General features: G+C 51.0%; 20 protein-coding genes and 1 long non-coding RNA gene across 41 annotated transcripts; 12 read left to right on the top strand and 9 right to left on the bottom strand.

Annotated features, from left to right (window-relative positions):
- The first annotated feature begins 91,065 nt into the window (after nucleotides 1-91,065).
- DNAJC11 (DnaJ heat shock protein family (Hsp40) member C11) lies at nucleotides 91,066-153,498 on the top strand. Its single transcript, XM_055419463.2, has 16 exons — nucleotides 91,066-91,193; nucleotides 115,126-115,255; nucleotides 118,080-118,153; nucleotides 125,417-125,518; nucleotides 137,765-137,893; nucleotides 138,816-138,938; nucleotides 139,819-139,892; nucleotides 142,792-142,981; nucleotides 143,441-143,526; nucleotides 143,859-143,975; nucleotides 148,912-149,067; nucleotides 150,146-150,215; nucleotides 150,708-150,765; nucleotides 150,895-151,037; nucleotides 151,701-151,830; nucleotides 152,231-153,498. The coding sequence occupies exons 1-16, from the start codon at nucleotides 91,122-91,124 to the stop codon at nucleotides 152,254-152,256; spliced, it is 1,680 nt and encodes a 559-aa protein (XP_055275438.1). The 5' UTR covers nucleotides 91,066-91,121; the 3' UTR covers nucleotides 152,257-153,498.
- A 331-nt stretch (nucleotides 153,499-153,829) lies between these two features.
- Nucleotides 153,830-160,100, bottom strand: THAP3 (THAP domain containing 3). Its single transcript, XM_055419464.2, has 5 exons — nucleotides 159,958-160,100; nucleotides 157,308-157,500; nucleotides 155,259-155,321; nucleotides 154,800-154,904; nucleotides 153,830-154,568 (listed from the first exon to the last, which is right to left on the bottom strand). The coding sequence occupies exons 1-5, from the start codon at nucleotides 160,029-160,031 to the stop codon at nucleotides 154,284-154,286; spliced, it is 720 nt and encodes a 239-aa protein (XP_055275439.1). The 5' UTR covers nucleotides 160,032-160,100; the 3' UTR covers nucleotides 153,830-154,283.
- Nucleotides 160,101-163,083: 2,983 nt separating this feature from the next.
- Nucleotides 163,084-169,508, bottom strand: PHF13 (PHD finger protein 13). The gene is made up of 4 exons (XM_055419462.2): nucleotides 169,134-169,508; nucleotides 166,378-166,479; nucleotides 164,101-164,635; nucleotides 163,084-163,573 (listed from the first exon to the last, which is right to left on the bottom strand). The coding sequence occupies exons 1-4, from the start codon at nucleotides 169,170-169,172 to the stop codon at nucleotides 163,347-163,349; spliced, it is 903 nt and encodes a 300-aa protein (XP_055275437.1). The 5' UTR covers nucleotides 169,173-169,508; the 3' UTR covers nucleotides 163,084-163,346.
- Nucleotides 169,509-176,554: 7,046 nt separating this feature from the next.
- On the top strand, nucleotides 176,555-190,061 carry KLHL21 (kelch like family member 21). Its single transcript, XM_055419461.2, has 4 exons — nucleotides 176,555-177,743; nucleotides 180,173-180,578; nucleotides 185,147-185,219; nucleotides 186,717-190,061. Exons 1-4 carry the CDS (start codon nucleotides 176,723-176,725, stop codon nucleotides 187,008-187,010), a joined length of 1,794 nt encoding a protein of 597 aa, XP_055275436.1. The 5' UTR covers nucleotides 176,555-176,722; the 3' UTR covers nucleotides 187,011-190,061.
- A 1,929-nt stretch (nucleotides 190,062-191,990) lies between these two features.
- ZBTB48 (zinc finger and BTB domain containing 48) lies at nucleotides 191,991-200,166 on the bottom strand. 2 transcript variants are annotated; one of them, XM_055419459.2, is made up of 11 exons: nucleotides 200,088-200,166; nucleotides 198,797-199,493; nucleotides 197,866-198,107; nucleotides 194,987-195,101; nucleotides 194,309-194,401; nucleotides 193,910-193,996; nucleotides 193,585-193,739; nucleotides 193,021-193,157; nucleotides 192,783-192,947; nucleotides 192,443-192,531; nucleotides 191,991-192,351 (listed from the first exon to the last, which is right to left on the bottom strand). In XM_055419459.2, exons 2-11 carry the CDS (start codon nucleotides 199,484-199,486, stop codon nucleotides 192,055-192,057), a joined length of 2,070 nt encoding a protein of 689 aa, XP_055275434.1. In that variant the 5' UTR covers nucleotides 199,487-199,493; nucleotides 200,088-200,166; the 3' UTR covers nucleotides 191,991-192,054. The 2 variants fall into 2 exon arrangements, with proteins under 2 accessions (XP_055275434.1, XP_055275435.1); XM_055419460.2 differs by having other exon boundaries at nucleotides 194,987-195,098.
- A 311-nt stretch (nucleotides 200,167-200,477) lies between these two features.
- Nucleotides 200,478-209,652, bottom strand: TAS1R1 (taste 1 receptor member 1). 2 transcript variants are annotated; one of them, XM_055418823.2, is made up of 7 exons: nucleotides 209,470-209,652; nucleotides 208,651-209,129; nucleotides 206,448-206,754; nucleotides 203,955-204,716; nucleotides 203,318-203,530; nucleotides 202,883-203,003; nucleotides 200,478-201,572 (listed from the first exon to the last, which is right to left on the bottom strand). In XM_055418823.2, exons 2-7 carry the CDS (start codon nucleotides 208,866-208,868, stop codon nucleotides 200,641-200,643), a joined length of 2,553 nt encoding a protein of 850 aa, XP_055274798.1. In that variant the 5' UTR covers nucleotides 208,869-209,129; nucleotides 209,470-209,652; the 3' UTR covers nucleotides 200,478-200,640. The 2 variants fall into 2 exon arrangements, with proteins under 2 accessions (XP_055274798.1, XP_055274799.1); XM_055418824.2 differs by lacking the exon at nucleotides 208,651-209,129.
- A 101-nt stretch (nucleotides 209,653-209,753) lies between these two features.
- On the top strand, nucleotides 209,754-228,644 carry NOL9 (nucleolar protein 9). The gene is made up of 12 exons (XM_055419451.2): nucleotides 209,754-210,144; nucleotides 211,080-211,299; nucleotides 211,803-211,930; nucleotides 214,936-215,071; nucleotides 215,195-215,279; nucleotides 215,822-215,919; nucleotides 220,696-220,857; nucleotides 221,035-221,332; nucleotides 221,690-221,801; nucleotides 223,383-223,560; nucleotides 224,417-224,550; nucleotides 225,118-228,644. Exons 1-12 carry the CDS (start codon nucleotides 209,773-209,775, stop codon nucleotides 225,265-225,267), a joined length of 2,073 nt encoding a protein of 690 aa, XP_055275426.1. The 5' UTR covers nucleotides 209,754-209,772; the 3' UTR covers nucleotides 225,268-228,644.
- Nucleotides 228,645-252,310: 23,666 nt separating this feature from the next.
- Nucleotides 252,311-283,874, top strand: PLEKHG5 (pleckstrin homology and RhoGEF domain containing G5). Of its 5 annotated transcripts, XM_055419444.2 has the most exons (22): nucleotides 252,311-252,411; nucleotides 253,338-253,414; nucleotides 272,507-272,636; nucleotides 274,074-274,176; nucleotides 274,547-274,607; nucleotides 274,952-275,043; nucleotides 275,465-275,601; nucleotides 275,856-276,001; nucleotides 276,552-276,761; nucleotides 276,834-277,022; nucleotides 277,338-277,433; nucleotides 278,140-278,190; nucleotides 278,576-278,725; nucleotides 279,060-279,170; nucleotides 279,328-279,477; nucleotides 279,566-279,703; nucleotides 279,869-279,988; nucleotides 280,966-281,098; nucleotides 281,230-281,345; nucleotides 281,437-281,618; nucleotides 282,053-282,823; nucleotides 283,060-283,874. In XM_055419444.2, exons 1-22 carry the CDS (start codon nucleotides 252,408-252,410, stop codon nucleotides 283,067-283,069), a joined length of 3,177 nt encoding a protein of 1,058 aa, XP_055275419.2. In that variant the 5' UTR covers nucleotides 252,311-252,407; the 3' UTR covers nucleotides 283,070-283,874. The 5 variants fall into 5 exon arrangements, with proteins under 5 accessions (XP_055275419.2, XP_055275422.2, XP_055275421.2 ...); XM_055419447.2 differs by lacking the exons at nucleotides 252,311-252,411; nucleotides 253,338-253,414 and adding an exon at nucleotides 259,346-259,655; XM_055419441.2 differs by lacking the exons at nucleotides 252,311-252,411; nucleotides 253,338-253,414 and adding an exon at nucleotides 264,023-264,182 and having other exon boundaries at nucleotides 283,060-283,197.
- Nucleotides 278,638-284,687, bottom strand: LOC148775144 (uncharacterized). The gene is made up of 5 exons (XR_016039617.1): nucleotides 284,594-284,687; nucleotides 280,996-281,132; nucleotides 279,402-279,738; nucleotides 278,887-279,091; nucleotides 278,638-278,715 (listed from the first exon to the last, which is right to left on the bottom strand). It is a non-coding gene; the product is annotated as an uncharacterized LOC148775144 (long non-coding RNA).
- Nucleotides 284,196-288,566, top strand: TNFRSF25 (TNF receptor superfamily member 25). 5 transcript variants are annotated; one of them, XM_055419456.2, is made up of 10 exons: nucleotides 284,196-284,311; nucleotides 284,868-284,985; nucleotides 285,174-285,308; nucleotides 285,722-285,889; nucleotides 285,979-286,057; nucleotides 286,656-286,711; nucleotides 286,798-286,917; nucleotides 287,117-287,154; nucleotides 287,607-287,787; nucleotides 287,971-288,566. In XM_055419456.2, the coding sequence occupies exons 1-10, from the start codon at nucleotides 284,270-284,272 to the stop codon at nucleotides 288,291-288,293; spliced, it is 1,260 nt and encodes a 419-aa protein (XP_055275431.1). In that variant the 5' UTR covers nucleotides 284,196-284,269; the 3' UTR covers nucleotides 288,294-288,566. The 5 variants fall into 5 exon arrangements, with proteins under 5 accessions (XP_055275431.1, XP_055275428.1, XP_055275427.1 ...); XM_055419453.2 differs by lacking the exon at nucleotides 284,196-284,311 and having other exon boundaries at nucleotides 284,434-284,985; nucleotides 287,120-287,154; XM_055419452.2 differs by lacking the exon at nucleotides 284,196-284,311 and having other exon boundaries at nucleotides 284,434-284,985.
- A 621-nt stretch (nucleotides 288,567-289,187) lies between these two features.
- Nucleotides 289,188-323,097, bottom strand: ESPN (espin). 3 transcript variants are annotated; one of them, XM_055419450.1, is made up of 14 exons: nucleotides 322,632-323,097; nucleotides 318,995-319,188; nucleotides 306,966-307,152; nucleotides 306,643-306,825; nucleotides 306,342-306,473; nucleotides 303,162-303,363; nucleotides 301,984-302,255; nucleotides 299,177-299,338; nucleotides 298,894-299,086; nucleotides 296,314-296,459; nucleotides 295,966-296,229; nucleotides 290,854-290,933; nucleotides 290,750-290,761; nucleotides 289,188-289,619 (listed from the first exon to the last, which is right to left on the bottom strand). In XM_055419450.1, the coding sequence occupies exons 1-14, from the start codon at nucleotides 322,923-322,925 to the stop codon at nucleotides 289,472-289,474; spliced, it is 2,469 nt and encodes an 822-aa protein (XP_055275425.1). In that variant the 5' UTR covers nucleotides 322,926-323,097; the 3' UTR covers nucleotides 289,188-289,471. The 3 variants fall into 3 exon arrangements, with proteins under 3 accessions (XP_055275425.1, XP_055275423.1, XP_088701549.1); XM_055419448.1 differs by having other exon boundaries at nucleotides 298,894-299,338; XM_088845423.1 differs by lacking the exon at nucleotides 289,188-289,619 and having other exon boundaries at nucleotides 290,746-290,761; nucleotides 290,854-293,592.
- Nucleotides 323,098-329,087: 5,990 nt separating this feature from the next.
- Nucleotides 329,088-330,288, top strand: HES2 (hes family bHLH transcription factor 2). 2 transcript variants are annotated; one of them, XM_088845422.1, is made up of 4 exons: nucleotides 329,088-329,265; nucleotides 329,351-329,446; nucleotides 329,772-329,808; nucleotides 329,888-330,288. In XM_088845422.1, exons 1-4 carry the CDS (start codon nucleotides 329,221-329,223, stop codon nucleotides 330,142-330,144), a joined length of 435 nt encoding a protein of 144 aa, XP_088701548.1. In that variant the 5' UTR covers nucleotides 329,088-329,220; the 3' UTR covers nucleotides 330,145-330,288. The 2 variants fall into 2 exon arrangements, with proteins under 2 accessions (XP_088701548.1, XP_055275415.1); XM_055419440.2 differs by having other exon boundaries at nucleotides 329,709-329,808.
- A 29,220-nt stretch (nucleotides 330,289-359,508) lies between these two features.
- ACOT7 (acyl-CoA thioesterase 7) lies at nucleotides 359,509-468,556 on the top strand. 4 transcript variants are annotated; one of them, XM_088845421.1, is made up of 10 exons: nucleotides 359,509-359,756; nucleotides 370,180-370,368; nucleotides 411,573-411,690; nucleotides 419,124-419,280; nucleotides 423,525-423,616; nucleotides 428,418-428,532; nucleotides 434,662-434,748; nucleotides 446,381-446,497; nucleotides 456,072-456,256; nucleotides 468,171-468,556. In XM_088845421.1, the coding sequence occupies exons 1-10, from the start codon at nucleotides 359,530-359,532 to the stop codon at nucleotides 468,267-468,269; spliced, it is 1,386 nt and encodes a 461-aa protein (XP_088701547.1). In that variant the 5' UTR covers nucleotides 359,509-359,529; the 3' UTR covers nucleotides 468,270-468,556. The 4 variants fall into 4 exon arrangements, with proteins under 4 accessions (XP_088701547.1, XP_055275411.2, XP_088701546.1 ...); XM_055419436.2 differs by lacking the exon at nucleotides 370,180-370,368; XM_088845420.1 differs by lacking the exons at nucleotides 359,509-359,756; nucleotides 370,180-370,368 and adding an exon at nucleotides 360,073-360,192.
- Nucleotides 468,557-475,904: 7,348 nt separating this feature from the next.
- On the top strand, nucleotides 475,905-482,967 carry GPR153 (G protein-coupled receptor 153). The gene is made up of 5 exons (XM_088845419.1): nucleotides 475,905-476,294; nucleotides 476,606-477,035; nucleotides 478,945-479,137; nucleotides 479,708-479,895; nucleotides 480,344-482,967. The coding sequence occupies exons 1-5, from the start codon at nucleotides 475,939-475,941 to the stop codon at nucleotides 481,007-481,009; spliced, it is 1,833 nt and encodes a 610-aa protein (XP_088701545.1). The 5' UTR covers nucleotides 475,905-475,938; the 3' UTR covers nucleotides 481,010-482,967.
- A 1,906-nt stretch (nucleotides 482,968-484,873) lies between these two features.
- On the bottom strand, nucleotides 484,874-488,763 carry HES3 (hes family bHLH transcription factor 3). Of its 2 annotated transcripts, none has more exons than XM_088845052.1 (4): nucleotides 488,755-488,763; nucleotides 485,857-485,952; nucleotides 485,674-485,755; nucleotides 484,874-485,247 (listed from the first exon to the last, which is right to left on the bottom strand). In XM_088845052.1, exons 2-4 carry the CDS (start codon nucleotides 485,935-485,937, stop codon nucleotides 484,874-484,876), a joined length of 537 nt encoding a protein of 178 aa, XP_088701178.1. In that variant the 5' UTR covers nucleotides 485,938-485,952; nucleotides 488,755-488,763. The 2 variants fall into 2 exon arrangements, with proteins under 2 accessions (XP_088701178.1, XP_055274719.2); XM_055418744.2 differs by lacking the exon at nucleotides 488,755-488,763 and adding an exon at nucleotides 486,049-486,117.
- Nucleotides 488,764-493,593: 4,830 nt separating this feature from the next.
- ICMT (isoprenylcysteine carboxyl methyltransferase) lies at nucleotides 493,594-503,148 on the top strand. Its single transcript, XM_088845418.1, has 5 exons — nucleotides 493,594-493,862; nucleotides 494,694-494,782; nucleotides 495,641-495,810; nucleotides 496,572-496,789; nucleotides 499,821-503,148. Exons 1-5 carry the CDS (start codon nucleotides 493,668-493,670, stop codon nucleotides 500,001-500,003), a joined length of 855 nt encoding a protein of 284 aa, XP_088701544.1. The 5' UTR covers nucleotides 493,594-493,667; the 3' UTR covers nucleotides 500,004-503,148.
- A 15-nt stretch (nucleotides 503,149-503,163) lies between these two features.
- Nucleotides 503,164-520,634, bottom strand: RNF207 (ring finger protein 207). Its single transcript, XM_088845417.1, has 17 exons — nucleotides 519,737-520,634; nucleotides 518,743-518,875; nucleotides 517,517-517,661; nucleotides 517,347-517,428; nucleotides 517,198-517,273; nucleotides 516,992-517,117; nucleotides 516,541-516,587; nucleotides 516,208-516,280; nucleotides 516,073-516,141; nucleotides 515,468-515,536; nucleotides 515,226-515,323; nucleotides 514,272-514,458; nucleotides 513,914-514,099; nucleotides 513,570-513,621; nucleotides 513,026-513,143; nucleotides 505,413-505,493; nucleotides 503,164-504,564 (listed from the first exon to the last, which is right to left on the bottom strand). The coding sequence occupies exons 1-17, from the start codon at nucleotides 519,925-519,927 to the stop codon at nucleotides 504,396-504,398; spliced, it is 1,902 nt and encodes a 633-aa protein (XP_088701543.1). The 5' UTR covers nucleotides 519,928-520,634; the 3' UTR covers nucleotides 503,164-504,395.
- A 6,544-nt stretch (nucleotides 520,635-527,178) lies between these two features.
- On the top strand, nucleotides 527,179-534,335 carry RPL22 (ribosomal protein L22). The gene is made up of 4 exons (XM_055419434.2): nucleotides 527,179-527,304; nucleotides 529,122-529,226; nucleotides 531,372-531,496; nucleotides 534,138-534,335. The coding sequence occupies exons 1-4, from the start codon at nucleotides 527,293-527,295 to the stop codon at nucleotides 534,280-534,282; spliced, it is 387 nt and encodes a 128-aa protein (XP_055275409.1). The 5' UTR covers nucleotides 527,179-527,292; the 3' UTR covers nucleotides 534,283-534,335.
- A 5,030-nt stretch (nucleotides 534,336-539,365) lies between these two features.
- Nucleotides 539,366-607,213, top strand: CHD5 (chromodomain helicase DNA binding protein 5). Its single transcript, XM_055419428.2, has 42 exons — nucleotides 539,366-539,444; nucleotides 549,597-549,724; nucleotides 557,476-557,655; nucleotides 560,376-560,494; nucleotides 561,060-561,298; nucleotides 562,822-562,946; nucleotides 564,126-564,249; nucleotides 565,319-565,485; nucleotides 565,659-565,880; nucleotides 566,863-567,069; nucleotides 567,295-567,506; nucleotides 570,282-570,413; nucleotides 570,499-570,607; nucleotides 571,866-572,057; nucleotides 572,145-572,345; nucleotides 575,724-575,861; nucleotides 575,950-576,071; nucleotides 576,867-577,040; nucleotides 577,419-577,560; nucleotides 578,827-578,958; nucleotides 581,772-581,889; nucleotides 583,215-583,339; nucleotides 584,394-584,625; nucleotides 584,808-584,918; nucleotides 585,206-585,378; nucleotides 585,926-586,100; nucleotides 586,523-586,615; nucleotides 586,823-586,911; nucleotides 587,228-587,361; nucleotides 587,778-587,922; nucleotides 588,282-588,441; nucleotides 590,625-590,704; nucleotides 590,953-591,085; nucleotides 596,690-596,779; nucleotides 597,390-597,527; nucleotides 597,766-597,874; nucleotides 599,647-599,779; nucleotides 600,210-600,405; nucleotides 602,007-602,170; nucleotides 602,290-602,404; nucleotides 602,505-602,558; nucleotides 603,344-607,213. Exons 1-41 carry the CDS (start codon nucleotides 539,366-539,368, stop codon nucleotides 602,510-602,512), a joined length of 5,865 nt encoding a protein of 1,954 aa, XP_055275403.1. The 3' UTR covers nucleotides 602,513-602,558; nucleotides 603,344-607,213.
- Nucleotides 607,214-607,355: 142 nt separating this feature from the next.
- On the bottom strand, nucleotides 607,356-703,078 carry KCNAB2 (potassium voltage-gated channel subfamily A regulatory beta subunit 2). 4 transcript variants are annotated; one of them, XM_055419430.2, is made up of 16 exons: nucleotides 702,936-703,078; nucleotides 665,495-665,623; nucleotides 664,184-664,225; nucleotides 636,584-636,627; nucleotides 635,722-635,759; nucleotides 626,381-626,460; nucleotides 623,753-623,797; nucleotides 621,606-621,650; nucleotides 620,787-620,830; nucleotides 619,737-619,823; nucleotides 615,803-615,888; nucleotides 613,958-614,078; nucleotides 613,584-613,678; nucleotides 612,582-612,702; nucleotides 612,151-612,239; nucleotides 607,356-610,136 (listed from the first exon to the last, which is right to left on the bottom strand). In XM_055419430.2, the coding sequence occupies exons 2-16, from the start codon at nucleotides 665,569-665,571 to the stop codon at nucleotides 610,047-610,049; spliced, it is 1,104 nt and encodes a 367-aa protein (XP_055275405.1). In that variant the 5' UTR covers nucleotides 665,572-665,623; nucleotides 702,936-703,078; the 3' UTR covers nucleotides 607,356-610,046. The 4 variants fall into 4 exon arrangements, with proteins under 4 accessions (XP_055275405.1, XP_055275406.1, XP_088701541.1 ...); XM_055419431.2 differs by lacking the exon at nucleotides 702,936-703,078 and adding an exon at nucleotides 676,032-676,186; XM_088845415.1 differs by lacking the exons at nucleotides 664,184-664,225; nucleotides 702,936-703,078 and adding an exon at nucleotides 676,032-676,186.
- Nucleotides 703,079-703,233: 155 nt separating this feature from the next.
- On the top strand, nucleotides 703,234-842,789 carry NPHP4 (nephrocystin 4). The gene is made up of 31 exons (XM_055419433.2): nucleotides 703,234-703,468; nucleotides 704,436-704,496; nucleotides 709,521-709,689; nucleotides 717,926-718,078; nucleotides 728,218-728,390; nucleotides 729,463-729,527; nucleotides 735,067-735,222; nucleotides 745,804-745,940; nucleotides 748,907-749,088; nucleotides 749,771-749,897; nucleotides 761,308-761,490; nucleotides 771,061-771,199; nucleotides 785,033-785,094; nucleotides 786,958-787,068; nucleotides 788,330-788,478; nucleotides 788,621-788,812; nucleotides 789,262-789,449; nucleotides 813,404-813,564; nucleotides 815,863-816,043; nucleotides 821,787-821,912; nucleotides 826,411-826,622; nucleotides 830,142-830,368; nucleotides 830,564-830,750; nucleotides 831,582-831,665; nucleotides 837,881-838,037; nucleotides 838,539-838,624; nucleotides 839,161-839,246; nucleotides 840,254-840,425; nucleotides 841,015-841,194; nucleotides 841,453-841,596; nucleotides 842,214-842,789. The coding sequence occupies exons 3-31, from the start codon at nucleotides 709,555-709,557 to the stop codon at nucleotides 842,352-842,354; spliced, it is 4,296 nt and encodes a 1,431-aa protein (XP_055275408.2). The 5' UTR covers nucleotides 703,234-703,468; nucleotides 704,436-704,496; nucleotides 709,521-709,554; the 3' UTR covers nucleotides 842,355-842,789.
- The last annotated feature ends 211,780 nt before the right edge of the window (nucleotides 842,790-1,054,569 follow it).

Below are 1,054,569 nucleotides of genomic sequence, written 5' to 3'. Positions count from 1 at the left end.
CCTCCCCCGCCGACGCCCCGCCCCCTCGGCCCGCGCTGCCGCGGCCCCTCGCGCGGGTGCCCGGCCAGCCTGTGCCCGCCGTCGCCCGCCCCGGTATGCTCCGTTGTCCCTTTTTCTAGCGGCTTAAAATACTGAAACTTTATTTTGGTCACGTTGGCCATGTGACCCGCAGAGCCGATGACTCATAGATGCCTGTCCCAGGATGAGGCCGCCGAGCAAAATCTTAGAGAAACATTGAGCCTCGGCGAGCCTGCTCGGAGGGCGAGGCGAGCCAAGTTTGCGTCCATCCTGGGCTCACATTCGTGGCCTTCCCGAGCGAATATTCCAGCGTCCACCGCACTCACGCCCCGTGCAAGACGAGGAGACCAGCGAGGTTTCAGTCGCGGAGAGAGAACCCAGAAGCGGGTTAGGGGCCATCCTAGGGGGGAAAGGGGAGGGACTGACACACCGCTGCAGCTTCTCTGCAAATCCGTCCACACCTAGGAAACCAACGCACACTGCACAGAGAAGCCTAAAGCCAGAGGAAATGGCAAAGATGAAAATGCCCCGAAGAAGAAAAATTCAGGAATTGTGCACGTGGGCAGGTGGTACCGGAAACAAAGGAGAGGGCTGAGAGCTCCAAGTTAGGAATAAAAGTTGAATGAAAAGCAGAGCTCCAACCCCTCTGTGTGGATCTTGTACGGTTTGCAGTGAGAACCTTTCAATCTTCTACATTTTATTTTGTCCTTTTCTACCCGTGGGTGACAACTAGCAAGAGCAGCGCAAGGTCGTCGTTTGAGTATTTTGGCACCAAGTTGACTGTCAGAGTGAATTTTGCTCCAGTTGTAACAACACGTGTTTTTTTTCTTGTCTTCTCAAGTGAAAATTTCTTGTTTCCCATACATAAAAATGTTCCCCCCAGAAAAGTTTTGCTTTAGAGACTAATTCTTCAACAAACTTTCATTTTATGAGGGTCAAAAAATGCAAAATTTTAACAACGAGGGCACAATATTTTATCGATTAGCATTCTTAATAGCACCTGTGTTGACGATTTGTGTAGTGAAGCATATTCTTAAAAGTGCCGGTGGCGCTGAAAATTAATGTAACCCTTTTGAAAAGCAATTTTACAGTATGTATTAAAAGCCATAAAAAACGCCTACATCTTTTGACCCAGTAATCTTACTTCTGGGAATCTATTCTAAGGAAATAACACTAAATGCCAAAAAAACTATATGTGTGAAGGTATTCTTCACAGGATCACCATATTTATTACAACAAGAAAAATGTGCTAATGTTGAATGTTTAATAAGTAAATCATGTTGTATCTATACAAGAGAATATCATGGTAGTCACAGACATTGGAAACTGAAAAATTTACTCATTGCTAGTTGCGGGAGGTGGGGGTTGGCGGGGTGGGATAGTTTTCCGAAAAATGGCATTCTGTTTCATGTGATGTGATTCTGGGTAGAAAAAACTGCATTTTGAAAAACAACTTGATAAACACCCAAAAAATGACATTTGAGAGATTGTGAGTGGTTTTTCTTATTGTCTCTATTTTCTGTAATATAGCTACAGTGTTTTATAATTAAGATATATATTTAAATCTAGACTTCCTTGGCAGTCCAGTGGTTAAGACTCCGTGCTTTCAATGCAGGGGGTGCCAGTTCCATCCCTGGTCTGGGAACTAGATCCCACTTGCTTCATGGTGTGGCCTAAAAAAATTTTTTTTATTTAAAAACTATAAATATATATTTAAATTAAAAATAATCCTTTCACATGTTTACTGGAAACTAGACACTGTTAGATGCTGAGGATGTGAAGTTGAATAAGGTAGTCTCCCTCCAAGGGGTGCAAAGCCTAGTGGGGTTAACATATGTGAAAAATAGCAGGTCAAGTGCAATGGGGAAACAGGAGAAGATACTATAACCTGGGCCTCAAGTACATCCTGTAAAACTATAAAACAATACTGCTCTGATCGCTAATTTTTTGTTTAGGAAAATGTAGTTATAAAAAATATGATGGATGTTTACGTGTAATGGTGACTGCAGTCATGAACTTCAAAGACGCTCTTTGGAAGAAAAGCTATGACCAACCTAGACAGCATATTAAAAAGCACAGACATTACTTTGCTGACAAAGGTCTGTCTAGTCAAAACTATCGTTTTTCCAGTAGTCACGTGTGGATGTAAGAGCTGGACCATAAAGAAAGCTGAGCACCGAAGAATTGATGCTTTTGAACTGTAGTGTTGGAGAAGACTCTTGAGAATCCCTTGAATAGCAAGGAGATCAAACCAGTCAATCCTAAAAGAAATCAGTCCTGAATATTCATTGGAAGGACTGATGTTGAAGCTGAAGCTCCAATACTTTGGCCACCTGATAGGAAGAACTGACTCATTTGAAAAGACCCTAATGTTGGGTAAGACTGAAGGCAGGAGAAGAGGACGACAGAGGATGTGATAGTTGGATGGCATCACCAACTCGATGGAAATGAGTTTGAGCAAGCTCCTGGAGTTGGTGATGGACAGTGAATCCTGGCGTGCTACAGTCCAAGGGGTCGAAAAGAGTTGCATACAACTGAGCGACTGAACTGAACTGAGTGTGTAATGAGTTTCTATTTTTAATGAACTAATAAAATATTTTGTATATCTATACAGCACATACACTACAGGTAAATCACAAAACAAGCTCAGGGCTTCCCTGGTAGTCTGGTGGTTAGGAATACACTTTGCAATGCACAGGATGTAGGTTCAATCCCTGGTCAGGGCAACTAGGATCCCACATACCACGGGATAACTAAGTCAGAGAGCCACAACTATGGACCCTGCATGCCACAACAAAAGATCCCGAATGACCCAAAGAAGATCTCATGTGCTGAAACTAAGATCTGATGCAACCAAGTAAATGAATATTTACAAAAAACAAAAAAAAGCTCTTCAGAATCCTCAATTATTTTTTAAGAGTGGAAAGGTATCCTGAGATCCACGAGTTTGAAAGTCTCTGGACTAAAGAATGAGATGTTTTGTGGGGGGACTGGTTGGCTGGGGTCCTAGACCATTCCAACTGCTATAACAAAGCTTCAAAGACTGGGTGGCTTATAGCAACAGAAATTTACTTCCCGCGGTTCGGTTCGGAAGGCTGGAAGTTGGAAGTCAGGGAGCTCCTCACATGGCAGAAAGAGGAAGTGAACTCTCTCATGACTTAAAAGGGCACTAACCCCATCATGGCACCCCCCGCATCATGGTTTCATCTAATCCTAATCACCCTCCAAAGGCCCCATTTCTTAATACCATCACGTGGAAGGTAGAATTTCAGCAAATGGATTGGGCGGGGGCGGGGGAGGTGGGGGGACACAAGCATTCAGTCCATAACAGCTGGTATTTGTCTTTGCCTGGGAGGGTAACCAAGAGATGGGTATTTCCAGTAGGAAAAGTGGCCTGTGTTGCTAAAAAAAAAAAAAAAACACCTCAGTTAGAAGGGCTTCCCTGTTGATCCAATGGTTAAGACTCCACATGCCAATGTGGGAGACATGGGTTCAATCCCCGGTCCAGGAAGATCCCACCTGCCTAGAGGCAACGAAGCCGATGTGCCACAACTACTGAGCCTGTGCTCTCAAGCCCGAGAGCTGAAACAGCTGAGCCCACCCAACCCAACTTCTGAGCCCGCATGCCTAGAGCCCAGGCTCCACAAGAGAAACCATGACAATGAGAAACCTGTGCGCCAGCAACTAGAGAGTAACCCCAACTGCCCCAACTAGAGAGAGCCCACGAGCAGCAGAGAAGACCCAGTGCAACAAAAAATTTTTAACAATAATTTTAAAAAATTCTTTTAAAGAACCCAGTTAGAAAGGAGTCAGAAGACACGCTGGACAGCCCACCATCTGAATCCTTGCCCATTTTGGCCTTAATGTTCTTCCCAGAAAGGATGTTACTGTCCAGGACCAGATGGACATACATGAATAATAGGAATATTAAGAAGTTACTTTTCTACCTCAAAAATACTTGTAAAAGAGTGTCCTTTTGTGGTCAGCATTGTGAAGCACTTAAAAGTGACTGTTTATTATTACTGCTGATGATAATAATAAAAGTGCTTGGAGGAATTCCACTCAATGTTATGTGGCAGCCTGTATGGGAGGGGAGTTTAAGGGAGAATGGATATAGTATATGCATGGCTGAGTCCCTTTGCTGCGCACCTGAAACTATCACAACATTGTTAATCAGCTACACTGCAATCATTGCGGACAGTGACTGCAGCCATGAAACTGGAAGACACTTGCTCCTTGGAAGAAAAGCTGTGACAAACCTAGATAGTGTATCGAAAGGCAGAGACATCACTTCACTGACAAAGGACCATATAGTCAAAGCCTATGGTTTTTCCCGTGGTCATGTATGGATGTGAGAGTTGGACTGTGAAGAAAGCTGATCGCTGAAGAATTGATGCTTTTGAACTGTGGTGCTGGAGAAGACTCTTGAGAGTCCCTTGGACTGCGAGGAGATCCAACCAATCCATTCTAAAGGAGATCAATCCTGGGTGTTCATTAGAAGGACTTATGCTAAAGCTGAAACTCCAGTACTTTGGCCACCTCATGCGATGAGTTGACTCACTGGAAAAGAGTCTGATGCTGGGAGGGATTGGGGGTAGGAGGAGACGGGGCCGACAGAGAATGAGATGGCTGGATGGCATCACCGACTCGATGGACATGAGTTTGAGTGAACTCCGGGAGTTGGTGATGGACAGGGAGGCCTGGCGTGCTGTGGTTCATGGGGTCGCGGAGAGTCGGACACGACTAAGCTGAACTGAACTGAACTCTTTTTTCCGTAATCTTATATGGATGTGAGACTTGGACCATAACGATGGCTGAATGCCAGAGAATTGATTCTTTTGAACTGTCGTGCTGGAGAAGAGTCTTGAGAGTCCCTTGGACAGCACAGAGGTCAATCCTAAAGGAAGTTATTCCTGAATATTCACCGGAAGGACGGATGCTGAAGCTGAAGCTCCAATACTTTGGCCACCTGATGGCAAGAACTGACTCATTGGAAAAGACTCTGATGCTAGGAAAGATTGAAGGCAGGAGAAGGGGGCGGCAGAGGATGAGATAGTTGGATGACATCACCAACTCAATGGACATGAGTTTGAGCAAACTCAGGGAAATAGTAAAGGACAGGGAAGCCTGGTGTGCTGCAGTCCATGGGGTCTCAAAGAGTCGGACACAATGGAGTGACTGAACAACAACTATACTTCAACACAAAATAAAAAGTTAAAAAATTAAAATAGTAGAAGTGCTTGGACTTGCTTCCTTCAACTCCAGTTACTGAAGCTCCATGTTGCTGGGTTGGAAGAAGAAAGCTAGGGCTGAACTGAACCCATCTGAGAGGTTAATGACTTCTACAAGGGCAACTCACCAACACAGGATGAAGAAGAAATAATTATTCTGTCTATGCCTTCCTTAGATTTGAAGGGGCTGCATTGTGAAAACCAATGACATTTTAAAGTCCCGATTTCAAAAACTTTCTCCCCTTGCCTTTCCTTTAATTAATTCTTTTAATTTGGAGGTAATTGTAGATTTGCATGCAATTTTAGGAAATACTACAGAGATATCCCTTGTCCCACTGCCTTTTCAAGATAAAACATAATAAAAACTTGTGGGCTTTATTTTTTTTTTTCTACCACACTGAACAGCACATAGGATTCCCCAACAAGGGATCAAAATAACACTCCCTACAGTAGAAGGGCAGACTCTTAACCACTGGATCGCCAGGGAAATCCCCTTGTGAGCTTCTTAAAAAAGTAACCTTTCACTGATATTCCTTGTTTTCTCTATCCTGCAAACCCTCATCTTGCCTCCCCACATCTGTTCAGGAAATCTGTCAGCTATTGCTATCCCAGAATATCTACCATTAGCATACAAGAGTAAAGGCTTGTCAGATACCTGCAATATAAGGAGCTATCTGGGCCTAGTAGGCCTGAATTTCAGGTCAATTGAAATGTGATTTGAACATAAAAGTTCTGATTTGTGGACCAGGAATCTGCTGAAATTTTGAAATGAATATGTGGTTTCCCTTGTTCAATATTACCTAAGTGTAGTAAGAATGGACAGTAGATCTAAGGACCTACCACGCCACTCCTGTTGGTTTTGTTTTCCTTTTAGTTTCAAAACCAAGAACCTTATCCATCACAATAGGGGTTTTAAGAGATGTTGTTTAATCGAATACTACTCAGTCACATAAAAGAATGAAGTAATGCCATTTGCAGCAACAAGGATGGACCTGGAGATGATCATACTAAATGAAATAAGTCAGAAAGAGAAAGACAAATGTCATATGATATTATTTATATGTTGAGTCTAAAATGTGACACAAATGGACTTATCTGCAAAACAGAAACAGACTCACAGACCTGGAGAATAGACTTGTTGCCAAGTAGTTGCCAAGGGGGACAGACAGTTGGGTGGGGAGAGATGGAGTGGAAGTTTGCAATTAGCAGATGCAAAATATAATATACAGGATGGATAGACGGCAAGGTCCGATGGTATAGCACAGGGTACTATATTCAACATCCTATGATAAACCACAATGGACAGGGAAGCCTGGCATGCTACAGTAAATGGGGTCGCAAAGAATCGGACACGACTGAACGACTGAACAACAAACCACAATGGAAAATAATATTTTAAAAAATAATGTCTATATATGTATTGAATATAACTGAATCACTTTCCTGTGCATCAGAAATTGACCCAACATTGTAAATCAACTATCCTTCAATTTAAAAAGAGATGTTGTTTAGACAATAGCTATAATCATAAAATCTCTCCCTATAGCCCAGCTATTGCACAAAACATAACTGAGTGCACCTGCTCTCTAGAGACCCTCCTTGGAGTTACAGCTCAATGCCTTTGACTGAATGTATCTCACCTCCATACCCTACTTAAAGAGTCAACCCAGCTTTTTCTAGACTTTCCCTTTTAAACTAGAGCCTTTCCTCTCCCTCTTGAGCCTTCTGGTATGACAACCAGATAGTTTCTTTTATTCAATCCAAACCCAGGACCAAAGAAATGCCCTTTTTTTTTTTCTAAAGATAAAAAAGATTAAAGAGATGGGGCTTGGCTGGCTCAGATGGGCGCGTCATGACTTCCAAAGTCAATAGATTTACGAGACCAGGATGCCACCTCTGCTTCCTGGAACCCAGAGACATCTGTGGAAGCCCCCAAAATCCCTATCGAACAAGGACTTGGGGTAACAGTGTGACTGGAGAGAGGGGACTTTAGTGTCTGTACAGCAAGGCCCGGTTTTCACATGCCTTGTCTTGTTTATTCGGGGTGCTTCCAGGAGGGCGATGGGGATGGTAAGGTTTCTCAAATCCCCCCCAGTCACCACTGAAGCCTGATGAGACCATGTGGAGGGCTCTGTTTTGTCTGTTTTCTCACTTATTTACCTCAACACTTTCCAACGTCATTTATGTTGACTCTCCATCTCCCAGGGAAACTTTGTTTAGTTGTCGAAAGCAAAATGACCTGTCAAAACACCTGAAGGAAAAAGTTGCTGTTCCATCAGCACTATTGTCTTTGATGGTCGCTAAGAAGCCAGGGCTGGAGAAGAATCACACCAATGCTATCTACCAAAGAAAAATTGAAGAAAAAAAGTGTAGACTCAGAGGCATTTCGTTGTCATTATCTTGTACATTTTTCAAATGAAGTAAGTAATGTAACATGTTATAGAAAAACTTGAATGAATTTTTTGGCCAACCCAGTAATTTTCTTTGTGTATTAAACTGTGGCATATTACACAGCCATTTTAAGTGAAAGTGAAAGTCAGTCATATCCAACTCTTTGTGACCCCATGGAATGTAGTCCATAGAAATCTCCAGGCCATAATATTGGAGTGGACTAGCCATTCCCTTCTCCACAGAATCTTCCCAATGCAGGGATCAGTCTCAGGTCTCCCACTCTGCAGATGGATTCTTTACCAGCTGAGCCACCAGGGAAGTCCAAATGTCAGGGTAAATCAATATGTCCTGCTATTGAAGGTTCTTTAGCTTAAATGTGTCACTGATAGGAAGGAAGGCACAGAGCATAATACATAGGATTCTTATGTGTGTATAGACACAATGTTCATTGTCTATATAGATATTCTTGTCTATACAGAAAAAAAGTTTCTGGAAGAATAGCAAGAAGTGTATTGCCTGTAGTTAACTTTCAGGATGAGACAGAAAAAAAATAGAAAGCTCACTCTTCATTTTATATTGTTTAAATTGTTTGCCAGGTACATTCAGCCAACCAGTATTTATTGGGTGCCTCTGATGTGCCAGACCCTGGTTCAAGGTGCTGGGGATACAACAGTGAACAAAACAGACAAAAATCCCGGCCTCATGGAGCTGATGTGGAAGTGGGAGAGACACAATAAACAAGCATATGTCTCATCACAGGTTAGAGAAGAAAAATGCTAGAAGAAAAATAAAGTAGGGTGAAAGGGAGGAAGAAGGAGGGTGCTGCCTTAGGTAAGCAAGGTCTCAGACCTGAAGAAAGCCGGAGGGAGCCAGGCAGTTAGGAACATTCTGGACAGAGAAAACAGCAAGTGCAAAAGCCCTGGGGCAGAGGCACACTTGGTGTGCAGTAGGAACTGTGATATACCATTCACAAAGAGCCCTGGGACAGGAATCCAAAGAGGAAGCTAAAGCTTTATCACACAGGACTGTGAGTTCCATGGTGAAATCTCTGGGTTTTATACTGGAGGTTCTAGAAAGGTGGTGGAGGACACTGAACTGGGAGTGTAATCTCAGTGGTGTCATAAAAGGATCCGTCTGCCATGATGTGGAGAACAGGCTGCAAGGGAGCAAGTGAGGTAGCAGAGAGACTGGCTGGGAGACTCTTGCAATCACCAAGACTTGACAGTGGTTTAAGGCACTTTCCTTTTCCTGTGGCTGCTGTAACTAATTACCTTAGCGGCTTAAAACAAGCTACGCTTACTCTCTTACTGTTCTGGAGGCCGGAAGTCCGAAATCAGTTTCATTGAGCCCAAATCAAGGTGCCGGCAGGGCTCTCCTCTCTCCGGAGGCTCCAGGGAACATCTGTTCCAGGCCTCTTCCAGCTTCCAGTGGCTGTCGGCATCTTTGGCTTGTGGTCACCATGCCTCTCTGAAGCCAGACCTTCAGATCTCTCTCTCTGTCCTATCTTCACATTGCCCTTCCCTGTGTATGTGTTTCAAATATCCCTCTGCGTCTCTCTTATAAGGACACTTGTGACAGCATTTAGAGGCCACCCAGACAATCCTGGATAACCTCCCTCATCTCAAGGTCCTTAACTTGGTCACATCTACAAAGATCCTTTTACCAAATGAAGTGACAGTGACAAGTTCCAAGGATTATGGCCTCATATCTTTGGGGCCATTAATCAGTCCAGCATACCAAGGGGTGGCAAATTGTTTTAACAAAGGACCAGATAGTAAATATTTAAGCTTTGCATACCTTGTGGTCTCTGTCACAGCTATCATAGAACGGGCAAAAGTAACAATGGACAGGGCTTCCCTGGTGGCTCAGTGGATAGACTCGAGACACAGGTTCAATCCCTGGTCTGGGAAGATCCCACATGCCTAAGAGCAACGAAACTGGTCTGCCACAATTATTGAGCCTGTGCTCAAGAGCCCAGGAGCTGAAACTAATGAGCCCACATGCCGTAATTACTGAAGCCCAAGCACTCTAAAGCCCATGCTCTGCAATAAGAGAAGCCAATAAGAAGCTGCAACTAGAGAGTAGTCCCTGCTCCCTCAACTAGGTAATAGCCCCTGATCCCTCAACTAGAGAAAAGTCTGCTCAACAGCAAAGACCCAGCACAGCCAAAAATAAATAAATGAATAATTTAAAAAAAAAAAGCAACCATAGACAATATGGAAACCAGTGGGCATGCCTATGTTCCAAAAAGAACTACAAAAACCAGCCTCAGGTCTTAGTTCAAAGTGGAAGTCTTGGACATACATGGAGTTGGAATATGTATTGAAGGTAGAAATATTGCCCAAGTTTTGCTGATGAATTTGATGTGAAGTATGTAAGAAAGAAATGATCTGGGCCAAGATTTGACTCTAAAGAATTTAAGCAACTGAGTAAATGGTGCTGTCATTTAAAGTCAGGGGCAGAGCAAGTTAAGGATAAGACTTCCATTTAGGACTTGTTCATTCTGAAATGTCTATCAGATAGTCAAGTGGAGATAGCAAGAAGGCAAGTAGGTATATCCATATGAGGCACAGAGAGAGGTGTGACTACAGATAGAAATTGGGGAGTAACCAGCATTCAATGGTTTCTACAACTATGGGACCTGATAAGGCTTCCTGAGGGAGAGGAGAGTGTAATTCACTCTTTACTCAATCATAAGTTTCAAAAACTCTTTATAATCATGAGTCTCATAAAAATATAATGCATGTGTATTGAAAAATTTCTTTAATTAGTGAGGGAACAAGTAAGGTGTTGAAACCAGTCCAAAAGAGAATCTGAAGAACAGAGATATAAGTATAGACAAGGAAGAATGCTTACTGAAAGATGCAAAATTCATTCATATCCTATAGGGCAATAGTGTCATGTGGGACTTCCTTGGGGGCCCAGTGGATAAGAATATGCCTGCCAATGCAGGGGACATGGGTTTGATCCCCTGGTCCGGGAAGATCACACGTGCTGAGGAGCAAGTAAGCCTATGTGCCACAGCTACTGAGTCCACACTCTATAGAGCCTGCAGGCAGCAACTATTGATCTGTGTGCCACAACTACTGAAGCCCAAGCACCTCGAGCCTGTGTTCTGCAACGAGAAACCACTGCAATGAGAGCACTGCAACTAGAGAGTAGTCTCTACTCGCCACCACTAGAGAAAGCCTGGGCAAAGCAACGAACACCTAGTGCAACCAGAAAGAAAAAGTGTCATATTTGGGGTTATCTTTTCTACAGAACAAGAATCACTGACATGCGCGGGCAAGAATCATTTGCAATACTCCCAGTTTTCTACTTGTGCTGAGTCCATAGAAAGGCAGGAGAAAGATGCTCACTCCTGAAGAATCGACTCTTCCCCAGAGGGTCCACTGGGCAATGCCCAACCCTTGGCTGAAAGAATACTCCTGCTCATTTCCAAATCACAGGCCAATTTTTCCTGACATTGTCATTCGGCATTTTTTAAATTTATTTTATTGAAGTGTAGTTGATTTACGATGTTGTGTTAATTTCTGCTGTACAGCAAAGTGATTCACTTATACATATATATATTCTTTTTCATATTCTTTCCCATTATGGTTTATCACTGAATGTTGAATACAGTAGGACCTTCCTGTTCATCTATTCTATATATAATTGTTTGCATCTGCTGATCCCAAACTCTCATCCCATTCCTCCCTCACCACACATGCCCCTTGGCAACACAAGTCTATTCTCTATGTCAGTAGGTATGTTTCTGTTTTGTAGATAAGTTCATTTGTGTCATATTTTAGATTCTACACAAAAATAACATAATATGATGTTGATCTTTCTCTTTCTGACTTATTTCACTTAGCGTGATCATCTTTAAGTCCGTCCATGTTGCTGCAAATGACATTATTTCATTCTTCTTTATGAATGGGTTAGTATTCTGTTGTACATATACACCACATCTTCTTTATCCATTCACCTATCAATAGACATTTAGGCGGTTTCCATGTCTTGGTGATTGTAAATAGCACTGCTCTAAACATACAGGTGCATGTATCTCTTTGACTTATAATTTTGTCCAGATATATGCCTGGGAGTGGGGTTGCTGGATCATGTAGCAACTCTGTTTTTAGTTTCTGAGGAACCTCCATACTGTTCTCCTTAGTGGCTGCATCATTTGGCATTTATTGAACATCTACTAAAGGACACAACATTCTGCAAAATTAGAGTACATCACTGAACAAAACTCAGATTCCTGGTCTCTTGGTACTTTTCTTCTAGCAGGGGACAATAAACAGAATAAAGAAATTCTATAATATGGGAGAAGGTTGTCAATGAGATGTAAAAAATAGAAAGTGGAGCAGTTTGAAGAGGATCAAGAGTACCCATGTTGGGAAATAGTTTTTTAGATCAGTGTAGATCATTAAGAAATTGATATTTGAGGACTTCCCTGGTGGTCCAGTGGTTAAGACTTTGCCTTTCAGCGCAAGGGAGTTTGATCCCTGGGTGGGGAGCTAAGATCCCACATGCCAGGTGACCAAAAAAAAACAAAACATAAACAGAAGCAATATTGTAACAAATTCAGTAAAGACTTTAACAATGACCAGCATTGAAAAAAAAAAAACCTTTAAAGCACAAAGAAATTGACATTTGGACCAAGACTCAAAAAAGGTAAGGGAGTTAGCCTTGTGAATATCGCAGAGAAAAATGCTGAAAATATAAAAAGAGTTCAGAATTTTTTAAAAGAAGGTTCGTTTTATTTTTAATTAATGAAGGGAAAAAAGCAGCAAAATTGAAATCCTAGATTGAGTCAAAACAATTTGTTTTCCTGTCTACGACTCATTCTTTCAAATTCTTAGCAGACAGATGCTGTGAGTACGAGATAAATGTGAAATCAGAAGAATAATTTTAACAGTCCTGATCTTTTCCCCTTTCAGAAGGAAAATTGGCTCTTCATTTTCATTGGAGGAGAGATCCAAGTGCCTCACAGTCCCGCCCACGAAGAATCAGACTGTGTGTGTGACAATACTTAAGGGAAAATGAAAATCTTAGTAGTAAACAGCAACTCAAAAATAGATCTCTTGAAAGAGAATATTTGCTAGTTAATGAAAGTGCTGCTCCGGAGTAGATCTGGAACTCCTGATCTGATTTCCAAAGCTCTGCTGTAGTCAATGTGGGGAAATTCAGTTTTGTTTCCCTGCTCTTTATTTGGAGGGGGAGGGGGTCAGGATTATTTCCATTTTAATTCAAACTGGGTAAAACAGAACCCTGGGCTTCCCAGATGGCACTAGTGGTGAAGAACCAGCTTGCCAAGTTGGGATATAAGAGATATTGTTTCAATCCCTGGGTCTGGAAGATCCCCTGGAGGAGGGCATGGCAACCCTCTCCAGTATTCTTGCCTAGAGAATCCCATGGACAGAGGAGCTTTGCAGGCTACAGTCCATGGAGTCACAAAAAATTGGCCACTTCAAGTGAGTCAGCACGCACGCAAAGCAGAACCTTAAGACTTATGCAAAAATTTCTTAAAGCACAATTTTCTTCAGTGACAAAAAATGTCTTTCTTTTTCACCTTGTCAAACATAATCACTCCCAGATAAAGTCAATTTGCTCCTTTTTGCCTTCCTGTTAGGTTATTTCCTTTTGCTAGCTGACTAACGTTTTTCTAGGGCAGGTTGGAATTAATCATTTTGCATCCTGAGGTTGTTCAGGCCAGCCAGGGCTAGAGATTAGAAACAATAAAACCAGGGTTTGCCTTCTAAAGGAAGACCTCACGCTTGTCCAGGTGTTGACATGAAACCACCTAAGAAAGGACAGTCTGGGACATTTTAACCAAATAGCCTGATCTTGATTCTCCAGATCTGGGAAAATGTGTTCATTTGTCACCCTAACTAGAAGTCATTTGTGCTAATTATTCCAGAACTAGTGGCCGTTTTCTGCTTTCCCAAGAGGCTGCACCATCTTAGGAACGCAGGCACACTTCATTGTTTTTATCTCTGAATCCCCTTGGGCCTTCTAGGGAGTTCACTGAAAAATCCCAAACCCTCCTTGTATTTTCACCCCTGTGGCTAGAAGCCCTGAGTGTTGATTTTCCACTGGGCATCTTCAAGTGACCTGAAACACCATGTTCTTTCCACTAGGGTGGTGTCTTAATTGGCCCCTTCTGCAGAGCCAGCCTCCCGTCTGCCTGCACTCAAAAAAAAAGTGCCCACTTGTCCTTCTTACGTATGGTGCCTTGAGACCCAAAAGCAGAATGTGGTCCCCAGCACACAGGAGCAGTAGGCTGGGACCAGCCGGTGCTTTTAGGCCGGCTGGCCAGGGTGCTGAAACAAATGTCAAGGGATATTTGCTGCAAAGAGGCTCCAGAAATAATGTAAAATTGTTCTGTCCTTTTAAAAATGGAAAATGCCTTGGCAGGGTGATATATTATTTGCCTGGCTGCGTTTTCTCTCTGTCTCCGTCAAGGCTTGAAAACTACTGGCACTCCTGCCTTTTCAAGCGAAGCTCAGTGTAACTGGACCACATCTAATGCCTGTACGATGCAAATGAAGATTGAAACTGTTGTTTCCTTTGATGTGTGTGACTAAATGCTCAAAGGGGATATTTTCTTTTCGATTCTCCAGTGGATAGAGCCTCTTTAAAAATACCTGTTGGGTCCCTCTTCCCACTGGCAATGGGAGTGATTCCTGCATTGGAGGCTGGGGACCATCATGATAGTTGCCTTGCTCTGGGAAGAATACCCTGCCCACGTCTGTGATGATCGTGAAAGTTCTGGAGGGAATTAAGAAGTGTGAAAGGCACATTAATGCCAGGTACCTGCCATGAGTCACTCAGGCTCACCTGAAAAAGTCCAGAGAGCACATTTTGAGGGCAAAGTTTGGGAGGCAGATGAACCATAGCCAGATTCTCTAGCTCTTTCTGGCACCCAGCAGCACAAAGCAGAGGGGAAGCAGGCAGGGCTGCTGATGGAGAGAGAAGCCGACCCACATGCTGGTCATTCCATCTCACCCCTCATCTTTCCTGCTAAGAGGAGGAACCGAACCTCAACAGCGCCTGTAGCATCCAGACTCTTCGCTGAGCTTGGGTGGTCGCTGGAAACACACAAACACAGACAAAGAAATCAATAGCTCTGAGCGCTGTCAGATCCGCTGGGCTCCAAATTGGCTGTGCTGGGCACTTTGAACCACTTCCATAATGAGGAGAAGCGTAATTATAATCCACCTCCATTACTTTTTCTTGCATGTCCATGTCAGCAAGGCAACCCATAAGCAAAGCTTACATTTAAAAGCAAAAACACACAAACAAACATTTGGAACTGCTGATTTGGATCATTTAATTTACTTTCTATCCCTTTTTTTCCTGGTAATGTTTGCAGTGTCTCACTCAGGGAGGACAGTGAAGAGCGGGTCACTTTGGATGTGGGGTATCAGATGGTAGGTTCAGGATAACAGGGGGGCTTCCCTGGTGGCTCAGCTGGTAAAGAACACGCCTGCAATGCAGGAGACCTAGATTTGATTCCTAGGTCGGGAAAAGCCCCTGGAAGAGGAAATGGCAACCCACTCCAGTATTCTTGCCTGGGAAATCCCATGCACAGAGGAGCCTGGTGGGCTACCATCCGTGGGGTCACAAAGTGCTGGACAGGACTGAGCGACTAACACTTTCACTTTCCCCCTTTTTCCCTGGTGAGTGTTTGCAGTGTTTCTCTCAAGGAGGACAGAGGAGAACAGATCATTTTGGACGTGGGGTATCAGATGATGGGTTCAGGATAACAAGGATTTCGCCACAGTTACTGCTACGTGCCTGGCACCTAGATGGGACCAGACACAGGACGCTGTGCATGACTGAGTGAATGAGTAAACATTCAGCCCAGCCCTATCCGAAGGAACCAACTGTAGGGCAGGAAATTCACAGAGAGGAGAATTAAAGATAGCCCTTGAATGGATGTTGTATTCATCACCTTGAGCCACCAGAACAAAGTACCATGGCTAGGTCGGCATGAACAACGGGAATGTATTTTCTCACAGTTTTGGAGGCAAGATACCCATGATCAAATCAAGGTCTTTCAGCAGGTTCAGTTTCTCGGAAGACCTTTCTTCTGGGTTTGTAGCTGGCCATCTTCTCTCTGTGTCTTTGGAGGGTCTTTTCTCTGCACCCAAGCATTCATGGTGTCTCTCTGCATGTCCAGATTTCCTCTCTTTATGAGGACACCAGTTATACTGGATCAGGGCGCACCCTAATAACCACACTTTAATATCATCACCTACTTTCAGGGCCCCATCTCCAAATTTATAGAGTCACATTCTGAAGTACCTGAGGTTAGGGTTTCAAAAAACAAACTTGGGGGGAACACAGTTCAACCCGTAACTTACAGGGACTGTGGTCACACTAACATTCAAACTTTGGTGCTTCTTAAAAGAGCACTAGTGAGGTGCTCTGTGACAACCTCCCAGTGGTGGGATGGGGTGGGGAGTGGCGGGAGGTTCAAGATGTAGCGGACATATGTATACTGAAGATCCCCTGGAAAAAGAAATGGCTCCCCACTCCAGTATTCTTGCCTGGAGAATCCTATGGACAGAGAAGTCTGGCAGGCTACAGTCCATAGCGTCACAAAGAGTCAGACACAACTGAGCCACTAACACACAACACAATGGTTGGTTCATGTTGTCATATGGCAGAAGCCAGCACAATATTGTAAAGCAATTACCCTCCAATTAAAAAAAAAAGAGCACTGGTGAGATTTCCATGGTAGTTCCGTGGTTAAGACTCTGAGCTTCCAGTGGAGAGGGTGCAGGTTCGATCCCCACTCCAGGAACTCAGTTCAGTTCAGTCATTCAATCATGTCCAACTCTTTGTGACCCCATGGACCACAGCACGCCAGGCTTCCCTGTCCTTCACCATCTTCCGGATCTTGCTTAAACTCATGTCCATTGAGTCGGTGATGACATCCAACCATCACATCCTCTGTCGTCCCCTTCAGTCTTACCCAGCATCAGGGCCTTTTCAAATGCATCAGCTCTTCGCATCATGTGACCAAATTATTGGAGCTTCAGCTTCAACATCAGTCCTTCCAATGAATATTCAGGACTGATTTCCTTTAGGATTGACTGGTTTGATCTCCTTGCTATCCAAGGGACTCTCAAGAATCTTCAACACCGCAGTTCAAAAGCATCAATTCTTCGGTGCTCAGCTTTCTTTATGGTCCAGCTCTTACATCCATACATGATTACTGGAAAAATCATAGTTTTGACTAGACAGACCTTTGTCAGCAAAGTAATGTCTGTGCTTTTTAATATGCTATCTAGGTTGGTCATAGCTTTTCTTCCAAGGAGCAAGCTTCTTTGAATTTCACGGCAGCAGTCACCATCTGCAGTGATTTTGGAGCCCGAGAAAATAAAGTCTGTCACTGTTTCTGTTGTTTCCCCATCTATTTGGCATGAAGTGATGGGACCAGATGCCATGATCTTTGTTTTCTGAATGTTGAGTTTTAAGCCAGCTTTTTCACTCTCCTCTTTCACTTTCATCAAGAGGCTCTTTAGTTCCTCTTTGCTTTCTACCATAAGGGTGGTGTCATCTGCATTTCTGAGGTTATTGATATTTCTCACTGCAACCTTGATTCCAGCCTGTGCTTCATCCAGCCCAGCATTTCACATGATGTACTCTGCATATAAGTTAAATAAGCAAAGTGACAATATACAGCCTTGATGTACTCCTTTCCCAATTTAGAACCAGTCTGTTGTTCCAAGTCCGGTTCTAAGTGTTGCTTCTTGACCTACATACAGATTTCTCAGGAGGCAGGTAAGGTGGTCTGGTATTTCCATCTCTTGAAGAATTTTCCAGTTTGTTGTGATCCACACAGTCAAAGGTTTTGGTGTAGTCAATGAAGCAGAAGTAGATGTTTTTCTGGAATTCTCTTACTTTTTCTAAGATCCAAGGGAAGTTGGTGATTTGAGCTTGGGGAACGAAGATTCTCTCTACCACACACACAGCCAAAATGTAAAAACAAAAAGAGCACTGGTCCCATTTCCTGCCATATTAACCACGGATGCATTTCCCGAGTCTTTCATCACTCACTCAGCAAGCCATATTATATAAATATCCCTTCAATGTAAACGCGACTGCACTTTGTCTTTCAAGATCCTGGTTTTCCATTTCTTTCATCTGTTTTGGGAGGTGGTAGGCCATATTCTCAGCTGCTGGTGTCCTCCAGCCTGTGCTCTCAGAGACTAGATGACCTGGGACAGGTCACCTGCCATCGCTGGGCCCCCAGTCACCTCATCCTCAGAAAAGGCTTAATAATTTCTGCCCTGCCTGCCGCATAGCCTCACTGTAATGGTCCAGTGAAGTCGTGTTTCCATGTTAAACTGGGTGCACGTGCCTCCAGACGCCTATCCATATCCTGACACACAAACCCATCTTTCTAGAGCACCTGTTTTAAAATATGATCCTTATGTTAAAATAAGCACAGATGCACTAGAAAGCAGAATGGCAAATTGGCGTGAAAAGCAAATAAAACTGAAGATTTCAAATAACTCATGTCTTGCCACCACCTAGGTATTTCTGCCACCCTAGGTACTTGGGTAAGAAAAGTTTAAGCGATGCTGGTTTAACTGGTAAAGATGTATGAGGGTGTTCTCCATGCATGGATATGGAACAATTGTCAAGATGTATTAAAGAGTAAAACAATCCAGGTGCAGAACAAGGTGATTCCATTTGTTTAAAAAAGAAAGATATGTGGTTGGGGGAGGAGGTTGACATTTATAAATGTTTGTGAATGCCAAGCATGGGCTTCCATGGTGGCTCAGTGGTAAAGAATCCACCTGTCAATGCAGGAGATGCAGAAGAGAGACGATTCAATTCCTGGGTCAAGAAAATCTTCTGGAGGAGTAAATGGCAACTCAGTGATACCCAGGAAACTACTGACAGGGGCTTACCTCTGAGATAAAGGCCTGGGATCCAGAGACACGAATGAGGAGGAGACACCTCACCGTAAACCCTTCCACACTATCTGTTCTTTTTCCCAACATATACACACTACCTATATTTTTAAAACACATTGTTTTTCTTTTTTTTGAAAATAAATTATTTTATGATTCTAAGGGCTGACTCATTGGAAAAGGCCCTGATGCTGGGAAAGATTGAAGGCAAAAGGAGAAGAGGGCGGCAGAAGATGAGATGGTTAGATAGCATCACTGACTCGATGGACATGAATTTGAGCAAACTCCAGGAGGTAGTGAAGGACAGGGGGGCCTTGTGTGTTGCAGTCCATGGGGTTGCAAAGAATCAGACACGACCTAGCAACGGAACAACAGCAACAATTAAGCAAAACTCAGGAAGACAGTGGAAGTACATTTCCAGTAAAGCTACAAATAAAAACACATTGTTTTTTAAACAGCGATTCTTTTTTTTTTAAATAAATTCACTATCATCATTCAAAGGATAGTTATCTTCTGAAGAAAAACCAATTACTGGACAATAATGATTGGAAATGATTAAATAATTCTTACTATTAATCCATATAAGTAGATAATTGTTAAATATCATTGAGTGATTTAATAGTGAACTTAAACATTTACGCTCCCTCTCTCTTTAGCATCTGTGAATTATTTCTCTACTGTTTCTTTCCTTATCCAGGAAAAAAAATGCATCCGATTTCACATCCTGTGAGATTCTATCTACAAGTAACATTTAATTATGAAAGTTTAGCTCTAATACAACAAAAATTGAGTCCTATTAATTTCTTTAGTACAAGCACATGTGACATGTATACATAACAAGGACATCGGCGTCCGGCCATCATAAATAATGATGGGATGAGATGCAAGTCATCCACTCATTCATCCATATACCAAGGAAGCACTAGCTGGGCACATGCTCTGACACCAAGCACTGTGAACCTGGGAATCCAGAAGAAATTGTTTTTTTAATAATTTTATTTTTTTATGGCTGTGATGGGTTTTCATTGCTGTGTGGGCTTTTCTCTGGTTGTGGCGAGCTACAACGAGAGGGGTTACTTTCTAGTGGCAGGTTACAGGCTTCTCGCTGTGGTGGCTTCTATGGTTATGGAGCATGGGCTCTAGGGTGCCAGGACTTCAGCAGTTGTGACACATGGACTCAGTAGTTGCGGCTCCTGAGCTCTAGAGCACAGGCTCAATTAGTTGTGGCGTGTGGGCTTAGTTGCTTCAACACGTGCAATCTTCCCGGACCAGGGATCGAACTCATGTCTCCTACACTGGCAGGCAGATTCTTTACCATTGAGCCACAGGGAAGCCCCAGAAGTAAACAAAAAGTTTAAATAAGAAGTTTTGTCCCTGTCCTCACATATTCTAGTCCAGTGATAGAGACAGAAGAAAATACATGATTGCATCTCAGGATGAGAAATATTTCCTCTAAGTTGTATGGAATAGCCAGGAATGGTCACCTGGAGACCAGGATGAAAAACACGTGCCTCTCTAAGCCTCCATTTCCCAAGGAGCAATACAGAGTTAATAACAGGTTGGTGAGAATGTCAAAGGATTAAAGACAAATTTTAAAGGACAAAGTGCTTATAAACCACAGACTCCTGTGCCTGCCACAAATATCAGCTTTTTCAAATGCTTTTCAACTCTTGTTTTTAGTAGGTGGTTGGACAGACAAGTCCAGAGCTCTGGAAAATCTGGATTAGAGATACGGATTCAACAGTCCACACCATTCAAGCAGGAGGTGAAGTCAGGATGTCAAAGAAGTTACAGTGAATATACAATGAGTATATAGAGGTTACGAGTATATGCAGGTTATGAATTATTGGGAATATACGAGTATATAGGATGAGAGACCTTGAATGTAGCCCTGGACAAAGTTAGCATTAATGAGGTGATTGGAAACTGGAGGGGGAAAGCAACCAGAAAATTAGAAAACACAGAAAATGTGGCAGAAAAGAGGGAAGATGGTTTTGAGAAGGAAGTCTCCTCAGAGAAAAATGCCACAGAAAAGTCAAGTTAAAACCGCTTCACATCCAATATATTGCCTATTATCAAATGACAGAGAAAAGGAAAACTGAACAACAAGCATTGGCAAGAATGTGGAGGAACTGGAACACTTGTACCTTGCTGGTGGGAATACAAAACGGCGCAGCTGCTCTGGAAAATAGTATGGAGGTTCCTCGAAAAATCAAACATCAAACCCTATATGATCACATGATTCAGCAATTCCACTCCTGGGCATGTACCCCAGAGACTTGAAAGCAAGGATGTACAGGGTTTACAGGGATGAAGGCGGATGTATAAATAGATATGTTTCAGTTCAGTTCAATCGCTCAGTCATGTCCGACTCTGCACAACCCCATGAATCACAGCACGCCAGGCCTCCCTGTCCATCACCAACTCCCGGAGTACACTCAAACTCATGTCCACAGAGTCGGTGATGCCATCCAGCCATCTCATTCTCTGTCGTCCCCTTCTCCTCCCGCCCCCAATCTTTCCCAGCATCAGACTCTTTTCCAGTGAGTCAACTCGTCGCATGAAGTGGCCAAAGTATTGCAGTTTCAGCTTTAGCATCAGTCCTTCCAATGAACACCCAGGATTGATCTCCTTTAGACTGGTTGGATCTCCTTGCAGTCCAAGGGACTCTCAAGAGTCTTCTCCAACACCACAGTTCAAAAGCATCAATTCTTCGTCAATCAGCTTTCTTCACAGTCCAACTCTCACATCCATATGTTTACATCCCTGTTTATAGTGTACATGTAAGATTGAAGGCGGGAGGAGACGGGGACAACAGAGGAGGAGATGGTTGGATGGCATCACTGACTCGATGGACGTGAGTTTAAGCAAGCTCCAGAAGCTGGGGATGGCAGGGAAGCCTGGCGTGCTGCAGTCCATGGGGTCGCAAAGGGTTGGACACGACTGAGCTACTGAACTAATTCGCAAGAGACAGAAAGTAAAAGCAACCTAAGTGTCCATAAGTGGATGAATGGATAAACAAAATGTGGTATTCATACAGTTGAATACTATCCAGCTGTAAAAAGGAATGACATTCTGACAACGCTTAATGGATGAATCTTGAGGACATTATAGTAAGTCACAAACAAGACAGACACAAAAGGACAAATATTCTAGACTTCTACTTATATGAGGTCCCTAGGGTAGTCAAATGCATAGACATAGAATAGAACAGTGTTTGCTGGGGTCGGGGGGAGGGGAAAATGGGGACTGAGTGTCTGATGGGTGCAGAGTTTTCATTGGGGAAAACAAGAGTTTCTGTGGATGGATGGTGGGAATAATTGCACAGCAATCGTACTTAATATCACTGAGCTATACACCTAAAACGGTGAACTATAAACAGTACTGCCATGAACACGAGTGCGTGTGTTTATGAATTAGAGTCTTCTCTGGAAAAATGCCCAGGAGTGAGATTGCTAGATCATACAGTAACACTATTTTTAGTTTTTTAAGGAACCTCCATACATTCCGCTTTCCATAGTGGAATATTACATATTCCCATATATGGAATACTGCTCAACCATAAAAAGAATGAAATAATGCCATTTGCTGCAACATACATGGACCTAGAGGTTATCATACTAAGTGAAGTAAGTCAGAAAGAGAAAGACAAATACCACGTGATGCCACTTATATGAGGAATCTAAAATACAGTACAGGACTTCCCTGGTGGTATAGTGCACAAGACTCTTCCCGCCATTGCAGGGGACGGGTTCAATCCCTGCTCCAGGAAGATTCCACATGCCATAGAGCAGCTAAGCCCATGCAGCACAACTACTGAAGCCTACACACTCTAGGGCCCGGGAGCCACAACTACTGAGCTAGTGTGCTGCAACTCCTGAGATCCTCGAGCCTCAAGCCTGTGCCCCCCAACAGCAGAAGCCACCAAAATGAGAAGCCCGCACACTGCAACAAGGAGTAGCCCCCGCTCTCTGAAACTAGAGAAAGACTGCACACAGCAAGGAAGACCGAGCTCAACCAAAAATTTTAAAAGTAATTAAATTAATTAATTTTTTTAAAAAGTAAGTGGAATAAAGTTTAAAAGATAAAAATAAAGTAGATAAAAATGAACCTATTTACAAAACAGACTCACAGACATAGAAAACAAACTTATGGCTACCAAAGGGGAAAGTTAGGGGAAGGGAGAAGGGATAGATTAGGAGTTTGGGACTGGTAGACGCAAACTACTATATATAAAATAGATAAACAACAAGGTCCTACAGTATAGCACAGGAAACTATAGTCAATATCCTGTAATAAACCATAAGGGAAAAGAATCTGAAAAAGAATATATATATATTTATATATATATATGACTGAATCACTTTGTTGTACACCAAAAACTAATACAGCATTGTAAATAAACTATACACTTCAATAAAAATTTTAATGACACATTTTATGTTATGTATGAATATGTTTTACCACGATAAAAGAAACATTAAGTTAGAGGATGGGTGTAAATCGAGCTCAAAATTTACTGGAGGTTTTGATGAGCATGATTTCTGTGGAGGCAGAAGGGCAGAAGTCAAACTACAGTGAGTTAAACAGATGAGCTGAAAGAAGTGGCATGAAGGAAGGAAGTGAAGACCGACCCAGGTGGCCCAGAAGGCAAGGGAAAGGCAGGTGGCAGCTAAAGGGTGGGGATGCAATCTCCGTCACCCCTGGCCCCTCCCACTCCCCTAGTCATGCCTGGGTCCCAGCTCCTGCCAAAGCATGCAGGAAGCGCCTCAGGCCCCCCCACCAGAGGACCCTCTTTTCTCTTCCAAGCCACTTTGGGCCACCCTTTCATCTCTCTTGTAAACATTCTTCTGTTTTCTCATGGGTTTAGACTTTCAGGGTCAAAGCAGAGTCTTGCAGCTCCCCCTGGAATCTGCCGGCCCCAAAGCTTGTTGGAGGCAATGGTAGGCAGAGCCAGCTACCCACCAGGAGGAGGGGAAGGGAAAAGAGAAATGGCATGCACAGGCGCTCTCAGAGGAGAGTAACTTCAGCATGTGCTTCTTGGATTCTGTGCAGCTTCTTGCTGTTTGGGTCCAACAAGTTGAATACGTTTCGATTGCTCAGCATGCACCGCCCCAGTTCCTGCCTCTGTAGACCTTCCCTTCCCTCCTCCTCTCATTCTTTAGCCCACCTGCTCTTACACTTGACATCAGAGTTCATTCAGCAAATATTCCCTAGTTCCGACTCCAGGGCAGCACCTATAGCAAAACCACCCTTGTGGATTTCAACGTTCTTATAATGGGAACTAGACGGTACAGTTCAAAAGTTAAGTACACATATCAGATAGTGACAAGTGCTATGGGGGAAGAATTAGGCTGGAAAGGGAGATGAGGGGAACAAAAATGAAGGATGGAATTGCAGTTTCCAAAAGATCTGTCAGGAAGGGCAGCCCTCAGATGATATTTGGCCAAAGATGGAAGCAGGTAAGAAAGATCCTCGTGGGTCTCCGGAAGGGAAAAGCAAACCCAGCAGGGGAGGGGGCCACTGCAAAGGCCTTGAGGCCAGTGTTTCCCTTGAGGATTGGAGGAGGAGCAGGGAAGCTAAACCACCCTAACAGAGTGAGCACAGGGCTCAGTGAGAGATGTACTCAGAGCTCAAAGGAGCCAGTGGGCAGATCTGACGGGCTGCAGCTCTGCTAGCTGGGGGAGGACTGCGGCTCTCGTTCTGCTGAGGGAAGCCATCAGAGGGGATGGGAGCACCTGCATCTGACCCAGGATCCGTCAATCTGGACACGGTGTGGAGAACAGACACTTGGGGGCCAGGAGGAGGGGCAGCGGGAAAAGCAGGGAGACCAGTTACGAAGTAGCTGCCCATCTGGTAGGAGGCAAAGGTTGGGGACTCTGGCATCAGAGCAGTGGGGCTGGCAAGAGGGAGTCAGGTTCTGGATCGATGTTGAAGGCAGAGCTGTCAGGATCTATTGGCAGACCGCACGTGGAGCGCGAAAGAAAGGTAAGAGTCAAGCAAGAGGAGACCTAAAAAAGTGATATGAATGAACTTATTTACAAACCAGAAACAGACTCACGCAGTCTTACAACAGTTCCCAAAGGAGAAACAGGGGAGGGATAAATTAAGAGTTTGGGATTAAGAGATACACACTATTATACATAAAAATACCAAATAGATAAACAAGGTCCTACTGTAGAGCACTGGGAACTAAATTCAATAACTTGTAATAACTTATAATAGGAGAGAATCTAAAAATGTATTATTCACTTTGCTATACACCTGAAACTAATGCAGTATTGTAAATCAACTATACTTCTATTGTCAAAAAAATTTTTGAAAAAAGGATGATTCCGAGAAGGGGATGTATGTTTGTGGAGAGGACTAAGCTCATCACCAAATGGCTGCACTGTTCTCTGGACCAGTTATTGCCCGTGGCAAGCTCACTACTTCCTAGCATCCTTCCTCCAGTTTCATTCAGGAGATGAGAACTTTAAGTCACAAAGTTCATAATCAAGAGTTTACTTTCCACTTATTCTGCCATTGGTAAATCAAAAATAAACGAACCTCTTGGACTTCCCTGGTGGTCCAGAGGTTAAGAACCCACCTGCCAATGCAGGAAACATGGGTTCCATCCGTGGTTCAGGAAGCTGCAGGGCAACTAAAGCCCACGTACCACAGCTACTGAAGCCAGCAGACCCTAGAGCCAGTGCTCCACAACAAAAGAAGCCACTGCAATGAGAGGCCCATGCACTGCAACTAGAGAGTAGACCCTGCTTGCCACAACCAGAAGAAAGCCCACCCACAGCGATGAAGCCCCAGCGCAGCCAAAGAAAACAGTAAATTTAAATATATAATCAAACTAAATCTTATAAAAAGAATAAACCTCTTGTCAATGTTAATCATTTAAGAATAAAATGTTAATCATCAACAATAGTTAGGAATAAAAAGTGAATACTTTTATAGCCAGTGCCTTTTCTTAGTGAAATGGAACCCAGCCAGAACACAGCCCCATCGTTCCTTGATTAGTCAATGTCAGTGTGGCTTAGGTGCCAGGAGAGAATGAAAGGTGGATTTCAGGTTTTCTTTGTCAAATACGGACAGTTCTGTAAATACCCATCCACCCTCAGAGGAGTCGGATGTGTCAGAAATAGGGGTGTCCACACCCTTTTCTTGTGAGATGTGGCTCTGGATTGGTGGTTCTCAAAGTGGGGTCCCTGGATTACCTGCATCATCATTTTCCAGAAACCTATGAGAAAGGCAGATACCAGGGACCCAGTCCACCTACTGGATCAGAGCCTCCTGGAGGACAGAGCCCGGAGCTCTGTGTCTTAACAAATCATCTAAGTGATTCTGGACACCTGGACCAAAGCTGAAATTTGAGAAGCACTGCCTTGGATGATCAGCTGCCACGCCCTTTAGTCCTTACCTCTGGGAGGAAGAAATACTAGGAAGTTGGAAGGTGGAGGGGAAGCAACTTTTCTTTATGCCTTTACTGTCTAAGTGCCCTATCTGGAGCTTTATTTATTTAAAAAGCACACATACTGTGCAGTAAGTCCCCTGCATGTGAGTGAGTTCCATTCCGAGAGCACGTGCATAAATCCAATTTGTTCGTAAGTCCAACAAAGTTAGCTTCAGTCCCCAACTAGCAAAATCAGCTATATGGTACTGTACTGTAATTTTGTTGTTGTTCAATCGCTAAGTCATGTCTGATCTTTGCGACCCCATGGAATGCAGCACTCCAGGCCCCTCTGTCCTTCACTGTCTCCCAGAGTTTGCTCAAACTCGTGTTCATTGAGTTGGTGATGCTATTTGTACTATAATAGGTTTCTAATACTTTTCACACAAATAACACATATAAAAAACAAATACAAAAAGTAAACATTTTTAATCTAACAGTACAGTACTTGAAAAGTACAGTAGTATAGTACAAAAGCTGGCATAGAGGGGCTGGCAAACATGTTCGCATCTTTGAAAGTTCACAACTTGAAGGTTCATACACGGGGACTTACTATACAGCACAGAGAACTATATCCAATATCCTATGATAAACATAATGGAAAAGAGTATTTTTTAAAAAAGAATGTATAGGGACTTCCCTGGAGGTCCGGGAAGCTGGAAGGTGGAGGGGGAAGTGACTTTTCCTTAAGACTTCACCTCACAATGCAGGGAGTGCAAGTTTAATCTCTGGTTGGGGAGCTAGGATCCCACATCCCTCATTGCCAAAATAACAAAACATCAAACAGAACCAATATTGTGCTTGTGCTCAGCTGATCAATTGTGCCCAACTCTTTGCCATCTCATGGACCCTTGCCCACCAAGCTCCTCTGTCCATAGAATTTTCCAGGCAAGAATACTGAAGTGGGTTGCCATATCCTACTCCAGGGGCTCAAGACTGAAACCTCATCTCTTGTGTCTCCTGCATTGGCAGGCAGATTCTTTACCACTGTGCCACCCGGGAAGCCCCAAAGCAATGTTGTAACAAATTCAATAAAGACTATTAAAATGGTCCACATTGAAAAAAAACTTAAATAGAAAAAGAATGTATCTATTATACATTCAGATAACAGAATGTTATCTGTAAAGCAGAAATTAATACAACACTGCAAATCAACTATGTTTCAAAAAATAAAAACCATCCAAAAAAGATGCACCCATGTAAGCCCCAGGCACCATATCCAAGCCTTTTGTCGTGGGCACCCAACCAACAACACTCACACGTGTCCAGTTGCTTGGCGAAGCATAACACAACCAGATGATTTCCACAATTTCTAATGGTAAGAATGGCAATGTGGAAAGCTTTTTCATCTTGTTCCAGTTACAAAGTTTCTCTACAGAGGAAAACAGTGGTAAAAAATGCCAAGTGTTGTTGTTTTTTTAAACACTAGTCAAACATGAGGCTCCCTTTTTCAATGTTTGTGCGATTGAGATAAAACCAACTGTTCTTTTGGCGTGGCGTCTTTTTCGTGTATCACTCTTTCTAAATAGGGTATAGGGGAAACCCTTCTAAGCTAGCCTGCCTTACAGTTTGAAATGCATGAAAACTCAGTCCTTTTTCTCTTCTGTTCTATTTTGAGTCTTTACAGTAGTACAGTACAGTCTAGAGGTAGGCTTAATGAGACATGGCCAAGTTTCCCAAATACGAGTTCAGAACCACTTGGAGTTATCTATCCCTTCTTACAGCCCCACAGTCTGGGGCCATCCATCTAATCTGACTGTCTCTCATTCATTGATACATTCTTGGGATTTGCAGGAAAACAGCTCTGCCCTGAATTTCATATGAGCAGTAGGTGCTGAGTCAGCATTAATTTGTCGTATCAGATTTTCTCATGGGTCCGATGAGACAGGTCACCAGACTGTTAGCTACCATCCAGAACTGCAAATGCTGCATCAGGAAGAGAAGCTGCCTGCCCCCGTGCATACACGGGAAGTCCCAGATAGCACTAGTAGTAAAGAACCCGCCTTTCAATGAAAGAGATGCAAGAGACACAGGTTCAGTCCCTGGCTGGGGAAGATCCCCTGGAAAAGGAAATGGCAACCAACTCCAGTATTCTTGCCTGGAGAATCCCATGGACAGAGGAGACTGGCGGGCTACAGTCCATGGGGTCACAGAGTCAGGCACGGCTGAAGCAACTTAGCACCCAGCATGCATGCACACAGGGTCTCTGTGTCGAGGACTCTGAGAAAATTCCCTCATTTTCCATGCCATTCCTCAAGACCACTTTCTCTGGATGTAAATAGTCCCAAGTTAGAATGATGGGCTCAGGACTTCCCTGGTGGTCCAGTGGCTAAGATTCCACGCTCCCAATTCAGGGGGCCCAGGTTCGATCCCTGGTCAGGTAACTAGATCCCACATGCCACAACTAAGAGTTCACATGCTGGAACTAAAGATCCCGCCACCACTACGACCCGGCACAGCCAAATAAGTAAATAAAAATAAATATTTCAAAACAATAGCAAAGAACGAGAAGCTCTGGGAGTGGGAAGGGAATGCCTGGCAGAGCTGTCCTTCATCAGGGAATGAACCAAGTCTGTTCCTGGACGTAGGGTCGGGGAAGAACATAAATAGAAAAGAAGTTTTGTCTACACTGCAGGGCAATGTCCATGAGCCAGCCAGATCCTAACAGGACAATGCTTAACTGATGCAACTCTCTCCCCAACCCCAGCATCCCCCTCAACAGCAGACTTTGTGGGCACTCCATGCCAGAGCCAGGATGGGGGATAGGCAAGACAGGGTCCTGGGGTGCAGCATTTCCCAAGGAACTGCCCCACGTGTGCACCACCCCTAGTACCTCCTTACGGGTCACGCTCCAGCCTCCCCAGAGACACAACAAAATGCTGCAGAGGATTATTTTTCTAAATATTTGTTTATTTTTGGCCTGCCCTAGGTCTTCGTTGCTATGTGTGGGCTTTCTCTAGTTGCAGCGAGCGTGGGCTACTCTTCATTGCAGTGGGCAGGCCTCTCACTGTGGTGGCTTCTCTTGTAGCGGAGCGTGGGCTCTAGGGTTCAGGGGCGCAATGGCACATGGGCTTAGTTGCCCTGAAGCATGTGGGATCTTCCCAGATCAGGGATCGTACCCGCGTCCCCTGCATTGGCAGGCAGATTGTTAACCACTGGGCCACCAGGGAAGTCCAGCAGAGGATTAGTTAACAAGACCAGGGCATCCACGTGCCATGAAGATGATGGGCAGGCTGAAGTTGCTCTCAAGCCTAATTCTCCAAACTATCACAAAAGATGGCAAAGGAAATGGAGAGGAAATGAATCTGAGGGCGTCTGCATCCCAACACTTATCGATCTGGCCACTGGTCTCATGGTATCAGCAGAAACTCCTCTGCTTCCTTCACTGTGGCTCCCACTGTTACTTTGCAATTTGGGAGCATCGGAGCTGGACCGATGGGCAGGCATGCATTCTACCACCTTCCCCTGCCGAGTCACCGGCCCGCCAGCATGGGGCAAGTCATGTGCCTTCTGTGAGCTCTGACCAACTCATCTGAAAATGTGCATAATCCTAAAGGGACATAGCACGAGTTATTATGAATGTCAGAACACCTGTTAAAAGTATTCTCTTGACAATGCAAAATACACTAAAATAGAAGCGATAACAATTGCTATTTGCTGTTAATCACTTACAGTTCGGCAGCAGTCCTCTGTTTATCTACCTAGTCATTTCCATAGTTTTTTCCCATTATTTTTTAAAAAATATTTACTTATTTGGCTACATCAGGTCTTCACTGTGGCACACGGGCTCTAGAGTGGGAAGACTTCCAAAGCACAAGGGATCTCAGTTCCCCAACCACTGTATCCCCTGCATTGCAAGACAGATTCTCTCTTCATGTAAAATCTTTATTTATGACTGTGCTGGGTCTCTGTCGCTGTACAGGCTTTCCTCTAGCTGCCGTGCGCAGGCTTCTCGTTGCAGTGTCTTCTCTTGTTATGGAGTACAGGCTCTAAGGCATGTGGACTCAGTAGTTGTGGCTCCAAGGCTCTAGGGCACAGGCTCAATAGTTGTGGTGTGTGGGCTTAGTTGCTGCAAGGCATGTGGGATCTGCCCAGATCAGAGATGGAACCCATGTCCGCTACATTGATAGACGAATTCTTTTCCACTGAGCTACCAGGGAAGCCCACAAGGCAGATTCTTAACCACTGGACCACCAGGGAAGTCCTTTTGTTCCCACTTTAAATTGCAGTACCCTTGTTTGAGGTTGTAGGAATTAAGAAAGCAAGCCCTGGGGACTTCGATGGAGACTTTCAACCCACACTGTGTTTGTTTTTTCCATGTTATTTCCTGTTTGTATTTACCAAGCTTATTAAATCCATTGTGTTGAAGTAATAGAACTTGACCGCCTTCATCATGAGACCAGAAAACAAGGAGGAAACGCAGGCTTCATCCATATTAACTTTGGGGTAAAGGGGGGCTCAAACTGGAGCAAATGATATGCTCAAGATTTATGCGAAGTGCCTTGTACAAAGTCCCAATACTCAATTCCATTCATTCAACTGCCTTTTCTCATTCACTAACCTTCCAGAAGCTCTAAGGATTTTGCTGGGCATTATTAGACTTAAAGAAGGAACTCCAAGTTGCCCTCCAAGGAAGACCTAAGGGTACCAGTGTTGGTGAGTGTTCTCCAGAGAAACAGAACTGTTAGGAGAGATGTAGATATTGATATAGGCTTCCAAGGTGGTGCTAGTGATAGAGAATCTGCCTGCTAATGCAAGAGATATGGGTTTGATCCCTGGGTCAGGAAGATCCCCTGGAGTAGGAGATGGCTACCCACTCCAATATTCTTGCCTGGAAAATTCTATGGCAAGCTACGTACAGTCCATGGGGCCTCAAAGAGTCAGACGTGACTGAGTAAATGAGCTCACACATATAGATACACAGCAAGTCCCCCACATATGAACCTTCAAGCTGTGAACTTTCAAAGATGAGAAGGTTTGTTCGCAAGTCTGATCACATCAGTTAGTTCATATGTCTGGCATGCATCATCACGTGCATGCATCCTCCACAACTGGCTGTACTTTTGTGTACTTTACTGTATAGTACTGTATAGAGTACAGCAGTTCAGTTCAGTCACTCAGTCGTGTCCGACTCTCTGCGACCCCATGAATCACAGCACGCCAGGCCTCCCTGTCCATCACCAACTCCCGGAGTTCACTCAAACTCATGTCCACAGAGTCGGTGATGCCATCCAGCCATCTCATTCTCTGTCGTCCCCTTCTCCTCCCGCCCCCAATCTTTCCTAGCATCAGAGTCTTTTCCAGTGAGTCAACTCGTCGCATGAGGTGGCCAAAGTATTGGAATTTCAGCTTTAGCATCAGTCCTTCCAATGAACACCCAGGATCGATCTCCCTTAGAATGAACTGGTTGGATCTCCTTGCAGTACAAGGGACTCTCAAAAGTCTTCTCCAACAACACAGTTCAAAAGCATCAATTCTTCGGCGATCAGCTTTCTTCACAGTCCAACTCTCACATCCATACATGACCACGGGAAAAACCATAGCCTTGACTAGACGGACCTTGGTTGGCAAAGTAATGTCTCTGCTTTTTAATATACTATCTAGGTTGGTAGGGGATCTTTATTTCAAGCCCAGGAAGTCAAGAAGCAAGCATAAAAGTAGCCAGTTGTGTTAGTTAGGTACCTAGGTTAACTCTGATGGGCTTATGAACAAATTGGACTTCTGAATGTGCTCTCGTAATGGAACTTGTTTGAATGTATGGGGCTTACTGCAGATATAGATTTAGATTTAGATAGGGAGATAGGGTGGAGAAGGCAATGGCAACCCACTCCAGTACTCCTGCCTGGAAAATCCCATGGAAGGAGGAGCCTGGTGGGCTGCAGTCCATGGGGTCGCGAAGAGTTGGACATGACTGAGCAACTTCACTTTCACTTTTCACTTTCCTGCATTGGAGAAGGAAATGGCAACCCATTCCAGTGTCCTTGCATGGAGAATCCCAGGGACGGGGGAGCCTGGTGGGCTGCCGTCTATGGGGTCGCATGGAGTTGGACACGACTGAAGTGACTTAGCAGCAGCAGCAGCAGCAGGGAGAATGACAGAGTGATTATTGGCTCACATGGTTATGGAGACTGAGAAGTCCCACCATCCACCAGCTGCCAGGTGGAGACCCAAGAAAACTGGTTTGTGATATAATTCAAACGGAGACTTAAGGCTGAGAACCAAGGATCCAATGGTTTAACTTCCAATCTGAGGGCTGGAAAAGATGAGATAAGAAATCCCAGATGAAGCAGGCAGGCAGAGAGCAAATTGGGGTGAATCCTCCTCCCTCTCCTTTTTGTTCTATTCAGGCCTCCTTGGATGAGGTGATACCCACCTGCATAGGAGAGGGCCGTCTCCTTTGCTGAGTCCACAGATTGAATTGCCAATCTCACTCAGAAACACACTCACAGGCACACCCAGAAATAATGTTTCATCCGGACATACCATGGTTCTGAAGTCAATGAAGCAGAGAAAGAAGATAAGGATTTCCTTGCGGGGTGCTTGGGATGCTGTTTTAGCTGGAACTATGGGAATATCTGGCTTCTCTGGTGGTTCGGACTGTAAAGAATCCACCTGCAACACAGGAGACTCAAGTTCGAGCTCTGGGTTGGGAAAATCCCCTGGAAAAAGGTATTCTCACCTGGAGAATCCCTTGGACAGAGAAGACTGGTGGGCTACAGTCCATGGGGTCACAAAGAGTCAGACATGACTGAGTGACTAACACTTCACTTTCATGGGAATATCTGAAGAAATGCATGTTAGGGACAGAAAATGGCCTGTACAATGACCCTAGGAATTGAATCAGCTCAGCCTAAGGAGCAAATATGACCACCAAACCAGGAAAAAAGGAGCCAGAACTCAAGGGGACTTGTTGGCCCAGATGAGAAGTTTGGATTTTATTGCAAATATAGTAGAAGTCTATTTGTAGGGTTTTCAGCAGGGGGAAATCACATGATTTAAACTTTGGGGAGAGGCAAGACTCTGTTTCTCAGTGGTTTCCCCAAGACTATTTCTTAGTGGTTTCCAACCATATTTTTTTAATTAATTAATTAATTTTTCAGAGTGCTGAATCTTTGTCACTGCATGCAGGCCTTCTCTAGTTGTGATAAGCCACAGCTACTCTCTAGTTGTGGTGTGGGAGCTTCTCATTGCTGTGGTTTCTCTTGTTGCGGAGCACAGGCTCTAGAGCACACCAGCTCAGCAGTTGTGGCACATGGGTTTAATTGCTTCGCAGCATGTGGAATCTTTCCAGACCAGGGATTGAACCCATGTGCCCTGCATTAGCAGGTGGATTCTTAACCACTAGACCACCAAGGAAGTCCTCCAAACAGTTACTGAACAGACTGTCCATTCTGCCAACACCAGCCATATGACCTTAGCCAAACCTCTCCACCAACAAGTCTCCTGCATCTTTACTCTTAGTAGGCATGAGTCCCATATTTGCTGGATGAAGATTTGGGGTCAGCTCATGGTAACAGGAAGTCAGTGGATAATGACTAAGGTGCTTCTCAGCTCCAGCGCATGCATGAGTCTGTGACCTCAAACTGCTGAAATGGCCTGGAGTTATCCAAGCTTCTCCTAATGCTTGGTTCCAATTGGGTTATTACAGCCCATTTCTCTCTGGAACAACCCACACCCCTCCCTCCAGTCTTAGCCACAAAGGGAAAATCAACAGTAACATAAAAAGTTAAGAAGGTGAGAGAACATTATCACTCTTGTCAACAATAAAATCTGCTGCTGATCTTCAGTTGTGAAGACAGGCACATCTTTTATTTATAGAATACAGATGGTTAAATATTAAACACTGGAGCCCAGGACAGTGTAAGGGTAAAACCAAGAGTGTGAACTTGTCAGAATCGTAAAAATGGTAACTCTTTGTAAGGGTGGAGTGTACCTACATTTATGACCGCTTTCATTGCACTATAAATTAAGGAAGGGAAACCTATGATGTGTCAATTTCAAGTTCTAAGTGATATGCATTATCTTTGGGATGGTATTCGTTTGGCTCTGCTTCACAAATAGCTACTAAGCCCACTTGCTTCAACTATTAATTATTTTGGCCAGGAAGGAAGTCAAAGATAAGGTTTTCTTCCTTATTTACCACACAAGGGAATAACAGACAAGTAAAACATTTTATGAGCTGGCAATTTTTTCTTGCAATTACTTGCACATCTGATCTAATATTTGCCCAAAGGTTTGTGTTAATAAAGGCAAAGATACTTCTTAAAAATCTTAAAAATTACATGTGAAGCCAAACATCTTAATTTTTATATGATTTTGACATCTTTCAATTTACCCTAATGTATTTCTGGCCTGAATTTTTCATGCAAATTAAAAAATTTGAATCACTGCCATTCGTTCCATAATACAAAGTAGAATACCATGAGATCGGTCAAGATCTGAGCAACCCACTCAGCCTGCCCCTAGAGCTCATAGGTGTTAAAAACTTGATTCCTTAATTTACTGCTCATAATAAAATTATTTTTTCCTTCTTCTTACAAAGAAGAGTTGCACATCCAGTTTTTTCCCTTTGAAAAAAATGTGTTGAATTTAGCCATAGAATTTCCAATGAAGCACCTAATTCTGTCCATTAAAATAGACTGTCTTATGTTTACTAAGTGCTCAGCAGGGATTATGCGATAAATTATCTTCCTCAAAAACTTGCTGATAGACATCAATATTTGGATTGATTTTAATGTTAAAGAAGTAAATCCTTAACAGTTCCATTTTAGGAGGAAAGGAAACCTATGACTTAACTGTATAACAATTTAACCTTGATTATCCCTTTTTCTAATTGAACGCTGTACAATGATATTAAATTCAAAAATTAATCTAGCCTGCAGGATGGATAATTAGTCAAAACCAGGGAAAAGTCACAAGAAATTAACAATGAAATCAATTCCTTGATTGTGTGTCACATCTCTTTCTCCTGGGTGTTTTCAGGCAGATTTCCAACGTGAGCTCATTGCCTTCTTCTAATTCTGCTGAAGCTATATTACAGAAAGATCTAGACTTTTCCTTTTCCGAGATGGGAAAACTGAGGTAAGGCAAAGTTCTAGGATGACAGAAAGGAAAGAGAGAAGAAATGATTCAGAAAGGCACTGGGGAGTAGGAAAGAGCCAGTGTTCAGAGTGGCTGAGGTGACCCAAACAAGAAGAGAGTGAATGACAAGAGGATAGCAACAGAGGGGAGAAATGACCTGGTCATGTACTCACAGGAATCTAAAGCAGGGACTGATTAAAAAAAAAAAAAACAGAGTAGATGTATGTACAACTGAATCACTTTGCTGTATACCTGAAACTAACACTTTGTAAGTCAATTATACTTCAATTTAAAAAAAAAAATCAGGGACTGAAACAAATCCTTGCATGCTAATGTTCTTTGCAACCCCAAAGTGAAAACAAAAGATTTTTTAAAATGTGGTGTATACATACAATGGAGTGTGTTACTCACTCAGTCGTGTCCGACCCTTATTTGACCTCATAGACTGTAGCCCACCAGGCTCCTCCGTCCTTGGAATTCTCCAGGCAAGAATAGACTAGAGTGGGTAGTCATTCCCTTCTCCAGGGGATCTTCCCCACACAGGGAACGAACCCAAGTCTCCTCCATTGCAGGTTGATTCTTTACCATCTGAGCCACCAGGTAAGCTCCAAAAATACAATGGAATTCAGCATAAATGGGAGGAAACTCTGACATATGGTACAATATGGATGAACCTTGAAGACTTCTTGCCAAGTAAAATAAGTCAGTCACAAACAGACAAACTCTGTGTGACTCCATCTACACGAGGTACATGGAGTTATCAAATTCATAGAAAGCAGACTGGTGAGTTCCAAGGGTTGGGGAAATGGGGAGTTATCACTTAATCATTACAGATTTTCTTTTCTATTATATGTATACAAAGTTGGGTATATTATATATATGCAATTTTGTCAAATCAGTATTTTGTACACCTTCAATTCAGTTCAGTCGCTCAGTCATGTCCAACTCTTTGAGACCCCATAGACCGCAGCATGCCAGGCTTCCCTGTCCTTCGCCATCTTCCAGAGCTTGCTTAAACTTTGTCCATTGATACCATCCAACCATCTCATCCTCTGTCGTCCCCTTCTCCTCCTGCCTTCAATCTTTCCCAGCATCAGGGTCTTTTCCAATGAGTCAGTTCTTCACATCAGGTGGCCAAAGTATTGGAGCTTCGGCTTTAGCCTCAGTCCTTCCAATGAATATTCAGGGCTGATTTCCTGATTAGGATTGTACACCTAAATACTTTGTATACCATAACACTTTACATACAATATTATATATTAATTATATCTCAATAAAAAATGAAGCAGGGGATTTAAAAAAAGCAGCTGGGAATCAAGCAAGCAACTGTCCAGTTTGGAGCAGGAAAGCTGAGAGCTCCAGGAAGATGGCCTCTGGTGAGAATAGATGGTGTAATAGAGCTTGAAAAAGAATTGAGAATAGGATGAAGATAAGCCATGCCAAAAAAAAGGGGTGGGGGGTAGTAATGGTGATCAGGCCTTCCAGAAAATTCAATAAAAAGTACATAAGAAATTAAGGTTGAAAAATGAAGCAAATAAAATGTGTCATCATTTTAAGAACCCATGGAATATGATAATAATAATATTTTTATATTTGGAAAAATGGCACAGAGTTCACTCTTAGGACATGCATCGACACTCCTAAATACATTATTGGAATGTAAAGGCATTCGCTGGTTTTTTTGTTTTGTTTTGTTGGTCTTTGTTGCTGTGCTCAGGCTTTTCTCTAGTTGCCCCAAGTGGGGCTACTCTCTACTCGTGCTGCATAGGCTTCTCATTGCAATAACTTCGCTCGTTGTGAAGGGTGGGCTCTAGGATGTGCAGGCTTTAGCAGTTGCGGTGCACCGGCTGAGTTGCCCCAAGGTATGTGGAATCTTCCTGGACAAGGGATTGAACCCGTGTTCCCTGCTTTGGCAGGCAGATTCCTAACCACTGACCCACTAGGGAAGTCTCCATTCATTGGTTTTTGACTTTTCATTCAAACTGCAGACAGCACACAAAAGTTTGTTGTGTCCTTAGGACAGAATACAAACATTACCAACTTTGATGTTCTGAAAGCGTAGCTAAAACATATTAACAAGGAAAGGGGGAGGAAAGGCAGGAAGCAAAAATCCTTATCTGACAAAATAGATGTTGAAATGAAATTGTGGGGAGCTGATGCACAGAGAAACAAGAGATAAACCCATTATTTAAAATTAGAAAAAGTGGACTTCCCTGGTGGATAAGAATCTGGCTGTCAATGCAAGAGACACAGGTTTGATCCCTGGTCCAGGAAGATCCCTCATGCCATGGAGCAACTAAGCCCATGTGCCACAACTTCTAAGTCTGCACTCTAGAGCTGCCACTCCTGAGTCCACATGCCCTAGAGGCTCCAAAGAGAAGCCACCACAGGGAACTAGATCCCACATGACACAACTCAGACCCACCACAGCCAAATTAATACTAATAAAAAAACTTAAGAGTGTTTTTAAAACAAGGATTATATGACCAAGCGGGATTTATTCTAGGAATACAATGTTGGTTTCACATATAAAATAAATCAGTGTAATACACTATATTAATAGAATAAAGGACCAAAAGTACACAATCATCTCACAGACACACACAAAAAAACATTTAACAAAATCCAACAACTTTCCAGTATTCTGGTGTGGAGAATTCCATGGACTATATAGTCCATGGGGTGGCAAAGAGTCAGACACAACTGAGAGACTTTCACACACACACACACACAACACTCTTTCACATTAAAAGCACTTAACTAACTAGGCATAGAAGGAAACTTCCTCAACTTGATAAAGGACACCTATGGAGAGTTCACAGTTAACATCATACTTAATGGTGAAAGATGAAATATTTTCCCCCTACAACTGAGACAACAATAGCCACTCTAAACACTTCTATTCAACATTGTACTGAAAGTTCTACCCAGGGCAATTCAGTTAAAAAAAAAATCTATATTGGAAGAGAAGAAGTAAAACTATCTAATCACAGATGATATAAAGGAAATCCTAAGAAATACACACACACACACAACTATTAGAACTAATAAACAAGTTCAGAAAGGCTGCAAGATACAAAATCAATATACAAAAATCAATTGTATTTCTACATGCTAGCTATGAACAATCTGAAAATGAAATTAAGCAAACAATTCTATTTACAACAACATCAAAGACTGAAAACGGAAAAAAATCACTGAAAATAAAATTAAAGAAGACAAATAAATGAAATCCATGTTCATGGACTGGAAGACTTAATATTGTTAAAATGGCAACTCCCCAAACTGATCCACAGCAACATAGTCCCTATCAGAGACCTAAATGTAAGAGTCAGCACTATACAAGGCTTAGAAAAAACCTTCATAGCCTTGGATTAGGCAATGGTTTCTTAGATATAATACCAAAATACCAAAGAAAAAATAGATTAATTAGATTTTGTCAAAATTTAAAATTTTTGTAATTCAAAGGACACCATCAAGAAAGGGCAAGCCAGAGAAAGGGAGAAAATATTTGTGAATCATATATCCAATGAGGATCTAGTAACCCGAATATATAAAGAATTCTTACACATCAACAATAAACAAGAAATCCAATTTAAAAAGACAAAGGATGTGAATAGACATTGCTGCAAAGAAAATCTATAAATGACCATTCAGTTCTTGAAAAGTTCCTCAAACTCATTAGTAGTTCAGTTCAGTTCAGTTCAGTTCAGTCGCTCAGTCGTGTCCGACTCTCTGCGACCCCATGAATCACAACACGCCAGGCCTCCCTGTCCATCACCAACTCTCAGAGATCACTCAAACTCATGCCCACAGAGTCGGTGATACCATCCAGCCATGTCATTCTCTGTTGTCCCCTTCTCCTCCCACCCCCAACCTTTCCTAGCATTAGTAGTTAGGGACACCCAAATCAAAACTACAATCAGAAACTACTTCACATCCACTAGAATGACTGTGAGAAAGAAAGACAGGTAAGAAGTACTGGTGGGCAATGATAAAAGAACAGACTTTGCATGATTTCAATACCTTTAGATTATGAAATTTTTGCACCTTGCTTTACATCCCTGTATATGTTGCAGTGTCTCCTAATTTATAGTCTATGGGAACTCGAATACAATTTGCATCCTACTGTTGTGTGAAAATTGTATAAATCTTAATTATGTTGAATTGGTTCATAGTGCTTTTCAGATCTACTATATTCTTCTATATCTCTGTATATTCATTGTACTAATTTTTGAGAGTTTGATATTGAAACTCCAACTAAAAATCTTATCTACTTTAAAAAATGTAATATATAGTGGAAGTATATTCAACCTTGTTCTGTACTTTCCAAGTCTCCTGTAAATGTGTTATCATATTTTCATAATTAAAAAAATTTTTTTAACTTCAAAAGAACACATAAAAAAAAAAGAAGTCCTGGTGGGATGTGGAGAAATTAATAGTTGCTAAAAGTTGGGAGGAGGGTAGATAAGTACCAACTGCTAGTGGGTGCGGAGAAGGCAATGGCAAGCCACTCCAGTACTCTTGCCTAGAAAATCCCATGGATGGAGGAGCCTGGTAGGCTACAGTCCATGGGGTCGCTAAGGGTCGGACACGACTGAGCGACTTCACTTTCACTTTTCACTTTCACACATTGGAGAAGGAAATGGCAACCCACTCCAGTGTTCTTGCCTGGAGAATCCCAGGGACGGGGACCCTGGTGGGCTTCTGTCTATGGGGTCACACAGAGTCGGACACGACTGAAGTGACGCAGCAGCAGCAGCAGCTAGTGGGTGGGGGGCTTCCCTGTAGAAGACAAAATGTCCTGGGTGCACCCCGAGTTTAGAAACGGTTGCACAACTTTGTGAACATACAAAACCCTGCTGAATGATACACTTTAGTAGAGAGAGTTTTATGTATGTGAATTCCAGCTCGATAAAGCAGTTATCAAAATAAAAGAGAGCGAAATACAAGGCGGAAAGGGTGGGGTAGGTGAACTAAATCCTTATCTTTCTAGAGAGTCAAAAGATAGTGCCCAAAATTTGAAAAAAAAATCAAACAATAGAGGTATAATCATAAAACAGCAGAGAAAGCTCCAGAAGAATTAAAGGAAGGAACAAAGTCACTTTGGAGAGAGGGCTGAATAAGAATGAAGCTTTACAACAGTTATCTCTTCTCTACTTTTTAATTTGTTACTCTGTGTGTGTGTGTACCTGCAGGTGAGTGTGTGTGTGTGTATGTGTGTGTTACATTGACACAAAGTTTCTTAAAATTCTTGAAAATGCAAGCATTTTTTTTTTATGCTCCTGGAGCTTGAGGCCAGGGAAAGGGAAGTTTTAAAAGGTACTCATGGGACAGCGAGATGGAGCTTCTGGACCAAAGCTTCTTCCAGGAAACCGTCCTCTCACTGAAATCTTGTCTCAGCTCCACGCCTGCTGCTCCTCCTTACAGCCTCCTGCTGCGGCCAGATGACCCTCTCTAGGCTCCAGCAAGAGTAATGACTGATACAGATTTTTCCTAACCAGCTGAGAGATCTTCATGTGATGCTGTCAAAAAAGGAACGCTGGAAAGAATTAACTGTAAAATTAATTAAATGTCATGCACTCAAAATCGCAGCAAGCTTGGAAGAAGAATGGGGGCTGTGGTTTAAACAGTCAGCACCTAACTTTCAAATACGTCTCTAATGTTCCCCCCTCCATGAGAAATGTGCTGAGAAATCGGGGGTTCACTTGTCCTCAGTGGTCTTTATGTCTTTAATTTCTAATCACTCTTCTTCTGGGTTGAATCTGTTTTTTAGCTAACATACAGCTCAGAAAGCTCTACGTTTGATCCAATATTCGGAAATTTTAAAAATAAATAAATAAAACACAGTATGTAAGGCAATTTTGTCCCAGATCTTTCCCTCCAAGTCATGAACATAATAGATTTGACTTTTTACATCGTGTGCCCCCCTAAGAAGCATAAAGGAAAGGTTACACTGGCAGGCAGCTAGAAAAGAGTTTAATTAATCCCAGAGTGTGCACTTCATTTGGAAAGAACATCACAAAAGAACCCTGTGTTTACTGAACTAGATCCTTAGGGCCATTATCCTTCCACCAATGGTGAGGTTTTTCGGAGGGAGCCTCATCCCTTGTGGTCTGGAAGGTACTGCCATTAAATGTAAGATCCACACAGGGAACCAGAACTGAAGATGCTGACGAAGCAGGCACTTTCCCCTTGGCAGAGGTAATTGGCATCCTGGCATTTGTGGGAGGATGTGCAAGCCCTAATCTTGCAGACTTCACTTTCCTGGGCTGACAGTGCCAAGCCAGCTTTCCCCAGACCGTTCCTACAAGGCAGATGAAGGGTGGTCTGCATTTGGCAAGCTCCTAGTTTGCCATTGCTTTTTTGAAAACACATGCTGCCCTTAGCAGATATGGGCTAGGGCTAATCAGAAACTGCTTGCCTAAAACAAGCAAACAAAAATGTAGTTGTGCTTCAATTTAGCACTATTTTTATCAATTAAGTGAATGATTCTTTTTTCTATTATTTGGACAAGCCACATGGCATGTTGGATTGTAGTTCCCCAAAGAGGGATCAAACTCACACCCCTGCAGCAGAAACCCAGAGACTTAACCACTAGACCACCAGGAAAGTCCCTTCTTTACTTTTTTAATTTTCTTTTTCCATGAGTGATTTTTTTTTAGCTTAGGATGTTACAACACGGATAAACCTCAAAAACCTTATTCCCAGTGAAATATGCCAGTCACAAAGGGATAAATATTGCAGGATTCCATTCATATGAAGTCCCTGTTGTTGTTATTGTTCAATCACTAATCTTATCCAACTCATCTGCAACCCCATGGACTGCAGCACACCAAAATTCCCTGTCCTTCACCGTCTCCCGGAGTTTGCTCAAACTCACGTCCGTTGAGTCGGTGATACCATCCAACCATCTCATCTGCTGTCTCCCCTTCTCCTCCTGCCCTCAATCTTTCCCAGCATCAGGATCTTTCCAATGAGACAGCTCTACACATCAAGTGGCCAAAGTATTGGAGCTTCAGCATCACTCCTTCCAATGAATATCAAAGGTTGATTTTCTTTAGGATTGACTGGCTCAATCTCCTTGCTTTAAATGTAAACTCCAAGGGATTCTCAAGAGTCTTTTCCAGCACCACAGTTGGAAAGCATCAATTCTTTGGTGCTCAGCTTTTTTCATGGTCCAACTCTCACATTCATACATGACTACTAGAAAAACCATAGCTTTGGCTATAAGGACCTTTGTCTGCAAAGTGATGTCTCTGCTTTTTAATACACTGTCTAAACTTGTCATGGCAACCCACTCCAGTATTCTTGCCTAGAGAATTCCATGGACAGAGAAGCATGGAGAGCTCCAGTCCATAGGGTCACAAAGAGTCAGACAAACTGAGTGAGACTAACACTTTCACACAGTTTGTCATAGCTTTTCTTCCAAAGAGCAAGCTTCTTTGAATTTCATGACTGCAGTCCTCATCTGCAGTGACTCTGGAGCCCAAGAAAATTAAATCTGACACTTTTTCCCCATCTATTTGCCATGAAGTGAAGGGACAGATGCCATGATCTTAGTTTTTTAAATGTTGAGTTTCAAACCAGCTTTTTCACTCTCTTCTTTCACCCTTATCAAGAGGCTCTTTAGCTCCTCTTCATTTTCTGCCATGTGTGTGGTATCATCTTCATATCTGAGGTTGTTGATTTTTCTCCCGGCAATCTTGATTCCAGCTTGTGCTTCATCCAGCCCAGCATTTTGCATGATATACTCTGCATATAAGTTAAATAAGCAGCATGACAACATACTCCTTTCCCAATTTGGAACCAGTCCATTGTTCCATGTTCAGTTCTAACTGTTGCTTCTTGACCTACATACAGTTTTCTCAGGAGACTGGTAAGGTGATCTAGTAGAAGAATTTTCTTGAAGAATTTTTGAAGAATTCTCCATCTCTTAAAGAATTTTCCACAGTTTGTTGTGAGCCACACAGTCAAAGGTTTTAGTGTAGTCAATGAAGCAGAAGTAGATATTTTTCTGGAACTCTCTTGCTTTGTCTATGATCCAACAGATGTTGGCAATTTGATCTCTGGTTCCTCTGCCTTTTCTAAATCCAGCTTGTACATCTGGAATTTCTCAGTTCACATACTGTTGAATCCTAACTTGAAGGATTTTGAGCATTACCTTGATAGCATGTGAAAAGAGCATAATTGTGTGGTAGTTTGAACATTCTTTGGCATTGTCTTTCTTTGGCGCTGGAATGAAAACTGATCTTTTCCAGTCCTGTGGCCATTGCTAAGTTTTCCAAATTTGCTGACATAGTGAGTGCACCAATTTAACAGCATCATTAGAATTTTAAGTAGCTCAGCTGGAATTCCATCACCTCCACTAGCTTGGTTTATAGTAATGTTTCTTAAGGCCCACTTGACTTCACACTCCAAGATGTCTGGCTCTCGGTGAGTGACCACACCATTGTAGTTAACCAGGTCATTAAGACTTTTTTTGTATAGTTCTGTGTATTCTTGCCACCTCTTCCTAATCTCTTCTGCTTTTGTTAGGTCCATACCATTTCTGTCCTTTATCGTGCTCATTGTTCATGAATGCTCCCTTGGCATCTCCAGTTCTCGAAGAGCTCTCTAGTCTTTCCCACGCTATAGTTGCCTCTACTCCTTTACATTGTCCACTTAAGAAAGCTTTCTTTTCTCTCCTTGCTAATCTCTGGAACTCTGCATTCAGATGGAAATATCTTTCCCTTTCTCCTTTGCCTTTTGCTTCTCTTCTTTTCTCAGCTATTTGTAAGGCCTCCTCATACAATCACTTTGCCTTCTTGCATTTGTTTTTCTTTGGAGTGGTTTTGGTCACCACTTCCTATACAATGTTACAAATCTCCGTTCATAGTTCTTCAGGCACTCTGTCCACCAGATCTAATTCCTTGAATCTAGTCATCACCTCCATCGTATAAGGGATTTGATTTAGGTCTTCCCTACTTTCTTCAATTTAAGCCTGAATTTTGTAATAAGGAGCTGATAATCTGAGCCACAGTCAGCTCCCAGTCTTGTTTTTACTAACTGTATAGAGCTTCTCTCTCTTTGGCTGCAAAGAATATAATCAATCTTCTTTCTGTATTGACCAACTAGGGATGTCCATGTGTAGAGTTGTCTCTTGTGTTGTTGGAAAAGAGTGTTTGCTATGACCAGTGTGTTCTCTTGGCAAAACTCTGTTAGCCTTTGCCCTGCTGGCCTCTAGAGGAGTCAAATTCATAGAGACAGTAAAAGGACGGTGTTTACCAAAGATGGGTGCGGGTAGGGATGGGGAGTTAGTGTTTAAGGGAACAGAGTTGAGTTTGGGAAGATGGTAAAGTTCTGGAGAAGGACAGTGGGGATGGCTGCACAACAATGTGAACCATCCTCATAAAACTGTTAAGATGGCCAATTTTACCTTTTATATGAAGTGTGTGTGCTTGTGTCTGACTCTTCACAACCTCATGTACTGTAACCCACCAGACTCCTCTGTCCATGGAATTCTCCAGGCAAGAATACTGGAGTGGGTAGCCTTTGCCTTCTCCAGGAGATCTTCCCAACCCAGGGATCAAACTTGTGTCTCTTACACCTCCTGCACTGGCAGGCAAGTTCTTTATCACTGCACCACCCGGAAAGCAAGGGGGTGGAGGGAAGTGGCCAGATGGACTTTCTCAGCAGTCACTCGCCACCAAAGACCAACTTCTCCAAACCCCAGGGGCCCAGGTAGGCGAACACAAGATGCCTCCTGCATTGTCCCTCCTGGGCCTGTCCCTTCCACCTTTGGGATCTGTGTCCCCACTGTCATACCAGGGTCGGGGGGAAACCCAATGACATACAAGGATCCTGCAGCTCTCAAGTATACAGTCACATCCACAATTCAAAAAATAAGTTGATTTTTGAAAGCTTTAGGACTTATGATGTTTAAAAATCCCACATTGTGCTTTGTTGTAGGTGTAAGTGTTACACTGTTTCCAGAGACAAGGCAGGGGCCCTAAGTGGGCATCTGAGGGCAAATCCAACTCTCCTAGAGACCGGGAGGGAGGAAGCTTGCCCTGCTTGTGAGTAATGACTGTGGTTTTCTGGCAAACATTAAGAAGGAAGGAACTAAAAATACTTATCGGCCACTCTGCCAAAACTCCACAGCACTCAGAACGTACCAGGCCAACACACTGAAGCACTATCAGAGCAAGCAGAACCGGACCAAACACCAAGGTCAAAGCCATTTCACAGCCCTTGCCTCTCCCCAGGCTGGTGCACAGAGGAGGGACCAGGTGCCCAGCACTGCGCTGGCCAGCTGGCCAGCCGCTGCCCAGGAGAGAGGCGGGAGCAGGAGGAACTGGCGGGGCCCCTGGCCACGCCAGCCACAGACTCACTGCCCCCACCAGCTGCAGGGCTCACCGAGTCCTGCCAGACAATGACTCTTCTTATGCCAACTCACAGAAGCCAAGACAGAAAGAGCAACATAGACATTTCCCCAATGCTTTCTCCCAAACTGCTGGAGCCAGAGCCCCAGACACCTGCAGAGGGGGCGGGAGAGAAGGCGAACAGCCCAGATGGAGCTCAGTCCTCCAGACCCTGCTTCTCACACTTTAAGGTGCAAATGCATCACCTGGCATCTGGTTCAAGTGACGCTGTAGTTTCAGCAGGTCTGGGTAGGGCCAGAGGTTCTGCATCTCTAACAAGTGCCCTGGTAGGCAGATGCTGCTGGTCCATGGACCAGGAGTGAGGCAAAAACCTATCAGACACACAGAGCAAATAAGGATGGGGATGTGGGTGAGGCTAAAGGCAGCTCAGATGTGGAAAGCTCTTGGTTTGGAGGACGGAGAACATTTTATTTTTTAACTCCTTATTTTGTATTGGGATATAGATGATTAACAACGTTGTGTTCATTTCAGGTGGACCGCAAAGGGGCTCAGCCATACATGTACATGTATCCATTCTCCCTCATTCTTTCTCGCGTTATTTCTCCACCCTTCTCCAGTAGCAATATTGGGCACCTACTGACCTGGGGAGTTCATCTTTCAGTGTCATATCTTTTTGCTTCTTCAGACTGTTCATGGAGTTCTCAAAGAAAGAAAACTGAAGTGTTTTGCCATCCCCTTCAGGGGACCATGTTTTGTCAGCACTCTCCACCATGACCTGTCCGTCTTGGGTGGCCCTACAGAGCATGGCTCATAGTTTCACTGAGTTAGACAAGACTGTGATCCATGTGATCAGTTTGGTTAGTTTTCTGTGATTCTGATTTTCATTCTGCCTCCCCTCTGATGGATGAGGATAAGAGGCTTGTGGAAGCTTCCTGATGGGATAGCCTGATAGGGGAAATCTGGGTGTTGTTCTTATGGGCGGGGCCATGCTCAGTACATTTTTAACCCAATTTTCTGTTGATGGGCAGGGCTGTGTTCCCTCTCCATTGTTTAGCCTGAGGCCAAGCTATGGTAGGGGTAATGGCGGTAATGGCAACCTCCTTCAAAAGGACTTGTGCATGCACTGTTGTATTCAGTGCCCCTGACCCCACAGCCGGCCACTGTCGACCCATGCCTCTACCAGAGACTCCTGGAAACTCACAGGCAAGTCTGGCTCAGTCTCTTGTGGGGACACTGTTCCTTTCTCCTGGCTCCTGGTGCACACAAAGTTTTGTTTGTGCCCTCCAAGAGTCTGTTTCCCCAGACCTGTGTAAGTTCTGTAATCAAATCCCATCGGCCTCCAAAGTCAGACACCCTGGGGGTTCTCAGTCCCTTTGCCAGATCCCCAGGTTGGGAAATCTGTTGTGGGTCCTAGAACTTTGTTATCAGTAGAAGAATTTCTTTTGTATCATTATTCTGCAGTTTGTGGGTCCTCTGTTCAGTGGCTCTATGGTGGCACTAATGGCAGCCTCCTCCAGGAGGGTTTATGCCACATGCTGCATGTCCCGGGTCTGCTGCAGCCAGAGCCCCTGGCCCCGCAGCAGGCCACTGCTGACCTGTGCCTCCACAGGAGACACTCAAACACTCAAAGGCAGGTCTGGCTCAGTCACTGTGGGGTCTCTGGGTCCTGCTGGGCACAAGGTTTTGCTTGAGCCCTTTGAAACCATACTTCACTCAGTATGACAATCTCTCGGCTTGGCTTTGCCATGCAGCTCAGCATGGAAGCCAGTAGCCCATGATTTTGAATCCACCATGTGGGGGAATTTGACTCAGCATAGGCACTTCCCAGGACCCCTTGTGAGTTTGGGGGCTACAGGCACCCACTCACCACTAGGGGACTGTGAGTCATTGCAGAAAGGGTAACACGTTGACCCAAACATGTAAGCCAGGGAGTCAGACACACCAAACATTCACAGATGGGGTCCAAGTCCCAAATGTTCCACACCAGCTGTGTGACCTTGGGTAAGTCATTCTGATCCTCAATTTCCTTATTTGTAAAGTGGGACGAAAAATGGTACTTTCCATGGTAGACAGAATAATGACCCCCAAAGAAGTATATATCATTATCCCCAGAACCTGAGACTGTGTGTCTTTATGTAACAAAAGGGTCTTTGCAGGTGTGATTGAATTAAACATCCTGGGTTAGAGATTCTCCTGGATTACAGGCATAGAGTAGGCCCAATTAATCACAAGAGTGTTTATAAGAGTGAGATAGGGGGACTTTCATGGTGGTCCAGTGGTTGAGATCCCATGCTTTTACTGCAGGGAGCACAGGTTCGATTCTTCTTCAGGTAACTAAGACCCCCACATGTCACACAGTGTGGCCAGAAGAATTAATTTTTTAAAAAAGGGGAGATAAGAAGATCAGAACAAGGCAAGAAGATGTGGGGATGAAGCAAAGGTTAGACAGAGAGATTTGAAGGTGCTCTGGGAGGAAGGGACTACAGAGCAAGGACTATGGGCATCTCTAGAAGCCGGAAAAGGTGAGGAACCGGATTCTCCCTAGAGCCTTGGAAGGAACAGAAGGAAACAAATCTTCCCACACCTTGGTTTTAACTCCAGATGACCCATTTCCTCCAGAATTGTAAGATAAATAAATTTGTGTTGTTTGCATGCTAAGTTGCTTCAGTTCAGTTCAGTTCAGTCGCTCAGTCGTGTCCGACTCTCTGCGACCCCATGAATCACAGCACGCCAGGCCTCCCTGTCCATCACCAACTCCCGGAGTTCACCCAAACTCATGTCCATAGAGTCGGTGATGCCATCCAGCCATCTCATTCTCTGTCGTCCCCTTCTCCTCCCACCCCCAACCTTTCCCAGAATCAGAGTCTTTTCCAGTGAGTCAACTCGTCGCATGAGGTGGCCAAAGTATTGCAGTTTCAGCTTTAGCATCAGTCCCTCCAATGAACACCCAGGATTGATCTCCTCTAGAATGGACTGGTTGGATCTCCTTGCAGTCCAAGGGACTCTCAAGAGTCTTCTCCAGCACCACAGTTCAAAAGCATCAATTCTTCGGTGATCAGCTTTCTTCACAGTCCAACGCTCACATCCATACATGACCATGGGAAAAACCATAGCCTTGACTAGACGGACCTTGGTTGGCAAAGTAATGTCTCTGCTTTTTAATATACTATCTAGGTTGGTCATAACTTTCCTTCCAAGGAGTAAGCGTCTTTTAATTTCATGGCTGCAATCAGCATCTGCAGTGATTTTGGAGCCCAAAAAAATAAAGTCTGACATTGTTTCCACTGTTTTTCCATCTATTTCCCATGAAGTGATGGGACCAGATGCCATATCTTTGTTTTCTGAATGTTGAGCTTCAAGCCAACCTTTTCACTCTCCTCTTTCACTTTTATCAAGAGGCTTTAGAGTTCCTCTTCACTTTCTGCCGTAAGGGTGGTGTCATCTGCATATCTGAGGTTATTGATATTTCTCCCAGAAATCTTGATTCCAGCTTGTGCTTCAGTCATGTCCAAATCTTTGAGACCCTACGGACCATGGCCCTTCAGGTTCCTCTGTCCATTGGATTCTCCAGGCAAGAATATTGGAGTGGGTTGCCGTGTCCTCCTCCAGGGGATCTCCCTGACCCAGGGATTGAATCTGCCTCTCCTGCATTGGCAAGCAGGATCTTTACCAGTAGTGCCACCTTTGTGTTGCTTGGGGAGGCAGGTCACTAAATTTGTGGTAACCAGTTACAGAAGTTACAGGAAACAAATACACTTTCCCACAGGACGGTTGTAAAGATTCATGAACAACATACAGTGCCTGGCACCAGGTGAGCTGCACCTGTTAGCAGGTACACAGCAGGGACCCCCAGGCTTTCCTGTGGTCATTAGCAGGAATGCAGCCTTGTCAGGTGGTGACTGCCACCCTCACCCTGTGCTGGGAACACTGAAGGTTTCTAGGATCCATGTTCATCACTAAATGATGACCAAGACTTCCACTCCCAGGCACTCCAGATGACTCTGAGGCCAGACAATCCTGGGGGATGAGGGCCCCAAAGCAAAGATTTGGAATCACTGGTGAAGCACAAAGGGGATGCTAGACAGAGGATTCCAGCCACATCAGGCATTTCCTTTAGCTAAGAAATAAACCCACTTTTTAAGACCCTCTATAGCTCCACAGTAACATCACAAAGATACTCTGTTTTAGGAGCAAGGAGGCAAGAATATAAAATGGACATTGTGCAGCTGGAGTTTCAGGTTGATGCAAACTGGAACGGACTTGCTAACAGAGACGATGGCTTCTGGGCTGCAGAGTTCTTGCTCTAACAGCGATCTTGCGAGGCTCCAGGATTCCCAGACCTGGCCCCAGGCCAGGGCATAATGTATTATAACTATAGAGTAAGTTATTCAAATTATGATCATTTCAGGAACCATTTTTATGAGAAAATAAATTTTAAATAATAGCATTTTAAACTTTTTATGGTTACATTTGTCATGTGACCCAGGACAAGGTATATTTTTGCACCAAAATGGGACACATTAATTATCTCCAAAGTAACACTCACTCAGTAACAACATTAGCAAGATGAAAGGACAGGTTGAACCTGAACCAGACAGTCCTTCTTTCCACCTGAGACACACACACACACACACACACACACACGTGCAGGATAAAGGTAGGACAATTTGGCCCACGGGTTGAAGACAGGTCCCCGAAGAGCAAAGGAAGACTGCAAACAGGGTTCAGTTCAGTTCAGTTCAGTCGCTCAGTCGTGTCCGACTCTTTGCGACCCCATGAATCACAGCACAGTGGATTTAATTCAGGCAAATGAAGTAATCCATGTGAAGAGGGATAAATTAGGAGTTTGATGATGAACAAACACACAGGACTGATAATCAACAAGGACCTACTGGGACTTCCCTAGCGGTCCAGTGGTTAAGAATCCAGCTGCCAATGCAGGGGACACCAATTCCATCCCTGGTCCCACATGACATGGGACAACTCGGCCAGGGCAATGCAACTACTGAGCCCAAGCTCCAGAGTCTGTATTTTGCAACAAGAAAAGCCACCACAATGAGAAGCCCCTGGGCATGGCAATTAGAGAGGATCCCCCACTCTCTGCAACTTGAGAAAGCCCACAAGCAGCAATAAAGACCCAGTGCAGCCAAAAATAAATAAAACTTTTAAAAAAGCAAGGACATACTGTATGGCATGGGCTTCCCTAGTGGCTCAATGGTAAAGAAATAGCCTGTCAATGCGGGAGATGCAAATTTGATCCCTGGATCGGGAAGATACCCCAGAAAAGGAAATGACAATCCACTCTTGGACAGAAGAGCCTGGAGGGCTACAGTCCATGGGGTCTGCAAAAAGAGTTGGACACGACTTAGCAACTAAACAACAACTGTATAGCACAGGGAACTCTACCCTGTAATAATTCTGTAATAATATACACGGGCAAAGTATCTGAAAAAGAAAAATATAGATATATGCATAACTGAATCACTTTGCTGTACACCTAAAATTAACACAGTAGTCCAATATAAAATAAAAATTAAATAAAAAACAAGGTAATCTGTATGTGTGTACGTGCACATGTGTTTGCTTTGCTTGCTTATTCAACAATTAAACAAACAGTTCAACTTTGGCCACATACTTCCCTAAACTTCTGGAGACAGATAATATACTTCTATGATCAGTGGATTCTCCACCTGTCTCTCAGAAGGTCTGAACTCACCTGCAGGTTCCCATCTGTGCAGGTTCCCTGGGTCAGGTCAGATGGTCGGACTGTGGGAATGGGCGATTTCCCTGCAGGAAGACCCTAGTCAGGGGAGGTCCACACAGTCTCTTTTATCCCTGAGGAGATGAGAGGCTTTAAAATAATAATTAATGCTTTGTATAGTGCTTTACAGTTTAATTTTTTTCAAAATTATATCATTTTGTCCACCACGTGGCATGTGGGATCTTAGTTCCCTGACCAGGGGTTGAATCCGTGCCTTCAGAAGCAGAAACACAGAGTCTTAACCACACTGGACCACCAGGGAAGTCCCATGTATAGTGGTTTATGATTTAGAAGTCCTTTACCATACATCATATCACCTGCCTGGGGCAAGCTGTAAAATCTGTGCAAGATGAAAAAGCAAACCCTTGTTTAAAAATTTTTAGGAATCTCAGGATGGCAACATGGAGCATCAAGCCAAGCTCAGAGCACTGTGTGATGACCTAGGTGGCTGCCTGTAAAACCAGCCTTCCTCCTACTGACAAGCAGAATTGACCGTTTGAAACATCAGCAACCCACTGCCTTCCATGCCCAAAGACTCTCCCCTCTTACCCCTCCATCTCTGTAAAGCAGCCGCAAATTACAAACACACAGCCCAAACTGGCTTACACAATAGGGAAATGTATTGGATCTCATGACTGGCAGTCAAGAGAGAGGGTGGGCTTCAGGACCTACATGGGCCACGGTCTCTGGATGTTTCCCTGGCCTGCCCTGGGTTCTGTCCACTTGGGCAGTGATGTCATCCTCCAGCCAGAAGCAAGGATGGCTGCATAAGCTCTGGACCTCCCCACTGTGCAACATGATGTCCCAAAGAAGAGAAAGCTCCTTCCTCTATGGCTCTCCCCTGAGAACAAGGATCTTTCCAGCCCAGCAGTGTTCTGCTTATCTCCCCTGTGAAATATCAATCTGCCTGATAAACCCATCCCTGGACCAATCCCTGCATAGAGGAATGTTGTGTGCTGGCCCAACCTGGGGTCCTTTGAGAAAGACCTGGCAAGGGTCAGAGAAGTGAAATTACCTCAGTTGACTTCAGCACCCCTCCCCTGGTCCAGCTGAAGTCCAGCCCCTGAACACATGGCTACTCCACAGCACAGGGTGTTACAGAGACCGCGCCCACACCCCATGGTGACAGCTGCCATGGGCAGCCATGTTTTCTAGCACATTGCATTGACCTCCAGCTACATCTGATTGGACCATGGGTATTCTGATCTGGGGACCTCCAATCCATTGGCCGTACAATGCAGAGAAAGATGAATTAGGCCAGACTGTTGCTCTGAGCATTTGAAGAAGAAATTATAAGACTGGTCCACCAACAGATGAATCGATAAAGATGGTGTGGTACATACAGACGATGGACTACTACTCAGTAATAAAACGGGACAAAATAATACCATTTGCAGCGACATGGATGGAACTAGAGATCATCGTACCAAGTGAAGTAAGCCAGAAAGAGAAAGACACATGCTATATGATATGATTTACATGTGGAATCTAAAATATGACACTAATGAACTTATCTGCAAAACAGAAACAAATTCGCAGACATAGAGAACCGACTTGTGGTTGCCAAGGAGGAGGCAGGTGGGGGAAAGATGGATTGGGAGTTTGGGATTAGCAGATGCAGACTAGTATATATAGAATGAATAAACAACAAGGTCCTACTGCATAGCACAGGGAACGATGTTCAATACGCTGTGATAAACCATAATGGAAGAGAATATGGAAAAGAATATATGTATATATAAGTGAATCACTTTCCTTTACAGCAGAAATTAACACAGCATTGTGAATCAACTACATTTTAATATTAAAAAAAGAAAGAAACTACAGGGCTGAGAGAAGGCAGTCAGGATGCAAAGTTGAAGTTTAAACATAGCAATGTAGAAAGAAGTCAGCGAGGCCACAGGGGGTCTTGTGCACCTGAAGTCATGAGGAAGAAGAAAGCGTGGACAAGCTTAAGCTCTAGAGGACAGAAAACATGTTGAGTAAAGAGTGAGAAGCAGGTGAGGGGAGCAGAGAGACTTTGAGAAGCTGACTCGTGTCAATGGCAGTAGCCAGAGTAAAACGTACAAACTGCTCCTGTGATCACCAGGGCAGCCCTGGATCAGAACAGCCCTCTAGCTGCTGGAATTTCTGAGTATGCATACCCAGCATTTCCTGGACTTCTTGCCTGCGCCTAGCCCTCTCCTTCCTCTCCCACCACTGTTCTTTGAGTGTTTCTGTGTTTTTTTACAACCAGAGGAGCCCTGTCTCAAGCAAGGGATCTTAGATTTTTAACTGCACTTGTCAGCTGAGTGAGAGATGAGAAATACAAGAAAACAGCCATTGATCCATTCATTCATTCACACTAAGAACCTTGTACCCCATACTCCTTTGGGAATAGTAGCAATGGGCTTCCTTGGTGGCTCAAACAGTAAAGACTCTGCCTGCAATGCAGGAGACCCGGGTTCGATCCCTGAGTTGGAAAGATTCCCTAGAGAAGGAAATGGCTACCCATTCCACTATTCTTGCCCAGAGAATTCCAAAGACAGAGTAACCTGGAGGGCTACAGTCCACAGGGTCACAAAGAGTCGTACATGACTGAGTGACTAACACATACACACACTCAGGAACATCACAGCCAGGTTGGGGGAAGGGAGAAGACAGACAGGTAAACAAGTAATTAGGCTGTGCTGTGATGAGCATGATCAAGAGAGGAAGGCAGTGATGGAAATGGTCCCCCAAACTCAGCCACCTCAGAGGGAAGTGCCTCCGAAGCTTAAACCGCATTCGAAATGTTTGCTCTGAGGGAAGACAAGAGGCAAATGTTTGATAATAAACAAGCATATGGCGGATTTGTTTCACTCCTCCTCCCCACTGTTTCCCCTGTATCTGTAATTTTTCCACTCTCATGAAAAAGAATTAAACAAACAAGGTTGATCCTGAGAGCTTTGCGCAGGTTGGTTCTTACAATGGTCTGAAGTCCACAAAAGTGCAGCTCCTGGTTACTAAGAACTGTGATAACCAAAGCATATCCATGGTAACTGATCAGAAACATAGGAAATCTATGGCCTAGGAATCGCTGATGAAACAGAGAAATCGGAGTAGATGATACTGACTAATGAAACCAGTTATGAAATTTTATGAGAAAAGGAATTATACTTTCGGAGAGAAGAAGGGGTTCACATATCAACAAAACATCCATCTGCGTCAGAATAAATAACCTCACCTTGATTCCAAGGGAATTGTCCATTTCTCTGAAGAAGTCCAGGGATTTGAGACTCAAAAACTGTGTGTTTATTGGTGGGGTGGGGTTTCAGGGGAGCAGAGAATGAGGGAAAACTTATATATTTCTCTGGGGAGTATCTAACCACTCTTTCGTAACTCATCTCATGGGCATTCAGTAAATCCACTGCAAATTCACAGCTTGACGCTTCATACTGAAAGGCTACTTTAAGAAAGCACTAAGTCCTACAGGTGGGAAATCTGGCCAGGTCTCTGGAGCAAAAAGGTCCAAGGACCCTGTTGTTTAACCATCATATATATACTAGTTTGCATCTGCTTATCCCAAGCTCCCGACAAGGTCCTACTATAAGTGGTGATAATTCAGTCGCTAAGTCGTATCTGACTCTTACGACCCCATGGACAGTAGCCTGCCAAGCTCCTCTGTCCATAGGATTTCCCATGCAAGAGTACTGGAGTGAGTGAGTTGCCGTTTCCTTCTCCAGAGAATCTTCTTGACCCAGGGATTGAACCCTCAGACCTGAGTCTTCAGGATTGCAGGTGGATTCTTTACTACTGAGCCACCAGGGAAGCCCATCCTACTGTATAGCACAGGGAATTATATTCAATATCCTGTGATAAACCTGAATGGAAAAGAATATGAAAAAGAATGCAAGTATATATATATATATATGTGTGTAATCACTTTTCTATACAGTAGAAATTAACACATTATAAATCAACTATACTTCAATAAAAAAAATTTTAAGAAAGCAAAAAAAAAAAAACACCCCCAAGGAAATTTGGTCTAAACTTTGGAGAAGGACCTTAGCTTAATGCTCAGAGAGAAATAATTACAACCCACTCCCTCCCTGCCTCATTGGGACCTCACTAACATACAAGATGTGCCATTAAACTTCTGAAAGAAATAGCACTGCATAAATCATAAAGACTGAAATTTAATTTTTATAATACAACAGAGACAAGCAAGCCTGAGAAGAAGGCCCTAATGTCAGCCGAGGGGAACAGAAATTGATTTCTTCACGAAGTCATTGTGCTGCAAACCCCTGGCCAGAGGTGACCTGGCCAGTGTCCACATCTGTCTCAGAGAATCCAAATTGCCCTCCTCTCATACTTAGAAAACAGATTAATAACACGGCAAGCGATGATTGCATTAACGGTGTCACAGCTGCCTGTCTGATGAATTGCAACGGGCAGAAGTGTATATGGAAGCTACATTTTCAGAGTCAATGAGTTTTGATAATTGAGTTTATCTCGCACAATGAGTACAGTTCTAGGAAATCTAGATAAAAAGCGTTAAGGGCTTTGTTTGCTTAAGTGTTTCCTGAGCAGGATCATTAGCTTCCTATGACTTTTTTGGACATTTTGTTGTCATTCCATCCTGGGTAGGGTTTTCAGTGGAGATCTCAGGCATCATTTTCACCCCCACAGAACAGTTTTTGAATAATGTATGGAAGGACAAGCGAATCACACAGGACAAAGTCCGAAGCTCTGGTCAGTGGATGCCAAGGGGAGCCTGACATCTATGGCTTTGTTGTCAACCCGCCACCCCCCCACCGTTACACACTGAAGCCCCCGAGAGAGGGTCCTGGGGGCACAGTTTGAAAACCACTGCACGATCCACAGTAAACCTCCACACCTCTTTCCTAGTTAATAGAATGTCACTGAAGCTTCGGGGAAGGGCTGGACTTGGCTTGGCCCTGGTGTGGGTCTGTACAACCAGAGAGGGAGGTGAGCACTGCCTGGGAAGACAATGTGCTAAGGCGAAGGGGGAGGGGGAACAGGAGGACTGGAAAGTGGGGTGGGACAAGGACACAGCGGGTCTCGAACATCAAGTTAAGAAATTTGACCTTTGTCTTGTGACTAATTGATTGCATCACTTTGCCAGGGCTGCCATGACAGAGTCACAGACTGGGGAGCCTGTAACACAGAAATATTTTTTTAAGATTTTCTTTTTCTGTGGACTGTGGTTATTTTATCTTTGGTGATACTGGGTCTTCGTTGCTGCACATGGACTTTCCCTGGTTGCGGCAAGCTGGGGCTACTCTTCGTTGCAGTGCAGGGGCTTCTCATTGCAGTGCCTTCTCTTACTGTGGAGCACAGGCTCTAGGCACGTGGGCTTCAGTAGTTGTCAAGCAGGGGCTTAGTTGCTCCGAGGCTTGAAGGATCTTTCCTGACCAGGGATCAAACCCATTTCCCCTATATTGGCAGATGGATTCTTATCCACTGTACCACCAGGGAAGTCCTATGTGGACCATTTTTAAAGACATCATTGTGTTACAATATTGCTTCTGTTTTATGGTTTGGGGTTTTTGGCCATGAGGCATGTAGGGTCTTAGCTTTCTGACCAGGGATCGAACCTGCACCCCCTGCATTGGATCAGATCAGTCGCTCAGTCGTGTCCAACTCTCCGCGACCCCATGAATCACAGCACGCCAGGCCTCCCTGTCCATCACCAACTCCCGGAGCTCACTCAAACTCATGTCCACAGAGTCAGTGATGCCATCCAGCCATCTCATTCTCTGTCGTCCCCTTCTCCTCCCGCCCCCAACCTTTCCCAGCATCAGAAGGTGGTCTTAATTAACCACTGGACCACCAAGAAAATCTCTAAATCACGTTTCTAGAAGCTAGAACTTCAAGATCAGGATGTAGGTAGGTTGCTTTCTTCTGAAGCCTCTCTCCCTGACTAATAGACAGCCATCTTCTCTCTGGGTCCTCACATAGTCTTCCCTCTGTGTGTGTGTCCTAATCTCCTCGTTTTAGGGATACAAATTATATCGGATTAGGGCCCACCCCAGTGACCTCTTTTTAGATTGATTACTTCTTCGAAGACCCAATTTAAATGCAGTCATGTTCTTAGGTACCAGGAGTTAAGACTTCACCAAACAAATTTAGAAAGGACACCTTTCAGCCCATAACAATGAGATTTGTATTTATATCATACATAGATAAATACATATTTTTAAGCTTAAAAAAATTCATCTGGCAATAGGGCAAAATAAACTGGTTGGCTCCAGGCATAGTGCAAAAGTGGAGAGAGTGAGAAAAGAGAAAAGCCTGAAGACATGGCCTGCTGCAGAGCTGTGAAATAGTGCACATGCAATAAGCAAGGACTAAAAAGCAGTTGTAATTACCCTCTGGCTGGGAAGGTCCAGTCCAGTCCAGGCACACCATGGGAGTTCCGTGTGTGGCCAGGGGCTTGTGGAGAGCTCACATCTCAAGGGGTGGATTTCAGACAGGAGAGCTGAGGGAGTGAAAAAGTGAAAGTGAAAATGTTAGTAGTGCAATCATGTCCGACTCTTTGCAACCCTGTGGACTGTAGCCCACTAGGCTGCTCTGTCCATGGGATTCTCCAGGCAAGAACACTGGAGTGCGTTGCCATTCCCTTCGCCAGGAATCTTCCCAACCCAGGGGTCGAACCCGGGTCTCCTAAAATGCAGGCAGATTCTTTACAATCTGAGTTGAGGGAGGATCTGAATTTAAAAAGAGGTGAAGAAAAAACCCAAGTACAGGCTTTGCAGCCGGAACCAGCGTCTGCAGACTTCCATCTGTAAAGTCTGGACAAGACTGCCTTACTGGGGGCTTCTGGGCCAAATTCACTAGGTTAGGATGTGCTGCTCAGAGAATGATATTTAAATATGAAGGGCTGGGGACTTCCCTGGTGGTCCAATGGCTAAGACTCTCATTCAAAATGTAGGGGGCCCAGGGTTGATCCCTGCTCAGGAAACTAGATCCCACATGCTGCAATTAAAAGATCCTGCATGCTGCAACTAAGACCCAGGGCAGTCAAGAAAGTAAAAAATAATAATAATAAATTAAATATGAAGGACTTTGCCCTCACATCTTAACTGATCCTAAAGAGATGCCCAGATTTGATGCTGAAAGAGCACTTGCTTCCTTCGATGATTTGGGGTTTTGCATTTTTATACTGTTGGAATACACTAGACAACCTATCAGGGTCCCTAAATCCCAACTGGGCAAACAGCAGCCCCCAGTGGAGGATGGGGGAGGGGCACCTCCCATCTGAGCAAGTCACACAGTTGCTAGCATCCCCACCCTGCGTGTGTTTCAATGGGACTGATTTTTCAGAAAGAATTTTTAGACAAGCTCAAATAACAATCTCAAAAAGCCAGACTCCAGAGAACAATGAGAAAATGTAGAAAAGCCAAATATAAAAATACCGACACATGCAGAAGAAAAGAAAAGAAAAATCAATTCACTTCCACAGATTACAACTGGTAATTCCCAGAGGGACGGGTAGATTTTGAAAGAGAAAAAGAGATTATATTTTATGGGAAGAGATACAATAACCATTCTCTTCCCATAAAGCAACTGATGGAAGATTGTCTCTGCTCCATAGCTACACTGCACATTTTCAGGATAATACTAACAGGAAATCAATAGGATGTTTTCTATGTGAAAAGACATTATCTCTCTGGAATCCCAACATGGCTAATCGGGCTACAGAAGATCTTCATGAAAACTTGCCACTCACCATTCATCTTGGTCCTGGGACAGTAAGCAGCCCTTAAGTCCAGACCTTTGCTTATTTAAAAATTATTCCAATTTTTTTAAAAGAAATAATCATATAGAAAGCTTCATCCTTCATTAGCACCAACAAGCCTTCAGAAAACGCCCCATGACAAGTGTCTCCACAGTGGGCCAGTGCCCTTCAGAAAGTCCCTCCTGCCCATGGGTAAAGAGCTGTAACTTTAGCCACCAGAAGTTTCATCAGGGCATAATGTGGGAGCTGGGCTTCTCTGGTGGCTCAATGGTAAAGAATCTGCCTCCAGTGCAGAAGAAGTGGATTTGATCCCTGGGTCCAGAAGATCTCCTGGAAAAGGAAATAACAACCCACTCCAGTATCCTTAGTGCTTCCCTCATAGCTCAGCTGGTAAAGAATCCACCTGCAATGCAGGAGACCCAATTTAAGGTCTGGGTCAGGAAGATCCGCTGGAGAAGGGACAGGCTACCCACTCCAGAATTCTTGGGCTTCCCTAGTAGCTCAGCTGGTAAAGAATCTGACACCTGGGTTCGATCCCTGGGTTGGGAAGATCCCCTGGAGAAGGGAAAGGCTACCCACTCCAGTTTTCTGGCCTGGAGAATTCTGTGAACTGTATAGTCTATGGGGTCGCAAAGAGTCGGACACGATCGAGCTACTTTCACTTTCACTTTCTTTCCTTGCCTGGAGAATCCCATGGACAGAGAGCCTGTCAGGCTACAGTCCATGGGGTTACAAAGAGTCAGACAGGACTTAGCAACGGAACAACAATGTGGCAGCTACGACAAGCTCAGTGGGATTTATGGGATCTCCTTGTTTTTACATCCATGGGTCTGACAGAGAACCAGTTAATATTAACCAAAAAAAAACCGTTTTGTGCTGGGGTAATTTTCCCGAGAAAGACTTTGGTGGTTGGTGGATTTGAACACGTATTATACATGTGCCCTTGGTCAGGTGACCCATAAGTACTCAAGAGACTGGACATCTTGTCTCTCCTTCCTCAGTAGGATGTCACCTCCATCCTGGCAGTCTCTCATTTTTCCAAGAAACTAATTTGATTGTCCCACTCATATCAGGTTTGGGTTTAGCACTGCGTCTGCCCTTGTAGTAGTTTCCTAGGGCTGCCCTAACACAATACCAAAAACTGGATGTCTTAAAACAACAAGGGACTTCCCCAGTGGCCCAGTGGTTAAGAATCTGCCTTCCAATGCAAGGGACTCAAGTTTGATCCCTGGTCGGGGAACTAAGATCCCACATGCCCAGAGCATCTAAGCTTGCATGCCACAGCTACAGAAGCCTATGCCACAAGAAAGAGTCAGTACAGTAAAAAAAAAAAAAAAAAAAGTAATAATAATAGAACAACAGAAATTCGGGTGGAGGCTAGAACTCCGAAATCAAGGTATTGGCAGGGCCGTGCCCTCCCTAAGGGCTCCCAAGGAGAATCCTTCCTGGCTTCATCCAGCTTTGGAGGCTTCCAGCAATCACTGGCGTTCCACATTTCCGGAGAAGGGCATATTGTGAGATACTAGGTTTTAGGACTTTAACATGTCTTTTTTTTAAAGGACACGATTTAAGCTGTAGCAGCCCTCAAGGAACTGACCTCTTACTAAGTACAGACTAGATAACTCCTAACATGGTTAGGTTACATCAGGGTTTCTCAACCTTGGCATATATGACATTTTTCCGGACAATTCTTCACTGAGGGAAGCCGTCCTGGGCACTGGAGGAGGTTTAGCAAGATCTCTTGCTCCTGCCAATTAGAGATGCCAGAACACTCCTCCACCCTTGTGACAGGCTGTCTCTACATATTGCCAAAAAGACCCCTGACTGGGCACAATTACCCCTGGTTGAGAATCACTGGCTTAAATGAAATGAAAGCCAAGCTTATAAAGATGCCATGGGTTGGATCCCTGGGTCAGGAAGATTCCCCTGGAGGAGGAAATCACAACTCGCTACAGTATTCTTGCCTGGAAAATCCCCACAGACAGAGGAGCCTGGTGAGCGATAGTCCATGGGGTTGCAAAGAGTTGAACATGTCTAAGCAACAGAGCACACACAGTAGATTGAATGCATATAAACAGGTTAGGTTAGATTTGCATCAATTAAAGGTTTCCTAAAAGATATGAATCCTAAACAGCTCCCTAAACATCTGGATTGTCTTTCATTTATTCAATGATTATTTATTGAGTGCCAACTATATATCAGGTACTGGACTGATCTGAGCACTGGGAGAAAAATAGACAATCACATTGATTTGAAACCTCTGCCTTAAACATCATGTGTTTCAGGGGATTCCCTGGCAGTCCAGTGGTTAGGACTCCATGCTTCTATTGCAGGGTGCACGGGTTTGATCCCTGGTCAGGAAACTAAGTTTCCACAAGCCACGTAGCTTGACCAAAAACAAGCAAGCAAGCAAACAAAACACATCATCTATTTCAGCAAGGAAGACCAAAAATATGAGGTAAATAAATATATACAGTTGGCCCTCCAGCAACACAGTTTCAAACTGCATGGGTCCCCTTACATGCAGATTTGTTTAATAGTACAGTCCCATAGGAGTCTTAGTAGGCTAAATCTGCAGATTCCCAAGTGAGGATACAGATAAACTGTGTATATTAGAGGGCCAACCATAAGTCACATGTGGATTTTGACTGTGAGGAGGATTGGCACCTCCAACCCCCACGTTCTTCAAGGGTCAAGCATAGTATGGTAAATAATGCTACATGTGAATGCAAAAAAAAAACTAAAGCTGGCAAGGAAGGTAGGAAGTGTTGGGAGGATGCTGAAATTTTTCCAGAGTGGCCTAGGAAGAGCTCACTGAAATGTGGATGCAAGTCTTAGAAATGGGGGCAAGCCAGGGAAATTTGGGCAGAGGTCATGTAGGCAGAGGAGAGGGCAGGGGCCAAGGCCCTGAGGCAGAGATATTCCCGAGGTGTCTGGATATCAGGAGGCCTGTGGAACAGAGAGAGCAGTAGGAGGGGAAGTCAGAGAGGTAACCTCAGGGTACAGACGATACAGGTTTGTGGTCCGAGTAAAGGCATGCCGTCATTCCAAATGATGCAAAAAGCCAGTGGAGATAAGTGTGGAGGGATGAACGTGGACCAGTGTGTTGGGCGGCGTGAGACGTGGTGAGATTCTAAATGCACATATTTGAAGGTACCGCCAAGAAGACTTACCGATGTGCTGAACAGAGAATCAGTCTTTGGCTTTAGATTCGGACACGACTGAGTGACTGAACTGAACTGAACTGAATGGAAAAACAGTCAGTATTAATTGAGATGGGGGGGCTTCCCTGGTGGCTCAGTAGTAAAGAATTTGCCAGCCAGTGCAGGAGACATGGGTTCCATCCCTGATCTAGGAAGATTCCGTGTGCCTCAGAGCAACTAAGCACATGTGCCACAACTACTGTGGAGAAGGCAATGGCACCCCACAACAGTACTCTTGCCTGGAAAATCCCATGGACGGAGGAGCCTGGTAGCCTGCAGTCCATGGGGTCGCGAAGAGTCGGACACAACTGAGCACCTTCACTTTCACTTTTCACTTAGATGCATTGGAGAAGGAAATGGCAACCCACTCCAGTGTTCTTGCCTGGAGAATCCCAGGGACGGGGGAGCCTGGTGGGCTTCTGTCTATGGGGTCGCACAGAGTCGGACACGACTGAAGCGACTTAGCAGCAGCAGCAGCAGCCACAACTACTGAGCCTGCACTCTGGAGCCCATGTGTTCTGCAACAAGAGAAGCCACCACAGTGAGAAGCCCCTGCACCTCAACTGAGAGTAGGCCCTGCCTGCCACATCTAGAGAAAGGCCTGTCTAGCAACAAAGACCCAGCACAGCCAAAAATAATAAATTTTTAAAAAAATATTTTTATAATGTGCTAATCTGCAGGTTCTTTATTTTTAAAAAAATTTAGATGGGCAGTCTGAAGAGTGTGTTTGGAGGGATTATCAGAGGATTAAGGATTTTTAATGTAGTTAATATAAATAACAAAACTTACCACTTTAACTATTTTAAAGTATATAGTTCTGTGTCATTTAATTCATTCATTGTTGTACAACCATCGCCACCATCCATCTCTGGGACTTTTATAGCTTCTCCAGCTGATACTCTATACCTATTACTCCACCCACTTCTCCCCAGCTCCTAGCAATCACCATTCTATTAATACTTTGTCTCTATGAATTGGACTAGTCTAGAATCTCATGTAAGAGGAATCATACAGTATTTGTCCTTTTGTGACTGGCTTATTTCACCTAGCATAATGTCATCAAGCCTCAGTCACATTGAGGCATGTCAACATTCCCTTCCTTTTTAAAGCTGAATAATATTCCAGTGTGAGTAGGTATCACATTTTAATTCTCCATTCATCCATTGACGGACACTTGGGTTGCCTCCACTCATTGGTTACTGCAAGTAATACTGCTATGAACTTGGGCGGACAAGTATCTGCTTGAGTTCCTGTTGTCAGTTCTGGATATATATTTAGGAGTAGAGTTACTGAATCATACGGTAATTCTGCTTAAGTTTTCAAAGAACTGTCCTGCCATTTCCCACTGCAGCTGCACCATTTTACATCCCTATATGCAATGCACAAGGGTTCCAATTTCTCCACATCTTCAGTTTGGATTTTAGCAGAAAGGTTGGACCAGCTACACCAATTTGGGAATCAGAGCTCACCAATGGAGTTTATTTACTTGTTAATATTTATTCATTTATTTGGCTATGCCAGGTCTTAGTTGTGACATATGGGATCTAACTCCCTGTCAAGAGATCGAACCCACACCCCCTGCATTGGGAGTTCAGTCTTAGCCACTGGATCACCAGGGAAGTCCCCTACAGATGATATTTAAAGTCATGACACTAGCTGAAATCATCTAGGTCTGTGTCATTCAACAGAGTAGCCTCAAGCCACATATGGTCATTTACCTTTATATTAATTAAAATTAAATAAAACTTTAATTCCTTAGCCACATTTCAGGTACTATCTAAACACATATGACTAGTGGCTATTGTATTGGAAAGCACAGATCCTGAACATCCCCATCATCACATAAAACTCCACTGGACAGCACTGGTTAGGAATACGGAAGACATTAAAAAGAAGATTCGACTTCCCTGGTGGTCCAGTGGCTAAGACTCTGTGTTCCCAATGCAGGGGGCCAGGATTCAAGCCCTGGTTGGGGAGCTAGATCCCACATGCCGCAACTAAGAGTTCAAATGCCACAACTAAAGATCCTGCATGCCAGGACTAAGGCCCAGCACAAACATATAAATTAAAAAAAGAAAAAAGAAGAAGCAGAGGTCCACGCCCAGAGTCAGAGGGCACTTTAACACTGAGATCTACGGTACAGCTGAGTACAGTCCACCTGGAGCTGTTACCCTCTTTGCCAGGGACAGTTCCAACTGTGCTTATGGTCCTAGGATAATTAATAGTGGCTCCTTCCACTCTGAAAAGTGCTCCAGTGTGGGTGATAATATGGTCACTCCACCTACACCCCACCTACACCCCATCTACCCTGAAGTAAGAGTTACCAGGTGGCATCTCCCGTGAAGGAAATATGCAGAGCTGCAGTGACTCAGAATCCTCACCCGGGCTGCCCCACCAGACACTCGGCTCATTACTGGGAGCCATTTAGAGGATTGGTTACGGTCTGCTTCTCCCTATGACTAAACCATCCTGGAGAAATCTGTTCATGTCCAAGGCTATGCCTTTGGGACCAGCTGGAAGCAGGTGTGAACTCCAGGCCCCCGTGCTAAGGGTCACAAGGACAAGCACATAGCCTTGCATCCTCTTGCTTCTTTCACTCACTGGTTCTGCTGCCCTGACAAAGGATCAGTTTAGACTCGTAAAGGCTCTGCCTCTGACATCTCCTGCTAGAACGCTCCTCTCCTCTCTCCCACAGCCTACCCTGGGGCCACCATCTGCTTATTTACAGCAAATCTCATTTCACCTGTTGACATTTACATGCACATGCCAAAACTAAAAGAAAGCCATAAGAATGAGGGATGAGAAGATCTGGGGTGTTCCCAGGCCACTCCATGCTTCCTTCTCTAGGTGGGCTGGAATACGGTAGACAAGCAGGAAGTTAAGGGCATGCATTCTAAAATGCCCTCTGACACCTTCACAATGAGTGAAACCCCATGGCAGGCAAAAACAATAGCCCTTGTTTAGTTCTGAAGTTTACATGCATGTTGGCATGGTTCTAGCTCAACCTCTCATTTCCATGGAAACCATGTATGAGGCTACAAAAGAGGATTCTGACCAGAGTGAGAAAGGAGTAGTAGTGATGAAACTTGCTTTCAGATAAGCTTCTGGTAAAGAGAAAGACAGGAGAAAACCAAGAGGAGCTGTAGGTACCTAAAGCTATTGTTAGGGAGAGTGATGGTCTCAAGATACCCAGAATGAGAACTCGCAGCCCAAGCAGAGCCTGCTGACCCCTGAGCTGATTCTGATCATCTAGGTGACCGGGTGGCTCATCCAAAACTGCTTTTAATTTTTAAAATTTATTTATTTGCTTTTGGCTGCACTGGGTCTTTGCGGCCATGAACAGGCTTTCTCTAGCTGCTAAGCGCGGGCTTCTCATTGCCGTGGCTTCTCTTGTTGCAGAGCACATGCTCCAGGGCTTGAGAGCTCAGGAGTTATGGTCCATGGGCTTAGGTTGCTCCTCCGCATGTGGAATCATCCTGGACCAGGGATCAAACCCCTGGCCCCTGCAGTGGCAGGTGGACTCCCATCCCCTGTACCACTGGGGAAGTCCAAAACTGCTTTTTGTTTTCTTAAGAAAAACAACATGTTCTTCAATCAATGGCTCTCCGTTATAAGGAGAGGCATGGGATGAGAGAGTAGAAGTGACACGTGGTGTCAGTTTCCTGTGACTAGCATAAAAGTGCCACAAACTGGAGGACTTAGAAAGCAGACATGTGGGGCTACCCTGGTGGCCCAGTGGTAAAGAACCTACCTGGCAATGCAGGAGACACTAGTTCGATTGCTGATCTGGGAAGATACCACATGACACAGAGCAACTAAGGCCATGTGCCACAACTACCAAGCCTATGGCACCAGCGTCCAGAAGCCACAACTGCGGAAGTCCACATACTCTAGAGCCGGTGCTCCATGACAAGAGAAGCCTCCGCAATGAGAAGCCCGCGCACCGCATTTAGAGAGTAGCCCCCAGATGCCTCAACTAGAGAAAAGCCCACGCAGCAATGAAGACCCAGCACAGCCAAAAATAAACAAATTAAAAAAAAAAAGCAGACATGCATTCTTTCACAGTTCTGAAAGCCAGAAGCCTGAAATCGGAGTGTCAGCAGAACCACACTTCCTCTGAAGGCCCAGGGCAGGATCCTTCCTGGTCTCCGCTGACTTCTGGTGTCTTCTGACACCCTCTGGCTTCTGGCAGCATCACTCCAATCCCTTGCCCCTGTGTTGACGTGAATGCCCTCCCTGTGACTGTGTCTCAAATATCCTCTGCCTTCTTCTTATAAGGATGCCTGTCTTTGGATTTAGGGCCCAATCAAAATCCAGGAGAATATCAACTTGAGATTCTTAAATATGCAAAGACCCTTTCCCTAAATGAGCTTGCATTCACAGATTGCAAAGATTACGACCTGAACGTATATCTGGAGGGACCTCTATCCCCACATCACAGGAGACTCTGCCCTGGGAGCTGCAAAAATTCACTCCGTGCACCAACAGGGTGATGCCGTGAGTCCTGAGGCTTTGGCCAATTTCAGAGGCATGGCAAGACCAGTTCCTATCACACGGAGACCTGCCATCACAGGGAATCTGAGGTGTTGCCATGGCGATTCCAAACCTTGAAACTTTTGTCCTTTTGTATTGTTTGCAAGGAAGTAATTGCTCTAACATCACATGAAACTCATGAATCAAATAGGTGGGCTGTTTCTGAAGGAAAACCGTTGCTCAGAGTGGGAACTTCCCTCTCATCAAACAAACAGACTCTGTGACATCCTTTGGATTTCCCCGAATGACCATTGTCCTAGCCTTAGCAGTAACCTTAAACTCAAAATCAGACACATTTGGTAAGAGGGGAGAGAAGTACCTCCAATACTTAGTGCCCTCCACCACTCCAGTTCAGAAGAGATTTTGAAAATGCTGGTCTTTGGACTTCCCTGGTTGTCCAGTGATTAAGACTCCATGCTTCCAATGCAGGGGTTGCAGGTTCAATCCCTGGTCGGGGAACTAAAACCCCACATGATGTGGGGCATAGCCAAAAAAAAAGAAAAGAGAGAGAGAGAGAGAGAAGACCAGGGGTAACATGGACAGAAGAGGAAAAGCTTCAGTATCAATAGTTTATCATGATGGATACGCTCTGCCAGGCACAGAACATGTTACAAGGAGCTGGCAGAAGGGCCAGGCAGCAGGTGAAAGCCTATTTCTTGGAGACACCCTGGCTTTTGTTCACCCTTCCTGGGATTTTCATGCAGGTAGGCCTGTAAGAGGGATGATTTTAGTAAATGCATCAGAGTTTCATCCTGGACAGAATTTTGGCTGAAGGTTCTGTGGGTGATTCTCTGCTCTGTGAATAAAGACAGCTGTGACTACCCTCTTCACTCTATCCATCACCAAGGCAAGGATTCAGCACCTTGCCTTGGTAGCATACAGGGATGTGAGCACATGGCCCAACGCAGCAGTCATGGCATGGAGCTCTAGAGAAAGGAAAATGCAGAGGAAACCCTCTCCTTTTCAAGAGTAGTTCACAATAGAAACAGTTTTTGCTCCTATCACAGTTATGGACTGAGATCAGCTTAAAAATGAAACATCGGGACTTGCCTGGTGATCCATTGATTATGCCTGCCAGTGCAGGAGACATGGGTTTGATCCTGTTCTGGGAAGATCCCACATGCCATGCAGCAACTGAACCCTTGTGTTACATCCACTGAGCCCACATGCCCTAAAGCCCACGCTCCACAACAAGAAAGCCACTACAATGAGAAGCCCATGCATCTCAATGAGAGAGTAGCTGCCACTCTTCGAAACTAGAGAAAACCTGCACACAGCAACGAAGACCCAGCACAGCCAAAGATAAATAACTTTGCTTTTAAAAATGAAATGTCAGAAATAGGACAACAAAGCTAAGATGGTCTTCAAACTTCAGGTTCTTCAGAAAAAAATTTTTCAAGTTCTCTTTATGGAAGGAGGTTGTGCATTTTTTTAAAGAATAGGATAATTAAACATATTGTCCACAAAATTATTTAAAAGACTCCACCTCTGGACAAAGAAGTGATGACAGTACCATTTTCCTGAACTCTTTTCCCTCTCTGTTTGTTCTAAACCTTCAAGAACAGTTTGCTTTGCCCACTTCTGTCAATTGGGACCACAGGTCTGCCCTCTGCTGGTGAAGGGACAGTCTAGCATCATTACAACTGCAAAGGGGATGGCTGTTGGGCCAGTTTTCCAGCTGCCTTGCCAGAGATGCAGAAATGTGCTGAATCTCCTAATTCATAGAGACTTTTTAGAAATAATTATCATGTGTCCGATTCTTCGTGATCCCATGGACTGAAGCCCCTCAGGCTCCTCTGTCCTCCGTAATCTCCCGGAGTTTGTTCAAATTCATGTCCACTGAGTCAGTGATGCCATCCAACCATCTCATCTTCTGCCGTCCCCTTTTTCTTTTGCTTCAGTCTTTCCCAGCATCAGTTATTCATCGACCTATATCCATTCTTCTTTTTTCCTAACTTTGGTTTGTTTTTTGTTTTTAAAGTTTATTGATTTGTGTATTTGCTTTTGGGTACACTGGGTCTTTGTTGCTGTGCAGGGGCTTTCTCTGGCTGCAGCAAGTGGGGGCTACTCTCTAGTTGACATGCACAGGCTTCTCACTGTGGTGGCTTCTCTTGTTATGGAGCACGGGCTCAGGTGAGCAGGGGTCAGTGGTTGTGGCACACAGGCTTAGTTGCCCTGTAGCGCCCTGTGACATGTGGAGTCTTCCTGGACCTGGGATCAAACCAGCTCCCTCTGCACTGCAAGAAAATTCCTAACCGCTGGACCATCACGGGAAGTCCTCTTTTTTTAAAATATTTATGTATTAGATATCGAGGGATCTTCGTTGCGGTCCACAGGATTTTTTGTGGCAGCGTGTGGAATCTCTAGCTGTGGCCCATGGGCTCCAGAGTGTGTGGGCTCAGGAGTTGCAGGACGGAGGCTTAGTTGCTCCAAGGCATGCGCGATCTTAGCTTCCCCAACCAGGGGTGGAACCTGAGTCCCCTGCATTGCAAGGTAGATTCTTAACAACGTGGCCACAGGGAAGTTTTGGTCCACTCTTCTTTAGATTTTTCCCCATATAGGCCCTTACAGAATACTGAGTAGTCTTCCGTGTGCTATACCATAGGTCCTTGTTGTTTGTCTATTTTATATATAGCAGTGTGTATGTGTCAATCCCAACTTCCTAATTTACCCCTCCCCTCTATTTATTGAGACTTTATCTCAGAGTCAGAGCTCTTGAGTGGGCAATAGAACATTACCCGCCTTTGCAGGTGGCTGTTAACAACTTCCCACACCACATATCTGAAACATCATTATATAAATTAAACTGAAAAACAAAAAGTAAAGGCTGTCATAAAAGGAGACAGACCTTCAGTGGAACCCTGGTTTCACAATGTACTAGTTCCACAAGCTGGAACAAGCAGATCTCAACCTAGTTTCCTCATCTGTAAAATGAGGCTGCTAATACTTACTGAAAGCATTAGTCACTTGTGTCCGACTCTTGGCGACCCCATGGACTGTAGCCCACCAAGTTCCTCTGTCCATGGAATTCTACAGACAAGAATACTGGAGTGGGTTGCCATTCTCTTCTCTAGGAGATCTTCCTGACCCAGTGATCGAACCTGCGTCTCCTGCATTGCAGGCAAATTCTTTACCGTCTGAGCCACCAATACTGACTCAATGGACACAAATTTGAGCAAACTCCTGGAGACAGTGAAGGACAGGGAAGCCTGGCATGCTGCAGTTCATAGGGTAGCAAAGAGTCAGACACGACTTAGCAACTGAACCACAACAGCAACAATACTTACGAAGTTGGCAAAAAGGTCATTCGGATTTTTCTGTAACATTTTGTGGAAAAGCCCAAGTGAACTTTTCAGCCAACCCAATACATCAGCAAGTTTTCCAAAAGACTCAATGCGATAGTGAATTCGTTGCCACAATGTCTGTACACAGACATTGTACAGTCTGTATTCCGTACAGACACACAGTCAGTATTCCATGCATGACATAATAGAGTATTTTTCTTTGCTTCCAGTGTTCTTGCCTGGAGAATCCCAGGGACGGGGGAGCCTGGTGGGCTGCCTTCTATGGGGTCCCACAGAATCGGACACGACTGAAGTGACTTAGCAGCAGCAGCAGCAGTAGGAGAAGCCAATGTCAGCAATGAAAAATGGGCACTGAGATTCTTATAGTTTGTGAATAACATCGTCACTTCTGGCCAAACAGTTCTCAACCTGGCGTTTGTGTCCCCCGGGGGATTTTGGCAACGTCTGGAGATATTTTGGGTTGTCCCAGCTGTGAAACAGTACCACTGACATCTAGCAGGTGAAGGCTGGAATGCTCCTTAGCATGCCATGGTGCACTGGATAGACCCACAGCACTAAATGTTCTTAGCACTGAAGTGGAAAACTGCTCCAGCCTTTCTAGAAGCGTCTTCAGCTTTAACACCAAGGAACTAAGGCCTCAGCCACCCACTATCTACAGATGAAGCTGTGCTTCCCTCAACTTGAAAACCCATTCAGAGATGCAGGCTACAAGCCCTCACCATGTGTCAGGTGTGACTTTAAGCAGTGGGGACTCTCTGATGGGTTCCAGAACTTTCAGTACCTGACAGATGGGTAGTATTTTTGCCTTTCTGCTCAGCTTTCTATGTGACAGGGAGATTAGAAGTAAGGCCTCAGGGAAGTAAGGCTTCCCTGGTAGTTCGGTGGTAAAGAATCCATCTGCCAATGCAGGAGACACAGGTTTGATCCCTGGTCCAGGAAGATCTCACATACCACGGGGCAACTAAACATGTAGGCCACAACTACCAAGCCTGTGCCCTAGAGCCTGTGCTCTGCAACAAGGGAAGCCACCGCAATAAGAAGCCCATGCACCGCAACTAGACAGTAGCCCCTGCCCCAATGCAACTAAAGAAAAGCTTGTGCAGCAACAAAGACTCAGCACAGCCAAATGAAGAAATAAATAAAGCTATTAAAAAAATAAAGAAGTAAGGCATCTGGATTCAAAAGCCACCCAAAGTTAAGAAGTCAAGATTGCATAAAGATTTTTAAATTGTGGTAATATATACATGACATACAATTTACCACCGTAACCAGGTATAAAGTGGGTTCTTTTGTAGTGAGAAGTACATTCACATTGTTATGCAGCCCATCTCCAGAGCACTTTCCATCTATCCACACTGAACTTCTGTACCCAAAAAACAACAACTCCCCAGTCCCCTCCCTTCAAGAACTTCTGGTAATTTTGTAAGAGAAGATACTCCAATACTTTGGCCACCTGATGTGAAGAGCCATTGGAAAAGACTCTGATGCTGGGAAAGATTGAAGGCAGGAGGAGAAGGGGACGACAGAGGACGAGATGGCTGGATGGCATCACCGACTCAATGGACATGAGTTTGAGCAAGCTTCAGGAGATGGTGAAGGACGGAAGCCTGGTATGCTGCAGTTTGTGGGATCGCAAAGAGTCAAACACGACTGAGTGTCTGAATAACCATAACAATACTAATTTTTCTAAACTGACCTTCAGCAGCCATCTAGGTACCATAAAAGCATCCAGTCTAAGCAGTCACAACCCCCAAGAACAGAAGGAGGCAACAAGGAAAGAGCTTCCCTCCTTGCTGATGGAGTGGAGCGGTGGACCATCCACTTTCATTACTGCTTGACTCTGGGCTGCTGCTATTGTTGGATAATAAACTTCTTACCACTTGGAAGGGAATGTAAAAACAAATTAAAACAAAAGAAACCAAAAAACAAGCAAAAAAAAAAAAAAACCCAGAGGTTTTTATTTGAAACTGACATTTCACTTAATAGGAGCCCTTTCTCCAAGCCTAGCCTGACTCTGTTGTCAAGGCTGGTGCCCACTCAACTCTGCCACCCTCAGTGACAAATACTCCCTGGCCTGTCTCTTCTTGGGATTCCCACTGGATGGAAAGGGAGATGGAGAGCAACCAAATTGCAGAGTCATGAACTTCCTGAGATCAGGGATGCTGGGGAGAGGGCTGATCTGCCCCAATTCAGAGGGACTAAAGGCTTTCCTTAGCATTGTTCTGCTCCTGGGGGTCCTTGGCACCCCCATCTGAACTCTGTCACTCAGTGGGTGAAAACATGTCTCTGCTTCTCCATCTCCATCATCTTTTGTTTCCAGCTCCTCCTCTCCTCCTAGTTTTAGCACAAGTTAAATACATGCTTGTGTCTTAAGCACTTCTTATATGCCAAGCACACAATGCTGTTGGAAATATAGACACAAAATACACTTGCTTCAAGGAAATTACAGAGACTTCCCTAATGGCCCAGTAGCTAAAAAAAAATCCACCTTACAATTCAGGGGACACAGGTTCAATCCCACATGACCTAGGGCAACTAAGCTGATACACCGCAACTACTGAGCCCACACTCCAGAGCTCGTGTACCACAACTAGAGAACCTGGCACTGCAAGTACTGAGCCTTCCTGCTCTAGAGCCTGCAGTAACCAGAGAAAAGCCTGAGAGCCGCAATGAAGAGCCTGAAAGTGAAAGTGAAAGTCGCTCAGTGTGTCCGACTCTTTGCTACCCCATAGACTATACACTCCATGGAATTCCCCAGGTCAGAATACTGGAGTGGGTAGCCTTTCCCTTCTCCAGGGGATCTTCCAAACCCAAGGATCAAACCCAGGTCTCCCGCATTACAGGTGGATTCTTTACCACTTGAGCCACAAGGGAAGCCCAAGAATACTGGAGTGGGTAGCCTATCCCTTCTCCAGTAGATCTTCCCAACCCAGGAATCAACCTGGGGTCTCCTGCATTGCAGGCAGATTCTTTACCAACTGAGCTATCAGGGAAGCCCTTCCCCAAATGGGGAAGTACAAAGGGACTTAGATTGAAAACTGACAGAACATAAAGTGTGTCTTTGCTCCCTTCAGAAATCCCAATAAAATGATGATAAAGGAATTAAACAGGTACAAATGTATATGGACAAAATGAATGGGAGAAGAGATGACATCAGACAAAAGATGTCAACAAAATCTTGGAAAATGGAACCTGGAGGGGCCGTTGGAAATGACTTAGGCTACAGCTTCCTCTGCTCTGCTAGATGCCCACAGGGTGTGGGTAGACTACTGGAAAGTGTGCCGGTTTGTGCTGCAGGATCCAGAAGTGGTTCAGGAACTGGAGGCTGGGCAGGGGGTGGTGATAGTTTACATAAAGAATAGTTAAATACCCTAGATTTCTTCACCAGTCTATTCAGCCAGGCAATGATTCCATCTCCACCCTTATTGGAGATTTATTATCTGGTAAGAAAAGGCTCTGAAATCTAGACACCAGAGCACAGCTAGATACCAGATGTTGTACTAAAAAAAATGGGAATTTTATAAATGACTGGGTACTAAAATGCTATTCCTAAAAAAAATAAATAAATAAAATAAAATGCTATTCCTGGCCCCATCCTCTGTAGGGCTTTTACCCACCCCCAGGCAGAAGAAAGGAAGACTCCTCTCTGGGAAAACCAATCTACCTAAGAGAAAAGAACTACAGAATCGACATCTGGGGGACCTTATCTGACACTCTTCAACAGGCCCACCAGAAGGTAAGCCTTAAACATGTATGTGGAGCTCTCATCAATGGACAGTCAAGGATCATCAGAGTTGTAATGAAAGCACTCTCCCCTCCACCTTCCAAAAAAAAAAAAATACAGGAAAGAAATAACCAGGAGGAATAGAAACAGTAAATGAGTGGAATAAAACTAGGTATATCCTGAGACAAAAGAGGAGAGAACTAACTTCATCCACAAAGTTATTGTAAAGGAAAAAATCAGAGAACAAGAAAGAAATGTGGAAAAATTAAAAAAACACTGTTGCGTTCAGTTCAGTCCCTCAGCTGTGTCCTACTGTTTGTGACACCATGGACTGCAGCATGCCAGGTTTCCCTGTCCATCACCATCTCCTGGAGCTTGCTCAAACTCATGTCCATCGAGTCAGGGATGCCATCCAACCATCTCATCCTCTGTCATCCCCTTCTCCTCCTGCCTTCAATCTTTCCCAGCATCAGGGTCTTTTCAGATGAGTCAGTTCTTCATATCAGGCAGCCAAAGTATTGGAATTTCAGCTTCAGCGTCAGTCCTTCCAATGAATACTCAGGACTGATTTCCTTTAAGAATGACTGGTTGGATCTCCTTGCAGTCCAAAGGACTCTCAAAAGTCTTCTCCAACACCACAGTTTAAAAGCATCAATTCTTTGGTGCTCAGCTTCCTTTATAGTCCAACTCTCACATTCATACATGACTACTGGAAAAACCACAGCTTTGACTAGATGGACCTTTGTCAGTAAAGTAATGTCTCTGCTTTTTAATAAGCTATCTAGGTTGGTCATAACTTTTCTTCCAAAGAGTGGACTTCTTTGAATTTCATGGCTGCAGTTACCATCTGCAGTGATTTTGGAGCCCAAGAAAATTAAAGTCTCTCACTGTTTCCATTGCTTCCCCATCTATTTACCATGAAGTGATGGGACCAGATGTCATGATCTGAGTTTTTTGAATGTTGAGTTTTAGGCCAGGTTTCTCACTCCCCTCTTTCATTTTCATCAAGAGGCTCTTCAGTTCCTCTTCGCTTTCTGCCATAAGGGTGGTGTCATCTGCATATTCAAGGTTATTGATATTTCTCCCTGAAAACTTTATTCCAGCTTGTGCTTCATCCAGTCCAGCATTTCACATGATATACTCTGCATATAAGTTAAATAAGCAGAGTGACAATAAACAGCCTTGACATACTCCTTTCCCAATTTGGAACCAGTCTGTTGTTCCATGTCTGGTTCTAACTGTTGTTCTTTACCTGCATACATATTTCTCAGGAGGCAAGTCAGGTGGTCTGGTAATCCCATCTCTTTAAGAATTTCCACAGTTTGTTGTGATCCACACCGTCAAAGGCTTTAGCGTAGTCAATGAAGCAGAAGTAGATGTTTTTCTGGAATTCTCTTGCTTTTTCTATGATCCAACAGATGTTGGCAATTTGATCTCTGCTTCCTCTGCCTTTTCTAAATCCAGCTTGTACATCTGGAAGTTCACGGTTCACATACTGTTGAAGCCTCACTTGGAGAATTTTGAGCATTGCTTTGCGAGCATGTGAGATGAGTGCAATTGTGCGGTAGTTTAAGCATTCTTTAGTATTGCCTTTCTTTGGGATTGGAGTGAAAACTGACCTTTTCCAGTCCTGTGGCCACTGCTGAGTTTTCCAGATTTGCTGGCATAATGAGTGCAGCTCTTTAACAGCAGCATCTCTTAAGATTTAAAATAGCTCAGCTGGAATTCCATCACTCCACTAGCTTTGTTTGTAGTGATGCTTCCTAAGGCCCACTTGACTTTGCACATGTCTGGCTCTAGGTGAGTGATCACACCTAGATCATGATTATCTGGGTTGTGAAGATCTTTTCTGTATAGTTCTTCTGTATATTCTTGCTTCTTAATATCTTCTGCTTTTGTTAGGTCCATACTGTTTCTGTCCTTCATTGAGCCCATCTTTGCATGAAATGTTCCCTTGGAATCTTTAATTTTCTTGAAGAGATCTCTAGTCTTTCCCATTTTATTGTTTTCCTCTATTTCTTTGCATCGATCACTGAAGACTTTTCTTCTCTCTCCTTGCTATTCTTTGGAACTCTGCGTGAATATATCTTTTCTTTTCTCCTTTGCCTTTCACTTCTCTTCTTTTCATAGCTATTTGTAAGGCCTCCTCAGACAACCATTTTACCTTTTTTGCATTTCTTCTTCTTGGGGATGGTTTTGATCACCACTTCCTGTACAATGTTTCGAATCTCCATCCATAGTTCTTTAGGCATTCCATCTATCAGATCTAATCCCTTAAATCTATTTGCCACTTCTACTGTATGTATAATCATTAGGGATTTGATTTAGGTCATACCTGAATGGTCTAGTGGTTTTCCCTACTTTCTTCAGTTTAAGTCTGAACTTTGCAATAAGGAGTTCATGATCTGAGCCACAGTCAGCTCCTGATCTTGTTTTTGCTGAGTATATGGAACTCCATCTTCAGCTGCAAAGAATATAATCAATTTGATTTTGGTATTGACTATCTGGTGATGTCCATGTCTAGCATTGTCTCTTGTGTTATTGGAAGTGGGTATTTACTATTACCAGTGCATTCTCTTGGCGAAAGTCTGTTAGCCTTTGCCTTGCTTCAAGGCCAAACTTGCCTGTTACTCCAGGTATCTCCAGACTTCCTACTTTTGTATTCCAGTCCCCTATGATGACAAGGACTTTTTGTTGATGTTAGTTCTAGAAGGTCTTGTAGATCTTCACAGAACCGTTCAACTTCAGCTTCTTTGGCATTAGTGGTTGGGGCATAGACTTGGATTACTGTCATGTTGAATGGTTTGCTTTGGAAATAAACAGAGATCATTCTATCATTTTTGAGACTGCACCCAAGTACTGCATTTCAGACTCTTTTGTTGACCATGACGGCTGCTCCACTTCTTCTAAAGGATTCTTGCCCACAGTAATATATATAATTGTCATCTGAAAATACTGTTACAACATTTTAAAAAATCAACAAAAAGGATGGTAGATATTGTTGATACCTCCAATAAAGACTTAAAAGGAAAATGAAGATTAAAAAACGGGAAAAAAAAATTAGGGAATCAGTCCAAGAGGTCCAACCTCACAAAACACTAAGTTTCAGTAAGAATAAACCAAGAAAATCAATGGAATTAAGTTATCAAATAATCAAATAAAAATTTCCAGAAATGATGGACAGATGTTACCTGGTTAGGGACTTCACTTGTGGTCCAATAGTTTAGACTCCATGTTTCTACTGAAGGGGGTATGGGTTTGATCCCTGGTCAGGGAACTAAGAATCTGCATGACACAACATGCGGTTGAAAAAAAAGTTTCCTAGTTAAAAGAGCCCACTGAGTGCATAGCATAATAATTTTTTAAAGTCCCAGATAAGGCGCATCATCATGGAATTTCAGAACACCAGAAATAACAAGTGTTTCCAAATGGGAAAAAAGAGATTTACAAAGTCTCGGGAATTAGAATAGAATCAGTCTTATAGTCAGCAATACTGGGAACGAAAGATGATAAAACAATGCTTTCAAAATTCTGAGGAAAAAAATTTTACAACCAGACTTTTATCCCCCACTGAACTATCCACTATCAAACTGCCATCAAATATAAAGGTAAGATAAGAGCATCCAAGTTCTCAAAAAAATAAAAAACTGGGAGGAATATTTTTCCATGAAAAGAATAGAATAAAACAAGTAGAAGAATAGAATAAAACAAGTAGGAAACGGGATTCAAGAAACAAGAGTGTCAGCAGTGAAGAGAAGAAAAGGGTCTTCTTGCAGTGATAATATAGGGAAGATATAGGATGATAACTTTGGAGCAAACTATATGATTTCATATACAAAATTTGAGAAAACACAAACTAATCTGTATTGACAGATAGTGGGTTTGTGGTTGCCTGGGGATAGGAGCAAAGACAGAGGTAGCTTATAAAAAGGCATGAGGAAACTTTGGGAGGTGATGAAAATGTTCATTGCTTTAATTATAGTCATGGATTCATGGGTGTTTACATGGGTCAAAACTCATAAAATTGTTCACTTTAAATGTACACATTAGCTTCGCAGGAACACAGCTAGACCTCAAGAATACCTAAGTGAAATAAGCCAGACAAAGAAAGACAAATATCACACAACATCACTGATATGTAGAATCTTAAAAAAGTGATACGTATGAACTTATATATAAACAAAAATAGACCACAAACACAGAAAACAAGCTTATGGTTACTAAAGAAGGAAAGAGGGGGAGGGGTAAATTATGAGTCTGGGACTAACTTATAAACACTGCTATAAATAAAACAGAGAGCCAGCAAGGATCTCCTGTACAGCGCAGGGAACATAAGGGAAAAGAATCTGAAAATATAACTGAATCACTTTGGTGTACACCTGACACTAACACATTATAAATCAACTACAATTTTTAAAAAATGCATGCATTACAGTGGACACAAACTATATTCAAGAAAGTTTTTTAGGGAAAGGAGAGAATTAGTGAAGTGGAAGATTGGCCAGAGGGTCCACAAAGAAGTCATAGAGATAAAAAAGAAATGACAGGACTTTCCTGGTGGTCCAGTGGCTACGACTCCATGCTTCCAGTGCAGGGTGCTGAGGTTCGATCCCTGGTCAGGGAACTAAGATCCCACATGCCACAACTAAAAGTTCGCATGCCACGATAAAGATCCTGAACACAGCAATGAGATCAAAGATCTTGCACACCGCAACCAAGACCCAAATAAATAAATAAATTTTTTAACTTAAAAAAATATGCAGAAAAGAGAGACTACATTGAGAAGGTCTAATTGAAGTCCCCCAAAGAGAAAAAATTAACACTTCACAACAGCATTAGCAGAAACCTAAAAGTGAATTGATATTGTCAAAGTGCTGGTGATGGACAGGGAAGCCTGGTGTGCTACAGTCCATGGGGTCACAAAGAGTTGGACATGACTGAGCAGCTGAATTGAACTGAAAGTGTTGGAAAACAAAATAAATGTCTAACTACATTTCTCTACCCTGAGAAAACATGGTTTAATATTAATGACGCAGATAGAGACAAATGCTGAGGGAGTTCTCAACAGCAGACCCACATTCAAAGCAATTTCATGGAGCATTTTTTAGACTGAGGGTCATTGACTCCCCCGTGGAAGCTCAGAGATGAAGCAAAAGACAAAAAGCAAAGAAGTTCAATATTTTTTGAACTTGAATAATATTTGTTTTCTGGCTAGAACCAAAGATCCATGACGGAAGATTAGGAGGTATAAGGCTGAAAGATCTGTGAATCCAGAACACACAGATCTTGAATTCCAGGTGGGGGCAAAAGCAAAGGGAGATCAAGACAGAGAAATATGGAAGCTAAGGGAGAGGAAAAATCAAACATTCAAGGACAGAAACGTTGCAATAAAGAAGGTGAACAACACTGAAATACTGGCTAGAGTCCAAAGAGTAGGCAATTCAACACAGTCCATTTGGATTTGGGTTCAAGAAGCCACAGGAATCTCTGAGACAAGAATCTTAAGGAAATGATGGGGATGAAAGCCTGATGAAAGAGTGAGCAGAAAAGGAAGGAGAAGGTGCCCTCTCCACAGGAAGACCTAACAAAGACCTCCATCCCCAAAATAGAACTTGGTTACTCCCCTCCCAAGCCTGCCTCTTCCCTAATCTTCCTCAGCTGCATACATAGCTTTACTACCCAGTAGCTCAAGCCAAAATGTAGGCATAACAGGAAGCTCGGCTGGGAACTTTGTGATGACCTAGAGGGGTTGAATGGGAGTGGGTGGGAGGGAGGCTTAAGGAGGGAAGGGATCCGTGTATACATACAGCTGATTCACTTTGTTGCACAGCAGAAACTAACACATCATAAAACAATTATACTCTAAATTTTAAAAATGCAGGCATAACACCTATTCCTCTCTTTCCCCTTCATACCCCAGGCCCAACCTATCAGCAGTTCCTGCTGAAAGCAGCCCAAGGTGCATTCTGTGCTTGGCCATCCCATTACTTAGTCCAAGTCCAAGGCCACCATCCTTTCTTCCCAGGAACACTGCAAGAAATTTTAACAGGGTAGGGGTGAGGGGATGTTCCATTCCAGGAACCTCTAACCTAGTCTAACTCTCCTGATCTTTAGTGGGGGGAAAACCAGACCATGTTTATTCTGGGCTTCCCAGGTAGCACAAGTGGTAAAGAATCTGCCTGCCAATGCATGGCATGCAAGACTTACAGGTTCAATCCTGGGTTTGGGAAGATCCCCTGGAGAAGGAAATGGCAAAGCACTCCAGTATTCTTGCCTGGAGAATCCCCTGGAAAGAGGAGGCTGGCGGGCTATAGTCCATGGGGTCGCAAAGAGCTGGACACGACTGAAGCAATTGAGCACACACACAATACACACATTCCTTCCTGCTTAAAATGTTTCAATGCTGGCCATTGTGGTCAGAATACAAATTAATTTCTTGACCACCATCCTCCCCTCCATGAGCCCCTCCTCCACTAACAACCTCTCCATCTCTTCCAACTGCCCTCCGCTACCTGCACCAGCTTCATGCTTGCTGGCTCTCTCTCTGTCCCTGGGGCACACCAGACTTGTTCTTATCTCCAAGACTTTGCACTAGAAGGTTCTTCCTTTAGGCTTTGCAAAGCCGGATCTTCCCTGTCATTCAGTGCAAGTTTACATTCCCAGACAGATCTTCCATAACCAACCCAGCTCACATGACCAGCATGTTAGATATTACATTATCACATCAGTGTTTTATATTACTCATACTACTTAGCATCTGAAGTTATCTTGTTTATTGTCACCTTCCCTCCCCCACTCATTGGAGTGTTAATTCCACTAGAACAGAAATCATTTCCCTCTTGCAAATTGCTGAAAGATCAATGTCCGTTTCTGGATATTGTCTCAAATTTAAAGATAAGTTGAAAAGAACTGTGGGGTAATGTGTAGGGTGTTATAAGAGGTGAGTATAATAAGACAGATTTTATTTTCTTGGGCTCCAAAATCACTGTGGATGGTGACTGCAGCCATGAAATTAAAAGACAGTTGCTCCTTGGAAAGAAACCTATGACAATCATTGTTGTTGTTATTCAGTCACTCAGTCATGTCCAGCACTGCAGCACTCCAGGCTTCCCTGTCCTTCACTATCCCTGGAATTTGCTCAGACTCATGTCCATTGAGTCAATGATGCCATTCAACTGTCTCATCCTCTGTTGCCCCCTTCTCCTCTTGCTCTCAATCTTTCCCAACATCAGTGTTTTTTCCAATGAGTCAGCTCTTCACATCAGATGGCCAAAGTATTGAAGTTTCAACTTCAGCATCAATCCTTCCAATGAATATTCAGGGTTGATTTCTTTTAGGATTTTCTTGCTGTCCCTCGCTGTCCAAGGGACTCTCAAACATAGACAAACATAGACAGCATATTCAAAAGCAAAGATGTCACTTTGCCGACAAAAGTCCATATAGTCAAAGCTATGCTTTTTCCAGTAGTCATGTATGGATGTGAGAGTTGGACCATAAAGAAGGCTGAAGAATTGATGCCTTTGAATTGTGGTGCTGGAGAAGACTCTTGAGAGTCCTTCGGACAGCAAGGAGATCAAATCAGCCAATCCTGAAGAGAACCAACCCTTTATTTTTTTTGGAAGGACTGATGCTGAAGCTGAAGCTCCAATACTTTGGCCACCTGATGCAGATGACTGACTCACTGAAAAAGACCTTGATGCTGGGAAAGATTGAAGGCAGGAGGGGAAAAGAGTAGCCGAAGATGAGATTGTTGGACAGCACCACAGACTCAATGGACATGAATCTGAGCAAACTCCAGGAGACAGTGAAGGACAGGGAAATCTGGCATGGTGCAGTCCATAGGGTCACAAAGAGTCAGACATGACTTAGCAACTGAACAACCTCAACAATAGGACTGCCAAGTAACACTGGTGGCCAGTTAAAGTCAAATAATGACACCAAACAGGACCCTGTGGGGCTCGTAGACATGGAGAGCCTTTCTGTTCATCCTCCAGGACTTGCCCTGAGTTCCAAAGGGCTGATTCCAAAAGTTGCTAATCAGAGAAGAGAAGGGATGCACAGTCAAGGGAGGAACAGCCAAGAAATGGTAGTCTATCCAGCCTGGGGGTGGGGTCCTGGTTCTACCTCAAGGAATACAGGTAACAATATCTTTAAGCTCTTTACAGAACTAAAACTCGTCATTTCAGAGAACATCAGATTAACAGAACCAGAGAAACTCATCAAGAGACCACCTCTAACCAAATTAAAGAACTGCAGGCTCTGCACACACCCTAATCTTATCAGCAAACTTACCCTTGAATCATTGCTATAAAACTCACCAACACCCCCTGGGTCAGGACACGAGCCTGCTTTGCCTGACAAAGCAATAAAGCTACTATTTCCTTCTTGTTGTTCAGTCGCTAAGGCATGTCTGACTCTTTGTGACCCCATGGACTGCAGCATGCCAAGCTTTCTTGTCTTTCACCATCTTCCAGAGTTTGCTCAAACTTATGTCCATTGAATCGGTGATACCATCCAACCATCTCGCCCTCTGTCGGCCCCTTCTCTTGCCTTCAATCTTTCCCAGAATCAGGGTCTTTTCCAGTGAGTCAATTCTTCCCATCAGGTAGCCAAAGTACTGGAGCTTCAGCTTTAGCATCAGTCCTTTCAATGAATGTACAGAATTTATTTCCTTTAGGACTGACTGGTTTGATCTCCTTGCAGTCTAAGGGACTCTCAAGAGTCTTCTCCAGTACCCCAGGTCGAAAACACCAATTCTTTTGTGCTCAGCCTTCTTTATGGTCCAGGTTTCACATTGGTATATGATTATTAGAAAAATCACAGCTTTAACTACACAGACCTTTGTTGGCTTTCCTTCTTTTTTTTTTCTACTTTTCTACTTCACCCAAAACTGTCTCTGAGATTTGATTTGACACCACGGCACAGAGGCCAAAATTTTAGCATCAGTAAGCACCAACTTTGTATCTTCCAGGACCTTCCTGGACCACTCTCAATAGCCTGGGAGGTGGCTGGAAAGGCAGATAAGAGAGACAAACTGAACTGGGAATGGATGTGGTGGACAGGGTCAAAGGCCAAAGGATTATTATATCACTAAGTGAAAATTAGAGATTCCAAGGGAACATTTCATGCAAAGATGGGCGCGATAAAGGACAGAAATGGTATAGACCTAACAGAAGCGGAAGATATTAAGAAGAGGTGACAGGAATACACAGAAGAACTGTACAAAAAAGATCTTCACGACCAAGATAGTCACGATAATGTGATCACCGACCTAGAGCCAGACATCTTGGAATGTGAAGTCAAGTGGGCCTTAGAAAACATCACTACGAACAAAGCTAGTGGAGGTGATGGAATTCCAGTCGAGCTATTTCAAGTCTTGAAAGATGATGCTGTGAAAGTGCTGCGCTCAATATGCCAGCAGATTTGGAAAACTCAGCAGTGGCCACAGGACTGGAAGAGGTCAGTCTTCATTCCAATCCCAAAGAAAGGCAATGCCAAAGAATGCTCAAACTACCGCACAATTGCACTCATCTCACACGCTAGTAAATTCATGCTCAAAATTCTCCAAGCCAGGCTTCAGCAGTATGTAAACCGTGAACTCCCAGATGTTCAAGCAGGTTTTAGAAAAGGCAGAGGCACCAGAGATCAAATTGCCAACATCCGCTGGATCATGGAGAAAGCAAGAGAGTTTCAGAAAAACATCTATTTCTGCTTCATTGACTATGCCAAAGCCTTTGACTGTGTGGATCACAATAAACTGTGGAACATTCTGAAAGAGATGGGAATCCCAGACCACCTGACCTGCCTCTTGAGAAACCTGTATGCAGGTCAGGAAGCAACAGTCAGAACTGGACATGGAACAACAGACTGGTTCCAAATAGGAAAAGGTGTACGTCAAGGTTGTATATTGTCACCTTGCTTATTTAACTTATATGCAGAGTACATCATGAGGAACGCTGGGCTGGAAGAAGCACAAGCTGGAATCAAGATTGCCGGGAGAAATATCAATAACCTCAGATATGCAGATGATACCACCCTTATGGCAGAAAGTGAAGAGGAACTCAAAGGCCTCTTGATGAAAGTGAAAGAGGAGAGTGAAAAGGTTGGCTTGAAGCTCAACATTCAGAAAACAAAGATCATGGCATCTGGTCCCATCACTTCATGGGAAATAGATGGAAAAACAGTGGAAACAGTGTCAGACTTTGTTTTTTTGGGCTCCAAAATCACTGCAGATGCTGATTGCAGCCATGAAATTAAAAGACGCTTGCTCCTTGGAAGGAAAGTTATGACCAACCTTGATAGTATATTAAAAAGCAGAGACATTACTTTGCCAACCAAGGTCCGTCTAGTCAAGGCAATGGTTTTTCCCCGTGGTCATGTATGGATGTGAGAGTTGGACTGTGAAGAAAGCTGATCGCCGAAGAATCGATGCTTTTGAACTGTTGTGTTGGAGAAGACTCTTGAGAGTCCCTTATACTGCAAGGAGATCCAACCAGTCCATTCTAAAGGAGATCAATCCTGGATGTTCATTGGAGGGACTGATGCTAAAGCTGAAACTCCAATACTTTGGCCACCTCATGCGACGAGTTGACTCACTGGAAAAGACTCTGATGCTGGGAAAGGTTGGGGGCGGGAGGAGAAGGGGACGACGGAGAATGAGATGGCTGGATGGCATCACTGACTCTGTGGACATGAGTTTGAGTGTACTCCGGGAGTTGGTGATGGACAGGGAGGCCTGGCGTGCTGTAATTCATGGGGTCGCGGAGAGTCGGACACGACTGAGCGACTGAACTGAACTGAACTGAACTGAACTGAAGTGAAAGTGAAAGTTGCTCAGTCGTGTCCGACTCTTTGCGACCCCGTGGACTGTACAGTCCATGGAATTCTCCAGGCCAGAATACTGGAGTGGGTAGCCTTTCCCTTCTCCAGGGGATCTTCCCAACCCAAGGATCGAACTCAGGTCTCCTGCATTGCAGGTGGATTCTTTACCAGCTGAGCCACAAGGGAAGCCCAAGAATATTGGAGTGGGTAGCCTATCCCTTCTCCAGGAGATCTTCCCTACCCAGGAGTTGAATTGGGGTCTCCCACATTGCAGGTGGATTCTTTACCAACTGAGCTCTCAGGGAAGCCATGACATCATTAAGCAGCCGAGAAAGCAGATTGGAATGGAACCCTAGCTGGGAACGGATGGATTAGGACAGATGAACACATAGGCACCAAGGACCTGAAGATGCAAACAGCAGGGAAAACCAGTACGTTTCCCCAGGCACAACAAATGGATAACACTGTAAACAGAACACCAAGTTCCCAAGACAGAAGCTCTGAACCGGAGACTCTGAAGATGCCTGTGCGTGCATGTTAAGTTGCTTTAGTCGTGCCCAACTCTTTGAAACCGTATAGACTGTAGCCTGCTAGGCCTCTCTGTCCATAGGAATCTCTGGGCAAGAATACTGGAGTGTGCTGCCATGCCCTCCTCCAGGGGATCTTCCCAGCCCAGGGACTGAACCTTCATCTCTTATGTCTACCTGCATTGGCAGGTGGGTTCTTTACCACTAAGGCCATCTGGGAAGCCCTGAAGATGCATACTTTTAAAATATATATATATATATATATATATTTTATTACTTATTTGGCTGCACCGGGTCTTAGAGGCAGCAAGCAGCATATTTAGTTGCAGCGTGCAAACATTTTGTTTGTGGCATGTGGATTCTAGTTCCCTGACCAGGGATCGAACCCCCGATCCCTGAAGTGGAAGGGTGGAGTCTTAGTCCCTTGACCACCAGTGAAATCCCTGGAGATGCATGCTGAGATGGAATGGTGAGGTCTAAAACTGGAGTCCCAAGGCCTCCCATCTATCTGCACCCCCTGCCACCCCCACCAAGGCTGCCTCTGGGGTCAGGCTCTGCAGCCACTCAGCCACTATCTCATTCAAGCAGGTACGGCTCTTCCTCTGCCTGATTCAACCCTCCTACAATTATCATCTTGGCTAAAGAGGAAAATGACAAGTCACTTAAATGCTAAGGGAAAAGATAACATCAAGAAAATTTAATTCTTGAGTGCCCACAGATTCTCCCTTCTTTTCCCCAGCTAAGGATTTTTTTTCCTCCTTAACTCCTCTTAATGGGGTTATCAGAGCTCACGAGGGGAAACGGAAAGCTGACTAGAATGGCTGGCAAGCAAGCAACGACATCCCCATCCAGGGTCAGTGACAAGAGAATAACCGAGAAAAGTAAAGGTGACTTTTCTTTCTGAATTATAGAGATGGGGGTGTGGATTCAGGCTATTCACCTCATCTCTCCAGAGCATCTCTCAGGAAAAGGGTGAAACCAAGTGGGGCCCTGTGGGGACCCTGGGCTCAGAGGTCTTTTAGGTCCCCTGTTTCTTGTAGGCAAGATTCCAGCTTCCATAACCTTCCTTGAATCCCAAAGGGGATATTCAAACAGCTATTAATCAAGAGAGGTGTACATGCTAAGTCATACAGTAATGTCTGACTCTTTGCCACCCCATGGACTGTAGCCTGCCAGGCTCCTCTGCCCATGGGATTCTCTGGGCAAGAATACTGGAGTCGGTTATCATTTCATTTCCATCTCCAGGGGATCTTCCTGACCCAGGGATTGAACCCGTGTCTCTTGTGCCTCCTCTTGGCCACCTGATGTGAAGAGCCAACTCACTGGAAAAGACCCTGATGCTGGGAAAGATTGAGGGCAGGAAGAGAAGGCAGTGACAGAGGATGAAATGGCTGGATGGCATTATCAACCCAATGGACATAAATCTGAGCAAACTCTGAGAGATGGTGAAGGACAGAGAAGCCTGGCATGCTTCAGTCCATGGGGTCTCAAAGAGTCACAACTTAGCGACAGAACAACAACATTGGCACTCGGGTTATTTACCACTAGTGCCACCTAGGAAGCCCAATAGGGAGAGGAGCAGCCAAGAAATCACTGGAGGCAAGATTAAAGGGACCAGAGAAGCTCATCAAGATTAGAAGACCCACCACCTGAGACCCTGCACACACCCTGATCTTGTCAGCAACCTCCCCCTAAACTCCTCACCAAACTCTCCTGGGTTGGGATACATCATTTTCCAGAGCAAGAACCTTCTGTGTCTCTCTTTGCCTGGCAAAGTGATAAAGCTATTCTTTTCCACTTCATCCAAAATTCTGAGATTTGATTTGGCCCCAGTGTACAGGGAGGCTGAGCTTCTAACATCAAGGGGTAGGATTGTAGTGTTTCTAGTTGAGGTTGCAGAATAAGTTAAATTTGAATTTCAAATAAACAATAAATTGTGTTTAGTATATAGGCTTTCCTGGTGACTCAACAGTAAAACTCTGCCTGCACTGCAGGAATCTTAGGAGTCATGGATTCAATCCCTGGGTCGGAAAGATCCCCTGGAGGAGGGTACGGCAACCCACTTCAGTATTCTTGCCATGAAAATCCCATGGACAGCGGAACCTGGAGGGCTACAGTCCTCAGGGTCACAATTTGTTTAGTATATGTGTATGCCCAGTGCAATACTACTGAAAAGTATTCATTGTTTACCTGAAATTCAGATTTAATGAGCATCCTATATTTAACCTCACAATCCTAATCCTACATGCTAGATGCAAGGCCTGGGGTTGAGTCTTTAAACCTCCTGGATGGCTCAGAGAAGCCAGATGATCTGGGGTCACTCTGAACATGATGATGGTAGAGGTAAGCATCCTTATGTTTACAGTTAAGATGACAGAATAACATAACAGTTATGAAAGCTTACAACTCAGGTTGGGACTTGAATCCAGTCAAAACTCAGATTTGGCACTTGAATCCACTGTCTTTTTATTAAAATCACACACCTGGTGTAAGGTCTTAATGAAGCTCACGCTCTTTATGTCTCCACGCAGAAGGAATTCAACAAGAGGCAAAGTGATAGGTAAGAAGTGGATTTATCTAGAGAGAGACATGTTCCAGAGACAGAATGCAGTCTGTCTCAAAAGGCAAGAGTGACCCTGGGAGAAATATACTCCCCAGACATGACGACCCCTGGGAGTGACCGCAAAGTCGCTCTCTCTAGCCAAGGCACAGGCCCAGGGTGCCCCAGCTCGGCTTTAGGTCCCCGGGCAACACGTGGACGAACTGGGCCCGCCCTCGACCGTGCGGGGGGCCACTCTCAGAAGGTGGGAGACCCCGAAATATGCAGTAGGTAGTTTTTAATGGGCTGGCTTCCAAGGTGGCTCAGTGGTAAAGAATCCGCCTGCCAATGCAGGTTGATGTGGTTTTGATTTCTGGGTGAGGAAGATCCCCGGAGTAGGGCACGGCAACCCATTCCAATATTCTTGCCTGGAGAATCCCATGGACAGAGGAGCCTGGTGGGCTACAGTCCACGAGGTCGCACAGAGTCGGACACAACTTAGTCACTGAGCATGGCTTCCCTCATAGCTCAGTTGGTAAAGAATCTGCCTGAAATTCAGGAGACCCGGGTTTGATTCCTGGCTCGGGAAGATCCGCTGGAGAAGGAAACGGCAACCCACTCCAGTATTTTTGCCTGGAAAATCCCATGGACAGAGAAACCTGGTGGGTTACAGTCCATGGGGTCGCAAGAGTCGGACATGACTTAACAACTAAACCACCACTCATAGGCTTATGAGTGAGAGGATTATTCCAACTATTTGGGGGAAGGGGCGGGGATTTCCAGGAATTGAGTCACTACCTGGGTCAGGAAGATCCTCTGCAGAAGGGAATGGCTACCCACTCCAATATTCTCGACTGGAAAAGTCCATGGACAAAGGAGCCTGGCGGGCTACAGTGCATAGGGTCGCAAAAAGTCTGACACAACTGAGCAACCAACACTGTTTGATCTGTCATGGGACCTGTGGGTGTGTCACTTAGCTAATGAATTACAATGAGCATATAATGAGGTTCAAGTTCCACTGGAAGTTGAATCTTCCACCATCTTTGATATAATCAGTTCTGACCAAATCTTGGTATATCACCAACAGCAATCATTCTTTTAAAGGTTGTGTGACCTTCTCTGGTGGTTTAGTGGTTAAGACTTCAACTTCCAATTCAGGGGTTGAGGGTTCAATCTCTGATGGGGGCACTAAGATCCCACATGCCTTGGGGCCAGGAAACCAAACATAAAACAAACAGAAGCAATATTCTAACAAATTCAAGAAAGACTCCTACAAAATTAAAAAATAAAGGTTATGCCCTCTCCCCTTCCTCCTTTTTGATTTTATATACATATATAATAATACACACACATAGTCATATAGTTATAGGAATATATTACGTAAGTATTGATATATTAGGCTTTGAAACTAAGTGACAAATTGCTTTGTGACTTTACCCAATCAAAGGAAAACTAAAGTGCAAGGCAGTGAGTTAATGTGACTGAGTTTTGTCACTTGCTCTGGCATGAGTAGTTTGTTGGATGTGTGTGTTAACTTTTAAATTTGTACATCTTTCGGTTTTCATTATTTTGCCCATCAGAGATCATGGTTTTCGGAGGAGAGAAACAAGAAAGCCAATCTCTGAAGTCAATATATTCTTGAGCCTGTGGTGTATCTAAGTTTATTTCTTATTTGTCACAATCACTTTCCGAGTAACCAAGTAACACAAAATACCGTGGGCCCAAGAGAGGACAAAAGCACCGAGCATCCCTGAGTCACTATTTATTTTGTTTGAGTGGTGATAAAAACCAGGTCATTCTCAATCATAGCAACACCGACCTGGGTGTTCTGAGACATATGCTGTGTTCCGTTTGTGTAATTCCTAGAGGCAATGTTTTCCCAAGCAGAGGAAAGATGGCAAAAATCTCCTCTACCCAACTGAGCATTATAGCCCAATTAATGTCTACAAACGGGAGGAAAAAAAAGAATATCACAACATTCTAGTTTTCCCCCTAGCCTCTCAGTAAGACATTCTTAAAAACCAGCAAATGTCAGCGTGCAGTTTAGCCCTAATCACTGTTCTGCAATGGGGAAAAAAGGAAAGACCATAAAAAAAAATTTCTGGACTAGCTGATGGAATATGAGTGTGTGTGAAAGAAAGCTATTGGGAGGAAACCTCACACAGATAAAGAAATAGGTCTTAATTTACAACACGGGCTGACAGTTTGTTCCAGACTGACTCAATACTCCAGAATAACCGGTCTCAGCACACCTAAGTGACTCATGCCAAGAGAGCCTTAAGAGGGCTGGGCAACTTTCAAGGGACCATACACAAGCCTAGATGATTCACATCTGGTCAAAAATTAGGAAGAGAAAGAAATCAACTTCTCAAATCCACAGACAGGTGTTTGGGACTTCCCAGGAGACCAGCTTAGGAAGGGCAGCAAGGAGGATTCTAAATCAATGATTAGTTAGGAACATACATTACTGAGAATTAGGGAAGAATTGGTACAAGTCGGCATGAACCAAACAGGTGACAAGACCATGGGCACTCCCTTGTCCACTTTCTCTTGACAACTGGATCATTTAAAAGATATTTAAATTATTTAGATGACTGCAGAGGCATCTTTAACAACGCACCAAGCCAAAAGCGCAAGGTTGAAATCAATTCGACTCCAATGCTAAATCATAAGGTAGAAATTTACAAGAGTACAGCTCCAGGGTGGGGTCGGTAGATATATACGCCTGCCAGAAACAATTATAGTGGGAACCCAATGGCTATGCGGGGGACCGGGGTTCGATCCCTGGGTTGGGAAGATCCCCTGGAGAAGGGAAAGGTTACCCACTCCAGTATTCTGGCCTGGAGAATTCCATGGACTATATAGTCCCTGGGGTGGCAAAGAGTCGGACACGACTGAGCGACTTTCACATTTAAGCAGCAGAAAAATTGCCCGATCCCCCAAATATACGACAATAATAAATGAAAATGAGGGGGCCTGTCCCCTGGGCAGGGTTGTCAAAAGAAAAGTGAAAGACCACTGGAGGAACACATGCCATTCTGGAAGCTTCCTGAGCAAAGACAAATCAGTATGTGGGGCCTCCAGTAGCCTCCCGTCGGAGGGGTGTGGGGGTGAGGGTGGAGGTGGGGAGCTGGCCACGTAGCCCAGGTGCAGCTATATTTGGGATTCGGATGTGCCCCGCACTGGACGCCGGCGGGGGAGACAGAGGGTGTCGCAAAGGTCTGTCTCCCCGGCGTCCAGACGTGACGACCCCCGGGAGTGACCGCAAAGTCGCTCTCTCTAACCAAGGCACAGGCCCAGGGTGCCCGGGCTCGGGTTTAGGTCCCCGGGCAACACATGTACGGACTGGGCCTGCCATCGACCGCGCGGGGGCGCAGGGCGCAGGCGCGCTCCACCGGGCTGTGCGGTGGCGGCGCGACTCCAGGCCGCCAGGGGCCGCTGTGGAGCAGCCGCGCCTGCCCGCGCTATCTGGGCCGCGGACCGTCGGTCCCTCTTGAGCACGGCCTTGCCGGTTTGGCGGGGTGAAAGGTTGCGAAGATGGCGACGGCCTTGAGCGAGGAGGAGCTGGACAATGAAGACTATTACTCGTTGCTGAACGTGCGCAGGGAGGTGAGGCCTGCGGCGGGCCGCCGTCCGGACCGAGGCCGGGCCGGGTCGTTCAGGTGGGGCGGGCTGGCAGCTACCGCCCTGTCCCTCCTCGGGCGGCTGGACCCTGGCGGGGAGGCCGCGTGACCCCGGCTGACGTGCGCGATCGCTGGCCGGCCAGACTGTCCCCACCGCCCTGACCCTTGCGCCGGGAGTATCCTAGCTGGCCTCTCCCCCAGCTCTCCGCGGCCGGTGCGCCGCGTGCACTGTATCCCGGCAAAGCCAGAGGACCCCGCGCCCCCCGGGGGGAACAGGGTCCCGAGGTGAAGGTGGAGTGGGGAATCCAAGTCCTCCAGGACCAGTTGCCACGCTCGGCTCACACACCCGCCTAGGCCGAGGGGCTGTGTCATCGTCCCGCAGCCGGCAGGATGGGAAACGGAGTCCCAGGCGCCAAGGTCAAAGCCACCAGGGAACCTCCCCAGGGGTCTGTCCGGTCCCCAAGTCTTCCACGGGGACATCCCGCCTCTGAAGTGAGTCCAGGCTCAGAGGCACGTGTCTTGTGTCTTCCTTCTTCCTGAGCGGCTTCCAGAAGTTGAAGGAAGAGTCTCCTGGACAAATAGCCTCCATTCAGAGACCCAGGTTAGGAATAAACTCAGGAATAAGCGAGGAAGAATTGACGCCACCACTTGCATCCGCGTTTGCAGACGCCAAGTGCTTCTACCTCGTTTCCTCACCTATTGAAAGATAACACTAGAAAGCCTCCAATGGTGTCTTGGACACAGTGGGGGCCCAATTAAATTTCCTTTTTTGTTGACAAGTACATTTGAGTCAGCGTGAAGGGCAGAGAGGCTTCCAAGGTCAGGTCATGTTCGTGAAGTGAACTCTTTCGCTCTCAACTGCTAGGTAGGGTCTTCCCAGCCCTGCCAGAGGATCTCTGATTCTGGCTCAGATTTTCCAGTGATCAGAACTAGCCTTATTTGGCTGTCCTTGGCAAAACTGATCAGACTGTTATGTCAGTGATCTCAGGTCTGCCTGATGTTAATAATAGCTAATGTTCTGTGAGTGCTCACTTTGTGCAGGGCCACAGTGCTGAATGGACACTTTGTTTTATGTTACTGCACTTAATTACCTTATTAGCCTTTAAGGTAGCTATTCAGAGAGTTCTTGATTGATATCTGAGGAAACTGAAGCATAGAGAGATTAGGTAACTTGCCCAAAGCCACACCACTAGAAATTGCAAGAGCCTAGATTCAGCCCTGGGCAGTCTGACTCTGAAGCCCCAGTTCTTGACCTCTGTGCTGTACTGCCTAGCTTACCAGTCCTCAGACTCCAGAGCTGCTGGACTCTTTGGGCACTCCACATAGGAATTCCTTAAATGTGTTAGCCACTATTTACTGTGGAAACATCCAGTGAAATATTTTGGTGAATTTCAGATATTGTTAAGCTGCAGTAGGGCCACCTAGAGATTCTTATAACGAGTCATTGGTGAGGCTTCTTTGGCCTCTATTTCTTTCCCTTTGAATGGAGCTGTCAGGCTAGTTATTCTTTTTCTTCAGTTCTTACAAGTAAAGTAAATGAAAGCAGCTTTTCTGAAATCAGCCTTTTTTACCACTCATTTATAGTTCGCCTGGGGAAAGATATTAATATCTGTTCACTGAATCTTGCGTGCCAAGTCACTTCAGTCGTGTCCGACTCTTTTGCAACCCTATGGACCTTAGCCCGCCAGGCTCCTCTATCCATGGGATTCTCCAGGCAAGAATACTGGAGCAGGTTGCCATACCCTCCTCCAGGGGATCTTGCCCACCCAGAGATCAAACCCACCTCTCCTACATCTGCATTGGCAAGTGGGTTCTTTACCACTAGCGCCACCTGGAAAGCCCCTGAATCTTCAGTTCAGTTCAGTCGCTCAGTCTTGTCCGACTCTTTGCGATCCCATGAATCACAGCACGCCAGGCCTCCCTGGCCATCACCAACTCCCAGAGTTCACTCAAACCATGTCCATCAAGTCGGTGATGCCATCCAGCCATCTCATTCTCTGTCGTCCCCTTCTCCTCCTGCCCCCAATCCCTCCCAGCATCAGTCTTTTCCAGTGAGTCAGCTCGTCACATGAGGTGGCCAAAGTATTGGAGTTTCAGCTTTAGCATCAGTCCTTCCAGTGAACACCCAGGATTGATCTCCTTTAGAATGGACTGGTTGGATCTCCTTGCAGTCCAAGGGATTCTCAAGAGTCTTCTCCAGGACCACAGTTCAAAAGCACCAATTCTTTGGTGCTCAGCTTTCTTCACAGTCCAACTCTTACATCCATACATGACCATGGGAAAAACCGTAGCCTTGACTAGATGGACCTTGGTTGGCTAAATAATGTCTCTGCTTTTTAATATACTATCTAGATTGGTCATAACTTTCCTTCCAAGGAGTAAGCATCTTTTAATTTCATGGCTGCAATCAGCATCTGCAGTGATTTTGGAGCCCAAAAAAATAAAGTCTGACACTGTTTCCACTGTTTCCCCATCTATTTCCCATGAAGTGATGGGACCAGATGCCATGATCTTTGTTTTCTGAATGTGGCTACAAATGATCAAAAAGGTCTAGAGTAGGAAGCTTGGCTGGAGTCCTAGGTAAACATTTGTCAGAGGTATACCTTGAAACTGCCAGAATGTTGGGGCTTGTCATTGTTATTAGACTGATGGGTAAAAGTCAAGGAAATATTTCTTTAAAAATTTCATGTCTCTGGAACAGTGAAGGCAGCTCCCACATTTATGGCTATAGGTGAAAGTCCTGTGAAACAAGTCCTCTGGCTTAAGTCATTTTGTGTTGCTGCTGTCAACAAACTCAGTATAGAACACCATTGTCTGTGGTGTGATTTTCCAGGGTTTCATTAGAGAAGAAGCTTGGAAAGTGATCTCTGGATTTGATTTTAACTAAGATTTTTTTGTGAAATTAGAAATCAACCTGAAGTTGAAAGACCATGATTTAGCTGAAGAATTAGAGAAGAAAATAGAAGTAATCTTTATTTTACATATGTGGTCAAAAGAAGGTAATAACCCCATTGATGTTTCAGGTCTACAGCTTGATGGCATTGAACTGTAACTGGGAGGCAAGGTCCTCTTCCCACCAGCACCCCAGAGCACTTTCAGAAGTCTCACGTTCAGGAGGTTCATGACTTTCTGCCAAGAATCTCCAGTGGAAGCAAGCTGAACCCAAACCAGGGAACTCTAATAAAGTTTTAAATTTATAAGCATGATATATGATGATAACAAATGGAGTAATACAGAAATGTCAGAAATCTGCTTAAGAATCTCCCTTGCCATGTTTTAAACTTTAAAATGTCCCCTCTTTAAATTGTATCCCAGAGAGTGAAGCAGGAAGCTAGATAAAGCTTTGATGATATTTAATAATTCTCTTTCTCTAGTGTTCTGCATTGTCTGTTTGCAGAGTGGAGCAATTATCTGCCTGCCACACATTGAGGGGAGGGAATAATTTATCATTAACTGGACACATTGAAACTGGATTGGCATCTCTGGTTTTCATAGCCAGATGCACCATCAGGGGCCTCAACTCTAACTGATCTGAGGTTTCTGAGATGATTCTCCAAAATTTATTAGCAGAAAGGAATCCTGAAGAATTAGTGAAATTTTCTTGATGTACATGCTTTTTATCAACATTATAATTGACACATTTTAAACCTAAGTTATTCCTAAATAATTGAGTTTAACTCCTATTTTTACCAGTGTTGTAGTTTGAAAGAATTTTATTTTTATGCATGTCAGTCAGCAATGTTTATAACCTGTTGTAAGATCTCTGGTCCCAATCAATTTTAGTCTTAAAGGAGCCAGTCTCCTTTTCAAGTTGTAGATACTTTTGTAAAAAAAAAAAAAAAAAAAGTCATTAAATAAAAAATAAACTTAAGTAGAAATGTCTTTTCTTGTAGCCCACATATGGAGGTCAGTGTTCTGGGATCTTCATCCTTCCAAAATAGCCATGAAACTAGAAGTGCAAAATCATCACCTAAATAGAAAGTTTTCCCAAAGTCCCTGTATTTTTATTCCTTCCCTGGTATAGGGTATCTCATCCTCCCAACAGTTTTTGGTTGTCTGTGTTACTCTGGCTGCAGTTTACAGTCACAGAGTTGGGGCTGAAAAATCTGAGTTTGGACTGCAGACAAAAAGGCTGGAGCAAAAGAGGAAGGTCTGCCCGTCACAGCCAAGATTGACTTTGGGGGACAGTCACCCAACCCCCAACCATTGTGGCAGGGCCATCCGTGAAGACTGAATGTGAAAGGGTGGCAATCCAGGGCGCACATAGGCACCTAAGGCCCCGAGGCACTCACCTAACCTGATGGGCAGGTGATCAGTCTTAAGGAGGGATGCGAAGGTTTCCTTCAATGAGTTTTCCGTTTGCTGCCTTAGGTTCAAAGTCTGATAGTCACAACAGTGAGCCGCTTGTGCTGAGCAAGTAGTGTGAGCCTTGGTTGTCCAGAGACCTAACTTAGCCCAGTGGTTACATTCCTAAGGCTGCCTGTCAGTGAAGAGGAGGATGGTCCTTAACAGCAGGGTTTCCAGGCCACTCAGGCCCCCAAGGGTGACCTTGAACACGTCATTCAACCTCAGAGTCTCCTTTACTGCTATGCAGTCAGACCATCCTGTGTTTAGATCCCAGTTTTACCCCCGGGAGGTGTGTGCCTCTAGGCAGCTAGTAGTTGAACCTTTTTGCTCTCTTTTTTTGGGGAGCTTTTCTTGAAATGTAGGTAACAGGTAAAAATGTATTAATATGAAGTACTCACTCTGAGCCAGGATGTTGTATATTGGAGCATGAGGCTATGTATAAAGTACCTGACACATAAGTAGGTATTTGATTAATAATGTTTATTGTTGCTACTTCTTGGATTTTGATAGACATGAGGTTTTGCTTGTTTTAAAAAGACATACATGTACAGAGAAGACTTTGGTCTGTCTCATCCAGGCTCAATTTACTGTTGTAGTAATAAAAAAAAACATGGTGCTAAGCATAATTTTAAGATTTTATGCTGAGCATTAGGTTCTAAATTCCCAAAGCTTTCTTCTTTCTGTTCAAATTACTAAGTTTATTCTTTTCAGAAGACAGTTATCTGTGAACTCTTCCCGCAAGGTCATGCCTTTGACTTAGGTGGCAGGAGGAGCGGTTCCCAGCAGCTGGGCTAAGCTTGAGAGTGGGGTGCAGAGCCATGGGGTGATCTAAAGCAACAGCGTCTGGGTTAGAAGCAGAGTGGGACCCACAGATCAAGTTGTTGTGAGCGATCATCTTTGAAGGGACCAGGCAGAGAGGGCAGGGCCTGGCAGAGGTAGAGGTTCTGCTCCAGCAACAGTCTGACAGCACTGGCGGTCAGGAAGGTGACCAGTGGAGCTTTTAGGGGTCTTCCTGAGGGTGAGGAGGGGGCCATTACGGTACCCCTCAAGTTCCAGTGTCACCTCATACTGTGATTAGCAAACACCACGAGGCTGAATTTTGAAATTGTTTTCTTTAATGAACCTTAAGCTAGTTACTACCTTTCTGCTTTGGGCATTTCAAACAATTGGGTTTTGAAATTTTAATGCTCTAGTTCTACATTATTGACCAAACTACCTCTTTTTTTTCTTTCATTTTTTTCTTAAAGGGAATTCAGTTGAAAGCTTTTCTATTTGCTGTGAGTTCAGTAAAACAATGGAGAAGAAACTATGGGACACACAAGCCACATGTTTACTTAGCTACGGAATTTTAGTGTTTACTTTTATTAAACTTTCATTTTAATTTCACTCCTGTATTTTATTTACACCCTACCATGTTCAAAGAGAGGATTTAAGACAACTAACAGAGATGAGAAGACAAAATAGCAGAAATGTTTAAAAGGGAGCACCCTCCAAAAAAAAAAAAAGAAAGACCACTGGGAATGTTACTGCTTTAGTGGCCCCTGCGTTGTATGGATCACGCTCCTTAGCAGAAGCTCTTGTGGTCTGATGGCTGCGGCCTGCTTGGCTCTTGGGCTTTTGGAACCACTTCTGCCTGCATTGAGTGCACAGTGTTCCCACCCGGGTTTGCTGCAGCCAGAACATTCCTCAGTAGTAAAATGCCAACAGACATCAAACCACAAGAATCATGTGGGCATCGAGTGGGCAGGATGTAGCAGATGGGCACGGACCACAGAAAGTATAAGGTCAGGCGTGTAGGGGAAGAGAAGCCGAACCCTTGATGCAAGAGAGGATCTGAACTGTGAGTCTTGACCCAGGAAGGAACTTGAGCTCATTGCCCTCAGATGCTGGCCTTTTTATTTCCTCTTATGTCTCAAAGGCTCCAAATAAACATACAGACATAACCAGGAAGAGAAATGAAGACAGAGTTGTCCAGTGGTAGCAAAGTCTGTCCTGAGCCCTTGGAATGACCTTTAATCAAGAATCAGAATTTCTGCTCCTTTGGCCCGGTTCTCACGTGCCATTGTCAGGAAGGGATTTGTCCTGGAGGATGGGACCCCCCTCAGCCCCACAAACCTTAAAGGTGAAAGAAGGCCCTGCCTTCCCCCCGACCTCCACCCCCCAGTATTTAGAGTTCCTGTTCTTACCAATTCCCTAGTCCTGTTTTTGAAGTTACAATGCCATCTTGGGGGTCAATTTAAGTTTTTTTCCTTCTGTGTTAAGGAGAACCTATGTAAGTTTTCTAAGGTTATTCCTAATTGTAGAAACTTGGAATTGTTTGTTCAACCTCCTGTTTAGCCTTTCTGACGCATTCATGATTTGATTTTTTCTCTCTAAAGCCCACCTTCTCAAAATGAAAGGTTCTAAATAAAGTGGTAGAAAGGTGACTTCCCAAATCATGAGATATAGAATGTGTGCGTCTGACCTCCATACTCAGCAAAGGGGGGCTTTAGGGAGGGACAGCTAGGATCACTCACCTTGTACCTGGCATGTGAGGCACCTGTGAGTGTGTTGATGATTATTTGAAAAGGCCAAAGGTGAAGATGGAGTTTCGGAAGAGGTCAGTGGCTTAAAGAGCAAAGCCTTTGAAGTCTAGTCCAAGTTTGACTTTCTAGCCACCTGGACTAAGTTCCTTAACCTCTCTGAACCTGTTTCTTCATCCATAAAATCCAGAGGATAATTTTACTGTCCTAGTGCTGTTGGGAGAATTAATCAAGAATGCATGTAAGTGCTTAGCATAGTAATGGGCACATTATTATGTAAAGTAAATGCCAGTATATTTTTATTAGTATCATGAGCATAAAAGTTAATCAGGAGTGCTCTCACTGATTTGTAGGAGTTCTTCACAGAATTCGGATGAGTCCTTTGACAGGTTAGTATAAATGTCCCCTCTCTGTAGTTTGCCTCTCCTTCTTGTAAATGTCAACCAAAGTTTGGTTTGAGCCAGGCTACACACGAGTTCTGATTTCTAGCCAGCTTTTGGGTCAGGGATACATAATCAGATAAATTTCTCCATCTCAGACAAATCACTTAGTTAACCTTTTAGATATTCACTGTTTTTATCTGAAATATGGGGAAAGGTTGGGGGCGGGAGGAGAAGGGGACGACAGAGAATGAGATGGCTGGATGGCATCACTGACTCTGTGGACATGAGTTTGAGTGTACTCCGGGAGTTGGTGATGGACAGGGAGGCCTGGCGTGCTGTGATTCATGGGGTCGCGGAGAGTCGGACACGACTGAGTGACTGAACTGACTGACTGAATGCCAGACTCCAGGCATATTATGAGTATTCAAATGTTAAAGGAGGAAATACTGGTGATAGCACTTTGTTAGCTTTGCTCTGACTCTGCATCTCTGCCTTCTGGCCATTACAATTACATGTTTGGATCACCTGCCTCCTGTGCCTGGCTGCCTCCCAATTTCATGCTCACCTGTGCATCCCAGGGAAAAGCCCCGGATGCTCTTTGATTTTTCTTCTCCGAGTAGTATCGAGTCCCTTCTCAGGTGCCCCACAGATACTCAGTCCATGAATCCTCTCCACTCCAGCTGACTTTGACCCCCTCATTTCTATTTTTTTCAGGTCTCTCTGTTTTCACCTTTTGTCAGTTTCAGTCAAGCTGTACCAGTTAATATTAACACACGGTACTGATCACGTTTCTCTAGCCAGAAATCTTTTGTTACATCCTATTTTTTATTGGATAGACTTCAAATTCTTGGCTCTGTTTTTAAAGCCCCTTACAAATTAGATGTTTTCTATATTTTCTGCCCACTTTGTGCTGATGTTCTGTTTTCTTCCACTGCAAAGCAGGCTCCATGTGGGGTCAGGCATCATGGTTGCCTGGTTCACCATTGGGTTCCTAGCACCATGTGGGCGCATGACACATACCTGTCAGATGTTTGCCAAGTCAATGAGCAGGTGGGTGGATGTCCGCGTTAATTTCTTGCCTACTTCCTGCCTTCTTTGCCTTTAATATGGCCAGTTTGCCAGTGTTCTGTCTCACCTGTTTCCTCGGAGCACTCTTTTCCTCTGAAATGCCCCATCCTGTTGTTGATACTGAAACAAATTCAGTCTACCTTTTGCATTATCATTTCAACCCTACTGGCTCCATGAAGTTTTCTTTCCATTCTGACAGCCCTGAACTTAGGTCTTTTTTTTTTCTTTTAATGTGGACCATTTTTAAAGTCTTTATTGAATTTGTTACGATATCATTTCTGTTTTAATGTGTTTTTGGGTGAAGCATGTGGGATCTTAGCTCCCTGATGGGAGGTCAGACCTGCACCCCCTGTGTTGGAAAGTGAAGTCTTAACCACTGGACAATCAGGGAAGTCCCATGTCTTCATTACTGTTTAGTTAAGTCCATGTGTGGGGAGTTTTAGGGAATATACACACACTTAGTTTATAATCTCTTTGAGGGCAGGGATGATGTACTTCTTCTGTATCTCTTGTGGTACTTAGAGCAGAGTTGACATTCAGATAACGTGGTGGTTTGAAATGACAAAATATTTGCTAATGCCATACTCACCTTGTCCAGGTGCATTTTACTTTGTGGGATACCTCTATTGAGGAACATGTTGCAGTTTTGATGACAGGTTATCGTAGAGGAATGTATTGGAAGCAGTTTGACAATTTTCAGTTTGGTAAATCTAAACTTTCCCTTAGGAAAATTGCTTAAAGTCAGGGAGCAGAGGATGAGAGCAAATTCATAGCTGGGGCCCCGGTTTAAGCCAAGACCTGTGGAGACTCAGTTCAAGACTGGATGCCGTGTGAGAAGAGGAAGGAACGCCTTTCCCCGCAGGGCTTGTCCTTTTTCATCCAGCAGATATTGATCATCTTTCTCTTATGTTTCTTTATTGTGATGAGAAAAGGTTATGTATTTATCATCTTTTGTACTAGCACCAATAATGGTATTTGTAGAAAGCTTCAGATGGATTAGATTTATTTCTGAACAGTTCTTTTTCCTTTTGTCAGTTAAATAGAGCTGAATTTTTACGATAGGCATTGGTTAGTTTCTCTTGAAATCCTGTTCTATTTGAAATGCTACTACAGTCTATACCACACTTGAGGGTGAGTCCACCTACTTAGTAATGTTCCGTCACTCAGTTGTGTTCGACTTTACCCTCAAAGCTCCTCTGTCCATAGGGTTTTTCCAGGCAAGAATACTGGAGTGGGCTGCCATGCTGTCCTCCAGGGGATCTTCCCGACCCAGTGATCAAACCCATGTCTCCTCTGTCTCCTGCATTGGCAGGTGGATTCTTTACCACTGAGCCACCTGGGAAGCCCCACATACATTGTCGGGGTCTATTATTGTTTGTGGATGAACCCCCATGTGCAGGAACTTATTTCCAGAGCCTCCAAAGATGTCCCCATAAGTAAATGAAAAGAGTGGAAGACTGTGCTGAGCAGGGAAAGTGGCCTCAGAAGAGGGTGGGGCCGTGTGGAGAGCAGTTCTCTGGTCTTCTGCAGCTTCAGCCTGTGCGGGAACCGTCACGCAAGCTAGTCTCTAAATGTAATCAGTATCTGCTCAGCGACACCAGGTACACTCTAGCGCCCTTTCTCTTGGTGAAGCGGCTCTCGCTCAGCACAAAGTACCCGTGCTGTCTTGCTGTTAATTAGCTCTGAAATCTGCCTTTTCCTTTAAATTCTGTGAGCACCAAGTATCATAAAAAAATACAGCCTTTTATTAGCTGATGCAGTTTATTTCGATCAGATTGTCGTGGAGCATATGGGCAGTCATGAATCTCCAATTGCGGTAATTAGGCAGACTTCCCACAATCCAAAAGAACATAGTTTGTGGAGGTTTTGTTGCTGAGATACAGTAATATAGATATAGCCTGGAAGTTTGAGCTTGAAATTTATAGGCTTCAGCAATAAAGAGCCTGGTAGCTTTACTTTTTTAAATTTGTACTTATTTATTTATGGATCTTCGTTGCTGTGCAGGCTTTCTCTAGTTGTTACAAGCAGGGGGTTACTCTAGTTGTGGCATACAGGCTTCTTATTGCAGTGGTTTCTCTTGTTGAGCATGGGCTCTCGAGTGCACAGGCTCAGTAGTTGTGGCTCACGGGCTTAGTCACTCCGAGGCATGTGGAACCTTCCTGGACCGGGGATTGAACCTGTGTCCCCTGCATTGGCAGGCATATTCTTAACCACTGGACCACCAGGGAAGTCCAGCTTTACTTTTTCTTTTTCTTTTTTTTTTAAAGTAATTAATTTATTTTTTATTGGAGGCAAATTATTTTACAATATTATATTGGTTGGTTTTGCCATACATTGACATGAATTCGCCCCGGGTTTACATAAGTTCCCCCTCCTGAACCCCCCTCCCACCTCCCTCCTCCCCAGCTTTACTTTTTCTTAAAGTGAAGGTATGATGTATCACTAAGTTGTTGCTTGTATACTCTATCCGGTCTTCAAAGTATTGAATGGAATATCATTGTACTAGTTAGATGTGCTGTACACCAAACATTATTGGCTCTTAATTAGGGAGGGGCTGCACTTCCTAGTCACCTGGTGCTTGAATGCGGTCACATGACCAGCTCTAGCCAATGGCGTGAGTGGAAGTGATGTGTGTACCGCTCAGGGTGGGGCACTTAAAGGGCTGGTGAGCCGGAGTCTCATGCTCTGCCTCCATGATCGGCAGTGGTTCCAAAGGGTCTGTTTTGTCCACCTGGGACCTGAGGACGTTGCCAAGCAGAGAACTAGCTCGCCCAAGATGGACATGTGGTGTGAGGGAGAAATAAACTTTTGGAATCTGGGGATTGTTTGTCACCGCAGTATCACCAACCCAGCAGTTCTCAAACATTTTAATGTCGAGGCCTGTTTACATTCTTAAATTATTGAGGGCCCCAAAGAGCTTTTGTTTATGTGGGTTATAGCTATCAATATTTAACAATAAGACACAAAATGTACTTCTTATATTTCAGTATAAGCATGAGAAAAACTTACAGATTTCAAAATAACTATGTATTGGACAATAATGAGTTTGCAGGCAGAACGAAAGCTAGTACACTGAGAATCAATTGAGGCAATCTCTGAAAGCTCTTGTGTTTATCGTGTAAAGCTACCACCTTACAAGCTTCTAGAAAACAAGGAAGTATAGAAGTACACATTTCACTAACCATCAGAACAGTGGTATCATCACACATCATGTTACCTCAGGAAAATCCCACTGTGTGCTTACTGAAAGAGAAGAAGGGGGCAGCAGGATGAGACAGCCGGATGGCATCACTGATTCAATGGACACGAGCTTGAGCAAACTCCGGGAGATGGTGAGGGACAGTGGGGCCTGGTGCGCTGCAGTCCACGGGGTCACAAAGTCAGATACGACTTGGTGACTGAATAACTGCTTATGAGAGGATGAGGAAAAGGCAGGTAACACCTGAGTATTATTATGAAAACAGTTTTGACCTGTGGGCCCCCTGAAAGGGTCTCAGGAACTCCCAGGGGCCCCACACCACACTTAAGAACCATTGACGTAGCCTGTCCGACACATAGCCGTACTGATGTCCCCACATGCTGTAGCTGGCTTTGCTAATTGAAGACAGGAAATAAAAGCAGAGTGACCGTATTCTCTGACTGTGTGCTGTCACTGTAAATGCAGAGATGGTCTCCGTCACTAGAAATTAAGTCAAGTGAAAATGGAGCAGTGTCTTCCATGCCTTAATTATCTAAGGGAAGGAAATACAATGAAATTATTATCAGGAGACTTTTCTAAGCATGATACCACAGCAGAAATCAGAAAAGAGAACATGGATAGGTTTGATTTTGCAAAAATGAGAAACATCTCTAAAACCTTTTAAAAATTATAAGCACATTTAAAGGAGTTTATATTTGATACAAATTCACATTTCCAACATGTGTAAGGAACTCTTGGCTTCAAAAGAAAAAAAAAAAAATGAATACCCCAATAGGGAAACAATACAAAGGAAACAAGTAGAAGAAATATGAAATGCAAATAAATGATTGGAAAAATTTTCACCCTCGCTTGTAAATTAACAAATGCAGGTGAAAACAAGGCTGTTTTTTGTTTGTTTGTTGTTTTGCTTTTTCTCTGCCAGATTGACAAAGTGTTTTTTTTTCCCTTTTTAATGATAGTATTCAGCTCTGACAGATGAAAATCTGTTAGCCCACACGGCCAGGAGACAGTAGGATTATTCCCTGGAGAAATTGAGCCAGAAAGACTCTGGAGCTTAGACATAGACAGTAGAGGTTGAGAGTGGCTCCCTAACAAAAGCAGGGAGACATAAGTGTTTGCACCCTGCATGGTGAGGCTTCTAGCTTTTTTCCGCTTATTCCTGGGCTCTTCCCTGAAGGAAAGTGAAGTTTCTCAATCATGTCTGACTCTTTGCGACCCCATGGACTGTAGCCTACCAGGCTCCTCTGTCCTTGGGATTTTCCAGGCAAGGGTACTGGAGTGGGTTGCCATTTCCTTCTCCAAGGGATCTTCCCAACCAAGGGATTGAACCCGGGTCTCCCACATTGCAGGCTTTACCATCTGAGCCACCAGATCAAGAGAAAAGACTGCCAAATGAAACTTCTAGGTTCCCTCCCAGCCATTTCAGAAAGAAGCTCATCAGATGACAAGACCTGTTCGCACATACAGAGCTTCCAAATAGCCTATTAGTGTCTTACTATGAAGTGTAAATCAACTGTCAGAGAACATCAGATGTTTGAGGGAAGCCTCCAGAGGAATTCTGAGAGATCATGCTGACAGCACGGAGAAACTAGAAAGAAGCAGACAATGCAAGGAGTTTGGGAACTAGATTGCCTTCAAATAGATAAGCTACTACATGTAAGAAATAACAGCAAGGTGGTTCATTGAAAAGAAATACTACATAAAAAAAGAAGGAGTTCTTGGAACTTAAAAAGAAGATAACGGAAATAAAAAACTAGAAGTTAAAGATGAGGAAATATCCACAAAAGTAAATTTTAAATATTAGAAGATCAAATTTTTTAGGCATTAAATAAGGTAAAATGAAGGGGAAGGCATTATTAATATGAGAAAATTTTCTCAAAAGATGTGAGAATACTGGTAAAAAGGGCCAATCAGATAACTAGCATAGTGGATTTGGGAGTAAAAGACCCCCATACTAAAGGAAATCATAGGTTAAAGAGGGTCCTAAAAGTTTCCAAACCAGGTTGCAAAGGAATGGATTGTTTCCAACTTTTTAGCTTGTAAGATACACATAAAATTTTGTGTAAATTTTTTAAGTATACAATTCTGCAATGTTAAATGCTTACATATTGTTGTGCACCTGCCACCATTTACATCTCATACACTCTTCATTTTGCAGAACTCAAACTCTATCCCTATTAAACAGTAACTCCTTACCTCCCTTTCCACCAGCCTCTGGCTGCCACCATTCTACTTTATGTCTATGATTTTGACTACTTCTAGGTACCTTACATAAGTAAACATGTACAGTATTTCTCTTTCTGGGACTCGTGTATTTCACTTAGCATAATGTTCTCAAAGTTCATCCTTTTTGCAGCACGTGTCAGGATTTCCTGCCTTTTTAAGACTGAATAGTAGTCCATTGTCTATATGCCACATTTTGCTTATCGATTTATCTGTTAATGGGCACTTGGGCTGTTTTAACTGTTGTGAATAATGCTGCTCTGAATATAAGTGTACAAATATCTGCCTTCAGTTCTTTTGGGTATTTACCCAGAAGTGGAGTTTCTGGATTATATGGTAAATCTGTTTTTAATTTTTTTGAGGAACTGCCATGCTATTTCCCATAAAAGCTCTCCCATTTTACATTCCCCCTAGCAGTGCACATGGGTTCCAGTTTCTCTGCATCTTTGCCAACACTTTTTTTTTTCTGTTTTTGTTTTGTTTTGAATAGTAGCCAGCCTAATGGGTATGGAGTGATGTCTCATTGTGGCTTTGACTTGTTTTTCCCTAGTGGTTAATGATATTGAGCATCTTTTCGTATGCTTTTAGCCATTAATATATCTTCTTTGATGTGTTAAGTCCTTTGTCATATTTGAATCAGATTGTTTTTGTTGAGTTTTAGGAATTCTTTATATATGCTCGTTATTAATCTCTCATCATCTATAATATCTGCAACTATTTTCTCCCATTCTTCAGATTGTTTTTCTACTTTCTTGATCATATTCTTTGAGTCACGAAAGTTCTTAATTTTGATGAAGTCCAGTTTATCTCTCTTTCCTTTCTTTTGTTGCCTGTCTCTTTGATGTTACATCTGAGAAATTGTTACCAAATCTAATGTCTTGAAGCTTTTGGTCTGTTTTCTTGTAAAAGTTTTAAAGTTTCAACTCTTACGTTTAAATCTTTAATCAAGTTTGGATGGATTAGCCGAAATTGTAGGATCCAAAGTCAACATACAAAAATCAGTTGCATTAATTTTTGTATATGGTGTTAGGTAATGGTCTTCACTCTTTTCATGTGGATATGCTGTTATCCTGGTGCCATGTGTTGACAAGCCTACCCCTTCCCTGTTGAGTAGTCTTGACACACTTGTCGAAAATAATTGGATCGTTTGTTTGAGGGTTTACTTCTGGGCTGTCTGTTCTATTCTGTTGGTCTGTATGTCTGTCTTTATGCCAGTATCGACCTGTTTTGGTAACTGTAGCTTTGTTGTAAATTTTGAAATAGGGAAGTATGAGTCCTCCATTTTGTCCTTTTTCAAGATTGCTTTGGCTTTTGGGATCCCTTGAGAGTCATGTGAATTTTAGAGTGGACTTTTCTATTTCTGTAAAAATTGTCATTGGGATTTTAATAGGGATTACATTGATTTTGTAAGTTGCTTTGCATATTATTGACATTTTAGTATTATTGTTTTCCAGTCCAAAGTTTTCCAAAGACACTTGACATTAAGTATCTTTTTCATTTATTTATGTCATCTTAATTTCTTCTAAGCCTTTTTTACCTCCATGGTTAATTCTTAAGTTCTTTTTTGTTTGTTTGTTTTTGATGCTATTGTAAATGGACCTGTTTTCTTCATTTCCTTTTCAGATGGTTTATTGTTCATGTTTAGAAACAGGCAGCTTATTTTTGTGTGTTGGCTTTGTAGCTTGCAATTTTGCTGAACTCATTTGTTCTTACAAGGTTTTTGTGTATGTGGAATTTTTATAGTTTTCTATATATAATTGTGTCATCTGTAAACAGATAATTTTACTTCTTCCTCTCCAGTTTGGATATTTTTTATTTCTTTTTCTTACCTAATTGCTCTGGCTAGGACCTGCAGTAGAATAGAAGTAGTAAGAACAGATAATTTTCCCTTGTTCCTGATCTCAGTGGAAAAACTTTCAGTCTTTCACCGTTGAATATGATGTTAGCTTTGAGTTTGTCTTCCTCGGTTTGTAAAAGCCTCTTTATGGCTTTTTGTTTCTTTTAGTTTCCTTCTGTTGCTAGTTTGCTTGAGTGTTTTTATCAGAAGAGGGTATTGAGTTTTGTCAGTGCTTTTTCTGCATCTATTGAGATGATCACATGGGGTTTCTTTGAATATGGCGTATTGTATTGATCAGTTTTCGTACATGAAACTGTCGTTTCATTCTAAGAATTAATCCTGCTTGGTTGTAATGTTTATCCTTTTAATATGCTGCTGAACTCTCCTGGTATACTGTTGAGGATTTTTACATTACTGTTCATAAAGAATTCTGGTCTGTAGGTTTTTTTCTTTTTTGTGGGGTCTTTGTTTGGCTTTGGCATCAGGGTAATAGTGGCCTCATAGGATGAGTTTGGAAGTGTCCCCTCCTCTTCAGTATTTTGGAATAGTTTGAAGATTGCTATTAGTTCTTTAAATGTCTGGAAGAATTCTCCAGTGAATCCATCAGGTCCAGGGCGTTTCTTTGTCAAGAGGTTTTGATTACTAATTCAAACTCCTTGGCTTCCCTTGTGGCTCATCTGGTAAAGAATCTGCCTGCAATGCGGGGGATCTGGGTTCGATCCCTTTGTTGGGAAGATCCCCTGGAGAAGGGAAAGGCTACCCACTGCAGTATTCTGGCCTGCAGAATTCCATGAACATGACTGAGCGACTTTCACTTTCAATGTCTTTATTAGTTATGGGTCTGTGCAGATTTTCTGCTTCATCCTGATTTGATCTTGATAGGTTTTGTATTTCTAGTAGTTTGTCCATTTCATGTTTTCTTTTTTTTTTTGGTCTACAGTTATTCATAGTGCTCTCTTATGAACTATTTTCTATTTCTATAGAATGAATAGTAATAGCTACACTTTCATTTCATAGTCATTGGAGTCTTCTCTCTTTTTTGCCTTAGTCAGTCTAGCCAAAGGTTTGTTGATCTTCGTAATCTTTCTGAAGAACTAACTTTCATTTTATTTCTATTGCATATCCATTCTTTATTTCATTTATCCCTGCTCTAATCTTTATGATTTCCTTCTGCTGTTTTTGATTTTAGCTTTTCTTTTTCTCTCATTTTTTTCCTTTTATTTTTTTAATCTATTTTTATTAGAGTATGGTTGATTTTGTTGTTTGTTGTTGAGTTGTGTCTGACTCCTTTGCAACCCCAAGGACCGTAGCCTGCCAGGCTCCTCTGTCAGTGGATTTTCCAGGCAAGAATATTGGAGTGGGTTAACATTTCCTTCTCCAGGGGATCCTCTTTACCCAGGGATAGAACCCACATCTCCTGCAAGTCTCCTGCATTGCAGGCAGATTCTTTACCGCTAAGCCACCAGGGAAGCCCATAGTTGATCTACAGTGCTGTATTCGTTTCTGCTGTACAGCCAAGTGGGTCAGTCACACATGTGCACAGAGTCACCCTTTTTTTAGATTCTATTCCCATATAGGTCATTATAGAGTATTAAATAGAGTTCCCTGTGCTATACAATAAGTTCTTTTTACCTATCTATTTTACATATAGAAGTGTGTATATTAATGGTAGAAAGTGAAGAGGAACTAAAGAGCCTCTTGATGAGGGTGAAAGAGGAGAGTAAAAAAGCTGACTTGAAATTCCACATTCAAAAAACAAAGATCATGGTGTCTGATTCCCATCATTTCATGGCAAATAGAAGGGGGAAAAGTGGAAACAGTGACAAATTTTATTTTCTCGGGCTCCAAAATCACTGTGAATGCCAACTGCAGTCATGAAATTAAACGAAACTTGTTCCTTGGAAGGAAAACTATGACAAACCTAGACGGCGTATTAAAAAGCAGAACATCACTTTGGCTGACGAAGGTCCATATAGTCAAAGCTGTGGTTTTTCCAGTAGTCATGTGTGGATGTGAAAGTTGGATCATAAAGAAGGCTGAGTGCTAAAAAATTGATGCCTTCAAACTGTGGTGCTGGAGAAGACTCTTGAGAGTCCCTTGGACAGCAGGGAGATCAAACCTTCAATCCTAAAGAAAACCAACTCTGAATATTCACTGGAAGGACTGATGCTGAAACTGAAGTTTATTGTTATTCTGTCTTCTTGCTGCATTGAGCCTTTTATTATTATTGGATGTCTTTCTTTGTGTCTTATAACCTTTTCTGATTTCATGTCTGTATCGTCTGATATTAATAGCCTTGCTCTCTTTTGGTTACTACAGTGGTTGCAAGGAATGTCCATTTCCATTCTTTCACTCTGCCTGTTTGTTTTGGATCTCAGTTGAGTCTCTTGTTGGTAGAATACAGGTGGTCACGTGTTTTTATCCATTCTGCCAGTCTTTGTCTTTGATTAGAGAATTTAATCTGTTGACATTTAAAGTAATTACTCATAAGAAGAAATATTTCTGTCACTTTGCTATTTGTTTTCTGTGCAGTGTTTTGTTGTTTTGTTTTGTCTCTTGTCCCAAATTACTATCTTTTGTGTTAAGCTGATTTTTTGTAGTGAAATGTTTTAACTCACCTCTCATTTCCTTTCGTGTATATGCTATAACTGTTTCCTTTGTGGTCACATTTAGCTCCTTAGATTACATTTAACATCCTAAAGTTGTAATACTCTAATTTGAACTTATTCCAGTTTAACTTGAATAATGTACCAAAACTTTTATTTTGCAACTCTGTCCTACCTCTTTCAGTTATTGATGTCATAAAATTACATTTTTACATATTATGTGTCTAAAAAATAAACTAATGATTATTTTTTAGAATGCATTAGTCTCTTAAATTGTGTAGAAACAAAACATGAAGTTATAAGCTGGAGTTACAATAAGACTACCTTTTAGAATAATCTTTTTTTTTTTTTAATTGTGCTAGTATCTAAAATCATTGAGAAAACAAGATGTGGAATTACAAATCATTTTTATAATCATCCTAGCTTTTATAATTGCCCGTGTATTTCCTTTTCTGAGATTTTAATTTCTTCATGTGGCTTTGAGTTACTGTCTGGTGTCCTTTCATTTCACCAGGCAGGTCCAGTATTTCTCACAGTAAAGGTCAAGGTTCATTTTTCCACATGTGACTATTCCTTTCTTTTATCATCATTTATTGAAAAGCTCTCTTTTCTGCATTGCATTACCTTATATTGCACACCTGACCACATATATGGGGGTCTATTTGTGGACTCACTTCTGGCCCACTGATTTGTGTATATCTGTTCTTTTACTGGTACCACGCTGTCTTGATTACCAGAGCAGTATTAAAGTCCAGTATTATGAGTCCTCCAGTTCTTCCTCAAAGTTATTTTGGTTAGTAAAATAACTGGAAAGTAAAATTTCTTCCTGCTCCATATTGTTTTTCCATATAAATTTTATAATTGTCTTGTCAGTTTCTACCCAAAAAAAAGCCTACTGGAATTCTGATTGGATTGCATTGAATCTGTAGGCTGCTTTGGGGAAATTTGACATCTGAATGATACTGAATCTTCTGATACATGAAGGTAGCTTATCATGCCATTGTTTTTGGTCTTCTTTCATTTCTGTCAGCAGTGCATTGTCGCTTTCAGCGTATGGGTCTTGTAGTTGTTCACGTTATCCCTAAGTAGTTCATGTTTGTCAGTGATACCAAGTTTCAGTTTTTAATATATAGAAATAAATTGATGTTTATTGATCCTGTATCCCATGATCTTGCTAAAATCACTTAGTAGGTTTTCTGATAGACTTTTTATGATTTTCTACATAGACGACATCTGCGTAAATAGAGACATTTTAACTTTTTAATATGTTTGTCTTGAATTTCTTTTTTTGTGCTTTATTGCATTTTTGTATTGTACAGCATCTAATCCAACAGTTTTAACAGACCACTAAACTCTACAGGTCTCTAGGGATCTTTTCACTATGAATTTTATGATGTATAAAGATTGAATTTATATTAGATTTACTTTCCATTAAAATTATAACTAGATGATTGAGATGATGAAACTTTTCAGACTTACAGCATGATACAACACTTAATTTTATATACAATTTTAGGAATAACTACATAATTCGAGATATCATTTTTAATGTTATTACATATTTTGAAATGATATCAGCATTTTTATTTTATTCATTTTTTTGGTCATGCTAAGTGGCATGTGTGATCTTAGTTCTCCAATTAGAGGTTGAACCCATGGCCCCTGCATTGGAAGCACAGAGTCTTAACCACTGGACTGCCAGCGAAGTCCTGATATCAGTATTTTTATGATAGTGAAAGAGTTTATCATTTATGAAATATCGAACCAGTGACCTTAGCTATTCAGTTATGATAAAAGGCTCAATCTAACCTTTTATTGAATGTGATATTTATTAAAAATGAAACTTCTTGTTTCTATTACTTAATCAATAGCACGTTAAGCCATTTATTAATATGACTAAAGAAGGTATTGCAAACTAGGTACTCTACTCCGTTGTCTTCTAGTTTACTTTTTACAACCAGGAAATAGCAGTCTAACCTAAAGTCAGTCAAATCTGTCTAATCCTGCACTTGTAATTTTTATGAGAGGCTGGAAGGAACAATTAAAATTTGCAGAAAGAGACTAATTCACTGTGGCTCCTCAGGAAGGAACAAGCCTCTTTTACATCATCACATAAGTAAACCTATCTGGAGAAGACATTGAATTTGCCACTGGTTAGCTGTTCTTTATTTGCTTAAAACATTGAAGCTTGGTGCAAGTGGCATCTTGGTAAATGTGGCAAGGAATGTGTTGTATAACTAATTGACATAAGTATAGAAAGAGGCCTACGGTGGGAAAAAGAAAAGGGAACCACAGAGATGGGAGCATTGAGGCCCCTGTCTTCCATGGAGTCTTGTTTTGTTTTGGGCCACAGTGCAGGCAGGGCATGCAGGATCTTAGTTCCTTGACCAGGGATCAAACCCACGCCCCCTGCAGTAGAAGCCCAGAGTCTTATCCACCGGACCACCAGGGAAGTCCCTGGAGTCTTGTGTTCTTATTGAAATAGAACATCATGGGCATGCAGCTCAGTAAGTTTTCACAGACATGGGCCACTTCATGAATGAATGCTCCTGTCATCCTCCCACAAGGGCTGTAATTATCCCAGTTTCCATATTCCCTCTGCCAAAAGGGTATCAAAGCTGAATTGTGGCATTAATGACAGCTCTAGTGATTAAATTTCTCTCACGTGCAAGGCACTGTTAAGAGCTTGTACACATACTATTTACTCCTCAAAATAAGTGTGAGAGAGGTACTGTTGTCTACAGTATGAAGAAAAGGTTTTAGAAGAGCTATAGAAAATAGGTTGTTGCTGTGTACCGTAAGAAGCACTGTGTGGTCACTGTCTCATTTTATTCCCACACCATCCCTGAGCATGGTTGTCATCTGCTCTAGCAAGTGAGAAAGCCAAGGGTCAGAAAGCTCATTTGCCTGAAGCCTCTGTTCTTAAGGGCTTCCCTGGTGGCTCAGTGGTAAAGAATCTACCTGCTAATGTAGGAGATGCAAGTTCAATCTCTGGGTTGGAAAGATCACCTGGAAAAGGGAATGGCTACTCACGCCAGTATTCTTGCCTAGAGAATCCCATGGGCAAAGGAGCCTGGCGAGGTACAGTCCATGGGATTGCAAGAGCTGGACTTGACTTAGCAACTCAACAACAACAACAGAAGTACTCATTACTCCTGGAATTGGAAGATACTGAAAAACAGTGGAAATTACAGAAAAATGCAATTTGACGTCTTCCCTTGTAATCTTGATGCCTTGATTCGTGACACCCCTGTGACTGCTTTCCTGTGTTCTGGGGCCCAGAGCTCCCATCCTTCCTCAGCATCCTCACTGTGGACCTGGTCCCATCCTTCACCTGGACGGCTGGCTTTTCCAGCCCTTCTGTCATGTTGTCAGTGACCCAGAATTTGCTTCTGTTGTCAAAAGGGTGGAGTTGCCTCCCAAAATAAAATGTTCTTTACTTGACAAATCACCTGGACAACCTAGATGCCCATCGACAGATGAATGGATAAATATATACAATGATGTGATAAATATATACAATGGAATATTACTCAGCCATGAAAAGGAACAAAATTAAGTCATTTGTAGAGATGTGGATGAACTTAGAGACTCATACAGAGTGTACTAAGTCAGAAAGAGGAAAAAAAGTCATATATTACTGCATACATGTGGAAGCTAGGAGAAGTGGTACTGATGAACCTATCTGCAGAGCAGGAATAGAGACGCAGACATAGAGAACAGACTTGTGGAAAGGGAGGAGGGGAGGAGAGGATGGTACAAATTGGGAGAGAAGCACTGACGTATATATACATTACCATGTGTAAAATAGATAACTAGCAGGAAGCTGCTGTATGGCACTGGGAGCTTGGCTCGATGATGGCTGAGAAGGGTGGGATGGGGTGTAGGTGGGAGGGAGGCTCAAGAGGGAGGGGACATATGTATATATGTATGGATATCGGAGTTGGACCATAAAGAAGGCTGAGCGATAAAGAATTGATGCTTTCAAACTGTGGTGCTGGAGAAAATTCTGGAGAGTCCCTTGGACTGCAAGGAGATCAGACCAGTCAATCCTAAAGGAAATCAACCCTGAATATTCATTGGAAGGACTGGTGCTGAAGCTCCAATATTTTGGCTGCCTGATATGAAGAGCCATCTCACTGGAAAAGACGCTGATGCTGGGAAAGATTAAGGGCAGGAGGAGAAGCGGGGAGCAGAGGATGAGATGGTTAGATAGCATCACCGACTCAATGGTTGTGAATATGAGCAAACTTCGGGAGATAGAGAAGGATAGGGAAGCCTGGCATGCTGCAGTACATGGGGTCAAAAAGAGTCCAGCAAGACATAGCAACTAAAGAACAACATAGCTGATCCATGTTGCTGTATAGCAGAAACTGACATAACATTCTAATGCAATTATATTCCAGTTAAAAATAAATCATTTGACAAAGCTGCACATTTGGTATCGCCTCTGATAGACTAAAAAGGTCCCTGAGGTTGATATAAAATCAGACATTGTACTTTCCCAGAGCACACTTGAGGGCCCAGCCAGAGAGGTGGCGCAAGAGATGGTGTGGTGTTTGTAGAGCCTCCATTGAAGACTCTTTCTGAGAAGTTCTTGGTGGCTGTGAGTCAGGCAGAGTACAAAGTGGGTTTCTGTCAGCCCTCCTCCTTCCCTCCGTCTGCATTGTTAAAACACACCCAGAGCCCGCTTGTACTCTGTGTCATCTGTGCTCTTCTTTTGGCACATTCTCCCCTCAAATTGATTACTTATAAGATTGGAGAGGGACTTCCCTAGTGGTCCAGTGCCTAAGACTCTGTGCTCCCAGTGCAGGGGAAAGGGAAAGTATTAGTCACTCAGTCATGTCCAGCTCTTTATGATCCCATGGACTGTAGCCTGCCAGGCTTCTCTGTCCATGGAATTCTCCAGGCAAGACTACTGGAGTGGTAGCCATTCCCTTCTTCAGGGGATCTTCCTGACCTAGGAACTGAACCTGGGTCACAGGGCAGGGGGCCCAGGTTCAATTCCTGGTCAGGGAGCTAGATCCCACATGCGACCACAAAGATCAAAGTTCCCAGTGCTACAACTAAGACCTGGGGCAGCCAGTCAATAAATAAAAGGGAGTTGGAGAGTTGTATGTGTTGAGCCTTTGGGTGCTGTGGGTGGGGAGGCTTGTTTTTTTTACTTCAGATAGTGAAGCATTTTCGCCTGCTTTATGTGCCTCCTTTTAGAATTAGTGGTTGAATAGAAATGTGTTGATTTGACAATTTTATGTCTTTGATTTTTTAAGGATGAATATTCACTGATTTTCCTTTGTCTGAAGACCGAGTAAATGCATGGCATTTCTTTCTAATGTTTTGTAGCTCTTTTCCCCTTCTGAACAGTCTCTGTTGAGAGTATCTTGGCACTATCGACTCTGAATGACTTGGGTTAAAGAGCAAGCAGGTCTCTGTGACGATTCTCATTTCCGCTCAGAGCGCAGAGAACCAGGGTGGGGACACATGCTTTCATTCTCTCTGATAGCAACATTTCCCAGCAAAACACAGTTGCTTTCGATGTACATAATTGATCACTTTATTAACTGGAAAAAAGAGGCCTTATTGAAGTAATAAAGCATAACTTCATTATATCCTGCATGTAGACAGCAGACATGTTGGAACGTGGCTGATAGCTTCCCATTTCAAGGCTGATTCTGATCACGATAATATTTAAGTCACATCGATTGTCTTCTAATTGGATTTTTCTTCCTTCAGGCCTCTTGCGAAGAGCTGAAAGCAGCCTACCGGCGACTGTGTATGCTTTACCACCCCGACAAGCACAGAGACCCAGAGCTCAAATCGCAGGCCGAGCGACTGTTTAACCTCGTTCACCAGGCTTATGAAGGTCAGTGTGGGGCTTGGCTCTGTAGAAGCACCAGCATAGAAACAACAGTGTCTTGTAGCAGACACTCGATTTTTAAGAGGCTTGATTTGTAGAGGATAGAAAAATAGAGTCCTTCGAGGTGCATAAAAGAGGCAGTTAGTTTAGTGCTTTTTACTGACAGGGTCCTTTGAAAGAGTAGTATTTTGCTTTGGAAATCAATATGTGTCCAGTAAATAGAAAATGAGACCGCAGGTGAAGTAATAGTCCCGGATCTGAATTGCAGGGGAATACTCCAGTTTTAAATCGTTTACTCGTTTTCTTCTAAAGGGAACTCTTAAAGGTGAAAGGCTGATCGCTACAGACAAGCTTACTTTGTTCTCTCTTTTGAGAAGATACAAAGAACATTTTTTCCATCTGAAAGTGATTTTCTTGGTTCTGTAGCATTCAGTTAAGGAAAGGTTCTAACAAAAGGAAGAAAATGATGTTAAAAAGCATAATAGGAAATAGAATCAAGTAATTCCGATTTTTATACTTACTTCTTATATATTTCAGAAAGAAAATTTTGTAATATATTTGCTTATGAAATAGTAAAATCACTCATAGGTAGTTTCTGTTTGAGAGGATGAGACAGTTCTAGTAGATTGTGGTGATGGTTATACAACATCATGAATATATTTAACACCAGTGAATTGTGCACTTACACATGGTTTAAATGATAAGATTTATATTGTGTATATTATAACCACAATGTTTAAAATTAAAGTTAAAAAATGTGATCTCACTCTTAGGATAAATGCCAAGTAAAGTAAGTAATTCATTCTGGAGCCACTTGGTGATTTGCTCCTTAGTTAAACAGACCAAAAATTAGATTTTCTTTATGAAATAAAGCTTTCTCATTGTGGACATAAAAGCACTTTGCTGTACTTCACTATAGTTTTACCAAAAAGTTAGATTTTAATGACCAGTAAAACGGAGACTGTGGCACACAGGTGTGTATAATCAGCCTGTGTCTTCACCAGATGTAACTGTTCAGACTATTTGTCTGGTCTGACTATAGCTTTTTCCTTCTCTTGTATTTGGTTGTTTGAATTACCCTCATGGCTGGACTGTTGTTTTGGAGATTTGGGGAAGAGTTAGCAGAAAAGCCTGCCAGTGCTTGTGAACATGCTGTAGCAGCAGGCCTCGCCCCAGTATTTGGCCTGAAGGGAGACTGAGGTGGTGAATAAATAATTCCTTCTTAAATCCTAGAGATCAACTCAAGAAGTTTGGCTCCCAGGTTTTATAATGGTCAGCATTTCTTTCTTCCCTGTTAGATTTGAATATGGATAGAGTCATTTACCTGGGTTCCCTCATAGCTCAGTTGGTAAATCATCTGCCTGCAATGCAGGAGACTCGGGTTTGATTGCTGGGTCAGGAAGATCCTCTGAAGAAGGAAAGGGCAACCCACTCCAGTATTCTTGCCTGGAGAATCCCATGGACAGAGGAGCCTAGCACGCTACAGTCCATGGGATCACATGAGTCGGACATGACTTCGCAACTAAACCAACAACTAAACCAACCAAGAGTCATTTACAGGGCTTCCCTGGTAGCTCAGCTGGTAAAGAATCTGCCTGCAATGTAGGAGACCCCAGTTTGATTCCTGGGTTGGGAGGTTCCCCTGGAGAAGGGATAGGCTACCCACTCTAGTATTTTTGGGCTTCCCTGGTGGCTCCAACGGTAAAGAATCCACCTGCAATGCAGGAGACCTGGCTTCAGTCCCTGGGTTGGGAAGATTCCCTACAGGAGGGCATGGCAACTCATTTCAGTATTCTTGCCTGGAGAATCCCGAAGGACAGAGGAGCCTGGCAGACTACAGTCCATAGGATCACAAAGAGTTGGACATGACTGAGTGACTAAACATAGCACAGCACAGTGTCATTTACATCATTTTTTAATTAGGCGCAAAGAGTCAGACATGACTGAGCAACTGAACTGAACTGAAAAATATGTGGGAATTCTCAGGGGCCAGGGTAGGGGAGAGTGGGGAGATTCAAAGGTCTTGAACAGAAGTTGGCCCAGTAGAAATAGCTGTACAAATGTTCAGAGTCAGTTAGCTACCACCCTTTTAATTTTTTTAATGTAATGTTTTAAAATGTTTATTTAATTTTTTCGCCACACCATGCAGCATGCAGGATCTTAGTTCTCCAACCAGGTATCAAACTTGGGCCCCCTGCAGTAGAAGTGTGGCATCCTAACCACTGGACTGCCAGTAAAGTCCCTCTCGTTCTTATTGAACAATCTTTTCTGATGCACTTTAGGTGACATGGCTGACACCATAGTGACAGGTGTTTGTGCCTTTTTAAATGATTATAAATAAAGAAGAGAGGTGCAAAAAAAAAAAAAAAAAGAAACACCTTACATAGTTGACTGTAGGAGTTAGTGAAATTCTATAGGGTAAATAAGAAGACAGATTTTTCCAGTCAGAGCCTGTCCTTAGGTTTACATTAGGCTTTATTAGAAACTGGAATTTGCTGTCTCACGCCAAGGTACTCTATAGACTGTGACAGAAACTTAGGACAGTCTTTTAAAAACAACTGTCCTTTAGTAATACAAAGTCAGCACCTCTCACAAAGAAGAGTAGCTCGGACATGAAAAATCCGATGTTTCCCACCTGGAGCCGCCTTTAAACACATTCTTAGTTGGATCTGGAAGGCATGTAGAAAGAAAGACACATCAGAAATGGCGGAGTCTCTGGGAAGATTGTGATTGGAAGGACAGAAAGAGGTGGGCTTGCCTGCTGCTGGTGTGGGCAGAACTAAGCGGAGGATTCAGTGCTTTGTAAACACATTGGGTTTTTCATTTGCAGTGCTCAGTGACCCCCAGACCAGGGCCATCTATGACATCTATGGCAAGAGAGGACTGGAGATGGAAGGCTGGGAGGTAAGAGAAGCTCTGCACCTGGTATCCCAGGAAGGGACACCTCAACAGCTACAGAATAACACCCCCCAAAACCCTGCAACCTGCTGTGGGGCCTGTGAGAATGTCTGACGATGTCAGAGTCCCCTTCTCACCTTATATTTTGGTTTAAGGGACTGAATTTTACACTTGGCTTTACCACTTTGTAGCTCTGTGAACTTGGGACCGTCAGTCATCGAACTTGTCCTGTGTTTCCTAACCCATCAGGGGAATGAATGGATGAACTAGACCAGTAAGTTTTAACCCCGGGAAGGGAACAGGCTGGTCGGGGTGATGGTCAGAGGGTGTCTGCAAGGGTACAGTTCTGTCTGCATGTACACGTCCTTCCACACACATACACATCCTTCCACCCTCCAGGGTCCTGAGTGCCTCTCTCCAACCGAGGTCATAACTGCATGTAGGAATTGTTTGGTGATATTAAGAGTTGTGCATGTGAACAAAACGGAAGCAGAGAAAAGTTGAGAGCTACTGGATTGCATTCTGTGTAATGATCCTTCCAGCTCTAATGAGGGAGAAGGCAATGGCAAGCCACTCCAGTACTCTTGCCTAGAAAATCCCATGTATGGAGGAGCCCGGTAGGCTGCAGTCCGTGGGGTCGCTAAGGGTCGGACACGACTGAGCGATGTCACTTTCGCTTTTCACTTCCACACATTGGAGAAGGAAATGGCACCCCACTCCAGTGTTCTTGCCTGGAGAATCCCAGGGACAGGGGAGCCTGGTGGGCTTCCATCTATGGGGTCACACAGAGTCGGACACGACTGAAGTGACTTAGCAGCAGCAGCAGCAGCAGCTCTAATGAGCTGTACTGTTAGAATGTTATAGAGAGTAAAACGAAATAGATAGCAGTATCTATGTAGTAGATCACCTGGGCCACCGTGCCTTGTGAGAACAATCACTGAAGTCCAGAAGCTTCTGTGTGGGGCCACGAGTTCAGTCCCTACTCCAGGAAGATCCCACATGCTGCTGGGCAACTAAACCCGTGGGCCACAACTATCAAGCCCGCGTACCTAAAGCCCGTGCTCCAACGAGAAGCCTATGCACTGCAACTGGGAAGTAGCCCCCACTCACCACAACTAGAGAAAGCCCGTGCACTGCAATGAAGACCCAGAGCAGCCAAAAAAAGAAGGTTCCATTTTCTTTCACTCTGCCCCCAAGCAGTCTTAGAACTTGGGCAGGCCATTTTGATTGCTTCACACTTCAAGGTTATTATCTGAAAAATAATGATATGCAGATCAAGTAGAGAAATTAATCTGAAAACTGTAAAACTCTGTATTGGCTATAAGAACACGTAGGTGTTACTACTTAATTTCATTATAAAAACTTGGTTCTGATGCCCAAGAAATTCTGGTAGATGTTAACGTTAACTGTCGTTGAGTTACTTCTTCATTGAGGTGTAAACTCTCCCTTGAAGTTCTTTTGATCTCAAACCTGTATGCCTGTCTCTTCTAATTCTGATATGAAAACCTTCTGAAGACCTTTGTGTACAGACGAGAAGAGAAGCGAAACAGGGTTTCTCCAGGGCTTAACATTGGTAGCCTACAGGCCATTTTCTACACGCAGTTATGTTTTGGTTGTCCACACAATGAATTGCAGTTGCTGACTTTAAAATTTGGGAAGCTTTACATAGAAGTATCTTATCTTCTCTGGAAAAATCAGAAGATCTGACAACACTGTATCTAAATTCCCCTCTGAGGCAACAGTCGATCCAGATATACGGAGTCCCTGCTGTTTGGACTGGACTGTACCATCCAGTTTGCCCCAGTCCCTACCACTCCCTATCATGTCTGGCCTTTGACCCGCCTGCAGCCCCAGTGAGATCCCAGTGAGCATTTGGTTTCTGGCTTTTGGCTCAGTGGAAGTAGCAGTGCATCATGTCACATTAGTTCATGGTAGCAAAGTGTTAGATCTAATAGCTTACAGTTTTTTTCATCAAAAACGGAAAACAGAATCCTGTTGTATTTACTGAGTTTCTCCTCACACTTCATGCCCCAGTTTAACTGTGATGTTAGTGGAAAGACTCGTGGAATCCCAGAAGTCTGGGTTCAGTTAATAGCCTTGTACTAATGTTGGCATCCTGGACTTGACAGGTGTTTGTTCCTGGTTATGTAAGACATTCACATTTGGAGGAGGCTGCGTAGATGAGAACTTTCTGTACCGTCTTCATAGCTTCTCTAAAGTTCTAAATAATTTTCTAAAATTATTCCAGAGTGAAAAGTTGTCTAACCAGAATCATAGAACAGACAGCACCTTGTGTGATTTTAATGCTCGAGGTGGCACTAGTGGTAAAGAACCCACCTGCCAATGCAGGAGATGTAAGAGACCTGGGTTCTATCCCTGGATCAGGAAGATCCCCTGGAGAAGGGAATGGCAACCTATTCCAGTATTCTTGCCAGGAAAGTCCCATGGACAGAGGAGCCTGGTGGACTACAGTCCATGGGGTGGCAAAGAGTCGAACATGACTGAAGTGACCTAACATGCACACACTGTAGTTTAGAAGCATTTATAGGAGGAAGCTGAAGCTTCGTGAAGTGACTCACCGGAGTTCTCCAGGAGGTTCAGGTGGTGTCTGAAAGCCTGGGTCCCCGTCCTCCTGCCACGGCGCCACCTGCTTCTACTGGTGTCTGCATTCCTTCGTCTGCAGGATAAGTCATCCAACTAGCACAGGATAGACCTAGCTGATAGGTGATCAGGGTGGACCATGCAGGTGTACAGATTCATGGGCTGCTTGTGATACACTTCACTGATGAAAAACATTGAAAATATCTTTCCAAATGTACTTTCCAATTTAACGCACTTTCAGATGCTGTGTTCCGGGCGCACGTATCTAAGGGTTTCCCAAGGGAAGAAAAAGTGACTTGCTTAGGCATCTTCCATTAAGATGCTTAGGCATCTTTCCACTCTCCACCGTGATGTTCTCTGTGTAGAGAAGGATGTAAACAGTAAAGGGCGGGGGCCGTCCCTAGTGGCTTAGTGGTAAAGAATTTCCCTGCCAATGCAGAAGACACAGGTTGGACCCCTGGTCCGGGAAGGCCCCACATGCCGTGGAGCCGCTCAGGCTGTGTGCCACAACTGCTGAGACTGTACTGTAGAGCCCATGTGCTCTGCAACAAGAGAAGCCACCGTGGTGAGAAGTAAGAAGCACCCGTGCAGCACAGCTGCAGAGCAACCCCTGCTCTCTGCAACACAAAGGCCCAGCCAGAAATAAAATAAGCAAACAAATGGTTTTTTAAGAAAAATAAATAGTAAAGGGCCCCAGGGGAGTCAGAATGAGATGCCCAGCCAAGGTATTTACAGCTCTAGAGTGGCCGGTCAGCTTGACTCTGCAGTTAGCTCTGATTACGTACCAACTGTTTGCAAAACTTCTGTCAAATAGACTAGAAACAGAGGGACTTAACACCTTTGGAATATTTGCCTCTTCATTCTGTCACACAGTGTGGCAGAGAAAGTCATTTGCAAAAGTCACACAGCTGGAATTGTTGAAAATAAGTCTTGTTCTGCTCTGGGCCCCGTGGAGGGAGCACCCCATCAGTCCAAGATGGGGTGACTCTGGGGAAGTGAAAACACCATAAATAGATGTGCATGGGCACTTCCTGGCAGTCCAGTGGCTAAGACTCCATACTTTACCCGGGGCCCGGGTTCGATCTGTGGTCCAGGAACTAAGATTACATAAACCAAGGGGCTTGGACCAAAAAAAAGAAAAGATGGGCAAGGCTGAGTGTTTTTAAGCACTAGCGTTGTGAGCAGGCCGCATCAGTTCAATATCACCGAGAATGTTTTTGTGAGGTCACAAAGCAATTGTTGCTGTGCCATTTGGACTTTCAGTTCCTTGATTAAGTGTTTTTATTTTAAAACCCCCTTTAAAGGAAACACTTGCCCCTTTTTGGTAATGAACAATTTATGTGGGAGAGAAGAAAATGTTTTGATTATTTTTTCCTGTTTACTTGCTGAAAGCGGTAGTGAACAGATTTCTCAATTTTGTGGGGACAGGCCAACTCCTATATTTATTTTTCTGGATTGCCAAATAATAAAATCAGGTTGCACAAAGCCTATAATACAACCCTGCTAATTTTAATGTATATATTCGTACATATGTGTAGGTTTTTAGGAAGATACATAAAAAATTGTTAGCCTGTGAGGAGAAGTATGGGGAGGGACTGTACCTTTTTACTTCATATTTTTCTGTACCATTTTGATTTTTTGCTATAAGCATGCATTTTTTGAATAATTTTTAAAACTTGTGATTTCCGAGATCGCTTTCTTTCACATCACCTGCCTTTGTAGGTGTTCTCTGAGCAGCCCCTCCAGCCTCCCCTGTGTTTCTCCCACCACCACGGGGTCAGCACTGTTTGACCTTTCCCTCCCATGACCTTAGTGGTGTCTGTCCTGCTCCCACTCTCAGTGTCCCTCATGGACTTGTAGCTTTGGGACACTTGGGAATCACTTGGTACAGGTTCCTCTCTCACAGGTGTGGCACCCAAGACCCATGTGGCCCTTTCTAACCTGTTTGAAATCTCAGAGACTATCTTGCTTTTGGATAAGCTATAAAGTAGGGAGAACCACTAGACCATTTGGGTGTGACCTAAATCAAATCCCTTACAATTACAGAGTGAAATAGATTCAAGGGATTAGATCTGATAGACAGTGCCTGAAGAACTATAGACGGAGGTTGACATTGTACAGGAGGCAGGGATCAAGACCATCCCCATGGAAAAGAAATGCAAAAGGGCAGAATGGCTGTCTGAGGAGACCTCACAAATAGCTGTGAAAGGAAGAGAAGTGAAAAGCAAAAGAGAAAAGGAAAGATACACCCATCTGAATGCAAAGTTCCAAAGAATAACAAGGAGCGATAAGAAAGCCTTCCTCAGTCAGTGCAAAAAATAGAGGAAAACAGTAGAATGGGAAAGACTAGAGATCTCTTTAAGATAATTAGAGATACCAAGGGAACATTTCATGCAAAGATGGACTCGATAAAGGACAGAAATGGTCTGGACCTAACAGCAGCAGAAGATATTAAGAAGAGGTGGCAAGAATACACAGAACTGTACAAAAATGATCTTCCTGACCCAGATAATCATGATGGTGTGATCACTCACCTAGAGCCAGACATCCTGCGAAGTCAAGTGGGCCTTGGTAAGCATTACTACAAACAAAGCTAGTGGAGGTGATGGAATTCCAGTTGAGCTATTTCAAATCCTGAAAGATGATGCTGTGAAAGTGCTGCACTCAATATGCCAGCAAATTTGGAAAACTCAGCAGTGCCCACCAGACTGGAAAAGGTCAGTTTTCATTCCAATCCCAAAGAAAGGCAATGCCAAAGAATGCTCAAACTACTGCACAATTGCACCTATTTCACAGGCTAGCAAAGTAATGCTCAAAATTCTCCAAGCCAGGCTTTAACAGTATGTAAGCCATGTACTTCCAGATGTCAAGCTGGATTTAGAAAAGGCAGAGGAAGCAGAGATCAAATTGCCAAACATTTGTTGGATCATAGAAAAAGCAAGAGAGTTCCAGAAAAACATCTATTTCTGCTTTATTGACTATGCCAAAGCCTTTGACTGTGTGTATCACAAGAAACTGTGGAAAATTCTTAAAGAGATGGGATTACCAGACCACCTGACCTGCCTCCTGAGAAATCTGTTTGGAGGTAAACAACAACATTTAGAACCAGACATGGAACAACAGATTGGTTCCAAATTGGGAAAGGAGTACGTCAAGGCTGTATGTTGTCACCCTGCTTATTTAACTTATATTCAGAGTACATCATGAGAAACGCTGGGCTGGGTGAAGCACAAGCTGGAATCAAGGTTGCAGGGAGAAATATCAATAACCTCGGATATGCAGATGACACCACCCTTATGGCAGAAAGCGAAGAAGAACTAAAAAGCCTCTTGATGAAAGTGAAAGAGGAGAGTGAAAAAGTTGGCTTAAAGCTTAACATTCAGAAAACTAAGATCATGGCATCCGGTCCCATCACTTCATGGTAAATATATGGGGAAGCAATGGAAACAGTGACAGACTTTATTTTGGGGGGCTCCAAAATCACAACAGATGGTGACTACAGCCATAAAATTCAAAGATGCTTGCTCCTTGGAAGAAAAGTTTTCACCAACCTAGACAGCATATTAAAAAGCAGAGACGTTACTTTGCCAACAAAAGCCCATCTCATCAAGGCTATGGTTTTTCCAGTAGTCATGTGTGGATGTGAGAGTTGGACTGTAAAGAAAGCTAAGCACCGAAGAATTGATGCTTTTGAACTGTAGTGTTGGAGAAGACTCTTGAGAGTCCCTTGGACTGCAAGGAGATCCAACCAGTCCATCCTAAAGGAAATCAGTCCTGAATATTCATTGGAAGGACTGATGCTGAAGCTGAAACTCCAATACTTTGGCCACCTAATGTGAAGTACTGACTCATTGGAAAAGACCCTGATGCTGGGCAAGATTGAAGGCAGGAGGAGAGTGGGGTGACAGAGGATGAGATAGTTGGATGGCATCATTGACTCAGTGAACATGAGTTTAAGCAAACTCCGGGAGATGGTGAAGGACAGAGAAACCTGCCATGCTGCAGTCCATGGGGTGGCAAAGAGTCAAACACGACTAACCAGCTGAGCTGAACTGAACTGAACTGAAGAAAGGCTGAGGTGGGATGCCTGGCCTGCTCACAGGCCTCACATCCTTGTGTGTCCTCAAGGGCTGCCGATTGGTACCTGAGTATTGTTTATACTCCGACAATATATAGCCAACATCGTACATCTTGAGGTTCATTTCAGGTTGTAGGAGGAAGAGCCCTACTGCTAAATCACTGAGACCTCATGGCTTAAGATTCTTGGTCTAGGAAGCTCAAAGGGTGCCCCTGGTGGGGGCCCGGTGCACAAGGGAAGTGTGCCAGGGCTGTTGTGGAGGCCTTGCCCCTCTCTGGACGTTTTTTTAGCCTGCATTATGGTGGGGTCAGTGGAAAATTTAAACTGTGACACTTGAGGTGACATTTTCTTAGAAAGATTCCTGCAGCCTTGGAGACAAGTGACCAAAAAAATATCACTTTAGTCTCGAGCACTGAGGGAGAGCACGGACTGGGGACTGAGCAGGTGTGAAGGCGAACCTGGCTTTACTGGGGGCCTCACTGGGGGCTCTCAGGGTCCCGGGGGAGAGGAGCGCTGGGACACAGTTAGCACTCAGGTCTGTTGTGTCTTCCTCACCATCTGGTCCTCAGCTCTCTCACTTCTGCCCGAAGGTTGTGGAAAGGAGGAGAACGCCAGCTGAGATCAGAGAAGAGTTTGAGCGGCTGCAGCGCGAGAGGGAGGAGAGGCGACTGCAGCAACGCACCAACCCCAAGGTCAGTGGCTGGTTCTGGGGGGAGCAGCGGTCTGATGTGGTCAATGCTGCGGGCTCTTACAGTGAGGCTGTGAGAATTGGGAGGAACCAAGTGTCACTTATCAGGTCTCAGAGTGGCGCCTGCCTGGAGGGCCACTAGCAGGCCTGCTGGCGATGCCTGGAGAGAAGGCAGAACAGGAGACATCCCGAGTAGGGGCACGTGCCAGCTGGTGAAGACCCATGCTTATAACCACGCTGCCCAAGCCCTTGACTGTAAGAATCAGCCAGAGGCCCGTGTCAAGAGAGGGCAGCCGCCTGCCCGCATACTGAGGCCCAGGGTTCCTTGCAAACCAGTTAGGATACGGAGGGCCAGAGAGCCCAGACCACGGGGCCCAGGACAGCAGTGCCATGAACACCGGGTAACAGGCTGTTTCTGCAGCCATAGGGTGACCTCTTTTACCCGTCAGTCAGGTGATGGAGGCCGAGTCATATAGCCCTGGGACACACCTGAGTCTGAGAGTTACTTTTCAGTCCAGTTATGGTCTCTCTTTCCTGTGATTGATTAGGGAGGCAGATTGTTCTGCGTGTACACCTCGGTCCCACGACACACAGGATAACTCGATCAGCTCACGGTGCCAGTGGTACTGAATGACTGACTGCACTTGGCTCAGGGTTCCTGCTCCACAGTGTTTAATAATAAGGGAACTCGGCAGGCGGGCTCTGTCATTGTGGCCGGGACAGCCTGGCAGCAGCCTGAAGATCTTCCAAAGGAAAAGAACAAATGCTGGCTTACATGAGGGAAGCTTGATGTTAGGAGTTTCTGATCACATGCTCTGTACAAAATGGACTTTTCTAAGACCCTACATCATTTAAAGACCCACATATTCAGAAAACTCCCATCTCTTCAAATCCTGTTACATTGCAGGGTGTATTTGTAAATGCCAGGGCCTCTCCTTCCCACCCCTTCAGTGAGTGACAGCTTCAGTGGAACAGTTACTTTGGGTCAGCCAAGACAGAGACTTGATACACTGGCTGCACCAAGTCAGGGGCTGTGAGATGTTGAGACAGTTGAAAATCTCCAAGGTGCTCTGAACCATGCTGATGGTTTCCTTCTCGAGGGTCCAGCCAGCGCACCAGAGAGGGTCTGGGTAAATGTCAGCGTTGGCAGGTGGAGGTCAGGGTCGGGGAGTGGGGAGGGATGCCTGGCAGGAGCGGGCCATTCCTGTGGGGTCTTTGCTTTGCTGGCTGAAGTTCTGCTACTTTCAGAGCAGTGAGGGGGAAAGAGTGTCACAGCAGCCCACGCTTCTGTGTCCTGGCTGAGATGGCCCATCTGGGTATGCGCAGTGATCGTTTATTGTGCTTCTATGGAGACGTGTCTCCAGGCCATGTTTGTGTGGAATGAGGAAGCACAGCTGTGACCATTCCACATGGGTATGTGGGATAGTGTACGATTCCCAATACTTCACTACTTCTGTAAAGTGCTGCCGGATAAATAAAGATATTTCCTAACCAGAAGTACTGAGTGATAACCAGATGTTGGCTCTGCAGCATTTTAAAGAGAGGATTCGAGCTGGATCTTTTATTTCATTTCTAAGTGTTTTGCTTTGCAAGATGAACAGTGAGGTTTAGCATGTTCTCATCCTAAGATGAGAGGGGTGATCTCTTTTGAGACAACCCTAGGGAGGAGGACCCTTCTGATGACTGTGGGGCTTGCACTGGTCTGTCACCCGGACCTCACAGGGGACCATGGCTTGTAGGGGAGGGAAGCAGCAGGCTGGATAATGTTCATAGTACTTGCTCTGAAACTGGGGTGGGTGTTTCTGCCATTTTCACAACAAGAGTTCACTGGGGAGGAATTTTCCAGTTGGAGTATGTACCAAGAACAGGCAAAAAGCACAAGTGGGAAAAACCAGTAGTTGGGAAATACCCTCTCTGACACAGTGATGCAGGATGCAGAGCTCACCCTTTGACCTCTGTGCAGGTTTCTTGTTTGTAAAATAAGGATGCTTATCCTAACCAACATGCCAACTTGTTAAATGATTGAAGAAATATGACATAAATGTTAATTTCTTAGAGACAGACAAGGCTGCTTTTTAAGTGCAAAGTGGTATGCATACTGAGGTGAGGTTAAGAACTTGCTTCAGTGTCTCGATCAGCACCGCGTGGAAAGCATTCGCCTCACTCGGGTGGTCCATTGCCCCCAGTAGCTGGGTTTGTTGGGAGGAAATCTGTCCATTGAGTTCTGAAAATGGCCCTCTACAGATATCAACCCCCTGCTCCCTTGGCCGAAGTTCAGTGTCTTCCATGTGGCCAGCCACCTGTGAGTCCTGCCTTTGTGAGGGTGCTGTGGACAGTGCCGCGGGATGGGAAGGAGGGAGAGGGTGCCAGCTCCAGCAGGCGCCTCCTTCCCTCTGGCCCTAGCAGCGGGACCCAAGAGAGCACACGGGATCCACGTATGCCAGGGCAGCCTCACACTTGGCATCGGGGCTCTGGATTCGGACTCCACTCCCAGCTCTGGGCCCTGGACTCAGTCACTTCTCCAGCCTTAGCTTGGTTTCTCCCTGTGTGAAATGAGAGGTTTGCCATGAGGCCCAGAGCATAGGGTCACATCCTCAAACCCTAAAATCCTTAACTTCGTCACCGGTTTTCTTTCAGGCCATGTGCGATTAAATTCCTCTATCTGCATTTCCTGCTGGAAAATGCCAAGCTTAGGTTGTTGGGTCCCAGGGTCTCCAGGGCACTCCACGTTGAGCTGATGTTGGGGAGGGGATTTACAATCAGACAGATGGTGAGGTTCATCTGCATCCTTGAGGGCTGAGTGTGACTGGGGTCTGAGGGTACTACCCTGGCCTTCTCTGCCGTGTTCACATCGTATTGATTATTGTCATCCCTCTCTTTTGCTAATACCCGTAAATCTTCTCTCTGGACAGCAGCCAGTTCTGGGAGTCACACTTTTCACTGCCTTTTTAATGGACTTATCCAAACCCCATAAGAAGCAGGGCATTAAGTTAAAGGTTGTTTAGTGGGCTTCATTGTCTGACTTTGAGAGTATCATCTCCTTTCTTTTGGACCCTGTTATTATGTAAGAGTGTTGTGGAGATTGTTTCTGGGTTCCCTGGACTATTTGTTCTCCTTTCACTGTTACAGAGGTCGACATAAACTCCCTGGTAAGTTTATGTCTTCCTGATTTTAGAAGGGCCATCTTATCGGTGTGGTTTTCTATAATAGCTGAAAATCACAATTCAACTTTATCAGGAAAAAAAATGTAAAATAATGTGTCAAGGAAGACATGTAAGCCCAAAGTAGTTTCATAAAGTTTTTTTTTTTAAAGATTTGTTTTGGTTGCCATGCCTAATGATTATAGCCCTTGGAATGATTATAGCTTCAGTCTGTTCCATGGAAGTGACTCTAATGTAAACCGAATCGACTTGGCTGACAGGATAATCGTGCAGAAGAAAAGCTGTTTGAACCCATATGTTTGTTGTGCTCAGTGGCAGAAAGGGGCAATTTACCGTATGCAGAAATGGGCTGCTGTTGAAAGTGAACAAACCGGGATGGTGTCATCAAGGAGAAGGGACCAGATCAAAAAGTGCTGTGATATTAAGCGGATCTTTGGGGGAGCGGCAAGGTGGCCAACTGGAGGGATGTGTGAAAAAGCTCTTTTACCTGGGTCGTAGCTGCATCTGCATCCTGCCAGCAAGATGGCTGATAAACCAAATGTCAGGATTAAAGGCTACAGGGTTGGGTAGTGGGGCAGCATTGCAGCTGGGACTGATTTCCTTAGAAGCCCTGGTAAGTTGAGTTGAAAACTTAAAAAGCCGGCTTAAAATTCAGCATTCAGAAAACAATGATCACCAAATCCGGTCCCATCACTTCATGGAAAATCAGTCAGTTCAGTTGCTCAGTCGTGTCCAACTCTTTGTGACCCCGTGGACTGCAGCACATCAGGCTTCCCTGTCCATCACCAACTCCTGGAGCTCACTCAAATTCATGTCCGTCGACTCGGTGATGCCATCCAACCATCTCATCCTCTGTTGTCCCCTTCTCCTCCTGCCTTCAATCTTGCCCAGCATCAGGGTCTTTTCCAGTGAGTCAGTTCTTCACATCAGGTGGCCCAAGTATTGGAGTTTCAGCTTCAGCATCAGTCCTTCCAATGAATATTCAGGACTGATTTCCTTTAGGATGGACTGGTTGGATCTCCTTGCAGTCCAAGGGACTCTCAAGAGTCTTCTCCAACACCATAGTTCACAACCATCAATTCTTCGGCGATCAGCTTTCTTTATAGTCCAACTCTCACATCCACACATGACTACTGGAAAAAACATAACTTTGACTAGATGAATCTTTGTCAGCAAAGTAATGTTTTTGCTTTTTGATATGCTATCTAGGATGGTCATAGCTTTTCTTCCAAGGAGCAAGCATCTTTGAATTTTATGGTTGCAGTCACCATCTGCCATGATTTTGGAGCCGGAGGAAATAAAGTCTGTCACTATTTCGGTGGTTTCCCCATCTATTTACCATGAAGTGATGGTACTGAATGCCATGATCTTCGTTTTTTGAATGTTGAGTTTTAAGCCAACTTTTTCACTCTCTTCTTTCACTTTGATTAAGAGGTTCTTTAGTTCTTCACTTTCTGTCACAAGGGTGGTGTCATCTGCATATCTGAGGTTACTGATATTTCTTCTGACAATCTTGATTCCAGCTTGTGCTTCATCCAGCCCAGCATTTTGCATGATGTACTCTGCATATAAATTAAATAAGCAGAATGGCAATATACAGCCTTGACATACTCCTTTCCCAATTTGGAACCAGTCCATTGTTCCATGTCCAGTTCTAACTGTTGCTTCTTGACCTACATACACATTTCTCAGGAGCAGATAAGGTGGCCCGGTCATAGAAAATAGATGGGGAAAAAATGGAAACAGTGGCAGAGTTTATTTTCTTGGACTCCAAAATCACTGTGGACAGGGACTGCAGCCATTAAATTAAAAGATATTTGCTCCTTGGAAGAAAAGCTATGACAAACATAGACAGCATATTGAAAAGCAGAGACATCACTTAGCCGACAAAGGTCCATCTAGTCAAAGCTGTGGTTTTTCCAGTAGTTATGTACGGATGTAAGAGTTGGACCATAAAGAAGGCTGAGCACTGATGCTTTTGAACTGTGGTGCTGGAGAAGACTCTTGAAAGTCCTTTGGACTGCAAGGAGATCAAACCAGTTGGTCCTAAAGCAAATCAACCCTGAATATTCATTGAAAGAACTGATGCTGAAACTCAAATACTTTGGCCACCTGATGGGAAGAGCCAACTCACTGGAAAAGACCCTGATGATGGGAAAAGTTGAGGGCAAGAGGAGAAGGGGATGACAGAGGATGAAATGGTTGGATGGCATCATCAATTCAATTACATTAGTTTTAGCAAACTCTAAGAGATGATGAAGGACAGAGAAGCCTGGCATGCTGCAGTCCATGGGGTTGCCAAGAGAAGGACACAACTGAGAAACTAAACATCAACGAAACTAGTCAGTTAACTGATGTACATCACAATGTGTTTGCCTATTAAAAATTCAGATTATCAGGCTGCTACCTGGGAATCTGTGTTTTTATAAGTCCCTACCCCAGGAATTCAGATGGGTGGCTGAATATGAGAAGAATACAGAAGAATGCAGTAGTCTACAGATGAAAGAATAAAAAGGTATATTTTTTACAGTGTTTCATTAATGGTTAAAGAACAAAGGGCAGGAATTGACTTAAAGATGGATATTTGGTCATTCAGGAGGATGGTGATCCAGTGGGGTTGTAATTTACAGATTGGAATGAGTATTTACAAGTAGCAATTAGCTACTTCCTCTTGTGTTTAGCTCATTAAATCTTTGAATCTTAGCAGTTTGTGATTTTTATTCAGTAGCTCAAAACTTGAGAAACTAAGTAAATCAGATTATTTTGACAACCTGTGTTATACTCTTATGACTGTGACCTGACTGAAAATAATGTGGAACCATGGGGTGTGCTCCCTGTGGAGTCTGTTAGCTCTGGTTGAGGCCGGGGTGGGGGGCACGGTGTGACTGTCCCACGCTCTAGATTGAAACTTTCAGCCTCAGAAAAGTCACAAAGTTCTCAGTTGAACATCTGCAGCTGCTGGGTGTCTCACGGCAGGTTTTCAGTAGTGTTGTCATTGCATCGAAAGGACTGCACAAGACTTGTCACTGTCACTGTCCTTTGATGCTCTGACAGCAGAGTGAGGTGCCCTTGGACAAAGGTCAGCACACAGTGGTGGCCTGCTGCCTCTTTCTGTCCAGCTTAGGAGCTAAGAAGAGTGACTTGCTTCAGTGGTTTTTAGGAAATCAAAAGAATATATACATAAAAATAATAAGAAACTCAAGCTTCAGTGTCCATAAATACAGTTTTATTGTTATATAGCAAAGCTTGTTCATTTACACATTCCCTTTGGCTGTTTTACACAAAAGCATCAGAGCCAAGCATCTGCCCACAAAACCTTAAGCACTGATACCAGGCTGTTTATGAAAAAGTGTGTGACTACCCTGCTGTAGGTAAATAAGGTGAAATGTGCTCATAGTGGAGAAAACAAAATACTTTAAAAGTTTTGTGTTTCATACTTAATAGCAAAGATTGTTTGAAAGTATTTTCCTTTGTAAACTTTTCATTTGATAAAATCTGATTTAGTACCAATTTAGTAATTAAAGGATATAAACTTGCATATATTGAGTTAGTGGTTGGAAGAAGTCTAACCCAAATCTGCCTTTCATTCCTAAGTCATCTCTTCCCACTGTATGATAAGCATATTATGTTGGAAGTGAAAATGAATTTTAAGTTGCAGCCAAACCCTGTTTGACTTGTAGGGAAGTCTAATTCTGGTGCTGTGACCAGTCAATTTTCAGAAGGTCGTTTTCCCAGAAACAGAAGAAGAGCAGAAAGCAAGCATCAGGACCACCCTCTTAAGTGAGGAAGATGTGTCCTTGCAGCCTCACAGTGACCTGATCAGTCCCTGTCTGGGGCGGCTCCTCAGACATGGCTGGCACCTGAGCCTCAGGTTCTCCTCGCTAAAAGGGCGGTCATTTTCCATAAACTTGGATCAACACCAAAGGCTGTCGAATCACAAAAGTGACTGGCTCATTGGAGTTTTTGATTATTTGGGCCTTATTTAAAGAAACAACACAACAGTTGAGAGAAAGTGATGCCTTGAGCACTGTTTTTAAACTTCTAGAGTCTGCTCTACCCTTTGGTGAGTCAGTTGATTGTCAGTATGGAGTTAACACAGATGTTTATCATTTCAGAGGTTTTCTTTGGGAAAAGAAAGAAAACCGTCTGTAATGTTATTCTGGAAGTTTTAGCTAGTACAACTAGACAAATAGTAAAAGAGATATAAATATTGGAAGGGTTTTCAGTATTTGCATATGGTGTGATTGCCTGTCTTTATTTGTTTGGCTGCATCATGTGACATATGGGATCTTAGTTCCCCAAGCAGGATTAAACCCATGCCCCCTGCATTGGGAGTATGGAGTCTTAATCAGTGGACCCCCAGGAAGTCCCTGATTGCCTTTCTTTAAAGAACCAGCTGAGGGACTTCCCTGGTAGTCCAGTGCTTAAGACTCCCGGGTTCCCAGTGCAAGGCGCCCAGGTTTGGTCCCTGGTCAGAGAACTAAGATCCCATGTGCTGGAACTAAGGGTTTGTTTGCCACAACTAAGACCTGGTGCAGCCAAGTAAATAACTATTTTAGAAAGAAAGAGAGGCTTCCCTGGTGGCTCAGATGGTAAAAAAAAAAAAAAAATCTGCCTGCAATGTGGCAGACGCAGGTGCGATCCCTGGGTCAGGAAGATCCCCTGGAGAAGGGAATGTCTACCCACTGCAGTCTTCTTGCCCAGAGAATCCCATGGACAGAGGAACCTGAGAGGCTACAGTCCGTGGGGTCGCGAAGAGTCGGACATGACTGAGTGACTAACCCTTTCCTCTTTCACTTAGAATGAGAGAACAAACTGAAAACTGTCATGAGTTGAATGAGTTGGCCAGTGACGAAACCTACATATGTAAATCAGTGGCTCATGAATCAGTGGTTTATGATCCTGCTTCCCTCCTGGCCCCAGCACAGAGCCAGAGGAGCGGCGGGTGAGGCCAGGTGGCTCTGCTCTGCACTCTGGTGGCTCGCGTCCTTCATGGTCAGCCAGCGTCCTCACAGTGACCTGTAGGCGGGGCAGCAGTGCCATTCATCATCCAAACCAGGACATTTTTGAGAGTGAAAGGGATGTTTACAAGAAAGTAGCAGAAGCAGACTCATTATTCTTGGCACACACTCACATACTTTAGTAATTTCTCTCTCTGGTATCTTGTGTTCTGGTTACGTATTGCTGCATGACAAACAGGTTACGTATTGCTGCATGACAAACCACTCCAGAATTCAGTGGCTTGTGAGAACGATTTGATCTCCTCTCACACACCGGTGGGTTAATGGGACTCAGCCCGATGATACTCACTTGGAGTGTGCTCGTGTGCTCACAGCTGATGGCAGCTGTGTCCTGTTGAAGAAGAGGCACACGGGTGCCCCTCATAACTGCTGCTGGGGTGGCTGAGGGTGGCCTGCCATTTCTCACATACAGCCTCTCCCTGCTCTAGATCAGGCTTCCTCCCCGCCCAGCAGCCCAGCAGTCGCAGGATACTTGGGTTGTTACAGGGTAGCTAACTCCCCCTCAAAAGCACATCCCCAGACAAACCTGCAGGGTCCCTTGTGACCTGGCCTTGGAGTCTGCGCCATCCCGTCCATAGCATCCTCTTGGACGAAGGCAAGTCCTAGGTCCATGCAGGTCAAGGAGGGACTCTGTGAAGCCTGGGGTTCCCGCAACCGTGATTCTCAAGGCCACACTGTGTCACCACTGTTTCTCTGAAGAATGTCTTTTCAGTGTCTTTTTTTTTTTTCCCTTCATAACATTGCCGACGATATTCATACAAGGAGCAAATTTATTTAGTAGATTTTGACATTTTTTGGCATATTTGATTCTTCTCTGTATACTGTAATATTCTCTTTTTCTTTTACTTATTTCACTTATCTTTTTTAAAATTGAGGTATAATCAATTTACAGTATTATTTTAGTTTCAAGTGTACAACATAATGACTCAAGATCTTTATAGATTGTGCTCCATTTATATTCAAGAATGGTATACCCTCTAGGTCCATACATGTTGCCAGTGACAAGCCTTTGTCCTTTTTTACGACTGAGTACTACTCCATTGTATATATGTACCACATCCTCTCTGTTCCTCTGTGAGTGGACACTTTAGGTTGCTTCCTTGTCTTTTGTAAATAATGCTGCTGTGATATAACTTAGGGGTACATACATCTTTTCAAATTAGTGTTTTCATTTTCTTTGGCTCTATACCCGGGAATGGGATTGCTGGATCATATGGTAGCTCTGTTTTACCAATAGTGTGGTAGGGTTCCCTTTTCTCTGCATCCTCACCATAATTTGTTACTGTGGTCTGTAAAGTGTAGTATTCTTAATTGAGAAAATACTCTCAATTTTAAATTTCTTTGTTTCAGAACATGTAAATATTTTTCACAGGTATTGTCTTTTTGCCTCCATTCAGAGTATTTTTTTTCTTTGACAAATTTCTGAAATAAATTATATATGATCTTTTGAATGCTTCAAGTTGAGATGCCATAAAACTGTAGGCAAACCTTGTTAATTTCATCCCATTCCAGGTAAGAATATAAATTTAATTGAAAATGACAGCTCTACCAGACAATTCCTGCCCAAAATTGAGATATTCCAAAATGCCATTATGTAATTTCAAAATGCAGTAAACAGAGCTTTTATTTTATTTGTTTAGTTTTTCCTTCCTCGAGAGATCAGTTTCACAGTATTCTTAGTTACACAGTTTTCAATTATTGCAGTTTCTTAAATATTTAAAAGTTGCATGATTTAAGGGTTTTTAAAAGCAGTTCTACAAAGGTTCACACTTTCCTAATACACAGATTTAACACATGCTGCAGTTCTTATATTCAGAATAGGCTTCACAAGAAATGATCTTGTTACTCTGAATACACAGAAGTGTTTGTGTATTTTGACAGCTTTAACTTTATTTTCCGTAGGCAGAATATCACAGCTCATTTTAACAAAATTATGCATTGTGTACACTATAATTCTATTTCTGCTCCATGGGTTTCTTGATTTAATTAAAACACTTTTACCAGGAGGCTGTACCTTCACCAAAATTGGTATTTGAGTATCACCACAAAAGCACACCATTTTACATTCAGTGTGGAACTTTTTGACTGAATTTACAGTAACATTTACAGTAATGTTAGGTGTTTCACCTTCAGCGAATCAAAGGCATTTTTCATTTGAAGCATCTTGTTGACACTGATGTAAAACTGGTGCATTAGCAGTTGTGAGCTTCTGCTGATACCAACTTACAAACAGCTATTGCTGTATCTTTCATGTGTGCCTTATGAACCTTAGCATGGAAAAAAGAGTGAAATTAACATAGAGGAACTACCTTTTGATCTAAATGAAAAGTCATTTTTCCACAGCTGTATGTAAATACCCCTGCTGCTGGCAGCCTCACTTTTGGCCATACTCTTCAAAGAACAACTCACTATTGAAGATTCTGGTATCTCTAAGGCAGATCTGAAGCTTTTAATTTTCATATGGCTGGTATTAGCACTGTGGATGGTCAGTGTTGAGAAATGGTTTATAGGGACTTCCCTATAAAGGGTGTCACAGTGGGTAAAAATCTGCCAGCCAATGTAGGGGACACAGGTTTGATTCCTGTTGGTGATGAAAATGGGCTTCCCTGGTAGCTCAGCTGGTAAAGAATCCACCTGCAGGGCAAAAGACCTGGGTTCGATCCTTGGGTTGGGAAGATTCCCTGGAGAAGGGAGAGGCTACCCACTCCAGTATTCTGGCCTGGAGAATTCCATGGACTGTATATTAGTGAGAGTGATGAAAATACTGTTGGTGATGATACTGCTTTTTTTTAAAAACATCTGGGGTGATTGCTGAGCCAACCAAAACATCAGGGTTAAACTGTTATCCCAGATAAATCCCACCTGTGACGTTTTCCATGACCGCCCAGGCCCGGCAGCCTCCAGCCCCTCCTCTGCCACCTCCCTCCCACCGCACTCCTCACAGACAGATGGATACTGTCTCCTCCTGCGTTTCCCTCACACATTTTCATTGACAAGTCCCCTTCCCCAGGAGAAAAACACATTCTCCTAAGCTTCTTTTGGGATGATAGAAGTGTTCTGTATAGTGATTTTGGAGGTGGTTTCACAAGTGTACACACCTGTCAAGAACTCATGAAATTGCACACTTCAAACAGGAGCAGCTTATATTATATGTAAATTAAACCTCAATATAAAGTTTTTTTCATGCACTGCAGAGAATTTAATGAAAATGTGTGTGGAGTCATGTCTTTATATGTTGGACTAAGGTAGCTGCCCATTTGAGGGACTTCCCCGGTGGTCCAGTAGTAAAGAATCCACCCTGCAGTGCCGGGGACATGGATTCGAGCTCTGATCAGGGAACTAAGACCCCACATTGCTCTAGGGCAAGTAAGCCCACACACCACAACTAGAGCCTTCATGCTGCAACAAAGATGCTTTGTGCCACAGCTAAGACCTAACAGAGCCAAATAAAGTACATTTTTTTAAAAAAAGTGTCTAATTTGAAAAGTCTTATGACAGTAAAAGAAAATAATAAATATTGATTTCCTAAGTAAAGAGCATTTTTATCAGTCAGCAAAATTTTAGCTTGTTTCCTGAGAGAGTAGGGGGTTCTGTTTCTCATAACTTGAGACAGAATAATTTTTAAATCTCTCATTTGTATATAATTTGGTTTGCACTTCTCTGTCTTTGAAGGTATTTTTTTATGTTTTAAAGAAATTTAAGGTACTTGGTGACATATCAGTGTTTAGAATTGAATATTAAGAGTGTCTCTCCCATGTAGCTAGTTTCTGGTTGTTTTCTGCATTTGTGGGTTAAATCCACAGATAAGCAATAGAGAGCCACAAGCAGGGCAATTTCATTTCCCACCACTTATCCTCGGTAAGGCACTCGCCCACTTCACGCCTGGTTTTCTGACTCTAGAAGGCGTTGGTGCTTGGCCACTGTTTGGTGTGAGCTGTGACATTCATGCTTTGTGGGTGAGTGGAGTCGTGAGTGCCCAGTGAATCCCGCAGCTGCTGGCGTGTGTAGTATTGTCTTTCTTCCCATAAATCGCAGGCCTGATGCTGACGGCTTGTTTTTCTGCCACAGGGGACCATCAGCGTTGGCATCGACGCCACTGACCTTTTTGATCGCTACGAGGAGGAGTATGAGGATGTGTCCGGAAGTGGCTTTCCACAGATTGAAATTAACAAAATGCACATATCACAGTCCATTGAGGTAAAGCACACAGACACGTCCCCCAGTGCAGGGGGGCTTGGGTTAATGAGGTACAGCACAACACACAGCTGGAATGAAAGTCTGCTCAGGATTTTCTCATCTTTATTCATGAAAGGATGCAGTTAGCCACTTGAAAAAAGAATAGCTCCAATCATAACCTTGTTTATCCTGCCTTCCTGACCCACATGTTAGTAGCATGAGTACGGGGCGGGGGTAGGGCGGCACTTAGCTTCAGGGTCTCGGGGCTCCCCAGGAGGTGGTGGAGAGCCACCTCCACGCTCATGGTCTAGGAGAAGTGGGAGTCAAGGTCATGATGATTTTAGGAGCAGAACCAGATCTCTGGGAAATTCCTGGAATGGGTCTTAGTTTGAAGGCACATGCTCCTGTGTGCTGAGCCCTGGGGTCACTGAAGTGTCATCTCTCTGGCCGACGTTGGGACGTGGCAGTGTTGGGCCATCTGCTGACAATTACAGCAGGTCTCTGCCCCTTCAGCTCATCCACTTATGCTCAAGTGCATCAGCCTGGAACGTGAAGTCCCAACTTAGGGAAACTCTCCCCCTCCTGGGGCTTCTAGGCAGTCAGTGTGGCCGTAGGCAGGACTGGGGAGTCCTGGACATCCCCATGGGCGATGTCACCATGGAGCCTAAAGCTGAGGGGATGCTGGAAACCAGCATCTAGCCCTACATTGCTCCTGGTTTTTTGGAATTTTCATGTTCAAGCTTTTGCAAAACCTGACCGTGGTGGCCAGGTGCCATTCAGTGGCACAATGGGAGAGGGGTACAGCAGGCCCACATCCTGCCCACTCGAGCTGCAGACACACCCGTGCTCCTGGACTCACACTCAGGGCACACTGGGCAGACTGCTGTCCTCAGCACTTCCGGTTACTTCGATTACTGTATTACTGGCTGATATCATTTCCTAGGCACCCCTGACAGCTTCAGACACAGCCATCCTCTCTGGAAGCCTCTCAACCCAGAATGGGAATGGAGGGGGTTCCATTAACTTCGCGCTCAGACGAGTCACTTCTGCAAAGGGCTGGGGAGAGGTAAGCACGCCAGCGGGGGGTTGGGTTGTCAGCCACAGAGCCCACCCTCAGAATGACCTCAGTGGTCACATCAGGTGTAACAGGGTGCAGCTGTCAAACTTGTATCAACTGATGGTCCCCACTAGAAAACTGTGTCTCACATCTGAGGGGTGCGCTGAGCCTGCCGGGCAGCTCACAGTCAGGCAGAGCAACAGGATTCACCTGGAGCTTCCAGAAATCTGGAAACTCTGCAGTCCCTTCCCTTCTCCTGCACGATTCAAAAGGCGGGTCACCTCCATCTCAGTGCCCTGGTTCACTGCTCGGCAGTCATTAAACAGCCAGTTCTGCCACGCAAATTGAGCCACATCAAATTAACATTGAGGAGTTGTCTTGAAAGTCACCCAGACTAGTAATGAGGCAGCCAGGATCAGCTGGACTTCACAGCTGTGAGAGCAGAGCCGCTGGTGGGTTTCACGTCAGACCCCTGAGAGCCATCTCCAGTCACCTGTGAGACCTGCAGACGGTGAGGCAGAGCAGATGGACCCGCATGGGAGCCAGCACTGCATGGGCACAGCCGCACCCACCCGCAGAAGGTGGTGTGCAGACAGCCCCAGCTAGGGCGATGGGGACCAGGGGCCCGCAGCGCTGTCTGGGGAGGGGCTCCTTGAGGAGACTCACCTCATTGAAACCTACCTCCCTTGGGTCTGTGCACATAGTCATCTCCCTTTGTCAAAAGTTAGAATGAGATACTAAGAATCTTCCTGCCCCTACTTTTAGAGACCTGGCAAGGGCTGGTGGCTTTGAATTAAATGAAGAAATTAGAACCAAAAGTGCTTACTGAGACGTTGGTTACTTCTGTGAGGTAAAACACCATTAATTCTTTTTCTTTTTTTTTGAACAGTTAGAATTTGGAGCTGGGGATCTGCAGGGGCCTTTATTTGGCCTGAAGCTGTTCCGTAATCTCACACCAAGATGGTAAGTATATCGAGATAAAAGCCCTTTGGTGGTCTTTGTGGATTTAGACCAGAGGTTGTGTATTTTTCTTGTCAGGTCATCTGGAGTTACCTTCTCTGACCTGCACGGTCACTGCGGGCAGACCCTGCCACGCTGGCACGGGGTCCAGGCGGTGTGGTTGGTGCAGAGAGCACTGGATTGGGCAGTGGGGTGGGAGGGGTCTGCCCTTGCCCCTGCGTGGTCACATGGGCTGTGAGGCACTGGAGGGAATGCACGTTCACAGGCAAGTGGGTCCTGGGCTGAGTCTTCATGCACTGGTGGGTCATTTCTTTGTCTCAGAGAACAGTTTCGGGTTTGGAAAGGGGTTTTACCAAGCAGTGAGGCAGTGAGTGAGGCGGCCTGTCAGCCTGTCTCTCTGGTACCAAGCTTTGTGTTAGGCAAGAACATTAAACTGCCCCACCCCAGCTTCATCTTTGCTTTTGCAGTGATGTTGCACCCCTAGGACTGTCCCTTATAGGACACACAGGTGTCCTTAGTCCCCGTTAGGGGTACCTCTGTGAGCTCAAGTAGAAAAACTGGGTGGAGGATAAACAACTCGTTCATCTGGGAACTGAAACACAGCTGAAGGAGTCCTGGAAAGGAGCACATGTCTGAAAAGGAAAGCAGGGCTTCCCTAGTGGCCCAGAGTGTGGGAATCTGACCACCAGTGCAGGGGACGGGTTCAATCCCTGGTCCAGGAAGATCCCACATGCCACGGAGCAACTGAGCTCACAGGCCACAACTACTGAAGGCCATGCTGTAGAGTCTGTGCTCTGTGACACGAGAAGCCACCGCAGTGAGAAGCCCGCATACCACAACTGGAGAAAGCTAAGCCGCTTCAGTCGTGTCCAGCTCTGCGACCCCATGGACTGTAGCCCACCAGGCTCTTCTGTCCATCGGAGTCCCCAGGCAAGAATACTGGAGTGGGTTACCGTGCCCTCCTCCAGGGGATCTTCCCGACCCAGGGATAGTAGCATCTTTTTAAAAAAAGAAAGAATAGTGTTCATCCCCAGTCAGATGCTCATCTACAAACCTGCCCTCAGTTCCTGGTAAAGGCAAGTGTGCAGAGCCACGTGATACACAGAGTGAGTGGTGTCATGAGAGAGGGTGTGGCTTCTTGACAGATGAAGATGGAAGCTGGTGGAGATGAGCAGCGTCCCTTGCAGAGATGAGCGGGACTTCCAGGCAGAGGGCGTGGGGTGAACGGGTGCCCTGGCTCGGAGAACCCCCCATGGTTTCTCTGGCCTCTGCTCTGGAACTCGGACCCACAGGGTCTGGGACGGACCCAGGGATTTAGGCTTTTAACCAGAACTTCCGGTGGGTAGTATGTATCCATATCAGCGTCATCCTAACCTTGTCAGCCTAGGATTGTCACCACCCATGCTGCAGCTTTTGCGGGTCTGGATTTGGATTTCATCATGGTGCCTGGTTTATCAGACTTGGGATCAGGAAGATTTATAGAAAGAATACCAGCTAATTAACACTCTATCTGCTCTTACGGGTGCCCGAGTCCCAGGGTCAGATTATCTCCAAGTCCAGACTGGTGACTGTTGGCGGGTGTGGAATCAGCCCAGAGCCCGGCGGCAGCCTGTGGGATGTTCCCAGTCTCCCCAGGCAGTGTTTGCCTTACTGCTCTCTCCCCGGAGTTTGTCTCTCTCTAGGACACGCTCCTTAAGAACACGAAATCATATTACTTTGATTAAGCAGAGATCTCATTCTTTATGTTTTGATTTTTTTAAATGTTGCTGCGTGACATCTCAGGGTGACTTTTATCTGTCCTCTACCTGCTTGCCGCCCCAACTCCGGAACCCACTGTGGCCAGAGTGGAATAATGGGGCCTCTCTCTGGTGTGGCTGGAGTGTCAGATAAATGAGGGCAGGCTTGGGTTGGGGGCCCTGTGGAGAGCAAGGGGTTGGTTCCTCATTCGTCTGGTCTTGGGAAGAGTTTTGGTGCACAGGAGCAAATGTCATCAGTTACCATTATTATTATTTTAGTGGCAAAAGCGAGACACAGACACCCAGAGGAAAGTGAAAGTCTTGGTCACTCAGTTGTGTCCAACTCTTTGCAACCCCGTAGACTGTAACCTGCCAGGCTCCTCCGTCCATGGGATTCTCCAGGCAAGAATACTGGAGTGGGTTGCCATTTCCTTCTCCAGGGGATCTTTCTGACCCAGGGATCAAACCCAGGTCTCCTGCATTGCAGGCAGACTCGACTTTCTGAGCCAGCGGGGAAGAGCTTAGGAAGGAGAAAAACTAAACAGACATCCATCTAGTGAGGGCTGCTCACTGGAGACCAGGTGTTTGCTCCTCTAGTAAAGTTCTGTGAATCCCTTTGTTACTGAAATGAAATACCCCTATTTAACCAGAAGGTGGGGCTGACTCCCTTGGAAACAGAACTTCACAGGCCTTGCCGAGGGAGTTTCCTAGCTTTTTAAGCAGCTTCAGTCAGTACTGTGTGGCTGTGGGTGCACATCAGCCTCACACGGCAGCTTTGAAAACTACACTGTTGCCTGCCCACCGCCCCCAGAAAAATGACTCCCTTAGTCTGGGGCAGGCTCTGGGTGAGGGGCACTTAGACATGGCCTCATGTTAGCACCACTTGGCCAGCTTTTCCATGGCGAATTTATAAGTCAGCACACCTCGGGTAGGAGCCTGCAGGTGGTTCTGACTTGCAGCAGGATTTGACCTGCTGGTTTAGGAACCCAGACACATGCGTGCCTCTGCGGTTGTGGCTGCAGTTGGAATGGGATGGGGTAGGGATAAGTGGACAGGGAAGCCGTGGGAGTGATGGTGAGCAGGGTAGGGACTGGCGGAGTGGATGCAGCCAAGCCTGGCAGCAAGCCCGGTGTCATCCAGGGCCCTTTCTCTTTGTATCCCCCCAGCTTTGTGACGACACACTGTGCCCTGCAGTTTTCGTCCCGCGGCATCCGGCCGGGCCTCACCACTGTCCTGGCCCGGAACCTGGACAAGAATACGGTGGGCTACCTGCAGTGGCGCTGGGGTGTCCAGTCAGCCATGAATACCAGCATTGTCCGGGACACCAAAACCAGCCACTTCACTGTGGCCCTGCAGGTGAGGACAGCTCAGGGGATCCTCCTCCAGTCCCTTGCCCCCCACCCCCAAGTCCATTATCTGCAGGGCCAAAGGCGGGTTCTATCCATCCACCCTCAGGAGCTGAAACAGGGCTGTGCTCAGGCTCCAGGGGAGCTGTGTTCCACCCGTCATAAAGTGAGAGGTCTTTTCCGCCGAAGGCCACAGGATCGGGATCGGGGTGCCATGGTGGCTGGGTAGGAGCTCGAGGCAGCTGCTGCCCTGTGAGAACGCATGCTCGGGTGCAGGAGTCTTTATTTTTCCTGAGAAGTCAGAAGACTGGGTTTTTAAGTGAAATCTCCCAGTTTGTAAAGATTAGCTCCAGGTGGATTTTTACACATCCTATGGGACAAGCCCCCTGCCCCGGACAGTGCTCGGCCACCGGGCGGGATGACCCCCTCAGCTTGATCTCAGCTGCCTTTTCTCCCTCCACCTTCCCAGCTTGGAATCCCTCACTCCTTCGCACTCATCAGCTATCAGCACAAATTCCAGGATGACGACCAGACCCGAGTGAAGGGATCCCTGAAGTGAGTGCTGGCCGGGCCGACGTGGGAGTCCACCCGGTCTGTGCCGTTGGGCACCTGCTAGGGTTAATCTGTGTCTCCCTTGAGAGGCTGTGGGACTTGCTACCCTGCCATCCCACCCTGAGGGACACGGCGTCTAATGTCGGACTCCTCTCCGGTCATTGACCAGGGGTGTCCATCCTGAACGTCCTCCCCGTGGGTGGTGGGAGGGTGAGGGAGTTGGGGGTGGGAGCCTGGCCTCCGTCCTGGGTGACGGCTGCCAGTGGTGATAGGGTGATAGTAGTGGGGGAGCAGGAGCAGGGGGCCTGGCTGGCTCACTAGTCCGCTCCCTGCAGGGCCGGCTTCTTTGGGACGGTGGTGGAGTACGGAGCAGAGAGGAAGATCTCCAGGCACAGTGTCCTCGGGGCGGCCGTCAGCGTTGGAGTCCCACAGGGCGTTTCCCTCAAGATCAAGTAGGTTGGACTCGGGTCCTTCTGGCCAAGGGTTGTCTCGCACCTGGTAACTCATCTGAGCTTCACCTGCGTTAAGAACGAAAGAGCCTTTGCTTAGAATTCCGTTAGAGATGTGCTCGCTTCTGTCTGGGGTGTGTCAGCAAACGTCGAGTCCAGAAGCCCGACTCTCGGTCAGTAAGGCCAAGTCTCTGCTTCAGAGAACTTCCTGTGTCCTCCTGCCCCTACTTGCCGCCCCTTCCCTGAAAGGCCCTGGGGCGGCCCCGCACATCCGCTCACCCACATGCCGCACAGCTCACAGTGTGGCACATGCCTCGTGGTCCGCAGGGCAGGCAGCGTCAGGCTCTCTGTGCCAGATCCTCCCACCTCGGTGGCCCGGCTGGTTGTCTCTAAACGGAGGCCTCGCTGTCAGACCCTTGGCTGCTGAGACTCACCCTGCAGTGGTCTGCTCCAACCTCCTGGCTTCACCACTGTTGGGCTCCGTGATGCTCACACAGCACTCAGGGTTCCAGCTCCAGCCCGTGCATCCCTCATCCTTCCCCACACCTCTCCTGGGGGACCTCACAGCATCACAAATGTCGCCCTCCACCCCCATGCTCCCCGGCCCTCGGTCATGTGCGCCCTTCACAGCCTGCTGGGCCTGGAGTCTGCCTCCTCTCAGCACCTCAAGCTCCATTTTTCCACCAGTTCTGGCCAGAAACCTGGGAGTGAGTCTCCCAGCTTAGCTTAGTCTCCCAGCGAGTCTCCCAGTCCCTCTTTCCCAGTCTCCCAGCTTAGCATCCTCTCTCCTCAGAAAGCACATCCTCAGTCTGACCGTTTCTCACAATGTCTGCGGCCACCATCTCCAGTCTGAATTACTGCCCGTGTCCTCCTGACCTCTCCTCCCTCAGGACACTGCTCTCCATAGTCTTTTAAAATCTAAGCCAGTGTCTCACAGCCTTCTGCTTAAGGCCCTCAGGGACTCCCTCAATTCGGGGCAAATCGGCCCGCTCAGAGCCCACAGGATCTAGCCCCTCACTCTCCTCTCTGCCCCCTACCCGACCCTATTCACTCCACTCTGGCCTCCAGGCTGCTCCGGGAGCACACCAAGCCCACTCCTGCTTCTAGGCTTGGCTGGCACTTGCTGCTTCCCAGTCCCCAGGGAGCCACATGGCTGATTCCTTCAGTTCCCTCAGGTCTCTGCTGACGTGTCACCTGATTGCCAAAACCATCTCTCATTACCCTATTAAAACTGGTGGCCCTCACCTTGCCCCGAGCCGTCCCCTTCCCCTCTGCCCGTTTCTTATTCTTCGTTGCACCTTCTCCATCTGACAAGCCATCCATCCCTCGCCACCCCTCATTCAGAGCACCATAACTCAGTCCATTTTGTCTATTCTCTGTGCTCCTGCTGCCAAGGACACAGCCTGCAACTGAAGAGGGACTCTGAGCACATGAGCAAGAGGAAGCAGACCACAGCTCAGCCATGGAGCTGAGGTCAAGGCAGGTCCCCGTAGCCACAGCTGGTGTCAGGCACTTCTCTAAGCTGAGACTTGAAGATGCCCGAGCTTTAATAAAGAACACGGAGCAGGCAGATTTCTGCATTCCAGTCCCTCCTCCTCCCCCACCCCCGACATTGGGACCTCCAGTGAGGCACCATTCTCTGTTGTAAATGCTCCTCCCCAGCAGAAGTCACGTTACACAGTCTGAGCAGAATTCCTGTCCCAAGGATGCCAGCCTGCCTCTTTGTCCATAGGCTGCATTGTCCAAGTTATATTGGTAAATAAACCAAAGTTTTCCTGGAAGGCAATTCAGTTCCGCAATAGCAGCTGCTCTTTGCTAACTTATATTCTATTTATTTGACAAATTACACTGATCTTTGAATGTTAAACCAACCTTACATTCCTGAGGCAAATTCCACTGGATCATGACATGTGATACTTTATATATATTGCTTGATTTGCTGGTGTCTTACTAAGAATTTTTGAATCTTTGTTTTTAAGGGATGCCAGTTATAATTGTCTTTTTATTATGTATTTATCAGGTTTTGGACCAAGTTATGCCAGACTGATAAAATGAGTTAGGTATGCCTTCCTCTGTTTTCTGAAAGAATTTGTATAAGAATGGTTCTGGTTGGTTTTTTCCCCTAGTTTTGTAGAGTTTAGCAGTGAAATCAGCCAAGCCTGAGTTTTCATTATAGGAAGGTTTTTGATAGTGAATTCAATTTCTTTCATAAATACAGGGCTTCTCCAGTTTTCTGGTTCATCCCTTTTTTTCCTCCCTTCCAGTTTTCAGTTCAGTTTAGTCGCTCAGTCATGTCCGACTCTGCGATCCCATGAACTGCAACACGCCAGGCCTTCCTATCCATCACCAACTCCCAGAGTCCACCCAAACCCATGTCCATCGAGTCAGTGATGCAATCCAACCATCTCATCCTGTGTCGTCCCCTTCTCTTCCTGCCTTCAATCTTTCCCAACATCAGGGTCTTTTCAAATGAGTCAGCTCTTCGCATCAGGTGGCCAAATTACCGGAGTTTCAGCTTCAACATCAGTCCTTCCATTGAACACCCAGGACTGGTCTCCTTTAGGATGGACTGGTTGGATCTCCTTGCAGTCCAAGGGACTCTCATGAGTCTTCTCCAGCACCACAGTTCAAAAGCATCAATTCTTCGGCGCTCAGCTTTCTTATAGTCCAACTCTCACTTCCAGTTTTATTGAGATATAATTGACCAAACAGTGCTTTATAAGTTTAAGGTGTATGGCATAACGATTTGACTTACATACATCATGAAACGATTATCACAGCACATTTAGTGAATATCCACTATCTCTAGTGTCATCCAAGGTGAAGCCTTTGCTTCTTTCAGGAGCATCATACATTTGAGATAATCCACACTGTTGCGGGCATCAGTAGTGTGGTCCTCCTTGTTGCTGTTGGGTGCTGCGTGGTATAGATGTGCCATGGTGTATCTGTAGTGTAAATACTTCAGTTGTTTCCAACTTCAGGAAGTTACAAATTAAGCCAGTACAGACATTCATATTCAAGTTTTGTGTGAGCACAAGTTCTCATTTCTCATGGGTAAATACCCTGGTGATCTGAGTCGTGTGGGAGGCTGTGTTTAACTTCATAAGAGAGTCCCAAGCCACTTTCCAAAGCAGCGGTCTCGTCTTCCTTTCCCACCAGCAGCTCTGAGAGTTCTAGTTCCACATCCTTCCCAACCCTTGGGAGGGTCTTTCTTTTTTTTTTTTTTTTAATTTCACCTGTTTTAGCAGGTGTTGTAGGTGTGTCCCATTGTGGGCCTCTTGATTCTCATTTACCTCCTGTCTGAGAAGTTGACTGGCTTTTCAAGTGCTGATTTGACATCCTTTTTAATTTTTTAAAGTGAAGTCTCTATCCATATCTTTTGTCTGCTTCATTATTGGGTTGTTGCAGTTCTCACTTTAGTGTTGAGCATTCTTCATCGTTTCTGGAGTTGCTTTCATTGCTGAAGGGTCTTGTCACTGGGTATAGAATTCAGGATTAGTGGAGTTTTCTGCCAGTGCGCTCTCAGGGTTCTGCTCTCTTCTGGCTCCTTTGTTCCTGACAAGTCATTGGTCTTTTGAACCTTTATACTCTGATGTCTCTTTTGTTTATTTTCCCCCTGGTTATTCAACTTTTTTTACTCTTGTTTCTCAGCACTTGAGTGTAGCTACACATGATTTTGTTCTATGTCTGCTGCTTGGAGTTCGCTAAATTTCTTGCTTCTATAAATTTATGTATTTATGTAGAATTATTAAATTTGCAACCTTTAGGCCATTAATTCGTTAGATGTTAAATATTTAATATACTTCTTCCCAGCTGCAATGTTGCCCCAGACTCTGAGCTCTGATTCTTCAGTCCAGTAGGAGTAGTGCATATTTCTTTGCAATTTTAATCATCCTCTCCTCTCTGGGGCCCGAATTAATTCTGTGCTAAACCTCTGGTTTCTGAGGCTCTGCGCATTTGTCTTCAGTCCTTTTTCTCATTGTTCTTCACATTGGATCATTTCTACTAAATTCTTTTACTCTTCTCTCATCTCCAATCTGATGTTAAACCATCAATGAATATGTTATATCTTTGAGCAGAGTTTAAATAGTTGCTTTAAAATCCTTATCTGCTGGCTCCAGCATCTGAGATCGCTCTTTATTATCTTTTGCTCATTCTATCTGGGTATGTAGCATAGTTGGTATTGTATTAAGTGTTAATTTTTGTTTCCTTTTAGAAAGTTTCCTTTTCGAACTTGGGTGAAGTCTGGCTGCAAACTTGGACTTACCCATGTAGCAACAGTCAAAACACAGCACCAGGCATCCACTGGGGGTCTCTGGCACACTGAGAACTTGGGGCTCCCCACCTGTGACTTCCCTCTGGGGACCCCCCTCTTCCCAGATGCAATGGTTGCCCCAGACTCTGAACTCTAATTCTTCAATGGGACTACAGATTTCTTTGCAGTTTTCATCATCCATTGTGGTATAGACTGAGAATTGCCTTCAGGCTAAAGGCTGTTTTTTTAAAAAGTCCAGAAGCTTCCCAATGCCATTTGGTGCTTCTGCCCTTGGTTGTTGTCCAGTCCCTGAGGGTGTGGATCACATTGGTTCAGAGTTCACAGTTGATATCTGTGGGGTAACTGGGCCTGTCGGAACCACTCGGCCATCACTGAGAACTGACAGGACACCTGGAGGAGCGGCCACTCCTGCCGCCTCGGGCCCTGTTTGCTCTGCTTGGGTGAGTCTGCTGCTTGCGGTCAGCAGGTATCGAGACCCTTCTTCTGTCAGACCTAGGGGCCCACTCAGGGGAGTGGACCGTGAAGTGTGCAGACTGGGTTCCGCCTCCCCAGGTCCTGTGTGTCAAGAGGTTCTTCCCTGGGGCTGGGACACCCCCGCCGCCCCCGCCGCCCTTTCCCTGGGAACCTGACTCACGAGGGCACCCGGCTTTGTTCTGTTCTCAGGTTAAATAGGGCCAGTCAGACCTACTTCTTCCCCATTCACCTGACAGACCAGCTGCTGCCCAGTGCCGTGTTCTATGCCACCGTGGGGCCGCTCGTGCTGTACTTCGCCCTGCACCGCCTGGTCATCAAACCCTACCTCAGGGCTCAGAAGGAGAAGTGAGTTCTCAGCACTGGCGGGTACGGGGCCGAACCACCCTGTGCTCAGCTTCCCCATCTATGACGTGAAGAGGGGAGCACCCGCCCCACAGGGCTGTGAGGGAAACCAGCTAAGTTCGCGGGTATAAAGTGCTTGCTGCAGGGTCTGGTCACGTTGAGTCCTCAGGGAGTATTGACTAGTTGTTACCAGTATATTAGTACTACCATTGGCAACACTTGGGTTAACTTCTGTCCCCACATTTCCTACTTCAGAAAGAATTAGAGTTAGTTTATCAAACTGTTGGAACTGCAAGCCATGACCCTAGAAATGAGACATCTTTCTTTTTCTCATTCTAACCATTTCTTTGCCTGGCACTCAAAGAGATCGGGCTCTGAGTTCCTACAAACAAGGCCCATGTTAACTACAGTCTTGGAAATCATCTAGATGTAATTTATTTTGCAGTTTCTTAGAGATGATCCATTAGCACAGCATTAAACCCAAGAGGAGGTTTAACTTCATTACTTTACAATGATCTCATTTAATAGATCACTGAACTTAGAGAGTCGGGGAGAGAGGAGCCCAAAGAAGGCTCTTGGGGCCCCTCCAGCCTCTGATTCATTCAAGTTCAGGGTCCTAATTCCTCAGCAGACTGAAGGCTTGGAGCAGAGGATGTGCTGGGCCAAGGCTGCCAGGACATGTGTGTGCTGCCCAGGTCCCCGTGCTTTGCTGGGAGGGAGATACATGTATTTTATCACATGAAGTATGCCTTGTCCCTGCCAAGGGTGTCCTGTGGTAATGCCTGGTTGGGGGCATCTCCTGAGATTCTCACCCTCTCCCCCTTTCCTGAGATTACTGCTACAAGGAATCCTCCTCCCACTGAGGTCAGGGAGAGCCATCTGGGGACCACAGGACAGCTGTGCAGGCCTGGGAGAAACAGATTTTCTTGAACTTGTCTTGGAAATAGTGTTTAAAGTTCTAGAACTGGGAACACAGTAAGATTTACAGGCTGTTTGCAGGGGGCGGGTCCAGCCTGGGGCACTAGCCTTCTGTGCTGGTAGCCCCATGTTCCTCACACGTGGCTTGTTTTCCTCGCCTCAGGGAACTGGAGAAGCAAAGGGAAAGCACGGCCACCGACATCCTGCAGAAGAAACAAGAGGCAGAAGCTGCGGTGAGTGCCGTCACCGGCTCCCTGCCAGGCCTCTGCCCTGAGGACCTGGGCGGGCGCCTGCCCGGTGTGCGGAGCACAGGCCGCACCCGCGTTCCCATCCTTTCTTGGCCACGTTTCGTAAACCGGGGCTGTGGGGGGCATGCTTCACACCATGCAGAGTGGTCTCAGGGGCCTTGGGTCTTGGGCTTTTCTTCCCCGACAACCTCCCTGGTCATCTCGTCTTTACGTTATTGCCTGTGGGATGCAGCACTGGGCGCATCTGTCTGTGCCCTGAAGAGTCGACCCTGTTACCCTGCAAAGACATAACCAGGTTTTTTAAAAAGTGGTGGGTGTTGTCCTCTTTCTTCCCTGTGAGTGAATTGTTTTTCCAGGACTGCAATAGCAGCAATGTCCGGAGAAATGGACAAGCAGGACCGACAGGCACCAGGCATGTGGCCTTGGCTCCTATGGAGCCTAGGGAGGCCCTGATAGTAGCGTCCTTGTCCTCTGCAGGTTCGGTTGATGCAGGAATCTGTCCGAAGAATCATCGAGGCCGAAGAGTCCAGAATGGGTGAGCAGGCCTGACCTCTCTGAGGACGGGGTGGGTGCTGGGGTCCCGCAGGAGCACATGGCTCCTGCAGCCAGGCTGCACGGGGGTTGCCTGCCAAGGGTGCCCTGCCCTGACCAGGCCTGTCCTCAGGCCTGATCATTGTCAACGCCTGGTACGGGAAATTTGTCAATGACAAGAGCAAGAAGAGCGAGAAGGTGAAGGTGATTGACGTGACCGTGCCCCTGCAGTGTCTGGTGAAGGACTCCAAGCTCATCCTCACTGAGGCCTCCAAGGTGGGTGCTCAGGGTAGATGGGAGGGGCATCTGGGGAAGAGGGACCCTCCAAGGGGCCATGTCACTTCAGCGGAACCCACTGTGCTGCCACGTTCCATGTGCGGGATACGGCCCAGGACCCAGGTTACAGCTACACTGGAGCAGTTGACTTCATCCATCCATCCAGCCACTCATCTGTCCATCCATTCGTTCGTCCATCTGTCCATCCATTCATTGTCAACTGTTTTTTGAGCCCCTACTATATGCCAGTTACAGCATCAAACAAAATATACCTCCTGCTTTTGGGAGCTCACACTCTGTGCCTTGCCTGGTTCCAGAAGGAGGGGTCCGCCTGTAGTACACCAGGGGCTCCGGGGGAGCCAGGGTGTTTGCCAGAGGGGAATTAGAGCACAGAGGAGCTCAGGCAGAGAGCCCTGGTCCCTGAATGGGCTCCTGGTCTCGCGTCCTTGGCACAGCTTCCTTGAAGATGGAGGGTGTTTTAGTGTGGCAGCGGGGCAGGTCTAGGACTAAGTAGGCAACTTGTTAAAATCCTCTTTCCTGTACTCAGGTTCCCAGGTTTGCATCCTTTGTGGGCAGTGTCCATGCTACCCCTCCGGGCAGGTACAGATGGCAGCACCGCTGGGCTTCAAACGCCCATCTCTAGTGAGAATCTGTCTGTTGCAGGCTGGGCTGCCTGGCTTCTATGACCCCTGTGTGGGTGAAGAGAAGAACCTGAAAGTGCTTTACCAGTTCCGCGGGGTCCTACATCAGGTGATGGCGCTCGACAGCGAGGCACTCAGGATACCAAAGCAGTGTGAGTAGCTGCCCCTGGCTGTCACCTATCCTTGCCCAGAGATGGCCCAGGGACCTCAGTGGGGGGGCAACAACCGCCTTCCTTCAATCCTTGGCTGGGGAACCATAGGCTTGGGCATCGTGACCTACACAGACCTGGGAAATGACTCCCTGAGGGAGGGGTCAGCCCTTTCCCAGGTGGAATTAGTGAGCTCTTGGAAACTGCAGTCGAGGTGACTAGGTATGAGGCAGACCCAGCGGCTCCTCTGTGTTCAAGAACACAGTGATTTTTGGCAGCTCATCCTCCGCCTGGCTGCAGGCCAGGCAGCCTCTGGCTGGGCCCTGGTTGATCCCCGCTACTTGGAAAGAGGGTGTGGAAACAGTTGCCTTTAGACGCGCTGATTTTGTCTTTTCTTTTACAGCTCACAGAATTGATACTGATGGATAAACTACTTGAGAACCCAGATTCAAAAGGGGCTGCAAAAGAATTTCCCCAGGAGTCAACAAATTTTGGAAGCAGGAAAAAAAACCCAGAATCAGATGTTTATTTTGTATTTGCATAGAAAGTGGTACCGGCTCAATTATGTGAAGGGACACACAGGTGCCCCAAGGCAACCCCACCAGGACCGGAACCGCAGCTGGGCCCGAGTCTGTTCCCAAGGATCATGTCCCCGCAGGGAAGGCCCGCTGAGCCACCCAGTAGCTCTCTGTCTGCCATGGGGTATTTATGAACACCTCGCCCTCATGCCTGTGACCGTGAGCTACCTTTCCTAAAATCCACACTGAACACAGAAAACAGAAGGAGGGAAGGCGTTCCCAGGAACAGAGTCTCTGGATCAAGTGAGCGCCTGCTGAGTCACCTTCCTGCTGAAATGTGACTGCGTGAATCTGGACAGGATGGTGTGGGTTTATAAATATGCTTTTTACCTGAGAACGAGTGGCTTTGGGAGTTAAGTCTCCTTCGTCTCCTCCCAGAACTTCTCAAGTCATTCCACTGGCACCTGGCTTGGGACAGAGGATGTCACTCCGGTCCCAGGATCTACCTGTGTCCTCATGGGAAACTGCATTGCCTCTGCCCTCCCCCACACAGCTCAGTCCAGGCGGCCCTGGGAGAGGTCAGAGTGGGAGCCAAGAGGCTCAAGGGGTTCCGGCGGGCCCCTCCCTGCTCACTGCCAGCAGGTGGCACCGCTGCTCCTACACCAGGTCAGTCCGTCTCCTCTGGGCCACCCGTACCCATTTGGGTATCTGCTCCCAGGACCCCGTTCCTTCACACACCTCTTTTGCGGATGCAGAGTATTTCAGGACCAGGCCCCTCCTGCCCAGCCTGGCTGGTGAACAGTCACTGGAGGAGCGGACGCCTAGCTGGTGGGGGTTCAGGCAGCCTCCGTGCGGCTCCTGTGCAATCAGGCCTTGCTGCCGACGTCGGTACCAGAGAAGTCACTCACAACCCTCGTCCTCCAGTGTTTAAAGGTAGTTCAGGTCGTCCAATTCTGTAATATTTATCTCCACTTAAAAGTTCCCTGCAGGAGCTGCTGCTCTGAATGTAAATCGTGCAATAAGTGTCGAGTCATTGGAGTCCGACCTTGGCCGCAGCCTGTGCCCCTCCCTGGCAGGCCGTCCCTCCTGTTGTTGAACAGGGACTGAACAGAGGACACACTCTCACCACAATAAACCTTTCCTGAAAGCCGGGGACAGTGTATGCGTCTGTGTGTTCATTTTAGGAGCCAGCAGGCAGAGGGACTTGCCGCCTCCTCACAGGCCTCGTCCCACCCTCTGTTCTCAGAGTTCAAACCGTGAAACCTAACTTGAGGCTGGGGTTATTTTCTCTGCCAGACATTTGCCTGAGAATTTTAAGAGTCCAGAGTTGAAATCACAGGCTAGGTTGTTTTGTTTTCAATTAAAGGCAACTTTTTTGGGTAGTCAAAGATGATCACGCCCTGCTAGCCCTTCAGCAGGAAACAGGAAGTCAGTCTCCTCAGCTGTGACCATGCTCAGAACTCAAACCAGGGCTCACTCACTTTAAATAAAGAAGGCGGCACGCGGGGTAGGAAGACACTTTATTACATTGCTCACTCACACCAGCCACGCAGAGAGGTACTCCTGGGACAGAGCCAGCCGTCCAGATGATGGAGGGGACACCTCGCTGCCTTAGGGTCAGCTAGCGCCCCCACATCCCCCCACCCAAACTGGGGCCCACTGACCCCTCAAAGATATGGTCTGCCACACTGGCCCAGGGTGGTTCCAAGGATGCTCACCCAGCTGTGCTAGAGGGGCAGCTGGGCTGTCACCTTCTGAAGGGAGAGACAAGGTATCCTGCTCAGGGCCCCAGCCTCCTCCCCACCTGGGGCCACCACACTCCACCTGAGGCAGCACTGGCCTGAGGATCAAAGTGGGACCAAAAGGTCCACAGCCTGAGAGTCTGGAGACCACGGCCCCTCCTCTCAGAGGCTCAGACAACAGGGCCCAGCAGGCAGCTCAGCTCTGCTGCCCCAGCCGAGGCCTGGCCTGGAGTCCCCGCCGCCCCGCAAGGTGGGCACGCAGCCGGCTGCACATCCTCCGCATCACCAGCCTCTGGGCCTTCAGGCGCCTGCGGAGCTTTTCGTTCTCCTTCAGAGTCAGGAAGAGTTTTTTTTTAAGGGCGTCTAAGTCCAAAAGGGCATAGCTGTGATCAGACGGCTGTGTGGGGAGGCGCCTCTTCAGCTCTGGGGGGCTAGCTGGCTGACCAGGGACCCCAGAGGCTTCAGGTGTGTGTGGCGGGACCTGAGGACAGAGGTCAGTGAGGGACCAGAGCAGCGGTCAGGGACTTGAGGCCAAGGGGGCTCCCCTGACACCCAGAACTGCCGGGCCGCAGCTGTTGCGGGTAAAGTCTGAGGTCCGGGCTGTAGGTCATGGTGCTCTGGTTCGGGCACCAGTTTTCTCCATTCTGTTTGAAGCAAATCCCCTCAGACTGAGACCAGTCCCGTGCTGCCTTCATGCCCAGCCTGGCCTCACCTGTGCTCCTGGGCCTCCAACCTCGGGGGGCAGCTGCAGCGCTTCAACTGTCATGTCCACCTTCCTCCCCAGGCCACGCTCCCCGGCGCCCGTCTCAGGGAAGACCTGGAAAGACGGCAGAGCCAGCCGCTCATGGGTCCTCCCCAGCTGCTACTTATCCTGCCAGGAGTCCCTTCACACCACCCGGGGGCTGCCAGGGCACCAGCAAGACAGCCAGCCTCCTCCCCGGCCTGGGGCCAAACCCTTAGAAATGAGCAGGAGCCAGACTTGCAACCGGCTGCCACTGCTTGATATTGAACAGGGAGGAAGAGGCATGGACGGCTTCGGCTTCTCCTTCTCTAGGAAAACCGAATCCAAACCCCAACTTGTAAGGAAAGCATGATGAGCTCCAGTGGGCTGGCCTGGCGGGAAGGTGCAGCAGCTCAGTTGGAACACTTGTGACCAGCAGGGCAGACTCACCTTTCTCTCCCCAGAGGTGGCGTCTCCACTCCGGCCGGTAGGGTCCGTGTTCTCCCTCACCAGCTGCAAGAGACGCAAAGCTGCTATGGACAGGCCCCGGCGTGGGCACAGGAGATCTGCACCAGAGGGTCCATCAGGCCTCACCTGTCTCTGTCCCCACGCTCAGCCCAGCCCAGCTCTCCTCTCACCATCCACCAGTACCCTTCCTTCTCCACAGTCCCCAAACCTTGGGTCAGAGACCCACTGAAGCCAGGGACCTGTCTGATTGGTACGTGCTGCCCCAGGGCCTGGCATTCTTCAAGGGAAAACACCCAGCTCAGAGCCTGCAGTCCCCAGGCCTCCAAAGAACTGAGCAGAAGCCATGGGGACCACAATTTCAACTCCCCCCTCACCCCTACTCTGCCCCCAGGCACAAAAAGCACTAGAGGCAGGACCACAAATGTCTCCCTTAGGGTTAACCTATCATCACTGACAATGGAGCAGCTTCCCACAAACGCCATGAGAGTCATCACCCTGACTGAACAGGGCGGGTAGCAGGTTCCTGATCCACGATGGGAGTTTCAGGTCAGCAAACTGTTATTTCCAGAGCCCCACGGTACCACATCCCTGTAGTCCACAATACTGTGCTGTGCGCTTAATGTGTGTTACAACAGTAGATCTCATGGTAAAATAAGTATATATATATATATATATATATATAAAATAAAAGGCCTTCCACGTTTAAAAGAAAACCAACAGCTCCTCTGTTAACCACCTACTTTGTGGCAAGCAATGTTCCTGGACATGGGAATAAAAGCCATGGAGCAAAGCCCAGCCCTCAGGGAGTATCCCATAGATGTTCATGGCTGCCAGAGAGTCTGAGGAGCAGAGGGGGACGTATGGTGGGAGGGACCTGGACTCGGTGAGGCCACGTGTTCAGGCGGACGAGGATTGAGGACAGAGGCCTAATGACCCACAGCTTGGAGCTCACGGTCCCCACTGGCTCCCTTCTCTCCTTCCTGATACCAGTGTGGTTATCTGCAGGTCTTCTATCTGTTCTACCTCCGCTCTGCCTCCCAGGCTCCAGCCGGTGGCCTGCTCCGGCCCTCCCTCTGGGACTCACGGCACAGTAATTATTTGTAAAATTCACTATGACCATCTCAGGACTCCAGCTCCAACTGTCCTGTTGCATCCCCTCCTGGGTCAAACCCATACATCCTGCCCCACCAGACATGTCTGCCTTGGTATCCCATTAGGAAGCCAAACTGCACGTGCACAGGGCCGTCTCCTCAGGGAATCAGGGACCCCCCTAGCCCCCAAACCACCTCCTTCTCAATCCAACAGGTCTCCAAAGTTGGCCTGCTCCATCTTCTCATCATGACACCCACTTCTGGCTCAGGGCACCGTGACCACCCTCACCTGTGATGCCACAGTGGCCTCTGAACCAGCCTCTGAATCAGGTCCAGAGGAACCTTCCAAAGTCACGTCCCTCCCCACCGGCCTCCCCGCCGAAAACCCACCCCTGTCCAGGACTTCCCTGGTGGTCCAGTGGTTAGGGCTCTGCACTTCCACTGCAGGGGGCAAGGGTTCAATCCCTGGTTGGGAAACTAAGATCCCTGTATGTCAAGCCCTTCGCCCCTTTGAAGAAAACCACCGCCCGTCCAAGCCTGTCACCACCTGGCCCTGAGCCCTCCATAGGACCTGAGCTGCTGCTGCTCCTGAGCATGCCCAGATCCTGCCCCCGCCCAGCCTCGCTCCGCTGTCCCTGTCCCCCCTCCAGCACTCCACCACCATCGTTCTCCTGTGCCCTGGACAGGAAAGTTCTCACCTCCCTCGAGCCCAAGTGAGGCCCCACAAAGTGAAGCACACAAAGAAGCAAGCTCTTGGCCCCTCCCCATCAGCTGTTTCTGTAGCACCCATCATGAACTGACTTGTTCTTAAAGCAGCTTTGCAGATTTCCTAAAGCTCAGGGCCAGGTGGGGGCCCTGGGCTTCGGACCTAGGGGCCTGACAGTTTTCAGCTTCTGCTGTCCCCGCAAATGACACCGGTGCCCAGCCCACTGCCATGCACCTCTGGGGGGCCCTGGAAGGCAAACACTGTGGGCACCGCGTTGTGCTTCAGGTTCTTGCGGTTCCCAAAGGCGCTGAAGCACTCAGGCCGGAAGTGCTCGGAGCAGATGACCGTGTGCTGCTTGGGCTCGAAGTCGCCCCGGCCGATGTTCAGCACCCATTCCTTCAGCAGCTCCGGGCGGCTGAACGGGAACCTGGGGGCACAGCAAGGAGGCACGAGGGACTTGCAGGGCTAAACACACACTTTCAGGGTCCCAGGGACCTTCCGCATCCCTGCCTGGCATTTTACTGGACAGCCTGGAAAACTCAGTAGCCTTCTCCTGTTAAACCACATCCTTCCATGTCGGGAAGCTTCCATCGTGGCTGTGGACAGCATCCTTAGTAGGATACCTGAGACCATGAACGTAGCCAGAGCCTCAGTGAGGTGCTCCCAGAGTCACATCTGCCAGGCAGGCCTCCATTCCTGCTCCTGTGTGGGGAAGCAGGGGGGGAAGTGACCCCACCGTCTTCTTGGAACCTACATTCTAGAGCAAGGAGACAGACAGTACACCAGACAGACACGGACCAGGCCAGAATAGGGTAGGAAGTGGTTGGGGAAGGCCACCGAGGAGGTGACACTGGAGCAGGGGCTGCAGAAGGTGGGACACAGACGGCCACACGTGAACAGAAGGAGAGCAAGTGCAAAGGGGCCAGCGGCACAGGTCTGGCGACACAGAGCAAGAAGAGGATGCAGGCCACTGTCGGAAGGGGGTTCCTGGAGGCTCAGGCCAAGGGTGAGGCTGCAGCAGGAGCACAGCTGGTGGTGGGTTCAGGGTGGAGCTGGAGAGGGTGATGAGTGGCAGATCTGGGGCACATCATAAAAGCCAGGCAGAGAAGTTTGCCTGTGGGCTAAGAAGCAGAGGAAGGACTTTCAAGTGCTAAGATTGTGGGGGAGGGGCAGCTTGGGGGGGGTGTCAGCAGTTTGGTTTTATTAATATATGTTAGATGTTAAATTTCAGGTGCTTTTTAGATGTCCACGTGCTGGAGCTGAGTGCCAGGGGGACAAGAGTTGTCTGGAGTTGTCACCATGACTCCATGCGGGTATCTCCATGTAAAAGGTAGCAGAGCCATAAGCCTGGGTGAGATGGCTGCCCTGGGGAGCCAGCGTGGACAGGGATGGAATAGCAGGATGGCCGGCACCCTGAAGTGCTCCAACATCTGTCTGGAGTTGGAAATGAGCAGAATCTACCCAAGAAGACTGAGAAGGGACACTGTGACAAAGGAAGAGATGGAGAGGTGTCCCAGAAGCCAGGTGGTGGATGGCCTCAAGGGGTCAGCAGTTGGTTGTGTCATAGGCCGCAGAGAGGGGCCACTGGGACTTGACCAAGCTAATTTTGGGAGTGGTGGGGTACAGGCACTGAAAGACAAGACCCAGCAAAGATGCCCCGTCTCGTGCCCATGATGGCCAAAAAACAGAGGGGCCCAAATGCCCTTTAACTGTAGAACAAGTTGGTTGGAGTAAATATACTCCTGGATCATACACAACAATGAAGAGGGTGAACTGCTGCGGCTGCTTCGGGCCACATGAAAGACTCACAAGCACAGTGATGAGCGAAGGACAGGAAAAAGGAGCGTGTGGCTCCATTCAGTGAGGCTCCCAACAGGCCAAGGCAGCCCCCTCTGACAGAGGCCTTACCCTTGGGGACTGAGTGAGGGGCTGGAAGGGAGTACGTTTCCGGGTCTCCTGGGGGCTTTGATGTTCTGAACTCTTGGCAGTCACACCGGGTGTTCACTTGGTTAAATTGTGTGCTTGTAAATTGTGCACTTCTCCGTACGCGTATTACATATCAATAGACATACTCACATTAAAAAAGAAAACGCTTAAAGGAGGGGACGAAGTGTAGATGAACAGAGCGCAGCCCTTTGGAGTCACACTCTGAGCAGGATGGCGGAAGGCGCTGTGGCTGGAACCAGCAAGAGAGTGTGCAACACTACCCATCGATGCACAGGCGGCCGTGCACTCGGCCGGGTCCCACACCTGAGGTGCGCGGGGCGCGCAGGGACAGACCAGAAGTCCTACCATCCTCCTGCGGCTCCAGCAAAGGTCGCGCGTCCCGGCCCCGCGCCCCCACCCGCCTGAACGTTCTCACTCCTCCACCACGCCTTTCCTTCCCGACTAGAGACCCGGAGAGGTGAGCAGAGCGCGCAGCGCACCGCACACCTATGGGAGGCTAGCTAGCATCGTTCATCTTGCAGCAAATACTGCACACTTAACTACGTCCCAGGCTGCACAGTCCCTGGGCAGCGGAGGGGACGCATGCCGAATCACCGCAAGGGCGCAGCGCTGAGCTCGCACCAGGCCCGCCACCGCCTCCCCCGACCCAAGAGAGGCTGTGCGCCGGCTAGCAGGTTACTCAGCCTCTCCGACCGTCTCCCTGCGCGCCCAGGCGGCCGAGGTGGTGCCAGGCTTCTTGGACCGGGACCTCGCCGCTCCCCGGGGGGCCGCCGCCCCTCCGCAAAGGGCTCGGCCGCACGTCCTCTGGTCTCCCGGCGGTCGGGCAGCGGCCCGGGTGTCCCCACGCCTGTCGCGCAGGCCTGCGCTTCCGCGGGGGCCGCGGTCGTCGGCCTGAGCGAGGCGGGCTCCCTCGCACCCCGGTGCCCCCGCCCCTCACCGGTGGAAGGTGAGCTGCTTCCTGCGATTGCTGTAGCGGTTGCAGCACTGCCGGGCCGCGCACGACTTCGGCATCTCCAGACACCAGGCCCGGCTGCCCCAAACAAAGATGGCAGCGGCGGGGACTGAGGGGCGCGGCAGCGACTCCGGGAGGGGCGGGGTAATGGGACGGGGCGGGGCTGTCCAGTGGAGGCGGGGCGAGCGATCGGGGCGGGGCCTGCAGGCGACAGGCTCGAGGGAGAGAGGCGGGGCCAGTGGGAGAGGAGGGGCCTCCGGGCGGGGCGGGGCGGGGCTTGCAGGGAGGCTGGTGAGTGAAGGCGGGCCTGGCTATGTTCTTTAGCCAGCATCTCATGCACGCAGTGCCTGCGACCGCGTCAAAGGGTGCTTCAACGCCCGGCTCAGACCCGACATCCCCGATGCAGGTTTTACCTACTTATGCTGAAGCGTCACCCTCACCTCCTTGCTCTGAGCCTCCAAAATTCACACACACCTACCCAGTTTTGGACAACTGGAAACCAAAGGCAGGCTAACCGGCCACCTAGGCCAGTATTTTGGATTCCAGTAGGTGTTGATTCAGATCTCGGCTGCTCCAACGTCACAGAAGTACTAGTTGACCATTAGCTGGTCCCAGATTGGCTCGGCAGACACAGCTGACTGATAGAACAGGCTCAGCCCCTTGGGACCCCCAAGTGGAAGGACAGAATGAGTATGGGGCAGATTCTAATCCCACTTGCATAAGATTAGAGACAGCTGCAGCTTTTACAATGCAGGTGGGATTTAAGCTAATGCACAATGTGAAGAAACTGTGAAAGCTATTCATGTCTCTTCACGCTGTGGTTTGTTTCTGGAGAATTTACTAGAAAAGTGTATTAAGGGCTGTGAGAATGTTTCATCCTGCTACACCAGACTCAGACTCTAACTTCCCAAATCTTCATGTAACCATGGTTTTGGGGGTTGGTGATGAAGGGTCAATCCTTCAGCACAGAACACAAACAACTAAAGCTAGACATGAACCTCAAAGTAGCAATATATTTATTTACAAAATATACAGTTTCACAGAAACAGCTTCGCTTTATACACATAAACTTTATAATTACACAGAACCATGTAAACGATGTTAAGTGTCTGGCCTGGCTAAAGCCGACAGGAGGGACTTGCTTTGGGGATGACAACTTTCCCTCCCTTCTCCATCAGCCACCAACCAGGAACCCGGAGATGGGCCATACTTAATTTGCATAAAGCTGATTGCAGCTGCCCAGCTCAATCTAACAGAAAAACCTTGGTGTCCTGATTTCTTAGACACCACCCACAGGGATAACTCTGTTAAAAGAACAAAAGCAAATGAAGGAAACAGAAATCGAGATGAGTATCAAATGCCTTCCAGAGGCGTCACCAGGAACTGAGTCTTCTAAGAGCAATATGGTAATTGCCAGGACTGGCAGCTCCACCCTAAAATCACACCTATTCTTAAACACATTTGTAAAACTGTGGAGTTTTTTTTTAAGAGAGAAACACTTGGAAACTTTGGCTACTGTCATGGTGAAGACACAGGACAGGCAACGTCATGGTGCAGATCTTTGGCAAATTCCTCTCCAACTTTTCCTGGACTTTTGCCCTAGTCAGAGCCAGACGGTTGTCTGGGGAGAAGGTTGTTTCTAAGTCAGCTCCTTACTATTTTTCTCTACAGTAGAACATCTCCCTTGGGGCTCTTCACAATAAAATGTATTTCAAAAACTATTTCTCTCTATTCTTGTGTTAATAGAAACAACAGAATTAAAAATAAAACAAAAAAGGCAGTTGGCTGGTCAAGCATGAAAGATACTAAGACAAAATATAGGCTCTGATCAACCAATTACAGTTCAACCCCCCTGGTGCTTCAGTGAGAGAGCGTGGACATAAGTCCGCCTGGTGGCCCTATACACAGGGACCATGGAGAGAAGTCCCCCTGTGGGAAGACAGAGGCTCCATCTTGATGTCAATAAATACGCCTGACTTGGGCACCCTTCCCTCTTCATGCTTCGTAAGAAATAACGTTTATGAAGACACACTCATCAATATACAAAAAAAAAACAATTTTGAGAACGAGTATTTAAACTGCTAGAGAGTACTGTCAGTTTCGGAGAACACAGAACTCCTCCCTCTCCCTCAAGCCTGAGACCCATCAGTGTCCCCGCCACGTGACCCGCCAGTGGAGGCCTGCCGGGGCTTCAAACTCCCTAGCCTCTTCAGAGCTGGCCTGCACAGGGGTCTCCTCGGTCCAGGGCCCTCCTCCTTTAGATCTAAGGAACTTTTCAAAGTTCAGTCGTACCTTCCTGGAGGCCAACATTACCATCTCACTCACTCACCAACTCAAAACCAAAAAAATGCTTCCAAAGTCCTAACCTTGCCCCCTGAATCCAGCAGGCCAGCCTGTACAAGGGGCATACTAAGAATACCCAGGGAGGAGGCCTTCCTCCCCATTTTCCCTCCCCCCCGCTACTATGTGGAGAACACCCTCCCCCAGAGACTGCCTAACCTTTAATGTCGCTGCTAGAACAAAGTGAGGGAGGAGAGATAAGGAGAGGATCCAGGCGCCCCCTCATTTGAAAACAGCCTGCTGGGTACCCCCAGGCCCTCCAAAGCCAACTGAAGAGGAAGGGAACCCAGGCAGAAGTCTGCCAACAGTTTTGGCTATTTCGTGCAAAAAGACAGGTTTTTTTACATCGTGCAAAACAGGAAACTGAGTTATGAACACGGGCCACCATGACCCCACCCCCAAACCAACCCCCTTTCCACAGAGAAGCAGCTGCATAGTGTCCCCTTTAAAAAACAGAAGGAAACCTGGGGCCCACTAGCGAGCTCACCACCCCTGGGTGAGGCCAGGGACTCCAGCCCCAGGGGAACAGGCATCCCCTAAGGCAGGGGAGAGGGGGACCACTGAGGGAGGAGCGGCTTTGATGGCTGCTGTACAGACACTTATGGTAAAAGACGGAGTGGAGAAGTTTACACATATGGCGGTTCATAAACAGGCCGGGGAAACATCTCCTCGCGCCAACACAGCGGAAGCAGGAGTAACAGCCAGCACTTGTTCTGATCGGCGGGATTTTTGTCAACAATGAGAGCAAAAATGCACAACGACCACACACTCTCATGTTTGGCTGGACCAAACCCGCTGCGCCTGGGTGTGCAGTCCACCTCCACTGCAGAGACCACGGCTCCAGCAGCAGCTCTGGCCAACGAGGATTTTATTCAGTCACTGGCTATGTACAGTTTATACCTTGGACAGCTGGTCCTTTCGTGTAGGCACCTGAACGGCAGGGGTCTGCCCGCGCTGGAGCTAAGAGTCCTGTGCTCAACTAAGACCAGGGCCAGCAGGCCCACAGTCCCTTCTGACTCCTCGCCCTCCAGCAGTCAGTCCAGAAACAGCTTCCTGGAGCCCATTCGGGACCGGTTGGAACGGCGGATGTCAAACTTGGAGTCCCGGCACTTTTGGCAGACAAACACTTCCGGAACATTGGACTTGCGGATCTTTGCACAGGACAGGTGAATCCAAGTGTGGCACTCGTTGCACTCTATCATGGGGCGGCCAGCAAACGGCTTCATGCAGAAGCACGTGACCAGGTCCCAGGAGTCGTCATCTGAAAGCAGAGAATCACGTAAGAATGGAAAAATCACTCACAACACCCCCAATTAGAACCCCTCTCATCAGGAAAGCCGCTCTCCAAAGGGACAGGGCAGCTGAGCTGCAGGGAAACCAATTTCACGTTTCAGCGTGATCCTTCCTGCTCTGAAAATGCACCCGTGCACAAAAAGCACCGAAATGTGTAGTGCGAGGGATCCCCACAAGGTGGTTACTCCTGAGCCATGTTATTGTCACATTTTGAGGGCTGCTCTGGAATGTTTGCTGTCTTCAGCTGTGATCACCCCTTCCTAAACATCTTGGCATCTGTTTTCTCACACCCTTTCCCCTGAAGGTGAGGTGGTGGGGTATGCTCCCCTGTCCCCCTCCAAGGAAGGAACCACTGCACTGAGACCCCGCACCTCATGGCAGGTGCATGGGATCTCAGCTCCTAGACCAGGGATCGAACCCACAATCCCTGCAGTGGAAGGGGAAGGTTAGGGCCCTGAAACCCTGCTCTTAGCATCCCACCTCTGGGCCACTCACCGGAATCCACCATGATGTCCTCGTCATTGCCTGTGCTATCTTCGTCCCGGAACACCACCTGCTTGCCCTGCCGGACGATAGTCCGTTTGCCTTCAGTTTTTATTTCTTTGACCTGATCCGGTGACACCGTGGTGCAAGATCCACTGGAAGGAGTATCAGAGTCCCAGCCCGAGCAGGGGTCTCCAGTGGCCTGGGGGATATCCTGCAGAGTGGGGCTCGTGGGGGTCTCTGCATATGGGTCGGAGGCTTCCAGCTGCAGCAAGCCCCCCATGTAGCCCTCCTTCCCAGGCATGTCACTGTCCCTTCGCTTCCTCTTCTTCTTCTTCTTCAGCTTGTCGGTCTTCTTTCTGTCTAGCAGGAAGTTACTAGGCTTGGCTCGCTGCAGGAGAGTGGGCTGCAGGTGGCCAAAGCAGCGGTCAGAGACCGGCAAGGGCACGGTGGGTGAGATGTCGGCAAAACTGGCATCCCAACCATCGCTGTCTATGGTACCAGCGGTGCTGTTGGCAGGGCTGGGACTGCTCCTCAGAGGGACTTCCTGAAAGGACAGAGAAAACAGGGCAGCTTCTGATTATTTCAACCCGCCTCCAACACCAAGAGCTGGCCCTGAGCAGAGCTTACCCAGGACCCCGTCCTCCCCACTCCCAACCAGGTCAGGTCTGCAGATGTGGGAAACAAAGAACCCGGAGCTCCTCAGCTCTCACCAGTGCTATTCTTTAGGAACACCGTCACTAGGATTTAGTGGGTCCTTCCAGCTACAACATGAACCCACAAGGGTGACTGCCAGCCCTGGGTGAACCCTCACCAAGAACTTGGTTGATACTCAATCCACTTCTGTGACAGGAGTGCCAAAGACACACCTTCAAGCTCTTATCTTTCCTGATTTTACAATCTCCCCCACAACTGTCCTCCCAAAGGATGTACATTTTAATTATGTGAATGTAAATTAATGGTGAGGACGTTCTGACACTTTTCTTTAAAAACTTAGAGGCATCTCAAAATACTGCAAAATCCAAGTATGTAATTACTGCCCCAAAGCAGTGAGTTCAAATCTCTGGTTCCTTCAGGTCAATCAAGCAAACTGCTACTGTTTGTTTATATGCAAACAGTAGCAGCATTCATGTAGGCATTATCCACCTAGCTGGCAGTGGAAACAATAAGCCAGTGCTGGGACCTGGCCTAAAAATACTGGATTCCTTTCTCTTTAGCCTTAAACAGTATGAACCAGGCCCCTGAAGTTTGAGCACCCTGGCAGTGCTGGTCCACCTGTCCATTTCTCAGCAAGGAAAAAATGCCTTAATTTACATGGGCTTCTGGCCACAAGTCCCTGAAGATTCTGGAATGACACCAACCAGGCCACCCACCAGGTAGGGCAGGGTGGACTGGGCCTGACTATTTGATCTGCTTGAACCCCAGGTTCCACCACCAGTAAGCCTGTACCCAGAGTAAGGAGTTCCCTCTCTGTGCCCTAGTGTCCTCATCTTTAAAATGGAAGAGAAAAAATAAATAAATACAACAGAAACAAATAGGGAATCCCCAGAAGTCCAGCGATTAGAATTCAGCACTTTCTGAATTGGCCCTGGGTTGGATTCCTGGTCATGGAACTAAGATCCTACAAGGTATGCTGCACAGCCAAAATAAATACTAGTGAAAAGGATATAAGTAAAAGCTCCTACTTCATATCATTATAATGGCCAAAAATAGTGCCTAGCCACAGTAAGCTCTTGGGGATTCCCTTGTGGCTCAGTTGGTAAAGAATCTGCCTGCAATGCAGGAGATCCCGGTTTGTTTCCTGGATTGGGAAGATCCACTGGAGAAGGGATAGGCTACCCAATCCAGTATTCCTGGGCTTCCCTTGTGGCTCAGCTGATAAAGAATCCACCTGCAATGTGGGAGACCTGGGTTAGATCTCTGAACTGGGAAGATCCCCTGGAGAAGGGAAAGGCTACCCACTCCAGTATTCTGGCCTGGAGAATTCCATGGCCATAGGGTCTCAAAGAGTCGGACACGACTAAGTGACAGTAACCTTTCAATAAACATTGGACATTAGGAAGATATCAGTTAAGATTATCTGTAAGCAAACTTTGAAAGTTTATTGAACCACAAGTCTAAATTTTCCATCCGTTTTAGGAACCACTTCCCAGGCTGGTCTAAGTATTTAAGAAAGATTTCTGCCTGACTATCATGGCTCAAGTCCCCCCATTCAATCCCTTCCAGACCCACCACCTTGTCAAAAACTCTGGTTTTGCTGCCAGCAAGGTCTCTGAAGTGCTGAATTACCTCCTTTGGATAAGGGATGTAGCCTGCATAGGCCAAGACAAAGGTGCAGAATTTGTTGAAATCCTCCACGGTCCTGCGCCGTTTGTAACTGGGGGAGTACTCCTGTTAACAGCGAGAAAAGGGAGCATGTTTGGAAGTAGACACTTACAGGTGACATCAAATAAACTACTGAACAGGCTGGAGCTTTCATAGTCTGCCACTCAAAAACACACTGCTAGATTTACAAACACTCTAGAAACAAGATAAGGTAAGTCTGGGTCAAGAATTAACAGTTTTCAGAAGAGGAGGTACTTTTGAAAGAGAAGGTATGCAATGTTATGCCAAGAATACTGGGAAACTGGTTAGGAGATAAAAAATTGTACAAAAGTCTATTTATTAGCGCTCACGTGGCATTTTCTGACATTATCTATTAAGTTTCTACAGGCCTATTGAAAGCCCTAATACTTAACTTTTTTTGCCACAAATTTTCCACTTTGAAGATAAACTGCTGCAGCTGAAGTATTTTAAGTGACTTCAGAAGTCAACTACTTTTAAACTTACAGAGCTCAGACCTGGAATCCTGAACCTGAATCTCGCTTGACCCCTCCCCAGGCAGGGCTGCAGGAGGACCCTCTCCTCCTACCCAGCTCTCTCCTCCAGAGAAGACACTTCCTGCTGGTCCCTCCGCTCCTCCAGCTTCTCCAACACCCCGGGGCAAGGCACCCCCCCCCCAGGCACCCTCCCCAACCCTGAGAACAAACCAGAAACAATCCTGGTACTACCATTTAGGAAACCTAACTCTGTATATAATTACAGTCACTAAAAACTGCCTGCAATGCAGGAGATGAAGGTTCAATCCCTGGGTGGGGAAGATGCCCTGGAGGAGGAGAAGGCAACCCATTCTAGTATCCTTGCCTGGAAAATCCCCTGGACAGAGGAGCCTAGAGGGCTACAGTCCTGCAGGCTTAAGGACTTGGACATGACTTAAGGACTGAACAACAAAACCATTTGCATACTGAAGATGAAATACTAGAAATTGTGGCTTCTGTGTCCCATCCCCATTCAATTAAGAATCGCCCTCAACAAGAATTGATTCTCTCCTGAGAAAGAGAAGCTGGGAAGAAAAAGATTATTTGCTACTAAGCAAAACAACTGTGCTTCTTTTCGGTTCATTCCACTAGCGTATTTACTTAGGTTTTCTTTAAGCACTTTATCACCCACCTCAATCCCATCTTTAGGAGTTCAACTAACATTTACAGAAACGAGGGGCCCACTCCCCACTCGCATGAAAGTAGGGGGAGGAGATGATGGGGTTGGCTCCGGCTTCTGCCCCAGTCCAACCACCCCCGCCCCCTCAGTCCAGCGCGCCCAGAAAACAGCGCGGGCGGCCTGCTTTCCGCAGGTCTCCTTCCAAGGGCTCCACTTCTTTTTATTTTCTCAACTCGGTGCTAGCAAACCGCCTCTGCCCTCAGCCCTCGGCCGCCCAGACCCAGAGAGGCGCGCAGGACAGCAGCAAGGCAGAGTCCGCGCGGTACCCAGCGCTTCCAGCGCCGGGGTGACCCTGCCCCCACCCGCAGGGAGAACTGACTGCCCTCCCTCCGGCTGGGTGGGAGGGCTGCGGCCCTCAAACTCGCGGGGAGAACTTTTATTTCGGCGGGGAATGTGCTGAAGTGGGTCAGCAGCCGGGACTCAGAGTGGATGGCGGCGGTGCCCTCGGGCCTGGGGCGGGGGACCCGCGCCGCTCCTACAGCGCCTGCCGCCCCGGCCCCGCCAACGCCGCCGGTAAGAAAAGCAGATGGCGGTGCGGCCCCCTCCCCGCCCTCCCGCGGAAGCCGCTCCTCGCCGACCAGCGGCCCCGGAAGGTGCGGGGCCCATCCCGCGGGGGAGGGGGCGCGAGTAGCCGGGCAGGATTCGGGGTCCGGGACTCGCAGGCCCCGCGAGCCCCCGAGGCGGCAGAGCGGCGGACTAGCCCGCCCGGCGCCGCCTCCCCTCCCCCACCCGCCAGCGGCCGGACCCGCACCCCGGACTCGGAAAGCTTCGGGAAAGGGAGGGGACCGCGGCGGGGGCCCCGGGGGATGGGGGGCGGCCGGGAGAACCGAGGGCCGATCCCCGGAAGGAGGGGGAGCCGAGGCGGGGAGAGCCGAGTTCGGGGGAGGGGGCCCTGAAGGGGGAGGCAAACGCGCTGCGGGTGGGAGCACAGCTCAGGCCCCCGCAGGGGTGGGACCCCGAAGGACGAGCCTCCCCCACCCTAGCCAGAAGGGGCGGGGGCCGAGCGGGAGTCAGGGGGCGGGGCGCGGGCCACCGGGCCCGGGGGGATTAGAGGAGGAGGCGGGGGCGCGCGGAGCGGAGTCCCCGTCCGAGGGGGGCCACGAGCCCCTCTGGGAGGGGGTGGGTGATTCCTCCGGGAAGCGGGAGCGCGGGGCGGAGGCGGCTCGGACCGAGTCCCCGGGGGCGGGGAAGGGGAAACCAGGCCGGCGAGGAGGGGCCGGGGGCGAAGACAGGTCCCCCGGCTACGCGAGGCAGGGGATGGTGGGCGCGGCGACCACGGGGAAGGGGCGCCGGGAGGACGCGGACGCCCGCGGAAGGGACGCCGAGGATACGGCGGGCGGGGAAGACCGGGCGCGGGCCCGAGTGGGGGGCGGGGTTGGGCGCCCGGGGGGCGACGAGAGATAGCTGGGGGAGGGGAGAACGGCGCTCGGCCGGCGGGGGTCCGCCTTCGGGAGCACCGCATCGGCGTGAGGGTGGTCAGGGGCTGTCGGGGCGCAGCTCTCACTCACCTCCGTGTGGAAAGCGGCGGCGCAGGAGTCGGAGTCCATGATCAGGGTGGGGGGCGGCGATAGCGGACTGCAGGGGCCGGGATGCGGACGCCGGGCCACGGGGCCGCTCGGAGCCGGGGGATCTGGCGGCCGCGCAGGGCGAAGGCGGACCCGGGAGGGGTCGCCCTGACTGGAGATGATGGGGGGGGGTCGGTGTGTCGCGTCCTGGACACTATACTCTCGGGCCGGCGGCTCCACAGCCGAGCAGAGTTGTCGATGCAGGTCCTGCGACCAGCGCGACTGGAGAGGCGGGAGAGTCGCTGCGGGGGGCGGCGGCGGCGGCGGCGAGCGGGAACCCGACCGGCTCCCCGACCTGACGCCCAGTTCGGCTCGTGTCTCGGGAGGGAGGGCGGGAGAGCTGCGAGGGCTGCCGGGAAATGTAGTCTGGGAGCGACGGAAAGCCGACGGCGAGGGGGCGGGCGCGAGGCATTGTGGGAGTCATAGTCCTCGGCCCCGCCGCTGCGGCGCACAAAGGACCCCTCGAGGACTCCAACCCCCAGAGAGCTCCGCGGCGGCTGCTCGGTCTATGGAGGCAGTGGCTCGGGGACCTGAGACCGCCGGAGCGGGGGAGGTGCGGGGACTCGCGCCGGCTCGGCAATGGGGGAGGGGCGGCGCAAGCCGGAGCGCCTCGGTCTCCGCGGGGGCGGGGGGGTCAGGGGTCGCCCCCGCGGGTGGGGGGCGGAGCTGACGGCCTTGGTGGTGGTGGGCGGCGGCTGGCGCCTCCTCTTTCGCCTTTGGGACTTGGGGTTTGTGCCCCTTTGTGGGGCTGGGGTCTCCACAGCAGGGCGGGGACGGCGAGCTTTGACGTCGCAGCCGCCCCACGGCTGACTCCCCGCGCCTCGGAGCAGGCGAAGCGAACTTGTTTTCACGGCTGTGCCTTTTTCTGGCCGGTTCCGGGGCTCCGGGACCGCCGACCGAGGCCGAGAGGGGTGGGACCGCCCGAGTCTCCCCCGTACCAAACACTTCGAAGTGTCGGGTTACCAGCGCATTTTTAAAAACTGCACCACTGTTGCCGGTGTTTTAGAAAGTGTTTTAAATACCCTTTTTTTTTCTCCCGTTCGCCTAAACTTGACATCAGTCCTGTTTTTTACTTTACATTGAATTAGTTCCTTAATGTATTCTTCGCAGGATTACAGCAGTGGGTGAGGCGAAAACCCGATAGAGATATTTGGCATTGACATTGACTTTGTTTACTGATATTTAATTGAGTTGGCTGTACTTAAATACTGGACCGCGGAGTATTTTACAATTTTATATGTTGAAGATTGATTGAGTTTGAACACTTAGTTGAAAATTAACTGCTCTGATAAACTTACCATGAGGAGGCCTCAAGTACTTTAATATTTTTAATAACCATTTGAAAGAGAAGAGTCTATATACGAAATGTAAATAATTAAATAACATATTAGGTGGCTTCCAAGACAAACTGTTAAACATGAATGACATAAAATTTTAAATTCAGATCAGAAAACCGACTTATCTACATAATAAATCAGATGATCGGAAGAACCCCTAAAAAATTAGACTATTTCCGTGGTAGTGAATGCTGCATTGCTTGTCTATTGCTGTTTGGATGGTTAAGATAATTCTGATGGAAACACTTAGTGGTTAAGAGACTGATTTATCTTAGAACTACTTCTCTAAGCCTTTGATACCTTAGCTATAAAATGTTTTACTTGCCTCAATAAATAGCAGTTTGCTTTTATCATTGTTGCTACTTTTTAAAATATTTCAGCAAGATCTTCAAAGATTAGTGAGCTCCCCAGAGGTGATAGTAAATTAGGGTGCTTTACAAAGCTAGTAAGATAAAAACAGACATCAGATTTAGCCTGTGAAAACATTAACACCTTCTCACAGAGTCCTCAGGTTTAGGTGATTTAGCCAGATTTGGAATGTTATCTGATCTCTGTTGCCAGAGCAAATGTCCTGAGGTTCACCAGTTTCGCCAAGGTCATATTCACCAGAGCAACTTGTTTTGCCTAAATATGAAAGGACCAAGAAGGACATTATCCTAGTTTAAAGGTGTTAAAGGTGTAAATACCAAGAAAATAATAACTATGAGAGGCAAAGTCCAAATGAATAGAGGAATTAAAAGATTATTCCCTAATAGCATAACTTTTCACATAATAAACATTACCCTCCACAATTAAGAAACTGATATAAAGAACTTACAATAATAATGGACTTGATGACAAAAGAACCTAGAATTCAGGGATCTATATTGGACCCCTCAGTCACACTAAGAAAATCCGAAGCTTAGACTGCGTCATGTGACAGTGATAACTTGCTCAGGGTAGGTATCCAATATTTTGTGACTAAGTTCTTAGTACACAAAGGTAGGCTTTCCCTAGTGGCTCAGCACTAACGAATCCACCTGCCAACTCAGGAGATGTACCCATCCCTGGTACTGGAAGATCCCCTGGAGAGGAAATGGCAATCCACTCCACTATTCTTGCCTGGGAAATCCCATGGACAGAGGTGCCTAGCAGGCTACAGTCCATGAGGTGCAAAAAGAGCTGGACACGATTTAGCAACTAAGCAACAATACCACCATAAAGGTGACCAGTACACCTGGTGTACTCTGCTAGTCTACCCACCTGCCACTCCAGTGAAATAGAAAACTTCATGGAGGAAGACCTTCTTTATCCCTCCTTCCTTTGATTCCTGTTAGAAATTTAGCTTTTTGAAGAAGATTTAGATGTTAATACCTACTATCCCTTGCCTCAAAAAAGGACTATAACACCAATAACTGACCCAAATTCAACAGCATAATATATGTAGCTGTGGGGATAATAAAGGTGGTTTCCTCTGTATGAAGGCTTAGGTTTCTTCAGCATACTCAGTTTATTTCTCAGGTATCCTGTACTATTCTTAGGCTCCAGGGGGCAAATCTAGAATTCCATGATTCATGCAAAAGCATTAGCCACAGTAACCGGATCTTTGTTTTCTCCTAAAAAAAAAAAACAAAAAAAAAAAAACTGCTACTGAATACTAATTCTCAGATGATTATAGTTACTCAGGGAAGAGGAAGAAAAAAGCCAACATTAGCACAGGTTGTGACAAGTTTTAAAATACTAAGAATACCATGGTTTCCCAGTAAGTAACTTGAGAATGTAGTTATTTTAATTGAGTTACCAAATATAGCTTCACCTTCCTAAATCTCACTCTACACTGCATTCACTTGGGGGAAACTCAGGAATGCTTTTCTTTTTCTGTTTTAACTCAGCCTGAATGTGGTTATATACAAAAGATATATTTTTCCAGGAATTATTTTTTGGTGTTTCATCTTTTCACACAGTTTAATAGGATATTCTTATGGGTTCTTAATGGATTTTCCTACCCACAGTTTTCTGCCTTTCTCACTTCCAATTCCAGGAGAGGAAAATAAGTGAAAATTCCTGAAAACTGTATTTTGAACTTCTAGTACCTTGCCTACTGTATGAATGTGTGCAAATATTTTTTTAATACTTATTTTTATTTGGCTTTTGTTGTTGTTCAGTCACTCAGTTGTGTCCCACTCTTTTCGACCCCGTAGACTGCAGCACACCAGGCTTCCCTGTCCTTCACCATCTCCTGGAGCTTGCTCAAACTCATGTCCATTGAGTCAGTGATGCCATCCAACCATCTCATCCTCTGTCGTCCCCTTCTCCTGCTGTCAATCTTTCCCAGCATCAGGGGCTTTTCTAATGAGTTGGTTCTTCCATCAGTTGTCCAAAGTATTGGAGCTCCAGCATCAGTCCTTCTAATGAATATTCAGGATTGATTTCCTTTAGGATTGACTGGTTTGATCTTGCAGTTCAGGGACTCTCAGGAGTCTTCTCCAACACCACAGCTCAAAAGCATCAAGTCTTCGGCATTCGGCCTTCTTTATGATTCAACTCTCACATCCATACATGACTACAGGAAAAACCATAACTTTAACTAGATGGACCTTTGTTGGCAAAGTAATGTCTCTGCTTTTTAATACGCTGTCTAGGTTTGCACTCCATGTCCTAGACATGGAGAAGGAAATGGCAACCCACTCCAGTGTTCTTGCCTGGAGAATCCCAGGGACGGGGGAGCCTGGTGGGCTTCCGTCTATGGGGTCACACAGAGTTGGACACGACTGAAGTGACTTAGCAGCAGCAGCAGGTTTGTCACAGCTTTTCTACCAGGTCTTAGTTGCCGCATGCAGGATCTTCTGTTGCAGCATGTAGGTCCTAGTTTCCCAACCAGGGATGGAACCCAGGCCCCCGGCATTAGGAGTACTGAGGTTCAGCCCCTAACCACCAAGGAAGTCCCGGTGTGAATAATTTTAAATTATTAATAAATAATTTATAAACTGGTCTTGTCAACTTCATATAATGATGAAAATTAGATGTGCATAGACGAATCAAATAGATTTCTCATGTTTTGGTTTATATAGGTAAAATATAAAGATTAATAGGTAACACTATGTCCCAAACAATTTAAATGTTTTTACTTGTAGCATGTCATTTTCATATAATACTACACTTAATAATTAACGGAACACTGTAATATTCCTTAAAGGAAAAAAATTATATGTAATAAGTACATTACAAACCATACCTTAGGCAGCGCAGAGTCAGAAAAAAATCAGAATGTCTAATTGGGAAAAGGTACAATCTCTTTTTTACTTTATAAATGCTACAGTATTTATAAATACTGTTCCTGTCCCCTTCGTGGATCACAGCCTTGTCATGGCAAACAGGCTTGTGTAACTCAATGAGGCTATGAGCCTTCCTGTATGTTCCCAAAGAAAATAAAAAGGGGGTCACAGCCGCATTTAAAATTATCTCAGTTACCTGTTGTCCTGTCTGCCTAAAATCAGAATTCAAATATCAAGTAGTTTTCATTTTTTAAATGAAATTTGTACCATTATTTATTTGTTAAATCACACTGAATTGCATTATCATAAAGACTTAGACCAGTTTCATGATTTTAGAAGAGGTACACTTTTAAAACATTCATGACTGAAGTTTAGTCTTTAAATCTACATTTTCCCACAAACTATTGCTTGTTGGTTACAGTTAACACCTTCCTCACCAGAAAGTGGTGTTTGCACCACACTAGGGTGTTGGATGATATTTGAGAATTTTAAACCCCCATATTAATACAGTTTGCTGACTGTATCCATCACACTATCATACTGCAGTGAATGAATTTTTCACATTCCCATTTTGAACTCATGAAATTAATGAGCAAAAAAAAGGAACCAAGTAGCATGCTTGGGTTAGCAGGTTATTCAAAATTCCAAACACAGCTGATAAGTCTAAATCTGCTCCTTTCTTTTCTAACTACATTCCTTCATTGCCTAGATTTATACACATGGCTTCAAGTGCTCTCCTATTAGGTCTAGGATATTAATAATATACTTTTTTTTTCCTCAAGAACTGAACTTTTTATTTTGAACTTTCAATATTCCTTGAATACCCAGGTTATATATGTTTAATACAGGAAAACAGAAAATGCAGGCAAGCAAAAAACAAAACAAACCTAGCCACCTAGAGAAAAATGTTACCTTCACAGTTTCTTGGTAGGCATATAAACACATATAATAAATGGGGGTCACACAGGGAATCAGATTGTTTGCTTGACATTATAACATGAACATCTTTCCATTTTAATAGATAGCAACATCTCTTCTTCAAAGTAAACCTGAAACAGTTAATCCCTGTTGTTGGGGATACACAAAAGTAGACTCAGTTCTTAACTACAGAAACATTATTGATGTAAAGATTTGATTTATACCAGGTGAATGAGTTTTGACCTAGAGGGACTGTAGTACTTTTCCCTGCAAACATCCCACTTCCTGGCTACTCAGACTTTCTTGTCACAAAGCCTGAGCAAGTAAGCTTATTGGCCCGGCTCCTGGGCCCAGGAATGCTGCCGTTAATAGCTGTGTGAACAGTCCATCTATGGGCAACAGGCAGCCCGCCTGGGTACCTGAATGGTTTCTGACTTAGGGCTGTGCTTCCCATGCTGACATTCAGATCAGATACCTTCTCACGGCAAGATGGTGAGAGATTCAGGAAGAGAAAAGAAGGCCTACAGTTCACTTCGAGATGGAATAAAATCAAGATGTTTTCTCCAAAGGCTTAGTCAAATGAGCTGGAACCAAGAAATGACAGCAGCTCCCGGTGTGGCCCGCCTGCCCCAGGACACACGTGGGCGGAGTGAGGCTTCCATCGGGTGTGTTTGCCAAGTTCACAGGGCAGGGTGGGGGCTACCCAGTAACAGAAACCGAGGTTTCATCTGCAACGCAAGAAGCCCAATGAGGGTCTTTTCTAAAAATGAGCAAATGCGTCCATTGAACTGAAGAAAAAAATAGCTTCCAAGTCAGGGAATTTTTTTTGTCTGGTTTCTTTGAAAGCAAAGTCCTGGTATCTACTGGAACCAAAGTAAGGAAGATTTCTTTCTTCATGGTCACCCCACATGTGATGGTGACATTGAAGAGGCACATCTCTGGTTTTTAAGGCAGTCTCGTCTGATCTTGGGCAGAGAGCCAGGTTCCCTCTGGGTACCTGGTGCCCCTCAAATGGAAGAGGAAAAACTATTTTTCCCAGGAATTATTTTCTGGTGCTTCAGCTTTTTGTTCAGTTTTTCTAACGAATTCTCATGGATCTTTCCTACTTCTGCCTTTCTTATTTCCATTACCAGGAGAGGAGGGGCTAGAAGGCCAGGGTGACAAAACACAGCCAGGGCAGGCCCCTCCCCTTCAGAGGGGAGCTCGGAGCCTGAAAGGGTCTCTATGACTCAGAAACTAAAACTGCGCCTTGTGTGCTGACGAAAGTTACTGACCGAGTTAGTCAAGTTAGAAACTCCTGCATGAACACAGGGGAGCAGATTCCTGGCATCTGGCCCGGTGTCCCTCACGGATGCGCCAAGAAGAAAACGTCAACTGAAGACTTTATACTTGTTCTTGCTTTAGTCCTGAATTGTAAAAACATATTTCGTCGTTAGAAATCTGTTCCGAGATAGGGTTAACAAGCAACCCTTGGAACTAGTGGAATTCAAAAAAAAAAAAAAGCCATTGTACCGAGTCGCCCTGGAGCAGTTTGGGAAGTCTGGCGCGAAAGGGATGGCTTCATTCGCCCCCACCGGGTTTTGTTCGGCAGCCGGGCCGAGTGGGTGATGGGCAGGCTCTGGAAGCCCTGGATTCCAGCGCACGGCAGGGCCGCCCCCTCCGAAAGGACACTTGTCACTCCGTGTCCCAGGCTTCAGCGTCGGCGGGAGACCGCAGGAAGCCCCGGAAGGGCGGAGAGAGGGAGCGGGCGCAGGCGGCGGTGACTCAGCCTGGAGCGCGGGGGCGGGAGCGCGCGAGAGGAGGCGAGTCAGCGCGCTCAGCCTGGCCGCGGCGCCGAACCCAAAAGAGTTAAGTAGGCGGTGTCGGTGACGCCCCGCCCCCGCGTGGCCCGGCCCCCCGGAGGCCGCCGCGCCCGGTCGTATTTATTGCGGCGGCTCCCAGCACAGAGTGTCTCTCCGCTGGCTCCGGCCGCGGCTTTCCCGAGTACCGCGCGCAGCGGCCCCGCGCCCCCAGCCAAGGCGCTATGGAGCGGCCGGCGCCCCTGGCCGTACTGCCCTTCTCGGACCCCGCGCACGCGCTGAGCCTGCTGCGCGGCCTGAGCCAGCTCCGCGCCGAGCGCAAGTTCCTGGACGTGACCCTGGAGGCGGCGGGCGGGCGCGACTTCCCGGCGCACCGCGCCGTGCTGGCGGCCGCCAGCCCCTACTTCCGCGCCATGTTCGCCGGGCAGTTGCGCGAGAGCCGCGCCGAGCGGGTGCGCCTGCACGGCGTGCCGCCCGACATGCTGCAGCTGCTGCTCGACTTCAGCTACACGGGCCGCGTGGCGGTGAGCGGCGACAACGCCGAGCCGCTGCTGCGCGCAGCCGACCTGCTGCAGTTCCCGGCGGTGAAGGAGGCGTGCGGCGCCTTCCTGCAGCAGCAGCTCGACCTGACCAACTGCCTGGACATGCAGGACTTTGCCGAGGCCTTCAGCTGCGCGGGGCTGGCGAGTGCGGCTCAGCGCTTCATCCTGCGCCACGTGGGCGAGCTGGGCCCCGAGCAGCTGGAGCGTCTGCCCCTGGCGCGGCTGCTGCGCTACCTGCGCGACGACGGGCTCTGCGTGCCCAAAGAGGAGGCCGCCTACCAGCTGGCACTGCGCTGGGTGCGCGCCGACCCGCCGCGCCGCGCGGCGCACTGGCCGCAGCTGCTGGAGGCCGTGCGCCTGCCCTTCGTGCGCCGCTTCTACCTGCTGGCGCACGTCGAGGCCGAGCCGCTGGTGGCCCGCTGTCCGCCCTGCCTGCGCCTGCTGCGCGAGGCGCGCGACTTCCAGGCGGCGCGCTACGACCGCCACGACCGCGGGCCCTGCCCTCGGATGCGGCCGCGCCCCTCCACCGGCCTCGCCGAGATCCTCGTGCTTGTGGGCGGATGCGACCAGGACTGCGACGAACTGGTCACCGTCGACTGCTACAACCCGCAGACGGGCCAGTGGCGCTACCTGGCAGAGTTCCCCGACCACCTGGGCGGAGGCTACAGCATCGTGGCGCTGGGGAACGACATCTACGTGACGGGTGAGTGGGCATGAGGGCTGATCAGGAGGACCCTGGGCCCCCCAGACCCCAACGTGGGAGCAGGCACTTTCACCTGCAGGAGAACCCGAAGTGCCTGGAACCGCAGGCAGCACCTGGGTGCAGGTGGACACTCCTCCTCCCCCCGACTTGCAGGCACAGAAGTTTCTAGGGTTGATACTTAAGATCTAGAAGAACCCCTTTGTATTAGTGGGACAAGAATGTCTGTGGCTCTCGAAGGGCCCGTCTGGGCAGCCCCTTCCTTGCCCAGGTGGTATCATGATTTGGTGGCAACACACTGGGGCAGCCTCCCTGCATACTGCTGCTAAGTTTCTTCAGTCAGGTACGACTCTGTGCGACCTCATAGACGGCAGCCCACCAGGCTCCCCCGTCCCTGGGATTCTCCAGACAAAGAACACTGGAGTGGGTTGCCATTTCCTTCTCCAACCCTGCACTATGAGTGCTTCCTTTTTCTCCCTTAGGATCTAGGGACAGGCCAGGGACTGATGCCCTGTGGTACATCCTTTCTACTCCGGTAGGGGGGATTTCTCCCTCCCAGCTGAGCAGCACAGTTCCCTGACTCACTCACTTGGTCACCAGTGACAGCGTTCTCTGGGGCTTGTACCTAGGCCCTGCACTGTGGGTCACGTGGTATTTAGGCTGCTCCCGGCCCAGCGACTGTAAACAGAGTCACATGCTAAGAGGTTTTCTTCCAATTACTTGGCCCAAACCCCAAAACACTGCCGAGTCATGCTGGGCGGGTCCCAGCCTGCCCCAGTCCTGGGCATCTCCCACATTTTTTATTAAAGATGAATCCCATTTCAAACATGAGCCTCCCTCCATGCGTGGAGTGAGGAAGGGCGGTCTGTGCGAGGGCTATATAAGGAAAGAACCCGGCCAAGCATATGCTCAGGGCCTGCAGGGGGCTGGATCGGGCAGGGAGGCCTCAGCTGGGCCGGCGCAGCGCTGTGTCCAGCCTGGCACGTTAGTTCGGTCGGGAGAAAGCCAGCTCTGAGGTACCCACCCCTCCCTCCAGTGTCCTAGGGGCTCTGAGCTGAGAAGTTGGGCTCATCCCAGCCTGAGGACAGGCTCGGCTGAGTGGCTGCCACTCCAGGTCCTGCCTGAGGGTGGCTGCCATTCCAGGTCTGCTTCTGCGGGAATCTGCCAGAATGGGCCAGTTCCCAGTCTGAGGTTGGCCTTGTGTTGTTGGGGAACCAACCCCCTTCAACCCAACCCCACCCCCCACCATTGAAGTCTGGTCAGTGAACTCCCACAACTGGCCAGACTCGCCCCAACTTTGCACACCCTTCCATAAATGTCTCAGCTAATCCTTTGGGTTTAGACAGGTGGCTGGGTCATTCCCTACAGCTGCCTCTAGGGAATCTTACGGGGCGAGGAGGCGGCTTCAGCTGCCTTTGACACAGTTCTCCTTTAGAAGGGAGGCTGGGAGGACTTTACAAGGAGGCTGTCTTCTCCCTCTAAAAGCTCCAGGCTGTGATCTGGATAGAATGTCATGGCAGCTCTGTTCTGCCCTGTGCCCCCAGGCTTGGGACAAGAAGAGGAATACAACCCCCAGGGTTCTTGGGGTCCCTTCACCCTGTGGGAATCCTAAAGTCCTAGGGGAGCCTGGTTTAATTTATGGCAATAGCCAGTACCACTGGGCTTTGTTTGCTTTTTAGCCCTTTTTCTGGACATATAGATGGAAAAGTAGACATTATACTTGCACAGCTTGATGACTTTTTCCAAACAAAACAAGTCAGTAGCTTGCACATAAATCAAAAAATACAACCCCAGAAGTTCACTCATAGCATCACCTTCTGTGTTAGGTTTCTTGCTGGCTAAGCTCTTAGGTTTCCTCTTAACTCATCCTGGCCAGCCTTGGTTAGGGGATGCCTAGAATTTAATGAACAAGTCCCCAGGCACCCCACCCACATTTGCTGTTTTTGTTTTTATCTTTTTTTTGGCCAAGCACAGTATGCAGGATCTTAGTTCCCCAACCAGGGATCGAACCTGTGCCCCCTGCATTGTGAGCTCAGAGTCTTAGCCGCTGGACCACCAGGGAAGTCCTTCCTACCCACATGACTTGTGGCTCCCTGGGAAAATGGACTCCAAGACCTGATGCTCCCACCCAGTTGAGGTGTCTGACTCTGAGTGCAGGGATCCAAACTGAGGTTACTATGTACTCAGAATTGTGGCCTCTGGGCCTCCGGTTGGCCCACAGAGGTGCGGTGGTGTTTTTATGGCGTGAAGCTGGACCATCCTCCTGGGCAATGGTCAGCCTGTACCTGGCTTGAGCCCCTGGCTCAGACCTTGGTAAGAGAGGATGTGTGTTTCATCCTCACTCTCTAGGAAGTTCAGGGAGTCACGGGTGGGTGACTCACCCTGAGTCGGTGTGGGCTAATCATCTATCTGCCCATTGTCCTTCCTGGCAGGTGGATCTGATGGCTCCCGGCTCTACGACTGTGTGTGGAGGTACAACTCAAGCGTGAATGAGTGGACGGAGGTGGCGCCCATGCTGAAGGCCCGGGAGTACCACAGCTCCTCCGTGCTGGACGGGCTGCTGTATGTCGTGGCTGCAGACAGCACGGAGCGCTACGACCATACCACCGACTCCTGGGAGGCCCTGCAGCCCATGACCTACCCCATGGACAACTGTTCCACCACGGCCTGCCGGGGCCGGCTCTATGCCATTGGCTCCCTGGCCGGCAAGGAGACCATGGTCATGCAGTGCTACCACCCAGACACGGACCTGTGGTCTCTGGTGGATTGCGGCCAGCTCCCACCGTGGTCCTTTGCCCCCAAGACAGTGACCCTGAACGGACTCATGTACTTCATCAGGTGAGTCCCCAGGGGCCAAGACCACTGGGTGCTCTTTTTTACTAGCTAAGCACAGCTTCAGTGTTCTTCCATTTCACGGATGAGGAAACTGAGGCCACACTGGGCTCTGAGGCTGGATCTTTCTGACCTGGAGCCGTGGTTCTGCGCCTCATTCCTTAGAGTGGTTTCTGTGGCCTCTTGGGACCCCAGTGTGATGGATGGAGCTAGGTCTTTGCGGAGAACTTTTGTAGATTCAAAGATGTTAAATCAACTGTCTCTTTGGCTAGACTTCGCCTGTGTATGCATGCTAAGTTGCTTCAGTTGTGTCTGACTCTTTGCGACCCTGTAGGCTGTAGCCCACCAGGTTTCTCTGTCTGTGGGATTCTCCAGGCAAAAATACTCGAATAGGTTGCCATTTCATCCTCCAGGGGATCTTCCTGACCCAGGGATCAGACCCTTGTCTCCTGCATTGGCAGGCAGGTTCTTTACCATTAGCGCCACCTGGGAAGCTGGGTCCCTCTAAACACCCAAGTTAGTCTCATATGGCCTTTACTAAAAGGAGCCACCTATCCTACCTTAGAGGGACTTTGAATCTTAATAAGAGGAGCGCTTTCTGGACACTTGAGTCTTTGGGAGGGGGAGCATGACCTTGACAGATGGTTTGCTCATCAGCCGACTGGTGCCAGGTGTGAGGGACCAGGTGGATGGATTGACCTCGCCCTCTCTGCAGAAAGCAGAACTTCTGGGTTCAGTGCGTCTCTGCGGGTTCTGACTCTTCCCTTCCTGCCCAGCCTGGCCCAGGAGCGCTCATGAGTCTTGCTAAAAGAATGCCGTTCTCCCAGGATCCTGCCGCCACCCTGGACCAGGGAGGGGCCTGGTACCAAGCCGACCTGGAGCTGCCTTCAGGAACAATGACCGTAGTTAGCCTGTTGGAATCCCCAGTGGGTTGAGCTCAGGGTTACCTGCTCTATGGACATTTTCAAAGCTAGTGCCCCCTGGCTGTCTAATAAGATGACACCACTGTTGTCCCCCTTTCACAGGTGGCAAACAGGGACAGAGGAGTAAGGGACTCGCTCACAACTGCAGGCTTTATGTGTGTTTATGTGATCGCATCAGGTCTTAGTTACTCAAGATCTTCAGTTGCGGCATGCAGGCATGTGGGATCTAGTTCCCTGACCAGGGACCAAACCTGGGCCCCCTGCTTCAGGATCACAGCATCTTGGCCACTGGAGCACCAGGAAAGGCCCCCTCAGGCTTTTAATGGTGGCACAGCGTTAGAACCAAGAACTTCCAACCCAGGTCCCACATGCTGTCACCACATCCCAGCCTCCAACTGCGGAGCCGTGGAGCTGGGCACCCAATGGGTCAGCATGCATCCGTGGGTCTTGATGATTTGTCACAGCCAAATGCCCCCTCCTGATCGGCCAGTGGGCATCCAAGGAGCTGGGAGCTCCATACCTGCAGCTCACAGCTTCTGCATGTGTGTCACGTATGCACACATGTACGTGCTTGTGTGTGTTAGTTGCTCAGTTGTATCTGACTCTTTGTGACCTTATGGACTATAGCCTGCCAGGCTCCTCTGTTCATGAGATTCTTGAAGCAAGAATACTGGAGTAGGTAGCCATGCCCTCCTCTAGGGGATCTTCCCAACCCAGGGATCGAACCTGGTTCTCCTGAATTGGGAGGCAGGTTCTTTGCCATCTGAGCCATCAGGGAGCCCTACATGCTCGTAGGCTGTGTATCTGCCTCTCCCCTCCCTGGCCTAGAGCCTGCCTGAAGCTTCAGACCCAGAGGGGAGGGGAAGGTGTGAATGACCATCCCTCCCTCCCCATTCCATCTGGGACTTTGAATTGGGATTCTCTGAGGACAGGGACTGTGTGCTTCTTGGGCCACTCCCTTCTCACCAGCCGAGCCTCCCCTCCCCTGCCCCAGACCTGAGGCTCTTTCCCAGGCTTCCTAGGAGAACACAGTTGGAACCCAGTGGTTTTGCTTGTCTCACGGTGGCCAGGCCTCCTGATTCCCAGAAAGGTCAGGTCGGCTCTGAGGAAGCCCCAGAGACCCAGCCGGCTCCCGGCCCTGTTATAAAACATCACTTCATCTGACCCTTCGTCCAGCTCTCCTCCCCGAGTTGTGAAAACCTCTTCAAAGTGGGGGTGGGGATGTCTATAAATACACCTTACAAGGGTGCCAGAACCTTCTTCAGAGTGCCAGGAACTTGGCCTCAGCCCCTCATGGCAGTTACAGGCTGCGTGCTTTTGAGAACACCCTCCTACCCCCACCCCACAGTCCTAGAACAAGATATGCCCAAGGACCAGCGGGTGGGCAGAAGGCCCCAGCACCTTGGTCCTCCTGGTCGGGGTCGCTGGTCAGCTGCTAAACCGCCCCACGTGCGAACCTTAGGATGCCCCCCCAGACCCACTATTAGCCGTCGTACATCACCCAACCCATGGAGGGCCAGGTAGGCGGGCTTGACTCTGCTCATCACACCCACCTCCACCGCCACCAGAGTTCCCACCAAACTTGGCAAGCGTGTGAGCGGTCTAGAAAGGCAGCCTGTTTGTCATGTAAGTGAACAGTGGGGACCTGGCCTCACCTGAGCGTGTGGGCGAGCCCCAGGGCCTGGGTCTCGTGCACTTTAGCGTTCATGCACCCTGGCCACTCTATTGGGCACCTCAGCCACATCACCCCTGCTCACAGGGCCCCCTGAACATGCTGTGTATGTGCGCAGGCCTGGCATCCCTCTTGATTCCTATCTGACCCTATACTACAATACTTGGGTTACAATATATAATACAGTATAGTACAGTACCTGGATACTGTCTTTGACTTCCATTCTTAACTTCAGAAACTTTCCTGCTGTTTATCCTGACACTAGACCCTGTACTGATTCCTATCCTGCCCATCCCCCATCTTCCTTTTTTGTCCTGTATCCTAACCCCTGACCTTAACCGGTATCCCTAACCCTGTTTCCATCCTTCAGTCTGACTCTGGTCTCTCTGAACCTAACCTCCCCCCCCCGCCCCCCGCATCTCAGCTCTGAAAATCTCGGCGAGACCTCGACTTTAACCCTTTATACCTGCTGCTGCTGCTAAGTCACTTCAGTCGTGTCCGACTCTGTGCGACCCCATAGACGGAAGCCCACCAGGCTCCCCCGTCCCTGGGATTCTCCAGGCAAGAACACTGGAGTGGGTTGCCATTTCCTTCTCCAATGTGTGAAAATGAAAAGTGAAAGTGAAGTCGCTCAGTCGTGTCCGACCCTTAGCGACCCCATGGACTGCAGCCTACCAGGCTCCTCCATCTATGGGATTTTCTAGGCAGTAGTGCTGGAGTGGCACCTGATCTCAAATCCATCCCCGGGCCGAGTCTGGAAGAGGCTGTGACAGGGAGGGGTCCCACACTGTCCACCGCAGCTGCCATTGGCTGTGAGCAGCGACCAGCAGCCCCCTCCCCTTAGCTGTGCTCCACTTTGGTCCCAGTTTCACATGGCTCCTGGGCTGGGGTGTCCCAGCCCCACAGAGGCAGGAGGCAAGAGCCTTGTCCAGCCTGGCACCTTCTTACCAGCTTCTGTGTTCCTGCAGCTGGGGAGGGCAGCCCAGCGGGTTCCCATGTCAATTATCCTCTCACAGGCCACAGCCTAAGAATGGTTTTTACATTCTGAAGTGTCTGGAGGAAAAAAAAAAATCAAAGCGAGAGTGATACTTCCTGACGTGTGGAAAGTTATGTGAAATTCAAAGCTGCGTCCATAAATAAGGTTTTATGGGAAGGCAACCAGCCCCTTTGTTTATACATCCGTGGCTGCATTTGTTCTTAGCGGCAGTGCTGGGGACCTGCCGCAGAGGCTGTCTGCTCCACGAGGCCTGAAATGTTTGCTCTCAGGCCCTTCTGCTAACCCCTGACCTGTGACCATCCTTATCAACGCTACTGTTTGGGAGATAGTGTTTTTTGAGGCTATGCCTTTGAACGTTTGAGTGAAATCATCACGAGTGAGTCAAACAGGATTGAAGGAGCCTGCGCCCAAAGTGGGGGGCAGTGCTGGTGTCCTCAGTCCTGTGGTTCTGGTCACCCTGTGGGCACCCAGGACATAGCAGTGAACAGGGTGTGATGGGGGCTGGCAGGGTGGGAGGGCAGTGGCCGAGGAGCAATCCAAGGCACAGGGGTGTGGGCAGTGGGGCGGGAGGCCTGGCCTAGACTGGTCAGCCCTGGAAGGCTATCCTGAAGAGGAGGCAGAAGTCCAAGTCAGAAGAATAAGTGGAGATTGGACGGAAGGGCCATGGTCAGTTTGGGAGCTGAGGCTAGACTGTATGACCATGGTAAGGGGGGCAGGGTCGGCTGCATTGGTGCTGGGCTGCAGGAAGGGGTTTAAGTGTGATTATTGGGTTTGTGGAACAAGGGTGGGTTCCAGCCTCAGAGCTGAGGTGTGGGGACCTGAAGTCCACCCCTCTGAGCCAACGGTGGGGTCCCAGTGGGCAGCCAAACAGCACCACAGAGGTCCCCAAAGGCGGTGGGCCTGAAGAACCCTTTCTCCAGCACTCACACCCAGGGGCTTCCTACTCACTCTGACCTGCTCTTCCTCCTTGCCCCCTCCCCAGGGACGACTCCGCCGAAGTGGACGTGTATAACCCCACCAAGAATGAATGGGATAAGATCCCGTCAATGAATCAGGTGAGTTTGCAGACTCGCCAGCATTGGGAGCTCGGGCTGGTCCTGGTTTCCAACCAGTGTCAGCATAGGTGTTTGGGGGTTCAGTCCTAGCAGGCAGGGGTCTGTACTGGGCACTTCCCCAGTGTTGTCTCACTGCACAGCGGGCTGCTGCTGTCTTCAGCTTGTGTTTGGGGGTCACCGAAACAGAGACCTTAAATAAGATGCCAGAGTCACACAGCTTAGTTCATCCGTTCAGACCAGAGTTCACTGAGTGCCTGCTGTGAGCCAGAGAGCAGGCTTGGAATGAGTGTTCCACAGAGGGACTGCAAGTGCAAAGGGCCTGGGGCAGGCCATGCCTGATATGTTTATGGAAGAAGCCCTAAGCCTGGCATGGCTGGAGCAGAGTGAACAGAGGGGCAACAGAGGGATGAGGTCAGACAAGGAGGTCTCTGGGGATTGACCTTGGGAGTACATTTATTGAGCACCTGCTGTGTACCCACACTTCTGCTGCCTAATGGGATGTGACTTTCTTGGCTTGTTGAGTTTCACAGTAAGATGGAACCAGGAAGGTTTGGTAGCATTTGGCCACATGGGCACTTTCCTTATTCCCAGACACACATCTATACCCACCTCTATCTCTGTTTTCTGTCTTTCTTAATACTTCCCAACCTGGGACTTCCCTGGTGGTCCAGTGGTTAGGACTCTGTGCTTCCACTGCGAGGGGCACGGTTCAATTCCTGATCGGGGAACTAAGATCCCACATGCTGCGTGGCACAACCTCTCCACAGCAAAAAAAGAATTTTCCAAACGTTCTCTCTTGATACCTCTACGTGACCAGTGTCATAATTTACAATTTCAGAGCTTACTTAACATCTTTACTGTTGCCAGATCTAACTTTGGTTGTCCCCATAATGAGCTACCGCACACGCGTGCTCAGTTGTGTCCAACTCTGCAGCCCTGTGGACTGTAAGCCGCCAGGCTTCTTTGTCCATGGGATTCTTCAGGCAAGAATACTGAAGTGGGTTGCCATTTCCTTCTCCAGGGGATCTTCCTGACCCAGGGACTGAACTCATGTCTCTTGTATCTCCTGCACTACCAGGCAGGTTCTTTACCACTGCATCACCTGGGAAGCCCATAATGAGCTACATGTACTCATTATAGCAATTTTGGGAAAGGTGGGATAGTCCAGTCTTGTGGTTCAGAGCCCAGACTTTGGATCAAGTCCCAGCTCTGCCACTGTCAGCCATGTGTGGCTCAGTTTTCCCGTCTGTAAGATGGGGAGAACAATTGTGCCTGTCTTACGGGGGTGATGCTGCTTGGAGGCCCTTGACCACCATTGGGACCAGCCATGGCGTGTGACCCCTGGGCATGGAGCCCCTGTTTCCTAGCTGGGGTATAGGAAGTGCCAAGGCCACCCGTGCCAGGGGCCCCAGGCACCTTCCCCGCGGAGGGGCAGCCGTGGGGGCTCTCCCCTGCCCTGGCTGCCAGCCTCCCCTCACTGCCCACCTTGGCCCACAGGTGCACGTTGGGGGCAGCCTGGCCGTCCTCGGAGGTAAGCTCTACGTCTCTGGGGGCTACGATAACACCTTCGAACTCTCCGACGTGGTGGAGGCCTACGACCCAGAGACTCGGGCGTGGAGCGTGGTGGGCCGGCTCCCAGAGCCCACCTTCTGGCACGGCAGCGTCAGCATCTTCCGCCAGTTCATGCCCCAGACACCCCTGGGCGGGCGCGGCTTTGAGCTAGATGGTGGCAGCAATGACATGGATGTGGGCCAGCCCCGGCCGCCACAGAACCCCTCTGAGCTGCACTAGCCCTGGCCCAGCCCGGGGAGGGCCTCAGTGCATGTAACCTGGCACCTCAAGGGGCATCACCCCTTCCTTGTGCACAGGACAGATGGGGCCCACCGGGCAGAGTGTGGGCTTGGGGGCAGCCGAGCGAGCAAGGCTCAGGATGCGATACCTGGGGAGCTGCTGTATGTTCAGGGCCTCCTGGGGCCAGGCCAGGGTGCACACTTCTGCTCCTTGGTCCAGAAAGAGCTGCCTCCCTGTCAGCAGGCCTGCTGGGACCAAGGCTGATGTGCATGCCCCCTCTCCTTGGTCCAGGAAGAACTGCCTTCCTGTCAGCATGTCTCAGGCGCCAGTGAATCCCCCCCGCCCCAGGCCCCCACCTCACAGATGCAGGCACACCCCTCCTGCAGTCACCACCTGTGCCTACTTGCCCCCCTGCCTGCCCCTGCCCTGGGAGAGCAGAACCCCAGCACTTCTGGGTACAAGCAGAGGGGAGTCTGAGAACAGCCTCTTCGCAGATCCTGCTATCCAGAACATGGAGAATCAGGCCGACGATGGCCCCAGGGAGGTTCTACACTCCATAGTCAGGGCTGGATAGCCGGCAGGCCAGCTCCGCAGTGGAGGGGTCTGCCTGCCCAGCTCCTCAACCCTGCTGGGGCCTCGCACTGAGACATCCGCTATGGGTGGGCCTCCTGGAAGTAAGCTCAGACTTGGTGACAGAGCGAGGCGTGGACAGGAGCATGGCCTTGAAGGGTACCCAGCAGGACCTGCTGGGGGTTGTCTGTCTCCAGTGGACCTGGGCCGGGGCAGGTGCGTGGGTTCCTGTCCAGCCCACCTGCCAATGTGGCCCCACATGACTTGGGGGCCTCCAGGACCTTCGTCCCAGGCTCGTGCAGGAGAGGACTAAAGGCTGCAAGTGCAAGGTCGTAGGTTCTCTCCAGGAGGCCCTGGGACTTTGTCGCTGAAATCCCGCCAGGCAAACAGCTGTGGACGCCCTTGCCCTGGCAGCCTGAGCAGAGGAGCGGGTTGTTTCTCAAGGAACCCGGGGCGGGGCAGACTTGGTGGTTGGTCACAAGGTTTCAAACACAGTTGGCCTTTCCTTAAAGGAAGAGAGGGCAGCTAGAAGCAAGGTCCACGTGGTTTGATCTTTACTCTTCCAGGGCCACTGCTGAAGTTGCAGGGGGTAAGGGGCTGGCATGTGCTTTGAACACTGCAGAAGCCAGGGCTACTCAAGGCGGGTGCCCGGAGGAGCCCGTGGGAACCCCGGAGTCCCTGGTTCTGAGGAGTGTGAGTGTTCCAGTGGATGCTGGTCTTGGCCCCTCCAGGTCCCCAAAGTAGCTTTTGCTTGAATTTGTTCTCCTTCCCTTCCAAAGGGGAGGGTGTTTATTTTCCTCGTTGGGTGGGATATTCATCCGTGTTCTCACCAAGAAAAATGTTTTCTCACCATCACTTCCCAAGTGGCTCTTAACAGTCCTTTTATTGGGCAGAAGCTGTGGGGGGGGGCCCTGCCTTCCCTTGTGAGGAGGTGTGGGGGAGCCATCGCTGTCAGGTTGACCGTCTTGCTCTGGAAACCCCACTGGAGCAGCCACAGCCCAGAGCCGGCCCTTCAGGTCCCCTTGGGCCCTGGCTCAGGGACCACCCCCAGCCCCCACCCCACCTGGTATAGCTGGCACAGTGGGAAGGCGGGGGGTGGGTAGTCAGCGTTTCCTGCCTTGGGCCTTGGCCAGGATAGGGCCTTGCCCTCTGCTCCCTTGGGGACCCCCCCAGGTCACCCCTCCTGGTCTGAGTGCCCTCCCTTGTGAATTGGGGCTGGCCTGCCCCCTCCCCCCAGGGTGGTTGCAGCCCTAGTCGCTCCCCCTCCACTGCCCTCACCTCACTCCCCAGGGGTTATTGTGACCTTTCTTCCAGCCCAGGTGACTGCTTGGTGGGCCAAGCCCACCCAGAGGTGGTCTGGCTCCATGGAGTGGCCAACTTGGGTTCCCAGACAGGCAAGGCTGCCCAATGTGATGGCTCATCTCCTGTGGGTGGCAGGGGGACAGCAAGGCCAGGGTGCTTGGGATCCATGGAGCCTTGATTCTGTCCCAGTCACCAGTGCAGTGCCAGTCTGTGCCCTCCCAGGGGGTGTGACGTCACGCAGAGAGATGTGGTGACACATGACAGGTCATGGGGGTGTAGCAGGGACTCGGTTTCATGGGAAAGACTCCAGGTGCCCTTTCCAGGGCTGTCTCTGTGGAGGGCCTGGGCAGCCCACGAAGGCAGGATGGGGGTGGAAGGTAGCCGTGTGCCATGGTCACTGGAACTCCCCCTACTGCCCCCCAGACAGGCAGGGCTGTTCCTGTGTCAAGGGCAGGACAGGCAGTGGCTTATGGGGAGGCCTTTTGCTGGGGCTGCAGACACTCATGATTTCCTCCTAAAATCAGCATTTGTCACCCTCCACGGCGTTCTGGTCAGCGCTGAGGGCCAGAGCCTGGGCCTTGGTCTGGTCTTCGCTGTTTTTGGTACTTCACTGTGTGACCAGCCATCCCGCTCGCCGGCAGTGACTCAGATGGTGGTTTGGTGGGCGGGGGGGCGGTGATGCTCACTTCCTAGAAACTCCACAGGTCCCCACCCCCCAGACCCCACCTTGGGAAGGGGAGGCACCAGCCTCAGCAACAGCAGGCTCCCACTGGGGGTCCAGGAGCAGGGTCAACCCTTGAGAAGTGTCCCCTCCCTGCCTCCCCTCTGCACTCCGCTGTATCACTGCACAACAGGCGGGGCCAGCCGGGGAGGGACTGTCTCTACATGTTAGATGTACGTGACTGAGTCTGTGAGGCAAGTTAAGTTATGAGAGTTCGGTGACTAGTATTTAATGTTGACCTACTGTTATAAAGTATTCTATATTTATACAACTTCAGAGAATCTTCTGGACTAGCACACCCTCCCTCCAGGGTCCGACATCCAGTGCCAGCCCCCCGAGCGTGGGGCAGGTTTGCGTATTTATTTGTCTGTTCATTAGGCTTTTGTGTCTGGGATCCTGTGTAAGGTTTTAGGATGCCTTCAATACATTAACTTTTTGAAATAAAAACGTTTCCTATATGTTTGGTGTCATCGCCTCCATCCTGCTGCTGCCGGGTCTTGGAGCCTTACGGGCTGAGGCCAGGCACATGGGGCAAGGGAGCAAAGGAGTACTTGAGCACATTTAAGACTCACTAATGCAGCTGCCCCTGTGCCCAGAGGGAAGCAGGTTGAGGTTGAAGTGCCCAGGACTTGTGCTGGTGGTCTGGGGGGACAAAGCCTTTCAGGCCCTTTCTCGTCTCTGTCATTACAAGGCAGGAAATAGTGGAAAGAGGAGGCTGAGCCCTGGAGGTGGGAGGAAGGTGGGTGGTGGATGCCAAGAGCTGTTTCAGCCTCCTGACTCCAGGGCGCTCTGCCCACTGCCTTGTGCCCCCTTCCTGAAAGTGGGGTCCCAAATGGTGGTGAGATCCCCATCTCTGCAGTGGGTAAATCCCGAATCCCCCAGAGGAGACTGAGAAGCTTGGAACATTCCTTATGTCTGCAGAGCCCACTGAACCCAAGGAAGCAGCCAGTGCCCGGCCAGGAAGGGGGAATCTCGAGGCCAGGTCCACCTCAGTCCCCAGGCCATCTGCAGTGGCTCATGACCTGGCTGGCAGTCACTGCACTTGAATATTATCTTTACCTCTTTACCTGGTGTTCAAGGAATAACAGGAAAGATGGCTGGATGGGTTCTGGTTCTAAAACAGAGTTTCCTTTCTCAAATCCGAGGAGGTGTTCAGCACAGGATGGAGTAGGTGCCTTAGGAATCTTCCAGTGAGGAGGTGAGAGGTGGGTCATGACTGTCACTGCTGCTGACTGGGCCCACACCATGCTAAGCAGTGAGCAGAAGGGCACACTCCGGGTGAGGGAGCTGTGAACATATGCAGGTTCCAACACTCCCACTGAGTGGTGGGGTCCACGTTCCCTAGCCTTGAACCTGAGAAATGATGTGTGGTGACTGCCTGGACCAACACAATGTGGCGGGGTGACACTGTGGACTTGCAGGGCTGGGTCACAGACAGGCAGCTTTGGCCTCCTGTTGGGACATGTGCTCTTGGCACTCAGCTACTATGCTCTGGTGGAGCCCAGGCAACCCCTGGAGGGGCACCCGGCCCACGGCCAGGGCCACCTTCTCAGGCACACACAAGTGAGCCATCTTGAAAGCAGACCTGCCCCCCAGCCCATGGGCAATTCTGGGTTGTCTGTTATCCAGTAGTGGGACTGCAACAGCAGACTCCCTCATTTAATCCTTTTCTATGAAGCATGTACTGTCAGTAATTCCATTAAAAATAAGGAAATGAAGTGCTTAGTTACTTGCCCCAGGTCACAGACATCACAAAGGAGCTGGAGAGGAATCGGTGCAGGCAACTGGCCTCCTGAGCCCACGCGCTTCTTCCTACAACTGTGGAACCTGGGTGCTACCCGGGCCTCTGGCCATTCTAGGCCTGGCCTTGCCTGTGCCTCAAAGCCAGCCTCCTGGACAAGCTTCTCCCCAGGGAAAGTTCCTGCCCGTAGTCTACCAGCCAAGATCCAGAGTATGCTTAGCCGCAAGCCTGTCCTCCACCCCGAGATCCGCTCAGCTGCACACTCACTGGGCCCCCGTCTTGGCCAGCCACTATCATCAGGACCCTGGCCACCCTGTTTAGACTCCAGACGCTGAGTGGTGAATTCCGCCCTCACTAGGTGGCATCTCTGAAGCTATGCTGTAAGAACGCTACTGCTCCATCTGGTCCGGTTCTAAAACCCAGACGGTAGAAAAATGAGAGTGCCCCGAGCCAGAGGCGTGGCCCCCAAAGCTACCAACCCACGTTTCACCCGTGGGGTCTCCCAACAACCTGGGGAAGCTGCTGGCCAAGTTCTGGGGTGCACAGATCAGGCAGTGCCCCATTTCGTCTACAGGACACAGCGGGAAAGCAGCTCCTCCCGGAGCCTAGGTTCCCGGGGAACAGACCACTGGATGGGCTGGAATGGTCGAGTCCAAAGCCCTGTGGTTTACTGGGGGCTGGGGTGAAGTGGACCGTGCACGGGTGGGGGGCTACATGTCACAGTCTTCGGGGATGGCGGCCGTGATGATGAGCGAGGGCTCCATGACGCCCGCACCCCTGAAGCTCTCCTCCGCACACAGTCTCTGGCCAGGGAGCTGGGAGGCCAGGCCGCCATGGGCCAGGGACTCCACGATGACCTCGGCTGAGCCCACCTCCAAGTCGGGGGGCGGCTGGAGCGCCACCACCACCATCTTCTCATCCTCGATGACCAAGTTCCGGAGCTTGCGCTGCCTGGGGTTGTAGTTCTCCACCCGGTCATGGATCTCCATGTGCCTCCGCAGGTGGGCCTGGGGGTTAGGGGGACTCAGGCTGGGTGCGGAGGGAGGAGGGTTCAGGGGCCCGAAGGAGTGGGAGGAGGCAAGCCAGCCGCAGGCCTACCTGCCGGGTGAACTTGTAGCCGCATTCGGTGCACTCGAACTTCCTGACCCCCTTGTGTCTCCTCACATGCACGCGCAGCTGCTCCACGGCTGCAGGGGCAAGGGCCAGGGTCGGGGAGGCAGGAAGTGGGCGGCACCCTGAAGTCACCACTGCCTGGGGCCCTCGGGAGCCTCCACCCCCTCCCTGCTGGCAAGAGGGTTCTGCTGCCAAGGAGCGTGTGACAGCCATTGCTGCGCCTGACCTCTCCCGGGGAACCCCTCCATCTCCGACCAGGGGAAAGGGCCTGGCCCTCTCTCTGCCCAGGGTAGGGCCGGGCGATGGCCTTCACAGGCCCAGCTACCTTTGAAGGTCTTCCCACAGATCTGGCAGAAATGGGGCCGGCCCTCCTGGTGGCGGCTGGCCACGTGCCTCAGCAGGGGCCCCTTCTCCGTGAAGCGCTGCTCGCAGAACTCACAGCTGAAGGGCCTCTCGCCGGTGTGGGTGCGGTTGTGCTTGTCCAGGCTGGCTGCGGGGACAAGCAGGGGGGGCTCAGCCGCCGGGCCTCAGCCCCGGACTGGGGAGGGGCCGGCCTGCCTCACCTTGGGTGCGGAAGGTCTTGCCACAGAGGTGGCACTGGAAGGGCTTCTCGCCCGTGTGCGTGCGCAGGTGCATGTTGAGATTGGCCTTCTGGGTGAAGGCGTGGCTGCAGAACTCACAGACGTACGGCCGCTCGTTCCTGTCCAGGCGGGGACACAGGCGTCACCAAAAGAAGCGGTCCCCTTGGTGCCCCTACAACTGGGAACACGCCTGATCCCAGAGCCAAGGAAACAGGCCAGGCTGAGGTCAGCCTGCCTGAGCTGTGAGAACAGATTCGGGCTGCCCAGGGAAAAGAGGGCATGAGCTCCATTCCGGGAGCCACGGGAAACCAGGACTCTGCCCAGAAACCTCATCCTGCCTGAATCCCCACCCACAGCCTCCCTGCCTGGCAAGCTGCCTCAATCCCTCAGGTCCTCCCCTCCAGAAAGGCTGCAGGCTTTGGACACAGTAGGGGCATTCTGGCCCCTGTGAGTGGCAGCAGGGCCAGGTATGGGGAGGACGGTCCAGGGAGGATGATCCCCGGGAGAACGGTCCAGGCAGGATGGCCCCGGAGAAAACAGCACCACCTGTGCTTGGCCTTGATGTGCATCTGCAAGCCATTCCGGCTCGATGCCCGGTGCCCGCATTCCTCGCACACAAACAGCTTCTCCCCACGGTGCTTGAACGCCTCGTGCAGCTGCAGCTCCGTCCGGGACAGGAAGCACTTGGCACAGGTGGGACACTAAGGGACAGAGGGGGCAGGGCCAGAGTGAGGAGCAGGGCGGCCCTGGAGTCCCTGCCCTGGGAAACTGCACAGCCTGCCCACTCTAGACCAGCCACACCGCCTCCCTGGGCTGGTTCCCGGCATCGTGGTGGGCCTGGCCCCCATCCTTGGTGCAGCCTGGCACTTACCGCATGGGGCTTGGGGGCTCCATGCAGCTTGATCATGTGGCTCTGCAGGTCCTTCTTCTGCATGAACTGCTGGGAGCAGGAGGAGCACTGCAAGACAGACACGGTCACCTCTGAAGCCGCCAACACCACTGGAAGCCAGGTCACCCCAGGGCTATTGGGGTGGGAACCCAGGCGGGACCCAGCCTGAGATGCTCAGAGGCTCCTCGACCAGGTGTGAAGGCTACACCCAGGCGGAGGCTGAGGTTGTCCTCCAGTGACGGAATCCTGCCCAAAGACACAGGGCAGGTACGGAGGGGAGACCCCGACACCATCCCACATGAAGGGCTAAGCGAGGCAGGTGGGGTGGAGATCCTGGGGCCGCCCCTCAGCCTCCAGCCTTGGGGACAGGCCGAGCCTGACCTTGTAGGGCATCTCCCCTGTGTGGGACACCATGTGCACCCGCAGCTCCATCCTCCGGCGGAACGTCTCCTGGCACACGGAGCACGTGAAGACCTGGCAGCGTGAGGGGCAAGCGGAGACGGCATCAGCGCAGGGAGGGCCTCTGCCCGGGCTTCCACTCACTGCTGGCAAGAGTCTGCCCAAGGGGGTGGGGACGCTAGGGTGGGAGAGGGCAACACATAACCTGCTTGCCCTGACCATGACCATCACTGAGTGCTGCAAGCCCACCATGCCAGGCTGGGAGTCAGACCAGGGACAAAGGCCGAATGGCCTCACCTGTGACCCCCACCCTGACTGGTGACCAGCCTCTAGGAAGCGGGGTTTAGCCCACCAGGGGGGTGGGGGGAGGTGGCCAGGTGGCCTTTCTCAGCAGTTACCCTCCTTCTCCAAAGCCCAAGAACCCAGGCAGGCAAACCCAAGATACCTCCTGCAGTGTCCCTCCTGGGCTTGTCCCTTCTGCCCTTGGGACCTGTGTCCCCACTATCATACCAGGGAGGGGACCTGATGACATCCAAGGACCCTGCGGCTCTCAAGTCTACAGTCCTGTCAGGCCAGTCCCCTGGGGGCCCCTCCCAGGTGGAAAAGAGACAGAAGCCAACATGCACCTGCCCAGCAGGACCCCGGCTGGCCCTCAGTTACCTGTTCTGAGCGGTTCATGCAGTTCCGGGCTTCATGCTCCAGGAGGTTCTCCTTCCGGAAGTAACACTTCCCACATTTGGGACACTCAAAGGGTTTCTCCCCCGTGTGTTTCCTGCTGGGAGAAGCCACAGGGTGTGGAGGCTAAGTGACTTGCCGCCCTCCCTCACGCAGGGCCCTCTCTGGCACCTCTGCTTACAGTGCTGAGCTGCCCAGGCTGACGCCTGAGGCTCTCCACATGGCTGGTGAAGTTGTGGGGTGCGTCTACAAACCCTCCTCCCTCCCGGAGACTCGGCAAGGGAGGGCACAGCTCCCCACTGTAGGGGACACCCCAGAACCACAGGCCACTGGGAGGCCCAGCTGCAATGTCTCTCCAAAGGCAGAAATAACCTTGGGCCCCTACTCCCTGGAGAAACCTCTCAGCCTGCCTGGGACTTCTGTGAGCTCGGCCTTTGAAACCATGGCCACAATCACACCTCGCCTGGCCTCCAGGTTACCACCCATTGCTGCCGCGCCATCCCCAGGCCAGTGCCTGGGCCTCGTACCTGGTCCTGTGCTCCACAAAGGCCTCCCAACAAGTTTCCACTTTAGGAGTCAGATGGACCCTCGAGGATAACCAGATCTCATCACCTTACTCAATCCTCTAACACTTGGCATCTGGCCCCGAGAAAGGCCTGTTCCTACCCCTTACCTTGCTGCCCCTCTCCCACCCCAGAGCCTCTGCTCCAGCTCCCCTCCAGCCCAGAGCTGCTCCCCAGCCATCCGCAAGCTTCCTCACTTCCTCTGAACCTGCTGGGTAGTCTCCTGTCTTTACAACTGCAACCTGGCCCGACCCTGAACTCCCCAGGTCCCCCTCCCCAGTCCTCCTGTCCTATTCTTTTTTCCCATGGCACTTCTAGCCCTTCAGCACACTGCAGAGTCTCTTATCTGGTCGTTCAGGGTCTCACTGCCCTGCTGGAAGGCAAGTTCCACAAGGCCCCTTTGTTCTGTTCATGAAGGTATCTGAAGTGCCCAGCCACCTGGCAGACAACTCACTGAATGAACTAAGTGAACCCTGACCTCAGAGCCCAGAATGGTGTGGGAAGAGCACTGACAGCCTGCCACAGGCACTCTTCTCTCATCCCCTGCTGATACACTGACTGTCCCCCACCTGCAAGACCTCAGCTGGCACCCCCTCCTAATTCTTAGGTCAGTCCAGTGGCCTGCAGCATAAGATGAGGACAGGGCTGGTACCTGCACCCAAGTTTCACACTAGGGAGTGTGCAGGCAGACACAGGTCACCCCAGGGTGACTGGCCCAAAGGCTCCACTGGCAGCAGCTGCCCCCAGAGCAGGAAGAGAAAGGGGTCTCCATCCTCAGTTCCAACTCCATTCAGTCACCAGGGGCCTCTGAGTGTCGTAGTGAGAAAACGTGTATGGCCCAGCCTGGCTTGGCAAGACATCGCACCAAGTGCTGTCTGGGGCTGAAGAGAGGCAGGAGGGGAAGGCGCGTCACCTAGCTGCCCTCCCTGCAGGCCCTAGGAAGAGCAAGGCCTTCCACAAGTATGCACGGGACAATGGAAATACTCCAATACTCCATGTCCATGCTGTGGCCTTCGTTCAGCAGCTGGGGCTGCAAGTAGCTACTGAGCACTTGAAATGAAGCTAGCATGACTTAGGAACTAAACTTATTTAATTACTTTTAAGTTAAAATAGCTTCCTATGGAATCTAATTACCTTTGAAAAATGGAGTATCTCCTGCCACATCAGTAAACAAGGATGTCACAGGCACCAGTCATTGGAGCCCTCCAAGGAAAGCCAGTGAGCCCTAAGGGAACTCAGGAGAATACCTGCTATCTGCAGCCATCAAAATGCAGCCACTTCCTGAGGTGAGCCCCAAGGACCCTCAAGGTGCAGAAAAATACAAATACTTGTCCCAGACAGTTGAGGTGCATATCCAAGGAGTGAGTTCAGTGAGGCCAGAAGCTTACATCTTCCCATACATAGAAAAGTACAAAATTCCTTAACTTGGGATATCTGGTTTTCTTTTGACGTTCAGACTATATATCCTTGGTTGCAAAAATTTCTATATAACCTTGCTTCCTCAGAGCAGTTCTCTCAGGGTTACTTGAGATGCTGCTGCCTCCTGGGCTGGAAGTCCTAAAAATTCCCACTGAATAAAACATAACTCTCAACTTTTACGTTGTGATTATTTTTTAAGTCAACACCTTACTGGACACAGCAGCTTTAGACAAAGGATCCCCAGTGCTCCGCTGACACCTGAGACTTAACCTGTCTGCAGAAACGCAGGTGGCACCCACCCTGCAGATGGACATCTTGGCCCCAGGCCCACGCTGCCAGGCTTCAGAAACACCTGCGGTCAGGCCTCAGCCACAGCATGGGCCCTCAGGCTGCTCTCACCTCCTTGGGAGAAGCCTGCTGGAGGTCAAGGTCCACAGTGGGTGGAGCCTGATGTTAACAGCTGTTTCAGGCCGCTTCAATCCTGTTAGTCTCTTTGCGACCGCATGGACTGTGGCCAGCCAGGTTCCTCTGTCCATGGGATTCTCCAGGCAATAATACTGAAGTGGGTTGCCATGCCCTTCTCCAGGGGATCTTCCGTCTCTTATGTCTCCTACATTGGCAGGCGGGTTCTTTACCACTAGTGCCACCTGGGTGTCCCCAAACCCACTCCCAGCAGAGAGCTCACAGGAGGGGGAGGAAGGAAGCCATCAAATGTCAGAGTCTCACTCCCCAATGGTCAGAGGATACCAATGCCAGGCACTGTGTGGGTCTGAGGTGGCACCCCAGCCCCCCCTATGTGGGCTGCAAGTGGGGAGCGTGGGCCCCCTCCCCAAACACGGAAACAGCAGATGGGAAAAGAAAATAGAAAAACAGAACGTTTACCTGTTGTGGACTTTTAGGTAATATTTGCTGAGGAACTTTTTATGACATGTGGGGCATTCAACTGGCACCGCTGTACCTTTTCTGTTCTCAGCAGGCTCGGCTGCCAGGGAACCTGCGCTCCGGGCTGGCTCGGCAGCACAGGGCTTTCTGATTACGTTTGCTTTCCTCTTTGTCGGCACAGTCTCCGTTTCAGAAACATAATCACCATCCCCGTCGTCCTCAACTTGAACCACCACCTCCCACTAGAGCAGAAGAGGCAGCAGGAGGGGGCGAGGTCACCAAACTGAATCAGCAGGGGTTCTGGGGATGGGTCTACAGGGTGGCCAGCTCCATCCAGATTCATCCCAAGTCCCAACCCAGGCCTGTCCCCGGCCATGTCAGTTCCTTCATCAGTGCCTGTTCCCTTCAAGGTCCCAGGGCAGCAGCAACATCCCAATCCCAGGTTTGAGGGCAGGAGCTCTGTTTGTGGGTAACTGGAAGTCCGCCTGGATTTCACTTCCCTGGGGAAACACCTAATGCCGCCCACGTCAGCCCCAAGAAGCTGCCAAGCACAGACACAAACTAGCAAGAAGGTCAACCTGAGGCTGTGGGATGGAGCGGGCTTCCTGCATTTGGAGATATCACGTCTGACTCTGCAACCCCATGGACTGTAGCCCGTCAGGCCCCTCCGTTCATGGGATTTCCCAGGCAAGAATACTGGAGTGGGTTGCCACTTCCTTCTCCAGGGAATCTTTCTGATTCAGGTATTGAACCCGCGTCTCCTGCCTTGACAGGCAGATTCTTTACAGCTGCACCACCTGGGAAGCCCTATATTTGGAGAAAGCCTGTTTTAAACCCACAAAACAGACTGTACCTTTGGGTCCAGATTACCCCTGAAAAGTATCAGTCCCTTCTCCCCGTCTCCCCTTCTCCAATACCCTGAGCACAGTACCTCATTAGTCCCGCCCTGCAGCTGGACACCTTCAGCTTCGAAGGGCCTTGGGGGCACTTTGCAATCCTCAGGCTCCTTGTCCCCAGGGGGACAGAGCTTCAGGGCCTGCTTGAGTTTCCCACGGAGAAAGGACGGGCTCTCACTCTGAGCAGGGAGGCTAAGCCGGGGCCTCTGGGGGCTGAGACTACCGCTGAGCTCCGGATCCCTGGGGATTTGACCCAGAGTCCTTGAAACTTCCTCCTTCGCCACACCCGTGGACTCCTTGAGGTGGCTGTTCACATCCCGGGGGGCAGGTTTCCCGAGCCCACTCTGGCCACTTGGTGGCTGTCCCACCGAGGCTTTGGGCTTGAAGCTCTGGCACAACTCCACAGCCTCTGGCACTCGCAACTCCCTGGCTGCCAGGAGCACCTGATCCCGGTTCCCCGAGGTGAGGGCGAGGTGGCCGGTGTAGAAAAAGTCCAGCAGGAGGCCAAAGATCTCGGCAAAGCCCGCAGGGAGGACGACACTGCCCCCTGAGCCATCCCCGTAGAGGCTCTGGAAGAAGTGGCTGCAGCAGGCAAGAACACTCCAGTGTGCCTTGAACACCAGGCCCCCCACATCCAGGGTGGCATCGCAGTACTGGCCCCTCTCCCGCTGCTTGTTGAGTTCCTGCAGAACCCTCACGCTGTGCTGGACGAAGGAGCCGTCCATGGTCCCTCTGAAGGGAAGAAACACGGCAGTGACACTCTGACCAGTCCAACCCAGAGGCAGCAAGAGAAAGCCCCTGGAGCTGAGATCAGGGTAAAGGGAGACAGATTCTATTTATTCACGTTTATTACAACCAGGACTTAGATCAAGGTTAGAAGGTGGAAGCTGACGCAGGAAGGGACTGAGCACCTCCCTAGGGGCGGGGTCCAAGCAAACAGGCCATATCGGGGGTGGGCAGAGAGTGTGGGTGACGGGGGTGCGGGAGGACTAGGTGGGACACAGACGGGAAAGGGTGTTGGTGGGAGGAAATCAAAAGTTTGGGAAAAGAGGCGCTGAATCAGCGCGAACTTATCAGCCTGGCACAGCGAGAGGACCGGAGGCAGGGGAGGACAGCGGCTGCAGACAAGTGAGAGGAACCCACGCCGCGCCCACACGTCTCGAGCAGCCGGGCGGAAGGCGGCAGCGGTCACACTCCATCAGCAGTCACGGCGGCCCACAGCGCCCCCTCCCTCGTCCCTTGCCCCTCGACCTCCTCACCCTGGCCCATGCTCCCTACACCTAACCCTCCAGCCCCGAGCCAGATAGCCCACACAACCCCACTGACCAACTGGCCCGGCCGTACGTGCCCGGCGAAAGTGCAGAGACGCCGCAGTCGCCGCCGCCGGACGTGACGTCAGGGCGCGCCGGCCGGGGCGGGACGCCTCGGGGTCGCAGGCCTTTACCTCCGAATCCTGCCCCTGGAAGCCGTACCACATAGATAGCAGCCAATGGGATGGAAAGAGAGGCGGGACCAATCCGGTTCCCCCCGCCCCCCGGCATTGGGCCCGCCTCCCTGGGTTGCCTAGCAACGCCAAGCGGGACATTCAGTCTCTGCCCCGCTGGGAGTCCCGAGGTTCCGCCTGCGGTTAGCCGGGCCGCACAGAGCCCTGAGGCTTGAAGAGGCAGCGCTCTACCGTCGCCCTAGAGAGGAAGCACAACGAAGACGCAGATTTCACCTTTTTATTGGCAGCAGGCGCAGCCCGGACTGAGCCCTCCCGTGGGCTTACACTTCTCACGCCAAGGCTGGGGAGCCTCCCGGACACCCCAGGTCCTGGACGCCCCCGTTCCACCTTCGCCCGAGTCCGCCCCGCCAGGCTTGACTATGCCCGATCCAATAGTCAGGTGGAACCACAGCGCCTGGTGTATTCCTGGATGGAAGCCTGGAAGTGCTCGGTGCTGTTGAGGTCCGGGCGGCACAGAATCACGTAGCACTTGGGGAGGAAATAACCGCTGAAGCCGCCACTTAAGCTGCTCAGCATGGCCAGCGCGTTGACCGCGGGCAGATACTTGCCCTGATAGACAGTGGCCATGGTGAAGAAGGCGATCCAGGACACGAAGTTGAGGAGCAGGCTGAAGGTGACACATTTGGCCTCATTGTAGTTCTCTGGCAGGTCCTTGCCCAGGTAGCTGCAGGCAAAGGCGCTGACCGAGAGGAGGCCATTGTAGGTAAAAGCCAGCATGAAGCCCAGTGAGTTAGCCTCTCTGCAGCCAAGCACCACCAGTTGAGGGAAGTGCTTGTATTCCCTGGTTGGCAGTGGGGTCCACACTGCAAGCCAAATTAGGCAGATAAGCAGCTGGGTTGTTGAGCTGATCATCACAAACAGGCCAGCACCATGGTTTTGGACCCATGCACGGAAGAAGGTGGGTAACCTGGCAGAAAACTTGAAGATGAAGACAAGTTGGAAGGAGCGGACCGTCAGGCAGGACAGGAAGATGGCAAAACCCAGGGAAAAGAGGCCTTGACGCAGTAAGCACGTGGGCAGTGTGGGCTTCCCAAAGAAGCCATAGAGGCCCCAAGTCCCCCCTGCCAGGGAACCCAGCATGAGGAAGCACAGTCGGCCCCCAGCTGACCTCACCACAGGGGTGTCTAGGTGCCAGGCAAACAGGCCAGCAGTCCCAGCCACCACCAGCAGCAGCAGCGTATTAGCTGCCAGCAGCACCAAAGAGACTGGCTCGTGCCACGTCAAAAACACCACGGTGCGTGGGAAGCAGGTCTGGCTTCTCTCAGGTGCCCACTCTTCTTTCCCACAAGGCCGGCATCTATAGGGGTCTGGAAGAGAAGGTGGAGAGGGTTCCTGAGAGCCCCTTGCATTGGAAAAGCCCCTGATGCTGGGAAGTATTGAGGGCAGGAGGAAAAGGGGGCATCAGAAGGTGAGATGATTGGATGGCATCATCGACTCAATGGACATGGTGGTGGTGGATTAGTTGCTAAGTCGTGTCCAGCTCTTGTGACCCCATGGACTGCAGCCTGCCAGGCTCCTCGAATCCATGAGTTTGACCAACTCCGAAAGACAGAGGAAGGCAAGGACAGGGAAGCTTGGCGTGCTACAGTCCACAGGATCGCGAACAGCCGGACACGACTTAGTGACTGCACAACAACAACACCCTGCAAGGTGCTGGTGGGGCTGTAGTACAGAAGCTGGGCTCTGCCAGGCGCAGCAAGATGAGGGTAGCCCTGAATGAGAGCCCCCAGGCCATGTGTTTCCTTAATATGCCTGTGTTAATTACAGATTATGGAGACACTTGGGTCAGTTCTGTGTGACTCCTGATCCCAGAAGGAGTTGGCAAGCCAAGAGGTCATAGAGAGGGGCTTACCCTGTAGCTCTGCCCACACCGCCCTGAGGCTGTGATCCAGGGCAAGCAGCCAGCCCAAAAGGAAGGGCACTTTCATCTCTCCCAGGGCTCTCTCCCTAGCCAAATCCACCTTCTCGACCTGCCACTCTGTGGTTTCTCTGAGTTGAGTTGATCCCCTCAGTATGGAAGAGATGCATTCCCATGCCCACCAAGATGGTAAAAAGAAGGCATGTGGCCCCTGGAGTCCAACTGTGGGTTAAGCCCCTTAGCTATCTCTGTCTACCCTCTGACCTTGACCTTGCATCGCGGGATGGAAGAACTTTTTGTCCTGCTGCAGACATGCGAGTGTCTGCATTCAAGCCAAGTTGTTCAAGGCACCGGGTGTCACTGGTCAATAGATGGAATTTCATACAGATAAAATGGGAAGAAAAAAGAAAAGAAAAAAAAAGGACAATATGGGAGGGTACAAAGGGAATGAAATTCACATCTGTTTGGATAAAGATGCTGAGTTTAGGATAAAATTGTCTCTGTAGGTGCTGGGTTTGGAGGTCTCTTAAAAAGAACACATCTGGATATGAGGCCTTCAGCTGCTTGCTGCTTGTTTCTTTCTGCTTGATCAGAACTCATGTCTAGTTTGGAGGAAGGTGTCCTCCAAACTGTCCCCAACTGGCAGCAAAGTGACCAGGGCCCTGGTTCTGCACACATGTGGCCCAAGGGAGGTGCTTCCATTTGTTCTACAGACCCTAGGAGAGCTGGTGGTTCACCCACTCATCACTGGTCACTCACCGCTCTTATTGAGGAAGGTCCCAGCCTCACAGGGCACACACTCAAAGCAGCAATGGTGGAAACCTATGATCACTCTCTGGTGGCCTTCAGGACAGTCCCTGGAACACACAGACGTAGGCACCTGCAAGAAGCCATGGTGTTCTGCAGCCACGTGGAGATGCTCATGTCAAGGGACCCTCACACATGGAATGGAAAACAGGGTCTCTGGGCATCTGCCCTCACAGCTCACTCCCAGAGCAGAGGCCTTGGTCATGTGAACCAGCAGCAACTGGGCATCTGTCTTTCAGAGCCCGGGGAGCTTCCCTGGCAGGGCTGGGGAGAGCCATAGCAGCCTGGTACCTGGGATCCAACCTCATATTCTGTGTGAGCTGTGTCAGCACTTCCCCCAGGCTGCCCATCAGGCAGTCACCTAGTGAGTGACCACGTCCCTGTTACCTGGTTGTCGTTTCCATGCCACCGGATTTTGGTCGTATTTATGTCCAGCGACACTGAAAATGGAGAGGAGGAGCCGATGACCCTGAAGGTCCAGCTGGGGCCACTCCAGTCCCAGGCGATTATGTCATAGTTGCTGAGGGTATTGCCATCGTCATTAAATGTCACAGCATTTTTGTGTAAAAGGAACTTCACCTTGCGGATCTGCTCCAGAAGCTGAAACAAACAGGGATAATGGAGCTGGTGCCAATGACACCGGCTGCTCCTCCTGGGTCCTTCCAGACCCAGATGGCCCAGGAAGCAAGTGCATGGGGCCTTGCTGAGCTTCTACCTGGGGCATTTCAGCCTGCCTGGAAGTTCTGGTCCCTTCCTCAGCCCCCCTCCCCTCCTAGGAGGCCCTTTGACCCTCCTAACTAGCCTCCTGAGTGAGAGAAGTCTCTAACAAGGCAGCCCTTTGCAGAGCTTTCAAGCCATGGATCCGAGGCCTGGTGGGTGGGTGGAGCTGCAGCTCAGAGAAGGGATCAGCCTCTAGTGGTCAGCCTTTGCCCCCACCCCCGGCATTTAGGGTGGCCGAAGAGTAACCATACTGCCTGCCTTAGGAAGGCAGACAGTGGGTGCCAGTGGCCGGTAAGTGCCTTACCTGCCAGGGGTAGACCCGGACCCTCGAACAGGCTCCAGAGGCGCAGCCCAGGAGCTGGTGGAGGCCATGGGCCACAGCGTAGACAGCCTGGTATGCATTGTAGGCAGAGCTCATGGAGAACTCCGCTAGTGTGGGCATCGCCTGTGCTGTGAAAGCCCAGCATTCTGTGCACAGCTGGTTGCTGCTGCACCAGGAGCCCTGGGGGCAAAACGTGAGAACTCCTTTGTCTGCCCGGACATAGGCCTCTTCAAACTCCTTCAGGCCAGGGACATGCCTGTGAGGGATGGCCACGCCCAGCACTGTGCCGATGCCCCGGATCCCGGGCACGCTATTGATGTGACTAGAGATGGCCCAGTCTTCTGTGGCGATCCACACCTTGGCAGTCAGTTTGGCCAGCACCACGGACTCAAAGAACACCCTGGCCAGCTGTCTGCCAGAGTAAACCACTACGACGGTGGTCCTGGCTTGGACCAGGCAGCGTATTATGTTCTGCATCCGCTCATCACCCGGTCGGGCGGAGAAAGGCACAATGTCCCTGAAGGCAATACAGATGCCCTGCCGGGTGACCTGGTACTCCAGCTCCTGTATCCCTACCTCCCCGTAGTCACCTTCACCACCCACGATGGAGATCCAGACCCATCCGAACCTCTGCAGCAGCAGCACCAAGATGTCCACCTGGTGCTTATCACTGGAGATGGTGCGCAGAAAAGAGGGGTAGAGCCGCCTTGCGTTGAGCACCATGCTGCTGGCTCCGTAGCTGACCTGTGGAGTTCAGTTCAAGTTCAGTGGCATCAGCCTCGACTGAGGGCCCCCCAGTGCCAGCCCTGTGCTGGGTGCGGGGACGTGGGAGTGGGAAGGGAGGGAGAAGGGGGATGGAGATGAGGTCCTGGCCTGGGGTCTCAAGCAGAGCACTGCTAAGTTACCCATGAATAAGAGGGCAGGTCCCCAGAGAGAATTCTGGGAGAGGAAGGAAACTCTGGCCTGTGGACAAAGTGAATGCAACCTGCAAGCAGGGACTGAAATGGTATATATGTGGGGCCCTCCAGGGACTTCCACTCGGCTGGAAAGCTGGAGGGCAGATCCAGGAAGGAGAGCATGAGCCAGTGTATTCTGTCAGGGCAGGAAGACTTAGCCCCTACCTAGCCCCTACTCAGCCTAACTGAGGTGCTAGGGCTTTACCCCAAGGCAACAGGGAGTCCCTCAGGGTTTAGGCAGAGAAGTGACATCAAACTTGTAGGAGTGTATCTCTGATCAATGAGGAACCTGTTTAAAAAGGCTCAAGGCCAGAGTCAGAACTCCTAGGAGCTGATGGAATCATCTAGATGGGAGAGGACTGCAGTCAGTTAAAGCTGGGGCAGTGGCCACAGGGAAGGGATGGACCTGGCAGTGGTTAGGGGGCCCCATGGAAGAAGCCATGGTGATGGGCTAGACATGGAAGCAGGGAAGGGAATGCAGCGGGCACTGGCTTCCTTGGAGACAGTCACTCTGCCGGACAGGCTGGGGAGGGGATGTAGGAAGACAAGAGACTTTTGTTAAGGGGTAGGTAAGTTCATTTGGACCCTGGTGGCTCCATGAAGTGGAGGCACTGGGTGAGCCTCTGGAGACAAAGCTGGTTCTCAGGAGTGGAGATGGAAGGTGGAAATGGGAATTCAGCCAGGGCCTTTTGCTTGCCTGAGAAGGGGAGGGGTCTGTCCTAGAGAGTCACCTCCTTCTGGGGGCGGGGGATGGGGGGGTGCAGAATTCCCTAAAGGAAACCAAGAAGGAAGTGGCACAAGGGAAAGGGGGGGGGGTCATAAATGCTGGTGGAAGTGTCAAAATGGTCAAATGGGTTGGAGACCTAGTGGTCCTCCACCATTCCTTCTCAGCAAGACCTTGCTGGTTCTGCCTTGGGGTGGTCACTTGACCCATCTCCAACCCCTACCCAACCCGCAATCACCACCTTCAAGCACTGCTCAAAGGACAGAGCCCAAGGCCATGGAGGGAGGAGTAAATGCAAAGAGAGAGAAGCAAGCAGGAATGGAAACTCTGCAGAGAAGTCTCCTTGGAAGGGGGAGTCAGTCAGGCTGAGAGAAGTGCCCGGAGGGTGGAGGGGGACAGGGCAAGTGTGTCAGCAGAGGAGGAGGCCCAGGAGAGGCTGATGAGCAGAGGGGGAGCGACACCACACAGCTGAGCCTGAGCCCAGAGAAACGGACGGGAGGAGGAGGATGGGGTAGATGTGAAGCCTGTGGGGTGATGGAACAGCAGGAGGAGAGAGGCGAGCAGAAGTCTCCAAGGAGAATGAATGGACTTTCCGGTGAGCACAGAGGCAGGGAGATCTCAGAAGCAGCACTTGAAGAAGAAGGAACTCCAGGCAAGCGACTCAAGAACAGTGACTGCCCAGGAGGTCCTAAAGTCCAGACCTACCTTGGGTACAGCAGCTCCTACACACCCACCCCAGCCCACGCTGGACTTGCCAGGAGGGGAGATGAGTGAACTGCTAGGGCCCCAGCTTACCATGGGCACCAGGAAGGGGCTCAGCAGGGCTGCAGTGGTGAGTGCGTGGTTGGTGATGTCAGGCCCGATCACCGCCACCATCGCCGGGGAAAAGTGGGCAGGGTCTCCCTGGATCTCCACATAGTGCCTCCCCAGTGCGCTCAGTATGCTTAGCGTGGCGTACATGTTCGCTGACTCTGAGCACACATCATACAGCTCGTACCCCAGGGTGACATTGGGGAGCAGGGCAGTGGAGTTGTTTATCTCCTCGATGCTGAACCGCATGGCCTGGAAGAGGTGGTAGCCATGGCCGTTGAAGCTGTTGGACCTGTAGGGAAAGCCAGGCTGAGAGCTAAGAACCTCTGGTCTCCTGGAACCCCAGGCTTGGGGGTAGAAAGGAACCTCTGAGGTCATCTGTCCAGCCCCTACAACCATGACCTCAACATGGGCCCTGGACCACACACACAGTTCTGCTGGCAGGCCTTGGGAGAGGCAGGGGACAAATTGGAAAAGTACACATACCATGCCCCGCCTCCATAAGCATATTAGGATCAAAAGGCTCCCAAGTCCTGTAGCAGAGATATCTGCTATATTAGGGTTCTCCAAAGAAACAGAACCAAGATGAGACACATAATATATACATCTAGCTAGCTAGCTAGCTAGCTGTATATACACAGAGAGGGGGAGAGAGCAAACAAAAGAGAGGACTATCTTTTCCCCAGGGATCTCCATCCTTTCTCTTAAGACCTTCAACTGATTAGGTGAGGCCCAATGCACTATCGGAGAAGGCAATGGCAAGTCACTCCAGTACTCTTGCCTGGAAAATCCCATGGATGGAGGAGCCTGGTGGGCTGCAGTCCGTGGGGTCGCTAGGGGTCAGACACGACTGAGCGACTTCACTTTCACTTTTCACTTTCACACATTGGAGAAGGAAATGGCAACCCACTCCAGTGTTCTTGCCTGGAGAATCCCAGGGACGGGGGAGCCTGGTGGGCTTCCGTCTATGGGGTCACACAGAGTCGGACACGACTGAAGTGACTTAGCAGCAGCAGCAGCAGCAGCAACTGCACTATACAGAGCACCTGCTTTATTGATTTAAATGTTAACCACATCACAGCAACATCTAGACTGGTGTTTAATCAAACACCCGGGCCACAGGCCCTAGCCAAGTTAACACGTGAAATTAACCACAGGATGTGCTTATACGTGGTTAACTAGTACCTTTCACTGGGACACTCATGATTGTGGTGGGGGCCTGTGTTCTTCATGGCCTCTCTGGGAAACACAGACATGGGCACACTAGGGCCGTGACTCAGCCCTGCTTGAGGAGTGTGCCAGCCTGCTCCATTTCCCAGCCTCCCTGCCTCTTGGGAGGCTCCCCCATCATTCCTACCACTTCTGTCCTTGAGTCACTGGAAGGAAGCGTAGAACCTCCTGCCTGCGACAGCCCTTCAGTCACCTGAACCTGGTTTTTCATGTATCTCCTCCTCCCTCAAGTTTCCTCTTCCCAGGCTCCCACCTGTAGCTCTTTGGGCCAGTCCTCCCACGCCAGGCTTTCTAGAATCTTCCTCCCAGGCTGGCTGTCAGTTATGCTACATGTTTCAGGCCACTGAGCCATGAGACATCCTTGAGCTGACCAAATCTAATACAATCCCCTTTATAAGAAAAGCAGTTGCTTTTTTTTTTTTTTCCTACCTAGACTGTCCACTTCAGGAAGGCACCAACCTAAGTCATTCAGGCTACTGAAGCATCTTCTGCTATATGTCCCCACTTCCCTCCCCCCTGGAGAACCATACTTGCCATCTGAGAGACTAAGGAGCGAGAACTGGGGAGGAATATGGTAGGGAAGGAGATGGAAGAGGGAAAGGCCGCCCTTGCTGAACCTTTGCCCTCTAGTTACATTACAAAACTAGGAAACAACTGACCTGGAATTATAATACAAAAGACTCTTAACAGCCAGGAGAAAAGAATATGTTAAAAGTGACAGGGAAAGGCTGCTGCTGCTGCTAGGTTGCTTCAGTCGTGTCCGACCCTGTGCGACCCCATAGACCTAGCCAGCGCTTAAAGGTGGTGGCTTGGTTGTAGGTTGGGTAGGGATTGGAGGCAGTCCAAATGGTCACTCCAGAGATAGAACCCACAACGTCTTGCAGAGGCAGGCTGGCAGAGGACCCATAGGCACAGGACCCCCCAGGTGACAGTTCTGCTGACCTCCCCCACCACTCACCTGTCACAGAAGGTCACCGTGGGTCTTCCTCTCGCCTCTAGAGGGGCACTGTGGAGAGGGAACATGCCTGCAAGCAGGTAATCCCCAGGGAGGCTGAAGTCGGGGGAGGACAGGCTGTTCTGGCAGCTGAAAGCCCAACAGCAGGAGAGGGAGAGCAGCAGGCTGACCAGGCGCATCCCCAGAGTGACATGCTGGCCAGACAGCCCTGCGCCTGGCATGGCCACGCCACGCCCTGTAACCCGGTTGGGCCGTTTAAACAGAATGGTCGGCAGTTGCCCAGATGCTTCCCAGTTTCACGCCTATGAAAGGGGGTGGGATTAGAGCCCAGTTGTAGGGCTTTTTGCCTCTGCCTTCCGGGCCTGCAGTCCTCCTCAGGAACTGGGCAGGGTAAAGGCACAGGTGCAAAGCAGGTGGCACCCACTGACCCTTCCTCTGGACGGTTGTGGGTTCTGTCCTTGCTCTGGTGCCTGTGGCATCACCTGGTTAAGAAAGGGATTTGAGGGGGGTCAGCTTCTCTGGGGGCCTTGAGGAACAGTGTGAAAGGTTGCTCTCAGCGAGCTGCAGGTTTTAAAACTGTTTACCTGGGCCTCAGTTTACCGAATGAGACAAGGCTTTGAGTTATACTTGTGACCCACCCCAATCCTCAGTCCCCTGAAATTGAAATTCTGAGTAAATCGTCCCCATTTCGCCTCCTTATACACAGTTGCTCCCTTCAGCTCAAAGACAAATGCATGCAAACGGAGGGTATGCAAATAGACAGGTTTTGTTTAAAATTCAATCCTGGAGCTTTTTCAGTCGCTGAGGGGAAAAAAATCCTACCTGGATTTCCGGAGAGGTGGCCCTGGACTTGGGGTATCTCACTTTCCCTCTCCACGCAGCCGGGGTGAGGCTTTTGCATAATGTAAATGGGGCTCTCGTTGGGACTGCCCGGCCTGGTGTCGCCCAGGCTGTCCCTAGGTCCCACCACCACCAGCGGGCCAGAACCACAGGCGCCTGCGGAGGCGAGGGTGCGCCGCAAGACCGCCGGCAGAGGGCGCCCGCGCCTCCCAGGCCCTTGACGGGCCGCGGGGCGGAGCGTTGGGATCTCGCGATGTTCTCGAGCGCCCGGCCACGGCAGCAAACATGTCGGACTCCTTGCTGCTGCTCAAGAGGGTTTCCTCCCGCCACACGTGGCTGCGGGCCCGCAAGGCCCGGCCCCAGCTCATTCTCAGCCGCCGGCCCCGCCGCCGGCTCCGGAACCTGCGTTGGCGCAGCCGAAGGCGGCTTCGACGACGGCTGCTGCAGGCCCAGGCTGCCGGCGCGGACTGGCTGCAGGGCGGCTGTCTGGTGTCGGGCGCCGCGGCGCTCCAGAGGCTGAAGACCTCGGCCCGCAGGCGGGCCTCCAGTCCCGAGCCGGCCGAAGACCCGGTCCCGAGTGGTCCCGCTATCCTCCCCATCCCGCCGGTGCGGCCGGCTGGCTCGGGTCGCGCTGTTCTGCTGCTGCCGCTGGGACAGGTGAGTCGCGCTTGGGGAGCCGGGTGGGCAGCGCCGGAAGGTGGGGACACAGCCCCGGGAGCTGCAAGCTGGGAGAGGCCCTTTTCCCCCTGCGGGTACTCTGGCGGATCAGGCGCATTCCTCGGGCGGTGGTGCTGGACAGAGAGTAACAAGAATCCTTCTGAGGGAATTCTAGGTCTTTGGGGCTGCTGCTGCTGGTACTGCTGCTAAGTCGCTTCAGTCATATCCGACTCTGTGCGACCATCCATGGACTGCAGCCCACCAGGCTCCTCCGTCCCTGGGATTTTCCAGGCAAGAGTACTGGAGTGGGGTGCCATTTCCTTCTCCGTCTTTGGGGCTGGAGGGACTTTAATAGTAATAATAGGTTGCATTTATCTAGTACTCACAAATGTCAGTCTCTAAGTGTTGTGGGTATCTAAACTCATTTAGTGCTACCAGCTCTATGGAGTCATTACCGCTAGGAATGTTTAAAGAAAGAAACAGAACATAGCTTAGGTAACCTGCCGGAAAGATGCAAGTGGAGGCAGAGCCAGCAGTCAAACCCTTCACCTGGACGTTGGTCTGGGAGGTCCCCCGCAGTAGGAGGGAAGTGAAAAACCGAGGAGAGAGGCTTCCCAGCACTGTAGCTTTGTAAGGACAGGGAGCCGTGAGAACAGAACTGAGTTCAGGGGGCCCCCATGCGTCAGTGTGCATCAGACTCTGTCCCTTTGGCTGCTCCAGGATATGATCTTAGGTTAAAAGTATCTATTGGTTTAAAATACTACATCATTACCTGCAAGGTATTCTGTAACTTAGCAATTCATCTCTGTCTTTTTTTTTTTTCAATTCATCTCCTTTTGATAACCTGAAGAGCCAGTTAAAATCTTAGAAGTTTTCTGTCATTGGTAACAGAATCTGTAACCTTATTTCTTCCTTTCATTTTTTGTTCCCTCTAGGGCTTTACTTTTAGTGGGATCTGTCGTGTGACCTGCCTCTATGGACAGGTGCAGGTGTTTGGTTTTACCATCAGCCAAGGCCAGCCTGCCCAGAATGTCTTCTCTCCCTATACCCACTCTCGCCTGGCCATCAATGCTGTTCATTATTCAGTGCATGAGAAAAGCAAGAAGGAGATGAAGAGAGAAGCCCGTGCTCTGCTCAGACCTTATCTGAACCAAGGTAATGGAGAGAACTGAGTGTCTAACTGAGGATGTATCATAATAAGGCAAAAACTTTTTTTTTTGTCCTCACCCTGCAGCATGTGGGGTCTTAGTTCTCCTGATAGAACCCATGTCCCCTACAGTGGAAGCTTGGAGTCTTAACCACTGGAGCACCAGGGAAGACCCAAGGCGAATAATTTTTAGATGTTTATTATGGCCTCAAACTTGCACTCTTTACTGTATGTATTTAAATCCTCACCAAGGTCTGGAGAGTGAAGCTATTTTTACCATTTCACAAATGAGGAAAGTCACCCAAGGCCACACAGTGTTTAGGTAGCAAACCTGGATTGACTTCTCCATCCAGGTGTCTTTCTGTCATGCAGTATGGCCTCCTGAAAAACGCTGTCATACATAATTCCTAGTCTCAAAAGGTGTGGACTTCAGCAGAGGAGAGGAAAGTCCCACAGGGCATAGTGTTTGATGCAGTGCTGTTTCTAATGTAGCTTTTGTCTCTCTTTACAGATGACAAATATTGTTTGATGAGCAGTTTTTCTCCTCTGTGTTCCATCGTGTTGCTGGAGCGTCTGAAAACCTCCACCGTGAACTTCATGATCAGCCATCCAGGTTTATCTTACATTTTCGTACAAGAGGTAGAACCAGTTTTCATTCAGAGTTTTGCTCATTACTTTCACCAAAACAGTCAGATGACTATGTAGGATGCCCCTAGTCTTATCTGTCTGTCATGTTTGCTATAAGTCATACAGAATGTAACACGTATGTACAGTAAAAAGTCAATAGAAAGATATATTGGAAAAATTGTCTCTTCTACCCCCTTTAGCTTCATTCTCCAGATAAAGTCACCATTTTCTGTTACAGTTGATTAAATGCCTTTTGATATTTTTTAAATGGTTATCTTTATATTTTGATTCATTAACTTGAAACAGTATGAATTTTCTCTAAATTCTGAGTAATTTCAGCACACTTACACTTTCTCCCATCTCTCCCTTTCCTCATTTCCAAATTTTTGCTGCCCTTACTATTAATTTCCTGAAGTCAGATTGGTTCCTAAAATTGTCTCCCATGAGCCAGTAAATTGAGCCGAATCTATAGGAACATCAGACTGGATGTGAGGTGTGAGGAGGAATCAGGGAGCAACAGCAGGTTTTTTGGCCGAGACATGGGGCGGTAGGAAGAAGTGAAGTCGCTCAATCGTGTCCAACTCTTTGCGATCCTGTGGACTGTAGCCCACCAGGCTCCACCGTCCAAGGGATTCTCCAGGCAAGAATACTGGAGTGGGTTGCCATTTCCTTCTCCAGGGGATCTTCCCGACCGAGGGATCGAACCCAGGTCTCCCACATTGCGGGCAGATGCTTTAACCTCTGAGCCAACGGGAAAGCCCATTAATTTCCTGAAGTCAGATTGGTTCCTAAAATTGTCTCCCATGAGCCAGTAAATTGAGCCAAATCTATAGGAACATCAGATTGGATGTGAGGTGTGAGGAGGAATCAGGGAGCAACAGCAGGTTTTTTGGCCGAGACATGGGGCGGTGGGAAGAGACTTAGGTCTGTAGCTGAAAGATGCCTCTTAGACATCCAACTGGAGATGCCTGCTGGGCGGTTGAATGTGTGAGTCAAATTCACAGAGGAGGTTGTATGCATGCATGTGTGTTGAGTCGCTTCAGTTGTGCCTGACTCTTTGTGGCCCTATGGACTGCAGCCAGGCTTCTGTGTTCATGGAATTCTCCAGGCAAGAATAGTGGAGTGGGTTGCCATGCCCTCCTCCAAGGGATCTTCCTGACCCAGGAATCGAACCCATGTCTCTTATGTCTCGTGCATTGGCAGGAGGGTTCTTTACCACTGAACACCCAGGAAGCCCAAATAAGAGGTTTCAAATGTAAATTTGGCTGCTTTCAGTAGAATAGGATTCCGTTGCTTCTTGGCCTTTGGACTAAGATCAAGTATAGTATCTGTTCTTATCAGAAGAGGGTTCCAAAGCCCATGAGATGGGATAATGACACCAAGAAGTTGATGCAGGTAGAAGTGAGAAGTTCAAGGTCTGAGCCTGAGGAGCAACAGAGTGACTGCGGAGTGGTTGTGCTGATGTTAAAGGGGAGCAGGTGAGTGTAATCAGGGAGCCTCTGAAGGAAGTGGGGGCGCCCGACGCTGCTGACGGTGTGATGAAGCCTGAGAAGGGAAATCCGTGCAGGCTCATCTTCTGGACAGGGTGGTTTCATGGCGTTGCTGAGCAGACCAGACTGATAGGAATGGAATCAAGAGCTGGGGAAGGAGGAGCTCAAGGGTTCAGTGGTTAGGGATTTTGCCTTTAGAGAGTTTAGCTATAAAGGGAAGAAAGAGATGAAACAGGTTGGAAGAGTAAGCCTGGTCGAGAGAGTTCTGGGTTTTGTTCAGATGGATGGAAAGAACCGCATGCTTGAACACAGCTTGTAGGAAAAAGCCACAGGAGAGTACACTGATGGTGCCGTGGAGGGAGGGATTCCAGTGTCTGTGTGGTCTGTTGGCCTTGGGAGCAGAGGCGGTTCCTTGAGAGTGGCTGGAGGAAATGCCCAGGACAGGGCTGGAGCAAGCAGAAGTTCTCTTCTGACTGTTTTCTCTTATTCTGTGAAATGGATTGGGGTATCGCTGAGAGGGGGCATAGAGAGTAGGCAGGGGTTGGGGGTTTCACATGGAAGGAGAAGCTAAGAAATACAGGCAGGATGATGCACGGGCTCCGTGGTCACATTAATTTAGTCCAGTTCAGAATCTAGAAGCCTGGGAGGGCCACAGAGGTAGACATGGAGACCCCACCTGACAGTGAGTGTTTCAGGTGCTGTGATCAAACCTGTTCCTTTTTCACTTACTTTCAGATTTTTTTTTTTTTCCCTGCAACTTACTCAAGCACCACTATTTAGATTCCTTATGATCTTTCTTGGATAACCTCCCCCACCCCCCATGCCTATGTGTTAGTACATTCTGGAATTATATTTTCATATAAGGCAGAGAGTAACCTTTAGATTATCTCATTTTATAAGATGTTCTTATTTTGCCCTCAGTGATTGATAGTTGAGAATCAACTGAGAGGTGAGACGAAAGGAGGGATCAGAGTTATCTTTTTTCCCCTTTTTAATATTTATTTATCTAGCCACACCCGGAGAAGGCAATGGCAAGCCACTCCAGTACTATTGCCTAGAAAATCCCATGGATGGAGGAGCCTGGTAGGCTGCAGTCCGTGGGGTCGCTAGGGGTCGGACACGACTGAGCGACTTCACTTTCACACGTTGGAGAAGGAAATGGCAGCCCACTCCGGTATTCTTGCCTGGAGAGTCCCAGGGATGGGGGAGCCTGGTGGGCTTCCGTCTGTGGGGTCACACAGGGTCGGACACGACTGAAGTGACTCAGCAGCAGCAGCAGCAGCCACACCAGGTCTTAGTTGCACCTCTCAGGATGTTTAGTTATGGCATACGAAGTCCCAGTTGCGGCTTGTGGGATCTAGTTCCCTAACCAGGGACTAAGCCCAGGCCCTCTGTGTTAGGGGTGTAGAGTCTTAGCCACTGGACCACCAAGGAAGTCCCCAAAGTTATCTTTTGTAGCTCACAACTATTTGAGGCTTGTTAATTTCGAACCAAAGTAAAAGAAACACATTATGTTATTATTTTCAGGTCCGGACTTTCCAGATTAACTCTGAGTATTTTGCCTTGAGATCTGTGGGTATTAGAAGAGAGAAAAAAAAAACTGGTTTGCGTTTAACAGAGAGCGCCTTTGCAGCCATGGAAGAGTTAGTGAGCATTTCTAGCGGTGAGTGATACAAACTGATGTAGTCTAGCATTCTTCCGCCAGAGCCTCAGAGGATTAATGTTAATGACCAGAGTCCTAAAGACGACGGCTCATGTCAGGGGTCAATGTTTGTTTCTCCTCCAGACTGCCCTGTCATTCTGGTTTGTGGCTGCCAGGACATTGGAAAGTCAACATTTAATAGATACCTCATTAACCAGCTGTTAAATAGGTAAGAGTGTTTTTAATCCTGTTGTGACATATTGCCAGACTTTCAGCAGGAAGTAGGATTTTTGATTTGAGAAGCTAGATGGGAATGCATCTCAGTTCCTCCACAGAGATGACATACAACTCTGTACAAAGCCGCTCAGCCGAGGGAGGCCTCCTGGTTGTACCGTTTTGGGTGCAGCTGTGGTGCTCTCAGGTGTACCCACTTTGCTTGTTGGGGAGCTCACAGGAGCCATCAGTTGATCTCAGAATCTATTTTTGTCCAAACCCAGAGAGTCAGAGCGAGGATAAAATCTGTCGTATTTAAAAAGTAAAGTTTGAGGCAAGGCAGAGTTGAACCCGTACAGTGAATGGACACTAGCCAGGCCCGCGTCCCGTTTCTCTGCCCTGATATTTTCCCTGTGCTGGTGTCATTTATGGAGCATTCTGCCTTCACGGCTGTTGGAGGGTATGCCTGTGTGTCACACGAAATCTTTATGTTCTGATTTACCTTGGACGCGGTAAATAAAAAGAGCTAAGATTTCTTTCTTTCCTTTGAATTTTTAGTATATCCTGCGTTGATTATTTGGAATGTGATCTGGGGCAGACAGAATTTACTCCTCCGGGTTGCATTTCTTTGCTTAATATTACAGAACCAGTTCTAGGTATGTATTCTACATTTCTTAAATGTCTTGGTTTTACACAGTACAAAAGTACTGATGCAAGAAAGTCAAAGAGTACAAAAGTATAAAATATAAAAAAATGAACACATCTCCCCATGAAACTTATGGTCTTCCCATAAGTATTCCTCGGGTCTCAAAAAAACCCCTCAAAACTCAATGATACATTTCTAGGGTTCTATTTTAATAAATGGAACTACAGTTCATTTTATTTTATGTAAATTAGAAACACTTTCCTCTAATACGAGCATCTTACATAACGCTACACAATGATCTCAACCAAGAAATTGACATTGATATAATGCTATTAACTAATCTATAGATTTTTTCAGAATCCATTAGTTACCCTACTAATACCCTTTTTATGTTTCAGAATTCAAATCAGAGTCCCATGCTGCTTTTTTTAATACAAAAATGTACATAACATGTTATTTATCATTTTGACTATTGATATGTGTACAGTACCATGCCATCAAATATATTCGAAGCGCTGTATAGTCACTACCACTGTCTGCCTCCGAAACATTTTCCTTGTCCCGGACTGAAATGCTATATCCATTAAATAACAGTGCATCCCCTTCCAGCCTCTGAGGACCTCTGGTGTGCTGCCTGTCTCTCCCTGTGAATCTGCCTGTTCTGGGCACCTCATCTAAGTGAAATCATGCGGTACTTGTGCTCCTGTGTCAGGCTGTTTTCACTAAGTATAAGGTTTCAAGATCTGTTCATATTGTTGTTTGGTCGCTCAGTCATGTCTGACTCTTTGCAACCCCATAGACTGCAGCACGCCTGGCTTTCCTGTCCCTCACCATCTCCCAGAGCTTGCTCAGACTCATGTCCATTGAGTTGGAGCATATATCAAAATTAACTCTTTCTTGTGGCTGAAAATCATTCCAGTGTGTGTATATCACATTTTGTCCATCTTTTTAACTGTGTTTTTATTTATTTATTTTTGGTGGTGCTGGCTCTTCATTGCTACACTTGGGCTTTCTCGAGTTGCAGCAAGTGGGGGCTGTTCTTTGTTGCGGTGGGCAGGCTCTCATTGTGGTGGCTTCTCCACGGGCTCTAGGGCGCCAGGACTTAGTTGCTCCACAACATGTGGAATCATCATGGATCAAACTCTGTCCCCTGCATTGGCAGGCAGATCCCACCACTGGACTAGCAGGGAAGCCCCTATATTGTTTCTAGTTTTCTGCCTGTTGTGACTCACGCTGCCGTGAATATTGGTTACAACTATCTGTTTAAGCCACCGCTTTCAGTTCCTTTGGATATATATACATACATACATACACACCCATGAGTGGTCATGTTTAACTTTTTGAAAAACTGCCAGACTGTTCTATAGTAGCTGCACTGTTTTACGTTCCCATCAGTAATTCACAACGGTTCTGATTTCTCTACATCTTCAACAATACTTGTTATTTTGATCATGGCCTTTCTTGTGGGTGGAATTAATCTCTTTTTGGTCTTGCTTTGCATTTCCCTAATGACTAATGGTGTTGAGCCTCTTTCCATATGTTTATTGGCCATTTGTACATCTGCTTTGGAGAAATGGCTGTTTTAGTCCTTTGCCTACTGTTGAAGTGGGTTCTTTGTTTTTGTTGAGTTTTAGAAGTTCTGTATATATTCTGGATGTTAATTCTTTACTAGATATACAGTTTGCAGATACTTTGTCATTTTATTTGCTTTTGATAATATCCTTCAATGCACAAAAGTTCTTAATTTTTATGTTTTTGCCGCCTATGCTTTTTGGATCATCCATGAAGTTGTTACTAAATCTAGTCTCATAAAGATTTTCCGTAATGTTTTCTTCTAGGAATTCTGCAAGTTTTACCTCTAGCACTTAGGTCTTTGATCAGTTTTGAGTTACATTTTGTGTTTGACATGAGAAGGGTCTCATCCATGTACACGGATGTCCAGTTTTCATTATCTGTTTGTTCTTTCCACAATGAATGGTCTCGACACCCATGTTGAAAATCATTTGATTACATATCCATACATCCGTGCGTGCTGAGTTGCTTCAGTCATGTCTGACTTTTTGCGACCCCATGGTCTGTAGCCCACCAGGCTTCTCTGTCCGTGGGATTCTCCAGCAAGAATACTGGAGTGGGTTGCCATGCCCTTCTCTAGGGGATCTTCCCAACCCAGGGATGGAACCTGCAGTTCTGTGTCTCCTGCATTGGCAGGTGGGTTCTTCACCACTAGCGCCACCTGGGAAGCGCATGCAAGGATTTTTTGTGTGTGTGCTTTTTAGTCCATTGGTTTACACATAGCCCTTAGGCCAGTACCACACTTTTATTACTGTACCTTTGTAAGAAGTTCAAAATTGGGAAATGTGAATCCTCCAGCTTTATTCTTTTTCAAGATTGGTCATTTTGAGACCCTTTGCAATTCCATATGAATATTAGAATAGGCTTTTTCATTTCTGGGGAAAGGTCTGTTAGAATTTTGATAGGGATTGTATTCCGTCTTGTTTTTCACTTGACTGGGTGGTGAGGCATGCAGGATCTTAGTTCCCCGACCTTGGATTGAACCCACGCCCCTGCAGTGGAAGCAGAGTCTTCATCACTGGGCCACCAGGGAAGTCCCAAGGATTGCATTCAGTCTGTAGATGAGGGAGTATTAACATTTTCCTATCCATGAACAAAGGATGTTCTAATTTTTTATGTTTTCTTTAATTTCTTTAAGCAATATTTTATCTCCTTGGTTAGATTCACTTCTAAGGATTTAATTCTTTAGTTATTGTAAATGCAATTGCTATTCTAATTCCCTTTTCAGGTGGTTAATTGCTGGTATGTAGGAACATAACTGATTTTTGTGGGATTTTGTTGTTTTTGTTTTTTCTTATTTAAAAAGTTTTTTGTGTGTGTATGTGGTGTATTTTTGTGTTTTTTAAAAAATTTGTTGTTGTTGTTTTTGGCCATGCAGTGCAGCTTGTGGGATCTTAGATCCCCAATCAGGGATCAAACCCAGGCTCCCAGCAGTGGAAGCGCAGAGCCCTAACAGTTGGACCGCCAGGGAATTCCTCTCTTTTTTAGCTGGTTTCATTGTTCCTCTTTTTACATTATCTCTGTTGTATTTAATTTCCCCCCCCTTTTACTGTATTTTTAAAAACAAAGACTGATACATCATCATAAATACAACCACCAAAATCAGGATAGTGACATTGCTGTAGTGTAGTTACTTGGTTTTGTCCATTTTGTCTCAGTCATCTGTGTAGGCCCAGTGTGTACTTAAAAATCTTTAGTCTTCTTTAATATGGAGACTGTTATCTGGCTTTTCTAATCTTCTGTGACCTTGACAGTTTGAAGAGTACATTTGTGGGTTTTCCCATATTTAGACTTAGAAGTGACGCTGTGTTCTCTGTGTCGTATCAACACGCTGTCAGTTTGTCCTGTTACCAGAGATGTTAGCTTTGATCAGTTGCTTAAGATAGTGTTTTCTGATCTAACTAGGTGTGGTGTTTTCGTTTTCTTCTGGGTGTCATTGCTTCCAAAGCCCCTTGGTGGACAGTTAGGGAATATACATATACTTAAACCCATACATGTCATGTATGTATATACATAATATGTATGTGTATTTGTGCACCTATATGTAAATACATGTTTTTATGTCTTTGTATAGGTTTCTGTTTATTAAGAATCATGAATTTGCACTGATCATTCTTTTTTTTTTTTTTTGGCCAATCTGCATGGCTTTTGGGATCTTGTTCCCCGAGCAGGGATCCAACCCAGTCCCCTGCAGTAGAGGCACAGAGTCCTAACCACTGGACCAGCAAGGACTTGTGATCATTCAGATTCTAATCTCACACCCAGGTGCATCCTAGTTAACCTTCCCCCTTCTACATTTATCAACCCCTTTTCCAATGGTGAGAACCCTGGCTGCAGTTATTCTCAGTGTATTTACATATTTGTTCATTCCCTTTGTATTTGCTTAGATAGACCATCTGAGTATGCATGACACAGACTAGACCGTGCAGGCCACTCTCAGCTGTGGGCTACCCCAGGTCCCCTGACTCCAAGCTTGAGGGGCGCCTCGCCAGCTCTTCCCTAGGTGGCCTCGCAGCAGCCACACTGACCAAGGCCCTTGTGACTTTGTTGCGACATGGTCCTGGTCACCTGCCTGCCATGTGTGCTGGCCCCGGCCGCAGCCCTGCCCAGAGGGGATGGGAAGCGACTTGGGCTGGACAGACTGCTGTTGTGATGAGGGTGTGTCCTCTCAAGCTGGACTGCTTGAGTTCAGGTCCCACTGATCCCTACTAGCTGTGTGACCGTGGTCAAGGTAATCTCTTTCTCAGCCTCCTCGTCTGTAAAAATCGAGAAAGTAAATGCTACCTGTGTCACGGGGGTTTATGAAAACTAGAGACTGTGTGTAGCGCATGCAGGACATAGTAAGTACTGTAGTCCAGCAAGTGATCACTGTTGTTATTAATTACTGTGTGTAAACCCTGTGGGGGTGTTTTTTCTATTCACAGATGTGTCCTAAGTGTCTAGAACAATGCCCAGCATGCAGTAGACGTCCGGTAGATGTTTGTTGAATGAATGGCCATATTAGGACGTAGTTGGAGTTAACTGTGTATAAATGCAGGAGTGTCTGTGTTTGAAGGTGAAAGCTTAGATTTCCAAAAGTGAGAGCATAGCTATTCCTAGTGGTCAGATGGGCTCAGATTTCCTGAGCAGCTTCGTCAGGGATCATGGCTGGACCACAGCCCTTGCTACCTCTTAGGTTCTCATGGATCAGTGACTCTCACCTTTATCTTCTTAGGACCACCTTTCACCCACCAGAGGACACCCCAGAAAATGGTCTATTATGGGAAAACTTCTTGTAAAAACAACTTTGAAAACTATGTAGAGGTAATAAAGTATGTTTTCAGCTCCTACAAGCGAGAGTCTCCTCTTATCATCAACACCATGGGCTGGGTGGCAGGTGAGTCCATGGAGGTGCATCTGGCAGAAAGGGTTGGGTGATGGGAACGGATGCGTGCATGGCTCTCAGCCGTTAGCGCTGCAGCCTGGTCCTTAGGAGGCTCCTCGTCCCAGCCTCCTGTGGGCACCATCACCGCCCTGGTGCACTGACTGGGCTCTGTCGATTACTTCCTCACAGACCAGGGTCTCCTGCTTCTCATTGACCTGATCCGCCTGCTATCGCCCAGCCACGTCATCCAGTTTAGCTCGGACCGGAGTAAATACATGCCAGACCTCACCCCCGACTTCGTGGATGACATGGACGGCTTGTACACAAGACGCAAGTCCAGAGTCAGAAACAGAGGTTTCCACCTGCCTGAATTCGCCGAGAGTTTGGAGTTTGCTGACGAAGAAAAAGAGAGTCCATTTATGTCTACGGGATACAAGCTAATGTTCGTGAAGTCGGAGTTTGTGACTGGAAAAACGCCCAGGAATAGGTAAGCAGACCATCATGGCTGGAGAATTCCATTTTCTTCAGTCTGACAAGGCCTTCTGTCCTCGATTCCTTCAAAGGGGTCAGTCCCCTAAAATCTTTCAGATCTCTGTCAGAGCTACCTGTTTACAGAGAAGAGTCAGGTCTGTTCTGAATGGTTCCTTTCCCAGTGGAAATGCCCAGAATTGGCCTCCAGGTCTGCTTGCCCCTCTAGGAGCTTTGACCTGAAGGATCTCCAATGGGTTTATGGAGAGGCAATGTCTACAGGTCCCGAGGTTGGGATGTGGGCTCTGTCAGGATAGGTGGGCCCTGTCTCGGAGTGGGAGGTGGGCCTCTCACCTTCTTCTGATTTACTTTTCAGAGAATCACATAACAGAGTCCTTCGTGAGCTGGCAGTGCTGGGTTACCTGAGCCAGTTGCAGCCCCCAGTGCCAAAGCCACTGCGTGCCTTACACGGTCTGACCCCCTATCAGGTAACGTGAGTTCTCGGGGGGATTGTCCAGCTTCCTATGTGCCCGTCTCACCTCTTTATACTCCTTCACTCATGTCATCCTCAGCCCTGAGGTGTTGATGTGGCCACTGTGCCCATTTTACAGTCGGGAGCTGAGGGATCCGGTGGGAGTGGATCCACCTCCAGAGGGGCTGACCCTGGTTTCCATCCTGACCAGGAATGTTCTGCCTAACACCAGAGGTGGCCCTGGGACCACACCCTGAAACCCAGCTCTGCCCTTCTGCCGACTGGCCGTGTGTGACTTGGGCTGTGAGTGGTGGTGATGGGCCTCGCAGAATGCGCGTGTTCCCAGAGAGCACTCATAACGTATTTCAGATATTGTCACAGGTTGATTCTAGCTCTAAAGTATATGCATCTTGGATTCCAACCTCTGAAGGACTGTTTTGGGAAAAAACCACCAGAGTATTAGGGTCCCAGATGATGAAAGAATCAAACAGCAACAGGAATCACTTCTAAGTGCTTGCCCTGTGCTGTGCTGTCCTCAACTCGCCGAGGCCCTGTCATTATCCCCACTTTACAGATGATGGAACTGAGGCCGGGGCGGACTCATCTTGCCCACAGGACATAGGAAAAGTCTGGGCTGGGACTGGCTGGCGCCCAGGTGGCCTGACTCTGGACCAGAGCCCTCACTCCGCTCTCCGCTGTGTGGCCTGCACAGTGCTGAGCACACAGTGGGCCAGGCTCTCTGTTGAGCCTGTGGGGAGGGTGCTGGTACAGACCCCACTTACAGCTAGAAGACTGGGCGCAGGCAGGCAGGAGACGCTGGGCGGAGGTCGCACAGGCAGGCTCCGTGACCAGGGAGTGTATGGGGTGGTGGGCAGCATCATGTTGCCCAAGCCCAGTGGTGAAATTGGCCCCAGGCTTCCAAGCCCTCTCCACTGAAGAACCCAAGGCAGTTGGTTTAGTGGAGTTTTTGGGTGATTTGCTCCAGTTTATACTCATTGGCGATGCTCTGTAACTGGACTTGAAACTTACCTGGCAGTAATGTAAACTACTGTTTGTTACAAATTCACATTTGTTTTTGAAGCCTAAATAAAATGTTTAACAAAATGCTTTTCTATTTTAAAAGTTTATAGTTACCCAGAGAGTTACATGTTAAAGGTAGTCCTTTACTGTGTGCTCCAGGAAGGTGGTCCATTTTTCTTAATTCAGTAATTCCCTCAGGGGGCTTCTCCTCACTCTGTGGATGTTTACTTTCTTCCACCCGGAGACCTGTTGGTGATGAGTTTCAGTCTCCCTCCTACCTTCAGCTCATGCTGATGTCCCCGGATTCGCATCTCATGTGTCTCTTTAGACAGAGTTGCAGGCATTCAATTTAGATTTCTAGCAAGTGTTGTTGGTGTGCAGGAGCTTTGTGTAATTTTCCTAGATTCTCAGTCTAAAGCAGTGAAACACTAAACAATTTCCATTCCGTTTAGATATGTTTTGGTGGGCAGTTTGGCAGATAAAACTTCAGATAGATGACTCGTCAGCTTGTCGAAACTACTAACACAAGTAGTCTTTCGAGTCAGATCACTGGAGGGGGTGCATGTGTGTCCTCCAGGTCCCTTTCAATGCCGTCGCGCTCCGGATCATCCACGCGGACGTGGCCCCCACCCACATCCTGTACGCTGTGAACGCCAGCTGGATCGGGCTCTGCAAGATCCTGGATGACGTCAGGGGATACGCCAGCGGGCCCATCCTGCTTGCCCAGAGTCCCATCTGCGATTGTGTGGGGTTTGGTGAGTCTGAGAGGAAAATCTGAGTATAAACCTACTGAAATTGACCCACCTGAGCAGCTGTAGTTTGGCGGGGCTTGACCTTGTTGCTGTTATTTGCCTGGAGTGGTCAGAGAGCTTGTCTATCCTCTGTGAAGTGGGCCCTGGGGGGTGAGGGGCAGGAAGGGAGCGGTTCTTCTTTGCTTGTCCTCCCAGCTCCTCTAATCACCGGAGTCCTCAAGGCCTGGCCGGACCTACCTCTTATCTGACATGTTTTCTGTGGGTCGTCCCACAGAAAACTGCGGCTCTCGGTTCATCGTAGGCTGACCTCTGTACATGCTCTCCAGCACAACGTCAGAGCTCCAAGCCCATGTTACCAGTCACTTTTCTGCTTAGTTGTCTCTCTGGAATCTAAGACTTCAGTCCAACACTGAGGTCCTGATAGATCCATCAGCTGTTCCCTGACATTCCACCCGCAACTCCTCCTCCTACCCTGCACTGGCCGCGAATGGTCCTTGAAAGATTTACTCTGTATATGGATCAGGCCCCTGGGTCCTGCTTGGCACCCCTTCGTTTCGTTCATCACAGTCTACACACCAGCCTGATGCCTTCTGGTTTCAGAGTGTCAGACTCCTCAACCTCAACTCCTTAACCTCCTCCTCAACCTTCTCACCACGCACAGGGGCTCGGTAGTTGTGGGGCACGGATTTCATTGCTCCATGGCACATGGAATCCTCCTGGACCAGGGATGGAACCCGTGTCCCTGCATTGGCAGGTGGATTCCTCTCCACTGTAGCACCAGGGACGTTAGAAAACTCAGAAGCTGTTCTGCAGTTTTGAGTGGTGGGGAGGATGATCTTGTGTGTTGTGTGTCCTCAAGGGATTTGCAGGGGGATCGACATGGAGAAGAGGCTTTACCACATCCTCACTCCCGTGCCCCCAGAGGAGCTGAGACACGTGAACTGTCTGCTGGTCGGAGCCGTGTCCATCCCACAGTGTGTTCTCAAGAGCCAGGTGTGTGCAGCCCTGGAGCTCGCAGGCCATGTCCATGGCAAAGTGCGGACCTGGAGTTGGGGCGGGAGTCACAGAGCAGGTTCTTGTTTGGGAAGCTTACACTCCTTCGTAGAGATGGACAAGGCCAGATGACATGTCCGCATGGCCTGAAGGTCTGGGGCATGAGTCCCCATCACCTCGGGTAGGAGCCCTGGGTGGACCCATCATCGCAGACATGGGTGTGAGAGAAAAAGGGCAGAGGTGGTGACCCCAAGGTGACCCTTCCTGAAGACAGTCTTCAGAGGCTCCTGTGGGAAGGTCACGGAAGGTCACATGGGCCAAGGGCATCCGTGTGGCCCCAAACCAAACAGCAGGATCTGTAGGCAGCTGGGGAGGCAGCCAGTGTCCTCCTCGTCACCTGCTGGTTCAAGAGAGAGCCCCATCTCTTGCTGTTGGACATTGGGTTGAAGTGTAAGTGGGCCCTTCCACGGAAGAGGAGCTGAGGATGTTAGAAGCGATCTAATACTGTCTTCCATCTTGGCCAGATTCTAAGTGTTCCCACATGTTTTCTCTGTGTTTCCATTTCAGTGTGGGCTTGAAGGGACCATACCTTATGTCACGACAGATTATAATTTTAAGCTTCCTGGAGCATCAGAGAAAATTGGAGCAAGAGAAAGTGGGGTAACGTATAAAGAGAAAGGACATCCCAAACCTAAGTTCCATCGAAAAACATACTGATGTTCTTAATACAGGAAGGACCTTCCTCCCAGAAAACTTGACCATCTCCAGCCTGGCATCAGTGGACGATGGGGTTCTGTGACCATGAACAGAACAGCGTGCTTACGTAGCAAACAGTGCAGTGTTTCCTACGTAGCTCATGGATGCATTTAGAGTACGTATACTCTTTAATCAACGTGACAGAGGTCTTCCCTAGTCTTCTGTTCCGTTTTCTAGAGGAATCAAGAAGCAGGGACGAGTTCATGCAGCACTGAAACAGAACATGGTCGATTCCTCATGAAGTTTCTCAAGGACCTGGTTGCTATTGGATAAAAATAGAGAAACTGGATCACAGAAATGTCTCGAAGGGGAAAGCAGGACATCTGGTGGGATGGAGAGCATAGAAGGGCACAGAGTTGCCCTGTGGTCCTTGCTTGGAGGGTGCTCCCAGCCCTGCTCACTGGATGCCTGTTCCATATACATGGGTTGAGGATTATGCTTATATTTGGTGTTAAATTTATTCAAGGTTTCATAGATAAAAGTTTGCCTCAAGAACCCTTCCTCTTTTAAAAATCTGATGCTGAAAATTTTTACCCTGAAAAAATGCTCTCAAACCCAGGAAACCTGTCCTGGGGCTTCTTTAAAACTCAGTTTGTCCTGATTGACTTCTCATTTGAGATGGCAAACGCACAGTGAGCAGAGCCGGAAACCAGGCTGTTTGGACTGAGGCCCAGCAGAGCAGCTCCTGCTATTGGTTTTGGTGGCTGGACATGAGCTCCATGCCAGTGGTGGCGCTGGATTCCCAGGGGCTTCGGAGGAAATGGTGGGCACCCCCTTCTTCATCTTCTCTCTGGAGTCAGCGTTCTTTAACCTCCAGGGTTGGAAATGGTTTGGTGAGCAGGCCAGCCAGTTCATATCACATCATGTCTGCGTTTAGAAACCCTGAGATGCCTACAGAAGCAGCATTTGGTCCTGGTGCTCTGAATTCTAGCTTCCGAACAGGACACCTCGAAGGACCACTGTTAGGATGAAGGTTTTACGATTTACGTCCATTTAAGGTGTTGGTCATCATTGTCTTCAGTGTTCTGGGGGCCGGTCCCTCATCTCCTAGAGCCTTTGTCACCCTCCAGGATCAGCTTTGATATTTAGAGAACTTTTAAAGTCTAGTTTCTTAGTTACATCTTATTTATATCTAAGTTTAACTTGTACATTCATGTTCTTCTATCTTGGCCTTGCAGCGACTTTTGCAGTCAATCCACTGTCAACTTTTTGCCTCCTTCACAAGTTCCTGTATCTTTACAACGATGCTTAGGTCTTTAGCAGTAAGTCTTGGGAAGAATGAAAGTGGTGATCTGTCATTTGCATTTTCATTAAATCCTGACCCGCCAGTAGCCTGTCTCCTGCTGGCCTTTAAGCCCCCATTGGTAAGGAAAACAGTCCCCATTGGTAAGGAAAACAACGTTGCCACTAGAGGGAGCTGTCAGCCATTGGTCAGGCCATGGTGGGGCTGGAGATGGCGGAGGAGCCTCTGGAGGCCTTTCTCAGCTTCCCTGGTGGCTCAGAGGTTAAAGCGTCTGCCTCCAATGCGGGAGACCTGGGTTCGATCCCTGGGTCGGGAAGATCCCCTGGAGAAGGAAACGGTAACCCACTTCAGTATTCTTGCCTGGAGAATCCCATAGACGGAGAAGCCTGGTAGGCTACAGTCCACGTGGTCGCAAAGAGTCGGACACGACTGAGCGACGGAACGGAGAGATGCTGGAGACAGCCCTGGGGTCATCTCCTGGGTGTGCCAGTCAGACTGGCAATGGTGCACACACCCTGGGTGTTGGCCCATTGGATAATCAGTGTTGATGTTTCAGGCTTCTGTCATTTCCACAGTATGTGTTGCTTCAGGATGGCCAGTGAGGGCTCTGTGTTGGAGATAAGCATGACAAAAACTCCTGGGACCTCCCTGGTGGTCCGTTGGTTAGAATGCTGCGCTTCCATGGCAGGGGGCAAGGGTTCAATCGCTGGTCGAGGAACTAAGATCCCGCATGCCAAGTGGGATGTGAAAAACCAAACAGTCATGTCTGTGTGATTTTCAAAGCAGTACATAACTTATTTTAAGAAAATCAAAGGAATATATGACTTAAAATATGGAAACCCTCAGTCACTGATTTTGTGGTTTGTTAAAATCAGTTCTTCCGACCTGTTTTTAGGACAGGTAACATGAAAAATGGAAAAAAATCCTGCAGTTTTAGGGTTGATTTAATTTTGTGAAGAAAGGTAGTTCTCTTGTTCCCATCTGTCCCCAGGTGGGTCTTGGGGACAGGGACCAGTTTGTCCTTGGAGACCCCAGTGTAGAACTGAAGTTTGAGAAGGGAGAGGAGGAGGTGAGCTGGCCTTGGGATTATGACTTTTGTGAAAACAAACTCTTGAGATTGGCCAACTGGAGCGGATACGGGGGTGGAGAGGACGTGGTGAGGCCCCAGCTGAGCCATAGGGCCCCCCCTTACCGATACCAGGACCCCTGTGATGGGCCTCATCCTCGCGGACACTCAGGTCTCTGCCTGGAAGATGGCGTGAGGACCAAGTGACATGGGATGGTGATTTTTAGATTGTCTGCTCGTTCTTTCCCTTAGATTTGGGTGAAGCCTTGTGGTTGTTACCATAGCAGGCTGTGATGTTGGAGCTCCGAGTCCATGTCCTGACTGTGCCACCAGCTGGCAGTGTAGCTTTGAGGGGTGTTTCACTTGAGCCTGTGACCTTCTTTAAGATGGGTGGGTGGCGCTTCTCTTGAGGTTCCCGCATGAGGAAGGCATGAAACACATCCACAGCAGGCCTAGCAGTAACTCCTGGCCTGTGGCCTGTCTCTGGCTGGGTTGTAAATCCCAGGAGACAGGAGGAAGACTGTGTTCCTCAGAGTCACCCTGGGTCAGAGCAGAAACTCAGTGTTCGCATCTGAAAACATCTTGCCACAGCCCCCAGGCAGTGGCACCGTCCTTCCTGCTATGGGTCCTGCTCAGGCTCCCACCCATCACCTGCCCCTGGGAGTTTTTCATAAGCCCCACTATTGGGTTTAAAATCATGCAGTCAGCTCACCTGTGTAGGAAACGATCCTGAAGCCCCCCACCGTGTTATCACTGTTGACGCCGTGATCCTGTCTCACCCAGTATTTTTCTAAACTGCACATGTGCGTTTGTGTGTTTTACAAACCTGTTTGTCCAATTGTATGTATGGTTTCTATTCAGCTTTTTTCACTTACATGTGAACTTCTGTATCAGTAAATATTTTTGAGAATGTAAATTTGTGTCGTTTTGTTCCATATATAGATAGACCATTTTATTCCAGGAAATGGTTTGAATGCTTAGATGAAATGGCAGAAGCATTGGAAGGGGGTAGTGAAACCGGGTGTCGTGGCAGGGAAGAGGGGAGGCGCCTGCACCTTTTTCCTGTTTCACTATCGAGTGAGGTAAGCTCCAAGGGGAGTTAGCTTCATTTCTCTTTTTGGGCTCCAGGTGTTAGCCACGCAGTCATGACTCTCATTCCTTTCTCCAGGGAATCTTCCCAACCCAGGAACAAAGCCGATCTCCTGCATTGCAGGCAAATTCTTTACCATCTGAACCACCAGGCTCAAGGATGTATGTTACGTCACTCCTGGACTATCTTTGAGACTCTATTAGCAGGAAAAAGAATTTTGTTCCCAGAAGAGTACAAATAGAAAGGAAGCCAGCCAGCAGGCCAGGGGTCTGTGCCTGTAACTGCCTCTTCCTGAGCGAGCGCTTGGCCCCTCTGCCCTCAGCCCCAGGGTGGGGCCTGGCAGAGGCAATGAGACTTGGCTGCCAGGCTGAGCCTGAACAGTGGCTAAGATAAATATGGGGCCCATCTGTGCAGTAGAGGAGCCACGTGATGCAGGGCCTCCAGAAAGGTTTGGCTGGTGAAAGAGTTCCAAGGCTTTGCCAGGAAAAGAAAAGGACAGAGGGTGGGCCGCGGGGTGAGGGAGCAGTCTGAAAGGAGCCACACTTGGAGTTGAGGGGCAGCGGGTCCAATCTGGAGATCCCGGGAGCTGAGTAAGCAGTCTTGGGAATCAGCTAACAGAGTTGAGCTGGGCAGACAATGTGTTGGGTTGGGAAGCCAAGGGTTGCCATGGCAACTGGCCCTGATGCTGCTGTGGCACTCAGCAGACTGTGCCTGGGGTGTTTCTAATGCTTTGGAGCTGGTCTCCGGGCTGTGAATGGCGGCCCGGCAGGGACAAGCCATGAACTTTCAGGTCTTTCTCCCTGCCGAGGAGTCCAGCCGGGAAGGGTCTTCGTGGTGCTGCTTTCCTGGAAAGAAGGGAAGGCCCCCGCTGAGGGAGCCAGCAGTTTGAGAAGTGCGTTCCAGGGAGCACATGGGTACTTGGGGATGGAAAGTCCAAGGGGAGGAAACCGCCAGCAAGAAAACACGGTGCAAACCCCAGCCACCGAGTCCATACGTTAAAACATACAGCGCCCAGGGGGCCTGGGTCGGAGGAGAGGCAGATTGGCAGGGCTGAGAGCTCAGTGGTTTTCTGTGCAGACAACTCATCTGGAGAAATTAAGATCGGGGCTGAGTTTAGGAGAAGCCCTCCAGGGTTGGGACTGCAGCCGGGCAGAGAGGGATGGAGACTGTGGGTCTAGCACGTGGCTCAAGGGCCAGGCAAGGTGCCACCACCCGAGGTCAAACATGAATTCAGTCCTGACAAAACACGGGTCTCCACCGCACAGTTGGCTCAGCCTCCATTCGGGAACTGGTGAGTATACTTTCTTCCTCTGGTTCTGAAAGGAGGGTTGAAGAGGAGCGAGAAAAGGGGACTTGGTGGGTCTTGGAGGGGCTTGGTTACGATCCCTCACTTGCAGAATTCACCTGGGCCATTTGAGAACCTTTCCTGCAGGCTGGGCACACATTCTGTCCTAAGGGGTGATTTGATGAACTGAGAGCCTGGAAGGCAGGGTTGGCCATCAACTCTGACTTAGGTGCAGGGAAAGGAGGCTTTCGGTTTCAGCCCTCTGACCCCTGAAAGAAGAAAGAACAGGTTTCCATATGAAGAGCTGCTCACTGGCAGCTGCTAAGGATGGGGGTTGGGAGGGCCTGCGATGGGGAGGCTCTCCAGCTTCCTCTTCTGGGAGGTAGAAGGTAGGTGAGAAAGCAGCCCCAGACTTTCAAACCTTCAGTTTTGTGCCTTAAGGCTGAGTCCCCACTGGCAGGATGGCTAGGAGTAGGTTCCCATCTTTAGCTTTGTAGGGCCACGACATTCCTCCAAAACCATCAATATTTGTAAGTTCACTTCTGATGCATGCCATGACGCGTTTTGGCAATGGAGGATCAGGAAAGGTGTGTGTGGACTCAAGTAGGCTTCCAGATCCCCACCGTCAGAACCCTGGCCTGGGAAACACCCTGTTCCCGGCCAAAGAGAAAATGGCTTGAAGGTGTGTTAGCTGCTGACCTCTCAGCACTCACAGAAGACACCTCATTCCTACCTTTGTCTGCCCACCACCCCTCCCTCACCCCCTTGGCTGGACCAAGACAGATTTAGGAAGCAGACAGTGAGGCACACAGAACTCTGAGCACCCACTACAGGGCCATCCCCTCCTTGGGAAGGGTCTGCACTGCTGACGTAGCCTTCCTCTGGCTCATACCCTCATGCGAAACTTACCTACCATGCTGGGGTCTCCACTGGGAGTGGCCGGAGAGTCAAATAGACAGGTACCTCTCATGCTAATATACGAGCCTCCAGTGACCCATGTCCAGTTCACTCAAGGTCCATCACGGCTCACTCACTGCAGGGGAGATTGTTTCCAGGCTTGTGTGAGATGTGGGCTACAGCCCCAAATCATGGCTGCCACAGGGACATCAGAGAATGGCCCACCCCTGCTGCTTCAGTTTGTGTCTTTTAAATTAATTAATAACTTTTTTGGCCACACCATGAGGTTTGTGGGATCTTAGTTTCCTGTTCGAACCAGGGGTTGAACCAGATCCTGGACAGTGGAAGCTTGAAGTCATAACCACTGGACCTCCAGGGAAGTCCCTGATTATGTCTTTAAGCCCTTTACTGATTTGTTTTTGATACTGAAGGACAACTGGTGTGAATTCCCTGGCGGTCCAGTGACTAAGATTCTGTACTTTCACTGCTGGGGGTGTGGGTTTGATCCCTGGTTGGGGAAGTAAGATCCTGCAGGCCATGTGGTGTGGCCAAAGAAGGCGGAAAAAAACACAGGACCACTAGTTATGCTTTGGCCATATTTCCAAGTTTTAGAGTTAAACAAGCTTTGGCAGAATATTTACTGAACTCGTATTAATTGTCGGGCATTGTGCCAGGGGCTGGACTGGTGGTGGTGAGCAAGATAAATGCCCATTCTTTTAGAATCCTACCACTGTGTGCCAAGGACAGGAAAACAGGAAATTGAAAAGCAGTTTGATGTGTATTAAACAGAGCGATGCGACTGTGGGGTAATGGGTTCATACATAAGAGAGGTTCCTCTTATAACACCCATCTGGGGGATTTTTTTTTTAAGGAATCACATCACCAAAAGGATACAGTGGTATCAGTTGGGTAAAGACTATGGGTAGAAAGGTTTGATTTTAGGAAGAGAGAAAAGCAGGAGCTAGAAATGGCATTTTGTGCAGCATGATTGGGACACACATTGGAAAGACTGAGAGGTGGGTAGGTTCTTGTGGGTGCTGTGGGAAGGGGGGAGTATAAAGAAATGGTGCTTGATCCAGAGAGAGGATGGTCGAGCATCTTACAGAATTCAGATTTCATCCTTGGGACGATGATGTTTAAGCATTTTTATAATAGGGTGGGTAGCATTTTCTGACTTGCATTTTAGAAAATCCTTTTTGATAGCAGTTTGGAGAGTGGATTTAGAGGAGTATGAGGAGGAGACTGACAAAGAATCAGGAGGCTTCATGGTGGCTTAGAATCTGCCTGCATTGCAGGAAACCCAGGTTCGATCCCTGGGTCGGGAAGATCCCCTGGAGAAGGGAATGGCTACCCACTCCAGTAGTCTTTCCTGGAGAATTCCATGGACAGAGGAGCCTGGCAGGCTATACAGTCCATGAGGTCACGAAGAATTGGACACGACTGAGCAACTAACACTTTTGAAATAATGCAAGTGAAAGGTGGTCATTTAAACCGTTTAAATTAGCATATAAATTTAAAAAGTATATACGTGCACAAATGCATATGCGTATGTATGTGTGTATACTTTGTTCTGTTTGTGTGTGTGTTAGCCTCTCAGTCGTGTCCATCTCTTTGCACCTCCATGGGGTGTAGCCCACCAGGCTCCTCTGTCCATGGACTTCTCCAGGCAAGAATACTGGAGTGGGTTGCCATTCCCTTCTCCAGGGGCTCTTCCTGACCCAGGGATTGAACCCAGCTCTCCTGCATTGCAGGCAGACTCTTTACCATCTGAGCCACCAGATGGTAAAGGGAGTATAACAGGGAAGCCCTGTTCTGCTTATACAAGTAATATATTTTCATTATAAAATTCTCAAACAGTACATAAATAATGTATAGGTTCTGATTTTCTGTTATTTCCAATTGTATTTCAGATTTTTTCTCTGAATATATACACAGCGCACATAGCTAAATATGCACATATATGGTAAAATGTTGACGTGAAATTGAAGAAAATATGCAGTTGCTTTTTCCAATTAATGCTATATTTTGGACATTAAAAACTGCAGTAATATAAGTCTACCTCGTTCTTTTTAATCGCTTCATGATATTTATATGTATTGATATACTTAATTTTTAAACTGACCTTCTATGAGTGGACATTTGGGGTTGTTTCCAGTTTTTCACTCCTGTAAGTGATGATGTAGTGAGCATCCTTATACCTGTGGACTTGTGAAAGAGTATCTATAGAATACGTTTCTGGATGTGGAATTACTGGGTGGATGAGGATTAGCATTTTACATTTTTGAAAAATAATTTCATTTATTGTCTGTGCTGGTCATTTTGCTTTTTAATGGCTAGTTCCAGGTTGTCATCCAGAAAGCCGTTTATCACCCAGGAGCGGAGTATTTCAGTCCTTCATGTGCTTTCTAAGTCTGGTCATCATCTGTCCTGAGCCTATCCCTGACACATAAGTGTGGGTGGCTGGGTGGGTATCCCCTTACACGGTCTCAGGCACTTCTCTTCTTTGTCCACTCCCATTACTGAAATGCTGTGGCTCTTGGCTGAGGGACGAGGACAGCTGCAGGCTCTGACATCATGCCTCTGAAACCTCCACAGGTGGGGGGCATCAAGGGCACTCCATGATCCTCCTGTTGTTTAGCCACTAAGTTGAGTTCGTGAACCTCATGGACTGCAGCACACCAGGCTTCCCTGTCCTTCACTATCTCCCGGAGTTTGTTCAAACTCATATTCATTGAGTCAGTGATGCCATCATGGTCCTTCTAAGGACCCTATTAGTAGTAAGTTTTTAACAGCATAGATTACAGAAGAAACTGACCTGTATTGAATCACAGCTCTCCTGCTTACTAACTGGGTGACTGGAGGCAATTCTTACATTCTGAATTTTAATTTCGTTGTCTTTAAAGTGGAGACAACAGCAGTGTCTATCATCCAGGGTTTTGCAGAGCTCAGGAGGCATGTGAATCTGCCTCTGATAACTACAGTACCTCAAGTTTTTGCAGGTCTGTTTCTGTTGGTTTTCAGACATAGGATCTTAGTTGCTTGTGTGCCTAGTTATCTTTGACTGTGTGTTAGACATTGCATTTTAAAAATTATTTGCAAGAAGAATTTGAGGCCTAGGATGATACAGAATGTTCACATGCTTCTGTCATATGCCTGGAGACATATCGTGCTGGGATGACCTTGACCCAAGCTCAGGTCTGAGGTTCCCTGGACTTTGAGCTTCGCCCCCCGCCGCCCCCACAGCTCCACAAAGCCGTTAGAAGTAAAACTGTCTCCCACCTCTTTCTTCAGAATGCATGAATACCCTGAGTGCAAAACCATCTGTTTACCTCCCTAGATCCTCCTCTTTTGTGTTTTGTGTGGTTTGATGTTTTTAAGACTCAAGAAAATTTTTTCATCCAGCAGTTTTGGTTGTTCCGACTGGGAAGGCTGGTCTTCTTGGATTAATTTACCTAATCCAGCATCGTAGGAAGCAGAGACCCCACTGAAGGATCTGAACGTTCGAAACATTTAGTAGATTGTCTCTTTATACTTGTTGCTTCTGAAACCATGATGCGATATTTATTTTATTTGGGGATCTTGGTTGCGGCATGCAGTATCTTTGTTGCAGCACATGGGATCTTTTTTAAAAAATTTAATTAATTAATTGGGACTTCCCTGGTGGTCCAGTGGCTAAGACTCTATACTCCTAGTACAGGGGATCTGGATTCAATTCCTAGTCAGGGAGTTAGATCCCACATGGCACAACTAAAGACCCCACATGCTGAATCAAAGATTGAAGATCACGTTTGTAACAACTAATGCCTGGCACAGCCAAATAAATAAATCAAAAAAATTTTAATTAATTAATTTAATTCATTTATTTTTGGCAGCAATGGGTCTTGGTTGCTCATGTGGGCTTTCTCTACTTGTGGTGAGCAGGGGTTACTCTACTTGCAGTGTGTGGGCTTCTCATTGAGGTAGCTTCTTTTGTTGTGATTCAGTAGCTGTGGTGGAGAGGTTTAGGTTCTCCAAGGTACGTGAGATCTTAGTTCCCAGACCAGGGATTGAACCCACATCTCCTGCATTGGCAGGTGGATTCTTAACCACTGGACCACCAGGGAAACCCCATGGTGTGCTTTTAAGGCACAAAAAACTGAAGTTTGTTAGACTCATAGTGAAGTAGGGCAGAGGCTTTCTGTGGCCAACTGAGAGCCACACAGGGTCAGGAAGTTCCCTGTGCCCTCCTGGAATCCCTTCATGTTCCTAAGCTCCTGGCATTTCACCCATGATTACCTCGGTGATAATAGCCTCTTAAAATCTCAGTCAGATCATGTTCCTCCTCTACTAACAAACTCTGATGGTCCCCATTTCCCTCAGAATCAAAGGCAAAGTCCTCACAGTCCCCTCTGGGATTTGATGCCCTGTCACCTCTCTGACTTCATCTCCTCCTTTTGCTGACCCTGCTCCAGCCACACGTACCTCCTAGGTGTTCCCTCGCTTTGTTGCCGTTCAGTCGCTCAGTTGTGTCCGAGTCTGTGATCCCATGGACTACAGCACACCAGCCTTCCCTGTCCTTCACTACTGGAGTTTTCTGAAACTCATGTCCATTGAGTCAGTGATGCCATCCAACCACCTCCTCTTCCGTCACCACCTTCTCCTCCTGCCCTCAATCTTTCCCAGCATCAAGGTCTTTTCCAGTGAGTCGGCTCTTGGCATCAGGTGGCCAAAGTATTGGAGGTTCAGCTTCAGCATCAGTCCTTCCAATGAATATACAGGGTTGATTTCCTTTAGGATTGACTGGTTTGACCTCCTTGCTATCCGAGGGACTCAAAGTCTTCTTTAGCACCACAGTTGAAAGCATCAGTTATTCAGCACTCAGCCTTCTCTATAGTCCAATTCTCACATCCATTCACGATTACTGGAAAAACCAAAGCTTTGACTATATGGATCTTTGTTGGCAAAGTGATATCTCTGCTTTTTAATACACTGTGTAGGTTCATCATAGCTTTTCTTCCAAGGAGAAAGTGTCTTTTAATTTCATGGCTGCAGTCACAGTCCACAGTGATTTTGGATCCGCAGAAAATAAAATATGTCTCTGTTTTCACTTTGGGTGACCAACATATCCTGGTTTTAAAACTAGAAGCCCTGAGACCTCACTGCCTGGTGGTCCTGGCTAAGGTTCTGTGCTCCCAATGCAAGCGGCCCAAGTTCCATCCCTGGTCAGAGAACTAGATCCCACATGCTGCAACTAAGACACAGCACAGCCAAATAAATAAATAAAAATTACTAAAAAAGAAAACCCCTGAAAGTCCTGTGTCCTGGGACTCCTCTTAGTCTGGGCAAGGTGAAGTGGATCTTGGTCACCTTAACTTCAGCACATTATATGTCCTTTCCCCAGGGCCTTTGCACTTGCTGTTTTCTCAAATATCTGCACGATTAGCTCCTTCACATCACTCCAGTCTCTGTTCCAACTCACCTTCCTCAGAGAGGAGTATCTACAATAGTGTGCATATGCACTCACACACAGAGATGCATTCGCACACTCATGGTTACTCTCTGTCCATTAGCAGATATTTTTCTTGCGATACAAATGAACGGGACCGAGGCAGTCCCTCTCCAGGCCCTCTCCAGGCCCAATAGGAGGCTCTTGGAGCACCAGCATTCACTGTAAGCCATTACAGCCAGCAGTTGACCTGCCCAGAAACTGTGTCTGTAAGCTGGACCTGCATCCTTGCCTTGTGGGGAGGGAGAGGTCTCTGGCCTCCATGGACCAACAGGGAGACAAAGCCCATCCCAGGCAACCTGGGTCTCTGCAGGGATGTCCAAGGGGATGGCAACAATAGTTTCCAACCATTGGGATCAGCGTTCCAACAATGGGTTAGATATTTTGAAATCCCAGCTGTCCTGGAAGTCTGGCCAGTCTTTTCTGTGGTTGGGAGCCTGGCTCAAATGCCTTTGTTCCTTGGACAGACTTGGCCCTCCAGAGGGCCCAGCCTCTCAGACTGTCTGGCCAGGTTTGAAAGCCTGTAGTGGCCAGCGGCTGGCAGCAAGAGTGGAATGTGGCCACCCTGCCATAGCCACAGACAGCCCTGGGGATACAGGCAGGCCTCTATTTCCTCCTCTCCCCCCGCGCCCGCTCCCAGCTGGGAAAACCCTGGTGACAGGGCCTGGGTCTAGCTGGGGTCTCTACTCCTCCCACGAGGTGGCCAGGTCTGACCTCACGCTGGGTGTTCAGGCCTGTGGGCTGCCCACTGCACAGGGATCCTCCTGGCCACCTTTGCCGGAATAAGTTTTGAGGTATTCGGAAGTTGACCCTGTGAGCAATGGTTGGTTATGAACTCATTCAGTCAATGAGCAATCCCCTGGCACCTGCTCTGTTCCAGGCTGGCCTCAGTCTTGTGTTCAGGGGAGGTGGCTCAGACAGAAAAGAATCTGCCTGCAGTGTAGGAGACCCACGTTCGATCCCTGAGTTGGGAAGATCCCCTGGAGAAGGGAATGGCAATCCACTCCAGTATTCTTGCCTGGAGAAGTCCATGGACAGAGGAGCCTGGTGGGCTACAGCCCATGGGGTCACAAAGAGTCAGATATGACTAGGGAACTAACACACACACACACACACACACACACAGCTGCTTCAAGGGTCTCTCAGTGCAGAAGGATCCAGGCTGCACTTTTCTGTATGGTCACCTGCAGTGGAGGATCAAAGAGTTGCCTGGCTGAGGTTGGGGGATGGCTCCACCAGAGAGAAGTGGGTGAGGACAGGTCCAGGAGGGTGTGAGTGGCCATGCCAGGGAGGGTGACCTTGTCCCACAGATGGTAGGGAATGAATTTTTAATCAAAGCAGGGACATTTTCAGATTTGCTTTATATTCTTGCTGTGATTTTTGGTCATTGTCCACTCACTGTGGAGGGTGTTCTTCTGGACTAAGTCATTTTAATCCCCACAGCTGCCCTGTGAGTACTATCACTGAATAGATGAGGGAACTGAAGCCCAGAGAGGCTAAGTAAGTTGCCTAAGGTCACACAGCCAGCAGGAGCTGTGATCTCAGCCAGGTCCCAGGCTGCATTCTGGAAGCCGACTTGGATAGGCAAGAATGAGACAGGGGGCCCAGACACAGTGATGATGACCTGAGTGGGGGCCAGGGCATTCTAGAGGCAGGGCTGAGAATGGTGTGGGCAGCTGGTCTGTGGCCAACTAGCCTGAGGGTGTGCTTGTCCCCAGGCTGTGGTGGGCAGATGGGTGGATGAGGACAGTCAGGCCAGATGCTGGACAGTGGCTAGACCTCCCACCCCTTCCCTCTGGGGAGTTGCCTGGGTCTGAGGGGCCTGTTGTCTGGCTGTCACCCTCCCACACACACTCAAGAGAGCCCAGGAAGGGACCCATTTTCTTGGAGGGCTGTGATCAGTGGGACTCCAGAGTCCTAAAGCAGGGTGCCTCTGGAGAGGGGACCCTGGAAAGGGCCCCCCGAGCCCCCATGTCTCAGTCCAGGGTGCTGGCAGCGATGGGTGGGGAGGACCGTGAATTGACTGCACCCTGGTAGCACGTGGAGCTTGACTATTCTGGCCCCGAAGGGAGCAGTGGCACAGCGTGGAGGTGGTGCTGAGGAGACTCTGGCAGCAGCCCCCTCCCATTTCCCAGCTGACCCAGGCAGGTCTCTAGGCCCCCTTGAGCCTCCCTTCCCACTCTGGATGATGGGGAGATAGTAACGCAACAACAGCATCGCTAAGCGGCTTAAAGGAGACCCATCTCCAGGGCTCTGGGTCTAGGGCCTGGCGCGCAGAGGGGTTTGGCTGGTGTCAGTATCCCTGTTGTCTGCCCAGCTGCTGGCTGGAGAACAAGAACTGAGCCAGGGTCCCTGACCGAGTGGGAGCCTTTGCTCCTAGGGGTTCGTGTCAGAGTGCCTGGGAGAAAGATGCACAGGCTGCCGCCCGGGGCCACAGGGCCCTCTTCCCTGCCTGGCCCAGGGCTTCCTGCTGACAGGACTCTCCCCCAGCAGTGTTGACCATCCACACACTGAGTGCTGGGACAGCCTGTCTATGGGGTATGCTGCGGGGGAGCTGCCCACGGTGCCCACCCTGGGAATGGAGCGGAAGCCCACCACAGGGTCCTTCCCGCCTCAGTCCTGGGCTCTGCAAACCCCGTCCTGGGAGCCATCATGCCCCGACAGCTCACAAGTCTCTTTCCCAGCCACTGGGGCCCCCAAGAGTTTGAGAAAGGGCTGTGTGGGCCCAGCAGGAGTGGGGGGAGACCCACACTGGGCCAGACTCCTCCTGGTATGGTGTGCGCAGCCCGCTCTGCTGGGGGGTGGGACGCAGTAGTCTTACACTGTGAAGAGGTGTCTGGGGAGACAGCCTGGGGCCGGGCCTGGTGGAGACTGAAGGGCCAGGCTGGCCCTCAGCCAAGTGCCCCAGGGCTCAGCACTTTCCAAACTGAGGGACTCACAGTTGGCTGAGGCTTCAGGCCCAAGTATCAGGCTTCGGATTGGTTTACTGTCTGTCTGTGCCACCCATGCCAACCCCCTACTGTTCGTCCCTCCAGCAGGTGCTTGTCTGCTGCCTGGGGGGATGGTCTCCATGCCACTCCCGGCCCCATAAGGAGCCACACCCAGCCGCTCTGGCCCTGGAGGGTCTTAGCAGGGGCCTCTGGCAGGTGGGAGCAGACCCTTCTCTTCACCTGGAGCTGGAGGTCTGCTGTGTTATGTGGGGGGTGGGGACACACCTCCTCTCAGGCTGGGGAGTTGGGGAGCGGGGGTGCTGGGGGTGGCTAGTGCCAGCCCCGTGCTGTGTTATATAACGGGCCTCTGGCTGGCCGGCCAGACATAATTCCTAACAGGCTCTGCAGTCTGACCTGGGAGCACTTAAGCACAGCCCAGTCCATGAGGCCACTTCTCACGCAAGCCGCACAGCTGGCACTGGGCACCGTCCGGCAGTGTCGGCTCTGTTAGCGGCCAACCCCACCCCACCCCCTCAGCTGCTGCTCCCAGACTGCGCTGGGGGTCCAGACAGGCCTCCCCACACACCGGAAGGTGGAAGAAAGATGCGGTCACTTGCTCCTGGGGGGTTCAGGGGATGGCAGAGGGTCAGGGAGGACCTTTCCTGGTGAGGGGGAGGGGCAGGGCCTCACGGTGGGATGCAGGGACCACCCCCAGGTCTTCATCCCCAGGGGGCGAGCTCTTGTTCTCTGCTTGGCCCCATGTGAGCAGGATCTTTTAGAGACAATAGTGTGTGGGAGTGGCTTCTCGTCTCACTCCTTGAGTCTTCATCAAGTGTCATGCCCAGGGCTTCCCAGCCAGTGAGGCAGAGGCAGGACCCCTGGACCTGTCCACTCCTCAGGGAGTTGCCCTCAGCTATCCTGGTGGGATGGGGTCAACCAGGGCTGAAGAAGGAAGGGCATCTAGAAGACCCAGGGACCCCCTGCTCTGTGAATTCAGGAAGGGAAGGTGGCCCCCAGGACCAAGGTCTCTGTCGACTGTGGCTGGCTGGGAGGTGGCAGGCGTGGGGGCTGACGGCCAGCTCGGGCCACCTGCTCCTCTTCCTCTTTCAGCCCCTTACTCAGCGGGCCTCCCGGGCCCCCTGCTCAGGCCCTCATGTGGCACTTCCGCTCTCAAGGAAACAGCTGCGGTTTGCCAGGGCCTTGACCCCCCTCCACATGTCCAAGGCCATTGCCAGGAACTGGGTGAAGCAGCCTCAGGTTTCCAACTCCCCATCCTCTGCCTGTCACAGCCCTGGTCCCTGGCCGGTGGGAGCTCTTTGCAATAGGGAGATATCTCTGGGGTCTCCCTGCTTGGGACCAAGGCTCCCCACTCCGAGGGGCAAGCCAAGTAGAGAGTATGAGCCATTGGTGTCCTGGGTCCCCCAGGATCACCCTGTCCAGAGGTCATGAGCTTCCAGGAAGAGCTAGGCAGAGAGGAGGACCTAGGACTGTGGGATGGTGAGCTTCCAGCTTGGGGCCATCTTACCTCCCTCTGGGTGCAGGGTGCCCCTTCTATACCCTATGACTGCATCATTGAGGGCCTGGCCTCGCGGTGAGAGCACAGCTCTGCAGTTCATCCCCATTTGTCCCCTGCCAGCTCTGAATGGCCCCTGGCCTCAACCATGACCTCCGACATGGGCTAACAGTACAGGCCTCTTGGGGCTGACATGAGGCTTAAAGGAGATAATGTGTGAACTGTGCTCAGCATGGCATCAGGCTCATGGTGACTCTCATCACTCTGCCCACCTGGGGACAGAGCAGAGTACAAGATAGACATGGGCTTCCCTGGGGGTCTAATGGTGAAGAATCCTCATGCCAATGCAGGAGACACAGGTTCGATCCCTGGTCCAAGCAGATCCCACAATTCATGGAGCAAATAATCCCTTGCATAACAACTATAGAGCCGGTGCTCTGGAGCCTGGGAGCTGCACTAACTGAGCCCACGTGCTGCAACTATGGAATCTCGTGCACCCTACAGCCTGTACTCAGAAACAAGAGAAGCAACCAGTGTGAGAAGCGTTCACACTGCAACTAGAGGGTAGTCCCTGCTCGCCACAGCTACAGAAAAGCCCGAATAGCAACCAAGACCCAACACAGCCAATACACACACATATATATACACATATATACATGTATATACACAGCCAACACACACACATACGTATATAAACAAGCAAAAAAATAATCCACCTTGCAATGCAGTGGACATGGGTTTGATCCCTGGTCCAGGAAGATTCCACATGCTGTGTGCAGGGCAACTAAGCCTATGAACCACAGTTACTGAGCCTCTAGAGCCTGGGAGCCACAACTACCGAAGCCCGTGTGCCCTTAGAGCCTGTGCTCCATAACAAGAGAAGCCACCACAGTGAGAAGCCCAAGTTTCACAACAAGGAATAACCCCCACTTGCCACAACTAGAGAACGAAGCAACGAAGACTCAGCGCAGCCAAAAGAAAGGGAAAAGAAAAAAACAGACAGACATGCACACCGTACGTTTGTAAGCAGGGTTACTAGCTGTCTAGCTTCCTGGTTCCCCCAGACCCAGTAAAAGGCCCGGGTGTGTCCACTTGCCTTTGACACCTGCCTCGTGGTGGTGGGGGGCTGGTGGGCCCCCCTGGGACACTGTGGGGGCCCATTTATCAGCCTGGGTGGGTCTTCCCAGAGCCCCTGGGTGCCTCCTGCTCTCCTCCACAGGGAGGATGGAGGCCAAGCTGGGGATGGGGGCCTCCAGCCTGGACAAGAGAAGTGTGGGCGACGCTCGTGGGAACTGGAGGAGGACATCAGGCAGCAGGACTGTACCAGCCAGGGCAGGGAAGTGGGAAGCAGGAGGCACATTTGAGGGCAGAGAGAACCTACGGGAGGAGGCTGTAGGTGGGAGGGAGTGGGAGGGGCGTAGCCAGGCCTCATCTCTGCAGCCCCGGGGCCTGAGCACCAGTAGCCCACAAGCTGGGCCTCCACAGGTGGGTGCATGTTGTGGGGGGCTCCTTGGGTCCACCCCAAGGCTGAGGATCAGAAGACATCTCCCCCAGCGCCCTGGGTGTGATGTCCTTGGAGCTCACTGTTTTGAGAACAGCCAAGTGTAGTAGCACCTCTGGGCCTAGACGCAGGGGAGTCTGGACTGGGTAACTGCTCAGGGACCACTCTGCATTCTGCAACCCTGGCCTCTGCTGGGTGGGCCCTGAGACCAGCCACAGCTGCCAGGGAAGAATCATCTGACTCCCCCGAGCTCAGTCTGGCACCCCCATGCTGGCCACTTGCCTGTAAACACGAGCCAGGGTGCCCCCCACCTCGTGTGGGCCCAGGCTTCGTGGGAGCCAGTGATTACAGACCAAAGGGCCCGGCTGCATTTGTCTGGCCCTGGCCCTGGGCCTGAGGAGGAGGCGGGTGGGCAGGCAGGCAGGCATATGGTTTGAATTATTTGAGCTGCCTCTTGGCACCTTAACCCTCAGCTGGGGGTATGCAGGCTCCCTGGACGGCTACCCCACACCCTCCCACCAGCCACAGCCCTGGGGTGACCCCCCACCACCCAGAAAGTAGAGCCTTTTGCTGTCAACTCCCCCTGCCTGGACCTTGTGCCTCTCTGTTGCCAGGTATCTGGTTGGGCAGGGGGCAGCCATCTCTGCCCCCACTCAGGCTAGCTCCTTTGGCACCCTGTAAAGTTGGGGAGCCACGGCAGGGTCACACAGAGTGCGCTCAGCAACGTGGCAGAGGCTGGCTGGGAGGCTAGCACGGTGCTCTTTCCCCATCCAGCCTGGATCCCCATGGGGCCACTCCTTTGCTCTCTGACCACCGAGCTTCTCCCCCAGGTGGCTGTCTGGGCCCCCAAGTCGGCTTTTATAAAAATATTTACTTGGCTGCACCAGGTCTTAGTTGCCACCTGTGGGATATAGTTCCCTGACCAGGAATGAACCTGGGCCCCTGCACTGGGAGCAGGGAGTCTTAACCACTGGACCACCAGGGAAGTCGCCCTCGAGTTGACTTTGAAGGGAGATAGTCCTGGGTTCAAATTCAAGTTCTGCGCCTTGTTAGCTGAGTCCCAGTTTCCTCATCTGTGCTCTGCCCCACCCAGCTCCTCCGCCCCAGCCCTTCCATCTACCCTGGTCCCCACCCCTTCCGTCCTGCCTGAACCTCACCCCTTGTGCCCACTGGACAGGGGGCTGTAAAACTCTGTGGTGATGCCGGAAGTCCTTTGCACCCATTCAGCCTGCCCGGGCCCCATGCATGGCGCTGCCGTCCGTGTAGGTGACACAGTCTGAAGAGGCAGGCAGGGGCAGCCCAGGGAGGGAAGGGCCCTTGGTGAGAGCCGGAAGGGCTGATTCTGGGCCTCGGCCTGGCCCACAGCTCATGCCTTCTGACCCTTGAAGGCCTCCCCAAGTCTTTGCTCAGGGAAGCTGGGAAACGCCTTGTGCTTCCTGGGGAGGGGGCCCAGTCAGGCTGCTGAAAACAACTCTGGGCTCATTCCACAGCACCCCATGGGTGCTTCCACTCCTCACTAAGAAATCCTGTGGGGTCCAGCTGGGGCTGGGGGCTGGGGTCAGAGGTCAGGGGTGGGGGGCTGGAATTGCTCCTGGGGCAGCACATTTTTCTCTTCTGAAAACTTATCTTAGCAAAGAGATCACGGAACAATCGGACTCTTTTCCGGGCCTCTGCGGTCCGCAGACGGCCAGCCCATCCCCTTGGTGGGGGCTCCGAGGGGGCCGGGAAGTTGAAATTTGTAAAATGTCTGTAGGAGGGGAAGAAAGGCGCTTTGTGTGGGGCCGGGGCCCTGGCCATTGGTCAGCTCTGAGGCCCCCGGCCACTCCCAGCATGCTCCCCTCCCCGGGGAGGGCCGCACTCTCCCGCCCTGAGGCCAGCCTTAGGGTCTCTGCAGGCCCTCTGCAGTCCCTGCACCCACTGTGTCCAGGCCTTGGGGCCCTGGGGCCCTGGGGTTACCCAGCCTCTGAGGGCACAGGCCTGACAGGGAGGCCTTCCCAGACCTCAGGATGTTTCTCTACTGGAAGAAGCGGGGTGCCTACGACCTGGAGGCCCTGCCTGGGGCCCTGGCCGAGCTGGAGCTGGGGGCTGTGGAGCGCTTTTCCTGGAGCTCCACCCTGGACATCATTGAGGACCTTGGGGGTAGGTACAAACCCACTTTCCCAAGAGGGTGCTCATGAGGCTTGGACACCTGGTCTACCTGGCTGCCTCCCTCTGGCCAGAGCCTATGGCCCACTCACCATATATGTGCTGCTGCCGGTCACTTACTGAGCAACAGTGTGGGGACCAGGGCCCTCCTGAGAGCTGCTGCTGGTGGAGGAGAGGTGCCTGAGCTGGAGGATCCAGAGAGGCTTCAGGGCAGAGAGAGTAGGCCGGGGCAGGCGGTGTGGGCCCCACAGCTAGGCTGGAAGCAGGGCAACTGGGGCTGGGGGCAGCAGTGGCCGGTGCTGAGCTTCAGGCCTGGATTCTGCCTCCACAATCCAGGCCGGGTGGTGGGACGAGTCTTTCTGGAACATTCATATTCAAAACCCGAGGACATGTGCCATTTTTCCTATTTTCCTCACTGCGGGAGAGGAAACAGAAGCACAGAGAGATTAAGCCCCTCAAGAGGCAGCAAGTGGGACCTTCCTGGCAGTCCAGTGGTTAAGACTTCACACTTCCACTGCAGGGGGCATGGGTTCGATCCCTGGTCAGGGAACTAAGACTTCACATGAAAGAAAGATAAAGGCAGCACAGGTGGTGGGGGATGCTGAGCCCAACGGCCTGTTTGGTGCCAAATTGATGGGGATAATGATACCTGTGGCATCGTGGGGTTGCTGAGAGGACTACCTGGGGTGACACATAGAGCCCTTCAAACGCTGCCCACCGCAGAGAAAGGGCATGGTCCTGCCAACTGTTATCATGGCCATTTAATTGCAGCTGGCACAGCGTTCAGCCTCAGGCCGGCACCTCCGATTCTGTCGGGACAATTCAGTGCTCAGGACAAAGGGAGTCCAGGTCTGGCCTGCAGAAGCCAGCAGGACGTGGCGTCTCAGGCCTTGGCCCTTTTCTTTGTTGGCCTCGTCTCAGGCTCCAGGCTCTGCCCCCATCCCCAGGTTGCAGACCCAGAGGAGCGGGAACCTTTCCTAGGAACAACTCCCCAGCCTGGCGTGGTCCTTCCCTGACCCATCCCTGCAGCCAGAAGGCTCAGAATGTGATGGGCGGGCCTGGGATCCACCACAGACGGAGACCATGTAGGGTGCGGGTTCAGCAGGCATGGTGGTGCTGCTCCCAGAGGGGAGACTGGGTACCTGGTGGGCGTAAATGACAGGTGTCCTGTCTGTGAGGAGCCCCTTTCGGCAGCTGTTCTATTGGCCAAAGTGGACAGGGGGATGTGGCTGCTGGGAGGAGCGGGGTGGGCAGAGTGCCCACCTGGGGCCCAGGATCATAGGCACCTGTGCAGGAAGCTGGGAGGGAAGCGAGAGGGGGGGAGAGGCGGGAGAACTGCAGGGGAAGGCTTGGGCCATGTGGGCAGAAAGTTCCCTGTCTCTTCCAGCCCAGCCAGGCACTGTTCTGGAACCAGAGCGTGGGTTGGGGGCAGTGGCACAGGGTGCAGTCTGAGTCCTATCCCCTTGACCTGCTTCAACTGGCAGGTTCCTATCCACAGAGGCAGGGAAGGTGGCCAAGGTCTGGCCAGAGATCACGCAGCCAGTCCCAGACACCAGCTGGGGAGGCCCAGCAGGGGCCAGATCCCCCGCTTCTTATTGGGTCTCTGGATCCAGTTACTGCGGAGTGCCAACCAAGCTTTGCCGCTATTGGGCCCTTACCCCTCCCCAGGGCTCTGGAGCAACTTCTGTGAACCCCCTCCCCTTCCCCCAGCCTCTCCAGCCAGGGCCATCTCCAGGGTCACACGGCTAGCATTTAGATGGGATATGCCCCGTGCCAAGGCTTCCCTTGGTTCCCGGCATCTCCATGCCCCCTCTTTGAGGCACGGACTATTCCTGCAGTCCCCTTTGCTCTGAAAGAGTAGTCAGCGCTCAGCGGCGTGCTGTGTGGCGGTGTCCAGATCCACAATGCCACAACTCCCGTCCTCTGCTTTGGAGCCACAGGACCAGGCCCTGTTCACTGTCACAACCCCCTGCCTTGTGGCCCCAGCACATGGTGGGTGGGTCACAGCCTGTGAGCCGGCCTCACGGGTGAGCTGAGGCAGGCGAGTGGGAGAGCCGGGCACACAGCTGTCTGTGTGGGCTCTGTCCTCTGCAGCCAGCCAGCGCCTGGCCTGGGCCCATCAGGGGTGGGCGGTGGGCCTCAGCTCCGGCTCAGCCCCGCGATGCGGTGGGGGCGGTTGGGGAGCTTATGCACGGAGCATGACTGTCCTGAACTGGAATCTCACACCAGTTTCTGCAGTCCTGCTCCTGTTCCTCCCTCGGCCACTCTCAGTTCCTCCGAGGACCTTGGGGAGGAAGTCTGTGGTGGTGGACAAATGTGCAGGTGCCCACAGCAGCCTCAGCCACAGGAAGTGGCTGGCCAGCCTCAGGCTTGTGTGCAGGAACTGTGTGGACAGTTTCTGTGGCCCCAGAAAGGAATTCTGGTGTGTCCTCCTATGTCTTCTTACTGAGTCCAGGCATGTGGGTGGGCAGGGCAGAGGATGGGGGTCTCTATTTTCAGGAGGTGATACCATTGTTTTTTCTGGGCTATAGTCAGGAACAGCATCAGAGGCCATGGTCCACGTTCCTTCCTCCAGCTGGTCCCCACTTGACTGCCCTACCCCACAATGATATATGGCGCTTTAGGAGAGGGACATTTCTTTCCCAGGCTGCTATGATGCTCTGACCAGTATCTTCGGTTGGGAGAGTCAGGTGGTTCCTGAGATCAGCAGGCATTTGCTCAGGACCCACCCCTCTGGCTCTTGGGCAGCTTTCGGTCAAATCTTGCCCTTCTGCAAGCTGCCCTGATGATGGGCTTCAGTTCTAGCCGAGCCCGCAGCAGCTGCCCAACCAGAGACAGGCTCCCAGGAGGGCTGGGTTTGCGTGGGAAGGGGCATTCAAGGCCACAGCTGCTTCCTGGGAGGGGCAGCCTTTGCCTGGCCAGGCTTGGGATTGGGAGCTGGTGGGTAGGAAAGCTCTGTCTTCTTGAGACAGAAGAGTTCATGGTGTCAGGGGATACTTACAGGTTAGGGGCTCCCCCAAGGAATGACAAGGGTGGTTTCTTGGACACTTGTGTCAGCCCAGTGCCAACTGGGAAATGGAGCACTGATGTGACAATGAGGAGATCAGTTCACACGTGCTAAGCACATATCTGTGCCAGGAACCATGGGGGCACCATAGGGGTTGTGTGGCCTAATAGTTAGGAGTACAAACTTGGAGTCTTATGGTTCTAGGCCCAAGTCCCAGGCTCATCTCTCACAAGCTGCACGACCTTGGGCAAGCTGCCCAACCCTCTGAGCTTCAGTTTCCTCACCTGTAAAATGGGCATGACCATCAAACCTCCCTCTCTCAATTGTTTAGAAAAGTGCTAGCCCCTAAGAACTTTCATTATTTACTTTTTTTTTTTTTTTTGGCCACATGTGCACTTTGTTTCAGTGGCTTCTCTAGTTGCAGAGCACTGGGTCAGTAGTTATGGAGCATGGGCTTAGCTGCCCTGAGGCATGTGAGGTCTTTCTGGACCAGGGATTGAACCTGTTTCCTGAAATGGCAGGCACAGTCTTAACCACTGAACCACCAGGGAAGTTGCTTTCACTTACATATTTTTTAACTAGTCATATTTAAAAAAACAAAACAGGGGCGGTCCAGCGGCTAGGACTCCACGCTTTCACTGCTGAGGGCTGGGGTTCCCACAAGCAGTGCAGCACAGCTAAAAATAAATAAAATAAAACATATAAATAAAAAGGCAAAACAAAAACAAGCAAGTGAAATTAATTCTAATAATACATTTGATTTAACCTAATAAATTCCCAAAACATTACCATTTCAACATATAAGCAGTATAGAAAAATCATCAATGAGATTTTACATTCTTTTTTTTTTGCACTAAGGCTTCAGATGTATTTCACATTCACAGCACATCTGTGTGGACGAGCCCCTTTGCACATGCTTAGTAGCTGCAATGGCCAGTGGCTGATTTTTAGGGTTAGACCATGCTGCAGAGGATTTGACTCTGAAATAAGACCATGTGGGATAAGCACACAGTGCCCTGTGGGTGCCCGGAAGGTTAGAACTATTAATATCGGCAGGTATTTCTGGAGTGGTCCAGTGGGGAAGACAGGTCCAAAGTCAACTCAAAGGCCCATCCCAGGACAATGGGATTGAAGAGGGAGTGATTCATTTGGAATTTGGATGTTCTGAGATCCAGAGGCCTTCCAATGTTCACTATATTCGACTTGGGCCTTCGGGAGTGGGTGGGGTGTCAGTAGATAGCAGACCACGATGAGAAGGATATGGCAGGGGCAGAGGAACAGAACCAGGAAGGGCTGGGCTGGGGTCAGAAGCTCATTTCCGTCCCAGGAACCCCAGTGAGTAACAGAGGGAGGGGGTTGAGGTGAGGCAATAGGGAGTGGTGGGGACTGTGGAAGGTGGAAGGGTGTGTGCCCGTCTCAGGCAGACACGACCGGGGCGCTGGAGCTGTCAGGAATATGGGTCCAGAGCTGCCAGGCTCCTCTGGTTTGTCCATGGAAGCCAGAAATCTGGATTTTTATGTGAAATCTGACTTTTCAAAGTTGGCAACCAAGTCAAATTCTTTTGAAGCACTGTGCTCGGCCAAACAAAACATGTCTGCCGGCCGGCTTCTGCCCAGGCGCCCTGTCGGCCAGTTGTGGTGGAGACCGTGTTGGAGAAGGGAAAACGGCATCGTGTGACTAAGATAGAGGGTGGGGGATGCTGGCGTGTGGGCTGGTCTGCCTGGCGGAGGGGCCCTGACTTTCCCGAGGAGGCTGGGGAGCCACAGAGCCCAAGGAAGCCAGAAGGCAGCTGGGCTGTTTCAGACTGAGAAAGACAGACTCTGGCACCTTGGGGTGGGCGGCAAGTTCTAAGTCCCAGGTCTGCCTGGAGATGGCTAAGGGCCCGCAGCCAGATACCCGCACAGGCTGACTCAAATCAGAGTGGTATTCCCAGGTGGGGACCCTGAGGGGAGCAAGAGCAGGAGGTGGAGGTGGCCCCCGGGAGCTGCCTCATGGTCACAGAGCCACTTTTTCCCTGCCTCTCAGCTCCAGGGCTGTCTCCACTGACTAGCTGCTCCTATGGGTCCCCTTGGTCTTACTCCCCATTGACTCTGGGGCTCTCTGCCCACTGAGACTCTCCATGATCTCAGAGCTCCAGGCCCACTAGCAGTTGCCCGTCTCAATTCAGATTCTCAAGAGAGCAGATTGAATTGAACAGGTTGGACCAGGTGGCTTCTCTGTCCCAGTCAACTATGTCCAGGATATGTGCCACCTGGGACAACATCTCCCCCTTACCGGGCACTCTTTCTACAGGGTTGTAACTGAGGCAACGCGATTGAGGGGGAGCCCATGGCAGTCCTGGAGGTGGGGGACAGCCTGTCCCAGTGCCTGATTCCTCCCCAGTCCCCAGGGGCCCCTATCTGGGCCCTGAGAGCTATCAGGGTCCTCAGCGGTTTTCCTGTGGTTGGAGTTTCTGGGGAGAGAAGCATGCATGGACCCTAGGAGGTTGTAGCTTTAATGTGAAGCGCAGGGAAATTAGATTCCAGGGGGCTGGGACCAAGCAGTTCACGGGGGTGGGGGGGCTGGGGGGTGGGTCTAGAAAGCAGATTGAGAACCTTGAGGGGGCTGAAACCAGATGGGGGGGTTGTAGGCCAGAGAGGTCAGCCAGGTAGAACCCCAGTGTCTGGAAGAACTGAGCTCTAGAACTACAAGCACCACATGGCAGTCGAGACCAATCTGGCCCTGCAGCGCCTGGAGCGGCCATGGTGGGACCCAGAGAGCTGGCAAGGCAGCTCCAGGTCCCTGTGGGGGAGAAAGTAGCCCAGAGCCTGCAGAGTTTAGGGCCAGAATCCAGAAATCTTGGGACAAAGGATGTTAGAACAACCCCAACCCTGAGCTGTGAGAACCCAGGGACTCAGATACACAAGCAGATCTCATCTGGCTGAGTTCCCCAAACTGAGGAGGGTGCATGGGAAACTCCCTCAGAGCTGGCTGAGGTCTCCAGGTCCTTGGAAACCCAGGTGACAAAGGGGATGCTGCTGGGTGGTGGAGAAGGGTCGTGCTTTCCACCCCATCCTCAAGCCAGCTATGTCCTGGCAGGCAGGGCTGAGGCAGGGCCATCAGGGTCCTCCTAGGGCTGTCTCCCACTTCAGCTACCTTTGCCCCCAGGCTAGAGTCAGGACAGGCGTCCTTGGCCCTTCAGACAGCTGAGGAAGCAGAGATTCCGAGAGGGATATCAGAACTGTGTGACTCTATGAACTGAGTGAGGCAGGGCTGGCCTGAGAGTGCTGAGAGTTAGCAGGGTCCCTTCTGAGAACCCCAGGCTTACATTCACCAAGGGCAGACTGGGGGACACTGTGCCGTCGCTTCCCTCTCACCCCGGAAGCTTCAGGACACTGATGGAGCCCCTTGTGCAGCTGTTCTTGCACACAGCCTCCTCCTCTCGACACCCCCCATGCTGCTTTCCAAAGGGGCCCACTGGGCCCCACATGAGCTCCTCGAGGCTTGTCAGGGTCACCAATGAGTCCCCAGGGCCCAGCTCAGGGCTAGACACAAGGTAGGCCCTCCAAGGACTTACTGTGTGTTTGCTGAGTGAATCCAGAGAACCCAGAAGACCTGGGATCCGTCACTGTTCCCTCTGCCAAGAGTCTGCGAGGGAAGGGACTGGGTCCTGGTCACCCGTGAGTCCCCAAGGGCCAATCCATGAAAGGGGGGATAGATGTAGAAAGGCAGGCACCCTACTCCGGTTGGGGAAGGGATCAGGGTAGTCTTTGGGAGAGAGACCCGGGTCCCAGGGGAAACTTCCATACCTGGGGCTCATCTACCCAGGGCCCCCCAGCACCAACCTCCAGGTGCGATGGGGTCTGGGCAGGCTTAGGAGCACGCTGAGTCCCTTGGGAGAGTCTTCACCACCTCCCCAGGGCTCCATTTCTGTCGTTTAAAGTGTTTTGTAACCATTAAGATGCTGTCCAAGTATCTCCTGATGGTATTTACATAAACTACAAGATTAGGCAAAACTGATCAGGCAAAACTAATCAAAAGAGAGTTCAGGACAGCATCTCCTCAGAGGGAAGAAGCTGACAGCCCCCACGAGGGAGACTTCCACATGGGGGCTGGTGATGCTCTACTTCTTAACCTGGGTGCTAGTTATTTTGCACGAATACATTTTTGTGAAAATTTTACTGAGCTGTGTACTCATGAGAGCTGCACTTTTCTATACCTATTTATTTTACACTTTCATAAAGTTTTTAAAATGCTAAACAACACCAAGATCATAGTAATAAAACAACATTAGTCTCCAGGTCCCCTTCACTTATGGAACCCTTACCCCATCCCTGATAGCATCTCTATGAGAAGAGAGGCCTCTGCTGGGGGTGGGTGGCAAAGGAAACCGGGAGCTGTCCTGACCTGCGTGCCTATCTACAAGAAGGCATCATTTCCACTGAGATGGTACCTTTCGGGCGAGGAGAAATAGCAGAGCTGTCTAAAATGCCTTCATTCCCACTTTCCAGGAGATTGAGAAAATGTCTCCCAATCACATCAAAAACAGAGGTGTTTTCTTTTGAGGTGGCTGGGAGGCTGAGCAAGTTGGGGGAGCGGAGGGATGGCGTTTAGTTACATCCACGACTTTTCAGAGAGTGGGGGAGGGTGCGCCGCGTCCTCCCGGCTGATGCCCTGCGCCGCCGGGTGCAGGCTCTGCCCAGCGGGGCGCCTGGCGGAGGGGCGCGGGGGGCGGGGCGCAGAGTCCCGCCCCGAAGGCGGGGCCGCCACTCCGCTCCTCCCACCGCCCACCTGCCCCGCCCCGCCTCTCACCGCCGAGGGTCCCGCAGCCGCAGCGCTCCGGCCTCTCCCCAGGCACCCGGCCGGCGCCCGCCCCCCCACCTCCGTCGCGCTCGCCTCCCGCGCCGACCCGCAGCGCCCCCAGCCCCTCCCGCGTTCCCGGCCGCCCCACGCCTCCTCTATGGGTGAGTGCGGGGCCCCCGGCCCGGGCCGGCCCCGCCATGCAGGCCGGTTGGCCTGGCTGCCTCCGCGCCGCCTCGGGGAGGGGCGTTGGCGAGGGGCATCGAGGGCCGGCCGGGGAGTTGGTGGGGGTAGGGGGGGAATCAAGGGCAGGGCAGGACCGGCTCCTTCCCCTCGGCAGGCGGAGGCTCAGCCCGCCCCCTCCTCTGGGGAAGGCCTGCTCGAGATGGGAGGTAGACGCCGGTCTCAGAATCAGGGCTGTGGGGGTCCAAACTCTGTCCCCATGTCGGGGCGCGCTTCGTCACCCCTTCCCCTGGCCCTGCAAGCTGGCCGGGGCGGGCAGCCTCTTTGCCCCTCTTCCCTGTCCCCTCTGCTGCTGCACCCCAGGAAGAGGGGCAGCTTGGAGGGGGCCAGGTTCTGGGTCAAAGATGGACAGCGGGTGAGGGGACCACTCCAGGTTCTTGCAGGAGAGACCATCCATAGAGGCTGCGATATGGAAGGCAGGAGTAGGAAGGGATCTTGGACCCTTGGAGTCCCCCTTCCCTTCACTGTCTTGCAGGAATCCCTCAGGAAACCTGGGGCCCCAAGGTCACTGATCCACCCCCTCCTTCCCCTTCCCACCCCCTACCAGTGGGACAGAGAGAGGGAGTAGCTCATTTCCAAAGATGTTTTCTCCCCCTGGAATCTGGATAATTTCCCTAGGGAGCTGCAACAAGAAAAGGGCTCTGCGCACAGATTCCCGTGCAGATAAGTTGGCATTTAAAAGAGAAAGGGACACTGCCCTCCTTTGAAGGGTGCATTGAGGAGACTGCCCCACCCCGTCCTCCGGTCGGGAGGCTCCTGGGCCCCGGGGAGCCAGGGTGCCCCTGCCTGGGGCGCACCCTCCCTGGGCCCCGCCCAACTAGTAATCCTCCTCTCCTCTCCTTTGCAGAAGACCGGAGCCTGGAAGAAGAGAAGGGACTGCGTTGTCAGAACCCTGACTGCATGGACAAGGGCCGGGCTGCTAAGGTAGGGAGGCTGGCGGGCTTGGGGGCTGCTGGGGCAGAGGGGGCAGGGTGCTAACCACCCGCTCTATCCAGGCCCAGAAATACATGGGGCCCTGGCAAGGGTGCAGCTGGCCTGGCCACAGTGTGGCCTGAGTTCAGGGGTGGGCAGGGCTGCAGTATGGCTGGTTTAGGAGGCAGAGGGGCTAACCTTGGTTCAGAAAGATCAGAGTTGGGGGGGACTTCTATGAGGGCAGCAAGAGCGGGGGTGCCTCAAAGCCCTTTCTTGCCCTGCGGTCCTTAGAGCCCTGAGGTGACAGGCCCTGCTGCTCAATGTCACTGATGAGGAAGCTGAGAATCAGCAAGCAGGGACACCCCCGACCCTGCAACCAAGGTTCTGTTCCAGTGCCCCTGGGCACTCTTCCTGGGCCACCAGGCCACTCTTCAGGCCTGGACATGGGTCAGGGACACCATGGGACTTTGTGACAGTGATTGCAGGCCTGGGGATGAGGAAGGGAAGAGGGGGCCCACTGGTCCTGGAGTGTCAGGACTTGGGAGCTAGGAGTGGACAGAACAAGAGGGATACAGATAAAAATGATGGGGGGCCTTCTGCCTGGTCTGTGCTGCCCTGTGCCTTATGTGCTGTTTGTGGCAGCTCTGCTGGGAAGGCGTGGGTCATTGCCCTGTTTTCTAGATGAAGATACCAAGGTTCAGAGAGGCCCTGTGACCTGGCCGAGGCCCCACAGCTCAGGAGAGACAGCCAGGGTTGGAACCCAGGTTGGGTCCCTCCCTGCATGCATTTGAGGGACAGTAGTGGTAACTGCCACAACTCACCGTGTCACCCTGAGCCCTGAGGATTCTTTGTCTCCTCCCTCTGGCCTTCTGACAACTGTCCCGTCATTATTCTCATTTACAGTGGAGAGGTAGCAGCTCACCTAAGAACGCATCTCTAGGATGTGGGAGAGCTGAGATTGGAACCCAGAACCCTGACTGTGTGGTGCCAGAGCCCTGTTCCTAGCCACTGTAGCTCAGCTCTGCAGCTGCAGGAGATTAAAGATGCCGCCCCATTATACCCTTCCACCTGGACACAGCCGCTTACATTCTGTACAGGAAGACCATGGCTGGAAGGAATGTGGAGGGCTGTTCTGGGGGTGGGGAGAGGAGGGGAAGGCTTCCAGTTGCCGTGGTCACCGGCAAGGGGGCGGCTGTGATGTCAGATGCAATCTGCTGGCACGGATGGTGCCTGGCATCAGGGCTCTGGTGTTGGCTGGCTGCCTCTCCCCCATATGGGGGCTCCTGGCAACAAATTGGCCCCAGTTACCCTCAGTTACATCCCGCCAGGGGCCTGTGAAGCCTTGGGGCCTCTGCCTGACCCAGAGGGGTGACAAAGGGGGCAGGCCACACTGACGCAACCTCTTCTGTGGACAGCTGCTCCTCAGGCAGGCCCACAGGCTGCCATAGGAAGGGGCAGGGGTGAGGCCTATGAGATGAGAGTTGGTGTCAGAGTGCCTGAGGACCTTCTGCAGCCTCCAGGTCTCAACTCCAGCCCAGCTGTGGGCTGCCTGCAGGTCAGCATCGCTGACGTTGGCATCAGCAGCAGACCGTCACCCAGCCTGCAGGGGGAGAGCCCTAGTTCTATCGCTGGTGGCACCCGCTTTGGGACAGGTGATTCAGACTTGGGCCACAAGGATGCCTGAGCGATCAGAGGCAGAGGGTCTAGTCAGGGAGGACATCTTGGAGGAGGTGACCTCTGATGGGAGTGAAAACGTGGACATGCCTGCATGCTAAGTTGCTTCAGTCGTGTCTGACTCTTTGTGACCCCATGGACTATAGCCCACCAGGCTCCTGGTCCCCAGGCGTCCATGGGGATTCTTCCGGCAGGAATACTGGAGTGGGTTGCCATTTCCTCCCTCAGAGAATCTTCCTGACCCAGGGATCAAAACCCGTGTCTGTTACATCTCCTGCACTGACAGGCGAGTTCTTTATCACTAAGCCTGAAAACGTGGACAGGCAGAGCAAAAGCCAAGGGCAGTCCAGGAAGGGGGAGCTGCCACAGGCAGAAGTGCAGAGGCAGAAAATAAGGGGCAGGAGGCAGGTCTTGCCAAGGGTAGGAGCAGGCTGGAGCAGAAGGTCAGAGGTGAATGAAACCCAGGTTGGTGAGAAAGGAGCAAAGAATATCCTATTGTTGATGATAAATAAGAACCACCAGTGACCAAATATGTTTAAGTGCCAGGCAGGTTGTCAGCCCCTCATGCTTGTTTCACTGAACTTTTGTGAGAACCTTAGAAGAAAAGCGTTATTATCATTCCCATGTGAAACATCAGGAAACTGAGGCTCAGAGAAATGAAAGAACTAGCCCACGTCACACAGCATGACTGGCCAAGCATAGCCTGGAATGAGATGGAGAGCCTCGTTCTTACTGTCCTCCCCAGCCATTCTAGGAACCGCTAGCAGGATGTGACTAGCATTTTGAAGGAGATGACATCATTCATTCATTCACCAAATCAGCCTGAAGCACCTGGCGCGCCAGGCCCTGTTCTAGGCCTGGAGATCTCCGGGGAACAAAGGTCCTGCCCTCCTGGAGCTGACCCCAGGCTCCCAGGGAGGAGGAGAGAAGTGAGGACTTGGGTTTGTCAGACTGGCTCCCCAGGCTGCCCTGGGGATGGGCAGGACCTTTCAACCGGGCTGGACCCTTCTGCTTCCAGGCCCACCCTTGAGGGGTTTTTGTGTGTGTGTGTGTGTGTTTGTTCTTTGGCTGCACTGGGTCTTCATTGCTTTTGTGGGCTTTCTCTAGTTGCAGAGAGCGGAGGGCTACTCTGTTGCGGTGCATGGGCTTCTCATTGCGGTGGCTTCTCTCCTTGCAGAGCATGGGTTCTAGGGCTCACAGACTTCAGCAGTTGTGGCACACCGGCTCAGTAATTATTTGCACAGGCTTAGTTGCTCCTCTGCCTGTGGACTCTTCCCGGAGAAGGGATTGAACTCATGTCCCCTACATTGGCAGGTGGATTCTTAGCCAATACGCCACCAGGAAAGTCCGAGGATTTTTGTTTGTTTGTTTGGTTTGGTTACATCTTTGTTTTTATTTAATTCTGGGTGTGGCATGCAGGATCTTAGTTCCCCAACAAGGGATTGAACTTGTTCACCCTGCATTGGCAGCATGGAGCCTTAACCACTGGACTGCCATGGACATCTCCACCCTTGAGGTTTTATTTGAGCCTCTCCTGGGTGCTGGGGCTTTTGAAATACATCAGCCACCCCACTCCTCCCTCCTGTTCCTGGAGTTCACTCTGGGGGAATGGAAATAACCAGGATGGGCTTCCTGGAGGTGGCTGCTGGTGTCCAGAGAAATGAGGGCTTATTAAGATGGAAGATAGCTGAGTGGGGATGGGGACGGATATTGGGAATGGAAGGAGTGAGCAGAGCTCAGGGGATGGGGAAAGGTAGGCACAGCTGAACAGGGAGCATCCTGAGGTCCAGGTGAGGTGTCTGAACCGCCTGTCTTGGGGACCACAGAGGGAGGTGGTGTCCCTACACTTCCCCAAGGGGAAGATGTAAAGAGTAGGGGACCTTCCTGGTGGTCCAGTGGCTAAGATTCTGCGCTCCCAATGCAGGGATCCCGAGTTCCATCCCGGGTCAGGGAACTAGATCCCACATGCCGCAACTAAGAGTTTGCTTGCCACAGCTAACGATCCCACGTGCTGCAGTAAAGATTGAAGATCCTGTGTGTCGCAACCAAGACCTGTCACAGCCAAATAACTAAATGAATAATATATTTTCAAAAGATGTATGGAGTAACCCACACCTGGGAACTTCAGGGTCACAGCCTACCCCTTTCCAACTGCATGACCCTGGGAAAGTCAGTCTACCTCTGAGCCTCAGTTTCCTCATCTGGAAGCTGAGGCTTCTGGAGTTGTGACAAGAATTAAGAGGGCTCACCTATGGAGTGCTTAGCAGAGAGCGTGGCTTGCTGTGGTGTTCAAGAGGATGCTAGTTGTGATCATGTGTTTATCGTGTGTGCAGGGGGAGAGAAACCCCTAGGCTCCCAGCATGCCCTCCTTTCTCTCCCTGAGATCTGAGACAACCTTCGGTTCCATCCTAGACCTGACCAACCCCACCCAGCCAGATGGATGGTTACTGCACAGCTGTCCTGTCCCCAGGACAGGTGTCCTGTCGGGGACCCAGAGGAAGTGTTTGCTCCCTCCCTCCCAAAGGGCCAGGTGATGACCCGGTGGGTGTCCCTACCCTCCTGGAAGTTAACCACAGGGCAGAGCCCCTAGATCTGGGCATTCTGATGGAAGTCTGTACAGGGCACCTCAGGTCACAAGGGGACAGAGAGAAGGGCTGACATTGGCCTAGGGAACCACATTTGAGGGGATGGAAGACTTGGGGTGTTTGTCCTGGAGATGGGACCCTCAGGGCATCATCCTTAAAGGCATCAGTTCTAGCAGCCACTGTGTTCTCAGCACCTGCTGTGTGCCAGGCCATGATTCAGTGCTTCTCCACGGGGACCTCATCTAGTCCTCACCCCCACCCTGTGCAGCCAGGATACGCCATCTCCATCACAGAGACAGGACACTGAGAAAAAGAGAGGGGAAAATAACTTGCCTGGGTCTGTCTCAACCAGGTCTGTCTGTCCTCAGAGCCTACCATTTCTAATGAACTGTCAGGAGGAAAGGAGCGCAGGGTGAGTTTTTCTGCAGGGTTCCCAAGGACCCTGGCAGGGAGATAGACTTTGGTTCAGTATAGGTAAGAGTCTCCAACAGCTGAAGCCATTCTCTGATACATAGGTAGTGAGCACCCCATTGCTAGAGGCAATTTAAGCAGAGAGTGAAGACTGGATTTGATGACCTCAGACTTCCCTTCCAGCTTAACATTGGGCTGTGAGGTGGCAGGGATGAGTCGCAAGGGGTGGTGTCTATGTCTAGGGGAAGGCTTGTCAGATGAAGACCAGTGGACACAGGGCAGAGGAAGGGGTGGGTCTGAGGTCCTTGTGGAGAAAGAATGGGCAGGATGTGGTGAATAATGGAAGAAGGAGTCACTTATTCTCCTGGGCAGTGCTTTGGTGGTAAGAGGTAAAGGCCACGCACCCTTGAGAATGGCCAGATTCTGGGATCTCTGGAGGTAGCTGGTTCTTAGAGATGCTGGTCAGCTGTAGATCTGGGGCAGTCCAGTGTGTGGCTGGAGAATGGGGCAAGACCAGGGAAGCAGTGCAAGTGGAACTTTGGGGCTTTAGCTAAATAATTTGGAGGGGAGAAGGTGAAGGTCTGGGGTGCCCCAGAGGCCGGGACAGAGGACCCACCACGTGCGACCTGGCTAAGATGAGCTGCCCTGGTGTGGACCAGCCCCAGGGAGGTCAGCGCTGCCAAGGATGGTGACTCCCATTAGGAAGGGGCTCCCATAGTCTGGAGGGGGCCTGATGGAGGTGGTCTAGAATTGGGAAAATGCAAGTAGGTCTGAACCAGGAGGCTGGGAGTGGGGGGTAGCAGCCCCATCATGCCAGACTCCCTAGGGAAGGGGGTAGGTGTGCTTGGGGCGGGGTATCCCCAGACACTAACCCCACCTCAAGTCCAGAACGCTGAGTTATTCTGAACTCAATCTGCTAAGGAACCACCGAAGGGCGGTATGGGCCCCTCTTTCAAGACCTACTAGGCGTGGGCCAGGAAAAAAGAGGGAGGCACGGAGCTAGGCGGGCCGTTTCTCAGGCGCCGTGGAGGGCGCAGTTCAGAATCCAGAGGAAGCCAGCCTGGCTTTGGGCGATTCCCGGGGCGGGCAGGGCCTGCGGGTGCCTCCTTCTGGACCCTAGGGGGGCAGCGTCCTGCCGCTGGCCCTGGCCGGGGGCGGGAGGGCGAGCTTTTTTCTTTAAGCCCAGGTCAAAGATTGCAGGTTTTGAACTTTCTGCAGGTCTGTCCCTTGGGGACAGTGACAACGACTTCCTTACCTCTGTCCGCAGCCCGGACCCTAGGTTACCCCCAAACGCCGGCCGACCCTCCAGCCAGCCCCTGGGCCGCGGGGCGGGGCGCCCGGGGCTTCCCGGGAGCGCAGCCCCTCCCCGGCCCAGCCGGGTGCGCCGATGGTACGTCCCGGCCCGCCCAGGTGGTAGCGCCCGCGCCGGCCTACCGTAATTCCCCTACGACCCGCGCCCCCGCCGGCGCAGAGCGGACCGAGCCCGCCCCGCGGTTCCGGTGGCCCTCGCCCTACAGGCCCCTCGGAGCTTTGGCAGTCTTGACCCGAGCCCTAGCCACTGGGGAGGAGACCCATGTCCCTAGGTGAGTCTCACGGGGAAGTTCAGAGGTGGGGTGGGTCCGGGAGCCAAGACTCCCCCTGAATTAATGGACAGAAGCCCGGGGCGGGGGGAGGGGGATACCGGGGGGAGGGGAGGGCGAGAGTCCCACACTGCCCTGGGCCTGCAGGTGGCCGTCGATGGGCGCCACTGGCTCTGCTTCCACTTACTTGAGGATGGAATGGGCTCCAGCGCCCGCCCACAATGACTGTAGGGTGGGGTCGGCTGGGAGAAATGGCCGTGAGGAGTCTGTAGAGCCCCCGCCCGCGAGAGGTTCCGAAGGGGATTTGGAGGGCTTGGTTAGGTGGTTTCGGCGACCTCGCCGCATCTGGGCGTCCATGACGGTCCGAGCGGAAAGTCCTCTCGATGCCGGCAGGGGGCGCGAGAGTCTGCACCTCGGGCCGCCTGGGTCTGGCCTGGTCCTCCCTAGGGAGAAGGGAAAAGAGCGAGCCAGAGGACCCATGGGTCTTCTGGAGACCCAGAGGCCAGGAGAGACCCTGGGCCGCTCTGATGAAAGACTGAGGAAGTGGAAGCCCAGGGGCCTCGGACCCTACCAATTCCTCTAGTTCCTTCCCCCAGGCTTGGAGGGCTCTGGGAGGATTTGTTTCACTATTCCTCTGCTCCTTTGCCAGAATCCAGACACACATTTGAACCCAGCAGCCATCCCTAGATAGAGAATTCTAGAGAACTGGCCAGTGCCCTCTTTGCACAGTTGGGAAGGACAGGAGGTAGGTAGGTGGGCCCCTGAAGCAGGTGTGCAGCCCAGGCCTGTGCCCTCTCCCCAATTCCCTCCCAAAGGGCCTTTTGTGTGGCTCTGAAATAAGAGGTGCCTGGAGAAGGTGCAGGCTTCTGGGCTGGGGGCAAAGTTCATGGACCACACAGCCTCTCCTTTTCCGCCTAGTACCTACCACCTAGTACCTACCGGTCCCAGCTGGTTGGATCCCTGAGGAGGAAGAGGGCTCACTGGCTTCTGGACTTGGTGGCATGGAGCTGGCCTGCGGAGAGGTTCTGTACACCCCTACCATCTGCCCAGCACAAGGCAGGTCCTTAGAGCAGGCTCTGCCTCCAGGGGGACCCCAGAACCCGAGAACAAGCAATGAGGCCCAGGCCTAGGGGAAGGGAGGAGCCAGATGGGCTGTTTGGAGAGGAAAGCAGCCTGGCAGAGCTGTCTCCTCCCTGGCTAACGTGCCCATGCATGCAGCCTCCACCCCTGGATTTCCGAAGTGCCAGATGGAGCCTCGGGGCTGGGAGCCTCTTAGGGGAGCTTAGCTTGGGTAGGGAGCCCCTGGGCAGGGTTGTCCCCCTGGCCAGAGAGCCCCAACTCCTGGTTCCAGGCCAGTCTCCTGTGGACAGAGCACAGAGCTGGCCCCAGACCTGTGACCTCCCCTCTCCCACTGCAGACCAGGCTGGGGCCCCAACCCATTGTGGGGAAGGGAATGCCCACAGGCCTCTGCTTTTCTGGGGCTGGAGAGGTGGTGCAGGGCGGGAGTGGCAGGGGGCTCCTGCCTTGGAGACTCCATTATTCATCAGCCATGGTATCTGGTTTCTGGGTATCAGTTTCAACAAGCCAGTCCTGACTCATGAGCCTGGAGCTGGGACTGGGCTAGGGAGGGGCTCCCTCCTCAGGGAGTCAGGGGCTGGGACCTTTTGGGCCTGCTCATGGGCTATTTCAGCTCCCTATTTAGCGAGGAGATAGGAACCTCGAAGCCTGCCAAGGCCTCCTCCCTTCCCTGTGCAGGGCTCCTTTCCTCCCCTGCTCCACAGGTTCCTTGACCCTGCACTCTTGGCCCTGGGTTAGCAGGGCCCTGGCCCTCCAAGGAGGAGCCCCAGCCCTGGATGGAGAACCCAAGCAGGAGCATGATTCAGAGTGGCCAGAACCTGGTCACTCCAGTGACCTCTGGTGACCTGTCCTGGCCCAGTCCTGATGGTCTCCACTCGATGCAACGTGGCTACCCCAGACTGGTGGGCTTGGGGAACTGCCCTGTCCCCAAGGGGATGGACCTCAAGTCCCTGCTGCCCAAACCAGCACTTGACTGGTCTTCATGTCACCATGGCTTCTCTGTGCTTGAGGCTCACAGGGAGTGGTCCAGTGGGCATCCGCTGTTAGAAGAAGTTGTTTTACCTTTCCAGACCTCAGTGTCTTTGTCTGTTGAATGGAGATAGTAACGGTATCTTCTCCTTATGGTCTCTGAGAAGAGTGAACAGGATTTGGTGTGGGCCTGGCACTTAGGTGTGCTCAGAGGTTGGCCTGGGGGGGCAGCAGCAGGGGCAGGGGGCTTGGGCAACACCACCAGGCTTTGAGGTAGAAACTGACCTGCCTGGGGCCAACAAGCCAAGGTCATGGATGCTGAAGGGGATGGAGAGAAGCTGTGGACAGGCAATGGAGAAAGCTTTGTTGACCGTTGGCCACAGAAAGGGGCATCCTGGCCAAGACCTTCCTGGCCCCAGTGGCTTTCTCTGGCATGAAGCCCCTCCTTCTGTCTTCGTTCGTCCATTCGTCATCTTAGTCTACACTGAGTACCTGTGGTGGCCAGGACTGTTCTAAGTGCCAAAGATGAAGCAGGGGTCAGACAGCCAAGACTGCTAGCCTCTGGAGAGAATATTCTAGCAGGGAAAAGTGATAATCAAGAAGTGAACAAAGAAAATAATTTCAGGTCATAATATAAATAGATGCTTTGGAAGAAATGATTCAATTTAAGGGGACTGAGAGTTCCGGGGTAAGGGGGTGTCTATTTGGAGAGAAGAGTAACGGCCTCCTTGGAGAGGTAGGATTTAAATTGGGGCCCAGTGCCAGCTGTAAGGAAGATCAAGGGCACATGGTGTTCCAGAACACAGAGGAGCAGGTTCTGAGTTCAGTGAGTTGTAGGGATGAAGGAAGCCAGCATGGCGGCCCACCCTGTGGAACCGGCCAGGGGGGCAAGGTAGGAGCCAGGCCACAATTGAGATTTTATTTTAAGCAAGATGGGAAGTCACAGGAGGGTTTGGTGGGGGGTGAGGGAGTGACATGGTCAGGTTTCAGTTTTAAAAGATTTGCCTTTGGTGTGGAAAGAGGGCCACTCAGGATGTGGGAGAGGACACAGCTGTGGAAACCTCCTGGCCGGGATAGATGGATAAATTGCCGCTCCTCGCAAAACCTGCAGAGATGTCTTCCCTCCACAGAACCAGATTGAGGGGAGCTGTCTAGGGAATGGGGCTGATGACAGCGTGTCCTCCTCCCTCATGAGTACTGAGGATTGCCCCCAGGGAGGCCATTCCAGAACCCCAGAGTCAGAAGCCTGGGTGTCAGTCCTGCCTGTGGACTTCTCCGTCACTTTATCCCCCACTCGATGAGCGATGATAACAGTGCCCGCCTCCACCTCCCGGGAGTGAGTGTGAAAGCGCTTTGACGACCTACAGTGGGGACCCTGGCACCACACCCCATTCCTGGTCTGCGTCTCTCGGGCTCTGATGAGCGCCCTCTGGCGGTAGGGCACCGGAAGCTCCCGCGTGGCCTTGAGCCGGGGAAGGGTGCGGGGCGGTGGGTGCCAGCCTGGAGCAGCAGGGGCTTCGTGGAAAGCTGAGTTGGGCTGCGGGTTTGTCCCGACGCCTCGTCTCACTTTACTCCTGGGCGCACCCCAGAGACCACCCTCTCCGCCCCAGCGCACCTGCCTTCCGCCCGCCGCCTCCACCAGTGGTCACCAGCCCCACTCTGCTCCTCTGCCTGGCCTGGGCAGTGGGAGCGGGGGTCCCCCGGACTCAGGCTCTGAGCCGGGGATCTCTTGGATTGCGGGCCGGCACTAAGATGACGCTCAAGAAGGCCTCTGAGCGCCGGCTCTGTGGCTGGGACTGAGAAGTGGAGTCAGATATCCTCGGGGATGAACGGGGAGCGGGGTCCGAGCACCCCTAGGGAGATGTGATGTGTCCTTGGTCCGGTCCCCCCTCTTCTGCCACCAGCATTAAGGAAGCTCCCTCACGGGAGGGAGAAGTCCTGCGGGCTGAGGCTCTGGGGCGGGGGTCCCCAGGACTGGAGGGAGGGGTAAAGATGCCCTTTGGCCAGGGGGACCTCCTGTGCCCAGTCGTTCGCGTTGGGGGGGGTGGCGGTCACAGCAAATTGAGGGGCCCACGGGGCTGGGCGGGGCCGGCGTTCCGCAGTCAAGGTGAGGGGTATTGTCACCGGCGGGACCCCTGCCCCCGGCATCCAAGGAGGTCCCCGGGGTGGGAGGAGCCCGCTGAGCCTGGGACCTTTGCGTGGGGTGGGGGTGGGGGTCAGGGCGGGGCTGCCGGCGGGAGGCTGTTCCCCGCCCCGCGGGGTCCCCGGCGCGCTCGGCGGGCGGGCGCGGCCGCACAATGGCAGGAAGCGGGGCTCCGCGCTTTGTCCGGCGGGCGGCGCAGACCGCCGCTTCCTCCGGCCGCCATGGGGACGGGACCCGGCGTCTCCGGGCGCCGCGCGGCCTCCAGGCCGAGCCCCGGGCTCCCCTCCCGAGAGTCCGAGCCCGGCTGGGCAGGGGGTCGCGGCCGCAACGGGGAAGGCCAGGTACGGGCGCGGGGGGCCGGGCGGGGAGGCCGGGACGGGTGCTCTGTCGCTCCTCCGTGCTCGTCTCTAAGCCGATCCGGTACTCGGCGGCCCAGCCCCCTGCCCGGCGGGGCGGGGGCGGGGGGCACACCGCGGGGGTGCGGGGGGAGGAGGGGCTGGGAAGCGATGAAGGGCTGGGGGCTTGAGATGTGTCTCCCACCCTGGCACCAAGGGGACCAAGCAGCGGAGGGGACAGCCAGACCCTGGCCTTTTGTGTCTGGGGCTGACTCCGGACACACCTGTGGGTCCCAGGCCCTGCACTGGCCACCCTCCCCTTTCCTTCCTCTGCCCAGGCCCTGCCCACACCCCTCCTACTCCTGCTTCTGAGGCCATCCTGGTGGGACTGGGAAGACTGATTTCTCCACGCCCCATCCCTGGGGGAGTCAGCCTTGATCGTGCTCCCCCAAAGGCCCAGGCCCCTCTATTATTTGTAAAGTTACCGCCCATTCTCTGCCTTTGTACATGCAGTGTGACCTAGCTGTTCCATGGGATCCGCTCTCGCCTCTTTGGCTTGAGTCCTGAGAACTTTAGGCCCCGGACCCTGCTGTCCCTCCCTGGCTGGCAGGGTTGCTGCTGCCCTCAGAGAGTAGTTGGGGGCGGGGCGTGAGGGGTCAGCAAGGAGGTGGGGTCTGAGTAGACCCTGGGTCTGAGAGAAGAGGCTCAAGAGTCTGGCTTTGGGAAGGGGCTACCCTGCTTAAGTTATGGGGAGACCCCCAACCCTGGAGAGAGTTGCAGAGACCCTGGGGTTTGGGAATGGAGGTGTGTGAAGAACAGTGTGGGCTGTGCCCATCTCAGCCTCCCTCCCTGGGGCTTCTCAGAACTTCATCCTCAACCTGCTGAATACTCACCTGCTTCAGATCCTAGCCTGACTCTCACATCATCCTGGTGTCCCTGAGTCTGGGGGCTGCTGGGAGGATGGAAGGACGTCGGCCACCAGCTGGACTCTTGTTATTAAAATTAGCATTAGTATCAGTAGTAATTTCCTCCTCCAGGGGATCCTTCCAACCCAGGAATTGAACTCTTGTCTCCTGCATTGGCAGGTGGGTTCTTTACCACTGTGCCACCTATTGGTTAGTACATTCAGTTAATATTTACTTAGTGGCAAGCTGTATGCTATGCAGTGGTATTATAGGTATTATAAGTAGGAAATGGCAGCTCACTCCAATATTCTTGCCTGCAGAATTCCATGGATGGAGAAGTCTGGTGGGAGCACATGTACTGGTTAGGTTTTAAAACAAGATTGTGGTACAGAACCAAGGACTTGGACTGGAAGAGTCCCAGAGAACCACCCTCCCTAAACCCAGAACACCCACAACCTAGCATGGCTCCTGCCATGTCACCCCCCCACCCACTGTGAGGCCAGGGCCTGGGCAGCTGGTCAGTCCACAGCCCCACTGCCCAATGCCAAGCCTGGCACCAGAAAAATGAAGCTGTCAGGGAAATTGCTAGAGGCCTGGAAGGGGTCAACATGGGGCACCTGTGCCAGACTGACTGCTCAGCTGGACACAGAGGGCGAGAGGGCTGCCGAGCTGGCCGGCTGTGAGCCTCCTGGGGAGAAAGGACAAGTGCTTCCTCGGATTTGTTGTCAGGAAGAGATGCTCACTGCAGGGGTTCCTGTAGCTGCAAAGCCCTCCCTCTGTCAGGAGTGCTCTGGGGAGGTCAAGTGTGTATGTGGATGTGTGCAGAGCCATGGAGGAGAATTGGGGTTTTCACACTTTCTTTAGCAGTAGATCAGAGGGCTTCCCTGGTGACTCAGTTGGTAAAGAATCTGCCTGCAGTGCAGGAGACCCGCGTTGGCTCTCTGGGTCAGGGAGACCCCCTGGAGAAGGAATTGGCAACCTACACCAGTATTCTTGCCTGGGAAATCCCATAGACAGTGGAGCCTGGTGGGCTCCAGTCCTTGGGGTCGCAAAAGAGTCTGACACAACTAGCAACTAAACCACCACCACCAGGTCAAGTGAAGATAGAAACAGCTGTTCTGGTTGAAGGGTGCCCCTCGCCCTGCCTCAGGACCGAAGACCACACTTGAAGACCACTCAGGAAGGGAGTGGCAGTAGGGTGTACCTGGCTGTCAGGTTGCTGTCAGAAACGTGGACCATAATGCCCAGGACCCAGACCCCCTGGAACAAGTGACTTCCTCAGTCTGCCAGCTGTCATTTCTGTGTCCATATTCCTTTTTCTGTCTGATTGAAGAGTGGGAGGAACACAAGAACCAAAGCCACAAGCATCAAACTGTAGTGGATTTCCTCTTGTCTCTGTAGCCCCCCAGGCTGACCCAAGGCCAGCTGGCCCCCGCTCCTCTCTCCCTTCTCCGCTACCCAAGAAATGGTGTGAATGTGGTGAAAATGTGGGATCTGGAGCTCCATACCCTAGGTTCAAGTCCTGACTCCACTAGCTGTGTGACCTTAAACAAGTTGTTTAACCTCTCTGAGCCTCACTTTCCTCTTCTGTAAAATACAGACAATCCTAGCCCCTACCTTCTGGGATGAGGAACCCTCAGTGCAGCCCCGGGCACATGACAATCATGTTATAAATGATCAGACATTTTCAGCTTCCTCTTCTTTCCTGTCTTTGGCCATTTTCTCTGCTGTCTAGGCCATCTTTACCCTGTCTGTCATCTTCAAAATTCCTAATTGGGGGACTTTCCTGGTGGTCCGGTAGCTGAGACCCTGTGCTCCCGGTGCAGGGGGTCCAGGTTCAATTCCTGGTCAGGGAACTAGATCCCACGTGCCACAAACTAAAGAGCTGCGTGCCACAGCTAAAGAGCCTGTGTGCGGCAACCAAGACCCGGCACAGCCAAAGAAATAAACAAATATTAAAGGGAAAATCCCTGGGACTTCCCTGGTGGTTCAGTGGTCAAGAATTCCATCCCAGGGGGCGTGGGTTTGATCCCTGTTCAGGGAGGGAAGATCCTATGTGCTTTGGGCTGAAAAACCAAAACACAGAACAGAAGGAATATTGTAACCAATAAAGACTAAAGAAGGTGCTTGATCAGGCTCCCTCCAGCCCAAATCTCCTGTGGTCCTCTGTCATGTTACTTAATAATCAAATCAGTACTTATTGAACGGCTAGGAGGAGATAGTCAGTGAACCTGAAAGACCGAAACTGCCGTCCTTGCAGAGCTGATCGGGTGTTAGGCTGATAGGCAGCAAAGTGAGACACACAGGCTGCCTGCCAGTGGAAGGTGTTAAGGAGAGAAAGCAGGGGCAGGGAGTGAATGTGGCGGAATGTAACCTTAGAAGGGGAAGATGGTGACTTTTGAGTGAAGGTCTGCAAGAAGGGAGGTGGCTGGTTATTTCAGTGTCTGGAGGAAAGCGTTTCAGGCTGAGGGATTAGCAGATGCCAAGGCTCAGAGGTGGGGCACTTCTGAAGAAGCATGTCTGAGAAGGCAGGAGGAGGGACTTCCCTGGTGGTCCAGTGGCCAAGACTCTGCTCTCCCAGTACAGGGGTCCTGGATTCAATCCCTGGTCAGGGAACTAAGATCCTGCATGCCACAACTAAAGACCCTGAGTGCTACGACTAAAGACCCTGCACAGACAAATAAATATATGCATGCTCAGTGGCTCAGTCATGTCCAACCCTTTCTGGCCCCATGGACTGTAGTCTGCCAGGCTCCCCTGTCCATGGGATTTTCCAGGCAAAAGTACTGGAGTTGGTTTCCACTTCGTGTTCTAGAAGATCATCCCGACCCAGGGATCAAACCTGTGTTTCTCGCGTCTCCTGCATTGGCAGGTGGGTTCTTTACCACTAGCGCCACCTGGGAAGCCCAATAAAAGAGAAGGCGGAGGCCGGTGGGTGGGGGCAGTGTAAGGAGCTAGGAGAACAGGACAGGAGGCCCCCGAGGTCACCTGCCTTGGTGGGAGACGGGAAGCCCTTGCAGGGTTTTGAGGAGGTCCATGTGACTCCTCTTTGAACTGGGTCCACTGCGGCTCCTCATGGAGAACAGACTGGGGTCAAGGATGGGTGTTAGGGTGACCAGCTCTGGGTCACCCCGTCATCCTGCCAAGAGGCTATGGGAGCTAAGCTGGCCTGGAGAGTGTGGTCTGTTTGAAACTATGGATATTAGGGGTGGAGCCTGAAGACATGTTAGACTGCCTGGATGATGAGTAACAGAAGGATCACAGGTGACCCCAAGGTTTTTGGCCTAATATGTTATTTTCCTGGGGTTGCCAAAACAAGTCAGGGTGGCTTTAGAACAACAGAAGTTTATTCTCTGGGTTCTGGGGCCAAAAGTCCCGAAATTAAGATGTGGTCAGATCGTTCTCCCTTGGAAGTTACCAGAGGAGGACTCTCCCTTGCTTCCTCCAGCTTCTGGCACCTCCTGGTGTTCCTCAGTATTCCCTGGCTTGTAGAAGCATGACTCCAGTCGCTGCCTCTGTTGTCACACTATGTGTCCCCTCTCTGTGTCTCTTCTCTTCTTATAAGGATACCAGTCATATGGTTACTCCATACTCTATCCTGTGTGATTACAGACCCCATTGTGACCTCAGCTTAGCTAATGACATCTGTAATGATCCTCTTTCCATCAAGGGCATATTCTGTGGTGCTGGGGGTTAGGACTGAACCTATCTTTTTTAAAAAAAAAAAAAAACAAAAAACTATTTGCTGTGCCACCTGGCTTGTGAGATTCTAGTTCCCCAATCAGGCCTTCCCAGGTAGCTCAGTGGTAAAGAATCTACCTGCCAGTTTAGGAGATACAAGTTCGATTCCTGGGTCTGGAAGATCCCGTGGAGAAGGAATTGGCAACCCACTCCAGTATTCTTGCCTGGAGAATCCCATGGACAGAGGAGCCTGATGGGCTACATACAGTTCATGGGGTCACAAAGAGTTGGACATGACTTAGTAAGTAAACAACAACAAGAGCAGTTCCCCAACCAGGGATTGAATCCAGGCCCATGGCTGTGAAAGCACCAAGTCCTAACCCCTGGACCACCAGGGAATACCCTGAACCTGCCTTTTTGAGGGACATAATTCAACTCATAACATCAGCATAGCCAGAAGGTGTTGCCAGTAATCGAGATGGGTAGAGCCATGTGGAAAATTTCAGGAGCTCATGTGAGGACCTTTTAAGTTTGAGATGCTTGTTGGGGTCCAGGAGGAGGATGGAGAAGGTGTGTCCAGAGTCTTGGGCCTGGACAGATCACCTGGGAGCCCTCCCCAGGACAGTGGGTGTGGGTAAAATGAGGAGGGGTCCACGGATGGGGAGAGAGAAGGAAGCAGGCAAGGGGGCTGAGAGGGGAGGGAATAGGCAAGTCTTGGGTCCTGGGAGCCAAGGAAGAAACGATTTCCAAGAGACCATGTCAAATGCTGGGCCCTGGGAGAACAGGCAAGAGGACTTCGAAGTGTGGATGTCAGCAGAGACCTTAGAAGAGCAAATTGGGGAGGGAGCAGAATTCATGGGAGAGGGTCTGAGAGAAAATGGAAGCATTCGAAAATCTCCGGTTGCAACCAGCATAGTAATAGTTTGATTTAGGCAAAAGCCATCGGTGAGGACCAAAGCCCTGGAGTGTGCAATCACTGGAGAGCAAGCTATCTCAAATTATCACCCCAGGACCACCTACTCGTTGGTGGTTTAGTGGCTAAGTCATGTCCAACTCTTTGCGACCCCATGGACCATAGCCTGCCAGGCTCCCCAGTCCATGGGCTTTTCCAGGCAAGAATACTGGAGTGGTTTGCCATTTCCTTCTCCAGGGGATCTCCCGACCCAGGGATTGAACCTGGGTCACCTGCATTGCAGGCAGATTCTTTACCACTAAGCCACCAGAGAAGCCCTGTATCTACTCATTACAGAGAGAGAACACGCCTTTACAGAATACAGTGAGGGGATGTCCTTGGTAGTCCAGTGGTTAAGAATCCACTTTCCAATACAGGGGACAGGAGTTTGATCCCTGGTCAGGGAACTAAGATCCCACATGTAGCAGGGCAACTAAGCCTGTCAACCGCAACTAAGACCCGGCACAGCCAAATAAGTAAATATTAAAGCAAACAAATAAACAAGATACAGTGAGATCCCCAGATGGTCTGGCACTCGGGCACACTGAGGAAGGCATAATCCACTTTCTGTCGTCCCTGCCCATATGCTCATCTTTAAACTATGCGAGAAGAATCAATGCTTTTGAGCTATGGTGTTGGAGAAGACTTTTGAGAGTCCCTTGGACTGCAAGATCAAACCCGTCAATCCTAAAGGAAATCAATCCTGAATATTCTTTAGAAGGACTGATGCTAAAGCTGAAGCTCCCAATATTTTGGCCACTTGATGCCGAAGAGCTGACTCATTGGAAAAGACCCTGAATCTCAGAAAGATTGAAGGCAGGAAGTGAAGGGGATGACAGAGTATGAGATGGTTGGTTAGCATCACTAACTCAATGGATATGAGTTTGAGCAGGCCCCAGGAGATGGTGAAGGACAGGGAAGCCTGGCGTGCTACAGTCCATGGGGTCACAAAGAGTTGGACACAACTGAGCAACTGAACGACAGCAAACTATGTGAGACTCCCAGACAAACCCAGAAGCAGGGACTTTCTGCAAAACTGCTGGCCTGGCTGCTTCAATGTCCTGAAAGACAGGATGGAAAATGTGGGACATTCATTCATTCTTTTTTTTTATTTTTTAAATATATATATTTTATTTATTTATTTAGCTGTTATTGGTTCTTATTTGCATCCCTCAGGATCTTTGATCTTCATTGAGGCATGCAGGATCTTTAGTTTTGGCATGTGAACTCTTAGTTGTGGCATGTGGTATCTACTTTCTGACCAGGAATCAAACCCAGGCCCCCTGCATTGGGAGCTTGGAGTCTTAGCCACTGAACCACTAGGGAAGTCCCAGGGCATTCATTCTTTTTTTTTTTTTTTAATTTTTTTTCTTTTTTTTAAAATTTTTATAAAAAAAATTTTTTTCATTTTTAGAAAAAAGTAATTAAAAAATAAAAAGAAAATTATTCTTTTTTTTTCTTTTGTTTTTTATTTTATTTTTTTTTAATTTTTATTTTTTTTACAAACCCTTGTGTCGAGGGAGGGCATTCATTCTTAAAGGGATAAACAAACACAGCGAAATGTACATTCATATGAACCTTGATTGGATACCACGTGGGGAAAAAAATCTGTGAAGCACATTATTTAGACACTTGTGGAAACGCCAGGGTAGACTAAAGTTGTACAAAGTATCATTGCTGAGTTTCCCCGAGTGTGACACACATAGAGCTGTGTGGGGTTTTGCACAAGAACATCTGTGCTCCCAGGTGGTGTCGATTTCCTCACCAGGGGAGGGGTGTCATGAGCAGTATGGCAAATGTGAATGACTGGCGGCACTGGAAGGGTGTGTAGATGTCCTTGTACTATTCTTATCACTTTCTGTAGGTTTGAATTATTTTAAAACAAAAAGTTGAGGGAAAATAAAATAAAGGGTAATGGAAGGAGAGAACAGGAACTGGTGGTTATGGATGCCTGGTTTTACAGAGTTTAGTTATAAGTGGAGGGGGAGCTGGAGCTGGAGAATCAGGTTGGTTTGCCCATGGGAACGATCTGGTGAGAGGTGGGTCTCAGTGAGAGGCGGGTCTCGATGGAAAGCTGGTCTGGGATTTGGGCAGGGTGAAGCCTCCACAGCCCAGGATGGGTGGGTGGCTGTGGTGGTTGGGGCTCATGGAGTGCCTTCTGGTGGCTTCTGTTTCCCTGGAAAAGTAGGCAGTGGGTCAGTGGGGAGTGAGTTTGGGATGCTTAGGGGATGGAGGAGATAGGAAGGTCATCCATGGGAGTGGGGATGAGAGCAGACTGGAGCGAATGGGTAAATCTGAGGGCACGTCACTAAGCAATGGCCCATGGGTCCCACATAGGCACCCAGATGCCAGCATCATTCCCTGACTCCTCCATAAGCCCCTCCACACCTTGACTTAGAAATCCAGGGTGGTCAGCTGTTCGGGGGCTGCACAGGTCATAGAATTGAGGGCAGAGGCCCTGGGCATGGAGGACAGGGAGGCATTCTGTTTGAAGACACTGAGTTGGGCAAACTGACAGGCAGCCCCAGCTTCACTTTTTGGGGCCCTTTCTGCCTGTGTTCCGGAAGAGGCCCTGGGAGCACCTGCTTTATGGTTACTTACTCGGCGCTGTTTCTTGTGGGTGGGGCTTTGCTTTCTCTGCATCCCCTAGAATGGACACCTTGTAGGTACTTGGGAAACACATGATGGGTGGAACGTGGATGTTTGGACATGACAAGCAGCCACTGTAGGGCCAGGGGCCCCATGTACCACAGGAGTCTGGGTCCATCCTGCCCCTATCCTTTTCCACACAGGTATGCCACCACGCCGACTGCCAGCAGCTGCACCACCGGGGCCCCCTCAACCTCTGTGAGGCCTGTGACAGCAAGTTCCACAGCGCCATGCATTATGATGGGCACGTCCGCTTCGACCTGCCCCCCCAAGGTGAGCACAGGGAGGAGCCAGTCCCTAGAGCCCTTGCCTGGGGGCACAAGGTCCTGGTAACTGTAGGCCTTGTGACAAGGCCATGAGAAGGACACAAGTCAACTGTGAACAATGAAACCCAAATCCACTGCTGCCCCTTTTGTTCCACAAATGTTTTTTTTTTTTTAACATTTGTACTGAGGTATAGCTGATTAACAGGGATTCCCAGGTGGTGCTAGTGGTAAAGAACTCACCTGCTAATGCAGGAGACAGACACAGGTTCGATTCCTGGGTTGGGAAGATCCCCTGGAGGAGGCCACGGCAACCCACTTCAGTATTCTTGCCTGGAGAATCCCATGGACAGAGGAGCCTGGCGGGCTATAGTCCATGGGGTTGCAAAGAGTCAGACATGACTGAAGCAACTTAATATGCATGCACGCATGCATAGCCAATTAACAATGTTGGGATAGTTTCAGATGAACAGGGAAGGGACTCAGTCATACATATATATGTATCCATTCTCCCCCAAACCTTCCTTGCTTCCAGGCTGCCATATAACACTGAGCAGAGTTCCCTGTGCTATACAATAGGTCCTTGTTGGTATGCATTTTAAATACAGCCGTGTGTACATGTCCATCCCAAACTCCCTAACTATCCCTTCCTGCCATCCTCCCCCCTGCCAGTTTTTTAATAAGAGGAAAAGTTGGGGACTGGCCCTGCTCGAGGGCCAGCCTGTCTCCTCTAGGGGCCAGATCCTTCTCGATGGACCTGCCCCTGCCCCTGCCCAGGCCAGCATGGAGAAATCCCTTCCATCTTCTCCTCCAGGCAGGGGATTTCTGGGCAGATCCTCCAGCCGGGCGGCCAGTGGGCAGAGGCAGTGGGAGGTGGGATGGGCAGGTCAGAAGGAACTTGCCGCAGGAAACAAGAAACCTCTCCTGCTGAACAGGCACCTGGCCCAGTCCCACTGCCCAGCTGACTGTGCTGAGGTGGCTTTGTCTCCTTCCCCAGATGGTCAGAGGGACAAAAGGACTGTTCCCCAGGGCCCCCTGGGACTTTGGGTGTGGTCACAGTGGTGACCTGCAAGAAAGGGGAGGGGGGAGGGAACACCTGCAAGAAAGAGCCATGGACTTTGGTCCGTCCCTGCAACAATCTTAGAGGCAGCGCTTCTTTATGCCCATTTCATAGATGGGTAAACTGAGGTGGATTTGTACTGGGAGCAGGGCATCACCCAGAGTGTCATTCCGGGGCCCTTGTGTCTTTCTGAGTCTGGGGATGGATAAATGATAAGCAGTGACTGACGACTCTTCACAGAACTGAGGGGCCCTGGCTTTTTAGGGAGGTGGGGTCCCAGGGTCTGTAGACGGCTTTGGTTCCTCTGGAGACTGACGTGTTAGAAGACTAAGAAAGGGACTGGGGACAGGGAGGCAGGCAAAGCCCCGCTCCCACTTTACTCCACAGGCTCTGTCCTGGCTCGGAACGTGTCCACCCGGTCATGCCCTCCGCGCACCAGCCCTGCCGTGGACTTGGAGGAGGAGGAGGAGAGCTATATGGATGGCAAGGGGTAGGTGAGGGGTTGATGGGCAAAGCAGACACCTGGGAGCTCCCAAGGCTGGGTGTCAGGTCACAGATCTAGGGACCAGAGACCCCCTCCTAGCCCCTGCTGCTGCCCAGATTCCTGGAGGGTGAGCCTGTAGGACTTCTGGGAGCAGACTCCAGCTGTCTAGGGACCCTGGGTATGACTCCTGGATTGGCCACTAGGGGGTGCAAGCTCCTTGTGCGCCCCTCCCCACCTCCACCCCTGCTTGCCTGAGCCAGCTGGAGTTACCTGGCCACCTACAGTCAGCAGGGGGTGGGTCACCAGCTGGGGCATACCCACCCTGACGAGAGCCCACCCACACCTCCAGCCTCTGCCCTGACTGGCTTCCTTGCAGGGACCGAAAGAGCACAGGCCTGAAACTCTCCAAGAAGAAAGCCAGGAGAAGACATACAGATGTAAGGAGCCCCCAGGCTGGCAGATCAGGCCCCCCCGACCCCAGCCTCTGCCTCTCCTGGGCCCTTTCCATTCCCGAGGCTGGGCCTGTCTGCTCTGAATACCAGGACCAGGGATGGGGTGTGGAGTGAGGTGTGTCTCTCTGTTACCGCCCAGCCCTGCAGCCCGGTTCTGCCCACCTTAGACCAGATGGGGGGTGCTCCAGGAACTCCTGCCTCCAGCAGGAGGGCTGCCGGGGGCCTCCTTGGGATAGAAAAGGACAGGGAGATCCCTGTGCTCACCAGGACCCTGGGGTGGGGAGGGGAGGGCGCGAGGGGTGCAGATGCTGAGATGCATGTCCACTCAGGACCCAAGCAAGGAGTGCTTCACCCTGAAATTTGACCTGAACGTGGACATTGAGACGGAGATTGTACCAGCCATGAAGAAGAAGTCTCTGGGGTAGGTCTCGATGGGGCTGAGGGGAGAAGGGAGCTGGGGGGCAGGTGTGGCCTCAGCAGGTATAACTGTGTGTCTGTATGGTGGCCTGTAAACAAGTGTGTCCTTCCCCATGGGCACCCCACTCATGTGCAGTGAGGGCCTGGCAGCCATGCTTGAATGGACGTGACCCACCCCTGGGGCGTGGACTGGCATGTGACAGGGTCTGCCCTGGTGTGTCAACACGAACGTGTGAGAGCGAGGGTGTGTTGGCTTGTGTATACACGTGTGAACCTCCTATTCGTGTGTGCATGTATGAACCTGGGTGTGATCCCCTGGGGTCTCCCTTTTCCTTTGGGGGGGTGGGGGTTCATGTGATGGCTCTGGGTAGGGTGAGGGGTTCATGTGATGGCCCCCAACACACACACATCCTGTCCTGGGGCAGGGAGGTGCTGCTGCCAGTATTTGAAAGGAAGGGCATTGCACTGGGCAAAGTGGACATCTACCTGGACCAGTCCAACACGCCCCTGTCCCTCACCTTTGAGGCCTACAGGTTTGGGGGACACTACCTGCGGGTCAAAGGTGAGCAGGGGAGCTGGGATGCGACTGGGTCCTCTGGGGAGGGTGTTGTTTCCCAGCTCAGGTTCCCGTTGGCCATGCTCATTACCATACAGGTGTCTCTGCCTGGCGGCAGTGCCGGGTGCGGGCAGGGTGGGGCTTGGGGGGAGGGCAGCCAGGCCTTGGTTTGGATCCTCCCGGGAGAGAGAGGACAGGGGCCTCATCCTCCACTGGCCTGGGTTTTGAGGACCTCTACTTGTCCCCGCATGCCTCCCCAGCCAAGCCAGGGGATGAGGGGAAGGTGGAACAGGGGGTGAAGGACTCCAAGTCCCTGAGTCTGCCGATCCTGCGGCAAGCCGGGGCTGGGCCCCCAGCCCAAGAGCGCGTGGACCCCCAGAGCCGCCGGGAGAGCCTGGATATCCTGGTGAGGAGGGGCTGTGTCAGGGCTTGAGGTGGGGAAGGGCCAGAGGGGAGGTCACCTGGGCCTCTTGCTGCTTCTGCTGGGGGCTTTCCTCCCCCTTCTATGAAATGGGGCTGGCTCGGGGGGGATCTAACCCACTGCAGGGGGATGGGCCTGGGAATTCTGAGTGTTCATGCACAAGGAGTCTGAGCATGTGTGTCCAAGCAGACATTGTGTGGGGAGCGAAGCTGTGTGTCACTGGCTGTGTTCGTGAGCGTTCGTCAGGGATCCACTTGGACGTGGGTTTCTAAGTGCACCCAAGTGTGTGACTCTGTATTCTCCCACGTGCTTTATGCTGCTGGTTGGGGTTGGCGGTGGGGGGAGGCATGGCCCAGGGGCGCCTCTCTGGACCTTCCAGCCCCCAGGGCATGTGTAGGTCTCAGGAGATCACAGGGTGGGGGAATGCAGAGACCCTCCTGCATCCCAGGTGGGTTTGAGGTCCTGGAAATGTGTGATGGGGTGGGGCCATGGGGATCAGAGTGGACCTGCCTCTTGACCATTGCTTCCCGGCCAGGCCCCTGGTCGCCGACGCAAGAACATGTCAGAGTTCCTAGGGGAGGCAGGCATCCCTGGGCAGGAGCCCCCCACACCGTCCAGCTGCTCTCTGCCCAGCAGCAGTGGCAGCAGCAGCAGCAGCAGTGGCAGTGACAGCTGGAAGAACCGGGCGGCTAGTCGCTTCAGTGGCTTCTTCAGCTCAGGCCCCAGCACCAGTGCCTATGGCCGGGTATGTGGGCCCGGGTACCCAGGGGCAGGGCAGCTGGCTGACCCCTGACCCTGACCAGGGGTCTCCTCTCAGGAGATGGACAAGATGGAGCAGCTGGAGGGCAAGCTGCATGCCTACGGCCTCTTCGGGCTGCCCAGGCTGCCCCGAAGGCTGCGCTTTGACCATGACTCCTGGGAGGAAGAAGGTGATGAAGAGGAGGATGAAGACGACGCTGGACTGCAGCTCGAGGACAGCTGGCGGGAGCTCATTGACGGGCACGAGGTGGGTGCCACCCGCCTGCCCACAGCTCCCCCCTCCTCAGGGAAAGGGGGGCAGTATTGCCCCTGCCCCACTCCATGGGGCCCTTCCTAGGGTGGTAGGATGTTCCATGAACAGCCCTGCCAGGCTGCTGTCATCATTAACCAGCTTTGGAGGGACTCAGGCAAGGTGAAAGTGTGGTGTGCCACTTGGCTGGCCCAGAACTTGGGGGGGCCACTGTGTCTCAAATGGGACAAAAGGTTGCGTGCGGGACCACTCCACCTGCTCCCCTGATCTGGCCACCCCGGGGCTCCTGGAGACACCCTGCCCTCCCCACAGAAGCTGACCCGGCGGCAGTGCCACCAGCAGGAGGCAGTCTGGGAGCTCCTGCACACGGAGGCCTCCTACATTAAGAAGCTGCGGGTGATCACCAACGTGAGTGTGGGGCCCAGAGCCACCCCGCCTCCCTGCCCACCCCCACACCCGCCGTGGCCTCCTCTGGGTGTCCCTGAGCAGAGTTTGGACCTTTGCAGAAGGAGCAGGTGCCAAGCAACAAAGGGGGAGGAGAGTGGGGGCAGGCCACACCCCAGCGTGGAGGTGATTCCCTGGGGCCCCAGGGCATTGGGAGGGGGCTTGGGGCAAGTCTGCTGGGTTGAGCTGAGTAACCCAGACCTCATCCTTTCACTCATCCACTCAACGGCTGTTTCTAAACACCTGCTGTATGCCAGGTGTCCAGCAGCGCACACCCTAGATGTGGAGACAGGATGGGTAGGCACGGGGGTGGAGGTGGGGTGTAGGGACTTTGACCTGGGGGAGCATCTGTCCTGGGCTTGTGGGCTCAAGGAAGACACCCTCTGGGCAGAAACCAGAGAGAGCCAGGGCAGAGCTGGAGGAGAGAGTTCCAGGTGTGGCGGCCAGGGCAGTATCCCAGAGCGGCGCTCAAGGTGGGGCCTGGGTAGGGGGACCCCCAGCTGGGCCATGGAACTGGGTCTTTTCTCAAAGGGTGAACCCTCTCTGTCCCAGGCTGCCTCAGGGCCTCCCAGGATGGGGAAGGGGTGAAGGGAGCCTCAGAGGCTGGGTGGGGCATCGGGACAGGGACCCCCCCCCCCCGACTCCAGACGCAGTGCTCCTTGCCCCGCAGCTGTTCCTGTGCTGCCTCCTGAACCTGCAAGAGTCTGGACTGCTGTGTGAGGTGCCGCGCGGGGCTGGGGTGGGGGCTGTCCCAGGAAGTAACGGAGTGGGGAGGGGCTAAAGCCAGGGAGGGGCGGGGCAGGGGCGGGGCCGACTGTGGTGAGGGGCGGGGCTGACTGTGGAGTGGGTGAGGGGCGGGACCTGGCGCCTAATTGTGGACGTGGGATGATGCTGAAGAAAGCTCGGGGCGGGGCTAACGGGTAGAGTGAGAGGCGGGGAAGAGAATGGGCAGGGGCGGGGCCCGGCCCCTAACGGTGGGCATGGGATGGTGCTGAAGAAGGCTGGGGTCGGGGCTGACTGTGAGGGCGGGAGCGGGTTGGGTAGGGGCGGGGTCTGGAAGAGGGGCGGGGCCTAGCGCACCTCCGCCACCAACCCCGCCCCCCCAGGTGGAGGCGGAACGCCTGTTCAGCAACATCCCAGAGATCGCGCGGCTGCATCGCGGGCTGTGGGGCAGCGTGATGGCGCCAGTGCTGGAGAAGGCGCGGCGCACGCGGGCGCTGCTGCAGCCCGGGGATTTCCTCAAAGGCTTTAAGATGGTACGGGTCAGGTCGGACACACGCAGGGACACAGAGGCAGGGCTGGGGCGCCAATCCCGTCTGCCCAACACCCCAGCCTCCCCCCAACCGGTGGCCCGAATGACCCCTGGTGGACAAGAGGCGTAGAATTCAGAGTCGGTCGCCGTGGTGTGACACCTCACCTGACCGTCTGCCCTTGCTACACCTGGCCGAGGTCCATCGCTTTCCCTCGTGTGGAAAACGGGGATAATAAGCTTGCCGCCTGGTGGTCGGGGAGAGGCAGTAAGGGAAGAGCGAGCGCGGGGTCCCTTTGGCGCGCGGTAACCGGTGCTGTGCCTGTTCCGCCCCGCGCCAGTTCGGCTCCCTCTTCAAGCCGTACATCCGATACTGCATGGAGGAAGAGGGCTGCATGGAGTACATGCGCGGCCTGCTGCGCGACAATGACCTCTTCCGAGCTTACATCACGGTGAGGGCGGGTGGGGCTCGGCGGGGGCGGGGGCAGCACCAGGGCACTGCACCTTGGGCTCCCCTGGGCGGCAGGTGCCGGGGGGCCTGGCGGTGGCCGTGGGCTGGGGGCCCGGGGCGGGGCCTGCCCTGAGTCCCGCTCCGTCTACCCGCCTCAGTGGGCCGAGAAGCACCAGCAGTGCCAGCGGCTGAAGCTGAGCGACATGCTGGCCAAGCCCCACCAGCGACTCACCAAGTACCCGCTGCTGCTCAAATCGGTGCTAAGAAAGACTGACGAACCGCGCGTCAAGGAGGCCGTTGTCACCATGGTAACTGGGTCGTGGGCCGGGTCTCTCCCTCTGGCTGGCGGCCCCCTCCTGATCCTGTCCTTGAACTGCCCTGGCCCGCCCGCCCTAGATCGGCTCGGTGGAGCGCTTCATCCACCACGTGAACGCGTGCATGCGGCAGCGCCAGGAGCGGCAGCGGCTGGCAGCCGTGGTGAGTCGCATCGACGCCTACGAGGTGGTGGAGGGCAGCAACGACGAGGTGGACAAGGTGGGTGTCTCCGTCTGTGCGGGGGGTTCTTGGCCCTGCTGGGGGCGGGGAAGGGCAACACTGGCAGATGGGAGCTATACTGGGAATCTCATCTGAGGTCTCCCAGCTGAGATGAGGGGTCAGACCTTGACCTCTCTTGCCCCCGCCCCCAACCCCACCCCCCAGCTCCTGAAGGAATTTCTACATCTGGACCTGACAGCTCCCATCCCTGGCGCCTCCCCTGAGGAGACACGTCAGCTGCTGCTGGAAGGGAGCCTGAGGATGAAGGAGGGGAAGGACAGCAAGGTGACTCCAGGAGCCTCCCCACGCTCAGGGCCGTTGCCTCCCCCTTACCTTGTGGGGTTTGAACCACCCCTTCCTCGGGACCTCCTGGGCCCTAGTCAGTGATAGTTGGCTGCCCCGTCCCTTGGGTGGTAATTCAAGAACTAGTGCCTTTATGTGAGGAATGACTGTTTTTTTTTTTTTTTCTTGTTTTAAAATTGTTTGTAATTGAAGGATAATCACTTTACAATATTGTGTTGAGGGATGACTTTGTGCCTGCAGATTACTTTTTACAAATACAGCAGCCGGACCCCGGCCATCAGGTGCCATTCAACCCACGTGTCAGTGCCACAGTGTGTTCCTGTTGGGAGGGAGGGGCCCATTCTGTGAGCAGGCTAGGAATAGCCTGGAATCTTGCTACTGAGCTATGAATTTGTCAAGCACTGAGTAACCCAGAGTCTGCAAATCATGATTTTTTTTTAAAATTTATATTTGGCTGTGCTGGGTCTGTGTTGCTGCGTGAGAGCTTTCTCTAATTGCAGCGAGCCAGGACTACTCTCTAGTTTTGGTGCACGGGCTTCTCTTTGCGGTGGCTTCTCTTAGTTGCAGAGCACGGGCCCTAGTTGAACAAGCTTAGTTGCTCTGTGGCATGTGGGATCTTCCCCGACCAGGGATTGTACCAGTGTCTTCTGCATTGTGAGATGGAGTCTTAATCAGGGAAGTCCTGCCAATCATGATTTTAAAACCACCTTCCTTTCCCTCTTTAATGTAAACTTTTAACTGGCATAAGTCACAAGTAAGTAGCTGGATGAGAGAAAGTCATCTTGTTCTTCATTTGAATGTTACTGTCAGTTCAGTGGGGGTGGAAGAAGACAGGTACTTGACACCAGTGCTCCAGGGGAGGGTGTTGAAGCAGACAGGCGGAGGGTGCCTGCCTTGGCCCTGACCTCTGGCCTCTCCTGCTCTTCTTGCATTACCCCCCTATCCCCCGCCACCGCCAGATGGACGTGTACTGCTTTCTCTTCACTGACCTGCTCTTGGTGACCAAGGCAGTGAAGAAGGCCGAGAGGACCAAGGTCATCAGGCCACCGCTGCTGGTGGACAAGATCGTGTGCCGGGAGCTTCGGGACCCAGGTGAAGAGGCCGGCTCCCAGCTCCTGGGTGGGACCTACGATGGGGGTGGGGGGGGCGCTGTGATGGGCAGGACCTACAGTGGGCTGGGGTCTTGGTCCCAGCTAGCACTGATGCGAGCCCTTCCTAACCAGGATCCTTCCTCCTCATCCACCTGAACGAGTTCCACAGTGCTGTGGGGGCCTACACGTTCCAGGCCAGTGGCCAGGCTTTGTGCCGTGGCTGGGTGGATGCCATCTACAATGCCCAGGTGAGAGCAGAGTGGTGGGCAGCCTGGCAGAGCAGTCTGGTGGAGGCTGCTGCTCACCGGCTGTGGGGCCCCTCTGCACCCCCATCTCCAGAACCAGCTGCAGCAGCTGCGTGTGCAGGAGCACCCAGGCAACCAGCTGCACCTGCAGAGCCTGGAAGAGGAGGAGGATGAGCAGGAAGAGGAGGAGGAGGAAGGTGGGGAGAGTAGCACTTCAGCTGCCAGCTCCCCTACCATTCTGCGCAAAAGCAGCCACAGCCTTGACTCCCAGCGCTGGTACGTTTGCCCAGGACCGCCCAGCAAGCTGGAGCAGAGCAGGTGCTCTGCCCCAGGACTCCTGACCCCAAGGTGACTGACACTGAGCAGGACCCCTTTCCCTGTGCATGGCTTTATGATATGAACCCAGTGGGCATGGGGAGGGGAGCTCTGCCTCCCACCAGCGGGGATGGCAAATGGATTTCAACTTGACTGCCCTCTCTGATCTACTAGTGGTAGCTGCCCAGAGCTGAGCTGAAGATTCTTAGACTATTCTTATACAGCAGATGCTGTGGTCACGACAGACACCATTCCTGATGCCTGTGTTTCGGGCTCACGTGCTGCCTGCTTGCAGTCTTTGAGCCTCAGACTCAGGAGGGCAGAGGCTCTCAACTTCTATGTCCAGCCGTCTAGGCTTCCTTTAGCTGGGCTGACTCCCCTCTCGGCCCCCACAGCGCCTCGGATGGCTCTACAGAAACCCTGGCCATGGTGGCGGTGGAGCATGGGGAGTTGCTGTCCTCTCCTGAATTCAGGGGCGACCCCTTCAGCTCCCAGTCAGACGAGACCTCTCTCAGCACCACCGCCTCATCTGTCACTCCCACCAGCGAGCTGCTGCCCCTGGGCCCTGTGGATGGCCGCTCCTGCTCCATGGACTCCGCCTACGGCACCCTTTCCCCCACATCCCTACAAGACTTTATGGCCCCAGCCCCCATGGCGGAGTCAGCACCCCGGCCCCCAGAGTTACCACCAGCCCCGTCACCCCTACCCTCGCCCCGCCTCCGCCGCCGCACTCCTGTCCAGCTGCTGCCCTGCCTGCCCCACCTGCTCAAGTCCAAATCTGAGGCTAGCCTCCTCCAGCTGCTGTCAGGGGCCACCACCCGCAGAGCGCCCCCAGCCCCGAGCCGCAGCCTGTCAGAAGTCTGCTTGGCTGCTACCTTCCCTGACACAAGGACTCAGGGCTCCTGTCAGGAAGCTGGGCCCAGCTGGTATTGCCAGGGGGCACTTGGCCCTGGCCCCCGGCTGGCAGAGCTAGAGGGTGGAGCCCACTGCCCAGGTGGGGAGCCTGAAGGGCCCACCAGGAGGAGCAGAGAGCTGTCCTCAGGGGCCTTGACCAGGGTCCAGCCTGAGCCTCCCCCAGGGATCTCAGCCCAGCACAGGAAGCTGACGCTGGCCCAGCTCTACCGAATCAGGACTACCCTGCTGCTTAACTCCACCCTCACTGCCTCGTGAGTGGCCTGGCCTGGGGTGGAGGACAGGTGGCCCAGTGTGCTGGGGGCACTGTCATGGCTGGGAACAGAAGGCACTTGGGCACAGGGATGGGAGAGGGAGCCTGGGATCTGCCCCAGCATCTGGCGAGGATGTGCACGGTGGGCAGCGGTGAAGAAGCCTGAGAGGGTGGCCAGAGTCCCTCCAAATACCGTCAGCCAAGGAAGGACTATCTCTTCCCTCCTGTCCACTGCAGGGAGGTCTGAGCAGAGGGAGGCCCCCAAGGGTGCCACTGACCAAGGGACAGCAGACAGCATGCCTCCAGGGGCGTGCCGGCCCCTCTCCAGCTGCTGCCTTAATGTGCGCACGAGCCGGAGTGCCCAGCCGGACACCGCCACTGCCCCCGGGGGCCCAGTTTGCACTTTGCCAGACCGGATGGAAGTGGAGAAGGGCTCAGCAGAGGCCCAGGCTGCCGGACTCCCTGACAGTCACCACTGTCACTAACCTGCCTGTTTCCCCACCCTCCCACCCCCAGCCTAGGCAGGGTCCTTTGCCCAATGCTCTCTGAATTCAGGACCTCCAGTACTCTGGGCTGGACTCCAGGGCTGGGGTCCCTGGCAGACCTTCCCTCCTCCACCATCTGGCGCCAAATGGGACGACGGTTCCCCTGCCTTTAGCCCCGTCCCGCTCTTCCCAGTCCTTGGGATGGGCTCTGTGTAAAGTTGCATATTTATTGAGCTTTTGATTCTTTTATAAAGACTTGTATATACTTCACTGGAAAGAGTCCTTTGCTTTTGGAATGGTCCCTTGCTGGACTCAGGTACACTCAGTGCTCCCCTGGGCTCCTGTCCCCTCCGTCTGGTGGGCCATCGCTGGGCGAGACTGGGAGCACAAGGGACTTCGTGGGGCAGAAATCGCCTGACCAGTACTCCCAAGGTCAGCCCTGTCCCCTGCCACAGCCATGAAGTCCACCACTAGGGCCCCCCACCAGGTGCCCTCCCCACGTGGGGCCCTGGAGGGCCCTACCCCAAGCCACCCCTCTGAGCTGGCGCCAGGGTGAGCCATGGGCTCAGACTACTGAGAGGGCCCCCTTGGACTGCCTTCCAGGGCAGGGTCATGCCCTGTGTGGGGAGGGTGGGTGTCCCACCTGGGTTCTTCTGGCCCAAGCCCTCATGGCTGAGGGTGCCTCTGTGACCCGGAGAGGAGAGATTGCCTCTCTAGGAAGAGGTAGTTTCTGGGTTGAGCTAGAACCCAGGCGTGGGACCCGGCCCTTACCCACCAGCTGCCTCAGGTGAGCTCAGGTGAGGGCTGGGGGCTCCCTTCCCGGCAGCCCCGCCCTGGCCCCCACCCCCGAGGCGGGCTTTTCAGGCGGGGCGGGCCTGAGGGCGCCGGGCTGGGCCCCACCCTCGGCGGGCGGAGCGGGGGAAGCCCGCTCAGGTCGAGGGCCCAGCGTGGCGCCCAGGGCCATGGAGCCGCGGCCGCGGCCCGGGATCTGTGCGGCGGCGGCGGTAAGTAGGGTCGCAGGGGCATGACCTCGAGCCTTGCCGGGGCCTGGGTCCCTGAGCCGGAAGAAGGGGACGCGGGGGGAGGGGAGCGCGGGGCGGCAGAGGAAGGGGACAGAGAATGGGAGGGTAGGGGAATGCATGTCTTCCCTGGGGACTGGGTCCCTCTTCCCACCGAGTTAGAGGTTCAGCGGGGGCGGGGCCCTTCCGCCCAGAGGAAGCACCATGTCAGGGGCCAGAGGGGTCTGGGGGACCCCGGCAGAGAAAAATCAGGGTCCCCCACCTTACCGCAAGCACGGGTCTGGGTGGGGCTGCCTGGTTCCTGCCCGGTGGAGGGCAACATGCGGGTCTGGCAGGAAACCTGTCATCTGCTCCTCCCAAGCCCCGTCTGTACCCAGGGGAAGGAAGTCAGTCTCACCCCCCCAACCATGGGCACCTCCTCTGCTCAAGAACCTGAGAAATGGGCTGCTCTGAGGGCAAGCGCTGGGGTGGGAAAGACTGGGCAGAGAGAGGCCCCCGCCTGGGAAGCCAGGCTGGGAGCCAGCAGCCCCTATCCCCCCAGACCCTCCTCTTCCTGCTGCTGCTGGGTGCCTGGGCCAGCACCCCCAGCCCCCGGTGTGACTGCCGCCATGGCTTCTCAAAGCGGAGTGGTCTGGGCTGCTGCAAGGGCTGTCCAGCAGGTGAGGGGCTGAAGGGGTGGGAGGGACATGGGAGGAAGTGAGGGCTGACCACAGACAGGTGAGGGTTAGGTGGGGCTGGGGAGTGGAGGTAGGCAGGCTAGGGATGAGGGGAGCCTGAAATGGAGCCAGAGATGGGGGGAGGGGAAGGTGGAAGCCCCCTCTGACTGACCCCACACTGGGTTCCACAGGGCACTACTTGAAGGCCCCCTGCACAAAGCCTTGTGGCACGGCCACCTGCCTCCCCTGTCCGCAGGGCACCTTTCTGGCCCGGGAAAACCACTACGAGACCCGCTGCGCCCGCTGCCAGGCCTGCGATGAGCTGGGTGAGGGGCTGCCTAGTGCTGGGGGTGGGGGGCGCTTGAGGACACGTCTGGCCAGGGTCTTTCTGAAGAAAGCGGCTTGCTCAAGCCCAGCCTTTGGGTAGGAGGCCCCTGTGCCCACCCCATGTCACCGCACTGCACCCCACCCCACCCCATACCGCACGCCACGCCGTGCTGGGGCCTCCACCCTGGTCCTGCCTCAGGATGTCTGCGCCCTCTCTTCCTGGTGACCTTCCTGTCCCTGTGCCCCAGCCTCTGGTCTGTGATGACCCCCACACTTCTCTCACTTTGGGGGCAGCCCTGTCTCTGGTCTCTGCATCTCCACTCTCCAGGGGACCTGTTCCACCTCTCTGTGGGGGTATCTGGCTCTGACAGCCTCTGCTCTCCCTGGTCTCCCCAAACCCCGTTCCCACCAGCCCCTCAGATGGCCCTGAGGAACTGCTCAGCAGTGGCAGACACCCACTGTGGCTGCAGGCCAGGCTGGTTCATGGACTGCATGGTCAGCCAGTGCCGGCATGGTTCCCCCTTTCGCTGCCGCCCATGCACAGACTGCGGGGCCCTGCACCGACACACGCAGACACCTTGTGAGTACCCTCATTCTGGGCTCCCACACCCCACCCCATCCCCGCCTCCTCCTCTCCCACCCTGACCCACACCATCTCTTGGACCATAGGTTCTAGCAGAGACACCCACTGTGGGACCTGCCTGCCTGGCTTCTATGAATATGGCAAGAGCTGCGTGTCCTGTCCCACGTAACTTTCTGGCTGCCCAGGGCTGAGGGAAGGGAGGCTGGGAGCAGAGTGGGGGTCGAGGGGCAGGGAAGAGGGAACTCAGTTCTATGGTAGATGGGCCCCCCTTCAGACAAACTTTGAATGGTAAAGAGAAATCAGAATTCACCTTCCGTCACCTTATCAGCAAGCGGCATGTCTCTACTTTATGTCATACTTTCCTCTAGTAATTCTTGCGGCCCTATGTTAAGGATAGGATGTGTAACTTAGAGAGTCATGTTAATGTAGTTTCAAAACCTGGGCTGAGGCTCAAGATCTCCCCCTGGTTCCTTGAGGCGTCTTGAGCAAGTTACTTCATCTCTTCAACCTGTCTGGAACAACAGGCAAGTCCCAGAGTTGACATTTTAGTGCCCCTCTGTCTAGTCTAGAAGATGCTCAGTAAGCGGTATTTGTTGCTGTTGTATGAACACTGGTGACATTTCAGAAGTACTTTGGGAACATTCTTGGGTAGAGTGAGACTCTCAGGAGGGTAGGGCCTCCAGGGTAGAGAAAATGTTGGGTGGTCCTGAGCAGTCCTTCCTGGTGTGTACCTCACCCTCCCCATTTCCCCCTCCCCTTGCAGGAGCACCCTTGGGAGCTGTCCTGAGCCCTGTGTGGCTGTCTGTGGCTGGAGGCAGAGTATGTGGTGAACTGGAAATGCCAGTGGGAGAGCTGGGATGGGCCACGGGGAGGTCAGGGGATGGCTACCACCCACCACCCACCAGCTGCTCTTTCAGTGTTCTGGGTGCAGATGCTCGTGGCAGGCCTGGTGGTCCCACTCCTGCTTGGTGCCACCCTGACCTACACATACCGCCGCTGCCATCCTTGCAAGGCCATGGATCCCGGTAAGTGCACGTACTAACACACACATTCTGAGAGGCCTGGGGTCAGGATGGGTAGCCCACAGCCCATTGGGCCTGGCTGTGGTGGGTAAACTGGGCAGAGTGATGGGAGTGAGGTACAGAGAAACCCAAGAGGAGCTGGGCTAGCACCCAGGTTCAAGTGCCTTGCCTGATTGCTCATTAGACTCTCTGTGTCTCTCAGCAGATGACACTGGTGTGGAGGTCCTGACCCCCCTACAGGTGAGATTCTCAGTAGCTAGTGTTCTGGGAGGGGCGTCAGAGTCTCCTGGAGCTGAGAGGTTGGGCCTTATTATAACTTGGATCCCAGGCACTGAAGAGACCTAACAAACACATGTGCCAAGTTATCAGTGAATGAGAGCATCTCTGAGTAGCTCTGAGCCTACAGAGTCCAGACAGGTAAACAGGAGTGCTCAGCTCAGTAGGATGAACAGGAGGCCCATGCCAGGGTTGGCGGAATAAGGAGAGGGCAGCAGGGGCAGGGCATTCCAGGCAGAGGACAGGGCTCCTCTCCTGGGTCACAGTGAGAGGGAACAGCTGCTCAGGGAAGGTAGAATGGGAGATGTATCTACTGACTGAGCCAGGGCTGCCCACTCTTGCTCAGAGACCCCGGCACAGCCAGGGGCCATGCTAAGCAAGCAAGGCTGACCCCAGGGGTCTCTCTTGGCTTCCAGACCACCCATCTCTCACCCCCGGCCAGCGACCCCACCCTTCTGGTGCCACCCAGCAGCAGTGAGAAGGTGTGCCCTGTCCAGTTGGTGGGCCACAGCTGGACCGCTGGCTCTCCCCAGACCCAGGAGGCGCCCTGCCCGGAGGCCACATGGTCCTGGGACCAGCTGCCCAGCAGAGCTCCTGGTAAGGGATTTCAGTGGCCCGAGAGCTTGACCCCTTCTCCCGAATCTGAGGTGATAAGCCGTGGTTTCCTGTGGACACTTGCCCACATCCCCTAATAGGCCAGATGGACCTTCCTGCCCTACTTGGCCCCTGTCCCTTGTCCCTGCCAGCACCTTCCATTGGCTTTCTCTGGCCTGCCCACAGGCCCGCCGCCCCCACCCTCGCCAGCGCCCCCTGCAGGCTCGGCGGCCGCCACGCTCCAGCCTGGCCCGCAGCTCTACGACGTGATGGACGCCGTGCCCGCGCGGCGTTGGAAGGAGTTCGTGCGCACGCTCGGGCTGCGCGAGGCGGAGATCGAGGCAGTGGAGGTGGAGGTCGGCCGCTTCCGCGACCAGCAGTACGAGATGCTCAAGCGCTGGCGCCAGCAGCAGCACGCGGGCTTGGGCGCCGTCTACGCTGCCCTGGAGCGCATGGGGCTGGACGGCTGCGCAGAGGACCTGCGGAGCCGCCTACAGCGCGGCCCGTGATGCCGGGGCCCACCCGCCACTTCGGGGCTCTTGGTGGCCCTTGCAGAAGCCCTAAGTACGGTTACTTATGCGTGTAGACATTTAATGTCACTTATTAAGCCCCTGGCACGGCTCTGCGTAGCAGCGCCAGCCAGCCTCACCCTTGAGCGCCCCCAGGGGTCCAGTTAAGGCGAGGCAGCACCAACGAGGATCAGGTGGGCGTCGAGGCTGCTCAGCTGTTTCTCGGCTTGTGTTTGGTTGAAGCCTCGGTATTAAATCTATGAAGAAAAGCTACAGCTTGGTGTTTCCGCGGGGCTGGGGGTGTTAAATGGCCCAGACTTGGTTTCCGAAGGGCCAGAAGTCTTGCCACTCACGGCGAAGGCCAGTGTGACCCTCATCCCAAGCCTGCCCCTCCCTCTCAGCCGTGGCCCAGTTACCCCGAGGAGAGGAAGTCGCGGTGTCGGCGAGTGAGAGTGAGCATGGGCCCCGGGCGGCTGAGAGAGCTTTAATGGGGGTGCGAGATGGCGGGGATCGGGGAGGCAGCAGTTGGGAGACACAGCTTTAGGGTCCCTCGTCCTCCGTTCACTCCACCAGGGCAGTGAAACGGTCCGGGGAGGTGCGGGGCCTGGCTGGGGACGGCGCGCAGACTTGAGGGTGTGGGGCGCCCGGAGCGGCAACTCCGTTCCTACGACGGGCAGTTTGCAGTTTTCATCGTTTCTGGTAAACATGACTGAGAGGAAACCCTCGGCGGGGATGGGAAATGCGGCCGGGGCTGGGCCGGGCGCCGATCTGGGTCAGGGAGGGAGGAAAACCCCTTCCCCGAGCGCGGGGCCTGCCTCCGCCCAGGATGCACCAGCGACGTGGGTTCCGGGGTGCGGGGGAGGGGGCAGCAGCCGGGCGCGCGCCCCGCAGGAAAACAAAGTCATCACCCACGGAGCTCGGGAAGAGCTCTGCACACTTTGACATTCAACGAACATGCAAATATATGTAAGTAGGCATGCAAATAAGCAGCATCTTTTTTGCGTCAATAGCTTGGGCACTTTTTCTGAGCGGCGGCGGTGCCTCGCTCCAGCGTCGCCCGGAACTGGGGATGCGGAGGCGGGGTCGGGGTCAAGGAAGGGTTTCAGCGAGGGAGGGGAGGGCGGCGTGGCTCCGGCCCGGGCGGGTCTGGGGGCACCCCCGAGCTCCTGAGGCTGCGTCTAGTACTTAGCGATGTCCCCCTTCTTCAAAATGATCTGTCGCTGCCAGGGCGCCAGCTTGCTCTCGTCGTAGCCCAGCGTCCGCAGCTTCTCTGACTGCTCTTTCTCCCGCTGCATCTCTTCTTGCTTCTGTCTCTCCTCCTCTTTCCTAGGCATGGGGTGGGGGCAGAACCCCGAGCAAGGGTGAGAGGGTGGGCCAGGCCCCACGCGGGGTCAGCGGTGGCAAGGAGTGGGTTACTAAGGGCAGGGGCACTCGTTTCATGGGCTGTAGGGGCAGAAGGGGATTGGGGACAGTGGTTGGGTTAGGAGGCATGTGGGTGGGATTGCTGGGGACAGAGGGGCTTGACTAGGGGCAGACTGGGGTCACGGAGGAGGGGTGTGGAACACATAGGAGTTGGGTGAGTGAGAGACTGTGGCTGGGTTATTGCTGACCGAGTGTTACTGGAAGCAAGTGCTGAGACACAGTGTGGCAGAGGATGAGGAGGGGGTGGTGTGGGGGAAGGGCATGCAATCATTGGGGCTAGGACCTGAGTTCCTGGGACTGGGGTAGGGCTGCTGGGCAGCAGAAGGACCACATTTTTGGGAGACAGGTGCTGGGTAACTGGGGACAGGTTATTAGAACATGGCTATATCTGCGCTGGTGATGAGGCTAAGCATCATCAGCATTTTTGTTCCCGTTAAGACTAAGCCCGTTGGGCTGTTGAGCATTTGAAATGTTGGGACTGAGATGCACTGTAGGCTCAAAATGTTCATTGCATCTCGCAGACTTAGTTTAAAAAAGATTCTAAGACATCTCAATTTTTATAATTACTATCACTGGGTTACATAAAATATACTATTAAGTTCACTCATATCTTTATTTTTTTCATTGTGGCTGTTAGAAAATTTGTGGCTCAAATGATACCTCTATCAGACAGCACTTGGCTAGATTACTAGGGGTAATCTAAAGAATTGAGGGACATACATTTTGTTAAAAAATTGAGGGACAGATGCTCTAGGTTATTGATACCGAGGCTGGGTTAACTGCAGGGCAGAGAGGCTAGGTTAATGGGAGAGGGCTGGGTAATTGGGGGTACAGGTTATTACAGCATAAGAGCTAGACTTTGGGGGGCAGTGGATAAGTTACTAATGTTTGGTGGCATTATTGGGAGCAAAGATGCTGTGCAAACAGGGCTGAGTGACAAGGGGAAATGCTCACGATGGGCCTAGATGAAGAGGCCAAAGGACTGGGGCTGGGTAGGGGGAAGGGACACAGGTTGGGCCCAGCCCCACACTCACCGCTTCTGCTCCCTGGAAGAAAAAAGAGATAGCACTGGTTGGTGCCACCACCTCAGGGACACAATCAAAACACCTTGCTGAGCCCCGCGTCTTCCCGAGCTCACCTCTCATCTTCTAGCTTCTTCCGCAGGATGTCCCGCCTCCAGGCAGGCATGCTGGCCAGCCAGGCCTCCTCCTGCTCCTCCTGCAACACAGCACAGCATGGGCTGGAAGATGGGGGCCAGCACCCCCACCCAGGGGACCTCTTTGATTCAGGGACAACAGGTTGCAGGAAGAGACCCTTCTGTAGGGAAAATGGATGAAGACTCAGGCCCCTGTGTCCTAGAGGGGGCGCCAGAGAGTCAAGAGCTGAGTGCAGAAGTAGAAGACCAGCAGAGAAGGAGATTCCCCGCAGGGTTGGGTGGAGAGATGGCTCCAGGCCCATGACCCAGAATCTCTGGGCAGACTCATACTTGGGCCCCCATAGTTCCTGCCAGCTCAGAGAGGCTCAGATTGGTCCCTGGTGCCACTGAGAAGGAACTTCTGGCCCATGCCTATCCTATTCTGAAAGGGGGGGAGACACCAGCTCAACAATTGTGCAGCTGCAGTGACACCGTGCGGGTAGGATCCAACACAGGCAGCTTACAGCAAAGAGTTTTATTACTTGCATGTTACAAAGGAGAAAGAGTCTGGACACGTCAAATGAACACTGCACATGTGGCTCCCCTGACCTCAGCCAAAGAGGTTACTCTGAACTCCAGTGAAAAATGAAAGCCACAGGGCCCCAAGGGGGACCCACAGTCCCCACTCACAGGGGCTGCTGTTTCCACCTGGCTCCACACGGAGCCAGGCATTGCTGCAGAGCCAGAGGAGGACACCTGGTTGACCTTGTATTCTGCCCTGCTGATTCCTGCCAACACCCCACAATCGGCCACTAAAGGCTGAGACAGCCTGGTCCTGGACACTCTGGCTTTTCCAAGGCCACTCGTCCTGTCCTGGTTTCTTCCTGCAGCTTCTGACCTCCGGAGGGGATCAGACAGGCATCCAGGCCCAGGTTAAGACACTTGAGGGTAAATTCCGGATCCTCTAGCTCAGATATCAAAGAGCTCTGCCTCCTTCTCCTTCCAGAAGGAGAAGCTCCGGTCGATGTACCGGCAGATGTCCTCATTGCTGAACTCGCCCATCTCAGACACCAGCTCCAGAGGGTCTTCGGAACTAGGAGGGACCAACGTCGGGGGAGGTGCGGGCGGGGGTGAAGACGGGGGCAGCCGCGCAGGGGCCGGCGCCTCGGGCTGTCCCTCTGGCCAGTTTCCTGCCTGAGCTGTACTGGCCTCTTCCATCAGTTCCCTCTCATCCTTATCTGTCCCTTCCTTTTGCTCCTTCTCTGCCTCTTCTCCCCGGGCCGGTTCAGCCTCCGGGCTGTCTTCGAAGAACTGGCGTCTGAGGTCCTCGAAGCCGTCGCTCCAGCTGCGCCGGCCGGCCTCCACCTCCTCGATCACCACGCGGTGGAAGAGACGGATGAGCTCCCACGGGTGGCTGCCCAGCCGGTCGAACATCTCGTAGCACAGCAGGTGGCGGAACTTGCGCTCCTCGCGGCTCAGGCCCATTTCGAGCAACTGGAAGTAGCCGAGCATGAAGAGGTCCAGCGTGAGGCTGTTGTAGCGCCGGGGCGCGCCGCCGTCGAGGGGCGGCAGGAACTGCTCGGGCCAGTACAAGCCGTGCGCCAGGGTCCGGCCGCGGAGCTGGCGCGCCGGCACCTGCCGCAGCAGGCTCCGCCAGTGGCCCAGCAGCTTGCCCACCACCTGCCGCTGCTTCAGCAGGCGCAGCAGCCGCTCGTCCGGGCCATTGCCCGCCGGCGGCTGGGAAGCAGCAGCGGCCTCGGGGCCGGGGTCGGCGCCGGCGCCCACAGCCACCACGCGGGGCAGGAGTCTGCGCAGGCGCACCTGGGCGTGGTGGCCGGGGCCGCGAAAGGTCCACTTGCGCCAGTGCTCCAGGAAGAGGTAGACGATGCGCTCCTTGCGCATGTCAATGTAGTCCTGGACGCCGCGCAGCTCGGTGGAGGACGGCGGCCTGCGCGCCAGCTGCTCGGGCTCTGGCAGCGCCGCCTGGCGGCCCGGCGCCTCGGGCGCATCCAGGACGCTCATGGACTCGCCCGCGGCCGGCAGGCCGTTGGCGGTGGCGGCGACGGCGGTGCTCGGCTCGCTGGGGCTGGCCGCCACGTAGTCCTCCTCGAGGATGGGCTCGCGGTCCGGAGCGCTGGCAGGCAGCGAGAGCTTCCGGCGCGGGCCGTGCTGGGGCTCCGAGCCCTGGGCGCGTCGCTCGTACGTGGCGCGGAGGTGCCGCACGGAGACGCCGCATTCGAGGATCTCGCGCGCCACGGCCTCGCGGCACCAGCTAAGCGAATGCGAGCGGCCCAGGCAGAGCGGGCCCGGCCGCCAGGGGGCGTCAGTCAGCGGCGGCAGCGGCTGGCCCGTGTCCGCACCCAGGAGCTCGGCGGGGTGGGCCGGCCGTCCGCCCAGCGCGGCCAGCAGCGAAGCCATGCTCTTGAGCAGCACGGAGATCTTGCTGCACCAGGCCGGCAGGCTGGCGGCGTGGCCGTGCATGCGGCGCGGGTCGACGGTGAAGCGCGGCGCCGACAGGGCTGCGGAGATGGGCAGCAACTGCTCCAGCTCCAGCTCCAGCTGCTCCAGGCGCGCCTCCAGCTTCTGCGCCTTGTGCAGCACCTGCAGGTTCTCGATTTGCTGCTCGATGCGAAGGATGTCGGCCTCGGTCATGAGTTCCCCGAAGGGCCCGAGGATGGCGTTGTGCTCGCGGGAGTACCTCCAGCCCTCGCGGGGGTAGCAGCACGAGCTGGCGGCCGTCAGCTAAGGCGGGGAAGACAAGAGAGGGGAGGGGGGCGCGTCTCCCTCTGGCCCGGCTCCCGCGACGGTCGCCGGGGGGCGCCATTTGCATGTCCTGGGTGGTGTAATGGCTCCGCGGGGCTGCGTTTGCAGGGACGGGCCGCGCCTGGCCGGCGGGCGATTACGCTGGGAGGAGGCTTCGGCCCAGGCCGCCGCTCCAGGCGCTGGGCAGTATCCGCTTTGGTCGCTGGCAGAGACACAGAGCCGGGCGTTGGGCGCTGTTGTAGAGGCAGGGCCGGCGGATGGGGTCTCCACACCTGGTTTGGTCGCTCATTACACCACCGAAGGAACATGCAAAAGGCGTTGAAGCTGCGACAGACGGCAGTCCTCTCCCTCCCCATCCAAGGTCTGCGATTTGAGGCCAGGTCCCAGCGAGGCCGCTGCTCACTCCAGACAGATGACCCCCCTAATCAAAGTCCCGTGCAGCCAAGCGCTCCCTGTCTATGCCATCGGTTTAACTGCTAAATGAGAGGCTGCTAAAGAGCCTGTGGCTTCCACTCCTATTCCCACCCACTCTGACTCCTGCTGCTGATGCTGCTAAGTCGCTTCAGTCGTGTCCGACTTTGTGCGACCCCATAGATGGCGGCCTACCAGGCTCCTCTGTCCCTGGGATTCTCCAGGCAAGAACACTGGAGTGGGTTGCCATTTCCTTCTCTGACTCTGACTCCTAGAATAGCACAATTGATAGAGCTAGGCTCTTCAGGCACTTTCTTAGAGTCTCATCTGTAACTCATTCTACACTTTTCCAGCGGGGTGGGGGGAGGGGCTGCCATCACCTCACAGGCGTCCCAATCCATCCTGGCCAGTACAGTCCCACTTAGGAACATGTTCCCCACATACAAATATGACGATGCCACAACTTTGAAAGAAGCATCTATACATAAATCTATGTTTTGGCTGGTTTCTAATATTAAGTTTATTTCCCTGAATTCTATATACCTGCTTCCCTTGCCAGAAGGTGAGTGCTTTAAAGGTAGATACTGTGACATGTATATGTGTGCTCCACTATTTGGCTTTCACGTGACACTCAATAGATATTTATTGAATAGAAGTTTAAAAAAATGATGCCACTTGACCTCTCAATCCCACTCCCAGGCTCCCCACTGCTCTAGGAGAAAGTCCATTTTCTTCAGAGCCAGGCCTCGGTGACCTTACCAGGACTGACATCTCCAGCTCCACCCCTTGGAGCCACCACACCCGGGCTGATTTCCAAACCTCCCTTGTCCTTCCTGCTTGCTCTTTGCTCCACTCTTTTCTCTGTCCCCTTCTTCCTAATCTTCCACGTCTACCTTAGATATCACTTTCTCCTGCTGCTGCTGCTAAGTCACTTCAGTCGTGTCCGACTCTGTGTGACCCCATAGATGGAAGCCCACCAGGCTCCCCCATCCCTGGGATTCTCCAGGCAAGAACACTGGAGTGGGTTGCCATTTCCTTCTCCAATGTGTGAAAGTGAAAAGTGAAAGTGAAGTCGCTCAGTCGTGTCCAACCCTTAGCGACTCCACGGACTGCAGCCTACCAGGCTCCTCCATCCAGGGGATTTTCCAGGTAAGAGTACTTTCTCCTGAGCCCACCCCAAACCCAAATATTAATAGGATGGTGGGTCTCAGGCTGCCCCAGTCCTCTGCACTCCCCATCAGAGCACCTCTTCATTTGACCTGTTTTGTCTCCCTGGGGGCATTTATCATGCTACTAAAGTGCTGTGTTTCGTTATTGGTTGACACCTCCCCACACCCCCACTGCCACCTTGAGATCAGGCCCTGACATATTCAGTGAACCCCCAGTGGATACAACAGTGTGCAGTAAACAAGACAGCGCCCAGGGGATGTTTGTTCAGCAGATGAAGGGCAAACTATCCTGCCGGCCAGTGATGGTGACAGATGAGAAGCCTGAGGCTGGATGAGGCAGTTCAGGAAAGCAGCTCAGGGCAGTCTGATTATGACCATAAGCCTCTTGGCTGCTCCTGCCATCCCTAGGATGAGTCAGCCTCACCTGAGAGCTTGTCGAAAGTGAAGAAGCCCAGCCCCACCCAGAGCACCTGAACCACAATAGTCATGTTAACAACATCACAAGCGATTTGCGGGCACTTTAGAGCCTGATAAACATTGCCTTCTCATCAAGGGGCAGGCAGTTGGGAGGTGGTGGGGGTAGTGCTGGCGGTGGAGACTGGGAACAGACCCAGGAGAGGGGTGGGTGGTGGTCCAACCTTGCTTTTTCCCAAAGGTCACGGGAGCCGTCTGAGGCTGAAAGGGCCCGAGCAGGGTGGGGGAAGGTGCGGGGGAGGGCCGACGGGCCCAGGTGCAGACTCCAGGGCGCTCTAGGAAGCCCTTCCCCACCCACCTTCCGCCTCTGCTCCTCCTCCTCCTGCATCTTCAGCTGCAGCTTGCGCACCATCACTTGGCGCTTCCACTCGGGGATGGGCCGACCCTGCTCGTCGTACGTGGGGATGAGCGCCTCCACGTCCAGCTGCACGCCCGGCGCAGGGGTGGCGGGCGGCGCCGGCGCCACGCTTCCATTGAGTAATGGCTGGGACCCCACGGCCGGCGGGGTAGGGCTCCGGGCGCGTGACGGTGCCGGCGATGCCGGCGGCAGCGGCGATTCCGGCTGCGGGGAGAAGAGGCGGGGCTGAGTTCTGGGCAAACCGGGAGCGAGGGGAACCCGGGCGGGGCCGCCTGTCGCGTCTCCTACCTGGGAGGCCGGCTGCCCACTGCCGGAGAACACCGTGGTCAGTCCCTTGCTCTGCGGCGTGGGCTTCAGACTCTTGCCCGCCTTGATCTCAGCCAGCAGCTCCGAATTGTCGCCCGTCGGGGACATCATGTTGAAAGACTTGGTGCCTGCGCGGAGGCAGGAGAGGAGACGCTGACCCGGTGTGGGGCCCGCACCCCCCACCGCCCCCCACCTACCCTCTGCTGCCGCCTCCCCAAGTCAGGGCGGGCCCCGGCCTTCCCTTGGGCTCAGAGCAGCTCTCCAGGTCCTGCCCCTCCACCCTGGCAGCTCTCGGGACTCCAGAGGCCGGTCCTCCTCGGCTGGCAGCCCGTGCGGCCCCACCATCCTCCCGGCCCTACTCACGGGATGTGGGGCCCCCACCTGGAGGCCCCTGGGAGTTCATGATGGCTCCTGGGCTGGCCCTGGCGACTCTAGTGAATGTCTCCGCCCAGCGTACTGACTGCCCAGCTCCAAAACACTACCTGGGGCCAGCCACCTGACCTTTGTCCCGGGTTCCCTGGCGCAGCCCTACCAGGGTGGAGTCTCCCCTCTGACCCTCTCTGCATCAGCAAAGCCCAGTGACCCTTGGACTGAGTCACCTGGGGCTTCCCTGGCTCTAGACACCGGACCCTGGATCCCACAACTTGGCCGGTCCCCTCCCACCCTACTCCCCACACGCCCACAGACAGATACCCGCGCAGACACTCTGGTTGCAAGCCCGGAGCACAGTTATGGCAAAGCACAGCTCACTTCTGGCGGCCCCAGGAGAGCCGAGTCCTAACTAAGGATATGGGGCGGGGGCACTTAGGAAGAAGGGCCAAGCGGATGACATGCAAATGCGTGGCGCGGAGTTTGCATTTTCCAACGAGGCCGGCGGTGGCGACCCGGGTTTGAAGAGGGTTGTCTTTCGAGCCGGAGGAGGGGTCAGGACTCGGTGAGGGGGAGAAAGGGGGGACCAACAGCTTCTAGGTCCCCGGGGCTGGGGATCCCCGAGCAGAGTAGTGGGAAGGGGAAAAAAGACAAAAGTGCCGATGGGCGTCGGCTGCCGGCTGATTTCTTTAGGCTACACCGTCGGCCGGGCACAGAATGCGCACGCGCAAGTGGGAGTAGTGGCGGTCCAGCAGGCGGCGTCCGGCACCCCTCACCTGCCGGCCCTCGTCCTGCCCTTTCCTCGAGCCCTCAGCCCCTCCAGCCTGACTTTTCCTGAGCCTGCCCTGTGCCCCGCCCCCGCGCCTCAGCCAGGAGCCGCGCACGCAGCTACTCACTCTTCCTGTGTCTCAGGACTCTCACTTCTAGGGACGGAGAGGAGAGAAGCGACAGCGAAGTTAGGGGAGGGAGGGGGCTGGGGTGAGGCCAGGACAGCAGGGAGAGCGGGAGGAGGGGAGGGAGGGAGATGCCCAGAGAGGCCGGGGAGAGGAGGAACTTTGCGGTCCATCTGCCCCTGGCTCAGGCTGCACTGGGGCTCCACAAGGGTGGTCTGCTCAGTTCTCAGCTTTGTTGGTGCCCTGAGAACTGGGCTGGGCTGCCATGGGCCCTGGCCCCCCTCGCCAGGGCCTCAATCTTGGCATGGGTTGGGCTAGGGCACCCAGCCCAGGCTCTGCTGCGAAGGGGTGTCTGGAGAAGACCAGAGTCCATTTTTCTTCTGTTCCTAGCTTCAGCCTTGCTCCACACTGAGAAGGGAAGACACTGACCCCAAAGCTGGAGGTGCAACTGATGGTGAACATGCTACCATGGCTCCAGTCTGCAGGGGCTGTGGCTCCATAGGTACCCAAGGAGCCCAGGCTGGCCCTACCTGGAATCCTACTGCAGCCTCTCATGCCCTAGTCAGGGAGATGAAGCTTTGGATGGTGGTTTGAACCATGATCCTGGCGCTGAGTGTCTGGGTGAGGAAGGCATCTCTGCCATCCACTGAGGCTGGAATGGAAGCATCAGCACCCAGATACCACCTCCGGGCCTGCTTGGGGCCCTGACATGCAGGGGGCCCCATATTTCAGAAAAGAAGCCAGGGAATCCTGGTCATTGGTCTAGCTCTTTAAAAAGTATGATGCTCCGGGGTGTTACCAGGAGGGGGAAGGCAGGGTATGATGGACAGCTGGCCTTGTCCCCCATAGCTAGGCCTGGGATTTATAATGGCTAGCTTGGGAGAACAAGAGAAAGTGGCCAGGAGTGGAAGAGACACTCCGGAGAAATATGGGGCAGGAAGAAGTCTGCCCAGCAACCCTGCCTCCTTGAAGTTAATTCTACTTCTCCGAGCTTCCCTCTAGCACCAGTCTGCCACCGGCGCTGGGAGGCCTTCCCTACTGGGCCAGAGGCAGCAGGCAGGACCAAAGGGGGCAGGGGACTTGCCCCAGATCACACAGCACAGTCCTGCTGTAACAAGACCTAAAGCAACTCCGAGCCTTCCCTTAGGGTCAAGTCCTCATTGGGGTAGGGGCTGCAGAAAGATCAAGCAAGTAAAGAGGAAGCGCCAGGACTGTGGCAGCTGGGGGATGGGGTGGTCTCGGTTTCCCTCCCCGTTCAGGGCCAGCGCCGCCCTCCACCCCTCAACCAGCCCCTACTCACTGCCAGTGGAGGAAGAGGAGCGACGCTGCCCGCAGCCGGGGCCCGAGCCCTCGAAGGGCAGAGGAGGAGCAGGCGGCGGCGAGCTCAGGGCCTCGGGCAGGGGCGGCGGCGGGGGCGGCGGGGGCAGCTCCCTGGAGGCCTTGGGGTCTGCGCCACAGCCGTTGTGCACGTGGTTTCCCGGGAGCAGCGCCGCCTGCGGGGGAGCCGAGGGGCCAGAGAATGAGACGCGGGCGGCCCGGCCGGGACCCAGGCGGCCGGCGGGCGCGGGCTGGAGGGCACGCACCTCCTCGCTGTGCGCCATGCCGGGGCGTGCGACCAGCGGCTCCCCGGGGTGGCGGCCCAGCTGGCGGTAGTAGTCCCCCGTGCTGGGCTGCTTGCTGAAGGCGCGGGGCTTGCGGCCGGAGTCTTGCCTCCGCAGCCCGTTGCGGCCGTCGCGGGAGCTGGGCTGCGGGAAAACAGCGGGCGGAGTGAGCCCTGGGCACTCGTCCCTTAGGCCTCCCGGCGCTTCACCTTCCGGGGGCTCACGGTCCCCGACCCTTCTGTTCTCAGAGCGAGGATTGGGGCGAAGGTACCCGGGGCCTCGGTGAAAGGGCAGGCCCGGTTGGCCGGACAGGGAGGGGTTCTGGGCGCCGGCCAAGGGGCGCGGGAGCCCCTACGGAGGCTAGAAGGGGCGGGCCCGGGGGCGGGGTGACCCAGCCCGAACGCTAGGGGGGCCGAAGCAGGGGTAGCTCCCGGCCTCGGCAGCACCAGGGCCTGAGCCGCACAGCAGCCCCCAGACGGTCCCCCGCGTGCTTCTCTTGCGGGGGTCCCACGCCGAGGAAGCCCACTCGAGAGCCCGCGTCCTGCTGCGCTCCTGTTTGTCCAGGGCCCTCGGCGGGCCGGCCCGGGGCCGCGTCTGCTCCTACCTGCGACCGTGCCGGTGGCCCCCCGCTGTGCACCTGGCGGCGGGGGCGGCATAGACCCGACACCTGCGCTACCTGATCCCTCCTCTCAGGTTACAGCCCAGCCCGCCCGCCCGACCGCGCCCTCGAGCGCCGAAGAGCTCTGTCGGCCTGACATCACCCAGAGCCTGCCAATCCCCGGCCGAACCCCCGAAACAGTCGGGAGTGCTACGGGGGAGGGGGGTGGCCAACTGCTGGGTCAAACCTGGCCGCCGCGCCTACCCCGCGGGCCAGATGTGGTCTCGCCCCCGCTGCATCTCTCTCCCTCCGCTCCGCGCTGAGCACCCCAGCCTCCATCCGCCAGAGACAACTCGGACCTCACCGTGGGCACTCCCATGTTTGGCCCCCCGGAGTTCCGGGTCACGCTCCCGCTCTTCCCCTCCCGCATCTGGAAACCATCGCGGTCTGCGTAAGGGACACCGGCACTCGCGCCCGAGACTCGGATTTCAGGGGCGGCAGGGCGGGTTCGGGTGACAGCGCGGGCGGCCCGCCCCGTCGCAGCCGACCCCCACAAAGCCCAGCCCGGTAAGAAAGACAAGAGGCGGAGGGGCCAAAGGCCAAGTCACCTAGCAGGGGCTGTCCTCTGCCCCACCCTCAGTCCGAGCGTCCCCGCGGTGGCCCCGGACCCTCCGAGTCCCACCCGGACGGGCTCACGTTGCAAGGAAACGCGACACCGCAGGATTCGTTTTCTGGGCCGGCCTGCCCCCTAGGCGCCCCCTGGAGCCCCGAGGCGCGGACGCCGCGACCCTGCTCCTGCCCGCGGTCGGGGAAAAAAGCCGCGGCGGGGGGCGCGGAGCACACAAAGAGTCCTTTGTGGAGCGGCCCAGCGCCTGCCTCCGGGCACGCACACACCCGGGAGGGGCACGGGACCGCGCAGTCCTGGTGTTCTGGCTCAGGGGAGCGGAGGGGAGGGAGCTCAGGCCGGGCCACCCGTCCTGCGGCTGGGGGCTGAAAGCAGAGCCCACCAGCTCGGCCAGGAGAGTCCACTGGCCCAAGGCACCCTGCAGGCCTCTCCTGGGCCCCCTCCACCTTCCGGAGATGAAAGGGGAAGCCACTGAGGGCCTGATCTGAGGTGGCAAGAAGGGGGTAGGCGGGTGGCCTTGCAGGGACTGTATCCTTTCCTTCCCCCACCCGGTGGTCGTGTGACCTGGGTCACCTATGGGAATTGGTTACTGAACTTGGCTCTGGAGAGCTTGCCTTGGGCTTGAGAGAGACCTAGAAGGTCAAAGCTCCCAGAGGACCTTAGGGGGGCTCTATTCTTTACCCCAGACTCAGTCACCTGGGGTCTCAGGGGCCCTCCCTTCTCAGACCAGCCTGATTTTCTCCTCTTGGCCAGAACTCCAGGGCTCCCTCTGGACCTCCACGCCGCCCAGGACTCTCAGAGCTGTCCACGCCAGCCCTCTGTACCTTCCCTGCTCCAAAGCCTCGGCCTGGATCCTACAGGCCCTGGATCATGGGTCCCTCACACTCAGAGTGTCCCCCTGAACTCAGCTCCTTCTCACTAGCTTGCTTCTCCCCAGGGAGAGACCCCATCTTAGGACCGGCTTGTCTATTCACCTGGGAGCTAAAGCCCCAAACTGGGGAGCCAGCCTCCTTATTACCCCCTGCCTCCAGCCCCCACTGCTGAGGGTGCTGAGCCCTACTGATGCTCCCTCCTGGTGCTCCCTTCCACCCTCCTCCAACTCTCACCTTCACTACTGCCTGCATCTCCCACCTGGAAGACACTCCCTTGGGAGCCATTCTCCCCCTGTGCCCAGAGCTGGGTACATGTAGGTCTGTGGGGACGCAGTTTACATGTATTCTCTGCCATTTCCATGAGCACCCTGCTCCTCTGGGCAAGATGGGGTGAGGATCTAGCTCCTGAGAGGCATGGCTGTCAGGGTATATGTTCCTTCATGCCTCTCCTCCTCCCCATCTCCCCAAAGGGTGGTAGCTATGTCTCCCTTGTCTCCCTGTCTCCAGCATCCAGCCCTGGGTCACCATGGAACTGAGCAGAAGTTTTGACTCCTGAACAGGCCATTGGACCAGGGACCCTGATCCCTTGCCCTGTACCCACGAGCCAGGCTAGCCGTTGGCCTCCACTGTCCCCCATCAGCCCACTCCCGGATCTGGAGGGAGGCAGGCTGTGTGTGGGGGGGGATTTCACTACCTCCTTCTTGAAGGTCTCCGTCTCCACGTGTCGGAGTTTGTTCTTCATCTGCAGATAGATGTCAGCTGCTTGTAGCCCTTCAAGGGGCTTGGGAGCTGGGAAGCCTGGCGGGGGTGGGGGCAGCTGGGTGCCTGGGGGCGGGGGTGGTGGAGGGAAGCCAGGTGGTGGCGGTGGTGCTTTGGTTTTCTCCACCTTCCCACAGGGCAGGTCCGGCTCTGGGCTCAGCATGTCCATGTAGCTCTGTATGTCTGCTGCTCTTGGACTGGGAACCCCTGAGAGGGAGGGAAAGATGGGTTGGGGAGTTTTCAGAAAGGCTGACCCCCAGCTGGAGACCCCTCTTCTGCCTGGAAATGACCTGCCACTGGGGGAGGCTGGCTCCAGTGGAGCTTGGCATGCATGGCTCCACTGTGGGTCCACCATCACCCTGGCCCTGCCCACCCACAGCTCTGCACTGTGCTCAGGCTGGAGGGGAGCTGGCAGAGGGTCTGGGCTCCAGGATGGGCTTACAGGGAAGAGCCACCGGGAGGGCAGAGGGGTGGCTCCTCAGGGCAGATCTGGCAGGGCAGGTGGCAGGAGTATGGACGGCCACACCCCAGCTTTGCAGGGTGCCCGTCAGCTCTGTAGGCTACCACCTGGTGGCCTGAATCCGGCATCACACCTAAGCTAGGGCGTGGTCAGCATGTGTGGACATACGTGCCTGGCTTCTGCTGAGTGTGCATTCATGTGTGTTCATGAATGTGTGTACATGCTTCTTTGTACTTGTGAATATGTTTGCATTAGACCTGAGGTCTATGAGTGTGTGCAGGTAGTATAAGTGTGTACACATGTCTGTGTATTCATATTTACAGATTGTGTGTACACCTGTATAAGTGTGCACTCGAGTGTGGGTAGGCGTGTATAACATCTGGGGAACTTGTGTGAATGAGGATGAATTCTAAGTGGGGTGCGTGTAGCTTCTGTGGGTGGGAGGGTACCTGTGGATGTACAGGCATGTTTGTGATGGACACACACAAGCATGAGTGTGTGTCACCTGTCCTCACCAGAAGCAGCGTCCCCTCCTGGTGACCTGGGCAGTCTCCAGTGTCAGCCACGGGCACAGTAGGTCCAGGGATGGCCCTGAGGGCCCACTGGGCTGGCTCTCATCTGCTCCCCCTCCCACCTCCTCCAGGCCCACTCACCATGCACAGAGCGCTGGCCCTTGACACTGGAGTGGCCGGAGGAGCAGGAGTCGTAGTTGGAGAGGGTACTGGTAGGCGAGCTGAGGTCAAAGTTCGGCGGCTGGACTGACATGGTGGTATTGGGTGAGGACATGCCTGAGTCAGGCTGCTTGGTCTCCAGGTCAGCAGATGGATCCCGGGACAGCACGCGGTGCTCTACACTCTGAGCGGGAGAGGAGGCCATAAGGGCAATCCTGCCCCAAAGACCAGCACATTCTGGGCCAGGGTCCTGCCGGGTGACCTCGGTCAAGCCACTTGCCTTTCTGGGCTCCCTTCCCCGTCATGAGAAGGTCTCTTCTCAGGTTCTTCCCAGGCTGAGATTCAAACCCAGCTCCCCAAGAGTAGGACCATGGGTTCCTGGAAAACTCCCAGCCCTGGTTGGTCTCAGTTCAGGGGTTGGGGACTGCCAGAAGAGAGGGTGCTGGGCTGGACCCCAAGTGAGGGCACCCATGGCACCAGCCTTCCCCTTTTTCATCAGCGGGCAGAGGGCCCAGGCTCCAGTGCAGCGAGGAGGCATAGGCAGAGTGGGTAAGGACATCTGAGCAGCTGGAGATAGGGGAGGGGTGCACAGCACCCACAACTTGCAGGAAAGACTGATCCCCCAGGATGGGCCAGCAACCCCCATCTCTCCCTGCTGGCCTGGAGCAAACTCCATCACCAACCCAGCCCCAGTCTCCTGATGGAGGCTTTGGGGAAAGGGTGGGGCCTGGGGTGGCCCAGCTGAGCTGGGGGAAGTCAGCCTGAGCTCAGCCATCCCCCACCACTGCCTCTGCCCCTGCCCACGGCCTGACCCTCCCACCTGGGAGCAGGCTAGGGTGGGGGCTCTGCTTACGTTGCCCATGCTGGCCCTGCTGCCGGCAAGACTGCTGCTTGTTCGCTCGCTGCCTCCTGCCCAGGCCTGCTCCTCCCTGCCCTGAGCCCCCTCCCTGCCTGAGAAGTGTCACAGGCCCCCCGGGAATGGTAGGCAGGCCTGGCACCAGGTAACAGCGGCCACGCTCATTGGCCCCGTAATTAGGGGCTCTGCAGGAGTGTTTGCCTTTTCTGGGCCAGTATCCTCCATGGCTTGGATCTGTCACACTGCAGCTGGGCCCGCCTAGTGAGGGGACCAGCGCGTCCCCACCCCACCTGGTTCAGCGGGGCCAGGCCCTGCTGCCTAAGCCATGAGCCATGAGGAACCATAGGAGCTGGGCTGGGGTGGCAGCCTAAAGCTGCCAAGCCTTCCTTAGCTGGCAGCAGTGGGTACCAGGGGTGCCCAGCCCTGACCTGGAGATAGCAGAGGTTAGGGGCAAAGGCTTTGCAGCCTGGGGGGGATGGTTTCAAATTTCATCTCCCCCACTTACTAGCTCCATGCATGACCTTTCTGTCCCTTGTCCTTTCTGTCTGTACCTAAAACTCTTCATCTGTAAGTGGGAATAACAGTACTTCCTGCCTCATTATATTGCAACAAATACTTTAAAAGTTAGTGAAGTGCCAGTGCATGGTAGCCAGTAAATACCATATGTGTCAACTGACAATATTAATACACAGTGCATATTAACTGCAATTACACTGTAAAGCACTAGGCAGGGTACCTACTGCAGTCAGAATTCAGGGAGTGGTTCTTGTTTGCTCATTGCCTGCAGCCAAAGCTTCCATTAGGAGGCACTGTTCCTCCCAACCCCAAACAATTTCAGATGTTTTCAGTGGAAAGGAGGCCACCCCAGTGCAGAAATGCCCTTCACAATGTCCACTTCTGCTTGTATACCCCAGTGACAGGTTTCTCACTACCTGAAGCATCACTAATTTCTCTGGGTGGCCCTTTCTTGGTGTGGGATGAATTCTTCCTCGGTACCAGAGCAGTCTGACCCCTGGGCCTTGCTGTGCTCTGAGGTCCCCAGAACCAGGGTGTCCCCATGTGCTCGAAGGCAGGGTATGCAGTGCTCTGGACAAGAGGCCATAGGCCCTCTCTCCCCTAGCCTCATTTCGCAGCTCCTCTCATGGCCAAGCTGTCCCTTCTGATCTGATGCCTGTGAAACCAGCTCTTTCCTCCCCTTGTGCACCAGATGAGGCAGAGCCCTGGACTGGGAATCACCCACATCTGAGCTCAAGTCCCAGTGGGTTACTTCATGGCTTTGTAACCATAATAAAATAATTTAAAAAGAGTAACACAGCTTTGCAATTATGAAGTAGCCGTGCAGTAAGCAAACATGCAGAGTAGCGGTAAAGAGTAGGATCTCCAGGTTAGGCCACTGGGTCTCCCCAAAACTCAGTGTACCCACCTGTGAAATGGGGACACTAGCACTTCCTACCTCAGAGGATGGTACGTATGTGTGTACACACTCAGTTGTGTCCAACTTTTTGCAACCCCATGGACTGCAAAGAGTCCACTGCAACCTCTGGTGGACTGTAGCCCACCAGGCTCCTCTGTTCATGAGATTTCCCAGGCAAGGATACTGGAGTGGGTGGCCATTTCCTTCTCCAGGTTCGCCACTCAGGGATCCTCCTGCAATTGTCAGGAAGATTCTTTACCTCTGAGCCACCAGGGAAGTCCCTGGGGGGGTGGTGGTGAGAGTTAAATGGATGTATGTGCATGCTACGTCGCTTCAGTCGTGTCTGACTCTTTGCGACCCCATAGACTGTAGTTCCCCAGGCTTCTCTGTCCGTGGGATTCTCCAGGAAAGAATCCTGGAGTGGGTTGCCATGCCCGTCTCCAGGGGATCTTCCTGACCCAGGGATCGAACCCGCGACTCTTACTTCTCCTGCATTGGCAGGCGGGTTCTTTACCACTGGCGCCACCTGGGAAGCCTGAGAGTTGAATGAGCTCATTAATACATGGGGGCAGGTGAACGCACTTTACTGTTCCCACTGTGTGTGTCGTTTATCCGAACCTTGAGTCTCATCAGGATGAGGCTGGTCCTGTTTCCCTCGGTATTTTTGCCTCCATCCCCTCACTCCCTAGTGGTCAGCGGTCCTGGGGTGAGAGGTCATGGGTAGTGGTCTAGGGCACTTATTCCTGTGACCTCGGGCAAGGGGCTTCACTTTCCTGAACCTCAGCTTCTTCCGTGGCATAAGGGGTAACAACACGTACCCCTTAGGGAAGGTGGGGGCAGGGTAGGGGGTGCAATGACATGGCGAGGTGGGGGAGCAGCGCCCTGGGCGTACCAGGTTCTCCACGGTGCGCAGGTAACGGGTGCAGTGACTGTGGCCATTGTAGTCCGCGAGGTCGGCGGCCGTGTACCCGTCGCGGTCGCGGACGTCCAGCTCCGCGCCGTTCACTACCAGGATCTGGCAGCACTGCAGGAGCGCGCAGTGAGGACCCCTGGCCCATAGCCGGGACCTCGGCACGGGGGCAGAGCTGTGCTGCGAGCGTGGCGCCAGCAGAGGGCGCCCGCCCCTCCCACTCTCGCCTGGCCTCCAGGCCACGCCCCGGGCCCGCCCCCGCCCCGCCCCGCCCCGCCCTCACCTCCAGCTCCCCGTTCTCCGCGGCGTCATGCAGCGGGGTCCCGCCCCACAGGTCGGCGGCGATCTCGCCGCCGTGCAACAGGAGCCAGCTGAGCACTTTGGCGTGGCCGCGGCTGGCCGCGAAATGCATGGCCGTGGCGCCGTCCTTGTCCTTCTCCGACAGGCTCACGTTGGTGCAGCTCACCTGGGAGAGAGGGGGCGGGGCAGAGGGGGCGGGGACTGGGCTCCAGCCCCCTCCTATCCCCGCCCCCGTCCCATCCCCGCCCCCGTCCCGTACAGGCCCCGCCTCCCCCGGGCCCCGCACTGACGTGTCCCAGAGCTCACCAGCCACACGATGACCGAGATGTGGCCCATCTGCGCTGCGGCGTGCAGCGGGGTCATGCCATCGTGAGCGCTCAGGTGCGGGTCCGCGTCGCACTCCTGCACCAGGTACTGCGTCACCTCTAGGTGGCCCTCCTGGCACGCCAGGTACAGGGGCGTGGCACCGTTCTTGGTTTGGGCATTCACTCCCCTGCGGAAGACGTAGCACCCACCGTGGGCTCTCAGCGCCCACCCACCTCCAAAGCCTCCTTCGCCCCTTGACCGCTTCCAGGGAGCCCTGGAGGGTAACTGGAGAAGACCTGGTCTCTGGGTCCGGCTGCCCGACTCCCTCTGGACACAGTCCTGTGCCAGCCTTCCTGGGTGGGGGCCCTCTGGCTTGCTCCCCATCTACCCCTCGCAGCCTCCTTTCTGCAGTGCACGTCTAGTGACTGGCTAGTCTCTGCCCTCAGTAAACAACTCACCTTTTTACCAAGGTCTACAAGGACGCTGTGATCTGGCCTCCCCCTACCTTTTCAGCCACATGGATCCACTGTCACTGTGAGTCCCCGCTGTCTGACCTCTGTGTCTTTGATTACGTCCCCCCTCTGACTGGGGATGTTTTCCCATCTCTCTTGAAGACTCAGTACAGGGATTTCCCTGGTGGTCCAGTGACCAGGATCACACGTTCCCAAGGCAGGGGGCCTGGGGTTCCATCCTTGGTCAGGGAACTAGATCCCTTATGCTGCAACTAAGACCTGGTGCAGCCCCAAAAATAAATACATATTTTAAAAAAGACTCAGTACAGACCCCTCCTTCACGAGGCTTGTTCCACTACAAGAACAGGCTTTTCCAGCCTCTGTGCCCTATACTGCCCTGGGTTCACTCCATGGGCCACCTGTCATGCCCAGTGGATCAAAACTTGTTTTGGCCTCTGCCACCCGCAGAAGACTGAACTCCCAGAGGGCAGAGTGGTAATGTCACCAGATAAAACACACAAAATATCTGAACTTCGGATGTGTTTAGTCTCTCAGTCGTGTGCAATGCTTTGTGACGCCATGAACTGTATCCTGCCGGGCTCCTCTGTCCATGGAATTTTCCAGGCCAGAATACTGGAGTGGGTTGCTATTTCCTTCTCCAGGGGATCTTCCTGACCCAGGGATTGAACCTGCGTCTCCTGCAACGGCAGGTGGATTCTTTACCACTGAGCCACCAGAGACAACAAAAAATTTTCTAGTACAAGTATATGCCCAATGGGCATGTGGACATACATATTCTAAACTGTTAATTGTTGTTTATCCAAAATTAAAATTGTCTTGTAGTTGTTGTCAGTCTGGCCACCCTACAGATGAATGCCATCCACTGAGCATGTCCCATGTGCTGTGACACTAGCAGGCAGATTCTCAGTGAACACCCTACCTTAACTCCTACTGTCATTCCCATTTTGCAGAGGGGCAACTGAAGCTCAGGGGCTGTGACTTGCCCAAGGTCACACAGCTGCTAAGTGGTGTTTGAACACACATCTGTCCGTGTGATGGAGGGCCAGGTGCACAGCAAGAACCAAGGGAGTGGAGGAGGGGCCGTTTCCTGTCTTCACTCCCTCAGGCTTCTGGGGGCCTAGCTTGCAGCTGTCACTGCCCCTCATCCCTGCTCCCACCTCCCACAGAAGGGTGTTAACTGGAGAGCCACTCTCAAGAAGTGGAGTGCTGTTGGGGAATAGGGACGCTGGCCTGGCCGCTGGCTGAGCCTCAGTTTTTCTGACTTCACAATGGGTGTGGACACCAGGGTGTAGTTACCAGATATGAGCACCAGGTGGAACCACAATCTAGGCCCAGACCCAGGAGCTCCCAGTGGGTCCAGGATGGAGGCTGGCGGAGAGTAGGAGCTAAGTCCCTCTGGGCTGGATCAGGACTCTGGGCCCCAGGAACTGCCATTTTTCATCAGATATCATACCCTCCCACCCGTATGCCTCCCCCATCTATTTGCTCACGACATCACACACTCCACCCCCACCATCTACACCCTCCCTCCCTCATCCAATTGCCAGCTGTGTGTCCATTAATGAGGGCACCAGGCCACCCAGTCCTCCTCGACCCGGGCCCCCATTCCATCATCCATGCTCTTGTCACCCACCCATGACTTGGCCCCTCCCTCTCACATACCCCTCGGACCCTCAGCTGACTTCCCCCTGTCCCCAAGACCCCATCCCTGTCCACTTTCCTGACCCCTGCCCACTGCCCAGGCTGCCCGCAGCCCCCACCAGGCACCCAGCCCCAGCTTTCTCCATCCTCCTGAGGTGGGAACCTCCTCCTCAGACACAGAACTGCCACTGGCCAGGGCTGACACTCAGCCTGGGACCCTGCCTGGCTGCCCTCCATTACCCAACCCATGTCAAGGAGGAGTGGGGTGATGAGTCGGGTGATGAGTCCCACCCACACGGCGTACCTGGAGAAGGTGCTGGCTCTCGGCCACCAGCCTCCATGCCCTGGTGCCAGCGTCCCCTGCCCCCCACCCTTGCCATTCACATGCTGGTGCTTCAGGAGGAGCCTGTTTAATATTTCATGACTGACACTCCATGGCCTGAATTATTCACCGCGTAACCAAGGCATGAATTGTGGTGCTGGAGAAGACTCTTGAGAGTCCCCTGGACTGCAAGGAGATCAAATCAGTCAATCCTAAAGGAAATCAACCCTGAATATTCATTAGAAGGACTGACACTGAAGCTGAAGCTCCAAACCTTTGGCCACCTGATGTGAAGAGTTGACGCACTAGAAAAGACCCTGATGCTGGGAAAGATTGAAGACGGGAGAAGAAGGGGATGACAGGGGATGAGAAGGTTGGATGGCATCACTGACTCGATGGACATGAGTTTGAGCAAGCTCCGGGAGATGGTGAAGGATAGAGGAGCCTGGTGACCCACGGGGTCACAAAGAGTCAGGAATGACTTAGTAGGGACTGAACAAAAACAACCAAGGCACAGCAAGTGCTGGGGTCCTGGGGACTGGGGACTGGAGGGGCCACTGCCCAGGACCAGCTGGGCTCTCGAGGGAGGCCTGAGACAATGCACACTGCTCAGGGTGCTAGATCTGCCCGGAGCCTTGTCCTCTCAGTCCTTCCTGCTGGGCAGGTAACTCAGGACCCACGGGTGTCCAGCCAGTCTGAGATATCAGAAGGTCTCAGAAGCTGGCACAGAGCAGGACCTGAGCAGGAAGGGGCAGTCCAGCCCATAGCCTCCCACCAGGCCACTGGTTGACACCCCATCTGGAGGCTCTGCTACAAAGTAAATGCTCAATAACCCATTCTAGAGTCACAGCCCCCAGCCTGGGAGACCCCAGAACATGGGGCAGGTTCGCTGATGAGCTGGGGTGGGAAAGGGGGTCCTAGCCTTATTCCCCTCTTCTACATCAGCCTAGAGGCAAGAAGAATGGGCGCCCTCACTCTCACTGAAGAAAACTACAAAAATATGGATGAAAGACTTCCTTGGTGGTCCTGGGGCTGAGACTCTAAGCTCCCAATGCACAGGGCTCAGGTTCGATCCCTGGTCACCCTGGTCAGGGAAATAGAGCCTGCATGCCACCACTAAGACCCACAGCAGCCAAATAAATATATACATAAATACTTTAAAAAATATGGATGAGCACAAGGAATGAGATAATAAGTTCAGATGGAGAGAGAAGTGACAGGGGAGCCTGTTGGGCTTCCGTCTATGGGGTCACACAGAGTCGGACATGACTGAAGTGACTTAGCAGCAGCAGCAGTAGCAGCAGCAGTATATGTATAAATTATTTATAAGGATTAACACATAACAGGGATAGCAAGTACCATCCACTGAACAATTGCTCTGTGCTGAGTGTGGAAGGTAGCACAGTACACGTGTCCCCCATCTAGTCCGCCTAATGCCCTTATAGGGGAAGTGCTAGCATTGCTTCCCTTTTACAGAGGAGACTGAGAGCTAGACTCACTCGAGAGGCAGAGGGGACCGCAGTGTAAGGAGGGCCTGGCCTGTGGGCTGCTTGCAAGCAGTGTCTTGCATCCGGTCTCCGTTCACAAAGCCGTCCATGAAGTAAGGATAATAAGCGACCCTGAGACATTCTTGGAGAGCCCTCAGCAAGGCCTAGCACCTTCCATGTGTTTTAGGATTCCTCATCCCTGTGCCTCTGGTGGGGGGCACTGTGGGCCTGGGGTATCCTGGCTCCACCAAGCATGGGTCAGGCTGGGCAGTATTTTGACTGTGGGGAGTCACTGGAGCATAGGGGTAGGGTCTCGGGGGACCCCACCTGGCTTCAGCCCATCGAGTTCTGGCCATAATGGTGCCATGGATGACCAGTCCAGTCCAAGCCCCTGCCCTTTGCCTTGGCCTCCACCCTGACTTTGCAGTTTTCAGGGCCGGGCATGTTCTTTACCTTCCCGGGCCTCAGTTTCCACACAGGACAAATCAGTATCACAGTTGTGGTCTCTTCATGCCTCTTGTGAGAGACAAAGGGGAAAGCTTTGGAAAATAGCAAGTTTTCTCCCAGGGAGGCAGGTCATGGCTTCCTGGTACCACTGCCCCAGTCTGACCTAGCAACCCCCTTAGGCCCCCCAGGTCTCAACACCATCACTTCCACACTACCAGCCTCATCTGCTGTCCCCTCCCCGCTCCTGAACACCTGCTCCTCTTGGCACCAACAAGCTCAGGCCAGGTCTTCTCAGACTCCTTGGCTGGGTAGGCCCTGGATGGCCACCTGACCTCCAAACGTTGGGATGTCCCAAAACTTCCTTTCTAAACACACTCTGCTCCTGCTGAGGTCATCTATTTCCTGGGGTCAAAGGCCACCTGAACCTAATGCCACTCATCTCTCCAGCTTGGACCTGGAGTACATGCGGCACCCCCCTCAGCCCATTCAACCATCCGGGCATTGAGCAGTTTCTTGAAATTCACATGCTTTTTTTTTTCTTTTTAATTTTAAAAACAATTTTGGCTATTCTCTGGGTATTGTGGGATCTTAGTTCTCTAACCAGGGATCAAACCCACCCCCTTGGCCATGAAAGCACAGAGTCCTAACCAACTGGGAATTCACCCTTTACATGCTTTCACATGAAGCAAATCTCTCCACACTCCCTCACCCCACCCTTTTGGTCACCATTTCAGTAAAGGACACCAGGCCACCCTCCCTTGAGTCCAAACTCTAGGAGTCTTTGGAAACCCTTGACTTCTTTTGTAAGTCTAAGTTTCCTTAGCAACCATCACACAAATCAAGATGTATACTTTTCTTCCTCTTGGGAACAAAGATGATATGGACAGACGGTAACTATTAAGTCATCCTGGATGACACAAAGGAAACATGGAATGCTTGGAAGGGTTTGCTGAAAACCTCCATCCAGGACTGGTGGCAGCTTACTGCAACTGTTGCCACCAGGAACAAGGACCGAGCTGCCCAGGGAGGCAGACCCCAGTCACAGAACAGCTTCTTCAGTGTCCTCCCCACTGGCAATAATTTCTGCCCCCAGGTAAGTCTGGCAGGGGCTGATCTCCACCAGGATTAGATCTGGGTGTGGGGTAAGGTCACTGGAACGGAAAGTCTTAGAGCTTTTGGCGGGTCTTGGAGAAGGAAATGGTAACCCACTCCAGTATTCTTGCCTGGAGAATCCCATAGACGGAGAAGCCTGGTAGGCTACCGTCCACGGGGTCGCAAAGAGTCGGACACGACTGAGTGATTTTACTTACTTAGGTCTCTTATAAGTGCACAACTCTGCACTTATTTGAAATGATCCACAATCAGGACTGGCCTGGGGAAGAAACACAGCCCTGATTTAAGGAAGATTCTAGAACAAACAGCTTTACACCCAACCCATCAGCAAGCCTGGAATAAGCCTTCACCGGTCTGTAATTCTCCCAGCCTTCCAGGCCCTCCTGGCTCACAATGAGGACATGTATGAACCCCCAGGGCCACTGTCCCGGCCAGTTCTACCTGCTATGCTAACAGGGCAGCCCCTCTCCCACTCAGCTCTCACCTCCCCACAAAGGCGTTCCTGGGACTCCCCTGGAAGTCCAGTAGCTAACACTCTGTGCTTTCAATGTAGGGGCCCTGGGTTCGATCCCTGGTCAGGGAACTAGATCCCGCATGCTACAACTGAGTTTGCATGCTGCAACTAAAGATCCTGTGTGTCGTGACTTAAGACCCAGAACAGCCAAATAAATAATTTAAAAAAGAAAGAGAGAGAGAAGCCTTCCTGGACCTTCCTGGACATTTTTAAGAAATCCCTCAACCACTGCCTTCAAACTACCATGGTCCACTTCACAGCACTTGTGACTCTCGAATTGTCTTAGCACTTTTTTCATTCATCCCAGGGACACCCATTAGGAGGCTTCCACAGGCCAGGACGGGGCAAAGAGTGAAGACAGCAGAGCTCTGCCCTCTCAAGCCTGGGTCCACCAGGGCCACCAGGGCACCCAATGCACTGATGCATGAGGAGGAGCATCCCTGTGTGTACACACGCTCTTGGTCTGGCCCCTTCTTTGCCCCTGGGAATGCCCCCAAGTCGGCTCCATTAAGCCATAAGGACTCACTACATCCCCAGCACTAGCAGGGTGGGCACTTAGGCTACATTTGGGTGCTAGCTGTTGAGTGAGTAGACATGGGGGTGAGTGAGATGGGCAGCCGGGCCTGGATGGAATTCAGGAGTTCTGCGATGTCTCCTCGTATGTGGCCTCAGCTGGTCCATTTGCCCATGGGCCCCGGGGAGGCCTGGAGGGAGTTCCCTCTGAGGTCACAGGCAGTGAGCTACAGGCAGGGCTGGACAAGATCCGGTGGATTCCAGACTCCTCCCTCCTTCAGTGAGTATTTATGAAGTGTCAGGCCCTCGGGATGCAGGATGGAGAGGAAGAGATGCTGTCATTACAGGGGGAGGCAGGTGATAAGAGGATGCGCTAAGATGCACAGAGAGTAATGCCAGGTAGTGGGGAGGTGGGGAGAGTGAGGAAGACCAGGAGCGGGGGTGGGGGGGGTGGGGGTGGGGGGGCGTGTGTCTGTGTCCTGGGGCATGTCCGTCTGAGGAAGGCGCAGGGAGCAAAGACTTGCAGAGGGGAGGGAGCAACCCTGGGCTCTCTGGGGAAGAGAGTGAGGCAGTGGGAATGACCCATTGCTATTGTTGTCACTAAGTCATGTCCAACTCTGCGTCCCCACAGACTGTAGTAGCCCACCAGGCTCCTCTGTCCTCCACTATCTCCCGGAGTCTGCTCAAATTCTTGTCCATTGAGCAAAACGTGATCCACTGGAGAAGGAAATGGCAACCCACTTCAGTATTCTTGAAGTGGGTTGATCTGAGCAAAGGTCAGAGGTCAGAGGGCACCGGCCTGTTGCAGGAGCAGTAAGGAAACCCGAGAGACAGAGCAGAGTTGGTGATTAGGGAGCAGCTGGAGGTGAGGTGTGGGGAGTCCAGAGTGAGGAGGGCTTCTGGGCTGCTACAAGGAAGTGGCCTTCCCTATCAGTGATGGAGAAGCCTGTGACCTGACCAGGGATCTGATCTGTGGTCTCAAAGGTGGGCACAGGTAGACAGGAAGAGGGCAGAGAGGCCAACTGGGGCCTGGGTACCATGACAGGCTTGGATCAGGAGTTACCTGTGGGCCATAATTCCATCAGGTCCCTCCTTTCTCAGAGCCTCTCCACCTGGGTCAGTGTCCCCAGTGTGCCAGTATGGGCTCCCCCAGGCTCCGTTGCCCAGGGGATCTCAGCAAATACAAGGGCAGACCAGGGAGTGGTAATTGAGAGTGAACGCACCCTACTGCCTGTGGTAGAAACAGATGCCTGGCAGGGAACAGCAGCCCCAGTCCTAGGCAAAGGCCCCAGGCCTTCTAAGGGGGAGCTGAGCCATAGGTCTGGGGCTCCCTAGTAGGTGAGCAACTGAGGCTTCTTGCTTGAGGCCAGGGCTGCCTGAACGTTTCAGCTGGACAGGGCTCCAGGAGCAGCCAGCTTCCACGAAACTCAGCACTACAGAAGGAAAACAGGCATCCCAGAAAAACATGAAAGGTCCTAAGAGATTAGCGCCTGGGCCAGGAGTGAGAAACTCAAGCTCCGATACTCTGGCCACCTGATGTGAAGAGCGGACTCATTTCCCTGATGCTGGGAAAGATTGAAAGCAAAAGGAGAAGGGGGCGGCAGAGAATGAGATGGTTGGATGGCATCACCAACTCAGTGGATATGAGTTTGAACGAGGAGATAGTGAAGGACAGGGAAGCCTGGCATGCTGCAGTTCATGGGGTTGCAGAGAGTCAGGCGTGACTGAGCAACTGAGCAACAATAGGAGTGGGAGACAGACCCCGAGAGGAGGTGCAGCTTGGACAAGGCCACACAGGGAGCCAGCGGGACCCTGGCCGGTCAGTTAGCCCCTCGGAGACACCATTTCTTTATCTACAGCCCCATGAGGCAAGGGCATTTGTTTGTTTGGTTCACTGATGTGTCCTGGGCACTTGGCCCAGAGCAGATGCTCAATAAATATGAGTTGGATGAGGGGACTTCCTTGGAGGTTCAGTGGCTAGGACTGAACGCAGTCCTAATGCAGGTGGCCCAGGTTCGAGCCCTGGTAGGGGAACTAGATCCCACGTACCACAACTAAGGGTTCATAAGCCACAACTAAAACATTATGTGTACGGCAACCAAAACTCGGTGCAGCCAAACACATACACAAGTAAAAATAAATAAATATTTTTTCAAGGGATACTTAAGGACTTCGGGAAGGTCATGTACACACTGCTATATTTAAAATGGATAACCAGCAAAGACCTATTGTACAGCACATGGAACTCTGCTCCATGTTACGTGCCAGCCTGGATAGGAGCAGTGGGGTTTGGGGGAGAACGGATACCTGTATATATATAGCTGACTCCTTTTGCTGTTCACCTGAAACTACCACAATGTTGTTAATCGGCTGTACCCCAGTACAAAATGTTTTTGGTGTTCAAAAAAATTAAAATTAAATAAAAAAATATAAGCCACTAGTTACACAAGTCTGTCTGTAAAATGAGCCGATTACAGAGCTACTGCCCAGGGTGAGGCTCAGACGGCTGGTTGGTGTCAGACCCCTGCACTCAGCAGGAGGGATCTGGTCAGAAATCTCTGGGCAGACTGGTTTTCCAGCTGGTTTTCCGGCTCTCCATGACTGGTAGACCATGGCAGGGCCCCAGGGGGAAGACAAGGCCTGGAGCTCTGCGCAGGCCCCCCCCCACCAACTCTCCCCTGCTTCAATTCTCAGGCCTAAGCATCCCAGCAGAGCCCAGGGCTCTCTACTGGTTACTCAAGCCCCCGGCGAGCACACAGGTGAGGCACAGTGAACATGAGACAGTTCCTGGGCCCCAAGACGCCGCCACCAGGATGGTCAAGAGCTCTGAGGGCACCTGCTCCTCATCTCCTCCGTGGTCCCCCTCCACCAACACTAGTGCCCTTGGCCAGGAGGGCTGACCCTCCTGACTCCGTCTCCCTCAGACCCAGGGCCTGGGACAGCTCCAGCCCAGTTCCAGCCAGCCCCCATGCCAGCAGCTTAAGGACTGTTTCCCCAGGGGCCTCAGAGGGAAGGTCCCACGGGGCAGCGGCCACTGAGGTCATGGTGGCAATTCCTCTGCCTCTGGGGGGACTTGCCCAGTGGACTGGGGTAGACTGGAGGAGGGGTGGGTGGGTATGGGCCATTCCTGCACTCTCCAGTCCTGCCCAGAGCCCCGAGGTGCAGCCCATCTTTGGCCAGGCCCTCTCCTGAGGCCTTCCAGCCCTCCTGCTCCTCTGCAGCTTGTCAGAGCAGCCATGGCTCATAGCTGCCCACAGCCTCCTGCGCAGGATCAAGTTTCCCACTCAGGAGCAGCTCTTCCTCCCTCACCTGCCGCCAGGGAGAGCTGAGCCCTCGTGAATAATTCACAGCATTTCACAGCAGGCTCATGAGAGCAGAGCCCAGGTGGCCTCCCCCAGAGCCAGGCTCCCTGGGTCCCCTGACTGCACCCTGCAGCCTGGCGCAGCCTGGGCCTCTGCCTCTCCCCAGCCCCCCCACTCCCGCCCTGGGGTCCCCGGCCTTGGGGAGCAGGAGTCTCTACCTCTGAGGTAGGGAGTGGGCACTGGCCCCCAAGTCCTCCAGCCAGCAGGCCCTACCTCAATTCCCAGCCCCCTCCCCCTACCTGAGTCCAGCCTAACAGTCACACAAAAGTACCTCCTTATCAGGCAAGCCACACATCACTGTGGGAACAGAACCCCAGGCCTCTGTCCACTTCCCTGAGATTCATGGGGCACTGGTGGCTCATCGGTCCAGGCCATCTGGCTAGAGAGAGGGTGCCAGGGCCCAATCACAGCCAGCCCCACTGCATGGCCTGGGAGGGCTCAGGGTCCCCCAGGCCCTGAGTCTGCCAGGGTGCCCCCAGCACAGCCTGAGCCTTCCTAAGGCTGCAACCGCAGCCCGTGGAGGCTTGTCTGAGGCCCCAGACTTCTCCATGAGGATGGGCTCAGGGGCCAGACTAGGGCTTCACCCCCATCCCCATCAGCACTTCTGGGGTGGGGGGCCAGAGGCCCTCAGTTCACACCACTGGAGCTAAGTTGGCACTGCCATCTGACTGGCTTCCTGGGGCCCACCATGTGCGATGGGGGAGGCTGGCAGGTGTGAGGGGATGACCACAGCCTGTCTCTCCCTTCTCGGGACCTCTGTGTTGGGTGAGGGGGTGGGGTGAGAACCACCGAGGCAGGGACACACGCAGGTGCAGTGCCCCAGTCCTTACCTGAGAGTCTATCAGGGCGTCTGAGACCAGCACCCGGGGGTGCTGATGGCTGCGGGGTGGGAGCTGACACTTGAGGGTGCCTGGGGCACTCCTCCTTGAAATCCCACTGATTTTGATGTGACCCAGACCCTGGCTTGTCTGGAGGCAGAGGGTTCACTCCAAAGCGGTGCCCAGTGGCTTCTAGTGGGAACGGCTGTGAGACCTTTGCCCCGCAAGGTGCACCTGCTGGTCTCCCATTAACCAAACCGGGGCTCTTGCTTAGCAAGAACAAGCCGGGCCCAGCCATCCTGGGCCCAGCCTGGGGGCTTTCAGCTGCTCCACCTGCACACCAAGTGCTTCTGCCCAACGGGCTGCCCACTGGAGCCACCCTGCCACTTGGCCATGGGGCCAGCCTGGCCTCCTGCCTGCTCCCTGGCGGCCAGTGGCTGGGCAGGCATCCTCAGGGGTGAGGACAGGCCATCCCACCTTGTAGCTCTCAACCTGAGGCTGGGTCCTCTGTCTCCACTTATTTCCCAGGTGTCCCCTTGAACTGACAAAGGTCACCAGTCAGAACTCCCACCTCAGGTCCCAGGGTTACTGGTGTCCACTCCCTCCGGGTCCGGGTGGTATCTTTCCCCAGGACCCCTGTTTCCCTCCAGGTACACCTAAGACCTGGCTCCCTCCTCCCCAGGAACTCCATGACTGCCAGGATCTACACCGAACCCCATTCTTCTGCACCCCCACACCATGGGGTGCACCCAGCCTATAGCTCAGCTGCTTTCTCCGACCAGCTGCTTGCCCAGGGCCCCAGGGGGTTTGGGATCCCCACCCCCCTGATTAGTGGGAATGAGCTGCCGGCCACAGGGTAGGACAAGCTGCTCTGTGACAGACCAGGAGGTAGGGCGAGGGTCTGGGCAAGGGGCCACCTCTCTTCACACTGGATAGCAGTCGTGGCTCCTCCTTCTTGACTAGAGTCTAGGAGTTGCTAGGCGGCATCCCTATGCCCCATTTAGATCAATCTTGCAAATTAACCCAGGCCAGAGCTAGAGGGCCGCCTGCTGTAGGCTGGTAAGGATCCTGGGGAGGGGAAGTGGTCTGTGTGGCCATCTCCAGAGCTGGGGCGGGCTGGGGAGGATCTGCCTGCAGGGCTCAAGTCTTGTGGCTGTGAGCAGCCCACAGGAGGGGAGAATTGTCAGCTTGCAGAGGCACAGTCTCTGGCCAGGCCCCTGGCCATGGGATGGCCCAGAAGCAGTCATTCCCCTGGCATGCTGGAGAGGGAGACAACTTCAGATATTCCCCAGAGCCCTCGCCAGCCCACCCAGAGCCCCCTGGAGAAAAGGGTCCTTACTCAGGGTGGGACCTGACGAGAAGCCTCAGGGAGGGGAAATCTCCTTTGGCGGCGGCATAGTGAACAGGCAGGGCGCCTGTGTCTGTGGCCACGGTGGGGTTCCCACCGCCGTGACGCAGCAGCCAGTTCACCACCTCGGGGTGGCCGAAGCGGGCAGCCAGATGCAGGGCTGTGGCACCAGAATTGTCTCTGTCCTGTGGGAGGAGACTTGTTAGTCCTGAGCCGGTCCTATCTCGCCCAGACCGCTTCCTGCACCCCGCCAGCCTCCAGGACCACTCGGTCCTCCGGCTCCTGACTGGCCCCCCTGAATCTCAGTCCTTAGTGCAGCACCATGCCTTGCATGCTGGGCTGTCAGGACATGGCCCCTGTCATTGTCCCAGCAGGAGCGCCCGTCACCCAGGTGCTCAGGGAATACCCAAAGGAGTCACTGGGTCAGGAAGGGTGGCTATTGGGCCTGCTCTCAGGGTGGGGAGGTATTCCCTGCACCCAACCCGGCCCCCTTCCTCAACCCCCCTCCCCCTCCCCAAATATCCCATAAAAAGAGGCCTCTGGGTTGATGTACCTCCAAAACCCAACCTCAGTACAGAGAGCCGCCCACCCCAGCAGACTCCCTGCTCCCAGTCCCCAGGGAACAGGCTGTTTCCCTGTGGAGGAGGAAGCCTCTGGCGACTGGTGGGCAGGACCCAGGCAGTCGGCCAGTGGTGGTAGGTGTGGGCTAGAAGCAGCCCCAGGGAAGGGCTTGAGCAAGATCCCCTCCCAGGCACTCCAAAGGAGACAGGCCAATGCTTTGGGCCCAGGAGTGCTGCTAGCATCTTCTGTGAACATCCAGGTGTGTGTGTCTGTTGTGGGAGGGGGCATGTGACCTGCAGGCCAAGGCGGGGAGACACTAAGAACCCAGAAGTCTGGACTCAGAGGCTCAGAGTTTGGGAGAGTGGGCACCGGGTCTGGAACAGAACGAGCTCCCAGCACCAAGCACGTGGGATGCTGGAGAGGTAGACAGGGAGCCGCAGGGGCACGGGGAGGGCAGTGGGGCAGTGGTGGAGGCAGGCACCGAGGGAACAGGTGTGGCTGAGGCTGTGGGAACTGGAGGGACCCTGAGCTTAAAGAAGGTGCATCTCAGTCACGGGAGAACCGCTGAGGCTCCTCTAAGTGAAGAAGTGTTGGTTGCTTCAGTCGTGTCCAACTCTTTGCAACTCCATGGACTGCAGCCCGCCAGGCCCCTCTGTTCATGGGATTCTCCAGGCAAGAATACTGGAGTGGGTTGCTAGTCCCTTCTCCAGGGGATCTTCCTGACCCAGGGATCGAACCCAGGTCTCCTGTACTGCAGGCAGAATTTTTTACTCTCTGAGCCATCAGGGAAGCCTCTAAGAAATGCGGGAAGTAAGGGAACAGGGCCCAGGGGCACGGTGGGGAGGTCACAGTCAGACTGTGGGGTGGGGGACAAACAGACTGGCTGATGGGCTAGAATACAGGCAGAGAGAAAGGGGAGGCAGAGAAACAGTCCACAGGAGGCGGAGGATGATGCTGAGAGGCCTCTGTGTGCAGAATGCCCGTGGAGGACCGGAAGACTGGTTTAATCTCTCCTCCTGAGCCCAGCAGCTTCCCTCGTGTGGCTCAAACAGTGCTAAGACTCTGCCTGCAATGCAGGAGACCCGGGTTTGATCCCTGGGCTGGGAAGATCCCCTCAAGAAGGAAATGGCAACCCACTCTAGTATTCTTGCCTGGAGAATCCCATGGACAGAGAAGCCTGGAGGGCTACAGTGCATGCACCCATGGAGTTGCAAAGAGTCGGACACAAATGAATGACTAACACACTTAGTCACACTGAGCCCAGGGGACAAAACTGGCTAGAAGTGACCTGGACAGGCCCACAGTGAAATATGCCCTGCACTCCAGTCCTTGATAAAAACCCTCCTTCCCATTGACCCTGGGGACAGTGGACCTGAGGTTCCAGGGGATCCTGATGGCTCTGGGCCCCTGGGTGGGGGAGGAGAGGGAGGCCCCAGGAAGGAGAGGATCACAAGCCTGTGACCTGTCCTCAAGGTCTCAACAGCTCTAGAGGCTTCAGAAGCCTCACGTGCTGTGGCCTGCACCCTAAAGCTGCTTATCTCCCCAGGCTGAGCAGGGCCCGGGATCGAGGTCATCCTCCCCTACATACACACTTCCGCCCCCAGCACCCAAGCTGACTGGAACTAGAGGGCGGGGGACTTGATAAGCTGGGCACAAGGCCACCTGCTCCTCTACCTCCTCTCCAGTGGCTGGGGAGGCTTCCGGTCAAAGTTGGACACTGGAATCGGGGAGGCATGCCACCTCCCAAATGAGAGGGGAGGCACCACGTGCCAGCAACTCCTGAGAACAGAGCTGGCCCGGAGATAAGGGACCTGGCCATCTCCCAGGAAGGGCGGGATGGGGGGCCTGGCTATTCCTACGGCACCGCCAGTCAGCTCAGAGTCACCCCTGCCTCCTCTACTATACCCAGTTAACACAGTGGTCTCTTGCTAAGCGGAAAATGAGTTCCGTCCCTCCATCCTTGGCTTTCCCCTACAACCATAGGATCCTGCAAATTCTGAACCCAGCCTACGAGCCTACAGGACCTGGCCCTGCTGGTTTCTCCCTGCCTCATCCCACTTCAGACATGCTCACCTCTTTGCTGTCCCCGTCACAGGACAGAATGTGTCCCCCTCAGGGCTTTGTACTTCCTGCTCCTTGTGCTCGGAATTCTCTGGTCATCACCTGGCCACTTCTTCCCCATCAGCCAAAACTTCCTTCAGAGGTCACTCCTCGGAGGGGCCTTCTCTGGCCACCTTGCCCAAGTACTCCCTGATGCTCTCCCCACATAGCCTAGCAGTACCTGGTGGTACCTGGCTTACTCTCTAACCTGTGTGTTTGCTGTTCAGTATCCTGATGGACTGGCAGTCCCAGGGGATCAGGAGCACACCTGGACCCCAGGCCTAGACCCTGCTGGATGCTCTGTTTCTGGCAGGACTGAGCAGGAAAGCTACACACCAGACCTGAGCTGCCTCCTTTTCATCCCGCTCAGGAGAGGCCAGACTGGCTGATACCAGCCTCATGGCCACTGAGTGAGACCAGGTGGGGTCTCAGGGCAGGAAGACTCAGGCTAAGCTGAATAAGCTGGGAAGTGGGAAGGTGCTGACGTCCTGGGATCAGCTCAGATCCTGGGAAGGACCCCATTTACCAACTCCCCCACTCCTTAGGGACACATGCAACTCAGCCTGGGGTGGGCTGCAGGATTTCATGCACCACCCTTCCCAGACCTGATCCTGAAGGATATGGGCTGGCTTCTGACTCCAGGCCCTTTGTTCCCCCCGCCCACTCTCCAGGACTCCCTGGCTCAGTGAGTTCCCCGCACCCTCACCTTAAATGCTATCCCAACTCCATTCTGGTTTCTCATCACTGGGTACTCTTCTAGGCGGTGGCCAGGGCTTGCCAGAGCATCTGCCCGGGTACTCTCAACCCAGGAGCCCACCCTGCCCCAAGTCCTTTGGAGGGAACTCCGAAGCAGGCTTGGCTCCGCGGTGCCCCAAACCATCCACCCTTGAGCCACGAGGGCTCCAGGCCAGAACTCCTTCCTGGGGAGGAAGCCCCCTCGGGGGCCCAGTGAGCGGCGCAAACTCACATGCACTCCGCAGCCTCCCTGCGAGAGCAGCCACTGCAGGCAGGCGAGGTGGCCGGTGGCGGCGGCGTCGTGGGCCGGCGTGGCGCCGTTGCGCGCGCGGGCCGCAGCGGGCAGACCGGCCTCCTCTACCAGGAAGCGCAGACAGTGCAGCTTGCCGGCGCGGGCCGCATGGTGCACCGGCAGCGCGTCCAGCGGGTCGCGCAGCGAGGGCCCCAGCAGGCGGGCGGCGTGCAGGGACCGCAGCACGTCCAGGTCGCCCTGGCGCGCCGCCTGCAGCGCCTGCTCCAGGGCCATGGTGCCGCCTGCGGCGCCGTGACCCGGGCTCAGCGCGTCCCCCGAGGTGCCATACGCTCTTTCTCTGGCACAGGGAGAGCCGGCGGCCGGGCCGTCGGGGCCTGCGGGTCGGGAGGCGGAGCGGCTGCCGGCCGGGCCTCTGTTCCGCGCTGCCTCGCCGGCTCAGCTCGGCCTCCGCCGCGCCCTGGGGTAGGGAGCACCGGAGGCGCGCGGCTTAAGGCTCGGGCCTGCCCCCAACCCCGCCCCCGCCCCGCCCCCGACCCCGCCTCCGCTCCGAGGGCCGGACTGCGGCCACAGGGGCGGTGCGCCCGGAGACTTCTCTCCTAATTTATTATACCTCCGGTCAGAACGGAGACCCCAGAGGGTGATCAGACTGGGTTTGAATTCGAGAGCCGTCCAGAGCGTCCAGACGAACTCATTCATCAATCCCGTGCCAGTTGGAGGCTCTGGGGACACAAGCCAGCAAACAGTGACCGAAATTCGAGAGTGACAAGTGTGATCAGAACAAGAAAACGGGGATCTAGGGAGTGAGTTGTGGAGGCTATGTGGGCAGCCGGGGAAGGGCCATCTGGGGAGGGGCGGTGGGCTGGACTTTATTCGAAGGCGCACAGAGGAAAGCCCCAGGCATGAGAGACTTGGGGAGCAAGGGCCACGCACCAGGAACGAGCCTAACAAGTCCTTAAGGGGTTCTGGGTCTATGCCTTGGAGGGTGGGACGGGTGCTGGGCCCTCAGCCTTTCTGGGTCCCCCCAGACCCCAATAACTGTCCTCAGATTTCAGATTTCCCAAGGAAGGGTGAGAAAGAAGGGGAAAAAGACAGGAAGGCCTGGTGTACTCTGGTTTCCGGTCCTAGAGACCCTGGGCTCAGAGCGTGCCCAGAGCTACCCTCTGGGGTGGGGGAGTCAACTGTGAGCTTGGGGCCCTGAGGCTGCCAAATAAAGAGAGACAGAGAAGCAGGCTGCAAGGGCTGGGGAGGGGGACGGGATGGGCACAGGGGAGGCACTCCAGAGCAATCACCTGGGCAGCAGGCCTACGACCCCTCCGCAAGGGTGCAGGATGGCCCTGGGAGGGCAGTGGGCCAGGAGAGCACACATGTACCAATCTGCCCGCCTGCCTGGCCAGAAGCCCTTCGTGGGAGCTGAAGGGAGGCCCCGCAGGCTGGACAGGAGGAAGAACTACTGGAAGATGGGGCTTCCATCTTCCAACTCAGTCTGCACATCCGGCAACCTTGAAACATCCCATGTTCTTCCTCCCGATGGGAGTGGCCCTTCCTCATCACCTCCCCACTGGAGCCCTGCGAGTGCTCTGCCAGGGGCTGTTTTACCCAATGGCTAGTGGGACGGGTACAGGAGAGTGCTGGAAATGCCTAGAGTGAAGGGGGCTCCAGGAAGAGGTGTGTATATGTGTGTGTTTTAGTCGTTCAGTTGTGTCCAACTCTTTGTGACCCCATGGACTGCACCACGCCAGGTTTCCCTGTCCATCGCCAACTCCCAAAGCTTGCTCAAACTCATGTCCATTGAGTTGATAATGCCATCCAACCATCTCATTCTCTGTCGTCCCTTTTTCCTACTGCCTTCAATCTTTCCCAGCATCAGGGTCTTTTCCAGTGAGTCAGTTCTTCACATCAGGTGGCCAAAGTATTGGAGCTTCAGCTTCAGCATCAGTCCTCCTAATGAATATTCAGGACTGATCTCCTTCAAAATTGACTGGTTGGATCTCCTTGCAGACCCCACTCTGTCCTTGGGGATTCTCCAGGCAAGAATACTGAAGTGGGTTTCCATGCCCTCTTCCGGACTTCTCAAGAGTCTTCTCCAACGCCACAGTTCCAAAGCATCAGCTCTTCAGAGCTCAGTTTTCTTTATGGTCCAACTCTCACATCTGTACATGACTACTGGAAAAACCATAGCCTTGACTAGACAGCCCTTTGTCGACAAAGTAATGTCTGCTTTTTAATAGAACAGTGGGTGTCCAATTACCTGGGGCCACCACTAGGTGGCGGCACATGCAGTGGATTTGAGTGTCATGAGCTTAGTCGCTCAGTCCTGTCCAACTCTGCGATCCCGTGGACAGTAGCCCACCAGGCTCCTCTGTCCGTGGGGATTCTCCAGGCAAAAATACTGAAGTGGGTTTCCATGCCCTCTTCCGGGGTATATTCCCAACCCAGGGATCAAACCCAGGTCTCCTGCATTGCAGGCAGATTCTTTACCATCTGAGCCACATAGTACCCTCCTAAACTGGATCTTCTGGGCCTCAGTGGCCATATGGGTTTCTAGCCACTACCACCACACCAGACCCACCTCAATCCCCCATGGGACCTGTGACTACTGGGGTCTAGAACCCTTACCCAGTGGTTTTCAGACCAGGGGAAGGAGAAGTCTTAGCCTGGCAGCATCAGCGATTCACCTGGCACTTGGTGCCTGCTAGAGCAGCCCTCCTATAGCCTACACAGTGACAAGTGTACCCTGAGTGTCAGGGGTGCTTTGAGGACAAAGAACTAAAGTGGCTTCTCTTTTCTGGGGGTGATACACCACACGGCATGCAGGATCTTCCCCAACCAGGGAACGAACTCATGCCCCCTGTATTGAGAACAGAGTCTTAACCACTATATCACCAGTGAAGCCTGTAAAATAGCTTATCTTGAAGGCCCCTCCCTGTGCTTTCTCCATTAAAAAAAAAAATCCCTGCAATTCTTGTCCTTCCTTCCAAGTGGCCCCCCATCTCATCTATCACATGGTTTTGTCATTCTGGGGATCAGAACACAGTGATGTGCTGCTGTTATGGCACTGGTCAAGGCAGAAGAGCTTTCCCTCCCACTACCCATAAGGACATCTCCGTAGGAGTCAACTGTGAGCATCCATCCTTGCTGACCATCTTCTCAGACTCCTTTCTGAGGATGCCACTCAAAGTCAGGCTGAGATACAGGCCTTCTCTGTCCTTTCTGGGCTGCACTCTGTCCACTGGATCCTCCTAAGCATCTCTAGAGAGCCCATAACCATCAAGAACACATTTTTGGAAGACCTAACACTTACCAGGCATCATGCCAAGCTTTGTCTGCATATTTAATCCCACAGGGATGCTATGAGAGAGGCACAACACTACACCCATTTTACAGCTGATAAAACTGAGGCACATGGAGGTTCTTTTTGCTTGTTGTTTGGGTTTTTAACTTAATTATAATTTTTTAATTTATATTTGGCTGCAGGGGGTCTTTGTTGTGGCACATAGACTTTCTCTAGTTGTGTGCACTGACTTCTCTTGTTGCTTCAGTAGATGTGGCACATGGGCTTACTTGCTCCATGGTATGCAGGATCTTCCTGGACCAGGGATCGAACCCATATCCCCTGCATTGGCAGATGGATTCTTATCCACTGGACCGCCAGGGAAGTCCTGGTTTTGTTTTTTATCTTGCCCGAGGTGACACAGATAGTAAGGGGCAAAGCTCAGAGGCAGACGCTCCTGTGCCCTTCCTTATTCCCTCTGCCCCTGAAGTTCCCTCCACCCAGAGCACCTCCAGTGTCCCCCACCCTCCAGATACCAGTTTAGGGGCTCCCTCCCCCACCTGGAGATCCTTCTGCTGGGATCAGGCATCTGCCCATCCCAGTTACATGGAAAACAGCTGCTCAGACCCCTCTCCCCACTCAAGGGCAGGGACCCAGGTGAAAAGTGTCCCCACTGTACCCTAAGTGGTCTCAGCTTCCTTAAAGCCTGCATCCCCGAATTCTGTCCACTGGCTTGTCTTACTAAGTTCCCTTGCTTATAAATGCCTCCTTCCTCCAGATAAACCAGCAAAACCCCCAGAACTCTTCTGATGAAGGGAACAGCCATGGGGGACTAGAGGAGGGACTTTAAATCTGGGGTAGGGACTTCCCTGGTGGTCCAGTGGTTAAGAATCTTCCTGCCAATGTAGGGGACACAGGTTTGATCCCTAGTCTGGTAAGATCCCACATGTTGCTTAGCAACTAAACCCATGTGCCACAATTACTGAGCCTGTGGTCTACAGCCCAGGAGTTGAAACTGCAGAGCCCATGTGCCACAACTACTGAAGCCCGCAGACTCTAGAGCCTGTGCTCCACTATAAGAGAAGCCACGGTAATGAGAAGCCCATGTACCCCAACCAGAAAGTAGCCTCCACTTGCCACAACCAGAGAAAGCCCACACAGCAATGAAGATCCAGTGCAGTCAAAAACAAACAAACACAATTAAAAAGAAAAGGTTAAAAAAACAAACAAAACAAAATTAGGGTAACTGGAATTTCCTGGCGGTCCAGTGATTAGGGCTCTGTGCTTCCACTTCAGGAAGCATGGATTCGATCCAAGATTGGGGATCTAAGATCCCGCATGCTGCAGGACAAAAATAAATGAACAGTGAAAGTGCAAGTCACTCAGTCGTGGAATTCTCCAGGCCAGAATACTGGAGTGGGTAGCCTTTCCCTTCTCCAAGGGATCTTCTCAACCCAGGAATTGAAACCAGGTCTCCTGCATTGCAGGTGGATTCTTCACCAGCTGAGCCAAAAGGAAGCCCAAATGATAAAATTTGGGGTAACTGAAAAGGGGGTTTTCTCCCCCACCCTTTAGGCTTCAAAATGGTGGTCCACAGACATGGACAGGGCTGTTATAGGAAGAACCTTCCTCCCCAGAAGTCAGGTTCACGGTCTCTCAGCCAGGATGCATATGTTGGTGCGGGGAGGGGGGCTGTTGGTACAAAGAGAATGAGCCAGTGTGTGTGGCCCAGGTGTGGTAAGTGGGGATCAGTGAGGGATCCATGAGGTCCTTTTCTTTGAGCCCCTAAAGAATCATTAATGACCTCGGAGGAGACCTGCTCATAGGAGCTCTGAGCTCAACGACTGGAGGAGACAGTGGCTCAGGCATCCCCATGTCCTACTCAGCTAAATATGCTGATTTATTCCAAAAGCTAGGACAGTCATGGGGTGTAAAGGAGGTGAGAGCCAAACGGCCCTTAGGGTACAACATGTATTCCACGCACGGTAGTCAGTCAGGTCTGGACAGCACGAGCTCCCCCACTCGCCAGGTTGCTCGTCCTTTTCCTGAATGGCGCGTTGCCCTCTCAAGCCCTGCGGGGGGAGCACGCGGCTTGGGGACTTCGGACAAACGTCGAAGGTGGGGCTCGGAGATGGGGGTTTGGGCGGTGGAGGGGATGGGCCCCCTCCAGCACCCAGGACAGCGCCGGTCGGCTCCACCCTGTGGTTCCTCCTCTCGGCCGGGGTCCGTGGGTCCAGCCCGCCCTCCTCCCGTGGGTCGGCCTGGCGGTCCGCCGTGCTGGCCGTTGCGCAGCCAGCCGGTTGAGGGCGGGCAGCCTCGAGCAGATGGGCGGGGGACGCCCAGCCAGTTTGCGGCAGCAACGGCCACGCGGCGCGGAGGCGGGCCCCGGGGCCGCTGGGGCCCGGGCGGGCAGGGAGAGCCGGCGCCCAGGACCGCCCCGCCCCGCCCCGCCTGTCACGTGAGCTCCGACTGTCCCGCGGGTGGGAGCCCGGAGGTGGAGCCAGCGAAATGAAAATGAGCTCTGAGTGCTCCTGGGTTGCCTCGTCTTCTCTGGGCCTCAGTTTCCCTATGCAAAACCGAGAACGAGGGGGTGGGGGCAGGTGGTCCTTAAGTCGGTGAGGGCCGGAGGACTCCTCGGAGCCGCAGGGGGCTTAGTCCTGCCTGGCCAATTTCCAGCCGTTGGAGCCGGAGCAAGTTGAGATCTCTTTCCGGGCCTCGGTCTCCCCTTCCAGCCCCGCAGGCCAACTGGTGGGGCGAGTCCCTCCCCTTAGTAGAAACCTGAGCTGAGTAGTAACTCCCTGACGCCGGGGACTTGGGGTCCCGCCGCCCCTAGGTCCCCTGCCCAGGCCCAAGGCGGGGCTGAGAGGAGCCGCTGATCTCGAACGAGGGAAGGAGGGCGGCGCTGGACAAGGAAGGGCAAGGGCCCGGCCCCAACCTCTTCCCTCCAGCCCACACACACCCCCGCAGGTGCTCTGGGAGGAAGGCGCCCCAGGCCCGCGACCCCGCCGCAGATGGGACGCCAAGGCCTGGAGCGGGATCCCGGGGGCTCCGCCGTCCCCCCTCCCGCCCCCACCCCGCGCAGGAACAAAGGCGGAGGTGGGACCCACAGGCGGCCTGACTCCGCGGGGCGGGGCGGACTGGCCCGCTGCCTGCTTAAAGCCGGGCTGCGGGCGTGGCGCGCGCACCACTGGCTCCCGCTCGACCTCCCTGCGGACCTCGGTCTCCGTTCGGTGCCCGCGCGTTCGCGCGCAGGTCTCCACGGGCCGGCCCCACAGCGGCGCCGCTTTCCCGCCGAGCATGGGGCTGCCTCGGAGGGCAGGGGACCCGGCGGAGATGCGCAAGGTAGGAGCCAGGGGACTGGCGTCTGGGGGCAGAGCGGCGGGGGCGGGGGCCTGGACGTAACCGCGGCCTACACGCCCGCCTGCAGAGCCTGAAGCCGCTGCTGGAAAAGCGGCGCCGCGCACGCATCAACGAGAGCCTGAGCCAGCTCAAGGGGCTCATTCTGCCGCTGCTGGGCAGGGAGGTGAGTGCTGGGGCCTCGGGGCCCCGCCGGGCGCTCTGGGGCTGGGGGTCGGGGTTCCCTGGATTCGGGGCGAGGAGGCCGGGCGGGCGGAGATCCTCTTGCCCCAGGAGCCGATAAGGGGCCAACGCGCGGCGCGCAAGGCTCGGGGAGGCCACGGCGCGCGGAGCACCCAGCTCCTGGGAGCGTGGTGCTCACGGCAGCCTGCGGGAGGTCTGTCTTGTTTGTGCGTTTCTCTGTCCCTTTCCTTCGTGGCCCGGCGCAGAGCTCCCGCTACTCTAAGCTGGAGAAAGCGGACATCCTGGAAATGACCGTGCGCTTCCTGCAGGAGCTGCCTGCGTCCTCCGGCCCGACGGCAGCGCCCAGTGAGTGACCCCACCCCGCCCCCGACCGGCCCCGCGGCCAGGGCTCCAGTCCGCACCTGACGCTGCTCTCCTTCCGCAGCACCCTCCGACAGCTACCGCGAGGGCTACCGAGCCTGCCTGGCGCGCCTGGCTCGCGTGCTACCCACCTGCCGCGTCCTGGAACCTGCCGTGAGCGCTCGCCTGCTGGAACACCTGCGCCGGAGGGCGGCCAGCGCCACCCCCGACAGCGGGCGCTCTGGGGACCCCTGCGGCCAGCCAGCGCCCTCCCCGCCGCCCGCCCCCGCGCCCTCACCACCCGAACCTCCCCGGAACCCGGGTCTTTGGAGGCCCTGGTAGCCCCCAGGGCTGTTCTACGGACCCTGCTGATTGCATGGGACCAGGAGCGCTGGACAGACTCAGGAAGCTCTTGGATGGAGGAGGCTCCCTTACCCACCATGAGGGACCAGCCTGGTACTTACAACCAGGGCAGATCCGGATGTCTGTGATCTGTGCTGGCAGACCGAAGTCCACCCGGACTCAGGAAATAAGGGGAGGGGCCCAGGTTCAGCCCCAGCTTGGGATGTCTGGGCTGGAAAAAGCCTCCTGCCTCAGCAGGTGGAAGGACTTGGGAGCTGGGTCAGTCACAGCTGCCCCCCGAAGCCCACACACCTGCCCCAGTGCTGGCAGCAGCCCAGGGGCTGGGCCAGGAGCTCACCTGAGCCAGGTGCAGCCATCTGCTCTGACTGGTCACTGCTCTCCCAGCCCTGCATGAGTCTGCCTCCTCGCCAACTCATCCTGGGAACCTCTGGGCAGGCGGCAGCAGTGGCCTGAAGGGCTCTGCAGGCGGGGAAGCCTTGACCTCCACTCCTGGCTTCCTGCCTAAAGCTTCCAGTTAATTATAGGGACAGGATGCCGCCAGGGCTGTGTGCTAGAGTGGGGGCTTCCTTAGGTAGGCTTGGGAAGGATTTATTCCCTCAAGCACTAAGTTATCACCTGTGTACCACACACCAAGCCCGGTGGTCTTGGGGTGTGAAGAGGTATACTACAAGAGTGAGGATGCCCTGTGGCCTGGAGGAAGCTTGCTGCCTTGAAGGGCCGGGCCTGGGGCTCAGCACAGAGCCGGTGCTGATGAGGTTAGCCTGGGGCAGCAGAAACACAGAGGATGACAGGGCAGGTTGAGGAACAGGAGTCCACTTTTCTCATTTTGTCTCTTGAACTGCTCTCTGCTACTGTCAGGACAGATAAGTGGAAGCAACTTGTTCTTAAGACTTTTCTTGCTTCCCCATGGAAGCCAGAGAGACTTTAAAGGTCTGGAGCGGAGGGGGTACTGTGGATCCCAGCAGTGGGTGCCAGGTGATCACCTGCTCCCCGCCCCCACTCAGTCATGTTCCCAGCATCTCCTGGGGCTTCACGGAGCATTTATGGGAGATGGAGAGTCCTCCCTCCCCATCCCCAGTCCCCAGTCCAACAAGCCTGTGTGAGGGACTGGGGCACTGGGGGCAAGAAGATAGAGCTGATGGGGGGGGGGTGTCATTAAACTGAGCTATATGCGACCTGACCTAGGCACTGACTCCAGTGGCAGGTTTTGGGGAGGGTGCGGGCATCACTGAAGAAGTCAATGTTAAGACAGGAGGGTGAGCTCCTGGCAAGGTGGGCCATCCTACCACCTGTCTGGGCCAGCTGGCTGGACTGTATGCTCCTGGAGGGCAGGGCAGGGGCCAAGTGTACCTCTTTGTCCCCAGGGAACTTGGCACGTGGTGGGTGCTCAATAAACATCCTGAGCTAATAAACAGGCGATGTGATTTGTCCATGGTCTGTGGAACCCTGACAGCCTGGATTTGGCTCAACTCCCGCCCTCCGGATCCCTAACATCCCTTTAAAAAGCTGCTGCTTGGCACAGGTGATAACTTAGTACCAGAGCCCGTACTCCCCAGGACAAGTGGCGGGGAGGGTGTGAAGCGGGGGGAGGGCAATCCCTGGGAACACAAGCCTGCATGCCTGAGCGCCCAGGAGCAAGTGGAGAGGGGCAGGTAATCCATAAGTCCACGTCCACTTCGTGAGTTCAAGTTTCCTCCTTGAGTCAAGGACTTCCATCACTCAGGCACACCCCAGGCACGCTCCTTGTCCCTTTAAATAAGAACTTTCAATAGGGGTTTAAACTTGGTAAGAACTGACCCACTAGAGGCCACTGCTTTCTTCTGAGCCCATCTGGGTCCCCAACTCTGTGACTCTCGTTGACCTGGCCCCAGTCAAGCCATAAGACAGGCGGTCAGGGGGCGGGTGTGTTTAGGCCAGTGACTCACAGGGTCAGGCATTCTGGGGTTCTGAGGCCAGTCAAACCCTGGCAAGGAGATGAGGCTTGTCCAGGCGGGTGAGGTTCTGCGCCCGAGGCGAGAAGCTGGTTTCCTAGCAGGGACATGCAAGAGCTGCCTAGAAGGTCTCAGCTGGCCCTCCAAGCTGAGCTTGTGAAATAAGGGCACCAACAACCCTCCTCCACAAGGCACCTGCCGACGCCTCCCTCAGGCAACTCCTCAGGTATTCCCAGGGCCCTGTCTCGTGGTCAAAGGTGAGCCCTGGGCAGAGCGGGCTCCTAAGGTGTGGGAGGGAGGTGGCCTCGCTCAGGAGCATTGAATGACCTTTACAAGGCTCACAGGGTGCTCAGCAGACAGCTCTTGCGATGTTCTCTCTGCTGTGGTCCTGTGACTAAGACTAGCTGTGTCTGGTTATCATGCTTGGTTGGAGAAAAGGCTCCCACGTCTCGAAAACCAGTGGGTGAAATGGTCCAATGACCTAATGACGGCGGGAGCACTGAGCTGTCGAGGAGACTCAGGCTGGGGCCAGGTTGCACCAGTTACTTCGGAGAAGGCAGGTGTGGTTTCCATGAGTGAGAAAAAAGAGCAGGTTACCAGGGAGGACTCCTCTAATAAACATTTACAAATTGCTCTGCTCTGCCTGGGAAGCCCAGATTCTGAGGCTGAGTCTTCCATGGGTTTATCTGGAATAGGATCGGAATGAACATAGCCTGTGGGGAATGTCTGGAAAAATCTGTGCCTTTGAAGAGTCCTCCCCAACAGGGCAACCACTCTGGAGACAGGGCAGCACAGAGGGGCTGTTCCCTCCATGTGCAGGCAGCCACCTCATACATCAATAAGCAGTCATATTTACTTTTTTATTTTTAATATTTATTTATTTGGTTGTGCTTGGTCTTGTGGCATTCGGGATCTTTAGTTGTGGCATGGGAGAGAGAGTTCCCTGACCAGGGATCAAACCCGGGACCCCTGCATTGGGAGCAAGGTGTCTTAGCCACTGGACCACCAGGGAAATACTTTTTAAAAACACACCAAGTTGCTATAACTGGCCCAGTGAACTAACTCACCCATTGGTGTTATTTCCCTTGATTTTACTTCTTGTCTGGTCCCCTGCCAGTGTGGCCGTGTCTCTGGGGTGTGTGGGCCTGTGTGTGTGTGTCCCTGAGCAGCCAGGTGGCCACCCTGCAGAGAGCTGCCTGGGCATGCGAGGAAGGGGAGAAGGCAGCCACCTACCGAGGGTTCCCGGTGAGCAACTGGTTTCACTTTGGGTTTTGAGAGGCTCTGGCAAAGCCCCAGGCTCTTAAAGCATCTATAATAAAACTCTGAATGGTTTCAGGACCGTGAGAAAGGCACTAGAGGGCTCACGCTAGATGCACATGTGGTGTCTTGTTACAGAAGGTCCATTAGAGGGCAGTAGGGAGCAAGGGCTGGTGTCTGGTCACAGGACCACGCTTTGTGAGCCCAGGGTACCCTGGTCTGGGGCTAAGGAAGGAGAGTTTCAGCTGATTATGTGCCCAATGCTGGTTCTGTTTGGAAGGCGGGCAGAAGAGCCCTATGTCTTGGTGCTCAGTACATTAAAAATGTCTGGGAAGGGACTTCCCTAATGGTCCAGTGGTTAAAACTCCATGCTCCCAGTGCAGGGGCCTGGGTTCAATCCCTGGTAGGGGAACTAGATCCCACATGACTCAACTAAAACCTGGAGTAGCCCCCCCCGGAAAAAAAAAATCCCCAAACAAAAACCAAACCAAAATCCTCGGGGAGCATAGGACAAAGTGCTTAAAGAACTAAGAACCATTCTGGACTCCAGGAATCAGAGACAAATCCAGGTTTTATGGGGACCACATTTTGAGGCCCTTTGTAAGAAAACATGTAAAGTTATGAGTATAGATTTAGGATGGAAATGAATATTTATTCAGAATGAAAAATCAGTTGCATCAAGCTAGCGCTGCCTGCAGACTCCTGTCCCTTTCTGTTTCTCTTTAAGCAATTTACCAACCTGCTTCCATAGGAATGCTTCTTGGTGACACCCCTCTGCGCCACCACCCCCCCCCGCCCTGATCCTAAAACATTCTGCTACCTGTCCTTGTTTGTGGGCAGACCCAAGCTTAAGCCTCATCAGCCTCATGGTAATTCCATTTCTGCCCAGAATGTATCCTGGGTCTCTTGCAATGACAGTAATAAGATAAATACCTCCTCTTTGCTTCCTCCATTTGTTTTAGGCTATAAATTACAAGGTATAAAGTGGAAGTGTTAGTCACTCAGTAGCATCCAACTGTTTGCAACCCCATGGACTGCCAGGCTCCTCTGTCCATGGAATTCTCCAGGCAAGAATACTGGAGTGGGTAGCCATTCCCTTCTCCAGGGGACCTTCACAACCTAGAGACCGAACCCAGGTTTCCTACATTGCTGGTGGGTTCTTTACAAGGTATAGATTCACACAAACATTTACATCATTCAGGGCAATTCCCCCTCTCCCCGCCACTTGCACCACCTGGGAAGCTTGTGAAATGCAGATTCCTGGGTCCCACCTCCAGGGGTTCTGATTTTCTGCGTTTGAGTCAATAGATTCACACCTTTCACTTGAGACAGGGTTAATTTGACTGAGTGGGAAATCCCTGGTGGTCCAGTGGTTAGAATTCAGCACTTTTAGTGCTGGGGCCTGGGGTTCTATCCCTGGTCAGGGAACTAAAATCATAAACAGTGCAGGAACCACCTAGATATTTATAAGTAAAGTGTACATGCAGAAAAATGGACAAATTATAGTTGCACAACCTGATTCATTACGATAAAATAGATACACTCATGGAAATTGAAAAAGTGAAAGTGTTGGTCACTCAGTCATGTCCTACTCTTTGTGACCCCATGGACTGTAGCCCACCATGCTCCTCTGTCCACGGGATTTCACAGGCAGGAATACTGGAATGGGTAGCCATTCCCTTCTCCAAGGGATCCTACAAACCCAGGAACTGAATCCGGGTCTCATTCTGAGCCACCAGGGAAGCTCATACTCATGGAAACCACTCCCTAGTTCAAGACACACAACATCAACAGCCCTCCAAAAGTCTCCTTCCTGCTTGAGCAAAGAAGCCACACCCTAGTACCGGGGATGCTGGGGGCTGGTCTGGGGGGAATGGGAAGTTAGCATTCAATGGGCACAGAGTTCCCCTTCTGCAATAAGAGTTCTGGAGATGGACAATGGTGATGGTTGCCCAATAGTGTGAATGAACTCAATACTACTGAATTGCACACAGAAAAATGGTTGAGATACTGAATCTTATATGAATTTTACCACCAAGCAATACATTGAAAGATACCATATATAAGATGTCCTCAGTGGTCCAGTGGTTAAGGCTCTGCCTTCCAATGCAGGGGGTGCAAGTTTGATCCCTAGTTGGGGAACATAGGTCCCACATGCTGTGGGGTTTGGCCAAATTTTTTTTTTTTTAAAAGATACCACATTTGGAATTGGGGCAGCTACTCAACTGAGTCCTCCAGGCTCCATCTGGTTTTCACAGTGACCAGTCTGGTCAATTAAATAAAGCTGTGACGTATCCCTTAGGTTTTTAAGTGTGGCAATAATTCTTGCCACTCTGGGAATCTAGGTTGTTTTGATTTACTATCTTGGTTGTGGGCTGTTTGGAAGCTTGCATTTTTTTTTCAAACACTGTGTTAGTAATCCAGTGACAACTTTAGCAACTTATGAATATGTGTACTGTTAATTTGATATATGCTATTAGTAATTATCCATCCATTCCAAAACAAGCATGCTTTAAAAAAAAAAGATACCTAATGATAGACGTATGTGATAGTGCTTTACTTCTAAACAAAGAATGACATAGAAAGGATTAAATTAAGAGAGATCTATTTTCCCACTATGTTTTCATTTATTTTTATCATATGTGTTTTCTCTACCTTTGTTTTCTCTTTGATTCCAGCTAAAAGCATATTCTAAGGGATTTGATTTAGGTCATACCTTAATGGTCTAGTGGTTTTTCCTACTTTCTTCAGTTTAAGCCTGAATTTTGCAATATGGAGGTCATGATCTGAGTCACAGTCAGCTCCTGGTCTTGTTTTTGTTAACTGTATAGACTTTCTCCATCTTCAGCTGCAAATAATATAATCAATCAGATTGTATTGACCATCTGATGTTGTCCATGTGTAGAGTCGTCTCTTGTGTTGCTGGAAGAAGTTGTGTGCTGTGACCAGTGCGTTCTCTTGGTAAAACTGTTAGCCTTTGCCCTGCTTAATTCTGTACTCCAAAACCAAACTTGTCTGTTACTCTAGGTATCTCTTGACTTCCTACTTTTGCATTCCATTCCCCTATGATGAAAAGGACTTCTTTTTTGGGTGTTAGTTCTAGAAGGTCTTGTAGGTCTTCATAGAACCATTCAAATTCAGCTTCTTCAGCATTAGTGATTGGGGCATAGACTTGGATTACTGTGATAGTGAATGTTTTGCCTTGGAAACGAACAGAGATTATTCTATCATTTTTGAGATTGCACCCAAGTACTGCATTTTGGACTCTTTTGTTGATGATGAGGTCTACCTCATTTCTTCTAAGGGATTCTTGCCCATAGTAGTAGATATAATGGTATGGTGATCTGAATTAAATTTACCCATTTCTGTCCATTTTAATTCACTGATTCCTAAAATGTCAATGTTCACTCTTGCCATCTCCTGTTTGACCACTTCCAATTTACCTTCATTCATGGACCTAACATTCTAGGTTCCTGTGCAATATTGCTGTTTACATCATCAGACTTCACTCCCATCACCAGTCACATCTACAACTGGGCATTGTTTTGCTTTGGCTCAGCCTCTTCATTCTTTCTGGAGCTTTTTCTCCACTCTTCAGTAGCATATTGGGCACCAACTGACCTGGGGAGTTCATCTTTCAGTGTCATATCTTTTTGCCTTTTCATACTTTTCATGGGGTTCTCAAGGCAAGGATACTGAAGAGGTTTGCCATTCCCTTCTCCAGTGACCATGCTTTGTCAGAACTCTCCACCATGACCCATCCATCTTGGGTGGCCCTATACGACATGGCTAATAGTTTCATTGAGTTAGGCAAGTCTGTGATCCAAGTGATCAGTCTGGTTAGTTTTCTGTGGTTTCCATTCTGTCTGCCCTCTGATGGATAAGGATAAGGAGCTTATGGAAGCTACCTGATGGGAGAGAATGGCTGTGGGGGATTCTGGGTCTTGCTCTGATTGGGGGTTCATGACATTGTACAGGAGGCAGTGATAAATACCGTCCCCAAGAAGAAGAAATGCAAAAAGGCAAAATGGTTGTCTGAAGAGGCCTTACAAATAGCTGTGAAAAAAAGAAAAGCGAAAAGCAAAGAAGAAAAGGAAAGCTATAAGCATCTGAATGCAGAGTTCCAAAGAATAGCAAGGAGAGATAAGAAAGCCCTCCTCATGATCAATGCAAAGAAATAGAGGAAAACAATAGAATGGGAAAGACTAGAGATCTCTTCAAGAAAATTAGAGATACCAAGGGAACATTTCATGCAAAGATAGGCACAATAAAGGACAGAAATGGTATGGACCTAACAGAAGCAGAAGATATTAAGAAGAGGTGACAAGAATACACAGAAGAACTGTACAAAAAAGATCTTATGACCCAGATAACCACAATGGGGTGATCACTCACTTAGAGCCAGACATCCTGGAGTGCGAAGTCAAGTGGGCCTTAGGAAGCATCACAGGGAACAAAGCTAGTGGAGGTGATGAAATTCTACTTTAGCTATTTCAAAATCTAAAAGATGATGCTGTTAAAGTGCTGCACTCAGTATGCCAACAAATTTGGAAAACTCATCAGTGGCCACAAGACTGGAAAAGGTCAGTTTTTCATTCCAATACCAAAGAAAGGCAAAGCCAAAGAATGTTCAAACTACTCTACAGTTGCACTCATCTCACATGCTAGCAAAGTAATGCTCAAAATTCTCCAAGCCAGGCTTCAACAGTATGTGAACCGAGAACTTCCAGATGTTCGAGTTAGTTTTAGAAAAGGCAGAGGAGCCAGAGATTAAATTGCCAACAGTTGTTGGATCATAGAAAAAGCAAGAAAATTCCAGAAAAACATCTACTTCTGCTTCATTAACTACACTAAAGCCTTTGACTGTGTGGATAACAACAATTTGGAAAATTCTTGAAGAGAGGGGAATACCAGACCACATGACCTGCCTCCTGATAAATCTGTATGCAGATCAAGAAGCAACAGTTAGAACTGGACATGGAACAATGAACATGTTAACAACAATTGGTTGACAACAATTTGGCTCCAAATTGAGAAAGGAGTACGTCAAAACTGTCTATTGTCACCTTGCTTATTTAACTTATATGCAGAGTACATCATGAGAAATGCTGGACTAGATGAAGCACAAGCTGGAATCAAGAAGCTGGGAGAAATATCAATAACCTCAGATATTCAGATGATATCACCCTTATGGCAGAAAGTGAAGAGGAACTAAAGAGCCTCTTGATGAGAGTGAAAAAGCTGGCTTAAAGCTCAACATTCAAAAAATGAAGATCAGGGCATCTGGTTCCATCACTTAATGGCAAACAGATAGGGAAACAATGGAAACAGTGAGAGACTTTATTTTCTTGGGCTCCAAAATCACTGCAGATAGTGACTGCAGCCATGAAATTAAAAGACACTTTCTCCTTGAAAGAAAAGCTGTGACCAACCTAGACAGCATATTAAAATGCAGAGACATTACTTTACCAACAAAGGTCTGTCTAGTCAAAGCTATGGTTTTTCCAGTAGTCATGTACAGATGTGAAAGTTGGACCATAAACAAAGTTGAGCACAGAAGAATTGATGTTTTTGAACTGTGGTGTTGGAGTAGACTCTTGAGTCCCTGGGACTATAAGGAGATCCAACCAGTCAATCCTAAAGGAAATCAGTCCTAAATATTCATTAGGAGGACTGATGCTGAAGCTGAAGCTCCAATACTTTGGCCAACTGATGCAAACTGCCAACTCACTGGAAAAGACCCTGATGCTGGGAAAGATTGAAGGCAGGAGGAGAAGGGGACAACAGAGGATGTGATGGTTGGATGGCATCACTGACTCGATGGACATGAGTTTGAGAAAACTTTAGGAGTTGGTGATGGACAGGAAAGCCTGGCGTGGTGCAGTCCATAGGGTTGCAAAGTGTTGGACATGACTAAGTGACTGAACTGAACTGAAAAGCATATCCTACTGAGGTTTTTTTTTCCTTTTCCACTCAATTCTTTATTTTCCCAACCTTTTTTTAAATTATTATTCGTGGGTTGCCGTTGCTGTGTGGACTTTACCTAATTGCAGCAGGGGCTACTCTTCATTTTGGTTCTTGGCTTCTCACTGCGGTGTTTTCTCTTGTTGCAGAGCTCCAGCTCTAGAGTGTGGGCTCAGTAGTTATGTCGCATAGACTTAGTTGCTCTGCAGCTTGTGGGATATTCCTGGGCCAGAAATCGAACCCTTGTCCCTTGCTTTGGTAGATGGGTTCTTAACCACTGGACCACCACTCAAATCCTCAAGCTTATTAATCTGATTTTTCTATGTCTAATTCAGATATAGAAGGTTGTAGGATCCTATAATATGGATGGAACAATGAGACTAAAACTAACATAGAAGGTTGACCATCCTATATTCTTATAATCACATGGTGAAATACTGTTCCTTATAGGTCAGGTAGTGGTGGCTGTTGTTTTTCAGTTGCTAAGTCATGTCTGACTCTTTGTGACTCCATGGACTGCAGCACACCAGGCTTCTCTGTCCTTCACTATCTCCCAGACTTTGCTCGGGTCCACATCCATTGAGTTGGTGATGGCACCTAACCTAACCATCTCATCCTCTGTCATCCCCTTCTCCTTTTGTCTTCAATCTTTCTCAGTATCAGGGTCTTTTCCAGTGAGTCAGTTTTTCACATCAGGTGGCCAAAGTATTGGAGCTTCAGCTTCAGCATCAGTCCTTCCAGTGAATATTTAGGATTGATTTCCTTTAGGATTGACTGGTTTGAATTCCTTGCAGTCCAAGGAACTCTCAAGAGTCTTCTCCAGCACCACAGTTTGAAAGCATCAATTCTTCAGCGCTCAGCGTAGGTCAGATGCAATTATCTAAACTCCAGGAAATTGCTGACTCAGAGGTTTACACTTGACCTTCCCCACTGTGTAGGATAGGTCTCAGAATTCATGTGGAGGTTGTGCCAGATATCAAGTCTCTATATTCCAGTCCTACTTGGGGACCAAAGAAATGACCACAGTGTCCACACACTCAGTGGATCCATTGTGAGCCATACATGACCAGAAATCCATTTGTTACATGGCCTTCACCATGTCCCCACTCTCAGGGGGACATATGACAACATTTGAGAGCTCCAGGGATCAGTGTAAACTCAGACTCTGTGTCCAGTGGTCCTGGAAATGTTTGCACACTCTCCCCTGGGGTACAGTTATCTAAATAAGTGTCAAACACTCCTATGAGGAACCTGGGGGAATCATTACTCTATACGTAGGCCTGCTTTCAGTCGCAAGATCCTGGAAACCCAGGCTTCCTTTAACCAGTAGGTTCTGGGTTCAAAAATTGTCTCAGGGATAGAAGACCTGCAAGGAATCATTACTTCAAAAACATTTTTTTTACTGAAGTATGGTTGATGTACAATGTTGTGCCAGTTTCTGCTGTACAGCAGAGTGATTCAGTTGCACACACACACACATATATATGTTCTTTTTCATATTCTTTTCCATTATGACTTATTACAGGATATTGAATACAGTTCCTTGTGCTGTGCAGTGGGTCCTAGTTGTCTATCCATTCTCTATATACTAGTCTGCGTCTGCTAATCCCAAATTCCCAATCCATCCCTCTCCCGCCCCCTTCTCCTTGGCAACCCCCAGTCTCTTCTCTATGTCTGTGAGTCTGTTTCTATTTCATAGATAAGCTCTTTTCTGCCATATTTTAATGAAATCATTACTTTTCCCCTTAATATATATTTTATTAAAGTAGAGTTGACTTATAATGTTTTTAGGTGCACAGCAAGGTGATTCAGTTATACATAATCACGTCTATTAGTTTTCAGATTATCTTCCATTATAGGTTATTATAAGATATTGACATTGACTATAGTTCTCTGTGTATATAGTAAACCTTTGTTGTTTGTTGTGTATCTATTTTTTAAAATTAGAAATCTAGCATTCTATTCATACTAAGCCTAAGAAGTAGAATCAAAATGTCAAATTTTTTCCGTTCCATTCCGTTGCTCAGTCGTGTCCGACTCTTTGCGACCCCGTGGACTGTAGCCTACCAGGCTTCTCCGTCCATGGGATTCTCCAGGCAAGAATACTGGAGTGGGTTACCATTTCCTTCTCCAGGGGATCTTCCCGACCCAGGGATCGAACCCGGGTCTTCCGCATTGGAGGCAGACGCTTTAACCTTTTAGTTAGGCAAAAATTTATAAGTTTTAAAAAATATATATATCGTACTATATGCTAGTTGCTCAGTCGTGTCTAACTCTTTGTGACCTCATGGACTGTAGCGTTGGAGCCTACAATCTATGGATTGTATGGAGCTATGAATTGTAGGAGCCTTGCCAGGCTCCTCTGTCCATGGGGATTCTCCAGGCAAGAATACTGGAGTGGATTGCCATTTCCTTCTCCAGGGAATCTTCCCAACCCAGGGATCAAACCCAGGTCTCCCGCATTGCAGGCAGATTCTTTACCATATGAAGAATCACCAGGGAAGTCCATATTATATTATACATACAATGTACGTATACAAAGGCTTTTGGACTATGCTTGATAAAGGCTTGAAAAAGAACATTAAAAAAAAAAGAAGAGACAAAGAAATTGGAAATCATAAATTACAATGAAATGGGAACACTGAATATGAAATAGAAAAAGTGAAACAGACTAGATAAGAATAAAAAATCATCATATAGTCCAGTTGTTTTTTAAGATCGTTGCTCATTAGAAACACATCTGAAGCTTTGAAGAGAAAATCAATACCTGGACATTTGTGTTTTTCAAAGAATTCCAGGATAATTCTGATATGCACCTGGATTTAAAAAAATGGTTATAGAAATCATTGCTTTTCATTGGAGTCATCGCCACTCTTTTGGCATCCTTTGTGGCATCCTTTGATATCCATCCTTTAGCTGATTATTTCCTTTAATTGTGCAGACAGAGAAGTACCCTTGCTGGCTGCCCATCTATTTTGGCCCCCAGGATGCTGGTTCTCTTTACAGTCTCCATAACTCTTTATGGGTCAGGCTGCCACCCTGTCTTGGCCAATCATCGCAATAGTTCTGACCTCTTGGCAGTTAAGCGCTGCCTTTGCTGCTTTGCAATCCTTCATCCCAGATGATAAGGATCCTGGTCCTATAATGGCATCTCAGACTATCAGCCTCCACTCTGCTTCTTAATGATGCTGGTGTACCTTCACCATTTCCTTTTTTTTTTTTTAATATTTACTTATTTACTTGGTTGAGCCAAGTCTTAGTTGTGGCATGAAGCATCTTTAGTTGTGGCATGTGCTGTCTAATTCCCTGACCAGGGATTGAACTCAGGCCCCCTGCATTGGGAGCTCTGAGCCCAGTCACTGGACCACCAGGGAAGTCCCTTCACCATTTCTTTCTTACTGATTTGGTAAATGGTTGATCCTTCAGTTTCTCCCAAGAAACCCACTCATTAGGGTTCTTTCCAGCCTTATACAGCATGTCCAAGCTAGCAAGGCCCCTTCTTTGAGCCTTTCAAGCACAGTTACCTCCCTTAGGCTGGGCCATCCTCTCTTCTTTGCCACGAGGAGCCATTCTAGCAGCATGTTCACACCATCTCAACACCAGGGCGATAAATCCTTATTCTGGGAGGGAGTTCCTAGAGCCATATACTCCCTCTTTAAGCGACTCTCTTTTCTGCTCTCTCATTTCCTTTTGAATCCAGTCCCATTTGTTCTTTCCAGCTCCTTTGGGGTGGGTCCCTGTCCTGTTAACAGGTTCAGTATTCCCCATCTGAGATATGTAAGTGCTTAACTGTAGCTATTGGCCTAGTGTCCAGGAGGGGAGGTGGAAATCCTGAGGGTTCATGTTGTCCTGCAGTGTGAGATCAATTTCACTTTCCATCCAGTTTCTATCTTGCTCAAAATTCTTTACTTCCTGATGTATCACACTGTTTAGGGCATCTCTTTCCACTAATATACTAGATATAGTGGATTGAATTTTGTTGTCGTTCAGTCACTAAGTTGTCTCCAACTCTTTGCGACCCTATAGACAGTAGCAAGCCAAACTTCCCTGTCCTTCACCGTCTCCTGGAGTTTGCTCAAACTCATGTCCACTGAGTTGGTGATGCCATCTAACCATCTCATGCTCTGTTGTTCCCTTCTCTGCCTGCCCTCCATCTTTCCCAGCATCAGGGTCTTTTCCAATGAGCTAGCTCTTCACGACAGGTGGCTAAAGTATTGGAGCTTCAGCTTCAGCATCAGTCCTTCCAATGAATGTTTTGGGTTGATTTTCTGAATATTCATTGGATTGAATAGTATAATAGTGGGTTGAATAGTAGCCCTTCTAAAAATTCACATCTACCTGGAAACTCAGAGTGTGACCTTATTTGGAAATAGGGTTTTTGCTGATGTAATTAAGTGACGATGAGGTCACATTGGATTGTTGTTGTTGTTCAGTTGCTAAGTCACGTCCAACTCTTTGCGACCCCATGGACTGCAGCACACCGGGCCTCCCTATCCCTCACCAACTCCCAGAGTTCACCCAAGTTCATGTCCGTTGAATCAGTTATGCTATCCAACAATCCAATGTGTACCATACTGGATTAGGTGCAGCCTAACTTCAGTGACTGATGTCCTTACAAGAGGAGAGGGACACAGAGAGAAGATGGCCATGTGAAGATGGAGGCAGGGATTGCAGGGATGTGGCTACAAGTCAAGGAACATCTGGGGTCACCAGAAGCTGAAAGAAGCAAGGAAGGATTCCTTCCTAGAGCCTTCAGAGGGCACATCCTTGCTGACAACTTGATTAACGCTTCTGGCCTCAGAATTGTGAGAGAAAATGTTTCTGTTGTTTTAAGCCATCTAGTTTGTGATACTTGTTATGGCAGCCCCAGGAAACAATATATTTGATATGTCTTTCCAGTTGCGTGTGTGTGCTCAGTTGCTCATTCGTACTACTGTTTGTGACTCCGTGGGTGTAGCCCGCCAGGCTCTTCTGTCCACGGAATCCTCCAGGCAAGAATACTGGAGTGGGTTGCCATGCCTTACTCCAGGAGATCTTCCCAATCCAGGGATCAAAGCCAGGTCTCCTGCATTGCAGGCAAATTCTTTACCATCTGAGCCACTAGGGAAGCCTCTAAGAAATACACATTAATATATATATATATTTAATAAGCAACAAGGACCTATTACATAGCATAGAGAACTGTTTTAATATCTTGTAATAACCTTTAATGGAAAATAATCTGAATATGTGTGTGTGTGCTTAGTCACTCATTCATATCTGACTGTAGCCCACCAGGCTCCTCTGTCCATGGGATTTTTCAGGCAAGAATACTGGATTGACTTTGCAACCCAGGGATCGAACCTGCATCTCTTGAGTCTCCTGCATTGGAGGCAGACCCTTTACCTGCTGAACCATCAGGGAAGCCCCATGTGTATGTGTATATGTATATGTGACTGAATCACTTTGCTATACACCTGAAACTAACACAACATTGTTAATCAGCTATACTTCAATAAAATAAAAAATAAATGGGAGACTTATCATATTATAAAGTGATATATTCATACAATGGAATATTAGCCATATATTTAAAAGTACATACAATATGGATTCCACTCGAAAGTCGCTCAGTTGTGTTTGAATCTTTTTGACCCCATGGGCCATACAGTCTATTGAATTCTCCAGGCCAGAATACTGGGGTGGGTAGCCTTTCCCTTCTCCAGCAGATCTTCCTGATCCAGGAATCGAACTGGGGTCTCCTGCATTGCAGGCGGCTCCTTTACCAGATGAGCTACCAGGGAATCGCCAAGGATCTACCAGGGATTCCATTTACACAGAGTTAACAAACAGGTAACACTAGTATATGATGCTGGAGGTCACATGGTGGACCTTTAGTAAGGAGGCAGAGACTAGAAATGTGTGAAGCTGTTCTGGCAATGTTTTGTTTAGTAACTTGGGAGTGTGAAAATTAACAATGGGAAACCTCAAGAAGATGGAGTCAGGAGGTCAGAAGGGGGAGCTCATAGGCAGTACCACTCACCATCAACTGCAGGAAGAACTGCCAATTATGGACCCCAACAGAATTATCAAAAAGAGTCATCAATCACAGACCCCAACAGAAAAAGATGAATATTGCATCTCTGACAAGAAATCAAGTAACTGAGAAACTCTGCCAATGAGACACTCTGAGTTGTCACTTTTCTCCAACATACTTTCACTCAGAACAAACTCTCCCATCTTCCTCCTTTTTCCTCTGTAATGTAATACTCCTCTCCTCTGTTTATTGGTCTTTCGTTATAAAACTATGGCTTTTGTTACAGCTTGCCTGTCCTGAATCGCAAATCTCTGCTATTCCCAAATAGACCCATTTTTGCTGCTAAAAATAACTTTTATTTTTAAGGTCAGCAGGAACCAGTTATATGTGTTTGTCCACTTTATGAAAATTTGTCAAAAGTACACCTAAATATGTGCACATTTATGTATGCAAGTCATACTTTGATAAAAATTTTAAATACTAGACTAGGGAATTCTCTGGTGGTCCAGTGGTCAGGACTCACTCTTTCACTGCTGAGGGACTGGATTCAATCCCAGGCTGGGGAACTAAGATCCCTCCCATAAGGGATAAACCATAAGCCACCACCAAAAACACAAGACTAACACGTGTAGTTTTCTTATGTGTTTTTCTCCAGTTATGTTCAGCTGCAGTGTTGTAGGCACAGAATAGGGGCTAAGTTGGATTTAACCAGGGCTGTGGTTTTATCAAGCGAGAAGTATGAAGAAGCCAGAGAGGGACAAGGGGGCTGAGGGTGGATTCATAGGAAGGCTAGAATGACTGGTGTTGAAACAGGAGCAGGTAAGAAAGTAACCAAAAGTGGGGACTGGCTGTTCACCACTCAAGCACCAATAAAGAGGCCAGATTGGTGGAAAGAAAAGTTTGCTTTATTTTGGATGCTTGTGAACTGTGTGTTGGGGTAGGGTTCTCCAGTCCAAAGGTTGATTCCCCTCCCACTGACAATCAGTGTGTAAGAGTTTTTATAGGCTAGAGGGGGCTACATGCAGAAACAGCACAGTCAGCTCTGATAGTAATTTTTTAAACAGTCATCTTGAAATCCGTCACCAGTGGTCAGTGTCATCTTGATTGTTTCAAGCACAGTTTACCTTCAGTTTCAAATGGGGTCAATTTGTCCCTATTTCTCTGAGACCAATTCTTGGAACTGTGGCAGCTTATGTCATGACAACACTCTGGTCATCATGTAGTTAACGTCTTCCACCTGGCGGGGGTTTCAGTCTCTACAAGACAGCTCACAGGATATGGCTCAGAATATTATCTAGGGCCCTTGAGAAGGAACTAAAGGTCCTTGATTATGTGTAATGACCAAACTATTATTATTTAGTCCTATTGGACTATTTTCCTTTCTTTCCACATTTTTTCACTTCTCTGATTACACTTACCCTTTGGCTAAAGTTTGTCCACAGACAAAAGTCAGACAGAGGACGTGGCGGGGTAGGGGGCAAGGACCATAGGGTCTTACCCCATGTCAAGAAGGGAAGAGAGAAGATGTGGGAGTTGAGGCCAGGGAGGAGGTGGTTGGGCTGGAGGAGTGAAGGTCTGAGGAGCTAAGGATTACTGGAGCTGGGAGTGGAGAGCTTAAGGAAGCTTAGGAAGATGGTGGTGGAGTCAGAGAGAATGACATCTGAGACTGAGATTTCAGAGAAGTTGTCCTTTACCAGTGGGTAAATCTAAGGTCAGGGTGAGATCTTGAGAATGCAGAGCTGAGGCAATGTGGAGGGCAGTCAGGCAGTGGGGGAGGGTTGTCGCCATGGATTAGCAACCACCTGCGCTACATGGGGAGTGGGCTTAGAGAAAGTGATGGCATTCCTGGAGGAATCACAGGCTATGACAGCTTTGTGATCAGAAGACTGAAACAAGGAAAGGTAAGGGAGTGCATATTCTGAAGACATTAAAGTTCAAAGAAAATGGTCTGGAAGCACTGATGAGGAAGGACACGACATTTGAGAAATTCTGAATTAGAAATGTCAAGAATCCTCCTATTCACACAGGGAATACTATATAGCAGCAAACATGGGCAGACTGCTGCTTCGGGAAACACTGATGCTGCAGCCAGTGATTGTCTGCCCAGAGGAGGGGTGCCTATGCCTGGGGAAGAGCAGGAGGAGACTTCCAGAGGGCTGGTGATGCTGTCTGTCTTGATCTGGGGAGTGACTTCCATGAGTGCATGTATTTTATTACAATGAATTTAGCTGTGCAATTAGAATTTATGCATTTGTCTGCTTGTACGTATTGCTTATAAATATCCAGATGGTACTGTGCGGTGTCAGGTACGATGGTAAAAAGCCTGGCACACAGCCAGGTACCTACGAGATGCTCAGTAAGTATTTGCTGGGTGCATGAGAATAACGATAGTTAATTAGTTATAATGTCCACCACTGACTGAGCTCTTCCTGTGGACTAGGTACTTCCCTCAATGATTTATTGCTTTATTTTTAAAATATTTATTTATTTGCTTTTGGCAATGTCACGTCTTAGTTTGTATCACATGAGATCTTCCTTGTGGCACATGTACTTCTCTGTAGCGCAGGGGCCCCTGAGTGCTTGGGCTCACTAGTCGCAGCACGTGGGCTTGGTTGCTCTGCGGCTTGTGGGATCTTATTTCTCCGCCAGGGATGGAACTTGTGTACCCTGAATTGCAAAACGGATCACTACCAGTAGAGAAGTCCAGTAGTAGAGAAGTCCTGCCCCCCTCAATGATTTACATGTAACTCGCTTAATCCTCATGAAAACTCTATTAGGCTATCTGTATCTATAGCCATATCTATTTCATCTGTGTATATACTATTATCCTCATTTTGTGGATGAGGAAACTCAAGCACAGAGTTTCCTGGTCAAGAAACTTGCCCAAGGCCACACAGCAAGGAGAGTCCCTTGGACTGCAAGTAGATGAAACCAGTCAATCCTAAAGGAAATCAACCCTGAATATTCATTGGAAGGATAGATGCTGAAGCTGCAGCTCCAGTACTTAACCTGATGCGAAGAGCCGACTCATTGGAAAAGACCCTGATGCTGGGAAAGATGAAAGGCAAAAGGAGGGGTGGCAGAGGATGAGATGGTTGGTTGGCATCACTGACTCAATGGATAAGAATCTGAAGAAACTCCAGAAGACAGTGGAGGACAAGGGAGCCCGGTGTGCTGCAACCCATGGGGTCACAGAGTCAGATACGACTTAGGACCGAACAGCAACAACAGAGCAAGGAGGGGTCAGGAGGTGAATTCATGCCCTGGGGCCTCAGATCCCTGCATCTTAATCTCTTTACCAAACAAGGCAGCGCCCCATTATCAGTTATGAACCCCCAAGGGCACCCCCTGACATCGGATCCTTCTGTGTTACTGTACTGCTAAGGAAAAGAGCAGCCAAGGTCCCTGAGTGACCTGACACCTTGACGTGGAGCCTCCCCCAGATCAGGCAGCAGCTTGGTTAGAAATCACTTCCCCTGGGGAGCTTGCTGAGAACGGAGTCATTTTAGACACACACTCCCGGTTTCGGCATCTGCCAGGGGGGCTGGCTGACGGGCAGCAGTACCCCTCTTCACAATGCCACATTCACAGGAAACTCAATTTAAGCATCTTTTGAAAATAAGGGGCCCTTTGGCTCTTCAAACAGCAATTGATTTCTTTTTTTTTTTTTGCTGTGTCAGGTCTTTTGGTGCTGCACGCAGGATCTTCACTGAGTCACATGGGATCTTTCCTTGTGGGACACGGACTCTAGTTGCGGCATGTGGGCTCCAGAACAAGTTGGCTTAATTGCTCCACGGCATGTGGGATCTTAGTTCCCAGATCAGAGATTGAACCTGCATCCCGTACTTACCACTGGACCACCCAGGAAGTCTGAATCAGCAATTACTTGATGTATGAAACCAACATTTTTCTTCAGGTCCCTTCAGAAACAAGTAAGGATACCCTAGTTGTTTTTTTTTTTTTTTTTTGCTATCATATGTGTGAGACTAGGAGAGTGACTCTGACTTTGGGTGGCTTTTGTTGTAATCATGGGGTTCCCCATAAAAATTTGAACATGGGAAAGTTTATTCTGATTTTTAGCAAGCACTCTGGCTGTGGGCTGAAGCATGACAATGTAAGGAAGCATGTGGGAACTCACTCAGCCCCCAGGTGCCGCTACAGAGCTCCTAACTCAGAGACCAGGTGCCTGGCTAGCCTGCCAGGCCAAAGGCGTCTGAAGGTCTCTAACCTATTAACATGCAGGCACCAGGGCACGGTTATCATGCTAGATTTAAAGCTTGACCTACTTAAGGTCCAAGAGATGATTTCTAAATGCTTCATTTGGAAAATGAATCTACATCTATCCTAACTCATGGTGTTTTTTTTTATTTACTCATTTTTTTTTTCTCTCTGTGTTTTTCTTTTCCATGTAATGACTTGTCTTCTTGGCTTGACTTCTCAGATTAGGGGTCCTGCTTTCAAATGCTTCCTTTATCAGTTTTGGGATTCACTGGTAGCTCAGCTGGTATAGAATCCACCTGCAATGCAGGAGATCTTGGTTCTATTCCTGGGTAGGGAAGATGCGCTGGAGAGGGGATAGGCTACCCTTTCCAGTATTCTTGGGTTTCCCTGGTGGCTCAGCTGGTAAAGAATCTGCCTGCAATTTGGGAGACCTGGGTTCAATCCCTTGGTTGGGAAGGCTACCCATTCCAGTATTCTGGCCTGGAGAATTTCATGGATTGTGTATAGTCCATGGGGGTCACAGAGTCGGACACGACTGAGTGATTTTCATTTTCTTATTAGTTTTAGGTTTCCTTGGAGGGTTCATTCTGGGGTCAGAGTCCCAGGGCTCCATGCTCGATTTTAAAGGTGTTAGGAATGTGGTGCACATGAGGTCGTAGGGTCTGTTCTGTAGACAGCCTCTGTAGTTCCCTTTGAGAGTCAGTACTCCCTTTGTAAACCAGGGCTGTGGGGGTGTGGGGATAGAGGGGGTTGCACTTCCCTGTTTATATGTTTCCTCCTGGCAACAGGAGGATTGTGTCCACTCACTTCAGTGGACAAGAAGCATAGTCACGAAGCATCCAGCATCTCTTAAGAAACACAAATCTTTTTTTTGACTGTGCCAGGTGGCATGTGGGATATTAACTCCCCGACCAGGAACTGAACCTCAGACCCCCTGCAGTGAATGTGCTGAGTCTTAACCACTGGACTACCAGAGAAGTCCCCAAGAAACCCAAATCTTTAGTAAAACAGCTCAATACTACCAACATTAAAAGAAACAGAAAAAGGACTTCCCCAGTGGTCCAGTGGTTAGGGCTCTGTGCTTCCACGGCAGGGGGCCTGAGTTTGATCCCTGGTCTGGGAACTAATATTCCACAAGATGTGAAGCACAGCCAAATAAATAAATGTAAAAGGAATAGACAAGCTGTGTGAGTGGGGGTGGGGGGCAGGCCCCCCTCTCCCAGCAGCATCCTCTGCCCAGTGCCCAAGAGGACAAGCAGTGCCTGGAGAATCCTGCAATGTCCTTCTCTGGTCTGAAGCCCAGCTTGAGTGAGGGAGACCCCAGTGAGAGGGCTCTATCCCAAGGCCGGGATCTCAATCTATCTGGTCAACCGGTCCCGGGCCCAGGAGTTCAGGGCAGCCTGGTTCCTGGGGTGGTTCACGCCACTTGTGCGCTGCCCCTTCTCTGTGCCAGGTGCTCTTCCAAGTGCTTTTTCGTAAAAAAAGTTAATCAATTAATTTAATTTTTGGTTGCACTGAGTCTTTGTTGCTGTGCTCTGGCCTTGTCTAGCTGTTGCAGTGCTTGGCCTCCTCATGTTGCGGAGCACAGCCTCTAGGTGCATGGGCTTTGGTAGTTGTAGCCCACAGGCTTAGTTGCCCTACAGCATATGGAATCTTTCTGGACCAGGGATTGAACCTGTGTACCCTGCATTGGCAGTTGGATTCTTAACCACTCGACAACCAGGGAAGTCTTTGGTGGATCACCTCCATCTTACTCTCAGCAGATCTTGACTTTGCCCAATCTGTCGAGGCTCCCCACGGGGTGGTCTTAACGTGACATGGGGACACAGGCTGGCTGGAAGTTCCCCTGTGTACTCAGGGGTCCTGCTTCTCCTACATGAAGGAGCAACCAGCAGTGAAACCCAGGGCTTTGAGTGTATGTAATGGGAGTCCTTCCTTGGGGCTGGCCTGCTCACCTGCCTCTGCCTCACCCCTGCCCAGGTCCAGGTTAGGCAGACGCTGCTCATCTACACGCACCTGGGAGCACCTGTCCTGTGTTCATTAGGCCTCTTCTCTTTCTCTGAGCTATAAACCCAAGCCTATACCAGAAAATCACATCTTCAGTTTATCTGTTTTTCTTTTTTGGTCTCAAAGAGTCGGACACGACTGAGTGACTGAACACCCCTCACAATCTTTATCATTTTTTTGGCTGCATTGGGTTTTCATTGCCACGTGAGGGGCTTTCTCTAGTTGTGGTGCTCAGACTTCTCGTTGCAGTGGCTTCCCTAGTTGCTGAGTACCCCCACTAGCGCAAGCAGGCTTCAGTAGTTGTGGCACTCGGGCTTGGTGGCCCCAGGGCATGTGGAATCTTCCTGGACCAGGGTTGGAACCTGTGTCCCCTGCATTGGCAGCAGATTCTTAACCACTGGACCACCAGGGAAGTCCCTGGTCAATTTAAAAAATATGTAGGTTTCTTTGTTGTTATTCAGTTGCTAAGTCATGTCTGACTCTTAGCAACCCCAGGGACTGCAGCATGCCAGGCTTTCCTGACCATCACCAACTCTCAGAGCTTGCTCAAACTCATTTCCATTGAGTTAGTGATGCCATCCAACCATCTCATCCTCTGTCATTCCCTTCTCTGCCTCCCTTTGATCTTTCCTAGCATCAGAGCCTTTTCCAATGAGTCTTTGCTTCATGTGGCCAAAATATTGGAGTTCCAGTTTCAGTATCGGTCCTTCCAATGAATATTCAGGACTTATTTCCAGAATGAGAGGGAAATAAAGTTCATTAGAGTGGGAGATGCTATTAGAACAGTGGGCCGGCTCAAGGGAGAACCAAAGTTGAACAGGGGTCCTTAGTCCACTTTTATACCCAGGGTACAAGGAGTGGTATAGGGGTCTTGTGGGTCATTTGCTGATTGGATGAGACATATATACTGGGTGGGGGAAGAGTAGGGGAAATACCTTCTCCCAAGACAAGGAGCTGACTGTGGCTCAGATCATGAACTCATTATTGCCAAATTCAGACTTAAATTGAAGAAAGTAGGGAAAACCACTAGACCATTCAGGTATGACCTAAATCAAATCCCTTATGATTATACAGTGGAAGTGAGAAATAGATTTAAGGGACTAGATCTGATAGAGTGCCTGATGAACTCTGGACGGAGGTTTGTGACATTGTACAGGAGACAGGGGTCAAGACCATCCCCATGGAAAAGAAATGCAAAAAAGCAAAATGGCTGTCTGAGGAGGCCTTACAAATAGCTGTGAAAAGAAGAGAAGCGAAAAGCAAAGAAGAAAAGGAAAGCTATAAGCATCTGAATGCAGAGTTCCAAAGAATAGCAAGGAGAGACAAGAAAGCCTTCCTCAGTGATCAGTGCAAAGAAATAGAGGAAAACAACAGAATGGGAAAGACTAGAGATCTCTTCAAGAAAATCAGAGATACGAAGGGAACATTTCATGCAAAGATGGTCTTGATAAAGGACAGAAATGGTATGGACCTAACAGAAGCAGAAGATACTAAGAAGAGGTGGCAAGAATACACAGAAGAACCATACAAAAAAGATCTTCACGACCCAGATAATCACGATGGTGTGATCACTCACCTAGAGCCAGACATCCTGGAATGTGAAGTCAAGTGGCCTTAGAAAGTATCACTACGAACAAAGCTAGTGGAGGTGATGGAATTCCAGTTGAGCTATTTCAAATCCTGAAAGATGATGCTGTGAAAGTGCTGCACTCAATATGCCAGCAAATTTGGAAAACTCAGCAGTGGTCACAGGACTGGAAAAGGCCCGTTCTCATTTCATTCCCAAAGAAAGGCAATGCCAAAGAATGCTCAAACTACCGCACAATTGCACTCATCTCACACGCTAGTAAAGTCATGCTCAAAATTCTCCAAGCCAGACTTCAGCAATATGTGAACCTCCAGCCTGATGTTCAAGCAGGTTTTAGAAAAGGCAGAGGCACCAGAGATCAAATTGCCAACATCTGCTGGATCATCGAAAATGCAAGAGAGTTCCAGAAAAACATCTATTTCTGCTTTATTGACTATGGCAAAGCCTTTGACTGTGTGGATCACAATAGACTGTGGAAAATTCTGAAAAAGATGGGAATACCAGACCACCTGATCTGCCTCTTGAGAAACCTGTATGCAGGTCAGGAAGCAACAGTTAGAACTGTACATGGAACAACAGACTGGTTCCAAATAGGAAAAAGAGTACGTCAAGGTTGTATATTGTCACCCTGCTTATTTAACTTATATGCAGAGTACATCGTGAGAAATGCTGGGCTGGAAGAAGCACAAGCTGGAATCAAGATTGCCGGGAGAAATATCAATAACCTCAGATATGCAGATGACACCACCCTTATGGCAGAAAGTGAAGAGGAACTCAAAAGCCTCTTGATGAAAGTCAAAGAGGAGAGTGAAAAAGCTGGCTTAAAGCTCAACATTCAGAAAACAAAGATCATGGCATTTGGTCCCATCATTTCATGGGAAATAGATGGGGAAACAGTGGAAACAGTGTCAGATGTTATTTTTTGGGGCTCCAAAATCGCTGCAGATGGGGACTGCAGCCATGAAATTAAAAGACGCTTATTCCTTGGAAGGAAAGTTATCACCAACTTAGATAGCATATTAAAAAGCAGAGGGATTACTTTAGCAACAAAGGTCCATCTAGTCAAGGCTATGGTTTTTCCAGTGGTCATGTATGGATGTGAGAGTTGGACTGTGAAGAAAGCTGAGTGCTGAATTGATGCTTTTGAACTGTGGTGCTGGAGAAGACTCTTGAGAGTCCCTTGGACTGCAAGGAGATCAAACCAGTCCATCCTAAAGGAGATCAGTCCTGGGTGTTCACTGGAAGGACTGATGCTAAAGCTGAAACTCCAATACTTTGGCCACCTCACGCGACGAGTTGACTCATTGGAAAAGACTCTGATGCTGGGAAGGATTGGGGGCAGGAAAAGAAGGGGACGACAGAGGATGAGATGGCTGGATGGCATCACCGACTTGATGGATATGAGTTTGAGTGAACTCTGGGAGTTGTTAATGGACAGGGAGGCCTGGTGTGCTGCGATTCATGGGGTCGCGAAGAGTCAGACACGACTGAGTGACTGAGCTGAATTGCTGGGGTAGGAGGGGAGATAGATTATACCTTTCCATTAATAGTTGCAACATGGGGGAGGGAAGGACAATAAGGGTCTGGTTTTTCTGTTCCTGCATTCCAACACCCTCCTTGGTTTTATCTGCTCTTTTGTCCTTGGGTCACCACACTAATCAGGGACTGAACCTGGAAACTGCAGTGAAAGCCCAGAATCCTAACCGTTAGTGCCTGTGTGTGCTCAGTTGCGTTTCTCTGTGACCCCATGGACTGTAGCTCACCAGGGTCCAGTGTCCACGGGATTCTCCAGGCCAAGAATACTAGAATGGTTTGCCACGTCCTTCTCCAGGGGATCTTCTCAACTCAGGGATGGAATTCATGTCTCTTCCGTCTCCTGCATTGTAGGTGAATTCTTTACCTAATCACTAGGCCTCTGGGGAATTCTCCCTTATTTTCAACCTAAGTAATTATTTTCAGTTAATTTTCAAAGAGATTATACCAATTTATATTCCACCATTGGTGTTTGTGAATTCTTGTTGCTTCATATTCATTAATCTATAGTGACATGAAAAAATAATAAAAACAGATGAGGCCTCTCTTTAGGACTTACCCCCTTAGTCCTTTTCCTCAAAGTTTACAAGTGTCAAGTTTATGTCTTTCCAAAAATTTTTGAATAAATTTTTACATGACGCTTTTTATTACAATTTGTAGACAATATTTCTGATCCAAAGAAAGTGTGCAAATTAAGTAACTGCTACTGTTAAATATGATGCTCTTAGCAAACCTCTCTTAATTTATTCTTATAATATTTAGTGATTATGTGCTATTCTAGGAGCTTGGAATAGCACCATGAACAAGATAGTAAAAAATTCCTGACCTCATGGCACATTCATTCTAGTTAGGCAAGAAAAACTAAATCAAGGAATAAAATAAATATTAATGGTATTAAGTGCAAAGGAGAAAAATCTGCCAGAAAAGAGGATAGGGAACGTGGAGGGCTTGTAACTTAGATAGGATGGTGGGGAAAGTCCTCGTTTAGAACGTGATATCAAAGACTTGATGTGAGGTGGTGAGCCCATGGGTGCCTGAGGAAAGAGTGGCCCGGGTGTATCTGGGAACTATGGTAGGGGTCAAAAGGCTGGGGATGAGCAAAGGCGAGAACAGGATCAGAGGCCACACATACGGAGGAAGGAATGGGCAGATTCTGGAATCATAGGGAAACATAATCATATTCTAGCCATTTAAAATTTTTAATTAATTTTTGGCTGAGCTGGGTCTTTGTGGTTTTGCACAGGCTTTCTCTAACTGTGGTGAAAAGTGAAAGTGAAGTCGTTCAGTCGTATCCGACTCTTTGAGACTTCATGGACTGTAGCATACCAGACTCCTCTGTTCATGGGATTTTCCAGGCAAGAACACTGGATTGGGTTGCTATTTCATTCTCCAGGAGATTTTCCCAACCCAGGGATTGAACCCAGGTCTCCCCCATTGTAGGCAGATACTTTACCATCTGAGTCACCAGGGAAGTCTGGTGAGGCAGGGGCTACTCTTTGTTGCGGTAGGCTGCCTTCTCACTGTGGTGGCTTCTCTCTTTGCACAGGCTCTAGGGGGCATGGTTTTTCAGTAGTTTCCAGCTGTGGTGAACACCTTAGTTGCTCCGCGGGATGTGGAATCTTCCCGGACCAGGGATGCACAGGCGTCCCCTGCACTGGCAGATGAATTCTTATCCACTGAGCCACCAGGGAAGTCCCAGACTTATTTTGAACATAGAGCTGGCAGGATTCACCCATGGGGTGGATTAAGGGTGTGAGTGGAATTGTTAGCTTGAGCAACTGGAAGGAAGTGTAATTTACCAAGATGGGGAAGACTGCAAGAGGACCAAGTCTGAGGCAGTGGGAGTTGTCTATTATATAACCACAGTGAGGGGTGGCCTTGGCCAGGGACACACGAATCTGGGATTTAGGGGAGTTGTCTAGGCTGGAGACATCTGGTAGGTATTTGTTCAATCGATAGGATTTAAAGCCATAAAACAGGATGAGCCCCCAAGAGTCCAAACATTACTCGGGGGTTCTCCCAAGTCCTGAGAGGAGGGAATGGAGATGGACCAGCCCAGCAAGCTGTACAGAGAGGCCAGAAGAGTAGGAGTACGTGGCAAGGAATAAACATTTCAAGAAGAGAAGGATCATGCTAGCTCCATACTGTTGAGAAGTCAAGTAAAATGACTTCTGACAAAGGATTATTGGATTTAGCAACTTGCAAGGAATTAGTGACCTCGATAAATCGAGCGGAAGAAACAAAAGCTAGAGTGGTGTGGGTTCTAAAGAGAATGGAAGCAGGGGAAGAGGAGAGCGGCTGTGTTTATAAACAGCTCTTTTGAGAAGTTTCACTGAAAGAGAGGGATGGAAATGGCCCCACTAGCTTGAGAAGAAAGTAGAAAAAAAACCCCTAAAATGGGGAGGTAACAGACTCTTCGAGATCAGTGTAAATCTCATGATGTTTTTGCTAAGGGATTGGGTCCCCCACCACTCTCCTTTAAAGCAGAGCAACATCATAAACCACACAAGTGGATCACCTCGGACTATGGTTTTTCTCCCTACAGAATCCAGGACACAATAAGAAGCGGGTTGGCTGTTATCTTCCCTGGCTTCCTCTGGCCTGGGGGGCCCTGTCACACCAAACTGCTGACAGATGCTGTCTTTTTCCAAAGGTGCTGATTTTGCTCCAGGTGTTTTTTTTTTTTTTTTGGCCTCACCCTGGGAGGGACCTGGCTATTTAATCCTGAACCACTCAGCCCAGTCCCCAGTCTAGGAATTTCCTCAGCAGGTGGAAGGAGTCAGGTTTTTTGTGTCCTGGCTTTGTCCCCCAATCAGATTTTCAGCTTTTTGAAGGAAGGAATGTCTCCAAGTCTCACAGTCTTGAGCCCACCTACACATGTAGGGCAGGGCTTCAGGAAATCTTCATTCCTTTGTACTGACTGTCCTGGAATGGCTGTTTAGAGAGCAGGAATGAGCAGGGAAGGTGAGCAGAGAGAGAAAGCAAGCCCGTAACTTCTTCACCTGCTTCCCTGATGAACTCATTTCATCTCCCCACAGCTCTGGAAGGTGACTACTATTTACACCATTTTATAAGAGGAGAGTGAAAAGTTTGTCTTGAAGCTCAACATTCAGAAAACAAAGATCATGGCATCTGGTCCCATCACTTCATGGGAAATAGATGGGGAAACAGTGGAAACAGTGTCAGACTTTAATTTTTTGGGCTCCAAAATCACTGCAGATGCTGACTGCAGCCATGAAATTAAAAGACGCTTACTCCTTGGAAGGAAAGTTATGACCAACCTAGATATATTAAAAAGCACAGACATTACTTTGCCAACCAAGGTCCGTCTAGTCAAGGCTATGGTTTTTCCCGTGGTCATGTATGGATGTGAGAGTTGGACTGTGAAGAAAGCTGATCGCAGAAGAATTGATGCTTTTGAACTGTGGTGCTGGAGAAGACTCTTGAGAGTCCCTTAGACTGCAAGATCAAACCAGCCCATCCTAAAGGAGATCAGTCCTGGGTGTTCACTGGAAGGACTGATGCTAAAGCTGAAACTGCAATACTTTGGCCACCTCATGCGACGAGTTGACTCATCGGAAAAGACCCTGATGCTGGGAAGGATTGGGGGCAGGAGGAGAAGGGGACGACAGAGAATGAGATGGCTGGATGGCATCACTGACCGGATGGACATGAGTTTGAGTGAACTCCGGGAGTTGTTGATGGACAGGGAGGCCTGGCGTGCTGTGATTCATGGGGTCGCAAAGAGTCGGACAGGACTGAGCGACTGAACTGAACTGATAGATAAGGAATCTGCCTTGCCTATGACTGCAGAGCCTGCTAGTGCTCCTGGGTTTCATCACAAGAAATTTATTTCAGGACCCATAGTGGAAGAAGTTAAACAGGCTTGGTGACCCTAGATGCTTCCAGCGATTTAACTAGTACAAATGGGGGAGGAAAAGGAAATGGTAACACACTTCAGTTTTCTTACATGGGAAGTCCCATGGACAGATAAGCCTGATGGGGGTGGGGAGGTGAGAGGGCTACAGTCCATGGGATTGCAGGAGAGTAGGACACGACTTAGCCACTCAACAACCAACAATAGAGGAGCTTGATTTCTGTGGGTTTTGATTTTTAAAAACCTGACTACAGAAGCAATTTGTGTTCCTGGTAAAAAGCTCGGAAAGAGTCAAGTCTCACAAGGAGTAGAAAGCTCTCCAAAATTCCGCAGGCAGAGTGATCACTTCTCCTCTCCTTCTTGTGCGGATTTGGTCGTGAACTGCACTACAGGGCACGCGTTGTGCAACATAACAGACCTTTAGGCCTCCTCTCTGCAGGACACGCATCGCTAACCAAAGGCTCAGCTATCTGGGCAAGTCTTTCAGAAATGACCCAGAGATGGTTTCCAGAGGGCGGTGTGGACGGATCCCAGTTCCCGGCCTCTCCCCAGCAGTTGCGTGTCCCTGCAGCAGAAGCACTCGCTGAGGCCTGATGGTTCCGGGCTCCCGGGTTAGTGCACTCACGTGCCTCCCAGCTCGGCCATGAAGGCTCCTTTACGGTAAACCGCCCCCAATATCCTCTCAGGGCTGATCTGAGAAGGCGCGTGCTGGCCGCGGCCTCCCGCTGGCCTTTCAGCCCACGCGGAAGGCAAGGCCTCCGCGTACGGCCTCGCCGCGCGGTGGGCGCACGCGCGGGGGAAAGCCCCATACGAACACGCTCCGCGCGGGCCGAGGCTCACTCTCGCGGCCACCCAGTCCCGTGTCGGCGCCGCCCAACCGCCGCGGAATCTTCTGGAAGCGGCGCCCAGCCGCCGCCAGAACCGCACGCCGGGGGAGCGGACGCCGGCCCGGTGGGGGGCGAGGGCGAGTATGCGGGGCGGAGCTTCGAGGGAGGCCGCGTTCGATTCGCTTTCGGCGAGCAGGCCCCGCCTCTCTAGCGCCATGGCTCCGCCTCCCCCCTCCCCCTCCATGGCGCCGCCCGGGCTCATTCATTCCGCACCCGGCCTGCCAGACACCTGCGCGCTCTCTCAGCCGCCCGCCGCCGCCACAATGTCGGGCCCCGCCGCCGAGACCCCGTCTGCCATCCAGATCTGCCGGTAAGAGGGGCGCGCGGCGGGAGGGTGGGCGGGCGGCCAGGGGGCCTGCCGGACCCCCACCGGCCCCACGCCCTCCCCTCCCCAGTCCCCGCCTCCGCTGAACCGGTCACCTCCGGACCCCGCCCGCCCGCCGCGGCCGGGATTGCTCCTTAGATGCCACAGGGCCGGCAGCCTCCCCGCGCGCCGCCGCGCCGGCCTCCGGCGCATCTCTTGGTCGGCGCCGCGGTCACGCAGGCCGTTTGCGCGAGGAAGCGGCGCGGCGCCCTTCCCAGGGCGGGGGTCGGAGCGCGGCCCCTCGCGCCCCGCCCAGCTCCGCCCCGCCGGGTGCCTGAGCATGTCGGGGCTTCACCCCAGGTCCCACTGAGACCTCTAATTCGAGGTCGTTATTCCGGCGGTGGTGCAAAGCCATCCGGATCCCCGGACATGTGCGGCGCAGGTAACCCACTCTGCTGGGCGGCGGCCAGAACCCTTTGAGCCCTGGAGTGGGCGCCCGAGTGGGCGAGGGCTGCAGTTACGCAATCCTTTCAGTACCCTGCAAAGGTTTTGGTGTGGGGGAGGCGGCTGTTAACAGGAAGAAGAGGGAAATACCTTTCCCTTCTGACAGCTCAGAGCTAAGAACAGAGGATGGTCCTTTGAGCCCAGAAGCATCTTACAGAATGGGGGTAAAGGGTTCTTGTCAGGGGCCCACCCCAGCCTTCCTCCTCCGGTGCTGGTGGGTAGAGGGCCCGAGGATGCCCGAGACCTCGAGCCGGCTCATTTCCGACCGGAGCAGGGTAACCTCAAGGTTACTTTCCATTCCCTCGGACAGAACGGAAGCGGGTATTGAGCCTGAGCTGAGGAAGGGCGAGGAGTCTGGAAGGCCCTGCAGGGCCTGTGCTTCCTGCACCACTGACAGTGACAGCACTTTCCTGTTTGGGCTTGGCTCCTCAGATTCTGAGGTTGGGCGTCACATTGACCTTGGGTTCAAGCCAAGTTAATTTCCTGAGGATATTGACATCTCCTCGGAAGAGACAAAGGCTAGGCGCGCCGTGATGGATCCGTGGGGTCCCCTGAACCCAGCCCTACTTCTGACTCAGTCGGAGTCCTGTCCCGACCTCAAGGTCAGTTTTGACTTTTTTAGGGAGAGGTAATCTTTGAGGGAGCCTTGTGCCATTGATTTGTTATTGGCTGTGTGACTGTCCTGGCCCCACCTACTCCAGGTTGTTGCTGCTGCTGCTAAGTCGCTTCAGTCGTGTCCGACTCTGTGCAACCCCATAGATGGCAGCCCACCAGGCTCCCCCGTCCCTGGGATTCTCCAGGCAAGAACACTGGAGTGGGTTGCCATTTCCTTCTCCAATGCATGAAAGTGAAAGTGAAGTTGCTCAGTCGTGTCCGACTCTTCGAAACCCCATGGACTGCAGCCTACCAGGCTCCTCCGTCCATGGGATTTTCCAGGCAAGAGTACTGGAGTGGGGAGTGGGGATAATAATCGAAGTAACCGATCCTAAGAGACAGACAGGCCTGGAATCAGGTCCTTGGGGTCAGTCTCTACCTCCTAATGGCCAGGTGACCTTGGAGCTCATCATTTGCAAAGAGTTTGTTCATTATTTGCATCTGGTTTGGTGAACCTGGCATTTCTGGGAGGGTGGATGACAGGGATCCCAGGAGACTCTTAGGGTCATCCAGCCACAGGAGGAGGGAGAGGGTGGAGCTCCTGACAGGTCTCCTGTCTCCAGACCCACCTGTTTTCCACCTGCTCCCTGCAAAAGTAGATACTGATTTCAGTCTACTCATGGAAGGCTGGGCTTTTATTTAATAATACTTCATCAGGATGGTGAATAGCCCATCTACACATAGTACCTTTTTAAAAACCAGCTTCTAATATAGTTAATAAACAGCCTTAGGCACTTACACATGGGCCCACACTTCTTGCTTATAGTGCCTGCTTACCTGGTTGCCTCTCCAGTATTCACAATGGCACATTGTTTTGGATTTGGGACACGGGGTTGGGATCCCTGGCAGCTGTGAGCCTCAGGTGTGAGTCAGAGTGGGACGGGGTTGTGATGAGGTCCCTGGATTTGGGACACGGGGTTGGGATCCCTGGCAGCTGTGAGCCTCAGCTGTGAGTCAGAGTGGGACGGGGTTGTGATGAGGTCCCTGGTCACAAGGGCTTGGCCCACAGAAGCCCCAGGACACTGTAGTGGAGGTAGCAGCAGGGTGGAGCCCTTTAAGGACATCTGAGCAGACACCCCATGTTGAAAGAGGAACCTTCTGGCCTAGAGCAGCCCAGCCATGAATTTAATTAAGTGTCCCTGGTTGCCTCCAAGGAGTGAAATGCCCGGAGAGAGGGCCCCCAGCTTAGGCAGTTCACAATCTAGCAGGGAGAGGATCCCATGACCCCACCATCCCAGACAATTAAGAGTTGTCCCATGCTCTTGGTTCAGAAGAAGGTGTTGAAGGGAGAGGGGCTCTAAAGGCTTGGGAAGGCAGTGCCAGACCTAGCTGTGAATATGGCCTCTGCCTCTTGGAAGCTGCCTAACTTTTTGACCCTCATTTTATCATGTGTGCTTCAGGTGCTAAACAAAGTGTTATCCAGGGCCTTGCAGAATGGTTTCCACCTTGTAAGTAAATGGAAACTCTTTTTGTCTGAGAAGCAGAACCCAGACTCAGGAAGCGGAGGGCCTGGTTGGAATCCCAGTTCTGCCTCTTGCCGGTGTGGGCTTCAGACCTCAGTATTCTTGTCTTGTGCCCGTTGTCCCTGTGAGATATAAAACCTTTGGCACAGTGCTGGGCAGTTGTAAACAAAAGGAGCGTTGTACCTCAGACCCTGAACTTTGGACAACAAGCCACTGCGGTGTGCTGTCTCCTCCTTTTCTCTTTTGGATGCAACCAGGCATCAAACCTGTGCCCCCTGCATTGGAAGCAAGGTATCTTAACAGCTGGACTGCCAGGGAAGTCCCATATACCCTTGTTTTGATCAAGCCCCACAAGAAAGCTCTGCAACAGTATTTAAAGTCTCAGAAGAGCCTTTTTCTTTGGTTTTATTCTTAGTGATGCTAATCCATATTTTGTTAATAAATTGCTTTTTCCCTTGTTTGACCCAGAGTTCTAGAATGTCAGATGGGAATGACCCCTAGAAACTCCCAGCCCAACTCTTGTCATTTTACAGATAGGGGAAAATGAGGCTCTCAGAGATTACAGCCTTGGACCAGGGCGGCCTTGGACCCATACAGCCAAGGGAGTGAAGGCAACTGGTGGGTTGTTCCCTGTCGAGTGTTCCATTGTGTTCTTTTTTTTTTGCCATACCTTATGGCTCGTGGGACTTCCTTGACCAGGAACTGAACCTGCATCCCCTGCAGCAGAAGCACAGTCTTAGCCCCTGGATACGAGGGAAGTCCCCCACTGTCATGGTTTGTCTACTGCTCAAGCTCACATTCACATCTAGTTGTGAGGCTCAGTCGTGGCATCAGCATGGGCCCCTAGTAGGAGCCCCTAGGTGTTGGTTCAAATGAAGTTGAAGATCATATTCCATACCAGGCTGTTAGAGAGTGATGGAGATGCTCTGCATCTGCAGCATGCCGGGCACTAGCCACAAGTGGCCACTGAGTGCCTGAGATGTGGTTGGATATGGAGAAGCTGAATGTTTAATTGCATTCGTTTGTTGCTGTTGTTTGGTGTGTAAGTCATGTCGGACTCTTGCAACTCCATGAACTGTAGCACACCAGGCTTCTCTGTCCATGGGATTTCTCAGGAAAGAATACTGGAGTGGGTTGCCATTTCCTTCTCCAGGAGAATCTTCCCAACCCAAGGATCGAACCCGTGTCTCCTGCACGGGCAGGCAAGTTCTTTACCACTGAGCCACCAGGGAAGCCCCACATTTAAATTTATTTAAGTGTGAACAGGCTGGCTTCCTGTGGCTGGTGGCTACCTTATGGGACAGTGTAGTAAGGAGAGAATTTAAAAACCAGAATTCCTGGTAGGTCTCTGATGGCAAGATTTCCTAAGGGAAGCTTGGGGAAACTTTGTGGGGACTGTAGTTAGCTCTCCAGCAACAGAGCCAATGGAGGGAGACCTTGGCAGACACAGCCTCCCAGGCAGGTAACCTGGAATCCTTTTTTGGAGGTAGATGTGTCAAGTCTACAAGGTTTTCTTTTGCTTGTCCTGCTTTTCCATGTAAATCTGCTCCTAAGTGTCTTGAGTTCAGGGACTGCTTTGTTTTCTCTTGTGCCAGGAATGCCCAGCAAAGCACCTGATGCCAATAAAGATGAATGGAATGGACCTGAATTTTAGTACAATTACACCTCATTTTATTGCGTCTCAACTTACTGAGTTTTGAAGGTTGTTGTTCATTGTTCAGTAGCTAAGTTGTGTCCGACTCTTTGGGACTCCATGGACTGCAGCATGCCAGGCTTCCCTGTCCTTCAGTATCTCCTGGAGTTTGCTCAAATTCATGTCCGTTGAGTCGGTGATGCCATCCAAGCATTTCATCCTCTGTTGCCCCCTTTCCCTCCTGCCTTCAATCTTTCCCAGCATCAGGGTCTTTTCCAATGAGTCAGTTCTTCACATCAGGTGGCCAAAGTATTGGAGCTTCAGCTTCAGCATCAGTCCTTCCAATGAATATTCAGGACTGATTTCCTTTAGGATTGACTGGTCTGATCTCCTTGCAGTCCAAGGGACTCTCAAGTCTTTTCCAACACCACAGTTTGAAAGCATCAATTCTTCTGTGCTAGACCTTCTTTATGGTCCAACTCTCACATCCATACGTGACTATTGGAAAAGCCATATCTTTGACTATACAGACCTTTGTCTGTGAAGTGACTTGTCTGCTTTTTAATACACTGTCTAGGTTTGTCATAGCTTTTCTTCCAAGGAGCAACAGCCTTTTAATTTCATGGCTGCAGTTAACCGTCCACATTGATTTAGGAGCCCAAGAAAAGAAAATTTGTCCCTGTTTCTACTTTTTCACCATCTATTTGCCATGAAGTGATGGGACCAGATACTGTGATCTTTGTTTTTTGAAGGTTGAGTTTTAAGCCAGCTTTTTCACTCTCCTTTTTCACCTTCATCAACAGGCTCTTTAGTTCCTCTGTGCTTTCTGCCATAAGAGTGGTGTCATCTGCATATCTGAGGTTGTTGATATTTCTCCTGGCAATCTTGATTCCAGCTTGTGATTCATCGAGCCTGGCATTTCACATAACGTACTCTGCATATGTTAAATAAGCAGGGTGACAGTATACAACTGGTGGTGGTGTTCAGTTGCCTAATTGTGTCCGACTCTTTGTGACCCCCATGGATTGCAGCATGCCAGGCCTTTCTGTCCCTCACCATCTCCCAGAGTTTGTCCAAGTTCATGTCCATTGCGTTGGTGATAGGTACAACTGGTAGATATGCCAATAAAGATGAATGGATGGACCTGAATTTTAGTACAGGTACACCTCATCTTATTGTGCCTCAATTCCAGTATGAAGGTACTGCATTTTTTGTTGTTGTTGCAAATTGAAGGTTTTGTGGCCACTTTGCATTGTCAGGTGATGGTTAGCAGTTGTTTTTAAAACATTTATTCATTTTTTTTTGCCACGTTAGCATTTTTTAAAAACATTCATTTATTTGGCTGCATTCTGTCTTGGTTGTGGCATGCGGGCTCTTTGTTGCGGCACCTGGGCCTCTCTTGTTTCAGAGCATGGGCTCAGTAGTTGTGGTCCACAGGCCTAGTTACCCCAAGGCATGTGAAATCTTAGTTCCCCAGCCAGAGATCAAACCCATGTCCCCTGCTTGCAAAGCAAATTCGTAACCAGTGGACCACCAGGGAATTCTTGAAGGTTAGCATTTTTTTGTGATAAATTCTTTTTAATTAAAAATTTTTTTAATTTTTAAAATTAAAAAAAATTAACTATACATAGTTACTGTATAATATTATACAAGTTATAGGTATACAATCTAGGTGGGCTTAGCAATAAGGAATCCACTTGCAATATAGGAGCTGCAGGAGACGCAGGTTTGATCCCTGGGTTGGGAAGATCCCCTGGAGTAGGGCATGGCAACCCACTCCAGTATTCTTGCCTGGAGAATCCCAAGGACACAGGAATTTGGGAGGCTACAGTTCATAGTGTCGCAAAGAGTCAGACACGACTGACTTAGCATTCATGCATATACAATATAGATACGCAATTTTTAAAGGTTATACTTCATTTATGCAGTTTAGTCAGTGCTCAGTCGTGTCCAACTCTCTGCGGCTCCATGGACTGTAGCCTGCTGGGCTTCTCTATCCATGGAATTGTCCAGGCAAGAATACTGGAGTGTGTTGCCATGTCTTCCTCCAGGAGATCTTCCTGACCCAGGGATGGACCCTGCATCTCCTGCATTGGCAAGTGGATTCTTTACCACTAACACCAGCTGGGAAATCCATACTCCATTTATAGTTATAAATATTGGCTATATTCCCCATGCCATAGGTATAAAATAAAATTTTTTTAAGTTAAGGTATGTACACTATTTTTTTAGGCATAATCCTATTGCACATTTAATAGTGTAACTTTTGTATGCATTGGAAACCAAAATAGTCCTGTGACTTGCTTTATTGCGATATGCATTTTACTAGAACTGAACTCACAATATTTTCGAAGTAGGCCTATTTGGAATTTTTTCTCTTCGGGGCTTTGTCTTTGGGCTCACAGCAGAGTTAATGAAAACACAGAATCTGAGTTACAAAAACCACACTTGAAGGTAGTGTTCTGGAACATTCCATAAAAAGGATGCTCAGTGCTGGCTTCCTTCCTGTGGAGATGTGGGTGCTGTGGGTAAAGATACAGTCTTTGCAGCCCAGGAAGCCTGTGGTGGGTGAGGCTGTGCTCACCCACCATCCCCACTCTGCCTGTAAGCTGGCCAGGCAGCCTGGCCTCACCCTTGGCTTGGCACCACCACTGACCAACTCCCTGGTTTCATTCAGGCCAGGAGTTGCATTCCCCTGTGGGTGGGCCTTCTCTGGGGAGGGGGTCCCAACCTGGGGTGATGACTGTGTTGTGTACCTCCTGGTCCACTTACTTTAACTCTTAGAGGTATCCTGAGGAGGAGGGTAAACTCTATGGTCATACACTCACAGGCTGCCTACATCTGACCAACAGAGGAAGCTTGTTATAAATCCTGACTTCCTGCATACAAATGATGCTTCAGTAGAAAATCAACAAAATCTGATTTCATAGCATTTATGAGATACTTGGGGGAAACTTGACTAGTCCCTTGATAGTTAAAGATACTAAGGAATTTCTGGGTTTTCCATTGTCCATGCTATGAGGCCTATGGGACCCTAGTTCCCAGACCAGGGATCAAACCCACACTCCCTGCAGTGAAAATACGGAGTCTTAACCCCTGGACCACCAGGGAAGTCCCTGTGAACTTTTTCATAACTACCCAAAGCTGGAAAGAACTCACATCTTCATTGTCTGATAAAGAGATAATGAAAACTACTAGGCAAGAGCAGCAACAATCACTGATACTCACACACACACAAAACTCAAAGATCTACACTGAGTATCTGACTCCATTGATGAGAAATTCTAGAAAAGGCAGAACTGTAGTGATAGAAAGCAGACCTGTGTGCCAGGGGCCAGAGCTGGGGGGAAACCAAGTGCAGAGGGGCAGGAGGGCACTTTGTGCTGTGCTGGAAATGTTCCGTCACAGCTGTGGTCCCTTACACAGGTGTGTGGTGGGAAGGGGGACCCCTTAAGGCTAGGGCCAGAGAAAAAGACTCTTGTCTAACACTGGGAAATGAACTGTCCGAGGAGACACACGGGCTGACACAAAGCAAGAGATATTATTGGGAAGGGGCGCCTGGGCGGAGAGAAGTAGGGTAAGGGAACCCAGGAGGACTGCTCTGCCCGGTGGCTCGCAGTCTTGGGTTTGATGGTGATGGGGTTAGTTTCTGGAGTGTCCCTGGCCAATCAAACCCTCCCGGTGGCACACAGGTTGCTCAGGCAAGACGGATGCCAGAGAGAAAGATTCTGGGAAGTGGTCAGACATGTGGTATCTCCTTTTGACCTTTCCTGAGCTCTTACTGTTGGTGGTGACTTATTAGTTCCATGTTCCTTACGAGGCCCTCCTACTGTAAAATAACTCACACAAATGATATCTAGGGTTGCCTGGCCAGGGTGGGCAGTTTCAGAGTGTGCTTCCCCTAACAGGTGTATACACTATTCAAAAGTGAACTGTACGTTAAAAGTAGGTGATTTTACAGTACACACATTGTACCTCAGTAAAGGTTATTATTATTTTTTAAAAAGCCATAACTACAATGTAATTACCTCACCTTAAGAAAAAAAAAGAAGAATCTCTGGCAGTTCGCTGCTGAGGTTCTGCATGCTGTGAAGTGCAGTCAAAAAGAAAAGGGTTCACAATTGCAGATTTCAAAACATTTTGAACGTAGCTGGGGAAACTTGAGCACTTACTTGATATTTAGTGCTATTGAGGGGATCTTCTTTCTACTTGCTAAATGGGATACTGCCCGATTCACAAGCTGTTGAGTAATGCCAATTAGAAAAAAGTTATATTAATGAATTTATATTATGTTTTAGGTGGGTAATTGTTTTGTGGTTCTGTTTTTATTTTTATTCTTTGGCTGTGCAGCATGGCTTGTGGGATCTTAGTTCCGTGACCAGGGATTAAACCTGGGGCCTTGGCAGTGAAAGTGCCAAGTCCTATCCATTGAACTGCCAAGGAATTCCTGTGGTCCGGTTTTTAAACAGAGTCTTCATCTCTTGGAGGAAATGCTGAGATATTTACGAATGCCAACCTGTGTGCCCTCTGAGATTTCTTTCAGCCTTGTTCAAATCCAAGCATCACACAACAGGCCAGTGAATTAGAGAGATGAGGTGTTGAGGCAAGGAAAATGACTTTATTCTGAAAGACAGCTGACCGAGAAGACGGCAGGCTAGCGCCTCAAAATAACCATCTTCTTGGGGTCTGGATGCCAGGTTCTTTTATACATCAGAGAGAAAGAAACAATGAGGAACTAAAGTCAAAAGGCAGAATAGAGAGGGGGAGGCAGTGAGGAAGTAAAGTGAAAGGGTCTCAGTCTTGCAAAACATCTCCAAGGGAATGGCCAGCCTTAGAAGGGGTGTGTTAATCTCTTCTCTTCACAGCTTGTTATTGTTCAGTCTTTCAGTTGTGGCGACTCTTTGTGACCCCAAGGACTGTAACACGCCAGGCCTCCCTGTCCATCACCAACTCCCAAAGCTTGCTCAAACTCATGTTCATTGAGTTGATGATGCCATCCAACCATCTCATCCTCTGTCGTCCCCTTCTCCTGCCTTCAATCTTTCCCAGCATCAGGATCTTTTATAAAGCATTGGCTCTTCACATCAGGTGGCCAAAGTATTGGAGCTTCAGCTTCAGCATCAGTCCTTCTAGTGAATATTCAGGATTGATTTCCTTTAGGATCGACTGGTTTGGTCTGGGACAAACTATCTCTCCAGGAGCTGAACAAAGGCTCTTTAGTTTACAGTCAAGCAGAGGGGCAGGGTCTTCCAGGCAAAAGCAATGGAAAGCAAGTCAAGGAAACAGTTGCCAATATGGAGTCAAAATAGGCTTCTTCCCTGCATCAGTCACACCTGGAAGCAGGAGGGGAGCCAGAGCCCACCATTTGAAGCTGTTTGCTGGGGACCTTGGAACCTACTGCCTTCTCTCTACTGGGGAAAGCCTCTTAATGTTGTCCACATTAAAGAATAAGAAGGAGGGACTTTCCTGGTGGCCCAGTGGTTAAGAATTCGGCTGCCAAAGCAGGGGACACAGGTTCCATCCCTGGTCCAGGAAGATCCCACATGCCACAGCTAAGACCCGGCACAGCCAAAGAAAAAGAAGTAAAAAGGAGTCACAGCTCCAGACCCATTGCCTCTGTTACTTGGGAGTCCGGGGCGGGGAGCCTGCGTCTTCCGTGGCTCTCCGCTGGAGCCTCACATGGCGACCACGAACTTCTGCCCTGTGGTGGTGGCGTCTTGCTCACCTGAGCTGTTCCTGGGCCCTTGCGCTACTTGGCAGTTGCCCAGCCTTCCTATCCACCTGCCGTGCGGAGGCCCTTCCAGCGGGCGGGGGCAGGGGGCTGTTCCTGCATGCCTTCATGATTGATGGTCCTGGAGACTGAACCTTGGTGGGCGTGGTTTACAGCCCCACCCATTTCCTCCAGTCCCACGCCCCGGCTGTGGTCCTGTGGATACCTTCATCCTTCGTTTGTTCATCAGAGAGCCCGGCTCAGTGACTTCATGCTGGGTCACAGATTCTTTGTATCTTGGGCCCTGCTGCCTGTGAGAGGGGAGGAGGAGCCATCCCGGAGTAGGCCCTCCGGGAGTGCTAAAGTTGCAGCATTCCTGAGTGCTGGGAGGTCCCTTGAAGGCAGAGAGGCGGTGGTTAAACCCGGTTCCGGCTTAGGGTGAACAGCCTGGGCCGCTCTCCGCAGGATGAGGCTGCTCACCCGGGCTCTCTGCCTCTGTGAACTGGGCAGGCAGGCCACCTCCAGGAGGCCAGTCACTGCCCAGGGGTGTCTGGGGCCCAGGAATTCCAAGAGGCCCGGGCAGAGATGCTGGGCTTCCATCAAGGCTGTTGGAACCAGATCTGCTCTGTTGTCTAAATTTGGTGTCATTACAAGGTAGGCTGAGAGGGACACTGTGTGCCCTGACCCATGCTAGGCCTTTGGTGTCCAGCCCAGGCCATGTGACTCAGGATTTCTTGGTAAGGGTTTGGAGTGTGGACGGTGGGTGCTGGGTGTTGTGAACTGCGTGTTTTGTGGGATTGAGCATGCCCCTCTGTGTGTGCATCCTCAGTGGAGACCTGGCATGTTTTTCCTCAGGGACCCCACTCAGCTTTGTTGGAGGAGGTGGGCTTTGAGAGCTTGGGATGAGCATGGAGGTCAGAGCACCCTGAGATCTGACCAGGCTGCTATGCTGGCGGGTCTGCCTGTGCTCAGGCTGCCAAAGGGGCTGCCAAGGGAGCAGGGGGCTGCAGGTGTCTGCTCTCCTCACCCCTACCCTCCCCACATTGAGCTGGGATTTTTTTTTTTTTTTTGATTTGTTGAGGGAGGCAGGGGTAGCTGTCCTCATGTGATTGGCTAATCCTCTGACAATGTAGTGAACTTGGGAGAAACCAGTGGGCGGATTCTGGTCCTTTGTACCAGCTTTCAGTTCAGTTCAGTTCAGTCGCTCAGTCGTGTCCGACTCTCCGCGACCGCATGAATCACAGCACGCCAGGCCTCCCTGTCCATCACCAACTCCCAGAGTTCACTCAAACTCATGTCCACAGAGTCGGTGATGCCATCCAGCCATCTCATTCTCCGTCGTCCCCTTCTCCTCCCGCCCCCAACCTTTCCCAGCATCAGAGTCTTTTCCAGTGAGTCAACTCGTCGCATGAGGTGGCCAAAGTATTGCAGTTTCAGCTTTAGCATCAGTATATTGAGTTGTAATTCGCATCCCATTGATGCATCATCCATTGAAGTATGCAGTTCAGTGGCTTTTTGAACATCCAGAGTTGGGCAGTCATTACCGACACCAATTTAGAACATTTTCGTGACCTCTTTGAGAAAAGCCATTTCTCTGCATTCCCCCAATCTATTTTCCTTCTCTATAGATCTCCTTTTTCTCGACATTTCATGTCACTGGAGCCAAGTGATGTCTTTGTGTCTGGTTTCTTTTACTCAGCACCATGTTTGCAGTGTTCATCCGTGTTGTCACACATGTCAGTGCTTCCTTCATACTGTCACGTGTGTGTATGTTCCTCGGTTCTTTGTCTCGTCACAACAAAAATTTGGAGTGATGGACATTAAAGCCCTGTCAGCGTGTCACAGCTCTCAGGTCTTGGACAGACTGTGTTATAGCTCTTAGACAAATCAGTGTTACTGCTCAGTGTTACAGCTCTATTTATTTAGAAAATAGCAGGAAAATCCATCTTTGAGGCGTGAAGGCACGTTGGTCCAAAGATGCGAAGAGAAGGGTCCATAGATGTGAAGAGAAGAGCGGCCCAGCGCACGGGAGAGAGAGAGAGAGCTAGCTTTGGCTCCTCTTTTTATATGCTTTTTTCTTTTTTCCTCCTGGGCCTGCCCTATGTAGATTGGGCCAGGCAGGAGTGTTGTTTGATTTACCTGAGGTCCTCACTCTGGTCCTCGGACCTTCCTTTGTTCTATTTTCGCGGGCTTTTCCCTTCCTTGTCTTTTGGCCACCACCATTTTGGACTCCTTTTCCCTATTCTACCTATCTAACATTTCCCCCTCAAGAGATGGGAGGCCCAATTCTTTGGGAATAGGGGCGTTGAGGTCTTTCTGGCTACTTCCTGCTGAACTGGGACGGCGAGGGGTATTGGGCCTACCCCTCTTGCTAGTCTCAGGCCTCAGAGTCCTCATAGCGGTGTCCATATAAGGGTGAGTGATATTTTCCATGGTCAGCTGTAGTTTTACGTCTTTGTTGAACTGGCACTGCATGTTGTAGTTTGTTGACCTGGGCAGAGACAAAACAGGTTAGACAATTTATACTGTATGGGACAATCATAAGCAGCATAGTATGGTGTAACAAGGACTAGTAGGGGCATTAGTTAATTTTAAATTCACATTGCCAGAATGGCTCAAGTCTCTCCTTGTTTAGGGATCAGAATATCTATCTCCTGTCTGTTTTGGAGTACAGTCTCTGCCAAGCTGTGTTGGCTCTTTAGCACTATCTAGAGAAATCTTATCCCCAGAAACCAGATTTTGGGGGTGTTCATTAGAATGGCACTCATTTGTAGTCCTGAATAGGTATCTGAGATCTCCGAGGGGCTCACAGGTATATTGAGTGTCCTCTTCTGTTTTCTTCCACGGCTTGACTTGTGAGTAGTGGATCCAGGAGTCATGTCCTGGTACCTTGACTGCTGTGGGGGTAGAAAGTATTACAGGGTAGGGGCCCTTCCATGTGGGCTGGAGTTGAGCCTTTGGGGACCCATTTCTCCAGACTTTAATTAGGACTTGAGTCCCTGGAGCATATAGTGGTGACTCCTTAGAATCTTTTGGGTCATGGTTCATACCCCACAAGTGTATATCCTGTTGGAATTGCTCAATGGTCACAATATAAGACTGGAGGGTCTGAACTTTTGGATCTAGGAAGAGGTCATTGACATAAACAAAAGGTCTTCCATATAGCATCTCATAAGGACTAAGACCAACCTGTTCCTTAGGGACAATTTGGGTGTGGAGGAGAGCTATTGGTAAAGCCTCCTTCCATCCCAGGGAGGTCTCCTGGGTTATCTTTTTTATCGCTGATTTTAAGAATTGGTTGGCTCTTTCTACTTTTCCTGAAGACTGAGGCCTCCAGGCACAATGGAGATAATAAGTAATGCCCAATGCTTTAGAGACTCCTTGGGTGACCTTAGAAGTAAATGATGTCACATCGTCACTTTGTAATGACCTGGGCAGACCAAATCTTGGAATGATTTCATGGAGCAGTTTTTTTACCACCTCCTCAGCCTTCTCAGTCCAGGTGGGAAAGCCTTCAATCCATCTTGTGAATGTATCTATCATGACTAATAGGTATTTATACCCTTGAGAAACTGGCATCTGGGTGAAGTCTACCTGCCAGTCCTCTCCTGGGTAGGCCCCACGTCGTTGGATGGGCTGGGCCAACTGGGGTCTTTGAGCTCCTTGGGGTTGTTTAATTGACAAGTAGAACAAGAGGAGACCACTTGCCTTATAGTTGTTTGGAAGCCTGTTCCTCTGAAGGATCTTTTCTAGTAATCTTTGGAGGGCCTTTTCCCCTAAAGGAGTGGTGGCATGTAAGGAGTTAACCAACTTCCTTCCATTGGAGATTCCCGGGCAGAAAAAGAAGTCCCTCCTTTTGGAACCACCCCATATGATCTTCTTGAAAGCCCTCACTCTTAGCTTTAAGAGTCTCACCTTCAGTATATGAGGGAGTTTTTGGCAAATTAGTCTGTGGAACTAGGGTGGCAACCCCTATTAGGTCATTGTTCTGTAATGCTGCTCTCTTAGCTGCCTGATTCGCTGCTTGGTTCCCTCGTGCCACTTCTGTGCTCCCTTTTGGTGTCCTTTACAGTGGGAGACTGAAACCTCAGTGGGCAGATGGACTGCCTCCAAGAGTCTAAGAATTTGATCACCATATTTGATTGGGGACCCTCAGGTGGTCAAGTGGCCCCTTTCTTTCCAAACAGCCGCATGTGCATGTAGCACCAGAAAGGCATATTTGGAGTCAGTGTAAATGGCTATTCTTTTTCCTTTTCCCATCTCTAAAGCTTGGGTCAGGGCTATGAGCTCAGCTAATTGGGCTGAAGTACCTGGTGGTAGAGGCTTAGCCTCTATGGTCTCAAAATTGGAGACTACTGCATACCCGGCTCTTCTTTTTCCATCCAAGACAAAGCTGCTTCCATCAGTGTACCAGATTTCCTCAGGATTGGTCAGAGGTTCTTCCGACAATCCCTCTTGGGGTTTTGTCCAGTGGTCCAAAGTTTCTAGACAAGAGTGAAAGGGAAGAGAGCCCTCGGGGGTAGGCAGGAGGGTGGCTGGGTTAAGAGCCTCACAAGGGGATATAGTGAGGCCTGGATTTTCCATCACCATTACTTGATATCTGAAGATTCTTTGATCAGACATCCATAAATGGCCTCTCCCATTTAGGAGTTGTTTTACTTGGTGGCTGGTAAAAATAGTTAGTTTGCCTCCAAAGGAGAGTTTTAAAGCATCTTCTATCATGATTGCAAAAGCTGCAAGCTTTCGAAGGCAGGGGGCCAGCCTCGGGCGGTTGGATTGAGCCTCTTGGATAAGTAAGCTACAGGCTGGGGCTCAGATCCCAGCCTTTGAGTTAACACTCCCAAGGCTATTCCCTCTCTTTCATAAAGTTGGAATGCTTTTTCTGGGTCTGGCAACTTCAAGGCAGGTGCCTGAGTTAGGGCCTCTTTTAGTGTAGCCTCTGCCTTCTTTGGAGGAGTTCCCCACATCAGTGGGATTGAATCATCCCGTCCCTTTAAGCTTTCATATAAGGGCTGGGCAGTTAGACCATAGTTGGGTATCCAGATTCTACAATACCAAGTTAGCCCCAGGAAAGCTCGCAATTGTTTTCGAGTTGTGGGGGAGGGCAACTGGAGGATTCCTTGTACCCGATCAGAGGACAGCCTCCTGCTGTGTGTAATCTGAACTCCCAGGTAAGTGACCTCTGTCTCGACCATCTGTGCCTTAGCACGGGAGACTTTATATCCCCTTTCTGCCAAAAAGTTTAGAACCTGAATTGCATGTTGTTGGGTATTTTCCTCATCCGGAGAGCAGATTAGTAGGTCATCTACATATGGTAATATTTTCCCATTAGGTCCCAAGTTCAGATCTAGGAGATCCCAGCTACGGGCCTGTCCAAACAGGTGGGGGCTATCTCTGAACCCCTGCGGTAATACCGTCCAAGTCATCTGTTGGTGTTTTTCTCCTGGGGCCTCCCACTCAAAGGCAAAAAGATATTGGGATTCTTTAGCCAATGGTATGCAAAAAAAATGCATCTTTGAGATCCAAGACTGTAAACCACTTGGCACTGGATGGGATTTCTCCCACGATTACGTAGGGATTAGGTACTGTGGGATGGAGGGGGACTACAGCTTCATTTATGATCCGGAGATCTTGAACCATTTGCCAGGTTCCATCCTTTTTCTTTACTGAGAGGATTGGGGTATTACATGGCGAACTGGTGGGGACCAGTAGCCCACAAGCAAGGAATTTGTTTATTAAAGGCTGTAGTCCCTCCCGAGCCTCTTTTTTGAGGGGATATTGTTTCCAGTTAGGAAACCGAGTGGGATCTCGGAGGATAATGATGACCGGTTCAGCTTGATGGGCTCGTCCAGGAATCCCCTGGTCCCACACCTGGGGGTTAATTTTGTCCTCCCATAGTTTTTGGTCCCTCTCTATTGGAGAAGGTGTAACGGGTGCTTCAGCAGTAACCAGGAGCTGCAGGGCTCTAGGAGCTGAAAAGCTTCCCATCACGAGGGTGGACCCGTTTAGTGAGTATGTCTCTTCCCAATAAGGGAGGATACTCAGGGACCACCAGAAACTGGTGGGAAAATATTTGTCCATCCCAGCAACAAAGAAGTGCTCAGGTGAATCTTTTAGTAGTTTTCCTGTAGCACCCAAAATGGTACAGGTTTGGGAGGAGAAGGCTCCAGAGTAGGAGATCAAGACAGAGTAGGTAGCCCCCGTGTCAACCAAGAAATTCTCTGACCTACCTGCCACATCCAATTGCACCCTTGGCTCCAGCCCCTGATGGTTATCTGTGACAGGTGGGCTGGCTGGAGCGGGCCGCTTCAGTCCTCTTGAACCATCGTGAGTAGGTTTGGCACTTGACCTTGAGGCTCTTGGGTCCTGAGGGCAGAGTGCCGCCCAATGTCCCAGTTGATGGCATTTGTGGCAAGCCGTTTTAGGAGACTTGTCATGGTTTGGACACTCTTTGGCCCAGTGCCCCGCCTGTCTACAGGTTAGGCATTTGTCTCGTGCCTTGTCCTTCAAGGACTCAGGGTTTGCCATAGGGCTTCTCTGGAGGGCGGCCAGCATCTGGGCATGCCTTGTCTCTTTCCTTCTCTCTCTCTCCTGGGCCTTGGCCTCCTTCTCCTGTTCTCTGTTATAAAAGGTATTGGTGGCTGTCTGGATCATCTCATCTAAAGAGGCAGCAGGGTCCTGCTGCAGTAGCTGTTGTAACTTAATTCTGATATCTGATGCACATTGGGACAGGAATTTGTCCTTTAAAATCACCGGTCCCTTGTAAGAGTCTAAGTCCAGATTGGTAAACTTTTGGAGGGCCTCTTTTAGCCTTTACAGAAACGCAGTGGGGTTCTCATTGGGCTCCTGAGTTATTGCTGAGACCGGGGCATAGCTAATTACTTTTTGTTGGGCTGCTTTCACTTATCAAGGATGCATCTCAAGGGCGTCTGCCGGGAAGTGGATTGGTTATTTCCCATCTGAAAGACAGTCGTGACAGGGAGAAAAGAAAAAGAAAAAAAAACTAACAGGCCTCCTTCACTTTCTATGTGTGGACTTCCTTAGGAGTGAGTCTTTCTGAAGCTTAGCCCACCCAGAACTGTCGCAACCTGAGAGCCAGGAGTCCCCGGGTCAGGGTATAGATCCCCAGGTAGGCTGAAGCGTGACAGCCTCCTAGAGATCGAATCCCCAGACAGGTTGAGGCGTGATGGCCTCCCGAGAATTGGGTTCCTGGGCAGGTCGAGGCGTGACGACCTCCTGGGACCCCTGGGACTGACGGATCCCCCAGCAGGTTGAGGCGTGACAACCATTCGAGGACCAGATTCCTATTCAGGTCAAGGCGTGATGACCTCCTGGGACCCCCGGACTGGAGTTTGGGCGTTCCCAAGGTCTCCAGTATGACCAGTACTGGGTAGGGCTAGGGGGTTGGATATTATAGAGCATTTCCCTCCCAAGGCCAGCTATTTTCTGGTTGTGCCTCCAGAAGATTGTAGAGGCAACACTGTGGGCCCAGATGGGGCTGAGTAAAAGAGCATGGAACAGGAGGGAAGGGGGCAGAGCGCAACCTTTGAAAGAACGACATAGCACAAGGGCATAACGTAAACCGATTAAAATCAACTAAGTCCAACATGACAAGTCAAATTCAAGTAAACCTTAATCCCCAATCTATAAGCCAGCAGATACACCCAGAGGTGACACACCCAGCTCTAAGGCACTGTCGAAAGAGGGAGCAGTGGGTGGTTCCCCAATGGCTGGGATGATTCTCCCACTCATTAGCATATGAATTCACCCCGCTCTCAAAACCTAGCCAGGTCGCATTCCTTGGCTTGTATCCTGTACGAGTGCAGCACTTCTCTCTGAATCCTAACTAGCTTACCTTTTACAATCTCTTTGTCTCTCACTGAATTTTTGCAGTGAGACATCAGAGCCTGAGCTTCATTAGGTCCTGAAGCCAGGCATCCTGGGTTTTGGTTGGGCTTAAGTCCTGGGAAAGAAAGCTGAAGGGCAGGAGGAAAAAACAGTGGGAAAAACGCACCAAGGAATCCCCTTCATAGCCGACTGGGAAATTTGCTAAATATCTGACCGGTGCTCACAGTTTTCATTGGTCTGATCCTTGGCACAAAGAGTAAGGACAGACGAACCCCCACCGGCTTGGGTAACAGCTACTGGGGCCCAGCAGATAGTGCCTTTGGGACATACCAAAGAGTAGCCTCTCCAGAGTCCCTCGGTTGCGCCCACTGCCGCCCGCCTGTTCGCGGAGGGTTCGAGGAAACGAGATATTGTAAAGGAATTAAGATTTTGTGAGGCATATGTCCCTCCAGCCATAGGAGCTAGGATCTCCTACCTTAACCGGAGGTCTTCTGGAATCTGAGACTGGGCCACCGTGAACTTTCTGCTGAGTTGTTTTTCGCTTGTCCCGGTTTCCAGCACGATGGGCCTTCCCCTGCACTGGGTTTTTTTCGCGCGCTGCTTCTACCGCGGGAGCTTCGCTGAGCTGGGCTCCTGCTGTGCTTGGCCTCTTCCGAGCAGAGGTTGTTTCAGCCAGGTTAAACCCGAGTCACGGCACCATAGATGTCACGTGTGTGTATGTTCCTTGGTTCTTTGTCTCGTCACAACAAAAATTTGGAGTGACGGACATTAAAGCCCCGTCAGTGTGTCACAGCTCTCGGGTCTTGGACATACCGTGTTATAGACCTTAGACAAATCAGTGTTACAGCTCTATTTATTTAGAAGATAGCAGGAAAATCCATCTTCGAGGCGTGAGGGCACGTCGGTCCAAAGATGCAAAGAGAAGAGCAGCCCAGCGCGCAGGCGCGGGAGAGAGAGAGCGAGCGAGCTAGCTTTGGTTCCTCTTTTTATATGCTTTTTTTTTCCTTCTGGGCCTACCATATGTAAATTGGGCCAGGCAGGAGTGTTGTTTGTTGTGCCCTGAGTCCGGTTTCCTCATACTGGTAGAATAAGACACTCGCAGCAATGCAAAAGCAAGAATGGGGTTTATTTCTAGCTCGAGCTAGGGCTCATGCCTCCTCCAGCGCAGTGGAGTGGGACAAGAGCCCCGAGCCCAGGTCACAGCGGTTTTTATAGTCTCAGGTTACATAAGCACCTATTTCTGTTCAAAAGATCAAGCTGGCAGAAGCTCATTGGCCAGTTCACGCACGCGCGGAAGCTCATTGGCCAGTTTATACGCGCGCGCGCGCGGGGTTTTTCTGGGGGATTTCCCTTTTTACTCTGATTGGCCCGACTTGTGGCGCCGGCGGGACTTTTCTAGGGAGGAGTTTCTTAATTTTGGCGCCGGCGGGATCTTCTTAGGGAGGAGTTTCTGTGGACTTAGCCTCCACCCTCTCTCCAGGAAATCAAAACTTAGGCCTAAGCAAGGTCTCAGGCCTATCCTGGCTACTCAGATGTTAGGGCTCCTAACATGTTCAGTTTACCTGAGGTTCTCACTCCGGTCCTCGGACCTTCCTTTGCTCTATTTTCGCGGGCTTTTCCCTTCCTTGTCTTTTGGCCACCACCATTTTGGACTCCTTTTCCCTATTCTACCTACCTAACAATAGTACTCCACTTATGGATATGTACCACCTTGTTTATCCATTCATCAGCTGATGCATATCAGTGTCTCCGGCTTTTTGGCCTTTATGCATAAATGTTCCTGTGAACACTCCTGCACACGTTTTTGTATGGAATTATGTTTTTATTTCTCTTGGGTGGCATCATAAGAAATGTATATTTAGTTTTTGTTCCTAGGTCTTGGCACAGAGCTCCTAAAACCCTTAACATTCCCTTGGTGGTAGTGAAAGGTTGTTGCTGAACCATGAAAAGACACTGGGATTCTTGGCCTCCGGAGGAAAAGAATTCAATCGGGGGCCAGAGACGAGGCTTGATTGCTCAGAGCTTTTGTGTAATAAGGTTTTATTAAAGTGTAAAGGAGATAGAGAAAGCTTCTGACGTAGGCATCAGAAGCGGGCAGAAAGACTACCCCTGCTAGTGTTAGCGGTGGGGTTATACTCTCCAGTTAGTCATTCCATTCCGTTCAGTCGTCAGTCGTGTCCGACTCTCCGCGACCCCATGAAGCACAGCACGCCAGGCCTCCCTGTCCATCACCAACTCCCGGAGCTCACCCAAACTCATGTCCATCGAGGCGGTGATGCCATCCAGCCATCTCACTCTCTGTCGTCCCCATCTCCTCCCGCCCCCAATCACTCCCAGCATCAGTCTTTTCCAATGAGTCAACTCGTCGCATGAGGTGGCCAAAGTATTGGAGTTTCAGCTTTAGCATCAGTCCTTCCAATGAACACCCAGGACTGATCTCCTTTAGAATGGGCTGGTTGGATTTCCTTGCAATACAAGGGACTCTCAAGAGTCTTCTCCAGCACCACAGTTCAAAAGCATCAATTCTTCCGTGATCAGCTTTCTTCGCAATCCAATGCTCACATCCATACATGACCACGGGAAAAACCATAGCCTTGACTAGACGGACCTTTGTTGCCAAAGTAATGTCTCTGCTTTTTAATATGCTATCTAGGTTGGTTATTACAATGAATCAAAACAATGTCTGGAGGCTATAAAGACCTCAGCAGACCTACTCCCATAATTTACATTTTAAGATAACGGGATTAGCCAGAAGGTTTTTTCCAGAGACTGTCCTCAAGAGATCAGTCCTGGGTGTTCATTGGAAGGACTGATGCTAAAGCTGAAACTCCAATACTTTGGCCACCTCATGCGACGAGTTGACTCACTGGAAAAGATTCTGATGCTGGGAGGGATTGGGGGCTGGAGGATACGGGGACGACAGAGAATGAGATGGCTGGATGGCATCACCGACTCGATGGACATGAGTTTGAGTGAACTCCGGGAGTTGGTGATGGACAGGGAGGCCTGGTGTGCTGTGATTCATGGGGTCTCAAAGGGTCGGACATGACTGAGCAACTGAATGAACTGTCCTCAAGCAGGATACATTATTGTTATATAATCCTAAGGAATGTAGGGTGACAATATACAACTTTGACGTACTCATTTTCCTATTTGGAACCAGTCTGTTGTTCCATGTCCAGTTCTAACTGTTGATTCCTGACCTGCATACAGGTTTCTCAAGAGGCAGGTCAGGTGGTCTGGGATTCCCATCTCTTTCAGAATTTTCCACAGTTTATTGTGATCCACACAGTCAAAGGCTTTGGCATAGTCAATGAAGCAGAAATAGATGTTTTTCTGGAACTCTCTTGCTTTCTCCATGATCCAGCGGATGTTGGCAATTTGATCTCTGGTTCCTCTGCCTTTTCTAAAACCTGCTTGAACATCTAGAAGTTCACGGTTCACGTATTGCTGAAGTTGGCTTGGAGAATTTTGAGCATGACTTTACTAGTGTGTGAGATGAGTACAATTGTGCGGTAGTTTGAGGATTCTTTGGCATTGCCTTTCTTTGGGATTGGAATGAAAATGGGCCTTTTCCAGTCCTGTGGCCACTGCTGAGTTTTCCAAATTTGCTGGCATATTGAGTGCAGCACTTTCACAGCATCATCTTTCAGGATTTGAAATAGATCAACTGGAATTCCATCACCTCCACTAGCTTTGTTCGTAGTGATGCTTTCTAAGGCCACTTGACTTCACATTACAGGATGTCTGGCTCTAGGTAAGTGATCACACCATCGTGATTATCTTGGTCGTGATCTTTTTTGTACAGTTCTTCTGTGTATTCCTGCCACCTCTTCTTAATATCTTCTGCTTCTCTTAGGTCCATACCATTTCTGTCCTTTATCAAGACCATCTTTGCATGAAATGTTCCCTTCGTATCTCTGATTTTCTTGAAGAGATCTCTGGTCTTTCCTATTCTGTTGTTTTCCTCTATTTCTTTGCATTGATCACTGAGGAAGGCTTTCTTGTCTCTCCTTGCTATTCTTTGGAACTCTGCATTCAGATGCTTATAGCTTTCCTTTTCTTCTTTGCTTTTCGCTTCTCTTCTTTTCACAGCTATTTGTAAGGCCTCCTCAGACAGCCATTTTGCTTTTTTGCATTTCTTTTCCATGGGGATGGTCTTGATCCCTGTCTCCTGTACAATGTCACGAACCTCCGTCCAGAGTTCATCAGGCACTCTATCAGATCTAGTCCCTTAAATCTATTTCTCACTTCCACTGTATAATCATAAGGTATTTGATTTAGGTCATATCTGAATGGTCTAGTGTTTTTCCTTACTTTCTTCCATTTAAGTCTGAATTTGGCAATAAGGAGTTCATAATCTGAGCCACAGTCAGCTCCTCGTCTTGTTTTTGCTAACTGTATAGAGCTTCTCCATCTTTGGCTGCAAAGAATATAATCAATCTGATTTTGGTTTGACCATCTGGTGATGTCCATGTGTAGAATCTTCTCTTGTGTTGTTGAAAGAGGGAAAGGAGTACGTCAAGGTTGTATATTGTCACCCTGCTTATTTAACTTATATGCAGAGTACATCATGAGGAACGCTGGGCTGGAAGAAGCACAAGCTGGAATCAAGATTGCCAGGAGAAATATCAACAACCTCAGATATGCAGGTGACACCACCCTTGTGGCAGAAAGTGAAGAGGAACTCAAAAGCCTCTTGATGAAAGTGAAAGAGGAGAGTGAAAAAGTTGGCTTAAAGCTCAACATTCAGAAAACGAAGATCATGGCATCTGGTCCCGTCACTTCATGGGAAATAGATGGATAAACAGTGGAAACTGTGTCAGACTTTATTTTTGGGGCTCCAAAATCACTGCGGATGCTGATTGAAGCCATGAAATTAAAAGATACTTACTCCTTGGAAGGAAAGTTATGACCAACCTAGATGATATATTAAAGAGCAGAGACATTACTTAGCCAACCAAGGTCCATCTAGTCAAGGCTATGGTTTTTCCAGTGGTCGTGTATAGATGTGAGAGTTGGACTGTGAAGAAAGCTGATTGCCGAAGCTTTGATGCTTTTGAACTGTGGTTTTGGAGAAGACTCTTGAGAGTCCCTTGGACTGCAAGGAGATCCAACCAGTCCATCCTAAAGGAGATCAGTCCTGGGTGTCCACTGGAAGGACTGATGGCTAAAGCTGAAACTGCAATACTTTGGCCACCTCATGCGACGAGTTGACTCACTGGAAAAGACTCTGATGCTGGGAGTGATTGGGGGCAGGAGGAGAAGGGGACGACAGAGAATGAGATGGCTGGATGGCATCACCGACCCGATGGACATGAGTTTGAGTGAACTCTGGGAGTTGGTGATGGACAGGGAAGCCTGGCGTGCTGTGATTCATGGGGTCGCAGAGTCGGACACGACTGAGCAACTGAACTGAACTGAAGGAATGTAGAGGGGAAAAAAAGTTTGTCCTTTCTTCCTCCTTGAGAATTCCAGACCCCTCTCTCCTTGAGGACCCCTAGACTTCTTATCAACCTGCCTAGGAAGTAACTCTCTCAGTAGAGTGGATGGGAATGCCTTTTATTCTCCTGGCAAGTTCCTAAAACCCTTGGGAAAATGTTGGAAAACCTTGGATAGAGCATCTTTTGTATGCTAAGGAGATGACTAGTGCTTGGTGGCCCAGAGATAGCAGTTTTAGGAAGGGGCTGGTCTTTGGAATGACTTTGGCAGTATTGGAGCGGTGGGACTTTCAGCCCCATCCAAGACCTGGGGGTTGGAAGAGAGGGCTTTAGGGGTTAAGTTAGAGAGTTCATCAGTTCAGTTCAGTTGTGTAGTCATGTCCGACTCTTTGCAACCCCATGGACTGCAGCATGCCATGCTTCCCTGTTCTTCACCAACTTCCAGAGCTTGCTCAAACTCATGTCCATCGAGTTGGTGATGCCATTTAGCCATCTCATCCTCTGTTGTCCCCTTCTCCTCCTGCCTTCAATCTTTGCCAGCATCAGGGTCTTTTCCAGTGAGTCAGCTCTTCGCATCAGGTGGTCACGTATTGGCCATCAGTCCTTCCAATGCATATTCAGGACTGATTTCCTTTAGGATTGACTTGTTGGATCTCCTTGCAGTCCAAGGGACTCTCAAGAATCTTCTCCAACACCACAGTTCAGAAGCATCAGTTCTTTGGTACTCAGCTTTCTTTATGGTCTAACTCTAACACCCGTACATGACTACTGGAAAAACCATAGCTTTGACTAAATGGACCTTTGTTGGCAAAGTAATGTCTCTGCTTTTAAATATGTTCTCTGTTTGTCATAGCTCTTTTTCCAAGGATCAAGCATCTTTTAAGTTCATAACTGCAGTCGCCATCTGCAGTGATTTTGGAGCTAAAGAAAGTAAAGTCTGTCACTGTTTCCCTTGTTTCCCCATCTATTTGCCATGAAGTGATGGGACTGGATGCCATGATCTTCATTTTTTGAATGTTATTTTAAGCCAACTTTTTACTGTCCTCTCACCTTCATCAAGAGGCTTTTTAATTCGACTTTGCTTCCTGCCATAAGGGTGGTGTCATCTGCATATCTGAGGTTATTGATATTACTTCTGCAGTCTTGATTCCAGCTTATGCTTCCTCCTGCCCAGCATTTTGCATGATGTACTCTATATATAAGTTAAATAAGCAGGGTGACAATACGTACATGGCAGGGGCTGGCTCTTGCTGTTCAGGCCTCCCAAGGGGCAGATCTCCGCTGGGGACCTTCCCAGGGCCAGGCCACACAACCCAGACCCCTTGGTTCCCTGAATCTGACTCTGTGCCCCCTCTTCAGGTTTGTGGCAGGCCAGGGACCAGCTGGCATGACTGGCCATCGAAGCCGTGTTTCTTTTTTTTTTTTTCTAATTATTTATTTATTTGCATTACAATAGTTTAATATGAACAATCAGAACTAATGAACAGTATAACAATATTTTACAACTGAAATAATTAAAATAAACTATAAAATTACTACATAAAACAGGTCTGATCTAGCTTATTTACTTTCTATAATCTCTTCAGTGCTGCAAAACCATTTATTTCTTTTTTTTTTCATGTTTTAATAAACACTTCGTCTTTTTGTATTGCTTTCTTTTTCATCACAATAATAGAAATATAACACCATATATCACTGTAAAACACATTTCCACATAAATGCTGATAAGCACAAAATATTTTTCATCATTTACATTTTAACTGTAATAATATATGGCAGGATTAAAGCTGCATCCATCATGTGTCTAACTAACCTTGCTGTAATGAATTTTTAAATGTAATGGTTTCTGTTGCAAAGTAAAATCGTACATAATGTCTAGTGACACAGTTCGCTGGTGAATGGGTGGTTTTGGAAAATGGAAATGCAACTTCATTTTTAATTAGATTAATAAACTTCACCACCTCCACCTCCACCTCCAGCCAGCTTCCCAACCCTCCCTCCCACCACCATTATTTATTTATTTATTTATTTTAAATGAAGCTTTTAATTAATGTTTGACAGAGCTGATTCAGGTTGAATAGACTAAATTTCTTTAAACAAACTTACTTATACTCCAGAGTCCTTTAAAAACTTAATAGCATTTATACATTGAAGGTATTTGATTTTCTTGTAACTAGAACTTCAAATGCAAAAAGCATTTGAAGCAACAAGCATTTGACCCAACAAGTAAAACTTTCTACAGTTCATAACTTTTATAAATAAAATAAATTAAATGTACAGTGAATAAGTTCTCTGAAATATTTCAATATTTCTGCAGGTTCAGTAACATCATAAAATACATATCAACTAAAATTCACAAATCTAAAAACCTGTTAGGCATTTTTAGGCGTTTTAAGTTGGAAATGAAGACCAATGTTACATCGTAATATGCCAATTACAAATAGTACTTCAAATAGCAAATACTACAGTTTGTCCCAAACTTTAAAAACTATTCATGAACTTAACACTGAACTATTGATGGCTATGAGAATTGTTTCCTAGCCTTTTTGAAAATTTCAACCCATTTACGTTTAAGGTAATTATTGATAAGTATGATCCCATAGCCATTTTCTTTATTGCTTTGGGTTCAAGTTTATACACTCTTTCTTTATTGCTTTGGGTTCAAGTTTAAACACTCTTGTGTTTCCTGTCTATAGAAGATCCTTTAGCATTTTTTGGAGAGCTGGTTTGGTGATGCTGAATTCCCTCAGCTTTTGCTTGTCTGTAAAGCTTTTGATTTCTCCTTCATATTTGAATGAGATCCTTGCTGGGTATAGTAATCTGGGCTGTAGGGTATTTTCTTTCATCACTTTAAGTATGTCTTGCCACTCCCTTCTGGCCTGAAGAGTTTCTGTTGAAAGATCAGCTGTTATCCTTATGGGAATCCCCTTATGTGTTATTTGCTGCTTTTTCCTTGCTGCTTTTAAGATTTGTTCTTTGTGTTTGATCTTTGTTAATTTGATTAATATGTGTCTTGGAGTATTTCGCCTTGGGTTTATCCTGTTGGGGACTCTCTGGGTTTCTTGGACTTGGGTGATTATTTCTTTCCCTATTTTAGGGAAGTTTTCAACTATTATCTCCTCAAGTATTCTCTCATGGTCTTTCTTTTTGTCTTCTTCTTCTGGGACTCCTATGATTCGAATGTTGGAGCGTTTAACATTGTCCCAGAGGGCTCTAATATTGTCCTCATTTCTTTTAATTCGTTTTTCTTTTTTCCTCTGTTTCATTTATTTCTACAATTCTATCTTCTAGTTCGCTAATCCTGTCTTCTGCCTCTGTTATTCTATTGTTTGTTCCCTCCAGAGTGTTTCTGATCTCATCTATTGCATTATTCATTGTATACTGACTCTTTTTTATTTCTTCTAAGTCCTTATTAAATTTTTCTTCCATCTTCTCAATCCTTTTCAAATAACAGATAGGTTATTTATCTGTAACTCCATTTTGCTTTCAAGATTTTGAATCATTTTCACCATCAAAATTTGAAATTCTTTATCAGGTAAATTCCCTATATCTTCTTCTTTTGTTTGTGTTGGTGGGCACTTATCTTGTTCCTTTACTTGCTGGGTATTTCTCTGCCTCTTCATCTTGCTTATATTGCTTTGCTTGGGGTGGCCTTTCCCTCTTCTTGCAGTTTGTGAAGTTCTCTTTATTATGTAGTTTCTTCGCTGTGTGTGGGGTTGGACGGGTGACTTGTCCAGGTTCCCGGGTTAGGGAAGCATGTGTCGGTGTTCTGGTGGGTGGAGCTGGATTTCTTCTCTCTCCTTTAGAAGACAATGGGCTGCTTTTCTGGGAGCCTGATGTCCTCTGCCAGTATTCAGAAGTTGTTTTGTGGCCTTTACTCCACGTTCAAATGTTCTTTTGATTAATTTGTGGGGGAGAAAGTGGTCTCGCCGTCTTATCCCTCCGCCATCTTGTTCCTTCCTCCCCAGAACACTGGATTCTTATATTCCACTTGGTCATGGAGTATCTCTTCCCAGCTGCTCCAGCAAGGTGCAGCCGCTGTACCTTACCTTGGACGAGGGGTATCTCCTCAAGGCTGCCCCTCCTGCTTTGAATGTGGATCAGCTCCTCTCAGACCTCCGGTGCCCAAGCAGCCACCACCTCCTGGACGTGGTACAGCTCCTCTCGGCCACCGCCCTAACCCTGGGCGCGGGGCAGCTCCTCTCAGCCACGATTCTGCACGTGGTCGGTTGCGCCGGAGCCGGGCGTCTCTCGCGTCTGCGCCGCCGGAGCCGGGCATCTCCGAAGCAGTGTTTCAAACATTGAGAGTTGGAAGGTGAAAAGACAACCCTCAGAATGGGAGGAGGATTAATCTCCAAAATATACAAGCAGTTCATACAGCTCAATACCAGAAAAACCAACAGCCCAGTCAAAAATTGGGTAGAAGATCTAAACAAACATTTCTCCAAAGAAGAGATACAAATGGCTAATAAACATATAAAAAGATGCTTAGCATCACTTATTATTAGAGAAATGCAGATCAAAATTACAGTGAGATACCACCTCACACCTGTCACAATGGCTGTCATCAAAAAAATCTACAAACAATAAATGCTGGTGAGGATGTGGAGAAAAGGGAACCCTCTTGCACTGTTGGTGGGAATGTAAATTGATACAGTCACTGTGGAAGACTGTATGGAGAGTGCTTAAAAAACTAGGAATAGAACTACTGTATGACCCAGCAATCTGACTATTGGGTGTAAAGTCTGAGAATACCATAATTGAAAAAGAAACATATACCCCAAAGTTCATTGCAGCACTATTTATAATAGCTGGGACATGGAAGCAACCTGATAAAGAAGCTGTGGTACATATATACAGTGGAATATTACTCAGCCATAAAAAGGAACACATTTAAGTCAATTCTGAGGTGGATGAACCTAGAGCCTTTTATACAGGGTGAAATAAGTCAGAAAGAGAAAAACAAATATCGTGTCTTAACACACATATATGGAACCTAGAAAGATGGTACTGATGAACCTATTTGCAGGGCAGCAGTGGAGATGCAGACATAGAAAACACACTTGTGGACCCATTGTGGGAAGGAGAGGGTGGGATGAATTGAAAGAGTGACACTGAAACATGTACATTACCATATTTAAAATAGCTCGACAGTGGGAGTTTGCTGTGTGATGCAGGGAGTTCAAACCTGGTGTTCTGTGACAACCTGAGAGGGGTACAGTGGGGTCGGAGGTGCAAGGGAGGTTCAAGGGGGAGGGAACATATGTATAACCTATGGCTGAGTCATGTTGATTGGTGGCAGAAACTAACACAATATTGTAAAGCAGTTTTCCTCCAATGAAAAGTATAATAAAAAATAGAAAAAAAGATGGAAAAAACAAAACAAGCAAACCAAAAAAGAAACCTTGAGAGTTGGGAAGCTGTAGGTGATCGAGTGTCAGAGAAGTCGGAAGATGGGAGACAGCTGTCAGACTGGGAGTGGGCCTGTCCAGGAGATCCCCTAAAGATCCCCTAAAGAGAGAACTTCCTTCAGAGACTAACTCCCTCCTCCTGGCTGTGCTGGGAGCATCCCACCAGCTATGGGGTTGCAGCCCTATGCCCTGGAGGCAGCATCCACTTCCTGAGCTGACACTTCGTTCCCATCTGCTCCCTGCGTCCTATGTGCTTAGCTCTCAGCCCCAGCGGACGTAGGAATCACCCTTGGTTTACCGATAGGGAAACTGAGGGCAGGAATGACCTTGAATGAACTTGAGTTTCCCATTCAAGGTCAGCACAATGGGCACCGGATGCCTCATCGCCTGCCTGACCAGGGTAGATGCTGCTAAAGCGTGGAACTGGTTGATGGAGACAGCTCTAACCTGCCAGCTGCCCTGGAAATGGCTGTTGCTTACTTTTGGTTTATGAGTGGGTGGAATTAAAAGGCTTGTTATTGTTCAGTTGCCAAATCATGTCCGGCTCTTTGCAACCCCATGGATTGCAGCACAGCTGGCTGCCCTGTCCATCACCATCTCCTGGAATTTGCCCAGGTTCACGTCCACTGAGTCGGTGATGCCAGCCAACCATCTCATCCTCTGTCGCGCCCCTCTCCTCTGCCTTCAATCTTTCCCAGCATCAGGGTCTTTTCCAATGAGTCAGTTCTTTTCATCAGGTATCCAGAGTATTGGACCTTCAGCTTCAGCATCAGTATATACTCATCAATGAGTATTCAGGACTGATTGCCTTTAGGATTAAAAGGCTCAGGTGTGATTTATCTCCCATACTCAGGATAAGGCCGAGAGCTTCTCTGTACCTCAGATGCCTAGAAAAAAGTGTACTTCCGGTGCCCCAAAGGCCAGGCTGTTGTGCTTGCTGACCAAGTGCTTGTATTACTGCCCTGGGGTCTGGGGAGCCTAAGTTTCCCCCCTATAGAATTTGGTGGGTATCCAAAGGGCTCCTGGTGTGTGTGCCTGTCTGACACCCAGGAATGGGGGCTGGGGAACACCTGAGGGTAGGGATCTGGTCCCCCCACCAGTTCTGGCCTGTCCGGCACATTGGGCCACTGGATAGGGTGGGGGTGGGTAGGTTGAGGGGCGGGTATGGGATGGGGAGATGGGCCATGCCTCTCCACCTATTCAGAGTCCAGGCTTCAGGTTTCAGCCTCTTCTGGAGCCAACTACATATTCCATTACCTTCTGGGGACTTAGTAGGTGGAAACCTTAGCCTTGTAACTGATCAGGACGAGCTGGGGTGGGGAACATCCTCTGTAGTAAACACACTTTTTTTGTTTGTCTTTCTTTGCTATTCTGGTGCTGTGTTCATTCAGGTGTGGCTTTGTGATATTGTGATTTATAATAAGAAATACATATTTGGTCTACGCATCCCTGTTTCTGGAAGAGTCTAAAACCCTTGGCATTTCCTCAGTGATGGGAGTGATAAAGGTGTCTTAATATTGGTAACAAACTCCTTTCAACCACACTGGAGCTTATGTTAATGAGGTGACTTTCAGAAAGTACCTAAGGGTGGAAGCCAGTCATGTGATCATAGGCTTGGAACTTCAGTCCCAGCCCCCTGACCTCCAGGGAGGGGAGAGGGGCTGCTGGGTGAATCGGTGATTGAATCAGTGACCAATGATGGGGTCAATCAGGCTTTTATTGTGAAGTCCCCATAAAAGACCAAAAGGATGGGGTTCAGGGAGCTGGGCTGGAGAACCTGTAGAGATTCAGGTTTGTCCTGAATCTCATCACACCTGGAGAGCAGGTGGATGCTCTGTGCCTCCCACATGCTTCTGCCCTACCTGTCTCTTCATCTGGCTGTTGACTCATATATCCTTTAATGTCCTTTGTAATAAGATGGTGATCTCTTGAGTGAATGGGTCTCCTGAGTTCTGTGAACTTCTGTAGCAAATTCATCAAACCCAAGGAGGAGTTTGCTGGAACTGTCTGTAACTGGTCGGTCAGTAACACAGATGACAGCCTGGACTTGGGATTGGTGTGGGAAGGTGGGGCGTGGGGTCTGATGCTGTCTCCAGGTGGTTGTTTTTCAGTTGCTAAGTTGTGTCCGACTCTTTGCAACCCCATGGACTACAGCACTCCAGGCTTCCCTGTCCTTGACTATCTCCTGGAGCTTGCTCAAACTCATGTCCATTGAGTCAGTGATGCCATCCAACCATCTCATCCTCTGTTGCTCCCTTTTCCTCCTACCCTCAATCTTTCCCAGCATCAGGGTCTTTTCAAATGAGTCAGTTTTTCTCATCTGGTGGCCAGAGTTTTGGAGCTTCAGCTTCATTATCAGTCCTTTCAATGACTATTCAGGATTGATTTCTTTAGGATTGACTGATTTGATCTCCTTGCTGTCCAAGGGACTCTCAAGAGTCTTCTCCAACACCATAGTTCAAAAGCATCAGTTCTTTGGTGCTCAGCTTTCTTTATTGTTCAACTCTCACATCCATACATGACTACTGGAAAAGCCATAACTTTGACTAGACGGACTTTTGTCAGCAAAGTGTTATCTCTGCTTTTTAATATGCTGTGTAGGTTTGTCATAGCTTTTCTTCCAATGACCAAGCGTCTGAATTTCATGGCTGCAGTCCCCATCCACAGTGATTTTGGAGCCCAAGAAAAGAAAATCTGCCACTGTTTCCATTGTATCCTCATCTGTTTGCCATGAGTGATGGGATTGGATGCCATGATCTTCAGTTTTTGAATGTTGAGTTTTAAGTCAGCGTTTTCACTCTCCTCTTTCATCCTCATCAAGAGGCTCCTTAGTTCCTCTTCGTTTTCTGCCATTAGAGTGGTGTCGTCTGCATATCTGAGGTTGTTATTTCTTCCTGCAGTCTTGATTCCAGCTTGTGATTCATCTAGCCTGGCGTTTCACATGTTGTACTCTGCATAGAAGTTAAATAAGCAAGTGACAATATACAGCCTTGATGTACTCCTTTCTCAATTTGGAACCACTCCATTGTTCCATGTCCCATTCCATCTGTTGCTTCTTGACCTACATACTGGTTTCTGACCTGTGTCCAGGCAGAGACTCAGAATCAAGTTGACTTGTAGGACACCCAGCTGGGGTCAGAGAACTGCTTGGTGGTGGGCATAACACCCCCACCCCAACCCTATCCCCATGTCATAATTGGTGACCAGAACTTCAGGCTTGTGTTTGGCACTCAGGCTTTTTTTGCTTTTTTTTTTTTTTGTTTGGCTGGGAAAATAATTTTGTTTGGGGGAGTGGCAGGGGTCCAGCTTCAGAACTCCTGCACTTGCTTCTTGGTGCCTCTGGCCCTGGTGACCTTGAGCATGTGGATGTTGATGGTCCAGCTTAGGAGCCATACTCACCACCATGACATTGTTGCTGCTTGGGCATCACTCTGTGGACACGGACCCCTGAAGCAGGGGGACAGGTGCGCAGATGTTGGAACTCTGACAGCTGAATGGCTTTTGGTGCCCTGTGGCGTCTAAGGAGACTGGATTCTATTTGGCTGTCATTCTGTGCTTCCTATAATGACAGACTGGTCCCATCTTGTCATAACAGCGGGGCTCTTAGCCAGTGAGGAGTTGGTCTAAGTGGCCTGTGTCATCTGAGAAGTAGTAGGAACAGTCTTACCTCTCGACTTGTGGGATCTTAGTTCCCTGACCAAGAATTGAACCTTTGCCCTTGGCAGTGAGAGTGAAAAAGTAAGTGTGTTAGCTAATCAGTTGTGTTCAACTCTTTGTGTTTAGCCCGCCATAGACCGTAGCACTCCAGGCTCCTCTGTCCATGGAATTCTCTAGCAAGAATACTGGAGCGTGTTGCCATTCCCTTCTCCAGGGGATCTTCCTGACCCAGTAGACCCTGGGTCTCCTGCATTGTAGGCAGAATTTTTACAATCTGAGCCACCCGAGTCCTAATTGCTGGACTGCCAGGGAATTCCTAGTGGGAATAGTCTTATCTCAGCCGTAGCAATGATAATTTTGTGGACTTGATTTTGCTTGTAATTGTCCCAGGTACCTACTAAGTTTTTTGTTGTTGTTATTCAGTTGCTCAGTCATAATCGACTCTCTGTGATGCCATGGACTGCAGCACACTAGGCTTCCTTGTCCTTTACCATCTCCCAAGGTTTGCTCATATTCATGTTTGTTGAGTCGATAATGCCATCCAACCATTTCATTCTCTGTCACTCCCTTTTCCTCCTACCTTCAATCTTTCGAAACCTCAGGGTCTTGTCTAATGAGTCAACTCTTTGCATCAGGTGGCCAAAATATTGGAGCTTCAGCTTCAGCATCAGTTCTTCCAATGAATATTCAGGGTTGATTTCCTTTAGGATTGACTGGTTTGATCTTCTTGCTGTGCAAGGGACTCTCAAGAGTGTTCTCCAGCACCACAGTTTGAAAGTATCAGTTCTTTGGTGCTCAGCCTTCTTTTTACTTTTGTTTTTAGATGGTTAATATGGAAGAGGGTGAATTGAATTCCTAGTTTTGTAGGAGGTCTCTCCACTTTTCTACCGTTCTCAGGCCACGTTGTGTCCCCTCAGGGTTTAGTGGGAGTTCCTGCCACTCCGCGTTCTTGCCAGTGTCTGGCATTGTCACATTGGGATCTTGACTGGTAGGGTGAGTGTGAGTGGTAGCTTGTTGTCATTTGAGTTTGCGATTCCTTGGTGACCTGTGACACAGGCATCTTTCTCATGTGCTTATTTGCTATCTGTGTGTCTTCATTTATGAGGCGTCCCTTCAGATCTGCTGCTCATTTTCATGCTGGATTGTTGGTTATTGGATACAAGTCCTTTATCAGACACGTAATTTAGAAATATTTTCTCCCAGTTGGTGGCTCGTCACTGTTCTGCTAATAGTGCCTCTGTTGGTTGTATCCTCTGGCCAGCCCAGGAGCCAGAAGCCAGTGTATCTGGCTTTTCCTAGGTCCCGGAAGTCCTTGTAGGGTGTCACAGCTTCAAGGAACTCTCAGCTCTCCATGGACCCTCCAGGTTACAGGTGAGAAAACAGAGCCCAGAGGGGCAGGGGCTGACTTAGGGGCACGTGGCTGGTGTGGCAGAACCATGGCTGGAACCCTGACTGTGTCTCCTGGGCCAGCTTGCCCTTGGAATTTCCACACTGGCTTTCTGGGGGGGCCATCTGCTGACGTGGTCTGCAGGTGATGTCCAGCAGGATGGGTTGTTAGATGCCCAGGATATTGGGCAGGGCTGGGGTTCTAGAGGCTGAGAGTGTTGCCCTTGTTCTGTCCTCAGCCCCATCATGGTCTACTCCAGCTTCTGCACCCCCCAGACCTCCAGGACAGCGTCTTTGGAGGGCATCCTCCTCTATTCTCAAGGATGTCTGGGAGCCCCTTCCACAGTGAGACTGGGTGTCACCATATGGACCACTGGCCGAATTCTGCTGACTCTGGGGAAGTCCTCAGGGTCTGCCGGGCTGCTCCTGGGGGCTTCACTGTGGATCCCATGGGCTGAGAGGGCTGTGATTGCTGCCTGGTGGTGCCTGGCATGCTGGCCTGGTAGGGCTCTTAGTGAGGCCGAACCTGGAGCTCCAGGGCAGCCTGGCCGCCTCCTTTCTGCTTGTGGTCCTGAAGCTGGTGGCTGAGACACTCTTGGAGATGGACTGAGTGCCAGTAAACTCTCATAGATTCAGCGACTGAGTAGAACTCCCAGGTGTTTGCCACCACCACACGATTCTTCACACAGCAGCTGTCGGGGTGGGTGGGTGGGGTATTTATTTATTTCATTATTGACATATAATTTATGTAACTGTACACATTTAAAGTGAGTGGCTTGATCCATTTGGACATATGTAAACACTTGAAAAATCATCACCGTAATCAAGGTCATGAGCACAGCCATCATTTTAAGAGTTTCTTCTCATCTCCTGATAATCCCACCCTCCTTCCTAGGCAGCCACTGACCCACTGTCCCTGTAGATTAGTTTGCATCTTCTAGAATATTAAAGAGGAAAGTGAAAGAGGAGAGTGAAAAAGCTGGCTTAAAACTCAACATTCAAAAAATGAGGATCATGGCTTCCAGTCCCATTACTTCATGGCAAATAGATGGGGAAACAATGGAAACAGTGACAGACTTCGTTTTTTGGGGCTCCAAAATCACTGCAGATGGTGACTGCAGCCATGAAATTAAGAAACGCTTGCTCCTTGGAAGAAAACGTATGACAAGCCTACACAGCATATTAAAAAGCAGAGACGTTACTTTGCCAACAAAGGTCGGTCTAGTCAAAGCTGTGGTTTTTCCAGTTGTCATGTATGGATGTGAGAGTTGGACCATAAAGAAAGCTGAGCACTGAAGAATTGATGCTTTTGAACTGTGGTGCTAGAGAAGACTTTTGAGAGTTCCCTGGACTGCAAGAAGATCAAACCAGTCCATCTTAAAGGAAATCAGTCCTGAATATTCATTGGAAGCACTGATGCTGAAGCTAAAGCTCCAATACTTTGGCCACCTGATGGGAAGAACTGACTCATTTGAAAAGATGCTGATGCTGGGAAAGATTGAAGGCGGGAGGAGAAGGGGATGACAGGATGCGATGGTGGGATGGCATCACTAACTTGATGGACATGAGTTTGAGCAAGCTCTGGAAGTTGGTGAAGGACAACGAAGCCTGGCGTGCTGCAGTCCATGCGGTCGCAAAGAGTTGGACACGACTGAGCAACTGAACTGAATTGAGAGTGTTGTAGGAGTGGAGCCATGTAGTCAGAGTTTTTTCTGTCCACCCTGTCCTCTTTCGCTTGGTGTGATCATTTTGAGATTCCCCCTCATTGCTGTAAGGACCAGCATTCATTTTTTTATTGCCAAGTAGCATTCCCTTGCACAGGTGGATAGACCTCAGTCTGTCCGTCCGTTCATCTGTGGATGGGCATTTGAGTCATGTCCAGCTGTGGGCTGTTACAGGAAATGCTGCCATGAGCAGTGGTGTGCAGGCCTCTGAGGGGACATACTCAGGGGACAACATTGGATGGGATGGTAGGTGGAGGTTTAACTGTTTAAGAAACTGCCAGACTGTCTCCCCAGGTGGTTGTGCATTTCGTGTTTGCTTCCCGCTCGTTTCCAGCAGCACCTGGGAGTCCTGGTTTCTCCACAGCCTTACCAGCACTTGGTACAGTCGGACTTTTCGGTTTTAGCCATGCTGCGTGTGAGAGGATCTCATGGTGGTGTTAATCTGCAGTTTCCTAACATCGAACAGTGTCGAGCATCATTTCATGTTTGTGTTTGTCACCTGTGTATCTTGTTTAGCCAAGAGTCTGTTCAGGTCTTTTGCCCATTTAAAAAAAATGCAGATTTGGTTTTCTCACCATTAGGAGTTCTTTATGTCCCTAGCGTATATCTCTGCCCCTCCCAGCTTTCTCTGCCCTTGGAGGTGGGCTTCCCTGGGAGGAAAGTGAAAGTGTTAGTCGCTCCGCCGTTTCTGACTCTGTGCGACCCCATGGACTGTAGCCCTCCAGGTTCCTCTGTTCACGGGGTTTTCCAGGTAAGAATACTGGAGTGGGTTACCACTCCCTTCTCCAGGGGATCTTCCCAACCGAGGGATCGAACCCAGGTCTCTCATATTGCAGGCAGAGTCTACCATCTGAGCCACCAGGGAAGCCGTGGGAGGAAACTGGCCTCCAGTTTTAGGAAAAGCCATTCAGCTCTCTGCTCACCAGGGAAGTCCCTGGGCTTTATTTTGAACGTGGACACTCTTTTCTTCTGGTCAGTGCACCCTTTCCTTTGCTAATTAAAGCAGGTGCACAGTGTTCTTCTGTTAGACCACAAACAGGCTATTCTGGTCAAGATGGAATTCAAGGTAACTAATGTATAAGCCAGAATGACTTCCCCAGACCTCAACACGTGAACATTCCTTTTATCAGTGTGTATCAGTACTGCATTCCTTTTTATGGTCAAATAATGGTCCATTGTGTTAACGGACCATATGTTATTTATCCGATGATGGATACCTGGGTTTCCACCTTTTGGCTATTATGATAATGTTGCTATGAACCTTTCCAGACATCTGATTTTGTCACTTAAAATGGTTCTTGGTTAATTTAATAGAAAGGAAATAGCACCTTATGGTTGTTCAGCTTCAAAATTGTCTACTTACATAGCTGAACTGGCATCAGATGGTTCTCCTTGCGGAAAGGTCTGCTCATGGCTGGAGTCCAGTGGCGGTGGAGGCCTGGTCCAGCCTCCCTGACAGGACCGAGCTGCGGGAGGGGTTTTAGACAGTTAATTTTGTGTCATTTCTTACACATTTTCTCCCCTCCCTGAATTCTGTTTTTCTCTAATTAAAAAAAAATCTCAATTCCACTGGGTTTAGCTTGTATCTCTCTCCAGGTTTTAAGTAGTTGAAGGTGCGTTATCGTTTAGCAACTCATTCTCCAAACGTGAACCATGTCTTCCCTGCAACGACGCTTCATTTCAGTCTTAACTTCCGTGGTTTGTCTAAAAGCACTTCTCTAGATAGCTTTGTCTCAGTTGTGGATTTCAGTCCCTTTTCCCCGCCTTGTGGTCCTGTGCTCGGCATCACATACCATGTGAGTCCTCACCATGCCCTTGGTAGATGTATCATTCAGAAAGTTCTTCAGGTACAGGTTGATATCAGGATTCTCTGTTTGCTCCATCGAAGACTGTTGCATCTTTAAGCCAGTCTTGTAATGAACTTAGAACCTGGTGGGGCAAATGGTGCCTGCTTCTCTTGTTGGTGTGGGGTCATAATCATCGAGTTCCCTGCATCACCTGGTTGGTGTATAGGGGAGGTGGGGAGGGCAGTTGTTGACCTTAACAGAGCCCCACAGGGTGCCTCCCCCCACCCCACCTTCCTTCCTGGATCGGTACCCCTGCTGTCTTCTCATTCTGATTGTTGGGGGCCTGCCACCCTTTCTGCCTTCCTTCCAGGTAGAAGCTGGGACTTGAACCAGCTAACTTCCAACATCTCTTTCTACTCCAATTTCTTATGATTTTACAGGATTTTCAAAAGTCAAGGAGGGAGTTCCTTGGCTGCCCAGTGGTTAGGACACAGCACTTTCACTGCCGAGAATCTAGGTTCAATCCCTGGTTGGGGAGCTAAGATTCTGCAAACCTGGTGACACAACCAAAAAACTTAAAAAACAAAAATTTGAACAGAAAAAGGTCAGGGAACCTGCAGTATTTGGAGTGTTTGGATGGGGTTCTGGGCACTACCCCTTGTCTGGGGAGGGGGGTGCCCAGCCCGCCATGTGGAGAGGGAAGCCACGGTTGCTTAGGGAGGCAGCGATGCCCCCATGCGGGACCGGCCGAGTCCAAAGGGCACTGCTCCAGGCCAGGGAGCCCTCTCTAAGCCCCATCTGGTCGTGGCTTCTGGAGGGACTGTGGAGGCTGCGGACGTCATGCTCTTGTTCCGGCGAGCTGTGCCCCTCTCAGCCTTCTGGAGGCTCAATGACCAGGCCCAACTCAGGGAGAACGCCAGGCTGTGAGTTGGGAGCCATGGGGAAACTGTGGGGCAGCCGGGGTGGGGGTGTCTTGGGGACCCTTGCCTGAGCACAAGGGCAGGTGGGACTGGCAGGTCTTGGCATGTGGCTCTGGAGGCCAGGAGTGGAGTGGGCATCTGGGGCCTTGGGGCCTTCTTTCCAACCTGAGGTTGAGAGAGGGACTAGAACAGACCAAGCGTGTGGGGCGCCCAGAACCTCTGAGGTGGTTCGCGTCCTGAGCGTCCTGTGGTCCAGGGAAGGGGAAGCGGGGAGGGCTGGAGGAGGGGGTCCCAGCTGAACCAAGGGGACCAGCGCCCTGGGTGGGTGGGGTGGGGATGATGTCTGTCCACTCTGCGCAGATCCCCTGGGGGTCAGCTCAGTGTCTGACACACATGCCCAGTGTGGGACCCGGCAGTGAGCAGGTTGGCCTGACCCTGCCGGACAGGACCTGTTCCAGGGGCTGCCGGCAAATCAGGGGTGCCGTTGCAGCAGCCAAGCGGCCGGGGGAGGTCTGCCATCCTGGCCAGGACCTGTCAGCCTATGTGGGAGAGGTTTCGTCCCAGACTCAGCCCTGACTCCCCTCCAGGTGGACATTGTGGGTGTGGTGGGAGGGCCCCTGACCTGCCTGCCAGGCTCCAGGCTCCGGGCATCCTGATGGCCCAGCTGAGGGTAGCCTTGCCACTTCCTCCCGGGCTGGGCACTCACCACCCTGTGAAACCAGGGGCTGTGATGCTGGTCAGGCTGGGATGTTGTTAATCAGTCTGGAATGTTCTTTCTTTCTTTTGCATAAAGGTGGGGCCATTAGTGCCTTTAGTGAGAATCCATCCATATATTAGGAAGGCCCCTGGGAAGGAGCCGAGGGCACTTGGCCTCTGACAGGGGGTGTCTGTGGGCCAAAGTGGCAGGCTGCCTTTGCCAAGCCCCATCAGGGCTGTGTCCTGACTTGACCTCTTAACAACAAAGTCTGCACGGACTAGCTGGACAGGTGCCTGGGAGCCGAGCCAGGATGACAGTTTTTAGGAAGGACGCCCCTGAGCTGGTGGGTTCATTTTCATGCCGCCCATCATGGTGCCTGGGTAACTGTGGCTCTGCAGGGATGGTGTTGGGTCTGGGTGACACTCAGGACATGTCCAGCCTCCTCTTTTCTGGCTGCTACCTCGCCTCAACACCAGGGCCTCTCTGCCAGCCAGTCCTCTTCCCCCAGGCCCAGCGGGGGGAGACAGTAGAAACCAGTGCACCTGAGTGGTGGGGAGGAAGGTCTGTATGGTGGGGGCAGGGGGTCAGCCAGGAGAGGGCTGCCTCCCTGCCAGGGTTCAACAGCCCCTACCACTCAGAGTGGGCTTGGGGGACAGGTTTCAGATGCCAGCTCCTCTGCATCTGATGGGACCTCTCCCTCTGTCTCACTTACTCTGGCTTGTGACACCCTCCCCCCTCCACTTCTGTCTGAGTGTCAGGAAGCTCTGGGTCCAGGCCTAAGGCTTGGCCTTTGTCCCCGGCACTGACTGGGGAGGGCATCTGTGCCTTCTAGATCTCAGGGCAACAGCAGCAGGAGGGCTAGAAGATTTCCTTCTCCACTGTTGTTATATACAAGATGAGGTTTCTATGACAACTGGCTTTTGGTAGGCTTATCAGGCAGTGAAGTGGCCCCTTCCTGGTTAGATTGGGCAGCCCAGGAAGCCAGGGTGCTTCCTGCCAGGCCAAGGGATTGGGACCGTCCTTGCAGTGGGAGAGGGCGGGTGAGTCGGCTGCAGCTGCCCCCCTCGCCTCTCTCTGGATCTGGGATGTCCCAGCCCACATGGCTTCCAGCTGAGCAGTTACCAACCACCGGTTGTGGGACCCCCACCATGTGGGGACCCCCTGCGGCAGATGGGGTCAGGTGGTAGGGGGACTCGGCCCTTGTGTGCAACAGACTGGCTGGCTTCATGCAGCCGAGGGCACCCAGGCCTGGCCCAGGTCTTGCTGACCTTGGAGGTTAGGTGGTTAACTGAAGCCGGGACGGGGCCTCTGGCCTCTGGTTATCCACAGGGGCTCCTAGCGGGGTCATCTCATGGGTGCCCGGGGGAGTTGGCAGCGAGGCCTGGCACTCGCCCACCTGGTGCTCACCCACCTGGCTCCAGCACCCAAGTTGGGGGCATTTGCTCCTCTTTGCCTTCTTGCTCACCTGGTGCTTCCTTTTCTCCTGCCAGCAGATTTCTGCGGTTGGGCCAGGTGCTGCCCAGCTTCCTCTCTGCTCAGCCCACGGTGCTCTGGGTTTTTGGGATCAGTGGGGCTGGGTGGGTCACCTGCCCTGGTTCATTCTTGTGTCCTGCCTTGGGGCCTGGGAGGGTCCCAGGGCCTCTTTGGCCACCCAACTCTTTCTCCCCCCTTGCCTCCTCTGGGGTCTTTGGGGGTTGAAGGAGCTTTGCTGGAACCTTCTTAGGCAGCAAATTGGAGAGGACAAGCAGTGTCACACAGCCTTCTGTTGGGCAGAGTCCCCCACACATAGGAAGATGGGGTGTTCATATGTGCCTGACTCTGGCCTTCAGGGCCCCATGGTGGAGGCTGCCGGGTGTGAACCAGCCCATGTGTCCCCAGCCTATGTGGTCCTCCTGGCAGGTGCGTGTCCCCAGATGAGCCTGGAGCACCTTTCTCACCAGCAGTGGCAGCCCCTGCCCTGCAAGTCTCCTCCCTGGCCCACCTTCAGACTCCTGTTCAGATCCTGCTTTGTGGATGCCCCCGCCATGGGCACCTTCTCAATTGCCACCTGCAGCTCCAAGGCAGGGGTGGCCCTTTGTCCAAAAGTCCCTGTCCTGACCCGCCAATGCCTCTCTGGATTGAGCCTCATTCAGAAGGGACAGGTCCGGGGAGCTTCTGGCACAATCCTTGAGGCGTGCTTAGAGCTGGCTGCCCTGTGGGAACGCGCCTGGACCCTGGCAGCAAGCCCAGTGGTTCTGCCTGTGTTTGGGTGCTGGCGGAAACCCCACAGAGGACTTCATGTGTCCTGGAAATTGGCTGAACTTGGCACTGCCACCTTCTCCTTCAGACAGTTCTGCTTTCACCGTTGGGTAAAGGAAACAGCCCCCTTGCCCCGCCTCCCCCAGTTCCCATGGAACTCATGTGGAAGTGTTCAGTTTTAGCACTGACATTTTCCTGTCAGAGTCGGAGATGTTGGCCTCATGCTGGGGGGCTGTGGGCAGGGAGGTCAGGGAGCAGTCATCAGTGGAGCCGCCACCAAGGCTGCTGGGGGGCCTGGCCTGGGCTGGCCGGACTGGGGAGCAGGACCTGAGCTGGCTGCAGGCCGCAGGGGCTCAGCCCAGCCGCTCACTGCTGCCTTCTGGGGGTGGTGCTCAGGCCACCCGGGCAGGGGCCTCAGGCCACATGCTCTCTGGGTTTCTGGCGTCCCTGTAACACATGACCACACCTGGGTGGCTTGAAACACAGAAATGCATATGTTTTCACATCTGGAGGTCGCAAGCCCCATACGGGGGGTTGGCAGGGCCACGCTCCCTCTGAAGGCTCTTGGGGGAGGGCCTTTCTTTCCTTGTCCAGCATCCAGGCTGCAGGCAGTGCCTGTGTGTCGTGTCTTGTCTTGTCAAAGCATCACTCCAGTCTCTGCCTCTGTGTCACGTGGCCTTTTCCCCCGGTGTGTCCAGATTTCCATCTTCTTCTAAGGACACCAGTCATGGGAACACGGCCCTGATAATAATCTCATCTTAACTTGACCACATTTGCAAACACCTTGGTTCCAAATCAGATCATGGTCACAGGTTCTGGGGTCAGGGCTTCAGCTGATCTGAATTGTGTCAGGAGACACAGTTCAACCCTGCCCAGAGGCTCCAGGTGGGGTGGGGCCTGGCCTGGCCTCGGGGGACCCGGAGGAGCAGAGTGACAGGACCTGCCCTCAGGACACACAGAACGTGTGGGGAGCAGGGTGGCTCCTCCGGCCTCCCCATTGTCCCTTGCCTGCAGTCCGTTCCTGGAATGGCCTCTCCCACTCTGTTCCCCTGCCTTTCTCCCGCCCACAGGAACCAGCAGAGATGGTAGCCTTGCTGTGGTGAATTCAGAGATGGCTTTGCTGAGCACCTTTGTTTCAGCTGTGCTTTGAATAAATTTTAAAGACTGAATTTATTAATATTTGACATGGTTGACATGGTTTCGTGGGGCTTGCGGGATCTTTGCTTCCCAACCTAGGATTGAACCTGTGCTCCCTGCATTGGGAGCAGAGTTTTTAACCACTGGACCACCAGGGAAGTCCTTTGACATGGTTTTAAATTCAGAAGGCACAGAGGTGTCACTGTGACCTACCTCCAGTCGCGGTTCCCTTCAGGGGCAGTGGAAGTTCCTGGTTTCCCGGGCCTCCCCATGGTGGGGTGGACTCTACCGGGCCTGCAGGTACGGTCACCCGTCTCCCATCATTCTGAGCCTTTTCTCATCTAACAGGGCTTCTTCTAGACCCTTCCTCCCTCTTGCTCGAGGCTGTGCACTCTGTCTTGTGGGTGTAACTTAATCTAACGAGCCCCTTCAGTTTAGTTCAGTTCAGTTCAGTCGCTCAGTCGTGTCCGACTCTCCGCGACCCCATGAATCACAGCACGCCAGGCCTCCCTGTCCATCACCAACTCCCGGAGTTCACTCAAACTCATGTCCACAAAGTCGGTGATGCCATCCAGCCATCTCACTCTCTGTCATCCCCTTCTCCTCCTGCCCCCAACCTTTCCTAGCATCAGAGTCTTTTCCAGTGAGTCAACTCGTCGCATGAGGTGGCCAAAGTATTGGAGTTTCAGCTTTAGCATCAGTCCTTCCAATGAACACCCAGGATTGATCTCCTTTAGAATGGACTGGTTGGATCTCCTTGCAGTACAAGGGACTCTCAAGAGTCTTCTCCAACACCACAGTTCAAAAGCATCATTTCTTCGGCGATCAGCCTTCTTCACAGTCCAACTCTCACGTCCATACATGACGGGAAAAACCATAGCCTTGACTAGACGGACCTTTGTTGGCAAAGTAATGTCTCTGCTTTTTAATATACTATCAAGGTTGGTCATAACTTTCCTTCCAAGGAGCAAGCGTCTTTTAATTTCATGGCTGCAATCAGCATCTGCAGTGATTTTGGAGCCCCCAAAAATAAAGTCTGACACTGTTTCCACTGTTTTTCCATCTATTTCCCATGAAGTGATGGGACCAGATGCCATGATCTTCATTTTCTGAATGTTGAGCTTCAAGCCAACCTTTTTCACTCTCCTCTTTCACTTTCATCAAGAGGCTTTTTAGTTCCTCTTCACTTTCTGCCATAAGGGTAGTGTCATCTGCATATCTGAGGTTATTGATATTTCTCCCGGCAATCTTGATTCCAGCTTGTGCTTCTTCCAGCCCAGCGTTCCTCATGATGTACTCTGCATATAAGTTAAATCAGCAAGGTGACAATATACAGCCTTGACGTACTCCTTTTCCTATTTGGAACCAGTCTGTTGTTCCATGTACAGTTCTGACTGTTGCTTCCTGACCTGCATACAGGTTTCTCAAGAGGCAGGTCAGGTGGTCTGGGATTCCCATCTCTTTCAGAATTTTCCACAGTTTATTGTGATCCACACAGTCAAAGGCTTTGGCATAGTCAATGAAGCAGAAATAGATGTTTTTCTGGAACTCTCTTGCTTTCTCCATGATTCAGCGGATGTTGGCAATTTGATCTCTGGTTCCTCTGCCTTTTCTAAAACCTGCTTGAACATCTGGGAGTTCACGGTTCACATATTGCTGAAGCCTGGCTTGGAGAATTTTGAGCATGACTTTACTAGCGTGTGAGATGAGTGTAATTGTGCAGTAGTTTGAGCATTCTTTGGCATTGCCTTTCTTTGGGATTGGAGTCCCTTACTGGCGGATTTAGGGCACGGCCAGCTTTTGCACGTAAAACAGCTTTTCAGTGAGTAACCTTAAACACGCTTGGTTTGGTCATGTGTGGAAACATCTGTAGGGTGAATTCCTCTCAGTGGGACATCTGGCTTATAGCAGCCCATGTATCTGGAGTTTGGGTGGATAACGATAATGCCGGGTTGCCCTCCGGAATTTTGTGTCCACTTACGCTCCCCATTCGTCCATGAGTTGCCTTTCTTCACGGGGCAGAGGTGGCATGTTGCTGGGATAGGCTGGTGCAGGTGAGGTGGAGGGAAGGTCCAAGTGGGCCCAGCCAGCAGCACTGGCTTGAGCAGGTACAGCCTAGAGCCCCGAGCGGCAGTGGAAATAGGCGAGTGGAGATAGGCGAGGAAAGTTCCAGATCCCTGAGAGCTTCAGAGGCCTCGCTAGGGAGTTGAATCTTTTTTTTTTTTCTGGTTGCCCCACGTGCCATGCAGGATCTTAGTTCCCTGACCAGGGATTTAACCCATGCCCCCTGCAGTGGAAGTGTGGCGTCTCAACCACTGGAACGCCAGGGAAGACCCGGGAGTTGAATCTTTCTCCCACAGGAGGGGCCCCGGAGGGTCTGACAGGGCCGTGAACTTCTGCTTAAGAAGAGTGACTCTTGGGGCAGCGGGGTGAACAGTTGGCTCGGGCTGGGAGGCAAGATGTAGGCCGAGAAGCCCCTCCATCCGCAGCCCCCCGGGTGACTCCTCACACACCAGCCCTGACTCAGGGTCTCCCAAGGCCACCCTGCCCCCAGGACAAGTCCAAGCTCTGTCCCAGTCCCACGCCCGTGTGACAAGCTCCTGGCTCCATCCTCCAGCTCGCCCTTCACCCCCATTCTCTCCCACCAGGGGTCACTGGCCGGCTTTGGGGGACCACTGTCTGTTTCTATACCTGCCGAGCTCTCCCGTCTCTAGGGTCTTCTTGAGATACTACCTTTCCTTGGAGCGTCCCTCGTGTCCCACCCTCTGTCCCTGGCTCATCTGCTCCCTCTCCAGGACTTGACCCAGGTGTCATTTCCTCTGAAGTTTTCCCGGTGCCCAGGTGGGAGTTGGCTGCACCATCTGAAAGTGACTCTGTGACCCAGGTTTGTGTGGCTTCTTTCCTGTTCCTGTCATTTTTCAGACGTTAGCAGGGAGGAGGCGGTGTTTGCTTTGGTTAGCCGTGGGCCCAGCCCTGGCCAGCTCATCCTGTGGTTTGGGGCAGGAGTGGCTGGAATGGAGGGGGAGGGGTGGTAAGTGACAGAGTGGTGACATTCCAGATGCCACTGCTGGGAGGGCAGGGAGAGAGGAAGATGGTGGAGAGGATCTTGGGGTGCATAGGCCTGGTCACCGGAGGCAGTGTCCCTGCCACTGGCCACCTGAGAGGTCATGGGGGATAGGGTCACAGGAAGGGCTCCCTGGGCCAACTGTCCACTTTTCCCTGGAGCTTCTGGGGTTCAAGGAGTGAGGGAGTTGCGGGTTGGCATGGGCAGAGGGGCAGAGAGAGGTGGGAAAGAGAATGGGGTACACAGAGTCCCCCCAGGATGGGGTCAGGCCCCCTACCTGCTCTGCCCTCCTGAGCTGGCCTGCGTGGAGTCCATTTCAGTCGGGTGCTGCCAGTCAAATTCTAGGAGATTTCACATTAAACTCTGGATTGCCGGCTTCTCTAGAAAACTCAGAGCTTTGGTATCTTCAACTCAAACCCCTGCATGGATGCAGCTGGCCAGCTGTGAGGGCCAGTACCACCCAGTACCGCCCCTTCACCTCCCTGACCAGAGACCAGTGGGCAGTGCCATGTGGCATCATATGTGCTCCACTGGGCTGTCTTTGCTTCTTTTCTAATAGAGAAGAGGAAAGCGAAACACTTTCCATGTCCGTGTCTTTACTAAAAATGGGAAAGCAGGAGCTCCACTGAGGAGCCACACGTTCCCCTGGCTGCCCTGGTTGCTCACACTCCTGCCTGCCTGGAGGTGATACACATTGTGGGAGTTCAGGGGGAAGTGAGTTGAGGAAGACCCTGCCCAGCAGCTCCAGCTCTTTGGAGGAAGGAGGGGACAAAGGGAGGATGGGCAGGTGCAGGATCATAGCCCTGGAGTTGGGGTGGAGGCTGGGATGGAATCACGGTGATGCCCTGGGGGAGGCGTCTGATGTGGGGCCCCAGGGAGGGGCTCCCGGAACTGGGCTCTGGCCTTCCTTGTTTGCAGAGCTGCACAGCAGAGGCAGGATCAGGTTCCTGGGGAAGGTTTGCGTCTGCACTGTGTGGGTGCCAGCTTGCCTGGGGACACAAGGACAGTCCTTGGGCAGGACCTGGGGTGACCAGGACGAGGGGGTGGGGGTTGGCCTGGAGCTCAGTACCCAGGGCGCCTCTGGAGTTAGTGGGATGTTGGTGCTGTGGGGTCCATCCGGACCCCCAGTGTCGCAGGGTGGTTCCAGGCTTTGTGCCGTGTCCTCCTGTCTTAGAGGTGCCTCCTCCCCAGGCCCTCCCAGATGTGAGCACTTCCTCCTTGGCCTTGGGGCCCTCTGTCTGTTCTTCCTGGCCCTGAGCCAGCCCACTGTGGACAGCCCACTTTACAAACAGGCGGAAATAAGTCAGGCTCCCCACATGCAATCTCTGGTGCTCCTGGCTGCGTGGTGTAGACTTGTTTCCGTACTCCCCTGTCTGGATCCCCGCCTGGCCCTTGGGCCTGTGGGTAGAGGTGGACCATCTGGTCTTTACAAAGCTGAAAACAAATGCAAAGGGAAGAATTTGATATGGTCATTTTGTTATTTGAATTGGCTACCTCTTAAACTTAAAAAAAAAAGAGAGCTTAGTAGTATAAGCAGGAATTTTTAAAACTCAAAACATTAAAAATAGTTTTTATAACATTTTTTATTAGAGGTTACTTTTTGAGCAGTTTTTGTTTTTTGCTGGATCCTAGTTCCCCACAGTGGAAGCAGTCCGAACCCCTGGATGCCTGGGAAGTCCTCAGAGCAGCTTTAGTTTCACAGCAAAACGGAGAGGAAAGTGCAGAAGTTCCCACATACCCTCTGCCCCACGTGCATAGCCTCGGCCTTCACCAGTACCCCCCAACAGAGAGGTGCATCTGTCGCAGCCAATGAACCCACAGTGACACCTGAGTGTCACACCACAGTCTGCAGTTTACATTGAGGTTCACTCTAGGAGTTGTACATGCTGTGGACAGATGGGTAGATGTGTCCACCATTCCAGAATCTTACAGAGTATTTTCACTGCCCTAAAAATCCTCTGCTCTGTCTTTTTATCCCACCACCACCCCAACCTCTGGCAAACACTGACCTTGTTGTTGTTGTTGTTTTTTTAGTATTTATTTATTTGCCAGGCCTTAGTTACATGTGGAATCTTTTAGTTGTGGCGTGTGGGTTAGAATTCAGGCCCCTGCATTGGGAACTCAGGAGTCTGAGCCACTGGACCACCAGGGAAATCCCAACACTGACCTTTTTTTAAAAGAAAAATTATTTTTATTTTTGGCTACACTGGGTCTTCAATCCTTTGGAGATCTGTGGCAGGCTTTCTCTAGATGCGGTGCACGGGCTTCTTACTGAGGTGACTTCTCTTGTCATGGAGCACAGGCTGTAGGGCTCTCAGGCTTCAATAGTTGTGGCACAGGGGCTTAGTTGCTCTGATGGCATGTGGAATCTTCCCAGGCCAAGGATCGAACTCACCTCCCCTGCACTGGGGGCTTTCCTGGTAGCTCATTTGGTAAAGAATCCTCCTGCAATGCAGGAGACCCCAGTTTGGTTCCTGGGTCAGGAAGATCCCACGGAAAAGGGAATGGCTACGCACTCCAGTATTCTTGGGCTTCCCCAGTGGCTCAGATGTTAAAGAATCTACCTGCAATGTGGGAGACCTGGGTTCAATCCCTGGGTTGGGAAGATCCCCTGGAGGTGGGCATGGCAACCCACTCCAGTATTCTTGCCTGGAGAATCCTCATGGACAGAGAAGCCTGGTGGGCTACAGCCCATGGGGTCACAGAGTTGGACATGACTGAGTGACTAAGCACACACCCCTGCATTGGCACATGAATTTAACCACTGGACTACCAGGCAAGTCCAAACATTGACTTTTTAAAATTTCTTCATAGTTTTGCCTTTTCTAGTGGTAGCTTATGGTGAATGGTGTCGGATTCGTGATCTCTGAAGGAGAAAATTTCGCTTTGGGACCATACATCTTAACAAGGTTAGCCAGAAGGAATGGGTTCCTGTTAAGAAGAAACAAGTCCTGGAGCAAGATGCATTGTTGTTATATAATCAGTACACAGTTTAAGGAAAAACATACCCTTCACTTCAGTTCAGTCGCTCAGTCGTCTCCGACTGCAGCGGACACGCCAGGCCTCCCTATCCATCACCAGCTCCCAGAGTTTACTCAAACTCATGTCCATTGAGTTAGTGATGCCATCCAACCATCTCATCCTCTGTCGTTCCCTTCTCCTCCCACCTTCAATCTTTCCCAGCATCAGGGTCTTTTCAAATGAGTCAGTTCTTTGCATCAAGTGGCCAAAGTATTGGAACTTCAGCTTCAGCATCCAATGAATATTCAGCATCCAATGAATATTCAGGACTGATTTCCTTTAGGATGGACTGGTTGGATCTCCTTGCAGTCCAAGGGACTCTCAAGAGTCTTCTCCAGCACCACAGTTGAAAATCATCAGTTCTTCGGTGCTCAGCTTTCTTTATAGTCCAACTCTTACATCCATAATGACTACTGGAAAAACCATAGCTTTGACTAGATGGACCTTTGTTGGCAAAGTAATGTCTCTGCTTTTTGATAGGCTGTCTGGGTTTGTCATAACTTTTCTTCCAAGGACCAAGTGTCTTTTAATTTTGCTATCTACAGTGATCTTGGAACCCAAGAAAATAAAGTGTTTTTGTTCCCATTTCCCCCCCATCTATTTGCCATAAAGTGATGGGACTGGATGCCATGATTTTAGTTCTTTGAATGTTGAGTTTTTAGCCAGCTTTTTCACTCTTCTTTCACCTTCATCAAGAGGCTCTTTAATCACCTTCATCAAGAGACACAAACATACCACATCCATTTCATCTGCTTCCTCTATCTATGAGTGGATAGGTAGGTTGTTTCATGTCTTGGCTACTGTAAATAATGCCACAGTGAATGTGGGGGTGAAGATACCTTCTTTAAAATACATTTTTGGTTGCCTTGGGTCCTTTGTTGCAGTGCTCAGGCTTCTTGTTCTGGAACTTGGGCTCTCTAGTTATGGCACATGGGCTTAGTTGCCCTTTGGCATATGGGGTCTAAGTTCCCCGACCAGGGATTGAGCTCAGGTATGCATTGAAAGGCAGATTCTTAACCACTGGACTGCCAGGGAAGACCCATAGATATCTCTTTGAGATAGTAATTTTATTTCCTTCTGATGAGTACCCAGAAGTGGGATTGCTGGTTAATATGGTAGTTGGATTCTGAATTTTTTGAGGCATCTCCATGCTGCTTGCTATAGGGCTTGTACCAATTTACATTCCCATCAGCAGTGCCCAAGGGTTCCCTTTTCTCCACATCCTTGCCAACACATGTTTCTTATCTTTTTGATAACAGTCATTCTGACAGATGTGAGGTGGTATCTGATTATAGTTTTGGTTTGTGTTCCCCTGATGGTTAATGGGACTTCCCAAGTGGTGCTAGTGGTAAAGAACCTGGCTGCGAATGCAGGAGACATGAGAGATCCGTGGGTCGACAAGATCCCCTGAAGAAGTGTATGACAGCCCTCTCCAGTATTCTTGCCTGAAGAATCCCATGGACAGAGGAGCCTAGTGGACTACAGTCCATGGGGTCTCACAGAGTTGGACACAACTGACTGACTTGGCAGCAGATGGTTAATGATGTTGAGTATATTTTCATGGGCCTGTTGGCCATCAGTTTGTCTTGTTTGGGAAAATTTCCATTCCAGTCCTCTGCCCATTTTTTAATTGGAATGTTTCTTTTGCTCTTGAATTTTATGAGTTCTTTGTGTATTTTGGAAATTAATGCTGTATCAGATACATGATTTGCAGATACTTTCTCACATCCCACAGATTGTCTTTTCATTTGGCTGATGACTTCCTTTGCTGTGCAGAAATCTTTTAGTTTGACGTAGTCTCACTTGTGTATTTTTTCCTTCTTTAGCCTTTGTTTTTGATGTCAAGTCTAAAAAATCATCGCTACAGTCTACGTCTTCTCCTAGGAGTTTTCTGGTTTTGAGTCTTATGTTCAAATTTTTAATCTATTTTGAGTTGATTCAAAAATCTTTTAAAATGAGCATTTGAGAAGCCAAATGAGGCTCCTTTCCTGTGCTCTGGGGGTTCCCCTGGCCACTGCCTGGGCGACCATGGCTGCTGCCCTTGAGCCAGTGATGCAGGTGAGAAGTAGGGGTTCTGAATGCCCCCCAGACTGAAGGGGTGACTTGGGGGGTGGGCGATAAATCCAGACAGCCTTCGGTTTCCCCAGAAAATGGCATCGGTGACTATGCTGGAGGCTGCAGCCCTTGAGCCAGTGATGCAGGTGAGAAGTAGGGGTCCTGAATGCCCCCCAGGCTGAAGGGGTGACTTGGGGGGTGGGTGATAAGTCCAGACAGCCTTCGGTTTCCCCAGAAAATGGCATCGGTGACTATGCTGGAGGCTGCAGCCCTCCTGCAGTTTCTGGCTGGCACTTAGAGAAGGAGGAAGCAGTGCTGGCGGGTGTTTATGTCTCTGCGTGCCAGGCTCTTTATCTGTGCCATCTCGCGGTTCAGTCTTTCCCATGGTCAAGTGCAGTGGTGCTGTTGTTCCTCTTTTACGGATGAGAATGTGGAGGTGGCTGGGTTTTGGCAGCTTGCTCAGGTCACCCAGCCAGTAAGACTGGGAGTCGGGAACCATCTCTGAGGCTACCTGACTTAACCTCGAAGTCTGAAAGGAGCCAGACTGGTAAGGCAGTGGAGCTCCATGGCCCAGAGTTGGGGGGTCCAGCCTCTAGGGCAACGCTGGCCAGCAGACTGGAGCAGGGTGGGTGGGCGGGCCCAGGTGATGCCAGGCGCCCGGAAACTGCACACTCCCTCAGTGCCTGGTGCCTGCCTCTGGGCCTGAGACTAGTGGAGACAGGGTTCGTCAGCCATACAGATAGGTGTCTGGGAGAGGGCCAAGCTCCGTGGGGCTGCCCAAGGTAGGAGCACCAGGCTGGCTTTCTGGGACTCTAGGGATTTCATAGGGCTTCCCTGCTGCTGATCTCTGCAAAGGCATGGCTTTTCCTCTTAGGGAAATGGGGTGATTTCAGTCCCTCCTGACCTTGGGGAGTTCCCAGCTCTCAACTCCAGGGAACCCACCCCTCAGGCGCTCTCTTGGAGCCCTGGGGGCAGGCAGCAATCAGGTTTTGTCTTGCTGGTGAAGGTCTGGATGCTGTGATTTGTTTCCAGTTCTCAGAATATCCGTGACCACACGAGGCCAGCTCCTCTGGGACTCCTGACGGAGATGGTGGTCCTGGGAATATGTCCTTTCTCCAAGGGGTCATAGTCTGTGTCTTTGCTCATTCAGCTCTGCAGGTCATTGCGGGTCCTGGGAGCCAGGAGGGGCAGGCACGCTGAGCACCCCACGGCCAGGCTGCCTTGATGTCACGGTCACGGCCTTTGCAGAAGGTCCTTGCCATCCCTTCCTGCCAGGGCAGGGGCCTTCTCCCACTGTCAGGCTGGGTGCCTGGGCCCCAGGGCAGGAAGGTCCCCCTCTGCCCTCCCCGCACTGGTGGAAACACGACCCTGCAGCCCCTTGTCTGGCCGTCAGGTCAGATCAGCACCCCACGGTCACTGTTGTTCATGAGTGACATCCTGCCAGAGGTTCATCCTGCCTCTTCTCCCCCCAGGATCATGCGGCCGGATGATGCCAATGTGGCCGGCAATGTGCACGGAGGGACTGTCCTAAAGATGATCGAGGAAGCAGGAGCCATCATCAGCACCCGGCACTGCAACAGCCAGAACGGGGTAGGTGTCTGGGGACCCTCCGCCAGCCCGGCCAGGTCTCTGGGAAATCCAGGCAGTCCCCTCCAGCCGTGTTGTACTCTGTGGGGTCAGGGCCGGCGTCTGGGTGGAGCCCAGGCCTGGAGCCAGCCCCTCTCTCTTCCCTGGGCCTTGGGGGCTTCCGGAAGCCCTGGCCATGGACCAGGGACCCCTTGGATTGGCATTTGGTTTGGGGCTCATTGAAGGGAGGCTGGGGACACTCAGAAACTAAGCTGAGAGACAGCTTTTCAGCCGTTGCCCTGCGTATGGGGAGAGTTGTGGCTTCCTGAGTCCGAGAGGCCCCAGCCCCTTAGAGCCTGTGTGGGCGGCAGTTAATCCTGGGTGTCACATTGCCTGCACCCTTATCTGTCCCCTGCTCGACCCACCCTGGGTCCACTGGCAAGTCTGGGGGCTCTTCCCTTGGTGGCTCCTGGACTGCAGGGCCCTGCACCAGCTCTTGCCATGGTGCCTGCTCTCCACCCGCTGCCCAGACAGAGGCAGACTTGTAGATTTAGGGCTTCAGGGCAGCTGCTGGGCTTGCAGCCTGTCAGGTCTTGCCCGGCCCCCAGCCCTGTGGGATCCCGACATTCTCTGAAGCCCGCCCTCGGGATCCTGTGGGCCTCGACCAGCCACCTGCCATGTCCCTGTCCTCCGATTCCACATTCGTGTGGATTGTGTGCATGCGTGCATGGGTGTGCACCACTGTAAGGGTGCCTGCGTGCAGAATGAACCACGCTGGGGTAAGTGTGGGGGGTGGACGTGGGCCTGGGGCCTCAGTGTGGGGAGGAGTGGGGTGGGTTGCATAGGACCCTGCTGTGAGGGAGGGGCTCTCCTGCCTGCTGAGAGTTTAGATTGATTCAGCACCCATGAAGTTCTGGGGCTAATCCGTCACATTCAGAGAGCGCCCTCTGGTGGCCGTGAGGAAGACAGGCCTGGGCCTGAAGGTCCAGGGATGAGGTGGGGGCCGAGCCCCTGAGAGAGACTTTGAGGGTCCAAGCCAGGCCTCGCAGGAGAGGCTGGATGTAGAAAAGGAAAAGCCCCAGAACTGGGAGTGAGGGAGTAGGGGCTCAGTTGTGTCTGACTCTTTGCGACCCCATGGACCACACCACGCCAGGCTTCCCTGTCCTTCACCATCTCCTGAAGCTTGCTCAAACTCGTGTCAGTTGAGTTGATAATGCCATCCAACCATTTCATCCTCTGTCGCCCCTTCACCTGCCGTCAGTCTTTTCCAGCATCAGGGTCTTTTCCAATGACTTGGCTCTTCGCATCAAGTGGCCAGAGTATTGGAGCTTCAGCTTCAACATCAGTCCTTCCAGTGAATATTCAGGATTGATTTCCTTTAGAATTGACTGGTTTGATCTCCTTGCTGTCCAAGGGATTCTCAAGAGTCTTCTCCAGAACCACAGTTCAAAAGCATCAGTTCCTCATCGCGCAGCCTTCTTTATGGTCCAACTCTCACATATGACTACTGGAAAAACCATAGCTTTGACTAGATGGACCTTTGTCAGCAAAGTGATGTCTCTGCTTTTTAATCTGCTGTCTAGGTTTGTCGTAGCTTTCCTTCCAAGGAGCAAGGGACTTTTAATTTCATGGCTGCAGTCACTGTCCGCAGTGTTTTTGGAGCCCAAGAAAATAAAGTCTGTCATTATTTCCACTTTTTCCCCATCTGTTTGCCATGAAGTAATGGGGAGTGGGTGCCATGATCTTCATCTTTCGAATGCTGAGTTTTAAGTCAACTTTTTCATTCTTCTTTTTCACCTGATAAGAGGCTCTTTAGATCCTCTGGCTTTCTGTCATTAAGGCGGTGTCATCTGCATATCTGAGGTTATTGATATTTCTCCCGGCAATCTTGATTCCAGCTTGTGCTTCATCCAGTATGGCATTTTGCATGATGTACTCTGCATATAAGTTAAATAAGCAGGGTGACAATATACAGCCTTGATGTTCTCCTTTCCCAATTTGGAACCAGTCCGTTGTTCCATGTCCTGTTCTAACTATTGCTTCTTGACCTGCATAAGGGTTTCTCAGGAGGTGGTCTGGTATTCTCATCTCTAAGAATTTTCCCAAGTTTGTCGTGATCTACAGTCAGAGGCTTTAGCGTAGTCAGTGAAGCAGATGTTTTTCTGGAATTCTCTTGCTTTTTCTGTGATCCAGTGGATGTTGGCAATTTGATCTCTGGTTCCTCTGCCTTTTCTAAATCCAGCTTACACACCTGAAAGTTCTCAGTTCACGTACTGTTGAAGCCTAGCTTGAATGATTTTGAGCATTATCTTGCTAGCTTATAAAATGAATGCAATTGTGTGGTAGTTTGAATATTTTTAGGCATTGTCCTTCTTTGGGATTGGGATGAATATTGACCTTCTCCAGTTCTGTGGCCACTGCTGAGTTTTCCAAATTTGGTGGCATATTGAGTGCAGCACTTTCACACCACCATCTTTTAGGATTTGAAATAGCTCAGCTGGAATTTGATCATCTCCCCTAACTTTGTTTGTAGTAGTGTTTCGTAAGGCCCATTTTGACTTCATACTCCAAGATATCTGGCTGTAGGTGAGTGACCACACCATGATGGTTATCAGGGTCAGTAATAACCTTTTTTGTACTGTTCTTTGTATTCTTGCCACCTTTTCTTAATCTCTTCTGCTTCCGTTAGGTCCTCACTGTTTGTCTTTTATTGTGCCCATCCTTGCATGAAATGTTCCCTTGGTATCTCTAATTTTCTTGAGGAGATCTCTGGTTTTTCCCATTCTATTGTTTTCCTCTCTTTCTTTGCATTGTTCACAAAAGAAGGCTTCTCTTATTTCTCCTTGCTATTCTTTGGAACTCTGCATTCACATGGATATATCTTTCTCTTTTTCATTTGTCTTTTGCTTCTCTTCTTTTCTCAGCTATTTGTAAGGCCTCCTCAGACAACCATTCTGCCTTTTTGCATTTCTTTTTCTTGGGGATGGTTTTGGTCACCACCTCCTGTACAACCTCTTATGAACCTCTGTCCATAGTTCTTCAGGTACTCTATCAAATCTAATCCCTTGAATCTATTTGTCACTTCCACTGTATAATTATAAGGGATTTGATTTAGATCAATCCTGAATGGTCTAGTGGATTTCCCTACTTTCTTCAATTAAGTCGAATTTTGCAATAAGGAGGTCATGATCTGAGCCACAGTCAGCTCCCAGTCTTTTTTTTTTTTGCTGACTTTTTAGAGTGTCTGCATCTTCAGCTGCAGAAAATATAAGCAGTCTGATTTCGGTATTGACCATCTGTTGATGTCCAAGTGTAGAGTCGTCTCTTGTGTTGTTGGAAGAGGGTGTTTGCTCTGAGCAGTGCGTTCTCTTGGCAAAACTCTGTTAGCCTTTGCCTTGCTTCATTTTGTACTCCAGGGCCAAACTTGCCTGTTACTCTGGGTATCTCTTGACTTCCTAATTTTACATTCCAGTCCCCTATAATGAAAAGGACATCTTTTTTTGGTGTTAGTTCTAGAAGATTTTGTAGGTCTTCATAGCAGCCTCTTGCAGGCAGAGCTTGGAGAATTCCAGAAGGGGCCCTGAGGCTGTGCCCTCATTCTTGCCTGCCTCTCTCAGCACTTGCCTTTCCCACTTTGTGCCAGCGAGTGGCGCTGTAGCCCCACAGATGCACTGAGGGCTGGAAGCCCAGCAGTTCCCTCAGGTTGTTTCAGCCTCAGGGGTGATGTAGCTGTTGGCAGGTGAGGGGGTGGGGTGGGGTGAAGGGATAGGCCTCCCTTGAATCAGAGGGTGAGCCCACGCGCTGTGCGTGCCTGCACAGCCCCTGCTGCAGTGCCGCTCTGGGGCCTGACCCCAGGACCTTTAGAGGAACAGATTCCTGCCTGAGGCTCTTCCGGGAAGGGGTGGACGTGGTGTTCCCTGGCATCCCTCCTGAGAGGCTTGTTCTGTGGGCTTGGGTGGGCAGGAAATTGGCCTGTTCGCCAGGTGTCAGATGAGTTCTCACACAGGTGGGAGAGCTGTACTTTGCTGCCGTAGGTGGTGGCAGGTGGCCAGTGGGAAGGGTGCAGACACACCAGGGCTCAAACTAACTATCACCTGCAAGCCTGATGTCTCCAGCCCCCACAGGAGGGTGCAGTGAGGACCAGCTGCCAAAGTGAAGCCTGGAGCTGGCACGGGACCCACAGACCCTCGGCAGCTGCCCACCCAGCCCAGGAGTACCCGTGATGCCCAGTGTTCTCAAAAAGCCAGATGGTTTCGTGATTCTGATAGAAAGTTTAAAAGTGCTGGGTGCTGTGATTGGCAGTGAAGATCAAACATAGGACTATCTTTAGTGTCATTTGGTTAATGTGGATTGAAAAGGAAGCTGATTCCATGATATATGAAGAACTATTACAACTCAACAGCAAAAAATAAACAAGCCATGTAAAAAATGGGCAGAGGAACTGAATAGACATTTTTCCAGTGAAGACGTGCAGATGGCCAGCAGGCGTGTGAAGAGATGCTCACCATCAGTAATCATCAGGGAAATGCAGATCGGAACCATGAGATGTCAGCTCACCTGCCTGAATGGCTGTCATCAAAAAGACAACAGATAGGAAGTCTTGGTGAAGATGTGGAGATAGAGGGATCCTCGCATACTGTTGGTAGGAATGTAAACTGGTGCAGCCCCTGTGGAAAAGAGCATAGAGGTTAAAACTGATGGGCTTCTCAGGTGGTGCTAGTGGTAAAGAACCCCGTCTGCCAATGCAGGAGACATAAGAGATGTGGGTTTGATCCCTGGGTTGGGAAGATCCTCTGGAGAAGGGAATGGCAACTCCAACATCCTTGCCTGGAGAATCCCATGGACAGAGAAGCTTGGTGGGCTACAGTCTATGCGGTCTCAAAGAGTCAGACATGACTGAAGCGACTTAGCACACACACACATATGATCCAGCTATTCCACTTCTGAGTATTTATCCAAAGAAAATGAAAACATTAATTGGAAGTGGTTCTGTACCCCCTTGTTCATGGCAGCATTATTTGCAGCAGCTGAGACCTAAGACAACCTAAGTGTCCACTGGTGGATGAATAGGTAAAGAAATTATGGGGAATTCTTTGGTAGTCCACTGGTTAAGACTCTGCAGTTTTACTGCCGAGGGCCCAGGTTTGATCCGTAGTCGGGCAACTAAGATCCTGCAAGCTGCACAGCGCAACTGGGGGAAAAAAAAAAAAAGAAGTTGTGGTGTATATATATGTGCACTGTGGAGTGTTATACATAAAGAAAGATGGAATCTTGCCATTTGCAGCAACACGGATGGACCATGAGAGTGTCAGCTAAGTGAAATAAGTCAGATGGAGAAAGACAGATAGCTTGTGATTCACCGGAGGTGGGATACAAAAAAGAAAGGAACAAAAAATACGTGAACAAACCAAACACAAGCATGTAGATACAGAGGACAGAGAACTGGTTACTAGAGAGAGGGAGGGGCAAAGCAGGGGGGGCAGGAGCAAGGCGGGTGAAGGGATCACCGCCCAGTGGTGGATGGAAGCTGTACTCTTGGTGGTGAGCTCGCTCCAGGGTGTTTGGAAGTAGAAACAGGACATTGTACACGTGAAACTCGTGCAATGTTATAAATCAGTGTGTGTGTGCACGCTGTCATGTCCGACTCTTCGTGACCCTATGGACTGCAGCCTGTCGGGTGCCTCTGTCCATAGGATTCTCCAGGCAAGAGTGCTGGAGTTGACTGCCACGTCCTCCAGGGGATCTTCCTGACCCAGGGATTGAACCCATGTCTCTTGTGTCTCCTGCACTGGCTGGTGGATTCTTTACCACTTCAATACCTGGGAAGCCCTATAAACCAACGCTACCTCAATAAAAACTGAACCTACAAAAACTTGATTTTCAGGAGTCCTCGGCGTCCAGTGGTTAAAACTCTTGCCAGCACGCTTTCTTTTGTATATACATATATGTGTGTGTATATATATATATTTGACTGCACAAGATCTTAGTTGTGGCACTCAGGATCTTTAGCTGTGGCATATGAACTCTTAGTTGCAACATGTGAAATCTAGTTGCCTGACCAGGGATTAAACTCAGGCCCTCTGTGTTGAGAGCTCGGAGTCTCAGCCACAAGACCACCAGGGAAGTCCTGAGACTCCTTGCTTTCATTGCCAAGGGCCTTGAGGAACTAAGATCCCACAAACTGTACACTGAACTATGAGGCCAAAAAAACAAAAAACACCTCATTTTCAGTGATGGTGTGGAGAGGTACTGGGGCCAGGCAAGCATTCTGCCCTGTTGAGAAGCACTGTGGGAACACTTGGTGAGGTGTTTGTTTGCTTCTGCACAGTAAACCATCCCCAGGACCGAAAATGATTTAAACAAAAGACAGCTCCTCACAGGGTTATTCATAATAAGAAACAATTGAGGTTGACCCAAATCTAACAACAGAAGAATATTCTGTTTGGCCATTAAAAAAATACCCTTGCAGTGGAGTATTGCGAAATGGCAACCGTAGAAAGTATTGAGAAAAGGAAGGAGGAAGTGAGTCCCTCATTTTCATGAAGCGTGAGCTCCCAAGGGTTCCCCTCGTGGCTGGGGACGTAAGCCTTCTTCTTCCTTTTGAGTCATGAAAATGAGTTGTATATTTCAAGGATAAAGAACATTTTCAAAAAAGAGATGTGATTGCTAAGAGCTTGTCATAACATGGGCAGGTTCTTTTTCTTCCCGTTGAGTGAAAAAAGCAGATCATGAAAGTGGATGTTTAGCATATACACAGCTAGGTGAGAGTATATATGACAACTGTAGGTGAGTATAAGTGACAATTATGCATGACTATGAGTGTCAACCGTATGCCTCAAACTGCAAAGCGAGGAGCCAGGCAGACAATTGAACCAGTAAAACCCGTATTCTTGGGACAAAAAACCTGGAAAGAAAGATCCCAAAGTAGAAGGTGTGGTTGTCTTTCTATGGGAGGGGTGAATTTTCCCTGCTCTGTCTACTTTTCTGTGCTTCCCAAGTTTTCCATAATGAGTATGTATGCCTTTTTTCACGTTCTATTATGCGAGTAATATGTATCCTTTGTAGACAAGTCAGGAAAGAGAAGTTGCTTGGAAGCCCACCACCCAGGATCACCTGTATCAACAGCTTTGCCCTGTTGCCCCCGCAGGCAGTGCTTCATCTCCTGGTTTTGCATTTAGGAGTGTGTGCTGACAGTAACTTGCTCTACTTTATTCTTTATTTAGAAAAACTTTTGTTTCTTTGGTCATGCCACACAGCATGGGAAGTCCTAGTTCCCTGACCAGGGGATTGAACCCATGCCCCCTGCAGTGGAAGCGTGGAGTCCTAACCCCTGGACTGCCAGGGAAGTCCCATGACTTGCTTTACTGTAACCATGGGGGAAAAAACCAAAGGTCGTTTTAGGAGACCATGTCCAGGATGGGGCCTTGGGATGACTGACCCGCCTCTGGTCTTTGCAGGAGCGCTGCGTGGCTGCGCTGGCCCGGGTGGAGCGCACGGACTTCCTGTCACCCATGTGCATTGGTGAGGTGGCGCATGTCAGCGCAGAGATCACCTATACCTCCAAGCACTCAGTCGAGGTACAGGTGAATGTGATGTCCGAGAACATCCTCACAGGTAACGTCCGCGTGCAGCAACGGGGACCCTGGGGCAGGCGCAGTGGTCCTGGCTCCTGGCTCATCCTGACACTGTCTGTGATGACCTCCCTGCGTTCCCACCTCCACCTGTGGGCAGCGACATCTGCATCCTCTCTCTGCAGATGGGAAACCGGGGCACTGGCGTAGTTAGGCAACGAGCCCGGTGTGCGGCCCTCCTCCCTCTGCCTTCCTGGGGTAGGGGCTGGCAGCCAGCTGGTCTGGGCAGAGGGGTGGCAGTGGGCTGGGAGGGCATCAGCGACCCTCCAGCCCTGCTAATGTGCCCCCAGTTCCCCCTCCCCCAGCCCCTCACTGCTCCTTGGAGCACGCTGGCTGGGCCCTTGGCTCTGCTCCCCGGTGGCCCCTGCAAGCCAGGCCGTGGGCTGGTGCTCACTGGGTGAACCTTTGACTGGGGTTTGATTTGAATATTCTCTTCCTCAGAGTGGTAACCATGGAAACCCCTTTTCCTCCCCACACTGGGCGCTGCAGGGGAGTGTGGCTCCCATTCAGTAGCTGCTTTTTATAACCGAGATGCTCATGAGGCAGGCAGCCCCCTTGGTGCCCTCACTGCCCCACTCCTCATCCCAGCCCCTGCCTCCCCCCAACCCCGCCCCACCCAGAGGAGAGGCCCTGCCGGCTCTGGAGGAGGGAGCTGCCTGGGTCCTTGCCCCTCCTCCAATACACTGTCCTTAGCCGTGGCTTCCTGCAGAGTGCTGTGCTCAGAGATCTTCATGGGGCTCCAGGCTTCTCCCCTACACAGGCCAGGCGCTCTAGAACATTCCGATGACCGCAGCAGGTCCAGCCACCTCATAGTGAATGGTGCAGCTGAGGCAGAGCCTGGGGCGGGGGAGCGGTCAGCTCGCTTGTGCCCCATGTCCTGGTCTGTGTTCAGGGCAGCTCCAGCATCAAAGAGGCCTTGGATGCTGGCCTCAGGCTGTGGCACAGAAAGGGGTCTTCTGGTCCTGACTTCCCACATGGGCTCACAGCCCACCCGGAGAAGCTTCCTCCCATCCCCCCACCAGCCTCCCCCACGCCCACCCCCACCACAGTGACCCAGTCCTGCTCTCCTGGCCCGAGATGGGAGTGGAGCCTCCCTGCTCAGGACCCAAGGGAGGAAATGGCTGGCTGCACTCTCTGCTTCTCTTGAAATTCACACTTAGTTGATAGTGTTTTCAGCAGTGCTGGTTTTTTCATCGCAATTTTCTGGTGTCTCAAAACAGGATGGGGGCCTGCTTTACAGATTCCCGTCATCCAGGCCCCATCTCTGCACATCAGAGGTTTCGGCCAGGGAGGAAGCCAGTGAACAGAATGGCATCACACTGAGTGGGCACGAGAGGCAGGGGGCAGGGGGCCTCTTGGGCTTTCAGACTGGAGCTCACCTCTGCCATGTGGCAGGGATCTTGAGATCTCAGCTCCTCCCACCAGAGGTGGTTCTCAAGGGGACACACTTGGTTGTCACAATCAGGGTGATGCTGCCGACTGCCTATTGACCAGCCTGGGTGTCTGCAGAGGGAGGCTGAGGAGGGTGGCGCTGGACTGCCGATGTCTGAGGAGAGTGGGCATGTCCCCTGCCCCTGCAGCTTCTGTTGGCTCATGATGGACAGGGACTCAGTCACTGATAAATAAATGAAGGAAGGAGTGGATGAGTCTCTCTTGTGCTGAGAGGAAGCCAGCAGGGAGCGCTGTCTAGAAGGAAGTACTCCCCCCACTGTCTTCTTTCTTTGCGGGACCCTCCCTCTGTGGGCAGGAGTGGGCAGTGCTCACCCAGTGCCCGTGCTAGCCACTCGAAACCCCCTGCTTTGTGGTCAGGATACTCTCCACGTGCGCCCTCCCCCCCACACACAGTGTCCCCAGCTGCCCTGGCCCTGAAGGGTGGGCACACAGAGTCTAAGCTGCCCTGAGGATAGAAGTGGCAGTGAGGAGCACAGCCTCCCGAAACAGCGGGCAGGCTGCGGGCATGTGAAGGGGACAGAGGCCCAGCGGAGGAGGGGCTGGCCAGCGCTGCCCAGCCTTTTGACACGGGGGAGGGCTGAGGCCGAGGGAGATACCCGAGGCCGGATCACGGGGTGGATGTGGACGCTTGGAGCCCTGGGGCTGCGTCTTCTCTCCACAGCTTGGTTGCCTTGCCCACTTTGCCCATGAGCCCCTGCTGCAGGTCCGGGCGCCCTCCTCCTTCCTTGATCTCACATCCAGGTCCCCTCTCTGGGTCTTGGCACCATGTCTGTATCTCTGTCATCCTCTCTCCGTCTTTCCATGTTTGGGTCTGTGTGAATCTCTCTTGTCCTGGAACCCTGTGTCTCAAGGTCTCTGCCTGAGTGTCCACTGGGATGTGACGGCAGGCTGTGTGACTGCCTGGTCCAGAACAGGGCTGCCCAGAGGGGCTTTGAACACGGCTAGGTGGGGAGACCAGGCTGGGCGGACAAACAGGCGACAAGGCTGAGCCAAGAGGCTGCTCACGTGCTGTCTCTGTATTTCACAGCCCCTGGAGACAGGGCCCCCATTCTGTGTGTCCCCCTCACTCAGGGCCGCGCCGCCTTCAAGAGGCAGCCGGGTGAGCACGCGCCCAGGCAGACAACCAGCAAACCTTTGCTCATTCATCTTTGGCAACTGTCAAAATATTAAGCTCACTGGGATGTGATTGCCACAAAGCGTTCCAGAAAATGGCTGGGAGCCTTAGAATTTCAGAATAGATGTTTTCAGTACTGCCATTGTCTTTTGGTAGTTTTATTGAATGATAGAGAAAGCACAGTTCGAAAGCACAGTTGTTTTGCCTCCTTTGTTCCAGGGTGTTCGTTTGGGTTTGGAGGAGGGCCACTCAGCGTTTCCATGGAAACGGGCCATCAGGCCGGCTCTAGCTGAGTCGGACAGGAAATCTTTACTCCCCAGAGCAGGTTGTCAGAATCACTCTCCATCACAGAGCAGTGAAGATATTTTTCCATGTTGTTTGCCTGTGGTCCTGGTGGTGCTGTGGAAACGTCCTGGTGGGCCTTGCCCTCTTTCTTACCAACCCTCTGGGGCTTGGCCTGGACCTTTGGTCTACTTTAAGGGAGGAAATGGAAGTCCCAGGTTTGCCTTCAGAGGGCAGGTCAGAGGAACTGGTTGGAGGCATTTAGGGCCAGGCCCCCAGGCTGGCTACTCTATTTACTCTCTGTCCTGAAGTTCTCCTGTTCTCTGCTACGTGGAATCTTCCACATCAAAGAGGCAACTTTTAACAGGCATCCTCGCAAACATTAATACTTCCCTGAAATTATGGGGTCTGGGAGGTGTCGAGCTGCTGTGTGAGCCTAGGCAAGCCCCTTGACTTCTCTGGGCTTCAGTCTCCTCCTGTACAAGTGAGGGGTGTGGACCCAGGGATCTCTGGGCTCTTGTGACCCGTGATGTTCAGCCTGGACAGGCCTCCTGCCCTGGGAGCCCCACTCTGCCCTGAGGCCAGACTCAGTGCCCAGAGAGGGTTCTGTTTCTTGCCATTCAGCCCAGAGCCGAAGCCAGCAGCCCACAGCACTGTCTCAGCCCCCACTTGGGAGCATCTGGAGTGAGGCTGAGTCCCCCCAGCTGTGCCTGGTGTGGCCTCCCCCCACCGGGAAGGGGGGCCTGGTGGGGGGTGGGCTGTACTCTGGCTGTGCCCCATGGCCCCGCCTCCACGACCCTCAGCCTCACGTCCACGAACTGCCTCCTGCCCACCCAGAGCTCTTCTCAGTGGCCTTTAGGCCAGTGGATGGGTCCCTCAGAGAACGTTCCTGTTCTGTGTGTCGTGATGTCCAGTTCCTCAGCGGGGCCTTCTCCCATGAGATCCGTCAGCCGGGATCTCTCGGTGGAGATGGGGCCCAGCCTGGCTTTGTCCTGCTTTTCCCTGGGAGGAGACCGAGGCCAATCTGCCCGCTCCCCCCACCCCAGCCCTTCCCTCCCTCTCCCTCTGGAGGCTCCTTGGAGGCCTGCCTGGAGTTGGCGCCCTCCAGATGTGGGCCTTCTGAGTTAGAAATTCCTAGAAAGCCGGCGGGCCACCCAGCTTAGACCAGAAGATCTGAAGTCTTCCCAGCAGCCTCAGTGTGGGGCAGCATGCTGGGGCGGGGGCTCCCCAGCTGGGGCCCACGCTTCCCCCAAGTCTGTGCTCACACTTGCACCTCGAGGCTGAAGGAGGCCTGGGGGTGGGGGCCAGAGGTGGCGTTGGCCCTGCCTGCCACCCTGCTGGCTCCCAGGCCATTCCTTACATGTCTTTCTTCTTTGAAGGTACCAAAAAGCTGACCAATAAGGCCACCCTGTGGTACGTGCCCCTGTCGCTGAAGAATGTGGACAAGGTCCTGGAGGTGCCTCCGGTTGTGGTAAGGAGACTCTGCCCACTTTTCCCAGGCAGGGGGTGGGGGGCCAAGTCTTAGGAGAGTGGGAGGCGTAGGGGGAGGGATGTCCCTTCATGCAGAGAAGGCCAGAGTGGCTCGCCTGGGCCCTGCAGATACCAGACCCCCCTTGGAGGGCCCTGGTCAGAGGCAAGATGGGCAACAGGACTGTGCAGGTGGCCAGTCGAGGGGAGACCACAGTCCTAGGGTGGCCAGTCCTGGGGAGACAGGCTGAGACATCTCTGTTTCAGCCCTGCTCTCTCTCCCGCTGTGTCCACTTCCTTCCTTGGTTTCTCTCTTTTGGGTTTTTCTCTGGACAGACACGTCATGAAGAGACTTTGTCATGTTCATGCCCAGGTGCCCCACTGCAGGCAGGCGCGGGGGGCAGGCATTCCGAGGGGGAGATTAGGCTGATAGAGGGGTTTAACTCCTCCCCTCACAGTGCCCCAGCCCTCCTCCTGTGGTTCCCCCTTCCCTGGATGTTCTGAGGACATCTGTGGCCCGCTCTCCCTTGAGCCTGGGTGCTCTGCTCTCACCCCTGCAAGGACGGGCTGTTCTCAGAGAGGCCTGGGACTGGCTTAGCCGTGTCTGCCCCTGCAGGGAGCTTTCTTCTGTGGCCGAGATGTCCAAAGAAGAAACTTCTAAGAAACAGTAAAGTGGGGACCCAGGCAGTTAGGAACTGCATCGCACTCACGGAGGAGCACTCCCTAGTCTGCTCCTCCTTGCCCCCCCACCACAGGCCCTTCCCACTCTCTGTCGTGTCCCCCCACCGCCCATAGGCCTAGGGCAGTGGGGGCTTGCTCCCTGGCACCTTGAGGGGGGATGGCGCTCCCAGCCCATAGCTCATGTCTGACCAACACGCTGCCTACCCAGTCAAGGCCCTGGGGAGTGGGCGGAGGGCCACTCAGCTTCTGGGCTCCAGCTGCCCTTAATGAAACAGCATTCCTGGTGACAGGCGTTCTCTCCGCATGGACTGGGAAGGGTGCTCAGACCTTGGTTTGCATCCGGTTGGTGGTCCTGGGTTTGGTACCGTGAGGGCAGGGTGGTGGTGTCCGCAGCTCCGGGCTGCCTGTCCCTCCACATGTGAGGAGAGGGCAGGTGCTCGGGGCCAGATTCCCACATGTCCCATCTGTTTGAGTTTCCCAGGAGCCCCTGTGACACCGCCTGGGGGCTCGAACCGCAGTTCATTCTCCCAGTTCTGAGGCTGGAAGTGCAGAATCACAGTGCTGGCTGGGCTGCGCTCCTGCCAGAGGCTCTGAGCTGGGGGTGATCCTTCCCGTGTCATCTAGTTCCCTCCAGCCTCTGCCTATGTGGTCACCTGGCTGCCTTTCCGTGTGTGTGTGTGTGTGTGTGTGTGTCTGCCTTTCCGTGTGTGTGTGTGTGTGTGTGTGTGTCTGCCTTCACCTGGCTGCCTTTCCGTGTGTGTGTGTGTGTGTGTGTGTGTGTGTGTGTGTCTGCGTCTGCCTTTCCGTGTGTGTGTGTGTGTGTGTGTCTGCCTTTCCGTGTGTGTGTGTGTGTGTGTGTGTGTCTGCCTTTCCATGTGTGTGTGTGTGTGTGTGTCTGCCTTTCCGTGTGTCTCTGTGTGTGTGTGTGTGTGTGTGTGTGTGTGTGTCTGCCTTTCCATGTGTCTCTGTGTGTGTGTGTGTGTGTGCGTGCGCAGGCACGTGTCTTAACTGATTATTCATGCACAGACTCTAGTTCCCAGAAAGGGCACATGCTAAGTCCCAGGTGGACAGGAATTCTGACAGGCTGCTGTTGAAGCCGGAACACTGGCCTTCAGTCCAGCCCACCTCTCTCTCCCTCCCTGTCTGTACCCCCTAACCCCACCCCCACCCACCACAGTCTTCCTGGAGCTGCTCTCTCTGCTGCTGACCATTTTGTCACTTTCAAGCAGCGCTGACTGAGGGGTTTTAGGACCCACGAAGCAGGTGTGAGTCTGAGGCTCAGTGACTGTCTCTTTAGAAAGTACGAGTGTGCTTATCCTCACTTTCCTCTTTCCCGTTAAGCACTTGATGTTAAATTAGCCACATCTCATGTAAACACTCAAACACCATTATTTAACTTTTAGATTTAATTTTCAGATGCTGCACAGTTTTAGAAGTCTCCAGCAGGCCTTATCTCTGGCTTCAGTAGCCACGTGATACGTCTTCAGGGGTTGCTGCTGAAGGAAGATTCCTGGGCCAGGGACATCAGCTTTTGCTTCCTTCTGGCTCCTGGAGGCCGGGAGAGGGGTGGGCCTGGGTGCTGAGAGCTGGTGGGTTTTTAGCCAGCAGGGGAGGGGCAAGCAGCATCGGGCTCTGCTGGCTTCTGTCCCCCTTCTTACGAGGACAGGGCAGCTGGCTCCTGTCCCCCTCCTTACGGGGACAGGGCAGCTCTGCATGTCAGCCCTCTTGTCCCCCGCTCTCCCTCCCACATCCTGGCGTGGGCCCCCGGTCGCTTTCCCATTCCCTTTGTTTAGCCGGGTTTGATGAGACATAAATATCAACTCTGCCTATGTTGCAGGAGGTGTTGGAAGCGTTCCACTGGGTGCAGAGAGAGCTCCAGATGGGAGAAGCTGTGTGGCTTACAGCTGCAGCCATTGCTAATATTTATTTGCGTTTTCTTCCCCCCCAACACGAGCTAGGCCCACATACAAGCCTTCGCTTGACTCCACATATAGGTCTGCTGTTTTCTGGGGCACAGCCCATCTGAGTCCTGGAAAGCCTGGCTCTGACTCCCAGGGGCACGGCCACTCAGGTGCTGGGAGCTTGACCATCAGGCCTGCTAGGTCTTGCTAGCCTCCTCTGGCTGGCCCCGCGCTGATAGTAGTTATTTACTGAGTACATATGTTTCTCTGCTTCTGTGTGTGTATCTCACATGTCTCACATGTGCAGGTATGATCATACATGCACCCCACATGTACATGTACATAGATGTCTCACAGAGCGTACATGCACCCGTGCACACACACTGCTGTCACACATACATGTGTGTGCGTGGATCGACCACATGAGTGCCTCTTCCTGGGGAAGCCCAGCTGTCCCCTGCGGTGTCACTCAGTGAGGACTTTGTCACTATGCTCCACCTCGTCCCCCAGCAACCAGGGACCTCGGTGACCCTGTGATGAATCAAGAGAGCTCTGGTGGCTTGGGGACAGCTGTAGCCCCTGAGAGGCTGGGGGAGCACTGGAGAGTGGACTCTGGTTTTATTGGTGTGTCATCGTGAGCTTGAGTCAAAAGGCTCACTCAGACTGTTGCCGTGGATGTTTGGGCAGTCTTCTGCTTCGGGTCAGCTGAGTCTGATGAGCCCTTGTGGATGAGTTGGGTGTCAGCCCATCGAGCGCATGCTATCATGTTGTCCCCAGATTTCAAGTCAGCAGGAGGCGTTTGTGAAGAGGCTACGTTTTCTTGGTCCTCGTGGCTGGTGTCAGAGCCGGGGCCCCTGTCAGCCCCCACGTGAGTGCAGAGGTCTCGTGACCCTGCTGGACACGAGGATTTATTAGACTGGGGAGGTTGGCTCTTTTTAAAAAATCTCTTTAGAGGTATTTCTTGAGGACACGTAGGTTGTCCTTCAGCTTTCCTAGAAAGGCGCAGCACAGTCTCTGCTCTTGGAGGCCTCGCTGACATGAGGAATCATCTGTTTGTGGAGGGAGAGGCTCGGGGTTCCTTGGCGCCCTCAGCACCCACCATGCTTTGTTTCTTTTGGACATACCACCCCACTCCCTTCAAAGCCTCCTTCAGAGACGGACTCTCAAGCCCAAGATGATGGTAACGAAGCCATTGAATGTGTTCAGACTTGGTTGGTTTTGCAGCTGAGCCACTTGCAAGAAAAACAAGATATTTAAAACCAGCTTTTGAAAGAAGGTCTGAAATTGCTGGGTCAGAGGGAGCACGCAGGGCCCCGAGTCCAGCTGCTTCTCTGTGGGCTGAGCGGAAGATGCAAGTGGAATGGATGGAAGGGCAGAGGTCAGAGCCCGTCAGGAGAGTGACCAGGCAGGGGTCAGCAGGGAGGCCCTGAGGACCCCAGACCTCCCCGATGGATCCCGGGACAGAGGGTGTTGCCTGCACTGGGACCTAGGGCAGTGGGCACCAGAGGACCCAACATTCTCCATTATGCCACGTTTTATTTTCATGTTTTTATTTAACTTCTTGGATCAGAATACCCATGATCAAAAAAAAAAAAAAAAAGAATACCCATGATCCATCAGGAGAGCTTTGGTGCGTGTTCCTTATACACCATCAGCCTGCTTGAGTGACTGGGAGTCAACGGAGTGAGGCTACCCAGTGTCTGGGGCACACAGGGACCTGCCCTCTCCTTTCCTGGTCTTGGGGGCAGCCTTTCTGAGGCTCCCCAACTCTCTAGTTCTGTGTCTAGGGAGGACTGGGGCAGCTATATATAACATGAAAAGTGGCTGAGATTATCAGTGTGATGTCTTAATTGTGAAAAACTGGGAGCAGACTAAGTGTCCAGATATTATGGATCCATCACATAAATTATGGCAGGATGATACATGACAGGAGGGAAGGCTGTGACTTTTGAGCTTCACGTACAGCACGGCAGAACCTTTTATACACATGGGCTGAAAAGCAGTTCCAGGGAGGACGTCACTCAAACATCTGACCCGGCTCTCTTGCCCAGGGAGGTCTCTGTGATATTTCCCCCTCCTCTGTGTCTTCATTATTTATATCGAGTGTGTATTGTCAGAGAAAGAAGAGATAGTTCCAGTTTCAGGAAGGCGGGGCACACGGGAGGTGACTTGGGGGCCAGGCCTGACCCTCTCCCATTCTCCCACCCCGGCCCCACCCTGCAGTACTCCCGGCAGGAACAGGAGGAAGAGGGCCGCAAGCGCTACGAGGCCCAGAAGCTGGAACGCATGGAGACCAAGTGGCGCAACGGGGACATCGTCCAGCCCGTCCTGAACCCAGGTAAGAGCCGGGCTGCAGTCTGAGGGTCAAGGCGGCAAGGCCTGCTCATGAGCGTTGGCTGGGGCCAGTGTGTCCCCAGGTGCTGTCTTGTGGGGCACCGTCCCTTTGACCCTGCAGCTTGCAAGCCCTGTCCAAGTGGCACAGCTGACCATGGGGCTGGGGGACAAGCCTGAAGGCCTCGGTGTATCTGCTGCCATGGAGCGCTGACCGGGAGGCCCTTTAAGGGGAGGGACCTTGCTGCCTGGGTAGAGGGATGCACACCTGGCCACGAAGAGTTTGTCCCTCTAGTTTACCTGGAGTGCGTTTTTGATGGGATTTCCAGCTCATAAAAAAGACAGAATGGCTGACTTCCTTGATGACCCAGTGAATAGGAATCTGCCTGCCAATGCAGGGGACACAGGTTCCCAAAAGGTAAGGGAGGCTGTCCCCCGAGTCCCTGATGGAACAGATTCAGGGCTCGGCCTTGGGGGTTCAACCTGGTATCTCATGTCACCCTCCTCTGCGCACACCTGACCACATCTTCCTGCGTGGAGTGTGGGCTGTGTGTCCTCTCCTCTCCGTGTTGGCCAGGCTCTCGGGGTGAGTGTCCATGTTCCATGCTGGATCCCAGAGCAGCACGTCACGGGCCCTGCATGTGGGTGGTGTGGCTCCTGATCCGGCCCTTGTCTGCTGTCTGAGGACCAGCCCCGGATCACCCCTTCCTCACTTGATGCTGCTGCTCCATGAGCCCTGGGCTCTGCCCCTTTCCTGCTAATGAGTGCGGTGAGCTCCGGGGCCGGGGCTGGAGAGATTGAGGCTCTCGTGATGACTCCAGTGTGTCCAGGCTCTGGGCATGTGCCACAGGCAGTCAGCGACCTCAGTCCTAGGCTCTGCTTTCAGGAGGGCAGGTGAACAGGCAGGTCAGAAAAGGCACAGAGGGACACGGGGGAGTTGTGATGTCTAAAGAAAGACACAGACTTGGTGTTGGGGGAGTTCCTGGGAGAGAGGCTGGAGCAGGTTGAATGGCAACTCCCTCCCCGCAGGACACAGATCACACCCAGTCCCTGGGCCCTGTGACCGCAACCTGATTCCCGGAGGGGGTCCTCTGCAGATGGAATCAAGTTAAGGATCTTGAGATGCCCCAAATCCAGTGACCAGTGTCCCTGTCAGAGACAGAAGGGGAGCAGCAGTGTCAGCCCGAAAGCAGCAAAGAGAGGGGCTGGAAAGAGGCGCTGGCTGGCCTCTGAGGGCTGAATCCACCCCTCCTGGGGCGATTGCTGGCCAGTGCTGGGACAGAAGCTGGGGCTGAAGGCAGTCTCGGGCTTTGAGGGCCATGGGGTTAATCCTGGCTTACTCCTTTGACTGACTGTCTGGGAAACTAAAATTACTCAGGGTTTTCAAGCAGTTTAAACTCCTTCACTCATGAGATTATTTTCTGTTTGCCCCTCTGATTATAAATCTGATACGTAGTATTTTTTAGGATCTCTTACTCTCCAGTGATATTACTGTAAGATGGCATTCCGAATCTCAAACTTTTGTGATAGATTTTTATAAGCTCTTTAGTTTTGCCTTTTCTGGCCCTAATAAAAATGCATCTTTCTTGGCAATAGGGACTGACTTTTAACCACGTCTTAAAGAAGTCACATATCCATTCTCTGCAGGGTTTTTGAGCACTCCCATGTGCACTCGGCACTGGGGTCTCCTAACACTTGTGCCTCTCCCTGTGGGAGGACCCCTACCCCAGCTTGGGGAGGCAGGCTTGACCCTGGACTTGCCACCCCACCACCCGCAAGTCCCCCTGGATCTGCAGCTCTCCGTTACTTTTGCAATCAGAATCAGATTTCATCTCTGTGGCTGTTGCCTAGCAACCCCTGCAAGGGGCCAAGTTCATCTTTCAGGTGTCTTTTCAGAGAGTCTGGGGTATTTTTAGAAGCCCAGTTTTTCTTGTGTTTCCTCCATCTGACAAGATGAAATACAGTTACCTTGACTCTTCAGTTGATGACCATTAGTTGTCCAGCCTTAACTGTGTAGGGACTGTCTGGTCTTGTGACCCACCGTCCATTCTGGGGGCTCTCGGATTTATGACGGAATTAGCTCTGCCTCTTCCCTGGCCTTTGGGTTTGAAGCAGTGTTCACCTCGAAGTCTGATCCCCGCTGTCCCCAGTGTCCCCGGCTAAGACAGCCGGGGTCTTTTTTTATTTATTTTTTGGTTGTGCTGGGTCTTTGTTGCTGTGCAGGGGCTTTCTCTAGTTGCGGTGAGCGGGGGCTGCTTTTCCTTGCGGTGCTCAGGCTGCTCGCTGCATGGCTTCTCTTGCGGAGCATGGACTCTAGGGTGCCTAGGCTCAGTAGTTGGCACATGCGGTCTCAGTAGTTGTGGCTCTCGAGCTTAGTTGTTCCGTGGCATGTGGAATCTTCCTGGACCAGGGAGTGAACCCATGTCCCCTGCATTGGCAGGCGGATTCTTATCCACTGGACCACCAGGGAAGTTCACCAGCTGGGGTCTTGATGAGTCAGACCATCCCCTCATTCTTGGGCTGGGCCTGGACCCTGCCTCCCTGAGGTCAGCCAGTACCTGACCACCCCTGCTGGCCAGTCCACTTTGAGCCACCCACGAGAGTGCTTGGTGCCTGCCCGCTGGGGGCTGGCCCTGGATGGGAGAGCCTTCTCCCTGGGGTCTGGCCAGGCCTTGTCACCCCAACTCCCAGTCGCACTTGTGCTGGGGAGGAGGAGGGAGCAGAAGGACCCCCTGGGCTTAGACCCCAGCTCTGCTCCGTGGGGACTTAGCCTGTCTGTGCCTCAGGTTCCTGCTATGGGCACGAAGGATGGGGGTCTGTGCTTATCTCTGGCTGCCCGGGGAGCTCACTCAGTTTCTAGACATCATTCTGAAATTGCAGGTTCAAAGATGAGGCACATTAGTCAAGGTCGTGGTAGCTGCTTACACTCTAAAATCCAAGTGCCTAACGTTAGAGGTTTATTCCCTGTAAAGTCCTAATCCGGGGAATCTCCTCCAGGAGGTGGGGACTTTGGCCTCATAGTGCCACCTCTGTGTCAGGTAGCTCCTGGCATCTCGGAAGGGGAAGGAGCAGGGAGGCTGTCTGTCAGGGGCTTGATGGGTGGCCCTGGGTCGGGACACTTCTGCTCACTCTCCTGGGGGGCTGGGAAGTATGGTCCAGCCAAGAAGCAAGCGAGGAGACAGGCCTTCCCAGTTTTCCCTCCTGGTCCCATGTGTACATGCCACCCTCAAGGACAGTGACCACCATCCTGTCCAGCCCCACATCTGTTTGTTAGGGCAGCACTGGTCACAATCACAGATGACCCCTGTATGTCTGTGCCTTGCCCTCGAGCTTTGAAGACCCATCTCACATTTCTCTCTGGTTCCCCTAAGAGACAGGGCGTAAAGAACAGGGGAAGGGCCACTGAGGATGACCAGGGACAGGAGGTGACTGTGGCCCCCCCGGCACAGTACCAGCCTCTGGAGCCCCCCGAACTCCCAGAGTTACAGCTCATGGCCCAGGGATGGAACACTTGAGGGTGTGGGTGCATTTTCTTTCCTGTCAGAAGTTTGGTGTTTTCACTTGTTAAAAGCACATCAACGCAGGTTCCAAGAACACTGAATTAGTAGACACAGCTTAATTGATATTTTAAACATTACTACAGAACACTGGGGGGCATCTCTTTGACTCGGTGGTTATAGTTATTTCAAATGGCTTGTCATTTGAATAAGTAGATAGTTGACATGACAAAGATTTTTGTGTGCTATTTCCATTGTTTGAAATTAAAAAAAAAAATCTTCTGTCATTGTCCACCCGCAGACCTCTTAACTGGTCAGAGCAGTTCCTGGGAGCGGGCCAAATTTGAGGCTTTTCATTTCCATTCATGCTGTAAAATAGCTGCTTTGATGTTTTTTATGAGCAGGACACAAAGCAGAGAAAGCACCACAGGGTACTGCGTGGCTCTCGGAGCCTTTAGTTCTTTGCAGAGAGAGGCCCAAGGGAGGCAGTCCTTGAAGATCGGGGGTGTCGTGGGCTGCTAGTGCTGCCCTGGAATGTTTCTCTGATGGCTGTGGTAGCAGAGGGACTTAGCTGATATCCTCTGTGGCCCTCAGGCTGTGCCCCTCCACCCAGTCACCCCAGGCCACAGTAGGCATGGCCATGGGTGCACCTGACCAGCAGGGGCCATGATCTCCTGAGCAGAAAGAGGGTTTTGGGTGCTCTTCTCCACTTGGAATGAAATTAGGAACTGGGCAGGGCAGCGTTCTGGACGCCTTCTCAGGGACTCCCTTCTCATCCAGTGTAGTGTGTCCAACGATGTTTCCTTGAGACTGTTCTGGATGACCCTGGGCTTGGGAGGCAGATGGGAGAGGAAGCATCTCCTCCTGGGGGTCATCTGCACTGACCACAGTCCCCGGGGACTCTGGGGGCCCTGAATCCCCCTCCCTGAGCCGTGGAGCTGTGCGTGCCGTCTGTTGTCTGGTTTTAGACAGCATCCTTGTGGCCCTGCTCCCGAGGGGTCCACATCCAGGTCGGTGGGCTGGAGGGTAGAGTTCTTAGACCTGGCCTCTCGGTAGAGCATTCTTCACCAGCTCCCGACACTGCGATAGGCTGTGGCTTCAGACACGTCCCAGGTGGAGGGTCCACCCAAGGCTGGTGCCAGGACTTCCCAGGGCAGCTGGCTCCTGCTTCTGCTGATCACACAGGGAGCCCGGAGAGTAGGCATGGGGGAGCAGGCCAGTTGCCAGAACCCCCAGAGACAGAAGCTGACTGCTGATAACAATGAGAGCCCCGCGCCCTCCCCACCTCCCAAGCTGGAGCCCCTTCATGGCCTCCTTAATGACCTCTGCCGCAGCCGAGGGCCCTCCCAGCCAGGATGTCGAGTCCCTCCTGCAGGGCCCTCTTGGAGGAGATGGCACTTCACATACGAGCTCGAAACTTGAGTCTAAATCTCTCTAAGCTGGGAGGCTTGAGAACAAATAGCAAACATCTTGAGTTTGGAAGTTAGTCCTCAAAACTCCGGCTCACAGGAATGCAGATCTTCCTGCTTCAAGACCCCCGCAGACAACCACATGTCCTGGGATCCCACGTGGAGGGGCACCAGGCGGAGTCTCAGAAGCAACTGTCGACTCTGGGTGACCCAACCTGGGTCCTGAACACCGTTACCTCCTGCACAGGCTTTTCTGTCTACGTCCAAACACAGGAAGGACCTTTCTTCACCTGCAGGGTGTCTCAGCCATTCAGGGGCCCAGAAGCCTGGCTTCCTCGGCAGCTCCATCTTGCTGGGACAGGAAGGGGCCACCGTCTCTGAGCACCAGCTGTCCGGGCAGGAAACAGATGGGCATCAGCCATCCTTCCCAGAACGGTCTGGGAAGGCGGAAGCAGTCACGGCAGGGGGTCTGCCCAGAAGCCCCTTTGTTGAATTACTCACACCTGTCAGAAGAGTCAGTGTTTTGAGTGATGGTGTCACTTTCTGGAGATGGGGCTTTATTTCATCTTTTTTTTTTTTTTAAGTGCAGCCTCTTAGAGATTTTCAGCAGCAGCCATGCCACATGGGTGAGGGGTGGTGGCTTGGTGCTCTGGGAAGATGCATGGGGGACGCAGGAGGAAAAGCCAGCACCTCTTCCGGTGCTGCGTCTCTTGGGCCGGGTTGGCACCGAGGGCCAGCTGGAGTCCAGGGTGGGGTCTGGGGTCCCACACTTGCGGTGTCTCTGTCTGGTCTGGAGTCTCTACCTATTGCTGTGTTTAACGAAGTCGCAACTTTCAAGAAGCTGTGTAATAAATTGCTAAAATGTTTACATAATGGGGCATGAAAGTTGGATGGGTAACTGTGTCCTAACAGATGGCCACACCCATCCTGGGGGCTTATAGCCCAGAGGTGGAGGTGGTCAGTGGCTGCCCATGGGGCAGGGCAGGGCCTCACTAGGGACACTGGTGTCCCCAGGAAATGACGTCACGACCCACTATGCAAGTGGCTAATTAATCCTCAAGCCTTCCCCCCATGGACTGGAGTGTTTTGAGACCAGTGTTCCTTAGAGAAACCCCACCCAGGGTGATGGCAATGACCATGTGAACGTCAGGACAGTGTCGCACTGTGGGGCCCTTCAGCTGTAGAAACCAATCAGTCTCGTGACCTAATCTCTCTCCTTTATGATTTCAGAGCCGAACACGGTCAGCTACAGTCAGTCCAGCTTGATCCACCTGGTGGGGCCTTCCGACTGCACCCTGCACGGCTTTGTGCACGGAGGTAAGGACAAGTGACCCTCGTTGTCCCTTCCCACTCACTGGTTCCTCGTTAATCCCCCTAGGAGGCCATGCTGCCACCTGACCCAGTTTAGGCTCTTGTGTTTAATGAAGTATGAATTTCAACTTTTAAGAAGTTGCGTAATAAATTACCGAAATACTGTCAGCGCCTGTTTTTAAAACTGGTAAATGAAAGTCAGATGGGTAACTGTCCTAACGGAGGGTCACACACAACCCCGGGAGCTTACAGCCACAAGATGTCTAATGACTGCCCATGGGTCAGGGCAGGGCCTTTGGGGGAACAGTGAGGTCACCAGGGAGTGACAGTGTGACCCACCAAGAGAGAACGGTTAATTCAGCGTGGTCTTGCCTCTGGTGTTTGCTTGTGTTTCTTCCTTTAATCAGACTCCAATTCAGACAGCACAGGCCTTGGAGCTCCTAGCTTGGGGACCACAGCTGGCGCAAAAGAGGACTTGGCTCCAGCCTCACAGAGGGATGCTTTCTAATTTAACAGTGTGTGATTATTTTCTGTGTGATTTAAGGAAAATATAAATGGTATGTCATAATCCATAGTGTAATGGAGATAATCATCTCAGATGACATTAAAGTAAACTTAAAAAAAAAAAAAGGTCGATGTAAAGAAAAAATATAAGGGGAAAAGTCGGGAAGCATTATGGCAGTTAGCAGAAGTTGTGTGGGTGGTGGGAGTCTGGGCACTACTCCTTTTGGCATACAAGTGATTCCTCATCCCCCAGGTGTGATGGGCACTTGCACATGCTATTCATTTGCACTCTTCATTTCCAATTGCCTTGAATGCCAAGCTTTCCTTTATTCTCCACTGTGAAAACTCCTATTCACCCTTCAAAACCCCATTCAAATAGTGCCACTCCATGCATTACATTGATACTTCTACCAGGGGCTGCCTTTGGAGCAGGGCTGTCTTACTCTTTGTGTAGGCTCTGGGGTTTCACACAGAGTCAGAGAGATGCTTTGCAGAAACTTGTTCTGGAAACAAGAGACACAGGTCAGACTTGGGTTGGAAAGCTTGGGGTGATAGGCCCTAGGCCTGTCAGAATCAGGGAATGGGCCCTGATTTGAGATGTGTTTTTTCAAGTTTGTTTCTTTTTTTTAACTAATCCTCTTTTTGTGTATTTCTTTTTCCAATTTCATGATAATTTTCCTCTTTGAACTAAGCGCTGGCCACAATGCCCTTAGATCTGATGAACTGAGTTCTACCTAAGGGAAGCTGTACTTCACAGCAAAGGGTACGTTCAAGGCCCGTGAATGTTGTGACAGTCAGGGTGTCTTTCTACTTAGAGAGCTGCCGTGGCCTCAGCAGCTTTCTGTTCTTCACTAGCCCCTACGTCCAACAGCCAGGCTTCTGGAATTGCTGAGAACTATCTTTGAGACTCGTGGTGTATAGTGTGCTCAGTCGCTCAGTCATGTCTGACTCTTTTACAGCCCCACGGACTGTAGCCCACCAGGCTTCTCTGTCCGTGGGATTCTCCAGGCAAGAATACTGGAGTGGGTTGCCATTCCCTTCTCCAGGGGATCTTCCCAACCCAAGGATTGAACCCACGTCTTTTTAGTCTTCTGCACTGTAGGCAGATTCTTTACCCCTGAGCCATCAGGGAAGCCTCATAGAGCTCTGTTCTACCTGAAATTTGCGAAACTCTGTGCTAGAATTTTTGCTTATTTCATCCAGATTTTGGAAGTTTACTGAATATGATATTTCTACCATCACTGTCTCCTTGGCAGTAAGTTTATAATCTTCAGTCCAATCTTTCCTCACATGCTTGAGGCATTCATGAAATGCAGGCAGCAAGGGAATTTTTTGAATCTTCTAGAAATATATGACATTTTGTTCTCATTTATGGAGCCTGTGTGGCTGCATTTAAAACAGTCATTTTTTGAAATACATGTTAAGTGTTTACAGTGGCTTTATAATATTTAGTGCCTATTTTAGTAGGGATTTTGTGCTCACGATTTACAAATCATGCCTCATAATTTTACCAAAACTAGTCTTCTCTTCCAATGCCTCGTAACTCACCAGGAGGGAAGGCAAAATAAACATCATGCAGAAAACACTGAGCACAGTGATCTTACTGTATTTTCCTATAGAGAGAATACTATCAATCACCAAGAATGGTGTTTAAGTAATTTGAATGAAAGTCTTTCATAAACTGTACGTAATTCAGTGGATGCCAATCACAGGAGAAAATATTGAAGTGAGATCGATGCTAATTTCACTTTTTTTCGGTAACTCCATGCTGCACATGTGTTTTGAAACTCCTGCCCTGTTTTCTTTGGTTTGCACACACTGGGTAGTCTTCGCTTGAGGACTGACTCCTACTCTGCCACTTAGAAAACACACACAGTACAGACCTGGGCAGCACCTGGCTGGTATGAGATGTAGTGGGGAGGGCTGGAGATCACCGATGGGATACAGGACTCCCATTGGATGGGCTGCAGGGATGGGGCCTCTGATAACCAGTCGAGGGAATAGAAAAGATGTGGGAAGTGAACTGGAGGGTGCGGAGGACACTTATTTGCTGTGAGGGAAAGCGGCCTGAAAGAAGCACCTGCTTCTCTGGGTGCTGACTTTCAGGGCCTCTGTGCAGCAGCGCCAGCCAGGCTTTGGGCTTCTGCCTTCTGAGTCCTCCACTTGGAAGCTCTGGGATCTCGGCCCAGGAAAGGCCGTTCCCCCTCCACCCTCCCCTCCCCCATGGTTGGCTGAAAGGGTGACCCGGCAGCTGTCTGTGGGGTGTTTAGGTTCTTGCAACACTCAAGACCTTTTCATAAACTCACCCAAACCCCCATCCTTGATAAAAACACTCGGAGTAGGAATTGATTTTACTCCCCCAACATGATAAAAGCCTTAATGCGAGATCTTATTTGGAGGGGAGCCCAGAGGATCTTCCCCTGAGGTCAGGAGTCAGGCAGGTTAACATTGTTTTGGAGATTTTAGGCACCACAGTAAAACAGGAAAGAAAGCCAAAGTCACAAGAACTGGCAGAAAAGAAGCAATGCTCTCTGGTTTTGCAGATGGCACAGTAACATACCTGGAGAGCCCAGGAGATTCGGTGATAAAAATAACTCAAATAATTAAAAATTCAGGATGGTAGCAGCATACAAAATTAATAATAATAATAATTATAGAAAAGCTTGCCTGAAATAGAAAAACTGCTTTTCTTTGTTTTGGTTTGTAGATCTGTTTGTTTTCTGCAGCGTGCTTTCTGTCAATGGTTTTTTAACTCCATCATGACACATGACTTTTTCATATCTGATGAAAAGTGGGGGTGGTTTTGTGCCTTTGTCTCGGATTCATCTTCTTAAAGGTCTCGCTCCTTCTTCCATGTTGGTTCCTGAATGTCCTTTGCCGTGATTTCTCTCCTGGGGACTCGCCTTGACTGGCCCTTTGTTGACTGTTTTCCACATGGGTCTCCCAGCCTGAGAGGGGCGTTGCCACCACAACTGGCCTGACATGAAAGGAAGCTGAGACTGCTGGGCTTTTCTAAGACCTGTCTGGCCGTGGGGGCAGATCAGAGAGGGAAGACCCTGGAGGTGGGGGCCCTCAGCCTGGGCCCTGCTGCCCTGCGGCTCTCGGCTCCGTGCGCTCACCCTTGACGTGCCCGTTGTTCTCCTCTCCTGCCTTGAGGTCCAGCCTGGCCTTCCCACCTGGCCCCATTCACCCGCCCGGGCCCACACCCGTGTCTTCCTGGAGCGTCCTGAACCCCTCCTCCGCGGGCGGATGCATCTTTGCCGCTTCAACTGCCATGACCTCGATGCCTCCTCTCTTTTTAATGCAGTTTATATTGGATATAGCCAATTAACAATGCTGTGACAGTTTCAGGTGAACAGCAGAACATCCCAGCCATATACATACCTGTGTCCGTTCTCCCCCAAACCCTCTCTTGTCCTGGCTGGACAGCTCCCCGCTTCCTGCCTCCTGTGCTGACTGTGGTTTTCTCAGGCACTTGCCTCCTGGCACCCCATCTTCCTACCCTGCCTGGCCTCGCTCCCACAGTGCTTTTGGAGAAGGAATTCAGTGAACGTCCTGAGTGAATGGAAGATATCTTTTGGAAACACGGTTTGAGTTGACAGTGCCAGCTGGCTGTGTCCTGAGCGATTAGCAGCTTTTCTCTGTTAGAATCACAGGTGGTAGCTCCAGCAGGTGGCTCCCACATCCTCAGAACTGCTGGGTTGGGCCCACTCAGAGGACAGGCTCTGCCCTGTGCTTCATTGCCCCTTTTGTGGCCGAGCTCCTGCAGGGAACGCACCCCCCCCATCTGCCTGACCCAGCAGGCACTGGTACTCCACGCCTTGGAGCATCTGCCCTCCATCCCTCTGGCCCAGTCCTTCTCTTGTTCTCCCTGGAGCCTCCTGCCAAAGCTGGTGGGCTAGTCTGGCCCTCATGGTTCATCTGGCTTCCCCTGCCCAAGGCCCAGGGTCGCCTTCCCCTGCTTCTTCCGCCACTGCCATGCCTGCAGTCCTTGTGCTGTCCCGCCTTCCTGCCTGTCTTCCTTTCCTGCTGACTTCGGGGACCCAGGCCCTATCCCAGCCTAGGCTGGTGGCTCCAGCTATACAGCCCCCAGCCCACCCCTGATTCCAGCTGCCACTTCAGGCCTGGGATGGTTGGCACGGAGTGTCAGACACGATTCCTGGGTTCCTCCCAGCCTTAGCCCTGTGGTGGCGGCCAGACCGTCCTTCTGGTTGTGAGCCAGGATTCCTATGGCCTCTGTGACTCAGCCTGTCTCAGAAGCTCTGTCTCACCTGTCAGCCAGTCCTCTGGGCTCCAACTTCAAACAGCAGAGTCTGAGTTCTTGCCACTTCCACTGTCACCTCCGGGTCTACATATTCCCTTGGAAATGGCCTCACATCTGGTTCGAGTTCCCTGACCGGTCTACTCAGAGCTGAAGGCAGATTGAGCTGGGCCTGCTTAGGCCCCATTGACAGCTGTCTGGAGGCCTGTCTTTGTCTTCGGGTTTCTGGAATAAGAGAATAGGCCTTTCCTGTCCACCCCTTGTAAGAGCCCATACCGTGACTTGCCTGCTTGCTGAGCTCACTTTCCTGCCATGTGGACCCGCCACGCCAGCCCCAGGGAGGTGGGATGCACAGCAGAGAGGGGCCCAGGTGAAGGAACCCTGGGAGACGAGGCGTGGGGTCTGTGGGGGAGGCTCCTGCATAGACAGCCTCTACTGAGTGTTGCCGGGTGGCTGTGAAAAGGCGTCCTGTGCACCGGGGGAGGACTGGATTTTACTGAAGAGTACAGGACACAGCCCAGATGCTCCTCTCGGTTCCGTGGCCTCGTTTCATCGGAGCTCCTCCCTTGTGGTGGACAGGGCATCAGATCCGTGGCTGGGGAGGAAGCAAGGAGGCGAGAAGGTGTGCTTCCTCCTTTTGAGGAACTTCTGGTCTCCTAGGGTCAAGAGATGAGGGGGTGAAGGGTGCTTTGGGCCCCCGATACTCCATCATGCGGCTGACGATCGCCTTGGCGACAGCCTCCTGCCTTCCGGTTCTCACTTTCTAAGAATCTCTGTTTCTGAAAACACCATCCTTTGCTGCTAAGGCTCCCTGTTCATCAGATGACAGGGTGGGAGCTGGGGTCTAGTCACAACCCTGACGCCCCAGCTGCTGTGAACCAGCTTCTCCTGGGCTGGCCAGGGGGCTCCTGCTTGCTTTTCAGAGGATGCAGCGACGCCCACCCATGACAGCTTTCCTCCTGCCCACACCTTCCTGCAGGCTGCTCCCATGGCTTGGACATGGGATGGCTCCAGTCCCCCCTCTTACCAAAATGCAGAGCATCTAGCTTGAGAAACCTGGTCAGCCGTATGGCCTGAACGTGTCCTTCTCTGCGAATGGACTTTTGGTTTTGGTCGCCTGTTGCCAGCTTTCGCTCTCTCTTTGGCCGTGATCATTGAGGGCACAGCTCTGTCGGTGTCCTTCCCGTTCCACATCAGGAATGGGACTTCTCCACTGTTGGGCCTCATCCTGAGACCACAGCCCAGACACCTGAGAGGAAACTGACATCCGTGGGAATGAGTCTGGGTCTCGTGTGAACTTTGGCAAGGTGGCCACCTCCCTCAGGTAGGGGTCAGCGGGGAGGGGGGCTTGTGTATACCACTGCCCTTGTTCCCTGCTCTCCATGGCATTTGGAACAGGAAATCTGCCTGCCCTGCTTCTCCTGTTGCCTGATTAGAACAGGGAAGGCATTGATTTTCAAGCAGCAGTGAGCACACTTGACTGACCTTCTCCAGCTCCCTCATACAGAATGTGAACAGTGACACCTGGCCTCGTGGTCAGGCAGCCCTTCTCCCTGGCCCCGGGTCTGCAATGGTCGAGGTAAGTGGGCGCCAGATGCCCCCTTTGACGTTTTGTCGTTAGAAACGAGTCCTCTTCACTACACTGTGCATTAACCCTCCAATACAATCTTTATTAGCTTCCTTTGTTAATATTTCTTTGTCCTTGGTGTCAGAGACCTGCGGGTACATTTGAAATTGGGAGTGGGGAGGGTGGGGCAGGGGAGTGTGGGGAGGACTTCCCTGGTTGTCCAGTGGTTAGGACTCTGTGTTTCCACTGTTGGGGGTACCGCATCAATCCCTGGTCAAGGAACTAAGATCCCACAAACGTTGCAGTGTGGCCAAAAAAATAAATTGATTAATTTAAAAAATAAAAATAAAAAATAAACCTGATAGGGAGAAGCCAGACGGTCTCAGGAGGCTGTCGCTCAGCTGGCTCTTAAAATAACTCCCCTTATAATTTCCAAAGGGTGGGCTAGTTAAAATAAGATGAACTTACTACCGTTTTCTTAATATAGGAGGCCGGCACCCACACTCTGTCAGCCAGGATTAAATATAGAAATGGGGGCATTGCAAATCGCTACCCACAGTGCGGGCAGAGGCAGTGCCACCGAGCTGAGAGCCGCTAATGGCTGCTTTGGGTTTGCAGCAGGCGCAACCCAGTCAACCCGGCGGGTCCAGGAAAAGAAAATTAAGCCTCTATTTTTAAGCTAGTCAACGTGTTGTCAATACTTTTTTTAAAAAAGGAAAAGGAAAAAGCAACCTGTAAGCGGTTAAATGTTAGATTCAAAAATATCTCTGGTACTTGATGTTTATCTGTAAGTTAGTGGCCAAGCAGGTCTTATTTTTTTCCCTTCCTGTAATTCCCGAAATGAATGCAGAACTGAAGGCCAGCCGATCCTACAGTTTTGTGGTCATCTTTTAAACGACGCATCTCGGGCAATCAGGACAGCTCACAACAGACTGTAACTTGCCAAGTCCTCCTCCCATCGTCAGCGGCACCTGGGAATCGGTTGGTGAAGTTTTTCAGTAGGAACTTAGAAAGAAGCAGTTTTGGGAAAACGCAGATGCTTGATATTTTTAATTGAAGTATTAAAAAAAGTGGAGGGGAGATGGTGGCTTCCCCTGACAGGACTGCGGTGGGAGGAAGGACAGTTACAAACCAGGCGACTGGGTTTCTGATTAATTAATGTGGCTGTGCTGCATCTTCGGAGAAGGCAATGGCAAGCCACTCCAGTACTATTGCCTAGAAAATCCCATGGATGGAGGAGCCTGGTAGGCTGTAGTCCGTGGGGTTGCTAAGGGTCGGACACGACTGAGCGACTTCACTTTCACTTTTCACTTTCACACATTGGAGAAGGAAATGGCAACCCACTCCAGTGTTCTTGCCTGGAGAATCCCAGGGATGGGGAAGCCTGGTGGGCTTCCGTCTATGGGGTCACACAGAGTCGGACACGACTGAAGTGACTTAGTAGCAGTGCTGCATCTTAGCTGCAGCATGTGGTTCCCTGCCCAGGGATCAAACCCGGGTCCCCTGCCTTGGGAGCTCGGAGTCTTAGCCCCTGGACCACCAGGGAAGTCCCTGTTTTTGTTTTTAAACAAAATTTACTTTTCTCAGTGAACATATTGATTGTAATATATCTTGTCTGCAGTCATCATAGGGGTGTTTTGTGGTGACAGTCCTTCTTTGCAGACATCATAAAGGAGTGAGATTATGTGGGTTTTATCATCTTATTTCTGCAAGGACCGTTTTCTCTTAGCAGGGGGAACAAGAATATCTCAGACCAGACCCACGCAGCGACTGGCCCAGGGCTTACCCAGAAGAGGGGAGACAGCTCGTACTCAGTGTTTATTATTATACAGGCAGACCTTCTTTTACTGAGTTTCACTTGATTGCACTTCGGAGTTTTTTTTTAAACAAATTGAAGGCTTGTAGCAGCTCTGCACGGAGCAAGTCTGTTGGTGCCATTTTTGCAACTGCTCCCTTCATGTCTCTGTGACGCATTTTGGTAATTCTCCCAGTATTTCAGACTTGGTCCTTTTCATGTTTGTAACGGGGATCCATGATCGGTGATCTCTGACATTGCTGTCACAAAGAGATGATGACTCGCTGAAGGACCCGACGGATCTTTTAGCAATAGATTCTTCTCAATTAAGATGTGTACATTGCTTTTTTAGACATATACTATTGTACACTCAATGTTGACTATAGTGCAGTAGAAACATAGCTTTTATATGCACTGGGGAACCAAAAAATTCGTTTGACCCAGCTATTTCTAAATTCCCTTTATTGCAGGGGTCTGGAACTGAGCTCGCAATATCCCCAAAGTACCTGTAATCTCAGTTTTATGAGATCAGTCCCCTTCTCTCTGAGTAGCCCCCAGAGTCCACTTTGCACACAGGACCCCAGAGGGCCCAGTTATGCTTCACACTTCTCCATCGCATTTATAACAACAGATTCGGGGCTGTGGGAGCCATGGGCATAGGTTTCTACTTCCAGCTCTGACCTTGTACTTCCCACGCACACACTGCGGGGGCTGGGAGTCCTGCCTTTGTAAGGCCAAACACCGAGCTCTGCACACATCCAAGTTCTTCCCCAAAAGTTTTTCTGTATCCTGAATGCTAAACTCTACCTGCTGTCACTTCTCGATGACCCCACCGTGGTCCCGGGAGGCAGAGGTAACAGAGGTGGATGGGGATGGTCCAGGTGGGGGCCATGTGGAGCAGACCTCCCATCCCTTGGGGCTGGGGTTCCTCCTCTTCCTGGTCACCAGCTGCCTGTGTATCACTGTCCCAGGACCCAGGATAAACCCCAAATTGGGGCATCATCTGACAACAGACTTGCATGGTGAGGTCATGCTTGCTCCCGATGTGGGCACCAAGAGGCACCAAGGGCTCAGTCCAGGGGTCGGTGCTGTAAATACCATTGTTTCTTGTCAGGGCTGTGGCCAGTCCCAGGTCTCCCAGCTCAGACTTGTGTGCTGGCTGCTGGGGTGTGCACGGGGCTGTCTGTTCAGTTGTGAGACGGTATGCTAGTTTTGAGTGTGGAGTTTATTATCAGACATGCCCCTGAGCAGCTTACCTGGCTTTCTGTGGATGAGATGAGCACACTCTCCCTGGCCTCACCTGGGCTGACTGTGGTTGTTACACAGGTGTGGGCCTGGGGACTCGCTGTCAGAGCTGCCTCCTTGGGTCAATCAGAGTTCCTTTGGTCCTCGATCACCCAGTTGGCAGTCCTTTCTGAGTTCTGCGTGTCAGGTTCAGAATAGGTTAGGACATGGGGATGACAAGCCGTGTCCCCATCCTGTGCCAGCTCCCAGGTCACGTGATGCCATGTTCTGGGCTGGTGGGGGTTCTGGCATCAGGAACTCAGCCAGCTACTCACGTTCCCCCTCTCCCACTGAGCTCGTGTGCCCTGGGCTCGGGGCCCATCCCGGCCACACACACTAGATGCTGTAGTATTTTTAGTAACAGTGAAATCTCTTGTGGAACCTCTATCCACATTTTGGATAAATGGGGCAAAACGCTGGTTGAAGGAGCTGATTGTTACTTGTGCCATATAGCCTGCTCTTAACAGCTTCTGCTTTTCAGGATGAACAAGTAAGGGATTAATTTTAGGTACTCTCTATGTTCTAAGCATTAATTCCAACATAAATTCTTTTTGTCCAACCTCCAAGTCTCCCCTCCCCTGGTGATACCACCAGGTAACCTGGGAACCCTGGGTGCAGGAGCCCCTACCTTGCACACACTAATGTCACCCCCACCTCTCATCATGACCTTGAACTCTCTTTCCCACAGTCTTGTCTTAGTTGCAGGGAAAAGGCATATTGTTGTTGTTCATTCTCTAAGTCGTGTCTGACTCTGTGACCCCATAGACTGCAGCACTTCAGGCTTCCCTGTTCTCCATCTCCTGGAGCTTGCTCAAACTCATGTCCATTGAGTCGGTGATGCCATCCAACCATCTCATTCTCTGTCTCACCCCCTTCTCCTCCTGCCTTCAGTCTTTCCCGGCATCAGGGTCTTTTCCAATAAGTCAGCTCTTCACATCAGGTGGACAAAGTATTGGAGCTTCAGCTTCAGCATCAGCCCTTCCAATGTGTATTCAGGGTTGATCTCCTTTAGGATTGCCTGGTGTGATCTCCCTTGTTTTCTTACATAACAGCTTTATTGAGATGGAATTCATATACCATACAGCTTACCCGTTACAGGTCATTGATTTTTCTGTAGTGTATTCACAGCGTCACACAGCCATCACCACAAACAACTGTAGAACACTTGTATCACCCCAAGGAGAGACCTCCTACCCACATTAGGAGCCAGTCCCCACTTCTCCTGAATTGCCTGTGCCCAGACAACCTTTAGTCTGCTTTCTGTCTCTATGGACTTTCCTATTCTGGATATTTCATATAAATGGAATCCACAGATACATGGTCTTTTGTATTTGACTTCCTTTACTCAGCGTAATGTTAAGTTTCATCCATGTTGTAGCCTGTCGTCAGTACTTTGTTTCTTTTTATCACTAAGTAACATTCCATTGTGGGGCTTCCCACGTGGCACAGTGGTAAAGAATCCGCCTGCCAATGCAGAAGACTTGAGTTCGATCTCTGGTCTGGGAAGATCCACTGGAGAAGGAAATGGCAACCCGCTCCAGCATTCTTGCCTGTGAAATCCCATGGACAGAGGAAGAACCTGTTGTTCATGGTGTCGCGAAAGAGTTGGACCCAACTTAGTAACTAAACAACAACAATATTCCACTGTGCAGATACGCCACGTTTTCTTTGTCCTTTTAGCTGTTGATACACATCTGTGTTTCTCTGCTCTGGTGTATTATGAGCAAGGCCCTCATGAGATATGCATACAGGTTTTTGTGTGAGTGGATGTTTTTCTTTCTGTTGGGTATACACCTAAGAGTGGAATTGCTGGGTCATGTGCCAGCTCTGTGTCCAGCCTTTTGAGAACCTCCCAGCTGTTTCCAAAACGGCTCCGCGATTTCCATCCCCACCAGCCGTGTAGAGGGTCATGATTCTCCAGCTTCCCTCCAGCTCTTGTCATCTGGCTTTCTGATGGCGGCCACCCCAGAGGATGGCGTGACGAAGCTTTCCTGGCAGGATAGGCCACCTGTAGAGATTAGGAGCAGGGTCATCACTTTGTCAGTGGCTAGATCCTCAGCCGAGGTTGTCTTCCAAAGCTCCCAGGAAGCCAGGTTTTCAGCCTGAACCTCAGTCAACTTCAGCCCTAGAGGTGGAAGCAGGGGCATCATTTCCCATGACTTGTTTCCAGGAGGGGCAGTGGGCTCCTTTCCCTCACATCTAACCTGCTGCCTGTGCGCCTCTGCAGGGGTCACCATGAAGCTCATGGACGAGGTGGCTGGGATCGTGGCTGCACGTCACTGCAAGACCAACATAGTCACGGCCTCTGTGGATGCCATTAACTTCCACGACAAGATCCGAAAAGGTAACAGAACCCCGCCAACAGAGAGGGGCCACCTTGGCTACTTGGGTCTGTGTACAGTTTGCTTTTGGTTCACCCTTGCTCCTCTGGGCCCTGGTCTTTGCCCATTTGCCAGAGAAACAGAAGCCAGAGGCCTTTATCCTGCTGTGAGGTTGTTCAGTCTCTAAGTTGTGTCTGACTCTTTATGACCCCATGGTCTACAGCACGCCAGGCTTCCCTGTCCTTCACTGTCTCCTGGAGTTTGCTCAAATTCATGTCCATTGAGTTGGTGATGCTATCTAACCATCTCATTAAGGGGCGTCCTTGGTGGCTCAGACAGTAAAGAATCTGCCTGCAATGCAGGAGATCCCAGTTCGATCCCTGGTTTGGGAAGGTTCCCCTGGAGAAGGTCATGGCAATCCACACCAGTATTCTGGCCTAAAGAACTTCATGGACAGAGGATCCTGGCAGGCTCTAATCCATGGGACTACAGAGTCGAACAAGACTTAGCGACTAACACTTGTCACTCTTTTCTGCTAGAGGGTGGCATAAACTTACCCTCTTGAGGGGCCCGGGACACAGAGCCCTGTGAAGACCCCATGTGCACGGGTGCTGCTGCCGCACAGTGGTGGCGTGTAACCTGTTGGGGGAGGGGAGGTAGATCTCCTGTGTCATCAGCAGTGGCCGGGTCAGAGCAGGAAGCCCCCAGCCCTCAGCCTATCTGCACCACCCAACACAGAACCGGTGGCTTTCCCAGCGGAGATCCAGCCCCAGCCCCACCTGGAATTGGTTCCGTGCTCATCTCAAGACATACAGTGACTGTCCCTTCAGTCCGTTGTGTCTTCTGAGATGAGGCTGTGTGCCCCGGGATAGCAGCCATTCCTTCACTCTGGGGTCAGGGGTCCAGGTGGTGAGAGGGACAGAGAGAAGGCGGGAGTGGCAGAGAGAAGGCGAGGCTGACTCCTCACTCCCAGCATCGGGGAGCAGTGCCAGCGGTCCAGGCCTCTGAGGCCCCTTCCAGCTGGGGTCCAGCCCAGCCACATACGCGCGCCTGCAGACATGTTTGGCAAATAAGTGCTGCCTGCTGGGGACAGAGCAGCCTGAAGCGGAGCTGTAGGCGCCCCCTCTCCTGGCCTGGCCGAGAGCACGTCATCTGACCCACGCTGGACTGGGGTGGGTGCTTTAGGGGAGGGAAGGGGTGGTCTGTGGCTCCCCGCTTTCTGAACCCCTTCCCAACTAGTAGGTGTTTGCCCCAGATGCAGACCACAGTCCTTTTAGAATTTGCCCAAAATGAGTGGGTCTTGTCAGTCTTAGCAGGTCCTCCCAGGGCCTTGGTGCTGTATAAGGGGTGCTGTGGACGTTTGGGAGAGGAAAGATCCTCTCCAGCCATGAGTCCTGGCCCCTCCTTTTCTGGAACTGACTGCTCCCTGGGTAAATCACTGTGATCACAGCGTCCCTGTTAAACGTGATGTCAGAACCCACAGTGGACACCATGCTCGTTCAGTGCATCCCCAGTGCCCTCTGAGAACTGCCAGCTGAGAAGCGAAGCGGTGTTCTCCAGAGGCGGCCAGTTCCTCCAGGTCAACCCATCAGCCAGGTGCTTCACCGCTGATGGGAAGGCCCCAGAGGGTGAAGTCTGCCTTTGTTAGAAACAGGGAGCCCACCCTCCTCACCCTGGCTCTTCACCCTCCATCCCTCTTGTAACCAGGATCACCTTTCAACAGGGAGGTCGGGGGTGTCAAGGAGATGCTCGTTGGGCAAGGAGATGCTCAGTTGGTTCATTTTGAGGAAACACTGTGAACCCTGGCCAGAGGAGAGCACTTTTCCTGGGGATGCATTGAAACCTGGGAGATGTCAGGGCACTGTGGGTGCAGAAAAGACTTTGTTTCTGAAAAGTTAGTCTTATTCCAAAACACAGAGAAAAGGGGAGTTCCCTGGTGGTCCACCAGTTAAGACTGCACTTCCACTGCAGGGGGCACAGGTTCACTCCCTCCTCAGGGAACTGAGATCCCACATTCCTCAGGGCTTGGCCAAAAAAAACCTCAAAACACAGTGAAAGGGATCTTCAGTTTCACAAGCCGTGCTTTTCTGGCGGAACATGGCACTGTGGGTGGAGTGAGAGTGAGGGCTGGGCTGTGGGCTGCCCCCTAAGACGGTGAGCCCTCTGCACCCCACACCCCCACAAACCCCTCGCAGCAGCAGAGCCTTGGCCTTGAGCCTGTGCCGCCCGGGGCCCTGGAGCTGGGTCTCCCGGCCTGGGAAGCCCCAGGGAGCAGAGAGAATGTTTCTTTTTTCTCAGATCACATCTTGTTTTGTGTATAAAGGAATGTGGGCCAAACTGAAGTCACAGTTATGGAGTCTGGCCCGTTTCAGAGCAGTGTCCCCGGGGCCTTTAGACAGTGTCACACCTTATTTGTTGTTTTCCCGAGGAATGTCCCCGTGTGAAGCTGTCAACTTCTTCACCCCCCCACCCCCACTCCCCCGCTGTGGCTCGAGGAGGAGGAGCCTGGCCGGTCACTGCTGATGAGGGCTCAGTTTGCTTCAGATGGTTGTCACATGTCGTGTTCGACACGGAGGAGCAGAGGCCCCGCGGGAACTGCCACTCCCCAGCCCCTCGTCCTCTCTCACTCTGCTCCTTTCTGGGGCTTTGCGGGCGAGGGCGGCCGCGCCCGGATGACCCTGCGGGCTCAGGGTTCCCGGCGCCAGGCATCAGAAGAGTGTCAGACACTTGGTGAAGGGGTGGTGTTGACATTCCCCATGGTTCCGCTTCGATTTTCTGATGCAAATCTGCTGAGATGGCTGTGAGCCCGTGGGGCCCTCGGTTTGTTGACTGTGAGCTGCTGCCGGTCCTTGGTCTCGGCCGAGAGGGCGGGAGCTGATGCCACCGCCGGGGGGGAGAGCTGCATGGCTCTGTCCAGTTCTGCTGGCGGGAATGCAGGGCAGCGAGAGGGCGTGCGAGTGTTCCTGGGTGGCACAGCAGTGACCACAGCCTGGGGGCGCCAGGTGTCAGCAGTGCGTCCCCTCCCCGTTATGGAGGCCAGGTGTGCCTTTGGGGGCTATTATTCTGATGACCATAGGTGGGGTCTTTAACAGAGAGGGTGTGACTTTCTCTGACTGCCCTGTTTGAGCATATTTCATTAGAACAACATCTGGAATGGAGAGGAGGCCAGGCCTTTGGGTTGACCAGCTTCTCAGATCTTGGGCAGGAACTGTTCTGCTCTGTCTCTGTCCAGCCTCCAGGGAGGCTGCTTCCTCAGAGGACAGGCATTGGTGTGCTGTCAGCAAACGCCGGCCCGACTGTGGCCTCAGCGGTCAGTTGGGGGGGGGGTGTCTGTCAGGAAGACATGTGTGCAGCTTTGTGGCATGAAAACATCACCCAGAAGAAGGTCAGAGGACGACTTTGAATTTCAGCCACAACGGGTGTGTACTGAGAGGGGACTCAGTGGCACCCACACTTCTGACACAGTGGGGAGAGTGCTCTCTCATAGGATTGTGGCAGGTTTGCTGTTACCAACCAGATTCCTGGAGCACGCCATCACTGCCGCCTGGACCATGGGTGGCCCACCCCTTATACCCTCATCAACCCCCGCCACCAGCCCACATTCACGGTCTTTAATACCGGTGACCTGTCCTCCTGGTGACCCCACCAGGTTCAGCCCAGCCCCTCCACCGGCAGGCACTGAATATCCTCCAAGGTTTGTCCCCCTTCCCACTGGGGTCAGTGGGTTCAGGGGTCTTAGCGGTCATGCAGAGAGTCAAACTCGAGCCAGGCCGTCAAGATGGAGGAGGAACACTTTGTCCAAGAGTCTAGTGTCACATACCTGAGACCCCTCAGAAAGTGGTGCCAGGGTGAGGTCAGTGCTGGGGGAGGCAGGCCCCAACCACCCGCCTGATAACAGGGCTGCCGGCCTCAGTCGGGGCAAGCTGGTGAAGCCCAAAGACCTGAGCTTCCTTTCACTTGCTCTATTTCTGACTTTCTTTTTTGTTGTTGTTGAGATGCTAAAATGCTGAGAAAAGTAAAAAGGGGAAAATAGTTGCCTTTGCTCTAGTGGCTTTGGAGGCCTTGGGTAGGAAAACCTATAGGTGACCTACACTTCTCTTATGGAGAAGTGATCCCTCCAGACTATCAGGATGGGGAGTGAAGTCTCTAGAAGACACTTGTCGTAAACACACTCTGCCCCAGCTCCTTGGAGCGTAGACGCTGAGCTCTTCTCAAAGTTTGCGATGCTTGGCAGTGTAGCTTTGGGAAGAGCAATGTTTTAGTATTCTGCTTTCTTTTTCAAATCCCTGTCTGAAACCTGCCCTGGAAGAGACACTGTGTGCAGAGGGAGCTGGCGTGGCCTGGGTGGCCACTCAAGGCAGCCCCACCGTGATTTAGAAAAGGATCGGCTGTGACCTACAGCTCGGCTCACTGCAGGCGCCTCTTCTATTTAACTCTGGTGCCCGTTGCTCACTTTCGAGTGCCAGGCGTGGTGCTGAATGCTTTACACAATTACCCCTTACTTGGTGGGGGGTACGATTGTCCTCCCCAGTGAGACAGGAGCCCTGTTTATCCCCAGTTTTCTGATCTGGAAACTGCTGGTCAAGGGATTAAGGAAACTGCCTGTGGCCAAAGGGCGGGTCTGTGCTGGAACCTGGCAGAGACAGTCAGCTCCAAGGTCAGAGCTCTCGAACCCATGCCTGGTGCCCTCCCACCACCCTCTGGGCCTGAACAGCATCCACTGCCAGGGTCCAGGGGCATCAGCCTTGGCAACAACGCTGACCAGGTGCAGCGCCAGCCACCGTAGATGCTCATGCTGGGCTGCCAGAGGAGTGATGATTCCCCCCTTACATGTACGTGAGACTCCAGACTGAAACAGGACTGAGGGTTCTGCAGTCACTGGCCCAAGGAAGACCCAGCTCTGTCTGTGTCCCCTCATAGTCTCGGCCCAGGGACCCCTTTTCCTGCTGAATTTGGACATTTAGAGGCAGACAGTTCAGTCTCTGCTCCCAGCAGCTCTATGATCTGCTTACGTCAGGTTTACCCGCACGAGCCCCCCAGCACCATCTGCACAACGGTCAGTAGCCACACGTGGCCGTGATTCAATGTCAGTAACGGAAGTGTCAGTAATGAAAGGGCTACTCCCTGGTTAACAGGCCCGCAATCCTCCCAGAGGCTGCCGGAGAGAATCTGCTTCCTGCCTTTTCCGGCTTCTAGAGGCGCCTGTACTCGCTGGCTTGTGGCCCGTTGTCCACCCTTACAGCCACAGCCCAGCATCTCCCTGACCCTGCGTCTGTGGTCACAGCTCCCTCGTCCTCTTGGGAGGACCGCTGTGATGACCTAAGGCAGTTTCCTTAATCCCTTGACCAGCAGTTTCCATTCCTGGGTGATGCAGGCTGAGCGCCCACCTCAAGATCTGTAACCTCATCCCACCTGTGAGGTCCCTTTGTGGTAAATTCCAGCTGACACAGAGAGGCCGTTAAGGCTCCAGCCCACTTCTGAGCTCTGCCTTTTTCCACACCCTGGTCTCAACCTGTGAGCCCTGGGGATAGGACACTGGCAGAAACCCCAGGAGAGCAGGGGCTTCTCAACCCTTGTGGGATAGGAAGTGCTCCCCCTCTGTGGCCAGCTTCCCAGCAGGGGGCACGGGCCCCTCTGAGGTTCGGGGATTAGGGATGATGGGTGGAGAGGGTGAGCTTCCTGGCTCATCACAGAGTGTTTGCACTGGTACTAGGGTCCCTGAGAGCACAGCTGAGTCTCCACCTCTCAGACAGGCTCCTATGCCGGGGATGCCCCCGTGGGTCCAGCCTTGAATGGAGTCACTCCTCAACCTCAGATCCAGGACAACTGCCCATGTCCTGGGACCCAGGTGGAAGGGCAGGGGTTCGTCCGTGTCTTCACCGCTGAAGAGCTGGAGCTCCCTGCCTGGTGCACTCACCCGTTTGATTCATTGTGACAGCGTCAGAAGCAGCTTCTTTCCCGATGCAAATGTGCCTGCTGCAGAAAGAGAGGAAGGAAGCGATTTGTTTTAGATGTCACTTCTTATTATTGCCTTGTTGGAAGGACTCTTCTCACGCCCTCAAGACACCACAGGGCGTTCTGCGGGCACTCTCTCCCCTGGGGTTTGAGACACCTCCCCCACCCCGGGGCTGTGAGAGGACACTCAGACCCCCAGACGTGACATTCCTGGGCTTCTGTCCACTCACATACTGTGCAGGAGTGACCGTCCAGAGAGATGGCCGTTTGCAGACGAGGAAATCGAGGCACAACAGGCTCTAGGCTTGCCCCCTGCCCAAGTTCAAACCTAGGGCTGTGGGACCCCCAGCACCCGTGGGCCCCAGGGCTCCTCCCCAGGGCACCGTAACCTGGGGGATTGGCGAGCCCCCCGGGTGGCTCCGGACCTGGAAAGCCTGCCCCTCATGGGGATGGTCTGACTGTGTCAGGGCTAATCTGTCCCTGCTTCTGTGACTCGGAGAACTGGGTGGTCCCTCCTGGCCTCACTTCCTGGGATCCCACCCCATCCATGGTGGCACGTGGTACCCAGTGCCCGCAGGAGATGCTGTTTTTCCCCTTGAGTGTGTTCCACCAGTCTTAAACGTACTGTCGTCCAGGTGGGTTTGGGTATGTGATCTAGTGGGACAGTCCCCAGGCAGTGTCTCAGCCCTTTGGACCACTCTGCCAGGGCCACATGTGTCTCACTGCCCACCATGGGGCACCCTTGAGCACGTGGCAGGTCACACCTGCCTTTGCAGTTTCTGAGACAAAGCGAACAGGAGCCCAGCTGGACTCAGACTGGGATCGGGCCCTACCCAGACAGGTCCCCACTGTCCCAGGCTGAGGTTGAGACTGGCCCAGCACCCCCCCGGAGGTACCGGCCCTGCCCCTGGTCCCAGGGAGGAGGGAGGGAGTGTGGCCTTGCCGGGCTGCTCAGGCAGAGGCGGCCTCCATGGTACCTGAGGTGAAGCATCTACAGGAGGGGCCCCATCTGGTTGGAGTCTGCCATGGCCAGTGTCCGCACAGGGCCACATGTTGGTTCAGGGGTGAGGGGCACCCACTCTCATGGAGCCCCCAGGCTGTGAGGGAGCTGAGCAGACCTGCAGGTGCCTGGAGCTGGAATCTTAGAAGGAGAAGAGCTCTGTTCCAGAAAGAGGCGCTCGTGCAGAGGGTAGATGGGACAGGGCAGCGTGGGGGGTGGTCTATGGAGTGGGCGTGTCTGTTTCCACAAAGCTGGGCCTGTCGCTGGTGACCCCCACCTCTGTGGACTGACCGCTCCATGCTCTCAGGTCCTGGGTGGAGCCAGCGACATGGCAGTGGTTGGTGGGAGCCTTCCTGGCTCCTGGGAGCTGACAAGCCATGGATGTGGCCAGAGCTGCCCTGGGGTGTAACTGACCCCATCCCCAGTGACTGACCTCAGACCTCAGGGTTGTGTGGGGTGTACTTTCCCAGCCAAGGGTCATGGAACGGTGGGCCTTGGCTGCACTGGGGTCTCTTCTTGTCAGTTTCAAATCCAGTCCCTGCCCCTCAATTACCAAGTCTGGCTTCCTGTTTTTAAGCACCTCCATGTGGGGCAGCCAGGGGTGAGTGGAGCCTGGGGCTCGTGAGGTAGGAGTGTTGCCGTCTCCGAGAGGTGAAGGCTGGTGTTGGGGCTGTACTGAAGCTTTCCCGACTTCTAGGAGGCAGTCATTGTGTCTCCTACCGTGAGTGGCTCTCAGGACCGTGTCCCCTCGGGTCTCACGTACATCATCAGCCTGCTTCGTTTTCTGAAGTCAGTTTTGATGAGAAATTTCTTCACATTTCTACGCAAAATGATCAGCCATGTGGCTGATGGGAGGCTTACACAGGAGATAAGGCATGGGTGTGTTTTCATTTGTTCTTTGAATAAATGGTTGTTAAAAGGCCCTGCATTCATTGCCCCTGCATCCCTGCCCCTTGGCCGGGAGCTCTGGTGAGTTTCCTCCTGAGGAAGGGGCTTGACCCTGCTTCTCAGCACGTGGACCTCCAAGCCCTCTGTCTGGTTGTGGGTGAGAGAGTGCTGGCTGGCACTGGGGTAGGCTGATGGGGATGGGTAGGGATGCCGGGAGATCCTCAGGGACCACACCTCCCCTTCCTACTCCCCTAGAGACGGCCCATGGGGGCCACGTGGGGGCTGTTACCAGGGTGGGCCTAGGCACTTTGCACGTTGCTGACTCGTTGGCCTTCCTTTCCCCCAGAAGTGGCCATGTGTGACACGGAGCGCTCCCTGTGAATATGGGGTGAGTGTGGCACAGAGCATCTGTACTTTATAACACAAATAACTGCTCCCACTTCTGATTGCCCACACGCTGACCCCTAACCATCACTCGCTGCCCTGACTTGTCTGTCTTCCTGGTCTCTAAATATGTCTTGTGGGTCTGTCTCTGTGGAGCTGGGACGTTGGGGTTCTCGGGTGTTAGAAGGTAACTACAGCCAGCGCTGGTCTGACCTAGACAGGAATTTCCTTGAGCCTGGCCCAGAAGCAGGCTGGTTGGGGGTGGTGGTCCTGGGCACGTGTCAGAGGAAAACCCTAAGCATCAGCGCTGCCTTGGGGTGCAAAGCACCATCAGCAGTGGTAATGAGTGCACTGCACGCCTGCCACCACCAGACAGGAGCCTCAGCACCTGGCTTATTTCATGCCAGCCCGTTGTTGCTCGAGGGGCAGCTGGAGTCTGTTTATAGGAGAAAAACTGGGCTCCGTGAGATTAAGTCAAAGGAAGGGAAGACCAAAGTCAGAGGTTGCAGGGAGCTGGTGACCGGGAGAGACACTTTAGGGTAGGTGTTCAGGACCCAAGGGTGTGGGGAGTGCAGAGAGGTTGGGTGGGGGCAGGGCTAGAGCAGGGGACCCCCCCGGACAGTATCACAGGAACGTGTGACCATCTGCGATGGAAACTGCTGGAGTTTGGAGGTGGGGGCACACGGGGACTCCGACCACAGAGAGTGCTGCAGGGGTGTCTTTGGAGGGCAGATCCTTGGCTCAGGGGAGAGTGCTGGTCCCATGGGCAAGACCGGCGGGGAGGAGAGCATGACAAGACACTCAGCCCCACCTGGACAGAAGGTAGGAAGGAGACCTGGGCTGAAGTGCAGACGGTGGCTCCAGGGGACTTAGGACTGTGGTCAGCATGAAGGCTTGGCCTGACTATATGTGCAACTGTGCCATCCGGAATGTTAGAGCCAGCCAGGAGGGATTGGGGAGGGTGAAGGAAGGTTCTTCAACGGCCCTTAGAGCAGCCGGGGGGTGGTGGTAGGGCAGCTGTGCATCTCCAGGGGCACAAGTAAGGCCAGAGCATGGTCAGCACAGATTCAGCCTTAACCTGCCGAGCGACCTGAGAGCAGGTGGGGGGCCGGCACTCTTCCCCAGACGCTGCCAACCTGGGGGTAGAGACCCTCGTCTGGGTGGCCGCCGGGATTCATTCAGCTCTGAATATTTCCAGAGTGAAGGAAACCCACTTGCTGACCAGAAAGCGAACACTCAGGGGCTCCCGTGTGCTGTCACTGTGACATCCTACAGTGAGGACTGTGGTCTGTGCTGTCTCACCGGCATCTGCAGCGTCCTCCCTGCCCAGCCTGGTCTGGCTGCCCTGACCCGCTCTCTGTGCTCCACAGGCTGTGTTATCACCATCTCTGGGCGCATGACCTTCACCAGCAATAAGTCCATGGAGATTGAGGTCTTGGTGGATGCCGACCCCGTGGTGAACAACTTTGTGAAGCGCTACCGGGCCGCTAGTGCCTTCTTCACCTTCGTGTCCCTGAGCCCAGAGGGCAAGTCTCTGCCTGTGCCGCAGCTCGTGGTGAGTGACCCCTCTGGCCTGTGTGTCCTTGGGAGTGACTGACCCCCATGCTGGGCCAGCGCGCTGGGCACTCACTGGGCTTCCAGGAGAAACCGAGTCACAAGAGTCTATTCTGGGCCGCTGGGCCCCCCTCCACTCCTGAGGGGCCAGCCACCTTGGCTGAGGTGCAGGTCGCACGTGAGAGCCCATCCCTGGGGGTGCAGGGGAGGGGCTGGGCAGTGTGAGAGGTGGTGCTCCTTACAAGCTCCTTGCTGAGGGAAGAGCGTGCTGCCCTGGGGGTCCTGACGCTGTGTACGATTGCTGGAGTGGGGTGGGGGGAGAGGACCCTCCCAGGGTGAGCTCTCAAGGAGCCCCTGGCCTGAGTCCTGCACGATGGGGCCAAACCAGACCCCGCACCGTGAGGCTGGGCCTCATGGCCTTTTCCAGCCTGGGCGTAGGCGGGCAGCTACCACCACAAGCAGACCCTGGGTCTTCAGTGCAGGCACAGATCCTGGAGGGCCTCAGCCCCCAGCAGGGTTCCCTTGGAACTGTCCTGGGTTCCACAACGCAAGAGGCTGCTGTTGGGGCTGCTGGGGGTGAGGGTCACGAGCATTTTCTTAATTTGGAAAAGAGAAGGTTGGATTCACTGAGCATGTAAGGATTTCCCTCCCTCTTGCCACCCCCCTCAGCGCCCCCCAGCCCCTGTCTCAACTCTTGGCACCCGCAGGCCCCCAGCGCTCAAGGCCACAATTACAGGAGTCTTCTGAGGCTCCCCTTCCCTCACGCCCAGCCCTGCCTGGTCCTGGGTCACCACCCTCCTCCTGTCTGGGATCACTGACAGCACCTCCTCCTGGTCCTTCCCTCCTTTACACACTCACCCACGTATACACCCACACCCACACACACATTGTTCTCCAGCACAGGGGTGATTTGTTCTCAGCTGTGCAGATCTCACCACTTCCCGGCTGAAACTTCAGGATTCTGATGCATTTAGAATAAAACCCATGGTCCTAAGGCTCATGCCTTGAGGGTCCAGGCACCCTGCCCCTGCCACCCACTCCACCCCAGCCTGCTCCTGGAGCCCTGCTGCCCCCACAGAGGTTCTGGGCCACCTGCAGGGGTCAGTCCTCACCCCCAGGGTGAGCCCAGTGTTGCCTCCTTGGAGGAGCCTCACTGACCCCCGTCCAGCATCCCCATCATGGTCTGGCCTTGTCCCCGCCCTGCCCTGCTCCAAAGCACCAGCCCCCCAATTTGGTGATGCTGGTCACTTGCCGATTGTCCCGCCCCCACTTGTCTGAGCCTCACAAAGACTAGAATACGTGTGCTCCCTAGGGGTCACTGGGGCTGCAAGTCTCAGTATTTGGGGGGTGCTCTCTGGAAAGTGCGTGGATCCTGCTGTGTGCTAGGCCTGAAGTGAGAGACAGGCAGTGTGGGTGCTCAGAGGAGCAGGGTGTGTGCTGGGCTGGCGGCTTCCACCTGAGGGCTATGAAGTGGTGCCCGGGGAGTGAGCAGGAACCCCCAGGAAAGCCAGTGGGTAAAGGCCATGTTGGGAGGTCCCAGGAGCTCAAATGCTAGCAACTTGGCACAAACTAGCCATGGGAGAGCCCAGGAGTTAGGGAGCAGAGGCAGCCAGGCTTGGGGGGTGGCGGGGGCGAGCGGTGAGGAAGCCTGGCTGGGAGGCACTCGGTAACTGTGTATTGAATGGATGAGGAAGGAATGAATGACGCGTCCAGATTTCCCTTGAGTCTAATGAGAGCTTTATCATCTCACACATTCCTTAGTGATGCTTATCGGGTAAGTGCCCTGCCTGGAGCTCTGAGTCCTCTGCCTGCTTCTTTCAGCCAAGCTCAGCCCGGCCCTGGGGGCCAGGCTTCCCTGCGCATTACCCTCTTACACTGGTGAGGACCCCCTCAGCTCAGCAAGGCTGAGTCATTTGTAGACGTTCACACAGCTGGCCCGTGGGAGCCTGGGTGTGGAAAAGCCCTCTCTGTTCAGGCTGCTCCCTGGTTGGTCTTGAGTCAGGCCCTGGGTCTGCCACTAGGGGGCCGGGAGCAAGCTGGAATCCCCAGCTGAGGTTGGGCTGGGCTGTGTGGAGCACAGAAGCCTGGACGGGGGTGGGGGTGTGTTAGGGTCTACAGCGCCTGGCACTTTTGTGGAAGCGCCTGGCATTTTTGTGGAAGCGGCTGGCAAGCGACTCCGGCCCCCTGCCAGTCTGAACCTTGCTTCCAGAAGCACCTCCCAGGGCTGCCACCGCCCCCGCCGCGTCTGTGCCCCACTCAGATCCCCACCTCCTGGAGAAGAGCATGTACCAACTGTCACAGTAAACATGGCACTGAAGCTCACTTCCTCATGGGACTGCACGAGGTCCTGCATGCTTCTTCTCTGGCCGAGGATGGCCACCTGGCCTGCATGGGGGGCTGCTTCTTGGTGGCAGCTGAGTCCCCCCTCTCGGAGATGCTAATGTGCCTCCCCCACCCCGTTCCTCCTCTCTGGGGCCTCACAGGCCCACAGGGGAGCCGTCCAACCTCATAAAGGCCCCTGATGTGGCCAGAGGAGCCTTGGCTGCCCACTAGGCCCTCTCCTGTCCCTCCCCGGCCCCCACGGCCCCTCCTGGGGCTCTGGTGAAGCAGGTTGGGGCGTGGGGGAGGCTGCAAAGAGGAGGGCTGGTGAACCTGGCCTCGAAGGATGGGGGCGCCACCGTACTGAAGGAAGGAAGGGGTGGCCAGGGAGGGTGCCGTCCTCAGGTGGGCTCTGGACTGACACCTCCCCTCATACAGCCCTGGCCCTGCTGCCCAGTGACCAGGCCTGTAGGGGGCGGGGGGCAGGGTCCATCAGCCTTGGCCTCTCCCTCCAGGTCCTCAGCCACAGCACCCCCACCTCGCATTGGTCGTGGTGGGTTCCCTGGGAAAGCCTCGCCTTCCCCCCCACCACCGCCCAGCATTCCTGATGGACTTTTCTGAGCCCAAGGACGGGGTGCTCACCTCACCTGCACACCACCCTGATGGCTCAGCGGGATGGCTGCCACCCCGCCTGGCCCCTTGGTTGATGTTCTGTGTCCCCTTGACCTCTGCCCACAGGCCTGACCTCCAGCCTTGACCCTCTCGGCCCTAAGTGCAGGCTCACCCTTGTTCTCTCCAGACCCTTGTCCCGTCTCTGTCCATGTTGCCACAGGGCCCCTTGGGGACACCTGTCAGCCTGGCCGCCCCCAGCATCTCCATCCTATTTACTGAATTCGCACCACAGACAAGCGAGGGCTTGACCTCCGTCCTCCTGCCTCCCTTGCCTTCAGGCTCCAGCAGGGCGGCCCCATCAAGGATGCTCTCCATCTTTAATCTCACTGGTCTCTCCCTGGCTGTGGCGGACTCTGCAGTGTCCAGACAGTCACCCCATGGCCACCTCACCCTGGCTCTGAGAGAGCCCGCATGCACCCTGCCCTCGGTTGGGGTTGGGCCCAGGCCCCAGGCTCCCTTTGTTTCCTCCACGGGGTCTCAGCAGGCATCTCAAACATAACATTCCCAGCCACCTCCCCCCAAAACCCCACTCTTCCTGGTGTGTTCGGCCTGGCTCCTCTCTCCCCGCTCAGCTCCAAGCCGCATACCCGCCCTGTTCCTGCTACCACCTCCCTGTCTGTACTGTGTCCGAGTAAATGTTAGAACAGAATCATGTTCGCTGCCTCTCCCACATCGATGGTTTAGCAGCTCCTTGGTGCCCTGGGTGTGGACGGGTCTGGCCAAGTCAGCTGCCATTGTTCCTCAAATCCCAAACCCAGTCCTGCCTCAGGGCCTTTGCACTGGCTGTTCCTTTGCCAAGACACTTCCCTCTAGTCATCACGATGTCAGCTCCTGCCATGGTTTCCCAGATAATTTCCTCCTTCGATGACCTTCCCTGCCCTCTCTGGATAAAGCCTTATTACTCCTCCCCCATCACCCAGTGACTCCTGTTGCCTGAAAACAACCTGGGGTTGGTGGAAGGGGGAGCTCAAAAGGAGTCAGGAACTGAGAGGGCTGGGGATGGGGCTGGAGGGGCAGCAACCACCTGTGGCCCCCCCAGCTGCTGGAGGGCAGGCCTGGCCTAGGACCTCCCTTCCAGCCCTTTCCTCTGCTGTTGGCTGAATGAGTGGGGCCTGTAGGGCCCCCCAGATGGCCCTGAGACCAAGGATATCTGAGGATATCCACCGTCTTCATTTTGAAAAGGCTTCTTACGTTGTAGATGCAGGTGGACAGGGTGTCCTGGCAAGGTCTGCAGTCCAGCTATTGGTGGTTGTGTGGTGTGCCCACCCAGGGGCTGCTTTAAGCTCAGTTGAAGGCACTACGGTACCCCTTCTGCCCTGCCTGTACCCCAGAACTCAGCCTGCTGGGAAGACCAGCGCCAGCAGCAGTCTGGGAAGAGTGCCTCCCCCGGGGTCCAGTCTCCATGGAGAGCTGCTTGTGGTCATGGAGCTCTTTGTGGAGGAGCTCCTGGCCTTCCGGCGTTGGGCTCATCTCTGTACCTGGGGGGCTGCCTGCGCCCTTTCCAGAAACCCAGGAACCTAGGGTAGGGGTGGGCAGGCGAGAGGAAGTCACCTCCTAGATGAAAGGGATGGGACGGGGACTGAATTCCCAGGTTTTTGGGGCCAGTGCTAGTGATGGCCGCTTCTCGTTGGTCGGCTGCATGTAGACCCAGGCTATCCTTGCTAATTAAAGATGGTCTTTGATTCTTCACTGAGGTGACCTGGGGCCACTGATGTGGATAAAAATAGCCTCTGGTGGGGGAGGGTGGGCAGAGTCCCCAGCCTCCAGCCTGGCCTCTGCGGCGTTCACTGGGGAACCACCAACACCACGTCGTCTGTCTCTGAGCCCATGTGTGGCACGTGGGGGCTCAGCGCTCCCCACCCCCATTGTCAGCACTTCTCCTCCGGTCTATTTTTAGCTCCCGTCCCCAGGGCCTGGCTGACACGGAAGGCAGCGTGGCTGTGGGAGTTTTTCTTGATGAATATTTTATGCTGGGAGGGCCCGCTACACCGCGCCAGCAGATGCCAGCACTTCCAGGCTGATTGTTAAAAGCCAGTGTGGCCTGTGGAGCCAGCCAGCTCCCTCTGAAGGCTTCCCTGCCATGCCCTCTGACCTCGAAGGTCAGGGTGAAGGGCAGAGTTAGAGGGGTGGCTCCCTGGGACCCGCTTCCACACTGGTCCCAGCACCTCCCGGGGTGACTTTTCAACCTGGGAGTGGGAGGACTTTAGCCCCCCCCCAAACCTGAGAACTAGTGGACCCTGTGTTAAAGCGGGGGCAAGGCTGGTTTCTGTTATCTGGTTCAGACGTGGGTGCTGCAGACCCCAAGTTCCCGGGAGACCCACGTTGGGGTAGGTCTCCCCTCTCTGAGGGAGCCACCTGGACCCTGTGCCAGGGCAGTCACATGATGCCAGTTTTGGACACGCACATTCACAACTGCTTCGTGGGTTATTTCGAAAAGGATCATTTGTTTTCCCTGGTGAGCTGAGCAGCATGGCCACGTCACATTGGGGTCACGGAGCAGGGTCTTTTCAAAGCCAGTTTGCTTGCCTCCCAGAAAACCCAAACCTCAGAGCAACCTGCGGTGCGGGGGTTTTGGCCGCTGCTTGTATACCGTCATCTCCCGGTCCACCAGGGACTGCTGACAGGTGGAGGACAGGGCTTGGACCCGGGGGCCTCCGTCGCCAGCACTGAAATGACAAATCGGGATGAAAACAGGAGGCAGGGAGGAAATCGAGGAGGCCACTGGCCTTCCCTCTGTCTTGGAAGGGCTGGCTCATAGCTGGCAGGGCTCCACCAAGAAGCGGTGAAACGTGAGCTCTGCACTTTCTCAGCTGTAGGTGCTTCCTCCTTCCATCATGGCCAAACCTCAGGGCCCCATCCAGGGCCAGTCACCATACAGGTTTCCTGAGGACCGGCTCCCAAGGCCTGGGTGCCCATGAGGCCATTCCCTGTCTCCAGGACGGGGCTGGTGTTGGGGTTTCTCTGGGCCCACAGCAGGAGCTGAGCACTGAGTTCACACAGTGCCGACCCACCTCCTCACTAGGTGTTGGGGTGGGTTATCCGCACCCACCCAGACCACGGTGACAGCGAAGAGATGTGACTTTGACGTAAAGTCGACGTGGAGCAGACCTTGAACCCCTTGGCCAAGGCGGCCCCTTCCTGGGAGCTCAGAGGTACAAGGACGAAAAGACCCTGGAACCCCCCAGGGGTAGGAAGGGTGCAGAAGTGCCTCCCCACTCACTGGTAGGTGCATACAGAATCAGAGAATAGCATGCCAGCCCTGCCCGCAGGAGCGGAGATGCTTCATCAGGGCCGTTGTCCATCCCCAGGTGTACTGGACACCCCACTCGTGCCTCCTGTCAGCAGCAGAGGCCCCTGTCGAACCCCTTGGTGTTCCAAGCCTTCTGGAGCTGCTTGAGGCAGAGGATGCCTGAATATATCCTCTGAGAAGAATCCTCAGTTCTGAATCATCGTTGTTCAGTCGCTCAGTCGTGTCCGACTCTCTGCATGCCAGGCTTCCCTGTCCTTCACCATCTCCCAGAGTTTGCGCAAACTCATGTCCATTGAGTCGGTTCTGATCTTTAACACAGAGTCACGTCGGTTTGGAATTCAGACTTTCTTGCTTTGATCTTCATTGGTTTGCTTGTTCATTCACTCAGCAGATGCTTCCGGGACCCCACTGTGTTCTGGACACCGTGTGGCCTCAGACAGATGGCGGGAAAGATGCTGACACAGGGCGCACGCAGGGCAAAGGCTGGCAGTGAGCGCGCAGCTCCTGGCCTGGGCCCAGCCCATGGGAAGGGCTCCGCAGAAGACAATGAGCAGGGGTCGGCGTGCCAGCACACCCGGCCCAGGGGCCAGCCCTGTGAGCAGGTCCCAAGCCCCCTCTCCTATTGGGGGTAGCACCCTCCTGCCTCCTGCCTGGCAACACCTATGTTCCCTGCCTCTTCTGGCCACCTGTTGACCCTTTTGCAGGTGAACTTCATGGTCTCAAAGAAGGACAGTTGTTTGAGGAGCAGAGCCAGTGCTGTAGGGTGAGGGGAGCCTCCGGTGAGGGCATTTGCGGCTCTCGACGTTGGCTGTGTCGCCGTGTGCTGGGGGCTGTGGTGCTGAGCTCGGTGCAGTAGCTGCGCAGTCCAGCCTGCGGACCGTGGACTGCGGCTTCCTGGTGCCCAGCCCATCCCCGCCCCAGGTCAGGGCCTGTGGGCCCAGCCAGGGGACACAGCCGCCTATGGGCAGCTTGCCAGTGCTCCTGGCCACACCACGCTGAGTGGCCCCAGTCATCAGACGATATCTTAATTGCCTGCGTGATTGTCCCAAGATCCCTCTCCTCCTGTTATGAAGGCCGGAGAGGCTGTGCTGCATGGCTTCCTAATTAAGAAGGTCTGCGTCCCTCAGGCTCACAGGAAGTTATTCTATCATCACTGGAAACCCTCTTCACACCAGACATTCATTAATTACAAAAAGGACAAACTCTTGATTTTACTGAGGGTGGAACTTAGTCACTCACCCTCTCTGCCAAGTTCCAAATGTGTGTTCTTGAAACACAGAAAATGCAAAATGGAAAACATTTGGTTTGCACTGTTAGGCTCTGAAAGCCACAGGCTTCCCCACCAGTGGAAGGGAGCCCGGGAGACAGTGCTGGTGGGAGGAGGGAAAGATGAACATTGGAGGCCCAGAGCCAGCAGGCGGGAGCAAGCGGGGCGCCCCCAGCACAGGGGGCCCAGGCCCCGGGACCCCACCCACACCCCTATGACCTTCCAAAGATCCAGCTGCCTTAAGTTGAGCCCCAGGGCCAACTGCCCTCCTCCCAGGGCATCAGCTATGTGTTGGCAAACAGGAGTACACTTCGTCTCTGAGGCTGTTCATCATGACAGGAGTTCATGAGTGTACTGGCGAGCACGCACGTGCACACACACACAATGTAACTGCTGTGCGTGGAGAGTGGCCTGCACTGGCCCTGCAGGAGACCCTTCACATGTCACCTCCTGGAGACCCCTGGTTTGCAGCTGGCCCTGAGAGCATCCTGGAGGCCGCCTGGCCACATGGCAGGTCCCAGTGACCCCGTGGTCCTTGGCACCCCTCCAAGGAGGGCAAAGGCCCAGGTGCAGATACCAGATCTGGTCAATTCCGGTGTCTACCCAGTGCCGAGAGAAGCATCCAGAGCCTTTGGTGCACACTGTCTCTTCCACCAGGCAGGTAAACAGGGGTCACGCATCCTGAGCTGCCAGTGGGCTCCTTTGCTGTCACCTGTCCTTTTTCAAATACGCAGGAAGCCCTCCCCCCTAGGCTGGGGGACAGGCGGCCTGCAGGGGTCGGTAGCTCCTCCCAACAGCTTTAGGCACTTGAGAGGAAGTATGATTCCCATGGAGGAGCTTTGTCCTTCTCCCTGTCACCTCCAAACCCCCATTAAAAACAGCAACAACCAACAACTTATGTATTTATTTACTTTGCCGGAAGGAGGGAGACGGCTGTTAGGAGGCAGCAGCAGCTGGGCCGTGGGTGAGGCCGCGTGCAGGGAGCCATCTGTCTAATTCTGCCAGCTCCACACCCAGCAGGGAAGTGGTGGCCCTTCTTAGTCACTTGGCTGGGAGAGCTGTTTATCTGAGCTCGCAGCCCTGGGGAGGCTGAGCGTCCAGCAGCCGGCCGGGTAGGACCCTGTCTCCGAGAGCAGAGTTGCTCACCCCTGGACTCTGTTCTGCCCCCACATGCCTCTCCCCAGCCCTGAGGTGTCTTTATAACACCTCCCGGGGCAGGTGGGCAGGAAAGGGCCATCAGCATGCGGGGTGGCAGCACCGAATCCACAGATCCCAGAGCTCCCCACACAGGCTGCCGTCCCCGGAGACGAGGTGAGGAGTGAGCCCTCGCCAGCTCCTTGTTCCCAGGCCAAACAGGGTTTGGCCGCGCTCTGCAGCCGGCCTACTGCCGGCGCATCCATCATCAGGCGGCAGGAGGTCTGTCTGAGGGCAGATCCTGGCTGATGAATTAGCTGCGGAATATTGAACGTCAGGGACTAGCTCAGCACAGCAACTCTGGGGCCTGGTGCCAGGCCCTGGCTCCTGCCCCCTCCCTGTAGGGCGGACACTGGAATTGACAGGTCTGATACCTGCACCTGGGCTTCTGCCCTCCTGGGGTCGTGCACTGAGAAAAACGTCCAGAACCTTCAGTGCACACATCTAGAGACTTCTGGGGGTGGGGTAGTGGCAGTCGTTTGGGGGAACCTGATGGAGGGCTGGGCTTGTCACAGCCGCACATCAGGGCCCCGTGAGCACCCCTCGCCCTTGAGGGTGTGTTGGGACCTGGTGGGAAGGGAAGGCGCAGCGTCCGTCTCCTCTTTGCCTTCTCTGGGAGGCGCTGGTGCCAGGGCTGGAAGGGGAATGTACCCCTGCCCCTGGCCTGTTCCCTCCTGGGTGCAGGCTGTAGAGGCTGGGCCCCTGCAGACTTAGGTGGTCTCCACATTCATTCTGGATGTTCACCAGGGTGATGCTGGAGGGCCGCCGTGTGCCCTGCTGCCCACCAACAGCCCCACCCCTGAGAGCCTGTCAGCACAAGCTGGCCTGGGGGATGGCAGCAGCTCAAACTGTGCCTCTGCCTCCTACAGGCTGTTATTTGGGCAGGTCACTCAGCCTCTGCCCCATGTCCTATAAGGAGGAGGGCGTGATGACCCTGGATGCCTCCTGGGTGGTTACACAGACTCTCACGAGCTGGGGGGGTGCCCGCATGCCTTCCCAGGAACCCTCACTACACCTGGCCCTTGAGACCGTCTTACTCTGCTTCACTTGGTCTTTGGTCCAGGCCACTGTCACTTTCCTAGTGCAGCACCGTCCATGTCTTTCCTGGTGTGTGGTCAGCTTCCTGAGGCAGGGTCCTGTGGAGGGGGCTCGGTGTGCCCGTGGGAGCATGTGCATCCAGGCTGGGTTTAGTTCCGAGAGCATCACCTCTGCCCTGCTGCCTCCCTTGCATGCCCGGATTTGGGTGGTGGCCTGCCACACTGAACCTTCCCTTTGACTTTCTGTAAACTAGGATGATACTCACACCTCTGCGGTGGTTTTGAGATATGATTACGTGCTGTGTGGTCGCCCGTGTGAATGTACAATCCAGTGGGTTTTTATGTATCATGGATGGGAGCCACAGGTCTCAACCATGCCAGGCAAATCCCATACAGAGGTGGGAGAGGAAAAAGTCCCCAGTGTCTTAGCCTGGTGGCCTTGACCTTGCATTCTTGGCCACTTTGGCTGTGCCTGCAATGACGGAGACCTGAGTTTGATCCCTGGGTCAGGAAGATCCTTAGGAGGAGGGCATGGCAACCCACTCCAGTATTCTTGCCTGGAGAATCCCTCGGACAGAGGAGCCTGGCAGGCTACAGTCCATAGAGTCACAGAGTCAGACATGGCTTCCATTTTCATTTAGAAAAGGAATGGACATGGAGAGGGACCAGGGTCCTTCTACCCACAGCACTCCATGAGCCAGCTGCCTTGCATCACCTAACGTGTTAGAAACGGGTCCCAGCCCCCGGACCCACTGCAGACACATAGAATCTGTGTTTACAAGATCCTCAGTGACTTGTACATGAGCATTTGAGAAGCCCCTGATCTTGCACCTTTTACCTGGATATATGTGGGAGCCTTGGGCTGGGCTCAGCAGGATGTGGCCTTGTCTTCATGGGGTGCCTTCAGCAGGGGCTGGAGTACTTGGGGCCCCAAGGATGCCTCGTGCCCCCTCCCCACTTAGAACTTACAGCTAAAATGGAGATAGAACATTCCATTTTCCTGGGCTGTTTTAGGTTAAATTGCATAGCCTTAAGTTTCATTTTTTTAAAAGTCAGCCAGAGATGAAACCAGAGCCAGCCTTCAATAAAGTATCTTGGAAAAGTCAGCATTTTCCACGTGTGCCCGAGAGTCTTCAAATGGGGACTAGAACCACTAAGAAGCACAACCTAGTGCTTCAGATGCCCGGGTGTTCTGTTGGCTCCAAGCCGTGAGGTTCTGATAGTTCACACCTGGTGACATTTAGAGAACCGTCTCTGAGAAGGCTGAAAGGGAGGGAGTGTTGGGTATAACCTGACATTCTGTCCTCTGGCTGATTGTTCTTTCTTTTGTCAATATACCATTTGCCTGTAAAACCCTTGGGCCTAAAAATAGCTGCTGGGGCTTGGTGTCATTGTAGATGAAGGGCACCTGCCCCATTTCTTTGGCTTTCAGACACCCTCAGAGTGTCGCAAGGCAGTGTTGTCCAGAGGAATTAGCAGAGCTCTTTAAGCCTGAATCCCTGACCCCTGGGCAGTGAGAAAGAACTGGGATGGGACAGATGGGGCCTTGGAAGTGACCAGCTGGTGCTGCTGCCGTGATCTCTATTTGGGGCCACAGCACTTAGTGGCTAAGTCAGACCACCCTCAAGAATGAAAAGGAGTCCATACTGGTCAGCAGGCATGAGCCAGGATGGTCCTGGGCAAAACAGGGCCTTTGACCAAGTCTCCGGTCACTTGAGGACCTGGCTTCTTAGTTTGTACAGAGAAGAGGTGAGGTGAACACCAGGTGCCACTTCCTAGGCCTCTGTGCTGGCCAGGGGTGACTGCCCACAAAGCGGTCACTCACTTCTGGTAAAGTGGCCAGTGAATAAAGTGGCCTTCTCAAGGTCACGCAGCCAGCACGGTGTTTGTCCCCTCTTCCCTTTGGGGCAGAGACCAAGAGTAGCTGGCATTCCCTGGGAGTGCAAACACAGGGTCCCCCTTTGGCCCCTCTCCCAAGTTCATTATCAACTGCATTTTCAGTTCATTCTTAAGAAGGCCCTGGGCTCAGCATTCCGCCTGCTGTGGAAAGTAATGTGGGGTCTCCGCCCCACGGGCTTCAGGAAGATGGGGCCTGGCCCGGCTTCTCTGTGCCCTCCAGGGGCGGTGCCCACATTCACTGGTTCTCTAACCTGCCTGCTCCTCTGTGTGTCCACAGCCGGAGACTGAGGACGAGAAGAAGCGCTTTGAAGAAGGCAAAGGGCGGTACCTGCAGATGAAGGCGAAGCGGCAGGGCCAGGCGGAGACTCAGGCCTAGACGCCCCTCCGGCCTGGGACAGACCCCAGCGCCGCATCGTTAGAAGTTACCCCCCGGCCAAAAACCCAGTTCAGTTGACAACTGGGGTTGTGTGAAGTGTTCGTTTTGCAGTGTTAACCTCTCCCGAAAACCTCTACACCAAAGCTTGCTTTATATCACCCCAGTGTAAATGCTACACAGTACTGTCCCAATGCCCACACAGTCCCTGGAAACCCTGGGGTGACCTGGGCACACACTGTACCGTATGTAGAGTTCAGCTTCACTAATAAAGCTACTCTTTGGCTGGACCTTGGTCTGGGTGGTTGTTTGTCTTGGGGGGTTGTGCTCTCCCTGGGTGTGGGATCTGGGGGCCACCCAGGGGCCTAGTGGGCTCCTCTACCTTACTGGGGGCCACCCTCATGCCCCCAACTCCTCTGGGTGCCTGGACCTGCCCTAGCACCCACTTGCATTTGCCTGATTACTTGCTGGTCAGAGAGTTCACCCCTCCCTCCCTTCCCACCCCCAACCCCAGCCCAGAGGCCTTGGTTCCAGGCTCTGAGGCCCCCCATCGATGAGGACTGGGGCACTTGTGAGGACTCAAAGTTTTAGCAGAAAGAGCCAAACTCAGGGACTTCCCTGGTGGTTCAGTGGCTAAGATGTTCCCAAATGCAGAGGACTGGGGTTCAACCCCTGGTCAGGGAACTAGATCTCACATGCCGCAATGAAGTTTGAAGATCCCTCGTGTTGCAACTAAGACCCAGTACAGACAAATAAATATTTTAAAAAAGAAAGAGCCAAACTCAGACCGACCACAGCTCTCCTGCCCTGGGTCCAGCCTCCTCACCAGAGGCAGCTCGGACACCTCAGAGCAAGAGGCAGGGGTTCTACCGGAAGGGGCCTCCTCAGCTAGTGCCAGGGCCCCTGTGCCTGAGGAGGAACCCCCAGCCACCCAGGCAAGTGGGGTTATTGGGAAGGCTTGTGGCGTGGGGGTCTGAGGGGCAGTGTGTCAGCCAGTGTGCATGCATGCACTTGCATCGGTATCCCTGTCTCTGCAAACACGTGTATGTGTGAGGGAGGAAGCTGCGTGTGTGCGCGCGTGCATGCGTCTGGTCCAGCAGCCTCAGGGCAGGTAAGCGGCTGAGGCCACTGCAGGGGCCAGGTCCCCATCCACCCACCCACAGCTGAGAAAGTCCCCTCTAACAGCACTCCTGGTCATCACTGTCTGTGAGAATGTTGCTGACCCAGGCTCATCCCCGAAGCCTGGAGATGAGACTGGCTGTCAACGGCGCAGCCTCACATGGGGCTCCCTTGGGCCCAGGAGAGAGAACACGGCTCCAGATGTGCAGAAACGCCCGCCAAGACCTTCAGAATCTGTCTCGGCCCCAGTCCTGGCTGACGGGTTTGTTTCCTGCCTGGGAGCATCGGCAGGGAACACCCACAAGAGGCCACAGCAACCCAGCCCCTGGAGGCTGCCTCCCCAGCTCCACACCTGCCATCCCATGCCAGCTTCCTGGGTTCCCAAAGCAGGGAGGAAGGAGGAGGCAGCCTGCCTAGGAGGGCGAGCAAGACTGTCCTGTACAGGCTGGCCAAACCTTGCCCTGAGAAACCATAGTTGGCCGTGCCAGGCCCCAAGTACCCCGGTCCTGGGGTTCCCCAAGGCACCCCTGGGAAGCTCATCTCCCACGTGCCCCCAGAGCCAGCTGGGGCAGGGGTACCAGTCCAGGTAACTGTGGTGAGCTGTGGAGGTGCACTTGGGGCCACAGGCCTGGGGCATGCTTCCCTCTGCCAGCTGGGCAGCAGCCGGGCCCAAGGCTCTGGACAGCTGGATGGCCTTAGAAATACACTTGACTACCAGCTACCCTGTGTCAGCCTCCCACTGCTGCTGGTCTGTTTACAACCAGGACCACATGGGCAGGGAGCTGGCCTGTCCACGGAGAGCTCACAGAGGTCCTGATCACCCAGAAGCCACACTCAGGGAGCACGTGGCCCAGGACTCACATTCACCAACTGTGCTATTCAGACAGCTTTAATGTGTCTCACAAGACTGACCCTAAGGCTCCCTCTGGGTCCCCTAAAACCTGCTCCTAACTCTCCAGCTGTCTCCAGGTGTGGAGCCCGTGTAGGTGGGCACAGGAGCCAGGCTATGGGGTGGCGCAGCCAGCACTCGCTGCATTTGGTTGACTCTGGTCCTGGGCAGATCCCTACCTTCCTCTGGGCACAGGGCTTCCCACTCATGGATGCCTCCCAGATGTGTGGCAGGACAATGCCTTGAGGCACAGGAGTGACTCTGGAGGGCTTTTGTCCAGGATGCATGTGGTCACTGGCTTTCTAGAAGAGGCAGGCAGCATCCTCTGGCTGGACGGGAGGCCAGTATGCCAAGAGCCAGCGGCCACTCTCTCTTGTGGCTTGGGTCTCCAGAAACTCCCATCGAGGTGACTACTGGGTTTCCCCATCTAGCCTAGCTGTGACAGCCTCTGCCCCAGCTAGCTAAGTGGAGGGCGAGCTCCAGATGGTGGGAGGAGAGAGGGCCAGGGACTCAGACTTGCCGGTCTTGCCTCCTCTCAGCTGAATGGTCTGGTCTCAGCTTCACAGAGAATATTTCTGAGCCCATGGGAGGAGAGGTAACCACCGGCAGCCCAGTGGTCCCTTCACACGATCCCTTACTCCCATGGTGGACTCCCCTCCCCACCACCACCCCCCAACCCCGCGCTGGGCCGAAGCTATGTCTGAATTCTTAGCTGACCCAACCTCACTTCTCCCTGCCCAGACTCCCCGCATGAACGACTCCCTAATTTCTGGAGGCAGCTAGTCCTCAGGTCCCCCCAAGTACTCTCCATGCTCCGCCCCTATAGTTCACCTTAGACATGGCTTTCTTTGAGAAGGCGTCCCTGAGCCCTCTACTCCCGGCCCTAGGTTCCCACTGTCCATTCCTACCCCAGGCCCCCAGGAGGCCTGCAGCCGGTGTCCTGCGTCCAGAGTGTGGACAGACCCAAGACGACAGCAAGTGGCCAAGCTTGCCCATGCTTCGCGGGAAGCGCCGCCCTCACTAGGGGGCTTCGGCCGGGAGGCGCGCATGCGGAGGGCGCGCCCCGGCCGGTGCGAGACTGAGGACCCACAGACGCGCGTACAGACAGACTCAGCGGGCCGCGCCTCCGAGAGGCGGGGGCGGGGCGGTCCGAGGGGCGGCGCGGAGGCGCCCGCGGAGGCATGCGCCCTGCTCCGCCCCCCGCCCCCGGCCGCCGAGGCGCAGCCGGCCGAGCGGCGGGATCCCAGCGCGGCCGCGGTGGCGGCGGCGCGAGGGGAGGGAGGGAGGGGCGGCGGAGTCGAGTTGAGCGGAACCCGCCGGCCTCGGGCGGACGCCGCCAGAATGCCCCGGCCCGCGAGCCGCTCCGCCGCTGGCCGCCCTCGCGGCCCCCGGCGGCCCGCGCTCTGCCAGGGGGTGCGGGAGCCGCAACCGGAGCCGGAGGCGGGAGCAGCGAACTGGAGCCTCGGGCGCCCGAATGTAGGGTAAGCGCCGCCGCCCTGGCCCGGAGGCGGCCGGGCAGGCGACCCCAGGCGGGGCGACTTCGGGCGGGGAGGGGCTGTCCGCGGTCTGTCGGTCACAGGGCCTGTCCGATGGCTGCGGGCTCCGCTAAGGTCTGCGCACCCCGCCCCCCCCAACTTGGGGACCTTCGGGGTAACTTCCCCGGGGTCGGCCGCTTCCTCTGGGCCTGGAAGCGCCGCCCCGGGGGACTTGCTTGCAGGGGGCGGGGATGGCCGATCTGAGGGTCCCGGGCCCACCCCTGTCCAGCGAACCTCGGGGGCGTCCAGAACCGCAGTCCCGTCGGCGTTCGGCTCTCGGCCACCGCTCGAACGCGCCCTCGGGGTTAGGCAGGGCCGGGGGCCCCGCTGGGGCCAGACCGAGGGCCAGGTCGGGCGGGGTATCGGAGGACAGAGGAGCGGGGACCGCGGCGGTGGGGGTGCGGGCGTGGCGGGCGGGGGGCGTGTTGGAGATGTGAAGGCTCCGAGCCGAGAGCTCCGCCCTGGGCGGCGGCCGAGCGGGGCCCTGAGGGACCGATGGGCAGCAGCGCGGGCGGAGAGCAGCCTGGGGGCGGCAGCAGAGCCCGGGAATCCTTTCAAGTTCTGGGTTCTCTTTGTTGCGCAATAGAGCCCTGGGGCCATGCGGCCTCATTGGCCCGCGGCCGTGACGTCACGTCGGGGCCCCGCCCGCAGACCCTGCGGAGGGAGTCCGGTGGGTCCCAGGTCCGCCACACCTGCAGCCTGCCCGGCGATGTCCTAGGGGGAGGGGACGGCAGGGAGCGGCTCCGGGATGCAAGGGAGGAAGAAGTCCGGTCCTGGAATGCTGCGGAGACTGAGTGTGATGCAGTGTTGGGGTCTGGCCCTTAGTGTCCCCTGCTCCCTGTGAATGAGCAGAAGTGTCACCAATCTGGAGGAAGAGGGTCTCTTGGTTTCTGCAGAGCCAGCCCCTTCTCACTCTGCATATGGAGACCGTGCTGTCCACTCCCCAGCCCATCCCGGAGATATTCCTTCCCCATCCCAGGACCACCAACCGGCTCAGGAGTCCGCAGAGTGAGTCCTCGCTTTCTCCCCAGTGTTGCGCTGGACTCTGAGCCTCACTGTTCCCGTCTGTATTGTGGGGATAGTAGGAGGCTCAAAAAGACAACCTCAGCTCAAGGAACAAGAAAAAGCCGAATATCCAAGCATTTTAATGTTTAAGAAGTCAGGATTTTTATGTCAGAGTTTGGATCCTGGCTCAGGCACATAAGAACTTGGGCAAATGGTTTTACCTCTGCTTAACCATCTTTTAAAATATATATATATACATTTATTTGTTTGTTTGTTTGGCTGTACCGGGTCTTAGTTACAGATCTAGTTCCCCGATTTGCAGGGATTGGGGACCCCTGCATTTGAAGCTCAGAGTCTTAGCCACTGGACCACCAGGGGTAATGGAAGTCCCTAAGACAAGATCACTGGGCATGTGAATTGAGAGGAGGGCGCCTGTTTGAAGGATGAATGTCCCCTGTAGGGCACATTCTCCTGCCCACACACCTGGGACCCTTCCCTGAAGTTAGACACTGTTAGGCTAGACTCAGAAGAACTGGCACCATGAATGGTTGTGCCAGTGGTAGCCCATGGCATCTTCCCCACCATTCTGCACCAATAATCAACAGGTGGGCAGCGTGAGCTGGACTGGGCCCAGGGCCTCAGGAGTCAGACAGCCTGCTTGGGCATCTGAGGAAAGGCCTCCCAGTTTGACAGCCACAGAAGCCCAGTACAAGTAGAAGTGGATGCCAGCCTACCAGGTGCATGGTGAACCCGGTTTTCTGTTTGATAACATAAGCCTCTGACCCACAACAGCATGTGTACTCTGCCCATTCTGGACCCAGAATAGGCTACCAGACCCCATGAAGGTAGCCATTAGGGTAGCACTGGGGCCTCATTACCCCCAAAGCTGGACTGGTCCAGGTTTCAGTTGGGGTTACCTTGCATCTGCCTGCGGGTCTGGGGCTCAAGTACACCTCTGAGCTCAATGTCTTGGTCCTTAAGAGATGCCATAGCTCAGAGAGCAGGGAGGCCTTTAGTATACACATCTACATAGCAAGCATTTATTGAGCACTTTCTGTGTGCTTGACTCCATTCTAAGCACTTTCTCTGGCATAACTTCCTGGCTACCCCCATGCTTCTCCGGAGAGATACCCTCATGTTCACTTATAGATGAGAAAACTGACGCCCAACTAAGTCATGTAACTGGCTGGGGAGCTGGAGTTGGAGTCTTAACAGCTCTTTACCCCACACCAGTGGCCTCTGTATGCTGGGGTCAAGGAGGCTTGCTGGACACCTGAACAACTGCTGGAGGGTCCAGTGGGGCCACCTCTCCTCCCATGCTATGTCTGGGGTGAGGAAGGGACAGCGGGTGTGGAAGCAGAAGCCTAATGTTTGGGAAGGAAGTTATCTGGCTCCAGAAGTCCCCCAGCCCCCCTCAAGGCCATTAGTGGGCCATTTTGTGGTCCGGAATAGACTCTCATCTGGGTCAGGGGCCCAGGCAGGCCTGTAGCAGGGGCACAGAGATGAATGAGACTCATAGGACTCAGGTCCTTTGGTGTCCACAGGGGTCAAGGCCACGCTCTGTACAGCACAAGCAGGGGTGCCCAGCAGTGGGCCTGGAAGTGTTGTTTCCCCTGTCCTGAACACCAGGGACTGCAGTGGCCTGTCCACACCAAGCTGGGAACAGTCCCTGGGAGGTCATGTGGCTGTGTCTGGTTCAGTGGTACCCGTAAGTGTTAAAAGTGTTAGTCTCTCAGTCATGTCCAACTCTCTGTGACCCTATGGACTGTAGCCCACCAGGTTCTTCTGTCCATGGGATTCTCCAGGCAAGAATACTGGAGTGGATAGCCATTCCCTTCTCTAGGGGATCTTCCCTGTTGGGGACAAGAGAATTGCAGCCACTGAGATTAAACAGGCTAGAGAGTGAGAAGGCCCAAGTGTAGGCAGCATACACAGGAGGCCTGCACTTAGCACTGTGCTTCTCCCCACACGGCCTGCTCCAGGCTGTGGCCAGAGTGGCCTGCTATGGGGGGCCTCATATTGGAGGACCGGCCACTGTTCTGTGCAGGGAGGTGCCAGGCCGGAAGGGGGGATCACCGTCTCGCTCTCTGGCAGGATAGGGGAGCTCCCCAACATGTGCCTCCTGCCTAGGTCCTGTGTCCCTGGTTCCTAGCCACAGGCTGTCCTTGGGGCCAAGTTCTGGTCTCTGGCCAGCTATAGTCCCATGTTACTCAAGGTGTCTGGAACATCCACTGTGTGACCTGGCCTGTCCTGGGCTTTAGAGATGAGGTGTCTGTCCACCCAGCTGCCCCCTGGAGGAAGCATCAGCATCCTCATTTCAGAGGACATGAGTGAGGTTTTGTGGGGCCACACAGCTAGTGTGCTGGAGCTTGGTGGGACTCCCAGCCTGGGGTTCTGCCAGGGCCTTCCAGGTGTGCCCGGCCTTGGAAGGCCTGCTGTGAGCTGACCCAGGAAAAGCAGGCCATGCTTTCCCAGAGTGGACAGGAAACTGGTCCCCAGATCACCCTTTCCTCACAGGGAGATTCAGGGGGCTTATCCTCCAGGCCTGTCCTCACTGGCCGAAAGAAGTGGGACGCGTGAGGGCCCCCATCATGCACTGGGGCAGCGTCACGTGGGCTGCGTGTGGATCTGGGAAGTGTGAAGGTGAGAGAGCTGGTCCTGGGACAACACCAGGTACGCCTGTGGCACAGGGCCTACCTGGGCCTGGCCTGGCAGCTTCCCTGAAGATGCATGCAGCCTGGAAGCAAGCCTAGATGCTGCACCTTGACCAGGAGTAGATGGAAGTGAGGGGATGTGCATTGATTGAGCACCACTGTATACACCCCCCAGGAGCCAGGAGGCTTCAGAGAGGAGAGAGGAAGGCAAAGCAGCTCCGCCCAAGCCAGGACCGGACAGATAACGGAGCATCAGGGGACCCCTCAGTCTCCCACTCCCAGGAGCCTCAAGAGCTCTGCTGATGGAGCCAAGGGAGAGTCACTGAGTGCCCTGTGTTGCCCCTGCCCCCTCCCTGCAGATGCTCGTGGTCCCCGGTGTCCCTGGGCCGCCACGTATGAGGACTGCTGCGCTAAGCTGAGGCCTGGCTTGAGGAGGATGTCCCAGCTGCCGGCCAGCTCCCGTCTGCACCATGAGTGATGAGAGGCGGCTGCCTGGCAGTGCAGTGGGCTGGCTGGCATGCGGAGGCCTCTCGCTGCTGGCCAATGCCTGGGGCATCCTTAGCGTGGGGGCCAAGCAGAAGAAGTGGAAGCCCCTAGAGTTCCTGCTGTGCACGCTGGCGGCCACCCACATGCTCAACGTGGCCGTGCCCATCGCCACCTATGCTGTGGTGCAGCTGCGGCGCCAGCGCCCAGACTACGAGTGGAACGAGGGCCTCTGCAAGGTCTTCGTGTCCACCTTCTACACCCTCACCCTGGCCACCTGCTTCTCTGTCACCTCCCTCTCCTACCACCGCATGTGGATGGTCCGCTGGCCTGTCAACTACCGGTGAGTTCTTGGGCGGGTACCTGTGTGCACATGAACATCCTAGGGGGGGATGTGTTCCTGAGCGCAAAGCGGCCTCAGTGTGGGGAGAGGGCCCCCGTGCAGGGTGCTGCACCTGTGTCGCCCTGAGGGCTGCAGGGGCGCGTGCATGTAGGTGTGTGTGGGTGTGTGGGTACCCAGTACAGAAGTGCTTGGGGAAAGGGACATGTGACAATGTACTTGGGGACCAGGGCAGTCGAGGACCCTCAGGGCTTGGGGAGAGACCCTGTGAGTGATGCCAGGTCCCTCTCTGTCTTGTCCCTGCCCTGTGCCAGGCTGAGCAATGCCAAGAAGCAGGCGGTCCATACGGTCATGGGCATCTGGATGGTGTCCTTCATCCTGTCGGCCCTGCCTGCCGTTGGCTGGCACGACACGAGTGAGCGCTTCTACACCCACGGCTGCCGCTTCATCGTGGCTGAGATCGGCCTGGGCTTCGGCGTCTGCTTCCTGCTGCTGGTGGGCGGCAGTGTGGCCATGGGTGCAGTGTGCACGGCCATTGCCCTCTTCCAGACGCTGGCAGTGCAGGTGGGGCGCCAGGCAGACCGCCGCGCCTTCACTGTGCCCACTATCGTGGTGGAGGACGCGCAGGGCAAGCGCCGCTCCTCCATCGACGGCTCCGAGCCTGCCAGGACCTCGCTGCAGATCACTGGCCTGGTGGCCACCATCGTGGTCATCTATGACTGCCTCATGGGCTTCCCCGTGCTGGTGGGTGAGCCTGGTGGGTGGTGGGAGCCTGGCGGGGGGACATGGGCTCTCAGACAGATTAGGGCTGGGTGTGCTGCAGGCATTAGTGGTTGAATCTTCCTCACACTGAGCCTTCCAGGAGGCGTCATCATCACCCCTACTTTATAAGTTAGGAAACCGAAGTTCAGAAAGGTCAAGTGACCAATATATAGTCAGGGCAGCTGTGGTGGGAACTGAACCCACGTCAGGTGGCTGCAGAGACCAGGGTCTTTCCATCACACTGCAGGAGACTTTCCACCCCTGATCTGGGTGAGGTCCACTTGATACAGAGGGTATGGAAGGTGGGATCACTGGCTTCCTTTTGGATCCAGGTCCCAGGGTGGACAGAGGGGGGATGTGGTGTAGCAGAATTGGCTTTAGTCCTGAATTGGGAGGCAGGGCAGGCCTTGAATGTGTGCTGGAGAGTTGGACTTGATCCCAGCAGCTAAACAAGCTTTTAGGTGGCTCTAGTGGTAAAGAACCTGCCTGCCAGTGTGGGAGACGTAAGAGATGTGGGTTTGATCCCTGGATCGGAAAGATCCCCTGGAGAAGGGCATTTCAACCTGCTCCAGTATTCTTGCCTAGAGAACCCCATGGACACAGGAGCCTGGTGGGTTACGGTCCATGGGGTCACAAAGAGTTGGACACAACTGAAGCAACTTAGCATGTACATACCAGCAGCTGAGAAAGGTCAAGGTGAGGGCTGTTCTGAAGACCCTGCCAGGTAGGGTCCAAGGTCCATGGAGGCTGCCTGGGCTCCTGTCTATGAGGCTGTGCCCCAGGCCTAGCCCAAGAATGATGTCTGGACTCAGTAGGCGAGCCCTCCCACCCATAAGGTTCCAGCCCAGCCCCTGGAGGGTCTAGAGCTGGACAGGGACGAGTGGAGGGGCAAGGACCCAAGAGAGGCTTCATCCTAGCAGCTGAGCAGGGCATCACTGCAGGATCCCAGCCTCAGCAGGTGACAGGTGGGGTGGCAGCTTCATAGGCAGGGTGTAGCTCTACCCTTAACAGGTCTGGTACCCCTTAGGTGGAGACCTCCTGTGTGCAGTGGGGCCCTTTGCTGGTAGAGGGAAGACACATGTGTGAAATTGCAAAGCCAGATGGGAATAGCAGTTGGGGGGAGGGCCCTGAAGTTTCTCTTCAGCAGGGAATAGATGGGAGTACTGTTTACGGAACCCACATGATGCAGTGGTGCAGTGTCTGGAGTCTTTCTTTGCCTCAAGATGTTCTCAGCCCATTTCACAGATGAAGAAACTGGACTCCAGAGAGGTTTAGCATCATTCTGAAGGTCACACAGCTCACATGGAAGAACCAATATATGTCTGCATCATGCCCACTTCAGCTCTGAAAGGGGAACAGTTCAGTGTCACTTTAAGTGGAGGAGTGAACTCCCCTGGGAGCAGAGGAATGAGGGGCCCCTGGGCCATGACCCAAAAGCCACCGAGTTAGACCCTCTGATCCTCAGAAACTGCTTTGATTCCCCACTTGGGTCTGAGGTCGACCCCCAGAGTAGAGGCAGGGCCAAGGAGATCACAAGCCAGGGAGCAGGGAGGATGGTAGAAAGGCCCTGAACCGGGAGATTGGAGACCTGGCTCTCCGTCTCGGGCGGTCATGGATGAAATGAGGGAAGCCGTACCCAGTGCTTCCCAGTGCACACACAGTCTTGTGACCGTCCATCCTGACAGCGAGCAGCTGTTGGTGGGCAGGTATGGACTTCTCCCTTCACACTCCAGCCCTTTCCTGCCCAAGAGCCCAGAGTTCTGTCACCTCCTCTGCCTCCTCTGGCAGGTGGGCAGTCAGACCTGCCCTGCATATGGGAGAGCTGAGGCTGGGAGGGGAAGTGGGGTGGTGGGGGTCCTGCCAGGTGCCAGGCCGACCCCTGTGCCCACAGGTGGTGAGCTTCAGCAGCCTACGGGCAGATGCCGCGGCGCCCTGGATGGCACTGTGTGTGCTGTGGTGCTCAGTGACCCAGGCCCTGCTGCTGCCCGTCTTCCTCTGGGCTTGTGACCGCTACCGCGCTGATCTCAAGGCTGTCTGGGAGAAGTGTATGGCCCTCATGGCCAACGATGAGGATTCGGATGATGGTGAGGATGGCCCCGTGCAGAGTGGCACCTGGGGGAGATCACTGGGGTCAGTGGGAGGACGGGTTTCAGATCCTCTGATTTACCCCAGAGGTGCTTGAACCCCTACGGGACCCAGTGTCCCATGGAGCATTCTCCTGTCTGGCTTGCTCCTTTACCAGGGTTTCAGTTAATCAGATGTTCCAGTTAACAGAGTGGCTGTGGACTCCAGCCTGAATGTTTCCTGGAGTCTCTGATTTTAGGGGTCCTGGCGAACTGCCCCCAGGGGCTCCAGTCCTGTCTCTCCCCAGCAGTAACAATGTGACCCTGGGCTGAGCCCCTGCCACCTGCCAGGCAGTGTCAACTCCTTGTGTCTAGTTCCCGTCCCCATAGAGGAAACTGGCTCAGGGTCTATGACTTCCCCAGCCCCTCAACTAAAAGGGGGCAGAGTCAGCATTTGAACAGAGCACCCCGCCCTTCTCCTTTTCTGCTAACCGGCCCACCAGCCCTGCGTGTGTCTCTGTGGGTCCCTGCGGTTCACTCCTGAAGCCCCCCCAAGCTTCCATGGCCCTGAACGTCTGCCCTGCTCTGCAGATACCAGTCTGGAAGGTGGCGTGTCCCCAGACCTGGTGCTGGAGCGCTCCCTGGATTACAACTATGGGGGCGACTTTGTGGCCCTGGACAGGATGGCCAAGTATGAGCTCTCTGCCCTGGAGGAGGGGGGCCTGCCCCAGTTCTACCCTCTGCGGCCCTTGCAGGAGGACAAGATGCAGTACCTGCAGGTAGAGACGGGCAGGGCTGGGGACACGCCATATGCATGTGGGGATCCCCTGACCTCTCCAAGGCCTTTCCTCTCTGAGGAGGAGCCCATCTGTGCCTGCCCTGTCTCCCAGGGTTGCCTTTCACCTCCCAAGATAGGCTGGCCCCAGGTCACAGAGCCCAGGGAGGGCACCCCAGTTCCCTTGTGCGCTAGGAGGGTGCTCAACCTGGCACCTGTGTTATTTCCTTGGGGCTCAGCACCCTACTCAAGGGGACTTCTCCCCAGTTGACCCAAGCTACAGATGACAACACTGAGACTTGAAGAGAGCGTCAGTTGCCCCAAATCGCACAGCTTCAAACCAGGGGCCCCGGCTAGGTGACCCCTGACTCCAGGCCACCTTGCCCGGTGAGGGGAGGCTAGGTCCCCATTTTCCCGGAGGGTAGCGGGAGTTAACCTGGCGATCCTCACAGGTTCCGCCTACGCGACGCTTCTCTCACGACGAGGCGGACGTGTGGGCCGCCGTCCCGCTGCCCACGTTCCTGCCGCGCTGGGGCTCCGGCGAGGACCTGGCTGCCCTGGTGATGCCAGGCGGGCCTGACCGGCGTCGCGGCAGCCTGCTGGCCTTTGCAGAGGACGTGCCCCCCTTCCGCCCGCGACGTCGCTCGGCCGAGAGCCTGCTGTCGCTGCGCCCCCCGGCCCTGGACGACGGCCCGCGCCGCGCCCCCGGCTCGCCCCCCAGCAGCCCGCGCCGCCGCCCCGGGCCCGGCGTCCGCTGCGCCTCGGCCTCGCTGCTGCCCGACGCCTTCGCGCTGACCGCCTTCGAGCAGGAGCCGCAGGGCCTGCGACGCCAGCCCGGCCCGCCAGGGTCCTTCCCCACCTGCGCCCCTGCCCCCGACCTCGCCCAGCCCGGTGGGGACGTGGCGCCCCCTAGTGGCGGCGCGCAGAGGAGCCCCGGGCTGCTCCCGGCCGCACACGCGCATCCCGGGACCCTGCGGACCGGCCTGAGCGCGTCGTGGGGTGAGCCCGGGGGTCTGCGCGCGGCGGGCGCGGGCAGCACCAGCAGCTTCTTGAGCTCGCCCTCGGAGTCGTCGGGCTACGTCACACTGCACTCGGACTCACTGGGTTCCGCGTCCTAGGGCCCGCTGGCGCCTCCCCAAGTTACCGGGCCGCCTACGGGGCCAAAGCACCAAAGATGCCACCCTAGCCCGGGCTGGGCTTGGGGCAAGCTGCCCGGACATGTGCCACCCTTGACGGGGCGACCATTGCCTGGAGGGACGACGCCTGCCCTGGACAACCACCCTGGGTACGGACCAGCCTCTGGGCAGGGCACCTCTAGGGCAGAGTGAGGCTGGGCCCTGGGAAAAGGCGGGCTCCACACGGAAACAACTGGGCTAGGGTGATGGTGGTGGTGGGTTCCCCAGAGAGGGACACCGCCAGACAGAACAAAGCCCAGCCGTGCAGGAGCCACCAGACTCCATCCGGCTTTCCACTCTGCACTGTAATTGTCACACCTCAGGGGTGGGGTACAGAGGGTCTCTAAGCACAGGGGTCTTCGGAGCCCAAACCAAGTTCTCTGAGCAGGTCTCCCTGCTGACCTGTTCTGCCTCGCTTTCCCCATCTGTGATGAGCAGGTGACCGCGTTAACTCTCAGGACTGTTTGGACAGGTCTCCTGGTCTGTGTGCCCTGGCCACGGAGCGGATAGGGAGGAAAAGTAGTGTAGGATCCTCCCAGGGTCCTCTGTGGGGGTCACTCTTCAGTGGCCTGGTGTGGCCCCCAAGCCTGAGGCCTCCCACACTTAGTGTCCCTGGCCCCCTTGGGCACTGTCCCTAGCCAAGCGCAAGCACAACACTTGCACCATCACCAGTGGCACCACACTCACTTTGACCCCTGTTAGCCTCCCTTCCCTCATCACTCTGCCTTCATTGTCTGTGCCCACCACATCAGCCACTTCTGGGACCCCCGCCGTGAAGGTTGTGGGGTATGTGGTGGAGAGAACTGAAGCAAAGCAGGAGTGGGCTTCCTTATCCTGGTGCCCATCCCCAACCTGTGCATGTCTTCCCAGAAAGGGATCTTGGCTTAGAATCCTCCCAGGTTCTGGTTGTAAGGTCTGGTCCTTGGTGAGTCTTCCTCCACCCTGAGTCAGGACTCTGTTGCTGTTCCTGCTAGGCACACCTCTTGCAAACCTGGGCTTGGCCATGGACCCCCAGGGAGTGTCTGCTGGGCTTTGCATGGAGTAAGACCCTAGGCTCAGGCTAAGAAGAGGCCCAGGAATACCCGTGGACCTTGGGTTGTAGGGGCTGGGGTGTATGCAAAGGCAGTCCCATCCCATCCCCTGCCTCCATGCAGTGGCCCCTACCTGTGAAGGTCTGGATTGGGTTCCAGGGGCCTGTGAGGAGCTGGCCTACGCCCTCTTCCCTCCTGCTCTGCAATCTGGAATTGCAGCACTGCCTTTGCCCCTCGGGGGGCCAGTCTGGCTTCCTCACCCTTCAGACAGTGTCCCAGCTCCAGAGAGACCTGGGGAAGTCTACCCAGCTCTGTCTCAGCTTCAGAAGCTCCTTCAATCTCTGGCTGTGGGGTAATTTGGGGGGAGGAGCTGGCCACAGGTGAGTAAATCAGAATGTTTCAGTCAAGCCTCAGCCATGGGAGGCCTGCCTCGCCAACGCTGCTGTGCCTTTAAGGATCAACATGTCATGTGGGGGCAGAGGTCACCAGTTAGCCGCTGTCCCCCCCGACCCCCATCAGGCTGGCCGATTTGTCCACCTTGAGTTTTCACTCTGTGTATTTCATATCCAGTGGCAATACTTGCAGGGAGGCATGGTCCCCTTAAGTCCCTCCAGGCCTGGATTTTACAAAATTAAAGAGGAGGGAGAACCCCGAGTGGAGGCCCCCAGGGCCTGGGGCTCCCCGCTCTCACTCTGTCTAGCTTCCATGCCTGTTTGCTGCCTTGATGAGCAGCTTGACCCTGGATTCACCGGGGAGGGAGTTCTATCTTCACACCACCACCCAGCCCAGAGCCAGGGATCCGTTTGTAGTTTTTTTGACAACTGAGCATTTCTCTTCTGTACAGACTGCAATAAAAACTTCCTATATAATTTGCACCGGGCAATCCCAGGCCAGTTTCATGGAAACACCTCCCTAGAATCTAACAGCACTGCTGGCCGAGGCCTCTAAACATCTCTCCCTCTGGGTCCTGAATTCCTCCTCCAGTGCGCCCTTCCTTTGGGTCGGACTTGACTTTTTCCTCTATGCAAATCCTGCAGGTGAGTCGGTCCAGGAGCAGCGGCCTGGTGGGCTCCAAAACCCTGTGAGTGCAGGTGGCAGTGCCTGCCTAGGGAGGGCTTCAGGGACCCCTAACCCCAGTGAGGCTGATTCTGAGAGCGAGAAAGTGTTAGTTGCTCAGTCATGTCCGACTCTTTGCTACCCCATGTTCTGTCCAGGCAAGAATATTGGAGTGGGTTACCATTCCGTTCGCTAGGGGATCTTCCCGAGCCAGGGATCGAACTCGGGTTTCCTGCATTGCAGGCGGATTCTTTACCATCTGAGGCACCGATGAAGCCAGGGGCACTGCGATTGGAGGCGTGCCTGGGGAGGCGGACTCATTGTGCAGGTTGACCCGCCCACCAGCCGTGGCTGGGATTTGGAGGACGCGCCCCTGAGTCCGCGGTGTAAGGCCGCCACCTGGTGGCCATCAGGATTAGTGCCCCAAAGCGGAGACCCAAGAGACCGCCCCAGGACCACCACTGCGGGACCCCAGCCCCAGCTCCAGAGAGCCGGCTGGGTCAGGTAGGGGAGTCGGGCCGCCTCTCTCCGCGGTCTGACCAGAACGGGTTTAGCACAGGGCAAGGCAGGGGCAACCCCAAAAGAAATGTTTTATACAAAGTTGATGTTTGTACTTCAAACAGATTCACCCAAGTAGGCATCATGGGAGAAATTAGAACCTTCATGGCCTCTTTACACCCATTCCACAGGTTCGCACTGTCTTTATTCTGAATTTTAAGATGGTGGGAGGAGGTGCCGCGATCTCCTCCTGGTCTCAGCGCAGGATCCCTGTTCTCCATGCCCCCGGCCCGCCCTTCGAGGACCGGGACTCCCGGGCTAGAGTCCGGGCATAGCAATGACTTCGTTTTCGGACGCGTTAACCGTCGCAGAGCGCTCTGAGGGTTGTCAAGGATGGTGGGCTCTCTGGAGGCAGCGGTCCGAGGCCGAGACTCTGGGAGGCTGAGGTCTTTTCCGAGTAGGGATAAGTGAACAATCCCCTGGGAGGAGCCGGAGTCTGCCCTAGCACATCTCCAGTTGGCAGGACGGTGAGCGGGGTCCCTACCAGGAGCCTCGCGGAGCCGGGTGGCGGGGGCGGTAGGCGGAGCACCTCACTGGGCAGAGCCTCTAAGGACGGGGCTTCTGAGAGAATTGATTTCGGAGCGCGCGCCAGCGGGTGGGCCGCGCCGCGTGCGGAGGGGGTAGGAATCCGTGGAAGCCGAGTGGGTCTAGGGTGGGGGTGGGCCGGGGGCCCCTCGCTAGCGGGGCGGGTCCTGGCGCGCTTTGTGCGGTGGGAACCGGGCGTCCCCGGCCCACTGAATGGGCCGGGGCGGGGCAGCGATTCTCCTCGCTGCGAGGGGTCCGCTCTGGGCCGCTGCGGACTGCGACCTTCCCACCGCCGCGCGGCCGCGGGGCGGGGGAGAGGGCGGGCTGCCCGCCAAGGGCCCTGGGAAAGGGGCGCAGCCCGGGACATCCCCTCCCAGCCCCACTAGAGGGTGGGAGGAGCAGAAAGCGGGTCCAGCCTGAGTAGGTAGGACTGGGGCGGGGGTGGGGTTATGCCTAGACTCTCAGAACCCGGTCCAGTCATAGCTTCGTGTATTTCCCGAGTTATCAGAGACGCGGTCCCTTCCCGGTCACCTCGTCCTGGGACCAGAACCGACGACTGGGGTTCCGGCCGTTCAAAACAGTCTCTGCATCCTCAGGCCAGACGAGGGACCCTTGAGTCCGAGGCCGCATCTGAGCCTCACCAGGGTCGCCACAAGCGCAGCCCCGGCCCCGGGCTCTCCACGAAGTGGCGAGAAGTCGACTGTGGCGCCGGGCTGCTGGTGGAGGCGCCGGGGAGACCGCCAGAGAGGAGGCGCCGGGGTGGCGGGGTCCGCGATCCGCCGGCGGCCGGAGCAGGGGCCCAAACTGGGGGCGCGCAGGGGCCGCGCCTCGCGGGCGCCTCGGGGCCGGGACTGGTGCTGTCCATGGTGCTGCCGCCCGCGCGCTCGTGCACCAGCGGGCAGTGCAGGCCGGCGCCGCCCTCCTCTCCGCGCCGCAGAAGCTGGCTAACGCCGGGCAGACAGCCGCGGAAGCCCGACGGGTACTCGGCTCCTCTGGGGACCGGCCAGAGCCCTGGGGGGAGGGCAGCGGACGAGAGAAATGTGGAAAGGAGGGGAGAATAAGGGAGGGGGAGGAGGAAAGGAGAGGTGTAGAGAGGAGAGAAAAAGGTAGGGGAGAAGTGTGGGAGGGAAGAGGAGGGAGAGGAGGAATGGAAGAGGGGGGAGGGGAGAGAGGGACGATTAGGGAGGGAGGGAGGGGAGAGAGGCCGAAACTCACCCCCTCCCATGGGTCCAGACCTTCACTCACTCGGATTATAAGTCTGCAGCCAGCCAGGCTTTTGCTGCCTCCCCACTTACAGCAATACCTCCTCACTCAGCTGCCCTGAACGGTTCTTTTCTGTTCATCTCTCCTTTATCTGGCTTTGTAGAATCCATGGCTCTGACCCCACAAGCCTCCCTCTCCAGCCCCTCGCCCCACCCTCCCAGGTCCTCCCTCTACCTTGCACCGAGTTCTGAAGGCTTTTCATGTACTTGACGCTCAGCTCCAGTATGTCCGCCTTCTCCAACTTACGTTTCCGAATCTGCGGATCCATGGAAAGGGCTCTTAGGACCGCAGCCTGGGTTCAAGCAAATGAGGCTGGAGATCATATCAGCCCCCCCACCACCGTGTCCCCGGTCTCACCTGGTGCGAGTAGTGTTTCTCTAGCAACGATCTGAGCTGCTCCAGTGACACATTAATGCGTGCCCTTCGCTTCTTCTCCATCAGCGGCTTGGAGACCTGTGGGTGAGCAGTAGTTACATGACCTGCAGAGCCTTGGCCCTCTCGGCGCCCTCTGTCCTACCCCTCACCCCCGCAACCCTCAGGACCCCAGACCTTGCGGAAGTTGCCAGTGGGGCCGCCAGAGCTGCCCTGGGTCTCGGGCTGAGTGCCCATGTTGTCCTAGCGGAGCCCGCTGGAGGCAGCACTACCTTTATAGGGAATCCTCGTTTACATGTCAATGAGGCACTCCTGGACAAGTGGAACCCTGAGGGGGAGGGGCGAGAGGGGGACAAACAGGCAAGTTCCCCACCTCCCTCTGCCTGTTTTCTCCCCTTAGCCCAGGCCTCACCTCCAGTCTTCCCTTTATCCCTCTCATCCTCGCCTCTTCCTGAGTCTGAGATTCCTTCCCATGCCCATGCCCTCCAAACCCTGTACCATCCCAGTCTCCCTAGGTTCTGGGCCTCACCAACAAGCCCACTGGGGGAGGTCCATGAGCCCAGCTGGTTGCAGGCCCTGCTAATGATGGTGACTGAGCACCGGGCCTCCTCTGTCCTGATGAAGATACGGAGGCTGGGAGCGCCCGCCAGTGAGGCCTTTCCACCGGCTTCACGCTCTGGCCACTGGCGACGCCGCATTAGTCTCCCTAATGTTGGGACAATACAGCGATTTTCTGCCTGTGGCCACTGAAAGCCGGGCCCGCGGGGGCCACGCAGCAACATGTGTCCCATTAAAGCGTGCAGCCCACCCTCGGGGCCACAGCCAGCTTCCTCTTTGCTGGGACCTCAGGACTGGGAGAGGTACTGTGCTGGGGTGCAGTCTGGGCTCAGGGGCCCTCTGGCCCTATTAGGACCTAAACCACTCTCTTCAAGCTGGGGAGGGGCACGCTGCAGGCAGCCTCAGGCCAGGGCAGGCAGAATAGCTTCTCCTATCCCCAGTCCTGAGTCTGCAGACTGGACGATTTAGGCTCTGTTCACAGGGAAGGCCTGGGAATTTATTCCCCCCACCCCTGCCCCTTAGCCTTCTCAGGGCCCCAAGTGGGAGGTGGGGGTGGGGAAGACCACTGAGCCTCCAGGGAGCACATCACTGGAGGCCCAAGACACCAACCCCTTCTTCATTATTCAGGCTGAAGACCTAAGGAACTCAGAGGAGGAGGCCCAATGCCAGCAGTGGCTAGGCGCTCCAGCAAGACTCCTGGGCAGTCCCTGCTTGGGCTTCAGGAACTGGACTACACTAACTGCGAGGGACGGGAATTGTCCATTCGGGGGAGTCTCTGGATTCAAACCTACACATCTCCCTTGACTGAGTTCTCTTGGCCTCAGTTCATGAACATGCAGCCCCCTACTGCTGCTTGTGAGGGCGATGGGGAAGTCACAAAGTCCCAGAAGTTCAACACAGGAGCCCTGCTGCCGATGACTTTACAACCTAGCCTTTGCAGTGAGGGGGAGGGGAAATTGCTGGGTCCTTGGTGGGCCCCCAGCTCCCTAGAGCCGGGGCATCCTCTTTGACATCCACCCCTGCTCGGGGTATTGATCCGCCCTGCCCGGCAGCGGCGTTCCTAGGCGTCAAGCAGCGTGGAGAATCGCGCCCCTCCCTCCTTTCAGTCAGAAGCTTGGTGACCGTGGCTTCGAAGTGTTCTTCCTCCCCGGCCGCAGGGCCCTTAGTTCAGATCGGGACCCGGCCGAGCCCCAGGCGGTCCGCGGGGCCGCGGCTGGACTGCAGGCGCTGGCACGCGCCGGGCAGCTTTGAAGCGCCGGGGCCCGCCGGGCCCGAGTGGCTCCCGCGCGCTCGCTCGGGCTTGGGCGGGGAGGCGGGGGCGGGGGGCGGGTGGCGGCGCGATACAAAGGCGCCTCGGGGCGGGAGGCGCGGCTGGGCACAAAGAGGGCAGCCGAGTGTTAAGGGCATTGTGCTGGCCCCACAAAGCCGCGCCCGCGCCCGCCTCCTCGTGACCAAACTCCTGGCGCCCCGCTGCGCGCGGGCTTCCAGCTGCGGCACATCTGCACACAGGAGGGCGCGCGCCTCGCTCCGGCGGTCCCCTCACCCCCGCCCCGCTCTCGAGGAGCGCGGGCAGCAGGACAATTTGTCCTCTAATTACGAGCCCTCCCCATAAACCGCCGCCCGCGCCTTTCAGCGCAGGAGGTATTAGCAAACCAATGGCCCTCGGCGCAGCAATCGCGGCCCACAGAGGGGGAACCGGGCCCGCCCCCTCTCCAGAGTTAGGGCCGCAATAAAGGGGCCCACGAGACGCCCCCGCCTGCACCCAGGCATCCGAAGTTCCTAGAGCCAACACTCCTCTAGAGCCCGTGCTTTAAGATCCTGGCCGCGCTGGGTGGGGCCGATCACGTGGGTGGCTTAGTGTTTCTTAAGCAGTGGAAAATTGACCGCAAAATGAGCTAATTCGCAATGTTCTGCTCTGGCTGCGGGAGGCAAAGTCGGCCGGGGCAGCCCAGGCGGAATTCCAGTGGTCAAGCTCCGCCCCCGCCAGCTTAACTGGCCTCCACCTCGGCTGCCCCCTACTCTCACCTTCATTCCCCACCCCTACCCCAGCACTGCCCGCTGCGTCCCCTCCCCCGCAGGAGGGCCTCAGGCCGGCATCTCCCCACCTAGGCTGACTCGCCTCCCCCATTTGCTGGGCTTGCCCCAGTCCTCGCGCGGCTTCCTTGCCACCATCCTTGCCACCACCCTTGACTCCTTCCTTGCCCTAAGCTGGTTGAGGATCGCGCAGGACTCAAGACTGAAAGGAGATCTCCGTGCAAATTCTATCTTACCTTCTCCCCAGTCTTCAGAGTGTTTTCACCCACCCTTACCCTAGCCACCCTTTACCCCTAATTCAGGCTCTGTCTTCTGACAGCAGGTTCCCCCACTAAGTTAAAGGCAGATTTTTGCATTTGGCAAGGTCACTGGGAAAGACAGGAGTTTCCATCAAGATGCTGCTTGGAGACCCAGGCTAGGGACCCGCAGGTGTGTTTCCAAGTTTTGCATCTGGGCATCCTAGACACCCTCGGGCAGGCCAGGCTCCGAGGGTGCGCAGAGGCGGGGGAGGCGTTTTTTTCCAGGTAGAGGGAGAGGCAGCGGGTTTACTTCGTCACTTCATTCCCTGAGAGCAAGCAGAACAAAGCGCCCTCGGGCTGCCGGCAAGGGCATAGACGAACTTAGAAACCAGACTTATGCAAGCCGGGATGTAGGCCACTGACTCCCTTTCCATCTTTAGCCTCTGGGGTTCCCAGGGGGCTTGGAAAAGAGCACAAGTCCAGGCAGAGTGCTGCGGGGATTGTGGAGGGGCGCGGAGGACACAGGCCTCAGTTGCTTATTCAGGAAAAATTCCTTCCATAGCCCAGGGAAGTGTTGGGGGGGGGCTTCCAGGGCTACCCAATGCCAGTTGCTTCCTCAGGCTGGGGAATTTAAGGCCACAAGTGACCTGTGCCTTTGTCCTCCCTTCTTCCATTTAGTTTTTTGACTTTGGCAAAAGAAAGAACATCACAGAATGATGCAGCCTCGCGAGGGCCCTGGGTGGGAACCCCTTCCCTCCTGCAGTCCCTAGGCATGTAAAGCTACCCTAACTGGCCGTGCTGTGGAGGCTGCCCCTGGTGTGACTGGAGGGGGAAAAGTGCGTACCCCTCCCCCTCCCGCAATGCATTTCAAAATGGAATGAAGTGATGGCTCCATGTAATTAACTATTGAGACACAGCAAAAGCGCCAAAATGACTCAGCCAATTGTCTCCAGATGGGTTTGGAGAGGCTGCGATTGTTTAACTCTCTTTAGCAGGGTTAGGATTCCCAATAGCCTGGCAGTGGAGGGCCCTCCGGGGCACAAAGGCTGGGACTCCGGTGAGTGCATCAACACTGAACCCGGCTGGCCCAATGCGGAGACAGTGAATTCCCGGAGACCCTCATTGTCCCAGGCCTTTGTGCTTCTCCCCAGCTGGCTCTAATCTTTAAATATTTACCCGGCCCCTTTGTGCCCATATGACTTATGCACTTTGGACTGATGTGCTCATAAATTACGAGTCATTTACCAGACTGTGGGGAGGGGGCTTTCATGCCTGGAGCAGGGAGAGGCCAGAGGAAGGGAAACGAAAAAAAAAAAACACAAACTTTTGGAGGGTCAGAGTGAGATGCAGCCACACTGGCCAGGCCTCTCCTGGTCTCCATGTGAAAAGTGGATGGGGCAGAGGCCTGTTGAGTGACAAGGAGTCCCAGGAGACCTCTCCGACAATGTCTGACCGCCTGACCGGAGACCCACCAGAAGGAAGGAGGGAGAGCTAGAGTTCCCGAACTGTTTCCAACTCGGTGTCATGCTTGGACAGGAGTCAGCTTTTCATCCTGGGAGGCTGGTGTGAGTTGAGGTGCCTGGTTAGCACCCATCCTTGCCCCTGTCTCCTTCTTGCTCTGCAGCATCCCCCCTTGCTACAATTCCTCTTACTCAACGAAGCAACCCTGTTTGAAAAAAGGGACACTATTTTGAACTGTGGTGTTGGAGAAGACTCTTGAGAGTCCCTTGGACTGCAAGGAGATCCAACCAGTCCATTCTAAAGGAGATCAGTCCTGGGTGTTCATTGGAAGGACTGATGCTAAAGCTGAAACTCCAATACTTTGGCCACCTCATGCAAAGAGTTGACTCACTGGAAAAGACTCTGATGCTGGGAGGGATTGGGGGCGGGAGAAGGGGACGACAGAGAATGAGATGGCTGGATGGCATCACGGACTCGATGGATATGAGTTTGAGTGAACTCCGGGAGTTGGTGATGGACAGGGAGGCCTGGCGTGCTGTGATTCATGGGGTCGCAAAGAGTCTGACACGACTGAGCGACTGAACTGAACTGAACTGAATTTCATCTCAGCCTGCAATTTAACTTGGAAAAGTCAATATGGTTCTTAGGACTCTTTAAAACTCTTGTTGGGCCCAGGATGGAAAGCCACCTCTGCTGGTGGGTGACTGGCTGGCTGGGGGTGGGGTGGGGAGGGGAGGCCCCAGAGAAGGACCTTCCTGCATGAGAAAGGGGTCCCTTTGTGCATGCCTTATAGCTCCTAGAACAAAACACATTCAAATGCTTATTGGCGGGGGGTGGGGGGGGAGCGGGTGGGGGAGAAAAAACAAAAACAAGCAAGGCATCTCCAGGCCGAGCAGTTTTTATTTTCATTATTGTTTGTGTGCTGCTCCTTTATCCTGGGGGATGACAAACTGGAGGGACCCTTGGAGAGCTGGGTGGTGAATGGACTTGTCTGATCAGCTCCCTTTCCTCTCGAGGCAAAACCTGTTTGATCAGATCTCAGTGTTTTGAGTTTCTGTCCGTCTCTGTGTGTTACTCTTCCTCTGTGTGCCTGTGTGTATCTCCATGTCACTCTGTTTCTCTGGGTCTATGTCAGTGCCTGCATACATTTGATTACTTGCCTTTACCTTCCATCATTCCTCTGTGAACCCTGGGTCCTGACAGATTCAGAACTCTAGTAGTGTCAGTCATGTTTGACTTTTTGGGACCCTATGGACTGTAGCCCACCAGGCTCATTTGTCCCTGGAATTCTCAAGACAAGAATAGTGGAGTGGGTTGCCATTTCCTTCTCCAGGGACTCTAGTAACTTCTAAAAATTCCCCTGCACCCCTGGCCTGGCCCCACCTGGGAGGGGATGACCTCCCCGTTCTTTCTGCCTTCACGATGAGACTGATGGAGATATATGGTCCAATGGGAACTGACGGTCAGAGAAGAGACAGTTGCTCAAGCCCACCAGTCTGGATTGCATGTTAGTCTGTGCCCCTCCCCCAGAACAGGAACTGTCCTTGGGGCAAATCAGATCCACTAGTCAGCGTGGAAAGCTGATGCCACTGACTAGAAAGGGAGCTTCCTGGGAGCAGCCCTCTACCTTAGGACCAAACTTACTCCCAGGAGTGAAGATGCAATAAGCACCCTCTAGTGGCCGTGAGGTGTCTTGGCGATGCTGGAGAGGTCTTGAGTGGGGGAGCTGGTAGAAACTGAGGGCAGTGGCAGGAGTCCCTGCTGTCGGCCCCCAGAAAAGGCCCAGGCTTCCTTCCCACAGGACACTGCAACTGGGTGACATTAGATTTTTAAAACGTTAAATCTTCTTTCAGTCTCCATCTACCGAGTTTAGCAAATATCTTCTGAGCACCTTTTAGACAGATACTGGGCTTACAGATCATCAACAGGAGACTGGAGTCAGGATCCCCATTTCACAGAAAGTTGAAGCTCATTGAGGTGCCTTGCCCAAGGTTACAAAGCTTCTGAGCCAGGCTCTCCATCCTCCCCTGAACCCAGCTGTCCAAACACGAGGCCTCCTGCCAGGTCCCACAAAGACAGAGAAGGGTAGGGTGGCCAGAGCCTCCGATGCAGGCTGGGCTGACCACTAGGTAGTCCGGGCATAACGCTCTCTGACCCACTGCTCTGGGTTCCAGCCTCCCCCGGGGCCTGTCCCCTATCCTGCTTCAGGCTGGCTTCCTCCTGCCTCTGTTTGCAGACTCTGTCCCCTCCCTTCCTCTCTCTCCTGTAGCTGCCCTTGCTCTCATTTCCAGCCGCAGGCTGCCAGTACCAACTCTCCCAGGCAGACTCCTACCCCTCCCATGGGTCTCTCCCTGGGGTCCCTCTCATTCCCGCTCTATCCTCACTTGGTTCCTGCCTCACTCTCATCCCACAGTAATTTATTCTAGTCATATGCTTACTTGCCTTTCTCCTCCATCATCCGTCCATCACCCGAAGTGGAGGCATTTACCCTTTCAAAAAGGAACAATTTTTCTTTAGTTTTTTTTTTTCCTGTGACTTGGCATGCGGGATTTTAGTTCCCTGACCAGGGATGGCACGTTGGCCCCCTGCACTGAAAGTGTGGACAGCCAGCCAGGAAAGTCCAAAAAAAGAGCAATTTCTAATTACAAAATAATATACATTGATTTGGGCCATATGGGAAATACACAAACCATATAAAAAAGATAGCTAAAGTCTCCCAGAGTTCCCCTACCACCAGAAGATTACTGCTGTGAAATAATTTTGTCTTCTATTCCAATCATCTTCCTAGGTTCATCCGTATACTTTTGTTTTTCCCAAGTTAAGTCAAGATCACACTGAAAAGTTTTTCATTCTGTCCTATAAAATAATATCCTGAGGATTTCCACCGTTGGCCAACGTTCTCCCCCGACACGAAGTGAAATGGGCGGTCATCCCGCTGCGCGAATGCCGCAAGGGCAGTGTCCCCGCAGCAAGGGCCCCCAGCGGGGCGCTCGGAGACCCTGCCGAGGGCAAGGAGGTCCCTGCGCGCGGACCTTGCGGGGCCGACCTGGCAGGGTGGGGTGGAGGCGGATCGCCGGCTCGTGCCTGCACGCCCAAGTGTTGGTTTCGCGGGGGACCACGCAGCCGGGGAGGGGGGAAGCTATAGATTTCAAGTGATTCCTCTGGACAAGGGACATCCTGAAGTTTGGGACCGACTCCTAGCAGACACCGGCGGTGACTTCTCGGCTCAGGACCCAGGCTCCCCGCGGCGCCCCACTCCGCTCCCCCCGGGTCAGGCGGTCCCTGTTGGGGGCACAGTGGGGCGGGGCCGCGGGGCGGGGCGCTCCCGCCAAATTCAGGCCCCAGCCGCGCGGCGCGGCGGTATCGCGAGAGCTTGCCGGCAGCGTGCAGGTCCGGGCGGTTGCCCTTCGCGGCCGGCGTCGGCGGCGCAGTGCGCAGGCGCGGCGGGCAGGTTTCCCAGGGCTACAGCCGGCGCCGCCGCCCGCTTGTCCGCCTCCCTGCGACATGGCAGGCTGCGCGGCGCGGGCTCCGCCGGGCTCCGAGGCGCGCCTCAGCCTCGCCACCTTCCTGCTGGGCGCCTCGGTGCTCGCGCTGCCGCTGCTCACGCGCGCCGGCCTTCAGGGCCGCACCGGGCTGGCGCTCTACGTGGCCGGGCTCAACGCGCTGCTGCTGCTGCTCTACCGGCCGCCGCGCTACCAGGTGCGGGCCGGGCCGTGGGCCGGGGCGGGGATAGGGGCCGGGCGGGCTGGGCGTCGCGCGTGGGCACCGTACTCCCCCCGGGGTCGAGGTCCAGGTCGGCCGACAGCGCGGCCCGCGAGAGGGGCTGCCTCCCCCGGCCGTGTTCTTAAGCAGTTGCGAGTTCAGGCGGCGGGAGGGCGCCTTCCCCGCCAGTCCTGGGGGGCGTGGGGTGCGGGCCCCCTCCGCCCGGCGGAGTGGGTGGAAAATTGCAGTTGGCGCGGTTCAGCAGCTGCGGCAGATGAGCGCGTGGGGTGGGAGTGAGCGGGCCCACGAGTTCTTTTATGTAATTTGAGGTGTGGAGAGCTAACTACCTACTGTCAAGTCTGAGGTCAGAGGCCCCCGCAGTAACGTGGAAGGGGCTGGGCGCGGAGTCCCAGCTGTCCCGACCCGATTCGCTGCGTGGACTTGGGAGAATCCGGCCAATACGCTAGGTTTACGCTGTTTTCCCCACAGCCCTGAATAATAACAACAATCCTAATAGTAATGGCAGCTAAAAACTCCTGTAGCACTTCCTCTTAAGTACTTTACATGGGTCATTCTCACAGCAGTCCTCAAAGGTAGGTACTGTGGTCATCCCCATGTGTAGATGGAGGAGAGGTCCAGAGAGGTTAAGTAACTTGCCTAAGTCCACAGAGAGGTGAGTTTGGGATTTGAGTCCAGGCAGCCCTGCTTCACCCCTTTAACCTCTGAGCAAGTCGACTCAGTGGACTTTGTGGTGGCCTACTTAGGGCAGGAAGTAGGACATATGCTCTGAACAGCCAGGTGACTGAGCCTCTTTTGGGTCCGTTTCAGATAGCCATCCGAGCCTGTTTCCTTGGCTTTGTGTTTGGCTGTGGAGTGCTGCTAAGTTTTAGCCAGTCTTCCTGGAATCACTTTGGCTGGTAAGAAGTGCTTTGGGAACCATAGTTGTGAGTCAAGGGTGGGTGGATCAGAGGGTCAGTAGTGATGGTCCCACATCCCTGGCTGGCTGACGGCTAGTGAGGGTTCTGAGGGATTGAGGCCTCTAGCTTCCTAGATTCCTGCATCCCGGACCTTGCAGGTAGAAGCAGGTCTCTCATGGCATCCTCCCCGTACGTGTCCTCACCACTGCACCTTCAGTAATGTGACCAGCCCTTCCCAGAAAGAGGGTCTTGGTCCTCAGTGACGGGAAGGGGCAAGGCTCTGGCTCGTCTTCACAGGCCTTTTCCATCTCTAATTTCTATTAGGTCACATCTAATGCTTCCCCCACGGCCTGTGTAGGATTTTCCCTACACTATGATTTCAGTCCCTTGAGCCTTCTAGTCCCTGACCTGGATATGAACCAGTGGCTTCCAGGTAAAAAGCTTTATCTCCTATTATCGATACTCTGAGCCATCTAATCCTCCTTTGCTGGAATTATTTCGGTTTTTTGGATTTTTGTATTCGACATACATCACTACTTTATTTTGATACTTCCCTCTTTCATGTTTTACTGTGTGTAATGTCATTTTTTTTTAGGGCAGAAGGCCCATAATGCCTTCCTAACCTATGTTTTTCTTTTTTCCCCTCCTCCTGTGATATTCAAAGACGTAGCCCCTTTACAACCCCACTTTCTGCAAACCTCGGGAGAAATGTGGGGGCCTGTGCCTGATATGCACTCTCAGGTGGCAACAGAATCTCATCAGAGAATTCAGGGACAGTTCAGAACAAATCAGCACTTGGACTTATGGCTAACTTAATTCTCTTGCAACTTTCCTCATGTTCTTTTTGTTTTTAAATAGGTATATGTGCTCCCTGTCGTTGTTCCACTATTCTGAATATTTAGTCACAGCAGTCAATAACCCCAAGAGCCTGTCCTTGGATTCCTTTCTCCTGAATCACAGTCTGGAGTACACAGTCGCGGCTCTTTCTTCTTGGATAGAGTTCACACTTGAGAATATCTTCTGGCCAGGTCAGTGTGCCCTGCTCATCCCTCTCCAGGGGAGATGGGTGGCCTCCACGGGGGCCTGAGGACAGTGACCTGGCTTCACCTCCCAGGTCTAATCTCTTCGAGTGATTTTCCCCAGATCTCTATCCTCACTAAGCTCTTTATAAAGGGTGAGCTTCGCTTGTGAATTCCACCTCTGGATTTTGAATGGGGGACAGGTTGACCTTTCACTTTAAGCCCTGTGAGACATAGTTTGCACCATCTAACATGAAGTTCCAGCTTCTGATAGCCGTAACCCCAGTTTTATAATCAGGGGGTCTGGATCTGTTCATTTTCTGCAACTTGAGAAATTTCATATGAAAATTTTTACTAGCAAAACCCACTGCATCTGGTAGCTACTCTGACATTGAACTTTGTGCAACAAGTTAAATAAGATATATATAGTTCCTCAGATTCAGTAGAGGGCCAAGGTGGGAAATGCTGAGCTTTCTTTGCTTCACTTAGCTGCTCTTGTCCCCGGAGGAAGGATGGGAGCCCATCAGCTCTGCCTCGATGCTCTCACTGGACTGTTGGTGCTTCAGAGTAAATGGATGAACAGCACAACTTTGGGGGATGTGTTTTGCTTATAATTAAGCTTCAACGTGATGACCGATGCTGATCCCCCCACCCCCAGCGTGTTTTCTAGTGTCCCAATCTTTGGAAATAGGTTAATTTTAAGCCTGCAGAGGGAGAGCTCAGTGGTCCAGAGTCTTCACTACCCCTTTGTCACCATCTCTGTTCTGTAGAACTGAAGCAGATCACCTGGATCAGCGCCACGGGGCTGCTGATGGTGGTGTTTGGAGAGTGTCTGAGGAAAGCAGCAATGTTTACAGCTGGTTCCAATTTCAACCACGTGGTGCAGAATGAAAAGTCAGAAACCCATACTCTGGTGACCAGCGGGGTATACGCTTGGTTCCGGCATCCATCCTACGTCGGTTGGTTTTACTGGAGTATTGGAACCCAGGTATGGTGTCAGAGTCAATGCCAGTCCCTTTTAAAGTTTTAAAAGATAATATCTTAAATCGACAGATAATTCAAATACCGTGAAATTCACCATTTCAGAGTGTACAATTCAGTGTATTTACAAAATTGTTGCTTCTCCCCTTCCTTTTCTTTTTAAAATGTTGTGTTTATTTATTTATTTATTGGTGGTGCCACGTGGCTTGTGGGACCAGGGGTTCCTTGACTGGAGTCGAACCTGGGCCCTAGACAATAAAAGCAGAGTCCTAACCACTGGACCACCAGAGAATTGCCTGTTGGTCCTTTTTTTATTTTCAGTTTTTATAATTTATTTGTTTTTGGCTGCTCTGGGTATCCTTTGCTGCACGTGGGCTTTCTCTAGCTGCAGGGAGCAGGGGCTCCCCTTCCTTGTGGTGCTCGGGCTTCTCACGGAAGTGGCTTCTCTTGTGGAGCTGTGTCTGCTCTAGAGCACAGTGGTTGTGGAGCATGGGCTTAGTTGCTTGAGGCATGTGGAGTCTTCCCAGACCAGGGATAGAACCCTGTCTGCATCGGCAGGCAGATTCTTAACCACCGGGCCACCAGGGAAGTCCTGGTCCTTTTTATGTAGGTACACATGTTCCCTGCTGTGTTTCAAGTGATAATTGAATAAAAGTCAAAAGAACTGATTTAGTCTTTAACATTTTTTGCTGTATACTTAAAACCCGGGTGTCCCAAACTTGTAAACTCTCGGCAATTCTGGATGCTGTTGCCCCATCTTTCCTACCCCTTTTCTACCTCTAACTTAGATTTGGAGCCTCACCCAGTGGGGTGAGTGCGGATGTGGGGAGGGCCCTCTGCCACTCAAGGGGCAGCTTAGCTGATTTTCATTAGAAGCTGCTATTAATGAGCCCTGATGGCGCTAGTGGTAAAGAACCTGCCTTGCCAATGTAGGAGACATAAGAGATGCAGGTTAGATCCCTAGGTGTGGAAGATCCCCTGGAGGAGGGCATGGCAACCCCCTCCAGTATTCTTGCCTGGAGAATCTCCATGGACAGAGGAGCCTGGCGGGCTACAGTCCATAGGGTTGCAAAGAGTCAGACACGACTAAAGTGACTTAACACACAGCACAGTAAACACACAGCACGTTAGTGAGCCCAGAGTTGTGTGTCAGGTTTAAAGTGAGTGCTGGAGGTTTGCTGGGTCTTAGGCTGCAGACTGAGCCTTGTTTCTGGACAGTTGTCTCTTGAATCTGTTCTCTTAGACCTAGAAGGATTTGGCCAGAGTATGTGGGTAGAGCTTAGAAGAGTCATCACCTCTTTGGGAACATCCAGTCTGGGCCCCAGGCATCCCATTGCAGGCTGGTACCTGGGGACCCTCTGGTGACCCCCCAGTGGTATAGAAGGGGCAGGTTCTTGTGTGGCATTCATTTTAAAACTTGCATTTCTGCAACTTCCTGTGTTAACAGTCACATTCTCTGGATACAAACTGATTGCAGAGGAATCATGTAATTTGCCGTAAATCCTGACTAGTAAACCTAAGTGCTCTAGGACTCAAGGTTTTGTTTTCCTTTTTAAGTTTTATTTGGCTGTGTTGAGTCTTCCCTGGTGGCTCAGTCAGTAAAGAATCTTCCTGCAGTACTGGAAACCCAGATTCGATCCCTGGGTCGGGAAGATCCCCTGGAGAAGGAAATGGCAACCCACTCCAGTATTCTTGCCTGGGAATTCCCATGGACAGAGGAGCCTGGTGGGCCACAGTCCATGGAGTCGCAGAATCGGACAGGACTGAGTGACTGAGCACGCACGTGCCAGGTCTCAGGTGTGGCATGCTGGCTCTTTGCTGTGTCCTGGGGGAACCTCTGTCGTAGTGCACACCGATCGCTAGTTGTGGGCGCAGCAGTTGCCTTGTGGCATCTGAGGTCTTAGTTTCCTGTTGGGATCGAACCTGCATCCCCTGCATTGGAAAGTGGATTCTTAACCAGTGGACCACCAGGGAAGTCCCTCAAGAGGTTTTCCCACCTCTTTAACTGTAGATCTTTTTACACTGTGACCCAGCACACAGGTGTATGTGAATACAGAATAAATCTTTTCTGAAACAGCCCTTACCCTGCCTGTGTACCAAACACGCTGTGTTCTAGCTTGTTAGTGTTTGTGATGCTGTTTCTGATGCAGGGGATTGATTTCGGCTCCATGGCAGGCTGTGGCCTGAGTGGGAAGACCCACTGCAGGGTGTGCTGAGAGGCCTTTCGCGCCTGCCGGCCGGGTGACATCCACTTCTTGGCCTCCCTTAAGTAGGGTGGCAGCACCACCTCAGAGGCTTGCTCCGGGGGTTGAATGGCTTACTGGTCGGTGGTAAAGGGCTTGGCCCGTGCTGGGAACACAGGAGACACTCAGTAAACAGTGGTGGGAATAAGAAGTGAAGTCTGGTCACCCACTGTGGGAAACACATCCCGGGCAGGGTTGGAGAGGGGAGGTCAGAAGGTTTCCTGCACAGAAGTGGGCCAAGAAGCTACTTTTCTGGACTCTGTAAGCTGTGCTCAGGAGGCATGATTGAGGGCTCAGTGTGTTCTGAGCAGGGGGAGTGGTTTCAAGGGAGGACAGTGTACAGTGTGCATGGGAGGCTGGGCTGGGAGCAGAGGACCAGGGAGCTGTTGGGTGGGAGGGAGCCGGTCCCCAGGTGTTGGTCCGGGGCAGGAAGTGGACACGCTGGGAGCCATGCAGGAAGGCAGTGGTGTTTACAACAGGAATTCACACGTGGGGTCGCCCTTGTAACTTTTAGGTACCTCTCAGGTAAGAGGAACAAGAGAAGAGCAGACCAGCCAAAGCTGGAGTGATGACTGTTCAGTTCTGTTATGAAAGTGATGGTGTGATTTCAGTTCATGGTGCTCTGTGTGGCCCTGGGCTCAGGGTCTCCAAGACCCTAGTCAGATATCTCGAGAGTCTCTCGGGGCCCTTGACAGGAAGTCCTCTGTGGGTGTTGGAGAGCAGCTGAAGCCCTTCAGGTTCACGGTGTGGAATCACACTGACCCTGGCCCACTAACGCTGTGTTCCCTCCATCAGGTGATGCTGTGTAACCCCATCTGTGGGGTGAGCTACGCTCTGACAGTGTGGCGGTTCTTCCGCGACCGGACAGAGGAGGAAGAAATCTCGCTGATCCACTTTTTCGGAGAGGAGTACCTGGAGTATAAGAAGCGGGTGCCCACGGGCCTGCCTTTCATAAAAGGGGTCAAGGTGGAACTATGACAGCCCCAGGGTGGCCCAGGCCAGGCCAGGGCCTCCTGCTCCTCGCAGCCTGGGGACAGAACTGCCTCCTGTCGACCACTCTGCAGAATGGAGTTTCTTAATCATTTTCTATGTCACCAATTACTCTTCTGGAATATCACTCAAAATCAAATGGTCGGAAGGCCTTAGGACCAAAGGAACCCCCCCCATCCCCCTACTCCCCACTGCTCTGGAGCAGCCTGCTCTTGGGCTGAATCAAGGTAGGCTGTAGATTAAAGGTGGACAAGAAGCAAATAACAGCAATACCCAGCAGCGCCCCCCAGACGTGCCTGGGGAGTGCCTAGGCCACACTTCAGCCCTCCATGAGGCCGGGGGTGTTGAGTTATAACCAAGACCCCTGGGGAGAGAGGTGAGCTCCCGCCTTCACTTGAGTGAAGCGCCTGACGCAGGAAGGGGCACACGGGCATCAGTGCTTATTAGTGTTAGAGACACGTTCAGAATCCTCACTTTAACGGAAAAACACAAACAGCACAGCTTTAACCTCCTTATTTCCGTCCTTACATGCATAAGCTTCTCTACAGTTTAAGATGCTTCCTTTGGTTCCTCACATATCTCATCCTATTTACTTACCTATTTTTTAAAAATAGCAGTATAAACTCAAAGGGGACTTAGCACAGTGTATGAGCCTCACCCTTTATTCAGCAGAAAGGCCGCATGGATGCCCCCATGACCTGGCTGAGGCTTCAGGTTACCAAGGCTCTCTGCGCCAGGGAGACGGTGGGCCCTGGGGTCCTGGCGCCTGCTCTCCTTCCAAAAGGGCCTGGCATTACCAGTGACAGGCGTGTCAAAGATGTGTCATTCGTCCTTTATCCAAGAAATGCTTCCTGGACACCTGCTCTGTGCAAGGCATTGTTAAACATTGAGAAATACTGCTCTCCATTGATTTGGGGCTTATTCTTATTTTACCATAGCTTATATTTTTGTGTTTTGACTTAAATGGATTAACCATTGATTCCTATGGTCTGTTCTCAAACTTCCATCATCCCTAATGCCATTTCAGACTGTCTTTTCCGAAGGGGTTTGAGCATAAGCAACTATAAAATTCCAGCAAGTCGACTCATGAAAAAAATAGAGCTGAGATTTAGTCACTGCTTTTGTTTTTCAAGTTTGGGGAGAGTGGTTGGCTTTACGAGTCGGACCTCTGAGCTCTGAGGCGCTTGTTGAATTCCGGATTAGAGAGAGGAACTTGGTCTCAGTGTGACTTCTGTCCGTGAAGCCCTGCGGTGGTGCCCTTGGAGTGTGGATCGAAGGCAGCGTCGGCGCCTGGCTGGAGCGCTGCCACGCCACGCCACCTGGCTTTCAAGGAGTCACTAAACCTTTCTGTGCCTAGACCTCCCCATCTGTAGAATGGGTCCATACCACCTACCTCACAGGGGTGTTGTGAAGACTTAGAAGAACGATCTGTCAAATGTTTTTAACACTTTGGTGAGAGAGATGGCAAACGAAACCAGTACCGCGTGAGTTACACAAAACTGGACATTGGATTCACTGCACCAGACACCAGAAACGTGTGTTCAGAAAAGCATCTTACCAACTCAAAATGCTATTTATTTCTAGATTTCCTGGCTGAATTAGTTTTTCATGATTATATATACCAAAGAGGTGTACGGGTTTGTCGGCGAGAGGTGTGACGCTTGCTGAAGGGAGGACCCGACCAGCTCCAGTCTCAGTCTCCTGAGGTCTTGCCCGCCAACAGCCTAGGTGGCAGCCTCAAGGTGTAGGTTCCTCTGGTGGGAATGCTGCCTGGTGGGACGTCAGATGCACTTAGTGTGGGGGGGGCTTGAATCAGTCCTAAACTTGTTCCCCAGGCCATGCTCAGCAAAGTCAACCCACTTATTAGGACTGCAGGATGGAGGCAGGTGTGGCTGCGGCTTTGGCAGCGGCCCCCACTCTCCAAGGCAAAGTTCTTGCTGCGGCTAGCCAGATAGGACCCAACTTTCTTCAACACTGGGGGCCATGAGGCTGTCTTTAGCACACGGAGAGCCGCTAATAATGCCTGGCTTTATGGACCGTAAGACTGAAGGCGTTGCCCTCTGACGTTGTGTCCCTCCTCTGCCTGCCTGCCAGGCTGGGGGCTCAGGAGGCCGACCCTGGTGTCCCAGGGAGATGCTGCTGTCACACTGCCCACCTGGGCTTGACAGGATGTTCTGCCTTGCTTTGTCCCCCAGGGCAGAAATCAGCAATTACTTAGGGATCAGAGATGAACCGCTTTGGGACAGGCTTTGGCAAGCAATCGACGTTCATCTAGCACTGAGATCTTCAGGTTATTTTTAACTTCATAAATTTAGCAGTGCCAGCGTGCAGGGAGGAGAATCAGGTTAATGAGGTACAGGCTTTTTGGATATTCCCGAAAGCTTTTGTTTGGGTAAGGGCCACATCGCCAGTTCCTCCATTTAAGAAACTGTCAGGAGACTTCTTTTTCCACCGTAGGTTTCAAAGCGGAGACTCTGAAATGGGAGAGAGGTGCTGCATAGAACAAAGTTGTTTCGCAGCAGTGTAAAACAAAAAGAGTTTGCAGGCTGGCGCCAAGAATTCTGGTTTATGGAAAAGAAGTGGGGCGAACCTGACAGAAGGCAGCATACCCCACCACCTTTGCATGGTCATGAGCCGTTTTGTACACCTAAAAAGTAAACTCTTATTCCTTTAACTATCTAACTCTGGTTGGTCATCATGATGGGGAAACGTCCCTGAACCCAGGGGTTGCATTAATAGTAGGGTCTCCTTTTGGTAGCAGCCCCTCCGTGATGGGAATGGTGACTTGCTGGCCCTTCTCTGCACTTTCTTAACTGCCTTAGATAGTTGTGCTCTCTCCCTGCTCCGCGTTTTGCTTCTGTAGCGACTTAGCAAGGCCAGGCCACCCCCAGCCTGTCTGGCTGGCAGGGGGGGCGTGGTGGTGGGAAGACTTGCTGTCAGTCTGTGCCCTCCTGGGCTCGCTCCCGTGGGTCTGTCCCATAGCTAAGCTAGGAGAGTAACCTTACAGAGTAATTGCTCTTCTTTTTACATGCAGAAATGTTTATTTAAATATTGGATTTTCTTTCACAGATACTGATGATTTCCAATTCTTAAATAAAACTACTTGATTTCGCTATGAACAACAGTGTGACTGTGTGGGATTCAGAAACTCTTAAAGTCTTGTTAATTCCAGTTAAGAAACGTCCAGAACCTACAGCATAAAACCAGACGTGTCTGCCTCCTCGGTTCTGGTCTGAATGCTTCCCTCTAAGCGGTGTCTTCCTCCTGTCCACACTCCCCCACCACTGTGGAGGTCCGCCCCTCCCTCCCCCACTGTGGAGGTCTGTGATGCTTTGGGATGGGACCTGGGTGCACACAGCAGGTATGCAGGCCTTGAGTGCTGATGTGACCAGTGGACCAGTGTATTGACCTGCAGGCCCACCTGGCACATGAAAACCACCTGAATCACTAAATCAAGCTGGTATTTGTTTAAGATGTGACTCTCGGCATCATTTTGCCTCCAGAACTTTGAATGTTGGGTCATGCAGGTTGTTGCTCAGTCGTGTCGGACCCTGTGACCCTGTGGACTGCAGCACGCCAGGCTTATCTGTCCTTCACTATCTCCTGGAGCTTATTCAAACTCATGTTCATTGCGTCTGTGATGCCATCCAACCATCTCATCCTCTGTCGCCCCCTTCTGTCCTCAATCTTTCCCAGCATCAGGGTCTTGCAGGTTAATTTTCATGTTTAAATGTTCTGTTTAAGTTCCACTTGACAAAAAGGCTAGTGGGTAAGAATGAAAAGCCACTGGAGCCAAGTTGCGGGTGAATTGTGCTTTAACGTCATCAGAGGGGCACACAGGAGAGTGACAGCAGGTGGGGACAGTCGTGGGTACGTGGGTACAGAGGTGCTCGCTCTGCTTTATGAGCTCAGCCCAGGCCCCACAGTGAGAAAAGCTGGAGTGAAGCTTTTTTCCCCTTGGCTAAGTCAGCACTAGGATCACGATGGGGTAGAACTTTCCAGCTAACATGGGTATGTCGTTCAGAAGGAACAGGCTTCCTCTGAGGCAGAGTAGGTGCTGCCCAGTGGGTTAGTCCAAGAAGCTCGTTCAGGAAATTCAGAGGGTGCACCCTGGCAGGAGCTCATAGCCCAGTACACAGGGAGGTGCAGGGTGAACTGGGATGCCTCTTGGAGCCACCGTGATGGGGCCAGGACTCTGAGCCACGAGAAGTCTAGCCTAAGCCAGAGAACCTGAAAAGGGGACCTGCTGGAGTGTCTGGGTTTTATTGATGATAAATGATTACAAATTAAAAAAAAAACATAACGGGAACTGTCTTTTCTTAACTGTCCTGGCCTTGTTTGGCTTGTTGCAAAGTGCTTGACCCTGGAACTGGTCCCAGGCTAAGCTGGGCGCTCCCTCCAGGTGGAGACATCACCCCCATTTTTTGATTTGGGTCTGTGCGCGTCTTTGTTTTTCAGTGGAGGCTCCTCTGCAAGGCTGCCCAGAGCTCTGCTGTTTCTCAGCTCTGAGTTCTTCTCCTTCTTCTCTGCGACACTTACTGGATCGCTTCTAAAGAAACACTAGGCGTGACCTCCCTCTCCGCTCCCGTCCCCATCTCCTTGGTGTCCCAGCACTAAAATCCACCCAGCAGAGGCTTTTAGAACAGCAAGCCTTCCCAAAGGGCACCAGGGGGTGACCACAGCAGAACTAGAACCACGTCATCTCCTAAAGGACTCATCTTGCTTCTGAGACTTCTAGCTGCAAAAACATCCACAGTTCAGACCATTTCAGAGGCTTGTGACCCTGCTCTTTGAGTCGACACTCCCCTGAAGCAACCACTCTAGGCACTCCAAGTGGTGCCTGGAGTGGTTGGGGCCGCTTTCTGCTCTGTCACCAGCCCCACGGTTGGGACACAGCAGATCTCTCCCCACCCACAGGCCCTCTTAGCTCTGATTTTCTACAACTCCAGTGAAACACGAGAGGATCTGCTTGTGACAGTGAGGCTCTGTTACTGCACGTGCTTTTCTCCCTCTGGCAATTATTTTGGCAAACAATGTGGCTCCAGTGAAGGAAGAAATAACCCTCAGTCACTTTTTATTGAGTCACATGGCGTAAGAGCCAGGGTACTCAGAGGTGTGTGGGGAAGGAAGGTGGCAGCCATGACCATCCCTGGTTACAAAACTCCGGTCATGTCCATCCAAGTCACGTCTGTCTTTTACGAGATCAATGGTTTGAAGGCACACCCAGATTAAGAACCTCTCCAACCCCAGATTTTACACACGGAGGCCCAGCCAAGGCTGTGGACCTGGTCAGTGGCAAGCAGGGACCAAAAGAAAACCCGAAGTCTGTCTTTATCATCTATGTTTGTTTCTGAGATTAAATCATTTGCCTGCTCAGGTTGAAAAGACCCGCTTTACCTGGCCGGGGCCTCGGCATTCACGCCATCATCATGCGTGTTTTGTGGATGGTCTGATGGTTCATCCACAGGGACCTGAAACCTGCGAGAGAGAAAGCAGTTCCCAGGGTCTAGATGCAGCAGAGCCGGCCCAGTGCGGAGCCAGCCTGGTGCGTGTGCTCAGGTTCACGGCACAAACCCTAACCTAAGCACACCCTCAGCGCCTGCCTTGGACTTCGGGTCTCAGATATTCACTGAGGGCCAAGGCCGTAACAGTGGACAAGAGAGGCTGGGCCCTGTGTTCCTGGAAGGAGCCCTGTTCTGGTCGGGGAGACATGCCAAGGTGGGGCACCGCAGGTCAAAATGGGGGGGAGTGACTGTGAGCAAGATCTGCTTTCAATAGGAGGGTTCGGGAAGGCCTCCCTGCTGATGCTCAAGCTGAGGCCTGGGTGATGTGATCCCTGGAACAAGCTGAAGCAACAACATTCCAGGCAGAGGTGGGGAAGTGGGAGCCAGTCTAGCTTCTTTGCAGAACCAAAAGACCATCGTGACAGGTGTGGGGAGGGGCTGTGGAGGACAGAGGTGGGCAGGGAGCATCCCAAAAGGACTCTCAGGCCCCAGGCCACACTGACCGTGACCTGCTGGAGGGGCTGGGGTGGGGAGGCCGTTGACGACGGTGGCTTGGACTGGGGGCCGCAATGGAGACAGAGCAGGTGGACCATGACAGCTGAGTCAACAGGATGTGGGGAGGGGTTAGCAATGGGGGTGAGTGGAGGAGGGGAATCATGTCTCCTGAGCTTTTAACTTGAGCGCCTGCATGACTGTGATGCCTGCCCTGAGATAAGACGGGAGTAGCTTGTTCAGGAGAAGGAAAGCAAGCTCTTGGGCCCTTGTGGGGTTTGGGGTGCCCTGAGACATCAAAGCAGAGACCACAAGGAAGGGGTACTTGAAGATGAGCCTGGAAACTTGGGTGGGTCTGTGCTGGGGCAGTGGGTTGGGGGTCATCTGCAACACCATGGGGTTTTGGAGTTTTTAAATTAAAAAAAATTGGGGGAGCCACACCATGCAGGATGTGGGATCTTAGTTCCCTGAGCAGGGATAGAACCCACGCCCCTTGCAGTGGAAGCACAGTCCTAACCAGTGGACAGTGAGGGAAGTTCTACCATGGGGTTTTAAAGCTGGGGAGGGGGCGACCTGGGTGAAGCCCCTTAAGGAGAGGGTGCAGGATGAGAAGAGTGCCTGAGACTGAGCTCTGGGGAAAACTGACATTTGGGCATTGAGCCGAGAAGGCAGAACCAAGCAGAAAATACTAAGAAGGACTAGCTGGAAGGGTCGGAGGGAAGCCGGGAAGGTGGGGTGTCTCAGAAGCAAGAGAAGAGCGAGATGAAGGCGACAGACAGTCCAGGCTTATGATCGTTGCTCCAAGGTCAAAGGATGTAGCTGGAAATTCACTGATGATGGAACAAGAGCAGATCCAAGGGGTGGGGTTGACAGGGGTTCCCAGCACTGGGAGGGGAGGAGGCAGAGGGCAACTCTAGATACCTGCAAAGTGGTCCACGAGGAGGGAAGGGGCAGCCTCCCTGCTCACCCCAAATCCCCAGGAGCTGGGCTCCAGCCTGAGCTCCTTTCTATTCACTGACACCAATCACAGATGCCGCTTCCCTACAGAGGTGTGACTGCCAGGGTATTGCCCCTTACAGGCGGGCAGGAGCACACTACTGGCAGCCAACTGCTTACCACAGCAGGGCACACAGAAGGGAAACGATGCACACAGAAAGAACGTGGCTTAGAATGGGCACACGGTGTGAACAAGTGGGGCCTGTGACACCACGATGTCACCTCCACTCAGAGGCCCCCAGGATTACACCCATCCTGACTGTAACACCAGAGGTTAGTTCTGCTTGGTTGTGAGGTTCTATAAACGGAATCACACAGTACCTGGAGTAAACTGCACTGAATGTCAGCCTAGGAGGACACTGTCATTGGTCCTGGGTGGATAGGGATTTGATCAAGACTCTGCAAAAGGAGGACTTTCCTGGCGGTCCAGGGGCTAAGACTCCTCAATCCCAATGCAGGAAGCCTGGGTTGGATCCCTGGTCTGGGAACTAGATCCCACATGCTGCAATTAAGAATGAGCATGCTGCAATGAAGGTCCCACATGCCACAACTAAGACCCAGTCCAACTAAATAAATGAATACTTTTTAAAAACTGCAGAAAGTATGATGAGTGCAACCACTCAGTGTGACTTGTTAAAGTAGTCACTTAAAAGGTGGCTTGGGGCTTCCCTGGTGGTTCAGTGATGAAGAATCCGCCTTGCAATTCAGGGGACACTAGTCCGATCCCTGATCTGGGAAGATCCCACATGCCAGAGGGCAACTAAGCCCATGGGCCAAACTACTGAAGAACCATGAAGAACCGCACTCTTAGAGCCCGTGCTCCACAGCAAGAGAAGCCAACTCAACGAGAAGCCCAAGCACTGCAACTAGAAAGTAGCCCTTGCTCACCGGAACTAGAGAAAGCCCTTGCACAGCAATGAAAAGCCAGCACAGCCAAAAATAAATATTTTTTAAAATAATAAAATTAAAAAAATAAAAAGTGGCTTGGCAGTTCTGGATTAATACAGCAATTGTGTACACACACTCTTAATTTTCCTCCTTCCCCAAACTCACTAAAACTAGTAAAGGGACCAAAACAATGAGGGGGGATACCCTCTCCAGGTTGACAGCAGGAAAGAATGACAGCAAAATTGGGAAGCTGGAGAGCAGTAGACAAGTGTCCACTAATTCAGCAGACCTGAGAAGCTGAGGTTCCACCTGTTCCCACCACAGAATCCTCGGGGGCCCCAGGAACAGGCAGTCCCGTTGCCTCTGCAATTCAGGGGGTGGGACTGAAATAGGACAGTGAAGGTTAAGATCCCTACCTCTGAACAGCTGCATCCCCCCCAACCCTGAATTCTGAAAGGTTAGTCTCTGTAAGGGTATGACACAAAGGTGAAAACTACTGAAAACCAGAAAATTAGGTGCGCAGACAAATGATCCACATGGTGACCTTCCAGGAAGGAAACTGGGCAAAGATCTAAAACTGAAATTGGGGCATTAAAAAAAAATTAATCATGGGGCTTCCTTGGTGGCTCAGTGGTAAAGAATCCTCCTGCCAATGCAGGAGACATGGATTCGATTCCTGGTCTGGGAAGATTCCACATGCTGCAGAGCAATTAAGCCTGTGCTCCACAACTACTGAGCTCGTGGTCTAGAGGCCAGTAGCTGAAACTACTGAGCCCATGCTCCACAACAATGGATGCCTCCTCAATGAGAAGCCTGCTCATGGCAACTAGAGAGCAGCCCTTGCTCTCTGCCACCAGAGAAAAGCCTGAGCAGCCACAAAGACCCAGAACAGCTAAAAGTAGAGGGAAAAAAAGGCAAAACAAAAAACCCCACCCACCCAGATGCCTTACATGACCCACGTGCTCAGAGCTTGAGCCTGCTCTCCCGCATCTCACTCCTAACATGAAGAGGCAATCAAAGATTTCCTGACATCTGAGAAAAGCCTTTAACATGGAAGGTAGAAACTGAAACAAACAAAAAGTAACTTGGAGGAAACAGCCTTCACAAAGAAGGAAACTTAAAAAAAAAAAGGCTCTTGTCCCACTCCACTGCGCTGGAGGAGGCATGAGCCCTAGCTCGAGCTAGAAATAAACCCCATTCTTGCTTTTGCATTGCTGCGAGTGTCTTATTCTACCAGTATGGGGGAACCGGACTCAGGGCATAACATTTGGGGGCTCGTCCGGGATCCCTCTGACTGGGGAGAATAACGCTCTCCCGGCAGAAGGGGTTCATCAGCCCGGAGGAGGGCTGATTATAGCACCGGTTCAAGGTCTGTTCAGGGGTGATCGCCGTAGCCAGCGTAAGGCCGAGGCCCAGCATTCGCGCTGGAAGGCAGCTGGCTCTGCGGGAGAGAGGAGGTCTCTCCCGATCTGGAATCTGGTGGGCGGTGGATGCCCTTCGGTAAGGTTACTTTAAACTGCAGGAAGCCTCAGAGGTCTCAGAGACCTAGTAGTGTGTTTTTGGCGGACGTTTGTCTGTCCTCTGTTTGTCGTGTTATCGTGTGTGCCGGCACTGTCTCTGTCTCTCTCCTGCGTCTGTTCTCTGCCGTATTCTGTTCTGTGGTCATGGGTCAAGGAAGCTCTACCCTGCTCTCCCTCATGATGGATCATTTCTCTGACTAAATCTAGGGCGCGAGACTTGTCTTTGCTAGTGAAGAGGAATAAGCTGGTGACGCTCTGCTCCTCGGAGTGGCCCACTTTTAATGTCGGGTGGCCGAGAGAGGGAACCTTCAGCCTGCCCACCATCCAGGCTGTTGGGGGAAGGTTCTCATGCCCGGCCCTTCCGGCCACCCGGACCAGATGCCCTATATCCTGGTCTGGCAAGATCTGGTGGAAAACCCACCAGCATGGATAAAGCCTTTTGTTTCTATCCTTTTCACTCATAATCCCACCTGGGATGACTGTCAGTAGCTGTTACAGGTGCTCTTCACCACGGAAGAACGGGAGCGGATTCTATCGGAAGCTTGGAAACATGTCCGGGGTGTGGACGGGAGGCCCACCCTGCAGCCAAACCTAATTGATGAGGGATTTCCATTGACCCAGCCCCAGTGGGACTTTGAGCGCGCAGAAGGTAGGGAGCATCTCCGAGTGTACCGCCAGACTCTTATGGCAGGCCTCCGAGCAGCTGCCCAGAGACCAAGGAATTTGGCTAAGATAAAGTTGTTCAGGGATTGGTTTTGGCTATGGAGATTAAATGAAAATTACGCTGCGAATACAATCCCCAGAGCTCGGGTCAAGTAAAAAGGATGAATCGGACCCTAAAGGAAACACTGGCAAAACTGGCAATAGAGACTGGCGAGGACTGGGTGACTCTCCTTCCTTATGCCCTTTTATTGTTTATGGGGTCCCTCCGCCGATCCCCTATAGAATCGGTCCAACTGTTTTATAAACTAGTAAATTTTACATTGTAATGTCTAATTCATGACTAAAGACTCACACTATGTCTGTCTTAATATGTCTTGGTATGTCTTTGTCTCTGAGTAATATTTTTGAAGTTAATTTGTAAATGAGCTCTATTTAATTGGCTTAAAGGGTAAGCGCTTACAAATCAGATAATTCTAAATCAATAAATTCCAGGTTCAAGTAAAGTGGAAAATATTCAGTATTAAATACCTGATATTAATGTTTGTTGATCTATCTAATATAGACATGTCTTAGAGTAATTAACATTAAGTAGAATATTTTCATTGCACCTAGGTTCAACATAAATTAAATATATCTGTTACAAGTTTGTCGACAAAGAAATTACCTTGAGTGAAAAAAAAAAAAATTCTAAGAAATGTAAATGAGACAAGAGCTTTTAGATAAACTCTATTAAGATTAAAATGTCTGTCTAAAACAGTTTCTCTAGATTTTGGTAACCTGAATTTCTAAGGTTGTGCTAAATTAAGTAACAAAAGTTTATTGAATAGCTAGGTCATTTCCAAATAAAATAAGATTCTGAAACATTCACTACTGAATACTAACTTACAGAAAAACTAAAGATTTCAGACTATTAACAAATAATGTTTGATGCCATCCTGAGATGTTTGCTAAAATTTTTTAAGTTATCACTGGTATTTATGTTCACCAATCTATAGAATGCTGATATAAAGGTCAATTCTTAATTGCTTAAGGGAAGTAAGATGTGTGTGTTCAGTAAAGAAGGTATGAATAATGAAGTTACATTTATGAAGGAAAAAGGTAGTAGGTCTGACTTACAGTTGGCTGTTTCAGGATGGGAGAACAAATGGGTACAGAAAGTGATAAAATGGTTTTGTGGAAAGTGGACCCCAAGGAAAGAGTTTTGTGTATAAATAAACGTTTTCTTGAGATGTTAAAAAATAAAAAAATAAAAAAAGCAAAAAAATCTATCAGCTCCCAAAGGGGTTAAATATCATGTCCATGAAACAACAGAATGCTATGTAACTAGAGCAGTCAGGGTACCAAAAACACCTCTTTGGAAGTGAAAGTCAATTCATAACATTTAAAAGAGCTCTTGGGGACTATCCTAGTGGTCCAGTGGCTTAGACTCTGTGCTCTCAATGCAGGGAGCATGGGTTCAATCCCTGGTCAATCCCACATGCCACAACTAAGAGTTCAAGAGCCACAACTAAAGATCACACACGCAGTAATGAAGATCTAAGATCCCATATGCTGCAACTAAGACCCGGTGCAGTCAAATAAATAAATGTATTTTTAAAATAAAAGAGCTCTTGGAGATTTTCTTCAAAAATGAACTAAATAGACAGGTTGGAAGATAAATGAAGAAATCTCCCAGAAAGTATGGCAGATAAATGAAGAGATGGAAGAAAAGGACTGAAAAGGGAAGGAAAATCAGAGGACCAGCCACAGAAGGCCAGTATTCAATAAGAATTTCAGAAAGTGGAGAAAATCAATTAACCAGTTCAAAAAGAAATATGCCCAGACAAGGACACATATTTCCAGATTGAAAGGACCCACTGGTACCCAGTGGATAGAACTTTTGCTATTGTTTAGTTGCTAAGTCACGTCTTATTCTTTGCAACCCCATGGACTATAGCTAGACCTGCACCAATGTGAAATTTTATAACATTGGGAGCAGAGAAGATTCCACAAGCTTCTAAAGAGAATAAGTAGGTCACATTACAAGGATTAGGAATCAAAATGCTTTCAAACTTCTCAAAGACAACCTTGGAAGCTAGAAGAGAATAGAGCAATGCCTTTAAAGGAGATAATTCCCAATCTAGAATTTCCATCTAGAATTCAATACCCAGCAAAACTATCAGTCGGTCAAGCATGAAAGCAGAATAAAGATTCTACAGGAACTTCCCTGAAGGTCCAGTGGTTAAGACTCCAGGGTTCCAATGCAGGGGATAAGGGTTCAATCCCTGGTTGGGAATAAGATCCCACATGTCTCGCAGTATGACCAAAAGATAGATAGAAAGAAAGATACAGCAGACTTGTGCTGTTCAAAACATGTCTGTCCCATCCTCTCAAGATGCCGTTTGGAGGATAGGCTCCACCAAATCATGAATGAGGAGACAAGGCATATTGGAATCAGGAGATCTCACTTTGGAGCAAGGCAAATGGAGTCCCCTGGAGGGTGGTAGAAGGAGAACCCAGGCTGACCACTGTGTACCAGTGCTACAGGGCAACCACCCTGGGGCTTGTGACTTGAGAGGCAGGCACATTGAGGACTTGTCACCCAGAAACCCTCTGCCCCTGTAACACTTCCAGTGCCCAAGGATGGTGCTGAGAGCCTGGTCCAGGTCCCTGTCTAGACTTGGCTTAACCATGGGCTGGGGAAGTTCTCTCTCCTCTGTGTCCTGCTGCCTGGATCAGCTGAAGATCCTCATTTCACCCCCAAAGTGTAAAGAGGTGGGTGATTGTGTGCCTAGAAGCAGAAACTCAGAGCAGCCACTCATTCTGTGTTTTAGCAGAGGTCCAGCACCTGACCTACCCAGATCATGACCTGGCCCACCTCCCTGGTTGGGACTCTTCCAAAGGTGTGACACTTTCTCTATCCACGTCCTGAAGTATCCTGGTTCCCCCAGAATACCTCCAGCCTCACCTGGGCTCCAGTCGCTCCTTCACCTTGGCAATAGAGCGGATGTAGGGCGTGATTTGCTTGGTGATGGTGGTCAGGCAGGCATTCTCCTGCTTCAGCTGGAGAAGGTCATGGAGCTGAGCTGTGGGGGCCCAGGCCAGAGCATTAGGTCTTGTTGGCTTCAGATCCTACTCTCCAGCCTCAATCCATGTAAATATCCCAACCATTTGAGTGATTACCTCTAAATAAAGCATGAGGTAAGATTCCTAAAGTCATCCTACTTACTGAATTCTGACCTCAGATATATTTTTGGGGGTCAGTTAGCAGTTATGAGTCAAGAACTAAGTGGGGGACTTCCTGGTGGTCCAGTGGCTAAGACTCCACACTCCCAATGCAGAGGATCTGGGTTTGATCCCTGGTCAGGGAACTAGATCCTCCATACCACAATTAAGACCCGGCACAGCCAAATAAATAAGAGCTTGGGAGTTCGAATCTGGTTATCGCATAACTGGCTTCCTGCCCCTGAAAGCATGTGGAGGGGGAGCACTCAGCAGCAGCTGCCCGGGACCTTCATATATCTCCTGTTCGTTAGCCACCCGCTGGTAGGAGTCCTCCCAAATCTGAAAGAGAAAGTAAGTTGGATATTGCACATGGCCAAGTTGGAAGTTTCATTGGTGGCATTTCTGTCCTCTAGCTGCTCAGAACCACAGGGTGCTCCCAGGCAGTTCCCATGGTTCCAGGATGCTCCCAGGAAATTCCCAGGTTCCAGGCAGCAGAGACCCAGGTTCCAGAGCCTGTGAGGTGTCCCTACCAGGTCGAGGTCTCCCCACCCCCACTTCCTGTCTGGGGGTAGCCCACCGACACACTGACAGGTGGGGCTGCAGGGGACAGAGGTGCCTTGGGAGGAGCTACCTCCTGGAAGACTGCTCTCAGGCCCTCCACGGAAGCATACTCTGAGGCGATCTGGGCGTCCACCTGCAGGGCCTTGTGTAAGATGTCCCCCATGATCTCGGCTTTGATGAGCGAATGGTGCTTGGTGAGGTCCCTGTGCAGCTCCTGTACCTGGTCCTTCAGGTTCTGCATCTCCGCCTGCAGGCGCTGGGGGAGGGGAGAGACAGGTATGTGCCTGTGTGCCCTGCAGGCTGGGTGCACTGTGGGGGGCCTCGGTGGAGGGGCGCCTGGCAGCCCTGGTGGCCAGATGAGGTTTGGCCACTGCACTTTGGCGTGAAGGGGTGGGGCCTTCCTCGTTGGCCCATCCCGGCCCCCTCACCCGGTAGGCGTCCTCATATTGGCGGCAGTGCTCCGTGAAGGGTGAGTCATCGCCCTCTGCCAGCAGCACCTTGGTGCTGATGGACCGGTGCAGTGTGGGCTTTTGGACCGGCGACCCCAACATCTTCCCCACTGGGGAAGGGCAGCCAGGCCCCCTCAGCACCTTGGGGCCCGAGCCCCCTGTGAGCCTGGGGAGAGAACTCATGTGGATGTGGCTGTGGGGGTCCAGAGGGTCTTCCCTTCCCCTAGCCTCTCACCCAAGGCGGCACACCAGAACCACGCAGGGGCCCCCAATAAACCTGATGCTAGGCTTTGTCCATCTAAGACCAATGACATCAGCAGGGTATTTTTAAAAATCCTAAGGGTGATGCCAGTGTGCAGAAGAGTCCATCAGGATGTCCTCAGGGCTGGTCCCCAGCACACCCTAAGTTCACGCCAACACTCCGGACCTTGCAAATTTGGCCTGATGGGGTCGCGGAGAGTCGGACACGATTGAGCGACTGAACTGAACTGAACTGAACTGACCCAGTCTCCTGTGCCTGGGGCCCTTGGCAGACAGCCCCAGCGTAGGCATTTCTCCTAACACCTAGGGATCTCCAGCTCTTTAGACTGCCCCCCATTCCCAGAAGTCAGACCCCCTGCGGCTTCTGGTGACCTAGACCCCACTCTAAGCTACCCTTCCTTTCAGGGCTTAGACACCTCAATCCAGGTGCACAACTGCGGTTGGGGGCAGCCCCTGAGTCCTCCTGTTTACCCCTGACCCGGGTCCAAGCCCAGTCTATCATGGGCTTCCGACCAGGATGGCTGCTTTCAGGCCGGGCAGGCTCCCGCGTGGAAGTCGTGGGCGCTCAGAGGCGGTGCCGGGAGCTTGGAGAGCTGAGAAAGTCTGCCCCCACTCCAATGGAAATCTTGTGCCCGCCTCCCCGTTCCCGGTCCCGGCGCCCTCGCGGCTCACGTGCTAGTGCCACCCCCGGCACCCGCTGCCCGGCGTGGCCCCAGCAACAGTAGCGGCTCCAGACAGCGCGCGAACTCTGCGCGGTGGTCGCTGGCGATCTGGGTGGCAGAATGAGAGGTAGGTCCCTACCCTGCGGGCCTGCGCCCCCGCCCCCGGCCCACTCCATGCCCCGGTCTCCCCGGCCCACTCTGCGTCCTCGGCTCGCGCCTCCGCCCCCGGCCCACCCCACGGTCCCCACGCACCTTGCTGCTCTGTGCCGGCCGCAGACGATGTGGCCGCGTAACGATGCCCTGCAATCTCTCCATCAGCTCCTGAGGCCAGGGGAGGGGGAAAGGGGAGGGCTCTCAGGTGGGTGGGTGCAGGAGCGGGTGACACTGAGGGGAGGAACCTGGAGGGCGAGTCTGCCTTTAGGACGGTTACCTGCCTTCCCATCCTCCCTGGGATTGGCCGGATGTCCACCCTAACCCTCCCCCCACCCCAAATCGACAGGAAAGGTTGGGATGTCTGGACTTCAGTAGACTCTGCGTTTTAGGGGAGAAGGTTTATGCTCCCTCCAGGCTCTGCTGTCCTCTTATTTATTTATTAGCTGCACTGGCAGCTTTGGGGGATCTTAGTTCCCCCGCCAGGGACTGAACCTTGCAGAGTCCTAACCACTGGAGACCACCAGGGAATTTCCTGCTGTCCTCTTAAAAGGGCTCTGCTGGCCCCCAAGTAGTTTGTAGATGACGATGTGGAGGAGGTGGCCAGCCTCCAGCTAACAGGCTGCCCAGCCCCGAGGTGGGGGGTCTCAGGTGTGCACAGTGGGTTCCTGCTGGGGAGGGGGGACCCAGGAGCTGGGGGCACTTACGTAGCCGAGGTCCAGGAACTCAGCCTTGTTGGCCAAGCTGAGGAAGGAAGAGCAGATGACCAGGTGAACCTGCAAGAGGGACACTGCTCAGTGCCTGGGCGGGGTGCCCAGTCCCATGCCCCCAGCTCCCCTTACCTGCAGGGTGGGCAGCAGAGTGGCCAAATGGGAGAGCTGCTCCTTGAAGGCCTTGTCCTTCTCTTCATACTGGCTGGGGGAGGGGTAGGCAGCCTCATCTCCAAGAGGAGGGCTGCCCACCCCCACCTGGCGGGGCCTCAGAACTGGGTGGTTCCATCTCCCCACCCGCTTTGTGCATCCTTCCCTGTCTCCCCTTCCCTGAGCCACTTTACCTTTCCCCTGATGGGGTGGACACCTGGATGTTTTGCTCTTAGGGTGGGACGGGGCTGGCCTAGGCTCCAGCTGGTGTCTGGAGGTCAAGGGGAAGAGGGTGGAGACCCTGCCACCACTCACCTCTGCACGGCCTGCAGCAGCAGCGCTTTCCTCTCTGACAGTTTGTCCTGGGAGGGACAGTCCACTAACTGACTGGGCAGACTCGGCCCTGCCCCCTCCCAGCACTCTCCCAGGCTCCTGGGCCCCAGCCACACAGCTGCTTAGGCTGGCTCTCTCTCCAGCCCTACTGGAGCTCTGCTACCCTCGCCTCGGAGCACCGGCAGCCTCACCTTCAATGTCACCTCCTATGGGAAGTCTTCCCTGACCACATCCCATCACCGGCCCCAGCCTAGGGCGGGCCCTTGCTCCTCCTCTGAATTTTCCAGGCTACTGAGATTAACTAATTCCTGAAAGTAGTTCAGTGCTTGCTACACTGGAATCTCTAGGAGGTCTGGGGCAGGCCTGGGCCCTAGTTAGGTCATGCTGATAAGGATTCTGGGCTGTGGCTGTTCAGTCCCCCCCTACCCCTCACCTGCATGCTGCTGAAGAGGGCCTGGATGGCGGCCTCCTCCTCTGCCGCGCTGCGTCGCACCTCCTCCACCATCGCCTGAAGCAGCTCGATGGCCTCTCGCGTGGCGGTCTGCAGGGCCTTCACCTCCTGGGGACAGGGCGGCCTCAGCCTCCTGGGGGTGCACGTTCCCAGCCCCGGCCCCGGCGCGCCCGTCAGCCCGCGCTCACCAGCACCGCCTGCTGCAGCCGCTCGCAGCCCTGAACGTAAGCTGACTCGAGGTCCACGCAGTGGACGCGGCTCTCCCTGCAGGGACCCCGCACGTGAGCACCGCTCTGGGACGCTCGCCAGCCCCTCACCTCCTGCGCCCTCTACCCACCCCTGCATGTCCCGGAAGCAGCGGATGCACAGCAGCGACTTCTTGTCGGTGGAGAACAGGACATAGGGCTCGGCGTGCAGCGCTGCGGCGGGGGCGGCGGTGAGGGCGCCGGCCAGCGCCAGTCCCCATCCCCGCCCGGAGCCGGCCCCGTCCCCGCACGCCGCACTCACTGCACTTCTGGAGCACGTCGCGGCTGCGCTGGCCTAAGGCCACGATGTCGTGGCGCGCGAACATGCGTGCCCGGTGAGTCTCGTCGCGGCAGCGCGCGCACAGCGGCTGCCCGCACGTGTTGCAGAAGTACGTGGTCTCCACATCCTGCAGACAGAGCTGGGGCTCAGTCCGCCGGTGAACTGGGAGCCTGTCTTTGAGCGTCTGCGAGTCTCCGGCAGGGGTAGGGCCGCCGGGAGCCCTTTCATGTAAGCCCGACGTGCAGCGCTCTGTATCCTCAGTTTACAGAGGAGAATGTCGAGGCTCAGAGAGTAGGTAAAGGGGAGGTACCCAGAACGGGCTTGAGGAGGGGGTTCCCCAGGGTTGTGGGGGAGGGCAGATACTGTATTTGCAAAACATTTAACCTACAACAGAAACATATGTGTGCCAGTAGGCAAGACCTGTCAAGCCCCTCTTGGCACCCTCAGTAGGAGCCACAGGGCTGTGTTCCCCCCAGCCATTCGGAGTTGGACCTTGATTGGGAGGGGGAGGTCTGCAGGTGCCCTTCCCTATGGCTGAGAGTCCAAGGCATTGATCCCAGGAATGGCTATGAAAACACAGACCCCCAACTTCTTTGGCATTCAAGGCCATTTCCTCCCCAGGCTCTCCCTACCTCTGGCCCCTCACCCACTGCTCCTGATCTCCGTACTTCCAGGTAGCACATATTCTAGACCTTTTGCTCCTGTAGGGACATACTCCTGGGAATCCTCAGACCAGCTGCCACAGTCCAGAGAGAGTCCCCTGTGCACTTCTCAGTCCAGCCTGAACCCTGGCCTCTGCTCTCAGGTCCTTCAGGATGGCCTCTCCCCAAAAACACAGTGTGTTCACAATCCCCTGTCCTCTCTGGCCGCAGATAGCTACCCAGGTAGCTGTGGACCCTCAAGGGACTCCAGGTCTGTGCACTGGATTGTTCTTCCTATTCCATTTCACAACTCTGCCCTGAGTTGGGGGCCAGTAAACTCCCCCCAAATCCAAATGGCTTTAACCCCTGCACCTAATAGACCGTTGGTTCAAGTGAGTTGTTTTGGACTTCAGTCTCCACACCAGTAAAATAGGGCCCCTGTTCTGGATATGAGGTGCCTTAGAGAGGGGCCGGAGAGCCCACTGTTGGGTGATCCTCTGAGGACATGGCATCAGGATAGTGCGGCCTGGCACCCTCCGCTCCCCACTGCACCCCAGGTGCCCCTGCCTGCTTGCCGCACTCCAGGTCGCAGTTGGCACAGTGCACCACCTCGGTGCCATCCCCTGAGCTGTCCACCAGGAACTGCAACAGCCGATCCACTGGAGGGAGCCCGCTGGGGCCCTTCACCACCGTCTGGTGCCTGTGGAGAAGCTTCAGCCAAGCTCCAGATGCCCCTTCCCCGAGGCTCCCTACCCACTTCCTACATTCCAGGGGAACTAAAAATAGGGTGGGAGGTGTGGTGCCTGCAGGCCTGACAACTACAAATATTTCAGCCTATGCTCACTCCAACCTGGTCCCTTCCCAGCCCTGGAGGTATCCTGGGAGGGGATTGGCGACTCCGGGTGTCAAAGGCAGAAGCCTCCCCTCAAGCCCCTCTCACTGCATTAGGCAAATCAAGGGCCACCCCAGGTATCCTGAGCTTCCCTGGTAGCCCAGCAGTTAAAGAATCCACTTGCAATGCAGGGAACAAAGGAGGCTCGGGTTCAATCCCTGGGTCAGGAAAATCCCCTAGAAATGGCAACCCACTCTAGTATTCTTGCCTGGAGAATCCCATGGACAGAGGAGGAGCCTAGCAGGCTACAGTCCATGGGGTCACAAAGACTCAGACATGACTGAATGACTGAGCAGCGCGTGCACAGGTAGCTTGAGCCAATATAACTTGCTACTTTGACCTAAGATTTAAGGACCCCTAAGTGAGTCATTGGGAGTGTCCAGATGCTGAGCTGAGATCGTCTACTCCAGCAGCATCCAATTCCTCATCACAGGCACTCTAGCCTTCCCTTGCCCCCTGATTTATCTTGAGAGGCCTTGGGTCGTAATCCCAGGTCTCAGTTACCCTGATCTGTAAAATGGGCAGGAGTCTTCACGATCTCTGGCAGAGAGGCACCAGCTGGGTGCAGTCTCTCCCAGCCTTCTTCCTCAAGAGTCTTGCCCTCCCAGCACCCAGATCCCTTCCCAGAGGGAGCCAGCTTCCCCTCCTCTGGGGCTTCCAGGCACTCACTGGCAAAGAGGGCAGGCGAGGCGGCCATCGGCAGCGCGGCCACGCAGGCAGCCGGCGCAGAACTCATGAAAGCAGTCCAGCAGGCAGGGGCGCTCATACTGTGCGTGGCACAGCGGGCACACGAGGGGGTGGCCGCTTGTCCCGTCCAGGGCGCCCGGGCCCTCCAGAGGTGTGAAGATAGCTCCCGACATCTTCAGGGACAGTGCAGGAGGGCGGTGGGGCGCCCTTGGTTGGGGAGGGCTCTCACCGTGCCCGTGCTGGCATCTGCAGCCCCCCTTTCCCCTGCGCCGGCCCTCCTTACCTGTCCGGCCCGGACTCTTCGCAGCGTCCAGAGATCGTGGAGCTGGGGAGCAGGTAGTGCTCGGGGCTGGGGGCTAGCGCGCCGGGGCGGGGAGGATGGGCAGGAGGCGCGCAGAGAGGCCAGACCCTGTGCGTCCTTTCACTTCTCCAAGGCGACCCCTGGAAGGTCAGTCAGTGCATCCTACCCAACGCCCAGCCTCCCTCTTTACCCCCCACCCAACCTCCCCTTACTCCCACCTCAGGAATTCTGCCGGTGTCCTCTGGGTGACCCGCAGGCGGCACCCCTTCCGCACCCCGGGGGCTCCGGTCCACCTTTCCCAGAACGGCGGCCGCTGCCTCGCCGCGAGGGCCTGCACAGAATGAACTCCGCGCTCTCCTACCGCTCTGACCCAGGGCCAGGGTCACAGCCACGGCCACTGCACCCCACGCCCGGAGAACGAGTGTGGCGGGAACGCGCGGCTGGAAACGACCCTGTGCGGCTAGGGTTCGAAACTTGGACTGGATCCCGCCCGGGATGACAGAGCGCCAAGCCCGGAGTCGCCGGAGCGCCGCACAGAGCGGGGCCCGAGGGCCCTGGCTGCGGGCTCCTCCGGGGTGTACGGCCCCCTGGCCAGGCTGGCTCTGTCCGGTCGAACTTGGCCGGGACAGAGTTGGTCTGCGCAGTCCTATTTCCTCAACGGCCAGTTGAGGGTGTCCGAGAGCAGCAGCCGCCCTTCCCACCCACTGGCTTGGGAGGCACGTGAGAGGGCTTGGCATGCCAGGGCTGCGTTTGGCAGGTTGGTGGCCCCCGGCCAAGTTTCCGACCTCTCAGAACCTCGGAGGTGGGTTAGAACAGGGGAACCTCCCGGTGATCAGGGCAGACTTCAATGAAGTGAAATGCACGTCCTAAGCCTCCAAATAATTAAGACCCCAGCCCCATCATCAGCAGAGTGCCCCATGAAGAGGGAGGTTTGGGAGGGAGAGAGCGAGAGAGGACGCGCTGAGCCTTTCCACCTGGGCTCCTCTTGGCCTGCCGTATACTTGTTTCACCCAGGGCGATTTTCTCCAAATTGCCTGCTTTTTTTGCACATGCCATCCTGAGCTCCTGGAGAGCCGCCCCCTTCTCTGCTCCCGCGCCCACCCCCACCCCCTTTCCTGGAAATCAGGGTCAAGCCACAGCCTGACCCATGAAAGGTGCTCAATTAAATCTTACTAATTAGAAAAACTAGGAGATAATATTCTAGCTGGGTTTTGAAGGATGAGTAGAAGTTTGCAAGGGAGAAGAAAGGAAGTGAATTCTAGGCAGGAAATACCTATTCTTTTCACGGTTGATAGCTTATGGTGGTAGGTGTCGAGTTTGTGGTCTCTGAAGAAGGTTTCACTCCAGAACCAAAGATGCAGTCTCAGTCACTCAGAGCTTTGTGCAGTAAAGATTTTATTGAAATGAAAGGACAGAGAAAACTTCTGACGTAGACATCAGAAGGGGGTAGGAAGAGTACCCACTTAGCTAGATTGAGCAGGGCATTACACACTTTTCAGCTGGCTGCTGAAAATAGATAAAAAGAATACCTCAAGACTGAAAGTTTTACCAGACCCTTTCCCAAGGCATACATCCTGCGATAACTTTGACACAAGATTAGCCAGGGAGAATGGGTTCCAGGCAACATGCCTCTGGGAGAGATATAGTGTTGCTGAGAAAACAGGTTCCCAGGTAAGATTTGTTACAATTATAATCATTAACATAGAGCCTAAGAAAAGCATACCCATGAGTAAGATGTATTACTGCTCTGTAATTATTAGCTCCAGATCTAAAGAAAAGCAAGCTCTCAGGCAAGATACTGTTGCACAAGGCTTAAGGAAAGCATGAGCAAGATACCTTGTTGCTTTTGCAGCCTGTGTGACTGAGGCAAAAGAACTGGAACAAGAATGTTAGCCTCCTCCTTAAAGGAGCCTTGGACTCCCTATCACCTGCGTAAGTTAACGCCAGTACAGTACTCGCTAGCCCTTGTGCTCCAAGTCATAGTAACAGTGGCCAGTGTTCAAAGCTCTTTTACTTGTATTATCTCAATTAATCCTTTCCATCTTTAAAAAAAGTGTCAGTTGCTTAGTTGTGTCCTGACGCTGCAACCCCATGGCTATAGATAGCCAGTCAGGCTCCTCTCTGTCCATGGAATTCTCCAGGAAAGAATACTGGAGTGGGTAGCCATTCCCTTCTCCAGGGGATCTTCTCGACCCAGCGATTGAACCCGGGTCTCCTGCATTGCAGGCAGATTCTTTACCATCTGAGTCACCAATCCTGACCACCTTACAGCCTTACTATTTGAGTAGTATCAATATTTACTGAGCATCCACCATGGGCCCTCTACATAGAAATGGACAAACCAGGTTCACCAAGTATACAAATTAACAAATACAACAATGACAGACTATGTTAAATACTCTGAAGGAAAGAATTGGGATGATGTGATGGAGGGCAGCTGGGAGGAGGTGGAGCTGAAGACACACTAGATAACCATGGATGGGCAGAGCTCCTGGAGGATGAGAAGAAATGAGATGCAAGAAAAGCCAGGTGGATTTCAAAGCTGAGCCAACGGCAAGTACAAGGTCCCAAAAGTTGGAATAAAGGTGAAGGAAGGAAAGGAAGACCAATGTGGGTGGAGAGGAAGGGATGCAGGAGTGGGGTGAGGCTGAGGATGGAGAGTGGGGGCAGGGGCATGGAGAGTTGCGGGTTGCATCTTTGGGGTGAAGGTGGTCATCTTGGCCCTCTAGACTAGAGAGGAGTCCACGCTGGAGGCTGTACATACAGACTTGGGAAGTCATATTTAAGGTTATGTGTCTGGACTTCCCTGGTGGAACAGTGGTTAAGAATGTGCGCTTCCATTGCAGGGGATGCAGGTTTGATCCCTGGTCAGGTTACTAAGATCCTGCATGCCCTGTGGCATGGCCGGAAAAAAAAAAAAAGATACGTGTTTGGAGCATGGCAAAGGTCAAGTGTAGAGAAAGACGAGAGGGGCTCTGTTTCCCGTAGGCCCTCAAGTCCAGAGAGAAGGAGGAGGGAGCAGCAGGGAGACGGAGGAGTGGCCAGAGGTGGAAGGAGAACCAGGAAAGATTGAGGTCCTGGAGACCCAGGGAAAAGGGTCACCAAGGATGAGTGACCTCTGGTATCAATGCTAATAGAGGCAGGAAGACCAGGACCCAACCCCAGTTCTTGACAGGAGGACATCACCAGTGATCCTGATGAGAGCTGTCCTGGTGGCTGGTGGGGGTGTGTGTGCAAAGACCCACCACACACACAGTGGGTTCAAAAGGAAACAGGAGGAGAGAAACTGACAGTGCACAGATGAAACTTCCAAGGAAATTGGCCGTAACAAAAATATCACCAGCTGGGTGGTTTATCAGAAATTTCTCACAGTTGTGAGGCTGGAAGCCTGAGATCAGATGTAGACAGATGGGGCTCCTGGTGCAGCCACTCTGCCTGGCTTGTTGCCGTCTCTCTTCTCTCTGTGGCTCTCATGGCAAGACAGATCTCAGGTGCCTTCTTTGCCAGCCCCATCATGAAGCCCCACCCTCATGATAGCTTATAAATCTAATTACTTCCCAGAGGACTTGCCTCCAAATACCATCACTCTGGGGACTAGGGTCTCACTTATGAATCTGGAAGGACACAAACATTCAGTACATAGCAGACAGGAGACAAAAGGGGTGGTATGTGACAGGAAATGCTGCGGGTTGACAGATTGCTTTCTTTATTTTAAGATGGGAGGTTTTGTTTTTTTATTATTTTTATAAGATTAGCAGTCAACTTTTAAAAAATATTTATTTATTTTTGGCTGCATTGGGTCTTGGGCTTCCCTGATAGTTCAGTTGGTAAAGAATCCTCCTGCAATGCGGGAGACCTGGGTTCGATCCCTGGGTTGGGAAGATCCCCTGGAGAAGGGAAAGACTACCCACTTCAGTATTGTGGCCTGGAGAATTCCATGGACTGTATAGTCCATGGGGTCGCAAAGAGTTGGATACAACTCTTGGGGTCTTAGTTGCAGCAGGAGGAACTTTGTTCCTTTAACTGAGAAAAGTGAGCCGGCTTCTCTGAGTTGTGGAACACAGACTCAGTAGTTGCAGCCTGTGGGCTTAGTTGCCCCGAGGCATTGTGAGATCTTAGTTTCCCAACCAGGGATCAAACCTGTGCCCCCCTGCATTGGAAGGTGGATTCCTAACCACTGGACCACCAGGGAAGTCCTAAGATGGGAGATTTTAAAGAATGGTTAAGTGCTGATGGGAAAAAATCCAGAAGAAAGGATACATTGATGATTTCATGGGGTGGGGGTGGAGGTAAGGGCTATTGGAGTGGTGTCCTCAAGTAGGTGGAAGTATGCCAGGTGAGTGCCCTAGTGCCGGGGTTGACCTCAGATGGGGGTCTTATGACCCTTCTTCCATAGTAACAGGAGGGAAGGCAGAGTGGGGTAAAGATGTTGCTGGATGGGTAGGTGTGTAGGTGGGTGTATCTGAAAATTCTTTTTGGATTGCTTCTGTATTTTCAAAAAGAGAGCAGTGAAGGTCATCAGTTGAGAGGGATGTTTTGGGGTGAGGAGCTGGCATTCTGGCCAGAGGTGTGAAAAAAATTACTTAGAGGACTGGCAGGGAGCCCCAAGGCTTGCTAAGTTAAGAGAGGGGTCAGGTCACTCAGGAAAAAGCACGCTAAGGATTGTTAATCAGGTACAAAGGTTTGTGAACTAGGTAACTTGAGGGGTGAAATAAGAACTCTAGCAACTGCAGGAAGTAGCTGCCACTCCTAGGATGATCCTATTAGAATGTAGACACTTGAAGGAGGGGGCTCAGGAAGCTGATATCTGAGAAGGGGGCACTGCTCAGCTGGTGATGGGGAGAAGACAATGAGGCTGGTTCTACAAGTGTTGCTATAACTGCAACTGGATTCAACTGAGGTTTCTGGAATGTTCCAACTTTGCTACCAGGATGAAGAAGCAGGAGGAGGTGACACCAACAGAACAGGAACAAGCAGGAAGTAAACCAAGATAAGTCTCTTCTTTTTCCTCCAGGCTGCAGTTTCCCTCCTAGGCCCCCAATGAAGGAAGCTGACCAGAGCCAGCTGGCAAAGTAGAAATGTGGTTTGCAGTCAGCAGTAGCAGCATGGGGGCTTTCCTGGTGTCTCAATGGTAAAGAAACCACCTGCCAATGCAGGGTTCGACCCCTAATCAGAAAAGATTCTATATGCTGAGGAGCAACTAAGCCTGTGTGCCATAGCTACTGAGCTTGTGCTCTAGAATCCAAGAGCCAAAACTACTGAGCCCGTGTTGCAACTACTGAAGTCCGTGTGCTCTAGAGCCTCTGCTCCACTCCAAGAGAAGCCACCACAATGAGAAGCCTGCACAACCCAATTAGAGAGTAGCTCCCACTCCTCCAAACTAGAGAAAAAAGCCTGCAAAGCAAAGACCCAGCACAGCCAAATACAAATAAATACATATTATTTAAAAAAGGATAGCAAGGTGGGTTTGGAGCTTGGTCAACTGGCAGAGTAGGACTGAAGGTACACCTAGACTAATCAGCATGGAGAGTATCCTAACACCAGTGTAAGCTAGGCTTGGGATTCTGATAGGTGACTACACGGCAGGTGGATACAGGGACTGGAGGGTGTGTGCAAGTGAGTGATTATAATGCGGGACCCTGGACTGGAACTTGTAATGTTGCAGGAAAGGGGACTCCTTCCAGGGCCAGAGAATGGACTCTTGTCTATCACTCAGAAATGAATTGTCTGAGGAGACACATGTGTTGACAATGCAAGAGACTTTATTGGGAAGGGGTGCCTGGGCAGACAGCAGCAGAGTAAGGGAATCCAGGAGGACTGCTCCGCCACATGGCTTGCAGTCTTGGGTTTTATGGTGATGGGACTAGTTTCTGGGTTGTTTCTGATTGAAACACTCAGATCTCAATCACTCTGATTGAGGGTCCTTCCTGGTGGCACACGCATCACTCAGCCAAGAGGGATTCCAGCAAGGAGGATTCTGGGAGGTTGGTAGGACACATGGTGTTTCCTTTTGACTTACCCGAAATTCTTCTGGTTGGTGGTGGCTTGTTAGCTTTGTTTTTACCAGGGCGTCCTCTCATAAAATAAATCATGCAAATAATTACTATGGTGCCTGGCTAAAGTGGGAGGTTCCAGTCAGCGTTTCCCCTAACAGCAAGGACATGAGGGACTGAAAGCAGTCCAGTGCGTGGAACGGTGGTAGGTCTGGGGATGAAGACCCCTTGCCACTCAACTTTGGTCCGTGGACTGGCAGCAGCGGCAGTAGCTCCTGGGAACTCTCATGAAACGCAGAATCTCAGGCCAATGAGACCCACTGAATTGGAATCTAGAACGAGATTCCCAGGCGATTCCTGTCTGTATGGCAGTATGGGGAGCGCTGGCAGACGAATTTTTGAAGCTGGGAAACTAGAAGGGATGAGGGACTTCCCAGATGGCGCTAGTGATAAAGAACCTGCCTGCCGATGCAGGAGACCTAAGAGACTCAGGTTCGATCCCTGGGTCGGGAAGGTCTGCTGGAGAAGGACATGGCAGCCCACTCCCGTATTCTTGCCTGGAGAATCCCACGGACAGAGAAGCCTGTCGGGCTACAGTCCATAGGGTCTCAAAGAGTCGGACACGACTGAAGCGGCTTAGTACGCACCAGAAGAGATCAGCTGGAAAGCCAGGATGATCCGAGGATGGGCAGCTTGAGTCTGAGGTGGTGGAGAGTGTACCTGACTTCAGCCAAGAGGGCTAGCACCGGGAGGCAGCCCTTGGGCACCCGCTTCCTGACTGGGACTTTGGGTAGGAAGAAGCCAAGTGCTTTCGGTCTTTAAGACCAGAAATTAGGCCCCACCTCCCCAAGTTAGTGGGTTCGATTCCCATCCCACTACCTGGTTATTGAAGGTTTATTGAATCTCCTTATTCATTTTTTTAAAGACTGTCAAAAGTAGTAGAGCGAACACCTTTCTCTTCGGGCTCGTCTAGTCAGGCTCCCCCATCCGATCCTTCGCTATGGGACCAGCTACTCGGCTTCCTCCCTCCCTCTACAATCCTAGGTGGGAGGGGCATGAGACGATGGGTTTTTGCATTCAGGTAAAAACAATCGCTCCCCGAGCGTACGGAACGGGGCGAGACAGTGGCGACCGAGGGGCGTGGCAGAGAGATTAGCACGGCCTGAGCCCTGCGTGCTCTGCGCGCTGCGGCCTCTTTGCGTCTGCGTATTTCGCCCACCTCCCTTTCTGCCTCCGCTGCCGCCATGGCGCCTGTGGTTAGTATGGCTCCGCGTGAGGCCTCGGCTCTGGGGGAGGCACGTGGGCCTCACCGGCCCGGCCCCTACCTGGCTCTTGGCGGACGGCGCTCAGCGTCGTCCTACCGGGGCCTGGCTAGCAGGCCGGCCGGAGTGAGCCAGGGTGGTCGCCGATCCCCGCACGTTGTGGGCGTAGGAGGCCGCGGCCCGAGGCGCGAGGGGAAGATCTGGGGCTTTCGGAAGCCGCCCCTCGGGCTTGGGCTCCTGCCTGTGGTCAGCAGGGAGCTGGGGGACTGAGATTGCAGCCTGGGCTGGTCAGCGATCCTTGGAGCCGGCGTAAGGCAGCCGAGGCCTGGGCCCGGTTACCTGGTCGGTGGGAGGGGAAGGAGGGAACCTGCCACTCTCGGGGACGGAGGGAACCTGCCACTCTCGGGGACTGTGCGCAACCGGAAAGCCTATTCCGGGACTCAGGGAATCAGTGGCAGGGTCCACGAAAGGAGGCTTCGCTGGCCAGTTTTCACGAGGAGGCCTGGGCTAGAGGACCCTTTCGCGTCTCCGGAGGAAGTTAGATCTTCAGTGCGCAGCTCTGCAGACCCTTTCTGGTGTCCGGCGAGGGCCCAGTTGGATTCTGTGTCGGCCAGGCTGAGCCTGGGCCGTGTGGCGCCCTCATGTCACTGGCTGCAGATGGTCTCCTCACAGGTTACTTGGAGAAGGTTTCCCTACCTTTCTTCGTTGGGACACCTTTATTAACAGTTTGGGCTCATCTCCAGCATCCTGCCTGGGTGGGCCTTTATTTAATGCTTTTAGGCGTTTGTGTATTTTTGATTTAAAACCATGGTGTCGGGGGTATGGAGCCCATATCCTGCCGGCTGGTCTTCTGCTTGCTGATTGTGTGTTTCCGGGACTTAAAGCATCCCCTTTGATTGTTACTAGGAAGACATGTTAGGAAGGAAAAGAATGAGTGACTTTTGTTGAAGCCTAAGTATTTGAAAAATTCATCCAATTAATACGAGTTTTAGGTGAAGTTCTTTGAGACAGGAAAGGATGTGAAATGTGTTCTTGCAACTACAGGTAAGTATGTTGTCCAAGTGCTTTTTTTTTTTTAATTGGAGTTGGAATTTGTAGAGGGAGAGTATTTATATAAGGATCTTTGTGAGAATGAAGGAGCTGGAACCTTGTAGCTAAACTGGTGGTTTGAAAGTGCTCATTCAGAGATTAAATAAGTCAAAAGGCCAGAAATTGTCAACAGTCTTGTTGTAATTAGAACCTTTAGCTAGACCCTTGTTCCATTTGGGGTTAGATGGGCTGCTAGGATGTGTGGTTCTGGTCACTGTCCTGAGAAAGTAGATGAGACAGGACAAAGGGAAAAAACAGATAAACTGGATTGCCCCTGAGTCGGAAAAGTTAGGACATGTATTCAATTCAGATTAAAATTGTTTTAGGTGTGCAAGGCATTTTCATGCCTGTGCCTTAATCCTGGAAGAAAACAAGTGAGTGTTTCTTTATTTTGGAAATTTTAGAGTGAATAAAGGGAAATGTTTCTTTTCTTGTAGTACTTAAGCTAACAGACCTTCCATTATTCCCCTAGAAACTAGGGATGCTGGAAAGTGTAAATGGGAAAAGAGTGCTGTAATGAGTTTCCTCTTCTAGAGGGCATGACCCCAGAGCAGCATCTTGAGTATCCTCCATCCTTGGCACCCTTGCAGGGGAACAGAATCCCATGGTTTTTGCATTTGTGTGTACTTTTACAACTCTGGTCTTTCCACTTCTGTTAATTTTTTTTTGTTTTTCACTGGTTATGCCTTTATCTCTCTTTATCTTTTGTATCCTTTTCTTAGAAAAAGCTTGTGGCGAAGGGGGGCAAAAAAAAGAAGCAAGTCCTAAAATTCACTCTGGACTGTACTCACCCTGTAGAAGATGGAATCATGGATGCCGCCAATTTTGTAAGTTACCCCCCTGATGCCACTCTGGACAGTAGCGAACTCTTTCGGATATTGCTGAGAAGACATACTGGAGCCTCTTTGTTCTACAGTTCTTGCTGTTGGGTTCGACTCTGGATCTCTGTCTGGTTCTCGTTCTAAGCCTTGCTTTCTCAGGGGTGTGACAGTGGTGAAGAGTAAAGGAGATGCACTGGAGCAAGTCACTGCCAGAGAGCCACATTTTCTTCAGTTTCCAAAAAGATTTTACTTAAAATTTATCAGGCGAACTTCCTTGGATCCAGCATCTCCTCTGCACTTAGGTGTGTTTAGGCCCTTGGCACTTAGCTTGGCCCTGACACTGACGTTTTGGGCCCAGGGGCTGCCTGTGCCCTGGGCCTGATGCTTGGTTCTGGGGCCTTGGACAGAGGATAACATCTCCTTGAGCTTTCTGTTGTATTAAGCATCAGAGTTTCAGTATTCATGCGAAAATATTCTGCTTGCTGTTTTGTAATTGTAGCTTGGTTTTTTCCAGACCTTGCTCTGTACTGATTTATTTGCCCTCATGTTGGCCCCATCTCCCAATACTCATCTATTTCACCTAAATCTAGAAAAATGAACCCAATTGGCACATTTTGGAATTTTCAATTTGGTTTTGGCATTTTACACTTTTCCTCTCCATAGCCAAGCAAAGCTTGGGGGAGTTTAGACATACTTACTGTTGTGCAGAGTCCTAAGTTGACATTTTCTCTCTTCAGTCTCCAGAGGTCAACTGTTGCCAAGATTAATATCATTACAACAAGAATAATTTTCAAATTAAAAAATGAGCAGCTTGGCCTGTGGCCACGACTTTTACAAAGTGTGGTGTCTGGGTAGTCTGTAGTTGACTGCTCTATTGTAGATGCCTGCCGTGGCCCTGGCCTGGCCTGCAGGATATCCCTCCATGGCTCCGTGTTCCTTCTGTCTTGCTTTTCTCTGTGGCCTCTAGTCCCTCCTAACTTGTAGCTTCTTCCACGTTGTGTCTGATGGTCGTGTTCTGCCATTATTCCCTCCACTGTCTCTTATGTGTATGTGACTGTCTTCCTTTTAGGTGCCTCCTTGGATAGAATACAGGAGTTGTTCCTGAGTGTAAGACACAAAAGTCAAGATTTCTGACCTCCTCACACCTCCTGTCGACAGTTAACATATTGTATATTGGTGTCTTTTTTTTTTGGGCTGTGTTGTGCAGCATTTGGGATCTTAGTTTCCTGACCAGGGATTGAATCCATGTTCCCTATAATGGGAGCTCAGAATCCTAGTACCAGCAGGAAAGTCCCCAGATTGGAGTTTCTAAATAGAGGACTGTAGGGATGGGAGCTGAGGGGCCTTCCTGTCATTGCAATATCAAGAAAACCATAAAAGTCCTCCTTTCTGGTCCAAGAGGTGAATGACCAGCCCAGGCTTCCTCTGGGATTTTACCAGAGTCCCATCTCTGGGCTTCTGGGCCAGTGTCCCTCCTGCTGTTCAGTACTGGTACACGTGGCCCCTCAGCAGATAGATCTGTAATTGCTCTGGTTGCTGTATGTTTTTGTTCTTCTGCTTGGTTGAAGATTTATTTTCTCCGATCACACTGAGGACAGTACTTTACATGTCTTAGGTTCAGAGGCTGCTTGCCATTTTGGTTGCTTATATCTACAGTTGTAAGTTTGGGCCTAGGTTTCCTGTTTGCTCTTTACCCTTGACCCAAGCGTCAGAGACTGAACATATAACCAGCTATATGCTTAGAGATGGGAGTATAAAAAAAAATTTTGGGACTTTTCCTGATGGTCCAGTGGTTAAGGCTCTATGCTTCCAGTGCAGGGGTTGTGGGTTCGATCCCTGGTCAGAGAACTAAGATTCCACATGCCATGTGGCGTGGCCAAAAAATTAAAAATAAGTAGTGTGTGAAAGTGCTTCAGTCATGTCCAACTCTTTGTGACCCCATGGACATGGAATTCTCTAGGCCAGAATACTGGAGTGGATAGCCTTTTCCTTCTCCAGAGGATCTTCCCAACCCTGGGATTGAACCCAGGTCTCCCACATTACAGGTGGATTCTTTACCAGAAGAAGAGAAATTAAAATTAAAAAGTGTTTTGCTGGTGACGTGGGTGAACTAGTCTCCTCACTAACTGGTCCGTTTGACGATTTCTACAGGAGCAGTTTCTTCAGGAGAGGATCAAGGTGAATGGAAAAGCTGGCAACCTCGGTGGCGGTGTTGTAACAATCGAAAGAAGCAAGAGCAAGATTACTGTAACTTCCGAGGTGCCCTTTTCCAAAAGGTATGGGAAGGAGAGGTGTTACTTGTCTGTGTCCTCAGCTAAGGTTCCCACCCACCCTGGCCAGGAAGGTTGCTCCCCGCAGAGTCATTTGCTTCATGGTTGCTTCTGTTAACTTTTGGATTAGTGTCCAGTGTGAGGGGCGGTGAATGAATGAATGTTACTGTGGTGGTTAAAAGTATTCACCTCTTGGTAGTTTTCTGCAGTTTTGTTTTCCGCAGCCTAAAGCAGTGGTCCCCAAACTTTTTGCCACCAGGACCAGTTTTCTGGTAGACAGTTTTTCCATGGTGGGGGGAATGGTTCTGGCAGTAATACAAGCCATGGAGAACTTCACTGTGTCCTGCTGCTTACATCCTGCTCTGTGGCCCACTTCCTATCAGGCTTCAGACCGGACGAGTCTCACGGCCTGGGGTTTGGGGACCTCTGGGTTAAAGGATTTCCAGCAGTAAAGATGCTCAGACTTGCTCAGTCTGTATTCTTAAAAGTGAGCATATTACTTCCTTTGCCTCTTGATCACTTTGAAGAGCTTTCATTTTTATTTTTAATTGTTTTTTTTTCCTTTTGTTCAGTTGCTAAGTCGTATCCCACTCTTTTCGACCCTGTGAACTGCAGCAACACTAGGCTTTTTTCCTGTAGATGCTCCCATAATTAGATGAGGGATCAGAAGTCTCAGTTTAGACTGAAGCCACCTCATTTCATTCCTGTAGGCCCATTTATTTATTTTTGTCTATACCACGTGGTTGGCAGGATCTTAGTTCCTAGACCAGGGATTGAACCCTTACCCTTGGCAGCAAAAGTGCTGTGTCCTAACCACTGGACAACCAGAGAATTCCCCTTTGCTTATGTTTTTAACTAAATCAATCAGCAAATGGGTCCCTTCACTATTCATCTGAAACTATCACAACATTGTTAATTGACTATCCCGATACAAAATGTTTTTGGTGTTAAAAAAAAATAAAGTTTGAATTAAAAAAAGAGAGATGACTTTAAAGCTAAGTGAATTACTCCTTTTTTTTCTGGTTGTGTGACTTGTGGAATCTTAGTCCCCTGATCAGGAATTGAACCCAGGCCCCCAGCAGTGGAAGCATGGAGTTCTAACCACTGGCCTGCCAGAGAAGTCCCTGAACTACTCCCCTTCTGCCTGGCTGAGTTATTTTATGTGAGCAGAAGGCAGTTAGATGGCATGAGAGACGGGATAACCGAAGGGCCTCCAAGGTGTACTTAACACCTGCCCCACCAGCCTCCACTGAGCTCGAGGGGAAGAGCCTGCAGTCTTGTGCTCTGTTTCCAAATCTCCTAACCTAGTGTGAGAATCTCTCCTAACACGTGTCACTTCAGTTTTTGCAGATTTTCTCTTGTTTGCCAAGTAGGAAAGGAAAAGAACCTGATCTGTTAGAACTATGTTTTCTTGAAACATTCAAGGGGCTCCTAATCTAGAACGTTCTTTTGGCCACACCGAGCAGGATCTAGTTCTTGACCAGGGATCAAACGCGTGCCCCCTGCAGTGGAAGCTTGGAGTCTAACACTCAAGTCACCTAAACTTTTGAATTAACCCACTTTACCTGGATATAATATAGTAGAAATAGTAAATGGAAATGAAAGAGAATACTTCGTAGGTGAAACGACCAAAATGTTTTATTTTTATGTAGGGAAAAGTGGGTAGAATTGAACTGAGATCTTCACATCTTTGTGAAGATTGCTTGGTTGGCGTAAGTAACACAGTGGAACAGTGTTCGTTTCCTGGAGGTGTCGGGTTTCTCGGTTTGTTTACACTTGGTCCCATCTAAAGTGCCAGAGTTTGCCAGTGCATCTTATTTAGTCCTTGTACCAGTCCAAAGAGATGGTGAGTATCTTGAGTCCTGTTTTATAGAGGGAGACACTGAGGTCTAGAAAGACTAACTTGCCCAGTGATGGGTTTGCTGAGCATTCTATTCCTTCTTTACGGTTCTGGGAAGATGCCAGAATAGATAAACCCCAGGGCCTCATAAGCAGATGGATGAGAGAGCAGGATTGTGGGCTTTGTGTTGAGCAAAAGAGCCAGCAGTGTTTGGGGGTGAGGCTTAGCTCACACAGGCTCAGGTGGCCGCTGGGCGAGTGGACTAAGGAGGCTGGGTGCTTAAGTGCACAGCTCGAGTCAGGGCAGTTGGCAGGGGTTGGGAGATGGGCATCTCAAAGTGGGAGTGAGAATGTGACAGGGCCCTGAGCTTCGATCCCAGGAACCAGCAACCTCAAAAGGAGGTTTTAGTCAATGAGGTAAAGTACTTGGAGCTTGTTAGGAACCCAGCAGTTTATCAATAAAAGGTATTAAGAGTGTGTGCTTAATTCGCAAATGACCACCTTGATCTCTTTCCCCAGTGGTCGCTACAAACCATTTTATAGGTGATGGCTCTTGTTTCATGGACAGCAGTCACATCTTCTTAATCTGTTCTTATTGTTATGGCCAGGTTAGTTAGAAGAAATGTGGCTGAAGTTTGTTCTCATTAGAGCAGTGACTGGGTATATTTCCCAACTGCCATTTTTTGAACCATGGGAAAATACCTTGAATTGTAGTGACTTTGAATGCACAGGTTTCATAAAAGTTAGTGTTTCAGAATATAAGAAGGTCTTGTGTCTAGTGAAGTTCTCAAGTGTTCTTTCTCTGCAGGTATTTGAAATATCTTACCAAAAAATATTTGAAGAAGAATAATCTACGAGATTGGTTACGCGTAGTCGCTAACAGCAAAGAAAGTTACGAATTGCGTTACTTCCAGATTAATCAAGATGAAGAAGAGGAGGAAGATGAGGATTAAAACTCAATCTGGAATATTTGTATAAGTTCTTAAATAAAATTTATCAACCGAAATGGTGGTTTTCCTTGTATCTCTGCAGTGTGGACTGAACAAAATTGGAAATCATAGTAAAAGGGCTTCACTTGGGCTGCCTCTCACTTGTTATTAAACTTTTTTTCTGCTTAAAGATTTCAATTCTTGTGATAGAAATAGCAAAACAGAGCTAAGGCTCCTTCGAGGGAACTGACTGTTGTATGATACTGAGCAGGTGGAGGAGGGCTCGGGGATTGGAGGTGAGTCAGTTACTATTTTACACAAAAAGGGTGAGTCAGTTCCATTTGGTACCTCTCAAAAGACTCAGGAATACAAACGTGGCAACTCCCGATTCACTGCAGGCAGAACCAGGGACTTGCTTCGGAAGTTCTCTTTTGGGAAAGTGGCAGTGTTGAAAAAATGCAGGGTTCTGGGGCAGTTTTGTGATTCTGTCTTCATTTTGTGATCACAAATTACTCTTGATACACATGGTTACTATGTATGCAATCCTTTTTCTTCCCATGGAAATAAAATGTGGTCCTTCAGTGTTGCCTTGTATTCTGCTCCCCCTCAGGAAAGGGTCTGGGGAGTGACTCTTGTAAAAGTCTTAGGTGTTGGATTAAGGAAAGGTCTACACTATAGGAATTTGTAAAAGAATTGTTTCTGCAAGTCTTTGCAGCAAACTGTCATTCTGACCCCAGCAGGGGGAGCTGGAGATGAGGAGTACTGGAGTTTCCAGAAGTGGGTGAGGATCTGTGAGATCAAGACGGGGTTGGGATCCTAATTCCTCGATGCCCAGAGCTCTGGAGTCTTCTTGGGGTTGGGTGTGAAGGAGAGGGGCTGGGAGACAACTCAGGCTGAAGAGAAGTGTCCGGATGCCCAGGTAATAGTCACTTCACGGCGTTTAGGCCACAGCTGGACTTAATGTCATTCTACAGACTAAATTGAAGGCAGTGTTCCAACCATATCATTCCCACAATGGGTTCTGTTGCCCTGTGTGTAGAGGATAGTGATCTGAGATCATTAACAAGATTGTAAAGATGTGACTTGCTGTTGGAATAAAGAGGGAGAAGAGGACCTGATACCTTAAAATGCCCTCCTTAAGTAAACCATTCTGCAGGAAAGTGCATTATCTTAAGATGGCATAACAAATTCATGGTTTTCCAGAGCTTGCCTATGGTTCATTTCCACACCTGCAATTATGTTCTTGCTAGTTGCATAGCTAGAGATGTTAACATTTGGTGCTTTTTGAGTTGAATTTAACATTCTGGGTTTGCAATTTCATTTGTGGTAAAGTACCATTTTCTTTCTATGCAAATTTTTTGAAGCAGAATTATTTGCATGTTTCTGTTCTAGAGAAGGCAGGGTTTCTTTCAAATTTAACTGAAGCTCTTTGGTACTGTCCCTTACTATGATTATTAATTTTGTTAGCAATGTTTTGACTTGGGTTTACAAATTGTGCTTGTTTGTTGCACTGATGTTCCATTATAGAAACCTTAGTTTGATTGTAAAAAATTATCCCTGGGCTGAAATTAGTATGTTTTTTAAACTTCCCAGGATTTAAAATTTGTAATAAAATTGAAACTTCTTGGTTTTTCTGTGCCTTTTTTAACGCTTGTATTTTGACTTCTGATCTCATACTCAAGTGGCTAACACATGGCTACTATTATTGTGCAAGGATTTTTTTGTTTTAAGGACTGCATGTTAATATAGCAACAAAAAAATTGGTTGTCTTGTTGTACCAGTAATGACCTTGAACTTCATTAAGTTTGACAAGAACATGTGTATTTTATTGCCTCTTTCTTCACCTTAGTTATGTTCCTGTGCCTCAGGTTCTGGAGAGTACTATAACCAAACTCTCCATGTATAATCTCTTCAGACCCAGAGCCAGAGAAATAACTTGGCAAACACATGACTTTTTCTGATGAATGTGATGTGAACTTGAATTACTTGGCACCCGTTATACCAGCTGGGCCTGGGCCACATTTTGGACCAATTTTCTTTTGATCTGTCTTGCCTGGTGACTCACCTGCCTGATCAAGGCCCAGGAAAAGATTAGGTCATGGAGAGTTTGAAGCTGAGATTTAAGTTCATGCAGGTAGTAGGAAGTTGGTACAGTCTTGTTCTCAGCTGACTCCACCTCACCCTTGGCTTGATCAATACCAGCTTTTAACTAAAGGTTTAGCTATTTTCCTTTTAAAGTCCCTGTGACCTGCCCCCCCCCACACCCCCCTCGACTCCTTCAGTGGTGAAGGTGTGCTTTTCTGAGTCACGTCATCCTTGCAGCATTTCAGGAGGAGCCTTGTGTTGAAATAGATGAGTTCAGGCTAATCAGTGGTGCCTAGCACTGAGGTGTTCAGAAATGTGTTACAGACATGGGGAAAGTGGGACAGTTTGATCATGTCAAATACATTTTAAGACAATTGGTCAAAATTAATGAGACATTTAGACCTCAGCATTTTTAGGGCTCACTTGGTTTCTTAGAAGGTGGGCAGCACCCCCATAAGTTGATAATGGTCCTCCAGCCACTGATAGGCTCAGGGGAGCCTGGAAACTGGCTTTGGCAGTCTGCTTTTGTCTCCCTTTTGCTGCCTGGCCCATCTTCTGACTTGCCCCCAAACTTCTCAAGGCTGTATGTAGGGTCCTATGCTGACCCTTTCCTGTGAGGAGGCACACTCCTAGGAGGTGGGTCCTAGGAGCCACAGATTTGGCAGTACCATGGCCTTTGCTTGGTAACCTTGGACAGAGCCAATATATTCCTTTTTTTTCTGGTTGTGCTGGATCTTCTTTGCTGTGCGGGTTTTTCTCAAGTAACAGAAAGGACTGCTCTGGTTACGGTGTAGGATGATGACTGCCGAACATCTCTATTCTGATTTGCCAAATTAAGCATCTGGAACTCTTCTTGGTTGAAAGATAATCTGATTTCTCAACCTCACCTTGGGAACTGGAGCCACAGTTAATGGTTCCTGCGTGGTGAGGGGCTTTCTGGTGACGGAAAATACTGTACGTCCCAGCTTCTCTAGAGTGGGACAAGGAACCTGTGGAAGTGGCCTGACCTAATTCCTCCATCTGGGAAGGGCTGGGGGCAGGGCTGGTGGTGAAAGGGTGGGCAGTTTTTAGGGTTTTCTCTTGGATAGTTAGCTTTCAGGAAGACAGGAGGTCTGGGAAGAGGAAGGCAGCCTTGCTGGGGAAAATGCAGGCCTGCTGAGGCATCCATGATTGAGGCTCCCTCGGCGAGGTGCCCAGGAGGTGAAATACAGCTTCAGGAGACCGGGAGGGGCCCTTGCTTTTTTAGCCCGCCTCCTCCCTGCCTGTCCCTTGACCCTGGCAGGGTTCCTGCCCAGGGTGGATTCAACAGCTCTCCTAATGTGGTTTAAAAGCAATTCAGGAGATGGTGTTCCCAGCTCCCTGCACTTTGTCCAGGAGCCTGGACAGACCTGTCCTTGCCCAGGAATGAATGAAGAGGAGCTTTGGTTTGAGGCTTACTAGAAATTCATTAGATGGAAAGGGAGAGGAGAAATGTGGGACACATCTTTCCAGTCTTCCCTGTACCATCTGTCATTTTCAGGCCACCTCCGCAAGAGGTCTTACACTGGGAGCCCTCGTCAAGCACCCACAACTGTCCTGGCTCCTCTAAGGCCCCAGGAAGGGTGAGCCTGCCTGGTGATTGATGCCAGTGTGGCATGGGTACTGGTGTCTGTCCACCTGGAGGAAGCAGGTGTTCAGCCAAGACCAGAGAGGTGGATGCCAGAGAGGAGACTGTCTCATAGCTGCTTTGGGCTTCCCGAGTCAGGTGGTTCCTGCGGGTCCCTGGCGCCACTAGGCCTCCAGTGGGTTCCTCCAGAGATGTCTGGCCTCAGGCAGTGAGCTGAGGGTTCCGGGTTCTTCCAGGATTAGAAAGCCGTCCAGCCTGTCCTTCGCTGAAACTTTTGCGTTCCTAGAGTAGCTTGAAGACTCGCTGCAGCTGAGACTGGCAGCACTTATTTAAAATTCCAGTCTTGCTCCCGAGGGCTTTGGCCTCCATCTTCACCTTTAACAACCGAGGACGGGTGGCGCGGTTCCTTCCCATTCCGCGACAGGTGTCGCTTCTGAGCGGGAGTTTTGGGCACAGAGAACGCAGTTCCATCTCACCCCCGGGGGGCTGAGATGGAACCGCGGACCGGCCAGGAGGGGCGTTTTGGGAGGGGATACGTGGGCGGTGGGAGCCGGGTGCGATGGAGGGAGGGAGGAGCCAGCCTGCAGATTTTTCTGGAGGAATCAGACCCGCTGTCTCCAGAGTGGCCCTTCCCCAAGTGCGTAATGCTTTTTTCTTCGAATGTCCTTTGGAAAGGGTGGTACAGAAGCGTGTTTGGCTCGGTGCGAGGCGACCAGGGACTGGGCGCGTGTGAGCGGTGAGGAAGCTCGTTGCCCGCTGCTCCGGGGACCCTGCCCCTGCGCCCTTGGGGACCCTTCCCGGACGGTGGCGGTGGTGGCAGCAGGCCCCGCCGCGGGTTCGCGCGGGCCGGCGATTCCCTGCCTCCACTGGGCCCGGCCCGCCCGAGTCCCAGCTGCCCGCTTGGCCGTCGGGTCCCCCGGCGCACGGGCGCCTCGACGGCTCCCCCTGCCGGAGCGCCGGGTCCCCCACCCCGCACCCAGAGGCTCCGGACTAGTCCCCCCAACTTGTTCTCTGCTGTTAACTAGTCGCGCTGCCAGAACGATGGGATGGGGTTGCCACAGCAACCAGACTGGACGTCACAATCCGGGCATGTGTGCCGCCCCCCCACCCCCCGCCCCGTGCAGCCGTGCCGCCGGCTCTGCCGCCGCCACCTCGGCCGGCTGCGGGACTCGGGCTTCGGGGCGCGGTGGGCGGAGCAGCCCGGGCTTTGCGGGGAGCTGGGCGAAGGCGGCCGAGAAGAAGGGGGTCGAGACGGGGGGGTGGAGGTTTGGGGGGGTGGGGGGGCAGGCGGCCGCCATCTTCTCGCCGAGGCCGCCTCGCCCGCCGCGCGCGCCCGTCCGGCAGCGCACGGGTTAAGGCTGGCACCGCGCCCGGCGGGAGGGGGGGCGCCCACCTCCCCTCCCCCCCGTGCCGGGCATGCGGGGCCCGCTGGGCACCGAGGAGGAGCTGCCGCGGCTGTTCGCGGACGAGATGGAGAACGAGGACGAGATGTCAGGTGAGCGCGGCGCCGGCTGCGCTCGGGGCCGGGGCGGCGGGGGCGCGGGGGCCGGCTGGGCCCGGGGGCCGGACCTCGCCGGCGGCGCTGGCGGCGCGCGGGAGGGGGCGCCGGGTTGCGGGCTGCGCTCCCGCCCTGCTGGCGCCGCGCGGCCAAGGGCGCGGGGCTGGGCGAGCGCCGGGGCGCGGCGCCCGGGCTGCCAAGGGCTGGTGCTATCGGGGCCACCCTGGCCACGGCGCGGGCGGAGGACCGCCGGGGGCCTGCGCCGGGCGCCCGAAGCGGGGAGGGGGCGCGGCGCCGCGGGGGTCAGCCCGCGTGCCCTTGAAGGGGGCGGGAATCGCGCTCGGCTGCTGGAGCCGCGCACCCCGCGCTCTCGCCCCGCACCGCGCACCCTTGCCTTCGCGGGGACCGGCGGGGGCTGGCGGGACCAGATACCGGGACCCGGCCTATCTCGGTTCCTGGGTGGGCTGGGTGGGGCCCGAAGCGGGCGGAGGACGGGACGGACTAGGGGACCCGGCGAGCGTCCGGGCAGGGGCGACTTCCCTCCGGGCCCACGAAGGCTCCAGGCTGAAGCGCGCGGGCCCGGTTCCCGGCCGCCGAGTGCCGCGACCGCCGCTCCGCAGCACTTTGCCCGGGCCGCCGGCGTCGTCCTGGCGCGCCCTAGCGCCGGCCGGCGTCTCCAGCCCGCGGTCGCCCGCCTAGTGGCGTTCCCAGCCCACCCTGCTTTGGCTCCGGGCCTGACTCCCAGGGCCACCGCCCCAGCCTTTGCCATCCCTCTCCAGAGTTTAGCAGAGAACAGGGCTTGTCCGTCAGGGGCAACCTTGCAGGACCATTCCTTACTTAACTGCTCACCGTGTGTTTGGGACGTTCCCCTCACGGCACAGCTGGGCAGGGCCTCACACTGTGGACCGGCCGTCTTCGTTCCCTTCCAGAGGACTCTGTCACATCTCAGCGTCCCCACACCAAGTCACGGCCCCTTCTGGCCTCCCAGGGGACTTGTGGGAACTGCGGGAGCCCTTCCTCGCTCTTGAATGTGCTGTTTGGCCCCCGGAGCCCCTTCTCCAGGGGCGAGAGTATTCTGCACATTGGCACCTCAACTCCTGCGTGCAGGAGGTGAGAAGGGGAGGACCCAGGTGGCAGTTCTGTCTCTTCCTAGAGGGGATTCCCACCAGGTGGCCACGCCCACTGGGGGGCCTCCTCACCCCTCCTCACTTGTTTGCTTCCTTTAACATGGTGACTGGGGCCTCACCCTGCTCAGATAGTTTGGCCAAGTTTGCAAAGGGCCTGCTGGGATGAGGGGATTGGGGGTGAGGTGACCCCACATGGGTGGAGTTGCTTGGACAATGGTTGACTCTTACATCCTGGGGGCCGGGGAATTAGGCCCATTTCCTGGAAGGGAACACAGAGGCCCAGCACGGGCACTGAAACCCAGGGCTGTTTTCTACCCAGGAAGCTAGCTTAGGGAAAGCTGGTTACTGTCTTCCTCCAGGCATGGCACTTGGGGCGTGGCCCTTTGTGGCACTGATTGATGGGGGCAGTGGACAGCTGAGAGTGCATGAATAGGTTTATTTCCAGGACTTCACCAACCCCCTGATGGGGTCCTCTGTCCCCCTGTCCCATACACTCTGAATATCTCTGGTTGTGTCAGGGCTCCGAGAATGGGGAGAGGAGGAGGACAGGGAAGTGCCCCCAGGCCGATGGGCACCCAGCTCACTCCTTGAGGGCCAGAGGGCTCAGGCCTCAGCCAGAGTCACCTGCCCGCCACCTTGTCTCCCTCCTGCTTGCATCCATTGCTCCAGGCAGGTGTGGGGGTTAGGGTTGGCCCCAGGGTCTCTAGGAAGCCCCTCAAAGCCCTGCCAAACAGACTACCGTGCCTTCCACAAGACCAGGTACTTGACACCAGGGAGACACCTTCAGAACATGTCCTGAGCCTTTCTGAGCTCCTAGCCCTTCTCTGTGTCCCTGGTCCCAGCCACTATCCCCTCTACCTGGGGACTGCAAAGCCTCCTAACCAGTCCTCACTGACCACACTCCGCTCAGCAGCCAGGGTCACCTCTGTAAAAACAAAGCAGACCCTAGCCCACTGGCATGAACCGATTGCAAAACCCCTGTTCTACTCTGCCCCCATTGCCACTTCCCACCTTCTTGCTCATGTATTAGCCTTCTAGATTCTTCTGGAACTCCCCAGGCTCCATCCTGCCCTGAACATTGACCGTGACCTCTGCCAGACCCAATATTCCCTGGCTCACAACCGCATCCTTCTTGCTACTCAGGTCTTCAGCTCCTGGCTGAGTGTAGGCCCACTTCTCTCATTCCCAGGCCCGTTTTAATGCTTCATTTTCTTGACAGTATTTCCCTGGAATATTATCATCAGCTGACTTGTATCAGTGGGCTTCCCCCCTTGAGGTTGACCCTGTGACCACCCACTGTGCCTGGCACTGTGGGTGCTGGAGAGAGGGGTACAGTCTTGGGGTCTGAGGGCTGGGGGGTCCCTGGGTCACCCTGACCTCTGGACATGATGACAGCCTCAGCCTAGGCCTCGTGTCTCTCCTGAAGTGCTGGCTGCCCGGGCCCCTGTTCTCCACTTCGGCCTCTCTGCAACCCTCAACCTGAGCTGGTGACCGTGGCCCACAGGGATGGGTCCTGCATGTGGCAATTTGCCGGTAGGGGCGCCAGTGTACTGGGAGCTGTCACTCCAAGTTTTCAATCTGCTGTGGTGGTCTCAGTACTTGTCACATCTACTTTCCTCACTCCGCCTGTCTCCCACCCTCCTCAGCAGTGTTCTTACCACCCAGATTTGCCCAGGCCGGCTCTCTGGCATTGAGGCCAGTGGGTGAGGAGGAGGGAGGAGGGGGGCTTGGAGGAGGAGGGCAGGGTGCCTGTTTCTTGGGCGCAGGGACCCTGGCTGCCAGAGTCTCTTGGGATTTCCGAGGGCTAGTCCACGAGAGGGCTTGAGAGAGTCAGTGGCTCCGCCTCTGCTGTTTGTTCATGGCCTGACCTTGGGCAGGACACCTGCTCCCTCTGCCTCAGTGTCCCCACTTGTGGAATGGGACTGTGACACCAGCTACCTCATAGAGGGGTTATTATGAGGACTGGTGAGATGGTGCCCGTGGAACATGTAGGTCACAGTGCCCAGCACATGATAGGTGCCCATAAAGTGTGGCTTATAATTTGCACCATCCAAGGGGGGCAGTTGGCCTGCCTTCCGCAAGGAAATGCTTCTGAGATATGCACCCTCATCTGGTAAGCTGGGGGCAGGGAGCCTGGGCTTGAGGGGCTGGAGGGAGGTAGGGAGGAAGGGAGAAGAGGGCTTGGCACTCCAGGCCTTTTCCTCAGAAGTCCCTGCCTGGTAGGCCCAGCCCTTCCATCCCACTCAGTCAGAGAGGGTGGGTTTCCTAGAGCTGGTGAGCCCAGCTTCTCTCCTGGCCAGGTAGTAGGACCTCTCTGGCACTTGACTGGCCTGTGCACCCACAGGACTGGGCCCCATCTAGGCTTCTGTGGGCACAGGGAACAAGAGGGAGAGAGCACCATGTTTCCCAAAAGTCTGTATTTTCTTAACCCGTTCCCCCGCCACTGGGGAAATGGTGAGAGCCTGATCATATTTAATACCCTTTGCTGAGAGGAGGGAGGCACAGTGGTCAGCACGCTTTGCCCAGTGGCTTGGTCTGTGAGAGACTCCTCTCATTCCCAGTTGATCTATTATTTCATCAGTTCATTCAATCACCCACCCCCTTGTTCATCCACCCACCCATGTATGTAACCCTCTGAACATCTACCCATCCAACCACAAAACTAACCAACTAACCATGTACACCCACTGCCCACTGGCTAGCCATCATACCCACTCATCCTTTCATCCATCCATCCAACCCACTCCATCCATCCATCCTCCTGGCGTGCTGCAGTCCATGGGGTCACAAAGAGTCAGACATGACTGAGTGACTGAACTGAATCCATCCATCCATCCATCTATCCACCCATCCATTTATCTGTCTGTCTAGTCCATCCATGCATCCATTGATCCATTCATCTATTCATCTATCCATCCATCCATCCATCATCTGTCTGTCCATCCATCCTCTGTCTGTCCATCCATCCACTCACCCACCCTACACAGATTTCTTGCATGCCTTCTCTGAGCCAAGTACTGAACATACTATATAGTGTCTGACCTTCTGGGGGTTTTGCAGGTAGAACTTTTGAGACTTTGTGCCTTTGGCTCTGTCCTTATTTCCCTCTCCCTGGTTGTCTTCTCACTTTGTCCTCCCGTTTGTCCCTTTGTCGGTTTTCCGAGTCTGTCTTCCCTGAGTCTTTGCTCCTCTCCGTCTGGCTGTCCCCCTCTTTCCCTCTTGTGTCCCTGGCCCTCCAGGGTTCTCTCCCCATCCCCTCCCTCCTGCCTGTCTTTCCTCCTCCTCCCCGGCAGTGCTCTGGGCCCTCACCCTCCTCCCTCCTCACTTTCTCCGGGCCCCAGTCCCTTAGGGTAAAAGCCTGCCCTGTTCCCTCCTCCTGCTGCCTGCTCATGGTGCTCAGGGCTGACTCTTTGATGAGACGCCAATGAGGTGATGTCTGGGTTTTGTTAAATGTCATAAATAAATTATTAATCCTCTCCTGGGCAGAAGTACCGCCCCCCCACCCTTGCCATTATCTGTGGAGGCCCGTGGTGTGGGGGCACTCCAAGGACTGATGGGAACCTTAGTCTTGGTGGCCCCTCCTTGGTCGGCCCTAGAGTGGCCCTGAGAGCCCCTGGCCCAGTGATGCCTGAACCCCCAAGTCCTTCAGTTCCTGCCATCCTCACCTGCCTGAGGCCCTGGGCCCCACCTACCATTGCCAAGCACTTCAGTCGCATCTCACAGTGTCTAGTTCCTCATCCCGTGAGAAGGGCAGTGCTTGGTGCATTTGTTTTTTAATTTTTATTTATTTATTTATCTTTGGCCACGTCACTTGGCTTGGAGGATCTTAGTTGCCCAACCAGGGTTCACACTGGCAGTGGCAGTGGAAGTGTGGAATCCTAACCACGGGACCACCAGGGAATTCCCAAGACTCGGCCCATTATAAGGATGATGATGTGAGCTCAGGGGAGAAGGGACTGGGGGCCACCCCACCAGGCAGGGGCGGTGGTTTGAAGTCTGTGCTCCCCTGTCCCTCCTCTTGGCCACCAGGTGGTCTTGTTTCCTGCCTGGGGGAACAGAAGGAGCCCCTCTCCCCAGGCTCTGGAGGGGAGGGTGGACATTGAGCTGGGTCCCCATCACTGACATTAGCTCACTTTTCTGGACCTCCGTGATGGAGCTCTTGATCTGGCTCCTGGCTCCGCCTCCCCAGATCCATCAGCTGCCCGGAATCAGATGACCTAACTCTTCCTTTCACAATCATGTTTTTCTTCTGCTCTGATCACCTTGTGTTTGCTAAGTTGCCTGGGGGGCTGTCCTCTTTCCTAGGCCCCTCTGGGCTCTGCTACTGCCCTTCCCAGGGGACAGGGGCAGGGGGTGGGCAGAGCATGGGGACTGGGGTGGACTAGCCCAGACCACCCCCACCCCAGGGAGCCCAGATGACCTTCTAGACCAGGGGCCAGCCTGAGTCACCTCCGTGTCCCCAGGGCACATCCAGGCGTGGCACAGGGACAGTGCTGTTTAAATGCTTGTTAAGTAAGTGCAGGGAAGGGCTGAGTTCTGGGGGGTCCTACACCTGGAGGGAGGGGCAGGCGTGGGGACCACTGGCCTGAGTCCTATCCTGGCTCTGCTGCCTGCCGGCTGTGAGACTAAGAAGTGGGCAAGTGTGATCCTTGGAGCCTGTTTCCTCATCTGCAGATAATAATACTGCAGATGGTAATACTACCATCTCCCCGGGTTGCTGTGTGAAGCAGATGAAGTCCTATAAACAAACATATGCTACCTTCTTCAAGCCTGGTGCAAGCGGTAGGTAGATCCACTGTTTATTGTAAGGTGTTTCTCTGGGAAGGGTCCATCCCCCTTGCCTGGGTTGCAACCTGTTGAGCAGCCTGGGGGTCCCTCAGGGCTAAGCCTGTGTGTGCAGGGAGTTGCTGAGGGGCTGGGGATAAACTCAGGGAAAAGCCACAGAGGGTACCTGTGTTCACGGTCCCCCGCCTGTACCCCTGTCTTGCCTCTGAAGCCGCCTCCCCTGCCTTCTCCCCAGGCCTGGGAGATAGAACAGGGTAAATGGGTCCTAATTATAGCCTGTCTGGGATCGATGGAGCCTGGGACCCTGGAGGGGCAGGGTTGGTGAGGGAGGACACTGCCAGGCAGCCTGGAAGGGCTGTGTGGGGCAGCTAGGTGGAACTGGGAGCCAGGCGGAGCTGGGAGCCGGCAGGATGAGGAGTCCTGAGGCTGCTTCTCCTCAGGGCCCTCACTCCAGGGCGTGCGGGCTCCCACGTTACCACTGGCTGAGTGCCCTGGGGAGGGGGTGCAGGGCCGGGCTCTGGGAGGGGCACCAGGAAGGGTTGCTCGGATATGACTCTTCAGGTCTGCTTCTGGAACAAGCTCAGAAGACGGAGGAGGGGGCAGGGCTGGGTGGGAATTATGGGGGTTTGTGGGAGCAGCGTCACAGAAGGTCAGCCCTGGGGATCCTCAGGGCTACCAGAAGCCGTGCAGGAGAAGATGATGCGGGTGGGCGGCGTGGGGTCCTCTTCACCGTGTGCCAGTCTGGAACTTTCCCGGAGGAGGGATTTAACCAGGCAGATGGCCCTGGGCTGTGAGGTCTCCTGGGAATGGAGGGAGGGTCTATCCAGGGGCAGAGGGCCCGAGGCCTTATCCTCTGAGGCCAGGGCTGCGCTTAAGGCTCGAGGTGCCCCTACCCCATTCCCAGGCAGGATGGGGCACCGCCCATGGGCGACCCCAGCTTTCTTCTTGAATCTTGCGCAGTCACCTGCATGTCCCCTTGTCTGTGCCCGCTGGCCGGTCAGTCTATGACTGTGTTCAGGGCTGGCCTCCCCAGCCTGGGGGACTGCCCTGCTGAGGGGACGGGGGATGTGGGGAGGAGGCCGGAGGTGGGAGGGAGAGGCCCCCTCCCGATTGCATCAGCTGAGCCTGTTACATAACTGTGCTGGGCATTGCCAGGGTGCGGGGGCGGCTCTGCCCAGGCGGTCTCTTTGCAGCTCCAGGGGAGGTGGAGGTGGGTGGGGGAGTGGGCAGGCGTGGACGGGCATCGGATCCCCAGCCTGGCTCCCAGCCAGCCACGTCGTTGTTCCCCAGAGCCCTCCACTCCCGAATGGCTCTGGGGGTGCCCATGCACCTTTCCAACTGGCACAAGAATCCTTGCCCCTCCCACATCAGGGTCCAGGGGACAAGATGGGGTTGGCTCCTGCCTCCTCTGCCCGGCTCCCCTCACAGTCTGCCCACGTGAATCCCAGCTTTGGGCCCACCCTCACTGCCCGGCCCTTGTGCCAGCCATAGCAGCTGTGCCCTCCACAGGGGCCTCAGCACTGCCCCCCACGCTGGTCAGGACCATTGAGCTGGCGTCCTGGGGAAGGCCAGCACTCAGCCCACCCACAGGTCACTCCTTCCTCCGTGGCAGCTCCCTCACCTGCCTGGAGTTGGCTCTCTCTGTGTCTGCTCACCTGGCAGGATGGGGAGTGGCTGGGACTCAGGCGTGCCCTGCCGCCTGCTCCAGTGGACTGACCTCTGCTGTGCAAGATTGGGGGGAGGCGTTCAGGCCATAGGCCCCTGGCTACCCTGGAGGGGACCCTGGTGCAGAGGGGTGCCCAGTCAGTGGTGCAGCCCCTACCTTCCCCAGGTAGAGTGGAACATGTGGGAGATGGCCCTCCAGGGCATAGGGAGGGGCATTCACTGGGCCGCCAGAATCAGCAGCGCCCTCTAGCTGTATCCAGAGTGTGACCCAGGGGTACCTTCCCCCTCCCCACTGGGGACTATGGGGGACAGGAGTCTCAGGCCTGTGTGCTAAGTTGCTTCAGTCGTGCCTGACTCTTTGTGATTCTCTGGACTGTAGCTGCCAGGCTCCTCTGTCCATGGGATTCTCCAGGCAAGAATACTGGAATGGGTTGCCATGGCCTCCTCCAGGGGATCTTCCCGAACCCAGAGATCGAACCCACATCTGTTATGTCTCCTGCATTGTCTTCTTTACCACCAGTGCCACCTGGGAAGCCCCCAGGCCCTGGAGTTAGACCCCTGTGGAGGAAGGGGGGGATGTTGGGGGTGTCCAGGGTGCAGATGTGCGTCCAAACATCTGTGGGTCTGACACATTCAACAGCCAGGATGTTTTGCTCTAAAAGGTGTCCTGGCAGGGCCCTGTTATTTAAACTTGATTCATCGAGAACACTCTGTCCATTTCCCAGAGGAAAGTCCCCTGGGTGGCGCTGGCGTGTCTCACCGTCCTCAGGGTCTCCCAGAGTGTCAGTCTCACAGTGGGATCCCTCTCAGAGGCCAGCCTGAGGCTGTGAGGCTCCCTGTCCTGTCCCCACCCCCTGGTGCTTCTCTCTGGGCCCCGCCCTGTGCACATAGGCCCTGAGGGTGGGGGTGGGGACGGGCTGCTGGTAGGGGCTGACTTTCCTGAAGCCCCTTTGCTGGACCCTTTGGAGGTTCTACTGGCTTATTCTGGAAACTTCCTTCATCCCGGAAGGGCAGATGTAGCTCTCCTCTAGGTGTTTTTTTTTTTTTTCTTTTAAATAGCATTTTATACACTTAAAAAACTATTTATTTGGTTGCACTGTATCATAATTGCAGTACGTGGGATCTTGGATCTTTGCTGCAGCATGGGGGAATCTCTGGGCTTCCCAGGTGGTGAAGTGGGCTTCCAAGTTTTTTAGTGATAAAAACTCTCCTGCCAATGTGGGGGACATAAGAGATGAGGGTTTGATCCCTGGGTCAGGAAGATCCCCTGGAAAAGGGCATGGCAAGCCACTCCAGTATTCTTTCCTAGAGAATTCCATGGACAGAGGAACCTGGTGGGCTACAGTCCATGGGGTCGCAAAGGTTTGGACACGACTGAAGTGACTTAGCACGTGGGATCTACAGTTCAGGAATGTGAACTCCTAGTTGTGGCGTGTGGGAACCAGTTCTCTGACTAGGGGTTGAAGCTGGGCCTCCTGCATTGGGAGCTCAAAGTCTTATCCACTCCACCAGCAGGGATATATATCTCTGTGGTTTTGTTTTTCCTGTGTCGTCTTGCTGCCATTTACCCCCAAGAGGACCCTCCTGTTCCCCACCCCCATGGAACTCAGGGCTTATACCATTTATCCCCCTAACATCCTGAGTGGGAGTTAGACCCTGGCCACAGGTTCCCTTTGGGGGGTGGTGAGAAGCACAGAGATGCCCAAATGACATACTTGTCTGCTCGCCTGGCCTTTCGGCTGGAGAAAAGTGCGAGGAATTCAGGAAAGGCAGGCGGTTTCTGGAAAACGCACCTCTCTCTGTGGACTGTCACACTGTCCGGAGCACCCAGTGGTGTGTTTGGCATCCTCCTGTGCATGTCCAGGTCCACGTGACAGGGATGGGCCTGCGTGGGTGCAGGTGGGGACAAGGTTGGGTGGCGGGGCAGCGTGGCCTTCAAGTCCCTATTAAGGCGGGTCCTGGCATCTGCCCTGCTGGTCTCTCCTCCAAACTCCCAGGCACTTGCCCCATGGCCCACCTGGCGTCACCTAAGGTGATGTCACCTGCACTCATGAGCTGTCTCCTGGCCCCACTGTGGGCCTCTGGAGGGCAGAGGTAGGCCCTGACCCTCCCTGGGCCAGCTGGAGATGGCTTTCTGACCCTGTGGAGCTGCTTTCTTCCCAAGGAGCTGGGTCAACAAAGGCCGGCTTGTTAGTCAACAAAGTCAGTTGTTTTTGTTTCAGTTTCTGGAGCACTGTTGTAGCAAGGAAGATGGTTATTGTCCGATTTTACAGATGACAGGAGGAAAGGCCCAGAGAAGTGGAGTGGTGTGACATGGCCTGAGGGGCTGGGGTTCCACTCATTGGGTCTGGGGGATGACTCTGAGGGCTTGGGGCAGGGGAACTAGATGGAGGGAGAAGGGGTGGGCTTTAAGTGGGGGCAAGGAGGGGTGGGTGGCCCCGACCTGGGACACCTGGATGGCAGAGGAGCTTGCTGTCCAGCGGCCCGGCCTCTCACTCCGTTCCTGGGTTGGGGAGTGAATCTCCCTAAAGGAAGCAGCAGAGTAACTCCCTCTCCCTTCTTATTCCTCCAGAAGAAGAAGATGGTGGCCTTGAAGGCTTTGATGACTTTTTCCCAGAGGAGCCCGTGAGCCTCCCCAAGAAGAAAAAGTCCAAGAAGTTTAAGGAGAATAGGTCCAAAGGGAAGAGGAAGAAGAAAGAGGTGAGCAGGGCCGGGGCTGTTGGGGGGCTTGGCTGCTCCTCCTGGGACTGCAGAGAAAGACCTGGGCTCCCAGAACCTTCCAGAGAGGGAGGGTGTGTCCTGAGAACCGAGCTTGTGTAAGGACACCAACACTGGCATCTGCCGTGAGCAGCCCACCGATACCTGGCCGAGATGGATCTCATGTCGTGTCCCATCAACTTTAGTTCCCCGACCAGGGATTGAACCCCAGCCCTTGGCAGTGAAAGCGCAGAGTCCTAACCACTGGCCTGCCAGGGAGTTCCCAAGTGTGCTGTCTTCTTAATCAGGGTGTTCTGGGGTGTTTATTCTTTCCCCCTTGGTGGCTGTCCTGGGCCATGATAACGCGGGGTCCCTGGCGCCCGCACCTCTTCACTGAAGGGCCCTTATTCCCGCTTGCACCTGCGTCCACTGCCTTCATGTCCACTTCCCCAGTGCCCTGGGCAGCACCTTATGCCACCGCTGGCAGGCATCTGTCCCTCGGGTTTGCTGCATCCGACCTGTTGTGACTTGGGGTCCTGATGAACATGATCAAAGTGGGAGGAGAATAAGGAGACCTGAGTATGGGATGGGTCTCCTACAAGTAATCTGAGTGCACATTTCCAGAACACTCCACACAGAATCACTTTATCCTCAACATCAACCCTGGGAATCGGGGTCAGATGATCATCAACTCCTGGCAGAGGGGCAACCTGGGGCTGACTTGTAGCTTAAAGCCCCTTGCACTCAGAGGGGATGATCATAGGGCAACGTGGGGACTCCTGTCTCCCACCATGTGGGAGCTGCCACCGCTCCTTGGAGTCACCCCATTCTCCGGGTAGCCTTACGGGGAGTGGGTGGTGTGCACCCTGCTTTACAGATGAGGCTCAAGAGATGAACTTGCCCAGGGTCACAGCGACATGGCTGAGATCTGGCCCCAGGGATGTCTGGTGGCCTGTCCCCGCAGCCTGGTCCTCCCCTGGCCTGTGGGGTTTTTATGGGGAAGCGCTGTTGGTTCTCTGGCTTTCTCGCCTACCCTGTCCAGAGGAGACCCTCCTGGTCCAGCCTCACAGGGGAGGCTGTGGGGGAGGTGTTAATGGGCTTGGTGACCCTGGGGGCAGAGTAGCAGTGTGCTTGTGTGTGTGGAGCCTGCTGGAACTCTCTGATGTGCCTCAAAGGCCACCGTGGGCCTCTGGCTTGTCCCTTCCAAGGCTTTGTGCAGGTGGAAAGTGTTATGACTTCGCTCTGGAGGGTCCTTGAAGATGCTGCCGGGAGTGGGGAGACAAAGGCCTGTGATGGCGGGCAGGCCATGGTGGGAGGGATTCTTCCCCAGATCTCCCCAGGCCACTGCCTGCACCTGTCTGAGCCTCACTTCTGTGTCTGCGGTAAGCGGGGTGGTCATCACTTTGCCCCCAGACCCTTGTTTGGGGGCAAATCAGATGTGGGCCGAGGAGGGAGCCTTCATGTGACCAGTGCCATGGGGAAGGCCAGTAGCCTTGGGGACATCCAAAGTGTTACCCTACAAGTGTCTGGAGGGCGAGGCCTGCCCTGGACCGTGCCCCCCGGCTTCTCATGGTGGTCAGCTGGGGCTGGCCTGTCGGAGCTCAGGGACTGGGGCAGGGAGGGGGTCAGCCCCACCTCCTCCAGCTGGAACCTTACAGGTGCGTCCTGTCTGTGCTGTCCCTGGAGCTTGGGGTCAGCATTCCTCCCCGGGACTGCCCGCTGTGCTGCTGTCCTCACTTCTGGGAGGCCCCCATAGGACAGCTGCCCTGTCCAGACTCCTGGCCTAGGCTGTCCTCAAGCCTCTCCTTGCCCTCTGCGGCCTTGCCAGGCTGTTCATCTCCTCGGGTGCATATAAACTGCCCTTTCTGCCCCTGGAGGGGCCTGAGTCTCCACCGGGCCCAGTGCCACCCCTGTCCGACACTCTGCTCTTCATCACTCTTGCACCTCAGCTTTGTCCTCACTGCCCGCTCCTGGCATCCTGGGCTCCCAGATGGACAGGTCTGTCCCCTCCCAGGACACCCCACCCCTAAACCCAGGGCTGCGTGTGGGAAGGTTTGTGAGCTGAAGCATCCTGTCCCCATTATCCAGGAGGGGAAGTGGAGGCAGGAGAGAGGAAGAGGGGGACCCCTGCCTGGAGGCTCCCCATCAGGGAGATGCAATGGACCGGGCCCCCTGCAATGGGGGGACCTGCCGCAGCTCCTCTCCCCACCCTGGCCTGCAGGCCTGTCCTTGTTGGGAGTAGAGAATAGATGGTGTGGGGCTGGTGGGGCCCCGGGATGCAGGGGTTGACTTCCTGGTCAAAGCTGTGAAATCTGGACCTGCTGTGGCCACTGGGCTCACCCCCCAGACCCGGAGCTGCGGGTGGAGGGGGATTCTGGGTCCTGGGGCTGAGCACAGGCACCTCCTTCCCCAGGTTCTCAGCGATTTCTCTCTTTCAGTTTCTTTCCTGGGACAGGGAGGGAGAGGCTGGGCCAGTGTGGGCTGTTCCATCTGGCCCTTGGTCTCAGGCCTCAGGCTGGGTCTCTGCCCGGTTCCCAAATTGTGATGAAGGCCCATGAGGGGAGCCCCAGGGGCCTGTCGCCTCCCTTCCCGGCTCCAGGTGGGGGTGAGCTTTCTCTGGCCTTCCTGGTACAGCAGGTCCCTCCCCGAGGCCCTGGTCAGGAAGCGGCGAGGCGGGGGCTGGGTGAGGGGCGTGCGGCCAGGGGAGAGGGGCTGGTGGCTTCTGAGGACAGGAGGGCTGCTGCCTGCCATCTTTGTGCTGGGATCACCCTGATCACCCAGGTCTCTTGTCTCCTTTCTCCGGCCCTACCTGGACACGGTTTTGTTTTTGTCTCTGAGCCCAGCTCTCACTCCTGTGGCCAGAACTTGGCCTCTGTGCGGGACCCATCTCTTGCTACCTCTTCCCTGGCCTCCTTTGCCCTCCTCTTCCCTCCTCTGCATTTCTTCCCCACCCGCCTCATCGTCCTCCTGTCCTCTCCCGCATCCTCTCCTCTCTCCTCGCACTTCCTCACCCTCTCTCCTTCCTCTCTGCACCGAGATGCAATTCCAGATCTCAGAGGCGATGGAGGCCAGGGGAGACTGGAGGGCTGCAGGAGCCTGGGCAGTGCTAGGAAGGCCCCCAGTGTGGCCCTCCGACCACTGCTGCCCCCCCACCCCCCACCACCGTGCGGTGGTGAGAGCCACCGCTGAGAGCCTGGCTTGGCAGCTGTCAGATTTCCGAGGTCTAAACATGCTGCTGCTGGAGAGCGGGATCACGGCCGCCATGTGCCCACTGCCCGCTCCTCCACCCGCCTGCAGATCCGAGTTCTCATGATGTGGGTTGGGGGGATGTCACCCCTTTGCTCCTTTTCATCTCCATCCAGGTGGCCCCAACCCAAGACCAGGGGTGGAGGGAGCAAAGGGCCCCCCGGGTGGTGGAACTCATGCAGCAGCAGGCTTTGGGGGGGGCTGGGTGGGGGGACAGGCATCGAGTCATGAATTCTGATTTACATAAAATAACCGGGCTTCGGCCGGAACCTGAGCATATGTAGATGAGGTTCCTTGTCAGACCCAGCACAGGAGGGAGAGATGATTTCAACCTGTACTGCAGCGGTTACCATAGCAACCAATTATTCAGTGCTAAATTATAACTGTTTATAACACTCGTGAATGGGAAGGCTCATATTTCATTCTTTCTTTTTCCCTCTCATTCTTGAAGGACCCCAATTTGAGAATGACCAACTCTCCGAGTCCCTCCTTTTGAGTTGAAATGCCTCCTTTTTAAGAGATGTGGTGTGTGCCAAGCTCAGACATAGAAGGAAAGGAGAGGGAGATGGAAGGCCTGGATGGAAAGATATCTGCAGAGCTGCGGGGGGGAGGGTGACACTGGCTGCCCGCTAGGGATCCCCAGGGCCTGCATTGGTGGCTTACTGTGCCTTCCGTGGGCCCGAGGCTCAGGGCAGAGACCCCTCCTGCCTACCTCCAAGTCCTCACACACCCAGCCTGGGAGTAGCATGTAAGCGAGTTTTGCACATGGATTCTGTTGGGACTCCAAGTTCACTTGGGTTCTTCGACCATCAGGGGCATCCCCTGTAGTCATGCCCAGGGCAGCTGCAGCCCAGAGGATAGCGTCAAGGTCACAGCCTGATGGGTCCTGATGTTCAGAGCCCAAGTGTGGCTTGGGGCTGAGATTGCTTTAGGGATTTTTTTAGGGCATTTTTGTCCTGTGCCTGTACCTCCCTTGTGAATGTGGCTTGGCCCGCACCACCCCCGAAAGTTTCAAGATGCCATATGGCTGGTCTACTCCTAGTTTTTGGTCCTTCCTGCCCTTCTGGCCACTGGCTGCTCTGCATCCCTCCGGGTCCTGATGATGGGTGCCCCTCTTCCAGTTGTTTTGAGAACCATGTGCTGCCCTTTCTTTTGCCCCTTTGTCTGCAAGGGAAGATTTTGGAAAAAAGAAAACACAAGAGAAAGGAGGCCCTGGTCTTGATGGATGCAGAGAGGTGCTGTGGGTACAGAATTATTATACCAGCAGGAAACTCATCCCCAAAGACCTGTCCTGCATCCCACTGGCCACCAACCCCCCCTGCCCCCGGCTGTGTGAGCAAGAGGGCTTGGGTACAGAGAGGGGTGGACCAGGCAAGGTGAGCCTCATTTTGGTGGGGGGAGAAGGAAGGGCACAGAGGAGATTAGGGAATGGGTGGGGAATTGGAGAATTGGGGAACCACCTCTTCTTTCCGGCCGGCTTTCCTCGATACAGGTAGACGGGGTGAGGAGGGGTTTCCCAATTCTGTGAAATGGGAGGCTGCCATCGTTGTCACCCTAGTGGGTGACTGGGGCCACTGACGTGCCTGGTGTAGCTCCAGCTCATTCCTCTAGCAGGAACTTTGCCCTCCTGCTCCTCCGCTTAGACCCAGGGTGGCTGCTGGACCAACCCTCCTGGCAGTGCCCAGCTTGGGGCCCTCTGCCAGGCCTGCTCCTCCTGCACCGTGCACACACAGACAGAGTGTCTACAGGAGGGGCCTTCCCTGCCTCTTCCTCCCTCTAACTCCCTCTGGGCCCTGCCTTCAGAGCTGTGCTGGTCACCACTCACTGCTCCTGCACTTGGGATGTGGTAGTGCCGGCTCCCAGCAGATGCTCAGGGAAAAACACCACAGGTGCAGCCACAACAGCCCCTTCTTGTTGCCTGTATGTGTGTGTGTGTGTGTGTGTGTGTGTGTGCGCGCATGTGCATGCTCAGTCGTGCCTGACTCTCTGTGACCCCATGGATTGTAGTGCACCAGCCGCCTCTGTCCGTGGGGATTCTCCAAGCAAGAATACTGGAATGGGTTGCCATTTCCTCCTCCAGTTGAAGAGTTGAAGGAAGGGTTGTCTCTTCCTGACCCAGGGATTGAATGCATGTCTCCCGTGTCTCCTGCATTGGCAGGTGAATTCTTTACTGCTGAGCCACCAGGGAAGCCCCAGCTACACTGTAACTGTCATCCAGCTGCAGGCGCTGTCCATGCACTTGACTTTAATTCATTCTGGATTTGCAGAAATGAGGGAGATGAGGCTGATTGGGACCTCCAGCTTGTGGTCCTGGTCTCTTCTTTGACTTCCAAGCAGAATTGGGGGCATCGTGGGTACTTGAGTCTCCCCATTTCAAAATGCTTAAAGCCCTCTCTCGCAGGACCTACTTTGTTCCTCTTACTGCCATTTACGGCATCCCCATTTCACAGATGAGGAGACTGAGGTCAGGGTGTTGCAGTGATTTGCCCAGTTCCCTGGTTAGCAAGGGTTTCATAGCTCAGAGACAGCCTCTGTCCTGAGCCTCCCAAGGGAGCCCCAGAACCTGTCATGGGTCCTCCTGTCTCATCCCTGGTCTGGTCTGTGGGCAGGTGAGAGCCAGCCCCAAGCCCCTCCCTTGGCGGGCCCCACAGCCTCTGTCCGCGGTGCTGAAGCTTGTGGCGGCTGCCTCCTCCCATCCTTACCTTTGCTGGGGTGTAGGCCGTCTCTCAGGTCTTCCGAAGCATGCTCTTTCCAAGCTGGCCGAACTCTACACCCTCAGAGGAAATGGACATCGCTGTGTGACCTCTGCCTCCCCAGAGGACAGAAGCAGAGTTGGGAGCTGTGGCTATGAGCCCTGGGAACAGGATTGCGTGTGAGGCTGTCCTGTCCTGGGCAGGCTCTGGCAGCCACCAGGACTGGTGCACTGCCCCTGGGGCCCAGTGTGGCCAACCGAGTCGGTATTCCGGGAAACACTTGGGTTCTGGAAAGGCCCAGGCCCTGCTGCCTGCCAGCCACCAGCCAGCACACTGACTCAGCAGCTTAATGAGCATAAAAGGTTTGGAAGCAGGGAGCCGGCCTAGGCAGAGAGTGAGCTGAGCAAGCAGAAGAGTCAAGAAGTGCAGGGACCCCATCGGTGGGTCCTTTCCCAGATGCACCTCAGGGAGAACCTCCCTCCTGGCAAGAGACTCTCAGACTGTAAACGTGGCTGGACAGGGCAGCAGTTGGCCTGGACAGACAGACCCACTGTCCTTACCGCTCTCCGTCTGCTCGGCTCCTCTCCCATTTGCCCCTTCCCTCCCCCACCTTCCCTCCTCTCCCTCTTCTCACACCCTTCGTCTCCCTAGTCTCTCTCCCTCTCTCCCTAGTTCTCTCTCCCTCTCTTCCGTGCCTCTCTCTGCTCACCTTGAAGAGAGAGTAAACCAACCACCAGCAGGATGATGCCAAACAGCATCTTCCCTGGAGCATCTGTGCCCAGCCTCTCCTGCAGACCCTGGCTGGGAGGGGCCTCCTCAGCCCACTTGCATCTTCGAAACCCCAAATACACAGCTTTCTCAGAAGGACAGTGACTTTCTAATAGGGGATGCTCTGTCTGTAAACACCCTTATCTCCATATAAATGGGCCATTTTCTGCCTGTACAGACGGGAAGCTAAATCAAGGAAGCCAAGCTTAAGAGCTGCCTAAATTACCTTGTCTCATATTGAGATGAAGCAGCCAGGATGGGGGCCAGGGGGAAGGTGGGCTTGTGCCTTAGCGGCTTCTGGAGAGCCCACATGCAGATAAGCCACTTCCCTGGTGGCTCAGAGAAGACACTGTGCGGGAGACACAGAAGATGTAGGTTCGATCCCCAGGTCGGGAAGATCCCCTGGAGAAGGGCATGGCAAACCAGTCCAGTATTCTTGCCTGGAGAATCCCATGGACAGAGGAGCCTGGTGGGCTACGATCCATAGGGTCGCAAAGAGTTGGATACAACTGAAGTGACTGAGCACTGAGCACGTTGGCTGTATGTTAACCACAGGTTTCACTTGACACAAACAACTACATAGGATGCAAAGACAAGCAGAGAGGTGCAGAGGTGGGGTCTGGGGCAGAAGCCAGGGCTCCTCTCCAGCCTAGCCTGCATTTTGTTTTTTGGCTCTGGGCATCACATCCTCTGTGTGTCCAAGTGTCATCCCTGACACTTGTGTTACAATCCAAGTCCATAGAAACCTGAGGCAGTGCCTGGACCTCACTCCGGGGCCGTCCAAACAGCTGCCCTGTGCTTGTGCATTGTAAGGGTGAAGCCTGGCTTCACACGATGCCTTGACTCACCTGCACATACCATTTGTCATGTCGGGGACGAGACCCTTGCCCCATGCTGGTTCCAGGTGATCAGAGCTTTGTTGATCTGGTGACTGAGACTGATCCAGAAAGCATGGGCCAACTGACTCTTCTGGGAGGCTACTTGCAGGGCAGTGCTGCTGCCTAGTACCTGGGGCCCTTGTCCTCACCATCCCCCTTTGTCTTCCAGGGGAGCAATGATGAGCTGTCGGAAAATGAAGAGGATCTGGAAGAGAAGTCGGAAAGTGAAGGCAGTGACTACTCCCCGAATAAAAAGAAGAAGAAAAAACTCAAGGACAAGAAGGAGAAAAAAGCTAAGCGGAAAAAGAAAGATGATGAGGAGGATGACAATGAAGATGGATGCCTCAAGGTAACACTGAGGCCTGGCTGGGGGTGGGGGGTACTCAGGAGGGGGGCTGAGCCCCTGCTGCCAGCTCTCTGCCTTCTGATCCCAGAGCCCCTGCGTGAAGAGCCTCCTTTCCTACCAGTGGGTGTAGGGGCAGATGGGTCTGGGGGTGTGAGTGTATCTATGTGCACACATGGAAAAGTTGGACATGAGTTTGTGAGAAATACTGTAGCCACAAGTCTTCGAGACACATCAGAAATAACGATGGGATGACCTTTAGGAGTTGGGGGAGGAAGTCAGATAGCCTTTTGCTGATGTCCATTGTCTTGCCTGGCCTAGTGCAGAGCTGTTTCCAAGGGGAGTGATGGTCTGAACTCAAGTTTGGTGTCAGGAGCCTCTCGCTCGGAACAATTTGGGAAAACAGAACAAATGGAGCTTTTGCCAAGAAGCAGCAGCTGTGGGACTTCCCTGGTGGTCCAGTGGTTAAGACTCTGCACTTCCAATGCAGGGGGTATGGGTTCAATCCCTAGTTGGGGAACTAAGATCCCATATATTGCATGTGTGCATGCTCAGTCGTGTCCAAGTCTTTGTGACCCTATGGACCATAGGACACCGGGCTCCTCTGTCTATACGATTCTCCACAAAAGAATACTGGACTGGATTGCCGTGCCCTTCTCCAGGGGATCTTCCTGACTCAGGGACTGAACATGGTACAACCAAAAGTTTAAAAAGAGAGAAAAAAAGCAGCAGCAGCTGGACAGCCCTGCTTACTGTAGAAGGGGGATTTACTTAGCACGTGTTCTGAAATTCTGCCCGTGTGGGTGTTTAGGAGAGTGTCCCAGGGAGCGTGAGCCAGGGCAGCTGTAGCGATGGGCCTACAGCTCTCCTCAGGGGCAGAAGCCTCTTCCTCGTGAACGTGAATGTGGGGAGCGATGTGAGCCAATGCTCCGGAACTCTCAAGGCCACTCCACGGAGCGGGGAAGGGCTGAGGGTAAGGCGGGCAGGGGTAGATAACAGCACCACACCCGGGAGTCTCCTGCTTCTGTCCATCTTTCCCCGAGGTTCTGTTTGGGCTGGCTGTGGATCTGAAGATTAGCGCTCCGTAAATATTAGTACAGTGGCTGATGGGTGAGGCAGAGGTGATGACTGTCAGCCATTGAAGTTGGGAAGTGCCCGTGGTGCCCTGACACCCAGGGGGAGCTCATTAGCGGGCTGGCATGTTGTGAGTCATCTGTGACTGATAACAGGCGAGAGGCTGACAGCTTTGGAAGATGAACTTACGGGAGCGATTCAGGGTGATCCTGGAGCGATGCCATTGCTTGCTCACTTGTTGCTCTGCTTCCTGGTGGGAGCAGAGGCCTGATGTGCCTCCAGGAATGACTGTGTGTCAGGGGCAGGCAGGTTGGCCCAGGGAGGAGGTCCCACATGGGAGGACTTCTGAACCATCACAGAGATCTGGAGGCCAGGAAGCAGGTCCCTTGGGGCTGAGGGAGACTGTGTGTCCTGCCCAGATGGCCTTCTCTTGCTGGAGCAGACATCCCAACCCTGAGGGGCTTAGGCAATCAAAGGGGTTTGTTATATCAGCAGCCAAGAGCTGTGAGGTAAGGGGACTCCAGTTTGGGGGACCCGATGGTGTGATCCGGAACCCTGTTTCTTTGCCTTTGTGGGGTCAGCTCTGGGTTCAGGCCAGGCAACCTCATGGCTGAGAACGAGTGTAACAGCAGCTCAGGGCTTCCTGGACTCCCACTGCCCCATCCAGCAGGAGGGGAAGCTGGAAGCTGGCCTGTCTCCTAGTTTTTCTTATAGGAGACCTAGGGCTGCCCCTGCCTGGACTGGTTAAGTCACGCGCTCACCTGGACCAAAGATGCAGCCTGGGAGTGGTGTGTGCTGATTGGTAGAATGGGTTGGTGGGCGGGGCTGGGCTGCCTGGAACAAGTGGGGAATCTGAGTGAGTGCCCTGTTCCAAGGACCTCTGCTAACTCCTTCCCTCCCATGAAGTAGGTGCTTTATCCCCATTTTACAGATGGGGAAACTGAGGCACAGAGAGCTGAAGTTAGCTTGTTCACCTCTCACTGACACTATGTGGCAGAACCAGGATTGGTACTTGAGTCTGTCTGGCAGGTTCTAATCTCATAGTCAGCACTACCCGCCGTCCCCCTTCCTAGCCAGCCTGGGTCTGCTTGGTGACCTGATGCCCGGGCTGGCCATCTCTGTGCCCTTGGGAACTCACACACCTCCCTGTGCGTCTGCTCCCAATGTGAAGCAGTCACTGAGGGCCCTTTTCTGGGCTCTGCCCCCAGCTGGACCACTGCCCCATGTGCCATTCTGGCCAGGGCACACCTTCCTGGCCCCAGAACCCAGCAGCAGCCTGTCCTTTCACAAGTCCAAGTGTGACTGTATCACCCCAAGGTGACAGCCTGGGGCAGAGAGAATGAGTCCTGTACTTATTCCTGCCCTGGGCACGCACATGGCTTCCCCTCAAACCCCCACATTAAACCCAGGCACATGGTCCCACACCCCCTCGTAAACTGGCATCTGAGCCATTCCCACTGCTCAAGGTACTGGCAGCCTGGAGTGCTCTAGGATATTTTCAGTTTGGGGTGTGAACTGCTCTTGTTAAGTTGCAAGTTGCAGACATGACCACCCTGGCTTTTCACAGGCCTCCTGGGTGGGGCCCCAGGGATGGAGGTGCAGGTTAGAAGGACCCCCACCTTTGATTCCTTCTCTGGCCCCTGTGTCTGCAGGAGCCCAAGTCCTCGGGGCAGCTCATGGCCGAGTGGGGCCTGGACGACGTGGACTACCTGTTCTCCGAGGCCGACTACCACACGCTGACCAACTACAAGGCCTTCAGCCAGTTCCTCAGGTGGGCCTCGGGGCCACCTTGGCTGGGCATCCACGGAGACAGTCTCCCTGGGGGAACCAAGTGGGGAGCCAGGGACAGGGCCCTGGGCTTCTGGGGTGGGGGGAGTGTCGGGCTGACATTGACCCTGGGCAGAGCTGCAGGAGGGACAGGACCTTCCACTTCCACAGACGGTCCTGCCCTCCCTTGCTGGTCCTGCCTCCAGGAACGATGGCCCCAATTAGTCCCGAGGTCTTAAACCCCCGTGGCCACTCTCAGCTCTAGAAGAAATGGAACTGGACCCCCAGGGTCCTGCTGGAGGCCCCTGCCTCTGGGCCTTCGGTGTTACCGGGTCTGGAACCCAGTTAGAAGGTGACAAGCCCTGTAAATAGGAAACCAGGGGTGTTGAGGGTGGACGGCTGTCTCTGGCTTGGTCCTCTTCCTTGGCCCTCCATTCGGCCCACTTTTCCCAGTTTGCCACATATTCCAAATACGGGAGAAGATGGGTGGGCCCTGCGGAAGTCACATGGGGGTCTCGTCCCCTCCATGGGGCTGCCCTCACCCTCTGCCTCCCCCCACCCCTGTACAGACCACTCATCGCCAAGAAGAACCCTAAGATCCCCATGTCAAAGATGATGACCGTCCTGGGTGCCAAGTGGCGGGAGTTCAGTGCCAACAACCCCTTCAAGGGCAGCTCGGCGGCAGCGGCTGCAGCGGCAGTGGCCGCAGCCGTGGAGACGGTCACCATCGCGCCTCCGCTGGCCATCAGCCCCCAGCAGGCACCCCAGCCTGTGCCCATCCGCAAAGCCAAGACCAAAGAGGGCAAGGGTATGGTTGTGGGTGGGTGGCACCCAGTCCTGCTGAGGCCCCCCCAGACCCTATAGCTTGGGGCAGCTGGGACAGCTGGGTCGGTCTTTACCCAGGACCCAGTGCCTTGGTTGACCTTGGATCCACATGCCCCTTTTCACCTGTGTGGTAGCATCTGTCCTGCCTCCCTTCTGGGGCTGGTGGACAAGTGGAGGGGACAAGTGGGCTCAGAGTTTTGGGAGTTTTCCCGGGCATGGAGGAGGGGACCGCGGCGGCCCAGGCTGCTGGGAGGTAGGGGGCTCTTGTGTTTGAGGCTGCACCATTCCCAGGAGAAGTGGTCCTAAAGTGACCCGTTGATCCCTCTTCTGAGTGCCTGGCCTGGGTGGGCATGGGTGTGGTCAGGGCCGGCCTCCCAGGGAGACCCGGAAGGAGGTCCAGATACAAAATCAGACTCCTCAGTGGTGTCTGGCTGGGGACGGCAGAGGCTCTCTGTGACTTGAAGTTCTCGGGGAGGGGCTTCTCTGCCCTGAGTGGAGGGCTTCTGGCCCCCTTGGGGGTAGGGCCATTGATCTCCCCCAGACTCTGAATGGTGGACTCACCTGCAGCTCACCTTCCTGGTGCCATGACCTGGGTTTTGATGGAGGGCCAGGAGACTGTGGGGACCTCTTGTTTCTGCCCCAAGCAGCTCTGATCTCTGGGACGACGCATTCCTTTGCCAGGTCCCGCAGGGACCCTGGTGGGCAAGTGATGCAGTCTTCAGCACCTGCTCCCGCTCAACTCCCTCGCCAGTCGCCCAGCCAGCCTTCTTTCTCATTTCCTCTTGGGCTCCAGCTGCTGAGTTATCGATTCCCTGAGCTGCCTATTCAGGGCCTGAAAAATTGAAATAGATTTTCCATGGCGCCACTGAGGTTATAGCCGGGCTGCCAGCCCCATCTCTCTGTGTGGATGTGCATAGAGGAGGGCCCTGGGTGAGGCCATCTGCCTCTCGGCCCCCACCTTCCCCGCTCAGCCTGGTGGGAAAGGCTGCTGGGGGTGGGTCATTACTCCCCAGGTGGATAATTGTCCTGTGGCCAGCTCCATAAAAACACAGCCTCACCTCTACTGGCCACAGAGGTGGGGGAGGTCTTCAGTGGTGCCAATGTGGGGCTACAGTGGGTAACCTGGAGGCTGGCTGCTGGGGGAAGGGCTTCTTGCTCTAGCCCACCCCTCCAGGGCCCAGGTATGGACTGCAGGTAGTTGGGTGTGCCCCTGGTGGCCCTGCTGGGGTCTGTGGCTTTACTGGGGACAGCTCCTTTCTGGGGAGAGGGATGAGACAGGGCTGTTTCCAAGATGGCAGTGCAGTGGCTAGGACTGGAACCGACCAGGGTTATGCTCTGGCCTCCCCTGCTACTTGCTGTGCAGCTTTAAGCCAAGATGTCACCTCTCTGAGCCTCAGTTTTCTGGTTGGAAAAGGGGTGACAGCAGAAATGATCCTTTCCTTACCAGGTTCCTGTGAGGCTGAATGAAAGCATGGTGGTAAGTGAGCGAGCCGTGTTGCTTTTCAGGGCCTGGAGTCAGGAAGAAGATCAAAGGCTCCAAGGATGCGAAGAAAAAGGGCAAAGGGAGAAAGGTGACTGGGCTCAAGTTCCGCTTCGGAGGGGTCGGCAGCAAGAGGAAGAAGGGGTCCTCGGTGAGTGTGAGTGTGAGCGTGAGTGTGTGTGGAGTGCACACCACGCAAAGACTGGAAGACCGAAAAGCAGGCTGTCAGTTCATTCTGTACCAGGCCGGGGGCAGGTCCTGTTCTCCTTCCCCAGTCTCTCTTCCTATGCTACTTGCCTGCCTGCTGGGCCTGTGTCCCCACCCGACTGGTGAGGGGGTCAGCCTGGATCCTTCCAAGAGTCCCTGGAGTGTGGCCTCTGGGTGGTCCATGCCTCCAGCTCTTTCTCCTGCCTACCCTGCTGAGCTGGAGGCTCAGTCCTGGCTCCCTTGGCCCCAGCTGCCTCTCTGTCTGGGCAGCAGGCGGGAGAGACCTGGTGGGGCCTGGATGCCCTTGTCTGCTAGGAGAGTGGGCCCAGGAAGGAGGCCTGCAGGTTGGGGCAGGCAGGGCTCCAGCCCTTCAAGGGCAGCTCTGGCACTCAGTTCAGAATGACCCTAAGTCCGTGTCTGAGCCTTTGAGCCCTCTTTCTCCAGGGGTGGGGGCATTCATCCCTCCCTCCTGCTCCCATAGGTTACCTGCTTCCCTTAACCTGTCAGCCCTGCAGAGGGGCAGGGATGGAAGCCATCTCTTTGTCCTTTGGAAAGTGACAGGTCTCAAGTGTAGCTGCTGTGGAGGGGAGCATGGAGTAGCAGGTGTCCCCATTCAGCTTAGCTTTTGAGCCAAGACTAAGGTGCTTGGCCCTCTGTTCTACTTTGGTGCACCCTGCTCTGGAGCTGCTCACAGTCTGTAAGGGTTTGGGGGCATGTACTGGGAGAGAACCAATGACATTCAAAGGAATAGGCCGGACCTGGCACACAAGCTGTGCAACAGGTCTCCTTAGGGAGAGATCTGGGAAGGCTCCTTGGGGGAGGCATCCCTAGGGCTTCCCCTTGAGGGATGTGCAGGAGCTTGGCAGGGTGGAGGGCAGGGCCTGGGAGAGTTATGAGGGGTGGAGAGCAGGGCTTGGGGAGCGTGGCAGGCCATCAGCCTGGACCAGTGGGCTAGGGGATGTTCTAGTTGGGTGGCAAGATGAAATGAACTGCAGACAGCACCCTGTATCCGGAGCTTCCATGGTACCCTGCCACACCCTACCCTCTGCCCAGGCCTGAGAAGCCTCGAAACAAGCCCCTTGGGCCAGCTCTGGGCTCATAGGGTCCTCCCCTGCCCCTGCAGAGCGAGGAGGATGAGCGAGAGGAGTCGGACTTCGACAGTGCCAGCATCCACAGCTCCTCCGTGCGCTCTGAGTGTTCTGCTGCCCTGGGGAAGAAGAGCAAGAGGAGGCGCAAGAAGAAGAGAAGTAAGACTTCCTGTTTGTAGGGTTCCTGTGGGCATCACATGGATGTGGGGTGCAGAGCCCCCTTTAGGGGGCAGGGAAGGGCATCCTCCGGCCTCAGCCAGGCCAGGCAGGTCCCCTGTGTTTCTTCAGCCACCCTTGCCTGTGTTTAGGAGAGGGGGGTTCTGTCTCAGTGGGTCCACATGTATTAGGGATCCATAATGTGAGTCACTCCAGGGCATTTGCATGGCAGAAGGGCACAAGAGAAGGAATTGTGTCTTAACCACATCCACCGTCCACCCACTCAGTCATCCACCCTCTACTCATCTATGCCCCCACCCCCAGCCTTCCCACTCACCCTCCCTCTTTCCATCCCTCGGTCCTTCCTCCCTCCCTTTTATCCATCCATCCGTTCATCTTTCTGTCCATCCACCCAGCTTTCTTCTTCCATTCCTCCTTCCTCCCTGCCATCCTTCCTTCCTTTTACTTTCTTCAATCCACCTCTTCACCCCTTTACATTTTTTCTTTTTTCCTGGCTGCACATAGTCATAGTAAAGTCACTTAGCTGTGTGCGACTCTTTGCGGCCCCGTGGACTATACAGTCCATAGGATTCTCCAGGCCAGAATACTGGCATGGGTAGCCTTTTCCTTCTCCACAGGATCTTCCCAACCCAGGGATCGAACCCAGGTCTCCTGCATTGCGGGTGGATTCTTTACCAGCTGAGCCACCAGGAAAGCCCAAGAATCCTGGAGTGGGTACCTTATCCCTTCTCCAGCTGATCTTCCTGACCCAGGAATCGAACCTGGGTCTCCTGCATTGCAGGCTATCAGGGAAGCCGTGCACAATGGCTTGTTCTTAGTTCCCTGATTAGGAATGAGAGCCCTAGTCAGTGAAAGTGTGGAGTCCTAACCACTGGATCCCCAGGGATTTTCCCTCTTTACTCTTCAATCATTCTGTTCACCCTGTCTGTCCATCGCCATTCATTCATCCATCTATTGAGTGCCTAGTATGTGCCAGGACAGCCTGCGGAGATTGGTTGTGCACGGGGAGTGGGGACACGGCCCTCCATGACTGCCTCTGCCCCCTCCCCAGTCGATGATGGCGATGGCTATGAGACGGACCACCAGGACTACTGTGAGGTGTGCCAGCAGGGTGGGGAGATCATTCTGTGTGACACCTGCCCGAGGGCCTACCACCTCGTCTGTCTGGACCCCGAGCTGGAGAAAGCTCCTGAGGGCAAGTGGAGCTGTCCCCACTGTGTAAGCCCTTGGCAGACGCCGGGGGTGGGGGTTTTGTCAGTCCTGGTCTTCCAGACCCCTGCATGGTCTTCTCCGGGCAGAACATGGGGCGGTGCGAGTGTGAGGGAGGGAGCTGCACCGTGGTGGAGGGGCGTCCTGGCCCAGGATGCCTCCACCTGGACTCCCCCCTCCAGGAGAAGGAAGGGATCCAGTGGGAGCCGAAGGACGACGACGAGGACGAAGACGAGGGCGGCTGCGAGGAGGAGGAGGACGACCACATGGAGTTCTGCCGCGTGTGCAAGGACGGCGGCGAGCTGCTCTGCTGCGACGCCTGCCCCTCCTCCTACCACCTGCACTGCCTCAACCCGCCGCTGCCCGAGATCCCAAACGGTGAATGGCTCTGCCCGCGCTGTACTGTGAGTGTTACGCCGGCCCGCGCCGAACGCCCCGCCCCCGACAAGTCTAGGTCCCCCCCTTGCGGCAAGGCCCCGCTCACAAAGGTCCCACCCATCAAGGCCCCGCCTCCGCCAATTCAGGCCACGCCCACCACGGCCCTCGTGCAGCCCCCTCCAGCCCCCACCCACCTAGGCCCCGCCCCAGCAGGCCCTGGCCACCAAGGCTCCGCCTCCGCTGGCCACCCACCAGCCCTGAGCTCCCAGCCTGCCAAGGCCTCGACCCGCCCCGGCCCGTCCAGGTCCCGCCCATAAGGCGTCTCCCCGTTCTGGCCCCGCCCCATTGTCCATCTGCTCTGTCCCAAGCCCTCTGCAGTCGCCTCGAGTCCCGCCCATCGCCTCACCTAGGCTTGCTGCTGCTTCTCAATTCCCTTTAGACTCGCTGGAAACAGCTATGAAAAGAGGGGTGATCATAAACCTGCCACTGCCCATAAACAGCTACTGTTTACTGGGCGTCTCTCTAATGCTTACCGAGTTTTCAAGTACCAGGCCTTTGTTATTTTCATTTTTAGATGAGAAAACTGAGGTTCAGGGAGATAAAGTGACTTGCCCAAGGTCAGACAAGGTCTCTCGGGCTGGAGCCTCAGTTTCAGCAGGGAGAGGAGAGCACCCCTCCAGTAGCTATAGGTGTTTGAAGGTGTCCATGCTCTGAGATGTCCTCCAGGGTGCTGGATACCCCACCCTGTGGGCTGGGCCAGCCCTCGGTCACCCCATGTGCATATGGGCTTCCGTTGTGCGTGTGCGTGTATGTGTGTGCATGCGTGTGTGTGCAGACACACATTGCCTCATCTGCCCGCACGCCATGGGCAGGCTCCTGAGGACAGGGTGGTGTCTTGAGTCACTGTGAAGCTGTCTGACTTGGGGAGCAGAGCAGCCTGTTGGAGGGAGCCTCGGGATGGAGACCTGAAGCTAAGCCCTGAACTTGGGGACCTTCCTCTGTCCACAGTGTCCCCCACTGAAGGGCAAAGTCCAGCGGATCCTGCACTGGCGGTGGACAGAGCCCCCAGCCCCCTTCATGGTGGGGCTGCCAGGGCCTGACATGGACCCAGGCGTACCCCCGCCCAAGCCCCTGGAGGGCATCCCGGAGAGAGAGTTCTTCGTCAAGTGGGCTGGGCTCTCCTACTGGCACTGCTCCTGGGTGAAGGAGCTCCAGGTGAGGTACCTGGGCAGGTGCAGCTGTGCTTAGGTCGTGAGGTGCTTTGGCCAGCTCCCTGGGTGAGAGACATTGTTGGGCGCTGGGGAGGGGGAGGAAGAAAGTGAGGATTATCCTGCCTGGAACTCAGGCTGGGGACTGGGTGAATTGGGGAGGAGCTGGGTTGGGGGATACCGGGGGTCATGGCCATCTGCCTTCCTTAACCTCTGTCCCCTCCGCAAGCAGCTGGAGCTCTACCACACAGTGATGTATCGCAACTACCAAAGAAAGAACGACATGGATGAGCCGCCGCCCTTTGACTATGGCTCTGGTGACGAGGACGGCAAGAGCGAGAAGAGGAAGAACAAGGACCCTCTCTATGCCAAGATGGAGGAGCGCTTCTACCGCTACGGCATCAAGCCTGAGTGGATGATGATCCACCGCATCCTGAACCACAGGTGTGTGCCCAGCGCATGAGCTGTGCTGGACACGCAGCCCCTTCAGTCTGTTAAATGGGCGCAGGACCACATACGGGTGTGGTGGGGGCAGGAGGGGAGGTTGAGGACACCCACTGCGGGCGATTTGACCATCCAGCTGGAGGGGTTTTCATGCACATAGGTACATGTATGCATCCCTGTTTACGCTTGCATATGTACGTTTCACTCATGGTAGAACGGTTCCTAAGTCATATGTATAAAAGGGCAACTTGACGAATGGCCTGTGAAACTTGCAGACGGGACACTTCGGGGGCTGGGACCCTTGTGCTCCTAGGCCTCTGCTGAAGTCAGTGCTTGATACCTGTGGGAGGGTCCGAGGGACCACAGTGGGCCTGAGCTTTGGGTGTGGGTACATGTTTGCTCCTCTTTATAACACAGCTATCACCACTGAGTGCCATCTACCCAAGAGGTAGGCGTTTTCCCTCCGCCTTTGTGTTTGTGGACACAATCAAGGTTAAGTCACTTGCCCAAAGTCACACAGCCAACAGGCAGGGGTGCTATGATTGGAACCCAGTTCTTCCTTGATGGCAGGACTTGCTTTCTTGGCCACTGTTCCAAGTTCCAGTGCCCTTGATAGCCCTTCATCGAGCAATCCAAAATTCCCTAGGTAACAGTGGTCAGAGGCTGCAGAGGCCAGGCGAAAAGACCAAGGCAGAAGGCCTCCGAGAGTTTGGCTTTGGTTTGGTGGGTGGTGGGAGCTCTTGCTGATTCTTGAGCTCAGGTGCTTGAGAACCAGCGGTGGCTGACAGGTAGGCACAGGGTAGGGTCCATGGAGGCTCTGTCTCAGAGCGACTTGGGGTCCAACAGAACACGTGTCCTGAAGGCAGGAGCTGAGTAGAGCAGAGTTTCAGAACCTGAGTCTTCCACTTGGATTCCAACCCTGGCTCCCATTTTCTGGGCTCTGAGCCTCTGTGTTTCTTTTTTATTTATTGATGTGAGTGTGCTGGGTCTTTAGTTGTGGCATGTGAAATCTTACTTGCAGCGTGTGTGACCTAGTTCCCCAACCAGGGATCAAACCTGGCACCCCTAGTTGGGGAACTAGAAGTCTTGGGAGTGTCGAGTCTTAGCACCTGGACAACCAGGGAAGGGACTTGTGCCTCTGTGTTTCTAATGGGAAACAGGACTGTGAAAGTACCAACCCCACAGGCTGCTGTGGGGGCTCAAGGAGGATGCTAGTGCCTGATAGCAGGGCTGTCAGGAAGCAGTGGTGGGGGGTGCAGGAGAATTTGAAAAAGCCACCCCCTTGATTATGAAATGCCTCCTCCTTCCATCCCCTGCCCTCACTGACAGTGACTTGAGATCCCTCCACTGCTGAACTGATCGACAAATTTTTACCTTTATTAAATTTCATGTTCAAAACATAAATGCCGATTTTTCTCCCTGCCTCCAAAGTGGGGCAGGTGAATTTCCTCCAAATGTATTACCTGAACGGAGTCTGAGTAACAGCCAATCATTTATTGAAAAAAAAAAATCCATTGGTTTCCATGGTGACTGGGGATTGGTACCTCTCTGTGTGTGGTCCCCAGGCCTAGCCACTGCCATCTGGGGGAGCCGTGGCACCCTCACCCTGCAGTGCTGCCGGCTCGGTTGCTCAGTGCACTTGTGTTGGGTGGGAGGTCTCGAGACCCTTGCAGGAGTTGTATTCAAGCTGCAGTGTGTGACAGACTTCTCTGGCTCACCCTCTCTGTGCTGCTGGCTGGGCTGTCAGGTCCCCGGGTCCCGGGGGTCTTTGGGAGAGGACAACCCACCAGAGGAATCACATCCTTCTCTGCTTTGTGGGGATGGGCCCTGGACTGAGATGGGCACCCCTCCAGTCTTTGGGAGTTCTTTTTTCCTTTTCAAACTTTTTATTTTGTATTGGGGGTAGATCAAACTATTGTGACAGTTTCCGGTGAACATCGGAGAGACTCAACCTTACATAGACATGTGTCTATTCTCCCCCAAATTCCCCTCTCATCTAGACTGCCACATAACATTGAGCAGAGTTCCCTGTGCTGTAGGGTAGGTCCTTGTTGGTTATCTGTTTTAAATATAGCGGTTTGTACATGTCCATCCTGAACTCCCTATAACTTGGAAGTTTTTTTTTTTTAAAACTTAATATTTTGGGTGCGCTGGGTCTTTGTTGCTGTGCTTGGGCTTTCTCTAGTTGCGGCGGGCGGGGGCTGCTGTCTGGGTTGGGGGTGCTGGCTTCTCGTGGTGCTGGATTCTTTTGTTTCGGGGCATGAGCTCTAGGGTGCATGGGCTCAGCAGTTGCAGCACACAGGCTTAGTTGCCCCATGGCATATGGAATCTTCTTGGATCAGGGAAGGAGCCCACGTCCCCTGCACTGGTAGGCGGATTCTCAACCATTGGACCACCAGGGAAGTTCCTCCTTGGGACTTCTTAAGCAAAAAAACAAAGGTCTATGGTCAGGGGAGAACCATCTGACTTAGCAATCAAGAATTCTGGAGGACTCCTCTTGACGGAATGGGACTCACAGCCACAGAGGATGGAGAGAACACGGGATTTGCTCCTCTGCTAGCCTGGGGGACCCAGATATCCCTCTGCTTTGCCACTCACCCCGTGCCCTCCTACCTCCTTCCCACTCGCTGTGTGGCCCTTGGGAGTCCCTGCCTGGCGCTGCCCTCCTGGCTGGGGCTCCCAGGGGACCTGTGAGGGTGAGGCTTTGCATCCTACGAGGTGCCCTTCGTGGTGCCCGGATGACCCGCCCTCCTCCATCTGTTTACCCTGTCGCAGCTTCGATAAAAAGGGGGACGTGCATTACCTAATCAAGTGGAAAGACCTGCCCTACGACCAGTGCACCTGGGAGATTGACGAAATTGACATCCCCTACTACGACAGCCTGAAGCAGGCCTACTGGGGCCACAGGTGCGCCATGCTGGGGCCCCTGGGTGGAGCCTTCTGCCTCCCCAAAGGCCTGAGCTCTGCTCTCTCATCCTGCCCTCTTTCCCAGGGAGTTGATGCTGGGAGAGGATGCCAGGCTGCCCAAGAGGCTGGTCAAGAAGGGCAAGAAGCTGAAGGATGACAAACAGGAGAAGCCCCCGGACACACCCATTGTGGATGTGAGTGGGAAGGGGTCACAGGGTGGGGTTGTCACCCAGGCTGGGCCTCGGAAGAGGGCAAGGTCTCTGGAGAACTCTGCCGTGGGTCTGTGCACCTGGAGCCGTGCCCATGAGGGATGGGGCGCTGCGGCTCAGCCCACTCCTGCCAGGTACCTGGTGGGACAGGGATGATGGGACCTAGCCTTCCCCGCAGGGGAGGCTCACACCCTGGGGTCCTGGTCCCCAGCGTCCTGTAGAGAGGCAGCTCCCAGGGGACAGAGCGATTTGAAGGATGGGTCGGGTCTCGGTGCACAAACTGGGGAGCAGATAGTCTCTTCTCAGAGCAGTTTATGAACTTGTGTTCTTTTAGATGAGTGAATTCCAAATATTTATTTACTTATTTATTTGGCTGTACTGCGTGGCACATGGGATCTTAAGTTCTCCAACTAGCGATTGAACCCGCGCTTCCTGCAGTGGAATCGTGGAGGCTTAACCACTGGATCACCAGAGAAGTCTCTGTAATTCTGTCTTTAAATCAGAAAGTGCTTCTCACTTCAGGAGTACAGCAGCTGATTTGCTAATTACACACCATTCTTATCAGTTCAAGGGAGGAGACCCAGGACTTATCCGGGAGCTTTGAGCCTACTGGGGAGTGGAAGGTTGGCTTTTATTCCTTTAGCAAACCTCTCTGGGATGTTTGCTAATACCTGGCCCTGGGGGGCAAGGCCCTACCCCGCTGTTCCATGAAGTGCTCATCTTCCAGGGGGTCATGGAAGGTCCAAACAGAAATGGGGATTTGGCTTGGGTCTGAGATGTAGGGTAAGGTGAGTGGGTCTGATACATCAAGGGGACTTCATGGGGATGACAGCCTTGAGCTGTAGACTAAAAGATGCAAAGAGGGTGATGTTTGGGATCAGGCACCCTGGGCAAGCATCAAATGGGTATTGACTCAGTGCCCGCTGTGTCCAAATAGGACCAGTATGGTGACCACATGCTGGGCTCAAAATCAGAATGCAACAATTGGGAAACTTCCCTGATAGATGTATGGGGCCATCCTGGGGGAGAGCATGGTGGGAACACCTAAGCGAAGCCTGGAGTCAGGGAAGACTTCCTGGAGGCAGAGGCATTCCATCTGAGGCCTGCAGGATGAATAAGTTAGCAGGGACAAGAGGAGTGGGAAGAGTATTCCAGGCATAAAAAATCATGCATGCAAAGGCCTGTCGGTGGGCCTTGGTGGCCCAGGATCCAGGGTATGTCTGAACCTCTGCTTCTTCTGCAGCCCACGGTCAAGTTTGACAAACAGCCATGGTACATCGACTCCACAGGCGGCACGCTGCACCCATACCAACTGGAGGGCCTTAACTGGCTGCGCTTCTCCTGGGCCCAGGGCACCGACACCATCCTGGCCGATGAGATGGGTCTGGGCAAGACTGTGCAGACCATTGTCTTCCTCTACTCCCTGTACAAGGAGGTTCGAGGGTCAGGCGGGGCGGCCGGGGAGGGGTGGCCAGTGTGGGTTGTGGCTGGGCAGCCTCAGCGCATCCGTCTCCCTCCCCAGGGGCATTCCAAAGGGCCCTACCTGGTCAGTGCACCCCTGTCCACCATCATCAACTGGGAACGTGAGTTCGAGATGTGGGCCCCTGATTTCTACGTGGTCACCTACACGGGGGACAAGGAGAGCCGCTCCGTGATCCGGGAGAACGAGTTTTCCTTTGAGGACAATGCCATTCGGAGTGGGAAGAAGGTGTTCCGGATGAAGGTGAGCACCCCTCTTCCCGGGAAGGACTTTGCACAGGAGCCCAGTCTGCCCTGGGGGTGGTGCACAGGGGTCTGCAGTTTATCTGGGGTCTCTCCTCTTGGGCTCCAGTGGAGGCAGTAGCTGATGAAGAGTTGCTTTTAAGGCAGGATTACCTGCTGTATCCGTGTCCTGGGGTTGCAGTAGCACAGGGTGGAGTGGGGCTAAGACTAACACTCACCCTCCCACTGTTCTGGAAGCCAGGAATCCGAGACCCAGCTGCGGGCAGGGTCCTGCTCCCTCAGAAGCTCTGTGGGTGGACCCTTCCGCACCTCCTCCAGCATCTGGTGGCGCTTCCTTGGCCGTCCTTGCTTTGCAGCTCCATCTCTTGGGTTTCTGCCTCTGTTGTCATGTGGCTGTCTCCCCTGTGTGTGTCTGTGTCTCCTCCTCTTTTCTTAATTTTAGTTTATTTATTATTTATTTTTGGTGGCACTGGATCCTTGTTGCTGTGCTGGCTTTTCTCTAGTTGTGGCAAGCAGGGGCTACTCTCTAGTTGCGGCGTGTGGGCTTCTTGTTGCGGTGGCTTCTCTTGTTGCAGAGCTCTAGGGCGCTCGGGCTCAGTAGTTGTGCACAGGGTCAGTTGCTCTGTGGGATCTTCCCAGATCAGGGATCAAACCAGTGTCTCCTGCGTTGGTAGGAGAATTCTTTACCACTGAGCCACCAGGCAAGCTCTCTCTCTCTCTCTCTTTTTAAATTTGGCTTTGGTCATGCTGCGTTGCATGTGGGATCTTAGTTCCCCAACCAGGGATGGAACCTTTGCCCCCTGCCATGGAAGCTCAGGATCTTAACCACTGGACCGCCAGGGAAGTCCCAAGATTCCGCATTTCTGACGAAGTCCCAGATGATGTGCACCCTTCTGGTCCTCAGGCTGCACTCTGAGAAGCGAGGACACAGAGCGCTCAGTGATTCCTGCACCTGGCACATGGGGGCCCTTGGGCAACCATGGTGCTCACGCTAGCTGCAGTGCTGGGGGCTGGTGGACCATCCCCAACCTCCCCAAAGGTTCTCACCTCGGCTTTCTCCATCCTCTAGGAACAATCATGGCCCTGAGAGATGCCTGGTAACTTTTATTTGGCTGTGCTGTGAGGCTTGCAGGATCTTAGCTCCTTGACCCGGGCCACAACAGTGAAAGCACTGAGTCCTAACCACTGGAAAGTGAAAGGGAAAGTATTAGTCGCTCAGTTGTGTCCAATCTTTTGTGACCCCATGGACTATAGCCTGCCAGGCTCCTCTGTCCATGGGATCTTCCAGGACATTGGAGTGGGTAGCCATTCCCTTTTCCAAGGAATCTTTCTGACCCAGGGGTCAAACCTGGGTCTCCTGCATCGCGGGCAGATTCTTTACTGTCTGAGCCACTAGGGAAGCCCTTAACCACTGGACTGCCAGGGAATTCTCATTGTTTAGTGAGGGTGATAAGCTCAATGGTTCCAGAAACAACTTCTCTCTGAGCTCACACCGGGCTCATGCGACAGGCTGGTTGCTTTGCTGATTCAGTTGTTTAGTTTATTGTCTTTTAAAAAAATTGTGGTAAAATACACATACTTAAAATTTATCATCTTCACCATTTTTACAAGTACAGTTCAGGGACACCAAGTACCTTCACACTTCTCTGCAGCCATCTCTCCGTCATCTCCCAAGTACTTCATCTTGTAAAACTGAAACCCTGTCCCTGTTAGATACTGACTACCCCCAGCCCCTGGCAGCCTCGTCCTTTTGGTCTCTGGCTTTGATTATTCTCGGTACCTCGTGTAAGTGGAATCATACCGTATTTGTCCTTTGTGTCTGGCTCATTTCACTCAGCACGTTGTAGCATGTGTCAGGTTTTTAAGACTGGATAACATTCCACTGTATGTGTATGAATGGACCACTCAGACCATGGACACATGGCTGTTTCCACCTTTTGGTGCTTGTGAATAATGCTGTGAACATGGGTGTGCAAATTATTCATTCAAGTCCCTGCTTTCACTTCTGGGTCTATACCCAGAAGCGGAATTGCAGGATGGTACAGTAATTCTATGTAATTTTGTTTGTTTCTATTTTTAAAAATTTTATTGGAGTATGGTTGATTTACAATGTTATGTTAGTTTCAGGCATACAGTTAAGTGAGTCAACTATACATATACATATATCCCCTCTTTTTTAGATTCTTTTTTCATATAGGTCATTACAAAGTATTGAGTAGAGTTCCCTGTGCTATACAGTATGTTCTTATTTATGATCTATCTAATATGTAGTGTGTATATATGTCAATTCCAATCTCCCAATTTATCCCTCCCCCGTTTCCCTCCTGGAAACAGGTTTGTTTTTTACATCTGTGACTCTGTTTCTCTTTTGTAAAAAAAGGTCGTGTGTGCAATTAAAAAAAATTCCACATATATGCAGTCGTTTCTTTGTCTGCCTTACTTCTCTCAATATGACAATCTCTAGGCCCATCCATGTTGCTGAAAATGGCATTATTTTGTTCTTTTTTATGGCCGAGTAATAATATTCCATTGTATATATGGACGACATCATCTTTATCCGTTCCTCTGCTGATGGAAACTTAGGTTTATTCCACGTCTTGGCTATTGTAAATAGTGCTACAATGAACACTGGGGTACATGTATCTATTCAAATTTTGATTTTCTCCTAATACATCGCCAGGAGTGGGATTGCTGAATCATATGGTAGCTCTGATTTAGTTTTTAAAGGAACCTCCATACTGTTCTCCATGGGCTTCCCAAGGTGGCGCTAGTGGTAAAGAACCCGCCTGCCAATGCAGGAAAAGGAAGATAGAATGTGTAACTTTTTGAGGCACATACTTAGCTTTTTTGATTCTTGTGGCATTCTTCCCAAACACAGTATTGCTGCCTTTTTACAGGTGAGGAGACTGAGGCTAGGGGAGGTTAATTAACTCGACCAAGGTGTAGCTCAAAAGAGCAGTTGTTGTTGTTTAGTTGCTAAGTCATGTCTAACTCTTTTTCAAACCCATAGGCTGTAGCCCACCAGGCTCCTCTGTCCATGGGATTTCCCAGGCAAGAATACTGGAGTGGGCTGCCATTTCCTTCTCCAGGGGATCTTCCCAATCCAGGGATCAAACCCCTGTCTCCTGCTTGGCAGGGATGAGTGTAAACTACCTACAAGCTCCCTTCTGCCCCTCTGATCTCTGCCCACCTCTCTTGGGGACAGTGCTGTGGGCCTCAGTTGACCCCTTGACTTGGTGGCCCATGACTTCCTCTCAGTCTCCAGGCTCCCTGAGCTCTCTGGGGGTCCTGTCCACACTCCTTTTGGCTCCTTTGTCTCTGGAGACCTTGATCCACTGCCCTCCCAGCTCTCCTCCCAAACACTCCCTTTTCCCTCCAGAAAGAAGTGCAGATCAAATTCCACGTCCTTCTCACCTCCTATGAGCTCATCACCATCGACCAGGCCATCCTGGGCTCCATCGAGTGGGCCTGCCTCGTGGTGGACGAGGCCCACCGGCTCAAGAACAACCAGTCTAAGGTAGGAGGTGCTGAGCATTGGCCCCTGGAGCCGTCTGGGTGGGCTGGCCACCCTGTGCCCCTTGACGGGCCCCCTGTTCCCCTCTAAGTTCTTCAGGGTCTTGAACAGCTACAAGATCGATTATAAGCTGCTGCTGACAGGGACCCCACTTCAGAACAACCTGGAAGAACTGTTCCACCTCCTCAACTTCCTGACTCCAGAGAGGTTCAAGTGAGTCAGGGGGGCTTGCCGGGGAGGCGGAGTGAGGGCTGCCAGGGAAGGGGCGTTGGTGCCTGTCTGGCTCTGGGGCTGCTCACTGGGCCTCAGTTTCTCCATCAGTAGAATGGGAGTGTTAGCAGTGCACTGGCGCATGGTGAGTGCTTGGGGAACACCCGCTGCTGCTCAGCCTGTGAGTTTTCGTTGGCTTTGTCCCAGAAGACCTCGGGAGTCCTCCTTGGTGCCTGTCCCTCCCCCATGCCCCAGATTATCCCTGTCCCTCCACAAAGACCTGAGTGATCACATCAACGACAGTGCTGGGAGGCAGAAGTCTGGGGGTGATGGTGGAAATGGGGGTGAAGATGGAGCCCCAGCCTCCTTGCTTACCTACCCCCATGTTCCTGCTTGGAAAGGGGACTCAGGGTGAAAAATGCTGATTTTGGAACCAGGAGATATAGATTCAAGGGCAGGCTGGACTGTATAACCATGGGCACCCACCAGCCTCAGTTTCCTTCTCTGTAATATGGGTAAGAGTCCTAGAGATTGCCTGTCCAGGACGACTTTGAGCACACGAAGATAACCTATGTGGCTGAGACAGCTGCAATGTGTGGGGATGACCTAGGCTTAGATGGAGACTGGAAGGACACCAAGGGCAAGGCCTGTGCTCCCTGGCCTACCAGCCAGCTGGCCTGCCTTTGACCCTCTGGCAGGTGGCAGGGGGCTGGTTGGCCTTCTCCCCACCCCAGTCCTTGCTCCCTCTACAGAGGGCTTTGGCCTCCTCCAGACTGTCATTCCATTTTTTTCTTGCAGCAACCTGGAGGGCTTCCTGGAGGAGTTTGCTGACATCTCCAAGGAAGACCAGATCAAGAAGCTGCACGACCTGCTGGGGCCACACATGCTGAGGCGGCTCAAGGCTGACGTATTCAAGAACATGCCGGCCAAGACTGAGCTGATTGTCCGCGTGGAGCTGAGCCAGATGCAGAAGTGAGCGGCCTGCCCTGGGTCCCCTGGGCCTGTCTTCTCCCAGAAGGGCCTTCCTGGGCCTTCCTGGGCCACTGCCTGGGATGGGTGGAATGGCCTTTGGCTTCGCCCTTGCCTCCACTCAATTTTTGCACAAGCTTCCTTCTTGGGGTCTCTTCTCCGATTTCACTGATCAGGGTTGGGGCTGCCAACTTTGTCCTGTCCCCCAGTAACTTGCTGGGTGATGCCAGGCCTGTGGCTTCACCTCTTGGGGCTCCCCTTGGTCTCTCTGCAACTGTGCTTGGCTGCCAGGCCCCAGCCTCCCTGCAGAGCAAAGTGTCCTCTCAGAGGCTGGCATGGCCAGGTACATGCAGACTGCCTTTCCTCCTTGCTCTGTGACAGGAAGTACTACAAGTTCATCCTCACGCGGAACTTCGAGGCGCTGAACTCCAAGGGGGGTGGGAACCAGGTGTCACTGCTTAACATCATGATGGACCTGAAGAAGTGCTGCAACCACCCCTACCTCTTCCCCGTGGCTGCTGTGGTAGGTCCCCCATGGCCGCTGTGGTAGGTCCCTTGTGGCTGCCACTGTGGCCACCATGATAGGGGCCCTTGACCACCATGGTGAGTGCCTAAGGCTGCCATGTTAGGGGCCTGAGATCATGGTACATGCACATGGCTGCTGTGGGGGGTTTTCTGTGGCCCTTGTGGCAAGTGATCATGGCTGCCATGGTGCCCCTGGATGCTGGGACAGGTGCTCAAGCCTTCAGCCCTCCTCCCTGAGTGTGAAGACTGAGAGGTGATACAGGTCCCATTGTGCCAGAAGTTTCTGTAAACCTACCTCCGTCCAGTGCTCGGGCAGGCCCTCTCCTTTCCTGGGCTCCTATGTGTGACCATAAAGTGATAGGTGACACTTTATGTAAGAGTTCCTTACAGCCTCAGGGACCCCAGGCCAGGGATCCAAGGGATGACTTGGCTGTATTCAGTCACCGAGGGAGCCAGGGAGGCAGGCCTGGGTGGTGACTGTGATGTGCAGTCCTAGGTGAGCGACCAGAGCCCCGGTTAGACACCTGGCCCCAACCTTGTGGTCTCAGGACCATCAGTGGTCCTCTTGGAGCCCTGGGCTTATCCTCTATAAAATGAGGACAATGATGGCATCTCTCGAAAGAGTGAGGACCAGATGAGAAAGTCCGTGTTCGGTGCCCACATGGAGAGCCTGGGACACCGGTACTCGTCACCCTCACAGCTGTTCTGGTTCTAATTTAAACCCCCAGTTTATACATCCCCACCCCCCCACCCCCAAACAGGAAGAGCAATGCTGAGTTAAGCGTGGAGGCTATGCTGTGGGTGATGCAGACTCGGGCAACCCCAGGCTGCTGTCACCACTCTGGCCCAGCAGAGCCTTTGAGCTGAGGGTCTTCCCAGCTGGGAGGCTGGGTTGGCCTTCCCTGGATGTGCCCTGCAGGACTGCAGAGGCCAGGCCAGAACCTTGTTGGGAAGGTCAGCTTGCCTCAAGACTGTCATCCATCCACCCACCTATGTCTGTGTTCTTGGTGGAGTCCAAGCAGTGGGAGACAGAGGCCAGGGCTGGCAAGTTTGAGCCCTGCCTGGGGACACAGTTCAGGAACATCTGTGTGGCCTGCTTGTATGTTCCTGCAGAGGCTGGCCTGACCTGGGCTTGGGCTTGGTGCTCAGTTTATTGCTGGACCCTCATCTCCCCCGGCCCCTGCCACCTCCCAGACTTCTTTGGTGGAGAGCCAGAGAGAAGAGGGGAGCCCCCACAATACCCCACCTTGTGCTGTGTCTGCAGGAGGCCCCCGTCCTGCCCAATGGCTCGTATGATGGCAGCTCTCTGGTCAAGTCTTCAGGGAAGCTCATGCTGCTGCAGAAGATGCTCAAGAAACTGCGGGATGAAGGGCACCGCGTGCTCATCTTCTCCCAGGTGAGTCGCCTGCAGGTGGCTGACTGGCTTCTCCACCTCCTGCAGCCTGCGCTAGCTGAGGGCACAAGCTGCCTGCAGCCCTCAGGGCCTGATGTTGTCCCCATGTGGGTTGTGTGTCAAAAGTCACTCCTCCAGGCCTTGGCATGATGCAACCAAGGAGAGCTAGTTGGGGTCCAGGTTCAAGGCACTCAGGGCACATTGGCCGTGGGGACCAGTGTTCCCCCCCACTACTTGACCCTCTGGCCTGCTCCTCCTGGAGCTTCTGTCTGGGCTGGGACAACAGCCCTCACCCTTCACCCCTGCAGCCCCACTTCTCATGAACCAACCCAAGGTAGGGCCCCTTGGGTTGGTTCACAAGGAGCCCTGTGTTGGGTTAGCTGGGGGAAGTTCTTTCTGAAGCTTGATCCTGAAGTTGCACTTGCAGCATTGCTTTTGAGGTGGTCAGAGGCAGTGCTGTCTAGCCTCAGAGATTTGTTCATCAGTGCACTTGTTCCTCTGTCCTTTTGCACTTGTCGTATGTCAGGCTCTGTGCTAGCCACAGGGGTCCAGCTCTTGTTCTCAAGACACTTGCAGTCTAGAGTGTGAAGCGGAGGTCGACACATGTCTGTGACAGGAGTCAGTGATGCTCCTCAAGCCTGGTGTGAAAAATGCTGCCTGATGGTGGGACTGAGCCAGGTCCACTGCTCAAACCAGAGACTAAGATGTGGCTCCTCTGTGTACTCTGGGTAAAAGTCTGCTGGTGACAGCTGCTCCTGCCTGTAGCCCCGATCCCACTAGGGGCCTGCAGCAGGCCGAGGGATCTGGGGAAAACAGATCAAGCCTGTGACTGTAGGCTGGCCTGGGCACTGGATCCAGAATCCCCTGTGTTCTCTTTAGTCGCTCAGTCGCGTCCGACTCTTTGCAACCCCATGGACTGTAGCCTTCCAGGCTCCTCTGTCCATGGGATTCTCCAGGTAAAAATACTGGAGTGGGTCGCCATGCCCTCCTCCAGAGGATCTTCCCAACCCAGGGATTGAACCCAGGTCTCCCACATTGCAGGTGGATTCTTTACTGTCTGAGCCACCAGGAAAGCCCATGAATACTGGAGTGGGTAGCCTGTCCCTTCTCCGGGGGATCTTCCTGACCTAAGAATTGAACCAGGCTCTCCTGCATTGCAGGTGGATTCTTTCCCAGCTGAGCTACCAGGGAAGCCCCCAGAATCCTCTAGCCCCCTGCTAACATAAGACATGATTTTGAACTGAGGTCTTGAGGGACCAAGTAGAACTGCACAACTTCTTGAAGTGTGCACAAAGAGAAAGTGACAGAGACAGACAGGGTCCTGACTCTGCAGAATCAGCCTGCAGGGGGCATTCCCTGGAGGTCTAGTGGTCAGAACTCCTCACTTTCACTGCCGAGGCTCTGGGTTCAACCCCTGGTCGGGGTACTAAGATACCACAAACAGTGTGGCATGGGCAAAACTCCCACCAAAACAGAAGGAACTCCAATAAAATAAATAAGCACAAGCAGCAAGAAGTGAAACAAGAATAACTAACTAGAAAAAGTGTTAGTTGCTCAGTTTTGTCCAGCTTTTTGCGACCCCATGGACTATAGGCTACTAGGCTCCTCTATCCATGGAATTCTCCAGGCAAGAATACTGGAGTGGGTAGCCATTCCCTTCTCCAGGGGATCTTCCTTACCCAGGGATGGAACCTGCTTCTCCTGCATTGGCAGGCAGGTTCTTTACCACTGAGCCACCAGGAAAGCCCCTAACCAGGGAAAGGATCTGCATAAAATGGGAACAAAACATTTCAACAGATTAAATAAACTCTCAACACTGTTGAAGAGAACACTGATGAATGGGAACCTGGCATTGAGGAATTTTCCCAGAATGCAGCACAGAAAGACAAAGATAAAAATGAGACATTGCATGGAAAACACCTTGAGAGGCTCTAGTAACTAACTATTCAATATGTATCTGTAATAGGAGTTGCAGAAAAAGAACTAGAGAAAATGGTAAAGAAGTCAGATTTAATGAGAGTCTTTAGACCTAGAGAAAGACATGTGGTCTCAGGTCGGAAGCACACTCTGGAGTACCAAGAAATAAAAATAAAAATATAAATATGAAAGGAAGCCCTAGGCACATTGTAGGGAAAATGCTATACTTTTCAGATCTTATACCTACACAGGAATGACAATTAGACTGTCCTCAGATTTTATATCAGCAATAGAAGTGGCAAAAGAAAATGGCAATATCTACATTACGCTATGGGAAAAATTGCAACTGATAATTTTATGTCTAGCTAAACTATCTCTCAGGATTGATTATGGAGGATTATGGGAGCTCAGAAGGGCCTGCCTTTCTCTTCTCATAGGGAGAGTGAAATCAGGGAAGATATCACAGAGGAGGTGCTGTTTGAGTCCCCTAGGCAGTAAGGGGGTGGGAAGAAAGTCCAGGTAATCTGGGATGGTTGTGGGATACAGAAGAAGCATTGGGATATGAAGGCCCAATGGACTGACCAATCTGGCAAGCCTAGAATGCCAAGATGAGGACTTGGGACTTTATTCTGAGAGGTGACAGCAGGGTGGCACATGCTCTGAGCTGTGTCTTAGGCAGAAGGCTATGGGGCTGGTGTGGGGGATGGGATGGTTCTGGGGGTTGAGGTTGGAAACGGCATTTTTCTTCAGAGAATGGTCCCAAGTCAGGCCTGCCTGGGTCCTACCTGTCTCCCCACTCAGTAGGTTGCTCTGTCTCTCCCCAACTGTCATGAGGTCCCTGCCCATGGCAGGGGTCCCACCTCTGTGCCAGCCCCTCAGGAATACCATGTCCCCTGCAGATGACCAAGATGCTGGACCTCCTGGAGGACTTCCTGGAGTATGAGGGCTACAAGTATGAGCGGATTGACGGTGGCATCACAGGGGGCCTTCGGCAAGAAGCAATTGACAGATTCAATGGTACCCAACTTTACCCAGGGCTTCTTGATGGGGACCCCTGTCTGCCTCTCCTCCCAGGCTAGGATCTTAGCCAGACTACCCAATTTATGGTCAGGTTAGCTACTCCTCAAACAGCTGAAGAAAGCAGAGCTATCCTTAGGTCCCAGTAGCTGGTAAAAAGAATTCATCCCATGGAACTTTCCAGGGGCCTGCTTGGGTGTTTAGAACTGAGAAATTAGGAGGAGGGCAGAAGGGGAGGAAAATTCCTGTTACTAAATGAAGCTGCTGTGGAGGGTCTGGCCAGCACCCCTGGGCTTCTGATACTGACACCAGCTAAAACTGCAGTTACGAGCAGGGCTGGACAGGGCTTGTCCCCGCAACACAGGCTGCTGCAAGGAGGGACAGAGCTGAGCAGCACTGCCCTAGGGGAAGGACAGAGGAAGGGGCAGGGCCACCCCAGCTCAAACTGTCTCCCTGGTGATGCTGGGAGGCTGGGAACTAGCTCTGGAGTGGAGGGAATGTCTGCAGACATGGTCCAGCACCTCTTTAGTGGGAGGTTTTCAGAAAGAGATGAAGTGGTATCGTGGCTGCTTCCTGCCTTCCACCCTCAGAGAAGGTCTGAGGCCCTGTGACCGCCAAACCCAAAGCAGCGATTCCTATTGCCCACTCATGTCAGAGGTAAAGCGAGTATGGTTTCTGGATGTAGACGTGGTCCCAGCGCACATGGCAGTGGGAAGCATCAGGTGGATTGGGGACCTATGTACGGCTCAAGTAGGTGCCATGGTCAGTCCCAGGTCACTTAATGAAAGGCCCGGATAGGTCTGAGACCCAGCTGTCTTGGGGCAGTGGGGACTGACCAGAGGGCTGGCCCACGCCCTGGAGCTGTGACGCTGAGTGTTCAGTGGTCACTCTGAAAGCATCGTATGTGGTGGCAGCTGGAAGGGCATGAAGGATGAGCTCTGCTGACCTCCCAGGGGCCTGACCTTCAGGGGCTCTGCTGGTCTTTGCTGGCTGTTTGTAGTTTCTCCTTTGCCCTTCTGGGCTTTGAAAATCAGTTCATTCTCATTTTATCTTCCTCCTGTTGGGTCAGGGCTTGGAGCACAGCTGTGGGCTATGTGGGGCTCAGGTGGGCTGCCCTGTCTCCGCTCCATGCCCAGGGGCCCCAGGCCTCTTCTGGCTTCCCCAAGCACAGCTGAGGCCATTGTGGCCTGAGATGGGGCCACAGTTCCTGCCCCCTCCCTGTGGTCTCCCCTGTGCCCCCCTGTCTGCCACGCCCTTGTCTCCCATCCCACCTCTCAGGGTATGCCCCTCACTCACCCTACTGGGCACCTGCCTCTCTTCCTCAGCCCCTGGGGCCCAGCAGTTCTGCTTCCTCCTCTCGACCCGGGCAGGTGGCCTGGGGATCAACCTGGCCACGGCGGACACGGTCATCATCTACGACTCGGACTGGAACCCGCACAATGACATCCAGGTGTGTGGCCCCAACACTAGAACCCTCTCAGAGGGTCCCTTGCTGCCCCTGGTTCTGTGGGCGTTCCCTCTCCTCCACCCCCAGACTGTCTTAGGGCTTTACCTCCTCCTGGACCCACCTCATAGAGTCCCAGCCCCAAGGGCCACCTGGAAGGTGAGCCCCCCACCATTGTACAAAAGAGGAAACAGCCCAGAGAGGGCAGGGAACGTGTCCAAGAACATGCAGCACTCTGTGTGAACATGACCCTTGTTCTGTCCCATCACTCTTAGGATGAAGGCCATGGAGGGAGTCAGGATGAGGGGTCCTGGGGCCCAGAGGGGGCCAGTTTTGGAACAACAGGAAAATAGAGGGGACAAGGACTGTGGTGGTGGGGGGAAGAAGAAGCATTGGTGGAGGAGGGGGCACTGGAGCTGGTGAGGAAGGGTGGGAGGGTTGGGGGTGTAGGAGCAGAGACACACTCTGCTGTCTCCTGCCCACCCTTCTTGGGACAGGACCAGGCACATACACACATTATACTCTTAGGGCACACATGCAAACTCATGTGCACTTGTGTACAGTCGCCTACACAGACCTTATTACGCTGGGTCAAGTCATGTGGATGCCTGATGCAGAAAGACTCAAGCCTGTCCTCATGTCACACCTGTCCTTGCAGGGTAGCTATACCTCTCCAACAGGTGGGCTCACAGCCCCACTAGTGGTCACTTCCAGGGAGGTGCAGCCCCCACCTTGGCACGAGTGCCATCAGCACCCTGTGTGGCTTCACTACAGCAAGTACACTGGCCACACTGCCCCTCACACCTACCCCTGCACACCTGCAATCACACTGAGTTATCCCTGCACAGGCACCCAGGCTTATACTAGAACACACACAGGTCGGGAGTACAGGTGCCCTGGTGCACATACATCTTCATGGGCAGTCACACAGCCCATTCCATGCAGAGGGTGCTCATGAGCTCATTTGCATGCCTCCCCCCTTCCCCCCCACCCTGCCCCCTGGCCCTGGGCCCCTAGTCCTCTGTTGAACCACGGGTGCTAAGCTGCAGGTTGCCCCCAGGCCTTCAGCCGTGCCCACCGCATCGGGCAGAACAAGAAGGTGATGATCTATCGCTTCGTGACGCGGGCCTCAGTGGAGGAGCGCATCACGCAGGTGGCCAAGCGCAAGATGATGCTCACCCACCTGGTGGTGCGACCTGGCCTGGGCTCCAAGTCTGGCTCCATGACCAAGCAGGAGCTGGATGACATCCTCAAGTTTGGCACGGAGGAGCTCTTCAAGGATGACGTGGAGGGTGGGTGTCCTGGGTGCTGGGCATGGCGGGGGTGGTCCTGCTTGAGACACTCCCCTCCCAGGGCACCCCCAGTGCCCAGTTTCTCCTTCTGCTCCCCACTCCTGGCCAGGATGGGCAGGGCCAGGGTGGCATCTCTGGTGCCACCCCCCAGCCCTGCAGCTCCCCATCCCCATGTCCTACAGGCATGATGTCTCAGGGCCAGAGACCTGCCACGCCCATCCCTGATGTCCAGTCCTCCAAAGGGGGAGCCTTGGCTGCCAGCGCCAAGAAAAAGCATGGCAGCACTCCACCAGGTAGGGGCCCTCCCAGCCCAGCCCCCAGCTCCTCCTGTACCCTGGACGGCTGTTCCTGGAAGGAAGTGGGCCCCCAAACCCATTTTGTCAGGTTCCCTTGCCTGCTCCCCTTGGGTGCCTGCGGACCTTAGATGGAGGGGCCGAGGGGCTGTGACAATACAGGTTCCTGTCTATGGTCACTTACTCTTCAGCTGCAGCCCCTGGCAGGGACTGGGAAGCACCATTGTCGGGAACCTGCTCTGGCGGGGCGCAGGGGTCCCCTGACTCTGCATCCTGGCTGCCCCCAGGTGACAACAAGGACGTGGAGGATAGCAGTGTGATTCACTATGACGATGCGGCCATCTCCAAGCTGCTGGACCGGAACCAGGATGCCACGGACGACACGGAGCTCCAGAACATGAATGAATACCTGAGCTCCTTCAAGGTGGCGCAGTATGTGGTGCGCGAGGAGGATGGCGTGGTAAGCCCCGCCCGCTGCCCCGCCCCTCAGCGACCCCGCCCACCGAGGCCCCGCCCCGCTGCCCCGCCCCTTCCGGCCCCGCCCTTCCGTGGCCCCGCCCTCACCCCGTTACGACTTCTCCATTTAAGAAACTCTGGCTCCTGGGTCTCTCCTGAGTGGCTCCTCTCCTTACCGGTCAACTTCCACCGCCCTACGCGCAGACCGTGGGTGCTAATTATTCTTCTAAGTGCCACTTTTCCTTTTGAAACTGGGAGCCTCCTGAGGGCAGTGGTGGCGCTTATTCAATTCTGTATCTCAGTGCCTGGCACAAGGCCAGGGCATACTTGTGGCATGAATGAATGGATGAGTGAATTACTGAGACAGGAGCAGGAAGAGGAAGGCCAGCTGGGGCCGGGGTGATCAGGGAGGGCTACCTGGAGTAGGCAGGCTTTCCAGTTCCCCTTGAGCCGCTAGAGGGTGAGCCGTGGTAGAGGCAGTGACGCCTCCGCGGGGGTGGAGATGCCCGCCGGCCCCACCCTCACCGCGTCCGCGGCCCCCGCGCCCCTAGGAGGAGGTGGAACGGGAGATCATCAAGCAGGAGGAGAACGTGGACCCCGACTACTGGGAGAAGCTGCTGCGGCACCACTACGAGCAGCAGCAGGAGGACCTGGCCCGCAACCTGGGCAAGGGCAAGCGCATCCGCAAGCAGGTCAACTACAACGACGCCTCCCAGGAGGACCAGGGTGCGTGTCTGGTGGTCAGGGTCCTGCTGGCGGGGAGGACATCCCTGTGGCAGGAATTCCCGGGGCGGGAGAGTGGGAGCCGTGTGGAGTGGCTGAGCCAGGAGATGGTTGGAATGCTTCTTGGAGAAGTGCGGCTGGTAGCTGGTGTGGTGTTGGGTTTTGGGGGGAACGAGATGGGTAGTGACTCAGACTTCACTGCTAGTGGTTTTAGTCAAGCCTCAGTTTCTCTATCTGTTAAATAGGGCCATTGATGGTATAAGGCCTGAGAATGTAGTGTAAGGTTGTAAGGTTGTTAAGTGAGCTCATAGGAAGTGCACGGTGGCTGTTTTCATCATCACTGTTGTTGGGGTGGGTGTGAGGGGCTCCGGCGGGCTTCTGCCTGCACAGCCCACTCTGTGCCCCTCTTCCTGACCCCCCGACAGAGTGGCAGGACGAGCTCTCAGACAACCAGTCTGAATATTCCATTGGCTCTGAGGATGAGGACGAGGACTTTGAGGAAAGGCCGGAAGGGCAGAGTGAGTCAGGGCTGGTGACTCTGGGCTGGGGCCAGGCTGTGTGTTGGGGAGCTGATGATCAGGTCGGGGGTCCTGGGGGCATCGGGACCAGCATCTGTCCTTTGGAGTAGGCCCTGAAGGGTCTGCTGTCTGGGGCATGTTGGGGGATGGGGTGGGTCAGGACATCTCGGGCCCTGCTGAGGGCTTGTGGCGGGGCTGCTCCCCCAGGTGGACGGCGACAATCCAGGAGGCAGCTGAAGAGCGACAGGGACAAGCCTCTGCCTCCTCTTCTTGCCCGGGTCGGCGGCAACATTGAGGTGGGGCCCGCCTGCACCCCCACTTTCCCACTTCTCTTTCCTGGAGTTTATCTCATCTCTCAGAGCAAAGAACTTAGCCCTGCTCCCCCGGGGTGTGGAGGAGGGACAGAAGGGCTGGGGTTACACTGGATCACATGCCAAGTAGAGGTGGGGGGGCGGGGACAGACCCTTGGTCTGGGCTGTGCCCCTTTGGGTCCTGCCCCAGGTGGTTGCCCCCCCTGCTCCCCCCCTGCCCCCCCCATCTCCTCCCCTCCCTGTGTCTTTCTCTTCAACTCTGAATTCCCTGCTCCCCCACCCTGCTGCCTGCCCTGCCCAGGTGCTAGGCTTCAACGCCCGCCAGCGGAAGGCCTTTTTGAATGCCATCATGCGCTGGGGCATGCCCCCTCAGGATGCCTTCAACTCCCACTGGCTGGTGCGGGACCTTCGTGGGAAGAGCGAGAAGGAGTTTAGGTAAAGGGGCCGAGGTGGTGGCCCAGGTGTAGCCGCCCACCTGGAGTGGGCAGGCTCCTCTGGACGGGCCAGCACAGTGGGCAGTGTTACTGCCAGGCTGGGGGTGGCCAGAGAACTCACAGCTCTCTGATGTCTGGTAGCTGAAGTCCAGGCCTGGTCAGGGTTCCTGTGCAGAGAACGTGACTGGTCACCTCTGCCAGGGCAGCTGGTGTTAACGGAAGCATAGAGGATCTGGGTTCTCCAGGGGAAGGGCTGTCCCAGGAGGGTTCCCTGCCCGGAGCCCCCTCTGTTCTTCCCTGGGGCCTGATCCAGCAGGCCTGGTTGGGAAGCAGGTGATGGGTGATGATTCCAGCCAGGAGGTCCCCCGGGGTCCTGCCGGCCCCCCACTCCCTGAGCCCCAGTCCCCCCCACCCCAGAGCCTATGTGTCCCTCTTCATGCGGCACCTGTGTGAGCCGGGGGCTGACGGCGCGGAGACCTTTGCGGACGGCGTGCCCCGTGAGGGCCTCTCCAGGCAGCACGTGCTTACGCGCATCGGGGTCATGTCACTAGTTAGGAAGAAGGTGGGTGAGTAGCCTTTACTGGGCTTTTCCTGGTGGTCGCCCATGGCCTGGGTGTGCTCCAGGGGGGTCAGTGGGCAGAGAGCAAGTGCCTGGCTGTCCAGGGTCTGAGTCAGCTTAGAGGGATGGACCCAGAATGCATCTCTGGATGGGGAAGTGGGCAGTGGTGAGGAGGGGACTGGAGGCCAGGATGACAGGTGGAGATGGGTGGGGGTAGGGCCTGGCGTGGGAGTCTGTGGTCAGCCTTGGTTGGAGTCAGCAGCCACTCCAAGCCAGGGACATCCCCAGTCCTTCCGGCCACTCCGAGGCCCTCACATCTGAGCTGTGACCACCTCCCTGCTGCCTCGCTCCCACCTGCCTAGGTTCAGGAGTTTGAGCACGTCAACGGAAAGTACAGCACCCCGGATCTGATCCCTGAGGGGCCCGAGGGCAAGAAGCCGGGCGAAGTCATCTCCTCGGATCCCAACACACCAGTGCCCGCCAGCCCTGCCCATCTCCTGCCTGGCCCTCTGGGCCTGCCAGGTCTGGACTCCAATGAGGAGGGGCGGACACCCAGGTCATGGCAGGCGGCGAGGCCCCAGGAGACCCCACGTCCTTCCCACATCCCACCCCCACAAACCTTTTAGCGGAAGAAGTATCACTCCCCTAAGATATTTTCTTTTTAATGATAACTTTGAGATGTAATTCACACACCACAATATCAGTCTTTGCGTGAGTGCTAAGTTACTTCAGTTGTGTCTGACTGTTTGCAGCCCTGTGAACTGTAGCCTGCCAGGCTCCTCTGTCCATGGGATTCTATAGGCAAGAATACTGGAGTGGGTTGCCATTTCCTTCTCCAGGGGGTCTTACCAACCCAGGGATTGAACCTGTGTGTCTTATGTCTCCTGCATTGGCAGGCGGGTTCTTTACCACTAGCGCCACCTGGGAAGCCAAAAGCCTTTAAAAGCGAATTACCCAGTTGGTGCTAGCATGTCAATAGGATTGTGCAACCATTGCCTCTGATTCCAGGATGTTTTCATTAACCCCCAAAGAAACACATACTCATTAGTAGTGACACTTCATTCCTTCTCATGTCTTTCCCTGGCAACCACTGATCTTTCTGTCTCTATGGGTTTGTCTATTGTGGACGTTTCATGTAAATGAAATGCACCGTGTGGCCTTTTGTGCCCAGCTTTCACTAGCATGCGATGTATTCCAGATTCATCCAGGTTTTAGGGTGTCAGCATTTCATTCCTTTTTGTAGCTGAATAATATTCGATTCCACTGTTTGGATCCACCACATTTTGTGTATCCATTCGTCAGGTGATGGATTTTGGGTTGTTTCTACCTTTGGCTATTGTGAATAATGTGGTGAGTAACATTGCTTTGAACTTTTGTGTTCAGTTGGAAATAGATGTTTTCATTTCTCTTGGGTGTATAGGTAGGAATAGAATTGCTGGGTCACCTGGTATAACATTTTGAGGAACTGCCAAACTTTTTCACAGTGACTACACCATTTTATATTCTACCAGCCGCATATGAGGTTCCAATTTCTCCACCTCTGGGCCAGCACTTATCTTTTTGCTTATAGCCATCTTAGTGAGTGTGAAGGGGGAGTCTCGTTGTGGTGTTTTACTTATTTATTTGTGGCTGTGCCGGGTCTTCGTTGCTGCTTGGGCTCTTCTCCAGTTGCAGCATGCAGGCTTCTCACTGCAGTGGCTTCTCTGTGGAGCACGGGTTCTCGGGCTTCAGTGGTTGCATCACGTGGACTCAGCAGTTGCAGCTCCTGGGCCCTAGAGCACAGGCTCAGTAGTTGTGGCACACGGGCTCAGCTGCTCTGAGGTATGTGGCATCTCCTCAGACCAGGGATCAAACCCGTGTCTCCAGCATTGGCAGGCAGATTCTTTACCACTGAGCCACCAGGGAAGCCTGGTGGTTTTGATTTCCATCTCTGGTGGCTGAAGATGTTGAGAATCTTTTCATGTGCTTCTGAGCTTTTTGTGCATCTTCTTTGGAGAAATGTCATTTTACATCCTTTGCCCTTCCTTAATGGGTTATTTGTCTCTGAGTGTCTTTTTGGTGATCTGTGTGTCTATCTAGGTAAAACATCTTCTTCCCTGTTGTACCCCTCAGGCCTGGAGCATCCTGCCTGTCCCAGGTGACGGGTGAGGCCCTGAGAGGCTCAGCGCCTCTGAGGACATTCTGCTTCTGGGTACAGGTACCCTCTGGAGGCGGACATGCCTAGTTTGCTTCCTGGCCCTGTGCTCATGGTCCCTTAGCCCATGAGCTCTGTTTTCTCATCTGTGATGTGAAGTTGGGTAGTGACCACCTCCCAGGGCTCCTCAGAGCATGTGGGTCACTGGCCCTTTGCAGTGACTCAGTGTGGAAGAGGCAGGTGGCCAGTCAGCCAGCCTGAAAGCCAAGACCACAGCTGGGCCATGCTGGCTCCCAGTCTGGGCCTCCACCCACCTCACCTTCTGCTTCCAGACGAGAGGTCCCCACAGCCTGTAGTTCTGCCCTGTTGGCCCCTGGCTTTGACCTCATCGGGCCAAGGGTCCTCCAAGACTCCCCACATTGCAGGCCTGGCCCTGGATCTTTGGCTCCCCTGGTTCACCTGTCCTTCTGCAGGTGCCTGGCCCAGGATCCTCTCTGACTCCCCATTTCCTGCCCTTTTCCTTCCACCCACCCCAGCCCACCTGTCTCACCCTTCTCCCTTGTTCTTTCAGACAAAATGGAAGCCCCACTAGGCTACATGGATGAGAAGGAGGTGGGGGTGCAGAAGCCAAAGAAGCCCCCAGAAATCCAGGTAGAGAAGATGCCGGTGTCTGGGCCCCTGTGGGTGTGGGGTGAGGGCTGGGTCCAGGGACCTTCTCAGGTTTTGCCCTTGGCAGCTGTAAGCCAGGCCTCCCTCCTGGCTCCAAGTTTGAGCCCCCAGGACTGGAGCATAGTTGAGAGCAAGCACTGGGAACCAGAGAGTGGGTTCTAAGCCCAGGGCCCCTTCCCTGGCTCCTATTGAGGCCCAGGCCCTGTAGCTCCCAAGCCTCTCCTCCCTAGGCCCTGCCAACTGCCCTGGACAGAGTGGAGGGAGAGGACAAGCAGGAGAGCTCCGATGGCAAGGAGAGGGCCCGAGAGGAGCGACTGGAGGAGATGGAGAAGGCCCAGCCCTCCCCAGAGCAGCTGCCGAAAGGTGCGGGCTTCCACCCTGATGCAGTGTCAGGCCTGTCTCTCCCTGGCTGGGTGGGGACCATGCGCTGCTGTGTCGTAGTGCCGTAGGGCCCAGGATGAGGCGAGAACCAAGGGCTCAGTTCTCTGAGCTCAGTTCTCTGCATGTGGGCTATAACTTTTCCTACTGTACAGTTTGGAGGTTGTTGGGCTACATCTTATTAGTGATTTTTTTTTTTAAACATAAATATTATTTATTTGGCTACACCAGGTCTTAGTTGAAGCTTGTGGGATCTTTACCTGAGGCATGCCAGCTCTAAGTTGTGGTATGTAGGATCTGTTCCCTGACCAGGGATTGAACCCAGGGCCCCTGCATTGGGAGCATGGAATCTTAGGCACTGGATCTCCAGGGAAATCCCTGTTAGTGAGTGCTGAATCAATCACATTGTGGTCTGAACACATGAGTCTGTATGACATTGTTGAAACCTTTTCTTGCTTCATGTGGTCAGAGTTTTGCTCATGTGTGCTTGAAAGGAATATTTATTATTTTATTGCTGGTTGTCAAGTTCTAAATATGTGCACTAGATCAAGGGTCCCCAGACTCCAGGATCTAATGCCTCATGATCTGAGATGGAGCCTATATAATAATAATAGAAATAAAGTGAACAGTAAATGATTACATTTACTCTTGAATCATCCCCCGGGTCCATGGAAAAACTTGTCTTCCGTGAAACTGGTCCCTGGTGCCAAAAAGACTGGGGACCGCTGCATTAGATTGTTACTTTGTTCAGATTTTTTATATCCTTACTCATTTTTGGTTTGCTTTGATCAGTCAAGTCTGAGAGACTTATGTTAAAATCTCTGTGATTGTGGGTTAGTCTCTGTTCTCTGAAGGCCAGATTTTGCTTTAGTTTGGGATTGGGTTGTTAGGTGCATATTGGTTCAGGTTTTTTCTAATTTTCTGGTGACGTGTTTATTTATTATGTAATAACCTTCTTATATTCCTCCTGATTCTTTTTGCTTTAAGGTTTTTTTAGGCTTAAATGGATTGAGCTTACTTTTGGGCTTTCCTGGTGGCTTAGATGGTAAAGAATCTGCCATGCAGGAGACCCAGGTTTGATCCCTGGGTCGGGAAAGATCCCCCAGAGAAGGGAATGGCTGCCCACTCCAGTATTCTTGCCTGGAGAATCCCATGGACAGAGGAGCCTGGCGGGCTACTGTCTGCAGGGTTGCACAGAGTTGGACGTGACTAAGCAGTAACGCTTTCATTTTCTTTCACTGAGCATAGTGTTTTCAAGGTTCGTCTGTGTTGCAGCATGTATTGGAACGTCATTCCTTTTCGTTGAATATATTCTACCCTGAGGATAACACCACATTTTATTTTTCCATTCATCAGTTGGTGGGTTTTGAGATTATTTCTGCTTTTTGGCTATTATGAATAATGCTGCTGTGACTATCCATGCATAGGTATTTGTATGGATAGGCTTCAGTTCTCTGGGGTATATACCTAGGAGTGGAATTGTTGGATTGCTTGGTGACTCTCATATTTGGAGGACCTGCCGGATTGCTTGCCGCAGTGGCTGCACCACTTTACATTCCCACCCACAGTGCATAGGGTTCATTTCCCCATATCTTTGTCAACACTTGTTATTATCTCTCTTTTGGATTTTAGCCATCCTAGTGGGTGAAACGGAGAAGGCAATGGCAAGCCACTCCAGTACTCTTGCCTAGGAAATCCCATGGATGGAGGAGCCTGGTAGGCTGCAGTCCATGGGGTCACTAAGGGTCGGACACGACTGAGTGACTTCACTTTCACTTTCACACATTGGAGAAGGAAATGGCAACCCACTCCAGTGTTCTTGCTTGGAGAATCCCAGGGATGGGGGAGCCTGGTGGGCTGCTGTCTATGGGGTCACACAGAGTCGGACACGACTGAAGTGACTTAGCAGCAGCAGCAGCAGCAGCAGTGGGTGAAAAGTCATAGCTCAAGTGGTTTTGATTTGTATTTCCCTTGTGTGTAAAGATGTTGAGTATCTTTTCAAATGTCATTGGCCATTTTTATATCTTTGTTGGCAAAATGTCTTTTCAGATCCTTTGTCCATTTTTCAATTGGGTTATTTATCTTTTTATTATTGAGTCATAAGGGTTCTTTATAATACATGTTCCATATCAGATACATGATTTGCAGGTATTTTCTTACGTTTCTTAACTTTTATTTGTATAATTGAGTTTTAGGTATACCTTTTGTAAATAATATATGGTTGGACTTGTTTTAAATCTAATCACAGAATCTCTGCATTTTAGGCAGCAGTTTACTCTCTTTACATTTATTGTAATAGCTAGGTATCTGGATGAATTTCTGTTCTTATTTTGTGCTTTATATCACCCTTGCCTTTTTTTTTCTCCTGGCATCTTTTGGATTGACCAGAATTTCTTTCTATTTCCCCCTTTCTTCTCAACTCCTTTGGAAAGTTTGCAGTCAATTCTATTTTGTACTCTTAAATTTTTAACACGTTGCCTCCTGAATGTTGTAAGGACTATAGGAAACTTTAGCTCTGACCCACTCCCTCTTATCTCCCATGTGCTATTACTTATTTCTAAACTATAATCCTTATTTAGATCTTCCCACCCTCTTAACAATTTTGTGCTTTCTAGTTTGTTCTTTGTTACATTGTTCAATGTCCTTCTTCCCAAAATATACCCTTCAATTGTGCTTTCAACAAATTTCTGTGGACAGCAAATTTCTCTCATTGTATGTTATTTTTCCTTTATGTCTTATCATATTTTTCTTGAATAATAGTTAGCAAAATTCAAGGTGGGTTAGGAGTTTTCCCTCAGCACTTTGAAGATGTTATTTCTTTTGTATTCTGATTTCTATTGTGCTGAGAAGGCTGCTCTCAGGGTAATTGCTGCTCCTTTGTAGGAAACTTGCCTTTCCTATCTTTCCTAACACGGTAAAACCATTTTTAAGACTTTCTCTTAGTCTTTGGTTTTGTACGGTTTCACTACAATGAAATTTTTATTTATCCTGCTTGTGACTGGCTGTGATTCTTAAAGTTGAGTATTGTGTCTTCTATTGATTATGGGCAAATTATCAATCATTCCCTTCTTGAATGTTATCTTTCCTCCCATTATGTTTTTCTCTGGAATTCCTTTTACTCATTTATTCATTCATTATTCAACAAATATGTTTTGAACACCCACTGTGTGTTGGGAGCTGTCCCAGGCATTGAGGACACAGACAGTTAACCAAAGCCAAAGCCTTTGCATAGAATTTGTATTCTACTGGGGGACCCAGGTGATCAGCAGTAGACACAAGTAGATCTTGTTTAACAAAAGGCTCCAAATTCAATGAAGAAAAGAAAGCAGGTGCAAGATTTGTTTCTCTGCAAGGCTTTTTGAATCACCCTCAGATCTAGCTTCAGTTCTTGCTTTCTTCATACAGCTGTTTTTAACCTATTTGTACTATTTTCTATGTTTGTGCAGTGAATTATTAAAAATTTAGCAGCATGAAATGACACCTATGTGTTAGCTCATGGTTGCATGGGTCAGAAGTCTGTGGTGGTATGACTGGATTCTCTGCCAAGGGACTTGCAAGATCGAAGTCAAGGCATTGACTGCACTGACTTCTCATTTGGAGGCTTGGGGGAAAGTCTACTTCCATGGTCATTCTTGTTGGCTAACTCCAGCTCCTTAGGGTTGGAGGACTGAAGCCCTCTTCCCTTGCTGGCTCTCAGCGGGAGGCCATTCTCGGCATCTAGAAACTGCCTACGTTTCTTGCCATGGGGCTCATTCCATCTTCAAGCCAACAGTGGTACACCAATCCCCACCATGCTTCAGATCTCTGATGTCCTTTTATGTGACCATTCAGAGAAAACCCTGCTTTTAAGGGGCTGGTGTGATGAGGTCTTGCCCACCTGGATAATCTCTGTCTTTTAAGGTCATCTGTGCCTTATCACATGACTTGCTCAGGAGAGTAGAATCCATCACATTCAGGTTCCAAGGATTATGTACAAGGCTTGTACTCCAGGGCCAGCAAGTCTGGGAGGACACCTTAAAAATATGCACTAAAACGTCTAACATATTAGCGATTGTGTATTTCATTTCTAGAGTTTTTAATCTAGCTTTTTCTACTTCCTTTTGACTTGTCTTTTCCTATGTATTCTCTTCCTTCTCTGGCTGATGGATATTGTTTCCTTTTTTTTTTTAAACAATTCTTATTTATTTAATTTATTTTTGGTTGCACTGGGTCTTCGTTGCTGCACACGGGCTTTCTCTAGTTGTAGCAAGCAGGGGGCTGCTGTTCATTGTGGTGTGTGGGTTTCCCATTGCAGTGGCTTCCCTTGCTGCAGAGTACAGGCTCTAGGGCTCGAACGCTCTAGTAGTTGTGGCTTGTGGGCTCTAGAACATGGGCTCAGTAGTTGTGGCCCATGGGCCTTTAGTTATTCTGCAGCGTATGGATTCTTCCCAGACCAGGGATTGAACCTGTGTCTCCTGCATTGCCAGGTGGATTCTTATCCACTGTACCACCAGGGAAGTCTGGATATTGTTTTCCAAGTTTCATTTGGATGCATCTTCATCAGGGATTGTTTTATCCTTGAGAACCCATGTCACTTGGGTAGCAGGAATGTCCCCCTTTCTGTTTCCAGAACTCTGGGGCCTCGTGGTCTGACTAGTGGCCTGGTTGATCTGGGGCCAGTCCTATGGCACAATTTAGATTTCACAGCCTGCACACCTGTGTGTTAGGTTTGGCTCCTCACTGGAGACTTTCTGACCCTGGACTCCACATGGGAGCCAGGCTTCCACAACTTGACCATGAGCTGGTGGATGGCACTTTTCCTCCTTTGCAGAGGCATAGTGGTTGAAGAGTGTTAATTTCTTGATTTAATTCCAGTTCTCTGCATCTTTGGGGCCTCGCCCTTTCTGTTCAGTGTTGAGACACAGCTGGAGTCCCACAGGCCTCTTTCTGGTGTCCACTCACTCCCAACCCAGGACCGCAGTGCATGCTTCTTGAGCTTTTAGTTTCCCTTCATTTATAGAAAGTGAAAGTGTTAGTCACTAAGTCCTTGCGACCCTATGGACTGTAGCCTGCCAGGCTCCTCTGTCCATGGAATTCTCTAGGCAAGAATACTGGAGTGGGTTGCCTTTTCCTCCTCCAGGGGATCTTTCCAACCCAGGGATTGAACCTCGGTCTCCTGCATCGCAGGTGGATTCTTTAACCTTCTGAGCCACCCAGGAAGTTCCATCTTCATGTATGGCACCTTATAATTTCCTTTAGTTTTGTGAGCACACCTATGCTTTTTTTGTTAATGTGATAGGTTTTGCCTGTCATTTCCGGGTGTCTGTAAGAGGTGCTTTGTGTTGATGAAGGCTTGACGTGTTGCCAGATTTGAGTCCTCTGGTTGTCGCTACAGCAGAGAGGATCTGGGGACTGTGCCTTGAGAGAAGTTTGGGAGAGGCTACTGCTGAGACGGGTGGGTGGAATGAGGCCCCGTCCCCAGCTGCCTCCCCAGTGGATCCTCCCAGAGACTACCTGTTGGACTCCTGAGGAAGATGCTAGATTCCGTGAGTGGAGTCCCCTCTGCCCTCTGTACCCGTCCCCGCTCTTTGAACACCCTTTATCTTGCAGAAGAAGTGCTTCCTGAGAAGGACAAGGTTCTGGACAAGCTGGAACTGAGCTTGATTCACAGCAGAGGCGACAGCAGCGACTTCAGGCCAGGTCTGGGGCTCTGGACTTTGCTCTGTCCTATGTCCCCCTTGGTCGCTTGAAGGAGCCACGAGGAGCCTCCTGAGCCTCCCCTTGGCCCCAGGCCCTGATTAGAGCTGCTGCGTGGGAGCCTGGACTTGCCAGCCTTCAGGGGACAGACCCTTTACCTCCTATCTCCTGACCCCTCCTGTGGCCCCAGCCTCCACTAGGAGGAAGGAGAGCTGGTCACAGAGTTTGGCCTGGAGCTTCGGGGTTCAGCTGGCAGCCTGTGTCCTTCTAAGTGTTGGAATGTTCTGGAACAGTTGCCCCCAGATCAGAGCCCCGAGACAGCACTGCCATCCTTCAACATAAGCTACATTTTCACAGTCCCCCCCGCCCCGCCCCATTTTCCTGGGTGGTCCTGACTTGGTGGTGGAGGGTCACCCAGGCCCGGAGCAACCCTCCCTGCTCTGGACAGAGAGAGGGGCCTGCTGATTAAAACCCTTGGAGGCAGTGAGTCCCTTGCGGGCGGGGAGGTGTGTTTCCCGCTTGCCTCTGGGTCCCCAGCACTTGGTGGAGCGAGTCCTGCCCCCGGGCACTGTCTTTGGGGTAGACGAGCGAGCGTGGTTCTGTCCCCCCCCAGATGACACCAAAGCTGAGGAGAAGGAGCCTGTTGAAACCCAGCAAAATGGTGACAAAGAGGAAGATGAAGAGGGGAAGAAGGAGGACAAGATCGGGAAGTTCAAGTTTATGTTCAACATTGCAGATGGGGGGTTCACAGGTATCGGGGGTGAGGCCATGGGCAGAGAAAGCTGCAGGCTTCTTGACCGTGGGTCCCAGGAGTCTGGGCAGATGGTTGTTTTATACTAATATGTGGATGGTTGACAAAATCCATGGTATAACCTTTCCTAGTAGCACTGGAAGCGCCTGGGGTAGGGGTGGTGAGGGAGAGGCTTGCCCAGGCCCACCCTATGCGGGACGTGGTCACCTCATCCTGTGTCCCTCGGCTGGCTTCCCAGAGCTACACACACTGTGGCAGAACGAGGAGCGTGCCGCTGTGTCCTCGGGGAAAATCTACGACATCTGGCACCGGCGCCACGACTACTGGCTGCTGGCGGGCATCGTCACGTATCCTTGGCCACGCCAGCGGGGCAGGGCTCCGATCTGTCCCTCTATGGGCCTCAGGGAGGGGTGTGGGGCTGGTGCTCCTGACCAGGTACCAAGGACCTTTCCTGGTGGTGATGATGACCGTGACTGTGATCAGAAAGGTAGCTTGTCCCTTTATGCTCAGTACTCACTCCGTCCTCACAGCAGCCTTCCCGGTTGCTACTATGATCCCCATTATATGGAAGAGGCAGTGGGTGCTCAGAGAGGCCAAGTGACGTGCTCAGGGACACACAGCCCTTCCACCTGACTCTACAATGAATGCTCCTAATTCCTACCTGATCCAGACCTCACCTCCTCTCAGTGATGACATCTGAAGGGTGCTTCACCATTTAGGGTCGCTTTTTTTCAGTTGTTCATTCTTCAATTCCATCTTTACTGATGATCTACCATGTGCCAAGTATGGAGTATGCAGCTGTGAATGAAACAGCCCCAAATCTCTGTCTAGCCAGAGCTCATATCCAACTAGGGGTCGATGGTGACAAATATAAATTAGCAAAGTGTGGGGCTCAGTGAACATGAAAAGGTGGGGATGAGGCAAAGGGAGCCTTGGGGGTGGGGGTTATGTTTAAGGTGGGAAGGTCAGAGAAGGTGATGTTTGTGTGCAGACCTTCCAGAGACAAGGAGACGGACACACAACTACCTGGGGAGAGCCCCCCAGCAAAGCTGGCCTTGATGACAGTCTCGAGTGAGGCTAGTCATTGTAATGAGATGTGGAAAGTTGTAGGTCAGGAGTCAGCAGATCTTTCCTGGGAGGGGCCTGGGAGTGGACATTTCAGACTTCACAGAGGACTTCTCCACGCTGCCAGGGTAGCAGAATTAACCACAATACGTAAACCAACAAGCATGGCCATGTTCCAATACAACTTTATTTACAAAACCAGGCTGTGGGCTGGATTTGGCCTGTAGGCCACAATTTACTGAGGTTACGTTGCTTGGAGCTGGAACTTTCCTGGTGGTTCAGTGACTTAAGATTCTGTGCTCCCAGTTCAGGGGATGGAGGTTCAATCCCTGGTCAGGGAACCAGTTCCCACATGCTGCAACCAAGACCCAGTGCAGCTAAATAAATAAATAACACACAGAGTTAAAAACAAACAACAAAAAAAAATATGCCTGGAGCCAGCTTGCCAGGGTTCAGATCCCGACTCGGCCCCTCTCTAACTGTGGGCCCTTGGCAAGAAAACTTCGTGGTGTTTCCTTGTTCCCTCTGGCTCCAGTGGAGGCCCCTTCCTTGCCTGTCCCTGGCTCCTTGGTGCTTCTTGATTCACAGCTGCATCATTCATCTCTGCCTCTGTTGTCACAGGGCCATCTTCCCCGGGTATCTCTTTGTCTATTTCCAAATTTCCTCCTCTTATGAGGACCTCAGTCACTGGATGGGTGCCCACTCCACCCCAGGATGACCCTTTCTTAATTTAGTTAATTTGATTAATCTGCAAATGCCCTATTTCCAGCTAGGGTCACAGCACAGGTGCTGGGGGTTAGGACTCGGCTGTCTCCACCCTCTGGATTTGGGGGATGAAGAAGTTCATCTGGTGAAGCCTCAGGCCCTGGGCCCCTGGGGGCCCCTGTCGGTGTCTGCTGATTGTCAGGTCACTGTCAGCCACACGATCCTCTTGCAGCCAAGGTTAATGCCTGTCTGGAAAGCGCAGAGCCAAGATGCCAAACCCTGCGCTGGTTCCCCACCACCCCCTCCCTCCACCCCATGGCCAGGTTTGCCCTTAACGGCCCCCACTTAGGCACGGCTATGCCCGCTGGCAGGACATCCAGAACGACCCGAGATACATGATCCTCAACGAGCCCTTCAAGTCTGAGATCCACAAGGGCAACTACCTGGAGATGAAGAATAAGTTCCTGGCCCGCAGGTTCAAGGTCAGTCCTTGGCAGGGGCCAGAGGTTGAGGGTTAGGGGGCCGCAAGAGGGTGGATTATGGGAGGGCCTGGGGCAAAGAAACGAGCAAGCATTTCTTATACTCCGCTCGTATATCTGGGTGTGGGCCAGACCGTCCATGAAAGTGAATCGTTGAGTCAGTCAACCAACAGGTGCTGGCTCCTTGCTCTAAAGCCAGACCCCGCTGGGCGAGTGTCCCTTCTTTGAGTAATGGGTGCAGAGGATCCAGCTTGAGGAGGGCTCTGAGAGGTGGCCAAGAGAGTGGACAACAACTGGGTGGGGCGGGGCTGTCTTCCTTCCTTTCTTTGTTTCAGAGCCCTGGCCGGTGGGAGTGGGTGCTGGTGGGGAGGCAGCCAGGCCAGCACTCAGTCCCTCCCCTCACCCTGACCCCCTCTCTCCCCACCCCCATCAGCTGCTGGAGCAGGCGCTGGTCATTGAGGAACAGCTCCGGAGGGCCGCATACCTCAACATGACCCAGGACCCCAACCATCCCGCCATGGCCCTCAATGCCCGCCTGGCTGAGGTGGAGTGCCTTGCTGAGAGCCACCAACACCTGTCCAAGGAGTCCCTCGCCGGGAACAAGCCTGCCAATGCTGTCCTGCACAAGGGTGAGTGAGCCCGTCCCCTGGAGATGGGCCCACACCTTGCTCCCACCCAGTGGCTCCTTGGCAGTAGGTGGGGGCGTGGGACTGGGGATAGGACATCAGCCCCGAGGGCACAGCCTCCAAGCCAGATGGGACAGACTGTCCCCCAGCCTCTGCTCTTACCTGCGGGGAAAGTGAGGCCCCTGCTTTTCTGGCCTTTTTCTGAAGGTCAGCGCCGTGTAGGTCCTGGGTGAGGGGGTAGGTGATATAGCAGAATATTAAGTTGTACAGGCTTGTTTATTGAGCCCTGACAATATGTTTTATTTCTATTTTTTAACTTCTTTTAGTGAAAGAGATAAGGACCCTTTAAAATTTTTTAGTTTTTATTGACATATAATTGATTTATAATGTTGTGTTACTTTCTGCTGTACAGCGAAGTGAATCAGTTATGCATATAGATCCGACTCACTGGAAAAAATCCTGATGCTGGGAAAGATTGAGGGCAGGAGGTGAAGGGGGTGACAGAGGATGAGATGATTAGATGGCATCACCAACTCAATAAACATAAGTCCGAGCAAACTCTGGGAGATAGTGAAGGACAGGGGAGTCTGAGCATGCTGTAGTCCATGAGGTCACAAAAAGTCAGACACAACTGAACGACTGAACAACTCTTTTTTAGATTCTTTTCCTATATAGGTCATTACAGAGTATTGAGCAGAGTTCCCTGTGCTGTATAGTAGGTCCTTATTTTATTATAAATAAAACAGATTATCTACTTTTTTTTTGAATATTTATTTGGCCGTGTCAGGCCTTAGTTGTGGCATGCGGAATCTTTGTTATGGACTTGAGTTGTGGTGTGTGGGCTCAGAGTTGTGGTGGGAAAGCTTAGTTGCTCTGTGGCATGTGGGATCTTAGTTACCCAGTCAAGGATTGAACCCACATCCCTTGCCTTGCAAGGTGGATTCTTAACCACTGGACCACCAGGGAAATCCTTATTTTATATATAGTACTGATATATGTCAATCCCAGTCTCCCAATTTAAGGCAGTATCTTTAAACACATTGTCCCTTTACTCTTTGTAATATTTTTAAGTGGTGAGGTTTCTTATCTCATTTTAAAGTTGGGGACATTGATGCTTAGGGAGGTGAAGTAATTGCCCAAGGTCTCCTAGGATTCAGACCTTTGACCCTCGTCGTCCTAATCCCGAGAAAGTGGCCAGGCTGGTTAGGGGGAGGGTGAGCCAAGCTCACCCCGAGGGCCCTGGACTCTGTGGCCCTGGCTGTTTGGGAGAAGTTTCTCGAGGCGGCTCTGCTCCTGGGCGTGGCGAGGGCTGCAGACCTCCCCGGGCGCCAGGAGGCTGGCCAAGGGCCCGGAGGGAACCCCAGTGTTGGGTCAGAGCTCCCGGCTCTCATCTCTGCAGCCCGCGGAGCCCCCGGAGAAGCTGGAAAACCGGACTCTTGTCCAGCGGGCCGGTTTCTGATGTGTTGGCTGGGAGGGCTGAGTGGGTGGCGCCCCCTGGCTTCCGCTGCGCGGCGTGCAAGTCACACGGTAACACAGCCTTGTTACTAAGCACCGGCCTGGGCGTCCGCGTCCCAGCTCCTCCCCCTCCCTGTCTCCTTCCCCAGTCCTGAACCAGCTGGAGGAGCTGCTGAGCGACATGAAGGCGGACGTGACGCGCCTCCCCTCCATGCTGTCCCGCATCCCCCCGGTGGCCGCCCGCCTCCAGATGTCGGAGCGCAGCATCCTGAGCCGCCTGACCAACCGAGCCGGCGACCCCACCATCCAGCAGGTCAGGCTCGGCGCGCGCCCTGGGCCCCAGCCCCCCACGCACGCACGTCCTGGGCGCCCTGGGGCGGGGCTCGGGCCGGTGCGGGACTTGGACCTTTAAACCTGAGTCCTTGCCTCCAGGGCGCTTTCGGCTCCTCCCAGATGTACAACAACAACTTTGGGCCCAACTTCCGGGGCCCTGGACCGGGAGGGATTGTCAACTACAACCAGATGCCCCTGGGGCCCTATGTGACCGGTAGGTGCCCGTCTGCTCCCTGGCGGCATGTGCAGGGGCGCCCGCGGGCCCCGCCCGCGTCCGCTGCCCGAGCGAGCCGAGCTTCTCTCTCTCTGCACAGATATCTAGCCGGCCCCGAGACCTCGCTCTGGTGCAGCGCTCCTTTCCAGCGGAGGTGAGGCCTCTCCAGGGGCTCCGCGGTCCCTCTCCCCTCCATGGCTGCACCAGTCAGTCCCCGCTCCCTGCGCTTATCCACAGCCCTGAGTCTGGGGGCCTCTGCTGCCTCTTGAGGCTCAGGGGGTCTTGCCCTTCCCCGCTGGGGACCATCTTGGGGCCAGTGTGCCTTCCCAGACTTCAGGCACTCCTCTGGGAGGCTGGGAGGCGGGACATGGGCAGGTACATGGGGTTGGGGGGAGGAGATGCTCCGTTGTGTACATGGGTGTGTCTGTGTGCACATATGCAGGGTGTGTGCATGTCCATGGTAGTGAGTCAGGGACCATTGCCCCCAGCCTGGAACCCTTTTCTGCCTGCACTTTCCTGCTGGGTGGTGGGAGCCCTGGGACATCACCCCTACTTCTCTGGCCACCCCACCTTGTGCCCAGGACCGGGAGGGTGGCTCAGGGTGTGTGTGGGTCAGTGTCGCTGGCTGGGAAATGGTTTTATTCGTGAGAAGCCACCAGTCCACTCTGGCCTCCTCCATCTGACCGGCAGCCCCTGCTAAGCTGTCTGTCCTGGTGGAACCGCTGCTTCAGGGTAGAGGCCCTGGGGTGGGGGTGGTTTCCAGATGGGCCCTCCCTGGGGTCCCCACCTCCTATACTCCAGGTGTGGGAGGTCTGGGCTAGGAGCCCCTCTGGTCGCAGTTGGCTGTGACAGGTGGCAATGGTGGCTCCAGGGTGTTGGGTGAACCCCCAGTGGGGACGTGAGCACCCAGCTCTGTGACCCATGACCCACCTCTTGCAGCCACACCTGCCGGGCCCCCTGCCTGACCCCCACAGAAGAGAAAAGCTGCCGCCTTTCTAGAGCCAGGCCACCCGAGGACAGAAGGGGAAACTGAGTCATGCCATCGCTGGGGGCAAGACCCAACCAGAAGTGCCACCTGCTCTTAATTCCAGTGTCCTCCACACCACCTTGGCCGGCTCTGCCAGGATGACTTCCTAGAAGAGATTTCATTTCTTTGTACATCTTTTTGCACTTTCCTATTGAAGACTTGAACAAATTTGTCTTGATAAAATTTGAGTGACGAGTGGAGGAGTCTGACCTGCAGCACTTAGGCCTCTCTCTGTGGACGGGCTCTGGACCCAAGGGAAGCTCCTGGGAGCCCAGCTGCCGCCCTGGACTTGGACCGGTTGAGGAGAACGCAGCGCCCACCCTGGACGCGCTCTGTGTGCCCCTCGCCCCCTGTCCCGTCTGCACCGTGTGACTGCCCGTACTCTGACCCTGGCCCAACAGGGCCCCCCAGTGCCAGGTGGGTCAGAACTGGGAAGCCGCCTGGCCTGCAGGTAGAGACCTGGCTGGCGTCCAGGCCAGGCCAGGCTGCGTCCTGCAAGGCTGGAGACCACAGGTAATGTGTTCTCTCTGTGGGGGAGAGGGCTCCATCAGCACGTGTCTGACCCTGGCCCAGCCTGTCTCACAGGTCCCCTGGACTCTGTCATCACCCGTGGAGGGTCTGTGGCCCCTGCCCTGTGTGGCAGGTCACGGCACGTGCTTCCCAGAGAGAAGAGATGACAGGTGTCAGCCTGGGGGCTGCTGGGGCCTTGGTCTCAGGCAGCTGCGGGAAGGGGCTTACTGTCCCTACCCGGGTGTGGCTGCTGTCCCAGCAGTGCTGAGAGTGGCCCCGGAGCCCCTGGTCCTGCCCTGTGCCCTGGGAGGCCCTTCATACCCGCTCCCCACGTTGTCTTCTGGTGGCTGACATGGAGAAAACAGGCCAGCCGCCTGGAGCCTGGACTTATCCCTCCCCTGTCCCTGGAGAGGCCTTGATCCCAGCACTTGCCCCCTGGGCCAGGCCTGTGACAGCCCTCACTGTGTTCTTTAAAGATTTGGGGAAAGCTTGGAGGCAGGGGACTGGACCCATTGGCCTCTCCAGTCTTCCCAACTGGAGTCTCCCCAGCCTCCTGCCCTGTTTCCTGCCAGGAGTGGCTTGTTGGCATCCCAATTGCCTTCCACCCAGCTGGTGGTGCCCTCTGATGGCTCCAGTTCAGAGGATCGGAGGGATGGGCCAGGACCTGGGGCTGTCCGTGTCTGATGTTCCCTCCGGCCCAGCCTCAGCCTGGAAGGGATTTCTGAGCCTTGACCAGGGAGCCTTGATCTTCCTGGAGTGGAGCCCTGGTGCAGAAGCCTGTCTAAATGGGAGACAGGGTGGACCTGGGAGGGGGCACCATGGGAGGGCTCCGTTCAGCTCCCTGGCCAGGACTAGGGCCAGGATTTGGGGGTGTCTTGGGGACACAGGGCAATTGGCCAGCCCTCCTAGAGCCCTCATCTATAAATGGCTCTCCCTGAACTCCTAGAGGACCGGACCCCAAGGACCCGTTTATCTCCAGGCCGACCGACCCTGGTATTGTGGGTGGAGGAATGGGAGGCAGCCTGAAAGTGGTACGCGGGTGTGTGTGTGGCAGGACACGTGTGGCAGCGGGTGACCTCAGCCTCCAGGAAGGGTTGGGTCACTCCTGCCCACTGTAGTTTTTCCAGTGCCGCGTGGGCCTGTGTGTTCCTTGCAAAGGCTCTGGCTCAGGCCATGGGCTGGGTGACCACCATGAGCCCCCCACCCAGGGCCCCGTGATTGTGTCCTCCCAGGAAGGTGGTCAGTCCTGCGGCTGGGCTTGTGGGGAGCACAGTGGACAGGTCGTGAGTGTCAGGGGGCACCTGGTGGAGGACAGGGGTCTGCGTCCCCACTGCCCAACTCCAAGAGCGGGTGGTCCTTTCCCCGCCAGCCTGTGCTTCCCACCCTCCCTCCGTCTCCTCCCTAGGTCTCTGCCCTTTTCCACTACCAGCTGGACCAGGCACCAGTGATTGGCCCAGCCACCTGCACTGGCTGGTCCAGGAAGGGCTCAGCTCTCCAAGACCAGCACCTGGGAGGCCTGGGAGGGCGACTGCAGACAGCTGGGGAGTGGGTTTCTGGTTTTGGAGAGGAAAAAGGATTTAGAGAATGTTTTTTCTTGGTTTATCAGTTATCTCCCTCCCAGAGTTGTAGTGGAGTGTGGGGAGTGGGGCGTCCGTGCTCTTGGACATCTTCAGGCTGGTTTTGTTTTTGCTGTTGGCACAATGGGGGTGGTTGTGCAAGCAAAAGCCCCAAAGTGCCAGCCCCATTTTTGTCCCCAGCCACTTTATTATTTAGACCAGTGCTGAGTAGGCTTTCTGTTGAACCATCTTTGGGCATAGTCTTGGAGAGCATTGCCTCCTGGGCTCCCTGGTGACCACGGGAGTTTGGGTTGGACTGTGTCTGGGGGGCCCCTCGTACACGCCCACCATGGAAACACAACCTGAGACCCCCCTGTGCACGGAGACGCTCCCTGCAAGCTGCCTTCAGAAGCTCCTTTGTTTTCTGCAAGTGATGACCATGGGCCCATCCTGCTGGTACTCATGACTGGTGCAGGCACCTGCCCTCCTACTGGTGGGGGTCCCTTCCCAGGGTCCTCTGGGGGATCCCTGGCCGAGGTTGGGGGCTGACCGAGTCTCACCCCATGGACACCTGCAGCCTTTGCTCCCAGTTATTGGGTCCCAGGGATGTTGAGGGCCTGAGGGGGTCGTGTAGAGGGTGGGCTTGGGAACCTCAAGTGGGGTGGCAGGAAGGAGCTTGGGTGGGAGGCGGGGGCTGAGGTTTTGACCTGGCCACAACCCAGTGTCCCCCCTCTGCACCTGCAGCTGTCCTCTGCTGATGACCCATCTCTGTTGAGGAAACCACCCCCCCCTCAATTTTATATTTCTGGAAGTTTACAGGTTGTGGTGCATCAGCCCAAAGTCATTGGCTTGTGTTTTGGGATTTTTTTCTTAGTTTTCAGATTTTTTTTAAACAAAGTATTTTTTTAGGTGTGATAACCCAGAAAGGTCCCATTGGGTGTGTGTGTGTCCTGAACCCCTGATACCGAGGTGGGAGTCCGAGCCTCCTATGCTCCTCTGGGCCTGAGCATGAGGCGAGGGCCCCACCTGCACTGCCCCCCTCCCCAGGCATCAGTGCGTAGGGGGATGAGGGAGCAGAACCCCACCCAGGCCGGCATCTGTCCCTGCTGAGAAGCACCTGCCCCTTCCCCAGCACAAACCCAGGCTGGCGAAGGGGCTGGAGCGCTGGGGTGAGTCGAGGGGGTGGGTCCCAGCCAGGAGCTGGAGCTGAAGGCTGAGCCCCTGTGCGCAGTGACCTATCCGGTCCTCGGGAGGACGTGTGGGAGGCTTGACAAGGACTGTACCCAACACCGTCCCCTTCACTTTGTACTCTGTGTGTATGTCTTGGTTTTCCGTGTTTTAATAAATCCTCTGGGAAAGGATTGAATCAGTTTTCCGAGCTTCTCACTGATCTAGGATGGGGTTGGAGAAGGATGTTGGGGGGAGGGGGTGTCACCTGAAGTTACTTCCCACCTGAGAAGACACGGCCCCATGAGGCTGGGGGCTTGCTGGGATGGGGGGCACCCGAGAAGGGGTGTTCAGGGGTGGTGCCGGCCCCTCCCCCTTGCACCCTGAAATCGCATTGCTCAGGAATACTGAGCCCCCCAGAGGGACCCGCAGGCCTCCCTAGACCCAGCAGCCTGCCTCCAACCTGCAATGGCAAGAGAGATGGTGTTGGTGAGGGGGAGCAGGCAGGGCATTACCACCCCCAATTACCTGGGACAGGCGTGGGTTCTCAGTCCCCAGTCTTTGCTTCTCCCCCCAGGGTCCATGTCTCCCAACCTCCCCTTGGCTCCAGGCTCAGGATTTGGTCTGCTGACCTTTAAAGCTACCTCGACCCAGCCCTGACCCTGAATACCCTGCAAAGGAGAGGAGTGGAGAGGAGCAGACCCTGGTGGGCTTGGGTTTTATTTTGTCATTCCATAAATACGGCGCTGTGTCTCCACTGAGCGCCATTGGAAGCGCGAGGCGTACGGTGTCTCTGCCTGTGGAGGGGGGGGTGATGCAGTTAGCTGAGGAGCCACAGTCATTAAAAAATAAGGGGGAGAGAAACAGCACATTATTTACACTGCCAGAGAGAACAGGAGACAGGGCAGACCCCTCTCTCATTCTTGGGACCTCAACCTTGCTGTAGATTTGGGATGAAAAATGGCAGGGGCTGCATGTGTCCTTAGCAAGGAAGACCGGTTCTGCTCCCTCGCAGACTGGGCCTTCTTCCCTGGTGGGGAACTCCCAAGGTGGACCCCTGGGGGCAAACTCTGCTTCCAGGGTAGGGTGAGAGGCTGGCTGGCAGGTGGCTGGGGACCGTGGCGGGGCTTCTCCTCAACAGCGTAGGGTGAGGATGGCTGGCCTCAAACCCATGCTGAAGCCCAGGCTCCCCGCCAGGGCCTGCCTTGGCCAAGCTCTTTGTCTCCAAGCTCTCCCTGCCCTTGAGCCCCACTCCATCCCTTCCTCACTCCAGCCACCTCCCACTAAGTCGGGGGACTCTTCCTCAGGAAGTGGAGCCCTATCCTTCCACACCCACTTGCAGGGGGGCGATGCAGAACTAGGCTGCAGACAGCACCCCAGGGCCTGGAACAGGCTTGGGACTTGGCGCTGGGCATCTTGGCCTTGGAAGAGCTTGGCCCTGAGAGCCCACGTCTCCCACTGGGCTTGTCCTTCCCAGATGTAAAGCTCATGGGTCAGGGGCGGCAGGCCCAAACATGGGCCCAGTTGCAAGCCCAGGTCCCTCTTCCGTTGGTGGGTGGACAGGGTGGCAGCACTGTGGAGGGGGCCCAGCCAGACTCTCAGGGAGGGGCAGGTGGCCTGGCTCCTGAGCATGGCCAGCTGTTGGGACACTTGGGCTCTGCCTGGTGGACTATAATGTCTTGTCCTTGGAGCTAGGACCCCACCCATGTGATGGTGGCGACTCTGTTGGGACAGGTTTGTCCCCTCCTCATGCTCATTAGGGTGAAACTTGGCAGGAGATTTGGTGAAGAAGACCCCCAGGGGCCTAGTCTACAAGGAGGGACAAGGTTCTAGACTCCAGGGTCAGCACAAAGGTCTGGAACAGAGGAAGTTGTTCTCCCCCCACCTTGTGGCTTTCCTAAAGTCAGTTTCCTAGGCCTCAGCTCTACCAGGACTGGATGGTAGGCCTTTGGGAATAATGGCAGGGAGGTCCATGTCTGCCCAGGGGTGACTGTGAGAATATAGGGGGCGCCCAGGGTAAGAGTCACCCAGGCCCATACACAGAGGGCCAGTGCACTCACAGAGCCTGGCTTGGGTCTCCTGCACAGCCAGCGAAAGCCGGGGTGCCACTCAGGACCCTGGGGGATGGGCCTCCTGGCTGAGGGCCCCTCTCTTCCTCTTTCCCTGCAGCCCCAGGCCTGGCTGGGGTGTGGGGTGTGGAAAGGAATGATCAGCCCCAGCCATCCCTCCCTCTTCAGAGGCTGTGTGAGGGTGTCCTGGGGGTAGAACTGCTGCCTAGCTGCCTGGCAACAAGCTCTGAGCACCCCACCTGACCTGGTCTGAGCCCTTGCTGGGGACGCTGCCCCAGGGAGAGGCTACCGGGGTCTTCTCCTGGACTGTGGGGGTTGCTGCCCAGACCCTGGGCATGAAGCACAGAAAACCTCAGGGACCTTCCCTCACTGAAGGGTCCAAGAATGTCTTCTCTGCAGACCCCAAGGCCACTACTCCGGGCAGAGCAGAGGCTGGCCACCCCATGTGTGGTCAGCAGCCACAGGCCAGCTAAGCACGCATGACCTTGGGGCCTTCCAGGGCAAGGACAGAGGGGCAATGGGCTGGGCACCGGGTGGGGAGGGACCTGGTCTGGAGTCTGGGCACTGGGGCTCATCAGTTGTGTATGAGGAGGAAGTCAGTGGGGCGATGAGCTTGAAGTCAGACCCCTGACTTCCTGTGGATCCCCCCGGAGCAATCGAATCCCCCTGGATCCTTGCCTCTGCCAGCAAGGGTGGGGGTGGGGGTCAAAGGACAGCTCGGAAGGCCCTTCAGAGACCTAGTGGGGCAGGTGGTGTGGAGAAGGGGGTGTGGGAGAATCTGATGTCAGGCCCAATGACAGTACCTGGAGCCCTTGGCAAGAGGGGGGATGTGGGAGACCCCAGTGGGAGGCCCACCCCAACCAGGGCCCAGCCGAGTGGCCACAGGAAGAGCCAGACCTGGCTTCCTCTTCCCCGCCCCAGTACCAGGTGGGCTTCTCGGCAGAGGAGAGGCCAGCTCTGCCTGCTCCCAGGCCCCAGCGGGTCTCGGCCTGGCCTGGACTTGAGTCTCTGAGATGGAGTGTGGCTGGGAGAAACGTTGTTTCTTGGTGGAAGATGAGCAGAGGCGGCAGGCTTAGGCGGGACAGCTCGAATGCCTTTGAATTGATGCCGACCCTCCGGCATGAATCTGACGTTAGTCCTATGAAGCAGCAGGTGCTGTGTGGCAGCGACTTTTGAGATCTTCTCCTGATGACATGTTGGTGCGTTGTTTTGTTTTTGATGCAAACCACACTCTTGGCTTCAAAATAGCTTAAGCGAGCAAACAGAGAGGCTAGGAGGGAGATGAACTGTCCAGGCAAATGGTTGGGGGCTTCTTAGGATCTGTAGTCCTTTTTGCTGTAGGGTTTATTGCCCAAAATACTATCGATCTCGTGGATGATGGAAGACGACAGTTTTGGAAGGACCTGTGTGCAAAGATGGGAGCTAGTCAGAATCAACCTGCAGACAAGGTGATGTGTAATGGAGCAGGACCTTATGGGGCCTTCCTGGTACAGACCCTACCCCTCCCATGTCCTCCATACCTGCCTCTTGTCTGTAGAAAAACTTTAACCAAAGAATAAATTCAATTGGAGAAGTGAGAAAATGCACAAACAAAGAAAAGCAGTGAAACAGGACAAAATAATAATAGCGTAGCCATTAAGCAAATTCAGAGACCTTTTAGTTCCTCCTCAAGGGCTGTAGATTGTATTCTGAGCCATGTCCTTTGAGCTCTTCTGTAGATACTGAAACTCCCATCACGTGGAAAAAGTTAACATCATTACCAGACTGTAGCCATGCATGAACTGCTCCATCATGCATAATTCTGAGAACCAGCTTCAGGGAAATGGGAACAAACTGACCCTAGAACTGAAGATTGTGTGTCTGTGTGTTAGTCGCTCAGTCGTGTCAAACTCTTTGCGATCCCATGGACTGGAGGTCAGGGGATCAGAAAGATCCCCTGGAGAAGGAAATGGCTACCCACTCCAGTATTCTTGCCTGGAGAATCCCATGGACAGAACTGAAGATTAATTGTGCTTAAAACAATTAAGATGACTCTGATCAATTCATGTTGATGTATGGCAGAAACTAACAATATTGTAAAGCAATTATCCTCCAATTAAAAAAAAGATGACCCTGATCAGATGATCACATGATCAATTTCAAGATGATTGTTGGAGCTGACTGTGCTGTTCTGCTTGTAGCCACTCCTCAACCTGTGTACCCCTGAAACTCTCCTTTGAAATCTCTTGCTTCCTGATTGGGAAGGGGAAGTCTGTTTGGGCACAGGAGTCCACCTTCTGCCCGGGACTGCTGGCTTCCTCAATGAAGATGTCTTTCCTTTTACCCAACACTTATCTCTCAGTATTGGATTCTTGAATGATGAGCAGTCAAACCTCACTTTGGTAACAGGGGGACATTCTTCCAGCTGTCTGCTGGCCCTGGCCTGTCCCACCCTCATTGCGTGCAGCTTGTGGAGCAGAGGGGGCCTTGCTGCTTCTGTATTCCAGGTTTGGGCAGCTTTGCCCCTTGAATGGATGGACAGTGGTGGCAAAAGATACAGATTTCAGGACCATAACATCTGATAATCCACATCCTAAACTGGTTTTTCCAGCCCTCCTGACAGCAACACTCCCCTTCCAGGTGACAAACCCGTGGTTTGTCCCCAGGATCTGGCCCACTGTCCCACATCCTCACAGCCAGTCTGTCAGCCAGTCCTGTCGGTCCACCTTCCAGAAATCCAGGACCCAACCAGCTGTCCATCTGTACCAAGGCCATCCCTCACCCCCAGACTATCATCAGTTCCCAGCAATCTCCCTGCTCCCCCCCCCGCTCCCCAACTCTTTCCTCCACTCAGCAGCCAGAGAGTGAGAAGCAGCCTTTTAAAATCTAAGTCAGACTGCCCCTCCTCTGCTCCCATCTCACTCGACCATTGCCGAAGTCGTCAGAGGGCATGCAGTGCCCGGAGGACCTTTCCCTGCCCTTCTGCTCCAGGCCTCTGGCTTCACTGCTGTCCTGGGCTTGTGTCTACCTTGCACCTTCGCATCAGCCTGGATTGTATTTGCACCGCCCACTCCTCATCCTTCAAGCCTTTGCTCACAAGTCACTTTATCAACAAGACTACCCTGTAGCCCCCTTTAACTTGGGTCCATGGCTCCCCCCATCCCTGCCCCTACTGGATACCCCTGACCTTGCTCTAGGTGTCCTCTTCCAGAGTGCTTATCACCCTCTGACACACATTCTAATCTTTATGTTTTTTGTTTATCCAGATAAAAAGCCAGCCCTTCAAGAGCAAGGCTTTTATTGGTTCACTGCTGTAGCCCAGGTGCCTCGAACAGTGCCTGGTATTTAGCAGGTGCTCAATAAGTACACGCTGGACAGATGCCTGGCTGAGACCCTGAACTCTGTCCAGGGCCCGCAAGGCTGGCAAGCGCCACTCACCTGTATTGCTCCAATGTTCTCCATCAGCTGGTCTGCACTGGAAGCACCCAGGAGCACGGAGCTGACCCCCTCGTTCCTCAGGCACCAGGCTGGGGGTGGGCAGCAAGACCAGAGGTGAGGAAGGCACCCCCACACAGGGCCCTCCCTGATTCTGCCCTACCCGTGATGGGGCCAGAGAGACCCAGCCTCTTGGGCATAGGACTGAGGTTGTCCCAGGAGGGCCCTGGCAAGCCAGGGGCTCAGCAGTGCTGGCACCAGCTGCCCCCAGTGGAGAGATGGCCCAAGTGCTCAGGCACCCCCTCATCCCCTCCCCATGAATATGGGAGCCCATTACCCAGGGCTTGCTGATGGAAGGGGGTGGCCCAGGCACTCAGGGACTCTTGATTTCCTTCTGGGGACCTTGGTTCCCCCCTGCGCCCCAGCCCTCTTACCGATGGCCAGCTGGGGGAGGGTGCAGCCCAGGCGCTCGGCGATGGCCTGCAGTTCCTTCAGCTTGGCCTGCTGGCGCCGGCCCTCCTCACTTAGGATCTTGTCCTTCAGCCACTGGTAGCCCTGGTTGTGGGTTGTGGGGAGAGCACAGCCCATGGGTGAGGGCAGGTCACCTGGGCCACTGCATGCATGGCACAAATGACGATCTGTGCCAGGGCGGCACCCCTGGCCCTGATGCTGTGGTCCAGACCCAGGCAGGTGGAAGGATGGGAACCACTGCATTTGAAGGCTGTGGTTTGAGGGGAAGCTGAGGCTGGGCCTGTGAGCTTGGACAAGGAGGTGGACAAACCGATCTTCCCTTCTTCTGGGAGGCTGGGCAGCCCAGGAGGTGTGCCCACAGCAAGGTCAGGGAGCCCTCTGGGAGGCTTCTGTGGTTTGGGGAGAAATGGGGGAGGCAGGCCAACCTGATCCCTAGGACTGGGGGCTTCAGTGTTCGCTCTGTCCTGGCCTGGTCAGGTCTTTCTCTGCCTGCTCCTTGTCCCCCAAACCCTTCAGTCTGGAGACCCTCTGAGTCCCCACTCTGAGGTGTATGTGTCGGGTGTTCACTTGTCCCAGAGGCACCTCTGAGGGATACTGAAGAAATTATGCAGCCCTCCGCCCAGAGGTTCAGTGATGGCCCAGAGAGTGTAGGGATGTCTATAGGGGAGAAGGCATCTGAAACGGAACACGTAGCACTGGTCCGGGTTGTGAGTGTTGAACTTGGGGCGAGGTCACGGGGGTGGGAGAATGAGGGTCTTCTTCAGCTGGAGGATGTCCCACAGATGGGCAGCCTTTCTAGACATGGGGTCAGGCCAGCCGGGGCTCCAATTTCCCACGCCTGGAACCGCCCCGCAGACAGTGGCGCAGGGAAGGCGTCCAGCACCAAGGTGTCCACCCAAAGGCTCCATCCCTCCAAAATGCCTGTCCCTGCCTATCCCCTCCCCCAGCCCCCGCCGCCACTTCACCTTCAAAGAGGCTCTAGAGTAGGGCGGGATGCCACTGTCGTACTTTCCGGAAACGATGCCGCAGGCCAGAGGGGACCAGGTCATGGCGCCCACTCCTGGGAGAGGAGAGCGGGGAGAGGTCAAGCCCAGGGCCCCGAGAAGCAGCAGGGAGACGGAAAAGGGGCGTGGCAGAAGAGAGCTGGGAAGGCAGGGCTGGACGAGGCCGAGCAACAGGGCGTGAGAGGGGCGGGGCCGTGGCGGAAGGGGGCGGGGCTGGGGAGGGAGAGAGGGAATCTGGGGATAAGATTGGAACAGGTCTGGGGAGGGGCGGGGCTATGGAGCGGAGGGGGCGGGGCGAGGGAGCTGAGAGGGGCGGGGCGGGGCGGAGCACCCACCTATCTTGTGGAAGAGCTCCGGCAGCTGCACCTCTACCTTCTCCCGCTGGAACATGTGATACTCTGCCTGCTCGCAGATGGGCGGGATCAGGTTGAACTGCCGGGCCACGGAGTAGGCCTCCTGTGGAAGCAAAGAGGGGCACCGATGGTTTCTGCGGGCCAGCGATCTGGGGGCCCTCTTGAACAGCAGGGAGAAGACACAAAGGCATCTCCAGGAAACTGGCTGGCCCGCCTGCCCGCTGCCCGTTCCTCTCAGCTTCCCTGGAAGACTGTTAGGCTCCCCCTTCATGAGCTGAGAACACCGGGTGGGCTGTGGAACCCCAAGGACAAAGGGATTTGGGGGGAAAGCACGACTCTTTAGTGAGGCTTAGGTTCTGGCGCTTACTGGCAGGTGGCCTTGGGCAAGGGGCTCACCCTTCTGTGACTCAGCTTCCCCATCTGTCATGTATTGCCCGCCCTCAGGACAGTGCCTGCTTGTTACTGATTTTATCATTATTCTCAGTCTAGGGCCTAGACTTGGAATGACAGCAGGGGCAGGAAACGCTAGGTCAGGACGGGAGAGTGGCTGGCATCAGCCCATTTCTGGGACTCGGAGCCCAAAGGCCTTCACTCTGCAGATTGGATAGGCATGAGCTCCTGGGGAAGCCCGTCTGCCAGCCTGAGAGGCCCTTTCCCCTTTAGCTTGAGACTCAGCTTTCACATATATAAAGTGGGGATGAGATCCTGACACCTCAGTGAGTTCTGCGCTGCATCCAGGCAGCTTCGGAAAAATGCCAAATGATACGAAAGTCACAGACGCCAAAGGCTGATTGATACCATAGGATTCTCGAGTTGTATTCAAGTTGAAGATCCGGCTTATTATTATTATTTTTTTTTGATGAACCAGAAATCTGGGACTCACTAGAGGAGAAACCCCCCCCCCCCTCTGAGGCATGCCAAGATGTGGGAAATTCTGGGAGGTGGGGCATGGGAAGGGCTGGAATGGGGAGGAGGCCTGGAGCTGAGGATGAGGGAGTCAGCCTGAGAGTCTGAGAAGACGCAGTCCCCAGGCCTCTGCCCTTCCCCCACCAACCAGCTGTCTGCCTCTGGGGAGCCGCTCTGCCAAGCATTCTGGGATACCCTAGGAATATTATAAAACGTCTTTTACCCTCAGCTTCTGATGGCTTCTGTGGAGGGAAACGACAAGGAAGGGGATGCCTTCCTGAAAGTGCAGGTGAGGGAGAAACATGGATTATGAAATGGGAGCTTAGGCTCTGAGCTGCACGGCATGGGGTACCCATCATTTGGTGTGAGCTTGGGCATGTTACTTAACCTTTCTGTGTCTCAATGGCCACATCTGGGAAACAGGGTGACATCAGCCCTTACCTCACAGGCTGTAAGGATGAAATGGGAGTTAGTCCACATGAAGCCCTCAAATCTAATGGCACCTGGAACACTGCGGGAGCTCAGCCTAGTGACTGGCACTGCCACCACTGCTGGGCACTGGCTGAGCTCCAGGATCCCTGCTAAGAGCTTCACCTCTCATCTCTCAGATAATCCTCACATAGCCTCATGACAGTAGGTCGTCCTAGCAGTCTTGTTCTACAGGTGGGGAAACCGAGGCTCAGAGAGCTGAAGCCATCGGTCCGGGGCCACACAGTGCTGGGATTCAAGCCCAGAGCCCTGTCTGCAAAGTCTGCAGACATCACTGCCACAAGTCACCATATTGTCCCTCCCCTTAGTACCCAGTAGTCCATGCATTAGGGACCAACGGCACCGAACCTGCCAGAGCCCCAGGGTCGTCACCCATGGAGCAGGGCCAGGAGCCCAGCCCCTGGATGCACACACACTGAGAGGTCACATTACCATGATCTCCATGGAGCTCCAGCGTGATGTACCCCAGTACATGGCCATCCCCTGGTTAATGACGTGAGTCATGGCGCGCACCGTCTCTGTCACGAGAGAAGGGGAAACCGCAGGTTGGGGGGATGGCCGAGTGCACAGGGCCCCGCCTGGGGACATTCTGCAAAAAAAAAAAAAGGCCAGGAGCAGGGAGAGGATGCTGCCAGAACAGCTTGTAAGCAGTGTGCTTCCTGGCTCCAGAGGTGTGGGTGGCCGGGGTTTTCTGGGATTACAGAAAAAAGTGAGCTGCTGTCCAAGAAGCTGGTCTTGAAAACAGTGTCCCCAAACAGTTATAGGCCTTATGGAATGTTGGAAAATATGGATTATGGATGGATTGAGATGTTTCTATGGCAGATTAGAGGGATGAAGGAAAGGTGAGGTCAAAGAATGTGACTCTGGACTCTAGAATGGGGGCATTCTCTAGTTTGGGAAAGATTTGGGGACCCTTATTGCTCAGGAAGAACCAGATAAACAGATTAAGGTTATGATCAGATTGACAGGCGGCAGCAGGAAATAAACTCAATTTTTGCCTCCTCTAGTATTCTGAAAGTGTTAGCAGCTCAGTCATGTCCAACTCTTTGCAACTCTATTCACTGTAGCCTGCCAAGCTCCTCCGTCCACGGGATTCTCCAGGCAAGAATACTGGAGTATGTTGCCATTCCCTTCTCCAGGAGATCTTCCCGGCTCAGGGATCGAAGCTGGGTCTCCTGCATTGCAGGCAGATTCTTTACTGTCTGAGCCACCTACTGGGGCTACTCCAGCCTGTCATTGGGATCTGGAGAACTGAATGTAGAGGTAATAACAGTGTCTGTCCCAACAAAGGACAGGGTAGTGGCCCTGGCTGGTCCCAGAGGGTGGGGCAGTAGGGCGGAGTTCCTCTCATGTCCAAGAGATCCAGCGGTAAACACGGAAAGCCCCCAGTGGACCATGCCCCAGATTCTCAAACCAGTCAGTATCCAGCAAGGGACCCTCTCCCCATCTCCACTGTGACAGATTTTTCTTTGGTTCAAAAGAAGTTTTTCTGAGAAATAAAAATCTGCCACAGTCACCCCTAGGCTGCTTCAGCCCTGGGGGGATACTGTGGTCTTTACAACTGAACTTGGCCTCAAATTTGAAAATTTCAGATGTCTCTTAGCTTTGCTAAGGGTGGCAGGCTACCCCATCAGGCTTCTCTCAGATCCCACACAGTGCTTGCACGTAAGCCTGCCCAGGGCAGCCCCAGAAGTTCAGCTGAAGAATGAATGTTTCCCCAAACGGACACTGCTCCTTGAAAATCCCACCTCTCCTGAAGTGGCCACTGATGTTGGGAAGCAGAAGTCCCTGAAGATGGCAAGGGTGGAAGGAAGGAAGAAAGGAGGATGCAGGTCCTTTCTGCGAGCTCCACCTTGGAAGGCCCCAGGCCCACGGGGACAGTCTCTGGCAGAGTGGTACCTCTCTTTTGGGGTGTCTCTTCCACCCATTCTTGGTCTCTGAGTGCCTCTTTGCCAAGGTCCCCTTTTTCAATAGAAAACTAACGTAGCTGGGACTTCTGGGGTGGTGGTCTTGGTGGCCTCGCCCAAGACCCCTGAAAAATTATACCTCAGCTTCCAGGTCTGTATGCCAAGTCCTGCCCTCTCCTTCCTTCCAAGGTTGGGGACGGGGTTCCTCTCCACCCGTCCCAGGGAGGGAGTCTGGCAGGGAAGCCCCCTACCCGTGGGCTACGAGCAGGCTACTACTTTAAAGGCCAACAGTATTCGACATGAAGAGCAGCACTTGGTTGCAAGGTTGAGGGTCCCAGGAAGGCACCTGCCCACATTCGAGCCCTGCGCCCAGGCTGCCAGCCCAGCTGTCCTCATCGGGTTCTTTAGAAACAGCCTTGGGGGGACCTGTGACCATGCAGCGTGACCACCCGAGTCTTCAGCCAAGGCTCAGGCCCACATGCTGGAGTGGGGGAAGCAGACGACACCCCGTTCGCCAGCCTGGCTTCCTCGAGCACAGCTCTCTCCCTTCCATGCAGAGAGGAGGGTCCGGGGGAGCCTGGGGGCCAGGGTGGAGTGCGAGCCTGTGGCTGGCCTGGGAGGGAAGGGGTCCTGGGCAAACGCTGCTGGGTACCTCGAGGGTCCAGGGCCTTGGCAGGCTGGGCATGGAGCCTGTGCACAGAAGCATGGCCCTTGTGCTTCTGTCTAAGCTGGGTGTCATGACACCAGAAACAGGGACAATTAGGGATGACTGTTCAATATTTAATGCTGTTGAATAGAAGTGGGAGGACCAAATCCTTCCAGCTGCTGCCAAAACCCAGGGTATCTCCTGCTGTGTCACAAATAATACATGGGAGGGGTCGGGTGGCAGTGCCAGCTGGCAGGCGGGAGCCCTTCCATCGTGGAATGCAGCCCAGCTTCCAGGGAGACCAAGGTCTGCCCGTGGTGTGGGGGCATCCAGGGTCCTTTAGTTTAGGGCAGGGCAGAGACCACCGATGGACCAGAGGCTGCCCCGGGTCTCAGAGTTTCCCCAGCTCATGTAGGTATTCTTTAGGAGAAAAAGGATTGCATTTCAATGGCGAGCTCTGACCGCATAGCATGGGGTGAGACTGACAGGTGGCCCAGCCTGTCCAGAGTGGAAGTGGGGCAGCTGGTGGCTGGTCCTTTTGCTTTTGATTGAGGTGGGGGCTTAGCAAAGTGGACTATGGAGAAGATACAGCCTGCTGGGAGCCAATGTTCTGGGGTCCCCGATGTGTTCACTCCTGTGGAAACCCGGTCTCCCCAGCCCTCTCCCAGACCATCCGGGGTCAAGGTATCAGGCGCTGATCACAGCATCCCCAAATCAAGAGGAAGCCCCCTTGGATCATGGATCATGGCGATGCAAGGCGGGGCAAGGAGGGGGCGTGCATGCATGGGAGGGAGGATGGGAGGAAAGAGGTGACAGCATGGATGGGGATGGGAGGGGGGTGGCAGGGGTCCGCTCCGCTTTGCTTTTCTTCACTTGCAAGATGTTCCCATAAGGCACTTATTTCTCCTTTGTGCATTTTATGGAGAAGTTTTATCATGGGGGCGGGAAGAGAGTTGTGTAAATAAAAACACTGTCTCATAAAATGCAACTCGGACACAGAGGTCAGTGGTCAGGCTGAGGGTACTGTGTACCTTCTATGATGAAAGTCCTTGACTTGGAGGAACTAAATGGATCCCCTGGTGATAAAAGAAAGATCGAAAGAGACCAGAGTTCACAGTTGTGGGAATGCTGAGGGGCGCAGTCTGACAAAGGGCATGGGGACGCAGGCTCAAATCACTTTTTGCAGACTACTGGTTTGGATAACACACACACACACACACACACACACACGCACATATACACATGCATGGGTGCATGGTATATATACAAACAAATGAAGAAAAAGTAACTTGAATGTAACTGAATTTTCCAAGACCCTGCAGCAGCGAAGCACAAATGAGAAGATGCCCAAAGCAGAGAGTTGGGGGAGATAGGAGGGGCTGAGACCATGGGAGTCAAAGAATAAATAAGCGTCCAAGAAACCGAAACTGCTTTTCGAAGCATCACACGTTTCTTTTCCTCCTCTAAATAACAGTTTATTTCCCAGAGCAAAAGGTCCCTAAAACCTCCCAATAGAATGTGGATGGCGACTGAAAGAACTGGAAAGAATGCAGCAAGGAGTCATGGGATCATGACTTTAGCTAACACAGCATGCGTTCAAGCCCAGGATGGGGCGGGGACCTGCAGCAAGGATGGGACTCAGCCCGGAGGTGCTGGGGGCACCTGGGGGAATGATCAGAGGCCCCACCTCCCTCCCCACTGGGCTTGGGTGCCCAGTGGGCCCTGGGATGGTGCCACCAGAGCCTCAGGTTCAGAACCTTCTGCCCTTTTTAGAACCACGATGTCCGGCGAGGTGCTTCCAAGGAGAACGTACCTTCCATAGGCGTGTTGGGGTCCGGGCGGTTGGCAAATACCACATCCACATACTCCAACTGCAGCCGCTCCAGGGAAGCTTTCAGACCTGGGGTGGAGGGGAGGAGTAGGGGGTAAGAGGGGGTGCGTTACAATCTTCACAGACATTCCTGGGCCCTCACCTGTGAGCAAGAGATGAAAGGGACAAGGCACCTGGCCCCGGGAGCTGTGGATGGTGGGGCACATGTGCGGGCACAGGCCATTGAAGATTGCGAACAGCCATGAGAGAAGAGGTGGCACACCCCAAAAAGAGGCGGGTGGGGTCCACAGGCCACGTGTCCTGTGACCGAATGGAGAGGACCCATCCTACAGAGGCCCGGGAGGGAACTGGGAGGAGCTAGGCCACCCGACACGGAGTGAATCGTCCACAGCATGGAAGGCCAATGGGGCCCAATGAGCACTTGGCAGCAGCTCAGAACGGAGCTGCAGAGCTGGAGTGCAGGGCTGGGGGCCAGGGCAGGGCAGGGCAGGCAGCAAGGCCTCCTAATCATTTTATTTTTAATGGAGTGACTGTATTACTTCGACAAATGAACAGGGGCGAAAAGGCACTGAGGCAATAACACTGGGACACGCAGGCATTCCAGCCCACTCCCCACCCGCTGCGGGAGCGCGGAGCCCAGGCTGAGTGCGACGCGCGGGACCTCGCTGTGGTCCTTCCTGATTCCTGTAACCGCAGAGGTGGGCGTTTAACAGATGCTGCCACAGACGCCTGGGGAAATAATGTCCCTTGCTCAAGGTCACCCAGTGGGCACAGGGCCCAGCCTGGGTTGAAACCCAGGCCTGTCTGTGTCTTCCCAGGGTCACGGGAGGCCCACCCACTCATATCCCTGCCCCTCTCTCGTGACCCAGAGGGACCACCCCGTGTGAGCCTGGGTGGACCAGGGTTCGGGCTGTCCCTAGAGCTCCAGGCCTGTAGCATGGATGGGGCCGGGGCACAGTGGTTTCTTCACTTTTGCATCTACAGGAGGATGCCGAGGGTTTGGGGGCATCCTAAGGCCCGCCCCCTCCTCACCTTCTATTATGTGCTTCCTGGAAAGGCCCCTCTCCGTCTCGGCTCTGAAAGACACGTGACAGTGTGTGATGTTTCAAGTGGTTTTTGGGGAAAATGTTTATGATGCAATGTTAGGTGAAAAAAGTAGGTCAGTGCACTTGTAGTCTGATCCCACTTTGGGGATAAAATCACGAGGCTATGAGGATTTGCTTGTGTGGAGAAGATGTGGCAGAGCTGGGCTGCCCTCGACCCCTGCTGCCCTGGGTGTGGTGGTGCTCAGTGAGGGGTGGGGGTGTCTGCTTTTCAATTTGTCCTCTCTCTGACTTGGATTTTTCAAAACTTAAAATGAATCATATTTCTAATTCTTATGAAGCCCATTTTGTCCAGTCCCGGAGAAACTATGGGGCCAGATTCCCGGAAGACAGCAAGGGTGGTCTGTGGCCCAGGGTAAGTGGAGCGAACAGGACAGTTCAGGAATTTTCTGCTTTATCCAGAATTTTTAGATGTTACCTGTGTAATCACAAACAAAACCACAAAAGTAAAAATAAAAGGGAAGCAAGGATTGAGCACAAGGCAACTCAGCCAAAGCTGCTTTTCTGGAACTTGGGGTCCCTCAACAGGGACGACACGAGCCAGGGAAGATGGCTACACACACACCACCCTGTCCCCTTCTTCCTGCCCCAGGAGATAGGAAAGCGTGCTGCCCAGGTGCTGAGGCTGGCGTGTCCAGGACGGACCCCAGGCAGCCTCCGTTCTTCCAGGATGACTGCCCCCTGCCCACCCACAGGGGTCTCCGCAGACCTGGCCCCCCACTAGGGGGTTGTCTGTGGCTGCACCTACTTTCCTCCCCAGAAGATCTTGGTGGTGATGACAAGGCTGGATCGTCTGTGGAACAAGAGAAGGAGGGCTGTTACTGGGTGTGACCCCTTGGGGTCTTCCCTCCCCGACACTCCTCACTGTCTTCAGCCCTTACCCAGGACGAGTCCTAAACCCTCTCACCTGGGAGCACAGGGTGTGAAACAGGGTGCTTCTCTATCACCCAATGTTTGCGGTGTTCCTAGCCCAGGGGTCTGGATTGAGCCAGGAGAAAACCTACAGACATAATTAACTATGTGGATGCAACTAACTAACCGTGGGACCAGGGTTGGACAGTGAGGGGCCAGGTGGAGATGGAGTCTAGTGTGACTGGAGCCTGGAGCCTTGAGGAGGGGGCACGTTTGGGGCGGGGTGTGGTGGAGGGAACAGAAGGCTGCTGCTCTGTGGGGACTTGGAGGAGGTCAAGTGTCAGGACTGGCTGGAGGTTAGAGGGCTCTGGTGAGGATGGAGTGAAATAAGGGACCACCCAGTATGGCTGTTCTCTACTGGCTGAGGCAGAATTTCAGAAAAGCTGTGTGGGACAGCCTTGGGGAGCATCCTGGGTGCCACCAGGTTGGGGGAAAGATTGGGGTGGGGCTGACCTGAGAGATAGGCAGGTGACGCTCCTGGGAGCTCAGACTTGGGTGGCTGAAAGCCTGGGGGAAGGGGGTGGATTCAGTTCTCCCACTGCAAATCCACAAGAGGCAATGCTGACATCTGTGACTTTGTCTTGGAGGGACAGGTGGGTGGGGTGATGATGGCTCCTCCTGTCCACATTTGACCTTGACCATTCCCAAGGAATTCGGGGGCAATGCCCCTGTGGTTGGGCTTTCTTCCCATGAGGGTGGAGGGGCGGTTTACTGCTCAGGAAACAGCTCCTCAAAGCCAGGGGCCCTGGCTGCTGCCAGTATCACCTTCGGGCAGGTGAGATGACCTGGTAGGCATCTCCTCGTGTGTTTCCCTAAGACACCATTGGGACTCACTCATACCTGCAGTTTCTTTTATTACAGAGTGAGCAGCGATTTATTTGGGGATCAGTTAGAGCCATGAAGAAACAACTTGGGTTGGGTCAAGAGGAGGGTGTCAGTCATCCAGGCCCCAGGGGCTGGGGGAGACTCTGAGTGTGTGCGCCAGGGGAGGGTGTGGGGACACCTGAGTGTGTGCACCAGGAGAGGGGGCGTGGGGACACCTGAGTGTGTGCACCTGGGGAGGGTGTGGGAGACTCTGAGTGTGTGCACCAGGGGAGGGCTGGGGGAGACTCTGAGTGTGTGCACCAGGAGAGGGCATGGGGACACCTGAGTGTGTGCGCCAGGGGAGGGGCTGGGGGAGACTGAGTGTGTGCACCAGGAGAGGGCATGGGGACACCTGAGTGTGTGCGCCAGGGGAGGGTTGGGGGAGACTCTGAGTGTTTGCACCAGGGGAGGGCGTGGTGACACCTGAGTGTGTGCACCAGGAGAGGGGGCGTGGGGACACCTGAGTGTGTGCACCAGGGGAGCGGCTGGGGGAGACTCTGAGTGTGTGCACCAGGGGAGGGGTTGGGGGAGACTCTGAGTGTGTGCACCAGGGGAGGGCATGGGGACACCTGAGTGTGTGCGCCAGGGGAGCGGCTGGGGCTTTGGTGGAGGTGGGGGAGGTCCAGCCTTCTAACTGCTTCTGACTTTGCTGATAATGAAGACATACAGGCCACAGGTGGCCCCAAAGTGCAGTCAAGTGCTCAGCCTGGCCTGACCCCAGGTGGGCGGGAAACTCTGTCAGGCCAGATGGAGGCTCCTGACCCCCGGGCTCAGGCCCTGGCTCCCTGGGGGTGGCCACTCATACTGTGAACGCTGGCTCCCCTTGCAGGAAGCACAGGGACTGCCTGTATTCTGGGACATTCTCCCCTTCCCCGCAAGAACAATTCTGGGACCACCAGGTCTTAGAAAACCAGGCTGGCTGCACAGGGCCATGAGGCCAACAGTGGGCACTCTGCCGGCAAACAGGAAGAAACAACCATGGGATCCAAGCCTGCCCGCCCCACCCGGGGCCCCAGAGCAGGCCTCTTCCCTTCCTGCAGCCTTCTCCAACCTTCTCCCTGTGCATATGTGCATGTGTGTGCCCTGGAGCTGGAGCATGTGAGCAGAGGAATTAATTACCTCCATCCCTTCTTCTTGATGATGTTTCCTAACACCACTTCAGCTCTGCAGAAAAGACCGAGACGTGGGGACTTCATTACTGGGTAACAGAAACCCCAAGCCGCACCCCACCTTGCTCATCAGCCACAGGGTCCCCTAGGTGAAAACACCAGCCAGCCCAGGGCTGCTAATGTCTGCCTTGGCTCGGGCCGCTCATTCCAGAGCGAGGAGAGCACCTGGGAGCAGCAGGGGTTGCTCCCCGTGGAGGTGGCCACGGCCATGTGCCACTGTCCCAGCACAGTGGCTCCAGCTCCCACAGAGAAGGGAGGAGCGACGTCCTGCTTGGAAAGACCAGCAGCGGCCGCTTCCCTGGCCCCTCGGAAATTCACCGGGGAAAATGCTTGGCAATGTTACATGGGCGAAGTTTCCAGACAAGTGTGTTTTTTTTTAAAAAAACATAGATTATTCACCAAGCACATTCTCTGTTTGCAGAGACAATCAACAAGTACTCAGGGCTGAATTTCCAGTGGAGTGTGTTCGTGTTTGTGTGTGTCCATGAGTGTGTGTGCATGTCCACGAGTGTATTTGTGTGCATCCACAAGTGTGGGTGTGTCCACAAGTGTGGGTGTGTGCGTCCACGAGTGTGAGTGTGTTGAGTGTGGGCCTATGTCCATGAGTGTGGGGGTGTGCACCCATGAGTGTGTGCACTGAGTATGGGTGTGTGTGTCCCTCTTGTTTCTTGCTTTTTTAACAATAGAGAGATGGATGCCATGCTGACTGCTGTCTGGTCTGCTTGGTGTCACTCTGGGCCTTGCACCAAACTCGTGTCAGCCAGGGTCATGCGCTGACCATTCCAGCCATGTTTGGCACTGCAGCACTGGATTAACTTTGAAGAACTTTCTGCTCGTGGCAAAATGTTTCTGAGCAAAAAACAACAGATGGAGAATGATCCATACCCAGTGCTCCATTCCAATTATAACAGCGCCTGAGTCATCCACTCAGAAATCATGGGCTCTAATTTGCAAGCTGTTTAGCATCCATTCTGAAGGCTCTTCATTTATGGTCAAGATGCACAAAAAGTCACTCAGCCCCAAGCCTCTTTCCTTTCATTCCTGGGTCTCTCCTTGGTGGGACAAAAGATTAGGAAAGAAGGAAGGAGATGGGGAGCAGGCAGCGGTCCTGGGGCTATAGGAGCTGTAGGCAGTGACAACTGAAGCCTGTTGCTTTCAGCTTTGAATTCTGCTGGCCGTGAATTTGGTAAGGTTGGCCTCTGTCCAGCGGGGGTGCAGAAATCCTGCAGCTCTCTGGGAAGTGCCCAGAGCATGAGAAGCAGGGGTACTCAGTAAGATGGGTGCTTGGCACTCTGGTTAGAAGAGGGACTCAGTGTGCTGGCCTGCGATGCCACCCTGGGTGTCCAGTTAGGCTTAGGGGAGTGAAGGCAATGCCTCAAGGAGTGTGGCTGCCATGAAAGGGGGTGTTCGGGACTTGGACACAGGGCCATTGGGAGCTGGGGGAGGCTGTGGGGAGCTGTCACTCGCATGCTCTTGTGGGCAGCAAAGCCAAGGCAGGCTCAGGGCCAGGGAACACGCTGGGGTGCTTGGGATGGGGGACGCCTCTGGGCTTGGCATCTGCATCTGGTTTTTCCACCTCTGACCCTTTGGCTTAGCTCATCCGTCTGGAAAGCATTTCACTCTGATCGAAAGCGGTTGCCAGTGCAGAGGGATTGGGGGGTGTTGGCAACAGGGGACAGAGGGGACTGTCCACTGATGGGGACTGGAGGAGACTCAGGAAGGGAGTGCCAGCAAAGGCCCTTGGGGACGTGAAACCCTCGGCCCCTGGGTCAGGACTTGAGCAAAGGCTGAGCTGGGGTCCTGATTCTTGGTCCTCTGGACTCTATCCTGGGCTGCAGGTAATAACCCGGAGCCTGAGAGTCAGGTGCTGGCCCTGAGGCCATGGTACATGGCGGGCCAGGCTGAGTGGCTCAGCTGATGGGAACTTGGCTCACTCTAGGCAGCAGGGGGCCAGAGGGAGGACAGAGAGCGAGCCAACAAATGATTTCACAAACAAAAGCTGACTTTTGGAAACCCAATGCAGGAGAGTGGATGATTTGATTACAGCCAGTCTTTAAAACTGAAGCCAGCGGCCTTGGCTGAAGAGCGCTTTTACATAATTGAGTAGGAAAGTTCATTGCCAAGATGGGAAGCGCTTCCTACAGCGCTGGGCTCGGCTCAGCAGACCCCGCTCTCCCCGGTTCCTAAGGGGCCCTGTGTTCCCTGCAGCCCTAATTGAACCATTAAGATGTGAGAGTGCCAGGCGTGCGGGGCTGGCTGCAGGTCGCGGGCACAGCAGGAGAGCCGGGACTACAGCTTAATCATGCTCTCGCCCAGCGCGGCATCTTGGGCACCAGAGGGGCTGTGGTCAGCTCGCTGCTTGAACACATGTGAGTTTGGCAAGTCACTGCTCTGTGATTCTGACCCCATGAAAAAACACCTCCTCCAGCCTTTTAGAGTTTGGAAGAGCACGCGGGGAGTGGGAGGTGCAAACTGTCTTGGGAACGAATGAGAGCCCGGGAGCAACAGAAGCTCCGGCTCTTCCCCAGGAAGCCATGGTTGGCCCGCACCGCTTTTTCCTGTGAGAAAAGGAACGTACTTGCCCGCCGCGTAGACTTCTGCGGTATCAAAGAGGTTGATGCCATTGTCGTAGGCCAAGGTCATTAGCTGCTCTGCCATCTGAAATGAGAAAATCCGGGTTGCTCACAGGCAGCACTGTCTTGCCAACCCAGGCGGAGTGGGGCCTGGAGGCTGAGAGCTCAACCTGGAGGTCTGGGGAGGTCCTCTGAGTGCCCAGGCCCTGTCCCTGTGTCCCCACGTCCTCTCCTGCTGCAGGGCGAATGTGGAAGCAGCTCAGCCACAGACCCGTAGAGAAGAAAGAAGCCAGGATGAATGAAGAAACAGCCTCTGGACTGTGAATTTCTTTTCCTTTTTTTCAGCTGCACTAGTAGGCTTCAGTTCAGTTGTTCAGTCGTGTCTGACTCTTTGTGACCCCATGGACTACAGCATGCACTAAAGAAACCATCTGCCTATGCAGGAGACATAAGAGGTGCAGGTTCGATTCCTGGGTAGGGAATGTCCCCTGGAGGAGGGCATGCCAACCTACTCCAGTATTCTTGCTTGGAGAATCCCATAGACAGAGGAGCATGGCGGGCTACAGTCCATAGGGTTGCAAAGAGCTGGACACGACTGAAACAACTTGGCAAGCACACGGCAAGTGAGATCTCAGTTCCCTGACCAGGAATTGAACCCGTGCTCTCTGCAGTGGAAGTGTGGAGTCTTAACTACTGGACCACCAGGGAAATCCCATGGATTGTGAATTTCTTGTGAGCAGGGACCCTGCCTGTTGGGTTATCACAGGGCTTAGCACCTGTACTGAGTTGAATCCTGTCCCCCAAATTCACGTCCACATAGACCCTCAGGATGTGACCTTGTTTACCAGTGGGGATTTTGCACATGTGATCAGTTCAGACGAGGTCACACTGCATTATGGTGAGTCCTACATCCAACACGAGTGGTGTGTTTATATGAATAGATGCAGACACACAGGGAAGAAGCCATGTGAAGATGGAGGCAGAGGTTAGGGTAAAGGGTCTACAGTCCAAGGAATGCCAAGAATGGCCAACCTCCAGCAGATCTGGGGGACAGGAATGGAATTTCTTCAGAGGCTTGGAGGCAGTGCGGCCCTGCGGACACCTTGACTTTGAACTTCTGGCCTCCAGAACTGTGAAGAAATTTCCATTGTTTTACGCCACCCAGTTTGTGGGACTTTGTTCTGACTGTCCTGGGAAATGAACATAGACCACAACAGGGGCATGATAAAACTTGGCAGGATCAGTTCAGTTCAGTTGCTCAGTCGTGTCTGACTCTTTGTGACCCCATGGACTACAGCACGCCAGGCTTACCTGTCATTACCAATTCCCGGAGCTTGCTCAAACTCATGTCCATTGAGTTGGTGATGCCATCCAACCATCTCATCCTCTGTTGTCCCCTTCTCCTCCCACCTTCAATTTTTCCCAGCATCAGGGTATTTCCTAAAGAGTCAGTTCTTCGCATCATGTGGCCAAAGTATTGGAGCTTCAGCTTCAGCATCAGTCCTTCCAATGAATATTCAGGGTTGATTTCCTTTAGGATTGACTGGTTTGATCTTCATGGAGTCCAAGGGACTGTCAAGAGTCTTCTCCAACACCACAGTTCAAAAGCATCAGTTCTTCAGTGCTCAGCTTTCTTTATGGTCCAACTGTCACATCCATACATGACCATGACTACTGGAAAAACCACAGCCCTGGTAGCTCAGCTGGTAAAGAATCCTCCTGCAATGCAGGAGACCCCGGTTCGATTCCTGGGTCAGGAAGATGCACTGGAGAAGGGATAGGTTACCCACTCCAGTATTCTTGGATTTCCCTGGTGGCTCAGCTGGTAAAGAATCTGCCTGCAATGCAGGAGACCTGGGTTCGATCCCTGGGTTGGGAAGATCCAAAGATCCCCTGGAGAAGGGAACAGCTATCCACTCCAATGTTCTGGCCTGGAGAATTCCATGAACTGTACAAAACATGGGGTTGCAAAGAGTCAGACATGACTGAATGACTTTCATTTGACGAGACCAACCTTTATCAGCAAAGTAATGTCTCTGATTTTTAATATGTTGTCAAGGTGCAAGTGTCTTTTAATTTCATGGCTGCAGTCACCATCTGCAGTGATTTTGGAACCCAAGAAAATAAAGCCTGTCACTGTTTCCATTGTTTCCCCATCTATTTGCCATGAAGTTATGAGACCGAATGCAAACTACAGCTAGAATGTTTCTGTGAGGTCATATCCCTTAAATTCTTCCCAGCAACTGCAGGGGGTGAAGTGTGATTGTTTGCAGATGGAGAAACTGTCGTCCTCAGATAACTCTCTGGCCTTGGCCTGTGCTTCTCCAGGCAAGGAGCCGAGGAAATCTGCCTGCAACTGATAGCTCCCTCCAAGATGCAGTGGAGAACGAACTCTCTGGCTTTCTGGACAGAGCAGGCATCCTTCTGAGCAGGGGTTATGGATCCAAACTCCTCCACTAGCCATTTCTCGAAGCTCAACTCAGAGCACCAATCTTCCCTCTCAGGCCAGCCCAGGGTACAGTGAATAATACTGGGTGGGCCGAAAAGTTCATTTGAGTTTTTCCATATAAGATTTAAAAAAAAATTGTTCTTGGCTGTTCTGCACAGCATATGGGATCTTAGTTCCCTGACCAGGGATCAAACCCATGCACCTTGCATTGGAAGCATGGAGTCTTAACCACTGGACCACCAGGGAAGTCCCTAGATCCTATGGAAAAACCTGAATGAACTTTTTTTGCCAATCCATATTTAACCCTCAAAAACTGTAGGACAGAAAGCCAGCCAATTGTGGCTTCTAGGAGCTTCTCATAACACCAAACACAGAAGCCCCACTGGCCAGGAAGGTATGGAGAGGGAGGCCAGTGCTCAGTGGCTGTCAGTGGGGTGAAGGGGAGGCTCAACAGCTGCCTATGGGCAGGTAACTGGTGCGACCAAATCCCTTTATTTTTCAAGAGACGCCAGAAATCCAGGATATTGGGGTTGTGTTCAGTTGCTAAGTCATGTCAGACTCTTCGGCTTCCCAATCTTTCACTATCTTCTGGAGTTTGCTCAAACTCATGTCCATTGAGTTGGTGATGCCATCCAACCATCTCATCCTCTGTTGTCCCCTTCTTCTCCTTCCCTCAATCCTTCCCAGAATCAGGGTCTTTTCCAATGAGTTAGTTCTTCTCATCCGGTGGCCAAAGTACTGGGGCTTCAGCTTCAGTCCCAGTCCTTCCAATGAATATTTAGGGTTGATTTCCTTTAGGATTGACTGGTTTGAACTCTTTGCTGTCCAAGGGACTCTCAAGAGTCTTCTCCAACACCAGCATTTGAAAGCATTGATTCTTCGGCACTCAGCCTTCTTTATGGTCTAACTTTCACATCCATACATGACTACTGGAAAAACCATAGCTTTGACAATACGGACATTTGTCGGCAAAGTGACGTTTCTGCTTTTTAATACTCTGTCTAGGTTTGTCATAGCTTTTCTTCCAAGGAGCAAGCATCTTTGAATTTCATGGCTGCAGTCACCATCCACAGTGATTTTGGAGCCCAAGAAAAGAAAATCTGCCACTGTTTCCATTGTTAATCCATCTATTTGCCATGAAGTGATGAGACCAGATGCTATGATCTTAGTTTTCTGAATGTTGAGTTTTAAGCCAGCCTTTTAACTTTCCTCTTTCACCTTCATCTAGTGGCTCTTTGGTTCCTCTTTGCTTTCTGCCAGGAATGTGGTGTCATCTACCTATCTGAAGGTGTTGATTTTGGGGAGAGGGTGTAAAATATTTCAATGTTTTGAAATGTTTCAAATACTGGCAGTGAATCCCAAAGGTTTCTGAGGCTGAGCAGGTCAAAGCTACCCCCGTCAGTCAGCTGCTGTCATCAGAGTAGGAAGGCTCCTCGGTGGGGGACTTTTCTGGATTCCTGCCCCCCACTAGAATAGACTGGTTCCTCTCCTCCCTCCTGGGGCTCAAGTGTAACAGCATTTCCAAAACAACTGCCTTCTCTCCAGGAGCCCGCCCTGCCTCCTCCTCCTCCTGTTTCTCCTCCTTTCTTCCTCTCTGTTCCCTGGGCTGGAATGCTCTGGGTCATCAAGTGGCTTACTCTCTCATGTCTGCCTCCAGTCCTCCTTTCTCTGTTTTCCTGGTCTCTGCAGTCAGCTAAATAATGGCTCCCAAAGATAGCAGGTCCCAGAATCTGTGAATGTCACCTTAGGTAACATTCGTGTTACATTTACAGATGTGATTAAATTAAGGGGGATTCTCCTGAATGAGCTATGCGTGCTTAGTCGCTCAGTTGGGTCTGTCGCTCAGTCGTGTCTGACTCTTTGCGACCCCATGGACTGTAGACCACCGGCTCCTCTGTCCATGGGATTCTCCAGGCAAGAATACTGGAGTTGGTTGCCATTTCCTTCCTTCTCCAGGGGATCTTCCCTACCCAGGGATTGAATTCAAGTCTCTTGCATTGGCAGGTGGATTCTTAACAACTGCGCTACCTGGGAAGCACCTGAATGAGCCATGTGAGTCCTAAACGCCACCACAGGTGTCCTTATAAAAGGGAGGTTGCAGGAGATTTGACACAGACAGGAGAAGAGGATGTGACCACAGAGGCAGAGGCTGGGGTGGTGTGGCCATAAGCCAAGGACTGTAGGCAGCCCCCAGACACTGCAAGAGTCAGGAAGGATTTTCCCCTGAAGCCTCCACTGGAAGCGTGGCCCTGCTGACCTTAATTTCAGCCTAGCGATACCAATTTTGGATTTTGGCCTCCAAAACCATGAGAGAATAAATGTCTATTGTTCTAAACCATGTGGTTAGTGGTTAATTTCTTACAGCAGCCACAGGAAAAGAATGCATTCTTCATTGTTCATTTAACATAGTCTAATCGGGATTAAGATGTGTTTACGAGGTTTCCCTGGGGGCTCAATGGTAAGGAATCCAACTGCCAGCGCAGGAGACACAGCTTCGATCCCTGACAAGGGTTCGATCCCTGATCAGGGAAGACACCACATGCTGCGGAGCACCTAAGCCTGTGCTGTACAGCCTGGGAGCTGCAACTACTGAAGTCTGCACACTCTAGAACCCATGTTCCACGACAAGAAAAACCACTGCAATGAGAAGCCTGCATGCACAGCAACAAAGAGTCAGCACAGCCAAAAACAAATACATAAATAAATAAAATTAAAAACCAGATTACGCTGATTATTCAGTTTTTTTTAAATAGGATATGTTTAGGATCTGTGATCTGTCCCACTCTCCAGACAGAGAGCAGCCCAAGGGCAGGGACCTGACCCTCGGCAGGTAGCTCAGACAGCATGAACTGACAAAGGAAGAAAGAAAGATCTGAAAACAATCCTAATTACACCCAGGACAGCACCTGGGTGACTGTGAACAGAAAGAGAATGGGGGAATCTGGGAATTTTCAGGGCTGATTTTTGGTCTGCTATGATTTTGGTGTAATTTCTTTTCCAGATTTTTCTAAATAAATGCTTTCCAGTGGTATTGGAGAAGACTCTTCAGAGTCCCTTGGACTGCAAGGAGATTAAACCAGTCAATCTTAAGGAATCAACCCTGAATATTCATTGGAAGGACTGATGCTGAAGCTGAAGCTCCGATACTTTGGCCACCTGATGTGAAGAGCTGACTCTTGGAAAAGACCCTGATGCTGGGAAAGATTGAGGGCAGGAGGAGACGGGGCAACAGAGGAGGAGATGATTGGGTGGCATCACCGATTCGATGGACATGAGTTTGAGCAGGCTCCAGGAGATGGTGAAGGACAGGGAAGCCTGGTGTGCGCAGTCCATGGGGTCACAAAGAGTCAGACGTGACTGAGCGACTGAACAACAGTCATATGGTTTTCCCTGCAGCGCTGCAACTGTGACATACAGACGGCTGTCCCTGCAGTCTTCTGTGCTGTTTCATCACGGTCCTGTCTCCGTGTCAGTCATCAAAACATGGCTTCTAAGACTTTCTCTCTGTGGGTGCATCCTGTTTTGTGTAATGGAGTTTCTGTTTTGCGACTTTTCAGTTATTTCCAATGTCAGAGTCTCAGAGGCTGGAGGCAGAAGGAACTTTGGAAGACATGTGGGCCCACCTCCCTGTCACCCCCACTAGGGGACAGCGTCCTGCCCCAGATCTGGGAGGGGCTGCTGGCTCTGAGGCAAGGAGCCCAGGCGGGGTCCCCTTGCATCGCTCTCCAGGTGTGACCTTGGGCACCTGCTCAGTCTGGAGGTCCTGCTTCTTTGGAATGGGATAACAGCACCCACCTCTCTGAGTTGATAGAGGATTGAGAGCCATAATAAATGTAAGGTTCTCAGCCACTATTTGTATTAAATTTTTATTGACCAGGCTGCTTGGAACACAGGCCCAAGGGGGCATTTTCTACCTGAGCAGCTGTGTGAGATCACAGAAAGGGCACTGAACGAGTTTGGAAACCTGGTTCTGTCCAGGGCAGCTCTGGCACTTTGCCATGTGATGTGAGGTCTACTAACAGTGCTACCTGCATCCCTGCCTGACCCATGGAAGTCCCCTTCCCTGGGACAGCAACTCACAGATATTCACAGATGCTGCTGTGACCCCAAAGGATGGCTGACAGCGATCCTTTTCTGTAAAGAGGCTGAAGGGTAAATATTTCAGGCTTTTCAGACCAGATGGTCTCTGTGGCAACTAATCCATTCAGCCCTCATAGCCTGAAAGCAGCCACAGACAATATGTAAATGGACTGATGTGGCTGCCTGCTGAAAAAACTTTATTTACAAAAATGGCTGTGGAATCTAGAGAGGCAGAGGGTGGATGAGAGGTGACCAAGGACTGGGGGGTTCTGGCTTACTGGGTACCGAGTTTCTGTTTGGGGTGATGAAAAATGCTGGAAATAGAATGTGGTGATGGTTGCATGGCAAAGTTAATGTACTTAATACCTGTTTACTTCAAGATAACTGTATACTTAATAACTGTATATTTAAAAAATGGTTAACATGGCACATTTTACATTATGCTTATTTTAACTACAAGAAAAGTGATTAAAATGGCAAATTTTACGTTTCATATATTTAAGAAGAAAGGAAAAACAAAAAATAAAAAGAATAAAGGCTGGGGACCAGCTTTGGCCCTGGGGCCGTCACTTACTGATGTTTTCCAAGTCCAGCCAGGGAACACCCCTCTGCCACAGTAAATCCACTGGTTCCTCATTTCTGGGTCTCCCTGGCATCTGGGCACAGTGTCTTGTACACAGGAAGTAACTCTAAAAACAGAACTCTGTTTCTGAATTCCACAGCATGCTGAATGCCTTCCTTTTGACATGAACTTAGTAAGGGACACAGTGCTCCAGGTGGGGTCACCCAGCTGGACTGCCCAGTGGGCCTGGGGCCGCACACGTGTTTCTCTGCAGCCCAGATGGTTTTTGCTTTGCCTCCTTGCGGCACTAACCCCGCTGGCTCAGACTAGGCAGTCAGCTAAAGAATAAAATCCAGGCATTCATCATCTGAACTGCAGCAAGGTGGGCCCCTTAGTCTGATGTATTGATTTTTTGGGACACTAACTGTAGGATTTAATACAAAAATTCTGGTTGCTCTTTTGTTCAATCATTTTCACCTGTCAGGGCCTTTTAGAACCCTGAATCTGTCATCTGTTGTATCCACCGTCCTTCCAGCTTTGTGTCATTTGCAAACGACTTCCAATGTCTTCATACATGTCACCACGTCCCTGATAGGGACACGGGGGAGGCCGGAGCCAGCTGTGGCTGTCATTGGGTCATTAATCAATATTCTTTGGCTGCAATGGATCTGTTGCTGAAAAAGTCACCTAATTGGATGGTTACCATCCGACCACTTCTCTGTATCTTTCCCACAAGGACATCGCACACAGTGTAGCTATTAATGCCATTCAGAAATGAAGCCTCATCCTTGACAGAATTCTTCCACATTGAGAAGGAAGCAGGGGAATCAGACTCAATTTATTTGGGGTAAAGCACGTGGACTCCAGGGCTCCGACCTTCTAAGTGCTTGGAACCAATCTGGTGGCTGAAGTGAAACAATTACCTGCACCTTAAAAACTGCCAACTTTACCCTGAGATAGCTCAGACCTGGAACCTCAGAGCAGGGGTGAATATCAACAGTTCTGTAACAGCTACGGTCACAAAAGGAACCAGAATGCAAATGCAATGCATCTAGATGGTGACAGAAGCCAAGCTTTCCCCTCGAAAAGTAGCTGAGCAACCATAGCTAAAGGTCTCTTTTTAAGGGCTTCCCAGGTGGCACAGTGGTAAAAGACCTGCCTGCCAATGCAGAAGACACAAGAGATACGAGTTCAATCCTTGGGTTGGGAAGATCCCCTGGAGGAGGGTATGGCAACCCACTCCAGTATTCCTGCCTGGAGAATCCCATGGACAGAGGAGACTGGTGGGCTACAGTCCACGGGGTCTCAGAGAGTTGGACATGACTGAGTGCCCATTCATTTCTTAAATGCAACCTTCCCAACAGTAAGCAGGGTGGACGTGAAGGCAGACAGCATCTCGTGCAGAGGTTCTGAGCTCTCTGAGCAAATACCACCGTTCTCACTTCCAAGATACTCACTTCCTGCCCAGAAGTGCATACCAGCCTGGGAATCATCATCCTTTTCAGAACAGACACTGGCCATGCTGCATCCCAGGGTGGGGAGAGAAGCCCCAGCAGGTCCATCCTGTGGCAGTGCATCCCACGAACGCTGGCTCTGGGGCATGCGCAGTTAGCAGCTCAGTCAAACGTTCATCTGCTTGATCTTCAGTTTGCAGCAAATTTGCAAATCTACATTCTAATTTTTAAAAATTCGGCTGTGCTGGGTCTTAGTTACAGAATGCATGACCTTTGAGCTTCGTGGCAGCATGCAAGATCTTTAGCTGTGGCACGTGGTGTCTAGTTTCCTGACCAGGGATCGAACCCAGGCCCTCTGCATTGGGAACGGGGAGTCTTAGCCACTGGACCACCAGGGAAGTCCCACAATCTGCATTCTAAATGCTCTTGACAGATATTTACTGAAGTTTCAAAGCCACATGGGCATCCTCTGTAGCAGCAGCAGAGATCGCATAGGGCTTGATGATTCGGAAAGTGAGCTCTCTTGGAATTCCCCTAACTGTGGGGCGGGTGTCACACAGATAAGAAACCTGAATTTATGTGACTTTAAAGGATCTGCTGAAGCTTCAAGGCACCCAGCTGCTAGGTGTTGGCACCATTGCCTGGCTCACCCTTTCTGCTGTCCCCCAGGGCACCCTGGAGAAACAAGGAGGGACCATGGAGGCCGCCCTGAGCGCAGACCACCTGGTACATTAGGACGACTTTACCACGTGCTCGGTGGCCCTCCCCGGGGCCTGGGGGAACAAGGGAGCCCCATCTCACCTCGTCGGTGATCTGGCCTCCGAAGGTCACCCATGTTCCTGGAAGGAGAGACACAAGCTGAAGTCAGAGAATGTCCCCAGGGATGCTAGTTCTCCCCAGGGTGCTTAGACCTTGGGTAGCAGGACACGGTGGTGGGGGGAGAAGGCAGCCACGGGCCACCTTGCTGCTCTATGAGAGCATGTGCTGGGCACGTGTGCTGGGCCCCTGGCCTTTGGGGCAAGTCTCTGTCTCTTGGGGCCAAGGAACCAAGGGGACAGTAAGCGCTCAGAGCGGGCAGCTGGCTGGCGGACTGTGATGGGTTTGTTGGGGCTCTTGCCACTGCAACTCCTATTCCGGGGACACCCTGTGGGCAGCAAGGCTAGGGCTGTCTCTTTGAAGATGCGCTGGTCTGACAGCTGTGTCCTCACGCCTGCTGGGTGGTGCGTATGTGTATATGTGTGTGTGTGTGTGGGTGTACGTATGTACTGTGAGGTGGAGGGACAGCATCTTCTCGGAACTGAGATCATATCTGGCAAAAGGAAAAAAGGGCAAAATCCAACTGCTCTTCGTGAGGGACCCTGTTATGAAAGGAAAGAAGGTGCCGGCTTCAGGGACAAGGGGCTTCCTTGGTTCTCTGCTGCTGGGGAGGGGGCTGTGTGTGCAGAGCGCCCTGGTGTTCACTAAGGCTGCATCTCTGTCCCCATCCCTGTCTTAGGCCCCTTCCCCATGGCCTCCTGGTTGCCAAGGCAACCAAGCCTCTCTTTCCCCCCAATCCTGGCTCCAGATGCAGCTCCCTCCCCTCACCCCCAGAGGTGACCCCTTCAGCCTTCCCACCGCCCCTGCTTCCATGGGCACCATGGCACCAAGAGGCCCCCACACTCACCGAGCCCCAGGCAGGAGACCCGCAGGCCTGACTTGCCCAGGTTCCTGGAAGACAAATGTGGTGTAAGTTCTCAGCAGCTCAGGGGAGGACCCATTGTTTCCACTGCCCAGTATCCCAAATCCCCCATGCATGTCGTTTAAGGCTCTGAAGGCCAGGGGTCCTTTGGAGAGAAGCCTGTTGCTCACCCACCCTGCCGTAAAGGGCCAACTGTCCTCCACCCCCACATGCACAGCCACATTGCTGGGCCAGGCCATGCTGTGACCGCCGCAGGGCCCCAGAAGCCATCGTGGGGAGAAAACATGGAATGGGCCCCGAGTTGTCTCATGCTGAAACAAGACTGGTTCAGGCCTTGCGGCCCCTCTCTCGTGAGAAGCTTCTCTTTGTATTTCTTCAGTGTCACGTTTCTGTTTTGTGTATCTTCACTTCCCCTCTTCGTGGAGTACAGGACAAGCTAGTCTCACATCCCTTGGGCCATGTGGCCCCCGGCCCTGTCTCTCTGCAGGAGGAATGGGGGGAAATGAGAGCTCCACTGAGGGGTGCCCATGCCCACAGCAGGCCTGACCCCCAGCCAGAGCCACAGAGGAGGGCAAGAGCCAGACTGACCCCTGGCGGCACACGTCCTGGTCAGGATTAGTGGCCACAGCTGCGCAGGCTGCCCGGGGCCCCACTACAGGCCTGCTTAGCGCCTGCCAGATGGGGCCTGTCCCAGGTCCATGGGGACCAGCTGCAGGCTGTCATTGATGCCCTCAGGGGGTCACGGAGGGCAGCAGTGCCCTGCTGAGGCCTGGGCTTCCTGTCCGGCCTGGCCCATCCCTCCTGCCAAGGCTGGCTGGGCTGGAGCCTGCCAGACAGCAGCGGGCAGGGTGGCCCTGTCGTCGATTCCCCAAAAGCTCAGTGCAGCAGGCAATCCCCTTTTTCTGATATTCTGTTTTACAGAAGAGCACCCTGGGGAGAAAGCTGGATTCCACCCAGACTTTGAGAACATGCTCCCCACCCCAGTGGTGGCCCCCCTCCAGCCCTTTATGGAAGCCGCCCAGATGGTGAGGTTGACAAGTGGCAGGGTGCGAGTCCACCTCCTTCCTGAGACATCCCGGTCCTTGGACCAGCCCGAGCTGTGATACCCCACGGGTGGGAAGCCAGAGCTGTGAGATATGCATAGGGTGGACCCCAGCCTCCTTTCCCACGGCCCCTGGATGTTTCTAACTTCAGTGGGTGCTGTGTCCTCTTTTTCTACGCCATGTGAGTGGCCCCCTGGGAAGCAGGTGTGGGGCTAGCTTGGCCCTCCCCTCTCTGACCTTCTGTAGCCTCAGTTTCTCTGGTTACATGGTCCCTGGACCCTGCCCACATCACAGCTGGTTGTTGATCGGGGGTGGATAGAATAAATTCGTAAGCAGTTTGATAACAGTTTGTCACCAAATTTAAGTAGTTCTAAATTGCCCAGCTTTCTCGTTACATTTCCATTAAAATCAGTCCAGCCACTGGGCCACTGTTCCTACAGGATATGCTGGTAGTTTTCCTAAATGAGGACATGATAGCAGCTGTTTTCATTTCCAGGGAGGGGAGTGGATTGGCAGTGGCTACAGGCAGAGGCTCAGAAGCTGTAGTTCAAACCCTGCTTCGACCTTCCTGGCTGTATGCCTGCCCCTGGGTGTATCATGTAACCACCTGAAGCCTCAGTGAGCTCATCGATAGATTGGGCTTGGGATGCTGCCTCTCTCAGGGGGTTGCTGTGAGGATGAAATGGGATAACATGTGCGCCTGGGCAAAGGGACAGAGAACACTGACCCTGCAGGAGTCTCATTTTCAAGAGAGCACAGAACTGGGGTAGGGTGGGGGGTGGACTCCAGCCTTTTCCTTATTTGAGAAACAATGTATAAATCAAATAGGCTTTAAATGTTACCATGTTAAGAAGGGAACTCAAGTTCCCTCCCCATTTTTTTTCCCTATAAATCAATGAAATAATCTACTAATGCCCTCAGCTTTGCTTGCACATTTCAACCCAGAGTCACCTGGTTTATGATCCTAGAAAGAGGCGCGGTTCCTAACTCCGTGAGGTGACAGATGTTAACTAAACCAATGGTGGAGATCACGTCACAACAGGTAAATGCGTCAAATCATCACATTGTACCTTAAACTTATACAATGTTATGGGTCAATTATATCTCCAAAAACAGGGAAAAAATACTTGGAATATTCTTGATTTAGCTTCAGACTTGAGAGGAGAGATCTGAAATACAGTATGTATGAAATTCAAGAGCTGATGAGTCGAACACATTCTTTAAACATTTTCTTATATAGTTTAAATCATGCTTGAATTGATGTTGCTTGCTACATCAAGAAAGTGAACTTGTGTTTTGTTATGTATAAAGAAATAGGAATTAAAAAGGAATTAAAGAGAGAAAGAAAAGCACAATGACATCACTTATAGACCCTGCATCAGGCCAGTTCTTTTTAGCAGGTTAGCTAGTTTATCTCACACCAGTGAGAAAATACTTGTGGTGAGAAATTAGAATGCTGCTTAGGAGTGGTCTGATAACAAAACATCAGGGACTAAAAGTTCCAATCGGTGGTCTTAACCATTTTGTGTCATAAACCCCTTTGAGAAGCCCCTTCCCTGGAAATGAGTATAGTCATGAAAACCTTTAGAAACTTGTTTGTGATGCCTGGGTGTTTGAAGACTTGGGCACCCGGTCTGTATAAATCCAGGTGCTGGGAGGGAGACTGAATCCCCAGCCTCTCTAAAACCACCCCCAGGCATGATGGTGGAGGAGAGATTTCCCAGCCAGGCTCTGCAGAAGGTGAAGTTTTAGGCCCATCCTCCTGCAACTGCCCTTCATCAGCGTGCAACCAAGTGCCAGCACGTACAGCTTGTTCAGGGGCTGGGCGGCTTTAGCAGCAGACAGGTGAGGACACAGGACAGCAGGCTGAGCCCACCTGTGTCGGTGGTTGAAGAGAGGCGACCGCCTTTGCCCATCAGAAGGGGCTCCGAGTTTTCTGGGACGGATGTAGGGTGCTTGGTGATGCAGCTGTGGCTCCACCCACCGCCCACAGGAATAATTTAGCAAAACTAGGACACTGCGCCATGCTGCAATTACCCCGCTCAAGTTGTTTCCCCGTTAAAATGATGGTATTAGTTCTGCCATCCGCTGCCAGGCCTGCAGAGGAGGAATGAGAAAGGGCAGGGTATCTCCGGGCTGGAAGCTTTATAAATACGGCAGCTTGGTGGGGGTGGGGGCAGCCCAACAGAGCACAGCCTCGTGTGGAGCTGGGCTGGAGACATGCTGCCACTCAAAACTTTCTACATGGGGAAACCAGTTCCTACAGGTTTTCTTCCCCTAATTAAAACTCGCCACAGTGATAAAATAGTTGGCTAAATCCCTAAACCCTGATAATGTTAGTCTTTATTAATTTGTCTCCTGTCCCTCCTGTGGTCTGGAAAAATGGCTAATGAGGACTCAGGGATTTAACCTTTGCTGGAGGAAAACAGTGACGTTTATCATGTAGCACTCCCTACCCCCCCACCCCGATGGGCCACACCCTTAAACACTGCATTTCACATTCTAGGCAATTACACATCCTTTAAAAATAGCTGTTCCGGGCCTTTAACTTCAGCCATCTGGGCGGAGGACAAAAATGTGGTCAGGTGATGGAAAGCAACTTGGCCTTGGAGATGGTTTGATGGACAGGGATGCTGGGGTTTCCTGTCGGCTGTCACCCTGCAGGGGATTATCTGTTTACAGCCCTGCCCGCCCCCAGATTCCAGGCTCCCTACGATGGACCTGGGTTACCAGACCTTTGCCATCAGATTGCATCTGGCAGCCACAGGTCCTGGGGGTGCTTGTTGGTGTAACATGGGGCTGAGAAGCCCAGGTCTTGGGGCCAGACCCTCAGGATCCAATGCTGGACCCTCTTTTTACTCACAGGTCTTGGTGTCTCCCCTCCTCCACACTGAGCACCTCTATTGCTCAGTGACAAAGGGGCCCTTTGGCAAGAATGTGGCACCCTGGTGGTACAGGCCACATCACCCTCAGTGCCACTGTGAAGGGCCAGCTCCTTAAGGAGGTGGTCAGTAGTGGGTGGTCCTGGATGAGGCCCCCTGTAGCTCCCACCTGCATGTACCCTGGCTGTGATCCTGGGAGAGTCATCATGGAACAACCCGGTCAGGCAGGGACCCCATGCTCAGCAGAGGTGTCTGGTGGTTTGGGTTCTGACTTCCATTTCAGCTCTGAGACTACACACCTACAGGGAAATGAGCCTACCTTCCCCCTCTTACAGCCAAGGTAAGCTCCCCAGGCTGTGCCACCTGTAAGGACAGGTGGGGTCCCCCAGGGTGGAAAGCTGGGGCTGGGGTCTCAGACTCTGAACCCTCTGGCCCAGCAAGCACCTCCCTACGCTGCCTGTCTTGCCTTCAGTGCCTCCAGTGTGTCACACACACACACATACACAGGCATGCACATACACAGATACACATACACACAGGTACACACACACTGGTGCACACACACAGATGCACACATAGATGCACCTACACCAATGCACACAGAGATCCATACACGCTGGTACACACAGACATGCATACACAGTTGCAGATATACAGAGAAACACACACACAGATCGATACACACAGGTGCACACACACTGGTGCACACACACTGGTGCACACACACAGATGCACACACAGGTGCACACACAGATGCACACACACACGGATGTACACACAGGTGCACACAGTAATCTTAAGCATTCAGGCTCTTTGATGTCCAGTCTTCAATGGATCTTAAGATCTTGGCAGGGAAATCCTGTCAATAGCCACATTTCCTGTGTACATTGTCCTTCATACTTTTAGAAATGGTCTCATTTTTTTGATCTTAGGATTGACTTAAAAGTTTTGGCAGGTAACATATATCTAACCTAAAAAATAGATTCTGTTTGCTCTTAGTTTTCGGTTCCCACTTAACAAAAGATAAACCACCAGAGTTTCTAGAATAGAATTCTGCTCTGGATTGTCCTTACTGAATTGAGAGGATGGGAACAAAAGCTCTGTATGCCAGAGACCCACAAAAGCATGTCAAATGTCCACAAAGATCCAGGGCAGGAGGGTTACAGGTGGAGATGCAGAAGGCCTTGTTATCCCAGAATTCATCTCGAGAAGGCCTGGGACTTATGACACGGGCCCTTCACATGAGGTTCATCTTCTGGGCACTGGTTTAAGGTTTAAGCTAGAGGTTTAAGCCACACAGCTCATTTCTTAGGATCCATTCTTTCAATACTTTTCAAGTTGGTACCAACCAATACCAGCTAGAAACCCATTCTCCTCAAATACACCCAGATTCTTCTGCAGCTTTTTCTGAGGTTGGTGGCCCGTGTGATTTGAGTCTCAGAGAGCAGAGTTGGGAACCAGGGATCTAACTTAGCTTTTCTGGTTCATGAAGATGGTTTGTGGTAAGAACTACCCTTTCCCTGGAACATCATTCTCCAAGTGCTCAAGGCTCTAAGTGCAGAGAAACTTGTGAGTAAGAAAGGCCAGACTCCACATGCACTAATACATCTGTTTGTTTTTGCCTTCCTGACTCCCTTCACTCTGTGTGACACTCTCTAGGTCCATCTGTGTCTCTAGAAATGACCCAGTTTCATTTGTTTTTATGGCTGAATAATATTCCATTGTTATTTGCAAAGCAGAAGTAGAGACACAGATGCGGAGAACAAACATATGGGTACCAAGGGAGAAAGAGGGGGTAGAGGAACTGGGAGACTGGGATTGACATATATACACTATAGATACTATGTATAAAACAGATCACTAATGAGAACCGAATGCATAGCACAGAGAACTCTATTTAACCTGCTGTGGTGACCTAAATGGGAAGGAAATCCTAAAAGGAGGGGATCCTGCAATGAGGGAGACCTGGGTTCGATCCCTGGGTTGGGAAGATCCCCTGGAGAAGGGAAAGGCTACCTATTCCAGTATTCTGGACAGTCCATGGGGTCACAAAGAGTCGGACACGACTGTGTGACTTTCATCATCATCATCATCATCATATGCATATACAAACTTGATTCACTTTGCTGTAAACAGAAGAAACTAAGACAGCACTGTAAAGCAACTATCCTTCAACAAAAATTAATAAAAAATTTAAAGGAAGGCCAGACCTCTAGCTGGGTGACCCAGGGGTCCAGGGTTCAGACCCAGCCCTCCTTTTGCACCTGGGTGCATCCCATTGGGCATCTGAGCAAGACCCTGGGTATGGCAAGGGGGGATGCAAGGAATTTCAGGAAGGCCACCCCCCCCCCCGACACTGGCCCTTTGCATGCTCCCTACATACAGAGTCAGGGCGAGTGCACCCAGAGCATGTGGGGGGCCGGGCCCAAGCAGAGGGGCACATAGAAGCCTGGCCTGAGCCCTTAGCAGAGAACTCCAGCCGCTGCCTGTGCCCTGCAGAGCCTGAATCCTGCTGTAGAGGAACCTGGGTCTGGGGTTCGGCTCAGGTCAAGAAGTGGGGGAAGATTAACTCTATCACATGGTTCATCCTATATCCCTGACTCTTAAACTGAGGTTTGTCAAGGTGGCTTAGCTGCAAAGACATCAAACCACTCAGGGGGCATTCCTGAGGCCTGGGTGCCCAGGGGGAGGGCAGGGCACCTGGTCATTGCCTTGGGGCTGCCAGGAAGAGGAAGTATCACACAGTATGACATGCGGGGGCTCAGCTGTAGTGACAACCCCCACCCCCTGCCCCCAGGAAGGGAAACAAACAGGCAGAAGGAAAGAAAAGGCATCACCATCCCCCCCACCAATGATCGGGAGGAAACTGAGGCCTGACCCTGACCTCGATTTTATTTCTCCCCCCACATCTGCCAAGCCCCCCCTAGACACCGTGGGGAGGGCACCCCTGCCCCGTCCAGCCCCGCGCACTGCATACCTATACTTCATCCCGGGCTGCTTCACGCTGGCGTCACCTGCGCCTGGGAGGCTCTGCACCGACAGCTGTCCCAGACTCCGGGCTACCATGGCCACTGCACGGAAGCGGCCTCGGGTGCCCAGGCTGGGGCTGCTGGCTGCTGGCCGGCCCAGCCGCTCCTCAGGGCCCCGGCCCTTGAGGCCGTGCTCCGAGCATACGAAGGACACCTGCATGTCGCCGGCACTCAGCTCCTGACCACGTCCCCTTTCCTTCCGGGCTCCAAGGTCATCTGCCCCTGGAAGCCCTGCTCTGCCTGGGACAAGACTTTACCCCAGAAGCTGAAGGAGCTGCCAGGAGTGAAGATTTCCAAAGGCAATGATGTAGAAAAAGCCCATGTGGTCTCAGACAGAAGGGAGTCAAATTTCCAGAAATGTGCTAGAAAAGATCTGACCAGATAGAACTCAGAAATCCAGGGGTGGAGGGCGATGCCATTTTCTCTCCCTTCTCTGCGGGTCCATCCTCTGCCCCACCCTGGTCTGGCTCTGTCCGCCTGAGCCCCCAGCCCAGCTGTGTCTGGCAGGGCTGGGCTGCCAGTAACTCGCGACCAATGAGCGACATTGCCGTCCTCTGACAGCAGGAGGGGGAGGGAGGGTGCCTCCCATTAGGGTGGCAGCCTGGGGGTTAGGGGAGCAGCTGCTTCTCCAGGCTTCCCCGGGTCTCTCAGAGGGAGCCTGACTCTGCGCATTGTGGCTGTTGAGACTCCCACCAAGTCAACGAGGTAACTAGCAAGAGGCGCGGGAGGTGCGGGAGGTGTCTGGCGATTCATTATTAATGAAGCGGATGCACAAGCTGCCCGACTGCCCTGGCCGATCCCTGGGAGGCCGGCACCGGTGCTCCAGACTGACAGCCGCTCAGCTGGGACTGGACGAGGCAGGCACTGCAGCCGGGTGGACGGCTGAGCGTGCAGGCAGTCGGCCTGGCCAGCTCTGTCCGGTGGTGGTTCTCACCCAAGAAAACAAGGCTGCCACCAGGTTTTGGCACAAGAAGTCAAATTGCCAGAGATCTGGGGGAGAGAGGGCCACTCTTTCTGGATGGTAATGACCCAGGTGAAGTGAAGAAAGAAGCCTGCGGTCTCCGAGGCCCGAGATGCTCCAGCACTCTGCATAGTACTTAGCTTGCAGCTAATGCTCAATAAACACTTTTAGAGTAAGTGAATGAATGAACTAAGGAACGAATGAATGATGGAAGGATGGATGAATGAGTGGATGAGTGAATGAACTAATGGATGAAGATCCCCTGCTTTACCCCAGCCTCCCCTCCCACACTAATGGGATCAGGATGAAGATGGGAACAAGTTCTTCTGGAACAAAGCTCACGGGGTTTCCTGAAACCCAGAGAGATGCCCCCATTGGCAGGAAGGGCTGGCTTTGCTCTCTGACCCCAAGCATGCCACTCTCACCCTGCAGGGTGGCCCTCACCATAGCTGCCTTTTGGGTCCCTACCTGCCCCGTGGGAGGGGTTGAGAAAGAGAGGGTGGATGGGAGGCAGGTGGTCAGGCTCTGCTGCTAATTTGCGGTATGATCCCAGGCAAGTGTCTTGCTGGCTCTGAGCTTCTGGACTTCCGCTGACAAAATGAGGTGGCTGGCCAGAGGACTACTCTGTCTCTCAGGACCTGGCTCTGCAGGAACCTTGCATGCCTTCTGATTATCTATCCTGTGCTCTGACAGGACTCAGAGAAGAAGCCACCCCAAGATGTTCAGAGGATGGCTGCACTTGTTCTCAGATCTGGCCCAGCCTTTTTGAGAAGTTAATAATAAAACCTTGCTCCATCCAGTCCAAGCCTCCCTGCTCCTGAGCTGGGCAGCCAGGGGCAAGTGACTCCCTCTACAAGCCTCAGTGATCTTGTGTCCAGCGCAGGTCACCAAGGTGTTCAGATCACAAAAGTGCTCACACTGGGGTCCGGTCCTCAGGAAGCACTCCCACTATCCCTCAGCAGAGAGGAAGGGCTTTTTGGACATGGAGTTAAGAGAGGCCCTTGTGAGAAACTCTCCCCACCCCGACCGGTAAGTGAACCCTGTTTGTCCTCCCCATGGCCTGACTTGGCAGCAGGAACTGCTCCCCAGGGGCACCTGGTCCTGGGGAGAGAGGGAGGGCAGAGCTGGTACCTTTGCCAAGGGGGCCCTGGCAGGTCACAGACACAGGCCAGCGCTGCCTTCCTCTTTCACCTGCCTGTGAAAGTTCCACCTGCCTGGCGTGGGTCCCTGAGCCCCTTGGGTGACGGGCGATGGGAAGGAGGAAGGGCAGGCTGCAGGCCCCTCTACCAGCTGGGCTCTCCACCAACTGGGCCCTGCACTTGAAGACAATAGACCCTGGCCCTCAGGAAGACTACACACCTGCTGAAGAGGCTGCAGGTGGCAAAGACCCTGCCTCTGGCTCCTCCCCAGGCTCGTGGAACTCATAGTCCACAGCAGGGATGCTCAACACCTGAGCAGGATGCTAGAGGAGCTTGTTACAAATGCAGATTCCTGGGCCCTGACCACACCGATGGAATCAGCAGTTCTGGGGCTGGGCCTCTGATGTGGACCATTTTTAAAGTCTTTATCAAATTTCTTACAATATTGCTTCCATTTTATGTTTTGGTTTTTTGGCCCTGAGGTATGTGGGATGTTAGCTCCCTGACCAGGGATCGAATCTGCACCTCTTGCATTGGAAGGTGAAGTCCTAACCACTGGACTGCCAGGGCAGTCCTGGGAAGCTGTGTTTTATCAAGAGACTTGAGTGGTGCTAGGCGCTGGCCTGGAGGATGTGGAGATCCCCTACTTCATTCCACCTCACTCGGTTCTCTGTGCACTGGCAAATCATTGGATCCCACAAGGGACGGCATCTCACTATGGATCCCACAAGGGATAGCATCTCACTATGGGTTTCTCAGGGTTGCTTTTAACCAGATGGTGTGCTCTGAGCTTTAAGTGAGATTCACAAATCTCAGTCACCACAGTGTGTAAAAGGTCACCCATCTCACTTCCCAATCCAGCAATTCCACTCCTAGGTATGTGCCCAGAGGAATGAAAACATAACACCCACACCAAAACTTGAACACAAATGTCCACAGCAGTATTACTCATCACAGCCCCAAAGTTGTAGCAATCCTACAGATAAAATATTGAACGAATAAACAAAATGTAGTCTATATCCACACAGTAGAATGTTATTCAGCCATACAAAGGATGAAGTATTGACACACGTTCCAACATGGATGATCCTGGAAAATATCATGCTAAGAGAAAGAAATGAGTCATGGGCATGCTAAGTCGCTTCATCGTGTCCATAGGACTCTTTCAGACCCTATGGACAGCAGCCCACCAGGCTCCCCTGTCTATGGCATTCTCCAGGCAGGAATACTGGAGTGGGTTGCAATTTCCTCCTCCAGGAGACCTTCCCGACCCAGGAAATGAACCTGTGTCTCTTAGGTCTCCTGCATTGGCAGGCAGGTTCTTTAAGGCCACGTACTGTATGATTCCATTCATATGAAATGTTCAGGGGACTTCCCTGGTGGTGCTGTGGTTGGGAATCTGCTTGCCATTGCAGGGCATACACGTCTGATCCCTGGTCCAGGAAGATCCCACCTGCCTCGGAACAGCTAGGCCTGTGTGCCACAACTACTGAGCCTGCACACTGCAACTGCTGAATCAGTCCTGTGTGCCTAGAGCCCGTGCTCTGCTCGGCCACAACAGAAGCCACTGCAGTGAGAAAACCGCACTCCACAACCAGAAGGTAGGCCTCGCTCACCACAACTAGAGAAAGCCTGCACAAAGCAATGAAGACCCAGCGCAGCCCAAATAAAGAAAATTTAAAAATGTTCAGAATAGGCAAGTTCATAAAGACAGAATGCAGACTAGTGACTCTAGGGGCTGAGGGGAGTGGAGAATCAGGGAATGAAAGCTAATGTGGGTATGGGATTTCCTTATTGGGGTGACAAAAATGTTCTAAATTTGGTGATTTTTGCACAATTATATGAATATACTAAAACCATTAAATTGTAAGAGTTGGACATGAATGAGTGACAGAACAACAAATGGGTATATGGTGCGTGAATTATATCAATATAACTTACTGAAAAAAAATGTCAACACTTTCAAGACTCTGGGCCTTCACTCTTGCTGCTCCCTATGGGAGTGCCCTTCCTGTTTCTCTGCCTTTGAACTCCCTGTCATCCCCTGGCATCAGCTGAGATAGTACATGCCATGTGAAGCAGTCTCCCTGGCTTCTCAAGCACCAATAAACCTTCCTTCCTCTGGGTGTCAGACCTCAGCCTCCCCAGTGATACCAGAGGCCTGGGGGCCACACAGGAGGCACTCTCCCAGGACTCTTGCACCTGGCCGGTGCAGAGTCCCCAGTCTCTGCTCAACCCTCTGTAATGTGTTGTGGGGACGGTGGGACACCTGGCCCGGTGTAGAGTCCCCAGTTCCCATTCATCCCTCTGTAATGCATTGTGGGGACAGTGGGAATGGACGTTTGACCTCAGAACCCGCCGGGGGAACCCAAGGCAAATGTGGCGGGTCCAGCAGAGAACTGCTGAGCAGAGGAGTTGGGCAGGTGGGTTTGCGCAGCTGGAACTCAGACAGGGGTCACAAACTCTTAATGTACTTAGAAAATCACAAGAAAAGACAAGACTGGAAAACCGAAAGCATAAGACCTCAACCTGAACTTGCCACAATTAAATGTCACCCCAAAGAGTCTCTCCTTTCAAATGTGTTTTGTGGAGAAGTGAGTCCCAGACAAGGGCTTGGTGCAGAAACATCGAGTGTGGATGGTTTTGAGCCACAGCAGATTTGGGGTTCTTTTTCTGCCTCTCCACTACCTGCTGTTGTTAAAACAAAGCAGCTGGTTCCTGCTGTGATGAATCAGAGGGGCAGCCCTCCCGAGTAAAAGCCCTGCCGTGTCTACAGAATGCCACCAAAGAGAACTTCTTGCAACAGGAGCTTCTGGGATCCACCCCCAACCTGCCCCAGGGGGCTGGGGAGACCCTTGGATCGTGGCACGGCAACTCTTCCAGAGTGACTGACTCGTCTCACCACCTCTCTTCCTCCCTCCCTCCCTCCCCAACTGCTTGATGGCCAGGTGCTTCTGTTGGCACCCATGATATTCCCAGACAGTTTCTCTCTCACCAGGAGCTTTGGTTTCCATCACTACCTTATTTAGTCCTCAGGACAATTCTATGAGGAAGTGACTATAGTCTCTGCTTTCCAGACGGGGACACTGAGACCTGGGGAGGCCACATGACTTGTCCAGAGCTGGGTTCTCCCCAGGACACTCACTGACATTCCTGCAGGCTTGGGAGTTGAGTCGCAGTATGGGTTGAAACATGTCCCCCAAAGGGACATGTCCATGTCCTAACACCTAGCACCCATGAATGTGACCACCTTCAGAAAAAGGATCTTTGTAGATGTCATCACGTAAAGAGGAGGTGATTGGGGTGAGCCCTAAATTCAGTGACTGCTGTATTTATAAGGAGAGGAGGATTTGGAGACTGACAGAGACACACAGAGGGAAAATAGTCATGTGAAGACAGAGGCAGAGATTGGAGTGATGTGTCTATAGACAAAACCAAGGAAGCACAGACATATTACAGAAAGCAAGCTTATGGTTGCCAAAGGGGAAGGGCTATTGTTGTTCAGTTGCTAAGTTGTGTCTGACTCTTTGTGACCACATGGACTGCAGCACACCAGGCTTCCCTGTCTTTCACTATCTCCCAGAGTTTGCTGAAACTCATGTCCATTGAGTCAGTGACATCATACAACCATTTCATCCTTTGTCGCCTCCTTTTCCTCCTGACTTCAATCTTTCCCAGATCAGGGCTTTTTCCAATGAGTTGACTCTTCCCATCAGGTGGCCAAAGTATTGGAGCTTTGCCTTCAGCATCAGTCCTTCCAATGAATATTCAGGGTTGATTTCATTTAGGATGGACTGGTTTGATCTCCTTGCAGTCCAGGGAACTTTCAAGAGTCTTCTCCAGCATCACAATTCGAAAGCATCACATCAATTCTTCGGCACTCAGCCTTCTTTATAGTCTAACTCTCACATCCATACAGGACTATTGGAAAAATGATACCTTTGACTATATGGACCTTGTTGGCAAAGTAATTCTCTGCTTGTTAATATGCTGTTTAAGTTTGTCACAGCTTTTCTTCCAAGGAGCAAATGTCTTTTAATTTCATGGCTGCAGTCACCATTCGCAGTGATTTTGCGAAAATAAAATCTGCCACTGTTTCCACTCCCAACTGGGAGACTGGGATTGACATATACACACTACTATATAAAAAAAATAGCTAATTAATAAGGACCTATTATACAGCATAGGGAACCTACTCAGTACTCTGTAATGACCTATATGGGAAAAGAATCTAAAAGAGACTGGATATGTGTGTGTGTATAACTGATGCACTTTGCTGTTAACCAGAAACTAACATAACATTGTGAAGCAATTATTCTGCCCCTCTTCCTTCTTCCTACCCATCCGTTAAGACACACTGGCTTCCCAGATTTTTCAAGGAAGTCTTCCCTGCCTGGCTCCTGAGAATAAATGAGCAAGTCTGTTTGATGAGCTTGACCACAAATCAAATACTGTCGGTGATTCCTGTAAGAGGCTAGTGGTAAGAGGCCAAACTCTAGGGTCAAAAATTGCAGGCAGGCAGAACCTGCCAGAGCTCATGGCCAAGGCTCGTTGCCCAGGGCTCCCTGCCCTCCGGGCCATATCAGAGAGTCTCAGACGCAGCTTCCAGTCCTGCTGCTGAGGACGCAGCAGGAAAGAGACCTTTCCAGAAAGAGAATGTTCTGGAAAGTGGGTTAAGACCAGGACTGGGAAACACCATCCAGCCAGTACTTACAGAGGTTTGGACCGCTCTGGGTGCTGAGAACACAAAGGTCATGCTGTCAGCGGGATGCAGACGCGCAAACACAAGGTAAGGGGATAGTGGGCTTGAGGGCGACTCACTGGGTATCTGTTTAGACCAGGTGGTGGGGAAAGTCTCTCTGAGGCCAAAGTTGCGCTGACGGGAGGGAGACAGCCCTGTGAAAACCTGGAGGATGCAGCCTCTGGGGGACACTGAGGATGTGCAAGGACTGCGGGATGCAGTGAGCTCCTCTGAGATATGGATGAAAGGCAGGTACACCCCGAGCAGGAGGAAGAGGAGTACAGGCCAAAATCAAAGACAGCGTGTGTGGGATCCAGTGGGGAGTTTGGGTTCCTTCCCAGGGCCCTGTGTGGCAGAAGAGGAGCATCCCTGAGCCAGGTCCAGTGTCCGCCTGGCTCCATGTGGGCCTGCGACCACAGCTGCTGCCCTGTCTCAGGCCACCCATCCGGAACCTCCATCACTGCAGCCAGGTGGACGTGGGAAGGGGGAGCTGACACAGGGACTGTGGAGATTTTAAAATTCAGTGCCTTTTTTTTTAACAGCAAGAGTTGAGGACAGTCTTTTTAAAAAATGGGTGAAGTTAACAAGAAATCTTTTCCCAGCTGCAGGCTCAGTTCAGCTGATAATGTGTTGGGCTGGTGGCATGGTGTTCGCCTTGCTCCACCAGGCAGCACTTATCTGGAGGCATTATCTATTTTATATTAATATTTAAGACCAGGTTTAACAGAGTCCCAGCCCAGCTGCTGCCGGAACATTAACCTTGGAAGGGCATTTATCTGGGATCTTTTATAACTGGTAGCTGTGGTTCCGGAGGCTCTCTTCCCAGTTAACTGAAATTCCCGGGTGCAGCCAGATGAAATTTACCAGATGTAGAAATGGCCCCACAGTGCGACTGCCTCTGGACCGTGCTAAAGGCTCAAGCGGTTTTCTTGTCAACCCTTGCTTGGGAAGCAAGGTTCCCAGGGTGTTTCAGCCCCATAGTTAGTCCATCAAGCTTCAGATGCGACACAGACCTTTTCCTTCGAGTGTCAGGCAAATAGGACATTTTCCCAGTACCTACAACCCCAAGCTGTGTTTGGGTCCTAGGGCTGTTGCAAGAGAGTTCATCGAACTGGAGGGCTTTGAGCAATGGAACTTGGTTCTCTCACATCAATGGGGGCCAGAAGGCTGAAACCTGGGTGTAGGCAGGGCAGGGCTCTCTCTCTAGCCTCCAGGAGAGGGTCTATCCTGGCTTTGGCCAGCTTGGTGACCACAGTCCTTGGCTTGTGGCTACATCGCTCTAATTTCTGCCTCCACCATTACAAAGCCTGTTCCCTGTGCAACTTCATTGGGCTTCTCATTAGGACACCAGGCATTGGATTTAGGGCCCACCCGACTTCAGTGTAAGCTCATCTAATTACGTCTGTACAGACACTATTTCCAAGTAGCCTCTAGGAATCTGGGTGGATGCAATTTGGAGGGACATAATTCACCCCAGGGCACCCTTCATCACAAATGGTATCTATACTTGAGGGAGCTGGGGTCTCCCAGGAGGACAATCCCCTGGCCTCTTCCCTTGGCCTCCCCCCCTACTGCTCTCGTCTTCCTCACTCTGGCCCAGGCCTTCTCTTCTCAAATGTTCCCCTGTCCCCTTGAACTGGAAGGTTCTTCCCCACCACTTCCAGTGGTCCTCCTTTCAGATGGTTGGGGTCTCAGCTGTTTCTGGCCTCCCTGACTCTCTTAGGCATTTACCTGCTTTTTCTCTGTCACCGCCGCCCGCCCCCCCCCAATCAGGATGGAACATCCAAGAGGATGGGGAGGGACCCTGTCTGTCCTGATTATGCAATGTTTGTAAGCCTGTTGCCTGGAGTCAAGTAGGTCCACAATAAGTATTTCTGAATGAATTAAAGGATGCTGAAATTCCAATAATCTGGCTACCTGATATGACGATCTGACTCACTGGAAAAGACCCTGAGGCTGGGAAAGAAAGATTGAGGGTAGAAGGAGAAGAGGGTGACAGAGGATGAGATGGTTGGAAGGCATCACGGATTCAACGGACATGAACTTAGGCAGACTCTGGGAGATACTGAGGGATATGGAGGCCTGGCGTGCTGCAGTCCATGGGGTCACGAAGAGTCAGACACGACTTAGCAACTGAACAACAAACAGCCGAACAGCAACAATCAATGACTTGGGCTTCCCAGGTGGCCCAGTGGTAAAGAATCCCCCTGCCAATGCAGGAGATGAAGGTTTGATCCCTGGGTCGGAAAGATCCCCTGGAGAAGGGAATGGCAACCCCCTCCAGTATTCTTGCCTGGAGAATCCCGTGGACAGAGGAGCCTGGTGTGATATAGTCCATAGGGCTGCAGAGTCGGACATGACTTAGTGACTGAACAGCAACATCAATGGATAGCCACCCCCCCCCCCCAAAAAAAAGGGGAAAACTCAGACCCTCATCTCCCTCTTGAGGAATCTCCAAAATAATCAGGAAGTCCTTATGGCCAGTCTCGCTGACTCTTTGTCCTTTTACATCTGGATTTTTAGAATTCAAAGCCTTAAGAATTCTGCCACCTAATGGACTCAGGGCAGAAGTGCTTTATATCTTTAAATGACAACTACGTGCTCTTGCAATGACCCCTGAAGACCCAAACACTTGTCCGCAGAAGAAAACGTTTCAGCAATAGGGCTGGTCTCTGTTCCATTCTCCAGAGAACAGTCAGATAACCCCTGGGGCCTGTGGTAGGTGGAAACCAAATCACATATAGGACACCCACTTAAATCTGGACTTGAGATAAACAACAAATAACTTCTGGTATAAGTATGTCCTGATTATGCCATAAACTTGTTATTTGTTTGAAATTCAGATTTAACTGGGTGCTCTATATTTTTATTTGCTAAATCTGGCAACTGAACACAGACTGAACAGAAGCGGGGAGGGGGCTTCTTCTGGGTGACTGGCTCTGGCCAGGGCTTGTCCCTGGAAGGCACAGGAATAAAGCTGAATATTTGTCATTTACAGACTCAGCTGCCAGCTCTGGGGCTCTCTGGCCACTTTCCGAGGTTTTCAGAGGAGAAAGGGGGCGGGTCAGTGCACTGCCACAGATGCTGATTCCAAAGACAAGCAAGCTAAACAGAGTATCCTTATGAGGTTCCAACGGAATTGAGCCCTACAAGCCCATCATCCGAGAACCAGGGGCACCTAAACCACAGCCTTTGCTAATCACAGCTTTAAGCATAGTCACAGCAACCAGTTCAGAGGCCACCTGTTGAAAAACACTTCCCATGGAAAGGACAGCCCAACCCAAGCACATCTTGGTCCCTAGGACCTTGCATGGTCTGATGCTGCCATGGATTTGTGGGTAGAGATGAATCCAGGACTTTCCCCTAATTAGTGTTTTGTGCTCATGCTCAGTTGCTAAGTCCAACTCTTTGAGACCCCACGGACTGTAGCCCGCCAGGCTCCTCTGTCCATGAGATTCTCCAGGCAAGAATATTGGAGTGGGGTGTCATTCCCTCCTCCAAGGGATCTTCCTGACCTGGGGATCAAAGCCACATCTCCTGCGACTCTTGCATGGGCTGGCGGATTCTTTACCACTGAGCCACTTGGGGAGCAATTCGTGTTAGTCAACTCATAATAATTAACACATCCCAGTGAGATAGCAAGAAGACGGATGACATAGTAAGTGTACTCTGCTGCAAAGTTTTTTCAAAAAACCACCGTCTCTCCATGGAGGAGACACCAAGCACCGCAGTGCTCATCTCTGGAGAGGACCGCACAGACCCTCGTTTTTCCTGTTACACATTCCTACACAGTCAGCATTCTGCTTTTGCTTTAGGCCTGCCACGCAGCACGTGAGGTTTCAGTTCCCTGATCAGGGATCAAACCCATGACCCCTGTAGTGGAAGCTCGGAGACCTAACCACTGAACCGCCAAGGAAAGTCCTACGGTCAGCATTCTTAAACCCCAAGAATTTACCCCGGTTGACAACAAAGTGGTTACCCCGTTTCCTGGGCTGCACCCCTCTCGCTGCAGCCCTCGCCACGGCCAGGGGACCTCTTGCCCCCGCCCAGCGCCCCGCCCCGCCCCTTACCGGTACTTCATGCCCGTGCGCCGGGCAGTGCAGCCGTCCAGGGAGAGGCCGTGCATGCGCAGGAAGCTCTCCATGTTCCTGGCCTGGGCGGCCGCCCGCACCTCCCGCAGCCGCTGCAGCTCCAGCGTGTCGGTCTGGCGGACGGGGTGCAGGGCCCAGTCCGAGTGACACCTGCTGCTCACGCTCCTCAGGCTCTCGCTGTACGTCATGGACAACATGGTCCCACCCGGCCCGGGGGCCGCTGCTATCCGGATGGGAAATGCTCAGTGGTGATGGGTTAGAGAGCCTCCTGCTGCCCTGGGTTTCCCGGGCTGGACGCTGGCCCCGGGGGCAGGGGCGGCCGCAGGGACACATCATCTAGCTAGAGCGGCCACCCAGGGGTCCTGGCGCCTGGGGACAGGGCCCGGCCCCAGGATATAAGCACCTCTTGACGTGAGGTTCTTGGTCCTCAAAACTGCGCTAGCAGGGAACTCTGGCTGAGCCACCCCCTCCGTTCCCTGCACCCACGAGACAAGCCCTGGCGAAGCTGCATTCGAGGTGGGCGATGTCAAAAGAGCTTTCCAGATGAGAACAGGGCAGGAGCATGCAGAGAGCCCGGCCCCCAGCGCGGAGGACTTCACGGTGCCCCCAGGAGTTGTTCCCTGGGTAAAACCAGCTACAGGGCCGGCCCGGAAGCAGCGTAAGCACACCTGTCGCTGAAGCAAACTCTCGTGTGATTTTGCCGGGGGTGTCGCACCCCCGGGGAAGGCCCTATTGTTCACAGACTGGTGAAGGCAATGCTATCCACACGGGCATTCTCTGCTTGTAGAAAGCGCCATTGCACCAGCACAGTTCTTTGGGCTCCATGCGCAAATGAATTATGTCACAGTTCAGTTTTTGCAACAGAAAACACTGAGAGGATGCATTTAAGAAGGGAGTGAGGCGGGGGCAGGGGGAGGGAAAAGGCTGGGAAATTGCAAAGCTGAAATGTTAGAACCCATTGCTAAATCATCACCTGAAGGGATGATCATACTCAGAAACTAAAAATGAAAGTGTCCATCAATAGGGAAACCGGCTATGTACATGATGGTCCATCCATAGATCCATCCATAGAATGGAAATCTGTGCAGCCTTCAGGAGTGAGGTGTCTCTGCATGAACTGATAGGCAATGAGCCCCAGGAGGCAGAGTCAAGAAAGACTAGGCGAGGGGAACACGTGTGTGCACAGAATGCTGCCCTGTGTCAATGCACACACACATGTGAATGGGTCAGTTGAAGGGCTGCACCATGGCTGTGCATTAACATCCTACAGGGGCTTTGACTGGGCAACACGGACATGGTCGCAGGGGGCAGGGGCTGTGCTACAGTCCAGGGACTCCCTTCTCCCCTGACCATGGACCTCTATCCTGGCCTGGATGCCTGCACAGTGGCCCCAGTATTGTCACCATCATTGAGTCAGGTGATTCATCTTTTCAGCTGGGTCAGCTGGGCCAGCCCGGGAGGTGGAGGAACCAGCTCTGTCCCCATCTGTGCCCCACGGGAGAACAAGCTCCGTTATCCTGGCAAGGGCTGGGGGCTGTCCTGGGGGCCTAGGCAGCTGCAGAGTCCCTGAGGGTGGAGATGGTGCTGGAGCTGCCTGGGCTGGTCCTTCCTCGTGTGAGCTCCCCACCCCCACCTGACACTGCACATGCCCCTTTCTCCATGGCAGGTGTCATCATCTGACAGCCCACAGGTATCTCTATCACCTTGTTTGTTGAGCTGATCCTCCTGAGAGTCAGGTCCAAGAAGAAAGGGACTCTTCTGTCCACTTTCACTGCTGTGTGCGCACGCTCAGCACCTGGAGCAGTAACTGGGCATTTCCCTGGCCGTGCTGACATGGAGGGGCGGCTGGCCCCTGATCAGGCCAAGCTTTCTACAGGCTGCCTTCTCCTGGCCAGGACTTGCACCACCATGGTTCAGACCCACAGGGAGGGGGCTGCAAGGCCCGGAACCCCTGGATTCCCACAGGGTTTAGACTAAGGTCTCTGATGGGTGCTTCTGCAGGCAGGCATACCCCAACACAAAAATCCCCACTTTTCCGGAGAATCACATTGCTGGCAACAGAGGGGCCCCAGGCTCGGGGTGTGGGGGGGTGGCCCAGGAAATGGCACCTCAGAAGCCCTCGGGGTGGGCAGCACCAGCTCCCTCCTCCCCTCAACATGCACGCTGCCCACAACCCGTCAAGCAGCAGCTTCAGAGGCAGCTGTGTAGCCTGTGGCTCATGGCCTGTATGGGGCAAAAGCAGACCACTCCTGGCTTCCCTGGGGGTCTGTGTTCAGAGAGACCAGCTGGGTGGGGAGCAGTTGCAGGGGCGCCTCCAGAAAAACAGGATTAAACTCAGACACACACGTTCCCAGCCCAGCCCAGCCAGGCTGAGATCAATAGCCATTAGCTTTCAAGACATTACCCATAGAAAGCCATCCTGGTCTGGCTCCAGAAATCTAGCCACAACCCCAGGGCTGCAGTAACTGTGTGGCTGAGTGGCCCGGTTATGGGCAGGGGCAGCCCTGTGTGTCACCTGCTTGGTGTGACCCAGGCAGGTACCTGGGCCACTCTAAGACTCAGTCTCCACATCTGTGAAATGGGATGGGCAGAGGCTTATTGTGTGGGCTGCTGTGGGTGAAACAGAACCATCCTGGACAACTGGACAGGGGCTGGCCTTGAGGTGGGAGAATGCTGTGTGTGGGAGGTGGCTGCCAACCATGAGACATGGAACATGGTACTAGTCATGATAAGTGGCGTGGGCACAAAAATACACAAGACAGGGTGGAGGGGAGACGGCCCAGCAGGCAGGAGCCTGACCATGGGCCTGAGTGATTCTAGGGGCTGTGCAGGACGAAATGTAAACTCTACCCATTGCCCCTGGCCTTGCAGAGTCACACATTCCTAATGAGACAAACGTACTGGGTGCCACTAGGAATTGGAGGGAGCCTCTCTGTAGGGTTTTCGTGCATGCTAAATCGCTCTCAGTCATGTCTGACTCTTTGCGACCCCATGGACTGTAGCCCACCAGGCTCCTCTGTCCATGAGCTTCTCCAGGCAAGAGTACTGGAGTGAGTTGCCATGCCCTCCTCCAGGGGATCTTCCTGACCCAGGGATTGAACCCACATCTCTCAGGTCTCCTGTATTGGCAGTGGGGTTCTTTACCACTAGTGCCACCTAGGAAGCATGTCCGGGAGAGAGTGAAGGACAGGGAAACTTGGCGTGCTGCAGTTCATGGGGTTGCAAAGAGTCAGATATGACTTAGAGACTGAACAACAAGTATCTCTGTAGGGACTGGGATCTCCCCTGCCTGTCATCTCTCCTATCTTGTGTTATAGTGGCCTTGGGAGGGGCCCGTGGGCGGGGCAGGGCCAACAGCCACACTGAGGGAGCCCAGAGCCTGCCGCTGGGTGAAAGGGTCCCCACGGCACAGGGCAGGCTCGGGTCAGGGTACTCGTGGGAGGAGATGTGGGCTATAGGTGGGCACGGTGGCCCCTGGCCTGGGGTGGAGGGCAAGGCTGCAGTGCTCACAAGGGGGTCTGTGTCCCGTGGGCAGAGCACAGCGAGGACGAAGCTGGGACAACTTCCTCACACTAAGGTCCTTGAGGGAGGCAAGACACAGAGGGACTCTGGAGGTGACAGTGCTACCCAGCGGGAGAGGACAGGGAAATAAGCTGGCTCCTCCGCAGGTGAGCAGGGCTGGGTGCTTGGATGAGGGGCCCCAGGAAGACTCCCCTTATTGGAGCTCCTTTGGCCTCCTGAGTGCTCAGTGACCCCAACCTCTGGCTCCTCCTCTTTGCCACCCTGCCTACTCACCTCAGGAAGAATTAGCTTTCCTTAACAACCATTGCTAATTACAGACCCTACAGGGTCCCCCCTGCACTGGGGCCTGCCTTTTGCAAATCTATTCCTGTGGACGGGGACCTGGGGAATTCACGTGAACGGACTGTGTGACACAGAAAAATAGAAAGAAGACATTAACCTCATTAAGCCCCGGGAATCGCAACCTTGCTGAACAGCCTTCCAACTGGGATTCCTGAACTGAGATCTGTTTACTGGAAGCCACCAAAGCCTGAGATGTGGGATCCAGAAGGAACCCGGAAGGTCTCTTTGAAACGGCAACATGTGTCTGGACACCAGAGAAACCGGCTAGAGTTCCCAAAGCGGGCGTGCGTGGAGGCAGGGGCATCATTCCGGGGCACGGCTTGAAAATGCAGGGCATCGCGTCAGGAGAAAAACAAAATCATTTTTGCTCGAGAATCATTAGTAAGCCAAGGCCCAGAGAAGCAGCCCTCAGCTCTCTCAGGCCTGTGCTTCTAAACACCTTTTAGGCAGCACCCAGCCTCCTGTTGCCATCATTGAAAATGCTGCGTCTTAATGGGGAACCCGACAGGGTACCAGCTGGAGCCCAGGTCCCCCGGATGGGCAGAGCGGCAGGGCAGGGAGGCAAGCAGGCTTAAGCAGCAGAACGCCCACCCTCCTTCCTTCTGTGGCTACCTAGGACTACCTTTCTTTTTGAGGTTTCCCACTTTGAAAATATATGGAGGGTCTCATCTCAGATCAGCCAAAAAGGCATCCCCAAATGCTGTCCATTCCCGGGGTGCTTGTCCCCCAGCAGCATCTCCCCCCCACCAAGGAGGCGGCTGCCACTTGCCTCCTGAGCTGAAGGGACCACTCACCTGCCTCGCTGGCGTCTGCTGGTTAAAAGGGACACAGTCTGATTTACTAGGGTTCACCAGGCGTCTACGGAGCTGGTGCGGCAGCTCTTTCATTAGGGAGTGTCACTGCAGGACGTCAGAAGCAGTCGGTGAATGAGAGGTCCCACAAGGGTCGGGTTCGGAGGCAGTGAGTCCATTAGTCCTATTAGGGCGTCTGCATCTCAGTGAGAGAGGCTGAATTATTCACGAGCGCGCCTCTTCCCCTAAAAGCCCGGGAAGTGCGGTTCTGTAGTGCAGCCTGGCAAGGAAGCTTCCTGCGTCCCGGCTGGGAGGTGGGACTGGCTGGGGTCCTGCCATTCCCTTGGCGCATGGCCCCCTGCCTGGAGAGACTGAACCCTAGGAGGAGGCACAGGCTGGGCTTTCTGGTCTTTGAGGAAGGGATCCAGGCTGGTTGGCTTTCTTCCCACCATGTTCTTAACTGTCTGCAAGCTGGGGAACCCAGGGGCCCACAACATAAGACCACCACCCACAGTGAATGGATGCGGGTCTGGCAAGACATCCCCTCAGCACACACAGATGGATGCCCTGCCTCCCTTTGCCGGGACATGCCCCAGATTGTATGTCCTATGATGCCAGGACCTATATATGGACAGAAGGTTTCTGCAGTTCGCTGTGAAGAGACCACACGGAGACCCTTCCTCACTCTTCTGAGCTGGGGTTCGGAAGACACTTTGCGGCTGAGCCTGGGGGTGATCTATGATGAGTTCCTATTCTGGGCTTACGGCCACAGGGGCCCTTCATGTCATCCTGGGACCCCTGCCCCCTAAAGACTCAGTGTGACACTATCTTCCAGCTGAGAAATCATGCCAGTGGCTTGGGATTCTGGACAGAGGCCAAGCTGATTACCTCGTGACATGCCTGCTAATGGGGGTGGCTACAAGGAGTGGGGGATATCCCCAGATCTGGAATGGAAAGAAACGTGAGGCTGGGGGAGGACATGGAAGTGGAGGTGACAGGTAGTGGGGGATGATCTGGAAAGGCCTTCGCGATGGACCTGGGATGGTTCTTCTCTCTATTTTCGTTAGATTTTTGTTTGTTTTGGCCACACCATGCAGCTTACGGGATCTTAGTTCCCTGACCAGGGACTGAACCCATACTCCCTGCAGTGGAAGCGCAGAGTCCTAACCACTGTACCACCAGGGAAGTCCCTGGGATGGTTCTCTTAAAAGCTGAAGCCCACGGTCAGTTCCGTGGCCTCTGTGTCACATGTCATCCCCAGGCTGGAAGTGACCATTGTGGCCTCGCTACTGGGTGGTGGTCATTAGCCTGACCTGCTTGGAATGAGGCCCATCTCCTTCCCCTGGGCACCATTTCCCTCTCATCACATTGTCCTTCTCCATGCCTGCCCCTTGGACACCAAGCCCTGTGGACCTGGCTCCTCTTAACCTCTACTCCGTCCTCCCGTGGCCCAGTGGTTCAGCCCTCCTTCACCTCTCCTGGCTCCCACATCCAGCCTCCCCATTCCCCCCATCTCATTCCCTGCTCCTAGGCTTCCTTCCTGCAGCAGAGCCCTGCCCCCTGCCCTGCTCTAACACCATCGATGTCTCCCCACTGAAGGCAGTCAGGCTCCTCTGCTTGGCATTCTTGGCCCTCAACCGTCAGATCCCCGTCTGCCTCCCTAGCCTGGCCTCTGGTCACTCTCTTTCCTGTCCTGTCCCTGAAGGCCCAGATGACGTGACTGCCACTTCCTGTTCTCTGGGCACCTCTCTGAGCTGTGCTCAGACTGTCCCCTCTACTGGAATGCTCTTCCTGGTGTCTGTGTTGAATTCTGTCCAGCCTGAGCAAGGTCCAGCTCACAGGCTCTATGACACCGTCCCTGACTCTCAGCCAGCTGACCACTCCCTCCTCGAATCTCCAACAGATCTCTGGACTCTCCCAAGACCTGTTTGCCTCCTAAATGCTATTAGAGTGACTTAGGTTTGGGGTAGATTGTAGTCAGCATCCGTCCTTATAATGAATATTCGGGGTTGATTTTCTTTAGGATTGACTGGTTTGATCTCCTTGCAGTGCCACAATGTCATAAAAAGGGCAGGAGAGGATGAGAGGGCTTCCCTGGTAACTCAGCTGGTAAAGAATCCGCCTGCAGTGCAGGAGATCCCGGTTCAATTCCTGGGTCGGGAAAATCCCCTGGAGAATGGATAGGCTACCCACTCCAGTATTCTTGGGTTCCCCTGGTGGCTCAGATAGTAAATAATCCACCTGTAATGCGGGAGGCCTGGGTTCTCTCCCTGAGTTGGGAAGATCCTCTGGAGGAGGGCGTGGCAACCCACTCTGGTATTCTTGCCTGGAGAATCCCCATGGACAGAGGAGCCTGGTGGGCTACAGCCCATGGGGTCCCAAAGAGTCGGAGATGACTGAGCGACTAAGCACAACAGAGCACAGAGGATGAGATGATTGGACGGCATCACTGATCAATGGACATGAGTTTGAGCAAACTCTGGGAGACGGTGAAGGACAGAGAAGCCAGGCGTGCTGCAGTCCATTTGGTCTCAGAGAGTCGAACATGACTTAGCGACGGAACAACAACAGGAACAGGATTGCACTCCTGCGGCCCATCCTTTCCCTTCTCTGTATCGTGTGGCTGTGATTCTCCCCTGGGTTGGGGGGAGTATACTTTTCCCTTGACATTGGCCTTGGTCATGAGCTTGCTTTGACCCGGAGAATGAGCAGACTTGACTGTGCCTGTTCTAACGGTTGGCCTTCAGACACATTTTTCCTCTGTCACTTCTGCCACGAGAACAGACCTGGGATGGCCCCTGGTTAGGAAGGATGGAGAGAGGGTGAAACCTGCCTTCAGCCTGAAACTCAGCGACCAGTCCAGCTGAGCCCAGCCTAGATGAACTGACTTTAGTCAGCCCACAGACACATAGCCCCTGAGTCTTGGGGTAGTTTGTTATGCAGCCTCCTGTGTACGAGCTGACAGGTACACGGTCTTCCCTCTTTTACCTGTCTGTGAGTTGCTGGAAGGCAGGGCCTTGGACACTTTGCCCTGTTGCAGGAGGGGTGCCACCCTTCTGGCTGACTTAAATAACCATCCACCAGCCGTGTCAGAGCTGGGTGATGAGGATACCCTGCTGGGAGTGGCACCCAGTATGCTGAATGATCACACCCCATTAAGGTCATCACCAGAGGCCCCACAAGAGACGCCTGAGTGTCTGTGTGAAGTAACCACACTGGAGCCTCAAAGGGCAGGATGGGGGGAACCTGTGGTGTTGAATGTGGAGCTGAGAGGCCGAGCAGGGAGTGGGGTGGGGGGGTGTCTTCAGATTCAGGGATTCAGTTCCCCCACAGAGCCCCTCCTTGGGGCAAGAAGGCCTCACAGGGATCGGATGCTCACCCAGAGGGGTCCCCAGAGGGTGGACAAAAGGGTGGATCTGGGAGGTTCTGGGGTTAGCAAGGGGCATGGGGCACCCTTGCATTTCCACTCGACTTACTGGGAACTGCCTATGGGCCCTTTCAGCTGCCGGCCTGGGCTGCTCTCGTCTCACCTTACTCGTTTCCTTCCGGGAGTGAGGCAGGCCTCAGAACAGCATCTGAGGATGCTGTTTAAGTGCATGTCTGGTTTCAGTGGTTGAATCCTTCTGGACAGATGGCACACATTCATTCTGGCATATTATGTCATACATGCACACATACACATACACAATATACACATATACACACACATACCTACACACAAGTACACACATACAAATACACACACAGACACAAATACACACACAGACATACAACACACATACACATACAGGTGTATATGATGATAAACACTTGTATCCAGTAAGAGCATTTGCAAACCTAGTAAGTTCAGCCCTAACTATTTCGAACAAGACCTTATCTAGCCAAACCTCCAGCAGAATCAGATTTGGACCTCTCTTTAGAGATCTCTATAAGGGGGGAGATCTCTATAAGGGAGGAAATCTCATGGGAGGCACCGAAGCAGTGGGAAAATAAGCCAGACCCACAGTCATGTTCAGACCCAGGTCCAAGCCTGCATGAAGGAAGAATCACACGGAAGTCCGGCGCCAACCCCCATACCCACTGCCTCAGCGAGGCCCCTGGCGCATCAGCAATAAGACGCCACAGCTCTGTCACTGCTGGGGAGCACCCACTGCCCAAGCAAGACCCCTGGCGCATTGGCAATAAGAAGCCATGACTCTGTCACTGCTGGGGAGCACATGCCAGGGAGCTGGCTCTGGACAGAGACCTCTCAAGCCTGGAGGCCACGATGCACCACAGACAGAGCCCTGCCCGCTGAGTGTCCTGTCCCAAAGCTGGCGGCGCTGCCCTGTGAGTTCCAGAAGCCTGACATGTTCCCCATGGAGGAAAATGTCGAAGTAAATTCCCAGAGTTAGAGATTTTCAAGGGCATGTGTGTTTGTGGTGCACGCCCTACCCTAGAGATCAGGAAGAGGCTGCACAGAGGGAGGAAGGGACCCATCCTGGAGGATTCTGCTGAGGGGATGTGCCTCAGGCTGGACTGCAAGCCTGTCCATCTACTGACAGCCTCTCCCCCTGGGGACACGGGTGTGTTGACTTCCAACAGGGAAATAATCAGAAAGAAGCCAGCGCATCCATCCCCACCCTGTCCCAGGTCCCGTCGGGGCCACACACCCCAGGGAGCTCCGCAGGCTGCAAACCAGCTCAGATCCAAGGACAAGGGGAGAATGAGGGGCTGGGGTCATGTCTTTCACTTTGACCACCTAAGAGCACAAAGCTGGGATCACAGGACAGGACTCAATCCGCTGCTGGAGGAGCGAGGTTTTAAGATCTGGCGAGAGCCCAGCTCAAATCAAAGCAAGTTCCAGATGAACCCACACGACGAGCCCGACTGCACGGTTTCATCACGATGCCTTCGCGACACCGAGAGAGGACCAGAGCCTGAATCTCACCGGGAGGATTTTCACGTGCGGAGAAATCACCAGCGCCCCCGGCCCGGATGGCGGGGTCCTCCCACCCGCTCCCGTGCTTGCCGCCGGTTTAGGGAAAACGGAGAAGCTCGTTACCTGTAAAACTGGAGCTGTCTTTTGGGGCTCCCATACCGAGTACTGCGGACAGCAATGGAGGAGAGAGAAGGAGACAGGGAAAGAAGAGAGAGAAGCCACAGTTGTCATCAGCCACGCACAGGGAGGTGCCAGCCCGGGAAGCATCGCCGACGCCCCGCAACCCCGGCCCCGCCCCGCTCTGCTTGGGTACCGAGCGCTCGGCGGCAGCGCCACCCAGTGGCACAGGGAGGCAGAGGCCCGTTTATTTGGACACGGGGGTCTCTGCCTGGTCTGGTTCTCAAGCCAGGCGGGGAAGTGAAGCCTAGAGGTTCACCTCTGGGGGAGTCTTTGTTTGGGTTTTCACGAATCATAACAACGATTGAAAACACTCAAACCAGGAAATGCCCACACCCATCTGCTGGCAAGTCTGCACGTGACTATGGGATTCTTTTTAGGATCTCGATGGAGGGATGCCCCTGTTCCCCATGGTTTTTGCAGACACTCACTCTAGCTCAGGCCCTGACAGTGACCTGAAGATCCAGCGGCTGAAGGACTGATGAGCCCCCAGGGTTCCACTTACACCCCAGTCTTCCGTGACAGCAATGCCATCAGGGTCTGTGCTCTGACCACAGAGCCAGCTGTTCCACCCTACACCTTCCCCACAGCCTCCCTGTGGTTCAGCCTGGGCTATTTTCCAAATGGAAAGACCAAGAGCTGGATCTGGAAGTGGGCTTTCCAGGAGAAGTTCTCATGGGCCCAGTGAGCACGTGGCCGCCCCCACTGTCCACAGGTTCCACAGTGGCTATAAGGCTTTGAGCTGCGTTCAGGGTGTCAGGGAAGCTGGTGGAACCACAGGAGCCATGACATGTAAAAGAGAAACAGAATCCAGGAAGGGTCTCTGTTACCTCCCACGGAATATTTCAGAAGAGTCAGAGACAAGGCAGGAGTCTAATCCTGGCTCTATCCTACCTGGCCAAACCTCTCATTTTTTTCTTTCCCATTTTGGTCTTAAAGGCTTCCCTGGTGGCTCAGATGGTAAAGAATCTGCTTACAATGCAGGAGACCCAGGTTTGATCCCTGGGTCTGGAAGATCCCCTGGAGAAGGAATGGCAACCTACTCCAGTATTTTTACCTGGAAAATCCCATGGACAGAGGTGGGCTATAGTCCATGGGGTACCACGGAGAAACAACTGGCTTGCATGCAACTTACAGCCCTGTGTGCTCACTTAGTCCCTTCCCTCTGGGTCATGGGGAGGTGATTGACTTGGGGACCCCTCCTCAGAGGCAGGACTGATCCTGGAAGGGACTTGGGGGATGGTGCAGGGGGGTCACCTGTATATCATGCCGGGGGAGCCCGTCTGCCGCAGGGAGAGCCGAGCTGGGGAGCCCGTGGTTGATTCTGGATACATGGAGCCGGCCTCACTCGTCCTGACGTGCTCCCTTCTTCAAGGAGGTGAGGTTCTGAAGGGAGAGCAGAGACAGAGGGGAGCTGGTTAAAAAAGACCAGTCAGGTATGGTCAAGATGCTCTGTGATCCTGAAGCCTGGTTCCTTGGGCATCCGTATGTCCTTCGTCAGATAGACAGGACTTCCCTGTTGGCTCAGGAGTAAAGAATCCACCTGCCAATGCAGGAGACACAAGTTCGATCCCTGGGCCAGGAAGATCCCCTGGAGAAGAGAATGGCTACCCACTTCAGTATTCGTGCCTGGAGATTTCCATGCACCAAGGAGCCTGGAAAGCTACAGTCTATGGGGAAGCAAAGAGTCAGACACGATTGAGTGACTGAGCACACATGTACGTATCAGACAGACAGACAAACCCATGGGGGCTCAGATGAGCCTGAGATCCGGTTCAGTGCAGGTGAAGATTCCATTCCATCCCTCCACGCTCCCACCCCACCCCTCCCTGACTGCTTTACTGAGGTTCTGGGAGCACTTCTCCATTGCCCAAACTCTGTAGAGATGGGGGGACCAGAGCCAATCTGTGGACTTGGGGTCTGGGCTATCTTCCTCAGGCCAGGAAGTAACACTGCAGTCACCCAGGATCATATTGGATAATTCACTTTCCCTGGGGCTTCCCAGGTGGCACTAGTGGTAAAGAATTTGCCTGCCAAGGCAGGAGATGAAAGAGATTGGAGTTCTATCCCTGGGTAGGGAAGATCCCCTGGAGGAGGAAATGGCTACCCACTCCAGTATTCTTGCCTGGGAAATCCCATGGACAGAGGAGTCTGGCAGGTTATAGTCCATGGGGTTGTAAAGAGTCAGACATGACTGAAGCGACTTAGCTTGCATGGCATGCATGCACTTTCCCTGATCCCAGCCCACTGAGGGGGGAGGGACGCAGATCATGCTACTCTGCTCAGTCCTTCCAGGTTTCCCCTTCTATCCAGAGTGAAAGCCTTGGTCTCAACAGTGGTCTCCGCCTGAGCCACAACCTCTCTGACATCCTACCCCGCCTCCTGCCTCTTTGCTCACTCCCACAGATATATGGGCTCCATAGGGTCCCATGAACCCCACAGACACTCCAACCTCAGGGTGTCCACACCTGCTCTTTCTTCTGCCCAAGCTCTCTGACTCCAGACCCACCTGAGGGACCCTGACCTTCACCCCTTGATACAGAGGTCACATTGTCATGGAGTCATCTCTGGATGTGTGTGCATGCATGCTCAGTTGCTCAGTACTGTCCCAACTCTTTGAAACTCCATGGACTGTAGCCCACCAGGCTACTCTGTCCATGGAATTTTCCAGGCAGGGTTTTCCAATTTTCCAGAATGGGTTGCCATTTCCTTCTCCAGGGGATCTTTCCAACCCAGGGATTGAACCTGCATCTGTGGAGTCTCCTGCATTGGCAGGCAGATTCTTTACCACTGAGCCATCTGGGAAGCCCCTTCTCTGGATACTATCTTAACCCTTCCTTGGCACCTGTCACCTTCTAGCACATCTTATATTTCATTTGCTGTCTCATTTATGACCCCAATATGTCAGCTCCATGGATGCAGGGAGTTTTGTCTGCTGGGTTCACAGCTGTGCCTGGCACACCTTGGGTAGGGGGAGGGCTAGGGACTGGGGCCTGCGGAGCAGGTGACAGGGCAGGCTTCTCCGGGGTTGCAATGCCCGCTCTGTCCAGTAGGGGTACTCACGGCAGCTACAGGTGGCAGTGGTTGTTTAGGGAGGCGCTCTACTCCTTACCCCTAGCCTGGATTCTGGAAGGTCAGGTTCCTCAGGGTCAGAAGCGAGCTCCTCGGCTCACAGCCAGGCCCTGGCCATGCTCTGATGTCCACTTATGAGGAAAAGAACCACAAGCCACGATCCGTGCTTGTCTCATTCCTCCTGGGGAGGTCAGCACTTTGGCTGCCCCAGAAGGGAAAAGGATTGGTAAGGTTTCCCCAAGCCCCCTGCTTAGCATTCAGGACACAGTTCAGGGGCACAGCCAACGTGCCCAGAGCCCACCTCCTTGCTCTGCAGCTGCCACCATCCAATCAGGAGCTACTGCATCTGCCGGGCAGCCAATCCCTGAGGACGTGACGTCCCAGTGGGGATGCTGTGACTCCCAGGCTGCGCTGGGCTCCGGCACCTCTGAGGCAGGCAGGCAGGCATGCTCCCCACTCCCCGGGATTATTCAGAAACCAGAAACCGTGTGACAACACACCAGGCTCAAGAGGAATGGGAGGGGCAGCTGAGAGGGTGTGGCTCGGGGTCCAGGCTGTGAGTCTGAAGGCTGGGTCCCTCCGGTCTCCTGTACACCGACTGGATCTATGTGTAACCTTGAACAAACTACCTGGTTTACACCTGGAGACACAGCACGGAGTGCTCACAAAGGCCTGTTCATACTTTCTCATGGGAGCAAAGAGAAGACATGCTCTGAGCCCAAGAGGAGAGATGCTGAGTCAGTCCCAGCTCTTACCCTTTGCAGGCTGAGCTGAGTGACGACAGGGAACCTAGAGGGTCAGGAGACTCCAAGTGTGGACAGTCTTCTCTACAACTTATTATTTTGAAAACTTTCAAACATCAGAAAAATTGTAAAAGCTCAGAACAGCAGCAAACACCTATTACCCTTCATCCTGCCTACCCATGGCCCACATCTGCCCCGTTTGCACGCACTGCCTCCCCTCCCCCTTCCTCCTCCCCCTCCCTCACGCCTTCTCTCCCCTCTTCTCACACACACTTTTTTCCTGAACCATTTGATAGTTGTGATCTCATGCACATCACCCCTCAGCACTGCAGCAAGCATCTTCTGAGAATAAGAATTCTGTCTTATATAACCCAATACCAGGATCATGACTAAGGCAATTAACTCAATACCACTCCATATAGGTGGCTCAGTGGAAAAGAATCTGTCTGTCAAGGCAGGAGACACGGGTTCAATCCTTGGGTTGGGAAGATCCCCTGGAGAAGGAAAGGACAGCCCACTTCAGTATTCTTGCCTGGAAAAATCCCATGGACGGTGGAGCCTGGTGGGCTGCAATCCATGGGGTTGCAAAGAGTAGGACACGACTTACCAACAACAATCTGATATATAGCCTATATTAAAATGTTCCTCATTCTTCAAAAAAGAAGAAAAATCTCATATAAACAACCTAACGAACCACCTAATAAAAGAATTAGAAAAAGAACAAACAAAATCTGAAGTCAGCAGAAGGAAGGAAGTAATAAAGATCAAAGAAGAAATAAAATGGAGATTAAAAATTTCCCAATGATTCCAAAATATATTCTATAGCTTAAAAAATTCCAGAATCCACTCAAGTTTCACAAATGGCCTCGGTTATTTCCCTCCTGTCTCTACTGATCCAGCACTACCCCCACCGCTGTTTTCATTTTGCCTTTTCATGGTATTGAGGTTTTTGCAAAGCTCAGGCCGTGAATCCTGCAGATGGCCCCATGGTTTGCATTTGTCTGACTGCAGTCTGATGATTAGATCTGGCTAAACCTTTTTGGCGAGGTGTGTCCTTCTGGCGCATCTAAACAGGATGCACACATGTATTTGCCTATGACGGGCAAGCCAAGTTCTGTCACTTGGTTAAGACTGCTTCCACCTGGTGCGGTGCTCTCCTTCCTTCATAATTATCTGGTAACCACAAGGAGGCCTCTCTGAAGCTGCGTGAGGATCCAGCTCCCCTGCAACCTCTCACTGTAAGTGTTTTCCCCACTTCAGTTTTCCCAGAAAGGCCGCTATGCAGCCAGTTAAGGCTCCGAGTGCAGACGGCATGAGAGGCTGGAGGCTGAGTTTAAATGGGAAGAAAACACAAACACAGACTCCTGCAGGTCTCATGCTGTCATCAAAGCTGCAACCCCAGCTAGGCCCTGATGGTCAGACTCTTTCAGGGACTTGACCGAGGGCCCCAGGGAGGTGGGATTGGCCTGAGACTTGGGCTGACAGTCTTCTGGGCAAGTGGACCCATGACATGATTTTAAACACGGACACGTGCACTGACACCCACAGAGGGAAAGCCCCAGAATAAACTGGATGAACTGGGCAAAAAGTTCAGGGTCACAGCAGACCACTGTGAGGCACCCTTGACTGGGACACACGAGCGCTCTCTTCAAGCCTGTTTTCTCATCTGCAAAATGGGTGGCTGGCCTTCAAGACCCTCAGTTTCTCTGTTGCAGCTCAGAATAAATGACTATATTATTCTGGGGGCTGATGTCCCTGAGGGTGTCCAATTCAGAGCTGGAAGCGGCTCCCTCTCTCTCCCTCTTTCTCTGATCCTTCACCCGCAACATTAAAGATGGAATCTGACTTCTCAGACTTGATAAGAGCTACCTGCATGAGAGGGAAGAATTCAGTGCATCCATGTGAGACAAGAAAAAGAATTCACAGTGAAGCCAAGAAACCATAAAGTTCAGACCAAGCCTGTGAGTCGAGAGATGCTTTCTGATTGGGTCTGCTTGGTGGACCATCTGCTCTGGTTTCTCAGATGTTCTGGTTGATGAGCGGGCATCTGATTTGCATAGAAGGAGGGAATGAGGGTCTAGGAGACTGAGTCATCAGTCTCCCTGCCTCACTCCTCCCATAAACAGGTCCTTTGCTGAGTGACTCTGCCACTTCCCCCAAACATGCACGCGCGTGTGCACACACACGCTCAGGCCAGTGGAGAATGAGCAGGTGACGAGGTGTCATCTCCAGCCTCAGCCATAGGACACTTGCATGGAGCCTCTGCCATTGTCATGGACGAGCCTGCCCGAGACAACTCGCACCCTCTCTGGTCCAAAGAGGCCAGGCTCCCATGCAAGAGCCACCTGACTTTAACTGGGCATCGCCAGCTGTCCTGTGATGTGGAGCTGGCAGAACCAGGAACGCACTGACCTGCTACGAGGACTGTTATCCAGAAGGTGAATGGACTTTTAACTTTAGCACTGCTGGCAGCATGTTCTGCTGTGCTTTAGTATTCAGGGTCATTCTTGTTACACTAAATTATAACTCCAGTGGGTGACCGGGAGCTACTTCTAGTTACTGGAAAAGGTCAGGCTGTCTCTCTACCGTAGGCTCTGGAGCCCAAAACTTGGGTGATGGGAACCTTCATGTAAGTGAGATTTCTTGGTGTGAAGTTAGCCCTTTGAGCTTTGGAGAGGGTGCATGCATGCTAAGTGACTTCAGTTGTGACTCTTTGTGATCCCATGGAATGCAGCCCCCCAGGCTCCTCTGTCCATGGGATTCTCCAGGCAAGAATACTGGAGTGGGTTGGGATGCCCTCCTCCAGGGGATCTTCCCGACCCAGGGATTGAACCCACATCTCTTATGTCTCCTGCATCAACAGGTGTGTTCTTTACCACTAGCACCACCTGGGAAGCCCTTCTGGAGAGGGTGCTGCTGCTGCTGCTGCTGAGTCACTTCAGTCGTGTCCGACTCTGTGTGACCCCTTAGACGGAAGCCCACCAGGCTCCCCCGTCCCTGGGATTCTCCAGGCAAGAACACTGGAGTGGGTTGCCATTTCCTTCTCCAATGTGTGAAAGTGAAAAGTGAAAGTGAAGTCGCTCAGTCGTGTCCGACCCTTAGCGATCCCACGGACTGCAGCCTACCAGGCTCCTCCATCCATGGGATTTTCTAGGCAAGAGTACTGGAGTGGCTTGCCATTGCCTTCTCCGTCTGGAGAGGGTAACTGTTTCTAAATTGAAATCTTGCTGGAGGGATTTAGTGGTGGTTTAGTAGGTGAGACTCTGCTCCCAATGCAGGGGGTCTGGGTTCTGTCTCTGGTCAGGGAACTAGATTCCACAGGCTGTAACTAATACCTGGTGCAGTCAAATAAATAAAAATTAGTATTAAAAAAGAAAGAATCCTGCGGGAGCCTATGCACGTTTCCATCTTCTTTGAGGGCTGGGTGGGTGACCCAGCTCCACTCTGAGTGACCCTGGGAGACCATTCCAGGTGTTGGGGAGGGAGGCAAGGCCTAGTCGGGGTTCAAACAAGCCCTCAGTTTGAGCTGTAACTGCCCTTTATTGGTGTCTGGCCTTGGGCAAATCTCTAGACCTTCCCAAGCGTCAGTTTCTCCATCTGTGAGATGGAATGGAAGGAGGAGGCAGGGAGAAGCTGATGCGTTACCGGGTGGGGTGAGCAGTGAGGGCCTTGGGGGCTGGGATCTGCCTGTGCCCAGCCTGGCTGAGGGAAAATGCTGCCCAGGGCTGGGAAAGTCTGAGATCATAGCTCCTTCCTGAACATTTGTGCTCTAAGCCAACAGCAGGTGAGGTGGTTCTTCCACAGGTGTGTTCATCCTAGAGGCAGCCTGCTCCCCGGCAGCGGTCCTGCCTTCCAGAAAAACCACTTTCAGGGTCCTCAGACTCACTGCAACTCTTTTCCTTTGCTGCCTCTCTCCCTTGCTCTCAGAAGTCTTCTCACCTTTTTCACTTTTCCAGAAAAAGTCTCATTGCTTACCGAAGAGACCATGCACAGGTATGACTCAGCGTCACGGTGCAGGGCCAGCTGGGGCTGCACCCTCATTCTTGACCATCCTGGAAGCTCAGAGGGTCCAGAAGACTTGGCCCTTGTTCACTGAGGTCTTAAGAATGATAACACGGTATCAGTTATCTATAGCCACATGACAAGGATTAGTGGCTTACAACAACAAACGTTTCTCACACAGCTTTGGAATCAGGAGTCCGGGACTGACTTGACTGGTTGGTTCTCCTGAGGCTGTGGGCAGGATGTCAACTGGGGCCACAATCTCATCTGAAGGCTCCTCTTCTTTTTTCTTGCTTTGCCATGCAGTTTGCTGCTGCTGCTGCTGCTGCTAAATCGCTTCAGTCATGTCTGACTGTGTGACCCCATAGACGGCAGCCCACCAGGCTCCCCCGTCCCTGGGATTCTCCAGGCAAGAATACTGGAGTGGGTTGCCATTTCCTTCTCCAACCACGCAGCTTACGGGATCTTAATTCCCTGGTCTGGGACTGGGCCCTGGCCCTCGGCAGTGAGAGGTCAGAGTCCTAACCATTGCACTGCCGGGGAACTCCCTTGAAGGCTCCTCTTCTTAGACGTCTCCTGGATGAGGCTGTGCACAGGATGAGTCCTGTACTCCCGGGATCTCTCAGGCAAAGCAGTTGGCTTCCCCCAGGGTAAGGGATGGAGAGAGAGAAGCTGCTGTGTCTTACCTGACTGAGACTCAGGAGATGTGTCTATGGGTCATAAAGCCCAACCCAAACACGACAGAGGATGTGAGGACCAGGAGGTGGGGCCCCTTGAGGCCATCTTGGTGGTTCACCATGGGGACACCAGTGACGGACTCTTCCTTGCCCTGAATCAGTCCTCATTTTCCGTGCCTTTCCATACTGTTCATAGGGTTCCTGCGGCAAGAATACTGGAGTGGTTTGCCATTCCCTCCTCCAGGGGATCACATTTTGTTGGAATTCCTCACTATTGTCTTGGGTGGCCCTGCATGGCAAGACTCATAGCTTCATTGAGTTATGCAAGTCCCTTCACCATGACAAGGCTGTGATCCCAAGGCTCAAGAAGGCTGAGTGCCAAAGAATTGGTGCTTTCAAATTGTGGTGCTGGAGAAGACTCTTGAGAGACCCTTGGACAGCAAGGAGATCAAACCAGTCAATCCTAAAGGAAATCTACCCGAATATTCTTTGGAAAAACTGATGCTGAAGCTCCAATACTCTGACCACCTGATACGAAGACCCGACTCACTGGAAAAGACCCTGATGCTGGGAAAGATTGAGGGCAGGAAGAGAAGAGAGTGACAGAGGATGAGATGGTTGGATGGCATCACTGACTCAGTGGACATGAATCTGAGCAAACTCTGGGAGATGGTGAAGGACAGAGGAGCCTGGTATGCTGCAGTCCATGGGGCTGCAGAGTCCAACACGATTGAGTGACAACAACAGCAACATTTCCCCTGAGACCACAGGGATGTTGGCTCCAACAGGGTAGGGGGCGTCACTTCCTGTGCTCATTGATTGTCCCAGCAGCATCAGGTACATGGAAGATGCTCTGTGAGTACTGACTGGGGGACCAGAGAGAAGCTCATGGTGCCTGGGTGTGACAGGCATGTGATGGGCATTGGGTGATCTCCCCGGAAGCTCAGGCCTCAGGGTTAGGACTCAAGTTCCTGCTTCTCAAACTGATGTCACTTTGCATGCTGCTTCTCGAACCCTGGAAATCCTTCCTACCAAAGCCCTGAGGTATCGCTCTGACTGTGACACAGCACAAAACTACCGTCCTTTAATGGCCCAGAGCCTGCGGGAGCCACGACGGCCACAGGGTGCCTCGAGGAGAGACAGGAAGAGGTGTAACTGCTCGAAACCACACAGATCCGGAAGGGCGCTTGTGTAACTCCCCTTCCTCTCTCTCCCAGAAGCCAGGAGCCCCAAGATGGGAGACGACTCCTCCCCTACGAGCAAGACGGGCAGCAAAGCGCGAGAGGTACCGAATCTGCGTGCCCTTGAGGTGTCCACTGTGCTCATGGAGTCATCGTGGGGGACAAGCAGAGAGGCCTGGTTGCCAGAAGGGGCTGGAGGTCAACAACAGCACTCCCAAACAGCACCATCCAGATCTTGCTCAGAGCCAGATGGAGTTGGGGCTGGGGAGAATGGTGCAATCTTTATTAGGGGCTGGGGGTCACAGCCAGGACGCCCTGCTGTTTGCCAGTGAGAACCTCAGTCTCTCCTCTCAGCTCCACAGGCCTGAGCTGGGGGGACGGGTGGCACGGTGACCCCTCCAACCCAACACTCCATAGCATGGACCACGTGTGGTCAGACAACAGTGGGGAAATCTGGACCCGTCATGGAGCCCAGGGACAAGACTGCCTGATGGCGTCTGTTCACATGTCTGATCAGTGCCCCATTAAGAATTCCTTATCAAGATTACAGATTAAAAGTTTCCATCTTTTCAGAGCAACCTTCAGATGCCTGTTCCCTGATTACAAATGGGTCAGTCAGCACAGAGCCGGGGCTGGACTGTTTCAGGGAGAGCTCCTGCTCATATATAATTAGCCCCATGATAAAAAAGATTACAGTCCCCAAACCCACCTCTCCCAAAGCAACAATGAAAGGCCTTTCCCCTAGTGCAGACCACCCAGGTCCACGCCCACTGCTCAAACACCTGCTGGCTGGGTGCTTTCCACTTGAGGGGAAGCCTCACTGTGGCTCCTGGGTATGTCCCAGCTGCAAGCAGTGATGGCGGGTTGGGGGTCAGCAGCCAAAGGCCCCCAGTCTTGGGGACACCCTGGGAAGGGATGGAGGCTTGGCTCACAGGGTGCGGGGGGCTCATCTCTCAGCCATGGCTCCCCCAGCACCATCCAGATCCTGGTGACCACAGGTGGAAGGATGTGGTCACTTGATCCTGGGAAAAGGGGCCTTGGCACTCTATAGACCATGTGAGCTGCAGTGGGTCAGGGCAAGACGCAGGAAACCAACCCCCACATGTGCTCTGGAATCTCCATAACCTTGCTCAAGCGCCCAGGCCAAGGCTTCCCCATGGTCATTCATTCAGCGACCGTCAGAGCCTTCCTGTCCCAGTCCAGGAAGCTCAGGGTCTCCTTCCCACCCACCGCCCTGGCCTCCCACAGTGACCACAGCCTGCACCGATATCCTGCTGGGGCTGAGTGGAGAGGAGAGCGAGGTGGGGGAGGGAGGTACTGAGAGGCTGTGCTTTTCCGGGCCCAGAGGAGGCCCCCTAGGCACCAGGGAGCTTGCCTTGTGCTCCCTCCACGTGGTGACCACGGGTGCTCTGCCAGGACAGACCTGAAGGGCGGGGAAGGGATCCAAGGGATCCTCCTGCCACTCCCTCTTGCCCTGAACACTGCCCTCCAAGAGAGGGCAGGGATGGGGCCCCTTTCGCTTTTAAGGCAGGACCCCCACTCCTTCTGACTGTGAAATTACTCTCTACTCAGAGATGGGAACCCGGGCCTGGGGTGGTGGTCAAGGGGGTTTCTGGAGACTGCAGACTGGAAGGCTCCTCTCCAGGAGCTGCTGGGGCTGCTCAGCAGCTGGCCCCTCACTCCCCAGGCCCCACAGAGGAGGCCCCACTGCGCCCTTGATCTCTGGCAGCTCCTTGACCGGGCGATGAAAGCAGAAGCCAGCCACCCAGGAGGTAGAGCTGTGTCAGACACCTCCACGGGGTGCCACATGCCGTGCCCCGCCCGCCCGCCCACCGCCCAGCAGTCACTGGGTCAGAGGAGGCTTGCCAGTCTCTCCGGGGTGGGTAGGGGGGACACCTGCAGCTGCTGTGACAGCTGGCCACGTGAGCTCCGCCTGGGTCCAGCAGGGAGTCCACAGGGGCAGCTCCCACACCAGCTGCAGCCACTCCTGTGGGGGCACAGGGCCCAGGAACCCTGGAAGTCAGGGGAACACCCCAACCCTGCAGAGGGAGCTGGGGTGCCATCCCCTCAAGCACAGAACCCATCCTGGGAAGCAGAGTCCCTGAAACGCCCTGAGTACCTGCTCTCGGGTCAGAATGGCCGGAGACAAGAACATCTTGGTGTGTACGAGGTGGAAGGTGAACACGGCGGGACCACGGGCCAACCAGGAAGCTGGTGGCGTGAGCGACAATGCGGAGGATGCTTGGCGAGACAGGGTGTGGCTTCTAGTCCCTGACGCATCCTGAGGAGGGCCCCAGACAGCCCAGAGGGCCCCTCTCTGTCAGGGGGTGGGGACAGATATACAGCCAGGCAGCCACCAGCTAGCTCTGGGGCTGTTAAAGAGTTCCTGATTATTGGTGCCAGCTTTGTGCCAGGGCTGGGCTACACACCTTCTACCCTCTTCTCTTCATTTGATTGTCCCCATAGCCCTGGGTGGGGAGGTTACTGCTGCATGGATGATGACCCTGAGGGTCAGAGGTCAGGCCTATGGCCAGGATTCGAACCCAGGACTGGGCTGATTCCAGAGCTGTGCTCTGAGTCAGGAACTGCTAGGACGCCCCCCCTCCCCCTGGGGGACAGTGAATCTGGGCAGGAATCTGCCTCTCACTTACATCCCAGTCCTGGTCCCAGCACTGTGCCAGGACACAGCAGGTGCCGTGGGGGTGGGGCAGCCTGGGAGGACAGATGAGGGGGATGCCCCTTCCTGGGGGTGGGGTGGGGGGGGGAGAGCCAGAGGAAGGGTGTGGATGGAATGTTCCATCTGTGCTGTGCTGCATCTGCAGCCCCAGACATGGCCCATCACCCGCCCAACCACGAATTCTCCCTCCACCAGCCCCCCGGGTGTGCCCCGCTCTGTCCTGGGGGTGGGCACGGGGCTCTGAGGCTGCTGCAGTCCAGCAGGATGAAGACACAGAAGGGTGACGGAAAACAAAGGGGAAAGAGAAGGGAGAAGTAAACAGCCTGGAGCGGTGTTGAAGGGAGAACAGGAGGGCGAGGAGCGGGGAGGGAGAGCAAAGAGAGAAAAAGAGAAGCCCTGGGGAGAGGTTTGGGAGGAGAGCCCCTTGGCTGAGTATCCCCAGTCACATACAGCCCTTGCCGCCTTTAACTCTCGAAGGTGGGGGTGCCTTTACAGTCAGGACTCTAGGCCCATGAATACTAAATGCTACTCAAGGCCACCACAGCCTGCCAGACTCCTCTGTCCATGGGATTCTCCAGGCAAGAATACTCCATGCAAGAAGGGAGTAGCTACTCCCTTCTCCAGGGGATCTTCCCGACCCAGGGATCAAACCTGCATCTCCCACATTGCAGGTGGATTCTTTACCGTCTGAGCCACCAGGGAAGCCATAGTGAGTCAGGCCTCAAACTGCAGCTTCTTTCCCAGCCCCTAAGAGTAAATTGTTTTTCTTCAAGCATCTGCCAACGCTTCTTCAAGACATTCCTTTGGAAGTGGGAGGGCAGGCAACCGCTAAACGCTGGGCTTCAAAGTTCAGGATACATCATTTAGTCTCAGGGGCTTCTCTGTGGACGTGTTTGAGCCATAGATTTGAGCTGGATCAATAAACGTGACAGAGTTGCTGAGTGGCCCACTGGCCACCCACGGGCCTCACTTCCTGAGTCATCTTCCAGCTGGTGAGGCTGGGACACAGTCTATCAGCAGAATCCCAGTTGGGGGGTGGGGATCCAGGAAATGTTGCTTTCCTTGTGGAAAGGGAATCTTCTGGAATTTTTCTTCCTCACGAGGTGGCTGCCTCCTGAGTTCTGCCTCTGTTTTCTTTTTCTTTTTGGCAGTGTCTTGTGGCATGTGGGATCTTAGTCCTCTGAGCAGGGATCTAGCCTGTGCCCCCTGCATTGGGAGCATATGGAGTCTTATCCATGGACCACAGGGAAAGTTCTCTACCTCCATTTTCAGCACAGGGAGTGATGCAGGGTGCGGGGTGTCTCAGGCTGGGGCAGGGGGCAGGAGGTGGCCTGCATGGGGTAACCTGCAGCAGGTCATCTTGTTCTGCACCCCCAGTCTGACCACAGACCAAGGTGGAGTGCCAGGTGGGTCTTGAGTGTCTCAAGTATGCTCCAGTTAAGGGCAGACCTCACAGGGGTTCCAGCTGTGTTCACAACTTAAGCAGCAAGCGCTGAATAGATCTGCCTCATGGTAATTCACATTTCTTTGGGTCAGGACCCTGGGTGGTGGGCACATCCCCCAAGTGTAGTGGGAGAACTGGGTTCATGTGTCCTGTTTGCTTCCAAGGTTGAGAAGGACAGAGTGGGTCCAGGGCCCTGGAGACACAAGTTCCTCTGCAAACCCCCCATGTTGCTGAGCCACACACACCTCCACCTGCGGGGAACTCTAAGCAGATTAGTCCTCTGGGGACAACTGAAATGATGAAAAAGGTCCTTTTTTTTTTTTTTAAAAATGAGGAGTTGAAGTCTGCGTCCTTGTAACTTCCACCCACAGGGTCCACTTCCGCTCTTCAGCCTCTGAGCTAAGAATAGTTCTCACGTGTTTTAAGTGGTTGGAAGAAAAACAAGAGGAGAATATTTCATGGGACATGAACATTATATAAAATTCAAATCTCAGTGTCCATGAATACACTTTCATTGGTGCAGAGCCATGCACAGTCAGCTGCCACAACAAATGCCACATGTGGTGGTCGGGGGCTGTTAACAGCAGACATTTTTTCCTCAAAGTTCTGGAGGCTGGAAGTCCCAGATCCCAGTGTGGGCATATTTAGTGTTTGCTGAGGATTCTCCTCTGATTTTGAGGATGGCCGCCTCCTCCCTGTGTCCTCAGAGGCCGAGAACAAGCTTGCTGGGGTCTCTTCTTCTTGTAAAGGCACCAAACTGTCATGGGACCCCATCCTCAGGACCTCATCTAAACCCAGTGTTACTTGTTCAGTTATGTCCAATTCTGTGACCCCATGGACTGTAGCCTGCCAGGCTCCTCTGTCCATGGAATACTGGAGTGGGTAGCCATGCCCTCCTCCAGGGGATCTCCCAACCCAGAGACTGAACTCAGGTCTCATGTATTGCTGATAGATTCTTCATTGACTGAGTCACCAGGGAAGCCCAATCACCTCCCAAAGATCTCAACTCCAAAGAGCATCCCATTGAGAACTAGGGCTTTAACATCCCCAGGTGGGGCGAGTGGTAAAGAAACCACTGCCAATGCAGGAGACACAGGTTCAGTCCCTGGGTTGGGAAGATCTCCTGGAGGAGGAACTGACAATCCACTCCAGTATTCTTGCCTGGAAGAACTGATGGACAGAGGAGCCTGGCAGGCTGCAAGTCCATGGGGTCAGAAAAAGTCAGATATGAACGAGCAACTGAGCGCTTCATTTCTTCGTATGAATTTTGGGGGACACAGACATTCAGGCCAGAACACTTATTCACGTAACAGCTATGACTGCTCTCACATCACATGGCAGAGCTGAGAAGCTGGGACAGGCTGCAGAGACGGCAAGGCTAAAATGCTTACTTTCTGATCCTCTGTAGAAAAGGTTTGAAGAGCCCTGTTTTAGGAGTTGCCCAGGCCACACCTCCCTCCTTGAACAAAGGGGCTTTGGGCGACCTTCACACACCCTTGGGAGGCACAGACCCCCCCGCCCCCCAGCAGGACTGCATCCCCATCACTGTGAGCACACATCTATTTCCTGGGTCCACGTCTCGGGCAGTACCTCTCTCCACGTCGTGCTTCATTGAGTGAGGTCACCGCAGAAAGCGCTCAGTCGGGCCCCCGTGGGAGCTCTTGGTCCCTTTCATCTTGTGTGGTTAGGTGAGCTTGGGTGGTTTGGTGATTTTCAAGCCAGCTCTGGGATTCCGTTGAGTTTTCAGCATATGAGATCACAACCTCCTCTCCGGGGATTGGACACTAATCCAGTTTATTAACTGATACCCAGAAGCAGAGTCATCTCAAAGGCGGTGTAATGTGTAGCGTTTTGCTCAGCTCTGTTCAAAACCTCTCTTGGGGTGGGGGACAAATGCAGGAGGTGTATTTGTTGACGCTGGTGCCTGGAGGGGCCCCAGGTCATGGGCTGGGGGATTCACCACCAGGTCACTCGAGCTCTACGTCCTGTAGTCCCCACCCAAGTCATGTCAGGAGTGAGGGGTCTCCTGGAGGTGTCACAGAAATGCAGACCTTCGCGGCTGAAAAGCTCCTTGTGGGTTTTCTTCTCTTCCTGGGAGATACCTCCCCGGTGACGTGTTATGCAAACTTCCCAAGTGCTCCACACAGGCCACGAGAAAACGCTTACTCAGAATCATGACTGGGCACTACAGTCTGTCTAAAGGGTCCTTTCCTTTCCAAGTGGTGGACGTGTTGCAAGGCTCAAGGTTTGAAAGGACTCTGTGTGACTCGTGGAGTGGGGGGTGGGCCCCAAGGACATCACAGGAAAGAGGACCCCCAAGAGGACCTGCTCAGCCCTGGCCTGTGGGGGCCCACCTGCTCCTCCCCCTCAGATGCCCGGGGAACAGAGCAGGGAGGGTGGTCAGCAGGTCGGGCCCACGGCTTTCCTGCGGTTGTTAACCTTTGGGGTCTGAGGTTAATCATGTGACACAAATGTGTCTGCCCCAAAGATGTTCCTTGCACGAGAGAAAGCAAATTACTGCAGGATCTTTTTTGACTTAAACGACATCTCCAAAGCCCAAAGCAACATCAGCAAACCGAAACACCACCAAACCAACCCCCATTGTTGGGAGATGTCTTTTGATGGATTGGATACCTCTCTGGATGCTGGAGCATCTGATGAGAGATATCTATGGTGGGGACCACAAACCTGTGCGGTGAGGGGCCAGAGGGCAATATTTTGGGCTTTGTGAGTCTCTGCCCTGTGAAAGCAGCCAGAGACAATTTGTGAATGAGAAGGTGTGGCTGTGTGTCAATAAAACTTTATTTATAGGATTTCCCTGGCAGGCCATTGGTTAAGACTCTGAGCTTCCACTGCAGGGGACACGGATTCAACCCCTGGTTGGGGAAATAAGATCCTGTTTGCCGAGAGGCACGGCCAAGAAAGGAAAAAACAAACAAAAAACTGCCCCCAAAACTCCACTAAACCTTTACTTACAAAAACAGGGACTTCCCTGGTGGGCCAGTACTTAAGACCTCACCTTCCAATGGAGGGGATGTGGGTTCAATCCCTGGTTTGGGAGCTAAGATCCCACATGCCTCTTAGCCAAGCCCCCTCCCCCAAAACATAAAACAGAAGCAATATCATAACAAATTCAGTAGATCTTAAAAATGGTCCACATCAAAAAAGTCTTAAAAAAAAAAAAACAAAACAAAAGACAGGTGGTGGGTTGGATCTGGCCCTCAGGTCATAGTTTGCAGAAATTTGATCTCTAAGGACTGAGGCTGAAGCTGAAGCTCCGTGTGGCTGCCTGATGCGAAGAGCTGACTCATTAGAAAAGACCCTGATGCTGGGAAAGATTGACGGCAGGAGGAGAAGGGGACGACAGAAGATGAGATGGCTGGATGGCATCACCAACTCGATGGACATGAGTTTGAGTGAACTCCAGGAGTTGGTGATGGACAGGGAGGCCTGGCGTGCTGCAGTCCGAGGGGTCACAAAAGTTGGACATGACTGAGTGACTGAACGACTATGAAAAGGGGTGACGTCCACCAAAAAGAGATGGAAGTGCGGGTCCTTACGAAGTCCACGGCACTCGCGGCTCTGCTCTGTCCTTCTGTGGGGACAGTCTGGTCAGGAAGGGGGCCCCCTCACTTGTAGATGGCTCTCATGCTGCCTGCTCGTCAAGCCCATCCCCCCACTGCCTGGTGGGGGTGCTGGGGAGGAGGGGAGAAGGCACAGAGGTGCTGTGCCCCCTGAGTCCTCATTAACCTCTTTTACTTTGCTAGTAATTCTGATTTATCATTGGACTGCAGGCCTGATTAATCTTTTCCTAGTAATACACATAAAGCCGCCCTCCCAAGCGCTCGCTGGGGACAGCTGGCCACCGTTGCAGGCTGCTGCCTCTGATGTTGACTATTTTTGGTTCCTCTTCCTGCCTCATTTATTTTTGATTTGGGTTGCTCACACAGACTGTGTGTTCTCTTTCCCGCTCCTGCACTGAGACGAAATAAATGTAGAATTTTAAAATCCTGCTTGTGGTACCTCAACATGGCACCTGGAAGGTGCCGTCGGAGATGGGGCTACCTGCCCTCGAGCTCCGGCCTGCGGCCTTGCGTCACTCTCCTCGACATAGTGACCCGTCCAGTCCTGGGGAAAGGCTGGGCCTGCAGCATCCTGCATTGACACTGGGCTTTGAATAGCTTGGGGTCCAGGACACCTGAGTGTCCTCTGAGGGGTGTGGATGGAGAAGGTACCAGACGTGCACCTGAGCAGCATCCTTGACTTCATCCCTGGGTGAGGACCAGTCCAAGCTGCTGGGAACCAAGTGCAGAGGTTCGAGGAGCCGCGATAAAGGCTTCCATGTGCACTCACTCATTTAGCCTTCACCCCACACCCTGTGAGGCTTGTAATGCTTATTACCCATCCCTGGTGATGGCCGGGAAACTGAGGCTCAGGGCGGTTAAGTCAGTCTGGCCATGGCCCCCCAACAGCCCTGGGGGTCCCTCCTCAGAACCACAGCCCTGCGCTGCCCCCAGCAGAGAGGAACAGTCAAACACCTCCTCCCTACAAGGGTGAGACAGCGTGCTTTCCAGGGTGAGAGTAGACAGGGTGGAGGGACAAAGGGCAGAGTCGGGCGGGAGGTCTCATTAGGAGACCAGTGATGATCCAGGTGGCAGCTGGGGAGGCCCAGGCTGGGGTGGCCGGTGGAGTCAGGAGGTGGAAACCAAGGGGTCAGCTCGTGGGTGGATGTGAGGCCTTAGAGGAAGGTGGGGGTGCAGGGTGACCCTCAGGTTTCTGCAGAAGAACTGCCAGCTCCCGAGATGGCGGGGTGCAGCAGGTTGGGGGTGTTCTGGAGACTGGTGGTGGCTGCGTCCAGTCCGAGGAGTATATGGAACACCCATGTGGGGCTGGGGTCCTCCTCCCCTCTCTTCTGCCACTGAGCCTTGGCAGGTGCCACCCCTCTGCCCAGGACACTCTTACTGTGTGTCCCCACTCAGATGTCACCTCTCCAGGGGCCAGTCCATCATGTCAGCATGTGCATTTCCTGAGGAGCTTGTACCTTAACCTGTGGAGACACCACCTGGCTGTCCCCCAACCAGAAACGGTGAGTCCAGAGGGCAGCCACTGGGTCGGTCTCATTCCTTGGGGAATCCTTTGTCCTGGGACATGGTGGTGCTGAACACGTGCAGGCAGGTCACGCCCATTCAGCACGATCATGTGCTCCTTCTTCCTGAAACCTCGGAGCCTCCTCCAAGGGGTTTCATGGTGGGAGAGTGCAGCCCACACAGGCCCAGGTTGGGATAGCAGGCCATCACTGGACTTGACAGTCTCTATCAGGTCTGGAGTTCCTGACCAGGGTAATCCCTGGTTCATGACACATGGACAGAGGCAGGCATGCATGCACGGACATAGAGCACATGTATATGCATGTGTGAACATGTATATACACTCACACACCATCTCTACCATCTCCACCTTCATCATCTCCTCCAGTTCCATGACCTTCACCATCTTCACTTCCACCACCTCCATCGCCACTACCTCCACCACCTTCATATGAGTCCATCACCTTTCACCACCTCCCTGACCTTCACCTTCATCACCTCCACCACCTTCATGTCCATCACCTCCACCACCTCCATGACCTTCACCTTCATCACCTCCACCACCTCCATGACCTTCACCTTCATCACCTCTCACCTCCTCCATGACCTTCACTTTCATCACCTCTGCCACCTCCATGACCTTCACCTTCATCACCTCCACCACCTCCATGACCTTCACCTTCATCACCTCTCACCTCCTCCATGACCTTCACTTTCATCACCTCTGCCACCTCCATGACCTTCACCTTCATCACCTCTCACCTCCTCCATGACCTTCACCTTCATCACCTCCACCACCTTCATGTCCATCACCTCCACCACCTCCATGACCTTCACCTTCATCACCTCTCACCTCCTCCATGACCTTCACTTTCATCACCTCTACCACCTTCATGTCCATCACCTCCATCACTTTCATCTTCATCACTTCCACCTCCACCACCTCTACAACTTCCACTTCTATCACACCCTCCACCTTCACCCCAGGCTGCCTCCTCTTCCTCCAAGCACTGCTACTTTGGAATCCCCCTTGCTGAACAATGCTCTGAGCTTAAGTTCTCACCTCCATGCCCATGAGCCCCATGCCAACGCTCCCTGCAGCTTTCTGGTCTAAATCTTTGACATTTGAATACCAGCCCAGCCCCTGGGCACTCTCATCTCCAATAAAATCTCCCTCTCTTGCCTAAATCCAACTGGGGAATATGAGAGGCCAATGTACTACCTGCCCAACCCCCCACCTCAGGCTTTCCCACCCCTTTTATTCACCTGAGCAGGGATGAGGAAGGACTCGTTAACTTGCCCTTGGAACATGAATAACCTTGGACCAGGTATTCCACCTGTGACCTGGGGGATGGGGATGATTGGAGGGGGAGGGGCAGGCAGCAATCCCCCAGTTCCCAGAAAATAATCCCTATGGGATCCCCAAGACAGGGATTTTTCAAAGTCTGTGTGTTCTGGTCACACTTCAGATAGTTCTTGAATCTAAAATTTATCTACTTATTTTTCTAGTAATCTCTGAATTATGACAAGTAATGTTGGCTTTCCCTTGACTGCAGGAACAGCGAGTTTCATTTCAAAATAAGCTTATTTAAGAAGAAAGTTTAACCAGTTAAAAGAGAAATGCAAACTCAGAAACAGATCTGGCTGTGTGCACATATGACTCATAGCAGCAGATGAAAGGCCGGTGGCTGGGGTGTGGAAATACTTGCCAAAGACAGAGACAGACAGACAGACAGAGAGACAGGGGGACCAGAGTGCAGGAGAGACAGTGCTTCCTGAGTCTGTGGCCTCGGAATCTCATCTCCAGAAATCCCAGGAGGAGGTGCAGAGATTGCACAGGGCAAAGTGCATTCCGGGTCGCATGCAGTTCTTTCTGTTTTTAAGAACTAATTTTAAATCCCCCTTTGTGAAAGTGTATCAGAGTTCCTCCCATTATAGGAAGTTTATCCAGACAGTCTAGGGAGAGACCAGAACCCCAGCAGGATGGAGTGCTCCAGGCCAGCCCTGGGGAAGTGCTCCAGTGAAGGTCTGGGTGGGGGATGTGCCTCTGAAGGTGTGTGTGTGTGTACACACACAAGCACGTGTGCATACACACACAGACGCACACATGGGCCCACTCTATCAGCCCAGCAGCCCAAGGTCTGCTGTCCGCTCACATACCCCCAAGACATGCCAGGGAAGCCCTCTCCTTCCACTGCCTGCACGTGCCACCCTGGCCAGTCCAGGAAGGTGGCACCGAGCTCCACATGTGGAAGGGCCTGCAACCTCATGGTCAATGTCCCAGGCCAGCCCCGGGCAGCCTCCTGCTGCTCTGAAAAGCAGATGCTCCACAGGGCCAGTGAAGACAAAGGACTCAGGTCTCCACCAGGTAGGCGGTGATGGCCACAAGGTCCTGAGAGCCATCTGGGTGACACAGACATCCAGCCAGAGAACATTTCAAACATAGCCTCAGAGAGTGTGCCCCATACCTCTGGGGGGAGGCAGAAGGGCTGGGCCTGTTCCCACCTCCTCTGGGATGAACTGCACGCAGGGGTGTGTTTGCTCTCCTCTCCCTCCTGCCTCAGTGGATGCTCCCAGAGCGATGGAGGAGGGGCTGCTTCCTCTGGGAAGCCAGGACACGATCAAGTCAACAGGCATCTCCCCACCAGGCAGCCCACATGAAGCAGTCCCTTGGACGAGGCTTGGGGTTGGGGGGCCCCACACAGTGTGAGATCTGAGTGGGGGCATGCTGGGGGGCAGAGCTGTGCCCCCAACACTCCCCACCCCGGCTCTCTTTTCATGAGGAGAGCATCTCTCCCCCATTCTGGTGTCAGGAGCTTGTCCTTAGCCGGGAGAGGGTCTTAAACATAAAGAACAGTGGGACCAGAGAGCTCTGTCCCCTGTGCTGGTCACCATCAGGGGGACAGCGGCTTCCTGCTGCAAAGCAGGGACTCAAATGACTGCCTGGAGGGCCTTTCCTTGTGAAATCCAAGCCCTACCCTTCATCCCAAAGAGAAAAGGAGCTGCAGGTCTAAATGGCCCACCTCCAGGGTTCCCTCCCCACCAGTGCTGGTGAGAAGATCTGGGTGAGGCTGGACTCCCCCTGCCCCACCACTCACCAGGTCCCTGAGGAGTGGCCGTGCAATCTCAGAGGACTCCAGGCAGCACCCCACGGGCAGAACTGAGCCCAGGGCACCGTGCGACCAGCACGGTGCGCATCTCCAGTCAGTTGGCTGAGTCTGCAGTACTGCGAGCACCTGGCTGGGGCGTCAGAGACAGAGGCTCTGCATCCACCTCTGAGCGGGATAATCAATGAGCCCAAGGACTGCGGGGCGGGGAGCAGGAGGTCCAAGCACACGCATCCCCTCCCCCCAAGTGATCAGACCGACAGTGAACCTGGTTTTCTCCACTCTTCGAGGGGGAAAGAGAACAGAAGGGACAGAGAAACGTCTCATCTCCTATCACAGTGGACTAGGGTCTTTCCAGCTAAGTCAAGGTGGGAGGAAAACACAGAGTTGGGGGTAGGGAGGAAGGACCCCCCAACCCCGCCTCCCGCTGCCAGTGATTCAAAGCCTGACTCAGCAGATGACACGGGAGAGAGCAGAGGCGGCCCCAGCTCTCGGCAGGCGGATGGATGAAGCAGCTCCAAGCTGCTTCCCTGGTCTGGGGAGAGGGGTGGGTTTTTTAACTGCTTACCCCCCAGGATGGCAGCAGAAGGGATAGGCAGGCATGCTGGTGCTCCCCCAGACAGGCAGTCTCAAAGCCGGTCTCTCCAATCTAAGTGGACGCATTGGCGCCCTCTTGTGCCACCAAGCAGTCCCTGGACACACAGTCCCCAGTCCCCTCCCCCAGGCATGCTAGAGTCTCTCTCTGGGGCTCTGGATGACCCGGGGCCGGGAGGCCTTGGGGAGTGGTGGGTGTTCTCACCTCACCCGTGGTGGTAACACTGAGGGGCTGGTGGTGGTCTGTGGGGATGGGGGCCACCTACTTCTGGCCAGTCCTGCTCCGGTGACCTCTGGCCACCGTGTCCAGCTAGCCCCTCCCCTGTACTTGGCACAGTGCCTGGCACAGCATGAGGCTGACTATCCATGGCTGATACCTGGAACTTCGCATGATCACACACACGGCGGTGCTGGACCCCTGGAATTCAGGTGGATTTTAATGGTGACCCTTAGGAGACGCTGGGGGACAGACCTTGGTGCCTTTTGTAGAGGGAATAGGGAGGCTGAGAAAAAGGCTGCTCGCCAGTGTCTGATGGATCCGGGACCCCTAAATGCTGTAGCATAAACTTGCACCTCCCTGGGGAGGCACAGGCTCGCATCCTGAAAAGGGGGACCTCTCTGAGTGCCTCCCATCTGCCCTTGATGGAACACGCTGTCCTGTCTCACCTGCTCACCCTGTCACCCACAGGTGTGCTCCGTGAGGCCTCCCCAGGCTGCTTGTCCACTGCTCTGAGGCCAGGAGGGGACTCCTCCCTCTAAGTACACTGGCAGCTATGGGCAGGGTGACTCCATTCTGGATCCCATTCCTCATTGTGGGCCCCGGCTCTGGGTGCAACTGCTGGCTTTCCAGCAGGGTGATCCAACTCAACCCAGCTCAACCTCAGGTCCACCCGCCACCCTTCCACTCTTGCCCTATAGACAGTAACACCTGATGTGCAGTCCGTCTCAATGACGAAGAATCAGAAGACAAGAAAGAAAACCACAGAGGGGGCTCTGGGGTCGGTGGTGGGAATCAGTGGCAGAAACCTGCTGTAGTGGCTCAAACCATGTCCCTGCCCATCAAAGAAGTGAAGTGGAGTGAAAACTGCTCAGTTGTGTCTGACTCTGCGACCCCATGGACTATATAGTCCATGGAATTCTCCAGGCCAGAATACTGGAGTGGGTAGCCTTTCCCTTCTCCAGGGGATCTTCCCAACCCAGGGATTGAACCCAGGTCTCCTGCATTGCAGGTGGATTCTTTACCAGTTGAGCCACCAGGGAAGCCCAAGAATACTGGAGTAGGTAGACTATCCCTTCTCCAGTGGATCTTCCCGACCCGCCCATCAAAAGACATGTCAAAGTCCTGATCCCTGGTATGGCTGAATATGCCCTTCTGCATCAAAAAGGACATTGCACATATAATTAAGGCATGTTATCTTGGACTGGGGCTTCCCAAGTGGCTCAGTGGTAAAGAATCTTCCAGGAGATGTGGATTTCGATCTCTGGGTCGGGAAGATCCCTGGAGGAGGAAATGGCAACCCACTCCAGTAGTCTTGCCTGGGAAATCCCATGGACAGAAGAGTCTGGTGGGCTACAGTCCATGGGGTCACAAAGAGTCGGAACGTGACTGAGCTGCTGAGCATGTGCAGGCACATCCTGGACTGACCTGTGTGTTAGTCACTCAGTTCTGTCTCACTCTTTGTGACCCCATGGACTGTAGTCTTCCAGGCTCCCCTGCCTATGGGATTTCCCAGGCAAGACTACTGGATTAGGTTGCCATGCCCTCCTCCAGGGGACCTTCCTGACCCAGGGATCGAACCCACGTCTCCTGCATCTCCTGCATTGCAGGCACATCCTTTACCACTAGCACCACTTGGGGTGGACCCAAAATCCAGTGACAGGTTTCCTTACAAGAGAAGACACAGAAGCAGAATAGGAGGCATGGGACGGAGGCAGAATTTGGGGTGATGCATCTACCAAAGCAAGGAGGGCCAAAGATGGCCAGTGACGCCAGATGTCGAGAAAGGCCTGGAGCAGACTCAGAGCCTCCACAGGGAACCAACCCCGCAGACACCTTGATTTTAGACTTCCAGCCTTCAGAGTGGCCAGCGAATAAACACGGCCATTTTGAACTCCTCCACTTGTGGTCATTTTCTCCAGCAGCCCTGGGAAGCAGACTCACCAGCCACCCTCGGCAACCCCCTAACCTTAGCAGGTTGTAGGTGGAGGCTGCTCTCTCTGGGGGTTGTGACCCTCTGCTGGGGGCCTGCGCCCCCAGCCCTGGTTCAGTTCCACACCCTGAGGGGAGGGAGTGTCTGCAGGCAAATTTCTGCAGCTCTCCCTGCGTTAGTGAATAGGCTCCTGGGGCTCTCCCCGCTCTCAGGGACCATAAGAATAAATAACAAATGATTTCAAAGAGGATTACGCTGCTGGGACCACATGACAGAGGCATGAAAGATTAATACCTTGCCCATGCAGTACTACACTAGCAATTCGAAAGCCAGCTTTACTCCACCTCATCCATTAAAGGCTCTGTTGAATTAAAAGGGATGCAAAAGGAAGCCATCAGGCACTGTGCCTTTGCAATCTTGTAATGAACAGGAAAAAAAAATGCATTTTTTAAATGAAAATACTCATTGAGGGTGAAGCTGCGAGGAAGCTACTCCAGTGAGGCGTTGCTGCTTTGGGGGTGTGCGGCACAATTTTCTCGGAAAGTAATCAGGTAATAGAGGCCCAGAGCCTGGGATCCAGAAATCCTACTTATATAAACATAACCTAACCGTTCAAGGTCCGTCTAGTTAAAGCTATGGTTTTTCTACAGTTACATATGGATGTGAGAGTTGGACCATAAAGAAGGCTGAGCCTCAAAAAATTGATGCCTTCGAATAGTGGTGCTGGAGAAGACTCTTGACAGTCTCTTGGACAGCAAGGACATCAAACCAGTCAATCCTAAAGAAACTCAAATAAAGTCCTTCATTGGAAGGACTGATGCTGAAGCTGAAGCTCCAATACTTTGACCACCTGATGTGAGGAGCCAACTCACTGGAAAAGACCCTGATGCTGGGAAAGATCAAGGGCAGGAGGAAAAGCGGGCAACAGAGGATGAGATGGTTGGACGGCATCACTGACCCAGTGGATATTAATTTGAGCAAACTCCAGGAGACAGTGAAGGACAGAGAAGCCTGGAGTGCTGTAGTCCATGGGGTGGCCAAGAGTCGGAGATGACCGAGCAACTGAACAATGACAACCACTCAAGAGGAAATAAACTTAGACGCACACCGGTGTTCATGATGGCACTACTGGGAAGGGTGAAAAATTGCTAACTCCGTAAGGAGACCATGTTTAAATGAATCACGGAAAAATGATGGGATGTGAGTCAGTTTCTCACAGTGATGACTTCCTGTTGGGAAGGTGCTCAGGCAGTGATGTGAGTCAGGGAAGTGGAGCGCCCCATGATTCTGCAGGTGGGAGGTGAAAGCATCCAGGACGTGGGGAGGGGGTCCCACCTCCCAACCGCATCACTGCTGACTCCGTGACCTCCTTCTGGTGGGGTGTTTGTGTGTATGAGGCAGGGGAAGACAGACTCTAGGGGTAACGTGGGGAGTCCCACCTGGGGCTCTGCCAGTACCGAGCTGGGTGCTGGGCTGGGCCTTCTTGTGTTTTCCCCTTACCAGGCATCCTGGCCACTCTGGCCCAGGGGTGAGGCCAGGAGTGAGGTGATCTGAGGCCCAGAGTCCTCTGGTGGCTGTGAGACCTGAGATTAAGCATGAAACCTGTTCTCACCCGTGAAGCACCAACTTCTGGAGTGGCTGGAGGATTAAGAGTAAACTCTTGTGGGTTTAAGCAAGAGCCTGACAAAGCAAATCCCGGACTAAGGGCAGCTGCTGATACAAATAATGATAGGAAAGTCATCACCCTAGCTCTCCTCTTCCCCATCATCATGGTCATCATCACTGTTGTCATCACCAACACGATCATCATCCTCATCACCACCATCTCCATCATCATCCCCATCAGCACGACCATCATGGTCATCATCATCGCTGTCGTCATCAACATGATCGGCATCATCGACACCACCACCGTCTTCACTACCATCGCCACTGATCCCATCATGACCACCCCCACCAGCACCATCACCATGGTCACCTCCACTGTTGTCATCACCTACGTGACTGTCATCCTCACCACCAGCATCTCCATCATCCCCCCCAGCACCATCATCCCCACCACCATCACCACCAGCGTCAGCATCCTTTTCCGGCATCGCCTCCTTTCTGCAGCAGGGCAAAGGCTGTCGGCTATCTAGCCTCCCTCCTGGAGACCACCAGCTTCCCTGGAAACCTGCCCACGGGACATGGCCTTCTCTGTCTGCCACCTGGGACCACTCAATCTGGATGCCCTGGGATGGTTTCTGCAGTTTGAAGGAATTATCTCCACATAATTAAGTGGCTCTGCTATAAACACATGAATGTGGCTGCTGGGCACTGAGCATGTGGTCTGTGGAGGTTGCCGGGCTGTAGGACACAGCTCATCTGTCCAGATGTCAGGTGGCTGGGAGCCTGTGGCCATCAGCCTGGGATGCCAGTCCCTGGACCACAGCTGCCTCAGCACACAGGCTCTGACACCTGGCTTTGTCTCACCCTCAGCTGCAGGGGTGTATCCCTGCCGACTGCCACCTCTGGCTGGGTGCCAGGTCCCATAGGCCACGGCTGCTTTGCCTTCCCCGGGGCACTGCCTGTTGTTCAAGGTGCAGCAGGATTGTGCCCCGGGATATGATACTTTGCAGACGATCCATCAATGGAGCGGTCTGCCTGAGGGAGATGGAATAAGGGAGCCCACAGTGGGAACAGCCTGTGCCTGCTTCTAGGTAGGTCCCATGGCTTCAGCTCAAGGACTCAAAGCTCACCAGGTGGCCAGTGCATTGCAAGTCAGCTCCTCCAAGCAGGGACTCTGGAGGTTCCTGGGGCAGATAAGTGGACAGAAGGGAAGGCAGGAGGGCAGTCTTCCCCTTGGGCAGTGCCAGAACTGGCACTAGGACTTCGTTCCTGGAGTGAAGCCTCACAAGAAATGGAGGAGTGGAGGGTGCTCAGGACTGTGGCATCAGATCTCCGCAGCTCCGAGCCCTGGAGACGTCAACACAGTGAGGGAATGGGTTGTGAGGGTGGGCCTCGGACATTTGCGATGCAGTGGCTCGAAGGACCAAGGTCTCATGGAAGTCGAGGAAATCAGCCTGGGTCAGGCGAGATTTCCTTGGGCTTAAAGGGAGGGTGACGGCCCTGGAGGTCCTACCCCACCAGCAATGTTAACCCACACGCTGCTGCTAAGTCACTCAGTTGTGTCTGACTTTGCAACCCCATGGACTGTAGCCCACCAGGCTCATCTGTCCATGGGATTCTCCAGGCAAGAATAGTGGAGTGGGTGGTTATTTCCTCCTTCAGGGGATCTTCCTGACCCAGGGATCAAACCTGAGTCTCTTATGTCTCCTCCTTGGCAGGTGGGCTCTTCAAAACTAGTGCCACCTGGGAAGCCCATACTCACCCACATGAACAGAGCAGTGAGTGTCTCCCTGGAGGACCAGGCACGGGCTGTCTGGTTAATAAAAGAAGGGAAGGGACTGGGTTGGGGGATGCAGGTGCACCCTGAAAGTGCTCTGATGAATGGAGGAGGTTCCGGGGATGCTCTGGCACTTGGTTTCTGCTCAGGGGTTTCGCTTCTCTGATATTCCTGAGTGAGGTGGCAGCCACCAGCCTACCCTGTTCTGCCTTCTGGGAGTGTCCATCATTTCTGATCATTGCCAAGCACCTGCTTCTGCCATGCGCCTGCCCCAGGGCTGAGCTGGGGGTACAGAGGTGACTGGACAGACATGACTTATCTTCAGGGGGCACATGCTCTAGAAGGGACCGGACAGTGGTAGCTCAGAGAGACTTATGGGATGCTGGTGAGGGGGCTCAGGGAGTGGACACCAGCTGGCGGTCAGAGAGTTGCTTGGGGGCCCCATGCTGCCAATAAGTCTGATTCCTCCATGAACCCCAGTTCCTCTCTCCCTAAAATGAGTGGCTGGATCACATGGTGTCAAAGAGTAAGGAGCCCAAAGGGACTTTCTTGAGGACTGCTGGCTACTCGAGCTCAGCCCAGCCACTCGATAATAAATTAAACAGACCCTATTACAATTTGGGCTTCCCAGAGGTTAAAGTGTCAGCCTGCAATGCATGAGACCTGGGTTTGATCACTGGGTCGGGAAGATCCCCTGGAGAAGGTAATGGCAACCCACTCCAGTATTCTTGCCTGGAGAATCCTATGGACGGAGGAGCCTGGTGGGCTACAGTCCATGGGGTCCCAAAGAGTCAGACACGACTGAGCGACTTCACTTTATAAGTTTATATGCCTGCTGGCTCAGGGCTGCTTTAGAGACCAGGGGCTCTGCATGAACCTGGGAGCAAGTGCCCTCTCCTCCTCTCAAGGGACTGGGGAACTGTCCCCTGCTCTGTGCCCTCGCCCCCTGACTCAGGGCCCTTTGCTTGAGAAGCTGGGTGACTGGGGCTGCACCTGCCACCCCCTCTCCTGCTGCTCACAAAGGCTGCTGCCCAGGGCCCACATGCCTGTACCGTGGGTCTCTGCCTGGCCCTCGGCATCCATACAGCCCAGCAGGTGGCTGGAAGCCTCCAGCAGTTCCCCATTGTTACCATGGTTACCAGGCTACAGGAAGGTGGGGAGAAACCCTCTTCTCCACATTCCTCCCAGCAGTACCCCGGTGGACTTTGCCAGAACCTTCCAGCCCTGGGTAAGGAAGGGAATGAGGGCCCAGGCTGATACACAGGCTTTGTGTGTGTGTTTTGTCGGGGGGCTGTGGTGATCATGGTAGCTGAGCTGCTCAGGGGTCCCAAGGGAACTATGGGCAGGGGACAGGGTGGGGGCCACCAGGGACCTGTCAGCTCCCTCTCCCCTATTCTGGATTCATGACCCAGCTCAGACCCACAGAGGAGCCTCATCTGTTCTTTTGTTCTTTCCAAGGTCACGGGATGCCTGAAAAGCCATTGCAAATCCCAACAAAACAGCACCCCCTTTCGGCAGGGACACAGGTGCTCAGACTCTCAGGCGCAGAGATGCCTCCTTGTTTACACTCTCCTGTGTCCTGGTCAGGGTACATTTTTCCTCGAAAGATGAGTAGCCTCTTAGACTTCCCTGGTGGTCCCATGGTTAAGACTCCACCATGCAATGCAGGGGACATGGGTTTGATCCCTGGTCAGGGAACTAAGATCCCATGTGTCGTGGAGCAACGAAGCTCATGCACCGCAACTGCTAAGCCTATGCGCTGCACAGCCTGAGCCACGAATAGAGGGCCCGGGCAATGCAACCAAAGATGCCAAGAGGATTCTGAATATGCCACAACAAAGATCAAAGGTCCCACATGCTGCAGCTAAGACCCAACACAGCTAAATAAATAAATATTAGAAAGCAGAGACATCACTTTGCTGACAAAGGTCCATAGAGTCAAAGTTACAGTTTTTCCAGTAGTCATGTACAGACGTGAGAGCTGGATGACAGAGAAGGCTGAGAGGCGAAGAACTGATGCTTTCTAACTGTGGTGCTGGAGAAGACTCCTGAGAGTCCCTTGGACAGCAAGGAGATCAAACCAGTCTTTTTGGATTCAAAAGAAAATCAACCCTGAATATTCATTGGAAGGACTTATGCTGAAGCTGCAACTCTAATACTCTGGCCACCTGATGCAAAGAGCCGGCTTATTGGGAAAAACCCTGATGCTGGGAAAGATTGAGGGGAGGAGGAGGGGACGACAGAGGATGAGATGTTTGGATGCTATCACTGACTCAATGGACATGAGTTTGAGCAAACTCTGGGAGATAGGGAAGGACTGAGAAGCCTGGCGTGCTGCAGTCCATGGGGTCGCAAAGAGACGCGAACGAGCGACTGAACAATTAAACAAAAAATAAAGATGAGCAGCGCCTAGGACTTCCCTGGTCCAGTGGTTAAGACTCTGTGCTTCCAATGCAGGGGATGTGGGCTCGATCCCTGTTTGGGGAACTAAGATGCTGCTTGGTGTGGCCCCTACCAAAACAGATGAGCAGCCTCCAAGATCCTTCCTCAACTAACCCTGCGTCCCTCTCATGAGGACTCCCCCCAGCCCCCTACACCACCGCTGCAACCGCCAGCCATCTCTGCACCTTCGTGTGTGGCTCTCCCTGCCCAGAAAGCCACCCTGTCCTTTCTCTGTCTTCAGTGAGAACTACAGCAGCTCCAGCCTCGCCTCCTCGCTTCCTGACCACGTGGATGCACCTTGTCCTGTCGAGTTGTGCCCACTGGGCCTGCAGTCACTTCTGCTGTGGCCTGAGCGGCCCCTCCATGGGTTGGAACCCACACCTCCTCCCCCACTGACCATGGGTTCTGAGGGCAGTGGCCCTGTCTGTGCCCTTGTTTCTTGGGTCAGTGAAAGAAGGGGTGGAGCACAGGCCTCACACACACAAGGTGAGGGTCAGGAGCCGGGTCGCTCCTACGAGCAACGAGTCCCTTGTGTTGTGACGTCAGGCCCAGGGTGGCGGATGGGTCTCATATGAACAGGCCCTTTGTTTAGGACGTGGTCCATGTGTTCCCCACAGGACCTGCCCCAAGTGCCACCAGTGGTCTTTCCTAACCCAACCTTCAACCTTCGGGCTGAGGAGGAAGCATGACAGCCTCCCGGGAGCCCTTGCTGTGTCCCCGGCTGGGACACAGGAGGGTCAGGGCTCTGTGTCCCTGAGGAAGGGGGCGGCATTTTGTTGGGATTTGCAATGATCCCTTTTCTGGGCATCCTGTGACCTTGGCAATAGCAGGGGGGGCAGAGATGGCTCCAGGCCTCCTGGACTGGGTGACAAAAAACACCTTCTCCTCAGTGAGAGGCAAAGGCAACACTCCCCGGGGGGTGAGGGAGCTGCTGAGCAGAGGTGTGGGGGGGAGGGCGGGCCTCACGAGAAGGGGAGGGGATGCCACAGGTTCAGTCCCGAGGGACAGGCCCGCTCCTGAGTGGAGCGCCTGCTTCCGTCACCCAGGACAGGTGAGAAAGTCAGTCTCCTGGCCAAGTGTTGTTCCAGGAGGACTGGGGCACGGCTGACATCAGCAACTCCCCACCCACAGCAGGAATCAAGCTGGATTTGGGATTCGAAGATGACAAAAGCATAGCAGGTGGCCCAGTTGAGTGAGGGTTTCCCAAGTTCCAGAGCACTGAAGAAGCCCCAGGAAGCCCCGCTCATCAGAACTTCCAATGGTCAAGGCGTGTGTCCTTGGGCTCCACTTTACAAAGTGGAAATGGGAAAGTCTGCTGCAAACTTTGAGTGTTTCTCAAAGTGCTGCCTCGGAACCCCAGGCCAGTGGCCACTGAGCCCCACCAGGACTCAAGGGGGCTGTTTTCATTCTCCCGCTGTGATCCCAATGTGTGTCTCAGGGCTCAGGACCTCCTGGTCCCTCTGGGGCCACCAGAGGGGCCCCCTTCTCTGCAGTCATGTCACATGCATCAGTGAGACTGGAAGGATGAGCCCCAGCCCCTCAGTTCACAGGCATCCCCAGAAATGTCCCTACTAGGGCAGGACCCAGAATCACCCACCGTAGAACCATCTTTTATGAATGAACAGACTGAGGATACGGCTGATGGACCCAGTTCATCAGAAGAGTGACATTTCTTCTCACTGACCTGCTTGCCTCTCTCACCATCCTTCCTTCTATCATGGTCTGATTTCTCAGGAGACTGGGCTTCCCAGGTGGCATTAGTGGTAAGGAGCCTGCCTGCCAATGCAGGAGATGTAAGAGACGTGGGTTCCACCCACGGGTTGGGAAGACCCCCTGGAGGAGGGCATGGCAACCCACTCCAGTGTTCTTGCCTGGAGAATCCCATGGACAGAGGAGCCTGGCGGGCTACAGTTCATGGGGTCGCAAAGAGTTGGACATGACTGAAGCGACTTAGCATGCAGTTAGGCAGCAGAGTGCAAAGGTCAGGAGCGTGGGCATTGGCCCCCAACAGCCTGGGTTCAGATCCTGACTCCTCCCTGTTCATGCTCTGTGACCTGAGGACAATCACCTCAGTTTTTAGGGCCTATTTCTGCAACAGTAAAAGGGGGGCAATGTCAGCTCCTCAAACTGGAGTCGACAAAGAACAGGGCAAAGAGGGTGGCATATGCACCTGTTGTGGGGGTGGGGTGCTCCATCACCTCCACTCCTGGTAGAGACTGGCCCCAGCAGCATGGGGCCCGCCTGACGCAATGGACACCTCCTCCCGCCCCTGTCTCCATTTCCTCCTGGGCTCCAGGGTAACCCAGGGTCTCCTCCTGTCCTGATCTTCGTCTTTTCTCTCGAATCCTGCACTCAGGACCACTCCCTGGACTCCTTATTCTGCCCCCTTCACTCTTGTCCCCACCTGCAGGGTGACCTGGTCCATTGCCTGGGCTGTGACAGGTGGGTGCTAGCAATCACGTTTGGCTTGAACCCCATTTGAACCCAGGGCTCCCCTTTCAATGCCCACAGCCAAACCGAAGGCCAAGGCACATAACTTGGACCCAGCGAGGCAGGGTCAGCAGGGTGCAGGCCGACAACACCCAGGGATGAAAGCCTGGGGCCCCAGGCTCCTCTTACCTTCCACATCCCACTGCCGCCCAGCTCCGCAGAGGCTGTGCTCTGCTGTCCTCCTATCTTTTCATTCTTTTCATCGGTTCCAGACATATTTATGGGGTCCCGCTCTGTGCGAGATGCTGGGTCTACAGAAGCACCCAATACAGACAACAGTCTCCCCTGAAGAAGACACGCGGTCTCCCCCACCACCACACCCGGTCCTCACCGCACGTCATAGACACGTCTGCCTCCTCCATCCTGGCCTGGACATGTCACTGCCAGTTCCAAAGCCCCCATTCATCCGATGGCTGGTCTCTCAGACCCCAGTTCCTGCCCCTCTGCCAACGACTCCTACGGGCACCTTCCACCTGTGCTTCCCCTGGATCTCGGCCATTGTCCAATGCATTCCGCCCCCACTGTCCTCTCTCCAGGGACTAGGCCATGCAGGGTCCCTCCCAGACCGTCCTGTCCCAGTTTTGCTATCAAAACCCTGCCTCCTGTCAAGGTGTGGGTCAAGGGTCAATCCCATCTGCCCCCATCTCTCCTCTCAGCAGAGGCACCTCTGATGGTTCCTGGTCTGCGGTTACTGCCTCCCCTTCCTGGCTCCTGGCCCCTAGAGGTGGAGGTAAGCAGGGCCTTGCTCATTCTTGGCACTTCAAATGTCTGCCGCAAAGGCCTTTCCCCATTGGCGGTATTACAGGTTTTAAACAATGTTTAATTCTAATTTACTTTTTAATCTGTGGATTCATCAGCATTTCCTTGTTCCAGTTATTTCTGAGTTTCTTCCATCCAGAAGGGGCAGGAAGGGCACTGTTTCGAGGGATCCCCTACCATCATGGGGAGCTTGGGAATGCAATGTTCTCAGGCAGAATTCTAGCTCCTTCTGCCCTGGGCTGCATTTAGCAGCTTGTGGACATCAGGCTGGAGTTCGCTCTGAGAGATCCTAAAGCTGCTGAGGGATGGAAGATGAAAACAAGCTGTGGTGAGGAGGGTGGGTGAGCTGGGGGCGGGGCTCTGCAGCCCCCTGGTCCCGACAGGCCACTGCATTCGTGGGCAGGCAGGCAGATGGGTGTCCTCCAGGAGGTCTGGGGTAGGGAGGACAGGGTGGGGCGTGTCCCTCTACTCACAGGGAGGCTGTGATCTGCACAGATAGGGAAAGCCCTCCTCCCTCCATGACAGCCACCAGCTGAGTTCTCCCAGGTTCCTCTCCAGGAGCGCACAGCCCCGCTGAGGAGCCCCACGTGGGCTCCTGAAATGACTCAGAGGGCGACCTGAGTCACTCTGATTGAGCCTTCCTGGGAGCCACCTGGGCTCCAGGTAGGGTGAAGGTTTGTGCTCAGCCTGTGATTGGACGCAGAGGCTGGGAAGCTGAGGAGGTTCTTGCCCTATGCCAAGGACTGTTCTTATGCCTCTACTTGTGTCATTTCACCGAGCTCGAAAAAGGGAGACGCAAGCACGGGGTCAAGCAGCTGGGAGAGTGAGAGCCGAACACTCATAGAGCTAGTTCTTCCCCGGGGGCCACAGGCCAGGATCGCTGTGCTTGCGGACCAGATCCTGTATCTATGGGACCTCAGAAGTTGCTCACTCACTGGAGAAAGTAGCCCTACAATGAACAGTTTGCTGGTTTGCTTTGAACCCAGTGTGGGGATCTGAGAAGGAGAAACATGCACTTGACTTTCATCCGTTGAGTTGGACGATGGATCTCAGCTATTCAGCAGTTGGGCTCAAGATCCACGATCAAATTAGGTGTGGGAAAACCCCCTAATATGGCTCAAGATCTTGGTGGGGAAAAGGCCCACAAATGGGTCTGCAGCACGGGAGACGTTCCCAGCCCATCTCTGTTTTCCCCCTTTTCCCAATGTGGCACCAAGACAGTCAATTCTGCAAGCACCTGTGTGTTGGAGTGAGAGGGAAGATGGGCTGCCTGCAAGGAGGAAGTTCAATGGCGGAGGGAGCCAGAAATGCAGGTGAACAACCCCAGATGCCCTGAGTCTCCAGGGCTAACCACCTGGTCACTTGGTGGAGCAGGGGGGACCTCCTGAGACTCCATTTTCCAGCTGATGAATTAGAAAGTATGCGGGTGCAATGCACACTCTGAGTGGGGGTGGCCTGGCCTGCAGTGCATCCCTTGGTGTACAGAGAGGAAGGCTGGCTCTGTCTCAGCCCGGTGGGATGTGGCCAAAGTTATGAAGACCCAGTAGCTGCTCACCTCCGCCTGGGGAGGAGACTCACATTCCTTCCAAGGCCAGGCTGGATGGAAAGGCTTAAGTTCACCCCAGCAGTGATGGGATGACCAGTCTAGTGATGTCCCCAGCTGGCCCCTTTTGTGCCCTCTGGGGGAGGCCCTGTCCCTTTTTCTTCTTTGCACTGGCTGAGCCAAGGACTACATCCTCTTAGAGTCGCCCCAAAGAAAGGGGGGACATGCAGAGGCTAGGAGGCTGAATGTGCTGGGCTTCCTGGTCATGAGAAAGGCGGCCTCCACATACCTCAGGAGTGGGGGTTGAACCTAACCCTTTTGCACATTGGAGGAGACGCCTATGCAAAGTAAGGATTTCTGGCACTTTTGGAGGGGCTGGACCTGGTGGGACAGGCAGGGGGCTGGTGCAGTGGGAAGAGAAACCAGGTTCCTCATGACCAGGAGGCTGGGGCTGTCTTGCCACCTCTTTGTGCCTAGTTCCCATCCAGACCAATCAGCCTCCCTCACAGGGAGTGGGTTTACAGTTATTTACAAGGACCCGCAGCGAAGCAAGGTCAAAGCGCAGTGTCCCTTCTTCCCTTTTATCTCACCCAGTGGCCCGGCCCCTTGCCATCTCTTTGATGACATCTTTGGGATGACAGGGCCCTGGCTCTGGGGGCACTGCCAGGAGGGCAGGATGCTGTGGCTGAGTGTTCTCCGCAGTTGGGCATCTCTGACTCCCAACAGCCCCACTGACTCAGAAGCACCCATGGTGCTATTTCCCCACATGTGTCAGCATGACCTCACAAGTGCTTCCCGAAGGGCCACTGGTTGGCACATCCATCGGGTGTTGGTTTCCTCCAGTGGGCAGAAAGAAATTCCTGGCTCAAATTGGCAGGAGGCACAGGGTCTGACACCTCTGAGTGACCTTGGAGAAGTCTGCCTTTGGGCTTCTGCTGACGCCTCCCAAGTGGAAGATGCCCAAACCCCTTGCAGCTCTAGCATGCTCACCTCTATGAGGCGGGACCCCTAGCTGCTGGGAGGGGATGGAGGGGGAAGTCTCTGGCCCTCAAGACAGTCAGAGACAGTCTTCCCCAAATGCCTCCATAAGTGCCACCATTCTGCCTGTAATTCAGGGACCTCAGGAAACCTCTCTGGGATCTTTGGTGACGTGAAGGTCATGGAGAAGTGGAGGTCAAGGACTAGGCACATGCTCCTTCCAGCCTGAGTCCTGGGAAACCACACACATTCCCCTGGGTTCCAGAAGAGGAGGAGGCCTTCCTTTGCCACGTGTGGAGCTGCCCAGTTGCTATGGCCCCAGCACTAACAAACAGAAAGTCGAGAGGAGGCCCCCTCCCTTACCGGAAAGTGAAAAACCAAAACTTGTACCACTCACTTCCTCCCAAATCATCTGGGGTTTAGAAGATCATTGAAGAAGGAAAGCAAGCCAGCCCCAAGATGTGAAGCTTCTCAATCTGCCCCACCCCAGAGCTTGCTCGCTCCTGTGTCCCTCAGTGCCGTGGCCCATGACCCTCAGTAGACAAGAAACGTGGTGTCTTTGTCACACCTGTGTGCAGTTGCTTTCATGCTCATTCATCCCCGTCCAGACCCAAAAGGGTTCTGAGCATGAGACCTGGTTTCACACTGCTCAAGACCCTTCCTCCCTGTGCTCTGGCTCAGCCCCCACATGGTCTGGCGGCTGGTGCAGCAGAAAGAGGCACAAGGAACTGGACCTCGGGTTTGCAGGGGAGCCTCCAGCAGGCTGCTTTCGAGGTAGGAACGCACTGCAGCTGGAACACCCTCAATGTCATTGAGGCCGGGCATGGGCTTGGAGAGTGTGCCCCACGGACAGGACCTGGGTAGCCAATGCACTCTGGGCACCCCGTCATGACAGCTCAGGGGCAGGAGCCCAGGAACCACATGCAAGCCTGGGCTCTGCAGGGAGATCCACGCACCAAGCAACAATCAAGAAGGCAGACACGACTCTCCACAGTCCCCGAACCCTGCAACGTGGGGCCTGAATGCGGTTCTGTTTTGCAGAGCAGGGGCTTGCTCTTGGCATTGAGAGGCAGATGGCATTTTTGAGGGGGAGGAGAAGTAGCAGAGAAAGAAGAAATCCTAAAACGACAGACAGTAGGACAGCTGTGGCCTGAACTTGGTGTTCCTGTGCCTCGGATGTGGATGTATTAATTTCCATAAATGCTAATAGCCCATTTCCCCAAGAGCTATTACTTATGTCATCTCCCCTTGGATGCGTTTCAACACAGGGCAGACAAGTGAAAAAGGAAAGGACTGCCCCCACCGGTGGGTTTACTGCTCCCCAACCATGTCTCCACTAGGTAGCTCAGGACTGTTCCTCTAATTCAGGGTCAAGACCCCCTGCCTTCAGCCCACAACCAGGTCCTTATCATGCCAGGAGGCAAAGAAAGTTACCACCCCGAAAATGCTGAATCACAAAGTAAGCTGAGCAGGAAAGTGGGGGTGGGGTGGGGAGGGACATCATGGCCAGGGAGGAAGACAGGGTGCTAAGGGACTTCTCACCTGGAGACCCCCTGAGGCTGCTCTAGACAAAGTGTAGACCCCAAAGGAGCTCCTGGACAAATGCCAGGGGGAGCAGAGCCAGGGTAGGCGGCCTGGGTGGCAGGGTGGAAAGGTGGGCAGGTACAGGACAGCCACTGCAGCAGGACGCGGTGCAGCAGCTGGAGCTCTGTGTCCTGCGTCCTGCGGGAGCAGCAGCAGGTAGGGGAGGTGGGGAGCGAAGAGAAGCTGAAGATGGGGTAGGGGCAGAGGGACCCGGGTAGGGTGCAGTGTGTAGGTAGCCAGATGAACTGGTGCAGGAGGGGAATGCCAAGGTCCTGGGGAGCAGGGCAAGGTGGAGAGAGGGCGCCCATGGGGAAACGTAGGCATTGGGAGTAGAGTGGGTGGGAAGATGGGGCTAGGGACCTGAAAGAAGAGGCAGGATGAGCCTTTGGGAGAGAGATGGGGAGGACTGGGACCAGGAGCGCTCCGATGGGGGGTGCGCTGATGCTGGGAGAGGGAATGGAAAGAGGGATGGGGGAGGGGGAGGCGAAGCTGCGGGAAAAGGAGGGGTCAGGGCGGGATGAAGTTGGGGCAGGGGTCGGGATGGGAGCTAAAAGGTCGGGCAGGCTGGCAGACAGGGCAGGCAAAGGAGGGCGGAATGGGGGAAGGGATATGATGGAGAAGGAGGTGAGCCGGCTGGAGAGGAGGTGAGGATGGAGTGGGGTGCGGGGACGAGCTGGGGACAAGGAGATGGAGAGTCAGCGCGGGCCTCGCGGTGCCCGCCGCCGCTCTCCCGGCGCACTGCAGGGGACTGCGCGGACGGCTGGGGTCTCCCCCTGCACTCACCTGGGGGCTCCAGCTCCGGATCCTCTATCCCGCTCCGGATCTTCCTTCCCGCCCTGCCCCTGCGACTTTAGCGCCCCCGAATCCCGCTTGCTCCACCAGGTTCCGCCCGCAGCATCTTCACCTCGTGGGACGCCCGGGGACACTCCTCTTCTAGATTCTCATTGGCTGTTCTTCACGCCAGTCACACTCTTATTGGCTGAGGGATCGCCGACCATGCAAATTAGGACGGGCCCGCCGCCGCGCCGATTGGCTGGCGCTGCAGGACCTGAGACCTTGGACTTGGGCTCTGATTGGTCCCTGCGTCCTGCTTACGTGGATGACGGAGAGCGGCTCCTTGGAGGAGCCTTCCAAGGCTCCTCCGGCTGGTGGCAGCGGATCAGGAGCACCTTCGCCGGTCCTCGGCCCGCCGGGTCTGCGGCTCCGGTGGGCACAGGCCAGCGCCGGGCCTCTGGATCCGTCGTAGAGGCACTTCCTCAGAAGCCTGGGGCTCGACGCCCGGGGGCGGGGGCGGTGGCTGCAGGCGCGTCTCCTAGGTAACGCTGCCCGCCACGGGCGGAACCACGTTGGCTGGCGCCGCGGGGGAGGTTGGACTCAGTCCAGAGGCTCAGGGGCCACCGAGCGGCCCGAGGCCTTGATCCCGGAGTGTGTGTGTGTTACTTCGTCCGACTCTTCTAGGGGCCCGGGGCCTGAGGGACGCGGCAACCCGGCGAGCGCGGGGCTGTGCCCGCGTCGGTCGTATTTTCCTCCCCCTCTCCTTGACTTTTGGTGTGGCCCGGGCCGCCGGGTCCTGTAGGGTATCGGGGGCTTCTTGGGGCTCAACCTCTGCACTTTGCCCCTAGACCCCGCACCTGCTGGCAGAGCTTCAGCTTCCGGCGACCGCGGTGCGGCCGGCTTGGGCTTTGCTGTGACCGCGGCATTGGCCCTCCCCTTTTCCCGTTCGGACCCCTGCTGGGGACCCCTGCTTTGCCTGTCCCCGCTGGGTACCTGTCCCCTACTGGTCCTGCCGACCCGACCCCGAGCCGCTGCCCAGTGGAGATCTGGAGACTCCCTGACTCTCGCGGGATTCCCTGCAGCGATGGTCCTGCCTGGCTAAGGCCTGCCCTGGAGCTGCTCCCGCCATCCCCTCCGCTGTCCAGCCCGCCGACCTCCTGACCCCACTTGGGCCCTTGAGCTCTTGAGACCCGCAATGCTCGGTCTCCTGCTGTCTTCTTCAGACCTTTGCACATTTCTTTCCATGTCTGTATCTGTAGAAGACAGGTGCCTTCGCAGCCCTGGTCCTGCCTTCACTGTCGCACTGTCATTTTGACTGACGCACAGGTGGGAAGTTTCACAAGCTTGTGTAGTTGGAAAAGGTGTACTTTAGAAGATTGTGCCTAGTCGCCTCCAGTTCCAAGCCAGGTCTCCATCACAGCTCCCTGCACCCTCCTCTCCTCTATGATTTTCATAGGTAACAACCACCTCTTTTGTGTGCTAATATCCTGTCTTTCTACCTCCCTTCAGATACATTCCTCGAGGGCAAGGAGGTTGTCTGCAGTGTTCTCCAGGGCCTGGCACATGGTAGGTACTCAAAGAATACTCCTTGAAAGAGAAATTTCAGGCAGGGCTTAATTAGATTTCCACTTACTCTTGAAAATAAGGTGGGGGGTGGGGGGGTTTGCTTCCCAAGTGGTGCGGTTGGTGAAGAATCTGCCTGCCAATGCAGGAGATGCGGGTTTGACCCCAGAGTCGGGTAGAGTCCCTGGAGTCAGAAATGGCAACCCACTCAGTATTCTTGCCTGGGAAATCTCACGGGCAGAGGAGCCTGGTGGGCTGCAGTCCATGGGGTCACAAAGAGTTGGACACGACTGAACACACACATGCCATGCACTTGGTGTCTACTCTCAAAAAAGCTCCCGAGCTTTCGGGGTTCAGGCAGGCCAGATCTCTTTCGCGTCTGGGAGGGAAGCTTCCTCGTGCCCGGGAAGTTCCTTGTGGCTCCTGTCCCTCTTTTTTATTGGTGAACTACTGCTGATGAGACCTCAGCCCAGCTGATCTCTTCAGTGCCTGGGTCTCTCCTCTTCTCCATCCCCGCCCCCCCCTTGCCAAAAACGGAGACTGGGTTAGGCTTGTCTTCTGTGTGCTGGTCAGGCTTGCCCCCTAGCCTTTGTCGCACTGGATATTTAGATTCTTGAGGACAGGGTATTTGACTGTCCGCATCACTGTACTGGGACAGAGCAGGTGCTTGGTGAATATTTGTTGATCAGGTAGGTCTGCAGAAGCAAAGACTTCCAGGGAGCTTCAGAGGCCCCCCCTCCTTTTGTTGGTGGGAGACAGATGCTGGGAGGGCAAGAGACTTTGCAGAAGTCAGAGAGGAGAGCAAGGATCAGCCCAGGCTCCTCCACCTCTTTGCTCTCACTTTGCCCTTGAGGGCTTCTCCTGGCCTTGGTGGGCAGAGGGGCTGGCATAGGTTATAATGGCTTTGGTATTTGTACGACTGGCTATATGGTTTCAGGCTGGCTGTTTAACCTCGGGATCTCATTTTTCACATCTGTAAGAAGGGGACAGTAGTGGTACTTATCTTCCAGAGTTATTGGAATAGCAAATATGAAAATGTGAGTGCCTGGCTCATGATAAGGACTCAATAAAAGTTGGTGCCCTTTCTTCCCTCTTCCTCTGGAGAGCCCCTTGTACCCTTTTCTTGGGCTCAAACGCAGGACCCTCCTAGTTTTCTCTTTATGGTTCATCTGGCCCCAGAGGCCCCTCTGCCTTCCTCTGCAGCTTTCTTCATTCCTCTCCAGCATAATTGAATGATTTACTTAATCATTAGAAAGGTTTACACTGGGGACCTAGTCCTGACCTCACGGAGCTCAGTCCTGCAGGACTACAGTGACCATGTAGCCTGGGGAAGCTGGGTGACTCTTCTGTGATAGGGTCCCGTGTGAGGGGGGCTGTGTGGGTGGAGGTACTTTCCTGGGGAGGTGGCACCAGAAGAAGACTCATCCAGGGGTGCGTGTGCCTGTCCAGGGGGATGGAGGGCGTGCTGAATGGGAGGAACTGATGCAGGGCAGGATGGAGCGTACAGGAGCGTGGGCCGGGTGAGAGCTGTCTGGGGCACTGGGTCGGGGGAGGTGGGCGGGAGGGGAAGAGCTCTGTGTGTAACGGAGCCCCGGGACTGTCCAGGCTCCTACTCCCAGGAGCCTGTGTCTCAGGAGTCACCTCTCCCTCCATCACCCACTCCAGTAGTCACTCCATCTCCACCACCTGCCTCCACCTGCCTGGCTCAGAGCTTTGATCTTGGGAGACCTGCCTTTTGTCCCAGCAGGTCTCCTGCAGTGCCATCCGGTCATCACAGCTGGTCCTGCCAAATGTGGTATTGGGTCCCCTCATCACCCAGGGAAGTTGGGGGATGTACTAAGTTAGGGATCTGGGGCGAGGGAGCCACCTACAAAGGAGGCACTGTCCTGGAGCCAGGAAACACTGCTCCTGGGGGCTCCTTCTGGAGGGTGTTTCTGTACATGTGCTTCTGAGGCAGAAGGGGCTTTGCTGTAGAGTTACCGTCCAGTCTTTGAAGGTCCTCACTTTGCAGGAATAAACCTCTCAATTTTAGAACTAATGTCAATGATGAAACATTTCCCTGAAAAAGAGAAAAACTGGGGAGACAAGTTTATTGAAACTTCAGTTTTAGAGCTGAATTGATTGAGCTCTGATGGTAAGTGCGGTATCAAGGCCCCAGGAGAGTAGGTTTCCTTCTGCAAGCAGTGGGCCAAGGAGCAGATCAGTGCAGGACAGCTGATACGTGCTCTGACCAGAAGCACAGAAGCCTGCTGGGTGCAGAAGCACAGAGGAGCTGGCCCTGGGAGACAGCCTGTCCAAAGGGCGCTGTGGCTGGCATCCCATTGAAGATACACACAGTGTATGTCATCTCTGAGACCAGCCCCGAAGCCCTCAGGCCAGAACTGGGGAGGGTAGTTCCGCAAAACAAGTGGTATTGAGCCGACAAGCATAACCCACAAAGGAAAAAACACCACATAAACTGGTGTGTGTACCTTACTGTTCATACAGTTACAATCTGGATGTGGAGGCCCGAGGAGATGTGTGCCGGGTTGGGGTGGTGTTCCAATGGGGGCTGGACCCCACACTGAGGCCCACTGGGTGTGGGAGAGCATCTCAGGGGGGCCAGTCGAATTCATACCTCCAGGGCCCCCCTGCGTTCCCAGCACAGCCTGTGAGTGTGGAGGGTGGGCCGGCTGCCTGAAACCCTGCATTTCAAGTCCCTTTAGAGCAACCTTTCTCCAGCTTTTTAGTGTCACGCTACTTTATGCTTTAAAAAGTGATTGAGGACTCCAAATAACTTCCTAAAATGTGAGTGATGCCTACCAACATTTATTGTTGAGAAATGTTGACAGTGTTATTAATTCATTTAAAAACAGTAGACCTGTACATGTTAATATAAAAATATATTTTTTTAATGAAAGCCAGACATGTTTTCTGAAACAAAAACATTAGCAAGAAGAGTGAGGTTGTTTTGTGTGTTTGTTTGTTTTTGAAATATTTATTTGTTTGGCTGTGCTGGGTCTTAGTTGCAGCATGCAGGATCTTTAGTTGCAGCATGTGGGATCTAGTTCCCTGACCAGGGATCGAACCTATACCCCTGGCATTAGGAGCACAGAGTCTTAGCCACTGGACCACCAGGGAAGACCCTTTTTTGGGTTTTGCTTTGTTTTTGTTTTGCATGATTGTGAATCCCGGTGGGCACTGCTTCACTGGTACATCTTCTCTGTTGAGTCTGTTGTGTTGAGTCATTTTGCTTGAAGGATTTGAAGGAGATACAGATGGGCGGGGGGGAGCCCTTAGAGAACTGTGGATATTCTGCTTCTGTGCTGTACCCAAACCCACAAACGATCGTTCCTTAAGGGTTTCTTGCGAGCAGAGTTTGACACCCTGTCTGAAAACTTTCACACTGTTACATTAAATCCTCTGGTGTGCATCGCACTTTGGGTGGATCATTCCCCCAGGCAAGATTTTGCATCATTGTGCTTGTTCTCTCGGACAATAACTGCTTCTGAGTTAGGCAGATCTTCCAAATATTGACACATCTACTCACACAATTTCAAAAGCTCACTTTTCGTTACCAGCACTACCCATCTTGTCAGGAAAGTCTCCAAGAGTTATGAAGCTGTCAGGCTCACAGTGGAGGGCACAGATTTTCCCAATTCTGAATTTTGCCCGAAAGCTCAGTTTTTATGAGTTTACCTTGAAGTGACAGGTTCATTTTGTTCAGACTGTGTTTGAAGCTCCCAGTTCTGAATCACCATTGTTTGTCTCTGAGCCATTCTTTAAGTAAGAATGGTGTTGGTGAGTTCAGGAAGGAGGCAGTTTAACTTGCAGCCCAGCGATCACGCCCGGCTTACCCTGGGGTGACCCTGGCCCTTCATTTGTCAGCAGAAATGCTTTTTGTGCTTTACCCCCTTTCATCACAGAGTGTTAAAAGCACGCATCCTCAAGGGTCAAGTCAAGATGTCATAAAATCCATAATTTGCACAGCCTCCCCGGGGACTTTATTAAGCAAAGCAGCTGGACTCTGTGCTGTGAGGGGTGAAGAGCACAGGGTGGTTGGTGGGCTTTGGTTGCCGTTGTCTCAGGAGGTGATGAGGCCCTAGTAGCTTCACCCACCATTGCCTTGGCACTATCAGCACAAATGCCAACCCAGTGAAAGACTCAGGTGGCATCTGGAGGTTATGAAAATAGCTCTGAGCCTCTGGAGTCCTTGACCACCTCCGGGAACCTTGGGGGGTTTGTGGACTGCATTTAGAGACCTGCTGTCTTAGAAGACCAAACCCACTGCCCTTTCTCTTTGCTGGCCATTTTAGGAGAATTTGGCCTCTTATGAAGGCCAAAGGCTTAAGATTCTGTTTCAGCTGAAGACAGTCTCAAGAAGGTTCAGATCCTTGTCTGCAAGAAGGCAGATAAAATCTTGATTGAGCCAGGTTGCCAAGATACCCCGAACACTCAGTCTGTCCCCACCTGGCTCCACCAGCAGGACTGTCTGTGGCTCAGCTGTCCTGGGTGCCAGACTCCAGGGTTCCCTTGAGTCAGGGCTCTCGTGGTGACATCTGGACCGCTGGCCTTGCTCCCACGCTGCCTACCTTTTTGTATGTGTCTCGAGGTGGCCACTCCTGTGGTGTCCCCTTGGCAGCTCCGAGCTGATGGCCTCTCTGCTCTGAAGGCCCCAGAGGGGAGTGTTCTTGCAACAGAACCAACAGAAGCTTTGAGCTCACATCTTATTGGCTCTGAGTGGGTCATGCCCCCCAGGCCCCTCTAAGAGCCCCAGTTCCCAAGGTCTGGTGCCCTTGTGCAGGGCTCCACCTCCACAGCTGGACAGAGCACGTAGCTGTCCCTAAACCAGTCACTGAGGCTGGGGTAGGCGTGCTCTGATTGGCCCGGGGAAGGCAGCATGGATGCCAGTTCTTGGCTGCAGTGGGGGTTGGGGAGGTCACAGAGTGTGGGTCGCAGGGGTGGTGGTTCCCCTGGTATTAGTGGGAGGTTCTCTAAGCGCTGGGGCCCTCATAACTCCCTTATTTATTTGAACACCAATGGTGCAGGTAGTCCCAGAGGCCCCAGGGACCTGGGGACCGGCAGAATGCATGACTGGCACAGGATCTTTGACCAAAACCTGCTGGTCCCTCCGCACCCACAGAGAGCACGCCAGCCTCTGAAGGAATCGACAGCGTTTCAGTGTGTCCTGAAATGGCTCGATGGCCCGCTAATTAAGCAGGTAAAGAAACCGACTCTTTAATGTCAAATGCTTGCTGTCACCGCTCTGAGCTGAGACAGTATCGATTTTCATGTGTTTATCTGAATCTTTCACTGCGCTCATCACCCTGGGCGGTGGCAGCATTTGGAGGCAAAGTGGCCCATCAGCAAAGAGGGTATGTGATTCAGCGACTCGGTCAGCACTTTTGACCCTGACTCAAGGCTTCTTGCTGCCTACAGTGGAGCAATCCAAAAACCCGGGTAATTCAATTTCCTGAATTATTTCCTGGCCAGGTTGTTTGCAAGGGCTGGCCTTGTATGTGGCTCAGCATGGCCTGGCGTTTAGAACTGCAGGGGTGGAGCTCTGGGCATCCTGGGAGATGTGAGGTGGAGGTATCACCGCCTTTGCACACTCAGGCCCTCGCCCTGGAGCCTTGTGTCCATCTCTTCCCTCAGCTGCCAGGGAACCTGCTGGAGAAGCTGGTGTTTATGTGCCTCCACAGAACACCCATGTGATCGTACCGTCCTGGAGAGGACCAGGGTCCTGGGGGAATGCACAGGAAGGATCCGTGCCTGCCACTCTGAGCATGCGGCTTGTGGGGTTTGGCTTGGCAAGATCATATCTTCTTCCTCTGCAGCTGGCAGAGCAATTCTCCTTGCATTCAGAGTTGTCTGAGAACTAGGTCTGAGAATAACCTACTATTGTTAAATCTCTCACATCCTACATCATCACTTCAAACCCTGTGACTGAGCACCTGCTGTGTGCTTGCTACCGTGTAGATACTGCGGTGATTACTGCTCTTACAGCTTTTCTTGTTTTATTTTTTGGCCACACTTCATGCCATATAGGATCCTAATTCCCCAACCAGGGATCGAACCCATGCTCACTGCATTGGAAGCGCAGAGGCTTAACCACTGGACTGCCAGGGACATCCCCACCAACTTTACTTCTTGAAGCTTTACTTGTATTGGTTCACTTCATCCTCACAACAGCCCTACGAAGTAGGTAGCATCATTACCCCCGTTTTATAGAAGAGGAAGCAACACGAGTGACGTGGAGTCAGACGCTTAGGGTAACACAGCTCCAACTGGCCAGCTGGGACTCCAAGCTAGGGAGACCAGCTCCAGCAGCTCTGCCTCCAGGGGTTCACGAGATAGTAGACAGCAGTTGCCTCTTTCCTAGGAATTTTACAAAGGAAATTTCTTTTATTTTCGTATTTTACTTTATTAATGCATTTTAACTTGTTTTTGAAAAGGTAATTCCCATAGTTCAAAATTCAAGGGGGCACACAGGGTAAGTGTATTGTCCTATGGCTGTCTCATCCTGGATATAGCCAGTATTAATCTGTTTTCTGTACAACTTTTCAGACATTCTAAGCAACCACAACAAATAAATATGCTTGTATATTTCTTTTTTTTTTTTGGCATGAATGGTAGCTTATTGTTATATTCTATATCTTAAAAAATATTCTTAACAGTATGTATTATACATTGGTAAATGTGAATCATTTTTACTTCCTTCCCAAAGATAAAGTCAATACTTTCATGAAAGTCACATAATTGGGTTTCCATTCAGGGATTTCTGGGAAAGAAAGGATCAAAATGAGACTCTTTGAAAAACAAAATAAGCAAAAAACAACTCCCCCGCCGTATGTGTTATAGACTGTTCGTGTCATTTCATGAAGAATTTCTTATTCTTCCTTAAGACAGCATAGCTTTTCCTAGATGAATGACCTGTCATCCATTCATCACGTCCTTCCTTAAAATGACCACCTGTTTCGACTCCAGGTGTTTGCTTTTACAGACATTATGATAATGGATAATGTCATTGAAATAATTTTTAAATATGTACACTGTCTGTAGAATAGAGTCATACATTAAAAGCTAACATTTAAAACCCACTTATAAGTTGTTTGTTAAAAAATCACAGTTTAAACATGAAGACATTAAATATATGTCTTCAAACCATATGTATGAAAGGAAAAGAATGGAAAAAAAGATACCTATGTAAACTCTAAGCATTAGAAAGCTTTGTGGCTGTGCTAATTTCAGACAAAGTAGAGTTCAAGGTGAAGCGTATCACCAGAGATAAAGGGACATCTCATACTGACAGTGACAGTCAGGAAGATGCGACGGTCCTAAATGTGTGTGCACCTGTGATGGGAGCCCCCAAAGTCACCCCCAGGTTTGGTGATTGACTAGGAGGAGTTGACATGACTCAGCACGTAGTCATCTTCAAAGGAAAGATTTGTTTTGGTGAAAAAATAGAGTAAGATCAGCCAAGGGAAAGGCATACGGAAGGCAATGGGTATGAACTCTCAGGGTCCTCTGCCATGGGATTCCCACAAGATATACTCCAGCAACGAGCTGGGACAATACCTGTGACATCCTGCCAACCAAGGAAGCTTGTCAGAGACTCAGTGCCAACAGGTTTTAAAAAAACCTCAGGGCTTTTTGGGAACTGGTCATGTAGACACACTCTGCCTAGCTTGTAGTAGGATTCCAGAGTTCCAGAAGGAAAGCAAGTGATCAGCATAAATCACTTTGTACAAGAAGTTTAGTACTAGTAAGCCATTCCAATCCATTAGGGTGGTGGTGAAGTCTGTGTCCCCAGACTGCAAACTCCAGCCAAGGGCCAGACCTGTAAGCCAGCATTTTAAAGACTAACTGGCCTGCTATTATATCTCGTTTGTACCCAGCACCCAGTAGCACAGCTTTCAAACCTGTAAAGCAAAGTTTGTAGAACCAAAGGGAACTGCATTTAGATTTACCTTTATAATTGGAAGCTTTTAACTCTCTCAATAAGTGATAGAACAAATAGACTCCCCCCACCCCCTCCCAAAAAAAAACCCATCATTAGAGTGTGAAAGATCTAAACACCACCAACCAGCTTGACTGAATTGTCATTGTGAAAACGCTATACCCAACAAATAAAATACACCTTCTCAAGTGCCTGTGGAACATTTACAGAGATAGATAATATGCTTGGTCATGAAAATAAATTCCAGTAAATTTAAAAGGATTGAAATTATGAAGAATATGTTCACTGACCAATATGTTATTAAATTAAAAAATCAATAAGATAACCAGAAAATCCCCAAATAGTAGAAAATTAAACAACACTCTTCTCACTAGTAACCCTTGGGTCAAAGAATTCAGAGAGATTAGAAAGTAATTGGAACTAAGTGGTATAAGAATATATCAAGATTTGTGGGATGCAGTTAATGCAGTCCTTTGAGGGAAACTTGCAAGTTTATATAGCTACATTAGAAAAGAAGAAAAATGCAGTCATACCTCATTTTATTATGCTTTGCAGATACTGTATTTTTTTTCCCCCACAAATTGAAGGTTTTTGACAACTCTGTATGGAGAAAGTCCATCAGTGCCATTTTCCCAGCATTTGCTTATTTTATTTCTCTGTCACATTTTGGTAATCTTGCAATATTTCAGGCTTTTTCATTATTATTATCTGTGTTATGGTGACCTGTCATCAATGATCTATGATGACTCACTGAAGGCTCAGATGATAGTTGGTATTTTTTAGCAATAAATTGTTTTAAAATTAAAGTATGTACATTGTTTTCTTAGACACAATGCTGCTGTACACTTATTAGATTACAGTATAGTATAAACATAATTTTATATGCACTGGGAAAGAAAAAAATCCATGTGACTCACTTTATTAAGATACTCGCTTTATTGCAGTGGTCTGGGACTGAACCCTCCATCTCTGAGGTCTGCCTGTGTAAAATCAACAATCTCTGCTTTCTCCTTAAGAATCTAGACCAAAGGAATAGATTAAAACCAAAGAAAAGAGAAGAAGGAAATAGGAAATATATGGGCAGAAATCAATAAATGACAAATAATAAGAAAATCAGTAAAGCTAGAAGTTGGTTCTTTGAAAAGATTAATTATATTGATAAACCCGTGGCAAGACTGATCATGAGAAGAGAGAAGAGACACAGATTATCAGTATTAGGAGAGGGAGAAGGGGCATCACCACATATCCTACAGACATTAAAAATAATCAAGGGACATTATGAGTAACTTATGTGCCAATATAAATAACTTAGATGAAATGGATAAAATTCTTGAAAAGCACAATTTACCAAAAGTGACACCAGAAGAAACAGAAAATCTAAATAGCCCTATATGTTTTTTCTTTGTTCATTTTTTTCTTAATTTATTTTTAATTGAAGGATAATTACAATATTGTGTTTGTTTCTGCCATACATCAACATGGGTCCGCCACAGTATACATATGTCCCCTCCCTCTTGAACCTCCCTCTCACCTCCCACCCCATCTCATCCCTCTGGGTTTGAGTTCCTTGAGTCATACAGCAAATTCCCACTTATAGATCCATATTTATTGAAGAAATTGAATTCATAATTAAAAAGTTTCCGAACTTAGATGACTTCACTGTTGAATTTAATAAAATATTAAAGGAAGAAATAATACCGATGTAGACCAACACTCAGAAAATAGAGGAGGAGGGAATTGTTCTCAGGTTTTATTTTGAGGCCGTTATAACCTTGATACGCAAACTGGACAAGGACATGAAAAGTATGGATTGCCATCTCTTAAGAATGTTAACACAAAATTCCTTAATATGTTAGGGCATCAGATCCAGCAGTGTATACAGAAGGTAGGACATCATGGTGGGGTTTATCACAGGAATGCAAAGTTGGTTTTACACACAAAAATCAGCCAAAATTAAAAGATCCAGTAGGGAAAAAGTCAAAAGTTCAGTTTAGAGGATCTTATAGATTTGTACAGTTTTAGTTATTTTGAGAATTGATAGCTTTAGATGATAACAAACTTCCCTGTAAAAGGCGTTGGCTAAAAATATTGCATACTAATTTTGAACTCAAGTCACTAATTAGTCATTTTGGTATGTTTTTCTTATTCTTTATTTACCTTTTTGGTTTAGTTTAATTTTACCATGAATGTTGATTACTGGGTTGGCCCAAAAGTTCATTCAAGTTTTCCCATAATTACAGAAAAACCCAAACAAACTTTTGGTTCAACCCAATTCTTTCCTTTGGAATGGCTATTTCACTTGGTATTTACTATGTGTTTGGAGCTGTGCAGGGACATGAGGGTGACACCCCCACCCCAACTCTGTCTTCACAGAGCTCTCTGTCCAGCATGAGGAGACAGCTAGAAACTTACCCAAGTAGAGCTGAGCACAAAGTCTCAGAGAGGCAGAGGGGGTGGTCGGGGTGTGGAGGCTGGGAGAAGACCCAGCCCCCGGGTGATCTGGCTGCTGGTCACCTCCCTGAGAGCGTGGTGAGGGGGCTGAGGGGGCTGACGGTGGTGCCCTGCGTGGTGAGGCCCAGGCCCCCGGGAGGTGTGCACACGGAGCCCCCCCACCCCCTTGCATGGTCTGGTCCCGGTCCTGAGGATACAGCAGGAAGAGAATATTCCAGGCTCGCATCCCTTCCGCCCCAGAGCTGAGACCGGCCGCCAGCGTGTAAACAGACAACTTAGAAGCATGGGAGATACTGATATAAAGCGGGGTCAGAGGAGGAGGGTCTGGATGGTGGGGGTCAGGGAAGGCCTCCCTGGTCAGGACCTCATGGGAATGAGGGGGCGCGCTCAGTAAGGGGGCTCCAGGGGGGCGGGGAGCAGAGCGAGGAACAGTGCTGGGGGGGAGGAACGAGGGTCTGGGCTCAAGATCCCCCCAGACCTGTTGGCACACTCCCCACCTCCACACACGACACCACTCCTCTGCCAGCTGCTCCCGTTTGCTGGGACTCACCTGCTGGACCCGGGAGGCTGGGCGGGCAGGCGGCCACCAGCCAGCCCTCCCTGTTTCTCTTCCCCTCATTTTCCACACCCCGCCATCACCAGGGCCCTCGGCATGTGCCCTCTCCTCACCCCAACTCCTCACGTCCTCCCCCTGCGATCCCATCCCCACGTGGAGCTGAAGTGGTTTTCTTTCTCCTTTGTTGAGGTATAACTGACCAAGCTGTAGGACACTTGGAGTGCCCAGCATGATGATCTGACATCCACATAAACTGCGAATGGATCCCACCCCCGCTTTAGTTAACACATGCTTCATTCATCTCACGTTGGACTGATTTCTGTGGAATCCCAAATCAGGTGGTGTCACTGCCTCTCCGGCTCTTTCCCTGACCTGTCATCCTGTTTGGAGTAGAAGTGGCCTGCGAGGGTGGCTCCTGCCCCTTCTCTGATTAAACACAATCCCATTCTGTTTTATTACATTTTTTTTTTTTTTTAGTATTTAAAAAAACTTTAGCCACTGTGTGCTGCATGTGGGATCTTAGTTCCCTGATCAGGGATCGATCCAGTTCCCTCAGGCTTGGAAGCTCAGAGTCTTAACCACTGGACCACCAGAGAAGTCACTGGGTGCTCTGTTTTGAAACACACTTTGGCTTTTGTTTTTAGTCAGGTGTGGTGGGGACAGCAGTGCAGGGGACGATTGCCACTGAGAAGATAGTTTCTTCCTCTGGCTCCCCAGGGGAGGGGACGCACATCCCCGAAGGGTCCCACTGGGAAGCAATTGGGTTGGTGGGGAGGCAGCAGGGTGAGAGGAGAGCTGGGGCAAAAGCCTGTATCATGGTTTTTGTGGGGAGGGATGGGCAAGGCCGGGTAAGCAGCTGCACACACTTGGGACTGGCCAGTTTGAGTTAGTTCATTGGCCTCTGGGGTGGAGGGACTGGTTGCCTGGCTCTGGTTCTGGGATTGTTGGGGTGGGAGGATATTGTCTCCTGGAGTGTGAGCCAGACGAGGGCAAGTGGGGTGTGGACTGGAAAGCAGGTCGTTTTTTATCACTGGGAAATAGCTGGCCCTAGGCAGGACAGTCTCTTCCCATCAGGGAGGCCCCAGATGCCAGAGCACTAGGAACACTAAGAACCCAGAAAGTGAGAGCAGTTAGTTAATGTAAATACACATACATGGACATGAGTTTGAGCAAACTCCGGGGGATAGTGAAGGACAGGGGAGCCTGGCATGCTGCAGTCCCTGGGGTCACAAAGAGTCGGACATGACTTAGCAACTGAAAAACATCAAAAATAACATACATGGCTTCCCAAAAGGAGATGTGGGAAGATTCCTGGGTCGGGAATCCAAACCCACTCCAGTATTCTTGCCTGGGAAACCCTGTGGACGGAGGAGCCTGGTGGGCTATGGTCCATAGGGTTGTAAGAGTCAGGTATGATTTAGTGACTAACGACAACAAAAAAGATACATGTAGTCAGGATGATTTTCCTGAGCACCCAGCTCTCTCCACCCAGAGCTTCCTTCTGCCTGATTTATTCTCCCAGGGTTCCCATCCACCCCATCCTGCCCCCTTAGTTCTCTGTTTAGATATCATCTTTCTGAGCCCCTTCCCTGGCTGTCTTCTTCAAAGAGCCAACTGACCCATCTTCCCCTGCTCCCAGTTTCATTGTCTTCACATGAGCCCCAGGGATGCAGGTTTTGTGTGTTTTGTTCCCTGTTGCGTTTCCAGTGCCTGGAACAGTGTCTGGCACAGAGTGGACACATAAAATAGATGCTTAAATAACATTTATTAAATGATTGCGGGAAAGGAAAGCAGAATTCCTGGTCCTGGGTAGACACTAAGAGCTGCCCCCTTGCCAAGTGCGCCGGTGGTAACAGCACTGAAGACCCAGACAGAACCCTCTGTAGGTGGTACCACTGGGCATGGGGAGGCCTATATAGTCTCTGGTGCCTTGTCAGCATCTGTGGTTCTCAAAGACTGGCTTTTCTTTTATTTATACCCTAATCCCAACCCACCCAAATAATTCTGACAAGCTGAGGATTTAGAGTTTGTGGTTATATTGGGAATGATTTGGATGTAAATGGTAAAACAAATAACTCCTCTCCACCCCACTCCCCAAAAAAAACCCAAGTAAAATAGCCTAAGGAAAGATAATTTGTTAACTCACTTAAAGACAAACCTATCGTTAGCATAAGCTTCAGGTGTGGCTTGATCCAGGATCTCACGTGGCATCACCTGAACTTGTTCTTCCTTGGTTCCACATGTTGTCATGGGTGTCTGTCTCCACAGCTTTGGCTTCTTGTGTGCCTTGCTGGTTCTGGGTGGGACTCCAGCCTCTGACTGGCCAAGGGAGGGCCATGGAGAGAGGTCGTCCCTTGGAAGGAAGGGCCTGATACCTAAACCAAGGGGATGGATGCTGAGTGGCTCAGTTTCCCCCAAATGGTCCATCAGCATCTGTGGGGAGGCTCTCAACCTTGAGGATCCTTCAAGGCCATCCCTGTTGTCTCCTAGGGGGTGCTGGAGTTGCTTTCAGAGGTGGGCTGCCACCTGCGTGTGTCTCTCTTCGATGTCACCTATCGGCACTTCTTCGGGAGGACGTGGAAGAGCTCATCAAGGCCTGCAGAGCCGCTGAGCAGGCAGCCAGCCAGGATCGTCTTCAATGAGGTGGGTGCAGTTGCTGGCAGGTGTGCAGGTTCCACCCAGACCTGGGGGTGCCGCCAGTGCACCCCAGACTCCAGGAATGCCCCGAGCAGCAGGCCGAGCTCCCACAAAGCTCGTCCTGGCAGCCAGCATCTGCTTCCAGATGGAAACCTGTGTGGCAGCCACGTGCCCTGAGTGGATGAAGGCAGGGGACAGGTGTTGGGGGGCAGCATATGTGTGGGTCTCGTCACCTTCATGGAAACTTTCAGCTTTGGCAACAAAGTTAGGAAATTATTGATCTCATCAGATTTCCTCAGTTTTCCTCCTCGTTCACTTCCCCCTTCTTTTTCTTTCTCTTTAGTTTAGGATTTTTTTTTTTAAGATGAGCAAATTGAGACTTTGAAGTGAGGTGCCTTGCCCAGGTAGAAGGTGGGAGGGCCTGGAGCCCCTGCCTCTGTCTGCAGACTGGGTGGTTGCGTTGGCATTGGTTGGTGACATGGTCTTGCCCATGCAGCAACCCTGTGTCTGGCTGCCCTGCAGATAGGGTGTCCCATCCTTGTTCAGTTGCACCAAATCCTGCCATGGGGCCAGGTGCCAAGGCGATGGTGCTGGGTGGATGGGATGGGTGTTTCTCATCTCGGACAACTTACAGCCTGCTGGGGTGACACACCCAGGCGGGCGGCAGCAAGCGTAGGCGTGGTGAGTTCTCGGAGGAGACTGACAGCGCTGCCCTGGGGACGAAGGGGAGACACGAGCAGTTGGTGAAGGAGGGCCTCTGGGAGCTGAGCCTATGGGGTGGAGGGAACGAGCCCAGGATAAGTGGAGTGGCAGAAGCTGTGTCCCGGGGTGAGTGGTGGGAGTGCGGCCAAGGGTAGTCTTGGTGGGTAGCTAGCTGGGAGGGGCCTTCCTGAGACAACGGGGTTTTCCTCAAGAGTTGGAGGTGTCCCAGCGGTCTTCTTCCCAGCTGCTCCTTCAAGCTGCACCTGAACGCAGTGGGTCCTGCAGGGAACAGTGTTGGAGGGTCGGTGTTGCATTGATTTTGTCCTCTGCGCAGCGTCAGGAAAGCCCAGTAGGTGACAGTACAGTGAGTAACGGAGATGGTGGCGGTGGCCACAGCCGTCCTGGGGAAGGCCTGCGTATGTAATCAAACCAAGCGAGCCGTCCTGTTTGTGGGGGATGGTCCTGCCTAGTCATGAAGCCACCAGGCTTCTCTGCACTTGGCTGTCACCCACAGTCAGGATGCTGTGTGCAGTGTGGGTTGATGTTACTGGTCCTTACTGAACATGCAGGAGAGGGGGATGCTGCTCCCAAAGGTTCAGGAAAATTAGATATGGCCATGGGGACGTGTGTCCTGGGGACCAGAACTGTGACTAGTGTGTTCCGGCCGTCAGACGGCCCATGCTGAACCCCTCAGTCTGGTGTCTGAATCGAGAGAGAGGCTGTGTGTTATAAACCACATGTGACTGCGGGTGGCTGTTTAGGGTGCTGTCCCAGCTCCTGCCCTGAGTCATCTTTGTGCCTCTCTCTTGGGGAGAGCAGTTGGGGGTTGCTGAGGCCTGGCATGAGTGTGGTGGTCCCAATGTTGCTGGGAGCCTGGCTGGGGTGCCATCTTCCAGGGCTGGGCTGTTTGGATCCTCTTTCTCGAGTGGACAGTGATGCCCTGGAAAGCCTGGCTTGCTGACAGATATACTATGGTGACTGTGTCCTTTCCTAGGGAGTCACCACGGGATGGTTGGCTCCCAGCTTCTTGGGGAGGTTTCAGACCCACCGTTTACTTCTGGAGGTCTGTATGTATGTCTCTGTCTTGAAGAGCAGTTGGCAGGTCAGAGGCCGTGACTGACAGACATCTTGACCACAGTGATTGTTCTCAAGCCTTGTTTTAACCCTGGCGTTGGAGGGGCCCTGCAGGCTTTGTTAAAAGTGCTGCTGTGTCGAGGGGATGGTGATCCCCTGAGATCAGCAGAGGAGCACTCTGCCACCACTGGGGTCCCAAGATGAACCTTCCCCATGGCTTTCCTTGTAGCCGCGGTCACCGCCAAGACAGGCCACGTGCGGAGGGCCTGCTGTCTCCCCGACCAGCTCGGTGGCTGAGAGCCCTGCAGAGTAGAAGGTGCGTTGTAAGAAACGGCCTTCAGAGCTGCTGCTCCACCTTTTGGGCTCATCAAGGGCTCAGCATCCATGCCCGAGAGGATTCTCAGGTGTCCCCCCATTCTGGGAGCTGTGGGTCGAGGCCCTTTCAGCTCAGTTCATGTCTGGTCTGAGGTGTGGGAGCTGAATGTCGTTCAGTCATTTGGGCTCTGCTCAGCGGGGCGTGGGGACTAGGGCCATATGTTAGGGAAGACCAGTCTTTAACATTTTCAGAAGAATCTGCACCCTTCAGTTACTGATCTCAGCGAGGCTGGTTCTGGGGAACAGAGCAGTTTTGGTTGGGAGGGGATGCCAAGGCCCCAGAACAAGGCCAGAGCTGTGTTCAGGTGCTATGCCCCAGGCGGGCAGCAGAGGCCAGTGCTGCCCCAGGAATGGTTCATCCTGATGGGCCTCTTGGCAGCATCCTCCCCACCAGCACTGTCCTCTCGTTCGTGATGTTCAGAGTTTAGTGAGCTACAGAGAATCCCCTTTGCCGTGTGTGTGTGTGTGTGTGTATGCATGGATGTACATATGCATATGAAATGTGGAGCATTCCCGGGGTGGCCTGGATATGCGGAGAGTCTGGTTATGGGGTTGTGTCATCTGAGCAAAGCTCTGTGTACACACCTATGGGAATAGAGAGAAACACAATTTGCCTTTTTTAGAGGTGATTCTGAAATTTGGTGAAGATCTTTTTCTGATTTTACTAATTGCCTGGGCTTTTCTGGTTCTACCCATTGGTTGTGGCTCAGGGGTGATGTGATGGAGGTTACCAGCGGCCAGTAGCAGGGGCCCCTCTGGAAATTGATGTGGTCGTCTGGCCTCTGTGTAGACTCATGAATCAACCATGTGGGCTCTGGGTTTTGATTGAGTTGTCCTTGTAATACACAGCCCTGAAAGAAGATGCTATTTCATTACTTTGCAAACAATGTCCTGTAGGAAAGACCAAGGACGAAAGGAGTCCTGCCTTGAGCCTAGCCGGGTGTTTCTTTCCTGGAGTGATGAATTCCTCATACCCCTCTCATCCCAGCCTCCCTGCTCTGCCTGGTGGACCACAGGGCACCAGCTCCAGGCCTCTCAACTCTGAGCTCAGAACTCTGTGTTCTCCTTCGCGGCTGCCCTCGGTGGAGAGAAATCACCCTTCACTTGCGCTAAGACGGTCCATCATTCTTTCAGCCTCTCAAAAGATATCTTTAAAAAATAATCTGAGAGGCCAAAGCACCATGCAGTTCCTGCACTTTCTTTCTGAGATGGACATAATTCTCCCTTAAATTCTTTCCTTAACTAACCATGCTCAGCCTGCAGTGACAGGCTCATTTTTCCTCCTTTATTTATTTTACTTGAGCCACTGGGTAGGAATCCTAGTGGTTTTTCACAGGCAGCCAGAACCCAGATCAGGGGATGATACCTCCAGGGACCGTCTCAGCCCCAGGTGTGGCTGGAGTCTCAGCTGGCTCACTGGCCTCCTGGGACACAGGGAACTGGTCTGCTCCCTCTTCCCATCGCCAAGGCTGGGAGAAACGGGCTCCTGAATGTTCTTGTTTGTCAGAGTAGTGAGAGGGAAGTGCGTGCTCATGCTCAGTCATGTCTAACTCTTTGCAATCTCATGAACTGTATGTAGCCTGCCAGGCTCCTCTGTCCATGGAATTCTCCAGGCAAGAATACTAGAGTGGGTTGCCGTGCCCTTCTCCAGGGGATCTACCCTACTCAGGGATCGAACCCAGGTTTCCCGCATTGCAGGCGGATTCTTTACCAGCTGAGCCCCAGGGAAGCCCAAGAATACTGGAGTGGGTAGCCTATCCCTTCTTATGTCCCCTGCACTGCAGGTGAATTCTTAACCTGAGACAGGGAGGTGACTCTCCTTTAAAAGTGGAGGCTATCCATAAGAAAGAACAAAACAATGCCATTTGACACAATGTGAATGAACGTAGAGATGATCATATGGAGTGAAGTAAGTCATAACGAGAAAGACAAATACCATATGATATCACTTACATGTGGAACCTAAAATATGGCACAAGTGAACATATCTATGAAACAGAAACAGACTCACAGACATAGAGAACAGACTTGTGGTTGCCAAGGGGTGTGTGGGGGGCTGGGGGAGGGAAGGATTGGGAGTTTGGGGTTAGCAGATTCAAACTGGTTTATATTTATAGCATAGGAAGCTATTGATATATTCAATATCATGTGATAAACCATCATGGAAACGAATATAAAAAAGAATATACCATCTGATGCAAAGAGCCGACTCATTGGAAAAGACCCTGATCCTGGGAAAGATTGAGGGCAGGAGGAGAAGAGGGCAGCAGAGGATGAGATGGTTGGATGGCATCACTGACTCGATGGACATGAGTTTGAGCAAACTCCAAGAGATGGTGAAGGATAGAGGAGCCTGGTCTGCTGCAGTCCATGGGGTCGCAGAGAGTCCAACATGACTTAGTGACTGAACAGCAGCAACAATATGTGTCTAACTGAATCACTTTGCTATACTGTAGATATTAACAGAACATCTGTAAATCAACTCTACTTCAATAAAATTCAAAAACAAGTAGATGCTGTCAAGGAATGTCAGTGTATCCAAGTGCAACTCCAGGAGGCTCTGCCCAGTGATTTGGTTAATCGCCAGGTTCCTGAACATGTCCTCCCCTCTTCTTACCCACTCTCATGTTCCAGGAGCTGCTCCTGATGTAAACCATTTGCAAAGCAGGAATCCAGCATGGCTCCGGGCACTGTCTCTGCCAAGAGCACCTGTTCTTAGCCGTGTCACCTAGGAGGGTTTCTTTCCTGTCTGGCTCAACAGAAACAACTCCTGGGGACCCTGAGCCAGAAATGGGGGCGGGTATAGAGGTGAGTGAAGGGATAGAAGGAGAAATGATATCTCTCCATGATGTTTCCATAGGGATTTAGTTGTTTGGTGATTGAACAGGTCTACCATGTGGGCTTCCCATGTGGCGCTAGTGGTAAAGAATCTGCCTGCCATTACATGAGACTTAAGAGCTGAAGGTTTGATCCCTGGGTCTGGAAGATCCCCTGGAGGAGGGCATGTCACCCCACTCCAGTATTCTTGCCAGGAGAATCCCATGGCAGAGGATCCTGGTGGGCTACAGTCCATGGGGTTGCAGAGTTGGTCACGACTGAGCATCTGAGCATGTAGACATACATGTGGGGACCAGAGAAAGCTTCGAATTTGTCAGCTTCTGAGTGTTCATCACAGTCTCCTGGGGCTGTTTTTGCTTCAGGTTGTACCTGGGTTTGCTGTTTCTGCATAAGCCCAGCCATCCTTCTCCAGGTGGGAGCAGGACTGGCTGTGGCCAGGGGCGTGGGATCTGACGTAAGGGGGATACGCGCTGAGTCCTGCTCCATCCTTACTCCTGTGGGGTCGTGGGCCAGTTGTTTAAACTCTTGACTCTGAATTCATCATCTGTGCCTGATGGACAGCAGTGTCTACCTCCTAAGGGTCCGGAGTGTAAGCAGTGGGTTCTTCCCAGACAGGTGCCCAGGGAGCAGTAGCGGCTCACTCAGCAAACACCGGCTGGGGGTCCACTGTGTGCCAGGTTATGTTAGAACCTGGACATGCCCAGATGGGCGAGATGGTGTGTGGTCCTTTCAGCCATGGTTGGGTATGCACTGTCACTGTAGATGGGAGCTTGTCAACCCTGGCTCCACAGACGCTTTGAGTCGGGGGTGGGGGGCGCTGTCTCCAGAGCTGTGTTCTTTTCCTGCGAATAATGGTGGGTCCCACCCTGGATGAGTGGAAGCTTCTGACTGGAATTAGAGATTTTGCATCTCCTGGAGGAGAGTTTTGCTCAGTGGATTCACTGTGCTTGGAGTGGTCAGTCTTGTGGCCGGTCATGTGCAGCAAACTGTTCTGTGCCTCCAGTGGAAGGCTGAGCTGATAGAGGCTGCGGATGGATATGTGGTGTATTTACTTTCCTGAAGCTACCCTACTAAAGGTTTACTAAAGAAAATTGTTTGGTGGGGCTTCCCTGGTGGTCCAGTGATTAGGACACCATGTATCCACAGGTTCGATCCCTGGTTGGGGAACTGAGGTCCCGCAGACTGCATGATGAGGTCCAAGAAGAGGAAAACAAAATTGTTTGGAAGGTACTAGTTTAATTTCTGCGCCTCTCTCCCCTACCTTGTCCTCAGCCTGGGACGGAAGAGCGTGTGTCACCTAGGGCAGGTTGAGCGGCTGTGTAGCCATGGACGAAGCCTCTATACAAACGCCCGTCTTCATCTGAGGCCCAATTTCGATTCTGTCACGTGTGTGAAAAATGGACCCTCAGGCCCGAGGCAAAATGTCGGCGTTTTTGAAGATGAAGGCATCAAGAGAGGAGCATTTCTGTGATTTATTAACCAGTTTATCCTGTCAGGGGGACACCTTGTCAAGGGCGGATGAGTGAGCTGTGGTGTGGGGTGACCAGAGCCCCACTCTCCTGTGTCCCACTGCTTCTCTTTCAGTAATTGGACGGGCTTGACTTCAACTTTTAATCCCGCGGTGGCAGCTGATGCATCTCCAGGCATCCTGCATGGTTGCTGCCAGGCATCCTGACCCTGGAGGCCTTGGTTTTTAAAAATATTTCTTTACTTGGTTGCATTGGGTCTTAGATGCATCATGTGGGGTCTTTCGATGTGGTGCATGGGCTCAGTAGTTGCAGTGAGCAGACTTAGTCGCTCTGTGGCATGTGGAACTGGATTTTCAGTTCTCTGACCAGGGATCGGATACGTGTCCCCTGAATTGGAAGGAGGATCCTTTACCACTGGACCACCAGGGAAGTTCCTGGAGGGCTTGTTTGCAGAATTGGTTGATCGTGCTTGGGATGTTTGACCAAACCCACAGGGGTGGGTGGGGGTAGGGGGCCTGGGTTCTAGGTGACTTGGCTCCTCTGGGGATCCCTGGCTGGGTTCCTGAAGGGTTGAAGCCACAGAGTTGGGTGGTTCATCCCCAGGGCTTTTACTTGCATAGAACTTCTGAGCTGGGTGGCCCTGGGCAGGGTGTGCATTTTCTACCTGCCTAAGCTGACTCTTGAGAAGTCCCTTGGACTTCAAGGGGATCAAACCAGTCAGTCCTAAGGGAAATCAGCCCTGAATATTCATTGGAAGGACTGATGCTGAAGCTGAAGTTCCAATACTTTGTCCACCTGATGCGAAGAGCCAACTCATTGGAAAAGACCCTGATGCTGGGAAAGATTGAGGGCAGAAGAAGAAGGTGGCAACGAGGATGAGATGATTGGATGGCATCATGGACTCAGTGGACATGGGTTTGAGCAAAGTCTGGGAGATAGTGAAGGAAAGGGAAGCCTGGCGTGTTATAGTCTATGGGGTCACAAAGAGTTGGACATGATTTAGCGACTGAACAACAACAAATTAACCTTTACCTTTGAACTTCTTGAGGGCTAGATCATGTTTCTAGGTTCCTTAGAAATTCTTTTTTTTTTTTGATGTGGACCATTTTTTTAGAAGTCTTTATTGGATTTGTTCCAATATTGATTCTGTTTTGTGTTTTGTTTTGTTTGGCTGAGAGACACATGGGACCTTAGCCCTCTGACCAGGGATCAAACCCTCGCCCCTTTCATTGGAAAGTGAAGTCTTAACCACTGGATCACCAGAGAAGTCCCTAGAGTTTCTTTAGTATGCGCGGTGCGCTCACTGGAGAGGCAGTAAATCGTGTTTGGAAAAGCATTAGTCCTTACCCATTAGTGTTGAGGGCATGAGGCACTCAGACCCTTGTGTTGCCTTGTAAAATGCTACGCTTCCAAGGCCGACCCTGCTGGTGAAAGTGGAGTCTCTGGGACAGACCAGAGTGGGGCTCTGTGGTTAGTTTGGTCTCAGAATAATTGTTTGCAGCGGTAAAGGAAAGGGAGAGGCAACAGCCATGAATTGGTATGTGAAAGTCGCTTAGTTGTGTCTGACTCTTTGCAACCCCATGGACTATACAATCCATGGAATTCTCTAGGCCAGAATACTGGAGTGGGTAGCTGTTCCCTTCTCTAGGGGATCTTCCCAACCCAGGGATCAAACCTAGGTCTGCACTGCTGCTGCTGCTACTGCTGCTACTGCTGCTAAGTCACTTCAGTTGTGTCCGACTCTATGTGACCCCATAGACGGAAGCCCACCAGGCTCCCCCGTCCCTGGGATTCTCAAGGCAAGAACACTGGAGTGGGTTGCCATTTCCTTCTCCAATGTGTGAAAGTGAAGTCGCTGAGTCGTGTCCGACCCATAGCGACTAGGTCTGCACTGCAGGCAGATGCTTTACCAGCTGAGCCACCAGGGAAGCCCAATTGGTACCTGGGACATGCCCAAAGTAGCTGGTCCTACCGCCTCCGGGCAGAGGATTTCAAGGTGACCTCTAAGCTGGAGGATTATGGCCCCTCTGCATCAGAGCTGACGATGTTTGTTTCACTGCCAAGAAGAAAAGTGGGTAGTGTCCATAAAACCGATATGCACAGGTGTAAATGTGGGAGGTGAGATAATGACAGACTTGACTTTACGGTGAGGCTTTTTAAAACAGTACTCAAGTCTTGGAAACGGAAACATAATTCTCTCTTGGTCCAACCACCTGTCAGCTGTAAGTGGTCATTATTTCATCATTTTGCAATAAAAGATAATAGAATAGCGATTTATATCTCATGGCTGATGTTTTAATGTGTCTCTCTGTTATCCTGGGCTGACAGTCTGTGATTACAGTAAACGTTTTCTTGGTGACACCGTGGTAATGACTCGATAATGGGGGATTATTCCAAGTTTAAATCACATTGCCGCAGCCCGGCCCGGCCCGGCCCTGTGTTGGGGGGTGGTCTTTGTGCTCAGTTGGTGACCCTACCACCTGGGGGTCACCAACAAGGACGCTGGATTCCAGGGACCCCTTGAGGACAGAGCCTCAGTTCAGCACTGACCTGGGCTCTCGGGACGCTTGTTCCCTGAAGCTTCTCAAACCCAGTTAGTGCCTCTGTTTCTATCATCTGTGTCTACAACGTTTGTTAGTTTTAGATGAGAGTGACTGCATTGGATTCAGGAGACTGGAAACAGTGGCAGAAGGAAGGTGTTTCTCTTCCCACGTGGGCTTGTGTGTCTCAGCGACAGGAGCTGGGTTTGACCCATCTGTGTCATCTTTCTCACTCCGCACCCCATGGAGACGCTACAAGCGGGAAACCTTTTAGTAGCAATTTGAGTATCCTCTGCTTGGCTTGGACCCCCGCCTCACCAAACCTTGTCTTAAATATTCTCAAGGCTATATTTGTTATAAACAAAGGTATTTTGTTGTCGTTCAGTCACTAAGTCGTCATGTCTGACTGTCTGCGACCCTGTGGACTGTAGCACACCAGGCTTCCCTGTCCTTCACTATCTCTTGGAGTTTGCTCAAACTCATGTCCATTGAGTCGGTGATGCTGTCCAACCATCTCATTCTGGATTGGGGATGACAGAACAAAATCCTCAAGAAATCCCAGGATATTGCTTAGTTAAAACAGAATTCATTCAGATGCAGCCTCATGGTATTTCCACAGGAAACAGGGATTAGAGTCAGTATTGGTGAGTTGTGATTGAAGTTTGGCAGAGGGCGTTGCATGAAAAGGCTCTGTGGACGTGTGGGTAATGTAGGTGGCTCAGCAGATGTGTGGGTTTGGTGGGCAGTTCACTGGATGCATGGGTGCCACAGGGTACTTACATCTTTGAGCTCATGGTCCTGGCAGATGACAGGGTGCATGGCTGCGCCAACCCCTTTCCTCTCCAGAGGCACTGATGTCTTCTGGCATCTTTTGTGGATGAAAAACTCCCAGAGAAGAAGCAAGCAGTCTTACATGCAGATGCTGGGTGTCCTGGAAGGAGGAGCTGTGACCCCAGTGTCTGTCTCCGAGGGGGTTCCTTCCTGGCCCCTTCTCCTCTCTGGTGCCTGGGAGGGATGCTGTTCCCCACATGGTGTGTTTGTGGCATCGACATGAGAACGGCGGAGGGTGAGGAGGGAGCGCGCCTGCGTCCCTGAGCTTCCTTCTTGCAGGTCGAGAGCGTTCACTCTGTCCACTTCTCTTTGGCAGCCCTTGTATTTTCACACGTCCTTGAACCACCCTCATGTTGTGGCCGTGGTGGAGGTGGTCGTTGAAGGCAGGAGACGAGACGGGACCCTCCAGACTCTGTCCTGTGGGTTTGGAATTCTTCAGATCTTCAGCCACAAGCCGGAATCTCCAACTTCCACCTCCCAGGACAAACGGTATCCACCTCGTCTTCTCAGTCGTTGGGGTTCCCAGCGTCTTTTCTATTGCTCGTCCACAATAGGAAGCTCTGCATTTGTCAGTTTGTGTATGTTTATCTCAGTCTCCTGGGGATGTTTTTGCTTCAGGTTGTAACCGTGTTTGCTGTTGCTGTGTAAGCCCAGCTGCTCTTTACCAGGTGGGAGCAGGACTGGCTTTGGCCAGGGGGGTGGGATCTGACGTAAGGGGGATATGGGCTGAGTCCTGCTCCATCCTTACTCCTGTGGGGTCGTGGGCCAGCTGTTTAAACTGTTGACTCTGAGTTCATCATCTGTGCCTGATGGACAGCAGTGTCCACCTCCTAAGGGTCCGGAGTGTAAGCAGTGGGTTCTTCCTAGACAAGCGCCCAGGGAGCAGTAGCGGCTCACTCAGCAAACACTGGCTGGGGGTCCACTATGTACCAGGCAGGCTCTGTTATGTTAGGACCTGAACGTGCCCAGATGGACGAGACGGTGTGTGGTCATTTTAGCCATGGTGGGGTTTGCATTGTCACTGTAGATGGGGGCTTATCTACCCTTTCTCCATGGACACTTTGGGCTAGGTATGCCTTTGTTACGGGGCCATCCTGAACAATGTATGGTCTCACAGCCCACGAGATGCCAGTAGCCCCCTCCCTGCCCAGCTGTGACAGCTGAAAACATCTCCAAAGTTTGCCAGTTGTCCTGATAGGGCAAAATCCTCCCTGGTTGGGAACCACCACTCTAGACACACAGCCGTAGAAGCCCCACAAATGTTGTTTCAAATCTTGGGGTGTTTCAGGCACAAGCTGCTCCCCAGGCATTGTTTCCAGTGCCCTTGCTCAGGCTGTGTTCGGACCATGCGGTGTGTACTCTGGACGAACTTGCCCACCAGCGCTGTGGGCTCATGGAGCTGATACTGTGCTCAGGCGTCTCTGTTCCCTGCAGAGGGTGGTGGAAGCTCCCAGAGGGGTGGAGTGGAGGTCCCCACAGGCCTTCCTTTTGAGAAGCATAGCTGGGGTCCTGTGACTGAATGCAAGGTGCTGATGTGTGGCTCACGTGTCTTGTTTTGCAGGCTGAGATTGTACCATGGGAGCCCGCGAGCCCTTCTCCACCCGCTCCTTCAGGACCCCATAGAACGTAAGACACAAGGCCTGGCCGGGCCTCCATCATGTCACCTGCTCATCATGTCACTTCCCTGAGTATTAGGGCATCACCAGCTTAGCTCAGGTGTTAATAGATCTGAGAAACGTGTAACGTGGGCTTGGAGTCTGACTTAATTTAAAGACCTGGGAACTTCCCTGGTGGCCCAGTGGTTGGGACTCTGTGCTCCCACTGCAGCAGCTGAAGGTTTCATCTCTGATCAGGGAACTGGGATCCTGTGTGCTGAGCAGTGCAGACAAAAAGTAAAAAAAAAAATGAAAATTTAAAGATCTGAGACACATGAACGTGAAGGGAGCACACAGCTTTGTGAGGATGACCCTGTGGGGTCCACCTGGAGGGAGGGCTGCTGGCCCCCTGGACTCTGGGTAGCAGCTTTGCCCCCATGTGAGTAGTTGCTGTCTGTCATGGTCACTGGCTGTCCCTGGAAGCCTCTGACCAGAAAGTGCATGGGTCGTCTCCAACATAGCAAGGTGTCCAGTGGTGCCAATGACAGCGATGTCCTGCAGGAATGCCTACTCTGTGTGGGCTCAGCGCCGAGTGGCCGCCTTAGGGCAGAGTGGGCTTCCTGCCTGCCTCTGTGGCTTCTCCTGCCGAGTAGCCCAGGTGCCCCTGGGAGAGACGTGAGGCCCCCGCTGGCTGCTGGCTGAGTGGAGGGTGGACGGAGGGGTGCCCGGTGAAGCAGGAGGATGGGCAGATAGGCCATTTCAGGGGCCTGGTGTGGGGCTCTTTTCTGACCTGGGGGATGTGAACAGGGTTCTAGCGGTGGAGGCGGATCTGTTTGGGGGGAGTTGGGGGGGCAGTGACTTTCTGTCTCTGAGATATTGCCTGGATTCCATGGTGGGAACTTGGTGTCTGCCTTCCAGCCTGTGTGAAACCCTGAGCCTACTTCCACTCCCTGAATTTGGTGAAAATCTCATGATAGATGAACAGTTAGTCAGAAACTTAGCTTTAATGATAAAGACTGGCTTTTAGTGTTAGTTGCTCAGTTGTGTCTGACTTTGCGACCCCATGGACTATAGCCTGCCAGGCTTCTCTGTCCATGGAATTCTCCAGGTAAGAATACTGGAGTGGGTCATTTCAGTTCAGTTCAGTTGCTCAGTCATGTCTGACTCTTTGCAACCCTGTGGACTGCAGCACACTAAACTTCCCTGTCCATTACTAACTCCCGGAGCTTGCTCAAACTCATGTCCATTGAGTCGGTGATGCTATCCAGCTATCTCGTCCTCTGTCATCCCCTTCTCCTCCCACCTTCAATCTTTCCCAGCATCAGAGTTTTTTCCAATGAGTCAGTTCTTTGCGTCAGGTGGCCAAAGTATTGGAGTTTTAGCTTCAGCATCAGTCCTTCCAATGAATATTCAGGACTGATATCCTTTAGGATGGACTGGTTTGATCTCCTTGCAGTCTAAGGGACTCTCAAGAGTCTTCTCCAACACCACAGTTCAAAAGGATCAATTCTTTGGCACTCAGCTTTCTTTATAGTCCAACTCTCACATCCATACATGACTGCTGGAAAAACCATAGCTTTGACTAGATGGATCTTGTTGGTAAAGTAATGTCTCTGCTTTTTAATAAGCTGTCAAGGTTGGTCATAGCTTTTCTTCCAAGGAGCAAGCGTCTTTTAATTTCATGGCTGCAGTCACCATCTGCAGTGATTTTGGAACCCAAGAAAATAGTCTGTCACTGTTTCCATTGTTTCCCCATCTATTTGCCATGAAATGATGGGACCAGATGCCATGATCTTAGTTTTTTTAATGTTGAGTTTTAAGCCAGATTTTTCACTCTCCTCTTTCACTTTCATCAAGAGTCTCTTTAGTTCTTCTTTGCTTTCTGCCATAAGGTTGGTGTCATCTGCATATCTGAGGTTATTGATATTTCTCCTGGCAATCTTGATTCCATCTTGTGCTTTGTCCAGCCATGCATTTCTCATGACATACTCTGCATATAAGTTAAATAAGCAGCGATCATTTTATAAGAAATAGAGGAAAACAACAGAATGGGAAAGACTAGAGATCTCTTCAAGAAAATTAGAGCTACCAAGGGAACATTTCATGCAAAGATGGGCTTGATAAAGGACAGAAATGGTATGGACCTAACAGAAGCAGAAGATATTAAGAAGAGGTGGCAAGAATACACAGAAGAACTGTACAAAAAAGATCTTCATGACCCAGATAATCACAATGGTGTGATCACTCCCATAGAGCCAGACATCCTGGAATGTGAAGTCAAGTGGGCCTTAGAAAGCATCACTGCGAACAAAGCTAGTGGAGGTGATGGAATTCCAGTTGAGCTATTTCAAATTCTGAAAGATGATGCTGAGAAAGTGCTGCACTCAATATGCCAACAAATTTGGAAAACTCAGCAGTGGCCACAGGACTGGAAAAGGTCAGTTTCATTTCAATCCCAAAGAAAGGCAATGCCAAAGAATGCTCAAACTACCGCACAATTGTACTCATCTCACACACTAGTAAAGTCATGCTCAAAATTCTCCAAGCCAGGCTTGAGCAATACGTGAACTGTGAACTTCCAGATGTTCAAGCTGGTTTTAGAAAAGGCAGAGGAACCAGAGATCAAGCTGCCAACATCCACTGGATCATGGAAAAAGCAAGAGAGTTCCAGAAAAACATCTATTTCTGCCTTATTGACTATGCCAAAGCCTTTGACTATGTGGATCATAGTAAACTGTGGAAAATTCTGAAAGAGATGGGAATCCCAGACCACCTGACCTGCCTCTTGAGAAACCTGTATGCAGGTCAGGAAGCAACAGTTAGAACTGGACATGGAACAACAGACTGGTTCCAAATAGGAAAAGGAGTACGTCAAGGCTGTATATTGTCACCCTGCTTATTTAACTTATATGTAGAGTACGTCATGAGGAACGCTGGGCTGGAAGACGCACAAGCTAAAATCAAGATTGCCGGGAGAAATATCAATAACCTCAGATACGCAGATGACACCACCCTCATGGCAGAAAGTGCCTCTTGATGAAAGTGAAAGAGGAGAGTGAAAAAGTTGGCTTAAAGCTCAACATTCAGAAAACTAAGATCATGGCATCTGGTCCCATCACTTCATGGGAAATAGATGGAAAAACAGTGGAAACAGTGTCAGACTATTTTTTTGAGCTCCAAAATCACTGCAGATGCTGATTGCAGACATGAAATTAAAACATGCTTCCTCCTTGGAAGGAAAGTTATGACCAACCTAGGTAGCATATTAAAGCAGAGTTATTACTTTGCCAGCAAAGGTCCATCTAGTCAAGGCTATGGTTTTTCCAGTAGTCATGTATGGATGTGAGAGTTGGACTGTGAAGAAAGCTGAGTGCCGAAGAACTGATGCTTTTGAACTGTGTTGTTGGAGAAGACTCTTGAGAGTCCCTTGGACTGCAAGGAGATCAAATCAGTCCATCATAAAGGAGATCAGTCCTGGGTGTTCATTGGAAGGACTGATGCTGAGGCTGAAACTCCAATACTTTGGCCACCTCATGCAAAGAGTCGACTCACTAGAAAAGACCCTGATGCTGGGAGGGATTGGGGGCAGGAGGAGAAGGGGATGACAGAGGATGAGATGGCTGGATGACATCACCGACTTGATACACATGAGTTTGAGTGAACTCCGGGAGTTGGTGATGGACAGGGAGGCCTGGCATGCTGCGATTCATGGGGTCGCAAAGAGTCGGACACGACTGAGCGACTGAATGGAACTGAACTGAATTGAACTGAAGCAGGGTGACAGTATACAGCCTTGATGTACTGGAGTGGGTAGTCATTCCCTTCTCCAGGGTTTCTTCTCGACCTGCGGATCAAACCAGCGTCTCCCACATTGCAGGCAGATTCTTTACTGTCTGAGCCACTGGGGAAGCCCTTTTAGGTTATTTCCCAGTTGAATTTAATCATTGACTTGCCTGCATTTTCTCTCCTGAAGTATCCTTAGACTCATCAACTGTTAAACAGCAAGCACCCCCCGCCCCCATCCAGGTCCATTCTAGGACCATGGTTCTCGTGGAGGGTAGGGGCCTGAGAACGGACTGCCACAGACTGTCATCCTCTCAGGGGGCATTTCCAAAAATGTGGGATATTTTTCTTGACGGGGTGATGCATTCCCATAATCCAGAATTCAAAGTATGAGACAGTGTGAGAGGGCAGGTGAGGTCTCGTCACCCCTGTGCTCAGCTCCTCGCCTGCATCACAGGTGATTTCCTCTCTGGGGTCTTGTGGGTCCTTCTGGGTCTTCTGATAACACACGAGCAAATGTGCATGGCTGTGGTCTTGTTTTTGCACCCGACCAGTCATCCCAGGCCTTTGTTTTTCCCCGTAACTGTTTATCTTGGAGGGTGTTTCATATCAGCACTAGGAAGCATGCTCACTCTTTTTACCCCTGGGTGGCATTTAGTTGAATTGCTGTTTGTATTGAACTGCGCCCTGCCAAACAGACACTTGGAGCTGTTCTGTAGGAGCAGGGGGTTGAAGGTACAGTGAACATCTGCCCTTTTGTGAATGTGCACGTGAATCTGTAGGGTAAATTCCTGGAAGTGGGGTTGCTGGCCTAGGGGCCCTTCCATGTGCAGTTTTGTATTATTTCTTCTGTTTGCCCTCCATGGAGGTTGTACCACTGTGCTCTCCAGCCATGTAGCAGAGTGCCTTTTAGGGCATTTAACATCTTACAGTAAGCAGATCCTATGTGTGGAGTGGTCAGATATTAAAAATACAATTTTCAATAATACAGTTTTATTTTCTAATGAATGCCCATTTAGTTCTTATGAAAACAGTGTGCCTCATGAGGTGGTGAGTCCCCTGTCAGTGGAGGAAATCAAGCAGTATCAAGATGCACCATTTGGTGGCCATGTGTTGAGGGCGCATCTGTGTCCCCCTCAACTCCAGGCCCAGTGGCCCTATGCCCAGTTTCTGCTGACGCCTTCCCTCCACCTCCCTGAAAACTCTGTCTGCGTTGTTCCCAGCAGTTCCTTTTTGAGGACGCTCTCCTTTTTCCCACTTCCACAGAATGTTATCCAACCCTTCCTTGGGGTTCAGATCCCATTCTCCCATGTGTTACGGGTGTCAGTGGGCTTGTATCTTAGTCACCGCAGGCTTGTGTCCTCTTTGAGGACAGGACTCTGTCTTAGAGGTTGCTGGCTGCCCAGCACATAGTCCTCCTGCTTTGTGGGGCTCAATGAATGCGAGGCTGAGACTGAAGAAGAGATATTCTTGTCAGATCGCCCTCCAGGGTCCCTCTGATCATGGGAGCGAGCCATCCCTGACTACACTGCTCAGGGGAGGAGGTGAGTCGAGAGATTCTATTATGTCAGAACAGAAACAAGTGTCTCTTTCATTGCAGTTTTACCAAAGAGAGGTATTAAGGGTTGATTCTTTTTTGCTCTTGGCTGAACGAATAGAGCAATTCCCCTCTCTCCCTAGAAAAATCCTTTTCCTGTTTGGCTCTTTCCCAAGATGCTTGGCTTGTTGGCCGGTTTGACTGAAGGTGCCTTGGTTTCAGCTCTCACAGGAGGTGTTTTCTCCCCCAGAGAACAAGCACATGACCCTCATTGAGAACTGCAGCCTGCAGTGCACGCTGAGGCCATACCCGCTCCTGGAGCCCGTGTTCCATCTCCTTCCCGAGAACCTTCTGGTGTCCGGTCTGCAGCAGATACCTGGCCTCCTTCCAGCTCACGGAGAATCAGGTGAGGACGCTTCTGTTTCTGGTCACTTGATGAGTCTCTGTTAGGTCAGATCTTGCAGGAACTGGGCTGCATGGGGTGAGCGCTGGTTGGGTCCCTCCAGCTAACAGCCTGGTGGTGGTGGGGGAGAAGGGGGGAGTGGGGAGGAGGAGGAGGGTGGCTGTGTCGTCTCACTGGCGTTCCCTTCCTGAACACACCTCGCATCCCTTGGGTCCTCTCTGCCTTCTCTCCTCGGGAAATGGTCTCATAAGACAGATAGCTCATGTCTTTACGACCATGACCAGGAAAACCACTGTTGCTGGATCCCACCCATGCTGGACGGCCATATCAGTGGCTTGGTTATTATAACTTCTTAATTGTGGTAAAATAGGTATAACGTAAAGCTTACTATTTTAGCCATTTTTAAGTGTGCAGCTCAGTGGCATTAAGTCCACTCGCGCTGTTGTGCAGCCATCCCCCCATCCATCTCCAGAGCCTTTTCATCTTCTCCAGCTGAAACTCTGTCCCATTAAATACCAATTCCCCATCTCTCTGCCCCTTCCACCCACCTTCCAGCCTCTGCCCCCCACCATTCTACTCTCTGTCCCTATGAACTGACTCCTTTGGAGACCTCACAGAAGTGGGATCCGGCAGTATTGGTCCTTCTGTGACTGGTTTATTTCACCTGGCATAATGTCCTCAAGGTTCATCTGTGTTGTTGCGTTTGTCAAAATTTCCTTGCTTATTAAGGCTGAATAGTACCCCATCGTATGGAAGGGCCACCTTGTGTTTATCCATTCACCTGTCCACTGACATTGGGCTGGTCCCCCTTTCGACTTGCGAGTGAAGTTGCTTGATTACTTTGGAACTGAAATCCATGGGACAGGTCTTGGTGTGTCTTGGTGTGATTTAGGAGTTGATTCTCCTGGTGGATAAAGGTTAGCCTTTCACAACCCCCTTTAGGGGCTGATCTGCGTTTAGGTTCTACTGATGGGCCGCACCTCCTTGGCCTCCTGCTCCTTCTGGGTACTTCTGGGGGCTTTTTTCTGGCTGTCTGGAAGAATCTAGGAGAAGGGACTGCACCAGCCTTTCCCACCTGGTGCTCCTGGAACCTCTGTTCTCTGGGAACTGGCTCCGTGCTCCATCCAGGAGAGGTAGGATGTGGCTTTGGGTGTGAGCAGTGGGGAGGAGAGCTGGGAGGTGCCGAGTGTTTGGCTCAGAGCAGAAACATCCAGGACCCAAAGAGGAGGCTCAGCTCTAGGAAGGAGTGTGTGTCTCAGCAACGATGTCCATGCACGTGGCGTGGGTGCTGGGGTCTAGGCTGGGCTGCAGACCTTGTCATCTGAGGTCACGAACTCCTGGGAATGGTTGCACAGTGGTCCATCCTGAGCTCATTTTTTTCTCCAGCGTCTCAGAGACAAGACAGTGATACATGAGAAATGACCAATTAACCATGAACAGGAGCATGTTCTCGTGTGTGTGTGTGTGTGTGTGTGTGTGTGTGGAGGGGGCTCCAGGTTTGGCCCTGGGTCACCAAGCCCTAAGCCCCTCCCTGCAGCACCCACATAAGCAGCCATGTTGCCCCTGTGATGTGCTCATGTTACCCCAGAGGGAGGAGTAGTAAGAGTTACAGGCTGGAGAGAGCACCTCCTGGTCATGCTGCGGGGAGAATGTGACACCTGCATCCGGCTTAGCCGTACCCCTGCCCCGCCTACCTGCCTACTGGTCAGGGAGGAGCTGTCACCGCCCCCACCCCCCCAGCTGGGATTGCGCCGGTATTAGGTACTCAGGTGCTCACCTGCAGGAAGTCAGTGGATGAGTCTTTCTGACCTGGGATTCTGGGTGTTTAAGCAGAATGTTCTTGGGGCCTGATGTGCATCCATCACCAGCGGGGGTCAGTAGAACTGCAGCTAAAACATGAAGATACAGAAGCGGAGCGCGGACCTGCTTCTGTGTCCCTCCTGGGAGGTGCAGGAGAAGCTCAAGGGTCCAGACAGGCCCCGTGTTTGTTCTCAGCATCTCAGGTTGGGCTGGAAGGGTAAAGGGCTACATCATGGAGAAGAGTTCTGGATTCAAGGAGCTCGAGTCCAGCTCCTGCCCCTGCGTTCGCGTTTTTGGACCAGCTGAGCCCCCTTGGCCTCCGTTTGCCTCTGATGTGGAGTGGGAGGCACTGGGGCCTTTGAGGGATGCAGGTGGTGTCTGTTAAATGGCAAAAATGAAGAACAATTTATGTTGTTTAGAAACAAATGACCAGAATGCGCTCTAGCAGGTGGGCGGGAGCTGCCTTCAGTGGGCAGGAGCTATGCTCACTCATCTGAGGGAGAGGGGACCAGGGCAGCCTCCCCTCCAGGCCCCACACCACCTGGGAGCAGAGACCCTCTTGCTCAGCCCCCATGTGCAGCCTCCAAGGCTCCCGGCTCAGTTTCTGACAGCGGTTATTGTTTCTGTTACAAATTCTGCCCAGGATCTCATGGGCTTTTGTGACCCACTCTTGAAAGAGCTGTTTTGCTGGATAGTGTTTTATGGCCCTAAAGGGCCCAGGTAGGGGCTGATGCTGGCCTCAGTGGTGGGAATCACTTGTCTAACTTGCCGAGGGCTTGGTTTTATTTTGATATTGTGATGGGACTCAGCTGTTTGTTCATTTGTAAAATACCACAGTGTGGGAGAAGTGAGTTGCTTTCACTCTGCTTTATTTTTTAAAATTTTTAATTGGAGGATAATTGCTTTACAATGTTGTATTAGTTTCTGCCGTACAACATTGTAAGTCAGCCATAAGTATATACATATCCCCTCCCTCTTGAGCCTCCCTCTGACTCCCTCCCACCCCTCTACGTCGTCACAGAGCACCGGACTGGGCTCCCTGTGTTATACAGCAGCTTCCCACTATCTATTTATTTTACATATGGTAGCGGATATATGGAGAAGGAAATGACAACCCACTCCAGTGTTCTTGCCTGGAGAATCCCAGGGACGGCGGAGCCTGGTGGGCTGCTGTCTATGGGGTCGCACAGAGTTGGACACGACTGAAGCGACTTAGCAGCAGCAGTGGATATATTTCAGTGGTAGGAGTGGGTTGTTTTCAGTTGAAATGTGGATGGAGGTCATTGTCGGGTCACATGTAGTTTGCATAAGTGTGGTAGCTGCAGGAGGTTTGGCTGCCACGGGTGGTGAGGCGGTGCCCAGAGCACTGTGCTGGGCAGTCAGTGCAGGGGTTCACTGCTGCCCGCTGCCCTGCTGGGCCCTTGTGCTGTCAGTCATCTCTCATCTCCTGCTCGGCCCGGCTCACTGCCCGCTGCTCCCCAGGAACCCATCCTCCCTCCCTCCTGTATCTCGAGCATCGGCATGCCAACTGTGTGCTGGTGCAGGGCTCTCCCTGAGCTGACCTGCCAGCTCACTGACCCCAGCCCTGCTTCCTCATCTATTAAACTGAGCTAGGCAGAGCTTTCCCGAGAACTGACCTGCAGGCTTGCCACATGGTGGCCCCTCTTGGCTGGTGTGTCCTCAGGCTGGCCCTCCACCTACTGAGGTGCTTCCCCAGCCCCAAACTGCTGATGCTGCACTTTCACAAACAACATACAGGCCCTCGGAGGGGCCCTGCGCCTCAAGCCTGAGCACCTTGTGTACTGATGGGGTTCTCCCACCAGGCTTCTCAGGCCGAGCTGACTGCCCACCCTCAGGAGTCGAGCTATGTGTCTTCTAAGTTCCTGGATAGTGACTTCGATCCCCTGCAGTGAGGGACAGGGCCATGCTCCCTGAGGCTGCTGTGGGGCAGGGGCCAGTGTGCTACAGCTTCGATTCTGGTCCTTTACTGAGGACAGTTAAAATGACAGAATTAATCTTTATCCAATAAATTCATAAAACTAAAATTTTCCCTTCCAACCTCACTCCCCAGAGATAACTGCTGCTAGTAGGTTGGTGTATACCTTTTATATACTAATTGATTCACTGAATACTCAACACATATTTGTAGAGTAGATCCTGTGGGCGGCAGGCCCTGTGCTGGGGCTGAGGGTGCACCCCTGTGCTCGCAGTACAGAGTCAGTGCATCCTTCCTGGATGAGTGCCAGCCTCAAGTCAACCATGGTCCTCACAGGCCATAGAAGGTGTTTTAGAGCAAACCTGGGGCTTCTCAGGTGGTCCAGTGGTAAAGTACTTGCCTGCCAATCAGGAGACATGGGAGATGGAGGTTTGATCCCTGGGTTGGGAAGATCCCCTGGAAGAGGAAATGGCAACCCACTCCAGTATTCTTGCCTGGGAAATCCCATGGACAGAGGAGCCTGGAGGCCTACAATCCATGGGGTTGCAAAGAGTCTGACGTGCTGAGTACGCATGCCATCTAGAGCAAATGTGGACTAGCTCAAGTTCACTTACATTCCTGCCTAAATTGTTACTAAATTTCATCCACATTCTAGTGCTGTTGTTGCCACCTTCTCTCTGTCTTGGGAGGTGTGTTCTGGTGAATGAAACACCCTCGGCAGGGGAGCTACGTCCCTGGGAGCCTGAGGTCCTCGGGTGGGGGCGTGTTACCAAGCGCTTCCTTGAAGGGTGTCTCTGGGGAGGGGTTCTCGCCGTCCAGTTTTCTCTGTGCTGTGTTCGGGAGAGTCTCGGGAGAAAAGGCATCACTGAGAAGTAGGAGCAGGGCTGCCGTTGGGAATTGTGTCTCCATCCAAAGACGTGGCAACAGTTGACTGAAAACTCCGCTCATTTACAGTGCATGGGGGTCAGCAGTCCCCCTGCCAGGGGTCAGTGCTGCCGAGGCCGCTTGTGTCTGTGCTGGCTGCTGGTGCTGGTCGAAGGAGGGAACGACACTGTCAGTGGTGAAGCTGTGCCCGTGGGTGGTGCTGGCAGGCTGGGGAAGTGCCCCAAGGCCTGAGGTGGTGCGCAGGCTCTGCTCTGGCCCCACGTGACCACTTAGAGCCTCTGCCATGGTCGGTCTCCTCTGTAAAGTGGGGACATTGTGAGGACCTGCCCAGAGAGATGTGTATGGGGATCCAGTGAATTGGGCAGTAAAGCCCTGCCCTGGCCACATGGGATGTGCCTGGCAAGGGTGAGTGGCTGCTCCTTGGTCTGGAATGTTCTGTCTTGAGTTGAGTTGGGGTGGCTCCTTTGTTGTGGCTCCCCTGTGACTGCCGCAGGGCATCTGGGAGGTCTGATCTGTCTCGTGTCAGAGGGCCCCTCAGAGCTGTTCTTTCTTTGGTCGTGGCTTCTGGAAGTTTGCAGAACAGGTCTTTGGCCAAGCCAGGCTCAGAACTGGACCCCTTGCATTGGGAAAGGCAATGGGTCAGCTCTGGGTTTCCTTCTGTTTCCATCGCACCTGAAGATGGCGGGGAAGGGAGTGCTGGCCGGTGGCTGTTCTCACTGTCCCAGTGCTCGTTGACCAGGGAGTGACCTCTGGCTTGGGGGCCGCACAGACCCTTTGAGGGAGCAGCCCTCAGGGGAGGGCACTTGTTTCCCATTCATGCTTCCATGGAAACAAGATTTGGCGTTGGGGGACATGAGCCAGTAACATGCTGGGTGTATCTTTGGGGCTGGGTGATTATGCTGCTCAGTCGGATTGTTAGGGTGCGGGTGCCATTGTAGTCTGTATGGCCTCCTTTCGTGGATTCAGTGGGTGCCCCCAGGATGCTCTCTGCCCCAGAGGTTGGGGTGTGCCCGGGGGTTCTGGCTCCCTGGACTGAGTGATGGAAGCCCAGGTGGGAGGCAGGATGATATGGTCTCGATGGTGTCAAGGCCGAGAGCGTGGGGTGGCTCCGAGTGTGGGGTGAGGGGGAGGTAGGGGGGTCTCACAGGAGCACAGGGAGCTCGGGGGTCACTGCCATCTCCCTCTGGGGTGGGGGTCGTGGCCACCTTACCTGGAGCCCCTCCCCTCTCCTGTGACTGCCCATGGAGCCCTGGGCCACTTGACCCTGAGCACCTCTTTTGGCCAAGAGTTTAATTGTGATCAAGAGCCCAGGGGTTGTTTGGTAACCAGCAAGTGAGCCGTCTGGGCTCTAAAGCAGCGAGCACGCGCCAGCGACAGGGTCCTGTGGATCAAGGTCACAGAAGACAGCGGTTGAGTGTTAAAAACGCTGAAATCACGGGAGGGGCATGTGTCTTGCCCTGTGATGTAGACACATGAATTAACTTGCAGAATGTGAATAATATGCAGTCTGCAAAAATACGGGGGTGACAGGCATCCTTTATGTGTGCCCCCTTCCCTCTGCTCCCTCTCTGCACCTTCACCTCCTGCTGCTCTGGCTTCTGCCAGCGTCACCCCCTCCCTCCCCTCAGCTCCCAGAGGGACCTGCTGCCTGGCGATTTTCTGCTGTGTTCCCTGAAATCCTGCATGGATGATTCATGTGCTTCCTATGGGTAGAGGCACCTTGAGTTCCTGCCTATTGCTGGGAGGGGGGTCCCTTTCCCATGCCCGCCTCCCCTCTGGGCCCTCCCTCTCTCCTTCTGTCTCTGACCCAGGCTCCCAGCTCAGGATGTGCTTTGGACATTCGCTTGACCATTTTATGAAAGGTTGCAGTCTGTATATTTTTGCACTTAAAAAACATCATGGTAAAATATGCATGTCATAAATTGTGCTTTTCTAACTATTTTTCAACACGTAGTTCAGAAGCATTAAGCACATTCACATTGTTGAGCAACCCTGTGTCTCCGGAACGCTCTCATCTTGCAGAACTAGACTCTGTAGACACACTAACTCCCCACCCCCACCCCAGCCCCTGGCAGCCCCCATTCTACATTCTGTCTTGGAATTTGATGACTTTCAGCACCTCATATAAATGGAATTATGCAGTACTTGTCTTTGTGTGACTGGCTCATCTCACTCAGCATAATGTCATCAAGTTTCATCCATGTTGTAACACGTGTCAGAATCTCCTTCCTCTTTTAAAGTGAAAGTGAAAGTGTGAGTTGCTTAGTCATGTCTGACTCTCTGGAACCCTGTGGCCTGTGGCCCGCCAGGCTCCTCTGGCCATGGGATTCTCCAGGCAAGGATACTGGCGTGGGCTGTCATTCCCTTCTCCAGGGGATCTTCCCACACCAGGGATTGATCCTGGGTGTCCTGCATTGCATGTGGATTCTTTACCTTCTGAGCCACCAGGGAAGAATGATACTGTGTTGTGAGGATGGACTACAGTTTGTTTGTCTTTCGTTCACTTCTTGATGGTCATTGGGTTGTTTCCACCTTTTGTCTACTGTGAATAAGGATACCTGTACTTTTAAATTGGGTCTGATTCATCAACTGACCTGCTTTAAACACCTAAAAATATGATGAAAGGAGTACATAAACTTCCTCAGAAGTATCAAACCTTAGTGTGTATTTGTGTTGGGAAATGTATAGAAAACCATAAAGAGGGGAATAGAGTAATATGTGATTACTGTCTACAGACATGCATGTATAGGCCACCATCAAAAAGTACAAATGATAAATGCTGGAGAAGATACGGAGAAAAGGGAGCCCTCTTACACTGTTGGTGAGAATGTAAATTAATGCAGCCACTGTGGAAAACAGTATGGAGGTTCCTCAGAAAACAAAAAATAGAGTTGCTACATGATCTGGCAATCCCACTCCTGGGCGTCTCTCTGGAAAAGATGGAAACTCTAGTTGGAAAGGATACATCACCCCAGTGTTCATTGCAGCACTATTTACAATAGCCAAGACATGGAAGTAATCTACATGTCCATCAACGGATGAATGGATAAGGAAGATATGGTATAAAAAATACAATGGGATATTACTCAGCCATAAAAAGGATGAAATAATGCCATTTTCAGCAACATGGATGGACCTAGAGATGATCACACTAAGTGAAGTAGATCAGACAGAGAAAGACAAATGTCATATGGCTTATATGTGAAATCTAAAAAAATGATACAAATGAACTTATTTACAGAACAGAAATAGACTCACAGACATAGAAAACAGACTTATGGTTAGCGGAGGGGAAAGCTGGGGAAGGGATAAATTGGGAATTTGGGATTAACAAATACACACTACTATATATAAAATAGGTAAACAACAAGGACCTACTATGCAGCCTAGGAAACTGTTCAATATCTTGTGATTGTGTATAATGGAAAAGAATCTGAGAAAGAATATATATACCTGAATCACTTTGCTGTGATTCAGATATATGTGTTGAATCACAGTGAATTACTCTGGAAACACTGAAAATCAATTATACTTCAGTTAAAAAAAGCAAGAACAGAGTACTACTCCAAGAAAAAAGATGTATGTGTATACATGCAAATGTATCAGTTCAGTTCAGTCACTCAGTTGTGTCTGACTCCTTGTGACCCCATGGACTACAGCACACCAGGCTTCCCTGTCAGTTACCAACTCTCAGAGCTTGCTCAAACTCATGTTCCTCGAGTCAGTGATGCCATACAACCATCTCATCCTCTGTCATCCCCTTCTCCTTCTGTCCTCAGTCTTTCCCAGCATCAAGGTCTTTTCCAGTGAGTAAGTTCATAGCATTGGGTGGTCAAAGTATTGTAGCTTCAGCTTCAGCATCAGTCCTTCCAATGAATATTCTGGACTGATTTCCTGGTTTGATCTTGCAGTCCAAAGGACTCTCAAGAGTCTTCTCCAATACCACAGTTCAAATGCATCAGTTCTTCAACGCTCAGCTTTCTTTATGGTCCAACTCTCACATCCATACATGACTACTGAAAAAACCATAGCTTTTGGACCTTTGTCGGCAAAGTAATGTCTCAAAATGCATATATTTTAAGTAATCTTGTCATCAAATGGACTAATAATACGCAGTTTTATATGTTGTTATATGTTGTTTTTTTCACCTACAGTGTCATGATTATTTTTTGATTATTAAATATTCTTTTTTGTTTGTTTTTATTTCCTTCTTTTTTGTTTTTTGATTTCCTTTTAAATAATCTCTGCTGCTGCTGCTGCTAAGTCACTTCAGTCGTGTCTGACTTTGTGTGACCCCATAGACTGAAGCCCACCAGGCTCCCCCGTCCCTGGGATTTTTTTCTCATTTTATATGGATGAGCAAGAGATTATTTAACATTCTCATATTCTTGAACATCTGGTGGTTTCTTACTTTTGTCTGTTATAAATAACGTTCTAATGAGTATTCTTGCAAATAAAGCTTTGCTTCCATCTTTGATTATTTAGAGTCAGACACGACTGAGTGACTGAACTCTTAACTCTTGATTATTTTGCCAAATAGATTCAAAAGTGGTATTGCTGGGGCAGAAGGTAGATATGGATTTCTTTTTCAAACGTTAAACTTTTTGTTTTGTGTTGAGATATAGCCGATTAGCCGTGCTGTGGTAGTTTCAGTGAACGGTGAAGGGGCTCAGCCACACGTGTATATGTATCCATTCTCTCCCACAGCCCCTCCCATTCAGGGTGCCACATGACATTGAGCAGAGTTTCCTGTGCTCTACAGTAGGTCCTTGTTGGTTATGGATATTTTTAAGGCTCTTGATGCACTCCAAGTTCCAGAGACAACTGCCTCTCAGCTGCACTGACTGCTAACCTTCCAGTAAGATAGTGTTCTTTCCGGCATAGTTTCATCAGCACTGCGTCTCACATCAATTGTTTTTTTTTAAACTTTGTAATTGGGCTTTTAAAAACCTTAGAGTTTGTACCTCAATATTTAAATAATCATAAAAGTTTAGGAAGAGACAGAGAAAACCAAAACCAGAGAGATGACACAGATGGGGGTGTAAAGGGGCAGACGCCCCCTGGGGGTGTGTTTGTGGGGGCTGGCTTTGCCTTCTTCCTACTGTGGTGGCCTTTGTTCCAGGGCCTGTGGAGAAGCCTCTCCAAACAGGTGTGATGCTCCCCTCTCGAGGCTGGGTTTCCACTTACCTGCTCGGCGTGGGCGCTGGGCTGGATGCCACGGGCCGCCCTCCCTTTCTGTGCTCACCCTCGTGGAGCTCACGGTCTGGGTGCTTCTCGATAGGGATGGGACTTCCCTCTCATCTTTGCAGCCCTGCATTTGTTTCTGCTTATTGCTGCGCCATGCTCACACATGTGCCCGAGTGTTTCCACATGGTTCAGGGTGTTGTTTCTGTCGTTGAGTTGCTCAGTCGTTTCTGACTCTTGGGACCCCATGGACTGTAGCCTGCCAGGCTCCTCTGTCCATGGGATTTCCCAGGGAAGAATATTGGAGCGGGTTGCCATTTCTGCCTCCAAGGGGATCTTTCCCACCCAGGGATTGAATCCGCGTCTCTTGCGTCTCCTGCATTGCAGGTGGATTCTTTATTGCTGAGCCATTGGGGAAGCCCATAGTTCAGGGTAAGCATAAGGAAATGAGAAATGACACAGTTGGCTGTGCTCTTGCTGGACAGGAAGCCGTGGGGAAAGGAACAGATGTCACCCTGCCTCTGGCAGCCTGCATGCCCTGGATAGCTGAGTTAGGAAATTTGTTCCTGGAGGATGTTTGGGGAGGAATTTGGACCAAATGAAATTTGTACTCATTTGATCTGTTTAGCATCTGGGCTTGGGCTGACAGGGGCTCTGGCTCTGAGTCCCGTCTGAGCGATGCCCACGCCTTCTTCTCGGTGCTCAGCCCTTGGCCTGGAGCCCTGTGGGCGGGATGGTTGTGTTTCCATGGGTCATCCATCTGAGCCTCTCGTGTCCAGGGGATGCCCTCCGGAAGCCCCGCCTGCAGAAGTCTCTGACCTGCCACCTGGATGATCTGTTCTTCACGCTGTATCCCTCGCTGGAGAAGTTCGAGGAGGAGCTTCTGGAACTCGTGATCAGCGATTGCTTCCGGGAGGTACAGTCCAGGGTTGGGGAGTTTAGTCTGAACAGTGGGGAGGGAACAGCAGGCAGACTGGGAGATGCCGGCCTCCTGAGCCCCTGATGTGGGCAGTCGCAGTGATGCCCCTGTTTCTATCTTCTTGTCTCTTTGTGCCTGAAGGGGGGCACTAGCCCGTGGTCTTAACTTCACTGCTGAGGGGGTGCTGTTAACCTGAGCGATTAATTAACATTGACTTTGACATATCTTAGGGGCTTCCCTCGAGTGCAGTGGTAAAGAATTAACCTGCCCATGCAGAAGACGTGAGTTTGATCCCTGGGTCAGGAAGATCCCCTGGAGTAGGAAATGGCAACCCACTCTAATATTCTTGCCTGGGAAATCCCATGGACAGAGGAGCCTGGTGGGCTACAGTCCATAGAGTCACAAAAAGTCGGACACAACTGAGCGACTAACACACACACACATTAATGTATCTTATGTGTGTGTTAGTTGCTCAGTCCTGTACAACTCTATGCAATCCCGTCGACTGTAGCCCACCAGGCTCCTCTTTTTATGGGATTCTCCAGGCCAGAATATTGGGGTGGATTGCCATGCCCTCCTCCAGGGGATCTTCCCAACTCAGGGATTGAACCTGAGTCTCCTGCATTGCAGGTGGACTCTACCGTCTGAGCCACCAAGAAAGACCTAATGTATCTTAATCAGTCCTCATTTAAAAGTAAATTAAATCACCAAATGAGCTTAGGGAAACCTGTAAAATAGTCTACATTTACAAGGGCCATTTTCAGAGTATATGAGGATATTTCCAAGGAGATAACTATAACTTTCAACCACTTTGGCTCACTGAAGTGGTTTTCCGGGAGGCGCACTCCCCCGGCACTGCCCAGGCCTGCCTGCCTGTGTGACGCCTCGTCCCCACCTGGGTCCACATACACATGGCCCACTGTCCTGCGTATTCCTTCTCTGGATCCTTGCACTGTCCCTCTCAGGCTTCAGTCTCAGATCTGCTGTCCTGCCCAGCCGCCCTGCCAGAGCTGCAGGCAGCACCCCCATCCCCCTGCCCAGTGAGCTCCCTGGAGCATCACCCTGCTTTGTTTCTCTGGGTGCTTGGCTGTGGAGAGGACCTGGTACACTTCCCTGTTAACTGCGGGACTGTCAGTCCCTATCTGGAGTATTTGCTCCAGGAGGACAGGGACTTAGTTCAAGTCAACACTGCACCTGGTGCACCCCACACAGTTGGCATGTTGTTTAGTCACTAAGTTGTGTCTGACTCTGCAACCCCATGGCCTGCAGCATGCTATGCTCCCCTGTCCTTCAGCATCTCCTGGAGTTTGCTCAAATTCATGTCCATCTAGTTGTTATTTGTGAGAATGAATGATTCAGTCACCTGGCGCCCATCCTGAAGTTAGCAAATTATGAAGCTTGCAAATGATTAATTGCATACACACACAAATATGTGTTCATGCATGAATAAGGTGGAATATTTTAAAAAGATGGACTCTTTTTTTTCTGCTCTTTCCTCACTCTACTCCAATATTTTGGCCCCCTGATGTGAAGAGCCGACTCATTGGAAAAGACCCTGATGTTGGGAAAGATTGAAGGCAGGAGGAGAAGGGGGCAACAGAGGATGAGATGGTTGGATGGCATCACCGACTCAATGGACATGAGTTTAAGCAAACGCCAGGAGATGGTGAAGGGCAGGGAAGCCTGGCATGCTGTAGTCCATGGGGTCACAAACAGTCCAACATGACTTAGTGACTGAACAACAACAACCCATTCTTGAAAATGTAGCTCCATGTAACGTAGTCCCACAAGAAACAGAAATGCAAAGCAGAGAATTGAAACAACAGCAAACATTTTCTTGGTGTAGTTCCTGCTGTTTTCCTGTTGCTCAGAGTAGATTGTCTGTGACTACTGAGATGTTTAAGGGTATCATTGTTGAATTTTATATGTTCCCATAAAGATCACTTTATTACATATTTCTCCTCTCTTTGTAGTTTTGTTCCCATTCAGTTGGAAGATACTGTTTCTGCTCCCGTTTTATTCTCATTACTCAGAGACTAATGGGCTGCATTTAGGTCAGTTCAGCATGATTAATGAGCAATGAAGAAAACAAAAATTCAGGGATCATTTTGCACCAATCACATAATTTAATAAACAATAATAGCCTGGAGGAATATCCTTGCCCATTTGTTAGCATGCCTGTACATTTTTTGTTAAGATGAAACACTTTAATATCCAGAGATCACTTTGGGGCAGATTCCATTTTTATTGGATTATGATTACTGCTGCCCCATCCACCTCAAGTCTCAGGTGTCTGAGTTGGGGGAGGGCAGAGGTGTTGACACTCTCTGTGTTCAGCCTCTAGGCACCTGTCATTGTGTCATTGCCTGCCCTTGACTCTGGGGGCCCCTACACCCCAGAGCCCCAGATTCTGTTGGAGGAGCCAGGTCCCCTTGTTGCTAGTTTGCTGCATCTTGAGAATCATAGCGCAGCCTTGGAAAATGAGAGCTGATTTAGGAATTTAGGGGGCGATTCCTCTACAAGGTGATGCTATTTGAGGAACTTCCAAAGTACCAAGAAAGTGCCCTAAGGCCAACCCACCCTGATTGAATGGTACTTTACTAAGCTCCTTGGGCAGGCTTCCCTGGTGGCTCAGATGGTAAAGAATCCACCTGTAATGCAGGTGACCCAGGTTTGATCCCTGGATTGGGAAGATCCCCTGGAGAAAGGAATGGCAACCCCCTTCAGTATTCTTGCCTGGGAAATCCCACGGAAAGAGGAGCCTGTCAGGCTACAGTCCATGGGATTGTGAAGAGTCGGACATGACGGAGCGGCTAACACTTTATCATATTTTCACTAAGCTCCATCTGCTCTGGAAGGCCTGACACCTCTAGTTTTGTCTCCCTGCCGGCCTCTCTGCTGGGGGCTTTTCTGGCGAGCTCCCGCCCCCGCTCTGCGCTGGCCTCACTCTGTGCTCCTCCTAGGCGGGCAGCCCGCTGGACGTCAGTGCCCTGGAGATCCTGGAGCGGCGCCTGTGTGTGGGCGTGCACAATGGGTTGGGGTTCGTGCAGCGGCCGCAGGTCCTCGTGCTGGTGCCCGAGCTGGAGGTGGCCTTGACACGCTCTGCCAGCTTCAGCCGGAAGGTTGGCTCCTCTTCCAAGGCCAGGTATCTCCCCTGGGCCCCGGGTCCAGCCCCCTGTGGAGCTGGGCATTGGGGGTGGACACCCGACCAGGGATCAGAGTGAAAGGCCATCACTCTTCCATGTGAGGGATGCACTCTCCCACCTGAGTTCTTCCCCGCTGCTGCTGTTTCCTCCTGCTCCGTCGTCTGGTCCACAGCAAACCTCAGCATCCTGTGGTTGGAAAGATCTGGTTTTTCTGCCTTGATGGTTTTGGGGTTAGTGTTATAGATGCTTCCAGCTGTGGGGCTCCCACATGCTTCCCTCCAGAAGTGTCCTGTGACCCTCACGTGACGGGGAACCAGAGGGCAGGAAGTTCTGCTGCTAGGTTCAGTCCCGGGCTCCTCAGATCACCATCAGAGACATCCCCCAGGGGTGCCACACGTGAGGCTGGACAGAAGCCGGCCTTGGAGGGGCCGTCTTCCCGGAGACCCTCCATCCTCCCATCCCCAGTGCTGGCAGTTTGGCCAAGTGTTGATTGCGACACCTAAAAAATGCTCTGGTTTGGGATATAACCTTGAACACCCAGAAGAGCACGGGGACACTGCTCAGGGGGACTCATGCAGCAGCAACACCAGGGGCCTCAGGGCCCAAGCTGATGAGGGGTGCTGGGTGCCGGGCAGTGGGAGCCACTGCCTGACTTACCCCTTCTCTGTGTTCTTGGCCCAGCTCTGGAAACCAGGCTCTGGTCCTGAGAAGCCATCTCCGACTCCCTGAGATGGTCCGTCACCCCGCATTCGCCATCGTCTTCCAGCTGGAGTACGTGTTTAACAGCCCCTCGGGGGCGGACGGCAACGTAAGAACCACTGGGCTCCCACCCAGCGATGGGCTCCATGCATGGAGGCTAAGCATAGTCACCGTTAATATTCTTTTGGTTAAAAGCAGTGTAATTATTATTAACGGTGTGGATAACAAGCTTGGAACGTGACTAGAAATCACTTCTTTCTGGTGATAGCTCTGTTCTGATCATTTCTTTCTTTATGGAAACAGTATGTTCTGCTGGCAGATGGTGTGAATAGTTCAGAAGGCAGCAGGCTTCATGATAGCATTAATTCAAATTATTAAATCAGTAATTATTTTGAAAAATGAGGCCATTTTAGTGCATTTTTCAAATGATACCAAGTGTAGTAAAACTTGAATCTACACAAGAGATGGATATTTTCTTTGAGTGGACCTTGTACGTGCCTGTCTCAGAACTAAAAGCAAGAATTTATAGGATTCAGTTGGAGAAAAGGTAACAAAGAGACATCGTTTACATCATTGATACAGATTTTTTGGAAAATCCAAACCATGCTATTCTTAAGATTCAGGTTTTTGTTTGAAAAAGCAAATGTCATTATTTATTTATTTAAAAAAATTTTTAAAACTTTGATATTGGAGTACAGTTGATTAACAGTGTTGTGATAGTTCCAGTTGGACATTGAAGGGACTCAACCATACACGTACGTGTATCCATTCTCCCCCAAACTCCCCTCCATCCAGGCTGCCACGTAACACTGAGCAAAGTTCCCTGTGCTATACGGTAGGTCCTTGTTGGTTTTCCATTTTAAATATAGCAGCATGGACATATCCATCCCAAACTCCCTAATTGTTCCCTCCATTCTTCCCCTCTGGCAACCATAAACTCATCCTCTAAGCCTGTGAGTCCATTTCTGTTTTGTAATTAAGTACATTTGTATCATTTCTTTCTAGATTCCACATAAAAGGGATGTCATAGGATATTTATCTTCTTCTCTGTCTGACTGACTTTACTCTAGTGTGACAATCTCTAGGTCCATCCATGTGGCTACTAGTGGTTTTATTTCATTCTTTTTATGGCTGAGTAGTATTCCATTTTATATATGTACCACATCTTCTTTATCCACTCCTCTGTCAATGGACATTTATGCTGCTTCCTTGTCTTGGCTATCGTAAATAGCCCCTCAGAGAACACTGGTGTGCATGTGTCCTTTTGGACTGAGTTTTTCTCCGGACGTGTGCCCAGGAGCGGGATTGCAGGGCCATATGGTAGTGGTGGTAGTGTTAGTCACTCAGCTGTGTCCAACTTTTTGCGACCCCATGGACTGCAGCCCACCAGGCTCCTCTGTCTGTGGGATTCTCCAGGCAAGAATACTGGAGTGGGTAGCCGTTCCCTTCTCCAGGGTATCTCCCTGACCCAGGGATTGAACTCAGCTCTCCTGCATTGCAGGAAGATTCTTTACCATCTGAGCCACCAGGGAAACCTGTGGTAGCTCTGCTGAAAAAGAAAAGATCATTTAACAAGCAAATTAAGAATAAAAAAAGACCATAAGACGCCTTCTGTGGTGGTCAGTCTGCTTGCATCACTATGCAGCTGATGGAAAAACAGGGGACAGAGGGTGATCCTGGGGGGCCTTTGGAAGGAGAGTGGAGTGTCGGCACAGCTGCCATGTTCGTTCCTGGTCCCCTCTGATGTCTGTTCCCTGTCGTGTAGTCAGGTGAGCTGACCCAGAGGCAGGTGTCTGAGTGCAGCCGAACGAGTGATCTCCGTTGTTCTCACAAAGCTGTTGTTTCCAGCTCTGCTTTTCTTTGTTTCCAGAAGTTTCAGCCAAAATGCAACTCTGTGCAGATAAGCTTGTCTGCATGGGGTCGGCAGAATGGGCTTAGGGTGGGGCTACAGCAGGAGGGAGGGGCTTCAGGGACTCTCCACCTGGGGGAGGTGCAGAGTACCCCTGCTGTCTTGGACGTGGGCTGGGGTTGATGCAGATGGAACCCCTGGAGGAACAGCAGGCCTGGTACCTCCATGGGGGGCTCCATGGCTATCGCCACTCATTTACATGTAAATCATGTCCCCTCGAGAATATTAGTTATGATCCACTTGCTATTATAAAGTCCACATGCTGAAACTGATATGACTTACCTGACTCTTGATTATTATTATTTTTTAACTCTTCATTGAAATGCTCACCGGCAGGCAGGTGGGTCCGCCACACGTTGTTGCCTCGTGGAGCTCTTGGAATGTGGCTTGTAATAGCTCATCAATTCTTTTTGATGTGGAGGTTTATCTTAACACGGAATATTGGATTCCATTTTACTGTCATCAAGTGTACTTTCTTTGGTGTAATCTGGAGAGGAAATGTTCTGGCGTCTGAAATGATTTTCTGCACAAATTACTTGCTGCGTGAAGCAGCGAGCACGGGTTAGTATTCCGGTGGTGAGCGCTGACTCAGGCATTCCCGTCATGACCAAACTTAGATGTAGCGGAGAAGACAGCCCTGATGCTGCTGGCCTGGGTTCTCGTTCCCTCCCCCAGGCGTGTCCCAGGAGGGCATGCGGCCACGGGGGCTCCTGCAAGGTCAGGGCTCAGCCTTGGAGGGGGTAGGTCGCTGCCGGCTTGTTCCTGCTTCTCCTTGCAGTCCATATGGAGTGTGTTTTCGGGTGCATTCAGCCTGAAAATCCCTTTTTCCCTGTTCTTTCATTTTAAAAAGCTCTGTGGACATTCCAGGTGTCAACAGAAGCAGTGTTGTTCAGTTGCTAAGTTGTGTCCGACTCTGTGACCCCTTGGACTGCAGTAGCATGCCACGCTGTTCTGTCCTCCACTCATCTCCCAGAGTTTGCTCAGACTGCTTTGGAATCGGTGATGCCATCCAACCATCCCACTCTCTGCTGCCCTTTTTTACTCTTGCCTTCAGTCTTTCCCTGCGTCAGGGTCTTTTCCAATGAGTCAGCTCTTTGCATCAGGAGCTTCAGCTTCAGCATCAGTATGATTTTGTGGGGAACACAAGACATTCAGCCCATGACATCACGTAAATGCTAAAACATGTTTTGACGTAGTTAAATTTATCAGTCTCTTCTTCTCTTGCATCTGGATTTTGAGTCGTAGTAAAAAAAAACCTTTCCCCACTCCTGTAGAAGAATTCATCCATGTTTTCTCCTAGTAGGGGTGCAGTTTCCATTTTTATGTTTAGGTCGCCTTTGTGGTGTGAGGAATAGTTCTAATTTCATCTTTGTACAGTGGCCATCCAGTTACAGCATCAAGTAAGTTGATGCTACTTATTATAAGTCTTTTGTGCCCAGTGATTTTAGCTTCTCTCAGTCATACGTGAGATCTCTGTTTACATGTGGAGGAGGAAATGGCTGCTCACCCCATTACTCTTGCCTGGAGAATCTCATGGACAGAGGAGCCTGGCGGGCTACAGTCCATGGGGTCGCAAAGAGTTGGGCACAGCTGAGGGACTGAGCACACACACTCCCCTGCTCCTAGACCGCTGTTCCGCCCGGGGCCGCTCTGCCTGTTCTGTGCTGGGAGCACAGGGCAGTGGTGCGGGCCCCACAGCTGCGTGGTCACTTAGTGGTGCAGCCCCTCCCCTTATGGCTCCTGTAGCTCTGCCCACGTTTGCTTTTCCCGAGGAACCTCAGTATCAACAGGTCCAGCTTCATAAAGAGAGTTTATTGGTGTTTTTGGGAGTGCTTTAAATTTATTAATTAACTAGAGAGAACTGACATGTTGTGGAAGTTGTGATGTTGTAATTGGGGAGAAGGGAAGTCAGCTTGTCCACTTCTGTTTTTGTGTCTTTTGGGGGTGATTTTAAAATAGGATTGTTTGTGCCCAGTTGTGTCTTACTGTTGCAACCCCATGGACTGTAGTCTGCCAGGCTCCTCTGTCCATAGGATTTCCCAGGCACAAATACTGGAGTGGATAGCCATTCCCTTCTCTAGGGGATCTTCCCAACCCAGGAATCAAACCTGTGTCTCGTGCATTGGCAGGCAGATTCTTTACCATTAATCAACGTGGCCTGGGAAGCCCCCAAATGGGTTTACGGTGTAGATTTTAAACAGCTTGAATAGCTGTTACTAAGTTTATTCACAGATATTTAATTTTTGCACTGCTGTTTTAAGTGGGATTTTCTCTCCCATGTAGTCTAACTTAACACCACGGGTTTTCTTTTTGTGTATAGTCATTAAACAGTTTTTTTTTTTTTTTAACCAGCACCTTCTATAGCTTTTGTCATATACCTCATTGTTTTTTATGTTTTTAAATATTCACTTATTTGGCTGTGCCGAGTCCTAGTTGCAACATGTGGGATCTTTAGCTGCAACATGTGGGATCTTTAGCTGCAACATATGGGCTCTTTAGCTGTGACATGTGGGACCTAGTTCCCTGACCAGGGATGGAACCTGGGCCTCCTTGTGCTGGGAGTGTGGAGTCTTAGCCACTGGACCACGGGGAAAGTCCCCCCCACTGTTTTTTAAATTGCACTTTTTGTTGACATTGTTACAGATTCACATGCAGTGTGTGAAACAAGCAGAGTGATCCCATGTCCTTTTTCCAGTTGGCCCCAGGGTAAAGCTGTCTTTTGATGTTAAGTCCAGGTGACCCACTTCTTCTTTCAAGTCTTGTGTGCTCTGCACGGCCTCTGCCTGGCTGACCTTGGGGCTGCTCCCCTCGACCCTCTCCTCTGTGTCCCCCACGCCTGCCCTGTGTGTTTCTGTGTTGTTCTCTCCCCTCTCACTGTGCTCAGAATTTCTTGGTGCTCTAGGGATGGAGTGCTCTAGGCTGTGGGCAGCTTCAATTCTTCCCCCAACGCAGGCCTTCTCCCGAGACCCCTAGGAGCCCATCATAGAAAAACTAGGACTGGCTTTCATTCCCATGGGATAGCTGCTACACCTGCATCCCAGGCTGTGGAGTTCTCTGCACTGAGGTCACAGCCCCGTGGAGTAGAGGGGCCATGCCCATGGGAAGGGGTGCCAGGTCGCCAAGCCTGAGCCCCGTTGTCACTGGCTCTGTAGGACCCAGTGGGAGATATGGGGAGCAAAGCAGACCCAGGTAAGGGTTCTCTGGAGAAGCAGATGCACAGGCCCTGGGGTAGCCACATGCTGGTCTCTGGGCTGCAGACTCCGAAGGGCAAGAGGTTGCCCACCTGTCTACCTCACCACTTCCAGCCCCACCCATGATGGTTTCCCTGTTGCTCCTTTCAAGCTTTGTTGAGTTGGTATCTTTTTTTTCCAAAGAGGACCAGAGTGTTACGAGTCCTTTAGCCAGCATGCAGAGTAATTCTAGGTTGTAGAACTTCCTTAAAACCATACCCCATTGTTTTTCATTGCACATGTGTATGTTTAAAAGTAATTACTGTACTCCGTAGAAGGAAATGAAAATATTGCCTGCCAAGTGATTACTGTGCTTTTAAATGACTCCGCGTATACTGTGTCGTATACGAGCAGATTAAACGACTTTAATTACATGTCCTTAGGTTTCCTTTTCCAGCCTGGATGTGTGGGGAGGAAATTATTCTGCAGCAGCTGCTGAGTTCACTGTGTGTCTAGTTTGGAAAAGGTTTTGGCGTATAATCAATCCTTCTGGAAGGAATGACTTTGGGCTGATGGTATGTGGTCAGTGAGCCTTCTCTTTGCCCGGTGGTCCCAGGGACCTTGTGCTCCTTGGCAGGAAGGAGGACAGAGGCCCTGGCCCTGAGTGCCTGTTTCTTTCCTAACTCTGCCCCTTAGATGGGTTTCAGGCTCTCAAGCCTTGTGAGGTTCTCAGTGGTCAGGCACCCAGGGTGCTATACGGAGGACATGAAAACAGCCACCTTAACCTTAGGTGTTGCCCGTGGCCCAACCCTGAGACTCCAGAGCTGCCAGCTGCCCACGTGGGCCAGCCTGGCTTCCATGAGGGTGGAAGCATCTTGGTCTGTGCTGCCGGGGTCAGGCCTGGGCCCACCCTCCGTGGGTAGCTGCAACCCTTCTGTGGTTGGCGTTTGTGAGCTGTGCGGAGGGTCACGTGGGCATGTGGTGGAAGGGGCCTGTGCCCACCTGGGCCGGGCTGCCTTCTGCCCGGCTCCTCTATCTGTACCAAGGTTCCTAAATCTCTCTCTGTCTCTCGGCTCCCTTGTCCCCCGCCTCACCTTCTGACATCACAGTTTGCTTTTCTTGTTTGTGTTCACCAGGGGCCCTGGTGTGGCCGCCTCTATCGAGGGGGGCCAATTCTGTCTCTGGAGGTGGCCTCAGGCCAGGGGAACCCCCACCCCATGGGTGCCCCATTACTTCTGCACTGTGTTTCTGGGCTTTGGGCTGTGTACACAGAGTTGGCTTGGAGGGGGCTCAGCAGGTGACACGGGGCCCTGCCAGGAGGAGAAAGTTCTCATTGAAGATCTAGACAAAAGTCAACCTTGTGAAACATCCAGAAGTGTTTACCTGTCTTGAGGGGAGTTCTGAGCTGGCCTGGGGACAGAGGCCAAGGGGAGCCCCTCCCTCAGTCTCCTGGGGTGGCCTGAACAGACTGCCCCGAACAACTTGGCTTAAAACAGCAGACATCTATTCTCTCACAGTCCTGGATCCAGAATCGATTCCATTTGGCCAAAATTGAGGCATCGGGAGGGGCTTGCTCCCTCCAAAGGCTCTAGAAAGCGTCCTTCCTGCCTCTCCTAGGTTTCATTCCTGGGCTTCGACTGCATCGCTCCAGCCTCTGCTTCTGTCTTCACGTGGCTTTCCATCTGTGCGTCTCCCTCTGTTTTTCTGTCTCAGGTCTCTCTCTGTCCTGCTCTTGTCCAAACACCTGTCACTGGGTTTAGGGCCTCCCTGGATCATTAGGGCTCATCATCTCATGGTACTCAGTTACCCCTGCGTGGACCTTTCCTCTGAATAAGGTCACAGTCACAGAGTCCAGGGGTTGGGGAGTGGACCTGCCTTTTGGGGGCCACCATTCAGTCTATTCCTGGGACCCTGGGTTGCAGCATCTCCAGGGGTCATGTGTCTGTGTTCTGTGTGCCCCGTGCCTGGTGAATGTCAGCATGCACTTCTGTTCCGTGGCAAACCTGACTGGTGATCCAAGTGTATTCCTTTGGCCTTTTGTTTGTTGTCTCCTATTATAATTGAAAATGTGAATGGGAACAATTCAATGTGTGTGTATTTTTTTTTTCTTTTTTTTTTACAATTTGCATGAACTCAAACCCACTTTGACAGAATAAGACACTTTAAAGTAACAGCTCTGATCTCCCCCACTAGATTCACAGACAGGAGGAGGTTTGTCACGTTGATGGATGAAATACCGCTCTTGCTCTGCCCACCTGCTTGGCTGCACCTGGCCTTGTCCTTGAGCTGGGGTTGGGAGTTGGGAGTGTGGGCTTAGGGAGGGTCTTGTTTTCAGGCATTGCCTTGGCCTGTTGGGAGAGAGTACAGACTAATAAAGGGCCAGTGGATTGCCACCAAGCCGTTGTCCCACTGAAGGAGGGAGCCATAACTCACTGACCCTCCCTTCTTGTTAGAGATGTTGAAACAAAGTGTGGGAAGTGGCTATTTGTTTGTCTGACATCTGCTTCATGCAGAGAAACACTGTATAGACCAAGGACAAGAAAATCAACAGAAAGCGTGAAACTAGTTAGCTGGGGATCTGTTGCTGCTTTTGAGAGGTTAAGCCAGAAGGGACTGGCACAAATAGTGTGAAACTGGGGGCACGTGTTTTATTTTAACTTTGATCCTGTAGTAAACTTGTGAATTTTAGGGAGATGGCTATTTATAATAGTAGTATAGGTATCACTGAGTCCTTATAGTTTTTTTTTTTTCTGGCCAGTTTTGTGAATACATTTAGTATTTTTATTTTTAATATAATTGTGATGCTATTCCTTAATTTGGCTTTTAAACATTTTTTCCTTTTATTTATCTATTTGGCTGCACCAGGTCTAAGTTGCAGTACATGGGATTATTGATTTTTTTGTAGCCTGAAAGACTTTAGTTGTGGCAGGTGGGATCTAGTTCCCTGACCAGGCATCGAACCTGGGCCCCCCTGCATTGGTAGCATGGCGTCTTAGCCACTAGATCACCAGGGAAGCCCCTATCATTTATTTTTTAAAAAGCAGTGGATTTTTTTTTAGCAACTTTTCACTGATAACAGTGTGGTTGCTCAGGGCCGTTTTATTCTGTCACCCGGCTGAGGGATGGGAAGGGCAGGTGCCCTCTGTATATTTCACAGACACCAGAAGTGCGTATTTGACACTGGAAGTGAGGTACACAGACTCATGCTTAGGATTCTTACTTGGTTGGTTCTTGGCTTGTATTTCCAGGATGTGGGTTTTTGCTCATTGAATTGGTCCAAACCCCTGCTCAGCTCTGTGACTGTGCAGAACACGGCAGTATCCTAACCCGTGGTCTGAAATGGGTTTGGCTCCAGTAAAGGATCAGAAGAGGCTGAAGTGGGTGGTTTGAGGTCCAGTTACAAGGGGGCCTCAGGAAAGAGAGGTTAATTCACAAGCAGACACTGATTCTGGATGTTCTCCACATGGATACAAAGGATGTGATGGGATGGGCTGACATCTGGAGCAGTCTGGAAAGACCGATTTGGATGAAACTTGAACTTCCTGTTCTCTCCACCCCCCTGCTTAGTTCCCCAACCAGGGATCGAACCCATACCCCCGGCAATGGAAGTGTGGAGTTCCAACCTCTGAATCACCAGGGAAGTCCCAGAGCTTCCTGTTCTGTGTTGTGTGCACACACCCTCTGCTGAGGTCTCACCCAGTTGACCATCAATTTATCTGTGTTGGATTCCAGCCAGAGTCCTTGTGTGTTTATGTGTGATCTGCCTTGAACCTGAGTGCACTCAAGTCCTGGCTGTGACAGTGACACACGGCTCACTCGTGTCCATCCAATAAAGCAGGGTCTGTGGGGAGCCCAGGGCACACTACTGGAGCCTTCCTGGACTCCGTGGTCCCAGGCACAACTCAGGTCAAAGGATTCCCGTTGGCATTGCCTTTCCTTGGGGACCCTGCTCTGCACCATTGCAGACAAGCCTTGGCTTCCACTCCTTCTGAGAGTCTGAGACCCGCTCCTTGCAGGTTGTCTGCTTCCCTGTGATCATGGCCTAAGTTGGAGGGCTGTTGGGTTAGCTCCCGTGGTTGGTGGTCAAGAGGGATGGAGGGCTCTTGGTAAGGAACCATCCAGTCATTTGCTCTCCTAGTGCCCCAGGGTGTGGAGGAAATGCTGAGTTTGGTACTGATCAGGGTTCTTGGCCTTCCCCGATCAATAGAAATTGATCAGAGACTAGACAGGAAATCCAGGCAAAGCTTTATTGGGGTTCTGGCTGGTTGCAGGGGAGTGAGAACAAGCAACAGCTTCTCTTGCTTGTTCCCCAAGGACCGGGTGAGCTGGTTCATTTTATGGGGTGGGAGTCAGAGCAGGTCTAGGGGTCGGGCGGGAGGAGTGGCTTAGGTGGTTTGCTCACCCCTTGGTGGTGGTGTGTGCAAGGGGCGTGAGTAGTACCCTGTTTTTGCTCCTGGCTTTTTGCAAGTGGCAGTTGGATTTTTGGTCTTTTTGTATCTTGTCCATAATTTGCCCCAACTACGCGTGCACGCGGCTATTTTTTTAGTCCCTTATAGTTTCTTTGTGTTTTGTTGCTGGAGGAGAGGTGTGTCCAGGTGCAAGCACTGCAGCCAAGGATCTCAGGTCCCAGGCCCTAGCCTTCTCACGACCATGTTCCATTTCACACCTGCTGCCTTCAGGTGGCTTCTCCCCCACATACCCATGGAGGCTGGGAATCTGGGGTGGAGGTGGGTGTGGCTGCTGCCCCGAGTCTGGGCTGTCAGTCTGACTTTGGTTGATGCCACTGGGCTCTTGGGGTGGAAAGCGCTGTTCCTGGGCTCCCGTCTCACCTGCTGTTGTCGTGTGCTCAGTGACCTCTGTTTGGGAAATGGCCTTCCTGGGGGTACTGATGTGTCTCCTGCCAGGGAATGAGCCAGTGTTTCTGGAGCTGCCTTAAGGGGGTAGATCATGAGTCTTAGTTGCCCAGCCAAGCAGGAATGTCAGGACCTGACCAGGACCCACTCCGAGTTCCACTTTATTCTTGCTTCCTTTTGAATAATGGATGAAAGTGGTTTCTCTAAAATACCACTGACTCAAGCCTTGAAATTGTATTTGTGGAAATGGCTTTGTCTGAAGGTGGAGGCTAATTCTGGGAGGGGGCCCTGGGGGATCCTAGCATTGTCCTCCCTCTCATCTGGCCAGCGATACGGACAGTGAAAGAAGTACAGCATGAAACATTTGGCCTGGGTAATTTCCTAGTTACACATAAGTTACATCATATGTAGAACATACAATGAGGAGCTGAAACTTTGCTGGAGAAAATGTGTGCTAAAACCCTAAATTGAATGTGTATGTATATTCTTCATTATCTTATGAAGTGTCTCATTACTAACACAAAGTGCCATTCCTGGTGTTTTATTCATGGATCTTGGTGGATGTTAAAGTGCAGAGTGTTTGAAAACCTGCAGAAGATGTGATACATATATACAATGGAATATTCAGTTCAGTTCAGTTCAGTTGCTCAGTCGTGTCCGACTCTTTGCGACCCCATGAATCACAGCACGCCAGGCCTCCCTGTCCATCACCAGCTCCCGGAGTTCACTCAAACCCATGTCCATCGAGTTGGTGATGCCATCCAGCCATCCAGCCATCTCATTCTCTGTCGTCCCCGTCTCCTCCCACCCCGACTCAGTCACTAAAAGGAATGAAATTGGGTCATTTGTAGAGATGTGGATGTACCTTGAGTCTGTCATAAAGAGTGCAGTAAGTCAGAAAGAAAAACAAATATCGTATATTAATGCATGTATGTGGAATCTAGAAAAAGGGTTCAGATGAACCTATTTGCAAAGCAGAAATAGAGACTAGAGAATGGACATGTGGACACAGGTTGGGGGAAGGGGAGGGTGAGACAAACTGGGAGAGTAGCATTGACATATATACACTGCCATGTGCAAAATACACAGCTAGTGGGAACCTGTAAAGCACAGGGAGCTCAGCTCAGTGCTCTGTGATGACCGAGAGGTGTGGGATGGGGAGAGGGGAGGGAGGCTCTAGAGGGAAGGGATATATGTATACATGTAGCTGATTCACTGTTGTACAGCAGAAACTAACATGATGTTGTAAAGAAACTATATTCCCCCTGCAAAAAAGGAAGAAAAGGAAACCTGCAGAAAGATCCTATGGAAGAGGAGGAATCATAGAGGCAGTGTTGGTCTTCAGGAGGGTCCTGGTTAGACTGGGGCGGGGGTAGGGGGAGGGTTTCAGAATCAGAGGCTGGCTCCCCTGCCCACTCTGAGCCACCAGCATGGTGCCCCGTCCTCCTCCGTGGTGGATCTTCTTTCGTGATGACCCCCTGCCTTGCACTGCCCTGTGGCGAGATTTTCATGGGAAAGCACTGTTGATTCTCCCACACGCGTTGCTTGGTGACAACCTATGACCCATGTGCTTTGTTTGCGTTCCAGGCAGCTTCACTCACCTCCTTGTCCAGCCTGGCATGTATGCACATGGTTCGCTGGGCTGTCTGGAACCCCTCGCTGGAAGCTAGCTCCGGGCGGGTGACGTTACCTCTCCAGGGTGGCATCCAGTCCAACCCTTCGCATTGTCTGGTCTATAAGGTACCCCCAGCCAGCATGAGCTCCGAAGAGGTAAATGTTAGAGACCCCATAAATGTGATTGCTTTCTACATGCTTCTAGCAAGGTCATGCATTTTCAACACCAGAGCTGACAAATAACGTTTGTCAATGTTTCACTGGCAGTATTTTTTCAGGTCACAGATTTGCCCTTAAAAAATAAGTATGATTGCTGAGTCATAATTAGAAACATACATTACCATATGTAAAATAGAGAGCCAGTGGGAATTTGCTGTAGGACACAGGGGGCTCAAACTGGGTGCTCTGTGACAACCTAGAGGGGTGGGATGGGATGGGAGGTGGGAAGAGGGGTTCAGGAGAGAGGGGACACATGTATGCCTATGGCTGATTCATGTTGATGTATGGCAGAAACCAACACAGTATTGTAAAGCAGTTATCCTTTGATTAAAAACAAATTAAAAAAATAATGACTAAAAAATGATGACTGGATAAAGAAAAAAATTTAAAAAAAGAAAAAATATAAGTGTGACTGCTGAATTATAATCAGTTTTGACCTCCCTGAAGGTGGTGTTATCTGGGGTCTTATTATGTCCCTGTTTATGTATCCATTTCTCAAGGTGGCCTGTGCTTTTTATTTTTACACAGAGAGCCACAGGATCCACTTCTGTGCTTTTTAAAATGCCCTCTTTTTTTAAAAGATTATTTTTTATTGAAATATAGTTTAATCACAATGTTGTGTTAATTACTGCCATACAGCAAAGTGACTTGGTCACACATATATGTACATTTTTTGCACATTCTTTTCCACTATGGTTTATCACAGAATAATGAATATGGTTCCCTGTGCTATTCAGTAGGACCTTGTTGTTTATCCATTTTATATGTGTCAGTTTGCATCTGCTAACCCTAAACTCCCAATCCTTCCCTCCCCCATCCCCCACCCCCCACCAATCCCAAGTCTGTTCTCTATGTTTGTGATTCTCTTTCATAGATAAGTTCATTTGTGTCGTATTTTAGATTCCACATATAAGCGATATCATATGGTATTTTTCTTACTCTTTCTGTCTTACTTCACTTAGTATGACAATCTCTAGTTGCATTCATGTTGTAGCAAATGGCGTTATTTCATTCTTTTTCAAGGCTGAGTAGTATTCCACTGTGTATATGTACCACATCATCTTTATCCATGCCTCTGTGGTTGGACATTTAGGTTGTTTCTGTGTCCTGGCTATTGTGAATAGTGCTGCTATGAACATAGGGATACATGTATCTTTTTGACTTACAGTTTTTTCCATATATTTGCCCAGGAGTGGAATTGCTGGGTCATATAATAATTCTATTTATAGCTTTCTGAGGCACCTCAGTACTGTTTTCCACAGTGGCTCCATCAACTTTCATTCCCACCAGCAGTAGAGGAGGGTTCCTTTATGAAAAAGCCCTCTTGAAATGTTTGTCCACTGGGGGCTGCATCTTGTGTGCACAAGGCTGAAGTGGGAGCTGGGCAGTTGGCATCCCCCTGGCTAGTCTTTGTGGCTCATCACTCACGTGACCTCGACTCTCTCTAGCTGTGTCCAGAGGGGAGGGACCACAGCAGAACTTATATAAATCCATTTTGAAATGAAGCTTTCTTTGATCCCCACTGTAGAAAGCAAACAGAAGCGGGGCAGGGCCCGTGGAAGCATGTTTGTGTGTGGGTCTCACCCCATGGGCTCCCCTGGCCTGTTGACACTTCTGCAGGTGGGGAGCAGGGACCCCGGGGCACAGATGCTGTGTGACATCCCTGCTCTGGCTGACGCCCGGGTCCTTCTGACATTAATGGGTCATGGCAGGGTTTCTGCCTGGGTGTGTGCTTTATTCTTCTGCTGACATTCCTGAGATACGCCTGTCCTGTCTCAGCAGATCAAATGGGAGCCTTCTAGGACTCAATTGGCTCATTTTTCTTGGGTAAAGGACCATACCTGTTATTTCAGTATGTCATTCGTGTGCTGACTCCAGTGACAAGCATCATATTCAGTGTTATTATTTATGATGTGGATTATGCCTTGGGGACCTGAATCAGCAAGCAGCTGATCACGCAGCTTCTCTTATTATAAGGAATGTCCCTCATTACAGGACTACATTTCGCTGCATTCCCACATGGTCTGGTTTCAGCCCTTATTATAAACTTGCCATTAGAAATCCTGAAGCTACCGCCATATTCTCATTCTCTCTTGCCGTGTATGTGCCTATGTAAATAGATCCTTATTCTGTTTAATTTTAGCCTTCTCATGTCCACTACATTTCCTTTGCTTTTTAAGTGTGTAAACTATATTGGAACATAAGCGTTGTGAAGGTTGGACCATCTCAAGGTCACAAATGTATCAAATACCATCATCCTCCATGAGGAATATAACTTCTAATCAGGATTTCTCCACTCAGCACTGTCAGCATTTGGGGCCAGACTGTTCTTTCCTGTGAGTCTGTCCCAGGCACTGCCCTGGAGGATGTCGACCTGCATTTCTGGCCTCCACACACTAGAGGCAGTAGCTCTCGCCCACCCCAGTTTTCAGAGCCCAGATGTTCATAGACATGGCTGACTATGTTCTTCTGTGGGCAGAATTGCCCCCAGTTGAGGACCGCTACTGTAAACAGATATTATTAACTAAGAGGACCACTACTGTAAACAGATATTATTAACTAAAATGATAAACTGCCGCTGATCACAAACTGTTCAGTAAAGGCGCCGTTTTGCGTCTTCCTGCTTTGTAAAGGCGCCGTTTTGCGTCTTCCTGTTTCTCTTCTCGTGTAGCGGCGCGTTACCACGTCAGAAGGGCGGGCTCCTAGGTCAGCCTGGTCTCTGCCTGGGCACCAGTCGGTTCTTTATCTTACTCACTGAGTGAATTTTTACTGAGCACCTGTATCTACTCTAGGAAAGCGCTCGAATCCCGTGGGACTTAGAGTTTTGTCTTTAATCAAAAGAAAAAAGATACGCATTATAAACATCCCATAATTTTTTTACTGAGTAAATTTTGGGGTTTATACTATTAAGATTATTTCAGTGTTATTTACTGTGAAGGTAAGTAGTGTATTATGTTTATGCTTTCCTTCTTGAACAGCTCCTGTATTCTTCCCTCAAGCAAATAATTGTCTTTAAAAAAGTTAATATCTCCAGAGGTAGCCAGTTTCAACTCTCAGCTGTGACATAGGGTATTTACCTTGTTTTCTAAATAATATGTGTCTTCTGCTACTTCTTAGTTGATCAGTTTTAGAAACTGAATACAGACTTATAATAATAGAACATAAGCTCTTTTATATATTCTTGCGCTGAAAAAGCAACCATGCTCTGCCCTCTCCCCACTTCCTTGCACTGCTTGACCTTGCATTCAGGTACCGTTGCCAGAGGCTTGCAGCCCAGTGGGGTCTTACCAGAGGATTGGAAGGGGAACCCTTGAGAATTGAAAAGAACTAGTGGGATCTGGAGTCCCTTGGACTGCAAAGAGATCAAACCAGTCGATCCTAAAGGAAATCAAATTGAATGTTCATTGGAAGGGCTGATGCTGAAGCTGAAGCTTAATACTTTGGCCACCTGATGTGAAGAGCTAACTCATTGGAGAAGACCCTGATGCTGGGAAAGATTGAGGGCAAAAGGAGAAGGGAGTGGCATAGGATGAGATGGTTAGAGAGTACCACCAACTCAGTGGACATGAATTTGAGCAGACTCTTGGGAGATAGTGAAAGACAGGGAAGCCTGATGTGCTGCAGTCCATGGGGTTGCAAAGAGTTGAACATGACTTAGTGACTGAACAACAGCAGCATCGGGGGATCTGGAGAGGGAGGATCTTGGAAAGTCCCCTGTGAAGTTGTTTAAGAAATGCTAAGTTAACCCCCAGCTTCCTGTGCCTGAATCCAACCCTAACAATGTATGGCAGACTTTGAGAACTGGATTGTGGACAGAGTTGCCCCTGCATGTGTCATGGCTAGAAGAGGACTGAGGAGTCCTGCCCAGGCTTTGAGAATGTGACTGACATTGAAACCACCAACCACAGGAGGCTTCTTGGAAACTGGGGCTTGAACCCAGCTGGGTTGATTTCCAACCCAACAAAAATATCAACATTCTCCATAAACTTTAAAAGATATTCTTATAATGTGATATTTAAAAGAGAATCTTATAAAGTGATATTCAGACTGTCCATGATACAGTGTAAACTTAATTGACAAACAAAGGACCAGGAAAACCTCAACTTGTAGGGGAAAGACATTCAACAGGCAGTGATACTGAGATGACACAAATGTTGGAATTATCAGACAAAGCCTTTAAAACAGGCATTATAAAAATAATCCAATAAATAAGAGCAAACACTTTTGAAACAAAGGGAAAGATAGAAAGTCTCAGCAAAGAGGTAGTTAAAGAAGAAGCAAATGGCAATTTTAGAATTGAAAAATAAAATTGCCAAAATACTCACTAGGTGGACTCAATAGCAGAATGGATATGACAGAAGGATCAATAAATTTAAGATGAATCAGTGGAATTTATTCAACTTGAACCACAGAACGTTGATTGGAGGAGAGTGGACGAAGCCTCAGGGACCTGTGGGGCAGGACCACAAACCCATGTTGTCAGAGTCCCAGCAGGAGGGAAGGAGTGCAGTGCAGAAAAAATGTCTGAAGAAATGATGGTCGAAAGCTCCTCAAATTCAGCAAAGGACTTAAACCTACAGATCGAAGAGGTCCAAACCCAGAGATAAATGCAAAGAAATCCACACTCGGACAGGTCACAATCAAGCTGCTGAAAAAGACAAAGTCTTGAAGACAGCAGTAGAAAAATGATGCATTACTTATAGAGAAACAATAGTTTGAGTATTGTGGGTTCCTTGCAGGAACCATGGAGGCAGATGGAAATGGAACAACATGTTAAAAGCACTAACAGAAAGACCCCAGAACTCAGAATTCTATTACAGCAACCGTCCTGCAGGAGTGAAGGTGCAATAAAGATCCTCAGATGAACTAAAACTGAGAGAATTCATTGGCAGGTAGAGATACTCTAAGAGAATTGCTGAAGGAATTTCTTCAGACAGAAGAGAAATTATACCAGATGGAAACTTGGTATATCAGGAGTGAAGAAAGAACACCAAAAATGATGACTGGAATACACTATTTTCCTTCTTTTGAATTCTTTAAAATGGGTTTGATGGCTGAAGCAAAAATCATAACTGTGTCTGTTAGGGTTTTTAAGGTATGTAGGTATAGAAGGTAAGATAGCTGTAAAATAAAGGGGAAAATAAAGAGACCTATAGGGTGATAAGGTTTCTACATTCCACTTGAAGTAATAAAGTGTAGATTTTTGAGTAGATTGTGAAAAAGTTATTTACATTGTAAACCCTAGAGCAGTCACTAAAAATAAGCTACCAAGAGATAATAAGAAACCTAGTAGATAAAATGGAATAATTCAAAATAAGGCAGGAAAGGGAAACAGGAATGAGAAACAGAAGGAACAAATCATAATAAAATGACGGTCCTCAACCCAGACCCACCAATAATTAAATGAAGTGTAACTAGTCTGAATGCACCAACTTCAGGACAGAAATTTTCAGGTGACATGAAAATCTCAAGGTCCAACTGTGTGCTGTCTGTCAAGAACTCACTTCAAAAGCAAAAGGATGGAAAAATATTGTGTGCAAACACGAATCAAAAGGAAACTTGAGTAGCTATATTAATACCAGGCAAAATAGACTTCAGAGCAAAGGGAAATTTCCAGGAATTAAGGGGGATGTCACCTGTGATAAAAGAGTCCATTCACCACAAAGACATGTAAACCTAAAAGTGTATGTATCTAACACAGAGGTTCAAAATACAAAGAGCTAATAGAATGGAAAGAAGAAATAGACAAATTCACAGTTGCGTTTGGAGATTTCAACACTCCTCTTAGATTAAACTATAAGCACAATGATAGAAAATCACCAGTATATAGAACTGAACAATATTATGAAGCATCTGGATCTAAGTGACCTTCATAGAACAGTCCACCCAGCAATGACAGGATATGCTCTCTTCATATTCTCTTCAAGTGCACCTAGAACATTTACCAAGAAAGACCATAGCTTGGATCAGAAAACACATTTTAGTAATTTTAAAATAATTTAAATTAAGATATTTTCTGTGATCACAATAGAATTAAACTAGAAGCCAATAACAAAGATAGCATAAAAAACTATAAACACTTAGAAATTAATGCATTTCTAAATGATCCATAAGTCAGAGAGGAAGCCTTAAGAAAGTATAAAAGATGCTTTGAACTGAACAAAAGTGAAAATATGACATATCAAAATTTGTAGGTTGCAGCTCAAGTGTATTTACAGGGAATTTATAGCATTAAGTGCTTATATAAGAAGAGAAAAAGGTCTCGAATCAATAATCTGATCATCCACTTTTAGAAACTAGAAAAAGAAGCAGAAAAGAAACCTAAGGCAAGTAAAATAAAAATCAATAATAAATATAAGTGCAGAAAGCAATATAACTGAAAACAGCAAAACAATAAAGGAAAAACTAGAGAAAGCCAGTGAAGTAAAAAACGGATTCTTTGACAAGCCTCTAACAAGACTGACAAAGTAAAGAGAGAACACAAATGACTAATAATAGGAATGGAAGAAAGGACCACCACTACAGACCACACAGGTATGAGAAGGACGTTAGGGGAAATACTGTAAGTTTGAAAATTCAGATGCAATGGACCAGTTTGTCTCAAACAACAAACCATCGAAACTTACCCAAGGTGAAGTATATAACTTGAGTAGTCCTGTAACTTTATAGACAAAGAATTTGTCATTAAATTTTTTTTGATAAAGAAATATCCTGGCCTGTTCACTATAATATATAATATAGGGGGCTTCCCTGGTGGCTCAGGCGGTAAAGAAAATACCTGAAACATGGGAGCCTTGGATTCAATCCCTGGGTTGTGAAGATCTGGAAAAGGGAACAGCAACCCACTCCAGTATTCTTGCTTGGAGAATTCCATGGACAGAGGAGCCTGGCAGGCCATAGTCCATGGGGTCGCAAAGAGTTGGACACTACTGAGTGGCTTTTCACTTTCATTCACTATAAATTGTACTAAACATTTAAAGGAAAAACAATACCAATTGTATAGATTCTTTTCTTGAAAATAAGATAGGTGGGAACAATTCCAAATTTATGTAGCAAGGCCTTCATTATCCTGATATCAAAACCAGAAAAAGACAATATAAGAAAAGAAAATCATGGATGCATATTCCTCATGAACTCAGATGCAAAATGCTCGACAAAATATTAGTAAATTGAATCCAACAGTGTGAGTGAGTGAAGTCACTCAGTCGTGTCCGACTCTTTGCCACCCCATGGACTGTAGCCTACCAGGCTCCTCCATCCATGGGATTTTCCAGGCAAGAATACTGGGGTGGGTTGCCATTTCTTTCTCCAGGTGATCTTCCCGACCCAGGGGTTGAACCCAGGTCTCCCACACTGTGGGCAGATTCTTTACCATCTGAGCCACCAGGGAAGTCCATCCAACAGTATAGAAGAAGAATAATACACCATGACCAATGATACATCCTGGGTTATCCCAGGGATGCAAGGCTATTTTCTATTGGAAAATGTAATTCACTCTAACAGCCTCAAGAAGGAAAACCATGTGAATGATAACAATTGATGCAGGCAAAGCATTTGACAAAATTCAACATCCATTTATGACAGAAACTGAGCAAACAGGAATAAAGAGGAACTTCCTCAGCTTGATCAAGAGTATCTACAAAAATTCTTTAGTTAGCATCATGCTTTATGGTGAAAAATTGAATGCTTTCCCTCTTACTTAGGTCAGGAACAAGTGAAGAATGCCCACTCATAGTATGCAGCATCTTATTTGACATTGCGTGGGAAGTTCTAGCCGGTACAATAGAGGAATAAAACAAAATTAAAAAACATAGAGATTGGAAGGAAAGGAACAAAACTCTTCTTATGTACAAACAGTATGATTTTCTGTGTAGGAAATCTTGAAGGATTTATCAAAAACTCCCCAAATAAACAGTAAGTTTAGGGAGATTGTAGTATACAGCAGGAGGTCAAGATGGAAAATCAGTCACATTTCTTTATACTAACAAAATATGTACAGTTGGGAAGCAAAATCTAAAAAGCAGTATTATTTACAAAGCACCCCCACCTCAATGAAATAAATCTAACAAAATATGTACAGGATCTGTGTGCTGAAAATAATAAAACATTCCTTTTGCTGCATGTCATTATTCTCACTGATTACTCTTAGGTGAATCAAAGAAGACCTAAATAAATGGAGGGTCATCTTTATGGATTGGAAGACTCACATGATAAAGATACAAATTCTCCCCAAATTGATCTATAGGTCTAATATGATTTGAATCAAAATCCTTACATGATTTTTTTAATAAATAGAGACAAGCTGATTTTAAACTTTAATTAACTTTTGGCTGCACTGGGTCTCTGTTGCTGCACGAGGGCCTTCTCTAGTTGCGGTGAGCAGGGGCTACTTTCTAGTTTCCGTGTGTGGGCTCAGCAGTTGTGGTGCATGGACTTAGTTGCCCGTTGGCATGTGGGATCTTCCTGGACCAGGGATGATCGAATCCATGTCCTCCGCATTGGCAGGTGCATTCTTAACCGCTGGACCACCAGGCAAGTCCCTGATTCTCAACTTTATATAGAAAAGCAAAGGAATTAGAAGGGTCAAAACAATTTTGTAAAGCACAGTTAAGTTGGAGGATTCATGCTACACAATTTCAACACTTTCATTAAAGCTGTGGTAATCCAGATAAAGTGCTGTTGGTAAAAGCACTGGCACATCGACTAATGGAACAGAAGAGAGTTCAGAAGTAAGCCCCAGTTTAGCAGTTTGCTGTAAAATGTAGTGTACATGCACCATATGACCCAGCAATCCTACTCTTAGAGAAATGAAAACTTATGTCCATGCAGAAATATGTACACCAGTGTTCAGTGGCAACCCACTCCAGTGTTCTTGCCTGGAGAATCCCAGGGACGGGGGAGCCTGGTGGGCTGCCGTCTGTGGAGTCACACAGAGTCGGACACGACTGAAGCGACTTAGCAGCAGCAGCAGCAGCAGTGTTCCCAGCAGCTCTATTTATAACCACTCAAGCTGGAAACAGCCCATATGTTCTAAGTGGGTGAATGGATAAGTATGCTAAGGCACACGGTACAATAGAAAACTGCTTGGTAATGAAAAAGAACGGCTGTGCTTGCACACTCCTGCACAGGAGTGAAAGAAGCCAGTCTCAAGGGTTCTGTAGCATGAGACCCTGTTTATAGGACCGAAGACAGGGGTGGAGAGCAGTTCAGTGATTGTTGGGTGCGGGTATGCGCAGGGTGGATGAGCGTTTTAGGTGGGGGGCTGCTCTGCACCTGCTGCTGGTGGTGGTTACATGTGTTTAAACTCAAAACAAGAAAAGTCAGCATAACATAGGTTAAGTAAAAACGCATTCAAACTGGAGCAATGTTGTTGATTTCCGCTTGGCTGAGGGTAATCCACGCTGATTGTTTTAGGACTGGGCGGATGTTCCTGGTTGAATAATTCTGACCACACAGTGCTGATGGAGGGAGCATGGCCATCACTTCTCTTATTGTGGTCCATCATAGGTGAAGCAGGTGGAGTCAGGGACGGTCCAGTTCCAGTACTCGCTGAGCCCTGAAGAACACCCAGACATACCCACAGGGAATGCAGGCAGCCCCAAGGCAGAGCGGCGGTCTTTTAGGAAGCCACCCGCGTCCCCTTCAAGTAAGTATGTGCTGAGAGCTGAGTCTTCAGGCTCATGGCACAGCTTCATGTGTGCCCAGATAAATGACATTTATCAGATACTTGTTGTAAATTGCTTTAACTGGAATCAGTTGATTAAGTTTTTGCTGACTACACAGGTATAGAATTGGACAGTGGTAAAGCCTGGCCCAACACTTTGTGCTTTAGCCATGAGTTAGCTCCCTGACTGAAGGCTTTGAAAGGTCTGTTGGAGACACTGAAAGGGCCATCTCTCATGGGTGTCCTGCAGACACAGGGCTCAAGAATCAAAGGCTGGCTGACTGCCAGCTTTATAGTTGTTTAGTCGCTAAGACTGTATGCAACTCCATGCACTATAGCACGCCAGACTCCTCTGTCCTTCACTATCTTCTAGAGTTTGCTCAAATTCATGTCCACTGAGTTGGTGCTGCTATCTAACCATCTCATCCTCTGCCACCTCCTTCTCCTCCTGCCTTCAGTCGTCCCAGGATCAGGGTCTTTTCCAGTAGTCAGCTCTTTACATCAGGTGGCCAAAGGATTGGAGCTTCAGCTTCAGCATCATCCTTCCAATGAATATTCAGGGTTGATTTCCTTTAGGATTGACTGGTTTGATCTCCTTGCAGTCCAAGGGACTCTCAAGGACCTTCTCCAGCACCACACTTTGAAAGCATCAATTCTTTGGTGCTCAGCCTTCTTTGTGGTCCAGCTGTCACATCTGTATATGACTACTGGAAAAACCATAGCTTTGACTAGATGGACCTTTGTCGGCAAAGTGATGTCTGCTTTTTAATATGCTGTATAGGCTTCTCTTGGAGAAGGCAATGGCAAGCCACTCCAGTACTCTTGCCTAGAAAATCGCATGGACAGAGGAACCTGGTAGGCTGCAGTCCATGGGGTCGCTACTAGTTGTACACGACTGAGCGACTTCACTTTCACTTTTCACTTTCACACATTGGAGAAGGAAATGGCTACTCACACCAGTGTTCTTTCCTGGAGAATCCTGGGATGGCGGAGCCTGGTCGGCTGCCGTCTATGGGGTCGCATGGAGTTGGACACGACTGAAGCGACTTAGTAGCAGCAGCAGCAGCAGCATAGGCTTCTCTGATGGCTCAGATGGTAAAGAATCTGCCTGCAGTGTGGGAGACCCAGGTTCAATCCCTGGGTTGGGAAGATCCCCCTAGAGAAGGGAATGGCTACGCACTCCAGTATTCTTGGCCTGGAGAATTCCATGGACAGAGGAGCTGGCAGGCTATAGTCCATGGGGTCACAAAGGGTTGGACATGACTGAGCAACTAACACTTTCACTTTTCACTAGTTTTGTCATAGCTTTTCTGCCAGCTTTATGTTGCACTGTTAATGTAGCCTTGAGTTTGTTGTTTTTAAAAAGTGCTTTTTATTTCCTTGGTGTGCAATCTGGGAGTGGGGAGGTCACGACTTCAGGGTGTGGCTTTAAACAAGGGATGTAGGGCTGTTGATGATGGAGGAAGTAATGCTCTTCCATGGATGGCAATGTCCCCGTCCCCTTGTGTGTGATTGCAGCTGTCAGCTTCATGTTGGCTGTACCTGCACCTTCTGCTGAGGATGGTACCTTGTGTTCAGAGCCTCTTAGTTTATCCCCAAGGACAGGAAGCCAGCATCCTGGTTGGGAATCCCATCTGTGGTGAGAAGAGAGGGAGGTTAGCAGGAGGGCTGAAAGAGCACTGAGCTCTTGGCTCTTGGCTTCTAAGGATCTCACTGGCTGAAGGAACATTCTCAGTCATGGGCAGTTAGGCTCTTAGAAAGTCAGAAAGGTAGGGGATGAGCAAATGTGGAAGTCCTAGAGGGGATCTGAGTGTCCATCCATCCTCCATCCAGATGGCTTTCCCCTGATGGATGCTGCTGGATATCTAGGGAGGGCTGGCCAGTGTCTCTTGGGCAGCAGGTCCTGGATGCTGTGCAAAGGCGCCAGTGAGTCTGTTGTTTGGGAGTGACTTTTTTCAGTTGAGAGTCTGGTTTTTGGAAACTGGTCTCATTGAATTTAATCTCACAGTTGGTGGCAGGGGCACACTTGTTTCTCTGTCCTGGAACTCGATGTGTTGGCCTTCATCTTCATGGTCCTCCAGGATTTTCTGAGATGTTTAAAAATATTCAGATACCAAAACTTGATAGTTTATTGCTTCGGGACAAACTGTATTGTTAAGCATTTTCCTTTTTCCTCAAAAAGGCAGTGGATTTGTTGTTTTTAGTTGTTTTATTCTTTCCAGTTTTTTGTGCTTATCAGAATGTTCTCAGGTATAATCACATCTTATGTTAAGTGATGGGCTTCCCAGGTGACTCAGTGGTTAAGAATCTGCCTGCAATGCCAGAAACCTGGATTCGATCCTTGGGTTAGGAAGATCCCCTGGAGAAGGGAATGGCAACCCACTCCAGTATTCTTGCCTGGAGAACCCTATGGACAGAGGAGCCTGATGGGCTATAGTCCACGGAGTTGCAGAGTCAGACACGACTGAGCGACTAACACACACACACGCTTAAGTGGTACTGAAATGTACAGCACGGCCTGTACTTGACAAGTTGCCAGAATATATGCCAGAATCCCCTGGAATGGTGGGTGGCAGGCATGTGTTTTCCACCAGAGTTAGTTTAGAATGAATTTACAATTTTATTGGATAAAGTTAAATGCATTGAAAGTATAGAAAGCTAGTTAAAAAATACCAAAAGGTCAAACCCATTCCCTTCTTTAACTCTAGTATCTTCCTTTCTTTGACATATTCACAATTACATTTTAAAAATAAAACAAATGCCAACCTCTAAGAAATGTTGGTGTGAAAGAAAGATAGTATCCTAAATTATAAAATATGTGTATTTTTTGATTTGATATAAACATGATTATCCTAGTTTTTAATTAAGCTATTCAAAAGGATAATGCGTGCTGTACATGCTAAGTCACTAGTCTGCCAGGCTCCTCTGTCCCTGGGATTCTCCAGGCAAGAATACTGGAGTGGGTTTCCATGCACTCCTTCAGGGGATTGTCCCAACCCAAGGATCGAACCAAAATCTGTTACATCTCCTGTTTTGGCAGGCAGGTTCTTCCTAGAGCCACTTGGGAAGCCCAAAAAGACAGTAGTGAAATGTAATAAATGCAGTTCAAAATAATAAATATAGTTTACTTTGGTCCTTAGAAATACCTGAAGAGATCATTTTCTTAGAGAAGAAACCTCTACAGCTATCGTTAACAGAAAAATAAGTACTTTTTCTGGAAAGGAATTTTCACGTGTTGAACTTTGGTGTAGTTATGACACTGTAACAGACAGCTTGTGTGAAGGCCTTCTAATCGAATTAACTGTCAGCCAGGACAGAATGACCCTGTTGGCTTCTCCAGCCTGACCGGCTATCGGCATGGCCTGTGGGCTCTGTGTTTGCTTTCGCAGCTGCCCTGTCTGTTTTCATGCGGGGCTTGGAGGAGATTTATTTATTATTGTTTAAAATATTTATTTTTATTTATTTATTTGGCATCACTGGGTCTTAGTTGCGGCATGCTGGATCTAGTTCCTTGACCAGGGATTGAACCTGGGCCCCTTGCATTGGGAGCGTGGACTTCCAGAGAAGTCCCTTGGAGGAGATTTAAAGCCTAGTGTACTGCTACTTTGTTTCCCAAAATGGTCTTTTAACTAATTTTGGGGGTGTTCATGGAACTTCTTGGATCTCTCTTTTTTTTAAATCAAAGTTGGAACAATTTCGATCATTCCTTCTTTGATTATTTTCTCTGTCTTCCTCTGTCTTTTCCCTCGGGGCTCCTGGTCATGCCTTTATCAGGTGGCAAAACTGTGGGAAGTCCCACACTGCTGGGCTTCTGCTCAGTTTTACTTGTGGTCTTTTCTCTCTGTGCTCCAATCCTAGATACTTTGTATTGCCGCGTCTTCAGGTTCACTCATCTTTTCTTCTGCAACGTCTGGTCTGCCGTGAATCCCACCCAGTGCATTTTCCTCACAGATATTGTCGTTTTCATCTCCAGAAGTGAAATATAACTACTGACAAACTTATGCTTTTTTGTTTCTCTCCTAAGGTGGCAGAGGTAGATGAACTTAGACCTGTGCAACAATTAAAATTAAAATTCCAGTATTTTATCCTGTTTGAAATGACCCATATAGTAATTCTCATTTTAACTACGTTTAGTTTCAAGGTACCAGAATCTGGGGATAACATTGCAAAGTTTGTCACTACCTTAATATCCTTGTTTGCCAGTTCTAAAATCTTGGTCAGTTGTGCATTAGTTTTGATTGATAGACTTTTATCCTGATTTGGGTTGTATCTTCCAGCTTCTCTATGGTCATAACTTTTGATCGGATTCCAGATATTTTGAGTTTTCTCCTTTTGGTTGCTAAATATTTTTATAGTTGACAAATATATATATATATTTGCCACGTCCCATGGCATGTGGGCTCTTAGTTCCCTCTGCAGTGGAAGCTTGGAGTCTTAACCACTGGACGCAGGGAAGTCCAGGTAGCTGGTAAACACTCCTGAACTTTGGAAATTATTTGGTCATTTAGGGCCTTGCCTTTAAGGGTTATGAGATGGGACCCCATGAGCATTTAGTCTAGGGCTAATTGCTCCTCAGTAAGTGAGAAGACCTCCTTCAGTACTTTGCCTGGTGTCCTTGAATTATGAAGTTTACCAGTCTGTGAGAATGGCCTCTCTCTGGCCCCATGTGAGCACAGGGTACTGGCCCCTCTGATTTTTGGGGTGATTCTTTCCCCATCCTTGGGTAGTTTCCTAGTCAGTGACCTACTGAATCCTAGAGGGACCCTCTGTAAGTGGCTGGAGTTCCCTCTCTGTGCCCCTCTCCTGTCTGTGCTCAGCCCTGCAAACTTCAGTTTCTTTGGTCTCCTTGAACTCTTAGCCCGGCCTTCCAATCAGGGGTCCACTGTGCTCTGCATTCCCCTTTCCTGCACTGCAATCTGCAAAATCACTCAACATGTTAATTTTGGGACCATCGGAGGGCTTACTTCTTTGTTTCCAGTTCCTTAGGACCATTTCTTGCCTGAATTCCAATGTCATTAAAACTGTTGTCTTATGTATTTTGTTAGTTAAGTAATTTTTGTTTCAGTCAGGAGCATAAATTTGGTCAGAAGTAAAGTTTTTGCCTGCTGTTGACAGTTTCTAGACTGTTGAAATCCTCCACCCCAGGGGTGATAAGTCCAGTGAAGCTTTTCCTAGCTGCTTTGTGCTGCGTGTGATTCACTGACTATGTCATTGCTTCATGATTTTGAATTTTGGCTCTCGCCCTATCCCTAGAAAGCATCTCTGCTGTGCACTGCATTTATTTTCTTTTAAGATGTATTCTTTTCTTTTTAAATTAAAAAAATTACATATTGAAGAATGTGTGTGTATGTGTGTGTGTGTGTGTGTGTGTGTGCTTAGTCACTCAGTTGTGTCCAGTTCTTTGCGACCCTGTGGACTGTAGCCCACCTGGCTCTTCTGTCCATGGGGATTCTCCAGGCAAGAATACTGGAGGGGGTAGCCTTTCCCTTCTCCAGGGGATCTTCCCAACCCAGGGATCGAACCCGGGTCTCTGCGTTGCAGGCATATTCTTTACCCCTGAGCCACCAGGGAAGTCCATTCAAGAATAGCTAAGGCAATTGTGAAGAAGAGAGGCTTCCCCTTTCTTGACTTGCAGACTTAGCGTAAAATTATAGAACTAGAACAGTGTGACACTGCTACAGATACAGATCAGTAGATAACAGGAGAAGATAAAAAGTGTGATATATGACAGATTATAGATAAAGAGCATATTGCTTTCCTTTAATTGTTATAACAAATTACTATAAGCTTGGTTGCTTAAAATAACATGAGCTTACTATCCCACATTTCTGGAGATCAGAAGTCCAGAGGTCTCACAGACTGAAATCCAGGTCTTGGGGCTGTGTTCCTGCTGTAGGCTCTGGGGGAGAATCTGTCTCCTTGCCTTTTCCAGATCCAAGGGGCTAGCTGCACCTTTGGCCCCTGCTTCCATCTTCAGAGGCAGCAGAGTTACATTTTATTTAATTTATTTATTTTTGGCCGTGTGGCATGCTAGATCTAGTTGCCTCACCAGGGATCAAACTGGTGCCCCCTGCACTGGGAGCTCAGAGTCTTAGCCACTGGAATGCCAGGGAAGTCCCAGAGTTACATTTTAAATCTCTCTTTGATTCTCCCTCCTGCCTCCCTTTCACCCATCAGGACTGTCATAGTTGCATTGCCTACTGCACCCCCCACCCCTTCCCCTACCATCCAGGACAGTCTCTGTATCTCTAGGTCAGCTGATAAGCAACCTTAGTTCCATCTGCAACCTTGGTTCCCTTGGCAGAGTTAATACAACATAGTCATGGTTCTGGTAATTAGAATGTGGACACTTTGGGTTGGGGGATTGCTATTATGCCGCCCACCACGGGAGTAAGGGCATACCAGTCAATTAACAGCATTGGACTGGCTGTCCTTGTGGAAAATAGAAAATCAATTTCATATTGTATACAATATGTATACATACCTCAGACTGTAAATAGGTCAGACCCTGATGCTGGGAAAGATTGAAGGCAGGAGGAGAAGGGGGTGGCAGAGGATGGGATGTTTGGATGGCGTCACCGGCTCAATGGACATGAATTTGAACAAATCTGGGAGATAGTGAAGGACAGGGAAACCTGTGGTACTGCAGTCTCTGGGGTTGCAGAGTCAGACACGACTTGGTGACTGAACAACAATAACAAACCATAAATTCTGGGTGGATTACAAGACCAAACTTGAGAAATTTTAATTAGAAGTTTAGAGAGAAGAAAAATGATAAAAAGAGCTGTCCCAAATCAATAAGGAAATATAAAAGACAAGACAGAAAAATGGTCGAAGGATATGAAAAGGGAGTTCACAGAGGAGAAACCAGAATAACCAAAATGTATGAAAAAGTGCTCAATTTCACTAGTAATCCGAGAAACGCAAATTAAAATGAGAACTCATTTCATTTCCCTTGTATTGGAAAGAGCTGGCTGAATGACAGCATGAGGTTGAGAATTTGGGAAAAGAGGACCTCCCACCACACTGGGAGGGACCACTTTGAAGTATGCGAACCACTTTGAAGAGCAACTTTGTAGTGTTTAGTTAATACCCTGGGTTGGGAAGATCCCCTGGAGGATAAAACGGCAACCCACTCCAGTATTTGCCTGGGAGATCCCACGGGCAGAGGAACCTGGTGGGCTACAGTCCATTGGGTTGCAAAGAGTTGGACATGACTGAGCGACTGAGCACACACGCGTGGACATATGCAGTTAATACCTTACAGCAGAGAACTGCCATGTCTAGGCACCTGTTGCAGAGAGGAACTGGTCCTTGTGACATGGGGCCTGGATGAGGATACTCACAAGGCCTCCGTGTTTCGTGGCTAAAGTGCAGGAACGACCTGCCTGCGCCCCGATCGGGAGACGAGGGAGTGAGCTGGCCTATTTGGACAGTGGGTGCTGCACAGCAGCCACGATGCTGAGATAGGTCTCTGCATATTGTTATCTCTGAACCTTCACACTGGTTTTCTGAGTTCTGAAAGTGTGGCGATTTCTGAAAGGAAGTGGACACATAGTGGCATGTAAATGGCTTTGAAGACAACTCAGACTTGCCAGCTGGATGATCTTAGGCTGGTGGCTTCATGTGTCTGTCCTTCAGTATCCTTCAGTGTTCAGTTATAAAATAGATGAATGAAAGGACTATTTAGATGAAAAAGAACACTTGAGGAGTCTTAGGAAGAAATTGGAGAATATTTTTATGACCCTGGGGTTGGGAAGGCTTCCTTAAACAAGATAAAGTGTAAACCAAAAAGAGAAGATTGTGAAATGTGATTATGTTAACATATAAAGAAAATTTTCTAAGAGAGAAGATTCCATAAACAAAGTTAAAAAGCAGTTCCTCAGACTGAAAGATATTTGCAGTACGTAAAACCATTAAGAATTAATTGAAGGAATGAGAAGGTTATAAAGAAGAATGATGATGGAAAGATCAACAAGGAGGAGATAAACAACTGAAAACAAAAACGGCCAGAGGCTGTCAGGAATTGTAGAGAGGGTAGATGAGTGAAGATCGGTCAGGGTTCTCAGGACTGCCTGGAAACGGGGCACATGCCTCACAGGGGCTGTCAGCCACACTGATCTTGTCATCCTCCTAGCTGGCAGCATCGGTGGGCAGTGGCCACATGTTCATAACCTCTCTCAACCACTGGCCCGAATAAACACAGATCCCAAATCTCAGTGGAAACAAGGCAACCACCAGATCAGGAGCAAACGCAACATTTGCGCAGACTTACTGTTGACTCCAGAGTCCTTGATGGGTACATACCCGGGCCTGTGCTGCCATCCAGGGAAGTGGATTCCTGCCTGGCTGCAGAGCTCGGTGTTGGCCCTGCTCCCAGCATTTTTTATTAACCACTCTGAGAGAAAGTGAGGGAGTGTTTATTCACATAGGTTTGCTCATCACTGACCCCCGCGCCCCATCCATTCAGAAAACCCTACTGAGAGTCTGTGATGTCCAGGTACACTTCCAGGCTCCTGTCCTCATAGAGGTCACATTTTAAAAAGAGACAATAAGCACACAAAGGACCAGCAAGAAGAATACTGTCCCACTCTGGTGTGGGGTGTTGATGGTAGGGGGAGCTGTGTGTCTGTGGGGCAGGGAATACGTGGGAATTCTCTGTCCTTTCTGCTCACAGTTGCTGTGAATTTGAAACTGGTCTAAAAATAAAGGGGCTTCCTTAGTGACTCAGACGGTAACGAATCATCCTGCAATGCCAGAAACCTGGGTTCGATACATACTTCGGGAAGATACCTGGAGAAGGGGCTGGCTGCCCACTCCAGTATTCTTGCCAGGAGAATTCCTTGGAAGAGGAGCCTGGCGGGCTACCGTTCCTCTTAGAGAATAAGAGAGATTGGTGTGTGGGCAACTTGACAGTTATGCCTGTCCTGATTTGATTAACTTCTGTTCAGGATTTATGCTTCTCTTTCCATATCTGAGCTCCATCTCTGGCAGAGGTCAGCAGACTTTAAGGCCAGATAGGAAATATTTTAGGCTTTGTGGACCAGACGACCTCTGTCATGGCTACTCATCTCTGCTGGTGAAAGCCATTGAGGGTGTGTAAATGAATGAGCATGGTTGTGTTCTAATAAAACTTTATTTATAAGCACAGATTGTGGGTCAAATCTGACCAGTGGGCCAATTTGGGCAAACTCCGGGAAGTAGTGAAGGATAGGGAAGCCTGGGATGTTGCAGACCATGGGGTTGTAAAAAGTTGGACATGACTTAGTGATTGCGCAACAGCAACGAGGTGGATAAAATGAGCATTTGGTCAGGGTTCTCCAGAGAATCAGAACCAGTGAGATACACATATGGTAAAGGAAGAGATGGCTGTTGTTGTTGAGCGTGTGAGTCTTGGCTATATCCTGGCACTTGAGTGATGTGGTGAAGACTTGGTGTGTCTTTCTGTCTCCTGCACCCCGTCCATCTGCCCTCTAGCTCTCCTTGTTGGCTTCATTCCTGGCAGGGTTTCCTTACAAGGTGGCTCTGGGAGCTTCTCTGTCATCCTTGGGCTTAGGAATCCCAGCATGAAGAACTTCTGTTGTCCAGTTGTCCAAAGTCCCAAGACGGAGTCCCCACCTCTGCTGCCTCCCTTGTCTTTACCCTGAATGACTGGGATGTGGGCAGGGGCCATCTGTCCTGGGTCACACACTCTGTCAGGATGGCTCAGACTTCCAGCCCCGCTGACCCCAGGGTTAAGGGCTGAGAGGGTGATCCCCAAAGGGAAACCATCTATTGGTCCTGCTCTCAAAGAGAGGGTGAGTTCAGGTGGCCACCCGATGGATTGAGGGCCTTGTTTCATGTCCCGTGTCTTTCCCTGCGCTCAGCTGCCTTTACCACAAGGTTGCCTCCCAGCTGTAACCATGTTTTCCTGCATTTCCCTGTCTTCGACTGAATAGAATTCCTGCCCGTGGGACCTGGCCTGTCCTCTGGAAGCTCACCACCTCGACCTGCAGAGGGTCTGCTGGGCACAGAGCAGGGCATGGGCTCCAGGGAGCGCTGTGGAAGTTCAAGTGGCAGGGGACACCTCCCCACCCCTCAGGAAGGGCTTCCCCACAAGGCAGCTAGCTATGGGTTCAAGATGATCTGAGCCTCTTTCTGGCTGATGGGCTGAGGGTGTTAACTCCCGTGTGTGTGGCTCACTGAGTTGCAGCGTGACTTCATGGGATTCAGAGGTGCTGGGTGCACACCCTTTAGTTCTTTCCCGGGAGATTTATTGCCGTGTTCTCAGCACACAGGCGGGGATGCTTGTGCTGCTGGGAGCTCAGGAATCGAGCTCGGGCGCAGGTGCTCTGTGGATGCGGCGTCTGCTTTTCAGCTCTCATTTGGGGACCAGCAGATCTACACGGATGGGATATTTGGTTTATTTAATTTGGATTTATTGCTGCATTCACGTCGCATTAATGTGATCGCCTTCACCCCAGGTTCCAAGCATTTGAAAACACTGCCTCCCAAGACTTAATACAGGAGACACAAATATCTGTTGGTGTTTAACTGATGATGGAAACTTCTCCTGCTTCAATATTTTACCAACTTATATGGTTCCTCTGGAAATCTTAATGATATGCGGCTGTCACTTTAAGTGAGGTGCTTTGGCTTCCTGTTATGAATTATCCTTTTTATTCTTTCTGCAAAATTACCGGGGAGCAAAGGTCCATTCATCACCCTGCACGAGAGGGTGTGCACAGGGCCACTAGAGGGCCCTCTGTCTCCAGGTTTTGGAACTTGGCATCTCCCTGACCCACATTTTGCTTTTGAATGTTCCAGTGGTGTCGGAATTTTGGTGCATTTGCTTAACAGATATAAAAGCAGAAGGGGTCGTTGACAATATGTAATCATGGTGTTTCCCAGAGTAATAAGGAATCAGATTCTTGACTTTTGTGCTGGCGACACTCTCGGAAACATCTTCTCTGTGCCCTGGTACATGTCATCTGAAGATGAGGCAGCGGTGGGGAGAGCAAAAGATGTCACCCGGGGGTGGAAGTCAGTGCTGGCTCTCTGAGGGTGCGTTCTGCAGGAGACAATCAGTGAGCGGCTCAGAGCCCAGGCTTCTGACCCTGGGCCTTGAAGGTGGCTCAGTCTAGGGCTCTGGGCACCTCTGGTGCTCCTCACCACTCTAGGGCCTGATTAACTAGGTGGGGCACTTCCGGTCCTCAGCCTCCTGAGGTCTGGATTCCTTCAGCACAGAGACCCACGGCTGCTCTGTCAACCAGCATCCCATTATGTCTTCCTAGACTTGACTCCCTTCCTCCATTTCTGTGATCAAAGTCTTCAAGAGAATGGCTTTCAAAGGCCAAATAATTAGGAATAAAGGCCTTTCAGATGGGTCTGCCTTGTAAATTCTTAGTGTCCCAGGTAACATGAAGCAGTCCCTAATCCTTTATTTTCAAGGTCTGATGGGAAAAGCTATTTTTCAGAATTTTTATTTGAATCATGGCGATTGTGTCTTTGGCTGTGATGACCTCTTCCATCCCCTTACCCTTGGAGCCAGCTGTTCAGCCCCATCCTGGGACACCCCCAGACCCCCAACCTCCTGGTCCTCAGCTGGCATGGTTGCTAAGCAACAACCGCCTCTCCCTTAGGTTAAGCACAAGTAGGTCTGTCTGCAGGGCAGTGTTTTCCTCCACAAACCCCCTCCGTCAGGCCCTGCCAGCTGATTCTCCTTTCCCCAGCACCCTCCCCCGCCACTCCCAACCAAATACACAGCTGTGTTCACGCAAAAGTGTTCTCTGGAAGGCAGCTTGTAACATGGGACAGAAGGCTTTAACGCTGTCTCTCACACAGGGCTGGCTCCTGGCTGGTAGTCATGCATGGGGACTCCCCGACCCCAGCCTTTCCAGGGAAGACAGTGGTGAGGCCTCTGCCTGCTCCAGCCTGGAGGATGTTGCCAAGCCCAGCACCTGAGCACTCACGTATCTGTGCACTTACTGTCTGTCTGTCTGTGATGCTTGCCCACTCACTCGACTCACAAGAAGTGCTGAACTGAAAAGTAGTCCCCCTCGTCCTGGAGTGTGGGTGGGCTTCAGACCTGTGTAGTCTGCACACTACCCCACCCCCCCAACCCCCCAGGCCCAGTGCAGTTGTGTGACCCTATGGGATGCGGACAGCCCAGGTTTGGGGCAGGCTGCAAGCCCCCTCGTGGCCTTTTTACTCAGGTGTAGGGCGTTTGGGCTTCTAGAAGCTGAACTGAGAGAGGACCAGACACCTTAGCTTCTGTCCACAGCACTTTTCAGTGAGTGGAGGTTGACTGGGAAGTAATCGGTTGTCAGGAAATTCATCTGCAGACGGGCACAGTGGCCGCAGCTGCAAGTGTGAGGTTCTGTGTCTCCTGCACGGTGTGACCGCCCCTATCGTGACTGGCGCCGGTGGTGTGAAATCGCTGACTCAGCCCTTCCTGAGACTGCGGGGCCTTGAGCTGCCCAGTATGCCTGGCAAAGCAGTTGTCTCGGCAAGTCCCACATCATGATGCACCCATTGACCTCCCGCTTTTTAATTGCTTCCAGGCTCCACACACGAGGGACCAGCTTTTGTTTCAGGGCTTCAATTTTCAGGAACATATGAGCCATTCTGATGGTTTCTTGTGCAGGGACGTGGGCAGCAGAGACCACAGGGGAGGGAGGAAGGGCTAAACTTGGGTCCTTAGGGCCACGTGGGGGTGACTGGAGCAGGGCTGGTTACCTAGGGGAGGGCCGTGATTTCTCAGGATGTCCTGAAGTTCAAGAGGGGGTGGCCACATGCAGCGGCCAGAGTCAGGTGCCCGTGAAGGGGATTGTGGTGCGTGAGGCAGGTGTGGTCCTCGGGAACCAGGCAGGTCACCTCAGACAGGTGTCCGGTCACACCTGGGCCTTCAGGTGGCTGAGAAGTGCCCTGTCAGTGTGGGTCAGGTGGGCTGGAGGTGGTGGCACTGGCAGGTGAAGGCAGGACAAACATGGTGGGGTCAGGATGATGGTGAGGTGGTGGTGGCCCCAGACACCGGAGCTCAGTGCCGAGAGGCTGGGGGTTTCTGGGACTCGAGTGATGCCTGGGCTTCTGGGCTGGAGTGCAGGGCTCAGAATGGGGGTGGAAGCAACACAGGCAAACCCAGCCCAGCCCTACCCTGGACCATAGCATGGGGACCGAGCTCTACAGGTGGAGATGGCATCATGGGGACGGCTGTTCCCTCCGCAGGTGGGGATCTTGGGCACTGCGGGGACCAGCCTGGCGTCACCCAGGGTCACCCTCGCTCTGAGGACCCTGAGGAGGACTGGCCTGGATTCTTCTTAGTGCTAACATGCCCGCACTCTCACTTCTAGAGTGAGTGAGACTTGGGGGATGGGCATGAGCGATGCGAGAGCAGAGCCCCCAGCCGTGGCATTTGCTGTGTGTGCGCGGCTTCGTAGAAGTTTCTTATTTAATTAAACAGCCAGTGGGCCCAAGCTGGGGAAGTCCCAGTCTGGACAGACATCAGAGCCCGGCCCCCTGAGGGCAGGGGTGTGTGAGAGGGTGAAAGGAAGGGTGAGCCTTCCGAGAGCCTCACATCTCCCTGAGAACGGCAGAGTGCCCACAGGAGCAGGAGAAGGGGGCTGTGGGAGTGGGGAGTGAGCTCGGGCTCCATCCTGCAGGCAGCGACCCCAGACACATGCACTGGTCTGCCCACCAAGCAGGGAGACTGTGTGGTGGCCGCTGCCCGGCTGTAGCTCTGGTTGCCGCTTGGGTGGGGTCGGAGGAGATGCGCAGCAGGCCTGACTGAGCCGGGCTCTTGGTGTCCCTTCCCTGTCTCCCTGTGCTTCCTCGCAGGCCCCCCAGCATCGCCGCCCCAGGGGCTCACCGCTCCCCAGGACTCACCCATGGGACCAGGGGTAAGTAAGTCCAGACCTGAGAGGCCTGCTTCAGAATTCCAGAATCACATATTTAAAGGTTCTGGGTGCAGCAAAGTCTTCTTGGCGTCTTTAAGAACACTTGATGTCCTGTTTACGTGTGTTGGTGGGAAGGATCCTGGCGAGCCTGAAGGGATGGGCCCTCAGGGATGGCAACCGGGGTGTTCTCAGCTGCCCCCCTGCCTGTCTCAGAGCTGGCTGTTGGGGCAGTGGCTCTGGTGGTTGTTAACCATCCTCAGGTTGTCGCTGAAGGCCTGTTTCCACGCTCAGAATGTGTTCTCCCTGGCAGTTACGTTTGGTGACTGATGATCGTCCGGGACTGGTCGGCCTTGGTTTTTCTTTTGAGACCCTGGGGTGTGCCCTCCTGACCTCTCTGCTAGGAGAGGGCGCTGGCTGGGCTGTGGCATCCCTGGGCAGCAGCTGGGCAGGTACCCTGAGCAGCTGGTGCTGGTGGGGACAGGACCTTGCCCTGCAGGCCCATCAGAGAGCAGACACCTCCTCTGGTCTGGGAGTGTGCAGCCACCCTTGGGGGATCCTGAGCTGGCTGTGCGTCTGCCCGTAGCTCTGGGCTGGCTCTGGCCATGTGGTTTGAATGAGGTCAGAGATGGCTTGTCTTCCTGATGAACTTGTCTGCCAATACCATCCTGGACGTTGACTTTCTAGAAAAGTCGAATTGTTCAGTATCCGAAGCTGGCCCAGGACAGGGCTTTAACGAGTACCATGCAGCTTGGAAACTGGATCAGAGTGGATGTTGCATTTGCCTGAAGACACGTTCAGGGCAGCCTCCTGGCCCCCGCTGGCCTGTCCCCATATCCCCTGCAGTGTTTGGCATGGTGCCTCTGAGGGCTGGGGGGCCACAGAACAGCACCACCTGCCCCCAGAGGCTGGAGAGGCTCAGGATGGCTACTGGGGTTCAGGGGAGCTGAGCCGACCCTATATTCCTCTCTGTTCCAAGATGCTGCCCGGGTCCCCCAGGGCCCGCCACCCATTTCCTCAACACCTCTTCATGTTCTGGGTCCTTTCTGTACCAGCACCACCTGCCATGCCACCACCACTGCCACCCCAGGGCTGACGGTCACTGCTGATGACAGAGGTCCCATTAGTAACGTGTACTACATTATAAACAGGATTTGAGAGGTGGGTCTTCGGTAGGGTCAGGGCCCTTCACCTCCCCACACCAGCCTTTCACATTGACGTTCACTCTCTGCGTATGTGCACCATCTGTGGAAGGTTGGCCCTTTGTTGGGTGCGTGCCGAGTCCTTTCCCACAGCAGCCCTGTGATTTAGCTGCCGTCAGCGTCCCCCTTTTACAGGTGAGGAGACTGAGGCAAAACCAAGTGAGTTAGGTGACTTGCCCACGTCAGTGGCAGTCAAGTGGTGGAGTGGGGGTTCCAGGGCCCACATCAGCTGCCATCAGGGTCATCCCATAATGGGCAGATTCATGTCGTAGAAACACAGGTGGTTAGAATCAGAAGAGGTCATGGAGGAGTTCAGCCCAGGAATGGGGGTAAAACCCAGAGAAGTTCAGAGACCAGCCCTGCAGCCCAGGTGGAGAGAACCCGGCTTCCCTTCCACTTGCTTTTCCTTATTAATACTGTTTTTATTCAAATATTGTAGCGTGGGAGAGATCACCTAATTGCAGCTCTTGGTGATGAGAGTAGAAGCAATTAGACTCAGTGCCTGGTCCAGAGCAGCTAGTGACCAGGAGATTCCAGACCTTGCTGCCTCCTGGGGCCACAACTAGAGTCCTATTCCCCCGGAGGGTCAGTGCTAGGAGGGTGGGAGGGGCTCTGTGAAGTTACTGGGGTGCCCTTTGTCATCTCACCCAAGCTTTCTTCCCTTCAGCTGTCGCTTTCCCAGCTGGCGGCTTCCCCACCATCCCCAGCTCCACGCCACCGCTTGGCCAAACCCTCATCACAGCCACCTGGGAGCCCCGCGTCCTCCCTGGTCCCAGGGGTAAGTAGCCCACCCCTTCCCCCTGTCCTGCCTCCTTCTTGAGAATGGCTCCAGACTCCCGACTCGGTTGAAGTCTCTGACTTGGCCAGCTGCCCTGGCCCTTGGCGAGGTGGCCGAGACCTTCTTGGGGTCCCTGTGAAGCAGGCATAGGGATGGGGGCTAGACATTGCCTCCTTTCCAGGTTCCAGATATCTTCCACCATCTGTCTTGGTGACCAAGGGTTTGGTTTGGGAGGTGTTCCTGCCACAGGGTTTGATTTCTGCCTTTCTTCTACCTGAGAAGACAAAGTGCCCTTAGACCTCTGAACATGAGAGAAAAAGAAAAGTTTCCCTGGAGATGTAACTAGAGACTGATGCAAGCTGCCAGCTCCCCCTCCAGGATGCTCGCCTTGCTGTCTGAGGCCGGAGAAGTCCATGAAGCTCACCACCCCAGATTCTAGTGGAGCTAATGGGCTGAAATAGGCCTGTTTCCTTCCACTGGCTTTGGGGGACCCACATAGAGTTTGCTGGTTCACCTGAAAACTTCAGTCTTGCCCTGGAAGTCTGTCGAGGAAAAGTGGCTCTAGTTAATTGCTTAACTGAAAATTGTCGTATTGAAATGCCTTATTCCAAAATATCCCTGGGCTTGTGTAGTCAGGAAGATCTTACATCTCTTCTGTTACTGGCGACCAAGTAACTTGGGGCTTCTTCTGAATGAAATGAGAAGCTGGGGAAGCCAGCTCTAGAGAGAGTATCCTGGATCCCATTAAGGTCTTCACTTAGACAGAGGTGGGAGGTAGATGCAGGTGGGTGCCTAGAGCATTGGGTGACGTGGGGACAGGGAACATCTGTACATGTGAGGGCTCTGTCCCACAGACTCCCTAGCATTGCTGGTGACAGTTTCATCTTCCTGTCCTATGGACATGGTTTTAATGTTAACTTGGCTTCTCAGGGATCAGGCATCTCCCATGCTACTGACCTGTTCATAAAATCAGTGGTTCCTTCCTCATTGCTTTTCAACTTACATAAAATACAGGATGCCCAGGTGAGTTAGAATTTCAGATAAACAATCAGTTTTTAGTGTATGTCCTGGGTATTGCCCAGGACATGCTTATACTAAAATTATTCACCACTTACCTGAGATTGCAATGCAGCTGAGCCTCCTGTGTTTTCATTTGCCATGTGGCAGGGGCAGTTCATCCATGAGCCCCATGTCCAGCTTCCTTATGGTTATGGGTGGGGCTCCTTGTTGGCCTTACCTGGGGCCCCACTATGTTTGGCAGGAGTTCCCCTTGGAGGGCAGGATCTCTCACCTGGAGGCTGACCTGAGCCAAACAGCCTTAGCCTTGGGAACATCTGCTGCTGATCACTTACAGGAACTGCCTTTCACACCCGTGCACGCCCCGATCATTGCAGGAACCCAGACCAGGAGGTGAGGAGCAGGTCTGGGAGGGACCCCAGGCAAGCACTGTGACTCCCTGAACAGCAGGCTTTCCCAGAGAGGTGACTGTCTGGGTTCTGCCCCTTGGTCGGCCTTCTCCTGGAGGCTGGCTCAGGGAGCCAATCCATTCTAGCTCTGGAGGGAAGCTGTCACGGGCCTCCCTGGCACTGCTGCAGTCTGCTGGCTTTCCCGAGATTCTGGACGCCAACAAGCAACCAGCTGAGGCTGTGAGTCCTACAGACCCCGTGAAGTTCAGCCCTCAGAAGGAAGAATCGGACTGTCTGCAAGGCAATGAGATAGTGCTGCAATTTCTTGCCTTTAGCAGGTACATTCCTGATTATTTCATCTGTTACTCTTTACCTGGCTTTTGCATTTCTTGCATTGAGGAAATCTTCCATGTGGTTTTGACCCAGCAGAAACCTATGATCAGGTCTTAGCGATTATGGAATGCCCTGTGTCTTTGTTTCAGTCTGGCTGGGGCCCACCTCCAGCCATCTCCTAATGCTGTAAACTCTGCTTTATCCGGTCTCCTGTGGTCCTTAGTTACATCATGGACAGTGTGTTGCCTAGTCCTTGGGTGCTGGTGTAGCCCCAAGGGCAGGGCTCTCCATCACGCCTGGAGGGGAGATGCCCAGAGGGTTCCCCGAAGTTACTGTGTGGCTGCTGTGGGAGTGGAGGAGGTGGTCTCTCACCCTCAGGCTCCCCACAAGTGTATGATGAAAGCCCGGTTCTCCGCTGGGACGCCTGGTTGACTCGGGGTGTCGTTGGATCCAGGGCGCCCCAGGACGAGCAGGCAGTGCCATGGCCGCAGACTGTGTACTTCACCTTCCAGTTCTACCGCTTCCCGCCCGAGACCACGCCACGGCTGCAGCTTGTGGAGCTGGCCAACGCCGGGAAGACCGGCTCTGCCTCCCTGTCGCACATCCTTGTCCAAATCCAGAAGGATGGCTTCTTTGATGCAGGTGAGCCCGGGGGTCTGGCACACACAGAACCCAGTGCTGAGCTCTGTCTGCGAATTTTATTATTTAAAACATGCTGAAAAATGAAAAACTTCAAACAGGTACAGAATTTGAGCGACTAGTATAACGAATAATCAGTGCTCCTGCCAATCAGCTCTGACTATTGTCAACGACATCCCACCCAGACCCCTCCCCAAACCAGGGCTATCTGAACCATATCCTAGACATATAATTTCATCTCTAGATGTTTCCTTATGCATATCTAAAAAAGTAGAGTCTTTTTAAAAAAATCTTTTCAGCTTTAACCTTTTAAAAAATTTTTATTTAGTTGAACCATGCATGATCTTCGATCTTCATTGTAGCTTGTGTGCTAAGTCTTTTCAGCATGTCCAACTCTTTGCAGTCCTATGAACTGTAGCCCGCCAGCCTCTGAAGCATGTGGAATCTTCAGCTGAGGAATGCAAACTCTTAGTTGTGGCATGTGGGACCTAGTTCCCTGACCAGGGATCAGATCTGGGCTCCCTGCATTGGAACCACTTAGTCTTAGACACTGGACCACCTGGGAAGTCCCTAGCATCTTTTTATTTTGAGAAACATAAACTCAATAATATTACCCCATTCAAAAAAGAATGATGATTTAATATTATCAAGTATCTAGCCAATGTTAACATTTCCCCAATAACTTCATAAAAATTTTTAATAGTTTGTTCAAATCAAGATCTGAGGTCCCTATTTTGGGAAGGTGTGCTTCTCAAGTCTCTTTCTACCTGTAGTTGTCATTACCTTCCCATCCCTGTTTTCTCATTTTATTTGTTGAAATCATAGTTTTGCTGGCCCCCTAGAGCTTCCCAGAGCCTGCACTTTGGTTTCAAGGCTCAGTGGTAGCTTCTGCAGTGCTTCTCTTGCCCCTGTTTCTCCTGTAAATTGGAGTGCAATCTAGATGCAAGAGCAGATGCCTCCTCTTCATATGGGGCAAAGAGTCTTTGTCACTGGTGGTATGTCCCCATCTCTGCTGGTACCTGGTTACTTCTTATACTACTTCTAGAATACTTCATTTATCAGCCAGAATGCTTCCTTAAAAAGAAACTTCTCATGAACTATTTGGTTACCTAGAGGTGCAATTCATATAGGGAAGCCAAAACAATACATGTTTTCCCCTTTATTTGCTAATTTTCAAAGTAACCAGACAGTTCCCAGCATCCTTCAAAGATAGCGCCAATGGCTTTTTTTCTCCCTCATATCATTATAAACTAATGGATTTACACTGCAGTGGATTGGAGTATACCAAGTATGTTGTTGTTTTTGGTGGCCAGTTGCCCTGTCTTTGGCCAGTCACATGGCTCGTAAGCGACAGAGCTGAGGTCTGAACCACCACTGCCTCTGGGGTAGAAAGTAACAGATGGAGAAAGATGTTTTAAAATGTTAAATGAAAGTAGCTTAACACCATTAACATCAGACAAAAGTGACAAGGGAAATGCATTGCTGGGAATCAAGAAACCTATTAAATAATAATCAAGAGTAAGTCACTAGGAAAAATGACTCTCAATCCGTGAACTTCCAACAGACACAACCTCCAAATATGAAGGACTAGTTAATGGACTTTCTAGGGAGAAGCTGACAAACCTATGATCATAGATTTTTGATACATTTCTCTCAGTGAATTGATAAATAAAGCAGAAAAAAATTAATGATGGTATTATAAAATACAGTTTAGAAAGATGATATTATAAAACCTGTGCAACCAATTTAGAGAATATACATTATTTTCAGATATACCTTAAAATTTACACAAACTGATTATTCATAGATATATATATATATATCTTAGATTGCCAAGCAGGTATTGTCATATACATTATCTAATTTTATAGCACTTTTTGACCATTCTACCCCAGAGTCAGAAATCATCATTCACTACCTTTCCCCCAGAAGGCTCTAAACTGCTGGATTTTTGAATTTTAAAATATACTTGTAATTTTCCCCTAGGTCAATAAGAAATCAATATAGAAATGGCTGTTTAAAACTGAATGAAAAGATGATATTGTACATCAAAACTAAAAAGTAAAATGGCAGTCACAGGGAAATTTGCAGCTTTAGATGCTTATATTGGGAATGAAGAAAGTATCTTTTTTAAAAATTAATTTTTAATGGAGTAGAGTTGCTTTACAATGTTGTTAGTTTCTACAGTGCAGTGAAGTGAATCAGCCATACATATACACATATCCCAGCTTTTTTGGATTTCCTTCCCATTTAGGTCACCACAGAGCACTGAGCCTTCTGGGGGAAAGGCAGTGAGTGATTTCTGACCTTGAGGTATGACAGTCAAAAAATGCTGTAAAATTAGATTAGGTTTATGGCAAGACCTGCTTGGTGACGGAGATGTATACACATATCAGTGAATAATCAGTTTTTATATAAGCACATCTTTCAAAATAAACTCCTTATTGCAAAATTCAGACTTAAATTGAGGAAAGTAGAGAAAACCACTAGACCATTCAGGTATGACCTAAATTAAATCCCTTATGATTATACAGTGGGAGTGACAAATAGATTCAAGGGATTACATCTGATAGAGTGCCTAAAAAACTATGGATGGAGGTTCTTGGTAGTGTACAGGAGGCAGGGATCAAGACCATCTCCAAGAAAAAGAAATGCAGAAAGGCAAAATGGTTGTCTGAGGAGGCCTTACAAATAGCTGAGAAAAGACGAGAAGTGAAAGGCAAAGCAGAAAAGGAAAGATATACCCATTTGAATGCAGAGTTCCAAAGAACAGCAGGGAGAGATGAGAAAGCCTTTCTCAATGATCAGTGCAAAGAAATAGAGGAAAACAATAGAATGGGAAAGACTAGAGATCTCTTCAAGAAAATTAAAGATACCAAGGGAACATTTCATGCTAAGATAGGCACATAAAGGACAGAAATGGGATGGACCTAACAGAAGCAGAAGATATGAAGAACAGGTGGCAAGAATACACAGAGGAACTGTACAAAAAAGATCTTCATGACCCAGATAACCACGATGGTGTGATCACTCGCCTAGAGCCAGACATCCTGGAATGCGAAGTCAACTGGGCCTTAGGAAGCATCACTATGAACAAAACTAGTGGAGGTGATGGAATTCCAGTTGAGCTATTTCAAATCCTAAAGGATGATGGTGTGAAAGTGCTGCACTCAATATGCCAGCAAATTTGGAAAACTCAGCAGTAGCCACAGGACTGGAAAAGGTCATTTTTCATTCCATTCCCAAAGAAAGGCAATGCCAAAGAATGTTCAAACTACGGCACAATTGCACTCATCCCACACACTAGCAAAGTAGTACTGAAAATTCTCCAAGCGAGACTTCAATAGTACGTGAACTGTGAACTTTCAGGTGTTAAAATTGGATTTAGAAAAGGCAGAGGAACCAGAGGTCAAACTGCCAGCATCTGTTGGATCATTGAAAAAGCAAGAGAATTCCAGAAAAATATCTATTTCTGCTTTATTGATTATGCCAAAACCTTTGACTATGTGGATCACAACAAACTGGAAAATTCTTCAAGAGATGGGAATACCAGACGACCTTACCTGCCTCCTGAGAAATTTGTATGCAGGTCAAGCAGCAACAGTTAGAACCGGACATGGAACAACAGACTGGTTCCAAATTGGGAAAGGAGTATGTCAAGGCAGTATATTGTCACACTGCTTATTTAACTTCTATGCAGAGTACATCATGTGAAATTCAGGGCTCGATGAAACACAAACTGGAATTAAGATTGCTGGGAGAAATATCAATAACCTCGGATACACAGATGACACCACCCTTATGGCAGAAAGCGAAGAGGAACTAAAGAGACTCCTGATGAAAGTGAAAGAGGAGAGTGAAAAACCTGGCTTAAAACTCAGCATTCAAAAGACTAAGATCATGGCATCCGCTCCCATCACTTCATGCAAGTAGATGGGAAGCAATGGAAACAGTCACAGACTTTATTTTCTTGAGCTCCAAAATCACTGCTGATGGTGACTGCAGCCATGAAATTAAAAGACACTTGCTCCTTGGAAGAAAAGCTATGACCAATCTAGACTGCAAAAAGCAGAGACATTACTTTGCCAACAAAGGTCTGTCTAGTCAAGGCTATGGTTTTTCCAGTAGTCATGGATGGATGTGACAGTTGGACCTTAAAGAAAGCTGAGCACCAAAGAATTGATATTTGGAGTTCCTTGGACTGCAAGGAGATCAAACCAGTCAGTCCTAAAGGAAATCAGTCCTGAATATTCATTGGAAGGACTGATGAAAAAGCTGAAACTCCAATATTTTGGCCACCTGATTCGAAGAAGAGACACATTGGAAAAGATCCTGATGCTGGGAAAGATTGAAGGTGGGAGGAGAAGGGGATGACAGAGGATGAGATGGTTGGATGGCATCAGTGACTCGATGGCCATGAGTCTGAGCAAGCTCCAGGGAAGCCTGGCGTGCTGCAGTCCATGGGGTTGCAAAGAGTCAGACACGACTGAGTGACTGAACTGAATTGTTCAGCTCAGGAAGTTTGGTTGAAAAAAAAAAATAAGAAAAACAGAACAAACCCAATAAAAGTAGAAGGAAAGAAATTAAAAAATGAGTATAAATGGTTGGAAAACAAAGAAGTAGTGCAAAGGGTCAGCCAGATTGTTAGGCGCTAGGGCTCATGGGTACACAGGAGATGCTCTGTTCCTGTGCCCAAGGTCAGCATCAGTGGGGAGTATCAGAGCAGGTGTGGGGGTGGCGCTAGTCTGAAAGCCAGGCTTGCCGAGCCCCCCATCAGGTGAGTGGCAGGGAGAGGTCAGGCTGGCAGCCACAGTCAGCCTTGATCCTTGGGGCAGAGCTGCCACCCCTGTTTGCCTGTGGACCACAGCATCCTCTCTTCCTGTGGATAAATCTGAAAAGAATAGTGAGGGGAAAGGGTGAGCAGCTTGGGCCCTGTTCTTTCTGCCAAATCCACTAGCCTGTGAGCTAATTTTGCTCTGGGGAGGGGTGTGTGCTGGGCAGAGGGTGGGCACAGGAAGCCCCTCTGTGGAGAGGTAGGGCTGGGGAAGGATGGGATCCTGCAACCTTCTTCCATTTCATTCTCTCTACCCCCTGGGCTTAACCATTGAGGGTATGGTCAGCGGGGGTGTGGGACTAGTCACCATGGGGGAGGTTTCCCATCCTACCTGGGACCACTTCTCCCAAACCAACCATCTTTCCTCCAGGACCAGTGGTGGATAGTTTATAGCTTATGTCCTCAGAAAGCTTTGAATTGTACCAGAATAATGCATAGATTTCAAGGCTCCTCTGCACCCGTTGCTGTGAATTCATTCCCTATTTCCCATTCTAAGTTCTATCCAATCCCTTGATCCAGTTTAGCTCATCGGAGGTTCTGCTGTGAGGTTAAATGATAGCCTGAAGATAATTCAATAAAAAAGGCCAGTCACTTAGAGGTGCTCCTGATTTGACTATAAACCCCTTTCCATTAGGAATTGCCCAGAGAGAAATTAGTCCAAAAATTAAATTTCCCTGCAAGTGGAAGTCCAAAGAAATTAAACTCCAAAATCAAATTTTTCTTGTCAGGGTAAATTAAAATTCAAAGTCTAAAATTAAACTTAAAGTCCAGAAAGGCTTTACAGACGAGATCGGGCGCGTTCAGGGTGGTATGGCCGTAGACAGTTTCTTACACAGCTGAGTCTTGGCGAAAGATGCCTCTGACTGGGCAGATCTGGGCTTCTTTCTTCAGCAGCTTAAACTCAGGGACCCTCTGTAGATGTCCCTCAAGGCTTCAGAAGTTGTGCTGGTTCAGCACCAGTGCCTTCATGGCCCTCACTTAAGACATGTTTTCTTTTGTTGTTGAAATGTTGGGTTGGTCCAAGAGTTCGTTCAGATTTTTTCCACCAGATGTTATGGAAAAAGTTATGACACTTTTTGGCCAACCTAATATAGCATGCCTACAACAAAGTGCACTGTTCCATGGATTTTATAAAATTGATAGATTTTATTTGTCAGAGCAGTTTTAGATTTACAGATAAAGTGAGCAGATAGTCAGGATTCCCCATTTACTTCCTGTCCCCATCAGTTCAGTTTAGTTCAGTTGCTCAGGTGTGTCTGACTCTTTGCAACCCCATGGACTGCAGCACGCCAGGCTTCCCTGTTCATCACCAACTCCCGAAGCTTGCTCAAACTCATGCCCATCGAGGTGATGATTTCGTCGAACCATCTCATCCTCTGTCATCCCCTTCTCTTGCCTTCAATCTTTCCCAGCATCAGGTTCTTTTCCAATGAGTCAGTTCTTCACCTCAGGTGGCCAAAGTATTGAAATTTCAGCTTCAGCATCAGTCATTCCAATGAATATTCAGCACTGATTTCCTTTAGGATTAACTGGTTTCATCTCCTTGCTGTCCAAGGGACTCTCGTCAGTCTTCTCCAATACCACAGTTCAAAGCATTATTTTTTTGGCACTCAGCTTTCTTTATGGTCCATCTCTCACATCTATACATGACTACTGGAAAAACCATAGCTTTGACTGGATGGACCTTTGTCAGCTTTTGTAGTGTCTCTGCTTTTTAATGCACTGTCTAGGTTGGTCATAGTTTTTCTTCCAAAGAGCAAGCGTCTTTTAATTTCATGGCTGTAGTCACCATCTGCAGTGATTTTGGAGCCCCCCAAAATAAAGTCTGTCACTGTTTCCATTGTTTCCCCATCTATTGCCATGAAATGATCCTGAGCCTGCCCCATAGGCTCCCCCATTAGTAACATCTTACATTAATGTGGTACCTTTGTTGTAATTGATGAACTAATATTGATACACTGTTGCTAACTGAAGCTCATAGTTTACCTTAAGGTTTAGTCTTGATGTTGTACGTTCTATCAGTTCAGTTCAGTTCACTTCAGTCGCTCAGTCGTGTCCGACTCTCTGCGACCCCATGAATCACAGCACGCCAGGCCTCCCTGTCCATCACCAACTCCCGGAGTTCACCCAAACTCATGTCCACAGAGTCAGTATGGATTTTGACAAATGTATATATCCACTGTTACCATACCAACCAGGGTAATTTCACTGCCTGAAATGTCCCAGATACTCCACCCTGTCTGCTCCTGCTCCCGTTATTGTCTCCATAGCTGTGCCTTCTCTAGGATATCATACAGGTAAAACTGTATAGCATATACTTTTTCAGATGGCTTCTTTTGCTAAGTAATACACATTTAAGGTTCTTCCGTGTCTTTTTGTGGCTTGATAGCTCACTTATTTTCAGCACTGAATAATACTCTGTGGTCTGGATGTACCTCAGTTTATTTATCCGTTCATCTACTGAAAGGTGTCTTGGTTCCCTCCAGTTTTTGGCAATTATGGACAAAATTGCTGTACAGTAAATCCCCTACATACAAAATACAAACAAGTTCGGTTCTGAGACCGCCTTTTAAGTCCAACAGAATTATCCTAGATACCCAACCAACACAATCAGCTGCACAGTACTCTACTGTAATAGGTTTATAATACTTTTCACACAATTCATACATAAAAAGCAAACATAAAAAAATCAAGAAGAGATTTCAAGTCTACAATGCAGTACAATAGTACAGCACAGCAGCTGGCACACAGGGGCTGGCATCGAGTGAACAGTCAAGAAGAGTTATTGACTGGAGGAGGGAGAGGAGGTGGGAGACAGTAGAGCTGAAGGAGCGTCCGCAGTAGGAGACAGAGGGCAAGCTGCAGTTTCACCTATGCCTGAAGTAGATGGAACGCACGTTCACATGTTTGAAAGTTTGCAACTTGAAGGTTCATATGTGGGTGACTTACTGTAAACATTTTTGTTCAGCATTTTGTGTGGACAAACATTTTCAGCTCATTTGGGTAAATACCTTGAAGCCCAATTGATGCATCATATGGGCTTCCCTTGTGGCTCAGACATAAGGAATCTGCCTGCAATGTGGGAGACCTGGGTTCGATCCCTGGGTTGGGAAGATCCCCTGGAGAAGGGAATGGCTACACTTTCCAGTATTCTTGCCTGGAAAGTTCCATGGACAGAGGAGCCTGGTGGGCTATGGTCTGTGGGGTCACAAAGAATTGGACACAGCTGAGCAGCTAACACACACACGTATTAAAAGTAGCTTAAGTTTTGAGAGAAACTGCCCAGCTGCCTTCCATGTGGCTGCGCCATGTTGCACTCTCATCAGCAGTGGATGAGAGTTCCTGGCGCTTCACATCCTTGCCGACATCTGACGTCGTCGGTATCCTGGATCCGGGCTGCCCAAATAGGTGTGTCACGGTTGTGGTTGTTTTTTAGTCGCTCAGTTGTGGCCCACTCTTTGTGACCTCCAGACTCTTCTGTCTGTGGAATTCTTCAGGCAAGAATACTGGAGTGGGTTGCCATTTCCTCCTCCAGGGGATCTTCCTGACCCAGGGACTGAACCCTGGCCTCCTGCATTGACAGGTGGATTCTTTACCACTGAGCCACTTGGAAAGCCCACGTCGGGTAGCTCATTATTTTAATTACAATTCCCTCATGATGGTTGTTGTGATGTGTCTTTCCATCTACTTACTTGCTATGTGTATATCTTCTTTGGCAAGATGTCTGTTTAGATCTTTAGCCCATTTTTAATTTGGGCTGTTTGTTTTCTTATTTGTTGTGTATTAAGAGTTCTTTCCTACTTTTGCATTCCAGTCCCCTATAATGAAAGGGACATCTTTTTTGGGTGTTAGCTCTGGAAAGTCTTATAGGTCTTCATAAAACCATTCAACTCAGCTTCTTCAGCATTATTGGTCGGGGCATAGACTTGAATTACTGTGATATTGCATGGTTTGCTATGGAAACGAACAGAGACCATGTGGTCGTTTTTGAGATTGCACCCAAGTACTGCATTTTGGACTCTTATTGACTCTGATGGCTACTCCATTTCTTCTAAGGGATTATTGCCCACAGTAGTAGATATAATGGTCATCTGAGTTAAACTCATCCATTCCTGTCTATTTTAGTTCACTGATTCCTAAAATGTAGATGTTCACTCTTGCCATCTCTTGTTTGACCACTTCCAGTTTGGCTTGATTCATGAATCGAAAATTGCAGGTTCCTATGCAATATTGCTCTTTACAGCATCAGACTTTACTTCCAGCACCAGTCACATCCGCAGCTGGATGTTGTTTTTGCTTTGGCTCCATCTCTTCATTCTTTCTGGAGTTATTTCTCCACTGATCTCCAGTAGCATATTGGGCACCTACTGACCTGGGGAGTTCATCTTTCAGTGTCCTATTTCTTTGTCTTTTCTTACTGTTCATGGGGTTCTCAAGGCAAGAATACTGAAGTGGTTTGCCATTTCCTTCTTCAAGTAGGAAGTCAAGAGATACCTGAAGTAACAGGGAAATTTGTCCTTGGAGTACAAAATGAAGCAGGTCAAAGGCTAACAGTTTCACCAAGAGAATGCATTGGTCATAGCAAACACCTTCTTCCAACAACACAAGAGACAACTCTACATATGACCGTTACCAGATGGTCAATACTGAAATCAGTTTGATCATATTCTTTGCAGCCAAAGATGGAGAAACTCTATACAGTCAGCAAAAACAAGACCAGGAGCTGACTGTGGCTCAGAACATGAACTCCTTATTGCCAAATTAAGACTTAAATTGAAGAAAGTAGGGAAAACCACTAGACCATTCAGGTATGACCTAAATCAAATCCCTTACAATTATACAGTGGAAGTGAGAAATAGATTCAAGGGGTTAGATCTGATAGACAGAGTGCCTGAAGAACTATGGACGGAAGTTCTTTACATTGTACAGGAGGCAGTGATCAAGACCATTCCCAAGAAAAAGAAATGCAAAAAGGCAAAATGGTTGTCTGAGGAGGCCTTCCAAATAGCTGAGAAAAGACGAGAAGAGAAAGGCAAAGGAGAAAAAGAAAGATATACCCACTTGAATGCAGAGTTCCAAAGAATAGCACGGAATAAGAAAGCCTTCCTCAGTGATCAATGCAAAGAAATAGAGGAAAACAATAGAATGGGAAAGACTAGAGATCTCTTCAAGAAAACTAAAGATACCAAGGGAACATTTCATGCAAAGATAGGCACATAAAGGACAGAAACGGGATGGACCCAACAGAAGCAGAAGATATGAAGAAGAGGTGGCAAGAATACACAGAAGAACTATACAAAAAAGATCTTCATGACCCTGATAACCACGATGGTGTGATCACTCGCCTAGAGCCAGACATCCTGGAATGCGAAGCCAAGTGGGTCTTAGGAAGCATCAGTATGAACAAAGCTAGTAGATTTGATGGAATTCCAGTTGAGCTGTTTCAAGTCCTAGAAGATGATGGTGTGAAAGTGTTGCACTCAATATGCCAGCAAATTTGGAAAACTCAGCAGTGGCCACAGGACTGGAAAGGGTCAGTTTTCATTCCAATCCCAAAGAAAAGCAATGCCAAGGAATGTGCAAACTACCACACAGTTGTAGTCATCTCACACGCTAGCAAAGTAATGCTCAAAATTCTCCAAGCAAGGCTTCAACAGTTCGTGAACTGTGAACTTTCAGATGTTCAAGCTGGGTTTAGAAAAGGCAGAGGAATCAGAGATCAAACTGCCAGCATCTGTTGGATCATCGAAAAAGCAAGAAAATTCCAGAAAAACGTCTGCTTTATTGACTATGCCAAAGCCTTTGTGTATCACAACAAACTGTGGAAAATTCTTCAAGAGATGGGAATACCAGACCACGTTACCTGCCTCCTGAGAAATCTGTATGCAGGTCAAGAAACAACAGCTAGGACCAGCCATGGAAAAACAGACTGGTTCCCAATTGGGAAAGGGTACATCAAGGCTGTATATTGTCACCCTGCTTATTTAACTTCTCTGCAGAGTACATCATGCGAAATGCAGGGCTTGATGAAGCACAAGCTGGAATCAAGATTGCTTGGAGAAATATCAATAACCTCAGATATGCAGATGACACCACCCATATGACAGAAAATGAAGAGGAACTGAAGAACCTCATGATGAAAGTGAAAGAGGAGGGTGAAAAAGCAGACTTAAAACTCAACATTCAAAAAAACAAAGATCATGGCATCCGCTCCCATCACTTCATGGCAAATAGATGGGGAAACAGTGGAAACAGTGACAGACATTACTTTTTTGGGCTCCACAATCACTGCAGATGGTGACTGAAGGCATGAAATTAAAAGACACTTACTCCTTGGAAGAGAAGCTATGACCAACCTAGACAGTGTATTAAAAAGCAGAGACATTACTTTGCCAGCAAAGTTCCATCTAGTTATAGCTATAGTTTTTCCACTAGTCATGTATGGATATGAGAGTTGTACCATCAAGAAGGCTAAATGCTGAAGAATTGATGCTTTTGAACTGTGTTGTTGGAGAAGACTCTTGAGAGTCCCTTTGTCTGCAAGGAGATCAAACCAGTCCATCCTAAAGGAAATCAGTCCTGAATGTTGGAAGGACTGATGCTGAAGCTGAAACTCCAATACTTTGGCCACCTGATGTGAAGAAGTAACTCATTGGAAAAGTCCCTGATGCTGGGAAAGATTGAAGGTGAAAGGAGAAGGGGATGACAGAGGATGAGATGGTTGGATGGCATCTCCGACTTGATGGGCATGAGTTTGAGTAAGCTCCCGGAGTTGGTGATGGACAGGGAAGCCTGGCATGTTGCACTGAATGGGGTTGCAAAGAGTCGGACACGACTGGGTGACTGAACTGAACTGAAGTGTAGTTGAAGCACCGAATAATTGGTGCTTTTGAACTGTGATGATGGAGAGGACTCTTGAGAGTCCCTTGGACTGCAAGGAGATCAAACCAGTCAGTCCTAAAGGAAATCAACCTTGAATAGTCATTGGAAGGACTTAATGCTGACGTTCCAATAGTTTGATCACCTGATGTGAAGAGCCGACTCATTGGAAAAGACTCTGATACTAGGAAAGAGGGAAGGCAAAAGGAGAAGGGGTTGGCAGAGGATTAGATGGTTGAGTGGCATCACTGACTCAACGGACGTGAATCTGAACAACCTCCGGGAGATAGTGAAGGACAGAAGAGCCTGGCATGCTGCAGTCCATGGGGTCGCAGAGAGCCAGACACGGCTTAGCGACTGAACAACAGCAACAAGGGTAGCTGCTGTTCTGAATTCTATCATTCTAGATCAGTTTTATCAGGTTTTTGAACTTAAGGAGGAGCATATTGTATGTACCCTTGGAATCTAACTTCTTTCACTGAGCCTCATGTCTGAGAGTCATTCATGTTGCTGTATGTAGCAGTAGCTTATCTGTGGTCTTGTCTGTATAGAAACATATCATTGGAATATTCCACAGGGTTTACCCATTCTGCTGTTCACATTCTGTTGAATCATTTCTAGGTTTTGGCTCTTTTGAGTACTGTTACTATGAACATTTGTAAAAATTGTGACATGACCAGCACAAGTCTAGGTAACATCCATCATCAGACATATGAACCATAAAATTCTTTTAATCCTGGTGTGAGAACTTTTACGATGTACTCTCGGCAACTTTCAAATGTGCAGTATGGTGTTGTTAACTGTAGTCGCCATGATGTCCATTGCATCCCCATGTGTTACTTATTTTATACCTGGAAGTTTGTACCTTTTGACCCCTTCACCCATTTCACCTACCCGCTCCCCCCTCCCCTACCTCTTGCAACGACCTGTCTATTCTCTGTATTTAACAAACCTGATTTTTTTTTTTTTAAGATTTCACATATAAGTGAGATCATATGGTATATGTCTCAAAGCCACATCTCTTGCATCCCCTGCATTGGCAGGGGGATTCTTTACCACTGGCATCACCTGGGAACCCCCTGATCCATCAACATTGTTGCAAATGACAAGATTGCCTTCGTTTTAATGGCTGAATAACATTTCACATATATGCATAACATGTTTTCTTTCTTTTGAAACATTTATTGATTTATTTGGATCAGTAATTGTGTCGCATGGGCTTAGTTGCCCTGCGGCATGTGAGATCTCAGCTCCCTGCCCAGGGCTTGAGTCTACACCCCCTGCATTGGAAGGTGGATTCTCAGCCCCTGGACCACCAGGGAAGTCCCCACACCGCGTTTTCTTTATCTGCTCATCCACAGATGGACACTCAGGTTTCTTCCACATCTTGGCTGTTGTAAATAATGCTACAGTGAACATGAGGCTGCAGAATAGTTTTGAGTTAGTATTTTTTTTCTTTATTTTCTTTGGTTACATACCCAAGAGTGGGACTGCTGGTTCATATGGTAATTCTGTTTTTAAGTTTTTTGAGGAACCTCCACACAGCTTTCATAGTAGCTGCGCCAAGTTACATTCCCAGCAGTAGCAGATGAGGGTCTCCTTTTCTCCACACCCTCTGCAGTACCGGCCGGTACTGGAGATCATTCTTTCGGTGCATCCGCGTTGTTCTGGGACTGAAGTCGCTGGGTCTCTGGCAGCACAGGTCTAGCTTTGGTGGGTTCCCCAAGCAGCTTACACACCCACTGGAGTAGATGCCACATCTGAACCACCTGTGTCCTTCCGACTGTGGAGTGTGTGTGGCTCTGTTTGCCTCTTTCATGGTCCTGGCGGGTGCCAGCATCGCCCTGTGTGCAGCCTCCCAGATGACCGATGGCCTTCCACACACCACTGCCTTAGGCTGATCCTCTTCTGAAGTGCTTTGCCCACTTTTCATTGTGCTGTCTGTTTTTTAGTTTGTAGGTGTATGTGTATATCCTGATCCCCGTCCTTCTTGAGATGTTACAAATAGCTACTCCCACTCTGTGCCTTGCCTTTGATTCTGTTAATGGTGTCTTTTGGTTAACACTAGTTTTCCATTAAGTTCAGTTTATCAGTCTTTTTCTTAATGTATAGATTTCCTAAGTTGGGGGCTTCCCAGGTGGCACTAGTGGTAAAGAATCTACCTGTCAATGCAGGAAACACAGGAGTTATTGGTTCAATCCCTGGGCCGGAAAGATCCCCTGGAGAAAGAAGTGGCAACCTACATCAGTATTCTTGCCTGGAAAAGTCCATGGACAGAGAAGCCTGGCATGCTACAGTCCACAGGGTCACAAGAGTCACAGGTCCATGGGGACATGACTGAGCACACAGCACATCTAAGCTGCACTCCAAAATGAGCCTGTCTACACAAAGTTTTGAAGATACACTCTGTGTTGTCTTTTTGAAGTCTTTTTATATATTCACATCTAGAATCCATCTGGAATTGATTTTATGTATCCCGTGAGGTGGGGGTGGAGGTTTGTGACCTTCATAAAGATTCCAGAGAGTTAATAGGACGTAAAAGATTTTAAAAAGCACTGACTCTATACCCACCAAGCTTGAGAAGTGAGTCATTCCTCAACCTTGAATAGCTGTCTTAAGCAAAATGATGTTCCCAGGATCCAAAGTTTGGTTTTGCCGAAGACGAAAGTGGAGACTCAGGGCTGCATGAGGGCACGGGACAAAGCCTTGGTCTCAGCTCCGCCACACAACGGCCCTTTCTTGGTGGCCGGACCCGCTTATGGAAAGCAGCATTCGAGACGTTGTTGTCTCCGGGCAAAGACTGGACGTTTACAGTCTTGGCAGCCCCGACCGCTGGTTCTCATGGAGAGCACCGCATCCTCTTTAGGTCTGCGTCCTGGTCTCTAGAGTCCACGACGTGGTTCCCACTCTCCCTAGTGGGCAGCTCTCAGCAGGCTCCTGAGGTCCTGTAGTAGGAATCACAGCTTGTTGAACTTGGGGCCCATGGGCCTGGCGGCCGCCTCTGCCACACTATCCATTGTTCTACATTGTGAGAAGAATTTCTTTTTGTTTCGTCTTTTTCTTCACGAGTTGGGTGTGCCTCTGGAGTTTCCTCTCTTACTCCCATCCCCTCTCTTTCAGGAAGGTTCCCCTGAGTCCATGGCCATTTGCCTGCCCATGTTGGCCCTTGTCCTTCTGCACCACATGTGTGGGACTGTCTTTCCTTGTTACTCCCCTTGCTTCCTTGTCCAGGCTGTTGTCTCTCTAACCTGCTTCCCTTGGTGTTTTCATCTAGTGGGGTTTTCCTTAGTGTGAGGGCTGGAGTCCAGGTCAGGCAAGAGCATCCTCTGTCCTAAAGAACTCATGTTCATCTTCCTGTCCCTCGGTTTTCATGGCCGGGGGCGTCTCCCACCAGACCAGTGTCCAGGTCTGGACCCTCTATCACTGCCTTGCTCCCCTCTTCGCTGTTGAAAGTGTGGAACCTTTGACCCCTTTCCACCATTTCTTGCCTTCTTTTCTGTGCTTCCTTCTAGAGTCCTAATCCTGTGTCCCCACCTACAAAAGTTGCATCGATTGGGAATACCTGCTTTATCTATGTGTTCATTCCCTCTCCCTCGCCACACCAAATCAGCTGAAAGTAAACTGCAAGCATGAAGACACTACCTTTAAATAAATACAGTGATCTGCATTACTTAAAAATAAGGATGCCCTTCTCTGTGCACACGGTTCTATCTTATGATAAGAATTTCATAGTCAAAATTTTCCATTTCCCCTCTTATGTCCATTATAGCTATTTTTTGCTGTGACATCCAGTTCAGCGAAGTGAAGTGAAAGTCGCTCAGTCATGCCCGACTCTTTGTGACCCCGTGGATATACAGTCTATGGAATTCTCAAGACTGGAATACTGGAGTGGGTAGCCTTTCCCTTCTCCAAGGGATCTTCCCAACTCAGGGATTGAACCCAGGTCTCCCGCATTGCAGGCGGATTCTTTACCAGCTGAGCCACCAGGGAAGCCCAACATCCAGTCCAGGTCCATGTATTATTTGCAATCATCTCTTTAGTCTCTTTGCATCGTGGCTTGTCCCCTGCATTCTTTGTCTGATGATGGTGCCTTTTTGAAGAGACCAAGCGATCCGTAGATCCTGTGTTTTGTGTGTGTCTGATAGTTTCTGCACCTGGTTGTCGACTTCCTTTGTCCCCAGCAGTTCTTGTCCACTGGCTGGGTGAGGGCCGAAGGCTCCGTCCCTTTTTGGATTTTGGCGTGAACACGTCATTGTTGAAGTCTCGTGCTGCATGTGCGTCTCATCGAAGGCACCAAGCTCAGTCTGTGTCATTGTGGGGGTGCTCATGTGAGCACTTCCTTGGGGCATCCGTGCCCCAGATGTCTCCAGTGGGAAGAGGGAGGCACTTCCATTTGCACTTGGAAGATTTCTTGGGTGCTGTTCTTTGGTTCCTTGTGAATATTTGACCCCTACAGTCCCTTTTCCTACTGTGCTAACATCCTCAGCTATGCTTTGTCTGAATCAGCTACTTAATGAAACTCTCCAAAGGGCTACCTGGTGGCTCAGATGGTAAAGAATCTGCCTGCAATGCAGGAGACCTGGGTTTGATCCCTGAGTCAGGGAGATCCCTTGGAGAAAGGAATGGCTACCTACTCCTACTCTAGTATTCTTGCCTGGAGAATTCTGTGGACAGAGGAGCTTGGTGGGCTACAGTCCGTGGGGTTGCAAAGTGTTGGACAAGACCAAGCGACTAACACTTTCACTTTTGAAATGGTAATTCTTCTAATGCTAGCGTTTGGTCTCCATTTATTAGCTGACATTCTTCTATAAAGAGAGACTTTCTTTCGTCAACCAATGGTGAACAACATCTATATCCTCCAAAAAAGACAGAGCAAATGTTTGATATGTTCCCTTTAGTTTCTAATTTTCAGAGTAAGAACTTAATGTAACAGTTACTCCAATAGTGACAGTTGAGGTTTTATATGTCTGGCTCTTTGTTTCGTCTTTGGGGTAGCACTCAGATCTCTTGGATGTTTATTTATTCATTATTGCTAGTTTTTGATGCCTTAATTTCCCCCTATTTGGCCAGTGGTAGCCCTTCTGGTGGAGAAGGAAATGGCAACCCACTCCAGTGTTCTTGCCTGGAGAATCCCAGGGACGGGACAGCCTGGTGGGCTGCCGTCTATGGGGTCGCACAGAGTTGGACACGACTGAAGCGACTTAGCAGCAGCAGCAGCAACAGCAGCCCTTCCGGTTGGCCTGGGTCTGTTGATACACTCTGGTTGGTCTTGGCTGGGGCCTTGCTTTCTGGAGCAAAAGTCTCCCATTCCCTGGGTGTCCTTTTTCTCCTGGGAGCCTGGCACCCACACTGTGAGTGCTTGCTAGATAGAAGCCATGACCCAGATGTTTTGATCTGGATCTCAACTGCTTCCAGGCCTTTCCTTGGGCAGAGTTGAGGCATATATTAAAACATGACTTCACTTTGATATTTCTAATTCAGATTTAGAGGTTTTTCCTTAAAATATTTTATTTGTGACTCTTTCCTCTTAATGTGAGTACAAACAATGTATGGCTGATGAAAATTCTGAGGTTCTGGGCTGTGTCCCACAGGATGCAGAGTGAATGAGTGCAGCCAAATGCGTGTGCTGTTCCCAATTCGATGTTAAATCAGATTTGCCTGTTTTGGTTTGTTTTCAGTTTTATGTTTGCTTTTTTCCCTTCCTTTCTTTGTTTTTTGGCTGTGGCATGTGATTTGAGGCTCTTAGTTCCCTGATCAGGGATTGAACCCATGCCATGGCAGTGAAAGCACCGTGTCCTGACCACTAGATGGCTGAAGAGTTCCCAGCTTTCTTTCTTTTTTGCTTTAATCTGTTGGAATATTTACATGGCTCAAAACACTAAGCCATAGTTGAATATACACTCAAAGCTCCCTCCCATTGTCATCCCTTTAGATGGTCCCCACCTGTTCAGCCTCCTGGAGGCAACCTGGTTTCTAGTTTCTGGCTTAAGCAAATATTTATATTTTTATTTTTCCTTTTTTCTTCTTCAAAAAGTAGCATACCAAATACATGTGTTCAGCATGTTTTTTTTCAGCTCACTTTCCATCCTCCCGAGTTCTACTCCATGTGGAAACCCCACCTGCATTGTTTTTTACAGCTACATTGTCCTGTGTTGGGTGCACATCCTGTGGTTTATTCAACCATCACTCCACTGATGGAGGTTTGGGTCTTTCCAGGGTTCTCCTATTTCAGACAACGAGGCAATGAGCAGCTCTGTTTTTCTGGGGTCTTCTGTGTCTGAAGGTGTGTTTTGGGGCAGATTGCTGGCAGTGGGTTTATAGGGTTGAACCTCCCCTCTGTTAGTCTCCCCCACAGAATCGGTTGCTACACTTTTAAGTGTTTGTTTATTTGTCTGCATCAGATCTCAGCTGCAGCACCCAGGATTGTCAGTCTCTGTTTCGGCTGGCGAGATCTGTAGTTGTGGCATGTGGACTCTTAGTTGTAGCCTGTGGGATCTAGTTCCCCTGCCAGAGACTGAACCCGGGCCCCCTGCATTAGGAGCCCAGAGTCTTAGCCACTGGACCCGCAGGGAAGTCCCAGGTTGCTACACTTTAGGATTTTTATAATCTCATTGATGTGAGATGAATGAAGTTGAATGTCTTTTGTCATTAGGAGCAAATTTCCATTCCATTTTTCTATCAGATTTTTCATTTCTTTTGTCCTGTTTTGGGAACTCTGTTAGGAAAATTAGCCTGTTGCCTGTGATATAAATCGCCAATATGATTTCTACTTTGTTGCTCGTCTTTTTGCTTTGCTTAGGGTGGGTTTTGCCATGTAAAGTTGTTTCTTTCCTGTAGTCTAATGCGTCAGTATTTTGCTGCTTCCAGATTCCTGAGTCATGGATACAAGGGATTTCTCTCCTTTGCAAGAGATTCGTGCATGCTTTCTTCTGGGACGTGTAGGTTTCATTTCTCACATGTAGATTTCTGATCTCTGTGCAGTTTATCCTGCTGTGTGATGGCAGATTTGGATCAGCTTTATCTCTTCCCAAATGTCTCTCCAATTGACCCGGCACTATTTATTAAAAGGTTTGTCTTTTCCCCCAGTAACTTGAGAGCCACACTTATATACCATTTTTTTTTTCCAATGATTTGGTGTCATTTTGGGTTTTCTTGCTTGTTTCATTAGCCCAGAGGTTGGCAAACTATTTTAAGGGCCAGAACAAAATATTTTAGACTTTCTGGCTTTACATATGATCTCTGTGTAATCATTTTCTTCTTATTTTGATTTTTGTTTTCCACAACACTTAAGCCATTTTTATTTATTTCTTGTTTATTTTTGGCTGTGTTGGGTCTTTGTTGCTGCACGTGGGCTTTAGTTGCAGTGAGCAGGCACCCCTGTCTGTTGTGGTGTGTGGGCTTCTCACTGTGGTGGCTTCTCTTGTTGGGGAGCACAGGCTCTAGGGCGCTCAGGCTGCAGTAGTTGTGGCTAATGAGCTTCGTTGCCCTTCAGCATGTGGAATCTTTGTGGACCCCAGATTGAGACTGTGTCCCCTGCATTGGCAGGTGGAGTCTTTACTACTGGACCATCAGTAAAGTCCTGTAAAAGCCATTCTTAGCTCACAGTGGGTTGGCCTGTGAGCTGTAATTTACCAGACTTTTAGAATGTCTATGCATGAAGGTCACACTGTTTATCAGAGGCGTTACGTTGTTCTTCCTTGTGTGATTCTCCTAGACATTTGCTGGTTTGGTTTCCTATGTAAACTTGTTAGACTCCTCACTGGAGTTCTGGAGTGTTCACAGATGAACGGTGGGGATAACTGCCCTCACAGGATGGGAGCTGACCTTCCCCAGGAACGGGGATGTCTTTCCATCCCCTTATTTTGGCTTCCCTGTCTTCTGAAGACACGTAACTGTACCTCAAACAGGTTTTTCTATTTTCTTATTAATTAACTTTTGCATTTATCTTTGTATTACCGTCCTTCTCCTGTTTTGGAGGTGTTCTCTATTGCTATTTGTTGCTTAATTTATTTACTGTAATTCTTTGGTTCTTGGGATAGAAAGTCTTGAAGGTGCAGCAAGGATCCCACCTGGGCTGGGGCGTGGTGTTTGTGACAGGGTGAGGGAGCTACGCCAGGGAGCCTGAAGTGCCACTGCCCCTGGGAGTCAGCTTCCCTGCAGACTTTTGAGTGGGATGGAGATGATGCAGGGTTCTTTAATGGGTGCTTTGGCACTGCCGTGGGATGGACTGCGGGGAGCTTGGGCCTCAGGAAAGGCCACCAAGGAACGAGTTGTCTGAACTGGACAGGAGTGAAGGGGTCCAAGCCTACAGTGGGGAGGAGTTGGGAATGTCCAGCACAAGGGGCTTTGGGCTGCCCCCAGACAAGGATGGCTTCCGTGTGTGATGCTCAGCACACTGTCAGCTCTGGGCTCAGTGTGTCACCTGAGACCATGAGCCCCATCAAGGCAGGGGCCTGTCCATCTTGTTCCCCACACATGGCCCCACACTGGGCCTGGGGCGTGAACTGCATGTGAATTCATGGTTGTGTTGAGAGGACCTGCGTGCTGAAGGGATGTGGTGATGATGGAGCCCCGCCTGGGTGTCAGGAGGATACGGTGCCTGGTGGCAGCTTGGGTTGACACAAGGAGGATCTGGCTGAGGAAGAAGATGCAGGGTCCAGCTGGGATGGGCTGCATTCAGGCACAAGTGCAAGTCTGGGTGAAGGGTCAGTGGGGCTGGGGGTGTTGGAGGTGAGTGTGGAGAGCCCCTGGGGTGGGGTGTCTGTGGCGTCATTTAGGAGGTCAGCCCACACAGTTCGTGTCCTGGAGCTAGCAGTCTGACCAGTGTAGGGGTCAATGCTTCTTATACTCTTTCTCTTCAGCCCAGGGGGCCCAGCAGGTGGGTGCTACCTGGTCCTGTGAGCTTGACCTTTCACGTTGCCTGGTCCTCTTTCCAGTCCCCAGGGCACCTGGATGAGCAGCCTCAGGGTGGGTGTCATGAGACTGACCAGATGCCCAGGCTGCTTAGCTCTTGGAGCTGGCTGGTGGGGCTGGGGCAGGGCAGCAGGGTTCTTGACCTCCACTGACCCTGTGAGTTGCTGTGGTCACTGGAGGTGGGACACTGGGGCCTGGCCTGCCATGTATGACATCATTCCCAGCCCCTCCCATGGCCTCTGTCCTGCTGCTCAGTGCACTGTCCTGCCAGCACTGCCCACGAGGGGTGCTTCTGGCTGGAGCCAGGGCCATGTGTCTGGACCTTTCTTTGTGTTCCCTGGGCCCATCAGGACCACCCCCTATGCCCCCTCAGCCCCCGGTGGGTGCTGTCCTAACCTGCTTCACTGCTCCCACTGTCCTGGCCTTGAGGAGAGTGGAGGGGGCGCTATGTGGGTGCCCATGGGCCGAGGCGGCTGCAAGGGGTGAGGGTCTAAGCCTGCCTGGGCAACTCAGGCTGCTGAGTGAACATCTGCCTTCCTCCCCAGGTTTTGTTATTGTTCAGTCACTGAGTCATGTCTGACTCTTTGCGACCCCATGGACTGCAGCCCGCCAAGCCTCCCCAGTCCTTCACTATCTCCTGGAGTTTGCTCAAATTCATGTCCATTGAGTTGGTGATGTCTAACCATCTCATCCTCTACCTCCCCCTTCTTTTCTTGCCCTCAATCTTTCCCGGTGTCAAGGTCTTTTCCAATGAGTCGGCTCTTCGCATCAGGTGGCCAAAATATTAGAGCTTCAGCTTCGGTAACAGTCCTTCCAGTGAATATTCAGGTTTGATTTCCTTCTGAATTGGGTTAATCTCATTGCTTCCCAAGGGACTCTCAAGAATCTTCTCCAACACCACAATCTGAAAGTGTCATTTCTTTGGTGCTCAGCCTTCTTTATGATCCGACTCTCATATTATACATGACTACTGGAAAAACCATAGCTTTGATTATATGGACTGCTTTTAAAATACTGTTATATGGTTGATGGAAGGGAAGAACTGCTGTATTCAGTATGTTTCCCCTGATAGCTTATGGGTGAATGATGTCAGATTTGTGATCTCCGAAGAAGATTTAGCTTTGGGACCAGGGACCAGGCATGATCACCCAAGAGTTTTTGTGTAGCAGAGTTTTGTTAAAGTGAAAAAGGGACAGAGAAAGCTTCTGACATAGACATCAGAAAGGGTACGGAGAATGCCCCCCTCACTAATCTTAGGAAGGGAGCTATATATTTTCTTAATTGGTTATTACAATAAATCAAAAGAATGTCTCAAGGTTGTAAAGATCTTATTAGATCCACTTCCACAATTTACATTTTAAGATGACAGTATTAGAACTAACAATAGAAAGATCTTACCAGGCCCACTCTCATAATATACATTTTAAGATAACAGGATTAGTCAGAAGGTTTTCAAGAAGGATAAACTGTCCTCAAGCAGGATTCATTGTCCTTATATAATCCTTGGTGGTGGTGGTTTAGTTGCTAAGTTGTGGCCAACTCTTGGGTCCCCATGGACTGTAGCCCGCCAGGCTTCTCTGTCCATGGGATTCTCCAGGCAAGAATACTGGAATGGGTTGCCATTTCCTCCTCCAGGGGATCTTTCCGACCCAGGAATCGAACCCAGGTCTCCTGCATTGCAGGCAGATGATTTACTGACTGACCTATGAGGAAAGCCCTTAGTACAGAGTTTAAGCTGAGTTGTTTGTTGTGTAATCATCAGCTCTGTGCTTAAAGAAAAAAACATTTTATGTGACTAAGACTAAGAAATGTAGAGAAAAAAGACTTTTGTCCTTTCCTCTTCCTTGAGAATTCCAGACCCCTATCTCCTCTTCAGGAGCCACAGACCCCTCTCTCCTCCTTGAGGATCCTGGACTTCTTATCACCCTGCCTAGAAATTGACTCTCTTACCCCCATTTTGCTTTTCCTGCACTTTAACTAATGGTGATTTCAGTGACATTTTTGTCAATCGAGGATTAATGATGATGCCACTTTGAAAAGGTGAAGGCAGGAGCCACAGTCTAGCTCCTGTCTCATATTGATAAACCTGACCCCAGAGGGACCCCAGAGAGGCCTGGGCTCCTGTAGGACTGGGTGTGTTGGGGTTGGGTGGTAACTTGGGGTGGGCTCAGCACCGTGTGCTAAGCTCTATTTCAGTTTAAGCTCTGCACATGCCTGTGTGTGAATATCCCAGTTTTTAAAAAACCTTATTGAAGTATAGTTGGTTGCAATGTTATGTTAGTTTCTGCTGTACAGCGCAGTTATTCAGTTGTACATATATATATATATAGTTTTTCATATTCTTTTCCACTATTATTTATCACAGGATATTGAATATAGCTCCCTGTATTATACAGTAGGACCTTGTTATTTACCCATCCTATATATAATAGTTTACATCTGCTAACCCGAAACGCCCAGTCCTTCCCTCCTCTACCTCCTCTCCTCCTTGGCAATCACAAGTCTGTTCTCTATGTCTGTGAGTCTATTTCTGTCTTGCAGATAGGTTCACTTGTGTCGTGTTTTAGATTCTGCATATGAGTGATATGTCTTTCTGACTTACTTTGCTTAGTGTGATCATCTCTGGGTCCATCCATGTTGCTGCAAATGGCATTGTTTGATTCTTTTTAATAACCAAGTAATGTTCCATTGTATATCTATCTATATCTATCTCTCTACCTATCTTTCACATCTTCTGTCTCTAGTGAATGTCCTAGTTTTTTTTTTTTTTTAATATATTTTGAGGTAGATCATGTTTTAAAGTTTTGAGTTTGTTACAGCATTGCTTCTGTTTTATGTTTTGGCTTTTTGGCCCTGAGGCATATGGGCTCTTAGCTCCCCGCCAGGGATCAGATCCGCAGCCCCTGTTTTGGAAGGTGACGTCTTATTCACTGGACAGCCAGGGAAGTCCCTGAATGTCCCGGATTGAACAGAAGAAGTAGATGGCATTTCTCCTTAAATCCCATGCATCAGGTTTCATACTCCCTGGCTGGCCCCATCAGGGCATCTGTCCTTGTTCAGCATTGACTGTTTCACCAGGACTTGGTGAAACACATCTGTCTTATTTCAGGAGTAGCTTATTGCATATATTGGAAAGAAATACAGTCTTCTGAACACCACTCTGTCATTAATTTGGGTATTTTATAATGTTTTGATTAATATATTTATTAAGCTACGACTCTGCTAGAAGTGGAAATTTTTCATCATGCCCAGAGCAGAAAGTCCTCCAAGTATATAAAGATGATAAATGATTCCAGTTACTGTTGGGCCTGTTCGGGGCCTCTTTGCACAGGGTCTCCAGGCTTTCAGCGGAAGTACCTGGTGGACCCTGGGTTCCTGAGACCCGGGGAGCAGCGCTGGTTTGCCCGCTACCTGGCCATGCAGACCCTGCAGATTGACGTCTGGGATGGGGACTCCCTGCTTCTCGTTGGATCTGCTGCTGTTCAGCTGAAGGTAGGTTTTTCCCACAGTCTCTCCTGCAAGATCTGTCACCTGGTGCTGTTGGTCACTGCCCAGTGCTGGGCGTCGGCCTGGCTTCTTGGTTCACAAATTCAAACACTGCCGAGTCCTTGCCTTCTCCAAAGGAAGCGAGGTTCACAGAGCCTAAACTCGACCACGTTAGGTTACATCCGCCCAGTCATCAGATCCTCAGTCAAGCAGGTAATGTTGGCTCTGCTCCCTCGATGGTGAGCATGGCAGTTCCCTGAGAGCAGCAAGGGGTCGGCCTTGTTCCCCAGGGCTGGGCCTGCCCACTTAGGTGTGGCCTCAGGATGGAGGATGCGATGAGTGAGTGACAGGCTGGGGAAGTGTTTCCCGATGCCTATTCTCAGTTCCATGAATCACGAGAATCAGAATCTCATCCTTTTTCTAACTGTGCTTTCTATTCTCCTCATAGGCTAAAACTGAAATCTACACATTAATTCAATTTTCTTCCCTGGGGCTTCTCCCCGAACCTTCCCTGTCATGTGACCAGGACCCCAGAGGGTCAGCATGGGGTCACACGGCAGCCTCTAGACCAGGCCCTGGGTCACATCCACTTGCCCACTTGCCGTCCTGAGAGCTTGCCCCCCAACCCTCCACCCTGGGGTGGAGCGGAAGGGGATACGGGGCCATCCCTACGGCTCTGGAATCTCTCTGTCTGTCACCCACTCTTCCTTCATCCCCCGTTTTTTTGTCTTTATCATCCCCCGTTTGTGTCTTTATTCGTCTGGATCGGTCTTCGCTCATGTGGGATCTTTCGCTTTGGCATGTGGTCCCTCTGGCTGTGCTGCTCAGGCTCAGTAGTTGTGTCACCCGGGCTCCGTGGTTGTGGTGCTTGGGTCACTAGTTGTGGTCAGACTTGGTTGCCTCACCGCACATGGGATCTTAGTTCACGGACCAGGGATCGAACCCATGGGTCCTGCCTTGCAAGGTGGATTCTTAACTACTGGACCCCAGGGAAGCCCCACAGCTGTTTTCCTTCTGGATTTTAGCCACAGCCCCCTAGGTTACCCTGCCTGAGCCTTGCATGGCTGAGACCTGCAGGGCCACTCCCATTCCCCCTCGCTCCTCAGCGCCCTGTTCCCTTGAGGAGCTCATGGCTCTGGTACTTGCATGTCCCCTTGCAGTGGCTCTGACCCTGTGCTCTCCATCCTCAGAGAGCCACCTGCTCCTCTCTCCCTTCTTCCCTCTTTCAGCGGACCCGGATGTAACTGCCCCCACCCCCTGGGTCTCAGGGCCCACCCCTGAGTGGGTGACGCCCCCAGGGCAGTGGAAGGAGCCGGGGGCAGTGTGTGCAGAGCACTGGGTGGGGAGACTGAGCTACTACCGTCCTACCCTTTATGGTTATTAGTTTTAAAAAAGTCTCTGCAGTTTCTGAGGTGAGAAGCAATACCCTGTTTTTCTTGCCATCGTTGCTCCCTGGGCAGCTGGGTGTCATCTTTTGCCTTGACCAGTGTCCCTCTGGAGGGGTCTTCACCGCATCCGGCCACCAAGACTCCTGAACCATGCCTGTGTTGGCCTCATGTGGACAAGCACTGCTGAGCAGGCAGGCTCTATGCAGCTGGAAGCCCCCAGACCTGCTAAGGAGGGATCTGGTCTGAGTGTGTCCACCCCAGAGATGGACGGAGGACAGGGGCTGGGGGAGCAGGGCCAGAATTCCAGAAGTGGGAACTTAACCTGGCCCATGCTTCTGTTGCTGTGTGACATCGAGAGGCCTGGTCACCTTCTCCAGGCCATGCAGGAGGAGGGCCCCAGCCCTCCCTCCTTCTTGGCCCCACTGCCCTTGGGCTCAGGCTGAAGACTGAGGAGTTAAAGTTGATTAGAAGAGAAGAATGGGCTCCCGAACATCCTGGTACTTCTTGGGTCTGCCTGGCCTGGCTCTGAGCCTGGGTCTGGCCTGAAGACCCTCCTGACCTGGCTCCGTCTGCCCTGTGGTCCCTCCTTAGACCCGCTGCCCATCTTTCAGCCACTCTGGAGCGCTCCTGACCCAGGCCTGGCATGCCCCCTGCCTTCCCTGCGTGGAGGCCCAGTGGAGACTCCTCGGAGCTCCCACTGGGCTTCCTCAGGGACCCCCTTGTCATGCACTTCTCGACTTCCCCCTGCAGAGGGGGCTCTATGCGGGGCTGCCGGGTCTGCTTCTGTTTGCTCAGCGGGTGGACCGGGATGCGCTTTGTTAAAGACCTGACATCAGTCTTTAACATCGAGGACTCGGGTTTTCAGAAGCAGATGGCCTCTGCCTCCGCTGCCCTCTGACCCATCTCTTCTCTGCAGCACCTCCTCCGCCAAGGGCGGCCGGCCGTGCAGGTCTCGCATGAGCTGGAGGTTGTGGCGACTGAATACGAGCAGGACGCCATGGTGGTGAGTGGAGACGTGACCAGGTTTGGCTGCGTGAAGCCCATTGACGTCCACACAGTGGTGAAGGGCCAGCTGCACTTGACCTTGGCCAACGTGGGTAAGAGTCCCCAGCAGCTTGACTGTTGTTTCTGGGTAGCCACTCTGCTTCCCATTTGGGTAGTGAGCCCCCTCAGGACAGTGGTCACATGGGCAGCAGCTCTCGGTAGGAATTCAGCTCTCATTAGCTTGACTGGCGAGACTGTCCTTGTCCCCTGAGTGCCTGTCCTTGACCCCTGAGTCTGTCCTTGACCCCTGAGTGCCTGTCCTTGACCCCTGAGTCTGTCCTTGTCCCCTGAGTGTCTGTCCTTGACCAGCGAGTCTGTCCTTGACCCCTGAGTGTCTGTCCTTGTCCCCTGAGTCTGTCCTTGACCCCTGAGTGTCTGTCCTTGACCACTGAGTCTGTCCTTGACCCCTGAGTGTCTGTCCTTGACCACTGAGTCTGTCCTTGTCCCCTGAGTGTCTGTCCTTGACCCCTGAGTGTCTGTCCTTGACCCCTGAGTGCCTGTCCTTGACCCCTGAGTCTGTCCTTGACTCCTGAGTGCCTGTCCTTGACCCCTGAGTGCCTGCCATGACCCCAGTCTCTGTCCTCGACCACTGAGCCTTCCCTGGCGACGCTTGTTTGGCGTTCCTTACGTCTGGTTGGGGTTTGCGATTGTTCGCTGTCTCAGTCTTGCCCAGGTTCTGTTTCTAGTACTGTACATGGGACATCTCTGTGATGATCCTTAACATAAGATGCCTGGGTTCAGGAGAGAGCTCTGTTAGCTCATAGCACTGCCGCCTCATGGGGGAGAGACAAGAGAACTGTTCCTAAGCTCCGCATGCACAGCTTGGGGAGAGGAGCAGAGGGACAGAGGGACAGAGGAGCGCAGGGATGCTCTCCTTCAGAGTTGAGCACCTTGGCCTCATGTCAGATGGTATCCCAATAGCTGCTCGGCAGAGGCGCCGAGGAAAGCCCTCTCTGGCCCTGGCATGGTTCTGCCTGGACATTCTCAGGTCTCCACTAAGCCCCTGATGGGACAGGGGATATTAGGCCCGGCCAGGCCTGGCTGTGCCCACCTCAGGGCAGAGGGCAGCATAAACCCCGTGGGGCTAATGACCAGCCCACTCCATCCCCTCAGGGGACCGTGGGAGGACTGAAAGCAGGACACCACCAAGCCATTGAGGCTTCTGGACTCCAACCTCTCTGTCGCTGTCTTGGGGAATTTTCCATTCCTCACAGCCCAGCCTGATTTCAGAGCCTGCAGCCCCATGGGCCTCACCGACGCGTGCGGAGAGCCGGAGCCGAGCAGCGGGAGCCAGCGCAGAGCTCATTAAGCCGGGTCTGAGGCTTCTGCTCGCTTGTTTACAGCTGTCGGATCCAAGGCAGCCTGGAAAACAGACAATATGGAAACAGCAAAACTCAATTAGGTCCTAGAGAAATAAATGAGCCGCGTGTGAGGAGGAGACATTATTCAAAAGTGCACACGACAGAGGGGAGTTGCTAGAAGCTGTCTTCTGCCTCTGAGATTGTGTTGGCTATTTTTATATTTAATTCACCAGCCCACAAATATGCAGTGACTCCAGGTTTTAAAATCTTATCTTTGGAAGAAAGATTAGCTCCATTATATGTTATCTTAAATTGTCATTTTCATACTTTGCCTGCAAGACTGAGATAAGGCAGTGGGAAGGAGCCTGAGACAGCCGGCCTGGGAGGCTGCGCTGTCGCCGAGCAGGGATGGATAACAAAGCGCTGAAGCTGCACGCAGCCCACTTGTACGACGCGGCCGCACCGTGCTTTCCTCTGTACAGTCTGTGGTTTTTTGAAAAAACAAAAATAAAAGTGTCATGGCTTTTATTTCTTTATAAAACTGGTTGTTCTGAGCCGAGCAGCAGGCGCGGGCCAGCAGAGGCAGATGGCTGTGTGGACCTTTTGAGGGGACAGAGGTGGGGCCAGCACCCACCCGGACGGCACCTGGGCCTCTGTGTTCACAGCTGAGTTCAAGTGTGAGGCTGCGGATCGAGGCATGATGCCTGGGTCCCCTGGGAATCTTTCGGTGGCAGAGGGTCGTCCTTGTGCTCTGCGGCTTCTCAGTTCAGATGAGGTTTTTGACACTCCTTTCGTGCCAGGCGCTTCTGCTGCTTTACCCTGGTGGCTCAGACAGTAAAAATCTGCCTGCCAATGCAGGAGACCTGGGTTCTATCCTTGGGTTGGGAAGATCCCCTGGAGAAGGGAATGGCTGCACACTCCAGTATGCTTGCCTGGAGAATGCCATGGATAGAGGAGCCTGGCGGGCTATATCCCGGGGGCCATAAAAAGTCTGACACACTGAGCAGACCAACCCTTCCTTTTCATTATTTAGAGATCTCAGAATTTTTTATCCTGGGACCCTGCTTGTGCGTGTGACCGCTGTATCTAAGGCCTCCTGAGGGACCAGTGGTTGCCCTGACCGCTGGCTCCATGGTCATGTACTGGTGCTCTTGGGGTTATGGGAGCACCGGGTGCTGTGGACTTTGATGGATGACCTGGGTTTGGGGTCGAACAGTGTGATCACTCTGCATGGTGGAAGGCAGGGCGGCTGCCCAGGTGCTTTGGGAGCCCTGAAGATTTGAGGGTGTCTTGGCTTCATATCCCCTGGAGAAGGAAATGGCTACCCACTCCAGCATTCTTGCCTGGGAAATCCCATGGACAGAGCAGCCTGGTGGGCTATAGGCCACGGGGTTGCAGAGTCAGACTCATCTGAGAGACTGGCACACACTGCTCCGTAGCCGTGTGTTGGTCGCCAGCTGTAACTTTCTGTCTCATGGAAGGGGACAAAAACCTCAGCAATTTCAGGTCGCAAAATGTGCCCTGATGAGACATGGCACCTTCACCCCATGTGGTCCTGGAGCAGGTGTGCAAATGTAAATCCAGTTTCTCAAGATTACTACCCCTTTCTAAACAAGGGCTTCTCAGGTGGCGCTAGTGGTGAAGAACCCATCTGCCAAAGCAGGAGACATAAGAGACAAGTTCCGTCCATGGGTTGGGAAGATCCCCTGAAGAGAGGCATGGCCACCCTTTCCAGTATTCCTGCCTGGAGAGTCCCGTGGACAGAGGAGCCTGGCGAGTTGCGGTCCATAGGGTCGCAAAGAGTTGGACATGACTGAAGTGACTTAGCACCAGCACGATAGCATGTTTCTAAACAAACCGATGCTCCAAATACAAATACAGTGGGAGGAAGTGGTCAGGAAGCCCAGGACGGCCCTCGTCTGTGGGGGAGGCAACCATGTGTGCTGTTGGGTCACACACTGTGGTCATGGTTGGTCCTCTTGAGAGCTGGAGCTCCAAGGACACTGTCACCTGTCCCTGCGAGCTGGTGGAGCAGATCTGGGCTTTGCTGCAGTTCCCTGGGTTTCTGTGGGTCTCAGTGGAGCTATTATCAGGCTCACAACACGCCTGCCTCCTTTCAACTGGATCCAGGTGGACCACAGGCCTCCTTGCCCACGACCCAGGGACTCACTTGCTGCAGGATTAAGGTGGTGGAAAGAGCCACGGCAGTGAGCCCTCAAGGACACTGCTCGTTCTCCCTTGTGATGTTTGCCCTTGACCCAGCACAGCCGTGGGAGGACTCAGGAAGTAATCGCTACACCGGCCAGTCTGAGAGCTTGTCTGGCCTCAGAATCCTGTCATCTTGGACATCAGGGGATGAAGCTGACCTCAGATGTGAGAGCTCCTCTAAGTGAGGAAGGGTCGATACCAGGTTCCTTTCTCAGGGAGGAGGTTCACGATCCTAGGACGATAGCTGCTGTCAGGTCAAAAATAGGTCCCATGGAGACAAGAACAATGCTTAGCGGCTTCAGTTTGCAGGGGAAGATGGAAGACCCCTGGGAAGGGTGTGGGGGCAGCTGCAGGGGGTGGATGGTGGGGCAGCCTCCTGGTGGTTCCCGGAGCAACGATAGAACAGTTCTGACTGTAGACGCTGTGGGGCTGCTGCTGCCCCTGGGGGCTCTGGACCATTCCCATACCTGCCCGTGCAGCCGTTTACCTGGGAGAATGTGGAAGAAGCGGAACCTCCAGTTTGCCAGGACTGCATCTGAGTGTGTGGTGGCTGGGCAGGTGACGGAGGCAGCTCCCGTCACAAGAGGGGAGGCAGGAAGGCCTCCGGGAGCCGAGATTCCCAGAAAATGTTCAAGAGGACCAGAACAAAAGCTTGCCAAGGGCAGGACTCGCTCACTGCATCACCAGCCTTTAAACCTTGTTGAGTGGATTGCTCTTTGATTGACCAGGGATGATTTCCGTCTGTCGTTTTTATTTTTGGCCCTGCCAGATGGCATGAAGGTTCTTAGCTTCCCAACCAGGAATTGAACGCTATGCCCTCTGTCATGGAAGCTTGGATCCTTAACCACCAGGGAAGTCCCTTGGTTTTTCATTTCTGAATCTGGCCTTTCCCATGCCCACAGCAGGCCTTTGTCCTCACTCAAAGGGTGAGGGGGGATGGTCTGCTGTTGCACCGACGTGTTTGGGGTCTCCAACTGCAGTTCCAGGGTATGCTGCTATTCCTTGGGGGTCTGGGGGTGGCGGCCCCCCTCTGGAGCAGTTGCAGGGACCTTGACTTCCCTTGGAAGGATGGCTACCCTGTTTCCAGCCTTGGCTGAGAACAGCTCAGAGAGAGTTCCTATCAGTTTGCTGGAGACATAAACCCCACCTTTGTCCCCGAGAGGATGAGCTGACACCTGCAGGCAGGTGGGCGCCCTGATACTTGGGCCCTGGGCTTGCCATAAACAGCAGCTTCCTGGCAGCAAGTAGATTTGCAGAGGTGGGGCCGAAGGGGGCTGCTGAGCTGAGCAGGAGCATCACCCCCTTCCCCGGGTCCCATCCCAGGGGCAGGGTCCCCTTCTAACCCCTCTCAGAAAGACCGCTGGACACCCCAGACTGCTGGTGTTCAGCTCCCAGCTGGAATCAGAGAGACGAGTGGCGTGTCTTGTGTTTGGTGGTTATTTCCGGATCTGACAGCTGAGCTCTGTCTGCCTCACTGCGAAGGGTGTCAGGTCCATGCAGAGAGGTGGTGGTCCCGAGGACAAGGCCCATCCACCCAGGCGAAGCACGTCTGCGGCAAACACTTGTCATCCCTGGGACCAGACAACACTGGAAGTAGTGAAGCCGGCCCCAGTTCAGCTGGAGGGAAGTGGGGCTGGCCCTTGGGACACCCTGTCCCCTGAAGCAACTTTGTCCCCTCCAGGGCTCTTTCAGCAAACAGCCCCCAGGCCCCGCATGGAGTCTCCTCTCCTCTACCCACAGGGGCCCTGTGTGGGGGCTTCTGTCTCACCCAAGGGCCCCCTATTGAGGCTCCTTCCACTTTCCTCCAGGGGCTCTGTGGGGGTCTCGTCTCTCCCTGGGGGTTCCCACATGGAGACTCCTCCCCGCAAGGAGTTTTTGGGCACAGATGTTTGCAGAAGGGTACAAAGGCCTTCCTGCAGCAGCGTGACACTCGAGGGCTGACGACAGAGTCTGTGACTATCCCAGAGCACGAGGCTGGGCTCCCGGGGACCTGCCTTGAGGGTCCTGAGCCCCGACTCCTCTCTGGAGAGCAAATGGCTGCTCAGGGGAAGGAGAGGAGGTGTGGACCTGGAGAGCAGGGTGCTTGAGGGAAAACAGGCCTCTGCTGGCCACCCACCATCTCTGTCGCAAAACAAATTCAGACCAAGAGTGGAATGTGGGGATGTTGGTGGGTCAGCGGGTATTTGAAGCCAGATCTCCTTATCAGGGGTGTGTGTGTGTTATCAGACTCAGTTCTGGTATTAATGTCCTGTGCGGGGTGGTGTGTGTGTGGGGTGTTTTCATACAGGTCACTTGTGTGAACAGAGAGTGAGGAGTCCCAGTTCCCTGCCACCTTCCAGGTCGAGGGTCATCTCAAATGATGGAGTCGGCAACTTCATGGGAGGCAGCCTCCTGACACCTGGGGGCCCCAGACGTGAGTGGAGAGGGCAAGGAACCTGCGGGTGGGAGGGGAGTGTTGTGCATGGTGTGATGGGCAGGGGGTGGGATGGAGTGAGGGAAGGGAGGCCGTGTGAATGTGTGTGAATGTGTGTGAATGCGTGTGCAGGTTCACACGTGTGAGGCTGTGTGGTGCCCGCTCTCCTGGATCTGGGGGTGGACTGGTGGCTCAGCGTCTGGCTCAGTGACCTGCAGGCCATGTTGAGTCACCATGCCCATCCACCCTGCCCTCTCCAGATGATGGAAGCCACTGTTATTCTTCGGAGTTCATAGTCCTGTGAGTGACGTTTGTTTTTAGGCAGCTGCTGCTTTGTGGGGGACAAGGAAAGGGAGAAAGTTCAGGATAAACAGAGACTGATTTTTAAAACTAGTTAGAAGCTCCTCATGTTGGAAAGAGAAAAATAAAGCAGTTAGGAAACTCGGGCGATAAAGACCTGGGCTTGGTGAAAATCTTGCATAACTAGGAAGATTTTCTGTCAAATGACCCACAGACCTAAATGTCAAATACTGTCCTTGGAATAAAAAGTGGAGGCTGCCCTTAGAAAAGCACCCCCCAGATGTTGTCGGTCATCTCGTGTGAATCCAAAACCACCATGAGCTTCTTGTGTTGATGGCACTTGATGTTTTTGGCCTTGAATCTGTGCCCCGGGTGGGAAGTCAGAGCTGAGGGGCTTAGGAGAAGGAGGCCTCCAGAATCCCACAAGTCTCCTGGAACCTCAGCCCAAACTTTGTGGGTCCTCCTTGTTCTTCCCAGGAAGGGGGGCCTGGGTACATTCAGATGCTCTAGGGGATCCGCAGTGCATGAGTCAGACAACTCATTTTAATGTCAGAGAAGCCGAGGCAGAGAGGTCAGGTGATTTGACCGGTGGTGTGGTTAGGGTTGTGAACTGGGACTAGAGTCTGGATTCCCTGCTTTGGATCTAGTGCTTCTCTACACCGAGCTGGTCTCTCTGGCCACCCAGAGGATGGATGGAGAGCTGACTGATGGAGCAGGAAGTCCCCATCCCTGGGAACCAGTGGGAATTCAGTTCAGTTCAGTCGCTCAGTCAAGTCTAACTCTTCAGGACTCCATGGATTGCAGCAGGTCAGGCCTCCCTGTCTATCACCAACTCCTGGAGCTTGCTCAAACTCATGTCCATTGAGTCGGTGATGCCATCCAACCACCTCTGTTGTCCCCTTCTCCTGCCTCCAGTCTTTCTCAGCATCAGGGTCTTTTCTAGTGAGTCAGTTCTTTGCATCAGGTGGCCCAAGTATTGGAGCTTCAGCTTCAGCATCAGCCCTTCCAGTGAATATTCAGGACTGATTTCCTTTAGGATTGACTGGTTGGATCTCCTTGCAGTCCAAAGGACTCTCAAGAGTCTTCTCCAACATCACAGTTCAAAAGCATCAATTCTTCGGCACTCAGCCTTCTTTATGGCCCAACTCTCACATCCATACATGACTACTGGAAAAATCATAGTTTTGACTAGATGGACCATTGTTGGCGAAGTAATGTCTCTGCTTTTTAATATGCTATGTTGGTCATAGCTTTTCTTCCAAGGAGCAAGTGTCTTTTAATTTCATGGCTGCAGTCACCATCTGCAGTGATTTTGGAGCCTAAGAAAATAAAGTCTCTCACTATTTCTATTGTTCCCCCATCTATTTGCCATGAAGTGATGGTACTGGATGCCATGATCTTAGTTTTCTGAATATTGAGTTTTCAGGCAACTTTTTCACTCTCCTCTTTCACTTTCATCAAGAGGCTCTTCAGTTCCTCTTCACTTTCTCCCGTAAGGATGGTGTTATTTGCATATCTGAAGTTATTGATATTTCTTTTGGCAGTCTTTATTCCAGCTTGTGCTTCATCCAGCCTGGCATTTCACATGATGTACTCTGCATAGATGTTAAATAAGCAGGGTGACAATATACAGCCTTGACTTACTCCTTTCCCAATTTGGAACCAATCTATTGTTCCATCTCTGGTTCTAACTGTGGCTTCTTGACCAGATTTCAGGAGGCAGGTAAGGTGGTCTGGTATTCCCATCTCTTGAAGAATTTTCCACAGTTTGTTGTGTCAAAGGCTTTGGCAGAGTCAATAAAGCAGAAATAGATATTTTTCTGGAACTCTCTTGCTTTTTCGATGATCCAGTGGATTTCTCAGTTTGCTCTCTGGTTCCTCTGCCTTTTCTAAATCCAGCTTGAATATTTGGAAATTCTCAGTTCACGTACTGTTGAAGCCTGGCTTGGAAAATTTTGAGCATTATTTTGCTAGCATGTGAGATGAGTGCAATTGTGTGGTAGTTTGAACATTCTTTGGCATTGCCTTTCTTTGGAATTGGGATGAAAACTGACCTTTTCCAGTCCTGTGGCTACTGCTGAGTTTTCCAAATTTGCTGGCATATTGAGTGCAGCACTTTCACACCATCATCTTTTAGGATTTGAAATAGCTCAACTGGAATTCCATCACCTCCACTAGCTTTGTTCATAGTGATGCTTTCTAAGGTCCACTTGACTTCGCATTCTAGCATGTCTGGCTCTAGGCGAGTGATCACAACATCCTGGTTATCTGGGTCATGAAGACCTTTTTTGTATAGTTCTTCTGTGTATTCTTGCCACCTTTCTTAATATCTTCAGTTTCTCTTAGGTGCATCCCATTTCTGTCCTTTACTGAGCCCATTTTTGCATGAAATGTTCCCTTGGTATCTTTAATTTTCTTGAAGAGATCTGTAGTCTTTCTCGTTCTGTTTTCCTCTAGTTCTTTGCATTGATCACTGAGGAAGGCTTTCTTATCTCTCCTTGCTGTTCTTTGGAACTCTGCATTCAGATGGGTATATCTTTCCTTTTCTCCTTTGCCTTTCTCTTCTCTTCTTTTCTCAGCTATTTGTAAGTCCTCCTCAGACAACCATTTTGCCTTTTTGCATGAGCAGTATGAAGCCAAAAAGGTGGGAGTGGGTTTGTAAAACCCATGGCCAGGGCCTGGCAGGTCAGGGGCTCCTCAGGGCAGTGCAGGGAGTTACAGCAGTGAGGATTTGTTGAAGGGATTGAGAGCCTCTAGGGTCATTGGTCCTCTGATCACTATTTTGATCAAAACCAGAGGGTAGGGATGCTCTACCAGAAGCCGTGTCTCCACTGTCCAGCAAAGCTCTAGAAGCAGGAAGTTGTGTCAAGCTCTACAAGGTGCTTCCTGGCTTCAGCAGTGCGGTCTCGCACGGTCACGCTGGAATTTCATTTCTGGTTTCATTGGAACCGGGAAAGTCATTTGTTGGGGTGATGCAGTCTGAACAGACTAGCTGATTGATCACCCCCAGCCTTGCTTGTCTTTCACCCTGGCCCCTCCTCGTGGGACTGTGGGCCTCGGGCTGCTTGAGCCCGATCGAGGTTGGAGCTCCCATCCCCGTGGAGCTAGACCCCATACACAGGACACGTGCTCTTTTGGGGTGACAGTGTGAGATGTCTGCACCATCTCATGGCACCCGGAACCTGGAAATAGTGCTTGTTTCTATTGAGGGAGGCTGTGGAGCACTGCAGCAGGAGGCGGAGACACACGAGGATGGGGAGTGGGCACCCGGCCAGCGGAGTTCAGGCTCGAGGTTACATCCTGTGGTTCTGGGAGTGCCTGGAGGAAGTACCCGGTTCTAGGTCGGGGGCGACCTCTCACCTGCTCACCTGTGCCTGGTTTAGTGATTGCCCGCGAGTCCGTGTGTCAGCTCGTGATGTGGCTCTGCCATGTGCACGTGTCGCAGGAGCACCACGGACGGGAGGAAGGCAGTGCAGCGCTCCTCCCTGCCGGGGCCTGGCCTGCCTGCTGCGGCTTCTGTTTGTCAGCTGCACCGCTTTCCTTTGGGTCCAGGGTTCCAGTAGAACCCCCAGAGGAAACGCTGCTTGGAGGGCCCCACCAGTCAGAGGAAGCAGGTGCAGAGCAGAGGGCTTGGGATGCAAGCCAGGGTGGTCCAATCTTCACCCACCTTGGACATCCAGGGGCCTCAGGCTGAGGGACAGGACTCATCAGAGCCCCCGATTCCTGATCTGAACTTAGGGCTTGTGACACCCCCATCCAGATGAGTTTGAGGACCTGCCGGGACCATGTGCCTGAGCTCAGAGTGGTGCTGGGTGTTGAGGGTGCTCTCTGGAGGGGCTGGGGGTGAGCAGGGTCGCGGGCCTGGGTGAGGGTGTCTCAGGCCCTGGGGCATGCTGAGTGCATGAGCTTCTGCAACACTGAGCCTTTCCCTAGACGATCACCTAGTGGGGGATTCATACGTTTGCGTCCTGGGACCGAGACCGAATCCCCTCTATGTGAGAGGCTGGAGAAGGGAAGGATGCTGAGCAGGGCAGGATGCACCATTTCTACCTGTGTCAGCACCCCAGGGTTCATGAGAAGCTGAGGGCTTTCTGGTCTCACTTGCTGGGTGAAGTGCTCTGGTAGGCACGGAGCTCTGGCTGTTTAGAGAGCGTAAACTCTGCCCTTTAACCTCTGAGCCTCTCTTTGAACCTTCCAGCAGTGAAAAATGTGGTCCAAGCCCAGAAGCTGGCCGATGTGGACAGCGAACTGGCTGCTCTGCTCTTCACACCCCCAAGACCGGGGGCCCGGGGGCCCCAGGGCATCGGTCAAGAGGGGGATGCCGTCCGCAGGCGCAAGCTGGAGCGCATGAGGGCTGTGCGACTGCGGGAGTGTGGATCGGAGCCAGGCCGCCGCGGGCTGGGTGCGCTGGTAAGTCTGGGTCCTGGGCCCCCCAGTAGGAGCAGGCGGGTTCACCGGAACGTTGCAGGAGCCACCCTGTCCCTTATGCATCCTCGTTATAGAACATGAGAGACTCACCTTCTCAGCCATCAGGGGAGGTTTTCAAGCCAGAATTATGGCAGTGGTTTGAATAAAAACCAATTCCTGGGCTCCGTTCCAATTAATTGCTGGTGCGGGTTGGGGTCCTTGGAGCCTAAACTTTTAAAACAGTTCCGAGAGGGATTCTGAGGGTTCCCCAGGTTTGGGGAGCAAAGTCATGAGGACTTTATATCACAGGTATCAGAGCAACCGTGATGATCAGAATTCCCACTTTGGACTAAAAATCTGAGTAGGACCTTATAGTATTTTGCAGCTAAGAAATAGGAGGAGAAAATGGTTGTACCTTATGAGTTTATGGGATGAGGAGCCCACAGGGGCCCTAGGGGCCTCTATATCAAGGCAGGTGGGTGTCTGAACAGATGGCAACCTTCTCCAGCCAGGCCTGTGCCCGTGGCCTGGCGGACACAAATAGAGTTGCAATGCCTGGCTCTCACCTGGTGCCCACAAGTGGACAAGGAACCGCCCTGGGTTGGTGGGGAGGAAGGGCGTGGAGCACAGCAGGAGGGAATGTGAGAGGGGATGTGGCCGGTGGGGCCCAGACAGCCAGTGGACCACGGGAGCCGAGCATGGCAGAGTCTCGCTGCCGTGGAGCAGCGCTGTGTCTGTGAGGATGCCTCGAGGGAAGCTGACCCAGGGCTGGGCTGGGGACAGGCCTCCTTCTGGGCCACAGGGCACCCAGGCCACTGCCTCCTGTGCAGCCTCCGAGGGCCAATCAACTGCTACTCGGGGATGCCAGGGGTCCCAGCCTCTGGGTGGCCGGCCACATGCACAGCAGGTCCTCCACCCGACAACTGCCAGTGCTGTTGTTACCAACATCATTATTATGATTAATTTGGCTGATTTCCTCTTATTTGATAGGTTCTGTTAGAGAAGATCAACAGCTCAGAACCCTTGTTTTGAATACAGCAGTAAATTTGGAAGTAACTGGATTTCCAAATACAAGAGAATTTTCTGCTAAATTTTGATGATTTCCTGGGTTCATAGCCCTGGAGAATTTTGAGGTGAAAGTAACCTGATTTATCAAATATACGGTAGTCTCTCTCCCTTCCAGAGCTTTCTGGAAAGATTCCCATCTTTGAAGCAGAGATGGAAGTTCTGTGAAGTCAGTGGGTCCTCGGGAAGAGTCAGCAGGCACCGTGTCCTGGCTGACCCTGCATGTGGGTAGCACATGGAACCACGTAGTTCCATGGACCCCAGGAGCTGGGGGTCATGGGAGGACAGGAGACAGCTAGGGGTGCAGCTTTCTTTCCCTGATGGTCACACTTAAGGCTGAGGGTCTCCGGCTTCTGGGGGGAGGTGGTTGGCCTGGGTCCACGAGTGCACAGTCAGAACCTCTGGTTGGTCCTGGGGCAGCCACAGCTTCCATGTGAGGGGCACTCGGCTTACCCTGTGTCCAGTGCCCAGGTCAGCAACTGCCCCAATGACTGCTGTCGGTCACACCCCACCTCTGGCGCCTCAGGATTGCCCCTCACGCTAGCAAATTGGTGGCACTAGTCCCATGTTCCATGTTGTCAGACCATGCCAAGTGCCACCAAAGAGAGGGCTTTACTTTCCAGAAATGCCAGTGTGTGGTTCATGAGTGTCCCTGCACTGGTGGGTGGTGTGCCCACCCCTGGACCGCAGTCTGGGGGCTGCAGTAGCAACTGCTGCCTCTGGGAGTCTGAGGGATCCACTACGTGTCATCACCTTTGTCTGCGTGGGTTTTGAATTAAGAAATAAGACAGAACTGTGGCAGAAAAAGACCGAGACATCACCTCTGTTTTACTGATGGCTTTCGGCACACCTGATGACTCAGATGGTAAAGAGTCTGCCTGCAGTGTAGGAGACCCAGGTTCAATCCCTGGGTCGGGAATGTCCCCTGGAGAAGGACATGGCAACCCACTCCAGTATTCTTGCCTGGAGAATTCCATGGACAGAGGAGCCTGGTGGGCTATAGTCCATGGGGTTGCAAAAATTTGGACACGACTGAGCGACTAACACTTTCACTTTTTACTTCACCAGTTATAAAGGTGATACTGGAGGACTGGCTCATATGTGTATGAGACTGAGCTGGGTTAACAGTGGCGGTGCCAGGCAGCTGCAGCTGGTGCCAGACCCTTCAGGCGGGCCCCTCCTTCTTTCCAGCCTATCCCCCTGGCCTGGAGCAGTGTGGGCACCTTATGTCCGGGGCCACACTGCCTCTATCTTTGGCTTTACCCACCAGGCCTACAGTGAACTGGGGAGTGGCCGTCACTGTGCTCACCTGGGCAGTCAGTCTGAAGATGGGACAGCCTTGTGCCCATCTTCACGGGCCTATTCCCCAGAGCCCTTGTCCTGGGGCTTCTAACTGGTGGGCAGTACAGGCTGTGTCCCCTCCACTTGGAGACAGGCCAGAATAGCTCTCTTTCTCAAGTCCAGGTTGAAAAGCCCAGTTCTGTTTGTTTCTCACCCTGAATTAGGTCTGGCTGTGGTGTCCAGCCCAGCCTGGCAGAGGTTCCATTCCATAGCAAAGCTCTGGTCATAAAATGCCCACGTAGGGAGGTCTCAAGTGTCAACACTACTGCCCTCCTCTTTTCAAATCCCCCGGGAGAAACAAGGCTCAGCTTCAATTTTCTTCTGGGGAGAGGCCAGAATGTTGGATATGGGGAAGTCAATATGCAAACTAATTTAAGTCAGAAGTCAGATTTGGTCCTTGCCTTCTGCATCAGAGTCTGAAGGCATTCAGCTGTCCGGGCCTCCTCCATGTTTGGAGCCTCTCGTGGCCTCCCCAGCACATGGCGCCTCCCCGGGTCCTGGACCTCACTCTCCACTACAAGGTGCCCAAGAAAAATAAGCCCACCTCTAGCCTCTAACACACCTGGGGTGGCCAAGCCCATGGAAATATGAAGATTTGAAGACAGAGGTGGACAAAGGACCCACGCCAAGACCCGCCATGGCAGCGTGCCTGGGTCTGGACCCTGACCCAGCTGGCGGTCAGTCAGGCCTGGCCATAGCCCCTCCTGGTGACTGCTTGCCGATAGGACTTCTGCTGCCACTGCTGCAGACCTGGCCGGGGAGCTGATCACATGTCTTAGTTTTGGGGCTATTCTCTCCTCTTTTATTGGCAACTTCAGGTTTTAATTTCTTAGTGCGCCCAGGTGGGTGGTTGTGGTCTCAGGGGGCATGTGGGCAGACCTCACCTCCCGTAGGTACATCACCTGCGGGCAGAGGGAACCAGGGCTGCTGCAGACAGGCAGCCCCATTCTCTGTCCTCTGGGGCTGGAGGCGGCTGACCCCCAAGTCCAAGAAGGGGGTGGTGTTGATTCCAAAGGAGTCTGGCATTTGGGGTGGAGAAGGGGAGGTAGCCAGAAAACAGCCCCCAAGCCGCGCCGAGCCTCGGGACCATGGCCCCCTCGACCCCTGTGTCTGCAGGCCCAGCAGAGCCTCCATGCCCAGCACGCCCGAGACCTGCAGGTCATTGCCGCCTACCGTGAGCGCATGAAGGCGGAGAGCATCGCCAGCGCGCTGAGCACGGCCATCACCACTCAGCACACCATCCACGCCACGCTGGGCGCTGCTGAGTTCTTCGAGTTCGCCCTGAGGAACCCCCACAATGCGCAGCACACGGTGACCATCGAGATAGACAACCCTGAGCTCAGGTAGGATTGCGGGCGCCCCATGAGGCCCCCAGCCTTTACCTTCAGCTCCAACTGAAAGCTGAGCTGGTTTTGCCCTTGAGGGTCCTGGTCACCGGGTCTGAGTGGGTGGGGGCATCTACCCCTACCAACTCATCCCCCCACTGCTGGGACTGACCAGAAGGACATTGTGCCCAGCGCTGTCTCCCCTTCCTCCAGCCTCATCCTGGACGGTCAGGAGTGGCGGTACTTCAAGGACATGACTGACTTGCACACGCCGCTGGAGGAGGACATGTTCCACCTGCGGGGCAGCCTGGCCCCCCAACTCTTCCTGCGACCTCGGGAGACTGCCCACATCCCCTTCAAGTTCCAGACTTTCTCTGTGGGCCCATGGGCCTCGGCACAGGTGAGGAAGGCCAGTCTTCTTGTGCCAAGGGGCTGGCCAGGCACCTGGCAAAGCCTACTTGCCAAGTAATGTGGTGGGGGCCTCGTGTGGTCAAAGACGGTTAGCCCTTGGCTGTCACTGTCTCACCTGCGCCCGCCCCCACCCACCCATACCCAGCACCTGTGCTGTGATCCAGCAGCCCTGACAGGTCACTCAGCACTCAGGAAAGCTGGACCACCTCCTCTTCATCCTCTTTATTAATTTGGTAGAAGAGCCTTTCTTTTAAATCTCAGAGGAGCCAACGGGTTGAAACTTTCTAGGGTTTCCTACTCTGTAGTCACTGCTGCTTGCTCCCTGACATGAACTGCAGACACCTGGGGGTTTCTTTTCAGGGTGTGAGAGTGCCTGCTGTGATGGGCTGGGTATGGCGGCTGTGTTCCATCCTGACGCCGTGAGGTCGGCTCTGCAAGGGGTTGCTCACCACTGAGACGGGCGTGAGGGGCTCACAGTTTCCAGTGCAGGCTCTTTGGATGCACTTTTGGGGCAAGAGGTTGTCCGGACTGTAGTGAAGGTGTCAGGCCTCTGGCTTTGAGCAGAGCTGGGTTATGGGCTCTGATCCCCCTTACAGCTCAGCATGCCCTGCTTCCTGTCTGGGGCGTGGGGGTTGGTTAATAACAGCAGCTGCTGGGGTGGGGTCACTGTGAGAGTAAAGGGGCCTCTGAGGCCATGGACTCAGGGTGGCAGCCGTTCCTACAGGAAGAAAGTCCTACAGGTAGAAGGTCCTACAGATGAGAAGTACCTGTCACCCTGGGCCTCTGTCTCATGACCCTGGGGGCTCATGGTTCCTTGCAGGCCTCTGCTGAGCTGAGATCAGAGAAGGACACGGATGCCGGGTCACCCCGTAAGTCCAGCGCGATGCCCACCAAACACGCCAAGGTAAGGGGCAGAGGACAGTAGGCCTCCCATCTGGATGGTCTGAGGTCTGGCAGTGCCAGCCAGCGGTCCTCTGAGTGGAGGGGTGAAGGGTGTCATGGGTTCTGTGGTTTGTTTCTCAGGCCCCCATGCCCTTCTCTGCACCTCCTAGAGGGGAGAGGTCTAGGGTGGCGGTGGGGCAGGGCCCATGGAGGTGGACATTACGTGTCCGAACAGGGCGGTGGCAGCTTCAGCCGGATGCTGGTATGGCCTCCAGGCAGGGGTCTAGGATGGAAAAACCTCCCTGGAGACTTGCTTAGTGGGAAGCCAGCACCCAGCCCCCATTGTGTCTGCTGTAGCCGGCACTGCATAGCCCCCACACTCAGGGTCAGACGGGCCTTCTGACCCTGACAGAGCATCCTGTGTTGTGTAGAATCAAGGTGGTGTGTGTGTGTCCGTGTATTACTTCTGGGAAGTAGGACTCACCCGTTGCCCTCTCTGGGTACGGCTTTTTGCAGGGTACACTTCCCAATCACCCACCTGCCGATACAGGATGTCCTTAGGGGAGCCTGGGTCACTGTCGTGTTCTTTTTTAATTTTATTGGAGTACAGTTGATTTGCAATGTTGTGTTAGTTTCAGATGGACAGCAAAGTGATCAGTTAGACATCTACATATATCCACTCTTTTCAGATTCGTTTCCCATATAGGTCATTATAGAGTATTGAGTTCCCTGTGCTATACAATAGGTCCTTATCTGGGAAACTGTTGTTTTATAGAAATTTGTTTTTGTTTTCTTTCTTTGGTAGACTAACGCCTTTTGAAATCACTCAGTTGTGTACGACTCTGCGACCCCATGGACTGTACAGTCCATGAATTTCTCCAGGCCCTTTTGAAAGGCTTCCCTGATAGCTCAGTTGGTAAAGAATCCACCGGCAACGCAGGAGAGCGTAGTTTGATTCCTGGGTTGGGAAGATCCCCTGGAGAAGGGATAGGCTACCCACTCCAGTATTCTTGGGCTTCCCTTGTGGCTCAGCTGGTAAAGAATCCACCTGCAATGTGGGAGACCTGGGTTCAATCCCTGGGTTGAGGGGATCCCTTGGAAAAGGGAAGGGCTACCCTTTCCAGTATTCTGGCTTGGAGAAATCCATGGACTGTATAGTCCATGGGGTCACAAAGAGTCAAACATGACTGAGTGCCTTTCCGAAAAAGAAAAAAAAAATGCCTTTTGAAAGTAAATGAAAGTAAAAACAAGAACACTTTTGTCCCACTCCTTGCCCCAAGAACAGATTTCCAAGACTGAGAAACTGGCAGCCTTGTATTCCTGAGTCTTGCTGTTGGGGGGCAGTCCTGTGCCCATGACCCATGACCGGGGAAAATTTGCTGTATCTTATTTAAACATGGAGCCACAACTTTGCTTTTGTCTAAGGAATGTGTCAACTTCTTAGTTAGGGCTATAAATGAAATCTGAGAGGTTAATTTTTCCTTACGTGAATTTGGAGTTTTAAAACAAATCCCAGACACCTTATGAGTTTACTCATAATTACTTCCGTATGTATCTCTAAACTGATAAGGACTTATTTTTTAACCTGGCTTTGTGCCATCATCACTGCCCCCATATTAGCAGCAGATCCTCAGGATGGCCCGATGTCCAGTCTGTGCTTGCTCATCCTTTTGCGATTGGTCTGTGGAAGCCGGGGCCCACTGTCCTTGGCGCTCTGTCCCTGGAGTCACTGGGCGTGGGCCGGCCACCATGGGCCAGCCTCAGTGGGCTGACTGTGGCCTCATGTGCAGAGGCCTAGGCGGCTGGCTATTCCTGGTGGCTACTGTGTCCACTAAAGGCCCACTGTCCACACCCATTATTCCATCAGGGTGGAGCATGGTGAAGCTCCACTTCTCTCATTGTTCCTGTACTTACTGCTTGTGATTCTTCTATAAATGAGAGCTTCCCCCGCCAGCAGTTTGGTCACCCTGAAATATATCTTACACCAGAAGGTCAGGGCGAATGTTGGATTCTTTCCCTTTGCTTATCAGTTCTTAAAATAATGAGTTGTGCCCTCAGTTCAGTTCAGTTCAGTCACTCAGTCGTGTCCAACTCTCCGCGACCCTGTGAATCACAGCACGCCAGACCTCCCTGTCCATCACCAACTCCCAGAGTCCACCCAAACTCATGTCCATTGAGTCAGTGATGCCATCCAGCCATCTCATTCTCTGTCATCTCCTTCTCTTCCCGCCCCCAATCCTTCCCAGCATCAGAGTCTTTTCCAGTGAGTCAACTCGTCGCATGCGGTGGCCAAAGTATTGGAGTTTCAGCTTTAGCATCAGTCCTTCCAATAGGAACCTTCAAAGATGGTCAGTGTTGGGGAAGTCTCATTATGAACTCGTGGTTTTATATTTTCTGTGTAGTAGGCAGTGGCCATTAAACTGTCCTCTCTCTGGCCATGGCCATCCCTTTCAAGTTAGCTCCTGTGCCTTTTTAAAATTTATTTATTTTTGTGTCTTTTTAAATTTTGAAATAATCTCAAACTTAGAGAACAGTTATAAGAATAGTGCAAAGGATTGCCATGTATTATTTACTCAGATTCCTAGTTGTTGACATTTTACCTTCACCTTATCATTTTGTGTCTATACTTATCCATATATATATATTTTTTCTGAGCACTTTGAGAATACGTTATGGGCAAAATGCCCGGTTGCTCCTTGAAACTTAGAACTCATATGTCCCGAAAATAAGGACCACAGTTGTTGTCGTTCAGTTGCTAAGCCCTGTCCAACACTTTGTAACCCCATGGACTGCAGCATGCTAGGCCCCCTTGACCTTCACTATCTCCTGGAGTTTGCTCAAACTCGTGTCCATTGAGTGGGTGATGCTGTCTAATCATCTCATCCTCTGCTGCCCCCTGCCCCTTTTGCCTTCAGTCTTTCCCAGTATCACGGTCTTTTCCAGTGAGTTGGCTTTTTGCATCAGGTGGCCAAAGTATTGAAGCTTTAGCTTCAGCGTCAGTCCTTCCTGTGAATATTTGGGGTTGATTTCCTTTGGATTGACAGGTTTGATCTCATTGTCATCCAAGGAATTCTCAAGAGTCTTCTCCACACCACAATTCAAAAGCATCGATTCTTCGGGGCTCAGCCTTGGAAAATTGACACTGATACAATTTCATCATAGACCTGGATTGCATTTTACCAAATATCCCAACCCTGGACCCCTCACCCACCCGGGGTCCCACAGTGCATTGGGTGGTCCCACCCAGTTTTCCTCGCCTTTCACAACCTCAGTGCTTTGGATGCACAAAGGCCAGTTCTTCCACGTGCCCCTCAGTCTAGTTTGTCTGGTGTTTGCGAGTCAGTGGGTTCAGGCTGTGCATCCAGGGCGGGATGAGCACAGCTAGTATGCTGTGTTCTTCTCAGAGCCTCTGATCGGGAGGGACACAATGTTGATTTGTTCTGTTTCTAGTGATGCTAATTCAACTCTCTTACTTGGTTAAGATGGTGTCTACCAGTCTCCTTCAATGTAAAATTTATTCACAAGTATTTTATAGATGATAATTAGAACCATAATGTTTTGTCAGGAGATACTCAGACTATGTATTTTGTCAGGAGATACTCAGACCATGTCAATATCTTGCTCCTCATGCAACTTCCGCTGCTAGTTTTCATATCCACTGATGATTCTTTTCTTTTTTTAGAGACTTATTTAAATTTTATTTTATTTTTTTAAGAGTTATCTTTCTTTTTTTATATTTTTATTGGAGGCTAATTATTTTACAATATTATATTGGTTGGTTTTGCCATACATTGACATGAATCCGCCCCAGGTGTACATGAGTTCCCCCTCCCGAACCCCCCTCCCACCTCCCTCCTCCCCTTATCCTCCCTCTGGGTCATCCCTGCATACCAGCCTCGAGCATCCTGTAATATGCATCAACCCTGAACTGGTGATTCATTTCACGTATGATAATATACATGTTTCAATGCCATTCTCCCAAACCATCCCACCCTCACCCTCTCCCACAGAGTCCCAAAGACTGTTCTATACATCTGTGTCTCTTTTGCTGTCTTGTATACAGGGTTATCATTTCCATCTTTCTAAATTCCATATATATGCGTTAGTATATTGTATTGGTGTTTTTCTTTCTGGCTTACTTCACTCTGTATAATAGGCTCTAGTTTTTCACACCAGTCAGAATGGCTGCTATCCAAAAGTCTACATGCAGTAAATGCTGGAGAGGGTGTGGAGAGAAGGGAACCCTCTTACACTGTTGGTGGGAATGCAAACTAGTACAGCCACTATGGAGAACAGTGTGGAGATTCCTCAGAAAACTGGAAATTGAACTGCCATATGATCCAGCAATCGCACTCCTGGGCATACACACTGAGGAAACCAGAACTGAAAGAGACACATGTACTCCAATGTTCATTGCAACACTGTTTATAATAGCCAGGACATGGAAACACCCTAGATGTCCATCTGCAGACTAATGGATAAGACAGCTTTGGTACATATACACAATGGAGTATTACTCAGCCGTTAAAAAGATTCTTTTTTCTTAATTGAAGTATAGTCAACTTACAGTGTTGTGCCAATCTCTGCTGTATAGCACAGTGACTCAGTTTTACACATATAGACATTCTTTTTAAAATAATTCTTCACTGATGATTCTTGCGTGATGGTTGGCTATCGGTGACTTTCAGATTTGATCATCCCTTCTACGTTCTAAGTGAGGCAGAGCTTTGCCTCCCTCCATTCATTCCTGTAGTTTATTTGTCACCATCTTGGAGCATGAATTCTTGTTTCCTTCAGCAGGTTGTCATTTGTCACTGTCTTTCTCTGTTTTACTGCTCTACCAGGGGCTTCTGTTTTGAGCTGGCCCTGTGTCCTTTTGACAAGTCCCTGCCATTGTTGGATCTCTTCCTTAGTGCCTGGCGCATGAGATGTTCCGTCCTGAGTTATCTTAGACTTTCTGCTCCGTGTCTGGATCAGCCAGTTATCTAAGGTTCCTGTTAGTGGAGAGTGGTGTTTAGAAACTAAGGTCTGGTGCTGGGTGTGCTCATTACGACTGGGGTGCCCTTGCTTCTGATCCCTCTGAATAGATCCTTGCTCTAAATAAACAGTCGGTCATTGTAGAGCTAAAAGTCCCAGAATAGCAGTGAAATTCCAGCAGGAGTGTCAGGGCGCAGCTGCCAGGGTTGTGGGTGAAGTGGTGGGGCTCCCCTCCCAATGGATCATGGAGCCGGGTTAGCACACACGAGTCATGGGAACAGACTTGGGGACAGATGCATGGGGCAGTGGCTTTCAGGTGACCCTCCAAAAAGGTGGAGCCAACATGGAGTTACTTAAAGACCCGGAGGGAACGGTGAAGACAAACAAGGGACAGTGACCGTGAGTTCAGGAAGGGCTCCCTGGGGAGGGAGCCTGTGTGCTTGGGGCCCAGAGGGTGGGCAGTGTGCAGCTTGCGCCTGTTCCACACTCACGTGGCCTCAGGGGTAGCTGTCCAGTTATAATGCATCCAGTTACACATCTAAAAGCTTTCATAGTAAAACCCACAAAGTGGAAGAGCAGCCTTTCCATGTGGAAGGTCTGTCTGGGTGCCTGAGCTTTGCGCTGATGTGGGAAGGTTGTCCAGCTTTGGGGTTGACCGTGTGCCGCTCTCCATCCTGGCTCCTGAGAGCACGCTGGGCGGCCGAGTCCCGGAATAAAGATGCTGGCTCCATCATCTCCCCAGTCAGAACCTCTCTTGGACGCATATATATTTTTTTTCAGTGAATAACTTTTTTTTTAAAAAAAGAAAGTTTGTATTTGTAGCCATTTGGGTTTAGGCACAGCCCCCTTTTACCATCTGGGGGACCTGCTCTGCTCCCACCCATGAGGACCTGGTGGGGTTAGTGTCTAGATTTTCTAGAATGACTTCCCAGCACATGCAGGCAGTGGGAGCATCAGAGGGGGACTCAGAGCTGCAGACCTTTCTCACTGGCCTTCTGAGCACGGGAAGCGCTCCAGGAAGTGTCAGGAGCGGCAGCTGTGTGTGGTCCACGTGTGTGGAACCTGTGCTGGGCCAGTCCCCTCAGAAGGCACCCATGACTGCAGACCCTGTGTGTCTGACTCTGCCTGCCCTTCCCACCTCCTGGGGGTGAGCAGACCCTACGGGGACCCCCACCCTGTCTGTCCAGAGAGGTGCCGTGCACGCAGCTGCCTGAGACCCCGTGTACAGGTCCTGACCCTGCACCGCCTGCTCTCCGACAGGTCCTGTTCCGCGCGGGCAGCGGCAAGCTCCTGGCCGTGTTCTGCCTGACAGTGGAGCTGCAGCCCCACGTGGTGGACCAGGTCTTCCGCTTCTACCACCCGGAGCTCACCTTCCTGAAGAAGGCCATCCGCCTGCCGCCCTGGCACACCCTTCCAGGCAGGTCCTGCTCTCCCCACAGCTGGCCCATGGCAGGTTCAGCAGGTGGAAAAGGCTTCTCCCGAGGGTGACAAGTATTCTTCTTCCATCAACCCGGCTCTTAAACAACCCAGCGCAGCCTCCTGCCTGACCGTTTGACATGGTGACCGTCTCACGTCCTCTTCAGTGGCAGGGCGCCCGTGGCCCTCGGATTCCATCCTGAAATCCACAGCCCTGGGAAGGTCTCCAACCTCGGGTGTCAGGCTTTGTGCTGCCCTCTGTGTTGGACCTGGGGATTCACCTGCTTATTCACTTCTCCCTGGTGCCTTCAGAACAGAACTGAGCCTTTGTATCTGGCTCCTGGCTCCATGGTACCGCCCCACTTCCTTTGGTTACTCCCTTGGGTGAGAAAGAAGCGCTGGTGTTCACACAGACAGCTGTGTCCCTTAGTGGGTTTCGTTAAGCACCTATGGGGGCCTTGGCTTTTGGGAAAAGACATTTGCTTTCATATCCCCCCTCCAGGTGCCCCTGTAGGGACATCCAGTGAGGACCCCCCACTCCACGTTCGATGTAGTGACCCGAACATCATTTGTGAGACACAGAATGTGGTAAGTTCTGCAGCCCTGCCCTCTCCAGGCCCTGCCTACTGCTTGCATCCCGGGTGTCCCACACTCTTCACTTTAGGTTTTCACTGAAGTGACTTGTTTCTAAGCTGCTAAAGGGCTATTTTGACATCCTCATGAGAGTTTTATGAATGAGTTTTCATTTTTCCTGCTAGCAGATCAGTTCCTTGATTATCTGAATTTAAATTAAAAAAAATGCGTGAGGCAAACAGAATAAAGTGAGTGGTAATTAAGGCACTTATTAATTGCCATTGTGCAAGGATAACGGCCATAATTATGTTATGACTGGTTAGGAAATGGGATAAAATCTCCTGCAGAATATAATTATTAAACTCAATATGAAATCAAGAAGTTAAGGATTTTTCTCTTTTGCAGTGACAAAAATAATGAATTCTGACGAGTACGGAAAATTAAAAGCGTGTTGGGGGACGGGGCCTGGTTCACACCTGCTTTCGCTTCCTGGGGACCTGGGGGGCTGGGGCTGGAGCCCAGTGTTGCTGTGATGCGCCCCCTATTGACAGGGCCCCGGGGAGCCCCGTGACGTGTTCCTGAAGGTGGCCAGTGGCCCTAGCCCGGAGGTCAAGGACTTCTTTGTCACCATCTACGTGTGAGTGTGTGGGCCCTGGTGGTGTGGAGGGTGGGGGGGTGGCTGGTGAGGAGGCAGGTTGGGGACTGCTGGTGGCCCTGGAAGTAGCCAGCCCTGTGCCTTCTACACTTGTGATAAGGAGGCTGTCAGGCGTTTGGCCACGTGAGCTGAGACTGGCTGAGGTCTTGCAAGGAGCTTCTGCTCAGCTGGCATTACCAGCTGGTGGGACGCTTCAGACCCAGGCAGGAGGCCACTTCTGCCTCAGCACGTGCCGGGATGGCCAGACAGCCTGGTCCCCATGGCCCCTCCCAAGTCTGACAGATGCAGGCTGTGGTCCTGCCTACCCCGCCCCCCAGGGAGGTGGAAGGTGGTGTCATTTCCTGTGATGCCTGAGGACCCAGTGAAATGACCTCAGTCCCTTTCCCTCTTCCTGTGAGTCGTATCTCCCAGGCCTTGAGAGTCTTTAAAACCAGTACAGGCAAGCTGGGGGGGTTGCTGCGCCCGTCTGAGAATGGGGAGGGTTGAGGGTGTCACTTGCACTGAGGGCCCACCCCAGCCGAGGGTCAGTGCCTGGCTTGCAGGTGCCAGGTAGTGGCTAAAGAGGGTTGTTCTCTTGATGGCTTGTGGGCAGGCGTCCCTGAGGCCCATTTACCACCAAGGGTCAGTGTCCGTGGCACCAGACAGCTGGTGCGGAGCCCGGGCTCAGGCCCAAGTGGCCTCCGAGCCCATGTCCTTGTCCATGCTGTGCTGTCCATGGGGTTTGCTCTGGGCCTGGTTTGGGATTCTGCTGACCCAGGTGCAAGTGTGCCGAAGCCCGTGTTGCCACACATTTGGGGTCTCTATTCAGGGTCAAGGCCACATAGAGGCCCCAGCCCTGCCTGAGAGCCTCGGCCTCGGGGGAAGGGGGCCATGGGGGTGACAGCACCTGGGCACCGCTTGCCCTCTTGGCCGCCTTCTCAGCCTCCTGGGCCTCCCCTCCCTCAGTCAGCGTACTGTCCTCGCTGACTATGAATGGCTTCTGCCCACAGAGACCGCTGGTTGGCAACACCTGTCCAGACCTGGCAGGTCCACCTGCACTCGCTGCAGCGAGTGGACGTCTCCTGTATCACTGGCCAGAGGACCCGCCTGGCTCTCGTCCTCCGGGGGACGCAGACAGTTAGGAGAGTGCAGGCTTTTAGCTCACACCCCCAAGAGCTGACGGTATGGCCTTTGGGTGGGGGCTGTTGGGTCTCGAGGAGGTCCCCTGGGCCCTCCCTTCCTTGCCCACCCGGGGAGGGGATGGGAATGGCACTGTGGCTCAGGGGATTCCTGAAGGTCAACGGAGCCTTAGTTCACATCACCTTTGCCAGATGTGCCTTCGTGGGATGACTGACTTATTTACAGACCCCCAGGACCAACTTGTAGAATTGCTGGGAGTATATATTACGATATTTATGGGAACATATATTGTGCATCACGGGAAGAATTAACTGTGACTCTGGAGTCATTGTGTCTGCCATTGTACATCTTGGTGACAGGATGATGTGGATGCCTCACCTGAGGATGGGCCGGTTGAGCTCTTCTCCGCTGAGGCCGCTCCAGCACTTAGGGCTCCTGCTGTGGGGGAGGGGACTCAACCCCAGAGATGGGAACATGGACTGTGCCTCGCTGGTACTGGTGCCAGTGGCAAGGTTGACTTCATGCAGACTGGAGGGCTTCCTGCCCAGCACAGGTGGTCACCCCTGAACTGTGGGGCTCCCTGGGATGAAGCCCTCACCTCCTGACCCGCTTCTCCCCTGTCCCCCGGAAGACGGACCCCAGAGGTGTGTTCGTGCTGCCCCCTCACGGGGTGCAGGACTTGCATGTGAGCGTCAGGCCCCGCAGGCCGGGCAGCCGCTTCGCGCACCTCCACCTGGTCGACGTGGATGCCCACCAGCTGGTGGCCTCGTGGCTCCTGTGTCTCTCCTGCCGGCCACCTCTCATCTCCAAGGTCTGATGTGGGATGCGGGGCCATGCGGCTGGGGTGGGGTGTCCACTGATTGTCACCTGGTCCCCTGACCCAGCCTGCCCAGTGGCTTGGGGTCTGGGGGGTGTTGGCTTCTGAACTGTGAGCCTCCTCGGCCAGGACCTCGGGGGGCTTGTCTGCTGTATTTATGGAGCTGTCCAGCGTCTAAGGGCCCCGAGCGCAGGGCAGGCTTGGGAAACCGCTGGAGAAGCAGCCAGGGGCCAACTCCTGTCCTCCCCGCAGGCCTTCGAGATCAAGCTGCCTGCGGGGGGCGGGAGGGGCGCCAACAAGCGCATCACCTACACCAACCCCTACCCCTCGAGGAGGGCCTACCGCTTGCACAGTGACCACCCCCACCTACTGCAGTTCAAGGAGGACGCCTTCCAGGTGCGGGCTGCTCGGGGGTGGGACCCTGCAGGGTGAAGTGGGGAGCTCCAGGAGGTCCTGGGGGAAACAGTCTGTGCTCCAGTGAGATTCCTGCAATCCCCAGGGGCACCCCCGCTGAACTCTGCCTGGGCCTCTGACCCCACACCTAGGCCCCCACCTGCCCGGCAATTTCACAGCAGTTTCATCCAGATTGTCTGGCAAGTGAGGCCTTGATCTACCGTGGCTATTTTAGGGAAAGTGAGCAGCGGCTCAGAGTGGATCAGAGTCTGTCAGTCAGGGGAGGGGGCTTAGTGACATGTCTCCCGGGGACTTGGAAGAGCAGCTGTGGGGAGAGGGCTTGACAGTAACATGGGAGATTGGGTTCCGAACGTACGTGTGTTTTCTGAAGCCTGCCAGCCTGGGGGTGGGGTGGGGTATGTGTGTGTGTGCGCGCGTGTGTGTGTTTGCCTGTGTGGAAGCTGCTGGAAGAGAGAGGAGCTGGTGGGGGGTAGTGGGGGGAGCGTCATGAGTAGGGCGGGTGTGTGTGTTTGCCTCTATGGAAGCTGCTAGCCTGGGGTGTGTGTGTTTGCCTGTGGAGCTGATGGGGTGGGCACAAGTATGGTGACGTTTCTTTCCAGGTAGGGGGAGGCGAGACCTATACCATCGGCCTGCGGTTTGCGTCCCGTCAGAGAGCTGGGGAGGAGGAGATCCTGATTTACATCAATGACCACGAAGACAAAAACGAGGAGACCTTTTGCGTGAAGGTCATCTACCAGTAGAGGACGGGACTGTCCCGTCGCTCTCAGCGGCTGCTCCTGTCCCAGGACTCTGCTCTGTGGACTCCACCAAGGATCGGGGGTCCCTGCGCCTGGCCGTGTATGACAGTCCTGTCCCGCCCCGTCAGGCTGCTGCCAGTACCCACTGCATAGCAGCCCTGTGGGAGATGTGAGCGCCCCAGTGAGCCCAGGCCAGTCTCTCTCTCTGGAGCACAGGGGTCTTCACTGCCTATGACGTTAGGGTTCGCTCTCAGCAAAATGTATTTTATGAATTATTTTAAATGAAAAAATTATGCTTTTTTACTGAGTTTTATACAAACACTATATTGTTTGCTATGTAATATTTTTTTATACTGGTATTATTTCACATCTTTTAAAAAAACTCCAAAAATACTAAACTTTTACACATTTTCTCTTTTGGCAGTTCTTGTGTTTTCTTCTGTTTTCACCTTCGTCAGAGGTTTTCTGTCCACAGAGTAGGCTTGGTTTTCCCTGTAGATTGATGTGGCCAAGGGCAGTCAGATGGCCCATGGCTTGTGGCCTCTGGGAGTCTGCTTGGCCCTGACCTGAGGGGAGGGCAGCACAGACCTCTGCCTCTGCTCTGATTCTGGTCCCCCTGCCTCCCCGTGAGGCCCTGTGATGACCCTGGACTTAACCTGGAGAGTCCAGGGCAACCATTCTATCTCAAGATCCTTAACTCCATCCTTTGGACCTCACGAGGTCACCGAGTCATGTCTTCCAGGGATCAGGTCAGCCTGGGCTGGTGGACATTATTCTGCCCACCCGCATCCCAGTGCTTGTGTGGACAAAAGAACTGAGTTTACAATGTGAGAACCCAACAGAGGGTGTCCCTGGCTGTTGTTTAGATTCTCCAAGCTGTCTTTTCAAGGGCAGCCCCTGCGTCTTGCATGCCCACTGCACGCACGGCAGGATCTCGGCTCGCCCACACAGGCCAGTCCAGGCCCAGGCCTTGTCACCAGGGACCAGGCCCTGGCGAGGAGTGCCTTTCAGGAAGGAAGGTGGTCCGGAGCCTAGTGACTTTCTGTGCTGGGGGCCAAGGAGGTGGAGGAGGAGGAAGTGGGGAGACGGTGCACCATGGAGGGGGTGGGGGTGGGCATAGGATCCTTCACTTTCATCTCCTCCCATTTCCAGATGCTTCTAAGAACTGGAAAGTCAAGGGGCTGCTCTTTTCCTAGAGGCAGATCCTCCAGGAGCTCGTTCCATCCATGCAAAATGGTGGCGCAGATGCTTCCCTACCTCACGTCTAGTCTATAAAACAGAGACTGGAAAGGGAGCCCTTGTGTAGCTCAGGCCACTGTCCCAGCAAGCCGTGTGGAGGGACTGGAGGCGTCCTGCCCTGACTGGAAGTGGGGGGAGGGTGCCCCTCCCTGGTGTGCCCAGGGGGCCCTCGGGCTACAGGTTTGCAGGAGCCAGGGGAGGTTGTGCACTCGAGGAAGCTGCGAGGGGCCTTGGCAGGAGAGAGGCCGTCAGCCAGGGCTGCTGGCTGTCTGTCGTCACTCCCTCATTATTTCATTCATTCATCCATCCGAGGGGACTGTGGGCACTCCTCCCTGCCAGCTCGTGCAGGAGTCGGGATGTTGTGGTGCCCTGAGACGACCCCCATCCCTGCCGCAGGCCAGGAGCTGACCTCCTGGTGGCGCTCAGACACTGCTAGACTACAGCGTTGGTGATCAGGTGGTGATAAAGTCCGTCAGGAAAAGCAGGAGAAGGGCAGGGAGGGGGCAGAAACAAAGGAGTTGATTCAGAGGAGGGTGGGTGAGAAGGAAGCTGACAGAGGTGCAGGGGCTGAGAAGGTCTCAGGCTCATGGGGCGAGCTGATGATGCTTGGCTGATACTGGGTGACGGGGCTGGGGAGGACAGCCGTTCTGCCTCAGGACCAGCACTGGGGGCTGAAGTAGTGGCCCGCCTTCTTCCAGTGGCCATGGCCTCAGTGCCACGGGGGCTGGGGCCAGTGAAGCTGGGCTCAGCTGGGATGGGAAGGTGGCCCACGCTTTTTTAAGTCTGAAAAGCAGGTTCTCTGCACACCTGAGGAGCTTTCCTCTGCCTTTTTTCCCCATGCCAAACCTCCTCCCCTGGGGACTGTGGTCTTCAGTCACTTTGGCGCACAGAGCCCTCTCTTGGGCACAGGTGAGGATTTGAAGCCCCTCCAGGAGAGTGAGGATCAGGCACAAGGTGGGGCTTGAGCTTGTCAAGAATTTATGCTGGGACTTCGCTGGTGATCCAGCGGTTGAGAATTCGTCTGCCAGTGCAGGGGACACAGGTTCAACCCCTGGTCCAGGAAGATCCCAGATGCTTCAGGGCAACTAAATTGGTGTAACACAACCACTGAGCTTGTGTCCTCTAGAGCCCGTGCTCCTCAACAAGAGAGTGGCCCCCGCTCGCCAAAACTAGAGAAAGCCCTAGCACGGCAACAAAGACCCAGCAGAGTCAAAATTTTAAAAAATTAAAAAAGAAAACTTTATGTCATTCTGAGTGTTTTCTTCTTCTGTCCCTTTCTTTTCTTTTTTCCTTTTTCTCACAAAGAACCGAGATTTGTTTTGTGATAAATTTTCAACGTCAAATAAAAGCCATGGCTGTGATCCGCCATCTTGGGGCTTTTCTGCTGGGTCCCAAACCCTGAGTCAAGTTCACTGTGCACTCTGCGTTGTGAACGACGGGCCTTCTTCCTTCCTCTACGAACTCCACGTGTTCTGCACTGACTCCGGAGATGTGGACTAGTGTTTCCGTCTGGCTTCTGTCTTCCTAGTAGTCAGTCCCAGGGCCAGCTGGTACTGCTGGCAGCGTGGTGGTGGGTGATTTACATAAGAAAGCCGGGCCCAGCCGCCTCCCTGCATCTCTGAAGGGCTGGGAGCTGCTGCCTTCTCCCCACGCACAGAGACACACCATCTTTCAAAAGGAACCTTATCATTTCCATCAAGGGCATTTTTTAGTAGTATTATTCTATTTCTTCTCTCCTGCCCGTCCTCCTCCTACCCCGGCAGAAAGCTACTTTTAACTAAATGGAGTCAAATAAAAGCCAGATTAGCGGCTTTGCTTTGCTCACATCTGATAATGATTTAATGCTACATTTGCCTCTTTTTAGAAATAAATTAAGGTGTCTTTTAAAATTGTTGCCTCAGGTTCAACGAGGTTGGGGAAAACAACCATTCTGTTTCCTCATCAACCTTTTTTCCTCCTGGTGGAGAGGGTTGGGGTGCGTGCAATTCTGACCCCTGATGATCTGGGTTGCAGCAGTTTTATTTTCAGGGATGTGTGCTGAGACCTTTACAAAGAATAAGCAGGAGAGGAGGGGATGGAGGGAAACAGCCAGTGGCTTCAGGAAGTCTTTCAAGTGGGCCCGTGTCTGGTGTGACCTGAGCACCATGGGGTCTCCCTGGGCCCATGTGGGATGTGGTCGTTGAGTCTGGGGGACAGAGAGAATTCAGAGGCCCTTCCTGCTGGTGGAGGAGGTGGGATGCCACATGTAGTAGAAACCTTGTCATCAGGACACGTCTGCTGGCAATGACACATGGTCTCTCGTGGCTCCCCTGATCCTACAGCAGAGCCAGGTCTGAGCTGTCATGGGAGGCTGTGCAGGGACAAAGGCGCCTGCTCTCTGTGTCGGGGGATGCCCACCTGGGGACAGCCAGCCGTGCATCACCTGTGTCACCACACTACTCCTCGCCCCTCCGAGGCTGTCAGGGAGGACCTGAAAGTCAAGTGCAAGGCACAGAGTGATGTGAGGAAGCCACCCCACCTGCAGCGAAGAGGATAGTGTCCCTACAAAAATCATGTCCACCCAGAACCTCAGAAGGTGACCTTGTTTGGGAACAGGGTCTTTACAGATGCCTTTAAGGTAAGGGCTGAGATGGAGTCATATTGGATAAGTGTGTGTAGTCACTCAGTCATGTCTGATTCTTTGCGACCCGATGGACTATAGCCCACCAGTCTCCCCTATCCGTGGGATCCTCCAGGCAAGAATACTGGAGTGGGTTGCCATTTCCTTCTCCAGAGGATCTTCCTGATCCAGGGATCAAACCTAGATTTCCTGCATTGCAGGTAGGTTCTTTACCGACTGAGCCACCAGGGAAGCCCATACTGGCTTTGGTTGGTCCCTAAATCCAGTGAGTGTCCTTATAGGAGACAGAAAAGGACACACAGAGAAGGTCATGAGATGGTGGAGGTAGAGATCAGAGTGATGATGGCCCAGGACCACCAAGGATTCCTGGAGTCACCAGGACCTAGGACAGGAGCTGGGGACCCCTTCTTCATCAGAGCCGCCAGAAGGAACCAGCCCGTCCACACCTGGAGTTTGGACTTCTGCCCCCAGAGCTGTGGGAAGATATACGTGTGTTGTATGAAGCCACCAAGTTTGTGGCCATTTGTGATGGCAGTCCCAGGGGTCTTAAGTATCCATGTGACCAGTGAATCATGGATTTCTAGTCCTTGGGAGGGAGGGCCTGGTATAAATCTAAGGAGTGATTCACTGACAGGGTGACCACCCCCATCCCAACCCCCTGGCAGGTGGCTTCCTGCAGCAGTGGGGCTGCTCAGAGAAGCAGCGTCAGCCTCGCGTGTCTGTCATCTCTGTTGTCAGCATCCTGAATTGATCTGTGAATCAAGGTCTAAAGATAAATTTCATTGCAAGAATTCAACCTTGAAATAATCTCACACCAAAGTGATGAGCTCTTCTCCAGGAGACAAAGTCACTAAAACAGGGGCTCTAAGGACATTTCAGGGAAAAGAACAGTCAGAACAGCCTCCCTGAGTCCAAAAGTTGAACATGCAGGAGGTCGGTCTGAGGCTCAGCTGGGACGCCAGGTCTGGCTGGGGGTGAGGCCAGGGTGAAGGGCTGAGGTCACCAAGGCTGGGCAAGGGCCCCAGGCTGCAGACAAGACTGTCCTTCCAGATCCTCTGTCAGGGCACGCCTCCTCCTGCTGCTCTTCTGCTTCTCACAGCCTCCAGCCCAAGGCCCTGTAGCCAGCAGGAGCCATATCAACACAACTGCTCCCTGGCCTCTGTGCCTCCACCCTTCAGTATGGGAGACAGGGGTGGAAATCCTGCAGAGGCTGCAGGCCCAGAACTCTCTCTTGGCTCTGTCCACCCTCTCCGTTGACCTTGGCTGTGCAGTGGGTATGGACAGGACTTGGATCCAGGTGGGCCTGAATCCCTCCTGGGCTGTGGCCACTCTGGAGGCCACTTGGTCTCCTGTGTGAGGTGGGGCCCTAGGTAGGGACTAGGAGCTCCTACCACTTAGGATCTTGTGGGGATCTGGAGTTCATGCAGAGGAGGAGCTCAGGGCCATACAGGTCCAGTGTGGTAGACTCAGGACTGTCCCAAACACCACTGCCATCCCACCAGACAGCACTGAGTGCAGTACCTGCCCTGGGAGCTGTGTCCTTCACACTGATTGCAGGCCTTGCACACATCCAGGCCAAAGAAAGTGAATGGATTTTTGTGTGTGTAGTTGTCATCATTCATATTGCTCTGAAGTGCACAGTGCTTGACAGGGCTTGTGGTTTTTCTAGGAGGTCGTGAGGGCAGGGGATGACCATCCCACACCTTGACCTCACAGTTCACTGGCCTATGTGGCCCCAGTCACTGCTTCCTCCCCATCTGGTTAGTCACCTGTCCTAGCATGCTGCTGCTACTGCTACTGCTAAGTCACTTCAGTCCGACTCTGTGTGACCCCATAGACGGAAGCCCACCAGGCTCCCCCGTCCCTGGGATTCTCCAGGCAAGAACACTGGAGTGGGTTGCCATTTCCTTCTCCAATGTGTGAAAGTGAAAAGTGAAAGTGAAGTCGCTCAGTCGTGTCCAACTCTTAGCGACCCCACGGACTGCAGCCTACCAGGCTCCTCCATCCATGGGATTGTCTAGGCAAGAGTACTGGAGTGGCTTGCCATTGCCTTCTCCTGTCCTAGCATATACAACATAAAATCAGTTCTCGATTAGTCCCGGAGGCTGGAAGACCAAGATCAAGGTGCTGGCTGGCTGGTTTCTCCTGAGGTCTCTCCTTGTCTTGTGCATGGCTATCTTCTCCCTGAGTCTTCCTATGGTCTGCTTTGTGTTTATCTATAGCATGATTTTCTCTTCTTATAAGGACAGGAATCCTATTGGATTAGGACTCACTCTTATGGCCTCATTTTAGTTAACCACCAATCTAAAGGAGATCAATCCTGGGTGTTCATTGGAAGGACTGATGCTAAAGCTGAAACTGCAATACTTTGGCCACCTCATGCGACGAGTTGACTCACTGGAAAAGACTCTGATCTTGGGAAAGGTTGGGGGCAGGAGGAGAAGGGGATGAGATGGCTAGATGGTATCACCGACTCTGTGGACATGAGTTTGAGTGTACTCTGGGAGTTGGTGATGGACAGGGAGGCCTGGCACTGAGCGACTGAACTGAACTGAACTGAAGACCCCATCTCCAAGTACAGTCACACTCTGTGGTCCTGGGGGTTAGGACCTCAGCAGATGAACTTGGGAGACACAGTTCAGCTCATGACACTGACCTCTGGCTGCCACCCTCATGCTCATTCCACCCCTGCCTCTGCATCTCAGCCCCTTCTCTTGCCTCTTATTTTCACTGCCTTTTCCCATCATTCCCACCACACCCTGAGCCCCGAGATCACTGGTCATTACAACTGCTGGGCAGAGTCTGTCCCTGGCAGAAGAATAGGAAGGCAGGCTTGGCCATGTGCTGGGTTTCTCCTTGGATCTGTGGCCCCAACTCTCAGATGGGCCACAGGCACATGGACCTACCATGCCTTCCTGGTCCATCTTTTCTCCAGGATCCTGAGTGAGCGGCCCACCCCTGCTCCTTTCTTCTCAAACCTCCCAGCTCCCTTCTTTTCAAACCTTCCAGCTCCCACCCTCAGAGTCAGCTGCTAACCTGGCCTCGTTCTTCATGGAGAAAAAGAGAAGCCAGCAAACCAGAGCCTTCCTGTGGTCCCACTATGATCTGTGACCTGGCCTGTGCCTCCCCTTCCCCAACCAAGGACCAGGTGTCCTGGCCCCATGAGGGCCCGAATCCCATCCCTCTAAACTCGAGGGCCTCCCTCCTGTCCTTCTGTCTCTTCTGGAACATTCCGCACAGAGTCTTTCTCCATCACCCATCTTGACAAGAAAAGCCATTTCTTTGTCTGTTCTTCCCTCTGGCTACCACCTTCTCTGTTCCTCTGTACAGAAAATCTTGCCAGTGTTGTCTAAAGGCACTGTCCTTCCCCCACCCACTCCACTATTCTCTCTTCTGTTCCACAGAGACCTCACTTTCAAGCTTACCTGTGGCCACTAAGAAGCCGTGTCCACAGCCACTGTGTGTCCTCTTTTCTCTGGCTGCCTGACCACAGCAGGGTTGCCCCGCCTGGTTTCCTGGAGTCAAGGAGGCATGTTCCGCCAGCCTCTGCCCCTCCTCAGCCCAGCCTTTGGCTGCTGCCTGTCCTCATGGTATCTGTTCTAGTGGTCACCTCTTGTTCCATTATTCTAAACAGCATGACCATACCTGTCACCCCCACGCCCATATCCTGGCCCAACCTCTTCCAACACTGTCTCTGGCTGCTGTCTGGGCAGTTTCCAAGTTTGCTGCTTCTCTGTAGATGGTTCCCAAACTCTGCTTGTTTGAGGTGGCCCCTGTTTTCTGCCAGATCTTCTGCTCACCCAGAGGTCCATTTTTCAAGCCATTCCCCTGTGATGGGAATTGAGATGTTCCCAATTTTCCTCCAATAAAATGCTGCAATCAACAACATTTTCTTGTACTTTTATGTTCTCCTGTGAATGCTCTGTACGGCTGATCCTACTATTGAATTTACTAGGTCCTCTAAAAATTGAAACATCTTTTTATTTATTTTGTTCTTTTTATAAGTTTTTAATAATAGCAATGTCCCCAGTGAAGAACAAATGTGCATTCTACCACAGGTCGAAAATGGTTTGTGAGCTAATTGGAAAATGTTACTTAATGTTTTCTTTAATTAGAATCAATTATATGACCCTAGTAAAGAAATAAGTCCAAACATGAGATTCTAAGACCTCACACTGTGGAAACATCTTTTTATTTTTAAAGTTATACGTGCACTTTGTAAAAATATTCAAACAATACTGAAGAGTATAAAATAAAAATTTGAATATTCTCTCCTCCACCCGCAGCTCCCAGTAACACTTCCCAGAGGAAACTACCATTTCTCTTGGATACTTCTGGGAAATGTTTATGCATTTTGTGCATAAATATATGTAGTTTTACATCCACATGGGATAACATTCTATTTGCTCATTTAATTCTGTCTCCTAGAAATCTTTTCAAAAACATAGCATACAGATCTTGCTGAGTTTTACATATTTATTAATACTTCTTGCTAATGTCTTACCGTACACATTTGAAATTTTTGTTTTAAAATACACATTCAGAAGAGTATCTACAATTTAAATATGGTTTAAAGAATACTACTAGAGTGAATACTTTTGAAACCACTATATAATGAAATGGTATCTTTTAAAAAAATTTCCTTTTAAAGCTCTAGGTTGGTCTCAAGAACACAGTTGCCATTTCTGTTTGTTCTATAATTGGCAACATGGCTAAACTTGTTTATTAACTATAATTCTTTGGCTGTAGGGGTGTATTAGGATGGCCATGTGAATACTCATATCATCCGTGATCCTGACAGCCTTCTCTCTCCCTGCCCAGTCCTTCAGTTCAGTTCAGTCTCTTAGTGTGTCTGACTCTTTGTGGCCCCATGGACTGCAGCACGCCAAGCTTCCCTGTCCATCACCAACTCCTGGAGCTTACTCAAACTCATGTCCATAGTGTCAGTGATGCCATCCAACCATCTCATCCTCTGTCATCCCCTTCTCCTCCTGCCTTCAATCTTTCCCAACATCAGGGTTTTTCCCAATGAGTCAGCTCTTCGCATGAGGCGGCCAAAGTATTGGAATTTCAGCTTCAGCATCAGTCCTTCCAATGAATATTCAGGACTGATTGCCTTTAGCATTGACTGGTTTGATCTCCTTGCAGTCCAAGGGACTCTCAAGAGTCTCTTCCAACATCACAGTTCAAAAACATCAAATCTTTGGCGCTCAACTTTCTTTATAGTCCAGTTCTTATCTCTTTTTTATTTCTCTTGGTCATTCTAATGTACTGGGCCAGGCTTTCTAGTAAAATGTTCCATAGGAGTATCTTTGTTTTGGCCCTGTTTTTAAAGAAGATGCTGTCAATGTGTTATTACCACATGAACCTGTGCAACCACAGTGCCCTGTCTGAGAAACACCCTGCAGAATCTGGGTTCCGTGGAAGTCTCTTTGGAAACTGCTTCTCGGCAGGGTTTTGGAATCAAAGAGTCTGGATTTTCTCTTTTAGTGGTGATGGGGGGTTGAGGGGAGGTTGTACTTTTCCACAAGATTGCTCTGTTAAAGTTCACATGTATCTTTATGATCCTATTGACCATTTCTCACAGTAATGGGGCTGATGTCCCTGGGCACGGCCCCACTATGACTGATTCAGCAGGATGCACTCTTATATTTTTAACCCCGGCTCCTCAGGAATGTTGCTGGGTCTCACTGGTCCAGTTTGAGTGGCCAGTGGGGTTAATCCTCCTGGAGCACCAGCTGTGCTCAGTTTGCCGCTCATGCCATGAACAAAACAAAGGTCTCTAGCATCTCAAGGGGCACTAGTCTCATGGGGAATCTGATGGCCCCACTCAACAAGCCAAGATGGGTGCTGAGAAATAGGTTTCCTGAGTCTTGTAAACCAGACCTCGGGGCCTTTTCAGACAGGAAATACAAAGTATTGATAAATCCGTGAAGAGAAGTTTGCTGACCTGCTAAGCCGATGTCTGCAGAAGGTCTGGGAAAGCACAGTTCACCTCTTATGATGGAGTGAAAACAGAGATGACGGACTTCCCTAGTGGTCCAGTGGTTAAGACTCCATTTCAAAAGCAAGGGTCAGGGGTTTGATCCCTGGTTGGGGAAGTAAGATCCCACATGCAGTGTGGCCAAAAGAAATAAAGAATTAAAAAAAAAATAAAGCTCTAAATAGCTGTGTTTCATAATTATTAAAAATAAATGGAGATGACCCATGAGACGCATAGGGAACCAGCAGCATCTCATCCTCTGTCACACTTATCCCACTGTTGGGGACCCCAGGTCCCAAACCCCATCCTTTCCCAAGCTGTGAACTGATTATTGAGGGTCTGATCATAGGGAAGATTGGTCTGGGTCAATGATTTAAAGAAAGACCAAGTTTGGTTTTATTTCAGCTTATTACCCCTTTAAGCAGGTAAGCCCAGGGATCAGTTATTTTAGATCAGTTTTGCTTTGTTTTTTAAAATATCTCTCTATCTGGCTGCATGAATCTTCATTTCTGCATGAGAGGTCTTTTTTTGCGGCAGGCAGACTTCTCTCCAGTTTTGGCTCTTGGGCTTAGTTGGCCTGTGGCATGTGGGATCTTAGTTCCCCAACCAGGGATCAAACCTGCATCCCCTGCATGTCAACTTTGTGTTGTTCGTTTGTTTTGATTCTTATTCACTAGACCACCAGGGAAGTCCCTAAATTTTGTTTTAAAGAAATGGATGAGTTTTTTTTTTTTTTTAATCAAAACTTAGTAGTGAAGAGAATGAATGTGGAGCATTATGCTCTGGGTTCCTGAATCCCGACGGCTGTGTATTTGCATCAGAACTTTTGCAGGCCGGTCTCGAGCCTCCAGTACTTATGTACAGATGTGAGAGTTGGACCATAAAGAAGGTTGAGTGCCTAAGAAGTGGTGCTTTTGAACTGTGGTGCTACAGAAGACTCTTGAGAGTCCCCTGAACAGCAATGTGATCAAACCAGTCAATCTTAAAGGAAATCAACCCTGAATATTCATTGGAGGGACTGATGCTGAAGCTGAAGCTCCAATCCTTTGGCCAGCTAATGGAACTCATTGGAAAAGACCCTGATGCTGGGAAAGATTGAGTGCAGGAGAAGGGAATGATGGAGGATGAGATGGTTGGATGGCATCATCAACTCAATGGACATGAGTTTGAGCATGCTCTGGGAGACAGTGAAGGAGAAACCTGGCATGTTGCAGTTCATGCAAAGAGTTGGATATGACTTAGTGACTGAGCAACAACAACTCGAGCCCTCCAGGGCTCCTGGGACTCATTCCTGTGCAGTGGGGCCTCCCAGCTCTCAGACTGGAGGAAGGTGGTGTGTCCAGCAGCGGAAGGGAAGGGGTCCTTGGAGGGAGAGACATCAGGCTGCTTCCACTGTGGTCAGCGGGCTCCCCTGGGCTGCAGGAGCAAACACCCAGTGATGGGCACCGAGGATGACAAGGCTGGGTCACTCCCCTTCCAACTTCATCCACACTCAGCTTCTCCTGGAGGTCTGATCAGCTTTGTGCAGACTGGATGGTGAGCTGAGTGTGTCTGCAGCAGGCTGCCAGCAGTGACTGAACGGGGATGGACAGAGGGTCCTCCAGGCCTGCCACCATCTCCATGTTTCCTTCTGAACTTACAGCTGGGATGCAGAAAGGTCAGGAGACTGACCGGCCAAGTGTGGGGGAAGATTCCAGAGCTCAGCCTGCAGGTCCTGGAACCAGTGGTGCCAGACCCGGTGCTCCAGAGATAGAGCTGGGACTAAACCCCCTCCTCCCACCGGATAACAGCAGGGACGTCCCTCCAGACTGCCGAGGGGCTAGAAGGTGCCAACAGCCCAGAGCTGGGTGTGGAGTGGGCATTCTGCTGCCCGGATGGCTTGCTGGGTGAGTCAGGGCCAGCTGGTCATGGAGCCTGGTGTTGTGGCAGTCTGAATGCGAGTTGGAAAAGATCTTCCAGACACAGAGTGTTTCAGAAGGGAGTGAGTTTATTAAGAACAGGAGAAGAGATAATCAGGGCACTGACAGTGCAGTGGGCCGACCTCCTAACAGGCCAGGGAGAATCAACCAGACACTGTTAGAACAGTCGGCTGGCTCAAGGGAGACCTGACGCTTTTAGTGGGTGAGTAGCCAATTTTTATAGCCTCGAGACAAAGAATATTCCTGCTGGAAGGTTTGGCATTAGGTGATTGGTTAGCGCACTATAGGGTGATGATCAGGGGGACTTTTGGCAGCCACTGCAGAGGGGCTCAGTCAGCCTCAGAGGTGACCTCGGTTCTGTGCTCCGTTTCTGTGGCCTTGGGGCTGGACTCCACACCTGGTTGTTTCCATGGTTCAACTCCTTTTTAAGTACACTGAACAATTAGACTGGAGATGGAGTTTGACAGGGCAGGTGAATCTCAACTCCAGGTAGTGAGGAGACTGTGATCCATCTTCAAGGTGCTGCTGGCTGGCCCCCAGGGCCAGGCTTGTAGTAGACGCTCAGCTAGTGTTTCTCTGAAGCGCGAGTTGGGACAAAGCCTTTCAGTTTCTGGCTGTCATATTTGGTGATGAATGTGCTCCTTTGGGAAGCTGCTTCTGTTTGATTTCCTTTGTAGCGCTTCCTCCCACCCCCATCTTTGGTGTTCATTTACCAAATGATCCTCAAAGAGCAGAACCAAGGGACTCAAACACCATCTCACAACTTTCCCTTGAGGCTGCTGGGCTACGGGGGAGCTTGACGCTCCTAACCAGGGTCTTGCGTTTAACCCAAACTCAACCTGAGCACCACCCCGGCCCTGGCCTCTCCACTCACTGTTCCACTGGGTCATGAACTGAGAGGCCTGGACTTGCAGGGGCATCCTTGTCAAAGGTGCCCAGCCCACCCCATCCACCTGGGCTCCTGTCTCCTCTCTTATGCTCCCCCATCTGCCCCTATCACCCTGCTCCTCTCTGCAAGGGCCTCTCGTGTTGAGTCTTTACCTCTCCCTCCCCAGTGTGATGTCTCTCCCCTGGCCTGTCTCTGTCCTGGCACCCCCAAGCCACGGCACCCTCCCCCACCCCCGCCATGTTGGAGTCTCTTTCTGGTTTGAGTCAGGCTGAGGTGCTAGACTGGTGGCTGAGCTGTTAGCTATAAGACAAGATGCCTTGGGAACAAGAAGTGGAAACTGGGGCCTAGAGGCTCTGCCCACTTGGCCTCAGGGCTCCAATCAGGGCCTGGCCGCTGCCCCCATCATCTGGGGAGGACTCCGGTCACCACATCTCTGCAGAGCTGGGCTCTGGGGCCCAGGAGGGAGCTGATGGGCCATTCTCCTCACAACTTGCATCCTGCACGCCTTGCTGGGTGCCTCCTCTCTGTCTTGTGTTGTCTGCTCTGCTCGGTCATTTCCTGAACAGGAGGAGATGCTGGGCCTCCACTGTCTTCTTCAATACTCACTAGAGGTCTTAGGGGCAGGTGGTGCCAGCTCGAAGCCCGTTACTCCCTCCTAGTAGCTCCAATCCTCTGTAACTGCCACTCTCTGGACTTGTGTCTGAAGTACCCAGACAGGGTCTGTGGGGGTCCTGACTGCCTTCTCTCTATAAAGTCAGGACAGAATTGTAACTCAGGTCTCAGGGAAGATGCTCAGGCCTGCTTGCCCGGGTCTGGGTGGCACCTGCTCTCCACTGCCCCTTCTATCCCCATGGCTGGCATGCACAGCAGGCTCCCTGGAAGCAGAGAAGCAGCTTGGAAGGTCCAGGATGGAGCCAGGAAGGAGACCCTGGCCCCTGCTCCTCCCACCTCCCACCCAGGCAACTGGCCAAATACTCCGAGCCTCAGCCTCCTTGTCCACCAGCCTGAATGAGCACTTCATGATGTGAGTGGCATGGTCTTCTTCTAAGTTGATCTCTGCCCCTCAGTGCCTGTCACTCACCAACCAGGTGACGTCAGCAAGCTCCCCACCTCTCTGAGCCTCAACTTCCTTCCCTGTAAGATGGGAAAACAGCACTGCAGCCTCGTGGGTGTTGTAGGATTGAGGAGATCCCATGTCAGGTGTTTGGAGTCCTGCCTGGCAGGAGAAGGAGAGCCTGGGTGGGCAGGGCTGTTCCCAGCAGGAGGAGGGGGACACGTACCTCCAGGACAGGAGGCAGGCTCCTCTTCCCTCCTGGGGTCTGGGGATGCAGAGGCCACAGCCTGAATGGAAGAGTGGAGAGCGTGGTCCTTGACGCCATGAGCGGCCGGGCCACCCTGGATTACAGCCTGCTATGTGGTGTTTGGTCCTGGGCCCCTGGGGCTGGCAGGTGAAGCTGCTAAGGCCCCGAGCTTGGGTGTCCAAGGTCATGCCAGAGGGGATACTTTGACCCGAGTCATGTGGACCCTGCAGCCCATCTCATGGGGCCCATGTATGGTGCCTTTGCCTGGGGGAGTAAGGGGAGAGGCCTCCACACTACCCCCTTTCCTAACCCCTCCCCAAAGCTGTCTGGAGCCCTGGGCTCGGGTCCTGCCTCAGATGACTTTGAAGAGGCTCTTAGTGCAGGGTGAGTTCTGATCCATCATCCGGAATACCCTGTTGTGACAGGAAGCTGGGAAAACAGAGACAAAAATCAATGAGGATTTGGAAACAGACACTGCTGGAAACGATTTATTTCTGGAAGCAGCACGGCCTGGCAGAGATCTGAAGTTGGCGCCCTGAGGGAGGCCTGGGCTAGACGGCAGTTAGAAGCTGCCCCCGGGACCTCTCCCAGACCCCACGGGCTTAGGCTGCAGCTGTGGCAGCTGGTCCTTGGTGCCACAGGCTGCAGGTGCCATGGGCTGGGGCCTCCGGGGAGAGATGGAGGTGAGTGTTAGCATGATGGGATGTGTAGATAATGGAACATGGTCTCAGCACCTGCCAGTCTCCCTGGGCACCCGACCCTGAAGGCCAGCAAGTGCGTACCTGTGGCCCTTCCTGGAGGCTGTGTCAGATGGCTGGTTGGTTCCTTCCTTCATTTAACAGCTGTGTCCCAGAGACCGCCGATGGGCCAGCTGCTGTCCTTCCATCCCAGACACATCTCTTTGTCTATGCAGCCAGGTCCGGTGTTTGTGCTCAATCGCTCAGTCCTGTCCGACTCTGCGGCCCAAGAACTGTAGCCCACCAGGCTCCTCTGTCCACGGGCTTCTCCAGGCAAGAATACTGGAGTGGATTGCTGTTTCCTTCTCCAGAGGATCTTCCCAATCCAGGGATTGAACTTGCATCTTCTGTTTAGCAGACGGATTCTTCGGCACTGAGCCACCTGGGAAGCCCACAGCCAGATCACCACTCCTCAATTATAGAACCCGAGGCTAGCAGGCTGATGGCGGCCTGCTCCCTGGGTGTTGGGCAGAGGTGGCCCTGGTTTTCTGGGAGAGGTGAGGCGAGCCCCAGGTACAGACACTCATCAGTGCCCTCCTTGGGCAAGAAAGGGCCTTGGATGTTGGCAGGAGTCTCTCACTGCTCTTCCTTCCTACTCCCTTAAAGCCCTGCAAAAACTCGGGGAGATTTATGCCCTGAGGGGAGCAATGTCACTGCTCTTTATGGCATATTAAGCTGACGAATGGGCACCCCTCTCAGAGACCATGCTGGGCACCTCCCTGTTGCTTCAGTTGGTTGGAAAGTGACAGGTAATATTTTTGAAATGAATCCTGTAAAGACTACAGTATATCAAGAGCCCTACACAGGGTTATTAAAGTAGATTAACTGAATAATTTTCCTAGGATAATAATATTTCTTAAGGATTATGGATGAGGCCTGGACTTTTCTCAGCTACCACGAGCCAGACGTGTCCGAGGGTGGATACGCGTCACTGTCTAAAGCTGCAGAGACAATTAGGTTTGCATGAGACATATGGATCAGAGTTAGATGGACAGCTCTGGAGTCACATGCAGATAACATATGATTGGGAACTGTGATTTCCAGGTGCTCATTCACAATATAACTAAGATATTCCATGCAGAACTGTTGAGGAAGTGGAACATGCCCAGGACCATGATCCTGGTAACCTGGCAAAGATTTGTCCCCCTGGGTCTTTGGGTTTTTTACCTTGGATGAGGGAGGCTGGCTTTGGTCAGGGATCAGCCCAAAGGAGACTTCTAGGTGTCCTGAATGGGGTTCTGATTAACTTTCTCCAGTGTGTGGGGCTGGAGTTGGGAGAAGGTGCCTGGGGAGTGGGCACTGCCCTCTGACCCCTCTGACTCTCTCCAGATAGGGGGAGGTGCTGAACGGGGTTCCTAACACCTGCAGGAAGTGTTAACTGGCTGGGAGTGGGGTGACTTCCTGCTCCCATCCTTTGAGGTTATGTCCCCAGCCTAAGGAGACAGGAACAGGCCCATCTTTTTCAAGTCCAGGGAATGAAACACAGGTTGGCAAGACTCTGAACTATCACCTGGCTCTTGGCCTCTGAGTGCCTATGGTTCTGAAGCCCCTCTGTGAAGGGAGAAAGTCAACCAGCCGCTGTCCAGCCCAGGCTGGGTGTGTGACGGTGGTGATGGTGGTGGAGACACCTCCACTTGGGAAGGTCTCATGGTAGTGTGACAGGCAGTCATCTGGGGGCCTGTGCTCAGGAGGGCTCCATACTTGGTTAATGCCCTGCCATTGCTGTCTTGAAATTTTTAATAATTTTCTAAAAGGGGCCCCATGTTTTCATTTTGCTGCAGGCAGGAGTGTGTGCTCGGCTGTGCCTGAATCTTTGTGACCCCATAGACTGTAGCCTGCCAGATTCCTCTGTCCATGGGATGTTCCAGGCAATAATACTGGAGTGGGTTGTCATCTCCTCCAGGACATTTTGCTGGGGGCCCTGCAAACATTGCAGTTGGCCCTATTTCCTTCTCTTCTGAGGTAGGGGTTCCCCAGGAAAGTGTTGAGAACCCCTGACTGGAGACTTTGGGTGGAGCCCTGGGTCTGAGCCCTGGGTCTGTGAGCTTGTGCTTTGGTTGGCATGTCTCTACCTGGGACAGGTTGGTGATTCTACCCACGTCTGGGGAGTGTCAGGAAGCTGGTGTTGCCCTCACCTAAGCCATTACCTTGAACTCACCTTCATCAGTAGAAACCTGACATTTGTTTCCATCAGCCTGATGATCCCTTTATCTCAGCTGGTTCAGAGATGGTGGGAAGAGGAGGGGTATATTAGGCAGCTTCTTGCTAAAACAGTGCTGCAAAACAAACATCCCCCAAACTCAGTGGCTTACAACAGCAACATTTCTTTTTTGCTCACGATTCTGAAGTCACACTGGTGGCTCTGCGTCATGCTCTGTCAAGCAACTTCCAGGTGAGTAGGGAAGGAACTCTTGGAAGATGCAGCTGTATGGGGCTGCTGATGGAGCTTTGCTTTGTGAACTCTTGCCACAGGGGGGGTCTTTGGTGGGGACGATGTGGTCTGCAATGTTGGTTTCTGCTGGGGTTGCTCCAGGGAAGCTTCCAGTGATCCCGAGAATGCTCTGTGACTAGGGCTGAGGAAAGGGAGGCAGACCCACCTCTGCTCCATGCTGCTCAGTAGCAGCAGGTGAAACTTGCTCCTGACGTGGAGCTGAGATGCTCGTGGTGAGCATGGGCAATGGGAATCTGAGCAGGGCTGGAGTGGGCCAGCGTATCCCTGGAGGAGGAAGCTTGTGCTGAGAATGTGTGGTGGTGGGCAGGAGAGGGCGACCCAGGCAGGGCCAGGGTGAGCTAACACTTCAACCCAAGAGTTGTGGGGACAAAAGGGTGAGGCCCTAGGGATCCCATGGGGAGGAAACCTTGGGGCCCTGCCCACCCCTGGGGGCTCACCATCTAGCTTGGCCATGTGGTGGAAAGCTGGCATGTCCTGGGCCAGAAGGGGTGGCACCCAGGGAGCTGGAGGCCCAGAGGCCATGGGGCAGTGTGCCCCTTGCCACAGAAAGCAGGGAGGGGCTCGAGGGTGCAGTGGGGAAAGAAGCTTCTCTGAGGACTGGGCTGCCCCTGGAGTCCAGGTTTTGGGGACTTGTTACCCGTGGGGACAGGAGGGTGGCCAGTCCCTGCACACTTCTTCTTCCTATGAACATCGAGGCCAACTCCACAGGCAGTGAAGGCCCTCTCAGCACTCAGCCTGGGTGAGATACATAAAGCCCTAACATGACAGCTTTAATTAGAGGGGCCTTTTTTCCGTAAATACATATGTCAGTTAATGAGCAATGGCAGGGGGACTGGCCACTGCCAGCCATGAATCTTTGTGTACGGGACAGAAGATAAGCGACTCTCTCATGAAGGACATCTTCCCCTCACGGTCCCACCTCCAAGTGGGATCCTGGAGCCCGGGAGCTCTCAGCAGAATCCGAACAGCTGGTCAGACAAGGTGTTCCCGGTGGCCTGCTTCTGCCCCGAGGTGTTGAGCATCTCTAGCTCTGGCCCTGAATTCCGCCCGAGGCAGGGGCTCCTCCTGGGTCCCTGCAGGCTGTGAACTCTAAGGAGAGAAGGAATAAGTAAATGTGTTGGGAGGACCAGCTTTGCCCCAGAAGTTGCTGCCCATGTTTTGTCACTCCCGCTCCCTCCCTGGTCTGGTCACCCAGCAGGGCGCCATCCAGGCAGGAAGCCCCACTCTGCTCTCAGGCATCTCAGCCACCCCACCCCTTCCTGTCAGGCCCAGCACGGCCCAGCCCAGAGCTGCCCTGAGGCCAGGGGACTGTGACCCCGATGTCTAGTGCTGCCCCTCTGCACAGGAGGCTTCCCTATTCCTGCAAGATGCCATCCTGCCCTGCTCTCAGGATCCTTGCAAGTCCGTTAATCTGTCCTCACTACCTTTGCAGCGAGATGCCTCTAACACTTGCCCTTAGAGCTTTGGGTTCTGAACTGCCCAAAGGAGTCCTGGTTGGGCTCCCTCTGGCCATGGTCCCAGAGTGAAATTCAGAGAAGAGGTTGTTAGGAAGTGATCATGGAGTCCTAGAGCGTCCCTGCCTCCCTGGGCCCAGACTGGACCCACGGACCCACAGCACCTGCGGGATCCAGGGCCCAGGCAGCTTGATGGGGGAAGGCGGGGTCTCCTGTTGTTGCCAGCTTGGCAGGAGGCAGTGTGATCTACATTCTGCTCAAGCTGCCTGATGAAGTTGTCCCCAATAATGTGCTCATATCACTCCCTGCTTGCTGCTTGCTTGTCTTATTATTCTCCTATGATTTCCTCCACATCAGGAGGAAAATTGGATTCTGGTGACGATCAAATGAATTCACAGCTAGGATATTCCCCCTCCCCTTTCTCCAGGGTGGTTGGGAGAGGAGAGTCGGCTGGTGCCTCAAACTAGAGTGCCTGAGGGCTGTCCGCCCCCAGGGTCTCTGCCCAGCACTTGGAATCCCTGATTTAGGTCCTCCCAGCTGTGCCCAAACTGGCCACAAAGGGCTGTATGGTGCACTGAGGCACAGTAGCAGCTCAGACTTAATAAAGTACCATGTTTGCCTCTGAAGAGAGTTTTTATAATACTATTTTCATTGCTCTAAGACAAGCTCAGCTCATGGAAATTATAAACCCCTTCTGCCTCCTCCTCTGCTCCCAAGCCCTTTTCTTGTGAGACCACTTAGGATGGAGTGATGTCTCCTTCCTGGTCTCTGCTCAACTACTTTGCTTTTTGGAAGCTGATGATTAAGTCAGAAATAAGGTAAATGCCAGGGGCTGGCCGCTGATAAGCTCCCTGTGGATCATTCTTGGGGAAGAATTTTTACCTCCTGAATTGGTAACCTTTGGATTTTGTGGGTTTTTCCAGTAGCCATGTACGGATGTGAGAGTTGTACCATAAAGATGGCTAAGCACTGAAGAATTGATGATTTCGAACTGTGGTGCTGGAGAAGACTCTTGAGAGTCCCTTGGACAGCAATGAGATCAAACTAGTCAATCTGAAAGGAAGTTAACCCTGAATATTCATTGGAAGGACTGATGCTGAAGTTCCAATACTTTGGTCACCTGATGCGACGAGCCAACTCATTGGAAAAGACCTTAATGCTGGGAAAGGTCGAGGGCAGGAGGGGATGATAGAGGATGAGATGGTTGGATGGCATCCCTGACTCAATGGACATGAGTTTGAGCAAATTCTGGGAGATAGTGAAGAACAGGGAAGCCTGGTATGCTACAGTCCATGGGATTGCAAAGAGTCGGAAACAGCTGAGCTACTAATACACTTTCCAAGAATATAGCATCCTCACTTATTGGAGGGTTGGTGGGTACCTCCACCCAGTATAGGGGGATGCCCTGCCCTAAGTCTGTGCCCAGTGGTTTGGGCAGCAGCTACTGGGAGGTGCTGGGAGGGAGGAGGGAGGTGGAGGCTGAGGTGAGGCTGGGCCAGGGGTCAGGGCATTCCTGCTCCAGCTTGGCTGGCTGGGCTGTGGCAGAGATGCTTCCTGGCTACGCTGCCCTGGCACAGCTCTTATTCCTTTCCAATACTGTGTCCAGTTGGTACCAATGTAGATAAAGCCTGAGGGAGGGTCTTCTGATGCTGGTGGGGAGGAGGGTGTGCGTGTGTGAACAGAGCAGCCCACCTCAAGTTCAGGAAATGGGTTGATGTTCTGTGTTTAGCCCTGGTGCTGGGCAGGTATGAGCCAGACTCAGCTTCCTGGGCCCCAAACAGACGCAGTCTGGTGGGGGCCAGAAATGAGACATCAAACAAAGCCCAAGGAGCAGCCTCGCTTCCCTGGGCCAGGCTCTCAGTGGGGGTGTGCGCTTGAAACCTGATCGCTGAAGCGGTATCAAGTCACAGCAGTGACCGGCTGGGTAATACTGCATTGTCAGGACTGTCCTCACTGCTGCCCCGAGGAAGGGGAGGCAGGTGGGCAGAGGTTCCCTACTGAGCAGTGGAGGAGGGGGTGGGGCAGACCCTTCGGGAAAGGGGGCTTAACCAGTGGGGCCTCATGACACACTGGGGCCTCCAGAGCCTCAGAGGGTTGGTGCAAACCAGAAGGAGAGCTCTGGACCCCACAGTAGGGCCAGGCTTTGCTTTTTTAAAATTTTTTTGCACTTTTGGTAAGAACTGGAGGGCAGAAAGCACAGGGCATGCTGAGGCTGGAATAAGCTCCAGGAAGTGGGTGTTGGAGCCGATCGGAGGAGCCCTGGTGACAGTGGGGATGGCTTTCAGAGCAGGGAGGAGACCCATGCTGGGTGAGACTCAGGGACCCAGGGGTCAGGGCAATAACCAGCCAATGGCTCTTTTCCCCCCTTAATTTATTTATTTTTAATTGGAGGATAATTGCTTTACAATATTGTGTTAGTTTCTGCCGTACGTCAACATGAATCAGCCATAGGTATACATATGGTCCCTACCTCTTTATCTCCCTCCCACTTCCCACTAGGTTGTCACCGAGTCCCGGTTTGAGCTCCCTGAGTCATAGAGCTAACTCTCACTGGCTGTCTATTTTACATATGGTAGTGCATATGTTCCCAGGGATGGGGAAGCCTGGTGGGCTGCCGTCTATGGGGTCACACAGAGTCGGACACGACTGAAGTGACTTAGCAGCAGCAGTGCATATGTTTCCATGCCACTCTCTCCATTCATCCCACTCTCTCCTTCCCCCTTGCCCTGTGTCCATAAGTCTGTTCTCGATGTCTGCGTCTCCAATGCTGCACTGCAAACAGATTCATCAGTACCATCTTTCTAGATTTCACATATATGCGTTCATATATGATATTTGTTTTTCTCTTTCTGACTTACTTCACTCTGTATAGTAGACTCTAGGTTCACCCACCTCATTAGAACTGACTCAAATGTGTCCCTTTTTATGGCTGAGTAATATTCCATTGTATATATGTACCACAGCTTTATCCATTCATCTGTCAATGGACATCTAGGTTGCTTCCATGTCCCACCTATTGTCAATAGTGCTGCAATGAACGTTGGGATATATGTGTCTTTTTCAATTATTTTTTTCTCAGCGTATATGCCCAGTAGTGGGATTGTTGGATCATATGGTAGTTTCATTCCTAGTTTTTAAAGGAATCTCCTAACACACACACACACACACACACACACATGGTTCTCCATAGTGGCTGTATCAATTTACGTTCCCACCAACAGTGCAAAAGGGTTCCCTTTTCTCCATACCCTCTCTAGCATTTATTGTTTGTAGATTTTAAAAATCATGGCCATTATGACAGTTGTGAGGTGATATCTCATTGTATATTTTATTTGCATTTCTCAATAATGCCTGGCTCTTTCTTTTCTTGGCCCTGCTTCTCATTTCTTTGTCATGGCCACAGCCTGACTCAACCCTGAATGAGGGCAGAAGGGAGGAAGAAGTCCGCTACAAGCCAGGAGGAGGGGAAAGCACTGCAGGAAAAGAGGAGGACCTGACCCTGTTGGGCTCAGACCTGGGGCTCCCAGTTCCCTGAGGCTCAGTCCACTTGACTTTCCCAGTGACGGCCTGGGAGCCTGAGCGGTGACTGGGCTCAGGGCACCAAGGGGACGAGGGTTTGCCAGCATCTTCGAGGGAGGACAGACAGCCTCAGGGGCTCCCACAGCCTGGAGGTGGCCCTGGGCTAGAGAGGGAGCCGAGTGACTGGAGTGAGGGGACCCAGAGCAGTGCAATCTGCCAGGCTGCCTTTCCGTGGCTGTGCATCCTTCTTCCTTTCTGGGGAGCTCCGTCACCGTGGAAACCCTCCAGGCTCCTCTTTGTCAGGACTCCCGCCTCTGTCTCTTTGAGTGGCATCTTCCAGACATCAGGTGATTCCTGGCAGGCTGACGTCCCCCGCTGTCCTTCTCTGCACTCTCTTGCATCACACCAGCCAGCTGTCCCACTGCATACTCCAGGCGGTGGGCCCACTGGGTTTCCAAGAAGACATGGAGCAAAGGGTCTCCCTGCCCTGGTGGGGAGTCACGGTTGGACCGTTCCGAGGCCTTTGTACCTGCAGGTGGCCAGGTATTGGCTGCTGTAGCAGGGGTCCAGTGTGCGCTTGTCGGCTCTGGGACCCATCCTTTCCAGGAGTGCTCTGCTCCTTCTGGAAGCCTCACTGTCAGAGTGGCTGTCTGCTCCCTTCATCCACTGAGTGAGGTCTGAATGCGTCCCCTGTCATAGAGGACATGGCTGACCAGAGACCCTCTCCCCACAGAGCCAGTGACTACCATATGCTCCCAACCTTGGCACATTTCCTACCCCCTCCTCTGTACCCTTAGCCCCAGCCCTGCCAAGCTGCTGCTGTCTGATACCCATGCGGAGAGGGACTCAGGGCTGGGCTGACTGGGAGAAAGTGAACTTCTGAGGGGGTGGGTAGGAGGGGCAGACAGTTGTTTCTGAACTCAGGACTTTCCAAACAAACTTTTGGTTTGGTATGCCTTCACACATTCTTTCTTCCTAAATATTTTGTTAAAAAAAATTATCTGATGATACTTGTTCAAGAATGGTAAGACAGACTTCATTCAAGAGGGGCAGGGGTATGAGATAGGTGTAGGGACCTGCAGTGGTGTTTTGCAGTAGGAGAGAGATTGGAGAAGGAAATAGAAACCCACTCCAGTATTCTTGCCTGGGAAATCCCACGAACACAGGAGTCTGAAGGGCTACAGTCCATGGGGTCACAAAGAGTCAGACATGACTGAGTGACTAAACTGAATACAGCGTGAACAAGTGGCGGTTTATAACCAAGGAGCAGGGTGGACGAAAGTCACTACGAGGAGCTATCCAGATGCCCCAGTGAAGCCTGCCCTCGGCACGCGTACCCAGGCTGGCCCCAGAGCCATCAGGTAGAGTTCCTGATTCTTTTCACTGTTATTGCTCAGGCTGGCTGTGTCTGCCCAGATTCTCTGCTGGGCCCACATTGCCCTTGTTGCCCTCAGCCTCACCATCGCTGCTCCCATCTAACAGCTGGGAAGGAGGACAGACATGATTGTTAGGCTCCCTTGTGGCCCCAAGACCCAGTCTGAAAGGCTTTCTCTTTCTTAGGTCTGTGCTTCCCGAGACAGAGCTGACTTGTAGCTGCTGAGCCCCTGTTCAAAGTGCGGGGCTCGGTGGAGCCAGAGCGCGGATTTCCCAGCTGGCAGCTGATGGTGGCACTGTTGGTTCATGCCAGGCACCGCAGCAGTCAGCTCTGCTAGCCTCAGGACGCCAGGGAGGAAGGGATGGAGGGAGGGGAGCCCTGCAGGCAGCCAGCCCTCTCTCTTCCCCCCAGAGGATTTCCTGGCCTAAGTCTTGTCAAGGTCCCCAGCCTTCCTCAGTGGTAGCGAGGATGGTGGCTGGACAGTGAGCAGTGGGATGGAGCAGGTCCAGCTGTGGGAACCCATAGCTTCCTCTAGCCTCCAGGCTCACAGGGCCCAAACATCTTCTCTTCAGACTTGGACCCCTGCTTCTGCTGGCTTCCTGGCAGCCTGGGGACACCTGTTTGTAATTGGGGAGGTCTTCTACACGGGGTTTGCTTATGGTTGGGAGGGCAGCCGGGCTCAGTGACCCAGGTCTGACTGTTGGGCTGGCCCCACAACTTGCTCCTCCCTGAGACGGTACCTGTAGTTGGCAGGAAAAGCCCTGTCCTGTCTTGCCTGCTGCCAGGGCCTTCCTGGCACCCCAGGGACCCCTCAGCCTTTCTTAGAAGCAGGACTGGGTGCTCTGTTGGCCACGTGCCTGACATTCTTCCAGACCTCTGAGCTACATGGGAACTTTTTCTAAGTTAAAGGAATTCAGCTGATACGAATGGAAGTCCTCCAGGAGCCCAGTGCCATGTTGGCACTCAGCGTATTGTAGAGAGGGTCTCCTTCCTGCCCAGGGCTCTGAGACTGAGCTGCTTGACTCCTCACTAGGAGCTGGGAGGTGGGGCTTGGGCCTGTGTATGGATGCAGGACAGTGACCTCGGACCAATGATTCTTCTTTCTAGGCCTCGGTCTGATCATCTGGAAAATGGGAGAATTGGACGAGATTCAGTTCCTTTCCACTCAGGTGTTGGGAGAGATTCCTTTCAGCCCTGGGTTCAGGTTTTGTTCTTCTTGTTGAGTTACCCTTGAGGGCTTCTGCTTTATGTGCCCCTTGTCATTTTGGCCTAAGAGCCCCTCCCTGTCCCTGGGAGGTTGTCTCTTTCCGTGTTTCAGCGCCGTGATTAACATCATCACCGTCTTCCTCACCATCATCAGTGTCATCAGCATCAGTGTCATTGTCGTCACCATGACCGTGATCATGATCATAAATATCAGCAACGGCATCACCACCATGATTCTCATCATCACCGTCTTCACCACTACCATCATCATTAGCATCACCACCATTATCGTAAACAGCATCCTCACCCTCATAATCAACATCATCAGCATCAGCATCACCATCATCAGTATCATCACCATTATCATCATCACCATCATAATCAACACATTATCAGCATCAGCATCACCACCATCAACATAAACAGCATCCTCACCCTCACCATCATTGTCACCATCATCACCATCATCAGTATCATCACCCTCATCAGTATCATCACCATCACCACCACTATCTTCATTCCAACCCAAGGGCTCATTTGGTGGTTAAAGACTCAGGTTCTGGAATCAGCCTTCCCTGGTTTCATTTCTGGCTCTGCTATTTGGAAACTTGACCTAAAGCAGAACCCGACTCTCTTCACTTTCAGTTCAGTTCAGTTCAGTTCAGTTGCTCAGTCGTGTCCGACTCTCCGCAACCCCATGAATCACAGCACACCAGGCCTCCCTGTCCATCACCAACTCCCGGAGTACACTCAAACTCATGTCCACAGAGTCGGTGATGCCATCCAGCCATCTCATTCTGCGTCGTCCCCTTCTCCTCCTGCCCCCAACCTTTCCCAGCATCAGAGTCTTTTCCAGTGAGTCAACTCGTCGCATGAGGTGGCCAAAGTATTGCAGTTTCAGCTTTAGCATCAGTCCCTCCAATGAACATCCAGGATTGATCTCCCTTAGAATGGACTGGTTGGATCTCCTTGCAGTATAAGGGACTCTCAAGAGTCTTCTCTTTACCCTCTTATAAATTGGGGCTGATGCCATGGACCAGAGGCGGTGAGAAGTGTCAAGTACTTATTACAGGCCTGGACACATAGCGACAGTTCATTCTTCTTATTAAAATGATCCTCAACAGTCCTGTGAGGACAGGCATGGTGGCTCATGGAGGTTGAGGCACTGACCCCAGGCATAGCCATCACATTCTGGAGCCGGTGTCAGAATTCAGACATATCAGCCTCCAAACTAAGCTTGTCACCATGGAGCCTGTCCCTCTCCTCTCAGGGACTGCTGCTCTGAGTGTTTCAGACAGACACCTGCATATCTGTGCTTTGAAACTTCATGTCTTGAAAAAGCAGTGATGTTCTGATGGGACAGAGGACCATGAAGTTCCTCTGGGACAAGCTTGCTCAGTGGAAAGTGTGTGGATGGCTTGTTCCGGGGGCAGTGATTGGGTTGGTAGGAGAGGCGGAAAACAGGGGGCAAGCTTTCCCTGTCCCTCTTCCACCCTGGTCTCATTCACCTACCAGAGCCAATGGGACAGATCAGGAGGAGATGGACTCTTCTGTTTCCGGCCACATCACTTTTCCTGTTGGTTTCCAGGGAAGCAGAGGGAGCAATCAGTAGTAGTAACAGATGCCTGCACTGAAGATTTGAACTCAGAGATGCTTAATCTTTTTGGGGGTCAGGACCTCTTTGAGGATGATGAAAGCTCTGGTAGCCAGCCCCCATGTGGAGCTCCCAGTATTCATGCCCTGTGTGTTCCCCTCTCACACTGACTAGAGCCATCCTGTGTAGACAATAGGATATTGTTGAAGTGAGAGTGTGGCTTCTGAGGTTAGGTCATAAAAGTCATCCTGACTTCTGCCCGGCTCTCTCTTTTAAAAATTGATTTATTTATTTGGCTGCACCAGGTCTTGGTTGCGGCAGGAAGGATCTTCGATCTTTCATTGAGGCATGTGAGATCTTCAGTTGCAGCAACTGTATGAGACCTAGTTCCCTGACCAGGGATTGAACCTGGGCCCCTTGTAGTGGGAGCCCAGAGTGTTAGCCTTGGACCACCAGAGAAGCCCCTGCTCTGTTCTCTTGTATCCCTTGCTCTGGGAGAGGCCAGCTGCCATGCTGGGAAGATGCTCAAGCAGTCCTATGGAGAAGTCCCTATGGTGCAAAACTATGTCTCACTGGCCAAAAGTCAGTTAGGACTGGAGGCCTCCTGCTAACAGCCAGGTGCGCGAACCACCTTGGAAGGGTCCTCAGCCCTGGGAAAGCCTTCAGAGTCCACTGGGAAAGCCTTCAGTCTCCAGCTGACCACTTGATCTCATAAGGATTCTGAGTCAGAACCACCCAGGTAAGCCACCCTCTGATTCTTGACCTACAGAAACTGTGAGATAATAAATGTTTTTTGCTGTTAAGCTTAGATGATGCATTAGGTAGCAATAGATAACTAATACAAGCTTCTCTGGTGGTTCAGTCGTAAAGAATCTGCTGGCCAATGTAGGAGACATGGTTTGACCCCAGAGTTGGGAAGATCCCCTGGAGAAGGAAATGGCAACCCACTGCAGTATTCTTACCTGGGAAATCCCATGGACAGAGGAGCCTGATGGGCTACAGTCTATGAGATTGCAAAGAAGTCAGACACGACTTAGTGATTAAACAACAAAAACAACAGATAACCAATACACATGGACTCCTGTCCCAGAAACATACTTAGACCCATTTTTTCCAAACACTTCCAGACATTCAAGGAGCTTCTGATATACAGGAAGATCAGGCTAAAACTCTGCTCTGTTTATGACTCCTCCAGTCATGGAAACAGATACAGAGGCCTAGGGTTTCCCCACGGCACAGTGGCTGGGTTCCCAGGGAAGTTCCCAGAAGGACAAAAACAATTAGTTCTGCATGTGTCAGTCACTCAGGAAACCTGTGAAGTGCATGGCCAAAATAACACTTGCTCCTAAGTAGTTTAAACACCCCTGGAGTAGTCCCACCTGGGTATTTGCTGGATGGGCTGGAGTAGGGATAATAAAATCTTTTTTTTTTTCAAAAGTATTTATTTTATTTTTTGATGTGGACCATCCTTTCAAAGTCTTTATTGAACTGTCATAGCGTTGCCTCTGTTCCATGCCTTTTTTTTTCTTTGACTGTGAGGCACCCAGGATCCCTAGGTCTCCAACCAGGGATTGAACCCATACCCCTGCACTGGAAGGTGAAGTCTTAACCCCTGGATTGCTAGGGCAGTCTCTAAAAATTTTTTCATCTCTCCTGAATAAAACATTTTGAGCTTGAAGTGTCTCAAGTCACAGCAGAGTGGGCATAACCCCAGGACCACCATGGTCACGTGTCCTCCCAGTTGTTACCTCCACCATCAACATCACCACCATCATTGCCCACCATGGCTGCTGTATTACTGCCATCCCATTACAGTCATCAGTCCCATCTCCAGCACTCCAACACCCACCACACCCCTGGCACCTACCCCTAACCATGCCATGTCACCACCACTACCACTGCCACCCTCTATAGGATTTCTCTGAGCTTCAAATAGCACAAAAGTTCTCTGTGATTAACAAAAGGTGATGTAACTTGGAGAGGGTGGCTCAGTCATGTCTGACTATTTGTACCTCATGGACAGTAGCCCGCCAGGCTCCTCTGTCCCGGAACTTCTCCAGGCAAGAATACTGGAGTGGGTTCCTCTCTCTAGGGGATCTTCCTGACCCAGGGATCAAACTCCTTTCTCCTGCATTGCAGGCAGACTCTTTGCTGTCTGAGTCACCAGGGAAGCCCAGCTTTTATGATAAAGGGAATCTATTGAAGAGGATGGGTTGGATGAGAGTGAGGGTGTGGCTACATGCTCAGCCACACCCACTCTTGGAAGAGAGGGAGAGATGGAGACCTACCTCTCAGGAGGTCAGGACAGGCATCTTGGCCTGGAAGGATAAGGTGCTTTCTTCTTTGTGCTGGGGAACCAGGAGCCCATCTGCAGCTTTTATTTAATGCCATTTTAACAGCTGAGTGGGCTCTGCAGTGTTCATTTCAAGCAGCTGAACACTGTAGAGTTATCAGGTTTTGTAAACAATGGAGTGTTTTCCATACAGCTGGTTAAAGGGCTGGGACTTGGCACAGAGTCGAGCTTGGCTATATATGCTACAGAGGGCCAGTCCCACTCTGGTTGGCCTCCAGCCTGGTTTGTTCTTTGGGATTCCTGTCCTGCCCTCATTGCTCAGCCCCTGCTTCCTAGAACCTGATGATCTAGCTTCCTGCAACTGAAGGAGCGCTGGTCCAGCACAGCCAGTGAGGGGCATGGCTGTCTTTATGCTGGTCTGGCATTCATTCTCCTTCTTCTGTTTTTATTTAACTTGGGATTATGCCTTCATTTGGGGCTTTCCAGGTGGCAGTAGTGGTAAAGAACCCACCTGCCAATGCAGGAGATGTAAGAGATGCAGGTTCGATCCCTGGGTTGGGAAGATTCCCTGGAGGAGGGCACTACAACCTCCTCCAGTATCCTTGCCTGGAGAATCCCAGGGACAGAGGAGCCTGGCAGGTTACAGTCCATAGGGTCACAAAGAGTCAGACACAACTGAAGCTACTTAGCACACATGCATGCCTTTCTTCACTGTCTGTTCTGGGTCACACGGTCTGGACACCTCCTCCCTGCCTCATGACCTTGTTCTGGGAGTAAGAATGGCACCCAGACCTAGCCACTGAGAGTTTTCCTTCAGGTTCCCCAAAGGAACTGGATGCTTGACCCAGACTGACTCGAGCATGCTGATTTGAGAAGCTTTAGCCCCGGGACTTTTGCTAGATTTGTTTGAAAAGAGAAAATGTTCCGATCTTGAAGCTGGGGAAGCATAGGCTCACAGAATCAAGGACAGTCTCTAGGAGTCAGCCTGCTGGGAATGAAGTCAGCAGGAGGAGAGCAGAGCCAAAGGATGCAGAGAGAAACTGAGTCCTGATGACACTGTTGGAGTCGTCTTAGCATATCCTGTGACTGTCACTAACTCGAGCCAAGAATGTCCCCTGGGTTGGTTGAACAAGTCTGGATTGTGTTTCCATCTAACTGAGAAAGTCCTTAATGCCACCACGATCCCTGATCTGAAGAAAATCTCATCTGAAGAAGGGCCCCTAGGCTCTCTGTGTTCCCAAGGATGTCAGAATAGCTTCTGTCATGGACCATGAGCACTAGTATATTCCTTCCATCCGTTCCCTGGGAACTGGGCTCCTGCCCGGCCTTGTTGACTCTCTAGGCAGGGCCAGGGGAGGTGACAGTGACTCAGTGTACAGTGAGGACTGGGTGGGGCAGGGGTGAGAGTGGGGGCAGATCACTTGATTTGCTTTGTACGTTTTATTTGTTGGACTTTCTGAGGAACTTCTGAGAACTTCAAGCCTGTTTCCTCAGATAATGCTGAGAAAACTGTTCTGCCGGGGCAAGAGAGGTGTGGAGCCAGGATATATAGGAGTTTTTACAACAAAGATTAGGTAGTGGAACATCAAAATTTAAGATTACCATTAGGGACTTCCTTGTTGGTCCAGTGGCTAAGACTCTGCACTTCCAGTGCAGGGGGTTCAATCCATGATCAAGGAATTAGATCCCACAGGTCATAACTCAGAGTTCACATGCTGTAACTGAGGCCTGGTGCAGCCAAAATAAATAAAAGAAAGAAAACCAGGTATCTCAAGTTAAGGAATCTTGCACTTCTTTAGGTACAGGGCTTTCCTGGTGGCTCAGATGGTAAAGAATATGCCTGGAACGAAGGAGACCTGGGTTCGATCCCTGGGTTGGGAAGATCCCCCTGGAGAAGGGCATGGCAACTCACTCCAGTTTTCTTGACTGGAGAATCCCAACGGACAGAGGAGCCTGGTGGGCTACAGTCCAGGAGGTCACAAAGAGCTGGACATGACTGAGTGACTAAACATAACACATGTACAGGAAGATGCAAGAGTCTGGGCTCATTGAAATCCTTCCCTTCGTGTGCATCTCAGCTACATGGGGCCAGCATCTTGTGCTTTCTCATCAAGTCTCCTCTGGCTGTACCACTGGTGGGGACGGGGCTACAGTGGTCAACTGCTAGATGGCAGGTATTGTTTCCATCCCGAATTCCCACAGGGCTCACCATCTGGGTGGCTGTAACGTGAGGGCTTAATGGCTGCAGCATCCTTTATTTGCTGATACGGCAGCAGTATTTTAGTTCTCATCAGGAAGTTGGTCCCTCCTTGCAGGATTGCCTCCCACTGATGGTAGATACCTCACCTGAAGCCTGGGCTGCAAGGAATCCTGAGAGACATAGTTTTTACCTTTCAGCCTCTGCAGAACCAGGTGGTCTCTAAAGGAGGTGGGAGCAGACACCAGCAGGTCAATGCACAGGCTCTCGCAGACCACCCTTTGAAGCCACTATCCCCCATCCCTACTGCTTCGCAAGCTTCAACTCCTAAACATCCCTCATAAAGCTGCAACTGTCCTCAGTCTGGAAAGGAGAGACCAGACCCCAGCCATCACCCAAAGCTAAAATCAGCCACCTATGACACACTGGTACAGGAGTAGAGCAAAGGGAGGGGAAAAAGGAAATCCAGGACACATGCCTTGTTTATGCAACCAGCCCAGGGGCCACATCGGTGATGTTCATAACTTTTTCCTAATGCTTATTCCATGTTCTTTGTCCTCAGCATCTCAGAGGAGTTGGGTTCTTAACCTGAAGGATTCACACGGGGTCTGGGCTCTTTGTGGTCCTACCTGTATGGGGTTACTGTAGGCTCCATCACTTCCATCCCAAGGTGTTGCAATAACAGGAAGCAGTTCCCCAAATCATGTGGGATCCAGAGCAGTCACTCTGCCCTTGTTGAGGGAAGCTGCCCTATTTCCCCCTGATATTCAGGATTAATTAATGGAGCCAAATTGTTTTCTGTGGATCCAGTGGCACAATTAGCCCCACATGGCCAGGTGGTACTTTCACTTTGTTATCTCCACTGATGAGTCCTCTGGGTATGTCTTCTCTTGGGCACTAGATCCGTAAAACAGCAGAGATGAAGGATTTGGAGAAGGGATGCTAGAGTGTAACCTATTTGCAAGAGTCACTGAGTGTAAACCTCCGTTGTCTGGCTGACCCAGATGTCCTGCCTATGGGAGGAAGAGCATCATGTGAGGTCTGCTTGTTCAGAGTATGTACTGCATTGCATAAGACAGCCAGCAGCCTCACACATCGTTGGCTTCCACCTATAACTAAGTCTTTCTAGGATCTTTCTACCACGCTCCACTCTTCTTGAGTGCCAAGTGCTTCTGGGTGATGGATGCAGGGAAGGAGCAGTGGATTCCATGTGTCACACCACTGGCTTCCTTCTCTGTCTGTTCCTGGGATTGCCAGGAACAATCCTGTGTGAGATGCTGTGGAAGGCAGTCACCAATTCACAGAATAGCAGAGAAAACAAACTTATATTTTGGGTAAATGCCTGTTCCAGGGGGGCCAACTGGTCTACCCACCTTTGCTGCAAAGGGCCAGATTCTCCTGGAGTGTGTGTTCCTGTGGGGCTCGGTTGCTATGGCTGATGCTCCTGGAGCTACCTTGGGGAGGGGAGAGCAGGGCACTGAGCTCCTGCTGGGATCTCCAACCCTGCCTCCATGAGCCCGCTGAGCAGGTATAGGATGACTAGGGAAAGAGGTTCACAGTAGGTCAGCTTGTCCATCTGCTACGAGGGCCTCCTCTGCTATGGTGACCAGAGAGCCTATCACTCTGGGTCATTTTGATAGGCTGCCTCCTGACCCCACAACTCCTCCAACCTAGTTCTTCATGGGCCTTGACCACATGGCCAAACCTTCCAGCAGTCCTCATGTCCACTGGGCAGACCTCCTCTCATCGCTCCTTCCAGGACCCACTGGAAAATCGCTGTGTTGCTGGGGTTCCCACCTCTGGGAAGATTTCCTTTTTCCACTCAACCTCAGGGTGGAGCTGTGGTGTGGTGGCATCTACTCATGGCTGATGCTGGGGAGATTCACACAGAGCCTGCAAGCCACCCTTGAGTTCTTTGTTCCTCAGTCAGCCAGTTACAGGGAGACCCCTAGGACAATGAAGGTGAGTGGAGGGAGAGGTGGCTGAGATACTGGAGGAGGTGAATGGAGCATAAGTTACTCCCTGGTACAATTTCATGTGTTTCCAAGGCCTGCTTGCCCTGCCCTCTTGCATATGCCTTAGGTGGGGGCTGCCACTTGGCTTGGCCCAGGGTGTGGCCTGGTAGACTGGGTCCCCTCCAGTCATGTAGGTTCCCTTGGTGCTCCTTAGGGACCCAGGACTAGAAGTACAGTGTTCATTAGGTCTGAGAGCAACTGATGCACTGTGTCTCCAAAGGGAATGGCTGCTCGATGCAGAGGCTGTGACTTTGATTCAAAACCCTGGGGACTGGGCGCTCTGATTCTCCACACAGTCTCCCATCTGTCACCCACACTTGGAGCCCTGCTGGATCTTAAGGATTGTAAGTGCCAAGAGGCAAAGCTGCTTGTGCTGCAGCCAAGACCAGCCAACCAGCCTCCTGCTGCTCTGGGCTCCACTCAGAGAGGGGGGGAACGAAAGTCTCTTTGCTCAAGGTGTGGGCACCTTGTGCCCTTTTTTCAGTGATGAATTGGAAGGTGTGGCAACCTTTCCCCCCTCCCCCCACCTTTGGAGGGGATAACCAAACACAACCTGAATTTTCCAGAGGTTGGTCTCCTCCCTTCTGGCTCACCTGGGTATTAGCAAGGTTTCAGAGTGTCTGTCCAGGAGTTTTTCCTCCAAGATCTTCTCCCCTCAGGGTCATCAATGTAGTGGACCAGCATGGTGTCCTGTGGGATGTGGGGGAGATGAAGGCATCCAGCCATGAAATTAGGATTCCAAGACAGAGAGCTGACATTGCTCTGCATACAACAGTGGGATGGCATGATCACCTTTGTCAAGGTTCAGAGGAGAAAAGCACCTGACACATCAATAGCCAGGAAACCACATTTGGGGCAGTGACTCTGATGGAGTCACCATCTGAGTAACTCTGTGAAGATGCCTAGTCACAATCCAGGACTTGCACATCTTCTGTGTGGGTCCAGCAGGTCCAGTAGGGGATGTAGGAAGACTCTTGAGTCTCGATGGGACCCAACAGCTGAATCTCTCCCAGGGAGGCATGGGTGTTTTCATTTCCTATTTTGATAGGAAAGGGTGGAGATTTCTACTTGCCCCTCCCACCATAATAACTCTCACTCACAGATTGGGGCCAGTGCAGGATTGTGCCAGCTCAAAGCTTGTGTCTTCCAACCATATATTTGGGAAGTGCAGAAATAACTTACTGGCTTCACTGTGTGAAGACCCAGGCTCACACTCCAGCCTGATCTGACCTCTGACTGAGGCCATGGTGGATGGAAGATTTCAGGAATTAGCATCGGCTCAAAGACAAAGTCCAACAGCCCTCAGAAGTTTGGGTGTTCTGTCCCCCTGTGGGCAGTACACTGGGCAGTTTCCGTAAGTCCCTTTGTGGAAGGCTGGGAGGAAGGCTGATAGCATCACATTCGGTGTTTTGAGAGGTTGTTTAGTTGCTCAGTTGTGTCCAGCTCTTTGTGGCCCCAGGGACTGTAGCCAGCCAGGCTCCTCTATCCACAGGATTTTCCAGGCAAGAATACTGGAGTGGGTTGCCATTTCCTCCTCCAGGGGATCTTCTGGACCCGGGTATTGAACCAGTGTCTTCTGTGTCTACTGCATTGCAGGCAGATTTTTTACCCACTGAGCCATCAGGGAAGCCCGAGTGTTGAGGCAGGTTGTTGGCAAAACTGGCGGATATTAATTCTTGTGTCCACACCACTTTATTATGTGACTGCAGCTCCTCCCACCAAGAGGTGGAGTATATTTCTCCCTGAATTTGGATGTCCTTGTGACTTGCTTTGATGAAAAGAATTAAGTGTTTAGATGATATTGTTAGTTCCAAACCAAGGCTTCTGAAGGCTTTTGCCTGCCTCCATTCTTTCTCTTGGGACCCTGCTCCTCCATACTGATAGCTTACAGTGAACGATGTCAGATATGTGATCTCCGAAGAAGATTTAGCTTCAGGACCAGGGACCAGACTTGATCACTCAAGAGCTTTTGGTAGCAGAGTTTTATTAAAGTAAGAAAAGGGACAGAGAAAGCTTCTGCCAAGACATCAGAAGAGGGATGGAGAATGCCCCCCTATCTATTCTTATCAAGGCCTTATATACTTTTTTCAGACCCATTCCCACAACATACATCTGAAGTTAACAAGATTAGAATGAACAATAGAAAGATCTTACCAGACCCACTCCTATAATATACATTTTAAGATGACAGGATTAGTCAGAAGGGTCTTGTTAAGGAGAAACAAGTCCTTGAGCAAGAAACATTGTGATATTGGCTAAGACAAAGCAATGTAGAAAAGAACTTTTGTCCTTTTCTCCTCGAGAGCCCTAGATCCCTTTATCCTCCTCCTCCTTCTTGGGAACCCTGGACTTCTTATCAACCTACCTAGGAATTGACTCTCTTAATATGGGCAAACCCATTCTTGCCTGGAGAATCCCAGGGACAGGGGAGCCTGGTGGGCTGCCGTCTATGGGGTCGCACAGAGTTGGACACAACTGAAGTGACTTAGCAGTATGCTAGCTCAATGGAGGATGTGAGACCAGGTGGGACAGAGACGAGCCAGCCCCTCTGAGGCTCCACACCATGGGAGAGGCCAGCCAGACTGAGTGGAGCCTGATTAGTCAAGCAGAACTTCCCAGTTGACATGAAGACCTATGAGTGACAATGAATGTTCAAGTCACTAGGTTTTGGAGCAGTTTGTTACACACCAAGGGCTAGCTGATACAGGTGGTTTTAGTTTCAGTTCAGTCACTCAGTCATGTCAGACTCTTTGCAACTCCATGGACTGTGGCACAACAGGCCTCCCTGTCCATCACCAACTCCTGGAGTTTACTCAGACTCATGTCCATTGAGTTGGTGATGGCATCCAACCATCTTATCCTCTGTTATCCCCTTCTCCTCCCGCCTTTAATCTTTCCCAGCAGCAGGGTCTTTTCAAATGAGTCAGTTCTTCCCATCAGGTGGCCAAAGTATTGGAGTTTCAGCTTCAGCATCAGTCCTTCCAATGAATATTCAGGACAGATTTCCTTTAGGATAGACTGGTTGGATCTCCTTGCAGTCCAAGGGACTCTCAAGAGTCTTCTCCAACACCACAGTTCAAAAGCACCAATTCTTTGGTGCTCAACTTTCTTTATAGTCCAACTCTCACATCCATACATGACCAATGGAAAAACCATGGCTTTGAATAGATGGACCTTTGTTGGCAAAGTAATGTCTCTGCTTTTTAATAAGCTGTCTAGGTTGGTCATAACTTTTCTTTCAAGGAGCAAACATCTTTCAATTTCATGGCTAGCTATAGTCACCATCTGCAGTGATTTTGGAGCCCCTCAAAATAAAGTCTGTCACAGTTTCCATTGTTTCCCCATCTATTTTCCATGAAGTGATGGGACCAGATGCCATGATCTTAGTTTTCTGAATGTTGAGTTTTAAGCCAACTTTTTCACTCTCCTCTTTCACTTTCATCAAGAGGCTCTCTAGTTCTTCACTGTCTGCCATAAGGGTGGTGTCATCTGCATATCTGAGGTTACTGACATTTCTCCCAGCAATCTTGATTTCAGCTTGTGCTTCATCCAGCCTAGCATTTCTCATAATGTACTGTGTATATAAGTTAAATAAGCAGGGTGACAGTATATAGTCTTGACATACTCCTTTCCAGATTTGGAACCAGTCTGTACCATGTCCAGTTCTAACTGTTGCTTCTTGACCTACGTTCAGGTTTCTCAGGAAGTAGGTCAGATGGTCTGGTATTCCCATCTCTTGAAGAATTTTCCACAATTTTTTGTGATCCACACAAAGGCTTTGACATAGTCAATGAAGCAGAAGTAAATGTTTTTCTGGAACTCTTGCTTTTTCAACGATCCAATGGATATAGGCAATTTGATCTCTGGTTCCACTGCCTTTTCTAAATCCAGCTTGAACATCTGGAAGTTCTCAGTTCATGTACTGTTGAAGCCTGGCTTGGAGAATTTTGAGCATTACTCAGAATTACAGGTGGTGGCCCAGCACTAATCCTGAGCAGAACCTGGTCTCCTCTTCATTCAAAGGGCTCAGGGTTTGTAAGCCAACTCTGGGAACCAGATGAGGGGCTTGTTTATTGTGGTCTTTGTTTGCCAGGCCCAGAGAATTTTATCTTTTTGCTTATACCGGTCAAGCAGGGCCATAACAGGCTGCCCACCTATTTCAGCCCCAGGGGCCCCATGATCAACTGGCCTCTATCAAAGAATCTTATGAGCTGAGTCATTCTGATATGCATTCTGACTGTGCTGCCCATGGGGGTCACTTTGCCTCTTGGCCTCTGGGACATCGGTGCTGCTACTCTGAGATCCCAGGGTAATTGCTTCTCTCTGTCCACCCTGAAGCCCTCTTCCCACCACTTTATTCTTGAATGCTGGTATGTCCTTTAGCTGTATGTAGTCAGATCAGATAACCAATCCCAGATTTTACTCCCAGTACCGGTCTCTGTGAGGCTTAGGTCTCATTGGAAGACAAAATATCTATTCCAGTTAGTGTAGTGGAAAGTGATTCATTACAGGGTGTAAAGTGGCTTATGGGATCAAGTGTGGGTTTCCAGGAAAGACTTTTATTTTTTATTTTTTTTTAGGTAATTAATTTATTTTTTATTGGAGGCAAATTATTTTACAATATTATATTGGTTGGTTTTGCCATACATTGATATGAATTTGCCCCGGGTTTACATAAGTTCCCCCTCCTGAACCCCCCTCCCACCTCCCTCCCTTTTAAAGTGACATCACATAATTGGACCAGCCAGCAGGTGAAGGTCAGGAAGCTGCCCTTGGAGGCAGGCCAGCCCACCTGACACACAGCTCAGTTCTGCAGGTGAGATTCACAGAAGTGCATCTGATTGGGGGAATCTGCATCTGACACTGAACTCAAGCTGCAAGGGCTTCTGGGAAATGTAGTTTTAGCCCTTCCAGTTCCAGGAAGATGGCAGAAACAGATGGAAAGAGCCAGTACCCCAAACCCACACACCCAGGAAAGCCCTGGACATTGCACTTTCTAACATGGCACGGATTACAGAGTGGGGAAGGCTGGCCTCTGGAATGGATCCGAGACATCGGTCAGGTTGAGACTGGCCACTTGGAGTCCCTCTGGCATATGGCAAACTTCTGTGTTTAAGTTTGCAAAAAGCTCATGGGTTAGGGATTGCATTACTTGTTTTATGGTAAGTGTGTCTTTTATTTATTTATTTTTTTGCAGAGAAACCCACACTGCCTGGTTTTGAATCCCAGTCTGTCTCCTGGAGGTGTGACTTTGGGGCAAATTACTTCCTTTCTGTTTATCATCTATTAAATACGCAAAATCATATGAAACAAAGGCTTCTCTGGTGGCTTAGTGGTAAAGAACCCACCTGCCAATGCAGCAGACACAGGTTTGATCCCTGGGTCGGGAAGATCCTCTGCAGAAGGAAATGGCAACCCATTTCAGTATTCTTGCCTTGGAAATCCCACGCACAGAGGAGTCTGGTGGGCTACAATTCATGGAATTGCAAGAGTCTGAGACGACTTAGCCCCTAAACAACAACAATAAGAACAGCATGACACACAGTGTAGGGCTTTTATGAGGACTAAAATAGATAATACTTTTAAAGCCTCTAGCACATTGCCTGGTAAAGAGTATGCATTTAATAAATGTTGAATTTTGATTGTTATTATTCTACCTGTCCTGCAAGTAATGGTCCATATCAATTGTTTGCTGTTTGAAACAGAATTCTTTTACAAATAGATGGTGAGACCATGTTAAAGCTTAATTCAATTCAGTAATGAATGAATTAATGAACCAGCAGGAAGTTAAAAGTAGCTGATTTGAGGAGTACAACCAGAGCAGGGGTTTATAAGTCAGCTGGGAGAGGCAAGCTGAAAAGAACTTGCTAAGTTAGATGCAAAATTGGTTACCTGGGAGGGAAATAAAAATATAACCTTTTGGACCATCTTCTCTACTGGGCCATAAAACCGTTACTCCTTGACAGTTTCTACAGGTTAGAACCCTTAACCTTCCAGGGCTGCAGAACATCTGGGCTCTCAAGTCATTGTACATCATTCGGGAACAAAGCTACATTCCCCAGAGAGTCTGATGCTCAGGCAGACTTAGAAAATTCTCTAGCTGGATATCGGCAACGCCAGAGGGCATCCTCTTTCCTTTCCCCAAGTTTGGGATACATTTTTATTATTGTTGTTGTTCAATTATTCAGTCGTGTCTGATTTTTTCAACCCCATGTACTGCAGCATGCATGGTTTCCCTGTCCTTCACTATCTCCCGGAGTTTGCTCAAAACTCATGTCCATTGAGTCAGTGACGCCATCCAGCCGGCCCATCCCCTGCCCTCCCCTTCTCCTTTTGTCTCCAGTCTTGCCCAGCATCAGTGTCTTTTACAATGAGTCGGCTGTTTACATCAGGTGGCTGAAGTATTGAAGCTTCAGCTTCAGTATTAGTCCTTCCAGTGAATAGTCAGGGTTGATTTCCTTTAGGATTGACATTTTTATTATTAATATGCATATATGAAGTTCCTACCCATCATAAAGATATAGAGGAAAAAAACCAGAAAATGACGGGGTGATTTTGCTGCCTTCCAAAGGAGCCCTTGCCTTGGGGTTTCTGAGTCTGCTCTCACCTGGGAGAAAAGGGAGAAGCTATTGGGAAGAATACTTCTGTGTGGGTGGGTGTCCTGTGAAGGTCACCCCTGGGCAGAGTGAGTACCCTCTGGTTCTGATGAATCCCTAGTTATAATGGAGTGGGGAAAAGGATGTCAGAACTGCTGGTTCTGGTCACTTTGCTGGTGAAAGAAAATCTTGGCAGATGATGAAGGTGTGTTCAAATCTCTTCTTTCTTGGTCAATTTCCTAACCAAGCACAACCTGTTTATGGCGCCCCAAGGCCACCTGAACATGTTTCAGAGAATTTGGACACCCTTTAACTGAGACACACACATGTATCTAACTCAGGGATGACTGCTCTGTGTCAGGGATGGGGAGCAGCAGCTGTTAGGATTAATATGTTGTTTAGGGAGTCCGGATCCCCGCCTTCTGCTTCAGTCCAGCCCTCTCCTCCCTGTAAAGCCCTAAGGGAGATGCTTGGGGGAGGACAGGGGAAGCAGAGTGATGCTTTATTACCAACTGCAACTCTGGCCCAGTTTCCTGGCAGGTGTCTGGCCAGCTGGTCTGACAGTACACACAGTTCCATCTTCTTCCCCACTCCCTAAACCTTTGTAGACCTTGTCACTTGGTGGGATGAAAGGCCACATCTGATGCTAGTGGCAAAGAACCTGCCTGCCAATGCAAGAGACTTAAGAGACGCATGTTCAATCCCTGGTTTGGAAAGATCCCCTGGAGGAGGAAATGGCAACCCACTGTAGTATTCTTGTCTGGAGAATTCCTTGGACAGAGGAGCCTGGTGAGTTACAGTCCATGGGGTCGTAAAACATTGGACACAACTGAAGCGACTTAGCACACATGTAGCACATGGAAGAGAAAGCTGAGGTTCATGCTTAGAGAAATATTTATATCTGGAGGTACAAGGCATTTGGGCAAAGGAAGTGCTACAGGTGTTTGGGCTTTGGAGTACTCAGACCATAGCTCAGTTGGTAAAGAATCCGCCTGCAATGCAGGAGACCCAGTTTGATTCCTGAGCTGGGAAGATCTGCTGGAGAAGGGATAAGCTTACCCACTCCAGTATTCTTGGGCTTCCCTTGTGGCTCAGCTGGTAAAGAATCTGCCTGCAATGTGGGAGACCTGGGTTCACTCCCTGGGTTGGGAAGATCCCCTGGAGAAGGGAAAGGCTACCCACTCCAGTATTCTGGCCTGGAGAATTCCATGGACTGTATAGTCCATGGGGTCGCAAAGAGTTGGACATGACTGAGCGACTTTCACTTTTGCTTTTCTAATCAGACCTGCTCTCCTCATCCCCAGGGTGATGGGGGTAGTGATGGGGCTGGTGATGGGGGTGGTGATGGGAAGTGGTGGTGGGGGAGGGGCAGCCCAGCCAGGACCTCAGTCATTTCTTACCTTGTCCATAGTTTTGGATCTGTCTGTTACTGCTTGTACCAAATTACTATGACTATTCTTTAAATGGATTTGATTTTTGAGCTAAATACATGTATTGTATTTAGCATGTGTATCATTATCCAACATTAAATTGAAAGAATTCAATTCTCCAAAATAGCAGGTGACTGTAAAAAGAGAAGATAAAACAATGCTTTTAACTGTAGCAAATACTGGCTTTTATCCAAGAGAAACTTTTGCTTTGGCTTGGTTTTTCATTCCTTTCCAGCCTCCTCCTCCTTGTCCCTATCCTCTTCTTTCCCCGCTGTCTCCTGAAGAAGGAAGAGTAGATGGGTTAGAGAGAGATGTTAAAAGATAGATTCTACCAAGCTGAGGCATGGCTCCCCTACCCACACCCTGGGCCTTTGATGCCCACACATAGGCGAACTTTCCTTTAGGAGGAGAGCATCTCCTAAACTTCTTCTTTCTCCCTCTTCTCCTCCCCACCCACCTTCCTTGGATGCCCTGCACCACTTGGGGTGGCTTAGTTTTAGCTTGTCTGGGAGCTGCTTTTTTCTATCCATCTGGCTGTCTAGGGAGAGGCGTGTCTTTGAAGACACTCCTTCGGCTCCACCTCATTGGCTTTCTCTCCAGGCATTTAGAGATGAAATTGCAGCCTTCCATGTCTCTTTCTCCCTTTCCTGTTCACCATGCACATTTGGGAACTTTTCCACCCTTACAGTCCTCGTTTTCCAGGCTAGAAAGTTGATCCTCAGTGGACATTTGCAATGTGGGAGATCATTCTCAAGAAGTCACTAGTGATAGCACTCCTGCTGTGCCAGACTCTGATCTTAGGGCTTTGCTCTTGTTGTCTGGTTCATTCAATAACCTACAAGGAGGTGTCACCTCCATTTTAGGGATGGAGAAACTGAGGTTCGGGACGTTTAAGTACCTCCATCAAAGGAGCACATTTTGTCAGATTTAGAGCCTAGATCAAAACCCAGGACTTTCTCATTCCCAAAGACTTATTTCTTCCTACAACACTGGTGGATTCTCAAGCTTTGTTGAGCCCTATCAACACTGGTAGAATGTGTTAATATTCTGCTACCTTGCAGACTCACAGATATAAACTAATGGTTACCAGTGGGGAGAGGGAAGAGCAAGCTAAAGGTAGGGGATACAGAGGTCAAACTATTATATATAAAACAAATAAGCTACAAGAATACATTGCACAGGGAATATAACCAATATTTTACAATCAGTTTAAATGGAGTATAATCTATAGAAACTGTGAATCCCTATGTTGTACACTAATAACATGTAATATTATAAATCAATTATACTTCAATAAAAATAATAAAGGTACAGAAAAACTCACAAAATACTGAAAAAATATTCAACTGTCTTGGCTCCAAATCCAGTCACTAGGGATGGGATTCATAAAGTTGTGTTCTAACCAGTTGCACATATGTTCTGGTACCTGTCCAGGTGTGCTAGCCCGTGAATACACATGTTCCAGCAACACACATGTGGCTGCTTCTCTGTGGCCACCTGATCTCCTGGTTAGCTTTCTGAAAACTGAAACGAATTCCTGATAAGACTGATTTCTAAATTAAATCTCTAAGTCAAATTTAGATTGGAGCAGAATATCTTTTGAATGAATCAATGTATGTCTAGAAAATAAGCTGTTTCTACCAAAGTTTTAATAAACATTTTTTCTATAGACTATATCGTTGTCAATACTCATAGACTCAAAACTCACAAATTTTGCATATCTCCATTGATATTTAGAGAGTTTGTTTCCAAAATCCATTAGTCTCTCTCATATACATATACATGTATATTTAGATAGATAGATATGTCTGTCTATTAATACCTATCTATCATATCTATCTTTTGCTGATAACAAGTTTATTTCCGTTGATGTTTTGAAAGATGACCCTATCTTCACCAAAAAAGTCTGGACTATATTCAGAAGACTTTGCTCACTAAAGCTAAAGGAAGAGTTAAATACACTAAAAAGACAAAGAAGAGAAAAAAGAAAAAGAAAACTGTAAAATGACAGTGTTGAACAAAAAGGATTTTCCAGCTAATCCCCCCCTGGCTGACCTGCCTAGAGGACCATCAATTCCATTTTCTGTTTCTGTGCATACAGGAAGTCTCTATCTCCCAACTCTCATTGCATTTGGTCAGGGTCATGTGACTCGGTTTCTGCCAACGGGATGAGAGTAGGCATGGTGTGCATCCTTTCAGTTCTGGCCATGGTGGTCCCTGCTTGCCCTTCTCCTTCTTGGTACCCCCAGAGGCCAGGTATCAAGAGGACATTCTTATAAGATAGAAGGAGCCTTTGGTTCTGAGTCACTACTTGGAGGCCCCAAAGGGGCCATCTGGCCTGCTCTGGACAGTGTGATGAGGGATGTAAACCAGCATCATGAGATTTTGGGTGTTAATTGTCTTATATGTCCGCTTAGCCAGAGAACCCGATTAACCTGAAAACACTCATCTTTGATAATCATTGTTAATAAAGATTGAGATGCAGTGTGCTGTGCTGTTTTAGTCAAATATTAATATTTATTTAGCACTTACTAGGTCAGGCCCTGGGGTCAATGCTTCCTTACATCATTTTATTTAATCTTCATGATGGTCTGAGGAAAAGTCAGCATTAGTATCTCCATTTTACAGATGAGAAAACAAGGACTCAGCAAGGTTTACTCAGGCAGTGAGAACGGAGCTTGAATGTAGGCCTGTCTGATTCCAGACTCATCTTCCTAGCATCATGCTAGGTGTATTTATCCATTCAATCCAAACAGATCATAAAGGGATTTTGGAGGGAAGAATAGTGTGTTCCATTGGTCAACCCAGCAGGTGTCCATGCAGAGACAAGAGAAAAGATGAGGCATTTGACTAAATTGTTCTGAAAAATGCAGGTTGTAATGGTATTGGTTTTGGTGATCTAAAGTGTTCCCGTATTAGCTCAATCAATGAAAAACATACAAGCCCCCTTGTGGCAAGCTCACTCTGACATCTGAGCCCTCGCTCAGCCACTTTCACATTTTATTTTCCCCCAGTGATGACTGTAACTTGTTTTAGAAGCCTCTATTTCCTGGACCTCTTTTCATCTTATTTCACATTTGGAGTCAATGAAGCAGAATTTCAGGTCTTCAGTATCTGATCGATACACAATACCACCTCAATCTAAAAATGGCTTCTGAGGGCATTTCCAGTTGAGTGACCTCATTTTTAGACATGAGTTTGTCTGTTCAGATCCCTCGGGGGTATCTTATATTGGGTAAGATATCTTCTCATAGTTGTGCACAATTGATTTCTCTTTTCAAGTTGCCTTGACTTAAAATATTTTACTTCCCAAACTTAAATCTCCAAACTGTGTCTTTATTCCCTTTGACCCAGTGGAGCCAAATAGAGTCAGAATTCCCTGGTGTCAAAGGGTTCTCGTGAGGCTCCTTCCTTATTGAAATGGGCATTGAACTTTGCAAAGCTGGGAGAGGACAAATGCATCTAGAAATTGCCTCGGTGTGTCAGAGCTCTGACAGACGCCTTCCTTCTGCTCCGCTTATGAGAGATTTCCAACTTGGGAGGATTCCAGAGTGCACCTGCAGCCCGAGAAGGCAGTCTTGCTTTGGGGAGAGTGGTAATGGTTCTGAAATGGCCAAAGGCAGTTGCTTAGCCCTCAGGCTAGCTGTGCTGTTTCCCATTGACCGTGTTGGAGGCCATTAGCAGAGGCTGACCACCTGGTTCCAGACACTGTAATGAGGATTTATGGGGTCAATGGCTGGGAGGGAGATGGATGCTTTCTTTTTTTTACCATGATGGACATGCTGAGGCTACAATTCTCTAGATTCCTAACTGGCCCCCAGCCCCTATGGGCAAGAGCCCACCTGTTTATCTTCCGGTCAGTCTACTACCCAGAGAGAGGGAGTTCTTTGCAAATGTGGTGCAATCAGAAAGGGGGCATCAAATCTTCAGGTTCTTTTCAGGTAGACGCATCTGGTGGGTGCATGTTGGTGGGGGTGAATCTTTCTATCTGGCTGGTGCTGGCAGGTGCTTCAAGTCTTGGGTGGGGGGGTGAGGTTCTGTACAAACCTCTGCACCTTAGAGTGTGTGGGTGGATGCGTGTGGCAGTGTGTAGAGGTGTGAGAGTGTCTATGTGTGTGAATATGTATGAATGGGTAAGGTGAACATGTTGTGAGTGTGTGCCAGTACATGGTATGTGTGTGTGTGTGAATCTTTGTGTGTGAGTACCTGAGTGAGTGTGGGAGTGAGTTCGTATGGTGTGTGAGAGAGGATGGCACATGATAATCGTGAGTGTGTATATGGAGTGTGTGTGAGCATATAGGAATGTATATGAGCCTTTATTTTCTTGGGCTCCAAAATCACTGTGGACGGTGACTGCAGCCATGAAATTAAAAGACACTTGCTCCTTGGAAGAAAAGCTATGACAAACCTAGACAGTGTGTTAAAAAGCAAAGATGATACTTTGCCTACAAAGGTCCATATAGTCAAAGCTATGGATTTTCCCCGTATCATGTATGGATGTGAGAGCTGGACAATAAAAAAGGCCGAGTGCTGAAGAACTGATCCCTTCGAACTGTGGTGCCGAGAAGACTCTTGAGAGTTCCTTGGACAGAAAGGAGATTAAACCAGTCAATCCTAAAGGAAATCAACCCTGAATATTCATTGGAAGGACTGATGCTGAAGCTCCAATATTTTGGCCACCTGATACAAAGAGCCAACTCACTGGAAAAGACCCTGATGCTGGTAAGATTGAAGGCAGGAGGAGAAGGGGATGACAGAGGATGGGATGGTTGGATGGCATCTCAGACTCAATGGACTTGAGTTGGAGCAAACTCCAGGAGATGGTGAAGGACAGGGAAGCCTGGTGTGCTGCAGTCCGTGGGGTCACAAAGAGTCGGACAGTACTGAGCGGCTGAACAGTCAACAACAATGAGCATGTGTACGAATGTGGGTGTGTGACAGAGTGAGGGTGGACTCTGTATAGATGTGAGCATGGGCGTGTGTGTGTGTGTGTGTGTGTCTGTGTGTGAAGCCTGGGAAAACTGCAGAGAAGAGCCATCACAGGAGAGCAGATGAAAGGCTGAAACTGGTTTCTAGAAGGAGATGGTGGAGGAAAGGGGGTTAGCCAGCCTGTGAGGAAGGTTGAAGATGACTGAGGTGGGGGGCGGGGATCCCTCTTCCTGCTCCCACTGGATTCTCCAGGCAGCCTTGACAGTGAGCCAGGGAGATAAATGGACGCCCAGAGAGGTTAAGTGACTGGCCCAAGGTCACAGGACCTTTAAATGGAGGGCGTCAATTGGAAGAGGGTTTATGATGGAGACTTGACGGACTCTCTGTGGGTCAAGGGTAATAAAAATGATATCATTTTAAATCAAGGAAGGAGAGACCCAGTGAGGAGGGGCACCTGCCATGAAGAGGCTTCCTCCTGAGCACTGTTGTCATGTAACATGAGAGAGAGGTGGTCCTTCCTAGAGCGTGAGTGAGCCCCCAGCCCATCTCCCCTGCCTAATACTGGCTTCAGGGCAGAGGTATCGCCCTGGTCTCTGGTTACCCTTTGGAGTCCAGGACTGCCCTCCCACAGCACCCACCCCTGGGTCACACAGCTCATTCTCATTAAAAAAAAAAAAATCCACGCAGAAAAAATTCATAGAGTAAAACAGAGGGCTCTCATATTACCCGAATTTAGGTTTTTCTTCTTCTTTGACCTTAGAATGATATTTTAAATGATGCATCTTGTGGCTCTGGCAGGTATGAAAAATAGAGGGAAACGAATGGGTGAATGATTTATTTAAATGTTCCTACCAATGCTTTTAACTGATTTTGGATCCTCGCCTTTGATTTTGCTCCCATTTGGAACTGTGCTTGCTTATCAGGTCAACCTCGTTGAGATTCAAAATAAGGTGCACCTTTAACAACTGCATTCCTTCCCCTTCCCAGCACTGTGGCCCTGGGGAGCTTACAGAGCATGCCCATGAACAACTCCTTGAACTTCTTCCAGCAGCTTCAGTGATGGAGCACATGGTCTGGATTTGACTTCTTCTTCTGCTATTTATTGAGTGTCTTAGGCAAGTCCCTGAAATGGGGAAAAAACTCCAACAATGACAACTAAGCTTCTTGAGAATAAAGAAAGAGTTTCTTGTGGGGGAGATGTTGGACCTCGGACTTGTTTTTTTTTATTTTTATTTTTTAATTAAAAAAAAATTGGCCATCTTGCACAACACATGGGATCTTAGTTCTCCAACCAGGGGTCAAACTAGTGACCCTGTAGTGGAACCTGGGATTCATAACCACTGGGTTTGTTCATTCTGACCGTTTACCTCCCAAGCTGAGCACAACACAAGAACCAGCATTCCATCCATAGTCCATTCGCTCGTCTATTGATCCAGTCCCTAGTGGGGCTGCCTATGTGGCAGGCATTGTTATAAGTGCTTGGGATGTATGGGTGGACAGAAAAGACAAAGATTTACATTATACACTGGTGAATTATGTAATAGATTAGAAAGTGACACTGCTATGGACAATAGTGAAGCCCAGGAGTATCAGTGGCAGGATTGGAGTGGGAGAGATAGCTGTAAAAAATAGGGTGGCCTTCCCTGGTGGTCTGGTGGTTAAGACTCTGCCTGCTAATGCAGAGGATGTAGGTTCAGTCCCTGGTGCAGGAGGATCCCACATGCCATGGAGCAACTAAACCTGTGCGCCAGAGCTACTCCACCCATGCCTGTAGCCTGTGCACCTGTGCTCCGCAAAAAGCGAAGCCACCACAGTGAGAAGCCCGAGCACAGATAGAGTGGCCCCTGTCCTCCAAAACTAGAGAAAGCCTCTCCATGGACAGAGGAGCCTGTGGGGCTATAGTTGATGTGGTCGCAGAGTCGGACACGGCTGAGCGACTAAGCACAGCACACAGAGGAAGCCCGTGTGTGGCCAGGAAGACCCAGTGCAGCGAAAAATGAATGAATAGGGTGGCTGATTTGGCTCCAAAGACATTGCCACTAGGGCAAATACTTGAAAGGGATGGGGATTGGATGCAGATGTCTGGGGGAGACTGTTCCAGGCAGAGAGAGCACCCTTTGCAATGGGCCCAGGTGGGCACTTGTTGGCCTTGTTCAGGGACCAGAAAGGAGGAGGCAGGTGAGATCAGAGTTTTGGGGAGTGGATCATGCTGGCCTCAGGAAGTAGCTTAAAAATGTTCGTTTTGCTCTAGTGAAATAGGGATGAGCTGATGGGTGTTGTAAATTATCCCTCTGGTGGATGAGTTAGGAATTCACTGCAGTGGAGCCAGGACAGAAGCTGGGAGACCAGGTTGGAGGCTGCTGCAGGGGTCCAGGTGAGGGAGGGTGGGGTGGAGGTGAGGGAAGACCTGAATTCTGGAGCTGCCTTGCAGAGTAGGGCCAGCAGGATTGGCAGACAGATTGAATATTAGGTCCAGGAGAAAGGGCACTCCCATGGAAGGATGGAGTTGACTTTGGCTGGGACAGAGAGGGCTGAGGTAGAGCAGGTTTGGGGGAAGATCTTCCCTTAAGAGGGAGAGTCTTCCCCTTAGACATTTCACCTAAAATCTGATTTCTCACATCACTAAGAAGGGGATGGGGGCACAGAGAGCCTGAGCAACCTTCCTGAGGCTGCAGAGCTGCGATGCGTGGAGCTGAGAGTCAAAGGCAGGGGGACCACCCTCTCAGCCACTCCCTTTGCCCACTTCTTCAGAATGAAGATGCAAAATCAGATGCCTGCTCAGCAGGGCAATGCTGACGCTGCCTGCAGAGTCTCTGTGTTGGGAGGGGTGGCCAGCTCGGAAGGGCCCCCATATATTATCTGCATGGGAAGGGCTGAGAGGGAGTCAGGAGCCAGAAGCCCCAGGTTAAACTCTTGATAATTTGTACTTTATGCAGCATACGCTGACCACCTCCAATGTGCCAGGCCATGTGCTGGGCGTTGGTGATTCCCAAATAATTCCTCATCTTCAGAGCTAAATGCTTAGCAAGATGTAGATAAAGTTGTCTGCTTCTTTTTTTATGCTGAGTTCCTTAATCACCTTGAGAGATGTTCTTGAAGCTAGACTTGGCCTGGAAGCAAATTCATACTCGTCTTCGGAGGATTGTAATAGGTACTTTGTGTTGGTGTGTAAGTGCACATAGGTGTGTGTATTTGAATGTGTGTTTTGACCTATTTTGTGTCTGTGTGTCTGGGGGTGGATGTGTCTGTGTGTACACGCGTGTTGTGACTATATGAGGTGTGTGCTGATATTTGTGTGTGCATGTGCGTCTGAGCACCAGTGTGTGTTTGCATGCACCCATCTCTGCTGTGCCTGTGTGATTGTGTCTCTGCACATGAGTGAATGTGTATGTGGCTGTATGTATGTGTGATGTGTGTCTACATTTGTGTCTGTATCTTAATACCATGATGTACTCTGTGCATGCATGTTCATTTTCAGTGATATATGGGAACTCCTAAGGGATGGCTCCTCACCCCTCACCAGCTCCCTGGATGCCTCTGTCTCTCTTATTGATAGATTTTCAGTTGTACTCCTTCTTATCAAACCAAACTTGGGTCCACTCGCTGGAGCACAATAAAGCCAATCTACTGATAATAGGCTGTGGTGATGGGAAGTGCAACATTTGCTGCAGGCACCAAGCAAGGAGTCTAGGTAGCTAGTGTTTAAAAGACCTAAACTCCTTAGTGGTTTCCAGGGAAGGGATTTTTAAAGACAGGGTGAGAGAGATGTGTTGTGGGGTGTGTGATCAGTTCACGGACATTCTTCTGACTGGTTGGTAGTGAAGTCAGTATCATCAGCCTTCTGGTTCCAGCCCGTCTGGAGTCTTCATGTTTGTGTTCTGTATGCAGTTAACTTCATACTCCACTTTTGGTGGAGGTTTCAGGATCTGCAAAACAGATCAAAGGACATGGTTCAGGGTATTATCTAAAGCCCTTGGGGAGAAACTAAAGGTCCTTGACTTTGTTTAGTGTCTAAACTTATTATATGGTCTTGTTTGCCCGCTTTCCTTTCTTTCTACATTTTCTCACATCTCTGATGTAATTTATTCTTTGGGACTCAGGGAAGGCATAGGAGACTAAAGTTTTTCTACAAACAAGAGGCATATGGAGAACATGGTGGGAGTTTCTGTCCTAGGAAGGTCCCCATAGGGTCCTGCTCGGTTACATCCTTATCCCTCTTCTAGAATCTTCCACTTCAGCTTTGCTCTTTATTCCTCAGACACCGGTTGCCTACTTCTCTTCACTCCAACTGGAGACCGTTCTTTGCAGCCTCATTCTCTTCAAGGATTGTTCTTCTTGTGAAGGCTGTGCATTTTCTGAATAGCAGGAAGTTCAATGAGGGTTCTGAACATTTCTCTAGCAGCTTTATCCTTCCTTATTTCATAAGTGACCTTGCTAAGTGGATTCATCCAGGAAGAACCCTAACGGGTAGAGGCAGACCTCTTTATTTGTCCCTGATGATAATAAGGGAGCCACTAAATTAATTATGGCAATTTCCATTTTATTGAGTATGGTGTTCCTTTTGATTTAGAATATTTTTACCTCTCCAAGTGCTTTTAAGGAAGGTTATGGCAAGAAAAAGTCTATTCATCTCTGCAGTATATTTGGTTGCTTTTCATAAATTGTCTAAATTGCATTTTAAGGGAGTGGAAATTGAATCTAGTCTTTTTATTTTTAATTGCTGAAGCCAATTAGCTGCTAAAGTATTTAATTAGGAGAGAAGCATTCAGATCTCCAACCAAGTAAAGCCCTCCTGAAGGAGCTTTTTAGCCCAGTTCTGCCTGTTCTTTCCCTTTTTGCTCCCTACTCCTATTCTCTAAAGAACCAGTTCCCCTAAGTCAGACAAAGAAGAAGAAATATCACATGGCATCCCCAAACTAAAAAGAAATGATACAAGTGAACTTACAAAGCATAAAGAGACTTGCTCACAGACACAGAGGATAAACCTATGGTTACCAAGGGTGGGGGAGGAAGGATGTGGGGAAGGTATAGGAAGGGTTTTTGATGGTCATGTACACACTGCTCTATTCAAAACAGGTAACCAGCAAAGACCTCCTGTATAGCACGTGAAACTCTACTGGATGTTATGTGGCAGCATGCATGGGGGGGGAGTTTGGGGGAGAATGGATACATGTATATGTATGGCTGAGTCCCTCCACCTGACTCTGTCACAACGTTGTTAATTGGTTATACTCCAATACAAAATAAAAAGTTTTTTTTTTAAAGCAAAACAAAACAAAAACCCAAAGAACCAGCTTTTTCCTTACCAACCTTCTGTTTAGACCTGTGGCATTTCAGAGGCAAGTTGTGTGCGTGGGGGTGTCACTGCTGCTGTTTTTAGGATGCTAGAGAGAGATTGGTAGCCTGAATATTGGCTCTCCTTTCTCCAGGGGTCTCACTCTGGCTCCAGGAAGACCACCTGGGTCAGGGGTAGAGGTATGAGTTTTAGAAAGGTGCTCACTGGTATCTCAGATTTTTCTTCCCTCAGTTCTTTCTTCTCATTTTCAAGGTTGTGAGGCAAAACTTAAGGAGGTAAAAATGCGTGATAAACTGAAACAAAACAAAACGAAAAACCATTATCAGGCGATAAAAAAACGGAACTACTGGGAAATCCCTTGGGTAGTCATGGCCTGGCTACACATCCATGGTTCTTCTGAAATCAGAGATACCCTAGCATTCTCATCTGCTTGATGCCCCTATCCATTTCTTAGGACTTTTACTACTAACCTGAAGCAGGCTTTAGTGAACTATAGTCCACAGACAAGATCTGCCTGCTTTTAAATTAAAGTTTTAATGAAACAACTGACAAAGGATTAATTTCTAAAATATAGAAGCAGCTCATACAACTCAATACCAGAAAAACAAACCCCATCAAAAAGTGGGAAAAAAACCTAAACAGACATTTCTCCAAAGAAGATATCAGTTCAATTCAGTCACTCAGTTGTGTCTGACTCTTTGCAACCCCATGGACTACAGCACATCAGGCTTCCCTGTCCATCACCAACTCCTGGAACTTACTCAAACTCATGTCCATCGAGTCAGTGATGCCATCTAACCATCTCATCCTCTGTCATTTCCTTCTCCTCCCGCCTTCAACCTTTCCCAGCATCAGGATCTTTTCTAACGAGTCAGTTCTTCCCATCAGGTGGCCAAAATATTGAAGTTTCAGCTTCAGCTGAAGTCCTTCCAATGAATATTCAGGACTGATTTCCTTTAGGATTGACTGGTTGGATCCCCTTGCAGTCCAAGAGACTCTCAAGAATCTTCTCCAACACCACAGTTCAAAAGCATCAGTTCTTTGGTGCTCAGCTTTCGTTATAGTCCAACTCTCACATCCATACCTGACTGTTGGGAAAACCATAGCTTTCACTAGATGGACCTTTGTTGGCAAAGTAATGTCTCTGCTTTTTAATATGCTGTCTATGTTGGTCACAGCTTTTCTTCCAAGGAGCAAGCATCTTTTAATTTCATGGCTGTAGTCACCATCCACAGTGATTTTGGAGCCACCCAAAATAAAGTCTCCCACTGTTTCCATTCTTTCCCCATCTATTTGTCATGAAGTGATGGGACTGGATGCCATAATCTTAGATTTTTAAATGCTGTGTTTTAAGCCAACTTTTCCACTCTCCTCTTTCACTTTCATCAAGAGGCTCTTTAGTTCTTCACTTTCTGCCATAAAGGTGGTGTCATCTGCATGTATGAGGTTATTGGTATTTCTCCCAGAAATCTTGATTCCAGTTTGTGCTTCATCCAGCCTGACATTTCGCATGATGTACTCTGTCTATAAGTTAAATAAGCAGGGTGACAATATACAGCATTGATGTACTCCTTTCCCGATTTGGAAACAATCTGTTGTTCTGTGTACAGTTCTAACTGTTGCTTCTTGACCTGCATACAGATTTCTCAGGAGACAGGTCAGGTGGTCTGGCATTCCAGTCTCTTGAAGAATTTTCCACAGTTTGCTGTGACCCACACAGTCAAAGGCTTTGGTGTAGTCAATGAAGCAGAAGTAGATGTTTTTTGGAATTCTCATGCTGTTTCAATGATCCAACAGATATTGGCAATTTGATCTCTGGTTTCTCTGCCTTTTCTAAATCCATCTTGTACATCTGGAAGTTCATGGTTCACATACTGTTGAAACCTTGCTCGGAGAATTTTGAGCATTACTTTGCTAGCATGTGAGATGAATGCAATTGCGCAGTAGTTTGAAAGTTCTTTGGCATTGTCTTTCTTTGGGATTGAAATGAAAACTGACATTTTCCAGTCCCGTGGCCACTGCTGAGTTTTCTGAGTGCAGCACTTTCACAGCATCATCTTTTAGGATTTGAAATAGCTCAACTGGAATTCCATCACCTCCACTAGCTTTGTTCTTAGTGATGCTTACTAAGGCCCACTTGACTTCCCATCCCAAAGAAGACATACAGATGGCTAACAAACACATGAATAGATACTCAACATCACTCATTATTAGAGAAATGCAAATCAAAACTACAATGAGATATCACCTCCCACCAGTCAGAATGGCCATCATCAAAAAGTCTACAAACAATAAATGCTGGAGAGGGTGGGGAGAAAAGGGAACCCTCTTCCACTGTTGGTGGGAATGAAAATTGATACAGCCACTATGGAAGCAGTATGGAGATTCCTTAAAAACTAGGAATAAAATCACCATATCACTCAGCAATCCCACTACTAGGCATATACCTTGAGGAAACAAAAATAGAAAAAGACACATGTATCCCATTGTTCATCACAGCACTATTTACAATAGCTAGAACACGGAAGCAACCTAGATGTCCATCGACAGATGAGTAGATAAAGAAGTTGTGCTACATATACACAATGGAATATTGCTCAGCCATAAAAAGGAACACATTTGAATCAGTTCTAATGAGGTGGATGAACCTAGAGTCTATTATACAGAGTGAAGTAAGTCAGGAAAAGAAAGATAAGTATCGTATACTAACACATATATATGGAATCTAGAAAAATGGTACTGAAGAATTTATTTTCAGGGCAGCAGTGGAGAACTAAAGAGCTTCTTGATGAAAGTGAAAGAGGAGAGTGAAAAAGTAGGCTTAAAACTCAACATTTAGAATACTAAGATCATGGCATCCAGTGCCATTACTTCGTGGAAAATAGGTGGGGAAACAATGGAAACAGTGATGGACATTATTTTTTTGGACTCCAAAAATCACTGCAGATGGTGACTGCAGCCATGAAATTAAAAGATGCTTGCTCCTTGGAAGAAAGGCTATGACCAACCTAGACAGCATACTGAAAAGCAGAGACGTTACTTTGCCAACAAAGGTCCATCTAGTCAAAACTACGGTTTTTCCAGTAGTCATGCTATGACCAACCTAGACAGCATATTGAAAAGCAGAGACATTACTTTGCTGACAAAGGTCCGTCTAGTCAAAGCTATGGTTTTTCCAGTAGTCATGTATGGATGTGAGAGTTGGACTATAAAGGAAGCTGAGCACCAAAGAATTGATGCTTTTGAACTGTGGTTTTGAAGAAGACTCTTGAGAGTCCCTTGTACTACAGGGAGATCCAACCAGTCAATCCTAAAGGAAATCAGCCCTGAATATACATCGGAAGGACTGATGCTGAAGCTGAAACTTCAATACTTTGGCCACCTGATACAAAAAACTGAGTCATTGGAAAAGACTCTGATGCTGGGAAAGGTTGAAGGCAGGAGGAGAAGGGGATGATGGAGGATGAGACGGTTGGATGGCATCACAAACTCAATGGACATGAGTTTGAGCAAGCTCTGGGAGCTGGTGATGAAGAGGGAAGCCTGGTGTGCTGCAGTCCATAGAGTCGGGAAGAGCAGGATACATCTGTGCAACTGAGCTGAACGGAGCTGAATGGAGAAGCAGACATAGAGAATCGACTTGTGGACATGGGGAGAAGGGAAGAAGGGGTGAGATGTATGGAGAGAGCAACGTGGAAACGTACATTACCATATGCAAATTAGATAGCCAACAGTGACTCGTCTCAGGAAACTCAAACAGGGGCTCTGTATCAACCTGGAGGGGTGGGATGGGAGGGAGATGGGAGGGAGGGGATATATGTATACCTATGGCTGATTCGTGTTGAGGCTTGACAGAAAACAATAAAATTCTGTAAAGCAATTATCCTTCCATTAAAAAATAAATAAATTAGAAAAATAAAGTTTTATTGAAACACAGCCTTGGCCATTCATTTGCATATTGTCCTTGGTTGCTCTGGGGTTACAACATGGGAGTTGAGTAGTTTCTTCCCCCCATAGCATGTGGGAATTGTCATTCCTTAAGCGGGGATTGAACCCATGTCTCCTGCAGTAGAAGCATGGCATCTTAACCAATGGACCACAAGGGAAGCCCTGGGAGTTGAATGGTTTTGACAGAGATCTTAAGGTTTGCAAAGCCAACATATTTGCAGCTGGTTCTTTGAGAAAATATTTTTTCAGAAACAAGACTCACAGACGTAGAGAACAGACTTGTTGCCAAGGGGGAGGGTGGTGGGGAGGGATAAACTGGATTTAGGAAGTAGCAGATACAAACTATGTAAAATACATAAACAACAAGGTCCTACAGTATAGCACAGGGAATTATATTCAATATCCTGTGATAAACCATAATGGAAAATATGAAAAAGAATATATATATATATGTATAACTGAATCTCTTTACAGCAGAAACAAGCACAACATTATAAATCAACCATACTTTAATAAAATAAATTTGAAAAAGAAAAATGTTTATTGACTTCGTTTAAAGTATAGAATGTGAAAAAAAATCTAATTCAGAGTTAACTCAACCCTCTTCTTCCCCTCCTCCTCAGAAGAAAATGGGCATGTTGAAGGCTAAAACTTTTTTACAGACTTCCCTGGTGGTACAGTGGTTAAGAATCTTTCTGCCAGTACAGGGGACAGGGGGTCGATCCCTGGTCCAGGAAGATCCCACATGCCACAGGACAACTAAGCTTGTGCACCACCACTGCTGAAGCCTGAGCACCACAGACTCTGCTCCAGAGCAAGAGAAGCCACTATAACGAGGAGCCCATGCACTGTAACTAGAGAGTCGCCCCCATTCACTGCAACAAGAGAAAGCCTGTATGCAGCAATGAAGACCCAGCACAGCCAAAACATGATAAAAGGATAAAAACAGAAATTAAAAAGCAAAACAAAACACTCTTTTCCTTGGGGAAACTTCATGGGGGGCGTTCAATGCTCTGTCCATGATACTGGACATACTTGCCCTTGACTCCTTAAAAGCATTGTTTGTTACCAGAGGTGGGGAAAAGAAAAACCAAAATGATTTTTAGGTGGCTGAAGACCAGCCACCATGCCCGTCACGTTGGAGGATACATCACATGTTCATTGTCCCTTCAGTTTTTGTGAAGTGAACAGGTGGAGGTGGCTCTTGTCAAGGAAGATTCCATGTGTCTTTGCTTTTTAATGAAGAGTAATGGCTTTGCAAGTGTTTGCATAGCCATTCAGTATTGAAAGGAGGTTCCCATCCTGGCATCTCTATGAATTATGTTTCCAGAAAGTGCCTGAAGGTCAATTAAAAGTATGTTTACGCTTTCATTGATGCAGTCTGGCAGTGAGGTATAATATTTAGACAGCATGGTAGCATTTATACTCTAAATGTGGACATAAACTTGTTTTACGCTGGAACTGAAATCAATAATGAAACAGAGCAGCACTACATCAAATCAATTCTGAAAGGCTCTTGAAGTGGATCCAAATTGCAGAAGGAGAGATGAAGGTAGTCAAAATATTTAGCCCAGCTTATTTTGTTAAGTTTGGGAGAAGGTGTAGCTCATGGAAAATGAGGGTAGTTTGGAGCTTGTTTCTGTAATTCTGTTCTCTAAAACTGGACCACTCTTTTCTCCATGGGGACTTCTGGAATGGGGTAACATCGATGTCTGCTTCTTTTGATATTCCTCCTTCAAAGTCCCAACTGGCCAAAACTTAAAGAGGCAAACTGGAGGATCCCATGCTGATTTTTTGTTAAAAGATACACAAAAATTTGGTTGCCTAGCTTTAGAATTAAAAAAAAAAAAACCTACATAGAGCAACATCTGATACTTCTCTTTCTAATTTGCTTACATTATTTCTGTATTCCTGGGAGTGGGGCGGGGGTGAAATTCTCACTTGGTTTATTCAAACTCTCCACCACCTACAATCGTTCAATCAACTGCTCTGGCAAGATCAGGAGGAGGCAGGAGCCATGTCGATGCTGGTGAAATGGTCCCATTTGAAAGAATGAGATGCTGTCATGGAGGTTTTGCAATGAGGGACAAGGGATCCTGGTGAGCCAAGGTCTGCAGCATCCCCTCCTGGTATCAGGATGAGGTTTCTGAACAGACGATAGCATTTGCCTTGTACTCTTCCCCCAGAGAGATCTGGCTTAACCAAATGCTGTGATAACCTTGTAAAAACTGGGTCGAACAGAAACAAAGTGGGAGTATTCCAAACAATTATTTTATTGCTGAGATGTGCTTAAAAAGTCGTGCTTTCTGAAAAACAACCCCCGCAGGGTCTAGTCTTATATTTTTACTGCTGTTTAAAAATGCCCTCTGGAATCATTTGTAGCTGGAGCTCCGAAGTGTTGATACACAGAACAGGATGACACAATTGTGTGAATCTCCTACAAGGACCAGGGTACTGTGGAAGGTTCTAGTCTGTGTGCAACTCCCTTGGGGGAAAGAATCACTTCTTTTTTAAAAAAATTATGTATTTATTTGGCTGCTCTGGGTCCCGGGTGTGGCATGTGGGACCTGACCAGGAATCGAAACTGGGCCCCCTGAATTGGGAGAGTGGAGTTTCAGCCACTGAACCGCCAGGAAAGTCCTAAGAATCAAAGAAATGGACAGAGGGGAGAATGAGTGGAAGGATGGCTGGATAAACAGACAGATGGATGGACAGGGGGGAAAATGAATGGATGGGTGGATAGGAAGAAGGAAGGACTTCTGTGGACCATAGAACTATACTATACTCCCAAACTGTGGCAAAGACTCTGGAAGTCCCTGACTCCCGACCCTCTCATTATTTTTTTTTGCTCTGAGTCAGTGCTTGCTGGTGTAGGGGAGGCTCAGGTGTTTAGCATCTTGATAAGCAGTGACCTCCATCTGAGGAGGGAAATCATCTTCTCTCTCTGCTCACTTGAGGCTCTAGCAGAGAGTGGAGTCTTCTAGAGACTCTCTCACCTTCTCTTAAACTGTTCCTGTCTGACCCAGTGGGCTTGACATTTTCAGGTATGCCATCATTTTCATGTGATGCCAGCTGAAGCCCTAATGCTGTCACTGATTAGAGTGATTCATTGGGAAGGGCCAGAGACTTGGGTGGCATTTTGTTGTTGCAGGCGAGAGAGAATGTGAAGGGGTGCCTGTGTGTATGTGTGTGTGTGTGTGAGTTCACTCTGGTTGGGGGATGGAGGATGGTTGAGTGCTCAGAGGTCAGAGGCTCAATCCATAGAGTAGGTGCTTTTTTCTGGGAGGCTTGGTTCGGGCCGGATGGGCTCTGGGGAATCTGCCTGCATCCTGAGAAATAGACGGGCCCCCAACTCATAAAGACCATGAGGTAGTGACTCCTGAGCTGAGGAAGGTGTGAGACTTCTGGATAATGGAGCTGACAACCGAAGGGTGAATATTGAAAACCTTGTTAGGCAGTTAAAAGAAACAAACTCAGCTTTCTTTGGGATCAGAAACAATAAAAACAATGCATTTATGAGGTATTGTTTAACTTGTTGCCTTCCCTCCAGCCCTGTGAAGTCCATGGGAGAGACACAGGTGACTCCACTGCACATGAAAAGCGAGATAAAAAGCTGATGGTGATGATGACAGATTGTAGCTACTCTTCACTGTGGGCTGTGTTCCAGGGATTATATCAAATAACCACCATATTGCTCTTCGCTTTTCCTCAGGACAGTTCTGAGTTGACAGGTGGGAAGGCCAAGACTCATAAAGCTTCTTTCTTCCTAGTTTTATAAATGCTGACATACCTCCACAACAACCCTGTGAGACAGGTATTATTATTATCACTTTTAACTTACAGATGAGGAAACTAGCCACAGAGAGGGTAGGTAACTTACCCAGGGTCACACAGCCAGGAGGTGGCTAAGCCAGGATTGAAAGCAGAGTCTGAGCTGTCCAGGGCCACTCCGTGCTGCTCTCCTGCACTGAGTAGATGGAGGGGCCTGACTGAGTGCTTGGGGACTGTCATTTCCTCAGTGACATGAACACTAGCAGTAGTAAGCCACTGCCTCTGCAGGTCTTTTTCTTTTCTTTCTGACCACTCCCTGAGTAAAACGAGAGTCCATCAGGGAGCCCACCAGGGACAGATCATGGCCATGGCCTCATTTACCTGAGGGAACAGTCCTGAGTCTTCTGGTCACTAGGACTTGAAGCCCAGCCGTGAAAAGATAGGGTCTCAGGAGTGGTCGTCTATTTGTACCCATCGGTGATGGCCTGGGGCCTCAACTATTCTGTGGAGGAGCCCCAGAAGGCTCTGGTGGGAAGCTGGGCTCACCCATTGCTCACACAGGCAAGATGCTGTCAGCGGGGTTCTAGCTTTCATGGGGCCAAGCGGTGCCACCCAGACAGTGTTCTTGCATCCCTGATGGCTTTGTCCTAGTGGGGTGATTCTGAGCTCTGCCAAGACTGGCTGTGGGCCTGCCATTAACTGGCACCCCCGTCCCTTGGCTCTGGACCATCCAGACATGGTGCCCGGCAAGGCCAGTGGAGGACCTGGACCCATGGCTGGTTAAAGTAAGATGTCATTTGTGGACTCAGGGTCCTCTTGTCCTGTCCCGTTCATAGTCTCTTAATCCAGGAGTGGGACTTCCCTGGTGGTCCAGTGGCTGGAAGTCTGCTTTCCCAGTGTGGGGGGCCCAGGTTCCATCATGGGCATGGAATTAGATTCCCCATGTAGCAACTAAGACCTGGCAAAGCCGAATAAATAAATGAATATTTAAAAAAAATCCAGGCGCATCCCATAAGGGACCTAGTCTATGCCCCGTTTCTGGCAGCCCAGCTTATCAGGGTGCATTGAAGCTGCTTGAAGCTGGGGTGGGCTGACTCCCCCACAGTGGCATGTGGGGCCTGACCACAGACATTCTTGGACACCTTGGAGGAATTTGACATTTATGGTTGGGCTGACAGAGAGCCACAGGGGTACCTGAGCTGGTGAAGGCCAGGCACAGACCTTGGGGGAGTCAGGCCCTCAGGGTTAGGCACCAGGCAGTAGTTTTCTGTGGCCATTATAGCAAATGACCCCAAATAAGAGGAAGTTGATTCTGCCACAGCTCTGGAGGCAGATGTCCTGTATCAAGGTGTCAGCAGGGCTCTGGTCTCTCTGGAGGCTCTGCGGAGATGGATCTATCCTGCCTCATTCAGCCTCTGGTGACTGCCAGTCAGCCTCATGGCAGCATCACACGGATCCTTTATTTTTTAAACTTTTTATTTTTTATTGGGGCCATCACTTCACGGCAAATAGATGGGGAAACAGTGGAAACAGAGACTTTATTCTTTATTTTTTGGCTCTAAAATCACTGCAGATGGTGACTGTAGCCATGAAATTAAAAGATGCTTGCTCCTTGGGAGAAAAGCTATGACCAACCTAGATAGCATATTAAAAAGCAGAGACATTACTTTGCCAACAAAGCTCAGTCTAGTCAAAGCTATGGTTTATCCAGTAGTCATGTATGGATGTGAGAGTTGGACTATAAAGAAAGCTGAGTGCCAAAGAATTGATGCTTTTGAACTGTGCCTTTGGAGAAGAGCCTTGAGAGTCCCTTGGACAGCAAGATCAAACCAGTCAATCCTAAAGGAAATCCTAAAGTCCTGAATATTCTTTGGAAATACTGATGCTGAAGCTGAAGCTCCAACACTTTGGCCCCCTGATGTGAAGAACTGACTCATTGGAAAAGATCCTTATGCTGGAAAGATTGAAGGCAGAAAGAGAAGGGGACGACAGAGGATGAGATGGTTGGATGGCATCATCTACTTGATGGACAGGAGTTTAAGCAAACTCCAGGAGTTGGTGATGAAGAGGGAAGCCTGGCGTGCTGCAGTCCACTGTATCGTAAAGAGTTGGACACAACTGAGCAAGTGAACTGAACTAATAGCAGATTAGGGCTTCCCTGGTGGCTCTGTCAGTAAAGAATCTGCCTGAAATGCGGAGATCTGGGTTCTATCCTGGGGTTGGGAAGATCCCCTGGAGAAGGAAATGGCAACCACTCCAGTATTCTTGCCTGGAGAATCCCATGGACAGAGGAGCCTGGCGGGCTACAGTCCATGGTGTCACAAGAGTTGGACATGACTTAGCAACTAAACCACCACCACCATAGCTGATTAAAAATATGATAGTTTCAGGTGAACAGCGAAGGGACTCAGCCATACGTATACATGTATCCATTCTCTCCCAAACCCCTCCCATCCAGGCTGCCACATAACACTGAGCAGAGTCCCATGAGGATCTCATGGATCTTTGCCTCAGTATTCAGGTGACCTTCTGCTTTCCTCCTCGTGTCTCTTATAAAAACACTTGTCATCAGATTCAGAGTCTGCCTGGAGAATCCAGGATGACCTCACGTGGAGATCCTTAACTTCAGATTACATTTACAAAGACCTTTTCTGCCCCCACCAAAATTAACACTCACAGGTTCTGAGAGCTTCAAAAGTGGACATATCTTTTTTGGGGTCACCTTTGAACCTACTACCCTCTCTCATGGACTTGCCTGGTCTGAATACCAGGAATACATTTCCTCCAGAGTTTCAGTGTACAGGAAGGTGGCTGAAGGATGAAGAAAACAGAGTTGGGTTTATTCCTCTTCCCTTGGGTGGGGAGGGAGCTTTTCAGATAATGGTGTAGCTAGCACATGGACCTCATGGACTGTGTCTGTGCACTCCACCAGGCTCCCAGAATAATCACAGTCCCTCTGGAGTCCCTCACTAGTCAGTCTCCGCTGGTTTGTAATTCCCTTGGTGGGGCAACATCTTCCATTTTAAAAAAGTTTCCGTCGTGTTATGCTTTCTGTCCAGCACAGGCTCTAATTGTTTCTTTAAACTTAATTTCAGCATCAGAACATCCTCATGTGTGTAGAAGGGCCAGTGGTCCCTCATTCCAGCATCTCTTGGAGTTGCTTCTGGGTTGATGCTCTGGGAAGGGGTGCCCAAGGGAGGACTCCTAGAGCCACTGTTGTTTCTTGCGACTGGGAGGATCTTTCCAAAATCAGGCTCTTGCCTGGAAAGGGGTCAGGATGGGTAGCTGGGCTTCACTTTCACAGCTCAGATCTTTTTCCACTGCACTCTGGAGATGGCAGAGAGGACCTTGAGCCCTGTGCAGGTGTGTTTCTAAGCATTTTAGAAGGGCTCATTTCTAACTGAGGTCAAATCTGTGGTAAAACACACTGTCAGCAGAGAGGCTGCGGTTGAGGTCGGCAGGCCAATTACCAGATGTTCTCATCTAGGTTTGGGAGGGGGCACCCCATGGCACCCAGCCCCCTGTGAAGCCAGCCTCAGGTGCCCTTCCCAACTGGGCTGCTGGCTGGGGGCTTGGGACTTGACTAGCGCATGCTTGTATCTCTGGGGAGATTTGGCTGCCCGAGCCACCTGTCCTCAGGTGATGTCCTTGGGCAGGTGACTATGCAATCCTGTTGCTGGGGCTGTCTGGGTTTATACCTGTCTTTCTGGTGTTCTTCTGTTGAGCGTTTATCACCCCCTCTTTGATCTTCTCGCCCTCTTTTCTCCCTGTCTTTCTCTCTCTCTTTTCCTCCTTCCTTCCTTCATTTTTCTTTCTCTCTCCCTCTCTTCCTTCCTTCTCTCTTCCTCCTCCCCTCTCCCACTGAAGTAAAATTGCCATAACATATAATTAACCATTTCAAAGCAAATACTTCTGTGCTGTTTGATACATTCACAATGTTACGTGACCATCGCTGGTTCCAAAGCAATTCATCATCCCTAAAGGAAAGCTTGTACCATTTAGCAGTCTTCCCTTACCCTCTCCCACCTCACCCCCACTCTTGTTAACTACTAAGTAGCTTTCTGATTCTGTGGATTTACTGATTCTGGGTATTTCATATAAATGAACCTGTGGTCTTGTGTGTCTGAGTCCTCTCAGCAGCACAGCAGGGCTCTTCCATGTCGTGCGCAGTTGGTGTAGCCTGTGTCTGCCATCAGTGATGAGACACCTGGAGAGACTGCAGCCACCTGCCGGGGACCATGCCTTCCGCCTGGTTCTTCAGGTCCTGAGCTCAAGGGTGTGATTCTGAGAGTTGTCAGGACCCCCAAAGAAGTTGGGTGTCTGTGGTCAGGACTTGGGAAATCAGGATCTCACACAATTTGAAGGGATGCAGTATGGGGCTTCCAGCTGCTACTGGCCACGTCATGCAGAGCCATAGCGGGTCTTTCCCACCACATGGCTTGGCAGGGCCCAGGTGTTGGCAGAAAGATCCATGTCTCTAAGGCTCTGGGGAACCAGGGCCTTGTACCGAGTCCTGGCTCTGGGCAGTTAGAAACAGAGCTCTGGGCAGGGCTTAGCAGAGCCCCCCGAGATGCATTGACTCCCTGTCCACCCACAGCTACCTCTTCTGCCCTCAGCAAGGGATGCGGGGTCCCTTTTGACTCCACTCTGGCTCCTTGAGTTTCTCCCAGGATTCTGTGTTTCTCAGGACAAGGCCAAGCCTGGGGGTGCCTTCCTGTCCCTGGCTTCCATTTCCCCCTGGTCATCGGTGCTCCCATCCAGCTTTCTGAAGCCTTTTGTTTGGGTTTTACCCACTTGTCAACAGGGAAGGCCTTTCCAGCGTCCCCTACATCATCCTGCTGATGTAGCACAGGCATTCATCTCCTGGGAGATCCCAGCTGATGCTCAGGTGGGCAGGTAAACCTGTGACCAGGGGGAGAGCCTGGGGTAACTCTCTCCCCAAGTCAGGTCCTAATTAGCAGCAGCTATCAGGAAATGGACCCTTGTTAGTTGACCCTCAAAGTTGGTCTACCTGCACCTTCCTGGCCTGAGACGCTCCTCCAGGCAGCTGGATCCCTGCTTTCTAAGCACTGCCTTCTTGTCCTCTCTGAGGCCCTGCAGTGGGGTCACAGATCTCACCAGCATGGTCCCCAGGGTCCCTGCCCTGGGTCTCCAGGTGGCTCTGCCAGGACGATGTCTGAGTTATTAACTATTAGAGGCTCCTTCTCTGGCTCATCACTTTCCAGGACTTGTGGGACTGAGTCTGCCTTTGCTTGTGCTGAGTCAGCCCCTAAGGGGCTTGGGATCCCTGGTGGAGCATTGGGACCTCCGCCCTACCGAGGTAGAGGGGACATCATAGCTCTTTGGCTCCGCACTTGTCTTTCCCCCTCCGTGAGCCTGGATGTGCCCCAGGGCTTCAGCAAGAACAGTGGTGGTCAAGGAGGTCCATGCTGGGTTTCAGAACAAGGATAAGGAAGCAGGTTCAAGGTGTGCTCTTGAGGGGTTCGCCTCCTTCCTTGGCACCCAGGTTCCCCACTTCCCCAATCCCTCTTCCCCTAGAGGTCTTGGCGGCAGCCTTGGGAGAGGCCTCTGGTTGCTGAGCATCTTCTATGACAAGTCCAAAGCCTCCAACATGATGTTGCTCATTTGCAGGCTGATAAGGTTAAGGGTCTGTCAGAGGCCACAGAGGTGGGCGGCGGCTGGCCATGGCACCTGGCTCTGGGCACTCTCCACTCCATCACCCTGCTGGCAGCTGCCAGTGAAACAAAACGGATGGGGGCAAAAGTGCTGGGTGAAATTGCAGCCCAAATGCCATGGGAATACAAATGCCTTGGGGGGAAAAACAGCTAAATGATGTCCTTGCTCACCTCACGTTTCTCCCATTTTTCTAAGAGAGCTGTCAGCGTGCCTGATTGCTTTGGACGAAGCCTGCTGATTGCCTGGTAGAGCTCTGACCCTTTCCTGGGGGTGGGGATGGGGGTTGGGGGTGGGGGGCTGAAGCAGTCACAGGTAGAGAACTGACAGCAGAACTCTGGACTCTCCCTGGAGATGGCTGGCACGGGACCCTCTCCTATGGGGGTCGGGGCTGCCGCACAGGAGCTCTCTGGGAGTGGTGGGTGGGGGTCTCCCTCCTGCTGAGGAACACAGAGCAGGAGCTGGTCCCTCTCTGCTCAAAAGAGAGCTCTCCAAGTCTCCCTTGTCCCCTTCCTCTTCACCTCACACTGTCTCCTGTTAAGTTGGACCGGAAGTTGATCAGATGAGCCGACTCCAACTACCTGCCAAGGGCCTCGCCTCTGGCTGTGCTTCAAGCTGATGCCTTCCTTTCGTTAAATCTCATTTCTCCATTAAAGAAAAATCCCAGGCTTTTCTTTTCCCTTTAAAAATTTTTACCGAAGGATAGTTAATTTACAGTGTTGTGTTAGTTTCAAGGGTACAGCAGAGTGATTCAGTTATGCAGATGGCTTTTATATTCTTGACTCGAGGAAACTTGACTTTTTCTCTTGAAGGGCGAAGTGGGATTCTGGGTTCTTCTGTGTGTCCCAGTTGGACACGTGTGGTCTTGATTTTACAACAAAGTAGTGGGTTCACGGTGGGTGTGGACACTTAGGTGAGTGATGAAGATGGGACCTCAGAGATGAGAGCTGCAGTGCTGGGCTCACACGGGGCTTTGGTTGACTGTTTATACACGTGTGTATATATGTGTGCACTTGTGAATATGCACACTTGTTGTTCTTATTTAGTCACTGAGACGTGTCTGACTCTTTGCGACCCCATGGACTGTAGCTCTCCACGCTACTCTGTTTGTGGGGTTCTCCAGGAAGAATACTGGGGTGGGTTGCCATTTCCTTCTCCAGGGGATCTTCCTGACCCAGGAATCGAACCTGTGTCTCTTGCATCTCCTGCATTGGGAGGTGGGTTCTTTACCAGCTGAGCCACCAGGAAAGTCATGGATATGTACATACTCCTGTACATGTGTGTATTATGAATGTGTTTGTGTGTGTGCACGTGTCTGTGTGTGCATGGATCTCTCTGCATGTGTATGTGCCTCTGTACTTGTGTGTGCATGTGTCTGTGTGCACGTCTCTCTGTGGGTCCCTGTGTGTGAACAAAAGACCTGCCCTCAAGCAGGACACTGAAGGGGATACTCATGCACCCTGCACCACTTCAGAGCCTGGCCTCACTCTGGGACTGGGAGCAGCCCCAGCCCTGGTCGTTACCATTTTGGCTTCTGTATGGGTGGGTCGCATCCATCCCTGGAGACCACCTTGGTGGCTGTGCCCAAGCTCTGCTCTCTGAACCCCGTGATGGATCCTCTTACCCAATTCTCATGACTTGCTCCTCCCTCTTGGCTTTAATTAGGTCCCATAAAAACATCTCCTGCTGAGAGTTCTGGTTCAGTAATTATTGTATCTTTCAGGTTCAAAGGAATCGGAATATCTCCTTTTAGTAATTTAACAGAACATTTCACTCTGTAAGGGCTAAATGCCCTCCAATTCCTCATCTTCTCCAAAGTAACTCTGGGAGGCATTGTTTTTTATTAGTAGAGAATATTATGGTTTTCTTCTTATTTCTCTCTCTTTCAGATGCCGCATGGGGCCCTGGCCTCCAGAGTGTGATACAAAAGCCTCAGTGAGTGTGAAGTGAAAGTTGTCCAATAGTGTCCAACTCTTTGTGATCTCATGGACTATACAATCTATGGAATTCTCCTGGCCAGAATACTGGAGTGGGTAGCTGTTTCCGTCTCCAGAGGATCTTCCCAACCCAGGGATCGAACCCAGGTCTCCTGCATTACAGGTCTCCCTTATTACAGCGGAGCCACCAGGGAAGCCCTTCAAAACCCTCCGTGGTCCATTCCCAAAGCCTGAACCCCAGTGAAAGCTTCTGGAAGCTTTCCCTCTGCTCCTGGTAGCTGGCCCCCAGAAAGACAACTTGTTGATCTCCTTATTTCTTTATATTCTCCTTAAAAGAGAAATATTTCCTTTCTTTACTTTAATACCTGCTCTACACTCTCGTGTTGGGGGTGCCAACAAAAAAACTGAAGTGGGGACACATGAAGCTGCCTTCTGTGGGGTATAAAGACCTGACTTGTTCCTGCTGTTGATGAAAATCATCAATAAACAACCAATAATAATAGGAATGAGTTTACCTGAGCCAAACTGAGGTCTATAGCCCAGAAGCCAGTCTCTCAGATTACTCTGAGGCTCTGCTCTAGAGAAGCAGAGTTTTCAGCACAGTTTTCTGTCTTGTCAGAACAGAGAACATCAAGTCAGGGAGACCTTCCTTCTGATTTCAGAAAACCAGATCCCCACGTACCCAGGTCATCAGTGTGGCCTTGACACCTGGGAAGGGAGCCTGACCATCAAATGAGTAACCAGCATTTGTCTCAGAAAGAGAGGCATTTAATCTTTATTTTAAACATAGACACTCCTTACTTCTGGTAAGTGCATCCTTCTCGTTAATAATGAAAGCAGATGTGCAATGTATGTTTGATTGGCCACAAACAGGCTGTTGTAGTCAGCATCAGGTTCAAGGTAACACATGTAGAAACCACTGGAGAGAGAGAGGGAGAGCCAGCTTTAATCCCACACAGTCCCACCTGGGACTGAAGGGCAAGGCGTGGTTGTTCTCACCCTCAGGTTCAAGGCCAAAGGCTTTCGGCTATGGTGAACTGGCAGTGCTGGGCTTCCCTCCGTCTACCCATCCTCCTTTCTCTTCCTGGAAGATGTGTTTCTTTAACACTCCTCTCAGTCCTCTGCATCTGCTCTTCCCACTGCCTGGGATACTCTGTCTGGAGTCGGCTTGGCACCCTCCTGCTTGCATTCAGGTTGCTGTGATCTCCATCAGCCCTTCCTGACCATCTTCCTGTGGTCCTGCCCTCTCACATACACCACCTGACTCTGAAACCAAGCAGGACCCTGTGGGGCTCCTGGGCACAGAAGCCCTGCTGTGTCCCCCGTTTCTTGTTTGTAGGAAGTAGACTTCAGTCTCCATGACCCTCCCTGGGTTCCAAAGGGCAGATTCAAGCATTTGCCAGTCAGGGATGGGAGAGGATGCAGAGACAAGGGAGGAGCAGTCAAGAAAGAATAGTGCAGCCTTGGGGCAGAGCCTGGTTCCCCTCAAGGGATGCACACAGCAGTATCTTTGAGATGTTCTGCAGAACTAAACTCCCATCAAATGGAAGATGTTAACTACTTGATGAAGCACTCTTCATTCCAGAGAGAAAGTCACAGTTCGATAACCTCAAAAACCACAGAAGCCCATCAGGAGACCCCCTGGGGCCAGATTAAAGGAGTACAGGCCCTGCACACCCTGATCCTTTTCAGCAACCTTGCCCTTGAACTATTGCTATAAAACTCTGTGCCAAACTCCCCTGGGTGGGGACAGAGGTTTTCTGGGCAGGAACCAGCTGGGGCCCCCTTTGCCTGGCAAAGCAATAAGGCCATTCTTTTCTACTTCACCCAAAACTCTTGTCTCAATCTGGCATCAGTGCACAGAGTCCAACTTTCAGCATCAACACCCCTGTATTTAGTTATTAACTCTTTTCTGCCTCCCCCAAATTAAATGCCAGCTTGCTGAAGGCAGGTATTTTGCCTGGATTCTGGCCCTCAGCAAGAGGAAGGAGCTGGGCCAGCCTAGGGGCAGATGGGCTGTCTAGGTCAGGCTCTCTGGGCTTGGGGGAAGCAGGTGGGGCATTGCCTGTGGGCCTCCCTGCCTCACCCTGGGGCCACAGACAGCCGGCCCCACACCTGCTCTCTCATCTCAGAATCCACACAGCTGCTCCAAGGCAGTCCCTCACTTGTTGTCAGTTTGGACAAGATAAGCACAGACATTTAGAGTAAGTGTTTAGAGTCTGTGTAGCAATTTTCAGAGTAATTTTATGTCTGTTGAATCTAATAAAAAATTGGGGGCTCTTATTTTGTGTCTTTTCCTCATTTCATTTTTCTAGTTCATTTTTACCATATTTTACAAAAATACAGGTTTGTGACAAATTGAAAATAAAAAACTGTGTCTTTCTTCCTAGATAGTGGATAAGCCAGATTTAGAGGACACTCCTATTTTTAGGGACAGCAGACAGGGAAAGCCGGCAGCCCTGCACAGTGGCCTGAACAGAGGGCTGAGGGGACAGGGTAACGGCTGATCAGAGGAGGCAAAGATCACCAGTGACTAAGTAGGAACTCATCGTTTGGTGCCCGGGAATCTTCCAATACTTGAAATGTGGTCCTGAGCAAGGCCAACCACATCCATGTGTTAATAATTCCCATCATTGCTGTGGTTCAGTCCTGGTCATCTCTGACTCTTTGCAACCCCATGCAGCACACCAGGATTCCGTGTCCTTCGCTGTCTCCTGGAGTTTCCTCAGACTCATGTCCATCGAGTCTGTGATGCCATCCAACCATCTCATCCTCTGTCACCCATTTTCCTCTTGCCCTCTGTCTTTCCCAGCATCAAGGTTGGCTCTTCCCATCAGGTGGTCAAAGTATTGGAGCTTCAGCTTCAGAATCAGTTCTTCCAATGAATATTCAGAGTTGATTTCCTTTAGGATTGACTGGTTTGATCTCCTTGCTGTCCAAGGGACTGTCAAGAGTCTTCTCCAACACTACAGTTCAAAAGCATCAGTTCTTCAGCACTCAGCACTCCAGCTCTCATATCCATAGATGACTACTGGAAAAACCATAGCTTTGAGTGTATGGACCTTTGTCAGCAAAGTAATGTCTGTGCTTTTTGAATATGCTGTCTAGTTTTGTCTTAACCTTTCTTCCAAGGAGCAAAGGTTTTAATTTCATGGCTGTAGTCACCTTCCGCAGTGATTTTGGAGTCCAAGAAATTAAAATCTGTCACTGTTTCCATTTTTTCCCATCAACAGGATTAATATTTTGTCTCTGGAAGACAGAAACACATGCACACCTTGGAGATACTGCAGATCCAGTTCCAGACCACGGCAGTAAAGTGGGTATCACAATGCAACGAGTCAATCAATTTTTTCCCCAGTGTATATAAAAGTTATGATTACGCTGTACTGTAGTCTATTAAGTGTGCAATAGCATTATGTCTAAAAAATGTGAATACCTTAATTAAAAACACTCTATTGCTAAAACTGCTAACCATCGTCTGTGCGTTCAATGACTGGTAGTAGTAACATCAAAGATCACTAATCACAGATCACCCTAAAATATAATAATAATGAAAAACTGTGAACTATTAGGAGTATCACCAAAGTGTGACACAGAGACATGAGGTGAAACAATGCTGTTGTAAAAATGGTGCTGATAGACTTCATCAATGCAGGATTACCACGAAGCTTCCATTTGTAAAAAATGCAGTGTCTTTGAAGTGCACTAAAGCAAAGCCCAATAAAGTGATGCCCGTCTGTATTCACTAATGGGAGTGTGAATTAAAAAGTAACAGCCCATCCATCCATCTTCCTTCCTTCCATCCATTCATCCATCTTCCATCCATCATCATCCATCCATTCTCCACCTGTTTATTAAGCACCTATTACACTGATTATTTCATGGTGCTGGAGAAGACTCTTGAGAGTCCCTTGGGCTGCAAGGAGATCCAACCAGTCCATTCTAGAGGAGATCAGTCCTAGGTGTTCATTGGAAGGACTGATGCTCAAGTTGAAACTCCAATACTTTGGCCACCTCATGCGACGAGTTGACTCCCTGGAAAAGAGTCTGATGCTGGGAGGGATTGAGGGCAGGAGGAGATGGGGACAACAGAGAATGAGATGGCTGGATGGACATGATGGACATGAGTTTGAGTGAACTCCGGGAGTTGGTGATGGACAGGGAGGCCTGGCGTGCTGTGATTCATGGGGTCGTGGAGAGTCGGACACGACTGAGTGACTGAACTGAACTGAACTGAACACTGATTATTAGAACAGTTCCCCCACCCCTTTTCCAGGTGCTAAGTTTATAACAGGGAACAAAGCAAGCCAGCCCCTGCCCTGCAGGAGCTGACAACTTAATAGAGAAGGAAGATACCCCAGAAAGTAATCAAGTATCAAAATTCCACATTATGCTAAGGGCTACAGAATGGAAGAAAATCAAGAGTGGGAAGGATTGATTTTGGGTCAGAGGAAGGGTGACCAGGAGCAGGATACAGAGTCATTGTAGAGGGTGTTTGGGAAAAGGTGAGTTGGTGGAAGAGGCAGAGAGGTGTACCCAAGAAGTTGGGAGACGGTGTTCACACACTGATGGAACAAATTGAGGCTGGAGAGGTAGGCAGTTCTGTGGGGGCCAAGCCTTGTGCATCACAGTGAGACCCACAGGCTATGTTCTGGGAGTAGAAGGATGCCCTGGGGACCTCATCCAAAGGAGTTCCCTGATCTGACCCACATGGAAGTATGTTTGTCTTTGGATGGGAAAATTGCTTTCATGACAACTGTCTAACATTGGGGTGAGCTCCCCATTCACGGAGGTATTCAGGTGGGATGTGATGAGCACCTGCCAGGCATGCTGTTTTCCTAAAAGTGATGGGGGTCCTTCTGAGGACCCTCCCACTGCTGAGAGTCTGGGATTGCAAAGCCACTTTGCCCAGCACGTGGCTGAATGATGGCCAGGTGTGAGTGCCCACGTGGCACTTTGTGGGCCCAGGCATGTGCGTGTGTGCTCAGTCATGTCTGACTCTTTGCAACCCCTTGGGCTGTAACCCACCAGGCTCCTCTGTCCATGGAATTCTCCTGGCCAGAATACTGGAGTGGATTGCCATTTTCTCCTCTAGGGAATCTTCCTGACCCGGGGATGGAGCCTTACCTCTTTTGTATCCTGCATTGGCAGGCGGATTTTTTTTTTTTTTTTTTTTTTAACCACTAACACCACCTGGGAATCCCCTTGGGGGCCCAGAGTACAGGAGCAAGTCAGACAGGTGCCACCTGTTGGAGGCTGCAGGAGGATGAGCCTGTGTCATCAAACCTTCAGCTTTCTCAAGCAAACCCAGAGTCTACAGAAACAGGAGGAAGCAGCAACCTTCCTGGCTTTCCTGCCAGCATCTCAGTTCAGTTCAGTCACTCAGTCATGTCCAACTCTTTGTGACCCCATGGACTGCAGCACGCCAAGCTTCCCTGTCCTTCACTATCTCCCAGAGCTTGCTCAAATTCATGTCCTTCGAGTCAGTGATGCTACCCAACCATCTCATCCTCTGTCATCCCGTTCTCCCGCCTTCAGTCTTTCCCATCATCAGGGTCTTTTTCCAGTGAGTCAGTTCTTCGCATCAGGTGGCCAAAGTACTAGAGTTTCAGCTTCAATATCAGTCCTTCCAATAAACATTCAGGACTGATTTCCTTTAGGATGGACTGGTTTGATCTCCTTGTAGTCCAAGGGACTCTCAAGAGTCTTCTCCAACACCATAGTTCAAAAGCATCAATCTAGGTCCATCCACATCTCTGCAAATGGCTTGACTTTGTTCCTTTTTATGGAGGCTTCTTACCACTTGTCCAAGGCACCTTGTTCTCTGACTTAAACTCCGTTCTGTTTGTGTCTTCATCCACGATCCTCAGTTGACATGGAGGCTGTCCCTGAAATACTGCAGGAGAGAGAAGCCTTCCCCCTCCCTCTACAAGGGCTCCTCCATGGGCACAGGGGCCCAGCAGACCCACAGGAAGAGGGCACCTGTGCATCCAGGAGGTGCAAATGGTGGTGAGTAGCCTGTGTGAAGGAAAGCCCTTGGGGTAAATTTTATATCTTTTTTCGTATTTAATGAGTAGTTCATCATCACTGTAGACTATTTGAAAAACACAGAGAAGCATAATGAAGGAAAACCCCACCTAGGATCTCACCACTCTCAGAAATCAGTGGTTGACATCAGGGGCCATTCTGCTTATTTTGAGGAAGGATGTGGTGGTTTTTAACCATGGCTGCAAATGCTTGGGCTCTCCTCCCAGTGAGAAGTGGAGTCAATGCCCTCATCTGGGAGGGTCGTTGTGACCAGCTCCACCAATAGAGTAAGGTGGACGTGACCCTATGACTTCTGGGTTAGGTCATAAAAGGCCATGCTCTGTGCTCCTAGCTCAGCAGAACATGGGCCCCAGGAACCCTGAGCTACCATGCTGGGAAGTCCACTGTAGGCACTCTGGTTGACCGTCCTGGCTGCCCTGTCCTTCAGGCACTCCAGCCCAGGTGCTGGGCATGTGAGTCAAGACACCGTGTTGGAAGTATCCTCCATTCCTCCTGAGCTGGGTGCACCATCTCAGCCAGGGTCCGCTGTGCCCAGGAGTAGAGAGGAGCCCAGCCTCTATGCCCCCTGTCCATGCTGGGCCCACAGAATCCAGGAGCAGAACCATAGGACACCAAATGTTTGGCTGGATTCTTACACAGCAGCAGGGAGTCGCAATAGACATCATTAGGAGAATCACGTATAGTTTTTTCAACTTGCTTTATCCCCCTCAATATTTCATGAGCATCTTTTCATGTCATTAAATGTTTTTCTACAATGTCGGCTTTAATGACTACATAATATCTTGTGGAATGGAGGGACTATAATTTATTCAGCCAACCCTGCATGCTAGAACTGGTTTGTAACCAATCTTCCTTCTATCACCACTGTCTCTCCTCAGCTCCTGCACCACTTGCCCCGTTTTGCTTGGGTGCCAGAACCCTACACTGGCTGCTCCAAACCCCTATTCTATCCTCACCCTGCAGGGGCTCCAACACCCTACAGTAGGTTGTTACCAGGGCAATTCCCAGCTGCCCCCACTCCATGGGCCAACCTCCCCTCTCTTTGTTGTTCACAGCTGGCATGCTGTGCTACGTGGCCATGGCCCTACCACCCCACCCTCCACCACCATGCGCCCCAGCCCCTGCAGCTGCCTGGCTGGGCCCTGACTAAGGGCTTTTGGACTGAACTGTTAAGTCGGGGATGAAGAAGAGAAGATTACAGGACTCCTTGAACCTGTGTCTGATGCTGAAAGTTGTATTCTAGTTGTACCTATTTTTCTAACACAGACGAATCATTTCTTTTCACTTTGTCTTGTAAGTGCCATTGTGTGATCTCTGAGTGGTCACCGTGGACTCTTGCTCTCTAAGGGGATTGTTGAAAAACTATCCAATACCTACTTTGCAACATGAGTGCCCCAGGAGTGTTGACCACCCTGTGTAATTCCTTTGCCTCCCTGTAGAATGATTTTATCAGGTGACCTCAGGAAGTATTGTGAGCCCTACTGACTGAGGTTCTTTCAACACAACTCATTTTCTTTCAAACAATACTTTGTGGTCCATAATAAAGCATTGCGAAGACCCCCCAGGATAGTAGTTTGGTGAACCAGCACAGAAGGCTCCCCCCTCATTTCTGGCAGAGACAGGATTTGAGCTTCTCATGACATTCAGCTCTTGTCCTTCGAGCCCAAAGTTCTATTCTCAAGTTCATCTACATGGCAGAGTGGCTGAGGTCCATTATTTCCTGGGTTTATTGAGACATAGTTGACATAGAACATTGTGCAAGGTTAAGGTGCACAATCTGGTGATTTGACACACTTATATGTTGCAAAATGGTCACCCCCGATAGCCTTAGCTAACACTACTATCCTGTCGCACAGTTACCATTTCTTTTTTGTGGTGAGAACATTAAAATCTTTTCTTTTAGCAAGACTCAAATGTATAATACAGTATTTTATTTTTAAAAATTGAGGTGTGTATTTGATTTACAATGTCATGTTAGTTTCAGGTGTACAGCTAGGTGATTCAGTTATCTACCTATTATATTTACCTATTACAGACTTATTTTCTTGGGCTCCAAAATCACTGCAGAGTGTGATTGCAGCCATGAATTTAAGAGACTGCAAAAGAGACATAGGCATTTAGAACAGTCTTTGGGACTCTGTGGGAGAGGGTGAAGGTGGAATGATTGGAGAGAATGGAATTGTAGCATGTATATTATCATAAGTGACCAGTCCAGGTTCGACGCATAAATTTTCCTCTGTTCAAAAAAAAAAAAAAATAAAATAAAAGACACTTGCTCCTTGGAAGAAAAGCTATGACCAACCCAGACAGCATATTAAAAAGCAGAGACATTACTTTGCCAACAAGGTCTGTCTAGTCAAAACTATGGTTTTTCTAGTAGTCATGTATGGATGTGAGAGTTGGACCATAGAAACTGAGGGCGGAAGAATTGATGCTTTTGAACTGTGGTGTTGGAGAAGACTTTTGAGAATCCCTTGGACAGCAAGGAGATACAGCCAATCAATCCTAAAGGAAATCAGTCCTGAATATTCATTGGAAGAACTGATTCTGAAGCTGAAGCTCCAATACTTTGGCCACCTGATTTGAAGAATGGACTCATTGGAAAAGAACCTGATGCTGGGAAAGATTGAAGGCAGGAGGAGAAGGGGATGATAGAGGATGAGATGGTTGGATGGCATCACTGACTTGATAGAAATTGAGTTTGAGCAAGCCCTGGGAGTTTGTGATGGATAGGGAAGCCTGGTGTGCTCAAGTCCATGGGGTTGCAAAGAGTCAGACACTACTGAGTGACTGAACTGAACTAAAGTCAAGTGTCAGTGATTAAGTCACCTAACATGACAAAAGGCTCCCCAGGTGGCTCAGTGGTAAAAAATCCACCTGCCAATGCAGAAGATGCACATTTGATCCCTGGGTCAGGAAGATCCCCTGGAATAAGAAATGGCAACCCACTCCAGTATTCTTGCCTAGAGAAATCCATGGACAGAGGAGCCTGGCAGGGTACAGTTCATGGGATCATAAAGAGTTGGACACGACTGAACAATTGAGCATGCAATTCATGGGCTTGACCTAATCAGATGAGTTCTTGAATGAAATTGGACCTTCCAGAAGTCAGTCTCCTTCTGGCCTTGAAGCAGAGTGCTTCCACATGTGATCAGGCCAGGTGGCTCAAACCTGAGGGTGGCCTGCAGGGGCTAAGACTGATGGGAACTAACCTTAGCCCTACAAGTGCTAGAACTGGGTTCTACCAACACCCTGAATGGGGTCAGAAGAGGACCTTGGGCTCCAGATGAGAAGATAGCCAGCCAATACTTTGATTTTAGCCTCTGAGACCCTGAGTAGAGGATCTGGCTTTTCTGTGCTCAGAATCTCAGTGCACGGATACCGAGAGGTAAGAAATGTGCATTAATGTAAACCGGTAATGTTTGTATAAACTAGTCATACAGCAGTAGATACAATAGAACGTATAAGTGGTTAAAGCCAGCTTAGGATCTATCTGTCCATTCATTTATATCTATCTCTCTGTCTCTATTGGGCTTCCTAGGTGGCTCAGTGGAAAAGAACCTGCCTGCTGAGGCAGGAGATTCAGGAGATGCAGGTTCGATCCCTGGGTCAGGAAGATTCCCTGGAGATGAAAATGGCAACCCACTCCAGTATTCTTGCCTGGAGAATTCTTTGAACAGAGGAGCCTGGCGGGCTACAGTCTATGGGGTTGCAAAGAGTCAGACACGACTGAGCATGCACACGTTTTTATATAACCATCCTTCCATCCATCCATCTATATCTATGTATCTGTCCATCTATCTATGTATCTATTTGTTTATTTTTGGTATGATTCTTAGTTTAGGTTTTAATTAATCTCTTCCCTCATAGCCTTCTTCTTTTGCAGTTTATGTTTTATTCTTAAAGGATGAACTCATGTCCTGAGTCTTAGCTCTGGGTTCTTCTGGGCTGTCCATTCCCTCTTCCTCTCATGTACAGATCTGATACCATCAAAGACTTTTGACATGTTCAGAGGGAACCAAAGATCAAACACCCAGTAATGTCATTCCAGGAGACTCATTCATGAATTCGAGAATTCAGGTTCTCTTTGACTCTTCATGCACTGGCAAAGTTGGCTACTTATTGCCTCAAATAAGATGTTTTTTCCATAAATCAACATTATTACCACTCATGATTAAGCAAAAATTTGATTTTTATACAAAGCAGGTTTGAAACTCACATGCTTTCCATACTGAAATTGAGAATTGGGCTCACCAGTCATTTCCTTTGGTTGGACCAGCCCTGCCTTGATGGTTCACCTTCCTGACCCCATGGAAATGATGCCAGCATGACAGAGCTCAGACAGGAACACCACTGCTTCAGCCCAGGGCACATCCCTGGGAATGCAGGGAGGAACGTATAACAACCTCAGCCTGGCAGGACTGGCAGCTTCCACCTGTCCTTCCCCTTCTGCTTCTTCTCTTTGTTCTTCCCTGACTACATGGCCCAGGTTTCTCTTCCATCCTTGTGGCTGCCCTGGCCCTGGAACTTGTGGGTTACCCACTAGCTGCTTGGACTGGAGATTTCTTCACTCAGCTCCAACCCAAACATCCCAGGAGGGGCCATCCAATCAGCTCGAGTTGGGTCAGATGTGTGCTCCTGAGCTGCCATCAGGGGTGGGATCATGTGGAATATATGAGCTGCGAGGGACCACCTTAAAGATCAGGGGCACCTTCCAGAGAAGGGATATCTGCCTTGTGGGCAGCCGTATCTATAGGACAGTGTTTGGGAGATTGCTCAGTCATGGCTGACTGTCCAGCCCATTGAGCTGATGATCGAAGGGTCGTCATGGTCAGCTCGCCAACTACCCATGGTCTGGACTGCTGCTGCTGTGTCCCATCTTTATCTGAAGCCTTCCAGAGTCTGCAGCCCTGCAGCACCAACCGGTTAATAGAGATATTCAGAGTTGTGTGTAATGCTCAATGATCCCCCGATGGCCCAGGCCATCCTGGGATCAACTTCAGTGGGTTGCCTTGGATCAGGTTCATCAAAGGCATACTCACGTGAAAGCGTCTTAAAGAATCTCCTTGCAGGGGCACCAGGTTGTTGGCATGGGAATCAGCCTTGCCTTCATTCTGACTGCCTGGAGAAGCACCAGCCGTGTGATCCAGTGTGTCTATCTGGCGACACTGCTGAGTAGTGTGGCTGGCCTCATGGCATGGGTTCTTTGAAAATGAAAGCTGTCAACAATCAGATACAGAATCTTTATATGACAAGAGCAATTCTATCAGGCGCGCTCCATCACAGCCAGACCGAGGGACTTCTATTTACATGAAACAATAACTCCATGGAAAGCTCTTTCGACAAGTTGCCAAAAGTAAAAAATAAGCCTGGGCATGGAAAATGACAAAGACCTCAAACAGACATTGTCGAGATTTAATAAATTTGAGATGGATGACGTTTGAAGTGAGGTTCGAAGCGAGACTTGGGTTGATGTTCCGGCTCCGTCTGGTGCTGTGAGCCAGAGGCGCTGGCCACATCCATCTCTCCGTCCCAGCCCTGTAGAAGAAGCGAGAAGAATGGCCAGGGAGGTGATGAGTAAACATCACATTCTTCACATGCCAAGAGCACAGGTTCACTCCGACGGAGACCAAAATGGAAACAGAGTACCTGGTGGGCAGGTATGTGTCAGTGCACCTTCAACTTCTGTACGTGGCCTTGGAGGGTTCTGGGATGAAGGGCGAGAAAGCGTTCATGTTTGAGTGCAGCACTTTTTATTAGCTGCGGAAGGTCTGAGCAGACCCTTCCTGTGGTGGAGGTTGCCCCGTGGTCTTCGCGGCTCTTCCCGGACACCGGCCAGGCTCCCAACCTAGTGTCCCTGATGGAGCCATGTACCTGTGGGCACAGTGAGGGGCTGTGAGTTTTCCAGCCTTTTCCCCCTCACTGGGCCTCTGGTCTCTCTGGGGTAGAAACTGTATTTCATCTCCAGCCCTCGTGCCCATCAGAGCATCCTGCTTATGAAATGACTCTTTAGTGAGACTGAGAGGAAGGGAAGACGTGCAGGGAGACACGCCAGGCTCCGCAATGCATCTTCTTTCTGTGGCTGCTGCAGGCTGAATGTTTGTGTCCCCAAAATCTTCTACTGAAATCTCAACCTCGCAGGGTGATGGTGTTGGGAGGTGAGGCCTCTGGAAGGTGATTGGGTCATGAGGATGGTATCCTCAAGACTGGAATTAGTGCCCTAGTTAAAGTGACCCCAAGGAGCTCTCCTGGTGCTTCCTCGTGGCTCAGATGGTAAAAAATCTGCCTGCAATAAAAGAGACCTGGGTTCTGTTCCTGGGTTGAGAAGATCCCCTGGAAAAGGGAATGGCTACCCACTGCAGTATTCTTACCTGGAGAATTCCAGGGGCAGAGGAGCCTGGCAGGCTGCTGTCCATGGGGTCGCAAAGAAGTGGACACAACTGAGTGACTAACATAAGGAACTCTGTTCCCTCCCTGACACATGAGGACATGAGTAGCTGGCCATCTGCAACCTGGAAGCAGGCCTTCACTAAAACCCAGCCATGCTGGCACCCTGCTCTTGGACTTCCTGCCTCGAGAACCTTGAGAAATCAGTGCGTGTTGATCACGAGTGACCCAGTCTGTGGTATCTCGTTACAGTGGCTGGAATAGACCAAGTCAGTGGTAACATGGACATACCAGGCACTCTGCAGAACAGTATGGAGGTTCCTGAAAAACTAAAAAGAGAACTACCATATGACCTAGCAATCCCACTCCTGGGCATATACCCTGAGAAAACCATAATGCAAAAAGACACATGTACACCAATGTTCATTCCAGTGCTATTTATAGTAGCCAGGACATGGAAGCAACCTAAATGTCCATAGACAGATGAATGAATAAAAGAGATGTGGTACATATATACAACGGCATATTACTCAGCCAAAGAAAGGAATGAAATTGGTTCATGTTTAGAGATGTGGATGGACCTACAGTCTGTCATATAGAGTGAAATAAATCAGAAAGAGAAAAACAAACATCATATTGCTGCTGGTGTTGTTCAGTCCCTCAGTCGTGTCCAGTTCCATGGACTGCAGCATGCCATGTCCTTCTCCATCTCCCGGAGTTTCCTCAAACTCATGTCCATTGAGATGGTGATGCCATCCAACCATCTCATCCTCTGTTGCCCGCTTCTCCTCCTGCCCTCAATCTTTCCCAGCGTCAGGGTCTTTTCCAGTGAGTTGGCTCTTCGCATCAGGTGACCAAAGTATTGGAGCTTCGGCATTAGTCCTTCCAGTGAGTGTTCACATACCTGTGTGTAATCTAGAAAAATGGTACAGATGAATTCTCAGTAGGGCAGTAATAGAGATGAAGATGCAGAGGGCAAACGTGTAGACGCAGTGTGGGAAGCGGAGGGTGGGACAAACTGGGAGTGTAGCATTGACAGATATAAAACAGGGAACTAGTGGGAAGGTGCCGTACAGCACAGGGAGCTCAGCTTGGTGACCTCTGATGACCTAGAGGGATGGGGGTGGGGTGGGAGAGAGAGAGAGAGAGAGGTTATATATAGCTGATTCACTTTGTTGCATAGCAGAAGTCAACACAACATTGTAAAGCAATTACGTGCCAATCAAAAAAAGACGTAACGTAAAGTTTACCATTTGGACCATTTTCGAGATGCAGTTCTGTGGCATTAAGCATATTCACATTGTTATGCCATCATTAGCGCTGTTGGTCTCCAGGACTTGCTCATCTTCTCCAGCTGAGACACTGTCCCTGTTAAACACCTACGCCCTCCCTCCCGGCACCGCTCCTTCTGCTCTCTGTCCCCGTGAATCTGACTCCCCTGGGGACCTCACATCGGTGGAATCGTACTGTTATCTGACTCCTTGGGTCTGGTTCAGTTCACTTGGGCTTTCCTGGTGGCTCAGATAGTAAAGCGTCTGCCTGTAATGTGGGAGACCCGGGTTCGATCCCAGAGTCGAGAAGATTCCCTGGAGAAGGAAATGGCAACCCACTCCAGTACTCTTGCCTGGAAAATTCTATGGATTGAGGAGCCTGGTAGGCCACAGTCCATGGGATTGCAGAGTGGGACCCAACTGAGCGATTTCATTTTCACTTTAGTTCACTTAGCATAACGTCCTCAAGTTTCACCCTCGTTGTAGCAGGTGCCCGAATCTCCTTCCTTCTGAAGGCTGAACACCCTCCTGCTGTGTGTTGAAAGGCACCCACTCACCTGGATGCACAGGCTGTGAAGGTGGGAGGTGGCCTGAGCCAGTGGCCACACCAGTTTTGGAGCTGGGTTCACCTGGGTTTGAGGGCTGGCTCTTGCCCCTTTTTGGGGCAAACCTTGGCCCTCTCTGAGCTCTGAGAAATGGGAGCAGAGATGGGTCCACCTCCCGGGGTCGCTGGGAGAGTCCACATTCTGCACACGAGGCCTGAGGGCAGCTACTTTCCCTGTGAAGTAACTGGGGGGTGGTGAAGGGTCCTGGGATCTTGGGCCAGTCTGAACCTCATGGATTTTAGAGTGGAGGCAGTAGAGGTCTAACGGAAGTGAAGGGGGACCTGCCCTCCCCTTCCCAGCTGCAGACAGACTTCCAGCTCCAACCAGTGGTCCCAGGTGCCTGAACTCCTGCAGCCAAGCTTTCCCACCGGCAGCTTTCTGGATCAGCTCCTCCAGACCCCCACTGCCCGTCAACACCCAGGCCTGCCTGCTCTTCCCCAGTGGCCAGATGTAGGAACTCCTAGTGACAGGGCGCTGGGATAAATTAAAACCAGTGACCTGCAAATTAAGGGCCTCAAATCCCATTTCCCGCTCCACAGACGCCTCACCCTCATTCTCTTCTCTCCCTTGGAGGTTGGGGGCCTGTCATCCGCTGTTAGAGCCGCCTGGTTATGAATCTGTCACACGGCGGCCGGGCTCCGTTCTCAGCAGAGTGAATTGTCTTTACATTTGTGAATTTTTTTTTTTTTAAGTAATTGCCCATTTTACCCCCATTCTTCATGTCTGCGTGTGAATGTTCTTATTCAAAGTGAAACCGGGGAGCTATTGTCAGCCCAGGCTGGATCAAGGGACCATACAAATGTGTTAAAATGTGCCATGACAAATCGAGGTTATTTTTCTGCAAAGGTATTTTGTGGGCCTGGGTTTAGAGTCAAAGGGAGCTTCAAAGTATGAAATGTTCAAAGTGTTTTCATGGGCTTTGGTATGAGGCAGTGTGTCTGTTGGATCCGATGGGCAGGGGACAGGCTGCCCTGTGGATGGTCGCTGGGAGTCCAGTCTGTTTTCTTTGGGAGAGTAGCGGGCTTCTCCTGTGCAACCCCAGAGGCAGAGACCAGCCTGTCTGCTCTGTGGCCCAGGACTCGGGGTGACCAGCCCTGGGAGTAGTCTGTGGCGTGCCTCTGTCACCTTGGCAGGGTCCTTCCCTCCCTAGGCCTGTGCCTCTGCGAAGTGTGCTGTGGGGGGAGAGGGGCTGGGCTTAATGAGGCCTCTGGGCTTCTCCAAGTGAGTGTCATCGATTCCAGCATTAAGTTCTATAAAGAGAGGACCTGGGGGTCCGAGCCCTCTCTGCTTCTGTTCTGGGGCACAGACAGCTGGTGTTCACCAGCCAGTCTCTCAGCTGCAGTTTCCTTCCTAGTGAGGCAGGAAATAGATGGGCCCCCGGCTGAACAGTTTCTCCCCTGTGGACAGAAATTGCATAAGAGCAGGATGATGGAGGAGGGCGGACCTGCCCAGATGACAGATAAGAGATGACAGATGACAGATAACTTCCTCATTCTCCAAGTTAAGAGGACTTCCCTGTCTACAGACACAAAGAAAGGCTCCTTAGAGGTCTAAAGAGAGGGAGCATCACTCCATAGTAAGTGATGCAACTACCCATAGGCCTCCTTGCTAGAATCCATCTTGGCTAAGAGATGAGAGCGCACACATGGAAGGAGCCCAAGATAAACCAAATATGGACTCTTGCGTGCATGCTCAGTCATGTCCGACTCTTTGCGACCCCACGGACTGTAGCCCACCAGATTCCTCTGTCCATGGGATTCTTTAGGCAAGAATACTGGAGTGGGTTGCCATTTTCTTCTCCAGGGGGTCTTCCCGACCCAGGCATCAAACCAGTGTCTCCTGCATCTCTTGCATTGGCAGGTAGGTTCTTTACCACTAGTGCCACCTGGGAAGTCCCAAATACAGACTCAGAACTGGGCAAAGGAATATGATTGGCAAAAAGAAACCTGGAAGAAATGCCCCTTAAAAGTGCTTTAAACTATCGTGACGGCGGGGCTCTCTGAGCCTATTTGCATGTCTGTCCAAGTGTACGGCACTCTTTGTCCTCCTAATAAATGCTTTACTCGTTTTACCACTTCCCGTCTCTGGGGGAATTCTTTTCTGCAAAGTGAAAGAACCAGGGTCTTGTCACTGACCCCTGCTCCAGTGGCTTGGATTTGGCACTCTCACTGCCTGACCTCAGTCTCTGGCTGGGAATTGAAGCCCCGCTTCAAGCTGCTGCAGGCCAAGGCCACCTGAGATCACTAAATTCATGGAAATTATTTGTGATTGACCTAAATAAATGCACTTGCCAAACGGTCAGTACTCAGGAGGTGGGTTTGGAAATCCAAGCTGGTTTAGGAAGACAAAACTGTGGTTTGCCATGAGGGTGGGCTTGGTATATGGAGTGGCGGGTCCTAGGTCTTTGGGGAGGGCCATCTTTTCTGGAATGGACTCAAAGTCACCCTGGGGAAATGACCCTGATGTGTTCCAGGCTGTGCTTTCGCTAGAGGCCATTGTGTTCCCTGCCCGGGGCTGGTGAGCCAAGGGCTCCAGCGGGGGCTGCAGGCTGCACAGGGAGGGTCTGGGGTCGTGTCCTCCTCCATCCTGCACATGCAGCCCCACTTTTCCTCTGGCCCTCCTGTTCCTTTTGTCTTTCTGTGTTTCCTCCTGCTCCTTTGTTTCTCCGCCAGACACGGTGCCCAGCCCTGGGGGCCAGGGCTACCTTGATGCATGAGACACAGCTGGACCCATGAGAGACCAGAGGAAGCCCTGGCATGAGCCAGGAATCAAAACATAGGAGCTCAGGGCCTCGGTAGAGACCTCTTCTCTGTGAGTCCCTGGAATATTTCCAGAACTTCGAGCTGCCATATATCCAGTTGACACTGAGCAGGACCCAAGGTTCTGGAGTGGACGAACTGCTCCCTCAGGCTCCTACCCTGGAGAGATGCTGTCCACCCTGCCTACCCTGGTTGACTCTGTGGTCCGTGGGGGTGGGCCAGGTTTGGGGAAGGGGTGTCTGAAGCTGTTGCTGCTCTGGCAGGCAGCTTGGGGGAGGGTGATTTGGGGCGCACAATGGAGCTGTGCTCTGTGGTCCAGCCAAGACCTGCAGCTCGGGCCTGCTTCTTCCTACCAGGAAAAACTGGGCTGGCTGAAAGGACAGGGTGTTAGGGGAGGTCAGGGGACTGGAACCAAGTGCCCCTTGTATGAGCCTGTGGAAGGATGAGGGCCCTACAGATGCAGGGACCCCAGGCTGGAAGACTGCATGTAAAATCTGGCCCTTAGGGAGTTTTAAACAATATACACATTTTGGGTCATCCTGTGTTTAAAAAATACTAAATAATTTGCCAACATTTAAAAATCAAATTGAAGTCTATATTTCTTTCAAAAAACAGGACGGTCTGGCCACACTTAGCCTCTATTCTCCCACGGTCCTGATCTCCTGGACTTGGGCAGCAGCTTCCCCCTTCACCTGGACATGCCCCGGGGTTTGCCACAGTCACTACCACTCCCTATAACATCTGCAATGCTAAGCCCACATGTCTGTCTGCCATCTAGTTTTTGGTCAGTCTTTTACATGGTGTACTCTGGGATTTGAGCTTTTGACCCTTGACAGTAGGATTGGGATTAAGTCAAGTCACGCTTGAGTCCAGTGGCCTATGTTTGCAATCTAGGTCGGCTAACTGCTGACTGTGGAATCATGGTCAAATCACCTGACCTTTAGAGTCTCTGGTCTTTATCTGTACAACAGATAAGTGCTTTCAGCCTTAGAGAGTGGTTGGGAGGACTAAAGGAGATGCTGATTCATGTCAAAAGTTCAGTCTACTGCCTATCACTTGGCAATAATAATAATTTGTTTTTGTTGTTGTTCAATTGCTAAGTCATGTCTGATTCTTTGTGACCCCATGGGCTGTAGCATGCTAGGCTCCATTGTCCTCCACTGTCTCCCAAAGTTTGCTCAAACTCATGTCCATCGAGTCAGTGATGATACCTAACCATCTCATCCCCTGCCACCCTCTTTTATTGCCTTCAATCTTTTCCAGCATCAGGGTCTTTTCCAATGAGGTGGCTCTTCACATCAGGTGGACAAAGTATTGGAGCTTCAGCTTCAGCACCAGTCCTTCCAAAGAATATTCAGGGTTGATTTCATTTAAGATTGGCTGGTTTGATCTCTTTGCAGTCCAACAATGTCATAAATGGGGCGGCAGAGGATGAGTTGGTTAGACAGCATCACTGACTCATTGGACATATATTTGAGCAAACTCTGGGAGATAGTGGAGGACAGAGGAGCCTGAAGTACTGCAGTCCATGGGGTTGCAGTTCTTTGCAACCATGGAGTTGGACTCAACTTAGTGGCTTCCTTGGTGGCTCAGAGGGTAAAGCGTCTGACTGCAATGCGGGAGACCTGGATTCGATCCTTGGGTCAGGAAGATCCCCTGGAGAAGGAAATGGCAACCCACTCCAGTACTCTTGCCTGGAAAATCCTGTGGATGGAGAAGCCTGGTGGGCTACAGTTCATGGGGTCTCAAAGAGTTAGCCACGACTGAGCAACTTCACTTCACTTTATTTTTTTTCTTTTTTTTTTTTTAATTGGAGGCTAATTATTTTACAATATTATATTGGTTGGTTTTGCCATACATTGACATGAATCTGCCCCGGCTGTACATGAGTTCCCCTTCCTGACTGAACAACAACAGCAATCAATTTATGTGAAAAAGCTGAATTTAGAAAAGGCAGAGGAACCAGAGATCAAATTGCCAGCATCCACTGGATCATAGAAAAAGCAAGAGAGTTCCAGAAAAACATCTACTTCTGCTTTATTGACTACGCCAAAGCCTTTGACTGTGTGAATCACAGCAAACTGTGAAAAATTCTTCAAGAGATGGGAATACCAGACCACCTGACCTGCCTCCTGAGAAATCTGTATGCAGGTTAAGAAGCAACAGTTAGAATTGGACATGGAACAAGACTGGTTCCAAATTGGGAAAGGAGTATGTCAAGGCTGTATGTTGTCACTCTGCTTATTTAATTTATATGCAGAGTACATCATGAGAAATGCAGGGCTCAATGAAGCACAAGCTTGAATCAAGATAGCTGGGAGAGGTATCAATAACCTCAGATATGCAGATGACACCACCCTTATGGCGAAGAACTAAAGAGCCTCTTGATGAAAGTGAAAGAGGAGAGTGAAAAAGTTGCCTTAAAACTCAACATTCAAAAAACTGAGATCATGGCATCCAGTCCCATCACTTCATGGAAAATAGATGGGGAAACAATGGAAACAATGACAGACTTTATTTTTTGGGCTCCAAAATCACTGCAGATGGTGACTGCAGCCGTGAAATTAAAAGACGCTTGCTCTTGAAAGAAAAGCTATGACCAACATAGACAGCATATTAAAAAGCAGAGGCATTTCTTTGCCAACAAAGATCCATCTATTCAAAGCTATGGTTTTTCCAGTGGTCATGTATGGATGTGAGAACTGGACCATGAAGGAAACTGAGTGCTGAAGAATTGACGCTTTTGAACTGTGGTGTTGGAGAAGACTCTTGAGAGTCCCTTGGACTGCAAGGAGATCCAGCCAGTCAATCCTAAAGGAAAACAGTTCTGAATATTCATTGGAAGGACTGATGCTGAAGCTGAAACTCCAATAGTTTGGCCACCTGATGCGAAGAACTGACTTATTGGAAAAGACTCTGATGCTGGGAGAGATTAAAGGCAGGAGGAAAGGGGGCGACAGAGGATGAGATGGTTGGATGGCATCACCGACTCTAAGGACATGAGTTTGAGCAAGCTCTGGGAGTTGGTGATGGACAGGGTAGCCTGGCATGCTGCAGTCCTTGGGGTTCCAAAGAGTTGGACACAACTGAGCGACTGAATTGAATTAAACATAACATATAATAATTATAATATATGATCTAAGAGCTGTAATATAATAATAACAACAATATCCAGCACATCCTGTGTGCTTGAATGCTTGTCTTGAATGTCTGGACCTGAACTAGTTCATCTAATTCTCACAATAGCCCCTGGGATGCAGATCCCACTTTCAACATCAGGCCCTCATTTTACAGCTGATGAAATGGAGGCCCAGAGAGGTTAAGATGCTCGACTATTTTCCAATAGAAAGAGGCAGAGATGGGGTTTGAACCTAAGCCATCTGGCTCCCACTTCTGTTTTCAGTGTAAACACCAGCTTGTCGCCTCTACTCCTGGGATCCAAGTCCTTCACCTCTGACATTTACTGTAGCATCCGAGGCTTGAAGCTCTCCTGGGGTCTTGCAGCTCCAGCAGATCGTGGGTCTTGGGCTTTTTGGACAAACTGGAATGGGTGGGGGATGGCGGCTGGGCAGGGCGGCAAGCCAGGATGAATGGGAACTGCTGGTGGGAGCCAGGGCTCTCGGTCTCCGCTGCCCTCACCGGGCTGTCTTGCCTCTGTCCCAGCAGCCCCCCAGCCCCTGAGAGCATCTCAGCAATACACACAACAGGCTGAAGCTCTGGTTGGCGGGAGCTTCCAGGGGATGTGTGGGAGCGGGGATCCCTGGATTTCCAGCCCCTTTTGCTCCTTCGAATCAGAGCTCATCTTGTCAGGAACAAGGCAGCAGTAGAGCACTCGCACGCTGGATTAATCCTGTTAAACAATTCACAGATCTGACGCCAGACAGCCCTTTTGAAACCTGGGGGTACAGACTGCAAGTGAAGCGTGAGTCTCACTTCGCTTTCAGTGGCTTGTCGCCTGGCAGAGCTGAAGCGCCAGGGAACAGAGGGGGCAAATGAGGCAGTGTCTCCGGCACTTCACTGGCCAGATTCACGCTCACTGAGAGCTCTTCTCCTTTCCCCTGACTGATGTGCAGAAAAGAGACGGACATGAAAGGGAGAGGTTGCCCCTCACCTCCCAGCCGGGCCCCTTCCTCCCAAACCCTTGCAGGGGACAGCCCAATGCACTCCCATCACTCCGCTGGGGCCAATGTGGGAGAAGGAGTCTTGGCCGAGGGGCTGAGTGCCCAGGGCAGAGTGTCCAGTGCTCAGACAGTCATCAGGGGCGGAACTGAGCCAGAGAGAATCCTGCTCATTACGTAAAAGCTGATGGTCCTCAGTTTTCTCATCTGCCAAGTGGAGACTGTAGTCCCACTGACCACACAGAGAGGTGAGCAGGTTAGGAGAGTGTCAGATGTCCCCTAGTCAAAGGCATCAAGCTTAGAGGTTGGCAGGGCCTCAGGGTCCCTGTGGTCCTGGCAGGGTTCCACCGGGCAGGCTTCCTTCTCCTGGAATGCCGGCCCCTCTTACCTCTGCATGAACAGAACTGCCTGTCTCCCAGCACTGCTGGCTGTCTTCTTGGGCTGTCCTGGGCGGTGGGTGGTTGGCGGTGGGCAGTGGGCAGAGGAGAGGCTCTGGAGTCCGAGACCTGGGCTGAATTCCCGCCTTGGTCTACTGGCTGTGGGACTGTGGGTGCCTTGTTTAACTTTTTGGTGCAAGGAAGTGGGAATAAAGGTCATTGGATGAAGGTTAAATGCATTTGTGCATCTAAAGCATTTCCCATAGCCTGGCTCAATGAATGCTAGTGATCTCATCGTCACCTCCTCTGATGGAGGCTGAAGCCGTGTGTCAGAGTCTGTGCCGTGTTTGTGCATCGGGGCCCTGACCTCTGTACTGAGGGAGCCATGGGGCTGTGGTCCCCCAGCGCTGGTGGAGCCTCTTCTGGTAGCTGTTAGCTGCGACATCTGTGTTCCTTCTGTGACGTCCCTGCTGGGCTTAGTGCAGAGGCTCATCCTCCTCCCCAGCCACTGCGCAACCCTCCAGGCAGGACCCTTGGCTTTAGATCAGGTTCTCCAGGAGTTCCCTGGCTCTTCTGTGTCTGGGCTTTGATGATGTTTCTGGGTGAGGGTGGTGGGCAGCCAGGGCTGTGCTCTCTATAGAAAGTGCCCTTAAGGACTCATTTCTGCAGGCAGTGAGAGCCCAGGCCCTGTCCTGTACCTCTGACTTGAAGTCTTTGTACAGACCTAAGGGCCCTCGACACACCAACCAGCACCTGACCTCCCAGAAGACGATTCTGATGTACAAGCAGACAGTAGGGGCTGCTGTTCCTGGGCAGGGCCAGGGTTGGGTGGGTGAAGATGTTCACCAGCTGGGCAACAGAGAAGACAGAGGGCTGTGTGGGCCAGGGAGCCCCAGCTGACAGTGTACAGTCTCAGGGGCAGAAGGGAGAGGCGGGGAGGAGAGAAGAGGGTGGGGTGGGAGGGGAGGTGCAGAGACGGTGGGGAGGGCAGGGGGAGGCTGGGAGGGGCGCTCTCTCAGGCAGGTGAGCGGGCCAGGTGCTGTCCAGGACTTCCGTGGTGCTCAGCACTGGGTGCTGTCACGGTGGGGAGCACCTGGCTGCGAGCCTGCACACCCTCTCTGTGCAGCAACAAAAGAGCAACTAATGTTTACTAAGCATTTACTCTGTGACACTGTGGTGGAGGCTGATCGCTTTATCTGCCCAGCAGATAAAGCATCACATGCTTCCAGCCAGCCAACTGCAGAACTCTATCCCTCAGCCATGGTGACTGGAGTAGTAGAAATGGCTGAAAAGCAGAAATAAAGGGAGCATGAAAGATAAACTGTATTGCATTTTTGTGTTAGCTGAGACCAGCTCTATCTGCATTTAGCCAAGGCTTAAGCAGGACCAATCAGGTTCACCTCTGGGATTTTTGCTGGAGCAGTGGGGAAAGGTGCCCTTTTTCTTTTCTCATTCTCTCTCTTTCCTCACCTGCCATAACACAGTAAAAGCCAGGACCTCCCAGTCTGCTGGGGGCCATCCTGCTGCCGTGTGGGGAGAACTTATCTGAGAATGAAGCAATGCAGAGGAATGGGGAGCTAAGAGAGGCAGGGAGATAGAGCGTGTGAGGAAGGGTGGACACACACACACATGCACCCAGTGATGTCTTACAAAGAGCCCCGCAGGTTGGCCCCACCCTCAGATGTCCCTCTCATGGAGGTCAATGCGCTCCCTCTCATGGAGGTCAATGCGCTCCCTCTCTGGTCCAGCCCGCCCTTGTGCAGTTTCCATTATTTTTTTCCATTCACGTGCTTAGCATGTCATGAAAGTCAAAGTCGTTCAGTCATGACTGACTCTGTGACCCCATGGATTATACCATTCATGGAATTCTCCAGGCAAGAATACTGGAATGGGTAGCTTTTCCCTTCTCCAGGGGATCTTCCCAACCCATGGATCGAACCCAGGTCTCCTGCATTGCAGGTGATTCTTTACCAGCTGAGCCACATGTGTGTCATGAATTCTGATGCTTACTATGACCCTCAGGGGTAGGCATTCTTATTATTCCTGCTTTCAGAAGAGAAAGGCCGAGAGTGAGAGGTGACACCACCCACTGAGGGCGGTCCCTACGGCTCACAGGCTCAGAGCTGGGATCCAAGCCTGGTGCTCTCACTCCAGAGCCCATGCTGGGGACACACGTGAACCTCCCCAACCCCAGCTGCCCATCAGAGGGATCAAATAAGTATTTGTTGAATTAAACTCATCCTGGCTGTTGGGAATCGAGTCCAACTCCTCTTCCTTCTTTGGAATCTGTGTTTCTGCTCTGGATGTGCCCAAACCCTTTGCCTCTGGCTCCTGGGTTCTCATGGAGGCTGAGTCCCTCAGCGAAGGTCCTCACATGGTGAGACTGGACATCCCACAGCCAGACCACGGACACTTGAGCAACACCACATCTCCAGGCATTGAGATACATTCTCAGAGCAATTCTGTGAGCCATTAGAGAGTGAGACGGGCTGGGTCCCCTTAAAGTCAGCTCAGACAGAAACTGTTGCAACTGAGCCTTCAGACGCCTTGTTCCCATTAAGAAGCGACTTTCTTGTTTGATGGGAACAGAGAGAGTCCTGTCAGCCTGTTCTTTGGGAGATTTTAAAAGTGGCCGGAGGTGTGTTCTGAAGAAAGTGAGTGAATTGGGCTTCTTGGCCCCATGTGGTAAACTCGAAGCAATTTAAGGAAGATCAAAAGCGTTGCATCTCTTCCTTGGTCTGAGAGCTCAAAGCCGTGGTTGGTACAGGTGATCTCATTTCCAGAAAAGTCCCTGAGAAAATCCAGAGAAACTGGTCAGCTGGGGCCAGTTGGGGCCTGGGGGCCTGCTTCCATGCAACCACACAGCCCACTCCCCCTCTGAATCCTGTGAGGTTTGGGGAGGGCCAGGGAGACAGTGGAAAGGGTCATGGTCGGGGCGATGCTGGGAAGAGGACAAGAGCCTTTGCTGCACACCAGCTTCTCCTTCACTCCAGGTTTGCTTTATGCTGGAGGTTGAAAGGGGCTTCCCATCAATGGACCCCTGCCCCACTGGCCTCTCTCTTCCATCCATTGCTGGCCGGGGTGAGGTGAGTTAACCCCTGAGCATTTGTGTTCTGGGTGAGCCGGCAGCTGTGGGCAGTGATTTCTAGAAAGGATCAGGGTCTCTGGGGCAGATAGTCCTGGGCCCTCAATCCCGGTCTTAGGTGGGGTCTCCTGAAGCAGACGTTGAGAGACGGATGTGATTGTGAGCTGTTGGTGGGGAGTTGGACTCCGGGGAAGGGGATGTGATGGGGCTGAGAAGGTGACGCGGTTGTGGCCACTGGCCCAGTCTCCCTGGGGACCTCCACACGGTGTGCAGAAGGGTATCTCGGGGGGCCCTGGGGCTTGTGAGGTGCAGATCCTGGCCCAGCAGGTCTGGGGCAACTTGAAGCTGAAGCTGCCAGTGCACAGTCCACATGGCCCAGGATGCACCTCCCAGTTGTCAGGGCTTGACTTGTGTCCCCAGGAGACATGCTGAAGCCCTAACCCTGCACCTGTGAATGTGACTTATTTGGAAAGGTTTTTGCAAATACAACATAATTAAGGCAAGATCGAAGCATACTGGGTCTGTTGTTGTTCAGTTGCTTGGTCGTGTCTGACTCCTTGTGACCCTGTGGACTGCAGCACACCAAGCTTCTGCCCTTCACTATTTCCCAGAGCTTGCTCAAACTCATGTCCATCGAGTCAGTGATGCCATCCAACCATCTCATCCTCTGTTGTCTCCTTCTCCTCCTGCCGCCAATCTTTCCCAGCATCAGGGTCTTTTCCAATGAGTTGACTCTCACATCTCTGAGCCTCAGCTTCCTTGGTGGCACAAGAGTGCAATGACAGGAGGATTGTGGGCAACAGACGATGCATGTCATCATCTAGGACGACCCGGAACAAAGGAGGGTCAGCGGAACAGGGAGACCGAGTGGGGATCCTCCTTTCCAGGGTCCCGCCCAGCACCTTCGGGGAACGTAAGCTCCAAGGGGCAGTGGGCCAACCAACACAGTCCCCTTGCTTCCCAGGGATGCTGTTCTTCTGGCTGGTGGAGACTGTGGCCCCCTCCAGCCTCCCATTTCCCCTGCCATCTCAGCCCTGGATTTCTGGAAGCTCTTTAGAGAGGCAGATGTTTGCAAGTCGGCCCAGTGCTGTTGATTTACGCCTTAGCAAGCCTTGCCTTTACGATGATTAATATTTGATTTACGCCCTGGGTCTGTCCTGTTTCTGATCTCTTTCTAACTCATTAAATCTCCTTTAATCGAGTCTCTAACTTTATCCTTTGAAACTTATCCTTCAGAGACAGCTTCCGGTTCTCCTTGTTGGCTTCTGACCCATTTATTTGCCTTTTGAAAAAAAGCAAAACAAAACAAAAGCACATTTGGCTGGAGCTAGTCCTAGAGGCTGGCTGCCAGGAGGGTGTGGCGTGTTAAATGTCAGTAGCTATGCCTCTGCCATGGAGCTCTTTCCACTGATTGAATTACTTGTGCTGAAAGGGCCAGGACCTCCCATCAGAGGACAGGGCTGGTTTCTGGAGGTGCCTAGCAAGAGTGACTCCAGCCTGCAAGTGGCTGTTCCTGGGGAGGGTGATGGGTGGAGGGGCTTGGAGCTTTGGCTGGCAGGGACCTCGCTGAGCATCTGAGGCTGCAGTGGGCCCGCTTTCCTTCACTTCTAGGCCAGTGCCTGGAAACAACTGTGGGCCTCTCAGATGAACCCGATAATAAGGATGAGCTGAACTCTGGGAGTCCCGCGCACATGCTGGATTCCTCACTGAGCGCTTTATATTCACTTTCACATCTGAGTATCACAAGACCCCTGGGAGGTGGGTTCCCGTTTTACAGATGGGGAAACTGAGGTTGAGCCATGTGCCCAGGAGACTTGGCGGCTAAGGGGCAAAGAGGGGATTCCTGCCCAGGTGGTCTGAGCCTCCTCACGCTGTGCCCTGCTGCCCTCAACAGGGAGCTCCGGTACTGCATCCCCTGGGGGAGGGCAGTCAGTCAGTGAAAGTCGCTCAGTGTCCGACTCTTTGAGACCCCGTGAAATGTATAGTCCATGGAATTCTCTAGGCCAGAATACTGGAGTGGGTAGCCTTTCCCTTCTCCAGGGGATCTTCCCAACCCAGGGATCGAACCCAGGACTCCCGCATTGCAGGTGGATTCTTTACCAGCTGAGCCACAAGGGAAGCCCTGGGGAGGACCAGAATATTGCAAAACATCCTACAGTGAGGTGGACGACCCACTGCAGAATGGTCACCCCCAGGGTCAAGAGTGCCCATTGGGAGAAACATTGTTGTGGGGAAACTAGCCTTGACTTTGAATGGCCAGTCCCCCTCAGAATGTGCAGTTGGCTTCAGGTTTATTCATTTCTGAATTCTGAATGTGGCCAAATATTAGGTTCACTCATGGAAGGTAGAATAAAAATGAATAAAATAGGGGTTGAACACTCTTATTATAAACAGAACATGCCACCTAACTGTATTGGGTGCAGAAATGATGAAATTGAGTCATGAAAGACCACATACTGTCTGATTCCATTTACATGAATAGTCTAGAACAGGCAAATCCATGGAGACAGAAAGTAGACCAGTGATTGCCAGGAGTTGGGAGTGGTGTGAGGGGTCAGGGGGTCCTGGGAAGTGGGGTGAGGGAGGGTGCTGAGAGCTGGAAAGACGAATGCGTTTGCCTTCAGTGCAATTCTCCCTCTGATTTTTCTGCTTTCTTTCGTGTTCTAAGCTTTCTATTATGTAGCTTATATTACTTCATGTTTTTATTAGGGTGATAAAACTATCAGTGTTTTTGTCCCCTCCTTTTCTGTGTTTGCTGATTTTTGTCAAATGCGCATTCATAATGCTAAGAAAGAGAGTTAATAAAGAACAGTTGCTTCCCTGTCCCCTGCACACAGACACATTGAACAGAAGCAAACAAGGACAGAACTTGACTCTCAGGGAACCAAGCCGGGTTCCGCAGGAGACTCTGGTCAGGGCACAGTGCGCTATCCACAGACCCTCTGCCCAGCTGGGGAGGGGGCCTCTGTCCTCCGGGCCCCCTTTCAAGCCTCTTTTATGGAATTGCCGCGTATGATGTGCCCAGGCCAGAGCGCCACCATGAGAACCTGGACATGGCTGACTTCGCCCCGTGGTCACGGCTGGCTTCAAGGCTCCATCCCGGGGTGGGCAGTGGGTCCTCATTGACCTGACCCTCCTGCAAGGGGCCTCAAGGGGTGGGGATGAGATTGGGGGTGGGGGAAGAGGGAGGTCCTGGTCTGAGTCTCCTCCTCTCATCCAGCTCCCCCGCTGTTTTGTATTTTCATCCTCATCTGGTCCAGGAGTGGGGGCCTTCCTGCCTCCATCCCCCCTTGGCTGGGCGGGTCTATGTCTGTGGTCAGTTTAAACTTCACAGAAGCCTGAATGAGGTATGGGCCTCTGTGAGGTGTAGGGATTTACTGATGGAGCTTTAGAATAACAGAGGGGAAGAATATCTGTTTGTCCATTTGTGCCATAAGCATGAAGATTATTCAGTGTCCAGGGACTGTCTCTTCCTGTTGAAGTTCAGAAACCTTCTCTGCCTGGTCTTTATTGTTAAATGCATCATTCTTGGTTAATCTCATATCTCCAGCTGTGAGCAAGAGGTGGCAATAGTGTGATGACTCAGTGCCATGACACTTTGGAGCCTGACCTCAAAGCTGTATCTCCTGATTCCATATAGTCAATGCTGGCTTCATCATCACTCATGATGCTGCATTATCCACTGTGAAGCTTGTGAACCCTGGCTTCTGGCAACTCTTTGTCTCAAAGGACCCTGTGCTTCATTGATGATGACCACACACGCTAGTCTTACTCAGAGTTGTAGGAAGATGGGAACAAAAATCTGCTCTCTGGTTCTCATGTTACAATCACTGTTTGTAATTTCATTGACATAGCATAGAGATTGAGCTGACTCACTGGAAAAGACCTTGATGCTAGGAAAGATTGAGGGCAGGAGAAGGGGGCAACAGAGGATGAGATGGTTGGATGGCATCATCGACTCAATGGACATGAATTTGAGCAAACTCCAGGAGATGGTGAAGAACAGGGAAGCCTGGCGTGCTGCAGTCCACAGGGTCGCAAAGAGTTGGACACGACTAAGTGACTGAACAACAAGCCTAGACATAGAAAAAATCCTCTTCCTACTATGTTTTCTCTTGAATCTTTAAGCCATAATCATTGTATCCTCAGGATGAGATCGTCTTTGTGTTGAACCCTGTCCCCCGCAACTTTTCAAGCACTGACATCATCAGGAAGGGTATGTAAGGGCCCCATCTGCACAGGCAATGTCCTTCTGTCCTCGGGCAAAGCTCAAGACTGACCCAGGAAAACACAAAAGCACCACATTGAACGTCAGTTGGAGAGGCTTGCTTGCTTTGAAGAGCAATGCTTTAAAAGCCCACAGATTATGCACCTCAAACACCACTGTAGCCATATAGGAGGAGGCCAGGTGGAGAACAGGGACTGTCATCCTTGCCAGATAGTTATGAGGTCCCCGTTTCCTGTGGTATCAGCAGGGGAGCCTTGACTTCTGTCACCACCTGGATGTGTTGAGGTGCCCCTCCCTCTCCTGTCTATAGTGCTAATAGAGGAGGTCTAAGGAAGGGTCTAGGAGAAGGCAATGGCAAGCCACTCCAGTACTATTGCCTAGAAAATCCTGTGGATGGAGGAGCCTGGTAGGCTGCAGTCCGTGGGGTCGCTAAGGGTCGGACACGACTGAGAGACTTCACTTTCACTTTTCTTTTCACTTTTCACACATTAGAGAAGGAAATGGCAACCCACTCCAGTGTTCTTGCCTGGAGAATCCCAGGGATGGGGGAGCCTGGTGGGCTTCCATCTATGGGGTCACACAGAGTCGGACACGACTGAAGTGACTTAGCAGCAGCAGCAGCAAGGAAGGGTCTGGGCTTCCCAAGTGGTGTGAGTGGTAAAGTGCCTGCCAGAGCAGGAGACATAAGACATGTGGACTTGATCCTTGGGTTGGGAAGATCCCCTGGAGGAGGGTATGGCAACCCACTCCCGTGTTCTTGCCTGGAGAATCCCACTGACAGAGGGGCCCGGCAGGCCACAGTCCATAGCGTCGCATGGTGTTGGACACAACTGAAGCATAGCAAGCGTGCACACAGCGAAGGCTCTGGATCTCCACCATCACTGAGCACCAGTGAGGCCACCCCAAGTGTGATGTCAGTGGAGACCATGTGGGGATGGGAACTCCCAGCCCTTCCCAGCGGTAATAAAAGCCTCCTCTCCTCTAGTCAGATGTCCACAGAGGCAGATTGAGGAACCTTCATCTGGCAGGAATGAAGCGGGACTCCTCTCCCACCTCCACTGCTGGAGCAGTGTCAGAGAAAACCATCTGAAACAGAAGGTTTCAGTAAGATCCAGAGTCCCAGCAGATACAACAATGCCCAGGTTTCAATCAAAATTTGCTCATCATAGCAAGAACCAGTAAGAGCTCAAACTGATTGAAAAATTACAATCAATGAATATCAGCACTGACATGGCAAAGATGTCAGAATTATCTGACAAAGATTTTAAAGCAGTCATGGTAAAAATGCTTCATGAAAAACTGAATACTTTTGAAGAAAATACAAAATTAAAAAGGCTAAGCAAAAGAATAGAAGATACAAAGAGGAACCAAATGGACATTTTAGAACTGATAAATAACTGAAATAAAATGCTTGGTGGATGGACTCAGAATAAGGAATGAAATAGGGGAAATCTCTACAGACTCCCCTGTCATCAACAGGATGATAAAGTAATAACTACAGAAAACTGTGTGCGTGTAAATTTGATAAGTTAGACAAATCAGACTACATCCTCAAAAATGAACCACAACCACAAATTACTACAACTCACGCAGTTTGAAATAGATTAACTGAGTAGCTCTGTAAGTACTAAGGAAATTAAATTTGTAATTTAAAAATACACAAAAAGATATCTTCAGGCTAAGAAGTTTTCATTGGAGAATTCTGTGAAACACTTAAATATAAATTCTCACCATCTCTTTCGGAAAGTAGAAATGGAAAGAAAACTTAGAGACTCATTTTTGAAACCAGTTTTACCCTGTTACCTAAACCAAAAATAGTACAAAAAAGAGAACCAAAGGCCATTTTTTCTCATGAATATAGACTTAAAAATCTTCACAAGCCACTAGCAAATAAAATTTAATAATATGTAAAAATAGTTATACACTGTAATCAAGGAAGTCCAGGGATGCAAATTTGGTTCAGTATTTGAAAAATCAATCAGTACAACTCACCACATTTGCAGACTAAAGAAGAAAAATTACATGACCAAATCTATTGATGCAGGAAAAAAAGCATTTGACAGAATTCTATACTCATTGATAAAATCTCTCAGAAAAATAGGAATGGGGGGGAATTTCCACAACTTGATAAAGAGCATCAATAAAAACTAAGCTTGTGTTTAATGCTTAATGACTGGATAATTTTCACATAAGATCAGGAACAAAGTAAAGACATCCATTTTCACCATTCTTATTCAACTGAGTGTTGGAAGTTCTAGCCAGAGCTATAAGACAAGAAAAGGAATTAAAAGACATACAGTTTGAAAAGAAAGAAATAAAAGCATCCCTGTTTATCAGTAATCTTGTTATGCAGATTATTCCAAGGAATCTACAAAAAATACCTTCCTGAACTAGTAAATGAATTCAGTAAGGTTGCAGAATACAAAATAAACATACAAAAATCAATTATATGTCCATATACTAGCAACAAACAAGTGAACATAAAAATTAAAACTGCAATATTATTAGAACTGCTCAAAAATGAAACATTTAGGTATAAATCTAATAAAACATGTATAGGACTTGCATGTTTATGCTACACAATTCTGATGAAAGAAATCAAAGAGGATCTAAATAAATGGAGCAGTATGTTTTGTTTATGGTTTCAAAGACTTAAAATACTAAAGATATAATTTCTCTCTAAATTGATATACTAGTTTAACACAATTCCTATAGAAACCTCAACAGGACTGTTTTTATAGATATGGCAAGATTATTCTAAAAATCTATTTGGAAATACAAAGGAACTAGAACAGTTAAACAAATTTGAAAAAGAATACAATGAAAGAATCAGTCTATGAGTCAAGATTAAATGTACAGCTACTATTATCAGGATTGTGTCATAGGGGCAAAGGGAAGTCACCTCAATCAATGGAACAGGATGAAGAACTCAGAAATAGATCCAGACAAATATGCCCAACTCATTTTGTAAATGTTTATTTATTTTTGGCTTTCTGTGTCTTCATTGCTGTGCGTGGGCTTTCTCCTGTGGGGAGCATGGGCTAGTCTCTAGTTGTAATGTGTGGTATTCTCCTTGCAGTGGCTCCTCTTGTTTCGGAGCATGAGCTCTAGAGCTTGTGGGCTTCAGAAACTGCAGCACTCGAGCTTTAGTAGCTGCAGTAGGCAGGCTTCACTAGTTGCAGCATATGGGCTCAGTAGCTGTGGCTCATGGGCTCTAGAACACAGGTGCACTGGAATAGTGGCCCCGTGGCATGTGGGATCTTCCTTGACCAGGGATTGAACCTGTGTCCCTTGCATTGGCAGGTAGGTTCTTTACCACTGGACCATCAAGGAAGTCCCGTCCAACTGATCTTTGACAAAGGTACAAAAGCAATTCAATGGGAGAAAAATGCATCGTTCTAAATGCTGTTGGAGTAACTTGACATAGAGGCCAAAAAATTGAAGCTTGAACTAAATCTCACACCTTACACAAAAATGAGTTAAAAGTTAATTCTGAACTTAAACATAAAATATAAATGTAGAAAAATATGAGAATATCTTTGGGGAAATAGTCCAGGCAAAGAGTTCTTAGATCTGACAGCAAAATCATAATCTATTAAAGGAAAAGTGAACAAATTTGGCTTCATCAAAAGTAAAACTTTTGCTCTGTGAAAGACCTTGTCACAAGGATAAAAAGACAAACTGCAGAGTGGGGACAAATATTTGTAAGCCACTTATCTGACAAAGGAGTAGTATCTCAAATATATAAAGATCTCTCAAAACTCAACAGTTAGAACTATCCAATTAGAACACGGGCAAAGGTCATGAGCAGGCTTTTCACCAGAGAAGACCTTCAGATGGCAAGTAAGCACATGAGAAGCTGTTTAGCTTGACTACCCATTGGGGATGTGCAAATTAAAACCATCATGAGGTATTCCTATACAGCTTTCAGATTGGCTACAATTTTAAAAAGTGACCATACTGAATGCTAGTGAGAATGTGGAAAAACTGGCTGCTGGGAATGTAACATGGTGCAGACTTTCTGGAAAACAGGTTGGCAGTTTCTAAAAAACTAATCTTGCAACTACCAAACGTCCTAGCGATGAAATCTCTAGGCATTTATCCCAGAAAAGTGAAGACTTATAGTCACACACAAAAACTGCATAAAAATGTTTATAGCAACTTGATTTGCAATCGTCAAACGCTCCAGCAACCCAGATGTCCATTCAGTCTATGGTTAAGCGAACCGTGGTCTCTCCCTATCATGTGATAGTATCCGGCCATACAACTATTGATATTTACTATACCTGGATGACTCCCCAGAGAATATCACTGAGTGAAAACAGCCAATCCCTAAAGGTTATTTTCTGTATGATTACATTTATATAACACGTTTGAAATGGCAAAATTGTAGGAATGGAGACTTAGGGTAATGGTTGCAGGAACTCTAGGATGTGGCTTACAGGTGGGTGTGGCTATAAACTGGCAGCATGTGGAATTCTGTCCTGATGGTAAGGTTCTATATCTTGATTATAGCAATGCCTAGGTCTTTAAAAAATATATTTTATTGACGTATAGGTGATTTACAATGTGTCAATTTCTGCTGTACAGCAAAGTGATTCAGTTATACATATATATATATACACATGTATACATTCTTTTTCACATTCTTTTCCATTATGATTTATTGCAGGTTAATGAATAGAGCTCCCTGTGCTATACAGTAGGACCATGCTGTTTATTCATTCTCTATATAATAGTTTACCTCTGCTAATACCACACTCCCACTTCACCCCTCCCCCAACTCCCTCCCCCTTGGCAACCACAAGTCTGTTCTCTCTGTTTGTGGGTCTCTTTCTGTTTCATAGATAAGTTCATTTGTGTCATATTTTAGATCCCACATATAAGTGATATCATATGGTATTTGTCTTGAAATATCATATCATCATATGATATTTTTCTTTCTGATTTACTTCACTTAGTATGACAATTTCTAGGTCCATTCATGTTGCTGCAAATGGTATTATCTTGTTCTTTATTATGGCTGAGTAGTATTCCATTGTATATATGGACCATATCTTTTTTATCCATTTATCTGTTGATGGGCATTTAGATTGTTTCCATGTTTTGTCTATTATGAATAGTATTGCTATGAAAATTGGGGTGCATATATCTTTTTGAACAAGAGCTTTGCCTGAATCTCCAGTTATCTTTAAAAAGTTAATTAAAAAGATATTTTGAAGGAAGTTTAAGTGCTAGTTCGTGTTCAGCATTAGTATGTAGGTATATAGCATATATATGTCGGTGTGCTCAGTCGTGTATAACTGCAACCCCATGGACTGTAGCCCACCAGGCTCCTCTGTCTATGGGATTTCCCAGGCAAGAAAACAGGAGTGAGTTGCCATTTCCTTTCTTCAGGGAATTTTCCCGATCCAGGAATCAAACTCACGTCTGCTGCATTGCAGGTGGATTCTTTACTTGCTAAGCCATTCATGTTCAGCATTAGTTTGTATGTATATAGTATATACATACATATCTTTACTACCAATTAGCATGTGTTGCCTCATCAGAAAGCTCTTAGTAGGCACCTCACTGTTCATCAAGATCAGATAATAAATGCGGTTGTCCCTCAGCATCCATGGAGGATTGATTGGTTCTGGGGTTCATTAGCTCCCAGCTGCTCTGCTGTTCATCCTCCTGCCCGAGTTGGGAAGTGCTCAGCAGAGGTGAGTGGCAGCCTGCCTTGGGAAGGATGAACGGGCAAGGCTCCAGCCTGGGTACCACCAGGATTCCCTGTGAGGTGCTTCTCTGTGTGGGCACAGGCTGGATGCAAGAGGTCTGGCCTTGCCCACAGGGAGCCTGCATCCTTCTAGCAGATACAATGCTTGGGGAAGAACTAATGAGCAGTTTCTGACTCTGCTCTAGCAAGGCCAATATTGCATGGGGTGCCACTTCAGTGATAAGATGGGGAGTGACTGGAGGGATAAGTTAGGCCAGGAAGTCCCTGAAACTCTCCCCACAGCAGCCAGAGCCATACTTTTGAAATCTTTCAATGACTTTCTGGCACTAAGATTTTAGCAATGCCTTCCTGTCTAGACCCTCAGTCCTGTATCACCCTGCCCCCATCCACTGGGCTCCCCCAAACCTTCCCTGCAATGACCCCCCTTTATCATGCCTGCTTGGGATCTTTGGGTGGGCCCTGCCCCCACTATAATTTCACCACCTCATCCTCAGGAAACCACCAGGAGTGTGGTGGTGATCACGATGTTGTGGGTACTGACTGGGGACATAGGAACTGTCTGTTTGTCCCTCAGTGGGGTTAGCTATGTAATCTACACTGTGCAGGCCCTGAAGTTTCCTACTGTGATCTTTGGGCAGGAAGGACACCATGGCCAGACAGTCACTAGGAATCTTCTGTGGCATGTGGCCAGGACCCAGGAGACTGGGGCAGAGATGTGCCAAGGGAGCTGGAGAAGACAGGCCGCACACACAGTGTCCTGTTGGCTGGCCCAGGCCTGTTACCTGCCCTGCAGCCTGGAAGGCAGAGCTTGGGCTCAAGGCTGAGGTAGGGCTCACTTGCCTTTGAAGGCCAAGCCTGCCAATTGCCAGACTGCAGAGACCGTGACAAGGGTGCCGGGGGGCCCTGGTGGACACAAGAGCAGAGCAAAATGGTTAGGGAAAGCCCAGAGAGCGGCCCCGGGCAGGGGGAGGAGGGAGCAGTGGCTGTGTGTGAGTGCATGTGTGTATAGGTACAGGTATGTGCATGAATACATAGGACTGTATGTATTTGTGGATGTATATATACACATGGTTGCACGTGTATGTGCACACATATGTGTTTGTGTGCACACATATGTGTTTGTGTGCACACATATGTGTTTGTGTGCACACACGCATGCACTATGCATTTGCAACCACATGTGTACATGTATATATGTATGCATATATGGGCACCCATGTACACATGTACACATATGTTTATACATGTGTACACATGCATGTGTGCATACATATATGCATTATATGTACACACATACATATGTCCACGTGTATTTGTGCCTGTGCATATATGTCTGTATATGAATATGCTTATTTAATGCATGCACATGTGCATGTGAACACAGGCATTGTCCGTGTGTGCATGCACACATATATTTGTATGTGTGTACATGTATGCACACACATGTGTGTATGATGATATGTGTACGTGTGTGTCCTATGTATGCACACTGGTGCATGTGCATATACGCACATATATATGCAAATGTGTACATATGTGCATGTGTGTGCACAGATATGCATGCAGATGTTTATGTAAGTGTGTGTATGTTTGTGTGTATATGTATACATGCCTGTGTCTGTGTGTGTGATCTCTTAACACTAGGCCACCTTGCTTATTAGGAAGCACAGCCCTCTTGGGATTCCGATTCTGGCCGCATCAGTTTCCTTGTCTTGGGGAGGGACTGAGGTGGAGTGGAGGTGAGAAGGGGGAGAAGTTTCCCCCTTACATATTCGTGATATATTCAGGAGAGCAGGCATTTTGCCAGACAGGAAGAAAGTGTGAGCCCATTTTTAGAGAGCTCATTTTAGAAAACCAGAAATGAATGCTTAGGAAAATCACTGGACGGATGTACAAAAACATGTCAAGTGGTACATTCGCAGTTTGGGATTTGGGCTAATTTTTATCCCCTTCATCTGGCTTGTCTGCTTTTTCTAAAATTTCTACAATAAACACCTATTACTTTGTAATAACAACCAAAAAGTTATTCTAATAGTTGGCCTAGAGCTGTGACAGTGTTTAGATGAAGTTGCCACCAGAATGTGCTGCACTCTTTCCTCTGCCCAGAGACCGCAGAGGCGTGGTGGAGCCATTGCTGAGATAATCACGGGCTTCCTTCTTCGAAGGCATCTTGGCTCCCACCTTCGTGCTGCCCAAGTGTTGAAAAGTCCATCTTCTTGGGGTGCGTAGGTTTCACAGGCCTCTCAGTGGGTTGAGGACTTGTCACAGAACCCCTCCCACTCCCCCAGCCCCCAGTGCACAGACTTGTGTGGGCTTTTGGGGTGGGGCTTGTGTGTGCTTGCGGCCCTGACTCCAGCTCTGCACACCCTGGGTGTTCAGTGTGGTCCTGGTTTCCCAGGGTCTGGCTGAAAGCTGTTTTGACACTGGGCTCCTGAGCTCATTCCCTGGGCTCAACAGTGATGGCTGTGACCTTAGGCAAATCCCTTAGCCCCCTAGAACCTCTGGTCCTGCATTCAAGAAAGGGGCCCAATTAGAAGAATAAGCAAGACATGATGCATCTAAAGCCCAGGAAGACAATAAACACTGCTGCTGCTGCTGCTAAGTCACTTCAGTCATGTCCGACTGTGCGACCCCACAGACCGCAGCCCACCAGGCTCCCCTGTCCCTGGGATTCTCCAGGCAAGAACACTGGAGTGGGTTGCCATTTCCTTCTCCAATGGGTGAAAGTGAAGTCGCTCAGTCGTGTCTGACCCTCAGCAACCCCATGGACTGCAGCCTTCCAGGCTCCTCCATCCATGGGATTTTCCAGGCAAGAATACTGGAGTGGGGTGCCATTGCCTTCTATTGTTGTCTTGCAATGGGTACATTAGTATACAGAGTAATAGCCTCAGAGATGTCCGCGTCTGAATCACACAACCTGTAAATGTGTTAGGTTACTTGGCAGAGTGTGGATTAAGGTTGCAGATAGAATCAAGTGTGCTCATGAGCTGACCTTGACCCAGGGAGTGTGTGTCCTGAATTATCCAGCTTGATCCAAAGTGGCCACCAGGTCCTTATAAATGAAAGGAGGCAGAGTCCGAGGCAGAGATGTGACGATGGCGGAAGCATGGTCAGAGAGCATCTTTGGCGTTGGAGATGGAGAAGGGGGCCAAGAGCCAAGGAGTGCCAGGTGGCCTCTGGGAGCTGGAAAAGCCCTGAGATGCCTGTGTCATCCTTTAGAACTATTCAACTATGAGATAACGGATTTGTGTTGTCTCTGAGTTTGCAGTCTATATGGCAGTGTCAGAAAATTACTGCAGGTACTCTCAGCTTTTTTCACTCAAGAAAGGGCTGGAAGATGGACGAGGTCTCAGGCCCCCAGCATATCCTCCTGCAGCCTGTGTGTGGAGTGAGTTCCAGTCATGGGCCTGCCTTACCTGTGTAAGGTGTGGGTCCCTCCTGCCAATTCTTGGGTGTGATTTTGGTGGGTGGGTTTGATGCTTTGGAGAGGCAAGCATTTCCAGCTTCCTGATGTCAAAGTATAGCCCGCCTGGTGCCTCCAACTGGATCTTATTTCCAGAACTTTCCCCTGTCCCCCTGCCTCCCAGATGCCACCTTTGTAGGTGCTTCCTTGAGGATGCACAGGGGAAAGCCTGCCCCCCACTCACTCAGAGCTGAGGAAGATCTCAAAACCTCCTCAAGACTAGTCTGTGAAGCAGCCCCGCGTAGCTCTGATGAGTGCCTGTTCTCTTGCCAGAACGGGGAGAAGTTTGCAGCCACTCTCATTAAAAGCTCCTCTTCTGGTGTGAAATCTCATCTTCAGAAGTGCTGTTGGGGAACAGACAGGGGAGGGAAATCCTTCTCCAGGGATGGAGGACAAGCATAGGCATCGAAGCCTCCTACCTCAGGCCACCACACCTGCTCTGGCTTCCAGGGACTGGGTCAGCAGGGCTTGGGGGCTTGTCTGCTATGCCCATCTTTTAATCTGTCTTCCAGGACTTGGATGGCTCCTGAGCTTGCAAAGAAGCCCCTGGAGGCCTCCTTTCCAGCCATCCTGACTTCCCTCAGCATTGCAAGCTGCCCACTCTGACAATGACCATTGAGTCTAGCAGGGCTCTAAACCTATTTTCTGAATTGCATAATTTAGCCTTTGGATTCTCAGTGTGTGAAAGTGTTAGTCACCCAGTTGTGTCCAACTCTTTGTGACCCCTTGGACTGAAGCTGGCTAGGCTTCACTGTCCAGGGAATTCTCCAGGCAAGAATACTAGAGTGGGTAGCCATTCTCTTCTCCAGGGAATCTTCCTGACTCAGGGATCAAACCTGGGTCCCCCATGGTGCCAGCAGATTCTTTAATGTCTGAGCCACCACAGAAACCTGGACTCTCAGTGTAAGAGGCACTATTATTGCCCCTATTTTACAGATGGGAAACGTGAGGCGCAGAGAGGTGCCTCAATTTCCTCAAAGTCACTCAGCTAAGAAAGTAGAGGAGCCAAGATTTGTGCTCAGGCAGTGGGACTCTGGCCCTCGCATAGGGTTCCCTGTACATATGCACCAGGGACATACGCCAGGGGAGGGGCCCAGTGTCCTGCTCTGCAGTTACACCTGTGTGAATAAGAGGCAGCTCCAGCATTTGTTTCTCTCCAAGATTTAGAGGCAGAGCATCCGTGTTCGGTTCAAAGGGATAGATACACAACGGAGAGTGGAATGCAAAGCTCGAACAGGAAACTTTACAGATGGTTGGGTTTTCAGTGGCTGCCTTGGGCAGGGGTCCCTGAGAACCTTAGGTCACACCCTTTGTTGTTCCTGAAGTTTCTCTGCAGGCATAGGAAGCCTGGTATTGGGCATGACAGTCCATTGAGTGTGAGGTTCTTGGTGGGGGTGGGGTGTTTTCAGCCACATTTTTCTCACTTGCCTGCTGGCTCCTGGCCACCTCCTTATCCTGGTTCATCACGTTCTAGGGGGGGCGTTCCCACATTGGACTCAAGTGTCCACAAGAAGGGAGAGTTTATAGATGAGCGGAGGAAAGTGCCTTGAAAGTCTGTAGCTTAAGGACTAGAATCCCTACCAGGGTTATGTGTATGGTTTCGGGAAATCATCTCTCCACCAGGCTCGCACTTCCCTTTGAGGATGGGCAGGGCCAGTTACTGACAGACCACCTCTGGACAGTTGCCCTGCCCCCAGCTCCAGGGGCAGGTTAAGGAGCTGAGAACTGGAGGCTGTTTGTGACCTCAACTCCGTGCTGGGTCAGCAGGTGCCGGGGCTGATGTTCTGTTCTGGGACAGAGCTCAGTCCCCTCACAGGCTTGGTCTGCCTCCATCCCTTTCTCATCCCCGAGGGCCAGTGCCCCACCAACATATCACCCCAAGACCCTGAGCACGCAGGCTCACTCACCCCCAAGATTCAAGTCAGAAGCTGGATTTCTTACTGGGTCATCTGTTTAGTCCTGTTCAGTAATGCAAGAATGAAGACCATCCCAGGAGTCAGAATCTGATGTGCGTAACTCTTTCTCCTCTCTGGGCCTCAGCTTGTTCCCCTGTGAAATGGACCTTAAGCTCTCTTGGTCTGGTTTAGTTCTAAGCATCCCCCATCTCATAGCTTTACCCAACAATTTTCCAGTGTGGGGGTGCTGGGTAGGATCTCCAGTGATGGGTAAGGGCAGACTCAGGGCCAGGAGAGCAGGTAAGGACAGTGTGGGCAGGACTCTGAGCCAGAGGGACTGAGTTTGTCTCCTGGCTGGGCTGTGATGAACTTTGGAAAATGATGCAAGTTTTTGTGATTTGGTTTCTTGGATTGGAAAATAGGAGTAGTGATAGTTTCTACTTCCAGGATTGTTGCATGCTTAAGTGCCATATTTAATCTTAGTAGAAACTTTCAATAACTTTGCTGTTGTTCAGGTGCTAAGTCATGTCCAACTCTTTGTGACTCCATGAAATGCAGCATGCCAGGCTTCCCTGTCCATCACTATCTTATGGATAACTTCAGCTGTTCTTTGTAGCAGTATGATTTTTAGCTTTTGTTCCAACCTTTCCTGGTTTCTCTTCATCATTACTGGGTATCTTTCAGGACCCTGGGCATGAAGCATCAGCTCTGGGTACCAAGGACACAGCAATTTGTACTCACAGAGGCTGCTTTAGTGCCATGGGTAGATGTTACTTTGTATGCCCAACTCAGACTCAGAGGACCCGAGGCAGAAAGGGCTCAGGCTGTCCATTTATTGACCATTTATTGAGTGCCCATGACATTGGGATCTGGGGTGGGATGGTAGCATCCATTGTGAGTCACTTGATCTCTAGGAAGCAGGCCGCAATCTCCAGCATCCCCTTCCCAACTCAACTTCTTATGAAATCTGGTGACTTGATTTCCACCCACAGCTCCTAATACCTCTGTCTTCTCCCTCTGGCCCCAGGGCCTGGTGCCCCTGCTTTCTGAAATTCCTGGGATCTCTGCTTTCTCTTCAGTTCATTGGCATTACTGAGCCATCTGGTTTACCTACAACTGTGGCCAACAGGGTTAGAGCCTTCTTGCCTTTATACTCACTCCCACCTCCCCTGCCTCAGGAAGAGCATTCAGGGCCTGAGGGGATGAGGGGGTGCCTGGCCTCCACCTGACTCATGGCCTTGAATTGACAGTGGGGGGATCTGGCTCAGGGTACAGCTGCAGCTCAGGCCTGTGGGTGCTTCTGTGCGTGTGGCCAGCAGGTGACAATGGGGGGAGCTCTTGTCCCTGGAATGGAGAGGGTGAACGAGTGTCTAATCAGGATACTTATTCTCCCCAAAAGACTCTTTAAGTAGCTGGTTTGTGCGGAAGAATTTGCATGGGATTTGCAAATATTCCTGCTCCTTCAGGTCTGAGAACTATCTCTCTTAATAACGGAAACTTGTTGCTATTGTAGGAGCAGCACATGCTGGAGCCAAGTGGCAGACGGGAGGCTTTATTTAGAACAATTCCAGATAAACAGTTCTGTGACCCTGGTTAGTGCCTGTGCTTGAAGCATCTCAATCTCTCTCTGGTTTTGGAAAATCAGTTCCCTGCTTGGGCTGCTGCAGATGCTCCAGGGAACAGCTGCCTCTCACCATCCCCGTCCTCAGCCTCTGCCCTTCCAGGGCTCTCCCCTGGGGAGGAGTGAGACAACATTCCTGCCCAAAGTGGTGATCGCCATGGACACAGGACTGAGATAACCTTTCAAGATTCTTCATGTTCAACCCAACTGGCTAGGCTGCTCCTACTCAGAATGAGACTGAAGGCAGTGGTATTTCTTGAGCAGCAGTCCCCAATTTTTTTGGCACCAGACACCAGTTTCATGGAAGACAAGTTTTCCAAGGACTGGGTGGGGGGAGGGAGGACGGTTTCAGGATGATTCAAGTGTCTTACATTTATAGTACACTTTATTTCTAATCTAATGCTGCCACCGATCTTGATAGGAGGTACTGGTCTATGGCCCAGAGGTTGGGCCCCTGTTCTAGAGAACATTTGGGTTGGTAGCTCGTTGTTCTACTTATCAGAGTTTCTACTGGATTCTGAGGGCTCTAGAAACCCTGGTCTGGTCATTTATATTAATCTGCTAGAAGTAGAGACATCACTTTGCCATCCAAGGTCCATATAGTCAAAGCTATGATTTTCCCAATAGTCATGTACGTGAGAGTTGGACCATAAAGAAGGCTGAACATCAGAGAATTGATGCTTTCAAATTGTGGTGCTGGAGTAGACTCTTGAGAGTCCCTTGGACTACAGGAGATCAAACCAGTCAATCTTAAAGAACTCAACCCTGAATATTCATTGGAAGGACTGATGCTGAAGCTGAAGCTCCAATAGTTTGGCCACATGATGCGAAGAGCTGACTCATTGGAAAAGACCCTGATGATGGGAAAGATTGAAGGCAGGAGGAGAAGGGGATGACAGAGGATAAGATGATTGGATGGCATCACTGATTCAATGGACACGACTTTGCACAATCTCCTGAAGATAGTGAAGGACAGGGAAACCTGGTGTGATGCAGTTCATGGGGTCACAAAGAATCAGACATGACTGAGTGGCTGAACCGCAAACAACAAGGGCTGCTGAAGCAATGTACCAGAGACAGGGGACTTAGACAACAGAGGTCTGCTGTCTCGCAGTTCCAGAGGAATCTGAGGGGTAGCAGGTTGGTTCCTTCTGGCTGTGAGGAAGAATTCAGTCCATGCTCCTCCTCTGTGTGTATCTCTGTCCTAATTTCCCCTTTTAATAAACACACAGTCATCTTGGACTAGGGTCTACTCTAAAGATATCATCTTAACTTGATTATCTGCAAAGACTCTGCTTTCAGATAAAGCCACACATACAGGGACTTGGGGTTAGAACTTCAAAGCGTTTTGAAAGTGTGAAAGTGTTAGTTGCACAATCGTGTCTGAATCTGCAACCCCATGGACTGTAGCCCACCAGGCTCCTCTGTCCATGGAATTCTCCAGGCAAGATTACTCGAATGGGTTGCTATTGCCTTCTCCAAGGAATCTTCCTGACCCAGGAGAGAAACCCATGTCTCCTGCACTGAGGGAAGATTCTTTACCACTGTGCCACCTGGGAAGCCCGTAACACCTTTTGGAAGGGACAAAATTCACCCTGTAACATTCTCTTCCTGGAAGAGGTTTTGGTCATTGGCAGGGAAAAGATGGAAAGAATTTCTAGGGTGAACTGCTTTCCAAATGATGCTCCTGCTGGGGGTTCTATCACACAAGACTTCCTTACTGACTGCTCCGTCTGTCCTAAAAACAGAAGAAAGTGTTCTCAGAATAAAGAGGGTTGAGAGCCAGAAACCAAAGAGGAAAAAAATCAGATTTTCAGAAATAGCAAAAGGAACTCAGACTGTGGCATCAGAGGGCCTGTTGGAGGAGGTCACCTAGAGGACCTGACTGCCAGGTCTCTCGAGCTGGCCTTAGGCATCAGAGTCTCCTCACCTCTCCTGTCCTTGAACGTCTACCATTCTCACAGTAGGAGCTGTTTTCAAGGACACAGCCCTGAGAAAGCAAGGTGTTAAGACCATCTGAGCCCCTTTAAGGCCTCTCTATGAAAGACCCTGATGCTTGGAAAGATTGAAGGCAGAAGAAGAAGGGGGCAACAGAGAATGAGATGGTTGGATGGCATTACCGACTTGATGGACATGAGTTTGAGCAAGCTCCAGGAGTTGGTGGTGGACAGGGAAGTCCATGGGTTGCAGAGTTGAACATGACTAAGTGACTGAAATGAACTGAACTGATGAACCTTTAAGATTCAGTGGGCAGGTGCCCAAGACAAGCCTTGTGAGTAAGTTCTCTGCACATTGACCTGCCCCCTGCCGATCTGGGTTGTCAGCCTCTTTAGTTTCTCCTCACCCTCCATATTCAGGGCCCAATTGGTGAATCAACATTGGTGAGCCCAGCATGTCTGAGGGGACTTGGACAAGAATGTCCTCAGGAGAAGTTCTAGGCTGGCCACTACCTTCTATGTGAGGAGGAGAGCCTGTATGTCAGATGCTTGTGGATGTTGCATTAAGTACGGAGATGCTGAAAACACTGGTTGCTTTAATGCACTAGTTTGAGAAGCCAGGCAGAACACGCTATGACAGAGAATAATGGATGGCTGTGCAAAGGACTGGCCTCCACCATAGGCGGGTCAGCTGGACCCTGATGCCCAAACTGAGGCTGAAGCTTGAGTCAGAAAGTGGGAGGGAGAGCTGAGATCAGAGGAGGATGTGCGCATGTCCGCCTCGCTGCTCCCTTGGGGCTGGCAGGTGAGGTGGGGAGCAGGAGGATTAGTAAGAGACCTTAGGGTGCTATTTTGCAAAGCTAGGGAAGTCCGAGCCCTTAGGACAACTGTGAGCAGGACATTAAGAGGTAGATTCTCTGGGAAAGTGAGGAGAATGAAGATGAGGATGCTGTGGTGATTGACAGAGAGGCAGGGTGCCCCCTACCATCTAACCTCCAACACAAAGAAAATTCTAAATAGTAATTACCCTAGACTTATGGTGATAGGGAAATGTATCCTAACACTTCTGGAAGGAGACTTGCATCCTCTCTCTGTCCCTTGAAGTTGTAACTCTTATCACATCTGAGGTGTAAGCACCCTGAGAAATGACTACAACACTGCCCATGCGTGCTTAAAATTGAAAAAAGAGGCAAGGAAGCTTTTTATAAATACAGACTACTACACAAGCTCCCTTGCCCCAAATCTAGTCTATAGCCACCATAAGATGACTGGTCAATGACAATACAAATTTTAAAACTCTTCTCTACAAATATTAGCATTTAGCCATGTGAGTGGATACCTGATTCATAGTTAAGAGTTTTGGAATGAAAGCTGTGGGGTTGTGTCTGTATGCCTAAAAAACAAAGATTCTGTGTTTTATCAGCATAATTTCCTGTGCTTCATCTTGTCTTTGATTACTTAAGAAAAACAAATCTTCTCTATTAAAAGAGCCAGGTTTTTTTTTTTTTTTAATAACCATGTAACTTTCTATATTTGCCTGAGAAGTCTTTAGTTGTCCCTTTGGTTAAATGGATAACTAAGTTTTGTATCACAATGACCTATAATCTTATTTATTCAAGTGTTTTAAGCCTTTTGATATTTTTGATAAGCTTCCCCAAGTAAGGGTCTTCCCTGGTGGCTCAGATGGTAAAGAATCCACTTACAACGCGGGAGACCTGGGTTCGATCCCTGGGTTGAAAAGGGAGAATGGCTACCCACTCCAGTATTCTGGCCTAGAGAATTCCACAGACTGTGTAGTCCATGGGGTCGCAAAGAATTGGACACTACTGAGCAACTTTCACTCCCCTCAAAATAATATTCTAAACAAAAGTCTTGTTGATGTTGAACTTCAGGATTTTCCAGAAGGTCCCTGGAACATCTCAAAAGATGTGCTTTTCTCCCGTTATAAAAGAGAGATAGTGAACTAATTAGGCTTATTTTATATGTTAAATTACATAGGAAGCATTGTCAAATGAGGAGTGATATCAACTTTCTTTAGGGTATATTTGTATTAAATTTCTAAAAATCTGATATGTCCTGATATAATGTTATCAGTTACAATTTTGAAATGTATGTCACAGAAACAATCCAATTTCCTTGTCAATTCCATTATAATGAAGTCTTATCAGATTTTAACCGTGACTATTTTAACGTGACAACCTAGATTGGGATGGGGAGGGATGTGGAAGACAGGTTTAAGAGGGAAGCGACATATGTATACCTATGGCTGATTCATGTTGGTATATGGAAGAAACCAACTCAATACTGTAATTATCCTCTAATTAAAAATAAAAGAAGGTTTTTTTTTTGTCATTATGGACAATTTTTGTTTTACTCTCATGTTTTTGGAAAAGTGTTCCTGATAAAAGTCTTCATCTTCAAGGAGATCCATGGAAAAGACTGACAAGTAGAGTTTTCTGATAACTTAAATCAATTTGCCTTCCTATGGGAGGGGCCATAGGGACCTCGTTTCAAGTGCATCCCTGAGGGTACATTCACAGCATCCCCTACATGCCATGGGATGGCAGCCAGGACTTGTCCCCATTCCCCCTCCCCACATCAGTAAGAAGAGCCCTTATATGGATTATACAGTGTTAGTACACGAAGACTGGCCTCTGCTGAGCATGCTCTGCAGGCTTGGCTGGACCACCTGTGAGGAAGAGGATGGGCAGTGGACCCACAGAAAAGCAAGACCCAGAAAACCACCATAAGGTTTTTGGGAGTTGTCCTAGAGGCTGTGACTGAGAAGGTACAAGCCTTTTCCTTGTGCTCAGTCACACAGTTTTGTCTGACTCTTTGTGGCCCCATGGATTGCAGCCCACTAGGCTCCTCTGCCCCTGGTATTTTCCAGGCAAGAATGCTGAGTGGGGTGCCATTCCCTTCTCCAGGTGATCTTCCTGCCTCAGGGATTGAACCCAAGTCTCTCGTGTCTCCTGCGTTGGCAGACAGATTCTTTACCACTAGTGCCACCTGGGTAGCCCACCCAAGCCCTAAGAATGTGAAAGAGATGTGAGCCTTTGTAGGGATTTCAGTTTGGAGGACTTTTTTTCCTAGCCTGGCAGAATGCCTCCATCCCTGGGCCTGGGGACCAGAGCAGCCTCTGCCTTTGAGAAGCAAAGACACGAGCCCAGGAAGTGCTGTCATTGTGTTACGTGTGTGTGTGACTCTGGACGAGGTGAACTGGGCACTGTGGCAGAGACACAGAGGAGAGAGAAGCCCTTGGATTTGGTCATTGCGAGGGCATGACCCCCGGGGGACCCTCGAGCTGGACCTTGGCCATCAGAGGATCTGTACCCCTCCGTGTCCTTGGATGTCTGCTTGGACACCATTCTTGCAGTCAGAGTCGTTTCTAAGCACGCAGCCCCTAGAGAGATATGTATTGTTAAGACCATCTGACCCCGTCAAGGCCTCTATGAACTTTTAAGGCTCTGGAGGGTGGGTTTGGGGATATGTTGGTCTTTCGGCCCCAAGATGAGCCGCGTGGGTCAGTTCCTTCTCCCTATGCCTGTCCTGCTGATTTGGAGCACCAGCTTCTTGCTTCTGTCTCTGCTCGCCCTCCGTGAGATGGAGCCAGGGTGTGAGCTAACACTGAGTTGAAACCCCAGCTCTGCTGATTCTTGTTGTGTGACCCTGTAACAGTTATTTAACATCTCTGAGCCCCTTCACAATATGTGAAATAAGGGTAATAAAAGCACCTGCATCACAAACTCATTTCGGAGGGTCTACGGTGAGGCAGGTGTGGACCTGCTGCCCGCCTGCTCCCCTCCCTGTGTCCCCCAAGTGGGATCTCGCCTGTAGGGGATGAAAACACACTTATTTCCACTCTTCTAGGGTGTCTTCTGGGACTCCATAGCAAATAAGAGAAATGCATACAGGTTTATTCAATATAAGTTTTATGTGATGTGGGAGCCTTTATAAGAAAATGAAGACTCAAAGAAACGATGAAGCCTGAGTGTTTTTATGTTAGGTTGGATGAAGAGTGAAAAGTTATGGGGAAATGTGATGGGACAAGGGTGTGGACTCAGGGTAGTGAACCAAGGTGGGGCTGTTTGTTCAGATCACTCCTGTGATCTGGGATCCCCTTGTCTTGGGGATGTGGACGCTTCTGTCCTCCAGGCATGGGGGGCTCCCCATTACAGGAGGGACTTTGGACATGCTTCAGGGGATGGTCAGAGAGTCCTTCTCACTCCTGCCTTCACCTGAACAGGTTCCATGGGCCACTGACACACTGCAGCCCCTTCTTCCATTGGGAAGAAGTGAAGCATGGCCTTAGACACATGGATGTGCTCTCAGGAACAACTTAGAAGAGTCTAGACTCTTGACTGGCCGGGGCTTAGTGATGGGGCTGCTTGGGGAAGGGTGCTCCTGGAGATTAGGGTGGGGAGGCCAGGAAGAGGCTGGGTGCAGACAGACAGACAGATAGACAGAGGGCATGGTGTCCTAGGCAGTCCGGGCCTGGTTACAGGGCTGAGTGGTCTCTGCTGGACTGGCTGGAGGGGCTGCAAGGGGAAGGTGCTGCAGAGGGGGATGCTCCAGGTGCCAAGTCGGGGCACGAGGAGGAATCTAGAACCTGTGCCCTTTGACTAGAGGAAATTTTAACCTGGAAATTGACGGGGAGGTACAGCCAAATCTCAGAACGTGACAGGCTGTCCCCAAGCGCCAGGCCCAAGCAAAGCCTAGCAGCTGCCTGGGCGAAGGCACAGTGTTCCGGGGTATCATGGGGTGGGTCTGGCCCTTGTCCCCACCTTCTCTGGTGGGACACACAGTCTGCTCCCCTGCAGTGTAGCCTTCACCCCATACCTCTCCTTTTCTCTGTCTCTGTCTCTCTCTCCCTCCCTTTCTCTCATGTCCTGAATAGCAGCTCTAATCCCCTTGTAGATTTGTCTATTCACTCCCGTCCTCCCCTGTCTGCTGAGCTGAGAGCCCTGGGAGGGCAGGGGTTGTACACAGAGCCTCTGAACCACATGCTGACGTACAGCAGGTGCTCAGTAAAGCCCCCAGGAGCACTGTGAGTGCTTGGCTGCTGCACCTCCAGCTGTGCCCGAGAGGATCCCGCAGGCTCTGGCTGGCCCAGCACCCAAGTGAGGGTGAGATGCCCTGATGGGCTGGCTGGCACGGCAGTGGGTCCCAGTGTGTGTTTCTCCTGGGAGTTTGCCCTGCGCCTGGCAGGAATCCGAGGCTACTGGAGGGGATCCAGGGGGCAGGAGGGACCGGCCACTACAAGTTAGGTCTGTGGTTCTGGGCTTGGGTCCTGTGCCAAGGAGGGCTTCATGGTGACCCCCAACTTCCATCCTGGGCAGTCGATCAGGATCACAGGCCCAGCCTGCAGGTGGGGGTACACCTGGGACCTTCTCCCAGGCAAAGGTCAGAGGCGAGTGTGAGTTTGCATTTTGATCCAGCTGCTTCAGGGAAAGTTATTCAAATTCCCTGCGGCTTCGGTTTTCTCATTTCTAAGTTGGGTCACTAATAATAGTGAGAATGAACTTAGAGTAGCACCCAGCTCATGTGGGTTTAGTGTAGTATTTGGTGACCTGATGCCAAGTCCCTGGCTTGTCACAGACACTCATAACTGGCAATTATCCCTCTTAACACTGTGACTGTGGCTCTTCTTAGGTTTGAGGGGTGTGGTTGGAGCCAGAGTGTCAAGTGCTGATGAACGTGAACCTCAGAGACTTTGCTGACTCCAGGCAGACCTGAGAGCTGGGGGAGATGAGCCCAATAAGCTTGGGGGGCAGACGGCCTGGAGCCCCCATGTGGCCCCATCACAGAGGGAGTCATGCTCCCACCCTGGGATTAAACCACTCTGTGAATCCAGACTCTGTGAGCTCCTTGTCGCCGCGGCAAAGTTTCTGGCATCTCCGGGAGACTTAGTCACGTGTGCAAGCCTTGCTGACTTGGGGAGGAGACTTTGCCGTGCTGTGCTGGGGGCCTGCTTACTGTCTTTTAACCAGTTTTCCAGCGGGAGCGTTCTCTCTGGCCGGGGCCCCAGGCTCTTCCAGTCTCTCTCCCAGGCTCTCTCCAGCATTGTCAGGGGGCCTGCTGATGCCATTTACCTCTCTAGGTTCCCGGGGGGTCAGACATGGAGGTGGCCAATTGGCAGCCCAGGTGGCCTGCATGGCATCCTGAGGCTGCCCACCCAGGACCCCCAGAGGGAGTGTGGTCTGATTGGCCAGTGCCATTCTCCCCTCCTATTTCCTGAGGACTGTGCTGCTTTGAATGGTTGCTGTGTTGTGCTTAGTCGCTCAGTTGTGACCAACTCTTTGCGATCCCATGGACAGTAGCCCACCAGGCTCCTTTGTCCATGGGGATTCTCTAGGCAAGAATATTGGAGTGGGGTTGCTGTGCTATCCTCAGGGGATCTTTCCAACCCAGGGATCTAACCCAGACCTCCCACCTTGCAGGTGGATTCTTTACTGTCTGAGGCACCAGGGAAGCCCTTGAATGGGTGCAATAGCCTTCAAAGTGACTCACTGGTACAGCCCTGGAACCACATGGGGGCCTTTACAAGGGCCTTCTCACCCACTCATGCTCTCTGCCTATTTCCCCTGGGCCCCGGGAGACTGTTCTCTTTCATTTACCCCCTCCCCAAAGTCTCAAGTTTCCCCAAGATGAGCAGAAGTGTGTCCCTGAGTCTGGAGGAAGGAGCTGGTAGGAGAAAAACTGGGGCGGGGGGTAGCAGGGGTCCTGGGAGGTCTGCCTCATGCGGCCAGAAGCAGAAGTGGAGCAAGAGTGCTGGGTGGGACTGGGGCCAGGCCGAGCCTTGAGTGGGGAGGCAGGGCGGCTGTTCCCCACTGACCACCAGGCAGCCTCGAGGGGAGAGGGGCCTCCAGAAGAGCCTGGAGGAGGGCCACACATGAACCTCACTGAGCGGCTCTCCCATGGGGCTCACACTGAGCTGTACATCTGGTTCTCAAACAACCTCTGAGGAGGAGCCACTTCGATTCCACTGAGGAGATGGGGAAACAGGGAGATCAGATGGAGGGAACCTGCCCAAGGTTACAACAGTAGCAGACAGTGCTCTGACCCCTGGATCCATGTCGTTCGCGCCTCCCTTCTCCCACCAACCTACTAAAGTGCCTCTGGGGGCCCGTCTTTCCCAGAGAGGAGGCTCTGCCCAGGACCTTGGGGGTTGCATGAAGGTCTGAGCCTCAGAGCCACTTGGTCTTCTCTCACCATGGCGCCCCTCTTGTCTGGGTGACCCACAGCCCAGGGTGGGGTGTGCCACCTACTGACCCAGGCCAGCCTGCCCTGACTTCTCTGTGAGGGATGTGTAAAGGGATAGCCTGTGGCTCCCACCCAACAGTCTGGGTCACCGAATGCTGCCTACAAAAGGCATGGCAAGCCAAGGGGGTAGAGATATCCTGGTTCCCCATGTTTGGTAAAGACATGGGAACCTGTAGACATCTCTGGTCTCACGGGACCCTGCAGGGTCCCATGTGGAGCTGCAGTGGTCCTGGAACCCTAGGATACCAGAGCCCACAGTTCCAGCAGCAGAGACCTGGGTCCAGCATGTGGGCCCCTCAGAGTCTTCCCCCAGCCCTGAGAGCCCCTGCTGGCCCAGGTCCCTGCAGATTGGGACACAGAGGAGCCATTGGCACCACAAGGCTCCTGTGGACAGCTCTGCAGGGTGGGCCGAGACAGGCTGGCAGCCTTCTGGGTCTGACACCCCCCTGGGACAGCGGTCACTCTGCGCACTGCTCCCTCACTGTTTGAATTGTAAGTCCTCTTATTTGGAATAACACAGACTTGCACATCTGAATAGTTCAAGCAGGGAAAATTTAATCAGATGCCAACTGAGTAAATGCCAGGGGCTTTGAAGAAAGAACTTTAAAGTGATGGGTGGATAAACATTTGGGTGAAAGGCCCCTTCTCGTGGCTGCCACCGTGGTGGCTCCGTCTGCACCGTCTGCCGGGTGCTGCTCAGTGTTCGCATCCAGCGCCACAGCCCAGCACCATCTGTGCACAGACATCGTGCTGCAGAGCCAGCAGGGGTTTGAGGGGCCTTGAATTGAGGGTGGCTCCTGGGGGGCCTGCTGTGAGCCGGTACCATCATCAACCCTTGGGGTCTGGGGTCCCTTCCTGTGGGTGGTATGCAGGGCCCTCCTCCATCTAAGACCCTGCCTGGGATCCAGCATGGGATCCTATGCCTGCAGAATCACTTGGTGCCTTTGGGAAGGACCACGGGCCTCAGCCCACTTACTGAAATGAGACAGCATTTCAGTTTCCAGCAGATGCTGGGGTGCTTATTGGCTTCTCTATTCACTCCTGATCACCTTAAAACACGCTGGGTGCCAGCTAAGTTTCCCCTCCTGCCCTGCTGTAAACACCTTCCAGGAGATTCTCCCACGGGAGCCCCTGGGACTGGTGCCTTCCTCGTGTGGCCCCTGGGACTGGTGCCTTCCTCGTGTGGGGTCTGGGAGGAGGCCCGCATCTCAGTGCAGTGCCCCCTAGCTGCCACCAGGGGTCACTAGGCTCACAGCAGGTTGGAGGTGGACACTGGGTGGCTAGAAGCAGCCTTAGGGGCAGGGGCAGGTGCAGACAGCCCAGGGGAGGAAACCAGTGGCAACCTGGATGTAGATTTTATTGGTGTTGGAGGTCAACCCAGTCCAGGCCCTCTGGCCAGCTGAGCTGTGGGCTGCGGTGTCCTGGGAGATGAATTGCCCTTCTAGAGTGTCAGGCACTGGGGGTCCTGGGGTCTTGCTCCTGGTGACTTTCAGCAGCCATGAGGCCCATCATGCGGCTTAGGGGCATGGTGGACTCTGGAGTCATTCTGAGATGGCTTTAGATCCTGTGTGGACTTGGGCCACCTCTTTAACCCCTGCAAGCCTCAGCTTCCCCATCTGTAAAATGGGAGAAATGAGCCAGGGAAGGATTCAGTGGGGCACTTAGCCCGGGCCTGCTGTGCTGCACTCACTCAGCAGACAGCGAAGACGGCTCTTGCTCCTGTTGACAGCATTTTCAGAGGGACTGTCCTTTCTGTCGCCGTCTCCTCCAAGATGCTCTGCGGCCCCTGCTGGGTTTTAATGTTCCTGATCTCCTGTTGATGATTCCTGGGGCTTCAGCCAAATAAGCGCTTCCAATGAAAACGCTTGCCACAGCGCTGAGCTGGGTTGCCATGGCAACGGGAGCAGGGATTTGAGTTCTTCTCTGGAATGTACACACGCGTGTGTGAGAGTCGTCGTGTAGGGTTCTGCCCGTGTGTCTGGTTGTTACCAGAGTCACTCCTGTGGGGCCAGAGCTGACATGTGGCTGGAGAGAGGGAGGAAGATGGGGTGTGATGCTGAGGCCCCCTTCTGTGTGGAGGCCGGTGTCAGCTTGGGAAAGGCTTTGCCCGAGTGCTAGGCTGTGTTGGGAGGAAAATATGGATTTCCTCACGCAAACTTGGCCATTCAGCCCATCTCAATACCTCTGATGAGTCAGGTAGGTGGGGTGGTGCCCAGGTGTTCCACAGCCTTGCCTGGGTCTCTGTGTGCTGCGTGCTTAGCCGCTCAGTTGTGTTTGACTCTTTGCAACTTCAAGCACTGTAGCCCACCAGGCTCCTCTGTCCATGGGGATTCTCCAGGCAAGAATACTGGAGTGGGTTGCCATGCCCTCCTCCAGGGGATCTTCCCAACTCAGGGATTGAACCCAGGTCTCCCGCACTGCAGGCAGTTTCTTTACCATCTGAGCCACAGGGAAGCCCCCCATAGATGTGTGTGTCTGTATCTTGTCTGTGTGAGGATGGCTGTGCGTGTGTGTGTGCCTGTGTGTATGTGTCTCGATTTGGCTATTGGAGCTGAACGTCAGTCTTCTGAGCTCAGATACTCAGCTCCAGCCGGGGATTGATTGAGGTTCAGGGAGGGGCCGAGGCAGAAGCAGTAGAAGCTCACTGTGACCTCTCCAAATTCCAGACGTATTCAGCACCAGTCCTTGTCTTAAGCACAGGACGTTCCTGGAAGGTAGGCTTGCTGTCTCATGTGTGGGTTGGCTGGGATTATTTTCAGTTGAAAGCATCAAAGCAGCTTGTGCAAATTTAAATAAATAAACAGAGGCATAAAGGAAAGAAAGAATGTGTGTGTGCACACAGGAAAACAGACAAACCCATATATGCTCACATGCAGGCAGGCAGACACATACAGACTTACACACACACACGCGTGCGCGCGCACACACACACACACGCACACACACCATATGGCTCAGGGAATTGGAATCCAGGCTCGGCCAGCTCCCTATGCAACTGGATCTGAGCTCTGACCTCCTCCAGGTCTCAGCCCCAGCTGGCCCCAGGGGAGCCTCCCCCATAGTGGAGGGGAGTCTCCTTCCTCGGGGAGGAGACATTTCTTCTGGCCGCGTTGAGGAAGCAGCTCTCATGGATGGATCTTGCTGGGTTGTGTCCAGCTCTGGTCACTTATGTTGCCTGGGCCAGTGGTCCTGGCCTGGCCGTAGTCTTCTCTTCCCTACACCATCCAGCCCTTAGGAGATTACATACCTTTCCTCTGGACCATTCTCCCATTGATAGGTTTTCTCTTAGTTCTGCCTTCACCTTTGGTTTTGTTATGCTTTTTCTTTCACCTCTCCTCCATCTGTCTTTCTATCTTTTCCTTTAAAAACGTGTGTGTGTGTGTGTGCTCAGTCACTCAGTCATGTCGGACTCTTTGTGATCTCCTGGACTATAGCCCACCAGGCTCCTCTGTACATGGAACTTTTCAGGCAAGAATACTGGATTGGGTTGCCATTTCCTTCTCCAGGGGATCTTCCCAACTCGGATCAAATCTGCATCTCTCGTGTCTCCTGCATTGGCAGGCAGATTCTTTACCACTGTGTCTCCTGGGAAGCCTCAAAAAGTGTACTATACACCAAATAACATTCAAATACAAAAACTATTGCCATGAAAAAACAGACCAAAATCCATGCTCTTATAGAACATACATCTATGTATCCAATTATCTCTCCATCTGCACATCCATCCACCCAAGTATGTATCTATCTGTGCATCTGTCCACCCACCCATCATCTGTCTATCCATCCACCTGTCTATGCGTCTATATCTATCTACCTGTGCATCTGTCTATCCACTCACCCACCCATACATCTGTCTATCTATCTAAGTATCTATCCATCCATCCATCCATCCATCCATCTATCTGCCTACTTATCCATCCTTCTGTCTCTCCAGCCAGTCATCCTATATCTGTGTTAGAAGTCAAAGCACATGATTTGCTTTGGCCAATGAAATATGAGCAGAAGTGAGTGATTCGTGTCACCCCTGGGCAGACGTTTGGAGGCAATTCTTGCTCTGCCACAGTCCTTTTCGTCTGCGTAGAGGTTGCCACATTCTAGGTATTTCCTGCTTTGTGGATGTGGACCCTTGAGTGAGGACCGCTATGACCTACAAACTACCCTCTCCCCCTGCATAGCAACCATACTCCTTCAGACATGTGATTTAAGAATGGATAAACTTTCTTACCAGCCATTGCAATTTTTGGTTGTTTTTTCTGTAGCACACCCTGGCCTGTCCTGGCTGATAGATACAAAGTGACAGATTGTTTTCCAGATGGTTATGCCAATTTACTTCCCCATCCTGCATGTCTCTGAGTGTCTGTTTCACTCTATCTGCCTGGAATAGTCTCTTTCTAATTTATTAAAAATTTTTGATCAGTTTGAAAGGTGAAAAGGAATCACATTTTAATTTCCATTTCTGGGCTTAGTAGGGAGGTTGAACACACATGTAATGGCCATTTGCTTCTCTTTTTTTCAGTAACCATTTTTCTTTGTGCCTACTGAGTGCTGGAAACATTTCTGAGAAGTTCTGTTCAGCGCGACCCAGAAGAAATCAGGGTTAAGCTTGAATTAAATTTGAATTGTCCATGCAAAGGACAGGAAGGAAATCCCCTTGTGAAATAGAAATGTCCTGCAGGAAATTCCCTGCTGGCGGTAGAGCAGGTTTATGGACAGCAGAGGGGCTGGATCTGTGAGGGCAGGGAGGGAGCAGAGAGAGAGCTTGGTTCTCAAGCCTGGAGCCCCAAGAGGGGACTAGCAGGCATGTGATAAGTCTGGTTTATAAACATCCCCTTTTCTGCTTCTGTTTTTGGTCCCCTCACATCTGCAGGGTCTACAGGTGGGTGATGGGAGCCCCTGGGGTCCCATGAGGCCCCGCTCTGGCTTGCCCTGTGTTGAGTGCCCCACTCGGCCTTCCACAGATGCACTGGAAGGCCTGGTGCAGACGTGGGGCTGCTCATCGCAGATCATTATCTCTGAGCTTCTGTAAATGCCTCCTGAGGTCCCCTCTCTGGCCCAGGTCTTTAGAAGTAAGCTGCTTACATAACGGCTTCGACGGTTCATTTGAATTAACTTCCAACCTTAAATTTACTTTAGGATGAAGTCTACTGAAGACCTATGGGGAGTGGGAGTGGGGTGGGCTCTAGGGACAGGATCCTCCCAGAACTCCCAGTCCAGCTAAGAGCTGGTGGCTCCCAGGAAAACTGTTAAGAGGCAGTGATTGGGAAAGGCCACCCAGGATTCCACGTTTCTCCTCACTTTATGCCATGATAAATGATTCAGGTAAATTGTTCTGGCCTGTGGGAAGAACCAGATCATACAGAGGACATCAGCCATGAGGTTGATGGAGCAGAGGCGACTGGGCCTGCCGTGAAGATCAGGACTTGCGGGTGCTTTTGATTGTTTCACAGCCCAGGAGAATCCTCCAGGGACCCCTGCCTTCGAAAAGTAGCTGGATGGCCAAGGGATGTCTGCTCCTCCACTTGGGCTGGTTCCACTTGTCCCCTCCACTTTTCCTCTGGAAAAACCTCCGGAAGAAAGGACTGATGTGTTGAGATGTCTGGTGCCTGGGGGCACAGAGTCAGGGAAGCTCCATCCTGGAGACAAAAGAGGAAAGAGGTGGGAGAGACAGTGAGCTGGAGAGCTTGGAGAAGGCCAGGACTCGAGTGGATGGAAGTCTGATGGTGGAAACCTCAGGGACTTGCAGAAATCTTGGGAGGGCACAGGACATGGACACACTGCAGACTGGGATCCATCAGGAACCCAAACCCAAAGGACCGATGCTCGTGCTGACTCCTGGGTGATCAGTGAGTCCAGGGCTGTGGGATTCCCAAGGCCTCTCCTGATTTACCTGTGGACCCCAGAGGCTGAACAATGGCATGTGTGTGTGTTAGGAGGGGAGTCCCCTGCCTGTATCTCCCGGCCCCAGATCAGAGCTCTCGTGTGTGTGTGCACGTGCGCACGCGCACACACACACACATTGCCAGGCGAGCCCTTGGGTTTGTGTTACAGCCAGCCAGCTGGCCTGCCAGATCAGACAGAAGCCAAGGAAACTCCCTCCCCAGGGCCAGAGGTAAGGTCAGGGGACAGAGAGCTGGCCAGGTCCCCACTGCCCTGAAAGGGTGAGGAAGGCAGGAAGCCTGACAGTTTGCTTAAAGAAAAATAATCTTTATCTCTCTGAAATCCCAAACCAAACCCATCAGAAAGCATTGCAATGAAAACACAATCCCCAGACAAACTGTGTTTTCAGTGAATCAAGCATCATTTGGGGGATGCAGAGGGGAGCATTGTCCATGTCCTCTGCCTGCTGCCCCCGGCTGCTCTGAACTGGGGGCTGGGTGAGGAGGAGCAGCCCAGCTTCTGGGTCATTTACACCCATGGTCAGAAGCTTGCGCCCCGGGGGCTGTGTCTTCCTGGAGAAGGTCACACAGTTCTGCTGGGGAACTGTTTTCCCTTTAATTATTCAGCACTTGCGCTGCGTGGGGTGTGGGCCCTGTGAGCGGAGACCGGATGTGAATAACCTTTCATGCCAGCAGAAAAGCTTAATAAGGTGACATTAGGGCCCAAGACGCCTCGGCAGGACGTGGCCTCTGCAGCTTAATAGCCCATCGAGAGACGGCTGCTGGAGGATCCATTTTTTCTGTCACTCGCAGGCCACCAGCCCAGAGCCTGTTCCACTCAAGGTGGGAGGTGGCATCAGGGGCAGAGCCCCCCCCGGGATGGAATGCATCCTGAGGGGAACAGGAGGGCTGGTAGCTGCGTCCTGCCTCCCCCACTTTCTAGAAGCTGGTTCCTGGGCAAGGCATCTCTGTTCTCTGAGCAGACTTCCTTGTCAAGTGTTCATTAAGAGCCTAGGTATGCGGGACACTCTTTATACCCGTGTCCCCTCTGAGCAGAGACACAGACAGTTCTGGGATCTGTGGCTGCCTCCAGCCCAGGAGTGTGTCATCCGGGCCCCACCTGTAGGCTCTCAGCGAGGCCGCACTGGCCAGTCCTTCCTTCACCCACGGGCTCGGTGTTCCTGGGTGCTGCCATGGGGGAGCCTGAGGCCGGGTACTGAGGTTGTGGGCACCCATGAGAGGGCCTGGCAGGGGGGCACAGCAGAGGCTGAGCAGGCTGCACATGGCACATTCCCCACACGGAGCTTTCCTGGGTTCTGAGATTTGGCTGAAAAGCCCATCTTGGTCTTCAAGCGTTCGTGCCCTTGACTCTTGGCCCTCCTCTCTCTTTCCTGCCTTCATCTCTCCCTCCTCTTTGCCAATTTTCCAGCTTTTGATCTCTTGGGTGCCAGATATTCTTCTAGATACTAGGGATTCAGCAGAAAATGGAACAAAGTCCCCACTGTGTTTGCTACCAGGAGGGGCCTGGAGCCGGGTGGTAAGCCCCTGGGAGTCTCCAGGTTCTGGCTCTCACAGTAGAGGTCAGCGCTCCATTTCCTGCTGCAGGGCTGGACAGGACCCCCGTGAGTCCAGATGTCCATGGTTTGGGTACCCAAGAGCCCAACGGACTGTGGGAGGGAGGGGAGGCTTTCAGACTGGGGGACTCTGCTGAGCCGAGGAGAAGAAATGACTCTATAAATGGGCATCACCAGATGGTTAATACGGAAATCAGACTAATTGTATTCTTTGCAGCATAAGATGAAGAAGCTCTCTGCTTTGTCACTCAATTTTGTCTGACTCTTTGTGACCCCCATGGACTGCAGCCCGCCAGGCTCCTCTGTCTATGGGGATTCTCCAGGCAAGAATACTGGAGTGGGTTGCCATATCCTCCTCCAGGGGCTCTTCCCAACCCACGGATTGAACCCAGGTCTCCCACATTGCAGGCAGATTCTTTACCATTTGAGCCACCAGGGAAACCTGAGAATACTGGAGTGGGTAGACAATCCCTTCTCCAGGGAATCTTTCTGACCCAGGAATTGAGTCAAGGTTTCCTGCATTGCAGGCGGGTTCTTTAACAGCTGAGCTACCAGGGAAGCCTGGAGAAGCTCTATACAGTCCTCAAAAACAAGACCGGAAGCTGACTGTGGCTCAGATCATGAGCTCCTTATTCGAAAATCAGACTCAAACTGAATAAAGTAGGGAAAACCACTAGACCATTCAGGTATAACCTAAATCAAATCCCTTATGATTATACAGTGGAAGTGACAAATAGATTCAAGGGATTAGATATGATAGACAGAGTGCCTGAAAAACTGTGGATAGAGATTCATAACTTTGTACAGGAGGCAGTGAGCAAAACCATCCCCAAGAAAAAGAAATGCAAGAAGGCAAAATGATTGTCTGAGGAGGCCTTACAAATAGTGAGAAAAGAAGAGAAGTGAAAGGCAAAAGGGAAAAGGAAAGATGGAATCCTAGCCTGTTACTTATCTCTGTCTCTATTATTGAAGCATAATTGATTTACAGTGAACAGTGAAAGTTGCTGAGTCATGTCTGACTCTTTGCAACTCCACGGACATACAGTCCATGGAATTCTCCAGGCTAGAATACTGGAGAGGGTAGCCTTTCCCTTCTCCAGGGGATCTTCCCAACCCAGGGATAGAACCCAGGTCTCCTGCATTACAGGCAGATTCTTTATCAGCTGAGCCACAAGGCAAACCCAAGAATACTGGAAAGGGTAGCCTATCCCTTCTCCAGGGTATCTTCCCAACGCAGGAATCGAACCAGCTTCTCCTGTGTTGAAGGTGGATTCTTTACCAGCTGAGCTATGAGGGAAGCCCCAATTGAATTACGTTTTTTTAATTTCTTTGTTGTTCGGTCACTCAGTTTGTCTGACTCTTTGCAATCCCATGGACTGCAGCTTCCCTGTCCTTCACCTTCTACTGGAGCTTGCTCAAATCCGTGTCCATTGAGTCGGTGCTGCCATCCAACCATCTCATCCTCTGTCGCCCCCTTCTCCTCCTGCCCTCCATCTTTCCCAGGCTCAGGGTCATTTCCAGTGAGTCAGCTCTTCTCATCAGGTGGCCAGAGTATTGGAGCTTCAGCTTCAGCATCAGTACTTCCATGAATATTCAGGGTTGCTTTCCTTTAGGATTGACTGGCTTGATCTTGCAGTCCAAGGGACTCTCAAGGGTCTTCTTCAACACCACAGTTCAAAAGTATTAATTCTTCAGTGCTCAGCCTTCTTTATGGTCCAACTGTAACATCCATGCATGGCTACTGGAAAAACCATAGCTTTGACTAGATAGACCCTTGTTGGCAAAGTAATGTCTCTGCTTTTTAATATGCCTCTAGGTTTGTCATAGCTTTTCTTCCCAGGAGCAAGCATCTTTTAATTTCATGACTGCAGTCACCATCTGTAGTGATTTTGGAGCCCAAGAAAATAAAGTCTGTCACTGTTTATATTGTTCTCCCATTTATTTGCCATGAAGTGATAGGACCAGATGCCATGATCTTTGTTTTTTGAATGTTGAGTTAAGCCAACTTAATTTAAAAAAATTAATCAATTTATTTTAATTGGAGGCTAATTACTTTACAATACTGTGGGTTTTTTTTTTGCCATACATTGCCCTGAATCAGCCATGGCTGTACATGTGTCCCCCGTACCGAACCCCTCTTGCACCTCCCTCCCCATCTCATCCCTCTGGGTTATCCCAGTGCACCGGCTTTGAGTGCCCTGTTTCATGCATTGAACTTGGACTAGTGATCTATTTCACGTATGGTAATATACAAGTTCCAGTGCTATTCTCTCAAATCATCCCACCCTCACCTTGTCCCACAGAGTCCAAAAGTCTTTTCTTTATAGCTATGTCTCTTTTGCTGTCTCACATATAGGGTTGTCATTACCATCTTTCTAAATTCCATATGTATGCACTAATATACTTTATTGGTGTTTTTCTTTCTGACTTACTTCACTCTGTATAATACGCTCCAGTTTCATCCACCTCATTAGAGCTGATTCAAACATGTTCCTTTTAATAGCTGAGTAATAAGCAGAGACATTACTTTGCCAACCAAGGTCCGTCTAATCAAGGCTATGGTTTTTCCCGTGGTCATGTATTGATGTGAGAGTTGGACTGTGAAGAAGGCTGATCGCCGAAGAATCGATGCTTTTGAACTGTGGTGTTGGAGAAGACTCTTGAGAGTCCCTTATACTGCAAGGAGATCCAACCAGTCCATTCTAAAGGAGATCAATCCTGATGTTCATTGGAGGGACTGATGCTAAAGCTGAAACTGCAATACTTTGGCCACCTCATGCGACGAGTTGACTCACTGGAAAAGACTCTGATGCTGGGAAAGGTTGGGGGCGGGAGGAGAAGGGGACGACGGAGAATGAGATGGCTGGATGGCATCACCGACTCTGTGGACATGAGTTTGAGTGAACTCCAGGAGTTGGTGATGGACAGGGAGGCCTGGCGTGCTTTGATTCGTGGGGTCGCGGAGAGTTGGACACAACTGAGCGACTGAACTGAACTGAACTGAACTGAATATTCCTTTGTGTATATGTAGCACAACTTTCTTATCCTTTCATTTGCTGATGGACATCTAGGTTGTTAAGCCAGCTTTTTCATTCACCTGTTTCACCTTCATCTCAAGGTTTTTTTGTTCCTCTTTGCTTTCTACCATAATAATGGTGTCATCTGAATATCTGAGGTTATTGATATTTCTCCCAGAAATCTTGATTCCACTTGTTATTCATCCAGTCTGGCATTTCACATGATGTACTTTGCATAGAAGTTAAATAAGCAGGGTGGCAATATACAGCCTTGACGTACTCCTTTCCCAGTTTGGAAATAGTTTGTTGTACCATGTCTGGTTCTAACTGTTGCTTCTTGACCTGCATACAGGTTTCTGAGGAGCAAATTAGGTGGTCTGGTATTCCCATGTCTTTAAGAATTTTCCACAGTTTGTTATGATCCACACAGTCAAAGGCTTTAGTGTAGTCAATGAAGCAGAAGTAGATGTTTTTTCTGGAATTCTCTTGCTTTTTCTATGATCCAACAAATGTTGACAATTTGATCTCTGGTTCCTCTGCCTTTCCTAAATCCAGCTTGAACATCTGGAATTTCTCGGTTCACGTACTGTAGAAGCCTAGCTTGGAGAATTTTGAGCATTACTTTGCTAGAGTGTGAAATGAGTGCACTTGTGCAGTAGTTTAATTTCTACTGTATAGCAAAGTGACTCAGTTATACATATATATGTACATTTTAAAAAGTATTCTTTTCTGGTTATGGTTTTTCTCAGGATATTGAATATAGCTCCTTGTGCTACACAGAGGACCTTGTTGTTTATCTGTTTTCTGTGTAATAGTTTGCATCTGCTAACCCCAAACTCCCATTCCACCCCGCCTACCGCACCTCCCCCTTGGCAGCCATCAGTCTGTTCTCTGCCTGTGAGTCTGTTTCTGTTTCGTATATAGGTTCATTTGTGTCATATTTTAGATCCCACGCATAAGAGATAGCATATGATATTTGTTTTTCCTTTCGACTTCTCTTAGTGGGACAGTCTCTAGTTGTGTCCACGCTGCTTCAGATGGCGTTGTTTCATTCCTTTTTATGGATGAGTAATATTCCACTGTATATGTATACCACGTCATTTTCTTTATGCGTTTGTCTGTCAGTGGACATTTCGGCTGTTCCCTGTCCTGGCTGTTGTGAAGAGTGCTGCTGTGAACATAGAGGTGCATGTGTCTTTTTGAATTAGAGTTTCGTCCAGATATATTCCCAGGAGTGGGACTGCTCGGTCATACAGCAACTGCGTTTTAAGTTTTCTGAGGATCCTCCATACTGGTCTACATAGTGGCTGCACCAACTTGCACTCCCACCGACAGAGCGGGAGGGCGGCCTGCAGCTTATTTCTCGACTGTGTGACCTTGGACGTGTATCTCTTGCTAATGACTGTGGATGGTCTAATGTTTTCCCCAAACACCCTTTCATGGGTGATGGCAGAAGACATGAGAGAGGGTCTCCCTGGCACAGAGACAAAGCTATTGTAAATCTCTGCACAGCAGGCGGCACCAGCTTCCCTGGTCTCCTTGTCTCCTCTTTGTCCCCCAGCCCCCCAGTGTGACACCGCATGACCTAGGTGCTGTGTGTGCAGGATCTTGACTTCGGGCTTAAAAAAAATATATTTTTTTTTTTAATTACAAGATACTTGCTTTACAATTTTGTGTTGGTTTCTGCCATACAGCAACATGAATCAGCCACAGGTATACATATGTCCCCTCTCTCTTGAGCCTCCCTCCCACCGCCCTCCCCATCCAGACCCTCTAGGTGGTCACAGAGCACTGGTTGATGTCCCTATATCACACAGCAAATTCTCACTGGCTGTCTAGTTTACATACGGTAATGTCTGTTGCCATGCTACTCTCCCCGTGCATCCCACCCTCTCCCTCCCACAGTGTCCACAAGTCTGTTCTCTGTGTCAGGGTCTCCACTGCTGCCCTGCAGATAGGTTCATCAGTGCCACCTTTCTAGATTCCATACACATGCATTAACACGCAATGTTTGTCTTTCTCTTGCTGACTTACTTCACTCTGTACAATGGACTCGAGGGTTCATCTATCTCATTAGGACTGATTCAAATGCGTTCTTTTTTAAAACTGAGTAACACTCCATTGTATTTATGTACCACAATTTCTGTACCCATTCATCTGTTGATGGACATCTAGGGCCATCTTTTTGAATGAGCTACAGGCAAACCTGCTTCCTTTTGCCCTGGAGAGAGACCTTATCTTTATGATACTGATGCAGACAAACCTGCCTCTGCCCTGGAGAGAGATGGTCTCGTTGTCCCTATGATGCTGTTTGCTATTTAAACACCCTTGGAAACATAGTCTGCAACCAAAGCTGTGGGTACCTCTCTGAGATGCACAGAAACCTGAGACCAGGGAGAACTGTGCCTCAAGTAAGGAGCTCATCCTAATTCATGAGCCTCTCCCCTCATCTGGAGAAGTGACAGCAGTGGAATCCCCCAGAGCCAAGGGTCCTCCAAGCCAGATGTTGATACTGGCTGTCCCTCTTCACAATCCTGCCCCCCCCTCACTTTCACCTGGCCTGTGGTGAGGGTGGGGGAACCAGAGGAGAAGCTTTACAGATGTGGGTGGTCCCATCAACTTCCGGTCATTCTGTGAGCTCTCCTGCTGGTTTGCGGTTGGCATATCCCAGCAGCTTCAATCTGCTGAGACCCCTGGTCCAGGTGCTCCACCCTGGGCCACCTGAGGCGCCCTGGCTGGCATGCCCTTCTCCAGTGAGGGGTGACTGGTAACTGATGGCTGGCAAGACTGCGACTCTCAGAGATGAGAAGTGCCTTTTCTGCTTTATTGTTCATCGTTTATGTGAAGCAATCTACATTTCCAGCTGTTAATGAAGGATTCTAGATGTGTTAGGAAAAAAAGAAACCCTCAAAACCTCTATTCTTTGTACTTGGATAGTTAATTAAATTCCAGAGCTCCATTTTAAGTTTTAATTAATAGAAAAGAGCACTTGGCATGTTGGCCTCATATGGAGTCAGTCCCTCCCTCTGCCCATCTTGGGGGAAGTTCTTGGACCACGTTTCTATGTGGCAGGTCCCGAGGTCCCCACTCAACAGGGCTTATGGACTGGCCAACCTCCTCTGGAGGGTGACCTGGACTTTGCTTTGCTGGTGTTGCTGCCAGGAGAGAGTGAGGGAGGCACTTTTCCTCTTCGAAGTTAGTGGATTGTCAGAGGGTCACCTGAGTCCTTGTTCCTGGGGCTGGGGTTGCAGGCTGGTGATGTGAGGAGCATTTGTCGGCCCTCTGATGGGTCCCCTGAAGTTCAGGAGCTGCTACCCATGAGCTTGGGTCATGGAATCAACAACTGGCTTCCTTAGGCTGAGAACTGCTTCATGTCAATTGTAGCACCACAGCTTTCTCTATGAAATTAGAAAGCTTCATAGAAATCACAAAGTAATAGTACTGGCTCTGGTTCATTTCAGCTTGCAAACCTTTGCTGAGCACACACCAAGTGCTGGGTTCTGTGCTGCCCGCCTGGGATCTGAGGACAGACTCCAGGGCTCCTTGTGGCAAGACAGGAGTACGTGTAGGTTCTAATGTCAGCACAGGTTGAAAAAAAGGGCAAGTACTAAAAATCACTACCACTCAATCCCTGGACTTGTGTCCATGGAGGTTCAGAACCCAAGGTCTCCTCTTCTGGTTTTCTGTGTTCTAGCTCTGTCTTCCCTGAATGAATAGGACCAAGGTCTAGTTTGGACAGAGTTGGGGCTATGAGACAAGCTCATAAAGTGATGGTTCTTTATTCTCTTCCATGAAGCCCCAAGGGCTTCCCAGGTGGTATGAGTGGTAAATAACCTGCCTGCCAATGCACGAGATGCAAGACACGTGGGTTCGATTTCTGAGTTGGGAAGATCCCCTGGAGCAGGAAATGGCACCCTACTCCAGTATTCTTGCCTGAAAAATTCCATGGATAGGAGCTGGTGGGCTACAGTCCATGGGGCTGCAAAGAGTCAGACATGATTGAGTGACTGAGTTCAGTTCAGTTCAGTTCAGTCGCTCAGTCGTGTCCGACTCTTTGCGACCCCATGAATCACAGCACGCCAGGCCTCCCTGTCCATCACCAAAACACACACAAAACCCCAAGATGTATAGCTGAGTTCTTAGAAGTTAATTTCCATTTAATGCCAACAGTTTATACAAAACAGCAAAGTGAAAAAGAGATCAGGGGAGATTTGTTTAGCCTGAAAGAGGACGCAGTCGGTGTGTGTAGGGGGAGGAAGGACTCAGGATCCTTCGAGACTGTCATTCTGAGTGAAGGAATGACAAAGAAAGTTGTCAACTGAAGAAAGTTGTCTTTCTTTGTCTGAGAAAGACAAATATCCTATAACATTGCTTATATGTGGAATCTAAAAAAATGGTACGAGTGAAGTTATTTGCAAAATTGAAGTGGAGTCACAGATGTAGAAAAGAAACTTATGGTTGCCGGGGGGAAAGAGGTGGGGAGAAATAAACTGGGAGATTGAGATCGACATATACACCCCACTATATCTCAACAATCTCAGATATGCAGATGATGCCACTCTAATGGCAGAAAGTGAAGAAGAGCTGAAGGGCCTCTCGATGGGTGTCAAAGAGGAGAGCGAAAAAGCTGGCTTAAAATTCAACATTCAAAAACTAAGGTTGTGACATCTGGTCCCGTCACTTTTTGGCAAATAGAAGGGAAAAACGTGGAGGCAGTGATAGATTTTATTTTCTTGGGCTCCAAAATCACTGCAGATGGTGACTGCAGACATGAAATTGAAAGAGACTTGCTCCTTGGGAGGAAAGCTTTGATAAACCTAGACAGTTCAGTTCAGTTCAGTTCAGTCGCTCAGTTGTGTCCGACTCTCCGCGACCCCATGAATCACAGCACGCTAGGCCTCCCTGTCCATCACCAACTCCTGGAGTTCACTCAAACTCATGTCCACAGAGTCGGTGATGCCATCCAGCCATCTCATTCTCCGTTGTCCCCTTCTCCTCCCGCCCCCAACCTTTCCCAGCATCAGAGTCTTTTCCAGTGAGTCAACTCGCCGCATGAGGTGGCCAAAGTATTGCAGTTTCAGCTTTAGCATCAGTCCTTCCAATGAACACCCAGGATTGATCTCCCTTAGAATGGACTGGTCGGATCTCCTTGCAGTACAAGGGACTCTCAAGAGTCTTCTCCAACACCACAGTTCAAAAGCATCAATTCTTCGGCGATCAGCTTTCTTCACAGTCCAACTCTCACATCCATACGTGACCATGGGAAAAACCATTGCCTTGACTAGACGGACCTTGGTTGGCAAAGTAATGTCTCTGCTTTTTAATATACTATCAAGGTTGGTCATAACTTTCCTTCCAAGGAGCAAGCGTCTTTTAATTTCATGGCTGCAGTCAGCATCTGCAGTGATTTTGGAGCCCCCAAAAAATAAAGTCTGACACTGTTTCCACTGTTTTTCCATCTATTTCCCATGAAGTGTTGGGACCAGATGCCATGATCTTTGTTTTCTGAATGTTGAGCTTCAAGCCAACCTTTTCACTCTCCTCTTTCACTTTCATCAAGAGGCTTTTGAGTTCCTCTTCACTTTCTGCCATCTGCATATCTGAGATTATTGATATTTCTCCCAGCAATCTTGATTCCAGCTTGTGCTTCTTCCAGCCCAGCGTTCCTCATGATGTACTCTGCATATAAGTTAATAAGCAAGGTGACAATATACAGCCTTGACGTACTCCTTTTCCTATCTGGAACCAGTCTATTGTTCCATGTCCAGTTCTGACTGTTGCTTCCTGACCTGCATACAGGTTTCTCAAGAGGCAGGTCAGGTGGTCTGGTATTCCCATCTCTTTCAGAATGTTCCACAGTTTATTGTGATCCACACAGTCAAAGGCTTTGGCATAGTCAATGAAACAGAAATAGATGTTTTTCTGAAACTCTCTTGCTTTCTCCATGATCCAGCGGATGTTGGCAATTTGATCTCTGGTGCCTCTGCCTTTTCTAAAACCTGCTTGAACATCTGGGAGTTCATGGTTCACATATTGCTGAAACCTGGCTTGGAGAATTTTGAGCATGACTTTACTAGCGTGTGAGATGACTGCAATTGTGCGGTAGTTTTAGCCTTCTTTGGCATTCCCTTTCTTTGGGATTGGAATGAAGACTGACATTTTCCAGTCCTGTGGCCACTGCTGAGTTTTCCAAATTTGCTGGCATATGAGTGCAGCACTTTCACAGCATCATCTTTCAAGATTTGAAATAGCTCAACTGGAATTCCATCACCACGACTAGCTTTGTTTGTAGTGATGCTTTCTAAGGTCCACTTGACTTCACATTCCAAGATGTCTGGCTCTAGGTCAGTGATCACGTTATCGTGACTATCTTGGTCGTGAAGATCTTTTTTGTACAGTTCTGTGTATTCTTGCCACCTCTTCTTAATATCTTCTGCTTCTGTTAGGTCCCTACCATTTCTGTCCTTTATCGTGCCCATCTTTGCATGAAATGTTCCCTTGGAATCTCTAATTTTCTTGAAGAGATCTCTTGTTTTTCCTATTCTGTTGTTTTCCTCTATTTCTTTGCATTGATCACTGAGGAAGGCTTTCTTATCTCTCCTTGCTATTCTTTGGAACTCTGCATTCAGATGCTTACATCTTTCCTTTTCTCCTTTGCTTTTTGCTTCTCTTCTTTTCACAGCTATTTGTAAGGCCTCCTCAGACAGCCATTTTGCTTTTTTGCATTTCTTTTCCATGGGGATGGTCTTGGTCCCTGTCTCCTGTACAATGTCACGAACCTCCGCCCAGAGTTCATCAGGCACTCTATCTATCAGATCTAGTCCCTTAAATCTATTTCTCACTTCCACTGTATAATCATAAGGGATTTGATTTAAGTCATACCTGAATGGTCTAGTGGTTTTCCCTACTTTCTTCAATTTAAGTCTGAATTTGGCAATAAGGAGTTCATGCTCTGAGCCACAGTCAGCTCCTGGTCTTGTTTTTGCTAACTGTATAGAGCTTCTCCATCTTTGGCTGCAAAGAATATAATCAATCTGATTTCGGTGTTGACCATCTGGTGATGTCCATGTGTAGAGTCTTCTCTTGTGTTGTTGGAAGAGGGTGTTCGCTATGACCAGTGCGTTCTCTTGGCAAAACTCTATTAGCCTTTGCCCTGCTTCATTCCATGCTCCAAGGCCAAATTTGCCTGTTACTCCAGGTGTTTCTTGACTTCCTACTTTTGCATTCCAGTCCCCTATAATGAAAAGGACATCTTTTTTGGGTGTTAGTTCTAAAAGGTCTTGTCGGTCTTCATAGAACCGTTCAACTTCGGCTTCTTCAGCATTACTGGTTGGGGCATAGGCCTGGATTACTGTAATATTGAATGGTTTGCCTTGGAAACGAACAGAAATCATCCTGTCATTTTTAAGATTGCATCCAAGTACTGCATTTCGGACTCTTGTATTGACCATGATGGCTACTCCATTTCTTCTAAGGGATTCCTGCCCACAGTAGTAGATATAATGGTCATCTGAGTTAAATTCACCCATTCCAGTCCATTTTAATTCACTGATTCCTAGGATGTCTATGTTCACTCTTGCCATCTCCTGTTTGACTACTTCCAATTTGCCTTGATTCATGGACCTAACATTCCAGGTTCCTATGCAGTATTGCTCTTTACAGCACCAGACCTTGCTTCTATCATCGGTCACATCCACAACTGGGTATTGGTTTTGCTTTTGCTCCATCCCTTTAGTCCTTCTAGAGTTACTTCTCTACTGATCTCCAGTAGCATACTGGGCACCTACAGACATCACTTTGCACACAAAAGTCCATTTGGTCGAAGCTATGGTTTTTCCAGGAGTCATGTATGGATGTGAGAGTCAGACCATAAAGAAGGCTGAGAACCAAAGAACTGATGCATTTGAATTATGGTGCTGGAAAAGACTCTTGAGAGTCCCTTGGAAAACAAGGATATCAAACCAGTCAATCCTAAAGGAAATTAACCCTGAATATTCACTGGAAGGACTGATGCCGAAGCTGAAGCTCCAATACTTTGTCTACCTGATGCGAAGAGCTGAATTATTGGAAAAGACCCTGATGCTGGGAAAGATTGAAGTCAGGAAGAGAAGGGGATGAAAGAGGATGAGATGATTGGATAGCATCACAGACTCAATGGGCATGAGTTTGAGCAAACTCCAGGAGATAATGAAGGACAGGGAAACTTGGCGTGTTGCAGTTCACGGGGTTGCAAAGAGTAGGACACAACTTAGCAACTGAAAAACAATGACAAATATATAAAATAGATGACTAATAAGGACCTATGGTGTTAGCCCAGAGAACTCTACTCAGTACTCTGTAATGACATATGGGAAAAGAATCTTAGGAAGAGTGGATAGGGGATTCCCTCCCTTGTGGTCCAGTTGTTAGGACTCTGGGCTTCCACTGAAAGGGCCCCGGGACATGTAGAGTTTGGTCAAGGACAGCTTGGTCAGGGAACTGAGCTCCCACGTCCTGCTCTGTTGTTCAAGTGCGGCCAAAAATAAAACAAGGTAAAGTGAAAAAGAGTGGATATGTGTATGTGTATAACTGATTCACTTTGCTGTGCAGCAGAAACTAACACGGCATGTTAAATCAACTCTACTCCAGTAAAGGTAAAAAGACTCAGGTCCTGCAGAGAAGGCTCAACTGACTCGGCGCTGGGGGTACTCAGAGGGCGGAGGGGCCCTGGGCCCCCAGCTCTGGGCTTGGGGATGATTTCCAGGAGATGGCACGCTGCTTCCTGAAAATTGCATTTCCCAGCTAAGAGGATGCTAGATGTGGAGCAAGATTTAAAGAACTAAACATCGAGGCACATCTGAGCGCCTCCTCCACCGTAGATGAATGTTGTCACACTGTGAACTCTACACATTCCTGTGCCCCACACGGGGTAACTGCCTAATAAATACTTGTGAAAGGAATGGAAGAACATTTATTATTTTTCTCTCTTTTGAAAAGAAGACCTTAACTTGTCCTCTCACTAACCCAGTGTTCTCCACCAGGGGCTATTTTGCCTCCTAAGGGACACTTGTCTGGGGCCATTTCGGTTGTCACAATGGGGAGGAGGTGTGGGGGGTGGGGTAGAGGGGAGAGATGCTCTTAGACATCCCACAATGCACAGGAGAGCCCCCCACAACAGAGGTTTATCCCCCTAAACGTCAATAGTTGCACCCCCAGTACCTGGGGCATGAAAGACTTTGGGCTGGAGCCTGGTGATGGGAGGCTGACCCTTATAACCCTGCAGCCCGCCCTCTGTGTTCTTCTAACCGGAAACCTTCTCTCTGGTGGGGAGGCTGGTACGTGGTGTTGGATGGGCTCAGGACCCCCAGAATTTCCCTTCCTGTGGCTCCTGCAGCTGGTCCTTCTCCTTACCACACTACAGGCTCAGTGCTGATAGACTTCTCACCCCCTGGACCCTCAGCTAGGGCCTTGCCCTTCCCAGCTCTGGGAGATCCTATGGCCTTTCAGAGCAGGAACTGGGGGCCTCCCTACCTTCCCTCTGGCTGCTCTGGCTACCGCCCCTGTCTGACAGGCATGCATCGTCACCCTGCCTTTGGGTTTCTCTGTCTGCCCCTAGGCTACGACCCTCCCAGAAATCCACTCCCCCCCTGCCCCCGCCGCTGCCAGGCTGCCCACCCCTCTCTTCCATCCTGTTCTGTGACACTGCAGAGCACAGTGCTATGTTCAGCCTTTGGACGAGTCTCCCTGGAATCACTCCTGGGCTAAAGTGCTAGTGAACTCTGTGACCCTCACCGAGACCCTAATACACAGCTACTCGAATCTGCTGAGCTTGTGCCAGCTCCCCACTAAGTGCTGGCCACGTGTGATCCCAATAGTCTAATGAGCGGATGGTCCTATTGTCACTGCGGGAGGAGGCAGAGGCTGGGAGCGGAGAAGTGCTTTCACGGTAGCGCTGGGCTGTGGATTGGGGAGAGAGTGGCCAGCTAGGACGGGCCCCCTGTGCCCCCCAGGATGGCTGTGGGCACGTGGCAGCACTTGGCGGAGACCTGATGGTGTGAGGGGTGATTCTGATGAGGACGGAGCTGGGTGGGTGCCCATCAATGCCCTGGGCAGGTGGCAGTGATGAGAGAGACCTGGGAAAACTTGGATTTCTCCATCATCCTCCTGCTCTTTCTCGTCTCTCCACATCAGGACCTGGTCTTGGGCTGTGGAGCTGGAGGCACAGGAAGGAGAGGGCTGTGGGCGTGTGGGTCCCTCTGTCTTGAGGAGATGGGCTGCTTCCCTTGCCAGCAAGGGCCTGAGCTGTTCCCCGGGCTGCACTGCCCCGTGCCCTGCAGGCTGACCACAGATCACACTCCAAGTTTCAAGTTGTCTCTCTTTTCCCCCGGGGTCTGTAGAGTGTCTGACATGTTGCTCGGGGTTTAATTAGCTGCAGGCCATCCAGCACTTAGGGTGTGAGATGTGCTCCACACAGTGCCAAGTGTGGTACTCAGGTCCCGGGCAGAGGAGGACAGCTCTGTGACCTGGAGGTTGGGGAATGGGGGCATCGTGGCCCTGACTTGCTAGCCTGGACAGACCTGGGGGCAGCTGTGTCCCGGGAGCCTCGGCAGAGGATATGCAGAAGTGACTCCCCTCTTTGAATGGCTCTTCCCAGGGCAGACATCGCCAGGAGCCACAGAGCAAAACCCACGCTGGTTTTCGCTGAGGTCCTCAGTAGCAAATAGCAGGCAGTTGCTGGCTGTGCCCCTCGAAGTTTCAGACTGACCAGAGACAGGTGAGTCGGGGGCTTTGGAACCGGCCTGCTGACAACAGTCTCAGAAGAATTATACCAGGAGGACCCTGACACCTCTATCACCAAGTGGATGGGAAAAGCAAAGCCCTGAGGGGCCTGTTAGGGGTCAGTCGGAGTGGGCAACTTGGGATTGGACTGGAGATCAAGTTACAGTGCCCCCTAGTGGCTGGCAGCCCGACTTGGCTCTGGCAGGTCATCTGCTGTCCACACCAGGCTAAGACTCATCAGGTAAGTGAAATTTAAGGACAGGCTCACTCTCAGGGTCATGCAAATACCTTACTTGCCTAGCTCTGTCCATGAACGTGAAGGAGAGAAGCAAGCTGGGGGGACCCACCAGCCCCCGTGCCCTTCCAATTCCCTCCCACAGAGCAATGCTTGGGCCAGGGGTCCAGTGCTGGGTCTGCTTGCATCTCAAGAAGAGTGTAAACACAGCAAAATAAACCTCAGAGCAAATTGCTGAAAAGTTCCCTTAAAAGTTAGAGAGATGCATCTCTGGTCTTTACTGCCAGGGATGAGGGATGGTTTACATCAGTGGAGTCCAGGTTAGAACTTTTTTGTCAGTTGTTAGTGACAGAAAGTCACTCAGTTGTGTCTGACTCTTTGCGCTCCATGGACTATACAGTCCATGGAATTCTCCAGGCCAGAATACTGGGGTGGGTATCCTTTCTCTTCTCCAGGGGATCTTCCCAAGGTCTCCCGCATTGCAGGCAGGTTCTTTACCAGCTGAGCTACAAGGGAATTCCCTGGTAGCTCGGTGGGTAAAGAATCTGCCTGCAGTGCAGGAGACTTGGGTTTGATCCCTGGGTTGGGAAGATTCCCTGGAGAAGGAAATGGCAACCCACTCTGGTATTCTTGCCTGGAAAATCCTATGGACAGAGGAGCCTGGCAGGCTACAGTCCATGGGGTTGCAAGAGTCAGATACGACTTAGCGACTAAACCACCACCAGTGACAGAAAACTCAACCACCCGGCTGGAAAGGAGGCTGTCATCCAGGGGTTCAGTTAGACTCCCCAGGTCCACTAGCTCCCTTTCTTGCTTTGGTTCTGCTCCTTTTCCATTTTGTCATTGGGTGTATCTTCATGATGGCAAGATGACTGCTGTTGCTCCGGTCTTACCATCCTCTAGATCTCCTTCCCAGCAGGCACTGAAGAAATTCCATGGCATCTGTTGGCTCAGTTGGAATTACATGCCCATCTCTGGGCCAATCACTATGGCCAGAGAACTGCAGTTCTCTGATTGGTTAGGTCTGAATCACATGTTCACATCTACAACCAGGGTTGGAATGAATATGCAGTTTAAACTCAGTGAGTAGGGATGAGTGGGTGGGAGGAAGAGGAAACTGTCCAGACAGAGCATGACAGCAAAATGTGCAGCCCAGCAGAAACTGAGAAAAACCAAACCTACTGGACACTCAGTGTTCAGACTCTGAGACAGTCATTGTCCATGTCTCTGGGTGTCCTGGTCCCTGCTCAGTTTTACATTTAAATACTAGTTCAGTCCAATCAAATAGAATTGTCAGTAATTAATCCAGATCTGAAAGTTAAATTTCAAAATGGCATTAATTTATTTATAAGATTTTCTTTTGATGTGGGCCATTTTTGAAAACGTCTTTACTGAATTTGTAGCAATATCACTTCTGCTTTTTTTTTCTTGTGTGTGTGTGTGTGTGTATGTTGGTTTTTTGGCTGTGAGGGATCTTAGCTTCCCAATCAGGAATCGAACCCATACCTCCAGCACTGGAAGGTGAAGTCTTAAACACTGGACCACCATGGAAGTCCCTAGAATTTAGTTCAGACTTAATCATGATTTCCAGTGGTCTTGAAGGCATTAATTCTTTAAAGATACTTAATGAAACTTAATCAGTCTGTCCAAACATAACAATTTGTTCACACCATGACCAGATGCTTCCAGATGCCTCCCAGTGAAGGGCGCGGGTGCAGACGGGGCCACGGGAGCAGATGGGGCACTGGTTTGTTCTTCCCTCCAGGAGCCTCACTGGGCAATGTCTTATGACATGTCCCCTCATCTCTGGGTTCCTGTCTTCACTGCATACTCTGACCACTGTTGTCACTTTCCAGGCTCAGGGGTTTCCCACAGGTCCCTGGGAGAGCACTAGAATTCATATCACTTTCACTCGTATTATACCATTTAAAGGACAGCTGGAGTGGGGTGGGGCTGTGGCCTCTCCAGGACACACCGGGCTGGGTCTCCGGCCTCCTGACCCAGGCCCCTATGCTTATGTCCTGCACTGATGCATGGATAAAACTCCCTCCCTTCAAACCTCCTGCCCTGGGGTGAGCTCACGGCAGTGTTGGGTGGAGGGTGCATGGACCCACAGCCTCTGTCTGTAGGCAGTGAGCCTACTCTGGCTGAGGGATTTAACCCATCTAAACGGTCCATCACAACCACCCAGGGCACAGAGCGGCAGCATCTTTGGGCTCAGTCAGGTAAAGGGTCTGCTTGCATTGGCCTAGAGCCCACAGTCCATGTTGGATATTATTATTGTTATTATTAGACCTGCGACATTTATTATGTCAGCCCTAATGACAGGCAGGCACCTTGCCAAGTTCTGTGCACGCCATGGCAAACACAATCTTTGCCTGTGGGGGAGATAAGTGAACCGATGATTACAATTCAGTGTGATGTTAGCTTTTATACCCATCTTGCTCCAAATGGGATTAAGGTAGCCATGAGGCATGCTGGGGGCTTCCCTCATAGCTCAGTCGGTAAAGAATCTGCCTGTCATGCAGGAGACTAGAGTTTGATTCCTGGTTGGGGAAGATCCTCTGGAGAAGGAAATGGCAACCCACTCCAGTATTCTCGCCTGGAGAATCCAATAGACAGAGGAGCCTGGCAGGCTACAGTCCATGGGATCTCAAGAGTCAGACATGACTTGGCGACTAAACCACCACTAAGGAGTGCTGAGAGTAAGGATGGCGGGCGATGTGCCCAGGTTCTCCAGGAGAACTGGGAAGGCCCCTGTCTTGCAGCAGAAGGCAGTCAAGGTAGGCTTCCTGGAGGTGATGCCCTGAATGTGTGTCTTGTCCTGAGAAGTCAGCTCTCCCTTGTCTCCACTGGGGAGGGTGGTTGTGGCTCTTTAGGCTGTAGTCTGATGGAGCTGAGGGCTCTATGGAATTATCACGGAAGGGCACTCAAGCTGTGATCTCTCTCCCAGAGGGTGAACGTGCTCCTTCCTGCTCCACCAACCAAAGGGTTTCTTAAAAATATTCTTTTTTTTTTTAACTGAAGTACTCCATAGTGGCTCAGACGGTAAAGAATCTGCCTGCAGTGCAGGGGACCCCTGGGTTGGAAAGATCCCCTGGAGAAAGGAATGGCAACCCACTCCAGTAATCTTGCCTGGAGAAGCCCATGGACAGAGGAGACTGATGGATTACAGTTCATGGGGTTGCGAAGAGCTGGACGTGACTGAGTGACTAACACTTTCACTTTTTCACTTTTCATAGTTTATTTACAATGTTGTGCCAATCTCTGTTGTACAGAAAAGTGACTCAGTTTTATATTGGGTTGGCCAAATGTTCATTTGTGTTTTTCCATAAGACGTAATGTAAAAACCCAAATAAACTTTTTGAGCAATCTGATACATATACACATTCTTTTTAAAATATTCTTTTCCATTATGATTTATCCCAGGAGATTGGATATAGTTTCCTGTGCTATACAGTAAGATCTTGTTTATCCATTCTAAATGGAATAGTTTTTGTCTACCAACCCCAAATTCCCAGTCCATTTCTCTCCTTCCCCCATCCTTTGTGAGTCTATTTCTGTTTCATATAGCTTTATTCGTGACATATTTTAGATTCCAGATATAAGTGATGTTATATGACAGTTGTCTTTCTGACTTACTTCACTTAGTATGACATTCTCTAGTTGCATCCGTGTTGCTGCAAATGGCATTATTTAGTTGCTTTTTATGGTTGAGTAGTATTTCATCATATATATGGGCCACATCTTTACCTGTTCGTCTATCAGTGGACATTTAGACTGCTTCCATGTCTTGGCTGTTGTGAATAGTGCTGCTATGAATGTAGGGGTGAACGTATCTTTTTGAATTAGAGTTTTGTTCCGATATATTCCCAGGAGAGGGATTGCTGGATCCTTTTTTAGTAACTCTATTTTTAGTTTTCTGAGGAAATTCCATACTGTTCTCCTTCTTGGCTGCACCAACTTACAGTTTCACCACCAGTGTAGGAGCATTCCCCAAAGGGGTTTTTAATACCCCCAAATGGAAGAACTGGGTTTCTAGGCACATGGCTGTTGCTTTAAGCTCAACGCTTATGTGGAGCCACCCAGTGTCCCGTGTGGTCCTGGCCATGGGACTCTCTGGGCCCCATGGGCTGCTACAGGCCCAGTTCGAGGCCAGACAGCAGCCCCCTGCCGCCCCCTCACAGAAGAAGGCCATGGGGTCTTCAGGTGCCCTCCAATGGTGCCCAGGCTTTTTCAGAGCTGGGGGCTCCTAGGCTGACATGTTTATGTGTGCTCCTTTTTGAACCTGTGTTGCATTAGTTTTATTTTTTAGCTAATTTTTATTGGAGAATAGTTGCTTTACAATGTTGTGTTAGTTTCTGCTGTACAAAGTGAATCAGCTGTCCGTATACCTATATCCACTCTCTTTTGGATTTCCTTCCCATTTAGGTCACCGCAGAGCACTGAGTGGAGTTCCCTGTGCTATGCAGTAGGTTCTCGTTAGTTATCTATCTTACATGTAGTAGTGTATAAATATGTTAATCCCATTCTCCCACTTCATCCTATCCCCCACTTGGTATACATAAGTTTCTTCTCTGTGTCTGAAGTGAAGGTCGCTCAGTTGTGTTTAGCTGTTTGCAACCCCAAGGCCTATACAGTCGATTGACTTCTCCAGGCCAGAATACTGGAGTGGGGAGCTGTTCTCTCCTCCAGGGGATCTTCCCCACCCAGGGGTTGAACCCAGGCCTCCCACATTGCAGGTGGAGTCTTTACCAGCTGAGCCACCAGGGAAGCCCATTTCTGTTTTGCAAATAAGACCATCTGTACCGTTTTTCTAGACCCCACACACTGTTACACAGTATTTGCTTTCCTCTGGCTGACTTACCGCACTCTCTGGCAGTCTCTAGGTCCATCCATGTCTCTTTGGATAGGTTTTGTGCTTCAGTGGCAGTGGCATTGTCATGAGAGCCACCATGGCACCCGGTGAAAAGTTCCAGAGGCAAGGAAGCAGCGAGGGGTGGTGACAGTGACAACAATGCCAGTGGGGGCTCTGGTGGCCCCTTTACCCTCCCAGTGGCTTGACTGTTCTGCATGCCTATTTCCAAAGAAACACGTGACTTCTGGACACTCTCAGCCACTTCCAATCCCTGTGGCAAGTTTATATCAACCATCACAGGCTAGCTCTCAGCCAAGGAGGCTGGGACAGCTTGTGTCACTAAGGCGATTCCTGACAATTTAAAATGCTGGATTTCAAAGGCTGGATCCAGGGTGGTTTAGGAGAAGGATGGGTCTTCTTCACACAGTGATGGCAGCTGCCTGTGAAAGTCGCACGATGGGACAAGGGGGCAGGGCCTGGTGGAGGCCCCAGCCCTGCATCTCTGTTGCCATGGCGACACAGGTGTCTGGGCCTGTCCCCCATCACAGACTTCTAGGGTTACTTCTAGGGTCCTATTTTGTTCTAAGTTTCTCTGTCAAGCTTGCCCCCTTACACTTGAAAGTTTCGTGTTTGGAGACACATTTTATTACAGAGACTGATTGGCTTCGGTTTGAAGACTATTCTCTTGTGAAGTTCCAGGCTGTGGATTTTGACCAGGACATCCTAGCCTGTGGGGCTATGGGCTCTCCTGAAGGGAAGACTGCCTGAAGGGGAGAGGGGGCTGGGTCCTTGTGGGGCTGAGCTTGTTGTCTCTACCAGCCATGACTCTATTTTCAGATGTGGGCTCCGACCACAGCATCTGTGGCCAGCATCTCAGGAGCAACATGGCTGTAGGAGGAAGAGGTGTTGGAGAACAGACCACTGGGGTCCGAGTCTTCTCTGAGGCTGGGCTTGGTGAGTGGATGGGGCTCCTCTGATCTGGCCTTTGTGGGGGTGTCCACAGTTGACTATACTCCCAGAAACATCAGTCCTTAAAAGATCAGAACTGAACTAGATTGGGGGACTCCATTTATACATCCTGGATGAACCAGAACCTGCTTCGGCCTCCCTGCCATCCGGAGAGTGGTGCCCAGGCTGCATCCTGGTGATTGCTTTTCTGCAGGATCTAGTTTTAGAAACCACGTTCTCCTTTTGGCTGACCTTTCTGCTTTGAAATTGCCTCTTACCGAACGTGTTACAGCCTGAGGTTAGGATGTCCCTTCATTTCATTCTCTTGCTGGGGGGAAAAAAAAAACTCTGCAAAAACAGAACTCATAACACTGGCAATTCAGCCACACCTCATGCTGCTGTACTCTGGTGGGTCCCTCTGGTCCTCACAGAGGGAGACTGAAGGGAACGCTTTATTCTCTGGTTTCTAATGGAGGCTGCTGCTTTCTCCAAGATCTCCTTCTAGTTTGGGGAAAGAAGGCTGAGAGGTGAGGTTCATCTGCAGGACCCCAAAAAAGGGTCCAGGTCTTGCCTGGGAATGCTGAGGAGGTGGCAGTCCCCAGAAAACAGCACCTCTCACTCTCTTTTTTAAAAAAAATTATTTTGTATTTGGATATAGTCGATTAGGGCTTCCCTTGTGGCTCAGACGTTAAAGAATCTTCCTGCAATGTGGGAGGCCTGGGTTCGATCCCTGGGTTGGGAAGATCTCTTGGAGGAGGGCATGGCAACCCACTGCAGAATTCTTGCCTGGAGAATCCCCATGGACAGAGGAACCTGATGGGCTCCAGTCCATGGGGTCACAAAGAGTTGGACATGACTGAGCAACTAAGCCCAGGCCATAATCAATTAACAAATGTCGTGACAGTTTCAGGCAAACAGTGAAGGGATTCAGCCATACATATACATGAATCCGTTCTCCTCCAAACTCCCCTCCCATTCAGGCTGCCCGTAACATCGAGCAGAGTTTCATGTTCTAGACAGTAGGTTCTTGTTGGTTATCCATTTTAAATATAGCAGTGTGTACATGTCCATCCCAAACTCCCTAACTACCCCATCCTCCCATCCTTCCCCCCTGACAACTGTTATATAACACTGCTCTTGAGGTAGCATTTGTTCCTGTCTGATGGTTCCCATCCCTCATTGATATTTTATGGCTCAGTCATTCCATCATGACTAAGTGACTTCAGTCATGTCCAACTCTTTGTGATCTCATGGACTGAGGCCATCAGGCTCCTCTGTCCATGGGATTTCCCAGACAAGAATACTGGAGTGGGTTGCCTTCTTCAGGGGATCTTTCTGACCCAGGGATTGATCCCTCATCTCTTATGCCTCTTGCATTGGCAGGCAGACTCTTTACTGTTAGGACTACCTGGGAAGCCCTGATATTTTATGAGTAAGATGTCTATTCCTCAAGGGTTTTGAAACATAGCTTTACTTGACTTGGCAAGTTTAGACTCGTATGCAGAGCACAAGCCACAGGACTCAAGTCAGTCAAGGGTGGGCTGTGCCTGGGGGAGCTTTCAGATGTCTCCATGGCATGCAGTTGGCTGGCCCTGGGTTGCTTGGATCAGGCCCTGGTAGGAAGGGCAAGGCCTCCCAGGTCCCCTGAATGGTTGGGCTGGTTGTGCACTGCTCAAGGGCCCCTGGCCTAGCTGGTAAGCTGGTGCTGCAGTCCAGCCTGCAGCTGCTTACCAAGCCTTGTGCCTGGCTCACTACTGTGTCCCCTGGAGGATGGAGAACATTCTCTTTTGAGCAAAAGCCTTTGTGTGGGAGGCCTTGGGACCCTCCCTGGGCTGATTCCAGAGGGGATATGTATTAGGCATGACTTTTAGTTGCTGTATTCTGATGCTTTGACAGTTGGGCCTTGCTGAGCCTGGGGGTTCCCCCTCCCAGGACCAACCAGTTCTCAGAGACAGACCCAGGGGGATGGTGCCTCTCAAGTCCAGAGCTCCTCCCACACTCAACTTCTTTATCAGACCCTGAGACTCTTGGCTACTATCCATCTGCTTCAGTTACCCTAGGGCAGGTACTAGCCAACGAAGGACAGCTGGTGCCCCGGAACCCACTGAAATGATCCAAACCAAACCAGGTGATCCTAAGCCTGCTTTCTTTGCCCCACTGCTGGGCCCTTCTACAGAAACCACAATGAAGGCTCCTGCTCACAAGGCTACCTCTTCAGGCCAGCTACCCTCCCCTCTGAGACAGGTCAACAAGACCGTTCCTCCTGTCGATAGGACCTTCCTGTGGCACTGAGCTGGGATTTTGCTGCCAGGGTTGGGTGGGTGTGAATGGTAGCCAACCAAGAGTCAAGGAAAATTAGGTGAAGCCATCTTCAGAGGCTTTCTCCACCAGGAAGACTATGACCCATCTTAGACATTCCCTGTTGCCTTGATGAGGGTACACAGTCCCCAGGCCCCAAATATCACTTCCAGTTGTTTAGCTCAAAAAGGCAGCTGTAAAAACACCACTGAGAACAGCCGCACATGCTAAGAGTGAGGAGACAAATGCAGAGAGGTAACAAGAGTGTAACAAGAGGCCAGACATGCTTTTTCAGAATCGAAACTCTTTGCAGAGATGCCTGGTGGCTGGATGCGGTGTCAGAGAACCAGGGATTAACTCAAGTCCTTAGTAATGATTAGGGCCCGTATGTATGCATTTCTTGCTTTCTCCCCCACTAGAGTCTTCAAGGTCAAGCCATTACCTCCACTTTGTGGCTGAAGAATGTGGACTCAGGGAGGAAAGTGACTGCCCAGTTACACTGGCTGTGACTTTAGGAACATGCTTGGGTCCAGCTCAGCCTTCTTGTACCTTACCCCTTCTTTGATTCCTCCTTGATTTTCGAAGCATGAGAGGTGCATACTTCAGGGGTACTCAGAGAGTCACACCTTCTCTGGGAGTTGGGTAAGACAAGTGCAGTGTGGGAGGTGGAAGAGTCTCAGGCCCCAGGTGCTGACCTGGCAGTCACATGGAGGTCTGGCTACCCGATCATCAGTCTTCTGTGCTGAGGGTGACAAGGGCATTTCATGGGGGGAGGTAAGAGTGCCACAGAGATAAAGGTTTGGGGACCAGTCTCTTTGGTGTCAAAGTCTATTGTTGAATCTCTGTTCACAAGTTTGCTGAGCATCTGCTACGTGCCAGGTGGTGCTTTAGGGCTGGGGGTGCAGTTGAGTGACAGCCAGTCAGCTCTCGCTGAGCTTACCCTATGCTCTTCCCAAAACCCTTGTACAGAGAGAAGGAGCTGGAGGAGGGCCTTGGATGGGTCTCACTTGCCAGGAAAGAAAAGGACACAGGGATTGGAGGTCAGGGAACAGAGGAGCAGGTAGACCAGATGGCTGGATGCTGGGCTTTAGGATTAGTGTTTAGCCCACCACTGGGGCCTTCTGAGCACAGGCTGGGGATTGTCTGGGGGCTGCTCTGGTTTTAACCTGCCCTTCATCTCTGCTCAAGGTTACAGACAGCATCCCACACAGGCTGCATAGCTACTGTGCAGGTCCCTTAGTCTGGGGGCAGGCCCTTGCTCCCCAGTTCAGAGTGTACTGGGGAGCCTGCCTGGTGTTTTCCCATTCAAATACCTCTGGTCCACTGACCCGACTGCTGGGTGACTTAGGTCTCAGTTTCCCCACCTGTGATGGAGGCAGCTGCCCTAAATGACCCTGGTGGGAGGGAGTGGGGTTGGGGGCTTTCCTTGCTGGGTAAAAGTTCCCATGTGTGCCAGATGCCAGCTTTTTGACCAGCTGCTCATGAGCTGTGATGCAGTGCCTTTCCACCAAGGACAGTGAGAGATTTATCTGATGGTAGGGCTCTTTTCCTCCCCACTGCGTCTGGCAATAATGACGGAGAGCCTGGGAGTGCCAGAGCCATTTTATTTTTATTTTATTTCTTCCTGAAGTTCAATACTTTCCAAAGTACCTCCACATGGTAATGCTATTTTCCTGGCAGGAATGCGTTTATTGGAGCTGTCACTCATCGCCCAGCCGTTCCATCTCAGTTCTGCGGCAGGCCTGATGGAGCGATACAGCCGTCTATAATTTAAAAGCTGATGAACCCCAATTGCCAGCCCAGACCTTGCCGGTGGCACAGGCTCTCTGCAAATTGGTTACTAGTAAGTTCGTGGCCCTAAGTGACTGCACTTTCTCTCTTGGCCAGTTTCCCTTCTGGGGTTGGCTGAGGGCCCACTTTACCTCCTATGATTGCCCTTGACAGCCTGACTTGCCACTGTGGGTCAGGGGATGGGTTAGGGGGTGCCCTGCTGCTACATTCTATGTCTTGATTGACCACGAAGGGGTAGGACCCTAATGAGGGAACAGGAGGCTGGGGGTCATGACCCAGCAGTGACCCAGGGCACGTGGGAGAAGGAACACAGATTTGAGAGCCAGATCTTAGATTTGAACCTGAGTCTGAATCCTGTTTGCTCCTTTTCAGCAGTGAACTTCAGGTTTCCCATCTGTGATGGGGGCCAGGGGTACCCTAGCTTCTGGGCCATTTGTGAAGCTACAAGGGTTTCTGGGCAAAATGAAGGGCTTGGGATATAGCTGGTGCTTCTGCCTGGTGGCTGTCTTGCACAGGGTGGTCTCAGGTCACCTGTCCACATCTCAGGATTCTAGGTCTGGTGTGGGGGGCAATGTTGACTGCCCCCACCAAAGCAGAAGGGTTTCCCCTTGATCCCTGCATCCTGGCACTGGATCTGCCAGTTGTTCCAAGTTCTCCTTCATTCTCCTCCATGGACTGTCCATGCCCCCATGGGGTCTCTCATCTCCCCTAAAGAAGCGCCTATTTCATTTGCTCCACTGGGAAGCAAGAAAAATAGCTATTTAAGAAAAGAGAATCTGCTGCAAACCCAAGACCATATAGAAATTAGGTAGACAGGTTGCCTGCAAACAACCAAGTAAGATGATTTCTGCTTAAAACATTCATGAGCTGTAGGCAAATGAGGTTTTAAAAATACTTAAAATGGTTTGTTTTTCTAAGTAGACTAAACCTTTTCCCTTGCTGATTTGTCATAGTAACTTGCTAAATATCCCTTTTTTAATCTTTTTTTTCTCATATCTTCTTTTAAAAATTATTTTGTCTTTCTCTGAATCCATCCCTCCAGTTGAGTGGCTGCACCTTTCCCAGGAATGATCAGAACCAAAGTAGGGGTATTTGCATTTGTCAGTTGTGGTTGGAAATATTAATAGCAGGAACACAGCCCACACTGCCTTCAGCTCACCACGTCTAACCAGGGAAGTGGATGGCGCTGGTCCAAGGGAATGGGGCTTGAGTGCTGTCAGCCACACCCTGCCTCTGTTCTGCATGGGGTTTTGTTCCTTCAGACGTGTTGCCAGGGCTACAAATGACCTCCTTTGCCATCTTTCAGCCTTGGACAAGGCACTCCCTTCTCCTATCTGGAGGGAGAAAAATCTCAGGACAGGTATCTCATTGGTTCAGCTCACATTGCACTCCCACCCCTTGACCAATCAGTTTGGCCTCAGGGTTCAAATGTATGATGGACAGCTCCCCCCACCAATCAAGTGATTGTACCCTAGCAGAGCAGGAAAGAGGAGACATAAATGTGGCCCCAGGTGGGGAGAGGGGATCTTAGCATCCAGGAAACTTATTTGCATCCCCTGGAGTGTCTCTTCATGCTGCTTTCTCCCTGAGGAGAAGAAATGGAGGCAGCTCAGATCAGATTTCTCAAAGAATACACTCTAGGCCTCGGCTTGTGTGACATTCAGAGAACAGCCTCAGGATTTCCACTCTGCCCAACTTCACAGGAGGGAATTGCCGCAGCTGTAATTGGCCTTCCCCCACGTTCCCGGAACACCAGGTTTTTCATTTTAGCTCCCTCCTGTCTGAGGGAGGATGATTAGTTGGTAGAGCAACATCCTAATGTTTTGGCTGAAAACCAAGGCACTTGGGGAGAGCTTTCGGGCTCATCAGATACATGTGTTCCCACACATCACACCCCCTCTCCCCACCGCCCCACTGCTGAGAAGATGAAGGGAGAAGCAGGAGGAATGGGGGGCGGGGAGGCCAACTCATCTTCACAGACACAGTCCTGGCTGCTGGGCTGCTTTGTATTGGTTATGTACAGGGGTGATGTGAGAGCTGAGAGTCAAAGGCATTTTTGATTCTTCCATGATGTATCTTCTAAGCGGCCACATCCAGGACTCCCAGGTGACTGTCTTGGGAAGGAGGAGCGGGGGTGGGGGTGGGGGGAGAAGGACACAGGTGACTCCCCACCTCTTGGCCTTTCTTTCCATCCCAGAAGAACTGTAAGCCAATGAGGGAGAGCTGGGTCTCTTCTTCCCTCTAATACTTGGAGACACGTGCGTGAATGGGAAGCTTGGGGAGGCTGTGGGAGGGATGTCTTGGATGGACAGAGTTCACCTTGGAAAATTCTGACATTGAGACCTGAGAATGGGGTGGGCTGGGCTGGGGTGTATACCCTTCCTGGGAGTGGGTGCGGAGGGCCGAGCCCAGGGGAGCCGATCCTGAACCTGAGTCTGTTTTCCATCTCACTGCACAATTGATTAATCAGGTTCTTTGGTTTTTAATAAGTCGGTAGGTCCAGATGTTTCCCATTGTATGTTACAAATGTTAATTATCTTCTAATTACTTATTAACCGAGGCTGCGCTGGCAGCGAATGCCCCAGAAACCCAGCCAAATGAGTCCACAGCTTCATAGCAGAACTGCTTCTTCTGGCAGCAGCTTCCAGAAATTTCTCATCCCTTATAGGGCTTTTTCCAATAGTTACTCTTTTTGAAGGAGAGAGACCCAGTGGCCTATGCACTAGGGCCCCATAAGGCTAAGTGTTTGGAGCCCCATGAGGCAGCCTGACACCAACCATGCTGGTTTATTTAAGTTGGCTGCTCAGCCAGGATGTGCCCAGGGCCCAGAAGGGTTAGTGAGGTGCAGGAGCCTTATTCTGGCATCGGAGTGCAGGTTCACCTCTGGGGATGCTTTTCCTCCTAGATGTCTCTCAGTCTTTCTCCTTCTCCTGGAGCAGCTGGGCATCTGTTCCTCTGGACTTAAGTCAAAGTCAACAGGATGGACAGTGTCCCAAGCCGAGGCTTCAGTGAGGTTCACCCTCCAAGTTCTCATAGTGGGAGAGACTGGTTTCTCATTCTCTAATGCCTCGATTTGCACCTTGACAGATGGCTCTGTCCCCAGGGTCTTGGTCTAGTCTTAGTTAGCAGTTGGACCCTCTCATGTTGTCAGCCAGCATGTGCCATTGAGGTGCCTCCTAAGGATGGCACACTTGGGAGCTGGCGTCCCCTTCTTGCTGCCTCTTGTTCAGCTCAGCTGTCTCACAAAGAGATTCTGCAGGCCATCCTCCTTCAAGAAAGGACCTGCCCCATCACCTCCCTGGGGAGAGGCACCAGTCACTTTACAGCAAACCCTCCTGTGGCTTCCTCCTTTGAGACCCCTTTGTTATTCACGAGGAATAAAAATAGGCGATGTGGAAAGTAAAGCCAGATGGATGTCATCATTGATCAGGGTGGTTTGTGACAGTCATGTAGAAAAGGATGACCTATTGTTTTCCTGGTGTTGAGGCTCCCTTGATCCCCATGGAATCTGGGGGTGTGATACAGGCAGGCTCCCAGCAGCGTACTCTGCACTGATTTGTGAGCACGTATAGGCTTGCCCTGCATCTGGCAGACTCCTTGCAGCTTCTGGTGGTTCCCCTGTGTGTTCATTCATTCGTTTGCTTGTTCGTCTGTTCATCTACTCATCCACGCATCCGGGTCATTATATCCACTTATCCATCCATTCAACCATCCATCCATCCTCCCATCTGTCCTCCTACCCAAGAAACATTGAGTACCAGACAGCCAGTGAGCTGTGATGCTTAGAAGGTAAACTGCAGGACAAGGATGGTGTGGGTGTAACCTGCCAAGTGAGCCTGTTCAGGCTCACTGAGTGACTTAACAGAATTTATTATCTCACAGTTGTGGAGGTTACAAGTTGATATCGAGGTGTTTCCTCTGGAGGCTCTGGGGAAGGATATTCCAGGCTTCTCTCCTGGCTTCTGGTGGCTCCTTGGCTTGTGTTGATATCACCCCTAGTTTCCGTACAGAGTTCTTTCTCTGTGTTGTCTGTGTCCAAATTTCCTCTTTTTTTTTTTTTTTTTTAGGACATTATTCATATGGAGTTAGGGCTCATCCTATTTACCGCCTCTTAACTAATTGCATGAGTTTGAGTGAACTCCGGGAGTTGATGATGGACAGGGAGGCCTGGTGTGCTTTGATTCATGGGGTTGCGGAGAGTTGGACACGACTGAGCGACTGAACTGAACTGAACTGAACTGAACTAATTGCATCTAAGTTTTTTGGAGTGACACAACTCAACCCATGATGCCTGCTATATTGTTGTTGTTCAGTTGCTAAGTTGTATCTGACTCTTTGTGACCCCATGGACTGCAACATGCCAGGCTTCTCTGTCCTTCACTATCTCCCGGAGTTTGTTCAAATTCATGTCCATTGAGCTGGTGAGGATGCATCATTTGAGGTGCCTTCTTCTCCTTTTGCCTTCAATCTTTTCCAGCATCAGGGTCTTTTCTGACGAGTCAGTTCATTGCATCAGGTGGCAAAGGATTGGAGCTTCAGCTTTAGCAACAGTCCTTCCAATGAATATTTTATCTTCCCAAAGAGCCATCCTAGGCCAAACTGGGGCCTGGAGATCCAGGTCCAATCACAGCTCAGACCTTCTCTCCTGGCAAGGAATCTTAATGGAATCAGCCAGCAAATGCCACATTGTCACCTGCCTTCGAGTTCCATTAGGCACTGATTTCAGTAAACTCAGTGAATCACCTTGGCTTGGTATAGAGAGTGAAACCCCCATACCATGCTTTTCCTACTTGAGGCAAACAAGACAGGCTGAGCTAACCATGCCCTGGGTATCCACTGATTGCATGCCAGACTGGGAGTGTGTTTGGTGAGATGATATATGTGAGGGGTCCTTGATTATGTATATCCACCAACCTGGATTTGGTTAAATTCTGCAGCATTTAGTCGAAAGCTTCCCAGCAGCAGTATCTGAAACAAGATGAATCTTTTATATTACTCTGTGTAACAGTGGTTTGGAGGTGGGCACCTGTAGGAAATTGTTTAAGATCAACACTCCAGCATGCCTTCATCCTCATGGTGCAATATGGGTTCTGGAACTCCTGCCATTTCATTGATGGCCCTTAGGGAGACTTTCTGGAAATACCATACCAGGCTCACATCTCATTGGCTAGTGCTGAATCACATGCCCACATTTAGTGCAAGGGAGGTTGGGATATGTAGTCTTTTAGTTGGGTTTATCTTTGCCCAGCTAGAAACTGACTTCTGTTTCTAAAGAAGATGATGAGATTGGATATTGGGCAGGAATTAGGAGCCTCTGTACCCTCTGTCAAAGGACTTGTCTAGCTGCCTCTCAGCAGTGGGTCCTGAGTAGATTTTGGGTACACAGTGTGTATGTGAGGAGCTTCTCCAATAGCTCAGTGGGTAGAGAATCTGCCTGCAATGAAAGAGATGCAGGAGATGTGGGTTTGATCCCTGTGTGGGGAAGATCCCTTGGAGAAGGAAATGGCGCCCCACTCCAGTTTTCTTGCCTGGGAAATCCCACGGACAGAGGAGCCTGGTGGTGTGTAAAGATGCCAGGTTTGGTGTGTGGGGGAGGGGGTGGGCATGAGACAACAGCAGGGAGTCCCACCCCACTCTCCTTGAGGTGGGCCATAGTAGTGTTTTCAGTCACTCGACAGCTAGAGTTCTCAAGTGGTCAGCTCGGCTTCCAATGGGTGTCCAGGGCCCAGGAGAGCTGCTTCTGTCCTTCAATACTTAGGTGGCCTCTGGTTCTTCTGCAGGCTGCAGAAGCCTTTCCTGGAGTGAAGAAGATCCATGAAGTATGTTGAGCACTTGACATGTACAGCTCATCCAGACTCCGTGATGTCCTGGTCCCGCTCAGAAAATAAAGTCTTTTTTTAAAAAAAAAATAATTTATTTTATTTGGAGGATAATTACAATATTGTGATGGCCTCTGCCATACATCAATATGAATCAGTCACAGGCACACATGTGACTCCTGCCTCCCCACCTCATGCCTCCAGGTTGTCTGTCACAGAGCACGGGCTTTGGGTTCCCTGTGTCAGACATCAAACTCCCACTGGCTATCTGTCTTACATATGGTAATGTTTATATTTCAGTGCTATTCTCTCAAATCATCCCACCCTCTTCTTCTCCCACTGTGTACAAAAGTCTGTTCTTTGTGTCTATGGGATCTAGAAAGATAGTACCAATGATCCTATATGCAGGGCAGTAGAGGTGACACATAAAGAAAATACAGTCTTACTGTCTGTGTTTGTTTCAACAGCTGTCTGACTTTTCTTTAAAGCAGGGTGTTTAGTTCAGTAAAACACTTGAAACCTGATGTCGGTCTGCTCCCAGGGGTAGGCCTGACTGAGGCCGCAGCCGTGGTGTGGGCTGGCTGGGGGCTTGTGGCCTTCCTGGCTCTGGCCAACCCGAACCCCACTGCCCACTCAGTCCCAAGGCCTGTGGTCCTTCTGAGGTTGGAGTGGGAGGGAAGATGGTGGGACAGAGAGAGCATTTGGTGCTGAGGCTCTGGGGCTTCTTGGAGAGGCGCCGCTCTCTGGCTCCCCCGTGTTAGCCCAGTTATCCTCACTCTCCCCTGCTTCCCCAACAGCCCAGGGCACCTGCCACCCACTCTCCAGAGATGCTCCCAACCCATCCAGCCTACTGGGAAGAATCTTTTAAAATTGGACCCAGGACTGTCATTCGTCCTCAGGAGTCCCACAGCTTGCCCTGTACTAGGTGGCCCATGACCCCCACAGCCCTCTCTGCCTTCGGCCTCCTAGAGGAGGTGCTGCTCACAGCCTCTGCTCTGGACTCTTCTTCAGGACTCAGCTGACTTCTGTCTCCACTCCACACTCTCTTGGGGAACCATGTCTTATTCTCCCAGAATCTCCTAGAAGCTCCTCCTGCTCCTCCAGGGGAGAGTAGGGACGCTCCCACCCATTGCCTGGAGGGGCTCACAGCAGACTGGTCTCTTTCCCAAGAAGTGGACTAGCTGATTTCAGCCTCCCTCTCTTCAGCTCTGATGCCCCGTGCTCTCCAGGTGGCTTGGGCTGAGGACCTGGTATCAGTTTGCCAGTCATACACAGATGCTGGGGCTCTCTGCTGTGGACGGTGGAGGTAACCATGGTGTTTATTGATTTTGGCCCTCAGCAGAAACCAAGTCAGAAGACCCATTGTGGCATCCCGTCCAGCACAGAGAATTGTCTGAGGAAGTGTTACAAAGGAGGATTCCTGGGGACTGTGTTGAAGTGTTAGTTACTCAGTTGTGTCTGACTCTTTGCAACCTGATGAACTGTAGCCTGCCAGGCTCCTCTGTCCATGGGATTCTCCAGGCAAGACTACTGGGGTAGGTAGCCATTCCTTTCTCCAGGGGATCTTCCCACCCAGGGATCGAACCTGGGTCTCCTGAATTGCAGGCAGATTCTTTACCATCTGAAACACCAGAGAAGCTATAGACACTAGGGAAGTCCCAGGATCTGGCTCAACAGGGCTGAAATGGGGCCAAGGAACCTGCATGCTTGAGTGGCACCCCAGGTGAGCCAATGCTGGGTCCTTCAAGGAATTTGGGGCTGTTCTGAAGGATGTAGCACGTGCTAGCCACCCACCCGACTGTTCCGAAGCCTGCCAGCCCCGAGGCTTTCCACGGCTAGGCAGCATTTCCAGACACTGTGTTAAAATGGGTGTTTTATTTTTCCATAGCCCACTGATCGAGTCAAATGCCTATAATACAGCAGTGTTATCTGCGGGAGACACACACGCTTTCTTGACCAGATTTCCAAGAAATTTTATGAAAGGCTGATTTTCTTTGTGAGCCCTGGCTCCTTTATGGGCTGGAATAGAATTGGTTGAAATTGATATTCTACAGCCCTCCCCCATCCTCTGCTGGTCTAAGATGTTATGGTCTCTCCTCTCCCTTCTTCATCTTCAAAGGCACAGCATAAATTAGATGAAAAAGGTTTTTCAAACAGTATTTAACCTCTCCTTAGCTGACAATCACAGACTCACTCTTATAATTGCAGAGCCCTTCATAGAATGGACATGGCATCAAAAACAGCAGCGAGATGAACATGGCTGCGGGAGTATCCTGCAAACTCCTGACAGCTCCCTAGACCCCCCATTGACCTCCCTTCCCATCCAGCTCCTGCTGCCGCCTCCATCTGCCCTCTCAGATTCAGTCTCCTGCACTGTGGCTGGATCCCTGGAGGGTCTTGGACCCCCTGCTCTGCCCAGGCTAACCATGTGTCTTTTCCAAAACCAGCTTGGTTTTTATCTCCTCATTAGTCATGGGTACCTATTCTAGCTTATGTATGTACCATCTTATAACAAATGTCATGTCATCTGCCTGGAGGAGGCCAGGATTGGCAGATTCTAATCACGTGGTGGGTTCTCTTGGCCACCAGTCCCCATCCTTAGGTGTGGTGCCAAAGTAATCTGATTTTTCAAATTTGTTTGCAATAGTAAGATTTCTTAAGACAATTTACATATGCAAAATTACTCTTTTCAATGTACAGTTTGATGAGCTTTTATAAACATATACAGTAAGTGTAATTGTCATACTCGAGATACAGAAAATTTCCAAAGTTTCTTTGGGTACTTATACCATCTACCCTCTTCCCCGAGACCCAGCTCTGATTTCTGTCCTTATAATCTTTCTGTTTCTAGATTGACACAGTCCGTGGGGTCACAAGCATCAGACACAGCTGAGCGACTGAACTGAACTGAGATTGACTATGGATAGGTTCAGGTAGTGCAGCCAAAGTCGCGTCATTAACATGAGAGATGCCTTTGCTGCTTTCATCACTGAGAAGTTCCAAAGGTGTTAGGAGCTCGTGCCGGAAATGGAGATAAAGACCAAATGTGTTTTTCTTTTAATCACAATATCACACTAACCTGTGTATCAATGTGTTGTTTTTCAGTCGCTCAGTCGTGTCTGACTTCTAGCGACCCCACAGACTGCAGCACACCAGGCTTCCCTGTCCTTTACTATCTCCTGGACTTTGATCAAACTCATGTCCATCGAGTTGGTGATGCCATCCAAACATCTCATCCTCTATTGCCCCCTTTTCTCCTGACTTCAATCTTTCCCAGCATCAGGGTCTTTTCCAATGAGTTGGCTCTTCACATCAGGTGGCCGAAGTATTGGAGCTTAAGTTTCAGCATTGGTCCTTCAAATGAATATTCAGGGTTGATTTCCTTTAGGATTGACTGATTTGATCTCCTTGCAGTCCAATGGACTCTCAAGAGTCTTCTCTAGCACCACAGTTTGAAAGCATCAATTCTTCAGCACTTGACCTTCTTTATGGTCCAATTCACACATCTGTACATGACTATTGGAAAAGCCATAGCTTTAACTACATGGACCTTTATCGACAAAGTGATGTCTCTGCTTTTTTAATACGCTGTCTAGGTTTGTCATAGCTTTTCTTTCAAGGAACAACTGTCTTTTCATTTCTTGGCTATAGTCATTGTCTGCAATGATTTTGGAGTACAATGCCTATGTGTAATGTCTTTTATCTCTAGTCCAACAGACGCTACTCAATTTCAAATGTACCTTAGGTTAACATCCTCCCACAACCCCTTCAGTGAGGTTATGTGATGCACTTATATTACAGTTAAAATCTTTTGTCACAATCTCCATGCCATCTTGGAATCCCCTGACCTTCTCATTGATTTTAAAAAAATTTTATATGCATTAAAGTTTACTGTTCTAAAAAATATTTATTTATTTGGTGGCATTGTATCTTAGCTGTAAATGCAGAAACTTTGTTGGGTCCATGGGATATTTCATTGCAGCACAGACTCTATAGTTGTGGCCCATGGGCTTTGTTACTCCATATCATGTGAGATCTTAGTTCCTCGACCAGGGATAGAATGTGTATTCCCAGCATTGCAAGGTGGGGACCACCAGGGAAGTCCCAAGGTTTACTCTTTGTGCTGTAAAAATTCTATGTGTCTTGACAAGTGCATGGTGTCATGTATCTACTGGTATCGCTCAGGATTAGTGCGCTGTTCTAAAATATTCTCTGCTCCACCATTTCAACCTCTCCCATCCCTAAACCTCTGACAACTACTGAACTGTTTTCTGTCTCCATAGATTTGCCTTTTTCTGAATGTCATCTAATTGAAATCATAAAGTATGCAGTTTTTTAAAACTGGTTTATTTCACTTAGTATTATGCATTTAAGGTTCCTCCATGTCTTTTTTTGTGACTTGACAGCTCATTTCTTTTTAGCACTGAATAATGCTCCATTGTCTGGACCTATCACAGTTTGTTTACCTATTCTCCTACTGAAGGACATCTTGGTTGCTTTTAGTTTTTTACAATTGCTAATAAAGCTTCTGTGAAGATTCTCATGCAGGTTTTTATGTGGACAAGTCTTCAACGTATTTGGATAAATACCAGGGAGCATGATCGTTGGAGTGTATGGTAAGGTAAGTTTATCTTTGTGAGAAATCGCCCATCTCTCCTCCCAAGTGGCTGCACAAGGCTGCATTCCTACTGGCAGTGAATGAGTGTTCTTGCTGCTCCACATCTCCAGCGTTTGGTGTCATCAGTGTCCTGGATTCTAGCCACTCTAGTTGATGTGCCTTTGTATCTCATGGAAGTGTGGTTTTAACTTCACCCTTTACAGATGAGAGGATTCGCGTGTCCAGTCCCTCCTTGTCACGGGTACGTTTGTGGAACAGATGGAAGGTTCTGCAATCCTGTCAGTGGCCTTTGTTCTCTCCTGTTGGGGATGGGTCCCTTGGACTTTGACTATTTCAATTCACTGTTTGAGGCCACACGACTATTTGCATGAAAAGCACTCAGAAAACCGAGAAGCATAATTCATCAATGGGTAACTTCTTGTTTATGCAGCAATTACCCAACCTGGTGACGTCACCGTAGTGCAGGAAATATAGATCTTTCTCTCCTGATAAATCAGCTGGCCTTCACTGCCATGGGCATCTGTTTTCAGGAATGGTTGATGAATAATCAGACTGAATTACATGTGGACTTTCTCCCTTTATGTTAAAAGTGTGGTTTCTGCCTAGCAGGTAGAGGCAGCAGAATAAGGATAACCTCTGACTTAAAGGAAGTTGAACGGAAACACAGTGGCCTCTGGGAGAGACATCTGAATGAAGTCTTTTCTTTCTGCTTCTTTTCCCTTTTTACTATTTGTTTGTGTCAGTTTTTCAAAAGTGCCTGTTGATTTGATTTTTGAGATATGAAACCTTCAACTTTTCTTGCAGTATTTCTCAGCAGAGCAGAAAAACTGAATTCTATTAAAATGATACAAACACCCTGGATGTGTCTTTGTGTGTGTACACATTTTTTGATAACTTTTGAAAAGATTTTGGAACATGTTGAGCCCAGACTTGAATATTTACAGAAAAGTAACCAGGGCTTCATTCAAAGACACGTCCCTGTGAAATGAGACGGATAAAGGAAACAGCTCGCCATTCAAAGCAAGTCTTTGTGCCTGGGAAGTGGGCTCCGGCAGGGACAGGGGAGGCAGCTAGACTGGTTGCCAAGGACCCTGGGGGGACATAAGAGTTCCTGGAAGACCCTGCTGGGAGTGTGCTGCGGCTCAGCCCCTCCCTCCTTGCAGGAGATACTCTGCTTGTCGAAACTGCCTGCTGGGGACCTGGAGCTCACATAGTAGGGATGACAATGAGGAAGCCCCTGGAACTCCTTGGCAGGAGCAAGGCCCAGCGAGGTCCCGGTTGCCGAATGAAGCTGGGAAGTAGCATCTGGGTTCTCAGACTCGGCCCCCTCTTTGGCTCTAAGTGATCCAAACAGTTTGAGGTGTTTCCAGGACAAAGTGTGTGCTCAGTTGCTCAGTGATGTCTGACTCTGTGACTCTATGGACTGTAACCTTCCAGGTTCCTCTCCATGGGATTCTCCAGGCAAGAATACCGGAGTGGGTTGCCATTTCCTCCTCCAGGGGATCTTCCTGACCCACGGACTGAACCCGCATTATAGAAACACGCATTAGTAACTTCCTCATGGGAGGGGCCTGGGGACTTCCCTCACGGTGGTATCCATCCATTCATTCAAACAATGCTTGTTGACTGCTTTCTGTGGGACAGGCCCTGCTAAGCACTGCCAATCAATGGGGCAAAGGTACTGATCTTCCAGATCTTGCTGGGGGGAGGGTGGTCTGGGTGCCATGGAGACCCATCTGCTGTCGCAGAGCATCCTGGTTGACCCCACTGTCTCCCTTCAGCCTTCCTCAGTCTTCCAGAGGGCCTGTCCATGTTCCCAAGTTTCCATCAGCTTTCAAAGATCCCCCTGAGCCTCACCCTTTGTATTCAGTCTTTCTGAGCTGGTTAGAGGGAAAGGAGCATCACAGGGGGCAGTGGAGGGCTTCCTCTGAGCATCCTAACTGAAGCCATCACCTGTCTTTTCTGACCACAGGCACATGAACTCTTTCCTGCCTCGTTTATTATCCTCCACTCATTTGGGGCTTCCCACATGGCTCAAGTGGTAAAGAATCTGTCTGTAATGCAGGAGACTCAGGTTTGATCCCCGGATTGGAAAGGTCCCCTGGAGAAGGGACTAGCAACCCACTCTAGTATTCTTGCCTGGAGGATCCCATGGACAGAGGAGCCTAGTGTGTTACAGTCCATGGGTCGCCAAGAGTCGGACATGACTGAGCAACTAACACTTCCTATTTAAACATTTTTTAGTCTCTGACTGAATGCCAAGTTTTGTACTGGCATGGGCATTCAGTTACTAAGTCGTGTCTGACTCTTCTGTGACCCCCATGGACTGTAGCCTGCCAGGCTCCTCTGTACATAGGATTTCCCAGGCAAGAATACTGGAGTGGGTTGCTCTTCCCTCCTGCAGAGGACCTTCCTAACCCAGGGATTGAACCCACCTCTTCTGAGTCTCCTGAATTGCAGGTGAATTCTTTACTGCTGAGCCACCAGGAAGCCACTGGAAAAAGGCTTAAAAAGAGGAAGAGGATGTGTGTGGTCCCAGCCGTCAGGGCCCTTGGCCTTTTGCTCAGTCAGTATGGACGATGCTGAGATGAGACACCCCGGACTCTAGGAACGGGTCCTGCTTCCAGCCCATCTCCCAAGGGTTGAGGCCGCAGTGGGGTGAATGGGCAGAGTTCAGGGTTTGTCAGCATTAGGGACTCCTCCGTCCACGGTGTGGAGGATGCCAAAATGTCAGGCTCCCAGACCGCCTGGCAGAGCCATTCCTGAGCACCCAGGAGTCCTGGCCTGGCCCGTCTCCTGGGTGTGGGAACTGATGTCAGCAGGACACTGCTGCTCCTGCTGGCAAGACCTGCCTGTTCCCGGGCACTAGGGGCTCCATTAAATTGTTAATACAGCCATCAGAGTGCCAGCATATTATCTTTCTGCCTGGGAGGGATCTGATGGTATTTGCACTTCTGTCACTTTGTTTTTATTTATGTAACTTTCACCTTGATGGAGAGCACGTGTATACAAAGTGGATGGAGAGACCTAGGAACCAAGAGACAACCCCGTGGAGGGTTTCACGTGGGCATGGCCCAGGCTGCTTGGGGTTCCTGCAGGGGTCATTCCAACACCAGAAACATCAGTGAGGTCAAGCTACAGCTGAGCCACCAGAGATTGCCCTGCCCTAGCTGGTTCCTTATCCTCCAGCCCTTTGGTTGTGTGCACATGGCCAGTTTGGGTGCCAGGAACTGCACCCGGTGATGGATAGGGTGGGAAGGAAGGCAGATGCCACCCACGCCTTTGTGGAGTTCAAGGTTTGGAGAGCAGTGGCCCTTGGACACGGGGATTCCTGTCCCCAGGGCACGACTGGCTAAGTCTGGTTCATTTTGCTTATCACACCGTGAGTGAGGAGGGATTCAACTGGCAGCTGTCAGCGAATGCCTGCACGCGGCTAAGCGCCCTGCAACTCCCAGAGGCTGATCCAGCCCCCGTGATGATAGAGCTCTTGGGAGGAAGACGGGGTTCAGGCAGGAACTGCCGAGGTGTCTGGTTAAACGGACACTCTAGGGAGTAGGGGAAACTAGCAGGGGCAGGTGTGTGCCTGTGTTTGTATGTGTGTGTGCACACATTTGTGTGTTGGGAAGGGAGGGAGGACATGAGGAGAATGTCACGTGCAGAGAACATGTGTGACAAAGCTTGGAGGCAAGCAGGAAGGTCCTTGCAAGGGGGCCTGGAAGGAGCCAGTGCCCTTGCAGGTCCTGGGGTCGAAGTAGATGGGAAGCCCCCTCAGCAGGGCCTGTGATCTCTGCTGAGATTCCAGCCTCTGCTGAGTGCAGGGTGATGGGAAGCTTTTAGATGTGTTTTTTGTGTATCATTGCTATGACAGGCTCTGGTTTTCAAAAATTTCCCCCATTGCCTTTTAGAGATAGCCTTATTTTTGTTTCCTGTGGCTGCCATCACAAATGACCACAGACTGGGAGCCTTAGACAGTGCAAATCCATTCTCTCTCTCAGTCTGGAGGTCAGATGTCTGAGATCCAGGTGTGGGCAGGGCAGGGTCCTTCCGAGGCCTCTCCCCTTGGCTTGCAGACGGTGGCCTTCTCCCCGTGTCTTTGCAGCGTTTCCTCCCAGTGTGCATCTCTCTCTGGGTCCAACTTTCCCCTTTAAATAAGGACATTTTCATACTGAATGAAGGCTCACCCTGATGACCTGGCTTTAACTTGAGCACCTCTCCAAATAAGGGTATGATCTGAGGTCCTGGGGCTGGGCACCTTACTGTGTCTTCTTGGGAGGAGGGGAGATGTGAGAGGCACTGAGACGAGCTGTGTTGTTATGATCAGGTGTGAGGGGAGGTGGTTGGGACAGGAGGTGGTGGCAGCAGAGGGGTGGGCGGATGGCCTGGGAGGAACCTGGTGGCAGGACCTGGATTAATTGGGCCCCGTGGGGTCTGCTTTAGAATCTTGAGAAACCATCTCCAATAGGTTTTACCTTCATTTCTCTCTGTTGTTAAGAGTACAGCCTTGCAGTGTTAGGGGAAATTTGACAAAAGGCCAACTTCATGCTGAGTCTTCATAACTTTATACAACTGTTTTCAAATGCCTAACTCTTAGCCCTGGCCATAAATTTAAAAAATTAATTTATTTGCTTTTGATAAAGTCATGCATACTCATCTTGGGACATAGATGATTCAGAAAGTCCGGAAAAGCATAAATTATAAGACAAAAACCACCCATAGTCATTTAAATGGCAACTTGGAATTCCTTTGCATGGTTATTTAAATGCTCTCCCCAGGTTGGATGTTTGAATTATTGTAAAAACTTTCACTGTATATTAAAATGTCAGCACCCCCCCCCACCTCATTATCATAAAAATGTTTGTCTGCACTTTGGAAGCGGCACTTCATCAGTATGGCACTTTGCATTTCTTTAAACAAAGAGGGTCATATCTCTCGTATTTTGCTCTCATCCTGCCTGAATGGGGCCAGCCTGCCTTTGTCCTTTCTTCATTGAGTCTTGAGGATGTTCTCATAGCCCTGTGGGAGTTCATTGTGAAACAGGAAGGAATTCTTCCAAAAAGACAGTGTGCTGCTGCTGCTGCTGCTAAGTCACTTCAGTCGTGTCCGACTCTGTGTGACCCCATAGACGGCAGCCCACCAGGCTCCCCCGTCCCTGGGATTCTCCAGGCAAGAACACTGGAGTGGGTTGCCATTTCCTTGCAGATGCCAACTAAAACCAGCCTTGAGAGTTCGCCCACCCTAACCCAGTGTGGCTCCAACCACACGCTCTGCCCAGCTGTCTCTGCTTCACACGAGGACAGGGACAGTGTAGACTCGGGGTGGGGGCTGGGCATCAGACCTGTGGTGCACCTCATTTGGTCCTCCACGCCAGCGAAAGAACTCCAGCGACTTGCCCCCATCTTGCTGGGAGCTGGCTGAGGTAGGGCCTGAGCCTCTCAGTCAGGCCCTGAGCCCCAGATCCATGCCCTTGTGCCCTCCTGGCTGCGTGCAGCAGGGCTGGACCCACATGGGAGGAAGGGGATGTTGACTTCTTGGGCACTTTGTTTTCTGAGGCTCCCGCTGCTCGTGGAGGTCCTACCTACTCAGGCTGAGGCCTAACCTGATTCCTTTCTCTTGTTATAACCCAAGCTGGAACCCGTGTGTCTCTGCCACCAGGGAAGACGAGCAGCCCAAGGTCTCCAGAGGGAAAGCTGGTCAGCCTGGACATCTGACCACTGCAAGGAGGTTCCCCAACATGGAGGGAAAAGTTAGCGTGCCCAGTCAATGCGTCATCACCTTCATCTGCACCGCTGAGTGATTATTTCCATTCTACAGATAGGGAAGCAAAACTAGAGATGCTAAGTAATTGCACCGAAGGCCTGTCAGTGAAGAGCATCGGAGCTGGGGTCTGAGCTCCCTCTCCGTCAGGGTGGACTTTGGGGACCACACTGGCTTCATGTCCTCACTTCAGGACTGCCAGTCACCTTGGATCATACACACACACACTCCATACGAGAACATACATTCTCACATGTTGTATTCTCACACAGATATATGGACCCACAATTAATACATGTACTCATATACTTGCACATTTATGCACACACACCCACACTCTCAGGCTCATGCTTTGCTTTGTTTGCCTGTCTTCACATTTATGACTGTCTCCAAACAGACACCGGGCTACAAGGTCTTTTTCTCACTGGGATATCGACTCTGTCGTGTTCGATGCTGTTATTTCCCCCCGCCTGTTGTTTTTCTTTTTGTTCTAGCTTTGTGCGCTTTCACTGTGCAACTCTCTCCTTTCCTCTGTATTTTTCACGGCCTCCTTCTAGATGTGTTTCTATTACTGGTGACTGCACATTGTTTTCAGAGGAACGTGCTGATTTATACACGTGCATGGGACTCCGTGTGGTGGGGGTGAGTCTTGGATGCTGGAGCTGGAATGTCCCAACCATGGCTGGCCTGGGTTGAGGGGTGGGCATCCGTGGGGAAGAGGGGGTGGTAAGGATGGTGGGGGGCAGAGCAGTGGGCATCACGGCTCCTTGGTGGGTTTGCACACAAAAGGGCAATCTTTCAATTCTGTGAGCTAAAAAGACATTTTCCAGGAACTGTTGTTCTGGTGACTTCATGTGGCTTCAAACACAGGGAGACTCTTTCAAGGGTTTGGGAACAGTTCTCCTTCTACTGAAAAGGGTAAATTTCATGCCCTCTCTGTGGATCCTGGGAGAAGCTATTCTTAGAAATAGTCTGAAAAATTCAGTATGCTTGGAAATGCCATAGATTGCAGAAAATTTGAAGGGGAGGGAAACTATAATTCCTCCAAACAATTGTCTTCTTCTGTTGAACAGAGATATCATTAATTCTATTTTTAATCAGCAAATGCTGTATTTCCAAATATAAATATAAAGGGGCCTCACCAGCTATCAGCCCACTCAGAAGAGGAGCCCTGGAACCTCAGTCTTGCCAACAGAGCTTGGCCAGGATTTCGGGGGAGGCAGAGGGGCCTCGACCCCAGGCCTGCCCATGGTTCTTCTGGCTCAGGTGTCTATGAACTACAAAGACCAATTGCCTGCTCCCCTCCCCCGGCAGGAGGGCGGAACAGGGATAGGATCTCCCCTCAGAATTAATCACACTTTTCTATGAAATCAGGCTTGGTTGGGAGAGCCACACGGACAGACTCTTTTTCCATGGGCGACTCTGTCCAGCTGGAAGGACGAACTGGGGGCCACACCCCTGACTGGGGCTGTTACCCTGAGCCTCCAAATCCATTTGTTTATCTCTGGATGGGACACTGTTCTCTCTTCCCCATGTGGCTCAGTTGCAGTCTTTCCTCAAAATTTACTTCTACCGCCTGTGTTTGGGAAGAGCTTGACTCTTCCAGATCCATGAGTCCCTGAATTTGGGAATTCCCTGTTCTCCCTTTCATTTGTGTCTGCAAACCAGCCGTTTCCTTTCTGACCTCATCTCTCTCTTGCAACACTTGGCTAAATTCTGACAGCAGCCAGCACAGGCTCTTCAGTCTCCTTTCCAGCTCCTCTCCCAGGACAGTAGCTGTGCTGGGTTCGTGATTCACTCCTCAGGTCACCACAGATGATGGTGTTGTCAAGTGTCCACCACCACCTAATAGCAGCTACCATCTTTCCAGCCTTGAGTTTCCTAAACTCATTGCCTGATCATGAAGCCCAAGTCATACATTTTGGATTTTTGTTGCAGCAGCATCTTACTTCTGGGATCAACCTCTCTACTGGTTAAAACGGGCTTGATTTTGATGAGGTAGCAACCAGCCCCCAGGTTTCAGTGGCTTGAACAATAAAGGCTTATTTCTCATGCTCCCTGTCCATGCTGGTTTGGCTGGGGGCTCTGATGCATGCTGTCCTCCCTCTGGGAATCAGGGTGCAGAGGCTTCACCATCTGCAGTGTTTCTGGGCACCAGTGGACTGGTGAAGGCAGCATGGTGGCTCATAGGATTCTGCTCCCCTGCCATTGGTCAAAGTGTGTCACATGACCAAACCTAACTTAAGCAAGTCTCATGACCACGCCTAGCTTCTGCTCCCACTTCACTAGCCAAAGCAAGTTCATAATCATACTTCACTTGGGCTCCCATTCCATTGGCCAGAGCAAGTCACATGACCACACCTAACTTGTGCTCACATTCTACTGGCCAGAGCAAGTCAACATGAACGTACCTAACTCCAGGAAAGGTGGGAAGAACAGAGCCTCTGCTCAGAAGGAAAAAACCTGGACGTTGGGAGACTCTGAAGGACATAGGTTTTAAACAATAGTAATGGTTTCTCTTTGATCTGCATTCCTGCCAAATACGGAGAAGGCAATGGCACCCCCCCTCTGTAGGCTGCAGTTCATGGGATCGCAAAGAGTCAGACACTACTGAGCGACTTCACTTTCACTTTTCACTTTCATAAATGGCAACCCACTCCAGTGTTCTTGCCTGGAGAATCTCAGGGATGGCGAAGCCTGGTGGGCTGCCGTCTATGGGGTTGCACAGAGTTGGACACGATTGAAGAGACTTAGCAGCAGCAGCAGCCTGCCAAATAAAGACTCAGTTCCTTCAACTGTTTCTGATAATATTCCAGACTCAGCTTCTTTCCAGAAGACGTCTCTGGGTTCCTCAGTTTCTCTCTCTTCTGCTTACAAGCTATTATCCACATTTAACACAAACTCCAGAGCTGAACAGAGAAGGCAATGGCACCCCACTCCAATACTTTTGCCTGGAAAATCACATGGACGGAGGATCCTGGTGGGCTGCAGTCCATGGGGTTGCGACTGAGCGACTTCACTTTCACTTTTCACTTTTATGCATTGGAGAAGGAAATGGCAACACACTCCAGTGTTCTTGCCTGGAGAATCCCAGGGAAGCGGAGCCTGGTGGGCTGCCGTCTATGGGGTCGCACAGAATTGGTCACGACAGTCCATTCTAGAGGCGATCGATCCTGGGTGTTCATTGGAAGGACTGATGCTAAAGCTGAAACTCCAATACTTTGGCCACCTCATGCGACGAGTTGACTCATTGGAAAAGACTCTGATGCTGGGAAAGGTTGGGGGCGGGAGGAGAAGGGGACGACAGAGAATGAGATGGCTGGATGGCATCATCGACTCTGTGGACATGAGTTTGAGTGAACTCCGGGAATTGGTGATGGACAGGGAGGCCTGGCGTGCTGTGATTCATGGGGTCGCAAAGGGTCGGACACGACTGAGCGACTGAACTGACTGACTGACTGACTGAAGTGACTTAGCAGCAACAGCAGCTGGAGCTGAAAGTCAGTGCTTTGGGAAGAGTAGAGAACAAGGCTGGGTGTGTTTTATGTCCACATAATGGTGCAAGTGTCAAAATGGCCAGTGCAGACAAGGGAGGGGCTGGGAGCACTGTGTCCCCAAGGAAAGGGCACTTTCTTTCAGGTCGCTTTCCTAGATTTCACTTCAAACTTCCACCTCCCCACCCAGGAGGGGCTCTGGGATGAATCAGTGCCCCTTGTCTTCCTCTCTTGCGGTGTCAACATGGGCAGTGTGGGCTGGGGCTCTGAGAAGCTCTGTAGTCAAGATACTTCTTGCACTTGGATTTTGTAGTTTTGTTCAGTTTGGTGTGTTCCCAACCTGTTTGATTAGACAGCCCTCTCTTTCCCCTATCAAGGGCAGGGCAGCCTGGAAGGACTGCTGTCCCAGGACCAGAGGCTGGCTCTTCCCAGTGGAGAAAGCCTTCCTGAGTCAGTACACTGCCGCAGGCTCTGGTTTCCAGGCACTGGATTCAGCAATAGTCTTGCTATTAATCAAAGTAGGCAGCTGTTTATTGTTCCGTGTGCTCCAGAGTTGGAGAGATTCTCCCTTAATTATAATGTAGAGGTTTCATCCAAATGAATTAGTAACTACAGCCCACCCCCACACCCCACCACCCTCTTGTGGTATGTCTTATCTCTCTGGTGCATAATTCTACTCATGCTCTGTTTCCCAGACCCACTGGACTCTTCCCTACAGCCCAGGTTCCCTCAGCTTAGCTCCTGAAACTCGAAGGAGGTGTAGGCACAGAAAGCTCCAACCAAACTCTCCAAAAAGGTATCTCTGAGCCTTTGAGATCTTTGTATTTCTGTGCCTGAGCTTGAAGCATTGGCTCACTTCCTACTTTGGGAATTTATTTCTTTGAAAAGCAGAGTGATGCTTCCTTTTCAGATGGTTGTTATCTTGCCAGGAAGAACCAGGGTACGGGTGCTGCCTGCCAAATTGTCCCCTCTCCCATTGCCCCTACCCCACACAAAAGAGCCGTTTCAGAGGAACCTTTAAAAACCTAGACAAAAGGACAAAATGACAAATGGAATTCCTCGTCTAACTGAGCTCAGTCTGCAGGGCTGCTTTACCAGGCTCCCTCCAAGCCTTAGCCTTCACAGCCTGCCCCAGACCCCAACATCAATCAGTTCTCTCCAAAAGGTCACAGCCTTCTCTTCCAACATTTTAAAAGGCAGTGAACAAATCACATGACTTTAAGATAGTTATGCCTGGTGTCCTCACGTCTCCTCTGGCCAGTGTCCTGAGAGCGTGTGATGTGATAAAATGGCTCAGGCATGGTTTATTCATCCATTCGCAAACCTGTATTTCAGCTGAACAACCCATATCACATGTGCCTGGCAGCGGGCTAACTCTGGAGATGTGTGGAGGCGTAAACCTGATCCCTGCCTTTCAGGGGCATGTGGTCCTGGCAGGGAGAGGTGAGCAGGTGTGTTAGACTCTGTGCAGGGACAGGTGGGCAGGTTCTGTGCAGGGTCTGGTTCTATGCATAGGAGGGAGATATCAGCTGTTCTTCATCCGAGAGGGCGGGGAGGATGTCACAGATGAGCTGAAAGGCTCTGGAATCCAGGAGAGACTGGTCTGGATGAAACCCAGGTCTGTGTGCAGGCCATATTGCAGCTTCTCCAGTGCCTCTCCATCAATCCCCGGGCATCTGGTAAAGGGCAGGCTCTAAGACGGTTGTGAAAGTGTCACATCCAGGCTGTGATTCCTGTATCCAGGCATGTAATACTTCTGCTCCTGCTTCATGAGTTAGAAAACACCTGCTCCCTGTGGACAGAGTGGTCCCTGCTCCCTGTGGACGGAGTGGTCCCCAGCACTTGGCTTCCTACTAGGGTTCCAGCTAAAGACGACCAGGGGGATGTAGGGGGTGATTGGCACTGGGTGAGTTGGCTGATGCTGAACTGGTGTGGCCTGAAAGTCTTGTGGCCGCCGGAGGTCCTGCCTGGAATCGCTGTAAGAGGGGACTGACTCTCCTGCAGGACTTGTGAGACTTCTGTTGTGGAGTGAGTGGAAACTTCAAGGTGATGTGTCCTCCCAGCCTCCACAAGCCTGACCGACAGATCCAGGTTAAAAACCAGACGGATGCACAGTGATAACCACACCCTCTAGCTATTCATAGAGCAGCTCATGAAGCACTGTTCATGCCCTCCTGGTGTAGGATTCTAGAACTCTTGATTGTGTCTCCTGGTGGTGGGCTGATTAGGTCTGGGATGGGAGCTCAGGACATCCAGAGGGAAGGGACAGGCCATGCCTTTGTGTGGTCCTCAGAGCCACCCCCTTTGTAACCGTCTGCAGAACTGGATGCCTTCTGTCTGTTGGCTGATATCTGAGTGGAACCTGGGGTGCTGAGCCATGTACAACTGTTGCCATTTCCACCAGGCCCTGGGGCTCAACTTCTCAATGTTCTGTTCCCACGTGGATTCTTCTGCTAGGAGCAGGGTTATTCTCTCTCTCCCCTTGACATCTTTGCAAAGGAGCTTCTCTGTCAGGATGGATTCTCCAGTGAACACTGCTGTGCTGAGCTGGAGTGTTAGACGGGGTTTGCTCCAAACCTTGAGCTCAAAACCTCAGACTATAAGTTTTGAAAATGCAGGCCTTTCAACACTGGGTACAGAGTTGGGGCTGGAAAGGTTTTGGCAGAGGCAGCTCCCGACTGCCCTCTCTCCTTGGTCCTTCTCTCCTAATTGCTGGTGTATCCTGTCAAAGGCTGTTTGTCCTTTTGTACCAGGAAACAGGAAGCCATCTGCTTAAAGTCCCAGACTCCAGAATCCACGTGGTTCAAATCCTGGCTGCACAGCTTACAAGCTCTGTACTTTGGGGTCATTTCCTTAGTTAGGCTGATTCTCAATGGACAGTTCTGCAAAACGGGGATGTAAAATGAGGTGGCCGTGAATGTGAACTGGGGACATTGTGGGAAGAGCATTTAGCAGCTTGTAGTATGTAGAGTATGGAAATGGCAACCCACTCCAGTGTTCTTGCCTGGAGAGTCCCAGGGACGGGGGAGCCTGGTGCGCTTCCGTCTATGGGGTCGCACAGAGTCGGACACGACTGAAGCGACTTAGCAGCAGCAGCAGTATGTAGAGAGTTCTCTACACGCTGGTGGTGTCTGCGACTCAGTGAGGCTGCGGGGAGGGTGAGGCAGGCAGCCTGAAGCCTGGGGGCTGTTCTGTGGCTCCTGAAGCCATATGACTGCTTTCATTGGTGTTGACTCAACACAAGGTTCTCAGTTCCAAAGCTTTTCATGAAGTTGATTGCTAACACAGTGTGACAGACGATGACATGGGCAGTGCAGACAAGTTAGTTAGGACTGGGGCTCCAGCCAGCTGAACAAACAACAGGTGTTACAGGGTGGAGCGAATGTCACAAAATTGATGTTGACTTCATTCACTGAAGATTGGGCAGGGTGAGGAGGGGAAAGAGAGATGGGTGAGAAGGGCTTCCCAGGTGGCACAGTGGTAAAGAACCTGCCTGCCCACACAGGAGATGCAAAAAATGTGGGTTCGATTCCCGGGTCAGGAAGATCCCCTGGAGGAGGGAAATGGCAACCCACTCCAGTATTCTCGCCTGGAAAATTTCATGGACAGAGGACTCTGGTAGGGTGCAGTCCATAGGGCCACAAAGAGTCAGACATCACTGAGCAACTGATCACACACGTCCAAGGTCTCGCTCCTTGGAGCTGCGGTCCTGGAGCTCATGAGTGGGGGGTGGGTAGGTGGGTTTTCAAGGCTGGAGTTGCTTTTGGATGGACTTGCTGGGCCAGAGGGTGAGGTGGGAGTGGGTGGCTGATGGGTCTTCTGGAAGCCCTGGGCTCTCCTCCTCATCCCAGTTGGACTATCTCCTCTTTTGGTTAAAGTCTCTATATTAGGAATGCTTTGAAAGAGCCGCTGTACTGCTGCACTGGTCCAAACCCATGCTCTTGAACAAAAGGCTGCTCTGATCAGTGAAGCAGGAAAGTTGTGATCCCTTCCATGAAGTCAACAAGGCCCTGGTACTCAATAGGAAGAGTGGAGGAGAGGAATAGAGGGAACAGCTATTGGGAGGGAAGTAAAACACTTCGCCCTGACATGTCAAGTGTTCTATTAAACTAGTACAAAGAATCCATCCTGTTTTTGATGTTGTTCAGTAGCTAAGTTGTATCTAACTCTTTGTGATCTCATGGACTGCAGTATGCCAGGGTTCCCTGTCCTCCACTATCTCCCAGCGTTTGCTCAAACTCATGTCCTTTGAGTCAGTGATGCTATCCAATCATCTCATCCTCTGTTGCCTTTCCTCTTAAAATGTGAATAGAATGGGATGAGAATCCACAGCCAATATTTTCAGTGGTTATTGGCCACTTAGACCACAGTGAGAATGAGTTTCGAGAATCCCATCTTAAGAATGAGGTTCTGTAGAATAATGCAGGAGTGGTTTTGGCAGGCAGAAGGTGGGATGTAGATTGGGTGGGTAGGTGGGTGGGTGAATGGGGATGTTCGGGAAAGAGAGACTGGATGTCAGAGAAGACTCAGCCACCAGACTTGGGAGTGCCAGGGCTGGGCTCAGCAGCTCTACATGGCTCTCAGCATGGAGGAAGAGCTTGTGGGGAGCGGGCCACGGCTGTGCTCCTTTCTGGGGAGGGGACAGAGGCAGACTTGAGGACAGAAGTGGTCATTACTACTGTTTCTGCAACCTTGGTTCTCTTCTCCACTCTGGGTGGAACTAAACCAAGGGGTTGCTTTCACTTAGCCAGCAGCATAGGGGCCGAGCTGTAAATTACAGACCATTAGTTTAAGTCCAGTTGGAGAAGGACCCTCTTGGAGGATGGAAGAGCAGCAGCCGCCAAGGGTTGTGAATGCATGTGTGTGTTTGCATGTGTATGTGAGATGGTGATGGGGCGTGGAGGCCAGCTGGCTAGTGTGATAGGTCGATGTGGTCAGGAACACAGGCAGGCTTGGGCTGAAGGGACAAGAGAGTACCTGGGGCAGGACCAGACAAGTGCTTTGTCTCTTGGGGCAGAATTCCTGAGCCATGAAAATTTCTCTGCTGCTGAAGCTGGGCCCACAAAGGCTATAATTAATTGAGACAGGACAAGATGCTTTAAAATTTTTACGATTGATTTGCATAATGGATCTTTTTTTTAAAAAAAGAAAAGAACAAAACGCAAGCTCTCAGGCATACTGGCGGTGCTCCACCTGCAGACGCAACCTGGCAGGAGCTGGTGCCTCTGACCACAAAGCTTTTCTATGAAAAATCAGGTTTACTGCGTTTTTTTTTTTTTTTTTTGTATGATTATAAAAATAATGCAGGTTTGCCGTAGAAGGTTTGGAAAATGTGGAAAGGGATAGGCACGCTTTAATGTCTTGCCATGGGGAGGGCCTGGCAGTGATGGGTGAGGTGTTTTTTGTTCTTACCTCGGAAGTAGTCCCCTGACGACCTCTCTTGTAGCGGTACAAGCTTCCGTGGAGTTCATAAATCCCTATGGCAGCCCAGCTGATGGCTCTGTGTACTTTCATTACTGAAGGCTAATTGCTCCATCTCCACATGCTCCTGGGATGGAGGGGGATGCTGGAGGAGTGGAGAGGGGAGGGTGGTGCTCTGGGGAAAGATTGTCTTGGCGCTGACACCGCCCTGGGAAGACGGATGGGAGCAGGCAAAGTCAGGCATTTAGTGAGTCCTCCTTGTACCCTCGGCCACATGCTTGTGTCTTTAACTTTCAAAATGACCCAGCAGGTGGGTACTATTATTGAACCCAATTTACAGATGAGAAAAAGGAGGCACAGAGAGGTTAGGTGGCTTGCTCAAGGTCACACAGCTATTAACGAGTCAGAGCAGAGATTCAAGCCAGGCAGCCTGAGCTGCAGTGCCACAGAAGTCAGGCAGTCCAAGTACAAAAGTGTTGTAAGCTGTGGTGGGCATATTTTTAAGGTGGCCTTCTGGGACACGTCCGTGGATAACCCCCTCCCCTTGAGTGTGGAGGCGCTGTGAGTGCAGTGGGATGTCATTTGTCTAATTAGGTTACTTTATACGGCATGGTGAGTGCAGAGACGATTGCTGTTGTTCAGTGGCTAAGTTGTGTCTGATCCTTTGGGACTGCATGGACTGCAACACTCCAGGCTTCCCTGTCTTTCACTATCTCCCAGAGTTTGCTCAAACTCATGTCCATTGAGTCAGTGATGTCATTCAACCATCTTATCCTCTGTCTCCCCCTTCTCCTCCTGCCCTCAGTCTTTCCCAGCACCAGGGTCTTTTCCAACGAGTCAGGTCTTCACATCAGGTGGCCAAAGATATGATAAATGTTCCTAATCAGTTGACTTTAAGTTCATGAAAAAGGGGATTTTCCTGGGTGAGCCTGACCTGACCTAATCAGGGAGCCTTTTAACAAAAGAGCTCAGAGACCAAAGACTGAAAAAGTCAGAGCTGAAGCTGCAGACACCCTTCTGTTGACCTCAAAGAAGCAAATATCCATGCTGTGAAAGGGACCCTATGGAAGGGAACAGTGAATGGCCACGAGGAGTCGAGGGCCTTAGTACTACAACCACAGGGAACAGAATTCATCCAACAACCAGTGAGTTTGGGAGAGAATCCCAAGCTTCTTACATGAGAAGCTCCCTGTCACTTTGATTTCAGCCTCTTGAGATCCTGTGTAGGGGACCCGTCTGAACTGAACCAAGACTCCGGACCCTGGAAGCTATGAGATGATAATAAATGGGTGTTTTGCTTATATGTGGAATATTAAAAAAATTGTACAAAGAAACTTATTTGCAAAACAGAAATAGAGTCACAGAAATAGAAAACAAACTTATGGTTACCAGGGGGTAAAAGGGGAGAGGGATAAATTAGGAGATTGGGATTGACATACATACTACTATATGTAAAATAGATAACTAATAAGGACCTACTGTTAGCACAGGGAACCCTTATGGCAGAAAGTGAAGAGGAACTCAAAAACCTCTTGATGAAAGTGAAAGAGGAGAGTGAAAAGGTTGGCTTGAAGCTCAACATTCAGAAAACAAAGATCATGGCATCTGGTCCCATCACTTCATGGGAAATAGATGGGGAAACAGTGGAAACAGTGTCAGACTTTATTTTTTGGGGCTCCAAAATCACTGCAGATGCTGATTGCAGCCATGAAATTAAAAGACGCTTGCTCCTTGGAAGGAAATTATGACCAACTTTGATAGTATATTAAAAAGCAGAGACATTACTTTGCCAACCAAGATCCATCTAGTCAAGGCAATGGTTTTTCCCATGGTCATGTATGGATGTGAGAGTTGGACTGTGAAGAAAGCTGATCGCCGAAGAATTGATGCTTTTGAACTGTGGTGTTGGAGAAGACTCTTGAGAGTCCCTTATACTGCAAGGAGATCCAACCAGTCCATTCTAAAGGAGATCAATCCTGGAAGTTCATTGGAGGGACTGATGCTAAAGCTGAAACTGCAATACTTTGGCCACCTCATGCGACGAGTTGACTCACTGGAAAAGACTCTGATGCTGGGAAATGTTGGGGGCGGGAGGAGAAGGGGACGACGGAGAATGAGATGGCTGGATGGCATCACCGACTCTGTGGACATGAGTTTGAGTGAACTTCGGGAGTTGGTGATGGACAGGGAGGCCTGGCGTGCTGTGATTCATGGGGTCGCGGAGAGTTGGACACGACTGAGCGACTGAACTGAACTGAACTGAACTGTTAGCACAGGGAACTCTACTCATTACTCTGTAGTGGCCTAAATGGGAAGAGACTAAAAAAGAGTAGATATATGTGTTTGTATAACAGATTCACTTTGCTATACATCTGAAACTAATGCAACATTTTAAATCAACTATATTCCAATGGACATGAGTTTGAACAAACTCTGGGAGATAGTGAAGGGCAAGGGAAGCCTGGAGTGCTGCAGTCCATGGGGTCTCAAAGAGTCAGACATGACTTCGCAACTGAGCAACAACATATTCCAATAAAAATTAAAAAAAAAATAAATGAGTGTTGTAATAAACCTGCTGAGCTGGTTACAATTTATTACACAGCATTGGTAACTAATACACATGCAAACTAATGCAAACTAAACACTAGAAGGCACAGCACTTGTGCAGAGCAGGGGCTTAATTAGCATGGCCCCACTCCCATCTTCATCCCAGAAGCCATCTATTTTGAGCAAGGGCTGAGTGTCTCTGCACAGGCAGGTGGGCATGATGGCAGATATGTTTAGGATACTTCAGTCCTTTGGCAGTGTCAGGTGGCCCAGACACTTGTTACTTAAGAAAAACCAGCTAAGACTGGATTCCTTCTCCAGCCACCAAAGGCTCTTAAGAAGTCATAGCAGTCACACGGTTGCATAACTCTTTCCCTCTAGGCTTAGAGGCTTAGAAATGAAAATATTTTGTCTCTTTTGCTTGGCGGGGGAGTGTGGGGGTGTTGGAGTCCTGCAGATCCTTCAGCTGTAATACATAGCACTGTAGGCAGCATTCAGTTCAGTTCAGTTCAGTCGCTCAGTTGTGTCCGACTCTTTGCATTACCAGCCCTTAAAATATGCAATCAAGGGGAAAATAGATAATGATATGAGGTTTAAAGAGTGAGCTCTGCCCGGTATAGGAGCACCCAGAAGATGGAAAAGGAGTCATAAACATCAAAAGTGGAAGAGAAAATGTAGCAATGACATCCTTTGAACAAACACCCTAATCACCTTTCTAAGATCTCACGCCAGGTTGCCACAGGGCATGTGTGTTAAGAATGACACCCTCTGCTTCTTCTGCTCCAACAAATCACAGCTGAAAAGCTCCTCCATGTGCTCAGCAAGATCCAGTCTCATGAGGCAGAGGGAAGGGGTTGTAAGGACTCTGAGATCATATGCTCTAACCTGGAGGCAGGATGCTCTCACAGTTGAACAAATTCCCTGGGGCCTGATGAGGGGTCCACAGAGTTACGGTGTGTTCCACTTCCCCAGACTTCAGAGTGTGCTCGTCATCTCTTCCCCATCATCTGCCTAATGTTTTCCTGTTCATCTGTGATAGTCACCTCCTCCAGAGAGCCTCTCTGACTGCAGTCTGGGATAGGCTCCCTGTCCAGGGTCCTGATGCCCACTGGACTCTCAGAGCAGCTATTGCAACTGTGGTTTTCAACCTTCTTGACTTACTATCTGACTTGACATCCAGACTCAAAGCTTCAGGAGGACAGGGATAGTGTTTGTGTGCTCCAGTGTCCAGTCCAGTGCTGGACATGTAGAAAGAATATTTGTAAAATCATACTGGGAAGGTGGGTAAGAAGCAGTGCCAGCCCTCTAAGGAGAGGTTGCCCTGAAGGTTTTTTGGGGTCTTCTGCCTTTCTTTTCCACCCTCATTTTGAACTTGAGGTGAGTCCAACCTCCCTTATTTTACATAGAAGAAGACTGATGCCCAAAGAGGTGAAATAAGCTGATGGTTCTAGGTCTAGAACCATGCAGAACGATTGTCCTGTTACATCATCTTGTTTCAGTGAAGGATCAAAAGACAGGAGGTGGAACAGACCATTGGAACACCTGAGCATTTGCATCACATCACACTGACAGAGACATCTGTCTCTGATGGAGTGTCAATTTCCTTTACAGAAGAAGTAGAAGTTTATGGGAAATGCTAAATGGGGCCAGGATTAGGGTGAGATGAGTAAGGTTCCTAGAGAATCAAATTCAAGAGGTGTTTACTTGAGACCACTTGCCTGACTCTGAGAGTGAGCCCCTCCATACAGTTCACCTTATATCAGACCTGACATTCAGTCAAGATTAGGACCATGGAAAGTGATGCTGAAGGACTGAAGACTTGGAGACAGACCATCTCAGGAAGATCTGTCCTTCCTTCTATCCATCCAACATCCACCCATCTGTTCAACCTCCTATCAATCCATTCATTCACACAATTATCCATCCACCTATCCTTCCACACATTGATCCAGCCATCTACCTATCTGCTTTTGCAAGCTTATATTTTCAATGAATCCTTTAATTATCTTTCGCTCTTTCTTCTCTTTCTCCTTCTTCCTTCCTCTCGTTTTCTTCCTTCTTCTTATGCTTTGTCATCGTCATCTATCCACACCCATATACTTACCCTGTTTGTATATCTTTATGTACAGATCATCTGTCTTTCCTTTAGACAATGGAACTCACCTCTTATTACCTGACATACACACTCAGCTCAGAGCCTTCGTACATGCTGTTCCTTTCACTTTCAAATGTTTGTTCTTTATTCTTCAGTCTCAGTTCTAGGCAGTGTCTCCTCCTATGGCTGACTTTTCTGGGGCTGCTGCATCTGTTCTCCATGCCTAATAGCACCTGATTTTTTAAAAAGAATCTTTTCTCCCCTCTTAGGAAAACCTTGATGGGGCAACAAACATGAAGATGTCTTTTTGCTACCCATCCAAGGGGCAGGCACATGACACAAGTGAGACCAACTGGATTCTCCCTTCTTCACTGTAATTCCCAGGGTTTTGGTCTTGAGTAGAGAGAAGAAAGGGGGGGAGGTAGATATATGGTTGGAAGGTATACTTTCCAGTAGCTTCATCAGGGGTGGTTTCTTCTGCCAGACCCTTGGAGATCCCCACTGCTGACCTCCTCTGAACCCTGGCCCCTACATCATGCCCTTTTACCCTGATGGACACAGAGGTGGTCTTTCTTGCTTATCCAAAGGCTCCTAACAGGCAGACCTCTTCAGAGAAGACTTAATTCCTTCCTTTCTTTTAAAAAAAATTTGGTCATGCCTCATAGCATGCAGGATCTTAGTTCCTTGACTAGGGATTGAACCCATGTCCCCTACAGTGGAAGTGTGGTCTTAACTGCTGGACCACCAGGGAAATCTTTGTGATGACTTTCTTTGAGTCAGTCCCTCCCCACCCTGCCTCAGTTTCCTCCTTGTTTGCTTAATAGCAATCGACACAGCTTGTGTTTATTTATGTTTATGCACGTGTTTGGTTTCTATTGGCAACATCTGGAGCATATGTCTGTTGTCTCTCCCAGTAGAATATAAACTACAAACTTCCTGAGGGCAGGAGCTCTGTCTATCTTGATCATTGATTTCTGTGTCTGGCACAGTGCCAGGCACAGAGTAGGTAGTCAACACATATATGCTTAATTATGATGAAATTTTGAAATTGTGATTAAGAAAGTAAATTTTCCAAGTCTTCTTCTGGAGTCAGGTCCTGAGTGCTGACCTTCGGGACCTTAGCTATGTCATCTTCTGTCCCACCATCCTGCAGTGTTTATATGATCCTGGATTTAAAGATGATTTAGAAAAAAAAAACAAAACCAAAACAACCCTTGAAAACTTGGAGTTAGAAGTTCCAGCTCTGGATTCAAAGACCTGGGCTCCAGTTCAGTCTCTACACCTTCCTGCCCATGGGACATTGAGCCTCAGTATTATCATCCCTAAAATGGGAATAGGAGCACCCCCATTAAAAGGTTGCTGCAAGGATTAAGTAAGGTACAACAGGAAAGAGCTTAGCACAGTGTCTGGCATCTGGAAAGCATCCAATAAATATTTATTGAATAGGAAAGAACTCATGAATGAAGTTTGAAGAAGTAACTGTACTTGGAAGAAAATGTTCTCTCTCAGAATCCTGATGAGCCATAATGCATTTAAAATGCACGCTGTTGTCACTATTCCATTATTACACTTCAATTCCTCCCTCCTTCCTCTCCACCCTCCGCCCATCTGTGCCCACCTGGCTAATCACAGGGAGCTATTTTTATACTTGACGTAGTGGAAAGGTAGCAGATTAACAACCCCAGAGACATCCACTGCTTCTATTAATATTAAACAGGGTATTAATTTTACCAGTAACTGAAACATTAAACATGTATATCCATTAGTGGTCATTATTTTAATCTCCAGAAGCTGTCTAGAGTATTCCAGGAATAGGTCTGATCCACTCTTCACTATCTCCTTTTCCTAAGTTCACTGGTGAATCAGGGATCATGGTTTTCATTTCCCTGAGGGGATCTGGATAATTATAAACTCCTAGCTGTTAAGGGAGAAAGTCTGAGAAACCATCACGTTCAATTCCCTAATTCAGTGCTATGAGACCCCTGAGACGAGACTTGCAGCGTGTGGAGTGCTTGCTGAGAGTGGTCTTCATGAGACTCCTCTCTCACAGGGCTGCCATTCTGAAGTGCTGACTCAGAGCACTGGCTCTTAACTATAATTGTTGAACATCCAGATCTTGGCTGGTAATGACCCCAAGTGGATCTCGCTCAGCACCTTTGGAATGGTGGTATGAGGGGCTAAGATTAATCATGATAGGTTGCATTCTATGGAGTGAGTGCTAGGCAGCTTATTAAGCAGTAACATAAGAATATCCAATGTCAGCTAACAACTAATAACACATAGAATAGTGCTGATGGCAACTCCCAACCACTCCTCTCGAGGAAGCTAGTGAAACCCTCGGGAGAGACTGAGGGACAGGTATGGCCCAGTGGTTCAGAGCGTGACCTCTGGTGTCAGATATGCATGTTTGCTGCATGCTCAGTCGCTCAGTTGTGTCCGACTCTGTGACCTCTTGAACCACAGCTTGCCAGGCTCCTCTGTCCATGGGATTCTCCAGGCAAGAATATAGGAGTGGCTTGCCATTTTCCTTCTCCAGGGGATCTTCCCAACCCAGAGATTGACCTACATCTCCTGTGCGTCCTGCAGTGGCAGGCAGATATTTTCATCACTTAGCCACTTGGGAAGCCCTCTAGTGTCAGACAACTTAGGCTCAAATCCTAATTCTACAACAAGTTATCAGAGACGTCAGGCAGTGTAGGACAATGGTCCCTGAGAGAGCATAAACAATTGAATGGAGCCATATGATTGTCCCAACTTACTGCTTATAACTGCTTAATTCCCAGGACATGGCCCAGGGATGGAGACTCTGGGCTGAATCTGGTGACATAGCTAAGTTGTGGAAAGGGAGCTGGAGCTTGGAGACCAAGGCAGATAGATTATGCAGAGTGAGTACCCAGATATTGGAGAGGAGAACATTGCAAAGGGAAGTCTCCAGTCTCAGCATGATACTGATCAGTGCATGTATGTGAATAAATCACTCAAGTCTATGGGGAAAGGAATCACCTGGAAGGAAGAGAAGGAACAGTGCTTGAACTCACACAGAACTAGGCACACTTCATATTCTCACCAGCAATGGTGAAGAAACCTTAACTTTCCAGGACATTGGGTAGAGTACTCAAAAAAAAAAAAAAAAAAAAAAGGAGAAGAAAGTCCCAGTTGTGTGGAAAATTAATGCCAAGACAAAGTTGCTCTAGTACCATTTAAAAAATATTAAAAGAAAGTCTTCAAAGGACCAACATCTTTTCACTTAACTTAGCTGCATCCCAGAACAAAACTCAAGAATATTTATAGAAACACAGTAATATCCAGTACATGGTAAGGTAAGATTTGCATTGTCTGTCAGCTAATAAAAACTACCAGGCACGCAAAGAAATAGGAAACTACAATCAGTAATGAGAAGAAAAGTCAGTAAGAAGATACAGACACAGAAACAGCACATAGAATGAATAGAAAATTACATTAAAACTCTTAATATCACTAGATTTTTCACATCAGGAATGTAAAGGAAACTTGAGCATGTTAAGTGGAGACATGGAAGATCAAACACTGAGCTTCTGGAGAAGAAATGTATAATGTTTCAGATAAAAAAATATTGGATGGGATAATTAACAGCAGATTAAACACTGTAGAAAAAAAGATTTGTAAACTTGAAGACATAAGCAATAGAAACTATAAAAAATGAAACATGGAAGAAAATACTGAAAAAAATGAACAGAGAATCAGCTCCAACAGATACAATATATGTATGCTTAGATTTTCCAAAAGAAGCGAGAATGAGAGAAAAAAAAAATATTTGAAGAACTTATAAAAAATTCAAATTTGATGACAAGTATAAACCCAGATAGCTAAGAATCCCAATGAACCCCGAGAATCACAATGAACCCTTTTTGATATGAATCACAAAGAAAACAACATCAAAGCACATAATAATCAAATTGCTCAAAACCAATGAAAAAGAAAAAATCGTAGAAGAAGCCAGAGGAAAAAATACATGACTTAGAGAAGAACAAACATAAAAACATTGGCAGATTTCCAGTCAGTAACAATGCTACCCAGGGGGTAGTGGGACAATGTCTATAAATTGTGAATGATGAAACAATTGTCAACCTAGAATTCTATACCCAGCAAAATGGCATTTCAAATATAGCAGTAAATTGCAGACTTTCAGACTTAAAAAGCTGAAAGAATTCATTACTAGCTGATTATCTCTATGAGAAATGATAAAGAAAAGCTTTCAGTCAGTAAGAAAATTATACTAGATGGAAATTTGGATTTGCACAAAGAAATAAAGCACACCCCAAATGGTAAACACGCAGGTAAAAGTGAAAGCATCAAAAAATGTTTTTAAACATAGTTGACTGTTTAAATAAAAATAATAACAATGGGGTATGAGGTTTATAGTGTATGTAGCAGCAAAATGCATGAAAACAATAATACAAGAGCCAAAGAGGGGAGATGAAAGTATTAATTTAGGGTTCTTATTCTATATGTAAAGGCTTCCTAGGTAGCTCAGTGGTAAAGAATCTGCCTGCTAATGCAGGAGACTTAGGTTCAATCCCTCGGTCAGGAAGATCCCCTGGAGAAGGAAATGGCAACCCACTCAAGTATTCTTGCCTGGAAATCCCATGGACAGAGGAGCCTGGTGGGCTACAGTCCATGGGGTTGCAAAGAGTCAGACATGACTTAGTGACTAAACAACAAAAACCGACCTGTGAAGCAGCATAATGTCATTCGACAATAGCCTGTGATCAGTTAAAACGTGCACTATCAACTGTAAAGCAACTACTAAACAATCAGAGCCAAACCGAACAAGCCTAATAAGCCAACCTAGTAACCTAATAAGCCAACCAAGAAGATAAAATGGAATAAAAATACTCAACCCAAAAGGAGACAGGAAAAGATGACAAAGAGGATAAATATCAGATAGGGTAAACAGAAAGCAAATGGTGAGAAGACAAGTCTCTGATGTTCCACCAACTGTGCTCAATTATTTAACAGATTTGTGCCCAGACAACAACAGTCTCTGCACGCAGGCTCTGCACACAGGCTCGCCAACACATATGATATCTACACCCCAGAAAGCACTCATTACTACTCATGATTGCTGCTATTGGCAGAGAGGGTGTTAATCAGTCATGTTGAGAGATTCCTTCTCATTGTCCTGACTCCCCATCACTCCTACTTGGATCCCTTTTGATATTTCCACACCCAAGCTGTTTCACTGGGGAAGAGTCACGGACTCTCACTCTGCATGTGTTCCAAGTCCCTGAACTGAAGATTTCACAAACATCTTACTGTTCATTTAGCTACCACCTGTGGACCCAGGAGGGTTGCTTGCTTTCCTGCAGGAAGTCTGAGGTTGGTGATACCAAGAAGGTGCACTCTGTGCCCTCTCTTTTCTAATGGAGTGTTTCTCAGATGTACTGCGTCCCTGGGGAGACTTCACAGGGATGACTATGCATTTCAGGAGGGAGAAGAGAAGATGCCATTTGTGGATCATCCATAAATATTCTTGATGCCCTGAGGCAGACTTGGGGCCAGGCTTCTTGCCTCTTTACCCAACACCTGCCCCCTCCCAGGTTGGCTGCAGTAACTTGACTTTGCTGTTCAGCTATGGAAATGCCTACTCTGGAGGGACTGCAGCTTGTTTTATGACCCAGACAATAGCCATGAAGCATCTGCTTAATACATACCTGCAGAGGGATTTCATCATTGCTGTGCCTATGGGGGACCTGTGGCTGATGAGATGCTCCAGCTGCACGGTTGGTTGAGGCTCAGCCAGACCTGAGTCCAGGCCTTCTGGGCTCTGCCCTGGCACTATGTTGATGCTTCACAGGCCTCTCATAGCTGCTGTGCCTGTGCTACTGTCACTGTGGGAGTGGGGATGTGCAGATGGAGCTCATCCTTGGGATAATGGTCCAGCTTTGTGCTGAAGGCCTGGAAGCATCCATCAGTTGCTTCCCTCCTCCCCGACTCAGGCCACCCCATCCTTTACCTATCTCACTGTCCTTGGTTGCCATTGCAATCAGAGACCCGGGGATGTTTGCTGTTAGCTCATGCACTTAGCAGCTGTTTGGTGGTAATGCCTAGGTGGGAGAATTCTCTTTTCTGTTGTTTTCTAAGAACATAAGCACTTCTTCCATTCTCCAGACCTCACTCCTTGATTACACCATCCCCTTGAGGACAGGACATGGAGACACAGAGCATGAGGCCTCTTCCTCGGTGAAAAGCCACCATTCTGTGCCTCTTGCATTTTCTGTTGCTGTCCAGACAAGAGATCAAAGGTGAATGCACTCCGGAATCCCAAAATATTGCTACTTTCTCTCCTAAGCTCAGGGCATTCCCTCTGCTCCCCTGCTGCCATCCCAGGCCCCCTCAGTCCGTACCATAAAATGTACAATGTCAGTTTGTTCAACTAAGGACCCTGCCAAGTATTTAATCCTTACTTAAGGCTGATGTTTATTTTATTCCGGAGTTTAAATTAATCAGCCTCAGGATACAAAATTAGATAAGGCAGGGATTTAGTTCTCCTGGAATGATTCATTTTACATCGAGCCTTCTTAACTCTGGCTGTGGGGGATGAGTGTCCATATCTTTCTCTGCAGAGCTGCCCCAGGGACTGGACAGGTGAATGACTGTGTTCCCGCCTCAGCATCCTTCCAACCCAGGGCACGCCGTGCTCATGACACAGTGGGTCAAAATACATGCTTTTCTATCATAACAGTAACATATTCTCATGAAAGGAAAAAAGATAATATAAAAGCAGAAAAAAAGAAAAAAGAAGCTACCTATAAGCCTACCACCTAACGATAACCATTGTCATCATTCAGGCATGCTTCCTTTCATGCATATCATCTCTTTAAAACTATTACACAATCTTACAAACACACCAAACAGGGTGCAGAATAATGATATCCAGCCTTCATGTACCTATCAGTTAGACTTAATGCCTGGCAGCTTTATGACACATTTGCTTCAGAGTTTATTTTTTAGGGAATAAAACATGACGGATTCAATTGAAGCATGAGTTTTACGCCCCTTATCTAGTCTGCCAGCTTCCCCCTACGTTCCCCGCTATTTTGAAGTCAGTGTGTATTCCTCCCATCCACATTTTAATACTGAGTATGCCTGTCCATAAAGAGAGTCTTTTTCGTGTGTGAAATTTTATACAAGTTGTCCATACAGTTTCTTCTGTAGTTTGCTTTTCCCTTCACCAACACTTTCTGGATGAGTCTAGAATTCTGCACATCTGACAAGCAAGTGGTGCTCTTGCCTCCCTCAGGTGATGTTGATGCTCTGGTCCTCCCCCCGCCACCTTCACAGTGTGGTTTGGGGTCTTAGGATTTTCCATCTTCAGTTCTGCTGATGACACACAGCCAACTGATCTTCAAGACGGAAGCTTCCCTTTGCAGTTTCATCAGCAGCGTGCAATTTCCTGTTTGCTCATCTTCATATTCTAACATCCTGCCAATCTCTTGGGTGTGAAATAACATTTCCTTGTTGTAACGTGAGGTTTCCTGATACTGTCCTGCCTTGTATTCCTTGGTCCTTTGAGTCTCTTCACTGGTGCATTGCATTTTCATCTCTGGATCTTTGGATTCTCCTGCTAACTTTAATGTGTTTTGTGTGTGTGTGTGTGCGCGTGTAATCTGAACAGTGTTTTTGTGGCCAAATATCTGAAGAACATTTGTCTTTTAACTCTATTCATAGCCTCTTTTGTCAGATCCTATTTTCCACTTGTAATGTAGCTACATTTGTCTGTATTTTTCTGCACGGGGCTGGCTTTTCTGTGTCTCATTGTAAAACGTCCTCTCCACCCTGTTGTCATAAAAACATTGTGCCCAATTTTCTTCAAAAAATTGAAAATTTGTTTTTCCTATTGTATTTTTTAAATCCTTTAGCTGTTTGTTCTATAGGAAACATGGAATAGGTATCTATATTTCTTAAATCATGCTGCGTAACAAACGACTCCAAATCTTAGAGACTTGTGTCTCAGGGAAGCGTTTCTCACTTCTGAGTCTGTGGGCTGGCGGGGTAGGCAGGTGACTCAGGCAGCAGCAGCCAGCATTCTCTTCTCCAAGTGAGATGGGACCTGGGACCATTTGCTGTAGTGCTTCCTCCTGGACAAATGAATCCTTCGGCAACAAAATACAAAGAAACTATAAGGGGCTGAAAATAGCTGTATGTGTACACAGTTGGGATAAACTAGGGACAACAAGAAACAAAAATACCAAAAAACAACAACAACAACCCACCAACCCAGCAGCCACCCGTTTGCCATGTCTGAAGAACTGGGAGCAAAAGCAGAGTACTGCTCATGGCCCCTGCATACAACACCACCAAAGGGGTGGGCAAACCACCTAAGCCGCCCCTCTGACCTGACCCATGGACACACTGCTACCTTTGCTCCATATAAGGAATCAGCTTGTCCCCCTTCCCCACCTCGCCCCACTCAGAGAGCTAACAAGGAAACCTGTTGCTTGTTTTTGCTACCCCTGCTATAGCAGGAGCTCCAATAAAGCCTTGCCCGAATTTCTTCTCTGGCCTCTGATGGCTCAGTGGTAAAGCATCTGCCTGCCAACGCAGGAGACATGTGTTCGATCCCTGGATAGAGAAGATCCCCTGGAGGAGGAAATAGCAACTGATCCCAGTATTCTTGCCTGGGAAATCCCATGGACAGAGGAGCCTGGTGGGCTACAGTCCATGGGGTTGCAAAGAGTCAGACATAACTTAGTGACTGAGAATGCACAAGGAGGCCAAGAGCCTGGGTCAGTATCACAGGCATCTCTCATTCCCCTACTGGGGGCAGGGCTAGCCTGGTCATGTTCTTCTCCTGGCAAAGGCAGAAGCAGGAGTTGGTGGGGACAAAAGGAGGCACAGAGGCTTCTCTTAATTTCTGGGCATTGGGACTTGCTCAGAACCCATTCCACTGGCCAAAGCAGGTCACAAGTTTGCACCAGAGGTCACTGAGCAGGGAGAAGTTTCAAGGGTTGACCCAGTGGCCATGTGCTGTGGTCACCTTCAACGTGTGGTGGGCTCTCAACTTCTTGAGGTTAATTTTTTTCTTCCCTCCTCCCCAAATCTCAGAAGACACATTTCCTCTGGATTCCCTGACCCAAAGGGCAGCTTTATTCTCATGTGAAAGGAAGAGGAGACCTTGAGATCCCAGGCTCTGCAGTGGACTGATCCCACTCTTCCATCATGTGACCACCAAGGTCATGTCCCTTGTCCTCATCTGGGGCTGAGGTTTTGTCCAACTCCTCCCCTTTTTCCTCCCCAGGCATCAACTTCTTACTCTTCTGACTTTGTTCCTTTTTGTCACATCCAATATGTGAGGGCTGTGCATTGTTGTTGTTTCGCCGTAAGTCATCCAATTCTTTGCAAACCCGTAGACTGCAGCCCGGCAGGCTCCTCTGTCCACGGGATTCTCTAGGCCAGAATACTGGGGTGGGTAGCCATTTCCTTCTCCAGGGGTATTCCTGATCCAGAGGTCGAACCCAAGTCTCTTGCAGTGGCAGGCAGATTCTTGCCACTGAGCCACTAGGTAAGCCCTTTTATGTAAAGGTATCCCTTTTATTTATTTTTTAAAATGTCTGGCTTTATTTTGGTATAATGCAGCCTGCCACAGCCCTACCTTAACCCCTGTGTCCCACTGTGTAGTCAGCAAGAGCAGGTCCTCCCCGCCTTCTCTCCCAGGATGCCATATCCTGGAGGCATCAGAACTGGACAGACACTTGGGAGACCTGAACTTTGGTTCCAATTCTGCCATCATGTTTCCATGGGAACTTGGACCAATCACCAAACATCCTTATGCTTCAAATATCTATTCTTTGAACAATCTAGAAACACTAACTTCTGTGTGTAAGTAAAGGCAGTGAATCAATTCTCCTGTTGTTATTTTTTCATTTGCTAAGTTGTTTCAGACTCTTTGTGACCCCATGGACTGCAGCACGTCAGGCTTCCCTGGCCTTCACTATCTCCCGGAGTTTGCCCAAGTTCATGTTCTTTGAATCGGTGATGGCATCCAAATGTCTCATCCTCTGTCACCCTCTTCTCCTTTCGCCTTCATTGTTTCTCAGCATCAGGGTCTTTTCCAATGAGCTGGCTCTTGCATCAGGAGGCCAAAGTATTGGAGCTTCAGCTTCAGCATCAGTCCTTCCAGTGAGTATTCAGGGTTGATTTCCTTTAAGATTGACTGGTTTGATCTCCTTGCAGTCCAAGAGACTCTCAAGAATCTTCTTCAACACCACAGTTTGAAAGCATCAATTCTTAGGCACTCAGCCTTCTTTATGGTCCAACTCTCACATTGCACCTGCAGCTCCTTCAACTCCCCCCACCAAGTTCTCTGTCTCTCACAGCCTAAGGTTTTCATGACTGGGCAAGAAGAGGGTACATCAGGCACAGACATTTATGGGCTTTCATTCAAGAGAAGGAAGTTGGGGTACAGAGAGGAATGGGGAAGTAGGGTCTTGGATCAATGGTGGGGAAAAACTGCAGTGCAGGTTTTCAAGAGTTCAGATGGGTAGAAGTCTGGGTCCAAGCAGGAGATAGAACCACACAGTAGGTTAAATGGAAAACCACATAGTAGGTTAAAGTTTAATGTAAAGGCTTATTAGTGATGATAAAAAAAAAAGTGGCTATAAGGTAAAAGGAAACGTGGTCCTCAAGGGCTCTGGGAGGTCATTAAGGAAGCACAAGTTTTTTTTTTTTTTTTTTTTTTGCTTTCTTTTTGAGCAGAGAAAGGCTTATTTCAAGGCCTTGCAAGGAGATGGATGGCTCATGCCCTAAAAAAGCCCCAAACTCTAGGGAAGCACAAACTCGAAAGGGGCCCAGACATTGTTGGTGAAGGTGTAGTTCAGATCCTGGATAAGAGGAGTTTGTGGGTTTGGCCAGGATGGAGCTGGCCTGGAGCTGCTGACCACCCTCTGGAGTTTGATGGAGTTGCTGGAGGGCAGGAGGCTGCAAGACACAGGAGCCATGTGGGCTCTTGCAGAAGGACTGGCTCAGTGTGGACCCTCAGGATACGTGTAAGTGTGTGATGGCTTCATGGGGCATGCAGAGGGAGTCTGGGTGGCCCTTGCAGGGACCTTCAGATCACATGGGCCTGGGGTTTGTGTCAAGACAGTGCAGAATAGTGATCACCAGGCGGAGACCATGAGACTGCAGAGGGACCAGGTCTGTGGCTGGGTTCTCCCATCACCACGCCTCTTTTCTCAACCAGGTCTCTCCAGCCTCCTCTACTAAGAAGGCCCCGGACTGTGCTCACTTGGAAGAAGTACTGAGAGAAGTCTGGTTGCTGAGCACAGTGCTCACACGGGAAGGTACATCTGGGCACGGGAGGCACTAAGTTGGTAACGAACGTAGGAAACTTACTCCAAGGGGTGAGTGGGGGCTGGACAGAAACTGGTAGGAAACACTGGTTATTTGATGTAAATGATCTACATCTTTGTTTCCATTCCTTCTAATAGAATGATGGTTCATCTGGAGTCTCTTAAGTGGGGTGTGGTCAGTCAGCCTGCTGGTTTTGAGCAACACCCTGTGAGCAGAAGTGAAGGTACCTCTTTGGGGGAGGTTGAAGCAGCGACATGTGGTTTGTCATGTTTTCTTTTCTCTGCTTCTGGAACTGAGGAAGCATCTTTGAGATGGGTGTCCATTTCTCTGAGCCCCTGAGTGACGCCAATGAGCTGCACCTGTCTCTCCTTCTCCACCTGTACCAGACACAAGACAAGAGTGGAGTCAGTTTTGATGGTTGAGTTGCTGAGATGCTTTTGTTATTTTGTTACTGTAGCATGAACTGCTGAGCCTGACTGATGCCAGATCCCATTTGCCTTCAGCACAGCCTGTGGGACAAATAGCCTTGCCCTTATTTCACAAATGAAGAAAATAAATCTCGGGGAGGTCAGCAGTTGTCCCAGGCTCTCACAGCCAGGGCTGGGGTCAGGCTCTGGATCCAGATCGGTCTAACCCCAGAGGCTGTGGCAGGATTCTCATATGCCATCGCTGCAGCTCTCTGGCTTCTCAGGAACCCATGCATGACTCACTGGATGGGCTGGTTCAGAGGTTCAGACGTAGGAGAGAATCATAAACCCACATCCCGAGTTATTCCTTTTCTAAAAGCGATCAGAAGTTTCGAATGTGATGATGTGGGAGAAGGCAATTGAAAAGTGAACCTGGCATTGTCACTAGTGATTCTGGGATGTACTCCTGCTTGAGCAGCCAGTTAAGGAGTCAGGGTTCAATGCTGCCGCCTGGGCTAGGAGCTCAGCAACTCCCTGGGAGGACAAAGAAGGAAGTTATCTTGGGTGGCCTCGGCCTGCAACGGCTTGGAGTGGGGCTTAGTTCCCAACCAGAGATTAGGCTGGGTGTTGGCAGTGAAAGCACCAGATCCCAGCCACTAGACCAGTGGTCAGTGACAAGGGCCTGGTCCTTTGGCTATGCAGAAAAGGATTGCCACAAAGTTGGAAAAAGTGAAGCAAATAAAGTATCTACCAAGAGGAAAAAAGAGTACAATACCTGTAAACAGACACACGTTCAGGACCAGAGGGCGAGTCCCTGGGTTGCCGAGTCACGCCCTCATGGTAGTTTGAATTGCTTTTATGGGGTATTTTTTCTGGGTTTCCTTTGTCCAATCATTGATTTGCCTGGTTCACAGTCCATATTTGGTATATCTCAGGATCCTTCCCTGTGTGTGCACACGTCTCTTAGCCAAGATGGATCCTATTGAAAAGTTCTCTTGGTAGAACATCCCTTGACATGACTCCCCTTTGGGCTCCAAGGGGCCTTTTCCACGCGTGTATGGTCCGGGAGGTCTCCTGACTTTGGGAACGAGAAATATGTGGTCTTTGCAGGGTCCAGCCTCCTCCTTTAATTGCCCTGCTAGTCTCGTCTTGGAGTTTTGGTCAGTAGAGAATGAATCTCCAAATTGCTTTACCCTGGGGGGCCCATCTTCCTCCTGCCTCAGGATCACATGACATACCTGCCTACCTGCCACCATGAGTGAGCTGAGATGCATGCACACACATGCATGTGCAATGTACACACACAAGCACACACGCATAGAAATGTGTGCACATGTTAGCATGTGTTTCCCTGACACATATGCACACACAGATGCACAGCCCTGCTCCTCGCTCATGGCAGGCAACTGGGGATCTCGTCCTTGAGGTATTTTTTCCCACTGGGTTCTGATGCTTCTGCTTCCTATGTATATGTGTCAGTTCCAATTTCTGTCTCCAGCACTGCGCTGCGGACAAACCCACTTTACTCAACCAGAGGTTTTATTGAACCTTTCATTCATATTTCATAGGCAAGTGTTTATTTTCCTGGGCAGTTTTAATCCAGCTGTCAAATCCCAGGTTGTGAGGCCAGAGGGGAGCCTTGAGAGTCACTGAGTCTGGCTGGCTTCTGTGAGGTTTGTGCCCTCAGGCTGATTCCTGCTAATCTGGGGGCTTCCCAGGTGGCTCTAGCAGTAAAGAACCCTCCTGCCAAGGCAGGAGACATAAGACATAACCTGCGGGTTCGATCCCTGGGTCAGGAAGACCCCCTGTAGGAGGGCATGGCAACCCACTCCAGTATTCTTGCCTGGAGAATCCCATTGGGCCTGGTGAGGTTCAGTCCATGGAGTTTCAAAGAGTCAGACACAAACGGAAGCGACTTAGCATGCCCGCACGCTACTGATTTGGATCTGTGGGTAAGCGGAGTGCCCCTGGCTATTTCACTCTCAGTCTGGAAGGTGGGGTCCTCTGAGCAGCATCTTGTCCTGAGCAGGGACACCGGGACACCTGCCACCCAGGTGGAGGCCCTCAGCCCCTGCCTAGGCATGCCCGTCGGTATGCCCAACAGAGGTTCTGGCAGGAGTGCTTGGGGTTGGGTGGGAGGAGGCAGGTGTGTCCTCAGTACACGCTCTCAGGGGAGGAGACCCACTTTTTAAAATTAATTTTTATTGGAGTATAGTTGCTTTACACTGCTGTGTTAGTTTCTGCTGTACAGCAAAGTGAATCAGCCATACTTATACATGTATTCCACCTCCAACCCTTTGGATTTCCTTTCCATTTAGATCAGCACTGAGTAGAGTTTCCTGTGCTCTACAGTAGATTCTGCTTAGTTATATCTATTTTATGTGAGTGAGTGAGTGACAGTCACTCAGTTGTGTCTGATTCTTCATGACCCCATGGACTGCAGCTCGCCAGGCTCCTCTGTCCATGGAATTCTCCAGGCAATAACACTGGAGTGGGTAGCCATTCCCTTCTCCAGGGGATCTTCCTGACCCAGGGTTTAGACTTGGGTGTCCTGCATTGCACGCAGATTCTCTACCCTCTGAGCCACCAGGGAAACCCTGTCTGTTTTACACATAGCAGGATATATGTGTTAATCCCAATCTCTCACTTCATCCTGTCCCCTTCCCACTCTGGTATGGGAGTGGAGTAAGTCAGAAAGAGAAAAACAAAGATCAGGTAATGTGGAATCTAGAAAAATGGTACAGATGAACTCACTTGGAAAGCAGAAATAGAGGAGACGTTTCAGGAAATGTTTAACGAGCATCTGTGATGCTGGGTTTCTAGGTGAGGCTCTAGGAATGCAGGCTCTGTCCCACTCTGGCTGTGCGACCCTGAGGGAGAGACTCAGCCTGTGTGAGCAGCTTGCCCACCTGTAAAATGGGGATAATCAGGGTCTCCTGGACAGACCGATGGGAGGATTGCAGCCCCTCTGTGCAGAGCTGTCCCCCACCCCCAAATTATTCCCTTGTAGGCAGGAGAGAGGGAGGAAGGGACTGGGCAGGGTGTCCTCCCAGTGGTCCGGGTTCTGCTCCTTCTCCCGTGGGGGAAGGGTGACCGGAGGTATGTGTGTGTTTTGGGGGGCAAGGCAGGGCAGGCAGACGCACCTCCCCCTCCCCATATGGAGACTGTCTGCCCACAGACCATTTGACCGCAGAGTTCCAGGGGGTGGAGACCACAGCCCTGCAAACTGCAGGAGAGGCAGGTGCTGCTGAGTAGGTGAAAATCCCCAGGCACGGCCTCCTCGAGCAGGAGCCAAAGATTCTGAAAACAAACGAGTGGAACAAACTAAACGTGACACACAGCTGGGCCCCCGGGAGGGTCCAAGCCAGTGGGTCCCAGGTGGGTGAGGCCTGGGATCTGCCAGCCTACCCTCCTGGCCTCGGCAGTGGCTCCAAGTGCTTCTTGGCCCTGCTCTGAGGTCCCACTGTCAGGCTGGCTCAGGGAGCCCCTGAGAGGGGCTGAGAGGCAGTCTGGTTGGACCGTGCAGTCCTTAGCTGGTGTAAGGTTGCCAGGCAGGTCTGTGGATAATGCGAGAAAGTGTTTACAACCCCACACCTGGACCTCCCCTTCCCAGAGCTTAAATAGCTGTACTCCAGCCCAAAGCCCATGTGGGAGCCAGAAGTGGGCCTTGTCAACAGCCACTGGAGAGGAGCTTTGACATCCCATCAGGGGTGGATGTGTTTCCCTGGTGGCTCAGTGGTAAAGAATCTGCCTGCGATGCAGGAGATCTGGGTTCCATCCCTGGATCGGCAAGATCCCCTGAAGAAGGGAATGGCAACCCACTCCAGTGTTCTTACCTGGAGAAATCCATGGACAGGGGCGCTTGGTGGACTACAGTCTATGGGGTCACAGAGTCAGACACGACTGAGCAACTAACACACACAGAGGGGCTGGACAGGAAAGACGTGCTCCTAATATGTAATATTAGTGCACCTAACATAAGCGTCCTGGAGAAGGCAATGGCAAGCCACTCCAGTACAATTGCCTAGAAAATCCCATGGATGGAGGAGCCTGGTAGGCTGTAGCCCATGGGGTTGCTAAGGGTCGGACACGACTGAGCGACTTCACTTTCACTTTTCACTTTCACACATTGGAGAAGGAAATGGCAACCCACTCCAGTGTTCTTGCCTGGAGAATCCCAGGGACGGGGGAGCCTGGTGGGCTTACGTCTATGGGGTCACACAGAGTCGGACACAACTGAAGTGACTTAGCAGCAGTAGCAGCATAAGCGTCCAGGAGGAGTTTGTAAATGAATTAATTGGGGCCTGCTTGGGGAGGCTGGACCGTGAATGCAAAGTGAATGGGACCCACCAAGGAGCCCTCTGAGATGTTAGGGAGGACTCTTTTGGTGGGGAGGTGAGGGTGGCTGGGAACTGGACATCGTTGCCCATGGGAGCATTTTATTGTCTCAGGAACACGAGGGTGGAAAGGACCAGGCTTTGGAGTGAGGCTCCAGGACCCCTTGGCTTCTGGAACCATTTGCTCTGGGCCAGTTCATTACTGAGAGCCTTGGCCAAAGTCCCCAGCTCGAGGGCTCTCAGAAGTGGGGAGATAGTCTGCCCCGAAGGGCTGTCCTGACAGCAGGGCAGGTGAAGGTCCTGAGTGACAACAATCTCTGGGGCCCACCAAGAGTAAGCTGCCAACCTTCTCAGATGGGGTGGTCCCCTCTGTAGACAGAATGATGGTTCTCCCCACGCTCGTCACACAGAAACCAGGTTTGCTTCATTGGTCATCCCCATGCCTGATTTTTGCTGCAAATCAGGGTTAGAGGAAGAGGGTGGAGTGTGGGGCTGGAGCCCAGGGGCCTGACTCTTACGTCCCAGTGGAAAGGGGATCCAGGGGAGCTGAGGTCAGGCTGCATACGGGCCCCCAGGGTGGGGCGCCAGGCAGCTTGTGGTCACTAATTTCCTTAGTAATTATGGTGATAACAATAATCATGCAGGCTCATTTGCACTTAATGAGTGTGTGTGTGTGTCTGTACAAGTCACAGGATGGTTAGGTAGTGCTGGGCACCCAGTAGGAGGTGGCTTCTGGCAGGAACAAGGCTGTTATACAAATGGTGGCATGGGGTGGGGAGATGAGCAAATTTCCCTGGAGGTAAAGGAGACAAACTTGAGAGAGAGAGAGAGAGAGAGAAAGAGAGAGAAAGCTTGTGTGGGCTCCCACTCCCCATGTCCATGCATAGGAGACTCTTGGAAAAGACCCCCAGCTCCCACAGTGCTGTGTGGCTCTGAGCACTGGTATAGACGTGGCCAGGAGCAGGAGAGAGTTGGTTCTAGGTTCTGCCAGGCTCACAGCAGGAGACCAGAATTTTCCCTGAGGGATGCACTGATTTGTGTGTTTGCCCCATTACAAGGGGATACATTGACCTGAACTGTGTGTGTTGGAGGGGTGGTCAGAGACTGTCCAGGCCAGATGGGCCCAAGCAGCAGGACCTAGGGTGTCAAGACGAGAAGGCTGGAACTTGGGGATGTGGGATGTTTCACCCAAAGTCACACCCTACCAAGTGGAGGAGATGAGATTTGAACCCATGTCTCTCTGAGCATCTCACACCATGTCACCCACCTCCCCAGGGACAGTGGACAAGAGACCACCTGAGATAGGAGGGTCCAAACTGCAGAGCCAAGGGTCAGGTGCCAGAGGACTTCTGGGGGTGGGACAGGCAGAGCAGGGCTGAAGGGCCAAGGCCACGGGTCAGCAATTCTAGCCTCCAGGTGAGTGTGGGGCCAAGGCTTGAGTTACTGATTGCTATAGGTTGAATTATGTTTTCCCCAAATTCACACGGGCTTTCCAGGTGATGCTAGTGGAAAAGAACCTGTCTGCCAATGCAGGAGAAGTTTAAGAGATGAAGGTTTGATCCCTAGGTCAGGAAGATCCCCTGGAGGAGGGCATGGCAACCCACTTCTGTATTCTTTCCTGGAGAATCCCAAGGACAGAGTAGGCTGACAGGCTATAGTCCATAGGGTCGCAGAGTCAGACATGACTGAAGTGACTTAGCACGCACGCATGCCAAATTCACACATTTAAGTCCCAACTTCCAGAACCTGGGATGTGATACTGTTTAGAAATAAGGTCATTGTAGATGTAATTAATTAAGATGAGGTCATACTGAAGTTGGGTGGCCCATATCCAACATGACTGATGTCCTTGTAAAAGGGAGAAATCCGAACAGAGACACACACAGGAAGGATGCAGTGTGAACATGAAATTGGGACCTGGGTGATGTGTCTACAAGCCAAGGGATGTCAAGGATGGCCAGTCCACCCCCAGAAGCTGAGGAGGGGCCTGGGACACAGTCTCCTTTGAGCCTCTGGAAAGAACCAGCCCTTTGACACTTTGATCTTGGACTTTTGGCCTCCAGCCTGTGAGACAGTCCACATCTGTGGTTTTAAGTCACTCTGTTTGGTTTCATTACCAAGATAGTGCTGGGCAAGAGCAGAATTAGGGAAGGCCAGGCCCCTCCTCAAGAGACTTGCTGTTAGGATACCAGGAGACTGCCCAGATTCCAACCCCCTTGGTCCTTCTGTCCCATTCCAGGCTCAGCTTAGGCCTCCTGCCTCCCCCCGGGCAGCCTGGGATGCATGGAGCACATTTGGGGAGAATTACAGGACTGGAGGCAGGAGGAAGGAGGCTGGCAGAGGCTATCGCTGCCCAAGGCAATTATCCCTCAGGGATGGAGACTGTTTCTTAATAGCAAGGTTATTTATTAATGTGTTAATCAATGTTATCTCCTTGGGTAATTGCCTGGCCTGAGTGGAGCCTTGGTCATCTCCTGGCAAGCAGGCCTCTTGCTTCTCCTGTCCATGACAAGAGTTTCTGTTATTTTTAGTGTTTTAAGAAACCTGCATACTATTCTCCACAGTGACTGTTACCAATTTATGTTCTCACCAACAGTATAGGAGGGTTTCCTTGTCTCCACACCCTCCAGCATTTATTGCACATAGATCTTTCATTGCTGGCTGTTCTGACTGATGTGAGGTGATACCTCTTTGTAGTTTTGATTCGTGTTTCTCTAATAGTGATGTTGAGCATCTTTTCACGTACCTCTTGGCCCTCTATATGTCTCCTTTGGAGAAACGTCTATTTAGATCTTTTACCCATTTCTTGGTTGAGGAAATGTGTTAGGGGAGGGATAAATCAGGAACTTGGGATTAACATACACATAGTACTATGTATTGCTGGGAGAGATTGAAGGCACAAGGAGAAGAGGGTGACAGAGGATGAGATGGTTGGATGATAACACTGATGCAATGGACATGAACTTCTGGGAAAACTCCAGGAGATGGTGGGGGACAGAGAGGCCTGGCGTGCTGCAGTCCATGGGGTTGCAAAGAGTTGGACATGACTTGGTGACTGAACAGCAACAACAAGTACTATATATGAAATAGATAACCAAAGAGGACCTACTGTATAGCACAGGGAAATCTACTCAATAGTCTGTGATGACCTATATTGGAAAAGAACCTGATAAAGAATGAGTATGTGTATATGGATAACTGAATCACTTTGCTGCACACCTGAAACTAACACAACATTCTAAACCAGCTATACGCCAATAAAAATTAAGAAATGATAGAGTTTTGACTAAATCCTTAGACAGAGCTGCAGACCTATTCCCCAGGTGAGTGGGTCTCTTGGCCCCTGTGTAGGGATGACAGATTGGGTGAATGTGGCCTCTGGGCTGTGAACACATCTGATTGTTGCTTCATCTATTTAGTCAACCTTCACTGAGAACCTGCTGTATGTCAGGAACTGTCCAGAGTGCTGCGTGTACACTGGTGATGAAGACAGATGAGACCCCTGCCTTGGAAGCTTCCACTCTCAAGGGAGAGGCAGATCATGAAAAAGTCAAGACAATTTCAGCAAGTGACATGTGCTCAGGGGAACACAAGCTGAGTCCTGGAATTTGTGAGGTCAGAAGAGGGAACATCCTTTCATGTTGTGGATTTTTTTAAGAAATAGAGGCCCTTGGGCTTCCATGAGGTTCAACTGTTAAGACTCCATGTTTGCAATGCAGGGACTCAGTTGCTCCGAGGTTGGGGAACTAAGATCCCACATTGTGGCCAAAATAGAAAAAAAAAAAAACAAAACCCCAAAACCCTTTGTACCTGTGGTGATAGTTATACAACCCTTTAAAAATACCAAAAATCACTGAATTGTACAAGTAAAGCCAGTGAATTGTGTGGTATATAAATTTAACTCAATAGAAATTACAAAAGAAATTAGAGGCCTTGCTCGTATTGAATTTTAATTTGTTAAGAATTATCAGTTGGTGGAGATCCTCCACGTATTTACATATTCCCCTGTCTTAGGTGGCTCAGACAGTAAAGAATCTGCCTGAAAGGCAGGAGACCCAGGTTTGATCCCTGTGTCAAGAAGATTCCCTGGAAAAGGGAATGGCTACCCACTCCAATATTCTTGCCTGGAGAGTCCCATGGACAGAGAAGCCTGGCAGGCTATAGTCCATGAGGTTGTAAAGAGTTGGACATAACTGAGCTACTATCTTACAGAAATGGGCATGTTCTACCCAGAGTTCCCCATGTGGCATTTTTAAACCTAGATAGCATATTAAAAAGCAGAGATGTTACTTTGCCAACAAAGGTCTGTCTAGTCAAAGCTATGGTTTTTCCAGTAGTCATGTATGGATGTGAGAGTTGGACTATAAAGAAATCTGAGTGCCAAAGAATGGATACTTTTGAACTGTGGTGTTGGAGAAGACTCTTAAGAGTCCCTTGGACTGCAAGGAGATCCATCCGGTCAATCCTAAAAGAAACCAGTCCTGAATATTCATTGGAAAGACTGACGCTGAACCTGAAGCTCCAATACTTATAGCCACCTGATGTAAAGAACCTACTCATCAGAAAAGACCCTGACGCTGAGAAAGATAGAAGGCAGAAGGAGAAGGGGATGACAGAGGATGAGATGGTTGGATGGCATCACCGACTTGATGGACATGAGTTTGAGCAAGCTCTGGGAGTTGGTGATGGACAGGGAAGCCTGGCATGCTACAGTCCCTGGCATCTCAAAGAGTTGGACATGAGTGAGTCACTGAAATGACTAATATCTTGGACATAAAAAATTTTTTTTGTTTGGTTGTGCTGAGTCTTAGTTGCCAAATGGGGGATCTTTTGTTGAGGCATGTGTGTGTGTGCATGGGTGCTCAGTCGTGTCCAACTCTTTGCAACCCTATGGATTGTAGCCTGCCATGCTCCTCCGTCTGTGGGATTTTCCAGGCAAGAATACTGGAGTGGTGTTCCATTTCCTCCTCCAGGGGATCTTCCTGACTCAGGGATGAAATCTGGGTCTCCTGTGTCTCTTGCATTGCGGGCAGATTCTTTACCCCTTGAGCTATGGGGGAAGTTCTAATTGAGGCATTTGAACTCTTAGTTGCAGCATATGGATCTAGTTCCCTGACCAGGGATTGAACCTAGGCCCCCTGCATTGGGAGCATGGAGTCTTAGCTGCTGGGCCACGGTAAGACACTTGGACGTTGTTTATGAATGTCTTTTCTTTATTCATTCTTTTTTTTTTTTTTTAACTAGCTGCATTGGATGCTACTATGAATGATCATTATTTAAATAACCAATCTTCTATTGAATAACCCAGGTGATTTCCAGGTTTTGTTCATTAAAACAATGGTGTGATGTTTAGTCTGATTCACATATAATTCCAGATATCAGGAATGTATCTGCAGGGGGAATTTCTGGAAGTGAAATTGCGGAACCAGAGAATACATCCATTTGGAATTTTGGTAGCTATCGTTCAATCACAATGGATAAAATGTGTTCTAGTTTACAGTCCCAGCAGCAATAAATGAGCATCCTTGTATCCTCCCACCAACTGCTTCAACAATGGCTTATCAAACTCTTGATCTTTGCCAAGCTTGATGAGTGAATAATGTTATCTTGATATGGTTTTACTGGCTTTTATCTTATTCTGAGTGAGGTGGGTCATACATTCATATATTTAAGAGCCATTTATAATCCTTTTCCTGTGAGCTATCATTTTCTACTGGGCTACTGGACTTTTTTCTCATTTATTTTTATAGGAACTCTTTATGTGATAAAAAAATTAAGTCTGTGTTTATAGGACTTGCAACTTTTTGGAGTTTATCCTTAGGGAACAAGACAAAACAAAACTCTCTTTATGGTGGCTTTTAACTCACTGGAAAAGACTGATGCTGGAAGGGATTGGGGACAGGAGGGGAAGGGGACGACAGAGAATGAGATGGATGGATGGCATCACCGACTCGATGGACATGAGTTTGAGTGAACTCCAGGAGTTGGTGATGGACAGGGAGGCCTGGCGTGCTGTGATTCACGGGGTCGCAAAGAGTCGGACATGACTGAGCGACTGAACTGAACTGAATTGAACTGAAGGTAAGGATCTAACTTCTTTCATTGTTTTTTTTTGGTGACTTCTGGGTGATCTAAGATGTAAATCTGATAGAGCTATTTTCTACCAGGGCCATTGTGCACGAATACCCTCCCTGCCTCCACCCTGGCCAGGGCTTAAAGCTAACTCCCACCCCTGCTCCTTAGACTCTGGCTCCCTCCCCTCAACACACTCCTGTTGCCCAAGAATTAGCACATCCACCAGGGTCTCTCCCTGCCTTTTCTTCTGGGTGGAGGGTGAGCACTCAGATGCAGGGCTGGGCTGTGCTGGGATCAGGGCAGATGCAGAGATCCACCATGAAGCCACATCCTTGGAATGTTCATTTCCTTTACAGAGCATAGAGTGTGGCTTTGTGAGGAGACGATTTTGGAGGGCTTGGCCTGAAGGCTTTCTTTACCACCCCCACTTCCTGGGAATGCTGTCTCTCCCCTTGCCCCTTCTCCCTCCCTTCCTCCCTCTGTCTTTCTCTGGTTTTGGCGTGTCCTTTGTTCACTGCCAGGGCAGCGCCACTAAACTTTGCCCAGAGGCTCAGAAAAGGCAGCCAGCTCCTTGATATTTACCAAGTGGAGCAGCTCTAATATTAAACCAAAGCATCTAGCAATTAGATTTCAATTCATCCTTTGAGCCCTCATCAATGTCAGGCAGGATCCAGCCCATCAAAATCCTGAGACTTGTGTCCATCACATATGCTCCTGCCCCTTGGACCTGGTCACGATGCCTGCTGATGGTCTGTGGAGCCCCTGGTCCTGATGCCCTTAGCCACTCCTCCTGTCTCCTAGCAATGCTTTTCAACAACCTCCTTGCACAGTGAGCTCAGGTGGCATTCCTGGAGCAGCTTCCGCCTGTGATTATCCTGGTGGAAGGGGAGCAAGTGTAGTCTGGACCCCAGACCAGCTGGAGGAGCTGCAGGGATGGGCAGAGTGGGGGTGCACCTCCTGTATCCTATGGCCTGGAAGCACCTGAATTGACTGCACCCCACAGTCAGCAGGGAACAGTACGTTCAGACAGTGCATTATTCCCCTTATCTCCCCAGCCTGGGTCACATTAGTCATTTTCTCAGGGCCCCACTGATGTGTTACCTCACCTGGTTCATGCTTTTTTGAAGGCGGGACTTGGAGGCGCAGACGCCTGGGAGTGGTCCTCAACCATCCCTGTGCTGCAGCGGCCTCCACTCCGGGCAGAGACACGTGGTCAGGCACTTGACCACTGATGAGCTGGGTGTCCTTGGCCACAGACTTGACTGCTTGGCCTCAGTTTCCTCACTGCAAAATGGGGATGCCTACATTACCTGCCTCTGAAGGTTGTTATGAGGATTCTGTGATGCCCTAAAGGGGAGGTGCTTAGGTTGGTCCCCTGTATTCAGTAACCCCTGTTTACATTAATGATTAACTGCTGTTCTTGGTGGTCCAAGGTATAAGGTGATGCTGACATCATCATTGTTGTTCAGTTGCTCAGTTGTGTCTGACTCCTTGCGACCCCATGGACGGCAGCATGCTAGGCTTCCCTGTCCTTAACTATCTCCTGGACTTTGCTCAGATTTATGTCCACTGAGTCGTTGATGCCACCCAACCATCTCATCCTCTGTCACCCTTCTCTACCTGCCCTCAATCTTTCCCAGCATCAGGGCCTTTTTCAATGAATTGGCTCTTTGCATCAGGTAGCCAAAGTATTACAGTTTCAGCTTCAGCAACAGTCCTTCCAATGACTATTTGGGATTAATTTCCTTTAGGATTGACTAGTTTGATCTCCTTTTAGTCTAAGGGACTCTCAAGAGTCTTCCCTAGCACCACAGTTTGAAAGTATCAATTCTTCATTGCTCAGGCTTTTTTTAGGGTCCAACTCTCACATCTGTACATGACTACTGGAAAAATAGCTTTGACTAGATGGACCTTTGTTGCCAAAATGATGTCTCTGCTTTTTAATATGCTGTCTAGGTTTGTGATACTGTAACTTACTTATCTTTAGTGCCTTAGCAGAGGCCTTCTTGGGAAGAGAAGGGTACACATGTCTGCAAACAGTCTGCGAGACTTGCAGCCAGAATGACCCGGGTTCAGACTCTGCCCCACCACTTACTGAGTGACCTGGGCCGGGTCCCTCACTGCTTTGAACTTGTTTCCTCACATGTGAAGTGGGGGTGACGACACCTGCTAGCTGGGTTGTTGTCAAGGTAGGAAGTGTCAAGGTCAGCCCAGGGCCTGACACACAGTGAGCCCTCAGAAAAGGGCAGCATTCGTGTCTCAGTCCCACTTGGAAGGATTCTCTTCTGCAGAGATGGCTCCCTTGTTGGGGCTCACACTAGATCTCCCACGTCTGAATCGCAGTCTTGATTCCCTCCGACATGCCACAGCATCTGAAGTTGGCCCCTCGGATGGGACTGATGCCTAAAGCCTTTCCTTGGGGGACCATTGGGGAAACTGAGTCTCATACCGTGGGGTTATCCTGGGTTTTAGGGCAGCTGCTTCCTCCAGCTCTGGTTCCTCAGCTGTCCAGCAGGCAGGGCCCTGGGCTAGGCTTGACTGTTTCTGTGCCAGGTCAGCCGCTCATACCTCCGCCCCTCTCGGGCGATGTGTCCAGCTGGGAACACCCTCCGGTCCACATGAATCCCACATTTCCCCATATGGCCCAGCCCGTGTCTCACTCTGCCTGGAAACCTTCACCGCTGAGTCCTGTGGTCCTCCAACTCCTCCTCCTTCCTGACAGCCTGAATAGGGCAGGGCGACGCCAAGGAGCTGTGCCGTGTGCGTTTCAGGCACTGCTGTATTTTCACAGCCCTGCCCTGTTATGTATTTTACCAGAATGTCTCCTCGCCCTACTGTAGCTTAGAGAAAACTGGAGGTCAGAGTCCAGCTGTCCAGCAGCAAGTAGCCAAGCTTGAATTCTCACTCCTGTCTGTCAGGATGCTTAAGTCATGACAGTTAAGATATACCAGGGGCTTGTCTTGTTACCCTGAACTCACCCACCCCACTTTGCATCCCCTGAGAGTTCCCTGGGGGCCACGAAGGTGGCCCAGCGTGGTGTCCTCCACTGAGACCTGGTCTCCGGGCAGGCTGGGGTGGTGTGCGGGGTGAGAAGGTCCATGTCTTCCACTTCACCCCCTTCTCTTCTCCCTCCTACACCCACCCGTTCCCAGTTTTCACCCTTGGAGCCTCCCCAGCCATCCTGGTTGCTGTGTTCCCTTTGACCTTCAGCAGGAGGTGGCTGGGCAAGTGCGGCGGCCGCCCCAGGCTGGCTGAGGACTCTGTGATGGGAAAGGTGACCCCAGGCTGTCCAGAGCTGTCCCATCTTCCCACAGGCCCGAGCTGGCTGTGAGATTAATGGTGTGTGTGCAGAGCAGGAGATGGCCATCAGTCAGCCAGCTCAGCCAGTTCCTGCCTCTGTCAGAGACAAATTTCCCTCTCCTGGCTCTGGGAGACCAGAGTCTCTGCTCCGGCAGAGAGTGGGGCCCCTGATTCTTGGTATCCCCTGCAAGGGCCTCCCCGGCCGGTGCTGGGAGTTTGGGGTCGTTCATCAGCACTCCCGCCCCTCCTTCCAAAAACCAATTACATCCAGCCAAACAAACCCTGGCTTCCATGCTCCGGTTAATTACTGAAGTCTCTGGGCCTGAAGATGTTTTTCTATTTTTCACTGCCTGAATGCTCTGGAGAGTGCATTGATTATCTGATTCGTTTGGAAGGACGACGCTCCAGCCTGAGACACAGTGAAGAAGGCAGAGGCAAAGTTTGGGCTTTAGGTGCTCCTTCTCATCCCAGCTCTGCAGCCACCAGAAATAGTGTGACCTTAGAGCGTCCAGGAAGGGGATCTTCTGAGGCACTCTCCAGGCCATGAGAGGCAGGAGACATGCATGAGATGGGGCAGGTCAAATCCCAGCTCTGCCTTCACCAGTGGAGGGAGCCTGGAAATTGCCCTCACCTTCTGGGGGAGGTGTGATGTGAGATGACTAGTGGCACGTATGCTGTGGGCTGTCACTCCTCTGGTACCATATATGTGTTTATTCAGTTAATCTTTATAAGCCCCGCATGCAGGAGGGAGTACCATCATTTCTCCTTTACAGATGAAGAAACTGAGGTTCTGAGAGGCTCCTGTGCTCAGAAGGGGACGTCAATACATCACCTTCTGGGTGATGATGAATTAAGTGAGTTTGCAAGACCCCAGTGTTGGCCTGTGCCTGGCATGTGGTGAGTGCACAGTGGATGTGAGTTACTGCTGGTCCACCTAAGATCCTCCAGGTTCACTGTATGTCTGCATTTTCAAGAGGCCAGGATACAGGCACCCCAGTGTTCATTCAGCACTATTTACAATAGCCAAGACACTGAAGCAACCTGAATGTCCATCAAGAGAAGAATGGATAAAGAAGATGCAGCATACATACACTGGAATATTACTCAACCATTAAAAAGAATGAAATAATGCCATTCGCAGCAACATTGATGGATCTAGAGTATCATACCGAGTGAAATAAGTCAGACAAAGAAGGAGAAATGTCACATGACATCCATTATTTGTGGAATATAAAAAGAAATGATACAAAAGAACCTACTTATAACACACAGAGACTCACAGACTTAGAAAATGAACTTACGATCTCCAGGGAGAAGGATGGTGGAGGGATAGTTAGGATGTTCAGGACGCACATGTCCATGCTGCTATATTCAAAATGGATAACCAGCAAGGACCTCCTGTACAGCACATGGAACTCTGCTCAATGTTATGTGCCAGACTGGATGGGAGGGGGTGTTGGGGGAGAATGGATACATGTATATGTATGGCTGAGTCCCTTTGCTGTTTACCTGAAACTACCAGGACATTGCTAATTGGTTATACTCTAATACAAAATAAAAAGTTCAAAGTCTGAAGAAAAATGAAGAGGCTAGGAGGAGAGGCCAGGCCTTGTCCTCAGAAACCAGGACTCGGGGCATTGCCAAGGTCCCAGTTTCAGATGGAGTTCTTCCCCGAGGAGCCTCACATGAGCTCTCTCCTCTGTCCCCTATCCTCCTTGCTTTCTCTGCTAGTGCCTAGTAGGATACAATCAGTACTGGATGACTGTTGGTGCCTGGGGAGTGGGGCTGTTTGGAGAGAGATCTCTAGTGAGATGCCACAGGGTTCCAACTTCAGCCCGGTACTGAGAACAGTTTTTCTTTGGTGACTTGGTTACTAGTGCTCACACTCAGTGCTTTCTCAAAGCCAAGCCTAGTTTCAACCCTTTGTGTCTAATGAGCCATCCGTGTTTTTTTCCTCCAGGGCTCACACAGCCCTGGAAGGGAGTGTTACCATCCCCCATCACAGCCTGGGAAACTGAGGCACAAAAAAGCCACAGGGCCACAAGCTCAGGGCCACAGATCTCCCAGCGCATACATCAGGATTCCTACTCAGGTGGTCTGGCCCAGCTCCACATTCCTCACCTCCTCCCATGTGGTCTCCTGTGAGAGCTGTAAGCAGGGGTAGAATTTCCGGTGACAGAACCAGGACTTTAAACAACTCTGACAGTCTCGGTGATAGGATCAATTCTAACAGGATGAAACTTAACAGGGAAAATGTAAGGTCTTGCTCCTGGGTCCCTGAGTGCACGGTGTGCTTACAACATGGAGACGCTGTGGATTCTGAGTGCCATGGGCTACACAGAGCCCGGGAGTGAATGCATGGGGTGCTGGGGGACACTAACCAAGGTCAACGTGGTTTGAGGTCGAGTTTATGGAACAGGGTCCAGAGAAAGGTGATAAATATCAGAGATAAACACCTGTGTGTCCAGAGGATTGCAGCCGGTGAAGAGGATCTGGGAAGAAGCACTGTATAAAACTGCTGGATCAACTCAGGGGGAGTCCCAGCCGGGGTTCTCATGAGCTTCAGAACCTTACACGGGGGTGTGCTTGGCCAGATCTGACCTGGCCTGCTTTTGTAGAAATACAGGTTGGTTGGCAGGCAGTCATGCCTACTTGCATCTGTGTCCCCCCTGGCAGCTTCCATGCTGTCCAGGCAGAGCCCATGAATTTCAACAGAGACCATGTGCCCTGCAAAGCCTCCCATATTTACTCTCTGGCTCTTTCTGGAAATGTTGCTTCACTGGCCCTGACATCTTGGCTCTTTTGTCTCTTGAGTGGCCCAAGGTTTCCCAGTGCCAGGACCTTCCTGGAACCACTTCCTGGAGGCTGAAATTCCGACCCCACTTCTCACCTGGTTAGTCTGGCTCTCAGTCAAATGGTCTCTTTCTCCAAGACTGTCTGTACCCACCAGCCTATAAATGTTGTCACTCACTGAACCCATCCTAACCCTTCATGACTGCTGTTTCTGAGCACACTTTTGTGCAACATGGCTTTGCTTGTCTTTCCATGTGTGTTTCATTCCCATGGTGACCCCTTTGTGCATTTTGGGTCCTGGCCACACATCCTGTCTTTGATGGCTGATGGATGGTGGGTGAATGAACAGCTCCACTTGCTCCTTGCCCTTTCCAGGGGTCTCTCCTAGGATGCCCCACGGGCACCTCAAACTCCTTGTGTATCAGCGGGCCTCCTCACCACCACTTGGGCACTCTGCTTGCAAACAGCCTCACTCTACAGCCTTCCAGACTAGACTCTGTTTTGGCCTTCATGCTGCCATGTCAGGGAGCAGTCCCTCAGACCACTCTCACGTCTGGTGCTGAATGCATGTTCGGGGGTCCGCAGGACCACTGTCAGGTTTGAGAACTCCCTGGGAGCTGTTCCACCCTTGGTTATGGTTGATCACAGTGAAAGGATGCAGATTAAAATCAGTCCAGGGAAGGGATGCACAGGACAGAGGCCAGGAAAGCCCAGGAGCTGCCACTGGGTGCTTGGACAGTGCTATCTTCTCTCAGTGACGACACAACATGTGACATTAACTTATAGGGCAGGACCAACCAGGGGAGACCCCCAAACCCGATGTCCAGAGTCTTTATTGGGGCCCATCCAGTCACATAGACCTGGCTGGTCACTCACATAACTACTGCAAGCTTGTCAGGATGATACCTCATGATGCAAAGCCCTCCTCCCAGTCACATCGTTAGACTGTCTGGTAGTCAAACTGCCCAGGTAAACAAAGTGAAAGTGAAAGTGAAGTCGCTCAGTCGTGTCTGACTCTTTGTGATCCTGTGGACTGCAGCCCACCAGGCTCCTCTGTCCGTGGGATTCTCCAGGCAAGAATACTGGAGTGGGTTGCCATTTCCTTCTCCAGGCTATCTTCCCGACCCAGGGATTGAACCCAGGTCTCCTGCATTGCAGGCAGATGCTTTAACCATTTGAGCCACCAGGGAAGCCCCAGGTAAACAAGGACTCTCTTATTTTAGGGATCATCTTCCAGGATCCTGGGGCAAATTTAACCTGTCTCTGGGCTTACTACACTACTATCTATGAAATAGATAACTAATAAGGACCTACTATGTATGGATGTGAGAGTTGGACTGTGAAGAAAGCTGATCACTGAAGAATTGATGCTTTTGAACTGTGGTGCTGGAGAAGACTCTTGAGAGTCCCTTGGACTGCAAGGAGATCCAACCAGTCCATCCTAAAGGAGATCAATCCTGGGTGTTCATTGGAAGGACTGATGATAAAGCTGAAACTCCAATACTTTGGCCACCTCATGCGACCAGTTGACTCACTGGAAAAGAGTCTGATGCTAGGAGGGATTGGGGGTGGGAGGAGACAGGGACGACAGAGAATGAGATGGCTGGATGGCATCACCGACTTGATGGACATGAGTTTGAGTGAGCTCCGGGAGTTGGTGATGGACAGGGAGGCCTGGCGTGCTGTGATTCACGGGGTCGCAGAGAGTCGGACACGACTGAGCGACGAACTGAACTGAACTGATACAGCACAAAGAACTCTACTCAGTACTCTATGATGACCTACGTGCAAAAAGAATCTGAAAGAGAGTATATATGTGTGTGTAAAACATTCACTTTGCTCTACACCTGGAACTAACACAACATTGTAAAGCAACTACACTCCAATAAAAATTAAAAAAAATTCTTAGTGCACACACTCCACTCTTTCCAGCTCCATCTCCTCCCACTGTCCACCGCCAAACTTGTTCACTCCGTCATCATCAGCCTCCCGGTCCAGCTCCTCCCTGGAGCTCTCTTGCCTTTGCAGAGCCTTCATCTCCTCCTGCGGGGTGCTGTGTCAGCCCCTCCCTGGAGCTCTCTTGCCTTTGCAGAGCCTTCATCTCCTCCTGCGGGGTGCTGTGTCAGCCCGCTTACTCACAAGCCTCCTCTCCCTCCATGTCCATCCCATAAACCCTCGGGTCACACTGTTCCACAGCGGGCCCTCCTCACAAGCTGCGGAGGCCTTCTCCGGCCTCTTTGGACTGTGTCCACCATTGTTCCCAGGCGCCTATCCTGGCTTTCTGCCACTGCCCCTTCCTCCTCCTCCTTAGACACTCCCATCAGGCTCTGCAGGGCATCTTGCATTTGCAGGTGACCCCAGCTGCACATGCATGGTGAGTCCTTTGTGGGGCGGTGAGCTCCTGGAGGGTAGGGAGCTCACTATAGTTTCTGGGGGCTGGACGAACTCCTGGCAGAGCACGGGGCTCTCTGCTCACAGGGCGCTGGATGAATCAGCTGGAGGAGCAGGCACTTGATCCTCAGGGGAAGGAGTCTTGAAGTGGGCCAGTCCAAGAGGCGGCAGAAGACAATGCCCTTGTGGCTGACAGCGAGTGATGTGGAGGGCTCCCCCGGGCTGTGGTGTGTGTGGGCCTGGCCACCCCCAGGTGTTTCCTGTTTGGTGCACATCACTGGTCCCATCACAGCCTGTCCCCTGTGTTCCCCCACACAGAGCAGCTGCACGGGGCTCAGTGGGTGCTCCTGGAAAGGGTGGCTGCCCAGGAGGCTTGTCTGTGTCTCTCAGTTTCGGTCACCGATCTTGCTGTTTGTTCCTCCCAAATTTGGGGCCAAGCAGAGTGGGGAATGTGTGGGTTTGGAAAAGGGTCATTTTTCTGCAGCAACTGGGAAGCTGGATTGTGATGTTCTTGAGTGAAGAGGCGGCCCCGCTCCCTACCTTCAGGCCTAAAGAAACCCTAGTTCCAACAGGGTGCTAGCAAATGCCACTTGGGTGCAAAGGCCTTTCTCCCAGGTACCCCTGCATCCCTGACTACATGTCATGAGACTGCTTCCCTTTCTGGCTCAGGTCCCAACAGCTCCTTTCCTGCCCACCTTTCAGGCTCTCTGATAGCAGGGTCTTAAGGCCTCCTGGGGCCAGGACCCGGGATTGGCTTTTAGTCTGTCCTGTTCAAATCCCCAGGAGGCTCCCTTCCCACCTACCTTCATCATCAGATTGAGTTGGGTTGACAGGTGCCTCACTCAAAACCACAGACTCTGAGAGCCACGGGGTGGGGACTCAGCCCCGGGGTGGGGACTCAGCCCTGGAGTAGGGACTCAACCCCAGGCTGGGCACATCCTAGGCACCTGGAAATTGTTGCTCATGGGCAAAGAAAAGGGCAGGGGTGGGGGGTGAGGGCCTTGCAATGCAGCAGCCCCTGCTGCCATAGTCCCTTTCTTCCATGTGCATAGTGAGGACCAGACTCTGAGCATGGGGGTGGGTGACAGAATGGGGAGGATGGGAGCCAGAAACTGGAAGGGGACCTGGCCTTTGTCCCTTCTGGGGGTGACTGATCAGATGCAGGGAAGGGGGCTCCAGGAGCCTGGATATCACTTCCCAGAGCTCCCACACCATTCAGAGCGCATCTCTGCCTGCATCACCTGAGTCACTTCTGAGATCAGTCTCGTCTCATCTGCCTTCTGTTCTCACCTTCTCATTTATGCCTTTTGTTTGATTTATACCTCCCACCCTTTATTCCGTTCCTTCTTGCTATGTGGGCCTTAGAATTTAGGTGTTAAGGAACTTTCCTTGTGGTTCAGCAGTTAAGAATTCATATTGCAATGCAGGGGACACGGATTCGATCCCTAGTCGAGGAACTAAGATCCCACATGCCGTGGGGCAACTAAGCCTGAGCACTGCAACTAGGTAGCCCTCGGGCTGCAGTGAAAGACCCCACATGAGGCGACAAAGATCCCGAGCGCTGCAACTAAGACCTGACATAGCCAAAACAAATAAATGTGTTAAAAAACAGTTTAGGTGATAAATATCCCAACCTTAGCCCCGCCCTCAATGTGCATGCATACTAAGTCGCTTCAGTTGTGCTCGACTCTTTGTGACGCCATGGACTGTAGCCCACCAGGCTCCTCTGTCCATGGGATTCTCCAGGCAAGAATGCTGGAATTAGTTACTATTCCCTTCTCCAGGGAATCTCCCTGACTCACGGATGGAATCTGTGTCTCTTGTTTACTGCATTGGCAGGCGGGTTCTTTACCATTAGTGCCACCTGGGAAGCCCTTAAAAAAAAGAATTTAGGTGTAAAATATCCCAGCCTCAGCCCCACCCCCAGTGAAACCTGCTAATTGCCCCAAGTGGGGACAAGTACCCCAGGAAGATGCCATGAATGCCAGAGAACAGAGGAAAGCACAGCATGTCTTGTTTCAAAACCTTTTCTGATTCCTTTTCTTTAGACTTTAGTTTTTGGGGGGCAGTCTTAGGTTGATAGCAAAATTACACAGGGAGTGTGAGGAGTTCCCATGTCTCCGCCCACTCCTCCACCACAGCTCCTTCTGTGAGTAACATCTGGTTCTGGCTGGAACTTTGTTAAAACTGGCGAACTGTACTGATGCATTCATTTTGTCCTCATCCCAGGAGCAAGACAGGCCCCGCAATGAAATCACAAAGTCAGAGCCATGGGCTGCCGGGGTGCTGGGTTGGGGGAGGCAGAGCCTGGCCAGGTACCCAGAAATGCTTCTCCATGTCCACGCAGAAGCAGGGTTCAGAGCTGTCAGCACCAGGTGGGCACAGCATCTGCCCAGGAAGTGGCCTCAGTGGTGTGGGCTCTGCAGGGAGGCACGGCAGCTGTAGGCATCAGCGTGCTGCTACACTACCTGAGTGGCAGATACCAGGTGCTCTTCCAGCAGGGCGCAGCTCTGGGTCCCAGGACATGTGGCCCAGGAACCAGCTGAGAGCTGGGTGAGCAGCCGTCCGGGGGCACAGTCTCGGTGCCCTCTCCCCACCCTCTGCTCTTGACCCTCCCCTGCCAGCTGGCTCCTATGACATCCCCAGACCTTTTGGCTCAAATCCTCATCTTGAAAGATGCCAGCAGGCTCTCAGCTGTCTTGAGGAGGGCTCAAAACCATCACAACCGAGTTGGTTACGATTTATTAATACTTTCAAAATGTGCCCTGAGTTTTCTGGATGCAGGAGACGAGGCGGTGACTCACCTGGTTCTGCAGTGAGAAGTGTGGTTGTGGCAGAGGCAAGGTAGATGGATCAGGGCTCTCAATTCCTCAAGCCATCATTCGAGGACACATTTCACAAAGAGAAAAGAGAATGGCTCTTAGATGTATGAAAGATGAGAAACTTCACTCTTAGTGTTGAAACTTCCCTGAAATGGTGTTTTTAAATCTACCTGATTGACAACAAGGATAAGGAAACAGTTGTTCTTATGGTGAGGATGTCAATTGGAATGACCTTTCTTTGAGGGGTGGGCAATTTGCTGACATCTATCAAGATGTACGGCTTCCCAGGTGGCTCAGTGGTGTAAAAAATAATCCACCTGTAAAGCAGGAGACGCAAAAGACACAGTTTTGATCCCTGGATCGGGAAGATCCCCTGGAGGAGGAAATGGCAACATGCTCCAGTATCCTTGCCTGGAGATCCCAGGGACAGAGGAGCCTGGCGGGCTACAGTCCATGGGGCTGCAGAGTTGGACACGACCGAACACAAAGAGGTACAGTATCAAGAGGCGA

This window comes from Moschus berezovskii, chromosome 17 (assembly GCF_049115385.1).
Source record: "Moschus berezovskii isolate FMDL1 chromosome 17, NW_MosBer_1.0, whole genome shotgun sequence".
Taxonomy (NCBI): Eukaryota; Metazoa; Chordata; class Mammalia; order Artiodactyla; family Moschidae; genus Moschus; species Moschus berezovskii.
The sequence above is the reverse complement of the archived record's forward strand: the minus strand, read 5'-3'. Positions and strand labels throughout refer to the sequence as shown.

What these genes read in the sequence shown, in the direction of transcription:
- PHF13 (XM_055419462.2), bottom strand. Translation starts at nt 169,172, where the DNA reads ATGGACTCCGACTCCTGCGCCGCCGCTTTCCACACGGAG. An exon ending in ACATCCCTTATCCAAAGGAG is followed by an intron (nt 164,636 to 166,377) that starts GTAATTCAGCAC and finishes CTGTCCTTTCAG; the next exon opens with GAAGTCCCTCTGAGGAGCAG. An exon ending in GGACATCATGGTGGATTCCG is followed by an intron (nt 163,574 to 164,100) that starts GTGAGTGGCCCA and finishes CTCTGCTTTCAG; the next exon opens with ATGACGACTCCTGGGACCTG.
- ICMT (XM_088845418.1), top strand. Translation starts at nt 493,668, where the DNA reads ATGGCAGGCTGCGCGGCGCGGGCTCCGCCGGGCTCCGAGGCGCGCCTC. An exon ending in TGAGAATATCTTCTGGCCAG is followed by an intron (nt 495,811 to 496,571) that starts GTCAGTGTGCCC and finishes TCTGTTCTGTAG; the next exon opens with AACTGAAGCAGATCACCTGG. An exon ending in ACTGGAGTATTGGAACCCAG is followed by an intron (nt 496,790 to 499,820) that starts GTATGGTGTCAG and finishes TCCCTCCATCAG; the next exon opens with GTGATGCTGTGTAACCCCAT.
- CHD5 (XM_055419428.2), top strand. Translation starts at nt 539,366, where the DNA reads ATGCGGGGCCCGCTGGGCACCGAGGAGGAGCTGCCGCGGCTGTTCGCG. An exon ending in AAGAGCGAGAAGGAGTTTAG is followed by an intron (nt 587,362 to 587,777) that starts GTAAAGGGGCCG and finishes CCCCCACCCCAG; the next exon opens with AGCCTATGTGTCCCTCTTCA. An exon ending in TGCAGATGGGGGGTTCACAG is followed by an intron (nt 597,528 to 597,765) that starts GTATCGGGGGTG and finishes CTGGCTTCCCAG; the next exon opens with AGCTACACACACTGTGGCAG.
- NPHP4 (XM_055419433.2), top strand. Translation starts at nt 709,555, where the DNA reads ATGCATGACTGGCACAGGATCTTTGACCAAAACCTGCTGGTCCCTCCG. An exon ending in TGCCCACCAAACACGCCAAG is followed by an intron (nt 831,666 to 837,880) that starts GTAAGGGGCAGA and finishes GCTCTCCGACAG; the next exon opens with GTCCTGTTCCGCGCGGGCAG. An exon ending in GGCCACCTCTCATCTCCAAG is followed by an intron (nt 841,195 to 841,452) that starts GTCTGATGTGGG and finishes TCCTCCCCGCAG; the next exon opens with GCCTTCGAGATCAAGCTGCC.
- NOL9 (XM_055419451.2), top strand. Translation starts at nt 209,773, where the DNA reads ATGTCGGACTCCTTGCTGCTGCTCAAGAGGGTTTCCTCCCGCCACACG. An exon ending in TGCTGCTGCCGCTGGGACAG is followed by an intron (nt 210,145 to 211,079) that starts GTGAGTCGCGCT and finishes TGTTCCCTCTAG; the next exon opens with GGCTTTACTTTTAGTGGGAT. An exon ending in CACCATGGGCTGGGTGGCAG is followed by an intron (nt 220,858 to 221,034) that starts GTGAGTCCATGG and finishes ACTTCCTCACAG; the next exon opens with ACCAGGGTCTCCTGCTTCTC.
- HES3 (XM_055418744.2), bottom strand. Translation starts at nt 486,108, where the DNA reads ATGGGCACTCAGCCCGAGACCCAGGGCAGCTCTGGCGGCCCCACTGGC. An exon ending in CCACTGGCAACTTCCGCAAG is followed by an intron (nt 485,953 to 486,048) that starts GTCTGGGGTCCT and finishes GCTCACCCACAG; the next exon opens with GTCTCCAAGCCGCTGATGGA. An exon ending in CCTTCAGAACTCGGTGCAAG is followed by an intron (nt 485,248 to 485,673) that starts GTAGAGGGAGGA and finishes CCCTCCCCCCAG; the next exon opens with GGCTCTGGCCGGTCCCCAGA.
- DNAJC11 (XM_055419463.2), top strand. Translation starts at nt 91,122, where the DNA reads ATGGCGACGGCCTTGAGCGAGGAGGAGCTGGACAATGAAGACTATTAC. An exon ending in CGTTCACCAGGCTTATGAAG is followed by an intron (nt 115,256 to 118,079) that starts GTCAGTGTGGGG and finishes TTTCATTTGCAG; the next exon opens with TGCTCAGTGACCCCCAGACC. An exon ending in AGCAACGCACCAACCCCAAG is followed by an intron (nt 125,519 to 137,764) that starts GTCAGTGGCTGG and finishes TTTCTGCCACAG; the next exon opens with GGGACCATCAGCGTTGGCAT.
- ZBTB48 (XM_055419459.2), bottom strand. Translation starts at nt 199,486, where the DNA reads ATGGACGGCTCCTTCGTCCAGCACAGCGTGAGGGTTCTGCAGGAACTC. An exon ending in TACCTAAAAGTCCACAACAG is followed by an intron (nt 195,102 to 197,865) that starts GTAAACGTTCTG and finishes GGCTTCTCCCAG; the next exon opens with CAGGAAACACACGGGGGAGA. An exon ending in CACATCAAGGCCAAGCACAG is followed by an intron (nt 193,158 to 193,584) that starts GTGGTGCTGTTT and finishes CCGCCTGGACAG; the next exon opens with GAACGAGCGGCCGTACGTCT.
- TAS1R1 (XM_055418823.2), bottom strand. Translation starts at nt 208,868, where the DNA reads ATGCCAGGCGCAGGGCTGTCTGGCCAGCATGTCACTCTGGGGATGCGC. An exon ending in GCCCCTTCCTGGTGCCCATG is followed by an intron (nt 204,717 to 206,447) that starts GTAAGCTGGGGC and finishes TGAACTCCACAG; the next exon opens with GTCAGCTACGGAGCCAGCAG. An exon ending in GACCTTCCTCAATAAGAGCG is followed by an intron (nt 201,573 to 202,882) that starts GTGAGTGACCAG and finishes CTTCTCTTCCAG; the next exon opens with ACCCCTATAGATGCCGGCCT.
- PLEKHG5 (XM_055419441.2), top strand. Translation starts at nt 264,063, where the DNA reads ATGGGGACGGGACCCGGCGTCTCCGGGCGCCGCGCGGCCTCCAGGCCG. An exon ending in AGCTGCGGGTGATCACCAAC is followed by an intron (nt 277,434 to 278,139) that starts GTGAGTGTGGGG and finishes CTTGCCCCGCAG; the next exon opens with CTGTTCCTGTGCTGCCTCCT. An exon ending in TCTTCCGAGCTTACATCACG is followed by an intron (nt 279,171 to 279,327) that starts GTGAGGGCGGGT and finishes TACCCGCCTCAG; the next exon opens with TGGGCCGAGAAGCACCAGCA.
- RNF207 (XM_088845417.1), bottom strand. Translation starts at nt 519,927, where the DNA reads ATGTCGGGAGCTATCTTCACACCTCTGGAGGGCCCGGGCGCCCTGGAC. An exon ending in ACCTGGAGTGCGGCAAGCAG is followed by an intron (nt 517,662 to 518,742) that starts GCAGGGGCACCT and finishes CTCTGTCTGCAG; the next exon opens with GATGTGGAGACCACGTACTT. An exon ending in GGCCGGCACAGAGCAGCAAG is followed by an intron (nt 515,324 to 515,467) that starts GTGCGTGGGGAC and finishes TCTGCCACCCAG; the next exon opens with ATCGCCAGCGACCACCGCGC.
- KLHL21 (XM_055419461.2), top strand. Translation starts at nt 176,723, where the DNA reads ATGGAGCGGCCGGCGCCCCTGGCCGTACTGCCCTTCTCGGACCCCGCG. An exon ending in GAACGACATCTACGTGACGG is followed by an intron (nt 177,744 to 180,172) that starts GTGAGTGGGCAT and finishes CCTTCCTGGCAG; the next exon opens with GTGGATCTGATGGCTCCCGG. An exon ending in AGATCCCGTCAATGAATCAG is followed by an intron (nt 185,220 to 186,716) that starts GTGAGTTTGCAG and finishes CTTGGCCCACAG; the next exon opens with GTGCACGTTGGGGGCAGCCT.
- ESPN (XM_088845423.1), bottom strand. Translation starts at nt 322,925, where the DNA reads ATGGCCCTGGAGCAGGCGCTGCAGGCGGCGCGCCAGGGCGACCTGGAC. An exon ending in TCTCGGTCATCGTGTGGCTG is followed by an intron (nt 306,826 to 306,965) that starts GTGAGCTCTGGG and finishes CCTCTCTCCCAG; the next exon opens with GTGAGCTGCACCAACGTGAG. An exon ending in AGGAGGAGCAGAGGCGGAAG is followed by an intron (nt 293,593 to 295,965) that starts GTGGGTGGGGAA and finishes TCCCCGCCTTAG; the next exon opens with CTGACGGCCGCCAGCTCGTG.
- TNFRSF25 (XM_055419452.2), top strand. Translation starts at nt 284,766, where the DNA reads ATGGGCTGCTCTGAGGGCAAGCGCTGGGGTGGGAAAGACTGGGCAGAG. An exon ending in CCAGGCCTGCGATGAGCTGG is followed by an intron (nt 285,309 to 285,721) that starts GTGAGGGGCTGC and finishes CGTTCCCACCAG; the next exon opens with CCCCTCAGATGGCCCTGAGG. An exon ending in CCGACACACGCAGACACCTT is followed by an intron (nt 285,890 to 285,978) that starts GTGAGTACCCTC and finishes CTTGGACCATAG; the next exon opens with GTTCTAGCAGAGACACCCAC.
- THAP3 (XM_055419464.2), bottom strand. Translation starts at nt 160,031, where the DNA reads ATGCCGAAGTCGTGCGCGGCCCGGCAGTGCTGCAACCGCTACAGCAAT. An exon ending in CCTTCCAGGGCCCCCCAGAG is followed by an intron (nt 155,322 to 157,307) that starts GTGCATGGCAGT and finishes CGTCTCTTGCAG; the next exon opens with CTGGTGAGGGAGAACACGGA. An exon ending in CCACCTCTGGGGAGAGAAAG is followed by an intron (nt 154,905 to 155,258) that starts GTGAGTCTGCCC and finishes CCGTCTTTCCAG; the next exon opens with GTCTTCCCTGAGACGGGCGC.
- RPL22 (XM_055419434.2), top strand. An exon ending in TCATGGATGCCGCCAATTTT is followed by an intron (nt 529,227 to 531,371) that starts GTAAGTTACCCC and finishes CGATTTCTACAG; the next exon opens with GAGCAGTTTCTTCAGGAGAG. An exon ending in GAGGTGCCCTTTTCCAAAAG is followed by an intron (nt 531,497 to 534,137) that starts GTATGGGAAGGA and finishes CTTTCTCTGCAG; the next exon opens with GTATTTGAAATATCTTACCA.
- GPR153 (XM_088845419.1), top strand. Translation starts at nt 475,939, where the DNA reads ATGAGTGATGAGAGGCGGCTGCCTGGCAGTGCAGTGGGCTGGCTGGCA. An exon ending in CGCTGGCCTGTCAACTACCG is followed by an intron (nt 476,295 to 476,605) that starts GTGAGTTCTTGG and finishes GCCCTGTGCCAG; the next exon opens with GCTGAGCAATGCCAAGAAGC. An exon ending in CGATGAGGATTCGGATGATG is followed by an intron (nt 479,138 to 479,707) that starts GTGAGGATGGCC and finishes CCTGCTCTGCAG; the next exon opens with ATACCAGTCTGGAAGGTGGC.
- KCNAB2 (XM_088845416.1), bottom strand. Translation starts at nt 654,681, where the DNA reads ATGTTGTCCATGACGTACAGCGAGAGCCTGAGGAGCGTGAGCAGCAGG. An exon ending in GAGGCCAGATCACCGACGAG is followed by an intron (nt 626,461 to 635,721) that starts GTGAGATGGGGC and finishes TTCTCATTTCAG; the next exon opens with ATGGCAGAGCAGCTAATGAC. An exon ending in GAAGTCTACGCGGCGGGCAA is followed by an intron (nt 623,798 to 626,380) that starts GTACGTTCCTTT and finishes TCTTTTCTGCAG; the next exon opens with AGCTGAAGTGGTGTTAGGAA.
- HES2 (XM_055419440.2), top strand. Translation starts at nt 329,221, where the DNA reads ATGGGGCTGCCTCGGAGGGCAGGGGACCCGGCGGAGATGCGCAAG. An exon ending in TGCCGCTGCTGGGCAGGGAG is followed by an intron (nt 329,447 to 329,708) that starts GTGAGTGCTGGG and finishes GGCCCGGCGCAG; the next exon opens with AGCTCCCGCTACTCTAAGCT. An exon ending in CGGCCCGACGGCAGCGCCCA is followed by an intron (nt 329,809 to 329,887) that starts GTGAGTGACCCC and finishes CTCCTTCCGCAG; the next exon opens with CACCCTCCGACAGCTACCGC.
- ACOT7 (XM_088845421.1), top strand. Translation starts at nt 359,530, where the DNA reads ATGCGGGGCGGAGCTTCGAGGGAGGCCGCGTTCGATTCGCTTTCGGCG. An exon ending in ACTGCAACAGCCAGAACGGG is followed by an intron (nt 411,691 to 419,123) that starts GTAGGTGTCTGG and finishes TGGTCTTTGCAG; the next exon opens with GAGCGCTGCGTGGCTGCGCT. An exon ending in CCACGACAAGATCCGAAAAG is followed by an intron (nt 446,498 to 456,071) that starts GTAACAGAACCC and finishes TGTGCTCCACAG; the next exon opens with GCTGTGTTATCACCATCTCT.